General features: G+C 47.9%; 284 protein-coding genes and 5 non-coding genes across 289 annotated transcripts; 158 read left to right on the top strand and 131 right to left on the bottom strand.

Annotated features, from left to right (window-relative positions):
- Positions 1 to 1,480: 1,480 nt before the first annotated feature.
- On the bottom strand, positions 1,481 to 2,516 carry ERD2 (endoplasmic reticulum retention protein; the record flags this gene model as incomplete). The annotated part of the gene is made up of 4 exons (XM_049249997.1): positions 1,481 to 1,517; positions 1,592 to 1,842; positions 1,914 to 2,266; positions 2,339 to 2,516. 4 exons carry the CDS (start codon positions 2,514 to 2,516, stop codon positions 1,481 to 1,483), a joined length of 819 nt encoding a protein of 272 aa, XP_049111157.1.
- A 1,479-nt stretch (positions 2,517 to 3,995) lies between these two features.
- On the top strand, positions 3,996 to 4,911 carry LOZ57_000902 (uncharacterized protein; the record flags this gene model as incomplete). Its single annotated transcript, XM_049249996.1, has 5 exons — positions 3,996 to 4,096; positions 4,187 to 4,255; positions 4,313 to 4,368; positions 4,434 to 4,515; positions 4,566 to 4,911. The coding sequence occupies 5 exons, from the start codon at positions 3,996 to 3,998 to the stop codon at positions 4,909 to 4,911; spliced, it is 654 nt and encodes a 217-aa protein (XP_049111156.1).
- Positions 4,912 to 6,529: 1,618 nt separating this feature from the next.
- On the bottom strand, positions 6,530 to 7,837 carry LOZ57_000901 (uncharacterized protein; the record flags this gene model as incomplete). The annotated part of the gene is made up of 1 exon (XM_049249995.1): positions 6,530 to 7,837. One exon carries the CDS (start codon positions 7,835 to 7,837, stop codon positions 6,530 to 6,532), a length of 1,308 nt encoding a protein of 435 aa, XP_049111155.1.
- Positions 7,838 to 8,848: 1,011 nt separating this feature from the next.
- LOZ57_000900 (uncharacterized protein) lies at positions 8,849 to 10,635 on the bottom strand (the record flags this gene model as incomplete). The annotated part of the gene is made up of 2 exons (XM_049249994.1): positions 8,849 to 10,510; positions 10,564 to 10,635. 2 exons carry the CDS (start codon positions 10,633 to 10,635, stop codon positions 8,849 to 8,851), a joined length of 1,734 nt encoding a protein of 577 aa, XP_049111154.1.
- Positions 10,636 to 11,038: 403 nt separating this feature from the next.
- LOZ57_000899 (uncharacterized protein) lies at positions 11,039 to 11,547 on the bottom strand (the record flags this gene model as incomplete). The annotated part of the gene is made up of 4 exons (XM_049249993.1): positions 11,039 to 11,067; positions 11,139 to 11,188; positions 11,247 to 11,455; positions 11,506 to 11,547. 4 exons carry the CDS (start codon positions 11,545 to 11,547, stop codon positions 11,039 to 11,041), a joined length of 330 nt encoding a protein of 109 aa, XP_049111153.1.
- Positions 11,548 to 11,613: 66 nt separating this feature from the next.
- Positions 11,614 to 12,970, top strand: LOZ57_000898 (uncharacterized protein; the record flags this gene model as incomplete). Its single annotated transcript, XM_049249992.1, has 3 exons — positions 11,614 to 11,622; positions 11,725 to 11,835; positions 11,882 to 12,970. The coding sequence occupies 3 exons, from the start codon at positions 11,614 to 11,616 to the stop codon at positions 12,968 to 12,970; spliced, it is 1,209 nt and encodes a 402-aa protein (XP_049111152.1).
- Positions 12,971 to 13,395: 425 nt separating this feature from the next.
- Positions 13,396 to 13,815, bottom strand: LOZ57_000897 (uncharacterized protein; the record flags this gene model as incomplete). Its single annotated transcript, XM_049249991.1, has 2 exons — positions 13,396 to 13,443; positions 13,528 to 13,815. The coding sequence occupies 2 exons, from the start codon at positions 13,813 to 13,815 to the stop codon at positions 13,396 to 13,398; spliced, it is 336 nt and encodes a 111-aa protein (XP_049111151.1).
- Positions 13,816 to 14,799: 984 nt separating this feature from the next.
- Positions 14,800 to 15,312, top strand: LOZ57_000896 (uncharacterized protein; the record flags this gene model as incomplete). Its single annotated transcript, XM_049249990.1, has 1 exon — positions 14,800 to 15,312. One exon carries the CDS (start codon positions 14,800 to 14,802, stop codon positions 15,310 to 15,312), a length of 513 nt encoding a protein of 170 aa, XP_049111150.1.
- A 1,013-nt stretch (positions 15,313 to 16,325) lies between these two features.
- Positions 16,326 to 16,917, top strand: LOZ57_000895 (uncharacterized protein; the record flags this gene model as incomplete). The annotated part of the gene is made up of 2 exons (XM_049249989.1): positions 16,326 to 16,505; positions 16,564 to 16,917. The coding sequence occupies 2 exons, from the start codon at positions 16,326 to 16,328 to the stop codon at positions 16,915 to 16,917; spliced, it is 534 nt and encodes a 177-aa protein (XP_049111149.1).
- Positions 16,918 to 17,456: 539 nt separating this feature from the next.
- On the bottom strand, positions 17,457 to 18,572 carry RPS1 (ribosomal 40S subunit protein S1B; the record flags this gene model as incomplete). The annotated part of the gene is made up of 5 exons (XM_049249988.1): positions 17,457 to 17,498; positions 17,566 to 17,667; positions 17,742 to 18,240; positions 18,311 to 18,336; positions 18,399 to 18,572. The coding sequence occupies 5 exons, from the start codon at positions 18,570 to 18,572 to the stop codon at positions 17,457 to 17,459; spliced, it is 843 nt and encodes a 280-aa protein (XP_049111148.1).
- A 484-nt stretch (positions 18,573 to 19,056) lies between these two features.
- Positions 19,057 to 20,989, bottom strand: URC1 (putative GTP cyclohydrolase; the record flags this gene model as incomplete). Its single annotated transcript, XM_049249987.1, has 7 exons — positions 19,057 to 19,309; positions 19,359 to 19,411; positions 19,470 to 19,499; positions 19,556 to 19,602; positions 19,650 to 20,024; positions 20,110 to 20,520; positions 20,572 to 20,989. The coding sequence occupies 7 exons, from the start codon at positions 20,987 to 20,989 to the stop codon at positions 19,057 to 19,059; spliced, it is 1,587 nt and encodes a 528-aa protein (XP_049111147.1).
- Positions 20,990 to 21,521: 532 nt separating this feature from the next.
- Positions 21,522 to 22,159, top strand: LOZ57_000892 (uncharacterized protein; the record flags this gene model as incomplete). The annotated part of the gene is made up of 4 exons (XM_049249986.1): positions 21,522 to 21,524; positions 21,582 to 21,626; positions 21,766 to 21,904; positions 21,990 to 22,159. 4 exons carry the CDS (start codon positions 21,522 to 21,524, stop codon positions 22,157 to 22,159), a joined length of 357 nt encoding a protein of 118 aa, XP_049111146.1.
- A 445-nt stretch (positions 22,160 to 22,604) lies between these two features.
- Positions 22,605 to 23,295, bottom strand: FUR1 (Uracil phosphoribosyltransferase, synthesizes UMP from uracil; the record flags this gene model as incomplete). Its single annotated transcript, XM_049249985.1, has 3 exons — positions 22,605 to 22,656; positions 22,711 to 22,882; positions 22,938 to 23,295. 3 exons carry the CDS (start codon positions 23,293 to 23,295, stop codon positions 22,605 to 22,607), a joined length of 582 nt encoding a protein of 193 aa, XP_049111145.1.
- A 2,257-nt stretch (positions 23,296 to 25,552) lies between these two features.
- Positions 25,553 to 28,277, top strand: LOZ57_000890 (uncharacterized protein; the record flags this gene model as incomplete). The annotated part of the gene is made up of 2 exons (XM_049249984.1): positions 25,553 to 27,931; positions 27,990 to 28,277. The coding sequence occupies 2 exons, from the start codon at positions 25,553 to 25,555 to the stop codon at positions 28,275 to 28,277; spliced, it is 2,667 nt and encodes an 888-aa protein (XP_049111144.1).
- An 895-nt stretch (positions 28,278 to 29,172) lies between these two features.
- Positions 29,173 to 29,910, top strand: RHB1 (GTP-binding protein; the record flags this gene model as incomplete). Its single annotated transcript, XM_049249983.1, has 3 exons — positions 29,173 to 29,227; positions 29,333 to 29,601; positions 29,671 to 29,910. 3 exons carry the CDS (start codon positions 29,173 to 29,175, stop codon positions 29,908 to 29,910), a joined length of 564 nt encoding a protein of 187 aa, XP_049111143.1.
- A 779-nt stretch (positions 29,911 to 30,689) lies between these two features.
- SES1 (Cytosolic seryl-tRNA synthetase) lies at positions 30,690 to 32,513 on the top strand (the record flags this gene model as incomplete). Its single annotated transcript, XM_049249982.1, has 7 exons — positions 30,690 to 30,822; positions 30,896 to 30,966; positions 31,043 to 31,204; positions 31,276 to 31,697; positions 31,772 to 31,862; positions 31,919 to 32,287; positions 32,343 to 32,513. The coding sequence occupies 7 exons, from the start codon at positions 30,690 to 30,692 to the stop codon at positions 32,511 to 32,513; spliced, it is 1,419 nt and encodes a 472-aa protein (XP_049111142.1).
- A 395-nt stretch (positions 32,514 to 32,908) lies between these two features.
- Positions 32,909 to 34,674, top strand: SER33 (D-3-phosphoglycerate dehydrogenase 2; the record flags this gene model as incomplete). The annotated part of the gene is made up of 7 exons (XM_049249981.1): positions 32,909 to 33,222; positions 33,294 to 33,601; positions 33,661 to 34,250; positions 34,308 to 34,350; positions 34,400 to 34,458; positions 34,511 to 34,592; positions 34,646 to 34,674. 7 exons carry the CDS (start codon positions 32,909 to 32,911, stop codon positions 34,672 to 34,674), a joined length of 1,425 nt encoding a protein of 474 aa, XP_049111141.1.
- Positions 34,675 to 35,199: 525 nt separating this feature from the next.
- On the bottom strand, positions 35,200 to 37,227 carry BUR1 (serine/threonine protein kinase, CMGC, CDC2/CDK sub; the record flags this gene model as incomplete). The annotated part of the gene is made up of 8 exons (XM_049249980.1): positions 35,200 to 35,938; positions 35,995 to 36,189; positions 36,237 to 36,450; positions 36,508 to 36,535; positions 36,589 to 36,743; positions 36,799 to 36,895; positions 36,950 to 37,031; positions 37,094 to 37,227. 8 exons carry the CDS (start codon positions 37,225 to 37,227, stop codon positions 35,200 to 35,202), a joined length of 1,644 nt encoding a protein of 547 aa, XP_049111140.1.
- A 1,294-nt stretch (positions 37,228 to 38,521) lies between these two features.
- Positions 38,522 to 43,549, bottom strand: LOZ57_000885 (uncharacterized protein; the record flags this gene model as incomplete). Its single annotated transcript, XM_049249979.1, has 20 exons — positions 38,522 to 38,808; positions 38,858 to 39,006; positions 39,063 to 39,213; positions 39,264 to 39,309; positions 39,359 to 39,482; positions 39,534 to 39,949; positions 40,002 to 40,084; positions 40,152 to 40,484; positions 40,536 to 40,692; positions 40,743 to 41,046; positions 41,110 to 41,217; positions 41,276 to 41,421; positions 41,477 to 41,826; positions 41,873 to 42,004; positions 42,060 to 42,126; positions 42,178 to 42,312; positions 42,360 to 42,713; positions 42,767 to 43,300; positions 43,358 to 43,400; positions 43,461 to 43,549. 20 exons carry the CDS (start codon positions 43,547 to 43,549, stop codon positions 38,522 to 38,524), a joined length of 4,008 nt encoding a protein of 1,335 aa, XP_049111139.1.
- A 1,815-nt stretch (positions 43,550 to 45,364) lies between these two features.
- Positions 45,365 to 46,666, bottom strand: LOZ57_000884 (uncharacterized protein; the record flags this gene model as incomplete). Its single annotated transcript, XM_049249978.1, has 1 exon — positions 45,365 to 46,666. One exon carries the CDS (start codon positions 46,664 to 46,666, stop codon positions 45,365 to 45,367), a length of 1,302 nt encoding a protein of 433 aa, XP_049111138.1.
- Positions 46,667 to 48,477: 1,811 nt separating this feature from the next.
- NAP1 (histone chaperone) lies at positions 48,478 to 49,923 on the top strand (the record flags this gene model as incomplete). Its single annotated transcript, XM_049249977.1, has 5 exons — positions 48,478 to 48,524; positions 48,586 to 48,665; positions 48,712 to 49,428; positions 49,491 to 49,819; positions 49,873 to 49,923. 5 exons carry the CDS (start codon positions 48,478 to 48,480, stop codon positions 49,921 to 49,923), a joined length of 1,224 nt encoding a protein of 407 aa, XP_049111137.1.
- A 1,097-nt stretch (positions 49,924 to 51,020) lies between these two features.
- Positions 51,021 to 56,083, top strand: MYO2 (Myosin type-2 heavy chain 1; the record flags this gene model as incomplete). The annotated part of the gene is made up of 7 exons (XM_049249976.1): positions 51,021 to 51,155; positions 51,215 to 51,347; positions 51,404 to 51,593; positions 51,650 to 55,505; positions 55,561 to 55,634; positions 55,691 to 55,905; positions 55,968 to 56,083. The coding sequence occupies 7 exons, from the start codon at positions 51,021 to 51,023 to the stop codon at positions 56,081 to 56,083; spliced, it is 4,719 nt and encodes a 1,572-aa protein (XP_049111136.1).
- A 679-nt stretch (positions 56,084 to 56,762) lies between these two features.
- HAM1 (nucleoside triphosphate pyrophosphohydrolase ham1) lies at positions 56,763 to 57,098 on the top strand (the record flags this gene model as incomplete). The annotated part of the gene is made up of 2 exons (XM_049249975.1): positions 56,763 to 56,927; positions 56,979 to 57,098. The coding sequence occupies 2 exons, from the start codon at positions 56,763 to 56,765 to the stop codon at positions 57,096 to 57,098; spliced, it is 285 nt and encodes a 94-aa protein (XP_049111135.1).
- Positions 57,099 to 57,689: 591 nt separating this feature from the next.
- On the bottom strand, positions 57,690 to 58,337 carry FAP7 (factor activating pos9; the record flags this gene model as incomplete). The annotated part of the gene is made up of 3 exons (XM_049249974.1): positions 57,690 to 57,891; positions 57,956 to 58,104; positions 58,155 to 58,337. 3 exons carry the CDS (start codon positions 58,335 to 58,337, stop codon positions 57,690 to 57,692), a joined length of 534 nt encoding a protein of 177 aa, XP_049111134.1.
- Positions 58,338 to 59,185: 848 nt separating this feature from the next.
- On the bottom strand, positions 59,186 to 60,956 carry LOZ57_000879 (uncharacterized protein; the record flags this gene model as incomplete). Its single annotated transcript, XM_049249973.1, has 6 exons — positions 59,186 to 59,216; positions 59,274 to 59,478; positions 59,534 to 59,688; positions 59,734 to 59,744; positions 59,845 to 60,312; positions 60,375 to 60,956. 6 exons carry the CDS (start codon positions 60,954 to 60,956, stop codon positions 59,186 to 59,188), a joined length of 1,452 nt encoding a protein of 483 aa, XP_049111133.1.
- Positions 60,957 to 63,205: 2,249 nt separating this feature from the next.
- LOZ57_000878 (uncharacterized protein) lies at positions 63,206 to 65,114 on the top strand (the record flags this gene model as incomplete). Its single annotated transcript, XM_049249972.1, has 4 exons — positions 63,206 to 63,363; positions 63,495 to 63,575; positions 63,683 to 64,941; positions 65,017 to 65,114. 4 exons carry the CDS (start codon positions 63,206 to 63,208, stop codon positions 65,112 to 65,114), a joined length of 1,596 nt encoding a protein of 531 aa, XP_049111132.1.
- Positions 65,115 to 67,367: 2,253 nt separating this feature from the next.
- BUD31 (Component of the SF3b subcomplex of the U2 snRNP) lies at positions 67,368 to 67,966 on the top strand (the record flags this gene model as incomplete). The annotated part of the gene is made up of 3 exons (XM_049249971.1): positions 67,368 to 67,539; positions 67,622 to 67,752; positions 67,823 to 67,966. The coding sequence occupies 3 exons, from the start codon at positions 67,368 to 67,370 to the stop codon at positions 67,964 to 67,966; spliced, it is 447 nt and encodes a 148-aa protein (XP_049111131.1).
- Positions 67,967 to 68,972: 1,006 nt separating this feature from the next.
- HCM1 (Forkhead transcription factor) lies at positions 68,973 to 70,961 on the bottom strand (the record flags this gene model as incomplete). Its single annotated transcript, XM_049249970.1, has 1 exon — positions 68,973 to 70,961. The coding sequence occupies one exon, from the start codon at positions 70,959 to 70,961 to the stop codon at positions 68,973 to 68,975; it is 1,989 nt and encodes a 662-aa protein (XP_049111130.1).
- Positions 70,962 to 72,332: 1,371 nt separating this feature from the next.
- On the bottom strand, positions 72,333 to 73,107 carry RPL25 (60S ribosomal protein L25; the record flags this gene model as incomplete). Its single annotated transcript, XM_049249969.1, has 4 exons — positions 72,333 to 72,420; positions 72,521 to 72,813; positions 72,888 to 72,937; positions 73,026 to 73,107. 4 exons carry the CDS (start codon positions 73,105 to 73,107, stop codon positions 72,333 to 72,335), a joined length of 513 nt encoding a protein of 170 aa, XP_049111129.1.
- Positions 73,108 to 73,434: 327 nt separating this feature from the next.
- Positions 73,435 to 74,325, top strand: BMT2 (25S rRNA (adenine2142-N1)-methyltransferase; the record flags this gene model as incomplete). The annotated part of the gene is made up of 1 exon (XM_049249968.1): positions 73,435 to 74,325. The coding sequence occupies one exon, from the start codon at positions 73,435 to 73,437 to the stop codon at positions 74,323 to 74,325; it is 891 nt and encodes a 296-aa protein (XP_049111128.1).
- A 626-nt stretch (positions 74,326 to 74,951) lies between these two features.
- Positions 74,952 to 76,624, top strand: ERF1 (translation termination factor eRF1; the record flags this gene model as incomplete). The annotated part of the gene is made up of 4 exons (XM_049249967.1): positions 74,952 to 75,072; positions 75,127 to 75,176; positions 75,228 to 76,359; positions 76,440 to 76,624. The coding sequence occupies 4 exons, from the start codon at positions 74,952 to 74,954 to the stop codon at positions 76,622 to 76,624; spliced, it is 1,488 nt and encodes a 495-aa protein (XP_049111127.1).
- Positions 76,625 to 76,987: 363 nt separating this feature from the next.
- PHA2 (prephenate dehydratase) lies at positions 76,988 to 78,066 on the bottom strand (the record flags this gene model as incomplete). Its single annotated transcript, XM_049249966.1, has 2 exons — positions 76,988 to 77,911; positions 77,965 to 78,066. The coding sequence occupies 2 exons, from the start codon at positions 78,064 to 78,066 to the stop codon at positions 76,988 to 76,990; spliced, it is 1,026 nt and encodes a 341-aa protein (XP_049111126.1).
- Positions 78,067 to 78,246: 180 nt separating this feature from the next.
- LOZ57_000871 (uncharacterized protein) lies at positions 78,247 to 79,442 on the top strand (the record flags this gene model as incomplete). Its single annotated transcript, XM_049249965.1, has 2 exons — positions 78,247 to 78,958; positions 79,021 to 79,442. 2 exons carry the CDS (start codon positions 78,247 to 78,249, stop codon positions 79,440 to 79,442), a joined length of 1,134 nt encoding a protein of 377 aa, XP_049111125.1.
- Positions 79,443 to 79,726: 284 nt separating this feature from the next.
- CBF5 (centromere/microtubule-binding protein cbf5) lies at positions 79,727 to 81,508 on the bottom strand (the record flags this gene model as incomplete). The annotated part of the gene is made up of 5 exons (XM_049249964.1): positions 79,727 to 80,092; positions 80,149 to 80,375; positions 80,427 to 81,058; positions 81,136 to 81,292; positions 81,403 to 81,508. The coding sequence occupies 5 exons, from the start codon at positions 81,506 to 81,508 to the stop codon at positions 79,727 to 79,729; spliced, it is 1,488 nt and encodes a 495-aa protein (XP_049111124.1).
- Positions 81,509 to 83,505: 1,997 nt separating this feature from the next.
- On the top strand, positions 83,506 to 84,894 carry FYV10 (GID complex subunit containing RING finger motif; the record flags this gene model as incomplete). The annotated part of the gene is made up of 4 exons (XM_049249963.1): positions 83,506 to 83,559; positions 83,624 to 84,163; positions 84,219 to 84,404; positions 84,466 to 84,894. The coding sequence occupies 4 exons, from the start codon at positions 83,506 to 83,508 to the stop codon at positions 84,892 to 84,894; spliced, it is 1,209 nt and encodes a 402-aa protein (XP_049111123.1).
- Positions 84,895 to 85,049: 155 nt separating this feature from the next.
- On the bottom strand, positions 85,050 to 86,020 carry LOZ57_000868 (uncharacterized protein; the record flags this gene model as incomplete). The annotated part of the gene is made up of 2 exons (XM_049249962.1): positions 85,050 to 85,978; positions 86,014 to 86,020. 2 exons carry the CDS (start codon positions 86,018 to 86,020, stop codon positions 85,050 to 85,052), a joined length of 936 nt encoding a protein of 311 aa, XP_049111122.1.
- A 1,132-nt stretch (positions 86,021 to 87,152) lies between these two features.
- VRG4 (GDP-mannose transporter into the lumen of the Golgi) lies at positions 87,153 to 88,483 on the bottom strand (the record flags this gene model as incomplete). Its single annotated transcript, XM_049249961.1, has 4 exons — positions 87,153 to 87,592; positions 87,651 to 88,034; positions 88,098 to 88,185; positions 88,247 to 88,483. 4 exons carry the CDS (start codon positions 88,481 to 88,483, stop codon positions 87,153 to 87,155), a joined length of 1,149 nt encoding a protein of 382 aa, XP_049111121.1.
- A 526-nt stretch (positions 88,484 to 89,009) lies between these two features.
- NOP2 (rRNA (cytosine-C5-)-methyltransferase nop2) lies at positions 89,010 to 91,073 on the bottom strand (the record flags this gene model as incomplete). Its single annotated transcript, XM_049249960.1, has 1 exon — positions 89,010 to 91,073. One exon carries the CDS (start codon positions 91,071 to 91,073, stop codon positions 89,010 to 89,012), a length of 2,064 nt encoding a protein of 687 aa, XP_049111120.1.
- A 260-nt stretch (positions 91,074 to 91,333) lies between these two features.
- On the top strand, positions 91,334 to 92,168 carry LOZ57_000865 (uncharacterized protein; the record flags this gene model as incomplete). The annotated part of the gene is made up of 2 exons (XM_049249959.1): positions 91,334 to 91,444; positions 91,521 to 92,168. 2 exons carry the CDS (start codon positions 91,334 to 91,336, stop codon positions 92,166 to 92,168), a joined length of 759 nt encoding a protein of 252 aa, XP_049111119.1.
- A 638-nt stretch (positions 92,169 to 92,806) lies between these two features.
- ADI1_3 (1,2-dihydroxy-3-keto-5-methylthiopentene dioxygenase) lies at positions 92,807 to 95,505 on the bottom strand (the record flags this gene model as incomplete). The annotated part of the gene is made up of 4 exons (XM_049249958.1): positions 92,807 to 93,069; positions 93,124 to 94,986; positions 95,045 to 95,326; positions 95,421 to 95,505. 4 exons carry the CDS (start codon positions 95,503 to 95,505, stop codon positions 92,807 to 92,809), a joined length of 2,493 nt encoding a protein of 830 aa, XP_049111118.1.
- A 607-nt stretch (positions 95,506 to 96,112) lies between these two features.
- Positions 96,113 to 97,342, bottom strand: LOZ57_000863 (uncharacterized protein; the record flags this gene model as incomplete). Its single annotated transcript, XM_049249957.1, has 3 exons — positions 96,113 to 96,534; positions 96,596 to 97,202; positions 97,256 to 97,342. 3 exons carry the CDS (start codon positions 97,340 to 97,342, stop codon positions 96,113 to 96,115), a joined length of 1,116 nt encoding a protein of 371 aa, XP_049111117.1.
- A 251-nt stretch (positions 97,343 to 97,593) lies between these two features.
- On the bottom strand, positions 97,594 to 98,721 carry LOZ57_000862 (uncharacterized protein; the record flags this gene model as incomplete). The annotated part of the gene is made up of 2 exons (XM_049249956.1): positions 97,594 to 98,027; positions 98,088 to 98,721. The coding sequence occupies 2 exons, from the start codon at positions 98,719 to 98,721 to the stop codon at positions 97,594 to 97,596; spliced, it is 1,068 nt and encodes a 355-aa protein (XP_049111116.1).
- A 915-nt stretch (positions 98,722 to 99,636) lies between these two features.
- LOZ57_000861 (uncharacterized protein) lies at positions 99,637 to 104,175 on the bottom strand (the record flags this gene model as incomplete). The annotated part of the gene is made up of 3 exons (XM_049249955.1): positions 99,637 to 100,213; positions 100,269 to 103,449; positions 103,533 to 104,175. The coding sequence occupies 3 exons, from the start codon at positions 104,173 to 104,175 to the stop codon at positions 99,637 to 99,639; spliced, it is 4,401 nt and encodes a 1,466-aa protein (XP_049111115.1).
- A 2,873-nt stretch (positions 104,176 to 107,048) lies between these two features.
- On the bottom strand, positions 107,049 to 108,136 carry DYS1 (Deoxyhypusine synthase; the record flags this gene model as incomplete). Its single annotated transcript, XM_049249954.1, has 2 exons — positions 107,049 to 107,888; positions 107,957 to 108,136. The coding sequence occupies 2 exons, from the start codon at positions 108,134 to 108,136 to the stop codon at positions 107,049 to 107,051; spliced, it is 1,020 nt and encodes a 339-aa protein (XP_049111114.1).
- Positions 108,137 to 109,956: 1,820 nt separating this feature from the next.
- On the top strand, positions 109,957 to 116,057 carry LOZ57_000859 (uncharacterized protein; the record flags this gene model as incomplete). The annotated part of the gene is made up of 2 exons (XM_049249953.1): positions 109,957 to 113,706; positions 113,760 to 116,057. 2 exons carry the CDS (start codon positions 109,957 to 109,959, stop codon positions 116,055 to 116,057), a joined length of 6,048 nt encoding a protein of 2,015 aa, XP_049111113.1.
- Positions 116,058 to 116,647: 590 nt separating this feature from the next.
- LOZ57_000858 (uncharacterized protein) lies at positions 116,648 to 119,053 on the bottom strand (the record flags this gene model as incomplete). The annotated part of the gene is made up of 3 exons (XM_049249952.1): positions 116,648 to 117,787; positions 117,846 to 118,510; positions 118,576 to 119,053. 3 exons carry the CDS (start codon positions 119,051 to 119,053, stop codon positions 116,648 to 116,650), a joined length of 2,283 nt encoding a protein of 760 aa, XP_049111112.1.
- Positions 119,054 to 119,615: 562 nt separating this feature from the next.
- TRM6 (tRNA (adenine(58)-N(1))-methyltransferase non-catalytic subunit trm6) lies at positions 119,616 to 121,479 on the top strand (the record flags this gene model as incomplete). Its single annotated transcript, XM_049249951.1, has 2 exons — positions 119,616 to 119,701; positions 119,793 to 121,479. The coding sequence occupies 2 exons, from the start codon at positions 119,616 to 119,618 to the stop codon at positions 121,477 to 121,479; spliced, it is 1,773 nt and encodes a 590-aa protein (XP_049111111.1).
- Positions 121,480 to 121,656: 177 nt separating this feature from the next.
- Positions 121,657 to 121,727, top strand: LOZ57_000856. The gene has a single exon. It is a non-coding gene; the product is annotated as a tRNA-Gly (tRNA).
- Positions 121,728 to 122,458: 731 nt separating this feature from the next.
- On the bottom strand, positions 122,459 to 123,761 carry LOZ57_000855 (uncharacterized protein; the record flags this gene model as incomplete). Its single annotated transcript, XM_049249950.1, has 2 exons — positions 122,459 to 123,105; positions 123,155 to 123,761. 2 exons carry the CDS (start codon positions 123,759 to 123,761, stop codon positions 122,459 to 122,461), a joined length of 1,254 nt encoding a protein of 417 aa, XP_049111110.1.
- An 850-nt stretch (positions 123,762 to 124,611) lies between these two features.
- LOZ57_000854 (uncharacterized protein) lies at positions 124,612 to 125,120 on the bottom strand (the record flags this gene model as incomplete). The annotated part of the gene is made up of 2 exons (XM_049249949.1): positions 124,612 to 124,852; positions 124,906 to 125,120. 2 exons carry the CDS (start codon positions 125,118 to 125,120, stop codon positions 124,612 to 124,614), a joined length of 456 nt encoding a protein of 151 aa, XP_049111109.1.
- Positions 125,121 to 127,272: 2,152 nt separating this feature from the next.
- LOZ57_000853 lies at positions 127,273 to 127,340 on the top strand. Its single transcript has one exon. It is a non-coding gene; the product is annotated as a tRNA-Gly (tRNA).
- Positions 127,341 to 133,028: 5,688 nt separating this feature from the next.
- Positions 133,029 to 133,099, top strand: LOZ57_000852. Its single transcript has one exon. It is a non-coding gene; the product is annotated as a tRNA-Gly (tRNA).
- Positions 133,100 to 133,770: 671 nt separating this feature from the next.
- LOZ57_000851 (uncharacterized protein) lies at positions 133,771 to 135,375 on the top strand (the record flags this gene model as incomplete). The annotated part of the gene is made up of 1 exon (XM_049249948.1): positions 133,771 to 135,375. The coding sequence occupies one exon, from the start codon at positions 133,771 to 133,773 to the stop codon at positions 135,373 to 135,375; it is 1,605 nt and encodes a 534-aa protein (XP_049111108.1).
- A 607-nt stretch (positions 135,376 to 135,982) lies between these two features.
- ARC18 (subunit of the Arp2/3 complex) lies at positions 135,983 to 136,953 on the bottom strand (the record flags this gene model as incomplete). The annotated part of the gene is made up of 6 exons (XM_049249947.1): positions 135,983 to 136,030; positions 136,122 to 136,200; positions 136,260 to 136,372; positions 136,473 to 136,747; positions 136,831 to 136,876; positions 136,948 to 136,953. The coding sequence occupies 6 exons, from the start codon at positions 136,951 to 136,953 to the stop codon at positions 135,983 to 135,985; spliced, it is 567 nt and encodes a 188-aa protein (XP_049111107.1).
- Positions 136,954 to 137,210: 257 nt separating this feature from the next.
- Positions 137,211 to 138,639, top strand: RFC3 (Subunit of heteropentameric Replication factor C (RF-C); the record flags this gene model as incomplete). Its single annotated transcript, XM_049249946.1, has 5 exons — positions 137,211 to 137,344; positions 137,402 to 137,489; positions 137,548 to 137,722; positions 137,782 to 138,165; positions 138,221 to 138,639. 5 exons carry the CDS (start codon positions 137,211 to 137,213, stop codon positions 138,637 to 138,639), a joined length of 1,200 nt encoding a protein of 399 aa, XP_049111106.1.
- A 1,030-nt stretch (positions 138,640 to 139,669) lies between these two features.
- Positions 139,670 to 141,094, top strand: LOZ57_000848 (uncharacterized protein; the record flags this gene model as incomplete). The annotated part of the gene is made up of 1 exon (XM_049249945.1): positions 139,670 to 141,094. One exon carries the CDS (start codon positions 139,670 to 139,672, stop codon positions 141,092 to 141,094), a length of 1,425 nt encoding a protein of 474 aa, XP_049111105.1.
- Positions 141,095 to 141,546: 452 nt separating this feature from the next.
- On the top strand, positions 141,547 to 143,277 carry CWC27 (Peptidyl-prolyl isomerase cwc27; the record flags this gene model as incomplete). Its single annotated transcript, XM_049249944.1, has 1 exon — positions 141,547 to 143,277. One exon carries the CDS (start codon positions 141,547 to 141,549, stop codon positions 143,275 to 143,277), a length of 1,731 nt encoding a protein of 576 aa, XP_049111104.1.
- A 1,934-nt stretch (positions 143,278 to 145,211) lies between these two features.
- PIN4 (Peptidyl-prolyl cis-trans isomerase pin4) lies at positions 145,212 to 147,023 on the bottom strand (the record flags this gene model as incomplete). Its single annotated transcript, XM_049249943.1, has 3 exons — positions 145,212 to 146,143; positions 146,202 to 146,745; positions 146,811 to 147,023. The coding sequence occupies 3 exons, from the start codon at positions 147,021 to 147,023 to the stop codon at positions 145,212 to 145,214; spliced, it is 1,689 nt and encodes a 562-aa protein (XP_049111103.1).
- Positions 147,024 to 152,370: 5,347 nt separating this feature from the next.
- CTA8 (Heat shock transcription factor) lies at positions 152,371 to 154,868 on the top strand (the record flags this gene model as incomplete). Its single annotated transcript, XM_049249942.1, has 2 exons — positions 152,371 to 152,831; positions 152,903 to 154,868. 2 exons carry the CDS (start codon positions 152,371 to 152,373, stop codon positions 154,866 to 154,868), a joined length of 2,427 nt encoding a protein of 808 aa, XP_049111102.1.
- Positions 154,869 to 157,298: 2,430 nt separating this feature from the next.
- On the bottom strand, positions 157,299 to 157,980 carry HTZ1 (histone H2A.Z; the record flags this gene model as incomplete). The annotated part of the gene is made up of 3 exons (XM_049249941.1): positions 157,299 to 157,540; positions 157,620 to 157,689; positions 157,882 to 157,980. The coding sequence occupies 3 exons, from the start codon at positions 157,978 to 157,980 to the stop codon at positions 157,299 to 157,301; spliced, it is 411 nt and encodes a 136-aa protein (XP_049111101.1).
- A 1,053-nt stretch (positions 157,981 to 159,033) lies between these two features.
- Positions 159,034 to 159,627, top strand: PHO88 (phosphate transporter (Pho88); the record flags this gene model as incomplete). Its single annotated transcript, XM_049249940.1, has 2 exons — positions 159,034 to 159,166; positions 159,236 to 159,627. The coding sequence occupies 2 exons, from the start codon at positions 159,034 to 159,036 to the stop codon at positions 159,625 to 159,627; spliced, it is 525 nt and encodes a 174-aa protein (XP_049111100.1).
- Positions 159,628 to 161,353: 1,726 nt separating this feature from the next.
- Positions 161,354 to 162,739, top strand: LOZ57_000842 (uncharacterized protein; the record flags this gene model as incomplete). Its single annotated transcript, XM_049249939.1, has 7 exons — positions 161,354 to 161,365; positions 161,421 to 161,456; positions 161,512 to 161,525; positions 161,577 to 161,640; positions 161,722 to 162,406; positions 162,472 to 162,642; positions 162,705 to 162,739. 7 exons carry the CDS (start codon positions 161,354 to 161,356, stop codon positions 162,737 to 162,739), a joined length of 1,017 nt encoding a protein of 338 aa, XP_049111099.1.
- A 975-nt stretch (positions 162,740 to 163,714) lies between these two features.
- HDA1 (Histone deacetylase hda1) lies at positions 163,715 to 167,110 on the top strand (the record flags this gene model as incomplete). The annotated part of the gene is made up of 16 exons (XM_049249938.1): positions 163,715 to 164,399; positions 164,494 to 164,782; positions 164,856 to 164,869; positions 164,928 to 165,066; positions 165,131 to 165,243; positions 165,300 to 165,427; positions 165,489 to 165,664; positions 165,733 to 165,768; positions 165,816 to 165,941; positions 166,008 to 166,055; positions 166,114 to 166,177; positions 166,260 to 166,352; positions 166,448 to 166,539; positions 166,607 to 166,686; positions 166,742 to 166,848; positions 166,919 to 167,110. The coding sequence occupies 16 exons, from the start codon at positions 163,715 to 163,717 to the stop codon at positions 167,108 to 167,110; spliced, it is 2,382 nt and encodes a 793-aa protein (XP_049111098.1).
- Positions 167,111 to 168,651: 1,541 nt separating this feature from the next.
- Positions 168,652 to 170,347, top strand: LOZ57_000840 (uncharacterized protein; the record flags this gene model as incomplete). Its single annotated transcript, XM_049249937.1, has 2 exons — positions 168,652 to 169,932; positions 170,048 to 170,347. The coding sequence occupies 2 exons, from the start codon at positions 168,652 to 168,654 to the stop codon at positions 170,345 to 170,347; spliced, it is 1,581 nt and encodes a 526-aa protein (XP_049111097.1).
- A 4,627-nt stretch (positions 170,348 to 174,974) lies between these two features.
- On the top strand, positions 174,975 to 176,854 carry LOZ57_000839 (uncharacterized protein; the record flags this gene model as incomplete). The annotated part of the gene is made up of 8 exons (XM_049249936.1): positions 174,975 to 175,198; positions 175,258 to 175,297; positions 175,352 to 175,480; positions 175,540 to 175,657; positions 175,725 to 175,870; positions 175,921 to 176,138; positions 176,202 to 176,663; positions 176,731 to 176,854. The coding sequence occupies 8 exons, from the start codon at positions 174,975 to 174,977 to the stop codon at positions 176,852 to 176,854; spliced, it is 1,461 nt and encodes a 486-aa protein (XP_049111096.1).
- Positions 176,855 to 178,582: 1,728 nt separating this feature from the next.
- Positions 178,583 to 182,053, top strand: STE23 (metalloprotease; the record flags this gene model as incomplete). Its single annotated transcript, XM_049249935.1, has 2 exons — positions 178,583 to 178,837; positions 178,901 to 182,053. The coding sequence occupies 2 exons, from the start codon at positions 178,583 to 178,585 to the stop codon at positions 182,051 to 182,053; spliced, it is 3,408 nt and encodes a 1,135-aa protein (XP_049111095.1).
- Positions 182,054 to 182,521: 468 nt separating this feature from the next.
- Positions 182,522 to 183,577, top strand: LOZ57_000837 (uncharacterized protein; the record flags this gene model as incomplete). The annotated part of the gene is made up of 4 exons (XM_049249934.1): positions 182,522 to 182,562; positions 182,656 to 182,907; positions 182,975 to 183,222; positions 183,279 to 183,577. The coding sequence occupies 4 exons, from the start codon at positions 182,522 to 182,524 to the stop codon at positions 183,575 to 183,577; spliced, it is 840 nt and encodes a 279-aa protein (XP_049111094.1).
- A 691-nt stretch (positions 183,578 to 184,268) lies between these two features.
- On the top strand, positions 184,269 to 184,973 carry LOZ57_000836 (uncharacterized protein; the record flags this gene model as incomplete). Its single annotated transcript, XM_049249933.1, has 2 exons — positions 184,269 to 184,536; positions 184,594 to 184,973. The coding sequence occupies 2 exons, from the start codon at positions 184,269 to 184,271 to the stop codon at positions 184,971 to 184,973; spliced, it is 648 nt and encodes a 215-aa protein (XP_049111093.1).
- Positions 184,974 to 186,350: 1,377 nt separating this feature from the next.
- Positions 186,351 to 187,160, top strand: CAB5 (Dephospho-CoA kinase cab5; the record flags this gene model as incomplete). The annotated part of the gene is made up of 1 exon (XM_049249932.1): positions 186,351 to 187,160. The coding sequence occupies one exon, from the start codon at positions 186,351 to 186,353 to the stop codon at positions 187,158 to 187,160; it is 810 nt and encodes a 269-aa protein (XP_049111092.1).
- Positions 187,161 to 188,010: 850 nt separating this feature from the next.
- LOZ57_000834 (uncharacterized protein) lies at positions 188,011 to 189,809 on the bottom strand (the record flags this gene model as incomplete). Its single annotated transcript, XM_049249931.1, has 3 exons — positions 188,011 to 188,966; positions 189,019 to 189,641; positions 189,703 to 189,809. 3 exons carry the CDS (start codon positions 189,807 to 189,809, stop codon positions 188,011 to 188,013), a joined length of 1,686 nt encoding a protein of 561 aa, XP_049111091.1.
- A 238-nt stretch (positions 189,810 to 190,047) lies between these two features.
- On the bottom strand, positions 190,048 to 191,667 carry LOZ57_000833 (uncharacterized protein; the record flags this gene model as incomplete). The annotated part of the gene is made up of 6 exons (XM_049249930.1): positions 190,048 to 190,253; positions 190,313 to 190,481; positions 190,545 to 190,663; positions 190,718 to 190,906; positions 190,970 to 191,310; positions 191,357 to 191,667. 6 exons carry the CDS (start codon positions 191,665 to 191,667, stop codon positions 190,048 to 190,050), a joined length of 1,335 nt encoding a protein of 444 aa, XP_049111090.1.
- Positions 191,668 to 192,232: 565 nt separating this feature from the next.
- On the bottom strand, positions 192,233 to 192,748 carry LOZ57_000832 (uncharacterized protein; the record flags this gene model as incomplete). The annotated part of the gene is made up of 2 exons (XM_049249929.1): positions 192,233 to 192,631; positions 192,695 to 192,748. The coding sequence occupies 2 exons, from the start codon at positions 192,746 to 192,748 to the stop codon at positions 192,233 to 192,235; spliced, it is 453 nt and encodes a 150-aa protein (XP_049111089.1).
- A 272-nt stretch (positions 192,749 to 193,020) lies between these two features.
- LOZ57_000831 (uncharacterized protein) lies at positions 193,021 to 193,787 on the top strand (the record flags this gene model as incomplete). Its single annotated transcript, XM_049249928.1, has 3 exons — positions 193,021 to 193,329; positions 193,415 to 193,582; positions 193,659 to 193,787. The coding sequence occupies 3 exons, from the start codon at positions 193,021 to 193,023 to the stop codon at positions 193,785 to 193,787; spliced, it is 606 nt and encodes a 201-aa protein (XP_049111088.1).
- A 345-nt stretch (positions 193,788 to 194,132) lies between these two features.
- Positions 194,133 to 194,642, bottom strand: LOZ57_000830 (uncharacterized protein; the record flags this gene model as incomplete). Its single annotated transcript, XM_049249927.1, has 2 exons — positions 194,133 to 194,294; positions 194,367 to 194,642. 2 exons carry the CDS (start codon positions 194,640 to 194,642, stop codon positions 194,133 to 194,135), a joined length of 438 nt encoding a protein of 145 aa, XP_049111087.1.
- A 781-nt stretch (positions 194,643 to 195,423) lies between these two features.
- LOZ57_000829 (uncharacterized protein) lies at positions 195,424 to 198,987 on the top strand (the record flags this gene model as incomplete). Its single annotated transcript, XM_049249926.1, has 6 exons — positions 195,424 to 195,815; positions 195,866 to 196,251; positions 196,868 to 197,570; positions 197,624 to 197,877; positions 197,939 to 198,075; positions 198,136 to 198,987. The coding sequence occupies 6 exons, from the start codon at positions 195,424 to 195,426 to the stop codon at positions 198,985 to 198,987; spliced, it is 2,724 nt and encodes a 907-aa protein (XP_049111086.1).
- Positions 198,988 to 199,630: 643 nt separating this feature from the next.
- On the bottom strand, positions 199,631 to 203,560 carry LOZ57_000828 (uncharacterized protein; the record flags this gene model as incomplete). The annotated part of the gene is made up of 6 exons (XM_049249925.1): positions 199,631 to 199,700; positions 199,756 to 200,423; positions 200,483 to 200,739; positions 200,797 to 201,006; positions 201,058 to 203,452; positions 203,519 to 203,560. 6 exons carry the CDS (start codon positions 203,558 to 203,560, stop codon positions 199,631 to 199,633), a joined length of 3,642 nt encoding a protein of 1,213 aa, XP_049111085.1.
- A 1,403-nt stretch (positions 203,561 to 204,963) lies between these two features.
- On the bottom strand, positions 204,964 to 205,990 carry PRE6 (Proteasome subunit alpha type-4; the record flags this gene model as incomplete). Its single annotated transcript, XM_049249924.1, has 5 exons — positions 204,964 to 205,294; positions 205,345 to 205,732; positions 205,785 to 205,837; positions 205,890 to 205,896; positions 205,960 to 205,990. The coding sequence occupies 5 exons, from the start codon at positions 205,988 to 205,990 to the stop codon at positions 204,964 to 204,966; spliced, it is 810 nt and encodes a 269-aa protein (XP_049111084.1).
- A 908-nt stretch (positions 205,991 to 206,898) lies between these two features.
- Positions 206,899 to 208,916, top strand: LOZ57_000826 (uncharacterized protein; the record flags this gene model as incomplete). Its single annotated transcript, XM_049249923.1, has 6 exons — positions 206,899 to 207,180; positions 207,240 to 207,608; positions 207,662 to 207,910; positions 207,973 to 208,135; positions 208,191 to 208,513; positions 208,587 to 208,916. 6 exons carry the CDS (start codon positions 206,899 to 206,901, stop codon positions 208,914 to 208,916), a joined length of 1,716 nt encoding a protein of 571 aa, XP_049111083.1.
- Positions 208,917 to 209,429: 513 nt separating this feature from the next.
- Positions 209,430 to 211,126, bottom strand: LOZ57_000825 (uncharacterized protein; the record flags this gene model as incomplete). The annotated part of the gene is made up of 2 exons (XM_049249922.1): positions 209,430 to 209,640; positions 209,700 to 211,126. The coding sequence occupies 2 exons, from the start codon at positions 211,124 to 211,126 to the stop codon at positions 209,430 to 209,432; spliced, it is 1,638 nt and encodes a 545-aa protein (XP_049111082.1).
- Positions 211,127 to 211,899: 773 nt separating this feature from the next.
- Positions 211,900 to 213,991, bottom strand: LOZ57_000824 (uncharacterized protein; the record flags this gene model as incomplete). The annotated part of the gene is made up of 6 exons (XM_049249921.1): positions 211,900 to 212,161; positions 212,222 to 212,863; positions 212,917 to 213,518; positions 213,569 to 213,736; positions 213,792 to 213,859; positions 213,937 to 213,991. The coding sequence occupies 6 exons, from the start codon at positions 213,989 to 213,991 to the stop codon at positions 211,900 to 211,902; spliced, it is 1,797 nt and encodes a 598-aa protein (XP_049111081.1).
- A 530-nt stretch (positions 213,992 to 214,521) lies between these two features.
- On the bottom strand, positions 214,522 to 216,276 carry DLD2 (D-lactate ferricytochrome c oxidoreductase; the record flags this gene model as incomplete). The annotated part of the gene is made up of 1 exon (XM_049249920.1): positions 214,522 to 216,276. The coding sequence occupies one exon, from the start codon at positions 216,274 to 216,276 to the stop codon at positions 214,522 to 214,524; it is 1,755 nt and encodes a 584-aa protein (XP_049111080.1).
- Positions 216,277 to 217,290: 1,014 nt separating this feature from the next.
- TIM22 (Mitochondrial import inner membrane translocase subunit tim22) lies at positions 217,291 to 217,931 on the top strand (the record flags this gene model as incomplete). The annotated part of the gene is made up of 3 exons (XM_049249919.1): positions 217,291 to 217,371; positions 217,437 to 217,532; positions 217,599 to 217,931. The coding sequence occupies 3 exons, from the start codon at positions 217,291 to 217,293 to the stop codon at positions 217,929 to 217,931; spliced, it is 510 nt and encodes a 169-aa protein (XP_049111079.1).
- An 858-nt stretch (positions 217,932 to 218,789) lies between these two features.
- On the top strand, positions 218,790 to 220,158 carry LOZ57_000821 (uncharacterized protein; the record flags this gene model as incomplete). Its single annotated transcript, XM_049249918.1, has 4 exons — positions 218,790 to 218,798; positions 218,877 to 218,932; positions 219,007 to 219,463; positions 219,544 to 220,158. 4 exons carry the CDS (start codon positions 218,790 to 218,792, stop codon positions 220,156 to 220,158), a joined length of 1,137 nt encoding a protein of 378 aa, XP_049111078.1.
- Positions 220,159 to 221,136: 978 nt separating this feature from the next.
- Positions 221,137 to 222,333, bottom strand: CYS17 (Cysteine synthase 1; the record flags this gene model as incomplete). Its single annotated transcript, XM_049249917.1, has 2 exons — positions 221,137 to 222,134; positions 222,195 to 222,333. 2 exons carry the CDS (start codon positions 222,331 to 222,333, stop codon positions 221,137 to 221,139), a joined length of 1,137 nt encoding a protein of 378 aa, XP_049111077.1.
- Positions 222,334 to 222,846: 513 nt separating this feature from the next.
- On the top strand, positions 222,847 to 226,398 carry YCG1 (chromosome condensation complex Condensin, subunit G; the record flags this gene model as incomplete). The annotated part of the gene is made up of 3 exons (XM_049249916.1): positions 222,847 to 223,285; positions 223,341 to 224,965; positions 225,022 to 226,398. The coding sequence occupies 3 exons, from the start codon at positions 222,847 to 222,849 to the stop codon at positions 226,396 to 226,398; spliced, it is 3,441 nt and encodes a 1,146-aa protein (XP_049111076.1).
- Positions 226,399 to 227,809: 1,411 nt separating this feature from the next.
- Positions 227,810 to 229,867, bottom strand: NRP1 (Asparagine-rich protein (ARP protein); the record flags this gene model as incomplete). The annotated part of the gene is made up of 4 exons (XM_049249915.1): positions 227,810 to 228,745; positions 228,821 to 229,527; positions 229,586 to 229,643; positions 229,709 to 229,867. The coding sequence occupies 4 exons, from the start codon at positions 229,865 to 229,867 to the stop codon at positions 227,810 to 227,812; spliced, it is 1,860 nt and encodes a 619-aa protein (XP_049111075.1).
- Positions 229,868 to 232,794: 2,927 nt separating this feature from the next.
- LOZ57_000817 (uncharacterized protein) lies at positions 232,795 to 234,501 on the top strand (the record flags this gene model as incomplete). The annotated part of the gene is made up of 2 exons (XM_049249914.1): positions 232,795 to 233,111; positions 233,172 to 234,501. 2 exons carry the CDS (start codon positions 232,795 to 232,797, stop codon positions 234,499 to 234,501), a joined length of 1,647 nt encoding a protein of 548 aa, XP_049111074.1.
- A 1,178-nt stretch (positions 234,502 to 235,679) lies between these two features.
- Positions 235,680 to 238,499, bottom strand: LOZ57_000816 (uncharacterized protein; the record flags this gene model as incomplete). The annotated part of the gene is made up of 1 exon (XM_049249913.1): positions 235,680 to 238,499. One exon carries the CDS (start codon positions 238,497 to 238,499, stop codon positions 235,680 to 235,682), a length of 2,820 nt encoding a protein of 939 aa, XP_049111073.1.
- A 1,149-nt stretch (positions 238,500 to 239,648) lies between these two features.
- On the bottom strand, positions 239,649 to 240,754 carry LOZ57_000815 (uncharacterized protein; the record flags this gene model as incomplete). The annotated part of the gene is made up of 3 exons (XM_049249912.1): positions 239,649 to 240,415; positions 240,470 to 240,489; positions 240,570 to 240,754. 3 exons carry the CDS (start codon positions 240,752 to 240,754, stop codon positions 239,649 to 239,651), a joined length of 972 nt encoding a protein of 323 aa, XP_049111072.1.
- Positions 240,755 to 241,718: 964 nt separating this feature from the next.
- LOZ57_000814 (uncharacterized protein) lies at positions 241,719 to 244,136 on the top strand (the record flags this gene model as incomplete). The annotated part of the gene is made up of 1 exon (XM_049249911.1): positions 241,719 to 244,136. One exon carries the CDS (start codon positions 241,719 to 241,721, stop codon positions 244,134 to 244,136), a length of 2,418 nt encoding a protein of 805 aa, XP_049111071.1.
- A 1,382-nt stretch (positions 244,137 to 245,518) lies between these two features.
- TRK1 (low affinity potassium transporter) lies at positions 245,519 to 248,082 on the bottom strand (the record flags this gene model as incomplete). Its single annotated transcript, XM_049249910.1, has 2 exons — positions 245,519 to 246,340; positions 246,394 to 248,082. The coding sequence occupies 2 exons, from the start codon at positions 248,080 to 248,082 to the stop codon at positions 245,519 to 245,521; spliced, it is 2,511 nt and encodes an 836-aa protein (XP_049111070.1).
- Positions 248,083 to 250,394: 2,312 nt separating this feature from the next.
- On the bottom strand, positions 250,395 to 252,924 carry VPS1 (vacuolar protein sorting-associated protein 1; the record flags this gene model as incomplete). The annotated part of the gene is made up of 8 exons (XM_049249909.1): positions 250,395 to 250,563; positions 250,615 to 250,699; positions 250,755 to 251,019; positions 251,077 to 251,718; positions 251,781 to 252,540; positions 252,602 to 252,696; positions 252,758 to 252,827; positions 252,902 to 252,924. 8 exons carry the CDS (start codon positions 252,922 to 252,924, stop codon positions 250,395 to 250,397), a joined length of 2,109 nt encoding a protein of 702 aa, XP_049111069.1.
- A 495-nt stretch (positions 252,925 to 253,419) lies between these two features.
- VMA1 (H(+)-transporting V1 sector ATPase subunit A) lies at positions 253,420 to 255,500 on the bottom strand (the record flags this gene model as incomplete). Its single annotated transcript, XM_049249908.1, has 5 exons — positions 253,420 to 253,476; positions 253,533 to 254,429; positions 254,482 to 255,149; positions 255,232 to 255,316; positions 255,375 to 255,500. The coding sequence occupies 5 exons, from the start codon at positions 255,498 to 255,500 to the stop codon at positions 253,420 to 253,422; spliced, it is 1,833 nt and encodes a 610-aa protein (XP_049111068.1).
- A 352-nt stretch (positions 255,501 to 255,852) lies between these two features.
- Positions 255,853 to 260,263, top strand: LOZ57_000810 (uncharacterized protein; the record flags this gene model as incomplete). Its single annotated transcript, XM_049249907.1, has 7 exons — positions 255,853 to 255,912; positions 257,824 to 257,954; positions 258,011 to 258,904; positions 258,953 to 259,047; positions 259,119 to 259,522; positions 259,579 to 260,059; positions 260,112 to 260,263. 7 exons carry the CDS (start codon positions 255,853 to 255,855, stop codon positions 260,261 to 260,263), a joined length of 2,217 nt encoding a protein of 738 aa, XP_049111067.1.
- A 1,380-nt stretch (positions 260,264 to 261,643) lies between these two features.
- On the bottom strand, positions 261,644 to 263,021 carry FAL1 (RNA helicase; the record flags this gene model as incomplete). The annotated part of the gene is made up of 4 exons (XM_049249906.1): positions 261,644 to 261,663; positions 261,731 to 262,624; positions 262,684 to 262,938; positions 262,991 to 263,021. The coding sequence occupies 4 exons, from the start codon at positions 263,019 to 263,021 to the stop codon at positions 261,644 to 261,646; spliced, it is 1,200 nt and encodes a 399-aa protein (XP_049111066.1).
- A 267-nt stretch (positions 263,022 to 263,288) lies between these two features.
- Positions 263,289 to 264,899, top strand: SF3A3 (Splicing factor 3A subunit 3; the record flags this gene model as incomplete). Its single annotated transcript, XM_049249905.1, has 3 exons — positions 263,289 to 263,378; positions 263,431 to 264,821; positions 264,875 to 264,899. The coding sequence occupies 3 exons, from the start codon at positions 263,289 to 263,291 to the stop codon at positions 264,897 to 264,899; spliced, it is 1,506 nt and encodes a 501-aa protein (XP_049111065.1).
- A 445-nt stretch (positions 264,900 to 265,344) lies between these two features.
- LOZ57_000807 (uncharacterized protein) lies at positions 265,345 to 268,690 on the top strand (the record flags this gene model as incomplete). Its single annotated transcript, XM_049249904.1, has 2 exons — positions 265,345 to 266,492; positions 266,542 to 268,690. The coding sequence occupies 2 exons, from the start codon at positions 265,345 to 265,347 to the stop codon at positions 268,688 to 268,690; spliced, it is 3,297 nt and encodes a 1,098-aa protein (XP_049111064.1).
- A 329-nt stretch (positions 268,691 to 269,019) lies between these two features.
- cut23 (Anaphase-promoting complex subunit 8) lies at positions 269,020 to 271,278 on the bottom strand (the record flags this gene model as incomplete). The annotated part of the gene is made up of 4 exons (XM_049249903.1): positions 269,020 to 270,098; positions 270,151 to 270,334; positions 270,393 to 271,110; positions 271,175 to 271,278. The coding sequence occupies 4 exons, from the start codon at positions 271,276 to 271,278 to the stop codon at positions 269,020 to 269,022; spliced, it is 2,085 nt and encodes a 694-aa protein (XP_049111063.1).
- Positions 271,279 to 271,666: 388 nt separating this feature from the next.
- ERG20 (Farnesyl pyrophosphate synthetase) lies at positions 271,667 to 272,773 on the top strand (the record flags this gene model as incomplete). The annotated part of the gene is made up of 2 exons (XM_049249902.1): positions 271,667 to 271,786; positions 271,850 to 272,773. The coding sequence occupies 2 exons, from the start codon at positions 271,667 to 271,669 to the stop codon at positions 272,771 to 272,773; spliced, it is 1,044 nt and encodes a 347-aa protein (XP_049111062.1).
- Positions 272,774 to 273,324: 551 nt separating this feature from the next.
- GSY1 (glycogen synthase) lies at positions 273,325 to 275,655 on the bottom strand (the record flags this gene model as incomplete). The annotated part of the gene is made up of 5 exons (XM_049249901.1): positions 273,325 to 273,560; positions 273,624 to 274,986; positions 275,053 to 275,328; positions 275,392 to 275,489; positions 275,562 to 275,655. 5 exons carry the CDS (start codon positions 275,653 to 275,655, stop codon positions 273,325 to 273,327), a joined length of 2,067 nt encoding a protein of 688 aa, XP_049111061.1.
- A 5,381-nt stretch (positions 275,656 to 281,036) lies between these two features.
- Positions 281,037 to 281,747, top strand: LOZ57_000803 (uncharacterized protein; the record flags this gene model as incomplete). Its single annotated transcript, XM_049249900.1, has 1 exon — positions 281,037 to 281,747. One exon carries the CDS (start codon positions 281,037 to 281,039, stop codon positions 281,745 to 281,747), a length of 711 nt encoding a protein of 236 aa, XP_049111060.1.
- Positions 281,748 to 281,969: 222 nt separating this feature from the next.
- Positions 281,970 to 283,802, bottom strand: LOZ57_000802 (uncharacterized protein; the record flags this gene model as incomplete). Its single annotated transcript, XM_049249899.1, has 1 exon — positions 281,970 to 283,802. The coding sequence occupies one exon, from the start codon at positions 283,800 to 283,802 to the stop codon at positions 281,970 to 281,972; it is 1,833 nt and encodes a 610-aa protein (XP_049111059.1).
- Positions 283,803 to 284,416: 614 nt separating this feature from the next.
- Positions 284,417 to 287,782, bottom strand: LOZ57_000801 (uncharacterized protein; the record flags this gene model as incomplete). The annotated part of the gene is made up of 3 exons (XM_049249898.1): positions 284,417 to 284,633; positions 284,680 to 287,509; positions 287,569 to 287,782. The coding sequence occupies 3 exons, from the start codon at positions 287,780 to 287,782 to the stop codon at positions 284,417 to 284,419; spliced, it is 3,261 nt and encodes a 1,086-aa protein (XP_049111058.1).
- A 466-nt stretch (positions 287,783 to 288,248) lies between these two features.
- On the top strand, positions 288,249 to 290,603 carry MCM5 (minichromosome maintenance protein 5; the record flags this gene model as incomplete). The annotated part of the gene is made up of 4 exons (XM_049249897.1): positions 288,249 to 288,385; positions 288,439 to 288,565; positions 288,629 to 290,028; positions 290,111 to 290,603. The coding sequence occupies 4 exons, from the start codon at positions 288,249 to 288,251 to the stop codon at positions 290,601 to 290,603; spliced, it is 2,157 nt and encodes a 718-aa protein (XP_049111057.1).
- Positions 290,604 to 291,772: 1,169 nt separating this feature from the next.
- Positions 291,773 to 292,651, top strand: LOZ57_000799 (uncharacterized protein; the record flags this gene model as incomplete). The annotated part of the gene is made up of 1 exon (XM_049249896.1): positions 291,773 to 292,651. The coding sequence occupies one exon, from the start codon at positions 291,773 to 291,775 to the stop codon at positions 292,649 to 292,651; it is 879 nt and encodes a 292-aa protein (XP_049111056.1).
- A 569-nt stretch (positions 292,652 to 293,220) lies between these two features.
- RBK1 (putative ribokinase) lies at positions 293,221 to 294,369 on the top strand (the record flags this gene model as incomplete). Its single annotated transcript, XM_049249895.1, has 1 exon — positions 293,221 to 294,369. The coding sequence occupies one exon, from the start codon at positions 293,221 to 293,223 to the stop codon at positions 294,367 to 294,369; it is 1,149 nt and encodes a 382-aa protein (XP_049111055.1).
- A 1,323-nt stretch (positions 294,370 to 295,692) lies between these two features.
- Positions 295,693 to 296,838, top strand: LOZ57_000797 (uncharacterized protein; the record flags this gene model as incomplete). The annotated part of the gene is made up of 2 exons (XM_049249894.1): positions 295,693 to 295,798; positions 295,859 to 296,838. The coding sequence occupies 2 exons, from the start codon at positions 295,693 to 295,695 to the stop codon at positions 296,836 to 296,838; spliced, it is 1,086 nt and encodes a 361-aa protein (XP_049111054.1).
- A 669-nt stretch (positions 296,839 to 297,507) lies between these two features.
- Positions 297,508 to 299,496, bottom strand: TFC1 (tau 95 subunit of transcription factor TFIIIC; the record flags this gene model as incomplete). Its single annotated transcript, XM_049249893.1, has 5 exons — positions 297,508 to 298,630; positions 298,693 to 298,801; positions 298,855 to 298,932; positions 298,985 to 299,297; positions 299,356 to 299,496. The coding sequence occupies 5 exons, from the start codon at positions 299,494 to 299,496 to the stop codon at positions 297,508 to 297,510; spliced, it is 1,764 nt and encodes a 587-aa protein (XP_049111053.1).
- Positions 299,497 to 301,799: 2,303 nt separating this feature from the next.
- RTS1 (serine/threonine-protein phosphatase 2A 56 kDa regulatory subunit delta isoform) lies at positions 301,800 to 303,671 on the top strand (the record flags this gene model as incomplete). Its single annotated transcript, XM_049249892.1, has 5 exons — positions 301,800 to 302,426; positions 302,486 to 302,839; positions 302,892 to 303,062; positions 303,115 to 303,242; positions 303,290 to 303,671. 5 exons carry the CDS (start codon positions 301,800 to 301,802, stop codon positions 303,669 to 303,671), a joined length of 1,662 nt encoding a protein of 553 aa, XP_049111052.1.
- Positions 303,672 to 305,178: 1,507 nt separating this feature from the next.
- Positions 305,179 to 316,705, top strand: TRA1 (transcription-associated protein 1; the record flags this gene model as incomplete). Its single annotated transcript, XM_049249891.1, has 4 exons — positions 305,179 to 305,245; positions 305,307 to 305,464; positions 305,524 to 315,975; positions 316,031 to 316,705. The coding sequence occupies 4 exons, from the start codon at positions 305,179 to 305,181 to the stop codon at positions 316,703 to 316,705; spliced, it is 11,352 nt and encodes a 3,783-aa protein (XP_049111051.1).
- Positions 316,706 to 317,119: 414 nt separating this feature from the next.
- On the bottom strand, positions 317,120 to 318,001 carry cwf16 (Pre-mRNA-splicing factor cwf16; the record flags this gene model as incomplete). Its single annotated transcript, XM_049249890.1, has 2 exons — positions 317,120 to 317,923; positions 317,981 to 318,001. 2 exons carry the CDS (start codon positions 317,999 to 318,001, stop codon positions 317,120 to 317,122), a joined length of 825 nt encoding a protein of 274 aa, XP_049111050.1.
- Positions 318,002 to 318,390: 389 nt separating this feature from the next.
- On the top strand, positions 318,391 to 320,799 carry cut9 (anaphase-promoting complex subunit Cut9; the record flags this gene model as incomplete). Its single annotated transcript, XM_049249889.1, has 2 exons — positions 318,391 to 318,487; positions 318,551 to 320,799. 2 exons carry the CDS (start codon positions 318,391 to 318,393, stop codon positions 320,797 to 320,799), a joined length of 2,346 nt encoding a protein of 781 aa, XP_049111049.1.
- Positions 320,800 to 321,461: 662 nt separating this feature from the next.
- On the bottom strand, positions 321,462 to 324,049 carry LOZ57_000791 (uncharacterized protein; the record flags this gene model as incomplete). Its single annotated transcript, XM_049249888.1, has 5 exons — positions 321,462 to 322,569; positions 322,631 to 322,721; positions 322,774 to 322,908; positions 322,956 to 323,209; positions 323,268 to 324,049. The coding sequence occupies 5 exons, from the start codon at positions 324,047 to 324,049 to the stop codon at positions 321,462 to 321,464; spliced, it is 2,370 nt and encodes a 789-aa protein (XP_049111048.1).
- A 2,153-nt stretch (positions 324,050 to 326,202) lies between these two features.
- On the top strand, positions 326,203 to 330,297 carry ADE6 (phosphoribosylformylglycinamidine synthase; the record flags this gene model as incomplete). The annotated part of the gene is made up of 1 exon (XM_049249887.1): positions 326,203 to 330,297. One exon carries the CDS (start codon positions 326,203 to 326,205, stop codon positions 330,295 to 330,297), a length of 4,095 nt encoding a protein of 1,364 aa, XP_049111047.1.
- Positions 330,298 to 330,564: 267 nt separating this feature from the next.
- On the bottom strand, positions 330,565 to 333,319 carry LOZ57_000789 (uncharacterized protein; the record flags this gene model as incomplete). Its single annotated transcript, XM_049249886.1, has 2 exons — positions 330,565 to 333,192; positions 333,248 to 333,319. 2 exons carry the CDS (start codon positions 333,317 to 333,319, stop codon positions 330,565 to 330,567), a joined length of 2,700 nt encoding a protein of 899 aa, XP_049111046.1.
- A 194-nt stretch (positions 333,320 to 333,513) lies between these two features.
- Positions 333,514 to 334,884, top strand: KTR4 (putative mannosyltransferase ktr4; the record flags this gene model as incomplete). Its single annotated transcript, XM_049249885.1, has 3 exons — positions 333,514 to 333,664; positions 333,723 to 333,986; positions 334,046 to 334,884. 3 exons carry the CDS (start codon positions 333,514 to 333,516, stop codon positions 334,882 to 334,884), a joined length of 1,254 nt encoding a protein of 417 aa, XP_049111045.1.
- Positions 334,885 to 335,648: 764 nt separating this feature from the next.
- Positions 335,649 to 336,496, bottom strand: COX6 (Cytochrome c oxidase subunit 6; the record flags this gene model as incomplete). Its single annotated transcript, XM_049249884.1, has 4 exons — positions 335,649 to 335,770; positions 335,851 to 335,968; positions 336,056 to 336,101; positions 336,285 to 336,496. The coding sequence occupies 4 exons, from the start codon at positions 336,494 to 336,496 to the stop codon at positions 335,649 to 335,651; spliced, it is 498 nt and encodes a 165-aa protein (XP_049111044.1).
- Positions 336,497 to 338,090: 1,594 nt separating this feature from the next.
- ELO2 (Fatty acyl-CoA elongase/Polyunsaturated fatty acid specific elongation enzyme) lies at positions 338,091 to 339,305 on the top strand (the record flags this gene model as incomplete). The annotated part of the gene is made up of 3 exons (XM_049249883.1): positions 338,091 to 338,501; positions 338,584 to 338,866; positions 338,926 to 339,305. The coding sequence occupies 3 exons, from the start codon at positions 338,091 to 338,093 to the stop codon at positions 339,303 to 339,305; spliced, it is 1,074 nt and encodes a 357-aa protein (XP_049111043.1).
- Positions 339,306 to 344,361: 5,056 nt separating this feature from the next.
- On the top strand, positions 344,362 to 346,050 carry LOZ57_000785 (uncharacterized protein; the record flags this gene model as incomplete). Its single annotated transcript, XM_049249882.1, has 1 exon — positions 344,362 to 346,050. The coding sequence occupies one exon, from the start codon at positions 344,362 to 344,364 to the stop codon at positions 346,048 to 346,050; it is 1,689 nt and encodes a 562-aa protein (XP_049111042.1).
- Positions 346,051 to 347,268: 1,218 nt separating this feature from the next.
- LOZ57_000784 (uncharacterized protein) lies at positions 347,269 to 349,626 on the top strand (the record flags this gene model as incomplete). The annotated part of the gene is made up of 11 exons (XM_049249881.1): positions 347,269 to 347,373; positions 347,475 to 347,495; positions 347,588 to 347,636; positions 347,701 to 347,760; positions 347,829 to 348,044; positions 348,122 to 348,156; positions 348,209 to 348,329; positions 348,391 to 348,734; positions 348,805 to 348,927; positions 348,986 to 349,391; positions 349,469 to 349,626. 11 exons carry the CDS (start codon positions 347,269 to 347,271, stop codon positions 349,624 to 349,626), a joined length of 1,638 nt encoding a protein of 545 aa, XP_049111041.1.
- Positions 349,627 to 350,137: 511 nt separating this feature from the next.
- LOZ57_000783 (uncharacterized protein) lies at positions 350,138 to 351,032 on the top strand (the record flags this gene model as incomplete). The annotated part of the gene is made up of 3 exons (XM_049249880.1): positions 350,138 to 350,186; positions 350,254 to 350,705; positions 350,766 to 351,032. The coding sequence occupies 3 exons, from the start codon at positions 350,138 to 350,140 to the stop codon at positions 351,030 to 351,032; spliced, it is 768 nt and encodes a 255-aa protein (XP_049111040.1).
- Positions 351,033 to 351,411: 379 nt separating this feature from the next.
- LOZ57_000782 (uncharacterized protein) lies at positions 351,412 to 353,109 on the bottom strand (the record flags this gene model as incomplete). Its single annotated transcript, XM_049249879.1, has 3 exons — positions 351,412 to 352,633; positions 352,690 to 352,846; positions 352,932 to 353,109. The coding sequence occupies 3 exons, from the start codon at positions 353,107 to 353,109 to the stop codon at positions 351,412 to 351,414; spliced, it is 1,557 nt and encodes a 518-aa protein (XP_049111039.1).
- Positions 353,110 to 356,313: 3,204 nt separating this feature from the next.
- On the top strand, positions 356,314 to 358,353 carry LOZ57_000781 (uncharacterized protein; the record flags this gene model as incomplete). The annotated part of the gene is made up of 1 exon (XM_049249878.1): positions 356,314 to 358,353. The coding sequence occupies one exon, from the start codon at positions 356,314 to 356,316 to the stop codon at positions 358,351 to 358,353; it is 2,040 nt and encodes a 679-aa protein (XP_049111038.1).
- An 839-nt stretch (positions 358,354 to 359,192) lies between these two features.
- Positions 359,193 to 361,006, top strand: LOZ57_000780 (uncharacterized protein; the record flags this gene model as incomplete). Its single annotated transcript, XM_049249877.1, has 3 exons — positions 359,193 to 360,234; positions 360,283 to 360,665; positions 360,728 to 361,006. The coding sequence occupies 3 exons, from the start codon at positions 359,193 to 359,195 to the stop codon at positions 361,004 to 361,006; spliced, it is 1,704 nt and encodes a 567-aa protein (XP_049111037.1).
- Positions 361,007 to 361,075: 69 nt separating this feature from the next.
- On the bottom strand, positions 361,076 to 361,165 carry LOZ57_000779. Its single transcript has one exon. It is a non-coding gene; the product is annotated as a tRNA-Phe (tRNA).
- Positions 361,166 to 361,602: 437 nt separating this feature from the next.
- Positions 361,603 to 362,696, top strand: LOZ57_000778 (uncharacterized protein; the record flags this gene model as incomplete). Its single annotated transcript, XM_049249876.1, has 2 exons — positions 361,603 to 362,246; positions 362,318 to 362,696. The coding sequence occupies 2 exons, from the start codon at positions 361,603 to 361,605 to the stop codon at positions 362,694 to 362,696; spliced, it is 1,023 nt and encodes a 340-aa protein (XP_049111036.1).
- An 871-nt stretch (positions 362,697 to 363,567) lies between these two features.
- LOZ57_000777 (uncharacterized protein) lies at positions 363,568 to 364,854 on the top strand (the record flags this gene model as incomplete). The annotated part of the gene is made up of 3 exons (XM_049249875.1): positions 363,568 to 363,700; positions 363,769 to 364,641; positions 364,700 to 364,854. 3 exons carry the CDS (start codon positions 363,568 to 363,570, stop codon positions 364,852 to 364,854), a joined length of 1,161 nt encoding a protein of 386 aa, XP_049111035.1.
- Positions 364,855 to 365,647: 793 nt separating this feature from the next.
- On the bottom strand, positions 365,648 to 366,634 carry LOZ57_000776 (uncharacterized protein; the record flags this gene model as incomplete). The annotated part of the gene is made up of 3 exons (XM_049249874.1): positions 365,648 to 365,789; positions 365,848 to 366,537; positions 366,594 to 366,634. 3 exons carry the CDS (start codon positions 366,632 to 366,634, stop codon positions 365,648 to 365,650), a joined length of 873 nt encoding a protein of 290 aa, XP_049111034.1.
- Positions 366,635 to 367,361: 727 nt separating this feature from the next.
- On the top strand, positions 367,362 to 369,224 carry LOZ57_000775 (uncharacterized protein; the record flags this gene model as incomplete). The annotated part of the gene is made up of 1 exon (XM_049249873.1): positions 367,362 to 369,224. The coding sequence occupies one exon, from the start codon at positions 367,362 to 367,364 to the stop codon at positions 369,222 to 369,224; it is 1,863 nt and encodes a 620-aa protein (XP_049111033.1).
- A 4,313-nt stretch (positions 369,225 to 373,537) lies between these two features.
- LOZ57_000774 (uncharacterized protein) lies at positions 373,538 to 375,616 on the top strand (the record flags this gene model as incomplete). Its single annotated transcript, XM_049249872.1, has 6 exons — positions 373,538 to 373,799; positions 373,858 to 373,974; positions 374,029 to 374,251; positions 374,300 to 374,668; positions 374,732 to 374,886; positions 374,943 to 375,616. The coding sequence occupies 6 exons, from the start codon at positions 373,538 to 373,540 to the stop codon at positions 375,614 to 375,616; spliced, it is 1,800 nt and encodes a 599-aa protein (XP_049111032.1).
- A 1,211-nt stretch (positions 375,617 to 376,827) lies between these two features.
- On the bottom strand, positions 376,828 to 378,885 carry LOZ57_000773 (uncharacterized protein; the record flags this gene model as incomplete). The annotated part of the gene is made up of 3 exons (XM_049249871.1): positions 376,828 to 378,268; positions 378,329 to 378,358; positions 378,419 to 378,885. 3 exons carry the CDS (start codon positions 378,883 to 378,885, stop codon positions 376,828 to 376,830), a joined length of 1,938 nt encoding a protein of 645 aa, XP_049111031.1.
- Positions 378,886 to 379,430: 545 nt separating this feature from the next.
- On the bottom strand, positions 379,431 to 380,501 carry LOZ57_000772 (uncharacterized protein; the record flags this gene model as incomplete). Its single annotated transcript, XM_049249870.1, has 1 exon — positions 379,431 to 380,501. The coding sequence occupies one exon, from the start codon at positions 380,499 to 380,501 to the stop codon at positions 379,431 to 379,433; it is 1,071 nt and encodes a 356-aa protein (XP_049111030.1).
- Positions 380,502 to 381,831: 1,330 nt separating this feature from the next.
- LOZ57_000771 (uncharacterized protein) lies at positions 381,832 to 383,705 on the top strand (the record flags this gene model as incomplete). Its single annotated transcript, XM_049249869.1, has 3 exons — positions 381,832 to 382,021; positions 382,080 to 382,641; positions 382,712 to 383,705. The coding sequence occupies 3 exons, from the start codon at positions 381,832 to 381,834 to the stop codon at positions 383,703 to 383,705; spliced, it is 1,746 nt and encodes a 581-aa protein (XP_049111029.1).
- Positions 383,706 to 384,079: 374 nt separating this feature from the next.
- Positions 384,080 to 384,979, top strand: LOZ57_000770 (uncharacterized protein; the record flags this gene model as incomplete). Its single annotated transcript, XM_049249868.1, has 1 exon — positions 384,080 to 384,979. The coding sequence occupies one exon, from the start codon at positions 384,080 to 384,082 to the stop codon at positions 384,977 to 384,979; it is 900 nt and encodes a 299-aa protein (XP_049111028.1).
- Positions 384,980 to 387,986: 3,007 nt separating this feature from the next.
- On the top strand, positions 387,987 to 389,288 carry LOZ57_000769 (uncharacterized protein; the record flags this gene model as incomplete). The annotated part of the gene is made up of 1 exon (XM_049249867.1): positions 387,987 to 389,288. The coding sequence occupies one exon, from the start codon at positions 387,987 to 387,989 to the stop codon at positions 389,286 to 389,288; it is 1,302 nt and encodes a 433-aa protein (XP_049111027.1).
- Positions 389,289 to 390,006: 718 nt separating this feature from the next.
- Positions 390,007 to 391,347, top strand: RPL4B (60S ribosomal protein L4B; the record flags this gene model as incomplete). The annotated part of the gene is made up of 4 exons (XM_049249866.1): positions 390,007 to 390,116; positions 390,194 to 390,288; positions 390,357 to 390,507; positions 390,585 to 391,347. 4 exons carry the CDS (start codon positions 390,007 to 390,009, stop codon positions 391,345 to 391,347), a joined length of 1,119 nt encoding a protein of 372 aa, XP_049111026.1.
- Positions 391,348 to 392,581: 1,234 nt separating this feature from the next.
- Positions 392,582 to 393,913, bottom strand: LOZ57_000767 (uncharacterized protein; the record flags this gene model as incomplete). Its single annotated transcript, XM_049249865.1, has 1 exon — positions 392,582 to 393,913. One exon carries the CDS (start codon positions 393,911 to 393,913, stop codon positions 392,582 to 392,584), a length of 1,332 nt encoding a protein of 443 aa, XP_049111025.1.
- Positions 393,914 to 394,718: 805 nt separating this feature from the next.
- On the bottom strand, positions 394,719 to 396,050 carry LOZ57_000766 (uncharacterized protein; the record flags this gene model as incomplete). The annotated part of the gene is made up of 1 exon (XM_049249864.1): positions 394,719 to 396,050. One exon carries the CDS (start codon positions 396,048 to 396,050, stop codon positions 394,719 to 394,721), a length of 1,332 nt encoding a protein of 443 aa, XP_049111024.1.
- Positions 396,051 to 396,449: 399 nt separating this feature from the next.
- Positions 396,450 to 396,638, top strand: LOZ57_000765 (uncharacterized protein; the record flags this gene model as incomplete). Its single annotated transcript, XM_049249863.1, has 1 exon — positions 396,450 to 396,638. The coding sequence occupies one exon, from the start codon at positions 396,450 to 396,452 to the stop codon at positions 396,636 to 396,638; it is 189 nt and encodes a 62-aa protein (XP_049111023.1).
- Positions 396,639 to 396,734: 96 nt separating this feature from the next.
- On the top strand, positions 396,735 to 397,343 carry LOZ57_000764 (uncharacterized protein; the record flags this gene model as incomplete). Its single annotated transcript, XM_049249862.1, has 2 exons — positions 396,735 to 397,005; positions 397,060 to 397,343. The coding sequence occupies 2 exons, from the start codon at positions 396,735 to 396,737 to the stop codon at positions 397,341 to 397,343; spliced, it is 555 nt and encodes a 184-aa protein (XP_049111022.1).
- A 1,553-nt stretch (positions 397,344 to 398,896) lies between these two features.
- On the bottom strand, positions 398,897 to 401,274 carry LOZ57_000763 (uncharacterized protein; the record flags this gene model as incomplete). Its single annotated transcript, XM_049249861.1, has 6 exons — positions 398,897 to 399,511; positions 399,560 to 399,832; positions 399,896 to 399,955; positions 400,003 to 400,763; positions 400,823 to 401,128; positions 401,190 to 401,274. 6 exons carry the CDS (start codon positions 401,272 to 401,274, stop codon positions 398,897 to 398,899), a joined length of 2,100 nt encoding a protein of 699 aa, XP_049111021.1.
- Positions 401,275 to 403,933: 2,659 nt separating this feature from the next.
- On the top strand, positions 403,934 to 404,776 carry LOZ57_000762 (uncharacterized protein; the record flags this gene model as incomplete). Its single annotated transcript, XM_049249860.1, has 1 exon — positions 403,934 to 404,776. One exon carries the CDS (start codon positions 403,934 to 403,936, stop codon positions 404,774 to 404,776), a length of 843 nt encoding a protein of 280 aa, XP_049111020.1.
- Positions 404,777 to 406,205: 1,429 nt separating this feature from the next.
- LOZ57_000761 (uncharacterized protein) lies at positions 406,206 to 408,704 on the top strand (the record flags this gene model as incomplete). Its single annotated transcript, XM_049249859.1, has 4 exons — positions 406,206 to 406,676; positions 406,800 to 407,147; positions 407,199 to 408,506; positions 408,561 to 408,704. The coding sequence occupies 4 exons, from the start codon at positions 406,206 to 406,208 to the stop codon at positions 408,702 to 408,704; spliced, it is 2,271 nt and encodes a 756-aa protein (XP_049111019.1).
- A 1,281-nt stretch (positions 408,705 to 409,985) lies between these two features.
- LOZ57_000760 (uncharacterized protein) lies at positions 409,986 to 410,594 on the top strand (the record flags this gene model as incomplete). Its single annotated transcript, XM_049249858.1, has 2 exons — positions 409,986 to 410,183; positions 410,238 to 410,594. The coding sequence occupies 2 exons, from the start codon at positions 409,986 to 409,988 to the stop codon at positions 410,592 to 410,594; spliced, it is 555 nt and encodes a 184-aa protein (XP_049111018.1).
- A 718-nt stretch (positions 410,595 to 411,312) lies between these two features.
- PRP45 (mRNA splicing protein) lies at positions 411,313 to 413,241 on the top strand (the record flags this gene model as incomplete). The annotated part of the gene is made up of 3 exons (XM_049249857.1): positions 411,313 to 411,459; positions 411,537 to 412,970; positions 413,035 to 413,241. 3 exons carry the CDS (start codon positions 411,313 to 411,315, stop codon positions 413,239 to 413,241), a joined length of 1,788 nt encoding a protein of 595 aa, XP_049111017.1.
- Positions 413,242 to 413,611: 370 nt separating this feature from the next.
- Positions 413,612 to 414,130, bottom strand: LOZ57_000758 (uncharacterized protein; the record flags this gene model as incomplete). Its single annotated transcript, XM_049249856.1, has 2 exons — positions 413,612 to 413,930; positions 413,994 to 414,130. The coding sequence occupies 2 exons, from the start codon at positions 414,128 to 414,130 to the stop codon at positions 413,612 to 413,614; spliced, it is 456 nt and encodes a 151-aa protein (XP_049111016.1).
- An 889-nt stretch (positions 414,131 to 415,019) lies between these two features.
- PWP2 (U3 snoRNP protein) lies at positions 415,020 to 417,935 on the bottom strand (the record flags this gene model as incomplete). Its single annotated transcript, XM_049249855.1, has 5 exons — positions 415,020 to 416,832; positions 416,885 to 417,126; positions 417,177 to 417,672; positions 417,742 to 417,854; positions 417,918 to 417,935. The coding sequence occupies 5 exons, from the start codon at positions 417,933 to 417,935 to the stop codon at positions 415,020 to 415,022; spliced, it is 2,682 nt and encodes an 893-aa protein (XP_049111015.1).
- Positions 417,936 to 418,377: 442 nt separating this feature from the next.
- spn4 (Septin spn4) lies at positions 418,378 to 419,854 on the top strand (the record flags this gene model as incomplete). The annotated part of the gene is made up of 7 exons (XM_049249854.1): positions 418,378 to 418,422; positions 418,485 to 418,498; positions 418,548 to 418,590; positions 418,640 to 418,802; positions 418,852 to 419,162; positions 419,214 to 419,722; positions 419,785 to 419,854. 7 exons carry the CDS (start codon positions 418,378 to 418,380, stop codon positions 419,852 to 419,854), a joined length of 1,155 nt encoding a protein of 384 aa, XP_049111014.1.
- A 373-nt stretch (positions 419,855 to 420,227) lies between these two features.
- On the top strand, positions 420,228 to 421,451 carry LOZ57_000755 (uncharacterized protein; the record flags this gene model as incomplete). The annotated part of the gene is made up of 4 exons (XM_049249853.1): positions 420,228 to 420,288; positions 420,365 to 420,703; positions 420,796 to 421,371; positions 421,429 to 421,451. 4 exons carry the CDS (start codon positions 420,228 to 420,230, stop codon positions 421,449 to 421,451), a joined length of 999 nt encoding a protein of 332 aa, XP_049111013.1.
- Positions 421,452 to 421,790: 339 nt separating this feature from the next.
- exo2 (exonuclease II Exo2) lies at positions 421,791 to 426,128 on the bottom strand (the record flags this gene model as incomplete). Its single annotated transcript, XM_049249852.1, has 1 exon — positions 421,791 to 426,128. The coding sequence occupies one exon, from the start codon at positions 426,126 to 426,128 to the stop codon at positions 421,791 to 421,793; it is 4,338 nt and encodes a 1,445-aa protein (XP_049111012.1).
- Positions 426,129 to 426,709: 581 nt separating this feature from the next.
- Positions 426,710 to 428,305, top strand: HAT2 (Histone acetyltransferase type B subunit 2; the record flags this gene model as incomplete). The annotated part of the gene is made up of 6 exons (XM_049249851.1): positions 426,710 to 426,728; positions 426,779 to 426,832; positions 426,894 to 426,999; positions 427,056 to 427,520; positions 427,573 to 428,058; positions 428,131 to 428,305. 6 exons carry the CDS (start codon positions 426,710 to 426,712, stop codon positions 428,303 to 428,305), a joined length of 1,305 nt encoding a protein of 434 aa, XP_049111011.1.
- A 443-nt stretch (positions 428,306 to 428,748) lies between these two features.
- FOL2 (GTP cyclohydrolase I) lies at positions 428,749 to 429,881 on the top strand (the record flags this gene model as incomplete). The annotated part of the gene is made up of 3 exons (XM_049249850.1): positions 428,749 to 429,145; positions 429,220 to 429,524; positions 429,579 to 429,881. 3 exons carry the CDS (start codon positions 428,749 to 428,751, stop codon positions 429,879 to 429,881), a joined length of 1,005 nt encoding a protein of 334 aa, XP_049111010.1.
- Positions 429,882 to 431,118: 1,237 nt separating this feature from the next.
- Positions 431,119 to 433,284, top strand: LOZ57_000751 (uncharacterized protein; the record flags this gene model as incomplete). Its single annotated transcript, XM_049249849.1, has 1 exon — positions 431,119 to 433,284. The coding sequence occupies one exon, from the start codon at positions 431,119 to 431,121 to the stop codon at positions 433,282 to 433,284; it is 2,166 nt and encodes a 721-aa protein (XP_049111009.1).
- A 656-nt stretch (positions 433,285 to 433,940) lies between these two features.
- LOZ57_000750 (uncharacterized protein) lies at positions 433,941 to 435,537 on the top strand (the record flags this gene model as incomplete). Its single annotated transcript, XM_049249848.1, has 4 exons — positions 433,941 to 434,091; positions 434,202 to 434,927; positions 434,987 to 435,388; positions 435,449 to 435,537. 4 exons carry the CDS (start codon positions 433,941 to 433,943, stop codon positions 435,535 to 435,537), a joined length of 1,368 nt encoding a protein of 455 aa, XP_049111008.1.
- A 2,495-nt stretch (positions 435,538 to 438,032) lies between these two features.
- Positions 438,033 to 441,328, top strand: LSK1 (serine/threonine protein kinase, CMGC, CDC2/CDK sub; the record flags this gene model as incomplete). The annotated part of the gene is made up of 3 exons (XM_049249847.1): positions 438,033 to 439,141; positions 439,195 to 441,054; positions 441,121 to 441,328. 3 exons carry the CDS (start codon positions 438,033 to 438,035, stop codon positions 441,326 to 441,328), a joined length of 3,177 nt encoding a protein of 1,058 aa, XP_049111007.1.
- A 576-nt stretch (positions 441,329 to 441,904) lies between these two features.
- On the bottom strand, positions 441,905 to 443,274 carry NPY1 (NADH pyrophosphatase; the record flags this gene model as incomplete). Its single annotated transcript, XM_049249846.1, has 3 exons — positions 441,905 to 442,617; positions 442,665 to 443,105; positions 443,175 to 443,274. 3 exons carry the CDS (start codon positions 443,272 to 443,274, stop codon positions 441,905 to 441,907), a joined length of 1,254 nt encoding a protein of 417 aa, XP_049111006.1.
- A 506-nt stretch (positions 443,275 to 443,780) lies between these two features.
- LOZ57_000747 (uncharacterized protein) lies at positions 443,781 to 445,322 on the bottom strand (the record flags this gene model as incomplete). The annotated part of the gene is made up of 1 exon (XM_049249845.1): positions 443,781 to 445,322. One exon carries the CDS (start codon positions 445,320 to 445,322, stop codon positions 443,781 to 443,783), a length of 1,542 nt encoding a protein of 513 aa, XP_049111005.1.
- A 1,164-nt stretch (positions 445,323 to 446,486) lies between these two features.
- On the top strand, positions 446,487 to 449,339 carry LOZ57_000746 (uncharacterized protein; the record flags this gene model as incomplete). The annotated part of the gene is made up of 1 exon (XM_049249844.1): positions 446,487 to 449,339. The coding sequence occupies one exon, from the start codon at positions 446,487 to 446,489 to the stop codon at positions 449,337 to 449,339; it is 2,853 nt and encodes a 950-aa protein (XP_049111004.1).
- A 551-nt stretch (positions 449,340 to 449,890) lies between these two features.
- On the bottom strand, positions 449,891 to 451,040 carry LOZ57_000745 (uncharacterized protein; the record flags this gene model as incomplete). Its single annotated transcript, XM_049249843.1, has 2 exons — positions 449,891 to 450,083; positions 450,139 to 451,040. The coding sequence occupies 2 exons, from the start codon at positions 451,038 to 451,040 to the stop codon at positions 449,891 to 449,893; spliced, it is 1,095 nt and encodes a 364-aa protein (XP_049111003.1).
- A 700-nt stretch (positions 451,041 to 451,740) lies between these two features.
- On the bottom strand, positions 451,741 to 454,360 carry SSL2 (DNA repair helicase RAD25; the record flags this gene model as incomplete). Its single annotated transcript, XM_049249842.1, has 3 exons — positions 451,741 to 454,079; positions 454,150 to 454,281; positions 454,333 to 454,360. The coding sequence occupies 3 exons, from the start codon at positions 454,358 to 454,360 to the stop codon at positions 451,741 to 451,743; spliced, it is 2,499 nt and encodes an 832-aa protein (XP_049111002.1).
- A 348-nt stretch (positions 454,361 to 454,708) lies between these two features.
- On the top strand, positions 454,709 to 455,495 carry LOZ57_000743 (uncharacterized protein; the record flags this gene model as incomplete). The annotated part of the gene is made up of 4 exons (XM_049249841.1): positions 454,709 to 454,811; positions 454,873 to 454,900; positions 454,992 to 455,017; positions 455,098 to 455,495. 4 exons carry the CDS (start codon positions 454,709 to 454,711, stop codon positions 455,493 to 455,495), a joined length of 555 nt encoding a protein of 184 aa, XP_049111001.1.
- Positions 455,496 to 457,131: 1,636 nt separating this feature from the next.
- Positions 457,132 to 458,995, top strand: LOZ57_000742 (uncharacterized protein; the record flags this gene model as incomplete). Its single annotated transcript, XM_049249840.1, has 2 exons — positions 457,132 to 457,290; positions 457,373 to 458,995. The coding sequence occupies 2 exons, from the start codon at positions 457,132 to 457,134 to the stop codon at positions 458,993 to 458,995; spliced, it is 1,782 nt and encodes a 593-aa protein (XP_049111000.1).
- Positions 458,996 to 462,192: 3,197 nt separating this feature from the next.
- On the bottom strand, positions 462,193 to 463,066 carry LOZ57_000741 (uncharacterized protein; the record flags this gene model as incomplete). The annotated part of the gene is made up of 4 exons (XM_049249839.1): positions 462,193 to 462,203; positions 462,282 to 462,561; positions 462,648 to 462,836; positions 462,914 to 463,066. The coding sequence occupies 4 exons, from the start codon at positions 463,064 to 463,066 to the stop codon at positions 462,193 to 462,195; spliced, it is 633 nt and encodes a 210-aa protein (XP_049110999.1).
- A 504-nt stretch (positions 463,067 to 463,570) lies between these two features.
- On the bottom strand, positions 463,571 to 467,776 carry UBP15 (ubiquitin-specific protease ubp15; the record flags this gene model as incomplete). The annotated part of the gene is made up of 13 exons (XM_049249838.1): positions 463,571 to 463,680; positions 463,734 to 463,863; positions 463,922 to 464,236; positions 464,295 to 464,706; positions 464,774 to 464,883; positions 464,933 to 465,540; positions 465,593 to 466,541; positions 466,596 to 466,704; positions 466,757 to 466,946; positions 466,998 to 467,158; positions 467,270 to 467,363; positions 467,549 to 467,699; positions 467,768 to 467,776. 13 exons carry the CDS (start codon positions 467,774 to 467,776, stop codon positions 463,571 to 463,573), a joined length of 3,348 nt encoding a protein of 1,115 aa, XP_049110998.1.
- Positions 467,777 to 469,363: 1,587 nt separating this feature from the next.
- PKP2 (putative protein kinase) lies at positions 469,364 to 470,455 on the top strand (the record flags this gene model as incomplete). The annotated part of the gene is made up of 2 exons (XM_049249837.1): positions 469,364 to 469,597; positions 469,646 to 470,455. 2 exons carry the CDS (start codon positions 469,364 to 469,366, stop codon positions 470,453 to 470,455), a joined length of 1,044 nt encoding a protein of 347 aa, XP_049110997.1.
- Positions 470,456 to 470,872: 417 nt separating this feature from the next.
- LOZ57_000738 (uncharacterized protein) lies at positions 470,873 to 473,250 on the top strand (the record flags this gene model as incomplete). Its single annotated transcript, XM_049249836.1, has 3 exons — positions 470,873 to 470,977; positions 471,034 to 471,120; positions 471,184 to 473,250. 3 exons carry the CDS (start codon positions 470,873 to 470,875, stop codon positions 473,248 to 473,250), a joined length of 2,259 nt encoding a protein of 752 aa, XP_049110996.1.
- Positions 473,251 to 474,692: 1,442 nt separating this feature from the next.
- SPC3 (Signal peptidase complex subunit) lies at positions 474,693 to 475,616 on the bottom strand (the record flags this gene model as incomplete). The annotated part of the gene is made up of 3 exons (XM_049249835.1): positions 474,693 to 475,225; positions 475,312 to 475,385; positions 475,474 to 475,616. 3 exons carry the CDS (start codon positions 475,614 to 475,616, stop codon positions 474,693 to 474,695), a joined length of 750 nt encoding a protein of 249 aa, XP_049110995.1.
- Positions 475,617 to 476,134: 518 nt separating this feature from the next.
- On the bottom strand, positions 476,135 to 479,996 carry LOZ57_000736 (uncharacterized protein; the record flags this gene model as incomplete). Its single annotated transcript, XM_049249834.1, has 8 exons — positions 476,135 to 477,779; positions 477,827 to 477,886; positions 477,945 to 478,331; positions 478,383 to 479,434; positions 479,492 to 479,570; positions 479,640 to 479,705; positions 479,761 to 479,846; positions 479,934 to 479,996. 8 exons carry the CDS (start codon positions 479,994 to 479,996, stop codon positions 476,135 to 476,137), a joined length of 3,438 nt encoding a protein of 1,145 aa, XP_049110994.1.
- Positions 479,997 to 480,625: 629 nt separating this feature from the next.
- LOZ57_000735 (uncharacterized protein) lies at positions 480,626 to 481,769 on the bottom strand (the record flags this gene model as incomplete). The annotated part of the gene is made up of 3 exons (XM_049249833.1): positions 480,626 to 480,824; positions 480,872 to 481,654; positions 481,735 to 481,769. The coding sequence occupies 3 exons, from the start codon at positions 481,767 to 481,769 to the stop codon at positions 480,626 to 480,628; spliced, it is 1,017 nt and encodes a 338-aa protein (XP_049110993.1).
- A 3,538-nt stretch (positions 481,770 to 485,307) lies between these two features.
- On the top strand, positions 485,308 to 486,720 carry LOZ57_000734 (uncharacterized protein; the record flags this gene model as incomplete). Its single annotated transcript, XM_049249832.1, has 4 exons — positions 485,308 to 485,442; positions 485,510 to 485,702; positions 485,800 to 486,212; positions 486,262 to 486,720. 4 exons carry the CDS (start codon positions 485,308 to 485,310, stop codon positions 486,718 to 486,720), a joined length of 1,200 nt encoding a protein of 399 aa, XP_049110992.1.
- A 1,394-nt stretch (positions 486,721 to 488,114) lies between these two features.
- Positions 488,115 to 491,273, bottom strand: LOZ57_000733 (uncharacterized protein; the record flags this gene model as incomplete). The annotated part of the gene is made up of 2 exons (XM_049249831.1): positions 488,115 to 490,844; positions 490,896 to 491,273. 2 exons carry the CDS (start codon positions 491,271 to 491,273, stop codon positions 488,115 to 488,117), a joined length of 3,108 nt encoding a protein of 1,035 aa, XP_049110991.1.
- Positions 491,274 to 492,360: 1,087 nt separating this feature from the next.
- On the top strand, positions 492,361 to 500,114 carry LOZ57_000732 (uncharacterized protein; the record flags this gene model as incomplete). Its single annotated transcript, XM_049249830.1, has 11 exons — positions 492,361 to 492,605; positions 492,663 to 493,000; positions 493,054 to 493,352; positions 493,402 to 493,567; positions 493,627 to 493,816; positions 494,509 to 495,836; positions 496,337 to 496,449; positions 496,547 to 497,369; positions 497,445 to 498,289; positions 498,346 to 499,131; positions 499,188 to 500,114. 11 exons carry the CDS (start codon positions 492,361 to 492,363, stop codon positions 500,112 to 500,114), a joined length of 6,060 nt encoding a protein of 2,019 aa, XP_049110990.1.
- An 821-nt stretch (positions 500,115 to 500,935) lies between these two features.
- Positions 500,936 to 501,810, bottom strand: AQY1 (Aquaporin-1; the record flags this gene model as incomplete). The annotated part of the gene is made up of 3 exons (XM_049249829.1): positions 500,936 to 501,165; positions 501,215 to 501,515; positions 501,571 to 501,810. 3 exons carry the CDS (start codon positions 501,808 to 501,810, stop codon positions 500,936 to 500,938), a joined length of 771 nt encoding a protein of 256 aa, XP_049110989.1.
- Positions 501,811 to 502,770: 960 nt separating this feature from the next.
- ndk1 (nucleoside diphosphate kinase Ndk1) lies at positions 502,771 to 503,570 on the top strand (the record flags this gene model as incomplete). Its single annotated transcript, XM_049249828.1, has 7 exons — positions 502,771 to 502,784; positions 502,842 to 502,872; positions 502,951 to 502,994; positions 503,050 to 503,153; positions 503,206 to 503,271; positions 503,325 to 503,389; positions 503,439 to 503,570. 7 exons carry the CDS (start codon positions 502,771 to 502,773, stop codon positions 503,568 to 503,570), a joined length of 456 nt encoding a protein of 151 aa, XP_049110988.1.
- Positions 503,571 to 505,461: 1,891 nt separating this feature from the next.
- On the top strand, positions 505,462 to 507,327 carry LOZ57_000729 (uncharacterized protein; the record flags this gene model as incomplete). Its single annotated transcript, XM_049249827.1, has 1 exon — positions 505,462 to 507,327. One exon carries the CDS (start codon positions 505,462 to 505,464, stop codon positions 507,325 to 507,327), a length of 1,866 nt encoding a protein of 621 aa, XP_049110987.1.
- Positions 507,328 to 507,767: 440 nt separating this feature from the next.
- Positions 507,768 to 509,957, top strand: MET12 (methylenetetrahydrofolate reductase 1; the record flags this gene model as incomplete). Its single annotated transcript, XM_049249826.1, has 2 exons — positions 507,768 to 507,854; positions 507,924 to 509,957. 2 exons carry the CDS (start codon positions 507,768 to 507,770, stop codon positions 509,955 to 509,957), a joined length of 2,121 nt encoding a protein of 706 aa, XP_049110986.1.
- Positions 509,958 to 510,305: 348 nt separating this feature from the next.
- LOZ57_000727 (uncharacterized protein) lies at positions 510,306 to 511,801 on the bottom strand (the record flags this gene model as incomplete). The annotated part of the gene is made up of 4 exons (XM_049249825.1): positions 510,306 to 511,334; positions 511,384 to 511,546; positions 511,602 to 511,717; positions 511,772 to 511,801. The coding sequence occupies 4 exons, from the start codon at positions 511,799 to 511,801 to the stop codon at positions 510,306 to 510,308; spliced, it is 1,338 nt and encodes a 445-aa protein (XP_049110985.1).
- Positions 511,802 to 513,599: 1,798 nt separating this feature from the next.
- LOZ57_000726 (uncharacterized protein) lies at positions 513,600 to 515,556 on the top strand (the record flags this gene model as incomplete). Its single annotated transcript, XM_049249824.1, has 5 exons — positions 513,600 to 513,672; positions 513,734 to 514,885; positions 515,064 to 515,146; positions 515,224 to 515,314; positions 515,384 to 515,556. 5 exons carry the CDS (start codon positions 513,600 to 513,602, stop codon positions 515,554 to 515,556), a joined length of 1,572 nt encoding a protein of 523 aa, XP_049110984.1.
- A 184-nt stretch (positions 515,557 to 515,740) lies between these two features.
- LOZ57_000725 (uncharacterized protein) lies at positions 515,741 to 517,662 on the bottom strand (the record flags this gene model as incomplete). The annotated part of the gene is made up of 4 exons (XM_049249823.1): positions 515,741 to 515,899; positions 515,958 to 516,424; positions 516,481 to 516,495; positions 516,573 to 517,662. 4 exons carry the CDS (start codon positions 517,660 to 517,662, stop codon positions 515,741 to 515,743), a joined length of 1,731 nt encoding a protein of 576 aa, XP_049110983.1.
- A 718-nt stretch (positions 517,663 to 518,380) lies between these two features.
- Positions 518,381 to 520,077, top strand: LOZ57_000724 (uncharacterized protein; the record flags this gene model as incomplete). Its single annotated transcript, XM_049249822.1, has 5 exons — positions 518,381 to 518,400; positions 518,495 to 518,797; positions 518,857 to 519,361; positions 519,412 to 519,638; positions 519,702 to 520,077. The coding sequence occupies 5 exons, from the start codon at positions 518,381 to 518,383 to the stop codon at positions 520,075 to 520,077; spliced, it is 1,431 nt and encodes a 476-aa protein (XP_049110982.1).
- A 1,347-nt stretch (positions 520,078 to 521,424) lies between these two features.
- Positions 521,425 to 528,116, bottom strand: LOZ57_000723 (uncharacterized protein; the record flags this gene model as incomplete). The annotated part of the gene is made up of 5 exons (XM_049249821.1): positions 521,425 to 522,288; positions 522,344 to 522,658; positions 522,707 to 527,046; positions 527,102 to 527,784; positions 527,836 to 528,116. The coding sequence occupies 5 exons, from the start codon at positions 528,114 to 528,116 to the stop codon at positions 521,425 to 521,427; spliced, it is 6,483 nt and encodes a 2,160-aa protein (XP_049110981.1).
- A 1,121-nt stretch (positions 528,117 to 529,237) lies between these two features.
- Positions 529,238 to 531,274, top strand: LOZ57_000722 (uncharacterized protein; the record flags this gene model as incomplete). Its single annotated transcript, XM_049249820.1, has 6 exons — positions 529,238 to 529,289; positions 529,344 to 529,477; positions 529,534 to 530,035; positions 530,088 to 530,295; positions 530,355 to 530,864; positions 530,929 to 531,274. 6 exons carry the CDS (start codon positions 529,238 to 529,240, stop codon positions 531,272 to 531,274), a joined length of 1,752 nt encoding a protein of 583 aa, XP_049110980.1.
- A 693-nt stretch (positions 531,275 to 531,967) lies between these two features.
- LOZ57_000721 (uncharacterized protein) lies at positions 531,968 to 534,176 on the bottom strand (the record flags this gene model as incomplete). Its single annotated transcript, XM_049249819.1, has 3 exons — positions 531,968 to 532,948; positions 533,008 to 533,578; positions 533,629 to 534,176. The coding sequence occupies 3 exons, from the start codon at positions 534,174 to 534,176 to the stop codon at positions 531,968 to 531,970; spliced, it is 2,100 nt and encodes a 699-aa protein (XP_049110979.1).
- Positions 534,177 to 535,147: 971 nt separating this feature from the next.
- Positions 535,148 to 536,462, top strand: LOZ57_000720 (uncharacterized protein; the record flags this gene model as incomplete). Its single annotated transcript, XM_049249818.1, has 4 exons — positions 535,148 to 535,479; positions 535,662 to 535,768; positions 535,838 to 535,938; positions 536,001 to 536,462. 4 exons carry the CDS (start codon positions 535,148 to 535,150, stop codon positions 536,460 to 536,462), a joined length of 1,002 nt encoding a protein of 333 aa, XP_049110978.1.
- Positions 536,463 to 537,042: 580 nt separating this feature from the next.
- On the bottom strand, positions 537,043 to 538,411 carry LOZ57_000719 (uncharacterized protein; the record flags this gene model as incomplete). Its single annotated transcript, XM_049249817.1, has 3 exons — positions 537,043 to 537,220; positions 537,274 to 538,276; positions 538,339 to 538,411. The coding sequence occupies 3 exons, from the start codon at positions 538,409 to 538,411 to the stop codon at positions 537,043 to 537,045; spliced, it is 1,254 nt and encodes a 417-aa protein (XP_049110977.1).
- Positions 538,412 to 538,910: 499 nt separating this feature from the next.
- Positions 538,911 to 539,662, top strand: CDC8 (Thymidylate kinase; the record flags this gene model as incomplete). The annotated part of the gene is made up of 2 exons (XM_049249816.1): positions 538,911 to 539,061; positions 539,118 to 539,662. 2 exons carry the CDS (start codon positions 538,911 to 538,913, stop codon positions 539,660 to 539,662), a joined length of 696 nt encoding a protein of 231 aa, XP_049110976.1.
- Positions 539,663 to 542,494: 2,832 nt separating this feature from the next.
- LOZ57_000717 (uncharacterized protein) lies at positions 542,495 to 548,029 on the top strand (the record flags this gene model as incomplete). Its single annotated transcript, XM_049249815.1, has 6 exons — positions 542,495 to 542,857; positions 542,935 to 542,983; positions 543,046 to 543,873; positions 543,929 to 544,023; positions 544,085 to 546,744; positions 546,811 to 548,029. 6 exons carry the CDS (start codon positions 542,495 to 542,497, stop codon positions 548,027 to 548,029), a joined length of 5,214 nt encoding a protein of 1,737 aa, XP_049110975.1.
- Positions 548,030 to 548,740: 711 nt separating this feature from the next.
- Positions 548,741 to 550,153, top strand: PPX1 (Exopolyphosphatase; the record flags this gene model as incomplete). Its single annotated transcript, XM_049249814.1, has 1 exon — positions 548,741 to 550,153. The coding sequence occupies one exon, from the start codon at positions 548,741 to 548,743 to the stop codon at positions 550,151 to 550,153; it is 1,413 nt and encodes a 470-aa protein (XP_049110974.1).
- A 338-nt stretch (positions 550,154 to 550,491) lies between these two features.
- LOZ57_000715 (uncharacterized protein) lies at positions 550,492 to 553,950 on the bottom strand (the record flags this gene model as incomplete). Its single annotated transcript, XM_049249813.1, has 1 exon — positions 550,492 to 553,950. One exon carries the CDS (start codon positions 553,948 to 553,950, stop codon positions 550,492 to 550,494), a length of 3,459 nt encoding a protein of 1,152 aa, XP_049110973.1.
- Positions 553,951 to 554,607: 657 nt separating this feature from the next.
- Positions 554,608 to 555,854, bottom strand: LOZ57_000714 (uncharacterized protein; the record flags this gene model as incomplete). Its single annotated transcript, XM_049249812.1, has 2 exons — positions 554,608 to 555,383; positions 555,452 to 555,854. The coding sequence occupies 2 exons, from the start codon at positions 555,852 to 555,854 to the stop codon at positions 554,608 to 554,610; spliced, it is 1,179 nt and encodes a 392-aa protein (XP_049110972.1).
- Positions 555,855 to 556,232: 378 nt separating this feature from the next.
- On the bottom strand, positions 556,233 to 556,864 carry LOZ57_000713 (uncharacterized protein; the record flags this gene model as incomplete). The annotated part of the gene is made up of 2 exons (XM_049249811.1): positions 556,233 to 556,486; positions 556,549 to 556,864. The coding sequence occupies 2 exons, from the start codon at positions 556,862 to 556,864 to the stop codon at positions 556,233 to 556,235; spliced, it is 570 nt and encodes a 189-aa protein (XP_049110971.1).
- A 765-nt stretch (positions 556,865 to 557,629) lies between these two features.
- Positions 557,630 to 560,627, top strand: ROT2 (glucosidase II; the record flags this gene model as incomplete). The annotated part of the gene is made up of 3 exons (XM_049249810.1): positions 557,630 to 557,708; positions 557,768 to 558,512; positions 558,560 to 560,627. 3 exons carry the CDS (start codon positions 557,630 to 557,632, stop codon positions 560,625 to 560,627), a joined length of 2,892 nt encoding a protein of 963 aa, XP_049110970.1.
- Positions 560,628 to 562,604: 1,977 nt separating this feature from the next.
- LOZ57_000711 (uncharacterized protein) lies at positions 562,605 to 565,380 on the top strand (the record flags this gene model as incomplete). The annotated part of the gene is made up of 4 exons (XM_049249809.1): positions 562,605 to 562,647; positions 562,798 to 563,140; positions 563,205 to 563,790; positions 564,472 to 565,380. The coding sequence occupies 4 exons, from the start codon at positions 562,605 to 562,607 to the stop codon at positions 565,378 to 565,380; spliced, it is 1,881 nt and encodes a 626-aa protein (XP_049110969.1).
- Positions 565,381 to 565,646: 266 nt separating this feature from the next.
- Positions 565,647 to 566,661, top strand: LOZ57_000710 (uncharacterized protein; the record flags this gene model as incomplete). The annotated part of the gene is made up of 3 exons (XM_049249808.1): positions 565,647 to 565,897; positions 565,923 to 566,514; positions 566,572 to 566,661. The coding sequence occupies 3 exons, from the start codon at positions 565,647 to 565,649 to the stop codon at positions 566,659 to 566,661; spliced, it is 933 nt and encodes a 310-aa protein (XP_049110968.1).
- Positions 566,662 to 566,815: 154 nt separating this feature from the next.
- Positions 566,816 to 568,176, bottom strand: LOZ57_000709 (uncharacterized protein; the record flags this gene model as incomplete). Its single annotated transcript, XM_049249807.1, has 2 exons — positions 566,816 to 567,688; positions 567,859 to 568,176. The coding sequence occupies 2 exons, from the start codon at positions 568,174 to 568,176 to the stop codon at positions 566,816 to 566,818; spliced, it is 1,191 nt and encodes a 396-aa protein (XP_049110967.1).
- Positions 568,177 to 568,246: 70 nt separating this feature from the next.
- On the top strand, positions 568,247 to 569,389 carry LOZ57_000708 (uncharacterized protein; the record flags this gene model as incomplete). The annotated part of the gene is made up of 1 exon (XM_049249806.1): positions 568,247 to 569,389. The coding sequence occupies one exon, from the start codon at positions 568,247 to 568,249 to the stop codon at positions 569,387 to 569,389; it is 1,143 nt and encodes a 380-aa protein (XP_049110966.1).
- A 285-nt stretch (positions 569,390 to 569,674) lies between these two features.
- On the bottom strand, positions 569,675 to 570,796 carry CFD1 (cytosolic Fe-S cluster assembly factor cfd1; the record flags this gene model as incomplete). The annotated part of the gene is made up of 2 exons (XM_049249805.1): positions 569,675 to 570,643; positions 570,764 to 570,796. 2 exons carry the CDS (start codon positions 570,794 to 570,796, stop codon positions 569,675 to 569,677), a joined length of 1,002 nt encoding a protein of 333 aa, XP_049110965.1.
- Positions 570,797 to 571,141: 345 nt separating this feature from the next.
- On the bottom strand, positions 571,142 to 572,413 carry SHP1 (protein phosphatase regulator; the record flags this gene model as incomplete). Its single annotated transcript, XM_049249804.1, has 3 exons — positions 571,142 to 571,871; positions 571,928 to 572,274; positions 572,339 to 572,413. The coding sequence occupies 3 exons, from the start codon at positions 572,411 to 572,413 to the stop codon at positions 571,142 to 571,144; spliced, it is 1,152 nt and encodes a 383-aa protein (XP_049110964.1).
- Positions 572,414 to 572,863: 450 nt separating this feature from the next.
- On the top strand, positions 572,864 to 573,334 carry LOZ57_000705 (uncharacterized protein; the record flags this gene model as incomplete). Its single annotated transcript, XM_049249803.1, has 2 exons — positions 572,864 to 573,142; positions 573,215 to 573,334. The coding sequence occupies 2 exons, from the start codon at positions 572,864 to 572,866 to the stop codon at positions 573,332 to 573,334; spliced, it is 399 nt and encodes a 132-aa protein (XP_049110963.1).
- Positions 573,335 to 573,783: 449 nt separating this feature from the next.
- LOZ57_000704 (uncharacterized protein) lies at positions 573,784 to 575,407 on the top strand (the record flags this gene model as incomplete). The annotated part of the gene is made up of 3 exons (XM_049249802.1): positions 573,784 to 573,873; positions 573,939 to 574,715; positions 574,781 to 575,407. The coding sequence occupies 3 exons, from the start codon at positions 573,784 to 573,786 to the stop codon at positions 575,405 to 575,407; spliced, it is 1,494 nt and encodes a 497-aa protein (XP_049110962.1).
- A 498-nt stretch (positions 575,408 to 575,905) lies between these two features.
- LOZ57_000703 (uncharacterized protein) lies at positions 575,906 to 577,117 on the bottom strand (the record flags this gene model as incomplete). The annotated part of the gene is made up of 2 exons (XM_049249801.1): positions 575,906 to 576,587; positions 576,651 to 577,117. The coding sequence occupies 2 exons, from the start codon at positions 577,115 to 577,117 to the stop codon at positions 575,906 to 575,908; spliced, it is 1,149 nt and encodes a 382-aa protein (XP_049110961.1).
- A 487-nt stretch (positions 577,118 to 577,604) lies between these two features.
- Positions 577,605 to 579,162, bottom strand: SPE2 (spermidine resistance protein; the record flags this gene model as incomplete). Its single annotated transcript, XM_049249800.1, has 2 exons — positions 577,605 to 578,983; positions 579,042 to 579,162. The coding sequence occupies 2 exons, from the start codon at positions 579,160 to 579,162 to the stop codon at positions 577,605 to 577,607; spliced, it is 1,500 nt and encodes a 499-aa protein (XP_049110960.1).
- Positions 579,163 to 580,641: 1,479 nt separating this feature from the next.
- Positions 580,642 to 582,103, bottom strand: taf6 (histone H4-like TAF Taf6, SAGA complex subunit; the record flags this gene model as incomplete). The annotated part of the gene is made up of 3 exons (XM_049249799.1): positions 580,642 to 581,187; positions 581,243 to 581,661; positions 581,734 to 582,103. The coding sequence occupies 3 exons, from the start codon at positions 582,101 to 582,103 to the stop codon at positions 580,642 to 580,644; spliced, it is 1,335 nt and encodes a 444-aa protein (XP_049110959.1).
- Positions 582,104 to 582,762: 659 nt separating this feature from the next.
- On the bottom strand, positions 582,763 to 584,097 carry SFH5 (Non-classical phosphatidylinositol transfer protein (PITP); the record flags this gene model as incomplete). The annotated part of the gene is made up of 2 exons (XM_049249798.1): positions 582,763 to 583,357; positions 583,412 to 584,097. 2 exons carry the CDS (start codon positions 584,095 to 584,097, stop codon positions 582,763 to 582,765), a joined length of 1,281 nt encoding a protein of 426 aa, XP_049110958.1.
- An 843-nt stretch (positions 584,098 to 584,940) lies between these two features.
- LOZ57_000699 (uncharacterized protein) lies at positions 584,941 to 586,597 on the bottom strand (the record flags this gene model as incomplete). Its single annotated transcript, XM_049249797.1, has 5 exons — positions 584,941 to 585,022; positions 585,070 to 585,196; positions 585,249 to 585,966; positions 586,042 to 586,161; positions 586,214 to 586,597. 5 exons carry the CDS (start codon positions 586,595 to 586,597, stop codon positions 584,941 to 584,943), a joined length of 1,431 nt encoding a protein of 476 aa, XP_049110957.1.
- Positions 586,598 to 587,145: 548 nt separating this feature from the next.
- LOZ57_000698 (uncharacterized protein) lies at positions 587,146 to 588,686 on the bottom strand (the record flags this gene model as incomplete). The annotated part of the gene is made up of 4 exons (XM_049249796.1): positions 587,146 to 587,233; positions 587,288 to 587,985; positions 588,095 to 588,383; positions 588,658 to 588,686. The coding sequence occupies 4 exons, from the start codon at positions 588,684 to 588,686 to the stop codon at positions 587,146 to 587,148; spliced, it is 1,104 nt and encodes a 367-aa protein (XP_049110956.1).
- A 780-nt stretch (positions 588,687 to 589,466) lies between these two features.
- Positions 589,467 to 594,404, bottom strand: LOZ57_000697 (uncharacterized protein; the record flags this gene model as incomplete). The annotated part of the gene is made up of 4 exons (XM_049249795.1): positions 589,467 to 592,599; positions 592,656 to 592,765; positions 592,834 to 594,224; positions 594,347 to 594,404. 4 exons carry the CDS (start codon positions 594,402 to 594,404, stop codon positions 589,467 to 589,469), a joined length of 4,692 nt encoding a protein of 1,563 aa, XP_049110955.1.
- A 2,162-nt stretch (positions 594,405 to 596,566) lies between these two features.
- RLF2 (chromatin assembly factor-I (CAF-I) p90 subunit) lies at positions 596,567 to 598,693 on the bottom strand (the record flags this gene model as incomplete). Its single annotated transcript, XM_049249794.1, has 4 exons — positions 596,567 to 596,666; positions 596,727 to 597,039; positions 597,110 to 597,995; positions 598,058 to 598,693. 4 exons carry the CDS (start codon positions 598,691 to 598,693, stop codon positions 596,567 to 596,569), a joined length of 1,935 nt encoding a protein of 644 aa, XP_049110954.1.
- Positions 598,694 to 599,434: 741 nt separating this feature from the next.
- Positions 599,435 to 600,304, bottom strand: LOZ57_000695 (uncharacterized protein; the record flags this gene model as incomplete). Its single annotated transcript, XM_049249793.1, has 1 exon — positions 599,435 to 600,304. One exon carries the CDS (start codon positions 600,302 to 600,304, stop codon positions 599,435 to 599,437), a length of 870 nt encoding a protein of 289 aa, XP_049110953.1.
- Positions 600,305 to 600,610: 306 nt separating this feature from the next.
- Positions 600,611 to 602,062, bottom strand: LOZ57_000694 (uncharacterized protein; the record flags this gene model as incomplete). Its single annotated transcript, XM_049249792.1, has 2 exons — positions 600,611 to 600,968; positions 601,023 to 602,062. 2 exons carry the CDS (start codon positions 602,060 to 602,062, stop codon positions 600,611 to 600,613), a joined length of 1,398 nt encoding a protein of 465 aa, XP_049110952.1.
- A 2,171-nt stretch (positions 602,063 to 604,233) lies between these two features.
- Positions 604,234 to 605,478, bottom strand: CEFD2 (Isopenicillin N epimerase component 2; the record flags this gene model as incomplete). Its single annotated transcript, XM_049249791.1, has 2 exons — positions 604,234 to 605,360; positions 605,415 to 605,478. The coding sequence occupies 2 exons, from the start codon at positions 605,476 to 605,478 to the stop codon at positions 604,234 to 604,236; spliced, it is 1,191 nt and encodes a 396-aa protein (XP_049110951.1).
- A 275-nt stretch (positions 605,479 to 605,753) lies between these two features.
- On the bottom strand, positions 605,754 to 607,919 carry LOZ57_000692 (uncharacterized protein; the record flags this gene model as incomplete). Its single annotated transcript, XM_049249790.1, has 1 exon — positions 605,754 to 607,919. One exon carries the CDS (start codon positions 607,917 to 607,919, stop codon positions 605,754 to 605,756), a length of 2,166 nt encoding a protein of 721 aa, XP_049110950.1.
- Positions 607,920 to 609,374: 1,455 nt separating this feature from the next.
- LOZ57_000691 (uncharacterized protein) lies at positions 609,375 to 610,313 on the top strand (the record flags this gene model as incomplete). The annotated part of the gene is made up of 1 exon (XM_049249789.1): positions 609,375 to 610,313. The coding sequence occupies one exon, from the start codon at positions 609,375 to 609,377 to the stop codon at positions 610,311 to 610,313; it is 939 nt and encodes a 312-aa protein (XP_049110949.1).
- Positions 610,314 to 610,579: 266 nt separating this feature from the next.
- LOZ57_000690 (uncharacterized protein) lies at positions 610,580 to 612,610 on the top strand (the record flags this gene model as incomplete). The annotated part of the gene is made up of 2 exons (XM_049249788.1): positions 610,580 to 610,657; positions 610,712 to 612,610. The coding sequence occupies 2 exons, from the start codon at positions 610,580 to 610,582 to the stop codon at positions 612,608 to 612,610; spliced, it is 1,977 nt and encodes a 658-aa protein (XP_049110948.1).
- Positions 612,611 to 612,923: 313 nt separating this feature from the next.
- SRP54 (Signal recognition particle) lies at positions 612,924 to 614,599 on the bottom strand (the record flags this gene model as incomplete). Its single annotated transcript, XM_049249787.1, has 2 exons — positions 612,924 to 614,468; positions 614,522 to 614,599. 2 exons carry the CDS (start codon positions 614,597 to 614,599, stop codon positions 612,924 to 612,926), a joined length of 1,623 nt encoding a protein of 540 aa, XP_049110947.1.
- Positions 614,600 to 614,843: 244 nt separating this feature from the next.
- RRP15 (pre-60S ribosomal particles component) lies at positions 614,844 to 615,671 on the top strand (the record flags this gene model as incomplete). The annotated part of the gene is made up of 1 exon (XM_049249786.1): positions 614,844 to 615,671. One exon carries the CDS (start codon positions 614,844 to 614,846, stop codon positions 615,669 to 615,671), a length of 828 nt encoding a protein of 275 aa, XP_049110946.1.
- Positions 615,672 to 615,932: 261 nt separating this feature from the next.
- Positions 615,933 to 616,697, bottom strand: YAH1 (mitochondrial matrix iron-sulfur protein; the record flags this gene model as incomplete). The annotated part of the gene is made up of 3 exons (XM_049249785.1): positions 615,933 to 616,177; positions 616,253 to 616,359; positions 616,420 to 616,697. 3 exons carry the CDS (start codon positions 616,695 to 616,697, stop codon positions 615,933 to 615,935), a joined length of 630 nt encoding a protein of 209 aa, XP_049110945.1.
- A 310-nt stretch (positions 616,698 to 617,007) lies between these two features.
- Positions 617,008 to 618,657, top strand: LOZ57_000686 (uncharacterized protein; the record flags this gene model as incomplete). The annotated part of the gene is made up of 2 exons (XM_049249784.1): positions 617,008 to 617,409; positions 617,473 to 618,657. 2 exons carry the CDS (start codon positions 617,008 to 617,010, stop codon positions 618,655 to 618,657), a joined length of 1,587 nt encoding a protein of 528 aa, XP_049110944.1.
- A 600-nt stretch (positions 618,658 to 619,257) lies between these two features.
- On the bottom strand, positions 619,258 to 620,673 carry LOZ57_000685 (uncharacterized protein; the record flags this gene model as incomplete). The annotated part of the gene is made up of 1 exon (XM_049249783.1): positions 619,258 to 620,673. One exon carries the CDS (start codon positions 620,671 to 620,673, stop codon positions 619,258 to 619,260), a length of 1,416 nt encoding a protein of 471 aa, XP_049110943.1.
- An 864-nt stretch (positions 620,674 to 621,537) lies between these two features.
- On the top strand, positions 621,538 to 622,349 carry LOZ57_000684 (uncharacterized protein; the record flags this gene model as incomplete). The annotated part of the gene is made up of 2 exons (XM_049249782.1): positions 621,538 to 622,075; positions 622,135 to 622,349. 2 exons carry the CDS (start codon positions 621,538 to 621,540, stop codon positions 622,347 to 622,349), a joined length of 753 nt encoding a protein of 250 aa, XP_049110942.1.
- Positions 622,350 to 622,580: 231 nt separating this feature from the next.
- On the bottom strand, positions 622,581 to 623,424 carry LOZ57_000683 (uncharacterized protein; the record flags this gene model as incomplete). Its single annotated transcript, XM_049249781.1, has 3 exons — positions 622,581 to 622,686; positions 622,763 to 623,141; positions 623,232 to 623,424. The coding sequence occupies 3 exons, from the start codon at positions 623,422 to 623,424 to the stop codon at positions 622,581 to 622,583; spliced, it is 678 nt and encodes a 225-aa protein (XP_049110941.1).
- A 236-nt stretch (positions 623,425 to 623,660) lies between these two features.
- LOZ57_000682 (uncharacterized protein) lies at positions 623,661 to 624,811 on the top strand (the record flags this gene model as incomplete). Its single annotated transcript, XM_049249780.1, has 2 exons — positions 623,661 to 623,772; positions 623,829 to 624,811. 2 exons carry the CDS (start codon positions 623,661 to 623,663, stop codon positions 624,809 to 624,811), a joined length of 1,095 nt encoding a protein of 364 aa, XP_049110940.1.
- Positions 624,812 to 625,043: 232 nt separating this feature from the next.
- On the bottom strand, positions 625,044 to 626,899 carry LOZ57_000681 (uncharacterized protein; the record flags this gene model as incomplete). Its single annotated transcript, XM_049249779.1, has 4 exons — positions 625,044 to 625,139; positions 625,194 to 625,871; positions 625,922 to 626,307; positions 626,359 to 626,899. 4 exons carry the CDS (start codon positions 626,897 to 626,899, stop codon positions 625,044 to 625,046), a joined length of 1,701 nt encoding a protein of 566 aa, XP_049110939.1.
- Positions 626,900 to 628,787: 1,888 nt separating this feature from the next.
- LOZ57_000680 (uncharacterized protein) lies at positions 628,788 to 631,847 on the top strand (the record flags this gene model as incomplete). Its single annotated transcript, XM_049249778.1, has 8 exons — positions 628,788 to 628,883; positions 628,951 to 629,569; positions 629,622 to 629,719; positions 629,770 to 630,012; positions 630,064 to 630,417; positions 630,465 to 630,708; positions 630,760 to 631,268; positions 631,329 to 631,847. 8 exons carry the CDS (start codon positions 628,788 to 628,790, stop codon positions 631,845 to 631,847), a joined length of 2,682 nt encoding a protein of 893 aa, XP_049110938.1.
- Positions 631,848 to 632,820: 973 nt separating this feature from the next.
- Positions 632,821 to 633,590, top strand: AIM6_1 (Altered inheritance of mitochondria protein 6; the record flags this gene model as incomplete). The annotated part of the gene is made up of 2 exons (XM_049249777.1): positions 632,821 to 632,972; positions 633,056 to 633,590. 2 exons carry the CDS (start codon positions 632,821 to 632,823, stop codon positions 633,588 to 633,590), a joined length of 687 nt encoding a protein of 228 aa, XP_049110937.1.
- Positions 633,591 to 633,718: 128 nt separating this feature from the next.
- On the bottom strand, positions 633,719 to 634,368 carry LOZ57_000678 (uncharacterized protein; the record flags this gene model as incomplete). Its single annotated transcript, XM_049249776.1, has 2 exons — positions 633,719 to 633,752; positions 633,803 to 634,368. 2 exons carry the CDS (start codon positions 634,366 to 634,368, stop codon positions 633,719 to 633,721), a joined length of 600 nt encoding a protein of 199 aa, XP_049110936.1.
- Positions 634,369 to 634,825: 457 nt separating this feature from the next.
- Positions 634,826 to 636,511, top strand: LOZ57_000677 (uncharacterized protein; the record flags this gene model as incomplete). Its single annotated transcript, XM_049249775.1, has 1 exon — positions 634,826 to 636,511. The coding sequence occupies one exon, from the start codon at positions 634,826 to 634,828 to the stop codon at positions 636,509 to 636,511; it is 1,686 nt and encodes a 561-aa protein (XP_049110935.1).
- Positions 636,512 to 637,016: 505 nt separating this feature from the next.
- LOZ57_000676 (uncharacterized protein) lies at positions 637,017 to 641,092 on the bottom strand (the record flags this gene model as incomplete). The annotated part of the gene is made up of 15 exons (XM_049249774.1): positions 637,017 to 637,183; positions 637,265 to 637,526; positions 637,590 to 637,779; positions 637,840 to 637,850; positions 637,907 to 637,965; positions 638,027 to 638,083; positions 638,137 to 638,599; positions 638,653 to 638,712; positions 638,770 to 639,055; positions 639,114 to 639,493; positions 639,550 to 639,790; positions 639,846 to 640,116; positions 640,174 to 640,713; positions 640,778 to 640,854; positions 640,914 to 641,092. 15 exons carry the CDS (start codon positions 641,090 to 641,092, stop codon positions 637,017 to 637,019), a joined length of 3,243 nt encoding a protein of 1,080 aa, XP_049110934.1.
- Positions 641,093 to 643,690: 2,598 nt separating this feature from the next.
- On the top strand, positions 643,691 to 645,327 carry HSX11 (Ceramide glucosyltransferase; the record flags this gene model as incomplete). The annotated part of the gene is made up of 2 exons (XM_049249773.1): positions 643,691 to 643,696; positions 643,732 to 645,327. 2 exons carry the CDS (start codon positions 643,691 to 643,693, stop codon positions 645,325 to 645,327), a joined length of 1,602 nt encoding a protein of 533 aa, XP_049110933.1.
- A 674-nt stretch (positions 645,328 to 646,001) lies between these two features.
- On the bottom strand, positions 646,002 to 646,762 carry YAR1 (ankyrin repeat-containing protein; the record flags this gene model as incomplete). The annotated part of the gene is made up of 2 exons (XM_049249772.1): positions 646,002 to 646,459; positions 646,540 to 646,762. 2 exons carry the CDS (start codon positions 646,760 to 646,762, stop codon positions 646,002 to 646,004), a joined length of 681 nt encoding a protein of 226 aa, XP_049110932.1.
- A 1,047-nt stretch (positions 646,763 to 647,809) lies between these two features.
- Positions 647,810 to 648,619, bottom strand: LOZ57_000673 (uncharacterized protein; the record flags this gene model as incomplete). Its single annotated transcript, XM_049249771.1, has 1 exon — positions 647,810 to 648,619. The coding sequence occupies one exon, from the start codon at positions 648,617 to 648,619 to the stop codon at positions 647,810 to 647,812; it is 810 nt and encodes a 269-aa protein (XP_049110931.1).
- Positions 648,620 to 667,285: 18,666 nt separating this feature from the next.
- LOZ57_000672 (uncharacterized protein) lies at positions 667,286 to 667,807 on the top strand (the record flags this gene model as incomplete). The annotated part of the gene is made up of 3 exons (XM_049249770.1): positions 667,286 to 667,559; positions 667,616 to 667,704; positions 667,757 to 667,807. The coding sequence occupies 3 exons, from the start codon at positions 667,286 to 667,288 to the stop codon at positions 667,805 to 667,807; spliced, it is 414 nt and encodes a 137-aa protein (XP_049110930.1).
- A 434-nt stretch (positions 667,808 to 668,241) lies between these two features.
- On the bottom strand, positions 668,242 to 669,429 carry LOZ57_000671 (uncharacterized protein; the record flags this gene model as incomplete). Its single annotated transcript, XM_049249769.1, has 4 exons — positions 668,242 to 668,388; positions 668,451 to 669,179; positions 669,252 to 669,334; positions 669,387 to 669,429. 4 exons carry the CDS (start codon positions 669,427 to 669,429, stop codon positions 668,242 to 668,244), a joined length of 1,002 nt encoding a protein of 333 aa, XP_049110929.1.
- A 1,187-nt stretch (positions 669,430 to 670,616) lies between these two features.
- On the top strand, positions 670,617 to 671,402 carry SDH3 (cytochrome b subunit of succinate dehydrogenase, Sdh3p; the record flags this gene model as incomplete). Its single annotated transcript, XM_049249768.1, has 3 exons — positions 670,617 to 670,656; positions 670,714 to 670,795; positions 670,955 to 671,402. The coding sequence occupies 3 exons, from the start codon at positions 670,617 to 670,619 to the stop codon at positions 671,400 to 671,402; spliced, it is 570 nt and encodes a 189-aa protein (XP_049110928.1).
- Positions 671,403 to 673,705: 2,303 nt separating this feature from the next.
- On the top strand, positions 673,706 to 674,517 carry LOZ57_000669 (uncharacterized protein; the record flags this gene model as incomplete). Its single annotated transcript, XM_049249767.1, has 3 exons — positions 673,706 to 673,991; positions 674,055 to 674,287; positions 674,353 to 674,517. The coding sequence occupies 3 exons, from the start codon at positions 673,706 to 673,708 to the stop codon at positions 674,515 to 674,517; spliced, it is 684 nt and encodes a 227-aa protein (XP_049110927.1).
- Positions 674,518 to 674,996: 479 nt separating this feature from the next.
- On the top strand, positions 674,997 to 677,158 carry apm1 (AP-1 adaptor complex mu subunit Apm1; the record flags this gene model as incomplete). The annotated part of the gene is made up of 4 exons (XM_049249766.1): positions 674,997 to 675,004; positions 675,544 to 675,753; positions 675,823 to 676,312; positions 676,391 to 677,158. 4 exons carry the CDS (start codon positions 674,997 to 674,999, stop codon positions 677,156 to 677,158), a joined length of 1,476 nt encoding a protein of 491 aa, XP_049110926.1.
- Positions 677,159 to 677,658: 500 nt separating this feature from the next.
- Positions 677,659 to 678,463, bottom strand: LOZ57_000667 (uncharacterized protein; the record flags this gene model as incomplete). The annotated part of the gene is made up of 2 exons (XM_049249765.1): positions 677,659 to 677,774; positions 677,830 to 678,463. The coding sequence occupies 2 exons, from the start codon at positions 678,461 to 678,463 to the stop codon at positions 677,659 to 677,661; spliced, it is 750 nt and encodes a 249-aa protein (XP_049110925.1).
- A 3,915-nt stretch (positions 678,464 to 682,378) lies between these two features.
- Positions 682,379 to 682,450, top strand: LOZ57_000666. Its single transcript has one exon. It is a non-coding gene; the product is annotated as a tRNA-Glu (tRNA).
- Positions 682,451 to 683,266: 816 nt separating this feature from the next.
- On the top strand, positions 683,267 to 687,874 carry SNQ2_1 (ATP-binding cassette transporter snq2; the record flags this gene model as incomplete). The annotated part of the gene is made up of 4 exons (XM_049249764.1): positions 683,267 to 683,642; positions 683,700 to 684,169; positions 684,231 to 687,785; positions 687,845 to 687,874. 4 exons carry the CDS (start codon positions 683,267 to 683,269, stop codon positions 687,872 to 687,874), a joined length of 4,431 nt encoding a protein of 1,476 aa, XP_049110924.1.
- Positions 687,875 to 688,272: 398 nt separating this feature from the next.
- LOZ57_000664 (uncharacterized protein) lies at positions 688,273 to 693,234 on the bottom strand (the record flags this gene model as incomplete). The annotated part of the gene is made up of 4 exons (XM_049249763.1): positions 688,273 to 689,746; positions 689,804 to 692,502; positions 692,554 to 693,040; positions 693,113 to 693,234. The coding sequence occupies 4 exons, from the start codon at positions 693,232 to 693,234 to the stop codon at positions 688,273 to 688,275; spliced, it is 4,782 nt and encodes a 1,593-aa protein (XP_049110923.1).
- Positions 693,235 to 695,456: 2,222 nt separating this feature from the next.
- On the bottom strand, positions 695,457 to 696,992 carry LOZ57_000663 (uncharacterized protein; the record flags this gene model as incomplete). Its single annotated transcript, XM_049249762.1, has 2 exons — positions 695,457 to 696,817; positions 696,869 to 696,992. The coding sequence occupies 2 exons, from the start codon at positions 696,990 to 696,992 to the stop codon at positions 695,457 to 695,459; spliced, it is 1,485 nt and encodes a 494-aa protein (XP_049110922.1).
- A 1,200-nt stretch (positions 696,993 to 698,192) lies between these two features.
- On the top strand, positions 698,193 to 700,087 carry LOZ57_000662 (uncharacterized protein; the record flags this gene model as incomplete). The annotated part of the gene is made up of 2 exons (XM_049249761.1): positions 698,193 to 698,444; positions 698,507 to 700,087. 2 exons carry the CDS (start codon positions 698,193 to 698,195, stop codon positions 700,085 to 700,087), a joined length of 1,833 nt encoding a protein of 610 aa, XP_049110921.1.
- Positions 700,088 to 701,097: 1,010 nt separating this feature from the next.
- Positions 701,098 to 705,313, top strand: LOZ57_000661 (uncharacterized protein; the record flags this gene model as incomplete). Its single annotated transcript, XM_049249760.1, has 3 exons — positions 701,098 to 701,417; positions 701,495 to 702,947; positions 703,997 to 705,313. The coding sequence occupies 3 exons, from the start codon at positions 701,098 to 701,100 to the stop codon at positions 705,311 to 705,313; spliced, it is 3,090 nt and encodes a 1,029-aa protein (XP_049110920.1).
- A 620-nt stretch (positions 705,314 to 705,933) lies between these two features.
- On the bottom strand, positions 705,934 to 718,042 carry LOZ57_000660 (uncharacterized protein; the record flags this gene model as incomplete). Its single annotated transcript, XM_049249759.1, has 7 exons — positions 705,934 to 708,824; positions 708,881 to 710,653; positions 710,707 to 711,410; positions 711,459 to 713,631; positions 713,682 to 713,902; positions 713,951 to 716,985; positions 717,038 to 718,042. 7 exons carry the CDS (start codon positions 718,040 to 718,042, stop codon positions 705,934 to 705,936), a joined length of 11,802 nt encoding a protein of 3,933 aa, XP_049110919.1.
- A 15,611-nt stretch (positions 718,043 to 733,653) lies between these two features.
- LOZ57_000659 (uncharacterized protein) lies at positions 733,654 to 734,952 on the bottom strand (the record flags this gene model as incomplete). Its single annotated transcript, XM_049249758.1, has 1 exon — positions 733,654 to 734,952. One exon carries the CDS (start codon positions 734,950 to 734,952, stop codon positions 733,654 to 733,656), a length of 1,299 nt encoding a protein of 432 aa, XP_049110918.1.
- A 281-nt stretch (positions 734,953 to 735,233) lies between these two features.
- Positions 735,234 to 736,490, top strand: LOZ57_000658 (uncharacterized protein; the record flags this gene model as incomplete). Its single annotated transcript, XM_049249757.1, has 3 exons — positions 735,234 to 735,336; positions 735,384 to 735,897; positions 735,953 to 736,490. The coding sequence occupies 3 exons, from the start codon at positions 735,234 to 735,236 to the stop codon at positions 736,488 to 736,490; spliced, it is 1,155 nt and encodes a 384-aa protein (XP_049110917.1).
- A 2,677-nt stretch (positions 736,491 to 739,167) lies between these two features.
- Positions 739,168 to 740,595, top strand: LOZ57_000657 (uncharacterized protein; the record flags this gene model as incomplete). Its single annotated transcript, XM_049249756.1, has 1 exon — positions 739,168 to 740,595. One exon carries the CDS (start codon positions 739,168 to 739,170, stop codon positions 740,593 to 740,595), a length of 1,428 nt encoding a protein of 475 aa, XP_049110916.1.
- Positions 740,596 to 741,555: 960 nt separating this feature from the next.
- On the top strand, positions 741,556 to 743,064 carry LAP4 (vacuolar aminopeptidase 1; the record flags this gene model as incomplete). Its single annotated transcript, XM_049249755.1, has 1 exon — positions 741,556 to 743,064. The coding sequence occupies one exon, from the start codon at positions 741,556 to 741,558 to the stop codon at positions 743,062 to 743,064; it is 1,509 nt and encodes a 502-aa protein (XP_049110915.1).
- Positions 743,065 to 743,464: 400 nt separating this feature from the next.
- nob1 (20S-pre-rRNA D-site endonuclease nob1) lies at positions 743,465 to 744,775 on the top strand (the record flags this gene model as incomplete). Its single annotated transcript, XM_049249754.1, has 1 exon — positions 743,465 to 744,775. One exon carries the CDS (start codon positions 743,465 to 743,467, stop codon positions 744,773 to 744,775), a length of 1,311 nt encoding a protein of 436 aa, XP_049110914.1.
- Positions 744,776 to 745,965: 1,190 nt separating this feature from the next.
- SEN2 (tRNA splicing endonuclease subunit sen2) lies at positions 745,966 to 747,306 on the top strand (the record flags this gene model as incomplete). Its single annotated transcript, XM_049249753.1, has 1 exon — positions 745,966 to 747,306. The coding sequence occupies one exon, from the start codon at positions 745,966 to 745,968 to the stop codon at positions 747,304 to 747,306; it is 1,341 nt and encodes a 446-aa protein (XP_049110913.1).
- A 595-nt stretch (positions 747,307 to 747,901) lies between these two features.
- Positions 747,902 to 752,083, top strand: RAD9 (radiation sensitive protein rad9; the record flags this gene model as incomplete). Its single annotated transcript, XM_049249752.1, has 1 exon — positions 747,902 to 752,083. One exon carries the CDS (start codon positions 747,902 to 747,904, stop codon positions 752,081 to 752,083), a length of 4,182 nt encoding a protein of 1,393 aa, XP_049110912.1.
- Positions 752,084 to 752,664: 581 nt separating this feature from the next.
- On the bottom strand, positions 752,665 to 753,120 carry LOZ57_000652 (uncharacterized protein; the record flags this gene model as incomplete). Its single annotated transcript, XM_049249751.1, has 1 exon — positions 752,665 to 753,120. The coding sequence occupies one exon, from the start codon at positions 753,118 to 753,120 to the stop codon at positions 752,665 to 752,667; it is 456 nt and encodes a 151-aa protein (XP_049110911.1).
- Positions 753,121 to 753,815: 695 nt separating this feature from the next.
- LOZ57_000651 (uncharacterized protein) lies at positions 753,816 to 754,952 on the top strand (the record flags this gene model as incomplete). The annotated part of the gene is made up of 1 exon (XM_049249750.1): positions 753,816 to 754,952. The coding sequence occupies one exon, from the start codon at positions 753,816 to 753,818 to the stop codon at positions 754,950 to 754,952; it is 1,137 nt and encodes a 378-aa protein (XP_049110910.1).
- A 731-nt stretch (positions 754,953 to 755,683) lies between these two features.
- On the bottom strand, positions 755,684 to 756,430 carry LOZ57_000650 (uncharacterized protein; the record flags this gene model as incomplete). Its single annotated transcript, XM_049249749.1, has 1 exon — positions 755,684 to 756,430. One exon carries the CDS (start codon positions 756,428 to 756,430, stop codon positions 755,684 to 755,686), a length of 747 nt encoding a protein of 248 aa, XP_049110909.1.
- Positions 756,431 to 757,516: 1,086 nt separating this feature from the next.
- LOZ57_000649 (uncharacterized protein) lies at positions 757,517 to 759,141 on the top strand (the record flags this gene model as incomplete). Its single annotated transcript, XM_049249748.1, has 3 exons — positions 757,517 to 757,890; positions 757,941 to 758,112; positions 758,170 to 759,141. 3 exons carry the CDS (start codon positions 757,517 to 757,519, stop codon positions 759,139 to 759,141), a joined length of 1,518 nt encoding a protein of 505 aa, XP_049110908.1.
- A 285-nt stretch (positions 759,142 to 759,426) lies between these two features.
- ubc7 (ubiquitin conjugating enzyme Ubc7/UbcP3) lies at positions 759,427 to 759,987 on the top strand (the record flags this gene model as incomplete). Its single annotated transcript, XM_049249747.1, has 2 exons — positions 759,427 to 759,676; positions 759,734 to 759,987. 2 exons carry the CDS (start codon positions 759,427 to 759,429, stop codon positions 759,985 to 759,987), a joined length of 504 nt encoding a protein of 167 aa, XP_049110907.1.
- Positions 759,988 to 760,184: 197 nt separating this feature from the next.
- SPO11 (endodeoxyribonuclease) lies at positions 760,185 to 761,663 on the bottom strand (the record flags this gene model as incomplete). Its single annotated transcript, XM_049249746.1, has 5 exons — positions 760,185 to 760,673; positions 760,741 to 760,812; positions 760,869 to 761,084; positions 761,133 to 761,308; positions 761,387 to 761,663. 5 exons carry the CDS (start codon positions 761,661 to 761,663, stop codon positions 760,185 to 760,187), a joined length of 1,230 nt encoding a protein of 409 aa, XP_049110906.1.
- Positions 761,664 to 763,132: 1,469 nt separating this feature from the next.
- LOZ57_000646 (uncharacterized protein) lies at positions 763,133 to 765,466 on the top strand (the record flags this gene model as incomplete). The annotated part of the gene is made up of 4 exons (XM_049249745.1): positions 763,133 to 763,315; positions 763,365 to 763,828; positions 763,879 to 765,324; positions 765,376 to 765,466. The coding sequence occupies 4 exons, from the start codon at positions 763,133 to 763,135 to the stop codon at positions 765,464 to 765,466; spliced, it is 2,184 nt and encodes a 727-aa protein (XP_049110905.1).
- A 513-nt stretch (positions 765,467 to 765,979) lies between these two features.
- SGT1 (Cochaperone protein) lies at positions 765,980 to 767,442 on the top strand (the record flags this gene model as incomplete). The annotated part of the gene is made up of 2 exons (XM_049249744.1): positions 765,980 to 766,840; positions 766,894 to 767,442. 2 exons carry the CDS (start codon positions 765,980 to 765,982, stop codon positions 767,440 to 767,442), a joined length of 1,410 nt encoding a protein of 469 aa, XP_049110904.1.
- Positions 767,443 to 767,825: 383 nt separating this feature from the next.
- RTC2 (putative vacuolar membrane transporter for cationic amino acids) lies at positions 767,826 to 768,968 on the bottom strand (the record flags this gene model as incomplete). Its single annotated transcript, XM_049249743.1, has 2 exons — positions 767,826 to 768,849; positions 768,910 to 768,968. The coding sequence occupies 2 exons, from the start codon at positions 768,966 to 768,968 to the stop codon at positions 767,826 to 767,828; spliced, it is 1,083 nt and encodes a 360-aa protein (XP_049110903.1).
- Positions 768,969 to 769,428: 460 nt separating this feature from the next.
- On the bottom strand, positions 769,429 to 771,897 carry CYR1 (cysteinyl-tRNA synthetase; the record flags this gene model as incomplete). The annotated part of the gene is made up of 2 exons (XM_049249742.1): positions 769,429 to 771,540; positions 771,598 to 771,897. The coding sequence occupies 2 exons, from the start codon at positions 771,895 to 771,897 to the stop codon at positions 769,429 to 769,431; spliced, it is 2,412 nt and encodes an 803-aa protein (XP_049110902.1).
- Positions 771,898 to 772,269: 372 nt separating this feature from the next.
- On the top strand, positions 772,270 to 773,766 carry TRM61 (tRNA (adenine-N(1)-)-methyltransferase catalytic subunit trm61; the record flags this gene model as incomplete). The annotated part of the gene is made up of 1 exon (XM_049249741.1): positions 772,270 to 773,766. One exon carries the CDS (start codon positions 772,270 to 772,272, stop codon positions 773,764 to 773,766), a length of 1,497 nt encoding a protein of 498 aa, XP_049110901.1.
- Positions 773,767 to 774,054: 288 nt separating this feature from the next.
- Positions 774,055 to 776,899, bottom strand: SWA2 (auxilin-like clathrin-binding protein required for normal clathrin function; the record flags this gene model as incomplete). Its single annotated transcript, XM_049249740.1, has 2 exons — positions 774,055 to 774,156; positions 774,254 to 776,899. 2 exons carry the CDS (start codon positions 776,897 to 776,899, stop codon positions 774,055 to 774,057), a joined length of 2,748 nt encoding a protein of 915 aa, XP_049110900.1.
- Positions 776,900 to 779,726: 2,827 nt separating this feature from the next.
- On the top strand, positions 779,727 to 781,417 carry LOZ57_000640 (uncharacterized protein; the record flags this gene model as incomplete). Its single annotated transcript, XM_049249739.1, has 4 exons — positions 779,727 to 780,059; positions 780,124 to 780,613; positions 780,678 to 781,270; positions 781,334 to 781,417. 4 exons carry the CDS (start codon positions 779,727 to 779,729, stop codon positions 781,415 to 781,417), a joined length of 1,500 nt encoding a protein of 499 aa, XP_049110899.1.
- Positions 781,418 to 782,027: 610 nt separating this feature from the next.
- On the top strand, positions 782,028 to 783,300 carry GTR1 (GTP-binding protein gtr1; the record flags this gene model as incomplete). Its single annotated transcript, XM_049249738.1, has 2 exons — positions 782,028 to 782,284; positions 782,466 to 783,300. 2 exons carry the CDS (start codon positions 782,028 to 782,030, stop codon positions 783,298 to 783,300), a joined length of 1,092 nt encoding a protein of 363 aa, XP_049110898.1.
- Positions 783,301 to 786,600: 3,300 nt separating this feature from the next.
- On the top strand, positions 786,601 to 788,518 carry DIP5 (amino acid transporter; the record flags this gene model as incomplete). The annotated part of the gene is made up of 5 exons (XM_049249737.1): positions 786,601 to 786,754; positions 786,805 to 786,862; positions 786,924 to 786,930; positions 786,990 to 787,150; positions 787,207 to 788,518. The coding sequence occupies 5 exons, from the start codon at positions 786,601 to 786,603 to the stop codon at positions 788,516 to 788,518; spliced, it is 1,692 nt and encodes a 563-aa protein (XP_049110897.1).
- A 1,144-nt stretch (positions 788,519 to 789,662) lies between these two features.
- Positions 789,663 to 793,751, top strand: LOZ57_000637 (uncharacterized protein; the record flags this gene model as incomplete). The annotated part of the gene is made up of 1 exon (XM_049249736.1): positions 789,663 to 793,751. The coding sequence occupies one exon, from the start codon at positions 789,663 to 789,665 to the stop codon at positions 793,749 to 793,751; it is 4,089 nt and encodes a 1,362-aa protein (XP_049110896.1).
- An 897-nt stretch (positions 793,752 to 794,648) lies between these two features.
- LOZ57_000636 (uncharacterized protein) lies at positions 794,649 to 796,004 on the top strand (the record flags this gene model as incomplete). Its single annotated transcript, XM_049249735.1, has 4 exons — positions 794,649 to 794,801; positions 794,862 to 795,651; positions 795,708 to 795,755; positions 795,808 to 796,004. The coding sequence occupies 4 exons, from the start codon at positions 794,649 to 794,651 to the stop codon at positions 796,002 to 796,004; spliced, it is 1,188 nt and encodes a 395-aa protein (XP_049110895.1).
- Positions 796,005 to 797,149: 1,145 nt separating this feature from the next.
- Positions 797,150 to 798,580, top strand: OPI1 (transcriptional regulator opi1; the record flags this gene model as incomplete). Its single annotated transcript, XM_049249734.1, has 2 exons — positions 797,150 to 797,279; positions 797,337 to 798,580. 2 exons carry the CDS (start codon positions 797,150 to 797,152, stop codon positions 798,578 to 798,580), a joined length of 1,374 nt encoding a protein of 457 aa, XP_049110894.1.
- A 618-nt stretch (positions 798,581 to 799,198) lies between these two features.
- LOZ57_000634 (uncharacterized protein) lies at positions 799,199 to 799,858 on the bottom strand (the record flags this gene model as incomplete). The annotated part of the gene is made up of 1 exon (XM_049249733.1): positions 799,199 to 799,858. The coding sequence occupies one exon, from the start codon at positions 799,856 to 799,858 to the stop codon at positions 799,199 to 799,201; it is 660 nt and encodes a 219-aa protein (XP_049110893.1).
- A 1,196-nt stretch (positions 799,859 to 801,054) lies between these two features.
- LOZ57_000633 (uncharacterized protein) lies at positions 801,055 to 801,801 on the top strand (the record flags this gene model as incomplete). Its single annotated transcript, XM_049249732.1, has 1 exon — positions 801,055 to 801,801. The coding sequence occupies one exon, from the start codon at positions 801,055 to 801,057 to the stop codon at positions 801,799 to 801,801; it is 747 nt and encodes a 248-aa protein (XP_049110892.1).
- A 232-nt stretch (positions 801,802 to 802,033) lies between these two features.
- Positions 802,034 to 803,055, bottom strand: SOU1 (Sorbose reductase sou1; the record flags this gene model as incomplete). Its single annotated transcript, XM_049249731.1, has 3 exons — positions 802,034 to 802,281; positions 802,356 to 802,739; positions 802,800 to 803,055. The coding sequence occupies 3 exons, from the start codon at positions 803,053 to 803,055 to the stop codon at positions 802,034 to 802,036; spliced, it is 888 nt and encodes a 295-aa protein (XP_049110891.1).
- Positions 803,056 to 803,674: 619 nt separating this feature from the next.
- Positions 803,675 to 805,033, bottom strand: LOZ57_000631 (uncharacterized protein; the record flags this gene model as incomplete). Its single annotated transcript, XM_049249730.1, has 1 exon — positions 803,675 to 805,033. The coding sequence occupies one exon, from the start codon at positions 805,031 to 805,033 to the stop codon at positions 803,675 to 803,677; it is 1,359 nt and encodes a 452-aa protein (XP_049110890.1).
- Positions 805,034 to 807,260: 2,227 nt separating this feature from the next.
- LOZ57_000630 (uncharacterized protein) lies at positions 807,261 to 808,266 on the bottom strand (the record flags this gene model as incomplete). The annotated part of the gene is made up of 2 exons (XM_049249729.1): positions 807,261 to 807,912; positions 807,980 to 808,266. The coding sequence occupies 2 exons, from the start codon at positions 808,264 to 808,266 to the stop codon at positions 807,261 to 807,263; spliced, it is 939 nt and encodes a 312-aa protein (XP_049110889.1).
- Positions 808,267 to 808,888: 622 nt separating this feature from the next.
- LOZ57_000629 (uncharacterized protein) lies at positions 808,889 to 809,477 on the bottom strand (the record flags this gene model as incomplete). Its single annotated transcript, XM_049249728.1, has 2 exons — positions 808,889 to 809,403; positions 809,462 to 809,477. The coding sequence occupies 2 exons, from the start codon at positions 809,475 to 809,477 to the stop codon at positions 808,889 to 808,891; spliced, it is 531 nt and encodes a 176-aa protein (XP_049110888.1).
- Positions 809,478 to 810,194: 717 nt separating this feature from the next.
- On the top strand, positions 810,195 to 812,051 carry CNA1 (3',5'-cyclic-nucleotide phosphodiesterase (PDEase) (3':5'-CNP); the record flags this gene model as incomplete). Its single annotated transcript, XM_049249727.1, has 5 exons — positions 810,195 to 810,315; positions 810,369 to 810,700; positions 810,753 to 811,010; positions 811,060 to 811,958; positions 812,012 to 812,051. The coding sequence occupies 5 exons, from the start codon at positions 810,195 to 810,197 to the stop codon at positions 812,049 to 812,051; spliced, it is 1,650 nt and encodes a 549-aa protein (XP_049110887.1).
- A 508-nt stretch (positions 812,052 to 812,559) lies between these two features.
- On the top strand, positions 812,560 to 814,525 carry LOZ57_000627 (uncharacterized protein; the record flags this gene model as incomplete). Its single annotated transcript, XM_049249726.1, has 3 exons — positions 812,560 to 812,966; positions 813,028 to 813,096; positions 813,148 to 814,525. 3 exons carry the CDS (start codon positions 812,560 to 812,562, stop codon positions 814,523 to 814,525), a joined length of 1,854 nt encoding a protein of 617 aa, XP_049110886.1.
- A 1,893-nt stretch (positions 814,526 to 816,418) lies between these two features.
- On the top strand, positions 816,419 to 818,125 carry SYG1_2 (Xenotropic and polytropic retrovirus receptor 1; the record flags this gene model as incomplete). The annotated part of the gene is made up of 3 exons (XM_049249725.1): positions 816,419 to 816,432; positions 816,489 to 816,543; positions 816,602 to 818,125. 3 exons carry the CDS (start codon positions 816,419 to 816,421, stop codon positions 818,123 to 818,125), a joined length of 1,593 nt encoding a protein of 530 aa, XP_049110885.1.
- Positions 818,126 to 818,706: 581 nt separating this feature from the next.
- On the top strand, positions 818,707 to 819,858 carry SYG1_1 (Xenotropic and polytropic retrovirus receptor 1; the record flags this gene model as incomplete). The annotated part of the gene is made up of 2 exons (XM_049249724.1): positions 818,707 to 818,712; positions 818,764 to 819,858. 2 exons carry the CDS (start codon positions 818,707 to 818,709, stop codon positions 819,856 to 819,858), a joined length of 1,101 nt encoding a protein of 366 aa, XP_049110884.1.
- A 505-nt stretch (positions 819,859 to 820,363) lies between these two features.
- PRB1 (proteinase B) lies at positions 820,364 to 821,923 on the bottom strand (the record flags this gene model as incomplete). The annotated part of the gene is made up of 3 exons (XM_049249723.1): positions 820,364 to 820,549; positions 820,605 to 821,546; positions 821,612 to 821,923. The coding sequence occupies 3 exons, from the start codon at positions 821,921 to 821,923 to the stop codon at positions 820,364 to 820,366; spliced, it is 1,440 nt and encodes a 479-aa protein (XP_049110883.1).
- Positions 821,924 to 823,612: 1,689 nt separating this feature from the next.
- Positions 823,613 to 831,607, top strand: BPH1 (beige protein-like 1; the record flags this gene model as incomplete). The annotated part of the gene is made up of 9 exons (XM_049249722.1): positions 823,613 to 826,112; positions 826,165 to 826,538; positions 826,591 to 827,044; positions 827,137 to 830,457; positions 830,509 to 830,669; positions 830,724 to 831,029; positions 831,085 to 831,297; positions 831,354 to 831,518; positions 831,578 to 831,607. 9 exons carry the CDS (start codon positions 823,613 to 823,615, stop codon positions 831,605 to 831,607), a joined length of 7,524 nt encoding a protein of 2,507 aa, XP_049110882.1.
- Positions 831,608 to 832,364: 757 nt separating this feature from the next.
- TAL1 (sedoheptulose-7-phosphate:D-glyceraldehyde-3- phosphate transaldolase) lies at positions 832,365 to 833,756 on the top strand (the record flags this gene model as incomplete). The annotated part of the gene is made up of 7 exons (XM_049249721.1): positions 832,365 to 832,403; positions 832,483 to 832,501; positions 832,566 to 832,577; positions 832,646 to 832,764; positions 832,839 to 833,003; positions 833,071 to 833,454; positions 833,517 to 833,756. The coding sequence occupies 7 exons, from the start codon at positions 832,365 to 832,367 to the stop codon at positions 833,754 to 833,756; spliced, it is 978 nt and encodes a 325-aa protein (XP_049110881.1).
- A 712-nt stretch (positions 833,757 to 834,468) lies between these two features.
- Positions 834,469 to 835,468, top strand: SOD1 (Superoxide dismutase [Cu-Zn]; the record flags this gene model as incomplete). Its single annotated transcript, XM_049249720.1, has 5 exons — positions 834,469 to 834,481; positions 834,826 to 835,005; positions 835,076 to 835,227; positions 835,286 to 835,382; positions 835,446 to 835,468. The coding sequence occupies 5 exons, from the start codon at positions 834,469 to 834,471 to the stop codon at positions 835,466 to 835,468; spliced, it is 465 nt and encodes a 154-aa protein (XP_049110880.1).
- A 975-nt stretch (positions 835,469 to 836,443) lies between these two features.
- On the top strand, positions 836,444 to 839,210 carry LOZ57_000620 (uncharacterized protein; the record flags this gene model as incomplete). The annotated part of the gene is made up of 2 exons (XM_049249719.1): positions 836,444 to 836,584; positions 836,715 to 839,210. 2 exons carry the CDS (start codon positions 836,444 to 836,446, stop codon positions 839,208 to 839,210), a joined length of 2,637 nt encoding a protein of 878 aa, XP_049110879.1.
- Positions 839,211 to 840,203: 993 nt separating this feature from the next.
- On the top strand, positions 840,204 to 841,805 carry LOZ57_000619 (uncharacterized protein; the record flags this gene model as incomplete). Its single annotated transcript, XM_049249718.1, has 4 exons — positions 840,204 to 840,481; positions 840,571 to 840,712; positions 840,782 to 841,159; positions 841,218 to 841,805. The coding sequence occupies 4 exons, from the start codon at positions 840,204 to 840,206 to the stop codon at positions 841,803 to 841,805; spliced, it is 1,386 nt and encodes a 461-aa protein (XP_049110878.1).
- Positions 841,806 to 842,993: 1,188 nt separating this feature from the next.
- LOZ57_000618 (uncharacterized protein) lies at positions 842,994 to 843,317 on the top strand (the record flags this gene model as incomplete). The annotated part of the gene is made up of 1 exon (XM_049249717.1): positions 842,994 to 843,317. The coding sequence occupies one exon, from the start codon at positions 842,994 to 842,996 to the stop codon at positions 843,315 to 843,317; it is 324 nt and encodes a 107-aa protein (XP_049110877.1).
- A 1,543-nt stretch (positions 843,318 to 844,860) lies between these two features.
- Positions 844,861 to 845,754, top strand: LOZ57_000617 (uncharacterized protein; the record flags this gene model as incomplete). The annotated part of the gene is made up of 3 exons (XM_049249716.1): positions 844,861 to 845,089; positions 845,152 to 845,465; positions 845,536 to 845,754. 3 exons carry the CDS (start codon positions 844,861 to 844,863, stop codon positions 845,752 to 845,754), a joined length of 762 nt encoding a protein of 253 aa, XP_049110876.1.
- Positions 845,755 to 846,320: 566 nt separating this feature from the next.
- LAP1_1 (Leucine aminopeptidase 1) lies at positions 846,321 to 847,645 on the bottom strand (the record flags this gene model as incomplete). Its single annotated transcript, XM_049249715.1, has 3 exons — positions 846,321 to 846,554; positions 846,611 to 847,357; positions 847,460 to 847,645. 3 exons carry the CDS (start codon positions 847,643 to 847,645, stop codon positions 846,321 to 846,323), a joined length of 1,167 nt encoding a protein of 388 aa, XP_049110875.1.
- An 882-nt stretch (positions 847,646 to 848,527) lies between these two features.
- Positions 848,528 to 852,790, bottom strand: LOZ57_000615 (uncharacterized protein; the record flags this gene model as incomplete). The annotated part of the gene is made up of 2 exons (XM_049249714.1): positions 848,528 to 852,619; positions 852,758 to 852,790. The coding sequence occupies 2 exons, from the start codon at positions 852,788 to 852,790 to the stop codon at positions 848,528 to 848,530; spliced, it is 4,125 nt and encodes a 1,374-aa protein (XP_049110874.1).
- Positions 852,791 to 854,472: the final 1,682 nt, after the last annotated feature.

Raw genomic sequence — 854,472 nt, 5'->3', positions numbered from 1 at the left:
AAAAAAAACCCCCAAACCCCCCCCCCCCCCCGGCCCCCCCCCCCCCCCCTCCCCCCCCCCCCCCCCCCCCCCCCCACTTGCTTGCTTTATCATCTCCCCGCCTTCAGTGGGGGAGAGTTTTCAATCTCTCGCGCTTTTTCATACTCCGTCCGTACTTATATACCCCCAGCAGTACTGGGTGGGGTGATTTTTTTCCAGAACGGTCTGGAAGACTTCAAAACCAACTGGGCCGGGGGGCCTGGTCTGTGTCTTTTTAGCGTAGTTAGTTCTGTACGGAGTACATAAGAAACTATCCACCACCATGCTCCACACGAGCTGTTCCTTTTCCTCTCGCGCTCCGAGGCCCCGAAAGTCCCAGGGTGGTGCGGACAAAGAAATTCCAAACACAACTGGTCCCCCCAAAAAAATTCCTGCACCTAGTTAGTTAACTACCAAGCAAGCAAACAGTGAAATCCTTACCTGCGGCAACGGGACGGGTATTCAAAACCTGCCCCCCCCCCCGTGGGGCCGCCCGGGCCCCCTCTTTTGGCGCGGTCCAACCGTCCCCCTCCCCCAGGGAGGGGGGATATGAGATTTATTCCCCGGTCGAAAAAAAAAAAAGAAATCGGCCCCGGTAAGTTAACTGGTGAGTCTTATGGAGATCGGAAGAGGCCCCAAGCGCCTGAACAAGGGGCCGGCCCGAAGCGCCTGAACAAGGGGCCGGCCCGACCCCACGCTCGCGCGCGCGGGGGAGGGGGAGGGGGAGGGGCAAGTACGGAGTAGTTGTATAGGTTATGTAGTTCTGTACTCCGTATGTATATTTGAGATTCCGAACGCACGAGCAACAAAAAAAAAAAAAAAGAAAGAGAAATGATACTCTCTCCTTCCTTCGGCTCTCCTGCAAGGTCGTGGAAGAGAAAAGAAGCTTTTTGTTTTTGTTTTTAATGGCATTTTGTTCATACTTCTGTAGTAGTGGTACATTATTTGCGTGGGGGGGTAGGACGGTTTGGAAGGAGGTTTGTTCTAGTAAGACATATAGAAAAATGAAGTAGGTTGGGCGGACTGGGTTTAATCCCCCTCCCTCCTTGTTCTCCCCCCGTCCCATCCAAGGGCCGAAAAAAAAAAGGGGGGGCGAGGAGGGGGGTAAGGACAGCCAGATTCTTCAGGGGAGGAAAAAAGAAGTGTGGGAGAACACAGGGGTCAGGGGGCCGGGGGGGACGCTGGCCTGTTTGCTTACGGCAGCTTTGGAAAGCATGACAAGCAACGATATAAACGTGATGATTAGTATTTTCCTTTTTTTGTCCCGCATATGTCTATTTGGTTGCCAGGACAAGAAGAAACACAAAAAAAGGGGGATGAATAAAAGCTTCTGGTGTTTGTTCCGTTCCGGTTCCGTAAAAAAAACATTTTGGCGAGAAAAAAAAATGTACCAGGAGAACCCAATACCTGCCCTGGACACCAAAACCCCCCGCTTCCCCAGTTGAGCACGCTGGCTCTAATTTTACACGGGTAAAGAGAATTTCTTTCCCTTCATAACCCTGCCACGCAAACGCCCAAAACGTTAGCAACCAGCGTCCCTCAAAAAACCAGATAAAAAGAAACAAAAACTAACTTGGTATAGTAAATCCAGAAGAAATCCGAATACAGAACGGTTTGGATCACGCCGGCGATAATGGCAATCGGGTCCGCACGGCCCTCGGTGAAGTACCGGTAGATCCAGTTCGGAATATACAGCGCGCGGTACAGGCCCAGGGCGAAGAGGTAGTGTGTCGTGATGGTCTCGGCCTCTCCCGTGCGCTGCAGCATGAAGAGTTGCGGCAGAATGGCCACGGATTCGAGCCAGATCGAGAATGTCCATAGAATCTATGCGGGTTTAATGAGATTTGGGGGGACTCATAAAAAGAGTTTTTTGGATTTGAAAACGAGACGCGTACCTCGGCGGGTGTGTATGCGTACGGGAAGAGCATTGCTAGGAGGGCGCTAGCGCCAAGAAGATATTGTACTTTGAACGTATCGAGATTGGGGTCTTGGGTGGGTCGGTATTCATTAATCATAAGGTAGATCGTATACGCGGAGGAAGCGATGAAAAGTATTTTGAAAATGGTATTGTATGCAGAAAGCGTAAAGGTCCAGAAGATGTCTGAATAGTTTTCAAAGCCGCAATTCTTCGTCAGCTCTGGCACACTTGGCGGCTTGTAAGTAGCATCCACGAATGCACGTACCAAGGTATCGAGTGACGTAGACAAGGAAATATAGAGCTTGCGATTTAAACGATAAACCCGAACAGCTCTAAAAAGTAAACCATGATTGTTAGGGAGGCGGCACAATGCAGCGGGCGAGATGGAAGGGCATGACGTACGCTGGACGACTTCATCTTCTGCAGTAAGATAAAGATCGAGACCAGATGGGATAGATCGGCTGTCGGCGGCGGAGGAATCCGTTAGCTTCGCAATTCTCCGAGGAAACAGGGGGGGGGGCGGCCAAACAAGACCGGAGGACAGCTTTTCGCCCGCACCTAATAATCGGAAGATATTCATCTTGCCCGGTAGTATTTCCAACAAGTGGATAAACTCAGTGAAACGTTAAACTCTGGCCCCCCCTGGCAAGCAATTCGTGGGAAATGTTTATGTTCCGTATGGTTTGACTTGTGGTTTGTTTTTGTTGCGATCGAAGAAATCCGTGCAGCTTGGGTTTTTAGCAAGAATGGTCCAAATCGGGCGCAAAAGCCGCCATGGAACGACGATGCAGCTTCAAGAAACGATGCGCGGGGTGCAATTGAGCTGGTTGACGACGAGTCGGCGGGTTTGATGGCACATTGATGTTTTTTGGATGTTGTTGACACGAAGCCTCATTAAAGTTGCTTGTTTGGCGTCAAAGCTGCGCCAATCGATAACGGTCACGTGGGACGCGATTGCGGAGGATGACTAAGTGACTCCTAATCCTCTGACAGACGAAACGAAACTACAGACCACTCCAGTCTCCGTCGTCAACATTCTGCAGACATCAGACTCTGAGCAGCGAAGTCCGGGCATCTCAATCTTATGGACGGGATTTTGATGTGACCCAAGGCAACACTACGATAGGAAAAGTCATCTTTATGGCCAGCTAACCACCCATAGATATATAGTAAACAACATATGGGCACTCTGTACCTTAGATCGCAAGTCCCTAAGGATGCTTACCCTTTGGCTGTGTTGATTACCCCCCGGACAAGACTCAGCTGTGCCAAAGAACAAAACCCCCGCCGCTAACTAGGTATCTTGAATCAAATAACCTGCATCTGGATCCTTCTACCCATCACTTCCTCGGGTCCGACTTCTATTATTGGCTAGCCTCCCTTTTCATGGCCATGATAAGCGCTTTTCAATATCACTTGATGCATTCAAGCTCAGCCGACTTAGAGGGGAGACCTCCTTCCCGCCCGGCAGGGACTTACCGACTGTTGCTATTGCTCTATGATACCCAAGCCTTGTACGGACCCACAGCTGTCGATCCCCCAAACAATGGAGGAGTTCACTCAACAGCCTCATTCATACTGTGTGAAGGATTACCCAATGTCAACATACTGTTCTAAGTGAGTTCTTGGCTACCATGTGGAAGTTTCGACCTGAATTGGGAGCTGAAACCAACGTTTGGAGTCCTTGTATCCCATGCATATCTTCACAAGTCATCCCAAATCCCTAGTATATCCCGTTCTCAAACTGAAGTCCAAGTTGGCAAGGCAGATCCGTTTAGAACGAACTTGCGAGCAAAACATGGAGCATGTGACATTTTGGAAGGGCTTTGTATCTTTCTCGCTGACCATTACAAGTCCGTTATAGCAGGAAATACCGCTTCTCAGCCGTACGCGTCATCCCATGAAATATTACCAAGCGGCTTTTGCCAATATCAGATCGTCAACGGCCTGTGTGCTATGTTACAATATGCTGGAGCAGAGAGCATATAAACAACGTACGCTCCCAGGGATTTGGTTCTCCGTTCCCTACATTTGCACTTATTAGCATCAATCTCGCAAAATGACTCCTCTACTTGCTTTTACAATTGCCCTGGTCATGCCAGCTGCCTCAATGGCAGCAGGGCTCTCCTTTCTCGAAGGCCAATCAAGAATTGTGGCGGGGTTGAGGCAAAGCTAGGCGAGCTGCCTTCAACCGTTGCTCTTGCTGAGAGTGGTCTGAAATCTTGTGGTGCTACTCTGATTGGCCCTAAGCTGGCTCTTACTGCTGGGCATTGTGCTTGGAATGCTTCTAAAGATTTCACACTTCGTGCAGGGTCTCTTGTAAGTTATCCGACTCAGACACCTAAATATAACAGCTGCCTACTCACTTGTTTCTAGAAATGGAATGAAAGTGGAATTGTTTCTAAGGTGTCAAGTTACTGACTTTACCCCGGGTACGATGACCCTTTTAATTACACCAATGATATCGCAATCCTGTATTTGGCCGATGAGATCAAAGAAAGTGCTACTATCCGCTACGCCAAACTTCCTAAGCCGGGATCAGATGCCATTCCGGGATCCAAAGCAGTGGCTGCAGGCTGGTATGCTCTATTCCAAACCCTCCATAGTAAAATACTCATTCCTAGACTAGGGGTCGTACTAGCGTCAACTCGCCTTCCGAATTAGTCGTGAATCTGCGCCGTGTGACGGTTCCTATTGTTAAGAGAAGCGTCTGCAACAAGAACTACCAAAAGCGTAATGCTAGTGTCGTAGAGCAAATGATTTGCGCTGGAGAGGAAGGTAAGGACGCATGTGCTGGAGATAGTGGCAATTCTCTTTATGATGAGATCACAAAGGAGCTGATTGGAATTGTTTTCTGGGGTTACGAATGTGCTCTTGCTGGCTTCCCTGGAGTATACACTCGAGTTGGTTATTATGTTGACTGGATTAAAAAGAACAATAAGCCGCCTACAATTCCGAGTCCCAGGATTGACTGAGTTGCAGACTAGAAGATTTCTTTCTAATGTTAGAACAGAAATCCCGTATAGTTATTAAATTAATCTGTTAAATTTACAGTCTGCTACATTGGTGGGAATACCTTTTCCCGTTACCAGAAAAACCGTGCTTCTTTTACAGAATATATATACTATCTGGAGGGTATCTGCTGGTGTGTCGTGCCAGCCAGTAAACAACATACGAGTAGTATTAGCTTGAAGATGTTATCTCACCACTTCTCAGAATGGTATTACTTCAGATATAGGAGATATGAATTAACAAAATAACATGCTAAAATTACCCTGCATATCTTCAAAAACTGCCAGGCTTGACCCAGGATCCACCCCTGTCTTGTGCCTGCTAAATTGCTACTTCCTGTAGACATAGATTTCAAGATCTGGTCAAGGACTGTGAATGACTCCTGCAAATAGCACTTCTTTGAGTGCTTTGAGCCCTCCAAGTGGTGAATCCCATCTCTTTAAACTCACTGAAAAGGGCATTTCATTCACAAAAATGATGTGCTTTCAACTTTCCGCAAACTCCAGCAATCCCTAGGCATGCTTCTTTCAACTATCTCAAAGCAAGAGTTTTCACTGATAGCTGAGCAGTGTGTGTCTAAGGCAGTTTATTGTTGAGAGATGGACAGCCCGGACACCCTACTGCTGGCAGAAAGATACGTGCCTCAGTCAAAGGAGGATATATCACTCACAGCATCCTTTGGGGTTGCACCGCATGCCCCCGTGCCAAAAGAGACAACCCGAGTTTCCAAGTCATCGTCCGACCCGGCAGTCTTTCCCATCACAGATGTAACCAGCGAGACTTCTTCCACGCGCAAGTCGCCTCCCAGCTCTGCTTCTCCTTCAACGAACGCCTCGCCTTCTAAGTCAGCAACGGCAACAGCCTCTACACGGGCGACTCCTATATCAACTCCAGCATCGACTTCTGTTCAGACTCCTGCGTCGACAACCCAAACAATCGCTTCAGAAATTCCCAACTCCATCGCCACCCCCAATTCCCGGCTTAGTAAAACCAGCACCATCCCGATTACTGTTCCAGTAGCGTTCATTGCTGCAGTCTTGGTGTTTGCCTGGTATTTATTTTGGCGCCGGATCCGCCAGCGACGAGCAAGGATGGTTTTTGAGCCTCTAAAACATGGAAGTCGGGTGGATAGTCTGTCGTGGTTTAGACCTGAAAGATGATGGACATCTCTTTGCAGTCCACTTATTTAGACCTTTGGTGTGGGTGCGGCACCTGGCAATGGTTCGATACTCACTGAAGTGGAAGGACATGCGGAGTATTGGCTTCTACCAGCTTGAAAGAAATGACTGGGGATAGCTGGAGAACATGTGTGAAAGAAAATTGACCATAAAATATTAAACAATGTTATTGCCACAATTAAAAAGCAAAAGAACGTAGCACTCATGCGTATCATACATACAGTCAATTTTTGGTATTCTTAAAATAAACGTCCTGAAGCCAGAACTCCATGTGGGTAAAGATAATAGAAAAATGCCTGGTAAGACTCATTAGGACACCCCCAAATTATTATTATTGAAAAGAACTGAAATAGCAGAAAGCCACCAATTCCCCAAGAAGCTTAAGACACACCGAAAACCCTCTTCAGAAAGCTGCACCACTGATATCATCCCCCTCCGCCATGCGTTGTAACTGGCCATCGGCTAGCTCGCTTCTCAAGGCCCCTGTAGAACCGTCTCTTGCAAGTTTATCCCACTCTCTCAAAGAAGTGCGCTTGGCCTTTTGTTTCTCGGCAATTTGTTCCAAGAGTCGCTCTTTGTCCGCCTCTAGCTGCGCAATTCGCTTTTCATAGGCGGGATCAAGGCTGGATGGAAGGAGCTTTCCGCCAGGGACAATATTAGGCAAACCTGAAAGATGGTTTGTAAAGCGTTGCGTTCTTGGGTACGTGGTAGATGAACTGCTTCCATGTCGGAAGGCGGGCCGATGGGATTCATAGCCTGAAGCGCCGGATGGCGGGCCTCCGCGGCCTCCGTATTGGTGATGGTATGGAGGTCCATGACCGCCGGGACGACGGTGCATACTGCCCCGAATGGATTCCCGAGGGCCTGATTCCCGATTGAAATATGGGCTTTGGCCTGAGCCGCCTTTTGGTCGTGTTGGCGCGGAAAGGAGGGCCGCATGGCCGCCACGGGAAGCTAATTCGGGGTTTCTTGGAGCAGTGGGACCAGGAGGAGGGGACTCGCCTTGCGCTCTGTTTGAGCTTGCGGATTGAGAATAGTTTTGTCTAGAGAAGTCGGTATCGTTCTCGAAATTGTGAGCGGGGGTACCACGCGATCGAGGCCTGCCTCTCTGGCTAAAATCTCGATCTGCATTTGGACTTTCTGCTGGAGATATTTCACTGGCACGGATTGAGGAGGCATTGGCAAAAGAGCTTTTCGGACCTCTCGGTGGGGAGACCGGTCGACTGGATTGAATGCTTGGTGGCTCGGTTTGCCGGGGAATGAACCTGTTGGAATGTGGTGGTGTTCGCGAGGACAATGGCATGGATGACTGGGGTCTGTTTGAGTACATAGGAGCCTGCATCGGAGGACCACCGTACCCTCTCCTATCCATACGAGGCGGTGGGGACGAGCGACGCGACGTAGATGACGAAGCAGGGCCAGAATTTGCTCCAGAGCGCGTTGGGGGAGAAGGAGAACGGCGACGCCACACCCTCCCACCGTAAGGCTCCTTCCATAGTTCGCGTCTACCAGGGCTTCGGGGCCGAATGTAGGGTGATTCCTCCATTCGAGAATGGGGAGAGCGAGGTCTTTCATATCTGTTTCTTGGAGGAGAATTGGTGATACGTTCTCTTTTTGGAGATCGAGGAATGTGGCCAGCTGGGGACATTTCACGAGTGCGTTTCAGACCGGGACTTCCATTGCGAGGGAAAGCAGGATTTCGCAGTGCCATTGGAGCTGCCGGAGACCGCGAACGCCTGGGAAGTCTTGGTGGGCTTCTTCCATTCTCTCGACGTGGTGAAAACCGTCTTGGGGGTGGCGATCGCGGTCGCGCACCATACTCCGATGGTCTATCTCCTCCTCGAAATGGAGGACTTCTGGAGCGGCGTCTGAATGTATTGGGAGACCGGCTTCGGGGCCTGACGCGGTCGGAAGGCGCCCAGGTATCTGCGGTGGGCCTTAAGGCGGGGGGCGAACGATTCCGCACGGGAGACCGGCCAAAACGAATATCGGGACGTGAGGTATGGCGAGGGGCGCGATCTGCTGGACGGTAGCTTTCTCCTCCTCGCCGGCCGTCATCATACCTGAGCCAAACATACTCATCAGCAACTGCTTGCAGGCAAAGACAGAACAACATGTTCACGCAAGCAACACAGGGGTAGATCTAGATACTAACCTTCTGTCATAGCGATCACGGTCCATTTTGAACAAAATACCAGACTTCCAACGCGTCTTTTCACAGCTTGACAAATATCAGCCTGGTCGCGCGGGCCGAAATCACTTTATTAGGGCAGAAAATAATGAAGGACACCCAGATTGCTCAAGCAGCAGAATAGGTTTAGTTATTGCAGATGCTGTTGCTTGGAAGAATCAGCATCTTCCCAGCGTGCACGATGTGTCAGACAAACTGATTTCAAGGCTGCAGTGATTGTCTTGCTGTTAGGCGTCTTCATTTGGTCTTCTCACGGCGTTTTGGCGATTTTTGGTTTTGCTGGAGCTGCACGCGGACACGCTAGGCCCAAAGGGGATCGGATAAACACAACAACCGATATAAGAGTGCGGGAGGTGTGAATAGGAGTCTCAGCAAGAGACTGCCTGGAATGTGGTATCCATGACAATGGGAATTTGGAATGTTGCCATTTTACAACGTAACTAACAGGTCCACTAACGCTGACGCCAGAACGCCACCTTGATCACCATTAAAATTACAGCACACACAATGCCAGTCTTGGTACATGTTCTGTTATCTTTTGGACCGCCTCTCCTCATCTTTTTTTAATCTTTTCCGGCTTTCATTCGCAATCATATCACTTAAATCCTCCTGGAATGACCAGTCGGGGTTGGCCTCTTGTTGCTTCTGCGTTTCGTAGAGGCTCTTCAAGTTGTCCTTGTTGATGCCGCCGTGCGATTGTAGCGCGTCTGGGTCGAGAGATACGTCTACATCCCCTGGCTTCTTCCTCTTTCTATTCTGCTCCTCCGATCCCAAAAGCGGAATATTGGACTCTCCCGCTTTGATATCATACACTCGATCGCCACCGAAAAAGCCCTGAACCTGAGCCTGCCTTTCAGGGATGACTTGGTAAGCCGACCTCGGATGCGTGGTTTCTTCGGTTTCCGTCCCACGATTATGTTTTCGGAGATCAAACTCCCCTGCAATACTTTCAGCAGCTCCAAATTCAGACGGCATGGCAGATACCATGCCGCTAGGTGTTTCCAGTCCGCTTGGGGTTTGTAATCCAGCGGCAACATCCTCGTCACCCTCCTCTTCTTCCTCATCTTCCTCCTCTTCCTCGGATTCTTCCTCTGGAGGTTGTAGCTCACCCCATAAATCTTTCTCTACGGGCTCCCCTTGCTGAACATTCTGCTGTGTTTGCAAAACACCAAAAATATCACCGCCATAAAGAGGGCGATTATGCTCATCCACAGGAGGCTTGCCATACCCGCCAGGATGGTAACCCCACATAGCACCTGGCGGAGGTGGCGCGTTGAGGCCGGGAATTTTAAGGGCAGGATACGATGGAGGAGGCCCGTAGCGCTGTTGATTGATGAGCCATGGCGGAGGTGCGCCAGGAGGAATATTCAGCGCTTCTTTCAGCTCATCACTGAGCTCACCTGGTCGTAGATGGCGGAGGTTAGTTTCGTATTCTTTACCTTCGTAGTATACCTCTCCGTAACGAGTCAATTCCGGCTTCGTCTGAAATCTAAAAAAGGCTTCGTATAACTTTTGATAGTCGATATCGAGTTTTCCCATCTTGGGCTGCACGCGTTCACGCTGCTTTTGTTTGAGAGACTGTTGGTCTTGTTTCTCCAAAACAGCATCGCGCATTTCCGCGATTCCAGTCTCCTGGATGAACTTGGGTAGCTGGAACGGAGATTTTTCTATACCTCTTTTCGATGACAGGTATTCCCGTTTCAGAGACCAGTGACTAGGAACAGGTACTACGTTCCTATACTCTTTGATATGGACAAGAAGCCTCGGATCTGATGCTGAGGCGTCCGTCCAATCGATCGTCTCGGGTTTCTTAACCATAGCTTTCAGCTCCGCAACTGATAACTTATTCATCTCCTTCCTTTTCTTTTTAGAAATTTTAGGTGCAGCGCTTTCTTCATCCTCATCCGGAATATCATCATCCTCAAAATATATTTCGGGCTTATCGGAAACCTTCAGTAAAGCTTCTTCAACTTCAACTTGCTCAAACCTTCCCATCACATTTTTGAACATCTCATATAACGGGTCCTTCTCATCTAATTGAGGCGCAAATTCGGTCGAGGAGTAATCTGCTTCTCCATCCCCATCCCCATCATTGTTGTGAGCCGTATCTGCCGGTTTAGGCTGAGACTGGGGGACATCCGGCTCTGAAGGCGTGACGGTCGCTGACGGCGTTCCATTGCTCTGTGGTTCAGCCTGAGAAACCGTAGACATTAGTTTTAGGTAAATGAAAAAGGATATGAACGTACTTCGGCTTTCTTGGCCTTCTTCTTTGCTCGCCGCAGTTGGTTTTTACTGGGTTTCGCAGCTGCTGTAGCCATACTAACAGTCGAATTCAAACCCTAGAAAGAAGAATTTGCAGATTTGCGTCTTTGATAAGGAGTAGGAGCGGCTGCTTCCCCAAAAGAATAGACAGAAACTCCGGATTGCATTGGCGTATAGTAAAGATACGTGTGGCGCAAAGCTTTTGGATGTTTTGCGCGCGTCCAAATGATTAACCACGTGATCAATATATGAGCCCCGGTCCTCAGAATAGATCAGCAATAAATTCAAATTAAGAATTTTGATGGCGATACAATCTAGTCTACAGAGTACTGTGTCTGGTTATAGCCATATTGTAAAATAGTAATACATTTCTGCTACTTGAAAATTTAAACCCAAGGAGAACCTTTTTTCACAACGCCATATTATTGCCTTCCAATACAACACACGAGTGAAAATTCGCTATTTCTTCTTTTTACTATTCTTGGATTCTATAGAAAGGCGAAAGTTAGAAGTATTATTCAACCAGGAGGGCACGCAGAGCGAAAGGATGATATCTCACCTGCAGCAGTGCGCTTCTTCTTTGGTGTCCCCTTCCTACGAGCGATTTTCCTACATCCAGTAATCAGCAAAATTGTTCTTGTTTCTGGCATTGTTCAAGGGAGCATACGCTCTAATAGAAGCTAGACGGTCCTCCTGGTCTTCATTCCAAGTGTACAGGCCAAACGGAGTAAAGGCGTCTTGTAAATCGCGAGTGGTTACAGTATTTCGGGGGTAGTAGGATGCGAGAACTGATCCTCGTAATCGCTGGCGGAGAACTTTGTTTCCAAGCCGAATGCCTTCGGGGTTGTAGGTGTGGTCAAAGATGCGACATTGGGCCTTGAAGGTTGGTTAGTTCTGATACTAGAAATAGTGATGTAATGCCATACCTTCATCAAGGAGAGTATCCGTGACCGAGGGACGAGCGCCATGATTATGGGTATGCCGTTCGTGTCTATCAAATTTGGCACTTTCTTCAGATTCAAGAATCAACCCTCATGTCGACCGTCTCCGCCAAGATTATCGGTCACGTGTAAGAAAGTTTGTCTATAACTCAGCTTATCTAACAGCTTATTGGATCGTTAAATTATATAACCTGTGAAGGATAGCCTGGAGAACATCCTGGAATTGGGGTCCTCCAGAATATTAGGATGAAAAGGAAATCAGACGTTGTAGCTGAAAGGGAGCCCTCAAAACCAAACAAAAGTAAAAAGCGCAAGGTAACTTCTATATGTCCCCTTCCAAGTATAAATCTAACTTCGTCAGAAACACCGCCATCAATCACCCAATGATAATGGGCATCTTCAACCAGATACAGTCGCCTCAGCAGACTGCACGCTATCCACTTCGAAAGTAGAAAGTGGTGTGTCAAGAAATGAGACTATTGCATCTCGTTTAAGCCAGCTCCAGCAACTGACACAAGAAATCTCCTCGAGCCCTGAGTCCATCAGGGAGCACATAGGCGCGAGCAGCGGTGTAGAAATCATCAGTGCCGCAGCAGAACTTGCAAGAGCCTTTGCACGTTCGGGACTACTGCCGGACCAATTTCACAAGGCCAAAGAAACGGCTCAGGAGATACGGCCACTTGAAGCACCGCCAATAAAAAATAAAGCCCTCGAAAAGGCGGTGTTTACCCACCAAGGCGTTACCAAGTCCGCCCCAACTCCCCCTGGAACCCACGATAGCTATGACCGCCTGGAGATTCTTGGGGATGCGTACATCGAAATCATCGCCACAAGACTGATCTGGGACAGCTTCCAGAACTTACCAGCTGGTCGCATGTCCCAGATTCGCGAACTCCTTGTCAAAAACGAAACCCTAGCCCAGTTCTCGGAGCAGTTCGGATTTGATAAACGTGTCAATATAGCGCCGGAGATTCGTCAGCAGCCCAAACGCTGGGTAAAAGTTAAAGGCGACGTTTTTGAAGCATATGTTGCAGCTGTAGTTTTATCGGAGCCTATTAATGGCTTTGATTTTGTTGAGAATTGGCTGACGCGTCTTTGGACCCCGATTCTTCTGAAAGTTCAGCCGGAAGATCAGGCATCTCATTACAAAGAATTCCTGGCCAAAAAAGTAATGGGAAAGGGGATTAAACTCCGTTATATCAATGAAAGTCCCCCTATTAGTCGAGAGAAGGGGATCCAGACATTTTTTATAGGTGTTTATTTGACAGGTTGGGGATGGCAAGATCAGCATCTGGGATCTGGTACAGGCCTCAATAAGGGAGCAGCTGGAAATTCAGCTGCAAAGCAAGCACTGGATAACCACCCGCTCATTGATGAAATCCATGCAGCGAAAACATCTTTTGATGAAAAGGTCAAAGCGGAAAGGGAAAAAGCTGGTGCTACAGAATGACCGACCTTCTTGCTACGATATAAGCCTGCGGTTGTTTACATCCCACTTAGCAATTGAACAGGGCTGCTGATAATAAGACCTTACTTCCCGCCAATAATTCATGGAACTGGAAATTATTCTGGGATTGATGATTTAAGAAGAGTTATGATCTAAAAAGCTATAGTTTTTGATTCGTATCTAGCCGGATCAAGTCGTGCAAGCAGTAATGGCTGCACCTGTAATAATAATTATGTATGCACAGTACATACGTGGTAGATGCCTCAGAACGTCAGTCTTTGCATCTCGAAAGGCAGCCATATAGTACGAACACCCCTCGCCAGCCACCATTTAACCCTTTAATATTGTGGCAACATAGTTGAGTTCAAGGCGTGAAGGATACGAATGCCATCAATCACAAATTCAGGCCGCCGACTATTCCCAGGATTCTATGGGGTACGAGTAGGGGCTGGCGTCGGGCTAGCTGTAGGGGCAACCTGAAGGCTCGATCAGCATACACAATTGTAATGATATGGGTTGATTCTTGACGAGGAATCTTAGTGAAGGATTGTTGGACCTACCGTCACAAATACTGTGCTGGTGGGAGTCGGCATAATTATATCGTCGTGAAAGCAATCTTCTTTCTTCATATTTGGGGAGATCTTGAAGTGCTCACTCTGGGCGTAGATCACGTAAACATTGGTGCCATTAACAGCATTGATCTGGTAGCCCGCGGCGGGGAGTGTGTCACACGGAAGATGAACGTTGAATTGAGCTCTGCGGGTTCTAACATCGATAGCCAATGGGATGTAGGTTGGCGGGTACTCGACGAAGTTGACGAGATACAAGCTCAATCTCGGTGGGTCCATATCGGAAAAGGTCCATGTCGCTTTCAAATCATCTCCAGCCACGACCTGGGATCGTTCGTTGGGGTGAGTGACTTGAAGAGCCGCAACAAGCGGAGTAAGGACAGAGACAAGAAGTGGAAGAAAGCGCATATTTAGATAACTGAGACCGAAGTTAAAGCAAGTGAGAAGTTTTAATCTGGAATACTAGTATCTTTGCTGCTGGGTATGATGAAGGCAGTAAAAATCGATAGCCGTTCGGAAGAAAGTGGTCACGATTGGGATGTAACGTAAGATCTGTTGCAGAAGAGAAAGGGGGAAAAGGAAGAGATTCGAGAACAGAAACCGTTGTTTATGTATCAACAACGCAGATTGAGTAGGGACGAGCGGGTGGAAGGAAAGAAATCTCAGGAGGCTTGAGCAGGGCCGCAGGGCCAGGCAAGGTGGGAAGCCGCTGTCGAGAGCGACCACCGCCATGGTTTAATCCCAAAGGAAAGAGGTGCCCGCCGGGCCAGCTTGAGCAGGAACGAGGACGCAATCCAGCGGCGGAGTAGATGGTTGGTACCGGCCTCAAACGGGATATCATGATGCATTCTGTCTAGGTCAACGGTGAACCTAAACGCACGCCACAACGGCCGTGCTGTAACCATGCAATATAAGGTACATAGGAAGCTTATTGCTGAAGAACAACGTTGCTTCCAGGGGCAGCCCGTAGCTTAAAGATCTGGTATGGTGTCGCCTTCGATGGAGGTTAAGACCTGTTCGGCTAAACAACCGGATCACACCCGCGGAGGCTGAAACACAAGACGTCATCCAAGCCTGATTGGGTAGAGCCTCATCTTCGCTGGCTCGACGCGCTTCGTTCATTCTTTCTTCACTTGTTTCTCTCGCTCCTCTGCTTCTCTTCACTCGCTGCCCTTTGGGTACCCGTTCTTCTTGTTGATATAAATTTCACTCGCTCTATTATCGTTGATTGACCTCACATCACCAGTCTTTCTCTCCTTCATCATGGCCAGCATCCAGACCAATACCGTCGTTTCTTCCGTGTCAAGCACTTCTGCCGCACCGTCAGCGGCCCCCACGGCATGCGGCGCGACTACATACGATATCCCTACTCAGGACGCTGCCTGCGCTGTCCTCGGCACTGCGAAGAAAGACTCGATGGAAAAATGCTGCAAATCACCAGTTGTGTCCTACGACAAGGGCTGCGGCATGTACTGCCTTGCCTCTGGCCAGTCCGTTGGTGACCTGGTCAACTGCCTTATCGGAGGCGGCTTTAAGGACGGTGACGTCTTTTGCAACAAGCAACTGAATGCCACTGCCTCCGCCAGCCCGACGTCTACGAGTTCCCGCGACGACAATCGTGACAAGAACAAGCCATCCGCCACCCAGACCAGAGGCGCTGCGACATCCAGCGGTGCTGCTGATACATTTGTACCCCACCAGCCCATGTCTAAGCCTGCGATCGGGGTTTTATTCACTCTATTTTTCTCCGCTTTTGCTGGTATGATTTTTGTGTAGGGACGGAGGCGGAGGGCTGTTCTTTTGCGGCTATAATATTGAGCGATCAGTTTTCGACTTTCTCAAGTTACCAATTTCCCCTTATTTATTTATTTATTCATTTTACTTTCTTTGTTCACATTCACAACAGGGTTCTTATAATTTTAATTCATGTTCGAAACCGGGCAGAATAGCCATTTTTGGGTTTGCCATTGTAGTTAGATCTGTATCCTATGTAAGTTCACTACAAGCTCAAATGCAAATCTCGCGTCAATTTGAAGGGAAAATATGTAGGAGAGAGCTCATTCTGTTCAATAACGCAAGCGTTGATCATGTTGTATTCTGAGAAGCTTCCTGCAAAGGCGTATTTATGAAAAATCCCAGCTTCCCTTCGCCAAGCTCCTACAACCACATGCCACCAAAGCTATCTGCAACAATGAAGTCCTCAGCGCTTCGTTCATATCGCGTATTCTCCTTTCAGGTTCACCGCGCATTTTCATCCTCGCAAGAAAATTCAGCCAGTCAATTGGCACATCAGCTGTGGCCTGGCAGGGCGTCTCCAGATGGATCAACCGCCGGCCTCAGATCGAACCCAATTATTTTTATGCATGGCCTATTTGGCTCCAAGCAGAATAATCGGGGAATGAGTAAGTAAGGAGAAGCCTGCAACCTATCCTCTAGAGTCGTTGGAGGAAACAATAAAGATTGCTAATTGAAGGATGTTTTGTAGGGCACTTGCGGGCAGCTTGAAGACCGATGTCTATACCATCGTGAGACTGTCTCCCATTCTGAACCCCTAGACCCCGGAAAACTGGCCTTACCATGAAGATGCTGTTAGGACCTTCGAAACCATGGCGATTCACCACACAACCCCCAACACAGCTATTGCGCTATGGCAGATGATGTGGAGCAATTCATACACGAGAATGACTTGGAAAGGCCTGTATTAATCGGTCACTCAATGCAAGTCCTCAAACCTTCTGATAGAGTGATACCTGTTATATTAACACAACAACAGGGGCGCGAAGACGGCCATGACCCTCGCCCTGCGCAATCCTAGTCTAGTTGGCGGAGTGGTGTCTGTTGATAATGCCCCGGTTCGAGCGCCGTTGAGCAGGGATTTTGCAAAATATATTCAAGCGATGAAGCAAATTGACGAGGCGCAATTGACCAAACAAAAAGAGGCAGATGATATCTTGCAAAACTATGAAAACGTATGTTGGGCCATCTCTAACAAGCAAAGAAGGTACTAAGCAACAACTCCTCTCGCAGTCCTTACCCATTCGCCAATTTCTCCTGACAAACCTCGTTCGATCGAAAGAAAATAACGGCCTGAAATTCCGTATTCCCCTTGATATCCTATCCGACAAGTTAGAAGGCCTGGCGGATTTCCCATTCACTCCTGGTGAAAATGGCCCTAGATTCGAGGGCCCTGCGCTTTTCGTCCGAGGAACGCAAAGCCATTATGTGAAAGATTCCTCACTTGACGTAATAAGGGCGTTTTTCCCCGCGTTTGAACTGGAGGATATTAATGCTGGTCACTGGGTGATTTCTGAAAATCCAGAGGCATTTAAAAATGGTATCTTACCCAGCTTTACACCCAACATATTGGTATATGAGGACTAAAGTTACATAGCTGTTGTCAAGTTCTTCAAGTCTTTCTCGTAGACGCATCCGTCGATACTTAGGCGCAGAGCGTGACAAGACAACCGGGGGCTGACCCGTTTGTACTAATGATGAGCCCTTGTGGCATACGATTACAGGTTGCATTCGTTCGATAGATGGGGGTTTTCAGTAGAAGGTCTTTATGTTGCGCTGTGTGATTAAGTAGTGTAGATGGCGAACGACCATCTGGAAGTGAACTTAAAACTGTACATTGGATCAATTTTAAAAAATACTTCGGCATTGAGCCTCTTCACGAAATTTACCATAGCACGCTACCTGATCTTCACAACTTGAATACTTTCCGTTGAGAAAAATACAAGGCTTGTGCCAAATATTCTGTTCTGGCAAGAAGCGCAGGACTGTTCGAGATATAAGAACCAAACAAGGACGACAGCGCCTTTTTCATTTAGAATATCATTCCGTACTTAAAACGAGGCCATTTGAGAAACCCAGACCATACAGACAGAGGAAGACCTTATCTCATCAGACCCATCGTTAAATTAGACGCTCTCCAACACCTGCTCCTTAAATTCCCGCTCGACCTGGATTGCAGTCAGTAAATCTCAAACACTTTCTAGAAGTGGTCTTAATGGTGGGTGAAAAACATACCTTCTGGCCCTTGTCATCAGTGCTGGATTCACCGTGGAGAGCCAAAAGAGCACCGAGGTCAAATTTAGGTTGTTTCAACAACTTGACCTTGCGGATGTGAACCTGAACATAGACCAATCAGCCATATATTCCCAGACCAAACCATCTCAAATCATAGTATGGCATTTTCCACTGACATTTTGGAGAGGGTAGATGCCCCGGGTAGCCTTCTCAATTTCGCGGCCAATAACCTCAGGAACAAGCTTCGTAAGCTGGGTGAGGGTACGGGTGGAAGCCTCGCGTTGGATAATCTCAGTCATCTTCTTGCGGATGGCGCGGATCTGGGAGGAACGGGCATAGGTGGTCTTCTTGACCTGGAAAGATCGTCGCTTGGTGAAAGCAATGGCGAAGAGACGGACGAGGTAGTCATCGGTGGTCTTGACGGTAACATTGGCCTCGATCAGGGACTGCCACTTGCGGACGAGAGACCGGAGCTTATCCGATGTGAAATCCATGCCGTGGAAGTTGGTCAAGCAGTTCTTTCCCTGGACTTCATCGACTCGTAGCTTGATTTTGCGGAATGAGTGGGCCTGGTCGTTCTGCAAATCGGCGAGGGAGACCTCGAAGATACGGCCCTTTAGGGAGTCGTTGGCATTCTTGAGACCGGTGGTTCGGTTTACGATTGTCTTTCCAACGCTGTAAAAGATTCTCGTCAGTCATGTTCCTGATTGGATTGCGAACGTTGCGGAAAGGGTTATCGCCATACTCTCGGACCGCGAAGGTGGAAGGGGCCTAAATTCAAAGGTCAGATCATGTATAAAATTTGTTCGTTAGATTTTCAATCGCATATGTACCTTGACCGAGTATTCATCCTTTCTGGAGAAGGGATCCTGAGCCCTCTTCTTAAGACCCTTCTTGCCCTTCGATAGACGCTTGTTCCTATAACCCGTTAATATCTCACAAACGTATGGGAGTCGAGATACCGGCGTAGGGGCGATTGGGGAGTTTGCGTACTTTCCAACAGCCATATTTGCGATTCGGGTCTATCTTGCCGTGAAAGACAGACAAATTATCGCATCCGTTGGGCGTAGATAGGGCAGTCGAGGTGTTGAATTGCTGTTGGCGAGGGTTCGGCTCAAAATCCCACACAAATTTCCCGCTAAGCGAGTTGTGTGCGCTAAACTCAGTTCGCGATCGTCTTATATAATCAAAAGAAATCGCTTATCTAATCGTAAATGATTAGTCAGCAATGATATGTAACCGTCGAAAAGCAAAATCTAGATGTTGTTGTTGGATTCCCATGTCTATCTTGCGCTTTGCTAATTTACATAATGGAAGAAAGCCTGTTTGAGTTTTCATATTTCTCTTTCAGTTTTGAACAATGCTCTCCATAATATGCTACCTTACACGGGGCAGGGAAATATTGCCAGACACAGACAGCCGTCCCAGTGGGATACATCTCCACCGCTTTCAGTGCTGGTAGGCTGTCAGAATGGATTCTTGTGAGAATAATTAAGAACTTACATCAAGATCATCCCAAGCACGTCCTTGGACACTACTTAGCTCTTCCATAGACATAACACGGCCAGTAGTGACTACTTCATCAGCATACGCAAATAGGTATCGTTGATAGAGGCACTTACAATAACCGGAATGGATCTTTGCATCTATCTCAACACGGCTATCCTCCGGTATCAACTCGTCTGGAATTGGAACCCGCTCGAGAATCGGTATCCCTTGCTCTACAATCGCATCGTGCTTCATACTAGAAAACAGTCAATTGAGGGAGTTCATTGCGAGCAAGACCCACTCACTTGGACATGCTTAACATTCTATCAATCTTGGTAATACCAAGCCAGTGCAGAACCTACGGTGCTCCATTAGACAGCCTGCCCTAAAGATCTAGACCTCATGAAAGCTCTTACATCAGGCATGAGAGCTTGGAATCGCATATCCTTTAGAAAAATTAGCACTTCTAATACTAGGCAAGAATGATTTTCAGCCACTGTACCTTTACCCCAGCAATGTTTTCCGTTCTTTTGAAATACTCACTCGCAACTGAAAAGTTAGCAGGTCCCATTATAGTCATAAGATTGGGAACCTACGATCAGAGCCTCGTTTTCTAGCATTGTAGACGAGATATTTAGTGACCTCGCCAAGTGCACGGCCTTCCTTGCGGAAATAAATTACCACACCACTGCCTCCATTTTGCGCTTCTTTGACGGCCTCTTCTACTCCAAATATCAAGTACGGGCGACAAGTGCAGATATCCGACCCGAAAACGTCACTTCCATTGCATTCGTCATGAACACGCAAAGCAAGGCGAACATTAGGATCTGACATTTTGGCGGGATCGCCAAAACAATACACTGTCAACCCACCGATGGGCGGGAGGAAGAGCTTTATGTCCCCCCTCGTGATAAGCTCTGGGTAGGACCCACCCGTAACTTCGAAAAGAGAGCGACGGAGTGTTCCCTCATCTATGCGACATATTAGTTTCATAATTTCTTCTCCAGGGCCCCGCCTCGTGAATAACAATATCCGCCAATGATTGGGTTCGCTGACCTATTCCAAATCTCTCTGCAACACCAGGCAAATACCAGACTGGCTCCACGGCAATCTTTGTTACAGCCAACTCCCCCATTTCATTTAAACAAATCTTTCCGTCTGGTACTAGACGGCCTGACCGCACGCTCTGTTCCAATTCCGGGAGCTTCATATGTGCTCTTGTTATCGCAATTGTGGGACGAATGTCAAGGTTCTCATTTGTGATCATATCTTTAAACAGCCATGGCGCTAAATGGCCCAAAGGGCCCATAGAGACAATCTTTCTTTTGTCTGCCCATTGTGGGTGTGGTCCAATATTCACAGCCGGTTCGGTATTTGTAAAATCGGGTCTATGCTCAAGGTCTAGGTGACTACTTGCGACTGCTAGGGCATGGTATATAGCGTAGGATCCTCCATGAGCACCAATTGCTAAATGTGACATTAATTCCCAAGTAAATTAATCTTGCTGGACGAACTTACCATTTCTTCTACGAACAGTATTCTGGTGCCTGCTCACAACCACCGGGCCTCTCCGGGTAGGCTCTTTATTCCCCCAGTCTAACGCTATAGGGTCTATTCCAGATTGGCCAGGATACGTTGTCAGGATAATACGTGACGTAGTGGACTGTCGTCGTTTTATATCCTTCCCTGCTACACCTTCAGTCGATGGGACAGCCTTGGCCGTCTGTGAGGGTGTAGCTGGAATAGAGGTTGGTAGGTTCAGAGAGTTATCTTTCGGCTCAGATGGCACTACTTTGGGCTCATCATTAATTACAAGCCGCTCCACACGAATACTTATTGCGTCGATAGCCGTAGCCAGCTTCGATTGACCAGTCTGTAGATCTTTGATAGCAGCCGCTAACTCGCAGACCGCAGCGTTCTGATTTCCCTGATCCATCTGTAGGCGTATTGTATTATATAAATTCAGTAACCGGGATTCTATGACAGTCTGTTGAAATGAAAGAGAAAGAGGGGGATATGCTCAGTGATATTTCAAGTAGGTTCAAACTACGGGGCTAGAGCCAATAGAAACATGCCACAAGGAGGCTGGGAAATTATTGACAGAGTGGCGTATCAAGTTTGATAGAGTGTAAAAGAATCAATCTGCATGGGGCCGGGCTGCAGGCAGTAGTATTGAAGTCAACAGAACCCGCTGTCCGCTCATGATAAAAGCTAACTAGGTGCGGGGAAGGTCTGAGCTTCAAAAGTGGGGCCCTGGCGCCAAGGAAGCTAAACTCCTTATATAATCACCACTTTCGCGAACAATCCGTGAAGGTCAAGAGCTTGACCTTGCCTCTGATCACTTCCACTAACCTAGAGAGGGATGCTCTTTGTAGTATCACTACAAAATACTGCATCTACTTACATTTATCTGTATTAATACGCTAAACATTCTCGCGACATAATATCAAGTTTAACGAACAAAGAAAATGGTATACTATCCTTGTACTCTGACACGGAATAGCATTTTGGACTAAGCGTGCATACAGGGTAAGCGCAAGAAGTCAAGTCGCAAGCCGGTCGGCCCCAAGAAGGTATGTAATGATTGCTATTCACTCCTATATACTTCTCCGCCCTTCGATTTTCAAACGCGCCCCTTCAAACACTCACGCCCTTCCTTCTCCACCTGCGCCGCTCACTTATTACTTATCTTTTACTGATCCCTTCATGCAGAGGGAGCCTTTGCCAACCACATTCTCCTGCCTCTTTTGCAACCACGAGAACTGCGTCATCATCAAACTCGATAAGAAAGTTGGCCTGGGTAATTTGACTTGCAAGATATGCGGCCAGAGATTTCAGACTGGAATAAACTGTAGGTTCTTTGAAACAAACCGCAAACTCTTCCTTAGTATTCTTTGAAAGGATGAAAACTAATTTCACGTTTACTCTGTTTAAAGACCTTTCTGCCGCCGTGGACGTCTATTCAGATTGGATCGATGCATGCGATGCCGTTGCGAAGGACAATGAGAAAGACGCGCAGAAAGGAGCTGCAGCGGGTAGCTCCAGAGGAAATGTGGCTGAACGAGAGGATACGCGGGTTGTAGACGAGGACGAGGACGAATATTAGAAGGCTGCATTGTTGTTTTTATGAATGGGTATGGCCGGCATCTGGTGGCGTTATTTACGGTTGTTTGAGATTAGGAGCACTTCTCGGTAATACGGATTACCTATACATGATGACGTTACCTTTACGCTCCTTGTCCACTGCAAGATTCAAAAGAAATGCAAAGAATTCAACCAGTCCGCGGTATCCTGAATAAGGGAAAGGAACCCAAGACCATGGGCATTGCAATCCATTGTTGTTATTTATATTCATTATTTTTCATAGACTCTCATACCGTCTAAGATTATGGAGAGCTACTCTCTCTACCCTAGGTTTAGTTTAGAATAGTTCAAGTGCCCACTCCTTACAAAATACATGATTAATAGATATGTACATCCATACAAAATGGCAACAGCCACTTTTTACTGCTTGGAAGATTTAATTTAAATAATTTCGGGGTCCAGTATTCTTATATGGTGTAGTACCGGTCACCAAAATCTCCGAGTCCTGGTATGATATATCTGCACATAAAATCAGCGAAATCAAGCCTTGGGATTAATCGAGGGGCGGCTTACTTCTTCTCGTCCAATCCCTGATCAATAAATGCGGTTACAACACGCAGTTCAGGGAAATTCCGGGCGAACGTCTCCACGGCTGACGGGCTAGCAATGAGGTTGATAAACAGAATTCGGCTCTCAGGAACGCCTTTCGATTTCAACACCTCAACAGCCATAGTAGCAGAGCCACCTATAGCGATTTAGAAACTTCCAAAAGCAAAAGCAAATCGGGCACGCGTGCTCACCGGTAGCGAACATGGGATCAAGTAGTAGGACCCATCGATTAGCAATATCATGTGGAAGCTTCTCATAGAAAAGTTTCGGCTGACAGGTCTCCTCATCCCGCTGAATTAAAATCTTGCCAATGCGTACAGATCTGCAACAGTCACGCAAGCCCTGCTCCATGGCCTCTCCAGCTCGCATGATGGAAACACCACATATTTTTCCCTCAAACTTCACCCCAAGATATGACCTCCCAACAGGCGTTGTCACACTCTGTTCGACAACGGGCAAGTAGTTCAGGCCTTCTTCCACTAGTAGACGAATAATACGATTGGAGTAGAAGACAAAATCTGCGCGGGAGGTACGTGTATCTCGGATCATACTGTATAAAAGCGGAGAACACCATGGTTAGTTTCGACGCACAGTATATCGTATAGAATTGAAAGCTTTGAGGGCAGTGTAGGCGTCTTGCGCGGGTTACTTGCGTTAACAGCGCTATCAATTGCGGGGTTTGTGATAGGACGTGGATGTTCTCGCCCGGCACCACCTGGGATACCGTAGCGATCGGTTTCTCGCCATCGGCTTTGCAGAAAAGTCCAACTGTTTGGACAGGCGCAGGAATCGTAGTTTCTTCTGCAGAAGCCATGGGACCAACCCTGTTGTTGAAGCCAAGGGGTCAGTCGGGTATTTAGTACACGGGGTGTAGAGAACTCCTAGGGTCAGGTACGAAGTGCGTCTACATAAAACATTGGCGCCCCGCCAAAGTTACATTTTTAGAATATCTATAACGATAACATTTCATCAGCCACGGGCCTATATGTGTTGAAACTGGTCGAATTGTAGAGCGTTACAATCATGTATACATGTCAAGATCATAGATAAAAATAATGGTCTTTCCTTGATTTAAGTGCATATGCAGTGCTTTGTTTATCAACTTGTGCTCTACACCGAAGACTAACAGTTAATTTCATAATCTTATTGCCTTTTTTATGTTTAATTCGATGTGCTACCCCGGTAATAACATATAATTGAGGGTCCTTTCCTTTGTACAATTGGAATGAGAAAGTGTATTCGCGACTTACTCTCACCTTGTTGCTCTTTTCAAAAATGCATGTTGATGGGATGTGGGACCAATGCCTGACGACTTTCATACTAAGAGCATGCAGTGGAAGCTACTGTTGAGCAAATGTTGGACGTATGCATGATCGGATAAGATGAAATGATTTGATGTATTCCGGGGAGGCGTATCCCGTTGAAACTCCCTAGCGAGGTGTGCGTTCTTGAGGGGCACTTCAGCAGTAAGTGGACATAGAAAACCCATTGGAAAGGCAAAAAAACTTGCAGATTGTCTGAAAATGAGTTTTTCTATTCCTCATTATTTCCGCCATGTCGAGCTGATCCGGGCGTACAAACATGTATTTTACATAGCCTAGGCGAAACTGTACAATCAAAGTTGCTTCGTATTCCAAAATCGATAGTCCTGAACGGCTTGGATATAACGTAGTACTTCGGGCAGCACCCCATTGATATTCTAGCTGGCAGGTCAATTCTACGAGGTCGGCTAATCTGGATGTCTGTACGAAGTAGGGAGAGTACGGAGTAAAAGGGGTGTCACTTAAAGGCCACACGCCCTGGCCTTTTTGTCACAATTTAGTGGCCTTTTTTGTTGGTGCGGTGCTGCTTTTACCTGGAGCCTCCACAGGAACAAGATGTGACGCTACGAGCTACGAGCTGGAGAGAAGTGCCTAATTCATTACCTCATCATCTCAGACGCGTGCTGTTAAGGTTCTTTAGCGCGAATTTAGTGTTTTGAACTAACCCATTCGGGTAATTCGGCCAGAACCTGACCAGCACAGCATCTGAGACTATGAGAAAAACATATGAAAAACCCCTAGCAAACGTTCACCAGCCTGATAGTCAAAGACAAGGAAATCAGTACCATGGTAACTGGTTGAGAAGAGGAGGTGGTGAATCTATGATTCACGGGTTCCTCCTTCAGGGACCTGGTCACCTGACAAGTCACCTGACTTCTGCTCAACAGGATTGATGGTTCAAAGTTCCATTATAAGTTAGCCTGCCATAATGTTTGTTATGTAATAAACCTGCTGTTATGGACCTTATGGGCTGCCGTAGTTAGTAAGGCCCCATGCCGCCCTGTCTAGGCATGCTTCCTGCAGTTCGCCGTAGCTACCTTTCCGCCACCTCGTCGCGCTCACTTGATTGTTTGAGGGTGGTTGCCATCAACACAGCTTCACTGATTGTTTAGTTTCCCTCCTTATTTATTTTACTATTGCTTCTACCTGATTGTTCATGCTACACAAAGTTGTGTTACCTACTCTTCAATTCCACCCAGCCCTTCTCTGAAAGTGTAAGTGGAGTGCCCGCTCCCGCGGTCAACTCGGGGCTTTAAGAAGCTCTTAATTTATGTTCCCACAGCTTCTTCTGACTATAGTATCAATAGGAAGCTTTCCTCAATTGATCTTCGTTATTTGCAATGGCTGCCTAATCATTCTCACTCCCAGCCCTCGCCTCCTGGTGAATTCTGCCTCCGGCCGCCGTCACGGTTGTCGCGACCGCTCCAGGCTCTTTTGAACCCCATTTATTTTGGACATCCTAGCCGTGCACGGAATATTAAAATATGGCCTCAATCGAAAATTACTCCTCAGGCCGGAAACTGAAGACATATGGACGAGCGTCTCGAAGCATCGGATATAGCCCTTTATTGAGACCGGGATCCGAACGCGGTGACCATTGCCAGGTCTTATCGTCAACGAAAGAGGAAAGTGGACGTGTAGAACAGTGTGAAGTATATAACAAGGGCGTCACAGAAACCCCGCGCAAGCTGTCCCAAACCACATACTCGAAACCCTTGAAACCTACGACAACCGGGAAGCAGACTCCCATCACGAAAATAGGCCACGATGTCTATGATATCCCTTCATCAGATGATGAGCTGCGTAATAGAATGGATGCAAGAAAACGGCGGAAGTTAGAGGCGCCAAAAGACCGATGGAAGTCACCGGTGGTGAATCGCGTTGTCCCAAATCCCATTACGTTACCAAGAGCCAGCGATAGGATGTTGAAAAAACCAAAAAGTTCTATTAAGAATGCCAATCAAGGAAATACAATCAAGGCTCCTGGGGTAGATGTTGTCATTAAAACACCGCTATCCGCTAAAGCAAAGGGGTTTTCAAAGCTTTGGCAACGACAAGCTAGGAATTGCTCTTCCACAAAGCCTCCTGGAAAACTGTTTCAGCGCGAGTTGGACCGCACACTACACCGCCGAGATCTTTCTGCATCAAGTGCTACGAAGCCGCCTATTCCACCGCAACTCTCGCGTACACCATCCCAAAAGTTGAAGGAGATGACAGAATATTTATCCCTTGAATCCCCTTATACCCTCCCGCTCAAGCGCACACTATCCAGCGAAAATTATTTCTCACCAACCTGTGGCGCCGAGATTTCAGTAACTCCATCGCGCACGAGGCTAATGGATGCTTTGAATACTCGAGAATCAGAAAGTTCTGACAACTCAAGCGATTCTGGTACAGGTCTTCGACAAGATCAACTGCGTAATTCAAGCGGAAATTCCCAGGCTTCCTCTACTGCACCAACGACAGTAGACTCCGAATCGTGTGTCAGTCCTGCATCCCGTCACCCTCGCCGACGGCCGGCCTCGCAAGCCGCACATCAACTACAGCAAAACGGGTTAAGAGTTACCTATGCTCGACAGAGGTCCTTTTTGACGGAAAACGATCTAAACTCGAACTTGACTGGTTATTCAAACCCAGCATCTAATTCTCAGGATGACCCGCTCCTTGATTTCGCTACCAGTTTACTACCACCCAAGCTTGAGACCAACCTGCAAGACCCCGATGAGGGCAATGATATGGGTGTTGGCTCTATAAGGAGCATATACGAACTCAGGCGTGCAGGTGGTAATGCGAGATACCAGGCCGTCACTGAGTCCATCTTCGAAGATCTTGAAGATAAAACGTCTACGACATCAAGGAGGCGCAGTGGTTTTATGCAGCTATGCTCTAAGCTCATAGATGTAGACTTCGCACGTCGATTTGTGAGTGGCTCTCTTGAGAAGAGGCTATCTCGCTGTACTGCGAAAGAACGTGATATTATTTGCAACTTTTTGGCTGTGTGCATCTACACAATTCTTCTTACCTCAGCACCTAACTCTCCGGTGACTTTACACACTTGCTTCACGCAAATAATCCATGCCGCTATTTCCCTTATTCCCGAAAGCCGGGATATCTCGGAGCTAGCCAAGCTCCGCGAAAGCAACATGACAAAGGCAGGCCAGTCCAGTCTACAGGACCTTCATTCACAACTCCGCCAGAGTAAGATGTGGTCCGACCTAACTTCGGCTAGATTGTCACCACAAAATGTGGCACTTCGATCCTTGGAGGTTGCCGTTCGGAAAATGCGAGAAGGGGGCGATCAAACCGCAAAAATTCCTAGCTCTGTTCTTGCGCGAGTGGTTGGCCTTCTCTTGCAACATTCACAGGACGGCGCAAAGGGAGATTTGTTTATACTTGAGATTACATTCTCAATTCTAGAGTCGTATACCGTTGGCTTGCCAAGCTTGGACGGGGAAGAGGAGAAGATTCTCCAAAGTCTTTCGCGGCTGGGGTCGCTACTGGCCCAGCTGATCGAGAGATCCGACGCACCGAGCCGGCAAATTCAGATTCTCCAAATTCGACTTATTCTTAACATCACGAATAACAACCCATCTCTCTGCGAAGACTTTGCAACCTCCGATTTGATTGGCGCGCTCGCCCGGCTCGTCTTGTCGAACTTTGGCGCTGTGGCTGAAGATTTAGCCAGTAGTGAAAAGAAAGAGTCTCTGTTGGATACGGTTATTCTTGCGCTAGGGACATTGATTAATTTAACCGAATGGAGTAGGACGTCGCGGCAATTATTTTTACGGATGAAACATGGATCTACAGTTTTGGTTGACGGGCTTACGGAGTTGTTTGTCGAGGGGCTGGAGACCATCTCTGAGGTATGTGGTGCTGGTGGGCCTTCTCCTTTTTGGCAGATTACTAATCTTTATCTGGCAGGCCGATTCCGTTGTGCAAACACACTCCAATGTAGCTTTTGGATACCTTTCCGTTCTGCTCAGCACGTTATGCCTGGAAGACGACGTGCGCAACCAAGTGCGCAGCCAGATGCGCGGCAACAACATCGGGCGCCTCCTTTCCATTGTTGACGAGTTCCTACATTACTATCGGAAAGTGGACGAGGAGCTGGATGGACCTGTTTTGGAAGAAGATACCGTGTCCGACTTCACGGCGCGGCTGCAGAGCATTGTGGATCGGATCCGCGAAGTAGAGGGACTGAGGAGGTGATGAGGGTGACGACGCGTTCTCACGAAGTATGGAAATGACACTGCACATGGCTTATGAACCGCATCTAGTTACGTAGTCCCTAGCAATGCTACCAGGCGATCTGTTGCCTGTAACTCTCTCCCTTCGGCCTTAGCGCGCCCTTTTGCAGCTCGGCCGACGCCAAGCTGGCGTTCCAGGCCCTGCAGCCCGCCGCACGCTCACGTGGCGGGCTGGCTCGGCGGATTACTCATCGCGGCGCTGATTGGCTGCGGGCCGCTGTTCTGGAAGCTCTGCGCAGCCTCTTATTAGCTAGCGCTGCCGTTGCCTTCGCCTGCGACAAGAAGCGATCTGCGGCTTTTGGGTTGTGCAGAACGCCTGGGGGCCTAGCTTCGCCCATGATTCCCAGCTACCTCCTCCGTAGTGCTGAACAAGCTGCTCTCTTCGTTCGCTGCGACTGCCGTTCGCTCGCTGAATTTGTCCCGAGCATCCGTCGTTACGACCTGGCTAGTGAGCGGCGAGAGTACACGCACCCGGCCTACTGCGAAACCTTATTGCGGTCCAAGTTTGGTGTCCTCTCTGTGCCGTCGTCCATAGCTCACCTGCATTATTGTCTTCGTTGTCTCTTCCTCGCCCGCATTGGTGTTGCCGCTGCTGCCTGTTTGCTCGCCCGGTGTGTTTTGATACTGTACAGCACCACACTCGTCGTTGCTTGGGCGAGGGGTTCCATCGCTGAGTAGCGTCTCTTCCATTCGCTTCGAGCTTTCCTTCACTGTCAACAACACACGACCGACCTCAGCTCCCTCCACTGCCCTCGTCTCCTCCTCAATCCCATCCCGTTCCTCTTCAGTTTCACATCTTCCATCTGCCGTTTTCGTCTTGGAACTGCTCTCTTCACCACACCTGCCAGCTTGTCACGATGGGTGGTCCAATTAGGCAGAGAAAGGTTGCCATCGTCGGTAGCCGCGCTGTTGGTATGTTTATTTCACATCGCCGTTATCTATAGCCCAGCCACTGTGCCTTTATCTTCAGCAATGTTTTGCTCCGTAACTGAATACTGACAACGGCATCTCCCTTAGGCAAATCTTCCCTCACCGTCCGTTTCGTCGAAGGAACCTTCGTTGAAAACTACTACCCCACCATCGAGAGCACGTTTAGTCGTGTCATCACATATAAAGGACAGGATTATACAACCGAAATTGTCGATACCGCCGGCCAAGACGAGTATAGTCTTTTGAACTCGAAACACTTCATTGGTATCCATGGATATGTGATTGTTTATTCCGTTGCATCTCGTCAGTCCTTCGATATGGTCAGGGTCATCCGCGATAAAATTCTCAATCATCTGGTAAGCCCCGAGTCAGCCAATGCCTTCACGACAAAAGATGACTACTAACCCGAATACTTCTTTACCTAGGGTGCTGAATGGGTCCCTCTTGTTTTGGTTGGAAACAAATGCGACCTCCAGCCAGAAATGCGCCAGATTAGCGTCGAAGAAGGCAAAAAGACTGCAGCCGAGTTCAACTGTGCTTGGACCGAAACCAGTGCCCGCAATGACCTGAATGTCGCCAGCTGCTTTGAACTGGTTATTGCTGAGATTGAGAAATCACAGAACCCAAACCAGCCCACCGGTGGTAGTAAGTGTGTTCTCATGTAGAGCAGCTTGACGTGACGTTCCCATCTGCAGACAACAGGAAGGTGTCGCTTACAAAGGCCTGCTATGCTCATGCGTAACAATGCATTACTTGTGCGCATCCGCATATCTTAGTCTTACGCAAGCTAAGCTGCTGCAGCACAAGCCGCACTGGGACCTTCTCCAGCCGCTCATGTCCACTTCTGCCCTCTCATTGTGATATCTTCTAGATGTTCTGCAGTCACCTTGACCTGTTATTCCTTTTTCCAACATTTTCCATTCTGTCTTCTTTCCCGGGTGGCTTTTTATTCACTTTCCAATGGCGTACATCTACCATCCTGGCACTTCGGCAACATGATAGACCAGCGTTAGAGCGGTAACAGGGTGTGGCATGGGGCTTTTTCCTTTGTTTCTTGTATTTTCTCTGATCATGGGTTTCCTACTAATCGGGGGTGGTGATGGGCTTGCGTTTCTGCAATTATTCGGGAAATGTCTTTATGACCTGCCATGAACTAGTACCTGCACTCTGTACCTACATAATACTTAATAATACTGATATCATATTACTTCTCCATCCATGATCCTGCATATATCAGCATGTGAAGGCTACCTTGATGGCTGCACGCACCGATAAGTAATTCCAACGCACTTGTGGGAGCCAACCCCTCAAGTTTGCACTACCGATGTATGTTTGCACTTTCGAGAAATTGCATCGCGTGTATGTGTCATCGGCCCCTGGCTCTGATCAATTGGCACGACTTTCTCCCCGAATCAGCGTATAATATTTCTATTTCCCAGTTACCATGCTTGACATCGCAGATCTGATTGCCGACCGTGGCGGTGATGCCAAAAAAGTCAAGGAGAGCCAGCGCCGAAGATTCGCATCAGAAGAGCTCGTGGACGAGGTTATTGGCCTATATGAAGATGCTCGTCGCAGTATGTTCTGCAGAACCATTCTGCGATTCTTTTCTGGGTATTTCGAGCGGTCTAATTCTTCCATCGAGTCTAGCGCGCTATGAGGCTTCACAGATAGGCTCGAAAATCAACGCGCTCCAGAAAGAGATAGGCATGAAAAAAAAGGTTTGTCCGCTTCATGACTCTTATATTTTGCCCTTGTCGATGCAGCTAATGGAGTGCTGACGAGCATGATTTGCAGAATAAAGAAGATGCATCTGATTTATTAGAGCAAAAGGTGAAATTAGAACAGGATAAAAAAGCACAAGAGGACCTGGCCGTCGAGAAGGAGAAGCTACGGGATAGAAAGTTGAAAACTATTGGAAATTATGTCCATGACTCTGTCCCTATTAGCAACAACGAGGTAATATACGCTTAGTTACCCACATCAGCTGTGTTTGTACATTGCTGATTTCTTGTATCGGCCGTCCTCAGGACGATAACGCCATTGTCAAAACATGGGCTCCCGAAGGCGTAAAAGCAGAGAAGAGAGATTGTCTGTCACACCACGAAGTCCTTACTCGACTCGACGGCTATGATCCGGAACGAGGCGTGAAAATCGTTGGCCATCGAGGATTCTGTTTAACAGGTTATGGTTTGTTCTTGAACCTTGCACTTGTCAATTATGGCCTTGAATTTTTATTCAATAAGGGTTACAAGCCAAACCAACCACCTTTTTTCATGCTTCGTGATTACATGGCCAAGACAGCACAGCTAGAGCAGTTTGACGAAGAGCTATATAAAGTTACAGAGAGCGAGGATAAGAGCACGGATAAATATTTGATTGCAACTTCGGAACAACCTCTCTCTGCATTACATGATGGAGAATGGCTGCAAGATAAGGAACTTCCTATCAAGTATGTTTTTCCCTCTTTGATCTATTTTCAGGGAACGGCTAAGCCCCTGTGCCTCCTTGCTGACGAGTTCCTAGATATGCTGGATACAGCACATGTTTCAGAAAAGAAGCCGGCTCCCATGGAAAAGATGCGTGGGGAATCTTCCGTGTCCACCAATTTGAAAAGGTGAGTTTTTGGTTTCGCATTAATAGATTTACTGCTAATTAAATGGCGCTTGACAGATTGAACAATTTGTATTAACAAAACCTGAAGAGTCATGGAAAGTTTTCGATGACATGATTGCGACTTCAGAAGAGTTTTACCAGTCGCTTGGCCTTCCATATCAGATCGTATCCATTGTCTCTGGCGCCCTCAACAATGCGGCAGCCAAAAAGTGGGACTTGGAAGCCTGGTTTCCCTTCCAGGGCGAATACAAAGAGTTAGTATCCTGCTCAAATTGTACTGACTATCAGTCTCGGGAGCTGGATATCCGTTATGGCCCTAAGAAAACAACCGATACCAAGAAATCATATGTTCATGCTCTGAATGCCACACTATGCGCCACCGAGAGAGCTCTATGTTGCGTCCTTGAAAATTACCAACAGGAAGATGTAAGGATAGGCCCATCTCTAGATGATCCATCGGTGTTCTAACCTGTACTTGCAGGGTATCGTCGTGCCTGAGGTTCTAAGGAAGTACATTCCAGGCCAGCCTGAATTTCTCCCATATACGAAGGAGCTCCCGAAGGACACCACGTCCCAGAAAGCTAAGACTAAAGCAAAACCAAAGAGTGAAAAAGAAGATGTGGCGAAGACAATGGAGAATCTTAAGGTCTAGTTGGGGAGTACGGAGTACAGACAGCTAGGCATTGCATCGACCATCGCTGTAAGCACAGTCCAATCACAGGTACCAACGTAGATTTCAGCACTTTGAAAGAGTAGATCGTTCGGAACCCACCTAGATGCCGTAGATAAGCTATTATAGCTCTCCCGCTCCGCGTTTGACCCGTGGTTGTGTGGTTGAATTAAGTAATACCTCGTTGGTGCGTGTCTGCACCGATGATGCCACTTTGTTAGCCTCCGAAAAGCTTCGGGTCTCAAAATCGCTCAAAAAGAAAAAATAAAGCCAAGTCATATTCGAGACACCAGCGTACATATGCGCAAATTGCCCACTACGAAGATTAATCTCTCTTCCTTCTCATGTACCAATACAACCGACGAGAAAGCGCCAGCATGGCCACCGCGAGGGATATAAATCCCAGCGACCTCACACGCCAGATCTCGCAGAGCCTGAGCTTTTCGGCATCACCAAATGCTGCCTTTCACTCCTTTCCATCGAGCTATGGGGCGAGTTATTCCCAGTTTGCGAGTCGTGTGCCAGAAGCCCTGCCTGCAAGGCAGTTGAAGCCGTTCGTGGCGGAAGACATAAAGGTTTTGTTGTTGGAGAACGTGAACCAGACCGGCAGGGATATCCTCAATGTACAGGGGTACCAGGTCGAATTCTATAAGTCGTCGTTGCCAGAAGATGAGTTGATCGAAAAGATCAGGTCAGTTGCATATTCCATCGTTTTCAGCTCCGGCTAGAGAAGGCCTCGCAACTAACCTCTTCTCCCCGCAGAGATGTCCACGTCATTGGCGTCAGATCCAAGACCAAGCTCACCGCTAGAGTTCTTGCCGAAGCTAAGAATCTGATAGTTATTGGGTGTTTCTGTATCGGAACAAACCAGGTCGACCTCCAGTATGCTGCAGATCATGGTATTGCCGTGTTTAATTCACCTTTTTCGAATTCGCGCAGTGTCGCCGAATTAGTGATTGCTGAGATCATTTCTCTCGCTCGCCACCTGTGTGATCGTTCTATGGAAATGCATAATGGAATGTGGCAGAAAGTGAGCAATAGGTGTTGGGAAGTCAGAGGGAAAACGCTTGGTTTGTTGGCTGCTCTTGATATATCATATTCCGCGCGTTACTAATACTTTATTGCCTAGGTATTGTCGGATATGGCCACATCGGGTCTCAGCTATCGGTTTTGGCTGAGTCTATGGGTATGTCTGTGATATACTACGATGTTATTAACCTCATGGCCATGGGCACAGCCCGCCAAGTTGGTAAACTTGAGGACCTCCTCAAATCCGCGGATTTCATCTCGCTGCACGTTCCAGAGCTTCCAGAAACCAAGAATATGATTAGTACCGCCCAGTTTGAACAAATGAAGGATGGGAGCTATTTGATCAATGCCAGCCGTGGCTGCGTAGTGGACATCCCAGCATTGATCCAAGCCATGCGGTCTGGGAAAGTTGCTGGCGCGGCTCTCGATGTGTATCCAAGTGAACCCGCTGGAAACGGGGACTATTTTAACAAGCAGCTCAACGATTGGGCTGAGGATCTGAGAAGCTTGAAGAATCTCATCCTTACACCGCACATTGGTGGAAGCACCGAGGAGGCCCAGAGCGCTATTGGTATTGAAGTTGGAAATTCTCTCGTCCGTTATGTAAACGAGGGTACCACAATCGGTGCTGTCAACATGCCAGAGGTTACTTTACGTTCTTTAACTATGGAAGGGCCGAACAATGCCAGGGTGAGTATCTTCTTTATCTATTCCTTTTTTTTTCAGAGTTCTAAAATTTTGTCTTAGGTTATTTTCATTCATCGAAATATTCCCGGTGTGTTGAGAAAAGGTATGAACAACCTCGACGCAGTATATTTGGTAGCTGATTTTCTTGATAGTCAACGAAATTCTCGGAAATCACAATGTTGATAAGCAAATGACAGACAGTCGGGGTGACGTATGTAGGAACATTTCTACAGTTCGCCTAATGCTAACGAAGACTTCAACAGGTTGCATACCTAATGGCCGATATCAGTGACGTTGACTCCTCGGAGATTAAAGATCTATATGAACAGCTCGAGAATTTATCACGTATGTTCAATTTTAGCCTCCTTCACTTGTATGGTTCCTAACTCACCATGCAGCTCGAATACTGACCCGTGTCTTGTTCTAACCCAAAAAACCTCAAATTTGGCATATTGTCTACGAGGGACTTTGAATTTGAAAACGTTCTTCTTTCAACACATCTCAGGGGCAAAAGGGTTCAAAGCTAGTTCCTGGCGTTTTTCAACACAATCGAGATAGAGATGGGGCCGGGTAAACGATTTACGGCAGGGGGTAGATTTTTCTTCTTTGCTTGTATGATTTCATGATGCAATTATGAGTATGTCTAAATATCTATATATGTATGCTGTCGCTGGTTGCCAAGCAACATATAAACTGCATTGTACGGGCTACTGGCATGGTCAGCTAGAAAAAATACGACATTTAACCGTGAATCACACCCAGAAAACCAAAGCGTGTCCATTATTGCCTAGTCCAAGTATACGAGAAAGTAAAAAGTCAAGAACGCCGCCCCAATGCAAGGTGTTCGTAGTCATATATTCCAGCCAGCCTACCGTGAAGAGAAATGCACCATCCCGAAAGCTACCAGGAAACAGGAAATTAATCCGTTCTAGAGACAAAAATAAAACTCAGTTTAGCGTCGATAGACATTATACGTATCATTATCGCCGGCACGACTTCGTGGCCCCTCAGGGCTTTTACTTCGACTAGGTCGGTAGAATCGCTCCCCGCGGGAGTCTGCACGGGTTCGATTATCAGCATTAGTACTATTATCCCTTCGGTCTGCTGCCGCAGGATCATGGTCATAGAATGGAACATAGGAATCACCACTAGTATCAGGTCGTTGGCGTTGCCAACGTTCTCCGCCTCGGTCGCGACGATCACCACCTCGCCATGGAGCAGCGTTTGGCCTGCCAGGTAGCGGCTGCCCAGGTATTCTTTGAGAAGGATGCGGGCCAGTATCGCGAGATCTGGGGAGTTTCTCATCGGATGCCTGCCGCTTGTGACCGCGTGGGGGGTCGGAGGCACGCCCATCATATTGTGGCCGAACGGCGCCACCGCGTGCAGCATGTGGTATCCGACTATTCAGCTTTGGATCTGGTGGAACTCTTACGCCCGAGCCTGATGTCCATTCACCGTTGGCGCCCAATCCAACGGATCCACCAGCTGGGGCAGGAGGTATCGCTTTCTGGCCACGAAATTTTCTTCTATCAAGCTCATGGGAATCTTCGAACTGGGGTAAATCACCAGGGTGAGCAGGGAAAGGCGGGTTTAAAAAATAAGGGTGTTTTAATGCATCGATAGCGTTTATTCTTTTACGCCAGTCTAATTTGAGCAACTCGGAGAGCAAAGATATCACCCCGGGGCCTTGTCTGTTAAGAACTATTAGTGCTAGTTGACAGTGGTGACGCTCCGCAAATTGACATACTCTCTGAAAATAGTCGACAGATTTCCTGGTTTGGAACCCCACGCTTTGACACCTTCACATCCGGGAAGAGCGTTCCAACCAGGCATGCTGTCTTCTGTTGGGGACCCAACAAGATTGAATATTAGTTGGGCCTGATTTAAGTCACTACTCCCAGCAAGAATAGGCTTCCCCTTGAACATTTCGCCAAAAACGCACCTGGATACAGTTAGTTTGTGAAATTAAGATAGTTGTGATCATCTCACCCTGCTCCCCACATATCTATCGCAGTGGTATAGCGTCGAAGCTGAAGTAACAGTTCAGGAGGACGATACCATCGGGTCACGACGAGTGAGGTATAGTCCCTGACAGCCTCCCCTCCGCCTTTACCAGGAGCTGGAGGAGGACCATCATAAGGTCTGGCTAAACCAAAGTCTGCAATTTGGAGGATCCCTTTGTTACTTATCAAAAGATTTGCGGCTTTTGAACAGTGTCAGCATTTCAGGCATGCCAGTGCCTTTGGATCGTCTCTCTAACCTTTCATGTCACGGTGAAGTATGTTATTCTAGCAAATGCGTCAGCGTTTCCCTCAACATCCCACTCAAGGGGCCGTAATACCTCATGGAGGTATCGTAATCCTTCTAGAAGCTGCAACATGTAACATTTAATCTGGGGTTCGGTAAGCTGCACATTTGGGTTCTCCAGAAGACCAGCTAAATCATGTTCCATATATGGTGTCACCATGTACATGGAAGGCTTTTTGCGGCCCTCACCTGCAAAACGTCAGGCTGGACCTCGGGGAGCTTGGAAGGTAGTATTGAGACAAACCCCTGCTCCTTTCTACCGCCATTTCCTCCAACTGAATAACATTTTTATGCGACAACACCTTAAGTAGCTTAATTTCGCGAAGGGCAGTAATAGGAAACTATAGTCACGTTAAGTCAGTACTACAGTCGATAATTCAGGGAGAGCAACATACCCCATCTTTCTCGTTGTGTAACAAAATCTTTTTCAAGGCAACAATTGATCCACTTTGCTTAGACCGAGCCTTGTAGACCTCCCTATTTAGAAACGGCAGAGGTTCAGCTAACATTCGCTTCTTGCAACAAGCAAAGAAGCCTACCCAAAGGTGCCTTCACCAAGCTTCCCTAGAAATTCATATTCACGGATTGAAGAGCAACCTTTGAACCGTGGGTGGCCTTCATCATCGCGCTCGAGAGGAATCTTTGATTTTGGTGACGCACTTGAGGCGACCATTTTCGCAACCGCAGGACAGGGTATACTGATAAGCGCATTCGAATTCGAAAAGGGGACAGAGCGCAATGGAGTGTCAATTGCCGAACGGAAGAGACCGAAAATTCCTCCCTATGGAGCCAAAACGGATCAAAGTACACGCACTGTACGAGGCTAATTCATGTAAGCAGAATTCATATTACACAACGAAAGATAGATGACCAACTTCAGCTCACGATAGGGGGATTAAGAATAGCTAATTTGGGTAGTTGGCGAGATCATGGAGAGTCCTTTGAAAGCATCGGAATGAAGCTCAACAAACAAAGAGCGGTGAATGAAGCACGTTATTGTCCCTGAGTGGTTTTAGTAGTAAGAATAGTTAGAATTCCGCCTAAATGATTGCCAATAAAGCTTTCTTTGCCATCATTAGTCTCCATGAATAGCTGAGCATCGGAGCTTTCGACCTGAGGTTACCAAAGAGGCTTAGTCGAATCGGCTTCCGGTAGAGTTTTAATCCGATCCGTGCTTGGCATGTCTGACTGACTTGACATCAACTTGGACGCCGCCAGGGCCGATGCAGATTCTTAGCCAGCTGGCGATATTCCTAATCAATTGAGGCGTGTACACCCGGAATGTACCAGATTTTGTGTACTGTGTACTAACGAGCATCTGACTGCAGGAATCAGCGAACTGTCGCGAAGGAATAGATGGCCGCTAAGCATCCAATTCAAGTGCCGCCAGGCCGGCCTCTATACAAATTCGCTGCGACCGCCTTAGGTGCTAGCATGTGGTTCTTCGTACGTCTAGCCATATCAAGCCGTGGAATTTCGGCAAATCATCCCTTCTAATTTTCTCATGCTACAGCTTTTCTACCGAGCGAAAAAAGATGGCGCGGCTCTTCTTGGTTGGAAGCATCCATGGGACCACTGAACGCTCCATTTTTAGTTACGGCTTCGTGTGCCTCCAACGACCGCTTTGCGAGACATGGATCTGGAATGGAATTGATTTTTTCAAAGAACTTTCATAAGATCTCAGAGCTCTACTTGCCTCAGACTTCCATCACGGCAACCCACCGATACGTCATCACATAATAAGTAACGCGGTTTTTATCCAGGAAGTGGGTAGTGTTTATAGAACTGATTAACACAATCGACTGTGTACTTTTACTTCCATACCCATATATGCACATACAGCTCTTGTTTTCTTTCTGACTAGTATTAAATGCGGAAACTTTTGCGGTAAATAATAACTCACGACCGTATATACATGAGAAACCACAACATCGAGATGTCACAAAAAGGATATCCCAAGAGGTATGTCAGCTGAGCTGCTCTTCTAGAAGCGTTTTATATCGGCGCCTCTTCTTTTGCTCGTTGGGACAGCATGTCCGGTAGGCAATACCAATTACCCTAGAAAGACTCAAGAAAAGATGCTCCTCTGAAATATACCCAACAGCAAAGCCTCCTAAAGAAAGCAGAACTAGCCAAGTCTTAAAAAGAGTTGACATGTACGTCAGCTGCATCAGACTAAAAAGCCAATCTGCTGGCTGGAAGAGCATATAGGAAGATATCAAGATAGTCACAATAATAACGGCAACAAATGGCACTACAAGAACATTAATTAAAATAAAGGACGTACGTGGGCGTAGACATACCATTTGAGGTCATTGGCTGGCGGAATGGTCGACCTACACTCAATATCAAGCCGGCAAATATGTATTGGAAGCATGATACGAGAAACAAGGCGGAATTTTGCGAATTTTCTATACTGGTGTCGTTCAAGTTAAGTTTTGGGGGAATATACCTAGAAGAATAAGTTAACCTCCGCAAACCTCAGACAACTTAGGAAGTTGCATATACCATTTTTGTTTTTGAACTGTTTCGAAGGCTATAAATTGTATAAGGATACAAATGATTATTTGACCCAAAAGCGGCGTTAGGACTTTTCGAGAAACGAGATTGGCTGTGGGGCGTTTTCGACAGAGTTTTGAGTAAGGCCCGATCCAACCCACTGACAGAATTAGAAAGCTCTCTTTTAGCAGTAAAGTATTGAAAACTTACTAAAAATTGCAATTGGCAAAATGAGAGCAAGATCAATGTAAAGGAACTGTAACTGTTAACAATAGTCGCCACCAAGGTTCTGCAGGGAAGCTTACTTGAAAATCACCCAAGTTTGATGCGGATGCGTAAAGAAAGCTGACCGAAGTAAACTGAATCGCGGAATAAAGGCTCATGTATTTGAAACAGCAAAAGCTTGTGACAAGTGCCGCCCTTCCCTCTCTATATTCAATATTTAAGCTTTAGTTCTAATCTGCTTGGGAAACCACATACCTGATAAGTCTTGGGACACATGATATATCAAATACCCTACTAGTGAACGGGGCAGCTACAGAAGCCTCTGCTTCTGATAACGAAATACCAACATCTGCCGCTTTTAAAGCGCCACAGTCATTCGCACCATCACCACAGAATCCACAAACATAATCAAGGGACTGTAGCTTTTCAACAAGCTCATGTTTCTCATCAGGTGACATACGCGCAAAGACCTGACCGTGAACTAGCATCTGAATATCGTCAGATGCCTGAGCTAGTAGATATATCTTGATTATTACCTTATTAAGCACTTCTTCAGACCCGTAATCAACCACCCACCGAAATACATCTCCGGTTACTGCAATAGAGTACTTAAACCCGTTATAGTTATGGTATGGAACCGAAACATCGGGTGTGGTAGGAGATTGCAGAGGCTATCAAGTGTCAATACCCCGAGTACCTACATAAATGAACAAAAGGACACACCTTCAGCGTATACTCATCTAGCCGATAATCCGGATTGTCCGTGCTCTCCCAACGTAAGCGAGCTTTGGGGTCATATGGGCTCCCTAGGATAGATTTAGCAGAAGTGTCAAGAAAAAAAGCACGAAAGAGTAGAGAAGAGCTAGCGATTACCTTCGACGAAATAAGGAAAAAAGCAATGAGAAGAGTCTTGAATAAATCCAGATTCTCGGGCAACACTAATTGCAGTAAGAATATTGTCTCCAGTGCACATAACATTCCGAATGTTTGCAGAATGTAATTCTTTGATTACGCCTGCAGTATTTGGCTTTAGTTTATTCTCAAATACAATGAAACCAATGAAATTGAGATCAGATTCGACTTCCGACCGAGCTAGTCTCACAACACTGGCCCAATCGAGATCTTCTATGTGTTTTGTTGCGCAGGCAATGACGCGATATCCACGATGGGTGTAAAAGTTGAGAAGCTCTGTAAAATCGGGGGGCACTATAAGGACAGTAAGCACCTCGAATACAACCTTAACATGAAGCTACTCACATGACTTTGGGGTACATATGTCCATGAACGACTCTGGAGCTCCCTTAGTGAAGATGGTAATACCTGGGTCACCGGGTTCCCGTACTATTACACTAGATCGGCGAAGTTGCGAGACAAATTCAAAAGTCCTCAGAATAGATAGCTCTGTAGGAAGATGCTAAAATACCAGTTAATCTTCGAAGGTAAGCGGATCACACAATGGCTTACAGTTTCACCTCCCGGAGCACTGGATGCTGAAGCGGATGGGGCACGTGCAACAGAGGGAATGAATTTTCCTGCTTCTTCATCTGCATCTAAAGCATGGTTTCCTTCTTCGTAAGACCAATTTGTGAACTCAAACATTTTAACATCTAGCGGATCGCCTATCAATTCACCATCATGGATTTTTAAGGTATGGCAAGTTGCCATTGTATAAAGAATAGCAGCATTGAAGTTGTAATCTATTGTCGGATCTCTTTCATGCAAAGGGTATGGAAGTATTGAGTAAGAATCGCTCAATAGATCACTGAACCTAGATAGCAAAAGAACTCAGGATAATGCACTCCAATGTTACCTCACAGAAATGGAAGCTTACCTGAAGTCTTGGTTGACGAGTCTAACTCCCAAGACGTCAAGTCCATCTTCTGTGAGTGTCCCGGTTTTATCAAAGCAAACAACGTCAAGCTTCCCAGCCACGTTGACTCTAATTCAAAAGTAAAATACGTAAGCTCAAGATTTACAATTAAATAAGTAAATCTCACCTCTGCGGGCTAATACAAAAAATCTCCTGTTTCTTTAGCCTAGAAAGGGCAAAATTGGTACCGATTGTGAGAGTTGCGGGGAGGGCTGGTGGCACTACAATAGTAATGAGGTCGAGAGCCCGGACAATTATTGTGTGCCATGAGACCTATCCACCTTTAGTCTGGACTCCGAAGGGTTATCAAGGGTACAAGCGGACATACCCCAAGCCGAAGAAAGTTTACGAATGAAGCAATGAAACCAAGGCCAGCAACAAAGCTCATAACTAAAATATATCGAAAGGAGTCTCTGTAGAATTTAAAACCGGAAGGCTTTGGAAACAGCATTGATCTGACAAGCGCGCCTTTAGTTGTATTAAACCCAGTCCTTACAACCATAGCTAAGGCAGCGGCCTCATCTGCCTCGGGGCCCTGAGGGCGCCTTGCGCGAATGATGCGAGTGCCACAAAAGAGGAAATGTCGGGCAACGCTGGGTTGAACGGATGGCGCATTTAAATTTAGAGAAGCCAGAGCGTCGTTGGTGGTGGGCAGCTTTGAGACCGGCACAGATTCACCTATTCTTTGTAAGAGAGCTTTCAAAAATATCAGAAGGGATCAAACCTGTAAGCATGCTCTCATTCACGATGCAGTCTCCAGATAAAAGCAGGCAATCGCAGGGTACCTGTGTAAGAGAGGGATCGGAGATTTCGAATACATCCCCAGGAACTAGGTCTCGCGAAGGTATCGGCCTCCCTATTTTTGGTTAAATCTGTGCAGCAACAATTTGAGAACAAGGTTGGCTACTTACAAAATCCGCTTCGTAAGACTCTCACATCACACTCAAAGTGTGATATATCTCTCAGGCGTTCCATAGCCTGAAAAATATCAACTTTGAGCCCTTAATTACTCGCAAGCCGAATACATACCGACTTTGTTTCAAATGTTGTTGCACCGATACTAAATATCGAAATGAGAAAAATACATGCAGCATAATAGTAGTATTCATCCAGTGACCACAGAATTAAACTGGCAACTTGAAATAGATAAAAAGGGTGAAATGCCTGAGGATATTAGCAGCTGCTTTAGAACAGATCAGTGATGAGCGTACTTCGTCAATCATAATCTGGAGTGTAGATTTTTGATGAATATCGATAATGTTTTGGCCAAATACTTGCTCTCGGCGGTCCCTCTCATCCGCATCTAAGCCTTCTCTTAGAGATTTCACATTGGCCCACATAGGATCTTTCCAATCCCCAGTATGCATGAACTTATCCTCCAGAGGTTGGTAGCAAAAGCGAACGTAATGGTAATCTACAAAGCGCAGGTATGGCAGTAGTGGATCATTGTCGTCTTCAAACATTGGGAATTCGGCTTCTTTGCAAGAAGGACCAAACACTGTAGATAATGGGCGATCATAACTTGTATTTGTGACATCTTCAATGGTGAATTGGCCCCATTGATCCTGCAAAAAAAAAGGTGAGCCAGCGGCATCGAGCCAGGGGATATGGATTTCACCTCAATCGCAACCCATTGACAGCGTTGTAATGTCTCTGGGTGCCCGATAAGCCTGATACGCCATCGAGGGAGCCATCTGAATACGAGGTAGCCAAGACCAAACGTTAAAAAACAGATGGCTAGGTATACGGTAGAGCCGACGGTACTTGTAGAAAACCCAGCGATTACGGCAGTTAAATCTTCAGTCACAATATAAACCTTCTGGCTGACAGTTTCACCGGAGGGTGGAGCTGTATACCGTTCACGGCCTGGGTCCTCTCCCTGCAGTAAAGGATGTTCCACTGAGCTCCGTGAGCGCGAACGGTCCAAAAAGTGGAGCGAGCCTCTTGATATTCCCATATCGATATCTCCATCCACATCGTCACCAAGTTCTAGCTCACTTTCATCCACCACGGCGTTTTCGTCAATCCAATCGGGAGTCTCCGTGCTCTCCTCAAAATACGTGAAACTGACAGTCGACTCCCGCCGCGACCGGCGATGAACGAAAGACGCGACGCTGGAAGGTATACTCTCAGAAACAGGACCGGCATAGACCTACTGTGGTAGTTAGCATTTTAGGACGTTGCTCTCCAAGAAATAGACAGGACGTACCTCATCGTGGGCCATTTCGACATCGGACACGATACTCATGCTCCTAGGATTCTCTCAGAATCGGCTCGGTTAATTCTAAATAAGGTAGAGTTGTATGGCTCACCTGCTCCTTGTTGAATCCACCCGGTGAAAGGGCGGACAGTAGGCTTCATCATCTCCATATGGGAACGAGCGAGCGGGATCACTCTCCATTTTGACGAATGATTAAAGCGGTCGCGAATCAACATACACAGATGCTAGCTAGCTATGCAGCCACGACGGCCCCACCATTTTGTAAAACAGGTACAGTCATACAATGCTTTGGAGAACGTCGTACGGAGTACCGTGTGACCACAGCTCAAAAGCCCACGGCTCAATACGTACGGAGTAGATGATCACGATAAGCTTCCAAGACCGGATTCCGATTCTCAGCAGACTAACTATATTAGGAATGACCGAATTATCACGTAATGTGACCCCTGCGGCCCTGCCTGGCCTTGGAATGTCGTCATTTGTGTCCGGCTTAGCTAAACATACGACTCTGTAGTTATCTTATCTTATCTTATCAATCACACGTCATCATCCTACTTAGTACATATGTCGGTTGGAGAACTGCACAACACTTCGAACATATCATATACCCATACAAGGTAAAAGCAATATTTAAAAAGGATACACTTAATTTATTAATTATAGGATTGGATCTCAAAGGATTCAGAATTGTTATGGTGACTGGCCATTGCCTTTAGAAAGATGTAATTTAGGTGTATGATGTTGTCATTGATAATCGAGGACATCAAATCCACCAAGTGAATATCGGTTTTCTACCCAACCTGCAAATATTTTTTCATGAGACAAATAGCCCGTCATCGGTTAACTAACTTTATGCTGACGGCATTAGCGCTGCTTAGCAAATAAACCAAAATGCTACTCATTCATAACCCAGGGAAAAATCCCGCCGCAACGCAACTTGCTTGACAGGCCCCAAATGCGCTATTGCAGGCAAGAATAGTTTCTGGTGCCCCAACTGCGAGTGTGGCACCCCAGACGTACCCTGCGGCAGAGTAGCAAGCCATTACCACGCCAGCGCATCCCGCCTGGCATATACCATAAGCAATTGGACCAGCAAATGCACCGGTGGTGAGAGAAAGTGTAAAGGCATGGTGGAGACGCATTGTTCCGTAAGCATCTGTCAGTAGTAAGGCAATAGTTGGAGAAATATATGGTTCCAGAAAATGAATAAAAGCAAAATTTCAGCTTGTTCAACAAAGTAAGGGTTTATGCACTGTAAATTTGTAGTTAGTGAGCAAAAGTATTATCACATAACTAGTCGTAAGGGAAGAGGCCTATACGAACAACAATTTTTTAGGCTTTTTCCGCCTACAAATGGGCGATGCAGGCAGAAAAAAGGGCGTGTGTGAAATTTTAAGAGAAATAAGTTATCCTTTATTGTAGAGCTACTCAATATGTCAACAAGAGTGTAGGCTTCAAGGATTATAAGTACTGCTAGATTTATGGCAAGTTACGTTATTCATACCTTTGTATAGCATTCACAGGACGGAGTACTCCACATGTAAACGTAAACATATACTTTCACAAGCAATGAATACAATGGCAATGTAAACAAAGGAAAAGCAGAATTTACTAGTTTATTTGCAGGTCACAGCAAATAAGGGAGCAAACCTTGAAGCTGTATTGGTCATCACAACTGTCTGTGTTTGCTGTGTAGGGAAGGTGGAAAGAGAACAATAATGGAAATATCCATCAATGACCAATAAGTGAGATTGAGATAGTAGGCATTCTGTTGTAGAGATATAATAGATTTGAAATAAAAACTTCAAGCACTGGCTAAATGGCGTCGTCCCACAATGGAATCTTGCTAGTCAAAAAATAGCCTTCAGGGGGTCGAAAACCCAAGCAGAAAATGGTCGGGAGCGGAATAGATATATTAAATTTCATATAAGCCTAAAATTACCACAGTTGTGGCCTATCACCACTCTTCGGTGTTTAGTCCATTTTGCTCCCCAACTAAATTGGACAAGTTTCCCTCAGTTTGACTTCGGCACAGAGCTGAGGAGAAAATCCATGTGGGTTATCACAAAGTGTGTTGCAGGGGGTGTTCTCAGGAACAAAAACTAGGTGTCGATAATTGTCCCACGGCAATCGAAAGTGTTTCGATATATCGTTGCCTGGAGCATTGGCTTTAAACCCAGCACGACAAGCGCAGTGGTATTTCCCGCCAGTGGCAATGCATGAAGTACTGATATCACACTTATTCAAACCAGAAATAGGTTTGCAAGTTCCGCACTCCTCGTTTTCCTTTGCTGGACAAAACTTCACTGCCTTCCAAGGAGTACATTGGGCCTCGTATATTCCACATACGGCATTGTAATCCCCCTGGGTCGGTGTAGCTGAAGGGTTAATGACACACCCTGGCTTGCTTTTCAAGACCCTGCCCGCATTATAATGCATAACACTGTTGCAGTCGTAATCTCCGTATTTGTTGAATCGATTACTTGGAGCGATGTCGTAATTATGCCAGTCGCCACAACATCTATCGGAGCTACCACTACAGCATGTAGGGTATGAAGCAGCGGGGCAGCCATCTATGGTCCAAGGGGCGTAACCGGCACAGTCAACAGTAATGTGATCCTCTCTATCTGGCCGTTGGTGTTCGTGCATCAACCCAAGAGCATGCCCAAATTCGTGTATTGCCGCACTGAGATCTTGACCGCAGCTCTTCCCACCAGCTTCACTTAGCCATTGAAGATTCATTCGGCGGCCTTTTTTGCTGTAAGCCCAAGCAACCACCGACCAACACCAGTACGATTCTGGGTCATGCTTTGTTATTGTTAGAATCCCTTCGCTCTCAGGATCATGAGCGCTTGGTGCCATTTCCTTGAATGTGAGATAGGGAGCGCCCTTCCTCCATTCCTTTACGGCGGCGTCTACTACACCTTGTAGCAATTCTCGTGTTTCACAAGAATCATACTTATAGACAAGGGTTGCAGCAGGCCACGCTAGGGTCGGCTTCACTCCGAGACCTCTGCGTGCTGGTCGTCGGTCGGTTCGATTGTTGATATATTCAAAGAGTACTGACTCCGGTCCGAAGCTCAAGTCGTCATTATATATCACATCTCCAGTAGCAGATAAAGCATAAGCAATAGTCTGGTTGCTTCCGGTATAAGGATCAATGAAGGACACCGTCGTTCGGTTCCTCGTCACTGGGCGATAAGCATCAGTGAGGAAGGGATGACCCTTCGGGTATGGAGTATCTGCAGTCACCAACGAAAAGGCTAGGGTAGCAAGAGAGGTAAGTGCAAGTATCATTTTGAAAGTCTAATTGAGCAGAGAAGTTTGCCAGGGAAGAAACTGGCCGTTGAAATGCAAGGGGATAGAAGTGGAATTATATGCGAAATTGTTCGATGCGAGAAGGTTGTTGTTTTTATAATCCCACCGCCTCTAAATTTTACTTTCAGTGCTCAAGTCTCAAAAAGCTGAGAGCTTTGCCCCATCCGATGGGTGGTTGAGAACAAACGTAGCAGTGGCGGAGGCTCAGTATGCCCCCCATATCCAAAAAGCGGCAACATAGCTGTTGTTGCTAGAGCGCCTCTCGGGTATTAAAATATTAATGTGGTGAAAATGCTTCGCGATTGGGCAGTTCAATAAGGCTGCACAACGACAGCTCAACAACCTCCAACAGGCCGGCGTGCCAAGATAGCCGCCAAGCTACTCTGTCCCAAGCGGCGGTATACAGGCAGATTCCCAATTACAAGACCACGGGCACAGAGGCACATACCTATAACGCTTGAGCTGAGTGCGGTCAGGATTAGGGTTTGCTCTCAGACCCAGGTTTTAACTTCCAGCCTATTCTTGACAAAATGAAGTCCAGAGAGTGCTCTGTTGATTAGACACTGAGTTCATTCCAAGAAACGCCCTGATATTCTTCGAGGCTTGTGAATAAAGAAATTATTCGCGGCCAAAGCCCTGCTATCTGATTTGCATGAAGTTAATAGTCAAATGATGAGGATAAAAAGGTTTGAGCTGAGGTCGGGCCATGAGGCGTTCCTATCTTATTTTTCAACTGCCCTCGTGCCTACGCCCAGCGAGGCTGGGCGATTTTTTTTAGCGTTGTCCCGTATAAAATTCGCAAAGCGAGGGTAAATAATCTGTAAGGCAAAATCAAAGGCTATGTTTAGGCAAATGAGTCAAAAATGTAAATCTTTTCTCCAGCGTCAGCCAACCAAAGCAATCGAAATGTAGCGAAGGTTCAATTAGGCCGCCAGCTCTGCAGCCGCTAGACAGAGGCTATTTGCAGATGAATCATCACTTCATGTTTGCATCTAGCGAACTGACCTGCATAGTAGACCGCTATCTTTTTCTCGTTTTCTTCTTGCTTTCAAGGACAGGCGAAGGATCCCGTAGCGGCTTAACATATGTGTAAAATAGCAGTGTGTTTTCAGGGTATCAGTCAGCAACACGCGCATTCATCGAGGGCATGTAAATGCCCAGGCATTCTGGACACATGGGTGACCATTACGACGGCCAGTATCGGTCCTTAATTAAATGGCCTTGGTAAGAATTTCCCCTGGCAACAGTGCGCTGTGGGTATGCAATTCCATGACAAGTGTGCTCCGTGGAAATTGTACCACAATGGGCGACTGTCCACCCCGTCGAGCGTTTGACAAGGCCACTTGGGACCAATTCCGTTGCAGCAGCGCTTCCAGGCCATACCAGCGGGCCGTGAAAACAGGATCAACGCCATGATTTGGAGCTGGCCAGGCTGAATCGAGTGGCGACGGTCAAATATCAGAACAGGCGGCACCACCACCGCACCTAAGTGAGCCAAGTAGGGGAGCTTATGTGCTGTCCACTCCAGCATCAGCCAGCTGGTGCGGGCGATCGCGGGTGCGTTGACGTTTGACGGGGACGAGGGGGCGATGGCGAGCGACCACGCTGGCGGAGGGGCAAAGGGTCGTGCCAAGCCACCCTCAACAAAAGAACTCCCACCAAAGGATTAGTCGAAGGTTCTTGATAAGCAGCAACATAATTTCTAACCGCGTTTTCTCGCTTTTCTCCAACAACACACTCTTCATACCACGACGTGCTTTCCGGCTCTACCCCGTCCAACACCTCTGAACATGGCCGAGCCGATCCCAAACAAGAAAGCTGACCTCGTGGGGGCTCCGTAAGTCATCCACACTCTCTGCTTCTCAGCTTTTTTCTGACCGCCTACTTCTGGCCAACAGCACTCCACAGAATACGCCTGCCACCGTTGCTCCTATCTCTTCGCGTGCTCAGCAGCCAAACATTGCAAGCATTAAAGAAGGTTTGTCTTTGAATCACCAATAGAAGCGTTTTCTCACACTGTCCAGAGGAGCTCGATCGCGCCGCCGCCGCATCCCTTTTTGCCCAGAACCCCAAGCTTGTCTCTATGATTCAGGGCAAACTCGGCTCCCTTATTGGCCGCTCTTCTGGATACATCGAGTCCCTCCCCGCTCCTGTTCGCCGCCGAGTTGCTGGCCTAAAAGGGATTCAGAAAGATCATGCTAAACTTGAGGCCGAATTCCAGGAAGAGGTGCTGCAGCTAGAAAAGAAATATTTCGCCAAGTTTACGCCACTCTACCAGAAGCGAGCAACCATTGTTAATGGCCAGGCAGAGCCAACAGAGAAAGAAGTCGAAGCAGGCAAGGCTGACGAGGAAGAGGGCGATGATGAGAATAAGAAGACCGAGGAGGCTAAGGATGACTCCGAAGATGCCAATGCTGCCGGTATCCCAGAGTTCTGGCTTTCAGCGATGAAAAATCAAATCTCACTTGCCGAAATGATCACCGATAGAGACGAAGAGGCCCTCAAGCACCTCACAGACATTCGCATGGAGTATCTCGACCGCCCTGGGTTCCGCCTCATTTTCGAATTTGCCGACAATGATTTTTTCACAAACAAGAGTATCTCCAAGACTTATTACTACCAAGAAGAGAGCGGCTATGGTGGCGACTTTATCTATGACCATGCTGACGGCGATAAGATCAACTGGAAAGATGGCAAGGATCTCACTGTTCGAACAGAAAGCAAGAAGCAGCGTAATAAGAGTAAGATCTCAATGCTGTATCGTTTCTAAAAAGTATACTGACCCAGCTGAAAAAACTATTAGACACTAAGCAAACACGCGTTGTCAAAGTCACGCTCCCGACTGAGTCATTCTTCAACTTCTTTTCGCCGCCGAAGCCCCCACACGACTCGGAGGAAGAGATCGCTGAGGACATCGAGGAACGCCTTGAGCTTGACTATCAACTCGGTGAAGATATTAAAGAAAAACTCATCCCTCGTGCTATTGACTGGTTCACTGGAGAGGCAATTCAATTTGAAGAATATGACGCTCAACTTGATGATGATGATTTTGATGACGACGACGATGAGGATGAAGATGACGATGACGATGAGCGAAGGTCTGGCGAGTTTGAAGAGGAATCAGATGAAGAGGTATGGATCTACTGCTGTAATGCCCTTTCACCACAAACTAACATTTATGGCAGGAGGACGGATCTAAGCCCAAGAAGGAGGCAGCGGAGTGCAAGCAAAGTTAAAAGATTAAACCTACGTACTTTTCCAGTGAGAACACTCAAGTGTGTCAGTCAAATTCAAGCAAATATGCAACAGATTTGAGATATTGCCATCCAGCCTCAAAGCGATTAAATTGAAACGGTCTTGTCTTTTTCGAGGGCCACTATTGTTCACCTTTCTCTTCTATATCTTCTTCCTTGGCTTAATATTGCATTTTAAACAAATACGGTGTGTAATATGTCCTTTTATCACTTCGATTTTCCCTTTGCCCGGCCCTGTTGCCCCTTGTCTTTGAAACTGGTGCGATAAGATTATTACAGTGGTTTTCTTGTTATGGTTTTGTTGCCCGTGCCTTCAGCCACCGGTAGGTCTGCTTCGACCACAGATTACCATGGACCATCAGTGTAAGCAGTCAGCGTGGGGCACGGTTGCAAAGAAGTTCATCCTCGTTCGGTTATGTAGGTAGGTAGATACATATGTGTTAACTTGAGTCATTTGATACGTGAAATAAAAGTTGTGCGTTCCACTGGCTTTGTTGGTCGTAGATGCCCGTGCGCCTGTATTTATGCACGTCATACTAGAGAGGTTCCATGGTCATCACACACCGCCATCGGACTTGGAGGCTGGAGAGTTGGATGGCTCGCACGCTGCCAGCGCATGAGACGAAAAAGCGCAACTTTCTTCTTACCGCCCACGTGACTTGGGCCGGTTTGAGAGTAACATGAAAGTCTCCACGGAACTGCTTAGCTCGCCCCAGCATCGCAAGACTCGCTGTTTCAGGGGGTTTTAGGCTCGCTTACATAGCAGCCATCAACGAGCATTTCTGGACATTGCCACGGAGTACGGTTCGTCCAAGTTGCTCGATCTCCCGTTGCTGCAGAAGACCAGAAATCTCAATTGCCAACCCGCCCACGTTTGCCGCAGAAGAAGAGCGGACGCTGAACCTTACTGGCAGGGCATTGTTGACCTCCAGCCCAGTCAATTACACTTCTTCCTTCTACACCTCTAGATGCTGATCCCAACGTCCATGCCCCCTAATCTCATGGTTTTCATATCTTATCTGTTCTTTTATCTTTAATGTTGTGCGGCCGTCATTGATCTTCGATTCCAATCCAGCACCATGGCGCATAGTTTTGAGGTCGGTACTCGGGCGTGGCAGCCGGACGCAACGGAGGGATGGGTTGCTTCGGAGGTAGTAGAAAAGGTAATAAATGGGGAAAAGATTAAGCTGGTTTTCTCTTTAGAGAATGGCGAAGTGAGTCTCTACTTTCATATTCCCTATCGCTCCCTGCTGACTTGTGCTTTTCTATGTAGACCAAAACGATCGAGACGACAGAGACGGATTTGCAGGTCAACAGTAATGCGTCCCTCCCGCCGTTGATGAATCCCGCAATGCTAGAAGCCAGTGAGGATTTGACAAGCTTATCACATTTGAACGAGCCTGCTGGTATGATTCCTTAGTACGAGATCTGCAGGATGTGTACAAATCTAATGCCTTTACAGTGTTACAGGCTATAAAATTACGCTACTACCAGAAGGAAATATATACATACAGTGGCATCGTCCTTATTGCGACAAATCCGTTTGCCCGCGTCGACTCTCTCTATGTACCACAAATGGTGCAGGTATACGCTGGAAAGCAACGAGCCTCGCAAGCCCCCCATCTTTTCGCTATTGCTGAAGAGGCTTTTGCGTGAGCACTATTCCCTCTAGTCCGCCAGCCGGTTCTTTTACTGATGTGTCGGTTAGGGATATGTTGAGAGACTCAAGGAATCAAACGATCGTGGTATCCGGAGAATCTGGTGCTGGAAAAACTGTCAGTGCAAAGTACATTATGCGTTACTTTGCAACACGGGGGACACCAGAGCAGCCTGAAAACTACTCCACTGGAAGAGCAGATTCAATCAGCAAAACCGAGGAGCAAATTTTGGCGACGAATCCCGTTATGGAAGCATTCGGTAACGCGAAAACGACCCGTAATGATAACTCTTCACGATTTGGAAAATATATCGAGATTATGTTTGATTCGGAAAGAAATATTATTGGTGCAAAGATTAGAACATACCTTCTAGAGCGGTCGAGGCTGGTTTTCCAACCGTTAAAGGAGCGAAACTATCATATCTTTTACCAACTAGTAGCAGGAGCTACGGATGCTGAACGCGTTGATTTGAACATTTTACCGGTTGAAGAGTTTGACTACTTGAATCAAGGAGGCACCCCCGTGATAGACGGGGTTGACGATAAAGCCGAGTTTGAAGCCACGAAGAAATCACTCACCACCATCGGTGTAGCCGACGAGACCCAGACCGAAATATTCCGCATCTTGGGCGCACTGTTACATTTAGGAAATGTGAAAATTACTGCTACGCGTACAGATTCGTCCCTATCGTCATCAGAGCCATCCCTCGCACGGGCCTGTGAGATGCTAGGAATCAATCCTAACGAATTTTCAAAATGGATTGTAAAGAAGCAATTGATAACTCGAGGTGAAAAAATTGTTTCAAACCTAACTCAGCAACAAGCTATTGTTGTACGAGACTCCGTTGCCAAATTTATTTACTCAAGTTTGTTTGACTGGCTTGTCGATATTATCAACCGTAGTTTGGCAACAGAAGATGTTCTCAACCGTGTCAAGTCCTTCATTGGAGTTTTGGATATTTACGGTTTTGAACATTTCGCAAAGAATTCCTTTGAACAATTCTGTATCAACTATGCCAATGAAAAGCTTCAGCAGGAATTCAACCAGCATGTGTTTAAGCTGGAACAAGAAGAATATGTGCGTGAGCAGATTGATTGGACTTTCATCGACTTCTCTGATAACCAACCTTGCATCGACCTGATCGAAGGAAAACTTGGTATTTTGTCCCTTTTGGATGAAGAATCAAGGCTACCGATGGGATCCGACGATCAGTTTGTTACTAAGCTGCACCACAACTTTGCTGCAGATAAACAGAAGTTTTACAAGAAGCCTCGATTTGGCAAATCGTCTTTTACCGTTTGCCACTATGCTGTTGATGTTACCTACGAGTCGGACGGGTTCATTGAAAAAAATAGAGACACGGTTCCTGACGAACAGATGGAAATTTTGAAAAATTCTTCCAACAGCTTTATCAGAGCGGTATTAGAAGCAGCCTCCGCCGTTCGTGAAAAGGATTCGGCTTCCATATCATCTAGAGCAGTAGCAGCCCCTGGGAGGAAAATTGGAGTTGCAGTCAACCGCAAACCTACTCTTGGCGGTATATTCAAGTCGTCGTTGATTGAGCTGATGAACACGATCAATTCTACAGACGTTCACTACATTAGATGTATCAAGCCAAATGAAGGAAAGGAGTCATGGAAGTTCGAGGGGCCCATGGTTCTCAGCCAGCTTCGCGCCTGTGGTGTTCTTGAAACGGTCCGAATCAGTTGCGCTGGCTATCCAACTCGATGGACCTATGAAGAATTCGCTCTTAGGTACTACATGCTTTGCCACTCATCGCAGTGGACGTCTGAAATTCGAGAAATGGGTCATGCTATTTTAAGGAAAGCTCTTGGAGACGCCAGCCACCAGAAGGGAGACAAATACCAACTTGGACTGACGAAGATTTTTTTCCGTGCTGGCATGCTGGCCTTTTTAGAAAACCTGCGCACTTCGAGGTTGAATGAATGTGCCGTCATGATTCAAAAGAACTTGAAATGCAAATATTATCGCCGGAGATATCTTGAAGCGCGTGAGTCGATCCTTACAACTCAGAGTTTGATAAGGGGCTTCATCGCGCGAAAACATGCTATGGAAACGCGTCGGATCAAGGCTGCCACAACGATCCAGCGTGTTTGGAGAGGCCAAAAAGAAAGAAAGCGGTATCTCAACATCAGACAAAACTTCGTTCTCTTCGAGTCTCTCGCAAAAGGTTATTTATGCAGGCGAAACATCATGGATACCATTCTTGGAAATGCTGCCAAGGTCATTCAAAGATCATTCCGATCCTGGCGGCAACTTCGTGCCTGGAGACAATACCGCAAGAAAGTTGTCATCGTCCAGAACCTCTGGAGGGGTAAGAAGGCTCGACAAGAGTATAAGAAACTGCGTGAAGAGGCTCGAGATCTCAAGCAAATATCTTATAGATTGGAAAATAAGGTTGTCGAGCTTACGCAGACTCTTGGTTCACTGAAGCAGCAGAACAAGACGTTGGTATCCCAAGTTGAAAACTACGAAGGACAACTTAAACACCTGAGAGGCAAGAATAACACTTTGGAGGTGCGTACCCGTGAGTTACAAGCTGAGGCAAATCAGGCGGGTATCACTGCAGCACGGTTGGCTGCCATGGAAGAGGATATGACGAAATTACAACAACAGCATACCGAATCTCTTTCCACGGTAAAGAAACTACAGGAAGAAGAACGGGTTGTTCGTGATACGCTTCGGGTAACAAACGACGAACTCGATAAAATACGACAAGTGAATTCCAACATTGATAATGAAAATACGTCTCTACGTCAACAACTTTCGGATCTTCAAGATGAGCTTGAGTTTGCCAAGAGATCGATGCCTGTTAACGGTGCTAACGGAGAGGTTAACGGCACTTCCAACCAACCCACCTTTTCTGGCCTTATTAATCTGGTTTCATCGAAAAAGCCCAAGCCCAAGAGACGCAGTGCAGAAGCAGGTCGTGTTGAAACTGACCGTTTCAGTGGGGCATATAACCCTCGCCCCGTTTCAATGGCCGTTGCTACTACCACAGCTCGCTCCAACCTCTCTGGAACCACCTTTGCTCCAGGTATCGACTCGATCGAAATTGAACTTGAAAACCTCCTCTCCGAAGAGGAAGAACTCAATGAAGAAGTCACAATGGGCCTTATTCGCAATCTAAAGATCCCTCTTCCAAGCAATAACACTCCTCCCACCGATAAAGAAGTCCTCTTCCCAGCTTATCTGATTAACCTCGTTACATCTGAAATGTGGAATAACGGCTTTGTAAAAGAGTCCGAACGATTCCTTGCCAATGTTATGCAAGCAATTCAACAAGAGGTTATGCAGCATGAAGGTGATGAGCTAATCAATCAAGGTGCTTTCTGGCTTTCCAACGTCCATGAGATGCTCTCTTTTGTGTTTCTTGCGGAGGATTGGTATGAAGCCCAGAAAACCGATAATTACGAATACGACCGCCTTCTGGAAATTGTGAAGCATGACTTGGAAAGCTTAGAGTTTAACATCTACCATACATGGATGAAATTCTTGAAGAAGAAGCTTTACAAAATGGTCGTTCCAGCTATCATCGAATCACAGTCTCTTCCTGGATTTGTTACCAACGAAACAAATCGGTTCCTTGGAAAACTCTTGCCATCGAACAACGTTCCAGCATACAGCATGGATAACCTTCTTAGCCTGTTGAACAATGTGTTCAAAGCTATGAAGGCGTATTATTTGGAGGACACCATTATCATTCAAACAATGATGGAGCTATTGCGCCTTGTGGGCGTCACCGCGTTCAACGACTTGCTTATGAGACGCAATTTCTTGTCTTGGAAGCGTGGTCTTCAGATCAACTATAATATTACAAGAATTGAGGAATGGTGCAAGAGCCATGAGCTTCCCGAGGGCACCCTCCAGCTTGAACATTTAATGGTACGGTTTCTTCATTCCCCCGTAGTCTTTTTCTAGGCACTGACCTTCATTGTAGCAAGCAACCAAGCTCCTTCAACTGAAAAAGGCTACTTTAAACGATATTGAGATCATTCAAGACATTTGTTGGATGTATGTATACCTCCAAAGTTATGTCTATTGCTACCAAAGTCTAACCTTCGTCTCAGGCTTTCACCTAACCAAATCCAGAAGCTCCTCAATCAGTATTTGATCGCGGATTATGAGCAGCCTATAAACGGGGAAATAATGAAAGCTGTCGCCTCTCGAGTTACCGAAAAGAGCGATGTCCTCCTTCTCACTGCTGTGGATTTAGAAGATAGCGGCCCTTATGAAATTGCGGATCCACGTGTAATCACCGCGTTGGAGACATATACACCATCATGTGAGCTTGACTATCAACCTTTTCCAGTTTCTGTTAGGAAACTTGTCTAACATTCAAATTAGGGCTCCAAACCCCACGATTAAAACGACTAGCTGAAATAGTTTCTGCGCAGGCCATGGCGCAGCAGGAAAAACTAGAGGTTGTTGAAAACGGAGACACTATTCCTGAATTACAGTGATATCTAATTCCTTTGCTGTGATTACTGCACACACACCTCTTGTTTTCATTCTACACATAAAGTAGCATTTGATTGTTTATTTATTCATCTATCTCCTTACTTTCACTTGCTGTATCAACACCTTGGGAGCTGTGCATGCCAGAACAGAATGCTCTGGCAGGTCGAACCGGATATATTTGCTAATGTAATATCGGTTGACATACTTCGGTCTTCTACTGTACTCTGGTGTTTCGCTGTTGTTAGCTTTGCCCTTCCACATCTTTGCGCTTCAGGTGGCATTGTTCTAGAAATTCTTGGCACCCGTTTTGATTCTTGAACTCACTAGAATTTTTTTCTTCGGTTTGAATAATCAGACATGTCTTGACGGCCGTCCCCTTAAACTCGACTGTTTTGGCATTTATATGGCGTTCAGGCCACATCCATTGTATGAAAGTACTGTAAATGCGGCATGGTGTATCTCATCATTTGCTACGCAGACCATAGTATGAAATAGATTCTGTTGGGCGGCGGATTATACCCTGCAATTGAATAGTGGTGACAATTGAGGACGTTGATGCTTGAACGGAGTTTGACGGGAGGCTTAGTTAAATGCCACCAGAGTCAAATCTTTGCACCCACAACCAACTTCAGCATCAGCCCCTCAAAGGACCTTTTTCTCTACATCGAAGGTGCCGCCGCCATGAAATCGATTAATTTTATTACCGGGAATAAAAACAAACTTTCTGAGGTTCAGGCTATACTAGGAGATGCTATCGAAGTGCAAAATGTGCCAGTTGACCTGCCCGAGCTGCAGGGCTCCGTGGAAGAAATAGCACTACAAAAATGTCGGAATGCAGCCAAGGAGGTATTAGACACATTAATAGCTTAGAAAATACGTACTGAACACACTACTTAGGTAAATGGGCCAGTTCTAACGGAGGACACAGCCTTAGAGTTCAACGCCCTAAATGGCTTGCCGGGTCCCTATATGTATGGGGAATCTGTATTTCATGAAAACAATGCGACTTTTGGCTGAAATATCACTAGTAAATGGTTCCTTGAAAAACTAGACCACGATGGATTGAATAAGTTGCTTTATGGATTTGAGGATAAATCAGCCGTTGCTATTTGCACGTTCGCTTTCGCCTCTGGCCCGGGTGTGGAACCGATTTTATTTCAAGGACGCACAGAAGTATGCAACGAACATTACCACAAGCCTTAAACATATGACAGATCTAACGTAACAATTTGATTTGCAGGGCAGAATTGTGCCCGCCCGTGGCCCGTCGAAATTTGGTCTGTTCCATCCCAAAATTGTGTCCAACTGAGCTGACAGATTACTCAAGGTTGGGACCCAATCTTTGAATTTGAGGGGAAAACATATGCCGAAATGGACCCCAAGGAAAAGGTATTCCCTCCACAGCCCGCTTTTTACCTACAGAATAACGTCACCCAGGGCGGTAGCTAACGGATCTGTCATCAGAATACGGTGTCCCATCGATACAAAGCTCTCCAGAAACTGAGACAGTGGATTGTAGAGCAACAGCAGAAGCAGTAGCAATACTCAAAATACTGCTCTCCCACTTGATAGAATATTCATCTTCTTAAAAGGCGGTTGCTAGATATTTCATCCATCTGCGGCTGTGTGCGTTTGTTTCCAGGCGGCGATCCAAGCAACAATTCTCGAGCAATTGCTCTCAATCTCGTTGTCAGTCTCGCTAGTCAGCTCGACAACAATTTCCTCGTCGTAAGATTCTTTAGCTTCGTCAAGGAGAACCTCGAAAATCTCAGCGTCCAGGTTTTCCTGGAGCTTTTCTTCTCCGTAGCCTCTGGAAACCAAAGCGTTAGAAAGCTAGGGTGTATTATAGCAGTAAGAAAGCGAGTTCCACATACCTTCCGGAGAGTCGGTCATATAATATTGATGTTGATGGGCAACGAAGCACAACGACGAGATCAATCCATGACTTTGGGAAAAGATCACAAGCATGCCAGTCAATCAGGTATCCACCTTGTTGGACCTCTTCCTCGATCTCATCTAGCAGCTGTTAAACTGTTAGCTGCAGGGCTGGCTTAGTAAAGAGTAAGAAATCACCTTGTCCTCATCTACAATCCAACTTTTCAACTTCTCATCATATCCGTCATGGCAGCCACGCTCTTTCGCAATTTGATTAACTGACAAATGTCGTAAGCCCGTTTCCTGTGCGAGTTGCTCGCAGTGGACAGTCTTGCCGACACCGGGGGTGCCGGTAATTATAATATTTGGAGAAGTTCTCATTGACAAGCACGTTGCGGAGGAGGCGGGACAGCAGGGTGGAAAAAGAGTAGAGAAAACTATGGGGTTTGGAAGACTGTTTGCTAAATGAATATTACACTAGCATTTGATGATTAAGAGAATAGCTCCTTTGCACTCTGTAACTATCACACAATTCTTGCTCCTAACAAATATGTTCAACAGAACATCAACAAACTTCAGTGCCTGCCCAACAGGGTTTAGTGCTAGTTAGTTACATTCTCCGTACAGTATAAATATAGAAAATTGATTTTGCTTGACTTCATCTCACACTCCATACAATCAGCTGCAATTGATTGTCCATATATTTTGTTAGTAAAAATGTTCCCATAGTGATCACCAGTCCCAAAATACTAAGTCATGTAGCAGCCCCTTCTGGATTGAAATTGAAGCTCTACAATGCTCTCATCTTGAGCTGTTAGAGAAGCCAAAGCTGGGTCCCGGGCTTCAATTTCAATCCAGGAGGAGCTACTGTGGTTTTTGCACACTGGGGGACTGCCTTTTTTGATGCTTTGGGCGGAGAGGCACGAAGGGACTTATGTGGAGCCATGACTTGGGATTTTGGAACGCGCTATCACTGTGGGAACAATTTTACTAACAAAATGTATAGAAAATAGATCGGAGCCGATTGTACAAGATAAATTCGGGTAGAATTGACCTTCTACCTACCTACATTTTGTGTGGTGTTCCAGGGTAGCTATATATGCTAAAACAAACATGAGTTTGGCACATTTCACAATACTTTTGGAACCAACTGTACTCCGTATATGATCTAGTTAACTCACTACATATGTAGCCAGCAGAACGCCAATCTTAACTATGCACTTATGTGTTTAAGATCCAGACTTTTCATGTGGAAACAGCCTTGATTTTGGTTAGCATTAACAACAGGCATAACTTATTAAGATTTGCACAGCTTACTTCAGTATTTCAAACTCATTATACCGCCTCAGATATCCATCACATCTCCGGTGTGCTTTAAGAATCCGCCCTGGGTTTTCACAGCTTACCCTTGTACCGGTTAATCTTTGTATGGCTGGTGAGGTCTTAAACATTGGATCAAGAACAAGAAGATTTGAAGAGCCGTTCTTCCGTAACTCAAGGCCAATGATGGTTAGTGAATGTCCTAAATCGCAAGTAAGATTGCTACTCAAATTTCTCGATTTCAAGCATATTCTAACCTGAATGTTGAAAGTAAATAGGTGGAAGAGTAGTCTGGCAGACTTTTATATCCACTGATTCCGTGCAGGATTGAATAAAGTAGCTTGTTATAGCTTCTAAGAGAGATTGATGCGCTGACTGTTCAGTTGTGCTGATAAAAACTGCAGCTTGGCACCTAATATAAATGTTAGCTTTTAGTCGGTAATTGCCTTGAATCTACTTGCCGTATTTCTAAGCTAGAAAATAGAGCTTGAGCCTGTAATTAGGTATGTAAGCAACTAGAAATTGGATATTCACTATAGGGCTGATCTTTCCACACAGAGTAACATACCTCAGATGTACCGATGTACTTTCTGGTTCCTCGTATCCCTCCTGTTTCGTCTCTTCCGTTGCTATTGAAGCCCATATCCCAGGCATGCTCAATCATATCTTGCAATTGTAGAATAGTAGGTATCTTGCCCGGAAATTGTTCGACGCCAGCTGCTTTGGCATCTTTAATATATGATATGAGCATCTGGATATTACGGTATCCACAAAAGCCTCCCTCTTTTGACATCTTGAACACATGTCGAACATTAGGGTCACAGAAGAATGCCCGCTCGACACTCTCATCCAGCTGAGACAGCTGACGAAGGACAGGAACCACGCCCTTTCTCTCGTTTTCAAGGACCTCAACTTTGACCAAAGAGCCATCCAATCGTATTCTATTCTCGTATGCTACCCGCGGACTACTTTCAAGCATTTTACGCAACCACGCGGGCATTTGTTTCTCATTGGCATGTGGCCCTAGTTCAGCTTTCTGAAGTAAATATGATTAGTGAATACCGGGGTTCAATGCAGGGTGTGAGAAGGGTTTCATACACCCAGCTTCCTCCCTGCTGTAGACCGATGTGCTGTATTTGAGCCATGTCTTCTCCTTCTTTTCTGTGAGGATGGCTTTGGCTGAACGGCTGTATCTCTCACGACGCCTTTTCGCGGGCGGTCTCGATCGCGTATTGTTTTTGCCAGTTTCATAGGTATCATATCATCAGCGTCATCATAATCATAACTCGGGTTGGAGCATTCTTTGTCGTAGCTTGGCGATTTAATCGAAGACAGAGCCGCCTCTTCTAGGGCAAGTCCTTCTGCAGAATGAAAATCCAGGTGGCTTGCAAGTTCTCCAATGACTATAGCTTCTCCGCAATCCGCAGGACACTCGACATATTGATTAGCATCGATGTCCACAGATGGCGAGTTAGCTCTTGGGGGTGTCGCAGCTCCAGGCGGGGTATTAAATGGTTCCTTCGTGGTAGCGGCCTCGTGGCTCTGGTCATCCTCCGCTATAAATGGAGAATTTCCGTTTTCTGGATGGCAGAGTTCAATATGCTGCAAGAGGAAATAGGTATCCTGGTCTGTGAATTCACAGAATGGACATGACGGTATATGGTCCTCTTGTTCGGCCATTTTCAGGAAAGCCAACTTAGCGTCGTTACGTCGGCATCAAGCCCAGTGAAATGAAAAAGTATGACAATAGTATATTCAAAGATTATGTCAAAGTCGCCCACATGAAGGGAGATCAGCTATTGGCCTTGACAAGGTGCTGTGGGTGGGTTCGGGCCAGTGTTGGCAGGGTTCTGCGCGAAATTGTTTGTTCTTGGGGCGTTTTGACACATACAAAGCCACAAAAAAGAAACAGTTGGAGTGCATGAATAAATGGGCCAATCTAGACAACTGTCATCCATATCAAAAATACCATAGTCTCCTATTATTACCAACATCTCTCATGTGAAGTAAAAAGTGTTAAGATTTTCTTGTCTACAGAGCAACAATGATATCTTGTTTAGTTACCACAAAATAGAAAATGATAGTGATGTACAAACAAAACCCAGAATCTCCAGAGTTGTCACTAGTTTATGAACCAGTGAACTTCACTGTAAGAGATTCTGCTATCAATATCCAGTGTATCACTTCTTTTCAAAATGTTCTATGTGGGCAATTCAAAATATAGTTTACGACAACATTGCATGCGTTCATTGGAGAATGGAGAATGTGAGTATCTGTATTAGCAAAGGCATACAAATGAAATCCGAATTCCTGATCAAACTAACATGAATAAATTAGATAATTTTGCCATTGGGGTGTTCGGCGATTGCTTCCTATTCCACTATGCGCATGACTAGGCTCATAGCATAGCTTAGTTGCTTCTCTTTTTCTTCATTTTTGCCCAACTGATAGTAATATTCACCCTAGCAATAGCATACCACAAGCATAGTTGGTCTAACGATTGGAAGCAACACCTACCTCCAGGCAGCAACGGCCCTTTCTGCAGCGACCATCGTGTTGCTTGGAATGAAACTGTAAAACGATGGTTTACCCTAGAGTCCGACGAGTAGGGCGATAGTGATGGCCTGGCCGTAAGACTTTCAATAAACTGATATTCTAAGCCATATTTCTTATTGTCGTTTATTCTAAGTAAACCTTTTGACATGCTTAAAACAGAAGCAAGTTATTGCAATGCAACAGCGCCTAAAAAAGGCTTGGTCTCCAGCAGATGACGCAGATAACCTTGTAGCAAGGCCGTATGGGCTCACTTAATGACCATAATCTGGCAGATTATATGGGCCAGGGAAAAGATATGGGATATATCTATGATAGATATCAAAGAAGAGGCTCGAAGGTAGTGCCAATTATGATGAAGAGGGGATAAATTGCAATTAATTGCAAGGTGCGATCAAACACAAAGGCATACTCTAGTACAAGAAAAGCAGAAGAGCGTGCCCCTTCCAGACATTTCTGTATAGCCTTGTGCTTAACTGTTGGCAAGGCACCATCTAAGCAACATTGATGGACATGGAGGAAATATTGTTTTTAGCCATCCACCTATATTCCTGTAAGTGTTTGGCCAAAAAGAGTATAGATAAAAAAAGTAAACAGCGAGAACAAAGCATGCAGGTGTAGCGCTGGTCAAATGTGCCAAATTGCCCAGATGGAGTATGTGCTTCCAGTAACGGAATTCATGCTTATCATACCCCGAAGGCTTGTTATTGTAGCACTTAAGTAAATGGTCCCGAAATCCAAAGGTTCAGAATGTAGACTGGTGCAAATATACCCACCTACCAGTACTCGAGACTGGTGTTGTTGTACACAGTAGGCACATGTTGACGTGACATCTGGCCTTTCCCAGAAACGAGCTGAGTGTGATAGAGTTCGACCCTAAGCTGCCGTCAAACTTGCCCTTGCTCCCGTAAATGGCGGCCCGGGCCCAAGCGGCAGTGCATAGCCCAGCCCGATGATGCCCGTGGATGGTAAGGTTGAGGTTGATCACCACTCGCTGGATGCAGAATGCCGCTGACTAACCGCGGCGCGGCAAGCACGCCAAACCCCGACCACAGCCGAGCGCCAGGCGCGGCTAGACCTATCTCGGCTAGCGGCCATTGCGTGATCCTTTCGGCAAAACCTCTATTCCGAGATTTTTTTTGCGTCCCCCGTGAGTCACGCACCGCAAGGAATCCTCAGCGGCGGGCTGACTGGTCAATTGACGACTCGACGGTGCAACTCATCGTGCAACGACCAGACAAGTAGCCACCAACCCGGCGGAGACCTCGCTGCAAGACTGTTCTGCGAGGGCTGCGGGGACCACGCTGGGCATCAACTCTCGCGCCCCTCACCCCCTTGCCTGGTCCCGGGCCGCTAGATTGGCTGCATTGCCCACGATGACCGAGCACCAGCCTAATGGAGTCGCTTGTGATGGCCAGATAATACTCTCCCCTGAGAGCGTGCCTGGCTGTCCTTCCTCCGACTGGGTGGTACAGAAATTCGGAGGAACCAGCGTCGGCAAATTTGCGCTGGAGATTGTTGACAATGTCATCCAGTAATGGGCCCCCACCTTTCCACTGTGCGCAGCGACAGCGTGATGCAGCTGAAGCCTTACCGTTGTTCGAATCCACTTTCACGCCTATTCTAGATCTTCCACTAATAGCTTATTTTATCTATTGTGCTTAGGCCGAGCATCGAGGAACATCGTGTGGCAGTCGTCTGTTCTGCTAGGAGTAGCTCGTCCAAAGCTGATGGCACCACCAATCGGTAAGAGCCGCCAGCAACATATTTTTCTACAACGTGTTATTGTCAATTGTCGCCAAGGACAAAAAGAGGAAGTTCACGAGAGTAAGGCTAACGGGTCTGGTTGGCAGGCTACTACGTGCGGCGCGGGAAGCAGAAAACCCCCGATCATCCAACTACCTCTCCCTCATTAATGCTGTGAAGCAAGAACACATCGATGTGGCGGGCGAATACATACAAAACCCAGATTTAAGAGCCGAATTGGTATCGCAGATCCAGGACGAGTGTCTACGGATTCTCAAAATTTTGGACGCGGCTCAGACCCTAGGAGAGATTAGTTGTCGATGTGTCGACATGGTGATTAGTGCTGGAGAGAAGCTGAGCTGCCGCTTTATGACTACATTGCTCCAAGACCGGGGTGTGGATTCGCAATACATTGACCTCTCTGATGTTGTTGACTTTGCTGCCGGAATTCAAGCACTGGACCAAGATTTCTATGACCGCTTAGCTGATCTCTTTGGGAAAAAGGTCCGTGGATGCCCCGCTAAAGTACCTGTTGTAACGGGATATTTTGGTGCTGTTCCTGGCGGCTTGTTGGATAAAATCGGGCGTGGCTATACAGATCTCTGTGCTGCCCTTGTAGCAGTTGGAGTCGGGGCACACGAGCTACAGGTGTGGAAGGAAGTTGATGGCATATTCACAGCTGACCCACGAAAAGTACCTACTGCGCGCTTGCTGCCCGTGATTACGCCTGCAGAAGCCGCAGAATTAACTTTCTATGGCTCTGAGGTCATCCACCCTTTCACCATGGAGCAGGTGATCCGAGCTAAAATTCCTATCCGCATAAAAAATGTTATGAAACCGAATGGGAAGGGTACGGTCATCTTTCCGGATTCCACTTCAGAGTTGGAGAAGACAACGCCTGGCCATGAGCCAAAATTCTTCCGTACACGGGGGCCTCAATTTGTAGCTCAACATCCAGGGCCCAAACGGCCGACTGCAGTGACGGCAAAGCACAAGATTCTTGTCATCAACGTACATTCCAACAAGCGATCTCTGTCCCATGGTTTTTTTGCGGGCATTTTTTCCGTACTTGACAAATGGCGCTTGTCGATTGACTTGATATCCACTAGCGAAGTCCACGTCTCTCTTGCCCTTCATTCTGAGATTCCTTTGCTTAATGGTGTTGGCCATGATGAGTACCAGATCATAGACGAGGACTTACGAGGTGCTATCCAAGACCTTCGGAAATATGGCACCGTCGATATCATCCCAGAAATGGCAATTCTTAGCCTGGTGGGCAAACAAATGAAGAACATGGTAGGAGTAGCTGGACGAATGTTTACCGTTCTAGGAGAGCATAACGTCAACATTGAAATGATCTCTCAAGGTATGCTTGGTTCTCATTCTATTTCCCCAGCCAAATTCCTACTATTACAGACCTAATGGCTTCGTTGTTGTTTAGGTGCTAGTGAAATCAACATATCGTGCGTTATTGAAGAACGAGATGCCGATCGTGCGATCAACATCCTTCATACGAACCTCTTTACCTTTTTGGACTAATCCATATACTCCAAAATTCCTCATCTCTTCCTAGCTTATTTCCTACCGTTTGATACCCTTCATAAGCTTATGTTTTCATTTTTGAGAGCAAAAAAAGAGGCCAAGGCGAGAGTGACCAACATCCTTCTACCTATCCTACATGCCAAAAGCTACTTACACTTTTGACAATACCCCAAGATGCACCGTCCAGTGAGTTCCATTCCAACAATGGGCTCTGGAAGGTAAGCATTTATTCATATTTTTCGAGACGCCTGTACTTATACGTACCTGTCGCGGGCGCCAGCTGCGAACCAACAAGGGTACAGAAAAAATTTTTTGTTTATATCATTGCTTGGAGTTACAACCCTTAGTTGTGGGAAGTGATGCGTGACATATAGACCGAGGGATTTCTTACGCATGGATCCTATGACACAAGAAACAGCGATACCTGCCGATTACTGGCATGAATTTTGCGTACATACAACAATATCAAAAATACTATGAAATCAAAAAGAAACATCATCTTCCTTTATGGAGTACTTTATAGATTGAACATGGTGCTTTTTAGGGCCTTACCTCACACAGCCGTATGTGCTCTCTAAGAACACCTCTTAGTTGCTTAGAATTTGCGCTGATATTTCACGCCTTCTATTGGCCACTGAATATCAAACTTTGCTTTGTTTTGTATTCTTCATCAACAATGCCCTCTTACAGTACAAGTTTTATTAATCAAATCTATATAAGAAATAAGGTATTTAATATTTTCAAACTAGATGGAAAGAGATGTACTAAATGAAAGATTTTAACTAGCTTCTTATAAAAATTTACCTGATCACGCCTCCAGAGCCAAAGTTGCAGGTGAGGTATCCAATAGTTCTATTTCAAGACTGTAAACTATAATTGATCTAGCATGCATACGTTTGCACAAGCCAAAGGTGAGGTATGAGCTTGTTTCATTCAATTAATATGGAGTAGTTATTTGGTGATATTGCAGTCCACCTATACTATTCGGTGGAACATTGTAATGGGTATTACTTGCAGAGTATGGAATACTATAGCTGTACAAACCAGTGCCATAATACTTGAATATTGAATGATGAAGAGGAGGTTGAATTATCAGGATTCTCAATGGTAGCATGATGTACGGAGTATGTTCTGCTTACACTATTAATTTATCGCCTTGAAGCCCTAATTTCTCGAGCTTGCTGTATGTAGGTAATGATTTGACGTTTAGCTAGCAGCCGAACGTACGTAACAGTTTTTACTACTATCAAGCTTCACATTACTACCGCCCTCCACCAAACAATAGAGTTCATAAATCATCATCTCACCAGTCTTTATTAGAACCTATGGTACTATAATGCAATGAATACTGTTGCTTTTGAGACCGTTTGCCTACGGCAAAGACTTCATGCTTTGTATAAAGACAAGTATCACAAGCAATAAGTAAAAAGTAAATTCACTTGGATATAATTTGCAACCATCAAACTTCATGCACCATATAAACGCAGTGTGTTTGTATGTACCAATATTTGCCCCAACTTCTCCATCACCAGAAAGCCACCAGGCTATTGCGATCCTCTCAACACAGACAGATGCTTCACTATCTCGTAGTTGGCGTCCATCCACCTCTCAACACAGTTCTGTGCGCACGTCTCTTCAGATCGATCCAAGCCGCCGGAGGAAACTTTGCCGGTTACGCACTTTTTCCAACACACGTCTGTCAAGTGGTGAACGGCTGGGGAGAGAGTGAAAGAACAAAAGTTAGTGATTTTTGTTCCCCATATTCTTGATGTATGCTAGGGAGCGTGAGAATTACTGGTTTGAATAGTTGACTTTTGGGACTCGTTGGAAATAAACTCGGTAAGCTCTCGTCTGTCGGCGTCATTGAGTTTGGAGGGGTCGAATTGTGCTTGCTCCATGGTTCTGGGGAAGTATTTTCTGTGAATTTAAGTGTATACAGTGATAATGGCTGAAGTCTTCGTGCTAAGTGGTCAATTTGAATTAGACGGTGGTTTGAAAGATATCTTCTATGACGGTTCCGCGCAAAGCTTCAATTTTGATCCAGGCTCCAAAGACGGTGAAGAGAGGCAGAACTCTCAAATTAGCTCTGAGCTTGCAGTCATCATTTCCGCAAGGTAAAAAGGTCGGACTTGTCTTTTGGCTTAACTATTATTGAAATTTACCACGAAACAAGCATAACTACGATCTCTCTAGAAACCTAGAGTCGCACCTCGATAGACTACATTCCACAACTGAACCCCTCGCGTCACCATGCCTCCCATCCGATCAGCTCGAAACCGGAAACCCCCACCAGATGGCTTTGACGACATCGAAGACACGCTCCTCGAGTTCAGCAATAAGATGAAAGACGCGGAAAACGCGTCGCACGAAGGCAAGAAGAGACATGAAGTTCTGTGGCCCATTTTTCAAATCAGCCATCAACGTGAGTCCCACGAGCCCAAAACAAAGCACAGCCGCTCTGTCGCAACTTGTCAAAACGACGTAATACTGAGCCTTGAATCTAGGCTCGAGATATATCTATGACTTATACTACGAGAAAGAAGCAATCTCGAAACAACTATACGACTGGCTGCTGAGGAATAACTACGCGGAGGCAAACCTAATCGCGAAGTGGAAGAAGCAGGGCTACGAGAAGGTATGTCGTTATATTTTCCTATCTTCTCCTTAGCCTCATATGTGTACTAACACGGCATTTCTTCTCTCAGCTATGCTGTCTTCGCTGCATCCAGACAAAAGAGACAAATTTCAGCTCGACGTGTATCTGTCGTGTACCCAAGGCCCAGCTGAAAGAGGAGCAAAACATCCAGTGTGTGAGCTGTGGGTGTCGAGGGTGTGCGAGCAGTGACTAAGGCGTCAATGGACCTGCGGTTTATTGAATACATTTACTTTATTTTTATGCTTTTTATCATTTTTTCAAAGCGATGCAGGAAAAAGAACTGGGCTTGCATTCGGCTCCTCGGTTTCGCTATTTCTTTGGTGGTGAGCTTTCCGGGTCTGGCCATGGCGTTCTGAGGATGGGATTGGATTGGGCATGATACTGTTACTGAGCCTAGATATGACTTTTGAAATTGACCTGCCATGCAAGATATCCGATAAATTTAAGAGTCAGTACATGTAAATTTGTATCTGCATTTGAACAACGATACACAGACAGTATAGAGGTTTTATTTAAGATAATAGACAGAAAAGTATTCACAGTAAAAGGCAAAACAATAGCTCATAGACCGTAATCCTGTACATCAGACATTATCATCATCAGAGTCATAACCCCAATACATAGTTTCCCCAGGAATGATTCGATGCGCCCAATCAACACACCGACCTGACGCCATAAACAGAATTTGTCCAGGAAGAAGCTAATAAAGCTGTTCAAATAAATCGCAAGGCCATGTTGGGAAATTTTCAGAATCGCCACCCCGAAGAGGACACCTGATAGCGCCATGCAGTTCAGGTATGATCCTCTGAAACTCCGAACCTGCCCAATTCCCTATGACCAGATCCTGTTACCGCCGTGAAAGACAATCAACCGCCCATCCCAATCAAGTGCCCGCTAAACACCTTGTAACGAGTGCAATAACAATAAATGAGTGAAGTAATCCGCCCGGCTTGGCAAAAAAATTAAAAAGAACAACTTAACCTAGAATAAAGAGGGCAAATAGCAGAGCAACCAGAAAAGGCACAAAACTAGGCAAGAGCCAAACTTCGAATCAATCCAAGGGACGACTCCAATAGCGGAACCAATCGGTGAATGAGCGGAAAGTTGGGCCAAAAGTGACAAACGACGAAAACAACAACAACAATCATACGCTTAACGCAACAGAAAACAACACTCAAACTCCAAAAGACAGTTGGGCATCACTTCAACTGAGTAGAGCCTTTGCGTCCTGTTTTAATCACCTGTTTCGGAGACGCTTCTTCTTTTGCAGGCTTCCCAATCTTTTCGAAGCCCTGGAGAAGGTCAATGCCATCGACTTCTCCAAGAGCGTCTTCACTAAAAAGATTGAAAGAAAACAGATCTTCATTTGGGTTCTCCACATAATTATTCGACCGTTTGCATGGTGACTCATAGTATTTCATCACCTTGGATTTCGAAAGTCGAGATAGCGGAGTATTTAATCGAACATTTCCAGACACGGCTGTGATATCTGTCAGAACATTTGTACCAAGCCGATCGCGTTTTGCCGAACGTTTTTCAGGCGATCCCAGCGTCGGGGTGGAGAGAGCAGGTCCAAAATGATCGGAGAAAATATCAAAGAATGGGGTAGTGCCCAATGCCTCATGTGCCAAGACTTCGTCTTGAATATTGAAGGCAGGGCTCCATGGAAGCACATCATCTCCCAGTCCCAGATGCTTGATGGGAGAGTTAACCATCTGTTGAATCTTCTTTCGATGGTTGCGGAGGTTGGTATTAGGCGACAGCGACGGGGGCGGCCGTAATGGCTTCTTAAATTTAATCGCAGGAGTAAGAGGTGGGGGGACTAATGCCATGAACTCGTTACGCAAGGGCGACGAGCCTACTAGATGGATGGTTTCCCTTAAAGACGAGCAACGAATAGGGCTGATATCATGCGAAGAACTGCGAATTCGTGCAATTTCCTCTTCGGCGCTTCCAGCCTTGATTCGTGGGAGGTCAACATCTAGATCAGATGGTAATGGATTTCCAGATTGATGCGGTCGCATTGCAGATGATTCCAGAGACGAGAAATACCCGCTATCATTTACGATAGAGTGCTTGCGCTTCCTTGGGCGTGGTCCATTAGCAGCGGCAGTGGCAGGGCGAGATGGCGTCGGAGGAGTAGCATCACGGCGAAACATAGGGGGAGGAACAGGGGGCGAAGATCGAAGTTGTTGGAGGGGAGATGAGCGAGGGGCGTTGAGGTCAGTGTGAGTAGTTAAGAGGGCTTCGTCTTCAGTGTCATCTTGAAGAGCAAGGTCAGAAGCCGGTATTGTCGCGTCAGAAGAAAGATCCTGGGGGTTTGACTGGGGAACACGTGCAGGCGGCGCCATGGTGGTATTAGCAGTAGGCGCACTTGGTTGGAACTCAACCCGCTGGGGTTCCGGCGGCTGAAGGTGCAAGCGTGGGGGACGCGTAACCGGCTGAGTCAAGGGCATGGTCGACATGATGGGAGGGCGGTTGATCGGCTTCTCCTTGAGAAACTGAGCCTCCATTCCAGGTTCGATGGTCCAATAATTGCCCTTTCCAGGATCGTTTTTCGGGCGCTCTTGCTTGATGAACGCTTTGTTGAGACTCAGGTTGTGGCGGATGCTGTTCTGCCAGCCAGAATCATTGGACTGATAGAACGAGAATTTGTCCGAAATCCACTTGTAGATTTGAGCAAGAGTCAGGCGACGATTGGGAGCGCGCAGAATAGCCATCCCAATCAAGATGGCGTAGCTAAAGGGCGGTTTCGTGCCATCATCTTCAACTGGCGGCATCTCATGGGGCGCAGGCAGGTGGGTGGTGAACTTTCCGTCGCGTTTCTGCTTCTTCGACCGATCCTTGCCTGTGACGCTCTCTGCTGGAGAGCGCTTCACCGAGCTTTGGGGTACATAAGGAGGGGCAATTACTTCAGTAAAAGGCTCAGAGAGCGACTGGCGGCGTGGTGCGGGTAGCCCACCATCCGGAACGCTGGAAAACATAGTGAATAGGGGCTGTCGTGCAGCCTGGCTTGCGACCTCGGTGTACGAGAAGAACTGAGGCTTCTTCATAGGGGATCCAGTTGCCGGGACGTGAGCCGGATGGGGCGCAGAGATGGGAACGAAGTCGAATTTATCTGGCCCAGAGGCAGTCGCATCCGGCGTGTGGTGAGACTTGACGGGAGATCGACGGTGGAAATCCTTCATGGGGGGGTCCAGGGCGAGATTTCGGTTGGCCGTTATGTTCTGGATGGACTGCAGCGGCATGGGCGATGGCTGCAGGCGCTTGGGTTGCGCGGGGCCGTGGGCGGCGGAGGGCTGGGCTACGGCGGGTGGAGGATCGTGGTATATGCGCAAGGGCGGCGGATGTCGCGTCGGGTTCATCGCGATAACGGCGCAGGCGAGGCAAACAATCACCGAGTCACGTAGTAGGAGTGATTTGACGCGTGAAAAACGGAAAAAAAAGCGAAAAAGTCAGGGTCTGTCCAGCGCGGTGCGGGCGTTCTGCGAGGGCGCGGGAGGCGGCGCAAAGAGCGGTAAGAGACGCGCAGGTCGCTTCCAGGGCACATAGAAAGACGAGCACGGCGGACGAGGGGACAGCGACGGCGAGAGCGAGGGCGAGCAGCGAGAGAGGGCGAGGACAAACGACGGTGGATGGACAGGCGGGCGTGGTGGTGGTGATGAAGAGGAGAGGATGAGAGGATGAGTGAGGTGGGTGGGTGGTGGTGGGCTGGAAGGTGGAGGCGGGCGGCTGTGAGTTGGCAGGCTTGGGCCCGAAACGTGAAACGCCACCGCGCCCGCCCATGCAACCACCGCACCCAATACGCGCCCGGCGATCTAGATCCGGGTGAGTGCGGCCGCCGCGATCCGTGAGTATTATTATTATTTCGTACGCAGCGCTCCCCTGGCCAGCCGCCCAGCGCGCAATGCAACGTCGGCCGGGCCCTGCGCGCGCACAGGCGTGTCTAGCCCTACACGCTGCCCGCCCGCTCGCTTTGCTGGCGCTCCTTCACGCCCGCCCGCCCGCCCGCCCGTCTGGCACTCGTATGACTGTCGCCTACGCTCTCACCCTGCGAATTACGGCCACATCGGGCCCACCCTCCTCGCCAAAGCGCTTCGGCGGCCATGTGCGCGCCGCCGGGCTTCGATCCTGGCGAAGTGGCGGCGGTTCAATTACGTCGGGCCCAAGCCGAGGCGCGAGCGCATGGTGGTGGTGCTAATGGCGATCGACGCGTTGTCGCGCGCATTCATTTACCACACTGACGCACACATCGCCACGCGAAGCTTTCGGGCTTAACCTGCCAATTGTTCGAGAATCGCTGCCACGGGCCCGCCCCGCGACTCGGCCCGCGAGCTGAGCACGATCAATGGCGCGCATATTATTTATTGGCAAGGCCGGCGATCCTACCGCCAGCCATTAATGCTGTACATGTGGGTGGTGGAATGAGGCAGTGCAGGAACGGAAATGAACAGTGAAAAATCATGCGTCAATCTTGGTTTAATTGCCTAAATCTCATAGCAAACATAATCGATTGACTCCCTGAGAACAGCAGAGTGAAAGAAGTCCGTCCCATCCCATTAAACAATCGCCAGTTTTGTTGCTGCAATGTCCAGAGCATCGACGTCTGGCGTTAACCGCGCAAAGGCCTTCTTCGATCCATCGGGTCTGTGGCACGCGGCAAGTCAGCAGCCGTCTTAAAACAAACAGGAGACTTCTCTTCTCTAAGCGCAAAAGCGGCGCGCCCACATGGTCTTGTAAAACGTACCTGATCAATGTGTTGATCTTGACAGTGTCCACGTCGTACAGCTTCTTGATAGCCTGCTTGATCTGTCTCTTGTTGGCCTTGACATCCACGATGAAGACCAAGGTGTTGTTCTCCTCGATCTTCTTCATCGCACTCTCAGTGTTCAATGGGTGAACAATGACTTTGTGGTGGTCGAGGCGAGTCGCATGGGGGATCGACTTGCGGGGGTATTTGGGAGATCTCGACAGCTGGAGGGTCTTGGGTCGGTGGAAGGTAGTCGATGTGCGGATCTTCTTGACTTTGTGAGAGTGAACCTGGTGTATTCTTAGTCCCCATGTCCTTCATATCACAGTCCAGATATTCGATGCGAATTTCGGTGAGAACGTACCCCCTTAAGCACCGCCTTAGCAGCAGCACCGGCCTTAGCGGGCTTCTTGCCTGTAGTCGTAATGCCGTCAGTTATGTGCCCTCCAGCATCAAGAAAACTCGGAAAATGTGCAGAACAGCGGCGAGCCTGATACCGCACCGTCTGCGGCAAAAGCGTTGCTGAAACTACAGCCGATAGAAAACGGGGATTGCCCACCTGTCTTGCTGTCCTTTGGTGCCATTGCTGTTGAGTGACGGCGTCGTGGTTGTTGTCGCAAGATCAATCTCTCTTCCACTGATTTCTCCTTCTCGTTCAATCGTCGCTTTCTCGCTTAGTTCGCCAAACCCTGATTGTGTGGTCACCTGACCTGTAAATTACGAATCTTACGGAACACCCGTCACGCGTTCGCGCCTTTCCCAAAGGGGCCATTTTAAGTTCTTCCCGTCCCGATTAGATTTCGACCTTCATCTCGCTCGAGAATTCAGAAGCAAACGCGATGGTCCAGAGCAGCGTTTATCCCTGGGTGCTTTCCAGCTTCATGTGATGGCTCCAATATCTTCCGCTGAATATGGGCAAAGCATCACGAAAGACACGGCCAAAGTCTCTCCGTCATGGCCGACCACCCACCGCCCACCAGCCTACAGTATCGCTCTCGGCAAAAGCGACCCGAACTCTGATTCGGTCCCATCACCAGCTTCAAAAGGCTCGCACTCAAGCTCTCAAGGATGGGAATGAGGAACTAGTATGTGAGCTTGATAAAAGGATTGCGGCTACAGGAGGACTGGAGAGTTACCAGTTAGCCAGCAAAAAAGGTCAATCTAAAGAACGCGGTGGTGACTCCAGCAAGACTCTTATTGGGTGGCTTCAACCCGCACTAAAAGACACTAATGATGGGTTCCAATTTCGGTTGCTTGAAATCGGTGCGTTATCTACAAAAAATGCTTGTTCGAATGTTCCGTCTATATCGGTCACCAGAATCGACCTTCATTCCCAGGAGCCTGGTATATCGCAGCAAGATTTTATGGACCGACCGCTCCCTGCATCGGACAACGATAAATTCCACATTATAAGCCTCTCACTGGTGCTAAACTATGTTCCAGACCCAGTGGCTAGGGGCGACATGCTTCGCCGCACTGTGAAATTTTTGGTGCCAACATCACTGGCGTCAAAGGCACCCACCAACGATTTGATGCCATGTCTATTTCTCGTTTTACCGGCGCCTTGTGTTCTCAATTCCCGTTACTTTACGGAAAACAGACTTCATGATATCATGACAAGTTTGGGGTACTCAATGATGAGACGAAAGTTGACACAGAAACTTATTTACCAGCTCTGGGTTCATCAGCCGCTACCCGACCCCGCACCCAGTGAATTCAGAAAGGAGATATTGAACCCTGGGCCTGTAAGGAATAACTTCAGTGTCATTCTAAAATCTAGGACTTCTTCAGAGACAGACTGATGGGGTCATGATCACGCCGTCGTACCAGCTGTTTTTGCTCCGTGAGTAGGTATTAATATAAATACAGAACGCCATCTCTCCATCCTGGTAGCGGCACGCTTTTTTCTCTATGCGGAAACTCAATTTTGCTCGATGGTCGGTTGTTCCGGGCCTACAAGCTCAAGGAGAACAAAAAGCCAAATTCCAGGATGGTACCGTAGACCTAGCCAACAGAAAATCTGCACATACTAGCCTCCTAACCACTAGTAAAGCATATGTGCCTGGGTCTTTCTTAAAATGCAATATTGAAATCACAAGAAGCGCTCATTGAATAGTAGAGTAGAAACTTCTTGTACTCCGTATGCTCCGAATTCCACCTGTGGATCGATGTCTTCTTAACTTTCCGTTGTCATAAGGCTGGGACCAGCGTCGCCGCTGACTCAGCCGCTCAGTCCCTCCTCGAAACCCCCACAATCCGCAACGAAAAACTTCCAACCGCCAACAACCAGCAGGGCGACGGCTTTCTAGGTGCATCTCTCTATCCCCTTTTCTTCCTGGCATCCCTACTGCTACTTCTGCTTGAGCTAACATTTCCCAGTTGCCAACCAAAAGAGTGCCATTTCTGGTTGCGGACCAACGTCGCCAAAATGAGCGCGCCGCAGCCGAACGACGCGGAGAAAAATATCGAGATATGGAAGGTGAAGAAGCTGATTAAACGCTTAGAGGCGGCCCGTGGCAATGGAACGTCGATGATTTCGTTGATTATCCGTGAGTGGATCATAAATGGTCTGGCCCTTCTCAGCCTCGACTGACATACTTCAGCTCCAAAGGATCAGGTCTCTCGTGCAGCCAAGATGCTGGCTGAAGAATTTGTATATTCCACTTAGATTATTTTTGGGGGGTACGTGCTGACATTGCTACAGGGAACGGCTTCCAACATCAAATCACGAGTCAACCGTTTATCCGTCCTGTCTGCCATTACGTCCACCCAGCAGCGTCTTAAACTTTACAACAAGGTACCTCCAAATGGCCTTGTCATCTACTGCGGTGAAATCATTACGTCAGAAGGAAAGGAACGCAAGATCAACATCGATTTTGAACCGTTTAAGCCTATCAATACATCTCTTTACCTTTGTGATAACAAATTCCACACCGAGGCTCTCAGTGAGTTACTGGAATCAGACCAAAAGTTTGGTTTTATTATCATGGACGGAAATGGTGCTCTCTTCGGCACATTGAGTGGAAACACACGAGATGTATTGCATAAATTCTCCGTCGATTTACCGAAAAAGCATTCTCGTGGTGGACAGTCTGCCCTTCGTTTCTCGCGTCTTCGAGAAGAACGTCGTCACAATTATGTCCGAAAAGTTGCTGAATTAGCAGTTCAAAATTTTATTACCAGCGATAAAGTAAACGTCGGTGGCCTTGTTCTCGCTGGCTCTGCAGATTTCAAGAATGATCTCAACCAATCAGACATGTTCGACAATCGCCTTCAGTCGAAAGTGATCAAGGTTGTCGATGTTTCGTATGGTGGAGAACATGGGTTCAATCAGGCTATTGAATTGGCTGCAGAGACTCTAGGAAATGTCAAGTTCATTCAAGAGAAGAAGCTCATTGGGAAGTATTTCGAAGAGATCAGTCAAGACACTGGCCGAGTATGCTATGGTGTTGATGATACGCTGAAAGCTTTGGAGCTTGGTGCAGCAGAGACCCTTATCGTTTACGAAAACCTGGATATCACACGATGGAATCTGAAACCATCGTCAGGGCCGGAGGTTGTCCTGCACACCACCAAGGCTCAGGAGGCGAATCGAGAGATGTTCATGGACAAAGATAGTGGCCAAGAGATGGAAATTATTGAACAAGGCCCCCTTCTGGAATGGTTAGCTGAGAAGTACAAAGACTTTGGCGCAACCCTAGAATTTGTTTCCGACAAATCTACGGAAGGAAATCAGTTCGTGAAGGGCTTTGGTGGAATTGGCGCCATCCTACGGTATAAAGTCAATTTCGAACAGCTTGCCGATTACTCTGATGACGAAGACGAATTCTATGACGGTGAGCTCTTCTTTCATACTGCCTTTCAAAGACGTAGTACTAATTGTTTGTGGCAGATTGACGGTATGGCGACCTCGCAGAGAGCGAGGATGGTGGTCCAGAAATCCCGTCGGCGGATGTTCTGACGGCGTGCCCGTCGAGCCAGGTCAATGGTGTTAATGGGAACTGCAATGAGATTGCTCTTCGGACCCAAACTCCACTGCTACCGGCCAGCTCTAAGCTCCTTAAAGGTATTTCCACAGACCTTAAACTACAGTTTTTGTAGACTGCCACTAATGTTCTACAATTGCAGGGCCATCCAAGCTCCGAAGCGTGTCAACTTGCAACTATTCGGGTTAAGATGCACACTACTGGCCGCTACGGAACATTTTTCGTATAAGATGTGAATGAAAACTGACTGTGTACTTTCTGGCTCCAGTCAGCAGACGGTGGGAGAGGAGAGCAGCTTTTTGCAATCAGAAAATGTGAAATAGATTGCTTTTTCTGCTCTCAGCTCAGAACGCTCCGCGCTTTTCGTGATTTCTAACCATTCTACCCTCGTTCTAGTTTCGCTTTTGAAGTTCTGTTCTTTCCCCCCAATACGCTCTTTTCCGAGGTTGACCGCGTATATTAAATAAATTGCATAATATCATTGCCCTATTATTATCTGGCTTGACCCTAGCATGTCATTCCAACTTCCTAGATGTCTACTTGCCACAGTAGCCTGCCTCAGCTCCTCCATGATCCTTTCAATAGTCTGGTCATTGTGAGGCTGCGCTGAGGCTTGACATTCAACGAAAAATATATACTGCCAAGGGCGGACACCGCCCGGGCGAGAATTGATTGTTGTTAGGTTCATCCCAAATTTTTTGAAAATAAAAAGTGCATCTGCCAGCGCACCAGGCGCGCTATGGTCGATTATAAAGGATATTAATGTTTTCCGAGACGTCTTCCTCTCAGCTTGGTCGGCATCCTCGGGCGAAACGTCACCGTCAGCAGCACCATTTGACCGTATATTTCGTAGAAGCAAGAATCTTGTGGTGTTCTCAGGATCGTCCTCGATATTCTGGGCCAGGATATCCAGGCCGTGATACTCAGCAGCGAATTTATTCGCAATTGCGGCGGTGTGGTTGCCTTGCTCCTTAGAGACGATTTCCGCTGCCTTGGAAGTGGATGAGACGTCCTGCCTCTCAATCCCTTTGAAGTGCTTCGAAAGAAAGTTTTCACATTGGCCCCATGCCTGTGGATGGGTATAGAGCTTCGTTATTGATTTGTAGCGAGGGTCGATAGTAATATCCTCTGGGATCTCAGGGCTTTTCCCTCCCTCGCTGCCTTTTTTCACCAGGAGGCAGTGGTGTACAGACAGATAGTACTCTCCGCAGACTGTGATATCACTGTAATGTCCCTTGCGATCAGCCAGAAGATCCAGTGTCTGCACCACTGCGCCATTGCTAGAGTTCTCTAGGGGAATAGAAGCATAGTCTGCCTCGTTTGCCTGCAGCAGAGCAAACGCATCTTGGAATGAAGTTTGGGGGAGCAACACTGCCTGTTTGCCAAAAGATGCCACCGCTGCCTGAGATACTAGTCAGTAATCGATATGTAAGGCCGGTAGAGCCGGTGGCGCACAGGGACATTCCTGACCTCGTGAGAGAACGAGCCGAGAGGCCCAAGAAACGCAACGCGCGGCTTGTTTGCTGCGGATAACCCTCTCGACTGCAAGAATGCCATCATGAATAGCAGTGAGCGTTTCATGACGTGCGATTGACCTTCAAGCAGACGAAGACCCTTGCTTGCCCACCCGGCGGCCGGTGAAAAGGCCGAAAGGCTAAAATTCACCGCTTCACCGCTTCACAGCCATCCTACCAGCACGCCAATTGCGCATCAGCACGCGAGAATACGAAGGAAGACATGAAGCAAGTCGCCCAGGGAAGCGGCCGTACGCTGCTTGGAGGCCTCGCCCGCTACAGCTCGCGCGCGCCGGCAACGCTCCTCTCGCAGCTGGAAGACAAGCTCACGCACCAGCCCCTCTTCCTCAGCTATGACTACCTCTCGCCGCAGCCGTCGCATCTTCTGAACGTCTCGCTACGGGATTTCCTGCCTCGCGCTGAGTCCCGGCAGCCCCTCAAAGACGCCAGTGGTCTGGTCCTCCCTTCAGTTCTGGACGCCGGTCATCTACCCCGCGGCCACCACCTGGTATACTTCCCGCCGCACCTCCCGTCGTCTGAGCTGGTGCCCGATGGATGCGATGTGTTACACTGCCCTGGTGCGCCATTCAATCGTCGCATGTGGGCTGGAGGCTCGGTTCGGTTCCGCGATCCCAACGGGGGGCCTCTCTTAGATGCCCAGCGCGCTGTGTGCATAGAAGGAGTCAGAGATGTACGAATTAAGGGAAAAGAGGGGGAAGAGAAGGTCTTCGTCGGCATCGAGAGGCGTATAGCTCTTGTCAAAGAGAATGAGGATGAAGAAACCATGAGAAGGCGGATATGGACTGCCACTGAAGAGGAATGGGGAGATGCCAGTGTTATTGAGAAGCGCAATCTCGTGTTTATGCTGGACAAGACTCCGGAAGAGCTTCGTAGAGAGCAATCTGGCGGAGCCCAACAGAGGAAACCGCTAAAGGGTGAGATAATATGCTATGGGTCCTATTTCAACCATCATGTCCCACTGATGTGCCGCTCATAGCTCCCACGAACCCGACGCTCCGCCATACCCTTACCCCATCACGCTCTCTGCTCTTCCGCTTCTCAGCACTGACATTCAATGCACACTCTATCCATCTTGACCGAGACTATGCTCGTAATGTTGAGGGTTACGAGGATCTGCTGGTCCACGGACCGCTGTCGCTCACATTAATGCTAATGGTATTCCAGGGCCATATCAAGGATACCCGTCGAGCGATTTCTAGTATCGAATATCGAAACTTGGCGCCTATACTAGTCGAACAGCCTCTAACTGTGTGTGCTAAACCTAAAGAGACAGGACATGATGGCTCTTGGGACATATGGATTGAAAAGGGTGATGGCGGTATGGCGGTTCGAGGCACGATCCAAACAAAACCCTTTGACAAAGGAGTCTGGACATCCACCGGCTCCCCAATGCTCTGAAGCTTTTGAATATTTGATAAATTCCTTAGTATGTAAGTTGATTCCAGGATAGACTGGTTTTCGCAAGGATAGAAGTCACGGTAGGCCATTTTATGTCACATTACCAACAACTTTTCTCCATAGGAAGCAGCTGATGATCATTACATAGCCAGCATCAATTAATGAAATGGTACTCAAAGGGACACTTGAAGCTCATCAGTAAAGCAATTATCAACACCCTTTTGTCCAGGACTCCAAAGTATGATACACAAAACGCACATAACCAGCCAAAAACCAAAATTCGCTTACTCACTATCACTCTCCTCGGCTTGTTTTGATTTTCTCTTTTCCTTTTTTTCTTTCTTCTCCTTCTTCTCCTGCTTTCGCTTCTCCTTTTCTTCTTTCTTTTCCTTCTTTCGGCGTTTCCTCTCTTCGCGATCTTCTACCGACTCTCCCTCATGCCGTTTCCGCTTATTGGCATCATCATCAGCCTCCTCATTCGCAGATGAAGCTTCCCCAGCAGCTGGAGCGGGGACTTCCTTCGGAATGGAAGGCGTGGCATCAGCAGGTTGTTGGGGGGCAGCAGGAACAGCATTTTCTGCAGAGGCGCTATAATCTTTATATTCTGACTGCCATTTTGCTGGTGTTGAGCCGTTGGGTCGACCAAATTTCTAGAATTGTTAGTATAGATAATGGACTTGTCATTTGCTCTGGGAAATAAACTTACATCAAGTTTGCCATCTGCCTTCATCTTCTTTTTCTCAAGAGCAACAGGACCCATACCCCATCGTCGTGGATATAGATCACGTTCCATTATACAACGTTTGACCTTTGCAACCACACCGTGATCGCAGGTGGACATTTCGACAGTGGACATCTGAGCAATTCCAAGTGCAATTGCCTCACCTTTCGTAGTCATCAAGATAACCTCTTCGTGTACCTCAATTCCAGACTCTATAGAGATTAAATTAGCAAGGTTGTAGGTATGGCAGAGACACTACTCACCAAAGCGAAGCAATCCGGGAATCATTAGTTTTGCACCATAACAGACGGCGTTGACAGCGCTATCCTTGACAACAACACGCTTGTAGGTAGTCAACAGACTCTCCAGTGGTCGGATGACACGTCTCAGATACGATTCATCGCGGTTGTTATCCATCATCCACTGTGCATCCAGGACATCATGTAAAGTCACCATACCATCCTTCTCATCCATGGCACCACTTCGAACTCTTCGCAGTTCCTGCATGTGTGCACCAACTCCGAGCAACAATCCCAAATGCACACACAGTGTTCTGATATAGGTTCCCGCCTCACAGCTAACCCAGAAAACACCTAAATGTCTGTCGTTATCGAACTCATATAGCTTGCTCTCATGGATTGTACGGATACGCAATTGGCGCTTGACGGCTGAAATCAAAGGTGGTCGTTGGAACAGAGCTCCAGTAAGGGTCTCCAAGGCGCGAGCGAATTGGGCTTCTCCCCCCGGGATTTTGTCATGCAACCGAATCACACAAACATACTCCTTTCCAGCTCCCTGCTGTGATTTAACAAGGCGAGTTGCGCGGTCGATACAGACAATCAGACATCCTGTAACTTTTGGATCCAAAGTTCCACTGTGACCTGTTTTCTCAACTCTGTAGAGTAGAAGAGTCACAGTCAGTTTCACCATTTATACCATGAATATAGTAATCATCGCTGAGAGGAACGGTACCGTAAAATTCTCTTCATCCAGGCGACAACTTCATGACTCGAAGGATTCGATGGCTTATCTAGATTGATAACACCAGAACTGACGTATGACTTTAAGTCACGCTTTAAAGGAGTACATCCAGCTGGAATGGGAGTAAAATGGCCGGTTCTAACAAGCACTGTTGATATGGAATACTTAGTGAGATATCTTTTGCAAGCGACCTGCACACCTTAAATAACGAGGGAAAAACTTTTTGAGCATATTAGATTTCGAGGGAGATGGGCATACATTTATCGTAATTTTTCAATAGTAGCGGCCACTCTGATGTGGGGATTGGAGGTGTTACCGCCTCTGGTTTGATGCTAAAATCGACGTCGGCCTTGGTGGCAGCCATTGTGAGTGATAACTAAAACGAGTAAACCCAAAAAGTGCGGAATTCGCGATCCAAGGAAAGGACGCGGGCGACTGGGCTTCTCGCTGTCGAGGACGTTGCTGAGCTTGGAGTGTCTTTTTTTGCTTCGATTTCTCGATCTCGAAACTTTAGAAACTTTCTTTCTTTTGTGGTTTTTTGGGATGATTAGCTAATACAAAATTATGTCATCCGAGTAGTTACATCAGCAGCATTTTGATGGCTGGATGGAAAATATCGTTTCTCAAATCTATATGCCAGAACGCCGAGGAAGTACTCCGTATACAGATGCTATCGTTACAGCTGCGAGATCTCGCAATACCAGCTCAATCGCCTCCGAGGCGTCGACCCGTCCCTCTGCTACCCCATGAATTCCCGGAAAATATCCCACCACTAGATGAAGCACCAGCGCTCCTTGCGGATGTTCGATCCCTTGGATCGTACCGATAGCCGCCATAAGACGGCCTCGGAGCCCGGGCAGAAAACCACCTTTGCACAAACGCGGGAGTGCGAATGTAGTTTCTGCCTCCACCAAAGGTTGGATATATTCGTGTCAAAAAGTCGTACAAATGTGCGGCAACAAGCCCACAGCATTCAACCATCACTTCATGCGTCCCAGCCATGACAAGTGTCAGTAGAAGCATGACCCAGGGAAGATATTCCACCTTAATTTGTATGAAGAAAAAGGTGGTTCTTTTTCCCCGGTTGTCTTGTGCGTATGTGTAGATAAGAGCCATAAGGAAGGCTATGGATGTTAGTTACGGGAAGGAAATGTGAATCGATCCAGTCCGTACCTGCGATGAGCAAAACTGATTTCATTAAGAATCCTGCTAAGAGCTATATATCCTGTCAGCCTATCCAACATATTGATATGATGCGAAGTTGGTTTGTAATTGACTATGAATATAGACATGTGATACTAGGTATGTAGGGCGCCAGGACCACCCGGTGCAAATTATATTTCACGCAGGGTATGATTTAGGCAATCCCACCATGCCTACACCGCACACATCCCTAGTGATTGACTATTGCGAATGATGGGACTGCATGAAATGTAGGGGCGATCTTCCTCACTTCCAGGAACCGCTTCAGCTAGATTTGTCAAGGCTGGGCGGGCAGATATGCGAGGTGTAAACGATTTGACATCAAAGTGTCGAAAGACAAAGAAAGGAAAGAAAATCCATCTCGTGGTGAAGCATATATGCAGCTCACTCACCAGTATCACAGTAGCTACGAATACAACATAGGTCAAGAAATCGCCAGAAGTGCGAAAGCGAGGTGATTCAGCTTCCAAGGCAACGCCATATGTGTATACTGCATAATCATTAGTGATAAGCAGTCGGCCGGGTGTGATGTGGTCATCATTTCGTACAGCAATAGAGGTCAAAAAGGAAACTAATGCCCCCACGTGTGAGAAAAAATGGAGTGACAAGTCTCCAAATTTGAGGGAATATCCTAAAAATCAATGAAGGAACAAAGATAGACCAGTATCCGCTCAGTAGCCGGCCATGGACAAGTGCAGATTGAACAAGGGTGAAGGCTAATATTGTCCTGCACATTTGTTAGTAAACAAGAAAATTGACAGAGGAATGGTCCACGGCACCTGGACACAGGCGGCAGAGCCCAGAACTGATCCATTTTTAACAGTTCCTCAGACTGTAGCACTACTAGTCTGGTACGTTGCGCGTTATTCTCCCATCAAGAGAGTTGCAGTAAGAACGAAAGGAAAACACAAATTGTGGCCTTTTAAACGTTTCCTGTTTAGGTAATCAGCTCTGGTGGATTAGATTTTCCATTCCGGTAATTTTACGGCCCGTACTGCGTATCGGGCCCGGGAATTATGTCATGGCGTGCGGAGATGGGCCAGCGAAGTCACCTGCTGTCTACTGTCGTGTGCTCCAACCTCCAGACTCAGCGTCTCTTGTGCTCGAATACAGACAGCCCTAGTCCATATTTTGCTTGCTGCTACCCATGATCCAAATATGGCTGCAGAGCTAACGTCTATCAAGCTCAATCCAGAGAGTCACCTTCTCTTGGTACGTGCCCGCTCTACCGAAGCTCATGGGAAAACCACACATGAAACTGACATCAACGCTCCAGGACCAACCGCTCCTCCGCGTACCCTATGAGCTCGCTCGCCGAAACTTCAAATCAACTCAACGAGTCGTGGAGCGGGAGAGGGAGCAAATACTACCAATTTTAAAGGACACCGCAAATGCCTCTCTCTCCGGAACCCAAGATACGGCCCAGACGCTGGAAGCTTTGGACACGATGATAGCACGCATGCAGAATCTGAAACGTAAAATGGAGACATTACATGATGAAGAGAAAAAAATTGCTACGCAATCCCAGAAAAGATTACAGCATATACAAAATCTCTATCAGATTCCGAGCCTAGCAGATGTCAAATATGAGCAGTGGTCAAGAACAAGATTAAATCGTTTATTAGCTGATCATATGCTACGATCCGGCTACTTAGAAAGTGCGAAACAACTTGCTCAAGACAAAGATATTTCAGACCTTGTGGATATAGACGTTTTCGTTCAATGCCAACGGATTGGCGAGAGTCTACATCGTGGCGAAACCAAGGACGCGCTTCAGTGGTGTGGTGAAAACAAGGTAGCTTTGAAAAAAGTTCAGGTATGTCGAATTATATGGATTTTTGTGTTTTAGAGCTGACAACCCATTGATATAGAGCCGGTTCGAGTTCGAGTTGAGGCTACAACAGTATATAGAATTATTGCGAGTCGGAGACAAGGCCGGGGCGAGAAAACATGCGACAAAGTTTCTCACCCCACACAGCGAAACACAGGCGCAGGATATCAGACGCGCAGCAGGGTTGCTAGTGTATTTCCCTGACACTCGAGCTGAGCCTTATAAGGTATAACTTTGTGCCTCCATTGATTGGTACGGCCAACTAAGCTAATCTACCTTTTTGACAGACGATGTACTCCTTGGATCGCTGGCAATATCTTTCAGATCTCTTCATGCGTACCCATCACGATCTTTTGTCTCTCTCATCTCGCCCTCTCCTCCAAATAGCTCTATCAGCAGGCCTTTCTGCCCTTAAAACACCAGCATGTCATTCGACGATTACGTCCTCGAGGGCCAGTCCAAACTCCTTAACAACCTCCATCTGCCCAATTTGCTCGACTGAACTGAATGACTTGGCAAGACATGTGCCTTATGCTCATCATGCAAAAAGCTATGTCGAGGCTGACCCTGTTGTCTTGCCAAATCATAGGCTATATGGAACGGCCCGCTTGCTAGATATGAGCAGAAAGGCTGGCGTCCCGGAGAATCAAGTTAAAGATCCTATAACCGGGGAGATTTTCGACTTTTCCAAGATCAAGAAGGTGTATATATCTTAATGAGCTTTGCCGCTTTGTTTTTCGATTTCCGTTCGCATGGAGTTGGGGGGGCAGGATCCAAGGACTATCCTATATATTTATAGTGTTGGGGACAAATGGTGTTTTCGCCGTTGCTGAATATATTTAGCGTGTACGTACGGAGTATCTGTTATAAATTAATCATCTTCGCTCTCACTTTCCGCTTTTCGCTTCATAAAATTCCTGCTTTCGAACCCAACTGGTTCAAACACGTAACTTCTTGCCTCCCTCTCTTCTCCTCTCCACCCTCCCCTCTGCCCGTCTTTTCCTTCAATTTCTCCCAGAGTTCTTGCATGGGAATAGCCTGCATAGCTAGCCCAGGGAAACTTAAAACTGGTCACGACTCGTAACCCAGCATGACGAGCAAGGTCCCGGATATTCCAAAGCGTGTATGGCTCTCCTTCGAACAAAGTAACCACAATTTGACCCGGCTCCGCTCGTAGCTTTCTGCTGTATCGAGTAGAATTTTCGCGGTTGGATGTGCTGCTGAAGTCCCCGCTCTCTTCATCCTCGTCGCGTAAACTGTCACTCGTGAGAGGCGCCGACAGCAGAGGACCGCAGGCTTTGAAAAACGAAACGAGTAGCTCTTGATTCGCACGAACTTGCCTATTTACATCCGTACTGAGGCCTCCAACGTGCGGGAAGTTGAAACATATGATATCCCAAGGCCCATCGGACTGTTCTTTTCCAGAGGATAGATTCTCCTTTTTCCTGTATTTTTCACTTGAGTTACGTGGAAAGCCTTTCCGAACAACTCTCCCCCCGCCACCTGCAAGTCCAAGCTTCCTCGCATCGATAGAGAAAAGCACCTTGGGAGAGGTCATATCTGTAGGCTTAGTATGATGAGGCGAGTCACTAGACTCGTTATCTGACCCTTCAGAGGCAGACTCATTTCCTCGTTTGCGTTTTGACCCTTTTGGTTGATTTGACGAGTCACGGATGTTGTTGATATGCTCCTTTGCCTGAGGGTATTTCTGATATAGAACATCCTCACTGTCGTAGCACGTTGCTAGTATTCGCCTGCAGCCATATCCCTTTGTAAGAGATTGTGCAAAGGAGAAATCTCCTGAAAACCAGTTAGAATCTACTTCGAAAAACAACCTTTCATAGGGATTTTCGAGTAGCATGGTAGTTTTATTTGAATGCAAATAGAACCAAACCAAAGGCCCATTCATCCGGTTATCGAGCTAGTACGCACCTTCACCGACCAACAATATTCGATCAGATGATAAAAACGGGATTACTGCCTGTTGATTCCGTTGTCCATTTTTTTTCTGATCTTTCTTCTTTGGTGCTTGTTTTGGCTTATCGTTTGTCGATACTCGAGCAAAGCTGCGCATTCTTCGGCCACAATTTTCTGTACCATAATGCCTCGTCTTTCCGACCTGGGAGCCGCGTTTATTTACTCTTTTATGCTTTGCCATTGAAGAAGAGGCTTTGGTATTACCAAAATATACAGTTTCCTTTGGTGGGTGGGTTCAAGGACAGAGCTAATAATGAATATGATGGGAGGGAACAGCAAAATTCTCATCAACATAATTGCGAAAACCTTGTTGAGACCCAGACCTTTTCTGCACCAACGCATTTCATATCTTATTCTTAAAACACCCGTACAAGAAGCATATGTGGATACAATTCAATCATTGGTAGTTTAATCCTATAGGAGATCATTCGAATCCACACAAGCAACTTAAAAACGTACGCCAATAGCTCGTATCATAAATATTTGATATTTACCACCTTTGCACTTATCAATAAAAATAATATCATCTCTATAGACCCATCCAGTTAAAAAAGCCTTGAAAAAAAGAAGAATATGCCAGTGTCAGCAGGGCGTGCACCGTCAAGGATAACAGGACCCTGGGATATTGAATGCAGGTACTCCATGGAATGGGAAAGCAAGGGGGAAAAAGCAAGGCATTAGATTGGTACATGAGGAACAGAAGGTTCAGAAAAGAATAAGTAAAAAGTAACCCTAAAACCGTCGATAAGAATAGGTAAATGGTATATGGACCGACAAAGAATAACCAAGATCTATCGGAAAGCGCATATCGAAGCAGGTGGCAACGCCTCGAGGCGGTTCTGTTCGTAGTGAGATAAATTTTCGAGAACAGTCTGCTTCTGGCAGATGAGACCACAGGCACATTATGGGGTCAAAAGGTTCAATTGGTGGCTCACGTCGGTTCTTGCTATTGATTTGTCTCGGCCCGACAGAGAATAAGACTCAAGTATATGCCCACTCATGACTTTAGACCGTCTCTCATACTCTGTGAGCTTGCGCTTACTGGGTTAGTGGTTGGTAGGATACCCGTCTTGGGCTTTGCGTTTTGTTTGACTTTGGCGAGAGAGTATACAATGCCGCTAACGAATCCAACTACGATGGCTGAAACGCCAGGAATCGTAACGGGATCGCCGAAAAAGACCAGACCAGAAAGAGCAATAGGAAGCTTATTTAGCGCTCCAACCATCGAGTATGTTGTAGACGACGTGACGCGGACACACCATGCGGAGGTGTAGGAAATGAAGACCGATGAGAGACCAGAAAATATCATTGCGAAGATCAACGAATTCCGAGAATCGATTGGAAAATTCTTGCTAACATTATCGGAAGACCAGTCTTCGACAATGAGAGACCCTGCCAAGAGGATAGGAATAGACAAGAGGTTGTTGTAGAACATGGCTAGATGAATGTCGGTCAGCAGTGCTACGGAAGAAGTACCAAGCCGCTACCAACTTACTATCAAAGTCCTTGAAATTCGTTAACTTAATTCGTTTCCTCATGCCGAGAACATAAGTGGACGTGCAAAGACAGTTGATCAGCATCCAGACGTATCCGGAGTTAAGAGTGGAGATCTTGCTGGTTGCATCGCCTCCAGTAAATCCACTACTGTTCAGAGCATGCTGGATATCGGCCCAGGCTGCGATAACGGAACTCAGAACCATGAGGCCAAATGAGAAAAGAGCCATTCCAGTGACAGAACCACCGAACCATAAGACTTCGCCGTATGCGATGAGAATGATTGTAAGGTTCTTAAAAATCGTGTATACAGGAATCGAGAGGAATTTGAGAGCCTTTGCGCCAGTGTAAATCATGCCGATAAGAAGTAAAGAAATTGGGAACCCTAGAGAGGAGCATCAATTGATTAAATGGAATGCAAGGCGAGAGGTACGTGAGTTTGACATACATTTCTTGGCTTCATCTGAATTAAAATCGCGATAATTGATAATTCCCATGGACTTGCAGGTCTGAATGGTAACAATGCAAACTACGGACTGTTGGTAGTTTGTAGAGATTAGTAAATGGGCGCTCTGTGTTGATTGATGATGCACATACCTGAACACACAGAAGGAAGAAATTGAGATTGAACTGAACCCCAGAAAGAACATATTTATTTGTAACAGTCATTAAAATTGAAGAAGCACAGTAGCTGAGAATGGGGACAATCGGATGGTTCTGTGCTGAAGGTGAGTGTCGGGGCTGGGGCGGCGGAGGTGCCTTGAAGCGGTCTGACTCCGAATCAAGTTTGTCCATCTCGATGGCATAGTTGTCGCTCTTCTTGGAGTCCGCCATTGTATAGGATGGTGTGAACGGACTTCTGAAGAAGCTGGGGGTTGAGGCTGGGAACGGGCGAGCAGCAAACGCGCTGGAAGTGGGTAAAGGAAACCGGTTTACTCCGTACACGGCCTTCCAAGACTTAGGTCGGAAACGCGCAAGACAGCGAGGGGAGATGGGTCTCGAGAGGATATAGCGAGTGTAACGAGGCCGCTCACGATGTCGACGGCGTCCGCAGCGAGTCGGGATGATTGAAGAGAAAAAGAATATTACGGGTTATTCTTAGGTCTCGTATGGGCCGTACGGCGCTAGTACAGTCAGCCCTGGCGTTCCCTGCTTCCATTGGCTGCACGTGTACTAGCCGTAATCTCACCTTTCGTGCGTTTCAGGGGGTGTATCATCTTCATCTTGTTGATGCAGAGTGGCAGATCAGGAGTTTCTACAGTTAAATGCAACGCGGGGGAGCATGGAAGAATATGGTATCAAAACAGGGTCTAGCTGTCACTAGCTACACCGGATATAGACATGTCAGGAGTTCATCGGCCTACATAGCCTTTGCGGAATTTTTCTTGCCTTTTTGTTTCGGTTTCTTTTCATCCCCTGAAGCTTGATGCTTGCTGCGCTGTTCGTCCTTTTTCCCCCTTTTCCCATCAAGTACTGCTTTGGGGTCAAGCCCCTTCCGTCGTATTCTATTGCGCTCCGATCGCTCAATGTACGACTTATCTTCGTCGTCATCAAAGGGCCCAAAACCAGCATCGGCCTGTTTGTCGTTTTGGTCAACGATAGGAGTTTTGTCATACTCTACGTGGGCTTCATGTCCTTCACCAGCAGTTTTCTCCACTGTAGGGCCCTTTGCCTCCGCGGGAGAAGGACCGAATTTCTTTAGTTTGCAGACGTAAAAGCCGTCAACATTCTCACGGTGGGGAAAGTACCGCCTTGTCATGGACATTTTAGCGTCGAACTGTTTGCCTTTGTAGCTCTTAAAACCCTCGCTCCCAAAAGTTCCCAACCCGGTGTCGACGATCCTGACGTTTGGCCTTTTGCGCAATACGTATTGCACCACTGCTTCGTTTTCCTCCACTGTCACACTGCATGTTGAGTAGACAATGAATCCACCGGTTTTAGATGCATGGTTGGTAGAGTCGATAGCGGCGAGAAGTAAGAGTTTCTGGGTATGCGGGAGGGCAAGGAAATCACGCTCCGTCTTAGATGTTTTCACGCTGGGATCCTTGGAAATAACGCCAGTGCCTGAGCAAGGAGCGTCAAGCAAAACACGGTCAAAGCCGCCAAGCGCCTTAGGAAATGCTGTCCGAGCGTCCAAATTAGATACAATGGTATTTTTGCACCCAAGGCGATGGATATTGCCAATCAGACCCTTCGCTCGTTCTTTATTTGCATCGTTTGCCAGAACACAGCCAGTATTTCGCATTAATGCAGACATATATGTAGTTTTACCACCAGGAGCTGCCGCCATATCCAGGATGCGTTCATGTGGTTGAGGTGCAAGCGCCATAACGGGGAGAAAGGATGAAGCTGCTTGGAGAATGTAGTGGCCAGCAAGGTATTCAGGTGTGGCACCCAATGGCACGGGGGACTCAAATACTTGCAAGCCAACTTTAGACCACTTTCCAACAGGTTCCAAAACCACGCCGCGGTTGATTAAAGCCTGGGCTAGCGAGCGACGATTTGTGCGGAGGCTGTTTGTTCGAATAACGACTGGTCTCGGTGACTCGTTTGCTTCAAAAAAGGCAAATGCTTCCATGGGTGTGAATAAAGAATATAGCTTCTCTGCGAGATACGGTGTGTAGCCGTAATATGTGCATATATCCCGTAAGAGAAGGTCTGTATAATCGGCCCGTGATTTTCCAGGCTGTCCAAGAGTGGAAAGGTCGCCCAAAACACGAATAGTGTCTGTTATACGAGTTCGAAGAAGCTGGAGGTCAGGGGCTAAACCTGGAGGCAGATTATGCTGAGTTTCTTCCCCAAATAGATCGGGACGGTCGCCCTCGATGTTCGTTTGCATTGCTGAATCCTTGATTTCTTGTTCCGCTAGTTCAGCTTCCTCCCGTTGCTGTTTGTCCAATTTCCTTGATAGCCCCTCTATATTTGCAGCTGTAAGCTTCTCCTCCGCATCCGAAACATCCTCATCGTCCGAGAACATTGCTTTGCGTGTGTTATCTTCCTCGGAATCAAAAACAGAATCGCTCTCATTAGTTGAGGAATCCTCATTTTTTTCATCCGAAACCCCATCCGCGCTTATATTTTCGAGATCGTCAAACTCATCTGCCATTAGGCCCTCTGCATCGTCGTCTGAGATCTCTAGTTCTTTTGATACTATAGCTGAAGTTTTAGTGGGAATAGTATCTTTCTTTTGCTTTTTCTTCGCAGACGTTTCCCGCTTTTCACTGCCGTTCTTGGCCATTGCTGTACCATTTGCTTTTCGCCCCTGCGACTTTTTCACTTCCACACTGCCTTCGGCCTTCCGCCGCTTATTTCCTCTCGGAGCAGCATCTTCCTGTTCAGCCTTTCTTCTTTTCAATGACGATATTTTTGATTCATCCAAAGGAGGGGGAGGGCCCTGCTTTTTCATACGTCGTCCGACACCCATTGCGACGTTTTAATTGCTTTATGGCGGAGACTGGACAGTTGAATCTTCGGTAAGAGTGTTTTGGGGAAAAAATTAACTTTAAGTTTAGAGCTGAGCTGATTGATAAGATAGTTAACTAACGCACGTGATTTGGATATCGATTTACCTCTCCCCAAGGTGACCCAACCATGGGACTATCTGCTAAGTCTTACATACATTCTTGAACAACAGCCTTTATCGTTTGAATTGGCTTTACTGTATACATAAAAGACTTGTTCGAAATGGCGGAGCTGTCATTCGCAAAAACCTTCCTGTCGCAACTCGACTCAAAGCCTGTTAAACTCCCCGCCAACCATGTATCAGATCTCCGAACATTCCAGCCACGACAACCTGTATGGACATTGACCTCAGCATGCCAGCTAGTTATAGCTTTTCAGGCGAGTACAAGCTAATCTCCTCGTTGTGTAGTTTACCCTCCCGCGGCTCTCTGACTCTCTCCACCCACCACTCCCTAAAAAGATCAAACCCTCCGCTATTCCCGGTTCCTCCAAGTCGATTACTATCCATCTAAAGTCTGCTCGCAGCCCTGCTCTAGAGATAACTTTGGACAACATATCTCTATCCAGCGCAACGATTCAGGATCTGAGAGATGCAGTTCAAGCGCGAATTAAACCTGCAAATGCAGCGAACGAGTCTGAGCAGGTATCGCTAGATAAAATCAAGATATTGTGGAAACGAAAGCCCGTGCAAGGGAAATTGGTCACCGATGTTTTGGCCAATGAACCTGACGTATTGAAAGGCGGGAAAGAGGTCGAATTTGGTGTTATGATATTAGGGGGAGCAGTTGTAGTACCACCACGCGAGCCCCCTGCTCCAGCGCCTGTCACTGCAATCCCCACCAAAGCAGGTCAGACTGAGTCGCCTAGCGTGCAGGAAGTTGTGAATAGCTCAGATGATGCTCCATCGTCACCTTCTACTACAGATAATGTGGATATATTGCACTCCGCGGCCTTTTGGAAGGACGTGGAGAGCTTTCTGGAGACGAAGCTTAAAGGTGATGGCGAGGCAACACGAGTAGCATCTCTATTTAAGAAAGGTTGGGAATCGAGCTTATAAGTAACGTAAAAGAAGAATGATAATGCTGAATATTTCCTTATCTTTGCCGTGCTTTGTACTGTTCTTTCTAAAAGGGTTGGAACAGCTTAATGGAGACATGCCCTATATACTGGCTCAAGAAATCCAAAATGTAGCGCAATATCGTTAAATACTCATTAAGAAATGCATGGTACGAGGAAGAATAATAAAGCAGGCTACAGGGGACTTGTTATACATGTAGAATGGGATGAACAAAGAACATAGTAAGAATAGGCGCTATTTGGCCACAACGAGTCATGAACATTAAACAGTACAAAATTGAGAATATCAGGCATAGAATCAAAGGGTTCTTCGTGGCATGGTGGAGTAAGAGATTGCTGATCGTTCAGGGTATCGTGAAAATCAAAAAGCAAACCCAGGCATGCACCGGGTACAGTTAGCCATCAACCGGCTTTGCAATAGAAGAATTCTCATAAATAGGGGTTTAGCAAGGATCAGGTATTTTATGTTCATATCATTTCCCCAAAAGGGGCGAGGAAAAATGGGTCATCATTCCTGCGCAAGTAGCAAGGGTTAAAGAACACATTAAACAGTGCGGTCTAAAAGCGAGAGATACTCTCACCGTATTACGGAGGTATTAAAGGGCTTCGGTTTGGGAATTAAGCCCTTGTGAAGACCTTGACGACGCCATCACCACCTCCACTGATGACCCATCGTCCATCCCGACTCCAAACAACGGAACAAACCCCTTCGCCCCGCATAAGTCGGTGACTTGTGATCTCCTGGGTACAGCTTCGTTTTTCCAAAGACCAAAAGCGAAGGCTTGCGTCGTGTCCAGCAGAAACAAGTTCTCTTCCATCAGGAGACAATGACAATGATGATATGGCAGCAGGGTGAGCTAGCATCGTGTAGGTGCATTGACCTATAAAGTATTAGTTGCTGCGAAATGAACGCCACAAAAGATGCAAAAGCTTACCGCTATTGGCATCAAAGAGCCGTATATAACGGTCTTCGTAGCCACTAATTATGACGCCTTCTACACCTCCACTGGTACCTGTTGCACCATGGACAACAGTCTCCTCTTCTGCGAGTGGTCTATTTGGATCCAAGCTAACGGTGCCATCAAAGCCAACGGTACTAGCAGCAACAGAATTGATACCAGTAGAACGTGTTCCGTCATAAGTCTCCTGGCTTGCCATGCCAACAACCTGCTCCCCAGTTCGCGTATCGTATACGAGGATAGAAGCATCATTATATGAAACGACGAAATTTACGCCAGCCAAAGACAATGGACTGATGCACGTTGGCGAGGGCGAGTCGACCCGATCTATTCGGTGAACCAAGGTATAATGAAACGGTGTTGTTGTCGCGGTGCTTGGCTGTGGTGTGGATGGGAAATTCGATCCTGACGAAATGGAATTCGCCCTTCTACTTCCCCCCACCCTTCTCGAGCCAGCTTGTGGAGAACTCAACTGCGGTGGTGAACTCACCGCCCATACTAAGATTTTTCCATCGGCGGCACCGGAGGCAAGTAGTATACGATCCGAGCCCCCGAACAGGCTACTTCGGTCGCCCAGAATTGAACCAGAGGTGCCTGGCAGAACACAAAGAGCCCAGACGGCATCCGTATGTCCATCAAGAGTCGCCTTTGAATCAATTCTTCCACGCTCCCAAACTCTAACAGTGCCGTCTTGGCCACCTGAGAATACCCAACCATCGCCAAGTGCTCGCCCACCATTCGAGAAATCCCGAGACGGAGGGGACGATGCTAGGCAGGTGACCGAGCCATTATGACCTCTATGCGTAAAGTAACTGGAAATGTCTAGATCACTGCTTGATGATGTATTGTTAGGACCAAAGTTCCCATAAGATGCTGGAAGAGTCCACCGTTTGATGGTTCCGTCGTCACCGCAAGTGCAAACCTCGGGCTCTGATGGACTCCCCCCACCGGTAAGAATGACGCATCGAACAACGTCCAAATGACCACGCAAAGCGAATCGAACTTTGAAATTAGATGGCTCCAGTCGTTGCGATTCTGCCCCGGTTCCTTCCTTAAGATCAAGAGTTACATCGCTCCGCCGTCTAGAACCAGAGCTTTTACGTCGATGAGACCCAGGCCCAGCTCGAGGGGGCGATTTGGCAGCAACGAAGTTTGCGTTGGGGAAAGCATCTTGGTCTGGTCGTAGAGTTGGACGTGCTTCATCTAAGGGAGGTTCATCAAAGTTCCAGCCGTCGGCTTCATCAACTAGGATTTCATTAGAAGCGCGGTCTAGTTGTTCGTCTAGTAGTTTCTTGGGTGGTTCGACGGGCTGTTCTTCTGTCCCTCGATTGCCTTCGTCTGAAGGCACAGAATCTTCAAACATTGCCTTTTGTTCATCTAAAGATGATCCAGGGGCACGTTGAGGTTCATATGCTCTGTTCAAAACGTCTCGAGGAACTCCAGGAGCCTGGCGGTTTGAAGCAATGTAGTTATTGGAATCTTCATAGCTGGATATCATGTGCGGTGGAATAGAGGGCTCTCTAACCATACTGGCAGGGGTGGGTTGCGGCTGTTTCAGGTGCCGTTGAGGCGACTGGTTCTGTCCCTGAGGCTGTTGATGAGAATAGGGCTCCTCCATGGACTGTCGCTGCTGTAGGTGGTGTCGAACGCGGAACATTTCAGGGGGTTCATGCAGGTCGAGAGGAGGATGGTAACCAGGGATAACGTGATAAGCAACCTCCTGTGAGCATTTTCCAAGAAAATTTCGCGATTTATCCCGATCTGTGTCGTGATGCATAGCTGAATGAGTTGGATTTTCCGAATCGATGTCTGGAGCGATGTTGCCTTGTTTAGGGAATTCTAGAGTTTTCTTTTAATACGCAGAACTTTGGATAAAGGCCAAGAGACCGAGACCTACCTTTCTCGACCGTTTTCAGGCTCTCTTTGGCTATCTCCTTAGAGTCAACGTTCAGTTCCACGGTTGCCCCAGCCGCAACCTTTTTCAATTTCTCCCTTTCTTTCTTCAATGCGATCTCGAGAATTTTAACATGTTTCCCCAATGACTCTTGCAAGCGCTTGCTGGTGCGAGCGTCCCCCTCCAGTTTGCCGATTCTCGACTTCATTTCTGCTCGCTCAATCTCCCACGCGTTGCGATCTCGCTCATGTCGATGCCACTCGGATTGGAGAAATCGCATGACTCCTGCAGCAGAAAAAGACACGGAAGTTAGTAGTGTGGTCGGCATAAAAATAAAATGGGTTTGATAGTTAAGAGAAGGGCGCCTCTTTAAACTGACCTTGTAGCGTGTATTCTGTCCCTTGCGGCTGCCCACCCATATTGCCGTCCATGTTTCCTCCGACCATCTCTCCGTTACCAGCCATGGCAGACGGATTCTGCCAGGCCATTTGAGGCACAGACAATTGCTCAATCGAATGACAGAAAACGCGTCGCTAGGGCGAAGACGCCTCCAAAAACTTTCACTCGTCCGGCCTCGAGTATGCGCAATGAGAGCGAACGTGATCAGGGCTTAGGAGACCAGCAAACACTCGAAACCGCCGATCTATCGCGCAGAAAGCGGTGGTGGTGGTGGGGACTCAAGTCCTGGCGCAGAGGGCTGGTGCCGGGGGCCGTCGGAAATCACTCCAGGGCCTCAGCGATGTCGACACGGACGTGTTCAGCTGGTTAGTCGGAGCTTCTGGCGCTCTCTTGGGGGCTTTCTGCCAAGCAGCCAATCGTAGTTATTTAGCTCGTTCTGGTAAGTGTGGGCGCCAAGCCTACCGTTTCAGTTTATCACGTGACTGATATCGTCGCCGAGAGCTTTCAACGTCGATCGGACATGGCTAGGAGAATCGCAGAGTTGGATTGTACTGCAGCTGCAGGTCCCAAGTTGAAATAAGCTTGAGAGCTTACTAGCTCAATCCACGAGGGCGGGACTCGTATTACCTATATTTCGTCAAGCTACCGCCATTATATCTCGTACTGAATAGTCTAGAACTCCAGCTCCTCAACTTCCATCCCGCAGTCAACGCACGTCTTGACACCAATACCTGTTTCGGGATTATCTACTGCCCGTCCCCACTGATGAACATGCTTTCTTCTTCCGCCAAGATCATCTCCAAAGTTGCCTCCAGCTCCCGCACCTGCCTGGCGGTTTCGACGGTATGCTTCGACTCTAGTCCTCTTTTTTAAATCCTGCAATTTGGTTTTAAACTGTGCTTCTTTCCGCCTTTTCTTTTCAGTTTCACGTCTCTCAAATTCTGCGTCCAGCGCTTCAGGAGACCCCCACTTTTTGGCGGAAAATGCGTATTCTTCTATTTGATAGCGGAGGAACAGCATCATATTATTCCATGTCGCTTTATGGGGATTTGGACGCTCCATATGAGGAAGGAGTTCTTCGTCCTTTAATTCAGCTATAGCGTCAAGGAAGGAATCAGTACCACCTTTTCTAGAGCAAAGAACTCGAGGACGTACGATCAGTCAAGAGATAGTCTTCCTTTGCTTCGGTCTTTGTGAGTAAACTGTACTTATCCGGGAATTTATCTTTACAGCTGTGGCACACACAGCATTTAAAAATCTCTTCCCATTTCCAGTCAATCTCCACTGTTTCGCACTCCCGGCATTTCTTCTGTTGCTTCTCTTTACCTATGACACTTAATCCCGGCTCAAACGGACCGCTTTTTTCATTGCGTAGACTTTGTATTAATTTCTGCCTTTCCCATTCCTTCTGCGTCATATGCGCCGGCTTCTTGTCATCACCATTATCGGCATGGAGTGCCTTGTTGTGGGGATCATCTTCGGCGGTCAAAAACCCGCCCTTAGTATCTGTCATCTTACTAAAGTCATATTCAACATATTTAGTAAAGTTGCGCGCCGGACGTATAGAGTCCAGCGGCCGTTGCGCTGAAGCATCATTATTTGCACGGCCATCACGTAAAGTGGACGGAGTCTTGGAGCTCAGGGTGGCTGAGTAGGGCCGTTTGGACCCCGCAACAATGGAGCCAGTACTATTTGCACTACTCTGTGATTCTTGAGCCTCGCGCTGTTCACGAAGAGATTTTGCTTTCAGACGATTGATTTCCTGTTGCGAGAAGATTAGCAGTGAGGTAAATTGGGGCTGTTTGATGATCATACAATGCGCTGAATTTGTTCTGGAGTTAAACTTGATTCGCCAGGTTGAGCAGGCGATCTAGAAGCCGACTTCCCTTTTGTCTGCTCCATCACAAAGAGCGCATACGGGTGATGTAAGTCCTACTTCAGCAGGCAGCCGTCATGATCGGTCATTCAATGAAGTTTGTTTTGTTTGCACTAACTAGCTGCTTATAAATCAAAAATAATTGGCTGCATCAACTCACGGCTCTCGGCAATATATATTATCGCTGACTAATACATTGTGCTGGAGAGTACAGAGTAGGGGGAGGATATTAGGTTTGGTTTCACAACATCAGCGAAGGCGCTCCCAGCGCTTACGCTCAGAATTCCAAGCTCCCATCCTCACTTAGTCCTTCACCACCATATAGGACTTCACAAACGCCACCAATAGGAATATCCATCACCGCATCCGTCCCCTCATTCCAAATTGCCTTCCACTCCAGCCTTTTCTTCTGAGCATTCATCGTCAGTGCAGTGGTCACATCTGGATTCATTTTCTCCGATCCACCAAGCCGGCGCCTGCCCTTACTATCTATTACTGCAATGTTTGCTGCATCGTCGACGAGGTTCTCAATGCTATTCATGGGAAGGGTTAAATATCCGGTGTTGTACGCTGCAAGGGCGACATAGATATAGACCAGCGTCATTACGAGGAAGGACGGGATGGCGAGGGACCACCAGCGATTGGGATAGTAGTATATACCCAGCTGGTGGAGAAAAGGTGAGGGTAGGAAGGACCACAATAGGTATATTACTGGACAGTCATTAGAACAAGGACATAGATAGCATCCACCACCGCTGGTCTGGGACTTACAAAACGCCAACGACGAAGCTAAATAGAGTACAAACCCATAATACTCATAGGTCGGCACTTTCGGACTCGCCCTGGGCACTGTCGTCGCGATCCGCGCCGACTTCGCCACCGCCGCCTCCGTATCATTAGGCGTCTCCACATCAGAACTATCCGGCGTAGTTGGCCGGGACGTATGTGCGGAAAAGGAAGGTCGAAGTAAAGATGTTAGTGAGGGCGACGGGGGTAGTGGCGTAGGTGGACGATTATAAAAGGGCGGAGCGAAGGTATTCGGTAAAGAACCCGTTGATTGGAGGAGGCGTTTGTGAAGGGCGATTCCGCCATCACCAACATTTGCATCTTCTTCGTCGTCATCATTTTCATCTTCATCTTCATCGTCGTGATCCTCTTCCTCCTCTTCCCTCTCATTATCGCCCGAAGTAGATATTGAGTAGTCTCGTTCTGCTATCGGAGGACACGATGTGTAGTGAGACTGAAAATCAGCGTCCTCCCCGAAAGCAATATCATCGCCACCGCCATCACGGTCCTCCTCTTCATCTATGGTGTTGTTCGAAGGCGGTTTGCCTGGATACGGATTGACTTCAGGGAAGTTCTCGACATCGGGGATGAAAGGAGGAAACGGTTGGCTGGAGGCCATGAGGTGAGAATGAAATAAAACGCAGGAATGCGGTAATCATCGCCAGTCCTTAGCATAGCCCATGGCCGGCGTCTTGTAACTCCAAGTGTGAAGTGCTGCAGTGGACGCAGCTGTTGTTGTCGCGCATCTCTAAAGTAGCTTCGGAACTCGAGCTTGAGTTGCTTAGTTATCTAAATTCACAGCCGAATAACATTCGAGCATGCTATGGGATAAGCACATACGACCACAGGAAGTGGAATACAGGGCTTCCCGTCCGCTCAGCCGTACTTAAGCCACTTGCCGGCCGGCTAGTAGTTGGGTGGGTGACCACCAGCGAATCCCGGCTGTTGTATGTTTTTTCCTACACTTTTTTTTTCTTTGCAACTGTAGAGCTTTTTACGGAGGCACACCACAAAAACCAGACAATCGAACTCAAAATCATTCTCCTAGCTATTTCAAAAAAAAAATTACTTTCGATTTATAAGGCACGATCAAATACCGCTTCAATCACCACATATCATTGGAAAACAACGATCCAAAAAGAAATTAAACCAGCATCGCTCAAAAGAAGCCTTCAAAAAGCGCAATGCAGCAGCCCCATCTTTCGCCAAAAAAAAAAAAAAAAAAAAAAAAAAAAAAAGGCAATAAAGACAGTATAAGGTGGTATAAAATAGTCGTCACATCATGAATACGGGTGGCGATGTCAAAAGAAACCCGTAGAGAGCTTCGTCAGGGGGACAACGATTAGTAGTAACGCGGATCTATGCAAACATGGCAAAGGGATCCGAGGAACTAGATGATATTAGAGAACCAAAAAAAAGGGGGAAGAGATAAGTGAAGATTCGAAATATAAGAAAGATCTGGGCAAGAAAGGGAAAGAAAAAAGGCAAACGTTCTACTCTAGAAATATCATAGGAAAAGAAAAAAAGAGGCTCTTTAGCTCTTGAAAATCTTAACAACATTAACAACCTTTTTACGGCACATGGGGCAGATTTCCACCTGTCGCGCGCAGCCGATGCACGCGCAGACGTGGCCGCAGGTGTAGAAGAGCGAATCTTGATTCTCGCTATAGCAGATCTGGCAGAGGTCCATCTCCTCGTCGGCGACCTCCCAGTAGCTCACGCCTTTGCCATGGCGCTTCCCGTTGCGGTAGCCGCCGACATATTTATTGCCGGTCTTGCGTTCGATGAACGTTCCTTGGCCGTGGCGCTGGTCTTCGGCCCAGTCGCCTGAATACGTGTCGCCGGAGACATATTCCATGGTGCCGGTGCCCTGGCGTTCGCCGAGGACGAAGCTGCCGTTGTACGTAGCGCCGCTTTCGGAGATGTGTGTGCCGCTGCCATGGAAGTATCCGTTTTTGAATTCACCGGAGTAGAAGTCCCCATTATACGTGGCCTCGGTGGTCTTGGTTCCGGTAAATGACTTAGTAGGATGGTTTCGAGAGACGGCCCATAGATAAGAAACAAGCCGATCTGGCGTAGAAAACAGGCCTGCTTCAGCAAGCTTCGTACGCCTACAATAATTGTTAGCGGAAGGTCTCAGATACAAGCAACATGGCGGATACTCACTCAGCCTTTGAAATCACTTCGCCAACCACGAAGCAATCGCCATCTGTATAACCAACCACATTCTCAAACGTCTCCGATGGAGAAATACCCACGATAGATATTCCGTCAACACGGTGCCATAAGAGGAATTGCTTATCTGCATCATACCCAAGGGCAGTGCGGACAGCATCCCGGACGCTATCCTCCTTCTTTGCAAAAAATGCCCCCACGCTGCTCAGAGCCTGTTTCTCGGCATCGAACTTCTGCACAAAATAATACACCTGTGCACAGAGAGGGACAAGCTGAGAGGCAGGTGTAGTGTTTTCAGTAATTGTCTGTTCAGTGCCCTCTTCTTCAGGATCCTCTGTTTCAGGTGCGGGGTCATTTGTAGAATTCTCTGAAGCTTCAGGAAGCGGTGTGTCTTCCATGATTGCATCATTATCATCAGCTGGTGCTGCCGGCTCAATAGTGTTCTGTGTGTCGGTTTCCGCAGCAGTTTGTGGGGGTTCCTCAGAAGGAGTAGTAGTACCAGCGTTCTCAGTTGGTATTACTTCTGGTTGAGTTTGAGCTTCATCGACATTTGCCGGTTGAACTCCGGGCTGTGTAGCAGGTGGAGACGGTTCAGCATCCATCGCATCAAAGTCCTGAAGGTCCTGGGCAATAATGGCACTGATGGCTGCCTCATTCAGAGCCGCTTCATTACTTATATCGCCGCCATTTTGCTCCACTGTCTCAACAGCATCTTGCATTTGGGTATCACTAGAAGCGGGAGGTTGCTGTTCTTCTTCAGAAGGCGTGATTTGACTAGGAGCTTCAGGCTGGGGAGTACTGTGCTCGTTTGCTGGTTCAGAGGTCTGCTCTGCTGGACGCGTAGATGCCTCGTGATCTTCCGCCGAAGCATCATTCATTTCCGAGTCATTCGACTCCGCTTGAGCGGCTTGCGATTCTTCAGGCGCCTCCTGGCTGGGTTCAGGCGCAGACTCCTCGGCAGGCTCCTCAGCAGGCTTCTCAGGCGCATTCTCTGGCAGGGCAAAAGTTTTAGCATCCTCATCAGACAAGATATGAAACCAGAGCCGAAGTGTTTTCAATTCAAAGTTTTTGATTGCTTCAAAACAATCATCAATGATTTGGAAATGTAATGTGGGAGGGAATAAAGGTTTCCTAGCACCGAGTTGCCAGATTCGAACACTCCCCACCTCTACTTCCTTATCGGCTGTCGATTTTAAAGCAGCAATTTGCTTTCTCAGCTCAATGAAAGTTGTTGACGGCGAAACAGAGAGGCTAATAAAATGTCCCGCTGATCTAGCGGCTTCCATAAGATCATAAGAGTCGAGAATGCTTTTATCAATCGAAGAAAGATCCGGCAAACTAAACAGCTCAACCTGGATAGTGGAGGTCGGAGAATTCTTAAACTCAGAGTCAAGAGAATAATAACTGTTCTGGAAATAATGATTGCACTGATCCGACGCAGTCCACGGCTCAATCTTTCCCGTTAGATACTGCGGCACAACGTCGTCACGGACATAGATGGCGATGACGGCAACGTCAATACCATTTTTATCGATCTTCTCCAGCTCCTCCCCCTCAGCGCCTTCATGCCCATCAATTGCAGCTTTCTTAGTCATACACTCAATCTTATTATCACTGGCATCCTCAAAAGCAAGCCAGCGGGTATTAGGGCCACCAGGGCGGAGGATACTGTAGAAGCGGCCTGAAGATCGAGTTCCCTTGTGAACGATCAAGCCATAAATGCTGTATTTCCCGGTTTGACCATCGATAACAATATCCGAGAGGTCCAAAGTTTCGTCCAGCTTCACACGATCATAGACCATATTCCATTGACGCGACACTTTATCAAAAGTTTGTCGGGCCAACTCTATATGGAAAACAGAGGGCAGCGACCATTTGCCTGGCGTCTCGCTAAGATACTGTTTTGTAGCTTCTTGGATGCTCTTCGCGTTCTTAACAGGAACCCGAATTCTTCCATTTGTATCCCGTGGGAGACAGTTAGCCTGCTGGCCATCTACCGCCATTTCTCCGTTATCGACGCGCGGGCTATCGAACATTTTCGAGATTTTATCAGCCGCATCGGTGCCAGCAAGCTCCAGCTCAAGGGTTCGACGCAGACGCTCCCAGAATTCCGTCACATCACCCGAAAACTCGTGCAGATTGCGCAACGTCGTTGTCACCTGGTCGGTATCGACGTACAATGGATTCGATCCTCTTTCCTGCCGCATCGCCCACAGCAATCGCTGAAGTGCGTCGCACAGAGGCCTGGGCTTCACCCCGGAATTCGTCAAGTGCTCCAGAATGTCCACGCTCTGGATAATCTCGCGGAAGGGTGCCAAAAATAGCCAGGTGGCCAAGCCGGCGACCTCGTGGCTGTAGTTCACCATTGGGTCACCTAAGGGTCGATAGCCAGTTAACGTCAAGCTATCCCATATAGGTTCCATATCGCTGGGGTGCCACCAGAGCGATTGTGTTGGGTCGTCGAAAATGCGGATATACGCATCAAAAGCAAGGGTGTCGTTACGCAGGAGGGCTTGTCGCTGGCCATGATGGCGTTTGTGTATCTGATCCCAAGGCCCGTGGAAATGTGTCCAGCCCCAATCGACATTATTGGGGTTGAATTGGTGGCAAGAAGACTGCATCCACCCCGTTCGTGGCTCGTCTGGATTATACACAATCACACCAATCTGCGCAGATATCCTCCAATCCTTTTTCGACTCGGGCTTGGCATCATCCTTGGTCGGTGTCTCCGACACCTCAACAGTTTCTACGCTCGACTCGACCTTCTCCTTCTCATCCTCAGAAGCGGCTTTCTTTTTCTCGGTGTCTTTGGTGCCGAGCGTCGCTGGCATGGAAATATCTACAGCAGGGACAAGGGTGCTCAGATCGGCGTCTGGCGCCCCCTTGATAACCTTGAACTGGGTTTCAGGGATCTCCTTGTCGGGTTCGGGGGGTGTTGCAGAACATTCCACGTAGATACTTAATGACGACACCGAATTACCCCGCGGGAAGAATTTGATAGTCCAATAGTGGCCGCCGATGTACGCTGCAGGAGAACGCATGACTGTCGACCGGTTTGGCTTATCCTTGGTACCGCGTACACCACGAATCTGCCATGTGAGACGGGCCTTCTCGCTAGGCTGATATTCAGGGTCTTCAGGATCTCTATAGAACGTTTTTTCCCAGTAATTATCTAAAAATCGGATTTCCTGTAAGTAAAGCTCCAGATCATGCGGGGAAAAAAAAAGAGATGGCAACTGAATGAGAAGAACGAACATTCATACGCACTATAATCCGCATCTGCGGATTCGATCTCCTTCAATTCAGCTTCATCTGGCCCAGACGTGTCCTCCTCAATGTCAGCCCAATATGCTGGCTCCTCCTCCGGTTTTTCCTCTGGCTCCCCATCATCGCTTGTAGAGTCATTGGATTCAGCGGAGCCTTCTGACGTAGGACGAGTAGAATCATCAGAAGAGGTGTCGTTGGTCGAAGCGGAGTCAGTGGGCTCAGTAGGGAGTTCTATATTGGACAGGGCTGGTGGTTGCTCTTCAGGATCAGCAGCTGGTGCTGGTGCTGGTGCTGGTACTGGTACTGGTACTGGTACTGGGTCGACATCCATCTCTGCTGGTTCGGGTGCAGACGTGGCATTCTGCTCTGTATTTGGTTGCTCAGGAGCTTGCGGAGTGGTTTCCATCGCATCTACAGCGGTCGACTGGGGTCGATCGGTCGGAGGCGAGGGTGAGGGGCCAGGTACAGCGGGAGGCTCGGCTGTGGTTATAGGAGCCTCCGGTGTCGAATTTCCAATAGGCATTATAGGTGGCTGAGGTGAGGATGGCTGTTCTGAAATAGCAGGAAAGACAGGCTCGGGAGACTGGGGTAAGCGGCCGATGGCAGCAGGGGGCTCCACGGCCAGCTCCATTAAAACAGGACAGCCTACAGGAATCTAGATTCTGAAAGATAAAAACAGATAGTGTATAGGTTAGCAGCTATCCAGAAGACGTTAATCTCCGGTCACACTGTGTGATGCAAACGGAAGGCGGTGGCAAAGCCAATCATAGAGTTGCGGGGAGTGCCAACTCACTGATGGTGCAGGGCAGGCCAGAAAACAGGCGGTACACGACGTTTACAGCAGGGCAGAGAAGAGAAGTGTATGCTGGCAAACAGAGAAGACAGCTCGATTGTAGCGAGAGGGGGAGAGGGCCGGCGGCGTCGTGAGGACTGGGCGACGACGGGTGAGGAGCACAGCGGCCGAAATGCAGCAGCGAAGTGTTACACGGCAGACAGCAATCTAGCTAACTAGGCTATTAAAAGCGGTGGCAGCAGCAGTAGCAGTAAGGACGATAGCAGACGAAAAAGATCAGAAACGCTGGCGGCAGACGGGCAACAAAACAGAAGAGAAGTTGTGTGGTGAATCAGAAGAGGAAAAGGTCGCGGCTGATCGGGAGAAGAAAAAGGCAAAGATGCGCTGCAGGCAACAAACTAACCAACCACCCCTGCCCAGCTGTGAATGGCCCGTGTCTGCACGAGCCAGCTAAGTACGCTTTGCTATGACTCCGGGAGTCTGACTGCAGCAAGGCAGCAGCAGCGGCATTCCCTTTGCATTCCTTCGAGCGATCAACTACCTAGTAGGTAGTTAGCTGGCCGCAGCCACAGGGGCTGGGCTGTGGAGGGTCGAACCCCAGCAGCCTGTGATTCTGTATTCTTCCGAGGCGGCAGCCAAGCATGGAGCCCGGCTCCGCACTGCCTGGGAGAGCTGCGGCGGGACCAGGCAGAGGATTACGATGGGCAAGGCTGGCGGCTGCTTGCTCCCGGCCAAGCAACACGCTCTGTGAGCACCAACCACTCCGTACGGAGCCACTATCCAAAGCACCTCTGCGCTGCGTACTCCGTACTCCGTATGTTACTCCTCCGTACTGCCTCTGCGCTCCCAGAGTCGCCGGCCACCCACCCACCGCGCGCGCAATAAGCTTCGGCGCCATCCCCCATGCGGGCAGACCCGCTTTCTGTCACACCGCCTTGCCGCAACGGGCGCTCGGCCAATAATCGCCGCGTCTGCTGCGGGGCCCTGCCCCCCAAGCTCGGGCCCGGCCGCTAGGCCTATTGCGGACCGCGCGCCGAGACTCTACGTCAGTTCTGCGCCAGCCAGAAGCGGACGCCGCCTTCTCTCGCTCACTCTGTTCGTCAGTTATTCTACCAACTCGCAGACTCACCAGCTGGCAGTCGGCGTCGCGCGCAGGGGAGGCCATGATGGAGGAGTCATCCCTGCTGGCAGCCTCACTCCGGGTGGGCCCGCCAGCGCGCAGGAGTGAGTTCGCTAGTGACGCCCCCGCCAGCACCGCCAAGCTGCCCGGCGATGCAAGAATGCATGATCAATCTGCGCGCGCCCGTCTCTTCAGCGCGAAAAAGAAACGCCCTCACTCCAACATCCCGCCATACGTCCTGCATACATATTATTATGTAGTTATGTACATGTACTCTGTACTCCGTACGTCTATACGCAACACGCTCTCCATCTACACCAGACTGGATAGCCCACGTCCACGCAGCCTCCATCCCCTCCCCAGCCCGTCTCCCACGACAATGCCCGTTTGCGCCCTTATCTCACCGCTCGCAGGAGCATCACGGCTGCGACGAACACCTCCTTCGCCTGCGCGCTATGCCTGCCCAGGCTAGTCATGGGCGCCGCGGACCTCCCCTTCCGTCTCCACCCACCACAACTCCCCCCCCCCCCCCCCCCCCCCCCCCCCCCCCCCCCCCCCCCCCCCCCCCCCCCCCCCCCCCCCAAACCAACCCTCGTTTCGTAGGCTGCAGTGTTCGCCGGCATCAGGGATCTTACACAGGCCACGCACTGCAACGACTGGCCCGTAATCCGATCCCATATTATTATGAGTATTATTGCTGCTCTGTTTTTTTTTTTTCCTGCATTTCAATTCCTTCTGCCTTGGTTATTTTCCCCTGTCTTCGCCACCTCGTTGGTTATTGGTGCGTGGGCACCCCTGTTCCTCAAATTTGCGTCGTTGTTATTTTTATTGTTGTTATTACTCCGTACGGAGTACATATTGCTCTGCCTGGAATAATGGCCAACAATACGGAGAGAGCGCTGCTTTGAGGCGTCTGCATACGAGACAACGGACGATCCGCAGTGGCTTGCCGTTGGAGTCGCAGGTTGCACAGCTCGTCGTCCGTGCTCTTTGCTTGCTTGCGGAGTCTCTCTTGATCAACTACTGGACGCCTTTTTCTGTTGCTTGACAATCGGCTAAATTCTGAGTCATTTCCCTCCGTATTTAAGCACCCTCCGCATGGTGACTCTAACTCTTCGTACTCCATACAGCAACTATTATATAGAGTGTGGTATGTAACAAGTATACAAGGAGGTGGAGTACACTAACCCCAAGTTTCTCCCTTTGAGCAATCATCGATGGTTTGCCTCCTCAAGATAAAGTCCACCTGGCCCAACATGAATGGATGAGAGGTGGCAATATGCAATATAGTTACGCTTGTTTGTGCATCTGCACTCAATACAGCACCAATGCGCGTGTCCTTGACGCCACCGTCCCAAACTTCCCCATCGAAACAATGCACTGATAAGCTGTGGAGCGACATTGGAGAAGACGCTTTTTTAGGCTTGCATTGTCTGCATTTTATTCTCGGCCGTCAATTGCCGGTGTCAACTCTCTCAGCCGCATCGGTTCATTTGACTGTTTGCCTCTTTGCGAACGTGGCAGCTACGATAAGCGGGAAAACCACCGTTGCTTCAGCATACACCTATAAAAAGCGGGGAAGCCTTGTCAGCTAAAACGTGCCGAGATCGGGGAGAGGGGAAAACACTAAATGAACAATGTTTCTTTCTACCTTGACGCTTTGCGCATCTGCTTTGATTTTGCCCCAGCTCACGGCCTCGTCGGGTCGAGCTCCCGCATCGCTACCATCGAACTCCTGCGCGGTGTTGATGTACACGGCGCTCTCGGCGCCATTCCGCATCAGGCAGGCGTTTGCGATGTGGTGCTTGACCAACCCGCCTCCCAGAATGATGATCCCCGCACGCTTGGCCAGCGAGGACATGGAGTTAATTTTGCGGATGTCCTCGACAATATCGATGCGCAGCTGCTGCGGGGACGCCTTGTAGGTATGGAAATACAACATGTCGCCGAGACTCCCATCTGTCAACGCGGGACAGAAGACCGGGATATCATTCTTGTAGGCCCAGTAGTAGACCGACTCCTCGTTGTCGATCTCCTTCCCCAGCCGGCGTATGACCTTGCTGGGCGTCCAGTGCAGCGGCTCATCCGTCGCCTTCGACGCCTCCTGCTCCTCCAGCATCGTGTCCAGAATCGGCATCACCCAGTCCTCAAACGCGCAGTAATTGCTATTGGGCACAATCAGGTTCCCGATGCGATTCATGCCCTTTTCGCGCAGCGACGCGCCCTGCAGCGTGAACGACCCCAGGTATGTGGGCGCCAGACACTTGATCAGATCCTCCTCGACGCCGCCGGCCGTCGTGACGATTGCCGACACGTGCTTGTGCTGGACGAGGTAGCGCAGCGTGTCGCGCAGGCCCGAGGATATCAAATTTGACGTGTATCCGAGGAATATTGTCGTGCCCTGGCCCGTCTCGGGGTCCCGCCACGCTCTCTGATGCGAAATGGTTGGTTAGCAAGGAGTCAATAAACGGACGGGCGGCATCCGGGAATAGAGAATACCATGTCATTGATGATTCTTGCGGCGTCGGCAACGGCGGTGGCCTGGAACCCCATGCCGGCCATATTCTCCAGGAGCTCCGCGGCGGTGATGTCGCGGTCTGCGAATTTGTCGAAATTTACCCCGCTGACTTGCGGCGTGCCTTCGGGGACGGTGTCGGAAGCCACCAGGACGGCGTCCATGGCGTTGGATGGAGGCCCGTCGTTTTCGGAGGCCATGATCAATTACTTTGCACCCGGTGTCCAATTGAGTATATTGTAGGGGGAGGGGTCGATATGTTGTCTATACAAAGTACTGAGCTCTGGTCTTTCTTTCTTTTTCCTGTTTTAAGCGGGGAGAAACGAGCAAAAATTTTAAGCGGGGTTGGAGATAGAGCCGGAGGCCCGTCACAACGAGTTTTAGAGATAGATTTGTTTTAGAAGATTAGGTCTATCGCTATCCCTTTGACAAAACCCTTCAGCGCTGCGAGAGGCATGTCGCAGCTCAACATACAATCAAAAAACTTCCCGCCAATCAGAGCCCATCAGATCAAGCGACCCCGTGACCCGGCTTGGCGGGAGCTGACATAATGACTCCCCCCACGTTTAGAGTTTGCGCTGCCAGCCAATGCGCGCCGTTCTCGAATTTTCTGGCGAATCAGCGGCGGCGGCGGAGTGGGGCGTTTCGCGGCCTTTCGCTGTTTTGGGCGGTACCAGGGGCCAGCAAGCCACGCTGGCGGTGCTGATGATTGGCCACGCCCGTCCTAGCATTCGATACCGCGTAAGGCCCTGTACGGCCCGGGGGGGAGTTGCCAGCTGTGGCGCAGCCCACCAGCGGCCCTTCGCGCTGTCGTCGGCACTGCTGCGCTGGCGGCATCGTGCTTGCTGGAGGAGGGCCCAGGCCAGGCCCTGACAGTGCACCGGACGCCGGACTCACCGCGCGCAGCCCACCGCGATCGCCTGTCCCCGGCGGCGGATTCTCCCACACGCGGATCGCCAAGAGCGCCGCACGTGACACAACCTAAAAATCCCAGCTCCAAGTTTGAGATCCGGAGAGGCAAATCGTGCCATTGGCGGCCGGTCGTTGCGCGGCGCTTGTTGGCCTGAATCAAGCCGGTTCATCATTATTGGCATCGCCGAATTTCTTCTCTCCTGCATCCTTCACCCTCGAGACTCTCGCCTCCGCCGCGCTGCGTTGCCGTGCAGCTCTTCTCTCCTACCAACTACCTTCTTCGTGTCGCATTTCGAGTTTTTTTTTTTCTTCTCCCGCACTCTGATACCCTGGTTCCGTCGCGCACCGACAACCCTACCCGCTGTCGACGCTCCTTACGCCAGCTCACCCCAACCCAAGACACTCCTTTAGGCTTCCATTATCCGGTGCAGAATCTGTCACGCATCTGACCTCGTTTTTAATTGCCGCCCGCAGCTTCCCGCCTATCGCTAACTCGAGCTCTGCATATACGACCCCCGTCAGTCTTTTTCGCCCGTTTTTGTGCACGTCGTCTGGTACTGCTGCCTCAAAGCTCGACTCTCTCGCTTAGGCCCCGGTGATGTTGCACTAAAAGCGTGACCGTCAGAGGAATGTTCAACAGGTGTATCCCATCAAAAGAAGCAACACAACCCCGTTCCTCACAAGCCTTGGCGGTGGAAAAAAACCCCCGGATTTTTCGCGACTTGCAGCTGCAGTGTCAGCATTTGCGATTCGGCTTCCAGTGTACGTGATTCCGCTGTCCGGCCCTAGTCTCTGTTGCATCTGGGCTTTCGTCGCATGTGGCCATGCTTCCCAGCCTGACGTGTGTTTGTATCTGCGCTGTTCTTCAGCTTAACGTCAACCAGCTGGTTCTTGTGCTCGCCGCTCTGCAGATCTGCCTCTAGATCCCACAAAGCAATCTTTCTGTCTCTTGTTGTTTTATTCTGCTGCAGTTCTGTCTCAAACGCTGCCAAGCCTTTGCGCCAACAGTCACGTGAACGCGTTCACGCCTCATTACTAATCAGCTGGCATCCGCAGTTTATGTTAATTGCTGATGGCCTCGCGATTCCCTCCAAGGGACCGCTCACCCCATCGATATAGTGATCGTCGCTCCCTTACATCTGGGCCTCGCGGGGGAGATGACGCCAATTCTATCCCGCTTGGCCGGGAGCCGCCCAGGGGCCCGAAAGCTCTAATCGACTCGTCAAGAGCAGGACCCTTCACGCCGGCAGGACCCAGAGGAAGGGGAACGTCTAGTAGGACGGACTACCGAGACCGTGATTCTCGCGATTCACGGGATTCAAGAGATGGCCCCACTTCGTTCAGACGGGACTCCGACCGTGAATGGTCGCGCAGAGACCGGAACTTCGATTCAAGGGATTCTCGTCCGTCATTCAACCGCGGTCGATCCAGGTCGCCTCCACTGAGAGATTTTCGTGATTCGGCACCCCGGGATCTTGACTTGCCAAGGTTGTCACGGCCTAGTCGAGATGGGCCTTCAGGGCCACTGCTATCGGATCTTTCACCTGTCCGTGGTGGGTCGGTACGTGGTCGTGGCCGTGGCGAACGTGAGAGAGGACGAGGCAGGGGGTTTGCAGATGATCGTGATTTGTTTCGAAGAAGGAGTCTGTCTCGAGACGCTTGGAGGGACCGTGATTCCCGTTTTGAACGCGACAGAGACCGAGACCGGGATCGGGACCGTGAAAGAGATAGAGAAAATAGAGAAAATAGAGAAAGAGATGAACGACGTGACAGATTTGAGAGACGAGGAGATGACTCACGTTCAGAAAGGGACGAGAGGGATAGACTTTCTGACCGACTGGAACGCTCTGATACTTGGAAGAAAGACCGGATTCCCAGCAGGATAGAGCCCAGAGGTTCCTCTGTAGCGGCCACAATATCCCCGTCCACCATCTCGCCACGGTCGTCTGCTACACAACTAGTTTCTTCAAAGGATGAGCCTTCCGATGCTTCACAAAAAGCTCCTATTGCCCCAGCATCGCTTCCCAAAGAACAAAATAAAGTTTCCAGCAAGCAGGATAGCTCTTCAGTCCGTCAGGAAAGTTCTACGGACCGACCAATAACTCACTTCCCACATCAGTCAGCATTCACAGAGGTTCCTGCCTTTGGCTCGTTTACGGGAAGTCCTCGCCCAGCTGCCGCAAGCGTTACAGCCCAGCCTTCAGCACCAGGTACAACGCCTTCCCGAGGCCGGACACCATCTGCATCAACACCTGCTGTTGCTCCTGCAGCTCAGAATGATGGCTTTGGTGCATCGTCCGTTCGCCCACCTACGTGCCCTCGTGCTGATAGGGCGGATAATCAGCAGGCCCCTGACGTTCGTAACAAGGGCGAACTGTCAATACGGCCAGGTCGACCGCCGCCTACATCTCCAAACGTTCCCCCTACTCCGTCGCTTGATCGCAGGGAAATCACTCCCTCTACTCTTGACAGCCATGGCGAAGAACGATCGCCGGGACTGTCGGCGCAGACCTCTGGTCCCATGTCTCCAGCCATAGGCCCTTCGATTCTCCCCCCACTTGCGATTTCTCGAGCGCCGTCTGACATCAGTGGTTCACCTGTAACACAGCGGCGGCCATCAAACACCCAGACTTCACCGCGTATGCCATTTTCAAACATACCAACTGGGCCAAGGGCGCTGCAAAGGCCCGTTGCCCCACGCGCCAATGCCAAAGGAAGCAATCAATGGGTCCGACCGGGGTACGGCAATCGAGGACAGCCGGCTATTACCTCCGGCTCCCCCACTAAACGTGATAGCCACCCTGATGAGAAGGACGCAACAGTGCCAGGCTCTATCGAGTCGCGCAGGGAGGACGATCAACATGATGAAAAATCTGGCTTAATTGGAGCAGTCAGTTCAGAAAAAGGGATACAAAAGGCAGAAGATGATGCCATACTTGATCCCGATACTGGGAGTGTAAATATGAGAAAAGCGTCTCCAGACCCCCAAGACAAAAATGAATTTCGTCGACTCAGGGATGACAGTATGCTATTACCTATGCTACTTGCTGAATCTAGTGGTGAAGTGTCAGACGACGAGGATGACCTGGATGAAGAGGACTTCAACCAAGGCGAGCAACGATTCGAGAAGGAGATGCAGGCACTGGCTGCAGAAATACCGCCTCCTCCACTTGAGGACCCTGTGGTTGTTGGCCTGTTGCTAAAAATACAAATGCTCGGTATGATTGCCGAAGGTGCCATCCCAGCATCGTTGGACGAGCCGGGTGCAGCCATTGAAATCGAGACATCAGATGGCCCTCCGACTCTTCTCCCGCTTCCCAGTAAAGAGGCGAATGATGTTGAACTTCCTGATGCTCCAGCAGCGGCCGATGATTCTATGGCTGACGTGCCAAAGCTGGAAAATCTTCCCTTTTTGAGCGCCGGGCCACCGACACCGTTTTCTGATATGGACAGTTATCAGGAGAATCTTCGATCGCATGAGCGACTGAAGAATACGATTCGCGATGAGATGAAGAGTCAGCGCAAAGAAATATCTAAATACCATGCCGACTTGCGTGAACAGTACCGTGCATATTACCGGCCCTGGAGACTGGCGGTTGATGCGATGGACCGGAAGAAAGCCGCAGAAGAAAAGAAAGCGGTCACTCCGGTCCCAGCCACGCCTCCAAGTACAGCCGCGTCAGCTGCAGCAAATCCAATCCTTGAGGGGCGGAGGGGGTACCGAATGAACAGCGAATTAGACTTTCAACTTGCATTAAAGGCATCCACCATCACTGCCGAAGAGGAGAATGCACGTCGCAGGGATCAAGAACCTACAGCACGACCTGACTTGTCTCGAGAAGCACCAATTCCAGACATGCTCGACCCGGTCCAAAAAGAAAAGTTGATATTTCAAGATACGAATCAGGTGGTTGATCCAGCAATGGCATTCGAAGTCTTCTCGTTCAATCTTCCTCCTGATGACTTTACGCCTGACGAACATAAAATCTTCACTGACACATTTATGTCCCATCCAAAAAAATGGGGTAAGATTGCTCAAGCCATTCCAGGCCGGACTTTCCAACAGTGTATCAATCACTACTACCTAACGAAGGATGAGATGAAATACAAGGCCAAGCTGAATAAAAGATATGTTCGAAAGCGAGGAAAGAAACCTGTTTCGAGGCCACCCAGGTCCAATGCTCTTATGGCTGATCTTGGGGTTGTTCGGCCCCTCTACGAGGGCGATGACGCTGGAGAATCAACTCCTGCTGTCACAGATACAGGACGGCCAAGACGAGCGGCAGCACCCACTTTTGGGGACAACGCCGCTGATACAGAGACCAGCACGCCAACACCAACCTCGGGCAAGCGAAATAATGGAAAGGACGGGACTGATCAATCAGCCGAGAAACCTGCAAGACGCGGTGGCAGGGGTGGAAATCGTGGAGGACGGCGAACTAGAACTCAGAATATGAACCACACCCCTATTGCCGCTGCTCCTCCAAAAACAGCCCCCGAGCCTATTATTGAAAGTGCTGCAGAGACGATCGTCCTAAAACCGAAAGATGAACCTGAAAAAGTGGCGGCTGAGACTGCTCCCTTGAGGGCCAAATCTAGTAGATCGCGCACAAAGGAAGTCAAAGAGACCCCGCCCGCCACCTCAGAGCCACCAGAAGGAGACTCGATGTCGAGATTGCCAGAGCCCGGTGGCTACGGTTCCCAGCAGCCTACAAGCTACTGGTCTGTGCCGGAACAGCGAGATTTTCCTGACCTTGTGGCACATTTTGGTCGAGATTTTGAAGGCATATCGCAGTTTATGAAGACGAAAACCCCAACTATGGTAAGCTAGTGGAAAATAGACATGCTGTGTTTGATTGTTGACAGTTCCTATAGGTTCGAAACTACTTCCAGCGAGCCATTGACCAGGGCAAGAGTGAGCTTGAGGATCTGGCCCTGGCCGCTGAAGCCAAAAAGCAGAAGGGGGAGCCAACGGGGCCTCTACCTGTACCAAGCCAGCCTACCAAGCGGCGGTACGATGCCATTCCCTCTGTTGTTGGGCCACGACCTCTAGCTCCCAACACGGAGAATGAGCTAGGAGACAGGATGACCAGCACGAAATCCAAACCAGGAGTTATTCCACTAGCAGCAGCGCCGCCTGCTATTCAGCCTCGCCAGCCAGTAGAGAAAGGACAACCTCAGCAGACATTCTATCCTGGACCACATGTAGGCGGGCCTCAGATAATGCCTGTATCCTCTACTGAAGATCCTCAACAGCGTGGACGTGTCCAGAACCAGCGTCAACATGGTCCTCGTCTTGGCTACTTTTCTGAATCTCGCTCCGAAATCAGACCTGCTCCTGCACAGGTGAATATCCCAGGTGGTCCTTTGCAAGAGATGGAGCTAAAACGGCAACAATCGCAATCTATTGCCTCTCTTCCACCAGGTATGCATCCTCAGGGTATCAGTCGACACAATGTCCCGCCTGATGGCCCAGATGTTGTCTATCAACAAGTGCCCCAGTCGTCTCCATTTTCGCAGCCTTCATACCTCCAGCCGCGCTCGAATGTGCCACCTGCGACTATGTCCCAGCCCCATTCGCGACGTCCCAGTAGGGGTGTTCCGTCAACTGCAGCGTCGCCTCAACCCACACCGAGAATGGAACCTAATCTGTCATCTGCCGATATGCTTGGCCAGTCCAAGATCATGTACAGACAACCCTCGCAATATATGGACATCAATCGCCTGACTCCGTCGGGTTCACCACAAAAAGAACTCAGTCTGCCAAACTCTATGCAGGGCTCAGGACCTCCAGAGCCCCCACGACAGGTCCCTGCAAAACGCTCTAATATTATGAGTATCTTGAACGACGAGCCAGAAGATCCACAGCCACGAAAACGCTTTGCGAGCCCACGTCCTGCCTCTCCACGCCCTGCGTACAAAAGTCATGCTTTGCCAGCGCATTCTAGCCGCTCTGACGATACAAACCAGCCGTACCAAAGGCCACAATATACCCCTGTTGGCTCACGTCAGCCACAAGTGCCTCATTCCTCACAGCAACAGCAGCCTCACTCACAAATGAGCTCAAGCCAGGCATACTCGGGCTATTCTGGCCACTACGGTAGCTCTTCGTCAGGTGGCTCATTGAATCAAGATTGGGCCGCGAGATTTGATCCTCGAGGGCAACAGCAGAGTCAAGTCTCTAACCCAGTCGACCAACATGCATCTCGTCTGACAAGACAACCTTCAGCGAGCCATATTTATACTAATACCGGCATGCCTCACTCTGCCCCGGCATCTACAATTCAACCCATGGCACAACAACAGCCGCCTCCCTCAAGCCAGCATCAAAGTCAACGTCCACCTTTCGCGCATCAAGTGATGCAGCAACCACAGCCGATGCACATCCAAGGGCAACAGAGCTCCTCTAGCAGCGGCTCGCCAATGTCCCAGCATTTGCCGCAGACCTTTTCTCGGCCTGGCAGCCCGCCAATTCAGCGGCATAGTATTTCGTATGCTTCAAAGTCGTCTCACCCGCGGCCCGCTTCACCGATACCACCGTCGAGTAGTCTAAGTAAACCTCCACAGCAATCTCCAAGGTTTGCTTCCTACACTCAAAGCCCCGGCCACCAGGTTCAACCAGCTATGGAAAATTCGCACCATACTAGTCATCTCTACCGACAGCCTAGTGCCCAAGGTGCCCCGTCACAGCAATACGGGCAGTCAGTACGCCGTGTCCCGTCGCTGTCACCCAGACATCAACCATCCCACCTGCCCTCGTCACAGCATGCGTTGGCACAGCAGGAAATCCAGTCACAGCGTGCTCATCGTGCATCATTCAGCATAGGCCAGCAGGCTACGCCTCAATTCCATCGCAACCCTCCTCCAGCTCACACCCCAAGTCTTAGCCGGACCGCAGGAATCCCGATGGAAAGGTCTTACACTCCCCCGTCTGGGTTGTCGCAACATATTTCCGGTCCCGGGGGCAACACCAGCGCCCATATGTATTCATCAGGTAGCCTAGTGCATTCCCAAAGCCGTCATATGCAACAACAGGGCCGCCCCCCGCCTCAACAGCAACAAACGCAGCATCCAACCCAACAACCACCGCACTCGCTGCACCAACTTCCTCCAAGACATCCAGGTGGCGGGTCTGGGTCCGGAATGGATCATCATATGTATGACCGTAGATAATTACGAAATACAAGGCAGTGATGCTATCAGGACATAATGTTTATTGTATTTATTTGATTTTTTACACGTTTTACCCTTTCACCGGCCCTCTAAATGAGCTCCATTCCTTTCTGATTTTTCTTAACTCCTTTCTCTGCTAGTTTCTTTGACGTCAACATTTTCTTCTGTTTCTTTGCAATGTCAGAATGCACTAGGCTACACTGTATGAATATGACGCTCTCCAGTTATGATATCAAAGTTACGAGGTATTTGCAAATCATGGCCAGTTTCATTAACTCGTTTTTCAGACACACCTTTCCCACATCTGATATTTCTATGTAAGGGCTAGATATAAAAATAATGTACATAATAACGGACATTTTATTCGTCAAAATCGTATTGCTGAATAGGGTATAGAAAGGTACAGTTCACAAATGCTGATTTCGCCAAGTATTCAGCAGATGGGTGTACAAGAACGACAAACAGGGGTGAACCCATCCCGGAAAGCAAAGGTGCTAATGCAGCTTCATTTTAAAGCGTAAATAATTAAATATCCAGAGGGGAAGAAAGCGAACAACGCCCAGAAAACCCTGCTGGTAAAGCTCAGAAAATCACATCACAACACAGTCCTTGCTCCTATCTTTCTCCCTAAAGCGTTCATGATGTGTTCCTGCTACGATTGGAACTTGAGACCGCCGCCTGGGAGGCGGCACTTGGTATGAACCGTCGTGACTATAGCTCGACGTCCTAGGCCCAGCAATGCTATTCGCTACGCCGAATTGTGGGATATGATGTGCTTGCGGATTATACGGCGGCGTCTGCGCGGCTTGTTCATAGGTGGGAGGCGGTGCGTCAGCGTCAGCAGAGACGGTTTGATGAATGGGAGTGCCAGGAGGGGGCACTAATGGGCGAACAACCTGTGAGTGTCGGGGTTGTCGATGTCCTGTTGCTGATGGGCGTCGATGGCCCTGAGGGGTGGCGCTGCTGGCGGATCGGGCATGAACAACACCTGTCTGCTGTCTTGGAGACTGAGGCTGGGGACGACTTGAACGACGTTCCCGCTCGCGCTGTTCTTCTTCATCTTGAAATTGAAGAGCCAAAGCGTACGCATAATCGGCATCCGTTTGCTCATTATGCACTGCAAGTTGACTAGAATTGTTGTCGTTTCTAGCAGTTCCATCAGCTCCAGTTTGATGGAGTTGTTGCAATTGACCAGAAGATGGGGCATTTCCGGTGGAACGGAAATCTCCAGAAAACAGCCCAGATCCTCCGCCATTGGAATCGACGAGGCTCTCCCATACAACATCGGCGTGTCTAGCATAGCCAGCATCAGTTACAAGGCTGAATAGCTCATTTGACTGTGGATGTTTATAAAGAGTAGAAAAGTGCTCATTTCGAAATAATATAGAGACCGAGCCGGGCTCAATACAGCGGCGTAATTGTTCAAGGCCAAATGAGCTTAATTGCGTAGGATTCTCTAGGTTGAAACGTTGGATGTGATCAATATCCTCGATCAGCTGCTCTTCTGTAGGAGAAAGAGTGCCACCAGCCATCACTCGTTCTTCTAGCTCCTCTTTCCGAAAGTGTAGCAGTTGAATATCGTCATGATACTCCCCTGCTCGAAGCATTGCTTCGTGGGCCTTGGAGGATGGCGAAGCAAGCCATCCATGTACCAAAGGAAGATGAAAAGCACTATATAAAGTAATATCGCGCGTTTTATGAAATTTCCCCGGCTGGTTAGGATTTACATCCTAGGAACAGTTAGAAAAAGTGTCAGTCGAATAGGGGGTTCATGCAAAAGGTACATACGGGAGTTAAACGTGGATTCACATTCATTCCTGTATGTAACATAGTTAAGAACTTGCTGAGATCCTCGATGTCAGGCAGCTGATGTTCTTCGTTAACGTAGGTTGTGAGTTCATCAAAAAGGGCTTGTATCAGCAGCCCCAACGATATCCTCTCCCGGGAGGATAGAGCTCTTATAAGAGGAGACTGGTTATCAAGCGGTGTCCGCATCACCAGACTATTAACAAGAGCCAAAAGTGGGCAAGGACCGTTCTCATTTTGGACGAGAATTGGTGATTGACGCATCGCTTTGTTGATTCCATCGGTCCAATTAACGATACGGACACCATATACCTCAGAAGGCGGCTCTTGAACAGGGGGTATTTGACTTGTAGGCAGTTCCTCCTTGACTTGAGTGGAGTGCACCGATGGAGCTTCATGTGGGTATTCGAGAGACTTGTTACGTTCACAGCCAGCCCCACCAACAGAGGCCCCGGCCAAACTGCCAGATGGAGCGGGTAGCGATTCTTGCAAAGGGACATGATGGGCACTACCTTCTACTCCCAAAACTAGGACAGACTGGGCAGAGGCCTTACCCAATCCTTCGTCAAGTGAAGCTGACGGAGCAGATTGCGTATCAATGCCGTGGGAAGAAGGGTGCAGTGATGAACCACCAGTATTGGATGGAGCTGTAGCAGCATAAAGCCAGTTAGCTTCACGCTGATGTCAAACGAGGAGCCCGGAGTATACTCACTTAGGTGGGGAGAGAACGTTGTATCGGGATTCGATGTTGCATCAGAAAGACTACGCTCCAGCCTGGCTCGAAAAGGATTGTTTGATTGTAGCTCAACTCTTTGAGGCGAATTTGGGGAAGCACTACTATGAAACGAGCCGACGAATCGGTCGTCCCCCTGATGTGTGTTTCCAACATGCTGACTAGAGGGTACACTTCCCTGTTGATTGCTGTCGCTCGCCTCAATTTTAGGAGGAACACAGGGTGGTCCAGTGTTTCCAGGTTGGCTTGGTAACTCTGAGTTACGGGCCGCTTCTCGTTGGGATATTCGAAGGTTTTGGAAGGTGGGCAGTACACCGTGGTTGTCACTCTGGCGATCCCCAGTGACAGGGGCACTCGCGTCCGGGGCCGGTACAGGTTGAGATTGTAGTCCCAAGTTCGAATTGGAAGGATGCGCCTCTGCGGTGTTCGCGCTCGCTCCAGATTGCTTGATATCCATGACCGGCTCACCCCCACAAATGTCCACGGCCAGAGGGAAAGCTCTTAGAGCATTGAAAATGCGCTTGAAGGCAAAAGTTCAAAGCATACACTGGGACGCTGAAACAGGCACAGCACTAGCTCGGTGAGATTCTTTTGGTAAGGCTGGCGTGGACAGCGACGTGCACAGCGGCGCGGGGCGCGCGAAGGTGAGTGCGGCGATCTCGTGGACGTACGTTTTAGACAGCGAACGACGGAGTAAACACAAAAGAAAAGAGGTCAGGGAGACATACAGCAGAAAAGAGTTGTTTGCCCGTTTCGACGCGCAGAAAACGAGCGGACGAGCATTCCGTGGAGGCTCAATTGGCCGAATAGGCGGCGACGATCTCAAATACGTAACGTCACAGCGGCTGCGCCACAGTGGCTGGTGCATTCGGAACATCGATGATCCGCACGAAGATTTGCCGAACTTTATTGCATCAAAATGGACGAAAGAGCTTTGGTGGGCCTTCAGAACCGCCGCGATGGGGGGTTTGAAGCCGGAAGCTTACTGTCTATTTTGATTCCCCGGAAATTAAATGAAAATGGACTCACGAATAGTTCCAAACTCCTACATTGCGCTTCAGCTGCCGTCAGGAACAACCAAAGTTTTACAGGTAGTTCCATACACGTACGTTTCAAGTATGGCTGGTGTGAGCACTCTTGTTCCTCATGCTTGACTGCGTCCTTCCCGTTCTACTTTAGGCTGACCTCTTTTCAAGAAACATTTCACTGGGAAAGTACGGCTCTTTCCCGGCAAACCAAATCATTGGACGGCCGTTCCACCTTACATTCGAGATACTCGATGAACCGGATGAACGTGGACATGTCTTGCGTGTTGTCCCAGCTGCAGAATTGCATACTGAATCGTTGATGACGGATGGGTCTTCGGCGGAGCTTGAAGACGGGGTGGAAGCCGAAACTGGTCGTCGAGAGGATGATGCTCCTAACCCCCGCGACAACCGCAACATCCAAGACGATAACTCAGCCCAGCTCCTAACAATGGAAGAAATTGAGAATTTAAAACAAGGAACGACTGGTGCTGGAAAGGAGATTATCGCAAAGTTACTGCAATCGCATTCTATGCTAGACCAAAAGACGGCTTTTTCTCGCGCCAAGTATACCCTTAGGAAGAGAAGAAAATACTTGAAGAGATTCACTCCGCTTCCGCTTGATGTGTCACTACTCACCAATTGGATGCTTAATGACAAGGATTCGTCCAGGACAATGGAACTTCGCGACGAGTTAGTGGGGTTAATAGGCTGTTGGGCCAATGTTCACCATGGCGGGGACGATATCCTTTCAGATCCAACAGACTCTGAACCTCGTGGCAGGTGGCTCATGGTTGATGATACAGGCGGGTTACTTGTTGCCGCGATGGCAGAAAGAATGGGAATACTTTACCCCTCCCCAGCAGAGATGAGCCAAGCGTCTCTCGAATCCGTGCCTGAGGAAACCGAAGTCGAAATGGAAACAGTACAAACAACTGACCTGGATGATACTGCGGAGAATGGCTCTACAGCTCCACGGCCATCACAGCGCCGGCACCGAGAGCCGGGTATGTCAGCAAAAAGCACAAGCATCACACTAATACACCCAAACTTTCAACCCAACCTTACCTTTTTGAAATATTTCGCTTATGACCTGAACGATCCGCCCGAAAACCACCCCCTTCACACTAACCTTAAAACACTCTCTTGGATCCAACTTGTTGATCCAGAGTCTGATAACACCTATGCTAACGAGCCCGCTTTGGTACCCGATTCCGTCCTCGAGGAGTGGAAACCTAGTAAGAGAGGTGGTTATTATCGAAAACGACGCCGATGGACAAGAGTTCGCTCTGTTGTAGAAGAAACTCGTGCCGGTGGTTTCGATGGTTTGATTGTGGCGACCCTAATGGACCCCGTTTCCGTTTTGAAATACACGGTTCCATTGCTCGCTGGCTCAGCGCCGGTGGTGGTATACTCACCACATATTGAGCCACTTGTGAAGCTTGCTGATCTATACTCTACGCTGCGCCGCGCCGCTTATCTGAACCAGAAGCAGCGCGCCAACGAAGAACGAATTGCCAATGATGAGTCCAACGATGCCGAAGAGCGAGAAGGCAATACGGGAAATAGCCCGCAGGCCTTTACTTATGACGAGGAAGACTTCCCGGTTGATCCCTCGCTTCTGCTGGCCCCATCGATCCAGACATCGCGCGTCCGGCCCTGGCAGGTGCTCCCAGGACGCACGCATCCCCTTATGACGGGGCGAGGGGGTGCAGAAGGCTATGTATTTCACGCCACACGCGTGATCCCAGCAGGAGGGAAAGTCGAAGCTCGGGGCGTTCCGGGCAGGAAGAAGAGAAAGCTCGCTGCTGATACTCCCGAGCAGTCGAGGGCAAGCGAGGCCGATGGTGACTCGTAAATTCTGCGCCTCTTTGCCGTCTTAACTAGCTAGAATTTAAAATGCCTTTCTTCCTAAAATATACATTTCACTTTCTTCAACTCTCGACAAAGAAGTTCATATGTACTCAAATACTCCGTACTCATCCTGAAATATAACCCTTATGTAGCTAAGTGTTGCTGTAACAGCCAATAACGAGCATTGGTGGTTTAGTGGTAAAATCCGTCGTTGCCATCGACGGGCCCCGGGTTCGATTCCCGGCCGATGCATTTTTACTTCCATAACAAATTCAACATAATTTTTTTTATCGTAAATTCTATTCCTTAGTAGGCAAATTTTGAGAGAAAACGTCCTCACTAGCCAGCCTGACAGTTGGTGTTCACTAATATTATCTCGCAAGCGATGCAAAACACACCGCGCCTCGTCAAAGCGAAGAACTTCATACTCGACATCTGTGTGCTTCACCAAGACTGGTTCCTACCAGGACCGGATTAAAAACAATGTATCTGACACCTGCGCCTCTACTATCAAACCTATATCGGCTACATGGATATTTTCACTTCGTGGAAGCGCCAGTGCGGTTCCACTTCGGAACGCCGTCGGGCTGATTGAACCGTGTATATACTACCTACAGTTACATTATCAGATAGTATATGGCTCAAGTTTTCAAGATATAACATTCTCTATTTCCAAATATAAGTCCTTTATATCTTCCATCGGTGGAAACATTGGTAAAAGGCCGACTCGAGGGAAACGAAAATACAAGAAGCTATTATAATCTGCCTTAAGGAAACCGACCAGCGACGGGAGGTTCCGACACCCAGCGTCAGCGTTCATAAGTCGTCCACATTTGAGCAATATCCCGTCGGATATCCTGAACTGCCAAGAAGGGGTCGAAGAGCATCCTGTGCGATTAGCCGAAAATTATTTAGCCGAAGTCCTAACAAGGGTTTCTTGAGAAATGGTCAGTTACTCAGTAGAAAAAGGGCCGAAGAAGCATCTAGCCACAGTTCAAATCGAGAAGAGCATTGAACGAAGGATCCTGAAGAAGTTGACTTGCGGTTAAGCGCTGCTCGGGGATAACAGAAAATCCTCTGGTGAAAACAGATACTGCGAGTGCTTTCTCCGCTGAACTGATTCCAGGTCGAAAACGAGCAATTTTTCTCCCAACATACGTTCTATCAGGCCTTGAACTTTGGTCATACCAGCTATCCTTAGCTTTGTTGTCAATATACTTTCCTCTCAAATTCTCCGGCAATGGGCCTATGGATTTAACCACATCATCCAGCCAATAAAAGAGGCAGGGGCCACCAAAATATAGCTGTGAAAAAACACACATATAGCCCCACATATCACAAGAAAAGTTGGGAGAAGCATTATGAAGTCGCTCTGGAGAACAATATTCATACGGTGGTGACCCATCTGGTGTCACTGAGTCTCCGACTTTCATGGATATTCCAAAGTCTGCAAGATAGAATCTCTTTGACTTCAATTCTTCTGGCAGTTTCAATGGCATCACAAGTTCTCCAGGTCTCCAAATCATCGATATTGGGTATCTTACTGGCCGGCCCAGAATATCATATTTGCCAGCTATGCTTAAATGCTTGGGAAGAGCACTGTCTCTCAAGACATTCTTGATGTTGAGGTCTACTAGATGTATTAGCATTTTAGTATTAATAGCCTGGGCATTGCTTACCTCGGTGAACAAAGCCAGCTTTATGTAGACTCTCTAATCCTTGTAAAAGATGTCTAGCAGCAAACATGCGAGTTGCAAGAGACATGGCTGCTATTTCATGATAGCGAAGTCCCGGGCCCAGAAATGGGTATACAAGAACATAATGGTTTGAATTCTCACCACGGAGTAAAAAGACATCTTGAAATAGAACGAGATGTGATGTATCTTTTACAGCCCGACGAATGGTACTCTGAATATGATATTCATGCCCATCCGAAGTGCCGGAAGTACCTGAAGTCATGACTTTTATCGCAACATCGTTTTTGTGTTTCAGATCATGGGCAAGCCAAACAGTAGAAAAACCTCCATGGTCAATTTTATGGTCTATGCGGTATCTCTGATTGAGGACTTCCCCTATCCGGAGAGGATAATACCGAACTGGTCCTACACAATAGGACATCTCCTGTTCTGCTGCATCCATGACATCAATTGCAGCATCGGATTCACCATCCACTATGTCACTGCAGTCAACATTGTGCGAGAGGCTGGGTATTGTGGGCGGACCCAAGTCATAGTCAGTGTTGTTATTCTCACGGTGTTTGGGTGGTGTTGGATTTAGGATGAGCATCTTTGCGGGCCGCGATGTGTAGAGACTTGATTGAATTAAGGCGTAGGTGGCTGCAAATAGAAAAGCTGAATAGAGGAAAAGCCGAATTCCTCGCTTGACAACGACGATGGCTAGGTGGCAAGGAAAGCAGCTGTTGCATGTTAGCCGGCATTATCAACATTAATATGACAGTAAAATAGGTATCTACCTACCTTACTAGTGGTCTGACTTGGGATCTGCTATCGGACGAGGGATACTCTTGTTGAGGCAAAGGTTGAAGGAACTCCAGAACATATTCCTCAAGTTCTAACACTTGTTGGGTGGCAATGGTCACAACCAATAAAAATGACCTGTTTCGCGAGATTGCAGGGGTTTTCCAACACAGAGGTGTTTTTCTCTGTGGTTGGTTAATTATATGTAACCAGCAGAATACGGAGTACTCAAGCACGTTGTTCCAGGTGATGGGGAGGCCTGGAAACCAGTTGGAAACAAAGAAACGGAGAAGGGCGCTTAGCCTTAGCTTTTCTCAAAAACAAGCTTGAACTAACTAACTAGGTATTTAACTAGGCAGGTTAGGTAGGAGGGGTTAAGGAAGCAGGTCCTCGTAAGCCGTGTATGTACAGAGTACTCCGTACTCCGTACGGAGTAAGTAAGCCGCAGCGCGTATAATGCCAAGAATATACACTAGTCTATATCGCGACTAGTACAGTACGAAATAGCTTCATCCGCTTAAAGTACTCCACATATAACCACTACTAGTCTCTCCCCGAGAGATAACAAGGTTCGGCTATTTCTTTTCAAATCTCCTAACCAATGAGCCAAAATAGTGCCCAGAGTGACATCCCAACTTCGTAACGCGGACTGGTGATAACTAGTAACTAAATTTTGGGTAGGTTCCAATAGAAAGGCTTTCGACTTGTTCCCTTTTATCAGGGTCCACGACCGATTCTCCCTCAACTGTAAGGTTGTCAAATGCTGTTTCTCCCTCGCCACAATTTCCAACATATATGTGGGCAATCAATTTCCCCGGCCTAAAAGTCACTGTCGTATGCAATGGATCTGGAGTCGAAAGACCAGTGCGAGCGCTTGTAGTGGTGTCATTCAGTGCACCTCTAGAGAGAATCGATTAGTTTCCGTCGCAAGTATATGAACGAGTTGTGTATACAAAATGTAAGACGTTGGCTTTTTCAATCGCAGAGCCGAGTGATAAACGAGATGTTCAGTGACAGCTTTAACGCGATCGCTGGTGGTTTTCAGTTTTTTCGCATCCCCATCTAGCCTGGACTGAGCGTTATTTTTCCACGCAATTTCGATGGCATTTTCTCCTTCTCCAACCGTTCCACGAAACTCATCGGCTTTGAGGCACTTGTCGGGCTTCATGGTTTGAATTTTATTTCGAAGTGCGAGGGTATCAACTTAAGGAGAGTTGACTAGCTAGGCCAGAGAATCAAAAAATAATCTAAGTGTTCGATCGTCTCGATGGCAGAGAAAATTGTGAAGTAACGAAGCAATATAGGAGTATTTATACCCAAATAGAACAGCATTAGACGCTCTCACCGGGGAGAAAGAACGGGATGGAGGCTAACCTTCAATAGGTTCGTCCAGTTTGGATCCCAAGTCGTGCTGGCACCTATTTAGCAGCTATTGCTAAACCAATACCATTCGCGAGGCTTCACCTCCTCGAAAGTGCATTCATTTTTTCGGGGCTTCAGCCGCAAACATCCCGGATATAGTGACTCCATTGGAGGAGAAGACACGGCCCCCAAATTCGCGAAGTAGGCCAAGTATGATTGTCGCAAGGTATTGGATAATCCCGCTCTAAAATCGGAAACAACCCGAAAATTGAGAATTGAGATGGCAGGTGAGGGGTAAAGTGCGAGCTCTGAAAACTGAGACTCGAGGCGAAATGGCATGTTGCATGTCTTGGTTTTCTCAAACCATACAAAAAACCTGGAGGTAGGTGATTGAGATTAGGGCCGCAGGTGATGGTGACATATTACCAATGGTTCGTCAATGCTGGCCCCCAAACAAGGGTGTTTCCCATGCAAGAGGTCTAAAGAGTAGGGGTACTCTGTACGGAGTATACAGAGTAGGTTGAGAAGGGAGTTTACTAGTACGTAACTAGCTAATGACCGAGTTAATTGTGTGCTGGAGTGGCCCCTTGAATTGCTTACATACATAGCTCCATTGTTGACATAAAAATAAACCACCCACAATGACTCACAATCAGGTTCTTAGTCCTGTACTCCATATAAAATATCTGTTCTTGTATTATCCCATCCTGCTACTAGAAAGTGCTTTCCATCAAACTCCAGACATTCTTGATATTGCTACCTTTAATCATTGTTACGGGAAATCAAAGGTTCAAGTTACCATTTTCAATCCTGGTGACTAACCCATCCCTTTGGTGAAGATGGTACAGAGTAGCTTCTTTTTGACTGCTGGATACAGAGTCCTAAGTGGCATTCCATAAAAGGGTGTCTTGCTCCCATTAAATTATGACATTGTGGATTCTCTAAGGCCAAAGCACCTGGTGTGAGAGGCCAATATGTTCCAGAAGCAAGAGAAAAAGCTAAAGTACAGGATCCTTAGACATGCCAGCCTTTGTCCAATAGAATTCAGTATTGAAAACAGGAATCCGTGGCGAAAAAGTACCTAGTTCCCCATAATGCCCCGCTTAGTGCCATTCCAATACTGCTGATGTCCGACCCAAGCCCGGCTTAACCATGAGAGCAAACAAAATGGGATCCAGAGCTTATACTCCGTAGACCTAGATATATGTGGGGAGGGTGTATGGCGTAGTTGGTAAACGTCTGCAGGAATCCTTCTGGCATGGTTTGTTGTTTTTGGGGAACAACCACCTGGGAAAGAAGGTCACAGATTCAAATCCTGCTATCCCCAAATGATATTTTACCAACAGAGAAGCCTCTTCTCTGGGTGGAGAGAGTTCTCCCTAGAAGACAAGATTATTGACTGCTGGGAACTAGGAAAGTTTAGAGTGGTGGTATGGGTTTACATAAGTATATGCTAGATTAAGTTAATAGACTGGGCTTGTCAGTCTTAGTGTGATCTTATACATCTTGTTCTGATTTTCTATTGATTCTTGTCATGTTTAGATATACCAGCTACACCCTAGGTTTTGTGAGGATTTCCCTAGGGGGTATGATCTAAGAGGAGAATTTGGTGAAAAGTCAAATAAGAAGTCTTGGCCCCCTGAACATGCTACAGTTTGAGACTTAAACAGAATGGAGTGGTGGGAGCCCAGATATCAAGGATAACACATGCTGTAACTAAGCCAGATTAGGGAGAGTGGCTCTTCATAGTCTATGACTCCATAAGAGCCTATGAAAAATAATGAATAACAACAACAACAACAACAACCTAGATATATGTCTGTCATACAATGAAACAAAGGGCGCTCTAATCTCCATGCCTAGCCATGGTACCGGTCAACAACCAGGGTCAACTATGCTGTAGAATCCATCTAATAATTAATATGTGTTGATGATATTTATGCGCGGCTACACCACCCGCATCAATGGTCATGTGGTATGACGCTTGCCTTCCAAGCAAGCCCGCGTTCGATTCGCGGTTGATGCAGAGATTTCCTTTTTGCCCGGCACACCTCCATGCAATGGAGCCAGGGATCCGAGCTTCACTTGGAGACGACCCGCTACACACCGCTGCTGTTTGACGATCCTATTCGATATCCGGGACCGCTCCTGGTCCGGGTTCGGGCTCGGCGAGCCGGATCATCATCTCAGACGCGTGCTGTTAAGGTTCTTTAGCTCAAATTTAGTGTTTGAGCTAACCTATTCGGGTAATTCGGCCAGAGCCTCTAGCTCCAAAGCTTATAATTACGCTACGCTACATTGGGCCTAGCCCATTTATGACTCATCCGAAGTGGAAGGTCTGAGGGCTATGAGGCAAGGATCCAACCCGGATCGACTCGGGTTCGACCGCAACCACAATTTTTGGGCGTTGCATGTAAGATAATGCACCACCCGCAGGATTCTGCATATCTGTATGTGACGCTACATGCTGGTGAGTCACTAAGGAAAGCCTCTCCATTCATTTCCTGATGAGAAGCTTTCTACCCAAAATTTGGACATTGCAGTCATATCTTCTGCGAAACTGTGACAGGTTGGGCTTTGCAGCATTGATTCAAAAATGAGAATAACCTTGTTCCGATAGTGTCACCTAGCTACTTTAACCCATGAATGCAAGATCTGGTTGGCCTTCCTTGATCACAAGGACTATCTTGGATCCATTTTCAGCACGGTCATCTGGCAGACCCTAGCACACAATCTCAACATACCCAGCATGATGCAGACCAGGCCTTGCTTTTCTCTGCTTTAATAGCATAGTGCTGATCGAACTACAGTGCTGCATCTGTCATGAATGTTGGCCTCAGTTCTCATTTCAGTCCATTAACATCTTTCATTACATGTGAATGCTCTCTATATAAATGCATTCTGCAATGCCCTTGACCATCTCTTCAATACCACTATTTTACCACTCCTTTTACAGCCACCGGCTTTTGGGTTTTGCCTGACTGCCCCGGTCATTGCCTACTCACTTAGCTGAAGGAAGCATTCTTAGGAAGCCTCCATCCAGAAACATAACAAATGAAGATCTTTACAAAATATATAAAATAAAGGGGGTAATATCTGGCTCCTTGCAGATCAAATACAGGGCAGATACTCATTTAATTTCGACTGACTTTAAGGACTAAGAACGACGAAGCAAGAATATCATCAGCAATGAGAAAAGACAGTGAATGATGCAACATCTTCACTCTCTTTCAACGCCGAGCTCTAAGCCCCAAAGAATTCCCTTTATTTTTTTTTCTAGATGTCTTTACGCAATTCTAACTTGAATTTTATAAATATTTAGAGCTTTTAACAGCATCTACAAGGTCCTTCAACCCAATATTAAAAAAGAATATTTTAGGAACTAACGGGCCGACCTAAAGGGAGATACCCATGCTACCAACGCTGATGCACACGCTGCTTGGCTTACGGTGCCTTCGCGACTGGCAGTCCTGCTGCCGCCCCCAGCACCCTCCCATTATAGGGGGTTAGAGCCAGAGATGACGGGGGAGGGGGGAAGCAGGACCGGGCCGCACAGGAGTGCCGTGAAGCCCGCCGTCCCCGCCACGCCGCCCACTATGCCTACCGTGCCGCCCGCGCTGCCAGATATTTTTCTTTTAGCTTCCGTCAAACCATCGGATTTTCAAGGCATTAATACTCTGGAAGATTAAATGAAGATTCTTTTTATCCTACAAGGCATTCAAATTGAACTCGGACAACGGCTTGGTTTCTTTAATGGGAGAAGTCCCAGCATGACTGCAAATGATCTTAAATTATACCTCTCCTGCATGTTACAAAAACAGGCGGAAGATCGAGAAAGACTGGAACAGACTCATAATTAACAGTCAAGAGACAACTTTGAGAGAATTTATCAAAGCTGCCACAGTTTTTTGCCTCTGTCCTTTCCGCTCCGCCAGTTCCTAGTGGGTTCCCGCGCCTCTGTGCCATCGGGAAATGAAATGGATAATCCCCGTTGACCTCTTTAAAGCTGTTAAAACCTATCTTTTTACTGCTATCGAGAAGATCTCATATGTTTGAAAACGTGTGCATGTCAACCACGGCTGTTGGAGTTTGGTATGGAGGGAATTGATAGGTTGCAGAAATGAACTGGACTGCAAGGATTGTACAGACTCACAGAATTGATGTGCCTGGTCGAGGAAGATAGAGACTAATCAGACACAACACAAGAAGCTATGTGCTGGTCCAACACCCATGCCAGATGGCTTCAAAGATGTCCTTAAGTTTTAGAAGAGATGCGTCATCCTCTTTACCGCATACACCATTTTCACATGGAAGTTTCATGGGGTAGCTGTTGTTATCAAACGGTAGCATATCATGGGCTGTAATGGCCGTACATGACTACGTTTTGTCACCGAGAAAGTTAACCAGGGCTGCCGGAAGTTTCATTCCAGAAGCAAAATCATGGTGGCCGGTACTAGCACGATGGCTAGGTGGTATAAGAGAGACGGTTAAGCTCCGAATTGTCTCATGTCGGGAGCGGATGGTCGGAATCATAGGCTGGGGTACTATGTCTTAAACAAGTGTACTAGAAAAGCGGTTAGCAAAGTATATTGCAGGCATACGAAGAAGCAGGCTGCAAAGCAACACAGAGAGATTCCAATAGGACAAGAGGTTCTATGAAAGGCTAGTTCTATAGATTCAGACAGCCGAGACGTTGGGGAATGGTTCGTTTCGTGTAGTTAGGGTATCGTAGACTAGACTGGTCCCGGCGGTGGTCGCCATGTCTGGCTAGACTTTGCGGGCTGAAATTAAGGCAACGCTACGCCCACGAGCGGGAGCCTGACGCGTAACCCGCCCGCCGGTATTCATTTCACCGCGACCATCGAATCATAATCAACAGCGACGGAGCCTCAGATGCAGACCGCTGCGAGCACGTTCTGCTTCCCTCGCCGCCGCGCGCCACGCGCCCTTGGGCCCGGGCCGGGTTTCAGGCGCCACAGCACTCAAAGCAGCAGCAGCTCCTCCTGGCGGGGCTTATCCTCTGCTACCCGCGGCGGGCGGGCTCGAGGGCGCACGTTCTCAAGCCAGGCTGGTGGGCAGCGCGAGGATTGGATGCTGGTTGAGACAGAGAGAGTAAGAGAAAGAGAGAGAGAGAGAGAGAGAGGCAGAGAGAAGCCTTGAGGCCGATAAGCCGGCTCTGACTCGTGACGACGCCTCTGGCCCGCCCAGTCCGCCGCAGGCCGGCCAAGGTCGCTATTTGCGGAAGCACCACGCGCCGCACGGCTGCACAACAGCGTGGCCTGATTCCGAATGCGTCGTCAAGAAGCGACGCCAGCTGTCGAGAGGCGGTGGTCTGCCATGTCTCTCGCGCTGCCATCGAGGGATGTCCTGTGGGAGAAACCACTAACTAGTTAACTAACTAACTAACTAATGAGTATCCGCTGCCATCCTCCATATCATGCAGGCGCACGGGTAACCTTTTTGCCCGCAAGCACTCATACACCTTTAGCATATCCGCACCTCGTGGTGGATGCAGCGCAGCAATTGGAAACAAAGAAGCGTGGCGGCGCGATCTGCGGGATACGACAAACCCGAGAGGGGGCTTGCCGTGCAATGGCGCGAGGTCTCAGCGAAAAGTCTCAGCGCACTTCCCCCCCCAAGACCCAAGCACGTTGTGCCGGCTTCAAGGCTTTCGATACCGCTAACCAAGCACTGACGATGCCATTGTTGGTCTGGCTAACTACCGGATAAATCGCGGACATCAAAATTCAAGCCAGCGGGCATGTGGGGGTGTGTGGTTTTCCACGCCGGCTTGCGTTGCGGGTTATATAAAATACTCTAGACACGCAGGACCTCCTTTTAGTTCAAACACGAAAACAGCGCGCTCTGCTTGAAATAAGAAGTCCTCCCCACGGTCTTGGGGCTTTGCTCTCCTCTGGGCCAAACAGAAGCCGAGCGGTTTGCGGTATTTTTGGAGACACGAAACTTCGTGTTGTTCAGGGTCGTCCTGCAGCTTGGATTCAATTTTTTTTTTTTTTTTTTTGAGAGATAAAAAAAATAAAACGATCCTGGATCCCGAATAATCATCGTGATATACCGTGGATCGGCTGCAGACTTCGGCCCACACAAGCCCTTTTCCCCCCACGTCCTGCGCCTTGGCCTAGCCTCTGCATCGGTGAGATCACCAGCAATTCGTGGGGTGGGGGGAGGGTATATTTTATTATTCCAAAGCAAACGCGAAAGCGAAAGCTCTCGGCAAGTGAGAAGCGGGAGGCCCGCATGGGACAGGCGAGAGTTGTGGCCCGCTTGGCTGCACGAAAAGCTGCCGGGTTGATGCACCTCGCTGCATGGCGCGTTATGGAAAATCATTCTGCAGGTCGGAGTTGGCACACCCTCCCCAAGTCCGAACGCTGCCAAGCTAGACGGGCCCTTTCCTCAAGTTTCTAGACAAACAACCCGGGATTGCTGAAAGCCGGAAAGCCGAAGCTGTTTTTAAATTTGATATTGATAAAGGGGTTTGCCGGTTTACACAGCATTGTACATGGTCTGTAATAGTTAACAATAATGGCACAGAAAACGAGAAGACGAGGTGATCTCTGGCGAGAAACCTAAATTAACCAGGTACGGAAGTTTCTTTGCTGGGATCGGTTCTCCCATGGAACTACATGTTCGCGGGGACCTACGAGCTGTGGCGCCATTGTTGTCAATCCTGAGTAAACGATCCTCTTCCTTCGGTACTCATCATTCGTCAATATGGAATACTATGCTCATAGATTGAGCAAACATGCATTACTTCCCCACAATTGCTAAGGCTATATATAGGACCGTATTCTGGACATCCAAAAAAAACACGAGATGTGACAGCATATAAGGAGCCCTGCTATAGGGCCTGTCGTGTGCTTCAGCAAGGCGATAATACAGGGAAAGGGAATGTTGGCCTTAGACGGGCGTTCAATCAACCGCTGTCGAAATGAATATCGTGAAACAAGATCGCCATGAAGAATGGGCGGGTCTGTCTTCTAGAAAAAAGAAAAAAAAGCACCTCTACATAGGTACGCTAGACGGCTGCGTACCACAGCTCGTCAACCACTCTATTCACTCACCCTTCAACTTGCCACCGATGCGCCAAAAGTCCGAGAAAGGCCAGCGGGAGTTGCTGCTTGGGCAGCAGTTGTGAGTGAATCTGTTAATTAGACTCTGCGTAATCCTCAAGGTGATCCCACCATGCAGCGAGATCTACAGCGGTAGAAACAACTTGAACCGCGCAACATCGTTATTGCAACGTGGAGAAGGAATGGATCGCCGGTTTAGGGTGTGTCAGGGCGATTCCTTCAAACCGCATGAAGTTTCCAGAGCCGGCAAGATTAGCTTTGCAGGCCTGGATGGAGGGAGGGCAAGCAAATCTTCCGGACGATCCAACAGGTGTGCGGCAAGGGAGGGATTCCTGAGCCATAAATAGCGAGGGCAACCTCACGCTGCGGGGGGGGGAGGAAGGGATTGGCAACCGGGCGAGGCGAGCATGTCTCCGCGTACTCCGTATGTGTGTATGCAAGTAAGTATGTACTCCGCAGAGAGCGCGATAGTGGGAATAATACAAAGTGTGATACTACCAGGCCGATTGCAAACCGAACGGATGGCGGGCGATAGCGAGGGCGGTGGTGGAGGGTTGGGCGGGCCGGATCGGCAGCGGGCAGGCGGTGCTTGGCGGCAAGCGTGGCGGCTCCCCGCACAGCCAGCATTGGTGGTTTAGTGGTAAAATCCGTCGTTGCCATCGACGGGCCCCGGGTTCGATTCCCGGCCGATGCATTTTTTGGATTTTGCATTTCGTACTGCGGAGCGACTTGTTTGGCAGCCTGCTGGTCGCTAGCGAATTCTGGGCTTAGCCCCCTCCCGGGGCCGGGCGACGCCGGAGCTTCCAATGCAGCGCACGTTGGGCGGTGACAGCCGTTAATTACGGCCCATACGCACGCGGTACGGCCGCCATACGCCGCGACGGGTGCACGTGGGGCGGAGCGGCGCCCGGATTTGCTGGGCGCAGGCGGCCCAAGAGGGTAGGCGTCCCGGCACTACGGGCAGCCCATGACGCGCTTGCCGGCCAATGGCGGGGCGGGGCCTGGGGAGGGGGGCGCGCCAGCCACTCGGAGCGGGCCCTTGGCGCACGGCGGCCCAATCAGCGGGCGCGGGCCGGGACCGGGGTGCGGCGGGGATTGGCACGGGCCTGCGCCGGCGCCGGTCATTGGCAGCAGCGCGGCCGTTGGGCTGCCCCCCCGCCGCCCCGGCCAGCAAGCAGACGCGGGCCGCCCTGGCCTGGTGGGCGCTGGCGCTAGCCGCTTTCGGCCGCCCCGGTCGTCCTCTCTTCCTCCTCTTCTTCTTCTTCTCCTCCGCCTCCGCCTCTTCTCTCCCTTCCTCTCCTCTCCCCTCTCTCTCCCTCTTCTCTTCTCCCTCTCCGTTCAGCATGCCCCGGCAGCCCGCCTGCCATGGCCGCCCGCGTCGTCGACACTGTGCGCGCCAACTGGAATATGTTCAGCGCGACCGAACGCCGCAACGTCGCCGTCTACATCCTGGGCATCATGCTGTACAAGTTCGGCCTCGAGGCCTTCAACGGCTCCATCGTTGCCCTCGCCACCAACCGCTACGACTACGACGCCTTCCGCGCCCACGCCCAGCCCAAGACCTTTGAGCGCGTCGGCCTACTCACCGGCCTCAACCAGGCCTTCCAGTGCATCGGCTCCATCCTCATCGCGCCGCTCGTCCGCCGCGCGCCCACCCGCCTCGTCCTCGCCGTCTCCATCCTCGTCTTCGGCCTCTTCACCGCCCTTCTGCTCATCCTCGACGCCAGCACCGGCGGCCGCTTCGTGCCCCCCGAGTTCCGCACCGACCACCCCAGCATGGACTTCCACTACTACGGCCACTACAACACCGACGGCATCATCCCCATCTACTGCGTCACCGGCGTCGTCTACGGCATGGTCGAGCTCATCCGCCGTGTCATCCCCCGCGACATCGTCGGCGGCAACGTCCAGAAGCTGCGCCGCATGGACGCCCTCGTCCACGTCTTCTATGAGATCTCCGGCACCGCCGGAGCCTTCTGCACCGCCCTCGCCCTCATCCCCCAGCTGGGCAACAACTACTCCTTCATCATCACCCCCGTCTGCTTCTTCTTCGCCGGCTGCACCTGGCTCTGCATCCACGACACCAATCCCACCCAGCCGCCGCGCCAGAAGGTCCTGTCCGACCAGCCCACCTACGTCAAGGCCGTCTTTGGCTCCTTCTTCCTCTTCGGTGAGTCCCTCTGGACCGGCGCTCGTCTCATCCTCACCAACCGCCGTTTTATCTGGCTCGTTCCCGGCTACGCCATCGCTTTCTATGGCCATCGATACCTCGAAAACGGTCTGGCACCGGCAATCGCCCGAAGATATCTGGGCCACTCGGCCTGGTCCCAGGTCATAGTCGGTGGCTCCAATCTGGGTGAGTTGTTCGGAGCCGCCTTCGTCTTCCTCTTCACCAATCTCATCACCACGCCTATCCCCTGGATCCGCACCGACGCCATTATGCTGCTGGTTGTATGGTACCTGCCCTTCTGGCACCCGCCTTCAGGCGATGTGCGGTACGCCTGGATTATCGGAGCCACGTTCCTCCCTATATCTTTCGGCTGGGCTGCCGGCGACGTCTCGCTGGCCGCCTATATCCAGGCCACCCTTGCCCGTGTTGAATCAAAAACGAAAAACGTGTCCGCCCTGGGCGCCGTCATGGCGTGCCTGTACACCACGTACATCGTCATATACGCTATCACTTCGCCCATTCTAGGCCAGTATATCGATAACATTTATATCAAGACCGGCGGCAGCCAAGGCGGGGATATCCACGAAGCCATCCTGAACGTTGCTGGTATCCAGTACACCATCATGGCGGTCATCATTTTCGCCTCCACCTTCGTGCCTCAGGGTTCCTTCGCTTTGAACCCTAAGTTGCTTTTCAACCAGAATCTCGATGCCGATCTCGAAGTGTGCGAGATCGGCTCGGTAGATACCAAAAAAAGTGTGGAGCTGCGAAATACGGACAGAGATGCGAGTTCGTGGTAAACAATGCTCTTTTTTTGTTTGTATATGTTCATGTTGCGTCTTTTTGAGCGTTTTTTTTATTTTTATTTTTTTTTTTTGGGCAGCGTGGATACCTATTATTGGGAGGTTGGTTTTAGACAACTTTTTGAGTTCACTGCGTTTATTGCTTACTGTCTTTTCATCTCCTTTTCCTGGACATCTTTACCTACCTTCTTTGCGCGACCCTCGACCCCCCCCTCCAACCCTCTCGTCCCGGGGATCCCCTACTCAGACGCTTACCTTACATATTTCCCCTAATCTTCGCTGATATTTATCGACCCTACTCCCCCTTTCCTTTCTTATATTTTTTTTGGCTTATACGAAGCCCATGGCCGGCCTCTTTCATTTTGGATATCATGTATTGAAGGAAAATGTGGGGTATCGGCGAAACGTGTGTGATGATCTATTACTTATAGCGAGAATTCATGTATTCATAACTTACTCACCAAATGCTACTTTTTGGAATATTCTTTTCAAGACTGTCTTGTATTGCTGGAAGGTAATTTCTTTTTATATCGAAAACTCCAATAATGTAAAGATCGCACTAAAACACCGTGCTGCAGGGACAAGCTATAGCATTGAATTTGATTTAAAGCGATTTTCCCATAAACTTGCGCTTTGAGAAACTGAGCCACCACTATGAACAAAGTTAGAGAAGTCAATAAGAAGCAGAGGAATTGGGTGTTAAAGGGAGGTCAAAAATATAGGTAAAAGTAAGCATAAATTACCTTGGACGGCCCTTCACCACCAGGATATAACCTAGAGTGTAATCTGATAGCCAGTTCTTGTCGGACTTGGGATATATATCTAGAAGGGGTTAGCCCATGGTAGAACAGGATAGAGCAAAACGTAGAATATTTCCATACTGTCTTAACGTCTCCGCATCCTGTCGATCTCGAGGCGGTTCAAAGGCCTGGTTAAGGGGGAACGACGCATCTCCGGGAATCGCAAAATGATCCAGCGAAGTATTAATCAAGACCTGTCCCCATCCATAATTAGCCTCTCCCTCGTCTCACACACAGACCCAAGAATCCTTCCTAACAAAAAACAACAATAATTCAAGAAAAAAGGAGACACACCTTCTCCGCCTCCCTGGCCGCCATCCCCGGCTTCACCTTGCCCAGACACTCGCTAATAAACAGAATGCCATAGATCAGCATGCGGTCGGCGGGGCCCTTGATCTCGAAATTGCGGAAGAACGTGTTCGCGCGGTACAGCGCGAGGGTCTCGTCGAGGCAGTCGTACGACTCGCTGTCCGGGTCGATGTCGCTGTCGGACGAGCCGGCGGGGAGCGCGGGGAGAGTGTACGCGGGCCCGCGCGTGCGCGTGCGCAGCGGGAGGATGGGGAAGTTTCCTGTTGCGTGGCGGTGGTTAGTGTCTGGAATGAGGTACGGGGCGAGGTGTAGCTGAAGCTGGTGGGTGGGCTGCGGTGTGTACCTATTGTTTGGACATCGGGTTCTTGGAGGAAGATGGAGTGGTAGGCCTAGCGGGGGAGATTAGCAATTGGCATGGGAATGTTGGGGTACGGATGAGTTAGTGAGGGGGTATACAAACAGGCATTCTGGCTCGACTGGTCTGCGGAATGAGAGGGCGATTTGCTTGTTTGCGTGGAGAGCTGTATGCGTGGGTTCGACGTTGAGGCAGCGCTGGGAGGAAGAAGCCTTGGGACTAACTACGTCAACCCGCGGAAGCGCCCCGAGAGGTTTTTCCGGGGCCGAGGCGCTTTACGCGGTTTGGCATGGAAAACGACGCGTTTGCTGAGAGCATCAAGGGAAAACCAACTACAAGCACTGCTCTGCGGTAGAAATCATTTCAAAATGTCGGATATCGAGGATGACATGGATATTGACGCCCCGCCCGCAAAGCACTCCCTATCCTTTGGCTCGGAAGACGTGAAGGGCAAAAGAATACAGGCGGATCTGCCAGTGGAAGCGGAAGACAACTTGCCATGGTGTGTCCTCGCTCTGTGTTTTTTGAAGTGCTGTGGGAGCTGATGCAGTTTATGCAGGGTCGAGAAGTACCGTCCCAACACGCTCGATGAGGTGTCGGGCCACCAAGATATCCTTGCGACTATCAACCGATTCATCGAGTCAAAAGTAAGCTCCCTGGATTAAAAGAAGAGCCTAGGGGTGTTGGCTAAAGGCGTAAAACTAGCGATTACCGCATCTCTTACTCTACGGCCCCCCAGGAACGGGGAAAACATCCACAATTTTGGCGTTGGCGCGACGAATATACGGCAATAAAAACATGCGACAGATGGTTTTGGAGCTTAATGCTAGTGATGACAGAGGCATCGACGTGGTCCGGGAGCAGATCAAGACCTTTGCCAGTGTGTTTACGCCTTGTCCTCGGGTGTCACGGATGGTGGGCTAAGCGCAATGACTCTAGGCACAAAGCAGATATTCTCGATGGTGGCCGGCGGACAGTCGAATACCGGACTTGGAGCTTTCAAATTAATCATCCTCGACGAGGCGGATGCCATGACTTCCACGGCGCAAATGGCGCTTCGGCGAATTATGGAAAAATATACAGCCAATACGCGATTCTGCATTATCGCCAACTACTCGCATAAACTCTCTCCAGCATTGCTTTCTCGGTGTACGAGATTTAGGTTTAGTCCCCTGAAGGAGCAGGACATTCGGGTTTTGGTGGACCAGGTCATTGAGAAGGAGGAGGTGCGGATACACCCCGACGCGATAGATAGCTTGGTGAAGCTAAGTAAGGGGGATATGAGACGGGCGTTGAACGTCCTCCAAGCATGTCACGCCAGCAGTATGATTCCGTTGTCTGACGCCTAGAGCAAATCATTTATACTAAAATGACATAGGCATACCCTTACCGATGCGAGATGGCTCCAAAGACAAACAACCAGCTGCCGAGCCCGAGCTGATCACCGACGACACCATTTACACGTGCATTGCGGCGCCGCGGCCCGCTGATATCAGGGAGATCATGGAAACGCTGCTCTCGACGTCGGACGTGACGTCGTGCCTGAACACCATCCAGACGATGAAATCCGGCAAGGGGCTGGCGCTGGCGGACATCCTGACGGCGCTGGCGTCGGAGCTGCAGCAGATCGAAGTCCCGGCGCAAACGCGCATTGCGTGGATGGAAGGCCTGGCGGACGTCGAGTGGCGGCTCGCGGCGGGCGGGTCGGAGATGCTGCAGACGGGCGGGCTGGTGGGCGTGGTCCGCGGCGGCTGCGAGCTGGTCGGCGGCGATGCGGATATGCACATGCGGAGTTGACGGCCGGGCAGGCGACGGCTGGTTGAGTAGTGGAGGTGCTTTCCAGGGCGGATGCGCGTGGATACGGCCCATGCTCGGAGGGTTTTATATTTAAACTAAGCATACATCGTTGCCCAGGGCGGGTGGGTGTGGACGTGCGCAGGATGGCCGGCATGGGCGGAGAACTACGCTGGAAACCACCGCGGCGGGCCAGGCACGGGGAGGCAGTTGGTTATTTAGCTGATACCCGCAAGCTTGTTCAGACGGAGCATAGAGAGAAACAGCCATCTAGAAACGAGATTCACGGTCTTGAATGGCTGGGTATCATTTTCGTGCGTTAACGTTAGCCACCACGCATCAACCGACGCCTGGGCAGTCCGACCGCGGTGGAGTCGGGAAGTCGGAGAGAATATTTTTTCACTAAACAGCAATATTTTCCTCGAGCCCAGGCCCTTCCAGCGCCATAATGCGACCTCGGATCCATGGCTGGTGAGTGGCTGCGGGCTCCGACGCGGATATACTTCGCCGGAGGGTCTTTCTCATCCACCATCGCATAGCTAACTCGTTAGCTGCTAGTCAACGACGCAGAATTTTCTCTGCGCGGCTTCATGAAGAATATTCTCACCACGGCTGCCGGCCACACCGCCTGGCGCCCGACGAGCCGTCTCTCGCTCCTCTCTCGCCGTGCCGCGCTGCCTGGGGCCATCCTTCGGCCGCGATGATCCCCTCCGCATCAAGGTTTGGCTGCTCGTGAATTGACTTTCCACCCCGGCCTGGCAGTTCCATCGACGGTGCTTCCGCTCTCGCCCGGCAAGAATAAGAAGAATGGGAGGATCGAGGCGAGTCGGCGGCTCGGCCGGCTGGCAGCAGAGCGTGGACGGGCGCGCGGGCGGGCTGGACTGCTCTGCCCGCCAACTACCCCGCAGCAGGGTAGCAGCTACATAAACCTGCGCTTCCGCTCCTCCCGGGCGCTGCTGGTCCCGGATTTCCTCGTTTTTTGCTGGCAAACTCGCTTTGGCTGGCTCCCGGCATCCCCTCACACCCACCCGCTATGCCTTCGCACGGTGTCTTCGTGGCCCTCGCTGCCGCCTCTGTCTCCCTCTTCGCCGCCGGCTCCTCCGCTGAGACCGTCTTGGGCGCCTATATCTTTGCGCGTCATGGCGACCGCACCTCCAAGTCGACCCCGCCCGCTGTGCTCACCGAGCTGGGCTACCGCCAGGTCGTCATGACCGGCCAGTTCTACCGCGACAGATACCTTGCCTCCTCCTCGCAGTCACGCATCCAGGGCATCAACGGAGATATCATCAGAGCCGGCCAGGTGTCTGCCTCTGCACCCGCCGACGACGTGCTGCAGAAATCCGCCACCGCCTTCTTCCAGGCGCTGTATCCGCCCGCGGGCAATGCCGCAAAGAGCCGGCTCCGCAATGGCACCGAGATCGAATCGCCCATGAACGGATACCAGCTGGTGGCCATTGAGAAGACCGGCTCTGGTAAGAATAGCGAGAACCTCGCCTGGCTACAGAGTGCCACCAAGTGCGAGAATGCCAAAGTCAGCAGCGCCAACTACTTCAACTCCAAGTCGTTCAAGAGCACCCTGGACGCCACCAACGACTTCTACAAGTCGCTCACGCCCATGCTCAAGAACACCTTCTCGCCCGACAAGATCAACTACAAGAACGCCTACGCCCTCTTCGACCTGCTGAACGTTGCCAGCATCCAGAACTCCAGCGACAATTTCCCCTCCGCGGACCTGCTCACTCCCCAGACCTACGCCCGTCTCTTCCACCTCGCCAGCGAACACCAATACAACCTGGCCTACAACGACTCCGAGCAGGTCCGCGCCATCAGCGGCTCCGTGCTGGGCGGCGACGTCCTCGCCGCCTTCAAGGGCCTGATCGCCTCCAAGGGGCAAGGCACCAAGCTCGGCGTCCAATTCGGCGCCTACGCAACCTTCCTCTCGTTCTTTGGCCTCACGGAGCTCCCCAAGTTCAATAATGATTTCTTTGGCATCCCCAACTACGCCTCAGCGATGGCCTTTGAGCTCGTGACCAACGCATCAACCTCGTCCTTCCCGGACCCGGCCGATATCAGCGTGCGGTTCCTCTTCAACAACGGCACGATTCTGGCCAATGGCCGAGCAAACGAGTTCCCTCTCTTCAACCAGCCCAAGACCGTTCTGCCTTGGTCAGAATTTTCCTCGCGCTTGGAGAAAGTCAGCATTACGTCCCAGGAGCAATGGTGCAAAGTCTGTGGCGGCGGTCCGGATTGCGGTGGTGTTCCTCTCAAATCCTCCTCCGCCGGCACCGGAAAAACTGGTGGGTTGACCACAGTGCAGGCGGGTGTGATTGGCGCTATGGTCACATTGGCCGTGGTCCTGGGCGTTCAGCTCCTGGTCATGCTAGTTGCAGGATTTAGGTTTGTGAGCAAGGCGACTCTGTATCGGTCCAGGGAGGTGTCGGACAAAGCATCTGCTTAATTTAAAGGACGACTAATGGAAGGTGGAAGAGGCAGAGTACCAAAACGCATTTATCATGACTTTATGTTTAAAAAGCTTTGCATAGCCTAGTACTCCATACTGATAATATTGAATCTCCTTAATAACTTTTCCCCAATTAAAAACCTGTTATGTAAGCAACATTATTAGGCTAGTTCATATGGAGATAGCTACTCCGAGCTCCGATACAAAGGGCCGACTATAATCCCGAGGCTTGGCACTTGGTTCAAGCTCCGGACTTGGCGCCTCCAGTAATTGGCCGGAGGGAGATATCAGTCTCGATCTCAGCACTTGACCAACGCTGGCAAGCTGGGTCGACAGGAGTATTGCGTGGCAGGAAACACCATAATTTTCCTGTCGCATTGCCCTACCTGCAATTGACCTGGATTTCTACCCCTCTTGACACCTTCCCTACCACATAACACCTTTTCAAAATGTCCTCCCATTACAACACCGAGCCACCACCCACTGCCTCTGCCACTCTGCACACCACCGTCGGCCCCATCCAGATATCCCTTTTCGCCAAACAGACCCCGCTCGCCTGCAAAAACTTCCTCCAGCACTGCCTAGACGGATACTACACGAACACCACCTTCCACCGCGTCGTCCCCGGCTTCGTCGTCCAAGCCGGCGACCCCACGGGCACGGGATCCGGCGGCTCCGCGATCTACGACGATGCCGAGTTCGAGCGCGATCCGCGAGACCCCAGCCAGAAGATCGTGTTTGGAGATGAGATCCACAGCCGGCTCCGGTTCAACCGGCGGGGGCTGGTGGGCATGGCGAAGGGCGAGGACGGGAGGTACGGCAGCCAGTTTTTCGTCACGCTGGCGCGGGCGGAGAGGGAGTTGACGGGGACGTGTACCATGTTTGGGCGAGTGGAGGGCGATGGTATCTACAATATTGTCAAGATCGCGGAGGCGGAGCTGGTCGAGGGCACGGAGAGGCCGATCTATGCGGTAAAAATCACGGGGTGCGAAGTCGATGACTTGGGTCCTTTTGAGGGGCAGTTGAGGAAAAGAGAGAGGGTTGCTGTTGCGACGAAAGCGCCGGAGGACCGCAAGGAGGGCGTGAAGCGGAAGAAGAAGCAGGCCAAGACTGGAAAGGCATTGTTGAGCTTTGGTGCGGGTGAGGAGGAGGAAGAGGAGGCGGCGCCGGCTCCGAAGTCCAGAAGGCCGAAATTCAATACGCGTCTGGTATTTGATAATGGTATTTCGGAGGAGATCGAGAAGACGGAGGACTCTGCATTGGCGAACAAGCACGAAGTTAAAGAGCCCATACTCAAGTCTGTAGAGCGGAAAATGCCTTCCAGGGACTTAGAGCTATCTAATACTCCTATACCCCCTCCGACACCCAAATCTCCACGCGCCAGCCGACGATTATCACGAGACGTCAACACCCAGCTTCCTCTCCCAGACCCAGAAAGCCCTCGTTCGGCATCTTCTTCCCCCGATAGCTCGCCCAGACCATCGAAAGCTTCTAGATTAAATGAAGAAATTGCGTCCCTCAAAGCATCCATGCGTCGAACGACGCAGGGTAAGTCAAACGAGCCCACGAAGCCAAAATCAGCACTGGAGTCATTGATCCCTGAGAATTCGATACGGGGCCGCAAGCGCCCGACCAACGGAGCGGATATGAATGGCAAAGCGCATGATCTCGAGTCGTTAAAATGGTTTCACAACTTCAAATCTCGCCTGGAAAAAGCAGACGGCCACGTGCCCAAAAAGGCACGGAGGTCTACAGTGAAAGACGCGTCCGCACCCTCCAAACCTCCGAATACCTCTCAGAAGGCCGATGCAGAAGCTAACAACGACGACGATGAAGAAGAAGCCCAACTCTGCGACCTCCACTTCATCGCCAACTGCCAATCCTGCCAGGCCTGGGACGTCCCGGATGGTAAGCCAGATCAGGACGACGACGACGACAACGCGACCGACTGGATGGCGCATGCACTACGGTTTACCAAGGACACGCTGGGCAAGGACCAGACGTGGAAGCAGTCCCATCGCGACGTGGATTCCCTGGTGGTCATCGATCCGCGGCAGAAAGAGAAGGAGATCCGGCAGGATATGACGGGCAGGGAGGCGGTGGGGCGGGATCGGAAACGGGCGAGAGAGGCGGAGTGGGAGAGGAAGAAGGAGTGGGCGAGGAGGGAGACTCGTTCGTAACTGGTAGTGGTGGTTTTATTATATGGGGGGTGGATTAGCGTGTTTTATAGCTTCTTGATATCCCCTTCTTCTTGGCCTTTTGGCTTGATCTCCTTTTTTATGCTTCACAATTTTCTGCGATGAGATCTGTAACCCTAGCCTACATAGCCAAATCTACAAACTCCTGGAATGATCACTTGATACGGTATATATGTTTGCTCGGGATTTATGGAAAGCAAAATAAAAATGGCATTGTCTGTTGTACTCTGCGCAATAGATCAATAGAGCCGCCCTTGTTCCACCCCCGCAAAGGCGCCTCCAGAACAGCCCACCATTGATCACACCCCCGTCCTCCAGGCGTGAAGAGAAAAAAAAACAAAAAAAAAACCGCACGCTCATTTCGAACTTGAAAAGGTAGTAGGGGTTGAAACTTCCAAGCATCTAAGAGACACACACAGGAAGCCACGAGAAAATTAATAACAAGCCCATATTATGTATTTAAATAGAGAGAGGGCGGATTTTAAGAAGAGAGAATCATCCGACAAATCACAATCAAAGCTATGCCAGCGTTTTTAAGTTCCCATTCAAGTCCTCCTCTGAAGGTAGACGATTGGCATCAGAAGACGCGGCATCAATATACGTAAACAGAGATTTTGTTCAGGCAGCGAAACAGATGGAAAACAACAAGATAGGGAATAAAGAGAGAATTAACAATGAAGAACTAACATTAGAGCCGCTCGCAGTGCCCCACGGTCTGGGGGGGTTCAATATCGCAAAGCAGCATGGAAAGCTTGGACAGACAGCAAACATATCATAATCATCGTTCAAGACTCGGCTGAATTAAGAGAATCAAAGGACCAGCAAAAGATCGTTGCAAAATTGACACGTAAAACGAAGTAATCACTTTGATTTTTTTGTTCTTTTTTTTTTGTTTTTGGGTTTGCCCACTCATTCCTTTTCTTATCCCTTAAAAATACCATAATCGAAGTTGTTGGAAAAATAAGGGAACCCAGAAGTGTTTATCATCCCAAGACCCTGGGCCATAGTAGAAATGAAGTTGCTTTGCCAAAACAGTACTAAATAGGGATAATGAAAACACAGACCAAAAATAAGAAAAGAGAGATGGAACATTCCAACAGTGTGCCAGTGACTAAGGCATTCCAAAAGCAAGATGTGTATTAAAATGAAGCCAGAAAGTCCGGCACTCAGGTAGCAGACAATTCTTTGGGACAGTCATGATGACGAAAAAAAAACACCATTACCCCAGGTGGCACCCCACTGGCATGACAAGCATAAACCAGGTAAGTGAAATGCAAGTTCAAGGATATTACACAAGACAAAAAAAGAAGGAAAAAAGAAAAGAAAAGCTTGAGATTGGACAGAAACCCCCAGCAATCAAAGGAAAAAAAAAAAAAAAAAAAAAAAAAAGATACAATCAAACAAACTCAGCAATGCCCTAGAAAATTGGGGGGGAGACGATGTTCCTTTTTTTTTTGTCGTTTTGGGTTTTTAATATTCTCAAGTTCCAAAAAATATCTGAAAAATCAGTACGCCTGACGCTCTCAATGGGCAAAATGTGGGGGCGGTGGGGGCTCAAGTATATTACGGTATTTCTTTTCATGTTCAATGACTTTCGTCTTAAAGTGAGCGTAAGAAACTGTCGTTCAGATAAAGGTCGTGTGGATAGTGATCGCTGGGCTGCCCCGAAGTCGAGTAGCATCTAGTCAAGTCGTTTGATATTCTCCATTGGAAACTTTTGTGTGTAAAGCCGAGTCTTTTAAGATAGGGGGGGGGGGGGTCATTGCATCGTCCATCGTTGATTCATAAAGACACCATTTGATAAGCGGGATGGTGGCTTAAAGGGATAGAGAGTGAGATAGCACAGTGATGTAATGCAAGAGTACAGGTTAGTTGTTTCGCTGCGATTCATAAAATTCTTGATTTCGGACGGTTAGTCATTCGACAACAATTTCGGGCCTGCCGTTTTGGATTTCATCGCTGCCACGGGACTGGTGTCCATTTGGCCGGCGAAATCCGGAGCCCCTCTCTGGGGCAGGTCCACGGGGCTGTCTAAGAGGAAGTCGGTCTTGAGTTTGGCTATCAAAGGTGCCGAGACCAATGGCACGGTTGCTGCCAATAGGAGCAGTTGCAGAGGATTGGTTTGTATCCTGTTGCTCCCATGAGAACACTTGGCGGAGTCTTCTTGGGCTGGAGTTTCCACCGCTAACAGAGGTGCCTAGTTGAAGTGAGCTAAAAGTGTTAACAAGAAGATTCTCTTCAGGCCGCGGCATGACAATATTGGAGCCTGGAGCAGGAGTCAAGGTAGGTGTGTGAGAGGCTCCGCTTGCGGCACTTTCAAAACCCTGGATGCGAGTTCCATTGGGATGCAAGGCAGCTGGGTAGCTTGCAGTTGATGGTGCTGGAGACGGTGTGTATGAACGCAGGTCGGCAAAGGACTTCGCCGCGCGGAGGTTTTGCGGATTTCCACCAAAGGTTCCAGGGGAGTCAAGCACGCTGAGATATCCCGAATGATGGCTACGTAAGGTGGCAAAGGGGTTTGCTGTATCATTCCTGGCCTCGCCGAAATCTATGGTGGCTGCACGGTTGAGACTTCGACGTGATGAATCCGTTTGGTGGATGGTGGCTGGCAGCACTGGGATTGGAGGGCTAACATTTGTACCAGTTGTAATACGGAAAACATGTACTTGTCTTTGATCACCACTTCCTCGAGATGAATGCCCAAGGCCCATGTTATGAGCCAGGGTGTGTACAATACGGCGCTCCAAAGGCACCAAGTTCGAAGGAAAAATCACAGACTCCCTAGTGGGGTCCTGTTTAAACAGGAGAAGCTGGGAGTAGAACTGTAGTGTTATTTGATCGTTCATATCTATGGAAAAGCGGTTAGCCAACTATTGCACAGAAAATATAGTGGATATGAATCATACCAAGGCCTCCTGTGCGCTGAGAAACTGGCGAGGACGAAGCCGTGGGCAGATGAGAGGTCAGAGAGGACATTGAATTCTGACTCTGGAGCTGAGTGGTCGCAATTGGGCGGTGCTGTTCCTCTAGCTGGCCCCGACGCTCACGTTTTTCGCGCTCGATTCTTTCGCGTTCCTGCGCGGGAAGCATTTTCTTGTATTCAACTCTCAGTTTCCGACCATTCAGGTCAAAATGGTTGAGGACTTCAATCACCGCTGCGGTTTCTTCGGCAGAGGTGAAATTCGCAAATGCGAGACCACGGAAGACACCGTTATCGAAATGGTAGTTAAAGGCATACGGCAATGGTAAACTTAGATCAGTCATCAACTGGATGAGTTGCTCTTTCTTAACAGCAAAAGGAATATTTTTGATGACAATTGCAGTCGGAATAAGCTCATCCTCTCCTCCATCATGGTGGCCGTGGTTTTCTGGGCGCAGCGGATTTGCCTGTACGGGGCCAGGCGCAAGCGGGAACGCACTGGGCGAAGGTTGCTGCTGATCAAGCCAGGTCTGGATTTTTTTCGGCATTAGCAAGAAAATTCTGATTAGAGTGCGCGCGCAAGACGGCAACTTACAGCAGGAAGGCCAGTTCTGCCACGCACGCTTCTTCCGCGAGCAGACGCAGAGAGCGGATTGGCTCCAATGTTGCCCAAGGTATGCGCGGCGCCGATGCCATTCGCATTCCAGGTCTGGGCGCCGTTTACGTCGTAAGGGAAATTGTTGGAGGGCAGGCTGGGGGTGGCTCTGTCGAGAGACATGTCGTAGCGCGAGGATAAATCATCAAACATGGAAGCGGGCATCAAGCCATACGCGTCAAACTGTCGTGACGGCTGTCGATGCAGCTGTTGTTGGGGTTGCGGTGGGACATGGCGATGGGCGCCTGGCGACCGCGAGGCGGAGTGGTGATACATATCTTGACTCTGATGGTAGCTGTTCATTGTGGTTGAGGCTCAGTGGCGCGCAGAGGCCACTTGCTGATGGTCTGGAAGAGCAGGAGAAGAAGGGGTTGGGACGAAAACACCACGCAGGCACGTGATGGAGATGCCAGCTGCGTCACGGGCTGTCAACAACAGTGAATCACAGCAGCAGAGAGGAGCAGCAACAGCACCAACCGCACGGAATGCAGCGATGGGTGCAAGCCCGGCGGATCACGTGTGGTCGGCGTTCGAGGCCTGGCGTTCAGGCACAGAAACACTGCAGAATATAAACTCCAGCTAGGCTAAAACGTCGTTGGGCCTGTAATCACCCAGGCGCGCCCGGAGCGTCAAGTCGTCTGTATCGGGGGACAGCGGGCGTTTCTGTATCGGGAGACTGGTACTGTGCGGTGCGGGTGACTCAGGAGGGCTGAGGCACGGTGTGGCCCCTGGGGGCGGGAGGATGGTCTGTGAGAGCACTGGACAACGTTGGACGAAGCGTCAAGCGCGGCAGCTTCGAGGAGGACGGGCTGGCGGTCCAGACACTGCAAAGCCCACGGCTGGTGGTAGGCAAGCCGCACGGGAGAAGACGGGAGTCGTTCGCGGGTTGCGACGATCGACTAGATGGGAGGGAAGGAGTCTGCAGGATGGGCCTAGGAAAAAGGACACCACAGCCACGGACTACCGGATGGCGGCGCGACACAGGCTCAGCAAGCGTACTGCAGTAAAGCAGAGACAGCAAACGGTATCAAGATGGGCGTTCTGAGCGATGACAAGAGGCGAATCGAGGATCGTGGGCAGAAGGATGAGGCAGGGATGAGGACAGGAGGGTTGAGACCGTGGGGTGGCAGCGTTCACGAGGCGGACGAGCAGCCGGCAGAGGAGCTGGCAGAGAGGCACGGTATCAGGACGGGCGAGGCAGAGGAGTAGGGAGAGAAGGAGAGAAGAGAGAGGGAGGGAGGGAGGGAGAAGAAAAAGGTAAGGAAGAGGCGGACGGGCGAGCGAGGTTGGAGAGAAAAAAATTTGGGGTTTGAATTTGGTGAGTCGAGCACTGACTAACTGGCTAGTTGGCCCTCGTCGTTAGGGGCAAACGTTAAGGAGAACCCTGAGCGACCGCTTCCTGCAGCGCCGGGCGAGATCCTGAGCTGCTCTCTACGCTGCTGCTATAGAGTAACTAACCAGTTGACTACATACTTGCCGCTTGCGGTTTCTTGTTTCTTGCTGGCACCGGTGGCCAACCCGCCGGTCGTCGGCGTCATTATCATCATCGTCGTCCTCCCCGACGCCCGCCCGCTCTAGAACCCAGCACAACGACAGCGAACGATGACGGCCAGTCGGCTGTTTGGTTGCTTATATGTGCAGTCCGGCTGCCAGAGCCATCGCCATGCCCGGTTATTGTCTAGTTATGCATCTCGCAGTCTCTGACCAGGACTAGACGAGCAACTACAGGGCACGATGAGCACACAAACCAACGGTAGCTACCAACGAACCGGCCTCAGGGCCGCCATGACGACGTGCTCATCCAACATCTGCCGTCTTGTTCTCTAGCTACCGGCTCTACGGTGCCATGGCCGTCTCCTGAACGGTATAATTTACTATCACGATCTGGAAAGCCAGGCCGAAAAAGCAAAACCCACCGCGCTCAACACAGCTTAAATGACTTAGGGGCTTGTGTGGGCTCTGGGCAAGACACTCAATCACAATCAACGCATCACATCAGCTGCGCCATCCCTCTCGTTCGCGGCCTGTCAAATGCCTGTCTGGCAGAGGCCAGTGCTCTGTTCCTGGGCTCTGCGTTCTTCATCGGACGGACCAGATCTCCGCTTGCAATACCTACATAATGGCAGCTTCGCGAGGTCTTGCGCATTATGTACTAGTTATTTGTTTCATTCCACCCGCAAGCAACGGAATAATAATTAAAAAAATGGGTTCGCAAGCCCTTAGCCCATCCGCGCTCCCGCGACCGTAACTCCGCTTTTTTTTATTATGATTTTTTCGCACAGATCTTGCTCCAGCCTCGATTATTGGTAGGGTTTCCGAGACAGGCTTTCCCACCCGCAACGCCATCGGCGAAACTCAAAAAAAGGGGGGGTGGGCAGCAGAAAATATTAATTATTATGCAGAGAGTCTCTTGAAACCCCAGCCCAAACGACAGAGAAGCGTCGATAGGACGCGAGTCGTCTTAGCTGGCGGGCGATGGTGCCGATGTTTCTCTTTTCCCCTCCATCGACTTCCCCTCTCCCAAGACAACAAGGCTTTGAAAAGACCGGGTTTCTGCTCGTTCCCGCCCTGTCATTGGATTGCCACCCTCCTGGGCCTCTAGCCAAGGTTAAAATCTTGGGGAGCATTCAATCAAATCACCCAGCATACCCCTATATTGCCTCTGGCACAGGCCAACAAAGCAGTCCCTTTTTTTTTCGGGACGATCTGACGGAGGAGCTGATACCAGCAGTGCCCGGCGAGTAATGCCCTTTTGACTCAAGACAAGGGCACATCTTGGCGTCCTTTCATCAACGCGCTGCAGTCGCCCCAGGGAGACGCTTCCGCCGAAGGACCCGAAGGTGGAGCTTTGGAAGGGGCCTAAAAATAGCATGCTGTGGCATTCTCTCGAGGCCGTTTTGGCTAAAAAGATAGTAACCGGACGATGAAACCGTCAGCCTCGCAGCCTTTGAATGCCTTAGTGCTGGGCTCGTGATATCGTCGCAAGACGGCGTGGGTTTGCCGCGTTAGTTAACTTTATGTAGATGGATAGTTCCCCCATGGTTCCGTGGCCCCGCCCGTCACGGCAAAGTATAAGACTTTGTAACGTCCCGCGAGAGAGAGAGAGAGAGAGAGGAGACTGCTGGTTTCTCAGCAACTTCTTCTTGCATCAGGATTCCTGGCGCCTGAAATTCTCGCTCCACAGGTTGATGATCCGCACATCGCCGCCTAGGGCTTGTTGTGTAGACCACTCCATCCACCACCGCAAGCTCTAGGCAAAGCAGGCTTAGGTTCGAAGTTACCAAGAGTTAAGTTACGCACTTTCTTTGTTCCCAGCACCATGTCTACTCCCAAAGCTGCAGCAGCTTCCTTCCTGCCCTTCGAGAGACGATTTCCACCAACTGTCCCTTCGGCAACACTTCGAAACGGCGAGGATGCCGCCCAACGTCTATCATCAACGGCTCGCCCGTGTAGGATCAGCCGTGCTCCACGAACCTCACCGGAAGCCACTCTTTTCCAAGCCTTGGTCATCAGGGATTATTCTCCGTCTCGATCATATCCTTCTCGCCCGGCCCCACTCATCCACGAACTCGGTCCTCCTCTTGAGAAATCAAGGGGGATGCGCCAAGCCTCGCTCCCAGAGAAAGTATGGATAACTACAGAGTACTGAAGTTCCCGTGTCCGTTTTCATCACACTGCTTAGAGTAGAAGATCGCACGTTTAAGCTTCAAAGCCCTTTGCAAGGCCTTCCCAATCTCGATACTACTACTGCCCAGCCGAAGAACTGCTGATAAAATCTAGTCGGTGACGAACAAGGTGAAGCGGCAAGACCTCTTTTTTAGCGTTTGCCCTCCGTAGTACTCCGTACAGGACTTTGCTTCGGCCATGATCGTGTCACTAACAGGTTCTCAACAGATTTAAACCAAGTAAGGTTATTATCATCACCAGCCAGGAGCCAGGAATAGATCACTTGCCCTACGACCCCCTATCTCAATCACACCTGCCCTCTTGCGATCATCTCTCAAAAATCCCCGTATTCACATAATGCAAGAGCAGAAATATGATTGTATCTGAATGATCTGGTTATGGACAGCCCGCTCGCTGTAATCGTTGACACTATCGAGGTTTGGAAGGCGAGCAAGGAATACATAACTAGAGAAGCTGGTAACCGGGCATTGCCAACTATCCCATGCTGGAGTTTTCATTGCCGGATGCGGATATTAAACTTAACCCTGTTGCCAGGCAGATCCGATTCCAGGTTTTAGCTCTTTAGGACTCCAACATCGGCAGCTCTGTCAGAGTCGGTCACAACATCAGATACCAGTCCTACTGGAGGCTGGCTGAAAATTTAATTTTGCTGTGCTTGTGGTCTGCTAAAGAGCTGCAATGTATTGCTTTGTGCTGGAGTTGAAATACAGTAGTATTGAATGGGCAACAAATCGAGCAAAAATCACCACGCATCTCTGGCCTGCAGAGCAGCTATGGAGAACCAGGTACAGTGGTGGAAGATGCGGGTATTATTTCGGGACATAGGTAACTAGCAAGCTATTATTCCCGGAAGAAATGAAAGATGTGCATCCACTCCAGTGTTCTTCTCTTCCACAGCGAAAAAAGGGTGAAATAACACTCTTAGATGTGTTGGTCCAGCATCCAGTCATTGAGCACAACACATTTTGAATGGGTATTGCAGTACTCCGTAGTTTTAAGATAGACAATACGTAAATAAGAACAATAACCATTGATAGGCGTCCATGGAAGATAGCAACACAGCATCGCCGCAACACCAACACTGCTGGCGATTCTTCACCCCATCGTCGTCCGTCGACCCGCCTCAGCTGCTTAGTCACACTCCGCAACGCAGCCCCCAGCCAATCAGAGCGCCCAAATCGTCATTGGAGGCAACACTTCGGCGTTTTTGCGCTCAGATTATGTCAGATATCGAGATCGGCCGACGTGAGTTCTAGCGGCGAGCGCTCGTTGACACAGTCCTTCAGCTCTCCCTCGATCCTCTCCGTTCGCTCTTTTGTTCCTAGTCCATTGGGCCAATTGACCCTAACCGCCCGCCTATTCCTTCTTCTTGGCTCTCTCTTGCTCTTGGGCCCTGCAATCCTCTGAGCAACCCCTCCAGTCACGAAGCAGCTGCACCAAGCGTCTGCAGAAATATTTTCCCCGTTGTCACTATTCTTATCAGGTATGGTCTTTTGGAATCCGGCCGCTTTTTGATACGCCTCGACGTTCTGTTGTCTGCCATCTGTGATACGCTCTCTGACTATTCTTCCACTTACTCACTACTTGGCGTTAGTTGCAATTTCATCGCTTTGCTCTTCTCAGTATCACCCTTGGACCAGCATAGTTACGAATAGTACCCTTCAATTCGAATCACGACGTTACGAACTTGATCCCTTTGATCCTCGCTATCCGGATACCCTTCCCATTCTTTTCCATACCCGAGCCATCTTTCCCATATTCTTCAGCTTTTCATCATATCTGAACTAGAACCCATCGGTCCATCTAATTTGCAATGATACCGCAAAGCTCCTCGCGCAAGAGAGCCGCCCCGGGTGCCGTCCCAATCCCCCATCAACAATCTCCGCAAACACACAACTATCCTACTCCCGACACACACCTCTCAAACGACCAGTTCATGCAGTGGGGACAAGCGAATGCAGCGCTTTCGAATTCCGCCGGAAACGTGAACGTCGATTCATTCCAATCGGCCACCCATCCCGGAGTAGACACAACGGTGCTGCAAGCACCAAATCAGCTGGCGCGGAGGGCAGCCAACCAGCTCATCAACAGACCGAGGAGCAACGAGCCTAGCCTGATTCCTTTGATGGAACAGCCTGCGGTGACTCCGCAGGATGATGTTGACCCTGCGACCGGAGTGACAGAGGAACAGTTGGAGCGTAGGGCACTTGCTGCAAAGAAAGATGCACAGGCGAAGCGAAAGCAAATACCTCCCTTTATACAGAAACTAAGCAGGTTGGTCTTTTTCAGAATTCCGGAACATCTTTTCTCTTTTCGGTGTACTGACCAGCTGGCTTATGATACAGTTTTCTTGATGAGTCCAAAAATACCGACTTAATTAGATGGTCAGAAGACGGCCGATCATTCATCGTCTTAGATGAAGACCAATTTGCGAGAACCTTAATTCCTGAGCTCTTTAAGCATAGTAACTATGCATCCTTTGTCAGGCAACTCAATATGTACGGCTTTCATAAGAAGGTTGGTCTGTCTGATAATTCAATGCGAGCGAGCGAGAGGAAAAATAAAAGCCCAAGTGAATATTCAAACCCGTATTTCAGACGAGGCCACCCGGATCTGTTATGGCTGATTCAAAAACCGAAAAATATTTCTCAATCCAAAAACGGCAAAGGAGGTTCGCGCCCGAAAGCCGAAGGGGACGAGGATATTGAAACTGAGGATTACGTTGAGGATGGAGGCGGTGGTGCCCGGGAAGACCGGAGCAAGTTCCGAGGCCAGTTGTCTATCACTCCTGGAGAAGCAACATTAGCAAAGGACCAGTTCAACAATCTCTATCGGGAACTGCAAAATATTCGTCATCAGCAGCAAATCATCTCGACCACAATCAGTAAGCTGCGCCGGGAACACGAGCAGCTTTATGACCAAGCCATCAATTTCCAGGAACAGCATAATCGCCATGAAAACTCGATCAATGCAATACTGACATTCTTGGCTACCGTATACAACAGAAGCCTGCAAGGCCACGACGGTCCTCAGGGCTTAATTAACTCTTTTGCCGGGGCAATGCCACAGGATCCAAACCAAGGAAATATAATCGACGTTGGCGACTTCATAGGAAACGTGGAACCCAATGTAAACCCTGCACAACGCCCACTGAAAAAGCAGCCTCTGCTGCTTAAGGCCCCTCCTGCGGCTAGCGGCGAGAGTCCTGGCCGAGCAAATACATTATCGCCTTCAGCAAACAATCAATACAATATTCAGCCAAACAAAAACGATAGCCAGCATCACCGGGCTGCTAGTGCGCAATCCGGCAGTGTAGAAGAATTATTTGAAAGCACGAGCCCTCAAACCACAAATCAACCCCAGCAACAGTATACCCCGATGTCTCATTCTCGCAACCAGAGCCAGTCCTCGACTCGATACCCTCCCCAGCGCGATATCATGTCTCTCATTCAAAACTCCAATGCTCAAAACAGCATTCAGCCCGGCATGCCCGACTTTCCTACCGTTCTCTCGTCCCTCGAGAATTCCGGAGGCAATGCACCACTCACCGCTTCTCAACGTGCAGACATGCTGCGGCTAATCGCCAATGAAAGCCATGCCTCTGACCCTTCTACCCTATCCTCCTCAAACAATGCCCTCATTACTCCCACTCCTCCCCCCATGCCCCTTAACTACCCTTCTCAACTCGCGGACACCCGCGCCCACATTGACCATCTTGTCAAAATGCAAGCTGAACAAGATCGGTCTGTACAAAACCTTACCAACATGCTCCAGCCGCTTAGTCCAACAGGACTAATCCCTGGTCTTGAACCCGATAACCCCAGCAACGTCCCCCCTCCAGCTCTCGATCTAGACCAGATATTCAACAGTGGGGATTACTTTACCGAGTACGCCGGACTTGGTACTAACAACAATACCGACGGATCCACGTCTATGTATGGAACTAATTTGGGCGTGCAGGAACATGCTCCGAGTGTCCATAGCAACGCCGGCTCAGATGCCGCCCTAGAACCGCATCCGAATGACCTGTTTGATTTTAATAAACTTCATAGCGACCCCGTTGGTGATCTCTTTTCAGACGTCAACACCGATTCCAAACAACCAGCCAGCTTTTTTGATGAGTACGGAAACCCTCAACGCGGGGCAGTCGGCGATGACAATGTTTCCGGGCAGGGTGGAAATCGCATTACAGAGTCGTTCACCAGCAGCGGGGCAACGAGCCCTGCTACGACCAGTATTGATGAGAATCTACAGAGCCTAGATAATTACAATGGCACGTCTGGGAGGGTTAAAAGACGCAAGGGTTGCTGATAAAAGTCCGCTTTGGTGCAATGGGCGTATGTTGAGCTTGATGCCTCCCCTATTGCATAACGCAAATTTCTATTTCTTCTCTAGAAACCCAGGGGTTTTGATTTTGTTTGTTTCACCATATCAGAGGCTTGCTTAAAGATACACAATAATGACCAGTTTTACTTTTTTAAGGCCAGCATATAATAACGGTTCAAAAAGAGACTGTGTGGATTTTCTGTGTGTGGTCACTCATATTTCTGAGATGACGGTTTCCGAGACAGATGTACCCCAGTGTATGCTGATAGCCAAATTTTTTATGTGAAGTCCTTCCTATCCATTCCCAGCCACCCGCTGCCCCTTCCCGTGATATCCCATTTCCAGGCCCACGTCATGCGTATCCCAAATACGCCGCCATACCGTATGGCCGTTTGATCCAAACGGCCCCCCGCCTCCAACGGCGGCCTCCCATTGGCGCGGAAGCTCCCAGCACGCCATGCTCCTGCCCAATCCAGCCACCGCAACACGCCCACCGCCTTCCGCTCTGCGTAACCTCGAAACCTGCTCTCCCAGCCAGTCAGCGGCCGCGGACGACGTTCGCTTAGCCTTAGCGCCGTGATCTGGGGGCCCTCCGAGAAGACATAAATACCCCCCTTCCTCTCCCTCCTCCCGGGCCTTTTCCCTGTCATCCTCAATCCAGCATCCCAGGATACGCACAAGTATCTGGGCCTGGCTGCCTGCTCGACAACAACACAACACCTACTACTGCTACCCCTACTACTACAGCTTACTACTATACCCTCTACTACACCCCCCTACACCTGCACATATTCCCTTCTCCTCACATTCTATTACATCCCATCCTGCCCAGAAAAAAAAACCACAAAAAATCCCATGATGAAAACGTGCGCACGTTAAATCTCATATATAAGACTCTGAATACCAGCTGCTTCTGCGAGTGCAAGGCACTCATTCTAGTCTATGAATTCTGAAGGATTTTTGCCCCAGTACCCCCTTTTTATACATTACTTCTCTTTTTAATACCCTCTTCTCACTTTTCTTAAAGTCTTATACATTATTTTCTCACCCCCTTATTACAATTCTATTATTCTCTATTCTACTATTTCTCATTACTTTATCTTTTTTTTTTATTTTTTTTGTCCATGGGGGATATGGGGGAACTCTGTTCGTGATATTTGTGTAAATAGTGATGGTGAAATCGATGCTGGTAGACAAGTAGTTGAAATTTTCTGATAGTTCTGTTGACCATCATGTATGTCAAATGGCACTCTCGTAAAAATTTAGCCAAATAATGTCTATCCTTCAAAGATATGTGTGTACGTTATCTACGGGAAGAGAGTGTTTTCCCAACTAAGTATTCTAGCTATCAATTAGTTCTGCGAAACACCAGATACCTTGCATGCATGGAGCAGCGGTTAGAATGCTGTATAGACTTAACTTACAGAGCTCATCTTGTTCGATATCCATAGATGGTAGGTTCTCTAAGCGAATGTACCTCAGAAGAGGTAGTTACATAGTTAAATGGCGTGATGCAAGCCAGAAACGGTTCACTGTACTCCGTATGTCGTTGAGCACCACCGTCGACCCTTGAGAGCCGCATTCATTGTGTTTCATTCTGAGTCACGGAACCCGGGAATAGGGTTTACGAAATTGTAGATTTTAGGATTACCGGGAAGCATTCATGGTCCCCACCAGACAGAAAAGGTAGCAAGGGTGATGATGTCGGAGATTATCTTGTTAGATTTCGACAGCAAGGTTACTTAGCCCCATTTACCCTCACAATATGGAGTACGGGGTACTACGATTGCATGTGGTAAAACGAGTCGTAAATGTAAAGTCAAGAACAGGTAACTATTCAATTATCATGGCCGGCATAAATCAAAAGGGAACTACCATCGCCGTGAAGGATAACAGCAAATCGGATTTTTTTTTCCCCAGCTTGGTTATAGGGTAAAAATACTTTAGGTACTTATACAGGGAGATTGGACGAAGCAGCAAAAAGACATAAAGAGCAGCAAGGTGTGACTCAAGGTAGAATAAAAGTAAAAGGAAAATAGATTTGAACTGAAAAACATGCAACCGGCCATATGACTGTCTTTCCGAATGCGGATTCCATGTCACAATTTTCACATGACCCCCACCCGTAAAAGCGCCTGAAGAAAAGAAAAAGGACAAAAAGACTAAAATAGCAGCTAAGGGTAGAAAGATGTTCGAGATATATAAGGCATCAAGTTGTCGACGAGTATCATCAAGAACGAGTCAACCAAAAAGAAAAACCGACAAAGGGCCATGATCATCACGTTGAATTGGTAACGAGGTAGAAAATCGACTCAGAGACGGACTTCCGCAAATGGTGCCAGTGGACACGTTGACATCGTCGACGTACTTAGCACTTCATTTCACGTCATCGGCCCAGTAGCAACAGCGTGATGCTTATTCGGATTTCTTCTTCTTTTGTTCGACCTTGAGAAGAAGGGCACGGTTGATGCGAGGAAGGACGCCACCGAAAGCAATAGTTGCTCGGATCAACGTGTCCAGTTCTTCGTCGCCGCGGATGGCTAGCTGCAGATGGCGGGGTGTGATACGCTTGACTTTGAGATCCTTCGCAGCGTTACCAGCGAGCTCGAGGACTTCGGCTGTCAGATACTCAAGCACGGCAGTGACATAAACAGCAGCTAGACAAGAAAACGCGTAATGTTAGCTTTCACACCCACTACACCATCACAAGTAAGAAGGATGCCGAAGTACACGTGCCTTTTGCGCCGACCCGCATCTTATTCTGGGTATTGTTCTTTAAAAAGCGCTTTATACGGCCGCAGGGAAACTGCAAGGAATTATGGGTTAGCAAGGTGTCGCGCAGTTAAAGGCCGATGAAAATGTCGCGTAACGGTTAGGCAGAACCCCACATGTTCCCAGGCCAGGGGAGGTGCTGAGCAAGCTCGGTATTATTTTACGAGTCGCATGGGCAGCGGCATCAGACAGCAGTAAACGTCGAGTAAAACAGGTCAAAACTCACCTGTAAGCCAGCTTTCGCACTGTGTGACCTTTGGGCTTTGCCAGCGCCATCTTTTGGAGCACCCTTGCCGCCGACGGACTTGCCTTTTCCACCAGGCATTTTGCAAAATAAGTGTATTAGACGGTTCTAAAGATGCGGATGTCGCGTAGTTTGATGAAGATAAGGAATCAAAATCGCGGCAGCACGACGTGGAGGTGAAAGAAAGTGGCGACAACGCGTTTTGTTGATGGATGGAGGAATCCTGGGTTTGAGTCTTGCGGATCGCTTAAAAGAGTGGTTGATGGGGGATCCGCGCTAGGCCGAATTCGGCCGGCATTCACAACCTCAAGTCGCTTGGGCGGCTGCTGGGCGGGACGGATTGAACCCAGATTTCAGCGCTGCGGACGCATGGGGGCTCTAATGAAGCAAAAGGCATTGGGCCAGTAAGCAAGCATGTTAGTTTTCAGATATCATATTTGTGGTTCTCTTTCGGACTGTCCCTGGATCAGCGCCCAGGAGACAAGAATCGCTGGGTCTCCCATGCCGCTGAGAACAGTATGGAGTGGAAGACTTGACAAGTCATGTTCTTGTGGTTTGGAGGTCACGATCATTTCAACGGTTGCTCCTAGAGAACAGACGCTGTCATAGTGCCCAGCCAGGTGCAATCTGTTGCGGGGCGATGGGATATATTTGTTTCTCGTTTTCTTCAAGTAGGTTGAGGGAAACATTCATGAGCATCTGGCTGCTTACGTCATTGTGCCAAGCAAGCTGAGTCAGAGTCAGCTCTTCCACGTGATTCTAGAGGTTCCAATTCCTTAATAATAAGGTTTGGAGCTGTCGGCCACCGAACCTAATCGGCATTCAGTCACGTGGACAACTTGAGCTTCAGCCCTTGGTTGGAACACTCTGTTATTAAATTTTTCCAAGCCATGAGCGATATCGACAGCCTCATCGCAGCTGCCAACGTTTTCTCTCCTACACTGGGCTTTTGAACCCCTCCATCTCTAGCATCCTATCTTTTTGGCACCACACACTCACGATGAATCCTCAAATGTCAGTTTTTTTCCCCAGCTCATTGTCGTGGCCGCCCCCTGAACTTGCCTGTGTTATTCTTCGATCAGTCGTGACTGAAATGTTATCTGCAGATCCAACCTAGTTATCATCCTTGTGATGATGCAGGTTTCGAAGAAAATCCCCTTCGAGCAACCTGAAGTCCTTCTTGGTGTACGAACGATGTACATTGCTTCGAACGTCATAATCGCCGCCCTTTACTTCTACGTGTACAACCAGATCAATCAAAAGAAGGGTGAGTTGGATGGTTTTGAAACTTTTTGAGTTTTTCATTTTTTTGCTAAAGACTTCAATCTCGATACAGAGCTCAAGACGCTGAAATATGTCGAGCCGGCCCCAATGGGTTCTTCTGAAGAGCCCCGCCCCGTTGTGACGACAATCCAAGACTACGACAAACAACAACTGCGCTCGCAGTTCAAATCGCAGCTCATGGGCGTGGCGATGATGTGCGTTATGCATCTTTACTTCAAGTACACCAACCCCCTCGTTATCCAGTCGATCATTCCGCTCAAGAGCGCTTTGGAGGCCAGCCTTGTGAAGATCCACGTGTTCGGACAGCCCGCCAAGGGTGATTTGGAACGGCCATGGAAAGCGGCCGGTGGCTTCATGGGTATGGGCCAGAGCGAGGTGAAGAGCGACAAGGCCACTGTTGAGAGCGCCGAGAAGTCCTGGAGAGGCGGTGCTAAAGATGAATAGATTACCCTTAGAGTTGGGTCTTTATATTCTTTTTTGGGGAAATCCCGGATGCCCTTTTTCTCAATTTTACCTGTGCTCTAATCACTGGACTGACAGTGGGTGTGGAACTTGGCGCCACAGTCCTTTGATGACAGACAATATCTTTTGTACCTGATAGTTCATGACTTTGCTCTCCTAAAGACTCCTGCAATGCCTGTATCCATAGACCCTGTTTCTCCATGGTGTTCGGTGATCAATAAATTGGAATATCGGATAAAATTTATCAGCACTTGCTTCACTAGACATTATGTGCTTGGTCAATGCGGCATGGATTGTTGGCCCATTAGTTAACTCTCCAACAAGGTTAGTGGCCGGGGGGCGGGTATGCAATTGGGCCCAGACAATAATGAGCCACGGTTTGTTGCTTCCAAACCAGACGCATAATAATAACGACTTGAATTCCCTTCGTCCAGCGGCCTTGTCCAGCGGTCAAGGTTCTCAACCCGCGGCTGCTGAAAGTCTGTATATGACGCACACTCGGGCTTGCTTAGAAATCTTGCCCAGATAACACATCCCAATTGCTATACGCACGGATGATCGTGCATCTCTGAAGTACCAAATGCACTCAGCTTTCTCGACTTTCAAGAGATCAGCTCCTTGTCCGCCCACAAAGAATGCCTGTGCCGGGTGATCGTTGATGCGGGCCGGGGAAACCGCGCGCCAAGCAGCGAGGGGCAGTGCGATGTCATCATTCGTGCCGCCGAATTTTTCTTTGTTGTTTGGTGGGGCGGCGGACGGCATCGACGCGCAGATTGTTGCGGGCGAGCGTGCGGTTTTGGGTGTGTTCATATGGAGCTGAGCATGCGTAGAGACAATATTTGCCTATATGTAGATTTTATATGTAAGAAGAAGTCGAGCATTGGGGCGTGAGCCCGAAATCCTCCAGGACACAATCCTCCCATGTCTAACCCTGAGGCCACAAGAAGAGGTCTTCGAAGTGCATCACAGCCTTGATATTAGCACTGGCGAGCATGTTTACATGCTGGGGCCAGCCGGCACGCAACTGGCTGGCAGCGGAGAAAAACTCGACGATATCGTGAACCTTGACATCACCCGACGGGAAAAGCGGGACAAGTCGGGCGCATCGGGACATGGAGGCTAATATAGTCCGCCCCCTCCCTCCGACGCGCAGACGGGCAGGCCAGGGTACTCCGCGCGTAGGCTAGACTGCGCGGGTATGTACGGGAGACACAACGAGGCGGAGAGACACCGGCATTGTCGTGCGTAGCGTGGGCTGTGTCTGCTGCCCACCAGAGGAGCTGGATACGCCCGCACGAGAAGGTTCTAGGTCTTCTAGCTGCGTCTTGCTGCAGGGGCCGGAGCACCCCTAGAGTACAAATAGTCTCGTGCGAAATAGAGTCCAGGGCGGCGATATTACCACGGCCGGCGCTGGCTGTGTTTTGCCTGGAATACCCGCCAAGAGACACAAAAGGTTCGGCTTATTTATTTGCTCCCCCTCCCCCAAACCCTCGCAGCCCACCTTTCCACTGATTTTGAATTCTCTTCAATTTGCCCTTCATCTCCCTCCATAGCCAATACCCTTTGCCGTCTACGTATCTTTCACATCACAGTAAGTGCTGCCGCATCCTACTCTCCTTTGTTGGAGAACAATACCGGCGTTATCCCATTTTGAGCCGCGGGGCTGATGTTTTTACCCCTCAACAGTTCTCCCAGCCAATTCGCAACCATGGTTATCAAGGTATCTATCAGTGGCTGAAATAGCATCCGTGAGCTTCTTCTGATATCAATTATAGGTCGGAATCAACGGCTTCGGTCGCATTGGCAGAATTGTATGTGTTTGGCATTCCTCTCACTCCTCGTATTTGGCTGACTTGGTACTTCTAGGTCTTCCGCAACGCGTGAGTGGCTTTCTCACAGATCGCCATACTGAGATTCTAACATATAATTAGCGTTGAGCACCCAGACGTCGAAATCGTTGCTGTTAACGACCCCTTCATTGAGACTCACTATGCTGTATGACTGTCCTTCTCTCCCCCCGCTGGCATATTCAACTCCTGCCTTAGAATTTTGGATTGGTCTAATATGATCGTGCAGGCTTATATGCTCAAATATGACTCCACCCACGGCCGATTCAAGGGTGAAGTTAACTTCACCGACAAGGGCTTAGATGTTGATGGAAAACACGTCCGCTTCTACCAAGAGCGGGACCCCGCCAGCATCCCCTGGTCCGAGACCGGTGCCGAATATGTCATTGAGTCGACCGGTGTTTTCACCACCACCGAGAAGGCCAGCGCTCACTTGAAGGGTGGCGCAAAGAAGGTCATCATCTCCGCCCCATCTGCTGATGCCCCCATGTTCGTCATGGGCGTCAACAACGAGACATACAAATCCGACATCCAAGTCCTCTCCAATGCCTCCTGCACCACCAACTGCCTTGCTCCTCTCGCCAAGGTCATCAACGACAACTTCGGTCTCGCCGAGGGTCTCATGACCACCGTTCACTCCTACACTGCCACCCAGAAGACCGTTGACGGCCCCTCCGCTAAGGACTGGCGTGGTGGACGTACCGCTGCTCAGAACATCATCCCCAGCAGCACCGGTGCCGCCAAGGCTGTCGGCAAGGTCATCCCATCCCTGAATGGAAAACTCACTGGCATGTCCATGCGTGTTCCTACCTCCAATGTCTCCGTCGTTGACCTTACCTGCCGCACCGAGAAGCCCGTCAGCTATGACGAGATCAAGCAGGCTATGAAGAACGCTTCCGCCAACCAGCTCAAGGGTCAGTAGTCAAGTGTTAAAAAATTGTGATTTGTATGCCATTGGACTAACGGGTATCATTTTCAGGCATCATGAGCTACTCCGAAGATGCTCTCGTCTCCTCCGACTTGAACGGAGACCCCCACTCCTGCATCTTCGATGCCACCGCAGGTATTGCCCTCAACGACCGCTTCATCAAGCTTGTTGCTTGGTATGACAACGAATGGGGTTACTCTCGCCGTGTGATCGACTTGATTGGTAAGTACTGCTGCAAACCACACGACTGATGAAACGTCATGCTTACCAGGCTTTCTTTCTAGCTTACATTGCGGGTGTTGATGCCCAGAGCAAATAGCTATCTAAGCCCGGCTTTGAGGAAAAGAGTTTGTTGTAACGACTGTTACTGGAAGAATACTTTTTGTCCTCTGTACTTCTGTTTTAGGAAAGAGCCTCAAAGGTTGATTACGGGCTCTGGTTTCTTCCGTTTTCATGTAGAATGATGGAGAAAAGCAATGTCGCTATGCAATAGGCAAACCAATAAAAATACTATTCTAATAATGATGACCTCCAATAACCAAAGTCCTATTATCTAAATCTGCGTTTTTGATACCTTGTCCCGTCGACGACCAATGACAAGGCTTGCTTTTTAAAGCAGCCCCATCGCATTCGGTTTTGCTTATGTAACCTTAGTGGTGATGACTAATCTAGAGTAGCACGCTAGGGGTTTGACTTACACGTGACTCCTTCACTTCTTCTCACGTGAAGATATCAAACCTTGTCAATCATCATTCTTATCATCACGTGCAAACCTGGCTTCAGTATCCCGTCTCATCTCTCTGGATAGTTCATTCTGGTGAGTTTGGCCTGCTTTCTCCCTTTTCTGAATAGATGGGCTCTCTGTGCCGGAACTCCCTAAAATAATATTTGATTTTATTACTTTGAAACACTGCTGTGCACAATTTGTGTTATCTTCCGGTTCTGTGACTTCCCTGTTCGTTTTGAATCTTCTGGTGGTGAATGGTACCTGGGTGCATTGTGCTTCATTTTCTGTGTTTTTCTTAATCATTGTTGTTCTGCTATAAGAGAATCTGGTTCTTTGACCACTTTTGAGCGTTTCTCTAGACTATATCTGTCTGCTTGGGGATCATCTGCTTTCCGAAGTCTATACCAGGAAAGCTCGCGTGTTCCTTGTTACAGCTGAGAAGGGGTTGAGAGAGCTGATTTACCCCTGGTGTTTTTATTCTCGCGATATACCCCTTGTCAGAGCTCCAAGTATGACTGACTGATTGTTTTGTGGGCGATTGAGAAACATTGCCCGCGTTCTCCCATTATGGACGCGGATGAGGACACTGTCATGACGGGGGCTGAAGCTTCGACCCAGGCACCAGCTCGCCGGCCGTCAAGGTCGTTGACCAATACCCCGGCTTCAGAATCAAATGTGAACGGAACTGCCAAATCCAAGCGCGCAGAATCGCTCCTGGCATCGTTCCAGAGGACGGTCGTGGCGCCCGTCGATCTCGTCAAGGAAATCGAAGACCACCAGGCCGCCACAACTACCACCACCACCACCACCACCACCACCGCAGCTGTGCCAGCAACGGTCAAGAACCAAGCACCACCGAAGAGCGAGCCTGGAGCCAAACAAGACGAAGAATACGCCTTCGACGACGACGACGAGGAATCTGATTCGTCGGAGACGGCGGCGGCGGCAGAGGCGGCGGACGAAGTGCCTCGTCTGCTGCCGCGGACCTCCCTGCCTTCCGGCGTGTGCTATGACATTCGCATGCGCTATCACTGCGAGGTCAAGCCGACGCTCGACGTGCACCCGGAGGATCCGCGGCGGATCTACTACATCTACAAAGAGCTCTGCAAGGCGGGGCTGGTGGATGACCCGGACGCCACGCGGCCGCTGGTGCCCCAGCCGCTGCTTCGGATTCCCGCGCGGGATGCCACGCACAAGGAGATCTCGCTGATCCATGGACCGGGCCACTATGAGTTTGTTCTCAGCACGAAAGGTATGAAAGAATCGGGTCTTTTTTTTCGCGACGTGGTTGCAAGAGAAAAAATCGGATTGTTAAAAACAAAAGAAAATTGATGGTATATGTATAGATATGTCCGAGGACGAGCTGATTGCGCTGGAGAGCACGAGAGATTCGATCTATTTTAATACTCTCACGTTTACGTCGGCGATCCTGGCGTGCGGCGGTGCCATTGAGACGTGCAAGGCCGTCGTTTCGGGGCGGGTTAAGAACGCCGTTGCCGTCATTCGGCCCCCCGGGCACCATGCGGAAAGCTGCCAGGCCATGGGGTTTTGTTTATTCAACAATGTCTGTGTCGCTGCTCGGGTGTGCCAGAAGACCTTTGGTGATAGATGCCGAAAGATCATGATTTTAGACTGGTAAGAGAGTGTTTTGCGGTTTTGGCTTGTTTGACAGGTACTGGTTGTCTACATGTGCTAACTCGCCCTGTAGGGATGTACACCACGGTACTTAAGATGACGCTTTGCACCCTCATACTAGAAAAAGCTGACATACATATTCTAGGGAACGGCGTCCAGAATGCCTTCTATGACGACCCAAATGTACTGTACATCTCACTTCACGTTTACAAGGATGGGACTTTCTATCCAGGAGGCGAACAAGGCAATTGGGACCATTGTGGCGAGGGCGATGGGTTGGGAAAGTAGGCGGCCTGTGTTTTGGTATTTAATATTTTTTGGGGGTATTTTTGGGCTCACGTTGACCAGGAACATCAATATTCCCTGGCCAGGACAAGGCATGGGAGACGGCGACTATCTCTATGCCTTCCAAGAGGTCATTATGCCGATTGGCTACGAGTTCAATCCCGATCTTGTCATCGGTGAGAATGCCCCAGTCTCCGTCACGGCACTACATAATACTGACAATCCGTTTTAGTTTCCGCTGGCTTCGATGCTGCTGCCGGCGACGAACTCGGCGGTTGCTTTGTGACTCCTCCGTGCTACGCCCACATGACGTCGATGTTGATGAGCCTCGCAGATGGCAAAGTCGCAGTCTGTTTGGAAGTCAGTTTGAAGTGTCTTTTTTAACTTTTTTGGAGCGCTTACCTTGCTGATCCCGATATAGGGAGGCTACAACTTCCGGTCGATCTCGAAATCGGCACTGGCGGTAACTCGGACGTTGATGGGCGAGCCGCCGGACAGGCTGATCGGCGTTGCGGCGTCAAACGCCGGGGTCTCCACGGTTCGCAGCGTGGCCATGCTCCAGGCCAAGTACTGGCAGTGCATGTATCCAAAAGGTAGGTACCCACTCCATCTGCGAAATCCTTTTTCTTTTGGGGGGGGGCTGAGTGCGCTAAATCGCCTGGTAGGGCCGAAGGAGATGTTCTGGGGAAATCGGGTTCATGGTAAGTCCGAAAGGACAGTTCGGTTTACATAATGCAATCGATTAAAGCGGTGCCCGGGCAGATATCATCCGGCAGTACCAAGCGAAGCAGCTGTACGATGAGCATAAGCTCACGAACCTTTACATCTATCGAGCTTCGATTTCCAAGTCCTTTGAGAACCAGGTTCTTGCAAGGTCAGAAAACGGCCCCTTTGGGGAAAGCCCTAGGAAGTGCGGGTGCTGATATGGTGTCTTATGCAGCCCTAACTATGACGCGTCTGTCCCCCTTCTCGTTATCTTTCATGACCCGTAAGTCTCCCAGGCTCTTATTGCCTATCGCTATGGCTATCATTAACGGTGCTCGCAGGCCGGAGCTCATGGGGATCCCGGACCCGATCACCAACGAGCTGGAAGCTCATAATTGCTGGCTGGTACGAGGAGACACATTTTGTTTCTTGTTTTCAACCCCCCCCCCCCAGTCAGAAGAATAGCTAACCGCGCGCGGGACGGAAGGCTGATGTGGTGAAGGACTATATCGAGTGGGCGGTGAAGAAAGGCATGGCGGTGATCGATGTGAACGTGCCGAAACACATCACCCGCAGCGACGTAAGTGCCCACCTCCCCCTACCTACGACGAGGGGTCACGCGGCAAATACGGTTTGGTCGGGATGGATGCAGCTGATTTGTGAGGTCGGGGATAGGTCGCGACGACGGACAAATACGAGGGCGAGGACCGGAATCGTGGGCAGCTGAGCGAGGAGCTGGCGGTCTACCTCTGGGAGAATTATATCGAGTAAGGAAAAAAGCAAAAGCCTGTTTTGTTGCACGGGGTGCTGACGGGCGGGGGGTGTCTGGTGTAGGCCGAACGAAGCGACCAACATCTTCTTCATGGGCGTGGGCGATGCGTTCATGGGGCTGGCCAACCTGCTGGCGAACAAGGGTATGTGCACGGTGGCAGTCTTGGTGTCGGCAGGCTAATAATTGATGGCTGGCAGATCGCGTGTACCCGCGCATCGACGGGGTGGTGTGCTTCGTGGCGGAGAACGCGGTGCGGGCGGTGTCGAGCCACACGAACCCGTGGCTGTCGAAGTGGTATAAGGAGGTGTGTTGTCCTCCATGTTTGTTATTATCTCCATGACATGCATGACAGCTAACGCATTGGTGGTGGGCAGAACTCGCGGGTGTACGTGTCGCAGCACCACAGCGTGTTCAAGATGGCGGACAGCAGCAAGCGGCCGTCGAAGCGGTACGGGCGCATCCTGCGGTCGGCGCGGCGCACGCTCAACGAGATGCTGCTGGAGCACATGGGCGACGTGACGCGGTGGCTGGAGGGCATGATTGACGAGGAGACGGCGGAGGAGTAGGCCAGCGGATTATTTGCTTGTTTCGGAGGGGCCAGGCGAGTTTCGCTACTAGCTGGTTGGTTCGCTAGTTGGCTTGCCTGCTGCGGGACGGGGGAGGAGGGGATCTGCAAACACGAAATCTTTTTTTTCGTTTCTTTTTTGATTTGATTTGAGGTTCTGCGACGGTGTTCGTTGCCTGTCAGTTCGCGCCGGGAATAGCTAGCTAATAACACTACGATATAGAACGCGTTTTCATCATCCCTGCCCCTCGCTCGGGGATTTAGCTTGTGGAACACCGCTCTCTACGGGAGATTTGCTATTGTTCTACGGAGTCGCACAAACGGGCGGCCCTCCCCTCCACGGCATCGCCGTTGTATGCGGCGGGCACACGGTTACACGCGACGCCGTGACACGGGCTGGGCTGGGCTGGTCAGTCAGTGTCGGTCAGGTTCTGCGCGCGTTGAATGGCCGGCGGCGAATTGCGATGGGCGGGCGGGCTGAAACGCGCCGGTAAGGGAGGGAGGGGGAGGCAGATTTCAGGAGAAACGTGGGACAGCGTACCTAGTCAGTGGGGAGTAGTAAGGAGAGCAGGATGGCGGGTCGCCACGACGCCATCGGTTCCGCCGCACGCCGTCGAATAATCGAGATTCCACATCGGCCGGCGAAGGAGTCGTCGCCGAACTCTGCGCGATTCCTGGCAGAAGATGGGCTGGCTAGCGGGCGGTTGCGCGCGCGCGCGTGAGCCGGGCAGATGACGCTGCGCTGCGAAAACTCTGCCGGCCCACCGAAGAATACCAACAGCGCGCCTACCGTCAGTTAACTACTTATTAACCCTGAGTCAGCCGCGTCGCAGATCAGCGTCGCAATCTCGCCCACACCGTGTCCTCGCCTCGCTCGTTCGCCAACTCTCGAGAAAGAAAAATATGCTATGGCGCTGGGCATAGCGCCGCTCCCCACAGCTTCTCCCAAGCTTCTAGCCTGGAAGCCCGCCCGCCACCGCGCAAGTTAGTTACATAGTTAGTTAGTTCGCTAGTTAACTGACTAGCTGGGCCCGCATGAGCTGCAGAAACTTCGCGGGCGGTTGGCGCATGTGCTGATCCTTCGGCGGCATTTCGGCCTCTGCAGCGACGGGGGAGGAGGGAGGGAGGGAGGGAGGGAGGAAGAGAGACAGACACAGAGAGAGAGGAGGGCTGCCAGCTACAACTACTACTACTACCCAGCTAGTTAACTACCCAGCTAACTAACTAACCGCCCACGATGGTCGCCTCCCCCGCTCGCCGCCGCGCCTTCCGCCGCGCGCTGGCCCTGCCTGCCTGCCTGCCTGCCCGGGGACTCGCTGTTGCCTCTTTCGCCCGCCGCCGCCGCCGCCGCCGCCGCCCGCGCTAACTGCTTCCAGCGCCAGCCAACGGCCGCGCGCGTGTATATAAAAAGCCCGCCCGCCCCCGCCGATCGCCCCCGCGCGCTGTTCTGCTCTTCCTTTCCTCCCTTTCCTCCCTGCCTTCTCTCCCATCTAGAGCACCCTCCCATACTCCGTCCTCCCCTCCCCTGGCGTGCGGAACACCATGGCCGGAACTGCTGATGTCTCGCGCGTCGAGGCCCCCGTCACCCTGAAGGCCTACCTCATGTGCGCCTTCGCCGCCTTCGGTGGTATCTTCTTCGGCTACGACTCCGGCTACATCAACGGCGTCATGGGCATGGACTACTTCATCGAGGAGTTCACCGACCTGCGCAAGGCCGACTTCACCCCCGCCCAGCTCAAGGCCAACGCCTTCGCCCTGCCCGCCTCGCAGAAGTCGCTCATCACCTCCATCCTGTCGGCCGGCACCTTCTTTGGCGCCATCATCGCCGGCGACCTCGCCGACTTCTTCGGCCGTCGCACCACCATCATCGCCGGCTGCGCCGTCTTCATCGTCGGCGTGTGCCTGCAGACCGCCTCCGCCTCGCTCGGCCTGCTCGTCGCCGGCCGCCTCGTCGCCGGCTTCGGTGTCGGCTTCGTCTCCGCCATCATCATCCTGTACATGTCCGAGATCGCGCCCCGCAAGGTGCGCGGCGCCATCGTCTCCGGCTACCAGTTCTGCATCACCGTCGGCCTGCTGCTCGCCTCGTGCGTCAACTACGGCACCCAGAACCGCACCGACTCCGGCTCCTACCGCATCCCCATCGCCCTGCAGATGCTCTGGGCCCTCATCCTCGCCATCGGCCTCTTCCTGCTGCCCGAGTCGCCCCGCTACTTCGTCAAGAAGAACAACTTCGACCGCGCCAAGTCCGCCCTCGCCTCCCTCCGCGGCCAGTCCGTCGACTCCGAGTACATCCAGCAGGAGCTCGCCGAGATCATCGCCAACCACGAGTACGAGCTGCAGGTCGTGCCGCACCACAGCTACTTTTCCTCCTGGCTCAACTGCTTCCGCGGCTCGCTGACCAACCCGGCCAGCAACCTGCGTCGCACCATCCTCGGCATCTCCCTGCAGATGATGCAGCAGTGGACCGGCGTCAACTTCATCTTCTACTTCGGCACCACCTTCTTCCAGTCCCTCGGCACCATCGACGATCCCTTCCTCATCGGCCTCATCACCACCCTCGTCAACGTCTGCTCCACCCCGGTTTCCTTCTGGGCCATCGAGCGCATCGGCCGCCGCCCCTTGCTCATCTGGGGCGCCTGCGGCATGTTCATCTGCGAGTTCATTGTCGCCATCATGGGCGTCACCGTCGGCGACCGCCCCGAGGCCGTCAAGGCCATGATCGCCTTCATCTGTATCTACATCTTCTTCTTCGCCAGCACCTGGGGTCCTGGCGCCTGGGTCGTCATTGGTGAAATCTACCCTCTCCCCATTCGTGCCCGCGGTGTCGGTCTGGCCACCGCTTCTAATTGGCTCTGGAACTGCGTAAGTTCCCGTCTTCCCCCAAACTCTAAACCCGAAGAAAAAAAAAAAAAGAAGCTAACTTCTCCCTTTTCGCCAGATCATCGCCGTCATCACTCCCTACCTCGTGTATTCCGACAAGGCCAATCTCGGCCCCAAGGTGTTCTTCCTCTGGGGCTCGCTCTGCGTGCTCTGCTTCCTCTACGCCTACCTCCTGGTGCCTGAGACCAAGGGTCTCACCCTGGAGCAGGTCGACAAGATGCTCGAGGAGACCACGCCGCGCACCTCGGCCAAGTGGAAGCCACATTCGACCTTCGCGGCGGACATGGGCATGACCGAAAAGGGCGCTCTCGAGGGCGTGACCACGACCACTTCCGTCTCCGGCCCCGATAATGCTTAATTTAATTTTTTTTTTTTTTTTTGCCCCGAAACTAAAGCCAGTATAGTATATACCTCCATCACAGCCGAAGTTATTTTTCAGCAGAGGGGTTATGGAGTTTTTTGTCTCCTTCGTTTTCCTTTGCCATTAATTAATGCATGGGTGACTTTGTGGGATGAAAGGGTTTGAGCAATGTTCGAATGTCTTTTTACGGTTGAATGATTTTATATGAAGTATTATATATATATATGGAGGAATGGGTAATATCTGATAAAAGAGCATACATATATATATTATCTTAGTATTATTGTTAATATGTTCCATTGAGTGAGCAACTCTTTGACAACGTCTTGCGTGCTCTGCGTCCGATTCACCCCCAGAGCGATGTTCGCCACCACTCGCGAACCTGTTTCTGAGGTTACGGCCAAACACAGCTCGAGGTCACGCGGGCAGGTCAAGCCCTTTTTGGGCCTGGCCCGATCAAATGACCCAAACAAAACCCTTCCCGCCGCCGCCGCCGCGCCGCCGCCGCGCTATTTTAGCTGCCCGCGTGTTTCTGGTCGGCCATTTCCGAGCCCTTTCCTAAACAGGTATTCCAACCCCCCCCCGCACGTCTAGGCAGGGTCGGAGCGGGGGGGGGGGGGGGGGGGGTCCAGCCCATCAGGCCATTCGCGATGAAAATTTTCTTTTTTAAAGAACTTGGTCATTATTATTACAAGGTGTTGCGCGAGTGTCATAATGTATTGTTCCCGGTTTTATATCGAGATTCGTTTCGCCGGATCATTTTGTTTTTATCCAGGTATAATATAATATGTAGTTGGCTAGTTATGCCAGTCAGTCTCGTCTGTTGGGTTAGTTAGTTGATTGGCTTGTAGAGTTTATGGATCAACTTCCACGCCACCACCACCACCACCATGCGAGGGAAGAAACCAACAGTCGTGCGCGTGAGAGCTTGGGACTTGCTTAATTTTAGTTATGAAAATATCTTGTCTGTAGAAGGACACCGGCAACGCCGGTGCTTAGTCAGTCAATATCAGATCCCCCCGACGAGCCCTTGAAGCTGTCAGCCACTCCCTACCTAGTCACCTACCTCTGCATATGCATATGCAAATGCAAGCCCATTAGTATTCTTTGTCTGCACCCCCCCCCGCATCCGTCCCCCGGGTCATTGCCCCGCGCGCGCAGCCTTGTTTTCTGATATGCATCCGTCGCGCGAACGCCCGCCTAAGTAACTAGGGCCCGAGGACTCGGGTGCGGTGTAACGGCCGGAAGAGGAGGGGAGGGTTGCTTGGCGCATGATCGGCGGGTTTAGACGCGTGTATAAGCGTGTAGAGCGGCTGCGGAGGGGAGGGGGCTGTTTGGGTGGGATGTGTGTGATGGGGGTGGTTGGGTGGTGTTTGAGGGTGTGTGTGTAAGTGCGCGCTCGTGGGAGGATGGGATGAGGCTCTGCTTTTTGATGAAGAGGGGGAATGAAGGAAGAGGGTATGTATGTATGTGTGTGCTGGATGGGAGAGTTGAGTAAGGATGGGAGTACTCGGGAGGTGGTACGCTCTATATTAATTATTGCACCACCCAAAGGAAGGATATAAAGGGAGGAGAGAGCAGAGACGTGAGCCGAGAAGTATAGAGTATGACTGCCTCGATGCCGAGGCATGCAGCCACGAATCTCCCCAGAAATCGGAGGAGCTCCGGCGGGCGGTTGTTTTCGCGGTCGGTCTGGAACAGCGGGTGTCATATAAGCCCAACAACAAGAAGTTGGGGGAAGATTTTTACGGGCACTCCGGCGGGCGGGGGGAATATAGTTTTCGTTCAGCAGCCTCGATGCCAGAGTACATCGTCCCGGCATTGTGGGACGAGTGTTTCGAGTTTGATAGCCCAGGCGCCGCCGATTTTACGGGCGGCAAGGGCTACTGGCATTCAACGGGTGGTGAACAAAGTGTTGTTGTACGGAGTACATCGACAAGTTTGGAGAATTGCTGCTTGCCAATTAGCAGACACAGGGAACGGGGGTTCCACCAGCGCGCGGCTTGCGGCCAGGTTCGTTTAATTTCACACAGCAAGCAAGTAGTGGGGCGGGAGGCTGGGGCCAGCTTGTTCTTCTTTTTGCTGGTAAGGGTATAAGACAACTTGATACCTGAACTAGAAAAGGCTCAAGGACGATTATTATGGCTCTAAGAACAAGGAGTGGCCGAAGCGCTTCCGCGGAAACGTTTGTAGATGGCCGTTTTACTACTACTCTTCAAGAGAGTAGCGGTCTGGATATCTAGGCCGTGGTTTTTGAGTTCTGGGGCTCCCGTAAATGAGCCAGAAGCTAGTGGTGGTATCAAAGTATGGGGGAGGCTGGGGTGATAATCATGACTTCTAGGTCTTGCGGCTGAGCGTGTGGTGAGTATCGAGACCGGTAGTTAGCACTGAGACTGCCCGGAAGAGCGTCTAGTGTAGGTATCGCTCTTACTGTCCCAAAGCAGTTCAACATGAACGGTATGAGATAGAGAGGCAAACGCCGATATTGCATATGTCCTGACTCACGTCACGTTTTCGTGCGTGCGCAGCTCTCTAGCTCAGTTGACTACAACAGGCTAAAATTCTGATTGAGACCACCCAAGAACTAATCTCGACAAGGAAGGTCCCCCGGGGTCCAAACCCCAATAACCCACACACACACGCTCCCCCTTTTTTTTTCTTTCTCGCGCCTCCTTCCGGTCAGCCAAATCCGCCTGAGCAATGAGAGCCGTCGCTGGCCGAGAACGGCGGCGCCGCGCGATGCCGGTTGGGTTGCGGGTGGATTCCCCCAGCACGTGGAGTGTCTGCTTGTTTCGCCCTTTGATCAGGCGACTCGCGCGCGCTGATTGGCTTGTCGCCTCCCCCCACACACGGAGCGCCAAGCTCCGGGGGCTCTAGCACCGCGCTTATTTCCACCTCGCGCCCCAAGGTTTTCTTTTCTCCGTCTCAGCGCCACCGATCCCTCCGAACGCCGGACATGATTCGAGCTGTGCGTTGCCACCACGCCCTCCATGATCGGAACTTGAAGAATTGATTTCCCCCCCAGACTTGGTCACGTTGAATCTGGGGTAACTCGACCGGTACCCCGTACTTCTGTTACTCACTACTACTCTCTGTTTTAGCCGCTCGTCAGTTCTGAGACATGCGGATTGCACCATCCTAGTGGAAGGAGCTATGGGGATCTGTTCGTTCCCTCTCCCAAAGGAGCAGATTATTTGGCACTTTCGAAGTGGGATGATAATAATAACGATGGAGGCTGGAGCATTGACATCGACATCCTTTGACCTTGGAGTGGGTTCGTGAAACTGGTCCAGTCCTTTTGAGAATAATACTGTTCTTTCTGGCCAGATGCGATGTCATGCCATCAGCGGCTTTGTCTATGGCTGCACCAATCTATAGGCAAGCATTGCAAAGGCTCCGCCCTGCCCTTGAAACTCGGGAGAAGCGAATCTGGGTACGAGCGTCCAATTGGAATTTCCTAAATAGAAAGTCCACGTCCCTGGGGCATAACGGGCATCTTCCGAAAGTCAACTCCTACTAAGTGGTCGAAAGCCACAGTCACGATGTCAAGCGCGGTCAGAGCTTGATGGCTTTAAGGCAGAGTGACTACTGAATTGGCGAGCGCCCAGAAGCCTGAATGATGCGCATCCTGCCGCAAAAACGCTTGAAATGGGCTCAGCAATGTAAGTCTAGCCGAATTTGTTCATTCGTTTTGGCCTATCGCGGGGTATGTCGAATAGGGTGTGCCAGCTTTAAGGTCAACGGGTGAACTCTATTCGGTAGCCGACAATGCAATCCTTGGAACCAACACCTCAAGACTGCTTAGCTGAGGCTTCAATTCTTCTAGTCGGCTCTCAAACACGGCAGTCTATGATGCCGATCATCTGAGCTTATTGCTATGCCCTCGTAAGTAACGAAGCCTTCTCAGAGTCTCCCCACCGGTTGAGCGGTGGTGATGCGACTGGAATTTGTTCGTTAAGACGACATCTACTCCGTACTGACTCCAGGCCCAGTGCAAGGTGCGATTTGCTGCCCACATTCCTTCCTGCACGAATCCTGGGGTGCCGGCTGCCCTGTGGGCCTTTTCCCGGAGATGTGGCGGAAACTGGCCACATTCAACCATTATTATTCGAAATCCGCCCTCTCGGGTACCAGACGGCTATTCTACTAGGCCAACCGAGGCTTGTGGTCATTGCTCCCCGGCTAATTGCTCAACGACGCAAGCTTTTCGCGGTTACTTGCCCTGGGTCTCGAACGAGCTCATATTTCTGTGATTCGCTCTTGAGCCATAGGGTTGGCTTGGCCCGCCCTTTTTTGCTGCATTCGCATTGACCCTGCCTAAAGTTTTTGATGCTAATTTACAGCCCAGCGGTTCCACATGGTTGAATCCATTCCCAATTGAGTATTTGCCCTTCAACATTTCCCCGTCCCCATACATTTGTGGAAACAGAACCCAATATGCGGGGGGCCGGTGGGGAGGCGAGTTGACAGAACACAGTAGTGACTATTTTGCTGATATCTAGGGATCCGTCTATATATAATCGTTGTCCCTGCACCTTCGAGTAAGCCCAGCGCAGGCTTTATTTACACTCCTCCCTAAGCTCCACCCGCCCACCACCCGAAGTGCACGTCCCCAGCAAGCAGGATGTCGCGAGACGAAGAGAAAGTCTCCCGTGATGGCGTCGAGCATGTCGATGCCATCCCGAGCAGCAAGTATTCAGATGATGTCGATGTTGATGAGGAATTCACATACAAGGAGCAACGGAAAATTATCCACCGTGTGGATAAGCGACTGGTGACTACATGTGGGCTGGGTTATTGCGTCAGTTTGATGGACAGGACGAATACTTCCATGGCAGCTATTGCTGGGTAAGCGCAAATTCTCTTTGGAACGAGAACGAAAGCACAGCGTCTAATGCTCTACCTAGAATGAATAAAGAATTGGCCTTGAACGTGGGCTTCCGATATGTAAGGATGACGTTGTGATGGATGTAAGAGTCAATTGCTAATATGCATATACAGTCGATAATCGTCCTGGTCTTTTTCATCACTTATATCGTTTTCCAGCCTTTTGCGACCGTCCTCATAAGAAAGATTGGCCCCCGTATCTTCATTTCGCTAATTGTTGCCTCATGGGGCTTTTGTTTAATCGTGAGTCACCCGCCACATGTCTATACACGAATCCTGCGTGTGCTAACCGTATGCTCCAGGGTTTTGGTTTTGCGAAAGATTGGCACGCAATGGCTGGTCTGAGAGCTCTACTTGGTGTTCTCGAAGCTGGTTTTTTCCCAGGAGCTGTATTTCTCCTTTCCTGCTGGTATTCACGATGTAAGCCTGGAGATCCCTTTTATCATGATTATATATCATCCATGCACGATCTGACAAGTGAAAACAGTTGAGGTACAAAAGCGATACTCCCTTTTTTACTTTATTGGCGCCGTTGCCGGTTCCTTGTCTGGCATTCTCGCTTTTGGTCTTAGTCAAATGAACGGCATGCATGGACTGGGCGGCTGGAGATGGATTTTCATTATGGAGGGAGTTGTAAGTGACGCAAGGCGAGATCGCTCCTTGCCTTTAACTAACATTTCTAGATTTCCATTGCGGTTGCAATTATTTGCTATATCTTCATTGTTGATTTCCCGGATAAAGCCGATAAGGCATGGGGTTTCCTCAGCGCCAATGAGCGCGCATTCATTATTCGGCGAATTAACAAGGATCGAGGAGATGCCGATGCTGAGGCCTTCTCTCTCAAGAAGTTCCTTACGCCTGCTTTGGACTTAAAAATCTGGGGGTTTGCCCTGATTTTCTTGTATGTTTCGAATTCATTGGTTTTCAACGTGATTTCATATATACTTACTAGAAAATTTTACAGTTGCCTTACTACCGTGACTTATGCCATTGCATACTTCCTGCCCATCATTCTCGCCCAAGGCATGGGTTTTGGCGTTGGAGAATCTCAGTGCCTGGTCGCACCTCCGTACGGCTTTGCGGCCATTCTCATGTTCGCCACATCCTGGGTTGGAGATAAATACAGGATTCGAGCACCAGTCATCGCTTTCAACGTCATTATTACGCTTATCGGTCTGCCGATGATGGGATTCGGAAAGGGCAACGCCCTTCGTTACGCAGGCGTCTTCCTCGTTACTGCGGGAGCCAATGCCAACATCCCGGCATCGATGGCATACCAGGCCAATAACATTCGAGGACAATGGACCCGGGCTTTGTCCAGTGCAACATTGGTCGGAATGGGAGGTGTGGGAGGTATTGCTGGCAGTTTGGTGTTCCGGTCGCAAGATGCGCCCAAGTATTACCCTGGCATTTGGGCTGCCATCACGTAAGTTGCACTCCTTCTCGTCATCCCAGTAACTTCCGCGTGACTAATAATGGAAAATGCCTTTTAGGTCCCAACTCATCATCCTCGTGGTTCTCACAGTTATGAGCTTGTATTTCTGGAGATGCAACCGCAAGGCGGACCGTGGAGAGATGGTTATCGAGCGTTCCCCTGAATTCCGTTACACCATTTGAAATGGTCGCTCAAGTTTTAGAGATGCATGCATATAGATGTCTCGGTGATTATAAAGAGTGGTGGGGTTTATGGGGCGCAGTATACGTAATAATATTCTCTTGGAGAGATATATGACTGAATGAATTTTTTTATGGTCTTTTTGTCCTGGTTCGGCCCTTGCAAGTGTGTGCTCCGGGGACTAGCAATTGATAATATGGGTCGCAAGCGGCCTGCGCTAGTAGCCAGGCGGGTGGAGAGATGGAAGAAGCCGCAGATGGCGCATCAGGTTTCAAAAAAATGAAGACCCATGACACTGCAGTCTAGGGTTCCTGGTAGGTATCGATCATATCAGAGGTTTTAAAGGGCCAGTCACCACTCTGTGCTCCAATAGTGTGCAACGTCGAGGTGTCAGAATATAGTAGAAGTGCGGGGGAAGGTCTACTTGCAGGTACATGCATGTACAAAAAAGCTTCTATGGGTTAGGCTCTCCCGGATGAAAAAGGCTCTTTTTCGAAGGTTCCGGGTGCAATCAGTGTATCAAAGTTTTAAATGAAGGTGAGAACCAGATAAAAAATCGGACTAACCCCCCGCCTATAGTTAATCGTAATGAAGGGAGGTTTGTTCCCTACCTAGGTTGCTGGGCCAAATTGTGAGGCCTGGAATGGCCGGCCAGTTGGGCATTGGTGGCAGTGCGGGGTTGAAATACCCTGTTGGCGTGCAGACCAATGGCGAGCCTGGCCAGCACCCATCCACGCCCGAATACGAGCAGGGAGCACTCACCGTCCCCCCTCCACGAGGCTGTTCTTGTTGCGATGATGGCTGGCCTGGCGTTGAATGATCGACGGCTGGCCTCCGCGCGTTGGCACCTTACCGCTTCAGGCATGGCGGCACAAGCTTTTTCGGGCCAATCAGCGCTCGCTAGCGGTGGCAAAACTACCCTCCCCTGCCAAGCGCCCGCTACCGCCTGCCTAATCGAACGCTTGAGCGGCAATCGGGCCAATCACCGCCCGCGGCCAACGGTACTTAGAGGGTACCGGCGCTGTGCGCGCACGCTCACTCAGCTGCCAAGTCACACCCGGGTAACTCCTCCCCTTTCGCTCGGGCCTCGTCACGCCCGGCCTCCACCTCGTCGCTTATGCCTCCTCCGCCCTGACCTCTCTCGTTGCGCGTCCTCAACGCTGCTGTTCGTCGTCGTCGACCGACTTGCACGCTGCGTGGGCTTGAAACGCTGACCCAGGCTCGGGATCGTCTCTGACTGCGCCCCCCCCTGCTCTCCCGTTGGTGAGGCTTGTGGCTTGGCCCGGGTTGACACAAAGTAACCTCGAATTACTTCTGAAAAATCGTCGTCTTCACCACCGGCTCGGGTTCCCGCCACCACCACAACCACCTCCGCCGCTCCCGCGCCCGATTACTCAGAGGCCTTGCGCCATATAAACCGGCGTTGCCTTCCCTGCTGCGGCCGCCCGCCCCGTCGCCTCGCCTGCCCGTCCGCTCCCTTCCCTTGCATGCCTCCAAGGTCCCCAGCCGGCGCTCTCTGGTCACCCGCCCGCTGTCGTTCGCTGCTGCTGTGTGGCCCGAACAAGGTTGTTTGGCCGCCTTTCCACTCCCTCGCGCGATCTCGTCCTTCCCTGCGGCCGGCTCCACTTTGGCTGCTGCCTTGCCGCTCCGCTGTCTTGCCCCCAAGGCGCTCCATGGCATCTCTTCCCTCTCCCGCTGCTGCTGCTGCTGCCTCCTCTCTCTCTTCGTCCATGTCGCTGCAGGACTTAGAAGCCATGACGCTCGTCGAACGCGTGGCCGACAATGTCGAGAAGCCGGTCGTCGACGACCGGTCCTATCGAGTTATTAAGCTGGCCAACAAGCTCGAGGCACTGCTCGTTCACGACCCCAACACGGACAAAGCTAGTGCTTCTGTCAATGTCAATGTTGGCAATTTTTCCGATGCTGACGATATGCCGGGTATGGCCCATGCTGTCGAGCATCTGCTGTTCATGGGAACCGAAAAGGTATTTTTCCCGCAACCTCATTTTCCAGGAGTGATAGGCTAATACGCAATCCTGTGTGAACAGTACCCTGGAGAAAATGACTATAATCAGTACCTTGCAGCCCATTCTGGTCATTCGAATGCCTACACGGCCGCCACCGAGACAAACTATTACTTTGAGGTAGCTGCTACAGCTCACTCGCATCCAGTGGATGCCGAACCCGCCGTGGTACCGACTCCATCGGAAACCCCCGCTCCTCTTGGCCCCCTGGTCGATAGGAGATCTAGCACAGTCGAGGAGAGCGCTTCCACCACCAACAGCCCTGAATCTCCGCTCTTTGGTGCTTTGGACCGATTTGCTCAGTTCTTCATCTGCCCTCTTTTTCTTCCTTCAACTTTGGAGCGTGAACTCCGTGCTGTTGACTCGGAAAACAAAAAGAATCTCCAAAGTGACCCTTGGAGGCTCTCGCAATTGAACAAGTCTCTTTCCAATCCCAACCATCCTTACCACCATTTCTCCACGGGTAATTTGCAAACCCTTTTGGAAGAGCCCCAGAAACGTGGATTGGATGTACGGCAGGAATTCATTGATTTCCATACAAAACATTATTCGTCGAACCGCATGAAACTCGTGGTGCTAGGAAGGGAGTCATTGGATCAACTAGAACGTTGGGTGATTCACCTCTTTTCCGATGTCAAGAATAAAGAGCTTTCTCAAAACCGCTGGGATGATGTGCAGCCATTCGCACCAGATGATATGCGGAAAATCATCTATGCCAAACCTGTTATGGATATGCGATCTCTGGACATATTTTTTGTCTACCAAGATGAAGAGTTCATGTACGATTCTCAACCCAGCAGATATATTAGCCATTTGATCGGACACGAGGGTCCAGGCAGTATCCTTGCTCATATTAAAGCTAAGGGCTGGGCAACTGAGTTATCCGCGGGCCCTATTCCCGTTTGCCCAGGCTCTTCGTTCTTTAATATCTCCGTCCGCCTGACAGAGGACGGCCTGCATCATTACGAAGATGTAGTCAAGGTTATCTTTCAGTATATCTCTCTGGTTAAGGAAAACGCCCCGGAAGAGTGGATTTTCGAGGAGATGAAGAATCTTTCTGAGGTTGACTTCCGATTCAAACAGAAGTCGCCTGCTAGCCGATTTACAAGCAGCCTTAGTAGCGTTATGCAGAGGCCATATCCTCGAGAATGGCTAATTAGCAGTTCTTTGCTTCGAAAATTTGAGCCTGAACTCATCACAAAGGGGTTAACTTACCTCAATGCAGACAACTTCAATATTGAGTTAATATCCCAGAAGTATCCTGGTGATTGGGATCGAAAAGAAAAGTGGTACGGCACTGAATACAAGGTTGAGCCGATTTCTGATAATGTACTCTCTGAAATCCGTTCAATGCTTGAATCGCCCTCTACAGGCAATGTTTCTGAATTACATTTGCCTCACCGAAACGAATTCGTGCCTACTAGATTGGATGTGGAGAAAAAGGAAGTGGAAAAGCCAACCCAAGTCCCCAGCCTGATTCGAAATGATGACCGCGTCCGAACATGGTTTAAAAAGGACGATACGTTTTGGGTGCCCAAAGCTGCGGTGGAAATCACAATGCGAAACCCACTCGTATACGCAACTCCAGGAAATAATGTTAAAACTAGACTTTATTGTGAATTGGTTAGAGATGCTCTAACGGAATATTCCTACGATGCAGAACTAGCTGGTTTGGATTATGACCTGACCCCAAGTGTTTTCGGCCTTGATGTTTCAATCGCTGGCTACAATGATAAAATGTCCGTTCTCCTTGAAAAAGTTTTACACAGCATGAGAGATCTTGAAGTTCGACCTGAGCGTTTCAAGATTATTAAAGAGCGATTGGCTAGAGGGTTCCGGAACGCTGAATACCAATTGCCGTACTATCAAGTTGGAAGCTACACTCGACTTTTAACGGCGGAAAAAGCGTTCATCAACCAGCAACTTGCAGATGAACTGGAGCATATCGAAGCTGAAGACGTTGCCGCTTTCTTCCCTCAAATCTTGCGCCAGAACCACGTCGAAGTTTTGGCTCACGGAAATATCTACAAGGAAGACGCACTTCAGCTTACAGACCTTGTCGAGTCTACGTTCAAGGCCCGTCCGTTGCCCCGCTCCCAATGGCATGTTCGACGAAACCTGATCATTCCACCTGGAAGCAATTATATCTATGAACATACATTAAAGGATCCAGCCAATGTGAACCATTGCATTGAATATTACCTCTTTGTCGGAGACTTAACCGATCCCACGTTGCGTGCCAAAATCCAGCTTTTTGCCCAAATGGCTAGTGAGCCGGCTTTTGACCAACTTCGCACAAAGGAACAGTTAGGGTATGTTGTTTGGAGTGGCTCTCGCTTCTCTGCCACTACTCTTGGCTACCGTGTGATTATTCAGAGTGAACGGGATTGTGACTACCTTGAGACTCGTATCGACGCTTTCCTATCTAGATTTGCCGCGACCCTCGAAAGCATGACCGATAGTGTGTTCGAAGCACATAAGCGCAGTGTTATCAACAAGAGACTTGAGAAACTCAAGAATCTCTCTTCTGAGATTGGTCGGTATTGGGCCCATATAGGATCTGAATATTACGACTTCTTGCAGCATGAGACCGATGCCGAAGCCGTCAAACCCCTCACAAAGGCCGACATTATTGAATTCTATCGGGAGTTTATTGACCCTGAATCTCATTCACGAGCAAAGCTTGCTGTTCATATGAAAGCACAGGCAACGGCTGAGTCTGTTTCACCGGTACCACAGAAAGATGCTGTTATTGAGGGAATCAACAAATTTTTGAAATCAGCTGGTATTGACGTTGAAACCGAAAAAATGAAACTGGCTTTTGAAAGCGTGACTATTTCAAAAGAGAATATTGGCACTATCACAGAGACTATGAAAAGCTTCTTGACAACGGAGATGGGTTTGGTCGAGGAGCAAGTTTTGTCTCTTATTGAACGCGGTACCCAGGTCCTCGAGGGCTTATTCTCCGGTGATAACGCTAACGCAACCCTAACTAACGGTGAAGGTGACCCGAAGGCCGCTCCAGCTAATGGTGTCAACGGCATCAATGGCGGAGAATCCAAGAAGCCCGTCTATATCACTAGCATTCCGGAGTTCAAAGCTCGCCTATCTGTTAGCCCAGCCGCTTCGCCCATCGTTGATTTGAGCGAGTATGAAGATTTTGAACCGAAACTTTGAATGCATCCATCGTTAGACCCTTGCATCTTGTCCCCCCCCCTTTTTTTTTTTTTTGTTCGTTGCTACTTCATATTCCCTTAGCATTTGATTTAACATTTCATTTTTCGGGTTCCTAGCCCAGGCTGCTTGTTTTAGGTGTTTCTGCTGTATAGTAAATAGACACGGAATACAAATGCAATCACTTTGCGACAAAACATTGCAAGCTTCATGGGAACCCTGGTTGAAAGGGGCTGCTTATGTAAAACACTCATATCACGTGGGTGAAGAGACGGATGACTCAGCCAGCTCCAACATTGAACTTGGAGCTTCACACTTGATATACAGAGTCCAGTGTACGTATTCTGTAAACCAGCAGACTTCCTGGGAGCCGCCATTATTTCCCTCTTATGCTACACTCTTGATAATAAAAGTCCTTTCAATTCTGCGTTTTGATAGCTCCGTATTCTGTCTCACAGCGGCTCGCACGTCATGTCTACCGTCTCAGCAAACGCACAGGAGAGCTCGCGACCGTATGCTACCTTTCTGTTTAATCTGCCTCGAGTTCATTGGTCTTTGATTTTGTGCTGAGTATCGCTTACTTACATATTATGAGAGTTTTACAGGCCCATCATTCCAAAATCCTTCTCTGCCAGACAACCAGAAACAATCCGGCTCTATCCCCTCTCAAACTATACATTTGGTACCAAGGAAACACAGCCTGAAGAAGACCCTTCGGTATTAGCAAGATTAAAGCGACTAGAAGAACACTATGAGCAGTATGGAATGAGGCGAACGTGTGAGGGCGTGCTCGTCTGCCATGAGCATAATCATCCGCACGTGTTGATGCTGCAGATTGCGAATGCTTTTTTCAAATTGTACGCTGGCTGTCTATAATTTTCTGTCAAGATTTTTGCGGTAAGCTAACTGAGGAGACTACTACAGGCCAGGCGATTATCTACAATATAATGACGATGAAGTCGAGGGCTTCAAGGCGCGATTAAATGAACGCCTGGCGCCTGTTGGGACGCAATTCACGGGTGAAGGCGTGAATGAGGACTGGGAAGTTGGCGACACCCTGGCGCAGTGGTGGAGACCAAACTTCGAGACATTTATGTACCCCTTCCTTCCTGGACACGTCACGAGGCCCAAGGAGTGCAAGAAGTTATATTTTATACAGCTACCAAAGAAGAGTAGGTACCCACGGGCAGCTTACATGTCACTGGATGTACTAACGGAGTGAATTCAGAGGTGTTATCGGTCCCTAAGAACATGAAACTTCTCGCCGTTCCCCTTTTCGAGCTATACGACAACACTGCTCGATACGGCCCACAACTCTCCGCTATTCCCCATTTGTTATCAAGATATAACTTCGAATTCGTCGATGAAAATGATAATGTTGTTGCTGTAACACCCGGAGACCAGTCTCCTACTTCGTTGCCTGAATCCATTCCCCGAACAAAAGTGCTGACCGGTGAAGGTAATGGCAACCATGATGGACAAGATACAGGGATGGATGACTTTGGAGGTGGAGATATAGAGGTATAGAATGGGTGTTAAAATATCGGTTTTCAAAGGTCCTGTTTACTGGTGGAGCTATGGCCACTAAAATAAAGGTAGCCCTTATTGTTATGCAGTTGGAAATTGAGATCTTTCGGTTCCCACTGGCACTGATCCTTCAAGCCTAGTTCCTCGAACCAGACGGGCACACAGTTGAATATCTTTTCCGTGAATGTATCCGTAGATCCGCCTTGCCATCATTCCCAGATAATTCCACCGTTGCATCGGCTGAGTGAGTAAAAGACGTTGTGTGACTTGCCTGCCACTTTAGTTTTCATCTCTTCTAATACACTTCTGTAGATGTCCGAAACTTGGCAGCTCGAACGGTTTCGGGCCTGTCTGCCTGCAATCCAAAAGTTGGCTGAATGCAGCTATGACTAGAAAATGGTTTTCCAGTTTAAGCCACCTGCCTACCTTGTGGTTCAGTAATGATCATTGGTTGCCACAGCCAGTGATGTGGTGATGCTGTTCTGAACCAGACATGGAGCTGGAGTCATCCAACCTTGCTGGGAAGAAATGACTCACATCTCCTTTATTTAAATTAAATCTCCATCGCATCTTTTGACCGTGAGGGATCGTGAATACCATCCTTGAGAAGCTCGAAATTATCTTATATTTTGATTGCTTGAATATTTGGTCTACTTGATATATATATATCCATACTTTCGTCTGAGCACCAATGGCGCCAACTGCAGCACCACTTGATCCTAAGAGGCTTGCTCAAATTGCTTCACAAGCCTTATATATTGAGGATATAGACAGGCGCATTGATCCTAAGAGGCTTGCTCAAATTGCGTCACAAGCCTTATATATCGAGGAAATAGACAGGCGCATTGATCCTAAGAGACTTGCTCAAGTTGCCTCACAGGCCTTGTATATGGTGACAAAAGAAAGATACCTCAGGGCTAAGGGAAAGAACAGCAAACACTACACGAAAAAAGACGTTCGTGAGCGATATAAACTTGAAGAAAAGCGTCAAAAGACCAGAATGATCATGACCTAAGAGGCACGGACAAGCAAATTTGAGAAAACTTCTATGACGGCGGTTCAGAAGAAAGCCCGTGAGGTGTTTACGAAATGGCGCCCGGATCCTTACCCCAGAACCAGTGGCGTCGATGAAAAGCAATTATTTCGTGGCAAGATAATTATCCGAGAAAGATTAAAGGCTGCGATGTACATGAGAGGCGAAATTACTGGCCGCAAAGTAATCTGGGCTGACTCACAGTCATCAGGCATTGCTGTAGCCTGGAGGACGGGTCCTTTAAACCCGTGCTCTCCCTGGGAAGTGCGAGGCTACATGGTCTCACAAGAACTGAGCACCGTGAATGCTGAAACCTTATATGGGGAACGAAAAATGGGAGGATGGGAAGAGCATCATGAATAAGAAAGACAGGCAGGTTCTTATACAATGATTTATAGAATTATCTAATTGCTAAGTATCTAGATGCAGCAAGCCCATAGCAACCTGTTTGAACTGCTAGAGATGTTTCCTTCGGATATTTGTTCCGCGAACGAACCTATAAAATGACAAAGGGGGGTCAGCACGTTACTGAGTGGAGCCTAGCAAAGAATCTCGAAGAGAGGTGCAGAGCAGAAGTCTTCTTCAAGGCCCTGCTCCACATCTCCCTTAGGGTGCCCTCATCCCGGACGTCTCCGGGTGAATCCCACCGCTATCGGACTATGGAAGACCCCACCTTTATGAGAATTCCTTGAACACACAAAAGCCACCATTGCACTGGGTTCCATGGCAACATTGAGCCAAGGGAGTGAGGGTGTGGAAGGGTTGGATGGTAAGTCATGCGTCTATCAAAGTGAAGATGTATGTATGTATGTATAACGACGGACAGTCAAGGGAACCTAAGTGGAGGAGGTCCTGGGAAGTGGATGGGAAAGTTGAAGAGAAAAAATGGAAGATGGATTTGTCGGGGGTGAACGCGGTATTTATACCCTCGCTGGTTTGTTTTTCGAGCCTTCTTCTCCTGGCGCTGGAGAGAAGAATGGAAGCCACGAAATGCCGTATGAGGCAGGCTGGCGGCCGGCTACTTCTACTACGGGCAATCCAATCTTGCTCTTACCGCGCATCGTCGAGCCAGCTCGGCCTCACCTACCGCTGCGTCGGATATTTGCTAGGAAGGACGGTGCCGGGCAGCGGGAAGGAGTAACTCGCTGGGCTTGTTGACTCAAAACAGGGCAGCGGCGGTGTATATCCGGGCAGTTTGGGTTCCTTGCGATATCAGAATGGTTTCAAGCACATCGACCGAATCGAAGAAGGCTTCACGGCTAGGTTATCACCAGTTTAGACAGCTCATATCATTTTAAAGCTATGTCTGGGTTCTTTCATGGCAATACTGCGATTGGCATATATTTCGTAGTTGGCTGGCTCCTATACGGAGTACTAAAACTCATCGCCAGATATGTAACTAACTAACTACTTCGTACGGAGTACTCCAGAAAGACCTCCATCAGTCTTGGCCATCCAGGAGCACGGATCGCCACTTCGGTTGGCGCCATGGCTTGCGCGTCACTGATGATTGGCATGCCACACGGATAGCTCCCGCTTCGTCTCTTCCGGTTCATTAACCAGTGAGTTAGTTTTGCAACTAGTTGGTTGCCGCGGCCTTTGAAGCATCCGGGAACAGCACACCCAGCAACAGCTGAGATTCACCTCCAGCCCCAACGCCCCGCGCATTCTCATCTACATTGACCGCATTGCCCTAATCTGCCTCCAGTATACCGTCGTTGTTCTCATTCGCCCACCCAGATGCTGTTAATCGGCCTTACTGGCTCCATAGCCACCGGCAAATCCACCGTTTCCTCCCTCCTCTCGGCGCAACCGTACAATCTTCCGATCATCGATGCCGATGTCCTTGCTCGCAAGGTCGTAGAGCCAGGCACGCCCGGTTACAATGCAATCGTCGATTACTTCGGCCCTACTACCCCAGATCTCCTGCTTCCGGAAGAAACCGTGGGCCAAGGCCGCCCGTTAAATCGTCCAGTGCTAGGTAGACGGGTTTTCGGCGACTCTGACGAGCGCAAAAAGGATCGTGCTGTGTTGAATGGAATTGTACACCCAGCTGTAAGATGGGAGATGTATAGATCGCTCTTGAAATACTATCTACAAGGCCACTGGGCTGTCGTGCTAGATGTTCCGTTACTATTTGAGAGCGGACTGGATGCACTCTGTGGAACGGTGATTGTCGTTGGTGTCAAGGATCCCGCGATACAGATGCAGAGATTACGGTTGCGAGACCCGCACCTGAGCGCCGAGGACGCTGAGAATCGTGTGAAGAGCCAGGGCGATGTGCTTGGAAAAGTCGAGCGTGCAGAGTTTCGAGGCGTTGCGTCCGCGAGAGGAGTCATCGTGTGGAATGATAGCGATAAGGCAGCGCTGGAGGTCGAGATAAAGAAAGCTATGACACGCATTCAAGCATCAAGCCCGCGGTGGTGGGCTTGGGTACTCCTTCTGGTGCCGCCCATTGGGATCAGCGTTGCAGCGTGGAATTATGCGATCAATTACCGCGGAACAAAGCAATGGCAGGAGAAACAGCTGAAAGAGAAAGCTAGACTTTGAATATACCCTGCCATATAGTTCCGCCGGCGCCTGTCATTCTATGTACATACATACTGCATATATACTCTATTGTAAGTTTGTGACCTGGTTTTCCTCCTTAGCACCTACTTTCATTCGTTGGGGCTTACATCTTGACCCCTGATTGCGATATCTGCTCTGGCGATGTGCTTATCCATAATTAGCTTGCTCAAGATTATGTCCAGCAAACAGAAGAAACACATGATAAATGAATATCGTCATGTGGCAATGCGGCATGATTCTATGGACTCAATATCTCCGACCTGCCAGGAACTTCAAAAGGCTTCAAGTAACTATACTATGTATCAGGCAAACGTGTTTATGAAGGAAAAAATGACATTTCCAGATAGTTTGCCCAATCTAAAGGATCACAAGGGTTTATCTATTCACCTTCTATGTACCATTGATTATGAACCATTTGCAATAGACTTTTTATATTGATATTTTTAATAACAAACAATTAATTACCTTTACAGAGTACCGTATATCTGAACAGCTTTACGGTAAGTGACCTTTTTCAGTGACTTACAATGTAGTTACTCCATACTAAGAGTGACCGTATCATAATGAGCCAAAGAACAAATATCAAACCGACAGAAATCATCTGTGCAAATGACTTTCAAAATTTATGTGTTGTAGATTATTTAATGATGAGGTTTTCTATCAGCTGTGAAGCTCCTCTGGAGCTGCATTAGTCAATGAAAATCTTTTGCAGATGACTTGTGGCACTAAGCCACTTCCGTATGGGCATGGGATTCGGTGAATTCTATAACTTTTTTCCATTTCCAGTTAATGTACTCCATAAAAGCTTCCATTCGTCCCACAACCCTTCTCATTCCTCTTCGTCATGATCATCAAATGGAAAGTGATTCAAAATGGCAAGCCTCTCAATTTCGGTGCTTGAGTGCTCTAATAGTCCCTGTTTAATCATCCTAGCCACATCCCTTGCCTTCTCTAAATGGTCATCATCAGGAACCCAGCCTAGTTGGTCAATGCCAATCATTTCCCGCATCTCAGAAAGTTCTTGTAGTTTTTCTTCTTCTTTCTCATGCTCTTTGACACACTGATATCTCTCCTCTTGAGAATACTTTACTGGACAGTCTCCATCCGCCTGAACTGGCGGGTGAGAAGTGAGTCGCATCGGCCAGTTTTGCTGTACTTGAAGTATAGTATGCTTTAGTGACAGAGAATCGCCTTCCCAAGGTGCACTGGCTCTATCAAATAGTTTTGCTCGAAGTATTGCATTATGATCGCGCAATGCATCAAAGTGATCAGGCATCTTGCGCATGGTATATGCAGCGTAATAAAAGTGTACAAGACGTTTGCGCATAGTTTCTTGCACAACATCCTGCTCCTGTTCGGGAAGATCGTCAAAACCATCGGGTAGTTTTGTTTCAGGCTTTGCTAGGGCCTCTGATTTCGAGTCACCCCAGTTCTGAAAGTACCTGGGGATCCCAGCACAGAGACAGAGGGGCAGAACTGTTGCATGCTGCCAGTCAATGACTCCAGCTATCGTGTTATCAGAAGGGTTTATCAAAATATTACTAAGTGAAAAGTCAGGATGACGCAAAAGAGGTCGGGCAAAAGGGTTTGTTGATGGTAAATCTAGGTGCAATGTCAACTGAAGGTATTCAAAAAGCCGCAGCGCATGATCTTTAGGCGATAAGGTCCTGAATTCTTGTAGCTCCCGCAAATAGCGTTCAACATGAAGTCGCGGTTTTCCATATTGATTGCAGAACTGTATTTCACGTTTGGCTGGAGCCTGAGTGCATTCCAGGAAGCTTGTCCCTGCATATTTGTCAGCAGCTTCCCGAGGATTTCGAGATACGTAGTCAACTACACGGTCCCCTGTCCACATCCAGCCGCGCTCGTTCTCGATACCACCATGCGTGTTGAGCAGTCGGTCCAACCACAAATTGATCGGTATCTCCTGGGCCGCCTTCTATTGAATGTATCCTATCACATGGATTCAAGTCTCTTTGGTAATACAGACTGCCGCTAGCAGGAAACGAAAGGCTCATAAAGCGTGCCTCAAGCTCCACTATCTGTCTCATTATTTTAACACATATTTTCGTGTCCATTGTAAACCACTGATCGCTTAATGGCTTTCCCTCAATTTTCTCCAAAATAAGGTACTCTGCCCCAACAGGATTTGTATTGTCACATGAATAAGCCAGTACTTTCGGGACAGGCAGAGAATTGGCACGCAGAAAGCCAAGAGTGGCTGCTTCGCTTGCAACTGCATAACGGATGGGAGAGGTAATACGGAACGGAAGTCGGGCGAGGACAGCATAACCATCTGTGAAAGTTGCCTCGAACACTCTATTGAATCCGCCCTCGGCTAGTTTTTCGAATGATATCAGCTCCGAAACAGAACGGTTGACAGAATGGCAGATTGTCGCGGCAAGCGCATCAGGATTGAAGTTTATCCGACGCTCATTGCGGCGTAGTTCCTCATTAAACCTATTAATCATGTCATTAGAATTGCTCCAGATCTAGTTTCTTCGGATGAAGGAACACTTACAAAAACCGGCCTTTGGTGTACTCGAATAAATTGTAATTACGGCCAAGACTCGCCCTTGCTCTGCTGGCGCTGCGACTTGGCGCGAGAATGTTTTTCAGAACCCCCATCTCAAGTCATAAATAGGTAGAGCGGTAGACTATTTACCTCATCCTCAGACGCGTGCTGTTAAGGTTCTTTAGCGCAAATTTAGTGTTTTGCACTAGTTACCTGTTAGTTAGCTTTGGGTCAGCTAGGAGCCAATATAATCTCGCGATCGGCGACTCGCCGCTTGTGGTGTCAACGATTCAAGAGGTTCTTCAAAAAAAGGTCTAGATTCATACTTTTCTCTGCGCTTACGGAGTATATCTACGGACGAATCCATTCGTGCTGCAACAGCTGAACCGCAGACTTCCGAGACTCTGGGTCGATTTCGAGCATACCCTTAATGAAGTCAACAAAGATCGGGACTTCAGCTTCAGGCATCTCGATAGGTTTTAGGAAAGGTTTTGTCGTGCCATTAACTAGGCGTTCAAGGCTGGTGGGTTTTAGGTTAGGAATTCGGAGAAGATTTCCTGGAATAAACCTAGATCAGAAAAATAATCGAATATCAACAAAAGTCATGAAACCTTACCTTGCTTGTCAAAGAAGTGTGCTGCGCGACGACCTTTTGCTATAAAATGGAGCGGAAATTTGCCAAGGATCTCAATAATCCTTGCTAGATGGTCATCTTCAACGGTCCACGTTCCTCTCGACGATGCTTCCCCAGAGAAAAGAACTATCCCTTGCACAAACTCCGTAACCTGTCACAGTATGTAAGTCAAGTAAATTGCACCGTGACGCACGGGATTATCAAATGTTCTTACAAGGCACCCAAGGCTCCATATATCCACGCCAGTGCCCCAAGGGGCACCTATCGTTACTTCCGGAGCTCTCAAAGCTTGTGACTGGATTAGATCCGACAAATGGCGTTCCGTCCAAGACGCTATATACAAATAAGTAAGTCTCATAAGCTACGAAAATGAGATAGTTTACTTACCGACACCGAAGTCGATTAACCTGACGTGGAGGCTTTTTGTTTCCGATACTAGCGATGTTGGGATGACCTCTCGTAGAGGTGTTGTAGCACCACATTGAGAATCTGTTCGCGCAGGAATCTCCGATAGATAGTGGGAAATGGTACTACTCGGGTTCTCCAACTCTAAAAGTATGTTTTTTGGCTTCAAATCTGCATGAAGAAAAGATACGTCAGCTTTGAAATAGAGGCTTGTATCATGGAATCTACTCATACCAGTATGAATGACACTACACTCTCTGTGCAGGAAATCAAGCGCTAGGAGAAGCTGTCGTACGATCACTTTCACAGCCCTCACAGGTAGCTTTCCATCTTCGTACTTGGCGGCTTGAAAATCTAGGTGGTGTCCTAGAACGTCGAACGTTAAGCAAACGTGATCTCCATTGGGTCCCGTCTGTGTAAATTGCTCGAGAAGATGGGACACATAGTTGCGGCCTTGATGAGAACTACGTCTCGAAACTTCCAAGATTCTCGAGAGGATTTCTCTCTCAAAGATGTCATGGTGGCCACCATAACAATCAGCTCTAAGCACCTTGATGGCTACATATTTCTGATGCCTACTTTAACTGTTAGCTCGGCAAGCCGCAGCAGCAGATAACGCACTTAGAATCTTTAGCTAGCCAAACTGTCGAATACTGGCCATATCCCAGTTTCCTTAGAATAGTGTTTTGGTCATTTTTGAATCTATCGCCTAAGGAAATAGGATGAAACCCTCCCGCTTTGTAATAATCTGGCTCTTCTGAAACTGGGTAAGAATTAACGTGCTTAACTGATGCCAGTTGAGGGAAAAGAAATTTTGAAATTTGAGAACGAGATTTCTTTAGACACTCTTTTATTAACCTCATGATGTAGTGGAGTTTCGCAATCACAGTTGCACTAAGCATTGGAAGTTGCAGCAGGGGGAGGAGTGTCATTTTTGTAGTTCGCATGTTCTGCGATCAAATTCACGTGATGGGCAGTCTTCCAGTTAGCATCAACAACGCGCGAAGTTATGGCTTAAAAGAAAATTGCCCTTCGTTAAGCAGATATATTAGGGATCCTTATTATTATTATTCGCTCTTTTTTATAGCCTCTCATGCAGTGTATAACTAGGGAGAGCCACTCTCCCTACCCCACGTTTAGTTACAGCCTGTGTTATCATTGATATCTGGGCTCCAGTTACTCCGATTGAAGAAAATTTTTGCCAACTTGGAAGATTGTTCCTTGATTCTGGTCTTGGGATGGGGGCTTTGTTCAAAAAAAAATTTCCATCATACTTTCCTCGATAGTGCCCTGCCCTGGGAGCATCGAATCAGGCATTACAAGCTGTCCTGTTGGGTGACTGTATAAATCTGTATGCAAGAGTTTGCTCAATCGGAAACGCTTTCCCTGCAGGATGAAACGATACCTTGTCCTGTCGTCGAACAGATGTGAGGCTTAAATAAGCCGGTAATAAGATTTTTGTATGTAAACAGCCAAATCGGTGCATTGGTAGATCTTTCACTTGCCGCAATTAAGCGGCTTTGCCTTCTTCTTATAATTGCCGTAGCTTTTTCGTCCGCCGTCTACTGGCTCCTCAATCGCAGGATTGCTGTCGGTTTTAGCTGAGGGCAAATTGGTAATCGTTCCAGCGGGAAATTCCAACACCCACTCCGTCTCCCCAGCATCTGCTGCTTGTTTTGCGATAGCTGCTGCACGCTTTTCTTCTTCTGCTTTAACTGCGGCCGATATTGCTTTAAGATCCGAAGATGAGGGGGTTAGTGGCGAATTTGAAGAGGTATCTGCTGATACCTTTCTGCGCTTTGGGGATGGCGTTGTAAGCTCGGCTGGTGCGGCAGACTTTTCGCTTGCTGGAGTTGCTGGGTTACTTGTAGATGCAGCAGCAGCACGTTGCATAAACTAAGCTATAATAAGAAAGCAGAAAATCGAAAAGGAGGTTAACGGTATATGCGCAGAACATACTTTCATAGTGAGAAGCCGAGACGACATACTCTTCTGAGGCCGTGACCGTGGCATTGTGGAAGATGGTGACTGAGATCTCTTGATATTGTGTGTATATTGCCAGTCAGGAATATAAATAGTCCCTGTATATCCACAAAAAATGGATTGACGGCGTTTTTATTCCCATGTGGTTGGAACTGAAGGAAGACGTCCAGCGAAGTTGCTCTTGATCGCAATCAACACACCTGATTGGTTGGCCGCACTTGTCTGCCGATGAACGTCAATCTCACCACCGACACCCACATCCACCATCAACAGCAGTGGTGCAGCGTCTGCCCGCCGTCACAATGCTCTCCTCAACACGCTCCAGCCTGCGCCTTTTAACCGCACGTTCGTCACGCTTCGTTCCCCGCGCGACTTATACCTCCACGGCCCCCCGTCTCTCCGAAAAATCCGACAATGGTGTTCCGACCACTCACAAAAAGGTCACCAGCACGCCGGAGTCGCACACGGTGCCCTCGGATTCAATAGAGCGTGCGGACAAGGCTGTGCAGATGCAGGCCCCGAATAGAGAAGTTACATGGGCGAAGAGCCAACAGCCAAGGGAGGCTGCTATGTCTGGGCCTAGATTTGAGCAGACCACCATGGAGTACCAGGTTCGTAAACCTGCCTATATAGCCCAGTTTCTCTTGCTTTCATTAGATAATTACTTGTATGACTGTACTGAAGAATTGAGTACAGCCACGACCGTATGCCGCAATTGAATTGATCCACAGACAGCCTGTGAGATGGACGAAAGAAAGAGTCGTTTCTTGCGATGGAGGTGGTGGACCATTGGGCCACCCAAAAATCTTCATCAACACCGATAAACCCGAGATTGCGGTCTGCGGCTACTGTGGACTTCCCTTCGTACGTCTTTGCTCCTCAAATTTAATATACCCCCCATCATTATGAGAGCTGGGTGGCTGATTACTGTCTACATTAGGCGAATGAACATAACCGCAAGTTTCTTGAATCTCTTCCCCAAACATCGTACCCCCTGGAGCCTGTTGGACATCCAGCCGAAGTTCCGGAATCGCAACGAGTTACAGATGGCGCATTTGAACAGCGGTAGCCTATTTACACGGACGACCGCTATTTATCACCAGTTGTTCGCTTTGGAGTTATGTTGTACAGGTACCAGCTATAAAATGCAATGACACCATATATGCAACCTCGTTATCTACAGTAACCAATGGTTTCCAGCTATTTTGCGAATTCCTTCCGACAACTGAACGAGAAACGAGGCGAATAGAGCTGTAGTCCTATGGTACCTTGTGGTATCTTGGGAGTCTATCCCGTTATTATCAGCAGCATGTCTAACGCAAAAATTTCCATGTTTTGTTTTAATGTGATATCACCCGCTATATCGGGGCCTGTAGATTAAGATCTTGCTTTGTTGTCTATGGACTAGGAGAATCTACTCTATTTTCTCTCCTTGGATTGTAGCAACTATCTTTCTCTGGTGTTTACTGGCACGGAATTCTAGGTACCAGATGCCCTGCCACGTTCCTGTGGCCAGGTTTCCATTTCTGATAGGAATTGTGACGCTTGCACCGACTAAAGCAGATTTGATATGTGCCTAGATTCGATCACGCCGGGCTGTTAGGGCTAACATGCTTAAGGCTGTTCCTGACACAAAGGTACAACTCACAGGCATGTCATCCGGGCCTTCAGCGCTATGCCGATACAAATTGCCTTTGCGATCCTCGGGGGCAATTCTATCCAACGCGTCACTCATATCAGCCCGGACATCCGAGTCCCAGTTTTCATTCAGGCTCAGCGCACAGCTTGTGTGCTGAATGAAGAGGTGTAGTAAACCAATTTTGTAGTTGCGCAATTCTGGTAGCTCCGAAACTATCTGGTCTGTAATCAAGTAGGATCCACGGGACCGTGCTGGAAGGTTAATGGTTTTTTGAAACCAACTCATTGTTGGGGCGGAGTGGGGAGTGGGTGACGGGGTGGGCGAAGGGGTGAGAGTTTTTGAGCTGGAGGAGTGGAAGAAGGCTAGGTGGGCAATGGACGCCGGCAAAGCGGTTAGCGAGCTCAGGAAAGTGAAGAGGAAGCCTGGGAAGAAGGCCAGAATAAAGATGGCGAGGAAGAGAATTTGGAGGCCTGAGGAGGCTCGCGGCGGGGCTCTTTGTTGCGGCGACGTCATGTGGGATGCGAAGAGGTGGAATCACCAGCAAGCAGAACGCGCTGAAAGGGATGCTTTACTACATTTCGAACGCTTGCTGTGATGTGGCGAGTTGAATGCTAGGAATAGATTCTGGCTTAATATTGGAGCCTAAAGATACATACCCTGAGGAATGTATGGACCTGGTAGGTGTAGGTCAGGCCCAATGGCATGAACAAGGTTTGCATCAAAAGCAGACCATCCACTATTGCACACATCCCATTTCAGACTCGCACACGTAAAAATACAATACTCGTGTCGATGGCCCTTTTGCTGGGTAATTCCCAGTTGATGCCTCCCTTACCTGCGCTGTTTGCCCGCAGCGCTGTGGTGCACGTGATCGCCCCCGAACAAACGACGGCGCAGCTCCAAGCCCGCCGACCGAGGTGCATCGCACAGCTCCGGGTAACGCTGACGCGCTAAACAAAGATGGCCAGCCCATGCGCGCGGCCCCGGACTCTCTTTCATCTTGCTCCCGGCTGATTCCTACACTTGACCCTTTGTACTCTCCGTCTCAAGTCTTCTTGCTGCTGCCATGGCCTTCTCTTCGCCTCCCCCTACCTCGCCGTTCTACCTGCTCTCCTATCCGGCTCCCGGCATTCTCCTCGTAACACTGAACCGTCCCAAACAAAGAAATGCGATTACCTTCCAAGGGCACTGGGATTTGAACGATGTATGGCAGTGGCTCGATGCAGAGGGCTCTCTGCAAGTCGGAATAATCACCGGAGCCGGCGATAAGGCGTTTTGTGCTGGCCAGGATCTGCTGGAGGTAGAGAGGAACAGGCAAGACCCTTCAGATGGGACTTTTTTGAAAGGCCATCCGCCCTCAGGATTCGCTGGAATAAGCAAGAGGAAAGGGAAAAAACCGATTATTGCGGCTGTAAATGGCTTTGCTTTCGGCGGTGGGTTTGAAATATGTTTAAACTGGTAAGCCAAAACTACGGTCAGCGCAATGTTGGATATTTCTGACGACTTAGTGATTTGGTCATTGCATCGCCTCGTGCCCAATTCTCCCTGCCGGAAGCCAAGCGTGGTATCTATGCCGCGGCCGGCGGGCTACCTCGTATCATGCGCATTGCTGGGTTGCAGATTGCATCTGAAATCGCGCTTACAGGAAGAGCTTTCTCTGCAGAACAAGCTAAAAACTGGATGCTGATCAATCGGATTTCAAAGACACATGAATCGTTGCTCAAGGAGGCAGTGGAGTTTGCTCAGGAGCTTTCTCAATTGAGCCCCGATGCGCTACTTGTGACAAGAGCGGGAATTAGGGAGGCCTGGGAAGTTGCTGCTATTGATGATGCCACCGCGAATACAAGAGAGAAGTATGATATCGGCCTCTTTACTGGCGAGAATATGTTTGAAGGTAAGCTTCTACACGCCTCAATGGCTGCGGAGTACAGCTAATTATGTCCTCTTAGGTCTTGCAGCCTTTCGGGAAAAACGTACCCCGAAATGGGTTCCTTCAAAATTGTAAATTTGGCGATTGCATTTTTATGATGAAGAGCTTTTGCGTTGCTTTGAATCTATTTTCATGTATGCTAATGCCAGTGTAGTGACACAAGAGTGAACGAGCTGCATTGTGATCTTCGGCCTGCTGTTCCGTAAGCTGCCCACCCTAACCAATAATCTCAAGAGATCCCAAAAGATCGATACTCTTGTGCTTACGCGGTGTTTTGCACGGCGATGGATTGGTTCGGAGCCTCGGCTCTCGAAAAGCTTATCTAATCTTGGCTTTTGGGCGCGGGGTTGCGAGTGTGTAAACTATAGACGAGGCGCACCCTTGTGTCTACTGCAGGGGTCCATGGGTGTCCTCGACGTACGAACCTTGCCTTATGAATGGAAGTCTGAGGCAAGTACGAATCGCGACCGGGTGACACCCGTTGCCGGTGGTTCGGCACGGCGTCACCCAGCGTCCTGAATTACGAGTCATCGATGCCCCCAAATGCCCGACTTTCATCCCTGTGCCTATCGTCAGATAGCGGATACAAAGCCTTCGTCTACGCACAAAGGCAGTAATCTCAGTTCCTATTTCATATTCGATACCAAAACTCTAAGGCTTATCATGAATTCTTCGCCTACAGCTGTTAAGCCCGCTTCCTTGGGAAGCAACAACCCTCATATTGACCATCCAGCCTCAATAGACAGGCCAGTTTTCTTCCCTGAATGGTCTGTCTCATCGGCCAGCGGTTATCGTATCTCAGATCATATGGTCAATGAGCCGTTTCCGGAACGAAAAGCATTTAAAATTATCATGATGGGCGCGGGCGCTGCTGGAATAGACTTCGTCCACCACGCTGCCATCGCCTTTAGAGACGACCCAGACGTTGAATTTGTCGTATATGAGAAAAATCCCGACATAGGAGGCACTTGGCTTGAAAATCGCTATCCGGGATGTGCCTGTGATATCCCCAGCGCAAGCTACCAGTTTCAGTGGCGACCAAATCCGGAGTGGACTAAGTACTACAGCCCATCAGAGGAGATTTGGGAGTATTTCAAAAAGGTTGTGGATGAGGAGGATATGATGAGATACATACAGCTGCGGACCAGAGTAATCCATGCAGCTTGGAAAGAGGCGAAATCTAAATGGGTGATTCACCTGGTGCAAAAAGACCGTGAAGGTAATGTGACTAAGGAATGGAATGAGGAATGCGATGTCTTTTTGAGCGGCTCTGGAATTCTCAAGTGAGACCCTAACTTGAAAAGACAGCCGTTCATTTCTAACAAAGCAAATAAAGCGCATGGAGATGGCCGGATATTCCAGGCCTGCACAGCTTCGGTGGTCGCCTTTTCCATACCGCCCGGTACGACGAAGAATACGATCTCAGGGAAAAGCGCGTTGCCGTGATTGGCTCGGGGAGCTCAGGCGTACAGACTGTTGCCGCCATATACAACGATGTGTCAAAGCTGTATACCTGGATTCGAACGCCGACGTGGATTACAGCGGGGTTTGGGCAGAAATACGCTGGGCCTGATGGCGCAAACTTCGCATGTATGAGCTCTTTAACGCCTTTTCTGGTCGTATATACCTAACTAGACATGTGTTCCACTAGATAGTGAAGAGCAAAAGACCATTTGGAAGACTCACCCTGAAAAATACCTTAGATATCGCAAGATGATCGAAGATGAACTCAATGGACGGTTTCGACTTGTATTGAGGAATAGTCAGGAGTCCGAAGAAGCCAATACGGTATATGAACATTCAATTCTCGGTCCTTCACTTTACCAATCTGTTAACACGCTCTCCTAGTTTGCATACAATGAAATGACATCGAAACTTGGAGACAATACTCATCTGAAGTCTAAAATCATTCCACAAACTTTCAACGTCGGGTGTCGTCGACCAACTCCCGGAAATGGATATCTCGAGGCTCTCGCTGGCTCAAAGACGACCTGTTATACTGAAAATATTAATGGGATAACTCCTAATGGCTTTCTCACTGCTGATGGGGTGGAAGTTGAAGTGGACGTCATCATCTGTGCCACAGGTTTCGACACCACGTTTCGCCCACGATTTCCAATCATTGGACTCGATGGGAAACTACTTTCTGACCGCTGGAAAAATGCAGCAGAAAGTTATCTTTCTGTTTCGGTGCCAAATTTCCCCAACTATTTCATGTACAGTGGCCCTTACAGCCCCGTGGCCCAGGGATCAATCTTGCAGCTTATCTCCTTGTTTTCAAACCACTTCATCCAGATCATTCAAAAAATGAGGAAAGAACATATTCGCCGTCTCAGTCCCAAAGAGAATGCTATGAAAGACTTCATGGAGCACGCATCGCTGTACCTACAGCGTACGGCATGGGCAGACCCATGTAGCAGCTGGTTCAAACAAGGAAAGAAAGATGGAAATATTGTCATGTGGCCAGGCAGCCGCTTGTCGTTCTTCGATCTTCTTCGAGAGCCTAAGTATGAAGATTATGAGATTGAGTACTGGAGCGGCAATCGGTGGGGGTACTTGGGCAACGGTTTCAGCACAATAGAGTTTGACGGGAGTGATATTAGTTATTATTTGAACTGCAAATTGTTTCCTGAGCAAACGACTGCTTTGGCAGATGTGGAAACGGGGCTTCTGCCGGACACCCCTGGGGCATGTAAGTAGTGAGTCACATGTTTAATCTTGGATTATGAATGGTATGGATGAGTGTGTATTAAAATACCCAAAATTATGAAGTGAGTTGATTGGCAATTATTTAGTAAAGATCACCAGAGCAAATGCATTGTCCCTGAGCATCTACAGAGCTCAACGGTATGGTAATTGATGCGGGCTAACCCCTATCTAAATTCATAGTTAACTCACAAGGCTGCCTCCATAAATTGTCCGAAGATGAAAAACACCCATCCACAATGCCACAGATATCAAAGAAATATTCTAGTCAATCCGCCGAAGACCGAAATGATCTTATTAAAATGTGTGTAAGATGACAGGTTGAGTATACGATGTGAGAACCAAAATGTGTAGTTCGGTGTAACAGCCAGAAGGGTGCTATATTAGGCGAAGGTGTAAGGAGTAAACAGAAAAATTCAAAGGGAATTGATATGGTCATAGGTAATTGACAACATCTTTTCCGAAGCGTAAATGGTCTATATAGTGTCATTAAGTCGTATCACATAGCCGCCCAAAGAAGAACGATTCTAAAGCAGCGCGCTGTAACAGGCGAGAAAGCTGGGCCATTTAAGTGTTGGCTTCCGGTATTAACTGAAGAATGTTGAAATATAGAGAGTAGAAGAAGATGGCGTGAATTTTAAGTCTTAGAAATCATCGATTCAGCTTCATTTGGGTCAACACCGAGAACGCAGACCAAATAGTCAACACTAGGGGGCCAGAGTTAACTGCAGGTCACTCAGATATAGAACAGACATAATCTACCTTGCTTCGGTCGCTAAGCGACGTTTTTCTTGAAGAAATAATGCTTGACATGCCTCCCATGCGGCGGTACGTTTTTGAGGGGAAATATTTTTGACTCGCATCTTAAACAAACCGCTAACAGGTCGATGATCGGATGCACGGACTTCGTGCCGTCGGTACTCTATCTGCTTGATCCTACCAACACCCCGATAAAGAAGCCTATCGCACCATGCGGGCGAGCGCTTCTTTTCGCTGGAATCGTAATTGTCAGTGCCAACATCGTACTTATATGTCGGAGCAAATGTGATCGGAGCCTCGTTGAATGACCGAAGTCTAAAGCCAGGGTTTTTGCGTTTTGATGCCAGTAACTGGTCTCGATCTAAGAGCTTTGGTAAATTGTTTGCCTTAATGGCTTCCAGTACGGTATTTCGAGGCATCGAGTCAATACGATAATTCAAATCACCATTCAGTATACAAATCTCATGATCAAGAATCATGGACCCATCACCACCACCAACGTAATGATCGATGCGTGTTGAGGAGCTCGGCTCTGCTGGAAGAGAGTCGTTTTCCATTATTGCAGCAATGTCATTGTTACGGCTGGCTGTTTGTGTTTGACCAGCAGCTAGATGGCAGTTGATGAAACAAAGTGAACTATCATCGATGATAAAACGGAGAACAAGAGCGCCCTAGAGCAGTTGTTGGCAAAGAATTTCAAGGTGCTCCAGTAGAGAAATTAACAACTGACCTTGTTTCCGTGCAGACCTCCCATTCCTCGTTTGATTTCCGAAGCATTTACATTCGTAATCCTTTGGCGTTCATCTTGTTTCACAAAAACGCAACTAAATAACCCAATAAGACTCGCCGTGTGGAGCAATACGTAGGACGTATCAAGTGGCATAAATTCGCGAATGCACAAGGCAAGGTGGTCTCTCCAAACACGGTACTGCCGGCTCACATTTTCCGCTTCGTGATCTTTTCGTTTATTGCCTTTTAAGAAACTCTCTAAGAAACAAGTCAATCATCTGGATGCCCCTCCATATTATCAGAACGAGTGCTTACTTGCTGTGATCTTCTTATTCTCAAGATCAACAAGCTCCTGGAAACCAAATACCAAAATATCAGGGGGATCTTCTGGATGAATCGCCTCTGCTATGAAATTGCTGTTTGGAAGGTTCCCTGGAACTGTAGCACCTATATTCCATGTAACGATAGCAGTTGAAATTTCACGGAATTTGCAGTAGTCAACATCCAGACTATGCATCTTAGCTTCTATCATATGAATTAGCAAGAAAATCGGAAATAGGGAAAAGATGAGAATACCTAGCCAGTCGTCTTCTAGCATTCCATCCCATATACGGATATGACTATCAACACCCAAGGAAACCACTTGGAGTTTATTAACGGTCCAAATACTGCTAGGGTCTAACAGTAGCCCACAGACGCCATGATGGTGTGCCTCCCAATCCTTTTTCACTATCCACGGGTCCGAAGCAGTGTCATATACGTATATCATGCCAGTTTTGTAACCGGCCCATAGATAATCACCAACAACCGCAAGTGAGCTTATCTTATAGACACTGACATTGACAATCCCTAAGCATGCAAAGCTTTGAGCGGAATACATGGTAACTTTTCCATCAGCATGCCCCAAGTAAACGACACCTCCGTTCCTCGTAGAAACGGCGCCAGCTGTTACATCGCCGGAATGAAATTTGCCAAGAGGAGATCTGAGAATTTGAAAAGACGTATCGGCTGCGCTAGGCTTATACAGTCTGACTTCTTTCCCTGTCGCATACCATAAAATCCCATCAACAACCATCGAAAATGTGTGCCCTTTTGGAACTCTGTCATAGGGATTGTTGTAACTGTAGTGAAGGTTCGGCGCGCCTGACTCGTCCGGAGGCCACAAAAGCAATTTGCCATCGTCGTCAAGCGTCCAAAGCTCCTTTTTGTGGCGGAAAATCTTGATGATTTCTCGTCTGGATGGAGATGATCTCGACGCTACATTTGCTTGTGTCATAATATCGACTTCACAAATGTCTCCCGTGCTCATTCCAACCCAGATTGCCTTGCCTTCTTGATCCACGGTCCTCCCCGGTTTAAAGGCAATGGCTAAACCTTTAACAGACTCACCATGACTTAAATTTAATAGCTGTTCTCCCGTCACAAGATCCCAAACTCTTGTAAAGTACCCCGTGCTACAAGCATATTGCCCACAGACATCAAACACTCGAGTATCATATTTTGTATGAATAGCACGAGTGCCGGAGCGAAAAACTGGTGGGCGACGGTTTGTATATGAAGCATCTGGATAGTCCATTTTTGGTATAGAGGCTTCGTCAACGGAGCGGATTTCGACATCACGGGCAGCGTTAGACGTTATGTGGAGCTTGGATAATGTATTTGACACGGCGGCCGGTATTCGAGGAGGTACAGATGATATTGGGGTCTGGGGCGTCGAACTCGGTAGATTATCCGCAGTCTGTCTCATAGACAAATTGCTCGTGTCGCGTCTAGGGGGAGGAGGCGGTGGGAAATTTACAGTTGATTCGCCGCCCAGAACCCGCATCGATGGTTTCTGGGCCGCATCATAGGATTGCAGCGAGGCTGATAAAGGAGGATGGTTTGAGCTCTCCGGGCCAGTTTGTGGGAGTGATCGAGATAAAAGAATATTTCGGGAAGCGGGAGATCGTGATCTTGGGGGCAAATCCGGTTTGCCTTCTGAGTCGTCACTGGTGGCCAGCTTGCTCGCGATGGTCTGCACAGTACTCGACTTTTTGGACAGGGTTCCATTCCGCTTCATTGGAGGTGGCGGCGGGGGAGGTTTTGTATCCCGATTAGGAATCGGTTTGGGTTTCGTTCGGTTTGAAGGGCTCAATTCTCTGGGATAAGTATCGTGCAAGCGAGGTGGAGACTGAACGTTAGGTCTATGGCGAACAGGGTTGCCGGGCGAATCCGAAGAGAAATGGGAGGGGAAGGGGCCATTTGGAGAGCGTCCCCTAAACACAGGTAATGATGACCACTTCTCAGGGCTACTAGGAGGCGTACTAAAGGGGGAGATTTTGTCGTCGACGGCAGTTTTTTGCGCAGCAAGCAGAGTATTGGCGCTGGTATCTATATTGCTCACGATCCCTGGTCTTTTAGCAGGTATTTTGGGTTTTTCAGCTCTGTTAACCGGTGGAGGCTGGGATGAACTTTTAATAGGGCTTTTACTAGCATCCTGGCCATAGTCTGCAAGTGTGCGGGGAGAGGCACTCAGACCAGTATCCGACAAGAGTGGTGTTTCTCGAGTAGAGGGATCGTCATGGCCCCGATTGACCGGAGCAGATGTCCCACGAGCCTTTGGTGAGCTACCAATGAGGGGTCTTGTAGATGGGATGAGGCTTTTATAAGGAGGTGATCTCGGTGATTCAACGGTCAAAGTTGGGCCGCGAGGAGGCGTAGATTGTATGCTCATCGAAAATGGCCGGGTAAAACGTCGTCTACTTGGAGAATCTCCTGTCTGAGTAGGCTGTAAGGGTCCTCGAAATGTGTTTTGAGCTTCGACGTGGGATGGTGCCCACTGCGATTCGCGGCGCGGAAGGTCCAACGAAGCACGGGCGATAGGTATATCATCATTTGTTAGATGTGCCTGTAGAACACTGGATGGAGCTTCCCGTTTACCCTCCTTACGATTCAAATTCTCAAAATGTGAGAGGAGTGAAGACACGGGTTTCTATGAATTGGCTCAAACATTAGTATGCTGAAAAGATCCCAGCCTGACCTTCAAGAGATAACTCACAATAGACTCCTGTTCCGTGTCCTCAGGCCTATCCCGTTCCATTTTCAAGATTGATGTCTTGAAACGTTTGGCTCAACTAGCAGACTGTTCATTTAGGAGCTGGGAAGATACGGCTCCAAGCGTGCTATGAGAGGCCCAGAGACGCGGGCGCCGACAATACACGCTAGCGCTGAGAAAAGAGTAGAGGAGCACCAGCGTCGTGATCTCGAATCATCCCAGACTTGAGGCTGAGCTCGGATATGACGGACATGTATCAGCAGGAGGTGTAATCGAAGAGCTTGCGACAGGCGGACAGAGGGTGTGTGAAGCGGGATGCTGGCAGCTTTCAGGGCATGGCGGTCAGCCAACAAGTAGTAGAAACAACGACAAGCAGCGCTGTGAGGCCAGCTGACTCTCGCGTGACAGCGACGGCGATTCTGGCGGCGGCCTGGACACGGGAGTTAGAGTCGATTGGCCCGCAGCTGTGCCGTGGTCTGAGAAGTGACTTTACAAACGTTGCTATTTTAGGGCCTGAAGGTTGTTTTGGGGAAATAACTATTCAACCCAACAACGATCAGCATCTGTCCGTCACTCCACGGGAGCCACACCGTCTTCGGATCGCGAAACGAATTCGCGCAAGAAAGAAAGAAGGAAAGACACCGCACGGTTTCGCTCGCTTGGTACTCACTTTCGCGACGTGTACGCTGAGGCGTTGAGACAGTGTCTGATATGTGGTACGTATGCCCGCGCGCTCCTAGGCTCGTGATCCTTGCTGACTGGCAGAGGGTAGTCACCACATTCTGAATGCCCAGGTGTCTATCCGCTCGCCGTGCTGCAAGTATACTAATGCCTCTGTGGCGCCGGGTTCTAACCGCTGAGAAGGTCGGAAATGGTTTGACTGCGCCGAGTGCCATCGAGAACAGGAGAGCCATGAACTGCAACAATCCTTTGAGATGGTGAGAAGACACTATGGGGAATAGACGGAGAAAAAGAAGCAGCAACGTTCTAACCGCTATCGGTATTACAGACATTTGCATGCAAGAAGTGCAAGAAATGCTTTAGAAAAGACGCCTCAGAATTCGAGGAGAGGTACATACATACACCTTCAATATTGTACTCACACATCTGCACGACAGCAACTAACCGGATTCTATGGTAGTGATGAATACTGCCCCCATTGCGATAATCACTTTGTTCTGGAGGCTGTAACTCCGAAGCCGTCCCTGAAGATCGAAGGAGAGGACATCCGTATCGATTCCCGAATGCTGAAAGACGACAGAGTACGCCAGGAACAACAACGGCCTATTTTCGACGTGAAGGAGGCTCCAAATAAACTAGGATAGATGATTCACGTTTTGAGATATAATGACTGATGAAACCTTCATGAATTTCGAAGCTCAGTCTGCAGAGAGTATATTTAGATGATGAATGGCTGGTACCTCTAACGAAAAAAATAAACAAGTCAATTAGCGTTCTGACGCCTCTCCACTCCCCCGAGTCAGTATCGCAGCAGTACCAGTCCCTGGAGTCCGGCCAGTCTTTTTCTTTGCTGCTTCCTCCTGCTTTTCGGCTTCTATGCTTTTAACGTAGGTCTCGATTTTCTCGCTTGGCAGCATCTCCATCGGTTTTCCGGGCGCCATGATTGCGATCTCAATATTTTTGGCGCCGGTTTGGACCACCTCAAGTAGTGATTTGATTGCCAGTTGAACGGTCTCTTCCCTATCCATACCATCCTTATGGTTTCTTTCCAAAAACTCCCGTACGGTTTTACTCGATCGGCCGATGGCATTTGCCTTCCTATATGTATATTAAGTAAAATTTCCGACGTTACTATCGATTTGACGTACCATGCAGAGTATATTCCCGAAGGTTCAGTCTGATAGAGCCGAGGATTTGAGTCTCCGTTGTCAAACCCAACAACCAAGGTACTGATCCCAAATGGTCGAACACCACCACTCTGCGTATAACGCTGTTGAACGCTGGCGATGTATTTCGTAATATATTCAATCGTAACGGGGTCTTCAACGGTCAATCTGTGCGACTGAGCCTCTACTCTTGCCTTATCCACCAATATTCTAGCATCTGCATTCAACCCCGCAAAGGCAAGGCAAACGTGTTCGTCGACAAGGCCAATCTTGGATGGCGTAATTCGTGTATCTTGCAACTTCATTGCCGATCTCTTCTCGCAGCCCAGAACAACTACATCCTTTCCTTTTACCCCGACGGCACAGGTACCTTATATTTGTGTGAGTTGGAGGGATATTTTGCAGCCTGGGGTTTCACGGACCTCTTTTGACGGCTTCTAGGGCATATTCGACTTGGAAGACATGTCCATCAGGACTTAAAGTAGTGTTAGAGCGCTCAGCATCTCGTACAATGACTTATAGCTTACCTGAAAACTGTTCGCGAAGCACAGACGTTAGCTAGGAAGCAAGCTCAAGAAGCTACCGTGCCTAACATACCTGAAAGAGCTCTGTCATAGCCAGATGCCATTTTAGTTAATTAAGAGGGGAAAAAATGTTAAGTGTGGGAGGATAACAATGGGGGCAACAGGAAAGGGGCGGTGGTTTGGATGTCGATGTCGACCTGGGCGATAGTTGGTGCTGGAGCGAGCTGGAGGTACGCAGCGCGGTGTCTGCCTATCACAAGCACCCAGAATTAGGCGCGCGTTTAGCCGCGCTTAACCCACTCCGTCCACCTTTGGCCCAAATTACTACGGCTTTTCGACAATTGATTGCGCTTTTCACTTAATCTAGTTATCTGGCGGTGCAAATAGCTGCATATTGTGATAGCTTCTCGTTGAGCACTGGATGGTTGACCATGTCTTTCTTTTAGAGACAATTAAAGTATCTCGCCTACTTGGCCGCCTGGAATACATATAACTTAACCCTGGCCAGCGAAAATTCAGCAACTTAAGTAATTCCAGCTCGACTTAGCCCATGGTCTGGCACTCATCATTTTTGCCGTTCTCTTTTGCCCGGGCATCGTGTTTCGCGCGGAGGAGCCAATAGTCTGATTAGCTCCGCCCCACTAGCAGCTATGCTGCCAACCCTCGGCTTGATTGCGCTATTCCCGGCTTCCCCAGCAGTTACATACTTAAATTCAAGTATACTTGGCCGTGAAGCACAGCGGTATAACCAATATCCTTCCAGCAACATGTTATCTGACTTATATTTTTAAGAGGAACATTGGACTTTGTGTGCGGTATAGTTACGACGCCGGCCATTACCCCAGGATCCTCAGAAGCTTTATTCTAGCTATTGCCGAAAACAAAGATCGCGGAGTTATATTGAGTCAGGCGGACGTATCATTTTAGTATAAGGAGAAGAAGCCTTAGCTGTATAATAAAAGCGAGGTATAAGCAAATTTCACCCTAAAGTGGCACCAGGCCCAACGTCAACATGCCGTTTCGAGGCCCTTCTTGGGTCTCTAATGCATCAATAGATGCTATTCCCGACTCAGTTCCCATATGTGAATATATTCTCAACGAGAAATATGGCCGGGCAAGCTTAGTCACCTCTAAACAGCCTTTTGTTTGCGGCAATACCGGGGATGGATACAGTGCAATCCAGGTTCAGCAACGTGTTGATCATTTGGCCAGAGCCCTCGCACATGAATTTGGATGGCAGCCAAATGTTGGTACAGAGTGGGATAAGACTATTTGTATCTTCTCACTGAATACTGTATGGATAGGGCCTCTAAACGTACCTGATCTTACCTACTAATGATTGTTATATTATAGATAGATTTTTTTCCACTAGGGTGGGCGGTTCATAGATTATCAGGGATAGCTTCCCTGGCCAGTGCAGCATATTCTGTGGATGAACTTGCTTATCAACTCCGAGCATCTAGGGTCCATGCTCTGTTTACCTGTGTACCGTTACTGGGCACGGCCTTGAAGGCTGCAGCAAAGTGTGGAATTCCACAATCTCGAATTTTCTTGCTCAATATGCCACAAAGCTCATCGAGTCCCCAGGATTTTAGAAACATAGACCAATTGGTACAAGCAGGCTCTGAGTATGGCGAGCTGGAGCCGTTGAATTGGACAAAAGGCCAGGCTACTAGACAATGTGCCTATTTGTGCTTCTCTAGCGGCACTTCAGGTCTCCCAGTACGGACTACACTTACATATTGAAAAGTTAGTGCTAATTTTGTGCAATGTAGAAAGGGGTGATGATCTCTCACATGAACATGATATCCGAAGTTTGGCTCCTCAAACTTTTCGAGGAACATACTAGAACATTGGATCAACAAGACACGGTTCTTGGATTGTTGCCTTATAGCCATGTATTCGGGTTATCGGTTTTTAATGCTGCAGTATATCGGGGAGAGTCGGTCGTTGTGTTGCCAAAATTTGAACTTGCTACCCTTCTAGGCGCAATCGAGAGGTGCAAGATCAATGTTCTCTATGTTGTAGGAGAAATTCCAGGCCTTATATTCATGCTAATGCTCAATGCTCACCATCTTGCATCTAGGTTCCGCCTGTGATCATTACCATGGTTAAGGATCCCGAACTGATGAAAAAATACGATTTAAGAAGCGTGCGTCACATTATCACTGGAGCGGCTCCTCTAGGAAATGAAACGGCAGAAGATCTTCACAACTTGCAACCAAAATGGTCCATTCTCCAGGCGTACGGTAGGTTATAGTCACAGTGTGCCGTGGAATAGACAATCATTCTAACTTTTCGAAGGCCTTACGGAAACGACAGCAGTGGCGACACACACTAGTCCTCATGATATGTTTTTCGGTTCGTCCGGATGTCTCCTACCATTGCTTGAGGCACGGCTTGTAGCATTAGATGGCACTGAAGTTGAGAAGTATGACAAGCCGGGAGAGCTCCTATTGCGCGGGCCGACCGTCGTTCTCGGATATCTTAACAACGAAGAAGCAAACAGGGAAACTTTCCACGACGGATGGCTGAAGACGGGCGACGAAGCGGTATTCAAGAAAAGTCCTAACGGAGAAGATCACGTATTTATTGTCGACAGAATAAAAGAGCTTATCAAGGTCAAGGTGAGATGTCCAGAACAGACTTCTGAGCTCTGACCAAGACTTGGATTTCAGAAAATACTAAACAATTTCGCAGGGATTCCAAGTTGCCCCTGCTGAGCTGGAAGCACACCTCCTAACGCATTCTGCCGTCGCGGATACAGCCGTTATTGGCATCCATGACGACGCTGCTGGTGAAGTTCCAAAAGCATTTATAGTTAAGGCTCATGGCATCACTGCACGAGACGAGGATTTGATTCGTGACATTCAAAAGCATGTCCAGAACCACAAGGCGCATTATAAATGGCTCAATGGTGGAGTTGAGTTCATCAGCATTATTCCAAAAAGTGCGAGCGGGAAGATTTTAAGACGGTACTTGCGAGATAAAGAACGGGACAAGAAAAGGAAACTGGGCCCCAAAATATAACCACATTAGATGTTAGTTCCGGGACTGTAAATCCTCTTTTTCATGTAATGCAACTATAGTGTGCCAGTACCGTAGGCTGTAGGTCAGTATCTCATTCATATAATCCTGAGAATTTGAATTGATAAAAAATTTCCACCCAAAAGTATTCTTCACTAACATCGACGGCAGTATCATAGAAGAGTGTTAAGTAAGACACTGGTTGGAATTCAACTGTCTTCAAGAAGGAAATAATAAGTAACAAAGATTAATACAACAAGTGAAGAACCAAAATTTTCGTAGAGGATATACATGTCATGGTCATTATCTGTCATCCAAAATTCCCGAAGCAGCTGCAACAAATAAAAAGAAATACATGCAAAAGCGTAGCATGTGATTGAAAGACGCTGTTGAGCTTAAGACGCCGTGTTTCCGTTTCATCATAGCAGAGAAGCTATGCGCTAATATCGGGAAACTGATTCGGCAATAAAAATGAGGTAATGCTTCTAAATATAAAAGGAGCATAGTTACTGGCGTTTAGTCACTTTTAGCTACTTGAGAAGCGGCCTTTTGTTTCATGGGTGGGGAAGGTGAAGGGGATAAGCTGCGCTCCCACTCTTCCATTAAACTCGACGCCGTTCTCGTTAGATTCGAAGGACGCAACTTTGTTATAACAGGCCATGGGATACTTTCGGTTTGACCATTACTCGTAGCTTGGTCAGTTTCGAGTGCCTTTAGATCTGCGTAACTGCAAAGTTGTTAGTTGGCTGGATACAAAGTGCCCTGAGTCGAAACGGTGCTGCTGACCTTGCACTTGTCCGAGGACTACTCGCCCTCGTCGAAGGCGACGGGTCTCGCCTGAAAGAAGGAAATGTGGAGCTACTTGAGGACGGTGTATGGGTTTTGGGTTGGGGGGATTCCCATACATCCCAGTTATCATCCACATCTAAAAGATTGGACGCAGGTTTTTGCTTCTTCTCATTGTCGTTTGAAATCCCATTGTTTTGAGCTTTCATATCGGGGGAGTCAATTCCAAACTCACTCCAGAAAGAGGAGTCTTCTGTGGTTGACGTCGACGCTTTCTTCGCTTTTGATGACTTGGATCTAGCAGCAGCAGACGGTGTTGTTGATCTGCCTTTACTCACAGAACGATCCACTGCAACTTTGGACTGACGCAGAGCACGATGAGACCCCTGCATTGACCTCACCTCAGTGGCATTAATTCCTTCTTCACCAACAGTAGCTTGGCGAATATCTTCCAAAAACGTCCAAAATCCGTCTTTGAAATCCGAAGCCATCTGCTTTCCAGTACGCACTAAGGCGTCAGCAGTTCCATCTTGGGTTATGGGCAGGGAATGGCGCCACACATTTCGCTCGTTTTCAATGCTGACAACTGGGGCAGCATTTTCGGTAGTAGCTGTGTCTGTACGATCAATCGACGGAAGTGTAGCGGACCTGGGATGTGTGGAGCTTCGAGCGTTTTCTAGGCTCTGGGAAGAACTAATAATCTGGTTGTGTGAAAAAGTTTCTGCACCATTCGGCGACAACAGTGAGAGGGTTCTTGCGTGACGAGAACTTTGGAACACGGTTCTTGGCCGCCCGGCAGAGCTAGCGGTGCCATTTGAAAATTGTGAGATCGACTGCCTTGAGCTATGCTTTCTTTCAATTTCCCGACTCATTCTCGTTTGCAAGGCCAATTTCGTAAGATCAGGAGGAGAAGATCGACCCGAATCGGAACTACTCGTAGCAGTCTCGTCTGATGTTGTTTTGATAGGCTTCATAACTTCTGCATGATGGACAATCTCCGTCCGCCGCCTCCCTTTTTCTCGTGCCGCCCACTGCTTTTTGAGGTTTGTAAGTTCTGCCTCGGCTTTCTGAAGCTCCTCTCTGAGCTCCAGAACCTTTCTCTCCTGCGCAGCAAGAGCTGTCAAATAAAAGTCATTCTCATTATCCGGTTCATTCAATGCCAGACTTGCTAACGACCGATTCGAGGGTGCAAACGTCGATGAACGGGCGAGCGGAGACATCGTACCCGTACATGGGGAAGCTTGATCAGGCTGGGGAGGATACGGGCCAATAGGGAAATTGACAGTCAATCGTTTTGTATGTCGAGCAGCAGCATGGGGGCGAGGAGGGAGTGACGAAGGTTGGCCTCGCGGCTCGTCATTGTCGGGTTCCGGAGAAGGCAAAGATGCTTTGCCCTTTGAAGATTCAGAGTTCGGGAGAGTATCCATGGGACCGAGACGTCAACGCATTCAGCGGCAGTCAAACATTCATGAGAAATATATGGAGCCCAACATAACTCGTGGGTCATGCGTGGGTGTCTATGAAAGATATTTTGCTGGAGAAGAACGGCCGGGGAATTCTCGAACTCTGAAGCAAACCAAAACAATGAGCTCAGGGGAGATCAACGCGGATGTTTCAACGGCGACGACGACATCCTTGGCGACCGCTAGCCAGCCGTGGCTTAGTGTAAATTCCCGGGGTAGCACCAGGCCGGAACGTTTAGGGGGCTATGGCCATGAGTCACGGTAAATGTCTTGATAGCTATCTACCTAAATATGTATGGCACCTACATCCAATTTTTTAGATTTTGGTTCCAGAAGGTCCCGTATACCCTTCCAATGTGGTTTCAAACGAATGATGTGCACGCTTGCCTCGACCCCATCCAACACCTTTCTCAAAGCACAAAAAGAAACGACAGGAAGAAAAATATGAAATCATACATGATGAGTGTAAGTCAAAACACAAATTTTCCTTCAATATAGTCAGTGGAAAAGAGGAAAAATAACACAAAACAGGTTCAACAGCGTACCGAAAGCCATTCAACTCCATGTAAATGGTTTTCTTGGCCGTTCAAATGAAGACGCCATTGCGGGGAATAAGAAATAGAATGCAGGGAGATATTGAAAGTTCACAAAACAAAAGATAGACGTGTGTAATATACATGAACATCAGCCCACGGGCCAGTGCGAGGGTGGGTAGGGTTACTTTTTCTGGGGCAACATTATGAAGCAGCCCATCGGTTTCGCAAGCCTTCGCTCCAGCGGCCATACAGGACATCAGCCAGCTGTTTAGTATGTTCCATGCCGGGGATACATTGGTTGGGAAGTTTGGAATTTCCAAAATGCTGTTCAGATGTGAGCTGGGCCGACTGGCGTCTCTTGTGACTCTTAAGATGAGGGTTATTTTGAGCTAGCATGAGTTTCGGTCTCTGTGGGGAGTCAGCGGGAGTTGCTTTAGAGAGGACTGTTGCAACTTTAGGGTCACTGTATAGAAAGCTGATTAGTGAGATGATAAGAGTATGGTCAAATCCACAAAACACTTACGCTACGAGCTTCTCATAAGAAGACTTGATTATTTGGTATACGCCCTCCGGGTCGAGCATTTCAAGTTCGCTCCACGCTTCCGCAAGCCGGGAGAGTGCCTCCCTCTTCCCCTGATCCCATGTATTTGCCAAAGCCTCCTGGCAAGCAAGGCCAATTCCAACGCTATACATGCGTTTTCCAAGCACACTTTCTTTACTTTGTGGCTCAGAAGAGAAGAGGGTTTTAGGCGGATAATTCTCATCCATACTTGAAATATACCCTGGATTTTCGTTTTCGGAGTCGTTCCTATCGGAGACGCGGCGGAACTGCCTCACTGTAGACGGACTGTTCCCAAAGCTGAGGTCAACACCTAAGGGCTGTTTTGCACCACTCGACTTTCGCTTGCTCTTGGCCCGCCTTACTGAAGGCGGAAGTTCTGGAGCAGGGAGACGTCGAACGGTGGAGTGTGCTGTGGATCTCGTTTCCGACATCGTATCCGTTATATCGAGGTTGTCCATCAATTCTGCGGCCTCGTCCACGTCTGCCAGGGAGTATGAAGCCGACCGTAATCGTTTCTGAGCGTTTTTGGCGGATGCAATTGTGCCAGGTTTCACTGTATCGAATACCCAGCCATCGTCGTCATTACACTGTGTCAAAGTATTTCTATATCGTGTTAGTACTTATATGCCAATCAAGATTTTCTTCATATCACGTACAATGACTCGGCATAATATTTAATGTTGCTAGAAGCCCCTTTAGTTGCATCCCATTCCTGGCGCCGTTGAATTAGCTCCTGCAGAGCCTCCGTTTTTCCGGCTCCTCGAATGAACTTATGTCTCAGTAGCTCTTTCGCGGTTGGTCGTCGATCCGGGTCTTTGATCAGGCACTGGGCAATGAAGTCCTTAAAATTCGCGCTATAAGTGTTTCCTTCTAATCTTGGTGCAGGAGCTTTCGGAATAAGGAAGAGGACTTTCATTGGATGGGTATCCGCGTGCGGTGGCTCTCCGTTGACCATTTCCATAGCAGTGATACCCAGGGACCAAATATCTGCCTTGAAATCATACCCTGCTTGCTGAATAACCTCTGGTGCCATCCAGAAGGGTGTACCGACAAGTGTATTTCGTTGCGATTTGATATTTGAAAGCTGGGCTGCGACTCCGAAATCCGCCAGTTTGACCTTTCCGGTTTGTGCTAGTAAAACGTTTGCGGCCTTTATGTCACGGTGTATTTTTCCTTCCTGATGGAGGTAGTCGAGTCCTAAAAGAAGTTGATGACAGACAATGGCAATATGCGCTTCGTTAAACGACCCCGGTTTCAGCTATTCTTATGTTAACGGCCGCGCGAACCTCATTCCCTCGAGATAAATACCAAGTCAAGACAAGAGCCACCACCTAAAAATTCCATAACAATCCATAACTTATGTCCCCTAAGAAAACTTGTCTTGTACTGCGTGACATACGGACTCGCACACGTCGCTAACACCGAAATTTCCTGCTGGATTTCGTGGATATCGTCATCGCTCGATTCAAGATCGATCTATCCGCAAGAAGAATAAGTAACCACGCCGGGCCGTTTTGACAAGTCTCCATACATGCTTGATGGCAACGATTTCACCGGTGCTTTTCTCGATAGCTTTATACACCGTTCCAAAACTTCCACCTAACGTTCAAAAACGGATAAATTAATCTTTTTGCCTCGCCATTGCCAGTAACGAGGGAGATAAAACGTTGACTTACTCCCAAGCTCCTCTAGCACTTGGTAATGATTTGCTAACCCGCCTTCGTCAGCCATTCTTGCTTCTACGCACGATGACTTGCGTCCGGCCCCAAGCGCCCAGCACGTAGCTTGCGAAGCCTCTAACAATAGCTGTGGGTAACCAATGCCGTTTGACAAACACTTTTAAGAAAAAAAATATCCAAAAGTAAAGTAACTAAGCAAAATATAGATAATGCCGGAAAAGAATTCACGACCGTTGGATAAGCATAAAAGTTGGATTCATCACAGAACAGATGCGATTTTTCCCTTATTATGGGTGAGCAACTTGGCACGGGTTGTCCGGGGCAACCGCCGTGCGAGGCCGCACGATTGGGTGCGCTAAGGGTGGGGAGGGGTGCTGAGTCAGCCGCCAGGCGCGTTTTGCGCGCGGCAGTTGAACGGGCTCAAGACCCGAGATTCTGAACAGCGGGGAGGCGTGAACGGCTGCATATCCGCGCGAGACAACCGTTGTTAGCGCAGGCGTAATTCGCTTTTAGGTGCCCCCCAGAAGTCTATCATCTCGGCTGGAATAAAGGGATATCATGCGTCAAGAAACACTGTCTACATTACTCTGCAGGGATAAGCATTGCGTCTGCATTGCAGATCATTATATGTATTTGTACGGGTTCATTATTCCATTCTATGGAGATGCTCATTAGATAAGGAAAGGTCTGGAAAGGGGGAGTGAATATGAGTATGGGACTCACCGGGTCATAGAGCGTTTTCAACTGGCGCATCAGCTTGATCATGGTATCATTCTTGCTGTAGCCAATAAATTCCTTCTTCGCGATTCCCAAGCCATGTTCAGCGCTAATACTCCCTTTTCGCTGCTGTATCCATTCATAGACCCACGGCTCAATCATGCTCTCTACTTCCTTGCTATAGCGCCGCACAGCCACATTCAAGTGGAGATTTGAGTCTCCCATATGCCCATACCCGAGCACTTCGTGCACAGGGTAGCTATCATCGTTCCCAACAAGGCCTGCATTGGAGAGGCGCTCCTTAGTATCCTCGACGAGCTGATATAGCTCAGTGAGCGGGATGGAAACATCATATTTGTATGTGCCACCAAGATGACTCAGAGATTCAGTAATGCCTTCTCTCCAGCGCCATAGCGACTGTGCCTGGGTCTCATCTTGAGCTAGCACCCCATCCTCAACGATAGACTCGCCCATAACGTGCTCTAGGTAAGCCTCAAGCTTCGCGCTGTCGTGCTCCCCATTCGACCCGCTCGTTTCGATCAGACAGTAGAAAGGATACGATCCGTCAAGCGGCCTCTTGAGACCAGTGACAGTATGCACCATGTCCTGGCTCTTCCCATCCATCAGTTCAAACGCGGAAAGAATTTCAGACAATTGAACTTTCGCTTCGCGGAAGGCTTTGCATAAATGATCATAGCTCTGCAGGCCGAAATAGGCAACATTGACGGCCTTGGGCCGCTGCGGGCAAATGATCGATGCACCCGTGATGATGCCGATCGTGCCCTCACCGCCAATGAAGAGATGCTTAAAGTCATAACCAGTATTGTTCTTTCGGAGCATGCACATGTCATCGACGATCGTGCCGTCCGGGAGGACCGCTTCCAGGCCAAGGACGTTCCCGTGTAGGCTGCCATAGCGCAGCAGCCGTAAGCCGCCGGCATTGGTGGCGAGGTTCCCTCCAACATGACAGGAGCCCTTTGCGCCCAGGTCGAGTGGAAAGATATGGTTTCTGTCGGCAAGGTACTTCTCCGCGGTCTCCAAGATGACACCCGCGTCGACGGATACGACGCCGGAGTTCTCATCGAAGGATCGAATCCTATTCATCCGCGACATATTTACCACGATTTCATCGAAGACTGGCACCCCGCCCCCGACCAGGCCCGTGTTTCCACCTTGAGGAACCACCGCGAGTTTATTCTCGTTGCAGTACTGCAATATCCGGCTGACTTCCCTCACATTCTGCGGCTTTAGCACCAGCCTGGTATGGCCGCGGTATTTTTTCATCCAGTCTCGATTGAACGGCTCGATATCATCGGCAGCATCCTCGCAGACGCCGTCGATGACTGCTGACTGGGCGCCGAGGATGCTCTTGAAATGCCGAACATGCTCGGCGGTGACTTCAGAGAAGCTCGAGTTCCTTTTCAGCTGCGGGTAGTTGTCCGTCGTGAATTTCAGCTGTGTCGGGGGGGAGGGCACAGGCGACTGGAACACCGGCACCGTGGTCGAAAAGGATCGTAGGGACGAGCAAGGGGGTCGCAGGCGCCGAGGATCGAGGGGATTTCTCCGTGCGATGATTCGCATCCTTCGCAGAACGCACGAGAGGCTACCTGATCCTGACATGGCGCAACGCTAACTCTGGCGAGCAGAAATCAATGCCGGGCGAGAGAATGGTCTTATACAAAGAAATATGGCCCGAGAGTCTAATTCTGCCTGGCCGTGATCGGCGGGATCCTTGCGCCCAAGAGCCACCGCGGCCAGGCCTGCGCTCCACTCGCCGACGCTGGGACTGCTGCGACGGCATACAAGAAGAACACACGAGGCCTTACCAGCACGCTGGGTCTGCTAGCTACGGCCGTGTCGCAGTCGGCCACTCAGTGCTGCTTGGGGGGTGAGTGGTTGGCCGGGTTGGGCGTCTTCTCGCATGCCTGCGCGCCTTCATGCGATGGAGTCCCAGCCAGATCCATGCGCAACAAGAAGATTCTCTCTTCAGGCAGATTAAGTTGGAGGCCCTGCGTACTATTATCCATGGCTTGCGCCCGATGCGTTGCACCTTGCAGGCTTGTGTGTGCCGGGCACAGCGACGGCCGAACCAGGCATGTGAATGGGTAGCCGGGGAGCACCGTAGATACGATATATCACGGAGTGTTATTCATCTTATCAGCGCCTTCACCGTCTATAAGAAATGCGGTCGCTGGAGAACGTTGAATCTACCTGGGGCTGGGCGTGGGGGGATCTGTGTTGATGGACTAGGGACGGAGTAGCCCCTCGAAGGCAGGCTCAGGCTCTGCAAGCGGAAACCTGCTGGTGGCTATGATCACCCACAGAGGGGCAGCTCGACGAGCCAGCGGCTTCTCGCAGCTGTTACCCAACGCCCGACAGCTTGAGCGGCGAGCTCGACGGTGCTGCAGCACAAGCGGCTGTCAAGCGCCGCAAGCTTTTTCGCCGCGCCAAGACCGGGTCTTCGTCGCAAAAATTTCGCGCACCGTTCAGCTGCTGTGGAATGCGAGCTTCGTCGCGCCAGAACAGAGACCGCCGCGATTTGTATGCTAGTCCAAGTGTTGGCGTATTAGCCGCCGTTCTTCTTCCATTCGTTTTGAAAACAAAACCGCCTCAGCCGCGTCCGGCGTTTGAGCCATGAGCTTCCCAGGAATGAACAAACCCGGCGGCCTCGCAGCCGGCGGGATGAGCGAGCAAGAGCAGGCGATGGTGAAGAATGTATGTGTGAAGCGTCGGTCTTGAGTCTCGATGTGGTGCTCCGCTGCTAACGCGTGGGTGGGCAGATACAAGCGGCCATGGAGTCGTGTCCGGTCAAAGCCGTCATGGCTGGGGGAATGGGCTTCGCTTTGGGCGGAGCTTTTGGTCTCTTCATGAGCAGCGTATGCCTTGCCCTGCCCCTTATCAGCTCCCAGGACCGGTTACTTAATGTTATAATTTCTACCTAGATGTCGTACGATACACCTCTCACCCCCCAGGGACGTGAAATATCCAGCCTTCCGGTGCGCGAACAGCTACGACGGGGATTCAAGGACATGGGCAGTCGGTCGTTTAGCTCCGCCAAAAACTTCGCCATTGTGGGCGCCCTGTTCAGCGGCACGGAATGTTGCATCGAAGGACTGCGCGCGAAGAACGACCTGACGAACGGCGTCGTTGCCGGGTGCATCACGGGCGGTATCCTGGGCGCCAAAGCCGGGCCCCAAGCCGCCGCGTTGGGATGTGCCGGCTTTGCGGCCTTCAGCGCTGCCATCGATGCATACATGCGGCAGCCGTCCGACTGAAGCTCACTGGATGGGGATGTTATTATTCTCGTGCTGTTCACATACATAGACCTCTATTAGATTCTGGGCCGTGTAGGCGTTCGGGGGGTCGGGGTGGAGTTTGGGCTGCATTTGCTGGCGTTTTTTACTGGGTCTTGACTGCATATCCGCTGTATAGTAACCACCCTAGAGGGCCAATCCATCTCAGCACGGTCACTGGGCAGCGTAAGACCAAGAGAGATAGGCAGGATGTGCGTCTTCTGGCTTTCACTATTTGCTGAGCTGCTCGCGGACTGGCCTGCCGAGATATCTCCAGTCGGGGCGTAGGGGCATCTCGCCCTCTGTTTGGGCGTCTGTTCCGGTGCGCCGGCCAGCACCAGCACCACCAACACGCCAGGCTTTGTATTCGCCACGGCCGTCAGGCGGAGCACAATTGGCGGCCGCCTCGCTTCCGCGGAACTAGCCTGCGCTGTGTCCATGGATTCCCCCGCTGGCCCCCTCATCCTGCGATGGCTGCGGAGACCATGAGCCTGCAATGTTGGCAAAGTAAGACTCCGGCTGGCCCGCGGCCTGTCTTGGAGTGCCCATCAGCGCCGTGGCAACCGCTGGATTCCTGGAGTGGTCGGCTGCTAGTAGACTTTGGAATCCTTCTTCTCTCGCTGTCCGACGTTACTCAAAAAGCGGCCAGTTCTCGTGCCTGCAGATCACGTAGAAAAGGGCGTCGTCAACAAGGAATTTAAGGATACGATCCACGCCCTACCCTTTTCTTCCTTCTCCCTTCGACTCCCAAAACCCATCCTTCTCTCTCCTCGCTCTTTTTTCTAGCCGTCGCTTCGATTGAGAACCAGAGCCGGCTCCAGAGCCTGTTATTGTGTGACGATGGTAAATGTGAGTCTCGATGCGCATGGATGTGCGTCTGCTGCAACCCAGCGGCCGTTGCTAATTTGCCGTTTATTCTCCGAGCAGACCCTTGCAGAGCCGCCGCTGAACCGGGAGCAGCCACTGCGCGAACTGGTTTCTAAGTAAGTTGGCCGAGCCCGCAATCCCTGGCTGTCGCGCAGCCCCCATGTCGGCCAAGCCTGGCCTTGTTGACCAGCGGCCGCAGATACATCACCAGCAAAGGCGCATACCACCGTAACCACAGCGCGATTCCCACCATCGATGGTGACGTGCACCTTGTCCAGGTCAATGGCGAGGTGACGAACCCCATAAATCTCACCCTCAAGCAGCTGCGAGAGGATTACACCCAGTATGAGGTTACCTGCGCGCTCCAGTGTGCTGGCAACAGGCGGCATACCATGCGAACGAAACTCAAGGAAGTCCGTGGCATTGATTGGAAGGATGGAGCTGTGATGAATTGCACTTGGAGGGGGCCCCGATTACGCGACGTTCTACTGCGAGCTGGCGTCAAAAGCGAGTATGCCGCGCAGTGCCCGTTGCATGTCGAATTCTCATGCTATCAAGCTCTCTGCGAAGACGATGACTACTACGCTGGAAGTATCGAAATTTGGAGAGCTATGGATCCTGGGAAGGAGGTAATTTTGGCGCTTGAGGTGAGATTTCGCTGCTACACCCGGCAGGCAGGCGAGCAATTAAGAAGGAGTACGGTACGATGCTGACATCTGCACCCCAGATGAATGGAGAGACCCTACGTCCAGATTACGGTTATCCGGTCCGCCTTGTAATCCCCGGAATCATTGGTGCTCGATGGGTCAAATGGCTCGACACTATCACAGTAAAAACCATCGAATCACCGAATTTCTACCAAGCCCATGATTACAAGGTCCTTCCGCCCGAGGTCCTCACATGGGAAATGGCCGAGGAATACTGGCCCAAAATGCCTTGCATGCAAGAAACGCTCGTGAACTCCGTTGTAGCCGTTCCTGATGACGGCGAGACCGTCACACTAACGCCTGACGGTTACGTGGAAGTCAAAGGCTACGCCGTCCCCCACGGCCACGAAGGCCCCGTGATCCGCGTCGAAGTGTCAGGAGACGAGGGCAAAACTTGGATCGATGCTGACCTTTACGCCGGCCAGCCCGCTCAGAAATATAAATGGGCCTGGGTCCTCTGGCGCGCCCGCGTCAAGATGGACAGCGGGCCCAACCAGACAATTTATAGTCGTGCCACAGATGCGGGGGGCAACACCCAGCCTTTTACCTCGGAATGGAATCTCCGTGGTGTTGGGTACAACGGATACGGTGCGTCGTGGAATGTCAAGGTTATACAAGCCCAGCTCCGGCTATGAGATCGCACTCGATGCCGGGTTCTCTACCAATCGTCACTGTTGCTGCGTCGTGGCGTAGGGAGTATCATCCTCGTGTCTGTTCCATTACATCTCTCTGGGGTTTTCGCTCTTTTTCTTTTCTTCTTTTCATACCCTTGCACAGCATCGGAGTCCTTTGCGTCATACTTGATTAATCCTTATTGATCCCCATGTATCTTTACCTGATTCTATGCATGATGCATTCCCTAGAAAAAGGAGAGTAGCGCCTTTTCTTTGAAAGTTTTAATTGATATTTTCTTTTAATTCCCTTTACCTGTTATTCTTGTTTCTATTTTCGTTCCGCAAATCAGTCGGGGTGTTCCAAACCGAAAGGATGCCAATGATACCATCCCTGGCTCGTACTTCTGGTGCCCAAAGGAAACTTGTCGCGAAACCCTACCAGTTGGCATTAAAATTCGTTGCTGATCGACCGCATCGATTATGAAACCGGAATATAACATGACATGGATAGTTAAGTCCAGATGATCACCCAAGGCCCTTACCTCTTGGCTGTGTAAATAAGTCACCCTCTCCTCTCATAAAAGAATAACCAAGCAATCATATCCCCCTTTTCTTTTCTGCCCTTTCAGGAGTTGCAGTGTGGAGACTATCCGCCTCGCCAACTTATCTCTAGAAGCAGGGTGCAATTTCCAGAATCGAGAACACGCATGAAATATTTTCAGAGGACAGTGATAACGTCAAATGGGAGAGAAGGGAACGAAATTTATTCTCCCGGTAAAAACGTCTCGCAATAATAATAACACGAAAAAAGAAAGAAAGAAAGAAAACAAGAGGGCATATGCTTGACGATAAGCAGTCTATTTACATCATGCACAGGATTCAACACGTATCGTCAGCGTTTTCGGCAGAGTTGTACCAAACCACGAAAACGACAAGCATGCAGAGCTTGATAAAAACCAGATACAAACAAGAATATAAAAACAGGTCATAGATTTTAAATCATGGCAGGACAATGTACTTCTCAAGGTGCTTGGGTATCGAATCTCTGAGATTTTTACTTTTCAGCCACGAGTCAGAAAACAGACGATCGGCGTATCTATAAGCACCATCACATAGCATCGTAACGACCGTATGTCCTTTGCCCAGCTTCTCGGCGACTTCCTTTGCAGCGACGACGTTCAAAGCGGAACTAGCACCAATGTAAAGGCCCTCTTCATCAAGGCAGCGGTACACCATTTCAATACTCTTCTCATCTGCAATTTGTAAGGCGCCATCCAGGAGGTCAATATCAGGCTTTAGATTGTCTGTTACTCGGCCCTGACCAATGCCTTCAGTGATACTGCTACCACCACGTTCGATTAATTTCCCACCGCTGGAGATGTATTTAAAGAGAACGGAGCCAGGTGGATCGGCAAGGAAGCATTTCACTCGGCCATCGCTAGCCTCTTTAAGGTACCGTGTTACACCAGCCAGAGTTCCCCCCGTCCCCGTAGCGCAGGTAAAAGCATCGACTTTTCCTTCTGTTTGTGCCCAAATCTCGGGACCGGTTGTCTCGATGTGCGCTCTACGGTTAGCGGTATTGTCAAATTGATTTGTCCAGACAGCGTTGTCTATAGAGTCCGCGTGTCTTTTCGCTTGATGGTTGTAGTTTTCTGGGTTTTCGAATGCAACTGCAGGTACAGGATACACCTCTGCTCCGAGAAGTTTGAGAAGATCAATCTTTCCTTGGGATTGTGTGTTTGGCATGTAAATTACCAACTTGTATCCTCTGGATCGGCAGACATGAGCAAGACCGATACCAGTGTTTCCCGCAGTTCCTTCGACTACAGTGCCCCCAGGGCGTAGCAGGCCACGTTCTTCGGCATCTTTAATGACATATAATGCAGCACGATCCTTCACACTTCCACCCGGATTTTGGAATTCCGCCTTCCCGAGAATATTACAGCCCGTCTCCTCGGAGAGACGGTTCAGACGGATGAGGGGGGTGTTTCCGATAGCTTTGGGGTTAAGAACAGATTAGCACTTTGAGGAAGGAATGAAGGACTATTCCTAGGTACCTCCCGTCAGGCCACTAACTGAGCCTTGTGCCTTGGATACCCTAATTCCATACTGGTTTTTAGTTTCCGCTTGAGCTACCAAGCTCTCCGCGCCTCGAGCGGCGGATGTAGATAGTTTGCGGATGGCTCTGCGAAACATAACGGCCCTTAGACACTGAGTGAGTCAAGAAAGCGCTACAGACAGATGCAACAATGCAGATTTACGTCCTTCGAGAGAAATGCAGAGCCGTCAACTTGTCACAGATGGCGTGATTCTGAAACCCGAGGTTGATCTCAATTTCCATTGGTCCCCGCATATTTGATATCGACAGCTGCAAACTGTACAAATTGGCCAAGACTATTAGTCCATATGCGGTCTAGCTTTTGTTTACCTTATCGTCCCAAAAGAGTTAAACTAAATCAAGAGCTACGAGGAGCTTCGACAGCGAAACAACATCAAGCATTATCAGGCATCTTTTAGAGGCGATATCAAGGGCACTAAATGGAATTATTGGAGTCATAGCCTTCATGTGGCCTGGTAATACGTTTATTCATGGCATACAGAGTATTTAGGAGCTAGATCGGCATTTATAACGGCCAACGCGCCCACCCCACCCCTTCCCGATACGAATCGCACCAACAAGACTCTACCCAGCATTTCCTATAACACACAATGCCTGGCCGCTCGGGCACCCGTGCTTCCTCCGTCGCGTCTACTCGCAAATCCTCCGTCCCTCCTTCGACGACTGGCGCTAATGTGTACATCCCCGACGAGCCAGCGGAGCCAACAAGCTCCCCGAATTTGCGACCCAGTATCGTGGAGATATTTGCCGATGCGCAGCGCTCCACGACAGGCCATAGGAAGCTTGTTGTTAAACTAAGAAAAATCCAAGAAGGATGCTGTGGCATACGAGCTTCAAAAGAACAGGATAAGAAAGATGCGAGGCGAAATTCAGGCGCTTTTGGGGAGAAGGAAAAGCCTGCAGAGAGAGAGTTTAATATCGAAATATCACGATGTTTGTTACGGATTTTGCCCATCAAGAGGACTGAGCCTGCAGCAGATCGTGTTGTCAAGTTCTTGGGGACGTTTTTGACAGCTGCAACGGAGAAGGGTATTTTTTCAACGCTCCTTGCTGTATTCGATTGCAGATTCTAACAAAATTTCAGACTTTGGAATTTTTGGACAGGGCGATCCGGATGAGACCCAGACGTTGCCAGAGACGCCAACATCGAGGCTTACTTTTCAAGTCGTTTCTGCCATAATACCTTTCCTATCTACCAAAGAAAAAACTGTGAGATATCGGGGAACGCAGATCATTTCGCATATCGTCAACTCTTTAGATTCTATCGACGATGAACTCTACCATTTGATCAGACAGGGTCTTGTCAAACGAATTAGAGACAAGGAGGCAACAGTTCGCGTTCAAGCCGTGGTTGGACTTGGGAGGCTAGCAGGCAACGATGAGGACGACGACGATAACGATCAAAACGATGGCAACTCTGCTCTGGTTGATAAATTATTGGATGTGCTCCAGAATGACACTAGTGCTGAGGTCCGACGAACATTACTCCTCAACTTACCATTTACCCCTTCAACGCTTCCTTTCCTCCTTGAGAGAGCCCGCGACATAGATCCCGCTACACGACGTGCTTTATATTCTAAACTATTACCAACGCTTGGTGACTTCCGGCATCTTTCTTTGTCCATGAGAGAAAAACTTCTGCGCTGGGGGCTACGTGATCGTGACGAAACCGTCCGAAAAGCAACTGGTCGCTTATTCTACGAACGTTGGATTGAGGATTGCGCCAGTACTCAAAACCCTGACAAGTCCACGGAACAAAAAGATAAGCTAGCACCACCTAGTATTTCGGCTTTAACAGAGCTTCTAGAACGTATCGATGTTGTGAATTCTGGCATGGAAGGTGGCATCGCCCACGAAGCTACAAGAACGTTCTGGGCTGGTAGACCGGATTATCGTGAAGCTGTGGAGTTCGATCTGCCATTCTGGGAATCATTGACACCAGAATCTGCCTTTATGGCCAGAAGCTTCAACGACTTCTGTCGGGAGGAAGGTGGTGCTAAGTATGACAGTCTTGCAGATGAGAAAATGCCAGAGGTTACCGCTCTAGCATTTTACTTACATCACTATACCACGACACTACTATCGAGGCTTAGTATGCCCGAGCAAGTCGAAGGAAGCGAGGAGGAAACTATGGAATATGAATTCATTGTTGAGCAGCTTCTCCATATCTCTCTTACGCTTGACTACAGTGATGAGGCAGGGAGAAGGAAAATGTTCTCTCTCTTACGGGAAACACTGGCTGTTTCGAATCTTCCCGAGCAAGTCACAAAACTCACAGTCGAAGTCCTGCGGAATGTCTGTGGACCCGACTCTGCTAGTGAAGGGGAATTTTGCAGTGTTGTTCTAGAGGCCGTGGCGGAAGTCCACGATACGATTGTTGCTGAAGAAAGCTTTGTTTCTGCAAAATCGGAAATCAGCGATGAAAGCTTAAATAGAAGCCGTTCAAAAACTCCTGGGAATGGCAATGAAACCCCAGAGCCATTTGACAAGGAAGAAGCAAAAGCAAAGGTGCTTAAAGAGATCATGGTTAATATGAAATGCTTATACATTGCTCAATGCATGTTGCAGAATGTGGCAGGAAATCTGCAGGATAATGTTCATCTCGTGACAATGTTAAACAACTTGGTGATACCAGCAGTGCGTAGCCATGAGGCTCCAGTACGGGAACGTGGGCTGGAGTGTCTAGGCCTATGCTGTCTGCTAGACAAGGTACGTATCAATGCCGCCAAACCGATGGAGTGTCTTTACTAATCTGCAAAACGTAGACCCTTGCCGAAGAAAATATGAGCTTGTTCATCCACTGTTACAGCAAAGGCCATGAAGCATTGCAAGAAATGGCGCTGCGTATCCTCGCCGATATACTTACAGTGCATCATTCAATCCTTCTTCCAGTTACGTCACAGAATGACCCTAACTCAGTGACGCCGCCTCCCTTTCAAAAATCACTACTAAAGGTATTCGCAAAGGCCCTAAAGACAAACTCTCCACCAAGCATACAAGCAACTGCAGTGACCGCGTTAGCGAAATTGCTACTTACCAACACACTCTCACCATCTGGCCCTTCGGTACCCGCATCTATCAGGGAACTAAATGAAAGTTCCATCGATACTCTTCTCCAGGCCCTTGTTCTCTCATTTTTCCACCCTCGAACTCGCGACAACTTGTCATTAAGACAGGCTCTTACGTACTTTTTGCCTGTGTATTGTCATTCACGACTAAACAACGCTCAGCATATGCGGAAAATAGCCATTCCCAGTATCCGTGTCGTATTAGCTGCCGCTGATGACTTCTATGCTTTGGAAGCGGAAGAAGATAGCGATGGAGAAATCGACGAGGTGGTCGGCGAGAAAGAAGTAAAAGCGTTGATGGCTGGTGTTATAGGAATGCTCATTGAGTGGACTGATGATCGACGAATCATCGGCTTGAACTCCGATACGCCTTTGCCCGGTACATCGGAAGAAGTGGGACCACGGTTAACACCAAGCGAAAGTTTACATCTTGCTCTTGCAAGAGATATTCTGCAGCGTATTTTGGGCGTAGGAGGCTTCAGCTCTGCGCCCAGAGAAGAAAGGAAGCTTCTCCTTTCAATGATCGGAAAGTTATACCTGCCCGTGCCTCCGTCGCCTCCCTCCCGGCATGGCTCCCGAGCCCCTGAAGGAGCTGATGAGCGTGAGAACCACCGGTCAAGTATCAGGTCAAGCAAGTTGGACCTTGAGCCTGTAATTATCGATGATAGTGGAGAACTGCCTCTGGAAGTTAAAGAATTGGTTGACCAAGCCATTGCTTCTGGCGTTGCTTCAGATGCAACAGGAAGAAATGCATTGGTCAAGGTCAAGAATGCAGTACTGAAACTACTCGGTGCTTGTCGACCATCTGGGAAAGACGGTGGACGGGCGTCAGTTGGACGAGAGAGAGAAAGTTCATATGTCAAGGAAGAGCCTGAAGGTGACAGTTATCTGCACGAGACGAGAAGTATGGTTAGTGTTGCTAGTGCCAGGTCGAGTATAGCACCGAGTGAACTAGCCGCAGTAGACGAAGAAGAGGACGAAGATGATACAATTGTTTTTAGAGGCCCGGCTGATAGGAACTCGTTGGCATCGGACGCTGCCACAGTTGTCTCGGTGCAGAGTGAGAGGGGATAGACGGCCTCTGCACTCACGGCGGTTTTGATCACATTTTGATGCTGTTATGGGTCGGCTTGGAGTTCTTTCCTGTTGGTCTACCAGTTGGTTAGCTTGCGACTTTTGTAGAGAATCGAAATAATTCACTCGTTCAATACCTACTTTTCTAAAAGAAGATCCGATTTATATAACTTGGGGATGCCTTGACTTTCTCTTGACGTCAAATCTAGGAAATTTTCATCTCAATACACCAAAATAGCCAAATATAACTTCATGTTGGAATTCGATTATCACGGTGTACAGCAGTAAAAACTAATAGATAAACACATGGAACCCCGGCATCCTCGTGTACAAGAAAAGGGGGGATAGGTGGTTCCGATGAAGAAAAAGCTATCTAACTGCAAGCGGCACCCAATGAAGAAGTAATGATAAACGATAACAAGATAGAAAGGGAATCCACCAAGCCACACTCCAGAAACCGCCCACCATCCCAATGTTTACCAACCCAGTCGATAAAAGGCCAAAAAGCGCTCCATCCAACGACCAAAAAGCTAGCCCGCTTTGCCCAACTCACAAGCATCTCCGAAATAAAGGACAGAAATAAAACAAAATGAATGGAATCAAAAAGCTACATAAACAAGACTGGCTGAATATTGTTCAGGTGGGGAAAACTAGGCCTCCGTCGGGCTCCCAATTTTCCTACTTTTTTTATCCATATTTTCCCATGACCCATTTTCTTTTTGTACGATTCTATCGATATCCCATATTTCCAGATGTATCGTGTGCCCTTTTTTTGTTTTGCTCTTTTTTGGTATCCCATTGTAAGAATAATGCTTCACAAAATCTCGGAATGGGCAACGGGGATCTGCTAAATAACCAAAATGATAGCCCCGATACGCGATGCCGGTGCTCTCCAACCTGATAAAAAACAATTAAAAGCATAAAACTCGATTTAGCAATGCCGACCGTGAAACAAACCCGAAGCAATTCCGTTATCGCTCAATATGCTGACGATGGTAACGACGTGGCCGAATGGAATTCTCCCCGAGAAAAGGTATCTCTGAACGACACCGGGCTGAAGGTTTTCGTTACATCGGAAATGGTGAATCCAGTCAGAAGCTGCCTCACAGCAATGACTTCAAAAGTAAGAATGCAAAAGAAAAAGAAACGAAAGTAAAATAAGGAAAAACACTGGGAACCACAAAAAAGGGGAAGATGCTCTTAAAAAAGCACCATTTATATGTATAGGAAAAGCTCATAGCAATTTCCCAGGTAATCGAGACTTCGAGGGTTTGAGTATCGTATGGTCTCGAAAGACTTCGAGGCATGATAAATACCAGGTGAAGATGGATTTTTTGCTTTTAGTGAATAAACGATCATACCATATAGAAAATCCGACGTAGATGCTTAAGCCGTAAATCTTCTCGATTAATTATGCGGAGGACTTGCTGTTAGCAGCACCATTTCTACGGCCGTGAGTCTCCTCTGCAACTGTGAGGGAGCCGAGTCCGCTGGACAGGAATGCAAAAGGATCCGCAGAGGAATCGTTATTATAGAAGCCGCCATTTGCGGCACCAACGGATTGCTGGACGTGGTCAGCGCCAGTGAATGCGGCTTGAGTCGCCGGGTTTCCGAAGGACGTGACGGAGTGAGATGGCGCAGCGCCCGATCCGTATCCGGTGTTCATTTGACCCATCGGTGGGTAAGGCCCTGGTGCAGCTCCGAGTGGTGTAGGTAGTCCATAGTTGCTCGGAGGGGCAGCGAACTGCTGGCTAAACCCGCCGAAGCCTCCACCAGTAGATGGGAACGGAGCAGCGCCAGGGGTGCTGCTAATAGACCCAGGTCCCATACCGAAATTCGACGACGGATCCATTGGAGAAGGGAAAGCGGAGTCCGCCACAACAGCAGCTCCGGAGCGCGGTCCACCACATCGAAGACAGTTGATATTCTTGGCAAAGTTGTGATAGCCGCAGCCTTCACCGCCACACTTCCAATCACCGGCCCGAAACGGAACAACTCCTCCATTGCCTCCCATGCTTCTACCATGACCCATGCCGTGGCTACCATGATGGCCCATATGGTGAGGCGGCGGCATCATATTTGGTGGGCCATAGCTATAGGCATAGCCCATGGGGTCTGGGCCAGGGCCAATGGCAGGGTACGAGCAGCGGAAACAAGCGGTGCGGCGCTGGAAGTTGGAAAATCCGCAGGATGGGCATGTCCAATCCCCTGGACGGGGGCGATTCTTGCTTGGCGGGAAAGGGGTGAGTATCTCGGCGGCCCGATCAAGTACTCTGCTTGAGGAAGGGGACACCTCAATTGCCCTTTCGTTTAAAGCACGGCCGTTCATGCAAAGACTCTCTGCGGCCTATCCAGGATGATCAGTATCCGATACAGTGGGAAAATGGAACACCATCCAGCGGGATCGAAATAACAAACGTACCTCTTCATGGGACGAGAACACTGCGAATCCAGTGCCGGTAGGCTTATGCTGGTCTGGGGTACGCAAGGTCCAGAAAGCGATTGGACGCCCACCAAACTGTGTAAACCAACTCTCCAACTCTGATTGAGTGGTGTCATGAGGCAAACCACTCATATGCAAAACTTTGCTACGCTCCGCCAGGAACGCACGAACGTCAGCTCTAGCATCCATTGGCCTTGTCAGAATCTCAGGATGTTCATGTGCGGGCTGGGACTTCCTGATCAGGCCACGAAGGACTCGTGCTAGCGTGATGGCCTCCTCCATTGCACGTCGGGGAGAAGCGGGGGCTAGTGCCTGCAAGTGAAATGGAAGGTTATGTTTGATAGGAGCAGAGGATTGGACGGGTTCCACTTCTAAAGCAGCGCAGATATTGGCAAGGTCACTTGGGCCGAATGGAAGAGACTCGGGATGGTGCTGTTGCCATCGTTGATACTCCGTCCGCAGGTCAAAGGTACGGGAGTGTTGAAGATACGGGGGTAAAACAACAGCTTTATCACGAGCCTCACGTGGAAGCTGGACTCGCATGTCCCACGAGTCGAGCGTTACGAAAGCAAACTCGAGGTTCTTGGACACGAGGTGCTCCTGGGCGAATGCGTCGAACCGATTGACGGCATCACGAAAGGTTCCTGCAGAGCGAACATGCTCCCATGTAAGGGTAGTCAGGCTCGCTGATAACACATATTAGCAAATGATAACACATTGGCGGCGTAGAATACCGAAACATACTGCAAAGCGGAGTGATGGGTGTATTGACAGGTTTGACAAGCACGCTCTCCCGGTGGAGCTACGAGGCAGCATCAGTCAGCAAAGTTGTCGTCAGCAGGCGCAGATGGAGCTGGACAGACTGACCTCCTCGCAAGACTTTGTGTCCAGCAAAATCCACCCCAGCTCGATTACCTCTGCCGAATCCTTGGTGACATAGACACCATGCTCATCGCAGGTAGTGGACACATGGATGACAATGTAACGGTCCAGCTTTGGGGACGGGGACTGGAGGGACGAAGCCATTGCTGAGAAGGGAGGCCCAGGATTGCGAGAAGTAGTCCAAGCACAGTGTCAGAGCCTTGCCGCCGACGGATGCTTGATACAGGCGACGGGATACGAGGCGAGGGAGGTGCAGGAGGGAGGCCTAAAGAAGGGAGGAGAACAGCAAAACAACAGAGCAAAGCGCAAGAATTGAGCACGAAGAAGAACAAAAAGAAAGCCCAGAAACAACAGAAGCGAGAGCGTGAGGACAGGCGAGGCAGACAGGGCGAGGGAGATGAGAAGGGGGGAAGGGGAGGAAGCGTGAGAAGAGACTCGGATTGCTTGAGGTCGAGGAAAAGGAACAAGTGGAGGCGTTTTTTTTTCTTTTCGCGGGTGAGCGGTAACGGCAATACCAGCGTAACTTACCCGCCCCAACGCTCGACAGCCATCGAGACGTCGCGCTGGCAGCCCCGGCTTCACGCGCTCAGCACGGCCAGCAGGTCCAGCAGGTCCGCGGGCTCATGCCAGGCGGTGCGTGGTCGCGGTGCTGCGCTGTGCCGCTGCACTGTCCGTCCCTGCGCGCGTGGGCTGTAACCGAGTCTTCACCGGAGACGCTGCATCCCGTCTCCTGCGCAGCGGGGAGGGCGGCGCACCCGGCGCTGCCACCGAGAGTTTTACGTCCAGCGAAGCCATTACAGGCACAGATCAAATACGCCAGTCCAGTCTCTCTCTCTCTATCCCCTCGACGAAGCCGGTTTTGACCTGGAGACGCTGCGCCGCCCGAGCGCTACGGGCTTGCAGGCCAGCTCGGCCATTGGTGAATTCCGCGAAGATCCAGCCGTTCCGGCACCCGGGGCAGTCGAGGAAGATGGTGGGTAACGGGTGACTGGCCAGCATCGCTTGCTCCCAAAAATCAGACATGGTATTGGTTCAGGTCCACAGATCCCTGGTGCTTCACCGAAGTCCGGTCGGGTATACCGTACGGAGTACAGTGATATGTATGTACTGAACGCTTGGCCGGATATCCCGTACGGCGTGAGCAATTGGGAGAGACGCATCAGCGGTACCTGCTAGTATGTAACCGACGTTGTTTGCATGTATTGCGACAAAAATACCTAAATGTATTTAGGTGCCTCGTTGCTGAAGTGCTGTACATATATAAATGAGCTTCGGCCACGCTTATCACCCCGTCATCGCCCCTTGTAATGTACGCGAAATTGAAAGCAACTTTGGTAGAACCTCACGGTGAAGTGGCGGGGCAATCAGCCCCGTCCTCTCGCCCTGCGTCTCGCCCACATGAACCGTAGGTGGTACAACGACCGGACGTTGTGTATCCCTCCATGTTGTGATTAACGGCCGAGCGGCTGACAGTGTGAGAGTATAATGACTGATCTTTAATCTACCACCAGTAGTCTATCTCAATTCAAATATAATAATAGTGAGCCTTGATTCGCAGCTCAGAATCGTGAAGCTACTCGGGGATGCAACCTTCTCGGAATGATGCCCCTTTTCCTACGCACATAGCATTCAGTAGGATAATTATACCCCAGATTATTAGAGGCCATACGGTGCAAGTAGCCCAGAGAAATAGTTTTAATCGGTTCTCACCATAAACAATCTGCTCCTTTCCACATAATACTGATACTCATACTCCGTACCGACACTAAAGACAGACGGTGCAGTGGCTTGAAAAGTTGATCTGTTGGTGCATAGGTAACGTAGTGGATGATACTCAAGTTTGTAACTCATCAACGCTCAAACGGCCTACACAATGCGCCAGTCGGTAGTGGATTGCAGGCAGTGCTTCTGGACCCGCCACATTATTCCGTAATTCGGGCCCAGCTAGATTGAAAGTTGAATAGTAAAGAGTATCGAGAATATTCGTATCATGCAGGATAAATCAATATTAACGAGCCATGACACAATGATCGCCATCTGATCAGCTAGCAATAGTGAATTCCGAGTCATGAGCAACTGCACGATGCCTGAAAGACGAATAAGCTAGAAAATGCTGCCGTAGTGCTCACTGTGGTTACAGACAAAGGTCATCCGGGCACTTGGGAAGGGTCTGTTACCAATATATGATACTGGTTGTCGGGCATGTGATCAACCATGAGTAGGAGCGAGAGTGTAGAAAGGTGATTGAGGCAGCATGGCCGGGGCATAGTTCCGTGTTTTCGCCAATACTCCCAGTAAATAGCGGATATATGGATTCTTATATATACTCGCCTATCACTGGAGCAGGCCGGGTCATCAAACCAGTCTTTGCAATCTAGAAGTCTGGGCTGCTGGGAATCACCGGTAAATAAAAGAGAACAGTGGATATTTTGAAATCTGCAGGGAATATTCAAGTCATGATACCGGATCCCGCATCAGATAAACGCAGTTCTGCGATCATCTCACCTCAGACACGTTTCAGTGGCATACCGGGCAAAACACTCTTTTTCAGAAGCCAGCCCCCCACGTCGATTGTAACTAACTAGCCTCCGCATTTTTTTCCCCAAAGGACATGGTGGCTCCATCGAGCGGTAGATCTCACGGGAGAACTTGAAACGCGAGCTACACGTTAGTCGCTGTCCTGCTTGCCCACGACGCAAACACTTTGATACTCCTCAGCATATCAAAGCGAGCGACCGCCCTTCAACTGCAGGAGCTGGACCTGAGCAAAACGACACGGAAGGCTTTTAATCCGCTCCGCCATTGAATGACGGTGCTTACATAACACCCCCTCGGCCAATCACCGCACTCCGAGCAAGCGCTTGCATCACAGCCAGTTGTTTGCGCCGCCGGCCTTCACTTGTTGTTGAGCTGCAGATACCCTGCCCTCAGCGGCAAATGCCATTCTTTTCTGTTCCATGAGCTGGTTATCATTTTGTTCTCTGCTTGCAAAAGCTATATTCGTATAATTTTCTGATTTTTTTCTAATTACATTCAACATCGCTGCATACCCGAAACTTGGGTAGCCAGTTATGGGCTTCCTCAAGCGCATGCGACAGAAAGTCAGGGGCTCGGGGAAGGCCAAGAAAGACGCGCCCACCGATGTGTATCAGCAAGAATTCCAGCTGCAGTATCGGCTTAACCGGCAGACTCAAGATTGCACAAAGAACCTCCCTCTGAAAGTGTTCTACAACATCTTTACATATGTCTGCCCCCATTCGGCCGACGATTCTCTGACGCCGCTGGAAGAATCGATAGCTGGCGATGGCTGCATGCTATGTGATATGCGCAATCTTGCCCAGTGCGCACTTGTCTGCCGCAGATGGTACGGGGTCGCTCAAGATTTATTGTATGCACCTTGTTCTACCCCGCTCCGGTACCGTTTATGCTAACTTCGTGGGCTACCTAGATACCGCCATGTCCGTATCGATGCAGTGCATTACTGCGAGCTCGAGGTCATATTGGCGGCAAAACGAAAGAAATCCTCGTGGCTAAATAACAACGCATTGCCGCTAGACGCACCTAGAACCCGTTTTCTACTATTTATGCGAACAGTGAGGGAGTCCAAGGACCTGGGACAACAAGTGCTCTCGCTACGCATGCCATATATGACACGAGAATCTAGCAAAAGCGAGCTGGCACGGACGGTTTCTATTCTTCCTAACTTACGCTATGTCGACCTGCCGGCCGGGTTTTTCACCGATGACGCCTCATGCCTTACTCTTAAACTAGAATTAATGACCAGCTGCAGCGATCTTCGCCGTATGAAATACGCCCATGGATCAGAAGCCAGCTTTGCGAAAATACCGCAGAAGCAGCCATGGGCTAACGTCGAGGTGCTGGAGCTATCTAAGCTTTGCCTTGAACCAAACTTACTGCGTCTGGCACTCAGTCACTTCCCACAATTACAAGACTTGAAGTTGAACGATTTAGGATGGCTGGATAATTCTATTTCTGCAATCCCAGCTTCGTCACCTGGCCTCCCACCTCTACAACGGCTTACATTACAAGATACCCCTCAGGTCACTGCCAAGGGCCTGGTAACATACCTCTCTTTTCCTCAGAATCGCGATGCTTTGAAGCATCTTTCTCTTGTGAACACGGGAGTTTCCCCGCAGGAACTACACGAAATTCTTGAACACGCTACCTCTCTCGAAACACTGTCCATCATCCACAAAGTCACCAGCCCTTTCCCTTCTGGCAATATTCCCCCTCTACGCTCTAAATCCCTACGCCTCCTCCACTACGAAATCACCTCTGAGGCTTATGCCTACGGTGTGCCTTCTGTATCTTCTTCATACTATGCCTATCTCAGGTCTTCGCTGCTCACCGGCAAACTCACGGCCTTAAAAGAACTCTACGTCCGCGACGCCAATTTCTCCGAGACGCTCATGGCCTCCGCGCCGCCAAAACAGCTTGGCGGCGGTGAAAATGCACTTAAGCCCAGCGGACCTGGCCTTAACCAGATTCTGTCCGTCTATAGCAAAGGCGTAGACGAGACGGAGTGGAATTTTTCGACATACGAGCGGTTTTGTGGGTCCGAGCGGCGCACAAGCATGCTGCAGCCCATGAGCTGCCACGGGGCGCAGCTGGGCCCTACATGGAGTGGAAATGCTCGCGAGAGTGTGCTTCTGACGAATGGGTGTGGTGGGTTTCTGGCGGTGCCGTCGGAAGAACGGCCGGTAATACACAGCGGCGAGTGGCCGAATGCGGGTGCAAAGCGGGATTTATGGCGTTAGATTAACTAAGACTTTTGTACTGTAATGACTCTCGGGATGATATTCTGATGATTAACGAGCCTACGATGCTATTGCGATTTGTTTGTCTCTCCTGGCTGGATTGTATAGTCGGCCAAGTCAGCTTCCAGGCTTGTTTGGTTTGTTTGCTCGCCCTTTGTAGCTAGAGCGCAGCGCTAATCCCAAAAGAGCCAACGATGATGACTCATCGGCATACAGCCAATCAGCAGCCTCCACGCCCGCTCGCGTAACGCTAGCGTGCCGGGCGCTAGGTATAAATACTCCCGCCCCCGCCCGCCCTTCCGCAAAGTTTTTTCCCTCTTTTTTTTCCTTTCTTTCTCCATCCAAGTGCAAGGGTTTTACGTTTCCTGTGAAGGTTCGCCTGAGGCAACGTTTTTGCTAGTTGAAAACTACAAACCTAGACCACTCCAGTTGGTCTTCGGATCGGCTGGGAATTTTTGAAAAAAAAAAAACCTATCAAAGATTATCGTCCTTGTTGAGGGTTTGGAGATACCATAGTGAGTGCTCCCCCTCAGTGAGAGGAGTTCGCGGGCTTGAATCGGCCCTCCAAATTTTGTCATTGGGGGATCGGATCGCCTTGAACTTTTGGGCTTGCAGCATGGCTGCTGCTGGCGGATCTGGTCTTTTCACTGGTTTGGTCTCCTTTTTGGGATCTTGCAGAGAAGAGGATTGGTTTATGCCACATTGTTGTGTCTTGTCAGTACGCATACTCTTGCTCATCATTTTATCTTTGTCCTACATCTCACTAGAAATGCTCGCACAATCGACATTATTTGATTAAAATTGGCCAGCCGAACGCGCGGCCCTCCAGCCCCCTATTATTCATAAAAAACGTTTCATGTGGAAAGGAGACTAGGCCGCTACGTCACCAGCCAACCAAGCCAAAGAATGGAAAAAGATATCCAGCCTGCTATCCCTATGGTCCCAGTCCGATTCCACCCACAGTCATCATCAAATCACTAGGCTTAAAGTACAGTACATGGTATCATTGATTTTGCTCCCTGATTCATGCTGAATGCAAAAGACGAGGGACATCAAAATAAAAAGAGCCACAGGAAAAACCAACAAACAAATGAAAAAAAAAAAAAAAAAAAAATGAAAGGGTACAAAGAAGACGATTAGGCGTTTAGCCAAATACCACCTGCAATTACTACTTAAATTTAGTCCCGTTTCTCTCTATCGATCACAGGCCGACAATCCTCTCCGGCCCCTGTCTGCTCCACCGTGCGCAACAGGCTCCCGTCCGCAAAGCAACTCGGTTCCGTCATGTCCAGCAGCGGGCGGCTCCCGTGCCTGCTGCCCGTCGCCACGCCGCGGCCAGTCTCCGCGGAGCCCTGCGCATGGCCGACTTTGGCCTGCGCCAGCAGGCCCGTGGGGATGAACGGCGACTCGAGCGAGGCGGGGGAATTGGCCGACAGGGGCCGCGGGTAGGAGGACGTCGTGCCGCGCATGGTGTAGGAGCGCTGGCGGTCGCGCGGCACGGGCGGCGCGAAGGTCGTCGGCTCGGGCACGCGGGTGGTCTGCGACGACATCGTGCCGCTGCGCTGCATCGGCTTGCGCCAGGTGGTCGCGCTGGGCACGGCAATCGCGCCGGGGCACAGGTCCGGGCCCGTGGCGATGTCGATGAGCGGTGTGCCCGAGGGCGCGGTGATGCCACGGCCTTTGCGAGTGTGCTGCGGCGCCTCTTGGTAGGTGGGCGTCAGGTCGACGAGCGGTTTGGGGAGTTGTTGTTGTTGGATGGAGGATCTGGGGCGGTGGCCGGGTGGCGAGCGGACGGTGCTTGCGCGGCTGGGTGGGCCGCTCGACGTGTGTATGGGCCGCTCGGCGGAACGCGTGGGCATGTCCAGATGGCTCAGCAGGCCGTGTGCCGTGAACGGGTTGAGTTGCTCGGCCTCTTCTTCCTTCTCGCGCTCCCGCTCGCGCATGGCATGCTGGCGAAGGGTATACGTGCGGCCTAGCAGGCCGGTTGGCTCAAATGGTTCGGATTCGGCAGGCGGCTGTTGCTGCTGATGTCGGCTCGAGACCGTTTGGCTGCGTTCTCGCTTCACCGTGGGCTTCCGTTCCATGTGCATCAGAGATCGTTTGGGAGAAGACGGCGCCGTAGGGAGAGGAGTGTTGAAGTAATCGTTATTGGATGTCGCGCCCAAAATAAGCGGTCTTCTTGTTTGCGGATGCGCTTCATCAGGAGGTGTCGGTGGCTTCGAGGGCACTGCTTGAGCGGCGGAATTCATGGGCCTGAAACCATTAGGTTGGCATGGGATCGAATCAATCGAGAAGCGGTTCGAATGGAACGAGGTCCTGACACCCGCGCTGGCATGGAGATCAGGGGAGCAATCACTTGAGTCACCCATGATGCTGACCAGATACCAACTGCGCCATTCTTGCACGCTCCTATACCAGGCCTGAGCAGTTTCTGTGTCGCCAATGGAGAAGGAGTGGGCAAAATTGCCGCCTGCAACGAATAAGTTTGCCTTTTGCTGGCTTTTAATCACGTAGCAATACCGTTTGGGCGGCTTGACTCGACGGTATTCCCGGCTCTTCAGGCGGTAGATGTCGAAGTCGGACATGTGGCATATACTCGTGGGCTCCGCGCCGGGCTTTTTCGCCATCAACACGCGGCCATCCGATCGTAGGGTTATATATCGCTTGTCCCATTTCCCTGCGCGATGGGAGTGGTATATGTGGAACGTAGCGTCTTTAGGTTGTTTTCGTGGCGCGAATCGGATATCCAGGGCCTCGTCGTCCTCCTCCCCCTCCGAAGACGGGACGATCTCAAAGTGATTTTGCTCATCACTATCCCACGAGTTCATGACATCCCGAACATGTTCGTATCTGCGTAAAGGCCTCTCCAAGCCAAGTTGCTTGAAGCTCTCCACCAAGACAGCAGTTTTGGGGTCAATGTTTTCCTTCAGGCAGGCGAAGGCAGAGTGTAGGAGTTCCTGAGCTTTTGTAGATGGGGTGATTGGCAGTGTGACAAAGGCCTCATTGCAGGTGACCAGCACTTTTCTTTCGCCAGCGTTGACAGCGGACACAGGCGTGTCATCAGGTAGCACGCTCGGCAGGTCCTTTGGCTCAATCAACGTGGGGGAGGAGATCTTGTTCTTCAGTCCCTCTCTTGCGTCTCTTTGAGCTCTGGATGAGCCACTGGTATCAATACCTTTGAAGAGCGATAAAAACCCGCCTCTTCCTTTCACTAGCTTCTTGTTGGAGCTATGGCCATTGTGCAAGGCGGCGGCTCTTTCGTTTGCTAGCTGCTCATTGAGTGTGAGTTGTTTCACGTCCATTAGGGGAGTTTCTTCGTCTGTTGTGTTTTCCTGCTGCAATGGAGACTGAGGAGTAGCAATATTTTCAGGCCGCCGGCGAAGACTCTTGGACTGCGTGTTAGCGTCGTGTCCTGCGGAGTACGACAGGCGGTGGTGATGATGTCCGAGAGATGTTGGCGAGATACAGTCCTCCTTCTCTCGACGCCGGTCGAAGGAAGCTCTGCCCAGAATCCTGGAGAAACCGCGGAATCTTGGGCTGGATGGCTGGGAGAGACTCTGGCTGGGGATACCACGCAACGACGGCGAGCGGAGGTCGTTGCGGTCTTGCTGCTCCAGAGAAAGGTCGTCGAGTCGCGGGATATCCTGGCTCACCCTCGTACTCTCGACCCAGTCCTCGATGCGCGACTTGGTCTGGTGTGGGGAGACTGGAATCTGGGGTACGGGCGGAGGCGGAATGGAGGTTATGATCCTGGCGGGTTTGGCGTGTCGGTACCTGGACATGCTCCGTTGGATCGATTCATTATTATTATTATGATTACTCTGGGTTTTGGCGAGGCCGGAGAGGTCGTGTGCAGAGGCGGCGGGCAGCGGAGGGAGCGGCGGAGCAGCGCTGGCGGCCGCGGCTTTTCTCACAGATCGGTATCGCGAGAATTTGAGCGGCGGCTGCGGGACCGGCTGCACCTCCACGACGGACGAGGCGTTGTAATTCTGGTCCATGGCTCGGTCGCATGCGCGCAAACGGTCGATCTGCTACAGGGAGACAGAGGTATACATCCACGCGGTGGAGAGTATGTGTTGGGCGGTGGTTCTTGTTTTTAAGCGACAACAGCTGGGGCTGCCCACGCAACACCGGGCACGATGCGTCGCAGAATGTGCCCAATGGGATTCGGCCGCGAGAGAAGGCAAGAGAATTGGCGTTCACGAAAGCAAAAAAGAAGCAGAGTCGTTGGCAACCGTCAAACTCAAACACGGCGCGAGCAGCAAACGAGCGAACGGAGGGCGCCCGGCGCAGCGGAGGGAGGCGAGAGGGCGATAGTGAAGCACAGAGCAGCAGCAGCAGCAGCAGCAGCAGCAGCGAAGAGCCGCCTTCTTGAGCGGCGCGTGAAATGAAATGACGGGCGGCAGCGGCCGCGGCTCGGCGAGCTGATGTATCGGAATTCGCAGCAGCAAAGTTGGCGCAGCGCTGAGCTATCACGCAGGGTGATGTCACGCACGGCGCAGAGGGCTCGCGGCGATCTCGCCAGCAAGAGCAGGAGGGCGAGAGCTGAGGAAATAAGTATTAATATGGTCGGTTGGTCGCGAGACAAAAAGAAAGAAAAAAGGCCTCAGACACACCCGAAGGCTCCAGGGGGCCCTGAGGCCAGCCCGGGTTTTAAAATGAGGCCCTGCGAGCCCGCCACACCGCAACACCACACGGCGGCCTGCGCGACGGCCGGCAAACTAATAATAATAATGAGTTCACGAGCTGCGCATGGAGAACACGCATCGGGCTATCAAGCCTCGCCAACTAACTGGTTACCTGCTACGACGGCATCATACAAGTGCCACAAGGCCCCCTCCAACTCCACCGGCTAGAGAACCGCCAGGCCACTTTGCCAACCCCATCGGCCTGTCCGCCACCCAGCCAGACGAGAGATTTTCCGCCCAGCGAGAAACACAAACCCACTTGCGGTCCGCCGGACCTCTCAGATCAAGCTGCGAGACAAGAGCAATAATAATAATAATAATGCACCCGCGGAGGTTGGACAGAACGGCGCTGCCCCTGAAACGACGCCCCCCGTGCAGAAATCAGTGTCGATACGCCCCCAGCTCGCGTCGCCTGCGCGCCCGAAACAAAGCAGGGCAGTCAGTTAGTTAACTAGTCAACTAGCACACGCGATGCCGCTCCACTCGCGCCCGCAGGTAGGGAGAGGAGTAGTGATGCACATACCACCAGTCAACAAAATCCTGCGTGTGGACCGCAATGCCCAGCTGGCGCAGCTCGCGCGTCGACAGGTGCGTGTCGAAGGGCCGCTGCACGCCCGCGCCGGATGTGCCACCGGTCTGCACCCGTTCCAGTCCCGCCAGCGGCAGCCCCAGGATGTCTGCGAACCGCTCGCACATCGCGAACTTGGTCATCCTGTCCTCCGACGAGAACTGCAGCACCCTTGGCAGCGCCGCCGCTGCCGGCTCGTCCAGGTACCGCACCGCGATGTCGTGGCACACCCTGCCCACATCCTCCGTGTTTGTTGGGTACCGCTGCGACCAATCGTCCATGGGCACGCCCGTCTGCTGCGCTTTCCACACCGCGTCGATCAGCGTGTTGACCGCGCTCTCGCTGTTCGACTGGGCGTGCCCGTACAACACCGGCACGCGCAGGATGACTCCCGTGCCCGTCGCCCGCGTGGCCTCCAGCACCGCGAGCTCGCCGTCCCGCTTCGTCTGCCCGTAGATGTTCGGCGGCTCGGTGGGGGCGTCGGCCTCGTACGGCGCTTCCCCCTCGCGGCCGGCGAACACGTAGTCTGTAGAGATGTAGATGAGCAGGATGGACTTGGCCGCGGTCGTCTCTGCCAGAGCCCGGGTGGCCTCGACGTTGATCTTGCGCGCGAGATCGGGGTGGGTGTCGCATTGGTCTGGGAATCGATTGGCCGCGCCTGCGTCACATCAGCGAGCGAAGCCGGGGAAAGACAAGGCAGACGACGACTCACAGTGTACGACAACATGCGGCCTGTTCGTCCAGATCACGCATCAGCCACGTCCCACCACACGCTCGCTCTGTCGAGAAGCTTCCAAGCAGTCTAGACTCACCGCACTTCGTCCATCAGCTTTTCGATCTCCGCCGCGGACGTCAGGTCGGCCTTGAGGATTTCTGGCGGCGCAGCACGCGTGAAGCCCTGGCCAAACGTCTCCCAGTGGCTGTCCTTCTTGAAAGCATTGAAGACTTCGCGGCCGAGGAGGCCGCTGGCACCGGTGATCAAAGCTCTGCGCGCCATCTTTTTTTGTTCTCTGCAGGATTTGGGCTGCTAATGCTTTGCGGGAGGATCCGAACGCAGCGCGCGATGGCGAAGAGCCTTCAAGGATGCCCGCGTTCTTACGTCATGGCCAATCTTCCCCCCGCGCGCGCGCACGCCCCATATCAGCTCGAACGAGCTCGCAACGCAATGCAACGCACGCACCGCGGATCTGCAGTCCTGCATGCCTGCATGCCTGCTAGTTAACTACATGTCAAAAGAGGTGAGCTGGTGGCGGTTTCATGTGTGTGGGCATCCAGTGCGCCTCCAGCTCGATGCCTACGAACATGTCACATAGGGGGTAACTGCATACTTATTTAACTACATACATACCAGAAACACTGGGATGTCTGCAGCAGTGCAGCAACACCTGACACTGCATCAAAGGTTGAGCTCCCAGTGAGGTCAATTGCCCAAGAGACAAAATGGGTCCAATACCATTACTGCTGTAATCGCCATTTGCTCATTGCGAAGGGATCACAAGCTGTCATCTCCATGAAAGACAACAAAGCCCAGTGGCAGGCCATTAATGCGTCTTTGGGCGTCACAAATGTGCTACTTGACGGCTAGCAGCAGCTCTAGTATCACGTCTGCTACCAGAGTGTCTTTTTCTTTTACCTTGTGAGAGAGATCCTTTGAGGCCAAACTGGCAGATTTGATCCTCTGTCTATGCTTGCTTTCTCTTTTCCACGTTAAAGTACACATAAATCGAAGCTCCATATCTGTGTGCTTCCGGGATCAATATCACCAGGTCCGTTCTGTAAATTGCATTCTTTCAATGCCACTCTCAAGCCAGCTGCCCGAGAGGCTCACCCCCGCCACAAAAAGCGTGATGTCGGAAACCCTATTGCGATCCTTCAACAGTCAACAAAACGCAACGTAAACAGTCCGCCCCTCACCAGCACCACCACCTGCGATTCTCCCTATACGCAACAACTTCGCAGGCATGTCGTATACTGCAGCATCTGACTCCGATGCCAGCTCTTTCTTTGAGAGTCTGCGGCAAAGCGGCAGCCAATTGCCCATGCCATCAGCTTTCCCAAGTGCCACAGAGGCCCGAAAAGACCAAGCGGCCTTGTCCTCCGCGATCTTTGCATCCTGGACGGCATTGAAAAAGATCCTAGAGCGTCACGAAGCCACATTGCGCAAAAGATGGCTGAAAAAGACCAGAGAGCAGCGCAAGAAGATTCTGTTGTCCGTCGAGCCGGAATTGTCCCTCGTCCATCGTCCTGACTTTCAAGCGTTCCGGCATTCCAAGCACCCCTCGGACAAGGACCGACAGGCATATCTCCTACCGTCTATGAATGTTGAGGATCTGGTCCAGGGGAAATTGTTCTTACTTTTCGTGAACAGCAGAGGTCGCAACCCTCCGAGCGCTTTTGCCCACGCAGACTTGGATGCCTTTCACCTGGGGCATGTTACTGGAAACATCATGCCTGCCTTTTTAAACGAATACACCATGTATCTAGATGGTGACTCCGCTACGGCCTACGGTCGTATCGTTTCCTGGGATGACGACGACGATGCGTTTGATATGATGTACACCGGAAGGGCAGTGCAACCAGGCGAAGGGTTATTGATTTTGGAGGTGCAGAAGAAAATAATAGGCTTCCTGCTTAGCTGCTGTGAAGCCATTCTTCGCGATATTCCGTCACTGTTTGCGGCCGAATTTCCCGTGCAGCCTGAACCTCCAGCATTGAGCGGCGATCCCACCGAATGGCCAACGCTGGCTGTTTTGCGCGCGGAAGCTCCGTACAGAGTGCCCGCTCATCTAGATTTCGATCAGCTGGTCGCCGTGCTTTCCGCCAGGCGGGCTGCTGCGGAGGACCACATCTGGGCTCTGCGGGAAGACCCGGGGTATTTTTTCGACGTGGTTGGGGATGAGAGCGAACATCGCCTGGAGGTGCTCCCAGATACCAAGGGAAACCCGCACCCGCATCTGCACGACGGCTTGTTCTGGGCTCGTGTCTTTGGTTCTGTGATCACTAACGCTTATGGAGCTCTTATCGCGTTTGATTCTCTTGCTCGACAAGCCACGAAGCTTGCACGGCTGCAGGAAAAATACCGATCGAGGATCTCCCCGGATAAGACGTTACCCGAAGAATATTTGAAGGCATTGTTGCTATTTCGCCATACTCTTAACCAATCTAGTCAAGGGCCTATTTTGAATATCAAGGGTGGCCTAGGTGCCTCCCCACCTTTGCGTTCTGACTGGGTGCGGATGCCCCAGGTTAGTGGTACTACGAAGATGGCAGCAGGTCTTAAAGTGAACCGGCCCAATGATTTTCTAATGTGGGCAGTCCAAGTACTGCTTGATGATGAACAGTTATTCCTCGTCCGTTTGCCAGATCTCATGGATGAACTTGAACAGTTTATACAAAGTAACAAGACAGAAAAGGCACGGCTGTCTGAATGGATTCTCAACGAATTGTCCGACTTGGGTCTTATTGCAGGTGCACTCCACCAAGTTAGCCTCTATCAGCCTTGGGCTGCTTCACTAGATACGCAAGCTGCTGGTGGCTATGAGGAAGGCACTCAAGTTGACTTCATGAAAGAAATGGTTCTTTTAGCAGAGGTCAGTCAAACGATCAATGACACGGATCTGCAAAGGTTGAAGCTGGGAGACCCTCTCGATGGCAAATACACATATCCTTCAGTCAAGCGGCGTACCAAACAACATGTTGAAACCATGCGTAACTCGGAGAAGAACCTCGATAGGTTTTGGGAGACCGTTGATAACTTCTATCGGTCGAGAACAAGGAAGACTCTGAATCAAACCGTCGATAAACTCTTGCGAGCCGATCGAACACTGCAACGTACTCCTGAATGGGTCCCTCCTGTCCAAGAGTCAGAGACATCAGGCAAGGCGATGGGAGAAACCGAATTCACTGACTTTAGTGACCCGTTATCACGTCTATCCATCACCTCTGATACCAAACCAGCGAGCTTAGACGTTAGGAACAAAGTAAAGACAAAGGGCACCCCGGACAATCGCCCGTCTGAACTTTCAACTGGCGAGACCCCTGGGCAAGTCCACAGTGATATTCAACCGAAAATGACGCTTGGAAAACGCGCCTACAAGGTCCTTACAGCGCTTTTCCACGACCCCGGCCGCCATGACCAGCCTGGCGAGATTCTGTGGACAGACTTTCTCCACGCGATGGCATCGACGGGCTTTAGTCTGACCAAACTTCACGGGTCTGTCTGGCAGTTCACTCCAACAACACTGGACGTCGAGAGGAGTATACAGTTCCACGAACCTCACCCACGAAACAAGATATCTTTTACCATGGCGAGGTGTTTTGGTCGGCGACTGAATCGGGCATACGGGTGGCATGGAGGTATGTTTGTGCTGGCGGAATAGGGCCCTGTTAATTTTGTCGCATTGTAAGGTAGAGAACAGACAGAAATGTCAAAATGCAAGAATATATAACTGCTTGTAAAAAGACACAAAAATACTATTAATGGCTCACACGCTTGCCCCTTGCAAAAATTCCACCCTGCAAGACGAAAAAAAAGGAAAGTCGTTACTCTGTACGTACATACAACATTAGCTATATTTACAAAAACGAACAAAATGGCCCCGTTTGCACCAACGGGTATAACTGGTCAATTAACGTAGACCTTCGCGGGACGTTCAATAACCTCACGCCGATATCTCCGAGTTGTGACAGGCTGTTCTGTTTCGACGTAGCATGTGGTCGACCGCGATCGTCGTCTTCGTCGCCGTGGAGGATCCTCATATCTGGTGCGATAGGTGTATGTTTCAGAAGCAGTCGTGGTCGACAGAGCCAATTTGAGGATCCAGTAGAGAAGAAACGAGGCCGCGATGCTGCCTAAGACGATTCCGGCGATGGCACCCCCGCTCAGGCAATCGCAATTAGAGGACGGGGCACTCTGTCGCGCAGCGAGAAAGTGTTCTGGGAGTTTCTAAGCAGGCGAATGAGTAACCTGTCCAATGCAAGCAGTTTTTTGAAACTCAGGGTAAGTGTAAATGTACCATGGTTCTTTGCGAAGCGTTTGTCGTTTGAATCTGGGAGTGCCGTGGGACATCCGGCGGCAGTGGCGCGGGCACGTTAAGCAGTAACTCTAACAGCAACAGGCTTTTCAAGAATGAAGAGTTCTTCGGAGGCTAGAATAGGGCGTGTTTGCCTTTTCGTCGAAAGCGTGAATGGCGGAGGGCGTTGAGACAAGATGTGCAGAACGCAGAGAGAGGCTTGGGAAGTGGCACGGCGGGAAGACATCGCGACCAAGCCCCCTCCCGCCAGAAGGATGCTGGGATCCTGACCATGATGTCAGGGTTCAGGCATTAATTATTGGGCGACGGGCTAGATTAGCTCGAGCCGGCATTTTTGGGCCTGTTCTGAAGGCCTCTGGGTAGGGGAAAGTCAATCCCGCCCTGGCATGCAATGCACTGCAATGTATGTCATCCTGGTGCCTGCAGTGGCTGGTCGGCAGCTCGGCGGCTCAATTGCCTGAGCCTCGTTGCTAGCACCTTGGCGTGCCCGCTGGTTGGCCGCTGCTGACGTCACTCGCAACCAAGCTAAAATAACTGTTTGCTCTGTTTGATTTTTAGGTCATCTGATATCGCTTGCCTGATCAAATGCAGAACGTCGCTGGGAAATACATGGTAGAAAACGTCGACAAAGTTAGAAACGCCTGCTCAAAAAGATCGCTCAATATAAACTGGACGCAACATAAATCGAAGCTGAGAAAATTCAAAGGCCAACGCAGGCAAAGCAACGCTTAGGAGCCGTCCTCTTCGCGATGAATAGGTAACCTGGGAGTCGGCCCGCTTGGAGGCGATCTCAGACCACCAAGAGTCCATGGGCCACCGGATGGGCTATGCTGCCATCCCGTAGCAACACCACGGTTATCCCTCGAAGTATCAGTCTCAGGCGGCGGGTTGGCTGCGCTAATCACCGAGCTACGCCGTCTCATGCGATTTGTGGCTTCACGGTGCTCCTTTTCACGCAAGGCTTCTGAGGGGAGGAGGATAGCACGATCAACACTGTATGGCAAGCCACGGTGTCTACCTCGAATCATCATTGCGATGATCACGAGTTTGGATATGACCTTGAATTGCCCGGAGAATGAGGTGTTGACTTTTGGATAGCCAAGTGAGAGACCAACGGTTCCGTAAGCGGAAACGACTTCAAATAGGATGCCGAATAAAGTGAACGCGGGGTCTTTTTCAATCCGGCTGCCTTCCACAATCGAGATAATGAAAAGGCCCAGGAAAATATACCATATATCAAACCCAAGCTGTCTTCGGAGATGCGAAGCAACATAACTCGGTTCTTTATTTGGGTCTCCATGCTCTTCTTCGGGGTCTGCATTATAATATATCCCTAAACTCTTTTCTTCATACACATTGGTTCTGCGTAGGGAGATTGCAATCGGATAAACCGAAATATACATCATGATCATGTACGAAACCAGCACTGCTGGGTGAAGTTTTGTAATGTCTATAACGGATAATCCAGCCGTTCTTGTTGCCGCTGCTTGGAACAGGCCGTCGACAAATCGTATTCCACCAGGAATAGAAGTCACATCTGGGTCATTAAGCTGCTCGAATTAGCATATTATCAAGCAACAGGTGTTCTGTCAAATTCACTTACATCCAAGATAATAAAAAGTAGCAAATCCAACCCGTTTAGTAAAACCAGTACCCAAAATAGCCACCAGTTCGCTTTGCTAGGAAATAGAAGCGTGAAACAACGCCGTGGATGGTCTAGAAGGAAGTGAAGTTCTTCAGAAATTGCAGTATCTTTGGGAAAGATTTTCCAAAACACCCATATAATAAATCGGAGCATACAGGGAAACCCGGTGTTTCCGATAATGATGAGGAAAGTCAGTAAAAGCACCGGGAATATGGCATCATAGAATGAAAGCAAGGAGTTAGGCGTGAGAGAGAAGCCTTGATCATTGAAAGCAGAGCCAGAAATGAAAACTGCCCACCAGGGTCTCCCGACGCCTGCTTCTCTGGGAAATCTACCCCAGCGTGTGTGCAAGATCCAGGGAACTAAAGAAACGATTCCAAGCATATGAAAAAAGAAGAAATATCCTGCTAAGACCCAGGCAAGAGTCTTGAGTGCCCGATACTCAATTCCACCAAGCTCATCTTTCTGCTGTTCACTGAGATCCACGAACGCGGAGTTTCTTCCCACAGTTGGTTGCCAGCTCAAATAAGGGGCTTCCTTGCTTCCCGATTGGGGCCCGGAGAACAAAAACGATGCCAGTGTACCCTTCCTTGTCTTCCTACGTTGCGCAGCGGTGGGTTCCTCATCTTCATTATCTGCGGCTGTAGGACGAGCTTGAACAGGCGGGAACGTGGTTGCTCGGCGCGGGTGCACAGTATTTGGCTCATCGATTGTAATGTGCTGGCCTGGAGATGGGTAATGATGGAGAGGTGCGGTATCGGTGACTTGCTCGAACGGGGAGGTTTTCCTTCGAGTGAGTGTATCACTCACATCAACTGCTTCAGGCACTCCCCCTCGATCAAATTCACGGGGACTGGGGATCCTAAGCGCCCGACTTTGCCTCCTCTGGTTATTGACGAACGAAGTGGGTTGATCGTCCTCGTCAAGTCGTGATTGCGGTTGGTTATCTGTAGGGATGCAGATCGGGGCCGCTTCAGCCAAAACGGCAGCTTGCCTAACCTCGCTTGGATTTTGGTCTGTGTGCGGATCACCACCGTTTGGCATTGCGGCCTGTTTCTTTTTATTGCTGGACTCAATAGTGTGACCCAATGCCTGGCCTTCGCTGTTTCGTACCACCGTTATCTTCCGACCACGCACTCCCATCTCTGCCCTGTGTATTTCATGCTGGTCGCCGTCGGTAGTCACTGCTCTGGATCTCGTCCGGCTACGTGTTCGCCTGAGCAACTTAGCTTCTCGTACAACATGTTGAAATCGCTTTTCGAATGACCGTAAACGGATAAAAACTACCGACGAGTGTATAACGATTGGATTTGAAATCATCGATCCCAGCCATAGTCCCACTTGCTGGTAGGTGGAGATGAGGTTGAGGTCAATAGTATTTAGGCCACTCTGGGTTGCCGCTCCAACAGAGAGGAATAGCGCGTCAGTATACGACATGTGCCCGCCAGGGTAGAGGTATATTGAACCAATAATGGAGACTCCTATAATGTAAATGTAATGGAAGAAAATGAAGTTCAATTGCAGAGAACGAATCCATGGTACTTTGCTTTTGATGACCCCTAGTGTTTTGGCACTACGCGACGCGAACCGGGAGATAGACGAGGCGGCTCTACTCTGCCAGGCCTTTTGGGGAGGAGATGTTGACATGGCTCTCGAATGGGCGTCGATCAACGGCGGCCGGCTCATATGGCCAGGAGGTGAAGTCAACTGCCAGCGCGAAATCTAACTCCATAAAGGAAAGGGATAGATATTGTCGAATAATACCGCGGGAAAGACAGCCCAATTCAACCTCCTCTTCGGTAACTAGCCGCACCGAAAGGAAGCTGAGGTAGGGGGTCCTAGCATGAGGTGAACGAAAGAATTAGACCGGAGCAAAAGGACCGTAAGCATAATGAGAATTAGGGAGCAGAGAATCCTGTAGAGTTATATGAGCGAGACCAGCGCGGGTGGATTTGGAGAAACTTCTGACAGATAGCCAAGTGGGCATAAGCTCAATGAGTGGTGCCAGTAGGAGCCAAAGCTTGTTTGCCATTGAGAACCGGCCGCGGGCTGCTGGATATAAGGCAGCCCTGTGAGTGGAAGTTGGCTCCAGACTCCAATAACGGAGAGACGGCGTTTTTGTCTTCGCTGGCACGGGGCTGAGGGCGACTGGCTTCCCGGTGGCGATCAGAGTTGCGCCTCGGAAATGGGCCTAGGAAATCTTATTCCCTGAGGTTGATATTGCATTCGATAGTTACCCATCGCAGGGCACGCATCATTGGAGCTGAAGTGCCTTGATGGCTCGAGGATGAGAATGTCCAGGGTCCGATCCTTGCGCGACTGGCGGTCTAACAGGTTAACTAGTTAACTAGTTAGCGAGCATCGTCAGCATTCTTGACGCGTCAACAACGAAGGATCCGGGGCTTGGCTTGTTGGCTGTCGGTCAATTATTCTGAGATGAGAAACGTCGTTCTCGCTGCAAAGTGAACTTGTTTGCGGAAAGGCACAGCCGGCGCAGTTACGTAGTTGTACGTAACGCTGGCTGGCCAGAGAGCGTTGATGAACGCCTGGAAGCATCTGGATCGCCGGGTTACAGCCGACAACCGAGTCTGACCCGGATGCCACTGAGATGTGGAGTGCGTTCGGCCGGCACGCTGCGTGTTGCTTTTGGGTTGACGATCCACGAAACGAACCCGCAGACCTTCACTCAATGGCAGCCCTGTTATCTGCTTCACCATTGCCCAGTTCATAAGCCGAACGAGACAATGGATCTTACCAACCACCCTTGCCCGTGGTGTTCTACTCTCTCTCCTGGAGCGATATATTGTCCCGTTAAGAAACACAGGCCGTATACCCAGTATGCCAGTCACCCCTTCGATCAGCCGCATTAATGGACAGCGGACAGAAACATGGCCAGAGGTCATGGAATATTTGGGGATCGCATAGGCATGGCCTCCTGTCGTGGCCTTCGATTTGCTGCACTGACCAAGCTGGAATATAGCCTTGATGCCCTCGATGCTTTCACTTAAGTTAGAGTCCACCATGAGCTTCTTATGTGATTGACGTTAATCCCGTCATCTAGCCTAAGTATGTATTATCCGTATTTCTGGATAGAAAATCCGATCGTCAATGGTGCCATGTCGGTGACAGGGACTGCATTGAGTATGAGACCTAATACCCCTAAACAGTCGAACTAGTATTGGGACCTTCTAGTCGTCGAACTCGGGTGTGCAAACTCCAGAGATATTGTAGCTTGTGACAGATTCAAACGTTTTCAAAAGTTCCCGCAGCGGTGCTAAAGGTACCCCTTGGGCAAACCGAAGCACTTCCACCACTTTTATTTCGTCTAACAATTGATGAGAACGTAGTCTTTTCAGACTACAATGGACTTTCTTTGCAAGGGAATTTCTCTAAAGCAGCGAGCCTGCCTACTTGATTGGGCATCGAAACAGTGTCGATGTGATATTTGACTCTCTGGGGTTTATAGATCGGGTGAGATTGGGGTAGACAATTTTCATGCTCAGGGAGCCTTCTAGTAGTGGTACTGTGACGGTCTGGTATGAAACCAGATTAGATGTGAATGATAATAATTGGAGTTGTATAAATGTAGGAGACGTGCATATAGTACGTGTAAGGAAAGACATAAAGAAAACACCAGCAAACCATCTTTAACTTGCATAATCTCAAATCATCATGGCATAGAAATGAGACGACTGTACCAAAAACGACTGTGAAAGTACAACACCAAAGACCATCATTAAAGCATGACAAATTATTATAGAGAATATGAGCAGCTAACACCCTGCGCTTCAAGATACAGCCCGCCAAACAATTGGATCTTCATGAACATCAGAATGAAACAGTATGAAGCAGAGGAGAATCGGCCAAATGTCGTACTACTCTCCGAAAAGTGTGGTCCCGAGTTGCTTTCACAAACACACAGGCTTGCCTGATTCCAGCGGCAGTCATTGTTTGAAAATTTATTGGACCTGACTGACAATTTCACTTGCCTTTGACAAGCTCTCGACCATCTGCTGGCACTCCTTCCGACGTCGGATGGTGTATTCACTTTCGCGTAGTAGATCGTCAAGCTCCTCTGTCTTATACATGTTCCCTAGAAGTTCCCGCTGCATCTCATCCTTTGTAAACCTGCAATATGGGTTAGCAAATCTACCCGAAAAGATATAATCTGAGACATACTGCACAAGGTTAAGCATAATTGCTTTGGGAACCATATCAATCATGGTCCGCTTCACAATATTGTAGTAAGAGCTAATGAGGAGTTCTGTGAAAAGATTAGACTTCCCTGAAAAATAAGAGCACACTCGCAAAACACATACTAATAACTTCAACTTCAGCATTCTCCTTTTCGGATAGAGCGCCAGAGGCTTTAAGCGTTGGTGGTGGCGGTTCCATCGCGGCCATCTTCTTCTTGTTCTTGGAGGCGAAGAAGCTCCCGAAAAAGCCAGAATTACCGTCAGACATGTCAAGGGACGGGCTTGCAGAGCGTGGCGGCTGCTGAGAAATAGGAAGCGGCTTTCCCGTTTTCGGATCAACTTGGGTGGGCTTGCTCGAATTTTGTCGTTCTTGAACAATGGCCATAGCCTAGAATATAGCATTAGAGATGCATGGGTCCAGACTCTAGTGATTCCACTATCTTACCCTGTGTCCAGATAAAAAGTCGGGGTGTCCTGTATTGACATAGCACGATTCCATCGACACGAGGTCTCTCACAAGCTTGTTGGTGGGCTCCATGGCCTTCTTGAAGTAAGCTATCACAACGTTATGGAACTTTTCCTTAAGCTGGGGATATCTACGGAAGGGCTGCTTGTTCAACAATTGACCTAAAATCCGCACCAGTTCGTCATAAACGAGGGAGACACATTTTAAGCTAGGTTCCTCAAGTCTTCGGATTTGTTGTTTCACAATCAGCTCAAAAGCAGTAGTTCCGACAAACAGAGCAGGAGATGAACCAGACGAGTTGTAAAGGATGATGCGAATATCAATATCCTTTACTTGGTCGAATGGATCCACTGCCTTGACACCGTTGGAATAGAGCTCGTGGAAAACAAAGCTGATACGAGCACCACCGGATAGCTCGATGCTCGAGAGCTCCTGGTTATTACCCTCCAAGACGGTCCGGTACTCGTTAGAAAATTCCGTAATGATATTGAGGACGATATTTGCACTATTTCCTAGAATCGAGTCTCCGAGTTGGCCCAACTCTGAAGTATATTTTTGTAGTGAAGAAGCAATTCGGGCCTTGATATCTGGGAGGGTTTGTTTGATATGCATCATCAAAATCTACAGAGTTATGTATTAATTAGTGTCTGCGAAAACACCGATGGAATGCTTAGATTTCTTACCAAATTCAACTTTCTCGCCAAATACGGAGTACCACAGTACGAAGACTTGCTGCGATACGCCTTGTGGTTGTCAAAGAAGTTCTTTTCATGCTCCAGAGCATATGATATTGGCCGCTTATTTTCGATATCACGCTGACCTCTGTTCACCACTGGGACGTAGCCAAGTCGGAGCGGAATAATTCTGCCAGCAAGGATGTCCACCACATCCGTTCCTGCATCCATCAGGTCAACTTTGGTGAGAACACCAATTGTCCGTTGGCCTTCCGGATCGACTTCACGAGCCAATTTTAAACCGTCGGAGTTGGCGAGATCCTGGTTAGCGGCTGTGACAGCAAGAATGATCGCATTTGGCTTGCTGATATGTTTTAACACCATATCTCTTATTTGTTTCTCGATATCCTTCGGCTGGTCCCCAACAGGCACTTTGGTAAGGCCAGGCAAGTCAACCAAGGTCAGCGTCAAGACGTTTGGTGAGTAAATTCGTAGATTGATCGGCTGAGGAGAGATGCCAGCATTCCGTCCAGTTTTTGCCTCGGTCTCTCTCACGATTTCCTCTCGAATTTTATTGAAGTCGTAGAACTTCTGGCCGGGAATATGTAGGAATTCGCCATATTCGTCAAGATTCGACTCCTTATCAGTAGTTTCGAGTTGCTTCTCTTCTTCCTTGACACCGTTCGCTTGTGTCTTTACGAGAGCAGGCCTGTTGATCAACTGCAGCACCAGTGGTCGTCGAGTGACAATGCCAGAACCTCTAGGGAGACTATATTCCAATCAAGTGTCAGCTCTCGCCGAAGGAGTTAAAAGCGCATGCCACATCTTACAAGTCTCTTCCAACGATATTTTCTAAAACTGAACTCTTTCCACTCGACTGCGAGCCCACGACAACGATCTGTGGTAAATCTATGGGGTTTTGGACCTTAGGGAGCACCCATTGTCAGCAAACGATAGCCCTGCGGTAACGGCGACGCAATACATACTCCAACTGTCGTGAATACATCCTGAAGCTTATTCACGAGCGAGATGAGCGAGGGATCGTTGACGTTTATGCTATGAAGCTCTAACCGTTAGCTATTCGACGATTTCCAGGCAGTAGTGCGGGTGCCTAAAGGGACACGACTTACGAATAGCCAGTCGGTGTCGCCATGTCGGGCGAGCAGCGTGAAAATACAGAGAGGCAATGTTAAACAGGGCAGGTAAAACTTTTAAGATGGGCAGAATTGAGAAACGAGGCCCCTGCAGGCTGAAGGAACTGTGCTGATCGAGGCCACAAACTGCTAGTTTGTTGCTTTGGGGGGAATCGACTGCCACTCGCAATATTAAAGTTCACGTGCAGCAGTGGGCACTAACTAGTTAGGAGAAACGATCCAGGCACAGCGCAAGACAGGGGTGATGTGCTTGCACTGTTTAAAAAGAACAAGCATCCAGATGTACGGGGAAAACGGTGAATGGCGGTCTATATATCTGCCCTTTGTTGCTGACTGAGAAGCAATGATGAGAATGTGGCTGCCTTGAGACGACGCGCCTGATCGCATGTAATAGTTACCAAGCAGCCTCTATACTATCGACAAATGGACTGAGAAAAAACAAATACTGAAAAGCATTACTATGCTACAAAACTAAGTACGTCAAGCCCCAAAATCTACTCATCAGAAACAGATGCGAACTTCTCGGACATATCTTGAAGAATTTTCTCGTACTAGTAGCTGTAAGCAGGGGTTCATGGGGAGAAATGAAAGGGGCCGGGCCTCATACCTTCTTTGTGACTTCGTCTTCGTTATCGGGGACTTCGAATTTCATGTTTCGGAGAGCAGTTTGAATGTCGCTCGTTGACTCCCTTACCTTGGCCCAGCTCTGGCCTTGAGCGATAGCCCTTTGGCTTTCTTCGTAGTATTGCACAAATGCCTTCATCATGTACTCTGTCTTCCACAGCGGGCAGAACTGGTCGTAGTCACTATAACCATTTTGCTGCAGGAAGTCGTCTTTGAGAAGCGCGGCAACATCCAAAGTAATCTTGTCAGGATCTCCGAGAGCGGATTTACCGACAAGTTGGACTACTTGATCCAGATCTTCGGAGTTACTCAACAACTCCTTAATTTTGTCTCTCAGGCGAGGAAACTCAGGGTGCTCCTTTGCGTAATATCTGTCAAGAATGGCAGTGTATTTACTGTAGGAAATAGATGTGTTGATAGACGGGAAGTGCTTTCGCTGTGCAAGTTTCTTGTCAAGACCCCAGAAGACTTGTACAATACCGAGAGTACTGGATGTGACGGGATCTGCGAAATCACCACCGGGCGGGCTGACCGCACCGACGATGCTGACGCTTCCCTTCCTCTCAGGGCTACCCAGAGCCAGACTCTGTCCAGCACGCTCGTAAAATGAGGCAAGTTTCGCTCCGAGATATGCAGGAAAACCTTGGTCTGCCGGCATTTCACCCAAACGACCAGAAATCTCACGCAGGGCCTCAGCCCAGCGCGAACTGGAGTCAGCCATCATAGCGACATGCTTACCCTGGTCACGGAAATATTCTGCAACGGTGATACCCGTATAAATGGAAGCCTCTCGAGCAGCCACAGGCATGTTTGATGTATTGGCAATCAGACAAGTACGCTTCATAATAGGCTCTTTGCGGCCGTCGATAGTAATGGTGAGCTGACGGGGAGGTCAACGACAGAAACCCTAGGGACTGAATGGGAAAACTTACCTCTGGGAAATCCATCAAGACTTCAGCCATCTCGTTTCCTCGCTCACCGCAACCGACATAAACAATTATGTCACTGTTGGAGAACTTCGAGACACTCTGACTGATAACAGTCTTGCCGCACCCGAACGCACCAGGAATACAAACAGTTCCACCTTGAACGCTTGGGAACAAAGCATCCAGCACTCGCTGACCTACAATGAACGGGGACTCCGAAGCAAGTTTCTCATTAACAGGACGGGGGACTCGAACAGGCCAAACGTGCATCATGCTGTGCTCCGTCTTCTTTCCTTGAAATTCAATCTCCAGAAGCTTCTCATCAACAGTGTAGCTGCCTGCTTCCGCGATACGCGTAATGGTACCACGAGCTCGTGGTGGGAGAAGGATCTTGTGGTCGTGAAGCAAGCTGTTTTCGAAGACTGTTCCCCAGACATCTCCACCTGTAATATGGTCGCCAACTTTGAATTCGCCTGGTTTGAAGTCCCACTTTTTCTTCCGATCTAGAGCGGGTAGAGAGATACCACGAGGAATATAAATACTATCCGAATCGTCAGAAATAGCCTTTAGGGGTCGCTGGATGCCGTCGTAGATGGTTTCCATCAAACCAGGTCCCAATTCGACGGACAGAGGTTTCCCGGTTCGAACAACCGGGTCACCAACGGTGACACCAGCTACAATAGAAATGGGTTAGTGAAAAGTTGGCGAAAAATACGCCCTGAAAGCCACGATAGGCGGTGGAGAGTTAGTTCATACCCGTCTCTTCATAAACCTGGATTGTAGCTCGGTCTCCTTCGATGCGAATAACTTCTCCGACAATCAGGTCATACCCGACTCTGCACTATACCAGCGATATTATAAGTATGGCAAACGGTGGCGGAGCAAGACTGCAAACTTACCATCTCGTACATAGCACAGCCGATCATGTTCTCAGCAACGATAACAGGACCCGACACGGAGAAGACGGCGCCATCGGGAGCTCCATCGACGCCGTCGCGGGCTTTACTCGAATCCTTAGAAGGCATTTTAGGCGGCGTTGGCAATTGAGCCGCGGGAACAGATGTCGTTTGCGGAGGAAGCGTGTGGTTGGAGGTGGGCGGGTGACGACCGGCAGCAGCACCAGGCAGACGGGTGTCGCTCACTGCGGGATAAGCTTCACTGGCGGGCGCAACACTGCGCTTACTGCTCTCCCTGACCAGGTCCAAAATGGAGGATCGACTTTTGAGAGACGGTCGGCCTAGACCAAGCATGCGATTTTCCACACGGGCATCTCAGAACCCCGATGCAGCGCTTCGTCGTTGGGGGATGAGGTGTGCGGCCTTGCCAGCCCGCCTCAGCCATACCGCCTGCCAAGCGCCGCGACAGCCATAAGAGTCAATGCCAGCCAACCGCTGCGATGTCTACGAGAAGGCGGAGGGCTACGAGGATAGAATCTGGGTGAGTGCCAACGAACGCCCTTGCAACATGGACAGGAGTCATTCGTGGTCTAGGTATATTTGTGCAGGGCTTCTAGTTTCACTATAGAAAACTTGCAGAGCTATGGAGAATGACTACGCGCTTGTTGGCATCATGCCACACTGCCCCAGAACGTGTTTCAAGAGAAAAGTGTACGACCCGATTTCTTCGCCAAATCGTCGGAAACAAGCCGACTGAAGTTGATGAAAAAAGAGGGTTCGCGTCGATCGGTGGTAGTGTAAGACCGATGACACGGTGCGAAAAGACATGCGCAAGCACAGAGGTCTTTCTGCGAATTCCAAAAATGAGATTAATCAATGTTGTATTCCTTAGAATACTTTCAGAGATTAAACTGAAAAGAACAGATACTACACTTGATCTAAGCCATAATGGCAAAGAGAGCTGGAGAAGAAAAGAAAAAAAGTCCAAAATGGGGCGGGGAGGACATAGTATTTATACACATGGGCGGTGAGGTCGGGTGGCAGAAAAAATAGCCGAATGTTCACTGCCATCGCTGATTGGCTGGGGCCACTTCGGCCGTCGGATTATTCCGAAGCAGCAAATTTCGCCGACGCTTACCCGATTTGATTGTGATCGGCCTTGTGACGATTGAGTGGCCCGCCTCCCTCATTTCTCCACGGGCGAAGAGTCATCGTTGCTGAACAGGCGGTCGAGTGGAGACGCGGTGGCCTCGGACGAAGGACCAGTCACAGGCATGATGATGAAGAACCAGGGCCGTGGTATCACGCCGTTTGGCTAGTCAACTGTGTACGGAGTACTCCGTACCGTCTTCCCGATAGGCGTTTCTGGCTGGTGATAATAATATGGCCGGCTTATCAGCAGCCAGCACGCCATCCACCGACCTCGTCTGACTGGCTGCCCCACGTCCAGTATCGGGCCAGGGACACGTCCAGCCAACAGTCGTGGAGAGCGCTTTGTAGAGCAGCACAGACTGCATTGCTACACTCTCTGGCTGTTGGGCAGAGATGCTGCAGAGACAGAAACGAATCGATACGTCGTCGCCCGCAACTGAACCCTGGTGCATGTGCAGCGCCCCGACCAATCAATTGGTGGGCCGCCAGGTGACTAACTGGCGTGACGTGACGATACGGCGGTTTTCGTCTGAACCGTCATCGCCGGCTCTCACGAGAGAGTGGCGGAGAGAAGGTTGGAGAGCCGTCGAGTTCGGCCTGTGCGGCCAGATTGTGGCAGCCTGGCCGTATCGTAGCCAGTTACTGGCCTGAGGATGCTGTGGTGGTAGTCACACACACCTTGGAACCCTTACATACAGCAAGGTACTCTGGCCCAGCCCCGGTTGTTAGGGACACTCCGCGTCGGATGGCCAGCAGCACGAGCTGCAGCGACAGGCACCATTGCAGGCCGGTGCTGGATGCCAGTGACAGGCCCAGCACGAGAGCTGTCTCTGCCCAGCCGCGGAGACGGTAGCGGGCCTGCGTGGGTAAAATACATACATCCATACGTAGATACGCTGGTCACTCCCTGCCAGCACAGAGCGTACAGTACATCCATCCATACAGACAGACTTCCGTCCACCTACGGCTCGCCTTCCAACCTCGAAGCTCTCTCCCGCACCACCAGCAACTTCTCTCTCTCTCTCCAACCCGCCGCTGGCATTCACCACCCGCCTTGTATAGCTTGTCCCCTTCACTGCGGCCATCTTGCCCTGTCCCCTATCCCTGCTGCCGCTCCCTCCACCAGTTATTGCGCTGTCGTCATTTCCAAGACCCACTTCTCGCTCTCTGCTGCGACCGCTCACTCTTCGCTCCCTCAAGTATTGACCTCGTTGACCTGCTCAGACGTGGCCGAAGCTCCTTGAGCCGCTGATCCTGTATCCTGCTGTTGCGGGCACCTTCTCGTCCCCCACCCGTACAGGCCTATTCAGCTGGTTCTCTGGAGAACCAGACTGAAGGGCTGCTTGATTACTTCGACCTGGCAGACGAAGCTTCCTCCAACCAACCTGCCTCTGCTGGATCCGGCCGTTCGAACCCTCGCTCAAACCCCCAGTCAGTGTAGGTTCTTTGCCAGGCGACCATACGCTTCTGTCTAACTCTTAAACCAGCTCTGCCGTTGGTCTCTCAAGCTCTACGAACCCTCCCTCTCCTCTCCAACACACCGCAGAAGACCTTCTGAACCTTCTTCGCCCGAGCTCTGAATCAACCGCTACTCGCATTAACCGTCTTCGACGTCGCCGGGAACCTTCTGCGGAGAGACCAGATCCTCCTGACAGCTTGCCCAGAAGTAACGGTTCCGGATACAGCGGAGGTAGTCATCACGCCTCTCAAGACTCCCTCTTATACCAAACATCACATTCGCTAGAGAACGAGAGGCCTCTTACTAAACGGAGGCGCCTGGCCGACAATATGAAGCCGGACGGAGCAGCATCGACGTCAAACACCAACGGTTACTCGCCAATAACGAACGGGGCCACGAGCGCCTCAAAAAAGGCCGCCATGTCAAATATCCTCAACGGCCGGTCTCCACACTCGCCAGCACAATTCCAGACGAATGGTACGTCTGATCCATCCTCGTCACCCACATACTACGGCCATAGTAGAGAAGAGGTTACGAGAATATTGATTCAAAGTTTATATGATCTGGGGTATCCTGATGCGGCCACCACTCTGTGTCGTGAGAGTAAATACGAACTGGAGAGTGGCGCAGTGGCTGCGTTTCGGTCATGTGTAGTGGATGGAGAATGGGCTGAGGCAGAGCGAATTCTCTTAGAGTCGTTGTATGAAGACGAAAAGAGCATGGCAAATGGAAAACAGCGATCAGGAAATCACGGCTTGGTTTTAGCTAAGGATGCGGACAAGAATGAAATGCTGTTTTGCTTGAGGCAACAGAGGTTTCTTGAGCTACTTGACCGGCGGGATCTCGCAACTGCACTCATGGTTTTACGGAACGAGCTTACCCCTCTGAACCACGATATCTCTAGACTCCATGCACTTTCAAGGTGATTCTCCATAACAACCCTACCGATTCATTCTCTAACGGAGTTTAGTTTATTGATGTGTCCGCCTGAAGACCTTCGTGCGCAGGCAGGACTTGAAGCGTCGGTGATTAGCTCTAGACAGAAGCTACTTGACGTGCTTTCAAGTATGCCTTGCTTTTCTTTTTGCGGTGTTTTCCTGCAGTCGAGATAGCAACAAACTAACCTTGGAGCCTAGAATCCATTTCTCCTTCGGTTATGATTCCCCAGCATCGCCTAGCAGCTTTACTCGATCAGGTTAAACAAGGCCAGATCAATCGTTGTTTATACCACAATACTGCAGAAACGCCTTCACTCTATTCCGATCATATGTGTGACCGTGCTCAATTTCCTAGAGAAGCCGTAACAGAGCTCAGTCACCACACTGATGAAGTGTGGTATTTGGAGTTTTCCCATGATGGTACAAAGTTAGCTACCGCCAGTCGCGATCGATCTGTGATCATTTACGACGCAAAAACTTTCAATCTTCTACATAGATTGGAAGACCACACTGGCCCCGTCGCCTTCACGACTTGGAGCCCGGACGATACCAAATTGATCAGTTGCTGTCAGGACTATAGAGCCCGGTTATGGGACGCGGATGTGGGTATTCCTGTTGCCCGTCATGGCTAGTATGATGCTAATTATTTCTATTCTAGACGGGTCGGTGTATTCTTACTATCAATCATCACCATGAACCTGTTACCTCTGCTGCGTGGGCTCCCGATGGCGAAACCTTTGTCACCTGTTCTCTTGACCAGCAATCCCAGTTATGTCTCTGGGATACTCAAGGAACTGCACTTTATACCTGGCCTGGCTCCTCGCGAATTAGAGACTGCGCCATCTCCCCGGATGGGAAGCGACTGATTGCCATCTCGATAGAGAGGAGGATTCACGTATACAACTTTCAAACTCGGGAAGAAGAGTATAGTATTCTTCTGAAGCTTGATCTTACGTGTATCAATATTACTCGAGACTCCAGGTACATGCTGGTCAACATGTCTGAAGGTGAAATTCAACTTCTCGACATCGAAACCACAGATGTGGTTCGCCAATATTCGGGCCAAAAACAAGCCAAGTTCATCATCCGGGGCAGCTTTGGCGGTGCCGCAGAAAATTTCATTGTGAGTGGGAGTGAAGGTCAGTAGGAATATTTCCAACCCGTTTTATTGTGAGTCCTAACCTGGCATAGATTCGAAAATCTATATCTGGCATAAGGAAAACAGCACTCTGGTTGAGACTCTTGAGGGTCATTCATCCGGCTGTGTTAATGCGGTGGCATGGAACCCTAAGGACTCTGGAATGTTTGCGTCGGCTGGTGATGACAGAAAAGTCAAAATGTAAGCCATGTTTCCTGTGCTTCTCGCCAAAGATATACTAATAAATATTAAATCCAGATGGACAACCAGCTTTCCTAGTCATAGCAAGTCACACAGTTCCAGTAACGGCACTATACGTCCTAGTTCCCTAGGATACTATATCAATCGCTCTTCCATTATGCATTAAGCAAACTTGACCAGGGCTTAGAGTTATCCCATATGCCGGAGTCCCTGGACAATATTACGGAGTACCTTGCTTATCTTTTTAACTCATTTGTTTTCCTAAACTTCTCATACAATCATTGGCGCCCATGGCCTCGGTTTAGGCGCTCATCGCCGCACATATCACACATTGATATATGGAGTTTGTCTACACCATTCGAAATGAAAGCATTAAGAAAGGGGGGGCTCGTTTGGCTTCTTGTTGAAATTCCTCTTGACGATCTCCCTTTGGATACTTTTGTTCATGCCTTTCCTTTCGTCCCACATTTTATTTCCTCCCTAGGGGTTCATTAACCAAACTATGTTTTCTGGGTCGGCATGGGGTACGAGGTTGAAGTTTCTAGACATCGGATGGCTTTGATTTTTTTTCCTGGGATATAGTTTTATCATTGCTATCCTCGAGAGCGCTCCTTTATTTTGGTGCTTGTGTATTTTTTTTATATACCTCTTAACTTGCTGCAAAGGGTATTTATTACCGGCTTTTCAGGCTTTCGCCAATTTTCTTTTCGACTACTTGGAAGGACATCAGAGATTGTTGCGAATGTAAATAGCAAACGACCTAGGTTGATGATATGAAGTTAATCCACAGAGACTAAAGCTGGCCGCCCTCTGTAGGAATGTACTAAGTTATGGCGAAAGGGAAACGATCATGAAAGGGTCATTCATTTTGATTCCTCTAAAAAAGCTAGTTGAAATGACAGTATATTGGAAGTGATTTTACCTTATCCACTCAGATTCAGCGCAGAATGAAGAGGAAGATACGCAAGAAGTACTCAAAATAAGCCCGTGCTGTACAACTAGGAAGCCTAAAATACCCATCGACTTCAAGTCCTAGCAGTCTTCATTGTTGCGCGGCTGGATAATGGAAAAGTAAAAGACATTCCTATATTTTTGACCAGTGGAAAAAAGTTAGCTGAGACAATATCAGATCTAGATGAAAAAAGTAAAGCAAATACGTACTTATTGCCGGGTACACCCTGTTCCTCCACAATTAATATTTGCCTTCGTCTTGCTCCGTTTTTTCTGTGCCCAGATATACTCTTGATGGACCTGGATCGACGGAACAGATATTAGAGATACGTGCAGTCAAACGACGCTACAGTTGATAGAAAACCATTGATCTAATGGGTGGTCGTGTCGAGTATCGGTTTGGTTTCGTTTTCGAGACTAAACAATGGGACATTTACGAGAGAAGATCGGCGACTATAGGGTAGGTTAGGGTTAAGGGATAAATATTCAATGAGAGGATGGGCCATCAACAGAAGCTTACCGTTCATGGGCATTTCATCAATTTGAGTAGAATAATAGAGTTCGATATCTCTAAGGATCCTGACATCCTCACTTGTGACGAAGTTGATCGCCACACCCTTGCGGCCGAATCTACCGCTTCGGCCGATTCTGTGGATATAGTTCTCACGATTGCTTGGGAGATCGTAGTTGATAACCAGAGACACCTGCTGTACATCAATTCCACGTGCCCAAACATCTGTAGAAATGAGAACGCGCGAATTTCCTTGTCTGAAATCCTGCATGATACTGTCTCGTTCTTTCTGGGGCATTTCTCCATGCATGCTGGATACTGTGAAATTGGCTTCTCGCATTTTATCAGTCAGCCAGTCGACCTTACGTCTGGTGTTGCAGAAGATGACTGCCTGGGTAATGGTAAGAGTATCGTATAGATCACAAAGGGTGTCGAATTTCCATTCTTCCTTCTCCACTGCGATGAAGTATTGTTTTAAACCCTCCAAGGTCAACTCGTCACGCTTCACCAGGATGCGAACTGGATCTGTCATGAATTTGGTTGTCATCGACAAAACATCGTAAGGCAGAGTGGCGGACAAAACAACCACTTGCGTCGCCGGGGGAAGGTATCGGTAGACGTCGTAGATTTGCTCCCGGAAACCTCGCGCCAATAAATCATCAGCCTCGTCGAGAACAAGCATTTTAATGTGCCGCGTGCGAAGGTGGCGGCGCCGGATCATGTCTGCAACGCGCCCTGGCGTTCCGGAAACGACGTGTTGCCCGTGGTCAAGCTTTCTGATATCGTCGCCAACGTTTGTGCCTCCAATACACGCGTGGCATTGTACGTTCATGTAGTCCCCAACAGCCATGATGACATTTTGTATCTGTGTTGCGAGTTCACGGGTCGGAGAGAGAACCAATGCTACCGGGCGCGTACGCGGTTAGCAAAAAGAGCGAATAGATGCTGAGCAGACTACAAACCCTGGGTTTCACGAAGCGCAGTATCGATAACTTGTAGAATACTGATCGCGAATGTTGCTGTTTTACCAGTACCTGATTGCGCCTGCGCTATAGTATCGCGGCCTTTGCAGATCTGAACAATGGCACGAGACTGGATAGCTGATGGCGATTCGAATCCGTATGCGTAAATTCCTCTTAGGAGATTCTCTTTCAAGTGCATATCATCGAAGGTCGGAGCGACCGTGACCTCTTTTGAGGTTGTGAACTCGATCCTCTCTGGCCCTTTGGTCAGCTCATAATGCCAATATGTCGCGGGATTGGGGCGTACCATCTGTAGTTTTGTCGAAAGTGTCTGCCATTTTAAACGTGCCCCCAAATAGAAAGATGAATGTAATACAGGGAAAACGGCTAAGTCAATGCTAGGATGGGCGGCGAGCCTCTCTTACTTCTTGTGCACATCGAAGAATTTGAAGCTTTGAAGGCGCGGGCGTTTCTTGACGGTCACGTGCAGAGACACAAATATTGGAACTCTCCAGATGCTCAAGGCGTGTGCTTTGGACAAGTTTAGCCCCGCCACAGATTGAATTCTCTCCGCAGAGAATTTGATCAGCATAGCAGCAGCAAAGATGTTGGTGGAAGATCAGAGGTTTATCCATGAAGATCTCGAGAGGCTTGAGCAAGGCATTAGTGACAGAATATTGGAGGAGCCTCGAAATGTCAGTCTCAAATTGTTACTACCTCACGACCAATGCTAACAAGAGAGAGTAGATAAGAGACAGGTTAAATAGAGACCATCAGATCTCTGGATTCTTGGATCGAATACATGGACAATCAGAGCGCCTCCTCGATATTTACAATGATACAGACGGACTTCGTGCGAGGGAAATCCAAGCTATATCGGCTGGCGACCCATTTGAAGAATTCTACAAACAACTGGAGGAAATAAAGGACTTTCATCGACGATATCCGAATGAGCCTGTTGAAAATCTAGAACGAGCGTACAGGAGAAGGCAAGATGGGGAAACCTTGGTATCAGCGGTAGATCATATGTTCACCGGAGAAGAGTCCTACGGCCAATTTTTCGATCTCACTACGATTCATGAAGAGTATTTAAATCTTCCTGGGGTTAAAAGATTGACATATTTGCAATTTCTCGACCAGTTTGACATCTTCACCCAACCGCAGTTACCGATTAAGAGAGACACGAAATTAACGGATACGTATTTCAAGTACGTAGGGAATCTTTCGGGCTATTTAGAAAGTTTTATAAAACGTGTCAAGCCATTGGAGCCTCTAGATGAGTTCTTTGAAAAACTCGATGAGGAATTCGAGAGCCTCTGGGAGGCAAAGGAAGTCCCTGGTTGGGAAGACGAGGATTCAGCTAAGGCCTCGTCGGCTCCAAAGACTGAAGGATCTGGGGAAGGTATATGGTGCCCGGACTGTGAAAAAGAGTTCAAAAATGATAACGTATATAAAAACCACCTCACTGGCAGGAAACATATACGAGCGGCGGAAGCACGAAAAGCCAACGGTACCACTGAAACCAACAACTCTAAACCTAACGGGGCTGGGACTGCGGTCCGTCATTTAAAAGAAAAGGCTATTGCCGAGCGCGAATATCGGATCCAGTCGCTAGCAAAAGCTCTCCTGAAGGAGAGAGACGCAACTCGTGTTAATGTCGAGAGAAAGCAAGGAATGACAGAACGTGAACGTCAGATGGAACTTGAAGCTCTCATGGCGGATACTGGAGATATGGATCCGCTTCGTCGTGACGAAGACTCAGACAGCGATAGTGAAGAAAAGATATACAACCCCCTTAAGTTACCATTGGCTTGGGATGGAAAACCAATTCCTTACTGGCTCTACAAACTTCATGGTTTGGGAGTGGAATTGCCCTGCGAAATATGTGGCAATTTTGTGTATATGGGTCGACGTGCTTTCGATAAACACTTTTCCGAAGCAAGACACATCTACGGTCTGCGTTGCCTTGGCATCACCCAGCAAACAAGTTTGTTTAGGGAGATTACAAAGATCGAAGATGCCTTACGTCTCTGGGAGAAGCTTGAACGGGATAGGAAGAAGGAGAAAGACTCTCGGGAGAACGTAGTTCAAATGGAGGATGCTGAGGGAAACGTGATGCCGGAGCGTATCTACTACGAGTACGTATTTTGGCCTTTACATATTTGTTTGTCCTATGCTAATTATGCCCTAGTCTTCAGAAGCAGGGTATCTTGTAAACACCTTCGAGTTTCGCTGGTATGGGGTTCTCTGGCTGGATACTGGCTGGAGTTGGCGCTAACATCGGTAATTTTTGGTATGGGGCGTTTCATTCAATCTACGGACTGTAAACTTAGTTTTTTTCTATTGATAAATCCTATCCAAATACCATATCATCTTCTCTAAAAAGCTGCTTAACCGCGCGGCAATCCGGGTCACGTGCAGTGGCGTTTAGGGCGCGAACCTTCGCGTTACACTTGGTGCCTGGCGCTTCAATCCCTGCCCTCACTTGCATTAGGCCGATTATCTGTTTATTGAGACAAAGCTTAAGAAACGCGTTCTCTTTTGGCTGTTTTCTGATTGCATGTATGCATGTGCCGCCCTTGGCCGATTTTCGAGTCCAGGCACCGCTGGTCTGAATGATGCCGCCTCGACTATTATCACTTTCGCGGTGCGATCTTGAGGATGGGCTTTAAATTCTCCTACGTCTGCGATCTTCTTTCTACTTTGGATAACAATCGTACTCTCAAGGCAGCTTCAGAGGCCAAGAAGAGAAATCCAGATAGCTCTACAGTTTTAAACTGGTTTGATCGCCATGAGAAGAAGATACATAGTGGGGATACCGACCGCCTTGCTCTTCTATCCTGCATCTCCCCAGAGAAGCGCCCAGAACGAGTTTTCAGACTTCGAGAGGCATCTTTAGTAAAAGTCATTGGCCGCTGCCTCTTGCTCGGTGCCTGTAGAAAACAGGAACTAGACCGATGGCGAGAAAGGGGCTGGGGAGATTTAGGCCAATGCGTCGAGCACGTCATGAGACAGGCGGAAAATCAAATCGAATCAAATAATGAAGTTACTGTCGAAGAAATAGACCTCGCACTGGCCAAGATTGCATCTCGATGCAGACATTCTGGCCCTGCTGTTCGTTATCAATACGATGCCGTTGGGGTTGATGAGACTCTATCACCAATCTTCCGAAGGCTGTCGAGCCGAGACGGCAAATGGCTCACGAGGCTAATTATAAAAGACTTCAGCCCCGTCGTCGTTCCCTCCCAATTGGTCTTCAAAACTTTCCATTTTTTACTGCCAAATTTGCTTCTCTTTCAAAACTCGCTTAGCGGAGCTCTTAAATTTCTTGATCAAGACCTAGTGAAATCATTTCCGCCCCGGCCTGAAAGACAGTATGCTAGCCACTTATCAACAATTGCGCTTCCATATCTCAAACCGGAGGTGGGAGTTAAAGTTGGAAGGGTCGACTTTTTCAAGGCTAGAAGCCTCCAGCATTGCTGTCAAATGGCGGAGGGCCGAGTAATGAGTGTCGAAAAGAAGTATGATGGAGAATATTGCCAAGTTCACATCAATCTTTCGGGGCCAACAGCTATCCAAATCTTTTCGAAAAGTGGAAAGGACTCAACAGCAGATAGAATAGGGGCACACCGAATAGTAAAAGAGTCCCTAAGAATTGGTCAAAGTGATTGCCGATTTTTTGATCGATGCATCGTTGAATGCGAAGTCCTAGTCTGGAGCGACGCTAAATCCAAAATTCTTCCATTCCATAAACTTCGATCCCATATCCCTAGGTCTGGGTCATTTATCGGAATTGAGAATGACTCACCGTATGTCATGCCTTCGCTATAGCATCTTATGCTCTACTAACATACATAGACCTGACCAGCATGAGCACTTGTACCTGGCATTCTTTGATGTATTGCTAGTTGATGACAAGGTTTGCTTATCACAACCATATCGCGAACGCAGGCAGATTCTTCAAGACCTTGTCAAGTCCATTGAAGGCTATTCTGAGATAGCGAAGCAGCAAGTGATCAACTTCTCCTATCCTGACAGTTTCGATAGTTTAAAAGACGCAGTCGCCATGGCGGCGGCACAGCGATGGGAAGGTCTTGTACTAAAGGGAAACGAAGAGCCATATTTTCCGATTTTTGAAGATAGTGTTGCCAAGTCGAATTTTGGACGCTGGATCAAATTGAAAAAGGAATATATTCCCGGCTTGGGAGACTCGGCAGACTTCGCATTAGTAGGAGCAAGATATGATGCCAATGATGCCAACAAAATGCAGACTATCAAAAAACTGTTGTGGACATCTTTTTTTGTTGGTTGCCTAGAAACGACTCAACAGGTATCAGGCATACAGAGACAAGTTTTTCGGGTGATCGACGTGATTAATCGTCACAACATTGGCCCACAACTTATTCTATCCCTTAATCAGCTGGGCCAATTTCAAATCTGCGATCCCACTTCCAGTCCATTCCTCATAAAATCAGACCAGCCTCAAATGCCCGAGGTAGAAGTTCTTTTTCGAATGCCGTTCGTGGTGGAGATGGTAGGAAGCTGCTTCGAGCGCCCGCAAGATGTGAGGTACTATACTTTGAGATTTCCTCGTGTGCTGAAAATTCACTCCGATCGTAGTGTCGACGAAGCTATTACATTTGCGGAATTGCAGCGCCTTGCGGAGACGTCTCGTACCATTCCGGAAGACGAACTATCGCAGGAAATTGCACTCTGGAATACTAAGCTGGACGGCAGGGGTGGCATATCGGAGTATATAGTAGATGATTCCGACAAGTCGTCCTCGTCGTCCAGTCCTCCTAATAGCCCGCCCTGTCTAAGTTTTCAGGCTGAGATGACTCCAGGACTAAGTTTTGTGCACAAAGACAGAGCTCTTATCGAACTACAGGGAAGCCATGAGGTAGATGTTGCGCCTCGCTATGTTTCTAGAAGATCAACTGGGACTCTATCGATCTCCAATACCCCAAATGCCCAGGGGATGTCAAATAAGAGACAGAAACTGTACCATCGAAATAATTCACAAGTGATAAATATTTTGCCCGACCACACAGAACATGCATTCTCTTCAAAGGATTCTTGCCCTTCGACCACTGCAATTCTGGCCGATGTAAGCGGCTTTGCAGCAAAAACAAACCAGCAGAACTGTACGCCTCTGGGAATACCTTGCACTACCTCTACACCCGGGTCACCACTCTCATCCTTAAATTCATTTAACTTGGAGAACTTCCCCGAGCATTTAAATAGCAGGCATTTGAATGCCACAGGAGTGACTAGCAAAAATATGCTGGAGTTTCCAAGCTTTTCTCAATCGGTTTCTCAAGTTGAGGGAATTTTGAAACAAACATCTACAGAAGACCTTTTTAGAAATGCTAGTCAAGGTCTTATTGAAGGGACGGCTGTCAAAAATGACTGGATATTGCACAATATACCCATTTTGTTTGGATCTAGCCTTTCAAAAGGAACATTCCCCATGCTAAATAAATACCTACAAAAATTAAAACGATCAGCAGCGATGTCCGTTTCACAATTTCTTATCGAAATAACTGCAAGAAGCAAATTTGATTCCTCTTTCTGTGATAAGCTGAAAGCTATTTCGCCTTCACTTCTCGGTGTTGTGCTTGTTGATTCAAAAAATGGAGATGAATGTAGGATCGCCTCGGAGATTGCTTGCATGGGTAATGAAATCGTCAATTGTCGGCAGCGGGAATACTTTCCCAAATCAGGAAAAATTGTCTTTGTACAATGGAGAATCCTGCAACTTGCTGCAAGTAGCCGCGGGATTCTCAAACCGAGGCGGGAAGCATATGGAAAAGCCATTTTTGCCGGTTGCCTCAAATGGGGTTATGGCGCATCAAAGAAACGACGGCGGAAGGAAATTCATTCAGCGACCGACACGACACCAGCCCCTCAAGATCAATACTCTCGAGTGGAAAGGGGTATAAAAGTTAGCTTGGATTGGCAAGAGATTTTACCTCTGGTCCAAAGAGGTTGTTTTGAGCCTAGTTGAGATCTGCTAATTCTACATATACCCTTGTATTCCTGGGAGATGCGTCAACAAAATCCGAGGTATGGCTGAATGTGTTTCATAATGTTTATAGACTTAAAAGATACGTGTGTATTATATGTGTGTGGATGAAAACGGCCGTACATTGAATGGCGAAGAAACACCATAATTTTTAACATAATATTCAATATTATATCTCTTCTGGCACAATTAAGACCAGGTGGGTGAAGCACGTATGGGGTAGGTGGTGGAAAATCTAGGGTATATCATCAGGAGGCGGGCCATAGCCCAAAAAATACGCTAAAAAATGCCACAAATCCGCTATATTTCATTTATTCGCTGCCCTCCCTTCTCGCCCTTACATCTCTCATCAACGCCTTTGCCTCCTCAACTTCTACTCCGTCCTGACATAATTCACCAGCCAGCTGATCGGCGCGATCCAGATCACTATGTCGTAGAGCCCATCTGGCAAGCCATAACCGGGCCTTACTGGTAGTTGCAGTCACACCCGTGCCCGTTGGCTCATCATTCAACTCGTCATTTTGATGAGTAAATGCTGATGTCCGCCGTGAAGCAGGTATTCCATCGTCTTCTGCGTCGGTATCACCACCATCAGCATAATCATTTGAGCTTGTCTGTCCTGTCTCCTGCTGCAGAGTAAGCTCCATATACGCGGCGGCCTCCTCTTCGTCGCCTAGGCGTTCATATAAAGTGGCGATTTGATGTAGCGTCTCCGGATCGAGGATGCGTCGCCCAAGCTGAGCACTTTCTGGCCCCCCGGGTGGAAACTTACTGCCAGCAGCGGCCCCGCTAGCAAACGAATTCATTGCAGAACCACTGGTATCATAATATGATCCTGCAACCAGCGCACGCTTAAGAGCACGAATGCTCTGGCCAGGCCGTCCCATTTTTGCGTAGCAAGACCCCACCGCTTGCCACATTTTAGGGTCATATGGACGCAGGGCAGCAGCGCGTTGGTAATAAAACAAAGCATAAAAAGCCATATCGAGAACTTCGTAAGCCTGGCCCAGGCCATACCATGCTCGGTAATCCTTTCGATTCACATCCACGGCGCGCCTATAAGATTCTATGGCGGCGTGTGTATTCTTCATCTCAATGTACTCGTGTCCCATCAATGTCCATGCGGAAAGGAAATTTCGGTCCAGGTTAAGAGCACGTCGGAAGTACATTACCGCCTTCTCATGCTCTGATTTCAGTGAGTAATAATTTCCGACGACACAACATGTTTCAGGACGAAATTTATCAGTAGCAGTGGCCAGCTGAGCTACAAATGCGAGTTGCGGCCTAGCACCCATGACGTACAGAATATTAGAATAATGATCTAGGCCGTCTAAACGATGAGGATGGTTGATAAGAAGTTCCGAAAAAAGATACGATGCTTGTTCGAAATCTATTCATTGCATCAGTAGCTTCGCAAAACAGCTTTTTCAAGGCCAAGGTACCTTTTGAATGGTAGTAGAGCAGGGCTCGCTGGGTTTTGAGAAATGCGCTGAAAGGAAATATGTTTTCAAGCTCAACAAGGGTCTGGTAAGTTGCATCTGTGGCTTGATAAAGCTCCTGGCTACAATAGAGATGAAACATCAACGTCATTATATTCTGGGGCAGGTCCTCGACTATTCGTTTCAACTGGTCCGAAGATAGAATTAGCCCAGGTGTCATGGTCTTGAAGAAAGGACTTACATACATCATCAGTACTGGTTAGGAGATCGTTTAATTCCTGCCAAGCACCCCAATGAAACGGGTATAGATGTACACTCTTTACAAGCCATTTCTTTGCTTCCACTTCATTTTTGGACTTTAAAAGAACAACCCCATACAAATATTCTAGCCACCCTTGGCCGCTAGAATCCATGCCTTGTTCTTGGCGGTTGGAAAACCAGCTTTCTAATCCCGAAGCAAGAGCGTGCAGTTCGTGGTTTACCGTCATTCCTCCGTCCGCCGGGCCAAGTACCATCTCTGTCTCCTCATCTTTGCGTTTCTCACCTGCTAGGTACTTGGCGTATAAAGTCAAAAACAGAGATTTCTGACTTATCTGCGGAAAGGGGTTGCGAGATGTAGAGTCTCCAGAAGGAATACCAAACGATACTGACTTCTCTTTTCCCTTGTGCGGCATCAAGTGTGCTTTTGTCTTCGGCGTAGAGGCCGGCATGGCAAGAGGAATTGCGGACATTGATGGAGGAAGGAAAACGGCGGCGCAGCGGTCATATTCGCGGGTATCAAAGTAGGATTTAGCAAGCATATATTTATGAGCCTCCTTAGCTTCTAATGCTCCTTCTTCGGGGTCGGGATTCCCAAGAAATGGGTTTTCGGCGGTAGTTGAAAAGTCCATTGAGGATTCTGGTTCTGTATCGTCATCCCCCAGTTGCTCGATTGGTATTACAGAATCGAGCATCTCTGCTGCCCTTATTGAAGATCCCGTTAGGCATTGAACATTCTAACACTCGCAGCGGAAGAACTCCGACGTACCACTTTGCAGACTGGTATAAACATCGCTCAGAGCATTTGATCGCCGCATCCTCGAGCCGATGACGCAGCTCCTGGATGTTTTCTTCGCTGACATTAACCGCCATCTTGGAATGTAGGCCGCGGCTGGTTATGCCAGGTACTTCAGGCGTATCATTTAGGGGCTCGGCGTTGTCTACATAGAGGGTCGGTTGATGTCTAGGCAAATAGAATCACAGCCAGAGTGTGGCATGAGTGTGGCAACTCTGAAATCCAAACGCGGGTTGCATTGGTAGCCTGTTGAATGTTCCATGCCAGAACCATGGGATCGCTCTCCTCCCAGCATTTCGCGAAGGCGCGTGGCAAACGCGAGGCGGTGCAAACATGGCAAACAGGAGGCCGTTGAAAAAATGCCGGAAATTCCCCCGCCACAGCTCTTCTTCTCAGCATTGTCTGTGATAAACTACGTCACACTCTATTCCTTACTTCTGTCTCCGTGCAAAAGATTGCGAGACGATGGCTGCACAGACAAGCAAAGCAGACTTCCAGGGTATATTCCCATTTCTGGTACAGGAGTTGGGCGATCATGCCCGCCAGTACGGCATGCCCCCTGCCGCCCTGCAGTGGTTCCTGAATGTGTGTTAACGGGCTCCTTTTTCCTATTGTTGACTTGGAACACTCAACTGACCCTGTGTGAAGTCTCTCAATACAAATACTCCTGGCGGAAAGTTGAACCGCGGCCTCTCTGTTCCTCATTCCGGCGAGTTCCTACTTAAACGAGCCTTAACAGAGCAAGAATCTAAAGATCTCTGCACCCTTGGCTGGCTTACAGAACTCCTGCAGGCGTTTTTCCTTGTGTCAGATGATATAATGGACGGCTCCATTACTCGCCGTGGTGAGCCATGCTGGTATAGGCGCAAAGGTGTCGGGATGATCGCGATCAATGACAGCTTTATGCTCGAATCGTCTATCTACGTCCTTCTCAAGAAACAATTCCGCTCGCACCCTGCATACGTTGACTTCCTTGAGCTTTTCCACGAAACCTCTTTCCAAACTGAACTCGGCCAGCTGTGCGACTTGCTCACTGCCCCTGAAGATGAAGTCGACTTAAGCAAGTTCAGCTTGGACAAAGTCAGTTTCATCGTCATATATAAGACCGCCTATTATAGCTTCTATCTTCCTGTTGCTCTAGCTCTTCATTATTTACAGCTCGCAACGCCGAGGAATCTTCGACAGACACATGATATTCTCATCCCCCTAGGCGAATACTTCCAGGCCCAGGATGACTATCTCGACGTCTATGGCAAGCCAGAGCAGATCGGTAAAATTGGCACCGATATTCAGGACAACAAATGCTCCTGGATCATCAATCAGGCGCTGAAGCGGTGTTCTCCTGAGCAACGTAAGATCCTGGACGACTCTTATGGAAGAAAGGACTCGAACCTCGAAGCCAAAGTCCGAGCTGTTTTCGACGAGCTGAATATGGTGCGGGTCTATAATGATTATGAGGAAGAACAAGTCGCGAAGCTCAGAAACCTAATTGCCGGCCTAGACACATCAGAGGGGTTGGAAAAAGAGGTTTTTGAGGCTTTTTTGGCCAAGATTTATAAACGTGATAAATAAATGTTTCTTCTGCCCCTTGTTGGTCCTTGAAAATGTCGGGTGCCTACCGAGTTTCTTATGCTGAGGTGCAGCATTGTTACTCGTATAGAAGCCACATGAAAGACATAGAACAGCGATGTTTAATGCTAGGCGTTGAAACAGGAATCTAATGAAAAAAAATCTTGCCCTGAATATTCCCCTCTCAACAAATGGCGTACAGTATTAGGGACAGTAGAATACAGGATCAATTAAATTCAGCTTCAATTTTCCACAGGTCGCTCTTTCACCAGACCCACAGAATATATGCATCGAGGGTTGAAGACTAATTAAAACGCTATGGTATAGAAGTTTGGACATTGCCATGAAATTACGAAAAGAGAATTGTACCCAAAACAAATCCCGCGAACCGTGTCAGTTGAGGGGCTCGGCTAGCTTCCGTTCCCTACAACGGTCCCTACAACATCGCGGTCGGGAGAATGCGGGGTCTCAACCTTTCCTTTTGTTCGAAGGGCAACGGGGAAAGGGTATTCATCGGGCTCTTCCTCGTCACTACTTTTAGATTCAATCGTTAGTTACATCCAATAAACAACACTTATGAAATTGATAACATACGGTAGCTTCCAGGATACATAGTCGTCAGTACTAAGTCCTTCTCGTCCTTCTTGAAGAGACGCGAAGTCGCCAGGAGTCATCATTCCTGACCGGTCGCGAGGGGATCCAGGCATGGATAATGGACGGGAGATCTTCTGCTCCGTACCGCCGATGATATCATGGAAATCTTCTTCCGGGTCAAAGGACATAGGATACGCTAATAACACAAGTCAACGGCCTGGGCCGCATGGCACATATTTTAAATACGGAAAGCTCGTACCTCGTCTGAGAGCCAGCTGCCTGGCTTTGACATACTCCATGCCCATCCTCTTCCAGTCTAGCAGGTCACTTAATCTCTCCGTTCGATTCCTCTGGTTGATACGTTGACGCCTGCTCTTGGAAGCAAACTCAAACATGTACTGGGTTAGTTGATTAACAGAATCATCCACACCTTTTAGACGGCGGTCGACGATGTAGATGCCATAATCAGCCGAATTTTCAATCAACTCTTCCATGTAGCATCCAAAACCCGAAAGATTAGTAGTGATACTAGGAACGCCCATTACTGTGCATTCAGCAGGAGTATATCCCCAGGGCTCATAGTATGAAGGAAACACCCCCAAGTTTGTGCCACGAACAAAATCATCGTAATCCAGGGGAAGAACTGGGTTCGAGGAATTCAGAAATTCTGGATGGAAAACCACTTTCACCCTATCTGTCGGGTAGTTGAACAATTGGACCCTTCGGAGCTGATTCAGAATGGGGTCTTCGGAATCACTCATCATATTATGCGTCACAATAGGCGGTAGGGTATGGCGCTTCATGGCGAAGAGGCGACGGCGAATAAGGACCCGATCCTGAGCCGTAATCAGATCTTTTTCATCGGGCATATTGTCACCCTCATGCCAGCTCAAACATCGCTCAAATAACCGTTTTCCAATGCCCTGTTCTACCATCTCCAAGGTATCTCTTAAGGATTTGACGACTGCCTGGCCCTTGAGAGCTTCCACAGTAAGGGACGACGTCTGGGCAGGCATGATGATAAACGCAACAACTGTGGTCGTTGATCCAGCTGCTTTTAACCGGGCGTTAAGGCGAGCCAGGGATTCGATAAACATATCTACTCCTTTGTTCCGATATTCATAGCGACCAGCAATAAAGAAGTATATCGTATTTTCGAGGTCGAAGTCGTTATGGCCATAGAAATGGCCCCGAACAAAATCATGTATTTTTTCTTTCGAATGAGAATGAAGATTTTGGAATTCATGAACGGCAGCGAACTTCTTCACATTTAGACCGTTTGGCAGAACACCGTCCGGCTTCCGTTTTAGTAAATGCTCGCTTTCATAAGCAGTGATATGAGAGACAGTGGTGAAAACATCAGCGGAATGGGCAGCGGCGCGTTCGATACAATATCGGTGGTATATGCCTCGTCTACCTGCCTCTGAATCGACATCGAAGTTCTGCAAATTATTATAGAAGTCAACGGAACTCGCGCAAAGGTATCTGCCGAGTATTGTTGCATGTGTAGTGAAAATGGTGGTCACATCCATGCGCCTTTTTTTAGTCAATGGTAAGGCTACACCTGCCAGCCACTCATGGAAGTGCGCAATGACGGCGTGATTGGCATCCCTACAGATATACTAAGAAAGTGTCACCACCCATGATGCAACTTGAAGGTATTAGGCGACGAAGGGAATACTCCATACCTCACCAAGAAACCACGCAACCAAGTAACCGAAAACAATAGCTTCATTTGTTTCGCTGTCTCCTGGCGGAGATGGGATCCCGGCGGCGTTCCACAGGTCTCCTTTCCATTCATCTAGGTATTTATACCCGGCACTTGTGTCAATCAAAACAACTCGGGGAGCTCCCTCGATAAGCCAACGCCCATACTCAATATCAATTCCCCTTTCTTTCATAGCATCAATAGCTCCGAGGATATGTGGATTGGAGGGTACCAAGGGCTCGACTTCAACGACGGCCTGTACACAAAGTCAATAAACAACCGAATTTGAGAAAAGGGTAGAGAAGAGAGTGCTCTTTACCGAAGCTCTGTTCCAAGGCCCAATGAGCGTATATCGGTCCCCATATTCTGCGGTTGTTACGGGAGCTTTGGATTTCAAAACAGAGTAGATACCCCCGACTTTGAAACTCAATTGGAGTCAGCTAGGCCATATCACATAGTTTTCGCGGAGTCGGATAAGTAAACACAGACCTCTGTTAGCCACCTCTGTCGAAATTTCAAACAAAGCGTGGTCTTTGACATTGCGTTTTAGCGGTGGTGGTTGTCCGCCGGCGTTCTCGGCCATGACGTCGTTTGCTCAGAAGTTGTTTTGGTCGGAATCACGCAGCAACAGAGAGTGCAGGAATGGAAAGCGAGTGCGATCACGGTAGGTTTGAGGAGTAATGCCTGAGTGTCAATGGGGGAATCAATTTTCGGAGGGCACAAGACCAGTAGCGATGGCGGGTAGGCGGATGAGGATTGCACGACCGGTTCTTGGGAGGAGAAGACGTGACAGGCCCCAGCCAGCACGTGCCGCGACCAGCTTGACTAGCGAAAATGAGCGGCCGGCAAGTCTGCGGCAGCGCGAGTTTTTTTGGCAGGGCTCAGCAGCTGCGGATATGGCTGAGTGGTGCTGGTACGAGAGCTTGGGAGGAAAAGATACGCTGTTTTTGAGGGGCGCGAGAGAGCTTGAGGGCTGGGCCTGGGCTTGGGGGGGCTGGCAATCCACTTGAGCGGCGAGGGTAGCGGACGCCGTCAGTGCGCATCATGATGATGGCCACCAGCCAGTTCGATTCCTACTCGCAGCGCCCCTACTGGCCTGGCTGGTTGAGTGTTGCGCCGCGATGGCCGCAAGCGAGACACGATTCTGAATCTGCGACAGAGCGAGCTCTCGCTCTGGAAGCTGCCGCGTGGCTGTCGAGCACGAGCCGCGGAAGCATTTTACCTTGGTCTACGGAAGCGATGAGAGTGCAGATCGCAAGGCTAGTTAACCATCGAGGCTATTGATATTGGCTGAGAAAGAGAGCTTCCTGGTGCAATCACAACCAGCTATGGTAGAAAAGCCTTTTTTTTTTTGGATTTGGCTCCCGAACTGCCGCTGTCAAAAGAGAATGTGGATCATACTCACCACGAATTAAGGCAATGAAGGCCAATATAAGGCTGGCGGAGTGGCGCGGAGATAAGGAAACGAAGTACCCTCTCCGTATAGCCAGCCCAGCCCCCAGAAAGCAGGCCGAATGCCTAAAGAATTTTGGATGCAGGACGGAGTACTTCGTACATTATTACCATCGTCGCCCTTACAAACAATTTCTTATCAGTTTCAGCTCGCAATATATCTAATGTTACTACTATTTTCGACCATCGCTGTTGTATTGGTTAGCTATCTCGCATAACTTTTCCAAGTTATTAGTTATCCGGGTCAGACCCATCTTCTACGTGCAATGGTGTCATATACTCTGTAGATAACCCCATAGCCGTTAATGATAGAAAAGATCTATAGTCATCAAAGATAATATATTATCTGCCGGAAATCGATGCATGCACGGAAACCCATTGGTATGCGTAAGCTAATCTCTAGGCAGTTTCTCTGCGAATTGGGGCAGTAATGTCGTCTATCTTCCGCGCACAAGAATTAGAGCGGTATTGAATAACTTGATCTCAAATACGAGAGAAGTGTTTATACTATGAAAGTCACTATCCGGTTCCAAAGCTGCACATTAATCTTGCAACATCTGATGCTTACAAATTGCAAGAATCAAGAAATCGCGCCTGGTCTGTTCTTGGTTCCTAAGTCAATCCAGATTACTGGATGTAGGAAGTTGAATCAAAATGCTGAGCTGACCCGATCACAACTGTCTAGCTCATAAAGCCTAAAAACCTCGACAGTAAGCAATCAGAGTCAATAGACATAGGCATTTAAATTTAGAATCTTCTCAAGAAAGCATCTTCAACATCTATGAGCGTACCAATATTATTGTGGGGAAGTAGGTATGTGAAACTTCAAGGTGTTAATGAATGGAGAGCGTTGTGAAAAGTTTCCATAATGGCTTCTTCACTAGTTGGAGCTATAGTTAGATGTTGATCGCAAGCCATCCCCACCAAAATACTCTCGTGCTTCACCTAAACCAGCCTTGTTATTAAGGGATTTTGTCGGTAGTTCGGAATATCCAGCCCGGCAAACCCGGATATTTAAGATGTGGGGTAGTTCTCATCGTTTAGGTACACGTCCGTACCATAGTCAAATGGGAGCAAGTATAATTTCACCTGCGGAGGACAGTGTTTTGCAAAACCAATTGGCCGAGATCCATCGGTATATATCTAGGTGTGGAGGTATATGCACATGTAGGGTAAGCGATCGTCTTATGAATGTCGTGCAGTTCGAACGCTTTCCATGAGCATTCGAAGGATTAGGTAAAATGAAGTTATTGTAGAGGTTTGAAAGGAAGGTAAGATTGTAAATAGACGTGCATCTGACAGTAATGCGGGAATCAAGAGGGGGATGGCTAAATTATTAAACCTGACCAAAGCCACAGCGATGCGACCTGAGTGGTAAACTATCAGTCGGCGAGTTCGGAGCGATACTTCTAATGCTCCCGGTGCGACGAAGGTTTCGTCCATGTGGTCCGTCATCGCTCGCCTCTGATTTGCCCATCGAGTCTCCACCCAGTGAGCCTCAAACTTCAGCCGCCAAGGGCCAAATGCTCGGATCGCCCAATCAAGCCATGACAGATCCCTGTAGATAGTTTGACTCAGCAAATACTTTCTTTCAACGTCAGTTCATTGTTATTCTTATCGACATTCTCCATCATTCTCATCTCTTCATCTCTTTCTGTTGCATTTTGCCGCCAGGAAGATCCAAAACTGCTGGTACTTTCCCTGAGAAATCATTCCCGTGCACCCGGCGGCTTCTTTCAGTGGTGTTTCGTCGAGAAACGTATTTTGCACCGCCTCGGGATCATAAACGATCACTGAAGGTCCACGCTCAACCTCACTTGATGCCGATATGGATACTCAAGGAGAGGCACGATTATATTCTGTCAAATTCCGGACGTCTGCCTCTTTAGACCCCGTATGCTCCGGTATCTACCGTTATCGATCTTCGCCGGCTCGAAACGTGAAGGCTTTTTGATTTTATTACTAGCCCAGGGCATGGCCTCGAAATACGCATCATAATATAATACCGCGAATAATTCCGTATTGTATTTCTTTTTTTGATCTGGGAGATTCCATATAATTTGAAGTCGTGATATTTTAAAGACATTTTTTTCATATACCTTTGCGAGCCCCTATCAACATGTTCACGACACCTGTCTGCATCAGCCTCTTATTGTTCCGGTGACTTACATTTGGGTGTGCTCTTGAAAAAGGTGGATATCACGGCTGTTTTCATTGCCGACATCCCCTTTTTTTAAGCGATATTGACGACTATTCTGAATAAGTATTTTTCCGAGGTCAAAATATTGGTGCTAATCAAGGATGTCGCCTCTAATAGGTACGGGGTGTGGTTAGTGCTTGCTAAGTGGTAGGCACGCTGGATTAAGAAAACCAAAATCATTGCGTTGTTGACACTCGAACGCGGAGCCTGTCAAAATGATGGCGACTCTCATACCGTTCGGCTATTTGACCAAATTGGAAGGTGCAGGATCCGAAATTGGGACCCTCATTGTTGACACATCTGCTGCCTAGGGAAAATCAAAGTGTGTGGGACCTCTGGAGATTCGAACCTGGGTTCTCCGAAAATGAAAGCGGCGATCATACCGTTCGACTATCCAGCCAAATAGGAGCCGCCCGCGGGAAGTCTTGGTCATGACTGTGGGCAGTTGCCTATCTAGAAAAAAACAAACCCCCCATTGACACTGGAGACTCGAACCTGGACTCCCCCAAAGTGACACCGGTGCTCTTACCGCTCAGCCACCGGGCCAAATAAGGGCCACGGCGTCCTTATTACCGGTTTTCATCGCCGCCCAAACCATGCCTAGGGCTGGGGGTCCGACGCTCCAAGGAATCTACAACAATTCACCCACCGCCTGGAAGAAAAAAAAAAGTTGATGCACCCCTGCTGCAATCACTGTTCTGCAACTTGCCAAAAGATGAAGATCCCCGCGAGTGCGTTGCGGCGGTAAATGGGGTGCGAAGTGTTGGAAAGGGTGGTTATATTTGCAAAAGAGGTGTTATTTTGTACACCGATCTGCCTGGCCGAGTGGTTAAAGCGTAGGATCACACCAGCTTGCAGGGTTCACAGGAAACTTCGGTAGTACGTAACCCGTTGTAACGCACATGGCTGCTTAACGGCCATCTCGGTGTCTCAGAACGATCGTGTGTCTAAAACCAACCCCTAGGGGCCCATAGGGGTGAGTTTTGATAGGGTGCTTGCATCCTATATTTTTTTACATGATACAATATAATTTATTTATTTTATATTAATATACCCGCGGCCTTGCATCGACGGTCTTTTTTGTCTTCAAGCCCTTTATGCTGTACTCATTGGAGGTACCTCGAGTAGAGGTACCTCCTATGTACCCCCCTGCCAGGGTTCGAGTCTCGCCCTGCCCGGCACTTTTTTTCCTTTCTTTTCGGCCTCATTTTCCTGCACTGGCTCGCAGAACTCCAAAATGGATGCTCTAGGGGTTATTTCAGGCTCCCTGGGCCTATTTATAATGCTCCATATGATTTTTCCATTATTTAATGGCCAGAATTCCTCGTTTCGTTGCCTGAAGCAGATTCTCGTCCCTCTGCCCGCCTTTTCCTCTATCCCTATTTGCTTGGATTCCTCGTTATTCCAGAAAATCAAGTTCTTTATTAGTCAAAAGATAATAGAACACATTCTACTTCTTTTCCAGATCCATTGCGGGCGTTGTGGTGGGAAATATTGCTCCTTCGCTGTAGGAGGGCGCTGGCTTCCAACTTGCCCTGGAGCATGTTGCGACCGTCGGCCTTCATCCTCTTCAACCGCCAACAGAACAGTCCACAACGTCTTTTATCGCGTTCCCTTCCCATTATTTTACCCTCTAGTATATCTAGTCAATGATTCTGCCATAAAAATCATAAATGGCATACTCTTTCCGCCAGTGTTAACGTTGGATCCGATGCACCTAAGTTTTGCCTCAAATCTCTATCAAAACAATCCGCTAAATGCGTTCACTAACATATTTTCGTTCCTTCTAGGGCTCTAAATATGCGGTATAGACTCGAAGCATTATTGAGCCACCCCTATTTGAGAATGGTTTCCGAATAAGGGCAATGAGAGCAATAGGTTGATACGGCCCGGCACCATCCCTAGGCTTTGAGTATGATAAAGGCTCTTGGTGCCATACATCTAGGAGAGAACCGCGGATTTTGCTTCTGTACCCTTTATTACAGTCGTTTATAAGCCGCCGGTAAGACAAGGGGTACTCAGTACCCGAGACACCTCGTTTCTCTCTTTTATCGGCCTGTCTTGACCGCTGTTTCTTTCTACAATATTCTCTATTTCATTACTCACATTTCGCAGTCGGCTTCAATACCGTATATATCTGTCTTAAGAACTAACAGTATTTTCTTTGTCAAGGGTATTGCATCTTCGAAGAATGAGTCAATGCTCGAGGGCCCGTTCATATCCACAAGGCCTTTTTCCAGACTGGGTAGCAGAGTGTCAAGCGATATATATCTTTGAGAAAAGACAGTTATTTGTTTTTTCAACAAAAAGCTATGCCTCCTGAATCTCCCCAAGAAGTATCTTCCGAGCCTCTTGTGTTTCAGAATGGCAAGGTTCGTCTCATCGAAAACTTTCCAGCCGAACGTCCTTCATCCACCCTCAGCGATCCCACGAAACCGCCTCAAAGGGTTGACAGCCTTTACGAATGCAACTGCCGACCCCAGCTTCTCAACAGATTGAAGTTGATCATGTCTAACAGTCTGATGCCTGCCTTCGAAGAGTTTAGATCGTGTCAATGTTCGTCGCATCAGTTTGACAGCTCTTTGGTGGATCTTGCACTCTCAAGCGGATATGATACCAGTTCAATGTCATCTCATACTCCAGTGCATGAAATCTGCTTTCAATTTCCATACCCAAGCCAGTCACCCAGAGCGCGGCCAGGTTCATCCGCCTACTGTGGATGTTCAAGTAGCTATGTTACCTCTACTCCCAAGCTCGTAGCTCATCCCGGGCAAGAAAGAACGGTGGCGCCATTGTCTTGTCGCTTGGTATCATCTACAGAGAAAAGGCTCCAAGTGGATCGCGAGCAACTTTGCCGTGCTGAAGGAGCTAGCTTTTACGAAAGCAATCCGCATGTTTCGACATGGGTAGATCGTCTTCCTGATACTGTGGCACTGCAGGCGTTTGGCATTCCATTATTACGGCGGAAGCGGAAAATGTCCAACCTATGTAGGAAGAATTTCGCCAAACTTGCATGGAATTAGGGGGCTTAATAATTTGTTTTGTTCGTGGATAATGTTGAATTTACGTGTTTTCTTATGTTACTTATGAATGAGCTTGCAAGTTGAACGCGATTAAATAATAGCAAGGAAACAGACTTCTATAATTGCCATCCATACTGAGGTAAAAATATACATACATCCCACAAGTCTGGGATGAATAATGTGGACTTATTTCTAGCAAAGCCCGTCATTCCCAAGACACAATCAGCTAGACGAAGTAGTAGGAAACCCCTCATCCTCTCGGTTCAGCGCCACGATACCCAAACCAAGGCGTCGAGTAAGGCCAACGACATTTAGGCTGTGCTCGTCCTTGCCAGCGCCGTTATAAATGGCCTTAGGCGTGAAAATAACGGAATCCAGCAACAATTCGAAGTTGTTCCTACGGACCAGAGTATACAGCGAGAGTGTCAGATCCACGAGCCGAAGGGGGTCTTGGAGCCTCTCGGACGAGCGAGACAAGAGGTGAAAATTGAGAATACCGCGTAGAAGGGGAACGAGAGACGACATTGATTCCTCACTATACAAGGGCATAAAGCCCTCGGCATTGGTGTCCAGCCCATGGAACCGTAGAACTTCCTCGTCTCCATTATTGAGACTAGCCACAATTTCCGCCACAATTTCCGCGGCATGGACGGGCACTTCATATCGGCCCATGCTAATAGGGAAGAACCCGTCAAAGTCGGCCGTTGAAGCAAGACCTCTATGGGGTAAACGAACAAGATGATGCTGTGCTAATTCTGCAGGACTTAGCCTCGCGAATCTGGGAAGATCTTCCAGGAATGAGCTACGATATAGCGAAGGGTTAAGTATGGACATTAGTAGCGTCAGACTTATATCCTCAATGGCAGCAGGGGCAAGTGGATGTTGACTATCGGCAATACGTGCCATGTAGTGGTATGTTTCAAGAATCGCGTGGATTCTCTTGTGAGAGATGATTTGGTCCGCCGCCAGCACATGCCCTAGGATGGGCTCCATATCGATCCGGGCTGGCGAACAGCATCGATCAGCTGGTAAGAAGAATGGGGGCTTGACATCTGGTTCAAAACGGCCCATCAAGTCCAAAAGCAATTCTTCCTTTGGGGTCTCTGGAAACCACCCAGGAGGCCTTCTCTGGCAAATAAACTCCATGAGGGGTGAGAAATGCCCATCTGGATTGTCTAGCACCCGCTGGCTGTGCTCTTTTGCAGCGTCGCTCAAATCAAAGCACTTCAGCAAATCCTGGGGGATAAACCACTTCAAGAGCGCGGCTTGCACACCCTCGAGAAGGGACTCGGCCGCAAGCTTCACCTCCCAGCTTCTGCCTCCGCCGGGCTTCATGAGCAACCGAAGTTCTGCCAACGCCCCTTTGATCCTTTCCAAGAGCACTTCCCAGTTTCCCGTCCGCAGTGCCTGTTGTGGCCCCCAAAGAGTTTCCTGGTACGAGTGATAGTTGACAATCTGCCAGGCAACGGTCTCGAAGCTTATGTTAACTCGATCGCAGACCGCTTTAAGGCTATCCACAATGGCAGCTTCTTCGTCTGTTGGCGGATGGTACCAACGAGGAAGCTCTGAGATGGCGTGCTCTTTAAGAAGTGCACCAATATAGGGCCAAGAGTATTGATTCCATGTGTCGGGGTCAATTTGATTGTACGCGGCGTCTGGAAAACAGTGTTCGCAACGTAGAGCCTCGGTCAGTGGCCGAAACACATCCCCAAACTCCTCATACTGATATGGAGCCCGTTGGCCATTCCCGTCCGGTTGAGAATAATAGGATAGGGTTCGTATTGCGTTGGATATTACCACAATCTTCCGTAATTCCAGGTGATAGAGAAATGGGGCCTGACGTAGAGCTAACTCCACGTCTTCCAAAATTTTATGGATTGGCTTTCTTTGCTGCTCCAATGATAATTTGCAGCCTTCAATGCGCTGCCGGAGATCAGTCTCTGCTATCGGTGTATGGTCTCTATGCCGTAACATAACCTCCAACCTCTCTATTCCATCAAGGACAGCGGTGTAGTCGGGATCCCATCGTTGTATCGGGACAGCTTGTGCTGGCATTTTGTATCCTGAAAAGGAGTTAGAAGGTCTCTATTTCTAGACAGGGAAAGAAGAAATACTGGCCTTTCAGTCATGGATGTGGTAACGCGGGACCAGTGTCTGTGCTGTATAATAAATCCGATGGTGCAGATAAGACGAGAGTTTACTGTTCTGTTATCATGCCCAACAAAATAAGTGAGCTTCTGAAATTTTGTCGCCGCCAGTATTTCACACAGATCAGCATATATAGAGCTTAATAAGTCTATGCAAGGGTCGTATTAATAATAGGACTATAGGTAAAAGGAGTAGAATGAATGTCACCAGCAAAGGCACTATGGAATTAAATAGTGAAAATGCTCATATAATACAGTCAGGAACCTCCTGAAAGACAGGAAGGGACAAAAACAGGCCGTCCAGAATCATGTTGGATGGTAGACAAAAACAATGTTAGTGGTAGGAACAACGCCTCGAACTCCGCACTTGCTTGTGGTAATGGATGATGCATCGGCGGTAGGAAGGACCCTATATATAAAGCGAATAATAGGCAGTTAGGCGAATGATGCCAACATCGTGTGATGCTGGGAGCAATTTGCGGTAATAGAGGATAGATAATCAACGTGGGAAATGGGCATGGCCTAAGCTTGGGGTCCGCTATCTTTTTGTTTGGCTTCTGTCTGCTCGAGAGGCTTGGAATTGGGCGTGTCCTTTGACACGGGTTCGGGAGACGCGCAAGGAACCGGGGTGCTGACAATACTCTTGGATTTGACAATGTGCATAAGGTGTTCTCCTAGGTCATCAGCGCCGTCCAGCCTATCAATTTTGGACTTCAGGAATTGGATGTCGGTTAAGATTCTACTTCTGTTAGTGGGCCGGCTGGCTCGAGGCGAAAGCAACATACCTTTGACGAGCCGTTTCGGAGTGTAGAATCACAGACTGGAATGCCCGGGTCCATTGATCGCGATAATTGCTGAACACGGGAACCATTATCATCATAACAGTCGTGTCCGGTAGATGTTTTGTCAATACTCGATGAAGGGTTCCGGTCTCCTTTACTAGGATCTCCATATACGGGCTGACTGTATTGACGTCTTTCTGCGCCTCCCAGTCTATCTTCTTCATTGAATTGGCTTGAATTGCTGCACGGCCACTCATTATATCAACCAACTTTTCATGAATTCCCGATTGATGATCTTGATAAAGCCGCTTGATCTTATCAAACTCGGCCATCAGCGGAGAGGACGTTGAATGTCTGCGAATAAACTCTCTAACATAAGGAATAAGAGCCATAACAAAGCTCAAAGCCTGCGATGCAAGTGCTAGGTTTTTAGTAGTGATGTTCTTCAAACCAGCACTTTTTGTCGCACCGGCGCCAAGAATCAACTGCGAAAGACGAGAGTTGAATACCTTCAAACACTCCAAGAAACTCACAGCTATGTCAGGGACCATGCTTGGTATCCCTGTCATTAAATGCTGGAATTCTTCTATGACCTTGACCATTAAGATGGCGGATTCGGGTAAGACATACTTTTGTTCGTCAATAAGCGCACCTCGAACGCGATCTTTTCCTGAGGTTTCATTGCCATTTGATGGGGATCCATTTGTCTGAGCAGCATGATTGATATTATTGCCATCTGATTCCCATATTCTAGATGCTGCTGTCCACACATCCACGTCCACCGTGCTAGAAGCCAACACCCTTCCAAGAAGAACGGTTTCCGAATCACCAAAGTCCTTGGCATCCCATTTGTCGGAATCCATTGTTTGGATAATTCGATGCTTATGACGATCTGCAAAGCTGCTGATATATACCTTGATTTGATTGTCCACAACTGTTTTTAGTGCAGTGCCACTTCTACCGGAGATGGCTTCACATTCGTCAGCAAAAAGCCTATTTAAGCTGAAATACTTTAAAAACTGTGGCAAGGCGAGAAGTTCAACTTGCTCCACTCGAACTTTGAGCACTTTCACGATTTGTGATTGAACAATATCAACAGCTTGGCCTAGCAAGCTGGACATATCCAACACCTGGAGAATTTCATCTTTTGCTATACTGGCAGCTTCGGAGGGATTGCTGATATCTTCAAACCTTGCTATAGAGGGGGTTCTGGACGGAGATCGAGCCGAATCCAAACCTGGGGAATGGCCTAGTCCACTTGTGATATCAAGTAATACTTTTACTTGCACACTAAGGCGCCTAAGAGACTCGCTAATCCCAGTATAGATCTTTGTTAGCATAGAATGAGAATCTTCTGGGTCCAATGATCGCAGGTTCCGAGCCAATATCGACGATTTCTCCTGCTGCGTGAGCTGTTTTCCGCCTTGCGTAGATGCAGACATTACAGAATCTGCATCATCATCGACTGAGCTAGGTAGGTGACGTCTGATTATGCTTTTCATTTCCCGTAGAATAGCATTCTTAAAGGAAGTGGCAGCAGGCATTGTATGTCGTGAACGACCAAGGCCAGCTAGATCTCTGCTAAGTCGAAGACGCATCTCATTGTCAATATTCATGTACTGCGGGAGTGCAGTAAATTGGCGATTCGTCCGGCGAGTCCTGACAAACGTGTCACCAAGACGCAGTAGAGTTACTTCCGGAGGAATTGCATTTATATGTGTCTTGAGATCTTCAACAAGGGAATCTAGAAAACGGGTCTCATATGCCATTCCGATACGGTATCGAAGTTTGCTCAGATCTTCTGATGCGCCTTCCAGGGCTTTAATTGCTTTCAGATCAATGATGCCGTCGTTTGCCAGGTTTGAGCGGGGGCGCATTGTTTGCTTTCCAGAAACCAGACGCTCAACGTCGTCAAGCTCGTCAATGGCGTTCTCGATATCATTTTGCTCAACCATTTGCTCACACTGAGATACCGATGTGATAACCTCTTTTAGTTGGGTTATGGCATTTGCGAGTTTTTCCACGTTTTCCCGTCTTCGTCGAAGTTTGACTACTTTAAGACCGCCCAATGCCATATCGTCATCCAGTTTCGCTAAATCCCCTCGTAGAGTTTGGATTTTTTCGACAGATGTTTCGGCTTCTGCATGGAGTTCGCGCAAGGAGCCTAGGGCTGAGAAAAAAGAAGTAGATGCGGTGGATATAGATGAGATTAGATGAATCTCCACCGTATCCAGGTACCATGATAATTTCTCTTGTAAGATGGCGTTGGTTGCTAGGGCTTTTCGTTTCGTTGGAGGAATCTCCACTGACGCATCAGTTGCTCCAGTAGGTTTTGGGGGGCTAACAACCTCGGATCGTTCGGAGACAATGTCAAAGGTTCTTGGATTCTCGAGCTGAAAATTTCCATCAAAATATATATTAGGGATGGTGGACAAGGGCGTAGTAGAAGGCCGGCCTCTGTTGGTTAACGACGAAGTTCTCCGATTAGAACCATCTGTTGGTTGGGAATATAACGACGCCGAATGTCTCCTATCCAATTGCTGAGATATAATACTATCTAGATCTGAGGAGTTTTGAGCCTCCACATTTTTTCGAAAGCTATGGGAATCACCACCCCTCTCGTTCGCTTCCTTCGCATGACGCAACGATTCGTAGAGAGATCCAACTTGCGAAATGTAAGCCTGAAAAGGCGCCAATTCCACATGAGGAATATTAGACAAGGTTACAGGAGGAATATCTCTTGTAGACGGTGGCTTGTAGCCAGTTGATGTAGCAGAGGTATGGGGGAGCAAGCCAGTACGGATGATTGGGGGCTGAAGTAGAGTAGAGATAGCTGTTTAAAGTGACAGAAATTAGCTCTGCAATTAAGTCAACAAGGGCATATATGTATACCATTTTGGCCAGATTCCGCTATCGAGCCGTTAGATAGTGTCAGAACGGAAGCGCCTCCAGAGCTCGCAATAGAGCTAGCCGTCGAGCCGCGGCGAGGATCATGCCTAGTTCGATAGATCGAGCGACTAGGATCAGTTTGAAGAAAGGGTAATTGCGGTAGCGAAGAAGTCGACTTTATGCTTTCCACCGACTTTCGGGAACCTTGAGAGGTCATGTCGCAACCAAGATCGACAGCTAAATGGTTGATTTGTTAAGTGGCCACAGCTGGAGCAGGGAGCAACATCGTGGACGGGCTTGCTCCGCTCGAAGAAGTAGAAAGGGCATTCAAAAGAGGTACCCAAATACAAAATTTAGTTCAGGAGATTGGAGGTAGACTGAAGAAGGTTGCCAGAGCGTTGTTTGCTAGAAACTCCCAACTTGATGAGCCAGGCCGGAGCATCGCCCGCCAATCAGCGCCGCGCAGCTGTAAAGCCACACTTTGGGAGCGCGGTAGTCCGGATGATCATTATTCCGGAAACACGCCAAGAAATCACTTTACGCGGTTACGATAACGCGACGCGTGCCGAAACCATTGACAAGCCAGGCATTGGAAGTTCCTCCATTTTTTATAGCTGATTGCATATTCTTGCCTTATCCCAAAGCAAAAGCGTGATTATCGTGCAGATTTCGCTCTTGCCACAATGGATAGAAGAACCCCGTACTCATTGAGTGTTCTTCAGCCCAATACTGACGGGCCAGATGAAGCCCGCACTGTTGTTCAGTCCCAACTTCGAGAGTTTATTCTCGCCTTTCAACTAGATAATGCCTTTATTTACAGGTATCTACACTACTACCCACTTCCGAGATCCCCTGGCTAACTATATGAAAAAGAGATCAAATTCGGCAGAACGTTCTTGCGAAGAAATTCTATTGCGACGTCGATGTTGCCCACCTGATTGCATATAACGAAGAGTTAGCTCACAGGCTTACCACCAACCCTCTAGATACACTCCCTTTAGTATGGCTGTTCTGGTAACTGGGATTGATATTACTCCTGTTCTAATCGCTCTGATATTCACAGTTCGAAGCAGCCCTAAAGCAGTGCACGCAACGAATAGTGTACCCATCGCAAAAAGATATCGAATTACCTGAACATCAGCTTCTGCTTCATTCGAGCGCTTCGCATATAACAATAAGAGATCTTAATGCCACAAATGTGTCCCATCTGGTGCGGATTCCTGGAATCGTCATCGGTGCCTCAACGATCTCGTCCAAAGCAACTGCGATCCATATCAAATGCCGCAATTGTGAGGCGTCAGAGAACATTGTTGTTGAAGGTGGGTTTTCAGGTATATCTTTGCCTCGAACTTGTAAGAAAGAAAGAGAACGAACGGAGGACCCCTGTCCATTGGATCCTTACGTGGTTGTGCACGAGAAATGCCAATTCATCGACCAACAAGTTTTAAAGCTCCAGGAGGCTCCTGATCAGGTTCCTGTGGGAGAATTACCGCGTCATATTCTAGTTTCCGCCGATCGGTATCTTGCCAACCGTGTCGTACCTGGCTCTCGGTGCACCGTTATGGGTGTTTTCTCTATCTACCAGGCCAAAGGGAAGAAAAGTGCTACCTCTGGAGCAACTGCTATTCGAAATCCCTACGTTCGGGCCGTTGGAATTAGTAGTGATATTGACCACACTGCCAAGGGAAGTTCGATCTTCACTGAAGAGGAGGAGCAGGAATTTTTAGAAATCAGTAGACGAGCAGATCTTTACGATGTATTCGCGGATTGTATAGCGCCGTCAATTTATGGGAATCGAGACATCAAGAAGGCGATAGCCTGTCTTCTTATGGGCGGATCAAAGAAAATTCTACCCGATGGTATGAAACTGCGAGGAGATATTAACGTTCTACTACTTGGTGACCCAGGTACTGCAAAGTCCCAGCTTCTCAAATTCGTTGAGAGAGTTGCCCCGATTGCGATCTATACGTCTGGCAAGGGTTCTTCCGCCGCAGGTCTGACAGCCTCCGTCCAACGCGATGCTACAACACGAGAGTTTTATCTCGAGGGCGGTGCCATGGTTCTCGCTGATGGAGGTGTCGTTTGCATTGATGAGTTCGACAAAATGCGAGATGAGGACCGGGTTGCAATCCACGAAGCCATGGAACAACAGACTATCTCCATTGCTAAAGCTGGCATTACAACAATTTTAAACGCACGAACTTCGGTGTTAGCTGCAGCAAATCCAGTATTTGGAAGATATGATGACATGAAGACTCCTGGCGAAAATATCGACTTTCAAACAACAATTTTATCTCGATTTGACATGATTTTTATTGTCAGGGACGAGCATGAGAAAGGACGGGATAGAAAGATGGCGAGACACGTCATGGGCATACATATGGGTGGTAGAGGTGTTGAAGAGCAAGCTGAGGCGGAGATCCCAGTCGAGAAGATGAAGCGATACATCAGTTATTGCAGATCGTAAGTTGGCCACCCCTTCCTTTCTTTTATTCGGCGCGCCGAAACCCAGTGAGGCTTCAGATACTAACCCACCTTAAATTAGTCGCTGCGCGCCTCGATTATCACCAGATGCGGCAGAGAAACTCTCATCCCATTTCGTCTCGATCCGCAAACAAGTGCATAAAGCTGAGCTCGACGCCAACGCCAGATCATCCATCCCTATAACGGTTCGACAACTAGAGGCCATCATCCGAATCACGGAGTCCCTGGCTAAATTAAGTTTGTCGCCGATCGCAACTGAGACTCACGTCGACGAGGCCGTCAGGCTATTCCTGGCGTCGACCATGGATGCTGCGGTTCATGGCGAAGGCCACGCGAGTAAAGAGCTTATGGCCGAAGTCGGCAAAGTCGAAGATGAATTGAAGCGACGATTGCCCATTGGCTGGAGCACCAGTCTGGCTACGCTCAGGCGGGAGTTTGTGGATGGTAGAAACTACAGTGAACAAGCCTTGAACCGGGCATTGGTGATTCTACAACGGAGAGAAACTTTACAGTTCCGGTCTGGGGGATCGCAGATTTATCGGAACGGGCCTTGATGGGCGTCTTTCCTTTGTCCTATTTGGCGCTTTTCTTTCATGCCCCTTGAATGACTTAACTTAAAGGGATACTTCTCCTGGGGGGGGCTGGCGTTTGGCATAGTTTACCAGGACGGTGGGAGCGGGTTAAAGCGACTTTGGCGCTTATCACTTCTTCATGGATGAATGAAAAATAATAATAGTATACCACTGCAACGGGCAGGGGCCCTCTTTTCTGTTGTTTGACCAGTTGCCCAGCTCGCTTTTCAGCTGCCGTAGATTATTAAAGCTACAATACGAAGCAAGGAGTATAGTCAGGGGCTCTAAAGCAGCTACGGAGTACACAACTAACTAGTTAGTTATACCATTCTCCCGGGATATATAGTCTGTCCTACGTATTACTGCCAGGTCTTGGGCTCATGTCTTATGTGCTCCATACGGAGTACTCCGTACATAACAGCATATGCATGCGGCCCGGAGGGTAGCCAGAAGGCCGCCTTTGGGGCACTGCACGACATGTTGCTTGTTGTCTCTTTGCTTTGTTTCCAATCCGTTCATCTAGGACAAAATGATGCATTTTGCAAATTGAAATCCAGACCTGCCTGTCAAAATGCATGCCGATCGATCGATGGAATGCGTGACTGGTCGAAAAATGCTCCAAACTAGCACTAGCACCAGCACCAGTTCCCAGGTTATCTGACTTACACAGTTGACGCTGAAGGTCTAGACCATAGTCTTCATTTCTTCACCACCTCTTTGACAAGGCGAAGCCCCTGGCCTCCTTCATGCCTAGTAAGGCGTACTAAGGACCAGAGAGTCGGAGAACAGAATAACAAGGGGCGAAAGGAACAATGAAATTTTTAAAGTTTCTTTTGGCAGACACTGCTCCTGTTTGCATGACTCAATTGTCCAACGGAGCGGACGTCGGGGCCTCTTCATCTGTTCAAGAAACAGCCCATTGTGCCTCGGCGGTGATGTTGTGCCACTGGTGGTCCCTGAGGCTGCACATCAGTCTGGCCCGTGTTGCACATCAAATGCAACGGCATCTGCGGTTACACTAGGGGCCGTGTGCGGCATACCAGCCTTCGAAATATTAAATATATATATATATATTTATACTCAGCAGTCACTGAATCAGAGAGAAGGCCCAGTATAACCCTGCTCATAGCTCACTGAGATATATTCGAATCATGGCTACTACCACTACTACCCGAGAAAACGCCGATGCTGACGGCATCTTGATCGAGACAAGAACTTCAGATGGTATCACGACTATCGGGATCAACAGACCACATAGAAAAAACGCCATAAACCCTCCGACGGCGAAGAAGTTGTATGAAGCGTTCCTTGATTTTGAAAGTGACCCTCAGCAAAAAGTATGCGTACTTCACGGCGTCGGCGGCACATTCTCAGCAGGCTTTGACCTCAGCGAATTGATCGAATGGGACAGACCGGCTCCAATGTCTAGAGACACAAGCGACGACAGGTGCACTCAGCGTTCCGATAGCATCACACGCTCGAAATTCAGGCCTGTCAAGGGCCGCAACGCAGGTCCACTGGGCCCAAGCAGAATGCAGATCTCAAAACCCGTCATCTGCGCAGTGTCAGGCCACTGTGTTGCGGGAGGTTTGGAGCTGAGTCTCATCGCAGACATGAGGGTGGTGGAGGACGATGTGGTATTTGGAGTCTTTTCCAGGCGCTTCGGCATTCCACTGCTTGATGGGGGAACAGTCCGACTTCCTGCGGTGATTGGATTGGGGCGGGCGATGGATATCACGCTGACAGGCAGGCCGGTAGGCGCCCACGAAGCTTTCCACATGGGGCTGGCAAATCGGCTGGTACCCAAGGGCCAAGCGTATCAAGAGGCGATGAAACTGGCAGAGCTTTTGGTTTCATTTCCACAGGAGTGTCTGAATGCGGATCGAGACTCTTGCTACTATGCAGCGTATCACGCCCAGTCGCTGGAGGACGCGCTGTCGTATGAGTTTGAGGGAGGCGTAAAAGTAGCGGATCTTGCAATCCGTGACGCATTGAAGTTTGTACGGGGCAAGAGGCAATCAAAGCTGTGACTGGTTGATCAGTTATTCCAAGATATTGAGGTTGTGATGGGTGGTACTCTGTTGTTCGTTTCTCTATTGCGCTTTTTGGACGCTGGATGATATTTGCACTGTAGTTATATAGTTACCCAAAATGCATAACAATCTTACAATAACACTATCCTGAACATCTTGACTCCTATATTCCGCAGGTGATGATGAGGATTATGATGGAATTCTGGCTCTTGTCTGATTCATCGGTAGCAGTTATCCAATCACTGGAATGGGAGTAAGGGCGAGATTTGGATGAGCCGGAGTTGAAGGCTCCGTGAGGGGCATCACTGCCCAGCATTGACTAACTAGCTAACTACACAACCGACACTAACAGGTAGTTAAATTGGCGAAATGGAGAATCCAACATCTCAAAAAAATACACAGAGTATAAACAAAGAGCGAAAGAGTGTCTGTGGTCTGGGTAGCTTTACTTGAAGAAATAACACCTGCAGCCAATATCTGTGACACCAACTGTGGGAGTCTCGGCCACAGGACCAAAGACAAAAGACACATACATATCAAAGGATTGGAAGCCCAAAGAGCGCACAATGTCATCAAGAATTCGCATCATCGGCTCTTTGAATGTCGACATGGTGACGGTGACTGCGCGTTTCCCCGACCCGGGAGAAACGCTCACCGCAACATCCTTCGCAACCAGCGCGGGCGGTAAAGGCGCCAACCAGGCCGTTGCCTGCGGCCGTCTTTCTCGCCCAAGGCCTGGATCGGCCTCGCATGCAGGTATCCAACATGAAGCTTTTCACGTTGAAATGGTCGGTGCCGTCGGCCGTCTGGATACACATTTCTCAACGCTCATGCAGCCGACCCTGGAATATTCCGGAGTAGACATTTCGCGGATCCGCCAGGTGGACGATGCACACACCGGCATTGCTGTCATCATCGTGGACAGCTCTGCCGGCGGTGAGAACCGTATTCTCTTGTCGCCTGGAGCGAACTATGCAGGCATGCAGCCCACGGTGGATGTCTTGGATTTGGCGATGTCGACACCGCTCCCGGATTTGTTGGTAGTGCAAGCGGAGATACCACTGGAGACTGTGATAGAGGTGATCAGGAGAGTCGGTCAGACAAAGGTGCAACTACAAGCCGACGGCCGTCGTGGTGTGGAGGGTGATATCGAAGTTGTCTTCAACCCGGCGCCGGCCCCTGAGGGCGGGCTCTCCGAAGACGTATATGCGGCAATTGACCATTTGATTATGAACGAAACGGAATGTGAGATCATGGCGCCCCAGGAGCTGAGGAACATTGGCAATGTGGAAGAACGCCGGACGGAAATCGCCAAGTATTTCCATCGTCTCGGGGTGCGATATGTCATCGTCACCCTCGGCGCCCAAGGAGTGTGGTATAGTGCCGCAGATGTGGGATCTTCGGCGCAGAAAGATCCCCAGACATGGCTTCGACATGTTAATCACGTCCCTGCTGCGAAGGTTGACAGGGTCGTGGATACTACGGGGGCTGGAGACACGTTTGTGGGCGGCTACGCTGTGCAAATTGCTCGATGGAGAGAGCAGAGACGGGCATCTGGGAAAGGCACAGACGATCTTACGGAGACGGAGCGGCGCGAACGGTATCACACAGGCATCGAGGCGGCTATTCAATGGGCAGTTTTGGCCTCGGCACGATGCGTCCAGCAACCTGGAGCTATGAATAGCATTCCGTGGGGCAATGAAATTGAGATGTAACGAGCAGCAAAGACTCGTGTGTGAGAGATATACACTGTAAGTAGGGCAGATATAACTATAATAGCAGTCTGGAGACCTAATCTTGCAAACCGAGAGATTGATATCATGCAATTGGCTGGCTGACTGTCTTGCCCTTCGCCTCGTATACTGCCACTTCCCCTCTAGGAGGGATGGCTGAAGTCTGGGAGCGAATATTGAAAGACTGGGCTGCACTATGACACGCAAACTGACATTCCTATCGAGAAATGCAGGGGATCGGCATGGTCTGGCGAGAGGTGGCCGTCGCGACAGACGCCATCAGCCATGGCACCAAGACGAGAGGCGAACCACATGGCTGCCCTCCTACCTTGACAAGGCGCCCGCCTGCCAGAGCATCGTGACATCTGGACTATAAAAAGACTTCACACAGGTGGATGTTCGACTAGCCGCCGCCCTTGATGATGAAACATCAGCGCAGGGCCGTGCGGGGGCCGAACCCAAGCGCCAACACGCTCCGCCAGCCAACGCGTCCCGCCCAAACAAACCCGCCTGCAACATCCTCGTCTCGTCTCGCCTCGACGCGTCGACCACCCCCAACCCGACAGCTCCAGCTCCAGCTCCACGATTAGACGAGAGCGGCAGGAAAAATCCGCGTTCGGCGCCGCTCATTCGCGCCCGCAGTGCTTCTACCCCTCGTTTTGCGTCGCGCAGCTCCTCCGTGCCCAGCCTCAGCCGGGTCTCCTGTGCCGGATTTAGGTCGCTGGCCTGGCGGCTACCCCCTCCTCCTCCTCGCACTACCTCTGTCAGCCCGACCGGCTTCCCCCGCCGTCGCGCCGCGTCTCGCTCAAACTGCCTCTACGCGCGCGCGCTTTCGTGTCTCTTTCCTACAATTGTTCGCGACTTCTCTGTCGTTGATAGTTCTTGCTCGCTGTGTTGTTTGCTTCACGCGCTGCTTCCGTCTCGTCTCATGTTTTGACTGCCGTTTGCGCCTGTGCGGTTGGAGCTCTTGCCCCCATTTACGCGTCGCGGTCGGTCGTCGCGTCCCTTCCAGACCGGGTGGCGCCCGTCATACCCTCAGCTCGTCTTGCTCGCTCGTCTCCCTCTTCTCTCTTCTCTCTCTTTACCCAACCCTCCTCTGCCTGCTCCTGGACTGCTCGTTGCTGCAGTGCTGTTTGATACTGAACCCCGGTTTTCCTCCCTAAGGTATGCCATCTCTGTCTTTTCGAGGTATATACGGGCAATTGTGACATGTCTGCCCTGTTCTGCTGCTGGCCACGGCATTGTTCACACCGTGTTTCACACCCTAAACTAACATTGGGACGCGTTTGCTTTAGACTACTCAATATGGCCGCCGTCTCTCGGCCAAACTCTCCTGCTTCAAGGCGGCCCTTTGCTGCTCTGGGTGAAGCTCGCCTGCGGGCGGTGGACAGTATGAAGAATCGTCAGAATGGTATGACCCAAAACACTGGCTCACTTGATGAGGCGTCTTCAATCTAACAAACCCTTGCAGGACTGCGTGCATCTGTTGTCAAACGTCCTCTGGACGTTGCTGATTCTTGTGATACCGAGAATATGGATCCATTGCTGATGGAGTCTCCAACGAAACGACAACGGAATCGTGGTGACATTGATACATGGACTCCAAAGGAGAAGACTCACTTTGCCATATCATCTCTTAACCTCAGTCCACCAACTAAGTTGTCTCCTGCTCCACTACGTACTAAAGCTGTTTCGACCACTCGGCCAGCCCCACTGCGAGCTGCTGCTGGCAGATCCCCGAAATCCAAAGTCGCCAAGGCGTTTGCTCGTCGAGGTAGCGGCTTCTGTCGAGTGGATCCACCGTCTTTCCCTAAACACCATGTCTCCTCCGCTCCTTTCTCTATCTCAGATGCCTTGAGTGGTACCTTCACTGTTTCGTCATTGAAAATGGGCAAGGCAATGCCTAGCGGCGGAAAGCACCGCCGGAAGGCGTGGGACTTCGAGATTCACGTGGACACCGAGCAAGAGGAGATGGCCAACTTGATGGAACATTCCACTTGCGTGCTCGACATCAGCGACGATGAGAACAAGTCGAAGAAAGACGAGCGTGGAAAAGAAAATATCCCCCCCTCCGATATCACTTCTGAACTAACTCCCGCCAATGTATCTTCAATGGTTGCTTCCCAGCCTGAAACTGTTGAGATGACTGATGGCTCTCGGTCTCCTCTTGGTGAACTGAACCTGAAAGACTTTATTCCGAACGGCGAGGACATATCCCCAGCAATAGTCAATGATGACGAAGCTGATGCCGTATCTTCGGAGTCCCCACCTGCCCCCGTTACTACCTCATTTAAAGCGGGTTCAACTATGCAGCCTCCCCAATTGCTCAAACGGGCAGTGATTTCATCGTTGATCAAGAAGGCCAATGTCGCCCAGGAACACTCAAAGTCCAAAGGTCCCACAGCCCACAATGAAGAACCCTCGAACTCCACAAACAAGTCTGATTGTTGAATAACTAATGTACATATTTACCCTTGGCCATCCGCAATATTTTGGCTAATCAATGTGCCCGCGCAACCCTAATACCCTTAGTATAATGTCTATTCGAGCATAGTATCTGGGCTATTACGGCTGCTGTTGCTACACTTCGCGATTGCTTTACCCTATGATCGTGCTTCTTGTGCTCTGTTATCCTCAGTCTACTCTAGCGTTCTATGCTACGTCTTTGAAAATTTGAAGCTTGCTTGATTGCTTCCTTGCCAACCCTGATGATTGCAACGAACTACACCTCCGAAGCTATGGGTTATGATCATGACTGCAAACGTTGATGATGCTGCGCAATGTTCTTAATGCCGACATGATAAAAGAAAGTCTAAAATGTATGGCCTGCCAACGAATGTCTTTTTACATTATTTTCTTGAGCTTTTTCTGCAAAGTTGCCTATTTCAATATGTTACTGCGTTGAAAGCGTGTTTGCCCATTACACTGGTGATTTCCTTTTTGTTATTCAGTTTCTAACTCGTCAAGACATAGATGTCTTAAACCTTGCTCGTCTTGCTTCTACTCGTGTTACTTGCCCAACTCTGGGATCGATATATGGCTTGAGAATGACTTTTTTAATTTTTAGTTTGGCTACACAGCTATCAGTGTAGCTAGTTGAAAATGCAACAAAAAATTATTTTACTGATCCTCCTCTTCAGCATCTACGTCTAACTCGTCTTCAATTTCCCTGTCAAATTCCTCTACTTCTTCGCCCACTTCCTCCACTTCTTCTTCGTCTTCCCACCGCACCCTTTTTTGACCTTTCTTACTTGTAACTGGCTCATTTCCGCCGCTGTTGCGTTTCGGCCTTTTCACTACCGAGCTCCTCAGAGTCCCGCGAATTTCCGTGGCCAACTGCACGCACTTTGACCCAGCCTTCTTTGCATCCACGGTCACCTTTGAAAATTCATCCTCCGTGTCAACATGGGTGGGAAAATTATGCAACGGCTGGAACTCTGTATCATCTGGATACCCAGAATTGTGCTCGAGGATATGGTGGATTTTGGCACGCATGATGGCGCGAACCGTGCCCAGAATCACGTTGCCGTACCAGCCTAGCGAGTAGATTTCGCATGTATCTCGCGGTGGCGGAGCGTCGGGGGTGAGCGGTGATAGCCGCTGCGTGATGATGGGGTCCCGAATATCGCATATCATCCAGGTTTTGCCGTCGCGGCCCAGGGGCGGCTCGCCAGTAAAAAGGTGCGATTTCTCCCCAGCCTTTTTGTCGCCGAGAACATGGGAGCGGCGGGGGACGGTATGGCGGCGGCCGGAGACGGGAGCCGTGGAGACTGCAGGTGGTGGTGTAGTTTCGAGCAAAGATGGATCAATGTTCGGTTGTTCGGCGCCAGGAGGGAGGCGGAACATGAGGGTTTGGTAGATACGTGAGTCTGGAGTAGTGCGGGGATCGTAGCCGAATTTGAGAATGGCATCGCGCCAGGGCCCGGAGCGGAAGATGTAGCCGACATAGGGGACGGCGGTACGGAGGGCGTATTTCTGCTCGCTGCTGGTGAGTTGGTTCCGGAGGCCACGACGGGTCCAGGCCGGCCTTTCATCTAAAATCTTTTCAAGAGTACGGATGGTGTCCTTGAGCTCTGAGCTGAGGGACTCCCTTGGAGGTAATTGTTCGTGGGGCTGTGTAGGGACAGAATCAATATCACATGGCACCAGGTGAGTGAGCACTTTTGATATTCGCTGGGTGTTCATGGTCGTTGTTTCTCCAGAGGTATTGATGGATTGTTTTACAGAAGGATTTTGTCGATACCTGTGTTGATATGTTAGCTCGCCCAGACGATGGGATATCCTTTTTGTTTCGGTGTTTCATACATATATTGGAAGGGCAAATCGGTATGACTGAACGACGGGGGAGGGGTAATATCGACATTTGATGTAGCTCCTTTCCTCATATCCAGATCAAATTGTTTCATTTTTTGATCTACAAGTTGGTGGTTAACAACCGAAGAAGAAATAAGCAATGGGTTCCCTCACATTCAAATGGCAGTATATTTTCCCTGAATTTACTCATAAATGTGCTGGCTGTAGTAGAATAGACAAAGTCCGGTATTCCTATACAATTTTGTTAGCGCTGAGACTAGTTTTCGGTTTTTATGGCCCATGCCTCTGAAAACATGCGTCCGCCCAATCCGGCCCACGACATCGACTTCATACCGGCCGATATTGTCTTGTAGACGCCGTAGTACTTGGCGGGCATTTAAGGCTTCCACGCTGGAGGGTTCATTAACAGGACAAGTAGCTTCAACATACGGCTCTTGAGAGCCCCGCTTCCGTTTGCGGCCGGTCCTCTTCGGCAGAGTGACTTTCAACAACAAATTGTTTGTTGGTTTCGATGTAGAGAACATTGGCCTACTCATTCCATCTTCTGGATTTAGAGAGAGTGCAGCGGTTGCATTTGGTCGCGTGGGATCCAGAATCTTATATAGGGACCGCTGTAAGTAGGTTGACAAGCAGAGTCTGACACTGATAGATTACCTCTGGTATTCCTAGCCCACGCTGGAGCGTTGCAATTCCCCGGTCAACATCTTTGATGATACATGGGTGCTCCACACTGATGATTTCCCGGGGTGGTATAGCGTACCAGGGGGCTGTGGTTGGACCCTTCCAGGACGCCATGAAAAGATTGCCACCGGGGCTGGTATAGTCAGGGGGTATCGCAGGTGATCTTAGGTATGGATATATAAAATTTCGAAGCGTTTTATGGACTGTAGGATATGATAGGGTCACAGTTTAGTTTATAGGATGATTTTTGATGAGTGGTGGGCCCGAGGCTGATTCCTTATGTCTCGAGCCGCAATAAGTACTAGAGCGCCGCGTATCATCAACAGTGGCGTACTAAGATCATACTGTGCTCAGAGATGACATGCAAACAATGCTTTTTGGAAAAAGCTGTCTGCGCTAACTAGCTGTTTCGCCGCAACCCTGCGCATCTTTCTGGGCAAACACAGCCAACGCCTCAGTGAAGTTGATAGCACGTGACAAATCGGATTAGCTAATGAAACCCCGGCTCAGTGCAAAAGAGCTCCTCTTGGGCGGCCGCTGTATCAGCCTTTATGGGGATCATGGACGCTCCACGCCGGGAACTCCAAGTTGTGCATTCGCGCCTCCTATGACCCGCTGCCTTCTGCCTGCCTTTCTTTGCCGGCTGGCTTTTGCGTGATTGTCCCCGGTGACACGAACTCTCGAATCCGACTGTCCTCCACGAACGCCATCACCACTTTAGGCCTGGCTAGGAGTCCCCGCCTCCTGTCTCTCTCTCTCTCTCTCCGCGGTCGTCTGGTTGCGAAGCAGTTCATCTGAGGAAGGCAATCTTCTCGATCATTACTTATTCCAATTGCTCTCTCTTGAATTTAGTCAAGGTGCGTCGTGCTGCTTGCCACCAATTATCCACTTTCTTGCGGTATGCCGTCTATGGTTGTTGTTCTGTTATTAGTTAGTTAACTAGGGCCTGGTGACCTCAACCTCTATTGCTATCACCACTTTGACACTTGTCGCTTGGCTTCTTAACTTGACCAATCCATTCAGAGGGGTCTTTTCCTTGATTTTATTGACATTCCAATGATGTATTTTGCTCCTGGCCACTTACCGTCGTCTTCCATAGGTCCCACGCGAACCGCTGTATAGCGCGATCCTAAAGCGGGCTCACTCTGCCACTACTGCCCTCCGGAATATTCGATACGTTGTCGTCGATAGAGAGCCCATCGATATATTCTTTTTATGCGGGCTGAGAACTGGTGGTTACAATGAAGGGCTTTAGGCAGAGAGTGGTATGTGACCCAAGACCATAGCCATAGGCAATACATTTCTTAGACCTATGTACTTTCCATTGTTTCAGAGTGATGGATATATAATAATGGCAACAGCACGAGCAGTTATCGCGCGCGAAAGACTCGAATAAGTCTTCGAAGAAAAAAGAGTCTTCTTCCTCCAACCATACCGCAAACCCAGGCTCGGCCTCCTCTGGTCAAGGCCCATCTCCGACTAATTCAAACCATGGAACCCCCAACTCGTCCTCAACGACGGTAAATGATACAAAAGGCAAAAGCGTTGCGCCATCTGACAGTGGAGGGCATCCTTCTATGACGATCCACCACAACGCCCATGTCATGTCCACCCCTGCCCCGACTTCTCAGCATTACAGCCCTCAACCTTCTCATACGGGAATACTTCCTGTCCAACTTCCAGGAACCGGGCCTAGCACTCCGTCCCGGCAAATCCAGCAAATCCCTCCGAGTGTGATAATTAGCCCAAGCGCTCCGGTATGTTTCACCCTGGCCTGCATTACTCTCAATATATATCGTTCATTGTTCTTGAAGTGTATTGCATTTGCACCACCAATATTTTTTGTCAAGCCTAAATCCCAAGTTACATAAGTCCGTTCTGATATTGGTCCTCTCCACCCCTAAACGTCTTTTCTTACTCTGCCCACCACTTTGGTGGCCGATAGGGCTACCCCGTTGCTCTCTGAATATTATTAGCCTCTTCTGGCCTTTCGAGTAGTATACCACATCCCGTTTGCCATTTCAGTTGACACCTTTTATGAGTTAATCTGTCATTTTCCCTCAGCCTTTTATTCCTTCAGAATTAACGTGATGGGGGTTAATATTTTGCTCTCCTGATGCTCTTGGTCACCCCTTGTGTATGTGCTTGGTTTTTGGTATACTGTTCTATCATCCCCACTTCCTGTTTACTACTTTCATTACAACCTCTCCATTCACCTCTCATCTAGAAAGTGGCCTTTCGCCCCTTTATGATCACTTCGGTTATCCATCATTTTGACTTGTTTCCTTTTTTCTGGGTGAACTTTTTAATTGAATTATCACTTCCTCTGCATCTGCCTACTGGTTTGTCCTTTTACCTTTGCATATTTTCTTTTCGTCTCAAACACATACCATCCCAATTTTAGTACAAGACTAACCATGGACTCACCTGCACAGCATATCCCTCCTCCAGGAGCTGCAGAAACAATGCCCGGTGATCTCCAGCCGCCAAAGGTTGGGCAAAAATCTCACGCTTTTGACAGACTGCATACGACCCCTAGGGATGTCCCTGAAGGAATTAGAACTCCGAAGCGACAGCATTCATCTAGATTTGATATTTCTGACCAGCGTCAGAGGGACCTTGAGAAGCTGCCCGGATTTCACGAAGTACCACCAAACCGCCGTCAAGATCTTTTTATGCAGAAAATTGAACAGTGCAATATTATCTTTGATTTCAATGACGCTTCTGGAGATATGAAATCGAAGGAAATCAAGAGACTCGCCCTCCATGAATTACTGGATTATGTTGCCAACAACCGATCTGTTATCACAGATTCCATGTATCCGAAGGTAGTAGAGATGTTTGCCAAGAATTTGTTTCGACCAATTCCTCCCCCCGTCAATCCTCAAGGAGATACATTCGACCCTGAAGAGGACGAGCCGGTCTTAGAAGTGGCTTGGCCTCACATTCAAGTGGTTTACGAATTTTTCCTTCGGTTTATTGAAAGTCAAGATTTCAATACCAATGTTGCTAAAGCCTACATCGACCATCATTTTGTTTTGCAAGTAGGTCCTGCCATTGCATTAAATATTTCTATCTTGTGGCTAATTAAGGGTTTTCATAGCTTTTGGAATTGTTCGACTCAGAAGATCCTCGAGAGCGCGATTTTCTCAAAACTACCCTACATCGTATCTACGGAAAATTTTTGAACCTTCGCTCGTACATTCGAAAATCAATGAACAATGTATTTTTTCAGTTTATGTATGAGACAGAGCGGTTTAACGGCATTGCGGAGCTTCTGGAAATTCTTGGCTCTATCATAAACGGTTTCGCCTTGCCGCTGAAATCGGAGCACAAGACATTTCTTACGAGGGTATTAATTCCACTTCATAAAGTCAAGAGCTTAAGCATGTATCATCCTCAGCTAGCGTACTGCATTGTGCAGTTTCTTGAAAAGGACTCGACTCTCACTGAAGATGTAACTATCCCTTCTCCGAGATGTTTGTGAACTATTTTAATCGTCAACTTAGGTTGTGCTTGGCCTCCTTCGTTTCTGGCCGAAAACCAACAGTACAAAGGAAGTGATGTTTCTCAATGAGGTTGAGGATATTTTTGAAGTCATGGACCCCGCAGAATTTGCGAAGGTCCAAGAACCTCTTTTTCACCAGTTGGCAAAATCAGTTGCTAGCTCTCATTTTCAGGTACGTTTCATGTTCGGAATGTTGCTCCTCTCTAACTAACTCATAATTCTAGGTCGCCGAGCGTGCGCTGTATTTCTGGAATAATGAGTATTTTTGTAATCTCGTTGGCGACAATGTCGAGACCATACTTCCTATCATGTTCCCCTCGTTGTATGAAAACTCGCAGGGGCATTGGAACAGGTTTGTCAGTCCCATGGCTGTCACTTCACCACGCTTATATAAAACAGGACGATACACAGCATGGTTTACACTGCAATGAAAATGTTTATGGAAATCAACCCTCAATTATTCGATGATTGTTCACATGAATACCGGGAACTTAAAAGCAGCGCTCCTGCGCGTGAACAGAGCAGAAGAGCTAAATGGGATCGGTTGGAAGCACTGGCAAAAACCCAGCGTAGCGGCGATAATACTATATGTACTCCTGCCAAACCGCTCACTATACTCCCTCCCCACTCAGAGGACCCTGAGCTTATCACCCAAGACCACCGACAACGGCTCAATGCTCTGAAATTGCAAGACGATACTACCACAAGCAAGGATTCCAACCCGCACCGGTCCTCCGAGGGAGAGGTACAAAATTCGGTTAGTGGCTCAAATATTGATTGATGTATATTCTGCCGTTTTCCTCCCTGTTCAAATTCCGCTTCACCCAATTCTTTGTCGCTATAGACTATATTATTGATGTGTTTAGCCGCGATGATTCTAACGTTGCATACGTTTGATTCAGAGGCACCGGCGTGGATCTTTCGATGACTCTCGGGGTCGACGGAGTGGAGCTGGCAGCGGGCACAGAAGACGTGGAGAGCGACGTAGCTTTGTTGGAAGTAGCAGTGGTGCAGCGCCATCGGCCCCGACGGTTACCCGTAGCAACTCTACCAGCGACGTCAAACGAACGACTTGATACAATCATTGCTTTTTGATAAAACTCGAAATTCCGTTGATCTGTACAATGATGACATTTTGGCATTAGCAAGCTGCAAACAGACCTCTAGTGATTTGGTATTTCCCTACTCTTCATACGACGGGTTCTTGACTTCGTTTTTCTCCTTGAATTCTAATATCCCCAAGTTTTTTGTGTGCATGGGAATTTTGACGTTTATTTTTTGATGCTCTCACCCAGTTTCATTCTTGCCGACCTTGGAATGTGGAAAATAGGACCTTGGATCGTTCTAGATTTGCGTCGGGCAGGGAAAAATTTTCGTTGCGGGCGGCGTTACCATTGCTCTCTGGGTTGGGCTGCCTTTTTTCTTTCTTTTTCTAATTATCAGCTTCTTTTTAGCAGATAAATTAATGCATAAATGGCTGTAGAACAGGCACAGACATTCAGGATCTGTAATGCTGAATTTTAAGATGACAACCAACTCAGGCTAGACTACACTGTTTCCCCCTGTTGAATATTCCATCTAAGCTTATAAAACATTTACATATTTTAAGTATTCGCGCGAGCGGCACTGAGATATTGGAATAGAGGGAAACTCTACTTCGCTTCGCTTGCTATGTATTTATGCAAATCCGTACATACATATAGTTATATAAACAGCGGTTGGTAAAATGCATAGGGACAGTGATGCACTTAGTACGGAGTATGAAACAGGAGAATGAGTGGCCTCCGTCTGGAGTAATATGTCCTATTCGCTGCATTAAACGCGCTCGACATAGGAAACTGGCACGTGACCGTGGAATAATATTAATACATTCCGCGCGCTTAATCTGGTAAGCGCACCGATCTAGCCCATATTTGGACTAGTGGATTTTACAGGGTCTTTGGCATGCCCCAGCTCTATGGAAACTTCTCCCTCTTAGCTTGTTGAATATTGACAATCCGGCACTTGAACACTTCCCACATAACAATTAACTCAAGGGAATTTTCATTAGAGGCATCTGTTTTACTGCTGGGGCTTTCCTACTTTCTCAACTCCCCTCTCGGGCTCTCCAGTCTCTCGTTTTTTTGCTGCCGAAAGCCCGACGCGGACCTTTTGGATGCGAAGTGACCACCTGCCTACAGTTGTCTTAGGACAACTGGGATAAAGCCGACCTACGGGTCTGGCGGCTACTTTCACCAGCCTTTTATGACGGATATGCGAGTAGATCATTCCACTGTCCGATTGCCAGAATGGAGCGCGAAATCGTGGAGCGCAACATTGACATTTATGCCGCGAAGCTGGGGGATGCTAACATTGGTATGATTTTGCCCAGTCAGTGATTGGTGCCCTGCTTACCTTGTTATACTGCTTGCTTCAGAATCAAAATTCAAAACGAATGTAGCTGTTGAGCTGCGCGACTCGTTGGAGCAACTATGTTCTCCTCCGACCTACACCATGTTCTTGACGAAATTATGGCCTGTTTGTAAGCGAATATTGAAAGGCGACCCTGTGTTCGTGAGCATGTCATGGGAACAGGTACAAACGACTTCTTGAGCCGATGAGATTCAGACGCTGACCACCCTGTGATCCACTAGAAATTGCGAAACTGTATTCTGGAAATCCTACATCGCTTGCCCCTGGACCTCCCTGATGTCGAACCCTACGCTGGTGATATGGTTGATCTTTTGATGGAACTGGTCAGAGTGGAAAATGAAGAAAATGCTGTTCTCTGTATGAAGACAATTATGGATCTTGAGCGTCGACAAATTCGAGCAACGCAGACCAGAGTCCAGCCGTTTCTTGAACTTATACGGGATATGTTTGAAGGCATGCCGCAGGTTGTCAAAGACACATTTGATATGCCAACACAAAGTTCAACTCCTGGCATGATGCCCTCAACCCCCAGTGGCGCTCAAAATTTCCAGTCACCACGGCCAAGTTCACCTGCTACCTCTGTCTCGGACCTTGTTCCCGATCAACAAGGCAACCAGCAACTGCTGAAAGGCATGCAGTCCTTCAAAGTCCTTGCCGAATGTCCGATTATCGTCGTTTCTATATTTCAAGTTCACCGTTCCTTGGTAGCGCAGAATGTAAAGGTTTTTGTTCCTCTCATAAAAGGAATTCTACTTCTCCAGGCTAAACCACAGGAAAGAGCGCACACAGAGGCTTTTGCGCAAGGAAAAATATTCACTGGAATATGCAAAGAAATTAAGAACCGAGCTGCCTTCGGAGAATTTATTACCGCACAGGTCAAAACGATGAGCTTTCTCGCCTATCTACTCAGGGTATACGCCAATCATCTACAAGATTTTCTTCCGTCGCTCCCTGGTGTGGTTGTACGGCTACTACAGGACTGCCCTAGAGAGAAGTCAAGTGCGAGGAAAGAGTTACTTGTTGCGATTCGACATATCATCAACTTCAACTACCGCAAGATATTTCTGAAGAAACTGGATGAACTTCTGGATGAACGAACCTTGATTGGTGACGGCCTTACTGTTTATGAAGCTTTACGGCCTTTGGCATACAGCATGCTAGCTGACCTAATTCATCATGTTCGGGAATCTCTGAACCGCGATCAAATTCGACGAACCGTAGAAGTGTATACGAAGAACTTGCATGACGATTTCCCCGGCACTAGCTTCCAAGCCATGAGTGCAAAGTTGCTACTCAATATGGCAGAGAAAATATCAAAACTGGAAGATAAGCGTGACGCTCGATACTTTTTGATTGTTATTCTTGATGCAATAGGTGACAAATTTGCTGCTATGAACCGCGAATTCAAAAACGCAATCAAAGCATCGGAAGATGTAAGGGATAACCCTGATGGGATCGAAAACTACCTTGCAGACAAGGACCACCCGCCTGACTGGGATGAAATTGATATCTTCTCTGCAACGCCGATCAAGACTTCAAACCCTAGGGACAGAAATGCGGACCCTGTCGCCGATAACAAATTTCTGTTTAAGACTCTAGTGAATGGTTTGAAGGGATTGTTTTATCAGCTTAAGGCTTGTAACCCCGAAGACGTGAAAATCGACCCCTCAAGCGTCCTGATCAATTGGGCAGAGGTATCTTACGGGTATAATGCAGAAGAGGTTCGGATTATTAAAAAATTGTTTCATGAAGGTGCTGCCGTGTTTCGATACTATGGCGTGGGTGACCCAGAGCCTGAACTACAATATACCTCTCCCCTAGAATTCATTACCAGCCAGTACATGCAGCAGATGAGCAAGGAAGAGAAAGATCTTCTAGAAAGCTTTGGAACTGTGTTTCATTGCATTGATCCTGCAACTTTTCATGAAGTTTTCGACAGCGAAATGCCCTATTTGCATGACCTAATGCTGGAGCATAGTGCTTTACTACACCTGCCACAATTCTTCCTGGCTAGCGAGGCAACATCACCAGCTTTTGCGGGGATGGCGTTACAATATTTAATGAGTCGTATTCATGAAGTTGGGTCCGCCGATATGAAGAAGTCGAGGATACTGCTACGGATGTTTAAGCTTTCTTTCATGGCCGTCACGCTTTTTTCAGCACAAAACGAGCAAGTGTTGCATCCTCATGTTACTAAGATTGTAACGAAATGCATAGAACTTTTTGTTACCGCCGAAGAACCGATGAATTATTTTCTTCTACTTCGTTCTCTGTTTCGGAGTATCGGCGGGGGTCGCTTTGAGTTGCTGTATAAAGAACTTTTGCCGTTGCTTGAAATGCTTCTCGAGACCTTTAACAACCTACTGATGGGTGCTAGGAAGGTTCAAGAGCGAGACCTCTATGTCGAACTTACCTTGACAGTACCCGCCCGACTTAGTCATTTACTCCCTCATCTTAGCCATCTTATGCGGCCCCTGGTAGTCGCCCTTCGTGCAGGCTCTGACCTAGTCGGTCAAGGCTTGAGGACCCTTGAGCTTTGTGTTGATAATCTTACAGCGGACTACCTGGATCCAATAATGGCACCGATCATGGATGAGCTTATGACGGCACTTTGGGACCACCTTCGACCAAACCCATACAGCCATTTTCACGCCCACACGACTATGAGAATTCTTGGGAAACTAGGGGGCAGAAACCGAAAATTTTTAAACCATCCTCCTGATCTTTCGTTTCAACAATATTCAGACGACACACCAAGTGTGGATGTGAAACTTACGGGGTCTAATAAAGAAAGGCCATTTCCTCTGGATATTGGCATTGATTTGGCTTTGGGGAAGCTACTTGAAATCCCGAAAACCCCTGCTGCGAAGGCCTCCGACACTTTCTATAAGCAGCAAGCATATCGCATGCTGAGCTCTCAGCTTAAACTTTATATCGGATTCGAAAGTCTGCCCGAAGATTTTGCAGAATCGTTGAGAATTCAGGCCAATGAAATCAGTGAATCTAGATTTTCTAGTGGTATTGATATAATGGAGAAGTCAGAACGCCAATATTCAATTCCCAAAAAGATTGCACAGGAAGAAACTTTGAAAAAGCTTCTCAAGGCATGCATGTATGCGACAACCATCCCCGACCTCAAACAAAATGCGTCCAGGTTTTTGGCGGATGTCTGCCGTCATTTCACGATTCTCGAAGTAGGACGAGCCGTTGCCCAAGCAAAACATTCTCGACGACCGTTCAATGTCTCCATGGGAGAAGGACCTCTTCATTTGGATACTAGAGTACTGTCCGATGCTGTGATCGAATGCTATGCATCTGATAACCCAGCGGTACGAGACGCCGCTAAGGAGGCAATGTTTACTGTCCGTGATTCCGCTATTGCCATCTTTGGGTCTGTTGCAAAGATCGGCAAACTTCCATTCTTTCCACATCTCGCTCGATCCTTCTGTCATGCTTGTCATGATGAAGAATGGTTCATGAAGGCTGGTGGGAGTCTAGGAATTTACCTGCTTGTCACGGATCTCGATCTTGGCGATGCCTGGCTGATGGAGCGCCAAGCGGAGTTCGTTCGTGCCCTGATGTATGTCATCAAGGATACGCCTTCGGATTTCCCTGCAAGTACTCGTATCCGTGCCCAAGAAGCGCTAGATTTCGTCCTTCGGAGGTGCACCAAAGGCCTAACAAACGAAGAACTAAAAAATGACAAAAGTAGACTTTTTGGTCTTTGTGGATTCCTGGTGCATGACCTATCACACATGAATAAGCATGTGCGTGAGGCCGCACGAAATGCATTTAAGACTATCGGCCATTCTGTTGGGGCTGAAGTTCATGAACTACTATTTCCCGTGAAAGATCGGCTACTTTTGCCAATCTTCAATAAACCATTACGCGCTCTTCCATTTTCCACTCAAATCGGCTTCATCGAGGCAATAACATTTTGTCTTGGTTTGCATCGGGACATAGTGACGTTCAATGATCAGCTCAATCGTCTTTTAATGGAATCTTTGGCACTCGCTGACGTGGATGATGATTCTCTCGCTACGAAGCCTCATGAGTTTAAAACTGCCGAACAAATTGTAAGCCTCCGTGTGGCGTGCCTTCATTTGTTATCCATGGCCATGGGGTTTCCTGATTTTGCCAGCGGCACTCAAAATACCAGCCGTGCTCGTATAATTGCCGTTTTTTTCAAATCACTTTATTCTAAATCCCCAGAGATCATCGAAGCTGCGAACTCTGGTCTACGGGACGTATTGACACAGACAAATAAACTTGGCAAGGATCTACTCCAAAATGGGCTGCGCCCAATTTTGATGAATCTTCAAGACCCCAAGCGGTTGAGTGTTGCGGGACTGGATGGCCTGGCACGATTACTCACTCTTCTTACCAATTACTTCAAGGTTGAAATTGGGGCACGTTTGCTGGATCATATGAAAACAATTGCAGATGATATCGTCCTCCAGAAGGTATCGTTTGGTTTGGTTGAACAGAGTCCCCAGATGAAAATCGTGGCTGCAATATTCAACATTTTTCATCTTCTTCCCCCTGCAGCTACCTCATTCATGGATAATCTAGTCAACAAAGTCCTTTCCTTGGAAGAGAAACTCCGAAGAACTGCTAATAGCCCTTTCAGAAAGCCGTTGGTCAAATATTTGAATCGATATCCTAAAGAAAGCTGGTCTTTCTTCCAAGTCCGATTCCATGATGAAAGGTTCGGGCGCTTCTTTGGGCAATTGCTCGCTGATCCGGAAAGTTCATCGTTAAGGGCTGCAGTGGCAGCAGATACGAACACTTTCGTCACAATTGCATTCTGTCAGTCGGAATCTCCGGCTCGGAACACCGCTGCCATCAATGGCATATGTGCCGCCTATTCGATGTCTTGTTATGATGCTACGAAAGGATGGCTTTCCGGAAGCCCCGATTTGAAGCGACATCTTTTGAATGCCGGTCGGGACCTTGAGTCAAAACTACGAGGCGATAAGTTGCCAGTGAATGAACGACTGAGAGTCAAACAAGCAGAGGAACAATTAATAGAGATATTCACCGTCTATCTCTCCCAGAACCTCCAGGATCTGGATTTTCTTTTCGACTTGATTGATAAGATTTCTGCAGGTGAATTGAAATCTACCATTGCTATGCCAAAATTTCTTTTTGGAAATATCATCTGCAATGATTCGATTGATTATCGGAGATCTGTCATAATGCGTTGTCTAGACTTGTTCTCTCAACGAAGCTCGTCACAAAAGCTAAAAACCTATGCCTTTCGAAACCTCGTAAATCCAATCCTCGCAAAGGACGTGCAAAAAACTTGGGGAAGCCCAAATACAGGCCCCAAATTAATGGATAAAAGCATGACTGAGTCTATCCATAATCGTCTATGGAAACCGCAGCTTGGTGATATTAGCGAGGAGTCCTCTCAAACAGGTGTTGATCATTCGCGAATGGCGTTGCTGCAGCTTTCTGCTCTTCTGATCAAATATCATCACGCAACTGTACAAGAGACTCGTAAAGACATTATCAAATTCGCTTGGAGTTATATTCGCCTTGAAGACATCATCAACAAATACGGTGCTTACGTGTTAATCAGCTATTTTATTGCTCACTATGAAACCCCTTCCAAGATAGTGATCCAGATATACGTCGCTCTGCTGCGAGCCCATCAAAATGAAGGCAAAGCTCTTGTGGCACAAGCTCTCGAGATATTAGCACCAGTTCTTCCTAAGCGTGTCAACTCGACAGGTGACACCAGATATCCGCTCTGGGCAAGATGGCCACGCCGTATCCTTGCTGAGGAGACTGCAAACTTGCAGCAAGTCATGAGCATCCTTCAATTCCTTGTTCGTCAGCCCGATTTATTCTACGAATCTCGTGAAAATTTTGTTCCTCTTATCGTGCCCTCTTTGGTTAAAATCGCAGCGCCCCCTAGCCCATCTATGGAGAGCAAAAAGCTTGCTCTTAATTTAATCGGTTTAATATGGACTTGGGAGAAACGGCGAGTGAAAGAACAAATATCCGCAAGTCCAAAGTCAAGAAAACGAAAATTAGACGAAGTCCAAGGTTCTCCGTCTCTGCCGCCAGGGCCGCTTCCCCCAAAAGACCGCCCAGACTATATGGTACCACTTGATCTAAGAACAGCCCTTATTAAGTATTTGGTAACGTTTATCTGCGGACTACCAGAGCGATTCGCTGTCCCAGCAGCAAAATTACGCGAACTGCCGTCGCCAAAGACGCCCCCTTTTGTTATGTATGGAGACATGATTACTCGAGCTGTACAGTTGCTACGGAATCTTCTCTCTTCTGGTTTCTGGACTGATCTTGACATTGATCTTTACCAGAAAGTCACTGAGCCAATCCTTGCTGGCGAGAAGGCAGAAAAGCCAGATGAGAAACACATCACTGGTATGGTTAATTCGCTGCAGGTATTACGGGTACTACTTGCGGCTAAACCAAATGAATGGGTTGCCAGTCGTGCACCTATTGTTCAAGGACTATTAGAAAAAGCATTGCGGCTGGACAACCCGGAACTCCAGGATTGTTTACATGGTATTGAAGATGACATGGATATTGCCCCTAAACTTCCTCCACCTGTTAAGCGGGTGCTGGATTCTTTACCTCAAAGCCAACCAGCGGATGATGACTCTATGGATGTCGATGATACGCCCACTGAATTTGTCACGTATTTATCTGCGATTGCTACGGAGTCTCTTTCTGCCAATAATTACGTGTCAGCTATTAACATTCTTTGGACTCTCTCAAATAGCCGTCCAGCAGAGATGGATCAGCATATTCCACATGTGATGAAAGTTCTTTCACAAAAACTGGCAAAAGATCATGTTGCTGTTTATACTAACAATCATAACAATACCCCTAATAATAGAAATGGGAACTCAGAGCAAGCTGTCACTGATGAACAGGAATTTGAGCTTGGAGTGAACCTTATACTCAAGACAATTGACCTAATTGCTGCCCGTATGTCACAGCTGGGCGAACAGCGACGACCATTTCTCAGTGTTCTTGCTCAACTGGTTGAGCGATCACAAAATGCTCAACTGTGCTCCAAAGTGTTGGGAATGGTTGAGTCTTGGATATTCCATTCCACAGAGTCCTGGCCAACATTAAAAGAAAAGACTGCAGTATTGCATAAGATGTTACTGTTCGAAACAAGGCAAGACCAAACAATGCTGAAGAAATTTCTAGAGCTGGTGATAAAAATTTATGAAGACCCCAGGATTACACGGACAGAACTCACTGTTAGACTGGAACATGCTTTTCTTATTGGAACGAGAGCCCAAGATGTTGAAATGCGCTCTCGTTTCATGGCTATCTTTGACCGAAGCTTGACACGATCTGCATGCCGGCGACTCACTTACGTTCTTACTTCACAGAACTGGGATACCCTGGCAGACTCCTTTTGGCTAACGCAGGCTTCTCAATTGGTTATGGGATCGCTTGATGTGAACTATCCGGCAAAACTACACCCGGAAGACTATACACTAGCGCCGACCTCGTTTTTGTTCAGCCATATGGAGAAAGATCCATCGAAAGACAACGTTATAGTGGACAGTAGTTTAGAGTCATTGGTCGCCGACCATCGGAGCTTCTGCTTAGAACTTGCTGATGTCAAAGTTCGTGACCTCCTAGATCCTCTAGCCCAGTTACAACATGCCGATCCGAAAACTGCTTACCAAGTATGGGTTACACTCTTTTCGATTTGTTGGTCTGCGTCAACCCGAGAAGAGAGGATTGATTTAGAAAAAGGGGTTGTGACGCTATTAACTAAGGAGTATCACCAAAGACAGCTTGATGACCGGCCTAATGTTGTCCAGGCTTTGCTTGAAGGCGTAATACGGGCCAAACCGCGTTTCAAAATTCCCCCGCACGTTCTCAAATTCCTCAGTAGGACCTATGACGCTTGGTATATAGCGGCTGTTGCCCTTGAGCAGTCAGCTATAAGCCCTATTATCGATACCCCGACTGTACGGGAAAGCAATCTTGACGCACTCGTTGAAATCTATTCTGGTTTGCAGGAGGACGATATGTTCTATGGAACTTGGCGAAGACGTTCTAAATTTGTTGAATCAAATGCTGCGCTTTCCTACGAACAGCAAGGGATGTGGGATAAGGCACAACAACTTTATGAATCGGCTCAGATAAAGGCGCGTACTGGCGCTATTCCGTTTTCTCAAGGCGAATATTTCCTCTGGGAAGATCACTGGGTTCTCTGTGCTCAAAAAATGCAACAGTGGGAAATTCTGGGAGATTTTGCTAAGCATGAAAATTTCAATGATTTATTGCTTGAGTCTATTTGGAGAAGCTTGGACAGCTGGCAGGGCGATTCTAATCGAGAACAGATAGAATCTCTGATCAAATCCGTCTCTGATGCTCTTACTCCAAGACGAGCTTTCTTTCAAGCGTTTATGTCACTTCTGAAATTCCATTCGAAACAAGAAAGCCCTCAAGAGTTTCATAATATTTGTGATGAAGCAATTCAACTGGCAATCCGCAAATGGCACCAGCTTCCGAAGCGCATCACCAACGCCCACATTCCAGTTTTACAGCTATTTCAACAACTTGTTGAGCTACATGACGCAAGTGTGATTTGCAGTAGCTTAAACCAGACAAATGAGAGGAATCTAGACACAAAGTCTGCCGAATTGAAGCTTCTTCTTGGCACCTGGCGTGATCGACTCCCTAACGTATGGGACGATATCAACTCTTGGCAGGATCTTGTCACCTGGAGGCAGCATATCTTCCAACTGATCAACAATACATATCTTGCACTCCTGCCTCCACAGACTAATAGTGTTGCCAGTAATTCTTATGCCTACAGAGGTTACCATGAAACTGCCTGGATTATCAATCGATTTGCCCACGTTGCCCGGAAGCACCAAATGTCCGATGTTTGTATAACTCAACTCGGCCGCATTTATACCCTCCCGAACATTGAGATTCAGGAAGCATTCTTGAAACTAAGAGAGCAAGCAAAATGTCACTATCAGAATCCGAAGGAGCTTACCAATGGTCTAGACGTTATCAACAACACCAACCTAGGATATTTTGGTGCGCAGCAGAAAGCAGAATTCTTCACCCTGAAAGGCATGTTTTTAGCAAAATTGGATCAGCCAAACGATGCCAACGATGCGTTTGGGGTTGCGTTATATTATGACCTGCGGCTTCCAAAGGCCTGGGCCGAATGGGGCCAGTATAGTGACCAGCGGTTTAAGGCAGACCCAACCGATATGGAGCTGGGAAGTAACGCTATGAGCTGCTATCTCGAAGCAGCAGGACTTTATAAAAATCACAAGTCAAGAAAACTTCTGAGTCGTATTCTGTGGTTGCTAAGCCAAGATAATGATGAAGGTAAAATTTCGGGAGCGTTTGAGAGTTTCAAAGGCGACACTCCAGTTTGGTATTGGATTACCTTCATACCGCAGCTTCTTACCAGCCTTTCACATCGCGAAGCTCGGCTTTGCAAAGCGGTACTTGGGAAAATTGCGAAACTCTATCCCCAATCGTTGTTTTTTCTGTTACGTACTTCACGCGAGGATTTACTAGGGATCAAGAAGAACCAGGAGCAGAAGCAAGAAAAGCTTAATCGTATGAAGCAGCAACAGGGATCTCCTCAGATTAAGACTGAGAACAAACCAGCCGCCCAGAATACAGAGGGAGGAGCAAATTCTGCAGCTGGCGCTGGCTCTCCTAGTTTATCGGGACAGACAAATCCAGCGCCACCACAGACTAATGCGACTCCTGAGACGACGCAGAAGGAAAAACAACCCTGGGAATATGCTGAAGACATCATGGCGGGCCTGAAAACAGCATTCCCCTTACTGGCACTATCGATGGAGACAATGGTGGATCAAATTCACAAGAACTTCAAATGTCCACCAGACGAAGACGCATATCGTCTCATCGTAGCACTTCTCAACGACGGACTTGCGTATGTGGGTCGGATGCCTTCTTCATATGCACAAGATTTCAAGCTCCCACATTCCACTGAAGCCAACATCACACGATTTGCGGAAACAATTCTTCCAGCCCATATTCGAAAGTCATTTGAGGCGGATTTTGTCATTAAAAAGCCAACAATGTACGAGTATATACAGAAACTTCGCAAGTGGCGTGATAAATTTGAGGAGAAACTCGATCGTCGCCCTCAGTTTCAATTCCTTGAATCGTATTCTCCCCATCTTAGTGAATTCAAATTCCAGAAATTTGACGAAGTGGAAGTTCCCGGCCAATACCTAGAACATAAAGATAAAAACCAGGACTTCGTGCGTGTTGACCGCTTTTTACCAAATGTCGACCTTGTACGAGGGATTGGTGTATGTCACAGGCGATTAAAGATGCGTGGCCACGACGGGAGTGTGCATGCCTTTGCTGTTCAGCATCCAGCCGCTCGTCATTGTAGACGTGAGGAGAGAATGCTGCAGCTCTTCCGAATTTTCAATTGCATTCTCCGCAAGAGAAAAGAAAGCCGTCGCCGAAATATTTACTTCTATCTTCCACTGATGGTTCCCCTTGCGCCACATATACGACTCGTTCAGGATGATCCGACTTACATCACATTGCAAGGAATATACGAAGACCATTGCCGCCAAACTGGTATGAATAAAGACGAGCCCATGTTGTATACTATGGAGAAAATGCGGGCACTCGCAGAAAATAAGGTTAATGTAAGTCAAGTCCTATCTCAATAGACACCAAACCAGTTTATCTGATAGTCAACAGCGTGCCCCAGATCATTCTGTCGTGTTACGCACAGAAATATTCTCTGCAATCCAACAAAAATGGGTTCCAAATACTGTTTTATTACAATTCATTCAGCAGATTTACCCTCAATATTCGGATTTCTGGCTTTTTCGTCGCCAATTCTCCTACCAATACGCGGCCATAGCGTTCATGACGTACGTCATGCATATGGGCAACCGGTATCCGAGCAAGATCCATATCTCTCGTCGAACTGGCGATATCTGGAGCTCTGAGCTAATACCGGCAATGAATAACGTTAAAGCGTTGTTCTACAACCCCGAGCACGTTCCATTTCGACTCACACCTAATATTCAAACGCTGATGGGGCCATTGGCAACAGAAGGAATCTTTGCTTGTGCTATTATGGCAATTGCACGATGTCTATCGGAGCCTCGACTCGAGTTAGAGCAACAACTTAGCATTTTTGTTCGAGATGAATTGTTGATTTGGGCTGCTGCACAGCAACGTGTCTTGCCGCAAATGCGTGACCTTGTGCAGAACAACATTGACTTCATTGTCAATCGTGCAATTAGTCTGGCCAGCCCACCCGAAGGCAACCTACCGGCCAACCAGTCTGTTATCGATCTTATTTCCAAGGCAGCGAACCCGCAAAGTTTAGCGCAGTGCGAAGCATTATGGATGCCATACATGTAATTTTTCTTAATTATTGATTTGATGTTACTTTCTATTATCTATTCCTCAGTTGAGGCATTGTGGTTCTTATGATGCGATGTTCTTCTTAGTTGATCCCTTTAACGTTCGATGGCTTCAAATGGTACAATGTGATGATTGGTTGGGTCTGGTAAAATGGTTGGTAGCATGGCGTTTTTAGGAGAGGATCCCATGCAAATTAATTAGCTACTGTACAATCACTTCGGGCGAATGGGCCAATTCACCCAAACTTCAATAAAACACTTCATTTGATTCATGTATGTACGTTAATCCAGAACCATTAAACACGTCTGCCGTCCATGATAGCAACCACTAACACCAAGTCCAAGAATTGTAGGTACCAGGTGACCTTATCAAAAGAGACTCATTAATTCTTATAAATAACCGCATCTCACTCTATACCAGGGGTGTCTTCTTTTTGATTCCTAGGTCGGCTGAAAATACCTTTTTAGGTCTCTTTACTCTGGTAAAAGAAGGGGGCGGCATTTCAGTAGAATTCGATAGGGTAGAATCTGCTGTGTCCGTTTCGACGTCAACCAACCGACGTATACGCTCACCATCTTTTGTCGTAAATGCCTGACGCGCCAGTTCGGCATCATCCGCATCAGCTTTGGCTCGAGCCTCGTCTGCTTCCTGTTTCGCACGAAGCAATGCAAATTCCTCCCCGCCCTTTTCGCCACGTTCTATTCGCGCATTTCTTGTCCGTATTTCGTCTAATGCGTCTGCGACTGCCATCTCCCGCTTTGAATCTAACATCTTTTCTTCAAGTTCCATCATTTTGTCTCTCTCTGCTTTTTCTTCAGCTTCATTCTCCTCTCTTTCCAGACGGTCCAGAGTTTCCTCCTCAGTTTCGTGAACTTGACTTCCTTTAGCCTCTCTCCACGGCTCAAAATTTCGTTTAGCGCCTTTCTCGCAGGTGTAATCCATGTTCTTCGGGTCCGTTTTGAACGTTATTTCACTAGAACATCGAGTGCATCTGATATAGAATCGGTATATAGGAATATTGAGATAGCGCTCATCTGTAGTTTCTTTTCTGGCATTAAATTTCCGACCCTTATAAATATACTCGCCACAATTGGTGCATTTTAGGCTGAACGGGGCCATCAACCGAACGGTCAGTAATTTGGGACCCGTTGCGCGTAAATGCTTGGGAGTGCGTGTAATAGCCGACGGGTCAAAGTCTGGCGGATAGTATTTCGTCTTTAATTATAGTGTCAGCATGGGCTCTGAACGGATTCAGTATAAGAAGACACTTACAAGAACCTTGCGTTCAGACATATTGGCCGAATGCTATTTTGATAGGCAATTGTTGCCAAATGAATAATACTGCGTTTAATAATCTGTACTGTGACCTGGCAAAAGCTCACGTTTAAGATATGAATGGTAGGCCATCACTGACAACGACTTAGTTACATAAGCACATATACGTTATCAGCACGTGATCTAGCTAGATTAAGAATAAGGTTGACTACTAGTAGTTCATTAGTCATCAGTAATGTCAAACAGTGCAAACAAAACATCTTAGAGGACAAATGCGGGCCGAAGTGTTTCTGTGCTTGATATAGGGCCTTCAACGCTGCCCATGTCTGGCTCTTGGATCCAGTGTCTATGTTGTCCAAGATACTCAATGATTCCTATAACATCTGTACCTTCGACTTTAGGCCGCTATGGAGGACTTTCTTCGCAGCTGGAGGCAAGAAGCTCTTAATAGAGGGCAGCATGATGCTGCAGTTTATATTGGGGACAAGGTGCTTGCCCTGACCAGTGAGTTTTTTGCAGAATAATTGGCTATTTCTTATGCGTGTGGAAGTAGCTGATAGTCTCTAGACAGCGATAACGATGCTTTCTGGCTTGCCCAAGTCCACTTTTCGAACAACAACTATACACGAGCATTGGCATTACTTTCTCGAAAAGACTTGATTTCCAGAAGTTCCTCCTGCAAATACCTCGCTGCACACTGTTACATACAACAAAATAAATTTGAACAAGCCCTTCAAGTGCTTGGTGAACACAATCCTAGCCATTTGATTACCACCGCAAGCAATAGCCGACGGAAACTGCAACACAGGAATGGAGGGTCTCACATAACTCTGCGGAATGGAAAGTCGGCTTCAAGGCTAGACAAATTAGACAGAAACGAAGACCAAGAGCGAGAGGATACGAAACATCTTAAATTTGAAGCTGCAATGTGCTACCTCAGGGGTCAATGTTATGCCCGTCAAAATGCATTTGATCGGGCACGGGACTGCTACAAAGACGCTGTACGAATCGATATTCAATGCTTTGAAGCATTCGACCAGCTCATGAAGAATTCTTTAATGTCCCCCGCTGAAGAGCTCGTATTCTTAGAGTCTCTTGACTTCGACTCGATAAATCCTTCCTCTGACCCATCGGTATCTCAGGAGGCCGCAGAGTTCGTCAAACTACTATACACGACACGACTTTCGAAATATTCATCGCCTTCAACTATTTCTCATGCGACTGAAACGCTATGCACGCATTACAACTTAGCTGAAAACCCGGATCTTCTTTTGTCCCGTGCAGAGACACTGTATACCCAATGTCGATTCCCAGAGGCTTTAGAATTGACATCTTCTATATTATCATCCCCTGATTCCAAGTCCGTTGTTGCTGCCCCTTCTCAAGGAAGCCAGGGCTGTAATCTCGGACATTCCCCGTCCGTCTACCCTCTCCATCTCGCTTGTCTCTACGAAACAGGTGCGACGAATGCGTTGTTCCTATTAGCCCATACATTGGCGGACAATGCACCGGATGAATCTTATACTTACCTTGCTATCGGGGTTTACTATTTATCGGTATCAAAAATTGCCGAGGCGAGAAGATTCTTTTCTAAAGCATCTCTGCTGGATCCACATTCAGCGCCCGCCTGGATAGGATTTGCTCATACATTTGCTGCCGAAGGAGAACATGACCAAGCCATCGCAGCATACAGCACTGCTGCAAGGCTCTTCCAAGGCAGTCACCTACCCCAACTATTTCTCGGCATGCAACATTTAGCCCTAAACAACATGTCTCTTGCCCATGAATATCTTTCTGCAGCGTACAATATGTCCTCCGGTTCTCTATCCGATGGCTCTGCATCTGTGTCGTTTTCCATAAACTCCAGTGGATTGCAGCAGTTCGCCCCAACCAGCGGTGATCCTCTTGTCCTAAATGAAGTTGGTGTCGTTCTGTATCATCAGGCCAATTTAGAAGGTGCAATCCAACTTTTTCGTCAAGCATTAGCATTAGCAGCTTCATTGCAATGCGACCCAGGCGCCTGGCTAGCGACTCGCGCGAACCTAGCGCATGCTTTACGGCGTCGAGGCGAGTTCGATGCCGCATTAGAAGAATTCGAGGAATGTCTTAGAATTGGTGCAGGGGGATCCGTGACGGGCCATACGAGTAAGGCTGGAGTCGGCACTACTTTATCCGCTGGCCCAGCCGTTGTTGGTGGATATGAAGATAGAGGCCTTACTGGGTCACTACACACAGCCCGTGGACTCGTACTCCTAGAGTTAGGTAGGGTGACGGAAGCCGTAACAGCACTTCACGAAGCTGTTCGTGTACTGGGGACGAGTGGTGGTGATGCCGCTGCTGGTGCAGGGGTTGCAGGAACATTGCTTTCAAAGGCTCTAGAAATCTGGGCTCTAGAGGACAACCAAGATTCAATTCAGCATCCAAAACAATTAGAGCAGCCCAGTGATTCAGCTAACGCGAAGCTGCTCAGTACTAAGGGAAAGGAGGCTCCCAAATCGAAGCACCTGAATCAGGCTGGCAGCAAAGCCAACGCCCAAAAGCCTCCAGTTCCCGTGCCAGAATGGACTGACGATGTCATTGATCATGAATCTTCCAATCATAATGGGAATGGCCATTCTACAATGATGGAACTTGATGGTGAGGCGGATGGTATTCTCAACCATGCTATTGCACGGATTCGAAGCAAGCATGCCTCGACCAGAAAAGATGCTCTAACCAGCCACCCACCCGATGCTCCTGAGCGTAGTCGACAGATCCGTTCAACGAGAGCTACCAGCCGACGGAAGAGCCCTATACGACGGGGTCTTGGTGGATAGATATTTGCTTCCCTTGAGGCCCTCTTACCCGCACGAATTAAATGCCCATTCTTGGGTTTTTGAACTTGTTATCGGACCTTTACTGCTGCTGGACTTGGGGCAGCTTGTAGGTACTTATTACATCCGCTTCATGGATAGATAGCCTGCTATTATAATCCATTTCGAGACAGCGATTTCTACATAAACGAAATGAATACTGTTTTGATGATTCTAGACAGTACCTGTCACTGTCGCATCTCCAGATACTGTTCCAAGCCGATTAAACCTCAAAATAGCCAAAAAGAAAACAACTAAATTTCCTGGCTACGAGCATATTTTGCCGCCTCCCCCAATAAGAATAATCTTCAATCAAACCAATCCCCTTCCCAACTACCAGAATAACAACAGAAAAAGTAGCCTCCCAAGAATTATTTCTTATTTCATATCATGAAATGAAACCAACGCCTTATCCAAATCGACCGCGTGGAGAATCCTAGCCACCCGAAAATGTCTACAAACAATATGAAAAATACTACTTTTATGTACAGACAAAACATTGTTTCCACCTATTGGTATATACTTGTATATACTCCCAAACCAAAATAAAAGTGTTAGCACGCCTGTACACCAGAGCTCGGACATGCGCGGACTAAGCTATGTAAGATGAACGATATATAGAATCCTCAGGGCCAGAGTGGAGGATGGATATATTCAGCCGCCCGGTCCAGTAAATTTGGTAAATTCCACTCCGAACTTCCAGAGCTTTCTGGAGTAGGAGGAGGCAAAGATCCGGACCGGGCAGATCCTGGAACTTGCTGGGCATTGGGCCCATTGATAGAACCTGCAGGGGTGACGTACCCTGAAATACTAACGCCCGGGGTCGATGACATCGCTGAGAGCGTTGCAACAGATTGTGATTGCGATTGTCTGCTATGCATACTATATGCAGCGTTCAGCTTTTGCAAAGCTCTAAGTGACTTTGTGAGTGGTTTCTGCCACTGCGTGTCTGTATCTGCGGCCACCGACGCAGGGACAGTGGACGTCGTCGAAACTTGGGATGGATCTAGCGTTGGCATTGGAATATTGGTTACACCGTTTATAAGACGAGATGGGCTTTCCGACGCGGGGTTGCGGGCACGAGGGGCGGAGTCCTTTTCGGCGACATCCGCCGCGGTACGCTCTGCAATAGCATTTTCAAGTTGTAGTAAAAGACGGCGGATATGAGGGTCATATTTGGCTTCCTCCAGCACAGCTAGTAGAAAGCCAGAGCTAATCGAGCGTTGCATACTGATCCAAGACCGTGAGGCTTGAGGGTTCGCTGCGTGCAGCTCGACATAAGCTTCGACGGTCCTGCTGAGGGCCTGGATACATTCTTTCCGTATCGCGGCTGTCGTTGTATCAATTGAATCAGCTGGAACTTTCAATACTGGGCGACAAAGTTCCGATGTAATATAAGATGAATGCAGTTTCAGCCCAATCCTTTGTAGATGCTCTGTTGGTTTAGAACAAAATTGGGAATCACGAAGGTGGGGGGCAGCGTCTGCCATAATTCGTTTTATCTCTTCTTTGTAAGCCCTGATAACAGCAAATCCCATCTGAGATTGAGGAGAAAGCATTCGACTTCGGACAATCTCGAGGGTCAGAGCAATGATACGACAAAGAGTCTCGAAAAATGTTCTATTGCCAGGCTGCGAGCTTGGGTGATAAGGGATATCAGGGTGGCCAAAAGCCATGGTGGATGGTCGGTCGTATGATAATGAAAAATGGCTATCTTGCCAAGCAGTGGACCACCTTTCCTAAGGTATTAGAAACGCTTTGAGTCTTAGTTGAACTTCGCGATGTGTAAACATACCATACTTTCCGTCTAATATCCCGCTCGGCGGGAGAAAATTTGTGTGATTCGACCTGTAGCCCAAGTGAAATCACCATTCTCAACGTCATACCTTTCCAATATTAGTTAGGAAGTCTCTACATAATAAGATGCATTCCACTCACCCAATAAGACGTAGGCAGCACCAGGATTCATATTGTGGGAAAGTACATTTCCAATAATTAGTAGCGTCTGGATGGCATTCACATTTGGTTGTGAAACGAAGTTTATTGCGCGCAGGCATTGATATGAACAACACACTAGACGGTATCAGAAATGCCAAGGGATATATGTGTGAACAGCTTACCGTAGACTTGAGAAGTCAGCTCCCGCTCTTTGCCTAACATGTTGGAAGACTGGCACCCCGCGGCGAGCACAGCAAAGAGCAAACCGATAAAATCTATGCTCATTCCGAAGGGTTTGTCTATCGCGTCGGTATCCTCTGTAGAGACCCTACGTGCGCGGTTCCGCAGGAACACTTCCAGGTCTGCGGCAAATATATCTATATCCGGTATAACCGGGTAGAGCGTACCGCCAATATCACGATAGCAACAAAATAACCTAGTAAGAAGTCAGACTAGGTTAGGTATTGAGGGTCAAAGGGCACCATGGGACTAACCTGTGGCACTGATCATCATCTGGCAAAGCACTACAAACAGCATTGATATCAAACGTAGAACTGTTCGAGGACCATAGATCAATAAAGGGGTACGTCACTAGCTCATTATCAAGGCCGAGCTTAGGGAGAATACTCCCCTCGCTGTTAAGAGCCTGTGCGGCCTCCTGAGAGGTGCCAGAACCACCCATAATATAGGCCAGAACCGACCGTGAGCCGAGGTGAATAGTTCCATTCCCTAATTCATTGGATGCATGTACGCCTTCTTGCTCAGAAGACGGCGCTTCATGGCTAGTAGGGCCTTCGCCTATCTCGGAGGCGGCACGTGGAGGGATGAGGACTCCCTCCATCCCCATGCGTAATGATGAAATGGTCTGTTCCATCTCCTTCAACTTTGAGCAGACATTCTCCCATTCATCTCTCGACATTGTAACCCTCGTTGGGTCGGTAGCCACACCAGACGGGCTGATTCCAAGCCCAATGGCAGGGCTACCGCCATCGCAGACTTCCTGTTTCACCAAGGTCTGAGGTACAACTTGACGCTTTTTCGACGGCCGTTCGTAGGAACACAGGTCGGCATGATCTCGTTTAACGCATCCATCGCAGGGGAGATTGCGGTCGCATTTAACTTTTCGTGTATGACAGGGATAACAGGCCTTTGGCTCGCGGGCTTTGCGCTTTGTGCGGATGATGGCGTCGACCTCGGCCTGGGGAAGCTCAGAAACAGGGTTGGATAAAGGCTGCAGAGGCGTGGCGGCGGGAGGAGTATTCAACGGCAATGACATGGCGTCAACCGGCCTGTGGAACGAGTGTTCGGATCGGATGGATTCGCATCGCAAGTTGCCATGTTTTGGGTCGCCGATCCTGCGATGACATCGCCAAAAGTTGGCAGCCGGGTACAGGTGACTAAGCCAAACTTGGCCGGATTATTAAAATACCGGGCCGGTGTCGGCGCCTAGGCCGTATTTTTGTCGCCTAACGCGGCTGCAGCCCCGATTAGCCGCATTAAGGATGACGTAAGTATCCGCGACACGAGGCCGTTTTCATAACGACAAAGACGCTCAAGCATACGATAGGGGGACGTTTTGAACACACTAGTACAGTCTCTCATGCCAATAAGTGGAGCACTATATTCAATGCTGGCAGTCTTACCAGCGCTCCGGCGCTCTGGAGACCCTTGGGCGAATATGTTTGGATTGGACCAAATCGTCACATTCCAAGTCCGAAGCCGATGATTGTTGCGAGAGAATATCCTTCTTTCAACAAGCAACCGCTTCATCTTTAATGACATTATTGTTGCGACTATTTCACCACTGAATGTTACCAAACTCCGGAGTCGTTGGTTTGCAGACCCTAATTCTTTCAGCCACCTACGAATAGGCGATGAGTTCAGGATCTTCCATATTTCCTACAACATTACTCCGTACTCCTCAAATACGATGGAAACACTAGTATATAATCATTTGCCTAATCTTCCACGCATCATTGATTCTAGCGATGCATCACTAGAGATTTTAATGCGACGAGTATATCCTAACTGACAGCGGTAGTTGACTGGGCCGGCTGTGGACAGGGAATATGCAGCTATTTATAGTTGTTACAGACATAGAACATTAATTTTACAGCAAAGAACATGGCTGTGATGTGAGGTTCAAACGTACTATGTAAACGATATCTGTTGTGTTATTAAGTCCCAATTCCCTTCAGGAAAACAATGACATGACCTATGGGTATCCCAATGAATATCAAAAGTAAATCCAAATTTAATAATGTTTTAATCTATCTCCGAGAACACTTCTGTCAATGTGTAAGCTTGGCCAAGGCTAGGTAGCCTTCCAGAAACCAATAATTTTCCCGAGAGCACCCACTGACAAAATAACAGAAGCATGGATCTGCGGGTACTCCGGACTTCAAAGGGATCTCCCTCTGGGCCTGCGTCATATCATGTAAATCTTGACGCAGAGGCCATACCTCATACCAACCAGTTGGTACAAATCACCTTGGCCATTTGTAATGTGGTGAAAAAGAAGAATTCAAGATCAGGTGAGCTGATTGCTGCCATCGAGAAGCACGGTTGGAGGTTTTCCCTAAAATAGGCAAGTTGCGCTGACATACTATGATGTACACCGAAAGGTATCTTCAGGCATGCATATTAAGCGAAGTGGGAGCCTAGACTGATGTGATTGGTAATTATGACCCAGCAGGGGTAAGACCTCTTGCAGAGTGTTTTTCTAGCACCGATAATAACGCACGACGACAGCGAAAAAAAACTTCCCCATAGTGCATTGTCCTTTGCCTATCTTCCAAAACTTGAGCTTGCGGGACGTCAGCCATATCCAAATACGTAACTGATGGGGTTAGGGTCACAAGGGTTCTTGCAAGGAACGGGTTAGCTCGTACAGTACCCATCTGGCGGGACCTTGAGGTAAGGTGCAGACATCATGCTGCAGCTATAATAGCTCTCCCGTTATTATTGGAAAACCGACGGCGTCTGATCTGAAGTCGGAGTTCTCTCGGCACCACTGGTGTAACTAATGTCTTGGCATAGAGCTATGACTAAGCGCATCTTATCAATGCCGATTGACAATACGAGAACTAGCCATCTTAGGTATAACTAGCGCATGATCTTATCTGTCATGTGACATCAAGGAAATTTGCGATTGTGTCAATCAAACAATGAAATGAGGAGCAGAATCTGCAAACAAGAGAAGCTGAGGGTTGATACACCAAATCACGCGCCCCATTATCAATTTAGAGGCCGAAATGTCTCTTTATTCTGTGATTTTTCTTGAGAGCCAGTGACTTCTTTGAGCATCTTGCCCCTCCATCCAGCCCACTTTGTGACGTGGGGCAGGTTCTTATCCAAAACGATTATTTCGGAGACCATACCGACTGACCCTCCAACAAGCAGCTAACCTTACGGTTCTCAGCCCTGGCGATGCCGTCTACCGACTCTCCCAAATTAGTGATATCAGGTTCCGTTGCCTTTTCACAATCTCGCTGTCGTGCTCTTGCTGCCAGTGTTAAGGCCCATGCTATCCGGGCACAATGGATACATTATATCGACCTTGTAGAGGATCTACAGGATCGACACCGTGCAGTCTTGGAGCAACTTCTACTTTATGGAGATATAACCGATGAGGTGGCTGCCTTTAATTCTCTTGAGGGATCCCATGTTACGTACTATGTTACCCCCCGCATAGGGACTATATCACCATGGAGTTCCCAAGCAACCGGAATTGCTCATGTCTGTGGGCTGAAGCAGTATGTAAAACGAATAGAGCGTGGTTTGAAGATTACATGTGTCCTAGGCCAGGACCACACCGCTCTAGATTCAGAATATCTTAACTCGCTGCATGATCGGATGACTCAGTCAATAAGCCTTGATACACCTGATTTACATGCCATGTTTTCGGAGCATCAGCCCCTGCCTCTTGAAATTGTTTGTCTTCAAGATAATCAGAAGACCCCAGCCGAAATCCTTACAGAGGCCAATAAGCGACTTGGCCTGGCTCTTGATCAATCGGAAATTGATTATCTCGTCGAAGCATATTCTTCAGGTGGCCCCATTTCCAGGTCACCGACCGATGTCGAACTTTTCATGTTTGCACAAGTAAACTCAGAGCATTGCCGCCACAAGCAGTTCAACGCGAAATGGGTCATTGATGGCACAGAGAAGCCCGAGTCTCTATTTGGCATGATCAGGAATACCCATAAACAGCACCCCGCATACACTATCAGCGCATATAGCGATAATGCTGCTGTGCTCGAGGGGGAAATAGCGAGTCACTGGGCCCCCAATCCTTCTACCGGGGAATGGTCCCAAACTAAAGAAATGGTTCATTTTCTCGCGAAAGTCGAAACTCATAACCATCCCACTGCTGTTTCCCCATACCCCGGTGCTGCTACTGGATCGGGTGGGGAGATTCGCGATGAGGGTGCAGTTGGTCAAGGATCCAAGCCTAAGGCTGGTCTATCAGGATATTGTGTATCCGATCTGTTGATTCCCGGCTTCAGACAGCCATGGGAACTGGATATTGGAAAACCGAATCACATTGCTAGTAGCTTTGATATTATGATCGAAGCTCCAATCGGGAGCGCCGCGTTCAATAATGAATTCGGCCGTCCTTGCACAGCGGGTTATTTCCGGACTCTACTTACAAAAGTTGATATTGAGAACGGTGACTCTGAAATTAGAGGTTATCATAAACCAATCATGATCGCTGGAGGTGTTGGGACTGTTCGGCCACAACATGCCCTCAAAAACCCTAGATCAGTTAAGCCTGGATCATTTTTAGTTGTGCTTGGAGGACCAGCCATGCTTATTGGCCTTGGAGGAGGCGCAGCTTCAAGTATTGCATCTGGAGAAGGATCTGCTGATCTTGATTTCGCGAGCGTCCAAAGAGGGAATGCAGAGGTCCAAAGGAGAGCGCAGGAAGTGATCAATTCCTGCGTCTCTATGGGCCAAGACAACCCTATCAAGTTTATCCATGATGTCGGCGCTGGCGGTTTGTCAAACGCGTTGCCCGAGCTTATACATGACGCCGGCCTGGGGGCCACCTTTGAGCTACGTGAAATTGACAATGCCGATAAAGGCATGAGCCCGATGCAAATATGGTGTTGTGAAGCCCAAGAAAGATATGTTATGGCCATTTCAGAAGACGGAATGACCAAGTTTGCAGCTATCGCAAGGCGAGAGCGCTGTGGCTACTCGGTTGTAGGGCGCGGCTTAGGACAACCGGAGGAACAAAGGAGATTGATTTTGCTTGATCGAGATTCGAAGGCTCACCCTAAGCCAATTGACTTACCCCTTTCTGTCTTATTTGGAAAACCCCCAAAATTGACGAGGACTGTGTCCTCAAGACAGCTGAAATTGCCCGCCTTTGATAGTACCCTCCGATCCTATCTACCGGAAATTCCCACCAAAGACTTATTTAATGAAGCCGTGTTAAGGGTTTTGAGACTGCCTGCAGTTGGCTCAAAGTCATTCCTTATTACCATTGGCGACAGAACAGTTGGTGGTTTGACAGCAAGGGATCAAATGGTCGGCCCATGGCAGGTTCCCGTGTCCGATGTTTCAGTAACCGCCACCGCTCTCCTAGCTGGTATGCGGACAGGCGAGGCCATGGCTATGGGAGAAAAGCCCACGCTTGCACTCATTTCCCCTGCCGCATCTGCAAGAATGGCTGTGGCAGAATCTCTTCTGAATATTGCAGCCGCGGATATTCCCGATCGATTACGCCGTGTCAAGCTTTCCGCGAATTGGATGTCTGCTGCAAGCCATGTTGGTGAGGGTGCCGCTCTGTATGAAGCTGTGGAAGCTATTGGAATGGAGCTTTGCCCAAAACTTGGAATTAGCATCCCAGTTGGAAAGGACTCAATGTCTATGAAAATGAAATGGAACGACCAATCATCTGGGGAGGCCTGTGAAGTCACTGCGCCTTTGTCTCTTGTCATATCGTCTTTTGCCCCAGTTTCCGACATTCGACATACTTGGACGCCTGCGCTTCGCAGTTTCGAAGATGTAGGGGAAACTATTCTTTTATTTGTGAACCTTTCCGGGCGCAAGGCTCTAGGGGGCTCGGCTTTGGCTCAAGTGTTTGGCCAGGTTGGCAATGAATGCCCTGATATTCATGATATTCAACTCTTCAAAGACTTTTTTGATGCTACTCAGCAACTCCAAGAGGCTGGAATTGTCCTCGCGTATCATGATCGTTCGGATGGTGGATTATTTACCACCTTAGCAGAGATGATGTTTGCGGGTAGATGCGGAGTGCAAATAATGCTCGATGATATATGTCCTAGTACAGCTGTGAATGACGTCTTAGAGACTTTATTCAACGAGGAACTGGGAGCCGTATTCCAAGTTCGCAAAAAGGACGAGGGTGTATTCCGAAGCTGCTTCGCCACTTGTGGCCCTCCACCAGGCTTAATATTCAGGATAGGACGTGTGGCGGAGAAATCCAAACAAAGTATGGCCATTTATCATGGAGCAACATTAATTTATCGCAATTCCCGTGGAGAGCTACAACAGGCGTGGTCAAGTACATCGTACCACATGCAGAAGATCCGTGACCATCCGGCTATGGCTGAGCAAGAATACGAGAATATCTTGGATGATAATGATACAGGCCTATCATATGACCTTACTTTTCATCCAAAAGACCCTGCAATTCCACTTCTGAGTAGCATTAGCGCTCGGTTCTCACCGTTTACAGCGAAACCAAAGGTCGCCATTCTCCGCGAACAGGGCGTGAATAGCCAAGCTGAAATGGCTTTTGCTTTCAGTATGGCTGGCTTCTCCGCTATAGACGTTCATATGACAGATATTCTCTCTGGGCAAGTATCTCTGTCTTCATTTGTTGGTATTGCGGCATGTGGTGGGTTTTCATATGGCGATGTCCTTGGAGCAGGCCAGGGATGGGCGAAATCCGTTCTCCTCCACCAAAATACAAGAGAGGAGTTCAAGGCCTTTTTCGAGCGACCCGACACATTTACCCTTGGTGTATGCAATGGGTGTCAATTTCTCAGCCGCCTAAAGTCCCTCATTCCAGGAGCCGAAACCTGGCCTAGTTTTGAGCGAAATGAAAGCGAGCAATATGAGGGCCGTGTGTGTATGGTACGAATATTTGATGCAGATAAAGCTTCTCCAAGCGTCTTCCTGCATGGCATGGATGGAACTTCTCTACCTATTGCGGTGGCCCATGGCGAAGGCCGGGCTTCGTTTACCAGTGTTAATGGCGTGACTGCAGAAGATTTAAGCAAGCAAAATCTGGCGCCAATCCGATATGTCGACAACACTACACTTCAGCCAACCATGAGATACCCGTTCAATCCGAACGGAAGTCCAGAGGGTATCGCTGGCGTCAGGAGTTCTGATGGTAGGGTCCTTGCTTTAATGCCTCATCCCGAACGAACCATTATCAACGGCGTGGGAAGTTGGTTTCCCGGTGAAAACGCTCTGTCTACTGAGTGGGGTGACATTGGACCATGGGGAAGGGTATTCTATAGCGCGAGAAGATGGGTTGGCTAAGTCGGTTGCAATGTCTAGCTCGCTATATTTTCTTTGATCTAAAGCTTAATCTCGACATCTCTTTTCAGGCCCCACAACTTTGTGCTTTTTCTCTTGAAATTGTGTCAGTTGGTAAGAGCTAAATACTTTGTTGCATGGAGTGATTTGTATCAGTACCTCAACAGTTACTTAAAACTGGGAATGACGCGATTTTTCTACAGTATTCGTTCTGAAGTTAGGGAGAATATTTGGAACCTCTACGTTCATCTGAAACTGAGAAGAGAGGTGTTATACCCAGTAGTCTCCTCTCCATTGAAGCCGATCGGCCAACATTTCCCAACTACTTTGGCTATTTGTCCTTCCAATTCCTCTTAACCCAGCTTCAATAAATCTGGAATATTTTTGGAATTTTGTCTTCATGTTGAGTAAACGTTCTTTATACGGTAGCTCCATGAAAGACACAAATGTGTTATCCCCATCGTCAATTACACCTTCATTCAGGTGGTGTATTTCGCTGTCTTCATCATCGTCATTGTCATCTTCAGTTGAATCTTCGTCGTCTTCCTGTGACTCAAATCGGCGTCGACGGCGATAACGAGGACTAGGTAAGTGAAGAAAGGTAGCCGATTGGTTGGCATGTGCGTGTTGGGATTCGAGATATCGTGCTGCTTGCATGTCGGAAAATTGCATGCACAGATCAAGCACTGATATAACAGCTTGATAGATAGGTGTTAATGATTTCGATAATAGACATTGTTCTTCCAACGCTTCCATGAAGTTTTGGTGAGCAGATATCATTCCATCTACGTCTTCAGCCAGAGCCATCGACTTTCGCATTTCTCGACTTGATGAAGAGATAACAAGCTCGGTGAAATGGTAGTAAAGTATATTAATAAACCAAAGGAAATGGTATCTAATGGAAAACGAAAGGATATGGTCTTTTGAATATGCTTGAAGTTTGAAATATCTTGTACTAGAAGACCGTTTTTCTAGGGCGTATTTTGCCCGGCGGATTTGCATGAGGAGCATTGAAACGCGTTGATAAGTTGAAATCGATTTCTTCGAAATAATGTTAGCAACAGGCCACGGGAGGACGTATTCTAAAGATAACGCCTTCAGTATTTTAACCGAGCGACAATGTTTCTCAAATTCATCACGAGACACCTTTATACATCGAGCGATAACTCGGCTAACATCCACGCAAGGCACATTTCCAAAGGTTTGCTGGAAATGCTCAGTTAATAAGAATCTATCGTTCCATGATTGACTTCCCTTGTCAATCAGATCAAACACTCTGTGGTCAATTGTAGTCAGGAGAGCAAGATCTTTGCCCAAGTATGTATAATCCAAAGCTTGCATAGAAAGCCATAGCCCGCATTTAGTGTCGAGCTCCGTTCGCAAAGCATACGAAGCAATGGCATGATTGGCATTGACCATTTGCTCAAGCGCCTGATCGACCAGACCCGAGAATGGTATTAGAGGTGATGTATCAGCCATTTGGAAAATAGCTTCGTAATCTATCGAAGAGTCTTCGATCGTATTGAGTTTTTCCGGAGAAATACCCAGGTGACGGAGGAATATCATGCTTTTTCCAGCAGTCAATATTTTCCCCGCCACTGAGCGAAGAAATTTCGGGCCAGCCAGCTGGTCTGCCTCCTCTTCCAGGGTGAACCATTCATGCCAAAGAGATTTTAGGTTTTGAAAATTGTGCGAACTTTTTATGAAGCAAAGCCCTGGAGATTCATCCAGAGATCCTGTCTTCATCCAATGTTGAATAGGCGCTATGTAGCTTCTGAAACATTTGAAAAACACCTTGGAAATAATTTTATATCCATCATCTTCAGCTATAGCTTGTTTTGTGCATACCAAATCATAAAGCAGGTCTATACACAGGAACGCATTCTGTTCTGTGGCCTTTTCCAATTGTACAATAAGGTTAGCTAGGTCGACATGAAGCTTCGTTTCTTTTCGAATATTGTGTAATAGCTCGACGAGACTGACACATATTGACTGCATCCCAGCCGAGTATTGAGCCTGGATATCCGATAAGAAGGCATCGAACGCAAAAACCAAACTCTCCAACTCTCTTTGGAATGTTTGTATAAAAGGTATACGTTCGGGGAGCGCAATGAAACGCCTTAATCTCCAAATGCAGACGCCGATACAACTAAACGATCTCAGCATCGAGAACAAAGCGTCATTTGATGTATGAGATAGGCAGAAACTGGAATCCACCGTGATGTCGTCGCCTGCTGTCTTGAACAGGGAATTTGGTAAGCCTTGTAACATGAATATTAGCTCTCGAATAATTTGCAATTCTGTCAAGAGGATCATAGAATCTTTTATGGGTCGCGTGTTAGTCGACTTGAATCTCCAAGCTTGGGCATTCTCTATAGATGACACTAAATGTCCGTCTTCCACAGACAAAAAAATGTCTTCTTGGGGAATAAATTCGTCACGTGGGACTTTAGAGGATTGAGGTACAATACGTGGAATAGATATGTCGCTTGATGCTAGTGATAAATTGTCATCAGATGAATCAACACCGTAGTCAATGTCCTTCCATATGTTGTCTCCATCGGTATCCAAGGGGTCAATATCGGCCCAGGTCAAGAGAGGCGGCGGGGAAACCGTGTCTAATAGGAGCACCCGCTCTGCTTTTGACTTTGTAGCTGGCTTATCTGAAAGTTCGAGCAGTAAAAAAAGAGCGTCTGGCGCCCAGTAGCATCTCTTTGCATCCAGCTCTACTAGTCGCGGGCAGAGAGCATCGGCCAAAGCGTCATTCCCTACAACTTGAAACTTTTCCTGCAAGCCATCAAGCCTCTTTGCAACGTCGAATTTATTCACTCTACCAGCAGAACTTTCCTTCAGAATTGTCTGAGACTGGAGCTTTAAGCCCTTGAAACGAGTGGAATTCTGCAAACTCTTTAAGTCAACTGTGTATATGACAGCAAAAAGGCTTATGACCTACTCTATCTTGAATATTGGAAACAACTGAAATGAGCTCGGCCAGCAAAGCATCGATCCTCTGGGCTGCAGCCATCTTTCACTCCACAGCATAATTTGTACGGAGTACTCCGTGTTCTCTCCTGACGTTGCTTGACGCGTTTGCAGTTCGCCCCTGATCTCGATCGGCTTATGTAAGCATAACAGTTCGTTAAGAAAAGCTCCAAAAGCTCGAGAAGTCAACTAATACATAGTTAATTCAGTCTGCGATGAAGGGAAGCTAATTCCACCATGGCGATTGCAAGGCCGCTCCGGATACTTCTAGCTGGTGGAATACTTCTCACCCTTTTCCTCTTTTACAACCTCTCCAAATCCCCCAGATCTCTCATCAAATTAGTGGATCGATATGATAATGGGTTGAAGCACGATCCGCTCGCTGACCGTACGCTCCCCCCGCTTCCCCCTGCTATTTTCTCTTGCTGATTTCTGTATCACTGTAGCTACCGGTGAGCCAGAGGGGCATTTATGGAGGGCCACCGGCGATGCCTATGCGCCAGACAACCCGAACTCCTCGAGAATCAATGCGACATTATTGTCGCTCGTCCGCAACGAGGAGCTAGACCAATTGATTATGACGATGAAGGAATTAGAGAGAACCTGGAATAGTAAATTCAATTACCCTTGGACTTTTTTCAATGATCAACCGTTTTCGGATGAATTCAAAAAGCGCACGCAGGCAGAAACGAAAGCGAAGTGCAATTATGGTATGCTTAGTTTTCGTGGAAATACTTTTCAAAATTTGTCTTTCTGATGACTTGGACAGAATTAGTACCGAAGGAACACTGGGACGCCCCTGACTGGATAAGCATGGACCTGTATAGCGCATCCGTCGATCTACTGAAAGAGAAAAACGTTCAATATAGCGGCAAGATTTCATATAACAAAATGTGTCGATGGAATAGTGGCATGTTTTACAGACATCCTGCTTTAGCAAACGCGCAGTATTATTGGCGCGTCGAGCCGAACGTCCATTTCTTTTGCGATGTTGATTATGATGTATTCCGATACATGCAGGACAACAATAAAACCTACGGTTTCACAATCAATCTCTACGATTCTCCAGAAAGTATTGAAAGCTTATGGCCGGAGACGGTGAAGTTTATCGCCGCGCACCCTGAATATCTCCATACAAACAATGCAATGAACTGGCTGGTGGACGGCAAGCAGAGACCCATTCATAACCAAAAGGCTAATGGCTATTCTACGTGTCATTTCTGGTCGAATTTTGAGATCGGAGATCTCTCATTTTTCAGAGGAAAAGCCTATGAGGAATATTTCAACCACCTTGATCGTGCTGGTGGATTTTTCTATGAACGATGGGGTGATGCGCCAGTACACTCAATAGGCTTAGGTTTGTTCGAAGACAAAAATAAGATCCATTGGTATGTTTTCCAAGGGCATTCCACCTCCTTTCAAAAGACCGTATCTCACTATACTCTTTTAAGGTTCCGCGATATCGGCTACAACCATATCCCCTATTACAATTGTCCCAATTCTCCAAAATGCAAGGGCTGCACTCCTGCACAATTCTACGCGGGCGAAGAATTCTTGCGTCTCGAAGACTGTCGTCCAAATTGGTTTAAATATGTCGGCACCGGCTGATCGACCATAAACCCTCAGGCCATACGCGTCTTGTGCGGCAGAGACATTAACTGTTTCTAGAAATAGCGCCGATGTACTGTGGATATTCCTGCAACACATTCATATCATTATTTCCCTCGAATTCCCCCGACACAAATGTCAGAAGCGTGTATTATGGTATTTTAATGGCTCATTTAATTGCTAACGGACGAGTTTTAGAGATGGATATTTACATAACACGGCGTTAGATTGGACTTTTTGGTTGAATAACAAGTATCTTTTTTCCTTGTTTTACCTTGGGAATGATTTGTATGTATTTGTGGGCGTACATTGTGGTGTGCAAGTTATGGAATTGATTTCCCACTTGCAGATGCATATTCCTTTCTTAAGGAGCTATATTTGGCGGTCTAGTTGTTCAAGCCTTGGTCTGGGGCTGTGATGTATAGTAAGGCGCCTTTCGAAGACAACTTTGCGTTTTAGGAGATTTTGTACATGTATGGTCGGGTTGATCCAAATGCTGTGGTCATGAATGGAGAAAGCGAAATACATATGTAAACAATCGGCTGCCTCACAACTTTCTGGTTTACAGGATGCCAAGAATAAAAGAGAGAATAAGAGAACATTTCACCACTCCCCCCTCCATCTTTCTATTTTAGCATGTAGTATAATAGAGCACCAGTGGCCTGACAGCCTTCCATCCTCCTAACAAACACCTTTCTAAAAGTACTGCTACAGCCCCAGGCGAAATTTCAAGATTGACCTGTTTGGAGAATCCCATGATTTGTTTAATTACTCTCTGAAGGGTACATCTCTTCTTGAAGGGAGATACCAAGCTCTTCTCGCAAAGGCTTAAGCTCTTCGAGATATGCCTCGTATTGGCTCTTGTTTTCAACCTTGGCTTTGATACCTTTTTGGTTCAAGAGCAAAAAGTCAGAATAAACCACCAAAATATAGTTCCAAATGCAATGGACAGGCTCGATAACGGACCTTCGAAGATTCTAACGGCAGTTGGGAAGTCATTCACTCGTCTAGCAGCCTTGAGGGCGGCGGTCATGACGGCGACGGAGGGAACAAGATCGTAAGCGAAGGCATTGTTGAGATTTCGCTGAATTGACCAGATCACGCGCAGGTTAGAAAGACATCGCCCATATTGGCACGGCCTGCCATGCAGAACGAGAATTGGGTTACTAACCTGGAGTTCAAAGACGTCTTGAACACTGTCGAATTCCTTCTCGTATCTGAAACACCATGCCCATCAGCACACTTCTCTCTCCAGGAGAGCGCAATTTCTCAAATAGAACAGCCTCTTCGGCCTCGAGAATAGCTTTACTTCACGCCCATTCCACGCACCCGAGAATGCAGAGGTGCGCGAGGGGAATGTTTTGGGTGTTGGGAAACTTGGAACAACACAACAACCCTACCTGACGGAGAATTGTTCGAAGGTTTCCTCCTCATGCGCACCGCTGCACCGCTTTGCTGTCGAGCTGAAGCCACTAGCACCACCAAGGGCAACGATTGCAGGAGTAGAGGCGGAAGTGGCCGCTGGAAGCCTCGATCGGGCACCGTAGGACGCCTTGAAGAAGGCCGTAGGGGTTCGGCGCGAAGCGGCGCGGAGGAGGAGAGCAGGCGACATTCTTCCGGGCGATGAGCGACGGACAGGCAGACAAAGCAGATCAGTAGAGTCAATGCTCCCAGGGCGGACTGGTTTCTGGGAAGTCGATAGAGCAGCAGAGCGGTCGGCGAGGTTGCTGACTGTGACGTTTGAGATTTTTGAGTGGTGTGAGTGGTGGGATTTTCCGGAGCGCTGGCCCGTGGCTAACAAGCTTGGAACACGAACCTGCGCGCCATCCCGCCAACAACACCACGGCCGCGCCCACGGCCGGCCGTTCTGCTCGAGGCCCGGTGTTCTCTACGGTGCTCGTGCAATGCGAGAGCTGTCCGCCCTAGGCGCAGCATCGACATTCTTGGTGGCAGCCCTACCCGCACCGGCGTTGTCCGGCACCCACGAGCAAAGGCCCCGGTGCGCGCCGGATTCGAGGAGCCCTTGAACAAAGGGCGCCATCCCCCAGCCGCAGAAAGGATTGAACTACTGGATCTCATCTGGGGCGGCGTTCTGAACGGTGCTCTGCGCCCAGACATGTAGTTTGTGAGGCGTGTTCTATCTATAGCAACGTGTTCTCCGTCCTCCGTATGTCCGAGGCTTGACCTGTTTCCGCTGTGAAGATGCTGCAGAGGGCAGAGCAAAGCGACTTGGCGGATTGATGCCAACTCCAGCGGTTTGGCCCCCATGTTGGCCAGCGCATCGCTATGATGTTCGATCGCCAAAAGCTCGCACTGGCTGTAGAGGACGCTGGTGCTGTGAGCAAGGTGGCAATGTCGCTCGCTTGGGCGTCAGCCGTTTCGAAACACACGTCAGCCTCTTAGGTAACTAGTTAACTCCTGAAGCTTGTGTGCAAGAGAGCGGTAGGGCTGATAGGAAATACTGAACCATGAGCTGCTGGCCTTGGATACTCTGGATATCAAACCAGGAAGCGTGCTTGACCTCGACCAAGCTGCTGGCCGCGAGCCATGGGTTTGCGGGCGGTTGACGGTGTCTAGGCTGCGTCGCCCATGGGTGCCGGCCAGCCCTCCCGCCGGCGATCCTCGAGCTCTCTCCCATGGTCGTCTGCCCGCTGCTGGCTTGCTGCTCGCCCGTCCGCTCGCTGCTGTGCTCTCTTCGTCCTCCCGCCGGCCGCTCGCAGGCCCAAATCACATGCGCTCGGTAATACCGCGTATTGCGCACGTAATGCGTTCCCCTTTTTTGCGGCTGCGCACCGGCGCCGGCCAATCAGCACGCTCTGCTGACCGATCCGCGCGGCAGAAACGACGCCAATGTTTACCGTATCTAATTATGCCGTAATCCTGCCAGAAAAATAATATCTTGTTCTTCGCCATTTCATCGCAGCTTGTCGACTCGTCTTCCTTTCTCCCAAGCACCGCTGCCCTGCGCCTTTTCATACTTAGATTGTTTAATAATATAGACCCCATTGCATCCCCCCCTGCTGCCTCTGCTTCGCCTCCAGCCGTTCTCTCCCTCCCTGCTGCTGCCTCCTTCCCACTGCCACCCATTACCACCGCATCCTACTCGATCATCCCCCCAAGAACATCGCGCTCCCTTAGCACCGCGGCATTATAAAACCAGCCGTCTCGCTCTCTTCTCAGTAGCGGCAGTACGTCCCCATATCATTATGTCTCTCGACCTGCTCAAGTCCGTCCCTCTACCGACCCTCGATCGCCCGTTTGGCATCGAGGTATGGCCCATCTTCGAGAAGGTCTATACGACCGTCCTCGGATACCCTCCGCTTGACTTCGAGTTTTCCCAGGGCGTGACCCCAATGTCGACGATCCGAGAGACTACGATTGCCTTATTATCATACTATACCATCATTTTCGGTGGCCGCGAGTTGATGCGCAGCCGCCCCGCAATGAAGTTGAATGGCTTGTTTATGGCCCACAACTTTTTTTTGACTATTGCCAGTGGCTTCTTGCTAGCACTTTTTATCGAACAGCTCTTGCCGACTCTGTGGAGGCATGGTGTCTTTTTCACAATCTGTGACCACCGTGGGGGATGGACGAAACCGCTTGTGGTTCTTTACTATGTATGTTGACCCCTCGCTTCCTGCTCTAAGGTTTTTCTTCGCGAGAGGCGTGAAATTGGCGCTTTTTACTAAGATGTTGCAGTTGAATTATATTACCAAGTACATTGAGCTGCTTGATACCGTGTTCCTCGTCTTGAAAAAGAAACCGCTTACCTTCCTGCACACCTATCACCATGGCGCCACGGCCCTCTTATGCTATACTCAGCTTATTGGACTAACGGCTGTCTCATGGGTTCCCATCACCCTGAACTTGATGGTCCATGTTGTGATGTACTGGTACTACTTCCAGAGCGCTCGTGGCGTGCGCGTTTGGTGGAAACAATGGATTACTCGTCTCCAAATCGCCCAATTCGTTATTGACCTTGGTATGTGCAACCATCAAGTATCCCGCTTTGACCTTCACAATCATCTGACAACAATTTAGGCTTCGTTTACTTTGCCTCCTACACTTACTTCACCTCTACCTACTTCCCATACATGCCCAATGTTGGCAATTGTGCCGGAGAAGAATTTGCTGCATTTTCAGGCCTCATTATCTTGAGTTCCTACCTCGTTCTCTTCATTTCATTCTATTTTGCTACATACAAGAAAACCGGAAAGGGCGGCCGCCCTCGCCGCAACACTGGCAAAGAAGCTGCAATTGCAATGAAGAACCTCGAAATTCCTTCTGTAGCAGTGCAGGCCAAGGCGAATGGCTCTCCCGCACCAACGAACGGAACCACAAATGGAAGCATCCAAACGAACGGAACGGCTACCTCCTCCGCAAGAACCAATGGACCAGTCACACGTTCGCGCAAGGCTTAAACTCCGTTTTCATCCCTGCCCTTAACTCAATTTCGTCCGTCGTCCTAAGAAAGAACAAAACAACACATAAAATTTGGTAAAAGGAGTGATTTCGGTTCCTTATTTTGGGTGGGGGGGCTTTTAGGAAGCACGGCGCTCCCACAATCCTGATAGATTATTTTTTGCGCAGCTAGTTGGCCGAGAGAAAAAAAAGCAAAGCACCCGGGGCTTTGAAGAATAGAGATGTGACACTGTCACGACAGATTCAATTCATGAAACACTGGGGAGCATCCATTTTTCTCCTCCCACAGTATGGAGTAATTGGATTTTCTCTTCTTTTCTATACTCAATGAGAGAGGGTTGATTCCTTGGTGCAGTTCGCCAGTCAATGACAGGTTGGCGTTTTCCTCTAACGCACATTCTTTGTAATACGACATCGATATTGCTATGGCATACATATTTCTACCTGACTTCTCCTTCTTTCCTTCTTCTCTTCCAGCAGCAGGGACGTCCTTTCCCCGAATGATCACTGCTTCCAGCATATACTCTTTTTCACTTTTCTGATCTTCGTGCCAATATGTCTTAACAGTCTTCCTTTTATATTTCTTCCATTACCCTGTCTTATAACAGCATTTCTTACCCTAGACTTATTTTTGCATTTCACGTCTCCTATGTGGTTCCTTGGGTGTAACTTTTAATTGATGATGTCTGTGGAATAGAAAAATCTTCGGATAATATAATAATCAACATTTATGGACTTTGGGGTAATATCCAGTAGTACTCCAAAGATCATATAAATCAAATCTCTAGGAAGAAATCTCCATACCTTGGTACATCTTTTTCTCAGACTGACAGGAAATCTTGCTACTCCCCAGGATAGGAAGTAGGCAGCGCACACGGCTAGGTCATGGAATGTGGGAAACACGACATCGAACCCAACAACAAACCAACCACACGACGAGAGCCCAACGTATTCAATTGCGTACATAAGAAAAAGAGATAATAAAAGCGTAGTGTCAAAAAGGAAGACAGGGAGGTCCACAGCATGAAGGCGCCCAGTATAAGTTGTATCCTCGGTCCAGATAAATAGTCGTCCGCGAGGTTACGATATCCTTGAGGCACTTGGTAACAGCCATGAACCTTTCTTTTAGCATATTAGACCAACTCGCCGGCACCACCTTTTCGAAACTGATTGCTGTCAGTATCTTAAACCGGGGAAAAGAGGGGGGTAGACATACTTGACACTGGGAAAGAACTATGTAATCTGCTTTTTGAGAAAGTCTCCTTGATGTCTTTTGTTGGTGTAGGACTAGCAAATGCTATGGCAGATGCTGTGAAGATAAGAAGAAATATCATATCAAGCTTCATGTTGTGCTGTGTTGCTTCTGGATATATTACGTTTTTACCTGGAGAGTTGATGGATGAGCCACTGGACATCAGTCGGAGATCTAGACTGAATTCCTATAGATAAACTTACCATGAAGCAGCATGAACTTGATGATACTTCGTTCAGAGACTTATGTCTTTGATAAAGAGAAACAGATGAAGATGCATGGGCAGAATTAAAGAAATGCATGCTATAGTGGAAGTCGGATCCATTGATATCATTTACATGATTCAAAGGCAGGCGTTATTCTGACCTAAAATGAGCCACTATAGAGCTGGATAGACAGAGCAAAAGCATATTTCTAGCAGAAGCAAAAATGATTCTGAATAGTTATTGAATAAAAAAAAATCATATATATAGATGCTAGAACTGGGCGGATCAGGATAGAAGTTTGCATTATTGAGAGATCTTTCTGCATCAGGGTATCAATAATGCAAGACTAGAGTGCCACTAACAAAGCGTCTGCAGTGTGTGTTATGGAGTGTCCAGACTACTAGCTGAGGGTGAAATGACAGATAGCGACTTCTGTAGATGTTGAGATGGTTGCGGTCTAGCCATAGTCTTGACTCCATAGTAGAGTGATATAAGTCCTATAATTGCGGGACTGTGGAAGAGCATAATGGAGTGACAGGAAGAAACTGCGTTGTTTGGAAGGGGAGTTTTTAGGCCCAATTGTAGCACTCAACACCCAATGGCTAGGCACACATATGCACTTAAGTATAGTTTTCCCCTCTCCTATACATATGCAGGTGCCCTGCAGATTGCATGGAGAGTACTCCGTAGTGATGGTGCTTGCACTTATGGTGTGTAACGAAGGGATGAATTTATACCCGCAGGGACATCACGGGTAGCTGCAGTTGAAAGCTGGCAGACTAATATTAGCAGCATGATTGTGAGTTCTCTCAGGGTATTCTGTCTAGATTAAGATATGAGAGTCAGTTTTTAAGTCAGCAGCTGCGAGAGAATATGGATAGACTGCTATGGTTGCATGCACGCCCTGCTGCAATCGTCATTATTGCTTTCTTTGCAATGTCCCGCTAGAATTTTCTTTTCTTTCCTGGGGATTTGGTTTTCCCTGCAGCTTCATAAAGAAGAAGGCTGTGCAGCTTGATGCATCTCGCAATGCTTTCATCCAAAGCTGTCCATCTCCAGAGGCGATCAAGTCCAACGCCGTTGGTAACACAGCGGCGCTGAAACCTGCATTCAGTCAACAAGCGTTTTAATGCAAGACAGGGCGCCGGCACCAGGGCCATAATAGCTGGTGCTATCATCTGGGCTTCAGGCATATGCAGCCCTTGTGTATCCTATTCATCAGGAGAAAAAGATCGGACTCCAACCGACAAGCCACCTCCGAACAAAGCCGGCCCGCAACCGTTGAAGTCGGGCGAGACGCGCCTATCTCCAGCGGTTCCGGCATTCTATCAGCAGATACCTGGGTTCGTGAAACAGTAGGGGGTTCCTTTTGCCACCGGCGAGCTGGTATGGTCACCCATTCCTTCACCGTTATCGGTGGCGACTGGAAGTCCCGTCTGTCTTCCACTATACCTCTGACACTTCGAGACTGAGAATTCCCTGGACATCCGGCATGAGAGGCAAGGCTATGAGATCTTCCCCGTGAAGACACCGGTATACGAATCTGGCCTGCCTGCGGTCTTCAAGAGCTCAACCCGGCCCCGGGGGTCATACGGGATCCGTCGCACCACTCCCATTCTAGCTGAAGAGCGAGATTTACGGACCGAGAAGGGCAATCCAGCGTCCCCTCTCCACTAAAAAGGAAAGACAGAACCGAAGAAAAGAGCCTGACCAAAAAGGCCGGCCAGTTCAGGCTGTCAGCATAGGCATCCGTTTCCCGCCATTCGCGCGGGCTGCTGCCGTGAAACAGGAGGGGGTACATAGTTCTTGAAGGCCGCCGTCGAGTACTTTTGAGGGGTATCTCAAGGCCAAACGGTCCGCGTCTGGCCCAGGGTTTGACGTTTTCCAAAGGGGAAAAGCGAGCCTGGCTGGGGCCCGGCGTGGCAAGCTACCAAACATTCACGTCGGCTGGCGCCTGGATGTGAGGGCAAGCGAGCTAAATAATCGCCCTCGATGGGGCTCTGCGTTTAGGATGGTGTCCATCACCAGCATTTTTTAGCTACGGTTCTTATTCTTTTGCCTCCAAGAGTCAGCTGGGCCCGTTGCGACCCAGGGTCTCGATACGAGCCCCCCGCCGCCATATTGAGGCTTATTATGGCCGTGCTCTTTGACGATCGGCTATTTTTTGATGGAGGACAGAGTGATGCGCCTGCAAGGCACCCAGACAAAAGATGGGCAGTCTGGGATGATTGCGTGCTGGGCTGGAGACACGTCGCATGCAGCAACTGAGCCGATCTTCGACCAAACGGCACACGCCCACCGTAGGACAGCATGGTGCTCGCCGTCTCCGAGTAATTGCGCCAAGGCAGACGACATCGCTTCGATCCGGCGACTGAAAGGGCTGGGTGTGCTACAGACGAATAACACGCACACTCCGCACAGCACCCGCTCCAACACCAACGCGGCTGCTCAGCTATTAACGAGTGGTGAGTGAGTGGCCTTCTTTCTGCACCAGCCCAGGATCCCTGGCTGATCAGGCGATCGACTCTGCTTGGCCGTCCGGGGAGAAAAACCCAGTTTGCATCCCGCTGGGCCGCGGCTCCACAGCTCTACGCAGCCCGTCACGTCCACTGCCTTCGCACCCGCCGCTGCTGCGTGAGACGGCGAGCGGCCGCGCGCGCGAGTCACGCCCCCCTGCGTCGTTGGCACACATGGCGTCTGCTCGCTGCCCGGCTGGCCGTCGTGGCCCAATCGCGAGGGCGTGCCGCTGGGAGTCTCAGACATCATCCAAGAGCACCCAAGGTTTGTTGCCACGGACAGCAGCAAAGGAAAAAAGGACCTGCAGCCAGAAGCTTGGGAAAGGGCCCAAGCATCCTGTCGTCCGTATGTACCGTACGGACATACGGAGTACATACATACTTACACGTCTGTGCTGCCCTTTGAGTTGCGGGAGTTAGTTACATCTGTTGTTTGCCCACCCGGCGGGATCAGACCCAGCTCGCTCCCACTTTTCCCCTCTGCCCAGATGTTTGAGGGCCCCATCGATTCCTTTCGGTGGATGCAACAGAGCTCCTTCAGTCTCTCTTCAAGATGTCATTTGAACCCAGCTCTCGGTAATCAGCGGAGCCAGGGTCTACGAGCTTTGGGGCCTGTCTAGGATCCCTGACACTTCCTGAATCAACGGCTCCGTGCTAATTTGTGAGTTCTGGAATCTGCTCGCGGCTTTTCGTTACTTACTCCTGAAAACTATTACTACTGTCCTTTGCGGCCTATGGCCTTGTTTCGCTCTTTTAAAGCAAACGGTTCCCGTCGCGTCGAGCTTGCCTGGTGGCCCCCATACCACGCCCTGCTCCTCTACACCACTCGCACCTCAACGCCGAACCCCCCTTGCTACTTACTACTACGTTGATTTTACATGCTGTGATGCCGTTTATTGTGCTAAGACAAGGCGGAAATTAAGGACTGCTAAACTAGGCATGGTTGTATCCTCACCCGCTGCCGCCTTCGAGAACACTCGGTAATTTTATACTTCACGGCTGCAAAGACAGTTTACACTCTATGGAGCCCATTACAGGATCAATAAGCGCATTTAACAGCCAAGAGAGGCTCGACGACGTGATGTCTGCGCTGAAGATGCACAGCATCCCGCATCAGCAAATGCCTCAGAGGTACGAATCGGATGAGGAAGAGATTTCGGAGGCTGATGCGCCGAGCCTCGACGATCAACTCTACTCGCCGGTGGGCAGCGACACATGTGGAGGAGACTCTGACCAGCGCGCCTTCGTATCACCCGCAAATTCTCCGCAAACCGATTTCACCTTCAGAATGCCGAGCCCCTCCCCCGGCCCAGAGGCACCAAAAACCCCTATTTGCAATAATAATGCCAAACGCGGCAGCTGCTTGACCCTTATGGCTCCCAAATCTCGACTAGAAGATAATGAAAAGCAGTTTCGAAAATCATACGGCCCCTATCGAGAGTCACCTTCGTTTCAAAATACCCACTTTTTTTCGTCGATGCTGGTGGAAACGGACACTGCAAGCCCTATTCGCAAATCGATGTGCTCTGATGTATTCTCCTCAGATGAGGAATTAGGGCCTGAAACTCGCTTCCTCATCGCGACCTCTGTTGCATATCATGTTCCTAACAGCAAGCCCAATCTTATATCTGTTGGACCTTCCGCGACCCCGTCCGCCCCGTCGACTTCCCCCACCCCTCATGTCGCTGAGCAGCAAAAGAAACGCCCAGCGCCTCTTGACCTGGCCCCATCGAGACGCCTCTCTACGAATACCACCCGAACCACAACGAGTGTGAGAACTAGGCTTTCGCGTCTAATGACAACGAAGCAGGACAAACGGAGGGGTTCATACTTTATACAGCTTCCAAATTCGTCAGAATCGTCCATCGTACCAACACCCTCCTTTTCTGTTCCCAACTGGAAGGGCGCCGAAGCGACTCAAAAACCGCCAGAGTCTGAGCCAGAACCCCCTCCCGAACGTGACCCTGTGGAAAGAGACTCGTGGTTTTCCAACCGTGTTAGCAACACATCCTCTCGATATTCAAGTCAAAGCCAAAATAGTCCTATGTCTCCACAAGAAGCTAAAGACGAAAGTTCTAAAGGTTTGTCGAGGTCATCAGGATTTACAAAAAGAATAGCCTCCCGTGGACAGAAACTTAGCATCGACTCAACGCCATTACCACAACCATCAACATTATCCAGCGCTGCTCCCCGTTTACCGGCCCCAGAACCGAAGAAAAAATTCGGATACAGTTTAATGCCATCACCCGACGTCTCGATATCTCCTTATCCTACTGGCCTTCGCGCTCCTGTGTCAAGCCGTACACTCCATAACGTCGACCTAACACCTCCTAGAAGTTCACACTCCCGTGAAAAGGCATATTCAATAAAGAGTGGTATCAGCAATTCTAGCAAGCTCAGCTTATCACCATTTGATACTACTTCTTTCAAGGGCTTAGCCCAACGTTACAGCCGTGCACAGACTTTTGACGACCCTGCGACCCAGCGCCGACCTTCTGGCAGTCCGATATTTATGGGTAGAAATCCAGATGGCAAGTTTCGTGACGGCAGATTGAATTCTACGACGAGTCTTGCTTTACCGAGAGCATCAACTTTCGCTGTTCCAGAAGAACATGATCTTGAACAGGAGAAGAAGTCTTCAGCAAAGAAGCATAAACATTCACCATCAAAAAGTATGAAATGGTTTCAGGATAAAGGGGGAAATATGAGTCAGGCAGGGAGCAAGGCGCTTACCGGCCTCGGGTCGATGATCAGAACGAAAATATCTTAATGACTAATTGTATACTGTTGCCCAAAACCTTTTTTTGTCTATTCTTTGATTCTTTGAGACCCAACAAGCGAAATTGTTGATTTCTTGTTCATTTCTTGGAGCGTTCAGTTCTTCATATGATATCCACTGACATATGGCTATACTGGCATCTTTTATCTCATTGGTTTCTTCTGGTTTCATTTTTTTTTGCTTGGAAACTGGAATATGGGTGGCTTTTTGTATCCTGACTCTTTTGATTTACTTCTTTTTCTGATTTGTTGCCCTGATGATACTGGCCTATCCTTATGCGCGATCTCCTGGCACGACACGATACTTGCTGAAGCACTCGGTTTTTTTTATGGTTTGACATTGGATTTTGCGTCTCAGCTACATTTTGTCCAACTTCTTACGTTCAACTCTACGATAACAGCAGGAATGAATAATATTTTGGGAATTCCAACAACACGAATTGTGTCCAATCTTTGGACGAGTGGCTTTGGAGAATATCATTATTACCTCTACATCTTTTGGATGCTACCCTTCTGCAGTTTAACATGGTTGAGTGAAAAGCAGGGATGTCAAAGTAATCAAACCCCCCCTGTTAAGCTTCATTACACTTCTTGTCGCTCATCGGCAAATCGAAACCGATTGGAGATTTGTGAAAGTTGACGCAGCGCTTTGACCAACCGAGAGCACATCATCCGAGATCGTCGTAGAAATACGAGCGTTTATGCGGAGCATTCTTCTTTTATTTTATTTTGTTTTCTGTTTCATCAAAAAATATGCAGGTGATCGCGGTAGTTGATTTAACGCGACAATAGTGAGAGAAATTTGGCGACTCTCTTTTCAAACAACCCGGTGAGTTGAAGAAGTATAACTTTCTTGTCTTTTGTTCGAGTTGGCAAGAGGTTTTGACTTCTGGACAACTAGCGATAGATAGCCTTTTCAACAATTCTCTGGATTTGGCTTTTTTCACCATGGGTCCCTGCCCACCCGCCCAAAGAATCGCGGCCGTTGCTACTCAAAGGAAAAAAAAAAAGAGAGAGAAAAAACCCATCAGCTCCACGTGGTGCTTGATACGAATAGCTATTAGACTTAAGCCGAGGGTGTTTTCAAGTCATTTCCCTCGCAGCTGGATCGAACTACATACATACAGAGTACATTAGACGTTGATAGATACCGGACTATGCACGTTTCATAAGAATCCTACTCCCGTATCCTTCCGCCACTCTTCCTAAGATGGCCCCCAAGGTCAGAGAAACAGTCTCCACCACTACTGCAGAGCCGAACCGGGATATTGGAAGCTCAGACCAAAGCGAGATCGGGTCTGACGATGCTCTCCTTGTACGTTTTTAGTGATCCCTTTGCGCATAACCAGCATCTCTCTTGCTGTTATAGATTGAATGTAAATGTTTGGTTATCAGCTCGGCTAACAATAGCTATAGGAATCTCTTGGATATAAACCAGTATGTCTGCTTTCTGTAGCGTGGCAAACAGAACAATACCATTTTGAAGCCATGTGAAGGTGTGTCTGACACTATGGACTTGCCCTTTTTAGGTTCTTCATCGAACGTACACGTTACTGGAAAGCTTTTCAACAACTTTTTGTAAGTTTTCCTCGAACCTCAGGTCTATGGATACCGGCAGACAGTAACTGATATCTACGAAAAGCTGCCCTCTATTTTGTTGGCGGAGTAAGGGTTACGTTCAGCACTGGAATTGCTGCCGGTGGTAACCTGGCTTATTGGTCAGTTTTTTTCCCAATTGTTGATATTGTGCCCTTCAAACTTTCAGCATAGAACTCAACAGAAATGCTTTGTTCAGGATAAATTATTTAATCACGGCAGTATTCACGTTTATTACAGCTGCAGTGATTGCAGAAATATGCTCAGCTCTTCCATCTGCGGGTTCTATATACCTCTGGGCCGCTGAAGCCGGCGGGCCCAGATATGGTCGTCTACTGGGCTTTGTTGTAGCGTGGTGGAGTACCACTGCGTGGACGACATTTTGTGCAAGTGAGGCATTCTAGACAATCCTAGTACCTCCTAGTTTCAATAGTCACTATTTTCTAACACAGTACTTCGTACTATAGGCAACACTCAATCTGCTGTCAACTATATGCTCGCTGTGCGTATATTTCCACTATGAAAGGAGATACAGGCTAATAGAAGTCATATAGGAATTGACCGTTTTCAATGTCAACTTCCCCAAAAACGTGGAGAGCATCAAATTTCGAGCAGTACAGTGGATTTGCACTGAAATCTTGCTTGCACTAGCTGCTATAGTTAATTTTCTTCCACGTACGTTTACCGCCTGTTGAATCCCAGGATCCTGCTATATTAATATTTTTGATTATCACAGCAAAATATTTTAGATGGATTTTCTATCTATCTTCATCATTCGTGTTGCTGGACTTCATTCTCAACGTCATATGGCTGCCCATTGGCGCTCATAATACATGGGGGTTTCGTACTGCCCAACAAGCATTCTTGGAGACATATAATGGCACTGGCGCACCAGCGGGCTGGAACTGGTGTCTCTCATTCCTAGCGACTGCGGGTATTCTGATTGGCTTTGATGCGTCGGGCCATGTTGCAGAAGAGACGAAAAATGCTTCACTGACCGCAGCCAGGGGTATCTTTTGGAGCACCATTGTGAGCGGGCTGGGGGCGGGGCTCACGATCGTACTTTTCCTATTCTGTGCCGTGAGTGCTATACCGACCCAAACTTTTATTATTATTAAATTCTTGGATCCAGCATTGACAGAGCAGTTAGCCTGACCCTGAAACCCTATTTTCCTTTGGTTCTCCGCAACCCTTTGTGCCCCTATATGCCATTGTTCTTGGCAAGCGAGCACATATAGTCATGAACGTCATATGCGTCATAGCTTATTGGTTTGTGAGTTTGCGGTACTCCTTGTCAATAATGCCGCCCTCTATTGCTAACCAGACAACAGAACACTACTATTGCCATAGTGGCCGCGTCTCGACTGGTCTTCGCCGTGGCTCGTGATGGTGTACTCCCATTTTCAGGCTGGGTTTCCCGGGTGTCGCCTAGCGGACAGCCGTATAACGCTATTCTCGTTGTCTGGGGAGTTGCTGCGCTCGTGACGTGCACTATCCTCCCATCCACGGTGGCCTTTACTTCACTCGTCTCCGCAGCTGGTGTGCCCTCAGCAGCCGCCTATGGTTTGATCTGCCTGGGCCGAGTATTCCTCACAGCGGAAAAGTTCCCAAAGCCACGGTGGAGCCTGGGTCGACTCAGTCGACCCTTTCAAATCATTGGAATTTTCTGGAATGCTTGGGTCGTTGCCATCCTGTTTTCACCCTATCAATTTCCTGTCACAGGACAAAATTTGAACTGTAAGTTATTTACTAGGCACGCCTTGGATATTCTAACAGGCGAGTTGCATGCTGATTCCTTTTTTTTTTTTTTGCAGATGCGCCCATAATTTTATCCGGCGTGACTGTCCTGGCTCTGATCTCGTATTGGGTTATTCCGGAAGAGAAATGGTTCCCCAATGCGCGAATCTCAAAATTTGTCAATTCACAGCCGGTGCAGGTTTCGAGCGAAGAGCCATTGAAAGCGAGCAGTTAAAGTCAAAAGCCATAACAAAGATTTGTCTTTTGTCCTTCTTTTCTTCAACACTGACGGCATAGTTACGTCATCTCCACACGGCCCCTGCGCTAAGCCCTAATTTAGCTAGACCAAAAGTATTAAAAGTTTGCACTAGAAAATGACATTACATAATCCACTCGATGCCGCTGATTGGCCCATCGCTCGAAGCGCGCCGATTTCCCCGACGGGCATTTCCCCGCGCGTTGGGGAAGCTCGCTCGGGCTGCCGAATTGCCGTGTTGCGGCTGCTCGATGGCCGAATTCGGCGTCTCTCGGCGAGGGCGAGCTCTGTTGCGCCTCGTCCACTCGTCTCTGGCGGGAGCTGGACGACGGTAGTACACTGACACAAGTCCTATACGTTGCTGTTGAAGTGGTAGCAGTCGAGCTGTTGCTGGCCCCGCAGTCTTCCAGTCCCGGTTGAAATACACCCTCCACCCCAACCCACCTCTTCAGATCTAGATATTCCATCGACTTCAGGAGCTTCTGCAGCAATGACCACCACAGGCTCCCGTCTAGCAGGCAAAGTCGCCATTGTCACCGGTACGCCCATCATTGTCCCCTCACCATCCTCTCATCCCAAAACAACAACAGCTGACACCAACCCCAGGCGGTGGCTCTGGCTTCGGAGCCGCCATCGCCCTCCGCTACGCGCAGGAGGGCGCCCAAGTCATCATCGGCGACATCAACACCGCCGCCGGCGAGGCCGTGGCCTCGCAACACCCTTCATGCATCGCCTTCCAGAAGATGGACGTGTCCTCGCGGCCGGACTGGGAGTCCATCATCGCCACCGCGGTCCAGGCCCACGGCCACGTCGACATCCTGGTCAACAACGCCGGCACCACGTACCGCAACAAGCCCACGGCCGAGGTCACCGTGGACGAGTTCCAGCGCGTCTTCGATGTCAACGTGAAGAGCATCTTTCTGGCCTCGCAGACCTTCATTCCCCGGTTGATTGAGCAAGGGAAAGGTGGGTCGATGATCAATATCTCCTCCACGGGAGCCCAGAGGCCGCGGCCGGGATTGGTGTGGTATAATGCTTCCAAGGGAGCGGTGTCGAATGTGAGATTTCCAATTGTTGCGCCGTATGGGCAACTATGCTGACCTAGCTCCGTGACTCAGGCCACAAAGGGTCTTGCTGCCGAGTACGGCCCACATCTGATCCGCGTCAATAATGTCTGCCCTCTTCTCTCAGGCACTGGTCTCTTCGAAATGTTCGTCGGAGTTCCCGACACTCCCGAGAACAGGGCGAAATTTGTCGCCAATGTTCCTCTGGGTAGGCTTACCGATCCCAACGATGTAGCAAATATGTGTCTATATCTTGCCTCTGACGAAGGCGCCTTCATAAACGGCACTGATATGATCGTTGATGGGGGAAAATGTATATAATCACTGTGTTTATAAGGACGTGGTAATCGCTGCACTTCAACCACTCCTCAATATGAAACAATAAAATCGCAGCTGGAAAGCTCACATTTCATTCGTATCTCATAATAAGCCTCGAGACTAGTTGCTGATAAAATTCAGACTGTAAAAATCAAAAAGCACAATCCGCATAGAGTAAACCACGCCCCCCTTCCTTCCTTAAAATTTTTTTAATATGATCACAGCACCGGGGCATGTCAGATCAGAAAATCAATGGGCAACGTAGCAAAGTACAAATAATAATATAAAGGCAAGAAGCAGAAGAAGAGAAGAAGAAGAAGAAGAAGAAAAGGGGAGAAGTAAAAGGCCACATGATCACCTCCTTAAATTCGCTGTCTCGTTATTATGCCTTGTTGAAGCTTCGACCATGGCGGTGGCGGAAGAACCTTCCAATGACTGCATTGTGCTTCTCGTGACGCTTTGCGAGCTGCGTCGCCGTTGCAGTGACGGTTTCGGTAACGATCTTGCGGACATAAACAATCTCATATACCACGGGTCCATCAGTGGAATATGAGGTGGCATATGGCACCTCTGCTCCATTACTTTTACTGTCAGCTTCTTTGCTCTTTGTTTCAGGTGGTGGTGTGACTATAGGCTGGGGAACCGTAGTCTTAGAACTAAACATAGCTGTTGTCTCAGGCTTCGAAAGGGCTGGGACCTCAGGTTTCGACAGGACTGGGGCCTCAGGTTTCGAAGAGACAGGTGCCTCAGGGATTGAAGGTACAGGCATGCTAGGCAACGGTAACTTGACCTTGGGGCTGGAGATAGTAGGAGGAGAAGAAGAAGAAACCTTTTCGGGTGCTGAAGGGGTACCTTCTGAAGGTGTACCTTCAGGCATTGCGTAACCTGGGCCTCTCATAATAGGAACATTACCAGGTAAACCACCATTTGTGAGGCTATACAATTCGCCGCCCAGGGCAGCAGGCTTGACAAGCTTGCACTTGCGTTGGTCATCTTCACTCTGGAGTTTGAAAAGAGGACAATCTTCAACTCTTCCTGAAAGGTTGGTGCATTGATCGATGGCATTTTGAAGAACAGTTTCCTGCCATCCTTCAATGAAATCACCATGGTAGCCATATCCAGTTGGGTCTCCATTTGAGAAAACGAATTCGCCAGGTAGACCTTTGAACGCATTGGTATTCCAGATGGTTTCATACATCAGCATCACGATGCGTTTGTCAAACCCTTCGGGGCAAACACCGTTGTCAACAAGGTCTGGATAGGCAACATGGGATTTATGGTCAGGAGAATCGAGGTCTTTTCCATTCCAGCATGAAGGGAAAACTATTTCCGTACGAAGACCATCAAGGCACTTTTCATCAAGCATACGTCGGTCGGGGAGAGCGTGACGGAACAGAGATGGTTCGGGTTGGGCTTTGTAGTTCAGGCAGTTAAAACCGAGGGCCCTCTGACCCAGTGCAAGCTGGGATTTGTCCTCTTTGGTCCAGGAAGACTTCGGGCGATCGCCATCCGAGATGGTGAAGTTTCGTTGATAGTTATCACCGGCGACCATACGAAGGCCCCTGGGAAATGCCAGAACGTTAGGGCCACGGGGGAGGTAATAGCTGCAACAATTGTCAGAAGATAGGGAATCTCTTTCGTATAATCGCAAGATACTCACATAAGCATTCCACCAGTCTGATCCACCAACTCAGCCTTGCCAGATTCGTGAATAAAATACAAGCTGGGGGTCCAGTAAGCGGATTTATCTTGGGCAACCTCACAGGAAGTGCAGGATGAGCCTAGTAAATCCTCACTACTGGTATTCAAGGCAAAGTCTAAAGAAAGTATCAGTATTAGTAGGGGGGGAAATGGATGCGTGATGCAATTTCATAAATAAAGGATGGATAGATTGCTACTTACTCCCACCTCCAACAATAGAGTGCGCATGGGGGGAGGGCCTGCCAGGTTCGAAGATAGGGTCCATGCGGGCTACACCAAGGACTCCACGGCAAGGAAGTCTCCAGAATCCCAAGACAGGAGCAACCATGGTGAGAACCACGGCTATCATAGCCATGAATTTGGGCACGTCGAGCTTCATTTTGAAACACGAGTTGACTTCGAAAACTTTTGCAGGAGAAAAAATGAGTAAGAAATAATTGAAGAAGCTGGAAGGGAGCAGTTAGCGGATGTGAAGTAAAGATGCTGGGGATAGAAGGAGTAGTGGATATGATATGTAGAGAAAAGCCATACTAGAAAGTAGCAGAGGAGGGGGGAAAAAATGGGCAGTAAAGTTGGGAACGAAGTGCAGCTTGGGATTGTAGGTAGGGTTTGAAGTGACGTGAAAGATGGGAGCGAAAGTTTGACTTTAGAGTGCAGGGCACCGCCAAAAGTGACGGGCCAAGTTGGGAGCGAAACCCTCAGCCGGGAGAGTAAAGATGATAAACAGGGAAATGGGCCCAGAACAAGCACGCGAAGGAGAAGCACAGAGGCAAACAAGCACCAAAACAAGGGGCACAGGTGCAAATAAAGTATGCCAGACAGAAAATGGAACATACCTTGAATGGCTGGCAAACAACTGCTGTCTTGAGAGCCACAAGCCAGAGCGCTTGCTCACAGCTAGCTGGTCACCTCAAGGAGAAGCTGAAAGCTCAGGCCAGAGAACAGGAGGCCAGTATCAAAAGAAGCCAGACGAGGAGAGTCGGTAAGGTAGTGGAGAGATGACGAGCTACGGCGAGAAGGCCGGGGAAACAACAAAGAGTAATGGCGGGGAAGGGGAAGAAGAAGAGAGAGGGAAGATGCCGCGACGTTGAGCGGGAGATGCAGAAATGCTCCCCCAGCAACCGGACAGACGGGCACGTGAGGCAACGGTTGCCAAATCGGGAGGTGGAGGCTAGCAGCCGTTGAGAGAGAAGGGATATCGCGAGGTCAAAGAGTGACAGCGCACGTCAACGCCACTGTCTTTCACAGGCGGAAGCTGATGATGCTGGCTGCGCACACACAGGCACAGGCACGCACGACGCAGACAGCACGGCAGCAGAAGAGCTCTGGCGTCCGGAGCCACAGCCAAGAAGAAGAGGAGAGAATGAGAACCAAGCCCAGCTTGAAATGGAGCTGCTGAAGGAAGAAACGAGGGCGCACACACAGCCTGAGGCGGACGGGCGCACTCAAGTGCTAATGCTAAGGAGCGAAAGAGGTCTCGGTGAGGAACCCTGTGAAGCAGCTGGAGAAGGAGAGAAAAGAGAGACAAAGCCGGCTTCGAGAAGAAGAAGAAGAAGACAAACGAGGGACTGACGAAGCGAAGAAGAGAGGGACGCAGCGAAGAAGAAGAAGAGGAAGAAGAAGAAGAAGAAGCGGGCGCAGGAAATAAGATGGCAGCGGCGGTGAAACGCCCAGCGAGAGCCGCTCAGAGTGGCCAAGGGGAAGGCAGCACCGCCAGGACCGGCCTGTTTCGCGGGGCGCACAGCGAAATGACGAACGCAGCAACGGGCAGCGAATGGCGACGGTGATGCTGTACGGTCGAACGAGTTCTCAAGCGCCCGCTGCATCCCGGCGCGGACGAGCTATATTTGGGCCAGGGCCAGCGCAGGCATCATCGCAACGGGCACCGGGGAGGGGGGGGGGGGGGGGAAGTTCACATGGCGCTCCCGTACTGGTCTGTCTCATGCGACAAAAACCTTCTGGATGGTGGCAGGCCGTCAGGCAAGGCATGGTGGCATGGATCGGGTGTTTTGCGCGTGCTGGGCCCAGTTAATGCCCGGCGCGGCGCTGGGTTGTTTGGCCGTGAAACTGCATCGTTCTTATTATAAGCGGATTCGGGCGATCGCTGGCGGGGGCATTGAAGAGCCCGTCCGCGCCGGCGGCCCTGGATAATTTAACAAAAACGTCGCGGCCGGCCAATCAGCCCGCGATGCGGCGGGCGCTTAGCCAGCATGAAACGGAGGCCCAGCCGGCCACCACCGCGTCGGCAGGAAGAGAGGCAAATCCATCCGTGATTAAAATTATCATTATCGTCATTACCGACGGGGTCGAGGGACGCGGCATACAGAAAAAGGGCCAGGTAAGCCCGCACGCAAGCCCGCCTGAGGGCTGAGCAGGCCTTGCCACCAGCGCAGGATCCCGGGGTATATCGTGTTTCTATTCAAACCGGGAGGGAGGGATGTGATATCAGTCACCTTCTGCACTCGCAATGCTGATTAGTTAGTGAGTTAGTTAGCTGTTTCTGCATCTGCTGCAGCGGCCTGCTGCTTGGTTTGCGATATCATGCTGCACCGCAAATCTTATCATCTGACGAGAAAGTCAAACACCCAGACAAACCTTGAGTCTTTTAGTTTTTTGGTCTTTTAGTCTTTTAACTCGAGAGTTAACTCTCTCCAACCTTCACGATCGCCCCGGCCCAGCCCCCCTCCCTGGCCAGCCTTGCGTCCTCCAGCGAGGGTTATTATGGTTAATATCATATCGCGTGCAGTGCGCCTTGAAATTCTATACATAACCACGGAGCAGCTACACCTTTTAGCCTTTTGTCCCGTGTTCGCTTGCTGGGACCCGACTCGAGACGGCCAGCGACGCCCATCCACCCCCATAGGGCTGGGGCCAAGCTGTGCCGGAGCACCAGCTCCCTCGTATATACACAGCATACCGACATCAGAGGCGCTGCCCCCAAGAAAAATACTTTGTTCGCTAGCTACGGACAAAGCAAAACCCAGCGTGTGCCCCGCCATTGCTGCTGGTGCTGCTGCTGCTGCTGGTGCCGTTTGCTGGGCTGTCCTGTCCGTCTGCCCGATTGCTGCTGAACCCCCCTGGAGCGAGTTGATAACGCGACCGCCAGCCAACCAGCGCCAGCTCACGATGACCCGTTTCCCCGGCCTGCCGGGCGAACGAGTGTGGCCAGCAACTTGAAGCGAGTTGCGTGCATGAACATGGCGCTGGAGCTTGCCCGTCCAAGGTCGAGAGCTCTCCCCTCCCCCCGCTCGCGCGCGCCGCCATGGTCGCTGCTTCGCACCATCGTGGCCAAATGAGATGCCAGCGGGCGTTGATGGATGTGCTTCCAGCCATCCAGCCATGATAAGCGAAGCTGCTGGGTTTCGCGACCCCTCTTTTGCCAGCGAGGTCATCTTTCCCGCTCTACAGATCACCGGCTGCTCCCTCCTCTTCGCCTGTCCGCCCCGCGTGATGGGCCCATGGCTGCTGCTGAATAAAAAGCCCCAGCTGTCCCCTCCCTCCTCTCGAGAATCTACAGTCCTTATTTTCAACTCAGATTTCATAGATACTCTCTATCCTACACCCTGATTACTGATCTGTGACCATGCCTGTCATCTCTATCAATGGCAATGAGCTCGACCCTGAGCAGCAGGCCCCCGTCCTCAGAGCCCTCAATCTAGAGTCCGAGGATGCCTCCAAGTCTGACTATATCCTCATTCAAGCCTCTACTCCCCTCTCTGATGCGCAGGAGGACCAGCTCGAGAAATTGGGCGCCGTCATCCACGAATACGTCTCAGAGAACACCTACCTGTGTGGCTACAAGAACAGCGACCTGGAGCAGCTGAGAGCTCTCGACTTCGTTGACTGGGCCAATGTGTATCTGGACACCTTCGTCATCCAGCCTAGCTTGAAATTGGCTCCGCAAACGACTCATAGCTTGTCGCTGCCAAAAGCCCGTCAGACCAGCCACCTCCACGAGGTGGACCTGCAATTCCACAAAGATGTCGACACGCAGGCGGCGGATCTCAAGACGGCCATTGCAACCGCTGCTCGAGTGGACCCCGAGGGGCTCAAAATCGGCAACCATAAAGTTAGACTTTCTGTCCAAGAACAGTATCTCGAGGAACTAGCTGCGCTTGACCAAGTCCGGCTAATCCAAAAGGTGCACCCGGCAAGGCTGTTCAACACTGTAGCCGTTGACATCATCAAAGGCGAAGTTAATCTGAATGGCACCGCCTATGAAGGTGAGGGCCAGGTTGTTGCGGTTGGTGACACTGGTTTCGACAACGGCAACACCCAGGACGTGCACCACGCCTTTACTGGTCGCGTCAAGAGCCTCTACCCGCTGGGACGGGCGAAGTCTGACGACCCTGATGGCCATGGCACCCACGTCTGCGGATCTGTCCTCGGAGACGGGCAGTCCAAGACTATGGGAGGCCGAGTTCGAGGTGTTGCCGTGAAATCTTCGCTCGTCGTCCAGTCGCTCTTGGACGCTCGCGGAGGCCTTGGAGGCATCCCTGATGACCTGACAAGCCTCTTCGTCCAGCCGTACGAGAAAGATGGCGCCAAAATCCACACCAACTCCTGGGGATCCACGTCTTCCTCCCAGCTGCCATACGACACCAGCAGCACCGAAATTGACAAATTTGTCTATGAGCACCCTGACATGGTGATCCTCTTCGCCGCCGGCAACGACGGAAAGGATTTGAACCGCGACGGCACTGTTGATGAAAAACAGATTGGCTCGCAAGCGGCCGCCAAAAACTGCATCACCGTAGGCGCGAGCGAAAATAACCGCCCGAACCTGCCTGTGAAATACGGCCCTCGCTATCCTTCTCCCCTGGGCAGTGACCTGATGGCCGACCATCCAAATGGCATGGCCGCTTTCAGCAGTCGAGGCCCTACCAAGGAAGGCCGGATTAAGCCAGACGTCGTCGCCCCCGGCACCGGCATCCTCTCCACCCGCTCCCGCAAACTCCTTAACCCAGGCAACCGCTTCGGCGACAGCACGGACCCCAACTTCTGGTTCTGTGCCGGCACCAGCATGGCCACGCCCCTCGTGGCTGGAGCCGTCGCCGTGCTGCGCGAAAGCATCGTTAAGAACGGCAACAAGACGCCGAGCGCCGCCCTCATCAAGGCGATGCTCATCAACGGCGCCGTCGAACTCCCAGGCCAATACGTGCCGTCCGAAGCCGGGCCTTCGCCCAACCCCAGCTCGGGATTCGGCCGCGTCAACCTCAAGAACTCGGTTGTGTTGAAGGACGACAAACTCGCGGGCTACGAAGAAAAGTCCATGGCGAAGGGAGCCGCGGACAACGTCACGACGATCCAGATCCCCGCGCCGGCGGGCAAGAGCAGCAGCGACAACAGTAACACGCTGAAGGTGACGCTGGTGTGGTCGGACCCGCCCGGCGCGACGCTGCAGAACGACCTGGACCTCATCGTCACGGCGTCGGACGGCAAGGAGCGCCACGGAAACATGGGCGAGGGCGAGGGCTTCGACCGGGCGAACAACGTCGAGCAGGTGCAGTGGAAGAACATCCCGGCCGGCGAGGTCAAGATCACGGTGCGGGTGTATCGCATCGCGACGAAGAATGTGCCGCAGCCGTATGCTCTTACCTGGAGTGTTAACCGGGCTCTTTAAGGGAGGTGGTGTGGGTTTTAGTTAGGGCTGCGGTGGTGAAATATGGAAATACGACAATCGAAAAGGGGGCGGTGGGAAGAGGATAACTAGTTAGTGATATGGAACGGCCTTCTCGTAAAAGGTATCAGTCCTTAATAATGAATTTAGCCTTGGGAGTGAGTTCCCCTGAATAAAATGATAATATCCCGAGAGATCTATAGCAGTTTGGATACGTAGTTAGGAAGCCAATGAATGGCCTGTGCAGAGTAGCTGTTGGGTTAGTATAAGAACGAGATACGGAGTACAGGGGGCATTCATGACCAGCAGCTTTCCACCGTGACAGCAACGATATAATTAGAACACGGTGACAAGAGCCTTAACACCGATGATAATACTCCCCCACCGTCACGGCAGACACCCCCAACGCCGTGCCTGGCTGGTGTGCTAGAATAATAATAATAATAATAATAATCGTTGGTTCAATATACTTCGGCACTTCCAGGCCGCCCCTGGGGCGCGGCTATTTTTGGCGCCCACAGACAGACTCCCAACGCCGAGCGCACCGCCGAGCCGACCCCGCCGCACTGATATCGCCAGCCCGCACACTACAACGAAGACATTGTCGAGGCGTCTTTGACTCTGTGGCTAGTTATCTCCTGTTGTTTCTCTTTCCTCTGGCTTTGCGACAGACCTCACTACGGCTAGTGAGATAGATACCCGCAGTCCGCATTCCAGGCGGGCGAGACCCGCCGGACGACGTGATACCACGTCGCTTGAGGACTCCATCGAGCATAGGTTACCGACGTACAGCCTCTCCTCCTCCTCCTCCTCCTCCTCCTCCTTCCCGGCGCGTCTCGGCCATGCCTCACGACCTGGGCCCGGCGGCCAGCACGGCCGACACGACGACCACGCCGACACAGCCAGCCCACGAGCCCTCCTCACCCGACCATGAACCGCCACCAGACCAGACGCTCCCGGAGTCGCGGGTGCTCGTCATCATGACGGGCGGCACGATCTGCATGCGGCCGTCGGCGGCGGGGCTGGTGCCGGCGCGCGGGTTCCTGGACGCGGCGCTGCGGCCGTCGCCGACGTTCAACGACGGCTCAGACCCGGCGCCGGTGGACGTGGTGGTGGACAGCGCGGGCACGCGCGAGCAGCACGCGACGCTGCGCACGGCGGCGGGCGACAGCAGCGCGGCGGGGAGCGTGCGGTTCGCGGTGCTGGAGTTCGCGGAGCTGGTGGACAGCAGCTCGATCTCGGCGGACGGGTGGGCGCAGATCGCACGCACGGTCAGCTGGAACTACACGCGGTTCGACGGCTTCGTGGTGCTGCACGGCACCGACAGCCTGGCGTACACGGCGGCCGCGCTGAGCTTCATGTTCGACGCGCTGGGCAAGCCCGTGGTGCTGACGGGCGCGCAGGCGCCCATGCTGGCGCTGCAGAGCGACGCCGCGGCCAACCTGCTGGGCGCGCTGGTGGTGGCCGGCCGCTTCGCCATCCCCGAGGTCAGTCTGTACTTCAACAGCACGCTGTTCCGCGGCACGCGCGCGACCAAGGTGGCGGCGTGCGACTTCGCGGCGTTTGCGTCGCCCAACTGCGCGCCGCTGGCCGTCACGACGGCGCTGGGCACGCGCGTGCGCTGGGACCTGGTGCAGCGGCCGACGTCGCTGCGGCACTGCAGCGTGCAGACGCTGCTGGACACGTCGCACGTCGCGTGTCTGCGCATCTTCCCGGGCATCCAGCCGGCCATGGTCGACGCCGTGCTGCGGCTGCCGGGCCTGCGCGGCCTGGTGCTCGAGACCTTTGGCGCCGGCAACGCGCCGGGCGGGCCCGACGACGCCCTGACCAAGGCCCTGGCCGCCGCCATCCGCCGCGGGCTGGTCATCGTCAGCGTCACGCAGTGTGCGTATCTGAACATCTATCCTCTCTAATATCCACTGACACATGCAGGCCTCTCGGGCAGCGTCAGCCCCGTGTACGCGCCCGGCATGACGCTGTCGCGCGCCGGCGTCGTGGCCGGCCTGGACATGACCAGCGAGGCCGCGCTCACCAAGCTGGCCTTCCTGCTGGGCCGCCCTGACGCCTCGCCCGCCGCTGTCGCCCGCGACATGGCCGTGGCCCTGCGTGGCGAGCTGACCGAGCCGCCGCCGCTGCCGCTGTTCCGCCACCCCGATGCCAGCGCCAGCGCCAACGCCCTGCCCGACCGCCTGGCCACGCTGGCTGCTCTAGGCTACGCTATCGCCCACGGCGACGAGCCGCGGGTCGCCGACATCCTGCGCCTGGCGCACGACTGGATCCTGGACGACGCCGACTACTCGGGCAACACGCCGGTGGTACGGATTCATATCCCGGTCTTTATATATATATCTGCTAACGTCTCTCTCTGATACTACAGCACCTCGCCGCGACCGCCGACAACAGCAGCCTGCTGCGCCTGTGCCTGCAGCGCGGCGGCTCGGTGCACCGCCGCAACCTCGCCGGCCGCACGCCGCTGTTCCTGGCCGCCAATGCCGGGATGGCCGAGCACGTCCGGCTGCTGCGCGCGGCGGGCGCCCACCTGCACGCCGACGAGATGGGTGTGGCCGAGCTGCACGCGCGCCGCCGGCCGGCCGTGTGGGCGCTGGCGGGCGTGAAGGCCGACGGGGAGGAAGAGGTAGACAAAAAGGAGAGATAGATTAGTTCTGTATGAATAAAAAAAAAAGAATGGTACATACAATACAATAAATATATCAAAAAGAAATGCTGCGGCTTGCCTGGATCGAACAGGCGACCTTTAGATTGCAGGCTGAAGACGCGCTTCAGTCTAACGCTCTCCCAACTGAGCTAAAGCCGCTGCGGTAAGAGGTGGGCGGCTATCGGGTATGTTAGCGTACGGCCCACAGTTATATGGCTAGGGCTAGGGCTAGGGCACGGGCTTAGGGCAGCGGGGTGACAGGGCTAGGGCTAGGGCTGGCGACCGAGACTGGAGGCTAGGGCTGGCTGACTCACGCGCTGACTCAGCCCCCGCGGTCCGCCGCTATCTGCGCCAATCGGACGCGCCGCCCGCAGCCGCCGCCCCGTTATCAGCCCGATCGAGACGGCCACCGCCTTGCTCTCCTGCTCTCCTCGCTGCCCCCCGCGACCCGAACAACCTCATCCTCACCCTCCCTCGCCTCACTCACCCCCCCCCCCCCCCCGACCCGGCCTCTCCCGCGCCCTCTGCTGCTGGATGCCGCCCCCCGCCCCCCCGGCCCGCCGCCCGGCTCGCGCCCCCGCCATATAACTCCCCCCATGACGCTCTGCAAGACCATCGCCGTCGTCAACGCCGCCGGCCGCCAGGCTGCCTCGCTGGTGCGCGTCGCCGCCGCCGTCGGCTACCGCGTGCGCGCCCAGATCCACTCGCTCGACGGCCTCATCGCCCGCGAGCTGCAGACCCTGCCCGGCGTCACCCTGCTCACCGGCCCGCTGCTCGACAACCCGCCGCTGCTCGCCGCGCTCTTCGACGGCGCCCACCTCGCCTTCATCAACACCACCTCGCAGGCCGGCGACGAGGTCGCCATCGGCCGCGCCCTCGCCGACGCCGCCAAACGCGCCGGCTCCGTCACCCACTTCGTCTACAGCGCCATGCCCGACCACTCCGTCTACGACCCCCGCTGGCCCAGCCTGCCGCTCTGGAGCGCCAAGTTTGCCGTCGAGAACTACGTGCGCCAGCTCGCCCTGCCCGCCACCTTTGTCTTCGCCGGCATCTACAACAACAACTTCACCTCCCTGCCCTACCCGCTCTTCTGCATGGACCTGCGCCCCGACGGCTCCTTCGAGTGGCGCGCCCCTTTCCACCCCGACCTGCCGCTGCCCTGGCTTGACGCCGAGCACGACGTCGGCCCGTCCGTGCTGCAGATCTTCAAGGACGGGCCCAAGAAGTGGAACGGCCATCGGTACGGAGTACTCCCTTCTCGCTCCATATATCTCACGAACATACCCTTAATCTTTTTTTTTTTTTTTTCAGGATCGCCCTCGCCTTCGAGACCCTGACCCCGCGCCAGGTCTGCGCCGCCTTCTCTCGCGCCCTCGACCGCCCCTGCACCTACGTGCACGTCGACAAGATCGACATCCGCGTCTCCGTGCCCGCCGGCTACCGCGCCCAGCTCGAGGGCATCGAGGTGCTCTTCGGCCAGATGAACGCCCCCTTCTTCCCCAACCCCGAGTTCCACCGGCCCCTGTCCAAGACGGCCGCCACGCGCGAGCCCGACGAGTACGGCGTCGTCGCCCTGCCGCTGGTCGACGAGGCCCGCGAGCTGTGGGAGGGCTGGCGCAGCCTCGAGGAGTACGCCCGCGAAGTCTTCCCCGTTGAAGAGGAGGCCAATGGCCTCGACTGGATGCTGTAAAAACAAAAAAAAATTAATAAAACCATGAATTGGGCGCAAGGATTGTGAAGAAATCGAAATTATAATGCTAATAATTTAAAAATGAGACTACCACCCGACGACGAAATGATGCCAGGACCTAAAAAAAACAGAATGTTTAACGGCAAAATGCGCTAACTACTCCGTAGTTAACTACTACAGGATCGACCTCTGGGAGCATTGCGCGTACGGCACATGCATACATACGTATGACCCCCCTCCCCCTTAATCCCAAGCCCTCCCGAAATTGAGCTTGCTATACTCCGTATATATATATTTTTTTTCTTCAATAAGCCAAGCGAAGCACAGGGATTTATCGCTATATGCTCTTCTAGAAACTTTCTCCTCTTTTTTTCTTTTCTTTTCTTTTGTTGGATGTTTTGGCTCTGGGAAACAGCAGAAAAGGAAAAGCATGTAATTGGGAACATCTGGAAGGACTTCACTCCTTGATTTGACTGATTTTGCGGGGAGGGCTATTTAGCAAAAGACAAAAGTTTTCAATAGGCTGCATATACTCTCCGGCTGGCATTGGCAGCTAGCTCTCTGGTTAAATAATAACTTTTCCCCTCTGCTTGCTCTCTCCTCCGCGTCCCCCGAGATTATATGATATTGCGAGGTTGTGACTCGCCAGCTTAAAGCGGCACCGCGGCGCCGGCAAAAAGCTTTAAAGCGCAAACCAAGCTTCCTTGCCGATCAAACTAGAGCAGCTCCAACCTCATCTTCGAAGATTTTTTTTTTTCCTTTCCTTCGCTTTTCTTCCTTCTTTGTTCATCCATCTTCGAGCTGCTCGAGGGACAATTTTTTCCTTTTCTCTTTTTCACTTCCGCCTTAATTGAGCTTCGCCCGTCTCACCATGTCCTCCGACTCGGAACAGATCCCTCTCCTCGAGCGCGTCGAGATGCCCGAGCTTCCCACCGTACCCAAGGAAGCCCAGCGCGACATCGCCCTGCTGGAGCGCGAGTTCCTCGATGCCGAGGTGCGCATGCGTGAGTCTCGCCCCGCCCACCCATATTAAAAACCCCCTTACAGCGAACTAATCCATGAGCCTCCGCAGTCCGCGAAGCCGTGCCGGCGATGCGGCCACTGTACGCGCGGCGCAACGCCCTCGTGGCGTCCAAGCTGCAGCACGTCGACTTCTGGCCGCGGGTGTTTGCCAACTCGCCGGCGGACATCGACGAGTACGTGCGGCCGGCCGACGCGCAGATCATCAGCGCGTGCCTCAAGAACATCACGCTCGACCGCTTCGAGGTCGACGAGCACGGCCAGGGCGAGCCGCGCACGGTGCGCTTCACGTTCGAGTTCGACGCCGGCGAGAACAACCTCTGGTTTGAAGACGAGAAGCTGGTGAAGGAGTTCCACTGGCGCAAGGAGGTCACCAAGACGGTCGGCGGCAAGACCCGCGTCTGGGAAGGCCTGGTGTCCGAGCCCGTGCGGATCCGCTGGAAGCCCGGCATGGATCCGACCGACGGCCTGCTGGACGCCGCCTGCGACCTGGCCGATGCGGAGAAGGCGCTGGTGCAGAAGGCCGGCAAGGCCAAGGTGTCGAACGAGGACCGGCTCGGGCTCAAGGAGTACGAGGCGCTGGTGGCGCAGGTCGCGAAGATCGAGGAGGCCGAGGTGGCCAACGAGGGCGAGGCCGACGACGACGACATCGACGGCGAGAACAGCCCCGCGGGTCTCAGTTTCTTTGCCTGGTTTGGATACCGCGGGCGCGATGTGTCGGCGCAGGACTCGGCGCGGTTCGTGGCCGAGGACGACGAGCGCTGGGCCCGGATCGTTCGTGGCGAGGAGGAGTATGAGGACGACGACGAGGATGACGATGATGTCGAGGAGGATACGCTGGAGGAGGCGGAGATTTTCCCCGATGGAGAGTCGCTGGCCGTGTCGCTGGGTGAGGATCTTTGGCCCAATGCGCTGAAGTATTATGGTAAGTCAGATATAATGATATTTGCCGCGAGTAGGAAAAAAGCTCACTCCCCTTCAAGTCCAGTCATATGATGTTATTCCCGATTTCGACTCCGATATCGACCTTGAGGACCTCGAGGACGACGAGGAGGAGGGCAATGGCAATGCCGGTGAGGGCCACGACGACGATGAATCTGCTGAGGAGGAACGGCCTCGCAAAAAGGTCAAGGCGTGATCCACTTGCTTTGAACTCTTTTTCTTTTGCAATATATCCGTCGATATTCCGTTCTATTTTGTTTTTGTTTAAAATATCCTCTCGAATTTGGGTTGTTTTTTACGCGTGGTGCAGCGACGGGCAAGGCGGAAAAGGGGTAGGGAATACCTGGTGAACGAGGTGACACAAAAGAGCTTTTCCCTCGTCTTACTTGTCCTATTCCTTTCTCTAACCCTTTCCTTTTACTGTGAAAAAATTGCCGTGCGGTCGTGGATAACTAATAAGGGGTTGGCGCAGCAAAAAGCATGGTCTTGATTTCCTATAACTATGACACAAATTTTGCCTTTTTTTTTTTTTTTGACTTATACTCCGTACAGTAATACTTATAATAATGAGGAATGGTTTTTTTCACTCGTGGGGTTTCTTCGATGAAATTGGTTCTTCAATTTCGAGCCTCTATATATTGATGTCCACGGAAGGTCCGTGGAGTTCTAGTAACAAGTAGTATGCTGTCTAGATAGTGTGGGCCGTCATACTCAAATGTATGAAATCCCGGCGTACTGCCTACCGCTCAAAGACTAGGCTATCTAGAAGTTAATATCTGGAGTTGCAAGGGTGTGGGTGTATGTATTAAAGGAAGGCATACCAATTTCTTGGGTTTCGTGAAACTTTTGAAGATGGGTATCTCGTCGTATCATGGGGCAAACGCCAGCGCTGCCTACGTTATCTCCTGGGCTTGGGGCCGGCATTGGCCGTTTCTTGTTAAAGGATGTGGTGTAGTGTAGGCCGCGGTGAGGAGGTTCAATCGGCAAGGCTAGAGTGACATGTGGGTAAGCCCGTAGGTTGTCGGGCTAGACCTAGCCACAGGAGGTGTCAAGTTCATAGCACGATGACCAGAATCAGCAGCAAAATCAACACCATAATCAACACCGCGATGCAACAGCTCGACATCGTATCTTGCGCGCCAAACCGTTAGCGAAAAAAAAAAAAAAAACAAAAAAATTTCTCCTGGACAGAAAGGATGTCTTTATACCTTCATTCCGCTTGATAATATGCCCTACCCTCCTCACTCCGCTCTGCAGCTTCCCGCCCACCCGGTCCGCCAGCGTATCCACGTCGTCCAGAATCACTGCCTGCTCCTCCAGCTCCCGCCCCATATCACTAGCCTGCTGCCGCAAGTTGCCTACCGTCTGGAACACCCCGTCCAGCTGCTCGTCCTGCTCCTGCATCAACTCCAGCTGGCGCTGGTGCTCCATCTCCGCGTAATAGTCGTCATCGTGGTCCCCACCATCCTCCTCATCCCCATGCACATTGTCGAAATCCGCCGGGTTCGGCAGCGCCGAGTGACCGTGCTTTCCACCAGCGGCACCGACGTTGTTGTTGCTGTTATTAGTATTGGAAGCCCGCCTTGTCGTCTTCTGCAGGGCGTCGCGCATCTCACCGATTTCGCTGCCAACGTCCTCGACGAGCCGGCGGCGGCGCTCGATCTCGTCCAGCTCGATACCGAAGCGGTACGGGTCATTTTCGATGGCGCGCACGCTGTCGACGAGGTCCTCGAGGTCGGCGTTGAGCTCGTGCAGCGTGGCTTCGAGTTCCTCGCGCGCTTGCAGCAGTTCGGGGTTGTTGGCGCTGGTGGCGAGGGAGCGGATGCGTTGGTACGAGGAGAAGAGCGGCCGGGTGTTGTTGAGCGCGGCGAGGAGGTCGCTGGATATAGTTGTTGGGTTAGCTGGGATGGAGGTGTTCTGGCGATAGGTACGTACGTTTGAACTTGGAGAAAGGGGTCGGTGCCGTTGGAATCCATGTTGGTAGCTCGTATAGAGGGAGGTAGTCTATGAACGTGTGATTCTGATGGAGCTAGTCTATGGTGACTATCCTGGTGCTATCGCATTGTTGACTGTGGTGCCGGAGTGTCGATGCTGGCTGTTCCTGGAGTTGCCGCTTTTAGCTGCGGCTCAGCCGCATCCGACGCTATCAAACCATATTAAGTTGACTAGCTTACTCCGTACTCCGTACGTCTCCCCCATTTACATAGATGACTGTGCTTTCGACACCCATATACTCCGTATACACTGTGTTTCTGGACTGAATTCCGTTTAAAGGGTTGAGTTCTCCACCGCGCACGCCAGATGTCTACTCTTGTGAATCTTACGCAGACAAAGCTGTTGGCCATCGAATGCTTATACCGCCGCACGGAGGCAATTCCGAGACGAATGCAGATCTTGCGTTTTACCTGACTTCCCATGAATATGGAGGACGCTTCGCAGTTCGTTTTCTTCCTAGCATGACTTCCGAACTCCGTAAGTTAGCTACTCCGACGGAATACTTTCACCGGCGACGTGCCGGCTTGGCATCAATATCTTGGCGAACTGGACAAATTTCCATCGGCCCTCATTACTATAGCCAATGCATGCAACTTGCCCTCGATTAATACCCAGATCCCACTGAAAGCTGTGCTGATTTCCTTTTTTTTTTTTGCGAGCTCTGATGTTAACCTGCGCTCTCTCCCGCCCGCAGGTTTTGTTTGAGTGATGCCTGAGAAGCCACTCCCACTCGCAGATGAATGGGACGATGCAGACAGCTATGTGACTTCTCTTCTGTCATTTGCTACGTCTTCTGTACTGTGGTCTAATCTCTGCGGAGGCGTTCATATTCTTGATTTCTTAACGCGGCAACCTGATCTTTACACTACTGTTGTTCCCCCCGATTGGCGCGATTTCTTTGATCAGCATGATATTGGCAATATTCTCGATCTTCTCTTGAGAGAGGATATTACGCAGCTCCGTGGTAATTCGCACGACGATGCAGAAATAGTACACACCTGGCAAAATGGGCCCAAGCCGCCTCCAAGTTTAGTGGAATACATCCACGATATTCGACGACATTCTTTGAGGCGTCAATTTACAACAAAGGATGGACGACTACCTGAGTCGCTGCCGCGTAGTATTGCTGTCGGAATGAAGCCTAAAAAAAGACACGAAGTTGAACATTTCTCTCGCTACGTTGCTTCGCTGACAGAAGATATCAGTAAGACCAGGGGCGAGGCCATCTCTCACATTGTCGATTTTGGATCTGGCTTGAACTATCTAGGAAGAACACTGGCCAGCTCGCCTTACAACAAAGATATAATTGCTGTCGAGCGGAGACAGAATAATATCGTGAGTGCGAGGGGGAAGGATGTTCAAGCGAAGCTGGCGAAGAAGGTTATTGTCATGAGAAATAAGAAAGAGCATAAGGCTAGGCTAAATGGCAGCCGGAATGAACCGGACCTGGACACGGAATTGGCCACCGCTGCCACAGGAGATTTCCAAGAAGAGATGACGACTATCGTCGATATTGTTAAGGAAACCAGTGCTTTGCCGGACAGCCAAGCATGCGGGCAGCCTCTTAATGGTTGTGTACATTATGTTGAGCACGAGATTCAAGATGGATACCTTGAGCCCATAATTCGGCATATAATTGAACCTTCAGAGCCCATAGCTGGAGATGATATCCAAGGGCCAGCCATTATGCAGACTACGGGAGACGCAGATCTGTCAGAAAATGGATCATCGCCATCCATTTCTTCCTCACGCGTAATGGTAGTCTCTCTCCACTCTTGCGGGAACCTAGTGCACCATGGGATTCGTTCTTTGGTAATGAACCCGTCTGTTGTCGCCATCGCTATGGTCGGCTGTTGCTACAATCTCATGACTGAACGTCTTGGCCCAATGACTTACAAGCTTCCTGTTCTGCGTTCTCTCCATCCCCGTCTCGAGAAGACTTCCAAAGCATACGATCCGCATGGCTTCCCTATGTCAAAGCATATGGAACAATACTCCTACGACACCGGGAATGGGATCCGTCTTAATATCACGTCTAGGATGATGGCTGTCCAAGCCCCGTATAACTGGGGCCCTGAAGAAAGCGATGCGTTCTTCACACGTCACTTCTACCGTGCATTGTTACAGCGTATCCTCGTTGATTTTGAAGTTGTTTCGGTTCCTGGGTCGGTACAGGATTCCACTTCAGATATGTGTGATACTCCAGGAACTGCTCTTATTGTTGGATCCTTAAGAAAAGCCGCCTTCACCTCCTTCCCCGCGTACGCGCACGCCGCTATAGCCAAGCTGATTCGCGACCCCCACTATGGCGAATCGATTCAAGAAAAGCTCGCTGGTATTTCCGACGATACATTAAACGGATATGCTGAGAGATACCATCATGCTAAGAAGAAACTTAGTATTTCTTGGACACTGATGGCGTTTAGCGCTGGGGTGGCTGAGTCGATCATTGTCACGGATAGATGGCTGTTTTTGCGCGAGCAGAAGGAGGTCGAAGATGCGTGGGTTGAGCCTGTGTTTGAATACGCACACAGCCCGAGAAATCTGGTGGTAGTTGGAATCAAAAAATAAAGTGATTGCTTTCGCACCTAAGCTTTAAGAGTGTTCTGCCAGGTAGGGTGACTTTACTTGAAAGAAAAAAAAAATCAGGCGCCCTTTGGACTTGGTTTTCTTCGTCTTGGTGAATGGCTTAGAATAATCAGAGGTATTGGTCTACATTTCACTTCTGAAATTCAATCTTTTGCTGTATAACTCCTTTCTTTTAGGAGAAAGATAACCCTGGATTGAAGCACAATATCTGGATCGTTAAAGGTATGGAGTTCCCTGGTCTTTGTAATTTGAGACGTTTTTTCTTACCTGCTGGGAAAGTAGGGAACCACTCTATGGGGAGCCCCTACATCGCCTCTTCCAGCTACTTCACTACCACATAGTTCTAAGCAACTCTGTTGGCGCATGAAAACCATACAAGCCCACCCCCCATGCCTTTTTGTGCGGGGTTACTGAAGGCAAAATGCATCCTGATTCTATCTGTGAATTGCACTGACCTCTAAGGCGTCTTTTAGCATGGGTCTCGTCACATTGAACATGCCAGAACTCTCCCAATAGGAGTTCCTGGGGTTCAGATGTTGGATTGGATACAAAAGACCAGGAGCCTACTTTCGATTGTGGACTGAAAAATGCGACTAATCGAACTTATCGGAAGTGCGTTCGCGATTGGAAGAGAATCTGGTCCGCCACAGCGATCCGACACCGCCTGCGACCTACATCGGCCGCCGCTACTGGAACTGGCCAGACTCGAGCTCCTCCACCTCTTTCATTGTTTTATTAATGGTGGCGTGAGAGAGTTAGACGCGTGGTGACATACAGCACGTCAGGTCCACTACTGTCAAGCGAGAATCGCAGTTCGACGAAGGTCCGTAGCACCCCTGAAGCCGAATACGACTTGCTCTCAAAGCCTTCTTGTTAGGGTCTAGTAGTCGGCGACTCCCAGTTTGCTTTTGGAGATTCTCCACCTCGAATATCCCGCTCTATCCCGGTGGAGCAGATTTGATGGCCAACAACTTTCTCCATGCGACACGTGCCAGCCAACATGTCGCAGGGAATCATGCTGGTAGCGGAAGGGCTGAACATCTGGGGTAGAGTCGGACAGCGTTTCATATTATTAATTGGTGTTGACTCCAGGACATCTCCTCCCTTGGATCGATCATGGGACTTAGGCCGATGAAATCGCACCTCTTCCAGCCCCCCCGACTCCATGCTTCCCTTTCGTGGTCGAGAGCGAGGGTAATAATAATAATAATTTTCATCCATGATCTCCAGCTTCCCGGCCGGCCAAGCCGTTGAGATTCTCCACACTCGCGCATTGCGGGCGACGTGTGGGTCTCCCTTCTGGCACCTTTAGCGAAACGACAGCAACAATAATCATGACAACAAATTAAATGATAAAAGAGAGCAATCATATCCACTTATTGGCGGCCAAAGCGTGGACGCCGAAATTCTCCGACATCAAAGGGAAGAAGATAACCCAGCAAAGATAACAATACTAATGATGACGGTATTGTCTACATCATCCCTTCTATAGCCGGATTACCATGGCTGGGGCCGAGTGATTGCCACCTCCACACAATGGCCAATCTTCGAGGGCCTGTCAGCAGTGTCATTGCCATTATTGTGCTTTGCTTTCTATCGAGCGAACTAGAGATCCTGAGAGATAGCTAGCCCGCACCATGTAGAGTGCTACAGAGCCCTTGCAGTCAAAGCTACCCACCTCTCCGCTTTTACCGCTTCAGCAAGCGAGGTACATAGGTACACACATTTCAACCTACCATGGCATGGCGTCTAGTGTGCGAAGATAACATGGCGCCAATCAGCAAACCTTTATTGCGGAGGGGACATTCATTCCACGTCACTTTTACCGCCACGACTTATCCGCTTTACATGACTCGGATCACCCTGTTCACACTCAGCATATCTGCGCAGTCCCGTATCTGTGCAGCTTCCCGGCGATACCAAGACATCCAACGCTGGAGGACCTTACAGAAAATTGCCTGACTTGGCAAAGCTTGGTGAAAATCAAGACACGACTTAGAGCCTTCGAAGCACTCAAGTCGCGCGGTGGCGACCAAAAGAAAATTGAAAAGCCATGGCTGGTGTTTCGTCTCACGAAGCTGGACGGCAGAGAGAGAAAGCAAGCCCGTATACGAAATACAGACCGTACGTACCGAAATTACCCGTCCCGTCACGGCAGCGAAATACGGACTATCTAGCCACATCCGGCTAGTGTGCCCAGCCACTGCGACTCTAAGGTGTGATCACTAAGAGTGCCAAGCATCACGCTTCCCCAACCCTAATCCGTCGACTGTCTTGAGTCCTCTCCCGTCTACTGCTTGACCGCCGTCTCATTTCGGACTTTTTGAATGGGAGCATAGCGCTGGAGTTGGCGTGACTGTGGCATCAGCTAGCAAGGGGCATCTCGACTCATTTTTGAGGTTTGGCTGTCCGAAGCCAGCGCCTTCGATGGTGCCCTTACGGGAAGGGTTGCAGCCAACGAGGCCGCCAAGCTGTATCATCCAGGATGTGGCGGACGCTTCGTACGGATCACCAAGATCGACCTCTTAGACGACAGACGGGCGTTTCTGGAAGTGCCACTAGAAGGCTTGTAGAACGAACTTTGACTTTCTGTCGCCGACCCCCAGACGCGAAGGACCAGGATTCTCCAGACAACTGGTCCAAGGAAGTACTCCGTAGAGGCGTTACACCCTTGCCTTCCGACAGGGAACATGTGATCGACCCCTTCTCCGCATTTGTCGAGACTAGATTGTCGGCTTTGGGGCCAATTAGGATGAATCCTACACAGCTCGCAACGTGGTTGACACGAGCGGGCAGTGCGATTGACAGCCAGATTCCAGGCCATGGCGAAAATCAGCCAAAACAGCCACGCCGCGGATATTTGAGAAGGCCGGCATATAAGATGATTTCTCTTGGCGGCCCATGGAATCAAGCAAGAATTATGACCATGATCCGTGTATTCTCTCTTTTGGCTAAAGCTGCCCTGGCCAATGCGGGTGATTGAATCCTGGCCTGTATGGCTTTGGGAGCCTCAGGTAAGCGCTTCCGTTCCAACGAAGCCCCCCGTTGCTTAATACTTTTGGGGTGCCATTCATTATAGATGCCGCCGATATTGAGATTTCTTGGAAGTTCCCTCGCCAATCATCGTCGAAAGGATCCCTGGAACACAAATAGCCAATCGTTAGAACGCCATTATTTTATTTTAGACTTCTCAAGTTTAACGAGATTTCACTTCCCGTGGTGCGGAAACACCGTCAAGGGCTGGAATGACACGCGCATCACCATTGGACGCCGAAAATAGCGAGCGACTCAACGATATCTGTGCCCATGTGCCAGGTGATTCTAGATTATTACGCTTAGGATGTCCGTTTTCCCAGCCAATCGTGGATCCGTTAATGCGACACCTGGTGAAAGCTTCGTTCGGCGTGACCTCTATACCCTGGAAAAGAAATTTCCGGTATCACAGTCCCTCCCCTGCGCAAAAAATACGATGCGCGAGTGTGAATTCGAGATGCCATACTTCTAGTGATGCTTAATGATCTTTAGTCTTGAACTTGAGAAAATGCTTCTGTTAAGAATGCCTTTCGCCGTCGAAGTCTGGCTGCAAATACGCAAACATTTTGAGGGCTTGGCATACGTCTGGTCCGCTAAGCTGATACAAACTCGCCGGCTTTATTATTATTATCGCGGCAGTAATAATAATAATAATTCACGCGGATGTACGAGAGCAAAAAGTGTATATCTTCGCAACTTCAGTCTATCAGCAGTACCGTCGAGGTATAGAATACCCATTCTCCGCTCTTGGCTTGGTACCAACGATAGACTTGGCGGCTCCACAGAGTTCCTTGAGCTTATGGGCGGATTGTGGACATGGGGCTGCTAGACCCTGGTCAGTAAATAGAGATTCCTATCATTGCTGAGAGGTTGGGTGAATTATTTGGTATATTATTTTACCCCAATAACTGCAACTTCTTTAAGGCTGGGCATCTTGGTAACGGTGATTACAATCCAAAGCCAAGTGCGCCGCCCCCGGACACCCGCTATTAGTCTTTTGGCTCAGTGCTCGCGTTGTGGCGAGCGAATCGTCTCAAAGCTTGGTTGAGACAATCATCCCTCACTACGGAGTGCTGAGCTACGGCTATAAGCGGGGTTGCATCCATTATGGCCATGTGGAACGGAGCTTGCCCCGTACATATAGAGCGGGAGCCTCCCCATTCCGCCCCAGAACTCATCTGGTTGTCTTTTCCCAGGTGGTTACTCCATCATCCCCCCCAACGAAGAGTATCAGCCTCGATTCACTTGCGAATATTTCCGGTATGAATCCAGCTGGTGCTGACACCCGCAAGGGTGAGGATACACCTCCTCAGCTTGACGAGAAGGGCCTTTCGGTACATGTCGGTGGTGCCAGTGGCCGTCACGACAGCGATGATGAGGGTGTTGGGCTTCGTCGAGAGACGCCAACGGAGGATGAGATGAAGAATTTACGCAGAGTGTCGGACAAGATTCCATGGATCACTTTCAGTGTCGCTTTCGTCGAACTCTGCGAGCGTTTCTCCTACTACGGAACTACGGTTGTCTGTATGTTGCATTTCGACAATGATTTTAAAGAAGGCCATAATTGACACTCATTTCCCAGTTACCAACTTTATTCAGCGACCGCTTCCTCCAGGATCAACGACCGGTGCCGGTGGAACGCATAGAACTCCTGGTGCTCTAGGCCTTGGTCAACGTGCCTCCACGGGTTTGACCCTTTGTAAGTACGGCAACAGAACCGTTGAAAGTTTATTTACTGATGTCGGTTACACAGTCAATCAGTTTTGGTCCTATGTTATGCCTTTGCTCGGTGCTTATGTTGCCGATCAATATCTCGGCCGTTTTAAAACGATCATGTACTCAATTGCCTGCTCGTTAGTCGGACATTCCATTCTTATTATTTCGGCAATCCCACCAGTTATTTCCCGAGGAAATAGTGCAATTGGTGCTTTCGTTATTGGTATGATTATCATGGGTGTCGGAACCGGAGGTTTCAAGTAGGTCGCGCCTGTGAGCGTGCTTTGGAATTTACTGATGGGTTATAGGTCCAATATCTCTCCTTTGATCGCAGAACAATATACCGAAACTCAACATTTCATTGCAACAACGAAAAAGGGAGAGCGCGTCGTGGTCGACCCGGCTGCAACTATTTCTCGCATTTTCCATTACTTCTACCTCATGATCAACATCGGCGCCCTTGTTGGTCAACTTTCCATGGTCTATGCTGAGAAATATGTCGGTTTCTACCTCGCCTTCCTCTTGCCGACTATACTTTTCTGCTTCTGCCCACTCGTCTTGTTCCTTTGCAGAAATCTCTATGTCCAAACACCCCCGCAAGGATCCGTCTACGGCAAAGCCTTTAAGGTCTGGGGCCTCGCAATGAAAGGCAGATGGTCGATCAACCCAATACAAACGTAAGTTGTTATTTCGCGTTTCCTCCATTCTTGAAGTGCATGGCTAATATTCTTATGACATAGCTACCGCAATTTTCAGGACCCTAACATGTGGGAAGCTGCTAAACCAAGCAACCATCCTGTCAAGCCAGAATGGATGACCTTTGACGATGCCTGGGTTGATGAAGTTCGACGTGGATTGTTGGCTTGCGGTGTCTTCCTTTGGTACCCTCTCTTCTGTATGTTTAACCCCAGCCCAGCTAGCGTTGATAATGTCACTAACATTAACATACAGGGCTCTCTTACAACCAGATGATCAACAACTTGACCTCTCAAGCCGCTACTATGTTGCTCAATGGCGTTCCTAACGATGTCATTACCAATCTCAACCCTTTCTCGCTCATCCTCTTTATTCCAATTATGGACAAACTCGTGTATCCCGGTCTGCGAAAAATGGGCTTTAACTTCACGCCCATTAAGCGAATCACCGCCGGTTTTATCATTGCTGGCTGTGGTATGATTTCGGCCAGTGTGACTCAGCACTATATCTACAAACTCGGCCCATGCGGGAAATACGCAAACAAGTGTGCTAAACAAAACATTCCAGCTCCTATCAGTGTCTGGGTTCAGGCTATTCCCTACGTTTTCGGTGGTATTTCCGAAATTTTTGCATCTGTCACATCCCTCGAGTACGCTTATACCAAGGCTCCGAAGAACATGAGATCTCTGGTGCAAGCCGTCTCGCTCTTCATGAACGCCATCTCTGCTGCTTTGGGCCAAGCTTTTGTCTCTCTTTCTGAGGATCCACTGTTGGTGTACAACTACGCCGTCGTTGCCGGTCTCGCTTTTCTAGGTGCCATCGGTTTCTGGTTTACTAACCGAAGTGTTGATATGGAGGAAGACGACCTGAACCGTCTTCCCGATTCCAACTTCAACAAGGCTCAAAATGACCTAGAAAAGGCGCCATAAAGCGTTATTCAGGGCCAATGATTGGTCTTTGTTCTCGTTACGATTTAGCTCAAATATTTAATGTTTGCTACGCCACTTATGTGGAAAATATACCATCTCATGTTTATCCCTATCCTATTATATATTCAGATACCACCACTACGTACATAGCCTCCAGAAATGACATGTCGGATGACAATTACGAAATAAAGCGTGAGAATTTGTCATTCTCATCTGCTCCGTGACACGTAGTGAGAGGTGCTGTCTTGTGCAGTCTCTATTGAAACACAAGACGCATGCCCCCTGTGAGCGCAGCTAAATACACCACGAGAATCAGCTCGGGCACCAAAGTAACCATATTTATGTAAATATACCTGGATCTTGCCGCTGGGTATGCCAGGGATGTTTCCCCCGTCGTTAAACGGCCCCGAGACACACAACCACATCATCCCAGAGCGCATCCCGCACGTCTGGAAACATCCTTGCCATGTTACATATACCAATTCAATAATACTCCCAAATGCCGTCCCCCGCACTCCAGCCGGCGCTAAAAGAATGAGGAGAGGGCCGGGCGGGTATGAGGGGGAAGGGTTGGCTAAAGTCTTGATGTTGCGCCGCGGGCGTACGCAATTATGCCCTCGACGAAGCCCCCCTCCCCAGCGCGCAAAGCCCGGGAGTTGGTTGTCTCGGATCCTCGCGCGAGGGGGATTCCCAAAATAAGACGGAGATTCGTCGCCCATCCGGAAGTTCGAATGAACAAAAATCAACTCTAAATACGGCGTCCTGGGCGGGCGTACGGCCGGTACAGGCGTAAGTTACGCAGCCCCGTATTGCCCCGTACGCCGGTTGATACGCCGCTGAGCGGCTTCGCGGGAGATAACGAGCCTGCGCGAGACAGGGAACGCCAGCTGGGAGGATCGAGCTGCATATTACTCGTCTGCGATCGAATCTCGGATGCTCCCTCGAGTAAGATAAGATAGTTGGCATATTTGGCAATCAGGCGATGTTCATTATTGAAAGAATGAAACAAGGAATTGTGTCTTATATGTCTTATACGCACCGATCGCGATATATAATGCCAAAATGTCTAATCTATAATGTAGGTACTATGATGATGATACGTATGTTCTGTGACCCCCGGCCGTATGATAAACGCCACTTCCAACATAACGCCCCAAGATCACAGGAAGAAACACTGAAAATGAAAAAAAAGAGTCATGTGCTGCAGCATCTCAGGTCCGTGGTGGTGGTGGCGAGATCCAGCTGCCGTCGCTATTCCAAACCCCAACCCCCCCATATTTCCCAGCAGTCGAGCCGCGTAGAAACGCAAACCGAAAGAAAAGATCTTCGGGAGCTCCGTCGTCTCTGTCCGACATATCGAGGCCGCGGTGGCCGTGTCTGTGCCACGTAAACGTCCCTTTCCTATCCTCATCCAAATATGTCCGCCATCTCTCAACATCGTTCACAAGAACACTAACGCCGTCAACGCGAAGCGTTGCCATCCTCTCCTTTTCCCAGAGACTAAACGTGATATTGCCGTTGCCATGATACTCGGGCCCAGAAGGCAACGAAATGGAAACGGATGAGTTGGTGATGTTTGGGCTCGTCGCACCCCACCACCCGTCAGAGCCACCAGGGCTAGGCGGTTCTCCTAGCGCGTTCGGTGTTTGAATGATGGACGCGAAACCCCATCTCGCAACCCCATTGATAAATAGACCGAGAAGGAGACCCTGGAAGATCAGCGATGGTCGGGTGGGAAAAGAAGTGCCCGGCATAAGTAGGATGCCCAGAATGTAGTGGTGAATCCGAAGGCGGAATCCAGGCAGGACGAGCAAGATAATGAGTGCAGTGCCAATTATGGCGTAAATCTTCAAATATCGGAAAAATAGGCCGCCAATACGGATATACCAAACTTGGCAAAGAACGATCATGACGACAATGGAGAGTACAATCACCAAGGCAAGCGGCGCACCGGGCTGGTTCTTCAGATCATGGGGGGTCAAGCGTTGGATTGGTATCCAAACAGCAAAAGTATAGTTATTCAACGCCCCGATGAAAGCAGGTCCTAGATACAATATCGTCTTGCTCAACTGATAGACGGGAGGCGACGAAAGAGGTGCCAGGAGCGGCAGGGCGCAGTAAATATAGAGGACATACGCTATGAAGCTAGCGGGAAGGAGTCGAGCAGCCAGGAGTGAAAGCAGCTCACGGACTTCAGGGATATTGGGGGGGTCAGAAACCAACCCAACGTGGATTATGAGAATAAAGAAAGTCGTGAAGAAGAAAACAGCGGGAGACGTCGTGAAGATCGAAACCAGCACAATAGTGCTCGCGGCGATCGCAAATAATGGCCATCTTAGATCTGGCGGGCAGCTCGACTGAGACTTGGAAAGCCGCAAGAAACGAAACGATTTAGGAAATGTTGACGGAAACAGGGTTGAAGTAAAGCCGTTCTCTGAACTTGACGAGTAACTATGTGAAGCGCCTGTAAGCTCGACAACGCCACAGCCGCCTGTGTCAGATATGGCGCCGGCATGCATTGCGGCTTGACAGACAAAACTATCGGCTCGATAGATGTTGTCTGTAGACCCAGGCTGTGGGCCTCCGATAATCAGGGGTTGGTAGTTGAGGGTCTGGTTTCCCACGGTATGGGGCTTCAGTAACTTTAAGCTACTACAGAAGGCGGGACACCGGAAGCTGAATGTGGATGAGTTGAAAGGCCGACAATCGTACCCATTCAAACCACACTGGTTGCCATTAGACCTAAATTGTAGTGAGTAGTTAGCCAGAATTCTAAGTAAAACGGTTGAAAAAAATGCTTACCAGTAACTCGCGCTGCAGGAAATAAGTTGCGGTTTGCCATAGCCTTTGATATAACCAGAAGAGACCGAGTGCCTCAGGACCAAGGACCACGACAGAAACCAGCTGAAATAGACGAAAAGCAGAAGCGCGATCTTGTGCTTTCTTTTCGGCAAGAAGCGATCCAGAAGCTGTACTGGAAATTCTTGAATACGGGGGAACAGAGGCTTGAAGCGCAGATCTTGCGGAGGCTGCGGACCCCGAAGGAAGGCGACGGTGGACCTGCCAGCCTTTCTCAACGGCAAGGGAACCCACTTCCATTTAAACGCCTTTGATGACTCCGATAGCCAGACCGGAACAGGCAGCGAAAGGCCCGAGTCATCTCGAGGCGCGGCGTCCAGGTGAGAGTCGGATGTCGCGGACTCGTAGTCGAGTAGGCCGCGATCGTGAGCGGAAACAGCAGCTTCCTCGTCGTGATTTGTGTCGGCCATCTTAGAGCTAGTAGAGGGTGTTCAGCGTGAGCCTGGATAGGAAGATGCCAACGCCGGCACACGGTCTCCCGGCAGTCAAACGCGAAAAGACGATGAAACGGGTGCCAAAACGAGCACGGTGTCAGGAGCACAACACGAACGAGACGGTACACTGTGAAGCAGCGCAGACACCCGTGAGCAGCAGCGTGAAGACAGACTGGCAGCGCCCAAGAGAAAACAAGCGGTGCCGACAAGATGCGGCATCGATGACGCTGCGAAGATAAGCGAGAGCGGGATGCCGGCGCCAAGACGCCCGGATGCGGCGGGCAGCGCTTGAGCCACTGCACGGGCGCTAACGGCGGTTCCTGGTAAGCCCGCTTGCGGCCACGCACTCGCCGATCGCGCCGGGCTGCCGAGAGCCGTGTTTCACCGAGCATATTGGCGGCGCGGCGGGCGTGGCGATAGTGCCGGCCTTTATGCCGACGGCCATTCATGAGCAAAATGAACTGCCGACACTCAGAGCTTCATTCCTCTATCGCTGTAGCCTTGCCTATCGAACTGGAATATCAGAAACGAAGCCGGCGACGAAGCTTCATGATCCGTTCTGTCGCTTGATCAAACTCCTCCTTCGGCACAGATCCGTCCTTCAACCCGTTTACGAGCGCGTTCACAATGGATTCGCCTTGACTTACGTTGCGCGCAGAGGCTAGGATGATGTCCATGCCGGCCTGTGCCGCCAATACTCCACGACTTGCGTCATTTCCAAAGGCCTTCAGAGACCCCGCCTCCAGGGCATCGGTCACAGTCACACCTTTGAATCCAAGCGTGTTCCGAAGCTCTCCTTTGATCCACGCTTTACTCAGGCCAGATGGGAATTTGGGATCGACCGCCGGGTAGATTGCCCAAGAAGGCATGATCATATCTACGCCCGCTGCGATTGCGCCCAGGTATGGAGCCATATCCACCAAGCGAAGTTCGTCGAGCGTAAGGTCAATGGTGTCTGGTTCCAAGTCCGTGTTCTTGGTGCCAGCCCCAAGGCCGGGAAAGTGCTTTGCCGTGGAGATAATCCCGGATTCCCGTTGCGCAGTGATGAACCCCATGGCGCAGAGGCCTACGATGTGTGAGTCGTTGCTGTATGACCTTTGGTATTCGTCGATAAAATTACCCTCTTTGCGATACACGTCGAGCACTGGGGCGAGATTGGTATTGGCTTTATGGGCTTTCAGAACATGAGATGCCTCTTTCCCTGCTTCAATCGCCTTAAACAGAGGATAACGAGATTGTCCGATTGCTTTGGCCGTTGCATTTGGTCCCCCGGGAAGTCGGCGGACACGGCCTCCCTCCTGGTCGACCATCATTAGGAGCGGCCGTCCCGAGTAGGCAACACTTTGACGGTAAGTGTCTTGAAGCCGGGTGATGACCTGCGGGAGCTCTTGATTGACATTTTCGCGAAAAAAAATGATTCCACCGACTTTCCCTTGCTTGATGAGATCGAGCAGCTGGGTTGGAGGCTCTATTCCGCGATACGAGAACACCACATGATACCCCGCTTGAGTGTAGAGGTCCGAGTCGCGTTGACCACTTACTGAGCCCGAAAGGAGAGCAAAAGCAAATTGAAGTAGACTAACCAGCCTCATTTTGGTGACAAGCTGTTTTCAGACTGAAAGAGCAACCAACAATGGGGACGGATCAGACGCATTCTTTAAAATAGAACTAGTCCTGCGAGCTCTAGCACGTGCGAGCCTGTCAATTACTACATAGGGTTCGATGTTCTAGCCTAAGAATCCTTGCTGGAAGTTATCGCTTTACGACTCATAGAACAGCAGATCCTCTAGGTGCATGTGATGCATGTACAGAGTAGTTGGATAGATACCAAGCGATGCCACAAGAAACGTTAAGATTTTACAATACCTTAGCCCGTTTATTCACTATAGGATGCCTCTACCATAACTAGCCTGGTTTTATTCAGCTACAGCGGTTGTCATGCTATTCTTCTATCACAATGCCTTTCAAAAATTGTACCCAGAGACACTTCAATGCCCTTTTGCCCGAAAATATGAACAGTACACAGCACAGGAGGCCATTGGAATTTATGAAATACGGTTACTTAGGCGTACATAAACTGACTGGATTTGCTGCAGATGCCACGCAAATAAGGCCGCTTCTCATTAATTTTTTATATACCCAAAAATGGTTGAACATAGGTTGAATCTCGCAGTTTGAATGTCTGCAACTACATAGCAGAGATAAAGCTCCTACCTGTGGGTTATTTGCTGACTGACAAGAAAGGGAATCAAGACCAACCCCCCAGATATTTCACATTATGGGCGGTGTTTAGGCAGATGTGTAAAGCCACGATCGAGCCTGATAACAGTCTCGAAGCCCCGAATGTTTTGTCGATATTGGATAAATCAAAAATGGTGAAGAGAAGCCAGGAACCAATAACCATATAGATAAGTTCAGAGTGACTGGCTGCAAGGCGTCTTCTAATGAAAAACAGAAAAGACGGATTGTTATAGTATTATAAAGCAGTTACATATTATTCCTTGAATCGTCTCATTTTCTATAACCAGAGATTTTCTATGAAGAGAGCATCTTAGTAATGTCCCATCCCAATTTCTTGGGGCTATAAATGCTGTACAATGCAATTTCGGAATTACCGATGATTACTGAGCCAGCCTATGAACCGAGGTGTGGTTGGGCTAATCCTTCGGGATCGGAGGCATATCTTGAGAATATACACGGCTAGGCGAACTTAGGCATGGAGATCTAATGGTGATTTTCTGGAGTTCAGGCGGTGAACTAACTATGTACCTTACAGTTGCAACCGGATATCTTTGGTTGCGGATGTGGGCGAACGCGAAGGCTGTGTGCAAAGCCATGCAACTAGTATGTAAAGTAGTTCAACGTCATGCGAGATTGAATGTTGTCATCAGCGGTCAACAGCTATGAAAGCTCAACATCATCATGCAATCGCCCCTTAATCATGCTCAGAGCGACAGCAGCGGAAGCCCTAACAATTCTGCGAAGCCGAAGCCTTGCCTGGCTCGAGACTTCTCCCACTACTACTCCCATGCAACTCGGAAAAGAACTGAGAGCAATGTGAAGCAGCTGTACAAGTACTTTGCAATTCCGGGAATCCATAATCTAGCCGGAGGTGAATAGCTGACAAGTGGAAATGAATGTCGCTACTCATAACTGATCGAGATACTTAGGCCTGCCACACGCCTCTCTCTTCCCATTCGACTCACTCGAAGCGGATGTTTCGCTTCCGAATAGAATATCCCCAGATGGGAATTTTGAGAGGGCTGCCCCTTCGCAGAGACTGCTGATTCCAAAAGAAAGTGACATTTCTGATGCTCCGACGAAAATAGACCTGACGACAGCCTTGCAATACGGCACGGCAGAAGGATACCCACCTCTGCGGTCATTCATCCGCCAGTTCGTCCGAGAAATACTACATCCTAGTGTACCGTATTTTGGAGGGCCGGAAATAGTTCTAACTTGCGGATCGACTGATGGCTTCTGTAAAACCATCGAAGCCTTCACTAATATCTGGGACGAGGATTGTGATTGGAGAGCGCGCCAGGGTTTGTTGTGCGAGGAATACGCATACCCTAATGCTATACAAGCCGTTCAACCTCGTGGCCTCAATATCGTTCCTGTCGCGGTGGACTCGCATGGGATGAAGGTAGGAGGGAAAGGTGGGTTGGCTGACATCCTGGATCACTGGGATTTCGGTCGGGGGCAGAGGCCTCATTTGATGTACACGGTGACGTTCGTATAACACTACTTCTCCAACGTATGATTTTAACAGACAATTATATTAATATCTAATCCGTTCTAGGCTCGGCCAGAACCCCACTGGGTCAGTCCTACCGCTTCGAAGGCGGCGGGAAATATATTCCCTTTGCCGGATATATGACATCATTATTATTGAAGACGAGCCATATTGGCATTTGCAATATCCATCTACCGCCAGGAATTCAGAGTCCGGTGAAGATTGGACCGATTCCAGTGCTCGCGGCGAACCTTCTGGTTACCCGTTCCTGGACTCACTAGTCAGCTCGTACCTCTCTATAGATATAGATGGCAGGGTCATTCGCCTTGATACCTTTTCCAAGATCATCGCTCCTGGATGCCGTCTTGGCTGGTTGACAGCACAGCCAGATATTGTGGAGCGCATACTGCGTATAACTGAAACTTCCACGCAGCAGCCCTCAGGGTTTGCACAGGGGATGGTTTCTAAGCTCATCCTGGGTGATCAACTAGATGATGTATCTACTGGAAAGTCTTTGGATGAGGGCAACCCAGGATGGCGTATGGATGGCTGGGTTCGCTGGCTCGAAGGGCTACGCGGAGGGTACGAGAAGCGTATGCAAACAATGTGCACCATCCTGGAAGAGGGCAAGTTCTCCCCGGTGGAAGAAACAGTGCCACAGGACGTCGAAGAGTGGGAGATCCTCAACAACGTCCAAATGTTCGATTTTGACTGGCCTGGTGGAGGGATGTTCGTGTGGATCAAAATATGCTTGGAAACGCATCCGCTATGGAATCAAATGCCAGCCGCTGATCTCTCAAACGCTCTATGGAAGCACTTGATTAAAAAGCCCTACCGAACCATCGTCGCTCCTGGTTGGGCGTTTGCACCCACTGATGAAGGGAAGAAGACTTCCTGGAGATATATGCGCCTTTGCTTTGCACCCATGGATGAGAGTGATGTTGCACTGACGAGTCAGAAGTTCGTTGAGGGCATTCGAAGTTTCTGGCAAGTAAAATGTGTTTACTGCATGAGTAATGATGACGATGATAGCTGTGGCGACGAAGCCTTGCATCCATAACGGCGATAGTCTAGGGAGAGTATCTTGAAGGTGAGCGAAGTTTCTATAGCTATCAAATAAGTAGAACTTCTTCTGCGTTGCTAGAAACCACCCGTTACCTCCAAGGCTCCGATTGGAAACTAGAGGAGAATAATTTTTCGGCAGTATCTATGTTTTTTAAATAGCCACGAACAGTAGCATTTTGTATTTAGCCACAAGTAAAATTTTTGTTTTTGTCTCAATTACATACGTTGGGGAGAGCAAGAATTCGGCGGCATCTCCAATTTTAACTTTGAGGATTCAAATCCAACAACATCACAACAGGAAAGCAATGGAAACGATTGGGTCTCTAAGACCTATATTTTGCCCATTATCCCACTTTTAAGAGCTATGATATGTCTTCCAATGCAGACCTCACCGAAGAAATAGATGCCATCAACGCAATCTACGACCCCACCACGGTCACGATATCCTCCGTAACGGAGTCCTCCACGACAATAACTCTCCAAGTCCCGGACCATTCGCAAATATCATTCCTCGTCCTCTTTGATACCAAATACCCAGAAACCTCTCCTAAGGTCGTCGGCACCTCAACGACCGGGTCATCGCGCGGTACGGGGAAGAAATGGGTGGACGTGCTCTCCGAGGCAGTGACGCGGGTGTGGACTCCGGGCTGCGTGTGCCTGTATGATCTCATCGTTGAAGCTCAGGAGAGATTTGGTGAAATCAGTGGTGCTTCAGAGCAGGAGGTAGACGGTGAGAAGGGATCACGGCATACAGAGAAAACTGGAGCTCAGGAGCCTGGCACTTCTTCGGACCAGACACTTCTGTCATCTTTCGGACTCAATGCACCGCCGCCGTGGATTGTATCCGAGCCTACGACAGAAAAGAAGTCCGTATTCGTGGCGCGAGTGGCACACGTAGAGTCAAAGGAGGAAGCGGAGAGGTATCTAGACTATCTACTCGCTACGGAGAGGAAGATTGCTGCCGCAACGCATAACATTACAGCGTGGCGGATACGGCAGAAGAAGTCTGATGGATCTAGTTCTGTTGTTCAAGACTTCGACGACGATGGAGAGACCGCAGCGGGAGGAAGGATGCTACATCTGATGCAATTGATGGACGTCTGGGATGTCGTTGTGGTTGTTACGAGATGGTATGGGGGAGTAAAGCTGGGGCCAGACAGGTTTCGAATTATCAATGCTGTCGCGAGAGATGCACTGGTCAAGGGAGGATTTGATAAGTCGGCGGCTACAGAAAACCAGAAAAAAGGAAAGAAAAAGGGAAAGAGATGAAGACCATTTCCGGGCACTGTCGCCCGGAGTGGTCTGCAGCAAACTTTCGAGCAAGCCTTCATTTCATGATGAAGCTCCAATGAAGAGAGAGAGAATGGATCGAACGAAGGTATTTGGAGGCTTGAGACGGCGACTGCTCCCGAGACGTGGTCTCGCCGATAAAAGACGGAAAGCATTGCACGGGCGGGATGCCCAGGACTTCCCTCGACGCTTTCACGGACCGGGGAGTGCTATATTAACATATCAAGCTTTGAACCCCCTGTTGAAACCGTTTGATATCTTCACATAAGCCTTGCGATGGCAGCCAGATGTGGTCCCGTCTAGGACCCCGTAACTTCAGAAATCGGGCTGATGAAAAGAAAAGAAAAGAAAAGAAAAGGGGAAACGTACCGGTCACTCAGACTGGACCGTTTGTCAACCTCCTAGATTTTAAAATTCGACGGTCATTCCACATGTAAACCAATCCGGTGCAGCCGAGTGGTGAAGCATGGATGGGCTGAGGGGCCATAGATCTGGGCGTCAGGGTCGCCCACGGCCCAAAGGTTATTATCCGGTGGCCTATCAAGAAGTGAAGGTTCGCAAAGTTTACTCGCTCTCAGACGTTAAGAAGTTTTATGCCCATATGGGACCAACGGCGTTTTCGGGCAAGAGGGAACCCATTTTAAACATAAACAGGTTTCATGGTTCGCAAAATGGACGAATTGTGTCGACGAATTCGAAGTATCATTTTGTATTTCTGAAAATAAGTTTACCAAAAATGCTGTAGGCCAGACATGAAACGTCGCTTTCCATCCCAAAGGCGAACAAGCTGATGGCGATAGTTCTTGGGCTAAAAAACTTTTTCGTTTTAGCATCTTGGAAGTCAGCTTAGACTCGGACAAGAGTAAGTCAAGAAAAAGCTGACGAGCCTCCTGTGCCGAAACACGTCAGTCAGACCTATCAGATATGACAACGTCGAAGTGCTTTTGTGTAGGAACAAAATTCGAAACGAAAAGTCATCGATCGAATTTGATTATTTTCTTTTTGCCGGAGATAACGCGATCAATCCCACATGGAATCTATATGGGCTGGTATCAAATTTTTCCGTTCTTTTATTTTGTTTTTTTCTTTCTTTTTGGCCGGCGATCCTTAGGCCTTCACCAGGGCTGGGCCGTGCCACCGCTGGCTGCTTTGCATTAAATTTTTAGCGCAGGCAAAAATGGTACAGCCGGGATGTAACTATGTGACTTGGGGGCCAATGTTCGGCGAGCCTCGTCAGCATCATGGATTTACGCGCCCGGGCGTGCCGGGCGGTCAGCCCACGGGAAACGGGTTCATAGGGCGCGAGGCCGTGAGGAATTGGAATCCAGACCGCTGATCCGCACTGCCAAATATCAAGCTAGGATCAGGCAGATGACGATGATCGCATGTGGTTTGAGGCGCAGAGGGCGAGCAGCGATGCACTGGCGGTGGGCAACTGGCTGATCAGCGGCGGGCAGCGTGAGCCACACCCCGGCGCCGGCCGCTTCGGGCATAATTCGCCGGCGCGGTCCGATTGGCGGTGACTCAGCAGCGCACGTGAAAGGGTGGCGCTTGCCCTCCCTGTGTGTGGCGAGCGCGTGCCTTGCCGTTTCACGCTAGCGCGGAGCCCACCAATCAACGGCCGCATCTCCTCGTCTGTTCTCAGGGACCAGGCACGCACGGCGCCTGATTCGCCAGCGCTATTTATATCAGCCACTCGCTGACTAACGCGCTACGGCCAACCAGCGCGCATGGCTGCCCTCCGGCCTTCAAAGCGGCGGCAACTCCAGCCCAACTTGCCGCCCATTGCGGTGTTGCGGCTCCCCCGCCCGGCCGCACGTCCAACATCACCACCGCCCGCCTGGGGCTGCCGCGGCCGCCACGCGAACGAGCGTGCGCTGTGCGACAGAAGGGCGCAGCGGCAGCCGCCCCGCAGCATGCTCGCCATGGCTCTGCTAGCTCGTTTCGAATCATCGTGGTCAGCCCCGGTGGAAAGTTATGCCCTGTTTCATCGTGGGAACCGACCTCGCCAACCATCGTCGCCCCCCGCCAGCGGCCAATCCCCTCCAAGACATACCCATGCCAAATGCCCCGACGCCTCGACAAGGTTCGCCGAGTGCCCAGAAGGTTTCTGCATGCCGGACTGGAGCCACCATGCTGCTGAACCCTCCCATTCGGTCCCCTCCATTTACTAGATCCCTGCCCGCCTGAACACTAACCTCAGCGGCGTTCTGTTCACCAGCGGGCCTGATATTTAACCTCCCTGTTGCCAGGCGGCCGACACCCTCTTTTCCCTCCTCCTCCTTTTCTTCCCCACACACGCTGGCCCGTTCAGAAACATTCCATCGCTGTCCCTATCTGCTGGATCCCTTCTCTCTCTCTCTCTCTTTTTTTTCTTTTGAGAATCGGTTGGGCTAGTTCCTGTACCCTTTCTCTTGTCCTTCCCTTTGTGACACCCCTGACTCTACTTGCAACATTTGCCTGTGGCATGTTCTGCAATAAAAAGAGCCATTTACATTCTTTGCACATATTGTGATCTAGCTGGGAAACACCCTTCTGAACAGATTCATACATCCCTGTCCCTCCTCAATAAGCCATTGTTGTTGTGCAACCGTCTGAATTTGGCCTCTATCAAGGTGTGTATCCCTATTCAAACTTCCTTCTACATGTGTTCTCCAGAGAGCAACTAGTGCCTTTTTCTTTCTTAGAATTTGTTAATACTGCCTCTTTTAATACCTGTTGCCTGCAAACCTCCTTCACATGTTGGCTATCAAGTTTGATTTTGTTCAATACACACTTTCTTGTAATTCCTTAGCTAATATTCACCACCAGACACACAACTGATATACCATTTTCCTACTTCTGCGCATATCCAAATACACATCTACCCCACAGTTATTCTTGAATCTTGTTCGTCAGGCACGAGACAGGACTCGAGATATAAAACGGACACACGCAGATCCCCTCTTCCTCGCTGAAACAACACTCAAAGCGATTTTCGCTCACGATGTATTTTACCACGTCTTTTGTTGCTGCCGCTGCAGCCGCTCTTGTCGCCGCTCCTGTTAGCGCACATATGTTGATGAGCTCGCCCCATCCGTATGGACCCAGCACGCTCAACAACGGTCCCCTAGAGAACAATCTTGCAGATTTCCCTTGCAAGCAGAGACCCGGTGTCTACGATCCACCTTCCCAAGAAAATGTCATGGCCATCGGTGAAGAACAAACCCTTTCATTCAAAGGAAGCGCAGTTCATGGTGGCGGCTCATGCCAGGTTTCCTTGACCACCGACATGAAACCAACCAAAGACTCTGTCTGGAAGGTGATTCATTCTATCGAGGGTGGCTGCCCCGCGAACGTTGATGGGAATCTTCCTGAGGATCCCAACGGCACTGGGGCCAGCACTTTCAAGTACAAGATCCCATCTAGCATTTCACCCGGCGAATACACCCTAGCCTGGACCTGGATTAACCGTATCGGCAACCGAGAATTCTATATGAACTGCGCCCCCATCAAAGTAACTGGATCCAAGAAACGATACGTCCCCACTCCAGCTGTGGAATCGAGAAGCACGGTCCCCCTTTCAAAACGTGCTGATCTGCCAAACATGTTTGTCGCCAACATTAACGACTGTGTCACCAAGGAGGGCGTTGATATTAGATTCCCAAATCCTGGCTCGTCCGTTCAGCGTAGCGGTTCTGCTCAAAATTTGATGAAGGCTGGCGGCCCTGTCTGCACTATGAAGAACGGAAGCAATGGCCCAATGGCACCTGCAGATGGCGGTAGCTCTCCTTCTGGCGGCAACGGAGGAAACGGTGGCAATGGTGGTAATGGTGGAAGCACGCCTGCTTCTTCTTCTTCTTCTGCGCCCAGCCAGCCTTCTAAATCTCCTGGTATTTTCTTACCTTCTCAACCAGCCTCTGCACCCACCTCTGCACCTCCCGCTGCCGGTACTCCTTCTCCAGCTCCCTCTGCCCCGTCGGCCGACTCTTCACCTCCAAGTGCTCCGGCTCCAAGTTCTCCAGCTCCACCCAGCTCGCCACCGGCTTCTCCACCCTCTACTCCTCCAACTAGCCCATCGCCACCCAGCGGCGGTAATGGTTCCTCTCAGGCCTGTACTGACGAGGGCACCTGGAACTGCCTTGACGGAAGCTCTTTCCAGCGCTGTGCGAGTGGAACCTGGTCCGCTTCCATTCCGATGGCGAAAGGCACTAGTTGTGTTGTTGGTATCTCTAAGGAGCTGAAGCTTGACATGACCAAAACCGCCATGCGCCTACGCCGTCGCCATGGCCACTCTCGCTCTCACTAGATCTACACTCTTTGCGATCTGGTATCGTCTCGAGTTGACACACATCAATCTACAATGTGGAGGACGTCGCGCAAGCGGCGAATGGGGATGTTTTCATGAATATTTTTTTCTCAGCCGTTTTTCTAACGATATACGATTCTTACATTCGTTTTCATTTGCTGGTTATGACCAACAGCATCTGTGTGTTTATTTTTCATGGGACATATTTTCTTCAATCGTTGATATTGTCCTTCTTATGGGCCTCAAGGCTCAGTCAGCTCAGGCCTTGTTTTTTTTCTCCCCTGTGCATTGTGACTTAGGAGCATGGCAAGAGTGCATAAAATAAATCTATATCTGAAATACCTAGTTCTGTCGATCCCATTTTTCTTCAGAGGCTGTGCCTGTAGCTCCGTAGTAGTTCCCCGGACCCCGGTGCTAGCTAGGGTGTTTCAAACTCGAATGGTCCAGCTTCGCATTTGACATCCGCCGGTCTCGCCTTGACTTGCATCTCCGTACTTTGACCGAAGCAGAGGTAGGGCTATAGTCATAGGGCTAAAGGGGTCACGCGACATATCCCAACGCCAGCTCAGACTCAACGCAAAAAAACCACTTAGGGTTTTCGGGTCCCGTGACCAGCCAGCCGCATCGCCCGAAGAAGCGAGAAAGCCCACAATTTTGCTGACCGGAAAGAAAGACAACCTTCGACGACGCCCAACGACCAGCAATCCGTCGACAAAAAATGGCCTCCCGACCGACTGTTACGATCGCCACGGCTGAGGGCAAGCCCAGCGGTGCTACGCACCCTCTGCCCACCGTTTTCAATGCCCCAATTCGTCCCGATATTGTCCAGTACGAGCTATTCCAAGACTAACCCTTTGAGAATCGAACATTTTTTTTTTTTGCTAACGAGGTTTTCTTGTGGACAGGTCGGTGCACACTGGAATCGCGAAGAACAGGAGACAGCCATATGCCGTGAGCGAGAAGGCCGGCGAGCAGACCTCCGCTGAATCCTGGGGTACTGGTATGTGGAAGATATAAATATATATGCGGATTGCGGGACCGGGAAGAATTGACTCGAGTGCCGTGTAGGACGTGCTGTTGCCCGTATCCCCCGTGTCTCTGGCGGTGGTACGCACCGCGCCGGTCAGGCTGCATTCGGTAACCAGTGCCGCTCTGGTCGTATGTTCGCTCCCACCAAGGTGTGGCGCAAATGGCATCAGAAGATCAACTTGGGACAGAAGTAAGCTCCTGTTGCCCTGGATTGAGGAATTTTTTATCACTGTGAGATTGACGGTGGATATTGACTTTTTTTGATAGGCGTTTCGCAACCGCCTCTGCCCTAGCTGCTTCTTCGGTTCCATCCCTCCTCTTCGCCCGTGGCCACCGCGTCGAGAACGTTCCCGAAGTTCCTCTTGTCGTCGACTCCAAGACCTTTGAGAATGGTGCTATTGCTAAGACCAAGGCCGCTGTCTCCCTCCTCCAGGCCGTTGGTGCTGGCTCAGACCTCGTTAAGGTTAAGAAATCCCGCAAGCTTCGCGCTGGTAAAGGTAAGATGCGAGGACGCCGCTACCGCCAACGCCGCGGCCCTCTTGTTGTCTACAACCCCGAAGTCGACGGCAAGGAGCTTGTCAAGGCCTTCCGCAACATCCCTGGTGTCGAGACATCGTCCGTTTTCTCCTTGAACCTCCTCCAGCTCGCCCCCGGTGGCCACCTCGGCCGTTTCATCGTCTGGACTTCGTCTGCCTTTGCTGCCCTCGACCAGATTTACGGTAGCACCTCTGCCCCATCCGCCCTTAAGAAAGACTACCTCCTCCCTTCGAACATCGTCTCGAACGCAGACATTACCCGCCTCATCAACTCTTCCGAAGTCCAGTCCGTTCTCAGAGCGCCAAAGGGTGACGCCAGAACCAAAAGAACCGGTGTACAGAAGAAGAACCCTCTCAAGAACAAACAGGTCATGCTCCGACTCAACCCATACGCCGGTGCCTTCTCCAAGCAGAAGCTTGGTCAGGCTCCTATCAAGGCTGGCAAGCCAGAGCGCGCTGGCGAGACTTTCCACAAGATTCTTAATGAGAATTAGGGTTAATGGTACATGATAGGGTCTTTGGCATGTGGGATTTTTTCTGATTTAAATTATTACTCTTGTGTTTCCTGATCTGTTACATAGGTAGCGATGTGACATGAAAATAAAAAGGATCTACAATCATTGCAAGAGTAACACCATTCCAAAATCTTCCTTCAGCACATTCACATTCACTTGCTCCGCCACATATTTCACTTGGTGCACATCATGCCCAATTGATGCCTGCAATAATTCTAAACCCCCTTTCAATTGCCCTGGAATCCAAAGCGGTGTTAGACAAGAAAAACATCTAGTGTGATTCAGGAATTCCCACCTACCCCGTTAGGACTATTCTCTTATCTTCTTGGTCTCCACTGTATTCAGGTTGGGCTCCTCTTCCTCATCCCGGCGGGCCAAAATTTCTGTTCCCTTCCTTACCACCTCAGAGCCCAAAATGCCTGGGGATCTGTTAAAGATGCCGGGTATATCAAATCGAAATAAAGGTCTAAAGATCCGTTGTGGCGGTGTGCCTTTCTCTCCAGGGTGCGACCTCGGTGGTGCCCGCTTGCTGAGACCTTGTGCTTCGCTATACCCAATATGCCCAATAGGACCAATCCGTGCTTCGCCGCCAATTCTATCAAATCTTCTTCGTGGGTCCCTCTTAGGTAGTTCTGTAGGCACCGCGATAGAGCTCATTGCAAAAAGCGCGATAAATAGAATATTCAGTAATGAGAACATATCGAAAGAAGTTGATAGACTTGAGCTTATACTGTTGCAGTTCGAATTGGAATCTAAAACGCTTTCTAGAAGACAGGAGGCTTTATATCTGAATGACAATCTATACTTAGGCTTCTGAACCATGCTCAGAACATGGGAGATACGTAAATCGCTCAAAATGTTTGCCGTGCCTGTAGCCGGCAGTACAGATGAAGAACCCCTATCTTTCCCCGAGCCTCCGTATGTAGGCTTGTGACACTGAGGGGAATCCTCTGCTCTTCATGGAGGAATAACAGGGCAGGTGAGCAGCCTTTGAAACAAGTGAGTGGTTTTTTCTTTGTGTAAAATAACACGGAGTAAGTTGTATCTATTCCGTGCATCACCATTACATTGACCACTAGAACAGAATCTCTATGTCTAAGAGCGCTAGATGATGCCACAAATATAACGTGGTTGCAGAAAAGAGTCTCTTCAATATTCAAAATGCACCTCTTGCCGATAGGCAGAGAGTAGATAGACATCTATAAACGGGTGCCTAGAGATTGGTGTTAATGCCGAGGGGTACTGGGTATCGTTTCAGCCAAAAGATCTTTCCAAATGTAGGGTCCATAATGGTTGCAAAATGCGTCATTTGATTAGTTGTTGGGTATGTGGTCGTCCACTGGATCAGTTCGACCGGCGTTGCTGTCACGCAAACAGGGGTGACTGACTTGTCCGAAACACCTTCAGCTTCTGTTGAAACAGGGCTTTCTTTACCTCGCGAGCTTGTCTTTTCCAGGACTTCTGGAGTTGTCACTACGGCAGGTGATTGCTGCCTGTCGTTAGGTTGAGCATTTCGAGCATGGTTCCACTTTTCAATCTTTCGGTCCCAGTGAGCCTGCATGCAAGCTTTTCGGTAGTTGCTGTCTTCTATTATGTCGAGCATCATGGTTTTGTCATCAAGTAAGCCAGAGTGGTTTTTAGTTAAGGAGGGCATAGTATCCACATCACTATTTGTGGTGACGATGAAGGTGTTCGAGGCCTGAACGACGGCCGAGCGGTGATCCTTTTCCATTGTGACGGCAGATCTCCCGTCACAGAATATCAGGTATGCAGCTGTAGTTGGAATCTGTGGCACAACGGCGGAGATAACGTCCAACGAAATGTCCTTCGGCTCGGGCGACTTGGCCCCCAGCTTCCACTCTGGACTCTCCGAGGGAAGAAGGCATTGCCGGAGTAAAGAAGAGATTGATCGACGAATGCCAAGCAGGACCAGAATATGGTTACCGTAGAAGCGCATGTTGGCCCAAGCAGTGCTCATGTCATGATTTGGCCGGAAGTTGAGGGAAACGCTCAGGCCCTTGCGGGTACCGGTTAAAACGCCCACGAAGCCTACGTACGTGATGCTGGTCGCAAGCACATTTTCGGTATCTGGGCCGCGCACAAACTCCAGCTGGACGATCAGTTCCCGCAGGCCATCCATATTCCAATCAAGGGTGCGAAAATGTAGCATTCTCGCGTCTATATCGCCGTCGTCCTTACTCAAAGCTGCACCACTCGTGCATCCCATCAAGAGGTCCAGCAGCACATTGAGAGATACCAGGAGGTACAGATCAATTCCCGTAGCCTTGCATATTCCCTTGATCTCCTCTGTCTCCTCATTGGTGTATAGTCTCCTCAGGAAAAGGCGGGCAGCGCGTTGGACCCAGATCAGCGAAATGCCGGGACGAAGAGAAGATATCAGCTCGTCGAAAAGCCCGGTAAGCGACCGCAGCTTATTCCTGTAGATCGTCGCGAGTTCCACGTATCGCTCCGAGGGAGGCAGTGAGAGGTCTATTCGATACACAGGCGGTGAATCGCCAAGGTCAGTGAAGATTTGATTAGCCATGGTCCACAAGCCGGCAAGGGTTCATCTAATGCGCTGCTGAGAGGTATTGTTGTTCACACCAGCACACCAGCAGAGTTGTTAGATAAACCATGTCCAATGATTCTACGATAGCTGCCTAACATTATTACCGACTTGTCCAAGACAAAATGGGGCCCTTGGGGAAAACCCAGAGAGGGGCGCAAGAAATGAGAAAGGCTGTGCAGTCCTCAGATTAGTTAGCTAACTAGTTAGGTACCATGCCTAGTGAAGTTTATGGCGCTGCTGGGACTAAAAATTAAAAAAATATCAAAATAATAATAAAATACCAGTTTGGCATCTCTTTTAGAATGAAATTTGGAATGATGCCGTGTTCTACAGGAGAAATTATTATGCGTTTTGTACTCCGTAGTTTAACTACTATAAACTACTAAGAGAAGCCCTAACTACAGAGTAGGCTGGTTATGACAGTCTTATCTCATATCTAGTCTGCTCCACATTGGTATGAACATGGGCTTCTCTTGTCTTGCTGGCAAAAATCGACAGGCTTGACTATCCACTTTTCCCTTGCACTTCTTTTTTTCTCCAATTAGTTAGTTATGTAACGTGTCATTTCCTTGGTCCGCATATGAGTTGTCTTTAGTCATGTTATGGTGAACCCATACAGGCTTCTCTTCAATTTGTGCGGCGACTGCTTTTGCTGAATGGGGCATGGAGAGAGGTTTCCATGATCCATAGGATACCTCCAAAGGCTTACCAGGAATTTTAAAATTGGCGAACGTGCCTAGACGCAGGGGTTCGCGGTCGATCGGATACAGGATTTGCATCACTACCAATCCGGTATGTCAGGGTCTCCCTCCTTGTAGAGCCGCTGGTTTTCGTCTGCCATCGCTCGGACAAAACCTGGCGGCGTTGCCTCACCAAGTGGCGTCCGTGACAAATATGTCTCTCCTTTCCTCGTTTCTGGAATTAGAAGCGCTTTTCCAGCAGTCTGTTCGTTGGTCCACAGATCACAACTCTTCCTTGGGTAGAGATCTTTGAACATCTCCTGGGATAGAATCGGTAACTTTTTCTCGACGCATATGGTCGAGAAAAATTGCCCTCTTCTCAAAACTTCAGCAGGGAACCGACCACCCCCAATCGTATCTCTCCACGCCTCTCCTTCTGCAAAATCGCGAAGAGCCCAGGAAAAGGACAAGATATCCTGTCCAGTTTGAGTACGGAGTAGCCATCCATCATTCGAGTCAGTCATCGCAACGAAGCGGATTGGGAAGGCCAAAGTAGTTTGAGACACCATTTCAGTACAAACAAGCGTATCATATTGGCTTCTGTCATCGTCATCACCAGGGATAGAACTGAAAACGAAGAACTTTGCAGAGCCGGAGTAACGCTTGTTCTCCACCAAGAGCTTCAAAGCTTGCGTCACAGAGTCCCAGCCGGTTGACTGGTCTGCTTCATGTTGACCGAGATGCTGGCACCTTTTCGGGAGACGACATCTTGCAGCCGAAGCGCAGCTCACTACCAAATTTTGGATGTTGGGTAGCGCGATTGGGGAGAAGATTTTGGCGTCATTGGCGGGGCAGGGGAGGAGGGGCCCGGTCCCAATCAATGCTGAGCAAATGTACCGGAGCGAAAGCCGGACATGTCTCATCCGTGGCAGAATATGGCGAATCTGTTCACACAGATGGCCGTCGGCCGCAGCCGCAGACGGGGCGTCATAATGATGGGTATCGATTTCGAGGTTGACACAACTTTCGGGCAAAGCCTGCACAAGGGACAGTAGTATACCGTGTGAAATATCATAAAGAAACCCAGAGGACACATGAAACGAGAGCGTGGACAGACGCTCAAGTTTGCTCAGGAGGCCAGAGAAGCGTTGGAGACCGTCGTCCAATTCACCTTTGGAGCTACCATGGTCATGTCCAATTTTCAGGGTCACAGACCGCACATGCGAGCCGTAAGCTGGATTGAACCCCTCACAGAATGTAAGAAGATTCAAACCAGACAGGACCATATTGCCATAGAGGAGGGGAAGGGCGGCATCCCGCCACGATCGACAGACCAGGAGGCAATTCAAAAGGGATCTATTGCAAGAGGCACGCTTAAACTGAACGAGGATCTCGAGAAAGATTTCTCTGGGGAGGCTGTTGATGGCAGCCATGGCGGCACGAAGGGAGGTGCGGGTATTAGGAGGGGTGGTGGCGCGAGGGCCGTAAGACGTACCAACGAATAGGTAGTTAACTACTTAGTTAGTTCTAGTAAGTTAGTTATAACTAACGAACTAACTTAACTAACTAACTACATAGTTAACAGGTAACTAGTTACTAGTTAACAAACTAGCTCGCGCCATGACGGGCCGCCCAAGACTGACTGACGTGTGGCGACTGTTTGCAGTACTCTGTACACTGATACTGGCCGGTTGCCAGCAGACTGTGCCTCTACTTCGTACAGCCTCCCGATAGCTATTAAGTCGTCCTCTCATTTGGTCTCCGCTAGTCCGCCGCTTCCCTATACACATCGCCCGACATCAACAACACAGCCCATTACCAGCCTCGCAAAGATGCGCGATTTGGGCTCCCCAACTATACCGTACCTCCCCGATGACAATGTTGATCGCGGCAACTTGATTGACGGAGACGATCCTGACCTCGCGATGGACATTGAGGAACTATCTGAACATCGATACCAATATGGAGAAGATTTTGACCGCCAATACTATCCTATCCAGATTGGACAGATCCTCAATTAAAGATACCGCATAGTTCACAAGATTTTCCACGGTGGCTTCTCTACTGTTTGGCTTGCTCAAGATTTGAAAAATCAAAGAAACTGTGCAATCAAGATTATGGTCTCTGGTCCATTTGGAGAACACGATTGTCAGATGCAGACTGCTATTCGTGACAGTGTGGCCGGTATCTCTCATCTAGTTTTATATGAGGATGTCTTTCTTCTTCGTGGTCCACAATACAATCACTACACTTTTGTCTTTCCATTTCTTGGTCCCGATGTTGAATCTCTTGTAGCCAACCAGTTGCATATTGCAACTCGCATGCATGGTGCAAAACAACTGCTTCAAGTCTTAGAGAGCTTACACAAAGCTGGCTTTATTCACAGAGGTATTTCAATCATTTCAAAACGAATTATATTATCTAAAAAGCTAATATATTTAGATATTAACAATATGAATGTCTTGTGGGGTAGTGCTCTTCCCGAAAATCTTAACATAGCTGATACATACAAGATTCTTGGCCGGCCTGAACCAATGATAATTGACAGCTGGAAACAGGCAGAACTTGTGAAGCCCATGCAATTTCCTATCACACTGTGTTCGAATATGATTTATCTTTCAGACTTTGGAATAGCAACACAAGTCGGTCATCCAAAAGACGGACTTCCACCTTTTGAGTACTGTTCACCAGAGCTGCTTCATGGTGCTACTCCTGACTTTCCCTGAGATATGTGGAGCTATATGTGTGTCTTTGCATATCTCTATCTTGGATTTAATCTGTTTCCTCGTATGGGAATGGTTGTTTCCTATCTGGGCCCGTTACCAAAGTATCTAAAGGGGAAATACCTCTGGCCCAAGTCTATCAAAGATGAGTGGTATGATCCGAATACTCCTGTGGCTGAAACCTCGACGACCGAATCAAGCATCAACGACCAAAAATTGGTCTAGCTGAGAGGAAACTCTTAGTATCCATTTTGACTAGAGGTTTCTCCCTCATTCCTGAGAACCGCCCAACTGCAAGCCAACTCCTTCAGGATCCGGATTTTAATGCTCTTATCAACTTTCACTGGACCTAAGTATGTTCCGATAGTCATGATGCCAATCTACAAGAAATGCACTTAAAAAAAATTTCAACCGCAGATGATTATGAGAGGAATACGGAGCAGTTATGTTGGATTTGTGAAACCCAGGCATCGTTTTACGCTTGGCATTTCATGGTTGGCTGCAAGCCCTGTTCGGAGTTGGGGCTGATTCCGTGTCTCATTTTTGAGGGATGCATGTTATGGGCCCGAGCGCATAGAAGGTCACCGAGCTCGTATTAAAGTTGAAACGGAAAGTGCAGCTACGCCGTACATATCATTTATGAGGTGTTCCTTTGACTTTAGGTGATATTTTTCCTACTCATTAATGGCATTATCATCACTTCGAACCTTAGCATAAGAGTCAAGTGGGGCACAACACACTACATATCTTCTCAAACACAGGCGTCAAAACAATTGATACTACAGAGGTGCGTTTTTCAAAGGCCTATTATCGTCTAGTTAGCTAGTTGCCTAACTACAATTAGGTACATTGGTTACCTATTTATTAATCCAGAACATGGCACAAGCCTCTCTCCCACCAGATTTCAATGGTCCATACGGTTTAATTGTCAATGCTCAGCTGCACGGTGCCTATTTGCAGGCCAAAACCTCCAACTTCGAGAGTCTGCAACTGTTCCTTTTTGGGAGGATATTCTCAATGTTTATCTTACCAAGGATACCAAGTTGACTGTTAACAGCCAACAACCTCTTGATGATTCGACCAAGGCAGTAGATGTTGTGGTTCGATATTTTGAAAAGGGGACATTTCGCAATATCTTCCTCCTGGTCCTGGAATGCAAGCGCGCCAATAAAAAAAACCGCTGGACTTCACGAGCTAGAATCCCAGCTACTCGATTTTGTTTGCGACTTATTTGGCCCTGATGGATCGGCCCGGAGAGGTCTTTTGTTTGGCGGAGTTGCGTTCGGCCCCACGATTCGACTCTATCGATGCCAGAAACGCCAACAAAGATATGTCGACGTTTCTCCGTTTTGGGGTGGTCATAATGAGGTTCATGAGAAGTATTATAAGGATGCGGCGAATGACAGGGATGCAGTAGAAATATTGGAGGCTTTCAAAGGAATGAAGCACTCAATTGTTGATGTAGCTTGAATCCAAAATGCTAGTGAAGGCCTATCGTTAATATTTTACATAAGAAATTGGATACTAAAATATTTTATATAATATAAATAGTATCACTAGAACTTGAGTAACGCCAAATGATCATCTAAAAATCTCATTAGTATGATCTCTAGTAAACAGATTCGTGTGGGGAGGAAACGTGCCGTTGAATTGCCTACTACATATTGAGTGCCATTCTGACAAGCAACCTCTTCACAATCAAACTCAATTTTGTTAATTTTTTGGTTATGAGAGACCACTCGGACTTGGTGAATAATATCCTGCTCTGACAACACAACTTCGTGCATATGGTTATTCCTGATTCTGCCTACCACTTCAGAAATCCCGGAATGATAGACAAACCTTAATCCAGTATAGTAGGCTCCGTCGTTATACCATAGTATTCGTCGAATACCGTGGAGTGGTGCACTGGATTCCAGAGAAAAGGCATGCTCACAGTTTGGTGTCAGTATAGAAGCTGGTAAAATTGTCGGGTTTTCAGGAAAAGAAGGCCGATGATATCCCGGAGAAATTATAACGCCAAGAGAGCGGATATAACTGTGTCTCTCTACACGGAAATAAACTCCGCATATAAAATGCATGTTTGGGGCTCGGAAAATGCGAGTCTCGTATTCCAGATGTGGTGATGGAGAAGAGCCAAAGAAGCAATATCGATTCCAATTGGTTCGTACCTATCTCAAAAATTAGAAAATCGAAGCACGGTTTCAGAAGATACATACTCCAATAGTAAGGGTTTTTAGTAGTGACGAACAAAATCGAATTTGAATATCCGTAATGAATTCGTTTGGGCCATGAATCGGAAAGAACTTAGCAAGGCCAGTGTCATACCCAATACAATCAGTTTCTGTTGTAGAATGTAGACAGATACCAACAATTCCTGACAAAACACAGTCATAATACATGGTTATTCCGCGCAGATCTGGTTTGAAAATCACAGATTCAGTTGCAAAATTACCAAACTGTTGGATGAGTGTCGCTTCAGATTCATAATCCTGGCTGGAATATTGGTCTTCAGATATAAATCAAATGTTAGAGGCGTGCTGCTCTCTCATTACCAGTGTTTCCTCAAAGGAAACGGCACTTTTTAACCATCGTATGGAGCGAAACTTAAGACACTACCCCAGCATCAGTATGTGTATTCAATATGATTAGGGTTCCTTACATCAGCAGTAATAAGCAGCTCTGAACTTCCATCTGCCAAACTGCATCCTTCCCACTCTGATTTTAATTCGGAAGTTCTATCAACCCACATTGTGTTTCCAAACTTGACCGCTTTTATTCCTAGGGGGTTTTCAATGAAGTAAAGCGTGTTGCCAGAATGGTAACTCAGGTGACTTTGTTTGTTTGAATATCTGCCATGAAGGACTAATTGGGAATCAATCATCCATCCGATACCACAAACATAATGCTGAGAGTTGACAGGTATTGTAAAGACTTCCAAGGTGGTAACATATTTTGGTATGGAGACTTGAAAAGTCTGGTAGAGTCTGAGGGAAATAAGTGGGGATAGTTGAAGTTCTGTGCTATGATGTGGTGTGTAGCTGCTAGATATGTTAGCAATGTTGTAGGCGTGGAGTTTCATTATCCGAAGTAACCTCCATCTGAAATCAAGAGCAAGATATTTCTGTTCTGAAAACCCATAAAAGATTGCATGTACAACATTGCTAACATCTTCTTGTGAGCTTAATGGCCCAATGAAAGGGTAGAAGTGATAGGGATGACATTTGCAATATAAGAGTGCCAACGTCATCATATCAGAGCTTGAGCAGAATATATTGACCAGTGTTTCTGATGAAACAAGATCAAGAATCATCATTAGAATTTCGACTGGCAGGGGGATCATTCCTTTCGGCATGGGCTTTTTTGGGGGGTTTTGATAGAGCCTGGGGCAAGGAATAAGAGAATGAACAGGATTCAGATAATCTTACTCAAATGATATCATTAGCACATTTTCCAGATATGCTATGCTATCCATATCTCACCTAGAGCTACAGGTGGTTCAGTGAAACCAAATCCTTTTCCTCGACTAGGCTCAAGAATCTGACAAAGCCAAAACAATTTTGTCACTAAAATTTCTCCAGAAAACAATCTCAGTAGGTCAACGCAGCTCGTATGTAGTAGGAATGCTTCCATTGAAGCATATTGCGAGTTTTGCCCGACTACACGAACGCATGTAGGGCTAGAGGGCGATTCAATGAGTTTCTCAACTATATTCAAGCAAATCGACGTCAAGACTCTATTGTGGCAGAGAATTTTGCCAATATTCACATGGTCGTTCTCCATAAAGACTGTACATTGCGGTCAAAAGTAGCTCTTCGTTTGAGAGTTTGTATGTATATAACTACATACCAATATGGAATTCATGTGTCCATTTTGCCTTTCCTGTTCCCTCCGAGCAAAGTGAGCACCGGAGGAAAGCTTTCAGTTCGTCCATAAAGCATAAGGTTGTAATCTGACAACTAGTAGAGAAATGTATGAAGATGAGCTACTTCTTAACCGAGCTTTTGTCGAATGATAGCTTAGACAGGATTTCCAGGACACGCTGTCCATTTGAAAGTTATGGGTTCACGGAGTACATACATAGGTTAACATGACATCTTCATTGATGAATCAATCAATGCGACACAGCTGCGCGTTGCCGTAATTTTGGAATAAAGGGGGCTACTACATATAGAAGCTACTTCGCACATTTATTATTATAACCTGTACGGAGTACTCCATACATAGTCCATCGGCTACCCCACCATTTCCAATCAGGATGTATTAGTCCGGCTCCCAATCCGCCAGTATAGAAGCCGTGTAGTTAACTATGTAGCCAGCACAGTTCTACAAGCATAAGGACGGTTCTGTTCAAACTGAGTCATAAATGAGAACTAATGCAGCATAACTACACGCGATTTGTGAAGCCATCCACCCAGCCTCCCAAAAAGAGGGCAGCAATAGAAAACCAAAGCCTGGGTAGCTATGAAGTAGTTGGTTAACTTGGTTAAGTATATTTAACTTCAGTAATGTTTTGTATTGGAGTACAGCTAGCTATTTCTATCACAAGAACAATTACACCTACATACAAAGAACCTTCCAGAAAATTTCTAAGTCCACAAAAACTATGAAAACAGTAGTAGAAATCGCCTACTAGTAGAATTGTAGAGAATCGCCTACTAGTCTAGCTAGTAGGGTAGTAGAAATCGCCTACTAGCCTAGCTAGTAGGAATTGTAGAGAATCGCCTACTAGCCTAGCTAGTAGGATAGTAGAAAATCGCGTCAGAAGAGAGTTAGTGAGTGACTTAGAGATTTGAAAAAGATGAATGAAAATTTTTCACCTGCTGATCATTTCCTTATTAGATTTAAAAACATTGTTATTACCATATAGTAGATTCAATGTAGTAAGCTCTTACTATGTAGTAGTCAAAATATGAGTAGTTACTGTAGCCAACGTTTGAAACTACGATGTGGTGGTAATGGTTACGTAACAGCTCGGGAAATCGGTAACCCGATGGTAGTGCAGAGATCCGCGATTCCGCTATGGTGAAAAAGATGAATGAAAATTTTTCACCTGCTGATCATTTCCTTATTAGATTTAAAAATGTTGTTATTACCATATAGTAGATTAGTAGTCAAAATACTAGTAGTTACTGTAGCCAACGTTGAAACTTACGATGTGGTGGTAATGGTTACGTAACAGCTTGGAGAATCGGTAACCCGATGGTAGTGCAGAGATCCGCGATTCCGCTATGGGAGCCACTTCACATCATACCAATTGCACACTGGTAACATCTGTATTTGGAATCAGTAATTACCAGTTAAGACGCCTGGGGACTACCCGCCTGGGCACCACCCGCCTGGGCACCTGGGGACCCCAGAATTCGTTCCCGCTCTTATTGCGCAACTTGTATACCAAAAAACAAACTTCGTTACTTCCCAAGCCCTTGTGCTTCAACCTTGGAGATAAGCGTGGCCTAAGGCCTGTTCGATTGCAAGTTAGTAGGACGATTTTAGAAATTAGATTCTTCGCGTGAAGGTTTAACAGGAATTCTGGCTCCTATCCATAGATGACAGCCTGTCGGCCCATTTCCTTTCTCTTTGCCATTCGGTACAGTTATAGTTGTACTCTCACCAAAAATCAAAGATAATCAAAACAATCTATAAATATCTCATCAATTTGATGTTCAAATCTTAGTTTCCCTTAGATCTCTTTGATTCATGCCCCTACATGCGTGGTCAGGTTAGTCGTGTCAGCGTAACTAGTACGCCAAAGCCAAAGTAAGAGCTCTGAAGGCCGAATTAGTTGGAAGTCCGATGTACGTTCCACTTGTCATTGTTTTGTCTAGAGGAAGGATGGCCTAAACCGACACCAAAGGATCTAGCTTGCCAGTAAATACGGAAGGGCACCGTCAAGGCAAATGTGGATTGAAGGTCTCCAGGCTTGAATGGACTCAAAGAGCAAATCTTATGTGCTGAGAATTGCATTGAATCTTGAGATACTTGAAGTCACAGGTTGGATCAGTCATGAAGTGACAGCCATAATGTTCCACCCAGGGATGCTGTTACCTGCAATTTTGCGGCCTTTTATTCCATCTTTGGTCTTGAAACTTGAGGAGTTTCCTGACCTTTGATGTGAGGAACCAAGAGTGAGGAGACGGGACAAGTTCGGCGTCATTTGGTATCTTCATTAACTGCTCGCAGTTAACTATCAGCTCATCAGTCTTGGTTATTATTAGCTGCTTGGCTGAAGCAACGACATAAACTACTGAACAGTCCGATGAGAATCCTTCAGCTCTTGCTCCTCATTTCAGTTCTCTCTGCCGCTCTTTGAGACATGATTGAGTTGCCAGTGCTGCGCCTTGCCTCAACTGTCATACTACATCTTGATGAAGGATGAAGGATTCTTGTGCATGAGGTGACATGTCCATTGCCCATACCAGCCAGAAACTTCTTGGGGGTTGATATTGATAACATGCCTTTGGTAGCTGTGAAAGGGGCTTCTTTAAAGAGGAAGCACTCGCCCTCGCAATGTTCTGTTGTCCCAACAGCTCAGCAACACTTGGTGTTTGATTGACTTGACAAGCTTCCTTCAATTCTCCTCTGCAGCCAAAATGGTCTCCAAATTTGTTTTCCTTGTGGCAGCTCTCTCTGTGTTTGCCCATGCCCTTCCATCGCCCCAAGCCTCTGCCCCCTCGCCGCCAGTCAGCAAGGATCCCATCATGAACGCTGAGTTGCAAGCAGCCGAGAAGGAAGTTGCATTCTTGCAAAAGCACTTCACCATTAATAAGGATAAACCACCGTACGGCGATTCCAATGAACGCACAGCGGACTGCCAGGCATTTGCACTTAGATGCCCTACAATGCGCCTTTACGACCGAGATACTCTTTTGACGATGGAGACTGTGACAGTCAGCTATACCACTAACGTCGATGCGAGAACATTCAACCCAAGAGCTGATGCTACGACCACTGTGTCAGCTTCAAAGTCAGACGCGATATCAGTGGCACGTACAGAGGGTTGGTCTATAGGTGCTACCATCTCCGCAGCCTACGCCCCTTCAAAAGGCGAAGGGGGTGTAAGCCTCTCATTCCAATACCAGCAGAGCACAACCACGCAACACACATCCACCAAATTGAACACAATTTCCGCACCCTGCCCGCCAAGAACCATGTGCACGATTGAGACCAGGGCCTTCTTTGCAAAAATCAAAGGGAAATGCCATCGTAAGCCCAGGATGAAGTGCGCAGGTGATAGAGATGTGTGCTCGCGCAACGACGAATTCCCTCTTTCAGTTCCTAAATGGGGGCATTGCCGGGAGGCAAGCAGGCTAGTAGATAGATTCTGCGAAAGACGCGTCGAAGTTCCCTGTGAAGTAACTGTTCCGATTTTCGAAAATGATGGCAAGACACCTCGTTCAACCGTCATCCCGTTAACTTACCGATTCATGGACTAAATTGGACAGAAAGGCGAAAGTCAGGAGGGACGGAGAGCTGGGAGCATATTTTTCTCAATTCACCTAATTTGTGAGTTAGGCTGTATCTTCAAAAAATATATACATGGTCCTAAGGTATGAAATGTTAATTCTTACCTTTTACACTGCATCCAGGCAGGTTTTGGTTGGTAGGATACTTTCAAGGTGGCTCCAAAAAATAACACTTCATACCCTTAGGACTCTGTACGACAGATACTTTAGTGTGTACAGATGTGCCACGCTGAAACTCTGATACGCTTTTTTGTTCACTGTCTCTCTGGAATCAAGCTCAATAGCGTAATACTGAGTGCTAGAGCATTGCCAGCAGCACGGAAGTATTTTGTACCTAAGATTGGCTAGTTTGCAGGATTTAATTACCGTTTGTATCTGTCGTCCCAAATCCTTTCCCCAAATTAGCCAAGTCTAGGTCACGATAACAAATCTGGGGAATTGATGAGCTGCCCAAAATTTTGGCAGTGAGATATATCTCGGCTGAATAGGTGCCTCCACGCAGTCCTTGTCAGCATTATTGGCTGAAAAGCCCAATGAAATCAGGCACATCAATTTCAGCTGTGTTTATGGAGACCATGTCTTCCACATGTTCAGAATGGACTGCAGAAAAGGGATTGCTAATACAATATGCGATTTTTAATAGGCCAATGCATTAGGATTTTGGCATCTGTGCTGGGAAGAGGGGGGAAGATACAAAAAGGTTTGCTATAACAAGCATGTCTGTCCGCTAGCACCACTTCTTGACGTGGATATCATCCTATTTGACATAATGAAGCCAGAGGGAGGAAGAATGGTATCATCTTCTACTACACAATCAAATTGCTTACAGACTTTCCGTAGCTCTATAGGCCAGGTAGCAATAGTAGAAATCGCCTGCTAGCCTAGCTAGTAGGAATTGTAGAGAATCGCGTAGTCTTCTCTGTAGTAGAATAGTCGAAAAATGTGTTTCTACTGTAGAAGAGAGTTAGTGAGAGTGACTTTAGCGATTTGAAAAAGATGAAGGAAAATTTTTCATCGGCTGATCATTTCCTTATTAGATTTAAAAATGTTGTTATTACCATATAAAGGTCGACATTACTATATAGTAGATTCGTAGTCAAAATATGTAGTAGTTACTGTAGCTGATGTGACGGTAAGGGTTAACTACGTAACAGCTCGGAAAATTGGTAACCCGATGGTAGTGCAAAAATCCGCGATTCCGCTATGGATTGGGTGATTGATTGAGTTTGCCAAGATGGTCGAAGACAGCTATCTGCGCCCGGCAGCCTACGAGATTGAAAACTGTTCTCTTGGACCAGCGATCCGGCAATTATGCAGAGGCTTTGATCTTCAAGCCTTAACGGAGCCCGCGGCTTTCAACTGACGGCGCGCGCGGTGCAGTCCGTTGATATTCCACAACATGTCAGCCAGCGACCTCCCAGGCCGGGGAGATGGGCCACGCCTCCCAGATGAAGAATCTGAAAACCTTTTTTTTCTGGATGATGCGGACTACTATCATCTCCTCGCGCTACCTCGCGAACCTCCTCCGACAGATTCCCAAATACGCTCTGCCTATCGAACGCTTTCGCTTAGTTTCCATCCGGACAAGCAACCCGCCGACAAACGTGACGCTGCGACGAAGCACTTTGATAGAATCAGCCAGGCATATGAAACTCTTATAGATCCGCAGAAGCGTGTGGTGTACGACATGGTAGGCGAAGAGGGCTTGAAACTAGAATGGGGACCCGGCGGTCTCCTGGGGAGGGAGCGGGAACCAAAAAACCGACAAATTGGCGTCCAGGCAATGAATGCTGAGCAGTTTCGGGAGTGGTTTTTAACGATGATGAAGCGTAGGGAACTAGAACTGCTTGATAGGCTGGTGCAATCAAGGGTGTGTGACCTTTGCCTTGCTAGTACATACATATAAATGGTGATGGAATGAGCCTGAGCAACCCCATGAAGCTCTTTGCGCTTGTTCTCAAACAATACATATCAATTGCTGACGGGATGATAGTCGAGTGTTTCCGTCAAGGTTGATGCACGAAATTTGGTTCTACAAATGCTTGGGGTTCCAACTGACCCGGAAGAATCACTTGCTGAATTCTCGTCTTTGGGCGTGGGACTTAGTTTCAAAACGCCCTTTACCCCTTTAAAATGGATCCGTGGTTGCTTCAGTAGACTTCACCGTGAAGAAAAAGAAAACAATGATGATGATGATGATGTTCTTGAAGGAGAATACGCCATACCCTCGCCTAATGATGCCTTGCTAGAAATCCATGCCAATGTTGGTGGTAAACTAGTCTTCACTGAACATGAAGTTGAATTCATAGATCCAGTTACCAAGGAAAAAGAGATAAAACAAGTAAGTTCTCTTCCTCATTTTGCAGCCACATAGAGCCTAATAGTTTGGTAGGTTGCCGGACCCCGAGCCCTTTTGGCCAAAAATTTTTCCCTGGGAGCCACCTTGCGCCATAGGGTCCACATTCCTCCGCGTGATACTTCAGGGGCGTCATCTATATTATCTCCCTTTAGTGGAGATTTTGCCATTGAAATTGGAAGCGCTCTCTTACCATCTCCTACATTACATGCCACAATTTCAAAAGGTCTGCAGCTTATACGAGGAACAAAGCCGTTCGACATAACAGTTAATGGTACTTTATCTGATCTCAGCCTTCGCACGGGTCCCACAATAAATACATCGATCTCGAAAACAATAGGCTTCCGTGGACTCGCTTATTGCAACTGGTCGACTGGACAATTGTTTTGGCCTTCCTTGGTTTCAGAATTTTTTGCGTCTCTGACCTCGAATTATGGGCCGTTCGCCGTTCCAAATCATCCAAGCAAGTTCGAAATAGGATATGTCGCTTTACCTGTTAAACGTGTATCGAACCAAGCTTCGGAAAGCTATGCTGATGCTGAAAACTCCGATTTTTTATTGGACGATACGATAGAAGGAAATGTAGCGGAGCCCCTTGAAACATGGGGAATTTTGCTTCATTCTTCTCCATTTTCTGCTCAGGTATCACTCAACTACTCGAGAACGATCTTTGGTGGGCAGCCTGAGAATGCCCCTCGGTCTGAATGGAACTATGAGGGATATCATCCCCAGGGAATATTGAATGGAAGCCGGGGTGTACGATTGGAAGTTGTAACCAGTGTTGGTTTAGATCTGTCTGTAGGTTGGATGGTATCGGGCTCGCGCCAGGTGGGCACTTTTACCCGCATGGGGTTAGGCGTCGGTTTGCAGGGTGGAAAGGGCCTGGTGTGCTCCGTGACATGGCAACGGCTTGGCCAATCAATCAAGATTCCCATCATGTTGTGTCCTGTCGACTTCCTTGATAACGATATTGCGGTCCTCGCCACCATGCTTCCATGGATAGGCTATTCTATTGTTGAATTTGGGTTCTTACGACCGCGAGAACGACGGAGACAGAAGAGAGTGCTTGCTAGAGCTGAAAAGCGAGTCGAGAGCTTGATTGGGAAACAAAAAGCTGATGCACTCGAAGCTACTGAACTGATGCGCGAGCAGGTCAAGCGAAGACAAGAAAGAGAGATGGAGAGAGACGGGCTTGTTATTATTGAGGCACGCTACGGTTATTTCCCCCCCCAGCAGAGTGAAAACCACACGAATGAACAACATCGTAAAGAAGCTATTGTGACAATCCCTGTGGCAGCCCTCGTGGATCAGGGACAGCTAGCAATTTTAGCTCAGGTCAACAAGGTGCGTTGTCGATTTCTCCCCAGAAAACCCCAAAAGTATACTTATTCTCCTTAGTCGCGAATACTAGGGTTCTGGGACCCGAGCCCAGGCAAACCAAAGACACTCAAAATCAGATATTCATTTGGGGGCTATGAACACTATGCTGAGTTCAATCAAAGTGAGGCGGTGTTGCTTCCAATGCGTTTGCATCAATTGTAAATCTGTGAGTGGAACAACTTCCCATTGTTGTTTGCCGTAGTCTAATTTACACTGATAAAGTGTAGAGTATTGCCTGATGGTCCTGTATTTGATGCCTGCATAGTATGGGTGTGCAACCAAGCACTGCCTCTATGCATTCCTAACTCTACTCCACTTGTTTGCATGTATGCATGTATGGACATACATGCATTATTTCGCCTCACTATTAGCTTCATCATCCGCTTCCAAAAAACAAGGCAAGCATGACCTATGCGCTGTTGTATTCAGTGTAGGTGTGTCAGCCTGGGTCGCTCGACCAGGCTCAGCCTTCTCTAGTAGCACTGCAAGAGCCTAGTGCAGCTGTCGTTTTTTGGTCTCTAGGATATTTTCCCGATATTTATATCTATGGTTGTACGATTTAATACCAGCCATTACAAGGGCAATAGAAGTTGACTTTATTATTTACACATCCTTCAATCATGCCCAGAGTGGAGGTGCTACAGCATGGACCATTTTGCCATATCATGACTGTGACTACGGGAGCAGCCCCAGGCTGAAAAATTTAATATACCGCCCTGTGACAGAACTGATGAGAGAATGACGTTGGTCGGGTGGTTTCCAGCCTTGAGTCGGGGTTGAGTAGTAATTAACCTAGGCGTCTCTTATATTGACCCAAAACACACATCCAGGCGGCATCTCCCACGCATACACTGCCATTCTGTTTGCTCACTTGCATTATTGCTGGCAGTGCGCCGCCACTTCATCGTGCATTCTCACTGGTTGCACCGGACGCGTCGCAGCAGCAAAGGAATCCCGCAAGGCAATTTCTACTCAACATAGGGTCATTTTGTATCTGAAGAGAGACAACCACGCCCCCAGAAACAGTGTCCTCAGGATGTGCTTCGGTTGTATTCCATATCGCTCCCTGGAGATCGAGGAGACTCCGACGAAGAAGAAAAAGGAGAAGAAAGAAGAGCCCAAGCGGCAGTGGTATCTAGTTGAGCCTGGAGATTCCCTGCATCCTGTGGCGGTAAGGCAACTGAGATCTTCTTCCTACCACCTGCTGCTGCCCCGTGCCCTAAATTGTGTGGGTTGTACCGGCAGATTTCGCGTTCAGTGTGACTCAAACTTCAGTTTATTTTGTCTCTTCCCTCTCTGCTCCTTTTGTGTCCTTCATTCACAGTATCCTCACTTGTGGTTCACATTTTCAAAAAATTAAACATCTTTTCGCACACCCAACTAGCAAGCCCTTGGCCGTCCATACTGCTGCTGCTGCTGCTGCTGCTGCTGCTTCCAACAACCATGCCTCAGTATTATCATTATGGCCTTGTTGACCCCAGTCGTCCGGGCGGCTCGCACGGCGCGCCCAAAGAACCAATTCTCTATCGATATGACCCTGCTACCCCCGAGCCTCCACCACCTCCCCCAACTCACATTAATCCGGTCGTTCCCGCTCCAGCAGCCCCAGCAGCAATTCAAGTTGGCATTTCAATCCCCACTGTAAAGAAGCAGTTCACGCGTCTCCTAGCTCTGTGCTGACTGTTTTGAATGCAGGCCGGACAGCAACCAGCTCAAGTTCAATACGTCATGCCCCAAGTTCAAACTTACCACCCTCCCGCCCGTATGTCAGCAGTGGCTCAACCACCCGTTGCGGCTGTAGCATGGCAAGGAGCAACCAGAACCGAAATCAACACGCAGAACATTGCCATTGCAAACGCCACCGGGGCTACCCGACCTCAGACGCTCGTCCCGTACAAGCCCGCTGACGGCCAGCAATGGTGGTGTCGCGAGCTGGATAGTAGCTACACCCTCCGCACCACGACCGATATTATGGAAAATTTGCAACCAGGGCGGTGGGTTTATTCCTCCTCTGGCTACCCATATTTCATCCGCCAGCCTGCACCTGCTTAAGTAGCTCGATAACCTCCGGTAAGTTACCTGGTGCTACACAAACAATATGGCGCTTTATACAGGAGCTGACCAATAAACATAGATCTGTCATTTTTAAGTGGTTGCAACATGCATAAAGGCAACAGGGAGCATATTACACTGGATTGACAGCTGGTTACATGGTATGAATCAAATTTCGACTCAAGCAAGTAGCGGTGAATAAATATTCAATGGAGATCCAGCGAAGAAGGCCTTTGCATAGTTATTCCAGTGGGGCCATTATGGTATCACAGCGGCACTCGGTTTGTAAGGCAGGAATTGGTGGATTAAGGCATTGTTTCACGATATCCACTCCTTTTGTTTGCTAGGTAACTAGTGTAAAGAGAAATACCGCTCCAATCCATAGCAGAAATAGTGGCAAATGCCTGACTATCCGATTCCCGTTTCCGGCGAGGTTGATTTAGGTATTCATCTTATGTGATTATAGGTAACTACTCCGTACTTAAGTTAACTCAAGAGGGCGGAGTACGGAGTAACTACTCCGTATTCCGTAGTTACTCCGTACTGTGGCCATGTGGCTGGTGATATCGTACGGCTGACTGAAGCCGCCAACACCGCTTCCAATTATCAACTTCGCCACAAAGAGCAGCTTCATCAGAGAACTGGTGATGAGTAAATTAGTACCGGCAGCCACTCAACCTCACCTGTTTACTTACTTGCCTTTGGCTACTACGTTAACATGACATCCATTGCCGAGGGACTTTTCAAGTCGTTGCCCAAACCCAAATACACTGGCGAATATGAGAAGCCACCTCCCCATACTCAACAGCGTGGGCCTCGAGTCGTTGGCGCTGGCGCTGTGGACGAGTCGCAGCTGATATTAAAGGTAAGGTCTAGCTTCCTTTGCTGGATATTTCCATGATCAATTCCGATTCTTGTACTGATTTGACGGGTCGTGCTTAGCAAACCGGCCCGCCCGGGTATGGGAAGCGTGCAGGATGGCGACCTCGAGCACCTGAAGATTTCGGTGACGGTGGTGCATTTCCCGAAATTCCCGTTGCACAATATCCTCTAGATATGGGTCGTAAAGGCGCGACCGATAAATCGAATGCCCTGGCTCTCCAAGTTGACGCTGAAGGAAAGGTTAAATACGATGCTATTGCCCGACAAGGCCATGGGGAAGGCCGCATTGTGCATGCCTCGTTTAAAGATTTAATTCCTCTTCGCCAGCGGGTTGATATGGGCGAAATATCGTTAGACCGTCCCTCACAGGAGGAGGTCCAATCACAGATGGAAAAAACCAAGGCTGCATTGGATAAATTGGTATCTGGCGCGGTTGCTGCTCAAAAACCAAAAAATATCAAGGGTGGTCAACGGAATGAGCCTACATATGTACGATATACACCGGCAAACCAGATGGGGGACACCACTCGGAAGAATGACAGGATCATGAAAATTGTGGAAAAGCAAATCGATCCGATGGAGCCCCCGAGGTTCAAACACAAGAAGATCCCTCGTGGTCCACCATCGCCGCCACCTCCGGTCATGCATTCTCCGCCCAGAAAACTTACAGCTGAAGACCAGGAAGCGTGGAGAATTCCACCCCCTGTTTCTAACTGGAAAAACCCAAAGGGGTACACCGTACCATTAGACAAGCGTTTGGCAGCAGATGGGCGTGGACTTCAAGATGTTGCAATCAATGATAAATTTGCACAGTTTGCTGAAGCTTTGTTTACTGCTGACCGCCATGCTAGAGAGGAGGTGAAGCAGAGAGCACAGATGCAGCAAAAACTAGCAGAGAAGGAAAAAGCCAAAAAAGAAGAACACCTTCGAGAATTGGCTCAGAAGGCACGCGAGGCAAAATCCGCAGCAATCAGCGGCCGACGACAGTCTCGTGCGCGGTCTACTAATGGCAGCCGCAGCCCCTCTCCCTATTCATCACGTTCGGAATCACCGAGCGAAGGCGAAGATGCTGCTCGTGAGCGTGAACGCATGCGTCGTGAACGGAGACAGGAGGAAGAGCGGAAGCTTCGTCAATCCAGAATGGGTACAGAGCGCCGGATACAGATGATGGCGAGAGAGCAAAACCGTGATATTTCCGAAAAGATTGCATTAGGCTTGGCAAAACCTACTCAAGGCTCAGAAACGATGTACGACTCTCGGTTATTCAATCAAACAAGCGGGTTTGATTCCGGGTTCAATGAAGATAACCCTTTCGACAAACCCCTTTTTGCTGCACAGAACGTCATCAATAGTATCTATCGACCTAGAGCACAGGCCGAAGAGGAGTACGATGAGGAAGCTGGTGGAGCGGAGATGGACAAAATCGGTCGAAATAATCGCTTCGAAGTTCTTGGACGGGCTAAGGAAGGGTTTAAGGGTGCTGCAGAGGCGGAGGTAGGCCACTTGAACAGCTTGCAAGCTGTAGCAGAACTTTGCTAACTACTGCATTTCTAACCAGGCTCGAGATGGCCCTGTCGAGTTTGAAAAAGATACAGCCGACCCTTTTGGCATCGAGGGAATGATTGCTGAGGTAACTGGCGGTTCGTCCGGGCCAAGCCAGAAGCGCTATGGTATCCAAGAAGCAGAAGGTTCTGAAACGCGAGGGTCGAAGCGAGCCAGGGCAAGTGAAGATGACATTAACGATGATGAACGAAAGAGGAGATAACGCACTGAGTATTTTGGGTCCTTGCATACTGTCTAATATATCCTATGGCGCTCTAGGCTGGCTACCTCTTCACTAGAAATTGAAATTATCCGCGGAAATATATTCACACAGACAGTCATGCTAAATTTACTAGTACATTTATATCTTTGATATTATAATGATAAGCTAAAATGAAGACAAAGCCAAAAGACATCAAATTGGGACTTTGGGTGGGTTGAATTCTGGCGTCGAGCGCTACTTCGGACATCTACACCGCAAATACATATATCCAATGACATACAAGATAGCTGCAAGTTGAATTAGCAGAGTTACAATGATTCTTTAGCCAAGGATCGTATGTACTAGAAAGCCTGCAGATCCACTTGCATCCTTATGCAGTATTTTGTTCAATCCAGTGAATATACTTACTGACTCGTGTAAATATAGTAGGATGCCCCTTTTGTCCACACTCATAACTCGCCGATACAACCCCTATCACCGTCTCTTTAGTTTCGTTATAGAGTGGCCCACCACTATCTGCATCGCATGAGGACCTTAAGTCGGCACCTGCACAGACAATAGTCTCTGAGATTTCAATTCCCCAGTCTGGAAGTAGGGCATGCATCCCTTGACATATTTTGCGATCTATAACAGGAACTTTCATATAGAGTAAATGGCTAGAGACATTGCCATTGTGCGTTGTAAGACCCCTGACCCAGAATGAGTTTTATTGATTTTCATTTCAGAATGTAGACACAAGGAAAGGCACATACCAGCCAGCAGAGAATACCTGTGAGTTTGGAGCAGGATCCGAGTATTTTTTGGGGAGCGCCGCATACCTAATATTTGGGCCTTCTGGAATAGGATTTTCTAGGTGAAGAATGGCAATGTCGTTTTTAACTCCTTCCATTGTAAATTGAGGGTGGATGATTATTTTTGAAATTTTGGATACAACTCCACCATGGTCGCCGGCCTAAAGAAATGTGAATTTTCCAGCATTAGTCGCCGAGGGCTGCTGGGGATCCATTAACAACTCGAGAATTGCCAGAATTGCGGTTCGAGGGAAGTGCTCCCGCAATTGAGGCTACCGTCAAGGTAAGAAGGGCAGAAATGTAGACTAGTCTTGCCATTGTGTTGGGAAAATTTTGTCTTGAAGTGTAAGAAACACCAGCCAGGAAGAAAGAGGACATCGAAAGGGGTTTATATGGGTATAACTCAGCAGCACATCAAGATGATTCCCCCCTGCATTTCTGTGTTTCTTTGTACAAGTAACGGTAACCATGCCAATTGATTCAAGCTGTTAGGATTGTTCGAATATGCGTGGTAAGAAAAGGTGATTGTAACATACTGCACCGGTTACCGAAGGTGCGTAGACTATCTCACAAGGAATGAGATACAGGTATTTTTTCAAAGAATCTATCAACAGCGCTAGAACTTTTGTTCTCTACCTCCCTGCCGCTTAGCATTTCGCACGGACGTATTCCGCCCCATATGCATGGAATAACAATTGTAATGACACGGGTAACAACAAACAGTTGGCCAACTCACATATTGAAAAAATCAGGCTGATTGCTCCGAGTGCGGAGCATACACAGCTGACTGAGGCGGAAGTGCTTCCCAGACTGCGAAGACAATGCATTGGACTCATCCTTGGAAATGCGGTTACAATGAATGATTTACCACAGGGTATACTCTCTACGCTCGCTGAGAGACATATTCCTCTCCCCAAGTTGGCCAGCGCACATGCTATCTATACACACATAGGTCGGAGGCCGCGTAATTGCGCACACAAATCCTCCTTACTCCGCTATCCCCTTCCAGCCTGCTCCGTCATCCTCCATAGTAGTATCTGTGTCGTTTTTACCGTTATTGCCGCCTCGTGCCTTTTCTAACGAGCAGCAAAGAGCGGACGTCTCTAGTAAATAGTCCAAGGCATACATATTTTTATCCACCAATCTTTTCAGGCTGTCCCTGATGCCATCGATTGCTCTTTGCACGGCTCGTAGCTCTGGAGCAAAGGAGCCGGAGTGGTCTTTTATGTATCGCCCGTGTATACTCAATAAGGCCCGGATCCAAAGCAAGTTAAATTCTAAATGAGGGGAGGTGTCGGCGGCAGTTGCAACAAAGCGTAGCAGCCGGGTGAGGTAGACAGTGGGAAGTGAGCGGACGATATGTGAGATGTCGCGGGCAGGAATACACTCATATACGGCACGGATGAGCGGGGATTCATTGAGGCGGAAGGCCATTATTAGCGCCTTGAGGAACGAAGAATCTGAAGCAATGGCATTCGCAGCTGATGGCTCGGTAGATTTAGCCACTTCAAGGGTGGCAAGGATGCTGTCTGGAGTGATAGAGATATCAAGATCGAAAGGGTCAAATACCAAGTCAGTGTCGAGGCTATAGACAAGAAGACCTTCGGTTGATGAGGCGCAGAAGCCCCTGCTTGTTGGCGAGAACGCGGCAGACGTGACGCGGATTTCGGGGCGTGTGCTGCGTGCACCCGCATCTCCACGTTTGGAACCTGGAAGAGTTCGATCTATCCGATCCTCCAGATCAGACGCTTCACCAGTTTCATCAATGAGATCCCGGGGACCCGCTTCCGTCATTAACTTGCTATTGAGGAATTCCAGAGTGCCGTCAATGGATGTATTGACGGATACTGTAAACTTTTTAACCAGCGAACCCGTTCCGACATCGTAGAGACAGATATATTTGCTATTCCCAGCAGCTAAAAGGCACGACCCGTCGGCACTGTATGTGATCGTTGTGAAAGATTTTGAGCCAGCGGCGTTGGCTGCCGTACGGCGATCGGTGATTTTGCGTCCTCCAGAGATTTCTCGGCGACCATCTATGCCGGCGGTTTGAACAGCATCCTTGACAGACCAAAAGGTCAATTGTCCATCAAGCGTAGAAGCAGCAACTTGTTGTCCATCGGGGCGGAAGGCGACGCATAAGAGATCTGACTGTAATTGCAGGGGCTCGCTGGTCTGGCTTCGTGCAAATATATTCCACAGCCGAACTGTACGGTCCCAGCTCCCACTTACAAGGTGGCTACCATCTGCGGCAAATGCTAGAGACGATATTGGGCCTTCGTGGCCTGCTAACCGATCTAAGAGCTGGCCCGTCTGCACAGACCACACATGAATATCAAACGAATCCAAAGACCCAGCGCAGACAACTTCCCCGCTTGGGTCTACCGCGAGGGATGAAAACTGTTGTCGTGAAGGGGCCGTAAAGGTTTTAAAGTTTCGATATCGTATAAGATCCCAGGCTCTAATAGAACCGTCCAAAGATGCCGTGAAAAGGACGTTTCCTCGTTTCGTAAACTCACAGGCAGTGACGGCCGCTGTGTGCTCCGTAAATGTAACAATGCAAAACGCTGAGCCAATATCCCATACTTTTATTTTCCCATCATCTGCCGCTGTGATAATTTTCTGGCCATCGGGCGAATATACTAGACTGTTCATTGAGTCCAGATGACCTTGCTGCTTTAAGATATAAGACTCTGATTGCCACTCCCATACTAAAAGTTGGCCGAGTTTTGATGAGCCAAAGGCTAGCCATTCACCGGAATCATTCACAGTGACAAAGTCAATATTGCTTTGTGAGATGCTATTCATAGTCAGAAGCTAGCCACCAAAGTCAACGATGTTGTAATGCCTACCTTAGGAGGTGAAGCTGATTGAACTCAGGAAGCTCGTAAAGTGCAAAAATACCATTAGAAAAGCCAACAACTAGAAGATTGGATTTTGGGTGGAAGACGGAGCAAGTCAGTTTAGCATTTTGTTGCATAAAGTAGTCTTTCTTTGTAATCCTCCAGCGAGTATTGGTATCCTCGGCGGTGGACTCGGGGTTTTCACCGAATTGCCACTGGAAAAGGGCACCATCCCTACTAATAGTGTAAATCTATGAATTGTCAGTCTCTAGTTAACCCGGAACGGTATTCGAGGCACTACCGATTCCTGATCATCTGTAAACCAGGCGTCTACAACGCCTTCACGATGGCCAGCCAAGGTTGTGGGTTCAAACCCATCTTCCGGATCCAAACTCCAGATTCTTGCCGTTAAGTCTTTTGAGCCAGTTAAAAAAAATCTCGAATCACCCGACCAGCGTATACTCTGAATCACGTCAAAATGGCCGGCAAGGTCCCTATACAAAACAAATGGAGCAAATTCTAACTCGCCACCAGCTCCTGTTCCAGGGGTGGAAGGGGTACACCAGATTTGAACCCTTCTGCCGACTCCAACTGCGAAATGGCGTCCTGATGGGGAAAAGGAGAGTGCGGAAATCGGTGATTTGAAAGAGAAATGGTGGATTGTTATTCGGCGCAGGAAGTTTGTTAGAATTGCTTTGCCCTGCTCGTCTACTGAGAGAAGAAGTTTTCCGTTGGGCGATAAATCAATGCGCGCGATATTGCGGCGATGGGCGAAAGGGAGAGTATAAGATTTGTTACTTTATAGGATAACGGATAATTAGTAGTCTAAAAGGGTTATTAATATAAAGAGAGCTCCAATCGCATACTGTACTAAATCGAAGACAGACACCCTATTCCCAACGGGAGAGAGCAGACACGTTCCGTCGGGAGTGAAGAGTAAATTGCCTTTGCGATAGACGGTGCCTAGAAGGTTGGAAAACTAGAAAGCAAGGCTCCAATTAGTCTTTGAAGTAGGGCGAAGGAGAATCAGCAGCCACTCTACCTTGAAATCCGTCTTCATCGTCCCCAGCAAACATCGGCGCCCACGTTCTCCTCGCCGTCACCTTTTCCCTCTCTTTTCACAGCTCAGAATAGATCAAAAACCACTGCTTAGTCATTTTTTTTTCGGAAACAGGATAAATAATAGACCGTATAAAGCGCTAGTCCGAATCGGCGCTACGGCGGACGATATTGACGCCTTGGCCAAATTTGGCGTTTCAGGGGCCTCGCTCGTTCAGGAACATCATCAGCACAGGGGAAGCGAAAAGACCGCCGGCTCGCAATTCTTTCCTTCTTTGACTCGCTGTTGACTACGTTTCTTTCTTCAGATACCACGAACTAAAACTTGGGATTCTCTCCTCTATTTTTTTGGCCTACCCTTTTAATTGATTTCTTTTTCTGTTCCGTCGCGCAGTTGACTGCTTCTTGGAAATTTGAGTCGGAAAGCCAGTTCCTGCTTCGCGATGGCTCCCACTTCTGAGACTGCATCCCCCATTGGGATCGCCAACGTGAGTCTAATTTGAGTATTTGTTCTTACGGTTGCAATATGCTAACAAAGCTTTGTCAAAAGCTTCCAAACCAGCGGTATGCCCTGACGAGCGTGAACCTCACTTCAGAAGCTAATTCAACACAGACACAAGATCGTCGCAAAGCGAGGGGCGGCGTTTACTATTATGGTACGATCCATTGGCGGCAATACCGAGCTGTTGAGTAACAAAATTACAGGTCGCTGGAGAGTCAGGATTAGGAAAGACAACATTCATCAATACGCTTTTCTCGACCACAATCAAGAACTATGCCGATCATAAACGACGACATCAAAAACAAATTGACAAAACCGTCGAAATCGAAATTACTAAGGCCGAGCTGGAAGAAAAGTTCTTCAAAGGTAAGACAGTCATTTCTTGACTCTCTGACACACCATTGACTGCATATAGTTCGATTAACTGTCATTGATACGCCCGGTTTCGGAGACTACGTTAACAATCGCGACTCGTGGATGCCAATTATTGAATTTCTGGATGACCAACACGAATCCTACATGTTGCAGGAGCAGCAGCCACGCCGTACCGATAAGATCGATCTTCGTGTTCATGCGTGCCTTTATTTCATCCGCCCCACCGGACACACCCTCAAGCCTCTTGATATTGAAGTTATGAAACGCTTGAGTTCTCGTGTCAACTTGATCCCAGTCGTTGCTAAGGCCGATACCTTGACTCCCTCAGATCTTGCGCGTTTCAAGCAACGGGTATGAATATGCTCCTATTAGAAAGCTAACCGCCTGCTGATGTTGAGGCAGATTCGCGCTGTGATTGAAGCTCAAGGCATCAAGATTTACCAACCACCTGTCGAAGAAGATGACGAGCAGGCAGCCCAACATGCACGTAGTTTAATGGCAGCGATGCCTTTCGCCGTGATTGGATCTGAAAAAGATGTAAAGGCGGCGGACGGCCACATTGTAAAGGGCCGCCAGTACGCTTGGGGCGTTGCGGAGGTGGAGAATGAAGAACATTGCGATTTCAAAAAACTCCGCTCGATCCTTATTCGAACACATATGCTGGATCTGATCCACACCACTGAAGAGCAACACTATGAGGCCTACCGTGCGCAGCAAATGGAGACGAGGAAATTTGGGGAAGCACGGCCAAGAAAACTGGACAATCCCAAGTTCAAGGAAGAGGAAGATGCTCTCAGAAAAAGATTCACAGAGCAAGTCAAGATCGAAGAACAGAGGTTCCGTCAATGGGAACAAAAACTCATTGCAGAGAGAGATCGTCTGAACAAAGATTTGGAAAGCACTCATGCGGCGTATGTAACTTCATTCCCTTTGTTTGTTCTTGATTTGACGGCTAATGCGAACAATTGTACAGTATCAAACAGCTGGAGCAGGAACTCGAGCAGATGCAGGGCTCTGCTGTTCGCAGCCATGGCCGTCGTTAACTTGTATACTTCGTTTTTTTCCATTGATATTCTATTTCAGATGGTAGTTTTTCGTGTTTTACCACTTTTTCTTCCCGGTATAGCTTCGCCGACCAATGGCCGCCCCGCTTCTTTCACGATAATACCGGAAAATGGCCAATTAGTTCCACGTTTGACTGTTATATCCTAATAGTTAGCGGCTCTCTTCAGATTCATTCATAATAATGCTATCTGCTCCTTTTATACCAACATTAGTTAGACATAATTTTTCCTTCAATTTTCAGGAGTTGATCTAGGCTATTAAGATATGTTTTAGCTTGTACCGGATCGCTAGATCTATATGTAGCCAAACACCACCCGTCATTGCGAGCAACAAGGACTCCAGGCTCATTAAATGTCGACAACCACGCAAAATTTTCCATCTAGTAACATTCATACTATTAAAACTCATAATGGTAGGCTATATCCATTGCAACACACGACCACCCTACGCCTCATCGGCCACATGACAGGCTAACATTTTGGTATTAGGCCCTGTGAATGCCGTGAGCTTCTCCAGCTCCCCGGGCACGTATATCTTAACTGGCTCTTCCGATCGCGATGTTCATCTCTCCCGTGCAATACCGCAATCTTCCTCCGCATCCGGTTCTGTGACGACTAGACCAATCCAGAAATATGAGGCCCATGGGTACTCTGTACTTGATCTCGCGGTCACGGGCGACAATGCCCGATTTGCCAGCGTTGGCGGTGATAAACAGGTATTTTTATGGGATGTTGAGTCGGGATCGACAGTAAGGAGATGGGTCGGTCATGATGCAAAGGTAGAAGCCGTTGATTTCGGCGGAGAGGCAGACTCAGTCGTTATTTCTGGTATGTGCGGGGTGTTACATATCTTTGTTTCTGACGGAAGAACCAAAATTCAGACTATTTGGCTGTTGTCTGACGAATGAATTATGGCCTAGGAAGCGCCGATACCACCGTGAAGATCTGGGATACGCGCTCATTAACCTCGAAGCCCATGCAGACCCTGACGGAAGCCGGCGATAACGTGTCCTCACTACATACCCACATGCCAACGTATACGATCATGAGTGGAAGTTACGATGGAAGGATAAGGACTTATGACCTGCGTATGGGTGTTGTTAAGGTCGATGTTATGGGCTATCCTATTACAAGTATCCGATGCTCTGCGGATGGAAATGCAGTATTGGCTTCATGCCTAGACGGGCGAATACGAATGATGGATATCGCGGACGGATCAGTTTTGAAAAGCTTTGGGGAAGGAAATATGGATTCAGATAAGAAGCCCACATATAAGAATAAGGAGCTACGTATACGGTCCACATTTGCTAGAGGAGACAGTGCAGTTATTAGTGGTAGTGAGCCGGGTGACCAGGATACTAAGGCGTATATTTTTGCTTGGGATGTGCTAAGTGGTAATTCGATAGGGACTATTCCTGCTGGGAATGAGAAAAAGGTGGTGAGCTGTGTGGCCTGGAATGAAAAGGGTAAAAACTGGGCTGCCGGTTGCTCTAATGGTAAGAATGATTCTATTTTGCAATGAGTTATGTCTTCATGCTAATAATGATTTCTAGGAAGTGTATTGATATTTGGTTAGCATCACCGGTTTTCTGGAGACACTGTAAAGTAATAGTACCATGATAAAACCCGATTGGTTATCACATTTTTAGGTTTACTGAATGCTCAGCTATGCAAAGATGTTGCATGAATAGTATGTTCTGATAAATTGCAAGGCAGAATGGATATGGTTGGATATCTTGATCGTTACAGCAAGCTTGTATGGTTGATGCTATATATTGAAAGCCAACCTAAGCAGTAGACGGCCTTGAAGGGGTGCAGTAGTAAGCCCTCCCTAAAGTAACTAATACAACACTATAAAAACGTACAGCACAAATAGCCGCTGAAGTCGACGTCCATAATTCATGCTTATCGTGTTTTACGTTTCTGCAGTGGCTGCCCCTCTTCCGCGGTAGACCCCCCCTCGACCTCTCCCTCGCGAAAAGCCACGACCTCGACCACGATGGGCACCACGCTCGTTTAAATTCGAAGGTGGCGGGACCGCATTATATGGCCGTGGCCTGAAGTTTGGGTTTTGCCGAAGAACGCCGGCCTCGGGGTCAACTCTCTCTACTGGCACGTATCCGCCCCGAGAAGAAGGAATATTAGCAGTGCCGCTCCCCCTGCCTCGGCCACCGCGACCAGCAAGTGTAGACGACGTGCCGGCGGAATTTCGATTTGTTCCACCATTGCTAGGCGAATGGTGGTTGTCACGCCAATTTTGTCCCTGGGAAGTAGCTGAGGGATGATTTCGTGAAGCATCGCCATTAGGATGGGCGCGGAACGGTAGCGTTTGCGAGCTGCCACGGCCGCGAGCGACGCCGCCACCCCTGGAATTCGCGTCCCCGACGACGGCAGACCGGAAGGACCCCCTAAGGGGCGGCGGGGCCGGAGCATCTCTAAGCTGCCTCCCTGGTCCCAGAGGAGCACCGTAAACTTGGGTACCGGATCGCTGTTGTTGCTGTTGAGCTTTGGCCTGCTGGTTGGCAGCACGAGTTCCAGCCACCAGTTGCTTATCCGTCAAGTTCAATGCCGACGATGCGGCGACAGTTTGCCCTCGAAATGGTGAGCAGCGGCCACCCAGTGTAGTGCCACTCATAAAGGAAACGTCAAAAATAACATCGAGAAGTAATATCCTGGATGTGCGCGTCAAGCCGACTACAGTGCCTTTGGTGGCAATCGGCACTTTTCCTGAATCCTGGGCATAGATCACCCTGTCACCAAGAGAAAAGCGTTGATTTCCCAAGCGATGTTCGGCATCAGAAGGTTTTAACAAAGCGTTTCGCGGAACCCCTTTCATTTTTTGGGGGATAATCGCTCGCCTCGCTTGGAACCCCTCGTCGGCAGCCTTTTCAATGGCGCCAACAACGTCCGAATCTAATTGTTCGGCATCTAATGGAACCCGTTCGAAATTTTTCGCTTCTACGGATTTTAACCAGTCTTGAATTTCCTTGATCTTTGTGTTGGCAGTCTCCGGCGGGTAGAAATCGGTGGGCTGAAAGGTGTCTCCTCGAGGATGGCGTTGGATTCCAGCAATGAAATCTGGAAACTTGAGCATGTATTCATGCAGAAGGGCAACTGCTTTCTCACTAAACTCCCAGCCGTTCTGGCTGCGACGAGAATAACCCAAGACTTTAAGTTTTTTGGCTTCAAACTTGAGATTCAGGCCTAGATTGATTCGCTTTCCTTCGGACATCACGGAAAATGAGGAGGTAATTTTTGCTACTGTCAGTGGATTTAATTGTAAATTCCGAGCAACAGCAAAGGCCGGTGTGTATGGAGAAGACTTTTCGGCGATGGCAACCTGCGTACGGCCAAACTCGGGCTCCTTCGAGCCTTTTGTAATAGAAACAAGGCCTTCCAATTTTCCGGCCTCATGGCCAGTAATATGTACTGCGGCGCCGTAGTTATATTCGCCCAAGAAAAACGCTCTGGTCCCTTCAGGAAATTCTTCTTCAACGGGAACAGCGTCCTGCTCAATAAATCGGGCATCTTCGCTCACGACTTCATCCACGATCAGTTGTGACGCATAATCAGTTTCAATGCCCGGAATTTCCACAAATTCTTTCACAGTAGCCCCGTGCTCCGTTTTAACAAGGCCCTTTAACACATGAACATGTACGATCGATTCCACTTCACCAATTATCGTACCCAACTTCTTGCTGTAGTATGATTCGATCTTGTCCGCCTTTCTTCTCCATTGCTCGATTTGCATGGGGGTGTGTGGAATAGAGACAATTTGTTTCTTGTCATCTGATTGAATATAGTCAAACAGTTCATCTGAAACGCGCATCACCAAAGCCTCGTGGAGGAATGGGTATCCAACGTGTACTCTTTTCCCTATCTTCGACCTGGCGGTCTCACTTGTTGAGCAAGCTTCTGGTGCAGTCAAAGTAACGACCATGCTTTCATTGCGGCTTTCCTGTTGAAATACAGTAACGCCATGGAAACCTAATTGCCCCGCGTGCGGTACTGTTTTCAAGCTGGGGAACCCAGCCAACGCTTCATTCCCTAGCTTCACGCCGTCCATAAGCCCGACATATGGTTCTAATCCCTCCATTGTTGGCAATTCATAGACATTTTCTATGCAGTGGCATTTAGCGATATCAGGAAACACACCCACGAAGGAACTAGGATACGAAAATTCAATGGACGGAGAATAGGTGAATTTCAGGGTGGCGCCGAAACTATTCCTTGCATTTTCTTCGGGGGTTAATAAATGCTGCCTCGTAGACATTGCTGCAATGAGGCGCTTCTCTTCAATGAAAGGGATTTTAACGACCGCTTCCCATGCCATTTTTTTGCCGTTCATGTCTAATTCAAAATCGCGAGGATAGAAATCAATAATAGGCGACTCTGGAGAAGTCATCAGGACGTGGAATGCTTCGGGCACTATTTTCTTGCTGCGGTCCGGCAAAACTCCCATCAACTGCTGGAACGGGAAAAAAGGCTGGCCCAACTGAAAATCCATATCAGCATTCAGTCCACGTTTCACGTCGGATATCATGGGGGAATAGTGATATCGATAAAACCACGGCCACGAAGCCACGCCCCTATAGTAGTAATACAATACCCATTGTAGTCCCTGAACATAATTTTCCGTCAGTTTTCTCATTTCTTCGTTGTTTCCAGTGTCCCAGCCAAACTTTTCCTGGTAGTATTTGTTTTTCCACTCCTGGAACTTCTGTTCGTATTTCTGTTCAGCAACCTTTTGTGCATCCTCAGCAGTTGTCTCCTTAATTTCTGCATTTTCGTACTTTTTAAACACCCTTAGCACAGCAATCTGTGCTTCTTCATCATTTTCTGATACACTATTGCCGTCTGATTCATCTATGGAGCTCTGCTTTTCTGGAAGCTGGAGTCTCAAAAATCGATCGCCTTGCTCGTTTACCACCGTTGTCCAAGGAATGTGAAGCTCGTCCGCAAGCTGTTCCACAAATTTTCGATCTCTTGCAGGCAGAGAGATTGGCATATCAAGAGGGGCGGAATCCCCTTTACTGTCAGCGGGATGAAGGGAAACATATTTTTTAACTTTGGTAAGTATCTTCTTTTGTGCAGGTGAGATGGTCAGTTTTCGGGGAGCGCTAGACACGTCCATATAATCCTCTCCGTTGGTAATTTTGGATTTTATCCATCGGGCATCTGAATACTCGGCCTCAAAAAAACGAAACTCAACATCCCCAAGGGACTCCAAAAGAATACCCAGCCGTTTTAAATTGATGGAGCCACGCTCATTGACATACCCATCCAATTTCGGTAAAACTTCTTTGTATATCTTGAACATCCACGCCAATGCGCCTTCATTTATATGCAGGTTTGGAAGGTTTGGTAAGAAATCGTTTCCGACAAAGAAAGCCATCAAAATAAAATCGTCGATAATGCGCTCCATATCAAAATCGAATTTCAAAACACCTTGTTGTTGTAATTCCTGAAACTCCATTTCTAAATACTCTCTAACAATGCAGAGGTGCAGAAGGAAGAAATTTTGATGTTCTAACTCCTGTACTTTCTTCTGAGTTTGTCTCCCAAATGTGACCTCCTCTCGGAGTAAACAAAAATGAGGATCGTGGCTAAGCAACCCAAGCATGATTAAATCCGCATCCAAGCCATAGAGGCAATGGCGAACGTTTGGGTTATAATCCGGCTGGGCTTTCGCTTGCCTGATATACTCCATAATTTTATGTTCTCCTTCACCGGGTACCTCGTGACCTGATAGTATTATTTCCACACCTTGCCACTCTGCATCTTCTGATACCTTCTTGTTGACGAAGTATTTTAGCTGCTTTGTGAGCTTGGCCATGAACTCCGTCCCAGGCGTGATGCAATTGCTATCGAATGCGTCTTCTTTCGGCATCTCAACTCCCTCCCTGATTGCCTTTTCTTTTGCCACTTCTGCATCTAAAGCTGTGCGAAAGCGCCGTGCTCGCTGTTGGTTCATCTTGGCTCGAGGGGCCACACCGTCAATGGCCATAAAAAAGAGCTTCTTTGGCTTTATTTTTCCGAAAAGGTGTTCGATATAGTTAAATATAGCAATGAACATTTTATCTTCTGTCATACGGAAAGTGGGAGAATCCGAGTCCTTATGTGTGCAGTTGTGGATAATGCCATTCATGTCGAGGTAGAGACAATCGAACTCTGGAATTCGATTCTCTGCGATGAGCTGCGATATCGTCGGATAGCGTTCTGAGAGCCACCTGAAAAACTTAGGGACACCCATAGCTGTGACGCGGCTTTTGACCCTATAACGCAGTTTAGGAATAGGTACAACAGATGATGAAGCGTGCTATGAACGGAATTAGTTTTTATTGGCGGTAAATATCATATAAACCATTCCTAAGAACTGGCACAAAACAAAACACTGTACAAGAAGGATATAATATAGACAAAAAAACAGTGAAGGTGGAATGCAACTAGCTCTTGATTACTTGCTGGCGACCCGAGTAGCTTCAAGTTCGAGTAGAGGCTGAAACCAAATTCACGTGATATCTAAGTTAGTTAGCTAGCTACGGAGTACTAATCAATTACATAGTTAGGTAGTTACCTAAGTTAACTAGTTATGTACCTAACTAGTTAACTAAGCTTAGTAACTGGGCAAGACTCCATACTTAAGTAGTTAAGTAGTTCGTGAACTAAATTAGTTGTAGCTGCACTCAGCGCGACAAAGTCGCGTTCACAGACAGTTAGTTTTTGTCCCGCACCTCGCAAACTATTAGAATTCCCAGTTAAACAAGGGCTTCCATATTCATTACCTATAGTTTACTACGTTCTCACTTTCTACGCGACTAGTATAAGGCCAAAATGGAGGACTATGAAGCGAGTAAGTGCAACCTGAGTGACCTCACATCGTCAATTAACAAGACTCTTTAGGCATAACTGAGGAGCAAGAGGAGGAGATTGCTGAGGAGAAGATTATCAACGAGGGTATGCATTTCTTTTGTTCTAGCGGTCAAGTGATTGGATTTAATGATTTACTTCTCCCTAGAGTACAAAACATGGAAGAAGAACGCGCCCTTCCTTTATGACATGATATTAAGTACAGCACTGGAATGGCCTACCCTCACTACCCAGTGGCTACCAGATAAACAAGAGTATGTTGCTTATGCAATTCTAGCTTAAGATCCAAACATGCTTACCACAATCCTAGGCTTCCTGACAAGCCGTATTCGACACATCGACTTCTGATCGGCACCCATACCTCCAATGATACCCAAAATTATTTGCAGATTGCCCATGTCCAGCTACCAAATCCTACAGCCCCCGATGCGGAGGACTACGATGATGAAAGAGGGGAAATTGGAGGCTATGGAGTCTCCGGGTTACAAAAGAACCCCATGGAAGTAAAATTTCACATTGTTCAGAAAATTGACCATAAGGGTGAGGTAAATAAAGCCAGATACCAACCACAAAATCCAAATCTGATCGCTACTATGTGCACTGATGGAAGAGTCATGATTTGGGACCGCTCGAGGCATCCAAGTTTGCCCACAGGCATTGTAAGCCCCGAATTAGAATTACTTGGCCACACTAAGGAGGGGTTTGGTTTGAGTTGGAACCCGCACAGTACAGGACATCTAGCGACTGGAAGTGAAGATAAGACTGTGCGACTATGGTGTGTCTCATGCCTTACCTGAACTCCTGACATCATACTAACTGGGTACCAGGGACCTGAACAAATATACCAAAGGAAACAGAGCGATAAAACCAGCCCGAACCTATTCTCATCATTCCTCCATTGTGAATGATGTTCAGTATCATCCCCTGCACTCATCTCTCATTGGAACTGTCTCCGATGATATTACTTTACAGATTCTGGATGTTCGCGAATCTGATACAAACCGGTCTGCAGCATCTGCCAAAGACCAGCATAAGGATGCAATTAACGCGATTGCCTTCAACCCTGCAGCTGAAACTGTCCTTGCCACTGGGTCAGCTGATAAAACCATTGGAATATGGGATCTACGAAACTTGAAGTGCAAACTACATGCTCTGGAATGCCATCAAGATTCAGTTACCTCTTTGGCATGGCATCCATTTGAAGAAGCTGTTCTCGCGAGCGCGAGCTATGATAGGAGAATCATGTTTTGGGATCTTAGCCGAGCGGGCGAAGAGCAGACGCAGGAAGATTCGGTGGACGGGCCTCCCGAATTGTATGCACTTTTCTTGTCTTGCTACTGCAAAATTCGTATTTCAAACATTTTTGCTAACTTTATCAATCGTAGGCTATTTATCCATGGCGGTCACACAAACCGAATCTCTGATTTCAGCTGGAATCTAAACGACCCATGGGTACTCTGCTCTGCGGCTGAGGATAATCTACTTCAGGTCTGGAAAGTCGCAGACGCGATTGTTGGGAAGGACTTGGAAGATGTACCGACTGAGGAGCTTGAAACATGATTTAGCCTTAGGGATTGCGGACTCCTGCTGGAACACTGATCCTGTACTATTAAAAGACGAGAGCAATGAATGCATTGAGCGTTGTTGCATTAAGGGGCTGTTTGTTCCACCGTAATTGTTCTATTACCAAAACAGCGCTTCTGGTGGGGCAGTGTTTGCTTATCCCACAAAAGCTTTAGCTTTTTCTCGGATATTCATTCATCCGCGCTTTTATCAGCCGCTGACATAAGCTCATTTGACAATTTTCCGCCGAAACGAGTCATCCCGACTTCGGTCTAAGCAAGCCGCCGGGAAAGCCTCATGTTTACCGTGGGCTAAGAAAGGTGGAAAATGACATTATTTGGCTTTTTTCTCAATTCCAGCAGTGGGAATTAATTCTGGGTTATACACCCATTATTTTTTCATCACCTTCAAGCCCCCAAGTACCCCTCCCCGCTTGAATTATGGGCTCCGAGACTTCCCCTCCTCTGGGCCCGAAGCCCAAATCGGCCATTCCTTCCTACCTTCTCAACGGGCCATCTTCTGATCGCATGCCTAGTCGAATTAGAGAGAGAGAAAGCCTAAATTCCTCGATTAAAACATCATTTGCGCGGACTCAGCTTGTCGATGAAGAACTGGGCAATGGTGTCGCATTGCCCGCCCGCAGCAACCTATCCAACGAAGCGCAAAACCTCGGACGTATTTCTGAAAGTCAAGACGCCTCTGTAAGTCTTAAGCGGACTATAAGCGTGCCTCCTCGCGACCCCAGGGACCATACGGGCCCTTCCCCCTTGGTCAGCCGGCCGGCTAGTCCTTACACGGCAAACCCGCCAATTGATTTTGATGGCCTCAGTTGGCCTAGTATGTAACTCACTTCCCCCTCTCCATTTCTTATGGCCTGTATTAAACTATACACTAACCCATGTTCCTACCAGGCATCGGCACAAGAGCGCGTCTAGAGTCTACACCGGACGAAACGGAACTCCGAATCCAAAAGCTTGCGGGTGCGGTACGAACCATTTTCGAGTGTATCGGTGAGGATCCAGAGCGTGAAGGGCTGCTCGGTACCCCAGAGCGATACGCCAAGGCAATGCTTTATTTTACAAAAGGTTATGAAGAAAATGTTCGAGATTTGGTGAACGGTGCTGTTTTTCATGAGGACCACGATGAACTCGTCATTGTCAAGGATATTGAGGTGTTCTCTCTTTGTGAACATCACATGGTTCCGTTTACCGGCAAGGTAATGCCCTGCAATCTTTCTCCTTTTCCGGGGCTTACAAAATCTTCGCCCTAGATGCATATCGGTTACATCCCAGACCGCAGGGTTCTTGGGCTTTCTAAACTTGCTCGCTTGGCGGAAATGTTTTCTCGGCGTCTACAGGTCCAAGAGCGATTAACAAAACAAGTGGCGCTGGCTATTGCTGAGGTGTTAAAGCCTCAGGGTGTTGCAGTAGTTATGGAATCGAGCCATCTCTGCATGGTAATGCGCGGAGTCCAGAAAACTGGAAGCACCACCACAACCAGCTGCATGCTTGGCTGTATGAGGTCAAGTGCAAAAACCCGAGAAGAGTTTCTTAATTTACTAAACCGGAAGTGAAGGTTGTCCGGCTGGTTAGCGTGTTCGCACTATCCCTTTTACCTCTCATTCACTCGTTGATGACTTATTTCATTGCATTTTCCTACTCACAATATACAGGCTGTATTTTAAATTGGTGGATAAATTTTGGATACCTTGGCCTTTCAACAGGTTTACTACCGGCGTTTTAGGCGCTACCTTTTACTTCTACTAAGAAGATTGTTCTAACTCTGATCCACTGAGCAAGGAACTCCTTCAACATTCCAATACAATCATGGAAGGGAAGAGGAGGCAGGGTAAGCTTGTTCCTAAAATACCAAATATGTTTTTCAGCTTACACCTGGGATCCAGTTCATAGTGAAAACCATTTGCCTGGAGGCTTCCTTGTGTCATTCCTGTAAATATACCCTTTACTTTGAATAGTATGAGGGTGTGGTTCCAGGAAAATATCTCTGATATCTTGTTGATATTACTTGATGCTGTATATCTATGTCTCTATATTTTCTACTTGTTAGTTGTATTATGATGCTACTCTGTTTATGTTGTGTTGAATGACATTGTGTATGTACTTGTATACATTTCACTCAATATTGCTCTTTAGGTGACACTAATGGTGGAGTATTCCACTAATGATAGCAAAGATTTCAGGATTCTGTTATTCACGCAGAGAGATCCAGTGGTATTCTGTTGATGGATATGTTTTCCATGAGGCCACAAGTAAGCTCACATATCATTGCGTTTCTCTGCCATTTTTCTCTTCACTTAATGACCAACAACAGTTAACATTTGACAACAAATGCTACAATTAACTAGAACCACTGTGGAGTACTGCTTTCTTTACTAATTTTGTCCTCATCTGTTCCCTCATACGATCAAGTTTCCTTTGGAAATCTCAAATCCTTAGTTGTTAAAGGGTCTTAATTAAGCGTGCTTTTCAGCTTAATTAAGTTGGAGCTATAGGTGAGTATATAAAGCGCTTAAGTCTTGATAATGGCTATTGGAAAAATACTGATATAGAGGGTGTCATTCCTTTAGCCACCTCATCGATATCGGTTTTTTCACGGCAAGTTACACAGAATAACTCAAACGAATTACAGATATCGCAGGTATCAAAGGCATCGGTGCAAAAAGCTTCCTTAAAAAGGACTGCAATTCATCTAACCGCCTAACATTGTCAATAGAGACTAAAAAAAGAAGAGAAAGAAGAGAAAGAAGACGAAAATCCGCACTTTCGTCCTCGACGTGAACAGATATTATCATGGAAAGGAAAATGTCAAAGGAAGCGACAGTTCCAGAGCCGTTTGAGAGTGGAAAGGAATTCCAAGACGATCAAGGCCAAAAAGCGAGTCGCAACGATTCATTTAGAAGGAATGAAGGGCAGGGTTGCCGGGTTGAATATTTGCAAAATCAGGGACCCAACATGGTATCAGGGCAGCAGACTCCTGGGCACGAACTTTTGCATACAAGACAAAGGGAATATTCCGAAAAAATGTCGACGAATAAGCACGAAGGGAGGTTTCTCCGCACAGGATATCCCCAGAATCAGTCTGCAGCTTATTCACACAGTTCTGTTAACCAGATTGACATGGCTGATGCAGGGCAAGGATCATTTCATTTTACTCAGCAACTATCAGCTCCAGTAGGAGGGAATGGCCAACCACAGGAACCACTGCATACACAGGGGCTTCTGCCATTTGAACAACAACAACTACCCGAACCTGCATTGACAGCTGCATTACCAAAACAACGGGCTACCGGGATGCCTGCAATTGATAAAGAAGAAATATCAAGCTTACTGGCAACAACGGAGCAGTACCTATCGGTACTACGACTGAACCAGAACATGCATGCAAGCCACACTCAAGGACTTCCGACCGTTCCGGCGTACCCCAGCCGATCTGCCAAAGACAACAGTGCGGCCGATATTAACCACCTTACAGCCCTGCCGAGTATTAATTCCTCACACGAGTTTGAGTATGATCTAGGGAAGTTACCAGGAGTCACGAAACAGCTTCTTGCTGAGGTAGAGGCGAAAAAGGCAGCATATCGAAATAGACTTCGTGCACTGCGCACGCTGCAAGGAGACCGAATAATAGTGAGCCAGTCGACCCAGGTCATGAATACGAAGTTATTGCCTCGGAGTTCTGGGGTTATGAGCAGCAGAGCGACTCCTCAGGGTATAGCTGGCACACGAGGGCGAATTCTCAAGACTACGCCAAAAACCTTGCGTCCTGGCCGGCTGGTAATTCGAGGCCCTAGCAACGGGTATTGCAGTTTTGGTGACCTGGTACAAGCTGATATGCCATCTCCATCCTTGGAACACTTTTCTATCACGAGGCTATCCCGAACGGCTCAAAGGCACAATCAAACGCCGCCGCGTCCGCGAGAAAAACAATTTGCTGTCTTCTGGGAATTGCTTAAGCGACCAGAGCTGGTAATTACATTAGCAAGTCATCTTCGTGTTCAGGAATTGCTTATTCTGTATAGAATTTGCAAGCCATTTCACAATATTATCAACGAGCGCTTCACGACAGTGATCCTTTCCCAAGCAATGCAACGAGCACCAGAATCTGCCAAAATCTTTCCATTCCGCTGTTATTCAAAGCTTTGTATCGACGATCCTGGCCACCGCCCACATCCGGTGGCAAAAAGGGCGGCAGCTGGGCAACATCGCAAAGTTCCATCATTCCGGTGGCTTCTTATGGTCTGTTACCGTGAAATGGTCTGCCATGATATTAGAATGATCATGGCCGAAGATGGGATTCCTTTGCCAGAGCAATGCGAAACCGTTATGAAAAAAATATGGTTTATTTTAGACATTCCCAACAACAGTCGTCGCATTGGGATGGTGCAAAATATCGAAATTTTCACTGATACTGATTTATTCTTTGCCACACTATTCTTTGTCAAAATGGATATGCGGTTCACAGACCCGGTAAGCGGGAGTGGTAGAGATGGAATGCGCCGCATGCTCCTATCGCAGCCAACACTCAGTACCTTTTGGAAGGCCTTAAAACGAACAGCTCTAGTCAGCAAGTTGGATGCAGTAAAGATGTTTATCCGCTGGAAATGGCAACCACCAGCCCGCATTGCTGGCCAGTCAGTCTTTGGTGTCCCGCCAGAAGAAATTGGTATTTTGCAGTTTGAAGGCTGGGGCCACGCAGGGAATCGAGTACGATTACAGCGGCCAGATGAAATAATCTTGAAAGAGTCTATTCGCCGACGCTTGAACCTTCAACGAAACTATACAGATATGTTTTTGTGGGGTTACGTCAACCCAAGAACTTTGGAAGATATCCCACCTATCGTAGAACGTCGGGATTTGGACCGGTTGGAGGGAATGGAGGAGCTATTCATTTCGGAGGACGATAACCTAAACAGAAGCATCGGAAAACCCGTTTCAACACGGGTAACATTCAGCTAGACCTTCGTTTATTAGAGTCATGGGATGGTAGTGAAAGTCACGGCAGGACAGTTAAGTGGGTGACGTGTACTCCGTAATCCGTACATAATTAGTAATGTCAAGTAAATCTCACTGAACTCTTTCGATGTAACTATCTACTTCAAAATCATGCGGAAAATGGAAAGTGTATGATTATCTGGGCGATCAATGGGAACGTCAGCAAAGTTCGAGAGCACAGCGCGCTAGATTCTTTAACCCAGATCTGGCCCGCGGCTGAAGGCTTGGCACGACACGTGAAGAGCCTTAAGGCGCCAACCGCCTCCAATGAGGTCATGGTAATTCACTGCGTTTGTCAGCAATTGCTCGTATTTGCGCCTGCCAACCACGCTGCTCTGAGGAGAGAGGCGACATTAGTAACACGCAACAGCCTGGATCAAGGTGCAATTGACACGTACAGACACTATATATCTATACCCCGTCGGGTGTTGGGTTGATTCGTTACAGAAAAATGCTTTTTACACTGCAATCGGTCCATGCAGAGGAGTGTCAATACTATTCGGCTCCCATATTGTAAGGTACTTAGTTTTTTAGGGAGGACGCATTTCATTTCTCCTTTAGAAAATAAACTGAGCCTGTGCCGCGGTCTATCTTCTTTTGCCATACGAAACCACAGGGCAATGGCTACCGCAAGGACGATCCACTTGTCCACCGAGGACTCCGGGGTATATCGATTCAATCCTAGAGCTGAGTCTGCGTTAAAGGCAAGCCAGCTCCTACAGCAAGACTTAAAGTCCCATCATATATTTTTCAACGAGATCGGGTTTCACAGTGAGTCCCGCGCTTGCTTCTCTAATTCTTCCCGAGCCGATATTTAGAATCAAAATGTCGATCTCATGTGAGTCCAATTTTGCTAAGACATATACTGATAATTCTTGTAGACCACATTGTTCACCATCTTCTATCGATTTTCGCACTTGGTGCCACTCCTGAACATATTCAAACTGCCTTTGACCGGAATTCAGCATATCAGCGTCCCGCACTTCCTGCTGATGAAGGCATCGTTAGGAAATTGAGCAACAAGCACGAATTCAGAGCACTGGCTGGTAAAAGGGATGAGTATCCACATTTTTTAGAGTTTTTCCAGCGAGAAATTGACTCAAGAGGTATCGAGGCCACTGTTAATGAGTACTTGTTTAATGGGGATGACTTTGCCGATGAAATGCTTGCTCGAGCTTTTGGAGGTAAGCTACAATTACTCCCGTTAAAAAGACAACCCCATGCTAATTGGGTTATGAATTATTATCTAGGCCTTCTACACCCATTTATTCATTTGGGATTTGGTCTAGAGTTCAAACAGCCTGCAATTGTTGCCCAGGCTCTTGCGCAAGCCGCCGTCCATGAGTCTACTCTAAAGGGCTTCTTTATGGAAACAGAAGCAAAATCGGGCGGCGTTGGTAATGCAGGGACCAAAAATTTGGTCGATCTTCAGAACGAATGTCGTGCGGACCCGTGTCTACGGGGTTCATCCCACTGGTCTGACACCAATAAAGTTTTTGATGGGGTACTGAAAAGAGCCCCTGAAGAAATGATTAAATACGCCAGCCAGTTCACCGTTGAAACCAATCAAATTAATGAGCGGTTAGCTGAACAGGTCAACGCCGTCGGTATGATATAGCATATCCCCAGCACAATATTCAACTATTATATATTAATAATTGAGCAGTTTACTATACTGGTACGGCCCAAAATCCACCAAAAAAAATTAAGTTTGACTTTTTTTACATTCATTGCGTGAACAGCGCCATTTTTTTACCTGTTTTCATATCATTGCCTTGGATCAGTAAGCACAATAAGCAACGCTTGCTTGAATGGAAAGGTAGAATGGATCTCTTGGTATATGTGTCTCGGGCTTGCCCAGAACCGCGGGTAAATGAAATCATAAATTACAAAGCAACCAAAACATGGCAACAAATTTTTGAAGCGTCGTTTGCGAGTGCACGAGAGGATGGCCATGCTGCAAAGTTAATGCGAACTCTTGCGTACGGAGAGCAATCTGAAAGACCCTCGAATAGTACAGGGGGGTTTCCTGTGAAGGGGGATATGTGGGCCAAACTTGGAAACATGGGTGAGTTGGGCCGCCTTTGCCTGATTGAGCTGTAGAGGTTTAACCTGTCTTTATCTACAGTTGCAGATTCGATTCAAGGACCAGAAGAAATGTGGGTGAGGTCGTCCGGCTTTGTGGAAGCCTGGAAAGACATACCAGACCGATTTTAGCTCTAGCCATATCTACTATCGATCAAAACTCAAAGCTGTACTCAGTACAGAAGCGCTATGAAGCGCTATTGACGAGGTTTGCAGCGTGGATTTAGTTTTTGGCTATTAAAGGATGTAGGAGTGTTTTGTGTTCTCCCTATGTATATACGAGCAGAGCTCGCTCACTTCATTTGCTGTTCACTCTTTCTAGTAGCTGCTAAGTGATCCTACCGCGATTCTATAGTAAAAAGGGTGCAAAAGCTGCGCCTTGCCTGTGTACGGCGTAGGGTCAAGAATTGGATGATTAAGCATGACTTCTCTTATATCATCAAAGGCTAGTAAAGTTTAACCTGAATTCAGGCCAATCATAGTAATGGGAATTTTCATGTGGTAATGGATTAGGCAATCAGGGCAAGGGCATCGGGAACCACGTTACTGCCATTTTTGAACTTCGTTACGGAGTATTCTCATAGTAAAGTACGGAGTACGGAGTACTGTAGGACTATATGATGTGCGGGTTATGGAGTAGATAAACTCTGTATTATGATACTGGGAGGTGCTGTATCGCAAAGAAAAATGATATCCTTGCTGGATTGCCGAAACAATCCCATGCCGGTTTGTTCTTCCACCTCATAAGCTGTGCGGGGAATCCCGACAATCCCGATTAAGTTGTCTGGTACGGAGTACTCCGTGGTTAAGCCGACTCTATGACTATCACGTGATTGACCGATTGGGCACAAACCAAGCCAAGCTTGGAACGACATTGAGCAGCGACGGAATCACAACACGCCCCCAACGACTTTCGAACTCATATCCTTACTATACTGTCGAATTATTTTGTGTATTAGAGATGAATTTAAATACGAGGTACACTGAGGTTGTTGACTCCGCGGTAATATCGTATCGTTGACGCCAGAATGTCTCTCCATTAAAGCGGGGGCATCACCTTCAACCACCGTACCAATACTTATCCTACCTGTGTTCGTATCCATATCAAGTTGGAGACAAGGATTTCATTGCCATCAAGGAGGTAGGTGTCGGCTGCTTTCCTGGATAATATCTCTGTTACACTTCGTGTAGTCGTTGCGCCTCGACCATTAACCCACCTGTTACCTTTTACTTGACAGCGTCATACGGGAACATACACGGGAACTCGGTCATCCTCTTCTACACCATGATTACTGTTATTATTTAACTGTATCATCCAAGATCCCTATCGACTTTCCAACGCTGTGTAAGACTCATCGGCCCATAACTATCGCTTTAATGATCAGTGCCCGAAGGAATGGCCTGCGTCCAGATTTATACAGGTTTCGACGATACTCCTGCTTTAGCGGCATGTGCAGGAGGTGCCTACCGCGCCCGACTCGGCTTCGTGGCGATTCGCAGCATTCTAACCATCGCCTCGGCCTACATTTACAGTTTCGGTGTACCGGTTGATATCTTCAATGTGTTATCGTTGAATTCTCTATACAAATATTCTTAACTTTTACAGTTCGCGGGGCTTATAACACGCCGAAACGAGATACCAACTCGTTCGCAGGTTACAGATGATTGCCCAGGGCTTGCCACTATCTGGCTAAAGCTATCAAAACTCGCAGTTATCGCAACAATATGCCAGAACGGGCCAGAATTCGCGCTGGGCGTACTGGTGACTCGCAGGATTGATCTGCTAACACATATATTTGGGTCTTTGGATTTATTACTTCAGTTTCAATCGTAGATAGATAGGTGTTTCTGACAAGTCAACACCATGACAGCACTTTTCAGGATCCCAGTTCGGAATGGGAAATTGGGAAATCTGTGGCGCGGCCATGAAGCGTGCGAGTTCGCCACAACATTTTCGCCTATGAAGCATGGGTGAAATCAGCAGATACCGTGGATGAAGTCGTTCTGAAGGTTGTCCCTTGGGGGAATACGCAGTCTTCTATGGTGGATGTTGTTTGTTGGATGGGACATTCGTAGACTGAGGGATGCCTTGGAAGAGCTTGGTGAAAGAAAGCGGAATGACTACTTTTTGAAGTTGCACATTGCGGAGGATTCGCCGCGAGCTTTCATAAGGAGTCATCAGCACACAGCGGCGGGTTGGCGGACAACACAACGCTGAACCTACACAGGCTCATAGACAGTTGTGGAAGAGATGGACACAACGGCGAGTTTCTCACACGCCAACCACCCGCCAAGACCAGGCCGTTGCACTTTTGGCATCGACGCAAAGGCAAGCCTGGCACTGCGAGCACGATCATCATGGAACAGAGGTCAGTTGCTTCTTTCTTCCCGCTCCCCGTCACGATATCTGGCGTCGTCGCTTGGTGAGGCGGCGGACCGCGATCTTCGCCAGTGGTCGGCGTGCGCTGCCGTGGTGCCCTTGAGCCACCGCCAAACCGCCCAAGACCAGAATTGCTGCTAATCCATGCCGATCGGCCTCCAGATTCACCCCGTTGTATCGATACCAGAGCGCTTCACGCTCTGTGACCCCCAAGCGGCTTGCCAGCACCGATGCCGTCGATGATTGCATGGCTGCGTCCTCAGGAAGCCCGTTGATGAGAGACCAGTGGAGAGTCGACGACGACAGACACGCAGCCCATCACACTCGCCCCAGGACCGGGGAGACGGACAGTCGACGACCACGCTCGCCGCTACCTTCGCGCTACTACCACCGTGGTCGTGAAGGATCGAGTCGAAAGCACGTTACCAATTCCCCTCCTTTCCACCATTCACATCGACTTCAGAGCGGGAGCAGAGATCTCAGGAATACCAGAGCAATTCCCTGGCACGACCACGCAGAAAACAGAGACGCCAAGCATTCTATTGAAAACCAGGTAAGGTCTCGAAGGAGAGAACCTATCCTCCTATCGCCATCCCATCCTCCCTTCCCAAAGCGCAGGCGAAGCTCTAGCCCTCCTCTATCCACTTCCTACCGTCGTGCTCGTCATCACGACGGGAGAGACTACGACCGAGGGGGTCGGTTTGGACGAGGAGCCAGCCGCTCGCAGCGCCATCATTCTCCAGGGCCTTTTGTGCCGTCGCGAGAAAGTGGACCAAGACGAGAATCCAATTTTTCTCAAGCTCCCACGTCTGATTCCCTCTCAATTTCTCGCCACAGGCGCTCTAGATCCCCAGCTCCCTCCGCTTACGGACGACGCCCATCGCTTTCTCCCCGTTCTACCACTGCCCGATTCTCTGATTCAGATACCTATTCTCTTCGACCAACGTCTCGTCCTTCATCGGTATCGGGTCGCTCAAGAGAATCTCCCCCATTGCGTGCTCGGCGTAGCATGCAAAGTACGCGTTCAACACAGCCCATCGCGGACGGGCCGTTAGACCCTCCAGTTTCTTTTCGACTAACCCCAAGTCACGACATTCCTAGTTCTAATACTTCCGTTGACAGTGATACTCCTTTACGTCTTGCATATTCTCCCCACAATATGCGTCCATCTGATTCCCGGGGTTCACGCCGTCAGGCTCGCCCCCATGTCGATACTAGGCCACAATACGCTGGGTCTCCGCAGTATGTTGCCGGGACGGACTCCCGCCACTCCTCTCCTCAGTCTGGTTCGCCGTACGGCGGTAGCCGCGGGTCGTGGGGTAGCCAGCAACCGCCATATTCTCACGGACAACAAAGGTAAGTGGTCAGATCCGCACCTCCATATATGCTTCTTTGACAGTATTTTCTAGACAACTACATGGATATTCACCGCCGTATCGCCAGTCAAACTATCCACCTCAGGGCGGATCCCAGGGACAGTATTATCAGAGCCCACAAGTGCAATATCCCCCAAGCACAAACCCTGGACAGCAGGCATATTCAGGACAGCCATCTTACCGAGGAGGTCCTTCTAGTTATCGTGGCAATCCTTATAACCAACCGCCGCCAGATCGTCGATTTTCAAACCCTACCTCGCAAGGCTACGGGTCACCACCACAACCCCAGCGATCGCGAAGTGGACATTTTACTAGTCTGCAGTGGACCGCGTCAGGTGGTCGTGGGCGAGGTTCTCAATCTGCTGCTGGGCCTCATCTTCCGACACAATCCTTACCGCCACTACAATCACCACACCACGCCGACAACGAGCGCATGTCACCTGATATCGACGAAGATGATAATCCTTTCCGACCATCGAAAGACCTTCAAGTTGAAGATGAAGAAGCAGTTAAAATTAGTGAGGCTACTGATACGAAGAAGATGCCACCTCCTCGACAGTCAAACCCCACATCCCAACCAAAAGAACCTGGGAAATTCAGTTTTGCATTTAAATCAAAAGTCCCTTCCACGACTGTACCAAAACCCGTTTCTGGCCTTGCACAGAAGATGCGTGAGCCCCCTCGACCGGTAGAACCGCCCAAAAAGGAGCACCAGTCTGTCATACCTCGTCCAAAATACGAAAGTCGCCTGGATCGTCGCGATGACAGACGTGATCGGGATGGAAGAAAGATGGATCGTCGATTTGATCGCCGGGATGATAAGCGCCGAGAGCGCCGAGAAGATTGGAGACCTGACACCAGACATGACAGGCGAAAAGAAAGAGACCATGAACGGTCACCAAACCCAGACAAAGCCAAGAAAAAGATGTTGATACGAATGAAACCTCGTCCTACGTTGACTGAGGAGTTTTCCCAGTCTGAGTCGGTATATTACCGTAAACCCGGAAACGAATCAGTCGTTGGAGCTGGGACGTACGGAAAAGTTTTTAAGGCCGTTCATGTATTCACAAAAAATATGGTTGCCTTGAAGAGAATACGGATGGAGGGCGAGAAAGATGGATTTCCAATAACGGCTGTTCGCGAGATCAGACTACTTCAACACCTTCGACACGAGAATGTTGTTCGCCTCCAAGAAGTCATGGTAGAGAGAAACGAATGCTTCATGGTATTCGAATACTTGTCCCATGATATGACTGGTCTAATTAACCACCCCTCCTTTACTCTCACCTCTGCCCACAAGAAGCATCTCGCAAAGCAAATGTTTGATGGCTTAAATTATCTGCATCATCGAGGCGTTCTCCACCGTGATATCAAAGCAGCCAACATTCTCATTAGTAACAAAGGCCAGCTCAAGTTTGCTGATTTTGGTCTGGCACGTTTCTTTTCGAAAAATCGGCAACTTGATTATACAAATCGAGTGATCACCATTTGGTATCGACCACCTGAACTACTCTTAGGCGAGACACGATACGGCCCGGCGGTCGACGTTTGGAGTGCTGCCTGCGTATATATGGAAATGTTCACAAAAAAGGCGATATTTCCTGGAGATGGGACCGAAATCAATCAGCTTGATAAGCTTTACAACTCGTTAGGTACTCCAACAAGAGGGGATTGGCCCGGAATAATCGACATGCCGTGGTTTGAACTTATGCGACCTCGAGAAAAGAAAATACGAGTTTTTGAGGAAACATATAAAGATCACTTATCTCCCGCTGCCCTTGACCTTGTCTGTAAGATATTTCAATACGATCCGGCCAAACGTCCATCAACTGAGGAAGTACTTGCGCACCCCTACTTTACAGATGAGGAGCCATCGCCGCAACAGGCAATTGAGTGAGTTCTTCACCAGTGACTACTAGATACTGAATTTATTTTTCTGACTGATTTTCACTTTTCTAGACTCGCAGAAGTAAAGGGTGATTGGCATGAATTCGAATCTAAAGCCCATCGAAAAGAAAAAGACAAAGAAGCCCGTCGGGCTGAGCAGCGTGAAAAGGAAAAACGGAGAATAAGTAGCATGGCAGGAGATAGCGCCGATCGAGAGCGCAAACGTCCCAAAGTAGATGACGATACCTCCGCTCCTGTATCTCAAAGTTGCGAAAACTAAAAACCCCCGAGCACCCACTAGCTCTGTTCTAAGAAAATATTCGAATTTTTCATTTCTGTTTGTTCTATTACCATAAATGCATTCGGCGGCATTGGCATGGGGTGTGGATGTCCACACTCGCATGTGTTTTATCCTTTAATTTTTCTTATCAGCCTTTTTTAGGAAGATATTTTGGTTGTTGTAGAGGCGTCACTCCCCCAACTTTGTACGAAGGCATGTTCAACTAGTTAGTTAGCCGTCATCGTGTTTCCTCTCGACTAGTTATATAGTATTGAGAATGTGGAACATATAAAGGATAAGAACGAAAACTTTCGCCCCATTTATTACTATGCGAAACTCTATTTACAATATCTCTACAATACTGAATGACTCCTGCATAGGATTGACGCCGCCTTGGATAGCTCGATAGGGTGAGTGCGTTTCTCTCTAAATATATGCGGAGTAGATCTTCATAATATATTATCACCTGTAACAGTGTCGTACGCCCACTAAGAGAAACCAGGGGAGAAAATAATTTATAAAGAAAAAGGAAAAAACGAAACAAGTCAGAAAAGAGAAATCGCAATTGATAGATAGTTATATCTTAGATTCATGGGGGGCTCCGAGATATTCACCTCTGACAACAGCGGATATCAGCTGGTGAGCAATTGCCGTTTTAGGTGGCAACCTCAGATTGCCCTTCTTATATTCTGGTCCAGGCTCTACACCCAGGGGAGATGATCCTACACTCAAAGCCTCTTCTACATCAGCAATTTCAAACCATTTGGCATCCTCAAGCTCTGGATCATGCAACAAACTAATCTTCTCGTTACTCGGGTCAGAGACCTGAGCAATGGCGCCAATCATCAAATTCGCGGGATATGGCCAAGGCTGGGAACTGTGTATGATAACACGAGACAGTACCACCCCGGATTCTTCCCAGACTTCACGGCGAACGGCGTCTTCAACAGACTCGCCTGGTTCAATAAATCCTGCAAGGGTCGAGTACCAGCACGGCGGCCAGCGCTTTTGACGACCAAGTAGAATACGGTTGCTGTCATGGCTAAGTACCGCGACGATGATCGTGGGATCAGTACGAGGGAAGCACAGGTTCGAGATGGTCGTCCGTGTGTGGCAGGGGGGACGTGCACCATCAATAGACGATCCGTTGGCAACGAATTTTAGGTCGGTAGGCGGACAGGCACGTTTAGCACCGGCATTTATTGAGATGGTGGGGTGTCCACAAGTACCACAGAAAGCGTTCCGTGTGTTCCAATCTATAATGGCGCGAGATTGGGCGTATATGGCGGCTGCATTGTTAGTTTTGGTTTCTCTCTTGATGACGAGCCATACACACCATCACTAGGGGAAAAGCTTGTTATAGTCCGCGAATTATGAAATGACAACCCCCTGGATTTCATGGAATTAATGATCATATTCGCCTTTTCTTCCAGTCCAGCCGTAGGCGTCACGTCCAGCGCGAAATAGGGGACCCCGGTATAGCTCTTATAGCTCAGGCCGTTTGTTACGCATGATTCATCAAGCCCCAGAAATACCAGGAGTGGTAATATGACCCCAGAGTGGTATGTTTTTAGGCTTTCCTCCTCTGACTTGTCAAATAAATCCACTGGAACCAACGGCTCCACATCTTGATACGTCGCATAAAATACTTCGGCTGAGGAGTGTACGAGAGGTGCCAGCTGGTTGAAAAGCAAAAAGCGAGCGGTAGGATGCCTCAGGGCGCTCATTAAAAATGGAGGTTCTGATCGGAGGAATGACACCCGGTTAAGAGGGGAGCCTAAGGTGGCGAGACAACGTTAGCATGGCCATAAAGTGAAAAATGGTGAGGATAATATTGCCACCCTACTTGAGAAGTAATTGGCAGTCTCCTTGCCGAACCTGCGGGCAAGCATGGAGTCCTGCTCTATGTGCTTGGGGCATGGGTTCTCAGCGGCGGGGGTCGGCATGATAAGACGCAAGTGGTGGCGATGAAATTGAAGCGCGAAAGGCTTCAATTAGTAAAGGGTGTCCATTGATATGACAGCAAAATATGTAGTTACGCTCCAGGTGGTAGAAGAGAAAGTGAAGCTTGGGCTCGAATTTGTCAGAGACAAGGTGTAGGGCTGGTTAACTATCCCCGCTACAGCCGTGTTCCTCGGAAAAACCAAACCTAAAGAACTGCAGAACATCAGCAAATCAAAAATCAAGAGCCACCGTCCAAAATGACTGGAATTAGCTGAATTTAACGAGGAGCAAATACCAGCAAAGTACTTTGTTGAGTAAGGCTACTAAAAACAATCACCCACACCCAGAACAGCTGACATGACGCCAATAACGCGAGAGAATGAAAGAGAGAATGGGAGATATCCGCTAGCTAAAATATTCAAAAAATTGAGTCGATATACATCGCGAAAAATGATAATGAGCCGCCGTAAAAATAGTGAGCGGTGAGCAAGCCGCTCAGCTTGATATATCAACCTTTCCAAAACCAGCTAGAGCGTTTGGTTGAGTCTTTTTCCGCGGGAATATTGTTGTTGTTTGCATCTGAAATATCCTTCGCATCACTGCCACTATCTCCCCCTATTGATTTTTGGTGCGAATTGGTCTTGTTGAGAACTTCGTTAGTTTCGATACTTTCCTCCCTGCCATCGGCATATCGCTTGTTAACAATTCTTTTGCTCCGAACAGTCCCGTCTGCCAGTGTTCGACGTTCCGTAGTCGTAACTGTTGAAATAAGAGTAGAAGGGTCTGATGCTGTGTCTGATGGAACCGATGCTTCTGTTGCCACACTAACAGGCGCGCCACTTGAAGAGATGCCATCGAAATAACGTTCATAATGGTCTAACTCAGCTTCTGCATCTGAAAACTTTTCCATAGAATCGTCGTTCATTTGATATTGACGATTAGATTTTGCCCGTTCTTGTCGCAAATCTTCCAGCTCTTTTCTCTGCCTCTCCCTGGTTTCCATGATGATGGACAAAAGGGGACTTCTTGAGACCCGGCCATCATCACCATAATTATCACAAAGAAAAGCATCACATAATCCTAGTTGAGCGAGATCGTCACCCTCGTTATCGTTGTGTCGTCGCGAAGCGGCTTCGGGGGTACTTTTTGGAGAGGACCGATTGTTATAACTATACTTAAAATAGTCCCCTCGACGCCCATCGTTACGAACGTGTTGCCAGTTCGCACCAAGGCTCCCTCGTTCTATCATTCCCGCAAGCCATTCTTTTCCCGATTCGTCCTTGCGGTGCGTGGCATCTCTGTCGGCTAGTTCTTTCCCATTTTCAATGCGTAGTAGGTCTTCAAAAGCATCCCGCCATCGTGGCTCTTCCCTACGCTCATTTTCACAGGGGCGAAACATATATGAAGCCCAAGGGACCATGCTGGATTCTTTAAAATGGTAACTTGCTTGTTCCTGCCGCTCTAAATGTAACGGTGAGTATGGGGAGAATATAACATAGGACAGAGGCCAGCCTGTAGAAAAAGCAGGGGATGTTAAATCAAGAAAGAAAGGGTTACGCAAAGAGGGAAATTCGTGAAAAAATAGAGATGGACCGAATGGCAGATGGTCGTCAAGAATGGCGTCGAAAACGCCGCAGGGGAATGCAAGGCTAGAGTATCTGTGATCCCTAAACCCTGGCTGCATGGAATGGTTTTCGTTTACTGAGTTGTCCGAGCGATCACTATTCATAAAATGTGACTCGAGAGGGTAGTCGTGTAGTCTCTCGGAATCCTTCGACTTGTTCAAGTCCTCTTCCAATGAATAGTTTCTCGACAGTTTGTTCAGCTCTTCATCGTCAAATATGAGCCAATTCTTTGTCGAAGGAGGAAAAACCATAGAAGGTAGGCCAGTAATTGACTGGAACAGGGACGATATATGCTCGTCCGCATATCGGCGGAATGCAATGAACGGGTTGTTTTCGGGCCGGTCAGGGTTGGGATTATGACTGTGAGAGGTGGCGAGGGGCCGCCCATCTGACGGACGCTCTCCATCATTGTTTGCCGGTGCCATGATAATGGCCGTTTAAAAAAACCGTTTCCGTGCTCCTCAGCGTTTCGTCAATAATCGAACGATCTGCCACGGAGGCGACCGATAATTCGCCTGATGAGTTAGTTGGTTAGTTATGTAATCAGAGAGAATGCAAACAGTACAAACGCCAAGCCGGAGCTAACAGCTCAAACAGGCCAAACAGCGCCTCTTCGGGGCGCAACAAATGCCAACCGACTTTGTTTCTCTGAGCGACGTTCACATCGTCGTACAAAGTACACCTGCATTTCTAATATCTGTGGCAAGGCCGTATGCTTTGGCCGTGTGTGCCGGGAGTGGCGAGCGGTGCAACATATTGGCACAAAACCCGTTCCGCAAACTAGCAATGCGCTAACTTGTCAACTAGTTAAGCCAGTTACTTAACTACTGTGGGGCTGATGTTCTCGAAGCCCGAGGCTTCCCCGTTCCAAACCGAGAACCCCAGACTCCTCAGCATCGGCTGCAAACACATCCTGGTCAATTGCAACCATATGCTCCGCTGCAAACAGGGGGCCCATGGCTGAGACTTGCCGGTCCGCCTTGGTTGCTTGGTCAGGTGCCCCGCGGCTGAGTGTTATTGTGACCAAGCTGTCTTCTTTGGTGGCCCTTTCGCCTTCGTCAAGATTCTTTGCTAATAATTGTCAGTCTTTGAACGCACGATTAGGATAGCAAAGGTGAATGGTGGAATTTTCAGCTTGTAGGCGTTGCACCGTCGTGGAGCAGATGGCATTGGTCCTGCGTACTCCGCATGGAGGACGGCATGCGTCGAGCGGCCCCCCAACCATTTTATTGTTCCGGCCTCGAGCGCTCAGTCAAGGTGCTCCACCCTGATATCTTCAGAGTTTCACCCCATGGCATTTTGCTCGCTACTGGCGCGACTGGCATACCGTTTGGCATGTGTAGAAAGCTACATAGCTGATGATCGCCGCATTCTTATTCGTGGTTTGTGCTTATTTATTGTTCACTGTTACTACCGCCTTAATTGCGGTATATATTGCAGAAAGCCCGCTTTGACAACAACAGATCAGCGACAGCGTTCAGCATCCCACCGATGCCCGCTGCAAGCTCACTGCGCATTTAATTCTTCATGGTTTCCCTCGTACTATTTGATTGATCTGCTTTCCGAAGCAGACCGCCGCTGACTTCAGAATGAGCGGCGTCGAGGCTCCGTCTTTAAATTTATTGCAAGCAGAGGGGCCGGCGGAACTTCTCCATCGTATTGACGAGCTTCGCAACCTGGGATTCCAACATCGAATATGCCTTCCACAAATTGCCATTTGCGGCAATCGGGGCTGCGGCAAGACATCGGTATTCCAATCCATCACGGGTATTCAGCTCCCCGTCAGCAGCCACGGTCATACTCGCTTCGCGACCGAGGTAATATTTCGAAGGTCCGCCGAAGTCTACACCCATACAAGCATCCGGCCCGCCCTCGATGCGAACCCTGAGCATCGGCGCAAGTTGGCAGCATTTTCCAGTTCGGATAACTGGCTCGAAGATATTCCAAATATCTTTATGGAAGCAGAAAATTATATGAATTTAACAACTGACGCGCAGTACTCGCAAGATGTGTTACAATTGGAGGTTTCTGGCCCCTCCCTTCCCGACCTGACCGTTATCGATCTTCCCGGCCTTTTGCCGGACTTCGAAGGCAATCAGCAGGAAGAAGATGTAATAAAAGCCAGGGAGTTGACAGAATCTTACATTAATAATCCTCGGAGCATTGTTCTTGTCGTGGTTTCTGCTGACACCCCCCTTGCTCAGCAATCCGTCCTCCGGCTAGCAGAGCCCTGCGCCTCAAGGTCAATGGGTATTGTTACGAAACTGGATACACTTAGTCCAGACTCCGTCAGTTTAACTGACTTCTATGCACGCGTGAAATGTCAAGATGCACGACTGCACCTTGGCTGGCATGCTCTCAAGAATATTGACACCAGGTACAAAGATTCTCTGGGACTGGATCGTGACGACACAGAGAGTCTTTTTTTTAGTAGCTCTGCACCCTGGAAGGCACTCTCACCGAATGCAATTGGCATTGACTCCCTCAGAGATCGACTAAATAAGGTATTATTAGGCCAAGTTGAGTTGCAACTTTCAATGTTAGCCTCCGAAATTCAAAAAGATTTAGAAGTTCATAGAAAATCACTACAAAAGCTGGGTCCAGAAATGCCAACTATGGCAGAGCGTCGATTATATATGACAAATATAGGTGAAACGGTGCAGAGGCTTGCGCGAGAGGCGACGCTTGGACAGTACCATGATCCATATTTCCGATCCAACTCAAACAGATCAATAAAACGACTCCGTTCCGTTGTTCGAAGATGGGCGGAAGATTTCGCTACCGATCTTAGACAAAGAGGCCACAGTCATCATATATATGATGGTGTTATCGGAGGTGTCGCCTCATCTGCAGGTTTCCCCGATGATCCCCAACCCATACCGAGATCCGAATATATAGGAAGCGTACTTGAGCTTTTAAAGTCAGGAAATATTCGAGGAATGTCCGGCTCCGCGAATGTTCAAATTGTAGGCGAGTTATTCATTCGCTATTCATCAAAATGGGAGAAGATAACGAAAGCCCACATCTCGGAGATCTGGAAAAAAGTGAAACAGTTTTTAGATGGCCTTCTGCATCACATTGCTGGGTTCGGGATTGGCGAAGCTGTCATGCGAGAAATTATCAATCGGGAAATGGAAGAGAAATTGCGCAAAACAAATGCGAAGGTGGACGAGCTGCTTTTACCCTATAAAAAACTGATACCCGTTACGCTGAACCAACAGCTGAGTTTACGGATTCGGCACATCCGACGACGCAACTCCGAACAATCTAACAGCGCCTCGAGCGATGTGGATATCGCACTTTGCAATGAGATACTTGATTGTATGCAGGCGTACTATTCGGTTGCGCTTGGTGTTTTCCTCGATAATGTTGCTGGATTGGCCGTTGAAAACTGTCTTTTAGATGGAATTGAAAATCTCCTTTCGCCTACGCGGATCTTGCAAATGTCAGACAATGAGCTTGAGCGTCTTGCTGCCGATTCTAAAGAGCTGAGAAGCGCCAGGGCCGCAGTTGCAAGAAAAGTTAGGGTGTTTGAAGTTGCAGCCGCTGCTTGCACACGCTGTCAAATGGCTGCCTTAGAATCGTCATCACAGAATTACGATACGTTACCGGAAGATCATGTCACTCGGTCCAACACATCTGCCTCTAATTCCTCGTCTTTGGCAGAATCGTATTCCCTATCAGAGTCTTACGGCCTGGCACACTCAGATAGTATGAAACATAAGCGAACGGCTAGTGCATTCTCTTCTCGCGCGTTCCCGGTGCCAGCTCGAGCACTAGACTCACCCTTCAGCCCAAGCTGGAAGCCTTCTTTCTCAGCTGGCTCTTCCCAATCATCTCCAAGGAGGTCCTCATCTGTTGAATCAGACGAACTCTCAGCTTCGCGCTCACCCCTGACGAGCCGGAAACCCACAAATGACCCTAATACATATTCAATTCAGATATCTCCCACGAAAGCACCTGCCCCTGAACTTCCGTATCCCTCTGTCCCTGGTGCTACCCGCATGTATTCGCATGGCCGTGCCCTATCAGTGGACAAACTCATGCCGATCAATCGCGAACTGCTGAGTCCTATAGGGCTTGCGCCTGAAGGGGGCCGGCATAACCGTACTCTATCTGCAGAGCGCATGATGCCACCGCTCCCCGAAACAATGGCTTTCAGTTGTCGACATTCTCGGGCTTTATCAGCCGGAAAAGCGACAGGCCTCCCGGACCCACCGCCAAAAAACCCCGCTAGAACGCTCTCACTTTCTATGCTTACTGGACTGAAAAGCAGTGGGCTGCACGCATCGCGAAAACGCATATCCAAGATAAAACCAACAGTTGATGAAAAGCCTTTGTTGATCTCGTCTCCATTCAACTTTCACCACCATGGCTCGGTACCAACATCTACAGACACACTGCCTAACAGTGGGACATCCCTTACAAAGATCGAAAAATAGAGCCACCGTTGATCACTAGCGCAGTCGACTAAAAAAGGGCCACCTTATTGTCATTAGGCTTATGTCATGTTGTTTGTTCAACATTGCCCTCACTTAGGATTGGGGGGAGATAATATGCACAGCTATGATTGCCTTTTCCCGTGCCTTTATACCCCTTTCGAGGTAAAGGCCGCCGTTTTACTTACATGCTTTCATTTTCATGACTTTATGAGCTATTTTGTTATACCCATACAGTTTCAGAACAAAAGGAGGTTTATTGGGTGGTGAGGCCTTTTCTTTCGTTTATGGTTTTCTATTATCGTTCTTTACAACAATTTATCTGCTGTTCTCCCTTAATTCTCATTGTTTTACAAAAATCCAGGTCTTGAAAACCCGGTGCAGCCTATAACATCAGCAACATGCTCCAAATTGCAAGTGGCTCTGATTGAATTAGTAGACTTGATTCATGGTTTGTGGGTACCTATGTTATGTATTATATACGGAGTACATACCCATACGACATACATTCATAGACTGACACAGCCACAGATTGATTGGGTTCGGATTGGATTTCAGCCCATAAGTTGTAATTGGTCATCAGGCGGCCAGCGTACTTGGGCAAATGTCAGACATCGCTTGATACTTTGCAAAAACTTTCTCGTGATCTCATCACTCATGATATGAGCTTTGCTCCCGCCTTCATGGAGTTTTTCTCGTGCAGAACGTTCATGAATACCAACCATGGTAACACCAATAGGCCATGCACTACAAACCGAGTCAGTGTAACAGCGTCAAAGGAGTTAGAGGATCGTCGGCTTACGCTTTCCCAATACTCAGTCTCAAGTATCCATCATTTGCATCTACGTACCGGCGTTTTTGAGCATTTCGGACGATTTCAACAATAGGTTCTAAAATACTCTCTTCCATATCTGAGTTCTCAAACTTTTTAAACAGGGGCTTCATATTTTCCCTCGACTGTACCATAGCATTGTATGCCTGTCGCCCCTGAAACGTGGACTTAACGCTGTCGTCTCGTTTTGCCATAGCCCTTTCCCACTCTTTTAAAACCATAGTGAAATAAGATGCGAGCTGTCGATATAGGTATTTTCTCCCTTCTTCATCTGTTGGTACTTTGTCTGGGACTTTCATCTCAGCTTCCGGAACAAGCGCCAATGTCGTGGGTATAGGTCCATCAGAGAGCTTCTTCTGTGGCATAACCGATTTATGCACAAGGTTTCTGTATCTTCCTAATCGGCTTTTGTCATTCTCACCGAAGAGTCGAATTGGCTCGCCCAAGCTTCTTAGTTTTTCTGTTAGCTCTTCCTGGCTTATCTCTTCGCCGTCCATCGTCGTTGACTCATTTTCAGTCTCACTCTTGCCTGTGACCGGGTTTGTATTCAGGCCAAGCCTTTTCCGCCTCTCTGACTCCTTTGCTTCTTCCTCTGCTTCTCGCTTTTGCCTTGATTGCTCAGCTAGCCGACGTCGCTTTTCGTCACGAACCCGGTCGCGTTTCGCCGCATCTTCTTCCAACTTTCTCTTTCGGTCTGCTCGTTCGTCGCGTTCCTTTTGTAGCGCATCTTGCTCTGCTTTATAAGTAGCCAGGCGCTCCGCTTCCAACTCAGACCGGCGAAGATATGTCTTGTTTTGTTGCTTGTCAGCAGGCTGTGATGCCTGTTTCTTGGACTTAGAAATTTCCCTTGACATCAAAGATGCAAAATCCATAGTTGCAGGTAATTTCAAGACTAATAATCTAGGAAGAATGAATTAGAGGTGGCCATCAGCTGTCGCAAAGATAGTTCCGGTTGAATGATATTCCGATTCCGAGAACTAACTATTAGTATTTCTTAATTTTTCCTTCATTCGTTTATGTCATGATCAGGTCAAAATATGATACCTGCTGAGTATTCTCATCTGCGAGTTGAAGAGAATTGATGTTCATCTACTCCATATATCTACTTATCTGGAGAGAGTTTACTTAAGTTTAATTTTAGAATGAAAGATGATATGTTGGCAACCTGGGCGAAAAATCCAATGGGCTTTGTCAGAGTAAGGCTGCCTTTAGTATTCATAAGAGCCAAGTCGTAGGAAATATTTTTCTTCAGATGTTTTGGTTTCTTCGAAATTTCCTAATGATACTTCATATGTATGGAAATACGGAGTACATTAATTCTGATTCTAATGGCAGCAAATCTTGGGTGGATCTCCAAGGCACCCTGCAGATATTTTACCTTGCCGGGTTGTTATGCTTCTTTATGAGCACCGCAGGGCGGCATGTTCCGACGTTTCTCCATGGCAGGAAGTTGAATATAGTGTAATTCTACTGGTTATGCTCTCCAAGTAAACACTGGTGATGGTACTGAATGTGAATGTAGCGCTAAATTTTACTATTTCTGCAGCCATATATGTATAAACGGTACATTGACTAGTCGTCTTGTAAGAGCTTCTTCCGCTTTTGCCTCTCCCTTTCAAACTTCCTGAAAAGGGGATGGTGGCTAACTTTATCTTTCAATTGCTTATTCCGGCTCTTGTTGTGCTCAACATAGGCCATATCCTCGCCACCAGCAAGTCCACTCAGTGTGGCAGCACTGCGTTTCACTACACTCTTTTTTGCAGCCTTCGACCTCAGGCCACCAGATCGTTCGCTGAATAGATCATCAACGACCTCTTCAACGGCCGCAGACGTTTCGTTCTGCAACATAACTTCCTGTAACAATTCACGGCGTTCCACTGGAGTTGCATACGCAAGACCTTCCAGGTTTTCAATTCCCTGAAGGTGGGTTATAACTTTGAACGCGTAACCTTGGTCCACTAAAAATGCTTGCCTTTTGGAAGAATAGTACATCTCATCCGTATCTTTAGAAACTAATGAATAGAAAAAGGCATTGAAGCCTTCATCGTTTCTGCGTTTGGCCCGGAGAATCCGGCCTAGCCTCTGGGCTTCTTGACGTCGAGAACCGTAATGAGACGAAATTTGAATCAGACACGTTGCCTCTGGGAGATCCAGAGAAGTGTCACCAATCTTTGAAAGAAAAATGGTGTTCACTTGTTCATTGTGTTGAAAATTTTCCAGGATTCTCAACCGCTCGTTTTGCGGCGTACCTCCATAAATATATGCCTTGTTCAGTTTCAAAGCATACCGTTCCAAGGCATATACGTTGTCGGAAAAGACAATAACCTTATCACCACGTTTTTCATGGTAGTCAATCAAGAATTGGCAGGCCTGGAATTTCCTCGGATTCATAATGTAGAGGAGGGCAGCCTTCCTCGACTTTTCACGCATGTATTCAGTATAGAATTCTGTGGTCATCGGACACCAGACCTCAGCACATTGGACTTTCGCAATGTGCCCCTGCTCAGCAAGCTCCATCCAGTTAGCTTCATAAAGCTTAGGTCCGATAAGAAAGTTTAGATCCTTGATTTTGTCATCTTCTCGAAGCAGTGTCGCCGTTAGCCCAAGCTTTGTCTGAGTTGCGATGGCGGAGGTGACTTTTCGAAACATAGAAGCAGGGACGACATGGACTTCGTCCAAAATCATCAGACCCCATTCTCGTGATTGCATCCAATCCATCATTTTTTCTGCGTCATGGGATCTCGCGCGTGTTTGTGAGACCATTGAGTATGTGGAGACAATGATACCAGTGCTTCTCCGAAATCTCTCTTTGTTGTCAGAGGTGAAAATGGCAATATCGTTTGGATCGATATTTGACCATCGTAAAAATTCATTTCGCCATTGAACAACAGACATGGAGCTTGTACAGAGCACGATAGTTCCCTTTTTAATGGTACAGGCGGCAGTAATCCCAACAAGTGTCTTCCCCGCCCCGCAAGGTAACACAATAATGCCACTCTTTGCTCGGCCATTTCCGAACATTTTACTCAAACTTTTTTCCTGATAGCTTCGGATTTGAGCGTTTGGCTTGAGGTCAATATCTAACGTAGGGTTGATTTCATCGTTGCGGAAATCGTACTCTTCCAACGCTGGACAACCCATGCTCTGACAGCGCGCCTTAACAGCCTCAACACTTGTATTGGGAATCTCAAAACTATGAACTTGCGCCTGATCATCCTCATCGTCATCTTCTTCTCTCAACGTGACCAGGAGATCGTCATCTTTCGGCGGAGCGGCAGTGCCTTCTCCATTTTCGGCCGGCTTCTGATCGGGATTTTGTTTAACACCTGCAGCATCTTTTGTGCCTGGGATGACCAATCCACCCATTTTGGGGGCAGCTTGTTGGATAATGCCGCCCGAGTTTTCTAACCTCTGAGAACCAATCACTTCATCTTGCAATAGCATCTGTAACATTGCCGGGTCGGAGCTTTCGACGAAAAAGCGATTATGTTTGAGTACGACCTTAATTTTCCCATAAGATTTTGTGAAATTTACAATAAATTGTTTGATCGTCTCCGGAAGCGGTGTTTTAGAAAGTCGATCTAAGAAATTGATGATATCTGCAGGCAGGAGTCCTACCGAGACGGCAGCATAGAGGCTATTTCCTGTTAATCTATATTCGTGCAGGTGTGTGGGACGAGAGAGTGGTTCAGCTATGGTAGTTAAAAAATCTTGCGCCTGAGATGCCAATGGAGAAAAGCTCTCCAGGGTGATTGTTCCCTTCAGCGGTTCGATCCAAAGCGGCCTATTTGCATTGTCCGGCTTTAATGGCAGCGATGAAAAATCCTTGTAGCCGAAGTGAGGGTCGTGCCTTTGCACCTGAGATTTTTTGTCTCGGCTGAAAGACTGAAGCGAGAACTTCTCCACAACTTCTGCAACAAGATCACATCATGGGTCAGCTTTTTGGCATGGGTGTAGATATATATTGGCGGAGCCACGTACTCTTCAAGGTACTTCCGTCTCCATCCGAATCTCGCATCCCGGAGTCAGAATAGTCATCATCACTAAGAATGCTTCGCGGAGTGGAAACGGGTGCAGGCGTGGCACGCTTCGATGCTCTCCCAACGCGTGCACCTACATTATGTTAGTTAAGTAAATAAGGGAAACTCCCAGTTAAATATGCACCGTCCACAGCCTTCCGCTTAGGAGGCATGATTCGCGAACCCAATTGGCGAAAACGTCATCCAGTAAGGTATGTAGGAAGAAAGCTGCGGAGAGGCAGTTCTCGGTGTAGTGCAGAATATAGACAGCACTTATGCCCAGAGACCGACAGAAACAGAGAATGAAAGGGACAAATGGCCTAAAAGAAGCCTATCTGTTGACGGCGGAGTGAATCAACCTGGCTTGAAGTTGTCAAACCTGGGAGGCTCTGTACCATTGGAGCCTATACGGGAGGTAAAGGCGCGATATCACATGGAAGACAAGGTGTATTAATCAGCAGCGTGGGCACAGCTGATTGGTGCGATTCCCCCATCTCGACGTAATGGTGCCAAGGAGCAAAATGTTTCTGAACTTCCTGATTGCTCACGGAGACGATGTGACAGAGCAAGACCAGTGCTCTCCTCTTTGCTCAACGGCAAAGGCTGTCCGCAATAATGAATACTGTAAGTCTTTGCTTTGAAATTGAAGGCGAGTGCCAATTGAGAATTAGTAGCTGACTTGAAGATTTCGCCATTCAGATTCGGTCCACCTGGTACGCGGTGATTACCCCCAGTCCCTTTGCTTTATTACTACTAGTAAATCCGACATCAATTACGAGTTTACTCTAACATTACATTGGCCAGGGTCGGTTGGGGCTCACTTTGTGTTGGTATGACAGTCAGCTCTCTGTACAGCTAATAAAAGAGGAATGGTGACCGTTAATCCGGCTAACGCGTCTATCCTTCATAGCCGGCGCCGGCGCATACTATTTTGCCAAACGATCTATAAATGCTGATCGACTTTCACGTCATGAAGCGAGCCAGCGTGTAAAGCAAGAAGCTGCTAGACAAGAAGCCGAAGTTACAGGGCGTTCAATTCGCCCCAAGCCCGACATGCCCGCCGCCGCCACGTCCAATTCATCCGTCACCAATGAAATACGAAAAAGCGCTGGTGGAAGTAAGATATCAAAAGAGGTATCTACGAGTTTGTTTGGTCAAGATGATGTAGGCAGTCCAAGCGAGGAGACAGGGCATGACCCAGCCGCCACAAGACATGAACCTGAGACGGACGCACAGCGAGTTGCAGAGAAGGGGAAGTACGAGGCGACCCAGCTATTTAGATCAAGGAAGGGAGATCGATTCAGTTAACAGCAGACCTCAAATGCTTTGCAGGAGATTTACCATCATTTGATTGCTGATGTTGGCGTGGCCTATTTGGAGCGGGTGCTAAATCCTCAAAAATTCTTGGTTATAAATATATTTCTATATTGTATATTTGTATACTCGGCTATTATGTTAAACTTATATCCACTCGCGCCTAGCATCAATACAATCACTTGTGACATCGCAAAGACCTCGAATGAGCCTTTTCACTTTCCACAATCAGTGGTCGGGAGAAGTCTTAAGCAACAAAACAGAGAAGTTGCTTAGCTCTAATAATAGCTTTGACCATCAGGAATCAACTATGGTTACCATACCCCTTTGCCTATGGCACCAATGTTTTTGTAAATAGCCACAAGACAGACTTGTTATCGGAGAATGGCTTGCCAAAAAAGGTGAACGCAATCAAAGATGCAACCCGCATAGTATATGGATGAGAACTGGATTTAGCTCTTTGGTATGAATCTTATTATAAGGTTCATCGGGCATGAAAGCAGAGTGGCGGGTACCTGTGAAGGTTCTATGTAAGCTTCCTATTTGACCTTTACCCAGGTATCAAATATAATAAGAACACTTGACATACTTGTTCTCATGACTGCTTCCATTCTTTTTTATCCTAGAGCTCTCCAAAGCAGGTGGAACAAAAGGTAGCACGACGGCAGATATGAGCGCAGACCTGGCAACGAAGCGATGAGTACGGGTTTCTGGCTTTGAGGCATGGGCGGAGAACTGCCGAATGGAGGAACGGATAAGAGCGTTGGTTGAAAACATGCTAGCTGATATAGCTGTGCGGTATTTCCACGGCCGTTGTGCGAGGTATATTGAATGCACTCTTTACAATATTGATGGTATGATTATTCGAGGGTTGAGGCTCTTTTATAGAAAACAGTAAGAGTAACAACAGTCTCGGTTCCCTGACGTGTGAAGACTCTTGGTACAGACATGCACATACAGAAGTCGGGCGCCAACCGATTGATTGTCCAAAAGGAGCCAAAACCAAACGATTAGTTTGGGAGTCAGGGTTATATTACTTGAGAAATAAGGAAGGATGTTTCACGTCAAGATACGTAGAAGAAACGAATAGTATTTGGAGTAAAAACCAGCTGGTTTCAACTCGGATATATCGATGAAGTACGTAGTAGTTACATAGCGGCGGAAACGGATAAGAAAAGCGGCCAGTCTTCCGATCAGGGTGGGTGGGGATCTCTACGGTGTCCACCACGTCGTACGTTGATTAAACATCACGCCATTCTTGTTCTTGAAACCCAATGCGGCCTCCCTACCTATTCCTCTCTTGTTTCACACAGGATGGGCCTGGTGCAGGTGTAACCGTGGGCAAAGAAGCAGGGCTAAGTATAGAAAAAGGCTCTTCGAGCTCTCTGGTGCCTGCTTGAGTGCTCGGCCAGCTGCTCATCGTCAGGCTCAGCCGGGACTTGCGAGTAATCGCCGCGGCCAGTGACGTCATTGGCGATCGTTCTGATGAACGAGATAAGATCAACTCTATTTCGGAACCGGAAAAAGTATTTACACAAAGTGCTTACTCAGCATTCCACTCCGTCCAAAAGGGCTTCTTCGCCTTCAGCACAACACAGTTTTCGATACAGTCCCCTACAGCTCAATCGCCATGACTTCGCACCAGGTCGCGATCGCAAAGGCGGCATTTTCGGCCGGACTTCTGCGCCCGGATCCCTCGTCCGCCGGATCTGTTCCCCGAGACCAAATTACTGAGTTCCACGATGCCCTTGACAGAGCAATAGCGCGTTGCTCACCAGCAAATATCCAGGTTTGGAACAATTAAACCCGCAATATGTTGGAGCTTGGCAACATGGCTAAGTTATTCTTTGCTTTTCGGGCATTATCTCTAGACCTGCAAAGCGTGGATCCTGAAAAATATCATTGAATCCGCCAACCGGGTTGGAGCTTTGGGAAAGTATCTCGCTGGTCTCGCGTCGTCATTCCAAGCCGGCCCACAAATGGAGGGCCATTCTACTAGTGACAAACAGCCCAGAGTGTCTACAAAACGGAAACTACTACATATTTTATATTTACTGAACGACCTTCAGCATCATACTAAATATCACCTTGAGGCCGCTTCTCCTTTCTTGACACTGACAAGCTCCCTTCAACCCTACTTAGTAACTCTCTTTGCCCTTGCAGCAAGATGCGATCGCCAGTCAAACCCGAAACACCACCGACGACTTAAAGAGTTACTTGACCTTTGGGAACATAATGACTACTACCGTAAAGAGTATATCGACAAATTACGAGAGACAGTAACAAATCCGCACGCTGAGGATGCTAAAAATTTACAATCGGCTGGAAACAGCATTGGTGGTGGACCAGAAAAGAAGATCATGGCGAAAGATGCGCCGTATATAATGCCGGCGACACATGGCGATACGACGGCTCCTTACTATGAATTACCCGCTGGCAATATGTTACCACATATTATCCCAAACTCTTCAATCCCCATAAAGACTCAGTCAGTTAAAGCACTTCAGTTTGTGCCCGGTCCCGCTGATGATGCCCTCATTAAAGCCGTGCAGTCTTTACTCACATGCGCAAAGAAGATGTACAATGTTGCTGAGGATGAGACGGATAATTCGACCAAAATCGACATTAACGAACTTGGTCAGTTTATAACTCATGATGAATTGACCGGAGAGGTTATAATTGGAGAAGCGTACTATGGCTGGTCTGAATCCTTTTGCCAGCGAATGAAGCAAAAAAGGGATGGAAAACATAGCAGAAGCCCTAGTCGAAGTAGGAGCATGAGTAGGAGCCGGAGTCGAAGTTTTAGCCCTGTCCAAAGGCGGCGATATAGCGACAGTAACAGCGACGATGATCGATTGAAGCGTCGTAGGTCCAGTGGGTCGGTCGACTCTCGAAAATATCGAAGAGTTAGCTCCCATTCACGTTCCCCATCTCACTCCCGATCACCTCGGCGAAGGCGACCATATTCAAGATCACGCTCCTACTCTCCGGCCCCGGACCCACCCCAAAACGCCCCTCCATCGCACTTTCAGCCGACCGGGCTTCCTGGCGGTCTTCCTCCCCCGGCCCAAGCGTCTTTCATTTTATCCCAGCAGTACAATTCCCAACCTCCAAATCCCAAGGCTCCTGATGTTGGAATGTTCATTCCGCCTCCAAGGCCGCCGAATTATCACGGCCAATGGCCTCCACCACCACCTCCACCTCCACTTCAGCCTGGATATCCTAGCACTACACCGTTTCCCCAAGGGATGAGTATGGGATTTAACATTCCTGGATTTGGCCAGCCCACAGCCCCTGTCATTCCTGGCACGCATCTTGTACCTCCACCTCCAATGCCCCCTCAGCAAGGCAATATACCCGGCTCTGCACAAGGGCAAACCGGAGCGTTTCAGTATATGCCGGCAGATTCGGTAAACAACCAACGTTACCATGAAAATGGCGCACCTGGTTCCAAACTTGGAGGTGGAAGCTGGCATCGGGGCAGCTGGTCGTAGTGCCATTCCTTTTACCTGAATTTTCAATCTTTACTTGCGATGGGCGCATATTGAGCACGCTAAAAGAGCTTTCATATTACTTCTGTATTATACAAGAAGCTCTTCGTCATTCCAGTAATACACCAAAACTTTAAGGGATCTTCCCGATCTTTGGAAATAGAAGCATGATTTAATGGCAACAAATAAGACAAGTGAACTATATTGAAGATTTCATAACGAGGCAATGCCTGTCCGAGATTTGGAGTCGTAGGTGGAAATAAACGGAGTGATGGTCACTCAACCAGGTAGCTTGGCGAAACAAAAGAAACAGAGAGGGGAAGATTTACAAAAGGCGGCGTGTACTGAACGTAGGTGCACAGTGATCAGTATCTTCCCATCCTAACGATGTACGTGAGGCAGTAAAAATGATAAAAAATAGCGGGAGAAATGGCGACGTTGGCTCTCCATAGATAGGGCTGGCCATCCAAGAGAGCATTGTATGGCGCCATGCGCGAATGCTGCAAAGAGTAAGAGACCGGAAGGAAGAAAGACAGAAGTCAGGAAACGAAGAAATGGGGTGCTCGTCTTCGAGGAGCTTTCGCTAAGCGCTGGAGAACGACGGTAGAGTATTTTGGAAGACGCCGCGAAGGTGTCTGGAGTGTTAATGGGTTTTGCGCAAGCCCTTGTAGTGACTTGGGTGCACGATATCCTACCTCTTTTGTGTAAGTTGAGACGCTAAAAGGGGGACAATGCCTTAAGTTCAGGGGAAGGGGAGATTCCAATGGCAGTTACCATATGAATTGAGCAGGTCGATTGATCGTTATCATCAAGATTCCAAATCCCTTCTTCTCTGACTATCTTGCTCGTGAGATCCGTTTCGTTTAGGTACTGGCACCCGGTCGCTCGGAAGGTTATCGTGAGAAGGAGTACTTCTGTCATCTTTGGTATTATTATGATGCAAATCAAGATTCGTGGAAAGTGCCTCCATTTGTCGTCGAGTATGCTGATGCATAACACGGGTGTATGACGCTAAGGATGCTTCTGAAGCCATTGAATCGGATAACACTGTCCTTTCTTGCCTAACAAGAGAACATTTCAATGAGTACGGAGTTGTTTCATGGGTTGATTTGAGAGTCCTGCGCATTATGTACCTGGATGTAACTTATTTGAGGGACTGGATAATTGGTGCGATCTCGAATTTGTGTGTGTATGTCGGAGGGTCGGAACCTAGGGGCTGTTGACGTTTAGGGCGCGATAGTACAAGTGTCTCGAAAGAGAGAAACGGAAGCGCCAATAGAGCCCAAACGGCTTATATCATATCAACTATATTCGAACCTGACAAGAGATGGCAACCTAGGCAAAAAAAACAGGAACAGATCCCGAGATGACATAGGACGGAACTCCGTAGACGGCAATCATCAACTTAAATTGGCTGGTGGTGCCCATGACTGGGCAAACGTGTCAGGTATGCAGCCTAAACTAGCAGGGCTCAGGCGCTCTTGTCCCATCATTTTCGGCAGCGATCGTCTTTTGGTGGTTGATTGACGAGCTAGGCGCTATGTGTATGGGCTGCAGATGCGCCTGCAGGATCACAAGGAAGCAGGGTTGATGATATCATATCAACCACAGGGCACTCTGTGCGGAGAAAGAAAAGGGGCTAAAGCAAGAAACAGCCCACTGTACTCCGTACGCTACACGCAGGCACTGATCCAAAAAAACCAGATTTATGCATGTCGAGTGCATTCTTGCAAAGACAATTTGCGACAACTTGAGCAAGGGCTTGCTCTTCTTGGGCTGTAGGGAGAAGCACTGGGACTATAGTTATGTCGTCACCTGGCAAAATAAGATCAGGGCTACGGAGTACGGAGTAGTCGGATGTGGTACGGAGTGCTGTGGCTCAACCGTGAGCCACGACGCAATAGTATATTAGATGGGGCGATCAGATCTCGAAGAGTTTAATAAACAGAACTCTTGAGTTTTCAACAGGCTCGAGTTTGCCCTGTTTCGCTAAATAATAATAGTAAGAATGATGATGTGAAACCCTGAAGTGTGGAGCCTGCCGAGAGACGGTGGAAAAAGCGGCAGGATCTCCCTGGCAAGCAAAGAAGGATTCCTACGGAGTAGTGCAGCTGGAGTATATTACTCCGCGGGGATAACTCCGTAGGCCCAGCTATGGTGTCAACGGAACAAATTTGGTATCGCTGGAGGAATCGCCATGCTGAGGGAGCAGGGAGGGGAGGAGGATTTGCGGGGCATGACGGCCAACGCCAGGAGCAGGACGTGGCAAACAACGCCATGGAAAAGCAATATAACATTAACCTGAGGTTGCGAGCCGGTTGACTTCGTTGCCGCCAACAGCCACGGCGAGGTTGGCAAGGGCATGACGTCAGCCCACCGAGCGACCGCCGAATCACGTGGTATACCATGTTGGCGGCTGACGAAACCAGCCAAATGCAGGCATCGCCGCGACATGGGAAGAGTCAAGGGCGGCACGTTATGACGAAAACCAACCAGCCTCTCGTGCACTGAGTCATGGGCTGGTCGGGGGAGCAAAGGAGGCTTGTCAGCGAGTGCTGTGCGCTGTCAGGCTGCCGCTGTTGAATTCGAGAGTGTGGGTCCTGCTTGGTTGTTTGGGTTGAAGAGAAGACAAAAAAGACTCTGGTAAGCGAGCGAGAAGACCCTTAAAGCTTGAGGTGACTGGTGATACAGGGCACCAGTACCCCATTATGTACGATATTCCTACCGGTGCTTAGCTAGTCGGTTAAGCTCAGCTTTCAATGCCTGATAGACTTTTCATAAATGCGTAGCAGCGGCCAAAGCCGCTTCTTAATTTGAGAGGGTCTGGGAGCCTGGCCATATGTGACAGTCATCCGATTAAATCTAGACTTGTCTCTTTTAGAAAAGGGCACCAGAATGTCTGCTCAAAAACTATTCATTATTGTTAAGGTGTATCCTGCATGACCCCAAATACAGCTCTTTCATCCTAACAACAAGCTCCATGGCTTACCATAAGAGGGTAAAGACCAAAAACCATAGCTATAGTTTACATGTGAACTTTCATGTTCAGAGCTACAATACGCGTCAAATCATAATGCATGGAAATGCTAAGTTGCAACATGAACGCCTGTAGGTGAAAAAAAGAACATGGTTCTATTGTCACTGGGATAAGAAGACAAACAACCATCTCTGGAACTAATATGGATAGCACCACCAGACCATTATACATACCCTAGAAGAAAAGAATTACAGATTAGAATACTGCCTAAATCACCGGCAATCCGCAGGAATGGCAATGGATAGTACGTACCTTTCCTTGCACCCTGGAAGAAAAACCTAACAATGAACACCTGTAGCCCGGCCATCGTAAGCATCATCAAGCTCTCAATCACGCTAAAGTTAAAGATCCGTTGTTCTGTGCTTCGAACAGTGCTGAAATTTCTATTTTCACGAGTACGGAAGTATTTCTGGTTACGGCTGATGGTCGAGAGCTGTCCGGAAAGCTTGAAAATGGAGTCCTCTAGCGCTGATGCCTGCTCAGGAGAGGCGCCTGGTTTAGAAGGAATCTGCGCTCGTTCCTCGTTCTCGACCTGGGGTCAATTATCGGTGTCAGTCGCCAAATCATAAGTAGGTTGCAATAAAACCAAATGTTATTATTTTGGATCTGGGAACTCACGGCAATTTCGAAATCAACCATTTTCTCTGCGAACGTAGACATTCCATTATTGAAGCAGAACCGGTACTCTCCGATAGTCTGAGCTGTGAACACGAAATCTCCCTGTCTCTCTTTGTGTCCCTCCATAATCAGTTTCTCTGACGGGCCGTGGACCGAGTAGTCGACATCAAAAGAACCGCCGGATTGAACCTAACGCACATAACGCGAAAAGAGCATTAGGGCTTTAAATTCACCGAAAAATCAAATCGAGCCGAGAACAAACTTACTGCGAAATAAAAGGCGATCTTTGCTGGGGGTTGGGCAATCCATTTGTAGAAACAGGCCTGTTCGCTGGCGTCAAGCTTGTACGTCAATGCCGTGGCCGAAACGGAGGAAACTGCATAGGCCAGAAGGCCTAAAGCAAACGTTCGCAAGCGCATTTTAGTAAGACTCTGATATTGACAACCCCTGGCTCTCCTCACCGTTGACTGCTCGTTGATTTTTTGTTGCTTGAACTCGCGATGTGGCAGCAGTAGTCTGGCCTTGGCATATTTGCTGGGTTTGCAGGCCTTAAAAGGGGCCTAATCTCGAAAAACGAGGGTACCTCCGAAGCATGTGGCATTGAGATCTTGGAGGTATTTCTACACCCGATGGTTATGGAGAAAATTTTGATAACAGAAGTATATTGAGCAATAACCGCAAAAAATTTCTATAAAAACGTGGAGGCTAAGGTGCCCATATCACTGACGTTATATCCATCCCCCATCAAAGTCGTGAATAAGAGCCGGAGGACCTCCTCGAAACCAGTTCATCGATATCCACCGAGCGAAATGCTTTGACCAAACCATAAAACTCCGAATAAAATAGCATAAAGAGAGAAAAAGAAGAAGAAAAAACATGAGCGTGACGGAGTACAGCTGAGGGTAAAATGCGGCGCGAGGAACCTATCGAATAAAGAAGCCCTCGCTTCGATTCCAGAAATTGCGATTCTTATTTACATGGTCAAGACCCAGTTGTTGCTCGGAGTCTATCGCGAGGTCCGCAAGTACATTATCTAAAAATTTGGTATTAGGAATGATATTATCAGTCAAGAGAAGGGGTGCTTACCATCCTCGATATACACAGGAGTTGAATATTGAGTCCGAGAGACAAGAGCAAACTTGATTTTTTCAAATTGCTTGCCCTTTATGCCTGTCCGCTTTGATAACCGCTCTTTCGTATCCTTGAATATTTCACCCTATTTAATAATAAGTAATCAAGTCGAAGGGAATCGTCAATATTTGATAGAAACTCACTGGCTTCACGACAAATTTGAAGGGGAAACCATAGGACTTCTGCAGCTCTTTGTCAAAATTAAAAGCATTGATCTTGAACTCGCCTTCCTCCATATGCAGCTCTTCTTGGGGTATTGGCTCTGCACAGAGAGTAACGTAGTCCATAATTCCAGCTACACTAAAGTTGTCGTCCAGCTCCTTGAATATCTTTCCGGAATGGACCTCGAAAACTCGCACATCAGGCATAATTTCATCACTGAGGTTGGCTTTCTTTTGGAGGCCGGCTAGTAAATCCAACACAACCCCATTTTTAGGAACGAGAATGTCGTAGTTTTGCTATAAAAAGCATTAGCATGAGAAATACTATTGAATAAAAGGCTGGGAATTCTTATACCTCTTTAGCAATTCCCTCAGGAAGCCAAGTGAGCTTTATGCTCTTCTTCATTTCATGTTCACTTAAGCTGGTTTCCAAAATTTCGTAGAAGAGGGCATCATTTCTATGGCTCGAAGGTCCATAGGGATTGTATTGGCTAAGAAGCAACTGGCCTAGATTTTGTGCAATATTACGTTTGATGAAGGGCTTCGGCTTGTTGGTGGTCGAAGAGATGAGTGCAAATCGCAGGTGTGTCGGGTCGACCTTCAGATGTTCTCCCACTTTCGTGGAGAATTGGTCATATGTCATCTTTTGACTAAGTGTCAGGCTAAAGGTACTATCTCCGTCGATGGGTGCGAATGTGACAACAATACGATTCAAGAGGAAATCGTAATACTGTTGGGCAGTGCGATATATAACAGTTGGGGGCAGGCTTTTTCATGAATATTAGCGAACCCTTGCGAAATATGATAAGGACTTTGCATAGATATTCAACATACTCAATATCGCTGACTGATTTCTGAAAACATATGACATCACCATCTTGGATTTCCGACTGTTGAAAGGTCTGCTTAGGCTTCATAGCCTCAATCATAGCATGCTTGATCTCCTAAAAAAATATTAGAGATCATGGATCAGTTGAGAGCGGGTATACATACCTCATATAATAAGAAAGATGTCCCAGGAGGCCAGTTCATGAGATCCAGAATGGTACTACCGAGTTCTAACACTTTTGACTGTTTTCGTACAAATACATGGCCGACACCCGTTAATGTTTGGGCATGAACATCAAAGTATTTCAAGAACACTAGGGTCAAAGCGTTCGCTCCACGTGTTTCCGGCCAGGCGATTTTACCATCAACTCCAGGCACGCCTATTTCAAGCCAAATCCGGAATGGGTGTCCTTTGCTGCCAAAGTCACTGAATGCTTGCTCCATTGTCATGTTCATATCTCGTAATGGCTGATCAGGCCGAGTCGTCTTGTTCTGCCGATTAACCATGACCCAGAGGCGGACTTGCTCTAATGTTAGTCCCCTTTCTTCAGCTAATTTGCTGGCAAACTCCCCAACCGTAGTAGTACGGAGAATTCGGTGAATACTGGGTGCCGCAGGGTCCGTAGACTGTAAATCAAAACTCGTGAGGTCGAAACCATGATGGTGCTTAAAAGAGTCGTCTGTTACTACTCCAGCATGCATGTATAAATGTTGTTCTTCGCGTTCTTTTTTCCGCCTTATCAACTCAGCTCGCTCCTCTGCTATCCTTCTCTCTGATTTAGGTGTTAGCACGTGTATGAACTTCATAGAAACGATGTTTCTTACCAAGGTGAGCAGGGAAGTCGTTTTTCACAACATCCACTAGCAACTCATCTACTCTCGATTTACGAAGATAAACAAGCATGTATGCGTTCGTTGATCGCTTAGCCGAGTAGGCTCTGGTCAAAGGCTGACGCAGTCCATTGCCATTCGAAAGATCGTTGACGTCTTCTCCATAGTTATCTTCAAGGGTCTCTCGAATGCTTGCCCTATTGACCCTGTCATCGTCAAACTTATAGAAAAAGCCATCCTTTGTCGGCCGCAGAAAGGCGAAATAGTGTCCAGCGTTCAAATCACCGCTGTGAACGAGGACACCGTATAATTGATATACCCAAGGCTCTGATTTGTCTGCATTTTCAGAGAGGTAAGGGGACGCATCGAATTCTTCCGGGAATTCATGTCGATCATTGATTTTCATCATTGCATCACGGTGGATATCATACTCGAACCGTTTCAAATGAAGATGTAAGACAGGTGGAAAACTTTCGAAAATAACACCTTTTTTAGCGTCCTGTAATCCGTACGGGCTTCCGGCGTCATATTTGTTTTCGCCTTCCAAAGTCTCAACCTGTATGTAATCTTTAAAGCTGTCATCTAGGGTCTTGTTTCCCCGTACATTAAGCTGGATATCCCAAAAATCCTCTATCCGCGAGGATTCATAGTCAACGTTAATGCATGATATATAAGTTTTCGTCTTTCCAACAAAAAGGTCAGAGAGGGTCTTCTCCGCCGGTGTTCCTTTCATCTTCTCTTCTAGACGTTCCATCAGTTTGCGACACAATTCCTGGACATCCTGCTGTTCGAATATCTGTCTTGATTCCCATCCAAAAGAAGACGTGAGTTCCTGTGTGGATACCGGGTTTTCGCTTGTCTGGAGAGAGTAAAATAATCGTTGTAATGTCCAGGCGCTGTTTGACTTCTTCGCTTCCTCCTCGGTGGGGATTTGGTAAACGGCCTAGAGTGTATAGTTTAGCATGAAGTTGTAGAAAAGTCGACACCCCGTCCATACCTTTCGAAAGGAGTTGGTGAAATAGAGAGATTGCAGGAGAGAGTTTAGATAACAAGTGGCGCCTTGGTTCTTCAAGCCGACCATGCCTGTCTCCTTCTTAGAGTCATAACTGTGTCTTTATTAGCAATGCAACTAGTCAACGATTGAGCTGGACCACTGACTCTCGGAAATTATGCCAAAGGACGCCGGTGGGGTCTTTTACAACACGCACATAGGCCGTCACACAAGCCTCCTCGTTCTCTACTACAGGGGGTTTGTTGTCGTCCAACGAGCCGTTGAACAATTTACGGAGCTCACAGAATCGCGTGAACCCCCAATCTCCATCAACAGCTGTAAATCGGTGGTGGGCAACTGTTTCTGGATCAGCGCAAGGCGTTGTTAAGATGGGCTATGGGTGCGTACAGTGAGGTACGTAAACAGAAGGGTTGTTCTTATTCCACAGTACCAACGCAAAAGAGACACATGAGTACCAATTATCCGGGGTTGCATCGCCATAGCCGTGTTCGAGGTAGAAGGAGGCGTAGTCCGCTATCTGGTTGCCAAAAGGGAAGAAGAGTATTCGCCTACATATTATTGTTAGACAGAATGTGAGAAAGGGTATGGCGTGTATGGGAAGAACATGCCATGGAGAGCCACCGCATTCAAACACCGGGCCATGCTCTCTCTTTGCTAACTTCGTCCAATTCTGAATATGCCAAGTGTGGTGTGTCTCTGCTATTACCTCCATTTCGGGGAATGTTGGGAGAAACCTCGCCTTCATCGCTTCATCTGCCGGCATAAAAGTGTCAGATACATTTCTCCGCTGTAGCACTGTAGTGAAGCGCGATAATCCATGGATAATCAACTTCCACCCTGTATTCCAGGGCACTACCCAGTATTTCCACATAGTGATAGGCAATAAAGAATGCAAGGTGGGCGAGCAAGAAAGTGCAAAAGAGTGAGGGGGGTCATACAATCGTCAGCGAGCAGCTCAGGCAATGCCTCTGTCTCACTGGGCGACCCCGACGGCGACACCAGGACATCATCGGCGCGGTCAGTGTTATATTGATCGTAGTCGTCCACCATCATGTCATTTCCACCTATCTGCTCATATTCATCAAAGTTCTCATCAGTTAGCAGGACAGATCCCGTCACATGCAGAAGGATATGATGCCGGTCAAAGCGCTACCTACATTGTCCATGGGTGGTGAACTAGCTCTGGTGGCGATCTAGAACGCTGTTCGTCTGGGGTGCAGGTATGCGAGATGGGTTGGCAAAGGCAGCTGCGCAAAAAATAATGAGATGCTGGGCTGATTGCTTTGATACCAGCAACCAAATGGCACGGGGCGGGCACACACAGCAGGCTCAGAATGCCAGGGATCTTCAAAGAAAATCAACAGATTGGGTGGGCAAACAGAAATACCATGGAACGGCCAGAAACACAAAGGCGGCACGCAACAGACCAGCAGTGGTTCAAGGACAGCAGCAGTATATTTCCTGCATGCCAAAATTCACGTAATCAGGGTTGATGCAAACCCCGCTGTGTCCACAGTCTACGCCATGGCCTAGTGCTGGGCAAGCGCGGCGAGAAGCCAACTGCCACGACCGGTCTGCTATTCACACGGCATCTGGGCAGTCACTGTGGGTGGCGGTGGTATAGCAGGAGGGCAGCAGGGAAGTCTAAGAGTGACGTGGCATGGTTCTCCATTCACCAGCTGTTTGCCACGACAAGGCACCGATGCCACATACATACTACTGGGGCAGCGCCGCTCTGGGCAGACAGGCTGCAGAACACAGGGCTGCAGCAGCCTGGGTGCTTTGCAGTTTGCTGCTTTGCCTCCGCAGCCGGCCCTGCAAGACATGGATCTGCCAGGCCAAAGTCCAAACGCACAGAGAAAAAAGAAACCTCGCCCACCAGCCGCGGACAGGGAACAGCTATCATGTACAGAGTACTTAGCTATTAGTTCATTAACTATGTAGTTAGCGGCGGCGCTGGGCTAAGCGGTGCCGTGAGCTAGGCTGCAGGGACTCAGAGCAGAGCCAGCAGCCGTAGAGGCCGCGAGTCAGCGCCCAGCCGGCGTGTCCAGGGGAGTCGTGGCCCTGTAGTTACCCCGTAGAGATCAACCAACTAACTGATAGGTAAGAGACCAGATCGCGACGGCGATGACGACGGGCGAGAGGGCCGGTGTCGGGTTCAGGCGCTGTGGCCGCCGAAGTGGCAAGTTTCACCGCCCGGCATGACACGACCTTTGCGGTCACACCCAAAACCCCATCCCTGGCGCTCCCGGAGCTGCCTCTGCACCACCCAGCCCGCGGCCATGTCCTAGCCCCCCTGCGATGTGTTGTCTCGGGCGATGCTGATGAGACGCTCCTTGCCTGCTCTCTGCTGCCGTGCCGTTGCGTCTGCTAACCGCCTGAATGCGTGAATGGCAGGGCGCGATGTTGTGCTGCAGATCCCGTCAGTGCTGGCAGGACATTCCGCGGGCACGCCGCCCGCTTGCAAGGCAGTTGTCGCGAGACTCGCAGCGCCCTCCGCCCTGGCGGCCTGGCACGTCTCTTGATGAGTATGTGCTGTCTCTTTCCGGTGCCGCTGCCTGCAGAACTGACGCCCGCTGGGTAGATGGGTGGAACGAAACGTCCGGCCGATCAGCCTCCGACAATTGACCTTCTTCGGCCGCACCTTGACGGAGAATCGACTGATCAGCTCTGCCAATTATGTGCGCACTGAGCTTCCCACGAGACTGGCACATCGTCTGCGCGACATGCAGAGACTGCCCTACGTCGTCGTCATGAACCCACACCTCTCTCATGTCTACGAGCTATATTACAGGGCCTTCGAACGGTTCCGCTGCCTTCCCGAGATTAGAACGCTGGAGGACAACGCCCGCTATTGCGACATGCTCCGGAAGACGCTCAAGGAACACCTGACTGTCATCCCTAATCTCGCCATGGGAGTCATAGAATGTCAAGACCTGGTGAAACCTGACCACATGGATCGGTTTATGAATACTATGCTACGTGCAGTATGACTGGCGCCCGTTCATTGTATAGAAGGTAACAATACTGACCAGGAGCAGCGCATATCAAGACGAGTCATTGCCGAACAGCACCTCGCTCTTACAGACACCTTCAATACGCCTTGGCATTTTCCAGAGTCTACATCACGCACTGATCTGAATGCTGACTTTGTTGGCGAGGTGTTCCTGAAATGCAATGCAAAAGATGTGGTTGAACGATGCGGGAAACTCACCCAGGATCTGTTACGGCCTTCCCTAGAATCCGGCCAAAAAGTGCCCGAGATCAGAGTACAGGGTCATCTAGGGGCAACTTTTCCATATATACAGGGCCATCTTGAATACATTATTGGCGAGATACTACGGAATTCGATACAAGCAGTTACTGAGAAATACGGTAACTCCACTGTCGACCCGCCTCCGATTGATGTCTTGATCTGCGAGGCACCTCAACACGTCATCATCCGCGTTTCTGACCAAGGTGGGGGAATTCCGCGGGACATCCTCCCGTATCTGTGGTCATTTTGCAAAGGACCTCGAACGGAGACGCGCCTTCACAATCTTGGCTTAGTTCCCACCCTGGCCGCGACGATGCAAGAGCTTAAAGCGCAACCTGGCGAAAAAAATAGAGGCTCTAATAAATCCAAGTCCTACCATGAAAGCTCTCTCGCGCCGCTTAGCTCACGACCGCCCAATTTGCGCCTTGGTATGGGTTTACCGATGAGTCGAGTGTATGCGGAATACTGGGCAGGAAGTTTAGAAGTCCATAGTCTTGAAGGCTACGGCGTTGACGCATTTTTGCAAATTTCAAAGTTGGGCAATAAGAACGAGCAAGTCACTACGAGAGCATCCATAGACGCCGTTTGATTTTCATCCCCTCCTGTTGTCCCAAAATACAGGCTTGACCGCCTGAGTTTCTCTGTACAGCGGCGCATTTTAATAGCACACTCCCCATTCTCTGCTTCAGATACCAATACACGCCATTCTTATTTCCGGGAACCCTGTCCGTGACATAGAGTAATGATATCCTCAGTATGTATCGACTTTGACTACTCTTCCACCCGAGTCATTGCTCCTCCCCGGCAAGACCTCGCTGCTTGCCTGACTCTCTAAGCGAGCCAATGCCCCACGGCCCTTTCCTTTTCGAAGAACGAAAACATCTCGAGCACCGACAATCACGCATGGTCGATCTTAAGCTCTTTATCCGGTGTCGCTATAGTGTATATCTACAAATCCTTGCAGCGCCATATCCGTTATCCAAGTTAATCTGTGTCATTACCACCCATGTCCAACTGTCAACCTTCCGCCTCTTTACGGGAGAGCGATGACGAGGGAAAGTCAGTCTTCCAAAAACACAAAAACGCGCAACTCCAAGTATATACCAAACCGGTGGGTGCCAATTAACCTTTGTGAGTGGTTCATCGGGCTCATGATAATTCTCCCAGTCAGGATTGGCCCATGGCAATGCATCATATGGCCATCGAAACCATAGTTCATCTAGCTGCAAAGCGATGTTGTCCTCTGATATGAGTGTCAGTACCCTTCTGGATTTGAATCTAGGACGTCGCTATGGCTGATATTAGATGCCGTGGTAGATGTCCGAGAGCAAAGACCTAAATCTTCGTGCCCAAATGTTGCCCAAAAAGAAATTCGTTCTTACTGGAAAATCTTTCCCGCCAATGGACGTCTTGGCTGATATTTATTCCCCCTTAATTCACTTGTATCGCGATGGAGATCTGCCTTGGGCAGATAAGGGCCCTTGCCATGAAGCGCCAGCGATCCGTCATATTGATATGTCTCGAGTCTGGAAGGGCTTTAAACTTGATGAGGTGGAACAGCTGTTGCTTTGGGAGAAGAGTTTTCGGACAGCTCTTTCCAGCCTCTTACACGAAAAACTTCTTTTTCTTGAAAACTTTTTACATTTTGCGGATATCAGTCAGCCAGGGTGTCTAAGAGGAAAGCAGCCAGCGCCTTACCATTTGATTGTGAGCCTGGCTGAGGTCGTCCTAGCCACTGAATATCATTATAAACAGGCTTTCCGAAATTTTCGTTGCCCGTCCTTTACGCTCAATACAGTAAGCGAAATTATTCGCCTTCACGACTGTTTCACTAATACCGGCCCGGAACCTGGAGATTTACATATTGGTATAAGGATTAAGGACCTTGGCTATTTTGACCACAATCTGCGTATTGATGAATTCGCTGTCGGAGCCTTATGGAACCCCGACTACCTCTCCTTTGAACCGTTTGAGCATCCGGCTGCTGAAGGTGAGGAATTTGTATTAATTCCAAAATACACTTCACCGGCTCGTGGCGACTTGAATTTTGGGGGCTGTTCTACCAAGAGTATTATATTCTCGACAACCGCACACTGGCTTACATGGGACGAGAATATGCGTGGCTTTCAAGGGATCGTACCGTTTTCTTCAGATGTCGACGAGCAAAGGCTACTGGACGCGAATATTATCATGGAGGATAAAGATAGTATCTCCTATAACCTCCACTTTATAGTCAAGGCTGAATATACGCAGTTTTTCTTCAGAGTGGCACGTTTTGAGCAGACAATTAGAGTGAAAGTGGTGATCAGTATATTAAAAAGAGCTGACAGTACAATGGCCAGTAAACTGACTTCTAATCAGTTCAGCATTCCTGAGCAATCGTCCTCGATGTCATCATCGAATGAGACTGGACACGAGGAAGGCCAGAACTCCCCGGGTGGCGTGTCAGTAAATATGGGAGATCAGCCTACTAATGAAATTCCCCCGCATGATGGTTACAAAAAAAATCCTAATGGTTTAGACCTGCTGTCTAGCTTTTTTAAGATGTCCGGGTCACCTCCTCACTGTCAAAATTATCTCGGGTATCCCAGTATTCCTTTGAGCCTTGGGTGCAGTACTGTTCAGACTGACGATCTATGTGAGCCAGCGTCTTTCAAACCTACATTTCAACAAGATTCCAAGTGTGTTGGCATGCTTCCTGCTGTGATCCAGCATTTAGAGGCGGTTATGGCCGCCAACCAAAATACATGTATGGAACACCAAGATACTTCTACACTACACTCTCAACTGGTTGCCTACGTCGAAAGAATTCGAGAACATCAACCACAGACTGAAAGATCTCCTATCCAGAAAGAAACCGAGGTTTTTTTTGATCATTCCGCTCCTCGCCTTCCTGGACTGGGCCTGTTGCCTTACGGGGAATTTGCTTTTACGAATGGCCCCGTTTCCAGCACATTACAATATTGTACGCAGCCAGGCGATTTTTCAATACATGGAGAATTTGATGGCCGGTTCACCCATGATAACATATCGGTTGTAGAACAACACACCTCAAGAGCAGCAGCCCCCTCTTCATTAATGCGCCATGGCCTCCCTACACCACCAAATCATGCCACAGAACCAGCCAGCACTTCGGAAGGCAACGCAGAGATTACAGAAGGCTACCCGTGGCTGATTGGGCTCCAGGGAAGAGATACTTTTGTGCAAATGCTGAAGGACAACTTTGGCAATGAACAAGCCTATCATGAGGATAATGAGATGACTCTTTCCTCTTGCTTTGGAGACCCAGACTTCTTTGAGAATGAGGATGAGGATGAGGATGAGGATGAGGAGTATGATATTAGTAGAGCTGACCCCTATAGTGAATGTGAGGAAGAACTATGAACAAGAGTCGCCGTTCCCCGACAGGGTTAATTAATGTGACGCCTGACAACATCAGGGGCTCTGTTATGTATATACATACATGCTGTATACATATATACGTACACTCATATGCCCCATCCCGCTAGCTGAAGTGCTACGACGAGTGTGCGAGCTATTAGCATTTACACCCTTGTCCAAGACAAATTTATAGTATTTTGTACCGGTTCCTTCCTGCACACGGAGGGTTGCTTCCGCATCAAACATTCCGCCGCGACAGAAAGAGCTATCGGCGAGAAGAGTGTTGTTTTCTCTTTTCTGCCACAGACTTGCGGCTTCATTGAATTCACGATTACTGTCTAAATTCAGCTGCCGCTTGCCCCCATATCTTATTTTCATTCTCAGGGTTTTGCCAGCACAGACACCGAGCTTTACGAATACTCGCCAGCTGCACGCGCGTTATTTTCGATCGGATATTTTGCAAAATGGCCGAATTGTGCTCTGCCTTCATCCTTATCATTGGGACACTCTTCTGTATGTGACGTTCTAGAAGAAAATTAAGCGATGCTGACTATTTTCTTCATTTAGTACCGCCTCTCGGCGTCTTCTTCGTCGGCGGCTGCTCGACAGATTTGTTAATTAACATCGTGCTTACCATGCTTGGGTGCGTCGACCACCTGTGACCAACAGCCCAGTCCTTGCTTCTGACGTGCCTCTTTGATACAGGTACTTCCCAGGGCATATCCATGCCTTCTACTGCGAATACGTCTATTATGACCGTCGGGCAAGAGGACCTGCTGGCCGCCTTGTTGCCCGGCCGGCACCGTGCATATTTTCAAAACGCATCCAGAATGGCGGCGAGGTTTCAAGGGACTTCCACCATCCCGCCCCTATTTCTTCCTTTAACCCTACTGTAAATGGACATACGCCTGACGGTAGTCCGGTACAGCAGAATTGGGCTCCGGCGCAACCGTTGAACTAGAGAATATGCTATTTCGCCTTGATGCAGCGTGTGAAAGCGGTCAGCGGGTGGCAGTAGTTCTTGAACGTGTATTCTTTTGAGTGTCCCATGCGACGCTCTTTCCCGGAGCAGTCTCTATCCTTACGACTCGCAATATTGGAGAATAATGTTATCGATACCCCCCTACTTTCGATGGCGCAGGAAGTTCCGGCGATACCTAATTAACACCCTAAAACGTCCACGCCTTCGCTCAGCCGACATAGATAGTGGCACCTGGCAAAGCCAAATTGAGAGACTGCTGTGAAGTATGGTTGAAGCATGTCATGTACATACATACGTATTATGTACAGGCGACTTGTAGTCTCTAACCACGGCCCAATCTGCTTATGCGCTTGGAGCGGTGCTGATAAATGGAACAAGTCCAAAAAGTTTTTTTTGTACAGCGGTAAAAATGAGTTAAAAGAGATATTATGAGATGTGGGTTCTATGGAGAATTTGACGTAGCCTACTTCTGAGACGACGTAGTCTTTCCCTTCAATGGTGGAAAGTTAAACGATTCGCTTCTACCCGCTCTTGCGCCTGGAATAAAGGCAGGCGTAAAAATTCCAGCAAGATTGTTTTCAATGTTCGTTCCTGCATTCCACTGTAGCGCGCCAATCCAAGGCTGAACATTCCATCCGACAATTAACGACGCATTCTTCCTTTCCGCAACAGAGCCGGAGATATCAGTGATTTGGTACTTGGGCCTCTGATTGCGCAGTTTTATTTTGCCAGGGATTTTTTGCGCTTTCTTAGTATTAGCGTTCTGGCGCGTTTTCTTTTTATCGGCACTTGATGTGCTGGGGAAATAACGTGATCTGAGAGACGAGAATGAATATGGTGAGACAGTTGCGGGGATTATAGTGTCCCAAATTACGGATTCGGTAATGGCAGTGAGATTCTTCGGGGAAGAGGAGCTCGTAGAAACAGTGGAGGGATAGGATGCAAGAACATAAACGAAAAGCTGCTTAGTGTTCCAATTGAAGAGGGAGGAAAGATCTGGGATTGGAGCTGTTAGCAAACGTTTCGGTCTTTCATTCTCGTCTTTTGGAAGATCTGGAGGGAGCCGGGGATCGAAAACGTACCAGCATCTAAATCAAATTTTATTTGGGCGTATTCCTCTCTTTTAACAGAGTAATAATGTGGTCGACCTCTGACGCTGTTTAGGAGCGACAAATGTCAGTCAAATATAAAATACAGACTCAAGTAAAATACCCATTGATTAGAAAGCAGAGATGCCATCTTACACTTGTATATTTGATAATTTCACACTTGTGATGGGCTCGGCAGGGTGTAGCACGACAGAGAAAGCAGTTAACACTCCCAGCACCAATGCAACACTGGTGAAAAAGCCGAACACGCCTTGGATGCGGTTGAGGGCAGAATGCATGGCGCCGGCGGAGAAGCCCAAAGCAGCTGAGGGATTGAGAAGAGCAGCTCTTGGAGGAGTGGATGGTTGCTGTGCTGCGCGTGGGAGCTCGGCGTCGTTAAGCTTGCCGTGAACTGGCCCGATTGATAAGATTAGATTCTGCTGAGTCACTTCTGAGTAAGAGACATGTACAAATGTCTGGCAATTTGGTTGACCACACAAAACATGACCATGCCATATTCCTAATAAGGCGTTCACCTTCGTAGTTGAGTCGCTTGATCATTTGATACAATTGATTCTGGAGCGAGTATGTAACTATCCTATGTATCCACATGGCTTAGTTACTTATATCAAATTATACATAACTATATGCATATCACGCTCTCCAGCAAGAAAATAAAAATACTCCACTAAATGCAAATAGAAAGAGGCCTTCACACGTCATGTAAATATCGTATAAGTAAAAAAGATATGATAAATTCACACATAAAAGAAATAGTATCGTTCTTCAAGTTTCCACCTTTGATTCTCGAACGTTTTTACAGTATAGGGCTTCTCGGAATGTATCCGTCATTAATCTGATCAGCCTGCAACGTGCGCTCTACCGAAGGCGGAGTTTCGGGCACCTCCACGATGTCGAGCTTTCGCAACTCTCGGGGTGCTTGTGACTCATACACTAGCTCTTCAAGCTCGTCGATGAAAGGGTCAGTGGAATAGACCCGCTCGCCTGGCGCGAGAACAGCCGGAGAGGTAAGATGCGGCGGAGATACCTTATCAGGCATGGGGGGTGTGCCTGGTATGGGGGTAGGCAAACGGGAACAGCAGCCAGGCGCCCCATCCGAAGTACCACAATCCGAAGAGGCACGGGGATTGATGTTCTTCTCAAGGGGCGACTTCTCTGAACTGTCCTTCGATTGACCAAACTCGGCGGCCAATGCAGAAGGTTCGGGTTGGGATTCGATATGCATCTGCTGCTCTTTCGGACTTTCGACTTCCGCATCCACCAGCAATATATTTAGTGGTTCTGTATCTACTAGCATCGAACCATTCTGCTGCTCTTCTTCTTCGTCATAGAGCTTATTCAAAAAGGCATAGAGACGACGGCGAAGTACTCCGGATTTCAAATTTGGCCAGTCCGCTGTCGCGTGCATTTCTCTCTGAAGTAGTTTGGTCACGAATGTATCTGGATCTTGAACAAAGTTTTCAAGATATGCCAAAAGGTAGAGGCCGCAGTCGGAGTAGTTGGGTTGGAGGGGAATCTGTTGTGCCGTCATTCCTTTGATAGTCTTACTGTCTATGGTGATGCCTCGTTTTGATTTCGCCTCTTCTTCAAGATATTCACGTAAGATTTTGATCGTGGGTGATCTTGAGCAACCCAGCGAATCAAAGGTAATGATAACAGGCTGTTTCGGCTCGAGTTTCGGTAACGAAGGGCGAGACTTGTGCCGCTTCTTTTTTAATCTCAACGTAGAGCTTTTTTCTTGGCTGTCCTCCAGCTTGGACTGACGTCGTGGGGTGGATGGTGCTGAGGTCTTGTGTTGAAGGCTGCATTGTACGGCTATTTGGTTCTCGTCTTCCTCTGGCCAGTCGTCTTTCCCCGCATCAATGGATTGTTTGGAAATATCCCCATGCCCAATAGGGGAAGAACATTCTACCGATTTCCCCGAGGAGACCAATGAACTGAAAGAATGTGTAAAAGTTTCATCCTTACCCTTTGCTAGTCGGCCATTATTATACCCATGTTCCGGTCCTTCGAAGCTCTCGTTCTCGCTTTGGCCGTCGACGGTAGTCCCACGGTCTTTGACATGCGTACTGTTGGAGTTGGCTTCAAATAGAGTAGGCAAATTGCAAATGATGGCCATATACCAATGAGCATTTTCGTTTATAGGGATGACCACATAGTCACAACTGAATATATCAATGGCCCTAGTCCATTTCTCCACACCCTGGTAATTTATTCCCTTCTTCCCTTTGGGGGTATTCTTTAAACTGGCGTAAAAGAAAGTGTTAAAAAAGTAGGTTCTTTGCAGAACCTCAACGCGCTTTCGTTCTAGGTGGTGCTCAAGGAATCGAATGTAGAAACTGATGAGATTGTCATTCAAGAACTCCCCATCCCCAAGGCGCGTTAAATCGTGAGCCTCTACTTCCGCTCTTTTCTTGCCAGTTTTAGGATATATAAGAGGCCTAGTAGGAGTTAGTTCTAATCTAAAGCCGTATTTAAATAAACCTACTTCGTCCATCTCTTTTCAGTCTTCAAACCAATGGGTATCTCTGATAGTATCTCTTCATCGCTTTGTACAAGGTGAGTATTTCACACGTTCGGCAGTTGAGAAGGAGGTGCGGACATACCTCTCGATAGATACACGTTTCTGGCGTGCGCTTGACCGTGTCATATGCGTATTGGGCGTAGTTTTCTGGTAAATTCTAACAGGGATGGGTATGCCTCCGTGTAGCTCACTCGCTTGAGGGTGGGCATGGCAGGGATTAGAGAATGACTCGGCTGGTGTCCCGAGGCTTGCAGAATTAAAGGCTCTCTGTGCCCGGATTGGAATCGTCATCTCCTTTGAAGAATCAGCGGATTCATTTAGAAGTCGATCGCTGAGTTTGGAGCGTTTAATTTTTGATGGTCCTGGGAAAAAAACATAATCATTTACAATTTCTTTTGGGCTTGGTCTTTTGAGATGGGATGAGGGCCTCGCAGATCTTTCACTGGCGAATGCCCTATCCATCCAGGAACTAGATCGAGTTAGTTTCGGTAAACTAAGTCCATCCAGGTGAATCAATTACCTTTCCTTTAAATTCTTCTTAACGCCCGGTACTAGGCGTTGAAGAAGGCCACAAAACGTCTCACGATCTTCACCGTTTGCGAATATCATATCCGCAGTGTCGCTTGAAGTAGAAGATTTTGAAAACTTGAGACGGATTTTTGAAAGGCTACTTCGGTCGTCATGGAGTATTTTAATAACCTTCTTGATATCGTACGTGTTGGACGACAACCGATTTTTGGTCGCCTTAACACGAAGGGTAAACCCACTTTTGTCCACTACAAGCTGCGAAGGCTCATTGATCGCACTAACCCCAGAATGGAAAACAGTAAGAGGGAATTTTGCATCTTCTGTATCTCTATTCCTGAGCCTGGTTTGGGTCCGAGAGGTCGATGAAAATTGAGTGGGCTGTATGTCGCTCGGTGACACAGTTCGTGTTTTCCAGAAGTCACCTTGCGTTCTGTCACCTTGCAGTTCATCAGGACTATCTTGCCTTATTAATTTATGACCGTCAGAAGCCTTTTGATTACGGGTGTCTCGCATTCGATTTTCACTTGACCTGTAGACAGGGATCTCAACAGCTGATATAACAGAGTCCATCTTTTGGCAGTTCTGATTGGAACTTTGAGCCGCTGCGCGATCGACACGTTCTTGCTTTGCACTTTTCATAAAAGCTTCCGGATCGAAGCACTCAAGTTGGTTGCTGGAACAGCTAGAGGATGCTTTTTTATCTTCAGTCGAACATGGGCCGCATTGAGTGTCTTTGGTTTCCCAATACTCAGATAATGATGGCAGCCCTCTTGATTTCACCCGACTATTTGGGGAGTTTCGAAGTAGAGATTTGCTTATAATAGAGGTGGGATTTGTGGATGATGCAGAGTTTGGTATAATAGTTTCCTCGTCGTCCAGTTCGATTACAGCCGCATTCTCAGTCTTTCTCTTCTTTCGTGGGGAGCCACCACTTTCGTTGACTGATATCTCTATACCAGGTTTTGATACAAAAAATGGGCTAATGGTGGCGGGTTTTTTTGCACGATGACCAAGGGTATTCGTAGGCTTGAAGGTCGAAAGGGACTATATATCGGTTAGTCGGGGACAAAAGGGGTGGTAGAAAGCAACCGTTCATCGTACTTTGAGAGCTGAAATAGATTTTGGTTTGGTGATAGTCGATGTACCAGGAGTATTTATTTTAACTGCATTTGGGTCGGCCCTATACAGCGACTCTTGTCAGCTGAAATGCCCCAGCAGGGCGATATAACAAGTCAACCGGAAGGCATACCGATAGTTCCCCAAAAGCCTCTTTTCGTCAGCAAGTTGCATCGTATCGGCTGCTCCGACAGGCCCACTATTTCAATTGTGAGCCTACATCCACTACATGCGGATCTCGGGGAGACAGCCACCTCTCTTTTTTCCCAGCACTAAGGCCAAAGCCAGCCTTGGTTTCCTGTGATTGCCGGACATTGAAAGGACCAGGTGTAAGATGGACCTATGTCAAATAATACAAATCAGCAATAGATCACTAGTAGTCACTGGGATCACTCAGTCATCAATCACTTTGGTTGTATAAACATACAGTATGCTGGTCAAGATTTCTGACACTGTTGTCAAGTACACCGTCCTTCCTCACGCCATGCATCTGAAGTTGTAACCAAGCGCGTCGGCCAGGGGGTTGGGTTGGTCGTGTGCGTTGTGCAAAGGAGAGAATTAAATCATGAGGACACTAGGCTGGCTACGAGGCCCATGTGAGAGGCAGGACGGTGGGTTGCAAATTTAGAAAAGTATTGTTAAAAGGCAGTAATTAAATGTCAACTCGCACAAAAAAGAGGGGACAGAGGGGGGTTGAGGGGGGTAAATGTGTTTGGCCAGAATTCAGTGATTGCATCAACGCGCCACTTGCTGTTTAGGTCAGTTTGACTTCATGGCAGTTTGGGAGCCGATTTACATATAAGCCAGAACATGAGAATGCTCGCAGATCACAAAACAAGGAACTACACTGAGATAATTTATATGATTGGGTTACATTTTTATTACTCCCTGAGTGAAACCCAGAGTCTTCATGAAAATCATTTGAACTAAGAATGTCTTCCCCAATAAACATCCACTGCATCCATCAACACTGATGTCGCCATATTAAATGCAAAAAGAGGAATGAAGGGTTTCCAAGGCTAGAGAAAAATTGAAGACAAAAAAAGAACGGAAAATATATAAAGAAAAAGAAAGCCAAAGCACTACCTAGTTATACACGAATCAAAGAGGATGCGAAATTCAAGATGCAGCGCCTTTGCCCTTTTCGGTTGTAGAATCGTCAGTGTGAGTACCACGTCGACGGTCGGTACCCTGGTTCCCGGTAGCCTTGTCTTGCCGAGCCTGGTCAATGGCGGTCCTTTGTGCTATGCTATCATCATGGCTTTTCCACACAATGTTGGTATCCGATGGGAAATTCAATAACCGCTTAATTGTCTCTCTGTTGCCTGTTAGGGGATTCAGATATAAAATTTAGAAAGAATATACCTGATCTTAATATTACGCCCCCCATCAATCTTTGTCCACACGCTCAAGACATCCTCGCCGCTACGAACGCTAAGAACTGCCCCGCAGACCTCGTCGCTCGCTTCAGCAAACTGGTCGCCTATCATAGCTAGCAAAAGATCTTCCCAATAACGATCGGCCACTCCCTTTTTCAACCGAACAATCCATTTCCCGCCCTTTTTGTTTGCTTGATCTTCCCAAACTGGGCGAATGCCCTTCTTAAAAATGTGATAATCGGAAACGGTAGGTAACAGAGAAGGTCGCTTCAAATGTGAGTACACTGTCCAAAAACTTTCGACGGATGATATAGATGCCAAGGCTATTGTAGATTTTTCATAATCGGAATATTTCGGTGTAGGAGGGCGGTACCAGACAACCCATGTTGACTTTATGGAATGCTCTTTGGGCCCACTAGTATGAGAACTGTTGAGAGAAGACGATGAGCCTTTAGATTTGACGCTCTTAGGTCCGGTTCCACCATGTTCGCCTTCTGTTTTTGGGGGTCGGGGTTTTGAAGAGGCGAAGTCAAAGGCACCCGGCGTTTTGGGGGTTTTTGCTGCGGAACCAAAGGAGGCGAATGCCCCGGAGCCGAGCCCAAAGGCAGAAGAAGCGTTTGTGGACGGTGATGAGACGGTTGTGGATAGAGGAGAAATTGCGTTGAAGGGATTCGACCGGCCGTCACCGCCAAACCGCTTGGACGAGCCTCTCTGAGGCTCGGACTTTCCGTGTATGTCTCGAGTATCCGTAGTTGACAAAGAAAGCCTGCTAGAGCTGAATACTGAATTAGTTCGCCTGTATGGCGGAGGGCGCGTCCCGTAGTAAATTCAACTGTAAGGGCAGCATACTTCGATCTCCGAGTCCACAGATTTGCGTTCTCCATTTGCAGCTATATTCAAACAAATAAATGGCAGCGAATGACGAGTGTCACGAAAGAAGCGTTAAAGAGCGGCTACGAATCAAAGGAATCGTAAAAAGGGAAAAAAATACGAAACAGAAGCGCAGGAAGGTGGCGTCGAAATGGGGTTTCGGCTTTCGTAACGAGAGGCGTTAAGATGTACACAAAAAAAAGGCTCTAGGAACAAGGCGTCGCGCTATGCGAAGGAAGGCAGTGGAGGTGGTCTGGTGGGATCGAGAAAGGCGGCGTTTCGGGCGTGCTTCTGGTTTGTGCCTTCGAGTTGGGGGCGCAACCGCGATGAAACGTCAAGCTTTTGCGGCGCTTGGGCGGCTAAAAGCGCGGCTAGCCTATGTTTAGCCTAGAGTGGCGAACAAACTTGTCCCGGCCAAACCGAAACGACGCGGGGAGGGGGGGGGCGCTCCAAAGTCATGAAGATGCGTGAGTTTTCCTTTATTATAGGGCTGTGTAGCTGATGGCTGTCTGGAAGTATAACTAGTTGACATTCTATGCGTTCCATCTGATCTGTCCGTGGAAGATCAATCGTATGGGCTCCCAAGGGCACTTCCCGTCCAAAAGAAGAAAGGAGTAAAATACAACAGCTTATCCCACAATCTGTCATGTTGTGTATATTTTATGTGCGGCCTATTTTCTATCCCATCTTGCGTGATCCGGCCCCCGTTTCCACCCCACCCGCCACTTGGACTTCCCCGGCGAACCTCTACGCTTTGGCTTACTCTATCATGAAGTTCTGTCCAGGTCACAACCGTTAGCGATATCCCTTGATAAGCAGCGCTCTGCTGGATAAGTAGCAGCCCCCTAGACAACAAAGACTACGCACCACACTGTCAGAAATCCAGCTAGGCTCATCCAGATGCCCACAGCCGATGGCATTGTCGTTATACCTTGTAGAGTGAGCGGCACTTCTGAATAGGCACTGCATATAACATCTGAACTTTGAAACCTGGCTGAGGTCAACAAAGATATATCACATATGTGGTTAAGAAGGCCCACTCAGATCAAAGGTTCATTTAGATTTAGCCGGCAACAATCCATACATATTTATCTAATCTACATATATGCAATGCTATATCGACTATATGTAGCTCAACAACGCATCACATTAATTCATCGACAAATTTCGATTGGATGGCTGAAATTCCACTGCTTGGAATTCCACCCGATGCACAGAGTACTGTGAATACGCATAGCTACATGTGTATCAGTTCTGGAACACAGCATGAACAAGGCAAGTCTTTGTTATTGGGTATATTATGTTTGACAAACGGGGCTGCAGCGGTTTTTTAACATGGTGATTTGTGTATCCTCATGAATCCCTTTTTGCATTGAGGTAAAAAATGACAGAATTAATTTCACATGGTATGTGTTTTTTACCCTAGAGCATCAATGTTTCTTTACCCGACTCTTGGGCATAGTGTTCACCGACTAGGGCTAACAAGACCTAAATATATTATGCACTCCGTACGCCGTGCCGATGAATATTCAACCTTGCAAATCATATCCTATTTAAAGGGCCCATGCTGCACTGACAGTAGCCGTTGTATGCTAGCCAGGACTTCGGAAACAGTTAACCTGGTTACTGGTATACAAATAGCAAAAATAAGCAGGGGGTGCACCGAATACGTCAAATAGGGCAAACTAAAGGCACATTTATAATGGAAGGAAGGATACCACAGGTGTACTCCGTACTCCCTAGAAACCGTGCAATATGTTGGAAGCCTCGGCCCATGGTGTTAAGTTTCGCGTGCTCTATACCCGATAGTTACTCAGTACTCGTGTCGTCGCTCTGCTTTTGCCTATTTGGAGCACATAGCGATAAACTATCTACTAGAGACAGCATAGCTAAATACGTCGTAAATAGAAGATCTCCGCCCTAAGCGTCTTCACCGCCTATCAGCCGAAGTCCACTTTCCCGATGAGGCAGTCGCAAATCTCTTAGGAGGCCGAGCGGCGCCAAGCAGGCCAGGTGCTTGCTTCCAATTTCTCAAAACGGTCAAGCGCAGCCGCAGGAATCTAACTAGCTAACTATATTTGGTTAGTGGCGGCGGGTCGGGCTGCGGTTAATCTGAGCTTTCTGTCAACAAGGCGATCCGGAGTACGGAGTACTTCCATACAATCCAAATACAAGTCTCCTCTTGCTGGCATTCTATCCTTTCACAACTGTTGCCGACTATTAGAAGAATAGCTAGTTAAGCACCCCACCCAGAAGATGTTAGATTTCGCTCGCGCAACCGACGCAAGGTGCCGTCCTTCGTGCCAGCATACTGAGTACCTTGCATTCCATTCGGAAGATTGATTAGGCAACGAGGGGCTAGATTCCGAACATGGCCAGGAGCTGCAACCCTTTGCTTCATCCTCAGCATTGTTGCACCCGGGGTGCGTTCCGCGGTTCATCGAGTTCCAGTGCCCCGGAAACTGCCGATCCTGTCGTCAGCCGGGATGGACGTACGGAGTGTTTATTCTAGCTCGTTAAGAAGCCGAAGGACGCCGTCTACTCCGTACTCTTAAAAGAAACTACCCGCTGGAAAACCAAGTAAAGGGGAGCAGGCGTTGATAGCGCCGTTTTGGCCTCAGTGATGTGGACTGTATAACCTGTCTCTCGGAAACAGCTAATTCATAAATGGCGTTCCTTTGTTTGACGAAGCTTTAAGAAGCATCACTCTGTTCCTGTTTCCTAGAAAAGAGCATTGTACGGAGCACGCCGTACCACACCCACACGCACGCATGTGGAGTACTACCCGAAACGTCGCTCTTAGCCTACTGCGGGCGGCATCATGAAACAGAAGACCTTACGTAGGAGTCTAGGAAACATACGCCGTAAAATGTTGGCGTCGAGATTTGTCCTTATACCATGATTGCATCCATATATCCAACCTTGGGTAAAAGGTTCATGAATTTGTTGGGATGTGACGTTTGGGACATTCCTTTAGCAATGATTGGAGATGCAGGCGCAAGACGCTCTAAATCCATCGCTCTTCCAACTAGTCCGCCGCTACGTTGGCTGGTAACTAGAAGCTAGCCCTGCATGCAGTGCCCGATCCATTTGCCCAATGCAGTTTGAAGACGCTGGCCCATACGGAGTAGAGCGCAACCTTGTGATATGCCTTGGCTGCACGTTTGGTGGAAAAAGCAAGTCATAGCGGGCGGTTCCACAGATCTGTCCGTTATCTCTAGCAGCGGGCCGAGTAACACGAGGAAAGTGATTGGCATACTTTAACAAAGACGTAGGGCATACTGTAGCTATGGGAGCTGAATCATGTCTACGTGCCCAAGTTTACATTTTGCTTATTTATGGTCCCCTCCCCATTCCTGAGAATGATAAAAGCACCATGATGATGGTACTTGGTGGTGCCAAAAAAAGCCCAGGGAAATACCAATCAAAGACCTTCTGTGCCAGTTCGTCGCTGAAATTTTATAAACCAAAATACTTATAACTGGTCACACCCTAACAACATCCTACTATCAAAACACCGACATACTTGGTAATACAGCGCAGGAAAACAAGATGCAAAAATACACAGACAGCTATCAAACCGCGGAGTGTTCGAGTATTGATCTTACAACGGAGGATAATTACCTACTTCAAGAAGAGTTAGAAAACATAGGAAAAGATGTCACAGCTGAGAATTCGTTATCACAGGTACGCAACGTCTATAGTCCCCCATCCTTCATAATTCATGTGTGGCTAATCTTTTCAGGATTTATAGCTGGTCATCAATCAACAAACAGATGCAGGTCATGCACGCTTGCTAGAAACTTCAACAAAATTTTTCAACAACTATTTCAACCCACTTACACAAGTATTAAAAGCAGACATAGCTACAGCGGCGGGTGCCGTAGAGGCAATAGATGCTTTACTGTCGAGTATATGTGAGCAAGGAGATGGGGTACTGATTCCAGGTAGGATATCCAGAGTCTGGTTCGTTCCCGCCTGCCTGGCAGGAAAAGAGTTCGGCAACATTTCTCCACTGCATGGAGCAAATTTAACAGTAAATAGTTGGATCTGATCTGCGGATACGTCACCGCTCCATTTTTCGACCTATTGAGATTGATATGACAGGACTTTGCAGCATGTCTTCGAAGGCCATAATGTCAAGGCTGACCATTGACGTGCAAAAAGTCCATTGCCGCATCCGAGCTCTTATCCTGACAAATCCACACAAAACTCTAGGCCGTTGCTACTCTCAAGATATGCTAGAAGGATGTTTGAAATTTTGCCAGAGCAAGGATATTCATTTCATCTCAGATGAGGAATATGCTTTGACAGCATTCTCTTGTGCGGAGATAACGGAACCTCATCCCTTTATTTCTGCTTTATCTTTAAATACCCGGGCTCTGAAATGTGACCGAGCGCGGATACATACAATATGGAGCATTGACAGAGGTTTTGGTGCTGGAAAATATAGACTGGTATGTTAGCTAATCCAGCAGATGCGCACTTTAAGCTGATGTATCTCAGAGCTTCACCGTGACACAGGGGAATCCGAAGTTAATTTCTCAGCTAACTGAGACACGAAGCTCCCAAGCATCAGTATTATCGACAGCATTCACCACAGCCCTTTTATCCTCTCCGACCTTGCCATTCTTGATCACACTCAATTCTGCACGGCTCGCCGAAGCGTATATGCTAATAACCGAATTCTTCACGAGGCGCAATGTTGCCTACATCCCAGTGAGCGCTGGATCGAATATTTTCGCTCGGCTGGCGCCAAGAGCGAAAACTTGGGAGGACGAGAATCTGATGATAGAAAAGCTGCGGGGTGCAGGGGTTCTGGTCACCTCTGGTCAGAATTGCAGCGGAAGGCCCAAAGCTAAGGGCTGGGTCCGGCTGTCTTTCTCAGTCGAGCCGAAGCGCCTTCAAGAGGCACTGAAGCGGGTTGACGCTGCCCTGGGCATATCAATGCGATCAACGATGTGAGGAGACACAAAGAGTCAAAAAAAGGGGGGTGGGAGGGGAAGCAGGTCTATGATCATGTGTCACTTAACTAGCTAGCTAGGACCATCAATGAGTTGCCGTGCGGTGAACGATTGTCATAACGACTAAGGAATAACAGGCTAAATCCTTAAAGTGTTTTTTTTTTTTTTTTGGAATGACTATGATTCAAAGAAAGTCTAACATCTTGCCCCAAAATCTCTTTATCATGTATAGAGTTGTTATCAGGTGTATTAAAAGATAGTCGTAACCAATCCAATAATCGATCTTTCTAATTGAGCCCACTGTCCTAATAGCTGTCGGCGGAAAGAGGGCTGACTGAATTCAGCATGTAGATTGGGAATTGGCGGGATATATTTAGGTTAACTCTGAAATTGTTGTAATTTTGGATTTCTTAGTCAGCTGAGATTAGTTAGTTAGTTAAGTCAGCAAACCACAAAACAAAACAATTCAACTTCAAAAATTCTCTTTTCCTTTCACCCAAGACCACCGACTCAAATCGTCACCAGCGACAGCCCATCTCGTCTCCACTGCTCTGGTGATTCCGATGTGTGTGTCGAGATTGAAATTGCTTTGTCAATTACCCTCTTTTAAAACCATCATCACGAGGGCTCGGTTTGCGCCGAGCCTCCCATGATATGTTGATGACCTGATAGAAGGGACAGATATTCGCTTTACGAAATAGAATGGCGAGACTTTGCAGGCTTTAAATAAACTTCTATGGATGGAGAGGGTGGTTGTCCTAAATGTTAGTATTTGTCTCTCCCTCTGCAGAGTCAAAGTTTTCGGGGTACAATGAAGATAAAAATACAGCTCTGGTAATCCAATGTGCTCAACCGCTTTCTACTACACTCGTGTTTACCTATACGTAGCTGGATGAGCTTGAGGAGAAGAATGGCAAAGTCTGATTGTATATCTAACATTCTGTTGCTGAAGACGTGACCCATTCCTTACACACTGCTAATGTTTTTGTCATATGGACAGTGGGATGATACTCATTGGTGTCCCGACTCGGAATTAGGCTCTACCATCTCGCCGTTTTGCTTTTCATACCTTAGACTTATTCCTTAAGCCTTACTTTCCATCCTATAACCATTCATATATAAACCCATCTGTCCGCACCTTATGTGAGATCAAGCTAGCTCTTCACATTGGGTGGATTATGGAATGGTTGTCATAATATTTTGTTAAGACAATTCATATTCTACTCGCTCATCTCGCCCTGCACCTCGTAGTACTCTAGTGATAAAGGCCTGTATCATTAGTTTACGATCAGGGCTCCTTAGTACGGGGAACAAACCCAAGCTATTCACCCGGAACTCCAAAGTGCATGGCATTCAAAAAACATCCAATATAGAGGAAAGTAAATCATACATATTTCAGAGATGAGTATAGACCGTGCCGTCCCTTAATTCATGGATGCTTTCTTTGTCAGAAGGTGAACCGGCATCTAAATATTTCCTACCGCCTCTGAGTTCATGTACGACAATTCTTCGAGGGGTGGATTTTCTCCTATGATATTTCCTAGCTATGCTGTCTTGACCACGACTCGTGACGCTGCTATTTTCACTTGGTGCAAGACTGCTCCGTGTTTCGGCACTTCTGCTGTCCCTCAACCGTGCCGTCTCCTGAGCAACCAAAGCCTGACCATCATTAGTATACCACTGGTACAAATCAGAAACATAAGCCAATTCCTCTTCACCAAACTCCACAGGAGGGCCCTTGATTTGCACATCTCCTGGAGCCCCTTGAGAGAAGACTGCCCAAGAGCTTTCACCCATGCTGTTCAACATCATCTTATGGCCAACGCTCTCCACTTTAAAGTTTCTCAACAAGACAATGTCGCCTTGAATACAAGCGGGAAGACACGTTTTATCTTTGCAGAAAATTTGGGCACAGACAGTACTTCCCCTGATAGACGAATCCGTGAGATGCAAAGTGATAAAATGATCACGCGGAACGCGAGTGGCCCGCGAGACAGAAGATTGCGACACAATAACTGAAATTGTGTCGGTGGTCTGGTTGAAATTATCAAGAAGCAGCGAAAGCGGGCAAAAATAAGATAGCTTCGTTCGAAGTCCCGAAACATGACTGTTGAGCTGATTTTCAAGCGGGAATGGATGTTTGAAGCCTGGGCTGGACGCGTCGGATCCGAGGCAAGGGGATCGCAGTGGCGTTGAGAAGCAATTGTATTCGATTATATCCATGTTTGTGGTCGAGTTCCCTTTATTGGAATCCAACTCGGACTCCGACGGGGCAGTGTCTGTATGATGCATGAGCGGAGGATGCTGCTCAAGCATATTGAAAGTGTTATGTGACAAGGGTCCAAAAGAACCTTCTAATGCAGAGGGGAACGCTGGTCCCGGCTCAGCTACGTATGCCAATTCAGGAAAAGGCTGGCGTTGCTGTGAAAGGCTAAGAGACGGCGAGGTTTGAGATGCGTGGGTATCAGATATTGGCGGTGGATGAAGTAGGTGGTACGGTGTTTTATTAATGGGAGTATGTAACAGAGCATTTTCGCTTATCGAGTGTTCGAAGGTTGCACTGCTGGAGCCGGTGTTGTCAAGGTATACAGAAGGGTCCACATAGAACTTGCTACGAACGTATGAGCGCGAAGAATTATGTTGCTGCGTGTTTTCGATTTCGCAACCAGAAACTTCCTCACGATGCGAAGGCAGCAAGGCAGAAACCTTCGTACTTGCCGTAGCGTCCCCTATTTCTTTCCTCCCTGGTTCTATCTCCATATTTCCGGCGTTTTCTGGTGTAGATGCTACGGACATAGCCCGTGGAGACCTAGCAGCTTTTTGTGTGTCTGGTGCAGAGTGTACAGAGCAGGCTGAAGGAGAGGAACGGCTTGCTAGCATTTCTCCAGAACTAAAAGGTGCCTCTGGTACCTGAACGAGAGTTGAATTATTGTAATGTTCCTCTCTGTCACCACGGTAGGGGGCGATTATTTTTTTGGGAGAAGGCAATGCGGTCGGCGAATATACCGGTATGTTTTCTGACTCTTCAACATCGAAACTGTAGTATGGCTCGTGAGAATCTGTGCCTGCTGACAAGTTGGCATTTTTTCCTACGCTTGGCTGGTATGTGTCACCACCCCTGAATCTCGACGAATCTTCCGTATTCATAGAGAGTCTTTGGTTTCTGTCAGATAAGTCGTTTTCTGCCAGCTCTTCGTATTCGGATTTTACACTTGAAGTCCCTGCGGATTGCAGTTGATTCTCAGATACACGCTCAATCTGAATTGGTTCTCTAAACTCTGAAATGCCCCGTTCCTTTTCACTAATAGTATTTTTGTCTGCCGGTTCAACTATATGTGATGAGAGAGAAGTGTTCAATGGCGACGCCATGTTTATCGCCGAAAAATTTGCGGGCAGGATTTTTGGAGAAGACATGCTGTGTGATACATTGACTTCACATTGACCGAAATTCCGGTCGTCGCGTCGGCCTTCTAATCCAGATCGAGTAGTAGCCAATCTAAGGGTGTTGAGGGTTTCAGGAGTATCACCTTTTCGTATTGCTCTTTGAAGTATTCCTACAGTGGGCGGACAGTAATCCTCTAGGTTTGAGTTTCTTTCAACAGATCTAGGTGAGCTACGCATCTCGGGGGAATCTGAGGAAATACCGATTTTGTCGTCGGCTAAAGTGGGTGGTTTGGGAATGGCGAGAGTAAATGTTTGGTGTTCGACATGCTGTCCGACAGGGCTTGCTGTGCCTGTCTCATAGGGGAGATAGAGTGATGGAGAGTCGGCATCCTGAAGGTCGGTTTGGAATTCCGATTCCTCGGTTTGGCGGGAAACCGTTGGCGGGTTGGATGAGGAACCAACATAGACCCATTCACTGCTCAACCTTCCAAATTTTGTTCGTTTTCTACCCCTTCCTAAGGCGAAGCTATCTTCATCAGCACCACAAGATAGCATTGGCCTTGCAAGAGACCGAGAAAAGGCTGGGGATGACCATGTTTTGTTGGTGAGTTCGGACAGAGTGATTGAAGGGATTGTCGTGGTTGGCACTGGAGAATCCCCATCATACACAGAATCTTTGATTATTTCGTTTGGGGTGTCTTTAAGATCCACAACAGCAAAAGGCTTAGACTGTCGATAAACCTAAGATTCTGTCAAAACCAGGCATTGCTTTTTCGGGTCGGAGTGACGTACTTCGAACAAAACACGTTTGTCAAACTCGAGATCCCACTCAATTCCACGTGAGTCCGAGTCGTTCCCATCGACATCTTTCCAGCTAACACCGTCTAGGCTTATGAAAACGGTATCCCCTATTTCGACCCCAGACTGCGAGACTTTCTCTGCTGCATTGTTATGGAAAATGACTTTGACTTGGCCCTTAGATCCTCGTAACCGAAAATCAGGCTCTGAAAGTAGAAGGCTAAATTTTTTACTAGAAAGAGAGAAAGGCCATAGGAGTGTGACAACTCCTTGAATATATCTTCGTTTATGGCTGTTTAAGCAGGGTGATAAGTTCGCGATCAGTGTCTCAGTCGCTGCCGAGAACAATGATGGTTTTTGTAGCCCTTTCATGATTTCAAACCTGTCAACAGTAGCTTGGACCGTTCCATCAGCCTTCTAAATGTCGGGTATATGGTATTGAGATGTGGAACTCGACAGTGGGAATATAAGAAGGCGGCGGTTTCAGGTAATTCATAGAGCCATTAAAAACCCTAATTTTTCTCCGCAGGTGACAGATATTGATCCAAAAAAATTCTCTGCTCTGTTTCCATGCTGCCCTCCTGTATCCTACTTTACTGTGGGTGCGTCTGGGCTGGCAAGAGCAGGGATCATGTTTGGGTGTAGGTGTGTTAGCTTACTAACTAGTTAACTAACTTAACTATGGAGTGCCACACCCAAATGAAATGGCAGTTAACTGCCTAAGTTAACTAGCTAACTAGTGCTATAAATAGTAATTACCTAAAACTGCAGTTATCACATGATCATTTACTGTTTGCTCTGTTTATACTATTAAATGTCCAGGCTGCTTGTTCTTCATAGAGTATATGTACGGAGTCCTCCGCACTGCTTACCTTGACATTGTATTTTCACTGACAAAAGCTGCTGCTTCATTCAAGTAGGAAGTTGAGTATTCAGCAAAGAAGTTCTTCAATTCATCAGTAATATATCTAGCGGGTTTTCTAGATTTGTTAATTACACACTTGGATTCATACAGCATCTGAAAATGATGTATATGCTACGCTATTCAATATATCATGGTGATGTTGCATCTGACTACTCAAGGGGTCTTCCGAACATTGATTTTAATGTGTAGGAGCTTGAGAATAAGCTGTAGAGTTGAATCCAATAATCTAGGTACAATGGGAAAATTTTGACTAATAAAATATATGGAATATAGATTGGAAGTGATTGGACAAGGTGAATTTGAGCAGAGTTCGTTTTCTACATATCCACATTTTGTGTGGGGTTCCTAGGGTATGTACTCTGCACGGAGTGTATTATGTAGTTATATGGAGTTAAGCACTCCGTGTTATTTTCATCGTTTTTTATCATCATGATTATCGGCACCAACATCGCACGCTGCCCGAATACCTTGTGATTTCCAAAAGACTGCATCCAAACCTATTTCATGATCTCACGATTACTTCTTGTTTCTAAAATGCGATTAGCTCAGCCTACCCTGACTTCCCGATTCATCCGACCGCAGCTCGTCAACACTCTGCGTATTCTACGCAATATGTCATCAAACAATACTCCACTACTTGAAGAGCTCTTGCTTCCGTTCAAACACCACAAACATTACTACCCTGCCAGAATAGGTGATACCCTCAAGAATCAGTATCGAATCATAGCAAAGCTGGGCTATGGAGCGTATTCCACTGTTTGGCTCGCCTGGGACCAAAGGTGCTTATAATTTCCCTCCAAATTTTAAATGCTGGTGTCTTGACTTAGCTTGTTTAGGCTTAACAATTACGCGTCGCTAAAGATTTGTATCAGGGATGATTCGAAATCATCGCCTGTCATTAACGAAATCAACATGTTACAACATTTGGAAAAGTTCTCAAAGGTTGACCACCCTGGCGTAGAGTACACGCGACTTGCTCGCGAGATTTTCGAAATCGACGGTCCTACTGGGTCACATTACTGTATTGCTACCCAACCACAAGGACCCAGTCTTCGTGCCTTACAAGAGAAATTCCCAAATGCCAAACTGCCAAAGCTTCTAGTGAGATCTCTGGTGCATCGAATCATCTTTTCGATCAACTTTTTACACGTGACCTGTGGTGTTATACATACTGGTATGCTTCTACTACATCCCCCGTATTATCCACCGACCGCTAAGTACTCATAGATATATCTCCTCAGAATGTGTTAGAGAGGATTGACGATACCACGAGCCTACAAAAGGTTGCAGACCAAGAATCCAAAAACCCTAGTGTAGTATCCATAATTGATGGAAGCCCGGTGTACGAGTCTAGAGAAGTTCCCGTGGCACTTACTGGAGACCCAATGCTTACTGATTTTGGTCAAATGCGATTGGGAGAGCATAATAATAGTGACTGGTGGATGCCGGATCTTTATAGGGCCCCAGAAATTCTACTTAAACTCCCTTGGGGTTTCCCAGTCGACCTCTGGTCAATTGGCGTGATGGTAAATCGCCCATCTTTCATTCCATAAAACCACACTCATACTTGTTTAGACGCTCGAGCTTCTCGAAGGCCGAAACCTTTTCGATCCTATTGATTATACTAATCAGCAATATGTCTTGCCCCTTGCGTTGGCTCAATACATTAGCTATCTTGGTCCTCCGCCCCTTGCTATGATACAAAAGAGTCCACTGTTCACCACATTCTTTGATGAGACAGGCAAGTGTCAATAACATAGGTCATTAGGATAAGTTCAAGTCTAACACCCTCACAACTAGGAACTTGGATCTCAGAGCCCTCAATACCAAAAGCCTCGTTTGAAGATTTTGTTACTACAATTCCTCCAGGGGATGAAAAGAAAATGTTTTTAAGATTTATACGAAGAATGCTTACATGGGACCCTGAAGTGAGAGCAACATCATTTGAAATCTTCAATGATGACTGGCTTATGGATAATACCCTACCAATGTAAGGACCGTATGTCGTTATTCTATTTCAGATGGCCCTCAATTCATTCTGGCTCCCCCTTGTACAGTACTACCAGTAGCGACCGGCAATAGTTTATTGGATTCAAGCCCTTGAGCAACATTAAACAACTTTTAGCAAAACGTACAGACCTCATCTTGAACCAAATCTAGCGTACCTCACTGCAATTTTATGCAGTAGAGTACGCCATTTCTCTTCCACATGAGGCCATATTGCGAAAGGACTGGAATATCGTCGAATAATTGAATAATTGGAACACTCTAATAAAATTAGTATCGAAAGTCCTATTACTGTGATTGGTCTAATGCCATAATAAATTTTATGAACTAGTTTTCGATGACATAAGAGGAATGCTCAATGAGCTAACTACTCCGTAGTAACTAGCTAACTAGTTAAGTAACTAACTATTAATTAAAATGGGGCCGGGGACTAGGGCCAATCATGTGATTTGCGGGGAAAGCCCGTACGTTACTTAACAGGTAGGATTTGGCTACCTATCGCAACAACGATGCATACATTATCAGTCGCTAATTCCCAGAGCATTGGCAAGTATGACCAGGAGATTTTCTGAAATTCGCAGAGTAGCGATTGTTGGAGCGGGAGTAGGCGGGCTGGCAGCTGCAAAGTAGTCCGCGGAAATTGCAAATTCGTGATTTGAACTGACTTAAGGGTAGATATTTACTTGCCGAACAGCATTTCGACACCATTGATGTCTTCGAGCAACGTGATTGTGTCGGTGGCGTTTGGAATTTGTCTCCGGCCAGTCACAAAGCCGAGCTATTAACTCCTGTTCCCCAAGAAAATGCAAAATTCCCAACCGAGAAGCCAATTTGGCAACCCACTGCGGAGCCGCACAGTAATACCGACAAAGGTCTCGCCATGTTCCTCTCCCCACTTTATGATGAGCTGGAAACAAACATCATGCACAAGTTAATGGAGCTTTCGGGCTTGCCTTTTCCAAAAAACACACAGCTTTTTCCAAAGTCGGAGTCTGTGCTACAGTACCTCCAGGAATACAGCAAAGATATTGAGCATTTAATACACTTCCAAGTTCAGGTCATGGACATCATGCTAGAGGATGAATCAGTTGGAAGCTGGGCAGTTACAAGGAAGTGCTTGCAATCTGATACACTGCAGACGGATGTTTATGACGCAGTTGTCGTTGCAAATGGGCACTATAATGTACCTTATGTACCGTCGGTTCCCGGGATTGACGTCTGGCATAAATCCTATGCTGGTGCTATTTCACATTCCAAATCTTACTTTTCGGCGGAACCGTTTCGAGGTAAAAAGGTTCTTGTTGTGGGAAATTCCGCATCGGGAATCGATATTGGCTCTCAAATAGGCAAAGTCTGTCTTACACCGTTAATTTCTTCGGCAAGATCAGAATCATATTTCACAGCCAAACCATCTGACGACAGAAAGAACGTATCTTCAATAGAGGAGTTTCTTTCCCCAGAACGATATAATAGAGCCGTTCGATTGTCTAATGGTGAAATCGAAGACAATATCGACTATGTTGTCTTTTGCACGGGCTATCTTTATTCCTTTCCCTTCCTATCCGCTCTCGAGCCTCCAGTAATTAAAGATGGCAGCAGAACACTTTGTGTATACCAGCATATGTTCTATATAGAACACCCAACTTTGATATTTCCTCTTCTAAACCAGAAGATCAGCCCGTTTCCGATCGCCGAAGCTCAGAGTGCGGTGCTCTCAAGAGTACTCTCGGGGAGACTGTCTCTCCCAATTGAAGAAGATATGTATGCCTGGGAAGAGGCAACTGCTGCATTGCATGGCTCAGGCAAAACGTTTCACTTTCTACCTTATCCCCTGGATGCAGAATATCTTCAATTCCTTTATGATTGGGCAGCCAGTGCAGAAACGCAGCCTGGCCTTGAGCGCGATGGGAATGGTAAAGAGTGTCCATTGTGGGGTGAGAAGGAGAGGTGGCTGCGGTCCCTGTTTACAAATATCAAGCAAGCATTTGTAGCGCAAGGCGAAGGTAGGCATTCCTGTTACATGCCCGAGGATATTGGTTATGATTTTGAGAATTGGAAAGCGACCCAAATGCAAAATTAGCCATATAGATATGTTGAAAATAGCAAACTTTTAGGATGAAATCTGTCTGATCTCAGGTTAGGTAGTTAAGGTTGTATTGGGAGTTGCCAGCAGTAGAATTATTCAGAGTGGGTAGGTAGTAAAGTCTTGGAACTAGCCTCTAGTTAACTAACCTTAGTTAACTATTCATCACGTGAGTAATTACTGGTGCAACCGCTTCACTCAATGTAACTACTGCATGCTGCTCAGTGGCCATTGCCCCAGCACTGCTCTGTACTTCTTGAATAATCTTTATTCCATTTGGAGCAATGCGTAAGATGGCTTGTTGGAGTTTGAAACTTGTTGGAACATAATGGGACATAAGGGAGCTACTTATATATCTCAATGTATGTGAACTGTTTTAATCCCGTTGATCTTAATATACTAACTTTGACTCACTTCCAGCTATTGATATAGAAACTGAACATAGTGATACTGAATATCCCATCAAGGGCATTGTTGATGAAACTCTTGATAAATATTTGGTTGAGTGGGAAGGGAATTTTGAACCAACCTGGGTAAGTTGTGATTTATAAAACAAGACTGTATGTCATTGTTCACCAATTGCCCTCATTCCATGGTAATATTTTCATCTTCTCTAAACTCACCTATTAGGAACCCAAGCACTTTGTGAATGATGCTGCAATAGCTGCTTGGAATTTAAAGAAACAAAACCAAAGTAGAAATTCTGAGAGATATCGCAGTCAACGGCCTCTTCGCAATCGCCAAGAGACCTACTACAACTCCTTGTCTCAGTCCTCCTCGTCAAATTTGCAGAGCCAAAATACCCAAAGTAGTGGAAGTATCTTTGTATCGCGCTCAACACAGCAATCCCCGCATACGACGCATTCTCAAGACAGTGGTTTCAGTGGCGATTCACCTGATCAGCCCGTTTCGAACCTTTCAGATCAATCTTTACGTTGCTCTTCTGCCCAAGTGCTAACAGAGGGCTCACCACTAGGAGCTGAAAGTTTCGAATATCTTTCTCAATCAACTTATTCCCCTGAGCAGTCCGTAGGGTCTGGTAGCCAACTAAATTCTGCCAGGAGTTTATCGTCCCGATTGAGGTATAAATCGGATGACGCTAGTGGTATATCACGATTCTTAAAAGACGGTTCCTTTAGAAATAGCGGCTCCGCACGACGAGGTGGTCACCAAAGTTCTTCGATTAATAACACAGAAAGGAACACGCCACATTCACGTTACTCGGGTACCCCATTTTTATGTACCAAATCCGCAAAGCCTCAAATATCAACACCACATTGCCAACGCTCAAACGACCCAACTATCAGGGACACCTTGTCTAATAAGTTCCCTTTAGAGATTGCAGAGACTCCTGAATCACAGCTCCAAGTACAGGAAATTGATAGCCGAACCTATTCAATATCTCAGTTTCCTTTGCATGCGCTGGAATCCCCACCACTCTCTAACTTTAGTGGTACGTCCAGTGGAAAGAACCTGCTCTGCCACTTTAATTTTTCATTTTTGTTATGAGATACTCATGATAAACCAGCTTGTAAAACGCCACATTATCCCCAAAAATCAAGCACGAACATATCAGCAACAAATAAAGTGTCTGAAACCGTTTATCACGGCACCCAAGAATCAGTTGACGTCTCTCCTTCAAGTTTTGTAAGACTTAATCCCCAATATAGCGACGAAGGACGGCATACTTCCATATCACGAAGGTCATATACTCAAAAGTCAAGTGAAAACTTAGAATATCTCGAGGATCCATTCTACGCGATGGAGAATTCGTCTTCCCAACAGCCAAAAAGCTTAGCGGAAGCTGCTCGCAACAATCCTGGAACCACATATGGAGAAAGGATGCAATACTTTCGCGCATTGGAACGCGCGAGCATTAAACCATTGCAAAGCCTGACCAAGAGCGCAACACCCTCATCTGCGGGAGATATCGAACCTTCCGGTCCTCCAGTAATATCGAAACCAGGAGCCCCTTTAAGCATTCGCCATGAAAAGGTGCCTTTAGTAAGGCCGGAGCCTGAGACTGAGACTCCTGTTCCGTTTGTATCTCCTCAAGCACTACACTACAATCCCGAACAGCCCGCGCTTTTTGGCGACACCAATACAACAGTATCTGGCGCTTCTGATCCGTCTCCTTTGGCGGCATTAGAATTAGCTGCCCAACAATTGGACCAGGATTCCTCGGCTCAAGACCCTACTACAATAAAACACACAAGTATTCCCTTGCGGCCCTTTGAATTTCTCATTCCCCTCTCTATGGATTCTAGAGTCAAAGACGACTATGATCGGACACTTGAAACGGCAGGGAAGCATATTCAGAAATTCATGGACGACATTCTACCTGAGGACTTATCTAAAGATGTGGAAATCGACGTAAGTTAGCTACCGGCTTGTTCCCCTAGTACCTATGTAGTAATACTTTGCCCCAGGTGGAAAGAATACTAGAGCAGCTGAATAATATCACCACCCATCCAGACCTTAATTTACCCGAACAACCCAGCAGTGGATCTCTAGATGCAGGTAAAGAGGCCTCTTGGGCGGAGTATTCGAGCTCAAAATTCCAATTTCTCGGATATTTTATGGACGCGGTGCTAGAAAACCCTTCAGCGCCTAGTATTCATGTGGTTCTGATGGCTAAACCGGGCCCAACTATTGACATCTTGAAAAAATACTTCCTCGGCAAATTATATGAGCTAATTTCTGAAGGCCCAAATGCCGAACGTCTAGTCTTCCGTTTAAGCGATCTAACCTTCGAAATACGCTCGACAGTGGAACAAACATCAACCCCTCCTTTCAAAAATCCATCTGTGATCATTGCTTTCGATAACTCATTCGACGCGGACGCCCCATCACTGCTTCAGCTTCGAAATATACCCTCTTCTGAGCGCCTAATTCCGGTGATAAAACTTATTATATCCAATACTGCCGAACACATAGCGCTCTGTTTACCTCAGTGCTCCGGCATAGACAGACTTAGGATACTTGTTCAATGCATTGATATTTACAGCAATGTTGCTGGAGATCTCCAAGATGACGCCCTTGGAGTTCAAGAAAATGCAGAAGAGACTCTGCGATATTTACTAGCAGACCCAGAAACAAGGGAGTGGCCTCTTCCAGAGGTTTCAATGATCGAAATTCCAACATCCATCATTTCAGTCTCCTCAGAACTAGAACGGTTACGCACGGAGTTATCATCTGGCCAGAAACGCTTGCTGGTAGGCTTAAACTCTTCGCTTTGCTCGTTGATTTATTACTGACAATGATCATTTAGGAGGACGAAGCAGATGTAAACGCATGCTCCTCTAAGCGTCAAAGAATGACTCCTTTCCAGGATATTACTCATATAAGCGACTCGTTACCGAGCCAAACACAAGAAAGATTGTCTACGGAGTACATAATTTCCCAGGGCCAAAAAGACAAAGATGCCACTGCAGAGATAAAAGAACTTCGCGCTGCTTTGGTCGAAGCACAAGGCCGGGTAGAGGCAATAGAGGCTAGTTCTGCGAAGCTCCAGTTTCGATATGAGTCAAAGCACGAACTTTACCTTAGAACACGGCGAGAACTCGACACCGCCGTTGAGTCTACAAAGAAGTTGAACGTTCAGATTGAAAAACAGAAATTGGAAATATTAAAGTTGAATGAGGAAAAGTCTGCTTTGTACAAGGACCTTGAAGATGCCCGGAATGCCCTTAAATCTGGTGGAGGGCTGATGGCTGATTTAGAAACAGCCAGAGAGGAAATTCGCGCATTGTCAAAAGAAAAAGCAAGCCTGGAAAGGATCTCGCAGCAGGACCGTTCTCAGTCCGAGTTTACGCGACAACAATATCAAAACGCTTCCACGGCAGCGGCCCAGTCTAGTTTGGAAGCCCGCCAATTAAAGGATCAAATTGAAGAATTGAAGAGAAAATCTAGTGACGAAGCAAGCAAGCTAAAGGAACTTCGACTTCACAATAATGAGAAGAAACATTTAGATCGAGTTAGCGAGCTAGAAAAATTACTATCATTGCGTGAAAAGCTCTTGGCTACTAAGGAAGAGGAACTTCGAGAAATGAGAAAGAACCGGCCGACCACACGGTCGACTAGCACCCAACCGCGAAGCCCCAAGTTTTCTAGCTCCAGCCGTCCAGAGAGTCCCGCACCGGGCTCCAGCAATACTGTTGGCCGAGGTAGCGTATTACGCTTCCGGGTTGAGCCCTAACCTATGATAGTTCTATATCAAATAAAGATATAGAATACGTGCTGTGGGCTTGATGTTTGATTTCCTACTTCATACTTTATCTCGGATCTCCCTTTTCTAGACTACTGTCCGATAAACATTACCCTCAGCAGCATGTATGCACTATACAGAGTAGATGCCGTCTGTTTCGAAATCATGGATTTGGGAACGGTGATGCGAGGTTCTTCTCGACGCTCCTTCACCTCGTTTTTTTCTTTTTTTATGCCATTCTAGCCTGCCGAGGCATGTGAGGGGCAAGGCTGAAGCAGTGTTTGTATGAAGTGCATTTTTCCACCCGCCCTTAGCACGGCCCGTTCCTCGTTGACATATGGCCAAGTCACCTAAGTGCAGATTGGCTTGCAGAGGAACTTGTCCTTTTGCTTGTCACCAGATGGTTCCCTTCGTTTTGCAACGATTGCACGTTTCTGGTCAGACTTGTTCACGAGGTGCCAGACGTTGGGCGTTTCGTCGACGGATCAAGAACTTCCTTATTTATGCGCAAATAGATCCAGCTCGCTGGCGCTGAAGTTCATGGCGGGAGGTTAATTTTTCTTAATCATACTAAACAAAGAAATGTAACTGATTCGAGGGTTGTCTAATATGCCCTTGTATAAGTCCTTGGAGTACTTATACATACATTTAGTCACTCGCAGGTCGTATGAATATAAGAACGATATTTTCAATGGATTTTCGAAATCAGAGAGTAAGGGTAAGATCTAAGTGCCCCTAATCCGTGCACGGCTCGCTTCACCACCTTTTTGAACGACCATGAGCAATGAACCCTATCTGTTTGTAATATCCATCTATACCTTCGAATCGAAACCGTGGGAGTGATCCAAGCCATCTGAATCAGCTCCAGGATTACACGTTTCGTATTTCAGCATCTTCAAAGCATAGTAGAAGCCAGTAGCCGCCAGTGAGCCCATGGTCGGCCCAACCCAGTATATCCAATGGTAGGTGGCGAAGTCTCCTTGAACAAGATCGGGGCCAAATGCACGAGCCGGGCTTAGAGCCCCTCCACTATACCGGGCACCTATCACTTGTTTAGTATGGATATCATAGCTTGTTGTAGCAGTGCATACCAGCAATTTCGCAAATAAAAACAGCGATACCAACGACAAGAGGAACAAGATAAGTTGCTCTCTGTTTCTCCACAGCCAACATAAGAACTGCGAGCATCAGCTGAGCGGTCAACAAAGCTTCGATAAAAAGGCCTTGCACGATACTCGTGCCCTTTCCCAAACGCGCTTGGAACTTGACGGGGCTTGGGAAGAGTATAGACACAACCGCCGATGCAGCAACTCCGGCAAGAATATGAGCAAAGCTTGCCACTGCAGCTCGAGTAACAGAAATGGCACCGATTAGCCACAGAGATAGAGACGCCTAGTTAATCTGAGCCTCATAGAATGTTATTATTTGATAAGGGTGTTTGACATACGACAGGATTAAAGGCAGAACCGCTGACACGAAAAAAGATCCACGCATTCACGGTAACAGAAGCGGCAAACGCAGCTGCAATGTAAATCAGAACTTCAACACCGCCATCTTTTTGCTCGCTTGCAACCTGTGTGCCGGCAAATGCAGTGAATAGGAACATAAAGGTTCCCACAAATTCTCCAATAAAGGCAATTGAATGGTTACGAAGGGTGCTGGAAACATCACTGGATCCGAATAACATGGTGAGAGGATTTCAACAAACAGGCCTGAAATAACAAGAAAAAGAGTGCTGAACCAGCAGCAAAATTTAAGCAAGAACAAGAGTTTTTTTAAGTTTCAAGACCCTTGGGGGAGAATATGAGGAAGAAAAGAATTGTTTTCTCTGTCCCATGGTCCGCAAAGCATATAAATACAAATTCCAGCGGATAAAAGCTAGAAATTGGTATCCTTCGTGAATTGAGGCACCAAAGGTCTCAATGGCATTACTGGAGTCAAGATGTAGCATATGAGCTCCTCCAGAGGGACATAGCCCGCAGCACGTTGAGCAGGGAGGAGCAACGGCATCCCTGACAGAGTTTGCAGCGCGCTTTGACTTGCAACAAGCACGGGTAGAAAGGCCGTGTTTTCTAACCAAAGGGAAGATGCATTAGATAGGGTGAAGAAAAGTATCCCCTCGATGGAAGAATGGTGACGAGTTTGTCAGACAGGGGCCGCAAAGGGGATGCTTGGCAGGTGGTGCCCAGAAGGCCTCCGATGAGCTTGATTTCCGCCGGCCTGGCGGGCGTTTCGTGGTGGCCGCGCGCAGGCGGGCTGGATGAGGCCTGGACGCAGAGGGTTTCGTCGCGGGTGCTGTCGCGGTTTGGCGGGCGTTGCAGTGGGCTTGGCGGAGTCGACGCAAAGCACAGCGCCGACCAGCGCCCCGGCGGCCCGGGCGGCGTCTCACGCACAGTTGGCGCTTTGCATCGATGCAGCAAAGCGGCAGGAGGGACAGCAGAGTGCCCGTTGGCCTTGGGTTGGGGTCTGCGATGTGTGTGTGCTGGCGGGGTTGCTGAGCTGTTTGGCCGTGCGGTCCAAGGCGGAGCTAAAACCCGCCCACAAAATCTGCCCCTCAGCATCCTCGCCAAAACCCCCACCACAACGCTCTTCCAACCCCCCAAACATTCCACACGCAATCAATTAATCAACATCACTAGCTTCGATAATGGCTGAGCAGACGTGAGCATTCTTTGTCCCAAGATCCACTTCGTATTGTCTGACACCCAGCTCACATAGTTTCATTGCCATCAAGCCCGATGGCGTCCAGGTACGCGGGGCAAACTGCTGCTCAAACGCGTTCTTGTTTCCTCAGCGCCCCCAGAATACTGACGCCTCCTTTGATTAGCGTGGACTTGTTGGCCCCATCATCAGCAGATTTGAGAGCCGAGGGTGGGTAGACGTTGCTTGCGTGGAATCAGCCGCCGGCCGTTGACTTAATCGACAGATACAAACTCGTTGCCATCAAGCTTGTCACTCCTTCTCAGGAGCACTTGGAGAAGCATTATGCCGATCTCTCCTCGAAGCCGTTCTTCAAAGGCCTTGTTACCTGTCAGGCCCCCCCATCCCGCTCGCGCTTCGTCATGCTAACTGATTGCCGTAGACATGTTGAGCGGCCCTATCTGCGCTATGGTCTGGGAAGGCCGTGACGCTGTGAAGACTGGCCGAAGTAAGACTGTGGACGGGAGGCGAACCAACATTCACTAATCTGACTGCCTCTAGCCATCCTCGGTGCTACCAACCCCCTTCAGTCCGCCCCAGGCACCATCCGCGGAGATTATGCCATTGTTAGTGCAGCTTGACTCTGCGTATTGTCATTTGCTGACTGAGTTGTAGGATGTCGGCCGTAATGTCTGCCATGGATCTGATAGTGTCGAGAATGCCAAGAAGGAGATCGCCCTTTGGTTCAGCGAAGGCGAGCTTGTCCAGTACAAGCAAAGCCAGCATGACTGGATCTATGAGGCATAGGTTATGGAGAACATCAGCGTGGGCACCCATGTGATCGATTGAACCATGTCGAATTAGAATGATAGCTGGTTTTACCCCAGTAATGATCCAATTGCGAAAATCAAAAGCAAGCTTATTTTTTGCAATAACTGCCGGCATCCCCAAGTATCTCACGGCGTACTCCATACATATATGTTTCATATAGGTCGCTTTGGCGTTCTTCTTAAATACTCTAGTATGCGGGGCACGTTGCGCCCAATGGGCCCCAGAACACATCTCGCGAACCACGGAGTAGCTCCTAAACTGGCCACGATTCGTAGTGGCAGCAGAGCCTTCGTAATCGCATACGCAGTCGCAAATTCCAGTATTAAGCGGACTCCCTGTCTTGAATTTGGGTCTAAATCGGCGGCACTTTCGCCAACGCCATCATCAGTTGCTTTTTGCATCGGAATGTCATTTTTCACCCATCCTTTTTTGCGCAGCCACCGGCTGAATTTATTCACACCCTCATCAAATGCGTTGTTTGCTTCGCCCTGGTTCCCCAATGTTGGCAGCCATCCCCCGTAGTGAAATACCCCTACCAGACCGAACAACGGTACCACCGCAGTTATTTCGTGCAATATTAGAAAGGAAGTAATATGAGCGATAGGCGCCTTTAACAGCGGCGTAGTGTAGGGATGAAGGAAGCGAGGGAGGCGCCGGTGGAGAGCTTCGAGCCGGCTACGAGTCTGGGAATTGGACTGGGGCGCTGGTGCGGCGGAAAAGTAGCGGCTGGCAGATCGGGTAGGATGCCGAAGAACAGGGCGGATTCGGGAGAGAGAATTCATGGCTCAGCTAGTGAGATATATGTATGTAACCAACATGCACACGATCAACGCGGGCGGTGTGCTGCACATCCAATGCCCATCAATATGGGCCGCAGCCGGGTTGTAATAAAGATACCGTTGAGGAGTAGAGCGATGAGGGCCTTTGTCTGGTTAGCCAGGAGTGACGAAATTCTGATCGGTCCCGGCTCAGGTACGGAGGACAGGTCCGGTTATCTGGTCTTCTTCTGGTCTCAGCTGGTGTGGATACGAACGGGCGGAGAGAGATCCGCAAGATACTTAACTACCCTATAGGCCGCGAAGTGCCACAGCACATTCGCGGAACGGTTGATCGCCCGGGTTTAAACAAGGCAAAGGGAGTTCACCGTTGCTTGATGGCTGGCGCGCATGTGCTGCTCCAAGGAAATCCTGCTGGCTGTTTTTACATTTATGTCTAGCGTCGGCTTGGGTTTGCGGCCCGTTCTGCTTCTAGCCGCTGCCTGTTCGCCCAAACAACGACAACAATAATAACTACCAACCCAGACACAATCCTAGGGAATAACAGCGTCATTGCAGGTGCTACAGGGCTCTTTCACCATTGTTTTTTAGAGTGCTCCGTTCAACTGGAGGTCTTAGGGCCTTAGCCAGCCCTCTGTTTGGGTCTCTGCCTCCCTGATACCTTCAGCCTTGGTGGATTGATTGGCGTCACAGTGCGAAAGACCTATGGGTGACCATTGGCCTGATCAACAATGTGTACCAAAATGGGCTGCATACCCCGTATAGAGTGTGTTTTCAAGCTTCGAGCACCTGGAGGTTTGGTTGGTACGCTCGCTGGCTGCAGTGTTACGAGGGACTATTGCGCCTTTCGAAGGCTCATGAAGCTCTGAACAGACGCACTTCCTGTTGTTTTTTTCCGATCATACCAGGCTATTGGGGCCCTGTATTTAAACCATGGCCACTCTGTACAGTAGTGAGCCCCAGAGGTCTGGTTTAAGACCTTTCATCTTTCATTTTGCAACCCCCCATTTATTGATTCATAGCCACCCTAGATTTCTCTTGTTTTTTTTTTTTAACATATTCTATTCAGCTACTCTTTCTCATCTGTGACAATGAGAATCTGTCTATTACACTCTTCGTACAAAGGGTCTGACCACAAGCTCCAGGAGGTCGACACCCATTACCCTGATCCCGCCGTGTTTACCAAGCAGCACACCTTCGAGCATAGGTTTATAACGAAGAACAATGCAAACGCTGAGATAGATGCCGTCATTGCAGAGAACTTTGATTTTTACTTCAATTTCATGTGGGGTACTCACGAAGACAATGTGGCTGGTATCGATGCTAGTCGGTACTTTGAATCACTAAATCTGCCATCGGTGGGAATAAGAAGCTACGAACGCGAGCGTTCCAAGAACGATTTTTTTGCTGAAGCTAGGCGGCTAGGATACCCCCGTGTTCCTGGTACCGAAAGGTTTCCGATGTTTGTCAAACCCGCATTTGGTTGCTCGAGTCAGTTTATCGGAGCGCATTCAGTGTGCCACAATGCAGAAGAACTTGAACGGACCGTGGACCTGATGAACAATAAGATGCGTGACGTCCGTTTACGCCGAGCCGTTGGGTTGGGCCAGGACCCTGAACTCTATGCGGACACTCTCGAGAAAGCTGGACGGTACGCTGATGACATTGTGGTCCAAGAATACATCGAAGGCCATGACTATACAGTCACCGTGGTTGCCTTTGGCGAGACTCCGGTCCCACTCATCCCAGCACGTATCTCTCATATCCAAATCCCAGGAGATAAGCAATATCTTACTTTCGAAGCAAAATTCGACCCCGGGACCCATTACAAGCCACTTGAACAGAAAGAAAACACTGTTCTTTTTCAACATTTACAGCAAGTTGCCGTAGAAGCATTCAAAGCGAACCAAATGCATACAAACCTGATGGGCTGTGATGTCGACATCCGGGTTCGACCTGACGGACAAGCCTTTGTTATTGAGGTAAACCCCATGCCTATCGCTTTCACACCCCCAGGCGCACCATTCGAGGATGCGGACATAGACGACGAAATCCCTGGTGGATGTGCCGCGGCCGTCAACATTTTTGTCGCGAATTACTTCTTGAAAAACCCAGACAGACGGGCACAAGTGTCCAAAGTCGCAGGATCGTACGATGCAATGTCCCCAGTCTACGATGAAGACCACGGTCGATCAGACCTCTATCCAATTATAAAACAAATCGTTCAGCTTCTCAAACTTGAAGGAACTGTCCTTGACTTGGGCTGTGGAACTGGTGCCTTCGGAAGACTTCTCTCCGAGAAATGGACTTCTCAAGGAAGCGACCAATTCAACAGACTTTATGGGGTGGACATTTCAGCGGGGATGCTTGAAAAATGCCACAAAGGCGGCTGGTATCGAGCACTCTATCTTGAACCAATCCAGAGCGCTATCACCAAAATTGTCGGAGGCGTGGACCATATCGTAGCCATGTCAATGCTGCATCATTTAACACCAGAGGACGTGACTTTTGTTCTTGTCCGCTGTTTTCAGCTTGCTAAAAAAACCATTACTTTTACGATTGATGAGATTCCAGATGAATATAACGAGGCACTACTGAAGCGTGGTCTACCCCATATGCACTCCAACGACCATATCAAGAACGTGAAGTTACTAGGAGAACCCATGGGATGGCGAATTAGCTATCTTCGAAGACAACTAGGATGGAAATCCCCGGCGACCGGTGTTCGAGTCTTTATCACCATCTTTCATTTTGAGAGATTCGAGATGGATGAGCCCTTGGTAACAGTAGGGGAACTCGTTCGATACGGTGACATTGGGACAGTAGCAAATGGGCATTTGAAGGGGACAGAAGAAAATGGGGTCCGGGTCAATGGAGCAGGGCCTGTCGAAGCTGGAAAGGTTGTGAGCGTGCAGTTGAATGGAAATGGCATAGGGCTGGAGAATGGCGACGCTTAACCCTGCGTGACCTCGAACCTCTTATTAGGGATTAGTTATATAGGACACGTTCATAGTATTCAAGTGGGACTATGAAATTGACCAATCTAATATGCTCTGTGTAGTATGCTAATCTGTTTGTATGCATATGCAGTACGGAGTACATCCAAGCCATGGTTCAATCAGCAGCAACAAGGTATGACTACAGCATAGTTGCAACAAGGCTGAGAATCAACATTCAAGATCATTCAACTATCCTTCCCTTTGAGACTTCTTCACCCCTGTGTTGTCACTCACATGTTTAGCCGTCTTTGCTTTCCTCGTAGTTAGTTGATATTGAGTTTGCCTCTTTAGTTAGTTAACCCCGACAGCACTTTTACATTTCAAAGCATCTGACATCAATCCCACCCCTCACCAACAACGAGGTCAACTCTTGAAGGTATCGGGCAAAATTTGTGACAATGGAGAAAATCTCAGATAAGATTGCCTCTCTCCCAGAAGATGCAAACTATTTTTCTTTGGAGTTCTTCCCTCCAAAGACGCAGATGGTGGGCCCTTGAGGATCTCTTGCCATCGTGGCTCCCACACTGCTATCAAGCTAACTACCGTCTTTCTAGGGCTCATCGAATCTCCAAGCCCGATTAGAACGAATGTCCCAAGCCCTTCGACCACTTTTTGTGACCGTGACGTGGGGAGCTGGCGGTAGCACTGCTCGCAAGTCCCTCGAACTCGCCGAAATATGCCAAAGACAACTTGGTTTAACCACATGCCTACATCTGACTTGCACCAATATGAACAGAGCACTGATAGATGATGCACTGGATGAAGCAAAGGCATTGGGTATTAGAAATATATTAGCACTACGAGGAGACCCGCCGAGGAGTGACGAATATGACCTCGATGGGGAGGACGATAGCAATAAGGAGTTCATATACGCGATAGATCTGGTTCGATATATCCGTCAGAAACATGGGGACTATTTCTGCCTCGGTGTGGCAGCGTACCCAGAGGGTCATTCTGATGAATCCCATCCTGATTTACAGGATCCCCTCAGAGACTTACCGTACCTGATTGACAAAACTAAGGCAGGCGCTGATTTTATTATGACTCAATTAACATACGATCTAGAGGCGTACAGGAAGTTTGAAGATATGCTGCGCAACCATGAGTCTGGGGTATTCAAAACCATTCCGATTATTCCTGGCTTGATGCCAATTCAAAGCTATCAAAGACTAACCAGGATAACAAAACTCAGCCATGCACATGTGCCACCGGAGATTTTATCCCGGGTTAAAGAATGCAAAATGGACGATGACGCTGTGAAGAGAGTTGGCGTTGATGTTCTGAGTGAGTTGGTCGAAGGCATTAAGACATTGCCGTGCCCAGGCCGCCGCGGGTTCCATTTTTATACATTGAACCTGGAGAAATCTGTTTCGTTTATTTTGGAAAGATGCCACTTGATCCCACCTTCTTCTGAACCTCCTAGTGATTCGGAACTGGAAACAGCTGTTTATGCTTCCAGGAAACTACAAAATGGCATCACCACTGCATCTTCGAAAGCTGCACTTTTGTCCCGACACCGCGCTTCATCTATGAATTCGCAGCCTTATAATCGTGTGATTGTTGACCGCACAGATATGTCTTCTCAAAGTTCCACGACACATGAAACCTCCGCGCTTGGTGCCGGTATGCCAGCTCTTCATCCACCTTCTCGCAATACGGCCCTGAAGATCTCCGAGGGTCAGGGAGCTTTGGGTCGTGAAGCTACATGGGATGACTTTCCAAATGGTCGATGGGGTGATGCTCGCTCACCTGCCTTTGGCGAGATCGATGGATACGGCCCATCTTTACGCGTAACAGCAAGTGTTGCCCGGCGTCTATGGGGATTCCCTACTTCTTGCGAAGATATCACAGACATTTTCCGAAAGCATGTTTCCGGTGATCTCCATGCGGTCCCTTGGTCGGAGGGAGGAGCCGCAGAGGAAGCGGACAGCTTCAACCCGGAAACGGCCACGATCCGTCCTCAATTGCTCAAACTGGTCGAAAAACGGGGCTGGTGGACGCTCGCATCCCAACCTGCAGTCAATGGAGTTCGTAGTGACCATCAGACATTCGGATGGGGCCCTCCTGGCGAAGGATTCGTCTTTCAGAAAGCTTTTATTGAGTTCTTCTGTTCTACAAGTGATTACAATTCAATCGTGACACCATTACTTCAAGCCTATGGCCATGATGAATTTGCCTGGTTTGCCACCAACGCGGCGGGGGATTACGAATCATCTACATCTCCTGAAACCCCTGTTGCTACTGGTCCTGTTGACACTACTATCGATGATGCGTCTACTACAGGGAACGGCAGCGTTAGTGCTGTTACATGGGGTGTGTTCCGTGGAAAGGAGATTATTACACCCACAATCATCGAGGAAGTCAGTTTCCGGGCATGGGGAGAAGAAGCATTCCGGATCTGGGAAGAATGGAGGCGAATATTCGCTCGAGGTAGCCCAACAGAAAAGCTACTTAACCAAACAAAAAATGATGTATGGCTAGTGTGTGTAGTTGGGCAACGATTTGGAGCTGGGGTTGAGTCTGACAGTGCTGCTGATGAGGAAGGGAATCTTCTCTGGAACGTTTTAGCGGGTGATAATGTTCCCTGAGCTTTCAAGTTTTCCCCTAATCCCTCATTGAGAAGTAATTCTATCACTATGATTTGGACTTGAAGTACGGAGTACAGGGCCTTTTCAAGCTAACTTCTAAAAGGTGAATCGGGACTGCTAGATTTTGAACTATTACGATTTATAGTACAGAGTAACATCGCCACTGGTGGTTTCTCTGATATAAATGCACAGTTTGAACAAAGTCCTAAGAGAATTTTGAATTTTCCTGTCACCTGGATTAGAAAGGTTTTATCGACCAATATGGCAACAATCCTGTTTGCTATTTGATTTGAATTAATACCAAGGAAATACAAGACTTCTTTTCAAACTCCCTGAGACTCGGGCTCATTAGCAAATATATCGAAACATAGGAGCTTTGTCGGCATTTTCGGTTGTGTCGACTGGCATATTTGGACACGGGTTGCCATGCTTCTGGTCCCGGTGTGCGTTTTCAAGCTTATAATACACTGAGAGGATTATAGACACGAGACAACTAAGGCAGAGAGATGAAATGGCAATAACATATCCGCGGATAAATCTCGGTCCTTCGTGTGCTGGAAAGCTCTTGATTGCAAGAATGCTCCAGCAGTGACCCGCAACAACAAGGATACAAACTGCGGCTATCTTCTTCGACTCCGCTCCAGAGTTGTCCGTTGCCCATTGCAAGGACAATGGTATACAAGGAAAGATACCGGAAACAAATAAGTAAATACCGGCCAGTGCGATTTTTGGATTTTCTCTCCCGGAATAGCAGAATATAAGGAACACGCCTACAATAGAAAGTGCGGTAGAGCCAATAAGAAAGGGGCCGCGGAGTCTTAGAGAGCCCGAAAACCAACTGATGGCGAGCATCATAATCCAGGCAACGAGGTACGGGCCAATTGTCATATATTGAGCTTGGGAGTTAGTATATCCAAGAGACCTGATGATATTGGGCAAAAAGGTAGAGACAATTGCAAGGCCGGCATCTTGCCCCATTTTAACCAGCGCACAGGAATGTACTTTCCAGTCCATAAAGGCTGCTAGCACATGTCGCTTCACTAGGATATTGTGACCTTCGCTTGCTTGCCCCCGGTTCATGCGCTCGATAGCGAGTGCTCGTTCTTCTTCATTTTTGAAAAATTTCGAAGTTTCTGGTCGGTCTGGCAAGAAGAAAAGGATAACGAATGCAAATACCACGGTAGGCAAACCCTCAATCATGAAAAGAACACGCCAATGCCCGATACCGGTATTAATCAGCGAGATTCCGTAGCCGATGAGACCACCAAATGCGCCGGAGAGAGCAGCCATTCCGATAAAAATCGCGGTACGAAATGCAATTTCACTCCGCGTGTACCAAAGAGTGAAATAGAAAACCGCCCCGGGTGCAAATCCCGCCTAGATCAAATAAGCCAATGAAAGTCACGGCCAAAATTAGATTCCTTACTTCAAAGAGCCCTATTAAAAACCTCGAGGCGGCAAGGCCATGAAAATCGAAGGCCCCAGCAGCTGCAGATGCAGCAATCCCCCACCCTAGAGTACACACAAACATAAATCTGGACGGACGGAATTTCTTGCCGTAGAGTGTAAAAGGAATTGCAAATATGACGCTGAGGGGGTCAGTGTTAAATGCCATGAGCTGACGAAAGCCGATTATAAACTGACTATCCAAAGTAAAATACACTCGCTGCCCAGCCATAATCATCATCATTTCCGTTTAGAACATCTTCGACGATACCCTGCAACTTCGCGTTGCCTAAATTGCTCCGGTCTAGATAAGCCTGGTTTAGATGAGTTAGTATGATAATAAATAGAGAACGTGACTTGTTACAAACCAGTAGGTAGAGCGCAACCATCTGCGGCATGATGATCATGTCTTGCCTGTAGACAAGCTTCCTATTCAAATTTTGTGGGCGTTAGATATGAATCCTAGCCTCTTGGAGGCACGGCACGCGGAAGCCTAGGCGGTTTGTACAAATATATGGATGAACGAGTACCTTTCAATGTCGGCCCTACGGTGTTCAGCGGAATAACTGTGCATGGCATGAAAAATGCCCTCCCCCAGTGAAGCCCTTGGAAACTCGATATCATTGATCATATCATGATTTCCCAAAGATTGGGGCCTTTCTCTTAGGGAATACATCGTTTTCAGCGCAGGGTCCGAAGCGCTAGAACTGACAAGCAGTATGTCCTGCTACCTCTTTATAAATTTGCATGCCACTGACCCATGGATAAAGACAGCATATTTGACAATTATTTCGCGTCAAATTGTGTGCGCAAACCGACATTTGAAACGAAAATTGTTGGGAGGACCTTCAATGGGCCAGCAGAGCGATGCAGCACGGTTGACGATCGGCTGCATCAAGGACAGCACGACTTGTGAAACTCAAAGGGAATCGACCAGCTGATTGGCTGAATCAGGGCCGGTATTGGGGTCCGGTACGGAGTGACTACTCCGTACTCCGCACATCATCTAGAATTAGAGCGACAGTCGTCGAACTGTGCAACTATCGAGGTTGTTCGCACAAAAATGGCAATGATCAAAGGGAAGATTATCCTGAGTGCACGCTGAAGATAATGAATACGATGGAGGCCCACCGCTTTGAAGCACACAGCAAAACGGAGCGCGTTCTAACCCGACGATCGAAGGCGTACACGGAGTAGAGGGAGGGGCTGGAAGTTGGTGTGTCGATCCCGAAGGGCACTGAAAGCGTCAACCCCGGAAAACCAACCCACCTTTTTGAAACAATCACCCGAACCCTGCGAGACAGAGCTGTCATATTTTTGTTAGTAACAGCTTGGGAGTTCAGATAAGATTAAGTGCAGTAGTCAGAGCGGCAAAGCCGAAGGCGGAATGACACCTATGTGGAGATGCCAGGGGCTGGCCATTAAGGCGGAGGTGGCGATGCCATGGCTTCGTATGGGTATTTTGTGTGATTCCATAGTTGACTAGTTAGTTAGTTAGACTGGTAGGCTTGCACGCCAGCCTGTTCTTCGGTGAAAGCTCTTTGCAATGTCCACGCCGTCCAGCGCGCTATTTTGATTGTCTTCCTCAGCCGGGGCTGCGGCTTAAATTTAAGTATGAAATCAAGCCGAATGACGTAGTTAAGCCGCGCCAACCCGTTTGGGAACCTGGTACTCCGTACGGAGTACTTCATCGCGAATTCACCGCATCCCGCCTACACACACGCTCAGCTCACCTACCCACACGCTTCTTGGCCACAGCCGTTCCTTTTTTTAGGGTTCTACCAGGGCTATCGGAGCGTGTATAAACGACCAGCGTGCCGTGGCTCCATTGGCCGGTACGGTGTATTAATAATAATTTATAATTACAGAGTGCTGGTATGAGCCTTTCCAGAGCTCCAACAATAGTCACGGCGAGCTAAGTATCAAATTGTTGTGAGACCGAATACTGGCAAGCTTGTTTATCTGTCTCCAGTCCCCCGGCAGACGAAGCCTCGTATTTCACATGGCGAATTTACAAGCCCTATCTTTACCCCTCAGCAAGGACAGACTTCCGTCCACCGGTTCCAACCTCAATCACCGATGTCTTGCCTAATTGATCAAATTTCCGCGTGGCTCCGTTGACCCCATATCATATCTGCCGTCCCTTCCGCAGCACCGTTAACTGACAGGGGAGCGAATACACAAAAGTTGGAGGCAATGGACCCAGAGCCCCAACAACCTCAGGAAACCCGCGTTAAAAGGAGAAGAGGAGGCACTCGTAAAAAGACAGGTAATCGATCATTCCGAGCCTTCGGATTTGACTTGCTAACAGTTGTATGTATTGTCTTTAGGATGGTTCGGCTTCTGTTTCTTCTTCGTCAGTCGTCTAAATAGCTTAAATTCTTTTAGTTTCACCTGTAAGGCCCGACACACCCATTGCGACGAGAAGAAGCCTGTTTGCAGCAATTGTGAAAGGCTGGGCCTTGAGTGTCGAGCTAGCGAGTTCATCGCCCGGTCAGCTTGGTGTTCGACGGACAAGGGCAAGTCAAAGCGGCGAGGCAGTCTCGCAAGTCCGAATAGCGCAGTATCTGCTGATATCCAAGTATTCGGCCCCCCTACCTCCACCTGGGATATATTCCGCTCGAGCTGGCCAGACTCAAAGAATTTCAGTGAGTCTGCTAACGCTTCTTCGGCATCGTCTGTGCTCTCCACGTCTCCCGTAACTCCCGTCCCGACTCTTCAGCCAACAACGTCGCAGCAAACTGTACCACTTTCTCCAGAGACGGTCTTTCTTCTTAATGAATATCAACGTGGTTTGGCAAAATGGATGGACCTTTTTGATCACGGATGCACCTATCAACGCCATGTCTGCCGGCGTGCGTTAACTTCTGATCTTCTCCTCAAATGTATCTGCGCTTTCACGGCCAGGCAGCTCTGCCTCCTTGCTTCTGGTGAAATCTGGTCTCCTGTCGCAACAAAATACTACAGCCAGGCCTTGAATCTATTGATTAAGCAACTGAACAGTCCGGAGCCAAGAGGTGATGAGCTGACAGCTGTGATGTTGTTGAGCAGCTATGAAGTCCTAGCTGCTCAAGGTCAAGAACATCGCCGACATTACGAGGGCGCAATGAAACTAATTAGAATGCAGGGTATTAGCGCTCGATCAATAGGGCTTGACAGAGCAAATTTTTGGATCTGGATACGACACGAAATCGCCGTTTCAATTATGAACGAGACCCCACTTCAAATGAGCCCGCGATATTGGAACGTCAGCTGGCGAGATGGAGAGACCGAAGAAGACAGCCTGGGAAATCACGTCTTGTGGTTAGTTGGCAGGGCTGTTGACTGGGTTTTCGGAAAGGGGACCCCTCGTGAATATCATGATCTATTAAGAGACACCGAACGTTGGCATTCTGGGTTATCGGCCACTTTTCGCGGGGTTAAATATGGTGACCCGGTTGAAGATGGCATTTCCAAGGTTTATTTCGCTGTTCCAGCTGCAGGTGAGTATCTCGCGTTTTCAAATTAAGTACTGTCATTGGTTGAATCTCCATGTTTCGGAAGCACGAAGACGTGGAACCAGCTATTTTTTCCGATCTCCCCCTGCAAGCTGTGACTCTGTCGCCATGCATGACCCATTAGTGCCCAGTGGTGTATTGATCGTCTAATGTTGACTGCTAGCTGCTGCAATGCTGTGGTTCCACCTCCTTCATATTTTACTCTATGCTGAACCGGTGCTTAAGGATGCCACGTATGCAGCAAAAGTAAGTTCATGCCTTCCGGCTCATTTGGCAATGTTACGCTGCGTCTTGGGATCAAGAGCTGATATCGTTTTCAACAGGTACAAGCGCATGCCACAGAAGTAATCAATATCTCTATCTCAGATATTGCTGATCAGGCCCGCTGTTTCTCAATAATACCACTATATTTCGGTAAGTTTCAATGTTGGAGGATGCACTAAAGATAAAGGACAGAAATGCAGATAGCTAAATACAATGTAGCTGGGAAACACGTCAATAGCATTGTTAGAAAAACTAGAGTTTGGGTTCTGCTGGACGATATACAAACAGAACTTGGATATCATACCCGCAGTAGCATTGAGGGACTACAGAAACTTCTAGATCCAGCTTCCCGAAAAGATCGGAATCAGACAGAATCGACCACATTGTCATAGGAGCAACAGTAGAAGAGCCAAGGATGGCAACATGCCCACGCAACATAGGACCTACCATCTATGTACTCGCCCTAACTTCGCTCCAAGGCCCCTAGCCCTCGTATTGTCATCGCAAACATATACGGTCTCGCTACAATCTAGGTCTCTCTGCAAAATCTCCACGGTCAAAGAAAACAGGATTGTCCTATGCCACAACTTGGGGTTGAGCATAATTTTCTCGTTTCCAGACCTTCACTGGGCATTTTGTTGGCCACAGGTTAAACCATTCCTCGAATGGCAGTTCCCAGTCCTTGCTTGGCAACGCAAAGTCATAGTTATGGACCAACGTTGCAATCACGCAGGCCTTCGAAATAGAAATATTATTAGCCGGCTGGATCTCGTTCCAATTTGGTATAGCTTACCTGGATGACTATTGACACATTGCGGCCCATACAGGTTCTGTAACCGGCACTAAAAGGGATCCAGCAAGCCAGCATCTCTTTCATTAAGTCGGTACCCCTATTTTCTATCCATCGGTCTGGGTACCATTTCTCTGGGTCGGGGAAAACGTCAGGGTCACGATGCGATGTATACGCGGAAATTGAAATGTCAGTATTGCCTGGCACGCGAACTCCATCGATAGTAACGCCCTCCGGCGGCGTTCGTCGAATTAAATCCGTCGCGACGGGTGGGTGAAGACGCATTGCTTCGTCAACACAACCTTTCAAGTAGGGCATGTTTTTTATCTGCTGCCATGTTGCAACGGTACGTTTGGCTGGAAGGCCGGCATCAAGCTCATCTCGCAATTTTCGGAACGTTCGTGGGTCTTTGGCGAGATTATAGATTATGGTTGCCACGGAGCCACCCGGAGCATCGATTGCAGCACCAACTACAAATTTTAAGTCAAAATGAAATTTATGGGTGGAGGCAATGAACGCGACTTACCCATCTGCTCGACTTCTGTTGATTTGTCATCTTATGTTAGTGGTCTTCAGATTAACTAGATTGATGCATGGGTTGCTCGGATCCAGGACTACCAGGAGCTGAAAGCGGGTTCTGGCTGCGTTTAAAAACAATATTGGCTAACCAGATGCGTTTCAACTTCAAGATAGCCAAGACCCGAGCACACTTGCTTGAAAGATAGGACTTACCGGCAATTCTGTCGCGAGTGTTGATATTCGGTTCGTCGCCTTGCTTGTCTTCCAACCAAGGGACAAATAAATCATTCAACTTTTCTCCATTTTTGAATCGATCGATACGCTCGAGCACTAATTTTGTCATTGCCGCGTGCCAATCACTACCACCCTGGGCATTATGCGCGTATTCCTTTGAAACGCGTTTCAACAAATTTGCCCACATGGTAAAGCGTTTGGTATCCCAGACAACATTGGCTGCTGCCCGTCCAGCGCAATGAAGAGACTGGACGATGCTGACTTCTCTCTTTGTCCCGTCTGAATCCTGGATTTCGATGTTGTTGTTGCCCTGGTCCAACAAGTGCAAGTCTTTGCTCAACCCAATTTTGACCATGACTTCACAGGCATATGTATACCCCCAGTGGACCAGATCCAATTTGAGGTCGTCGGGATTGGGTGTCTCATAGTCTGACGCTGGTTTCGCAGTGCACATCGTGTCTATCGCGTTCATGAAGTCCGCACAGGAGTCGATGATCCACTTCTCCTCCCAGTATTGCTGATACTTCGGTGCATAGTAATGGGCGACCATGGACCGACGGAACTTGTGCAACTCTTTATCACTGATATTTGCGAGATGTGCACCACCACCGTCGGACAGCTGGTCGTAAATAGCAGATTTCTTGCATGTTGAGTTGAACCCATATATATCGCGAGCAGCACGAGCACGACCAAAAGATATCCAGTTGGGGCCTAGACGGATCACTTGATGCTTCTTTGTTGTGTGGTCCAAATACAGACGGCGGGAGTGTATAACCGGGTGCTTACGCCCAAGCTCCCAACAATATCCTAGTTTTGTGAAGGCAGAAAGCCAGTTCTGTGCTGGGTACTTGCGGAAGCCCTTGGGATCCTGGAGATAAGCAATCACGGCCCGAAAAATGATGGCGAAGGGGACGGTGACGCTAAGAATGGGCAAGATGAGGTAGACGGCTAGCATAGTGACAGACTCTTTCTTGCAAAATGGCAGATATATCGATGTGAAGGGTAATTTGTTCCTCTAGATTGAGGTGCTGTCACCAAGGATGGGTGAGGAGGTATTAGGTTGAGTTTCCTATCGACGCCGTCCATCTTGCAAAGATATAGATATATCTGTCCCTCCAAACATCGTACGTCCATTGCATGATGCAGTGCTGAGTATTTGCGAGTCCAGCGACGAGATGTCCGCTGGCGGTGGTTGAACGGTGTTCGAGTCGGTGTTGGCGTGTCTCGTAAAAACTGCCGCATTAGGCAACTTTCACGCGTAACGTCCGGGCCGCGCCCCACCCCTCGGGCTGACTCGTGTAAATCGCCGTTTGCGGCGCCGCAGCCGCGTGAACCGACTCGGGGCAGCATGCAAGCCGCATACGGAAGAGCTGGCGGGAGTGCATTTCAAAGCATCCAACCGCCATCGACGTCACGAGCGATCGGGCCGCGACTTTTTTTTCTTTCACGCTTTCGCCCTGATATAACCCTGATCCAACGGTAGTCCCTCTGGGCTTCCTTCAACCCCTTCGTTCTGGTGTCTCTCGTGCCTGATTGAACGAGAGCCCCATCATTCTCTACAAATTGCCGGTGCTGGATTCTAGATCCCGTGTGTTGCACCAACCATGGCAGGACATACGGGCACCGGATCATGGCTGCCACCTCGCTACATTCTCGCCAGTCTGCTGACGGCAATGGGTGGTTTTCTGCTCGGGTACGTCCGCCCGCACTCAGCCCCGATCAATACATACTCTGCCCTTCCGAACCCTCATACCCTAGCCTAACTAACCAGCAAATCATGTCACTAGCGTCGATACAAGCATTATTGGCCCTGTCACGGTCATGCCAAGCTACATCGACTACTTCGGCACGCATTCGTCAACGGTTCATGGTATCATAGTTTCATCGATCTTGCTTTCGGCATCTGTCATGAGCTTCATCGCCGGCCGCCCAGCAGATGTTCTCGGCAGGCCGCAGGCAATTGCCTTGGGAGTCGGTGTATTTGGCGTGGGTGCCGCATTGCAGGCTGGAGCCGTTAGGTTGGCAATGTTCATGGTGGGCCGGGTGATTGAGGGCATGGGGTTCGGCCTGTACTTCGGGACGTTAACTGTGTAAGTTTTGTTTTGCCTTGCGGCTCATTTTGCCACCGCCTAACCGGACCTGAATATAGATATGTCTGTGAAATATCACCACCCAACATAAGGGGGCCTTTGACGACTGGACCTCAGTTTATGATATGTCTCGGCCTTGTTGCCGGGTATTTCACCTGCTATGGCACTGCTAGAATCGAGGGGTCCATGTCATGGCGACTCCCCTTCATTATACTTGTCGGCCTAGCTATCACATTTGTTTTCACCACTCTGCTATATCTGCCGCCGTCACCTAGATGGTTACGCTTGCATGGCAGGGATGCCGATGCTGATGCAGCATGGGAAACGCTTGGAATAAAGGCAGAAGATCGCCAAATGATAGAGGAAGACCTGGAAGAGGGAGTGGTCGATAGCAATGACGCTGGGTCCAAGGACTCGCGGTCTCCAACAAGAGCTACCGAGAAGCAAAAACAGGAAGAGGGTGGTTTTTTCGACTTGTTTAAAAAAGATGTTCGTGGTCGAACCTGGCTGGCGGTATTCTTAATGGGATTTTTGCAACTGAGTGGCATTGACGCAGTATTATACGTAAGTACCTCCATCTTGGTTGAGATTCACCTACTTAGTATGACTTAAAGTATGCTCCCTTGCTCTTCCAACAAGCTGGCCTTTCCAACACCCAATCATCTTTTTTCGCTTCTGGTGTTACCGGTATTGTCCTCGTCGTCATTTCCGTTCCTGCCTTGCTTTTTGCCGATAAATGGGGACGACGCACGAGTACCATATTTGGTGGCGTTGGCCTTACAATAACTATTACCATTATAGGCGCTCTCTATGCCAGCAATTCAGTAAACGGAGCGGGCCGGTGGGTGGTGATAGTTTGCATTTATTTGTATTCTGTCTTCTTTGCTTCAACATGGGCAGTTAGTATCAAGGTGTTTGCACCTGAGATTCAACCACAACGCACACGAGCAAAAGCAACAGCTCTAGCACATGGCTTTAATTGGGTTTGCAATTGGTTTGTTGCTTTTATTTGTCCGATTTTGCTTTCAAAGAGCAGCTACGCAGCATACTTCCTCTTCGGCGCATGCTGTGCACTGACGACTTTGGTTTGCTTTTTCTTCATGATTGAAACAAAGGGGAAGAGCTTGGACGAAATTGAAAGAGCGTTCAACCAGAGGGGAGGTACAGAAAATGAAGCAAAGGGTATAAAGATGGGAATGGCGATCAAACGGTTGTTTGGAAAACAAAATACACCACAGCCTACATCACTTCCAACCGCAATAGAGGAGCGGAAAAGTTGAACTGGTAGAATACGGTATGTTGCTGAGATCGGAAATTCCGCACGAGAATTCGACCGCGAAGCTCGATGTTTGTCTCAGTATCACAAGCCAGAGAAAGGTTCCGATGGTATGTTGGAAGGGGCAAAGAAGGCGGCAACAAAACCACAATAGTTTAGGAAAACTTATGAAGTTTCTAGGATTTGCAAGTTACGGAGAGCTTAGCAGGGTGCCTGCCCTCATCGAGGAAGGATGAAACCATTGGTACGGTGTACTCACAAGGCCGTTTAGATCTAGTTAAATTGCTGAGGTCCGTAGGCAAGGAGCTGTGGCAGGAAAGGGCCTGTAGATCACCATCCCCCACGCAGCCAGGGACCTCGGAAGACGGTCCTGTTAAAAATTATGCAAGAGTTGTGGCTGATAGGTTAGATCGTCAATACGAAGCTTGCATGGCGAATCACGTTGATTAGTAATCAAACTTTACTTTACCTAGCCAACCAAATCACGGATTCAATGTTTACATAATCCAAAGACGATGACTAACGGCATCGCCGCCCTAAGCCCCCTGACCACGTCTGATTCGTGACCTCAAAATCGACGCGATGAGACCTTTTCTGTACTCCACGAGTCCATAAGCGACTTTTGTTCCTCAAGTAGTGCGGAGTACTCCGTACTCTGATATCCTCTGCTAGCCAAGTCAATTATACCACCGCTTAATAAACAATAGTTACCCAATGCCACAACCAAACAACCAAAGACCTCAATGATAAACTACTACATTGAAATACTTTATTCCTTTTCATGAGTGGTTTGCAAACGTCTAATGTAGCACTTAAAGTCGTGGCTCACTATGCTGTATCTGAGTAAATACGGAGTAGCTATGTCCTTATTGTCTCTTCTGAAGGCGGAGTGACTGAAGGCTGCTAACGCCCAGACCCACAAAGCCAAACTACAATGTGTTTGGTTCCATCAACCAAGTGGCTACTTCATGCTAAAGTACGTTTATCTTGAATTCATTTACTCATTGCTTATTTATCTGTTTTCAGATCGCACATTATTAGCTTCGTTCTGGCACCCTTAATCAATTATCATGCGATGGCCTGGTGCCCAGGAGAGATATGTACTTTGTTAGTGTACAGACCGTCCAGAGAGCCCAAATCACAAATCTAAGTATGAACTGGGGCAGCCGGCTTTACGGAGGCCGCTTTACGGGAGCTAGTCACTCTTTTAAAAGGTCTCAGCGTAGAATACACGGGGCTATAGTGGATAGTGATAATTTGGTTATATATCTATGTGACCCATCAAAACACGATAAATAATTATCAATCTGTTCAACATCCAGTGAATCAAAAGTGCTATGCCAATCTGGAGTCACTCTGTAGCACTTAGTTGGTTCACCACCATGGTTGCAAGTGTTTTAAAATCCATCTTTGGGCCTAGTAGCGACTGGAAACCAACCTCCAGGCCAAGCTCTTTAAAGAGCCACGTTCGTAGCTCCACGCCAATCATCGAGTCCACTCCATATGATGAAATCGAGTTTCCAGTGATGCTGAAGTTCTCACGTGGAAGCATCAAAATCTTGGCGCACTGGGTGATAATGTGCTGGCCAACTTCTTCGATAGCTTCTTCCTCTGGCTTTCCAGACAAAGTGTCAAGGAACCCTCCACCGCGCTTCTGCTCTTGCCTGCTGCTTGCTGTAAGCATGTCAACAGTAGCTCTAATCTCTGCCAAACGGCTGTCGTTTGACCAGTATGCGTCGGTAGTATCTGCAGAAGACATTGCTGCAGCAAGGGATGCAGGTTCCAGCCCCAAAACAATTTGTGCCTCTCCAAGTTTCGCGCTGTCAGCGGCAGCAGGACGTCCTTGAAGCATGGCTGCCTCAAATGCCTGCAACATTTCACGCTCATCAATCCCATACATTCCCTTGCGGCCTAGCGAGATTTCAATATCCGCATTCTCAGCAACGACACCAACATCAAGAACCATAGGAAGGGCAATGGATGAAGCAGCAAGGCCATGTCTACGCCGGTGCCATGCTAGGGAGTCCAGAAAACTGTTTCCAGCACAATAATTGGCTTGACCAGGGTTTCCAAGAACTGCAGAAATGGAACTCGTCATGACGAAGAAGTCCAGTGGCGTTTCTGCTAACGCCTTATGTAATGAAATAGCACCATTCATTTTCGGATTGACACTTGTGATGTATTTCTCATAAGTTAACCCTTCAAACATGCCATCCTAATCATTTCGGAGTCAGAGGAAACTCATATAAGAGCGGGGTAGACAACTTTACCTGGAGAACCATAGCAGCATGTACCACGCCTCGAATAGGAGTCTCAGACTGGATCCCTGACACGACTTCGGCTACCGCCTTCTCATCGCTTGCATCAACGCGGAAGACTTGGACAGAAGCACCAGCATGTTGCAATTGAGCCACAACTTCAGCAGCTTCACGTTTGTCCGTACCCGATCTTGACAGGAACACAAAATTCCGACATCCTCTTTCAAACATCCATGGTGTCAAACTTCGCCCAAGACCGCCGAGACATCCAACAAGCAAATAAGCGCTTGTCGCGGAGAAATTTATCTCTTCTCGCACTTTCTTGGACTTCGAACAGTTAATATTGATAATCAATAAGTTAAGGGGATTACGTACCTTGATTTTCCCCGAGCCATACGTGAATTGAAGAACGCCATTTTCTAGTTGAGCACCATCGGCAATGATGTCCGATAGATCTTGGAGTCTTTCAACGTCGATGAGATGCGGCGGTTGAGAGAAAATATCCTTGTTATCGGCTACCAGCTCAGTACTCTTTTTGAGAATATCACCAAGAGAAGCTGGGTGATTTTCAAAAAGAGCCAAAATCCCACAAGTAATGAAAGAGGCACCCCGGGCAAATGGTTTTGTATCCAATGGCCAGTCGACAGGTACATCACCTAGGACAAACCTGCTACCAGAGGGCATATGGCGCCATACCTCCTTTGTTAAATCAGATGAAGAGGTCGCAATAACTAGAGCAGGAGATCCAGAAGAGGTGAGAAGCTCTTTGATATGCCCAAGATCACCGGACGAATATATCAACTCGAAGCCAAATATATCACCAAGTTTGCTGACGACATTGACGAATGACTCAGTAGATGGCAGCAAAAGCACACGATCTCCCGGCTTCACGTTACCAGCCCGAAGTACTGCATCGATGCCCTTGCAAATGTTGGGTAAGGTGGATGCATAGAGAGCTGCATTCTCAAGCTTGGCTTTCTTCACGAAGATATCTGTACTGACAATGGTCTCAAATGGTTTATTGCTGAACGATACAACTTCTTCTCCAAGGCATGATGTGTTAACTTGCTCTCCAACGCGGATGACTTTACCAACGATTATTCTCGGTCTCTCAGACTGCAATTTGAGGTCTATTGCAGTGAGTTCTGAAAACTGAACTTGGATTTCAACTTCTTGTGCACCAAGTTTTGTTTCGGTGCTGGTGCAGAAAATGACCTCGGTGCCCACAATTTTACCACTCAAAGTCTTACCAGGAAGAACAGGGGTCTGTACACTCTCGGCCTCCCCAAAGAAAAGATCATTTAGTAGATTGTTGGAGATAATGCGTGGAACATGCAGTGAACCATCTGCTTGCAGCCAAAACTCAACATCACGTCCGGAGTCCTTGGTAGCATTATTCGCCAACCTGTCTAGAATTACTGGCACTCCTTGGCTCATCGCGATTTGCTCATCCAAGTCCAGCAATGTGATACGGGATGTGACAAGCTCAGAACGGACGGCACGTAGGAAGCCTTGGGCCATCCCACCACTCACGGCATGTCCTTCGTTTATACCACGAGTGAGCCACAAAATCGATTTTCCGGAGCAAAGGATATCCTTCAAAGCATTAAAGGCCTGTTTTGTAGCTTGAGACAAAATAGTTCCGGCACTATCGTCGATTATTATATTCCCGACTTTGACAATTTCCGAAGAAATTTGAATATCCTCAATTCCGAAGCACAGGGGTGCGATGGAAGATTTCAGTCCATTTAACAGAGCCTGAGAGTCAGACCCGGAGCAAGGGCCCGAAATGATCGCGATGGGTTCGTTATTGATGAGGACTTCGTCAGAATGAGCAGCGCTGGTATCAGAATCAGATAAATCACTAACAAACGGTCTCCAAGAAACTTCAGCGTAAGCTTCGCGAGCAGGAGCATCTGAGATACGGCTAGAAATTGCGGCGTCATATATCACTGATTTAATGTTTTTCATATCCATAAGTAGTTTCCCAGAAGCCCCTTGCAATTGTGTGCAGTGGTTGAAGTACCGGCCACCCCAATGCTTATTGGTCCAGGCAACCGCACGACCCTCCGTAGCATCATCGACCCCGGGGAAGAAGATGCTGACTTCTTCGATTTCGAGGGGGACAACAGCCCATGGCATTTGCTTGTGAAGGCCACGATGAATCGAAGCTATGACAAGATGAAGACAGCCATCGATGGTCGAAGGATGGAGCATGTAGCGAGATTCTTCAAGCATCAGTCCAGAGTTTGTCTGGACTTTCATATTTGACGCAGTCATGCGATCTTTTCCGTTGGATCGAATCGCACTCATGGTCTGGAATGAGGGCCCATATTCAAAACCAACCCGGTGAAAGGCGTCATACCATCGCTTGTTTTGAGTTCGCTTGTGGAGTTTATTAATGCTGATAGGCGACTCGAAGTGATGTTCTAGGGAACGAGTATCATTGTCGACTGAAATGCCACAAATCTTACCCTCTGAATGAACAGTCCATATTCCATTGTCGACAGATTCCACAGCAAAACCAAACCACACTTTTTTCTCGTCTGACTTGGAAATCTTGGTGAGGCGGGTATGAACTTCGATACCATCGTCAGTGTCAGGAACGATAAGGGCTTTGCCAATATTAACATCGCGAATCTCAACACCAGCAAGTTTTTTACAGTCAAGGTCCAAAATTTGGAGGTAAGCTTCGATCGCAAGAGATAAGTGTCCTGCTCCAGGGAAAACAACAGAATCACCAAGGGTATGATCCTGCAACCACGGCACATCACGCTGCCGAAGGCTGCTCTTCCATGCAACAGCATTCTCGGATAGGCCAAAGACTCTTCTTCCAAGAATATCATGCCTTGTGTATTTTGATTGACGACGCTCGTAGGTCATTCTTGGTTCATACCAGAAAGTATTCTCATAGTTCCACTGGTAAGGTGGAAGATCCGGTATGTATCTTGGCATATCATGCTGTTTAGTGATGCGTAAGGATGTAGAATCCCTAATGCTATTGATTGCTTCAAAATCGAGGTCGTTAGCACCTTTGTTAAACAACTCTCCTGCAGTTTTTAGAAGAGACAATGCGCAATCCGCGCCTCTGACTAATGACGGTGTGTAGCTGAGATGGTCAAGCCCATTGATAGCACAAATTTGTTTGACAGGGCCTCCAAGCGCAGAGTGAGGCCCAATCTCAATTAGCATATTGACATCCGAGAATAATTCCGATTTTCCTAAAGTGGTCACGGCAGAGTTAAAGAGAACACGACTTCTGAGATTGTCACAAAGATATGAAATTGAGAGTTCACTATCGGGAAGTATATCTCCCGTGACAGAAGAGACCATATGAGCTTGAGGTCTCCGCCAGTCAGCAGCGGTAGAAGGTAGGGATGTAACGGCTCTAGAATATAAGTTCTCGTACAGCGGTGCGACAGCATCCATCTGTGACGAATGGTACGCCTTTCCAGTTCGAAGCTCGCGTGCAAAGACTTTGGCATCATCCAGTTTTGCCTTTGTTGCAGCAATACCGGCGGACGTACCGCTAAGAGTGACACCACTGGGAGAATTTTCACAAGCAATTGTAACTTCACTAGAAACGGATTGTGGAATATAAGCCTCGACTTCAAGAGCACCAAGACCAACAGCAAGCATGGTTCCAGCAGGAGCCGACTTTTTGACAGCAAAGCCACGGAAGAAAGCTGCCAATATTGCCTCTGGAGCGGAGAGTCGACCGGACGCATATGCAGCACCAATTTCACCAGATGAATGGCCAACTGTCACAACTGGCTCGATTCCCCACGATGCGAAGAGGTCAACGATAGCAATCTGAATTGCAGTGCAAGCAGGCTGGGAGATCTCAGCCTCGCCGACTCGACTCACCTCTTTGCGTGACTCAAGTACGCCCCTTAGAGTCCAAGAAGGCTTTGGTACAATGGCTCCTGACTGCAGTATTAGGTCCAACGTGTCAATTGTTGCACCAAACGAGGGAAATGTTTTCATGGCCTCGTATCCCATCAGGGGCCACTGTGCCCCTTGACCAGTGAAGACAAACCCGAATTTCAAATTTTTAGTTGCAGCTGTTCCAAATGTGAAGGAATCAGGTTCAAAAGAAGCAACTTCTTGACCCTCGGATACTATTGTGAAACCTCTTTGGGCAAACCTTGTGCGCCTGGTGTTGAGGGAGTAGGCGAGATCGGGGAGGTGGAAATGTTCAGCTACTTTTTGGTGTGCCTGTATATTGCGAGTCAGAGTCTTTTTGTCGTGCGCACTCATACCAATAATGAATGGTCTAGCATCATTGTAACGATATGTAGAGGCGTTCTTCGGTTTCGCATGTTCATACCAAGGGCAGACAGTCTCGATACTCTCAATGATTATGTGGCCGTTCGTTCCACCATAGCCAAACGACGATACAGATGCTCGGCGGACATCGAAGCCTTCCGGCCAAGGAATTAGGTCTGTGTTGATCTTAATGTTCCACTCTTTTTCTTTGATATTTGGGTTCAGATTTTTGAAGCCGCAGACACCTGGAATCATTCCTTTCTCAGTAGATAAAGCTGCTTTCATCACGGCAAAGATACCGCTAGCAGCTTCACTGTGTCCAATGCTTGATTTGACAGCACCTAGCAATAGAGGTTTTTCAGTGCTCCGAGTGTCATTCATGGCGTTGGCGACAGCTCGAACTTCAATCGGGTCACCAACTGGTGTTCCTGTGCCATGACATTCAACTATCCGCAATATTAGCCTATATCATTACCTATATGGTTGCGGCCAAAAACTCACAAAATGCTGTTTTGTTAGGGTCGAGGTTGGAACGCTTATATGCAGCTCTGATAACCCGCTCCTGTCCTGCAACACTCGGAAACGTAATGCCCATTCCTTCAACCTTTCCATTTGTATTGACAGCCGAGGAGCGTATTACACCTCGAATGACATCTCCATCCCGAATGGCGTCAGAGAGTCGTTTAAGGTAGAGTGCTCCAGCACCCTCACCACGTCCGTAGCCATCAGCAGCAGCGTCAAACGTATGACAAGTCGACGTGTCAGAAAGAACGCCAAGTTTGGCCGTGTTGATATGCTGATCGACCGTGAGAATCAAATTGACGCCGCCAGCAATAGCTGCTTCGCAGTCTCTGGTGCGCAAAGCGTGGCAAGCATTGTGGATAGCATAGACGGAAGATGAGCATGCAGTATTGATGGTGAAGCTCGGGCCATTCAAGTTGAAGGTGTTTCCAATTCGATTGCTCATCACACCGACATCGACACCTGTGGCGCAGTAGTTATGTCTAAAGTCTGGCTCTGATGTTGACATCTGTTGGTAGTCACTAGTAAAACAACCGACAAAAACTGCAGTATTGCTGCCAGAAACATCGTCTAGGGTCAGGCCAGCAGATTCAAGACATTCGTAGGAAACCTCTAGCATCTTTCGTTGCTGTGGATCAAGCCACATGGCTTCCACTGGTGTCCTAACAGAAGGTTAGTGATGACCATAGTATAAGATTTGTTAAGCTTTATACATATTAAAGAACGTAGGGTCAAAATCCTCCAAATTTCCATCAAGAAAGTAACCGCCAAACGAATTGAAACTGCCAGGGCGGGCAAGGTCGGGATGGTAATGGGCATCGATGTTGAATCGATTGCTTGGGACCTTTGGGGTCTGCACGGAGCCCTTTTTGCAGAGCAGATCCCAGAGCTTCGATGCACTATCCACAGCTCCTGGAAGCCTACATGACATGCCAACGATGGCAATTGGCTCCAGAGGGGAGTCTTCCCCTAGACTATGGATGGCGGAAGGCATTGTCGATATCGACACTTAGAAAGTTGGATTTAATTGTAGAATCTAAGCAATTCAAGTTCCCCTGGCGGACTCCCCTTTTGAGACGAGTCGACCCTTAAAGCATCTGCCCAGGGAGATATATACTCCACAGGGGGCGAGGGCTGGAGTGCTGCTCGGTGGCGGAAGTGCCATGCTTGCGGCATATCCAACGGCCACAGCAAGGATTTCGGATTATACGGAGCACGGCGTCCGACGGCAATGCTTCCTAAGGTTCTCGGGGCGCAGAATTGAGGAATCTCCGTGGTGAACTAGTGATCCAGGTATGGGAGAGCGACTCCGCTGCGGTTGTTGTCTTCCAGCTCCGAGTGGCGGTGAATTGACGTGATGTTAGAACTCACTCGCCGCTTTGGTTACCTAGTTAGGTAGTTAACTAACTAACTAGTTAAGGCCGACGCGCCGACGCGCCGACGCGCCGAAACTGGCGCGTCTAGAATTCTCGATTTGGGCCCAGAAAGGTCTTTCACACTGTTCATGCTTCTTGGACTCGAAGAGTGTTCCAAAACTATGCTTGTATGTTGGCTACCTCTACCTGTGGCATGGCCCGCTAACTCATGTCAGCAGATACACATGGCCTGCTCAATGGCTTCAACTCCCTCACGAAGCTGTGCTGCTGCTGTATCCAAAATAAGCCATGGAGCCTGCACAGCAAAACCGTCTCATGAGTCCTCGGTTGTTGAAAATGAGCTTACAACGGTCAATTTTGGAGGGGCCAGCTGAACGTTTCAGCGCCCTTACAGACTCTTCCATTGAGGGCCGATCAGTGCCATCACCTGTAGCCAACTCCAATGTTCTACACGTGGTTGTACACGGCAATTGCCAACGGACAGGGACCCGTGAACACCCCGCGCTCGGTGGGCTGAAATGCAGAGCTCGGTCCTTCGGGATGATCTTCTCGTGTTAAAGGATGACTCCGAGACATCATCAATGGTGGGTATAGAATGAAAGACCATCAGAGACGAAGCTCCGAGTCCTTTGGTGCTATTCAAGATCAGTTTTAATGCCGTGCAATCCTGATCAAAAGTCGATTCTTTAGCCCAAACTACATCTCCAGCCTCCAGTCCTCAGGATCTCTGCCCCTTGCAATGGCCCCTGAAGCACCGATCGAACTCCTTGATGTCGCCATTATTGGCGCCGGTGAGTGTATACCAAGTCATTAGCTTATTACATAGATACTGACCTAATGCCTAGGTTGGTACGGCTTGAAGGCCGCGAGGACTTACTTAGACTTGGAGCCCAGCACCAACCTAGCAGTCTTTGATGGAGATGACTCGGTTGGTGGTGTGTGGAGCAAAAAGCGTATCTACCCCAACCTTGTTGCCCAGGTACTTTGTGTCTCTCGCATGACAAGCATACTCGTAACTAACACAAGTTTCCTCAGGTGGGCTTTGGATACTTCAACTACCCCGGAGTTCCCATGTCCAGGGATGGAGAACCGGACAATCACCTTGTTAGTGGTGATATGATTCAGCGCTACTTGGAAAAGTTCGCTGTAGATCATAACCTCATGCGACGTATCCGCTTCAACAGCTGGGTAGAAAAGGTCGAGCGTTGTCCTCGAGGCTGGAGACTGAAAGTAAATGGCCACTATATCGAATCTGCCAAGTTGATTCTTGCAAGTGGCGTCACATCGGTCCCCAATAAAACACCATTCAGGGTCGAACCGGGGGCGACCGTTGGTCATTCTCGCGACATTGCGATAGATCTACCTGCGCTCAAGGCGGCCAAGAGTGTCGTTGTTGTCGGCGCAGCCAAATCAGCGTATGATGCAGCGTACTTGCTCTGCTCACTCGGAAAGCGAGTGACCTGGATTATCCGGCCTGACGGTTCTGGTCCCATGCCTATTATGCCTCACGAAATTGGAGGCTTGAATACTATTACTGGTTTGTAGACATATCTCGGTCGCTTGAGGCACTCGCTAAAAGTTCTACGTAGTTGGATGTACTCGTCTCATGACATACCTGAGCCCGTCGATGTTCAACACAAACACCCTATTAGGCACATTCTTCCATAGAACATTCTTCGGCAGATGGCTGACAAGAACTCACTGGAACTTCATCACGGGCTTAAGTGAAAAGGCAGCTGGGTTTGGTGGCAAGGCTGGATCCACTGAGTCCCTGAAGCCAGACATTAAAGATCAAAGGTATTTTCAAATCACCCCCTCTCTATACGCTAGGTATCCCTGGAACTAAATGCCCATAGTTGTTTCTGGTGCGATTCGTCTCTCGGGTTGATAACTATGACGGACTTCTGGAGCACACTCCAAAAAGGAGACCTAAAAATCATTCGTGACAACGTCGACGTCGCTCGGAAGGGATCCGTCCTTCTTCGTTCAGGGCAAGAAGTTAAGTGCGATTATGTCCTAAGTGCGACTGGCTGGGGTGATCACTTCGGTTATCTCTCTCCGGAACTCAAAGAGGAACTCGGTCTACCCATGTATGGCTCGCAAAGCTCTGGAAATGACGAAAAAGGTGATTTCTGGCATAAATATGATAAGGCGGCAGAGGAAGCTGTTGCCAAATCAATTCCATTGCTAGCCGAAGGTCCCAAAGACATGAAATTCAATCCAAATCGCACACCAACAAAGCGTCGATGGAGGCTCTATAACCGATGTATTCCCCTTGATGCGGCTAAGGCGGGTGACCGGTCTATTGCCATTCTCGGCCAGATCCACACCGTTCAGACCCCAACAATTGCAGGAGTCCAATCGCTGTGAGTCGTGATCAGGTACCCTCCAAGAAGGCCCGCTGAGCTAATCAAATATATGCATATACAGCTGGGCCATTTCCTACATGCTTGGAGAAATTGATCTGCCTGATGAAAAGACTATGATCCAAGAGATTTCTGAGTATCTTGCATGGACGAGGATGAGATACTGCAGTGTCGGTGAACGTTATCCGTATGCCCTATTCGACTGGATTGGCTACCTTGACAGGCTTCTCGGTGACATGGGTGTCCAGTCTCGCCGAAAGGGAAATTTTATTTCCGAATTCTTTTCTCCGTACGGACCCCATAATTATGCCGACTGTCTGAAGGAATATGCAGCGAAACGTGTGAGAAGAGGAAGAGGGGCCAGCCAGAAGATTGTTAGCTCAAATTCCGAATCAGATGTCACAGATTGAAGAGTTTGAAGATATCCCTTCACAGCCCCATCATTTGGAAACAATTTGGTTCTTCGCATCCTGGCCGAAAGAGCAATGTTCGAACCTAGCCAGTGGCTGGTCTTTATGGATCAGTGTGTACCTGCAGTCTACTATATCCTTTGTAGCATTTTGTAGAATTGCAATGAAACCCGTTCGCAAATTTTTTGTTACTATTTTGAACCGTTTAACAATCCCTGGGCCGTGTGACTGATGTGGAGTATTCGGTTAACCTCGACAATTGACGAACCAATCCAAGCTAGCGCATTTCGATTCGATCTGGTACCTAAAATCTCATCGAATTCTTGCAGCAAGCTCCCTAACCACAAGGGTGGCAAGAATAATAACCAGACTCTTCCATGCATAGCATGCAGATGACCCATGAATGCCACAAGCTCACCAACAGACACGTTTATTAGCCATTGGCCAGAAGTCGAAAAAAAGCATCTGCTGCGGACTCCTGGCCGCCAGGGATCACGAACATGCAATTTCCAAGCTTCGGGGAGAGCGTGAATGGTCAAAATCAATATTTGCCCGCATGATATGCAGGGTAGCAGCCACCAGAGTCTAGTGCGGAGCAGCATTTTATTGAATAAACGAGATGCAGATGAAGACACTCCCGCCGTCATAAAAACTGTACTGTACAAAATTCAGAAAAAAAAGACATCTGATAAACTACTTGGTATTCGTGAATGCTGCAAGTCCTACCACCCGCTCTTTCAAATCAGACGCGGTTTCCCTGAGTTCCATTTCAATTTCCTGACAAAAAAATTTGGCAAGCGGAATTTTGTGACTCAGATCTATTAAGGATGACTGGAGTGAACTGATCGAATCCAGTATCATTGCCTCCGCCAACGTGTCCACAAACATATCCTCAGCACCAAAATTTGAGTGCGATGCGTTACTGGAATCCATTGGAACGCCACAATGCTTGCAGCCTGAGTTGTTGGGAATGCCGTGAAAGCCGTTGCAAAAGGAATTTCGGAAACAGCTGAATGGCACCTCATCTGTGCTTGCATTTGAGCTGCCGCTACTTTGACTCGTACTCACACTTAAGCGACGAGTGGACTCTAGGTGCGGATGTGTGCACGCGTTGCGGTGCTGGTGGCGCACAAGCGACTGGATGGCGACATAAATTGCCCAGCAGAAGAAAACATTGGCTCTTATTTCTTCTTTGGAGATGCTTGTTTGCACCAAATTTACCATATCCAATGAATATTGCAAAGTTAAGGCCTCGCTTGACTGAATTTGCATTGCGCGTTTTGCACTGCTGTGGGAAGAAACCTCAACCTCTGTCTTGGCAATCAGGGTTTCGTGAAGGCATATGGCAGTAGCTTTCAACAGGATTCGCAGGATCATGTTGCTACCGATATCATCTGAATCAGGGGGCATATCATTATCAGCTGATGTGGATTGCTTGACATAGCGAATTGCTTCGTCGAGATGATAGTGCTGCGTCCAGAAATAGTGGCTTCGGTCTAGGGGATCCGAATGATTTATCATTTTTGCGTGCTGAATAGTTCGAGTACAAAGAATTGTAACGACGCCCAACCCTTGCCGGTCGGATAATTTCCAAGGGCGCGATCTTCTCAGAACATCGTCCAGCCGCAGGCATGCCATATCAAGGTCATCTTCCTGGGGCAGGTATATGCCCATCTAGAGTGACTCGTCAGAATTAAAGGAGGGCTAGTGCGAAGCGGTCTAGGGGACAATACCTCGCTCTGGGTAATGCTATCCATAATATTCGAGCTCGTGCCCACAGATAGAAAGCAATTCAACGTCAAAACGGCCCACAATGTATTTCTTTCTTCGTTTGTGTCTGTTGATAATGGGGTGGGTGGCGGAGTCAGTAGGGACATACGTCTTCGTGGTGTGAATCGTGTGTCCAATTTTCCGTGTTGCAGGGCCTGTGCAAGCCAGACAGCACGACTCGTTGTGAGCCAGGCTCGGCTGAACTGGGCATGTTTAAGCTCATAAAGGCCAACAAGTACAGTTGCTTGAAGTGCAGCAAGAGATTTTACTGTACTCTGACAATCATTTTCAGCGAATTCAAGGTGGTGCTTTGCCTGTCGATAATACCAGCCACTATTTTCTCTGTCTGATAAAAAACTAAGACCTGCGTCGGGGGGGGGAAACTTTAATGAATCGCCTGCAGCGTGGGCACATACTGCACAACTGAGTGCAAGGATATCATGAGTGTTGACTGTTTCAGAGGTGTTTGAGAGAAATGTATCCTGATCTATTAATGCGAATGTTCGATGTGTCGTCATGAAATAGCGATGGTAACTAGAACCGATTACTCATGGACTCTCAAGGCACCACTTTGAGTAACTCACAGTTCAGGAAGATGTTCTAGCGGAGCTGTTTCTGTATCGAGTAGTACACCAGACGGGAATAGCAAATCGGTGTGTTTAAGCATGGAAGTGTCAGTGCCAAACATATCATCGTTCAACAACTCGCCAGGGTGAGATGATTCGACCCATGCATTTTCGGCGTCCTTGATTTGGGTATGAGATAGTATGGATGGCATTGGCTCTAGGCAGCTTCCAAGCGGTGTGCCAAACCCAAGTGCGGTGAATGTTGGCAGGGAAGACATGATGGTCTCGTTAAATTGTTCTTCACTGGAAGGCGTTTCGATTGGCCCGTAGGTTCCAAAGGCGCCTGCATCTGCTGCGAGAATGACGGAGGAGATGTGACTCGAAGTAATAGGCGGTGATGGAGATTTTCCTTGTCGTTTAGCGCTCTTTCTTCTCGTCTCGTATGAACATTCAAGTTCTGCACCAGTGCCTGAGCAGCGTTTGCACCAGGGTCGCCTGCCGTCGCATTTTACTTTCCGTAGGCGACAGCGGTTGCAGGCAATGTGGCAGTTGGGCGAGGAAGCCATTGTGGTCGAGGAGATGGTCGTGGCCGGGCTGGATGGAAGCTCGGACGCTGCGCCGACTATAAAGCAGAGCAGTCATTGTCAAATGCCGGATTCCGGGAAGCTGATGTCTATTACGATGGATACTTACGCCTGGGAACTGGAGGCGACACAAAACATGATCCGGTCCCTGAGCACCCAGATGGCAGATCGATAGCAATCCCCCTGCTCCAGCACCGCCTTTTGGCATTTGAACTGCTCCCCTATTGCCATTAGGACGAAGTGCCAGAGTAGGACGTAATCTCAGCTCAGTGCACGTCTGCTCCAACGCGAAGATCGCCAGTCTTGCGCCTGTGATTGGCTTGGGCGCCGGCAGGGGTGCGGTCGCTCCCTGAAGAACTGCTCCAAGGCCTCCAACCCTGGGGGCAACATCCCCTCAGCACCAAAGCGGAAGCTGTTCCGCGTAACAGGGAACGGCTGCTAACGCGTATAGGCGCTCTTGGCGGGCCTTCTGGTGCTCCAGCGCCCGCAGCGGGGCCGCCGACCCGCGGGCCAGGGCCGAAGGCGGCCCCGGTACGGTTCTCTGCAGCGCGGGCGCGGGGGTCTGACTCGGGCGGGTAAGGCTGATCGGGGAGATCGCAGGCCGAACTGACTAGCAGCAGAAGGGCTCTGCGGTTCTGGCGTCGCCATCTCGACCAGACGCAAAGCTCTCCGGTTTGGTTTCCAATGCGGCTGCAACGTGCGGTGGGCGTTTGCCTTCCGAACTTTTGACATTTCCAGAAAAAGGAGATTTCCTATGACACCTTTGTCCGGCCAGCTCGGCCCGAACTGTGCGTTGGCCAGCAAACGCGTATCTTGCCGTTGTGACCAGTTGTCTCTTGAGCCCCGCACCGTCAAACATCCCTGGCTGAGTATAAAAATGGTGCTTGGTCTCGAGATGTCGGTCTCTCACGAAGGCGAAGAACTGTCTCGTCTTGTCCTCAGTACTTGAAACCATGGCCTCCCTCGCCTTCCCCTCGCTCGCCAAAAAGGCAACGTTGTCTGACGGCACGACATACGGCTACGTAGCCGTCCCGGCATCTACTGCGTCCAAGACGACCTTTCTTTTGCTCCATGGATACCCTTCGTCATCTCACGATTGGCGTCACCAGATTGCCTTTCTGCAGAAAGCAGGATACGGAGTCATTGTACCAGACCTACTGGGATATGGTGACACTGACAAGCCCACGGACCTGACCGCTTATCGCATGAAGACTATGTGTGCCCACATGGCTGAAATTCTTGACCTAGAGAATGTGAGCCGCGCCGTGGCTGTGGCCCACGACTGGTAAAAATCCCTGTTCTGCTTCCCCCGCCTTTTTTGTTTGTCACAGCCGCAAAAAATCCCGTGCGAAAAGGTCGGTGCCTTGAAAAAGCCATGCCCTGAGAAACATTTGCTGTCTCCGCCCCTCTGCTCGTACCTTTTTGTGCGACCTGTAAACCAGCCAGCTAACAATTACGGTGGCGTAGGGGAGTTGGTTTGGTTTCGCGGCTCGCTACATACCAACGTCACCGCTTCTATGGCATCGTAACAGTCGCCGTTACCTATGTGGAGCCGGGACTTGTATGGGATATCGGTATGGCGCCAAAAAAGACAGCAACATCAATACTGCATGCAAAGTGCCGTTTGCTAATTTGTGTTGCAGATGCAATCTGTGAATTAACCAAAAGCATTGTTGGTTATGAAACATACGGCTACTGGAAATGGCACAACACCGAAGAAGCTGCCGTGGACAATAATGAGCATGTAAGTCAACTTGCCGTTCGCATTGACTTCTTCTCATTGCTAAGAGTCTTGGCTGGAAATAGCCGGCCTCTGCGTTCAATCTCGTGTATCCGCATGATCCGCTGTTATGGAAGTCAGACTTTGCCCCAGTTGGAAAGGCCGCAGAATTCGTTCGCGCTGGCAGAACAACAGCCCTCCCATCATGGTACTCCCTTGCTGATTACACCTTACGCGATCGAATTTTTGCCAAAGGTGGTTATGCTGGACCTCTTTCCTGGTACAAATCTGCCATGCGCGGGGTGAATACCGAGGACGAGGCTGCCGTGCCGGAATCAGACATCCCGTGTCCGTTACCCAATTTATTCATTGCGGCTCAACAGGATTATGTCTGCAGGGCCGATCTGCAAAGTGCACAGGCAAAAAAGTGGGTCCCGGATCTAAGAATTAAAACAATTGATTGTGGTCATTGGGTTCAGCTCGAGGAGCCGGACTTGCTCAGCAACTTGATCGTGGAGTTTGCGGAAGAGGTAGCTGGCAATAACTAGGGCCGGCACCGGGAAAATCCTGCGCTATAATTGAAATGGCGGGGCGAGCAGTGGATGGCCCACGCGGATACGGAAGACCTGGTGATTACGGAGTTCTCCATGTTTATTTCGGTAGCCTTCTTTTTTTGACTCTCATTCTCTATCTTTCACCGATGTTTATCGGGCAGTGTTTAAGACCTGCAGATAGGCAAATTTCCTCAGCCGCGCCGGCTGTGTTTTCATTTGTAAAACATCGTTTCAGGTGCCAAAAAAGCTAGGAATTCAAATCGTAACTCCACACCAGGAATTTTGTTCTTCAACGACTGTTGTTACTATGTTGCGATCTATTAATAGAAATCAGACGAGTTCCAGTGGGCACTTAAATCACTTCATAAGATCGACTGCGGTGTTCGCGGCACAAGTGCAACGCATGGTTCATGCAGGGGGGTCGGGCCCCAGGGGAATAAGAAGTAACTACTCCATACTCCATAGTTGACATACCTCCCGAATTTTGTCATAATGGGCTTGCATGATCAACAGAAAATCGGAGGGTATGATTCGTCAGCTTACAGTAGGTCGGTCCAGGTAAGTAATCGGTACTCTATTGGTCTAGTATTTTTGCAAAGCCGTGGGCCTCTAATCCGTCAGCTCCTGTTTCCGGAGTTGCAACCGAGGACTCCGCTTCCATAAGCTTCTCCACATGATCGTCAAGACGCCCGTAAACTTTAGGGTTCTTCTTCTGGGCACCATATTCTGATCTGGTTTGATATCCTCGTATCCTAGCTGAGTATTAGAGAAAGATTCATTTGAATCCAGAAGTTATGCTACCCACCTCGGCCCGAGCCCCGTCTGCTCCGGGAATTTAGACTCATATACCCTTTGGAAAGTATCGACGTCCTGCGAAAATGATCCGTTTGAGATACTTTTCCGAATTGCGGCGAAGAAGTTAGTCATAAATTGATGGTTATGAATTTGAAGTAATGTCCAAGCTAGCATTTCCTTTGCATTAAGTAAATGCTGAATATATGCCCGGTGATGTGTAGTACAAGAATAGCATTCACAGCCAGCCACCAGCGGAGAGACATCAGTCGAATGATCTGTAGACCATATATCAATTGCTAAAGGCAAGGGGGACGAGCTGTCTCGCTTGAGAGGTTGTGGAAAAGTGAAATTAAACGCTAAGCCTGCATCTGAGAGTGCTGTGACGAAAGGTGCAGTTGTAAGGTCGACTCCTAGAAGGATTTCTCGTAATATATCATGGGGGGTGCTTGCATTACCGAAGCAAAGGCGGATAAGATGGGACATAGATTCAGGAACCACTAAAGTTGCCGATGCGTCGAACAGAGCGAAGCCAGAGATAAACTCTTTCATCCCATCTTCCAATTCTTGAACATACATAGACTGAATTTCTTTTTCAAGTGGAAGCAATGGTGCTAGAAAAAGTGGTCTTGTTTGCCCAGGCACAGTGCTGCCGTATAGCTGTTTAACAGCATCCCGCGTCCAGGCATGGGTTCTATCTACCATTTTTTCGCGTCTCTTAACACCTGGTGGCTGGCCTAAAACAATATCTGAGAGTCCAATTGAAAAGTCCGGCCGAAGCGTCTGTATCGCCTTGACGTATTCTTCCTCTTCTAGCTGGCGGAATCCAACAGAAGTGAGGATCGATATCGAATTGGAGGTATTCGGCGCTGAGCAGACGACGGGAGGGACTCTACGTGGGCCCAGCACTAAAACGAGATCATCTGGGAGGCTTAAGAAGTTACGCAAGGTAGATTCGCGTGACGGAGAAGGAAACTGATAAACGGGGGGTGTTTCGCGCGGGCCTCTTTCTATGACTGGGCTGCTCCGAAGAGCGACGAATTAGCTCATATCTCATAGTGTAGGCATTTATTCGTACAGTCTTCTAAAGCGATGTATAGGCTTTGGGTAGGAACGTGGTCTCTCATCACATCATGAGATACATGAGGCATTGCACCGCGCGAGGTGATTGGGATATAGTGAGGAGTCTGGATGGATTTTCTTCCAGGAAAGCAGAGACGGCCGAGACGCGGGGCGAGGGCGGAAGTGGCATTGAATAGAGTATGCCCGTGCATCTCGTTGGGTTCGTTCTCATGGACGTTAGAATGCATGCTGTTCTGGCTGCAAGGATGTACTCCGTAGCTTTTCCGGCTTTCAAGCTGGATTTAATAATTTTTCTTTATCGATAACCTTGTTCCAGTGCCGCCAAGACATGCCACCATAACACGAAGATATTTACCACTCTTCGGTCTTGAAGCTCAAGGGAGCATGCCACCTAACTAGTTATTAAAAACATTTGTGAATTACATTAGATTTCAATCCAACCAGAGAAAGAAGCACGACAGGCTACATAAAATTCAACCAGGCCAGCAACCACTGACTAACCCATTAATTAATCTTTGTTGTGTGAGAGCAAAGGCGTAGTGTTCCAGATCTCGAAGTTAATCAACAATGGATCAGGATACGTCCGATAATTGGCGAAATCGGGGCGCTCTTATCGTCGTAGAAGGACTCGACAGGGCGGGCAAATCAACACAGTGCGCACTCCTGACAGAGAAGCTTCAAAATTTGAATCACAAGGCTAAATACATTCGCTTCCCAGGTATGCTGACCAAGAACTGGGAGCAAGGATTTAATAATAAGCTGATTTACCAATAGACAGGACCACGTCGGTTGGGAAAATCATTGATAGTTATTTGCGGGGTGAAGCCCAACTCGATGACCATGCCATCCACCTACTTTTCTCGGCAAATAGATGGGAATTGGCATCAAACATACGCAACGATATTTCCAGCGGTATAACAGTAGTCATTGATCGCTACTCGTATTCAGGCGCTGTCTACTCAGCCGCCAAAAACAACCAAAGTCTCTCCCTTGATTGGGCCTGGTGTCCAGAAGTAGGATTGCCACGTCCCGATATATGGTTTTTCCTTAATATCTCGCCAGAGGAGGCTAAAAAACGAGGAGGGTACGGCCTGGAAAGGTACGAGAATGCTGCTCTTCAACAACGAGTCGGCGAGTTATTCAAATCCCTGGAAACCATGCAGAACAACGAAGAAATGCGGGTAATTGATGCTGGTCGTCCCCAGGATGAGGTAGCGCAGAATATCCTTTCTCAAGCTCTTGCAGCAATAAACCATCTGGCCGGACCGTTGAGGAATCTCGAATCGTGGCGTTTTCAACAGCAAATTACCTCTGAATGAAGGGAAAAGTTTGAAGTGCCATCGATCCGAAGTCTGAGGACTGACGAATATTAATGTATACTTGAACACTCAGGGCGCTGCTGGTAGTGCTCTCTGATGTTTATCGATAGGCAATACTGTTTTATGGTGAAAGGGGAGATCGATTAGATTGCTGTGGAGTTTGGGCTCCATTTTTGTCGGACAACCATGCCCCTTATCGATGTTTGCGGACTCACCACAACTTTCTTCCCCGCTGGAAACCACAAAAAATTGAGATTCATCATTCTTACTGTTTTTGGGAGGCTCAGTGTTTTGTTTCACGGTCTTCTTAGCACCAGGACCCCGGACCCTCAATGTCATCTCCTTCATCAAGATGGGCCATTCTATCAAAGAAGAGCAGGTCGGGCATCTCCCACTGTCTGGGATAATTTTGCTGGGCGACTTTTCAAGGAGGCTGGAAGAAAGACACGTCAAATGGGACACGCCACTGCACTGGTCGTGCGAACAGATGGTAATCAGATCATTCAATGTATCTAGCTGCTGGTTGCAGATTTTACAAGAAATGACCTCATCCTCGTCAATGACAAACTCTGATTTTGAAAAGTATGTCTTCAGTTTTGCATTTTTGGTATCAAGCCGATCGAAAGGGCTAGAGTTAGTTGTTTGCTCATTCGGCAGGTCTAAAACGATGCCTATGGAGTCTGGAAGAAGGTCTTCGGAGTGCTGACAGCATCCAAGCCATACGCGATGAGCATCTATCGAGAAGAAGCGTAGTTCCAATGGCCAGCAAGAGAAGTATTCAGAGCGTAATAATAAATGAAGGGATATCATAACGCTGGTCATGGACAACCTAGGACGAGCAGACGAATTTGACTTCTTCCCAGTCCGGGGGCATATCTTAATATTAGGGTTCGATGATTGGCTATCAATAGCAGCGTGACGAGAGTTACGTGTATTTTGCCATGCCCATCTACGTATATATGTTTCAATTCTATTCATTACGCAATGGCACTAGTAGTCCGGGGAAATGGTAGACTCACTCAAATTGCAATGCTGCGGTTCTACTCGTGAATCCACTTACAATGGCGGCCATTTCCCACGGTCTCAGAGTATCCTTATGTGTTTTCTTTGCACCACCTTTTATGCGACCATTATGCTGCGAAATCCTGCGCGCTGGATCTGGTGTAGACCCGATATAGAGACTGGCGTGTCGAACGGTCGATCGGAGAAGATATACACAATAAAAGGGGGGTATGGGTGCGACTGGATCTTGGGATGAAGCCTGGGCAGGCTTTGGTATTGAAGGCATTTTCGTTTTCATCTAAAGCATTGGGAGTTTCAAAATACGCCATGCTTTTATACAGCTGTAGCCCAAGCCAACAGCTTCATATTTGAATTCAAGAATGAAATACCATTAGATATCCCAGGCGGGCGGAGAATACTGACGCTCTCTAAACCATAAAGCTCAGCGTTGGCACAAAAACACCACACTGCCCAGGCAACGACCTGTGGTTTTGGCGGAACATGGTTCTTCCGCAAGTGTACATACGCTAGTACTAGTTGGGACTAAACCCTTCCCACATTATCCTCTTGGCTTGCACTAGCCGCCGAGATAGCCCCCAACTTCACCATGCAAGCCAAAGCTCCCGCACACTCAACTTCCGCAGCTTGTGGAGGACGAAAAATGGATAGCCATGCGAGTATGCACATATTCACATGGTATGCCAGGCTGAGAGGCATTTTGGACGCCTTTCATCGGACTCGTTTCAGCGGCGAAGGCGCCCCCGCATGGCGGTATGTCTGATGTAGAAATGCGAAGGACAGACCTTACTTTGAAAAGCCTTGAGCATTTCTTGGGCGTGATTATTTCATAACTCCAGGACTAAAATAGCAATTTACAACGGTACTCCATACAAGCCAGATACTTATGGCCTCTTTGTCCCGAAAAAGACTAAAGCCATGGAAAGGGAGTGGGGGACGGACTCGAGCATAGGTAGCTGTATGGTCTTCGTAGCTCCTGGCAAGTATTATAGCCTTCTGGGTGAGTGTAGCGAAGGCTCCGCAGCCCGTACAACAGGATGACAGGTTGTCGATTCAGCGTTCACCACGTTGTCAGTGCAATCCGGATATCAACGCTGAAAATGTAACTGCAGGGAATGCTTGACGCCAATGCTCTCATCTCATGTTCGCCGCCGGCGCAGTCAGTTTGATTTTCGAAATAGTTGACCCCTGTGACACAAGTACTCCGTAACATGAGAGTGTAATGGCCAAGACACTTGTATGTGATAGGCGGCGGCGACACGCACGGCGAGAAGCTGCGGCTTGAAAACACGGCCGTGAGATGCTCGCCGGCCGGCCTGCAGCTTCTCCTGCTCCTGCTCGGACTACGCAAGCCAGCGCTGGCAACCTGCTCGGGCGAAGGAGCGAGAGCGTTACCGTACCAAACCCACGGAAGAGATTTTTCCATACCGTGACCACCGTACGATACCGTACCAATACCGCCGTCTCCACGTCCGATCTCGTCGGGAACTCTCTCTCTCTCCTCGTTTTCGAATCGCCATTGATGAGCTACATATTCTCGTTCCTCGTTGCCCAACCATCCACGCCTCGGGCTGTCGGCTGCTTTTTTGCCTTCGTCCTATACACTTCGATTGAGTCTTGTGTGCTTTCGTCTCTTACTTGCTGGGCACTTTGACTGCTACACCTGCCCTTCGTGCCCCGTGCAGCCGCTCCCCAAGTCCTCTGCGGCTCCCCTTGGGTCTCGCTTCACCAATGCGTCGCTCCCATCACCCTTGGGCTTCTCCTTAGGCGCGCCTTGAGCTCTCTGGCACGTCTACCTTTGCCGTTCAAAACATGGTCGCTCCACCCTCAACCGGAGGGAATCTTGCGGCGCTGCCCACCCAACCGACGCCCCGTTCGTCCTCCCGCACCACCCATCTCTCCTATGCCCCAAACGTTCCGTTAAGCGCTCGAAGAGCTGCCCCCTTAGACCTTTCAACTGTTGAGCGCCGAGGGCATTCGAGCGCCGCTCGGGAGCCTACAAAACGAATCAGGCCACATGGCTTATCCGAGGCTCCGACTTTTCGCCCGACTAAGGAGGAGTTCAAAGATCCAATGGAATACATTCGAAAAATCACACCCGAAGGAAAAAAGTATGGCATATGCAAGATAATTCCGCCAGATAGCTGGGATCCACAATTTGCTATCGATACGGAGGTATTTGAGCTCCCTCGCCTTACCAGTTACTTGCTCGGCTGGAATTATAGATCCGTGCTGCTAACTGCTATTTTCAGCGCTTTCATTTCAGGACCCGTAGACAGGAGCTCAATTCTGTAGAAGGAGGTAACCATCTTCACACTCTTTAGTTACATGTTCCCCAGGATGGGCCACTGACGTGCTTTAAGGAACCCGAGCAAACCTGAATTATCTCGATCAATTGACCAAGTTCCACAAACAGCATGGGACCACCTTGGCCCGATTCCCTAGCGTCGACAAACGTCCACTGGATCTCTATAAGTTGAAAAAGGCGGTGGAGGTTCGCGGTGGATTCGAGCAGGTTTGCAAACTCAAGAAATGGGCAGAAATTGGTCGTGACTTAGGCTACAGCGGCAAAATAATGTCGTCGCTATCTACGTCACTCAAAAACTCTTACCAGCGCTGGCTGCAGCCTTATGAAGACTACCTTCTCGTTGCTAAGCCAGGCGTCCAACAACAGCTCGAAATTGAGCACGGCGGCCCCTATTCGCCCTCCCCAAAGTCATCTCCTGCCGCCAAAAAGTTCTCTTCACATACGAATGGCTTAACGGCAGGACCTAAACCGTCACCTGCGGCCAAGACCTCTGCAGTACTTAAACCTTCTCCAGAAACTGATAGAACACCACACAAGCCCGAACTTCCTCCTGAAGAGGCTACTCCACGAGTTATCACTTCCGGCTTTACTGCTGTCAATGCACCAGCAAATGGTGTTGCCAAAACTCCTTCGTTCGTTGCGGTAAACAATCTTCCACCCGTAAAGAAAGAATTAGAGCAGCCAACGGAAATCGCCGGCGAGACCCTAGATTCCGCTACGACACCGAAAACTTCGGAATCCCACCATGTACCCGCCGCTAATGGCTATGACGTCCATTCACTAAAAAGGGCCCATAGTACTGAGAGTGCATTACCTAGTTCGCAACTCGAGAATGGAGATATGGACAGCGCAAACGGGCGGCGAAGCAAGCGCATCAAGAAAGGTACTAAATAGTACCCACTATTCACTGCTCTTAAAAGGTCACTGATAATATTTAGATCCTGCCCCTGTCGTTTCGGGCTCAAATATGAGTTTATTACGCCCAACCGCTTCACAGTCACGAATGAAAAATGGAAATAGAAAGACTGGAGATGTGAGTTTAGATTGTATCTACTAATAATTTAGGAGATCTGCTAACAATTATCTGGGGTTAGAAATGTGAAATCTGTGGCAAAACCTCCGATCGTTCATCCATACTTGTCTGCGACGGATGTGACCTTGGCTACCATATGCAGTGTCTTGATCCACCTCTCAGTTCTGCTCCCAATTATGATTGGCATTGCCCTAAATGTCTTGTTGGAACTGGGGAATACGGCTTTGAAGAAGGTGGAATATATTCTCTAAAACAATTCCAGGAAAAGGCAGACGCTTTTAAACGGAATTACTTCTCACGGAAGATGCCATTTGATCCTGTTCTTAATGCTCAACGACGCGAAACAGAGGATGACGTCGAACGAGAGTTCTGGAGACTTGTCGAAAGCCTTACAGAAACGGTAGAGGTTGAATATGGTGCTGATATTCATTCTACAACTCATGGCAGCGGTTTTCCTACAGTGGAAAGAAAGCCACTAGACCCGTATTCAGTTGATCCATGGAATTTGAATGTGCTCCCACTCCACGGCGAATCCCTTTTTCGTCACATAAAGTCAGATGTTTCCGGAATGACTGTACCTTGGGTTTACGTTGGGATGTGCTTCTCCACGTTTTGTTGGCACAATGAAGACCATTATTCATATTCAGCCAATTACCAACATTTTGGAGCTACCAAAACTTGGTACGGAATCCCGGGTGCTGATGCGGAAGCATTTGAAGAAGCCATGCGGCGAGCTGTTCCAGAACTATTCGAGACTCAACCAGACCTTCTCTTTCAGCTAGTTACTCTTCTACCACCGGATCAGCTGAAGAAAGCCGGCGTTAATGTTTTCGCGCTTGATCAAAGAGCTGGTCAATTCGTGATAACTTTTCCTCAGGCATATCATGCCGGCTTTAATCATGGATTTAACTTCAATGAAGCCGTGAATTTTGCTCCGGCGGACTGGGAACCATTTGGACAGGCGGGAGTCGCTCGTCTCCAAGAATTTAGACGTCAACCTTGCTTTTCTCATGACGAGTTACTGCTTACTGCCGCCGCTAGAGATACATCCATAAAGACTGCTAAGTGGCTTAGCCCAGCTTTGCAGAGAATGTGTAAGAGGGAGCTGGGACAACGTGCAAAGTTGTTGGAAAGGCAAAAGGAGTTGAAACGGCAGAATGAACTAGCTGAACAGGCAGAAAATATGCCTAAAGAATCGGAGGGCTTCAAAATTGTGGTAGAAGACTCGGACCTTCCAGAAGAAGGGTATCAGTGTGCCTATTGCAAAGTGTACAGCTACTTGACACAGTTCCGCTGCCATAACACAGACAAGATGATGTGTCTACATCATACAGAAAGCTTTGCTTGTTGCGACGAAGGTATTACTGAACGGCTAATTGGACAACGCCATAGCCTACGATACCGAATGTCAGATGACGATATTAAAGCCATGGCACAAAAGGTGGAGGATCGAGCGCATATCCCTGAGGCCTGGACAGAAAAGCTTGAAAAGGTCTTGGAAGACGAGCCTAAACCATCCTTGAAAGCGATGCACTCACTGCTTTCTGAAGGTGAGAAAATTCCATACCACTTACCTGGCTTGGAAGATCTTGGCGTCTTTGTCTCGCGGTGTGACAAGTGGGTGGAGGAGGCCAACAATTATATCACTCGAAAGCAGCAGAATCGCCGCAAAAATGAAAAGCTTTGGCGTAAAGGGAATGCTGCTAAAGCTGCTCAAATGGAGGAGCGAGATCGTGAATTGCGCAATATTGATAAAATACATGCGCTTCTTACAGAGGCTGAAAATCTATCATTTGACTGTCCGCAGATTGTCACCTTGCGAGACAAAATTGCAGAAATACAAAAGTTTCAGAGTGAGGCGCAAGCAGTTCTGTGCAACCCCCATATTACGTCAACACAAGAAGTGGAGGAACTTGTCGAATCTGGGAAGAATTTTAACGTCGATGTACCGGAAGTTGATAAACTTGAAAAGGTACTACGGCAGATGAAATGGAACGATGAAGCTCGCCGCAGACGTGATCAGTATCAAACACTCGATGATTGCCGTGAACTAATCAAACAAGGTGAAGAGCTTGGTCTATCAGAGACTAATGAGCATCTTGTTTACCTACGTGACATGTGTCGACATGGCGAAACCTGGGAGGCGAAGGCAAAGGAGTTAATGTCTGTCGAAGCGGTTCATTATCAGCAACTTGAGGCACTCTCAACACAAGCTACCAGATTCCCTGTTACCCCAGAAACACTTGCTGCTGTAGAAGCTATTTTGACGAAACAACGTGAAGCTCAAAAACAAATCTCAAGCCTTTATGAGAAGAGCAAAAGCTCGGATCTTAGGATGCGCCCGCATTATAAAGAGGTCCGGGAACTAATGGAGTCTCTCGCACAACTTAATAGCAAGCCAACTGGCACTATCGATCTTGAAAGGGAGCAAAAGCGCCATGAGGACTGGATGAGGAGAGGCAAGAAGCTTTTTGGGAAAGCGAATGCCCCTCTGCATATTCTCAAGATGCATATGCAGTATGTGGAGAAGAAAAATTCATTTTGCTTCGATCTTGAGGATAGATGCCGTCCTCCTGTCGAACCAGCGTCGCGCGAAACGACCCCAGAAGGCGGAGAATCTCATCCTTGGGTTGGCAGCCGTTCAAAAAAGAAGGATGTTTTCTGTATCTGCAGGCAACAGGAGGCAGGCTTAATGATTGAATGCGAAGTCTGTCATGAATGGTAGGTTGCCTATTTCTAGCCTTGCCCTAGTTTTGAGATATGGTTTCTACTGACACTCCTTTTTAGGTATCACGGGAAATGTTTGAAAATCGCCCGCGGTAAAGTCAAGGAGTATGATAGTTATACTTGCCCAATTTGTGACTGGCGTGTTAAAATCCCTCGCGATGCTGCTCGGCCTAAGCTAGAAGATCTTATTGAATGGCAGGCGGAAATTCCGGACCTTCCGTTTCAACCTGACGAGGAACAAATACTCGAGTCAATAATCGACAAAGCCACTGCCTTTCGAGATTTTATACGTTCGTTTACGCATTCCACGTGCACCACTGCTGAGGAAGTGCCCACACAGATTTTTTATCTGCGTAAAATCGAGGGTGCTGAGGTTTTGCTTACTTTTGAGACGAATTACTTCCGTCAAGAAATTCATCGGTGGGCCCCGGTTGCCCCCGAACCGCCGCCTATATTGGAACAGTCACTTTCTACTCGAAAACCCAGGCCTACAAAGCAACAAAAACTGATGGCTCAGCTTGGAGTAGAGAGGCCAGAAGACCTTCCCCTTCACCTTCGAACCAAATATCATACCTTTCCTCAAAAGAGAAAATCAACGGAGCCTCATTTGGCCAGACCAGCGCCTCTGCAACCCACTCCGCTGAAAGGGTCGGCAACTCCCGTTGGGGACCATGCATCCGGGTCAACTGGAAGCGTAACTACGCCAACCACTTTGCCTTCGATTCCTATTTCTCAATCGACCTCGTCGTTTCAAGCTTCTAATCCTTATACTTTAACAGCTGGTGACAATAGCCAGCCGTATAATTCTGCCCCAGGTTCTTTCCTGCCCCAAGACAACAATGCACATTCTCCGACATTTGCCCCTACATCGCCTCCCTCGCGTCATCCAGGGCTTGATCAGTCACTATTCAGCCCTCCAGACTTCAATCGTAATAATTCGCTACGATCGCGATCCCCTGGCGACCTCACAAAGGGTGACCCCGGCGTTAGTGTGGGCCTTGATGACACCAATCCTTTCGGCAGCAGTCCCCGTCCTGACATGGATGATCTTTTCGCCGACCTGACCAACCAGGATTCAGAACCCGTTGAAGAAATAAGCCATGCCAACGAGGCGCTTGAAGCATTGAAAACTGCTCAAAATTGCTCGTCAAGGGATCGTTCGATGTCGGGGTCTAATGAGGTTTTGGGGAGCCCTGGACAAGAAAACGGTCTTCTAGATGGCCTGGGTCCAAGTCGCGAAGATACCTCTAACTCCCTCGACGACGAATTTCTCCGATAAGTTCTTTCGTTTTATTGAAATATTTAAGCTATTTACAACGTGGAGATTTTATCTGTTTACATTTTTTTTTCTCTCTCTATATGCCTGTAATATGTATAACTTATCATACCTGCCTTTCTTAACTGTTTAGATGGTTGATGGTCATCAGATTTAAGAAGCGCCAATCTGCCTGGAGTAATGGGGACGGGTCCATGGTGGGTGGAGCGCTTTGCTATTGTCTGACCGGAGTTTACTTCTTGCACTTGAATTCTCTTTCTGTTTTTTCTGCTTGATCATCTGGCTCGATGGTTATTTACGTACGCTGTCGATGCCACTTTCCTGTCCCTGGTGGCGATTTCTGATTGTTGCCTGCTTATGGTTCCAACGAGGGAACGGTCAAAGGGTGGGCGGGGCTTCTGTGATGCTACAGTCATCGTGATTATTCTCATGGGTCAATGCTGTATTATTAACTCTATGCTGCTATCTTATGTTGTTCACTTGCTCTCGCAGACCATCTACCGGCTACCTCTCTCACGTGACGGCTCTGTAGACCCGACACCTACCCTCTTAACCGTTCTTTGATCAGTACAAAGTACGGAGTACATACAGGAGTCTACATACTCGCCGGTAACTTGTGTAATGTCTAAGCTCTTGATCTTGTGATTTAACGGCTTAGGAGATTATACGAAGTATAGGCAAAATTGGAGGTCCCTTCAAAAACTTCAAGCTAAAATGGCCGCCCGAACCTTTCAACCTCTGAGCCTGCTTCAATTCCTCAGACATGCTACTCACCATTCTATGACAAATCAAACAACATATGTTCTAGGAAATCCTTCTGCAGATCTAGATTCAATAATATCAGCAATTTTATTTTCTTATTTCTCAGCTTCAAATCCGCAGCGAGAAAGTAATATCTCCCACCAATACGTCCCAGTTATAAATCTACCTAACGTGCCCTCCGGCAGGGCACTTGGAAAATTACGTCCGGAGTTTGTGACAGCATTAAGGCTTGCAACAAATGAAACTGGGCAAGATGATGAAGAGTTACTGAAAAAAAACATCTTAACCCTCGCCAGTCTAAAAGAACAGCTGCATTCCAGCGACAAACCTCCCAAGCCCGCTCAACCTATCAATGTGTTCATGACAGACTGGAATGCTTTGTCAGCATTTGCAAACGGAACTCGAGGGATTGAGGGTATTTCCGGTACCATCTCGGTGAAAGGATGTATCGACCATCATGAAGATGAAAAGTTTGTTCCGTTAGATGTTGGACTACGTTGTATTCAGACCGGGGTAGGAAGCTGTACCTCTCTTGTTGTTCGCGAACTCCAGTCTCGTGGACTGTGGGAGGACAGCCGTTTTCGTGATGCAGCACTGTCAGAAAAAGCTGACCCACCTCCTGAAACATACGAATCGCAAGTCGCAAAGCTTGCTTTAGCGGCAATTCTTGCCGATACCGTCAATATGACAGCAAAAGACAAAGTCTCAGAAGTTGACCGGCGGGCAGTATCATTTCTAGAAAATAAAATCAGGCAAGCAGAAGATACCGTTTGGGACCGTAACGACTTCTACGAACAGATAATTCAGGCAAAGAACGCAAGCGTAGACAATCTAACCATCAACGAGGTCTTAGGCCGCGATTACAAAGATTGGATTGATCAGATAATCCGCCCAGTTTCCTCTAATCAGAGTATGAGTGTCAAAACCGGTATATGCAGCGTCGTGAGGTCTCTGTCGTGGCTCTTCGTTAAATCAACAGAAGAAAATGGAACACATGGGGCTTCGCAATCGCCTGTCGGCAGTTTTCTCTACTCCTTGCATAACTTTGCACTGTCGAGAAATCTAGATGTCGTTGCTGTAATGACGGCATACAACTCTCAGCCAGGTGACAAGTTTCATCGTGAGCTACTGCTATATGTTCCAAATGACGCCTACATCCAACATTTGGCAACTTTCAAGGCTCTTGCTACTGACGCCCTTGGTCTAAAAATGAAAATGGGCAAACAATATCAAGCTCCAAATAGTTTGGCTGCTTTTCAGCCAAGGACCCCGCTTCTTGTGCATGTCTGGGATCAAGAAAATGTATCTAAGAGCAGAAAACAAGTTGCTCCCTTGTTGAGAAGCATTATGACAGGAGCCCAATGATTGTCAACGCCCACCTAAGGCATGTCGTTTTGCCAATCAGATAATTGAACATAAATGCTCCTAGGAATGAGAGGGATTTGTTGTGCAAAATTCATACGAGAGTTGACTCTGGTACGAAGTCAACAATTGAACAAAAGAAAATGGATGGGGTTGTTATTGTAATTGAAATAAAAAGTTCAGACATAAGCATGTGTTACAGGTTCTTTAGCTCTGTACAATGAAAAAGGAAAAGGGCTCACTCAGGATATAGAACCGCTTGCAAAGCTGTGGATCAAGATGCGCCAAATCAATTATAGTCTAAACAGGTAAATTGAACCACAAAATAGAATAGAAGGGATTCAGATGCACTCCCATTCTGCCCAAACACACCATCTAGCACTCCGATCTGCAAGGACCAGTCCTCTCCAAACGCCTCGCTCACTAACTTTAATAACCGTCTCCCAAACGCTCCCATCAGCTACTCCATCATCAATCCACTCAGAGGCCGTATTCATTGTTATCATATGATCTGCTTTTCTCGTCAATCGTAATATTTTGCCGGACGGAGTTTGTATCGCCAGTTTTGCCGGCTTTTCACGGGAACCATTACTCTTACTGTTTACGGAGGCGGACGACGCATTTGAGGCGGTGGCTATGGACGATACCATACTAAGCGAACTTGAAGGCCGGGCAAACGGGTTTGGAGACAATCTTCCGCTCACTTCGCTGAAACTTGATGTCGATGATGATGAATACGCTGGATGCTGGCGAACCGCAAAGACGAAAGTATTATTGATGGCTAGCCGAGCACATTGCGGCTGAATCACGTATAGGTCATGGCGTTGTGCGTGAGGTGTTGGATGCCGAAGGACGAACTCAAAAGGAGGGTTGTCTCCAGTATGAAGTATCGGAATAGCGAAAGCCAATGGATGAGGAATGTCTTTCGAAGAGTGCATGAGGCCTTTCTTGCCAGCATACACCTTCAATACACCCTGTCCCTCGTCACCAGGTAAAACCGCTTTGATCGTGAATCTCTTCTGCTCATGGAACCAATCAGCCTGGGCCAAAGCTCGCTTCCTAACCACATCTCCACTCTCAAAACGATCACCATCTGCATCGTGCGCAAAACTAATTGCCTCGACCTCCGCAACACACTCCACGTCATGTGGAACGTGGATGCGAATTTGCACAGTTTCTAGCCCGGTGATATGTATCAAACTAGTATCATACTTTGGAATGTGTAGGTCGTTTTTGAAAAATGATGGGCACGCAACTGGCAGGGAAAGCAAAATGTCAGGATTGATAGGTGGGCAAATGTGTTGCTGTTCGGCTGCCATTGGGACATGTGTATAGCAAATTTCCATAGGGCGAGTTAAAAAGTACCAACTGTCAGCAGCTTGTGGGTTTGCACCAGAGTAAAGTGATCTTCGCGGATGTGTCGGGCTCGACAATGAACAGTCCATGGTTCGCCATTCTCCATCGATTAGGACTGCATTCCACCAATGGTTGGGTCTCGAGAGGCAATCAAAATCAACAGCTTCACCAGGCGTCTTTAAATACCCCCTAATCACCTCGGCATGAAGACCAACTGAGGAACACATTTCAAACACTAAGACGGCAACCTCCTGGGGGCACCCTCGTTTCATTAAGATGACTCTTCTCAGATCGACCTCGCCATCTAGATCATCGTCCCACGCAATCTTTTCGCTGACCCAAGTAAAAATGGCACGTAGTCGCTGGGCATCGCTCCGATATGGTCGGCAAACGTATCCTTGGGCAAGGCTCGTTGGATTCATCATTGGTGGCAAGCTGGTAATGAACCGAGCACTTTTATCGACAAGCTGCAAATTTACTGTATTCCAATTCGTTGGGTCGGCTATTGGAAGGCCATCGATGCCCTCGTCCCCTTCGGCACTGTCGTAAAATTCCTGTATTGGAGCAATAACGGCAAAGTCCAGCATCTCACAACGCTCTGCTCTTTCAAGAAGCTCATTCCTACTGGGAGTAGTGGCACGATTAACGTCTCTTCGTACCTGGACCCAGTCATGACCACCAATTCCCATATCCTTCGAGGCATCTTTCCCGTATCGAGTAGGAGAAAGAGAGGCAATACCACCTTGAAGAAGACTTTTCGTTGGGGAAGAGGGACGGGAACCCTGGGCTGCGGCGATATTGCTTCTTGCGGTAGCCGCCCCGGTTTTTGCTGACTCGAGAATTTTCTTCAAAAACCCCGACTTTTTTGATTTCGGGGTTGCTAGCCCTCCTAAAACACCAGGCGAATCTGCTTTTTGAAACTCGGACCATCCCAAGGCAGACGTAGCTCCTTGACGGGAGGAATTATGGCTTGAATGATAAGATATTCCAGTCAAGGGCGTCTGTGGCCTACTATACATCGAGCCTTCTCTCTCGTGGCCGTACGTTCCCCGGGATTGAGGACGGTGAACCGGACTTTCAGGCTTATTTAATATGCTGTACCCTTTGGAGCGCCGTGCAAAGCTTGCGGCACTTGTAGCACTGAATCCTCCAGCAGATGCGCCACTCATTACACTCTGGCTTGTTAGCCCCGTACTAGTTGTGCTGTTTGTCGCAATACTTTGGATGCCGCTAGATGAATTGGTTGCAATTGACTTTGTAGTGTAAGTGCGACTCAGGTAAGCATGATTGAGTTCACCAATGGATTTTCGAATTCGTATCGAGCGCTGACGCAGTGAACGAAGGCTGTCGTGCTCATAAGAATCGTGGTTTGGGGGGGTGGGTGGAGGAAGATGAAGCTCGTCACGGTCCTTGTTCTCCTGCGCATGTAATTGTCGCAATCGACTTTCCATTCTTTCGACATAGTTGCTAAGTTGAGGCGGGCCATCATGGTAACGAGTGAGGGTATCGTGCTGGTAAGACATGTCATCATTATGCAATTCATTCTGCCCGCCATTTCCTGAAGTTAGCTGTCGGCCGCGTCTATCTTCAACATCATTTCCCTGCAGTCGAGTAAAGGAGTCGGTGGACCAGGAATGAAACGGCGAGTGACTGCGTGGAGGTTCTGGTGATGGGGGCCCACGATGCAGGCTCATATCGTGGAGCGAAGACATTACGTCTTCTATGGCATCCCTTAAAGGCGACGGCGTATTGCCGTGCATTGGGGAATGTGGGCAGGGAGAGGGAGTTCTTGGGGGATAGCTGCCTGGCATCTGATCATGGCGAGGCGGCTGAGGAGACACGGAGCGTCTATGTAGAATCCGGTGCGGGGGCGGCGGAGGTGGTGGCGGAGAGTCCGGGGCTTCAGCCATTGGTGGGGGCGGAGCGGGCGAGAGTGCCCGCGTTGGAGAGCGGGCGGGAGCTGCATTCCGTCTTATCGTTGGCGTACGGTCCGGGTCACGGCGCGTAGGAGTTTGATTCTGGGATACGGGCGTCGTTATCGAGGGTTCAGCAGCGGGCGTATTCTGTCGGCTCAGCGTGCCAGATGGTCCGATGACTTCCTTATATCCCTGGAATGGCTTTCTAAATACCGTCTTCCGCTTTTTGGGGCCGGTGAGTGAGTTCGACGGGGTGACTTGTGCGCTCAGCGGCAAGGGACTGACAGAACGGCTACAAGGAACAAAGCTCTCGTCCAGAACTTTTACAAAGTTGGATGGGAACACTCCGACCATTCTCCTGTCGCGCTTCAACCGGCCTGTCCACCACGACCCATCCCCGGCATTGAGACACTCGATCAGGTCACCTTCCACAAAGCCCAGGTCGCGTTTTGTCTCCCCACCCCACGAATACACGGCTCTGCACCAACAAGGGAATTTTGTCGGTAACTGCGGCGCCTCAGGGGCCATGATGATGTGTCAGGAGGTCGGGCGGAGACGAGGAAAAAAGGAGAATCGCAGAGCTTCAAAGCCCAGGCCGAGGTCGCATAACATAGACGAACAGTGGTTCAAAACCCTAGGGGTAATGGCATCGGATGGTGGCCGAAATATTGAATGTTATGGCCGGCACACAGGGACATCTACTGCCAAAGCATAGACTGGTAGCTCTGGAAACGAGTGACAGGCAAGAACGACGTCAGAATCAAAGCTAAAATGTAGGGAAGGACGGCGTGTAGACCCAGATCAACAGCACGGACACGCCACTCACCACAACAGCCGCAGCGCAGGCGAGATTTCCATGTTTGCCGTGCGTGTTTTGGATGCTCGACGGCGCTGCAGTGCCAGATCACGGGGTCGCGGCTGTTTACCCAGTGCCGTTTCGGGCCTAGCGCCGGCTTATCGATAAAGCTCTATGACCGCATCGACGGCGGCTCGGCAGGGTTTTCTTCTTCCCAGCCCGGTCAAAAAGCCTCGATTATCACTGTCTGGAATAATGCTCTTTGCTTTTGCGGGTCTTATTACTAGAGGAAGCACAGGCTGCCTTGGCCTGGCCGAGAATTGGCTCGATCTGTGGTTGAACAGCCGGATCTCACGGAACCAAGCCATGAGCCACACACCCTATGTGTGTCAACGATCGCCAAATATTCGTTGTTCTGCACGCACCACCCACTGTGATTGTTTTTGAATATCATCCACGCTAAGAATCCCTGTTTCACAGATATAGAAATCAATGTAACTCGCAGGCACCCATTCAAAGTACACATTCCTGACCCGGACGATCCGTTTCCACATCTCCAGCGATGCACTTTGCTGTACGTCGGCACTCCAGGCACGCATTAACTCTGCCGGGCTGTTGTCCTCTTCTGTGGGCCCGGCCCCATGATCCGGCTTGTCCACTTTCTCAGTTTCCGATATCACAATGGCGACAGCACTGTTTGCGATATGTTTCGCGCAAACGACCGCTGGGAAACTGCCAGTCTTATTGCTGACATCCCCACACGCAGAAATTCTGTCGGCCCCCAGGAGAATTATATCAGCCTCTCTTGCCAGAATTGCAACGCTTGCATCAGAGGCGATCTCGATTTCCAAATTATTGAATGCCTTGCTCATTGCCTGATCGGCCAGTATTTTCGCTAAGTCCGCCCCTTCGCATAACGGACGAGACTCCATGATGCGCAGCCGTACCATGAGCGGGTTGCTGTTATCACCGGTACCATGGAAATTCTCTAGCTGCAACAAAGCTAGCAGGGCATGTCGGATAGTAGAACTCAGGCTTAGGGTCAAAATCGTAACAGTACGTGGTGTAGATTCGGGGCTGCTGGGAAGAAACTTATGACGAATGAATTGTTGCAAGTAAGCTCCCATTCCAGGATCACTTCTATCCCTTCTACTGCATACGTAGTCTTCGATTATTTTTAACCTGCATATTATCAATTGCTGTCTCATCGATGGGCTCATTCTAGAGACTCACTCCCTAGCTCTGTCTTTACCTTCAACACCGCCTCGTTGATCGCAGCGCTCATACTAGGCCTCGCATACGTAGAAATAATCCAACCAGTCCTACGAACTGCGGTCCACCACACCCGATACTTATAATCTTCGTCTTTGTCCTTTTCTTGTGCTAACCCCACATTGATCATATTACACACCAGTGCAAGGCATTCCACTGCATCTGTTGCAAGCTCTCTTGCGCCACTTCTATGATTATCTCTCAATTGCCTGATATATTGGAGTAACGTTTTATGCTCGCCTTCATGCCACCTTTCTGTCACTCGTGAATGGCAACGGGGCGGAGTCGTTGGGACTAGTGATAAGTCGAGTAAATCTGAGTATGGGTACCCAGGGCTGGGAGGCGGACACCCTGCATTCACCATGGAGAACTTGATAATTGTACCATTGATTATGCTAGAGTGTTGTCTTGAATGGTATAATGCTATGTAGTGGACGTGATATAAGCGTCGGGATATAAGCGTGAGGAGGCCGTTAGATGGGTTCCTTCCGGAGCTTGGTGGTGGGATATTTTAGAGTTTATGGACATTATAACCACAGTGTAGAGGGACGACTGATAGTTAGGGTCACGGAACATATTCCCACTGAAAGCACACAAGTATTCTATATAGCATTAAATGGCAATATTATTTCTTCGAAAAAAAGTAAGATATGTACGCAGTAGGTTTTGCCAGACCATATCATGCTAGCTTCTCTATTGCATTCGTTCGCCCTCCAGTAAAATCAGAGAACAAATTTTGTGTTCATGAGTAAACGCAAGCATTGGGATCCGTACTATACTCGACCCGCGCCGCAATACCAATGCAGTTCTGGTTATGACCTGGGTTTTGGAAGCCAGCCGCCCAGATGCTCCACGAGTTCTGAATGCTGTTGGGACAGGCTACTAGATCGTTTCCGGCGAATTGGAGATGATTTTCGCTATTAATAGACCACCCCGTGAGCTCGGCATACCGGGGATGCCCGGAACTTCCTGTGATGTATCCGATTTTTCCCATGCCTACATGTTTAGGGGTTAGTTGAAAATGAAATATGTAAGAACAAATGCTGTTTGTTATATACCCATGCCGGAACGGTCAACAAACATCTGCTGCTTCTCGGCAGATTCGGGGGTGTAAAGGAAGAGGGCGCCGTCCTTGATATAGAAGGTCGCAAATCGCTCGTTGGGCCGGTTGCATTGGGCGTTCTGGTTAGGAAGATTGGCGAAAATGCTGCTTAAGGATGCACTGAGTGCAGCATTATGGACTGCGTTGCCGGAATGAATAGCAATGAGGCCAAAATACTTGTTGGGGTTAGATCCCGAGCATGTGTCTGTGGTGGGTAGGGCGGAAGCACTGATAGCCCCCAGGCCGGCAAGAAAAAGGGTAGAAAATCGCATTTTGAATAGCTAGGTCGGATTTTAGCAAACGACTAATTCTATTTCCAGTCGAAAAATCGGGAGAGAAGTAGCAACGAGGCGGAGTGCAATGCTGCCGTTTACGAGGGATGCAGCTGCATTTTATAACCCTCGATGGATGGCTTTCCAGTTGATGACTTTGTAGCTCTACCTAAACACAGTCCCGAAGTCCCCGGAAAGTGAGACATCAAGCTATTTTTGTCAAGCTGGTCATCCACGATTTGACTGGAGAAGTGGCGGCCAAGGAACAACTACCAAACATTTGCATGTTCTCACTGGTCAGGTGAGCCATTCGCTCGTGTTCGCAATGCAATGCAGGCGGAACTTCTCCCGTTAAAGAAAATGCAGGAAAATGAGCGGTGTTGGTTTGGGTGTGATTGTGGAGAGCACACAAAGTGCAAGAATAGGAGGTCAGCTCTCGGGACACGGAATACTCCGTACTCCGATCGGGCACTCCATGTTACCTACTCCGTACTCTAGTTAGTTATGGAGAATTTTGACCAGGTCACGTGATGATACACCTTGTCAAATGTATCAGTCTGTTCAGGCGCCATAGGTGTAAGCACAAGCCCTTATACCCCTCAGGTCGTCACAAAATAGCTGGCGCGTGTTGTTTGCTAGGATCCGGAAGCACTGCCCGTGCCATATTTGTCTTATGAGCTCTATGGAGTGACTTGTTCTCTATCTCCGCTACCCATCTAGCTACGTTGCGCTTTGCTAGCTCGCTCACCTACTCCGTCAGCCCTCATGGCGCTTTTCCGAGCTCCTTTGCGATCTTTGGCCCTGGTGGCTATTGTTATTATCACAAGTTTTGTCGTTCCTGGTTGTAAGTTTGAAAGCTCGGTGCTATATAGCTACTTTTGTTTAACACGAAGCTTGCCATAGTCATGGTTAAACACGAAAATTTTAAGACGTGCTCGCAGTCTGGTTTCTGCAAGCGAAATAGAGCCCTTGCAGATACAATTGTGGATAAAGCATCAGCTTGGTCCTCCCCTTATCGACTTGACCCGCACTCGGTCACCTTCAAGAATGGGCAATTGAGCGGCATAATCATCAAGTCAACAACAGCGGACGGCGACGTTCGCCTTCCGCTAGCCGTAACATTTCTCGAATCAGGTGCTACGCGGGTGACAATTGATGAAGAGAAACGTCAGAAAGGAGACATACAATTGAGACATGGAAGCACTGTAAGGAAAGAGCGGTATAATGAGGCTGCGAAGTGGGCGATCACCGGAGATGTTACCCCTAGCTTATTGGCGCAACTAGAGAAAGACTCTGGCAACGGATACACTAACGTCGTTTTTGGAGCTAATCAACAATTCAAGGCCGTCATCAGACACTTCCCTTTTGGCATCTCCTTTGAGCGCGATGGCATACCGCACGTTAAGTTTAATGATCGAGGGCTGCTTAATGTGGAACATTGGAGGGCTAAGATTGAGAAGAGCACTGATTCTTCGGATACCACCCTAGATACAGAAGATTCAACTCTGTGGGAAGAATCTTTTGGAGGAAACACCGACTCGAAACCGAGAGGACCCGAGAGTGTTGGTTTAGATATTACATTTCCTGGATACAAACACGTGTTTGGCATACCGGAGCACGCCGACTCTATGTCGCTTAAAGAAACTAGGTATTGCATCCCAGGTCTACTAGATTACTCACTTCTAACTTCAGTAGGGGCGGTGAGGGTCAGCACAGTGAACCATATCGTCTTTATAATGCCGATGTGTTTGAGTACGAATTAAACAGCCCCATGACTCTGTATGGCTCGATTCCGTTTATGCAAGCCCATCGTGGCGGATCCACTGTCGGTGTTCTTTGGCTTAATGCAGCAGAAACTTGGGTTGACATCGTTAAAATGAAACAATCCCCTAACCCACTATCCCTAGGAGTTGAAGAAACCACAGATACCCAAACCCACTGGTTTTCTGAGAACGGACTCCTTGATGTGTTTGTCTTTCTTGGACCAAACCCTTATGACATCGCTAAAACCTATGGGGAGCTTACTGGGTTCACGCAATTACCGCAGCACTTTGCCATTGCATATCACCAGTGTCGCTGGAATTACGTGACCGACGAAGATGTGAAAGAAGTTGACCGAAAATTTGACATGTATCAAATACCCTATGATGTAATATGGCTTGATATCGAATACACGGATCAGAAGAAATATTTTACCTGGGACCCACATACATTCCCCGATCCTATTGGTATGCAAAAACAGCTTGATTCCTCGGAGCGGAAACTCGTCTACATCATTGACCCACACATCAAAAACGAGGGCAATTACCCTGTTGTTGATGAATTGAAGAGCAAGAAATTGGCTGTTAACAATAAAGATGGGAACATCTACGATGGTTGGTGTTGGCCAGGATCCTCACATTGGATTGATTGCTTTAATCCCTCTGCCATCGAGTGGTGGAAAGGCTTGTTCAAATACGATACCTTCAAAGAAACTCAACACAACTCTTTTGTTTGGAATGATATGAACGAGCCGTCGGTTTTCAATGGGCCCGAAACAACAATGCCAAAGGATAATATCCACCATGGGGGCTGGGAGCATCGTGACGTCCATAATCTGAATGGTATGACATTTGTTAATGCAACTTATCAAGCATTATTGGAGCGTAAACAGGGTGAACTCAGACGTCCTTTCGTACTAACTCGTTCCTTCTATGCTGGGTCTCAGAGGCTCGGTGCAATGTGGACTGGCGATAATCAAGCGAACTGGGAACATCTTGCTGCCTCTTTACCAATGGTTTTAAACAACGGAATCGCTGGCTTTCCATTTGGAGGTGCCGATGTTGGCGGGTTTTTTGGTAACCCAAGCAAAGAACTTTTAACAAGATGGTATCAAGCAGGCATTTTCTACCCATTTCTTCGTGCACATGCTCATATTGACACTCGAAGGCGTGAGCCATATTTGAGCGGGGAACCATACACTGCAATTATCACTCAAGCTTTGCGACTGAGATACCAACTCCTACCAGCCTGGTATACTGCTTTTCATCAGGCTTCGATTGATGGCTCTCCCATCGTTCGACCCCAGTACTATATCCATCCCTTCGACGAACAAGGTTTTGCAATCGATGACCAGTTGTACCTCGGCTCTACTGGTCTGCTCGCAAAGCCTGTAGTTACCGAAGGAGCAACTACCGTTGACATATATATTGCTGATGATGAAAAATATTATGATTATTTTGACTACACTGTATACCATGGGGCTGGAAAAATGCACACAGTACAAGCACCATTAGAAAAGATCCCTCTCTTGATGCAAGGTGGCCATGTGATCCCTAGAAAAGACAGACCACGCCGAAGCAGTGGCCTGATGAAGTTTGACCCATATACCCTCGTTGTCGTCCTAGATAAGAATACTAAGGCAGAGGGTGAGCTTTACGTTGATGACGGTGAAACTTTTGATTATCAAGGTGGTGCCATAATTCACCGACGCTTTGTCTTCGACAAATTCGCCCTGTCCTCAGAAGATCTAGGGATTAGCGGTATCAAAACCGCGAAATATCTAAAAAGTATGGCAGAAGTGCGTGTTGAAAAAATTATTGTTGTCGGTGCTCCTGCCGAGTGGAAGGATAAAACGACAGTTTTGGTACAGGAAGACGCTACACCCAATCCCACGCAAACCTCGTTGGAATGGCATAGTTCTGGAGCTGGGAAATCATCTTTTGCTGTTATTAAGGACCCCGGCGTCTCAATCACCAAATCCTGGAAGATAGACTTTTCTTGAATGGGTCGAACTATTGCATTTAGCCATTAACTTGTACTTTATACCGATAAAGGATGGCAGAACCTAATCAGGTCAAATGATATCTTATTTTATAGTTTGTTGAGTAAGCTACTTTTCTGCTGACTAACTATGTTTGATTATCTAACTTTGTAACACAGCTAGCTTGGCAATTGGTGAAATGCGCCAAGCCTACGGAGTACCGAGTGTGGAGCACTACTTGAGCCAACCAAGTATCCTACGCGCACAGCGCGTCGTCATCTCAGCTCAATATGTAATGTTTCTAACTAGTGCATAGTTGGTTGACTGATCTAATCATGGACACGGACGCAATCTGACCCTCATCTTTGCTCAAACACTCTTTCATCTGCTATCGTTCCGAAAAACTCACCGTATTTGTTAGTTAGCTGATCTCCCGCTTACTTTCACCGACCGTTCTCCCTAGCGTGCTTGTAGTAGTGCGCTAACAAAAAAGTTGTCAACTGCAGGCTGTCTGGAACAGCTTTCATTCCGTTCTCTCTGTCAATTGATCTTACTACTTCGTATCCCGTACTGGACGTCTATTGCGCCTTTCCACCCTTTGCCGGTTAAACTGAAATTTTCCGATACTTTCTGATAGCCAATCTCGTTTGGATGATAATCGTGTGAGCACGATAGCCCTTCTCGGAGACCCCGAGAGCTGTAAAAACAGGAAAGAAGGCGGTCATAAATAGAGACTCCTCACGATGAGGCTAGTCTCCGCGACTATGGAGTATGGCGCTCCGCTTTTGTAAGACTCCCTCCTCGAGCTACGCTCACCAAAAGGTCTTAACACTCTCCCACAGCTTAGTCTTATCCCCAATTCTATCATATGCAGATCAGATATATAGCATACAGCGGACAAGAAGCTCCGCAGGCTTCTCGCTGGATATACCCTTAATAATGCTCGTTGCATCAATTGTTAAGTGGGTGTCTCTATAACTGAAATTGAGTTGTCTAGGCGCATCAAACTAACATAGAGTTATTTAGGATCTTTTATTGGTTCAGTGATCCGTACTCCTTTCCGTTATTTATACAGGCGTTGGTGATGATTGTTGTACAAATGTTGTTACTGAAAGTCGCGCTTGATCATCGCCCCCAGTCTCCAGTCGACCATACTCCGTTTATTGGACAGTTGCCTGGTGGAAAAGACGGGTTCAGAAGACCTTTTGACTTCTGGCAATGGAGGGCAACGCGCCCGTATGTGCACCTTGAATATCTGCGTTGCATTTTTTCACGTTATGAACTAGCTGCTAATATGCCATGGTTTAGCTATTGGACATTTCTCGGCTATCTATCGTTAACTCTCGCCCTTGTACAGGTGTTACTCCCCCCTGTCTCTAAATCAAAATTATATACTGCGCTTCTAGGTTTCGCTGGTCTTGGGATCGAGGCTTTTCTCCCGATTCCTCAGATACTTGCCAATCAGAGATCACAATCCTGTAACGGCTTCCGGGTATCTGTTATTACCGCCTGGCTTCTAGGAGATGCTATGAAAATGGGCTACTTTTTCTACAGCGGCAGCTCGGTACCATTGGCGTTTCGGATCTGTGGGGTTCTACAATGCATCTGTGACTGCTACCTAGGTATACAATATTGGATATTCGGGAATGGACAGCCTAGCAGACTGGAGAAAGTACCCTCTAGCAATGACACTATTCAGAATGATGATCGATGGGGTATGAAAGATGTGGACGTGCGATTATCATGACCATTTTGGCATGGAAAGGATCTAAAATATACGGCAACCATGTAACAAATGCCTTATAGACTTCAAATCTTAATTTATATATATATAAGATGTTGCTGATTTTTGGTTGTTGTTCTCCCAGAGACACTACAATGGTTAAGGCCCGCATGAAGGTATTCGGAGTAGCTAACTACCCCAACGAAAACAAAACTGAGAGCCAACCTCCAATTCAAGTGTTGACCAAGCTACTCCAGATATTTGACAGAAGAACGATGGCGACCTCTGAGGGGACGATCAGAATTGGCTATGTTCCAGGTAAGTTTCCTTGGGCTAATTGCCTACATACATACATTCGGTACCCCGCCCCCGCGAGTTCTTTTAAGCAAAGTGTTCGCGGGATACCCATCAAGGCAAATAGAATTGAGTTCTATTCTCAGAATGGTCTGACCATTGTTTCTTCTGTAGAACATTACCTTACCCCTCTACATTTAGCGGCTCGCTCGGCATTCTCATCCCTCCCTTTCAGCGTTTCCCTAACACCCTTCCCCTCCGGGACTGGGCATATGATATCTTCCCTACGACAAAATGAAATTGATATCGGCATTGGTCTCACGGAAGGATGGGTCGCGGGCCTCGTCGGAAAGGAGCAGGCTAACAAGGGGGCCGATGTCGATGGAGGATACAAGATGGTCGGCCAGTGGGTGGAAACACCTCTAAGATGGGCAATTGTTACGGGAAGAAAGAGAAATGATATTTTAAATGTGGATGATGTCAAAGGTGGAAGGGTTGGAGTCAGCCGCTTGGGGAGGTAAGAAGGTAGCCCCTCGCTACGAAAATATGAATGTGTTAGAACTCATCACCATCGTGTCTAGCGGGTCCCATGTCATGTCATTCGTCCTAGCGAAGCAGCAAAACTGGCCTCCTTCTTCCCCGCTGTCGCCTGTTATACTGGGACCTTTTTCCTCTCTGCGCGATGGAGTCGTAGGAGACAATCTTGAACATTCGGATGGCTCTGTGACTGCCGCTGCCGATTTTTTCATGTGGGAACAGTTTACTACTAAGCCTTACTTTGACAGTACGCCCTCTACTCCATCCCCCCCCTTAAAGAAGATTGGTGAGATTTTCACACCATGGCCATCATGGCACATTGCTGCTTCTACGGCTACCTTTCCAAAGCCGGAGGATGATCCACGACTGCTGCAACTTTTAAATGCGTTGGACCAAGGTATTGTTGCTTTTGAATCCAATACAGAGGGTGCTATTTCGCTACTTGGAACAGGAGAGTTGGGGTGTACTTATTCAAAAGAAGATGCTAGTGAGTGGCTGAAGGATGTCCGCTTTGTCAAGGCCGGAACCCGAGGCGTTCGACAAGATATAATCGTCGATGTTGTGGCGATATTGAAACGCGCTGGTGTCGTCCCTGAGGACGTTGAAAGTAATGAGGCTGCAAAGAGAGTTGTGGGTATCCTTAGGGATAGTTAAGGAATGATCTAATACTCTGCAACATTGGTATGGCTATTGAAATTCCTATCGCACCAGTATTTCACTTGGTGGTATAGTTTGTCTTAGACGGAAAGAGGAGGAGAAATGAGTAACTACATGCATGTGGCACCCATATCGTATAACACAAGCTCCATAGAAACAGAACAATGATCTAATAAGAATTTATTCTTTTGGGCTTTAAATGTTTAGATTTACTAAAAATTTGAGTCAAACAGGAGTCCAGACTGTATATTGGGGCTGCTTTATTCACAAATCTGAGATGGTACTTTTGTTACATTCAATATTATGAGCTTCTATTCAGGTACTTTCAAATGGGTTCCCCCATTGTTTTTGTTACAATTTTCGTTTCTTTAACAGGCAATTTGCAGCAAAACAGCACTCTGCTGGGGACATTAATGAATGGTATGCCCTGAATAATACTAAGATACATTCAGAGTGACTACTCCATATTCATTTTACCATTAAAGAATTTCTTTTCTTTTTATAAAGAAATATCAACATCATTTCAGCATGTTAGTTAAGGAACCGTGCTTCATAACATTGCCATTGGGCAAAATAAATTTAGTTTGTCAACGCATTACCGTGCCAATGTTTAGAATCCTACTCTTTATTTTACCATACTTATGTTTCCCTAAGGCCGCAGCCTCGTATCGACTTGTCGATGAATATGCTGGAAAATCATTTTTCGACAAGTTCGACTTCTTCACCGGGAAAGACCCTACAGAAGGATTTGTGGAATATGTTTCAGAAGAAAAAGCGTGGAAAAACGGGTTGATTGGTTTTAGTACTACTTACTTTGGTGATAACCAAACCTGGCTGGGTGTGGACAGGACAAATATTGCACCTAAGGGTCGACGAAGTGTTCGTATCACGAGCAAGAAAGCGTATAATCAGGGGTTATTCATCGCCGACTTCGCCCATGTGCCAGGTAATATGTGTGGAGCGTGGCCCGCATTCTGGATGCTAGGTCCCAATTGGCCGTACGGAGGAGAGATAGATATTTACGAAGGAGTCAATCTCGAGGTTCAAAATTCCGTGACGCTTCATACGGGCCCCAATTGTACAATTTCGCAAAATATAACATCAACTGGCCGAGTAAGAACAACAAATTGTGACGTTGCTGCTCCTGGGCAAAAACATAACGAAGGATGCCAGATCAGCTCTCGGGATCCACGTAACTATGGCACCAGAATGAACGCAGCCGGAGGAGGGCTGTATGCAACGCTATGGACCAAGCACGACATCAAGGTCTGGTTTTTCCCTCGAAGGCACAAAATGGCATCAGACATTGCGCATGGCAGGCTACATCCGGAATCATGGGGGCGCGCGATGGCCCATTTTACAGGAAACTGCAGCTTTACGAAAAGCTTCAGAGACCTGAAGATTGTAATCAACACAACATTCTGTGGAGTGTGGGCTGGCCGGGTATGGGCTAGTTCGCCTTGCGCATCGGTGTCCCCGACATGCGAAGATTTTGTGGCCAATTATCCGGAAGCATTTCGGCAGACATACTGGGCGATCAACTCACTCAAGGTGTATCAATAGCTACCAACTTAGGTGGTGGGTGGCTGTAAGGAAAAAAAATACTATTTCCACATGTGCCTAAGGCATTATGTATAGTACACATTCATATAACCATGCTTCCACTGAGAATTTTCTGTTCAAGATGTTGTATTGGGTGGGTTTCTGGCAGCGTAGTTAGGACGGAGTGGTTCTTTTCCTCCGGAGATTCATTTCTCCGATCCGAATAAATAATTAGAAGTTGAAGATTGATCGCAGCAACTGTTGATCGGGTTCAATACGACGGTACAATGGCAGCACCTCATAAATATTTGGCTTCTTTCACAAGGAGCACACTGTCTTCATTGTTACAGCCTGTTAGGCCCTCTACAACTTCCTCCCTCCCATTCTTATATCCCGTTCAGCAGCAGACCAGAGATTTAAGACTTGTCAGCAAGTCGAAAGCTAAAGATGACGCTGCAAAATCAAAAAAGAAACGAAGAACATTCAAACAGTACGATATGAAGGATGCCATTCAATTCTCATTATGTGATGCTATGAGGTATGGCTGTTCCCTAAGGATTTAGCGGTCGTGCTAATGGTACTCGTGGCAGATATATTCGCGCTTTTGAAGCTGGAAGACAACCGACATCCATCAAATACGAAGTCCATTTGAAACTGCGCACGAAAAAAGATGGTCCCATAATTCGAAATCAACTGCGGCTCCCACATGCTGTGCAGACAGGAGTTCGGGTTTGTGTGATTGCTCCTGATGGTTCGCGAGCGGCAAAGGACGCTAAAGCTGCTGGGGCAGACATTGTCGGCGAACAAGACGTTTTTGACCAGATCAAAGCAGGCAAAATAGAATTCGAAGCTTGCATATGCCATTCTTCTAGTCTTCAGAACCTGAATAAAGCCGGACTGGGCAGAATTCTAGGCCCAAAGGGGTTGATGCCCAGTGTAAAACTGGGGACAGTAGTGGACAATGTCGGTTTGGCAGTGAAAAATATGCGTGCTGGCAGTATTTACAGAGAAAGATCTGGTGTAATTCGCATGTCGATTGGCCAGTTGGGATTTTCTCCTGAAGAGTTGAGGAACAACCTCCATACTCTTGTGGCTCAAGTAAAGAAAGATGCAGCTTCATTGTCTGATCAGGTATCTAAAGAGGTTGCAGAAGTGGTGTGTTTTTTGTCTGCTCCCTCGCATCCGATTGCTTCTCTACTGACGCTCCTTTAGGTTCTAAGCTCCACTAATGCTCCAGGATTCAGCTTAAATGGTGAATTCAAAACAGAAGATTCTCCTCCTTCATATGCACTCACGGGATAGTAAGCCGAACAGCACGTAAAGTATATTTCATAATAGAGGTGTCCCTGTATAGTAGTTATGAATGGTATTTCCCTTTTTTTTTTTTTTTTTTGCTATATACTCTTACTCTACATCTTGCTATGTGAAAAGGAGACAAATTCACAATTCACTGGCTTTAACTTTTTGATTTCGTTGATGTAAGGCTCTCTGGAGCCTGTTCTTCTAAAAGCTTGTACAGATGTAAAATCTTGAGTAGCCGATATTCCTTTTTTGTGGCTGTTTCAGCTAGTTTACTCGCATTGTTGAGATCCGAGACTAAGGCCATTCTGATGCTTGTAATCCTGCTTTTTTGCCCTTCCACAAACGGGTGTTCTCCAACACGACCAATAGCAATTTTTAAGCTAACATATTGCTGAATATGCCGTTCCAGTCTCTGTAAAGAAACAAGGGGCAGGTTGTCCCTACCAAGTTGTCCATGGAGCTCATCCACGTCACTTTCTTCATCTTCACTTCCAGTCAGCTCGTCATCCACTTCCTGGTATTCGGTAAGTCCACTATCTTCCGTGTTGCTTTGAGAAATCATAAGCTTGCGTTGCAATAAGTCAACTCTCTCGGCAATATCTAACAAATCATAACCAACAGAGATGCCAGTTTGTAGGCGCCTTTTGGTATCCAGCAACTCCTTAATCTGCGCTGTTTTGTTTTCGAATGTTTCTTTTACCGCCCGCACATCGCGCTGAAAACCCAACAGCACGGTTCTAATTTCTTCGACTTTTCCTTCTCCACCTTGTAGGGCAGTCCCGAGTGACAGGAAGTCTTGATAGTTTTCGTTGACTAGGTCAAGTAACTCTTTATTCAGCAATTGGCTCAGTTCTCGGAGTTCACTCTGCAAGTCTGCAAGAGATTGGTGTCTATTGGAAAGAGAGGACAGAAACTCGGCGGACTGGAAGCCTGGGGTATTAAAGGATGCCCTGGAAAGCGGCTTTGGGAATGGGAGGTAATCATCTCCTTCGATGGCTTCCGCTTCTGACTCGGACGATTCGCCGAACTATAGTTATTGATGATTAAGGTTAGACACCCCATCATTAGCAAACAGCAAGGGACATAACGACATACATAAAACCGGTTCATGGTTCATGAAGCTCTCTTCATCACCAGAGGCTCACTTCACCTGGTTTGATGAAGATGCAAATCCTGACTAATCCGTCATCATCACACCTCAACTGCCAACGCATCCCACCACATCGCATTGGCAACGTGGTGGCTTGGACTTCGGCCCAGGACTGGCGGCTCCAACTGGCGCAGAAGCTTGACAGGCGCAATCTTGAATGAATCCTGGTCTTTGATTTTGTGCTTCTGTACGCCAATGCGAGCCAGCAGGCATGCGTCGACCCAATCTTCCCGCTTGATGAGCAGTCGATTCGCCAGACAAAGTGACACGATTACACCTTTTGATATCTTTGGTGGTCTTCCGTCTGTTGTCGTTTCATATTCTCGCATCTCTTGCAGCTGATGACTCGACCTTAACGCCCACATGGCAATATCCTTATCCTATTACATTCCATGATTGCCTGGCTGATATTGTATTCGCAAGAAGGATGCCAGGATGGACCCCTTAGCTATTTATTCCAATAACAGCGGACAGTCCGTTCCTTCAGCACCGCCCCCGCAGCTATGGATGAGTCCCCCCTCTTTTCACCCCCGACGGGTTGACCATCCATTAGATGAACCTACCCTTGCTCAACGGACTGCTACCTTTCGTCAGCTCAATCGACTCCCACAGACCCCCCGGCGTATCCCCCGTCAAACAGCCTATACGGGTAGCCAGCGATACTTTCCGTCGCAACCTGTTGTTGTAAGAACTTATTCCGCCGATACTAATGTACGAGGAACAATGTCGCGACATTCCAACCTTGAATGCTATCGTCCTACCAAGCTACCTCCGGTACAAGATTTTGGTATTGAAGGGATCTTGCAGGCGATAGAACCTGATATCCGGAATACCCTTGACACTATTGCCGAGATATGTGGGCGAAGCAAACTCAGCCTGGCTAATGAGTACGGTAGCCACAGACCACCGTTGGGAGAGATCCGTGCAACTTCAAGGCCAATGGATCATACACTTTTAGCTGTGGAAGAAGCTAGCTCGAGCAACGAGCGGCTAGCCGACGAGAATATTGTGATACTCGGAGACGATATAAGTACGCTTGACGGACGTGACGCGCCCTCGGCTAGATATCGCCTTTTTGAACATCTTCCTGAAACCGTTGTCACCACCGATCGCAATAGCCATTTAGCGTCAAGGAATGATGTTACTGCGAGCACGACTGCAGTGGGGGACGCTTTGTCAACCAGTGAATCACAGCCCCAACCGCATTCTTACCCACAAGAAGGGAATTCGAGACCCTCATCTTTTCCATGGGCATTTCTTGGAAAGCATTCAAGCTTTGAACGTCGAGTACACCCACAGCCAATCCAAACTCGGCCTGTTGTCTCTGAAATCCATCTCGACGTCAACGCTAGCAGGCCCTGTCAACAAGCCTTATTGTCACAGCAGCTCGGGTCGACAGGCGATAGAAACCCGATCAGCACAAAAAAACTTGGACTTGCAGAGAATCACAGGTCTTTTTTTTCTGACCTGGGAAATTTGTTTGGCTGGCTCAAGCAAAACAGTGACATCAAAGCCAATAACATGAATCAAAGATATGTCACCGCGGAAAACAAACTTCGGGATGCCTTACTTAAATAGGATACTGTAACCAACCCCCCACCAGTATTACAGGGGCAGCTTAAGAAACTGAAGGCAAACTAATTGATCAAACATATGACTAGAATGATTACATGACTCTGATGAACGGCAATACATACCTTTTTTTGTCTTTCTTCCCTAGATGCATCTAAATGTCTCTTGAATTAACGGCTTCCGAATTTTTTTCTTTTGAACCATTTCTATTATTAATGTCTTGCCCAAGAGTCGGCAAGGAAAGCTCAATATAAGGCGAGATATTGTGCTGCTCTACGTAAATGAATTATATTATACCGAGTATTCAACATGATCAATCAACGCTTTGGCAAACCCCTCAAAGATCGGGTAAGACCAGCATTTTGTATACCTCTTAACCAGTAAATCATCCTCCATAACACTTCCGGTATGCTGCCTTTCTTGGGGTATAGACTGTTCGCCATTCTGCCCCATCAAGTCTTTTTTCCACCCTTCTACCATTTCACAAAAACCAACATCAATCGGCACAGCACCCAGAAATTTCACATTCATCTCCTGCGCCATAACTTGCCCCCCACCCCGAGAAAACACATTGCTCACTTCTCCACAACAGGGGCAAGTATATCCGGACATATTCTCGATGACTCCTAGTACAGGTATTCGTGTTTTTGTGCAAAAGTTGATTTCTTTTCGTACATCGGCAGTAGCTATCGCCTGGGGGGTTGTGACAAGTACGGCGCCAGCCAGCTTAGGTGCCGCACCCGAAGTATCAGACGAAGAATTCTGCTGAATAGTGAGCAGTTGTTCAGCCAGGGCAATATGCTCATCACTCGTTCCTGGAGGGGTATCAATGAGAAGGTAGTCCATTTCGCCCCATAAGACATCCGTAAGGAACTGCCGGATCATCGCTGTCTTTTTGGGGCCACGCCAGATTACGGCATCACCGCGGTCGCGAAGAAGAAAGCCAAGGGACATGCATCGTAGAGAGCCGCGAGAAACTGTGCTATTTTGAAGAGTGGCCCCGTCTGACGACGATGCTATATCTCTTATGTTTTCCAGGCCCGAAGAGTTCGCTGCTGCCTCGGAAGAATGGACCGTGACTGGCAGCCAGCCCCCTGGTGCCTGTGTGATTTTGGCATCTTCCAACCCCACCAGCCGTGGAATCGAGGGCCCAGTCAAGTCAACGTCCAGAATCCCCACAGATCGGCCTGCCAGGCTGAGAGTGAGAGCGAGCTGGAGCGTCACAGAGGATTTGCCAACACCACCTTTTCCAGATAGTATCTATAAAGATCTCCAGTAAGCAATTTGCGCTCATTTTCTTGCATGACTAGGTGCGAAGCCATCAGCGTAGGGAGCCCTAAAATATAGGAAGTGGCGGGGAAGATTTGGGGCTTCTCGTACCAGGACAATATGCTTCACGCCGTTGAGCGGCATGTCCGAAAAAGATCGAGGGATTCTATGTGCTTGCAGGCACTCTTTTGCGCCTATAGGATAGCTTCAAGTATGAGCGTATATGTCAAGGAAATAAGCTTAAGGTGAGCTTGGTGTGTAACTACGGAGTATGGTAGTTATAGTTCTAGGAGTCTAAAACAAAAACGCTTATCAATCAACGATTGCTTTACCACATGCAGTCTATTATTGGCGTAACTACGGATTAAACAGTACAAAAGGATGCGCCCAATCTCCCAAGTTGCCGGTACTTCCGATTTCTTTATGTACGGCTCAAGACGCTCAGATGAACTTTTCAATACGCATGAAAGAATCGGAGCACATTCTCCATTATGCCCACTTCTGGACAACAACTCCTCCGCGCTGATATTCTTTTAGTTCTCCAAGAACCGCCGACTTATCTTTTAGCTCAGTGCTGGGGAAAGTGGTCATTAAAACCCACGGGCGCGTTTGGCTACTGGTATTTGAGGCTGCGACAAAATCGTAGACATCGCCGATGGTGCTTGTGGCATTGAAACGACTCGTTAACCGCGTACCATCGCCCAATCTAATTTGAAGAGTAATTGTAGGCTTCGAGTCGTCGATCTCTGGAGTCCGCGGCTTCGTCTCTGCATTGGTTGCTATTGTCGCGGTGGCAGAAGATAATGGTATGGTTTGAACGGCGGGACCCGGTGTTGGGCTTCCCAAACGCTGCCCCGCACCAGAGAACGGCTTATACTGAGATTTTGGTCTCACGTAATCAGTATCATGCTGATTGACTTCCACATCGACATATTGTCCTGGTTCAACGTTCATTATTGAGAGCGGGGCTCGCCCTTGCCGGATATTTTCCAGAATATGGGCGTTTCTCGGGTCATCGGAGCGGTAAAGATCACCGTCATCTACAGAAAACCCGTTATTCCAAAAATGAAGCGTTCGATTAACACGCTCAAGTGATGCTGAGCTATTTGCATTTGGATCTTCAATAACCCTGCTCGGGGCGTCATCACCACCTAGTGTGCGGGCTGTACCGGTGAAATAAGATCTCTTTGATTGCGAATCATCTTCTTGCGGTAACCCTCTAGGATCCATTAAAATTAACAGCCGAAGTAAGAATAGCGGTGCATAATGACATACTTTTTTGCTTTTTCAATTATTTTCTTTTTTATATCATCAGGATTCTGAACCGCTAGTCCTGACTTTTCCCCGCCTGTGAAAAGGTTTGGTGGATCATCATTATCGCTGTCTGGCTCATCCTGGGCTGGATCGGATGAGCTCAGATCACGGAGAGTTGCGAACTTTTTTTTTGCTGGCTTTCTCGTAGAAGCAGCTGAAGATGGTTCTGCCGCCTGGCTTGCCTCAGCAAGCGATTGTCCGCTTCTTATTTCAGGATTTTCCCCAGACTCAAAATCTTGCTCGTCAGGGTAGTATTCCGCAACAGCCTGGTCCAAGTCCCAGTCGTTGTTGCTAAGACAGCTTCGAGCCTACCGTAAAGATATAGTGAGTTTTAACGGACAGGTAAGTTTATATTGAACTCTCGTTACATACCTCTGCCGGACTCACGCCTGTGATAGCACAAAAATGAGAAATAAGTGCATCCTGCTCTGTTACTGGAGGGGTCATGATGGCGGTTGGTAAAGGCTGATAAGTCGTGATCACAAGAAAACGGAGAATAGCTTCAGAGGTATCGTCCCAGATATGCCTGCAGACAAGAAAGGCTCCAGCCAGCCCAGGTTGCGGTAAGAAGGATGCAACTGCTGCCGCGCCTCTCGACTGGTGCTTCTGCTTGCATCAGGTAATCCTCCATACGTCACTGGCCGCCCTGAAGCTGACTAAGCTAGTTACACATCGGTCATTATGTAAGCGGCTGTTCTCTCAGTCGGCGTACCAAGTTCTCTACATAGAATACACTCGGCATCTTCAGAAGCATCGCGACGGAGCATTCCGGTGGCTGCATTAGTATCTCTTCCCATTTTTATGATTAGCGTTGTAGCTTTTGGCTGACTTGAAGCCACCCTCAGTGACCTAGGACCCCCCAGAATATTTTCCCAGATCGTCCGCACACCCCCCACGATGAGCTCAGAAAATCAATTACGCACAGGGCTAGAGCTCTCTGATTCCGCCATGACTCTTCCATCTGATTCGGATACATATCCCGGCGGTAACGGGCTATCAGTGTCATCAGAAATTCCCTCCAATTCCGTCGTCGTTTACCAAACGCCAACAATATGGCGCTTTCTGCGGGCTGCGGCGATCAATCTATTCCTTCCTTTTGTCAATGGTCTGATGTTGGGCTTTGGCGAACTATTTGCACACGAGGCAGCTTTTCGATTAGGCTGGTCCAATACAAAGGTATGTTAAACTTGGTTGACCATGCGGCCTTGGGGGAAAAGGCTGCGTTGACCTAACTTCTTTCTGCCCTAGGTCTTCCCTATACACCGAAGATCAAGTCCTACAAGCTCTGAAATCAAATCGCCGCAACCCCCTCGTCGAAAGCGTTCTCAAAGTGCATTTGGCCTGGGTGACATGGCGTCTCTTGAGTAATAAACTGATACGCTCTGGTAACTTTCTGGTCCTGGTTATTCCTATGTACATACGTGTGTATGTCTGTACATATGTTGTGGGTATTTATTTTGACATGATGGCGAATGGCGCAGGATATCAACCTGCATAGACATCCAAACAATATTTCAGGTAGTTACAGCTTTGGCTCATCCTGGGCTTGCATGCTTCATATGTGATTCTTTACCATTGCCAGCCGTGGCTCCGTACATGCTACAAGGCGCATAGATCTTGTTGCAAAAGCTTAGGTCTTGATAACCCAGGCGAAGTACTCCGTAGACTACAATAGTGTTATGTCGCTTTATACTCCATAAAAACTATGTACTAACCACGGGTCTTGGCGGCCAAGGATCGCATATCTATAATCTTCCTCGCCCAAAAATCTTCCACCGCAACGCAACCAGCGTGGAAGCCTCTCCAATTCCTACGTCATGCTTGCCGGCACGAGCGCTCGTCGCTCCGGTACAATTGCCAGTGCATCGAGCCACTGCCGTCAGTCGCTGCTGCGCTCGCAGAGAAATGTACCTCCCCAGACATTATTTTTTTTTTCAGTCAAGATCTTGTACTAATTGCTCCCACGACATAGTTCTCTTCCTTCACAGCAGCACGGACTCTTCGACACCATTATAGACCGGCCATAAGTAACGGCTCTAGTATTTGTACGCAACATCCAGTCCTCATTCGCCCTTCCCTACTCGCCTCACCCCGATTATTTTCCTCCTCCCCTCCTCCCCCCAGCGTCGCCGACACCGCTGCCTCCCAGACATCAACAGACAATGGCATTCAATCTATCGATGCCTTATCAAACAGCGAATACGGAGATCTTTATCTATCTCATATTCCAGAGACTTTAGGATATCTCAAAGAGCTAGGACTGGACTTCGGTTTCGGCCCATCTTCTTTCATTCAGATGCTGCTGGAAACGATTCATATCTACAGTGGATTACCATGGTGGGGAAGCACAATCGCCGCAGCTCTCGTCATACGTGTCGTCCTCTTCAAGTTCAATCTTAACGCCTCCGATACATCCGCCAAGCTCCGTCATATTGACCCTCTAACGAAACCACTTCAGGAACGAATGATCGCCGCTGCACAACAAGGAAATCAGTTGGAAGCGCTCAAATTCAAACAAGAAATATCTCTAATACGCTCTCAGCACGGTGTTAAAATGTGGAAATCTTTTGCTCCGCTCCTACAAATACCTTTAGGTGTCGGGTTTTTCAGAGTTCTTCGGGCAATGGCTACTTTGCCTGTCCCCGCCCTCCTGTCGGAACAGTTTCTATGGATTAGCGATGTTTCGCTTGGAGATCCCTTTTTCATTTTACCTATAGTCACTGGGGGTGCAACATACTTGGCCATGAAGGTATACCAATTCCACCTGAGAAGCTGGCTCTAGACCTCATTCCCTCTCTGACTTATTGAATATAGCGTGGTGGTGAAACCGGTATGGGGTTGACTGGCGATACCCCCCTTGGAAAGCTCTTGATCTACGCATTTCCCGCTGGTACCACGATAGCGATGTGTTTCTGGCCGAGCATTTTGCAACTATATTTCGCCAGCACAGGCACTATTGCCCTCCTCCAAACATACTTGATCACTTCTCCCAGTTTCCGCAGATTCACCGGTCTCAGCCCTCTTCCACCAAAACCCGCGACAAAAGATCAAGCTCAATCCGACAACAGCAACTCATCCCGTATTCGTATCATCCCTACCACAGCACGGGTAGTAACACCACCACAAGAGCAAAATGCTGGAAAGCAAATATACAGACCACAGGATGCCAGTATTATTGACCGCACCATTGATCATGTAAAGTCTGGCATCCGCGACATACGGAAACAAATGCAGGAAAAGATGGATGAAGTCACTGGCGAGAAAATTGAGAAAAATGCAGATGGAACGCCAAAAGCACCATCGCGCTTGTCGAAGCAAGAACTTGAGAATGCAAGGATATATGAACAAACACGCCGGGCACAAGTTGAAGGTGAAAGAGAGGTGAGAAACCAGGAGACAAGAAAAGAATACAAGCACAGTTCAAAGAAAGATAACAATTAAACTAAAAAGAAGATATGTAAACTGTTGAGGCAATTTGCCTTTCATATTCTGTTTTATTGCATCTTCTTGGGCTGCTCAGCACACGTCTGGGTAGGAATGGGGAAGTGTTTCACGGGATATATGTACTGTATATTACGATAACGGCGCAACACTGTGCTATACTGGGCACTACTTTCCTGTTGTCTACTGATTTTCTTGATATATGTTTTACTTCACCCCTTTTTATACACCTTAGGCAGCAGCAGCGACGTATCGTACGGATTGCAACCTAGCTTCAGGCCGTGAGGAATTTCAAAGCGGTACATAATATATATCTCATTTTTGTATGTGGCTATATCATTGTTTCATCTCCCAGCACCCCTGACTCCATGACAAATGCCCGTTACACCAAAAAATGCTACATGTTGTTAAACGCCAACTACCTGGCCATCAAAACACCGGCTTCCTAATAAAACTCCGTCAAAAGGCGGAAGACCCTCGGAAAATCAACCGGCCATATCACTTGAACAGCCTTCTGCCACCGCCACCGCTACCGTGCACACCCCATGTGAATGCACCACGAACAGCTAGACCATTCATACTTAAGCCAGTGAATCCGACTCCCCCACCCTCTCCATCACGCCGGTAGCGCCGCAGAGCTTCACGCAGATGAGATGGTAGAATAGGGCCACGATGAGGGTTTGCAGGGGGCAAGAATGGCGTTATTTCAGGCATAATGACTTCTGTATTTGTCATAGGAGTAATTACGTCTTGAGGCGGTGACGAATCCAAATTTCTCTTGGAAATCTGTTGTTCTGCGGCCGCTGCTGACGGCTCCTCGGCGTTCGCGGATTGAAGTTGACTCACCGATGTGGTAGTAGCCTTTTGGTCAACGCTGCTCTCGAACTTACTCCCAAGAAGCGACCCCTCAAGCGCCCGGGCATCCTCCTCTAAAATATATGACTCGAAAGCTGTTGAATCGGCGGCATCAGCCCAGTCCCCTTGGACATTTCTTGACTTCTCGATCATTTCTCCAATAAAGATTTTTGTATACCCACTAATAGCGGTGATAACGTTGGGTGGAACAGATTGTGAGAGAGTCTGATTGACAATTTTGCGCAAAGTTGGTTTGTTCAGTTTTGCTCGTTTAAAAAAATTATATCGCTCTGATTGCTCCGGACTGAAAGCATCGATTAATATTCTGGATATGTCAAAGACATGTCAGTTTCGGTGGTTATACTATCATGAATATATGTGTGCTTACGCAAGATTCTTCTCCGCTTCAGCATCTACAGCAACATCATCACGCCTCAGTTCCACTTCACCGAGGTCATCGTCGTCGTCCTCCGCCTCCTCATCGGCAGCTTTCACTGACCCTGTTCTTTTTCCATCGCGAACGCCGTCTCGCATACTTCCTGCTGTGTCGCGATCCTTCTTACCTTTCCGCCTTTTCCCTCCGCGCCCACCTCCACCGTCAACACTCCCGGTAAAAGAGCCCGTAAAAGAGCCTGTAAAGCTTGCGGCATCAAGCTCTGATCTTGCTTTTGTAGTTCCTGTATAAATCCGGGCATCCGTATCTGCAGAAATTGGAAATGAGGTTTGACGAAGAGGGTGGAGGCGCGGCTTTTTGGTAGGCTGAGAGGCCGAAGAAATGACAGAGGGTAGCGAAGGACGCTTTTTAGAGGCTGCCATTGGGAGGCTCAGAGAGGCCGAAGGAGGAGAGTGAGCCATTATTGACAGGGATATATACTAACCACATTGGATATGTGGCTTCAGTCTTCACAATCTTTCCTGTGCAGTCTGTCTGAAGGCAAGATGATGCGCCAAGCCAGAATAATCTCGGCCCATCGATATCACGTGAGTCATAGCCTGGTCCGGGCTGACTAACAAGCTAACTAAGCGCGCGTCTGCGCGAAGCGACTAAAAGCACCATCTCAAATTTACGCGCTTATAAGAGTGCATGACTTCTCAACAAACACTTCATTCTCTTCATATTATTTGGCATCAAATCAAAACAGAATCAAAAATTGCAAAACACTGACAAAAACCCGAAATGTCACTAACTGAAGATATTGAAAGGCCTACATGTTATATGTTTTCCAGGCATGCAGTGATACTTGCCAATCAATACTTCATAGTTAGAAACAGTCTTTTATTTTTGGCCCGAAAAAACACTTGAAAAGGCATAAACGAGAAAAGTTGTAGTTGATGTAGCAATTTAAAAACCAGTCTCCCCAAGTCTAGGGGCCCCGCCTCTCCAGTCGTTACGCTCATAATAGCGGAACACAAGGTCATAGCCATCCAGGTCATGAACAATACGGTCAACGCGTCGGTAGCCAGGGATATGGTCCATTTTAGTGCTGCGAAGGGCCGCATGGCGATGGAGCGCCTTCGCGTCGTAAGTAATATCCGCAGAAAAGCGGTCAGCGGGCTTGGCTTCAAATACAGTGACACTGAAGCGTCCTGGTTTGAAAATGTCCACAACATGTTTGACAATATCAACTGTTTCACGTCCAGACTGCACATGTGGAACATTCGTTTCAAACGAAGCATACGAACAATGGGGCTCAGGCGTCACATGAACCGTAAAATAGTGAGTGCTGGATTTGTCGTTCGGAGACGGAATGACGCCGTTCGCGGAAAATCCGCATGGGGTGAAAAGATAAGCGTCAATGCGGGAATCCGGGTACTTGCTCGTAGGGTAAACATTCGAAAGTCCACATGATTCAGAAACAACAGTTCCCAAAGCATGGCCCTCGCTTGTCAGTTCGGATGGTAGGGACTGCTCAGCATCCGAATCAATGTCGCTATTGTCGGATGAATTGTTGCTAAAAACGTCCAAATACTGCTCATTGTTTCGGTGATGAGACCGATAACGATCCTCTGCGACCGCACTCGCATGATCGAGATAGAATTGTTTCGCATTTGTCTCGTCCAGATCAGTCATCAATATTTCAAGAGTCTCGTCAGTTTCGCCGCGTTCGTTATCGCTTAGCTTTGCACCATTCATGCCATCGGGAAGGCTTAATGTCTTAATTGAAGTTTCGTGACTCGGAGTTGTTGGCGGAGTCAAGGACGTAAAGGGCTCAGTTAAATAAAGGTACCAGTGCTCCCCGTTCATTTTCCCGATCATATAAGCGCTTCCTCCTAAGAAAATCTTATCCAGAGTGTTGACCTCATCACGCCAGCTACGATGAGGCCCACGCTGGCGATCTGGAAAGAGGAAATTCTTCCGGCTGTAAAAAACCCGATAAGGAGCCGCAGCGCTAGAAATTCCACCATAGCATGGAGGGCTACTCTTGGGGAAGCCTGCATAGAGAGCGGCGATTTCCAAGATTCGAGGCATTCCCAGAAGAAGGGTGGTTGTTCCACAGGTCTTGAGGATTAACTTGTGAGGAAAGACGAACATGCTTGACTCAGATAAAAGGTATGCATCGACATCATCAGACTCGACGATAGATAGAACTTGACAATTGACCAAGTCAAGCATGCCTTTCCATACCTCCGGGGAAACAGCCTTGAGCCCAATGGGAACATCGGAATTGGCGAGATCTTCTGCAGATGGACTAAACCATACCTCAAGAAGTTTTTCGGGACCTAAACACAAAAATTAAAAAAGTGTGCAAAATACCAGGATAAAGAAGTCGTCACCTACCCTCAAAAGCGTTACTAGAGTCCAAATCTACAGTAGCATCATGGTTTATTGTCAACGACGGGGTCCCGATAAAAGGGGATGGCGAAGTCGGATGATGCTTGGGGATCTCGATGCTAACCATCTCCGAAATGTTATGCCGGAAAGGTATTATAAACAAAAAGGGATAAGACTTTAGTAAATGATGACGTTTAAGTGAGCGCTCTATGAAGCACTATCTTCCACTCAGACGAACGGTGCGGTGTTCGTCTGAGAAGAGACGGCCCAAGATTCCCGACTTTGACCTAGAAGACGGACAAAACAGTGTATATATATTATAGACCCCTGGAATAGGGCTAGGGGGGTCTGGCGGAGAGGGGAAGGAAGAAAGCTCTTAACCCGGGAATTGTGACAGTCTCGGGGTACCCTCGAACTGGCAGATACCGATACCTATTAAAGTATCGGGTCTAGCAGACGAGGATATCTGCTTCTAAAAAGTGATGAATGGAAGAAAAAAGAAGAAAGGAAGATCTGTGGGATGTTTTTCAAGAGTGTTATCTAGGCCTATAGCAAAGAGATCATATTGTCAGTAGTTGCCACCGTTACGATCACAGTTCGAAAACTTGAGAAAAATAGTGAGTAGACAGGGGCCGATGAGCGATGACTCACTTTGCAGGCTTCGAGAGAAATCGCAAGAGGTCCTTCCGGCTCATGGAGAGAAAATGAATGTTCTCTTCTGAGACAGGTACGGCAAACTCAAGCACGCCGTTAGATCATTTATTCCGACTTTTACCTTTGCAAATAGTACTGTCCACGGTTGGCGTGTGATTTGGGATTTAACTAATATCAAAGGTAGAATGTGAGCAAACGGCTGAACCTTGCTGGGGCAGCGGGGTGGTGGAATTGTCGGGTAGGTCGTACAAAGTGTTGGCCGGAAGAATTGGAAAGCCTCGATAGTATTAGCATCTACTAAAGTATGTCGTACATATACCTGTCAGAAATAGGATGCAGAGCAGACTCACAAATTCAATAGTTATGGCTGAGAAGGTTCCCTAAACAGACCGAGTTGTTTGGGCAGCCGGTGAAGCGACACACAGTCAATGAAAAGATCCAGCAGACAGATATACCCAATACCAGTATCGCAAAGAGAGAGGCAGAATAGGCCAGGCGGGTTTGGGCAGAAGAGGGGAGTCTCCTATTTATTTCAATCGTGGGAAAAAATGGCTCAGGCGACTGCTGGAGATAAAATCCGAAGGCGAAAATGGACCCTTGCCGCGTATTTGCTCTTGTGCGCTTGGTACGAACGATGACATGTCTGGTAACGACGCCATGGTGAATTACATAAGCAAAAGGGCACCCGTTTATATGAGGAACATTGATTATCCGGCATCCGGTGGGATGACGTCGTGGCTGTGCCCTGTCAGGTACCGGTACGGACTGGTACACGGGTATCATTCGCGGGGAACGCGAATCCTTCCGCTGCCAACACATTCAGAAATTCTATGCCCGACCGAAAAGTACTATACCGTGCTCTCCTATAGCGCCAACGCTGCAATGCTAATCAACCCGCCGCCCTAGTCATACATACATACATACATAGATGCCTCAAGGCTCAGCTTCAGAGCTACTCAAGAATGGCCTGTGCAAGCCGTATGTTGCCTGCGTCCGTGATCCTTGCAGCCAGCAAATCGCCGATTTTCTCTCTTAGCTGGTTGCTTAAGGTTTCCATCGCGCCGTTTGTGAGGCCATTAGTAAATGGCACCTTGTCGTCCACAAGTGTTGAAAGCACTGCGAGCAGAGCCCCAATCACCTTTTCTGCCTCCAACTTCCGTAACCCCTCATCGCCCACAACATCTTTGAGTACAACTTCGTACATGGGAAGATTAGGAATGACCAGTTCCCGAACAACATCAGGTCCTCCAATCGAATGCAGCCCGATTATCGAGCCGTAGTGCGTGCCGAACGGCTTACTAGGGTCCATAAAGTTCTTTAGGAATGTCCTGGCCAACCGCGGTTTAAGAGCATGAGAAGAATGCGAGTACTTTCTAGCAATCATCCCAATAAGAGATCCAGCGAGCTCGCGAAGACTGAAATGCTCCAGAGGATCCGACCCACCCTCGAGTTGGCGCCCAATCAGGCATGTCAACACAGGCGGTATCAGGGAGGCAACCTAGGTTTATGTCAGCGACCTCTCGTAAATGAAAACATCTAGGAATACTACGCACATATGGGTCGACAAATAATGTTGAGTTCTGTATTAGCGCTTCCGTCATATGCATAACTTCAGTCAACACAAATAGGTCCTTGAGGCTGTGCGTGACCTTCTCGGATATAAATTGAACGAAATAAGGGACGAGCTGGTGTAGCCCGGGGTCTTCCTTTAGACTCGCAAAAGCAGAGAGCCGGTATTCCTCGTTCGACTCGTCTAGGAATGCAGTGCACACTTTCTCGAAATATATTTGTAGCTCCTTGGATAGTATGTGCTTAACCAAAGGCTTTACAGAGACATTTTCGTTGCCGCTCATCGCGGCTAAATTAATATTCGCGTTCGGTCCTTTTGAAAGTAACTCAAGATTACGCGAATCGGCTGAGGTAGGATTTTGTGGGATGGTCGGCTGAACTCCCTCCACCGCTAACCAGTGAGCTATAGTTGAAGGCACGTCCAGTCAGTAAAAAGAATGCTTCCGAGGAAGTAGAAATCTAAAAGATCCAATACCAGTAAAAGTAGCCTCCCTCGGCACCTTTGGCAGCGGTGCGTTGATCAACTTTTCAAAATCCACCTCATCATCTTCAACATAGAATAGTGGTTGCCCCGGGCCTATTGTAGCCTCCCCAAACCTCAGTGGTCGTGTAGACTCATAACCATATAGAGGCTCAACATCAAGTACTCTCAGAGCATTTGAGACGTCCTGCGTCGTGAGCAACGTGCGTTTGCCGTGCCTCATAAAGCGATGCGATTCTTCAAGAACCTGGGCGATGCGATACTCGACGTCTCGCGCGAGATGATCAACAACGTCATCGTTTAAGGCACTGATACCAACCGATTCAGCGACATCTTTAATATTATCCGGATTCCACACCAGCATGGCGACAATGCGAAAAGCCCAGAGCTGCAGAGGTCGTTACCAGTAGGTGGAAACTTCTGGTGAGCTTCAAAGTGCTCTTGAAATAGTGAGTAGAAATTCAAATACCATGTATCAGCAAAACCTCAAGTCTTCTTTCATGCCGCAAAGCGAGAGTATTAGTTAAAGGCGTTGGCTCATCTATGGCGATGAAAGCAATATGTTCAAGGGAACTTTGAGCGAAGTTGGATCAACCAACCAGCCAACTTACGCTAGTGGCGCCTCTGTTCCGCCCTATAGTTATTACTAGTAGTTAACTAAGGTACTCCGTAGTGAACCTACTAACAGGCACAGAGTACTCCGTACTCGATAGACGTACTGTTTAGTGTTTACTTGATAACTCCATGACAAGTTGAATAAAAGAAATTATGTATTAGAACCAATTTTTTTGTTTTTTGAACCTACATACAAAACGAGAGGGCTAGGCACGGCGTCTGCAGTAGGTATGTATGTACATGCATACGATTTAGGCATCATTAATAAAAGACATTTTTTGGTGCTCGCAGTCTAGGTGTTGGAGCGGGGAATAGTGTAGAAGTAACTCCACTGCTCGAAATAAACCAGGCCGAAAGTCATGGGCATTAAAAAAAGACATACGGAGTATTATTATAGGATAATTTTCATTAGTTTGGGCGGGGATCGGCAGGGGCACTAGTAGGAACAGTGGCGCTTTGGTCAACGGTATCCTTCGGCGGTTCAGAGAGAATATTGTCGGTCGTCTCGGGAACTTGAGCATTATTCTTCTCGGCATCAGCTTGTGGTTGGGCGTCAGGCGAGATCTCCTCCGCAAAAGCGACAGTCCGGCCAGTATCCGCCAAAGCCTCGCCCTTACCACCATAGATCTCAGGAATTTTGTTGGCAAAGGAGCTGAACTCACGGGCTAAATTCACGCCATTCGAAATTGGGTGAAATTTGCTGATCGTGTTCTTACTAAGGAATACTTTAAGCGCAGTGAAAACCCATCCCATCACCATTGGAACGTTGATGAAGTACTTTTCTTTAAGGAGTTCAGGGTAGGCAGCACTGAAAACTTCGATTGTCTGGCGTGACGCGGTGCGAATGGTCGGATCCATACGAAGAAAACTAACATTCTGATAGTCATGAACCTGGATCATTTGGTACGGGTCCTCCCCATCATAATCCATAACAGAAGTTGCATCTCCGAGGTGAAGCTCACGAATTGCGAGTTCCATCAGAGCGACACGCCAATTGATAAACCTATGAAATAAAAATCAACCATCCTGTTTCCGGTAACTTATGTTGTAAACGTACTCTTCAAGGTTGCCAAACGTCTTTCCGATGTCCTTAACTGAACCGTAAATGTTCCAAGTAAAAACAATTTTTTCTGCATTTTCTGCGCCGTCATAGGTTGTTATATACCCCAATCCTTTGAACTTGCTAGCTTGAAAGGTGCTCTCAGCCAGTTTAAGAGGATTCGTTTGTTTACGCCACTGAAGAGCTTTGACGAGCTGGTTCTCAGCAAGTCCAACATTTCCTTCGTTCGCTCGAAGAAATTTAATCATAATGTTGGCAGTGGGAGGGTCATTGGCATCCTTCAACGCGACACCCCACATTTCGTTGTGGGCGGCCGCTTCGATAATTGAGGGCAGACGGTCAAATAAATCGGACAGAGGCTGGTTCTTGACCAGGTATTCTGGGCGCGCATCAACTGGCACATCGGGTTTCAGATCTTTGGTGTTGGCGCCAGACCCTGCGATAACCTCTTGAATAACATCAGGGCCCCCATCACTGGTAGTCTTCATGCCAGATGCCGGTTCATTCGCGTCGGCGGGAACATTCTTTACAGTAGTATCGGTTACTTCAATGGCACCCGTTAGTTCACCAGTGGTAGTAGCCGCAGAGGCAACAGCTTCCTGTGGTTTTTCAGGGGCCTTTTCAGTGGCAGGCTCGTTGGCCGTGACCGAAGTCTCGGTTGGCTGCTGGGCTGGCTTCTCCATGGTGTGAATGTGAAGGAAATGGAAAAGCGGACCCTGGTTCCTTACAAATAAGTCAGCGTTAACACTCCCAATAGTCTTGGGAAGTAACATAGATTTAAACTGGACGGAAAACAGTAAATCTTCACAAACTTACCGGGAAAGGTGGAGTGTGGATGAGAGCTTGGATCAGAGGGCAGCTTCAACACAAAAGTTGGGTGGGAAATGAACAGGAAAGAATGTGTGGATGCAGAAAACAAGACGCTAAAAGAGAGAAAGAGAGAATGTGGACATGCCGTCGTCAAAACAGCCCGATGGGGAAAGCCAATATTAGTGCAAATAGAAACAACAGCAGTCAGGAGCTTTCCTGAAACCACTGAAGCTTCTTAACGGCGCTAGAGGTACCGCTGTCCAAAGCTAATGCGGGCCTGCAAGGGAGATCTCGGGTTCCAGAGCCATTGATAGGACTCTAGAAAACGTTAGCGCCCATTGAGCCTCCCGCAGTTCTTGGCCTGTCATGCCACTTCCAAGTGATGACTAAGAAACGGCGCCCCCTCAAAAGTCTTGTTTCTTCGCCCCTTCATTCAGAACAGAACTAACCGGTGAAGACTGCACTCAACACTTTAATGCGCTAGTTAGTTAATAGCTAACCTAGACTTTAATTCCCAATTTATCGTTGTCGAAAATCACCATCATCTCCTTGTCTACGACGGCAGTCTACACTTCCACATCATAATAACACGCCAAGCATATTGCCGACCTTTTCCGAAATACCCGATCCCATCATATTTTCCCCCCTGTCGCTGAACTGTCCCTGCACAGTGTCAAGGAGCGCACCTCCTTGCCTTATTCCTCATCTCGGATTAGTTACTCAATTTCTTCGAATCTCCCATCCTGCGCAGCCCGAGCGACAGGATTCTCGACATCTACAACGCCAGTCGCTCGTAACCTAGAGACCTTAGTACAGAACATAGCAATACTCCACAGGATATCAACCTTTCAAAAAGAACAAAGAGTCTTTCTGCCTCGCGTTCCTTCTCTTCATCAGTCATCTCTGGCATATTTACTTCTTGTTCCCATTCAATCTTCTGGCCTGTAACAGGATTGATATCTGAACCCGTAGCTATAAATATATCAGCGCCGCGTATATTATCCATTTTGAAGAAGAATGTTACCGGCTTCACTCGAAGCACTCGCCTTCGGGTCGTCGGGCGATAGAGACTTCCCGAGAGACAGCAGAAGCCCTGATGCATATCCATAGCCGATATTGTGTGAAAACTGGCGTTCATCTTTGTCAGAAAGCTCAAAGAGAAGCGATGGAATAAGCAGTCGTAGATGATTTAATGATATTTCAGTAGAAAGTCTTAGCAACCTTGCTGGTAACGAATCACCCGTTCCCAGAACTCCCTCTCTATCATTCTCCGAAGGCAATAGCAGACTCTTTAAATGAGCCTTAGGTCCAGAAGGCGCGATTTCTGCGATACGAAGGAGAAGTTGCACGAGGGGTGACCCTCGCTCATTCAGCTCTTCATGTCCATAAGAGGTTGTTGTCACGTCAAGGAGATGTACCAGTCGGTCTAAACAGACGTTATCAGACTCCGGGAATAGAGAGTTTCGTACAAGCTCCGTATTTTGGCCCGAGATGTTGAGTACAACAAGACAATTAATGAGCAACGATACCGGGGGCTCCAGCGGCGGTGCAGGTATGAAAATAGTATTGAGAATGCTCAGAATAGGGCTGAAAGATCGAAGAAAAGCCTGAGAATGTTGCGGGTATTGTGCGGCCAGGTTACAAAACAACTTCAGACTCTCGTTCAATGCAGCAATATTAGTATCTGGGGAAGAAGTCTTTTCTTCTGTGGCTGAAATTCGAGCCGCGTGGTACGATATCCGCTACACAAGGCCATGTTAATACACTCTTAGATCTCCACCATGTATACTAAAAGATAGGTAGAATCATAATCATACGGAGTTGAGAGCTTCCGCAATACCCCCTGTGGTAATAAGCGTGTCGAAGTCTAGAGAGGTTCTATAAGTGCATAGAAGAAGTTGCCTTGCTGCAAGTAATTCATCATCTGGGTGGTCACTCTGTCAACCGTTCAGATAACTATCACAAAAGAATGTGTGAGATGCACACTACCTTTAACAGCTCTATGGCTTTTTTCGGGCAATTTTCGTCAACAAAAATCTGCCTCGTGGGCACCGACAGTAACAGGACATTGCATAGACACCGTAAGGCGAGACGGCGTGTAGTGGCGGGGGAGGCATCGTCAAACCCATAGAAACACAGAATAGATAGAGCACGCTTTGTAAAAAGTGCGCCCAGCTGCTGGGAAGTGGCAGTGAAAGCCCTTAATTGGGCAAGCAAGCCCTCCACCTCTGCCGTACGCGATTCAGATGTGAGTTCGGAGGTTCGGCAAGGCAACGATGCATTAATGACGGAAAGCTGCTTACCTTCGGACGGGGCGGCCCGGGTGTTAGTATCTGGCTCAAGCCGGTCCAAAATCTCTTCAATTTCTCTCATATTGGGCTATCTCATCAAATTCTCCCGTCCTTTCTATTTTCAAAAGCAAAGTACAGAGTAGACAAGTGGATGTAGAGAATACATCAGCCACGCTATGATGTCAGATTGGACTTAACACGTACGGAGTACCTACATAGGTAACTAAAGTATACTCTGTGTGCACACACATGCCGAGTCAATGATTACTACAGTGCATAGTGGGGAGCCCTATTACATGTACTGAACTAAGAAAACAAGAATTGGCTGCTTTATGTTTCTATTTATTGTTGACATTGAGCTATTCCTTACCCGCGGGTAATATTTATGTAAATAACTTGTCTAAGCAAAGAAAATAGCAAGGAGTATATACAACTATTTGGATATATGGCATTGCTAGTATAACGAGACACTCAAAGTTCAAATTGGCAAACACAAACTCACTGCAGACGAGGTGCCGATAATACATAACCAAGTAATCTCCTGATATGGAAGAGTAGGCACGAATACGAAGGGGGAAATGTAATGGTTTCAGGTTTGAAATTGATTGAGGTAGTCTATTGATTCGAAAATTACTTTGGAAGCTTCGGCACCGGTGGAGGTCGTTGAGAGCTGTCCCCATCGTCGTCGTCGTCGAGATCATCGATGTTTTCGGGATGGCTAGAACACAGGTTAGTTAGCTGACGGGGTAAAAATTGGCCCTTTGCGCCTTACCCAAGTAAATTTTTGACTCCGGCCATCTCATAGTGCTTTTTCCGGTGTTCCTCAAAGGCGATATGTTTTTCCCTGGCCTCCTGGCTCTCTGTCCGCCGAAGCTCCTCCCCACAACCATCACCCATCATGACGTGTTTCCCAGACCTGCCGCTCATACTGCTGTCGCTCATGCTTCTGGTCTTTGTAATCCTTGAATCCTCACTTATATCATTCCAATACGTTTCCTCAGCCTCTCCCAAGTCCAGATCCGGAATTTCATCCTCGCGCGCTTTGCGATTCCGTCCTCCCTTCTTCTGGCTCTTGCACATATCCAATTCATCAACAGCAACATCGCCAGCATCGATTCCGCCCACGTCGGGATCGTCCTCATCGTCTTCCTGGTCTATGTCATAGTGAGGTACGTATGGAGTCTTCGGCTCATCGATTTTCATGGTAGATGTTCGTTCCTGCTCTGTAAGGTATAGGTTCGCCTCATCCCACTTCAGTTTGGGAGAACTGTCATCGTCTACACAAGCGCCGTTAGCTTTAGAAGCGCTCGACTGGCGCCGAGAAACGGGTGTGAAATTCTTTCCCGCATTGTAAATGGTGTTCTGCAGAGTGAGTTCCTTGTTGTCAACCGGTGGCGACTGGGCGGCAATAGGCGACTTGGGAGAAATAGGCGAGATCTGAGAATCATCGGCAGGTGGAAATGACGTTGTCTGTATTGATGATGATGACTTTTTTAAAATGCCTTAATCATTCACGTTGGTTGGTCATAAGCAGATGATCCATCAACATTTTGAGAAGCCTCCACCACCCAAAACTCACCTTTTGGTCTTTTTGGGATACTCTCACGCCGGTGAGAAATCTCCATTTCTTGCGTATCCATAACTCAGTATTTTCGTTGACAGTAACGCCCAGTCGATGCGATCTTCCGACTGTTTGCGAAAACGGTTCTTTCCGGGTTCTCGAGCGGGGTAACAAACCAGCCTCACTGGTGGGGGGGTCCTGAGGGTTGTGTAGCGAAACAAGGAGCGAGAGATTTGAAGCCACAGGCCCAAAGCTAAACACGAAACGCTGACTCTGCAGCTGCTCCGCAACTACGAATGCCGGGGAGCTGCAGCTAAATATTAGTTCTGCGTTCGCTCTTGCTTGAAGGGCAGAAAAAGCAATATTGCCGTTATGGGCAACCGGCTTGGCAGAATGACGTCAGGTCATGGGAGCCTCCGAACAAGGCGAGCGTGGATGACCAGCACGGAGGAAAGGGAGTTACGCGCACACTGGCAGTGCATGGAGTCTGGTGTCAGGGCCATTTGGAACTGGCATGTGGATGGATTGGTGTTTTGGGTTGTTCTTTACATAGTCACTTTGCCTCATCATGTGAAACTCACATGGCATCAAAACAAACCCAAAGCGACATTCTGGATAATAAGAGGATCTTGAATTGATTTCTTATTGAACATATTTGACTATCTGTTCTGGAACATTTATCCGGCCATTTGTAGCCTTCTTTCCATGTTCAGGACTATTTGCGAGAAAACAAAAGGAAATGTCAAGCCCATTCACAGCAAGTCCAAGAAGTGGATGGAAAGCCAAGAGAAAAGTGAGATCTCCCAGGCCTTTAGTGCACCAGATAAGAAATAATAAAAGAATGGTGACTAATGAGACATCTCCAGCATGATTGGCAGCAAGGGCGCTAAAGTAGTGCAGCGAACCGCGATGTTTATATAAGATGCAGCAAGGCAGAGCAATGAAAAACAGATATCCAAACAAATGGTTATCAATGAACTCCCTCACCTATTCATAATTCCAACAATGATCTTGTTGCTTTTTTTTCTTTTGGGCTTAGAAAAGGACTGCAAAGTAGCCTGATAAAACGCCCGATTCAAAAAAATTGCGACAAAATGAAAAGTTAGCCGCCCATACCAAAAAGAGAAATAATATCGATTTCACACATATATATGCCAATATCAGAGAACTAGGGGAAAACATATATGATTTTCATAGCAGAGGGTATATATGGACTCTCAATGAGGGCCTTAAATATCATAGAGAAGAAAAGAACATGAGGCAGGGTATTAAAAGGGCAGGCAATGCAAAATGAAATCGAGAACTAGTAAGATAAAACATAGAGAACCTTTTCAAGAAGTCCGGGAACGAAAGTAGTAAGAGAAAGAGAGAAATCAAGAAGGTTTGTATATCATGCTAGAGATTCAAACTCGTCACGTTCGCGCAATCGGTTCTGTGCTAGCTTGTCACCGCCGGCGGCAGACAACTGCATCCAGTGCAGGGCAAGGCACATGCTTTGAGGATCGGACTTGGAGTCCAGGTCTCGTCGATACATCATCTCCGCTTTGAATGTATCGCGAGGCATTGTAAGAGGGAGTGTAGCCCGGGGAAGTATTTCCGGGTGAGTGAGGTATAAGATCGCGAGTTCTCGCTGCGCGACCGCATTGCCTTCCTTCGCAGTGGTAACCCACATCTTGGCAGCGTCCTCAATGCCACTGCCAAGGTGCGAAGGAGAATTGGAATGGCGTTGTCGTTTGGAGAGTTCCTGCGAAACGATCTTGTCTGCAATTTCAACCATACTGTGACATACATCGTCCTTCAGCTCGAAGGCAGCTAGGCCAAATTGTAAAAAGGCCGTGCCCGCATCTAATTTATTCAGCACCTCTGAGGGAACAAACGCTGCAATGAACTGTAAATCGCGGAACAAGGTCTTTGGTCGATATCTCTGAATTATGTTTCGTAGAGCACGGATAATCTGGCCGTCAGTTGGCTGCAAATCCAATGACGGATCGTCAAAAATATCGTTGAAAGCCGGAGCGGGTGAAGATGGTGTTGGAGTCTGATCGTCAAATTTGTCAAGGGGTTTCGATCTTCCAGAGACACTATTCCTTTGATGCCGCATATTATTAGATATTATAGCAGGCTCTTTCCCATTTCCTGGTTCGCTATCACGGCCAACAGACATCAAAGACGCTACAACAAGAGCGCGAAGGTCATTCAAGGCCTTGAGCTTTGTGAAGGGATTGGCAGGTCTTGAAAATTTGTCCATCAGCTGTCGGAAGGCCATATCATACTCAAAGTCAGAATTCTGGTCCGATTTTTCAGGCTCTTTGTTCTTCACAAGTGAGTTACTTGCTTCTCGATACTTTGAGGACAGTGCAACCGCAGATCGACAACGTCGCAACCCTTTTCCAGGAAGAGTGAAATGGGTCTCGTTGGTGCAGGGATCAACTGGAGCAGATAATTCAGCGAAGAATCGGCCTTGCATCTCTCGATTCGCGACCTGGCTGCTTATACGAGGCTGGCTCAGATAATCTGAGAACCACGCATCGGTTTCGCTTCCACAGCTCCAGACGGGAGAGCCAAGATCACTCAGCAGCAAGCTGGTTAGCGTTTGTTTCAATTCATCCAAGAATGCAGCCTTGCCTGGCGGGCTGCGTTCTAATTTCCGTGTGGTCAAGACGTCGCTGATTGTCGACCCCGGCCGGGATTGGAAACTAGATATGCTCGTAGTCGACTGAGCTTGGGTGTGGGGAGGAGACCAAAAAGCCTGGTAGGATTCCACAGTTGAAGTTGCTCGTCCAGGAGAGTCATCCATGGACGACGTGTCCGCACCACTGGTTCTGCATCTTTCTGAATTGATGCTCTGGTAGGACAATTTATGTTCCAGTGATGGAGCATAGCTTGGTCCACGGAAAAGTGAATCTATGGTTCGACTTCCATTGCCCTGGGCTGGATAAGGGTACAGGCTCTCGTCACTTGCAATGCTGGAGGGTCGAATATTCATCCCCCCGCTGACTGCTGTGAGGGGGCGCGTCGAGGGTCCCTCAAACATCGAACGCTCTTTTTGATATAGCTCACTTGCCCACAAAACAGGGCTGTCGTACATGGTTTCGCCAACGAGTTTGCTCACGCTCGTCTTTACCTCATAACAAAACCGATGTATCCTTTCTTCGCCTCTGCAAAAATTGTCGATTCCTGACCGGTGGAGCCATCTTCTGGTGATATCAACTTGCTCGTCGGATAATTTAGTGGGCCCACCTTGGCTCCCTGAAGCTTTCATCACATTCATGACGTGAACTTCGGGTTTTTGAAGGAAAGATCCACTGAGAGATCGCATTCCATTGCCTGGTTTGGGCTCTGGGGCGGCCTGGAAGCCCATCATTGACTTCAAGGCAAGCGCCACATTCCTAGCATCTTCATACCGCAGCGAATTCTTCACGTCCGTCATGTACCACATTTTATTCCTTAACCTCCGCAAACTACCCATTGACGCTTTGACTTGGTTTTGAAGATGCCTCAATGTCTGCTGCAGTCCTATCATTTTTTGGGAGCACTGCTGGATAGTTGATGTGTCAGCATCCGTGGAATGCTTTGCAGCTAGATACATCGGGCTGAGGATCTTGTCGTCTGTGGAGGACGTTGGCTTTCCCCCATCGACATTTCGCAGCACGCGACACGCATCCCACCAATACAATGCAGTAGTAAAATCGGACTGGCGCTGACAGTAAGTCATGGCATCAATAAAACGACGTTTTAGCGCTGACTCTCGTTCTGGATTGGGTCGCACAGCTGAGAGGCTTTCCATGGATATTGTGTCAGAAGACAAGTCACTGTCATCGATGAGATGAAAGATTGCAGTTTGTAATATGCTGTGGTCTTTATCAGAGAGTTTCGTGGAAGGACTAATGGCTTTGTCGGTAGACGCGGGGTTGTCCTCGAGGAAATGCAGTTTCCGTCCATCATTGGAAATGGAAACCAATGCCCAATCCTCGCTGGCAGGACTCACTAGTGAATGGCGATCCTCAGACTCATTGATCTCCGAAAGTTCATAGCGAATGCGGTCTGCATTACGAGATAGAGACTCCTGCGGGGAGATCGGACTTGCAGTACTGCTTGGTGGCGTGAAATATGATGTTGTAGGCTCATGGAAGCTCATTTCAGTTGTGAACGCGGTTTTCGCGGTTAGCGAGTGAGAAGAAACCGTGTCAACTCTCCCTTGAAAAAGACCCGGTTCGAACCCGCGGTAATCATTACGAGGTGAGACACTGTTGGGCGGGGAAGACGGCACAGAGAGATGTTGAAAAGGATCAAGCACATTCGAAGGCTGTACGGGTCTTGGGAAAAGAACATCTAGTATCGTGGTGATATCAGCCGAAGACAGGGTTAGTAGATTCTCCGGCTCATCGCAACTGGAGGAACAATTTGAAGCAGCAGTATAATATTTTCCATCGCTGGGAGGTGTGAAAACTGAGTGGTTGAAGCGTGATAGCATATTTTCTATACGAAGTTTAATATCAGGGAGCGCAAGGGTAAATTGGGGTCTATTTTCCCAGTCAGATATATTTATGTAGTACACAAATATGGAGGTTTTACGAACTGTGTGTGTAATATACGGGATACGTAGACCTGGGACCGATGAGAGATTTGGGCCAAAATTCTGTCTCTGGCATCTTTTGTGATATGAAAATCGAGTAACAGTCCATGCGACTAGGTGGGAAGTCAGCACCGGAATTATAGATGGGAGAGGGCAGGAACGATAGTGGAAGAGGGCTTACCTCCGGGTAGCACAATGCATTGGGCAAAAACTTGCGGAAAAACCATTGAAAAAACAAGAAGTCCAGGAATCTTTTTCGTGAATCAGGAGTGGTAATTTTTTGGAGAATGGCGTTTCCCAACTCGATCGCGCCAACGGGCAAACCAGCATCGCAATCATCAAGAACTACAAACAAATCGTGGATGGCAGATTGAAAAAAGTGCTCAGCGAGATCCGTCTTGAATAGGTCAGAGGAATCAGTTTCCGAACCCAATCTACGGCTATCGAGGTTCCCCAGAAGAAAGGCGCCCTTCTGAAGGATATCCATCAAGTAAATCTCAAATTTTGGCTTGGCCTTCCATTCTGTGGCGCCAGACCATAGGGACAGGATTTGACCAATGAAGGAGTAGTGGCTACTCCCGCCGTAGGAGATTAATTTTGCACAGGTTGACGACCAAACATCCAGACGCAACTGGGCCTCGGGAGAATTCGACGCCAGAGGAGCGGCAAAGACGTTGAAAAGCAAAGCAGAAAGAGGATCGGTGCGCTCAAATGCGAAAGCATGCTCTTTGAACGCAGTGGAATGAGACCCTGCCCGTCGCGCGAAAAGCGAGGCAGGCCTGTTTCGAAAGCCAAGAGGAGAGGAAACGTCACCAACATTCACGGTGTGGGCAGGAGAAACTAGAGCTGAAAGCTGGGCTGGAGTCAAACTCCCAATGCATTGGAACAGAAAATCGGAGTCCGTTCGGACGCGGGTAAGGATATTAAGAAGATCATCCCGGGACCTTGAAGTGAGGCGGTGGGTGAAAGTAGAGGGGTATGTTCTCGTCGGAGAGTCAACAGCAACGGCGGACAAGTCGTCATGGCTCTGAGCATGATGCCTGGCAAACGAATCACACAAATCACGAATATCATGAATAGTATTGTAGATGGAGATAAACCCGGATTTATCTCCCTGTTTGAAATTCTCGACTAGCCCCTTTTGCACGGTGGCAGCGACACGAAGCAAGCGAACAGACAGGGCGACAGCCACGCGAAGGTCCCAAAGGCGGCGCAATACGGCCCGTCTCTGTACGGTCTGGTGCCGCTGGAGCTGAAACTGACGCGAAAATTGGACGAAAGACACTTTGGGGTGGCTGCGTGACTCCAAAGGAGAGTTCGAGGGAGCATCTACACCCACCTTGTCCGTCCTGGTCGACGGATAGACCGTTTGAGGGTTAAGTTGGGCGAGGCCGGCAGCAGAGCCACTTGGCGATTCCGACGCAGGCAGCGGTTTGGGGCCATGGCGCGGCCCCGCGACGGCAGTCTGGTCGGCAGACGTCGAGGGGAGCGGTGTCGACAGGTTGAGGCCTAGCAGTGGCGAAGAGGGCGTGCCGCAAGCGGTAGGTGAGTCAGTGGGCGACGGAGGCAAAGCTGTTGCGAGGCGGGCAGGTTAGCCGATGTGGGCGGGACGACTCGACCCATGGGTTGGGCGACGGGAGGGCCCGCAAGCGAAAGCGAGACAGGCCTGGGGGGAAGAGGGAGGGCGCACATACTTGTAGCCGCTGCGTATGCTAAAACCGATGGAAGACAGGCATGTTGGATACTGATCATCTTCCCATGGGCAACGGGAGGGCATCGGCCTCGAGACGGCACAGGCCTCGAGAACTCAGGATGCCGGAGGGGGGAGGAGGAGGAGGAGGAGGGAGAGAGGGAGGGAGTTGGTGGCCTATAACATGGCGAGTAGGCGGGAACGGGGACAGTACGGAGGAGCAGGAGACAAGCCGAGGACAGCAGAGGAGGCCGGGTGAGGCAGAAGCGGGCAGACAAGAAAGAAGAAGAAGAAGAAGGAGAAGACCGTGGATGGCACCGAGAGAGAAGAGAGGAGAGGAGAGCAGAGGGAGAGAGAGAGACAGCAGGCACAAGAGAGCGCGATGTGGCGTTGGGGCGAGGTGAGGGAGAGGGAGAGGGTGAGGGTGAGGGTGAGGGGTGGCCGCGAGTGGTGGTGAAGTGGCAGCGACAACGACAACAACAACCACGGCCACCGCGACGCTCACTCACTAGGTAGGTAACCAACTAACTAAGTAACTAACTAGGTAGTCCAGCCAGCCAGCCAGCCAGACAGTGTTAGCTATGGATGTACGGAGTATACGCAGTACGGAGTAGTTAACTAGTTAGTCAACTCGCCCTCTGCCCAACGACCTGCTGTTCGCCCGCTCGCTGCATCGCTCGCTGCGCTCTCCCAGACGGCCACGTTCCGCACCGCCGCGCAGCGTGCAGACAAGGCTCCGCGCGCAGATCGCTTGGATGTGGCCGCCAACCAGGCCTGCCACGTCGGTGCCGCCGCCGCGCTGAGTCCGCGCCGCCCGTCGTATTGCCGGCGATGCGTTGGCACTGCATGAGACACTACTGTCCATGCACCGCCAGCTGGCGCCCGCCCTGGCGCCTCCGCATTGGCCCGTTGCTGCCCTCGAGCCGCTGCCTCCTTATAACGCCGCGCCCTCTCTCTCTCTCTCTCTCCTCTTCAGGGGCCAGGGTGGCTCACAGTGCTCCTGGCGTCAGGCTGCTGCCCCCAAACTGCGCCGAAGACCCACGCTCGGTCGAGCGTCGCCTCGCCTCTCCTCTCCACATCTCCGCCCTGCCGGCTCTGTGCCCAGGTACGGAGTATGCTGTATGTAAACTACTTATGCACTCTGACTTACATACATATAAGATAGCTCCGCCGCCTATCCCTTGGACCTGCGTTGATCTCGAGCTTGTTGCCCGCCCTGAGACTTGCCACGATGACCTGCATCCATGTTGACTCGCCTTGCGCCTGGCCTGAGATCCTATAGTTAACTAACTAGTTAGTTAGTTGGCGACCCAGCTCCGGCTCTCCTCGCTGATCGTTACGCCAGGCTGATCTATAATAGAAGACTCTAATGAGGCGCGCCAGACGGCTTGCTCCCAGCAAACCTGCCCAAAAACTCTCTCCTGTCTTGTCCCGGTCCCAGATCTGCAGTGGCGCACCGTGGGACAGGCTCGGTTCTGGAAGCCTCATTATATGTGGGAGAATGTCCTGGTTGAGCGGCTGACAGCCTGGTATACGGGGTACTTAGAAGTTATCCAACAAAGCATTGCCTGTTGGTGAGTAAATACCCCATATCATGAGGCTTTCTGGTGGACCTCCAGTGGGCATAACACTGCAGAATATTCCACTACTCCTTAAACTTAATTAGAATATAACATTGAAATGTTTATTAATGTAAGTACTCTTTGGTTTCTTTAGAGCGTAAAAATACCTATGTGTGCTTGAGCACCTTATTCCTCCAAGGCCTGCCATCCATAAGGGACAAGAACTCTAGCCTTGAACAGGTAGACCACAGACTCCCATTAGAGAGTTTATCACAAGCGCGAGAGTCTTCTAGTCAGTATTTGACAGGTTGCCGTAATGATACTAGGATTCTCTCTATTCATATCTTTGCTAATCAACCCTACGCTCGGGTACAAATACAAGTCCAGCCAGACCTTTGGGTCTCAAGCCATCAATCCATCAATGCTCTGTATGCACGTTAGCGGTATATATGCAGATATAACATAGATTATATGTGGTGGCGTCGGCGCTAATTCCTATTCTCGGTCCATGCCCCTATATCGAAAGGAATTATCTCTCTCACTTCCCCCTCTTCCTCAATCAAGTCCCTCTCGCAAGAGAGAAAAAATCCCGTGAATAGATATGCCGCAGTAGTTCCATGGAGAATTCCTCGCAGAGAACCCCATGTCCATAACCCCGCGGCTTATTTTAATACCCATCTCTTGTCAACTTCTTTCTGGCCCTGTCGTACAGCGACGGCCGTGAGGGTCTCTTTGATCACTTCTTTGGAAACTTTGGGGAATCTAGACACATAACAATTAGCACCAAAGACAAAAAGTTAGGAATATAAAGCTATCACTCACCGTTTCTTTAGAATCTCAATCAAGCCCGCTTTCGTCAAATCGCTACCAGAAACAGCCTGTTTGAAGTCTGTGAGAAGCTCCTGTGGAAACTGAGCACGGCTCTTTTGTCCAGTTGCTGATAGGACAGCGCCATTGGGACGGAGACCCATGGCGGATGCAGCTGATAGGGGGCGGACACCAGATGGAGGTGCGAGGAAAGTCTTGTTGCTGGAATTCGAACTATCGGTGGACGTATTGGGATCTTTCGGGAGAGCTGTCGTTGTTTTCTTCCAGTATATGTCGGAGAATGGGTCGATTGGGAACGAGAACGTTTCTAGCCGAATTTTGGTCAGCAACACACGTAAGAGACATAGAGAAAAAATGAGACGAAAAGCACGACGTACCTGACAATATCTCCATCCTGTGTGATTTAAGAAGCTCACTCGTAGCACCCTCACTAGCCCAGCACAGCCCTGTGCAGATAGGCTCCAGGTTACCCACTATCATTTTCCTCTTCCCCAGCTCATCCTCCCCATCGTCCAGGAAATCAGCCATGTCTTCCTCGTCATCGTCACTGACATCCTCTTCGCCCTCCGAGTTCAGATCTTCTCCTTCTTCCGGCTCCTCCCATTCCGCCTCGGAGTCGTAGTCATAGTCACAGTCGGGAAGGATCCTGGAAAAGGGGTTGCGGCAGAGCTTGTAGGCGCTGTTGCGTGGAAGCCGTTTCGAGAACGTTCCCCGGTACGGTGGCCGCACATCTTCCCTAAATTGTAGGATTTTCATGGGAATATTCTTAAGTAGATCTTGGGCCTGAAACGATTTTGACGCCGAGTAGTCGTCCCTAGTCAGATCTATAACAGCGTCTGGATTGGTGTCTGCATCCTGGATCCGGGCAACAATCTCCCTAACCGTCGGGAGATTTGTTCTGCGGTAGCGGCGCGAGTATGGTATCATCTTGAATAACTCGGAAGGCTTGAATGCCATAACATTATCCTCTTGATTGCCCTCGTTTTTTAGCCGGGTATCTATCTTCTCATATGCATGCTGTATTGCTTCCGGGTCTCGCTGGAAGCGATGGGTGCTAGCAAATGTTACGTGAGATTGGATGAAAAATGGAGGGAATTCGTTTTCGAAATCTGATAAAGTCTTTGGGGTATTGGAGTCGCTGGAAACACCAGTTTCGGGGTTGCGGTGGGAAGCAGTTTGAGAGGGAGCACCAGGGCCGGAGGGAGTTTTTGAAGAATTAGGTATCGGAGGTTTTGCGAAGAAGGCATTCAGTCGCATTTGAGACTGGCAAGAGTAAGTAAACCAATATCGCGAGTCAATACAGCGAGAAAAGCAAAGTAACATACCCTCTCCTTCTTTTTCTTCTCTTCCTCACGGGCCAAGCGTTCTTCTTCCTTCTGCTTCTTCTTCTCCTCCCTCTTCCTCTTCTCCTCTTCTCGCTTCTTTCTCTCTTCCTCCTTTTCCTCCTCCTTCTTTTTCTTTAGTTCCTCACGTTTCCGCTTCTCTTCTTCCTTCTCCTCCTCCCTTTTCTTCTTTTCCTCCTCCAATGCCTTCCGTGCTTCTTCCTTTTCTTGTATTTTCAATTCTTTCTCAGCAGCAGTCAGTTTCCGTTTTTTATTGGGGACGTTCGTTGGCGCAGGTGTGGGGGCAGTATTTGACTGGGTGTTTACGTTTTGGGTGGAGGGTAGCGAGGCATCAGCTTCATGCGGGGGTAGGATAGGAAGCTCGGCCGTAGGGGCTGGCGTATTGGTCTGCGTCACGCATTGCGGAGCCATGCTGGCACTAGCATATTCAGCTTTTTGGCGATTGCTTTCTATGTGACAAGCCGAGGAGGTGATAGAGCTGGTTACGCCAGCAGTGACAGGCAGGGTATTGTGGGCCAGATCAGAGCCGTTCGCTTCATCGAACGATCTTTTTCTAGGCGACGGCGGTCGAACGCAATGCGACTTATCGGAGATCTCTTGCTGGGCCTCGACTTCCATTGTCCAAGGGGTGCTCCCAAAACAATATGGAAAAAAATAGAAGACAAAGAAGGGCGTGTGGTGTCGAAAGGGAGTCTGATCACGGTCCAACAGGCGCCAAGAACAAAACTGCCATCTGGCGAGAAACTATGTAAATAACGAGCGGTGAATGCCAGCAGTAACAGGCCTTGCAGCATCGAACGGGAGCAGGTCTGGCGGGTGGTGGAGGGGGCAAACGCTGGCGAGAGCTCGTTGACACCCAACGACGATCGAATGCTTGACGGGCTTGAGCGGCTCGACGCGTGCAGCAGCTTGGCGCGTCTCCATTTAAGTTCACGTTGACGAGAGCGACAAAGTATAGACTACAATGGAATATCTCATATTATTATAAAAAATAGAGGCCCTAGAACTATAGCGGTAGAAAGCCATGAAAAAGTAGCCGTGTCCTCCAATGGCAGCAAAAACATGATATACGAGAAAGGGAGGGCGTATCTAATGGAGCAGTGCCGGGAGGAGGGCTGATACAGAATGTGCAGCGGCAGAAGAGAAGATAAGAGACGGGCGATATAACAAGAGCTAGAGTACATGAAGAAATGGGGCGTGCAGTCAGTGCAAGGGCACATCATTCGTAATGAAGCCGTAAAAAACGAGCAGTAGGGAAGACATGAAAGGCGTAGAGGTCGAGAATGGCTGTAGACTGCAAGCTGCAGACGTCGAGGTTGCGGAGATGATACGGGCCCGTAAGGACAAGGGGGATATAGATCAGTCGCTGAGGTCCGGGTTGGCGACGAAGAGCCGGACGCTGGCCATGGAGCTGGTGCGGTCGTCGACGCTGCCGCGGCGTCTCAGCTCGTCGGCAGCCTTGTGTCGCTGAGCAGCGGCAGCGGCACCGCTGGGGGCGGCCATATCGGTGATCATGCCGAAGTCGTCCTCCAGATGGCTGTGGGTGGAGTGGGCGCTGGCGGGGCGGGCAGCGGGGGCGGGGAGTGGGGCTGGGGCGGCGGAGCGGAGGGGCTCATCGGCGGGCTCAAGGGCGGGCTCGAGGGCGGGCGGCGGGGCGGGGCGAGAAAGGCGGGCGCTGCCGGCGGAACTGCGGCCGCTGCCCGTGCGGCGATGCAGCCCGTCGCCGGGCGTGCTGGTAGAATTGAGGTCGGTGTCGTCCTCGGCGGACCCGATCTCGTTGGCGCTCAGGCGCAGCGGCACGGCGGCGCCCACCATGGTGCCGGTGGTGAAGGCAGTGGGTTTGGAGGCCGAGCTGTGGCGGATCTTGCCGGTGCTGGCGAGCGTGCTGGAGCGCCCGCCGCCCGTGCTGTGGCCGCCCGTCGGGCCGCGGGCCTGCACCTCCAGCAGGGCGCGCTGTTTTGCGACGCGGCGGGCATGCGCCTCGCGCGGGTCTTCGGCCTGCGCGCGGTCGCACCATACTGTGGCCTTCTGACGCCGCATGCGCGCGACGTAACCCGGCGGCGGCGGCCCAACCATGGTCGTGGCCGTGCGGGCGGACGAGCTGCGCGAGATGGTAGCGGCCAGCGTCGACGACGACACCGTGGCGTTCGACGGTTGGCGGGACGGCGGCGCAAACATCGCCGGCCGCGTAGGCAGCGGTTTACGCGGCGGGTGGGCGAGGTCGGCCATCGGGAGAGGGGAGAGAGACGAGAACGCGATGCGATGCGAGGTGGTACGGTGGTGGAGAGACTGTCAGCCCTGCCTGTTTGGGTTAACCCGCTAGTTAGTTACCCGTGACCCTGCCAAGCCTTTTAGCCGTCCATGCGTCCACGCTTTCGCTGTCGCGAGTCTCTTTGGGGGCAACTTCACGATATTCTTCAAGATGATATAACGGTCCAGACGTACGGAGTACGGAGTAGCCCTCTATTTATCTCTCTACAGGCGGCCTAGCCTAATGACGTGTCTCGTAACCACAACTAACTACCTCGCTTCTCCCTATAGGCTGACCAGCAGCCACAGCGCCAGCGCCGCCGACATGCTGCCCGCCCGCCCCGTACGCAGCGACGCGGCTCCGGAGGGCTGCGGTGATGGCGACGTCGATGGCCGCGGCGGCGCCGTGGCAGCCTCTCGCCGTACGACGTACAACTCGCCCGTCGAGTCCGACACGAAGAACAGCCGCCCCTGACCGTCCAGCGCCATGCCCACTGGTCGGAAGCACGCGCCCGGACAGCGCCCCAGGTCCGCGTTGCTCACCACGCTGATGGCTGCCTGGGCGTCCGTGCGCGTCGCCTCAGGCTCGCCGTTGCGGAATGGGATGCGCGCGATACGGTAGCCGATGGGCACGTCGCGGTTCCTAGCCGGCCTGTCAGCATGAAAATACGCTTAATTCGATTAGTTAATTACCCACCAGCTGCCGTGGAACGACACAAACGCCTCGTCCGTGCCGTTGAACTTGATGTCCAGTGGCGCTGTGTGCGGCCCAAACGTCAGCCGCGGCGCCTCTGCCCGCGCGCAGAACTCGTCCGTCTTGCTGTCTCTCCCAATATCGTGCGCAAACTCGCTGCCCACCCGCAGGCCGTCGTTGTTGGGGATATCACGCACCTCCCACGCCGCGCTGCAGAACGGATACCCATAATTGAGCCCGCGCGTATCGTTGATGCGCCCGTGGAAGTTCAGCTCCTCGCCCGGGTTGTCTGCGTGGATGTCGCGCCCGTCGCGCCGGATATTGTCGATCGTGTTTTCCACCGTCCAGATGCCATGCGAGCCTGGATGCTCTGCGATACCCACCGAGTTGCGCAGGCCCCAGCCCAGCCGGATGCCATCGCGCGTGAACTCGTAGCCGCCCATCGGCACGTTCTGCATGCTGAAAGCCTTCATCTGGCAGTGTCCCGTCGCCTCGTCGCCGCACTCCAGGTCCACGTTGCCCGCGCTGCCGCGCACCACCACCAGATATCCGCCTCCATCCGCCGAGTAGTGCAGCGTCCGCGTCGAGTGGCCCGGGTTGCCCAGCCCACGCACCACAACCTCCGGTTCGTTGGACCGCACACGTCGTCCGGCGGCATCGTAGTCCCAGGCGTAGACGCGGCTGCGATCCGACGCGTACAGTCGCCGTCCATCCGGCGACAGCGCGATGCCGTGATTCAGTCCCGACGTGACCGGGTGGTCGATCACGCTGACACTGTCGCCGACCTCCAGGCACGTGCCGCCGTGGTCGTTGAGACGGAGGTTGGATATCTGCGTCGATGACTGCACCACCAGCAGGTTGCCCGCCGAGTCGAACAGCAGTGACCGCGGCCGTCGTAGCCCCTGTCCGATCACCCGCACGCTGTATCCGTCCGCGGCCACCGGCGTCGACGATGGCTGTAGGCTCACGGTGCACGAGCTCTGGGCGTCGCCGCGTCCAGTCAGCTGCAAAAGAGCGGCTGTGATAGTGTAGATGTGTCGCATCTAAGCTGCTATATCAGTGTCAAGTATGGATAGAGTATGGTTAATGACAAGGTTAGATAGAGTGGTAGGATGCCATCAACACTCTGGCTGAGCAATGCCACCGTATATTCATACGAATACCTTCACAGTGCACACGCAAGGCATTGGTAGATTCGGAGGCACGTCCAGTGTCAACCTGGTCGACCAGCCCTCCTGCCCAGAAGCTGAGGCTAGGATGTCTCTCTCTTGGCCAGCATACAGACCACTCAAGCTGCCTGCCGCCCCACGATCGTCATTCAGCCGAGTCGCTTCACCAGTCCAAGACATCCCAAGCAACGCCGAGCATTTAAGAGCACCCCTCGTCGAAACAAGTGTTTCCAGCCCAGTAATAATCCGCTGACCAGACTGCATCATTGCATGCATGGAATCCTGGCTACAAGCCCTCTCACTCGTTTCAACACACCCTCCTGTCTTTTTCCAGTCTCAGGACCGGCGTACGCCAGCTTGCAAGTGTGCAGCCCAACGATACCCTCAGGCAGGACGGCCTAGAAGAGGAGAAGGGTCATTGCACTTTGAGTAACGGGCAGAATGCCACTAGTTATCTGAAAGGAGGTTGCCTATGACTATTTGCTCCGGCGTATGGTTTCTGGTGTATCAGTGTTCAGATTCTAGCCGCTCGGATTACTCTAACATACTACTTCCATGCCTTGCATGTAGTGTTGTGTAAGTGGAGAAGATCGTGCGGCCTAGACAGTCACTCAACAGGCGCAGTATATGTAGAGGGGTAGAGGGCCGTAGGCCTCTTTACTTAGCTTGAACGATATCCTTATACCAGAGGTGTTGGCAATGTTCCGCAGACGATGATGCAGATACTGCTGCCCTTTAGGAAGAAGTCGAGCGCCGTGGAAGATAAGAGAGACTGTCAAGAAGGAATCCGCTGGCCACTCTTGAGATGCTAGAATGCGCGAGTTACTACAGGTTAAGAAGGGGCGATATGCCCCATCGCTCTTTCTTTTTTTTCTACTCCTAAAAAATCGGAAGGCTCAATGGGCTAGGCTGTTCTTTCCTGTTCTATAACAGGAAGGGACGATAGGCGGATCGCCCTTTCCCAATTAAATTCTTCTCTACTTCATGCTATCCTCCATATTTTGATTTATTTCTCAATTTTGTTGCTTTTTTCTTTCTCCATATTTTTTTTTTAAAAAAAAAGCGGGATAGGCTAGAGTAGTTCTTCTTGATTTGATATATTTCTATTTCATTACAGAAAGAGACAATAAATCAATTGCTTCTTTTCTATTATGTTCATTTTTGTTTCATAATAGAAAGAAGCGAGAAACAAATTGCCCTTTGCATATCACCCTGTTTCTGAGAATGGAAGGCACAACTGGTGAGTCGCACCTTCCCTCTTCGCATCCTGCCTATTCTGTAATAGGAAAGCGCGGGGGACTGGATCACTCTTTCCATATCAGACAAATTCTGAGAATGGAAGGCATCACTGGTGAGTTGCACCTTCTCTTTTAGAATCTTTCTTTCCTTATTCCATAATAGGAAGGAACAGGTTAGGTTGCACTTTCCATATCAGACTGATTCTGAGAATGGAAGGCATCACTGGTGAGTTGCGCCTTCTCTTTTAGAATCTTTCTTTCCTATTCTGGAATAGGAAAGCGCAAGGGACTAGGTCACACCTTCCATATCAGGCATTTTCCTCTTTCAGGATAGGAAAGGACGGTGGACCAGGCCGCTCTTTCCCCATTAGATTATTTCTGAGAATGGAAAGCACGATGGGTAGACTGGGTTGCTCTTTCCCTAAAGAGCTCCTTACTTTTCTAAGATAGGAAGGTGCTAGGGGCGGATCGCTCCTTCCCCAATGAAATCTGTCTGAACTGGAAGGCACGCTGGGCTAGATTGCCCCTTCCCTATCAAGTTGTTTCCTCATCCGGAACAGGAAACTGCGATCAATATAAAGAAAGGGCAGTCTAGAAGTCATGCCTTCCAAATTACAGCTGCATAACAATGTGTGGGTAGGCAGGTATGTATGTATGTATGTACCTATGAAATTAACAAATACAAAGAGGGATCTCTTGCGAAGTCGTTGATTTGAGCTTCAGCTGTGCCGGTGGGCAGTTGAGTTTTGCCTCGCGAACAAATACGCTGGAAAACAGGGCGATTGGAATCCGTGAGATAGTAATGTTCTACAATTTGGGCTCCGCAACCCTTACCAAAGCCCCATTCTTCACCTGATAATGCTTTCCTCGTTCCCAACCTAGCCATCGGTTGAGCGTTTCCTCCCCTCCTGCGCCCGGGCTTAGACCGTCTGCGGACCACCCACCATCTTGAGGCGAGAATTCCAAGCCTGGAGTATCGGACAGATCGACCGCTAGGCGCTGGTCGTATCCTTCGCCTTCCAATTCATCCATAGTTAAGACAGGTGTTGCACAGGCGTCTGTTCCGTCGAAGATGGCCTCCCACTCCTTTCTCGTTTTCTCCTTGAATCTCTTCTCAAAGACGCTTCGCATATATGGCCACGTACTGGAATCCTCGCGCACCTGGCTCGATTCGGGCTGGAATATATCCGAAGGCGAGAGTTGCAAGCCACGCAAGAGCTCCTGGAAGAATTGTGGCTCCAGGGGGCCAATGGCAAAATAATTCCCGGCATCTTTCGTCTCGTACGTCGCATAGTACGGGCATCCCCCATCCAGGAAGTTGGTCCCGCGCGGGTTATTCCACATTGGAGTTTTGCGAGACAGGCGTGGCATAGTTGCAAGGTACGACGAGCCATCGACCATATTTGCGTTCACCACCTGGCCTCTTCCTGTGCTTTGGCGCGACAGAAGTGCCAGCAGAATGCCCAGAAAACAGACAGCTCCTCCTCCTCCAAAGTCGCCCAGGATGTTTCCTGGGGGGTATGGGGCCTCCCCCGAGCGTCCTAGCATGCTGAGAACGCCAGATACGGCTATATAGTTGATATCATGTCCGGCCATGTCCTTGTATTTCCCATCGCGACGGAAGCCGGTCATGCGAGCGACTATCAAACGCGGATTTTCTTGTAGCAAAACTGTCGAGGGGCAGAGGCCCAGCTTCTCCAATACACCTGGGCGGAAAGGATCGATCAACACGTCGGCATTGCGAATCAAGGATAGCAATATCTCCCTTGACGCCGGCGCTTTGAGATCGAGACTCACAGAGGATTTGTGACGAGTTAGGGTGTCGACGGTCGAGGGCGGCAGAGGACCGGAAGCCGAGTGCGAATTTGGGTGAGGTCTGTCGACTCGCAAGACGCTCGCTCCGTAGTCCGCAAGCAAGAGGCCAGCAAAGGGTCCTATCCGAGGCGTTAACTACATAGGCTCACGGCCAGTGGTGTCGCAATGCTTACCTGGAGCTAGTCCTGCAAGCTCAACAGCGCGGACACCCTGGAGTGGCAGGGGACGAGCAGCCATCCTTGTGCGTCTCAAGGGGTGAAAGATGGAAAACCTTCGCATCAACGTGGGACCCTGCGTAATATGTAAATACGAAATGAAGGCATTCGAAAAACGCCGTTAGACGGCTGCCATGACACCATGGCCGTGAGAATCGACGAGCCCAACCCCCAAGGCAAGCTTTCCGGGAGCCGAGGCAAAGTCCCCGCTTACTTAGTTAGCGTGTTAGGGAGGCTACGATGCTACGAGTTGGTTGCACAAAGCCATCGATGGAATGAAGTGATTACATCTGGGCCTCAACTAGTTGAGCTCTCAGGCCGCTTAGCATACTTGTACTGGTACCCTTGGGTGCCGGCCCGTCCCTGTTGGCCGACTTCTCTCTCGCCCCATGTCCACAGCAACGCTTTGCCCATCCGCTCCCTATCACGCAGCAGTTTTTCTAGGCGTGTTTCCCATATCTCTTCTCGCTTCTCCAGAACACTGGCAAATTTCGCGTCCAGCGCTGTAGCAGCCGTGTCTTTTGCTTCAATAACTGACTCGAGTCGCTCATTCTCTGCCGCCATGGCTGATAGTTCCTTTGATTTGGAAGCCAACAGTTTTCGGAGTTCAGTGAGCTCCGATTGTATCTCGCTTTCATGTTCCTGTGCCGCTCGAAGGATTGTGTGTAATTTACGCGTTGATTCCGCATGCATATTTCTTAGGGTTGAAAGCTCTGTCGAGTGAGAGTTCTCTAGGCGGTCAACTTCTTGCTGATGTGATCGCCTGAGCATCTCTAGATGCGCCGGATTGCTATGTGTAGGTGGAGGTGATGGCGATGGGCTGGGAAGTTGCTGGGCCACGCTCCGATCATGCCGCTTGTCAGCCATACGGATCGCTTCATCACGGTCCTGGGTCATTTTCTCAAGTGCCTGACGTAATTCTATTTGGTCGGAGCTCATTGTCTTTAGTTGAGATGACAAACGGGAATTTTCCTCCTGTTGCACCGAAAGCGCCGATTGCGATTCTGATAAATCCTCCTGAGTCGACTCTAATTGATGGGACAGGGTCCGGCACAATGACGTACTCTCTTGCAGCTGGACTCGAATCTCTGCTAATTGCTTTTCATGGGAGATGCCTTCGTATGCTTTTCGCGCTTGGTTACAATCCTGCTGATAAGTCTGATTGAGCAATTCTAGGATCTGGCCAAACGATTTCCCACTGAAATCAAGCGACATTCGTTCTGCCATTTTCTCCAGCGCATTGGATTTGGATGAAGACTCTGCTTTTGCAGTTGAAACGTCGTTCTGTAGTCTTGCCACCTGTGATGTCAGGTGGGCCACAGTTTTATCAAGGTCAAGAAGCTCTTTTTGGAGAGTGTCGCGCTCATGTTCCAATGATTCGATATCGGAGTCTAATTTGTCCAATTCTCGGTTGTTGTCATGCTGTTCAGATCTTAAGCGATCGTTTTCTGCAACCTTTTGGGAAAGCTGAAATTGATAAGAAACAGCAGCTTCATCAAACTTCGCTTTGGCCTGCTGTAAAAGTTGATTTTTTGCCTCTACTTGTTCGCGAAGAGAGCGAAGTTCTGTATCTTGGGTTTCATCTTTGAGTTCCTTGTCCTGTTGACCCTCTCGCACCACTGATTTACTTTGGGGTTGTTTTAATTGCAGGTCTTTTGTTTGAAGCTGCTCTTCTAATGCCTGAATACGTTGATCTTTAGATGCTGTCTCGGATATTTGTCTTTCATTTTGTTTCTGAAGCTCAGCCTGAAGTTGGCGGACCTGTTGCACGATCGAAGCCGCGTCAAGTACTCTGCGCTGATTGGCATCAATTATCTCATCCTTTTTTCTTAAGTCTATTCGGAGTTGTTCGATTTCTCCGACAAGTTCACTTTTTTCTTGTTCATTCTCATGACTGAGCAAGTCAGTTGTCCGAGAAAGAATGTGTGCTGGTGTAGACATATCCAGCGGAGGTTCTATCTCGCTAAGCTCATCGTGAGCTGCACGGGTAGGGCCATCATCTAGATCATCCTCTTTGCATTCCTGTTGCTCGCCATTTGATTCATTCTGTATATTTGGACCTCGCAACAAGTCCACCATGTTCAATGTAAAATCCTGCGGGCCCCCAGGCTCCGACAAATTGTCGTTATCCTGGGCTTCATCGGCTTTCGCAGTTTTCTCTCGTATCCGCGTAGTGGTAGGAAGTTTATCTAAATCAAATGTATAGTCCGAAAGGTGTGCCTCGGAATCGCTTCCAGTGTCAGAATGGGAAGGGCCCGATGAGCGCCTTTTGGCCGATTGTTCTCTTCGAGGCGGCCCGGAGACCCTTGATGAGTGTGGAGTAAATCTACCATTTGGTAGTACGGATTGATTTGGGCTCATCATCCTTGGAGGCGAAGATGTTAAAAACATGGGTGTATGAATTGACGACATTCCCAACGTATCGTGGGACGTTGGGAACGGTGAGCTTGCTCTGTTCGCCATAACGTCGTATTTCAAGCTAACACCAGCAAGAACAAAATAAAATTGATTCTAGAAGCGTGCCCAACTCTCGGAGTTCTCATCAAGCACTTCTGTATCCTCCGAGTCGACGTGAGGCGTTTGATGGTATACGCGAAAAGGTCTTGTTTACAAATATCCAATTTGGGCTAGCTTGGTCAGACTGGAACTCGGATAATATATAATACGATAGATTGACCAGTACGGAATATATATTATCCGGATACGCTCCGTTCCCCCAAAAGTTCTTTCCCCAGGTTTCACTGTCGACAATACATGCTTTTTACAAAATCGTGCGATGTTAACCAAGATGAAATAGTATGGGATCATTCTATGTAAATCATATGAATCTGAACTATTTATTCAATGCCTCGTGGACCCTCAGATTCAATCCCTGCGAAAATGAAATATACACTGCCCGAGAGACTTTGTTTTTGATGTATAATACCATTACTTCCTGTTAAACGATGAACGGATTTGGTATTCACAGCATCCCAGTGGCAAAACTCTGAGCTTGTGGAAAAAGTGCAAATAGGTAGCCTCCATTACCTACATCAAAACAGCCTAACATTGCCATGAAATGCATCACTGTGCCGCAGCCCAGGTGTATGGGCTTTTTGTTGCTGCAAGAGTACAACAGCTCCTGAAACCATTGTCTGCATGGCATAGGACGTGACGAGTATGATGACGTCGACTATATCTGCCTTCATGGCTGCTCAAGCTACTGTCAGGTAGATGATATGTCTCAATCGGCAATGGCTCCATACTTCTTATCACAGGTATCGGAAGCATGGTAGCGAATAGAGGCCTTAGTTTGCCCGTATACATTTCCTCCTAAAGCCGGCACTCTTCAATTGAGAAGGAATCTCGCCATGAAATCGGAATGACAGCAACATTATTACACATATGGCAAAGAAAATTTTCATGCAGCTTTGAAAGTGAAAATGAATAAAATGAGAGTATGTCTAGCCAACCTTCCAAACTGGAAGCTGGGGCTAGTATTTTTGTGTAAAGTGATGTGAATTTGTATAACACTATTGTTATAAAGCTTTTAGGTTTTCCAGGGCAGGGTTGGGATTCAGTACATAGTTTGGGCGCAAGAAGGGGTCATTTTGCATTGTTCATCACACCTTTCCATGCCTCTTTTGCGTCCAACCAATTTGGTATGAAATCACTCACGAAACACACTGCAATTCTCACCCTTCGTGTAGTCGAGGTCGGAGCACAGAGTGGTTATTCATCACATCAATATGCGCCAAGGCAGGGTTCCTTAACTAGTAATTAACTAGGTACTTAGTTAGTTACTTAGCTCTCACTTGAAAGAGCTATTCAACTTCCTCCAGCTTGCTCTGTAGGTACGGTACTCCGTACTCCGTACCTTGAACAACAAATTCCGCATTGAGAGCGATCAAGAAACCGCTCCGGAATACCGATTTTCAAATGCCTCCCATACCAGAACGCTGCCCTGAACCGCTCACAAACCCCCGCGTGGTCTGCTACTTTCAAACGTATTACCCCAGCAACGGATCGCTTTATGTTTCCCTTCTGCCGCTTTTGACGAATAACTGCGTTGTCTCGCACATCATTCTGGCCGCAATCCACATAAATGACGAACCGGGCCATATCACACTCAATGATCATTTCCCAGATGATACCAGGTATGTGCCATTGTGGGCCGAGATGCGAGTCATGCAGTCCAGCGGCGTGAAGGTGATGGGAATGTTGGGCGGCGCGGCTCCGGGGAGCTATGTGAAACTTGATGGCAGTGCGGCCGACTTTGAGGCGTACTATCGCCCGCTGCGTGATCTAATTCAAGCCCGTAAATTTGACGGGCTGGATCTTGACGTAGAGGAGGAAATGTCTCTGAATGGGATCATCAGGTTAATTGATCGTCTCAAACTTGATTTTGGCGATGATTTTATTATTACTTTGGCTCCTGTTGCAACTGCTCTTGTGCCCGGAATGAAGCATCTCTCTGGATTCGACTACCGAGAACTGGAGATCGCTCGAGGATCCAAGATATCATGGTATAACGTTCAATTCTACAATGGCTGGGGTCATATGGTACATCCAATCGTTTATGACACGATAATACATCATGGCTGGAAGCCAGAAAGGGTTATTATAGGCCTCTTGACCAACCCAACGAATGGTTCCAAGGGCTACGTTCCAGTTGAAACTTTGAGTGCTGTCTTGACGGAGGTGATAAGGAGATATCCTACTTTCGGCGGTGTATCAGGATGGGAGTACTTCAACGCGATGCCGGGAGAAACCAAAACACCATGGCAGTGGGCGGCATCGATGTCCATGATAATGGGGATGGGGAAGCTTCTTGAGGCTGCGGTGGCCCTGCAATATCCAAGCTCAGCTTTACGCTGATAGCAACTATAACCATGTTGTAGCCCATTTAAAGCGAGAATATGTTCAGTAACCGCCGTTCTATCACTAGTAGTCGGGTATGTAGAGCACATATGTACTACGGAGTTCCAAGATCCAGGTGTCAATTTCATTTTTCGGTGACGTGGTGTTGAATCAGTTTGACTTGTTTGCATCGCTGGGCCCATGTCGTCATCGCGACACATCAATCAGCCTTTTGTTTCGCTATCTCGAGCCTCCGTAAGAGCAAAGGTGTCGCCGAGCAAGGGATGTTGTCGTACCGAAGATCTATAGCAATTTTCAGTTCGACGATCCTCCGGATTCTGAGCTATGTCTTTCTTCGCTGGGTAAGCAAAACGCGATTGTATACCTTCAGCCTCGTTTCAAGAACTGACATTCAGTACGAGATCCCGGGACATCCATTTGCACCGATAGTAATATCTTGCCTATTGATTTACCTAGCCTCGATATGGGGACTTGGAAGGAAACGCAACCTTAATGCCGGCGCTGGAACCAAGCCCAAAACGAGTGAAAAGCCGAAAGAAAAAAAAGGGCTAGGCAGCAAAGGAAAAGGAGACGCGACGACCACACTCCCTACCCAACGTGTTTCCAGCCAAGATACTGAACGTATTTCAGCATTTAAATCACTCCTAACGGGTCTGCCGACAACTTCCTCAGTACCTGCTAGCCTGGCCACGATTGGAGTAAACATTTGCCTAGCTCTATTCTCACTTGACTTTGTCTTCAGGGGTCTGATATTATATCCAACTGAAAATCTTTCATTCTCTCGGGTTGGTCATGTTTCCTCAACGTCGGCACGAATTTTCGTCCGAGAGCCCAACAAAAACCTCCCCATCCGCGTTTCATACCAGGAAATCGACGGCCTTGGGGATGGACGCCCTATGAAAGCAGGTACCCTGTATTCTCTCGATGATACTTCTGATTATACGTCCCCAATTTCAATTTCTGGCCTAAAACCTTCAACGAAATACCGATATTCATTGTCTAACAATCAATCGGGCGTGTTTTACACGGCACCGCAACCCGGCTCTCCGGGCTCAAAACAACTGAGATTTATATCATCGAGTTGTATCAAGCCCAATTTTCCCTACCGCCCGTTTTCTCATCCTTTTCGAATCCATGGGGTCGACATTCTCACGTCTACATTAGAGAAATTGGGCTCATCTCTTCGTCCCGCCTTCATGTTGTTTTTAGGCGATTTTATTTACATTGACGTGCCATGGCGGTTTGGATCATCGGTGAAACATTACAGAGATGAATATCGCAGAGTTTACTCGTCACCAAGTTGGCATGTTTCTCCCGATTCTCCTGCAAATATCCCATGGATTCATACTCTTGACGACCATGAGATTGCCAATGATTGGGCTTCTGGAAACATTACCGCTCCCTACCCGGCTGCCGCTGATCCGTATTTACATTACCATGTCAGCGTCAATCCTCCAATCCCAAGGAACCCTCATGCTATTGCGTCAAACACTACATATTTTTCATTTACTCATGGGCCTGCTTCGTTCTTCCTCCTGGATACAAGGACCTATCGTTCACGTCCACTGAATGAAAATTCAACAATGCTAGGTTCAGCCCAGCTACAATCGCTCTTGGAATATATATTATATCCCGAACCGGAGGGCGTCAAGTGGAAATTCATTACTAGCAGCGTCCCATTCACCAAGAACTGGCATATTGGGACGCCAGACACATGGGGTGGCTTTCTTAATGAAAGACACGAGCTTTTAAGCGCTATGTGGAGGGCCGAACGCGATCTGGGTGTGCGGGTCGTTCTGTTAAGCGGAGATAGGCACGAGTTCGCTGCAACGCGGTTTCCAGACCCTATCCTTGCCTCTACTTCAACTCCGGAGTCATTTTCTGGCCCTGGAACGGGTATCCATGAGTTTTGTGCTGGTCCACTCAGCCAGTTTTATCTTCCAGTCAGGACATATAGCCAAGAAGATATCGAAGATATCGCAATAAAATATGTACCGGATGGAAATTCTAAGTTTGGCTCCATTAGTATTGCCACTGATAAGGTCAACGGCGAAGAAGTTTCGCGCATGAATTATTCCTTGTATGTTGATGGCAAAGAAGTCTGGAGATATAGCCTTGTGACACCGTTGGTCAAAAAACGTCGTCCTTTACCACCTGGGGAATTAGAAATGGATATTGTGGACAGCTGGGCCAGCCGGTTTGAGGGGTGGACATTACATGCCCGTGAAAAATTGGGGATGGTCTGGCGAGTCATTGAAACGTGTTGGGATGAGATGATTAAAATCGGGCGGTAGACGGTGGCGGTTATACGACTTCTATTTTACATATTGTATTCCAATATCCGTATTTCTTTGGTTAGGAGTGCAGGAAGGTGTTAAGTTTGAAAAGCTATATTATTTTAGACATAATAGGAATCTAAAGGGGCTGTACATATTACATGCCCACAGCGAAAACACAATTGTGTTCAACAGGAAGAAAGATGTCGTGATCCAAAATATGAAGCTTGAAGTGTCACGATAAAACCTCCATTCCGTAACGCCGCCTGTTTTGGTATGCTGAGAAAATGCTCCACATTCACAATTCGTAAATATATCATTAGATTTGCTTCTACCGGCGGCCTCTTCCACCACCACCACTGCCGCCGCCGCCACCGCCCATCATACCGCCCATTTGGCTCATCATGCTCTGGAGATCCATGCCACCAAAGTTCGGCATTCCACCACCTGCACCTCCACCCCCCTGTAGCATCTGCATCATTTTTGCCATGTCTCCCATACCGGGCATTCCGGACATACCAGGCATCCCAGGCATTCCAGGGCCACCAGCACCGCCCATGGCAGCCATCCTTTTTTGCATGGCAGCCATCTGTTGCTCTTTGTTCCCGCCTTTGAGCATGTTCTGTGCACGTTGCATTTGTTTCTTTTGACCACCAACTTTCTTTGCCATGCCGGCCATCATCTTGTGCTGCGAAAGAAGGTCTTCCACTTCTCGTACAGTGGTGCCACTGCCACGGGCGATCCGGACAATCCGCGTTGGTTGCTCCACGAAAACTTTGCCGTCGCCGTTTAATTCGGCTGACGTCATGCTGTCGAAGATATAAATCATGCGACGGAGTTTGAGAGAACCATCTTCATCATCTAGGCCTGCAGTAAGGCCAGAAAGACCTGGAATCATACTGGATATCTTGGAAAGGGGCCCCATTTTCATTATAGAAGTGATATTTTCACGGAAATCCCGAAGTGTAAAGATCCCTTCCGCGATATGCTTATAAGTTTCTTTTGCACCAGCAGAATCTTTTGTCACGGCTTGGACATGTTCGACTAGGCTGGCAATATCACCCATTCCTAATAGTTTTTGAATAAACGGCTTTGGGGCAAACCGCTCCAAATCCAGCATATGCTCACCGGTACCTAGAAATATGATAGGAGTGTGGGTAGCGGCGACTGCAGAAATGGCGCCACCGCCAGCAGCATGTCCATCCGTTTTAGTTATGATAATAGCGCCAAAATCAGCAGTTGCCTTAAAGGCAGCTGACTGGGCTTCCGCAGCTTGGCCGATGGTACTATCAAGCACCATAATAGTCTGATCTGGCTTAACAGCACTTTGAATCTGTGTCATTTCAGCAAAAAGATCCGCCTCCTGCTTATGCCTACCACTGGTGTCGACAATGATGATTTCAAATTTCTCCTTCTTAAACTTGTCAACCCCCTCCGCAGCGACGATAGCAGGATCCGTCTGCGTTAAACTGCCGTAGTATGGAATCTTGGCTTTCGTTGCATTCTGCTTCAATTGGTCAAAAGCACCGGCACGGAACGTATCTGCGCAAACCAGCGCTGACTTGAACCCTCGGGTCTGATAATGCCTCGCCAGCTTCGTGCATGTTGTGGTTTTCCCTGCACCCTGCAGCCCAACAAACATGATCACATTCGACCGTCCTTTTTTGGGCTTGAATGGCTCATTGTGGGGGTCTACGAGAGAAACCAATTGATCGAAAACAGCCTTTTGTATTAACCGCTTTTTATTAACTGCTGGTGGGATAGAGGAAAAATTAACGGACGATTTGATCGATTTTCGAAGGTTTTGGACAAGGCGAACGTTGACGTCGGCAGATAGCAGGGCGGCGCATATTTCTTTTAACATGGAGTCAAAGGCCTTAAAGATATCAGCAAAAATACTGTGAAGGGTACTGAGTTATGTTGCTGCACCTTCTCATCTAGACTGCTCGACCTGGTCAAGTCATTCACAGCGGCGTTAATCCGCCGCCCAAGGTCTTGGAGGACCATGGTTAAAATCCAAAAACCAAAATGTACTTAAAGACAAAGCAATACTTCCCAAAAATATTGGTTAATCCAAGTGTTCCAAAGACCACGGGCAAAGCGCTCGAATTTCACGAATCGAAATAAGTGAAGATGGTGTGTCCCTACCTAGATATGTTCCAACTAACTACTGGGTTGGCACGTGACTCAAACCCCAGGAGTTAAGGAATTTTTGAACTGTGGCCAGGTAGCACGAGAAAACATATACACAATGGCGCCGTCAATACGGAAAAAGCGGGCGCTAGATGATGCCGTAAACCCCAGAGCTTCACGACCAAAGAAGAAATTTAAGAAGCAGCTGGATTACAACAGCAGCTCTTCCGGAGATGAGCCAGACCCACCCGTCACAATTGTCCCCGGTACTCAGGACTCTGATGAAAACAAAAGCTCCGCCATTGAAATCGAGGAACCCGAACACGACCCTACGGATTTAGTTTTAGAAAAGGATAACTCAGATGTATCTAATTCCGAGAACGAATCCGATTCCTCCGCAGATTCTGGCTCTTCCTCGGTTGGCTCTCACACCTACACTACCAAACTGCGGAAACAGACCTCCAAACGCAATGATCCCGCCTCCTTTTCTACATCTATGATTAAGATCCTTGGTACAAAACTTCCCTCATCTGCCCGCGCAGATCCCCTGCTCTCGCGAAGCAAATCGACGGCTCAGACTACGGCAGATATTGCCAACGAAAAGCTCGAAAAACGAGCGCGCGCAAAATTACGCGCCGAAAAGAAAGAGGAATTGGATCGTGGCCGGGTGACAGACGTATTAGGCGTCGAACGTGGCGAGGCTGGTGAAACTGCAGAACAGGAAAAGCGGCTGAGAAAAATTGCGCAACGGGGTGTTGTTAAGTTGTTTAATGCTGTGCGCGCAGCCCAGGTACGAGGCGAGGAAGTTGCTCGAGAAGAGAGAAGCAAACGAGCAACCGTCGGCATGGACGAGCGAGAGAAGAAAATTAATGAAGTGAGCAAACAAGGGTTCTTGGAGCTCATCAACGGCAAAGGGGGAGAACGGCTGGCTATCGAAGAGGCGTGAAAATACATAATGACCATGATATCAAGTCACTTTCTGGATTTTAAATGGACAGACTAGCGGTTCGAAGATCAGCGCTGGTATGGACGTCTATTGGGCTCGTATCTTCGAAATCCTTTTAAAAATCTATAATACATATGCCAGTGCAAACTGTTGCCTGGCTTTGTACACATTCATAGCTCATTATCGGCCGGCAAGATTGGGGCAAATAGCCGTGAATTGATGGAAATATCTCAAAATTGGTACCAAGCTTACAAAGGCTCGCTATTTCTTCTCCGCAAAGTCACTGGCTTGCAAATTTCGAGTCATGCTGGGCAATCGCACGACCAATCCGTCCAGCTCGGGCTCCATCTTCACCTGGCATCCAAGCCGTGAGGTCTCCGTCAGTCCGAAGGCAAGGTCTAGCATATCATTCTCGTCATCGTCTGGCTCAGGCATTTTGTCGTACAAATCTTGATCTTCGACGACGACATGGCAGGTAGAGCAGGCACACGACCCTCCGCAGGCCCCTATAAATCCTTAGCTTTAGCAAATCCCAAGCCCAGAAGGATAATCCATCTTATAGGCCGTATAAATGAACTTACCTTCCATTTCCAGATCATTTGCCTGCGCAATATCCAGCAAATTGTCTCCTTTGGATACTTTAAAATCGTGCTTGTCGCCATCCTTATCGATGAAAGTGACATGAAGCCTAGTCATTCCCGGCGCATAAGCATCTTGCCTCCCACATTTATGATCTTCAATGGCTTACTCTTCGCCTGGCTTTGGAGGTTCGAGGTGGCCGTGGGCTGCGGGTATGGTCGCGGAGAAACGCCTTCGTGGTTGGGCAAAGTTCTTGTATATAGACTGGTAATGTGCTGAGTTCTGTGATCTGCGAGACAGTCTTCGTGGCGTCGAGGCTGTATTGAGTCTCCGACCATGCGAAGACGTAGCGATGTTCCAGTATCCCGGTGTGCTTGCTGCGCTGTAGCCCTCGACCCGCGCCGTAGGCCGGAGCAGCTGCTGAGATATTAACCGCCATGGGTTCATGGCTGTGTGAATTCAAGGAGGATGGCTGGGATACACAATGATAATCAATGCGAATTGCAGAAATAAGCTGAGCGGCAAAGGCCAGTCTCTGTTGGGAGATTGCTTGCTCACAAGCGTTGGAGCACAAAATTTGTCTGGCGGCGAAAAGAAAATCATCAACTTCTTACATACTCACTTCAACTGGTTAACTAACTAATTAGCGTTGACCAACCAACTAACGAGCTACATATTACCTGGCTTGCTGGCTGAGAGCACTCTTCACGGCTTCTTGAGCGAGTGTTTTTCTCCGACCAGACATTTCTTATGCACAATGTCTTCCCTGCCTGAAGAACCGAATCCCCTCCGCCCATACTACATTCCGCCGTCGATTGGACTACCCAACACGGACTCCGCCGCCCATTTTACGGCCAACCGCCCGCCATCTGCTGTCTCGGGCAATATAACAAGCATCGGAAACTCCGCTCGGGAGATTTTCTCTGACTTTGATTACTCTGATTATTTGGGAGAGTCGTCTCCGTCGGCGGCGGAATCCGTGAAGCAGATCCTAGAGAACTCACTGTGGAGATATTCACGAATTCTGTTGTCGCAACCGTTCGAAGTTGCAAAGACGACCTTGCAAGTCTTTGTCGCTCAAGATGCAGAGGAGGAAGCTAGACTACTGAATGAGCGGCGAGCACAGCGCGAAGGGTATCGGGATGCCGCTTATACGGAGGTATGAACCTGGCGTTTGCTCTAGCAGTCGATACAGTACTGATTATCATGATGCCTGGGATAGTCCTCATTTTCGTCGGATGATGAAGACAGCTATTTTACCTCTTCAGCTCCAGACGCTACATCCCCATCGCGAACGCGGCGTCCGCCCCCTCGCATAACTGATCGTGCTGGTTACATCCCTCAATCCTCCAGACCTCCATACATGCTTAAAATCAAAGATCCTTCTGCCGTCTTCGATGTCCTTGCACAGCTTTGGACAACGAATGGTCCCACATCCATCTGGAAAGGCTCCACTGCAACATTCGTATATTCACTGTTGCTCCCAACCCTGAACACCTTCATTCGAGGCCTACTTTCAGCCATTGTTGGCTATCCGGACGATAGCTTCTCAACTATTCTCGAATCTGATATTCTAACCTCTTCCTCTCCTGCTGTGGCTTTGACTTTGTCTTGCGTTTCTTCTGCACTCGCTTCGGTCATACTCTCGCCCGTTGATACCGCGAGAACCTACCTCATTGTATCACCTTTAGGACACGGCCCGACTTCGCTGTTCAGTGCCATTCGCGCTCTGCCAGCCCCGAATTACTTAATTCCACCTCACCTACTCCCTATTACACTTATCACCTCCACTCTTCCTACTTTGCTCTTTGACAGCACACCTTTATTTCTGAAATCCTATCTCTCACTGGACCCGGTTCTCAACCCGTCAAGTTGGAGTATTTTCACCCTCATGGCTTCTGCACTGGAATTAGGTATTCGAATACCACTGGAGACCGTCCTAAGGCGGGCCCAAATAGCGACTTTCACGTCCCCCGCTTTAAGACAGCAGAGTATCACTCGTGCACCTTCTCCCAAGCTTCCCACACAGTTTGCTGGCTCAGAAACGATACATACAACTGTTCCTACCCCCCAAACGTATCGTGGCATCGTCGGTACAATGTGGAGCGTTATTTATGAAGAAGGAACAGACAATAGTCACGCAGCCCAGACCATTGAAAAAATATTATCGCAAACAACCCCGCAGGGAGATGATAACCCCCCTGGCAGGCTACGTAGGCGCCGTAAAGGCCAAGGTATTCGGGGTCTTTACCGCAGTTGGCGTTTTGAAATGTGGGGCATTGTTGGAATTTGGGGTTCTGCGTTTCTCGGTGCTCTTCTAGGTGCTGGAGATGATGAAACCCTTATGGAATCAAGCGCTGCTTTGGGCATGGGCGCCGGTAGTAGGGGAAACTCAGGAGCCTTTTAGGTTGACATACTTTCATTTTCTACCCTCGAATTTACCGACCTAAAGTGGTTGTATAAATAACAAGATACCCGTTGCCCGATTTGTGCTATTTTTCGTTTTCTTGGTGGACATCTTAGGATTTTCGGTGCTGTACATATATATGATATTCTTGTGCTAGCATAACTCCTCAATCTCCTCTTTTGGATTACCAGATAAAAGCATTTCAAATTAAATCAATTTCCGCTCTTTCCAGGCTAAGAAATGAATCATATGATTATTTGTTAATTATCATAAGCTTGCTGGCAGGTATTACATGGATTGCTCAGTTATACCTGGGAAAGAAGCCGTGTGGCTGTACTGAGAGTTCGGAGGAATTGTCTAGAATTCCAAAGTGAACAGCGGTAAGGTATTCAAGGCTAAAAACTGACTGGCAATGTATAAATTCATGAATCTCACACTTTTAGCACCTAAAAAAAATAATTCGAACAAGTTGTCAGAACAAAAAACTATATTAACATAATCAACATGCGACCCTCCCATATAACCCGAGTTCCCACAGTTCCAAAGTTCATCACATTGTGCCACCAAGAACAGCCCAAAGAATATTAATACATGGTATCATTAATTAGCGAATCTCCGATCAAAGTATCGAAGCACGCCCATGACGCTGGCTGCTTCTACTTCCATCGCAGGGCGATTGTTGACGGACGACGAAAGACCTCGTGGAATAGGCAAAGTATGAAGTCGTGGAAGCCATGTGTTGAGCTCATCAGATGCACGAGAAAAATTTGGATGTCGAGAAAGAGTTGTAAAAGTGTCGGCGCAACTCAGGGTAATAGGAGGGGCAGTTCGCGGGTTATCCGTTAGCATAACATCTCCTGGGGCATTGCGGGATGTACTCCGTGTCTGGCAGCAGCCGCCCTTGAGACTTGCACTCCCGCAACATCCATCTCCTCCGTTGACAGACCGTGAGGCGGCCAAGCTCTTGCAGAAAAGAGTACTCCTAGGGTCAGACAGACATTGTGCGCAAGTACCTGGGCCGTTGGCACATGGGTTTGCTTTGTTGGGTAGAGAAGGGAGTGACTCGGAGAAAACATCGCCATCTGAGGGAGGCGGTGTGAACTGGGACATATTTTGTATAGGAGCGAGTTTATTTGTCTCTAGCTGCCTTTCCTTTTCCGCAGATTGGTCAGCTGCCATTTCGGCACATATGCATGGCGTACCATCCTGACAAAATCCGCAAGGATCGAAGAGTGCTGTGGGAGAGACTGCATCGACTTCGTTCCTTGATGGGCGACGAACTGCAAATCGGGATGTAAAATCAATTTCGAGCTCCTCCGGTTCAGCTTTAATCGACGGCCCTGGCCTCTGGCGCTTGTCTGCCATGTCTTGTTGCGGGGACTTCGGCCGCTTTGGTGCGGACACTTCATCTTGTCGGAGTGAAACGGTCGAAGGTCCAAAAGCGTCATCAATGCACCGACACCGGGTAGAAGAGCAGCGGTCACACCCGCCTGATGGAAGAGCGCCCTTGTTGCTGTGCGACTTTATACTCTGAAGCTCATCAACTGCCGCTTGTCTAGCATTTTTCTGTGTAGTTACGTCATTTTCCAATTCATGACAACGCTTCTTCCACCATAGTAATTCGGTACGACAGTCTTCAAGCTGTTTTGACAGTGAATTTATCCGCGCCTTCATCACAGTTTCTTTTTCATCATTTTCTTCCTCGGTCTTCTTAATTTGTTCCTCTAGCTCCCCGACTCTCGCTGCCCTCCTTTCTCGAAAGGCCCTTTGGGCAGCGCGATTCTGGGCTTTTCGCTTTGTAGGTGGCGTGTCTGTTGCTGGTTTGCGGCCAGGCTTTGGTCGAGGGGGAATGACCCATTCTTTTGATGTCACAGAACATTGCGTTAAGGGAGCAGGGGAACCTGCAATGGCAATGGGTTTGGCAGAGAGAGCGGGACCTCGCGAGGTCAACGCGGGTGCCAACGGCAAGGGTGAAGCTGGGGGAGCTGCGATAGGAGTGGTTAAGGCAGATGCCATGGCTCCCAAAGAATAGTAAGAAATGGCAAAGGGTACTTTGTGTGGATCAGGTGTAGAACAGGTCGTCTTTCAGCGGATCATCGGACAATGCCGGTAACCAGAATACGGCTCAATCCAAAAGCAAACAACGGCAGATATTTCATAAGAAGCAGAATATTCAGAAATTGAGTCCCTTCTCCTAAACCAGCAACAGGTGGTTGAGCAACTGGTTGCAAATGGTCCAACAGCAACAATGAGACAAAGAGTGGACGTTCCGAGGGGAAACTCGGGGGATCAGATTAGATTATCGTGCGATTAATCACGTGCGCGGGAAGCGTCCCGATGTCGCCCTTTAGCGAATCACATGGTTGCATTCCTTATCTGATCTGCCAAGCAGAATTATCAGATCTTCTGCCTGCTTGACGGTACTAGCGCATTTCTGGAATTTCACGTCACGCGTATCCATCCAAGCCAGCCCATCCCCCTTGCCGTGTCGTACCTGTTCCATACGGTAACGAGCTCATCGTTGCTCACCGTAATTACCCGGCGAACCTAACTAGAGTCGGGCCGCATCAACCAACCAACCACACATTCCCTTCAACCGAGATTATTGGGCATTTTGCGCCGAAACCTCGAAGCGTGGATTGCCCCGAATTAGCCGGGCTCGGATGGGGATTACTCTGTCCGGCGTAAAGTGATGACTCAGCCTCGCGCCCTTCTGAAGCTCAAGCAGCCGATACCCGCTGTCCGCGTGGACAATTGTTACTATAAAAGCGGACTTCTTGGGCCCAGTTAGGATATATCGCGTGGTATTTTATTCTAAATTTCAAGATTTAGAGGTAAAGATAGCCTCATCAAGCCCACTACTAATAAATGAACGCAATAATGTCTTCTAGCCCAGTTTCTGCGAGTCCCCGAGTTCTTAACCTTCTGCAAAAGCTCCACGCTACTTCCTCGGCCCAAGAATCCTCTTTTTCTCTCACAGTTTTCTGGATCTTTAAACTTTTTCGTGATCGATTCGCCAAGAATAAATGGAGCTCCCAAGACGATGATTTCATGAGGGATAAATTTATCGCTCTGGAGCCTGACAAATGCCACTTTCTATACCTCCTCGCAAGGACTACCGGTGCTTTGAACGTCGTTGAAGCTGGAACAAGCTTTGGCGTGTCAACTATTTATCTGGCTCTCGCCGTAGCACAGAATGCTGCTGCAAAGCAAATCAGTGGCCCAATTGTGCCTGGCCTTACTGGAAAAGTGATTGCCACAGAGAAGGAGCCTCACAAGGCTAAAAGAGCAAGGGAATACTGGAAAGAAGCTGGAGATGAAGTGGAACCTTGGGTGACTTTGCTGGAGGGTGATTTACGTGATCTCCTTCCTGCAGAGGTGAATAAGACAGAGCAAATTGATCTTCTTCTTCTGGACAGTATGTTATTATTCCCTGCCCACTGTTCTTTGCTCTGGCCCTCTAATCTGAAGTGGTAGTTTGGACACCAATGGCACTGCCTGCTTTGAAGGCTGTTCAGCCAAAATTACGTCAAGGGGCTCTTATCATTGCCGACAACACTGTCATGTCACGGGCAGGCTACCAGGAATTCTTTGATTATATCAACGCTCCAGACAGCGGTTTTAAAACGATGACTACACCATTCAAAGGGGGGCTTGAAGTTGTAGTGTATTTGCCGGGAGACTTGGCTTGAAGGTTGGATCGTCTTCGACTGTGCCATTTGGTTTTGATGCTTGAAATTGCATTTTGCTTTACACCTTATGTGCTTTTTAAGCAACTATACATGAAATCATGATCTATTTTACGCAGTAAATATATTGTTGCTATGCAACTATTCTCATCAATATGCTCCACATTAACAAGAATTGTAGTATAGTGCTATTAATACATATCAACAGATTTATGTAGACAATTTTCTTAACCTCTATCTTTTACCTCTTTTCTGGCCTGCTTCACCACTGAGAATCGCTTTCTCACGTAGATATTTCTGAACAATATGCTCGACAGTTCCAAAATCATGCTTAGGTTTCCTATATCCGATTTAACTATTAGCAAAAAATCAAATATTTCTAAAGTAATGTCTGTAGTAAGATGGAAAATTCATACCTCATATATGTTAATCGAGCACGTTTCTTTCTCTTTTCAGTGCGCTGAACTATTTCAACACTATTTACCTGTGGGCTATATAGTTTAACCCACATTTCGCATCCAACAGTAGTTAATCTATTTCTTAATAGAAACGCCGTGTCTATTCCTCGCCGCCGAATATTTAAACACACGCCAGCAAAGGGGTCGCCGGACTTGAAAGTCACACGAAGGATGTCACCGACTTTCGCACCTTGCCGGTTATTTTTATTGAACAGAGATTTCCGCTGGCCCGTTGGATCTAGAATTGCGAGTTGGTCGGCAGTGAAGGAGGCAATTGGAGTCTTATAGGTAGAGCAAGCAGAGGGCGGAGGTTGGAAAACTTTCAATGTTTTTGTAGCTGATTTCAGAAGTGAGTTAACAATATTCTATTATGGCAGACGGTGATCCTAAAAACGATGGGTTATCAATAGGAGGCTCAATGACTCACGTTTTCCTGGTCTGAAGGCTTTCGGAATCTGCGCGTGGAATTGTTCGGGGAGTCCTTTGGGAAAGGGAAGTCGCTGTTTTGGCGCCGAGTAGGCAGTGGTAAGGAATCTCCGATGGGATTTGAATACATCTAATTCTCTGCATATTGAATTCCAGCAGTTAAACGGCCGCATTGCAGATCGTGCAGAAGCCATTTTGTCGTTTTGTTGCGCAGTGAGGTGATGTTGAATCTCCGGTTTGAGATACATATGTATCTCCAAAGTGGTCCGTGCGTAACATACCTAAATTTCATTTGCAAGACTGAACCATATTGCTGAAAGTACACGAAAATTGCACTGAATATGCCAATTCCTGAAATACCTACCACAGACATACAGGAATACTTAGATACTCGAGACGAAATCAAAATATCGACCCCATACCTCTGACAATGGCGCAAGGCGGCGCGAGAAGCCTCGCGCCATTCTTTAAACAGGTCTCTCCCTTGCTGAAAATCACCCGATCGAGGAGACCGTTTTCAAGTACTCGTTCCTATACTAAAGGTATGAATGGAACCAAACTATTGCTTTGATCTTTGCTTATAGAGCAATTCCAATAGAGCCAGTGCCTACTTTCACGCCTACCAGCTCTCCCGAACTGACTCGGCTCTTCGAAAAATACCGCCAAAATTTCTTCATTCCTATGTCCCTAGGCCTCCGTCATAGAAACTTAATATATAAGAACAAATATGCGAAAAAATTAGAAGATAACCCCATATCCATCAACATTGGCCGAGGGCGCGAAGAGATATATCATCTTAAACCTCTCGAAAAGACTGGACACCCTGGGACCTCTGAATTAAGGGAGGTAGTAGCTTTGATGAAGACGCGCGAAGATTGGTACAACCTTCTACCGCTTTTAGTTGGGCTTAAAATATCAAAGCGACAGTTAGTGGGAAGACGTTTGACTTGGTTGATTCGTCGGGCCGGGTTTGCTGGACAGGCTAGTATTCTACTTGAGTGTGCAAAGCAATCGAAGCGAACTGGCCTTACACTTAACCATGCAGATATAGCGATGCAGTTTTTTTTGGCAATTCGGTACAATGCCCGAGAAGCAGGTTTCAGGGGTCCAGAGGTACAAACATCCTTACGACAAGCCACCCAAGCAGCAGAATTGCTCGACGCCCCGGAGCATACTTCCACTTCTATGACCAAAGACGCCAAGCGTCTCCCTGAAATAATAGGCATTCTCCTCGAATTGGAAGCTGCAAATACTCTCAATACTCTGGAGGGGAAAGACGTTGAAGGCCGCGTTCGCTCATACGCTGAGAAACTTATTAGCACTTGGCGCTTGGGCAACCTTGACATTCCATCCAAGTGGCATGAAGCCAACCTCAGACTTCTCAATATTATTCCGACATGGCATGGAATCAGTTTGGCATTACAAGTGAAAGATATTCAGGCTAATACCGACTTGTCAAATTCCTTACGGTCATACATGAGTGAGCTTGGAGGAAAAATCGAGGCTGCTGTTGAAATTGTAGCCAAAGAAAATCCAACTGCAGCAGGTTTGAAGCAGGCTGAGCTATTGTATCGTAAATAATCGTTTATTGGCTTGCAAAGGGCTGGAGCGTCAAATCTGTACCGTACTGCTTCTATACCCACCAATCGAACATTTTGTCCCTAGAATCCGTCACCTACCAACTATGAAATAGACGGCCTCTCGAAACTTGAAACGCGCAGACAAAAGAAAATACCATATCTAACAAAGTTAAGTACAACAGGCCAAAAGTCTTCCAAATGTAGGCGATAATACTCCGTAGATGTGGCATATTTCAGGCCAGCAGTGCAAGTGTGTTGTCACTTCGAATCTGAGCCTGGATGCCTGTCGAGTGCTGCCCACCAGCAACAGCAGGGCCAGAAACATGAATCTGTACGCCAATCAGCAAACAGTGCATTCTCAGAACTGAAGAATCTGGACTTACTTCGCCTTCTGTCGCTCTTTCGCTATTGCCCTGTTCTTTATACCCTATTAGTTTGAGCTCAACACTATTTACAGGGGGTCCGAAATGGCTATATCCAGAATGTCTTCTGTAATCATATGCAAGTGTTTGGCACACAGCACCAGCAATATTCTGAGCTGTAAGTGCATAAACTACTCGGGCTCCAGTAAAAATTCTTAAGTCTGTCAACTGGTCGGAGGTAAGCTGGTTATTTTTGTCCCCATCCGCTCGATGAGAGATGAATAACATTCGAAGCCTGTTGAGAGAGAGCTCGGCAGTAGGAGCAGTGCTTGATAGTTGCCAAAGCCAATCACGAGTTGTCATAACGCCAGAATCCAGAATACGAGTCTTGAAATATCTCCCCAGGTTGGCGACGGGTCCCATGGTCGGACCCATACGCTGCGCATGATAATCAGATATGGTGTGTGAAGATGCAACCAATATTGTGGGCGAAACACCGGCTGTGGCAAGTGCTAGATCGACAACTTCGCCAGCTACAGAGTTAAGGGCAATAGAGGAATTGGCGTAAAGAGCCGCAAGAGTAAGACAAAGCGAATACGTATGCGACAGAGAGTCAATTGTGAGAAGAAGATCGGCATCCGTCAGCCGTTCGTTTCGAGGAAACGAACTCCCAAGTGTCGCAACAGCAGATATCAAGTTCTAAGCAAAAATTTAGAGGCAGGGGCGCCATATTCAAACAATAGACTTACCGCAGTTGTATATTCAACAAAGACTCCAAACCCAGTAGGGGTGGTCCAGAGGGTAGATATTGATGGCATTGTGGTGATAAAATCCGATGACGGTAATTCGGAGCCGATTGACTCGTGCTGTTTCACTAAATCCTTCCAAACCGCAACCCTCAATGTATTGTTGAACTCATTAGGAGCCTGGTTCCAGTCAAGATGCTGGTTACCTGCTTTAGTAACCAAAATCACATTCTCCAATGATTTACAGGCTTTGTATAAGACATCGATGTCCACAGCGCCCGCTTCGGCAACGAGGAATTCTGCCTTGCTTTGCTGAAGGTATATTGCAAGCTTATCTGCGGGAAGATTATGAGGAATCAGGATAATATTTATTCCATAAAAGGAGCCAGCTGTCACAGTATTAGCTTCACCCTCTCAGATCCTAAAGTGTTACAACTAACCAAATATAGTAGAGAGCAGCTCCACAGAGTCACATAGGCAGATAGCGACATTTCGAGCATTTGAAGCACGGATATATTTGCCAATAACATTTATTTCTTTGGAAACAGAATCCAAATCATGCTCTTTGATACTCTTCCCAAGAACTGTGAATATTTTCCCACGCTTTCCAGATGGTGTGCCGTCCTTGTTCAGAGACCCTTTGACAGCACTTCTCCAGATATCCCGCAAATCGCCATTTCTTCCATGCGACCACACTGGCGCTCCTGGGTCTTTCACACCGAGACCAGCTTTGAGGGGGTAGCCATGAGGCACATCCAGAGCTCGAAGGATTGCGGATTCTCCTGGTTGTCTTACAGGAGCTTCTGTAGCTTGTCGCGAGACTAGAAAAGGGTGTGCGTCAGGTTCTTTTGAACAGAAGGCAATGAAAATTATGTAAGTAATCAGAAGAGTAGCAAGGCAAGTTGTGTAAATGTTCCAGTCAGTAATAAGCTGAGAAAGTAGCTCATCGAGTTTTGTGATAATAGAGTCGTTTCCGGCCATTTTGGATTTGCTGGACTAAATACCGACAGATCTTGATTCTAGTGTCAAATCTGAGCGTCGGTAAGGCCCGCGCTCCCGAAAAATTGGCTCAATATTCTCGTTGCTTTAACGGGCATTACCGTTGATAAGTAGTTAAGCTAATAGTTAGTGCAGTGTGCTACAGAGCACAGGCGCCCAAGCTGTACTCCAGCCGCCCTTGCTGCTTGTATTTGTCATCACCGCTAAATTTAAGTTCGCTTGGACTGTGATGACTAATACACTACACCTCATGTGATGTCCCTTGGCAGTGATGCTCCATCGTATCAAGTGCCCTTGTCCTGATGCCAAAACAAGCAGTCAAACAGTTGAATGTCAGCTCTCCTGTGTTGGAGAGGCAGTACGGAATAGTACGTGCCGACCGCGTTGTTCCCGAGCCTGCGCACAGTTAAGGAAGGTAGGTAAGTATCCCCTTTTTATCGACTTTGTATTCTGCACACCAAAGGTAAGCAATCAATCCCTACTGTTTTTCTGCAATGTAACTAACTGATAGAGCGAACTGCAAGGTATCAAGCCCCTCTACAACTTAAGTTCGATTTTCCAATGGCTTCACGTTTGCTTCCATCAACTCCAAAATTTTCAAGCATTCAAGCTGTCGACACGCCGTCCCCGGGAAAATGGCGCCATCCCCAGCTTAAAGAGATCATTCAAAGACAGAACGCTGCGAGGTTTGGTGATAGAAATGTTCGAAGGATTGCATGGAATGGACTGTCTCTGATAGCCACGGGGTTTCTAGGCAGAGTATCGCGGCATTAGTAAGGCGCCCGCTCCGTAAAGAACGATTCGAAGGCATCCTGTTCTGACTACCACAGCATTATCGTACTCGGTTCTTTTCTAAACTTTTCTATACATCCCGATGTTGTTCTATTTTTTCTGCGGTTATTTTTTCTCGTCAATATCGCAACTGCCTTATCACCACTTTTTCGGCGCAAAGATGAGATTTCAGATATTCCTCTCACCCCTTCACAAAGAGCACTTCTTGGCCTTGACCCGAGTAGTAGCGTTACCAGCAGCCCGGGGACCGCGTACGTTACTCCCCCAAGATATCGCTTGTCGTCAGGTTCAAGGAAGCCAAGTCCATTATCGCCTGGGAGTTCACCTTTATCTGGAAGGGCCGGTGGCTCTGGCAGCCAGCTTTACGAAGGCTCTTTCTGCTCACCGTCACCAAGTCCTTTGTTCCAGAGAGCGGTAGCCGGTGGCAATAAGGACGTGATTCGGCGACATAGCTTTGGCTCATCATCTTCATTCGGGCGCTCCTCGTTACGTGATTCGAGTGTTTTCCGTATGCCACCATCTCCTAGTCCGACAGGAGGTAAAAATATTAATGTTCTTTCAAACAAATGGTTGTATGAGAAAAGCCGCGTTGTTTCTCCCAGCAGCAGCGTTTTTGGACGTTGATATTATTGCATTCGGTTCTTATGGTGCAGGCGGCATTTTTGTCTGATAAAGGCGCATGGGCGTAGGAACATTGTATGTATAGTAATTCAAGAATTGGTTTAGCCTACTCAGTAGTATGTTCCTGCTTTCTTTTCCTGCCATCCCGCTGCTGAACCTTTGACATACATGTCTATATTTCATTGTATGTCGTAAATTTTGCCGCCGCAATGTACCCGCAGCATCCACGATGTGGCAGTTTGATATGACTGGAAAATAAGCTTATCGGGTTGCTTGGCTAGTTTAGTTTCTTACCTTCGTACTCCGTAGATACATAGTTACCTACCAAACTAGTCCCCAAAGCAGGTCAGGTTGTACGGAGACATTTTTCGGCACAATTTTTCTCTTAATGAAGAATTACCACTTCCAAAGCCAGTCAATGATATAGCCGCCAAATAAGGGCCCCGGCGCGATAATTATGGGAGCTTCGGAATCCAAGCTTGCCTTCAGGCAGGGCATCTTCCGCCTTTCTGAGGAGCGACGAATACCCGCCGATGATCCATATTGGACTGGCGTAAGAGTCCACATATGATAGCCCAACGGGCTTCCATTTCTAAGCGTAAACTAATGTGGTTATTTAGTTCTGGCAGCTTCCAGAGTCCGTCGAGGACGTATTTACCTTATTCGCTCCCGTTGACATCCGAAGGACACGAGATACAGCAGTAGAGAACCTGGAGACTTTATTGTTGGCCATTACCTCTCGATTGAACGCCCTCAGACATCACCCTTCATTTCCTGACCCCGAACTTGCTCCTCCCCGAGACGCTTTGAACTGCATTCGGGTGCTCTCACGGCTTCTACCCTTCATCTACGAGGCCGAACACTTAGAAGAATGGGAGGAACGGTTTTTCTGGGGGCAGAGGAGGAAGAAAACTCGACAGGCGCAATTGGCTTCTAGAATTCTCTTTGATGAATCCCGTAATGAGGAAGATCAGGAGGCACAGCCGCGGGATGAAGACTACGAAAATGCAAAACCACTCGCCGAGGAACTTCTTGATAATTTGGTGGATTTACTATTCTTCGCTGGCTTCACTATACCACCATTGCCGAGCGCCAAAGGCAAAGTTCAGTATTCGATCTGGAGGGGTGGAATCGGCTGTCATACATCCATGGGGACAAGCAAAGAGTTCGAGAGCAACAGAACAGAGATCCTACGACTTTTGCTGACTTTAACAGGCCAATCAATGTACATGTCATCCAGTATGTTCAATTTCGATCCGATCGCGAATTTTGCTTGGCTAACGCAACCTAGATCTTCTCCCAGTAAAAGGAGTCAAATCCCTAACCTACTTAGTAACCTGCCCCGATAAGAAGCTGGTCTTATCTGTGCTTTGCTCACTACTTAACACCGTACGTCCTATTCCTTTAGGACTGCAAAACAATTTATTAACTCCTTCTAGACCCTTAAATACAACCCAACTCCTTGGAAAATGCCTTATGACCATGTGGTTTGGAAAGACTCTAAGCAGATACTTGTGATATATTCGCTGCAGTTGTTGCTTGTCTTACTTTTATACCCAATCCCGGAAGCGGGGAGTGGGGCACCTCCGAAAAATTTCTATAGACACTTTTTTGGCAGATTGCACCAGCCGCAAGATTTCCAGTTTCTTGTTGATGGCATGACGAGAATTCTTAACCAACCGGTTTGTGCACAGACTTAATCTCGATAGGTGTTGAAACTAACAAAGTTATAGATGCAGGCTACATCTTCATATTTGCCGGGTAGTCAAAAATCAGTAAAATGGGCGCCTGAAATGATGATCTTGTTCTGGGAAGCATTGCAATGCAATAAGCGCTTTCGGTCATTCATTGTTGACTCAAATCGAGCTCATGATTTCATAATTATTTGCCTTTTCTACGCCAACGAATATAAAACAGATCCGACGAATCACGGTATTGTCAAAATGTGCGTGTTTTTACTACAGACCCTCAGTGTTGAGCCCAACTTCGGCAAGAATCTCTTCAAAAGATTTGAGGCGCAAGATACGCTTCCTCCAGCTATAAAGCTCCCAAACTTTCGGGGCACATACGGGGATTTTCTAATAATTGTATGTGATTGCTATCCAAAGTGACGTCTCCCGGCTAATCCTAGTAGTCCATTCATACATTAATGACGACGGGTAAAGGCAAGCTGGATGCAGTGTATCCCGCACTTTTAGCAATTTTAAATAATATTGCAGCCTATGTCGAGCATCTATCTGCTGCCGCCTGCTCCAAACTTTTACAACTCTTTACATCCATGTCCTCACCAAGTTTTCTCCTCGCTAACGAAACAAACCATACTCTCCTGGCCTCACTGCTGAAATTCATAAACACAATTATAGAGCATCAATACAACAGTAAGTTACCAGGTATAATTAAGACTATATTTATTAATAATTTTCCCCTAGAAAACCCTTATCTTATATATACTATTTTGAAATCGAAACGGCGCTTTGAGGAACTCCGGGCCTTTACTTTAGATAGTGGGCAGCAGGAAATGGAGCAACAGCGGCACCGGAAAAAGGCAAGTTTTGCTACCAGCGAGCATTCATCGCACGCATCGTATTCGCAACAAAGCGAGGACATCCAAAGTCCAACGCGGCCTCTATCCCATGTACCCGAAGAAGACGGTACTTTTGCAGTTGGGGACGATGAATCAGACGAGGAGACCTCACAACCAGCAACGCCATCCCACTTTTCACCGTCTCTCGAAAACTCACAGGTTCCCTCCCTGGCTTCTCCGATAGACGAGAGCGTCCCACATCAGCTTCGCGGCTTATCCGAAAAAGCCCGTGGCAAAATGCCAGCAGGCCAAGCTGCTTTCTCTCGACAGAATAGCACCACAAGCTTGAGTAGTTATAGTGCGGCGCCCAGTGTACTAACGTCATCTAATGGGTTTGTTCCTACTGCGGCTTGGGTAAGTTTCGAGCCCTCGACAATGACATATACTAGACACCTGGCTTACATGCTTGTGTAGATTGAATCGTGGGTGCCTGAATTGCCTCTTCACACTATTCTAACTGTCATATCTGCGATATTTCCCCATGTTCAATCTGCCGCACTCGATTCTTCCCTCAACCCTGAGGCGCGCACCCTACTCTCGGAACTTCCGTCCTTCTCAGAAGAGCCACACATCCAGGCAGTCCTTTCAGACCCGTCTCCTGCTCAAGTGCACTTGTTTGAATGGTCACCCCTTTCACTTGGGTGGTATGAATCGCTACTATGGGGCTTCATTTTTTCCGGTGAAATGGTGGTTGGGTCTGCTTCTGGCTCAACTCCCGGTACAGTCGGAGTCTGGAACGGAACAGCTATTAAGCTATTCAGGGTGCAGGAAGCAGCTGCCCAAGGACCAACACTCCTGGCACCTAAGGGGGCTGTCGACGCCGTGGGTTCCAGCATCGTGCAGCGCATTGGAAACTTGAATCTTCGAGGCCATGGAGCAGCCTCCCAAGAAAGTCAGGCTGAGTCTGAACCACTGAGAACGCGGGAAGTCTAGTACTATTTAGCTTCGTCTTGTTTCACCTGCACTATTGACCACCTGTTAGCATGATCTTATGATGTATACCACCACCCAACGCTGCTTGTACTGTACTTCCTTCTGTATATAATCGCCCCTTTCTTTGTTATATCGTACTTTACCAGCGACTCCACGCCCAGGCCGTCCGGCCCGCCTTATTTTGCGCGCTGTCACGTAACACCGCGTAACCCCAGCCGCGTTCCCCCGGCGTTCAGCCTATGGGAGTCGCCGGAGCATTCACGTGACTGCACCAATAGCCGGCTGCGCGCGCAACATGTGAGAAGCCCATGAAGACCAGAGAATACATATTTGACCGCGACGTCAGGCTCGTCAACGTCCCAAGCGGCATCTCTCGTGAAGGCGCCCTAGCAACTCTATCGCAGCTCCCACCAATCCGGCATCGGTGCCTGAGACTCCCGTTCATTGAAACAGCTAGTTTTAACTATGCGGGTGACGTCACACCCCTTCACGCTCCTCCTTGGGGCTGTCGCAAACCTTCAGATCTCCCTGGCCAGCTGCTCTAGCAGTGCTTCCACGCTGCAAACAATTCTGGATGATTCCCGGCCCCGCCCGGAGTATCGCTACCCGACGGACTTTACCAGGGAGATTATCCCGGTGCGTCAATTCCGTGGTATCAAGCTCCATCAGTTTGAGCTGACCAAGGCTAATTATTTGGTCCCAAAGTAGATCCCATGTCATTCTCATAAGTGGGTATGCCAATGAGCCCAATTCAAATTTCCGGGTGGCTAATATGGTCTTATCATGCTTAGTGACTATTGGAGAGATCGGCCCGTCTATTCAGGTGACTAGATATTGGATGCGGATTGGATTCCCAAGGCTAATTGTTCATCAGCTATTGCTGCCGGCTGTATCTCAATTGAAGCTGATGTCTGGCTGATAAATGAAACTCTCTATGTATTTATAAACTTCAAACACAGGAACAGCTATCGTCATGTCACTGACATCTGGTTACCAGGTTGGACACCATAAATCTTCCTTGTCCAAAGAGCGGACGCTCAAGTCGCTATATATTGATCAGCTTGTCAAAATTCTGAAGCTCCAGAACCCTCGCACCGAGTTTGACCCAACAGGAGAGTACAGAAAGTATGGGAAGCTTGCTTTGTTCCGTTGATGTTGCGGCGAAAAAGATAATGATCCCGGCTAATCTAACCTTGAAACGTTCATAGTGGAGTTTTTGATACCGATCCATATCAGACTCTGTATTTGTTCATCGATGTCAAAACGAACGGCACTGAAGCGTGGAAATATATCTCTGAGAGCCTGCAGCCATTGCGTGAATTGAGGTATTTGACTGGTGTTGTCAAAGGGGTGAAAGTTCCAGGTCCTATTACAGTAATTGGAACTGGCAATACGCCCCTCAGCCTCGTCAGCGGACTAGACACCCGTGACTTTTTTTACGATGGGCCACTCTCTGGCCTTGAATCCCGGAACATCACGGATCTTATATCACCGGTCGCATCCACGAGCCTCACAGGGGCGATTGGTTCTATAGGTTCGGATAACATACCATTTACCGACGCTCAACTCGAAATCATTAAGGCGCAGATTAAGGTTGCAAAGAGTAGGAAGATTCTTGCTCGGTACTGGGGGACGCCAGGGTGGCCGATTCGTAAACAAAATGAAATATGGAGAGCATTGTTGAATGAAGGTGTTGGGTTGTTAAATGTGGATGATCTTAGGGCAGTCGGAGAATATTTTTAAGCCAATGCTCCATGTTTCTAATTTGAGCCCCCGCCCCCCAAAATAAGTCTACATACATCCAAATACGTCATATTCTACCAGAAAAAATCTCAGAAAGTAGTTCCGGCAAGGCCTCTTTTCCAAGATAATCAAGACAGCGATGAATTAACCGAAGTTCCTGGACTAAGACACCATATTAATATTTGAACGAGGGACAGGTACCGAAGACTCACGTATTATCAAAGCCACCAAGTCCTGGAGGTAATGGCGTAGCGTCCAGCACCTTTCCACAAAAGTTGAGAGTCTGGGCAGTAATTAAAATAAACAACATCCGCACAATTGTATTGCCAGGGTTAATCCAGGCATGAATCGTCCCCCTTTGTACTGCCACATCATTTTGCTTCAGCAAAGTCTTGACGCCATTGTCCAATTCCAACTCTATCTCCCCATTCAAGACGATGCCAAAATCCAAACTTAGCGTGCGATGCATGATGCTAGGGCCTGGAGGGAAATCAACAATTCTTGCCATCAAACCTTCCGGGTTGATGAGGCCGACTGGTTTGCGGTTGAATTCACACCAAGGCTCGTTGGAGTTAACTGGGAAGGAAGTGAGGCCCATACGCCAGATGGTGGCCAAGCCCACAGATTGACTGGTGGCTGGCTCGAGGGTCGGTGAAAAAGGGTCATAGGGGACGAGGTTCTCATCGGATTCAATAATCGCCTCTCCTGTGGGAGAATGGCCGGTGACCACGCGACGGAAGGGGGGGAGCTGAGCGGGGGATTCTTTTTCTTCAGCCATATTTGGATTCGGCATGAGGCGGGATTCAAGCGAGACGGGCGCGGGAGCAGTCCAGCTATATATCCAAACCATATTCCACAATCCGTACTCCTTACGGGTGGGGGTAGGACAGGTAGTTACCCAACAACTGCATTTTTGCTGGGAAGCTGCACAAGAGGTCGGACTCCGATGCCACTGCGCGCCCCATTGTCAAACCCCAATAGGTTGGGGGTCATGGATCAGCAATCCACTGGCGGCTGTGCCCTTAATCCTCTTGAGGGGCATCGTGATTGCAAATGGGATGCACGAAGGATCTGACTTTTGTGAAATGCAGATCTGATCCTGAGAGGCTGCTGTTTGCCGTGTTTGTCTGAACGAGCATGTGACCGAGGTCGCTGCTTGGGGTAGAACACAACCAGGACTCGCTTTATCATCATTGTTTATTATCTGCAAGGATTGCAATGCGTATGCATCAATAATGGCGTCCTCGCGGTTCGCAGAGGAACTCCAGCAGGCTCTGCCGAAAGATGTGAAGCTTACAATCCGGCATATAGCTTGCCCAGCCACCAGATGCGAACCCATCTTCTCAGCTCCGCCTGACGAGGAGCCAGAATGTACTCACAGCAAAGGCCATTTCCTTGCTGTCTCCATCACGCCAGAGAAACACGACATTGGCGGCGCTGAGGGTGACGGTGAAGTACTTGTGTTCGCAATTGAGGTTTTGGTGTACACCACAGCGCGCCTCACTACTGTTTTCGTGTCCAAAGCCGACTCAACAGGTTACCTTTATCTCTTAAAAGACCCTAAAGCGAAGTCACTCACACGGACAGTTTTTACTGTGTTTCTATCTAACATTCTGCAAGAAAATCATCAGCCTGGCGTTCGCCTTGTATTGTCTCTTTTCGCCCGTGCACAAAACCAGTATCTCTTCCCTGGCAGTATAGCGAATTCACATAAACATGTCCTAGATGACCGTGGCTTAATAAAATGGTGGTGCCGCGTTTTCGACCCGATCCTCCGTAGCTTCGGCTCCGAAAGGCATTTGACAAGCAAACTAAAGATAAACAAGCAGGAGGGTCCGGACATTGCAGAATCTAGAAGAACTACTAGCACTGCATATCTAGTCATTCCAGGCTGTGACAAATACGAAACCAAGGCCTTCTTCCCACGTTTATCCAAGCCGGATTCCCCGATGACTCCGCGGTGGGTAAATAGTTATCCAGTTCACCAGCTTTGTGTAAATCCGACTGCACCTCCGCGATGTCTCATTCCTCGGTTCCCGGATGACCCCAAAGCGAGATTTCTAGACGATTTAGACGAAGAGATGTATACCACAACCCCATTAAAGAAAGGGCGTGACCAACAATGTGTTCGCGATTTTATTGACAAAAGTGAAATATCTGCTGAGCATGTGTCCCGTGGGGAATGGCTAAGCATCAAAACCCTGGGACAGTTCTGGGAAATGATGACCTTTCGTCAAGAATGCTCTGCCGGAAGACTGGTTGGATTTCTGTGGATGGTCATCAACCCGCCTGGCATTCTCAAATCCGATGGATTGAAGCACATATCAAAACAGCCCAGTTTGCGAGAATACCCAACCAGACCTAGACTAGATACCATGACTACTGAAAATGCTGGAATTGCCGTGCGGTCACGATTTGCGCGACTAGATATTAAGGAGGAAGGCACAGATATGGCTAGCTCGAGTGAAAAGACTAACACACCCCCTTATAAGGAAGACTCTGGCTCATTCTCGGAGAGCAGGAAAAGCATACCATCTCTTGAACATACGCGACCAATTCTCCTCTCTGAAAAAAACTACATCATTGTCTCCGACTTTCTCCTTAAACTCGACTTTCGTAACCAAAGCCTTGCGCTCAACAGCACAAATTCCTGGATTGACAAACTTTCTTCTCTTTGCGAGAAAGGTATATCATCCAACGGTGAAGTCATAATTGGCACTAATGAATCGCCCGAACCCTCATGCTCACCCCCAGAACAACCTCGGGCCGATCAGCCGCGATCACTGGACGGGACCCTAGCTATCAAGAAACGCAAATTGCAGGAAGAGGTTCAACAGAATTTCATGTCTAACAACCAAGAGCGGAGTTTGGCAGTAAATATTCTAGATACTACGCTAATACGGAAGAAGAAAAAGACGTAATGTTGGTCCCACATCTAACTTCAACGGTTCAAGGTCGTTCGATTCCAGAAGCCTTGTCAGGTGGTTGTTTCAAATGCATATTTTGTCTATCTCTTTTTTGTTCGGGCCTGGGAGGATCATTTCAAACGGTTACTAAGTGCTGGTGAAGTTTCCCTAGGGTACATACCTAGAGCTCGTTATGGGAGAATTAGTGTTTCCGAAGAAGTCCGGATGGTTTAGGCGTAAGTCAAGGTGTTTATCGAGCAATAAATGCAGTTAGAATAGGTTCGGAGTATTGTTTCCAGAAAATGAATTGAGCCTATTTATTATGTTTGAAAGGATTTCTATGAAGATATGCATGCCCAAAAATCCGTGTGGAGCCGACTATCGCGGTTTGTGAACCTCAATTCGCGATTGTGTAGGTCCCCAAGCGATTAGGTTCAACCTAGAGTCGCTTTGCAGTCTAGTATCTACATACATTCACCGCACTCATCCCATGGCAATCGTGACAATGCTACCGGTGCTTTTACCATGCTAATCTTGCTAGTATACCCTTTGGCCAGCGTCGAACACAATACTTCCTTGTCTCATCTAGAAGAAGAATTCCAAGACCGAAAGCGACTGGAAGGAAGAAATGCTCTACCGGAACAGACGTAGTATCAACAGTATTTTGGATGCCCGGAATGTAGCAGACTAGAAAAGCGTTAGCAACAATAACACCCGACAAAAGCTGAACGAGTGAACAAGTCGACTTGAACTTGAAAGATAACTTACATATGAAAACAATGAAAAGAGACCACACCATTGCCATGAAAAGCAATGGATTTTGTGTTTCTTTATTGAACAATGGTGGTTGCTGGAAGATACTGAGACGCCTCGTCCTAGTTGCAAGTAAATTGAAAAATTGAATCACCACCAAGTTTACGAAATAGATCGAGGATGCATGGTTTGTGATCTTGGCCACATAAGCAGGATCATACTTAGGATCCAAGTTGCCGAATTTCAAAACCAAGGCACTGAATGGTACTCCACGTCGCTAACAAATAGGGGTGAGTCTACTGAGACCGGGAGCAGAGGCACGGATTAGGTTATAGCATACCGACATATACCAAAAAGCCATTACGAATGAAAGTAGACATTCGTAGATGCCAACAAACCCATATGCATGGAGGATAAATCTCGCATTGACAAGCCGATCTTTCTTCGCATTGCGTGGTGGTCGAAGAAGCACATCCATCTCAGGTTTTTCATATGCGAGGGTAATGGCACCACCCGCATCGGTGAACAAACTAAAAGCAGTATATATTAGCAAAGTTAAAAAGCAATAGTGCTTTTGTGGGGTTCCTAACCAAATAATAATCTATAATTCAAAGAGTTAGCATTATGAATACAATATCGATAGAAGAGGTATCTTACCATCAAAAAGGATGATAGCACTTGTGGGACACCAAGAGCAACATTCGCCATGACAGGCCCTAGGAAAAGGAGATCTTAGCGTTTTTCTAGGAAACATTATAGACCTGAGGATCGACGTACAAAATTCACTAAAGCTACCAGCAGGAAGAAGATAGATGATCGTTTTCTTCAGATTATCTGCAAAAATTAGTTAGCGACCATAATGACAGTTTTAGATACCATAAACCTACCAAATGTCAAGCGGCCATACTTCACAGCTTCAACAATAGCGGAAAAAGAGTCCAAAAGAACCATGTCGGAAGCCTCGATCGCAATATCAGAGCCACTACCCAACGCCACGCCAACATCAGCGGCCTTCAAGGCGGGAGCATCGTTTACTCCGTCACCCGTCATGGCAACTGTCTGATCGCGAGATTGGAATTCTTTGACAATTCGTAGTTTTTGCTCTGGGGTAGTACGTGCGAAGACAATTTCTTCATATCTGCATAGTTGGTCCCATTGGGTATCGTTGAGTGTAATAAGTTCTGGGCCGCTAATCGTAATGGAGCGGAGTGAGTCATTGTTAGTAGAGAGGGCTGGTTTTTCATGGTCCCGCTCGAGATTTTCAATGCTGTGTACCAAGGCTGGCGCACTCCTAATAATTCCGCAGTCTTTTGCGATAGCTTGCGCAGTGAGCTTGAAATCACCGGTCACCTTGGAGAGTAGTTAGCGGAAGTAAATTCCCTTCATCAGAAAGATGGAAATACCATCATAACCCGAATACCGGCAGTACGAAGAGTCTCAATTACACCGGGGATTTCGTCTCTCTAACCTCGTTAGTTAGCAAAATGTCAAAATAAGACGAGATATAATATTGGGCATACAATAGGATCAATCAAACCCCAAAGTCCGATAAATGTAAGGTCCTCCCTTGCGATATCTAATACTACTCTCTCGGCTTTTGCTGATTGTAGGCTTGGTAAAATGTCTCCAGAGATAACCCTCTGAGCAACTAAGATAACCCGCTTGCCATCACCGGACCATCTGTCTTTGATCTGTTCAATTTCATGTCGATCAGTAGAAGACATATGCTTCACTGAGCCATCATCTTGAAGAACTGTGCTGCAGCGAGAAAGGAGAACTTCGGGGGCACCCTTAATCCACAGATTCCTACAAGTGCAATCAGTAATCGAAAAAAAGTTATCAAAATAAAATTCTGCCAACATACATTTCATCAGAGTGGGTTGCTGTGGTTCCTGGCATGAATGGAGACATGACACGAATCATGAATTTGTTTTTGCTATTAAAAGCGATCTCGAAGACCTTCTTCCAGCTCGTTTTAAGGTCTTGTACCGATGATAGAGTTTCAGAAAATCTCAAAATGGCTTGATCAGTGGGATCACCATATATTTTCATCATACCAGCCGGAAGCTTGGTTGTAGTGGCATCGAATTCAGCAGCATTACACAGCGCTCCTGAAACACGAAGACTCTCCAACGCTTGGTTTGAAGTGTCATCATCGTCCTTGCCTCTGAACAACCCTTCTTTGGCATCGTCGGCTTTATATTCCTGCCCTCCTGCAAAGGAATCGGTGACATACATCTCGTTCTAGAATCCCATATATTAGGAAATGAGAGTATGGGGAAATTATGGAGATCACGTACTTTAGTCAGAGTACCCGTTTTATCGGAGCAAATAACGGTAACAGCACCTAAAGTCTCAACTGTTGCAAGAGACTTGCAGAGGATTTTGTTCTTCCTCATGATATTGGCTCCGATTGTAAGACTCATTGCAACTGCAACAGGTAGACCTTCTGGGACAAACGCAATACCGACACTAACACAGTTAACAATAAGCAACGAAACGTCTATCCAATCTGGGTGGTATTTTCGCAGCCAAGCGGACCTGTAATACCACATTAGTTCTCGATATGAATCGCATTGGTAATGTGAAAACTAACCAAAGTATGATGACAATGATAACTACACTTGCAATGAAGCTGACAATGATCAAGACAAAGCGTAGAATTTCCTTCTGTATGGGAGTAAACTCATGCCGGGGTTTATTGGTTAACCCAGCGATTCGGCCGAATATCGTGTTATCGCCAGTTGCAACACAGATACCAGTAGCCGTCCCGGCTACACAGTGGGTCCCTTGAAGTCCAATACAATGGGTCTCCAAATAATTCTTGTCAGTAGACTCAACAGTACCATTAACGGGCTCGGATTCACCTATGGACGAATGTAAGTTAAGGAACGAAGGAAATGTTCTGGGACAATTTAACACACCCGTTAGGATTGAACGGTCAAACTTCAAATCCGGAGATGTTTCGATCAGTCGAACATCGGCAGGAAGTTTGTTGCCTTGCTTGATTTTGATGACATCGCCAGGAACGAGGTGAAGAGCAGACTTCATACTTGCTTCGCCATCTCGAATCACCCTGCAGTCATCCGGCAGCATTGTTTTAATAGAAGCCATGACCCTAGAAGACGAATAATCCTGCCATGCATTGAAACCGGCCTGGATCAAGAAAACAGCGCCAAGAACGATGGCTAGAGCCAGGTTGGCTAAAGCAGGAGGATCTCCTAAAGGTTTCCATGCAACAAATACCAGAATACAACCGATAAACAGAAGAACGCCGAATCCTCCAAAAAAGTAACCCATTATTTTTCGAAACCATTCTGTACGTGGTGGCGTTGGCGCATTCTTGCCATATTCCGCGATACGACGCTGGGCTTGCTCAACTGATAACCCTTGATGTATTGAGGTTGAGAGTCTCCTGGCGATTTCATCGATTGATATCATGTGCCAATCGAGGTCAGAAATCCCTTCATGGATCATGTCAGGATAGCGCCCCCAAAGAATAGTCAGCTAGAACAAAAACTGGCGTACCACGTAAACGCTCTGCGCTATCTTTGTCGGTAACCTGTTGAGGGTCCTTCTTGAGAGATTCGTCGACATTGTAAGATCTAGTTGGGAATTCGATAAGACAAGTCCAAAGAGAGTATGCCAGGATAAGGTGACGCACAGTGTTCTATATGTGATCGGAAGGACTGCTTCGGGGGGAACAACGCGACTATGAGCAGATCGAATAGAAAGGGAAGAAGTTGAGCCTTTGCGATTCAAAGATCGGCGTGGATTTTCGGGCCGGATCGCATCTTTATCAGCGTAGTGAACGCGCGACCCGCTCTCCTTTTCGTCGCCCATACCGGCGCTGACGATGCGCAAGTTTTGATGAATATTCGTCACTCAGAAAAAGGGGGAAAAATAGAGGAGAAAATTAAATGGTAAAAAAAATGGCACTCTCCTCGCTGCAGGAGTTTATATAGTGAAACATAGACTGGCACTGCCCGCGATCGAGATTCCTGGAAAGGGTTCTACAGGCTAATTTACAATCCGCAGGCCATATGCCGAGCGAAAGGAACGTGGTGAGTAGCGAGAAACACCGCTACCAATCAATCAAAATTCCATTGATCGAACAAGCGGGATGCGAGGCCATGCATGAAGAGAAAAATAAAATGCCTCATACAAAATATTGGGGGCATCGCGTACGGATGCCAGGGTGAGTAAAGAGAGCTGAACCTCGGGGGGAAATGAAGTCAACAACAGGCGAGCCGGCATCCTAGAGCAGCCTGGCCAAAGCCGGTAGATCAAAGTTTTCGGCTGAATTCGAAGTTTCCATTCCTCAGGAAATTCCGCGTCCGGGATCTGAACCAAAAACAGGACGCCCGGTAGATTGAACGTGTGTTTCCCGCAGCGCGGCAACTAACTACTAGTCGACCGAGCACATTATTATGTTGCATACGCGACATGTAACACTATCAGCGAATTTCGAGTGCGTGCGGGGATGTGAGAGCTGGCAATATTACAGCACAGCAAGAGTACGGAGTACTCCGTAGCACGAGGAACAAAGAAGGACCTCCGATGACGTTAGATATGGCCAGCGAGCGAAGTACCAGTAAAGTAGATACCCCCATGTCTCGTGCAGTGACGCTGCAAGGATCGCGGCACCAAAACTGGGATCCCATTGGCAGCCACCCAAAAGCTGTTGGTGGGTGATTCGTGCAGAAGAGGGTTAGTTGGGGCGGTTTATAAGATGCTTGGGCCTGAGTATTCGCTGGCACGACCAACTGACGGGCTAAACTCGACACGGCTGGCGCTGGTGTGTCCGCAGCACTGCCCATCACTCCACAGAACAGGTAACGGATGAGGATGGGGCGGAAGCTGAAGCTGAAGCTGAAAACTGCGGTGGTGATGGCGACCACCAGGCCACCGACAACGACGACGACGAGCGGGCTGCGACTTGGCGGTCGTGCAAATAAGCTCCGGACAGAAAAGGAAAAAGGGAAGGTGGGGCAGGCTGGTGCTGGTCGCAGTGTGGCGCGCACCGCTGGCCAATCGCGGCGTCTCACAGGGCGAGCTTGCGCCACACAGGGACTGGCATGGAGGCTGTGCCGTCCCTTTCCTCGCCCACTAAAAGCCGCTCCGCGCCAGGCATTCAGCCGGGCCACACCAAACTGCTCAGTGAGAGAATTATGTCCCGAGCTCGCTTCTCAAAATCATCCGGAGCCTGTTTAGCTAAAAGGTAGAAATCCTCCGGTTCTGCTGGTCTACTCCGTACACAACGGCGTTCTCTCCAGAACTCCGAGAAATCATAGACCCAAGGCTGCGCTATATTCAAATCGTATCCTGCGCGTGCTGCCGGCTTCCAAGTACCGCAAGTCCACCCGATACAAAGAAAAAAAAACAAGGTATTTTCCTTGGCCCGGTCGTATATGTATGGAGGCATGCACGCTATGACACTTCTTGACCACATGGCCCGTGATGCTTGCTCGAAGCAATGATTAAAAGCTGGTCAGCACCGAGGGACTTCGCCTTGTGTTTGGTCATTGCTAGAGTATCCACCGTATTGTGCCGCTGAGCCCGAGTTCTTCTGCCTGGGGTAGTAATTCTGTTCTGGCCTGTAGGGGGTACTCCGTACGAACTGGCACTTCACACCCCAGAGTCTCGTGTTTATTCTCAAAATTAAAGTCGCCAGCTCTCCACAGCGTGAATGCCCGGCCTCTGCATCCTCCTTCCTTTGCTGTGGTGACTGAAGTGGGGTGTGGTAACTTGAATAACGAACGTCGACCATGGGGAGAATAACTAACTATGGCAGCACGGAGTAAACCCTTGACTTCATTTTTACCTTTAGCCAGTGTAAAATTGACTTGAAACCCTATCTCAATTGAGGTTTTAAGGACAAGTCTCTAGCTTCGCATTAGGGAAGGAGAAGGGTGAAATTGTGAAACATGGTTTCATCTCAACAAGACATCTCTGCAGACCAGTGCTTAAGTGCCGAACACCACAAACAAAACATCAAGAAACAGCTGGCTCTTCTTCCAGCAGTGTCTCGCGGGTTCTTTTGCAGTTCTCACCTACTCCCCAGACACTATGCTCCTAATAAGACTTAGCACGCTAGTTGCACGCGTCCACGTGATCTGACATCCGCCCAGACGTGGAATGTTAAGTGGCTGCCCGAGAGCTACCATCAGTCATTTTTTAATTTTTGGACCTCTTGCCATCCCCTTGTACACACCTTCTGGAAATTCATCGCTTCATATGTTAAACGTCGACTGATGTTGGCGGAGAGAGCTCCTCTCGGGCCCAACTCGGCTGGCTTTCAGTGCGGGCAGCCAGCGTGGCTTGTTGTTGTGGGTTGGGTTGCCATCACCTGGTATTCGATTGTCACTTTGGTGTGCTGGATTGGATATGTTCAGCTGTGAGTATTATTTGCGATTATCACCCTTTTCTCTACCCCGAGAAATGACAGTACTCTTCTGAGACTAATAAAAAATATCAGACAGCGCCACTATTCCAAAGCCCCACAAAAAGCCATCTCGACTACCGCGCTCCCCCATACCGATATCCCCCATGTCACGATTATTCGCCCGGTCAAGGGCATCGAACCCTTCCTTTATGACTGTCTCGCTGCCAGTATACGCCAGGACTACCCTCGCGATAAGCTAACGATATACTTCTGCGTATCATCGATACAAGACCCGGCGTATACCATTGTGATGAGGGTCCTTCAAGACTTCCCCGACGCTGATGCGCGCGTATTTATTGAACCGCCCTATGAGTACACCGAACTTGGGCCGAATCCGAAAATCAGGAATATGAGTCGGGCTTATCGAGAGGCGAAGGGCGACATTGTATGGATTATGGATTGCAACATATGGCTAAGCAAAGGAGTGTGCGGCAGAATGGTAGACAGACTTTGTGGCTTAAATCCGAAAATAAATGGCGGCCAAAAGTTCAAATTCGTGCATCATTTACCGATAGTCGTTGATGTTCCTCTGCACTGCCCTGACGAGAAATCAGCCGTATCATCCGGACAGCCAATGGGAAATACCAATAGCCGAGATAAGGACTTCTCAACCGCCGGTTCTCTATTATCACGCGCTGGGGGTCGTCTTGAAGAGCTCTTCCTTGCATCGTCCCACCCGAAAATGTACGCTGCTATCAACACTGTACTCATTGCCCCCTGTATCATTGGCAAATCAGCCATGTTTCGACGTTCCCATTTAAATTACATTACCTCCACGCCGCCTAAACACGCGAAAAGAGTTAATAGGAGACCTGGCATCGATTACTTTTCTGATAATATTTGCGAAGACCATCTAATAGGCGACCGCCTCTGGAACGCGCGTGTTTTTCAAGAGGCGGAACTTCATGAAAAATGGGGGAAACATGATCTCGCGTTTGGGGATATGGCTATCCAACCAATGAGCGGAATGAGTGTCGCTTCCTATGTTGATCGGCGTGTGCGATGGCTTCGCGTGCGTAAATTCACCGTATTGCTTGCGACGCTCGTCGAGCCCGGCACAGAATCATTTCTTTGCTCACTGTATCTTGCCTTTGGCTTAACAACTTCGATTCCTGCTCGTTATCCCGAATACTGCTCTTACCTTGGGAACTGGTCAGCTTTCGTTTCCATTTGGTTTGTCAGTATCTTGGTATGGATGGTAACAGACTGGACTGTATACCTAAGGCTGCACTCTGGTGTCACGGTTGAAGTTGACGAGCATACTCCATCATTTGCTCGCCCTTTGCCAAAATCGTGGTTCGCCCGCAGGCCATTTCGAGATTGGCTGTTTGCCTGGCTCGGAAGAGAGGCTTTAGCATTTCCAATATGGATCTGGAGTTTCTATGGCGGAACGACCGTTATATGGCGAGACAAGGTTTTTAAAGTTGGACTGGATGCGGTGACATATGAAATCGGACAAGCCACCGGCCAAGCCAAAAAGGCCCAGGAAAAATCGTTGACCATTCGTCAAGCGTTAGATGAAGGGCGCGGTGGGGCGGCAAGCTCAGATGTTCGGCGTAGAACTCCTAAAGAAAGTTTTATCAGAAATATGGTGACGGCACGCTTTACAGAACCCGAGCTCAGCGCATCATAATTCCTTCCTTCCACGTTGCCATTTTGTTCCTTGTACTATAGCTCGCACTTTTCTCTTATACCCACCATGTTTTGAGTTCCAAGTGCTTTCTTGAAGATTGATATGCTAGTTTCCTGGTGTTTTTCTTTTTTATGATTATGATGTATGTATCAATGGCTCAAATGACTGATGTAGTACTCAACTGCGCGATATTGAATTAATACTATTGATAGTGTTGTCTTCAATCAAAGTGTCCATGCAACTCACAGCATGGCACGGTGCCCAGACGTCTAGTCCCTAGGTGACCCTGCACAGCCCGAGTGGGAGTGAAAGTGTTTGAGACACATGTCAACAAATGCAATCCCCTGGATTCTACGGAGTACAAACACTCAATGTTCCTATTCTAGTTATGCTGATAATGCTCATCAAAATAACGGGATAGCACCATATTGCAACCGCTCTATCGCCCTGCACTTGGCTTTATTTTTTTGTTCGCAATTAAAATTTTGGTAAAAGGGTTGTGTTTAGGATTCAACTGATCTTGTGCCGACTTTTTTATTCAATGCCCGAAGGCTCCACTTCCCGTAGTTTTGACTCCCGAAAATACGCCGTCTAGAATGCACCAACCACTTTCCTGGAAAGATCCAAGGGGATAACAAAATACATCATTCTTATGCCAATGAGAATGCTCTTTTTCAATTCGTTTCATGTTCAATAACTCCCTCTATTCCATCAGAATTCCCATCATTCCGCGATTGCGCTGCCGAGACATCAGCGCTTCCCTTCTGTTCACCGCTCCTATCAAACGTCAAGAGATACTCGACCACCTGCATGGCCTTTGACATTGGCCGCGTGGGCTCCGGTGTAGTTTCGGTTGCACCTGCTGCGGTATCCTCTCCATCCATCTCTTCTAACCCGTCGCCACCGGTTGTACCCCATTCGGACCGTTCTGCCAGGAAAGCCGCGTCATGCCCCACACCATTTTTGACATCTATGCTAGCCCCGGCGTAAGCCAATGCCTTGACGCATTCTAGATGCGTATTTAGGGCGGCCCAGTGAAGAGGCGTGTTTCCGGAATAGTTCGCGTGGTTGACGAGAGACAACCCTTGGTCGGGGGTGTTTCGAATGATTGAGAGTAAGTAATTTAGCAATTCTAGTTAGAAGTACAACAGTATTAGTTATTACGCATATAGAGTTAGTAATTTTGCAAGGCAACAGTTTTGGCCCATTCACCTATATTTCCGTTGGCTGCTGGCCAATGCAAGAGACAGGCACCTGTTCCCCCTTCGCTTTCATCTTCATTGTCAATTGCAGACTCGACAATGGCAGCGACGGGACAATTGTACTGTAGGCTTAGACTTGTAATATCTGTCTGCAGACCTTCTAGATCTCCAGCTCGTGCGGCATAGATAAGGTCATCGATATTTTCGAGAGATAAGGCAATTGTGGACGCCATCGCGCTGTATATCTCCGCTTCGTCCGTCAAATGGCAATGTGCGGAATATTCTTGAATGCGATATCTTAAATGCGGTGTTAAATATACACCCGTATCAATACAGCTGGATATTATCAAGTCCTGTCCGAAGCGAGAGGCTGTGTGCCACTTTTTGATAGTATCAACAGACCTAATCGAAATAATCAATCACAACTATCCAAGGACTATTTAAAAACACCACAAATCTTATCGACTGTTCATCTCACAAGAAAGAGTCTCAGTATAACTTTTGTACTAATCCAGTTGGTTGCCTGGTAATGTGGATAGATATGCTTTAAACATAAAATCTTTTGTACATACATACAAGGATATTTATTAAGGAGAATTATTTGGGTTGATATTGATAGTAGTGTTTTCGAAAACAGTACAAATGGCTTTTAGAGGCATTTGAAAACTACCATTGGTGCTAATAGCATTAAAGTCATCAAAGGGACAGGGCACACAAAACATAGTTCGGATTTTTCACGGGTGTTTTTTAGGGAGTATGCAATGCAAATAACAGGAGTGAAATATTTGATACTCACCTTTTTATGGACCATTAAATAAATATTATTTCCTTGAATATTGTGTTAAACTTGCTCTTCATTTGAGCAATGAATAGAAATTTGTTGGATGAAGAATTTTAATCACGTGATGAACAAGGAATTCCGACCCATGTTTATACTCCATATAAGAGTGCAGGTCGTTGAAGAGTAGCCATCGTGTTTAAAAGAAGTCTAGGGTCGGTGAAGATATAGAAATTTAATTACATCCGTCACTACTGACAGTAAGATATGCCATTTGAAGAACCGCGTATTTATGGATAAACAACATTCAAATAGCATTGACAATCAGGTAGTGAAGCCAAAGAGAAACGCCCTCCGGTATACATATCATAAGGTAGTTTCCAAACGCCAGAACACCGGGTATATGTAGCACATATTTGTTGTGTGGGAATGGCTGCAAGTGCCACGAAAAAGGAAATGTACTGTTAGTACATACTATACAAGCAAGAATACGAAGCGGCATTCAGTCTCTTAACCAGGCTCTCCTCTTTTCTTCCTTTTTTTCCCTTCTCTTTTCCTTGAATGCCTTTAGCTCCCTTTTTGTTAATTTCTTTCCAGATCGTTCTGCTTTGAGGCTTCTTCCCTCATGACTATTAGCTGCGGCATCAACGTCGAAGTATGCATTCATTTGTCGGCGGCTTTTGTTTTCATCATTAAAATTCTCCGGCGTTAGACCTAGAGGCTGCCATTTTCCCGTGAAACGATTAAATGCACCAGTGGCGGTATAGAGGACGTCGGGATCTGTGGTGGTGGCCGGCGCTGAGGAATCGTCTGCTTGGGGTTGTGCATACCAAGCATTTGGGTCGTAGTCACCATGAATGGCGGGATCATAACCTCCTGCGACCTGGGAACGTGGCTGTGGCTTTCGATCTTCTTTCGCATCATCTTGGCTGTTTTCTACACCAGGAGGTCCTTGCTGGGTATCTGGCACCCGAGGATTCTCCCATTGGGAAACTCCAGTGAAGCGATTATAAAAATAGTACCCTTGTGCATTTTCATCCCACATAGCATCCCATCCATCGTCTTCGACTTGTCCTGGTATAGGCTCATTAGGAAGAGGAGGAGGGGCTGATTCATCAGGTAGCGAAGGAGAGGAGGAATCACTCTCCACTTCACCACTTTTATAATCTTTTTTTCCCTTTTGCAGAGCGTCTCGGTCCTGAAAATCTCCATCATTTACCTCCCGATTCGGAGTCAGGGCTGGCTGTTTTTCCTTCACATCCGGTTGTCGCATTGTTGAGGATTGCCCCTCGTCGTCGCTGGGTAACACCATTGCTTGAAGGAAATCTCATCCACAACAGTGAAAACTGGCGACGGTAGATTTCTCAGGCATTGGCGAATGGTGTGAGTGGGCACGAACTCTGGAAATTGACAACCAGAAGGTACTAATCTTCTTTCGGATTAGCGTAGGCATTTCCATGATTGCCCGATTATCTAAGGTCCAGCCAGAAATCTTAGAACTGGGCTAAATGGGCACCTCTCATTGGTTATTTTAACATCTACATACTGTACTCCATCGAGACTAAGCCTTAACAGGAAATGCACTAGCTTGTTTGGGTCTGATTAAATCTTCACTCGATGCTTAGTAATGGTGACCTCATACGCTAGTTTATGAACTTATATCCTATACAGAATACTGTGAACAAGTCAGAGTTGAAGTTCTGCTGACCGCAGGGACAGGGAATTCCCATCTGTTGAGCAGGAGTCAGGTGACTTGTCAGGTGACCAGGTCTCCAAAGGAGGAACTGGAGAACCATAGGTTCACCACCTCCTCTTCTCAACCATGGTACTGATTTCATTATCTTTGACTATTGGGCTGGTGGAGGTTTGCTAGGGGTTTTTCATATGTTTTTCCCATAGTCTTGATTATAGCATGTTTGTCTATAAGTATCCTTGTCTTGTTTGTTAGGAGCAGATCTAGATGCAATATTATAGACATTCAGTCACATAATCATCATGTGCTTCTGTGTTGTCTGATAGTTATGAGCCCAGACTCTTTCAAGAATTTGATTATTATCTAAAGATATATTCAAGATACTTTATTTTACTCTTGTTACTCATACAAATAGAGATCACTATTAAGTATCTTGAGATCATACATTGAACCCTCTATTTAAGCTTAAATCTTAATTGCAGAGTTTATGGAGATCTAATGCATCTATATAATTTTTACTGATCTAAGTCTACAGAAAACCATAATCTAGAGTCAATGTCTCACTTTAATAATTAATTAAAAATGAATAAATCATCTAGAAGAGTTGTTATGCTGAATAATTCTGATAATTGAAAAGAATGAATTGAAGACATCAAGCATTCAGCAAATCTTCATTAATTGTGATCATATATTGATCTGACAAAAGAAATGCATTTTGAACTTCAGAAATCTGTTATAGAGAATTTTCTTTCTTCTGAAAAAATCAAAGAAACTGTGACTTCTGTGAATATGAAACATGCAAGAAATATGCAAAGAGATTGATACAGAACTTAAAAGAAGAGAGTTTTAGCAATGCAAGAGCTATAGAAGACAATAAGAGACTGTGTAGATTCATCTCTGAAAATTCTTACAATAAGTAAATCAGATAACATAGAAGCTACTGCAAAAGAACATCTGAAGACTCTATATGCTAGAAATGCAGTGAATACTTCTCAATTGAAAGCTAGACTAGTAGAGAAATTCAAAACTCTCAAAGAAGAGTCAAAGAATCAAGCAATTGAAGCATATTTACTGAATTATGAAGAAGCATTGAATCAGATGACTGTGTATGATATGTGTGAATATATTCATAAATTTTTTGTTTTGAAACAATTTCTGAGAGCTATCTCTTCAAATTATAGAGAGTTCTTCTATATATATCTATCTAAGCTTCTAACTGAGGAGAATTTGAATTGGGAACATGAGCTGAATGTTTATAGACATATTCAGATATTTTGACAGTTATTAAAGAAAGATACTGAGCCAGGTCAAAGTAATAAGCTGTCAGCATATTTCACTGAAAAAATTGTTCAAAATAAGTCATTAAAAGAGAATAATGAAAGTATGAACTCTGCATGTCTTTGCAGAGAGCAACATGATTGAATGTACTGTTCATATTTTAATTCACTTATTCAACCAACAGACTGAAAACCAGATCCAAAAATTGATAATAAGGTCAAGAAAGCACCAAAGAATTCAGTGAACAAAAAAAAATTAAAGAAAAAGATTGCAAATTGAAAGAAATTGAAGAATTTGAATACTACTAAAGAAGTTAGTGCTTCAGATGATGTGACAGATGATGATACTAACAAAGTCATTGTCAAGACATTTCCTAATCCAACTATCTTCACTTCTGTAATGGTTTTTAACTCCACTAACATGAGTGATAAATATGAACTCTATTCATTATGGGACAGCTTCATATTAGATGAGGGTGCAGATGCACATATTTGCAATGATTTTACAAGATTTCAAAACTACTAAAACACTGATTCTTCAGATATTGTGCTTGTTGAAAATACTCATTGTAAAATTCACAGATACAGTGATGTTGAAGTTTATATTCAAACATTAGCAGATGCTGATAAGATATTACTAAAGAACATTCTCTACATTTCTGACTTTCATACAAATCTAGTAGCACACAGATTGCTGCATGTGAAGAGTTGTTATTTGAATGATGAATCTCTTACAGTTTACTACACTGACACAAGAGATATCTTGTTCAATTTGACTGTTAAAGAAAGAAAAATGGTCATTGAATACAGATCTATTAACATTGCAACAGACAGTATAATGAAGAGTGTCTTTACTGCTTCATTGAGCAGAGATTCAGTTAAAAAATCAGTCACAGTATTAATCTTCAGTTCACTGAAAATCATAAATATTTAACATCTGAGACTTAATCATCTAAAAAGAGAGTCTCTGACTCATCTTCTGAAAATGTCTATCAACATAAAATTTAAAAAGATCTCTCAGAGTTCTCTAACAGTAAAGTGCAGATCTTGTGCTTTTTCAAAAGCAAAGCAAATTATACACAGAACATCATCAGAAAGATCAACACATTCATTCATGAAGATATCTGTTGATCTCATACAGTTTGCTTCAGATTATAATGGAGATAGATGGGCAGTTCACTTATATTGTGATTATATCCATCTGCACTACATGGAAATGATGCAGCAAAAATCCAAAAGTTTGACATGCATAGTAAAAATGATAAGGATAATTCTCAATTTATATCAATTGACTATTTTGGCTATTTAAATTGATGGAGAAACCTCTATGCAGTCAGAACTGACAGCTTTGGCTCAAACATATGATATAGTTGTTCAATGTTCAGCACCCTACACACTGGCTCAAAATGGAGCTGCAGAACATGCAGGAGCTTTAATAGAGCTGTGGAACATGCAGAAGCTTTAATAATGATGGCAGCTTGTACAATATGAATTGAAGTCAATTTGTCTGAGGATTTGTGGCCAGAATGTGTCAAAGCTGCAGTGTATATTTTAAACAGAATTCTGATTAAAGATCTTGATTGAAACACTTCTCTTGAATTCTTAGAGAAATATCTTTGAACTGCAACTTCTTTAACTGAAATTAGACATATAAGAGTTTTTGACTGTAGAGCATATTCTTTAATTAAGAATGCATGATACAGAAGAAATCAGAAGCTGACTTCTAAAGCAGAAGTTGAATATCTTATTAAATATAAATCAATGAATATTTTTTGCATTTGGATTTCAGTACAATGAAAGATTATATTAATGAGAGATGTTATATTCAACAAAGATACATTATTTAATTCTAATGAGATTAGCAGCAAGCTTTCATTACAGAAGAGCTTTATTGTGCCAGATACAATATCTTTCATTGAAGTAAGTGATATTAACAAGATGAGCTTGAGCAAGCATGACAGCAAAGATGAAGACTCTGAGAAGAAGACACCACATAAAAGTCACAAGACTGTTGATCAGTTAATAAGATCAATAGAAACAATGACTAAGACACTAATTAATCAATCAGAAGAGACACATGCATTGTTAACATCAGAGTCTACATCAGAGTCATCAGCTTCAAACATCTACATTCAATCTCTTCTGAATGACTTAACAACATCATTAACTGAAATAGAGATGCTGAATCAACTTTCATTGACAGTCAATCATTCTGTCACAGAAGTTATGAAGATGATGAGTGGTGTTGTAGTTGAGTTATCTGAAGATATAACATCTACTACACTTTCTGCTGCTAGCTCTACAGAGACAGTGAGCACAAATGATGAACAATTAATAGTCAATCATTCTGTCACAGAGATGATGAGCACTAATGACAGAATTTTGACAGTCAATTGTTTTGTCACAGAAGTGATGAATGACTCAGTCAGAGCAAGCTCAAATGAGCAATCTCCATCTTCTAGACAAAGTGCTAGAATAAGATGTCAAAATGCAGATCAAATTGACAGACAAACAGCTTATACAGTGATTCTGCAGCAAACAGTGCAATTGAATTCATTTTATAGAAACTATTTAACAGCTTTTACAATTATGAATTCTAGAATTCACAGAGAGAATCTTTCAAAGTCTCTGAAGCATTATTTTTCAATGTTGCAACATTCACATGCTGACAGATTTAAGACCACCATGGATGTGGAAATGAAGAAGCTATGAACAAAGAAATGCTTTGAAGAAGTAGAGAGCTCAGAAGAAATACATCCAATTTCTTTAATATGAATTTATACATACAAATTTGATGTTAATGGTTTTTTGAAATGTTATAAGACAAGACTTGTTTTTCATGGAGATCTGAATATCAATAATAAACATAACATCTATGTCATTACTCTCACTGTGCAAATATTTCATCTTTTAATGGCTATAACAGCTTATTTTGAAATGGAGACCTTCCAGATTGACACTGTTAATACATTCATTAATGCTTCATTTAATAAATCTATTTATTGCAGACTGGCAGAGAGTTACAGTAAGAAAAGAGATGTTTGAAAGATTCTACATATCTTATATGACCACTCTGAATCTCCACAACTTTGGTACAAAGATCTCACTTCAACACTCTGAGAACTAAAATGCTGTCAGATTTGTGAAGAATCATGTCTATTCATTGATAAGAATATTATTATTTTCTTTTACATGAATGACATAGTATTTTTATATCACAGAAAGAATGTTGGAACATTTGAGCAGTTATTAAAGAATCTATGAATGCATTATGAACTTTGAGAGATTGAAGAGCTAGAGTGATTTCTAGATATCTGTGTCTTATGCAATAGAGATGCTCAGAAGCTTTGGCTGTGCCAGAATAGTTATATTGAGAAGATTGCTAATAAGTTCAATCTTACAGAGTTGAAGCCATCATGTATGCCAATGGTAACTGTGAATATAGCTTCTTATATGGAGGTGCAAGATAAGCAATGAATACATGCTTATCAACAAAAAGTTGATTTGGCTCTCTATGCTGCTATTATAACATGGCCTGATATTTTGTTTGCTACTGCAAAATTAAGTGAGGTTTTGGTTAATCCAGAATCAGAACACCATACAGCAATTGAGAGAGTTATCTCATATGCTTTTTCAATGAAGTATTATGCTCTTGAATTCTGTGCTGAGAGGGGGTTGAATACCCAGAGTGATAATAACAACATCATAAACATTCATTTAATAATCATCAGTGATTTTTTTTTTGCAGATAATTTGAGCTCTAGACACTTCTTCCAGAGCTCTGTATTTGACATGGAATCATTACTGTACATAATATCAGAATAGTTAGCTACTTAGTCAGCTCTTCAAGCTTACTCACAAAGCTGGAAGAAAATAGGAGAATCATCTTCTACTACAAAACCAAAATTGCACAGACATTCTGTAGCTCAGTTAGATCAGATAACAAACTGATAGCATGTCTTGCTTGATTGGGGACTCTGAGAACAGCTCAAAATTCTAAAAAATCTTACTGAAATACTCACAAACTCTAAACATATTTAATGAGAAATAATGGAATCAGCAAATGAAACCAAATCAATTATTGAGTCTCTCCCTAATTCTGTATTGCAAACAGCTAAATACATAATTAACTATAGCTGAAGTAACTCTAGCTCTCAAGTAATTTCACTTGGCACATGACACCTAGCAGAATTCATCACCAAAAATAATAAGATATCATTACCACAAATTCAAGCCTTCAGCATTTATCAATCTTGTATATCAAAAAAGAATTCTAAAGTGCTTTCACTGAACAGTTCATGACTGACTTGATCAGAATCAGAGTTCTTTGACATTTTTTACTTAGCAGACTGAAATCTTGATCCATTGATAATTAGAACAGCAATTTGCAAATTCATTCAGAACACAATGATAGTTACAAAGCTATCTTCTTATAGAGCATCACTATCAAGCAAGTAAGTCATCTTGAACAAGTTCTCAAGCAATCTCTTGACTAACTTGATGATGAACTTTTCATTCAAAAGCAGTAATTCAAACAATGTCTCATCAACAACTTTCAACCAAATACAGCAGAAACTATCTACCCCAACAACATATGAATTTCCATCTCTTGACCAGACAACTACAGAAAATCAACAATCAATTGCAATCATGATCTCCAATGATCAAAACCCCCCAAACACTGACAATTCTTCAGAACCATCAATTAAAGCCCTAGAGAAATGTGCAGCTCATACAAATGACATGAATATGCAACATATTATAGATGCAGTAACAGCAAATATGCACACAATTATACACTCAGAATTAGCAGTCTTACACAGAGAACCATCTACTTCTCTTTCAACTTCAGTTTTATCAGTCCAACATTCTATCTCTAACAATCTCATACTTCAGCAAAACTGGAAAATCACTGATATCAGCTATTTCTATTCAGATATGCCATGTCATTGAGAAAGAGACATTGCAGACTGAGAAGAAAAGATCTGAATTAAAGATGTCTATCTTTTCATGACTAGAATCAAAGCAGCAGTAGTGATTAAAGACTCACTGCAGATAGAAGCTGAATTGCACTCATGTCTTCATGAAAATGTTATGATCTGATGAACAGTTGAGCTAAATAATCTTGCATGCAAAGTTCTTATTCAAGATTCAGCTGACATTCATGATTGATGCTTTGTTCTTGAAAAATGTTTCCAGATTTCATCAGCTCAAGCATAAGCAAAATTTGATAACATTCACTACACAGTTCTGAACATCTGTAACAACAAGTCAATAGCAGTCTATCTCACTGATATCACAGCAGCAGCTCATCAATGTGAACTGACCACTTCAGAATTTGCAGTTGTACTGCATGCATGATGTCATCTTGAAACTTCTCTATAAGTCACAATAGATGAATCACTAGAAGGCACAACAATGAATGTCTTTCATGAACTGCTGACTTACAAAGAAGTCAATTGATTTGATCAATATAACATGACATCTATCTACTGATCTCTCTATAAAGCCATCACATTTCAGGCATCAAATATGAGACACTCATATGCAACTAGTTGATTCTATAAATAGTTCAGCCACACACAAAATAATCAACAATGGAGAACAAGGCCAAATGACCAGCTTCAAAAATTTCAGTCCAAGTCAACTGAATGAAGTCCACCATCTTCATCTCATAATATAGTAGGATCACAATGAGCATATATAATAGATTCAGACCCAACAAATGTTGATGAAGATTATTCATATGAATCAGAAGAAAACTCAATTATCACTGAAGACAACACATTTTCAGAATCTGAAATAGATCAGATGAATGCTGATTCTCACACTATCTGCTATCATTGTGAAGAAGTCTTTTCTTCATGAAATCAGCTCTTCAAACATCTACATACATGTGAATCATCAGTCTACCTCACTAGTTCTGAACATAATATAGTGGTGTTGTAATGCATTGATCTCATTTCAGACACACAATGAAACTTCTGTCACTGGAAACATGCAACAGTGCAAGATTACATTAAGAACTCTTTCAAACTAACAGTCTGTTGTCTTGACTCAGAGTGCAACTCTACATTAGTTAACTATAAATTTCTCCAGAAACAGGATCTGATGATAATTATCCAAGATTTAACATCATTGTCTGTTAGTGGAATTGATGAGGAATTGATATTTCATGCCTCAGCATGCTTCTCACTACACTTTTCAGATTTCAACTCAAAAAATGATAAAATCATCATTCACATCATGATAATGACCTGAGTTGTTGACATTCTTTCAGTTAACATACTCATTGAAGTTGACAATCTGACATCAGAAGGCATTATTCTTAATTTTCTTTAATGATGTGCAATATTTGCAAGAGCAGATAATGCCCACACATGACTGACTGTCACTCCAAAATCTAATCATCAACCAAAATGAACATTGTATACTGTCTTGACTGTGAACATTTTACCACATTCTTGAATTGAACTACCAATTAAAATCCAGAACCAACAATCACTATCAACAGATAGAGACTATATTTTTCATCCTCAATGCTCTACTTTAACATGCTATAATTAAGTAATGCAGACTAATCTTCCATTTGCTATTTTAGAAAACAATACCAATACTCTCTACACTATTAAACATCATGCCTGCATCAGATATCTAGAGAAAGTTCAGAAAGACTTTACATATTATGTTGATATTTCAATGTCAGAAACTTTAGCTCACATATCAGCACAACAACTGTCAATAATAAAATTAATCACATCAGTACTAGAGAAAATCAAGCTATCAAATGAAGTCATTATATTCAGCAAATCATCAGACATCCAAAAACTGACTGATGCAGTCATGATTCATCACAATGTATGAAAAGACAAAGAGATATTTATGAACATTCCACAACACTGATGAATGAGAATCTCAATTAAAGACACTGCTAAATCACAAGAATCTGTAAGAAAATATTCTTTTTCTAAATAAGAAGAAGCTATAATTGACAAGACATTTAATGAACTTCACTGCAAAGATCATATAACACACAGTCTACATCATGCAAAGTACACTTATTCAGTCTTTATAGCATACTGATGAATCATGAAAAATGGGCAGCAAATAGTCAAAGACCACTTAGTGATTGACATTCACTCATTAAATGTCCATTCTGTCCCAGATATCTATCCACTACATTGACAAGAGAATATAATAGCAGTCATAGTTGACTGTTTCTACATTACAGTTTTAGATGCCACATTCTTTTTTTATCAATGGCAAGTACACTCTGATGACCAAGATAAACTAACAGTGGTAACACACAGAGAACAGAAAGTTTTTAATGTTGCAGTCATGAAATACATTAATAGTGTCTCTTATGTTCAATGTCAAATGGATTATGAATTCCAACACTGGAAAAAATTTGTCTGTATATATATAGATGACATAGTCATTTTCTCCAAAACACTAGAGAAGTATATTCAGCATATTCACATCATTCTTGATCATCTTAACTTTCTGAACATTTTCTTGAATTCAAAGAAAGTCTTCATTGAATTCCCATTGATCAATCTTCTAGAACAATGAGTTATCAGCCTAGGCATGTTCACAGCAAAAGAAAATCTTGAAGCAATCACTCAATTAAAATTCTCAAAAACTTTACATCAACTGAAAATGTACCTTGATTTAACAGAATGGCTACACCAATACATTTCTTACTATGCACAACTCAGCAAACCACTCCAAATCAGAAAAACAGAACTCAATACAAAAGCACCATCTAAAGGCAAGAAATGGCTAAACTATGCTAACAGAACTTACATGAACAATTCATTACAGCAAGAACTGAATTCTTTTGCAAAAATTCAAAAGCACTTCACTGTTGAAAATTTCCTAGCACATCATGATCCAAATCACTACTTATTTATGGACATTGACACTTCAAAGAAACAAGACTTCAGAGTCATGATTTTTCATGTCAAAAGTATATAAACTGACATAATTAATAAGTAATTTATCACACCATCATCTTTGACACTAGTTGAATCAATTATGTTTCTAAGTAAACTACTCAACAATGCTGAATGAAACTACTGACCAACAGAACTTGAAGTTTCTTGTCTAGTCTGAACTCTTCAAAAAACTTGCCATTTAGTTCTAAATAATCTCAATTCAACAGTAGTATACACAGACCATGCTGTCATTCTAGTCATAGCCAAACAAATCTCAATGAACATCACAGCCACTGACAAACTAAATTTACACCTAGTTCAAGCTGCAGCATATATACAGCAATATCAACTACTTATCTACCACAAGTCAGAAAAAACCCACATAATATCAGATGCACTATTTCAGCTGAAATCAAATCTTGACACATCAGCACACACTTTTCTCACCTCATACACTGCCACAATTGTTGAACTTAACTCAAAGTTCCATGCAGAACTAATAGAAGAATATATCAAAGATTCATTCTTTATTAAAGTTTCACAGACACTTAACTCATCAATGACAGTCAAATTATCATTCTATGTACAGAATGATCTTATATGATGTCACAACAATGAACACAACAGTCTCTGCATTTCCAAAACAAGCATATCTATGATAATCAAATTAGCACATGGTTCAACCCACTTTAACATTGAATGAACACTAGCATGACTTCATGGACTTTCTATTCATTGAATGCATCATAACATTCAAATCTACATTCAACATTATCAACAATGTAACCACATTCACTCAAGACACCACAAATCATTTAATGACTATCAATCAATATTGACTTCAAAGATTTCCCATCACACAATCATCATGAACTTTATATTAGAGCTATCTGATGGACAATATAACATGCTTCTGACAGTAACTGATAAGTATATCAAGAGAATTGTCTTGATCTCAGACTGCATAACATGAACAGTTCATGACTGGGCTATAGCTTTCTACATTAGGCTCAGTATAGCAGATTGGGCAATTCCCAAAGTTATAATTTCTGACAGAGACTCAAAATTCACATCACAGTTATGACACTTACTTCTAGCTCAAATGGATACCAAACTACTATACTCAACAGCCTATCACCCACAAACAGATGGTCAGTCAGAAAGAACTAATCAAACAGTTGAAATTGCACTCACTCATCTTCTACTAAGCATCAATGATCCATTGCAATGGCACACACTTCTATCTATGTTGCAAAGATATCTAAATTCAGCAATGAACATCAGCACAAAAACATCAGCATATGAAATACTCTATAGTACAAAACCTCTGACAGTATTAAACTGGCCACTAAATGATCAATCTTAATTCATAGTCAAGATGAACACTGCTCTACTTCTTGATGAAGTGACAATGGTAGCAAAACATTATTTTGATAAAAAGCATTGATACTCAGAATTTAAGAAAGAAGATTAAGTTTATCTCTGACTTTGCAAAGAATATATCATCATGCTCAGCAAATAACTGCAAAAACTTGGCAACTGATATGCAGAACCTTTTACCATAACAAAAAAAGTAGAAAAGTTAGCTTATGAGCTGAATCTGTCAGACTCATGGAAAGTTCATAAAACAGTCAGCATTGTTCATTTGAAACCAGTCTTAAATCTATCAAATCTCTTTAAATGAACAATCCAACCCCTCTCACCAATACAAATCAATGGTCATGAGAAATATGAACTAGAATGAATTGTTACAGAACATCTAAAAGGCAAAGATATCAAAGCAAAAAAAGAATATCTAGTCTGCTGAAAGAGATACAGACCCCAAGAAGACTCCTAGTTAAAAGAATCAGAACTAGTCAATGCAAAAGAACTGTTGCATCAATACAAACATGCAAACAAGCTTATATAATGTTATGTTCAACAACAACAACAACACAAACAATTCACAAATACTAAGTGAATATATAATAGTTCACTTCCCTCAAACATTCTTCATTCTACAACTTCATCTAACATAACATCTTTTCTGACATTCTCTAACAGACTTTCTCTAGTATTCAAGAAATCAATCTTTCAATTTATATTCAAGCAACTGCTCAGTCTTTTCAATTTAAGCAACAGTTCATTCACTTTGTATTCAAGCAACTGCTCATTCTCTTCTACTCAAGCAACTGCACATTCTCTAATTTTCAATCATCTGCCCAGCATGAACATCCCCCCAAATACTAATGCATCTCTAAAAATCTCTATTAGAGCATCAAAGTCCACAATTCTATCTGCATCAAAGACCCTCTTCTGAGCCAAGAAATGATGTAAACTCCAAGATCAATGTGAAGTTCCAGAAGAGAACACAGACTTTCAAGCAGACTATACTCTACAATTTGTATCTGAAAATGCTTAAGTCAGAATTCTATCTGCTAATGAATGAAATTTCCAGAGCTCTTCATTCTGCAATTCCTCATCAGCTGCCCCAGAATCATGTCATCTCACTCAGATTAAGATAGAAATGACCACAGATGCATGAAAGAACAAGATTATGACAAACAAGTGTACAGAAAACAAAATCATCACACAAAATCACAATGAATGGATTTATATTTGTCTATTCATCAGAGCATCTTTTTTTGAATAGTGTGATTCAGTGAGATGCAATATTGATGATGAACATATCTGATATGATGAATCTTTTACAATCTTGCAACAATGAACAGCAGCTGCTTTAGCTCTACAAACTCAAGCTGAATTAATCAGAGCTGAAATCAACAGAAAATGTGAAGAAGAAATGATTCAGTAAAGAGAGAGTCAGATCATATGAAAGTAAAAATTTCTTTGAAGAGAATAATTCAAAAATCACAACACCATCATTTGGGCTTCAGAAACAACAGACATAATAATTAATGAAGCAATTAACCATCTAGAGAACCTCTCTGAAGAAAACTTCCAAAAAAAATTGCCAATTGAGTACATTGACCATTCAGAAAGACAAGAAATCCAGACAAAAAAATACAACATGAAAGCTTCAGATGATATCTTTGATCTCTCTGAATCTGAAGATAATGTTCTTGCATTGATTGATGATGACTTACCAATGAGCCCACAAACTGTTCAAATCAATGACAATTTCACAACACTCATGCCAAAACAAAAGCTCAACAAACAAAAAGCTCCAAACAATAAAGCTACTTCATGTAAGAAAAAGACATCAGTTAAACAGAAAGCAACTTAAAAGAGTAAATGACTACTTAAGTCTACTGAAAAGATCAATTAACTGAATGACATCTCTGAATTCAATACTAATGAATTCTTCACTGATGACAATGTTGTTTCTCCTACATTCTCTGACTATCACACTAACAGTTCACTTGATTGGGGAACATCTAGAAGCCATCTCTCACCTGAACCAAATGACACAGCAATGTTGACTTCAAATACAGAAACAAGATTAGTCATAGAGATATCAAAATGCAATGAATCAATGTCTCAATTATCATCAAAGAAAATCAGTGGTAATGAGCTTTCTGATTTTACCAATCTCTCCACCTGGGAACAAGAACTAGTATCTCAATGCCCTCAAGATGAGCAAGTGCTTTATTTATAAAACAGACAGTTCCCTGTCTTTTATTTTTCCACAGACTTTTCAGCAATAAACACTAATGACATACTTACAACAGATGAGTTAGATGCAATAATCAAATGATCAGCAATATCTAGTGAATGAACAGCAACACTCACAAAGTACAGAAATGCTTAATATGTCATAATAATTGATCAATGTCTTGAATTCTTTCAATTCTTCTCTGAACAATGAAAGCTAAACACATCAAAATCAGAGAAATGACATCTAGTTTCAAAAGCTCTCATTACTTCAGTGGTTAATTCTTATTTTAAAGAAATATTGAATAAACTTCAGAAAGACCACCATGAACTCTTATTGAGATCAACAAAATATGAACTCATCCACTTTCTATATCAATTCTCTGAAGAACTCATTCAAATGCAACCATCTACAACAATAACTACAGAAATCTGGTCAGCTCTAGATGAAGATGATGTTATAACAATGAAAGAAATTCAAGCATGACTTAATCTATCAACAGACAAAAAAAGAAAAGCTTACAGAGAACATTAATTCATTCTAAATAACTTCATAAGACACAAAGTACTACATCTTTCTAACCATCAACAGAAAGTCCATCCAGCTTGTCTGTGCACACTAGAAGCAACAGCTGAAGATTATTCACATCTAACTTAAATCAATGACACTGGTGTACTAGGACAGAATTCAAATGACACTCTACAACTGTAAAAGAACTTTGCATTAGATGGAGAATGATATTCTCAATGTCAAATTAAAATATATGCACTAATGCAATTGATTATGTCTACTCTGACTTGAAAGAAGTTCCTTTACCCAATGACACATACTAAATTGATCAACAAAACAGTCATTGAGAAGATGTCCTTCTTCTTCAACTTTCCCTACTATGATTACCAGTTCTAATCTAATATACTGATATGTGCAGTACACATACTTTCAGTGAGGGCACTGATTTTAAAAGATATTCTCCAGCAACTGACATGGAATCATTACTGTACATAATATCAGAATAGTTAGCTACTTAGTCAGCCCTTCCAGCTTACCCACAAAGCTGGAAGAAAATAGAAGAATCATCTTCTACTACACAACCAAAATTGCATGAACATTCCATAGCTCAGTTAGACCAGGTAACAGTATTCAAGCTCTTTGAAGACTTAATTGATTGAAAATTCTTCAGACAAAAGATCATTACAACATCTTCAACAGAAGCTGAGCTTTTAGCACTATTCTATATGACAAAATAGACCATGTGATGGAAACACTTATTTAAGAATATTACATTGAAATTAGAAAGAGATTTTGATATTTTATGTGATAATTTGCAGACAATTCATTTACTGATTTCAGCAGCTTTACAACTAATTATCAAGCTCTGTTATGTTGATATTCATCACCACTGATTATGGCAAGCAGTTACTAATAAGAAATTGAATATTAGCTGAATTGAAAGTGATAATATGTCTGCAGATGACTTAACAAAGATCTTGCCTAGACAGAAATTTGAAAAATTCATTAAGTAATTGAAGCTTATGAATATTGATTATTTAATAGAGAGAAGTTTGCCATCTACACCACTGTTAAAGCTACAGAGACATGTTGAGCAGAAGTCAGATGACTTATTAGATGATCAGATCTTCAAAGAAGAAATTAGAGAACTGTAGATTCATTATTTTCTCTTCTCAATTATGATATTAATTTCATTATCTTTGACTATCAGACTGATGGAGGTTTGCTAGGGGTTTTTCATATGTTTTTCCCATAGTCTTAGTTATAGCATGTTCATCTATAAGTATTCTTGTCTTGTTCATTAGGAGCAGACCTAGACGCAATATTATAGACGCTCAGCATGATCATCACGTGCTCCTGTGTCGTCCGATACCATCCCTTTTTCTGTCCCTACTCAAAATAGCAGTGAACAAGGATGAGTTTGGGACTAGCTTTTAAACTCTGGGATGGGAATGGGACTTGATTTTAAAACCGCAAAGGTCGATACTTGTTAGTTATGGCTATGCGGCTATGGATGAATTATACTCGAGAATTACAATAACCAACAATATCTAGTTCGCTGGCAATGGCGGCGAATCCACATTCCTGAAGAAGGCACAACCACGACTACAGGTTGTTCTGTCGCATTCGTCTCGGTGACAAGTTCAATAATGGGAGGTACATCATCTTGCGGAAGCTAGGCTACGGTCAATATTTTTCGGTTTGGCTGTTGCGTGACTTGAGATAAGGTTTCTCTCCATTCTGACTTCTTGCAGGGAAAATATAGTGTAGCCAACTGTATTTGTTCAGGATGCAAAGACATGTCGATCTAAAGATTTTCTGATCAGATTGCTATAATCGCAATCATGATATTTACGAACTCGAGGTGCTGCAGCATATTAAGCAGAAATCACAACTAGTTACCAACCCTGGAAGGAATCATGTGAATCAACTCCTTAACCATTTTACCCTTAAAGGAGCAAATGGCGATCATGTTTGTATTTTATTCCCAGTACTAGGACATTATTTGAGCCTTGAATCCGCAAAATTCAGGCTGCACCGGATTCCAGTCGCAGTAATGAAAGAAGTAGCTTTACAGTTGCTTCAAGGACTCGATTTTTACCGCATCCCAATATGGAACGTGGACGGCTGAGGACGATAGACTCGCACAGCTTTTGGAGGTTTTCGGGCCGATTTGTCAGTCGCTTCTTCATAAGGGGGTCAGGCCTCCAGAGCTTTTTGATGCTGATGGTATGCAAACCTGCTTCATTATTTTCTCCGCATACCTCAAACCACCTCGGTTTCTCGTTTCCCATCATCTGGTCCCACTACAGCTTGAGCGAAAGCTCCCCCTTATAGATAAACCCCTTGCTGCAAATATGCTGACCATTTTAGGATACCTACTCCGTACATCATATCCCAAAGCTATCACCGGCGTCTCTCCTCTCACTAATGGGTGGCAAGGAGAAAATTCTTAAAAGGCCAAAAGACATGCGGGAAATCGATCTACCTGTGTTTGCTGATTTCCTCGAGGGAATGTTGGCCATTGAACCGGATAAGAGAAAATCAGCGGCAGAAATGCTACAGCTTCCACGGTTGGTTCGAGAGAGTGAAGCGCAAGCGCTATTCCGTCTATTTTTGTCAAGTTTAAAAAAAAAGAAGAGTTCTTAGATTCGATATCTATTGCACCTTTGAATATTCATAGGAAAATAATACACATTAAGCAGGTTCTAGAAACGAATCAACGTCCTAAGCGTTCCTTGCCACAACAACCTGCCCTTCCAGTTCCCGATTAGATGACTTGTGAATAGAAGAATTGCATTTGCTTCTTGAAGTTGGATGGCTAGTACTCCGTAGAGCCGCGACACTCCCCGACGCCTCTTCTATATTCCACGCTGCCGTAATACTTCTAGGTAGGTAGGTATTATAGTTAGTTAGCAAGAGTCCATGGCGTACGGAGTAGCAGGGAAAAGTGAGTAGAATTGGGGAATAAACTACTGGCTAGGTTTTGAATATGCGCAATACGGGTGATCATCACAATCCAAACCGACTCAACAACAAATTCCAATAATTCAAAATTTGTGGATCAAGTGTGCTTGCTGTAGTACCTCCAGAAAAGGGCTATACCACGACACAACTATATATACGAAGGGCTCCATGTTCCCCTTTAGCGATCTTCTCTCCTACGGAAAACAAGTAAGCTGCGTAAGGAGAGGAGTACTCAGTACGGAGTAACTACTCTGGAGAACAGGGGTAAGTCCGGGTGTCGTGTGATGAAACATGAGTGCAGGATGTGTTACCTCTCCCGTTAGCGACTCCCGTTGGGCCAAGATGTCATGCAGGCAAATTTTGAGAGTGGATTAAAAATGAGCCCAAGGAACAGTACGACATATCATTTTTCGATCGATAATTCTTTAAACGTTGCGACTTTGTGCTGCATATACTCTGTACTATGAGTGTGATGCATGGTGGCGAGCCAGAAGCGAGATGGATGACACACCCGCAAACACTACGGACTCCATACAGACCACAGTTGCTGGGAGAGGATGCAGAGAGACGAAACATGTCTTCTGGCCCAGCGACCAGAAAGGCCTTGGATGTGGCTGAAGGTTCGGAAGCTTTGGGTCAACATTCCCCGTACTCCGTACTCCGTACATATGAGGATCAAAGCTCGGGGTCAAGAGGGAGGGAGTGCCGTTGGATCGGAATGATGTCGATAGCTGCTGATCACCAGCATCGGATGTGCTGTTCGGGAGTAGCTTCAATAGCTTCCACCTATTCGGAGGGTGGCGATGTGGCCGGAGCTTCACAAAACAGGCATAACAAGCTGCTCACCTGCGAGCTGAATTATTGAATAATGTCGCCTTGGAGCGACCGGCGAGCAAAGACTGGACGGCAAGGCTGGCGGGACCAAGCACACAGAGCACGTCTGGAGAAGATCAATATCCATCATGGCTGGAGCTATTTGCTCGCCGCATAGAATATTTACTCTCTGTTGAACTGCAATTACGGGCGGGCGCAACGATCGCTGCGCCTGCAGTTCGGTTTGCAATGCCGCTCAGGGGCAGCCGGGCACCCGCCAATCACAACGCGGGCGGCGCGGCAAAAAGCAAAACGCCGCCTTGCCACTTGCGGACCGCTGAGGACAAAGACGATCGACACCGCGCGGGCAGCCCCAACCCCAACCTCGCAAGGGACGGCGGGTGGCGCTGGAATTCGATCTATCAGCACTACTCCGTACTGGCGGAAAATGCGGGTTTCTCTGTTTGCCCTGCGTGAAACCGGCCGTTGACAAGATGTCTTGGGGCCAGCCAAGACGGTCACTTCAATAGAATCGATACCCAGGAGCAAAGGAGGAGCATACCGCTGGTACGGAGTACATCGCTACTACGGCATGAGGATTGACGAGATGGGATGGGCTGTTGTTTTCGAAAGCCTGCATTACACAGATCAATAGTGTGGCGCTGAGCTTTCGGGAAGCGATTTGCAGCTACAGATAGCATTTCGTGCTACGGAACGCGAGCTGCAGCACGGTTCACAGGAGATGATTCGGATCAGCGTCGATGACAGCCAGACCTCATCACTATGTCTCTTTCGGGAGATGCACGCTCAAGCCTCTCGGCCAGGAGAGCCCAATTTTCTTCAATCGGCGACGCCACCGGGGGATGCAGCCCGGTTAGCGACATGCGATGGGTCTGCGTGTGTAGCCTCAACAGCGAATCAGCACCGCAAGGCGGTTTCTCGATGGCGATTTTGCAGAGTGCACGCTTTGCAGCCTCCCCTCTCATGCTCTTCTCAGGGGCATTTCGTCCAGCAGTCGAACGCAGTTTGAAAGTTATAAAAGGCCCCTTCGTCCCAGTCCGACAAAGGCTTTTCTTACTATCATCAGCAAGCATCACAAGAACAGCAGCTTTTATCACTACTCTTTTATCTTTTAATATACTTAATATCTAATATCTGCCCTCCCCGGCCTACTCTCTCATTCAAAATGAAGTTCTTCACTGCTGCCTCTTTCTTCGCTTTGGCTACTATTGCCGCCGCTGCCCCCGGCACTGGCTATGGAGCTGCTCCTCCTTCCTCCAACAGCAACCAGGTTATCGCTCAGTGCGGCAACCAGAACCTCTCCTGCTGCAACAAGGAGATTAACAAGGTCGACGCCAAGGGTGTTGACTCCGACTTTGGTGTCCTGAGCGGTATCGCCAAGAACATCAACCTTGAGAATCTCTCCATCTTCGACCAGTGCTCCAAGTTGGATATTGGTCGTATGTCGTTCGTTTTCCAAGCACTTGGATGCATGTACTGACTCGTGGATATCTAGTCGGTATCATCGGTGCTGGTTTGACCGATATCCTCAACCAAAAGTGCAAGCAGACTGTTGCCTGCTGCCAGCAAAACGAGTCCAATGCCGTAAGTGTTCATTGTTACCACTCCATTGGTACATAAATTAATACAATAATAGAATGGCCTCGTCGCCGTCGCTGTTCCTTGCATTCCCGTCAACGCTCTTTAAACGGTTGCATTCAACTATTGATCCAAATCGCTCCCATTTTGACCAGATATGCGATTGTATAGATGGAAGGATAGAATGTGTCAATCATTGATCAATATTGGATATGCTCTTCAATTTTGTCTCTCTTTCTCTCCCATGTCTAGTGTTCGCCGTGTGATTTGGATATTTGTCTTTGGCATCCTGCACATGCCTCCTGCTATTTAGCTTGTTTTATACCAATAGCAAGTGTAATTTATTGCATTCGTAAATATTTTCTTTGGAACCCTTAACGTCATTTATATTTATGCTCTTCGTATTATATTGAATGATGTTTATATTTATTCTTAAAGCACGTTTGTATACTGAATATCACCCAATTTTCGAGTAGATACAAGACGCCAGATAGATGCCTATATAATAGAAATTAAATCAATGGGAATATCAATACCCAAGCGTTACAGTTTACTCTGGGGCGCTGAAGGGGTGAATAGTGCGCTGGTTTTTGCCATTGCCTCAACCGCCTCTTTCTCAATACGTTTTAAAAGAGATTCACAAGTCGGAATATCATGGATGAGTCCAATTACTTGTCCAGCCGTCCAGACCTATAACATCCAATCAGTACAGTAAAATCGTTAGTAGGGTGATCGAAAAATTTGGGACATACGCCATAATGAATGTCTCCATTGATAAACACCTCCCGACCTCGCTTGCCAGTCACGTAAGGTGCGATTTCATTGAACTCATCATTTTTGCTAGTTTTTTCGACCTGGTACGCCGCTGTTGCAACATCGTTCTTGAAGAGGCGCGTTGTATTTCTCCACCGACGAAGGAGAAGCTGGGTGTCTTCCTCTTGAGCATCAACAATGGCCTTTTTCACGTTTTCATGGATAGGAGCTTCCACAGTGCACATGAATCGGGTGCCCATGTTGATACCTTCAGCACCCAGCGCGAGAGCAGCTGCCAGTCCATATCCGTCGGCAAACCCTCCCGAAGCGATGAATGGTACTCCGAGATCTTGTCTCGCACGGCTTAGGAGAATGAAGTTCGTAATGTCGGTCTCGCCGACATGACCAGCGCATTCGAAGCCGTCGATGGACAAGAAATCCACACCCAACTTAACGGCAGATTTTGCGTGTCTGATTGTTGTGCATTTATGCAAGATAATGCAGCCAGCAGCTTTCAGTTGTTTGATGACTGGGCCAGGGCTGTTGCCAGCCGTCTCAACGATGCGGACTCCCTCATCAATGATTGCTTGGGCATAGGCTCCATAGTTTGGTGGTTCAAGAGAGGGGAGTAGTGTAACGTTGACGCCAAACGGCTTTTTTGTGAGAGTGCGCGTCTTGCGAATCTCCTTTCGGAGGTCGTCCGGAGTGGGCTGCGTGAGGGCCGTGAGCTAGCAGTCGTGGTCAGCAACGCGTTGTCTCTTTTAGAATAACAGCTCTTCCATTGTCAAGGCAAGACATACGATTCCAAGGCCGCCAGCATTACTGACAGCAGCAGCAAGTTCAGCGTAACCGACCCATTGCATACCACCCTGGACGACAGGGACTGCCGTGACTTATCAGCAAACGACTTTCTGGGGCGGTTCAAGCTGACTTACTCTCAATCCCCAGCTTTCTGGTCAACTCGGTATTGAACGGCATCTTCTCTATAGCGCGCAAATGCCACAAAAGAAGAAAAGTACAGGGTCTCAAATGGCAATAAAAATACAAGACTCTATTCTATTTAACACGGGAAAAGGAGTGGGAGGGGCTCAGCAACAAGTTTGAAGTGAGTGTTAAAAAAGCAGAGATCCTGCAGCGTCTCAGTTCCCACAGCACAGCGAAAAAAGTGTTGTCATCGCTGAAAAGGCCTGCCCGGACGTCGATGAGCTTATCAGCTTCTGATGAAAGCGCAGATGCTAGGCCGAGAGCCGAGGTCCCTTCAGCCTGGGCGAAGGCGCGCTGAGCCACGTACGCAAACCGCCGTTCCGCCCCAGCAAAAGCGTGGCGCCAGGATTTCGGGCACGCTGGGCCCAAAATCCAAAATAGCATGTCCGAGGGCAGGACAAAGCATGAAATAACATATGCGAGTATTAAGCCTCCTGCTTCACTTGCAAGTGGAAGACAATTTGCTGTTTGAATTCTGCATTCAACTTCGTGGCAGGCCGGGAGATCTACAGTCGGGTTGCCAACATTTCTCGTGTGCCTGGAGAACCGCCCCAAGAGTAGGGAGTAACTTGGTGCGCAAGTCCTACTGCGAAGAATAACTATGTTCCTGTTCGGTTTCTGTGCTTCGGTTTAATGATGCCTTGCCAACAACAGTGGCTTTTTACAGCTGAGTGATAGACAGCTTCGACATATGAGCTACTTCGTAGAATGCAGAATGTAACCCTGATATGAAACCCCATCCCCTCATTGACAGAGTGAATTGGGCGATTAACGACGGGTCGAAGCAACGCATCTCTCTCTTAGGAACCTTCTCATCCCGAAGGCGTCAACAGCAGAAAGCCGTGACAAGGAACGAAATGCGGCCAGTATCGTTTCCGTTAGGACTGCCACTAGCTCCTGGAACATGCACAAAGCACATAACAGAGCGACCGGCTGACAGAGACGAAGGCTTGAGGTCCCGTTGTTGATTCAAGTGTGTGGAGGAAGATTGCGAGAAAAGTCAGGCAGGGTGACCCGGCCCGGAAGAATTATCTTCAGGTTTTGTAAATCGCGACCGCCTATTGGCCGGCAGTTACTGGTAGTGTGACTGACATAAGCCGAACGTTCCATTATACGTCTTCCATACAAGCAGGAGATACACAGAGTGAAGAGAGAAGCTCCTGGCGAGACCTATCAATACCATGTCTGTGCAAAGAGTAGTGCAGTCGTCCTTGCGGCGCGGTATGTTCTGAATTCTCCAAACGTTCTCTGGCTTTGTTCTAACCCTGGACTATTTAGTTGCCGCGCAGAACCCGGTTCTGATCCGGTCGTCCTTCGCAAGATTTGCAAGCCCTGCAGCGATTGCACTCGGGCAGTTCAGGTGAGTACACCAAGGCTGACAGCTTATTATCTGCTGGCGCTTTGGCGCATCCTCCCATTCTCTCGCTCTGGAGCCTGGACAGCCGCCACTGGGATATCGAGGCAACTCGTCGGTTAATGGGGATCCACGATTGAGACGAATTTACTTACTAGTTCCTAGACCAGCAACATCTTCCTCCAAACCTTACACTGAAGTGTCTGATCCGAAGCAGCTCCTTGCCCGACAACGCCTTAACCGCCCTGTCTCGCCACATCTGGCCATCTACCGGCCGCAAATTACCTGGTACCTCTCTGCCCTTAATCGCATCACAGGCTCTGTGTTATCTGGTGGCATGTATGTGTTTGCTGCGGCATACTTGGTAGCCCCTGCGGTTGGCTGGCATCTGGAGTCGGCGTCTCTCGTTGCCGCATTTGGTGCCTTGCCGATTGCAGCAAAATTCGCTCTGAAATTTGGCGTTGCCATGCCCTTTACATTCCATTGCCTGAATGGAGTCAGACATCTTATTTGGGATATGGGAAAGAAGTTGAATAATAAGCAGGTCATATCTACAGGCTGGACAGTAGTGGGCCTGAGTGTAGCCAGTGCCTTCGCGTTGGCTCTGATTTGAAGAACGCCCTGCTTCTGTATATATACCTTCTTGCCATTGTCAATAAATTTATGATATTTTGATCCTGATTGTGTGTGTTCAGTACATCCATTGTTTATATGATATAGTTGATAACACATTAGGACGAGCTCTGTTATTTTATGTGAAAGAAGGTGTTAAAATAGTGTATTATCTCTTGAATGCATACAGGAGTATTAAGGTTATTATCAAAGAGTCACAGTAACTATCTACCCCAGTGCTGACATACTCCAATGCAATCTCATAGTTGCCCGAAAATCATTCCCTTAAGTCCACGAAAAAATGTGATTAGGCCACACTTGAAACAGTGACCTCAGAGTAAGACAAGAAAGAACTGAAAATTGTCATATCTGGAGCTCTTTTTTCAGTGCACTGCAAATGCAAAGACTTTTTGAACACTGCGACGAAAAATGTTAATAATGATTGGAGTATGCAATTGCTAACAAGAAAATTGTGCAAGGCAAAATATGCAAATGTAATATGAACACATAACATTTTGGTGTTGAACTTACCTTTTAAGAAACAATTTGGAACCGAAATGGATATCGCGGATACCAGACACTAAGCTGGGCTAGGAGGGGGATTCGGAGGCAGAACGGGAGAGGAAGGACGCCCGGAAATTGAGGAGCTCGACGCAATGGATGGCCCTAGTTTTTCAGCCATATAAAAAAAAAAGAATCAATGCATAATCTGACTTAACTTACCATTGTTGAATGGTAAGGACACAGCAACCTTAGGCATGCTGAATTGATTAATGCTGCAGCACAGAATGGTATGAGTGCAAAGATACAGGTACTTGTTGAGATGAGCTTGCAAGAAGGAATAAAAGGGGAACTGAGAGAAATTCTCAGGCTTTATAGTGCACTACTAAACAACCACGTGCTCTGGCTAGAACCCGGTGTGTTCCTCCTTAAACAGACGAAACTTCGAGAACAGTCTCTCAGGGGCTAAGGGTCATTGGACAAGGAAGATAAGTGCACATTGTGTTCCTCCTAAGCAATCCATATCTGCACAAGCATTCCCTCATAGCACAAGATAGTTATTACAGAGGTATAGTAGGAGGGCAGAGAGAATATGCAAGGGTCCATAAGCCCCATATCTCCGCTGTCTCCAGCCGGCTAGAATAGCCATACGATCCACATTCTAGCGTCCTTGCAAGCGGGTATTTTGTCTCCATCATTGGAATAAATTAACACTATGACAAAGTTCCCGCGTTGGGGATTCTGGGGGGTATATCTCCCAACTAGAAGAGAAAAAGGCTTTGCTCCTCCAGCCATGCGCGAAACAACAGGATGTTGATTGGGCCTTAAATTCTAGACCATATCCGTAGGGCCAATCGGCACATTCGGATATGGCAAACGCGGCGGGAAAACAGAGTGACGGGTGTTTCGAGAAGCCGAAGCTATATGCAAGATCCCTTCCGCACCCCGGCATTCCCATAGGGCTGAGAGCTGACGGGGCGGAAACGGGACGGAGAGAGTGTAATTGTACGTTTTCCAGGATAAAAAGGAAAGTAAAAAGGAAAGAAATAGCCGGAATTATCCAATTGGTTTAAAACCAAGAAGTGGATTGTTTGCATCCAATACCGGAAAGAAATATTAATAAACAAATGAATATATAGAAAATTAAAAGCAGACATAGCTACATAGAAGTGGTTTGCCTGGCATTCCCGTATTCCTAATGTCTATGGCTTGGGGCACAGGTGTTCACCATTACATTAGTAGGACTATTGTGACCTTTCAAATGTAGCAGTGATGTGCTAGGAAATCCTAGTACATGATAGTTTAGTTCAGGAGCATCTTTAAGTCCAAAGACCATCCCCATCGCGAAGCCATCAGTAAAAGAAGAACTGCAAAGAGTAGGTGGCTGGAACTGCATCCAACTGTAGTAAACCAACTAACTAACTAGCCCTTATTGGGTCTAGCTATTTGACCAGCTGCAAACTAACTGTTAACTAACTACCTAAGTTGCTAAGTTAACTAGTTAAGTTATCTAGTTAGTTACCTAGTTAATTATCTTGGCATCATGAAGTCAAGAAGAAAATGAAGTTTGAGGAGTAGCCAGCAACTACAAGAAGGTTATAATATATCCTAGAACAGGTTGTGTGCAATTCTGCTTGTCTATATATTTTTTTTCTTTTTATGGTATCATTCAAGCCATTTGTCAAGATGGCATCCAAACTTGTACCGCGTCAGGTTTGCTCAGCATTCGCACGCCCTTTGCGCTGTTGTACACCATATTCGCTTCGCCCAATCTCTCGCGTGCAATCTGTTTCCCAACGAGATATGTCCACTGAAGTTTCCACTGAGAATGGAGTTCCAGAACCCCCTTCGGTACCTACACCCAGATGGAAGCAGACACCGCCGGCAATGAAGGCTCCTGTCCGATTACGCGGACCTGAAGATAAATTTGAAGTAAATTCGGACCCCGAGAAATTAGATAAATTCTACATTAGGATGTTAGGAGAAGGGGGAGATGAAATGCTCTCTGAGGAGGTTAAATGGCAAGCTGTAACGCACAAAAGCTTTGATCAAGGAAGAAGAGGATTTAATGATCGGTTGGCATATCTTGGTTTGTCATAACGCTTGTTTGCAGGTTTATTGGGAACAACACAGACTTACACAATACTACTAGGCAAACAACTAGTATCCCTGCAGGCGACTCTCGCGATCATACAGGATCCTGCTTCTTATTCGCAAGTGCGGTCGGAAGATCCTCATGGGCGGGTACCGTTTCAACATCCAGTACTAGAAGGCCTAGAGGTGCTCTCCGGTTCGGCAGCAAAGGACTTGACCCAAAAGAAGAGAATGGCCGCGTTAGCCAGACAATATGACCTTCATGAAGTACTACGTTGGTTACCGAGAATGGTGTGCTTCGTCAATTACCCTTTTAAGTATTTGTTCCAGGCATGCTGACGAAGTAATTCTGCTAGCCTAATCACTTTACGCAGTCTGGAATTGATGTTGTTTTGACACAGGCGATGTATGCAATCGTGGGAGCTGTATCGCTGGAAAAAGGAGGCTCTGTCGCAAATGAGATATCTCGAGAACGCATACTTAAACCGTTGGGATTTAAAATCAGCGGGCGATTAGAATGATGGAAGTGTTTGAAATATTTGAGAGGTTTTATTGGCATTCGAATGGCGTTTTGAGGAGATCTGGTCTTTTCTTAGACCCATGTATTAACAAATACGACTTCCATACTAGAGTAATGTATATTAAAAAGGTTAAAAAGAAAGATGTTAGATTTCTCTGACACTGGCTGCGCAACAGAATAAAATACACAGTCAGCTCTTTTGAAATCGCCCGAAAACTTGGTCTCTGCACCACATATCGCAAGGTTCAGCAATTGAAATCCTATAGAATTGCCTCCAGCAGAAAGCTAGAAGTAAGATATAAGAAAGCCAGGAAAGGCTTTTGTTGGCTTGCACTGTCTTTAGGGTGCATTTGTATTAATGAAAGAAGAGAAAGAGGCTGAGAGAATTGGAAGGCTTTTTAAAGGCCCTGGCGAGCTAGTCTGAACGCGGACTAGTTCCATTCTTCTAGTGTTTATCAAATCAACCCCCCCCAATCCGAAATGGACAGGTGATGGTATGCCCCCTTATACTCCGTGCTCGCCTGCTAGCTGTCTTTTGGGCCTTGATAAGAAATTGTCAAACCAACGAAACGAATCATTGACTTTTTACCCGCACGGCTTCTTTCAAAAACTTGCACCACCGTCGAGATCGTGCCCAACGGGCATGAACTCACTGAACATCGTCAGCCTATAGACATTACGTGTAAATAGCAATGGCATCAGCACTTTTCTTCCTAGATTTGAAGGGCAAGGTATTTTTTGATCCCAGGCGCCGCGTGCCTGCCCGGGCTTTTCTTTACGCCATAATGACTTACTGACTTACCATAGACCCTTCTGGCGCGCAACTACCGCGGAGACATTCCCATGTCTGCCGTCGAGAAATTCCCAATCCTTTTAAGTGAGGCGGAGGAAGAAAGCTCGGCAGTGCCCCCTTGTTTTTCCTCAGAAGGCATTAACGTTTGTATCCCATTGGTCACTATATAGCGCCTTGTTATACCTATTGCTAATTGCATCATGCATTGTCTTAGTACCTTTATATCCGCCATAGCAACCTCTACCTCTTAGCTTTAACGAAGCGAAACACAAATGCTGCTGAAATATTACTTTTCCTCCATAAGATCGTCGAAGTCTTTACAGAATACTTCAAAGAATTGGAGGAAGAGAGCATACGTGATAATTTTGTTATCATATACGAATTACTAGATGAAATGATGGACTTTGGATATCCGCAGACGACAGAAAGCAAAATATTACAAGAGTATGGATTCACTAGTGGAGCTCATCAGAAGACACGCCAATTAAAACGGCACTAACACGTTCTTGGTAGGTACATTACGCAGGAATCGCACAAACTGGAAATACAAGCAAGACCACCTATTGCTGTAACGAATGCTGTATCATGGAGGAGTGAAGGTATCCGATACCGGAAGAATGAAGTATTCCTTGACGTGATCGAGTCATTGAATCTGCTAGTCTCGGCCAACGGTAATGTCCTGCGCTCAGAGATCCTTGGGGCTATTAAGATGAAGTGCTATTTGAGTGGTATGCCGGAACTACGATTAGGATTAAACGATAAAGCCATGTTTGAAACGACCGGGCGAGCGACAAGGGGCAAAGCAGTAGAAATGGAAGATGTCAAATTCCACCAGTGTGTTCGATTATCTCGATTTGAAAATGACCGGACTATCAGTTTCATTCCGCCGGATGGAGAATTCGAACTCATGAGTTATCGATTAAATACCCAAGTGAAGCCTCTGATATGGGTAGAATGCCTTGTAGAGTCACACTCTGGCTCGCGGATCGAATACATGCTTAAAGTCAGTATCACTAAGCTCGCCTCGTACCTGGTGTTCTTGTAGCTTGCGTTTACTAATCTATGCTTCCAATTTATCTAGGCTAAAGCACAATTCAAACGCCGTAGTACAGCAAATAATGTGGAGATTTTGGTTCCAGTACCTGAAGATGCAGACTCTCCTAGGTTTAGAACAAACATTGGTACTGTTCATTATGCTCCCGAGAAATCAGCAATTATTTGGAAGATCAAGCAGTTTGGTGGTGGGAAAGAGTTTCTCATGCGGGCTGAACTAGGGTTACCGTCTGTCAAGGGTGATGACGAACATGGTGGAGGCATGACTGGCGGGTTTGGAGGAAGTATGGGCGGTGCGGGTCAAAGTGCTAAAGGCAAACGACCCATTAACGTCAAATTCGAAATTCCGTACTTTACAACTAGTGGCATCCAGGTTCGCTATTTGAAAATTATTGAGCCAAAGGTATGTGCGCTACCGCATTTTCTCACATCATTAACATCAAGGTCCCTCTCCCAATTTTTTATATTTGATGGCATTGCCGCATTTTATGGGGTACCTGATCTCAAGGCCATTTGTCGTGTTTCAACCGGTCCTCGCTGGCTGATTGACATGCACTTCTCCGCCAAAGCCCCTTTTACTTGCCTCCTTGCATATATCCAGGCTGCAGTGCAGAAGTCTGCCCTTCGTTTAGTGTTAACATACATGGTATTATGTGGCCGGAATTCACTGACTTTTTGGAATAGCTTCAATACCCGTCTCTCCCTTGGGTTCGTTATATCACTCAATCAGGCGACATTGCTGTTCGTTTACCCGACGTCCAGTGAGGAATACGTTCACCTAAAATACTTTACATAAACAAGGCAATTCGATTGTCTCCACGCTGTTATTTGCTATGCCTGCTGCATATCTAACCCTCTTGGGCTCCGCAATATGTGTAAACTTCCCGTTACATTCTCGTCTACTGCCCTGGCGTCTTCTCGGGCCTTCAAATTGAACAGAATCTCTCCAAATACAGATTGTCCCATACAATCAGCCAAGACTTCAAATGGTGGACATTCTCAATCTTGATGTCATCAGAAAGTATTGCACACTTACCATTTTGAGAAAATGTTGGCCAAACAGAGAACTCCCTTTACTGAAGAAACTGTCACAAAATACAATCAGAAGCGGGTATAAATAATAGGATTGATCTAGGGCCTAATATAGAAAAAAGTTTTATGCAGAATGCAAGCGGGTGAATCGGAAACAAAATCAGTGTCAATATATACCAACTTAGCGCAAAATATGTACGCAAGGAAGGAAGCGAGCGATTATACAATTTGTTCCAGGGGCTATCGGTTGGATCATATCAGAGCCTATCCTTCGATTATAGGACCATATATACCCTTCTGGTACTCCCATAACTCTTGTTCTGTAATCTCAGAGTCGGGGTCAAGGCTGATTGACACGATCACTCCCGTGCGATGTTTTCCTAAAATGGTTAGAGCTACTGCCATGACGGATATACTGAAACGGGGAATGCTGACTTATGGTTGGTAGCATGTGAGGTTTCCACTTTGGTGGCTTAAAGCAGGTAGCAATAACAGCCATCACATTTCGTACATTGAGCGGCTCAATAACGGAGGAAAAGGCTGCAAATGCTAGTAGCAAAGAGAGGTCCCCAGCGATCCCAGCATTGGTGACATGCATGTGATCTTGATTTTGGGAATAAGTCTCTGGGATGAGTTGAGGCATCCAAGAAGTCGAACCTGTACCCGCAAGAACGTTGTATTCCGAATCAAAGCTCATAACTGAAACTGGAGGATCATGATCCGTGTATCGAAACATGACTCTTCGCCAGCCAAGGCCGTCTCTTTGTCGAGAGATTTGTACACTAGATCTGCGACAGTCGAATGGGACTCCTAAAAAGTGATGATTTTCTGAATTGTAAAATAATGAACTGGTTTGAAGCTCGTTATGAACCACCTCTCTAGGCCTCTTCAAGCCATCTACCGTCCAGCGAACCCACCCGGTTGAGCCCACGGTGGCGATTGCGGCGGGAAGCGTCGGTGGGATCCAAGTTGAATCTCTCCGCCGAATTTCGGGCTGCACATCCTCGTTAGGTTTGATAAAGTCAATTTTGAATAAGAAGGACAAAGGAATCTGAGTATATGTAGACATCTCGTAGGATCAGCGATGCATACAGTTTTATGGAAGGCTGTGGCTTAGGAAATTTGCGGCTCATGGGCGGTGTAACCTTGATCTTATGCCGAAATGCCAGTTGAAGCCAAATGAAAGTGGAAAGTTATTTTTGCCAGCAGAGCATCGGAAGCTCCTCCAGATGATTCCTATCAGTTTATGGGACATGATTTATAGGCGGGGTCGTAATCAAGTCTCGCCTTCCGCCTGCGAAGTAGATGGTTAAAGATCACCAATAATGTGACCTGACGAGGTCCGGCGTTATTCGGCGCCATATAAAGGCCGTGGAGCTGCGTGGCTACCCAACAAACGTTAAAATGATAGGGTTAGATCCGTGGCTCCATAATTGGTGGGTGAATATTGCGGGGAGAATCGAATCCATGTTTACGCAATCGAGTTTGGTCAAATCTTGTTGACCGGGTTGACCTGAACCGAAAGCCAGCGCGATACGAGCCTGAGGAGAAGATTTGTTGGCCAGGGCAAGGGATATGGATCACGATATGCATGATTGTACACCATGAAGGAGAACACAACCCAAGGGATCACACTGAGACTGAGACAGCCAAACAAGAAGAAAAGTCCATAGGGGAAAAATCGATAGCTGTTTTGGAAGTTAGTGTGTAATACATTTTAAGATCCATTTTGTTCGATCAGGGCCCTGGCTAGGCTTGTCTTCAAGGTATCGAGGCCAAGGAAAAAGACGTGGATTCGGGTATTCGCTGAAGAAGCTCTAAAAGTCAACCCCGAAATGCTGATGCTGCTATCCAATGAGGTGCAGTGGCATGATAGGCCGGGGGCGGGGATAGGAGTCAATACAAGGTTCGTTAAAATGCAGCTTTGTCTTCAGTCAGAATTGATGGCCATTTTTGCACGAAGTAGATGAGAGACTGAAGATAATATGTGATTATAGCAAGAGATGAGGGAACGGATCCATTTAAGGCGGCCAGCTTCGAGGGAGTACGGGGTACGTCGCGTAATCCACCCTTGTCGGCCGTGGAAATCTTCTCACGTCTTAGCCTGGTTGCCTTTTGGTTGCCTTTTTTTTGCGTTGGCAAGAAAAGAAGCAAGGAGTGTCCACCAACAGGGAGGACGCGGCACGCTGCTGGACCTCGTTACCCAGGCTATTTGAGGGTGTCTGAGATGTTCTTTTGACATATTCTGTTCAACCCAAACGGGCGAACCCGCGCCAGAGCGAGAACTCGGGCACAGTGTTTGAAACATCGACGACCGTGAATACGCCTGTGTCCGTAACTGTGCTATGTCGTGAATAGTGAGACAGCCATAAATGCGACGCGCGCTTAGCCTGGTGCCCCCTTCTCAGGCACCTGCATCCATACATGATGCTAGTATGTATATAATGTTCCTTGAGCAGATGATAAGCACCGGAAATGCTGTCTCGATGTTGCGGCGGGATTTTAATGGTCGTCGAGTTAAGTTTCTGACAGGCGAAGCCGTAGAAGCCTCCGCAAATCTCTTGTGAGTTAACAACTCTCCTTTACCTTTGTTTCTTAACGATCAGTATGCAGCAGGATACTCCCATTTGCGTCGAATCTGGCCCCTAAGCTGTGAGCTGTGAGATCTCGCCATCCACGCAAACTCCGCTGATTGAATTGCCAGAAGCTGCATTTCAACTTGGAGAGGTGATGGGGATAATCGTCTGGGGCTGTCAAAGCACTTCGCTCATCCCATTACACTTCCATGCCGCTCTCCATGAACTAGCAGAGCATATTTCCTTACGCCAGTTGGTCAGCTATCTCTAAGACCTCTTATTTCGTATCAGGGTGACGACCGCAGCCTTGGTATGAAAGAGAGCATAATCGCGAATAGTTCAAGATACAATGTCATCGCCCGTGGCGATAGGCGAGTTCCCAATTTTTTGCAGCTGGCTTCGCGCATGCTTAGACATAATACGGCAAGCTAATTCAGCTCACGCTTCCCAAAGGGGGCACTTGCTGAGTATTTCTATCCTATTCTATTATATTAGGAGAACTTCGTGTGGAGATGTGAGTTTTCGGAATGGTTTGAAGCTTCTTGCTATTCTCTATAAATGGGTTCTATGTACGCAGTACCTCTCTGGAAACATCATTCTCCCAATACCGCGGGTTCTCTATTTTAGTTATATTTGTTTCTGATGGGAGCTGAAATCAACCACCACACTTCGGATATTAATCACAGCTTTCAACAAAAATTTCCTCCTTAACCTTCTCTCAAACATCTGGCTCTATTTTGGCGCGCAATAGCACCTCCTTACTTTGCGACAGGCTCCTGAAGAAGCTTCAAAATGATCCGGCCGATATGCGTCGGCCAGCGGTAGTCAGATGTCTCAGTCTCCGCCACCTCCTGAACCCTCTAATCATAAAAGGGTTTCACCGAAATGTCACCTCTCTTTTCCAAAAATTAGATTCTTGTAGAAAATGTCTCCCGCGATAACAACGTACCTATATGTCCTGCTTTGGCCTGTCTCCAGTCTTTGCTTGAACAATATCGAAGTTCGGGTTTTTGTTATTTGATTATAGATTCCTTCTTTGACATTTTTTTATCGGCTGCCAAATCGTGCTCGAAGATTCTATGCTCTCAAAAGAATGTGTAGTAGGGGGTCAATCTTAGGTCCTCCTTGGTATATAGACTTCAGTACCACATTAGCATTCCACGTCACCTTTAGGCCACTAATAAAGAAATATTAGCAGGGAACGCTGACACAGCTCTAAGGGTCTCTTGCTTCGGTTTAAAATTGTCTTGATTCATCCTATAGAATTAGAAATTTATGTGACATCACAGACAGTTCGATTTGGTTGCTACCCGGCTGATATGTGAGTGTGTTGGTGATATATTAAAACGATTTCAAACTTTAATTCCTATCACTGTGTTCGTTGGTACTCCGTATGCACAGGCTTATCAATTCGCTCCACAGCTCTATAATCGTTTTCGCTTCATTGGTACCATGAGGCTTGAATGTCCTAGTGAAGGTCTATTTAGTATCAGATATTTGATGCAAGGCAAAAAAGTGTGGATACTTCTTAAGCTCTTCATAGGGTTAACTAACTAGTTGTTGTTCAAGTTAGTTGGGCCAAAATAAAATCCGTATTTAGTGCGCCATCCCTTGCACGATCGGATTTTAATAGACTTCGAAGGCTTAAAAAGAGAGTTCATCACAACACGGACGTCAATGGTGCCAAGCTGGACGACAGCTCTCTCGGGATCATGGCGTATAAAGTGGCCCCTCTTGCAAGGGAGGACGTTTGATCATTTCAGCGATGCTGGTGGACTTGTCTACCAACTCCTCGTAATCGCCAAACACACCAAATACCCCGACTATTGGTTGAAACCAAATAGTTAGTAGTTGGATTTTATTTTGTTTTTAATTGCACTGGTCGCAACACTGCATTTTAGAAGCAGCCTGGCTGTAGCTGATGAGGCTTTAGTAAGAGCTCCGATTGATGCAACTTCAAGCTACTATATCTGACTTCTCGGTCTCCTCGAGCACGGAGAAAATGTGAGCACCAGGATGGAAAGGTAAAGATGATATGGAACTCTTCGTTCACTGTATATTTACGGATGTTATTTATGGTCACTTCAATAATATAGCCGGTTCTGTGGAGGTTGAGCCTCGTTTTGATCTCGTCTGTAGTAGAAAAGGCCTGAAACCTAAGCAGAGTGGATGTCAGCGCGCAGAGACCACAGCGGCCGGGGACAGTTTCATTATACTAAAAAGAATACTGGGTTCGGAGATCTGGGGTGAGTCACCAGTGACTGATCGGGGAATCGGCACGCCTCTTTCTTTGTTTGCAGTCTCAGAATCGGAGTCGGAAGACTGTGAATGCTTATCAGCACTAATGAAGCTCGGGCAGGCTATAGCCATAGTTAGATGAGCTTGTCCGCGGCGCCGAGAGATAGAAGTCCTTAGTGGTGTAGTGGTTAACATCGCTGTCTCTCACACAGCAGCCCTGGGTTCGATTCCCAGCTAGGGAGTCGAGGTCTCCTTTTTGCGCTTTTTTGCGCTGTTTTGTTTGCTGTGTTGTTCGCGGAGCGCGGGCCGCTCGGACCTGGTGGTCGGCCTTTGCGGGCCCTGAATGGAGTCAGGGCTCGGCGCCGCACGTGATGCCTATCGTGATTGGCTGGGCAGTCCGCGTTGCCCCGGGCCGGCACCTGCCGAACCCCGCTAAGACCGGCATTTGCTGACTCGCTGTTATCTGATCCGGTTTCCCTTGCTTAAGACCGTTCCGCCAAGGCCCCGGATGCGCCGACGCCCTTTCGACTCTCAATTTCCCGTCTTTGAGGCGCGGCTCCTGGTGTGCCGGCCGACAACATCTCCGTAGCGATGTTTTGCTGTTGGTGTTGGTTGTTATTATTTTAATATTGCTCCGTTGAGCTGAGAGCTAAGAGCTGAGAGCTGATTATCAATGTTGCCCCTGTGGGTCAACTTTACCAGGCTTCCAAGCTCCATCGGCCTTGGAGAAGGATTTTTCGATTAGCTTCGTATTCTTGGAAAAAACTATTTATTAATTAATAATGCCCTTTGCGATTGACATCACATACATCCTTTCATAAAACCATTGGCGTCTAGCTCTTTTGTGCTCACTGGTGATGCACAAATCTATTTTATATGTGGAGTTTTCCACATAGCAAATAGACTGGCATTTGCTTCTTCTCCTTTGCCTATTTCTCTCCCACATAATATAATTTGCCACCATATTGGACCATATTCTCTTCACTTTCATTTCCTGTAGTTACGTACTTGCACACATCCTTTCTGGCTCTCGCCCGAAGATACCCGTTTTCTTGAAAATGGGCTCTAGGGATTTCTCCCCGCATACTCGGGACCCAACAGACAGTTCGGACGCAGAAACATTGTTCCCCGGCAATGACTATGAGACAAAGCGAGAGAATTTAAGAACCATACACTCTCAGGGGCAGCCTCGCCCCTTCACTGGTGTCGATGTTAAGAGGGCTGAAGAGGAGTTTGCCGAATTGAGCAAACAGCTTTCCGGTATCTCGGAACGCGCTAGGCATTTAACACACCAGCAATCAAATCGAATATCTGTCAAATCCGCTAGAGATCTAGAAGAGCCCCCGGCTGATGGAGAACCATTTGACTTGGAGACGGCTCTTCATGGCTCGCGAACCGCAGAAGCTGATGCTGGTATTCGACCCAAGCGAATCGGTAAGATTGGAGCTTTCGCTTCCTTACGTCATTTGGCCTGAGCTAACTGACTGTCAGGCGTTATTTGGGAAGGCCTGTCCGTCCGAGGTATTGGCGGGGTGAAGAATGTTGTTCGAACGTTTCCAAATGCTGTCATAGACTTTTTCAATATCCCGCAGACAATTATGCAGATTCTTGGCCTTGGAAAGAAAGGTAAAGAACTTGAGATTTTGAAGAATTTTAAGGGCCTCGCAAAACCTGGCGAAATGATTCTTGTTCTTGGTAAGCCCTCATCTGGATGCACGACCTTCTTGAAAGTGATAGCAAATCAACGCTTTGGATACACCGGGATCGACGGCGAGGTTTTGTATGGTCCATTTGATGCAAATACCTTTCAGAAACGCTTCCGAGGCGAGGCTGTCTACAACCAGGAAGACGATGTGCATCACCCCACCTTGACCGTTGGCCAGACCCTAGGATTTGCGTTGGATACTAAAACTCCTGGAAAACGTCCTGTTGGCGTATCCAAGGCTGAGTTCAAGGATAAGGTACATACCTCTGAGTTTCCCAAGATCTAACAATATAAAATATTAACATTGCTTTAACCAGGTGATCCGCCTTCTTCTGAAGATGTTTAATATTGAGCATACGATCGATACTGTAGTCGGTAATCAGTTCATCCGTGGAATCTCGGGTGGAGAGCGAAAGCGTGTTAGTATTGCAGAGATGATGATTACATCTGCCACAGTGCTGGCTTGGGATAACACTACTCGTGGCTTAGATGCCTCAACTGCGCTTGACTACGCAAAGTCGCTTCGTATAATGACCAATATTTACAAGACTACCACCTTCGTATCGCTATATCAGGCATCTGAGAACATTTATGAGCAATTTGATAAAGTGATGGTTGTGGATTCAGGCCGCCAGGTATACTTCGGCCCCATAGGCGAAGCACGAGCCTATTTTGAGAGCTTGGGATTCAAAGAAAAACCGCGTCAAACTACCCCAGACTATCTTACCGGCTGCACGGACCCCTTTGAAAGGGAATACAAGGAAGGCAGAAATGAGCATAATACGCCGTCAACTCCAGATGCCCTTGTTCAGGCCTTCGAAGAGTCATACTTCAATAGATTGCTAGAAAAAGATATGGAAAAATATCGGGCCCAGCTGGTTGAAGAGAAACACGTCTATGATGATTTCGAAACTGCTCATCTTGAAGCTAAGCGCAAGTATACATCAAAATCGTCTGTGTATTCAATTCCCTTCTACATTCAGGTTTGGGTCCTCATGCGGCGGCAGTTCTTTATTAAATGGCAGGATAAGTTTTCACTCGCCGTTTCATGGATAACTTCTATCGGCGTGGCTCTTGTTCTCGGTACTGTGTGGCTTCAACTTCCAAAGACTAGTGCCGGTGCCTTTACTCGTGGTGGAGTCTTGTTTATTTCTTTGTTGTTCAATGCCCTCCAGGCCTTTGGTGAGCTCGCAGCAACGATGATGGGACGGCAAATCGTAAATAAACATCGAGCATTCACTTTCCACCGCCCGAGCGCTCTTTGGATTGCCCAAATTGGCGTCGACTTGACATTCGCCTCGGTACAGATATTCATCTTCAGTGTCATCGTCTATTTCATGTGTGGCCTTGCTCTCGATGCGGGTGCCTTTTTTACCTTTATTCTTATCATAATTACTGGGTACCTTTCGATGACGTTGTTCTTTCGCACTGTTGGCTGCGTTTGCCCTGATTTCGACTACGCACTAAAGGGTATATCGGTGCTTATTACACTGTTTGTTGTAACCTCTGGTTATCTCATACAATGGCGAGATCAGCAAGTGTGGCTTCGATGGTTTTTCTATGTCAACGCAGTGGGCCTTGGATTTTCCTCCCTGATGATCAACGAATTCAAGAGACTCACCATGAAATGTACGGCGGACTCCCTCATCCCAGCAGGGCCAGGATATACGAACGTGTCTCACCAAGTTTGCACTCTTCCGGGTGGTGAGCCGGGTTCCAGTATTATACCTGGCTCAAATTATCTTAGCCTTCACTTTCAATATTACCCATCGGATCTTTGGAGAAACTGGGGCATTATGGTTATTCTCATTATTGGTTTTCTATGTGCGAATACATATCTAGGCGAAACGTTGATGTATGGTGCTGGAGGGAAGACAGTAACATTCTTTGCAAGAGAGACAGACGAGCTAAAGAAACTTAACCAGAAACTTCAGCAAAGAAAGCAGAACAGACAGCAGACGAAATCAGACGAATCTGAATCACCCCTTAAAATCGAATCAAAGTCCGTTTTATCTTGGGAGAACCTTTGCTATGATGTTCCTGTTCCTAGTGGTACCCGGCGCCTGCTCAGCGACGTTTTTGGATATGTGGAGCCTGGAAAGCTTACAGCCTTGATGGGTGCTAGCGGTGCTGGTAAAACCACCTTGCTTGACGTCCTCGCTTCGAGAAAGAACATTGGCGTCATCACCGGCGATATTCTGGTCGATGGTCGTATGCCAGGTTCAGCATTTCAGCGCGGAACCTCGTACGCAGAGCAGCTTGATGTTCATGAACCAATGCAAACCGTGAGAGAGGCCTTTCGATTCTCAGCTACGCTTCGTCAATCTTATGAAATTCCTGAAGAAGCGAAATTTGCATATGTTGAGGAGATTATTTCCTTGTTAGAACTTGAAAACCTGGCGGATGCGATTATTGGTACTCCAGAAACGGGGTTGTCGGTCGAGGAGCGAAAACGTGTGACTATTGGAGTAGAACTTGCGGCTAAACCTCAGCTATTGTTGTTTTTAGATGAACCAACGTCTGGCCTTGACAGCCAGTCTGCTTTTAATATCGTCCGCTTTCTTCGAAAGCTCGCTGCTGCTGGCCAAGCTATTCTCTGCACTATCCACCAACCGAATTCTGCGCTGTTTGAGAACTTTGATCGACTCCTTTTACTTCAGCGTGGTGGCCAATGTGTTTATTTTGGGGATATTGGAGAGGATGCGCGTGTGCTCCGCGATTATTTTCACCGAAACGGAGCGGACTGCCCCCAGAATGCAAACCCGGCGGAATGGATGCTGGATGCAATTGGTGCTGGACAGGCCCCTCGGATTGGAAGTCGTGATTGGGGAGATGTTTGGACCACATCTCCTGAACTCCAGCAGTTAAAGCAGACTATTCTTGCAATCAAAGCAGAACGCATCCAAGAAAACGACGCATCATCTACTCCCCAGGGCACTGAAGCTGAGTACGCAACTCCTCTTTGGCATCAGATTAAGGTAGTGTGTAAAAGAACGAACCTGGCCTTCTGGCGGTCTCCCAATTATGGATTTACTCGTCTTTTCAACCATGTTGCCTTAGCCCTGATCACTGGGTTGTGCTTCCTTCAACTAGACGAATCTCGATCATCGCTTCAAAACCGTATCTTCGTCCTTTTTCAGATTACGGTCATTCCGGCACTTATTCTTGCTCAGGTAGAACCCAAGTATGATATGTCACGCCTAATTTTCTACCGTGAGTCTGCAGCAAAAGCATACAAACAATTTCCCTTTGCTCTTTCTATGGTACTTGCGGAAATTCCGTACAGCATTCTCTGTGCCGTCTGCTTTTTCCTTCCAATTTATTATGTTCCGGGGTTACAGTCAGCTAGTAGCCGAGCAGGATATCAGTTTTTGATGGTATTGATTACTGAAATATTCTCTGTCACCTTGGGCCAAATGATATCCGCCTTGACTCCGAGTACGTTCATTGCCGTACTCCTAAACCCGCCTATTATTATTATCTTCTTTCTTTTCTGTGGTGTCTCCATCCCTAAACCTCAAATTCCCAAATTTTGGCGTGTCTGGCTCTATGAACTTGACCCCTTTACTCGACTAATGAGTGGTATGATTGTTACCGAGTTACATGAGAGGCAAGTGACTTGCAAACCAGAGGAATTGAATCGATTCACCCCACCTCCGGGACAAGATTGCGGCTCGTACATGAAGAACTTTTTTGCAAACGGTGGATCTGGATATCTCATTAAAAACACTACCGATGCCTGCGAGTTTTGTGCTTATAAGATTGGAGACCAATTTTATAAACCCTTTGGAATGAACTTCGACAATCGATGGAGAGATCTTGGAATCTTCCTATGCTTTATTGCATCGAATTTGATTCTGTTGTTTATTGGAGTAAGCTTTCCTCAAGGTCTTGTCCACTGTACGTATACTAACCCACACATTTTTCCCAGTCGCGGTATCTAAACTTTAACCGAAGATGAAGGATGTTTTTGGTAGGAATAAGGGAGATCACTTTCAGCCTTTACGGAGTATAGTAGAAGTAACTACACCTCAATCCATTTGCCCCCAAATCTTCCCCCTACACGTATTATTTTCTAACCGCAAAGATCGTTAATAATGCTTTCTCTATGCGTTTTCCGTCATCACCAGAAAAGCTTAATTTTAGAGAATAGATTTAGGAATTTTGTTTTCGTTAGGCACAGCGCCGTTCTAATTTATATGTATATACATTCACTGTTTGTTGAGTGGTTACAGAATTCTAGGCTGTTGGCCTTGCGTCGTGTCTCGACAGTATGAGTGTACGAAGTATAGTAATCAAAGCCAAAGTACAAAAATGGTCTATGTACATGAAAGATCAAAATATATATAAGAAGATTGACTATGATGTTTCTCCCTCTTCATCAACATGGTGTTTCCCAACTATGGAAAGGAACACTTGGTCTAGAGTTGTCTGGCTAACAGAGTAAAACTCGATGCCGAGGTCTGCCTTAGATTCTTCTAGAAGAGAAAACACTTTGCTGATATTTACGCTTTCAGCATTTCTTTGCAGAGAAGCATCCTCTACATGAGGCGAAATGCTATCTAGATGGTCTGATGTGGTAATTTCCGGAAGAGCGCCGGCAGTGGACGAACCTGGACTCCGAATACTAAAACGTAACTGTCCGTGATAGGTCTTTTGCTCGATCGAGGTACCCGGAAAAACATCCGACACCCAACTACGGATATTCTCCATGTCTTGGTCAGAGGTATGTGGCGCTGATTTGTGTACAACATGAATATAATAAGCATTGCCGTGTCGCCTGCGCAGGTAGTCAGTGGTTCCAAGGGCAAGCATCCTCTTTGCCATGATGCCCGCACGGTTTGCAAGGGCATCTGCCTCTTCCATAGAATGGGTTGTTAAGACAAGGGAACGCCCTGGAACCACTGAAGCGAGCGTGCGCCACATAACTCGCTTAGACGCTGCATCCATACCAGATGATGGTTCATCGAGTAAAAGCACGGTTGGGTTACCCATTAATGCAATTCCAAGAGACAGTTTTCTCTTATTACCGCCTGATAGTTTCGCTGCCATGCGGTTACGGAACGCAGTTAGGCCAACAGCACGAACAACTTCATTGACATTGTGTTCGACGTTAGACACGCCTCGGATACGAGCATAAAATCTTAGATGTTCGAGGACGGTCATCTGATCCATAGCATCAAACTGTGGGCATACGCCAAGATGGGCCCTTGCAGCAGCACGCTGTTTGATAACAGAGATGTTCTCAACAAGGATTTCTCCACCTTCACGGGAAGGTTGAATATCTCCCCTAATTAAACTAATAGTGGTAGATTTTCCAGCACCATTAGGACCAAGCAGGGCAAAAACTTCGCCTCGAGCCACCCCAAATGTGACATCCTGAACTGCAACAAATTTTCCAAACGATTTCGAAAGATGAAGGACTCTTAGGCCATCGTTAGAAGTGGATACCCGGGCGAGTTCGTCGTTGAGGTCCTTATCGGCGTGGATATCTGATTCAAAATCTTGGACTTTGGCTTCTTTTCGCCACATGGGAAAAACCGAGCCGGAGTCCCACCACAACAATAAGCTAAAAAGGAATATTGACTGGAGAGTAAGATATAAGATTGGGCCTCCGTAAAGAGTGATTTCTCCTGGATACGTGGCGACTTGCTTATCCCTACAGAGGATAGAAAATACGTTCAAAGCTGTGAATAGAGATCGAGTAATATTGCCGATTGGTGCAAGTGCTGCAATAACAAAGTGCACGATTTTCACGAGTGAATCTACTTGTGCAGCAGGAGCGTACGTTAAGACAGATAGGTATGCAATGAAGTAGAGTAGGAACACGACCCTATTGTATGTATAATGAGTCTAACCGACCTTGGCCTGGGAGGAAAAGGGAACTTACGATTGTGCTCCTGCAGCAAAGGCAAAAGCTGCCAGTTGGGATTTCGCGAGCCTTGACACAACATATGAAAACAAGGTCGACGCAATCCCATAAAGGAACAAAACAACAAATAAATATCCAGGATGATACCATGCGTCTGATACCCCTCTGAAAATGGCTGTCACTAAAACACTCACTGCGAGAACTAACAGAGAATCAAAGCAGAGATATGCTGTCCATAATGGGAGACTTCGGACGCCATTGCTATAATGCAGTGCACGGACGTTTCTAAGGCGTTCAACCGTGAGGTAGAGGGAAAAGAATGCCGGGTAAACTGACAAAGCAAGGCCGAAGTAGGTAATCAGCTGAAGAGCCTTTCCAGAATTTTGCGCAAATGGTAATTCAAAGCTCTGGTATTGAGTGCTTATCGAGACGTTTGTTAAAAGGTTATCCAGAGCATTTTGGACAATTGTCGGAAGCGATAGATCTGCATTCCCTTTCCAGGCGAAAGTGGGAGGAGAAGAGTCGTCTCCAAGGTAAAAGCCTCCTGGAGTCACATTTCGGAAGTTCTGATCAATATACCGGTTAAACTCTTCTAATGTGTTGACGAAATGGGTCTTGCTAAGTAGTAAAGTTGCATTAAGTTTTGACGAGGAAGAACCTGGCAGCGAGCTAGTGAATCTGCTGACAGAAGCTGGAGATATTTTGCTGGCTGGGCCAACAACCAATTGAAGGTTAAGTTGCGACAACAAGGACCCAACATCAAATTCAAACGATGTTCCTGGCCCAGAGCAGTTGGGCCGTTTAAAATCCTTTAGAAATAGTGTGACTAAGCCTGCGGCAATAATAGGTAGTAAAAACGCGGCGAGGTATGGAAGCCAATTTCGTCGTAGAATGGTGGCCCTTTTACGGAAGAGAATCCAAGTCTGTTGGGCAATCCCAATACGTTTCCCAGTCAGAAGATCTGGAACCTGCCTAGAATCATTCTTGTCGCTGGGCGCGTCGATATTGAGGGGATCGCTGGACCGCTGGACCTCTTCTGCCACTTTTAAGAACACATCCTCGATAGTGGGCCCACTGACACGATACTCTGAAATTCCAAGTTCCTCAAGCTTTGTGACAAAGTCAGCCGTCTGTGACGAGGTTGGGACGCGATAGACTATCTGATCGTCATGTATCTCAGTTGTAATGTCTTCAAACTGAGGTAGGGGCGTCTTCTCAGAGCCGGGGACATGATATACATGAATTCGATAGCCTGACCCAAGTTTATTCTTAAGCTCAACGCTTGATCCTATCCCTTTTAAGGATCCTTTTGATAAGATAGCGATATGGTCCGCCAGCAAATCAGCTTCGTCCAGAAAGTGAGTAGTTAGTAAAATAGTCCGTTGTCCTCGTTCTGCTAAAAGAATATCCCAAATCTTTCTTCTTGAGATTGGATCAAGACCGGACGACACTTCATCAACACAGCAAACAGACGATCCACCCGTAAACATCATTGCTAACTGGAGCTTCCTCTTTTGTCCGCCAGATAGCGTTCGTGCAGCAGCCTTCAGTTTCTTCTCTAGATCACAGTCTGCAACGAGTTGTGTAAGTTGTGCTTTGGTGTCAATGTCCGAGCTGGCCTTCAATCTATTGAAAATTTGAACGTGCTCCAATACGGTCAAGTGATCCCATAAGACATTTTTTTGAGGGCATAAGCCGAACCCGCCGGCCGCATCTGGGAAAGTAACAGCAATGGAACCAGCAGATATTTTCGAAAGGCCAGAAATTGCATCCAAAGTGGTAGACTTCCCACTACCATTAGCGCCAAGTAGAACCATGATCTCACCCTTTGCAACATCGAGATTCAAGTTATCAACGGCCAAAACCTCCTGACGCTGGCTACCAAATATTGAGCCGAATTTTCGATGAAACCAGTTGGGTTTAAAGGTTTTGGTGAAACCATTTAATGAAACTGCTGTCGGTGCGGTGCTGGATTTCGTGGTTTGGCGATCTTTTGATTGTGTCCCATGAAGTAATCGCTCTACCCAAGTACCCAGTACCGGATAGACTATGATTTGGATGATGCAGAACATCCAAAAAGCGATACCTGGGATCGTCCATGGGGACTCTGGAGCGGCCTTGATCATATTTGTGGGCAGATCTTGCCTCTCCCATCGAGCCATAAAAATTGTAAAATGAATGTAGTTCATCGGGGGGAAAAGCAGAGACAAAATTGCAACCCCAGCGTTGCTTCTTGGGCCAACAAGCTGTGAAATTATCCCCAATAAGAGACAAGCAATTGTCACAGATATGCCACTCAACTGTGATTTTCTGAAGAAAGAGGCACCGAATAGCGAGAATGAAGATAAAGAGAGGCCGGCAAGTAACTGAAAAATGACTTGAATACCTGGTGATGTCCTGGTAAAAACCCCAAAATTGAGGATGATCGCCATGACGATCCAGCCTGGAGCATAAATCGCATCTAAGGCGAGGTGTGCGGCGATGAAGCGGGTGGCTTGGCATTTCCAGTGTGCTGTATTTGGCATCATACAATCAATAAGTTGGCTCATACCCAGCTCTCTCTCTGCTGCAACTAGGCCGGTAAGCTGATATGTCACGCCCACGATTCCAACCAGGAAGGCAATGGCAAGGATATCAATAATTGCGCCCATATAGCGAATGCGAATTGTTTGTTTCCGTTCCTCTGCAGTTTTCGACGTATACGGATACTCCATGACCTGTACCAACATCAGCTAGGATATTAGGCATGAGGGTTTCGAATTACGAACCTGTCCTTGAGGAGGGTCGCCATTGCTTGAGTCAACAGATGCGATGGCCCAGTCAACTGCATGTTGAAAGGGAAGGACGTATATTTCAGCATCATTATCAGTGTCTCCAGTTCGAATCTTTCCTCGGCCTAAACCGCCATCCGCTTTGATTGTATAATTCCATTTCCTGCCGGGTCCTTCACTGGGAGACGAATAGAACACGGCTGCGGCTATGCATTGGGTTGTTCCCATTAAGGAACTCTTGCAAGTGTCCACCAACTGATCTGGGGAGGATAGGATTTCGACATTCTTGCCGCTGGACCTGATAGGTGTCGCAACTTGCGCAATGACACGGTCGATTTCCCCGCCGGTGAAACCACTGTTCACAAATACAAGTTTATCCCTTCCGCCTGCGGCTGCATTGAGTGCGCTGGGTAAGGATCGTATGGGAGTTGCCTTTCCGATGCCAAATTGGGCGGGAGGAATGAATAAATTACGAGCAAAGGCCCTTAATTTCAGCTGTCAGATGATTTAAAATTCAGGTGGAAAGTGAAAATGGGTGGATTTCGCGTTTACGTACAGAAATGCGATGAAAATGACAGGAAGGGTAAATGCGCGAGTGGTTGTTGAAAGTAAAGGTCGGATAAGCGTGATTAGGAGATTTTTGACAAAGAGAGTCCATATTTGTCTTAAGAATGCCATGATAAAAGGGGCTGAAAACCCAGATAACCGGGCAGTCAGGGAGAACAGAAGAGATCGCCACTGTCGAGAAATGCCATTCGGGGAAGAATATGTTGCACCCTTGCCGCGTTTCCTGTTATGCAGTCAACTAACTACGTCAGTTGCAGATCAACGATGCAGGATACTCGGGCAATATATAAAGTCCAGCCCAGGGTGAGGAAATAGCGAAATTGAGGTTAAAGAGCGGCGTGAGAAGTGACAGCGCTCGACGTGGTGGTAAGTAGTTAGCTGGATGATCGCAGCACAGCCAGCTCGCAAGGCTGTTTCATCGGGAATTCCGACCAAACCCACTTGGCTAAGAAGTCACTTAAAGGGATGTGAAAGCGCAGCTCGCTTCCCACGATGCAACTTCTTGGATTCGTGCCAGGGACATAATGATGCATAATTTTTGGATGGCGGAGCCGCCAGTGGCCAATTTCCAACCCCCGGCTTCCACAGCCTTAAGTTAGTGCTAGCGATTCCTGGCATAACTAACTAACTAGCCCACGGCTCATGGGGGCTTAGATGTGGGGCACTGACATCCTGGTTTGTGAAAACACTCACCACTCTCAAACTGCACAACGACGCGCCAGCCAGCGCGCTTTGACGAGCGTCGCAAAGCACACCACTGAGTGGCAGTGAGACAACTGAACCATCCCCAGCGGCTGCGTGGTGGACGAGCGGAGGTTGGACGTCGTCTCGGCCAAGGAGACCCACGTCGGAACTTCGTCGGCCCGAAAAACCGTGCATCCGCCAATCATAACCAAGATGCCACTATGGACTGCTTCTACATACGGAGCCGTATAGAGGAGTTTATTAAGAGCCGATTAAGCAGCTTTAACACAAAATTGGACTACAGCAGGAAAAATAAATCATCTTCGTGCAGGCCACATTGATCTCTTTCACTAACGGTGAAATTTTATAAAGGGGTCGACGAACTGGAAAAGATCCACAAGATTTTGACTACGAAATCTTGATAATGAAGGCCAGAAAGATTGATACTCGAAGACATGGATTCAGATTTACCCTGCTTTGAGCTTTTTGAAATGGCATATACCAATACACGAGAATTTAAAAAAAAAGGAGACATATGCTAAGGACGCCGAAGGCCGGCTTATGATTACCATGGTCGAGTATTAAGATGCGAGAATGATTGAAAAGGAACAAGAGAAGCTATGATGCCATTTAGCCTGGAGATATTTCCTAGCACCCGGCGTTAAAGGTACCTAAACTGTCCCAAAGCGTCTTGATGGAGACGGAATCGCATTCGTTTATGGTGTGGATCAGAGCCCCATTATGGATGTATGAAATGGTATCTAAATATCCCGTTGCGATCAGGCTTATTTGCTTTTATCGTGTGTGGGCTGAACCTATTTTCACTGCCTACAAGTTACTTCTGCAATTCTCTGATTTATCTCCAATGTCTATGTCTATTATTCCACTACTTTTGGAAAACTACCCCAAAAGAGGTCTTCTCAACTTCTAAAGTAAGCCCCGTCTTATCGTCTGCTTAATAATACCAATGTATGTCAGGCATAGCCATGCTCAATATGACAGAAGATACTCTCAATTTGATGCTATTGTCACTGCTGGACAGTTGGAAATGTATTCTTGAAGATCATCTCTTATAAATGAGAAGATAATCGATGGTATTATATGCTATAAAGGGTCTATTAAATATCCCTGATTGACGCTTTTAACTTAGGAGATTGATGGGAAAAAGTTATATTTCCAAACCGAACCTGCATGCCCAGCTCCTAGATATTTTTATTTTCAGAACAAAATAAGTTACTTACTTCATTTGGGGCATGGAGGTCGATCTTCCCAACAGTGGCACTAGGGCGATGCGGCTTACTTTCATACCTGCGCAAGTCAATGCCGGTTGCACTTGGGAAATAAACTGGCCACATATGCGGAGTGTACCCCCCAACCATTCTACGCATAAAAGGCTACTCTTGAAAACAGTGAATGCTGAGCTCAAGTACCTACCGAGAAAGAGAATGCTATGGCTTTAGCGCTTAAATTACAGCTCACGGAGGTTGACAGTAAAGATTTAGAAGACAAGGAGAGCGACGAAGACCCAGAATATTGTTATAATTGTATTTTGTGTTTTTGTATCTTCATTAAATGTATTGATTAGTGTCCCATCAATATCATGCAATGATCAATGAGGGGCATTTAGACTCCACTTTCATACTCTAATCTTACTGGACTACAAAACGTTCCTTGTGAGCCTTATACAGCGTAGATTTATCCAAAAGCTCGCCAGTAGAGGACCGCAGGAACTTGACCTCCAGGTTATTCGCGTCTTTGAAAGTGATTGTGGCGTAACTAAAGTCCTTATCGTATGCAAATGCATTGAATGACTGTCTAGTACCGACAGAACTAAGACCCTCGATGTTGCCTGCGCCACCGGCAACAATATACATGGGGGCCTTAGGGTTGTTCATGCCAGCGGGGTCAGCGGTATTTTTGTATACAGGCAAGAATCGCTGGGAGTTGTGTATATGGCCAAAGACACCTAGGTCAACACCATATTTGTAGAGGATATCCTCGAAAGCCTTCTGGCAGGGTGCACAGGAGGAGCCACCAGTTGTATACCAAGGACGATGACCAGCGATAATTACCCAAGGTGTGACGGTGCGATCGACTGACGCGAGATCAGCCTTCAAGAAGTCAAGCTGCTGGTTGGGAGCTCCGAAGGGGCCACTGTTCAACCCAGCAGAACCACCAGGGGCATCAGGAGCATCCATAAAGTCCGTTTCGGTGTTCATCATGACAACGTGTGCCATACCATATTCGAAGGAGTACCAAAAGGGAGGTTTGGCTAAGAGTTTTGCTTTGTTAGCATTGACTCGAGCGGCATTATCTGTAGAAGTTGAGTCAAATGCCTTTGGCATGGTATTTGCAAATCGCATCATAAAATCAGTGAAGTTCTTCTGCCCCTCTGGGCATAGGTTAGTGAGATGAGGCACTTCTGCGCAGACTGCCTCATGGTTACCAGGGCTGACCATATACGGCTTACGGCTGGCGATCGGTGCAAGCTGGCTGTAAAATTGTTCGTTGATAGCCTGGAACGCGTTGACGCCATCGAAGCGGTTTTTGGATCTGACAAACCAGTTATCGGCATAAGCAATATCACCGGGGTGAATAACAAATTCATAGTCATCAACAGTTTGCGCCAAGCGGCCAATTGTGGTGTGGTTGAGAGCAGGGTCAATAGTGGGGATCATATCGCGCTTGGTCTTATCCATCTTGATAGTAAAACCGTCTTCACCATAGACACCAAGGTCGATGACAGCATTCATAGAAAAGGAGCCTTTGTCACCGGGCAACCTGGGGCTCAAAAAGTGTTCCACAGTGGAGTTTGTGGAAACGATTTTATAGTAGTAGGTCGTCCCCGTCTTTAAACCGGTGAGAATCACGGCATGGCCCCAAGTGCGCGATGTTGGGTATGTCACGGAGTCCCTTGAGCATGCTTCTTGGGTGAGAGCAGACGCAGACAAGCCATATTGCACGCAGGGTTGGGTAAGCTGTTTGTATGTGTTCCAGCCAACCGAAACGCCTAGTTCAACAATGTCAGATCATACATAAAAAAAGCATGTCGTAAACGCACTTGTAGGCCCCATAATACCAAGGCGCTGCTGAACGGGAGTAGATAGATCCCTTGGCTTTGGCGGGTAGCTTGCTGCAGCCATGGCACCCGTCGCCAAGAGCACGACATTCCACAGGGAGGACATGGTGGGCAAAACCGTTTCTCTGTACTCCGTACAGGCTTGTAATTTTAGAAAGGAATGCTGCGATTTGCAATGGCACTGCTACTGAAAAGAGTAAGGCCATAGATGCGAGATCTGGGCCATCAATATATAGAGATCCATACTGCCTCTATGCTCTCGCACTCGTCACGAGGCGAAATGTGTCCGGCTCGCGGGGGATCTGGATTCTGCCTGACAATGTCGATCCCTTAGAACAGAATACGCATCTAGAAGCAGAGTAAAGTGATGCTGAAGAACACTGACCACTGTCAGGCCAATCGATAAGACACATGGCAGGTAGAGTCGTATCGGCAAATTGTGCAGGCAGGGTCAGGGAAGCTCATCCGCGAGGCGGACACATATCAGAATACCTCTTCAAGTAAACATGCTGGCCAATAGACGAGTGCATATTTGTCACGGATGGACCGCGCATCTCGGAGTAGTATTTGATTTCATAAAATGCCGAGGTCATTGGTGTGGAAGTGCAAGGTACGTATGCATCTCGCTGGTCAGTCGGGCCTGTGATTGATGACGGTAGTTATATCAGCGGCGAATTAGTTACAAGGGTTTCATGAGCGGGGCATACTCACCGGGCATGCAAGTCGATTTCAAGCTCGCCTTGAACGGTTTCTTGATGTTGTGACCCGACATTCCGTTAATTGAGATCATCAAAGTGCAAATAAGATTCTCTGAGTTCGGTTTAAGGTTGAAGCTTAGCTAAGGCTAAGCTGCCGACCAATTTGACTAGCTTAACAAGGGAAGGTGTTGTTCGCCCGGCGGCTGACGTCGGGCACCTATTATTATTCAAGGTTTTAAGGTTTGTTTATTTCGGGGGCGTGACCTTCGCCCCGCAAAAACCTTTATCAGTTCATGATTAGTAAGCATATGTGGCGGAATAAAGATGTCCCGTTAAAGCGGATTATATTCTCGCCGACGCCCGTTGAGCCTCGGGACAACCAGAAGCCAAAATAATGACGGAATCTCGTTCACGAATGGTGCAGGATTACGGAGTATGACCGATCTACTCCGTGCGATAAACTGCTCAGCAAATCATTTGAAGATTCTTGAATATTGAATTGTAATCTGGAGTGAACGCCGACTTTCCTAATTCCAAAACGACTGAGGCACGGCGGTTGTTCTTTATTTGTCCAGGTTAGGGCCGCCGACCCGTCCGTCTAGGGCATAATGGCTCATCTGACCGGTGCCCAAGTCATTGCTCGTTCGCTTAGAGACCTTGGAGTAACCGTCGTGTTTGGAATTGTTGGTATACCGGTGGTGGAGATTGCAGAGGAAGCGATCAATCTGGGCATCCGGTTCATTGCTTTTCGTAACGAACAAGCATGCAGTTATGCTGCGAGCGCCTATGGGTTTATGACTGGGCGGCCAGGTGTCTGTCTGGTAGTTGGTGGGCCTGGAGTGCTACATGCTATGGCTGGCGTATGCCGATACTCTCCTGTTGTGATGCTTGATTCAAAACTGATATACGTGAACACAAACAGATAGGAAATGCCTCTGCTAACGGATTCCCACTACTCATCCTTGCTGGTTCAGTTGAAACTACTGCAATGACAAAAGGGGGGTTCCAAGAGATGGATGCAATTGCTCTTCTCACGCCCCACACAAAGGCAGCAATCCGACCAGTTTCAGTTGATGCTGCACGCGACGCGATCCGAAACGCATACCGAATATGTTGGTATGGCCGTCCTGGTGCTACGTTTATCGATCTTCCAGCAGATTTAATCCAGGGGAGATCTGATATTGAGAATGTCACTCCTGGGTCCCAGGAGATATCTTCTCCACCTTTGCCTGCTGCTGACCCAGCAAGAATATTCAAGGTGGTACAGATTCTTAAGTCTGCCAAATCACCTTTGATAATAGTTGGAAAAGGTGCTGCATATGCTCGTGCAGAAGCCTCCATCAGGGAACTCATCGAACGAACTGGAGTTCCTTTCCTACCCACTCCGATGGGCAAAGGCGTGGTCCCAGATTCTCACGCTTTAAACGCCTCTGGTGCGCGAAGCGTGGCCTTGAAAAATGCCGACGTGGTGATCCTCTTTGGAGCCCGTTTAAACTGGATCTTGCATTTTGGAGAACCGCCACGTTGGTCTTCCAGTGTCAAGATCATTCAAGTTGATATCCGGCCGGAAGAGCTCGGCCATAATATGGGCATTGGAGAGTTAGGACTTGTAGGAGACATTGATCTTGTCGCAAAGCAGCTTCTGTCTGCCCTTTCTGACTGGCGCGTAACATTGGCCGAGTCATATCTCTCTCTGCTCGCAGCCTCAACAGCGAAAAACCGGTCAAAAATGCTTGATAAAGCCCTTAAACAGACCCCCGTCGATGGTCTCTTAACTTTTCATCGGACATTTCACATAATCAAGACTACTCTTAATACCATATCGCCCCCAGAGCTGGGGGGTATCGTGTACGTCTCCGAAGGAGCTAACACTATGGACATATCTCGTTCTGTATTTGAACTTGAATATCCCCGGCAGCGACTTGACGCTGGAACCTACGCAACTATGGGAGTTGGGCTTGGCTACATTGCCGCAGCCCATGCAGCCTTCAATCTCTCCTCCGCAAGTAAGGGGTCAACAAACAGCCCACCGAAGAAGATCGTCGCGTTTGAAGGTGACAGCGCTTTCGGTTTCAGTGCCATGGAAGTTGAGACTCTCGCTCGTCACCAGATTCCGGCGTTGATTTTCGTCGTGAATAATTCCGGTGTATACCACGGAGATGCGATCAACGAAGCCGACTGGCGCGAGCTGCAGAAAGACACAATTGCAGATAAAACGAAGATTGATGCCAACCAAGATACCCCTAACAGTGCTCTCAAAAAAGGCCTCCGGTCTACTAGTCTTCTATATAACACGCGGTATGAATATCTATCAACTATGTGTGGTGGTAATGGGTTTCTTGTTCGCACGGAAAAGGAACTGGAATCTGCCACCAAATCCGGTTTTTTAGAGAAGGAGAAGGTCACCATTATCAATGTTATCATAGAGCCCGGAATCGGCCAATCCATTCAATTTGGCTGGCAGGCATCTAAAGGAAAGGACACGCAGGAAGCAAAGCTGTAGATACAACAGTTCATTTATATTTGGATGCTACGGAGTACAAACTCTAGACTTGAAACTAAATGAGATCTGTAAGGCAATCAGAGTAAACTACTGCGTAACGCATGCTTCGATCTAGCCGAGCCTTTAAATGTCATTTTATGCGCCTTTGGACGACCTAAAGAACCAGCACATGGCATCACTCTCTTGCGGATCATCGCAAACTCCCATGGCCGTTCCTGCGCTTCGTGGCTGAAAAACCCATAGGGAGACACAGTACTCCGTAGACATATTGATTCAGTCAGACAGGGTTGGATAGTTAAGGGGCTTCCTGGCCGAAGGCAGGATCGTCCTTGAGAGGAAAAGTCTAACGGCCAACAGCTAAAGGCGACTTCATTTTTGGGCGATAAGTTACAAGATCCGACACCCGCGTAATAATACGGCGCATCCGAGCCTAGCGGTAATGGTGGGTATCCGAAACCTTAATCGGTCCCAGCAGCTCGGAGCGCGATTGGCTAGCGGCGTTCAAGCGGCTGATCAGCGCATCGCAAAAAGGAACGAACGGCTGTCGATCACGGCGGCGGTGATGTGGCTCACGCAGCGTAAACATAGAGCAGCAGGTAGCAGATCGGGGTGGTTGGCTATTGATGCCTATCATGGCTCGAGGTGGTGCGTTCCGGCTCGAGCATTCTGGCCGTTCCGGATCCGGGAAGCCACCTGGGTCCTGTACGGAGTACGCAGAGCAAACAAGGCCCGTACACATAGTTATACAAGGCAGAGCCCAGGCCCCGTGGGTGTTCTTTGTCACAAAAGACATCTGTTGATTTTGATGCAATAACACGCCCTGTTCCCGATCTCGAGCAAGAAAGAGATTTATTTTTCCTCCATTAACACACAGCACTGAGGGATGTCACTCACTCGCTAGCACGCAGCCCACAGCCCATTTTGAACAGGAGAGCCAGGAAATCTTCTGAAATCCCATTTTGATGTATTGAACATCGAGGCGCTATCACCACAACATCGACAAATACGCGATGACGGAACCTCTAGATCCGCAGGGAAATCTTGCGTCGCTCACCACAAAAGAACCGTTCGATAATATGGATACAGACAACAAACAGCCAAAGGATAGAAGCACAAGTCCCAACCAGGAAGAAAATGAAGCGGCCAAAGAAAAGGCATCTATGTTCAATAGGGGGTTTCGTTTCTGGGCCATTATGTTTGCGCTGGCAGTTGGGGGGATGTTGACCGCGCTCGAGGCCACTATTACGTCGACTGCGCTGCCCACGATTGTCGGAGAGCTTGGTGGGGCAGACCAGTATATCTGGGCTGTTAACGTTTACTTTTTGTGCATGTATGTGTATCCCAGATACGACGCTTCAGAATCTTGCTAGCTATCAGATTTGAGAGACTGACACCTCCCCCAAAAAGGACAGCACTACAGCCACTTTTTGGTCAGCTGGCAAACGTGTTTGGCCGAAGATGGCCTATGATAATAGCTACTGTGCTATTCGTGGTCGGAAGCGGCGTCTCGGGCGGAGCAGCAAACATGGGGCAGATGATTGCAGGCCGCGCTCTCCAAGGCCTAGGGGCCGGAGGAATAAATGTCCTAATCGAAATTATCGTTTGCGACTTGATACCTCTAAGAGAGAGGGGCAACTACTTGTCACTGGTTTTCGGCGTAATCGCCCTAGGTACAGCACTCGGTCCCTTTTTCGGCGGCTTGATAGTTCAACACACCAGTTGGCGATGGGTATTCTACTTGAACCTTCCTGTTGGCGGTGTTGCATTGGTACTCTTGGTTCTGTTCCTGAACGTGAAATATAACAAGGAAGACTCATTGGCAACCAGGCTAAGTAGCATCGACTGGGTTGGCACAGTGATTTTTGTCGGGTCTGTGTCCTCAATCCTGCTGGCTTTATCGTGGGCAGGTACATTATACCCTTGGTCATCTTGGCGAATTATCGTTCCTCTCATCGTTGGCTTTCTGGGACTTGCGGGTTTCCTCGTCTTTGAAGGCTCCAGCTTCTGTCAAGACCCTACAATGCCCTTGCACCTTTTCTCTAACCGAACGTCGCTTGTGGGTTTCAGTCTTACATTCATCCACAGTATTGCGAACATTTGGGCCTTGTACTTCCTGCCCGTATATTTTCAAGGCGTCCTCGTTTCTTCGCCAGGTCGTTCTGGCGTACAGCTGCTCCCCTCAATCCTAATGCTCATTCCATTTGCTGCAATTTCAGGAGCGGTACTCACAAAATGGGGCCGTTACCGACCAATTCATCATGCCGGCTATGCAGTGATGGCCATAGGCCATGGGCTATTCACCCTTCTAAGCGAACATTCGTCCACGGCTGAATGGGTGATTTTTCAAATGTTAGCCGCCGCGGGAGCAGGTATTGTGATCCCAGTACTGCTACCGGCAGTTCAAGCCGAGCTTACGGACAAAGACACTGCCCTAGCAACATCAACCTGGGCATTCGTCCGAAGCTTTGGCATGGTTTGGGGTTCCACAATTCCTGCTGCGATATTCAACAATCGTTTTGACCAGCTTTCCGGGCGTATCAGCAGCGACATAGTTGCAGCTCAGCTGAGGGGCGGAAGAGCATACGAGCACGCCACAAAGTCTTTCCTTGAAAGGTTACCCACAGGTATTCGCCAAGAGGTCATTTCTGTCTTCTCTGACAGCTTAAGGCGGGCCTGGCAAGTGGCATTGGCATTTGTGCTGCTGGGATTCGTTCTGGTCATTGGCGCAAGGGAGGTTCCTCTGCGAAAGGAAGTTAATACAGAGTATGGAATGGCGGATGAGCGAAAAAAGAAGGTTGAATCGTTGATGGAGGAGGGCAAATCGACGTTGGACGGCGTGGGCGAAGTGAAGGGAATGGAGGTAAGGGTATAAATTTCGAGCTTGCAGGCGTTAATTCTGTAGTTATTTGCTGATATCTTGACGCTGTGTATACAATACTGACAAACAATCTGCACTTTTTCAAACCTGGCTGTTTCAATAATGTTTAATGAAGCGGAGGCCGTATTCCACCGACAGTACGGAGTAGTTAGTCAACTTACTAGCGAGCTAGCGTCTTGGTCTTTGGGCCGAGAAGGTTGGAAATTGGTTGTTCTTTAGCCGGCTGGCCGAACAGTATGAACAATCCCAATTACGGAGTATTGTGCTATCAAACTCTCTCCACCACATCGTTGATTACACACTTCACTTTTACATTAAAGGAAATTAATATACAATTTCCAACGTCACTTTTTTTTGTTCAGGACTTGTCTTTCTGCTATAGAGATGTGAGAGGGCTGGTCACTTGGCCAGAAACAATAACCATCCATCCGATCTCGCAGCCAAAGGCACTGCTCATATGACATTTGCTGGTTGACAAGAGATGTCTGGAAGCTATTTTAGTGGTTACCGACACCAATTAGTAACGCCGAAAATGTTATTATCAGGTAGCACAGCACAAAAATACGCAGCCAAAAAGTGGCGCTGTCCAATATCATCGCTACAATTTCTGGAAATGCCGCTTCGAAGAAGATGACTAGAGCGGTGAGTATTGCATGATATAACCTCACGGACGGCTATTTCAATTTTAGTTTACAGTTGAAACAACTATAATTAGATCTAGAGCAATGGCTAACAAACATGATCTAAGGTCGGACTCCGAATACCTCGCTTCTGCGTTACTTCGCCGAAAGCATACAATTAGCTCCATACCTCACTGCATGATTTGGGGGCAACCAGTTTATAATAATTGGAAATTGATTCTTGGTAATTTATTATACCCGCTGTATGGAGTAGGTTTGTGCCGGGATGTCCAACTCGGATGCTTCCTAGCTGAATCGGAGACATGCGAAGCCCGCAAGATTGTTATACAGGCCTTGCTCTTACTTAGGCTATTGCGTTTCTCTTTCGGGATACAATCATCTTGACTTTAGGAGTCTTCAAGAATCTGCACTGATATTCCCCAAATGTTTGAATTTTTCCATTCCCCTTTCTTTAACTTTGAGTTGATCAGGATTCTGGGCAGCACCCCGTTTGGTGGCTGTGAGGTTGCCGAATTTCTTGAGGCCGTAGGCACAATTCGAAGACATGATTCGGAAAGTTGGTATTATGCTTGGTACGAGCAGGCTGAAAGAGCTGAAACTATAGCCCAAGAGGCGGCGCGAGACGGCCATCTCACTGCCGCTCGCCGCGCATACTTGCGAGCCTGCAATTACTTTCGCGCCAGCTCATATATGCTCATAAATCCTGACGACCGAATTCTTCCTAGTGCCGAGAGGTCCATTCAAAATTTCAAGCAAGCAACGCTCCTTATGGAAGAAAATGTTGTCGTTTTAAATATTCCATATGAGGACGGAGTCACTCTACCGGGGTACCTCTATCTACCTACACCGTCGAGGCGAGACCCAAAACGCAAAATTCCCATATTACTAAATTGTGGCGGTGCCGACTCCACGCAAGAGGAGCTTTATTTTCTTTATGTGACCACAGGAACGGAGTTGGGCTATGCTGTTGTTACATTTGATGGCCCTGGCCAGGGTATTGTTTTGAAAAAGGAGAAAATACCTATGAGACCAGACTACGAAGCTGTCACGAGTACAGTCTTGGATCACTTGTTCAAAATTGCTAGTCAGCATCCAGAGTACGATCTTGATCTCGACATGGTGGCAGTTGCAGGTGCGTCTATGGGCGGGTATTACTCGCTTCGCGCTGCCATTGATACCCGAATTAAGGCATGCGTTGCAGTTGATCCGTTCTATAGCCTTTGGTCCCTGGCTTTGACTCACATGCCGGCTTTTTATGTCCAGCTCTGGCAAACTGGCTGGATATCAGAGTCATTGCTAAATGGAACTGTACACTTCTCCTCAGCTATCAGCTTTATAGACCGCTGGGAGTTTTCACTTGGCAAAGCCATAATGGGCACGTCCACTCCCGGAGATACCCTTCGACGGTTTCAGGATTTCACCCTTGATGACGATTCTAGCGGAGGAACGATAATCGACCGAATATTTTGCCCCATTTTGGTAACAGGTGCTAGCCATACAATATACGCGTCTCCGGATGCAAGTACGGTATTAATATACGACTTGCTTAAGCACCTCCCAGAAGATAAGAAAGAAATGTGGGTTCCAAATGATATTGGAGATGGAGGTCTTACGGCTAAGGTGGGTGCCTGGTCACTGCTTGCACAAAAGACTTTCCAATTTCTAGATAAGCATCTCGGTATCAAAAGGCACGAGTATCGTATTTAAAGCCTTGTGCGGAAAATACAATTTATCGCAGGAATTTATTTAGACTGTTAAGCGTTGAGTTGTCTGGGCGAAACAAGCTCACACCTCGACTTCGGCTCAGTGTTAGCCTGCCACAATCGCAGTAGTTAGTTATAGCTGTAAGACAACCCACCTTCAGCTTCTGTCCACTTCTCTGTACAAAACCCAGCCAATCAAGAGGCCCACTCAGTGACAGGATGTGACGGCATAGGGCAAAGCCCTGAAAAACACTCAGTACGCCGTAGAGAAAGTGCACTGACTAAGCAACACAATATTACATAATGAACTTAAACACTACAGAAGTTATTGATTACCTAAGCTAATAAACATTTCAAGCCAATCGCAGCGATAGGCTTTCGGCCAGCGCTTGGTAGCTTGTCAGGGCAGGGCTGGCGGACCCAAATGATGATCCATTGTGGAAACCCCTTTTTTTATACAGTGCAGTAGGATACGGCACGCAACTACTTGCAAATGGAAGAAAGAAATAGCCAAAATAGTTACCACGTTTGCCTAAGGAGTACTCCGTATGCATTTACATTCACATTTAACTACATACATAAATCGAACCCCAAAAAGAATCTGAAATCCTTGTTTTTTTTATTTCAGCTCCTCGCTGATTTCACAATCTTCGGGAAGAACATTTTCGTGTTTTCATGTTCTATGGAAGTCAGGTATCCAGCCACCAGATCGCCCATGCCCTGACGCTGTGCCATCTCTATCCACTCTTTAAGAGGCAAACGTGAGAAGGGGATGCCGTTATTATCTTCATCTTTCATGAAAGCGTCCATCTGATCGATGGGCATTTCAAAATCGCCTGAATGGTGTATGTATTTGATTGGTGGGTGTTCGTCGTCAGGACTTGTACTTGGGTTTACTACCGCTTTCACAATGGCGCTTGATACATGAGCTGCAGTAACAAAATCCACATAACCGTCCCAGAGATCAGCTTGAGGAACCGTTTTAGTGAGCCTTGAGTACTTGAGTATATTGCTGATTATATCAAGATCGCCAAAATCATCTTGAATGATACTGGATGGGCGATGAATAAATATTGGTAAATCAGATTCTGCGCTCGTTCTCTCCAGGAATACCTCACTGGCCCATTTTGAAACTAGATAACCATCACTAAAACCTGGTGGAGGAGGGAACTGTGCCAGTGAGACTTCCTCAAATGTCTCGGAATTGTTTAGTCGGCCAATTGATGCTGTGGAGATGTAGTGAAACGGGACCCGACGATTGAGAGCCATTTGGGCAAGTTCTTTCGTTGATATAAAATTGGACATTCTAAGGGACTGGTAGGTTTTGAGGAATGAAACATCCGCTCCGTTATGAATAATAGAATCAGCTTGGCTAAAGATAGTATCCGCAACTTCTTTAGAAAGACCAAAAAGAGGTCTGGACAAATCTCCATGGTGGATAGCGACCTTTCCTGAATCGCGAAAGTCGTCCAGTTTATTTTTAGTGCGCACGGCAATACAATGGATTGTTTGGACTGATATTGATGCTACAAGCTCCTGTAGTATTTTCTTGCCGAGAAACCCTGTTGCACCAGTGAGAATCACAACGCGAGGCGGACTATTTGCCATTTTTGTGCAAGGTTGATAGCTCAGCCCGGAGGTGGAAGTTTCAACATCCCAATCTATTGCCAAGGATCCTGATTCTGGTAATTTAAAAACTAATGCAGCCATACTAGCTAGCGTGCTGTTTTCGAATAAGCGAAACAATGGTAAAGAAATATCAAACCGGCGTCTTATCTGGTCTTGGACTTCAATAAGATGCATCGAATTTCCGCCGATACTGAAAAAGTCGGAATTTTTGTGAATTTTCTGGGCTTCTGGACTTTGAATTAGAAGCACCTCTTCCCAAATGCGCATTAGTTGTGACTCCATTGCATTTAGCTCAGTCGCGGTATCTGATATGAATGCCACGGCATGCTGGAATTTTTGAACGGCATTTCTATCGATCTTTCCACTGACAGTGAGGGGTATAGCTTCTATTGGGGTAATAGATGCCGGCTTCATGTACTGAGGGAGTGGAAGATCTGACAGCAGACGTCGAAGGAAATCATTTGGGCTAGCCATAGTGGAATTCCCCGAGAAAACAACATGAGCCCGTAAGACGGGTGGATCTCCAGAACATGTAACAATACCTTCGCTCAGTTTTCCCCCAGCTGTAGCTAGGATTGCGTGCTCAATATCTTGCAGTTCAATGCGAATCCCTCTAAGTTTGACCTGAGTATCACCGCCGATACGACCAAGGACTTCAAGGAGGCCGTTAGCATTAAACCTCCCTTTGTCACCGGTACGATACACTCTGGACCAGGGTATGGGCCTGAAATCAGCAGAGTTGTAAGAGATAGAGACAAATTTCCGCGTACTCAGAGTATCGTCATTTAGGTATCCTAAAGAAACTCCAACACCACTGATACATATTTCTCCTGAAACTCCAGCGGGGACAGGGCTAAGATTCCTATCAAGAATGAAAACTGAAGTATTGGGTAAAGTGTGCCCGACGGGTATTGTTACCATCTGCGTGTTTAAAGTTTCTATTTCAAAGTTGTTTGATTCGAAAGTTATTTCAGTTGGTCCGTATGCATTGATAAATCGTAAATCTGATAAGCCGATATTCCGAAACTGATCTATCAAGTGATTAGGGAATTGCTCCCCGCAAGACATAGCATACTTCCACTGCACAGCGTTCTTGAACTTGGAGCTTGCGTAAGTCACCCAGCTTAAATATTCAGAGGGTGTGGCAGCTGTGTAAGAAACCTTCTCTCCAACAATTATTTCTACAATGGCCAACGGATCGCCTCGTTTTATCCTAGGGGCAATCACCAGCGTTCCACCATGAGAGAGACAGAGCAACACTTGGTAAATTGACAGATCGAAGCCAAGAGCACTATGCTGAAGAATGATTTCCGGAGTAGAAATTCTCGCAAATTCTATCCGGTTTCGCAAGCCAGCATGTGACAAAATCACACCTTTGGGAGTTCCTGTGGTGCCACTTGTATACAAGATTGCAGCAGCGTCTTCGGCCTGGGCTGAAATTGTGACGCTCTTTGAGGGCTGATTAAAAGCAAATTGGGATATGTTAAGAGAGGCTGTATTGTCCGGAACAATAATTTCCGCTAGCATTGCCGACGTGGCATTGTCGGACAAAATTGCAGCTGGACAAGAACCTTTGATGATGATGTTTAGGCGAGAAGGGGGGATATTGACATCCAGTGGGACGTAAATGGCACCGATTTTCATAATTGCGACGAGGGAACAAACCCAATCAGGACTGGCCTCCTGAAACACTGCGACGGGCACCCGTGCAGACACACCAGCTTTTAGTAGGGCAGTTGCTATGGAGTCTACCCGGTTTGCCATTTGCTTATATGTCCAGTGGGTCCCAAGAGTGTCGTTCAGCGCGACAGTGCTTGGACGTTTTGAAATAATATTCTGAATAGTGTGTGCCAAAGTTGCTGGCCACTCAGAGTTCCGGACAGGTCCTGTTGAATACCAGATTAGCTGTACAATGTATGTAAAGCACTCTATAATTTCTTACCTAGGCCGAAGGCTATCCCTTTAGAAATATCTTCTTTTGGAAAGGGAGAAATACCCCGCAAGACCGCCTGTGGGTTATCTGCAGCAACGGCTAGAAGATGACAGTACATGCGAGCAAGGAGTTTCGAGTCATCCAACGAGTAGAACTGCTTTTGCAAAAGAAACATGATAAGGGGCTCGTCGCCAGCGTTGTCGAGAATATCGAGGGTAATATCATATGAGGTTCGGCCGAACGAATACTCTTCGCCATGCCCTTGTAAGTCTCCAAACCGCCTGCGCTCTTTCACCCCCTGACGGTAATTAATAAATGCCTGAAATATTGGATTGTATTCAGTAGATCTCGGCGTTTTTAGCTCTTCGAGCAAGATATCAAATGGCAAGCGTGAATGAGCGATTGCTGCGAAAACCTTTCTTCGGGTATCTTTCATGGCATCGGTAAAAGTTTTCTGGGAGTCAAGTCGCAAACGCAATGGAAGTAAATTTAAATACATCCCCATGCTTCTCTGTGATTCCTCACTTCTATTAGAGTCAGCCATTCCGATGCACAAATCTTCGATATCCAGAAGCTTGAAGAGTAATACTGCGTAAACAGTAAGATAAAAGTGAAATATGCTCCCTTTACTTTTATGACAGAAGTTCCGAATACGTATGGCTAATTCCGCACTAATCCGGCAGTCCTCTCGATGATGTTCGTATTTCATAATGGGCGAGCGGCGGGCGACTGAGGAAAGCGGTAAGAGTGGTAAGGGGGGTAAAGGGCTAGAGAGCTCCGATTTCCAGAAATTCAGTTCCGTGGTCATATTTCCATTTTCGATATCTAGTCGTTGCTTCATACAAAAATCCGAATACTGAAAAACGGACTTCGACAAGGGCGTCTTCGTATATGCCATTTCCAACTCAGCTAGAAAGACCTCTAAACTTATACCATCCATATTTATATGATGGTACCCCATCACAATGTAATTTTGAGTAGGACTTAGGTTGAGAAGTCGAATTCTCATAGTCTCTCCATGCTCAATATCAAATATATAGCTTTTCATTTCTTCAAATTCGTTTCCGACTTGATCTGCGGAATTTATTTTCTTCTTTTCTAAATGCAAGGAAGAAATTTTCAAAATCCCTTGCATTGGTATTTCATTTTGCCGTGAAAGAAAACAGGTTCGTAAGGCTTCATGACGTGCGCCTAGTACGTTCACAGCCTCCTCCAAATTAGTCACATTAAGATGCCCTTGCAACTGAATAGAGAAGGTGATATTAAAGGTAGTCTGGTCTTCCAGGTAATGTCTCAAAAACCAAAATCGAGATTGGCCAAATGATAGTGGCAGTTGCTTCTGCAAGTCTTTGTTAACAATGGAGATCGGTAACTTTGGTGAAATGGTGGGCACACATATATCTTTAAGGCCGTCCTGTGAAACTGACAGTTTTGGATTTTCCACAGATGTGTTAATGTCTTTAGCGTCACCAGAATTAAGCTGTCTAGAATTTACTTCATTAATATGCAAGTCTTCAGCATCCGGTTTGCTTAGGTAGGGCGTCAATTCTGATGGCAATTTCTCAAAGGCAAAGGTAAACAGGTCTGCAATACTTGCACCGCCAAGGATTTTAAGAACGGGCATATCGACTTCCAGCTCTTTTAAGAACCAAGATCGCACCTCAATGGCAACTAGAGAGTCTATGCCAAGCTCGTCTGCACCCTGTGTAAGAACCTGACTTTGGACTGAAGAATCTTTTAATTGTAGCTGAAGTGAAACTTGTAGCTTGGCGAAAAACGCATCTGCTTCTCGGTTATTCATCGCCCAGACTAGAAAATATCGAATTACTGCTCACCTTGAATAATAGAAAGGGTTTCCTGCTCGGATGTGGACCTGCGAAGCTGTGTTTTCACCGATAAACTGGCAGTACCATCCTTCGTTCTTGACTCGCCCAATTTATCCATGTTCACACAATGCTGGAACCGAGAAGATGTCATCCATCCAGTAAGTTCTTCCTCATCTGCATTGATAACACGTAGACCAGTCACTATCTCTGGGTTGTTATCAGAATCAGGTCTTCCAGCAACTATTGCTTCGGCAATACACTGATGAAAGCCCCTTTCTGGTATCCAACGGAACCCTGCCCTGTATATTGATTGCAACACAGTCTCGGTAACTTCTCTCATCACATAACCTACACCCATGACTGCACCAATATGTAGAACTGATCCTGCCAGTCCCTTTCGACGGCGCTGAAATGCCAAGGAAGTTCCATACATATTGGATGCACTATAGTTGGACTGACCGCGGTTTCCAGTAATGGATGCAAGTGAGGAAAAAAATATAAAAAAATCCAACGAATTATCTTGAAAAAATTCGTTCAAATACATGCTCCCCAGAACTTTCGGTTTTATCACTTTACTCACGCTTTCAAAGGTCATATCAAAAAATGAAGCATCGTCAAGAACCATGGCACCATGCATCACACCTGCAATAGGCGGGGAAGTACGTTTAATTTCCGCAATCAACGCTCCCAAAGAGTCTCTGTTGGTAATATCACTATTTTCGGTAAGTGAGTGTTTCATAAGTTGAAGAAAAACCGCCTACTTAGAATACAATTTTATTCCAACACCTTGCGATTCTATCTGCACTAGCCAGGCTGGATCGACGTTAGGATTACGGCTAGTGATAACAAGGTGCCGAGCACCATGAGCAGCTAGCCAACCACATAGGGATTGGCCAAGGTCACCACTTAAACCAAACAAGACATATGTTTTGTCTGCGGGGAAATGCATCTGTACGTCAATAGAAGCAAGTTTTACCGGGACGGCACAGCCTGTGCTCCAATTCACAACTTGCATGTCAGTCGTTTTTCGTAGATTTATAATGTCTTCAATATTTATCACTCTAGGGCAGATCGAATCCTTAGATTCGAGAAGAGATAAAGCGTTAGATGCAGCATTCAGGCAGCATTCCACTCGTTCTTGGTATATGGTCCAAAGCCGCTTAATTGTATCCATCATTGTCATTTGTATGCAGGATTCAGGTAAGCAAGATGAAACCAATGTTCCCATTCGAGTAGGGAGATCTGAACAGTCAATGAAGGTTGAGATATTTTTAGACAGCGATGCCTGCAATGACCGCGGTGTAGTGTATGGATATAACGGAATCCAAGAGCTTTCGTCAATGATAGGGTTAGAGGTTAATAAAATGATGGAAACACCAATTTCAATAGCCCGGTCTCTTAGCCTCTTTCCTAAGTTCAATTCTGGATTCAGAACAAGAACTTCTGTGTGAGGGTTGCACGCTGATAATATACCCTCTATGCGAAGCTCAATGTGCAACAAAGACAAAAGACGAGTTTCTTGGCCAATGGCACCGGAACAATCAATCGAGTATTTACAGTCAGCAGCAATTAGAGATCCATTGTTATTCGAGAAACATAATATAGTCCGCCCAGAAGAATTATCGACGCCGATGATAGCATAAAAGGGGGTTGGGGTGGCCAAAGAAAGGGAATGGCTAACTTTCACAACCACCTCATTCTCTGCGGGCTGACAGGTTGCTTGGACCAAATGAAAAGCCCCTGATATATTTTTCAGATGGACTGGAGTATCATGGACACCGATAGTATTAAAAATAGACCGCTTGGACGCATTGTAACGATCATTTTGTGCCTTGTTGGGAATGACGCGAGGAATTTTCAGCTTGCCTTCCTCATAGGCTAATTCTTGTTCAAAAGACCATAGAATGTCGTTTGGAGTAAAATGCAGGCGCAGTAATGATTCTACCAATACAGTCCCATTTGGTTTTGAGCTGGATTGCAGATCAAGGAATTGTAGTCGAAGGTTGGGTGCTTCCAAAGCCACCGTCCTTCCAAGGCCGACCGTCATGTTCATGAATGGCTCCTCTGCCCTGCAGCCTTGAGTGACCCATAGAACTGTTCTTCTATAATCAAGTAATTTCTTGAGACATTCAAATTTTACTTCATCAAAATCCTTGAATATTGGGCAATCTAGCTCAGTGACACTCAAGACAAAACTTGTAGATGACACTTGAGTCGAGTCGACGTCATAGAGCGAAAGGAATTGTTGAATCGGAACACCCCAAGGGAAAAGCAGCTGACGAACTTCGCGAATTAAATTGATAGTGCGCATTGTTTTACCGCCAATAATAACTAAATCCCAATCCTCTGACCGAAGCGACCGATCCGGGTATAATAGGGGTTGCCGAAGAAGATTGACTTTATCGTTAACAGCCTGAGATACAAAGACTGATACTGGATTGGGTAAAACATCTGTTTCTGGAGTTATGGTGTCAACCCCGGAAAACCCGGCCTTGAGTAGAATGGTATGCCATTCCACGGCAGAGACACATGGTGATAATAACCGGTTATCAGATTGGCCTAGCCACCACCCAGGAAGTCCACCCACGGCAAAAGCAATTCTAATGGAATCGTTATTGGTAATTTCGAGAATTATCAAATACCCCCCAGGTCGTAAGAGCCTACGCACATTTTCCATTGTTTTCTGAAGACTCGAGGTGGCATGTAACACTAAGGAGGCAACAAGTATGTCATAAGAATGTTCTGCAAACCCTTGTTCTAGTACGTCCTTTTCAAGGTCCAGTACCTTGAAGACGATCGTTTTATTAGCATAATTGACAAATATGTCTTTGGCGGCTTCAAAGAAAGCAGGGGAAACATCAGTGAAAGTATAGGATAAAAAAGCTTGTTTGATATGGGATAAGATAGATTTAGTAGCTCCTCCTGTACCAGCCCCTGCAGTAAATTAGTTAAGACTAAACATATTTTTTGGTTCATGTTCTCACCAACTTCAAGAATATTCATATGGGGGTATCGGTGTGTAATTTGCGAGACAATTTTTGCAAGATATTCGGTATTTTCCTTCAGACCTAGTGCATCCATGTAGTATTTACCCAAAGTATTCTCTTCAAGGAGGTGCTGAAGAATGTTTGTTTCTCCACGTATAGATGACACCAGATTCTCTCCAGCAGCACGACACAGTTTCAGTTCAATACTGTCAGGGTATCTATAAGATCGTCAGTTGCTGTTCTGCTTTCAGACAGCAAATGCCTACCGTTCAAAGATTGCAGATATTTCTTCCCAAGTGTCACTGAGCCATTCTCGTTTGATATATGGCTGACTCCCCTTTTCTGTATCGGAAAGAACACACTTAAAAAACTTAAGTAGTGACTTGTAATGCCACTCAATGACATCATATTCCTCCGTCTTAATTTCATCATCTATCTTCCGCATATAGTAGGCTGAGACGCGTTCAAGACACCAGGCCAGCTCGTAATCGTCAACAGTCGGACGGCTGGTCACCGGAAGCTCCGCATCAGGGAATGCTGGGCCCCAGATATGTTCTGACAGTATTTGGCGATCGTATAGTGGGCTTCCATCCGAAAATGAAACGATGTTCACACCCTCGATCTGTATAGCCACCGACTCTGAATCACCACCAAAAATATCGACATCCCCCTGAATACCACTAATTTCGAGGGGATTATTTGTTATATGCGATTCAACCGCCAGTTCAACCCCTGCAATCATGCTTTCCTGACACAATGGAATACTAATTCGGATGGTATTAATGCTTGTAGGGATATAGAGCTGCTCGAGGCTGCCATCGTTCGGCCACCAATATGCAAGAAATACAGCTTGCAATGCAACGTCTAGCACTGCCGGATGGATCAGTAAATATTCATGGGCCTCACACTGTGGAACTGCGATAGTTGCTGAAGCGAAATTTAGTTTTCTTTTCATTGAATTTAAAGAGCGGAAGCTGCCGCTGTAACCATAACCAAGATCATCCAGAGACTTATAGAATTGATCCTTATGCACAGGGATCAGGTTCGGTGGCTCATCCTCTCTTGATTTACCCGATATATCGGCATTAGCGACGGCTACAATATTGCCTGTAGCCAAATTCGACAAGCTATCCGAATCTTGATTTATAAAGGCATGAAAAGAAAACGAGGCGGTCAAGTTTCCACCATGGTCCTCTATGCTGGAAAGAGTAAATAAGGTTTCAACTCCAGAGTCATCGTCGTCAAAAATTAGTGGTCGCCGAATATTAAGCTCGGAGATTTCAATCAAGCGCGCGGTACTACCACTCATAAGTGCCAAAGTGGCTTCTATTGCTGCGGAAATGTATCCAGCAGCTGGGAATACCATCTGGCTTTGAAGCTTATGTCCACGAACCCATGGCACTTCGCTGGGCTTTAGAATGTTTCGCCAGCGAAGTACGCCTTTCACTCCATCAGGGACTATATTCCCCAGTAACTGATTGGGCTTATCGCTTCGCAGACGATATGCCCGGGAAAGACGGCTTTCATGCCAGTATACCCTACTATGATCCCAAGGGTATGATGGCAGCCCTTTCAAAGGCCGAATGAACTTGTTTCCGGAAAGTAAGTCCTCAATCGAGTTAAAGTCAATGATAGATGGCGAAGTGTGGGTCCACAGGAATCCAATAGCGTTTGCAAATGTCGTGATATCTTCAAAGCCACGATTCAGAGGACAAACATAGGGCAGTTTATGGTCATATATTTCCTGCATTGTTTGAACCACTGGGCTTTTAAGGGCTGGATGTGGGCCGATTTCAATTGCAAGACTAAAAGGTCCCATGCTTGTGGCAGCTGCCTCAAGTGCCTGAACAAATAAAACCGGGTTAACCATGTTATCCTTCCAATATTTTGCTTTCAGCTCATCGCAGATACTCATTCTTTTACCATTGTAAGTGGTCGAGAACCAAGCACATTCGCTTCCTATCGATGTGGGGCAAATGTCCAAAGCCTGTAAAGCTGCTACATACTCCGTACCACATGGAATCATGTGGTTTGAATGGTAAGCGACATCAACTTTCAGTAGTCTAGCAAATTTATTTTCGTCTTCAAAAATTAGCCTTGCCTCCTCCACGGCATCAGAATCTCCAGATAGGGTAACACTGGACGAAGAATTGCACGCAGCAACACAGATCCGGCCTTGAAAAGCGTCCGAGTCACAAAGGTCTTGAGCATCAGTATATGAGGTGCGAACAGCCATCATTGCACCGCGGTGCCTGGCTCCTGCCTGTGACGCAAAATGTCCACGATAAAATGCTATTTTCATGGCATCGTCTCGAGATAAAAGGCCGGCAGCATGAGCTGCTGCAATTTCACCGGAAGAATGACCAATAATGGCACTAAATCTTACACCTGCCGCATTTAATATATCGACAAGAAGAAGCTGAACAGCAGTGCAGAGAGGTTGTGAGACGCCAGCTTCGCCGAGACGGCATGTTGATGGATCTGCGGAAAGTTCCTCTATAATTGACCAGGTTGGCCTAAATTGTTTAGGCAGCTTTTGAATGGTGTGGTCAAGATCCTGTATAAATCTTTTGGCGTATTCTGATTTAAGTACCAGTTGGTGACCCATTCTAGCCCATTGGGCGCCTTGGCCGGTGAATATTCCCAGGATTCGAGGTGACGAGCTTGCGGGTCGTGTTCCAGCGACGATCGCAGGACCATCGGTATTCCTCGAAGCTTCAAGATATGCATCTATTGCCGAGACCAGCTGGCTGACAGATAACGCCCCAAAAGCCATCTTCACAGCAAGCTCTGACCTCCTTGCATATAGGGTATACGAAAGGTCCCGAAGGTTGATACTTGGATTATGTTTTAAATGTGAAGAGAAGGATGATAACATCCGGTGCAGGGCTTGGTCTGTGGCTGCTGAAAAAACGAAAGGGGTAAAGATGGTTTCAGACTCAGATTCTTTCGTTTGTGGGATGAAATTCTCAATGATGACATGAGAATTTGTTCCGCCAAAACCAAAACTGTTAATACTGGCTCTGCGAGGACCTATAATTTCGGGCCAAGGAGTGGCAACAGTAGCGATTTTCAGGTTACCATAAAAGGGCTCAACATCAGGGCTCAGGGTATCAAAGGACATATTGGGCGGAATAACACCATGCTGCACTGCAAGCGATGCTTTTATAAGACCAGCAACACCTGCGGCACCTTCAGCGTGACCTATAACTGTTTTCAAAGAGCCAACATATAGCACGTCCCCCTTATCTCCAGATTTACCTTCAGGCCCAAAAAAGGCTTTGCTTATCGCCTCCGCTTCCTATATAAAAATTCAGCAGAGTATCGAAAATGTATTAGTTGCTAGGGCGTACATGAGCATCGCCAGCCTTTGTCCCGGTACCATGGGCCTCAAAATATTGACAGCGATCGTTCTTACATTGGGGGTCCAATCCGATTTTAGTGTAAGTTTGGGTAATCAGTTCCATTTGAGCGAGCTCATTGGGCATAGTTATCCCCTTTGTGCGACCATCTTGATTAATTCCAGACTCGCGGATTATGCATTCAATATGATCACCGTCCTCTAAAGCACGGCTTAGTGTTTTTAAAACCACAGCGGCAACACCCTCTCCCCTCGCATAGCCGTCAGCATCAATGTCCCACATTCGAGATCGACTACCAGGCGAAAGCATTTTAAGTTTCGACTCGGTAATGTACTGCCCTGGCATGAGGATAAGGTTGGAGCCTGCTGCAATAGCCAGGTCCGATTCACCACTTCGCAGCAGCTGTACGGCTTGGTGGACCGCGACTAGACTAGACGAGCAAGCAGTATCGATAGTCATACAAGGACCATGCCAGTTGAAGAAATAAGAAATTCGATTAGATATAATGCTTCGTGCATTTCCAGTTGCAGTATAAGTAGGTAGTGTATCCATGTCACGCTGAAGATGGTCAGTATAGTCATTGCTCATCAGACCAACATAGACTCCAGTGTGAGATCCGTTAAGTCCTTCGATCGATAATCCAGCAGATTCAAGGGATTCATAGACTATCTCCAGTATAAGGCGATGTTGCGGGTCGATGGAATGAGCTTCAACAGGCGTTATATTGAAAAACCCAGCATCAAATGCACGCGGATCCTCCTTGAGCAAGTATGACTGTTTGACATTCGATGTTCCGTGGTGCATTCCATTAGGGTGGTAGAACGTATCCCCGTTGAATCTCTCCTTGGGAATATCGGTAAGAACATCGTGAGGGCTGCATAAAAATTCCCAAAGTTTTGAAGGGGAATCTAACGAGCCGGGAAACCGACAAGCAGTGCCGATGATGGCAATGGGCTCTGCGCGTTTTTCCACGGGAGAGATCTTTCGAGATACCATTTTGATACTTGATTTTGCCCCGTGCAGTTAAAAGGAAAGTATTTGCATCCAAAATAAAAATAAGACAGCCCTAGACACTGGTATTTCGCCTAGAAAAAGATCCACAGGCAAATTTGGGCCATATGTTTCCAGTACAAAGAAGGAAACGTAGTCCCCCATGCAATGACAAAGTCTTCAATAATATTCCAGATATTGACGAGAATGAAATTTAGCGCACCTCCGACAAGGTATAGCGATTCGGACTTCGGACCGTATTAGATGAGTCCGATGCAGAAATATAGAATTGGGGGGGGGTAAAACTCTAGAGCAAATACCCCTAGGGCTGAACGCCATTTCCAACGAAACGGATGAAAGCTCCGAAAAAATGACAGAAAGCCCTGACAGCGTCTGAAAACATAGGTACCAGTCGGTTCAAGACCGACAGCTCCATCTGAAAGTTAAATTCCGAATTTACCTGGTATTCAAGCAATACGTGAATCAGAGATGACGCTTCGAGGCTTCTCACAACAGCGGATAGTAGGATGTCCAAAGCACCCGCTGCTAGAGCTAACCGCGGGACGCAGCATCGTGGAGGTGGTGGGCGGGCTAGAGATATAGATAGCTACTAGTAATTGACATACATGAAGAAAAAAAAACACAGGTGGATCAATCAAAATTGAGCTTTGCAACGGTATTACTTTACTCCGTAGTGACTAGACAAAGTGAAGTGAAGAGAACAGAACTCTGTACTCCGTACGGAGTGCAAAACAACCATTTATCGCGCAACGCGCCCCCTGTCAGCCGGAGGCCTGCCTAGGCTAGGCTAGGCACGGAGATTAGAGGATTCTCTTCATTTTCCTGTATGGCACAGATTCAGAACACTAGGTTCCAAATCACATGTCTTTTTGCCACATATGCATGATCAGAGCTGATGCTCTGATTGACTCTTTTTGCCCCACTTGGGCTAGCCACTCACTTATATAAACCAGCCTAGATCCCTCTTCAAATGAGATCAGATGAATCAGGCATTTCTCTTCAGCTTATAGCTCATAGTGTCACAGTTATGAGTCTGGCTGATACTTAAAGCACTCTATTTCCACATCTCTTTTATAATCAAATATCTTATGATCACACACTCAATAAAGCAAATTTAATATTGTCAGTGAACAAAATCATAACTAAGAACATGAAGAAATAGAATCATCAACAACATGAAGATGAAAAAACTATTTTTCATGAAGAGTAATGTGATTATTAAATTAGTTACAAGAGAAGATTGAAAAGCATGATACACAATAATTACAACACATGTGAAAGCACACAGAATATGACTATACATTGATTCAATGATGACTGAACACTCTACAATTAAAGAGTTAGAATGTTCAAATCTAGACAATTTTAGAGAAGAAGAAGTTCTGATGAATGACAGTAAAGTCTTGTATGAAAGTGCATACAGAATATTTACTGCTAATCAAGAATGATTTAATGGAATAACATCAGCTCTGGCTAAGATGAGTGTTTACATACAAAATAGCATGAATTCAGAGATTTCACTTCTTATAGCATGCTATTGAACATCAAAAGAAAAGCTAGCACATCTTTATAAGCAGTTTGACTTCACTACTGATATTGCAGCAAGCAACAATGTCCTACTTCACTACCAAAAATTACAAAAAGATTACACAGCATGCAACAAAAGACATTAAATGTGAGCACTAGTCTGAAAAAGAATTAGCTTCAACCTAAAAACTCATCTAAATATGACAGATTCAGAGATATGCAGAGATTTTATAATGACTCTACAAAAGACAGATTCTGATTGATCAGATTTCTATAATAGACAATGGAAAGAAAAGCAAAAAATGGAAATGTTACACATAGATGATGCAGCTGATAAATTCATTGATGACAAATGTAATAAATATTTTCAAAAACAGACAGAATCAGCTGTCTTCAGAAGTTCTAGTCTTTCTGAAAAACAAGCTCTAATGAAAAAGCCCACAGATCAATCAGATAAAGAATGCTTTTACAGAAAGTTTCACTGCTTGTCACAATGCTGATATTTAAACAAAGAAAGATGGTCAAGCAAATTTATCTCTAATCTCAAAGTGAAAAAGCATGTTAATAAGAAGCTAGTGGAAGAAGATAATAGAAAAAGAGTAGAAATAGCTATTGAATAAGCAAAGATGTTCAGATCTAAATTTAGAAGATCTAAGAAAAAAGCTAAATCTTCTTTGACATTTCATGTAATGTCAACTGACCAATCAGATATTGAGAAAACTGAATTTATAATGGCAGTTGTACAACTAGAAGTGACTGTGTTTAACAGCTTCACTTATAGTCTCAGAGACAGCTTTCTATTGAATAGTGTGGCTACAAATCATATTGTTAATCACTAGAATAGAATGACTAATGTGAAGTCTTGCTAAATTCAGCTTTATGCTGATAAACAGCAGCTTGAGATCTCTGAAATTGATGACACTTAATGTTATGACACATTATTAAATGACAAAAAGCACAAGATCTTATTGACTAGAGTCTTCTACATATCTGAATATCATATAAGTCTAATCTCAGTTAGAAAGATGAAAATAAAGAACATGTATTAAAATACTGTAGACATGAAGCTACAGCATTGAAATGGCACAAGCTGACACTTGATGACATGTATTGAAGATGTTGAAAACCAATTTGTTATTGAACATAATGCTAGAACAGATTTGACCACATTCTCAGCACTGAAAAAATCAAATCAACTGATGCCAGCATCAAAACCATCTAGCTTCAATGCACAAGAAGCTGCAAGCACTTTAAAAACAAGCTTCATGTCATGAATCTTGAAGACTTCATCTTTTGTATGACACAAACATCTGAGACATATTCATTATAAAGCTTTACAGAAGCTAGAGAAAGTTGTGACATGGAACCTTCTGTACATATTTACTGAAGTAGCTTAGTTAGTATTAGTCATTCTTGAGCTTATGATTGAAGCTCAAAGAAAGAAGAATAGAACATCTTCTACTACTCAATCAAAATTGCATGAACATTCCATAGCTCTTATAGATCAGATAACAAACTGATAGCATGTCTTGCTTGATCAGAGACTCCAAGGGCAGTCCAAAATTTTAAAATTTCTTGCTAAATTACACACAAACTCTAAACATATTTAACAACTAAATAACTAAATTCTCTGAAATAATGGAATCAGCAAACAAAACCAGATTGATTATTGAGTCTCTCCCAAAGTCTGTATTGCAAATAGCTAAATACATACTTAACTATAGCTGAAGTAACTCTAGCTCTCAAGTAATTTCACTCAGCATTCAGCATTTAGCAGAATTCATCATCAAGAATAATGAAATATCATTACCACAAAGTCAAATCTCTAACATTTATCAATTTTGTATATCAAAAGAGAATCTGAAAGTTCTCTCACTGAACAGTTCATGACTGATTTGATCAGAATCAGAGCTCTCTGACATATTTTACTCTGCAGACTGAAATCTGAATTCATCTATAATCAGAATGGCAATCTGCAAATTCATTCAGAACATAATGATAGTTACAAAGCTAACTTTCTATAGAGCATCACTATCAAGTAAGTAAGTCATGTCAGACAGATTCTCAAGCAATCTCTCAAGTAACTTAATCATGAATCTTTCATCTGAAAGTGATAATTTAAATGATGTTCCATCAACAACTTCTGACCAAATGCAGCAGAAACTATCCACTTCAATGACATATAAAGATTCATCTCCAGATCAGACAATCACAGTAAATCAACAATTCATAATCATTCAACAATCTATTACAATCATGTTCTTCAAAGATTCAAACACTAACAACTCTTCAGAACCATCAATTAAAGCTCTGGAAAAACATGCATCTCATATAAATGACATGGATATGCAACAGATCATAGATGCAGTTACAGCAAATATGCATACAATTATACATTCAGAATTAGCAGTCTTACACAGAGAATCAACTACTTCTCTTTCAATAGCAGTTTTATCAGCTCAACATTCTACTACAAACAATCACACACTCCAGCAAAGCTGAAAAATCACTGATATTGACTATTTCTACCCAGATATGCCATGTCATTGGGACTGAGACATTGCAGACTGAGAAGAAAAGATCTAAATTAAAGATGTATATCTTTTTATCATCAGAATTAAGACTGCAGCTGTCATTAAAGACTCACTACAGATAGATGCTGAATTGCACTTATGTCTCTGTGAAAATGTTATGATCTGATGAATAGTTAAATTAAATGATCTAGCACACAAAGCTCTTGTCCATAATTCAGTTAGCATTCAGAATTAATGCTTTGTTCTTGAAAAATGTTTCTGAATATCATCAGTGCAAGCACAATCTAAATTCAATAGCATTCACTATACAGTTGCAGATGTTCACAACAGCAAGTCAACAGCATTCTATCTCACTAATATCATAACAGCAGCTCATCAATGTGAACTAGTCACTTCAGAATTTACAGTTGTACTGCATGCATGACATCATCTTGAAACTTCTCTATGAGTCACAATAGATGAACCACTAGAAGGCACAACAATGAACATTTTTTGTGAACTGCTGACTTGCAAAGAAGTCAATTGATTTGATCAATATAACATAACATTCACATACCACTCTCTGTACAGAGCTGTCACATTTCAGACACCAAATACAAGACATTAGTATACTGCAGATCAATTCTATGAACAGTTCAGTCATTTACAGAATAATCAATCATGGAGAATGCAGTTAAATGATCAGCTTCAAAAATTTCAGCTCAAGTCAACTGAACAAAGTTCATCATCTTCATTTCATAATACAGTAGAACTGCAATGAGCATATATAACAGATTCAGACTCAATAAATGTTGATGAAGATTATTCATATGAATCAGAAGAAAACTCAATTGTCTCTGAAGACAACACATTTTCAGAATCTGACATGAAAGAAATGAATGCTGATTCTCACACTATCTGCTATCATTGTAAAGAAGTCTTTTCTTTGTGAAATCAGTTTTTCCAACATCTTCATACATATGAGCCATCAGCTTATCTCACTAGTTCTGAACAGAATATTGTTGTGTCACAATACATTGAGCTTGTCTCAGACACATAATGAAACTTCTGTCACTGAAAACATGTCACAGTGCAAGATTACATCAAGAATGCTGTCAATCTAGCAATCTATTGTCTTGACTCAGACTGCAACTCTACATTAGTTAACTGTAAATTCCTCCAGAATCAGAACCCAACAATAATTATTCAAGATATGACATCTTTGCTCATTAGTGAAATTGATGAGAACTTGATATCTCATATCTCAGTATGCTTTCCACTACACTTCTCTGATTTCAACTTAAATGGTGATAAAATCATCATTCACATCATAATAATCACTCAAATTGTCAACACTCTTTCAGTTAATATACTCATTGAAGTCAACAATCTTGCATCAGAAGACATTATTCTTGATTTTCTTCAACAGCATGCAATATTTACAAGAGCAGATAACATCCACACACAGCTGACTGTCACTCCAAAACCCAATCATCAGTCAAAATGAATGTTGTACACTGTCTTGACTGTGAACATTTCATCACATTCTTGAATTGAACTATTAATTAGAATCTGAAATCAACAATCACTATCAACAGATAGAGACTATATTTTTCACTCCCAATGCTCTACTTTAACATGTTATACTCAAGTAATGCAGGCTAATCTCTCATTCACTATTTTAGAAAACAATACTAAGACTCTCTACACTATTAAACATTGTGCCTGCATCAGATATCTAGAGAAAGTTCAGAAAGATTTTGCATATCATATTAACATCTCAATGCCAGAAACTTTAGCTCACATATCAGCACAACAACTGCCAATAATAAAATTAATCACACCAGTACTAGAGAAAACCAAGCTACTGAATGAAGTCACCATATTTGGTAAATCATCAGACACTCAAAAACTGACTGATGCAGTCATGGCTCACCACAATGTATGAAAAGACAAAGAGACATTTGTGAACATTTCACAACACTGATGAATGAGAATCTCAATTAAAGACACTGCTAAATCATAAGAATCTGCAAGAAAGTATTTTCTTTTCAAACAAGAAGAAGTTATAATTGACAAGACATTTAATGAACTTCACTGCAAAGACTGTATGATGCACAGTCTACATCATGCAAAGTATACTTATTCAGTCTTTATAGCATACTGATGGATTATGGAAAATGGGCAGCAAATAGCCAAAGACTGCTCAGTGGTTGACATTTGCTCATTAAATGTCTGTTTCATTTCAGATATCTATTCACTACATCAACAAGAGAATATAATAGCAGTCATAGTTGACTGTTCTTACATTACAGTCTTAGATGCCACATTCTTTTTCTATCAATGGCAAGTACACCCTGAGAACTGAGATAAACTAACAGTAGTAACACACAGAGAACAGAAAGTTTTTAATATTGCAGTCATGAGATACATTAATAGTGTTTCTTATGTTCAACAGTAAATGAATTATGAATTCTGACACTGAAAAAAATTTGTCTGTATATATATAGATGACATAGTCATATTCTCCAAAACACTGAAGAAGCATATTCAGCATCTTTACATCATTTTTGACCATCTGAACTTTCTGAACATTTCTCTGAATTCAAAGAAAGCTTTCATTGGATTTCTGTCAATCAATCTTCTAGAACAATGAGTTACTGATCTAGACATGTTCACAGCAAAAGAAAAACTTGAAGTGATTGCTCAATTGAAATTTTCAAAAACTTTACATCAACTGAAAATGTATCTTGATTTAACAGAATGGCTACATCAATACATTTCTTACTATGCACAACTCAGTAAACTGCTCCAAATCAGAAAAACAGAACTCAATACAAAGGCACCAACTAAGAGCAAAAAGTGACTAAACTATGCTAATAAAACTTATATGAACAATCCATTGCAACAAGAACTTAATGCTTTTGCAAAAATTCAAAAGCATTTCACTGTTGAAAATTTTCTCACCCATCATGATCCCAATCACAAATTATTTATGGACATTGACACTTCAAAGAAATGAGGCTTTGAAGTCATGATTTTTCATGTCAAGAGTACATGAACTGGCATAATTAACAAGCAATTTGCTATACCATCATCTTTGACATTAGTTGAATCAATCATGTTTCTAAGCAAACTACTCAACAAAGCAGAATGGAACTACTGATCAATGAAACTTAAAGTTTCTTGTCTAGTCTGGACTCTTCAGAAAACTCATCATCTAGTTCTGAATAATCATAACTCAACAGTAGTATACACAGACCACACTGCCACTCTAGCCATAGCTAAACAGACTTCAATGAACACCACAGCCACAGACAAATTGAATTTACATCTAGTTCAGGCAGCAGCATATATACAGCAATATTGACTAATTATATACCATAAATCTGAGAAAATGCACATAATATCAGATGCACTATTCTGACTGAAATCAAATCTTAATACATCTGTACACATCTTTCTCACCTCATACACTGCCACAATTGTTGAACTTAATCCAAAGTTCCATGCTGAACTAATAGAAGAATATATCAAAAACCCATTCTTCATCAAAGTCTCACAGACATTCAACTCATCAATGACAGCCAAATTATCATTCTATGTACAGAATGATCTTATATGACATCAGAACAATGAACACAACAGTCTCTGCATTCTTAAAACAAGCATATCTACAATAATTGAATTAGTACATGATTCAACACACTTTGACATTGAATGAACACTAGCACAGCTTCATGAACTTTTCATTCATCAAATGCATCATAATGTTCAAATCTACATTTAACATTGTCAACAATGTAACCACATTTGTTCTAGATGTCACAAATCATTTAATGACTATCAGTCAATATTGATCTCAAAGATTCCCCATCACACAATCACCATGGACTTTATACTAAAACTATCTGATGGACAATATAACATGCTCATGACAGTTATCAACAAGTATACCAAGAGAATTGCCTTAATCCCAGATCACATAACATGAACAGCTCATGACTGAGCTATGGTCTTCTACACCAGACTCAGTATAGCAGATTGGGCAATTCCTAAAGTTATAATTTCTGACAGAGATTCAAAATTCATGTCACAATTATGATGCTTGCTTCTAGTCCAAACAGATACCAAACTACTATACTCAACAGCCTATCACCCACAAATGAATGGCCAGTCAGAAAGAACTAATCAAACAGTTGAAATTGCACTTATCCATCTTCTACTAAGCATCAATGATTCATTGCAATGGCACACACTTCTATCTATGTTGCAAAGATATCTAAATTCAGCAATGAACATCAGTACAAAAACATCAGCATATGAAATACTCTATAATACAAAATCATCAACAGTATTAAACTGACCACTGAATAATCAATCTTGATTCACAGTCAAAACAGATGCTGCTCTACTTCTTGATGAAGCAATAATGATAGCAAAACATTATTTTGATAAAAAGCATTGATACTCAGAATTTAAAGAAGAAGACCAAGTTTATCTTTGACTTTGCAAAAAATATACCACCATGCTCAGCAAACAACTGTGAAAATTTGGTGATCAATATGCAGGATCTTTTACTATAACAAAAAAAGTGAAAAGATAGCTTGCAAACCAAATCTGCCAGACTCATGGAAAGTTCATAAAACAGTCAGTATTGTCCATTTAGAACCAGCTCCAAACATATCAGACTTCTTTAAATGAACAATCCAACCTCCATCATCAATACAAATCAATGATCATGAGAAATATGAACTAGAATGAATTGTTGCAGAACATCTCAAAGACAAAGATATCAAAGCAAAAAAAGAATATCTAGTTCACTGAAAGAGATACAGACTCCAAGAAGACTTCTGATTAAAAGAATCAGAACTAATCAATGCAAAAGAACTGTTGCATCAATACAAAAATGCAAACAAGCTTATATAATGTTACATTCAACAACAACAACACAAACAATTCATGAATACTAAGTGAATATATAATATTTCACTTTCTCCAAACATTCTTCATTCTACAATTCCATCTAACATAACATCTTTTCTGACATTTGTTAACAGACATCTTCTAGTATTCAAGAAATCAATCTTTCAATTTATATTCAAGCAATTGCTCAGTCTCTTCAATTCAAGCAACAGTTCATTCACTTTGTATCCAAACAACTACTATTTTCTTTCTATTCAAGCAACTGCACATTCTCTAATTCTTAAACATCTGCCCAGCATGAACATCCCCTCAAATACTAATGCATCCCTAAAAATCTCTATTAGAGCATCAAAGTTCACAATTCTATCTGCATCAAAGACCCTCTTCTGAGCCAAGAAATGATGTAAACTCCAAGATCAATGTGAAGTTCCAGAAGAGAACACAGACTTTCAAGCAGACTATACTCTACAATTTGTATCTGAAAATGCTTAAGTCAGAATTCTATCTGCTAATGAATGAAATTTTCAGAGCTCTTCATCATGCAATCTTCCATCAGCTGCTTCAGAACCACATCATCTCACTCAGATTAAGATATAAATGACCACAGATGCATGGAAGAATAAGATTATGACAAATAAGTGTACAGAAAACAAAATCATCACACAAAATTGCAATGAATGAATTTATATTTATCTATCCACCAGAGCATCTTTTTTTGAACAGTGTGATTCAGTGGAATGCAATATTGATGATGAACATGTCTGATATGATGAATCTTTTACAATCTTGCAACAATGCACAGCAGCTGCTTTGACCCTACAAACTCAAGCTGAACTAATCAGAGCTGAAATCAAGAGAAAACATGAAGAAGAAATGATTCAGTGAAGAGAGAGTCAGATCATATGGGAGCAGAAATTTTCTTGACAAGAATGATTCAAAAATCACAATATCATCATCTGAGCTTCAGAAACAACAGATATGATAATCAATGAAGCAATTAATCATCTAGAGAATCTTTTGAAAGAGAACTCTCAAAAGAAATTGTCAATTGAATACATTAATCACTCAGAAAGACAAGAAATCTGAACAAAGAAATACAACATGAAAGCTTCAGACAACATCTTTAATTCATCAGAATCTGAAGATAACATTCTTGCATGTCTTGATGATGACTTATTAACTAGTCCATGAACTGTTCAAACCAACAACAATTCCATCATGCCCATGCCAAAACAGAAGCTCAATAAATGTAAAGCTTTCAGCAATAAAACCATCCCACACAAGAAAAAACATCAGTTAAACAGAAAGCAATCTGAAAGAGTAAACAACTACTGAAATCTTCTGAAAAAGTCAACTCACTGAATGATATCTCTGAACTCAATGTTAATGAGCTCTCCACTGATGATAACATGGCTTTCCCTACATTCTCTGACTACCATGCTAACAGTTCATTTGATTGAGGAACATCTAGAAGCCATCTCTCACCAGAACCAAATGACACAGCAATGTCAACTTTAAATACAGAAACAACATTAGCCATAGAGATACCAAAACACTATGAATCAATGCCTCAACCACTACCAGACTCATCAAAGAAAAAGAAAACTGATAGTAATGATCTCTCTGATTTTACTGATCTCCTCTTTTGGGAACAAGAACTAGTATCTCAACAATTTCAAGATGAACAAGTACTGTACCTACAAAACAGACAGTTTCCTATCTTTTATCTTCCCATGGACTTTTCAGCAATAAATGTGGATGACATACTTATCACAGATGAGTTAGATGCAATAATTAAACAATCAGCAATATCAAGTGAATGAACAGCAACACTCACTAAGTATAGAAATGCTTAATATGTCATGACCACAGACCAACATCTCAAATTCTTCCAATTCTTTCCTGAACAGTGAAAATTCAACATGTCAGAGTCAGAGAAATGATGTCTAGTATCTCAAGTTCTTGTTACATCAGTTGTTGACATCTACTTCAAAGAACTTTTAGACAAAGTTCAAAAAGACCATCAAAATCTATTACTGAGATCTACAAAATATGAACTCATTCACTTTCTCTGTTGATTCTCTGAAGAATCCATTCAAATACAACCACCTACAGCAATAAAAACAGAAACCTGGACAGCTTTGGATGAAGATGATGTTATAACAACAAAAGAAATTCAAGAATGGCTCAAACTAAGCACAGATAAAAAAAGAGACTTGTACATGAAATGTTGATTCATTCTAAATGATTTCATCAGATGCAAAGTGCTATGACTTTCTAATCATCAATGAAAAGTCCATCCAGCTTGCCTATGAGCACTAGAATCAACAGCTGAAGATTATCCACATCTAACATAAATTGATGACACTGGCATGCTGAAACAGAATCCAAAAGACACCCTACAAATATGGAAAAACTTTGCATTAGATGAAGAATGGTACCCACAATGTTAAATTAAGATATATGCACTAATGTGACTGATCATGTCCATTCTAGCTTGAAAAAAGTTCCTATATCCAATGATGCATATTAAATTGATCAACAAAGTGGTCATTGAGAAGATGTCTTTCTTTTTCAACTTTCCATACTATGACTATCAATTTTAGCTAGTGACAGAGCACAGACTTTCAGTGAGGACACTGATTCTTAAAAGATATTCTCTGGCAACTGACATGGAATCTTCTGTACATATTTACTGAAGTAGCTTAGTTAGTATTAGTCATCCTCAAGCTTATGATCAAAGCTTGAAGGAAGAAGAATAGAACATCTTCTACTACTCAACCAAAATTGCACAGACATTCTGTAGCTCTTATAGACCAGATAACAAGTTGCTTCTGAAATCTTCTTTACTACTGAAATCACTAACAAATTTGATAAGATCAGAGACTGCAAAATGTGCAAGCTTACAGATGACTTCAGAATTATATCTAGACATCAAGTAGAGCATCATACAGAATCATTCTTCTGTCTACATTTTAATCTAATCAGCAAAATAAAAGAAGTCTATGAAGATCAACATCATATTATACACTGTATTGATGATGCTTTACACTTTCATATGATACAGCCAGCACTTTTAAAAAGCAAAATCAACAATGTTATGCTAGATCAGATTGCACACATTGAAAAACATTACAGCATAAATGTGCACACTATACAAATTGACAGAGCTGCTCTTTCAGATAAATTAAAGACTTAGCTTCAGAAAAAGAGAATAACACTAGAGATCTCAGCTTCATACATCTCTGAGCAAAATGGCATGACAGAATGTGCTGGAGAGATGCTAATGTGAAGAGCATGTGTGCTATGAATTGAATTGTGCTTATCAGTCAATCTCTGACCAGAGCTGTTCAAAACAGCTGCTTATTTGATCAATCATATGTCTATGAAAGTGTTAAATTGGAAATCATCTGTTCAAATGCTAAATGAGTGCCTAGAGAAGCATGATTACAAGCCAAATTTGGCACATTTACAGTTATATGGCTGCAGAGCATATGTTTGAAACCTCCACATGATGATTTTCAAGAAGCTGAAACCATGCACACATATAGACTATTTAGTAGACTACAATTTGTCTAATATTTTTCATGTTTGGGTGCTGCATTTGAACAAGATTTTTACAAGCAGAGATGTATGCTTTGATGAGACTCTAAGATATGACTCTAATAAATCACATATTGATAAAGAACTTAGAAGTGCTGTTGAACAGATTATCAAAACTATATTAATTTCTGATCTTAAATATATGAAATCAACAATACTGAAAGATACAGAAAACATCTCTAAGTCAATAATTGATACAGATTACAGATCACAGAAGAATAATGAAAGTTCTTTCAGAGAGATTGTCAAACAGACTTCTTCAGATCATGCTAATCAAGCACTGAAGCAGTCACATGATGAGCAGTCAAATTATGAGCAAGCTTGCTATACAATGCTGAAGCAGTTAAATTATGAGAGAGCTTTACAGCTCTCAACATCACTAAAGACATCAGTCACTACACAGACTAGACTCTTTCAGACTTCAGCATCTTTTCAGACATCTTCATAAATGTCTGTCATCATACAGACTCAGCTCTATGAAGCTTAACACAAAGAAACTTCAACATCTGACTTAAATAAGTCAATTACAGTTGACAATACTTCAGACAAAATATCAGAAGACTTTGAAGACTCTTCATCTCATGCTGTTTAGATGACATTCAATCTTTTAATTAGATTCAATACTAATTCTTCTACACAGACACTAGATGCTCTCACTATGACATCTTTCATCACAGCTGCTGCTGAACAACAATTACAATTTGAGTTTGATCAATTATATATGTCAGAACAGCAACAAACTCTGACTGAAAGATGCAGAGCTTCCAAAACAGCATATGATTCTGCATGATCAAAAATATCAGCAGATCTAAATAAAGCAAACATAGTCATGAGAAAACATTCTAGAAAGCCAGCAGCACTAATGATGACTGAATTCAACTACTCATTCTACAATAAATTCCATGCAGTGTTTGCTAGTGCAATAAATATGAAGAATGACAAAGCAGCAGTTAATAAGAGTTCAAGCTCATTCTTCATAAAGAAGTTACACAAAGATATTTTTCTGCTGTCATCAAAGAACTAGAATTAACTAAGAAATCACACACACAAAAGCAGCTTTATAGAAGCTGCTAGAGCTGAAATGGAAAATCTTAAAAAGCATGAGATCTATTAAATTGTTGAAGAGTCTACTGACAAAGTGATTATGCTGATTAAGTGGATCTTCACATATAAATTTAACATGAATGATTTTCTAGAATGTTACAAGACTAGAATTGTTGTACAAAATGATTTGCAGAGTGAACTGAGTTATATTAACTATGCAGAAACATTAGCAGCTCAAATCATAAGACTATTAATAAGTATAGCAGCTCATTTTGATCTAGAAATGAAGCAATGAAACATGATAGATGCTTTTCTGAACAGTAAGCTTAATTTCAAGATTTTTTGTGCTCTCCCCAAAGACTTTAAAGAGTCATTAAAATGTATGCAGTTACACAAAGTTCTATACAGACTTCAAGAAGCTCTGAGACTTTGGCTAGAACATTTCTCTAGCTTACTAATAAAGCACAGACTCCATCCACATCTCAAAGAGACTTGCTTATTCACTACAAAATGCAATAAGCTCATGCTCTTCTTCTACATTGACAATATAGTAGTGTTGTACAGACTCAAAGATGTGGCTCTGTATGATCTTCTCTGCAATAAGCTAACAGTGAAGATTGAAATACATGATCTAGAAGATATTTTATAATTTCTAGACATATGAGTTCTATGAGATTTCATGATGAAAAAGATTTGACTGAGTCAGAATTCTTACATAATAAAGCTCATGAAGCACTTTTAATTGAATGATGAATCAACAAAAGTTCAAACACTGCTAACTGAAAATCCACTAGTCCCAAACAATCTACAGACTAGTTCAAAAGAGATTAGCCACTATCAGCAGAAAATGAAATCTATACTATATGCAGTCATAATGACTCAGCTCAATATTGCTACCATCATTAGTAAACTTTGTCAGTTTCTTACTAATTCATCAGCTCATCATCTTGCTGAAGTGAATAGAGTCATAATCTATCTACAAGACACACAATATTACATCTTAAAATATAATGACAGAGTTAATGAACAGAAAAAGATCTTTACTTATGCAAGTGATGCTGCATTTAATGATTATCTTTCATTTAGATACAGTATCAAAGAATTTATATTTGTGCTGTTTGACAGTTCAATTGATTGAAAGTCTGTCAAGCAAAAGATCATAACAACATCAACAACTGAAGCTGAATTACACATTCTAGTGCATGCAGTCATTAAGTTTATATGATGACAGTGCTTCTTTAATTAATTAATGTTCAATTCAGATCATCTATCTGTGCTTAAATGTAACAATCTTTAAACTGTTGGCATAGTTACTAATGAAAAGCAAATGCTTACTACAAAGCTTTGTCATGTGAACATTAAGCAACACTGACTCTGCTAAGAGACACTAGTGAACTGTGTGCATATTATATAAATTTCAACAGACTGAATGCTGACTGATAAACTTACTAAGATTCTTCTGTCACAAAAGCATGTGAATTTCATATGCATGCTTGATCTATGTGATATTGAAATAAAGATTCAGATATGTGCAGACACTCAATTAGAAAAATAGAGCCAGCTCTAGCAAACTAGAGCTGAGAGAATGTGTCAGTCAGAAACCTGTCTAGACTAGACTAGGCATGAAGATTAGAGAATTCTCTTTGTTTTTCTGTATGGTGCAGATTCAGAACACTAGATTTCAAATCACATGTCTTTTTGTCACATATGCATGATCAGAGCTGATGCTCTGATTGGCTCTTTTTGCCCCACTTGGGCTAGCCACTCACTTATATAAACCAGCCTAGATCCCTCTTCAAATGAGATCAGATGAATCAGGCATTTCTCTCCAGCTCGTAGCTCGTAGCGTCACACCCCCTAACTAACTACGCGCGCGATTACTCGTGTTAGTTAACTAGTTAATTAGTCAATTATTACATAGTTAACTAGTTAGTTAACTAGTTGACTCCTTATTTTCTGTGGTTCTTGCCCAGGCAGCCGACCTTAAGTGAATCGCTGCACCACTGTCATCAGAATTCCCTTTCCGCGATTTAGATATCCAATCCCATATACGATCCACAGTCTCCATCTGGCAATCACCTCCGGAAATACTACTTGCTCTGAAAACCCCACTCCCGCATACCTTTTCCCGTTAATTTCACCCCCAACCACACTATTTAAAAACCCGGTCAGGCCAAAATGCCCACCAAGTGAAAGTTCAAACTTTTTTCGTTTGTTTTCCAAATGAAAACGCCAGCCTTTCCCTTGGGCTGGTGAGATGAATTGAAGGATACGGCCCGTTGATTTATCCCCCAGCCCTCCACTAACGTTCCCGCTGAAATCAGACGAAAACAGAACATAATCAGTATTTTGAGACTCCTCTCCAAGTCGCGTTGCTATCAGTAGCTTTCCATTTTTAAATAGCTGAGCCGAATCGTAAACAGCGCCTTTGACGAGCCGGGAGATTGTCCGCCAGAAAGACCCGGTGTATGGTCCTCCATGGAAACGAACGATGTTGAAACCATCCACGATCTTAAACCAGCCGCCTTCGGCCCATAGTCGGCTGTGTCCGCCTGCACCGCGCAGCCGCATTGTTTTACGATTCGCAAGAGTAACATGCGCTTCTGCACGACCGCTCAAAATTGAGTTAAAAGAGTGTAGGGACGGGGATATCTCAGTCGTGGCGTTCGATGATGGCCAGCTAGAACCATCTGGAAAGTGAGGCATGACAGTTGACGACAATGACATATTACCCTGTACTATAGGAGTTTGCCATTTGACAGTCGCCTGCTTCATATCCTTCGAAATTTCAAAGGAATACTGTCGCCTTGAGCTATTCCATATGCCGGTGACAGCACCATCGCAATTTATGAGCCTGGATTCTTGGAGATAATCCAGTTCCTGGATCACAGTTCCGTCATGAAGTACCATGTAAAACTCGACACGAAGATTTCCCAGCCCAAAAAACGCATATGAAGCATCTCTTGAAAAACCGATAATGAGCCCTGTCATGCCATCATCGCCAGTTGCATCGAACTCCCATTGCTCCCATGCCGTGCTGTTCACGGCTGATAATTTAGGGACCTCCGGGTGTTCTATAGTAGACGTAGAGAAAGCAACTGGCCCATTAACTTCTTCATAAGCCGTAAGATGGCTTATTGAGCACCCTTCCGAAACTTTCGGCTGAAATTCCACATCCCAACTCCCAGGGAAGAGACTTTGTAAGGGCTGCTGTCCAACATGGTTCGCTAGCGCGATAGGAAGAACGGCAAATAGCCATAACAAAATCATAACAGGTGCCATGGTGAGTAGCCGACAATAATGAACGACCTGAAAAACCAAATACGAAGGAAAAAACCGGGAGCCGCAACGTTTCTAACGGCGTCGGCCAAAAGTAATCGGGATGGCATCAAGCCTCCTCGTACGCCGCACACAGCAATAAAGGCTAGTAAATCCGAAGGCGAGGGACAGGCTCCGATTACTCCATACTACATTATGTTCCGAATACTGGGTCATTTCTATGATTCGGAAGCCGATACGGAGCATGGAGAAAGGCATCATCAAGGGGCAAAAAGTCCCGAGTTATGCGAATAGCAAATGAAGTCAGAATTAAATCAATAGCAAACGAGTATTTAAATTCGATAACATGGGAGCAGGACCTATCATCTATCTTTGAGTCTTTGGATTGTGGGTAATGGCATTGTTGCAACCCCCGCGTACTCACAGGGCCATAGCCCAAGCCATTGAGCCTCCTGGTTCATTGGTAATCGAAGAAAATCGGCGCCTTCCGAAAGTTTTACCTGGGCAGGTCCTCGTGAAGACTGTTGCAGTCGCTCTCAACCCATGCGATTGGAAAATGCCAACAAATTTTCCACATCCAGGCGCAGGTGATGGATCGGATTATGCGGGGATTGTTGTGGAATTAGGGCCGGGCGTTGTTCGAAAGGACCTTCGAATTGGAGACCGAGTAGCAGGCGCTGTCCATGCATCTAACCCGCTCAACCCCGAATCCGGCTCCTTTGCGCAGTACGTCGCCGGCTATGCGGATCATTTGTGGAAAATCCCGGACACGATGTCGATGCAAGACGCGGCAGCCATTGGCTGGTGCACTGTTGGAAGTGTTGGCATGGCATTGCATGCATTGAAGTTGCCTGGATCGCCCGAGAAGCCTGTTCAGAAGCCTGTGTATGTGTTGGTATATGGCGGAAGCACAGCAAGTGGGACCATGGCAATCCAGCTTTTAAAGCTGTTAGTATTTTATTTATATTCCTTTTTGCCAAATAAGTATCTCATTCCAACATAGGTCCGGGTTCAAAGTAATCACAACTTGCTCCCCTAAGAATTTTGCCCTTGTGGAGTCATACGGGGCCGAGAAGGCCTTTGACTATAGGCTATCATCCTGCGCAAAAGATATTCGCGCCTATACCAACAATTCAGTGCGATTCGTTTTGGATATTATCACTGTAGCAAAGTCGATAAAACTGTGTTACGCCGCAATCGGACGGACAGGAGGCCAGTATCTTGGCTTCGAGCTTATCCCAGAAGAACTTATTGCCAACATGAGAAAAGTTGTCAAAGCCGACTGGGTTCTGGGCATCAGGCTAACTGGAGAAGACATTGCCCTTCCTGGAGGCTATGGCAGTAAGGCTGATCCTGAGCTGCGGATATGGGGCAGCAAATTTGCCGCGCGTATAGAAAGCTTAATCCACGCCAAAAAGATAAGGCCACATCCTCCCAAGGTTTATCCAGGTGGGCTGGACGGTATTATCTCTGGTGTTGAGAGAATGAAACGCGGGGAAATATCCGGGGAAAAGATGGTGTACCTTATAGGGTCATGTTGACAAAGGTATTTTGTCAGGTAATGTTTAGAAGCTCAAACCAGGGACACTGCGCAGTCATGGCGTTTTGATGATTAGCGAAATGCTATTGGCAACTTTTTATGTTTGTTTATCTTACAGAGCAGGTAACTACTGCTTTTGTCTCGGACGGCCCAAAATGTTAGCGAGTAGCCATGCAAAGATAGAAAAGCGTATTGAGCGATCCCGTCGCCACCATTTTCACATCAATTTTCCAAGCATCAATACGGAGCTGGGCAGGTTTAAGAAGTCGCATCAAGCTTGTATGTGGAGTGGCTAGAGTATCTAGACCTTGTCACAGTTCATAATCACAGACAATTTTTCCAAAACTTGACTCGCATTAGGGCAACAGCGCCACGAAGTACTGGGCCGTTGTCGGCCTTGAACCCGCATGGTCAATAATGGTCCGCTAACAAACGAATGTGGATGTCCGTGCAGCGAGTCTTGTGCTGGCCTCACCATCACGCAATGTTTGCTCATCTTACCCATTAAAAGTCTACTATTGTGATTGGCCCAGAGCCATGTCCAACTTTACTAGCGATTGATGACATAATACAGATTCCACTTAATCAGCTAACAACTTTATTCCTCCTGTTGGACTCGAACATGCTCTGTGCCCAGAATTGCGTCGGCAGTGGCCGCACGGGATCCAGCGCCCTAGGGCGTTCAAGGCCCGACAGACTACAGGGCTGCACACAGGCGGCCTTGTAGCATGGAGGTGTGCTGCCAACAAATTTGTCTGGGCGAGATGGCACCATACTTTTTGTCATACTCCTTGAACCAATCCCATCACATACAATTGCAAAAATGCCTGGCTAGTATGCGCTCATGGTTGCACGGTCATACAGCAGACCACTTTCGGCCACCTTCCATCACATGCGGGCAAGGTGATGGGACATTGAAAGCCCACCTGAAGGCAATCTGAAATCTAATCCCCCCCCCCCCCAATTTCTTCCCATCTCAGATCTGCCCGTCTTCTTCTATACGGGGATATATGCAGCGATTACCTGCTCCACTTTAAATTTACACTTTGCCATGGAACATTGAACGTCGGGTCAAAGCCTCCTGCCGTACTCCGTACGCAATATTTTCCAAGTCCCTAGCCAATATCGAAATATCCCTACTGGAAAGGAAGCTGGCTTCATGACTTCGCCCTTGACGCATATTTACGGTCCAAACCATCGCCGAGATCTTCTATATTAACTGCAAACTAGCTTCGTTGCATCTACCAACGCAGGTATTTAATGGTAATTCCAAAGCCAAACATCTACTACCGTTGATCCGGGTTTGGGAGGATCGGAATCATGCTTTCTCTGCCTAAAAAAAAGCAATAGCAATACCTAGTATTATGCATATTTACCGCGGAAGGTAGCTCAATGGAAGCGGCCACGTCCATGCGGCATGCACCGTTGCACCAAGATGTAGCCGCGATGGCCGTTTCTCCAGCAGCCTTGGGGGTAGGCACACGAATAAGATGACAACGCGGTGCAGATCACGGATGTCGCTTCCGCCGCTTCGGAGAAGGCATTATTGGTAGATTGTGCCCAGTGCTCTCTATACCATGTTATGCAGGAGCATATGCCTCCCAAACCCACTCCACGGGGGGCGCCCGGCAAAGTGAAGGTGTTTTTGTCGTCCTGTCGGGGTTTTATTTTCAGAAGCTGACATACCTTTGAAACAGCAAAATACCTTCTCAGTCTCATGATAAGTGCTGGCGCAATATTTTTACTACCACGTTATTTTCGTCTTCTACAAAATGCCTTCGTTTCCTCTAGAGGCCCTGAACTTTTGATTGTGACAATAGGAAACTTAGCCCCTCTTTCTTCAGCCTAGTTATACGATCTTCGGCTCGAACATGTGCCACGCTGTAGCAATTAAATGGCTCTTAGCAAGACTAGCTTCGCACGGCAGAACTGCACTAAGCCCAAAGGCTTGATTCGGCAAGCCGCCACATTTTCAATTTCAGTGGGAACTTTCGTCAGTGCAGCTGCTTCTCCTTGAGAGAACCAAAACAAGACACGGTACGCCTAGTATGAGGCCATCTTATTAACAGACTAGATTGGTAGGTATTGGCTTCAGATTGCCGACGAAAAATGGTACCCAGAAAGGCAATCCCAATATCTAGTGAGACCCAGACAGAATTCAAATGTGCTTGGACTAATAGGCTTTGTCCGAGCTTTTAATGAGCAAGATGCTACCTATCATGTGCGGCGGAGCGTCTCTTTCAGAAAACAAATATGCCCCTCCATAATAGGCTCGTAGCTCGAAATGGCTCTCGTAATAATGCTTTACCATTGTCCATGAACGCCCAAAGCACACGTGAATGATGCCAGCTTGCATATTTGTAACGATCCCCAGCTTGGTCGGGTGCCAATGCTTGCAATCGACTTTGATGCGGCACTAACTACTCGAGGAACTTTTTTTCACTGAGCCTATCGTCAAATCGCGAGGAGCTACGGAGCGACCGAATCACTCGCAGACAAACGTCCGGATGGCTGATCAATCACAGCCATTACCTACTCCCAGTCCTTCAGAGCAGCCTAAGAGACTGGCATGCGAAAGATGCAGAGGGCAAAAACTTCGATGCATTCGGAATCGAGTCAACCATCCCTTCTGTGATCGTTGTAAACGGGCAGGAGCAGTTTGCATTACGAAGCCGTCAATGAGGATGGGCAGACCCGGTCGTTCGGACAGTCAGCGAAAAGAAAATATTGCGAGTAAAAAGCGACGACAACAGAGTAACTGTGCTTCCAACCCGTCTTTTCTGGGCTATGGCGCTACCCAGCGAAAAATGAGTCTTGTGGAAGTGGGTTCCACCAGCTCTCCTCCCACTACGGGCGATACTGTGGCCTCCTGCTCACAGGGAATAAACGGATCTTCCTCCGACTTGAGCTCACATCTAGCATTGGCAGAGATGCAACAAGCGGCCGATGCAGAGTTTGGGGCATTTCATTTTCTGGAGAAAGAAAATTGCGAATCCCAAATGGACACTATTTCCTGGCTCAACTACGATAGAGTTGAGATGAACATTCCTCCGATTCTGAACGGATACGATTTCCTTACGCCACGCCTTGAACTAGATGGACCCCACGAACCCCAGGTCGGTACGATGCAGGAAAACGTTCAATCCTCTCCAAGTCCAAACCAAGGCTCTGATTCAGGCTTCCACTATATTTTTAGTGGTATCACGCCTTCTGACGCAAAATCGAGCATAGATGTTGAAGATACTACTGTGTTAGAGATGCATTATATGTATCAAGACTCCTTGGATCGCTTGGCTCAGCTAAATAATGACCTGAATCAACAACTGAAGGCTCAGCCGGGCGCTGATTTGCCTTTAACTCCGCAGGATACGGTGGCCACCTCTTTATCGGATACCCAGCTTCCAATAGCTCACATAATTAGGGGGCTTCAAGAGTTTCAGGACCTGCTCCAGAATATTGTAAATGTTCAAAAACGTCAGAGAGAAATTGACCCAAAGTCGAATGCCCTAACGTCAAAGTCTGGAACCCCAGTACACGAGGTGCGAGAGAACAGCTCCATAGAAAGCAGCCATTCAGTTGCTATTTCGGAGTCCCCGTCCTCTTCAAACGACTTGTTGCTTCCAATTGCGGTAAGCAGCCCCCGAATCGATAAAGATGCAAGACAAACTTTACGACCTAGTTTGGATCTCCCAACGTGCTTGTCGATGCTTCTGTGCTACATCAACCTTGTTCGACTGTGTCGAACAGTTTTTTCCAATATTTGTCAATGTCTGATGGCATTAGATCACAGGGCAATATCAAACGCACTCTCCGATATTCAAATCAGTGGTGTATTGCTTCAAGGTGACCAGAGTCTTCAGATACTAATTCTGGTACAAGTAGTCATCCGACTACTTGATTGCATAGGACTAATGTTGGGTCACACAAACTCCAATAATGACTCGCAAGGAAATGCAGAAGACAAAAGTCAGGCCCTAATCTCGCAAAATCTATTGGAGACAGTGATGTTTGAAGAAGAAATGGATAGACAAGGCATGTATTCTGGTGGCATAAGGGCTTTGAGAGAAGATATCCGCAAGTTAAAACGTGTACTTAAGCACACGTAATATCCATCGAGGAGGACAAAATATTCTCCTTTGGTGTTAGATGTTGACATAAGCAATAAAGGCAACGTTGACAAAAGACTTCAATATATCGCCTGGTGGGTAGAGATGTAGAAGCTTTTCAAGAAAGTTACTCAGTAAAGAAGCCATTACCGCATAATAGGGAAATAAATCTGAATACATGTCTCCGTTATCGTAAGGGGCAAAAAGTTTTAAGGCTAGTCGTGTATCGGGCGGGTTGTCTTTTGAAACCAGGAATCATAAATCAAGCCTTTAATACGCTGCCTTGAAAAGATAGTAACCTCATCTGTGCCCTTTATGTGGTGGGTTTGCCAAACACTGTTTCTTAACGCTCTGGGCATATGCTGCATGCGTCAGAGATAGGAACCAGTTGTATGTATATCTTTAACTGTCTGTCTTGAAATAGGCGGCACATCGTTCGTGTCACCATGCGCTTTAATGGTTGATTACCTGTCGATGCCCCATGAACTAGAAGTGAGAATTCTTAGTCCATGAATAGTATCTACTAAATATGTTGCTCTATAGGTGTCCTAACTTTTGTACGAAGTCAAATCTAGCACCCATCTCCAAAAATATACTGTTTTAAATAGGGGAGGATAATACGGACAAGCGTAGGGTTAAAAAGTATGGATGTGTTATATCTACCACCCACAAGGCAGCTATGCCTATCAAATGTTGATAAATACCAATTGAACAACAGCACCCCTCAGAGACTCGACGTGACCGCATGTCTGACGTCGTTATTGTGGTGTGGTGTTTCTCCGGCAACCAACCCGCACCTGAAGCTTAACGAGTCTGGGAACTCAGCCTTGGTGGCATTCTGGCAACGACCTACCAGTTATTACTCCTACTGGCACATTGATATCTGACGCACACTCCCGTTTTTACTGTTCCCTAGACATAACGAGCCCTGTTGTAATCCTAAGATCCCCTGTTGTTACAATGACTAGACTAGTCCTGTCCCGCAAATCCGACTTGGATCTTCCCCGGCGCTTCTACGATACCGAGCCATGTCGGCGCCAGTCGGAAGTACAAACGGGTGTGGTTTCGCCTGAAAGCTATACCAAGCCGTACTGCGACTTTATGACCGCGAACCCGACTATTTTCCATGCCGTTGCGGCTTTCAGCCGCCGTCTCGCCGATTGCGGATTCACGAAATTATCAGAGCGCGACGTCTGGACTTCGAAGTTGAAGCCAGGTGGCAAATACTACTGCACCCGCAATGATAGTGCGCTTATTGCGTTTAGTATTGGACATGATTATACTTCTGGAAATGGGGTTGGGGTGGTTGCTGGCCATATAGATGCAGTATGCGCTAAATTGAAACCTGTGTCCAAACTACCGACCAAAGCCGGCTTTGTGCAACTGGGTGTGGCACCCTATGCGGGTGGGCTGAGCTCTTCTTGGTGGGATCGAGACTTGGGAATTGGTGGCCGTGTTTTGGTTCGACACCCGAAATCTGGTATTGTTGAATCCAGGTTGGTCAAGCTAGATTGGCCCATTGCAAGGGTTCCGAGCCTTGCAGTGCACTTTGGAGCTGCATCGCAGGGCCCTTTTAATCCTGAAACACAAGCTGTCCCTATCATCGGACTGGACAACTCGGATGTTCTTGGAAAAGACTTGAACGATGTTGGTGGTGGCATTGAAAAAGGAACGTTTGCCGCTACTCAGCCTGAGAGATTGGTGCGAGCGATCTGTAAAGAGCTTGGAATTTCTGATTATAGCACAATCTTAAATTGGGAACTGGAGCTATTCGATACTCAGTCTGCCCAGGTTGGTGGCCTTGACAAGGAGTTCATTTTTGCTGGTCGGATCGACGACAAACTTTGTTGCTATAGTGCTCTAGAAGGTCTTCTAGCCTCGTCAGAAAAAAATTCCACAGGAATAGTCAAGATGGTTGGGATGTTTGATGACGAAGAGATTGGTAGTTTATTGCGACAGGGTGCTCGATCGAACTATATGAGCAGCGTTATTGAAAGAATTGTGGAGGCATTTTCCCCAAACTACGGCCCCAATATCCTTTCGCAGACGGTTGCAAACAGCTTTTTGGTGTCATCGGATGTTACACACGCCGTTAATCCGAATTTTCTCGGCCAGTATTTGGAGAATCACTCACCTCGTTTGAACATCGGGGTGACCATTGCTGCGGACCCTAACGGCCATATGACAACTGATAGCATTAGCACTGCTCTGCTTCAGAGGGTAGCGGATAAATGCGGCTCCACACTCCAGGTGTTTCAGATCAGGAATGATAGCCGGAGTGGAGGAACTATCGGCCCTATGACAAGCGCTCAGATTGGCATGAGAGCAATCGATTGCGGTATCGCTCAACTAAGCATGCATAGTATCCGGGCAACTACCGGAAGCCTGGACCCCGGGCTGGGCGTCAAGCTGTTTGCCGGTTTCTTTGATCACTTTGAGCAGGTTGATAAAGAGTTCCAACATATGTAAACGACATATTCCACCCTGGCCTGCTCTAGATTTCACATGATTATTTCGGATTTACGTGTTATGATGACTTGGGTTCGACGCCGTTTAGGATATCAATCTGTAGCTATTTATTGATAGACTTGCGAAAGTTTTACGATATGGAGTACAGGGCACTAGAATCTTAGTGTTGAATAGAGTACTCTGTACAAATCCTAGATGTTGCCTACCTCCTATCTCACATTATAGGCATTTCAATGTATTAGTGTTGATGTCTAGTCCGATTCGCGCTAAGGCGATAAGCTTAAACCACACAGACCACCCAAAAAGAATTTCTTATCGGGTAACTAGTAGCTACGGAGTAAGTGTTAGATGAGCCACCTGGCGACCACTGACAGCTGATAACTAGACAAAATCGCAAGTCATGGCCGAAACCACCGGAACCCCTGAAATGCCAAAGCCGATTCATACTATAGTCCTAGATGCCGGCCCTCTTATCAAGAACACTCCCCAAATATCTACTCTCCTAGCACAGTCCCATGCTCTCCTTACCACACCAGCCGTCGTGAACGAGATCCGCGATCCAGATGCTCGGCAGAGAATCGAGTCACTGTACCTGCCATTTCTCGAACAAAAATCGCCCAAGCCAGAGAGTTTGAAAATAGTATCCGACTTTGCTAGGAAGACAGGCGATAGAGAAGTTCTGAGTCGGACTGACTTGGAGATTTTGGCATTAGCATATGAAACTGAATGCGAGAGAAATGGAGGAGACTGGAGATTGAGGAAAGTACCCGGCCAACAGAAAATTAATGGTGCGCCGCCGCCGAAAGATCAAGCAGGCGCGGCAAAAGATGTGGGCGCTTCGCAAACAGAAGATAACCTGGCGACTAAAGACGTTTCGATAGACAATACTATACAAGGTGTAAAAGAGATAACTTTAGAGGAAAATAGCACAGCGCATCAGCAGGATGCTGGCAGCAATTGTGCTCTCGAAAACTTCTCGCCCGATGTCACCGTTCACCCAGAGGATGAATCTGATGCAGCAGAGGGCAATTCCGCCGGAGAGAATCCTCAAGAAGAAGCCTCTGATTCAGATGACGGCTGGATCACCCCATCTAATATTAAGAAACACCAAGCCCGCGATGCAGCGAAGGCGGACGCATCCGCGGAATCTAAAACCATGCAAGTGGCAACTATTACAACGGATTTCGCCATGCAGAATGTGCTCTTACAGATGAATCTAAATTTACTTTCGACAAATAATCTTGAGCGAATAAGATATTTAAAGTCGTACATACTTCGCTGTCATGGTTGCTTTTTCACTACGAGGGAAATGTCCAAGCAGTTTTGTCCTCGATGTGGGCAACCTACTCTCACTCGTGTTTCCTGCTCTACGTCAGCGAGTGGCGAATTCAAGCTACATTTGAAAAAGAATATGCAATGGAATAAACGTGGGAACAAATTTAGCATCCCAAAGCCTATTGCAGGAACGGCAAATGGAAAATGGATTGGTGAAGGAGGTGGGAAAGGAGGCTGGGGAACAGAGCTAATACTTGCCCCGGACCAGAAAGAATACGTGAGAGCCGTGGCAGAGGAAGGGAGAAGAGTTAGGAAAGGTCGAGATCTAATGGACGAGGACTATCTTCCTGGAATACTGACTGGAGAAAGAAATCGAGCTGGTGGAAGAATCAAAGTGGGTGGTGGTCGAAATGTGAACTCTAAAAGGCGAAGATGACCCGTTTTTTCAACCTTTAATGAAGTTCTGCAGCGGATGGTTTATTCATGATGCAAGTGAAATTGTGTAGTAAAATGGTTTGTGGTATTTTGGTCTTGAAATCAAAAAGCGAAGGAAAAATATGTTCGAGCTCTTTTCAGAAATAACCGTAGATGTCCCTCCAACCTTAACTCCATGCGCCATAAATGATTATTCAAGGGTTTCACATTTTTGGTTCTAGCACAGCGTCCGTTAGCTATTTTTCTGGGGTCGGGGCAGGTATATATTTTACCAGGCTGCTGGGTGAGGAGCAAGCTGTATCGCTTCTTCAGTGTGACACGTTGTCTATGGTGCAGGGCCGGTTAGCTAGCACTTTCTAAAAGAAATTTCCACTGAGAGCAAATTACCTCGAGTATTTATCGTCGGGTGAGAATCTGGCTGGGTGCGCAGACTTGGTGACTTGGCCGCCCAGTACCTTTTTCAACGTATACACACGCTTCCCCTGTTCATCGAGAGTGTACATTAAATGCATTCTAGAGAGTAGATATCAGATGTTAGCAACGACATTTTCTTGGAAGGCCATAAGATCGTGGCATAATTACTTGACAACGGGGGCAAATATTGTGATAACAAAGGAGTGTATTCCGTACTGAGAAGTAACTAATTGAATGTCGTTCACACATCTCCAAAATTTTTGGCGCGAGAGTCGGAGCGGCAGAACGTTTTCCCATCACACCAAACATTTTTCTCTTTTTTTTCTTGACAGCTCATTAACCTCATTTTCCACACTGCATAGATTATAGCTGAATGCTTCATGATAATATCTATTAACAACAGATCTATATTGCTTTACTGAAATTTCCACTTTGCTTGTTTATTTAGCATGTTTGCTAAATATTTTTCTGTGAGTCTTCCTTACCTTTATCCTTACTTGTATTTCTCAAAGTATGCACAATTCAAGTCCTCGCCCCTTGTTCCAGTGATGACACGATACTAGCCTAGGCAATGGCACTGATTTCTAGCTGTTGACCGATGCTGGATATTTGTAAGACTACAACGGTATCTGAGGAACAGAAAGCGATGGACATCTCTACCGATAACCTTGTTTTTCAAACTCAACAGTGCTCTCGATTGCTGACTGACATCTTATTCCAGGATCTGAATTTAGTGTGGCGGTTTATTGGCCTACTGCAAACTCTATAAGGACAAATATGGGGGACTCTACAGAGCGTCTTAGCATGAATCATGATGCTGCCGAACCTCGGGCCCTTCGCCAACGCCGGCCCAACTTCAAACATATCCATCGCTTCCCCCTTCCCCTCACTGCCCACCCCCTCCCCACCTTAATACCACATAACCCTTTGTCACTCATTAGCGTTGCACTTTCTTATCTTACCTATCTAATTTCCTCGCCACCCCGTGAATTGCATGTCGCATATTTTGACTCTTCCACTTCTTCTATTCATGTTACAGATCCAAAGGCCATTCGCGCCTTGTGGGAAATGGGATTTTTTGGTAAGGGAAGCCTGAGCAGGAGTGAACCAACTTGGCTTGAACGAGAAAAAAGGAGAAAGGGTTTACTTGGAATAAGCACCAGTGAGGAAGCCACGGGAAACAGGAGAACAGAACGGCGAGAACGGAAATTAAAAAGGGCGCGGAAAGAGAAAGAGGCCATTGCCGAGCAGCTCAGGACCGAAGCTGCGCAACTGACTGAAATTGCAGACCCTCACGCTCATAACAAGCCTGATGGCAAGGCTTATGAAAATATTGTTGCTATCGGTTCGGGATCAGCCTCGATACCAGACGCTATACCTGCTGGAGCTGAAAATTTAAAATCTGCGAGCAGCAAAAATGTACAGTTCTCATCAGTAGTAGATACTAGGAACTTCCAAAAAGAAACAGCTATGGATAGCTTTCCCAGCTTTCCAGACCCCAATTCCTTGCGAATCGAAGATGAAGAGCATCTTCAGCTATCCAATGAAGAAGCATTCTTTCTCGCATATGGCCTTGGCATCCTGCAAATCCACGACAACATGAATTCAACCATCTCCGTTCCTCAGCTCCTGCAGCTATTTCGTCGACATTCTTACATCCCCATGAGAGACGAACGGCTGCCTTTGGAGCCCGATGATCGTTTCATCATCTCATATGTTGCCTATCACCATTTTCGATCTCTGGGATGGATAGTGCGTTCTGGAGTCAAGTTTGGCGTAGACTTGCTCCTGTATAATCGTGGCCCTGTCTTCTCACATGCAGAGTTTGCCGTCGTGGTCCTTCCTGCATATGACCATCCATACTGGAGGGAAACACGAGAAAGGCTAGAAGTAGTGGGCCGCAAACTCTCACGCAGCTGGTGGTGGCTACATTGTGTGAATAGAGTGCAAGCTCAAGTCAAGAAGACCCTGATCCTATGCTACGTGGAAATACCACCTCCTTCATCACAATTACTACATGAAATGCTGGAAGATGCCGACGTCACCGCATTATTGAAATCGTATAATGTCCGTGAGATCTGTATCAAGCGCTGGGTTCCAAACAGAAGCCGTGATTAAAACTCTTTCCTCTCTATACTCGTGTCAAAACCTAAATATACACCCATCGGCAGGTGAATATGCACGTATCCACGTAGTTACAGTATATACAGTAACATGCGAAGGACTTTGTTCCCATTTATGCGTGTAGAACTAGCCAAATTTCCCTAGCACTTAGTATTAGCCACCATCTGCAAGCGATTGTCTTTGAGCCGAAACCTCACGTGTTTGAACATCTTGAATAGGAAATATTGGTTTTCCTGCACGTGAACTCGTGTGGCATTAGTCCATATTCGGCAATTTTGACGTGCTCTGTCGCGTCTCCAGGACCCACAATAAATTACGGCGTACTCAACGTGTAACTACCTCACGGGATTGTTTGAGCGTTGTGAAGTGTGCAAATGAAGATGAAGCCTTGACTGGCGTGCTCCGTGTGATGGATACACAAGACGACAGCCTTGATCTGTCATATCTAAAGCAAGCAGCCCTGGAATATGGTGATGTATGTATGCTGAAATGTCTTTGTGACTTTCATCGCAGCTAATTGTGGATTTGCGACCAGGAACCTCCATGGCCAATTGCAGCAGACAGCAATTCAGGTGCCCCTTCAAATAAAATGCGTAACCATGACACCCTACAACACAATGTTTTGGTTGCTGTGGGGATGCCTAGAACATCAGATATGTTGTATCGGGATGCCCTCCCTCAGTTTTCGTACCAACAGAATGGCAGCACCAGTGGAAGCCACCAATTCCATACCGAAACCTGGAAAATGCCTAAATTTCCTACTAGAGCAGCGGTTCCTCCAGAGAGTACCCCAGGAGATACTCAACCTCTTTCACAGTCTGCTTATGCAAACGTTTTGAAACAACAAACCCGAGAAGTCGAACTCCCTCCGCCCCGCCCCCGAGGCGAGCCAGATATTGATCCTGGGGTCACACAGAACACCGTTACTGAGGGGGATACAGGACATTTGGACTTACTGGTTGATTTGGATGATACTACACTTGCTATCGACGAAGATGACACCGTCTCCGGAAGCGGCGATGAAGCTTCGTCTCCTGTTACTTATCGGCCATTCCCTGAATCTCAGCGCTTCGCCCCTAAAACCCCACACAGTCAACATGTCATGACGTTGACAGATGCCACCGCCATCACCCCGGCGCTGTCACGTAATCCGTTTACACAGGGTACTAAGACACCTGGCTCAGTGATGGCGCTGAGTCAGTTATTCAATGCCACGCAAGATCCATCCTCTCCAGTGCCAAATTTACCTCGTCTTGAGTTGTCTTCGGATATGCCGTCCCCGCATCTTCCAATTCAAAGTCGACAAACTACCACCACTACACTGTTTTCACCACTTTTAGCCACGTCTTCAATCAACCCAAGGTTTGTCGAGCCGCAGACAAATTATGTGTCTATGCAAGAGTCTCAAGATGTGCGTAAAAATGCCGCTGGGCAGCAAAGCTCACCCTCTACATCAAACCACCCATCCGATGGGTTTTCTGATGATGATTTCATGTCGAACGAGCAACGTCGAATTCGCCAAAACGATACCGAAATCCATCTCAGAAAACAGCTTGAATATGCTACAATCTCAGAAAGGGGGTTTTCGCGAAAGCTCCCTCAAAAATCACACCCTCTTCCATTATCAACTACCCCTCTTGCTATCAACAAAACCAAACCTGCTTTAAGTGCTGATAATATGTCAGTTGTTATGAGATCATGCTTGGATGCACAACAAGAGAGTGAATTTGAAACAGATCAGGAGGATGAGAATGCTATATCTAAACCACTTAGCACGCATGTATCTCATGGTGATGTTGACGATGATAAGGAAAATGTGGATAACACCCACATACATGATCCCAATGCAACTACTCTCCCTTATGAGCGATCATCTCAAGCTCTTCCAGAGCTTAAAGCCGATTCATCAGAAAACCAAGCTATTCAATTCGCTACCCAAAAATCCCAACCATTGGTTTCCCCGACACTGTTAACTCTCGCAAGTGCAAGCGAGGATCCATTAAGTGAAAGAGTTCTTAACTCACAACCATCTATTGAGGATATAAATAGCCCTCTACACAAATCCGTCTCCATTTCCAATGGAACCCTTGGCTGCTTTTCACCGCCACAAAAGCCCATATGCCGGCCACTTGAGCTCCTTGACAGTCTTCGTCCTGAATTTAAGCCTGGACCAATAGCTCCTATCCATCCATCAGATCCGGGCTTACATACCATGCCCGACAATACAGCAAATGCTCTCCACTGCACTAACTCAGATTCCATGCGAAGAGGTTGTACGCAAATCCCAAAACAGCACTTTTCTAGTTCGAATGATCAAGTTCTGCGGCTCAATAATTTAAAGGATCCCCAATCACAGAATACACCCCAAGAACCAAATAGCGCTCGAATCGCAACCCCTATGGCATCTCTTGTCTTTGAGACACCTACAGCAAAATCCAGCAAAGTAAAAAACCCGCCGAATACTATACCAGAGACAAGCCCAAACGATCAACACATTCCGTGTTCAACCCCTTTTCAGAATCGTCCTAAATCGGAAGGCCACCGGTCTTCTCCTGAGAGCGAAAATTGTCTGCCCATAATGCCGCATTACTATTCCCAAAACGGTAGGCGAAGGAAGGGTGTAGATTGGCCTCAGAAGGATATTTCGCATCAATTTCTTTCCGTACTCTCTAGTCCAAGTGGTCGGCAGCGCAGAAGTATGACTGATATCGCTTCTGACAAATCACCCCAGAAAACGGCCCCTGATATTGTATTTGAGGATATCAATCCGATGACAGAAGATGATGAAAATTTCCAAGCGACAATCATGAATGCGGAAAATAAGGTGATGAAAAGAAGAAAAGCCAATAGCGGGCGAGGAGTTCCTGTTAGTTCTAGGATAGCTATACCTCGATTTTCGCGTCATATCGCTATCGAGCCAGCACCTTTTCCTACAAAACCACACTATCATTTTCCACCAGACAGTGCATTTCAGCTTCCGTTGAATACTTCTGGCCTCGATTCCACCACAAAGAGCATATGGGATGTTGCTATTTCACCAGAACGAAAAACCCCTGGTTCCGAACGCCATGCAAAACGTCAAACTGCTGTAAGGGGACCAGCCGTTGCTAAACCGTCAAATAAGAAGAAAGCATATTCAGTTGCTCATGCCGTTGTTATTCATCATAAGTCAAGCTCATCCCCGTGCTCAGCCGATAAATCTACGTCAGATTTTCCTACGGTGAACAGCTCGCCAATCGCTCAATGTGTGGCCCAGAACGAGAGTATCAAACACTATAGGCTCGATTTCCGTAATCAGGTGTTTGCCTTTTACAATGGACAACCACATGGATATTACCCAGCCACTTGTATCGGAGTGTCGAATGACATTGATCGCGAACGTTATCTTGTACTATTCGAAGACTCAGAAACGCCCGACAAATTGGAAGCCAGCAGTGTCAAAAAACTGGAATTGTTCGTTAATGATACTGTGAAAGTCTTTTCTCCGGGTATACCGAAAATACCATATCGAGTTGTAGGGCTGGTCGATAAGCTTGACACGGGCACACCTCAAGAATCGACTAGGCTCACTGATATATATGGTCATTCATCTGTGGTTTTAATTCCAAAGCAGGAACGCCGTTCAGGGAGCGAAGACACCATCACTGTTCCAATCTCTCATGTTTATTTAGACAAAAACTTATGGTCTCGGCTTGGCAAGCGGCCATATACGTTTAATGCCTCCCAGGAAGACAATCAAGCCCTCAGATCCGAAACTCCTATCAATGGTATGCTAGCTGCTATTGGCCCCACATTATTTCGTACTCCGAAAAAAGAGGTATTAGCTTCTGGAATCTTTAATGGCATGGCATTCGCAATTTCATACACTCATGATGGCAGGGAGCTAGCCCGCTTGGAACAGGTGATATTTACGAATGGAGGCCAGATATTGAAGGGGGGGTTTGATGAGCTTTTTGAATTGCCCTCTCATTCTACAGATAGAGAAACTGGGTATGCCTTGCGACTTACGCCCCGGGCTGAGCAATTTGGATTTGTTTGTCTGATCACAGACAATTATTCTCGACGTCCAAAATATATGCAGGCACTCGCCCTCAGTCTTCCTTGCCTCGCTGGCCGGTGGGTTGATCATTGTGTCAAAAAGGGGGAAATTGTCAACTGGCAACCTTACCTACTTGCTGCCGGTCCCTCAATGGTGCTTCAAGCCGCCGTGAAGTCAAGGGTTATACCGTATTATGCGGCTGCTACCGCCCGATTATCTCGCACCATATCGGAAAGACGCAAGCCTTTTGCTGGTCAGACCGTTTATTTGGTAATGAGTCGTGGGAATGTGACGGAACAGAAAAGAGCTTATTCTTTTTTCACGTATGCCTTGGGCCCTGATGCAATTCATCATGTGCAAGATATTCAAGCAGTCATTGATCAATTGAAGCGAAGCGGCGAAACTTCGCAAAACACCAAGCATGGTACGTCGGCAAGCCCTGTTTGGATATACATTGGGGATGGAGAAGCAGTAAATGCGTCGCGGAAGCTTTTAACGTCCTCGTTCAAGCCTCTTATTCCCAAAATTGGAAGCTTTCAGCGTCGCGGCCGTCCTCCAAAAAAACGAAGGATAAACTTGGCTATAGATGATGAAGAGGCTGTTCACGATATGGACGAATATCAAGTTAACGGAAAGAAAGTGAGAATTTTGGATAATGAGTATATATGTCAGGTTTTGATTTTTGGGGATTTATTTGATGGGTGGCCGGCTATACGACAGGAGGCTTCCTGATGGCACTTTTGTTATCTCCGATTCTTATGATAGATACCCACTAATACGGAGTAGTATGTAGAAGCAACAAAGCTATCCTTTCTGAGATAATTATCACCGAAAATATCTCTGGAGCCTTTCATCACGGCTAGAATAGTGCCCTCTAGTTTTCATCTTTAGAATCTTGCGGCCAATATGCCACTTATCAACAGCCAAATTCGCCAACTATTTACATACATATATCCATTATTTATCCTTTCATATATATATATACTTTAGAGAAAAAACCATGTTTCCCATGCCATGTTTCCTTTTGACGGCGTTTCCAAACGTCTACTCGATAAGTCTGTTCAACTGATATGGATTTGGAGACCAGAGGCAAAGGCCCTTTTCAGTTATTTTTAAAGGGCTTTCATTTCTTTTCACTTAACCGAAAATTCCACTTGCATCACAAATCTTGATATTTTTCAGCCGCCGTTCTATACACCCCAATATGACTTTCAGGATTTTTGTTGGTCAACAGAAGTAATAAATCTTAAAGATTAAATCGAAAAAAAAGAAAGGCGATTAAGATTAAAACGCCAACAAGAACAATAGGCTATTCATGGCAACAATCTTGTTTGCTTTCGCCAGTCAATCTCGTGGCTGACAGAGTTCGGCAAATAGACCAGCCCTCTCGGCGCAGATTTAAAACCGTGATGTTCCCTGAGGTTTGATAGAGACAACGGCTGCTTGATGGCATACACTGATACGATTTTGTATGCAAAGTCATAACCATCCCAGTCCTTGTGACGATTATTGAACTCCATGTTTCCGAGACCGTCTTCTTCGAGGGGTGCGTCGCCAGGATTACGCGTACGGGCGGGCAGAATCTCACAAACATGTGTGGTGCTCGAGTGCGGCGCTGTGCGGTAGAACCAGATGCGCCGAACAGACCGCTTGAGGCAGTATTTGCGGAACTCGTAAGTCTTTGTGCCATCAATGATCTGGGACATATATGGGTCTTGCATGGGAAGGATCACGTCAGTGTCGAGACGGGGAGCATTGTCGCGGGCCATGTCTCAATTAGGTGGTTACATATATCGGTGGGGGCCAGGGAAAGAAAGCTAAGAATCGAGGCGAGCTGGAAGAGTAGTCGGAATGGTCAAATTGGCGGGTTTCGTGTTTTTTCACGCGTATTTTCGCGAAGAGTCAACTCACCTGCCTGGATGATTTCTTGACGACCAACATCGCCGACGAACTCGAATTCGCCAGGCTGCTGGCGTGCAGCATGCATGAATACATGTTGTCAGGTCTCAAATCACACAGGCATGACATGATGTTCGCCTTTTTGCCTTGTTCTTTCTATCTCGCTACCGAACTATTCCTCTGCTTCCCCCCAGAAATATGCCGCATCCACGGCCACGAAGTCTCTCGGTGTGACGCACATGTTCTTCTACAAGGCTACCCTACACCGTCATAACTATTCTTCTTATGCATTGAGGCTCTGGCTAGACCGATTCGTCTGTTTCTCAAACATGAGTCTGGCAATTGCCTTCCCCTGCCCCCCTCCAAACCCTGTTGCTGCCTACCGTGCAGTGTTTATTTAAGAATGAGATGTCGAACGACTGCCCTGATGTCTTTGACCGAAGATTTTTCATATTTTCATGATCTCTTTGGATATCTCTTCTGAAAATCTCGATATTATATTCCACGTCTTTCTAGTCGTGTGCTTATTATTGTACCCGTAAAATATCCCAAGAATCGACTGACTATGGGTCCTCAAGCTTGCTCTGAACTTCAAACGAAGATTCCTATTGCGTATGACCTGACATCCCATCATGCGCTCGGCGGCGGCTCCTATGTATTCAAAAATGATTACCCTGCGTTTCTTAAGACCTTGGTTCCCAATCCTAACCGTCGAACCGAAATCAACATTGTGATCCAGCCAAATAACTCTCCTCATATTGGTACCCTTTGCAGTCTTTCGTTGGCTTTCGTGGTCGCACACCGCTTGAAAGACCTAGGCATGGATGTGCTCGTAACATGTGATTTATGGGATAGGGCAAAAGGATCACAGGAAAAAATCAACGGTATCGTGTATCAAAAGTGTCTTCAAGATACTGGGACTCTACAAAAGTACCTTCAGGACTACCAGGAAATTCTTAGATCTCTGTCTCGAAGATATGGAATATTATACAAGCTTCGCCTTGAGGAGGAGTTTCTTAAAAGCCCTGAAATACCCGAAGTTATTCAAGCTATCATAAAGGATCGGTCATCTCTTGCGAAGGTGCTTGCTCCATTGACTGGAAAGCTTGCCATCCGCTCCGCTTGCCCTACTTGCGGGCTTGTTGACAAATACGGAGCGGAAAACGTGTACGCGGACGATGGATTGAGTATCTCCTTCAATTGTCCACACCATGGCCGCTTTTCATGTAGTGCTGAAACCGAGTGCCACCGGCTCCAGTTCAACTGTCAGTTGTTCAACCTTGTTATGGGACGCGTTTACGAATGCGCTCCTTTCAACTATATTGAGATATGCGGCAGTGATTATGCTGGTTTCTGGCAGGAGCAACTCCTGTGGCGCTTTTTGTCGAAGCCAATCATAACTGTGTATACGCCACTGATTCATGACTGGTCGGGTTCCAAAGTATCCAAGTCGCTTTATCTCCAAAATGCTGCATATGACTACTTGCGTGCAGCTAGCCAAGACTATCTCCTGAGCTATAGGGTACTGCGGCAGCAAAATAAGGATCTTTCAATACTTTGGGAAGAGGTTGAACGCTGGGTAGATGAGCCATATCGATTATTTCGCGGCTATAGCCTTCATTATATCCATTTGCTGTTTGAAAAACATGAAATATCGCTTGGAGTTATACACAAGACGGCACAAGCCCCGGAGATCGAATGAGTTTCTCGTATTGTCAACTCCATTTGCGGTTCTCACGTTGTTACCTCCCAGATTTCTGCCTCATTCTGCTATTCTCTAACTAGCAAAGTTGTGATCAAACAAGCAGTCGCATAATATTTTCTTAAAAAAAAAAGGAATAAAGTACTTCTCAATTTCACAAACTAGGAATTCAATATCGGCATAAAATATTAAGAAAATAATAGCGAACCTGCGGCTTAGGGACCTAATGTATTTGTTAACAAACGCTATTTTTAACAGCTACAGAGCTGGATTCTTCTTGAGCTTGGAACTGGGAGGCGCATTAGAAACTCCTATTCTCACTTAAATAGTTAAATATAGTAGTCCTGTTTGTCTGGTCCGATGCTTCAATGGTAGACATAAGAGAAGATTGTTTCATGTATTCTGTATGGAGTACATAGCAAAAGAACTTAGCTAAAAGGAGGTCCCTTTTGCAGTTGACTGCATTCCATACCATCATTACACGGGAAGGTCGTATAACCGTGTCATTACTACAACAGAGGCCGAGTGCTTTGTCAGTTTATAACATTCTGTGTCGTAGAAAAAGCAACGCAAGAAATGCAAGTTCAATATGTAGGTCGAAAAAACAAAGATTTAAAAAAGTAGAATCACCATATGATACAGTACATAGTTAATACTCCGTACATAAGCCGCAGGAGCGCACCAAAAAGAATAAAGAATCCCGATAATTGCTCGCCACTCGAACTAACGGTTTATTTCTTGCCCTTGACCTTTTGCCGCTTCTTTAGCTTTTTCATCTGTGCCACTCGTTTTATCTTCTCTGTCTTCTTTCTCCAAGCTGTCCACCGGTCTTTTCTCCTCCACTCGCTTGCGGTAACGCCAGCTCTATCGGGGAGACGGCCAATTTCCCAGTTACCCTCGCGGTACTGATATCCGGGCCTGAGAGGGGGACTGGAGGTCTGCTCGGGCACAATGGCCAAGTCTTCGGTCTGCCGTGGGGCTGCAAACATGCCTAAGCGTCTCTTTGTAGGTGCATTTCTGGGTGATGGAAGTATATCGTCTCGCGCAAAAGTCACCCCAATATATTTTCTCGTTGCGTGTCTCTGTGGGTCACGGTAGTATTTGACGTATCCAGTTTGCAGCGCATAGATAGTATGATCCCTCCCAATGCCGCAATTCTCTCCGGGAAACCATTTCGTTCCTCGTTGACGAAAGATGATATTGCCTGGTACCACATACTGCTCGCCAGTCTTTTTTGCGCCAAGACGCTTGCCCGGGGAATTTTTGGAGTGGGCGTTCGCGGCACCTTGCGTGGCGTGTGAGGCATATCGGAATTGAGAGCCGAAAAGGGATGGGTGCTGAGGAGTCGGGAAGGGGGTTCGATTAAAGGATATTTGTTGCTGGAGGGAATGACTTGTGGGCTGTTTGCCGAGCACGCGGAACCTCGAGAGAGAGTGCTCTAGCGCCCGCATGGGTACCCATAACTGGGGCTTCAGCATATTGTCTGTGTATACTGATAGCTCTTGAAGCCATCCAAATCTGGACATCACGAATTTTCTGGAGTAGACTTGATTATATAATCTCAACGGTCACCAGATGGGTCCGTGCTTTAATCACGTGACTAGAATTCTAGGCGGGTCTGTTGGAGATTCTAAAGGTGGCCGGATGGACAGTTTGCATAGTTCAAGCTGGAGCTCAAAAAAGATGCTTTGGATAAGTGCCAACGCCCTCCTGGGGCTGTTCGTTCTCATCTCTACAGTACATGCCCAGTTCCAATTCTTCGAGCAGATGTTTGGGGGTAGTGGACAGCAACAGCAAGAATCGGAAGGCCAACAAAATGTTCCCAGCGACAGTGCTTGGTACCAAAAGACATACGACGGCGGTATGGCGTTATTCAAATATAACTTATTTTCGGATAAACATCGAAGCTAACAACGTTGCCTTAGCACAATGCTCGAATTACCTATGTCCTGGGACCTTAGCCTGTGTACACTTCCCACACCACTGCCCCTGCCCACACCCAAGTGTCGAGGAGAAATTCGAACTCGGTGACGGGAGCGCTATTTGTATTTCTCGAGGTGGATTTAAAGCTGGTGAGGCCGCACGAAAGGTCGAGCTGGCCCGAAAGGGATTGTTATGACCTCCCAGAATTGATCGAGAAGAGGAAATACATAAAACGTTGAATACTGCCATCTTTTGATTGGCATCGCATGAAAAATTCATTTGCGAGGCGTTTACGGACATATTGGACTCAAGGCAAACCGGTCTATTTTCTTTTTTCTTTTTTTTTTCAGTCTTGTATGTATGTACACCAGCCAATATGATATTGATTGCTTCATTCTTTGCATTGAAAGAATAAATATAACTATACTATTTCTGCAGAATGTAAAACTTCCTCATAAATTTCCTGCTCTGTACGTAGGCAGCTATTATGTATTTGGCATAATTCCATCGCCAGTTACTGATATATAATAGTCAAATCTCCGATTTGCCACAGTAATAGTGTTATTCACGGCTTACACCAGACCAATATTCAGCTTATGTACTACAGCATTCTTCAGTATTCCTCTCACCGTGATGCCACGATGTGGCCTCGGAGAATAGTGCTCTCCATCCCATTTTGGTCACTTCGCAGGTCAGTCAGGTCCTCTCGAGACTCGAGGCTATTGCGAAAGCAAACACCAAGAAGCCTTCCGCCACCAAGCAAAAGCTCAACATCACGGTCAAGAGCCTCTTTAGACAAAAACACTGAGTTTAGGACTCAGTCACGCAGATCACAGGCCGAAAATTTGTCGTCGACACCTCGTGACACGGCACCGCAACATAACACGCTTCTCGCACCTGTGCACATTCCAGAAGATCCGGGTGCTGTGCTTAAAGATGGGCATCCAGCTACGAAAATACTCGCGAACTCTGGCTTGGTTGTTCAACGACAGTTGGAAATGATGAATGTCTTGCTGTATGCTACTTACATCTCTTTCACTTGGTCTGGTACTGACCAAGATGAAGAGGATTTGAACAAGCAAATAAATATACAATTTTTGATGCCCAAGGGAATTTAGTTGGATATATGGCAGAACAAGATACGAGCTTAGGAAATACCCTTAGTCGTCAATTTCTTCATACCCACAGACCTTTTGTGACACATGTTCTTGATATCCATCAAAACGAAGTATTGAGGGTACAATTACATTCTTTTCCCGTTATATATAGTGACGATACAAGCTAATAAACATAGTTTCATCGTCCGTTTTCTTGGATTAACTCGCGTATTCGAGTATATGATCCATTAGAAGCAGCAAGCAACAAAATTTACAGGCCAACAGAGGGCCTTTCAGGGGGCGCTGCGAGGCTATCTTCCTTGGACCATTCGCAAATGCGTGTGGTTGGGGAGGCACATCAGGAATGGGCTCTACTGCGTCGGAAATACAATTTATTCCTTTTCCATGAAGTCCCAGTGCAGGAAACAAAACTTTCTTCCAAAGCTATCGTATTCCCATCCTCTGGTTTATCGCAAGCCCAGCAACCTCAAGTGTCCCTCCAATATGGCGGGCCATCACAGGCTCAGCGGGTGCATTTTGCGTATGTTGATGAGCCTATGCTGTCGTGGGACTTCGCCCTCAGGACTTCAAACGCGCAATTGATAGGCTCTGTAAACCGCAATTTTGCGGGATTTGCTCGAGAAATATTCACTGATACAGGAGTATATGCATTACGCATGGACTCTGCGGGTTTAGAAGACGACCAATCACGAGGAAACGCGTCCCTTTCGCCTGCTAAGCGAGCAGCGATGCCTCCAATGACCCTGGACCAGCGAGCAATAATGCTAGCTACAGCTGTCACGATCGATTTTGACTACTTTAGTCGGCATAGCGGGAGCCCTGGTATCCTTCCATATGGTGTGGTTGGTTTGGGCGGTGTGGGTACAGAAGGTATGGCAGGGGGGGCCGCAGCAGGGATGGCTGGTGCCGGAACTCTCGCAGGCTACGAAGCCATGCGGCGTGGTACGCAGGGAGAGCAAGAGCAGGGCCATGATCAAGCTCAAATATCACCAGAAGAGGAAAACGTGGGTAACGAAAGCCCATGGGATCGACAGGGACATAATTACTGGGAGGATTCCCCCGAGGGAGACCCTTTCAAAAATAATGAGTATAATGGGCAGTCTGATGTAAATGACGACAGTGGTGATTCCTGGTCAGACTTCTTCTAGCGCCGTATATTGACAAGAGTCTGCAAACAATGCAAACTGCGAAGTTTTGTTTATGTCATCAAACTATTTAGCTTCGGAGTTAGATTTCCGCCTTCCCCGCGCCATCAAGTTACCTTTACCGCAATAAACACCAAACTCCAATTGTTCAAGCAGATGATTTCAAGGGGTTGAGAAACACAATCAACATATCTAACTCCCATTACACATCTAAGCATCATCCTATATACTTCTTTAGTTCGACAGTTACTCCCCTACCTCACTCTTTTGATCCTCGCACTGCCAATAATGGCTTCTGGCGTTGCGCAGAAGCGCTTATTTCACGAATACAAACTCCTCTCTACCTCCCCACCGGATGGAATTACGGCTGGTCCTGTTTCAGAAGATGATATGTTTCTTTGGGAGGCCCTCATCCAAGGGCCTGAAGGCACCCCTTTCGAAGGGGGAATTTTCGCCGCCGAACTTAAATTTCCTAAGGATTATCCGCTGAGTCCACCATCCATGAAGTTCTTGGGCGGGGGAGTATGGCATCCGAATGGTTAGTGTTTCTATATAGTGTTAGTTGAATTCGTATTGATGTCGGTCTTCCCTTCAGTATACCCAAATGGTGCAGTTTGTATTTCAATTCTGCACCCACCTGGCGATGATCCAAACCACTACGAACATGCGTCTGAGCGCTGGAGTCCAATTCAAAGCGTGGAGAAGATTCTTATCAGTGTGATGAGTATGCTTGCCGAACCGAACGATGAGAGCCCTGCGAACGTTGAAGCCGCAAAGATGTGGAGAGAAAGAAGGAGTGATTATGAGAAAAAAGTCCGAGAAGAAGTTCGAAGGAGCCTTGGCTTATAGAGGATACGAAGACTTTTTGGGCTCTGATCCATACGAAATATACTTCTGAATGGGCCTATGCCTTGGTTGCCCTCAATGACCATACCATCGACATGATACCCGAACGTTTGACGTTGATTTGCATGTAGGGCGTTAAGCGTATTATTAATTAGACAGCTGTGAGATTTTATTGCTTTACTCAGTTCTATTATTTACCTTCAAAAAACCTTGCCCTTCAATTCCCGATCAAGCCACCTGCTTATACTCCCAGAATGATCGTACAGTATTTCAATCTCTGCCTTAGTGTTTAGGAATAACATTCTCTGTAACTCTAACCTCCATTCTGGCTCTTGCTCTTCCGACAATGCCGGGTTGTTTAAAAGCATTGTTTGCGATTTTTTTCTATCACGCAAGCTCAATGGGATAAAACAACAGTCAGGAGAGCCACTTATTTGCTCGACTGATATTTTCAGTCCAAGCCATTCCAGATATCGAATATTGAGCCTTGAATTTTCATGGGTTCTGGCCATTGATCCATATTTGTAGGTTGACATAATGGATATGCCATCCGGATCACCGTCCACCAGGATATGAATAGGAAAAGACGGCATACTAGGACTGACACTGTTATCAATATTTGAAGACATGATTTTGTTGAGTATTAATCTGGCAAAAGCCCTCGTAGACACGTCTGGATAACCTTTGCCCTATCCATAATACATACATGCCTTTAGATATTGTCAAGGGCTCATCTATGTATGCCGAATGACTTACTGTTATCAGAATTCCTTCGCCGGCAGAGGAGAAAATATGATAATTCAAGGTCACCAATCTATGAAACACTGCCTGCATGAATATTAGACTTTCGCAAGGCTCCCGATCGTTCTCAGCTGTCATCTTACCTCTTTCTCGACGACGAGTACCCATCGTATGCCTGACAAATCAAAACCAATAATATCATCAGTTCTTGGTATAAGGATGCCCTGACAACCATTAGGTCTCTGAAAACACGAGTAGTGTACTAAGACAACTTCATTATGTTCTCCAACATTCAACAAGCTCCCATTTGCGAATTTAATACCATAGCGGCCAGCAGTCAAGCCTTTTGCAGCTGCCGTCTATACTAGTTAATAAACAGTCAGTATATAGCAAAGGTAGAGAATTACCACATGCAACGCAGCCCGGTCCACTCCAATAGTGTATGCGATATCTTCAATATAGCGATCAACAATGCGTTGGGAGCCAAAATATTCAGGGTCGAGATAGTAAATATCTCTTTTAGAAGCCACGAACTTTTGTTGTATTGCTTCTGAGACACATCCTAGAATTCGCATAATAATACCTAAAGCCCGATTCAAAGTCAAAAGAGAACCAAAGAGGAGTTGAAATTGCACCACAATGAGCCGATATCAAACCCTACCGAATCTCCATGCATCTCGGGCCGTTTTTCCAGGCCATGAATATGTAACAACGGTGTCTTGAACATGCTCATCGGCTTGTAGAGCCCTAGTTCCTGGCTCTAGTACGCAATGAGAGTAAGTAGGTCGGCGCTTCAACGTTACTGATGGGAGGCCATCAGGCGAGGATAGGGCATTGATAATATTATCAAGCATAGAATTGACGAAGAATTTCACGGTTTCTTCCCGAGAGGCGCCGCTGTCTCCGCAACCACTGCTGTCCTCGCAATTCGTTGCCATTGGGTTGTTGTTTGTAAAAAGGGGAATATCTGAAGTGGGGGCGATGAGTCTCTGAGCGAAGAAAGAAAACCCCTCCCCGGCTCAAGTGAGGCTGCACGTGGGATATTGGAGCGAGCAGCACAGACATACATCGGAACATCTCATGTGCAAATTTCCAGAGAGGGGAGATGCGGTGTTTATTCGTAGGCATGTATAGAATTGAGTGTGTCTAGGTTAGTTGCTAGGGTGTGTGTGACTTCTGTAAAGCGGAATGCAACGAGAAAAGAAAGTAAGAAAACGCAGGGATTTTTAGAGCCAAATCCTATTCATCATCTGATATACGCATAAAACAGAAAGAAATAGTCAGTCTACGGTGCATAAATTCGATGTTGTGTATTACAAGGTAGATTGACCATGCCGCTGCAATTTAAAGCATTCAAGACCATCGAATCCTGTTGGAAAATATCAGTCGAAATTGGTCGAAGAAAGTACACATTCTGATATTGGCTTGCCTCCAAAAAAAGGGAAACTTTTATCCGGTTTGGTCGCCCAAAGAATCGAATGTCTTTACATCTGAGCCCCATAGTCTATATCTTATAAGATATTCGTCTCAGACGAGATGGTCACTGAATCCTCACCAAACTCTGGAAGTCACAGGCTGAGAACATCAGCGCTTCTATCAAAACCCTTCACCTCAAACTCTAGAGTTCCATAATATAATCAGATTTTTATGGTTTCACCCAACATTCGTGTATGCTCCAAACCTAACTCGCCGAGCACGCTGTTCTTCGGGTAGTTGGTTACCCATCTTAGAAACCTGGCCGAGAATAACAACCAAGGAACATAGCCCATTTATTTCCACTGTTAAACAAGCTTCACCACATATCCCAATCACTATCCGCGTCACGCGCCCTTTAATGGCCTTCAACCTAAGAAAGCCTCGAAGCCGCGGGGTCCCATCTGAGCCAAAGGAATTGTTTGGCCTTTGGCAGTGTATGTTCCTGTTCAGTGTTACTCCAAGTCATATAAATGGTAACCCCATATACTAACCAATATTGTAAAGCTATACAAATATCTCATTGTGCAATTTGCAGTCACGGAACAGGTACATCATCTGCTCCAAGGCGTTTGTAATGGTAAAAGCATAGACACTGCATGCGCTGGCCCAGGTCCAAATAGTTAGTCCTCCACCTATCCGAGATATAAACCTCAACTACAGCTGTGGAGGATATCCGAGAATGGTAATATCAATTGAGTATACGGAGTACAGAGATTTCATACCCGTGATCCTACCAAGCCATGTAGCCGCTGAAGGCGGGTGAATGTCTTGAATAGGCTAGAGGCTTGGCAGCATGAATTAGACCGTTTTAAGTTCACGGCGGCTTTGCGGCTACCAGCCAATGATAGTTTAGGTGGCTGAACTAACAGGTAGTGGTGTTTATTCTCAGACACGCAAGTAATAAGTAGCGATTCCTAAAGCCTGTCGCAGAATGTCAAAGCGTGGTGCTAAACCGACGAAGGATGCTAGTATTACTGAAGATAAAACTGATTATTCAAGATGGCGACTTTTGGATGACCATGGCAGACAAACCTGGCATTATCTGAAAACACAGAAAGACTTGAAGGAATGGCCGCAAACAACTGCGGACAAATACCATCTTGGTCTTCCAACGGTTGGTATTGTTTTGTAGCGCGTTTATTTTGCCTGCTAATTCGATTTAGGGGCTACCCGAACTTCCTCACGCGAAAACTCCATTGGAAGCAGCTGATAATGGATTGTCCTTCTTGTCGCATCTCCAGCTTCCGCCTGGAAATTGGGCTTGCGAGTATGGAGGGCCAATGTTTCTACTTCCTGGGCTGGTTATTACATGGTATGTAACGAAAACACCGGTTCCCCGAGAAATTGCAATCGAAATACAACGATATCTATTCGCGCGTCAACACGCTGGGGACGGGGGCTGGGGCCTTCACATTGAAGGTGATAGTTCGGTATTTGGCACTGCAATGAATTACACAACCCTGCGACTCTTGGGTGTCGATGCAGAAGATTCCCGGATGGTTAAAGCTCGCATGCTACTCCATAACCTCGGCGGTGCTGTATACGGCCCTCACTGGGCGAAGTTCTGGCTGAGTGTTTTGGGGGTTATGGATTGGAAATGCGTGAATCCAGTACCTGCAGAACTATGGTAAGTTATGCTCCAATCCATTAGATAGTTCTCACATAACCATGTAATAGGTTATTGCCCGATTGGGTTCCCTTTGCACCCTGGCGCTGGTGGGTCCATATGCGACAAGTCTTTCTTCCAATGACCTATATATACTCCAAGCAATTCGCTCATCCGCCTGACGAGCTTACAACTCAACTTCGCAAAGAACTATACACGCAGCCGTACGAGTTAGTTGACTTTTCTCTACACAGAAATTCGATTGCAAAGCAGGATAACTATTACCCAAAATCATGGCTACTGAAAGTCATGTTTTGGTTTATGGCAAATGTGTGGATAGCATATCTTCGATGGCCATTTCTCGTCAAAAGAGCAGAGGACCGGGTGTGGTATTTGATTGAAAAAGAAGATAAAAATACGGATTATGCTTGCCTAGGACCCGTTAATGCCCCTATGAACACGCTGTGCTGTTATATCCATGATGGCCCCAACAGCCACTCCGTTAGTCGTCATCTAGATCACCTCCACGATTTCCTGTGGATGAAGAGCGAAGGCATGCTCATGAACGGAACGAATGGCGTCCAATTATGGGATACAGCTTTTGTCATACAGGCAGTAGTAGTTGCCGGATTTGCCAAAGATCCAAAGTGGCGTCCCATGCTTCTAAAAGCTCTTGAGTTTTTAGAAGACCAGCAGATTCTTGAGGACCATCCAGATTATAAAAGTTGCTATCGTTTTAGGTCAAAAGGGGCATGGCCTTTTAGCACAAAGGCCCAAGGCTACACGGTTAGCGATTGCACTGCGGAAGGCCTTCGATCAGCTCTTCAGTTACAAAATCAATATGGCTACCCAACCTTGATATCTGAAAGGCGTTTGAAAGACGCAGTTGATACATTATTAGAGATGCAGAATCCCTCTGGTGGGTTTCCGGACTACGAACCAAAAAGGGCATCTGCGTATATCGAATGCCTTAATGCCGCTGAAGTATTTGGGGGGATTATGATTGGATATGATTACCCTGAATGCACAACCGCGTCAGTCACTGCATTGTCATACTTTAGTCGATTCTATCCGGATTATCGAACGGCAGACATCAAAAGAGTGCGGGACAAAGCCGTCGATTACATCCGCCGAGTCCAACGGCCGGATGGAAGCTGGTACGGTAGCTGGGGTGTTTGTTTTACATATGCTGCTATGTTTGCCTTGGAAAGTCTCGCAATGGTTGGCGAGACATACGAGACGAGCGAAAGAGTGCGCCGCGGCTGCAAGTATCTTCTTGACAAACAGATGGCGGATGGCGGCTGGGGCGAGTCGTATCTAAGTTCGGAGTTAAAAACATACACTCATAGCCCAACGTCTCAGGTTGTCCAGACCTCTTGGGCATGCCTTGCTTTAATGGAAGCCGGGTACCCAGAAAAGGCCCCGCTTCAGAAGGCGATGAAAGTGATCATGTTGAAACAACAATCAAATGGAGAATGGTTACAGGAAGGTATTGAAGGCGTGTTTAATCAATCGTGGTAAGTCTTCTTGATCACTGTATGCATTTCAAGATCTAACAATTGGCCCAGTATGATCTCATACCCAAACTACAAGCTATATTGGCCTGTTAGAGCCCTTGGGCTCTATGCAAATAAATTCGGAAATGATGAAATTCTGTGAATATTATTTCTTTGTCTAGGGGCCTTTTATTTTCTTATTTTTAATATCCTAGGGCTTTCTTTCCCTAATCTTCTGTTCCATGGTATTAAAGAACTCGAAGAATAATGATAATTCTATGCACATCCTTTCACTCACACCCAGATATTAAATTGCCTATACTCCTTAGTTTCCAATAACCATGAGAAAAATCATAGATTAGTTAGCTGTCGTAACTTTTCCAACTAACACGGACAGTCCCCTTCTAATCAAGTCACGTGCATCTAACTGGTTCTTAATTAAGCCTCTAGCTGCACTAGCCAGAGTTCAAAACAGCTTTGGCTGCAGAGAACAAAGCAGCTTGTAAATACATTCCCCTTCCCAAAGGTGACACCCCATAAGGTATGTTAATACTGACATTCGGATTTGACTATATGCATTTACAAATCAACTGACCTATGCTGTGATCAAAGTGCATCATTCTAATCCGCAAGCTTCTCGCCCCTCTGCGGGGTTGGAGTCTACCAATACGCAATCATGGACTACGCTGCGCAAGGTGCAAAAGCTATATCAGCCTCAAACTTCCCCCTGGCTATCCAGAACTTCACACAAGCTCTAACTGTTAATCCTCATGCCACCGATTACTACATTAAACGATCCACTGCATATTTACGCCTAAAACCAGCCGATGGCGGTCCTGACTTTAAAGCGGCTCTTCGTGATTCAGAAATGGCTGTGGCTCTGGGTATACGACGCGCAAGACGTGAGTTAATTCTCGCGGGCCAGCTGAGACGGGCTATCGTGCTCTATCAAATGAATCAGTTTGGTGATGCCGATTTCCTGTTTAGATTCTTGAGGGGCAAAATCGGCCATACTAAACCGAAGTCGCTCACCGATGACGCAATGTCTGCCATGAATCCAGCGGATAAGTCTACAGCAGCTCGCGAAGCTAGTAACAGGGGGCAGGAGCTAACAATTTGGGAAATTAAAGTCGCCTCTCAGCTTCAAAAGCTAGAACCTGGGGATGAGAAAGCTAAGGTTACCGTGGAAGAAATTCCATCGATCACTATTCCGGATCCTACCGAGCTGAAGAAGCTATACCAAGCCCAGCTGAAAGATATGAAGGCTGGCATTGAGTCGTCATCAGTGCAAGCGAGAAAAAATGAGGTCAATACTTCTAATATCTTAAGAGACTCGTTTAAAACCTCTACTGGAGGATCGGATGCGGTGGGTGCTCAAACCAATTCAACGTCCGTAGAAATCCCTTCTGCCCCTCAAGATCCTGCCAGTAAAAAGTATAGGCACGAATGGTATCAAAATCACGACACCGTGGTTGTTACTCTTTATGCCAAGGGGGTTCCCAAGGATAAAGCTGAAATCGAAATTCAGGAGCGCTCTGTAAGATTCCCCTCCGTTACCCATCTTCCGAATTCGCACTGATTTTTCAATAGCTATCTATAACTTTTCCGACAGGTCTCAGTTCTGATTCTACTTTCAGTCTGGATCCATTATTCGCTGCGGTGGATGTTGAGGAATCAAAATCGTCAGTGATGTCCACTAAAATTGAAATCATTCTTCGCAAAAGACAACCCGGGCAAAAATGGGCATCTCTGGAATCATCGCCAATCTCTTCCGGTGAAACTATCACTTACCCGGTCCCATCGACTTCATCAGCTTTCGCTGTGGGAAAAGCGCCCGCATATCCCACTTCTGCTCGGGGCGGCGCCAAGGACTGGGACAAAGTTGCAGCTGAGCTTAGTGCCAAGAAAGCTAGTAATACTAGCGATAAGAATAAGGACGCCGATGCAGATTCTGATCTAGAGGAGTATAATGCAGGCGATCCTGTTGATGCTTTCTTCAAAAAGCTCTATGCAAATTCCGATGACGACACCAGGCGTGCAATGATGAAAAGCTATTATGAAAGCAAAGGGACCGCATTGAGCACCAATTGGAGCGAAGTAGGTAAAGGACCAGTTCAAGAACACCCGCCTGGTGATTAAACCAAAACGTTACTGTTGTGATTTATCAATGCATATTCTAGCTGGCATCCGTGACACTGCACTGCTCAAAATTTTCATTGTACACAGAAGCTCCTTAGTAAAAAGCCTCTAAATAATACTACTTTTGAATTCAGGCGGTAGACTTTAGTCGTTGATGCATGCTAGTCTCAAATAATTTATGTGTAGATGGTTTGTTTGTCGCAGATTCCTCTCATCCCATGAGGCAAGCCTAATAGAAAAGATAGACAATTACTAAAACAAAATATAAGTGTAAAACAAATCAAATTCTTTTTCAGCGCCGTATCTTTTTAGTCTAAAATTCACAAATCACTACTCTAACCCAGTAGATACCTTCCTTTTATTGCATTTACTGAAATATTAGTTTAAACATCCTGGTCTTCGTCTTCATCCTCTCGATATATAATGAACTGCGCAAAAATTCCCAAATCCAAACAGAGGGTCCCCAAACTACCCAGTAGCCATGAGGCATTAAGAAGTAGATACCTTCCATATATTCTCTCTCGCTCTCCAGGCAAACATTGGCCTTTTCTGCCAGAACATACGGGTGAGTATGCAAATATAGATAAAACGTAGGTCAGGTTGCCTATGCACGCAAACAGAAAGAATAGTAGTGAAACCCCTTCGGTGCTCTTCCGGCGCCAATTCAGCAGGAGTTGTGGGATTCGGCTACCAAGATAGAGAACCGCGCAGAGATACCCAAATATCTGGCCTAGAACGTCAATATCAAGAGCGCGGTTAGGATTTGGGTATCTTCTACTGCGCGCCACGGAGCGCATGCTGACATACCAGCCAAGTACGCCGGCAGCACAAACCAGAGTGATTGCAAAGAAATTCCAAATAAATTTCTGGAATGCCGTTGTTGGTTTGGAAACGGTACGGGTGAGCGGTTTTGGGGGTGGAACAAGAGGAACTGCAGGGGAAAGATGTGTACTGTCAATGAGACCAAAGTGATCACAAATTGAAGATGCCGAAGCAAGAGATAAGCGACGTTCAGGAGAGCTGCCTCGACGCTGTGAAATGCCATTTTGTGAAGACGATGCGAGTAGGAGTGGCGTCCTTTCCTCCGACAAGGTGGCTGTCTGTTCGTCTTGAGCCTCGCCATTCTCTAAAAATGTAGAATTCGGAGCAGGGGTTTTATCGGATAGGGAGAAGCCCCGGTAATAGAAACATTGACCCAATAGCACAATATCAGCCAGGGTATAGTAGACGGCCAGGATGATCATAGTCGGCAACACCCCCTGAAGAACCGCGCCGAGGATATTGAAGACATCACCAGCCAGCCAGATGATGAGAAATAGTAACGAGAGGCCATCTGCAGACCCCCGGTGAAAATTCTCTATAATCTGTGGAGAGAATACCACAACCCAGCAAGCGATGGATATAGATCTAGGCAAGGAGATATTCGTATCAGAACATGGCTACACACCATTTAATTACAGAACATACCCAAAAATCCCACTGAGGGCCTCTAAGTCCAGCTGCGTGCCTGGGCTTGGAGGAAACATTTCTCGCCTCGCGCCCCAATCTTCGGCTTTTCGCCAGACGAAAATATCAGAATACGAATTCGAAAAATTAATAGAGAATGGCACAGCCTGCAAGTACGAGCAGTGGTTTGGAAGCTGAAGGCAGGCAATACAGCGCCTCTTGTTCAATTGCCTGAAGATTTCTTTTCCAAAAATCGGGTTGAGTTTGAATGGAGTCATGACGTCACCAGGGGGTGATATGGAGACCAGAGGCTCCGTGGCGATCGTACGACGGACGCGCTTGGACAATAAATCTCGCAGCCTCTCTCTATATTACATTTTTCACCTTTTTTGAAATAGTTGACTTGCTCATCGGATGGATGCTATGCAAGAAAGGTTGGCTTCTGTCAGCTATACAAAATACACAACGGGGTGTCTGATATGAAAGAAAAGGACCGCACTGCAGGTTCTCATTCAAACCCCAAAATCTATATCCTATAGCTTATTTTTGTTTTCCCAGCCATGCTTCATGCTCCTTTTTCTGTCTTTCCCATTCCTTTTTCAGCTTCTTAGCTCTGCTTTTTGGTAGCTCGTTTCCATCGCCGTCTTTGGTTGGAAGACCATTCTCATCCCATGCACTATATTCGTTGGTACGGAACATAAGCAAATGGCTAATTTTCCCCTTTTCTGCCCTTTCTCGCGCTTCCTTTTCTCTAGCTTCCTTCTCTAGCTGCTTCTTCCTTGCTCTGGCTACCTTCTCTTCCCTAGCCGCCATAAGCTCTCTGGAAACTGTTCGCACGAGCGCCGGTCGCTCGTGCCGATCCTCGAGATAAATTCCTAGGTCAAAGAGGTCAACATCACGTACCCGATCGCAAAGAGCCAATACTTCTTTAGAAATCGTATCGGATTGTTCCAGTGAATCTAGCTTCGTGCAGAAATCGTCCAGAACTCGTTTGTACGGTTGAGCCGCCTCAAGAACAGGAACATCATGTTTCAATGCTTCCTCGCCTCGCGCGCTTACTGACTTCAAAATATCAGCTGAAATGCCAGAACTCCCACGGGCACTGTCTCGCAGGGTATCCCTCATTGACGAGAGAGGATAAAGGTAGGGTCTGGCCGCATCAGGGATCTCTATTCCAGACCAGCCTACTTCCTCGGAATCTGGCCTTGCAGATCCATTCAACCCGAATATGTTTACCATCGATGTCACCCATCTGGCCACATCTTGAATATGTTCACTGTTCAGTTTTGACTTATCAAGAATGTTATATTGCGAGACAAGTTCTGAAATAGCCGCCATGGCACTCGCGGTGTTGAACGAGTCGCATAGGCTGTCATTCACCCCCTTCCGAGCAAACTCTAAGTGAGTAATTAAGGAATCATCCGATGGAGAGGGCGCGCCATTATCAGCCGGAAGGTTTCTGACGTTTAGAAAAAAGTTATTCAGCTTCTCTTCCCACGCATTGCCAGCTTTGATCAGGTCTTCCGTTATTTCGATACCATCTGCCCAATTTCCTAATAGAAAGACAATACGAAGACTTCTTGGGGTCCAGTCAGCCCTTTCTAGAGCTTCACGGATGGTTGTAAAATTTTTGAGAGACTTGGACATTTTCGAGCCCTGTATTGATAGGTGTCCCATGTGCATAAAGTAATTAACCCACTGATCATGGCAGCAACCATCATGCCAATATGCTTCGCTCTGTGCAATCTCATTGTCATGGTGTGGAAAAGCTAAGTCGATACCACCAGAGTGAATATCCATTTGCTTTCCAAGCCTGGCAGACGCCATTGCAGAACATTCAATATGCCATCCCGGCCGTCCAGGGCCCCAAGGACTAGGCCAGCTTGGCTCACCAGCTTTGGAGGCTTTCCAGAGAGCAAAATCCGCTTTGGAACGCTTCTCCACTGATTTGTTGATCAAAGCACCTTCTCCGTCTGCTTGGAGCGTGGTATCATTTCTGTTCCAGGGCTCCAAGCGAGCGTAATGATTCCCGACAGACTCAAAAGCAGCAATATCAAAGTAAACAGACCCATCTCCAGTGACATATGCGAATTTATGTTGAACTATTTGCTCAACAAAGCTCACGATCTCTGGTACAAACTCCGTGACTCGAGTGATCTCGTCCGCATCTATGATGTTTAAAGCACGAGCATCTTCAATGAACCGATCTTCGAATCTCTTGGTTAGCTTTGTAAATATGGAATAATCTTCGCCACGAATTGACGACCCCTTTAAGCTGTCCAAATATGGAAGCACAATATCCTGAACAAGATCGTAAAAAGTTTCGCTCAAAATGGTATGATTCTCAGAACGAGCATCAGCAAGGGCATTCGTTGCTGAAATAGCTGTTTTGATATGCATTTTTATCTTAGCCTCCTTATCTCCCGGCTTATCACCCGCATTGAGGGCTCCTCCATTGAGAATATGTCCGTAAATCAATAATACTTCTGTAGAAAAGTTCTCCGGCTCGGGGAGTTTCTCTAACAGCGGCAGATTCTTCTTCACGTAGCTATGATAGGCCAAGGTGATCTCCTCGAGGACAGAGGTATCGATGGAAGGATGAGATGTCATATACTCCGTAAACAAGTGCTGCTGTCTGGCTCTGGTGATAATCTGCTCCCAGTGTGAGCAACACTTTTATCAGGGCGCATGAAAAGAGTACACGATTACCTTATCATCCACATCCGTGATATTCATAACAAACCGGACGTCGAACTTGAAGTAGTCTCGCAACACTCTTCGCAGGATATCCGTGCTCACATAATTTCGAGCATGACCTAAATGCGCATCGTCATAGACCGTTGGGCCACAGGCATACCAAGTAACTTGCTTGCCGTTGGGGTCAAGAGGGACAAAGGGGACTTTGGATCGGGTTAAGGAATTCCATATTTTCAGCGGTGGGAGCTGCGAGGCAGATTCAGGCCGCAGCGACGGCTGCTTCCACGGCGGCTGCTCACGCGGGGCAGCCATGGCAGGGGACGAGCAAAAGGTACGAAGTGTAGCGGGGCGTATCGGTGGCAGCTCGGGAGTTGGGCGCAGCGAGTAGAGGGTCCGGCGCAGGAGGATCATATATGGGCGGCGCGGGAGGGATGGTAGCGGGATCGAGGGATGGGCGAGTGAGTCACGCTCGTAGGCGTGCAGAGGCTGCGGGAGGGAGCAGAAGACGGCGGGCAGAGGCGTTGGGCGTGGGAGGAGAAGCCAGCCGCAGCGCAGCCCTAAAGCGGCCAACGCGAGCTTTTCGTTGGTTTCTTTTGCGGGGAAGAATCGCAACGACACGGCACACTTCGATCCAGTCGCTTCCGCTCACGAATGAGGAGCCTCCAAGAGCCGGGGAACCTCGCAATGGCCTCGCCGTTCCTTTCGTCGCAGCCCATCGCCCAGGAGGGCTCGCTCGCCATCCTCCATCTGCGCCGCAGTCTCCTCACAGCCACCACCCTCAGCGCGCACGACGACGAGAACCTGGGCTACAAGGAGGGAAAAGTGACCAACACGCGATACGGCTCTTTTCCACACAGCACTTTGATCAATAAGCCATGGGGCTCGCAGATCATCGCGTCGAAGGTCGATACGGGCTCCAGAGGCCGGAAGCCTAGGGCTGAAAATGCCCAGCAGTCGTTGAAGAGAAAGCTGGAGGAAGTTGAAGTCTCGGATGCGGTCGATGGGTCGAATACGCCTGATGCGATTGCGACAACAAGCGGCTTTGTTCATCTGCTACGGCCTACGCCTGAATCGTGGACATCGTCGTTGCCGCATCGGACCCAGGTGGTCTACACGGCCGACTACAGCTACATTCTCCACCGTCTCCGCGCGCGCCCTGGCAGCTCCATAATTGAAGCTGGAGCTGGAAGCGGATCTTTCACGCACGCGGCAGCCAGAGCCGTCTTTAATGGCTATCCATGTGAAACCCATGATTCTAAAAGAAGGCGGGTTGGCCAGGTTTCCAGCTTCGAATTCCACGACACACGGGCACAAAAGGTCCGGGAAGAGATCAGGAGCCACGGTTTAGAAGGGATCGTTCGCGTGAACCATCGAGACGTTTACAATGACGGATTTCTCTTGGGGCCACCTTGGAACGGTGTATCGCCCAAAGCACAAGCTATTTTTCTTGACTTGCCTGCCCCGTGGCTGGCTCTCAAACATCTTGTTCGAGACCCTCCTAATGGTGCCGAGTCTCCATTAGATCCGTCGTCACCGGTATATATATGTACCTTCTCACCGTGTCTGGAGCAGGTTCAGCAAACTATAAGCGCCTTGCGGCAGCACTCGTGGCTCTCCATATCCATGGTCGAAGTAATTCACCGTAACATTGAAGTACGGAGAGAAATACATGGTGTCGAGTGCGATGGCGGTATCCGCGGCTCCATTCCTGGCCCACGGAACGTCGAAGAGGCTCTTTCCAAGCTTCGATCAGAGGAGCAGGCAAAATCCATGCGCGAAGCATATCGCGAGAACCAACTGCCCAGCGAAACAGACGGCGCCAACCAACTGAAAGACGGCAACGGCGGAGGAGGTATTGCAGCAATACGAACAAAGTCTGCCACTCCCGCCTCTAACGTTCTTCGGTCCCAGTCCGAAGACCAGGGGCCTCCGCCGTTCTTCAAACAAGGCCGCGTGGTCCACCGATCCGAACCAGAGCTCAAAACCCACACTTCCTACCTGGTCTTCGCAGTTCTACCCTGCACCTGGTCTGATGACGACGAACAGCAGTGCAGAGAAAATTGGCCGTCGGCACGGTGTGAGGCCCCACGGGAGAATACGAAAAAAAGCAAGAAGCAAATGAAGCGCGAAGCTAGAGCTGAAGCTGCAAAGGCGCGGGCAGAAAACGGGCTCAAGACATAGTTACGCTGCCAGATGAGAGGAACGTAAATATGAACTACTACTACTACAACAACAACAACGCTTTAGGATAGACAAAAACTACGAAGAACAAATGCAATAAAAAATTTCTAATCATGATCGGATTTCGCGCACGGGAGTATAACGAATCGTAACAGCAAATGAATTATGGTTTAAACATGCCCCGTGAGCGAGTGCGCGGGGGTCGCGAGGCTGTAACAGCTATCATCTACTCCGTAGGTCTAACGAGAACAGAGAAAGCAAAAAAGGTATACGCGTAGACGGATGTTCTCATAATCCATTCTCTTGTTTAAACTTGTCCCATGCCTCATTCAAGGTACTAAAAACGGCTCCGGCGATCATTCTCTGCTCCGTTGTCGCATTTACCGGGATCTGTTATCTTGATTAGCAGGGGGTCGCTATGCGGGCCCTTTGAGATTAAACAATCGAACTAGGGTGGGACAGGATAGCAGACTCATTTTCGACATACCTTATCAGGATGTACTTTGGAGATTCCCTTCATGTAGTGGATTTTCACTTTATTCGGCAGCACCAGCTCCGCCATACTGAGTTTCTTCCAGCCTGCTTCAGACCATAGAACAGTGTCTAGACTTGCCAGCAGCGCTCGCAAATTATCTTGCTTGCCCCCTTTCCAAGCAGTAAGCCTGGCCTCCACAGTATCAGCAAGGGCAAACTTCTCATTATCTAAGCGATCAGCTGCTTCATTTGCTTCTCGAAGCCGACTGACCGCTTCTGCAGGTTTAGTCGAGACCGCGGGCCGTACTGGGGCTCGTGGTGTACGAACAGGCGTTTTTCGCGGTGGGGGACGCGCCGGCGGCGTGGACTGCGTAGATGGTGAACTCCTAGATTGAGAACTAGCAGCCTTTTCGCATCTGGTCCTCCCCTGAATACTGGTGCTACCACCGTGTCCGGCTTCCAGGGCTTCTCGCCAAATCACGGCTGCATCATTCCATTTTTCAAGTTGCTCCAGGGCTTCGGCTTTACGCATCATTGCCTTTCCGAAAAATTCTTTCATTTCCTTCTGCGGTTCGCCATTGCCAAAATCAATATGCTCAGATTCACCCTTGCAGGGCCCAATGATTGACAGCGCACGGTCTGCGTTTACAATAGCGGTTTTTGGTTCGCCAATTTTTAAGGCTGTTAATGCATGGTTAGTGAGAAGAACTATTGTGATAGGATGATCTGTAGGTAGCAAGGAAATGGCAGAGGAGTAGGATGCATGTGCGGTAGCGTAATCTCCACGTTTAAAAGCAGCGGTGCCTTCTTGGCGATGCCTGTGCGACGAGGAGAGGCTGGAAGGCGAAATCTGAGGAATCTGTCTTGGGGGTGCTTTTGGTCGAGGTACCACAGGCGGCGAAGTCCTGGGTCGCGATGGCTGTGGCTGTTGTTTGACTTCAGGGGGCGCATGGGTTACTTTGCTAGATCCCTCAAGTAAATCGGGCTCTGCTTCCGAAAACACCTGTGGCGAAGCTTTTCTTCTCCTAGCCGGACTAACATATGCCTGGGATGCCTGCTCATCGGCAGCTAGGCGGGACAACCGTGCGCGACTCTCGTTAACAGGCGGACCACGAACGCTCTGTTTGGCTTGCCGGGGCTGCTGAGTGGTCGTGCGCTGCTGCTCTGCTGGGGAAAACTCCCGCAGACGACCTTGGGATGCTACAGGATGTGAAGGTGTTTGAGTTCTGGTTGGTCGTTGAGGCTTGCTGGATGGTGCCCTTTTCATTTCCAAGAGCATGGCTTCGTCCGTGACAGTCATGCCGTTCTCTGATGCCACAGCTCTGCTTGGTGCTTTGCGTACTCCTTCTTGAAACTTCTCTCTTTCGGATGGCGATTCTGTCATCCATCGGGGTTGAGATGGGTTTGGTGTCGAATTAAAGTCCTGAACCGCCTGCTGCATTCTTTTCGTCCCGCTTTTCCACAGCGAGTTGGCAGACTTCAAAAAGTTATTTCCAAACTCAGAGGCCATCTGGGCAGCATCTTTGTCCACGCTTCCTTTCCTTTGGCTTCTAGCCTCTAAATTCTCTTGGCGTCGTACTCGGGAAGGAAGACTTGCGTCGCGAAGATCACCAGTAAAACGATCACGATGCCCATTGGGAGTACGTTCTGAACGAGCTTGGGCCTGGGCACTGTGGCTCCTACCCCTCGCCTTTTCCCGCGCTTCGGCATGGGCGGTATTAAGAAGCCAGCCCACGGCAGCTTGAACATCTGTGCCGGATTCCGTTGTTGCCAAGGCCTGGCTAGCCTTTTCAATCGGGAACCCCATATCAACTAACTCAGCAATAGCTCTATCAACGGGGGTAGTGCTGGCAGGGGTAGAGGCCTGGCCGTCAGGTGTGTGTTCAGCTTCGAGTCCATGGCTGGGACTTTTTGTTGGAGGGCTGGCAAACTCAGACACAGGTTTTCCAAGTAGCCCTAGAATATCATCATCATCATCGTTGGCATCGTTTATAGGTTGGCTAGGTTGCGTTTTCTTCTGGCCCATATTACCCAGGCCAAATGGATCATCATCTTCATTCTGCGTAAAATCATTACTAGACAATGCTTGTAACCCCACAATTGGGGCAGGAGACGCAGTAGAGCTGGGGATCGGAAAGTTCGTCGACTTGTCCACGGGAGCCGATGAATTGAACGCAGCTAGGATGTCATCCTCGTCCTCTTCGATACCGAGATCGCGGCTCGGCGAAGCAATCCCGGCAGAAGTTGTACCATTCCCGTTCGCGGAACCTCCAGCAAACGGGTTATTCGAAGCAGCAGGTCTCTCTAGCTTATCCCAAAATTGATCATTATTACCACCATATTGCGCCGTTAGCTGTTCCTGTTTCTTCCTCTCCTCCAAAGCTTTCTGCTCCGCCAATTGCTTTTGCCTCTCAGCGAGTGAAAGGTTCTTCCCAGCGGCGCCTGATCCAAAATTTACCAAATTTGCAAAGCTATCATTTGTGCGGCTTAGAGGTTGCGATGGCGAGGCCGTTCGGGGGGCGGAGGCAGCAAGAGGGGTAGACCGACCGGAGATCGGGGGCGTGAGACGAGCGTTGGGAGCACGGAGGTTATCTGATACTGGCAAGCGACGCTGCGGCTCTGAATTTCCTGTCCAGTTCAAGCCCGACAGGTCGTCCATGTCGAATGTAAAAGGCTATTGAAAATGAATGGCGTGGCCTAGAGCCCTGAAGTTAACAGATCAAAAGCATACAGGCATGCGAATAACGAGTATGTCGAGCCACAGCCCCATGCATAGCTTCTCTAAATGAAAATATGCTCTAAATTGCGCTATGCAAATGAACCAGACTGTGTCAGAGCAATTGCTTTGTGAACATCACAACCATTGTACTCCCGATCACTGTCGTATGTATGTCAGTTTACAAACAAAGCAAACGTGTCCTGGCTTACTACACGCTTATTAAGACAATTTCAGTATTAGTAAGCATCATCGTCATTTACTGGCTCCACAAAAAGTCGATTCAAGACTCGCTTCGCTGAAGGACAACAGCTCCCAATAGGGCCAAAGCACCTCCAGCATTGAGTACAGGTCTGCTGAGAGGAAAAGAGTCACTTGAAACTTCTGAGTTCCTCAATCAGATACTGTGCTGCTGCTTCGCTTCCCTTGGTTGGCCATGATTGAGCAAGAGATACTCCGTACTCCGTAGAGAAACAAACAACGCTACGCAGAGTCATGGTGGGCTGGATATGTTTGCAGGGTCCCCCATGAGGGCCCGGGCTAATCAGAGACAAATAAATAATAACACAGACCAGCTGGGCATGCGGTGCCTGCAGACCACTTCCCAGCGCCGGTGGCTAGGAGCCGGGATGTCCCAGATCCCACGCCCTTCCTTGGTGGTATTTCGACCCCGTCGAACAGCAGGGTTATTGGCTGGAATCGCATTACCTGCATGAACGCGCACTCTGCTGCGGAGTTCTGCCGCAGCCCGGAGGCAGCCCCCTATGGATGGCGAGTCATTCGAACGAAGGCAACAATACGAGGAAGGTAGCGATGCCGTGGGGACAAGACCAGCAGCGCGCATGTTGCTGCATCCTGATGATCCCACTGGGCACGTAATCACCCTGCTATTTCAGATGAGAGGACAAGGCTCGTCGTTAATTGACAGTGAAGCATGTTGTTCCTTGAGGACTCCGCTTTTTTCTTCCGGAACCAGCTTAGGCGAGATCACGACTCGGCACTGGTTCTGGCTCGATGGCTGAAATCCAGTTGGCAACAGTCAGCAACTAAAAGTCTCAGCCTTGCATGTCTGACTAGTTAGTTAGTTAGTTAGTTGTTGTCTGGTGGCGCCAATCGGAAAACGGTGTGCTGAATTGTGTCTGTCTGTCTCTCAGAGCTCCTCCCGGGTCACGGAGTAGTCCGTCCTGAGTGCCGCCTCTCCGCAGGCGAGCAAGGTTTTCTCCACTGGCCGCAATCCACCGTCCCTCCGTGCGATCAGGACGACAGCAGAGGCGGAACGGACGGGTGTAACGTGGACCGTGTGTGCATCCGGTCCTTCGAGCTGTCCCTCCTCCCACGCGTCAGGGCCGTACGCTGGCCACGCAAGGTGGTATCGTGGAAGCCCAGTTGCAGTGGTCCGTCACGCACGAACACGCAAGAAGCACCTATGTTCAGTGATAATGAAGGACGGTGAACGAAGGTCGTCATGGAGGCCGGCAGGCAGCTGTGGGTTTGGAACGCCCTTGGTGGGGCCGGCGTCAAGGCTGTCTGAGCTGCTCACTACTACTACTAGCTAGTCAGATGCCAGCAGAGCTTGGAGAGGCTGCGGTCGCACTGCGTGCCTGGTGAGACGCGGCCCTGGGGGCGAGGCGGGCGGGCGGGGACGAGCAGCCCCTGCAGCGGCGCGCCCGGGGAGCGTCCAGCCGGGCATGTCGCGCGCGCGCCGCCGTCTGCTGGAGGTGCTGGTTATACTCCGTAGTAGCACAGCTTCAAGCAGCGGCAGCGAGAGCTGGCCGTCTCCTCTTCCCATTTGCCATCACCGGCGGCGTGGCCAAGGCAGGCCCATAAATTAAGCTCGGGCCGCGGATTCCAGACCGGCGGTCGGGGGGCTCTGGCGGCGCTGCGTTCCCCGTGCATTTTAGCGACGGCGATGCTGGCGCCCGCCGTGTGTCGGCTCCAGCATTTGCCACACCCTCATCTCGCGGCGCGCGCGTGTACTCCGGACACTCGCTCGCTCGCTCTGCAACCGAAATTAGCGAGACCTGCCCGTCCCAGCTGCCCCCCTCGCCGTGCGCCGTGCGCCCAGCCGTTCCCTGTCCAACCCCCCCCCCCCTCCCCCGCAGCCAGCAGCTCCTTTGCCAATCCCCCCCGGCCTCGCGTCTCCTGCTCACCCAGCCAGCTACCCCTCCTCCCCTTCGAGGTATCTAACTATCTCCGCGCTCCGGATCGGCTTTAGAGAGTTTGAGGCAAAGTTGGCAGCAGCCGGCGCGATCTTGGTCATGCCCAACTGGCCGGGTACGCGCTAGATCGCGAGCTAGGCCTGGTCGTCCGCGGCGGCGCGGCGTGCGAAACGCATCCTTAGCAGCCTAAGCAGTCTAGTTCGCGAAACAGAACACGTCGCTAGGATTCCCTCGGCAGCGGGTGTCGTCCAGAAAGCCCGCCATGGATGCTGCCGCTGCGCTGAGTTGACTTTTTAAGTCGTGACTTAGCAAGCGCAGAACCCGAATCGCCCCCCGCCAACCTAAAGTTGCGAACTCCCTCTCCACCTCCTCCTGGCCACTCCGAACACTAACTGCTTGCTGTGCTGCTGCTGCTGCTGCTGCTCGCTCATCAGCCTCTACGGCCCGGCCTGCATGGCATTCGTCCCTTGACTGCTGGCTTCTGTCGCCCTGGTTCTGTGTGCCGCGTCGATACCCGTCATCCCGATCGCCCGCAATTCTCCCACGCAGCCCGCCGTTGCCGTCAAGAACACCTCTACCACACACCCACCCCCCCCCTTTAGCTTCCAACAATGGGTCTGTTTAGGCGCAAGGATGCTAAGCATTCGCACGAGAGGGACGAGCAAGATTCGTTCATCTCGACAAACAGTGCCAGGACCTCAAATGCGTCCTTGAAAGTTCCGCTCTCCCTCAAGTCCAATGGCAGCCCGACAATTCCTGAAATCCCCATCTCCCCGCCTCCCGATCCGAATATCGACCCCGCGGCCTACCTCAGAAGCATTCATTCCGTGCGCCAACGATGCAGGTTTGTGATGCTCAAGGCGAAAAGGAACCAGCTGAATCACTTCGATGTGGATTATGATAAGTTCGAGGATACTGCCCATTACGTCGTGTCCATCATCAAGGTATGCGTTGTTCCACTGCAGGCTGCTGTATGACCAGCTTCTCATTTTCTATCGTATTTCACAGAGAGATTATGCGCCGGACTACCATTCCATCCCCGCCCATGGCCGGTGGCAACATTTTGAAGTCGGCGGCCGGCCGCGAATCAACCAGCTTCTCCAGTCCTGGCCTAGCACTATCGACTCACTCGAACGTACCAGAAGGTTGATTGACCTGTTTTTGATTTCTGTTTTGCTTGACGCTGGAGCAGGAAACACCTGGTGCTATAAGTCCAAAGAATCAGGCAAGGTCTATAAACGAAGTGAAGGTCTAGCCGTTGCAAGCTTGGAGATGTTCAAAGCTGGAATGTTTAGTAGCGATCCCACAGAGCCTTGCCAGGTCGATGGCGCGGGCTTGAAGAGGCTCACGGTGCAGGCTCTAGCCAAAGGAATGCAGCACTCAGAACAAAATCCTCTCGCCGGCATTGAAGGGAGAGCGGGCTTGCTCACAAGGCTTTCCGGGGCATTGAACAACCAGGAGTTCTTTGGCGTTGATGCGAGACCAGGGAATATGTTAGGTGAGTGGTTCCGTTCCTATGTGCCTTCAATTGATGGACCGACGGCTTATTTTTCTTTGCGCAGACTACCTCCTTTCTCACCCTTCAACCCAAGCCTCGTCAGTTCCCATAATTCTCATACCAACGCTTTGGCATGTCCTTATGGATGGTCTGTCTCCAATCTGGCCACCTTCCCGGACGCAGATTGATGGTGTGTCGATCGGAGATGCCTGGCCATGCAAATCAATGCCTGCCTCGCCCCCCGCACAAGAATGGGAAACTATTGTGCCGTTTCACAAGCTAACGCAATGGCTCTGCTATTCTATCATGGCACCGATGGCTAAGGTGCTTAACATACGATTTTCCGGCTCTGAACTCTTGACTGGGCTTCCAGAGTACCGAAACGGAGGGCTCCTTATCGACATGGGTCTTCTTACACTGAAGGACGAAGACATGAAACGCGGCTTGGATGCCTATAAGACCAATGCTATGAAAAAGGGGCAGCCGAATATGGAGGTCGTGCCACTCTTCACAGCAGACGATGATGTAATTGTCGAGTGGCGTGCGCTTACAGTTGGATTCCTTGATGAATTGCTAGCCGAGGTAAACAAATTATTGGAGCTGCCTGACGGCCAAAAACTGAGCCTACCGCAAATGCTAGAGGCTGGCACATGGAAGGTGAGTTTCACAGCGTAAATGGAGATATCCTCAATATGTTGCTGACGGCTGTTTCTTTCACAGGGAGGGCGTGAGATAGCAGAAGTATCAAGACCGAATACGAAACAACCCCCAATCATGATCGTTTCTGACGGAACAGTATTCTAAGGGATCTAGGAGTTCTATTTTCTTTTCTTTTTCTTTTCTCTCTTCTTTTCCCTCCCATATTACTTTCTGCTACGTGTATTTGCACTCTGTTTGACCACTTATCTTTTCCGACGCAAGCGACGGCTCACCCATCGTGCCAGACTCGTCTCAGCAAATGTGCAAATTCGCACGCCTTTTGGTTTGGGCGCCTGGCCGCTGCTTCTAATTCTCTTATATATCTTGCATTTATATCACCACTTTTTGCCTCTCGATGAGGTCCAATTGACTATGGAAATCATCTTGTTTTGAACAACGGCTGCATTGGGCGCTCTTAGAGCAGCTATTTCTCTTATTTGCTTTATGCAGAACTCTCAGGAATGACAACATATGGTTCGCAGTCTTCAAGCTGTATATAAATTGTATGTAAAATCAAGGACGGCCAATCCATGTCACGTGCATAGCTTCTTTCGGAAGCCCCCTCCAGCTAACTAGTTCAACTTCCCACGTCAATTCACATGCCACCTTTCTCTCTCTGACAATCAACATGCGACTCCGTCCCAGAGGACAGCTTGCTGACCAGGCTTCTGGCGGACGACTCTAAGAAAATCCTTTGCTTTCTACAGAGCCCAGAATGGAGTACCCAGACGAGGATGAGCTGCTGCAGCAGCAACAGCAGCAGCCAAAGGCTGCCACTACGGACGCTAAGAAAAGGAAAAAAAAGGTGTTGCTCATGGGGAAGAGCGGGTCGGGCAAGTCGTCCATGCGCTCCATCATCTTCAGTAACTACGTGGCCAAAGACGTGAGGCGCCTCGGGGCCACGATCGATGTCGAGCACAGCCATGTGAAATTCATTGGGAATCTGACGTTGAACCTCTGGGACTGCGGAGGGTAAGTTCGCTAATTAGGCAAACAGCCCACCTGTCAGCTGCTGTTGCGCCCCCCTCCCTCCCCACCCCCCCTTTTGCATCACCCGGCCCCATCGGCGTCTTCATCGGCACCAGAATACCGGCAATAATTGGACTGCTACGAACAGCACGCTGACGTTCTTCTGCGATTTGTATGTATCTAGGCAAGATGCGTTTATGGAAAGTTACGTCGGGTCACAGCGCGAGAACATCTTCACCGACGTCGCCGTGCTCGTCTACGTCTTCGATATCGAGTCGCGCGAGGTCGAACGCGATCTGGAAACCTACAATGCCATCATCCGTGCTCTGGAGGAATACAGCCCGACCGCCTTCGTCTTCTGCCTCATCCACAAGCTCGACCTGATCCAGTCCGAACACCGGCACCGCGTGTGCGAAGAGCGCGCCGCGCTGCTCCGCAGCCGCTCTGAGTCGTTTGAGATTATCACATTTGGAAGCAGCATCTGGGATCAATCGCTGTACAAAGCCTGGGCGGGGATCGTGCACAAGCTGATTCCGAACCTTTCGTACATCGAGCGGTTCTTGACATCATTCTCGGAAAAGATTGAGGCGGAGGAGGTCGTTCTGTTCGAACGGTCTACCTTCCTCACTATCACTTCCGTCACTTCAGAAGTCGGCCATCTAAACCCCATTTTTGACAGGCATGAGCGCTTGTCGAATATCATGAAAGCGTTTAAGCACTGTGCCGCCAAAAACACGCATACCGCGGCCGGCACGGCGAATCTAATTGTCATGCACACCAAAACCCCACAGTTCAACGTGTTCTTGGGCAGATTCACCGAGAATACATATATTTTCGTTGTTGTTCCCCCTGGCGAAGCTTCATACAACTGCGCTGTGCTAAACACAATGCTGGCGCGAGAAGGTTTCGCAAAAGCTGCAGCAGAAGGACAGGATGCATTTGCTCTGGCGTACGGAGAGGAGGCTGGCGACGAGGAAGACGTGCCGGATGCACTTGCTACTGACCCACCTCAGGCTTAATTTTCTTTCAATGGTATTCTGTTGCCGAGCCTGCGCTACAAATTTCATGGTTTTTTGATCATAGTGTTGGTGTTTTCTTTGGTCGGCGTCTAGGGTGGAAGGATACCCCATACTCAGGTTTTACATCATTGTTCCCTTTTGAGGTCACGCATTATGAGCTTGAGATTGCAAGCATGTGAGCGGTTACCCGTTTGTGGGCCGGCCTTTGTTGTGGGATAGAATCAGGACTAAGCATCCATTGTTATGAAGCACTTCGCCCTTCACACCGACACCTTGCTTACACTACCTCATAGGTGATTCCAGAAATCCTCTTCTCCTGATAAAAGCCAGCCTCGGCTTTTAGGTTGAGGCTCTTTCAAGGTGCGTCCTGCTTAGGTGAAAACCTCGTGCTTCCCAACATGTGTTACCGCATCTCGTATTGATGCCGTCAGCCGCTTCACGGTGAATGATTCTCTTTTGATTTTGCAAGCAAACCAAAGGGACCCCGGCCGTAGTGTTATTATTTCCAGCGGACGCTCAAAACCGCACCACGGCCAGCGGGTATATATATAGATAGTATTCCAAGACAAAGCAAAAGGCTTGACGTCCTATTGGCGGCTTCAGAAAGGCTAAAGAATGGGCCAGTTACTCAGCCTATATACTCCGTATACGACTACGCATCACGCGGGCACCGGAGTGGCTGGAGAAACAACCCGGCTGACCAACCCGAGATGCATCAACAAAGCGGCCAACCCACCCAACACCTGCAAGTATAGAGCACATATTGTAACCGCATAGTGAGGGGCTTTCAGAGTAACAAGGCTGTTGAGCTCAATTAATAATGATCATGACCACCAATGATCGGAGTTTCCCGGGCCTTTCTTTAGTGTCCGTTGGGGGGGGGCGGCTACTGTTTTCCCCCATCTCCGAAGTGGATGACGAATTGGTTCATACAAAGGCCGAGAAAAAAAATACTTCTCCGGCCAAAGTGGCCTATGATCTATTGCCGTCTTCTCGGGGCCACTTGTCAAGTAGTAGTTTTGCCGATTTTTGTTTGGTCATCTTTGACTTTTATTCCGGAGGGTCTCGATCGATAGGGCGTCCGGGTTCCGCATGAAGGAATATGTACTCCATAGCCTTCCTTCCATGGTCTTCACTCGGCTATGGCACGGTGAATAATGGCAGTACGGGGGAAATGGACCTGGCCTTTGACTGTGGGGGGCAATGGATTTCGATTATTATTATTAAGGAGTGTGGGCAAAGAGTTGAGCAGCGGACTATATGAAGTATATATACATGGCACGGCAGCTCGCATGGCCGATTTGATGGCTCCCGTTGGCGCGCTACGGTTACGACAGAGCCCCGGCTAAGGATAAGCAGGGCAAAGCCTGCTGGCCGAGACACAACAAATTTTCCATAGATTATCAGTATAGATTGCAGCCCGTTGCAAGCCCGCAATTGGTTACGCGCATAAGAGCCAAATGCTTAATTCGACGGAAACGCTCCGCGAGAGCCGGATAACCAAGCATGAATATGTCCTACCACGATATTATAGGCGGCGGGAGAGAACGGGCGACTATTCGCACTTGGCGGCACTGCAGCAAACCCCAGCAGAGCAGCAGGCAGGCAAGAAACGGTGGTTTGATTTCCAGAATGCACACGAGACCAGGGACTGTGCTCAGCCGGGCTGGCGATTGGGCGACGCTGCCGATCCTGGCATGGGTCTGAACAGCGGGCGGGCTGGTCAACGGGCCCAGTTCCCTGCGCCTCTATATATTAGCCGTCTTATATCGCGTTTGCGTGCTTGTGCGGGTGGGGATCAGAATAATCAGATATGCGCGGAGGAGACAGCGCCAGCACACAACAACAGATGCCGTCTCCAACGGCCGGCGGCAGAACCCATTCGTAGGAGAGGACACATATGGACTCCGCGCGCCTCGAGAAGCATTTCACAGCACAGAGAGGATAAATCATCTTAATAACAGGCTCCGCTATTGTCCTCCCAATGGAGCCGGTTTTGCTTAGGCGGCGCCGCCCATCGACCCTCACAGTGCAACGCCATGAAGGATCGGCCCATACGCCTTAGCAGGTCTCTTGGTTTGTTCTGGAAGCTTTTGTCTAGTGCAGCCTGGAAAGAAGGTTGTTCTGAAGGGCGTGAGGATCCCATCTTGGCTTCTCACCAAGGCGGCTTGGGTGTCTTTGCCCTCTTGTTCCAGCATCCGCCATCCATCTGCTCTGGAGCCCGGCGCCGCTGCGCATCGTGGCTGCACCACTGCTTCGCGGGTCGCGAAGGCGGGCTCTACGAATCCTGCCGGCATCGACAGCGAGCCACTGGCTGGGTAATTCTCCGCGCGCGCGATCCCAGCGAAGGCCCCAGAGAGCACTGTGGCGCCAAGTTCTCCAGCGTCGCATCGGCGCGATGGGAGCCAAGACCGCCATATCCATCCGCATCACTACTGCCATCGCCAGCAGCCAGCAGCACAATCACCACTACCACCACCCCTGCGTCACCACGGCGCAGCGTGCTCCCTCCCTCGCCAGCACGAATGTCGCGGCGTTGTGAACGTGGCATGACGGCTGCTGCCCGTTCGAAGCGCGGCCGGTGCTGGGCTCCGATCCCAGATCCGCGCGCTACAGGGATTCACGCGCGGCATGCTGATCGCCCCCCGCAACAGGCACAGCGTCTTCGCGAAGATGCGCTCATCCTGCGCTCTCTTGGCTTCGTTGGGGTTGGAGCCGGTGTCTGATTCGACCGCGCGGGTGGTGGCGCTGCCTGGGAAAAAAAAGGTCTTCTCCATCCCAGCCCACCGAAATACTGGGCCACCCAGCGATTTGTCCGCGCCGAATCCATGCCCATCCATGCCTCCCCGTTCCCCCGTCCCTCCGTTTTGAAAATTTGGCGGAGAAGGACGCCGCGGCGTCACCCCGGACCACGCCAACGCCGTGTGCGCACGCGGCTGCCAGGATGCGCCCAACATGTTCTCCTCCCTCGTATACCCGCAGCGACTGCACGCCCCCATCTGCCCTCCGCTCGGTGCGCTCTTCTCGATTGTTTCTCGAAGTGACACGGCTGGGCGGGCTAGCTGTTCCCTGACCAGGATTCGCCCGTCAGACTCTTCCCCGCCTCCACCTAATTTTCTGTTCCCTCGTTTAAAACCCGGTCTCCCCCCTACCGGCTTGCCCATCTCCAGTCGCTCTCGGGTCGCGCCCCCGTATATTGTTGTTGTGGCACAGTGAACTCCGTACATCGCCTTCGCTGCTGTGTACTCTGCTGTTCGCCATCCCCCACAACGCTCCTCTCGCGCCAACTCGACTTCCACCATGGAGCCGTGGGAGAAGAAAGCCGCCGGGGACGACTCTGACGGCCCCGTCACGACCAAACAGGAATATGTTGCCGACGCCGGGGCTAATGGCACGGAGGAAGAGGGCTCCTCTCTTCACCGTGGCCTGAAGGCGCGTCACATCACCATGATTGGTACGCCCCGTCGGCCGTGGTGTCTTTGCAAAAGCTGATTGTGTGTGTAGCCATCGGTGGTGCGATTGGAACGGGCCTCATTATTGGTACTGGCAGTGCTTTAGCAAAGTAAGTCAATCGCATATCACATAGCCTGATTGATATCTCTTGAGACTAACTTGCTTACTAGAGCGGGTGTAAGTGATCAGCGCTCATTGCTTTTTCATGTACTCGAATGAAGTCTGATAGACAATAGCCTGCGTCTGTCTTGATCTCTTATTTGATTGTCGGATTCATTGTCTGGATTGTTATGTGCTCCCTAGGTGAAATGGCTGCATGGCTCCCACTCCCTAGTGGTTTCACTGGCTATGCTGTTCGATTCTGTGACCCCGCCCTCGGTTTTGCTCTTGGATACAGGTAAGCGTTGATAAACTCCCGTTCACTGAGTGCCAGCTTACACAAACACACCACAGTTACTATTTCAAATACATCATCATCACGCCGAATCAGTTGACTGCCGCTGCACTGGTTATCCAATACTGGATAAAGCGCGACAGAGTCAATCCGGGTGTTTGGATTGCAATCTTCCTGGTAATAATTGTTGGAATTAACTATTTCGGTATCCGATTCTTCGGCGAATTCGAATTTTGGCTGTCGTCGTTCAAGATTGTCGTCATTGTTGGCCTCATCTTGCTGTCTCTCATCCTCGCGCTAGGAGGTGGACCTGATCGTGATAGGAAAGGCTTCAGGTACTGGAAAGATCCGGGTGCCTTTAATACCTATATAACGACAGGAGATTCCGGGAGGTTCTTGGCTTTCTGGTCAACAATGGTGACGGCCACCTTTGCTTATCTTGGAACTGAACTCGTCGGTGTCACCGTAGGAGAAGCACAGAATCCCCGCAAGACGATTCCTCGTGCCATCAAGCTCACCTTCTACCGAATCCTCTTTTTCTACATCTTCAGCGTTTTCTTGCTGGGCATGTTGGTCCCATACAACTCGACCGAGCTTGCTTTCGCCACAAAGCAATCTAACTCCGCCAACGCCTCGCCATACGTCGTTGCTATTAAGCTAGCTCAGATCAAGATTCTCCCGGATATTTTGAACGGCTGTATCCTCGTCTTCGTCTTTTCTGCTTCCAACTCTGATCTGTATATTGCCACACGAACGATTTACGGCTTGGCCAAAGAAGGAAAGGCTCCACGAATTCTGGCACGAACCGACCGCAGAGGTGTTCCCATTTATGCGCTTGCTCTGTCCAGCGCGTTTGCATTGCTGGCGTTCATGAACGTTTCTGACGACTCGAAGACTATTTTCGGATACTTTGTCAACCTCGTGACAATCTTTGGTCTCTTGACCTGGATCTCTATTCTTGTCACCCATATCTATTTCGTCAACGCGCGCATTGCTCAGGGTATCGAGGAATCGACCCTTGCGTACAAGGCTCCCCTCGGCAAAGGAGGCTCGTATTTCGCATGCGCTTTCTGCATTCTCGTCTCTTTCACGAAGAGTTACGATGTCTTCATCAACAAAAAGGCCGGTAAGTTCGACTACAGGAACTTCGTTACCGCATATCTCGGCATTCCAATCTATCTTATCATGATTTTCGGATATAAATTCATCACCAAGACTAAGGGAGTTGCGCCCCATGAAGCGGACCTCTTCACTGGCAAAGATGCCATTGATCGAGAAGAGCAGGAATTCTTGGCACGCAAGGAAGCTGAACGTGCGAATAACAAACAAGCCAGCTGGTTCTATCGGATCTTTGTTGCCTGGCTTTTCTAAATGGTTTGCACGCATTAGATGTCATGTCTCTCCTCTTTTTGTCTGTTGAGCGTTTGTACATAGATATACCATGCATAAATGCCTTCTGTGTTGTTTGAGTATAATCATTAAGACAAAACGCGGCGTCTTCTACTCTTTCTTGATCGATGTCGTCAGTTCAGGGCAGTGTCACGAGACACCCTCGTCCGGTTCGACGCAATTAAAATAGTAACTCGTTTTGTGTGATTTCACTACAAGCCAGGTTTGTAGCTGCTCGTCAATATCCGTTGCTGCTCAAAGCTAGTATTCATCCTCAACGTTTCGCCACCAGGCCGTTGACTAGTTATGTAACTAACCGCCAGCCTCGAGCTTTGAAACATCTCGTCGTCCACTTACCTACCGCACTGCTGGTGATATATCCCGTACGAGCCGCCGTGGCTGAGGGTCCAAGAAAAACATCCTGCAACCTGACATACCCCCTTGCTTTCCATTCGCGCCGGAGCGCGAAGCTGCAGGCAGACCGGCGCCACAAACCGCATGCCCGCACGGCACGCCCAGTTGATCCATACAGGACATACCATTCAACCATCCCATCAGAGGCTTAGCACCAGGAAGAACTCCGTATCCGCTTGGACGGCGCAGGCATTTTGCGAACGGCGCCCGGCTCAGCGCGTGCTCAGACGGTCAAGACAAGGACAAGTCCAGCCTGTTTTGGTGGCTGGGGGAGGAGGTCTGTTAGGCGTGACTGGCGCAGCTCCACCGACGCGGGCCAGGGGACTAATGCCCCTCCTCCGCATCCCGCACGGCGTCGAAACCTGTCAAAGCCTCGCGGGAGCGGACCAAACATTCGGCCCTATGTCTGTACCCACAGGCTGCATCTCGGGCTGTGAAAGGCCATTTTTGTCGACTGGATGATCATCAATGCCAGCTGGGGTCTGCTGCAGCTTTCATGCGCTGATGTTTGCTTTTGCGCTGCTTCCCTTGTCTGCGTCGTCTGCAAGGCGTGCAAGACCGTGAGAGCGGCACTACAAAGAGTGTGGGTATCCCAAGCAACAAAATTGCACCTGCCGCTCAATTTCCAGTAGACTTTGCTCACGATCTAATCTTTATTTATTTTTTCCCATTGCAGAACACAGTGCCGGGCCAGGCCTCCAGCTCATTATCCATGTTGAACAGCAGCCCTCAAACCCCAAAGACTGGGCGAGGCTGCGAGCAGATTCTTCTTTCTTTAAGCATCAAATATAATCTAGACCTCCCAATCGCAGAGCAACGAACACCTGCAAAACAACCTCGAACCATAGCCGAAAAATGCGTTTCCGGCCTCACCTATCTCCATTTCAATGGGCGCAGCGAGCGCGTTGTGCAAGATTTCGAAGATTGGGCGAAACCAGTTTTATCAGACTGGATTCATAAACCCAACCAGGAGCGTGGAACACTACCCGCGCCTCCCCTGAAGTCCCTTTCGACTTCATTTATACAGAGAAGTGTGATTGAGTGTTCGAAAAACATATCTACAGATCAAAGGAAACAGCTTCTTGTGTATCTACTAAAACTTATAGAAGACGAAGTCTGGATTCTAAAGGATACCATTGTTGTATCCAACTCTTCAATCCCCTTTCCAGCTTCTATCGATGGATTGGATTGCCCTAGGACCCAGCGACCAAATACACCATTCAATGAGGCAGATAATGAGAATGGCAATGATGATTCCCCCTCATCATCTCCTTCGAAACGAAAAACCGCCATGAATAAACAAGAGGTATTTTTCACCGCCCCCAGTTCTCCTACCTCAAGCACCCCTTCCCTCACCAATGATGACCATGGACTGGACCTACTTCTACCTGTAATCTCGACTGATGTGTCCGGTGACAACCAGTATTCCATGCAGAGAGGAAAACAGCAAAAAGTCACAAAATATTTTTCCAGTCCCCAAAATTCATTCATCCACGTCGCCAATAATTCATTCTCAAAAAATCTGTATCCGTCATTCGTGAAGCATGGACAACAACCCAGCGTCAGCAATTATATGAAGGTATCAAAGCCATCACAAAGCAACGCTAGGAATGCGAAAGATGATCAAGTCAAGACCTTTTCAACAATCACAACAGGGTTAGATGGTGCTTCATTTGAACCTGAGCCTACCACTGCTGCCACCTCATTTGCTAGTGATTTCTACATGAACTCCAACCAACTACCGAGAAAATCATTTTATCAATTCGAAGATGACGAGGCATCGGAAAGCTCAACAGTTGCTTTGCTTCAGAGTGAAGAGTTTCAGCAGCAGTTCAGCATGCAATTATCACCTTCGCAGACCGCACCAGCACCAGATGCTGTGCCGGACTCTGCAGCTATTAAAGTGCAAAATTTCGTCGATGAATTGGAAGCATCCGGCCCCTTTGCATATTCCAGATGTGGAAAATGGCCTGGATCTATACCTCTTCGGTATCGGTACGAGGTCGAAAGAATCGCTCATGCTCAGGGCTCATATATTGAGGATATTCTCCCACATTACCAACTTCCCAGCCAAGATTACGCAGAATTCTGGGAGTATGCCACCAGAGAAGTCTCGAAAGGCAATCAACTTGAAAAAGCCAAATCTAGTATCTGGGAAGCGGCAGCTGGCAATTTTGAAGATAACGGTACAAATGATGTTGTGACCTTGACTGGTGAGCTGGAGTGGTGTAAGAAATCCGAGCCTGGATATTTGAAAGTCACTCTTAGTCCTCTTCGCTTAGAACGATCTCATCGTTTTGCTCGTCGATTTGGGTCGGATCGGTTCCTTGAGATTACATTTCCAACTCTAGGGAAAAGTCCTGAATACTTGAAGAACCAGGGGCCAACTGTCCTCCAGAGCATTGCAACATGGCTTGCTCAAGCTCCTCATTATATTCTAGGAAGGACTTGGTGTGCGTTTTATCTTGAAGACATCAAACCCAAGGGTAATGCTAAGAAAGGGGGTCCTAGAAGCAAAGTTCACCTCTTTGCTGTGGATGGGTGCGATTTCTCTGGTAGAATAGAAAGACTGCTGTATGCTTCTTTACCTGGCGAGGTATCTGAGAAGCATACTCCAATGTCAGTTGAAGCCATGTTCAACTGGCACATGCCAATTCAGTCTAATAATCACCAGAAAGATTGCAAACTTTTTCAACGTCTTTCCTTGGGTTTATCACGGACTATACCAACTGTGACCCTGCAGCCCAATCAAATTATAAGGCTAGAAGATACTGAACCAGTAATGAATGATGGATGTGCACTCATGTCACCACGCCTTGCCATCCTCATCAAAGAAATGCTGGGATTACAAGACGAGAACCCCTCTTGTTTTCAAGGAAGAATTGCGGGTGCAAAGGGTATTTGGATGGTTGATTCACCCGCGTCAACACTTCACTCTAACGATGATATTTGGATACAGATCAGTGACTCACAAAGAAAGATCTTCCCACACCCAGCTGGTTCTAATGTCTATGATGACCACCAACGCACTTTTGAAGTTGTGTCATGGTCCAGACCGCTTAGGCCCGTAAATCTGAATGTCCAGCTCTTAATGGTGTTACAGCATGGCGGAGTCCATAGAGACCGCCTTCGAGAGCTCATCAGGCGAGAAGTTGACGATTGGTATAATGAATTCAAGCGCATCTTACCTAGTGGAGTAGCCTCTCGTGCTTGGGTCCAAAGGCAAGGCCCAAGCGATAAACGGAAAACGCGGCGGGTCGAAGACTTCCCAACTGAGTCATCAGAACAAGCAATTTTACTCCTTGATAGTGGCTTTCAACCTTTTAAGCTACCTTTCTTGATGGAGCTTTTGACGATGTTTCTCAAGGATTACTGTACACTTCTTGATAGCCTAAAAATCAAGATTCCAGAATCCACTTATGCATATTGCATAGCAGACCCTTATCAAACATTAGAAGAAGATGAAGTTCATTTTGGATTTTCAAAGCCATGGGAATCTTCAGGATATACTGATCTGGATGGCCTAGAGGTTCTATTAGGTCGGAACCCAGCTCATCTTCCCACGGATATTCAAAAAAGAAAGGTCGCTTTCAAGAAAGAACTGCGACATTTCAAAGATATTATTGTTTTTCCAACCAAAGGTAAAATACCACTGGCTGGAATGCTCTCTGGGGGCGACTATGATGGTGACCAGGTGTGGGTTTGCTGGGATCAACAATTTGTTGATGCCTTCACAAATACCACATTTGACCCTGAGGATGTTCCCCCACCGAAAGAATTCGGTCTAATAGACCATTCCGAAAAGCTCAAAGATCCGTTCAATTTTGACAAGTTTTTGACAAAGGTATTCATTTTCAACGCTACGCCATCATTACTTGGACACTGCACTAATGAGCATGAAAAGTTGTGCTATTATGAAAATAGCATTGCTTCATATGGAGCTCTCAGACTCTCTCACCTTCTTGGTCACCTGGCTGATGTGAGAAAAACGGGCTACGAGTTAAAACGTGATACGTGGATGAAGGAATGGGGTCGCGTGAGCGGCAGGATTGGACCCAATGCTCAACGCAAGCCTGCATATAAGCAGACAGGGGCTGACATTGACGGGTACTATCAACCTCAAAATGTTATTGACTTTTTGAAATTTGAAATCGTCAAGGGGGAAACTGAAAGGATCTTAACGGACTTTGACCGGTTTTGCAAAGCTAATCGTGAGATTCGAAAAGATACTGACTTGGCTGCACTATGGAATGAAATTTGGGATCGTGCCATATCTGAGCGCGATGTGGCCCACGATCACACTTTGCTGAACAATATTCTGAAAATAAAGAGTGAGGTTGAAACTGCTTGCAAGGATCGGCCATCCAGGAACTGTGGGAAACCTTACTCTGCCATCATTGCTATAACTGCGGATCTGTTACAAAAGATCGAGCCGCCGGAGTTCGAGCACTCTTTAAGCTACACCTGGAAAAACTGGGGGTCATCGTGGCAAGCCTTTCTTGCTTCCTGTGCATATGCACTTCGGCCCGATAGTCATTTCCCATGGCTTGCTGCGGGGCCAACGCTCTGCAAAATGAAAGCTGAGGCCGTCGGACAATATCGCATGGTAACGATGCCCATCTATCAGACTTATCGCATCAATCCACGGGCTGCCAAGAAAGTGCAAGAGGCTGCCGAAGGTGGTAATGAAGCCATGGAGACATTATTATCACAATTGGTAGAGGATGACGCGTACCTCGACGCCCTTGGGGAGGAAGGCGTCGATGACGATTTTGATGATTGGAAATCCTTCGCGTCCTGAATGGATGCCTATTTTTGGATGATAGATGTGAACAGATACAATCCCTATCACGCCTTGGGAGTCTTAGATGTTTTTGGTAAAGAGACTTTTCGAGCCTTGTTTTTACTGAGTGACTTTGGTCTTATTTTTTCCCTGTTGGACATACCTCATTTTTGTATCTTTTGAAGGGTCTATTAGGTGCCATATCAGCAGTGGAATTAAATCTAGACTTTTAGCTTGAACAAATCTACCAGTCAGTAGCCCTTGAGAAGCATAAATCTACGCTTGGGGCCAAGCGGTATAAAAATATGCATAACTGATACATCTTCCCTGGACCAACAATTCAACACCTAGATGTCTCAATCCTCTACACAAATCTCTGGGGTTCGGAAAAAAGAGGACACAACCACTAGTTATCTTCTCTTTTCACTTACCTAGGAATAAAAAGGCTTCGATCATAGCCAAGCTTTCTTCAATGCGGGCAAGCCGAGCTCGTCGGCACAAATGCCGGCTAACTAGAGCACTAGTGCCCAAACAGTCGGCTATGAACACTCCAGCAAACTGGATACTCGGCACAGGAATTGGATAGCGTCGGTGGTTGGGTTGAGCTTGAAGTTACAGGGTTGTTGAATTAATAATACGTACAACTGGGGGAAATACCGCATGGCGGGCTGGGTATGTTGTTGAGTTAAGTGTCAATATTTTTTTATTTCTTTCTTGTCCCTTTTAGCTGTTTGTTGGCCGGTCTGGAACGGATTGAGAGAAGGACTACAGTACAGAAGAGTTGATTGAAGGTAGTAAAGAAGTGCAGGCATGGCGCAATAATCTTGGGACGAGACCGATGCTGTGCATAGAGCATACCGACCGATCAACTACTCTATTTGCACTGTGATAAATTATTTGAGCAAGTAGGGAAAAATGGTAGTGAAGAGCACAGAAATCCTGGAAAAATACCCAGCAAGCTCTGAGACACAGGTGGAAACACCTTTGGAGGAAAACAGAGCACCACAGTTGCCAATAATCGTAGATTTTGACCCTGGTGATAAAGAGAACCCTCATAACTGGTCGATGGTAAGAGAATCTTTTCTTATGTCCACCTCGACCATATTACAACAGCTAACGTGAAAGCAGATAAGAAAATTGGTGGTCGCCAACATATGTGTTCTATTAACATTAAATAGCACACTTGGCTCTAGCATGCCAGCCGGTTCCATCAAATTCATAGCGGAAGATTTTAACGTGACTAACGAATACCAGCTTGTCCTCCCTATTTCGGTTTTTTTGATCGGGTATATTGTTGGCCCGCTTTTTCTTGCACCGCTTAGCGAGGTATACGGACGAAAGCCATTGTTGTTCTGGACATTTGTCCTATATTTGTGCTTCACACTCGGAACGGCGCTTGCACCGAACTTCCCTGCACTGTTAGTATTAAGATTCTTGGCTGGTACGGCGGCAGCGGCACCACTAGGTATTGTGGGAGGATTATTTGCGGACTGCTTTCCCGATCCCGTGCACCGAGGCAGAGTCATGGCGCTGTGGGCAGCTGGAACGACATTTGGACCTACCTTGTCCCCCGTTATATCGGGATTTCTTGGACAAGTGTCATGGAGATGGCCCTTTTGGTTTGAGTTGATATTTGGTGGAGTCAGTTTGATTGCGATGTTGTTCTTGCCGGAAACATTTCGTCCTGTGATCCTAGCGAAAAGGGCAGCGCGCATGAAAAAAGAGTTAAACCGAGATGACATCGTCGTGCCAGATTCGGTAGAAACTCGCAATCTCAAAGACCTGTTTGCCGTCACACTTACTCGGCCGGTGACAATGCTATTCACGGAGCCAATCGTACCGGCAGTATGCCTATACATGGCGTTCCTCTACGCGATTCTCTATCTTTTTTTTCAGGCGTATCCTATCATTTTCCAAGGTAAGTCCACATGCAGCGGGAACGGGCGGTCGATACCCGAAAGCTAAAGCAGTTAGGGGAATACGCCATGGCTCCGGGAATAGACGGATTAGCATATATGCCAGGTAGCCGCTGATGTTGTGGAGCATTCGGGAAGCTTGCTGATAAGGCTGATAGTGGGCATCGGAAGCGTGATATCGGCAATCATGGTTGTGCTCTGGGACGAACACATGCGTCGGCAGGGAGAGAAAAAGCCGACAATGGAATACCATCGGTTGACATTGGCGATTATCGGAGGGCCACTCACCATGATATCGTTTTTCTGGCTGGTGGGTACTCCCGGGTGGGAGATGTCGCACTTGTTGAGCGATTAATGATAAGCATGATAGGGCTGGACCGCACGAAAGTCAGTGCACTGGATCGTTCCTATTCTCGCCGGCCTCCCATTCGGCATCGGGAACACAACGATTTTCATGGCGCTGCTTAACTATCTGGCGGATGCGTACGGCGTCTATAGTGCGTCCGCCATGGCAGCGGGAGCCTGCACCCGATCCATCTGCGGTGCTTTGCTCCCGCTAGCCGCGAAGCCGATGTACCGGAAGCTTGGGATAGGCTGGGCAACAAGCGTGCTTGGGTTCATTTGCTTGCTGATGCTGGGCATCCCTTTCGTGTTTCTGAAGTACGGGCAGCGCATCAGGGCGCGCAGCCCGTTCTGCTCGCAGCTGGCGCGCAAGATGGCGGACGACAGCGATCGGTAGAGACGACGCGGCCAGGCACGCATCGGGATCTACACGTGATGCGCTGACTCAGCGACCCGTGACGCGCACGGTGCCGTCACATGCCAGCCCAACGGCGCTAGCGCGGGTCACATGCTGGCCCCCAAAACGGCAATTCTGCGGAATCTGAACTGTCGTGGACAAACAAGAAAAACCCGCGCGCGCGCAAGCGAACATCTCGCTGGGACAAACCGGCGCGAGTGGCGGTGTGGCTGCGGCAGGGGGCATGTAGGCGAGCTGTACTCTGTAGAAAATAATTAAAATATACCTGGCTGGGCGAACACGAGCAATGTCTGGGCAGCCGTAGTCCGTCCTGCATGCACCCAAGGCTATCGCCGGATGCTTGTAGCAGCTTCATTGGTATTGCTGGCAGGAATCGAATCCCTCGCACTGAAGTTGAAACACACACGCTTATTGGCATGGGAGGATTAATATCCGTTTATGTTACATACAGCCCATCCCTCCCGGCATTATTTCTCTTATTCGCCTTGTCACAGCCCGCGCGGCGCCGGGATGGCTGGTCCGCCGCTGTAGCAGGTCGACTAGCGGACTAGTTTTCACGTGCGGGCCTTGCGTGTTGGCCAGAATCTCGCCTTGTTGTTGAGCACCGCCGCCCGCCGTCCCATCTCGACAATCCACGGCCAGGCGCCCCTCATTGGCTTTCCATTCTCTGGACCGCGCTGCTGGCAACCTGGCTGCCCTCGTCCTCGCTGGCTGCGAATCTCCCGCCCACACTGGCCGCCATGTCGACCGTCAACTCCTTCAAGATGGACGTGGACAGCATGTGCAACGACGATCGGTCCACCCGCGCCACCAGTGTTCTATCAATGGATGACATAGAGGCCGCTCAAGCTCTGGAGGGCCTTCGATCGGGTAGATAAGACCCTGCCGCACCCGTCATCAACCTTCCATGCTGACCTCTGCCTCTAGAATTCACCCATTCCTCCCCCTCCTCACGCAGTACCAACCGTCTATCGACATCCAGCCTCCCTCCCTCAGATTCTCCCCAGCAGCCTGAACCCCTCCTGTCACTGCTGACCTCGTCTCACCCCCTGCTTTCATCTGCCATCAACAGCTCCATGTCCGTCTATTCCTCCTCCAAATCATACTCCCCTCGGTTTCGATATGGCGCCGAGTTTATAGAGCGCAATATCGGAGCCCCCGTTGTCAACACCGTTGGAAACGTTGGAAAGAGAACCGGCGTTGAAGGCGGCCTTCGATGGGTACTTCAACGACGGGATACCCAGAACGGACGCCCGACAAATCGGCCAGCACGTACCGCCCGTAGAGAACTTCCCGAAGACTCAATGGATATGGAAAGATCGCAGACTGGACCTCGACCCACCCATACGCGGCGATCTTCTGGTCTTTCAAGTGTTGAAACGTTGCCACCCTACGATACTTATTCATCGCCGAATTACGAGGATTTGGCAACTCTGGATAGAAAACTTATCAATAACGCTCCTACTTCGAACCAAACCTGGCAGAGCCGTTTAATGATCTCGACATCTGGTTTGGGAGTTGCAATGAGCGACGAATCACTTCGCAGCTTAACCTACTGCTTGAAATGGTTGCAATGGGCAAATACCCGCCTAGGCAATTCTATAGTGACTTTGAAGCAGGTACTGGAAGAATGGGATGAATCCAGGGAGCAGTTATCATCCGGTGACTCAAGCAACCCAGAGCACAGACCTAGAAGTCCGACAGCTCTTTCGCAACAGATTCAACAAGTCAAACAGGATGTTCTCCAAACTCTCAAGCAAGTCGTCGACGTGGTCTCAAAGTACGCAGGCGGTGCTCTACCAGACAATGCGCGAAATCTTGTGCGCCGGCATCTTACGTCGTTGCCCCAACGGTTCAGACTGGCATCATCTTATACGCACAGGCCGGGAGACTCGCCGGATGCGCAAACCGACACGACCACCACTAGCGCCCACCGTGTATTGGTTCTCGCCGAGGAGGGATTGGACATGATGGCACAAGTTAGCAGAGTGGTAAACGACACTCTTGTCAGCGCCGAGAGTTGGTGCGAGAGGTTGCGGAGGCCAAGACCAACGGCCGAGTCTAACGAGCCCGAAGAGCCCGCAAGAGCTCAATTAGACGTGAAAGAGCCTCTAAAAGCACCAATGAAGTCAGGCGATGTGGAAATGACAGGAATGGATGAAAAGGTCTAATGAACTTTGGATTGATTCGCTTTTTTCAATGCTCGCTCTATGGGTCTGTGATATCTACCGCTAGGTGACACCAACGGGCCCAAGACAGAAACATCACTTCTTTTTCCTCTGCATGCTTCGCAACCGGGTGCATCGTCGATCTGCTTGAGTTTTGCTCTTTCTGTAGTTTGAGTAATAGCTTCTGCTGTTCGCCCCTTTTTCATTTTTTTCTTATTAGGCCTGGTGTATTACGGATTTCCTTATGTGGGTTGAGGCGCAGCTCTATATTACTCTCTTTATTCGATTCTCCCGGTTATCACATTCTCTTAAGCCAAGTGATCCTTGGTTAAAAAGCTGTTTTGCTTCTTCTGAAGCTTTCAAAGTACTAACGTGACCTCCTATCTCTTTTTCCTTCTAGTTTTTCTGAATTGACTAGTTAGGTCAACGAAAATTTTACTTATTTTTGCTACTCAGATTCCAAGCTCCTTGCTTTGACCAGCACTCGAGAAGCGTAGGTTGGTAAAAGACAGGATAAGATATACATTGTTGGTTCGAGGAATATAACTATATGTCAGACTGCAAACCACCCGCCGTTAAAGACGATCTATGCGACCAATTCCAGAAAGTACAAAGTTAGTATCAAATGTCGATTGCAATGGAATATTTCGTTGGACTATCCATATTTTCGACCAACCCTTCGAGGGCGGCTGCCTCATCAATTTGCACTGCCAAACGGAGTCGAAGATGCCTCGTCGGCCGGCCCTCCTCCATAGGCTCCCCTAACCGACGCTCACATAGACGTTGAATGCACCATTTAATATCCTCCACATCCTCTTGTTGCTCCCTCCGCCCTATATGACCGCTCTGTTTCGCCATCTGCTGAAGGATGATCTTCCTCTCTTTTCGACGCTGTTTCATAATCCGAGTCCAGCGTGATCTCGTTTCCGTTTCGCGGTTTACCCGGTGTATTGCGTCGTTTCGCCAGCCCTGAATCTGCTGCTGCATGTCTGAGTCCGGGGTTACCGGCCTGCTGTCGGCGGCTTCGGCCCAGTGTTCGTCTCCGTCGGTGGCTGACCAGCAGAGGAAGTCGTTAAGGTCCTTCTCTTCTCTGCAGAACTGTAGGAATGAATGGCATCCTGACCGAGGATGGTGGATGCATTGATCTGGTACGTCTCGGTCTGAAGGCGCGGGTGATCTGAAAGGCCTTGACGCCAATCCGGCCAGCATGGTCGGGGAGACATGTGGCGTGTTCTTGAAGCTGGTGGTCTGGTCGAAGTCGTCTGGGCTGGCAACTCTCATACTCGAATGGCAATACTTGATGGTGTCTGTAATATACCGTTGTGTTTTGGGAGCCTAGTCACCAATGAAATTATCAAATAATAAGATAATAGGTTCTATTGAAGAGCTAGCTATTTGGTATGAAATATATGTCGATGCAGTGTAGGCTAAGACGAGAGAATTATAGTCATGGTATACAAATGAGCGAACACAGGACTCTGCATCGAGAGGTAAAAATATTAAAGCAACCGCTGAAGTCCAGAGAGGAATCAAGGGACAGGGTATCGGATATAGGATGTAAACAACACACAGAACAGAAGGCGTGATGCAGCGGCTGCCGTTTGGTCGTTGAGCCAAATACAGGGTCAAAGTTAGACCAGAATCGCAAAGAGGATCCAAATTCGACATTAATAGGGATATGCCACAGCAAAAAGCCAAGTGGACTCCGCTCCAATGCCTTCAGGTTTGTTGGATTTCGGGTGAGGGCGATAGGGGCGCCCCTTATCGATTGCGGCCTTTTCTTCGAAATCCTGTTGCCTTTTTGTGTCCACTTAAGCTTTCCCCGGAAAAAGGGACGCCATCCCTTTTTATACACTGGGATATCATGAAGCAAGGAGGGTAAAGTCAAGATATGAGTCGAGGGATGGCATGGCACGCCCCTGTCGGTAACAATCGGTGACGCCATAGCAAGCACTGTATCGTTATTTTCTCCAACGCCTCGCGCAGTTGACTGTTGGCTCTTGGCCGAGTCCAGGGGGAAGCTTTGACAGCCAACGGTTTCCAACGGCCGGGCTTGGTGCGGCTTGGGACATCTGTACTCCGTGCTGCGTAAGATTTAATTCTGAGAGGAAATCGGCAGAAAGCCAAATTTGACGCTGAAGCATGGCATGGCGTGGCTCAGCTCAAAGGACGATCATCTCTTGGACTTAAAGCGCTCGCTATTTGCATTGTTCATCCGCCGAGGCGGGTGGTGCGTTGGCTGGCAAGAGTCCGCAGGTGTCTAAGCGCCGACGATCAAAGCCAGCGGGGATTTTCCAGGGTGGCAGGTATTCGATCTCCCAACGCTTCCAATGCTTCTTCTCATGTTTCCTTGAGGCGGAGACTCTCTTTCGGACACCTGACGAGGCTTGCACTGAACATCTAGCCTCACAGCCTCACCTCACCATGCAACACCTCCTATGTCCCCTCAGTCTTCAACACCGGAGACATCGCGTCTAATGAAGCCGAACCCGGTCAGTATTCCGGCCCCAGGCCCCACGCCAGCCGAGGACGGCGCCACCAACCGGTCTTCTGCCTTCATGGCTGACCTGATACCAATCCTCATTGCGGCGATGTATGTCCTCTTTCTACTGTGTTGGTTTCATAGGAAGATTGCCAACCTTTCTCGCAAAATCGTCTCATTTTTGAAGTTCAGCGAGTGGAGGAAACAGAGTGGTGGCGAGGGGCGAGGTGGCTATATCAATGTTGCAGAGGAAGCAGACGAAGAAGAAGACCCAGCGCAGGACCGGGGAATCGAGCCAACGCCCGCAAAAGCTTCATTAACCGGATCAAAAAAGCGAAGGAAACGACCAAAAAGTCTGGTGCTAAAAGACTATGCTCGTCTCCCCTTGTCGCTAGCTGAAGGCTTCACGGAAAATGAACAAAACAACTCTGAGTCTACACAACATCGGCAACCTAGTGGGTATTCAAACAATGGAGGGTGGCGAAGACAAAAGGGAGACCCGTTGGGGCTATCAAAGCACTTTGATGCAGAAACAGGGAGGTTGAAGAGGCATGTTTTACTGGACCCTGGGACGAAGCTAAACCAGATGAGATTCGAGGACGCAGATAGAACAAAGACCTATAACGGAGGCCTTGGTAATAATGTGATTGCGCGGTGGTTTGACCACGTCGTTCATTGGACGGTCGTTAGAAGCCAGGCATGGCTAGAACCAAACGACCGGCGGAATTTAATTAAGAAATGATTGCATCAAGAGACAGTATCGCTCGATACAAATAACAATTGGACATATGTATGTAAGTACAGGACATAAGCACGCACACACACATCACCGCGTTTCGCAATCCTCTATACGAGGAGCATAGGTTCATGGGGGAATCATAGACAATTCCGTTATGCCTAGTTTCACTTCGGCAATTTTGTTTTCAGGGAAGATTTATGTTTCCCTAACCAAGGTCTCAGTCAACGAAGTATGATTACTGACATGTGTATCCGCCGTCAATTATGATATCTGTTCCAGTGGTGTAGCTTGAAGCATCGGAAGCCAAATAAAGATATGCACCAGCTAGTTCATGAGCCTGGCCCTCACGGCCCATGGGGATCTTTCCCTGCAACATGGATAATGTCTCTTCAGAAAGAAATCTGGATAATTCGGTGGCAATGTACCCTGGCGAAACGCTGTTCACCCTGGCGAATTGGATCCATTCCAACGCGAGAGATTTGCCTATCAGTAATGGTAAGCGTATTTTTTCCAAAGATAGCATGGAAATGATTCCTAAGGTACTAATTAATACTAACAAAGATGGATGACTCCGGCTTTTGCTGTATTATACGCCGCCTGTAGCTGTGGTATATTGACAACGTGCCCACTCATTGATGCTGTTGCCACAAAACTTCCATATGTAAAATTTTCTAACTTTTTACCGTTGATATCAGTTCCCTCCTTTTTCTGCCGTCGCCAAATCGGCGCCACGGCTCGTGCTGCATAATATACTCCGTCCAAGTCAGTGCTCATAACGGAGCGATAGTGATCTATCTGGCCATCAGTGATGGAACCCTGTGTCCAGGGGATTCCAGAATTAGCGACAAATATATCAAGGCGGCCATTAAACTCTTGAAGAACAGTCCGGATATTATTTTCAATTTCCTGTGGCTGCGTGACGTTGACCTGATATGCTCTGGCTGTTCATATAGGGCTCATTAGTCCGCAGATTTTCCAACCAAACTAGATTTGAATCTAACCTTTCACACCATATTGTTTTTCAATCTCAGCAGCGCGATCATGGGCAGATTTGTTGCTGTTATACCACAAAGCAACACCGGCACCAGCCTCTGCGTATGCCTGGGCAACAACGAGACCGATTCCGGCCGCCGCCCCGGAAATAATCGCAGTTTTGCCTTTGAGAGAGAATAGGCCCATTACGCCTGTTCCTGCTGTTGGAGGTGTGGTGTTTTGGGATGCCCATGAGGCCCCATTGTTTAAAAGCGCGTTATCCATCTCAGTGACTATTTTCAATAGACTGCTTTTTCCCCGCCCGGCGGTTATATTCCCCGAAATGACGGTCGGTTCAGTTCCACAGAAGGCGTGCTATTAGCCCAGGGAGCCCTTTCAAGAGCGCTTCGCTGAGAACAGTGGGGTGATGAGGGGCAGCAGTTGCTGGGAGACTGGGAGGGTGCTTTCTTATATAGCCCTTGTTTCATCACTTTCGATATTCCGCGTAATAACTATGGGACCCACCGTAAACACATAGAATAGCAGCGCATATGCACTAGATAGAGACATGAAACCCAGTATTTCTCTTCCTTTAATTGGATTCTCACGGCATTCGCTTAAACAGCGTGATAAAACACCCGCAAACCGGTAGATCCTTTTGAGGTGACGTCATGATGTTGGTCCCTGAGTGATGACTAGCCACTCTGGGACTAGATAGCTAACTGGAAACATTATTAATAAAGTTTGGGGCGTTTGCGTGGTTTGTACTCCGTATGGCTACACCTGCAAGCAGGATTGTCAATTGAGATATCGATTGTAATTTTGATATTAGGTAGCTATTATAAGAGATTATATATAGTCATTAAAAATTTCATATTGAAATGATAAGGTGGGAGAACCACTTCTAGCCAATCAACCGTTCACCAATCGGCTTACCCAAAATGTTAAGGAAGGCCCGGATGAGAGTAAGCGATAGGACCTTCATCGCGTCTGGCTCGAGTAGTCCGGCCAATTGCGTGGTTCTAGAACATCCCTTTCGGAAAGGAATACCACGTAGGCGCTCGTCAAGCCAAATCAGAGCCTGCGGTGCTCCAGTAATCATGGTGGAAGCATGGTCTCCACTTTGATCAATTCTCATTTCGACGTCAGATCCTTGGCTACAGTAGGTGTCGAAGATGGCTTCGGTCTCATTAAGCGGGCTGATGACATCGTTTTTCGCTTTATAAATCATCACGGGTATTTTTGGTCCAGTCTTGCCCATCGAATTCAACTTGAGGATTTCCTGAATAAAGTCTGCCTTGAGGAGCGATGGGTCCTTGAAATACGAGTAGATATCGTTCATGGAATATGTAACTATATTGGCACCGAAGCATTGTTTTTCGGCCTTCAGGAACTTTGCTTTCGTTGTATTCACCAACTGGTCGTCGACGACGGCTCGGATTATTGGGTATTCGTTCCCAAGGCCAATAATACCACCGGGAATAAGGCCGGTGAAAAGAGATTTGTTGATAGCATCAATGACAGGCCCGACCGCGGGAACAGTACCTCCCAAAGCAGCACCGACGATATTAAGCTCGGGAGCATATGCTTGCTGCATCTCGGCAGCGAAACCACTTGCCAAACTCCCTCCGGAATACCCCCACATCACAACACGAGCCTTGGGATCAATTCCAGTAGTGCTGGTCGAAGCCAGCGCCGCGCGGATACCATCGAGAACTGCATTTCCAGCGCGAACATTTGCTAGGAAGGCACCCTTGGGGCCCTCGAAATCGGGGACGACAACAACCCATCCTTTCTCTAACCCAGCGACCATGACAAGAAGTTCCATTTGAGTAACAATCGTGCCTCCAAGGCCGCCAGTGTCAGAACTGAGCTGGAGGGCATAGGATGGGGCGCAGTTGATGGATGCAGCATCTTCGGCGACCTGATATGACAAGACCTTGGTGAGATCAGCTCCGTGAGGAACAAGCACAGTCGTAACTGTGGCTGTTGGCTGGCCAGAATTGTCGTTTGATCGGTACAGCAGTTGATATGTGCCATTAAAATTGATCTTGAAGGCACCGAATGCGGCAATTGGCTGAGGAACTTTGCGAGATCGGAGGATGGTTCCGGGAGCCTCCTTTTCGTAACCTTCCGGGGGCACGTAGAAGGCATCGTTCTCAGGAAGCACCGCGGCCTGACGCGCCTCGAGGGGAGCAGGGATAGCCTGCGCAAGTAATGCAAAGAGGAAGAGAGCAACGAGCCATGCCGCACGGAAAGCCATGATTGGGAAAAGAGTGTGGGAGAGTGTGGGGAAGGGCCCGTGAGAGGGAAATATTCGTTGGGAGATCTATATCCCCATGGGCAAGCTCAGCGGATTTAAATAAAGGCAGCCCAAGCTTCTCTTGGTGCATAACGGGTCTGGGCGGTTGGCTAGAAACCTCAACGCCACCGTCACATCCTGGCGATCCTCCCCCGCCTCAGGTTCTTCATCTGCCTATCTTGGAGGTTCTGATTTGCATGTTTTGACGGGTATGCCGAGGCCAACGATGCAAAGCGTAGTATATTTCCCCGGTCTTCTTGTGACGGACAAGCCTTGGTTCACTTCGAGCCTATGAGAACTTCCCCGTGGGGTAGAACTCACTCCATAGGCCGTAGTCCGGTCCAAACCCGGGGAAAGGGTACTTTCACGAGAAAATTATTTTTGCAAATCACTCAACTACTGACTCAAAAACAACCATAAAATAAAGCAGCTAATAGAGGTATAGCAGATCCTGGAGGCATGTGAAGAGCCGAAGAAACATGGGCAGCGTTTTCATCCCTGTTCCTCATAGATACCCTATTATTTAGTATGTACGGAGTCATAGCACCGAAAAGGGCTAGAATACCGAAGTGTAAGATGGTCCGTGTTTCGTTCCGATAGCTTTGACGGCGTCTGGCCTTTGGGGAACGGCGCTGGGATCAAGAGGAGCCCGCATTATGGGAGCATTGTGAACCCTGCCAGATCCATTCGTACTCCGTATTTCACATCCGGAATGTCAGTGCCACCACCAGGCTGGCAACACAAAACATCATGCGACCCGTCAGGGGTCAGTTTGGTGGGCGACGACCCTCCGCTCCCCGCAACGACAGTCTCCTTTTATTGGATGGTGCCGGCTAATTGGTAACATAGTTCACTGGAGAAGAATGGATACTCAAGCCCATACGGAGCATTTATGGCAACAACAACAACAACAACAAACAATATCCGAACTAACAAGCAGTAGTGGTGTGCATGGGGGAGGCATCGGTGTGGCCAAACTCAACTAGTCTGTTTCGCCAGAATCAAGAAACGAGGGAGTTAAGGGCGCCGAAGATTGCGATGATCAGCTTGGTTCCAGAGCAAAAAGACCTAGAGCCAAGAGCAGGCAGGGGATGTTGGCCAAAGCAAGCAAATAATGAGGACGAGTGAAAAGGAAGCCCAAGAAACAGGACAGGCAAACAAAAATATGATATTCGACTGTCACCCTCCAGGAAGGACTGCCACAATCCTTGGAAGTACTTCGAAAACAGCCGACTCAGCCCACGCGCTGGGCACATGCGAAATCGCATGGAATATGACTAGTTCGATGTAGTTATCGCCTCAAACTGCCCAACGACGTGAAAACGCGGGCGTTTCCAGCTGTCGTGAAGGATCGCAGGTCGGTCTACCGGGGCCTGCCGCTGGCCGTGGGGCGTTTGAAAAAAGGCAAAAAGGAAACGGTTTCCAGACCATTGGAGATCCTCTTAATGTTAGGGGTTGGACTTCTGGTTTGGATGATTATTATTATTATTATTATTATTGGGAAATGGAAGTGCTCAAATATCGTCTCACTATGAAGCACAGACTTTCTCGAACGCGCCGCTAAACGGACATTATTTAGAGGAATATTAATTTATCCGACCAGGTATCACGTCGTTGATTTCCACGATGCCAGAGAAACACATGCCAGCATTCGATGTGGCAACGCGTGTTAGTTAGTTAGCCAACTATTTAGGTTGAGAGACAGTCTGCATCCATGCCCTTCGTGTTTGCAGCTGTTCGAGGGCATTCCTCATCCAGCGTGTGTCTGTCTTTCTCTCCCGGCGCATTGACGAGCACTACGCTGTTAGTAGAAATGCGACTGCGGGCGTTTCAGCGCAAACGTCCTAGAACCCCGTTGGCAGGTCCGCGCCTGTGTTCGCCCGCAACAACGGGTGTGCCGGCAACCAGGATCACCATAGTTTTCATCCATGGGAAAGGCGGAGCCCCGCCTGATGAAGGATGCCACCCTAGCGTTGCGATGCCTAAGCCATATTGCCTGAAACCATTTCCAGCTTGCGACGAATCATAAACATCACGTCTCATACTGGGAGGGTGGGCCGGCTGGCGTGATTATCGACAAGAAGGTTAAGAAAACTCATGTGTTGTGGTTTCTGAATATGCTAAACGTACATGGATATATCGACAAAACATTGCTTTTAGACGAAGTATACCTCGACACTTGAGGACTTCATGAATCTTCGGTTCTTCGCCACTTCGTTTCTTCTGTCCCACCGTTGTCTCCGCCGTCTGTTCCATTCCCTTCCTCTCTGGGTCGGATAGAACCAGCACCTGGGCCTAGAGGCCCCTGATCGCCACCGATCCAATTGCCTTCTTCGTCAAAATACTCATGCATATTCTCTGCTGTAATCCACCCCCCACTTCCAGGCATAGCCGGAGGAAGCCCGCCGGTGTTGTCGCCTGGCATCACCAACCCATTCTGAAATAGTATACTGTTTCCGATTTGTGGTTCATCGTTCACCTCTTCATTGCCAGCGGCGCAGTCCGGATGGAGGTTGGAGCAAGCCGAGAGAGCTGCGAACAAGAGCTCAGTTGGGCTGTCAGTAGCTTTGTCTTCCATAGGCAGGGACTCATCGTCGGCCTCTCCCTTAGCCTCTGATTGTAGGCTTTGGGGTACAATGGTCAACGAAACAGCGTCTTCCTCCAAATCTTCTTCCATGCTATCAGCGCCGCTCCCAGTGGAGAGTTGCATATATAGACCCTGCACGTCCGTGGCATCCGATGATCCGGGTACCTTGAGACGCTGGATCGCGTGAAGGGAGATAGTTGGGTAAGGGATCGCGACACCTGTGGCAGCAGCTGGATTGTAGAGCAGCAGCTTCCTATCTCAAGCGAGACAATTAGCTACACTATAGATCTCTTCAGCTGTATTCTCAGTTTGTATCATACTCAGCTGTAACCCAAACATCCACGCCGTCTATCGCGATCTCCTGGCGCGGGCTTTGAGGTCCTTCAGCAGATGAACTACCGTTGACTCCATGCTCAACGTTGGAGGGCCTCAGACCGCTCAACGCAGGCGTGCTAACCAGTTCTGCTTCCAGGATGATGACTTTGCATCTTTCGCTGAGGTGGTGAAGAATTGGAGGACCGGAATAGAACGACGCGGGCGTGCGCGATTGATGCTCAGCGAGCGGGACAAAAGATGAGGGATTTGGCGCATCGTGGAAGACTTCCATTCTCGCGTTCGGTACCCAATGTGCTTGATCTTCGTAAATTGATATGTAATTCGCTGAGTCTTGGGGCTTCGTTCACTTTTTTGCCTGCGTGTTGTGGGGTGAGTGAGGGGATGATGACAGAAGAGAGGATTGCACCAGAAAAGGCACAAAAGCAGCAAGGAGCAAGAAATACTATCAACCACAACACAGGAAAATTCTAGATTCTACAGGTACAGAAACATTCACAACCTACATTATCAGGTCGTCAATTCGATTTGGTATCTACCGCAGTACATTATGTTTACGGAATAGAGATTCCCCAGGCACTATAGCCGTAGCTTTCATAACCCTGATCCCGATATAAAGTTCCTCTCCAAGAGGTATCAACCTAGAGCAATTTCATTTCCATGAGAGACATGGATGTCAATATATAATATATTCCTCGTTTGGTAGAATGCACATCCAGCATTCCAGTATAACTCCCATCAGCATTTGATGAAGTTTCGAAACAGAAAGGTATGATCAAGGACTTCAAAACAGGGCCGCTCACACTGATGGCTGTTGAACCACCGGCCTGAGATCGAAAGGCTCGTTCCTGTGTTCTCGTGATGTGTATAGCCACTGTAGGGGTGGGGTATTTGTATCATTTCAATCCAAGTTCGCCAAACGCACGATCGAGCTCTTCTCCCTCATTCTTAGGTACCATGGGGGACGCGGTAACTCTTTTACTTTCCTCCGCCAGTTGGTTTTCCAGAATATTTACTCCATCCGGCGATCTAGGGCCTATGAACGAATGAGTCGGCTGAAGGAGCTTCTCCTCCCGGTCCAGCCAGCCTGGAGCAACCCGTCGCTTCTCGGCCAGTTCTCTCGCCTTGCAAGACGCCTCCCACTTCCGCAGCGCAGCCTCACCTTCAGCTTTCAACCGCTTCATGTGGTCTTCAAGCGCTTGGCACGAGGCAATGATCTCGTCTGGGTGAGCAGCGTGGCCGCCGGAAGAAACAACATAACGAGCTTTCTCGGCCCCGCTGCCATCGGCCAAAACAGAGGGCGGGAGTGTAGTCGAGACGGACTTGTAGGTGTACGGGAGCGTCGTGGCTGTTGGCAAGGAGATGAATGGGGAAACTGTAAGCGGGATCTGAGCTAGCAGCGGATGCGGTTCTGCGGTGGAGAGTGAGTCTCGTGCTCTGGCGAACGGGCGGGGCGGGTGCGGGCTTACTGTGAGAGTCATACATGGTGACCAGCCGGCCGGGCCTCTGGCGCGTAGGCTGTCTGCAGCGGCAGCACTCCTACTCGCTTGTGTTATTTCTGCTGGTGGTGCTGCCATCCAAGGCGGATTCAGGCGGAGCAGCTTGGCAGTCTGGACGCCCAACCGGCCAGTGCCGCCCTAAGCAGGCGCCAGATCCTCTTCAGGAGCGGGCAGCCGCCGCTCGTCGTCAAAACCGCTAAGATCTGCACGCGTCAACCCCCCGTTTCTCCAGTGTCAATCCACGCTGCCAGAGTTGGTCTGTGTTCTGGGAATTGAAGACGACATTGGCGACTCATCGTTCACTGACCACCTATGTGACCTGTTGGACTCTCACATCGCACGGCTCCTCTCCGCTCCCACCACGACCCCCATTGCCAGCAACCAATAACCATCCCTGCCTCCACGATTACGGTCTCGCCAAATCTTGATGTCGCAGCAGCTGATCACGACCTTGTAGCCAGGCTGGAATCAGGTTGCTGCTTTCTCGTTGATACTTGTTGTTGCTACACTGTCTCGTGACCCCCGACCTTATCGAACGACTTCAGCACGCATATAGGTGTAGGAAAAGGAATCATTGCGAAACAACCTGGTGCCCCTCATTTCTTGCATATATCAGTTCTCTTTTCGGTCGTGACCGCGCTTCCTTCGCCTTGTGGCCTTCTGTCGCATATCAAACAGCGTGAACGGTGCAATTTGACCAGCCATGAACGACTCTAAGATTGTCCGCGCAGTGACGGACAAGAAACCTGTTCCTGAGATTGATTTCACTCTACATACAATGGAAGATGGTACTCAGGTATCTACTTTAGAAAGAGTCTGCAAAGGTATTTTTGCGCCCGCCCTCCCTTTTCCCCTTGCTAACCTATGACGATGACAGAGGTGCAGGCTCCCGCCTTCCAAACCCCAACAAATGAACAGTTTTGGTCACTAGATGACCCATCGAAACCAAATTTGCAATTTCTTAAACAGCATTTTTATCGCGAAGGACGACTGACGGAAGACCAAGCCCTATGGATCATTCAAGCCGGAACCGAGTTGCTGCGTGCCGAGCCAAACTTACTAGAAATGGACGCTCCCATCACTGTATGTGGTGATGTCCACGGACAATACTACGATTTGATGAAATTATTTGAAGTGGGGGGTGACCCAGCAGAGACTAGATATCTATTTCTTGGTGACTACGTTGACAGGGGCTATTTCAGCATTGAGGTATGCAACGGACTTTAAAGCTCGCTTTTTGGTTTTCTGACAACCTAGCTAGTGTGTGTTATACCTATGGTCTCTGAAGATATGGTATCCGAATTCCTTATGGCTATTGCGCGGAAACCATGAGTGTCGCCACCTCACAGATTATTTCACATTCAAGTTGGAATGCAAACACAAATATTCAGAGAGGGTGTATGATGCTTGTATGGAGTCTTTCTGCTCTCTGCCATTAGCCGCAATTATGAACAAGCAGTTTCTTTGCATCCACGGTGGCCTGAGCCCCGAATTGCACACTTTGGAAGATATCAAATCTGTAAGTCTTATGAGGTCCCTTTATACTTCAATGTACTAATTGTGGAAAGATTGATCGCTTTAGGGAACCCCCCACTCATGGGTTAATGTGTGACATTCTCTGGGCCGACCCTCTCGAAGAATTTGGCTCAGAAAAGACCGGAGAATATTTCATACACAATAACGTGCGAGGGTGTTCTTATTTCTTCTCGTATCCCGCAGCCTGCGCATTTTTAGAGAAAAACAACCTCCTTTCCATCATTCGAGCACACGAAGCCCAGGATGCTGGTTATAGAATGTACAGAAAAACTCGAACGACCGGTTTCCCTAGCGTTATGACAATCTTTAGTGCTCCTAACTATCTGGACGTTTATAGCAATAAAGCTGCGGTTCTGAAATACGAAAATAACGTGATGAATATCCGACAATTTAATTGCACACCTCATCCATATTGGCTCCCGAATTTTATGGATGTGTTCACCTGGTCTCTTCCGTTTGTTGGTGAAAAGATTACCGATATGCTGATTGCGATCTTGAATACTTGCTCGAAAGAAGAACTGGAGGATGAACCTTCATCCTTTTCTGCGCCCGCCTCTCCGCCTCTCCCAATGGATACAGAAACTGCCGAGTTCAAACGGCGCGCCATCAAAAACAAAATTCTTGCCATTGGTCGCCTGTCTCGCGTATTCCAAGTTTTGCGTGAGGAATCCGAACGTGTGACTGAGTTGAAGACTGCATCCGGAGGCCGTCTGCCCGCAGGAACGCTAATGCTGGGTGCCGAGGGAATCAAACAAGCGATCCATAATTTCGAGGATGCTCGCAAAGTCGACCTGCAGAATGAGCGCCTGCCACCTTCCCAAGAAGAAGTGGTGAAGAAAGCGGAAGAAGATCGGCGACAAGCACTAGAACGTGCCGCCCAAGAAGCGGAAAACGATACTACGCTTGCTACTGTAGCTCGGAGAATCAGCATGTAAGTTGCCATTTTGCACCCCTTATTCGTTACATGAGCTAAATGATGCCCAGGTCCTCTGGTTCTGGTAGGCCCCGCAGAAAAGAAACATAGAAATGAGCACGCGGCTTGTCTTCGTGCCGAGCAGCCATGTCTGGGCAGGAGAGATGTATGTTCTAATGCCATCTCCCCCGTCCACTCCAGCCGGCCTCCGCGGTATCCGATCTCGTGACGGCTTGATTAGGGAAATAAGGAAAATTAAATCAATGGAATCTTTGGGTGGATTACTCATGAAGGAGTTCACTGACGACGAATGGATGAGTTTTCAGATACACATCTTGAGCCCTTGCTGCCCCCTTTGTGGGCTTTCATTTGTATAGAGTTGGATCCTGGTTCTGTCTTCAATGCGCAGAATCGGTTTCTGTAGTTCCTCAAGATTTGAATTAGCTACGAACCATGAATAGTAATGCGCTTTACGGCCCTGCCTCTATCTAGCTGGATTTATGTATCCGTGTGGGTTTAACTAGGCCACGCCAAGCCTGGCAGCATCATCCAAATTTCGCAGCTCAATGCCCGCAAGCTGGATCAACAATCGCAAATTATCAGGCTTTCATCAGGCTCAATGACCCCAAAACTTTGGGGTGGGCTTTTTGTAAAGCCTGTAAGCCTATTCGATATTGCTTATCCTATATGTTTCCGTTGCCAGCGCTCGCTCTCCCTCCGCGCTGTGGCCGCGCGCTCTCCTCGCCGAAGAACAATTAGCTCACACCGACGGTATACCTCTACAAATGTCGCTTGTCTCGCACGATATAGAAACGAATTCGTTCCGGACCGCTTTAAAGAATTGTACCAGGCTCTCCGTGGCGTGCGCGATGCTGCGGCGGGACACGTTCATCCGGCGCGATTGGACTTGGTGTTGAGGGGATTAGAGAGCGAGAGGCCTGTTGTCAGGATTGCTGGTACGTTAAATTCTATATGGAAGACTCGCTCAACATGGACTAAGGGCTCCTACGAGGGGGGTAGTGCTGGGTTTGAATAATACAGCTACGGCCGTCCGACTCGTTCGTTTGCTATTGTCCGATCCACTTAGTCCGAGAGCAGAATGGGAAGAGCAATTGGATAGCCACCCGCAGCATCATTCGCAAGGGCTGATAATACGGTAGGCATATACTTTGCAGCTTTACGGTTTATAAGCCTAACTTAACTATAGTTATGGAGAGCCCTCGGAAACCCCGTTAACAGATAGTTCCTTGCCGACGATTTCAATTCCCTCGATAATATTAGGAAACCACAACATAGAAATTTTAATATCGTCGATATCTACTGGTGCAGCTCACTCTCAACACGAAGACATCCGCCGCGCCCTGGAGGTGCCGGTAATATCCATTGGCGCATCTGGCACAGAGAATCGCACGACACTCGAATTCCCAGTACATAAAACTATAGTCTGTGGAAACGGGGTCGATGATTTATTAATGTATACAGAAATGGCAAAGAGTTCAAATGGGCAGGATATTTCGCCCGTTACTCTAGCAGCATTTGACTTGAAAGCGGAACCCCAACCGAAGACGAGCAGTAAGCTATTTTCTTTTATAAACATAGAACGGGCGGAACTAGCCCTAAATAGATTTCGAGAATCTGTTCAGAATGCCACCGAGTACGAACGCGGGTGGTCAGGTAGTGGTGCCCAGAAACTGCTCGATTGGATCGCAATTGAACCACAGGGCTCCTGTCTACGCCAGGAACTACGGACGCTTACAAGTTCTGTCCTTGAAGATACAGATATACGAATAAAAGAGACTGAAGAAGCTGCTTTGGAAAAATATAACACAGAATCGGTACCGGATGCCATTCGAGAAGAGCTGAGTACAGAGGTTTTATCATGGGCTGAAAGTTCGCACACGGAGCTTCGTGAATCACTTGACGAAGCATTTTCTCACTACAAATGGCGCGACCTGGCATGGTGGAAGCTATTCTGGCGGGTCGATGATGTGGGAATGTTGAGCGCCAGTATTCTCAACAAGCAATGGCTGCCTCAGGCTGAGAGAAATGCCACATGGCTTGGAGGAAGATTTCACCAAGCTGGTTTACTGAGCAAAAGTGATTCACGCGGAAACCCGGTTGCCAATGAAATGTTGGAGGGGGATACTAGCTCTCAACCCAAGTCAGTAACACAATGGCCTACCGCGATTCCACAAATCAGAAACCAACTTCTTCACACAAAAGTGCCGTCACTTCACGCTCTAGCGCAAGGCTTGGTGCTGTATAGCGTGTCGACCACTACATTAACATCCGCGTTATCGATTCTAACATATATGGCGACATCCGCCACCTCTCTGTATGAAGCAGGTACTGTTGCAGCGATTGGACTTATCTATTCGCTCCGAAGGCAGCAGAAGAAATGGGATGCGGCACGCAGTTATTGGGAGAGCGAAGTTCGAGAGGATGGACGCCGGGCTCTGAAGGACACCGAAGGCGCAATGCACGTCTTGTTAAACGAGGGTGGACGCTTGGCAGAGCCAGTTGCTGATACAGAAACGAGGAATGAGCTGAAAAGGGCACAAGAAGCATTGGATAATGTCAAATAGACAATGTATCCTAATAATATGCATGATTCACGAGACTCTTTCAAGGACCATGATCCGCCAAGCTATTCTCGTTACAAAGTCTTCTCCAAAAGAGTTGTAAATTATGCAACAGCTCCCCAATATAGCTAGGTGTACTGCCTATATGGCTTTCCACCTGACTAGGTTCATGACTTAAACGGGCTTCTCGTACGGGCGATGCCATTCTTCGTGATCTGCTTGCCTCTTCCTCTAACCAGCAACACAGGAGTTGTTTATTTGCCCTCCCCATCGTCCTTAACTACAGAGAGAGACACCACTTCTCCCAGAGCTACCACTCCACCAATCTCCTGGCACTGTTCTGCCTCAGACTAATTTAAGTGTATAGCCCGACTGTCACGCCTGCCCGTAGCCATATATGATAATATTGTGGAAGCCGTACCTGGGTGTTTTGATGAGTACCTTCATTATAATCTGGTCCATGAGGAGCTCATTGGTAAGTGTGAAGCTGGGGTTGCAATTGATAATGGAACCCTGGAATCCGAGGCAATCACTCCAGTGGTACGTATAATGAGGGTGAGAATGGAAATAGACTGGGTGTTTGATTATAAATGCAGGTTATGGGAGGGAGAGGATGGAAGTGAAGGAGAAATAGGTACTGATATTTTCTGCAATGCTGTGGAGGATCAGGAGGATGCTAGTGCTGGTTGAGGGTGATTGGGGGTGATTGAGAGAGTAATGAAAGGTGGGAAGTTGAAGATTTGAGGGATGGCAGGCAGATCCACAATCTTATTCTTTGTTTTTTTTTTTTTTTTTTTCGTTTGCAATTGTTGAGGTGGCACCGAGGCTTTGATTGTTAGAACGCGGTTTGTTGGCGTCGTCACTGGAAGGGACCTGCCGGTAAAACAAGTCATCGTTGGTAGCGGGCGCATCCAGTCTGATGGTTGTTGTTTTAACAGTGCAACCCTTAGCTTTCGGTTCTTAACAGTGGTCGAAGAATCCTAGTTAACTGACTAGTTATGCACACTGATATGAGATCTGCACACCCCACTTCATACACAGCTCGTGATAACTTCTAGAGAAGCATCCGGGACCTGTGGGGACCCTGTAAACAACCATATTATGTGCATGGCTGCCATCTCGTGGCACCATCATATCGACGACGTAAACCTTTGTTCTCCAAACAACCGGTACTCCGTACCACTGGCCACTCGGATCAAATACGTTTATCTTGCACACAACCCAATCACCGGGCCCTGGCAACGGGGCAAGCGCCGATCATCCCGAGACAACACTACACATCCGGCCCGGTCGCGATGGCGATTGGTGCCCCGTCGTGTTTGTGGTCTAGTGAACAAGCCAACAATAATGGTTTGTTGCCGCGATTCGTTGTTGGGGAAACTTTGACAGGCACGCATGTTTCCTGCAGGTCGGAAGCCGGCAAATTGCAGGGCGTTGTGGTCGAGACGGAAATTAGCCCCTGTGCAGTTGGGCCCACGCGACAAGGGGAGCACAGTGCAGGCGAGAGCAGGTCGAGCGAATCTCAAGATATCAAGCCCTTCATCCCCGACGTCGAAGTCGCGAAATCCAGGCCCAGGCGGGTGCTGACATAAGCAGCGGGATTACGCACGCCAAGCCTGGCCAGCCTGTTGCGGCTCCAACACGTGGGTTGAGAAAAAGAAAAACCAGCGTTGATTGATCGCGAAAAAGAGATACTCGAGACAACCGGAGACAGCAGTGCGGATAAGCGCCCGTCGCAACGTTGCAGCTGTCCGTCGCTGTGCCGTTGAGATCCGCTATTGACATGTCCCGTGCTGGCCCCAGCCTCCCGTTCAAAAACAGCCGACCACTCTCCTGTTACAGCCAGAACCCGCAGCAACGCCAAACGGTTGATCATGCTGATAACTGCCTTCCAAGATGAAATTTGCAAAGTATGCTTTGTCTCGGCACTGTTTGTCAAGGATATTGCTGATAGCTTTTTTATTAGGGATTTAGAACAGGAATTGGTCCCTGAATGGCGAGCCAAGTATCTCAATTACAAGGCAAGGGGCTCTTCTTCTTACTCTGTGGGCATTTTAAGCTAATTCATTATTCGTAAAGCAAGGGAAGAAGAAGATCAAGGCCATAACTCGCGCCCTGCGAGCGATTGACCAGGCGCCGCGTACTCCCAGTCGCCGTGCCTTTGGCCTTTCAGGGAGCGATGGAACGCCTCAGTCTACACGCCCTCCCTTTCGTCACCTCGGATCATTTCGCAGGATGAGGTCGAAAGCTCCTTCACGGAGCAGACGGGAGCCTGAAACTCTAGATGGCGAACGCAGCCCTACAGACGTTCGACCCCAGGAGACGTCGTTTCCTGAGACACAACCTCTCAGGACACCGGGTTCGCGGTTTGCGGACCATACTGGTGGCTATGGCAGTATTATATCTGCTCACTCTCGTTCCGCTACGCTTCCATCCTTGGAACTCCCGGATCCAGCTCTGGACCCCAACGACACAAACTTTCCCCCCCACTCCCAAATGTTTCAATCGCATTCGCCGCAGTCAAGTGCACAATCCAAGCCCCCACGAGCTCAAAATCGTAGAAGCCTGCCGCATTCTATACTACCAGGACCCAGGAATCCTTTCAGATCCAGGAGTGACTCTGTTCCTGCTCCTCGGCCCGTTCGTAAAAATTCATTTCTGCAGCGGATGTTTGTCTCTAGGCTACCACATGATTCCCCAGCCACAAAACCTCCTGCTGAAGCGTTCATAGAGGTGAGACACAGAGAAAATGAATTTTTCTCCTTTCTTGATAAGGAACTAGCGAAAATCGAAGCTTTTTATCGGATGAAGGAGGAGGAGTCAACTGAAAGATTGAAACTTCTCAAGGAACAGCTACATGTAATGCGTGACTCCAGGATTGAGCAGTTAAGAAGTAAGGCCCGGTCACGGATTCAGGGAGAACGGCTGCCGAATTCAAATACCATGTCAACCCTTGAAACTGGTCCAAGCGCTGCAAAATGGAAAGGAGCTCTCAAGAAGACTGACCCTTCATCTGACCTAAATAAACTGTCAAAAGAGCTGGAAGAGCTTCCAACACCAGGGTCTACTTTACACCGCTCCCATGACACCGAGGAATATCGAGACTTTGTACGTAAAAAGGAGCATGATGTTCCTTACCGATCTGCAAAGCGAAAGCTGAAGGTTGCAATCCTTGAGTATTACCGTGGACTGGAGCTATTAAAAGCTTATGCTTACCTAAATCGGAAGGCCTTTCGAAAAATTAATAAAAAGTATGACAAGGCTACAAACGCTCGGCCTACCGGGAGATATATTGCCGAAAAAGTCAATAAAGCTTGGTTCGTGCAGAGTGATCTTGTGGAAAATCATCTTGTAGCAGTTGAAGACTTATATACGAGATATTTCGAGCGTGGCAATCGAAAAGTTGCTGTCACTAAGCTCCGTGGCAAGGCGACGAGATCGCAAGACTATTCTTCTAATTCCTTTAGGAACGGGTTACTGTTCGCTGCTGGCCTTGTGCTTGGTATTCAAGGGCTTGTATATGCTGTCCAACATCTATTCAATCATGGCAACAATAGTAGCGGAGCTCTACGTGTTCAAACGGGATATTTACTTCAGGTATGAAGTAACTTCCTACAACGCCCCTCCAGAATTCGTTTCATACTGATATCAAGAACAGATATATGGCGGCTATTCTCTAATTTTAATACATTTTCTCTTTTTCTGTCTAAACTGCAGGATCTGGACACTGTCTAAAATTAATTATGTCTTTGTTTTCGAATACGATACCCGGCATGTTCTGGATTGGCGTCAACTTGTGGAGGTATGTATGCCCTTACATCTTGTTCCCACAAAAGCAATAGCGCTCGATACGTTGGCTAATGATAGTAGATTCCTTGTTTCTTTGTCTTTTTGCTAGGTCTGACTATCTGGCTTAATTTTCGCTGGATAAACGATATGTATATTTACTGGCCCGTCGTTTTAATCGGGTTAACTGTTCTTATTCTATTTTTACCCGCACGTATTCTCTACCATAGAAGCCGGAAATGGTTCGCCTATTCCAACGTCAGTGCACTAACTACCCGCATTTTGTGGAGCAAAACTAATGAATGTAAATATAGTGGAGACTGCTGCTGGCTGGCCTGTATCCAGTGGAGTTTCGAGATTTCTTTCTGGGAGATATGTATTGCTCTCAGACATATGCCATGGGCGTACGTTTCTCTTACTTTATATATTGTTGAGTGAAGCTAATCGTTTAATAGAATCTTTCCCTCTTTTTTTGCCTATACGGATCTAATTGGTTGGACCCTGCTCACTGCAACTCTTCCCGTTCTCGTGCAATGGGGTTTCTTACCACACTCCCATCAATATGGCGTGCACTCCAGTGCCTTCGCCGTTATCGAGATACGAACAATCTATTCCCGCATGTTGTCAATTTTGGGAAATATAGTTGCTCCATTCTCTACTATATGACCCTCAGTCTATACCGCATCAAGAGGGTTGAAAGTTTACATGCTCTTTTCATATCTTTTGCCCTTATTAATGCAATTTACACCTCTGTCTGGGATGTTGCCATGGACTGGAGTCTTGGGAATCCGTTCTCAAAGCATCCATACCTACGAGATTTTCTCGGTTTCAGGAGACGATGGATTTATTACGCAGCAATGATTATCGATCCTATTCTCCGGTTCAACTGGATTTTCTACGCCATTTTTATTCATGACTTGCAACATTCCGCAATCCTCAGCTTTCTCGTGTCTCTATCCGAAGTCTTCCGGAGAGGAATTTGGTCTATCTTCCGAGTCGAAAACGAGCATTGCACCAACGTGGGCAGATTTCGAGCGTTTAGAGACGTGCCTCTACCATACGATCTACCTAGCGAGTCCTCCACTGATGAAAATCAACCCGGCGAGCACCCGTCTCCTCAGCCAGAGGTTCGACCCCTTCCCATCGTCCATCTCGCCCCTTCACACCAAAGTACCAGCGTCGACGTCGAACATACTGCCGCAGAAGCTACGCCTAGCACCGTCCGGCGTCGTCGCAGTTCTCACCGCCCGGAGACTCCGACGATCCCAAGCGGCACGCTGGCGCGGGTTGGTACGATGCTGGCAAATGCGCACGCGGAAGATTTTGAGCGGAGACGGAGGCCGGCGGTGGTAGGGAAGAGTCACGAGGAGCTGGCACGACATAGCATGCACGAGAATGCGGGGCTGGGAAGGGATAGTAGTACAGAGGAAGAGGAGAGTGACAGGAGTGAGACAGAGGGGGCAGGAGATGGCGAATCGGACCTTTCGTTGAGGTTGAGCAGCGGAAGTGGGTGTGACGATGAGGATGATGATCGCGTGGCGAAGAAATGAGTAACTTCCCCAGTCTATTGATAAGACTTTCAACTCGTGTTAGAAGCCAGACTGCACGGGGTTTTCCCTATTTACTACTCAGAGCTTGTAGATGGACACATTCGCACTATAGATGATACGGCAATAGAAATGGAAATGAGCCACATGTTCTGGAAAGATGCTAGAGAATCCTCGAAGGAACATTATTGGAATGCAGTCAAGACAGCGTCTATCCACGCATGCTCTATCCATCCTAACCAAAACTGCACAGTACCATGACAAAAGATGTAGTAGGACGTTATTCTAGATCAACAGAGGGTGTGCCACACTTAAAAACGTATATAGGAAACAAGAAAAGTAACGATAGGTCGGACGCCAAACGGTAACAAGAAAGAGCCAAGAGAGAAAAATCAAATTCGGGAGAGAGTAGCTATACCGTAACATGGAGGGCCGCGCCTGGGATCGATATGCCATCCAAGTCGACTGCACCAAGACTATGGAAGCTATTAATTGGCGTCACACATATTTAGATGGCAAAAGCATCTTTGATTTCGCTGTAGATGGCTCCAAGTTCCTTGGTGGCGTATTCCTCAAACTTCTCGATCTTCTCAACTAAATCAGCAGCCTTGTCGCTAAGAGTATGGGCTTCATAGCCACCCTCTTGAACAATCTCTGTGTAGTTGGATGAACCACCACCGTTCCAGGCGAGAATCTGGGCAAAAAGATTAGACGTGAACATAATGGGAAAATGCAAAAGTAAGGCTTACATTAGCAGTGTTAGTTGGAATATCGCTAAGAGCGTTCTTAGTTCCAATAGAGATCATGTTCTTCTTCATCTTGGAAGGCGTGATTTCCTCAACGGCGAAAGCGGAATCCTTCTCAGGTTGAAGAGAGAGGAAGTAGGCCAAGAGACCGGCGACGTGAGGAGAAGCCATAGAAGTTCCGGAAATGGTGTTGACGGCGTATTTGCTGCCAATCCAAGTGGAGAGGATATTCAGACCTGGAGCAAAGATATCGTTGCACTTTCCGTAGTTAGAGAAGTAGGCACGCTCATCAGCAAGCGTTGATGCGCCGACAGTGACAGCGTTCTCAGCAGCGGCAGGAGAGTAATTGCAGGAATCAGCGTTGTCGTTTCCGGCAGCCACGGCGAAGTGAATACCAGCGTCGACGGCAGCGTTGACGGCCATGTCGAGAGTTACAGACTTTCCACCTCCCAAGCTCATGTTAGCAGCACTTCCCTTGAAGCCTTTCTTGCCTTTACCGGCTTTAGCGGCGGACACATTTTCAGCATGGCTGGTGGCAGCCCATTCAACTCCCTTTACGACATCAGACATAGTACCCGATCCGTTCGATCTGAGCACTTTAACGGCGTAGACGTTGGCCTTTTTTGCAACGCCATACTTCTTACCGGCAACTGTGCCAGAGCAATGAGTTCCGTGGCCATTGCCATCGACGTCTTCATCGCCGGCGGGTATAGTTTTTCCCCAGTGTGCACGGCCTTCAAAGTCGACATGCTCAGTGTTGGTACCGGTATCAATGACGTAAACATCGACACCTTCGCCACCATGTGCGGCATATAGATACTTGTTGAAGGTACCAAAGCTCAGGCTGTCGCGGTGGGAAACTCGAGCCAAACCCCATGGAGCATTAGCTTGGGTAACTGGCTCTTCTAAAGCATGGACCTCAGAGTCTTTCTCGATGTATTGAACCTACAAGAGTATGAGTCAGCAGGTGGGTGACGGGTGAGGCCGGCTTCGGAGATAAGCTAACTCACGTCTGGATGTCTCCGGACTTGCTCGATAACCTCCTCGTCGAACTGGCCTGAGTAGCCTAGCAGTGCCCCAGCAATGTCATATGTGTGTTTTAAGCCATCAAAAACATCGTTTTTGAAGGGAAATTGGTTGCGTTTGCGAAGCGATCGCTTGGCCATCGTGGTCGTGTGCAGGTCTTGGACCCAGAGGTGATGAGCAGCAGCGGAAGAGGGGGAAACGTTCTTCTTGAAGACGATTATATACGAATCTGGGACTTCCTTGGAGTTCGTAGATGAGAGAATTGGAGCGGCATCCTTGTGGATGGTGTCCACCATGGCGATGGGAGATGCTGCCGCGAGCAGCGGCAACAACGAGAGGGAGAGAGCGCCCTTCATCGTCAACGGTGAGAGGAGCGTAAATTTGAGAATCAAAAGACTGCTGGACAGCAGACCATACGAGGGAAGCTGGAAGGCGAGAGAGCAGGAGTGGGTGGACGGGAGGAAGGCGGGCGAGGCAGCTGAAGGAAGAAGAGGAAGAGGAGGCGAGGAGGTGAGGAGAGAGGTTGCCCGGGGGAGCAGCGAGGATGATGCAACCAGCGCGGGTTACTCAGCCCTCATCAGGTGGCCGATTATGTCATGCGACCGGCCGCTGCTGATTGGCCCGCCCGCCGCTGACGCCTGCTGCTCAAACCGCCGCTAGCCCCAATCCAGCTTAGCGGCCCGCGGCGTCGGGGGCCGATTGGGCGCCCCGTGTCTGCGCTTCTCCTCAACAGTTCTGAGCAAGCAACGGAGCTTCCAGCCGGCGCGACAGCTCGTGTTGGCGGCCGCTGTGGAGGGCCCGGATTCTCGGTGGCGGCCCTTGCAGTCCGCGTTGCAGCACTGTTTCTGGCTCCCCTTCTGGCTCCCCGTACCTACCGCCCCAGTACCTCAGTACGCTTCCATCCCAGGTTGGCAGCTGTCAGGCACCAAGTCGCACGCGATCACTCTCAGATCGTGGTATTTGTGCGATCATTGTACCAGCCTGGGTGTGGATTTGCTGGGAACCCGGGACGGAGCATGCATCCTTTGTCTTGGCTCTTATTTGGTTACTTTTTACGCCCGAGCCCGTGAGACACTGCTGATCAGGCTGGTTGATAATCCAGCTCACCGTCTGGCGATAGCCTCTTGAGGCCATCTGGACTGCCAGATGACAATTCCAAACACACTTTGTGCTACAAGCAAGGCGCCATCTAAGACTAAAATCGCCGGGGCAGCTTCGTCGTGCCAGAACTAGCATCCGACACAAGCTCGATGTAATTCCACCCACAAAATATAGGAGAGTAGCTACGCTGGCGATATTATTGTCTAAAGTAGGATTATGCTTCCGACTACTCCGCACTCCGTATCTGTGTCTGTATTGGTGTCGGAGATAGATCTTCTAAAGCACGCTCTCATTCGTGGGGGACATTCCTCAGCCGATTGGAGATCCCCAAATCGTGTGAGTAATTAATTCCCTTATGAAGTTGCTATGCACATAGTATGCTCCGTACTCCGTATAAACACCCAATACCCAGCATCCTGACCTTTTCTTTCAAGCCGGCTCTTCCTTTTGGAGGGTCTTGCTGCTAGTGGAGAGAAAGATGAAACCTGACGCAGAACACGGTCTGAGAGTGTGTCCTGTTGTATGGAGTAACTAGATGGGCCATGACGAGGCTGGGTTCCAAGTCCAAACCTTGCATGCACGTGAGAAGGCACAACCGCAGCTCAAGGAGAGCGCAGACAACAGCTGAGCATTCCCTTCGTAACTACAATGTCAATCACGCTCTCTCTTAGCCCTGCTTTGTTCTGAATCCCGCCCTTGGGCATTAAGAGGGCGGCTATAACTGTCTTCCCACGACTGCTGCCCTCAGCTCCACACCTCCACACCACCATCCCAGTCCGCAGTAACCATAGCAAGCTGTGTTCCTGTGGGAATGACCGTGCCATGCTTGACGTTGAAAACTCGTGGTGGATGAACATATCGCTCGCTAGCTACGTGCACGGACAATGAGCAGCGCGCTTTTCCGTCAGAGGCGACCTTCATCCCCCTCCTCCACCGAACGACTTCATTCAAAGCTACGGCCTCCAATCGATACCTTATCCCGCTGCATACGCGACTCGCCCTCCATTCAGGATGTTTCGGATGCTACGGAACTTGTGCTATTCCTCCGTCACGCGTTAATTGACGATGGACAACTCAGAGAAGCAAAAGACGCGTTTCGCAACCTCCAGGGCTTCCAGGTGCTCTTCGAAGTGCTGGAGCGCCTGGAACGCGTCATTTATCACGGGTCGCTGGATGTGCAGCATCGGAGGGGAATTCTAGCCCTTGTCGGAGAAATAATTGGCGTTCTGGGTGAGAGTTTGAAGGACCATCATGGCAATAAACGCTACTTTGCAAAAAGAGCTTACGGAAGTGGAAGCGTTTCTTTTGAACAAACTTTATCAAACATCTCAGAAAAGCTAGAAGATAGTGCTGGAGATACTGGCACTGAAATTGAGCAATTCTATGGTGGGCTACTTGCTGCTGGACTGGGGCATCCCATGGTGTCTGGGTTCTTTACCTCGCTCAGAAAGAAATTTGAGAACGATCAAGAAGCTACCCCCGCTGCTGTAAAAGCAGCCGTTTGTAGCACTCTTGGGTCTCTTGAAACGGTGGAGAACCCTGAATTCTTTGGACCCCTGCTTTGTCTCTGGCTTAAGCAATCAGCATCCCCGCCCAAGCACCCGATTCAGCGCCTAGCTGTTCCCGCTTGTCTTACGCACCTTGCCGTGCAGTCACCCCGAAATCGTCTCGCACTTCATTCTACTGGAATACTAACATACCTTCTAGATGTAATCTCTCAGTCAACTCGGGATAGAGGAGAATTGGATCTATACATCGAGTTGGCCGTTACGTTGTGTGCTGAGGGCTTTCAAAACCTCCAGGATGTCGCCAAGCTTTTTAGGAGTGCTCATACCTCTTTAGAAGCGGCTAAATTTCTTCTGGAAGCTGTGAATTCATCGAAAGGGCCTCCGTTTATTCAATTTGATCTATCATCTCAGGGCTTCTCCTCAATTGAACTACCTACCCTTGGAAAATCATTCCCCCCTATCAGCTCTTCAGGATATACCCTGTCTGTCTGGGCACGGTTTGATAGCTTTGATCCCAATGCTCACACTACAATCTTTGGTGTCTTTGACGCGAGTCAGACGTGTTTCGTCCTTGCGTATTTGGAGAAAGACACCCGCAACTTCATCCTTCAAACATCTATAAAAGGCAGCCGTCCGAGCGTTCGATTTAAGTCCACCGTTTTCTCTCCTGGCGTCTGGTATCACATTTGCGTCGTCCACAAACGGCCTAGAGCAGTGTCGTTGTCACGAGCTTTACTCTTCGTAAATGGAGAACTTGTAGAGCAGTTGAAATCTGATTACCCTCAGGCCCCTGTTGGCCGCTCAGGCCAGAAATCACCTCGTATTCAAGCCTTCCTAGGAACCCCTCAAGACCTTGCAATATCTGTTGGTAAAGATGTATGTTCGTCTAGATGGTCTCTGGCGTCAGCTGTGTTGTTCGAAGACGCCTTCACAGATGATATAATCTCAGTCTTTTGCCAACTAGGGCCCAGATACCATGGTAATTTCCAAGACTGCTTGGGCTCGTTTCAGACATACAGGGCTTCTGCGACCTTGAATCTACGAAACGAGAGTCTTCATCCCGGTAAAGAAGAGTACTCAGACATCGTGACCGTGATACGCCAAAAAGCTAGTATTTTAATACCAGAGACTTCAATTCTATTGAATATTTCTGCCACTGCTGTTTTTGACAATGCCAACAATAACCATCTTGATGAGTCTCAGCTCGTCAAATCACTGTCGAGGAATGCAGCTAAGCACTTGTATCATTTAGCCAGAGCAGGAGGAAATCCTGTGGTCATCAACGGTGCTGTGCCTGCTATTAACAATGCTCTAACGCAACCTCAAGGTGTTGCGATCCTTACCGGGCGTCCCATTGTATCAGTTCCTCAGTCTTTGGATGACTCTTCCTGGCGCATTGGCGGCTGTGTTGCCGTTCATCTTAGCATGGTGGAAGCTGCGGCAACGCCTGACCATATTCGCCTAGCTGTACAGATTCTATTTGAATCAGTACAAAGTAGCTGGCGGAACAGCGAGGCTATGGAAAAAGAGAATGGATATGGGATTCTTGCCATACTGTTAAAAGAAAAGCTGGGAGTCACCTTAGGCATTGCGAATAGCCCAGTGAAAATTACACCCGTTTGCTCTACTTCACGCGATAAGAATGAGCTGGCCATCGACCTTCTCTTACTTATTCTGAAGTTTGTTGGATACGATTTCGAAAACCCGGACAAATCCACTATTATAAATCCTCTGGCGTACCGCATTCTCTTGGTTGATTTAGACATATGGCGCCTAGGTGACCTGCCCCTTCTCGAAATTTACTATTCTCAATTTCGTACATTTTGTGGCGAAAGCTATCATCATCGGTTCAACTCTCGGCGTCTATCTCGCATGCGTAAGGAGAGACTCAAACCATACTATGCCTACGATACGCTAACTTCTAATAGGTGTCATAAAAAAATTGCTAGGCTCCCTAAAAGATGGTACTTTTACAGCAGAGAGTTTGAAATTATTCATGCCCGCGTTTATCGGCCTAACGAAATGCTCTATGACAGCCGAAGTTCTTCGGTCTATTGCACTTTTTATTACATTTTCTATCCACAAGCCGAAAGAGCAGGGAAAATTGCAAAAGAAGAAAAGCACTGCAAGTATTGCAAAACAGCCTCGACGAGCTGTTGCGAATCAGTTTTATGGCAGGGCCGTTAATTCCTTATCCAAGGAAGAGATAGGCATAGACCTTCTTAGAGCTTTTGCGGATATATTTTGTGCAACAGATAATACAGCTAATATACAAAAGTTTGCTCGAACCGTTACGAATAAGGTGTGCACCAAACCCCTTTTTTCTAGAAAAGTTTGTGCTAATGAAATCATAGTGGCTTCTTTATCTTATATCCGAGGACGACCCCGTTGTAGTTCTCCTGGCAATGAAAATCCTAGCAAGACTTCTTACTGTTCATGGAACAGCCTATACAAGAAAATTCGACAAATCCGGGGGGTTCACGATATTGCGTCATTGCCTGAAGCGCTGGTGGACTATGCCTGCTTTGTGGCGTTTTTGCTTCGCCATTCTTTTTGGCGAAGATGTGAAAAATATTGAGATTAACCAACAGTTTGACCAAACTACATTCTCCGCACTTCTCAGCCGTTCGACCGGCGAGAAAGTTATTTGTCCCGAAGTACTTGCAGTTATTACTGGAATGCTTCAAAGTGCATTGAAATGGTCCGTACTAAAGGCAGATACCCATGAGACTTATGATATCAGTGATGATGGCTTGTGGCTTGGTGGTTCCGACAATAGGAACAGGAACAGGCCGGAGACTCAACCAGGTTAGTAAGATGAACACCCTATCCTTAAGCCTTCAACATTGGACTCCATCACTCTAGAAAATATTAGCTAACCTACCTATTTGCCGCTACAGCACATGACGCAGAATGTCCACAAGACTTACTAGACAATGTTTTGCTTTTCCTCGCTAGACTTCACAATAAGTCCTCAAATTTCCGAGAGTTTGCCGCGACATCAAATTTTGTGGACGAGCTTCTTCTGGTCTTGTTCCCCATCGTCGTAGGCTCCGATTCAGTCAATGCTAGTGTTGAACTGAATTCGAACTATTCAAGCCTCTCATTTGGCAGTGATGATATCGTGATTCAACCACTTTCAAACTCTCGTCCAGTTTTAAGTACCAGCTCGGTAGAGCAATCCGAATCCGAGGAAAGAGGCAAACTACAGCGTGGCTCGTCGTTTGTATTGATTTCTTCGGATAGGAATAAAAATAGCCCCTCCCCTGCTCGGCTAAGACACACGGTAGAACCTAAGACTGATACAATTCCAGATGTACCAGCGCATCCGTCCGTTGAAAAATTGCTGCAGCTAGTGCTATCTGTCTTCATAGACCAGCTTTTGAACAGGAAGGAACTTCCTTACTCAACGATGTCTCTGAAAATCCCTCCAGGTTTTATCGAGCACAGAGTGTACTTCGGATCATGGCTACAACGAAATGCTCTGTCGCAAGCCGAACAAACAATTTCTACCAACCAAAAAGTTTTGTTGGAGCCTAGAGTTTTAACCAACATTTCAAGATTGCTGGCTCAGGTTGCAGATACCATATACGAAGGTTCATTTATAGGCGGTGCTATAGCAATATTGGACTTCGTCGGTCCAGCCTTGGAGTATCTTCAGAGCAGCGATATCGCATCCCTGAAGATCATTCGTCTTTGCAGCCAGACAATTTCAAATATTCGATCCACTGTTTTCCGTACGATGCTATTACGACTATCAGGAGCTGAAGATACTGCGGCTCTTGAGTTTCTAAAGCGTCTTTCCTATTGGCAAACCGTGCTCCTGGGCAGTGAAGAGATGCAAACAGAGTACTTGCAGCTGATGTGCTATCTTTTATATTCAAAAATAGTCAACGAAAAAGAAAATATACGATTGGAAGCTGCCGCCCTATGGCGTATCATCTTGGTACAGAAGCCAACAGAAACCCTCGCCATGTTGAGCCAGACAAGTTATTCCTTACATAAACGTCTCTCCGCTGGGTTTCAGAAGCTTGTCGCAATGGATGATACCAGTTTTCTTCAGTGGATTGACGACCAACGCGATGACCTTGACTGTTTTTTCTTTGGTACACTGTCAAAAGTATGGGAGAATTTTGTGAAACAGGAAAATATCAAGACAACTGAAAACGCCAAGATTCGATTATCGAAAAGAAAGGAGATATTGAAGCAGTGGAGCCAAATTGACGCGACCAACGAAGAACTTATTCGCAAGCATGATGTTACTTTTGGACACTGGACTTCTAACATATCCCTCTCTGAGAGATTGAAGCATCATAGATCTGCTCAAGATCAGCAAGATGACTTTACTTTCCTATTGTCCAACCTTTCTCATATTTATCGTGACCTTCGCCGGGACAACGGCCTCCTTGCCGATGGTAAAGAGACTAAATGGCGGTTAGATCAAACGGAAGGCCGAAGTAGAATGCGTCAACGTGTCATTCCCGATGATACGGTTGGCAAGCAAGACTATCAGCCTAAGCGAAAGGCTACCGGTGAATCACAGTCAAGACCGGACAGTCGACCGCGCTCCAATACCGAGAGCGATGTAGCGGCCATCACCATAGAAGCAGAACGGCCAGACGAAGAGCCCGTGGAAAACGATACTGAAGATAAAACAGATATGGAGGACAGCTTCGAAATAATCGACGGACCTAGAGAGAATGACGAAGATTACGAAGACAAAAATAGGAAGGTTATGAGAAGTTTACATCGAGGAGACCAGGTGCAACACGTACATAATATGTCAAGAATTGTTGGACTCGAAGCCTATGAAGGCCTTTTAATCCTTGGGAAGAGCAGCATTTACATCATGGATGACTATTTCCAGCGGCCTGATGGTGAGATTGTTAATGTTTGGCAAGCTCCCCGTGAGGAAAGAGACCCTTACGTTCGCATGATCTCCGGTCGAGAGTCTAGTGAACGGAAGTTCAACAACGGTGAGCACGAAAGCAGGAGCTGGAAGTGGCTTGATGTTGTCAGTGTTTCAAAACGACGTTTTTTATTCCGAGATGTGGCGCTAGAGATATTCTTTACAGATGGTCGCAGTTTCTTGATAACACTGATATCTTCTGCTGCTAGAGATGGTCTTTATGCGCAATTAAGTTCTAAAGCACCACAATCTCAGGGAACCGGAAATTTGTCACAACCTGATGATACTTGGAGATTTGAAGCGCTTCTTGATCAAGATAACAAACCACAGTTCTTTGGCTCGAAGATCGCTAATGTTTTTGGTCAAGCGGGCCTACACCCTGCAACGCGGAAGTGGTTAAGGGGTGAAATGTCCAATTTTCATTATTTAATGCAGGTCAACACATGGGCCGGGCGGACATTCAACGACTTGACTCAATATCCCGTATTTCCTTGGATTTTGGCAGACTACACCAGCGAAGAATTAGACCTCACCAACCCCAAGACTTTTAGAGACCTTTCGAAACCTATGGGATGCCAAACACCTGAAAGAGAAGCTGAATTTAGGAGCAGATATCAATCTTTTGCTGAGATGGGCGACCATAACGCTCCTCCATTTCACTACGGAACTCACTATTCATCTGCGATGATAGTATGTTCTTATTTAATACGGCTCCAGCCATTTGTTAAGTCTTACCTTCTTTTGCAAGGTGGAGCTTTTGATCATGCTGATCGACTATTCTACTCCATTGCAAAAACGTGGAACTCGGCGTCGACCGTGAATATGACAGATGTGAGGGAATTGACCCCTGAGTTCTTCTACCTGCCTGAATTCCTTGTCAATTCCAATAAATATGACTTTGGCTCGAGACAAAATATGACACAGAATATTGACTCGGTAGAACTTCCGCCGTGGGCCAAAGGGGATCCGAATATATTTATTGCAAAGCACCGCGAGGCTCTTGAGAGCCCCTACGTGAGCAGGAATCTCCATCAGTGGATTGACCTCATCTTTGGCTGGAAACAGAAGGGCGAGGCTGCGTTCGAAGCTGTCAATGTTTTTCATCATCTCTCTTACCAAGGCGCGAAAGATATCGACAATATTGTCGACCCCATGGAGAGGCTGGCTACAATTGGTATCATCCATAATTTTGGGCAGACTCCACACCAAGTGTTTACTAAACCCCATCTCCAACGAGAAGAAATGCATCATAAGCTTAATCAGCTAGATATTGCTGCAGAGGGTTTAACTAACACTCCATTTACGTTGCTAGGTATGGACTATATCAACCATTTTATGTTTATCTTATCTAATTGTGCTATAGATTCCCAGGAACGCGTGGCGTCTCTATCTTTTTCGACAAAACTCGATCGATTGCTATGCTCTGCTGCACTGCGGTTAAATATACCCCCTAGCTACGAGAAGTATATGGAATGGGGGTTCTCAGATAACAGTGTCCGCCTGTACTCTGCGGATAGCAGAAAGGTCAGTAAAGTTCTCAAGAATGGTGAGACAAGTGTCTAACTTGCATCTCCATAGCTTATCGGTCATTTTGAGCATCTTCATGTTGGCCAACTGTCCTGCGCTTTATTTGCAGATTCACAGACCCTGATAACAGCTGGAGAGGATTGCACTATATCTGTCTGGTCTTATACTACGACCGCTAGATCGGCAGACCTCCATCCTAAAGCTTCTTTGTTTGGACATCGGACGCCAGTGACGGTGCTAGCCGTATCTCGTTCCTTTAGCACCATACTCTCTGCCTCGAAAGACGGCACACTGATGCTATGGGATCTGAATCGTTTAGAGTTTGTGAGAAAACTGCCCTCCGGCGAAGCTGTCGACGTGAGTTTTTGAATTCTATGCCGTACCATTGTCATCATGACTGACAAATGCATAGCATGCCCGTATTAATGACGCAACGGGAAATATCATGATCTGCCGTGGAAATCGATTGAGTCTATTCACGTTAAATGGCATGTTGTTACTGGAGCAAATCATTTGCGACCAAAATGAGGATAGTGTCCTCTCATGTGCCTTTTATGAAGGCGTCAGCAATGAATGGATCGAGCGAGAATTGATCTTCACTGGTCACCGACGGGGACTAGTTAACGTGAGTGTACCGAACAGCTTATCTAAAATATTCCTATTGACAAGTTGTTATAATAGATTTGGAGTAAGACTATCCGAAATGGACGGTTTGAATTAGATTTGATTCGCCAACTGCACCATGTTGATCAGGCTCGCGGAGATGGGCCGGTTTCTACCGCAGGTATAACTTGCATATTGCCAATGGCACAAGTCGTGTATACGGGTGATGAAGCTGGTCGGGTGGTAAGCATTCTCTTTGCTATATGGCCCATATCACATTTTACTAATGGGCCACCGTATAGTATGAATGGAACTGTGTACAACGGCGCTGAATGACTCACTTTTGTTTCTCTTTTTCTTCCTTCTTCTTGTGTCTACGATTAGCATGGTTTCTGAGTTATTGTCTTGTGATGGCGCATTTGGGTAGAGCATATTCATTGTGCAAGAAAGATTGGACTTGGCGTATACGGATGGGATTGATTTCCCGTCGAAGTATGGTTTATATACACATTTTATGATACCTTTACCATTAACGGCCTCTGGACTCAAAAGTATTTACCATGTCAATCTTTCTCAAAATTCGTAAACTCCATGCTCTGGTGTGCTCGATTGTGGCACCCGTTAACTCCAAGCTGTAGATCCGACGTGTACGGAGTAGAGTGTTTCGGAAGTCCGAAGTCCAGGCATGTAGCTCCGCAGAGCCGGGGCGCAGGAGGGGTACTTGGCGGTACTTGCCTCCGTCACACCCCCTGTCGGAGAGCCGCTGGCTGCCCCACCAAAAAGCGGTGGTGGGATGGGCGCCAACTCAACCCAAAGCAACAGAGAAGAGACCCGGTCGGTCAGTAGTGCTTGTTCGAGCTTTCAAATCACTTCGGGACAGACTTCAGAGTGAATTCTGGTTCTTGCCACAAAAAGGTACCCTTGAGCTGGCCCAAGTTTGCTGCCTTTTCATTTTTTCTGATCACTTGCCCCCCTCGGCCTTTTGGATAGTTTTACTGGGGAACTTGAACGACTCCTGCTCATTGATATTTCAGGTTGATACCTTATCTTACGACTCTCGTGATTTCTACGTCCTCTTGATTAATAAAAATGACCTCCGCACTCGATCAATTGAAAGCCACTGGCACTGTAAGTTATTGCCACATTGTATCCAGCAATATTTCCTGAAGGATAACTTGCTAATGACGTTCATATGCTATGCCAATAGACCGTGGTCTGTGATTCGGGTGAGTCTACTCTTTATACAACCGAATATCAGAATACTGGAACTGACACGAGGAATTTCTACAGGTGATTTCGCGAGTATGTTCGCCCCCTTGCTGCTCCTATTCGTGTCGCAAGGGGATATAGCTTACCGTAATGTGCACCAGCTATTGGGAAATATAAGCCTCAAGATGCCACGACCAACCCTTCCTTGATCCTCGCCGCTTCCAAGAAACCCGAATATGCAAGCTTGATAGATTCTGCGATTCGATATGGCGAGAAAAACGTAAGTAGCGATAGCAATTCCAACACTATTTATGAGGCTCGAAGTTTGATGGCTGATATGATCTATATTTTCAGGGCTCTGATCTCGAAGAGAAAGTCGATGCCACGCTTGACCGCCTCTTGGTTGAGTTTGGAAAGGAGATTTTGAAGATTATCCCCGGAAAGGTATCGACAGAGGTTGATGCCAAGCTCTCCTTCGACACAAAGGCTTCAGTTGACAAGGCGCTTCACATCATCAAGGTATGTTAGAGCTATCCTAGGACTGTTGGTGTACTCGAATCATTTGGTCACTAACTCCCCTATGTAGCTCTACGGAGATATTGGCGTTCCCAAGGACCGTATTCTGATTAAAATCGCTTCTACGTGGGAAGGAATTCAGGCAGCACATATTCTTCAGTCGCAGCATGGCGTCAACGTCAACTTGACGTTGATGTTCTCTCTTGTTCAGGCCATCGCTGCAGCGGAAGCTGGCGCATACCTGATCTCCCCCTTCGTTGGACGTATTCTCGACTGGTACAAGGCAGCTATGAAGAAGGAATTCGCTTCTCACGAAGATCCCGGCGTACTCAGCGTCCAGAGCATCTTCAACTACTACAAGAAGCACGGCTACAAGACAATCGTCATGGGTGCTTCGTTCCGAAACACCGGCGAAATCACCGAGCTTGCAGGCTGTGATTACTTGACCATTTCGGTATGTCTCTTCAGTGATCCTCGCGTGTACAATCAAGCCTAACCGAAATTCTCCTGTTATAGCCCAACTTGCTCGAGGAACTCTTCACATCCACCGCCGCTGTGCCCAAGAAACTGGACGCCGCGAAAGCCACCGCCCTCGATATTCCCAAGCGCACCTATCTGAACGACGAGGCTGTGTTCCGCTTCGACTTCAACGAGGAGCAGATGGCAGTAGAGAAGCTCCGCGAAGGTATTTCGAAATTCGCTGCGGATGCTGTCACCCTCAAGAACATCTTGCGGGCTAAGCTCCAGGAGGCATAAATTGGGGCATGCGAGGTCCATGGAGCCGGGCGAGGTTGATTCAAACGTCTTTGTCTGCCAGGTTGTTGTTAGTTAGATTGCAGTTCTCAGTCTGTAGCAGTTCGTTAGTTAGCTAGTTAATATGCAGTCAAATTGCGCCCTGCTGGAACTCCGAAATCGGCATCACCAGCCGGGCCCAGAGCGTTCGGATGACTCAGCCGGCATCTCGGCCCGCCAATTGACCCGCATCAGTCGCCGCCCACGTCATCAGCCGAAACCCCCACCTACTGTTTTGGGCATCAAACTGGCGGGCAAAACACAGGCGGCAGCAGAGCCAGCAGAGTACGGAGTAGTGGGAGGTGTATCAATAATCAGAGAGTGTCAGAGAAGCACCATGCGTAGCACAGCGAGCGGTGCCTGGCGCGGAAAAGGGGTGCGAGCGTCGGCGGCGGGGGTGGCTTGGTCGATAGGGATTTCGGAGCTTTACAGCAGTGTCGAATCACAAGGACTGGCCGCGCCGAGCGCAGTGCTGGATGCTCGTGGGCGGAACTCTCTGCGCGGGCCAGAGCGCCGCTTACTTATGGGCTCGCCGCGCGCTCTCGCTCCTCCAGCTCCTGCGCTCCCCCACCACCAAATCCAACGTCCTTCCCTCACACCCATCGCTGCGACAAGTCGACGACGCAGACCAGCCTCTTTTTATAAGATAATCCAGTCCACTTAATAACACGCCAACATGGTCAAGGCCGGTACGTTGACATGCTTTTTTTGCTCTGCCCTTCCTGCCGCTGTGCTGTGTGCGATTTGTGGTTGGCTGGCCCTTGTAAAATCCCCTCAAACGAGCGCCTATCACCCACCACAACCCGCTTCCAAGGTTCCTTGGGATCCAGTGGTTGTGAGCACGTAAGAGGTGGTTTCGCCAGCGGTTGTGTCCCCAAGGCTGCATGCGCTAGTGCCCGAGGCGTTGTTGCTTGACCTGTCACTAGCTATCAGCCCTGCGGTCTCTCCCCGCATCCAGGAACGACCAGCATGCATTCTGCGTCTTTGTTGCTGTTTCTGTGAGTCCGGAAACGCTAACCAACCAATGCCACAGTTGCTGTTCTCCGTGGTGACTCCAACGTCAAGGGCACCGTGACCTTCGAGCAAGCAGATGAGAGCCGCCCTACCACCATCTCCTGGAACATCTCGGGCCACGACCCCAATGCCCAGCGTGGTTTCCACGTTCACCAGTTTGGAGACAACACTAACGGCTGCACCTCTGCTGGCCCACACTGTTTGTGCCGCCCCCAAACACCGCTTCGGATCTTTGGACAGCCCCAGAGGGCCCTGACAGTAGCGTCTAGTTAACCCATTTTCCAAAACGCATGGCGCTCCCGGCGATGCTGAACGCCATGTTGGTGACCTAGGCAACATCCCCACTGATGCTCAGGGCAACGCCATTGGCTCTGTCGAGGATCACCATGTCAAGCTGATTGGAGAGCACAGCGTGCTTGGAGTAAGTTGCCTTTGCGGGAACCGTTGAAAGCTCGAGGCTTATTCGGGTTTATTTATAGCGCACGGTCGTTGTTCATGCAGGCACCGATGATTTGGGCCGGGGTGGAAACGAAGAATCGAAGAAGACCGGCAATGCTGGCCCTCGTCCCGCTTGCGGTATGCTCTTGGCTAACTTCTATGCTTCCTAGTGATGGGATTACTAACGAACTGGTTTCCTAGGTGTCATTGGCATCGCTGGATAAATATATATCACAAAGATGTACCCGGATTCTTGATCCAGAAATGCTGCTGGTTTGATGAAGGGAAAATGTAGTCCGATTTCAACCTATGAAACGGAAAGATGCTATAGCCAAGCTGGTTACTCTGCTACTAGCAGCAGCATGATTGGTTATAGTCATAGCTAGTCGATACCAAACAACATAATCACATTGTGTTCAAAAGGTCCTATTGGAAAACCGCCATCTACTCATTTCCATTGTAGCTATCTACTCCCTAAATAAAAGAGACAAGTTTCTGTTTACAGACTTGATTTCCCTCTAGCTCTGATTTAGTAAGATTGGCCTAGGGGTTGTAGTAGGGCCATACCGAATAATAGGAGTAAATGGCAGGGATGACTTCTATACTCTGGTAAGAGTATAGAAGGATCAAGGCGAGGGTTGGGAATGGGCACAACCAACTGGAGGTTAGAGAAGCCCTCAACAATTGTGTTGGCCCATTATTAGGTGATAGAAGAGCTAGTTTCTGACAAAACAATATACATTATCCTGGTGAAGCAGTGTAGTCAACCAATCATGTCCTGATCATCCTGCTCTCCGTAAGCCAGGTAGTTATAGCTCACGAGACCAAGAGAGTTGTGAGAGGGCTGCCATCCAGCAAGAAAGGAAATTACCACATCTCCTGGAATTTCCCAGTGCTTGAATATCATGCTCAGAGCAGCTTCATCAGAGAGGACTGTGAGGCGGTGATAGTGCTGGCACTGAGTGTCCCCATGCCGTCTAATGCTTGTCGATAGTTAGCTAGTTGCAGCACACAAATAAACCACCTGGCATTATTTATTTTGGGAATTCTGGGCATTGAAAGACACCACACCCTCCTCCCTCACCTAGTTCTCCACACCCATCTAACTCTTCCCTTTTTCTTACCTCTTGTCCCAGAGGCCCGGTCCCAATTGCGCAAGAAAGCACTCTAAGCTTAACCCACTCAGACCCCGCGGAACAATGCCTCTCCTGGAAGCTCGTGTGAAGAGTGTCCTGTCTGGCGACACACTGGTCTTGACACATGTGACCAACAGGAGCCAGGAGAGGATTCTCAGCCTTGCGTATGTGTCGGCTCCCCGGTTACGCCGGGAAGGTGACGAGGTGAGTTTGGCTGCTTGTGACCACCTTACACGTTTGAAGCGAAAGTTGTCCAGAACCCCCCCTTCCTAGAAAGCTTCAATTACATAGAGAAGGAGACTAAGATGCTAATCGCTTTCCCCGCACTGTCCAGCCCTTTGCCTTTCAATCCCGCGAATTCCTCCGAGAGCTTCTCGTCGGCAAGGTCATCCAGTTCCAAGTCCTCTACACCGTTCCCACCGGTGCCAAACGAGAATACGGCCTAGTGAAACTGCCTGGCGGCAGGGAGCTACCGGAGCTCTGCATTTCGGAGGGATGGGTCAAGGTCCGCGAGGACGCCGGCCGTCGAGACGAATCTGAGGACACGGCGTTGCTGCTGGCGAAGCTGCGCGACCTCGAGTCGCAGGCACGTGCGGACGCGAAGGGCGTCTGGGGCCAGGCCCCAACGATTGATATGTCGTATGAGGTCTCGGAGCCGAAGGCTCTTGTGGACAGCCTCAAGGGCACGATGGTTGACGCCGTGGTGGAGCGGGTGCTGAACGGCGACCGCCTGGTGGTGAGGATGCTGGTCTCTCCGCAAAAACATGTCCAGACTCTCCTGGTGGTGGCGGGCGTTCGCGCTCCGTCGGCCAAACGTGTGAATGCGGATGAGACGGAGCAGCCCGGGGAGCCGTACGGTGATCAGGCACAGCAGTTTGTGGAGATTCGATTGCTACAGAGAAGAGTAAAGGTATCTCTACATGGCACCACACCACAGAACCAATTGATCGGCACGGTTCTGCATCCCAATGGAAATATCGCCAAATTCTTGCTTGAAGAAGGCCTCGCGAGATGTGCGGACCATCACTCTACTCTTTTGGGCAATGAGATGGCTACATTCCGACAAGCAGAGAAAGCCGCCAAGGATGCCCGTAAGGGGCTATTTGCGGCCCACGTTGCCCCTAAACCCGCAGCGTCAGCAGGCGCCGACACAGATTTCGTCGTCAGCAGAATTTTAAATGCCGATACCATCTTCGTTCGCAACAAGGCTGGCAAAGAGAAGAAAGTCAGCCTGAGCAGTATTAGACAACCTAAGCCTTCTGACGCTAAACAGGCACCATTCGGGGTTGACGCAAAGGAGTTCCTCCGCAAGAAGCTGATTGGCAAACATGTCAAGGTCGCTATCGATGGAAAGCGACCTGCTACTGAAGGATTCGAGGAGCGAGAGGTAGGCACGGTTATGGCTGGAGGTACTAATATTGCGCTGGCATTAGTAGAGGCAGGATACGCATCCGTTATCCGGCACAGACGTGACGATGATGACAGATCTCCTGATTACGACGGCCTCCTGCAGGCTGAAGAGGTGGCCCAGAAAGAGCAGCGGGGCATGTGGTCGTCAAAACCACCCAAGACCAAGCAGTACCAGGATTATTCGGAAAATCTACAGAAGGCCAAGATGGAGGCATCGGTGCTCCAGAGGCAGAAGAAGGTGCCAGCCATTGTTGATTATGTCAAGTCCGGAGCAAGATTCACCGTCTTGATTCCCCGAGATAATGCTAAGCTTACCTTTGTTCTCTCTGGCATCCGGGCTCCCAAGTCTGCCAGGAATGCCAATGAGGCATCCGAGCCATTCGGCCAAGAGGCGCATGACTTCTCCAGCCGCAGATGCACGCAACGCGACGTTGAAATCGACGTCGAGACAATTGACAAAGTGGGCGGGTTTATTGGAACACTGTATGTAAACCGGGAGAACTTCGCCAAAGTCCTTCTTGAGGAAGGCCTGGCGACTGTCCATGCGTACTCTGCCGAGCAGTCGGGACATGGCCCAGAGCTGTTTGCTGCGGAGAAGAAGGCCAAGGAAGCCAGAAAGGGCGTCTGGCACGATTGGGATCCAAGCAAAGAGGCCGATAACGAATACGACGAGCCGACGCCTGCGAACGGCGCTGAATCTGCTGCACCTCTGGAGCGTCGCAAGGATTACCGTGACGTCTTGGTGACTGGTGTAGAGGAGGACTGCAAAGTGAAGATCCAGCAGATTGGCGCTGGAACGACAGCGCTGACGGATCTTATGAATTCCTTCCGGTCGTTCCACCTGAACAAAACGAATGATAAGTCGTTAGACGCACCTAAGGCGGGAGACCTAGTCGCAGCTCGATTCACGGAGGACAATGAATGGTATCGGGCGAAGATCCGACGGAATGATCGCGAGGCAAAGCAGGCGGATGTCGTGTACATTGACTATGGAAACTCGGAGAAAATCCCCTGGAGCCGCCTGCGCCCCCTCTCTGAGCAGTTCTCGGTGCAGAAGCTGAAGCCACAGGCCGCAGACGCGGTGCTTGCTTTCGTGCAGTTCCCCGTGTCGCCCGAATATCTGGCTGACGCGCGCAATTTCGTTGCCGAGCAGACCTTCGACCGGCAGCTGGTGGCCAACGTCGAGCACACGGCGGATGGAGCGCTATACGTGTCGCTGATGGACCCGTCAGACTCCAAGAACCTAGAGCAGAGCATCAATGCGGACATCATCCGCGAGGGTCTTGCGATGGTTCCTCGCAAGCTCAAGGCGTGGGAACGGTCTGCGGGCGACACGCTCGCACACCTACGGAAGCTAGAGGAGGAGGCCAAGGAGCAGCGGAGGGGGATCTGGGAGTATGGCGATATCACTGAGGATTAAGCTAGATGTGAAGTAGTAGAGAAGTGAGCGAACAGGCGTGCCGGGACTGTTGAAGCCCTTCTGCACGGCTGGTCCCCCATAGCGTACCACCAACGTCTCCGTAGCGAGAGGAATAATACACCGGCTGCGACACGGCGTGCATTGGGCCTGTGATCGACGGCGATACCATACCGGAACCCCGGGTCTGTGGGCTGCCGTAATGTTACGGTTGCCCGCAACGTACTTCGGAGTTGATCTTACAATTGCGCAATATTACCCATTGAGTATGGTTTTTCAACCTTGAGTCCTTGACTTGTATAGAGTTAATTGGAGTTAACTTGGTTCCTACTAGTAGAAACCGCCTACTAGCTAGACTAGAAGGAATATCTTCTATGGACTCCGTAATAGGATAGTAGAAAAATGTGTAGGCTACTGTAGAAGAGAGAGTTGGTGGCGTAGAGATTTGAAAAAGATGATCATTTTGTTAGATTTAAAAACATTGTTATTACCATATAAAAGGTTGACATTACTATCTGGTAGATTCCACGTAGTAGCTACTGTCGTCAACGCTGAAACGATGTACAATGTAACAGCTCGGAAAATCGGTATTCCGATGGAGGTAACTAGTGAGCAGATCCGGGGTTCCGGTATGGTAGTTTATCTCGCACGGCGTGCACCATTATTAATACAGACAATGCGCCGCCCGGGACGATCGGAGCCCGCGGCCCGTATCCAGCGATAAATTGGCGCTGGCGACGGTTAGTGAGTTGACTAGCTATGTTAGTTAAGCACTGTCGAGCCATCTGCTCTGCTATGCGACCTCCTCTCTGCCCTTCCATCGTACATGCATGCCTCCATTCGTACTCACTCTGCTGTCCCTTGCGCCTCCTCCGCGTCCTCCTCCTCCGCGCCGGCCGTGATCCCTGCCCCAGCGCTAGCTAACGAGCCCGCTAACTAACTAGCCGGCCAAGTCTCCGCCTCCCAAGCTCGCCCGCCCAGCCCAGCCCGTTCGCGATGACGCTGGACCGAACGGACTCGCACCGCAGCCGCCGCTCCCGCCGCTCGCGCTCGCAGTCGGTGTCCCGCTCGCAGAGCAGCATCCGCCGCACGAGGACGAACCAGTCCATCAACGGCAAGGAGACGCCCGACCATCTGCACGGCCATCTCAACCACCTGACGCCGCCGCAGGCCCGCGCGCTGGACGAGTTCAAGGCCGCATGCCTGGAGAAGAACCTGTACTCGCCTGCCGCAGATGACGGGCGGGCTGCGAGCCACGATGATCCTACCTTGCTGTATGGAGTAGTACTCTGTTTTGAGCCGTTCTCGTTGGCTCTGGTTCATTGACTGACTGCGGGCCTCGTTCGCCTGGTTGCCTTTCTAGGCGGTTTCTGCGTGCGCGCAAGTTTGACGTGAATGGAGCTCTGCAGCAGTTCCAAACCACCGAAGACTGGCGCAAGACGAACCAGATCGATGCGCTGTATGAGAATTTCGACGTCGATTCGTATGACGAGGCGAGGAGAGTGGTCTGTAGTCCTATCAGATCTCCTCTGCAGCGTGTATCTTGACTGGTAGTGGACCTGACGTGTGAATAGTATCCCCAATGGACTGGCCGCCGTGACCGCAGAGGCATTCCCATCTACGTCTTCGTGATCAAGCATCTGAACAGCAAAAGCATGGCCGCCTATTCGTCTGGCACCGCGACAAATGTCACTTCTTCCACGCATACGTCGTCGACAGTGCCTCCAAGGCTGCTGCGCCTCTTTGCGCTGTATGAGAATATGACTCGCTTTGTGGTGCCGTTGTGCTCGTCGCTGCCGCGTCCTAACCCGGAGACGCCAATCTCGAGTACAACGAACATCGTTGATGTTTCAGGGGTTGGTCTGAAGCAGTTCTGGAATCTCAAAGGCCATATGCAGGACGCGAGCGTTCTGGCGACGGCTCATTATCCAGAAACATTGGATAGAATATATGTAAGGGCCCCAGAGTATCGTATCCCGTAATTATCCTTCACAGTCTGACATCTTGCAGGTAATTGGCGCACCCTACTTTTTCCCTACCGTGTGGGGCTGGATTAAACGGTGGTTTGACCCCGTCACGACCTCAAAGATATATATCCTTTCTGCATCTGAAGTAAAGACCACCCTTACGATGTTCATGGAGCCTTCCAGCATTCCCAAGCGATTTGGCGGCGAGCTAGATTGGGAATGGGAAGACATGCCCAACCTCGACGAACCCGCGAGAGAGCTCGTGGGTACGTTGGAGAATTTAGGCCCAACGGCCGACGGAGAGCTCACAACCACCAATATTGAAAAAGAAACAAGCAAAACTGAAGAAGAGCGAAAAAAGAATTTCACCAAGGGCCCCATCGCTTGGGTGAAAGATCGAATTGAGATTTTTGGCAGCATTGGCGGAAAGACGCGTCGAAAGACAGTCCACGTCGAACAAAAACAACAACTAAATGACAAGCCAGCACTAGATTCCAATCACAATACAGGGGAGACTACGTCTTCGGCAAGCACTTTATCGACACCTATTACCCCAGTGCTTGTGCCGGAAGTTGAAAAACTTGCCCTGTCGCCGGCACAGAGTCACACCACGACTGCAGTGCCCGTTTAGAAAGCCCCTTCCCCAATTCATTTTTGCTCTGCCATGGAAAATAATTTCCATACACCCATTGCTGGCAGACCTTCCTTCATTCCCTTGCATATTTTTTATGCTACATATCTAACTATCATAGCGGTACATTTTGATTATACTATTTTGTTCTGACTAATTCCTTACTTTTTCCTAGTACTGTAGTATGAATGTATGTACTTTTCGGCTGCTTCCTTTCAGAATGATATATCTCCTTTTGACCCTCTTCCATTCCTGTCTATCATTCGTGGGAGGTTCAGGGCTGTCTTGCATGGCCTGCTGGTCAAATTTTGAGCGAACATTTCGTCTATGTAAAAAAACACTCTTGGTTTCCAGTCTCCTTTTTTTTTCGTTGTGACTACTCCGTACAAACATGTATTCTCTAGAAAACATATATATCGCATCCCACCCTTGTTCGTCTGAGTTCCGCGAACGTCTTAGGGTATACGGGGTGTTAGACTGGGAACAATGAATTTACTATCCAAATCCCTTGACTGGCTCTATTCCGAAACTCCCGCCTTGGTATTGGACGGCGTAACTGGAACAGAGACGGCATTATTGTAAAGAGGTGTGTATGTAGACCCCTGACTTACACGTTGGGCAGCATTCTGTACTGATTCGGCAGAAACTTATCATTTATTCAAATAAAGTTTGTCACAGCAAAGGTTGACATCTTTGGATAAAATAATGCAAGGAGAAGAGAGCAATAGGGAAGCGCGGGGCGGAGTAAGATGTATCGACCCGTAGAACGAAACAAGGAGTGCAGAAATTACTCGCTGACTTCTGTGTCAGTCGGGCGTATAATGCCGCAACTATAAATGCCTAAGCTTTCCCATTGATGGAACCATCACTAAGCCATGGCTCTTGCAGAAGCTGCTTGGGTATTTTCCTATGATCCGGGGGCCACGAGGAAATTCTCATCTAAAAACAACTGCTTGTCTCGTCCTTCGAGAAATTCGATGGTATTTCCAGAGAGAGATGTTGGGTTATAAGATGCCTGAATGACCTTGTTACGTAGTAGTCTGGCTGTGGTGGATGCCGATTCAGATACTCAGCGTCTCGTCCTCTAAGGTCATCATAATATTTATTCGCCTTCAGGTCTTTGGCGCTTGAAACAGCTTAGTTTAAGACTGAACAGTCTTCACCTGTATTTATGATACCACATTCAGAATGGAGAAGGTTGAGACTCCGTTAGAGGAGCTTTATATATCCTTTCAGGAGATTGAGAGTCAGTCTCCGGCCTTGGCATCATTGTTGAAATATCCAGATTGGCTCTCAAAGGGACTTGTATATCAAAGACTGTTGCTCAAAGCTCTCGATGCATGTTCAGATGTAGCTGGTGTCATCTTGCTTGGTATATGTGTTAACAATCCAACACTCCTGGTGAAACTCGTGGGCCATGTCTCTGCAGTTGCAAGTATCATTCTCCAGAGCAACGTACTCTTTTTCGACCGGCTCGTCAGCGGGAAGCTCTGTGCCTTTGAGAGTGTTTGAATACGCAGGACTCTGAGCAAACAGCGGCCAAAACGTCCGCGTCACCGGCGGCATCTAGCTGAAGCCTGCAGGAACACCTTGAGGGGTCATTAGACACTCGCTGTTCCGTAGTCTCGATTCACGCTCAGGACGGCTAGTCAACTACGTAGTTAGTCTTCTCGAGGCTTGCCGGCTGCGAAGTAGTTAGTTGGCGCAGGCACTCCAAGCTGATCCAGCGACTCTGTAACAAGTTATTGCCCCTGAAACAACTAGCTAAACGCGGAAGCGCTTTGCGTGCATGCTTACTCCGTATAAGCTTCCTCAGAGAGAACCCAATAGATAATAAAAGAGGACGGCAAGCCCATGTGTGCCGTGCCATGCTGTGTTGTGCTGATGTTCCCTCTCTCGCCGCCTCCATATACAGACCTCTCGCCTTCACCTTCATCGATCATTCCTCGCATCGCATCGCCAGCAGTGTGTGAATATATCGTTACGCCTTTGCAGAGCTCGCAGTCCCAGGCCAACTTCGCCCCCCCAGTCTCCCTGATGGCCTCCGAGGCCTGTCGGTGACGAAGAGATAGCGTCCGCCATGGCTCGCCCAGCCTCCTAAGCATCTCCATTGCGCTCCCTCCCTTGGCGGGCCGAGCATCCTTGCCGCCAACACGAGACAGCGAGGCGGATGTGCCTGCGGGAATCTCTCGCTCGAACCGAGCGCCGTTTCAACCGGTCTGCGGTGGTGGCGGGGACAACGGCTGCACGCTACCAAACCGACCTCCCGACCTCCAGATATCCATATCCCTCCAGGACGGGCTCAGCCAGCTTCCCCTCTCTCGCTCTCCACCAGCGACCACCCGGCTAGCCTCACGCACCGTGCAGGCTTGGATCTTCGGGCCCCAGCAGGGTTGCTAGTGCGGGCGCTTCGGCGGCCACGAATCGCAGCGCGCAGACCAGGATGCGAGCACCGGCCGCGATGTGACCAGCCGTGCAATTGGCCTGCTGCCCGTCGCATCACGCCCGTGCGGGCCCTCCGTCCGTCTGCGGGCGACGCCGTGGCGGCCGTCGTGATTTGTCCAGCCGGGCCAGGGCCGTTCGTCATGGCGCGATCGATTTTTGCGCCGACCTGTGATCGGGGGGGAATGGCGATGGCCACCGACTGGCAGCTCGTCTGCATAAACACGCAGGCCAGGGACCGCTTTGTCTGCCTTCGCCCTGGACCAGCAGCCCTTGTACGACTGCCCGTGGCGACTCGTCGACTGCTGCTGCATGCCGTCCCTGCAAGGATCTCCAGTGCTTATCACCGCCCAAGCCTGAGCCCGTCTGCTGTTCGCGGTGAGAAGCCCGTTTAGCCGCCGCGCCCCATCCCGCCATCTGCCTTCAAATCTGGACTTGTTCAACCGCTTTTCTTGAAAGACGAGTCAGAAGGTCCAGCGTATCAGGCCTGACGCGGTCAATCCTCCCCTTCTTTCCGCCCCCTCAGACGCTGCCTGATACCCGCCGTTATTCCAACGGGCTGTTCCCCTCCTCAGCGTTTCGTTGCCGCCATCGCTCAGATATCGTGCCTAGCATGTCGTCACGGCGCTCCCTAGGCTCGTGGTGGGCCATACTGGTCTCCTGCCTGCTCGCTACTACTGTCCGCGCTCACACTGTCATCGTCTATCCTGGATGGCGCGGGAACAACTTGCATTCCAACGGAACCGTCGAGGAGACAGATGGACTCAGCGTCAAGATTGCCAAAAATGCCACCCACTATACTGACGTCCTGTATCCTTTTGGGATGCAATGGTTATATCCTTGTTAGTGAACCTCCCCAAATCAGCGACACCCAAATACTTATCTCTCTTGTTTCTACTCACAGGTGGTGGAATGCCAACCTCAACAAACCGAACAAAATGGCCCATCAAAGGCGGTGCCATATCGTTCCAACCCGGGTGGTTCCCCGGCCACAAGACCGCTTTCATATACGTGAACCTTGGGCTAGGGACTGTTCCGCTGAACTTGAGTCTGACTATGGTTCACCCGTTCGAGCTTGTTGGCCCTACCTTCGAGCCCTACCCGGGTACTTTCTGCTTACCGCAAATCCCCTTACCGCCCAATGTCGATATAAAAGTCGGCGATAATGCCACTATTCAGGTAATCGAGCTCGCCATGCATGGTGCCGCTCTATACAATGTGAGTATCGCGCGCCTCTCCACCCTGCACACCCCTCGTTTCTTGCCTATAACTGATGCGTCATATCAAGTGCGTCGATATTACCTTTGCAGAAATAGGAGACCCGGAAATTCCCAGGGTGACGAGAGAAAACTGCTTCAACTCCACAAATATCACCGCCAAGCTACTGTACAGTATGAATGTTGACAACTCCATATCGAGTGACGCCTCGAGCCACGCTCAAACGATATACTCTAGCCTTGCTATTATTCCTCTGCTGCTGGTTGGCTATTTAGCGAGGTTAATCTGATATGGTTAAAAAATTGCCTCTTCTTGGGGTTTCTTTCTACATTCTCTTCGGGGCTTAAACCATACACAAACACACACATACCCCTCTCTTCATGTTTTACGATTATCGCATCTTGGAACGACCAGGCCATGGGATACGTGAAATACCCCTTCCCTTAGTTTCCGGCGTTGTACAACGGTTTTTCTTGGGTATATATCCTGGCTGTGAGGGTTTTTTTGGGAACGAAGCGATGGGGAATTTCGCTATTTAGGGGAAAGCGATTTCCCTCTTCAGCATGGGCTACTTGCGTTGCAGTATATGGGATCAACAGATCATATCAAATGCAAGTTCTAAATAGCAATGCCTTCAGTAATATAATGTCACTCAATATATTCTATTACTAAATCTTCACTGGAGTTATTCTGTAGGTAGCCTCTAATGGCAGGATTGCACCGATGACATTGAATGAGGGCGTATAGGTTCTGATTCCCTAGGATATATAAACAGTCGCGACCCCGAAACAGCTATGCAAAAACGACTTGAAATCCCAAAAACTAACATTGCCGCAGCGCAAAAGTTACGTCCACTTATAGCTTTGAAAATGCAAGTTCATAGGCCAAGCCAAGCGTCATTTTAGCATGCTGGAGCATATGATCAAAGCTGAGCAATTCAATAGTGTCCGCAGTGGTGTGGATTTTCTGGTTGGAATGTTTGAATTCTGACTCGATGACGAAGGCGGATGGGTAGCCGTGCCGGCTAGCGGACGCATGGTCAGAGCAGGCATAGCCGCATTTTGTCAGGACAAAAGGGATATCGCAGTACTAGATAATTGTCAGCTCAGCTGTGTTAGATCGAGAGGGAGGAGGGAGTGGAATACCGCTTTGATAACGAGCTTGATGAACTCCGTCAATCCAGGGTCAACAAAATCAGTGATCACACCGACGGCTTCCACCTGGCCTGCACCTAGGGTACCTTGAATATACCCAGTCATATCCTGTTGCAACATAGCTTTGATATCTCGGCCCTTTTTGCTGTAATCGGAGAAAATAGCCTGCGAGCCCAAAAGACCGGCTTCTTCAGCAGAATACCAATGGAACTCAACGGTGTTTTCAGCCTGGCCTTTGCGGATAGCGCTCGAGTGCAGCAGCACACGGAACGCCTCGAGAATAGTCACGGTGCCACTGCCATCGTCGTCCGCGCCGGGTGCAGCGAAGATCGACGGAAGGAACAGGTTGATGCTGTCTTGGTGGGCACCGATAACCACAGTCTTGTTCGTGCGCCCAGGGATAGTTGCAATAATACTGAACTGGCCCCAAGGGTGGTTGAATTTTTCCACTTTAACGCCGTGTCTCGACGCACTGGTGTCTTCGATTGTCTGCTGTACCTGCCCAAGCAACCAGGTTGCAGACTGAATACCAGTTTCTGACTTGTAATATCGAGTGTGGAAGGAAGTGAATTTGGTTAAGTGGTTGCGCATGTTATCTTTGGATAGTTGCGATGATAATGCCGCCAATGATTTCTGATGCTTGACTTCCGACGGAAAGGTAACATTCTTCTGTGCAGTGCTCTTAATGATCATACCTTCCTCCGCTTCTGCTGTTATATCGAAGAAATTGACCCCATCCTACCGATCAACCTCCTGGTTAGCCGGACACATACGGTAAATACTGCACAAAGCACAGAACATCGGGTGAAGCTCCACAAAATACGCATAAGAAGCACATACCATCCGTAAAGCCCATTTCTCCTCTTCTGTCACCCATCTAGTCACGTCTGGACCTAGCTGTAGTAGGAACTTTTCGACTTGGCCCTCCGCCGGGGCCTTAACGAAGGGAACTTGCGGCTGAATTACACCAGCCCAAGTCGCGGCTGGAGCGACGGCGACGAGCGCCAACAGCGAGACACACTTCATGGTTCAGCGATAGATAGTAAGAATATGAGATGGTCAAGTGAGTGATGGTGGTAGCAACCCAAGGAAGCGCTCGAGGCGGGTGGACGGAGGACAAGACTCGGCAGCCGGGAAGCTTTTGGGCTGTGACGTCGACGCGCCGCCAAGAACCGTTCCGTAACCACGATTCCCGGCCAGCGTAGCTCGCTACGGTTCAGGAACCCCGTTCGTCCATGGCTTGTTTGGGTTGCCAAACCTGGAGCAGGTTCCTGTCCCTAGCCTGGTTTGAAGAATATAGTTTCAACAAACAGTATAACGAACGGTTTGACATTCAACGGGTACGTCAGCTTGCCAACAATACTAGACTGTATCTCAATGCCAGACATGTATCTGCTCAATTCTACAGGCAAATAAGCACAGTACAAAGTAGACGTCACAGCTATCAACATCTCTATCAGCCATATGACTTCACAGGCGCCGATGAACTTGAATGGAGCCTATGCTAATCAGAATTCCCGCTTTATACCGTCAGTTGTACGGCGCAGTTAAGAGATGAAGAAGTCTTCCCCAGTAGTGTTCCCTTCAAAAATTCCTAAGCATGCACCGCATTGTCAAAGGTACGAAAACTAAGAAGACAAAAATCGAAGTCTGAAATCCAAAATATTAATGTCCCCCATGTGGAGTGTAGAGACTCTATTGATCAAGGGCAAGAAGGTAAGGAGCGTAAGAACATAGGCAAAACTGGGCCGACTAGATTAAGGCATTACAAAAACGTAAATAGTATCATAATATGGCGTTAAAAATCAATATCCTGTATCAATATATTGTCTGAAGAAACAAGCGCACAGGATCGAATCGCATTCGGATTTAGTAGCCGGGAAATCACGCAATTAATTGACTACCGTGTCACGACATTCCGAATGCTTTTCGTAATTTTGAGAATCTACTCTTTTTCTTTGTGGTACCTTCGAGGGCGTCGGTTCTCAGCATGCTGCCTGGGTCGCTGTGATTATCTCGATGGTGTAGTAGTCGTGATGACCACTGAGAATCAAGGTTGCTCGGCATGTTGGCCGGTGGAACTAATGACGGTCCAGGACTTACGCCGTTAGAGGTATGAGGCCGACTAACCTCATTCTTTGAATGAGGATCAGCGTTCGTAAGCGAGCTGGGTCCGACATGCAGCGAGAGTCCACGGGTATGTTGAGAACCATCCTCAGGTGATGGTAAGGGCCATGATATTTTCCCAGCAGCGCTTGGATGACGAGATAGTTTCTTTGTTGGCCTCGATGACTGGGCAGAGAAGCGAGGCCATTTCCCTTTCGAGGTCAACCCATCCATACCGTGGCTCTCTGGAATCCCGGGTTCTTTCTGATATAATTTGGTATTCCGTATGTTCTCTAGTTCCTTTTCTGAGCGTTCCAAGACCGTATCCCTTCTTGCAGGGCTCTCCGCGGCTGATTTTCTAACCCTCGTCTCATCGCTAAAGTGACGTCTTGATAAATGCAAACGGCTAAGAACGCTCTTCTTCTGCTTTCGCTGAGTTGCGGGAGGCGATGCCATTGGGCTGTTTAGCCCGCCATTACCAGCCTTAGATAACATCTGCTCTGACTTCTTCTTTGCAATTGCAGCAGCTATAGAGGGCATGTCAGTTCCTTTTGATATAGATCGAGTTTTTCTAACGGTTTTCCGCGGAGAGTCGCTATCGGAACTATCTTCTAATGCCGTGGAGTCGCCATCCACTTCGTCTTTCCTTCGCGGAATCCCACGCACGGGTGTAAATGTTTGCAACTCATACTCATCATCGCTAGAATCTTCAAAACGGGACTTGAAGCCAGATCCAAGTTCCTTGGGGCTTCCTGGGGATCTGGGCTTAAACCTAGGATTTCTGAGGCTCGTAAATGGAGATGAAGTAGACTTTCGGCGAGATGTTGAGTCGGGAGTTCGTAACGTCGTTCGTAAAACACCATGGCCATCGCCAGAAGAAAACGGGCGATGATGCTGGGAGCTAGAGATAGACAGGTAAGTATGCCGTCGTTCTTCGCTAGGTTCTGGCTTTAGAGGCCCTGGACCATTTCTCATTGTTCTCCTCAATGTGTATACACCGATATCCTTAGGGGACCGTCGTTCTCGTTTAAAGCTACTAGAAGAATCACTGCCGTTTGATGGGATTCTTTGAAGCCGCTGCCGATTAAAATTATTACCCGTTGCATTGTGGCCATCTGCAGGCTTCTGTTTTTTAGGGCTTGGGACGGGGGAGAATGATGGTATATCACGACCATTAGTGGTAGTAGGAGACAATTGCCCATCAAGATGTTTGACTGTTGAGACCGCGTGGGAAGTATTTAACCCAGGCTGTTGTTCCGCGAAATGTTCCTGCGATGTCTCAACATCGACACGACTCTTCTGTGGGCTACAATTTAATCTGGATCGAGGCATTTGTGTTAACGCTGGGCGAGCTGTCTTCGGGGGTTGTTCATTCTGTTCAATACGCCTATCAGGTTCCACTAGCATTTGCTTTTTGGGGCCAGTCGGTGACTTTGGGGCCCCCGGCAATTCTTTGAACGAAGGGGTTTCCACACTTGGTTCAAGTGTAACGGGGATAGAATTTTCTGCTAGAGCAGTTTGCACTACGTTGGGTTCTCCAGAAAGAGGCGCAATTACCGGTAAATGGTCGGAGACAATCGCATTAATTGAACCAAAGCCATCTCCTTCGATATCAGGAAGATCTTCCGCAGCGTCACTGTATACACTGTCACCAGAGTCAGAGGCAGCATCGTCCGTTTCGTTATCCCTATGGACTGTTTCTTCCAACTTTTCTTCCTGGTCTCCTGCGGCTGGAAAAGCACCAGGAATATCGTCTTGACCTGAAATTGACTTTGGGTGTTCTTCATGCATGGGCGTGGCCGGCTGAATGGCAATAACAGGTACAACAAGATTAGCTCTCTTGGGTATTTCCTGGTTAGCTCTTTCATCTGCAGTGGGCTGTTGGCTATACGGGCCAGTATCTAGGGCGACTGGTAAGCCCGAAATACTCCGTCCCGGTAAAATGAATTCATTTGGATCTGCGTCATCGCTCGACGATTCAGTCAATGAGATAGAGTCAACACCAGTTCCATCAACTGAGCCAACTTCCGGCGACAATGGCATATTGGCACTTTTATGTCGTTGTTCGCCTGATTTCGCTAATAACCCGCCAATTGCAAAGTCATTTGAAAATGACTCGCTAAACACCGAGTCCGCTAACGATGGTCTGCTATTTTCTGGGCGAACAGTCAATTCACCCTCCTCATCTTCTTCGAACCGCCGACGGCCTCGTATGCTCCCAAACGAGGGTAGGGCCGGACGGGGCTTCAAAACTTCTTCAAAGTCATCAAGGTAATCGCACTTTCCGCGAAGGCTGCCATTCCAGGTTTGTTGTGGGCTTGAGGGAACTATTGAATCTGGAGAGGTTGGAGGACTGGCGACTGTGCCTGCGACCTCAGCCTCGTCTCCAAAACTGACTTTTATCGGCTTTTTCTTCCAGCTAAGTTTCGAACCTTCATCGGAAACTACTGACGTGGCGTCGGATTCACTAGGTGCATCGCCTGCTTTCAGGTGTTGTGTAGTTGTCAAGCGGTCGGGTGTGACGTTGTGACTTGAAGCCGTAGGCTTCAAGGCTGATTTTGCTGGAGACTTTGAACGAGGTGGAGGTTCATGGAGGTGATCGCCAGGAAAAACAATCTCCAAACGTTCTGAAAACCTCGTGGACCTGGTTGGGCTAAGAGACGGGGGCCTCTCAGTCGGAGTGTGGTCCCCAGACCTGTCTTTAGCCGGGTCCGGGGGAATTCTTCGTAAGAAGGAATGTGACGGTGAGCTGGGAGTCAGAATAGGCGACTCTTGATACCGTTGCACACCTTGTTCGTGAAGCATCCGATCTCTTGATGAGGCTGATTGTTCAGCGAGTTTATGAGCACGGTTGCATTCGAATTCATCTGAGGCACAGAATGGAATCTTAGAACTTTGTTCCGTATGATGTTCCTCTCCGACACTCGATTTGTTCCGGTTAGGAGAATGTGCCAAAAGCTGCTTGGTTGAATCTAGGCCGTTTGCTATCGGCGACTCAGCTGTAAGGCCTCGTTCGCGATATATTTCGTTGTCCTGTGCAATTTCGTATTTTATGCTTGGGTTATTTGCGTGCTGTTTTGGGGTATTCTGTTTGGTTTTTTGTTTTGGAACATCCACAGATTTCTGGTCTATCGGTTCGGCGACGGGCTCCATTTTTGAAATATAAGGAAGTGGTTTAAGGTCCAGGGCAACAGGTTCTACGGGGGAAAGTGTACGTATTGACGGAGTATCTGTAGCAAAATTCTTAACTGACGATTGTCGTGGAGAATTAGGGTGCGCATTGATTGGGTATGAAAAATTTATAGAGCTTCTGCTGTTGCGTCTCTGCAGCGATGATAGTGCTGGAACTGGGCTACCCTGAACTGACCCAAGGGATTGACTGTAGCTCTGCCTTAATTGCCGTTCGCCAGTTCGCAATGGCCCACTGGCGCGGTTCTGAGGGGAAATCGTGCGTCGCACAGGAGGTCCGCCACTCACGCTTCGACGATGCGCCGTAGCAGCGGCTGCTACATAGACTTTTGGTAGGGGAGGCACAGGGTCAATCTCATCTTTGGGCCCCATGGACCCAAGGGCGAGTGGAGAAGTGCGGCCGGGGGATGCATCTCGAAATGTCCGCTTGCTCATCAAGCCCAAGCTACTCGCCCTGCGTAAAGGTAGATCTTGGCTGTGCTGCACTCGACCTCTCGGAGACCCAATGGATGAGACCGACTGCTGCCTGTACAGCATTCGTTTGGTCTGGACATCTTCAACGGAGGTTGGCGTGGGTGTGTGCTTTCGTAGAGCAGCCGCGGCCGCGGACGATGAGAGCTTCGCATTTGCATTGGCAGCCTGGGAGGCACGAAACGCTTGTACAGCGGCAGTCTGTGCGGAAGGAGACGGATTTGGATTTATCGGCTACGCGGTTGATCAAGAAAAATTTCAAAGTTAGCATGCAGGATACTGGTTTGCTGTATGTATGTGGGGGGGGGGAAGAGCGTTTGGACGCCGATGCTTTTAGGGCTGAAAGCAGTTTCAATGCAGAAACGAACTTACGCCGTGAGAAACACTCCGTTTGCGCCGGAACATAACGAAAGTATCATCGCTTGGAGAACCCTGCCATTTGGCTGTGGGAGATCTATTCAACGAAGGTGGTTTTCTGCTGGAGCTGGGGTGACAGATAGCTTGATTGGAAGAGACAAGCGTGATGCAGCCAAGGCTTGTGAGGTACAACGCGCTTTGGCGCTGCTCTGAATAATGATCGGACAGAAGCTACCCGTCTGCCTGTAAAGTAACGATGGTCAAGGGCAACAAGAGAGGCCGTGAAGTGGAAAAGGAGAGTGGCCAAGCTGGTGCCAGAGGAAAAGTTGTAGGCCAAGAGAACGACGTCGCCACCGCGTCACAGCGGCGTCACTAGAAGGAGCCGGTGTTCTTTAAAATAATGCATGCATTCTGTCCATTCAATAACAGTGGACATATCTACGGAGTACCTGTACATCTACAGAGCTGGTACGGAACAGTTCAATCGTCTTTGATATATACTCTCGATGAACCCTGGTACGGCAAGGAAGCAGGCGCGACTCCGGAAGCCTGTGCTTAATTGCCGAGACTGTTCGAAAGACTAAAGCGCCGTCATTTTATGTAGGGTGCTCTGAGACAATGTGGCTAGACTTGCGATCGATGTGGCCTCGATGCCTACCTAATACCGCGGACCCCCCAGAGCTAGAGCCCCTCGTATCGATCTGTGGACTTCAGGGATTAGCAATGTGCAGTCAACGTCAATGGCGATTAAAAAGGTTTGATTCACGAATTCGTGACACCAAACCTTTGGTCCGAAGTTCTACCACTGGTAATGGAGAATAACCCATCAGAAAATCCCTTTTTGATGGGCAAAGTTTCACCAGTCAAAAGATAAACGCCAGAATTTGAGTTGATGATGGGCATTGAAGGCTTAGGTATCTTCTCTGCTGGACGTGGTTTGGTCATGAGAATCTAGGCCATTAAAAGGAAAATTTGGTATGAAGTGAGTGCAGTTACTACTGCAAAGCACAAGGCGAGATGATCTAACTATGAATGTAGCTCATTCCCAATTTAGTATCAGAGCTGATATTTATTTGAAACTGTACTCCGTAGGATAATTACCCTACAAAGAAAGTTTGTCTGAGCCTAGGGAAGAAAATAAAAGAGGTTGAGAGTGTGACAAACTGCAACATCTCCGGCAAGCGGCCAGTGCGACACTATGAAGAGCGAGTTTCAAGGGATGTTTTCGATGGAAGATTATTACAGCGGTTGACACGGCAACGGCGCACTGGCGACGAATGCCAGGTGCGTGAAAATGGGGTGCACAACCTTTTTCCCGAGGTTAGGACACCAATTAAGAAGCAATTGACTTTGAAGCGTTGGCACGAAGGAACCCACTTCGATGGCTTGCTGAAGCTGGCGGTCCTCGTGGAATTATTATGTATGTGCGCGTATCGAGTACTCCGTACTCCGTACTCCGCATGGAGAATGGATAGTGAAGCCAGGCAAAAAGCAAGCTGGTGCAGATTCTCTCGAAGCCAAACGCCTGCCACCACGATTGACGTGTGCTATTCAGCCGGCAGCGGCAGCAATTGGCTGCTTGACAGGCAGATGGCTGCCCAAGCTTACCTCATCCCCTCAGACGCGTGCTGCTAAGGTTCTTTAGCGCGAATTTAGTGTTTTGAACTAACCCATTCTGGTAATTCTGCCAGAGCCTGACCAGCACAGCGTCTGAGCCGGTTTTCACAAAA

Source organism: Ophidiomyces ophidiicola (assembly GCF_022830035.1).
Source record: "Ophidiomyces ophidiicola strain CBS 122913 chromosome Unknown scaffold_2, whole genome shotgun sequence".
In the NCBI taxonomy this organism is placed as follows: Eukaryota; Fungi; Ascomycota; class Eurotiomycetes; order Onygenales; family Onygenaceae; genus Ophidiomyces; species Ophidiomyces ophidiicola.
This window is presented reverse-complemented; position numbering and strand designations above follow the sequence as displayed.